At 34.0% G+C, this 1,100,000-nt stretch overlaps 8 protein-coding genes and 1 long non-coding RNA gene across 9 annotated transcripts; 7 read left to right on the forward strand and 2 right to left on the reverse strand.

The window, feature by feature from the left end:
- Positions 1-20,569: 20,569 nt before the first annotated feature.
- Positions 20,570-161,163, forward strand: LOC129748279 (zwei Ig domain protein zig-8-like). Its single transcript, XM_055742816.1, has 7 exons — positions 20,570-20,637; positions 96,299-96,579; positions 112,968-113,084; positions 113,453-113,546; positions 113,748-113,875; positions 142,536-142,704; positions 160,257-161,163. The coding sequence occupies exons 1-7, from the start codon at positions 20,571-20,573 to the stop codon at positions 160,358-160,360; spliced, it is 960 nt and encodes a 319-aa protein (XP_055598791.1). The 5' UTR covers position 20,570; the 3' UTR covers positions 160,361-161,163.
- Positions 161,164-276,708: 115,545 nt separating this feature from the next.
- LOC129750163 (uncharacterized) lies at positions 276,709-277,269 on the forward strand. Its single transcript, XR_008738316.1, has 3 exons — positions 276,709-276,869; positions 276,925-277,076; positions 277,141-277,269. It is a non-coding gene; the product is annotated as an uncharacterized LOC129750163 (long non-coding RNA).
- A 2,055-nt stretch (positions 277,270-279,324) lies between these two features.
- Positions 279,325-281,226, reverse strand: LOC129741833 (uncharacterized). Its single transcript, XM_055733626.1, has one exon. The coding sequence runs from the start codon at positions 281,224-281,226 to the stop codon at positions 279,325-279,327; it is 1,902 nt and encodes a 633-aa protein (XP_055589601.1).
- Positions 281,227-436,906: 155,680 nt separating this feature from the next.
- On the forward strand, positions 436,907-960,269 carry LOC129744036 (SPEG neighbor protein-like). Its single transcript, XM_055736360.1, has 8 exons — positions 436,907-438,450; positions 778,547-778,621; positions 785,694-785,926; positions 797,762-797,878; positions 871,334-871,427; positions 917,774-917,901; positions 946,106-946,274; positions 958,474-960,269. The coding sequence occupies exons 2-8, from the start codon at positions 778,576-778,578 to the stop codon at positions 958,602-958,604; spliced, it is 918 nt and encodes a 305-aa protein (XP_055592335.1). The 5' UTR covers positions 436,907-438,450; positions 778,547-778,575; the 3' UTR covers positions 958,605-960,269.
- LOC129741834 (uncharacterized) lies at positions 500,820-504,814 on the reverse strand. The gene is made up of 2 exons (XM_055733627.1): positions 503,687-504,814; positions 500,820-500,933 (listed from the first exon to the last, which is right to left on the reverse strand). Exons 1-2 carry the CDS (start codon positions 504,812-504,814, stop codon positions 500,820-500,822), a joined length of 1,242 nt encoding a protein of 413 aa, XP_055589602.1.
- Positions 542,730-547,223, forward strand: LOC129741835 (uncharacterized). Its single transcript, XM_055733628.1, has one exon. It carries the CDS (start codon positions 542,730-542,732, stop codon positions 547,221-547,223), a length of 4,494 nt encoding a protein of 1,497 aa, XP_055589603.1.
- Positions 656,443-658,671, forward strand: LOC129741836 (uncharacterized). Its single transcript, XM_055733629.1, has one exon. The coding sequence runs from the start codon at positions 656,443-656,445 to the stop codon at positions 658,669-658,671; it is 2,229 nt and encodes a 742-aa protein (XP_055589604.1).
- LOC129744037 (uncharacterized) lies at positions 660,550-661,816 on the forward strand. The gene is made up of 2 exons (XM_055736362.1): positions 660,550-660,809; positions 660,916-661,816. Exons 1-2 carry the CDS (start codon positions 660,593-660,595, stop codon positions 661,173-661,175), a joined length of 477 nt encoding a protein of 158 aa, XP_055592337.1. The 5' UTR covers positions 660,550-660,592; the 3' UTR covers positions 661,176-661,816.
- Positions 960,270-991,978: 31,709 nt separating the features above from the next.
- Positions 991,979-993,943, forward strand: LOC129741838 (uncharacterized). Its single transcript, XM_055733630.1, has 2 exons — positions 991,979-992,199; positions 992,584-993,943. Exons 1-2 carry the CDS (start codon positions 991,979-991,981, stop codon positions 993,941-993,943), a joined length of 1,581 nt encoding a protein of 526 aa, XP_055589605.1.
- The last annotated feature ends 106,057 nt before the right edge of the window (positions 993,944-1,100,000 follow it).

Here is a 1,100,000-nt window from a genome sequence, read left to right on the forward strand (position 1 = left end):
AAAATGACAAAAATGACAAAATTGACAAATGACAAAAATGACAAAAATGACAAAAATGACAAAAATATGACAAAAATGACAAAAATGACAAAAATGACAAAAATGACAAAAATGACAAAAAATGACAAAAATGACAAAAATGACAAAAATGACAAAAATGACAAAAATGACAAAAATGACAAAAATGACAAAGAAATGACAAAAATACAAAAATGACAAAAAATGACAAAAATGACAAAAATGACAAAAATGACAAAAATGACAAAAATGACAAAAATGACAAAAATGACAAAAATGACAAAAATGACAAAATGACAAAAATGACAAAAATGACAAAAATGACAAAAATGACAACAAATGACAAAAATGACAAAAATGACAAAATGACAAAAATGACAAAAAATGACAAAAATGACAAAAATGACAAAAATGACAAAAATGACAAAAATGACAAAAATGACAAAAATGACAAAAATGACAAAAATGACAAAAATGACAAAAATGACAAAAATGACAAAAATGACAAAAATGACAAAAAATGACAAAAATGACAAAAATGACAAAATGACAAAAATGACAAAAATGACAAAAATGACAAAATGACAAAAATGACAAAAATGACAAAAATGACAAAAATTGACAAAAATGACAAAAATGACAAAAAATGACAAAAATGACAAAAATGACAAAAAATGACAAAAAATGACAAAATGACAAAAATGACAAAAATGACAAAAATGACAAAAATGACAAAAATGACAAAAATGACAAAAATGACAAAAATGACAAAAATGACAAAAATGACAAAAATGACAAAATGACAAAAATGACAAAATGACAAAAATGACAAAAATGACAAAAAGTGACAAAAAATGGACAAAAATGACAAAATGACAAAAATGACAAAAATGACAAAATGACAAAATGACAATATTGTCAAATTTGTCAATTTTGTCAAATTGACAAATCAATTTGTCAATTTTGTCAATTTTGTCAATTTTGTCAATTTTGTCAATTTTGTCAATTTTGTCAATTTTGTCAATTTTGGTCAATTTTGTCAATTTTGTCAATTTTGTCAATTTTGTCAATTTTGTCAATTTTGTCAATTTTGTCAATTTTGTCAATTTTGTCAATTTTGTCATTTGTCAATTTTGTCATTTTTGTCAATTTTGTCAATTTTTGTCATTTTTGTCATTTTTGTCATTTTTGTCATTTTTGTCATTTTTGTCATTCTTTGTCAATTTTTGTCATTTTTGTCATTATTTTGTCATTATTTTGTCATTTTTGTCATTTTTGTCATTTTTGTCATTTTGTCATTTTTGTCATTTTGTCATTTTTGTCATTTTGTCATTTTTGTCATTTTTGTCATTTTGTCATTTTGTCATTTTTGTCATTTTGTCATTTTTGTCATTTTTGTCAATTTTTGTCATTTTGTCATTTTTGTCATTTTTGTCATTTTTGTCATTTTTGTCATTTTTGTCATTTTTGTCATTTTTGTCATTTTTGTCATTTTTTTTGTCATTTTTGTCATTTTTGTCATTTTTGTCATTTTGTCATTTTTTGTCATTTTTGTCATTTTTGTCATTTTTGTCATTTTTGTCATTTTTGTCATTTTTGTCATTTTTGTCATTTTTGTCATTTTTGTCATTTTTGTCATTTTTGTCATTTTTTGTCATTTTTGTCATTTTTGTCATTTTTGTCATTTTTGTCATTTTTGTCATTTTTGTCATTTTTGTCATTTTTGTCATTTTTGTCATTTTTGTCATTTTTTGTCATTTTTGTCATTTTTGTCATTTTTTGTCATTTTTGTCATTTTGTCATTTTTGTCATTTTTGTCATTTTTGTCATTTTTGTCATTTTTGTCATTTTTGTCATTTTTTTGTCATTTTTGTCATTTTTGTCATTTTTGTCATTTTTGTCATTTTTGTCATTTTTGTCATTTTTGTCATTTTTGTCATTTTTGTCATTTTTGTCATTTTTGTCATTTTTGTCATTTTTTGTCATTTTTGTCATTTTTGTCATTTTTGTCATTTTTGTCATTTTTGTCATTTTTGTCATTTTTGTCATTTTGTCATTTTGTCATTTTTGTCATTTTTGTCATTTTTGTCATTTTTTGTCATTTTTGTCATTTTTGTCATTTTTGTCATTTTTGTCATTTTGTCATTTTTGTCATTTTTGTCATTTTTGTCATTTTGTCATTTTTGTCATTTTTGTCATTTTTGTCAATTTTTGTCAATTTTGTCATTTTTGTCATTTTTGTCATTTTTGTCAATTTTGTCATTTTTGTCATTTTTGTCATTTTTGTCATTTTTGTCATTTTTGTCATTTTTGTCATTTTTGTCATTTCTTTTGTCATTTTTGTCATTTTTGTCATTTTTGTCATTTTTGTCATTTTTGTCATTTTTGTCATTTTTGTCATTTTTGTCATTTTTGTCATTTTTGTCATTTTGTCTTGTGTCATTTTTGTCATTTTTGTCATTTTTGTCATTTTTGTCATTTTTGTCATTTTTGTCATTTTTGTCATTTTTGTCATTTTTGTCATTTTTGTCATTTTTGTCATTTTTGTCATTTTTGTCATTTTTGTCATTTTTGTCATTTTTGTCATTTTTGTCATTTTTGTCATTTTTGTCATTTTTGTCATTTTTGTCATTTTTGTCATTTTTGTCATTTTTGTCATTTTTGTCATTTTTGTCATTTTTGTCATTTTTGTCATTTTTGTCATTTTTGTCATTTTTGTCATTTTTGTCATTTTTGTCATTTTTGTCATTTTTGTCATTTTTGTCATTTTTGTCATTTTTGTCATTTTTGTCATTTTTGTCATTTTTGTCATTTTTGTCATTTTTGTCATTTTTGTCATTTTTGTCATTTTTGTCATTTTTGTCATTTTTGTCATTTTTGTCATTTTTGTCATTTTTGTCATTTTTGTCATTTTTGTCATTTTTGTCATTTTTGTCATTTTTGTCATTTTTGTCATTTTTGTCATTTTTGTCATTTTTGTCATTTTTGTCATTTTTGTCATTTTTGTCATTTTTGTCATTTTTGTCATTTTTGTCATTTTTGTCATTTTTGTCATTTTTGTCATTTTTGTCATTTTTGTCATTTTTGTCATTTTTGTCATTTTTGTCATTTTTGTCATTTTTGTCATTTTTGTCATTTTTGTCATTTTTGTCATTTTTGTCATTTTTGTCATTTTTGTCATTTTTGTCATTTTTGTCATTTTTGTCATTTTTGTCATTTTTGTCATTTTTGTCATTTTTGTCATTTTTGTCATTTTTGTCATTTTTGTCATTTTTGTCATTTTTGTCATTTTTGTCATTTTTGTCATTTTTGTCATTTTTGTCATTTTTGTCATTTTTGTCATTTTTGTCATTTTTGTCATTTTTGTCATTTTTGTCATTTTTGTCATTTTTGTCATTTTTGTCATTTTTGTCATTTTTGTCATTTTTGTCATTTTTGTCATTTTTGTCATTTTTGTCATTTTTGTCATTTTTGTCATTTTTGTCATTTTTGTCATTTTTGTCATTTTTGTCATTTTTGTCATTTTTGTCATTTTTGTCATTTTTGTCATTTTTGTCATTTTTGTCATTTTTGTCATTTTTGTCATTTTTGTCATTTTTGTCATTTTTGTCATTTTTGTCATTTTTGTCATTTTTGTCATTTTTGTCATTTTTGTCATTTTTGTCATTTTTGTCATTTTTGTCATTTTTGTCATTTTTGTCATTTTTGTCATTTTTGTCATTTTTGTCATTTTTGTCATTTTTGTCATTTTTGTCATTTTTGTCATTTTTGTCATTTTTGTCATTTTTGTCATTTTTGTCATTTTTGTCATTTTTGTCATTTTTGTCATTTTTGTCATTTTTGTCATTTTTGTCATTTTTGTCATTTTTGTCATTTTTGTCATTTTTGTCATTTTTGTCATTTTTGTCATTTTTGTCATTTTTGTCATTTTTGTCATTTTTGTCATTTTTGTCATTTTTGTCATTTTTGTCATTTTTGTCATTTTTGTCATTTTTGTCATTTTTGTCATTTTTGTCATTTTTGTCATTTTTGTCATTTTTGTCATTTTTGTCATTTTTGTCATTTTTGTCATTTTTGTCATTTTTGTCATTTTTGTCATTTTTGTCATTTTTGTCATTTTTGTCATTTTTGTCATTTTTGTCATTTTTGTCATTTTTGTCATTTTTGTCATTTTTGTCATTTTTGTCATTTTTGTCATTTTTGTCATTTTTGTCATTTTTGTCATTTTTGTCATTTTTGTCATTTTTGTCATTTTTGTCATTTTTGTCATTTTTGTCATTTTTGTCATTTTTGTCATTTTTGTCATTTTTGTCATTTTTGTCATTTTTGTCATTTTTGTCATTTTTGTCATTTTTGTCATTTTTGTCATTTTTGTCATTTTTGTCATTTTTGTCATTTTTGTCATTTTTGTCATTTTTGTCATTTTTGTCATTTTTGTCATTTTTGTCATTTTTGTCATTTTTGTCATTTTTGTCATTTTTGTCATTTTTGTCATTTTTGTCATTTTTGTCATTTTTGTCATTTTTGTCATTTTTGTCATTTTTGTCATTTTGTCATTTTTGTCATTTTTGTCATTTTTGTCATTTTTGTCATTTTTGTCATTTTTGTCATTTTTATCATTTTTATCATTTTTGTCATTTTTTTTCATTTTTGTCATTTTTGTCATTTTTGTCATTTTTGTCATTTTTGTCATTTTTGTCATTTTTGTCATTTTTGTCATTTTTGTCATTTTTGTCATTTTTGTCATTTTTGTCATTTTTGTCATTTTTGTCATTTTTGTCATTTTTGTCATTTTTGTCATTTTTGTCATTTTTGTAATTTTTGTAATTTTTGTAATTTTTGTCATTTTTGTCATTTTTGTCATTTTTGTTATTTTTGTCATTTTTGTCATTTTTGTCATTTTTGTCATTTTTGTCATTTTTGTCATTTTTGTCATTTTTGTCATTTTTGTCATTTTTGTCATTTTTGTCATTTTTGTCATTTTTGTCATTTTTGTCATTTTTGTCATTTTTGTCATTTTTGTCATTTTTGTCATTTTTGTCATTTTTGTCATTTTTGTCATTTTTGTCATTTTTGTCATTTTTGTCATTTTTGTCATTTTTGTCATTTTTGTCATTTTTGTCATTTTTGTCATTTTTGTCATTTTTGTCATTTTTGTCATTTTTGTCATTTTTGTCATTTTTGTCATTTTTGTCATTTTTGTCATTTTTGTCATTTTTGTCATTTTTGTCATTTTTGTCATTTTTGTCATTTTTGTCATTTTTGTCATTTTTGTCATTTTTGTCATTTTTGTCATTTTTGTCATTTTTGTCATTTTTGTCATTTTTGTCATTTTTGTCATTTTTGTCATTTTTGTCATTTTTGTCATTTTTGTCATTTTTGTCATTTTTGTCATTTTTGTCATTTTTGTCATTTTTGTCATTTTTGTCATTTTTGTCATTTTTGTCATTTTTGTCATTTTTGTCATTTTTGTCATTTTTGTCATTTTTGTCATTTTTGTCGTTTTTGTCATTTTTGTCATTTTTGTCATTTTCGTCGTTTTTGTCATTTTTGACGTTTTTATTTTTTTTTAAATTTTTGTCTTTTTTTGTCAATTTTATAATTTTTGACGTTTTTATCTTTTTTTTTACATTTTTGTCTTTTTTTGTCAATTTTGTCAATTTTGTCAATTTTGTCAATTTTGTCAATTTTGTCAATTTTTTTTAATTTTGTCAATTTTGTCAATTTTGTCAATTTTGTCAATTTTGTCAATTTTGTCAATTTTGTCAATTTTGTCAATTTTGTCAATTTTGTCAATTTTGTCAATTTTATCAATTTTATCAATGTTGTCAATTTTGTCAATTTTGTCAATTTTGTCAATTTTGTCAATTTTGTCAATTTTGTCAATTTTGTCAATTTTGTCAATTTTGTCAATTTTGTCAATTTTGTCAATTTTGTCAATTTTGTCAATTTTGTCAATTTTGTCAATTTTGTCAATTTTGTCAAATTCGTCAATTTTGTCAATTTTGTCAATTTTGTCAATCTTGTCAATTTTGTCAATTTTGTCAATTTTGTCAATTTCGCCAATTTTGTCAATTTTGTCAATTTTGTCAATTTTGTCAATTTTGTCAATTTTGTCAATTTTGTCAATTTTGTCAATTTTGTCAATTTTGTCAATTTTGTCAATTTTGTCAATTTTGTCAATTTTGTCAATTTTGTCAATTTTGTCAATTTTGTCAATTTTGGCGATTCTGGCAATTTTGTCAGTTTTGTCAATTTTGTGAATTTTGTCAATTTTGTCAATTTTGTCAATTTTGTCAATTTTGTCAATTTTGTCAATTTAGTCAATTTTGTCAATTTTGTCAATTTGGTCAATTTTGTCAATTTTGTCAATTTTGTCAATTTTGTCAATTTTGTCAATTTTGTCAATTTTGTCAATTTTTTTGTCAATTGTTGTCAATTGTTGTCAATTAGTCTCATATCGAATCATCGCCGCTGGCTTTCACATCTTTTGCCAATGGCGTTGAAATGTTGAAAACCCATGATTTCAACGCCAAAGGCTGAATTTTGGATGTAAGTTTACAAGTTTGAACTGATTTGATTACTTTGTTTTCATAATACCTCACTCATATGGCGTCCGTGACGAAATATTAATTTTACAAAAATGTTTAGTTTTCATATCACTTTCAATGTGGAATGTTTTTAATCGTTTTCCATAAACTTGGTTCCAAAGTAAAGGTGATGGTTCTTTATTCAAACAAAAATTTCAAATTTCCCTTCTTTCAATAATGATCAAACGAGGCAGAGTCTGACTGTGTCAGCCTGAGGGATAGTTGTGGCAAATGTTTTTTAGCAGGTACCTATTGATAGAAAAAGGCATATCAGCAGATTGTTTTCCTCAAAAACACCATTACAATTTTGAAAAACAAGCTCGAAAGGGCATGATACAAAGCATTCTGAACATAATTTTCGTCCTACGCAACGCTTTGATATGCATGATTGGGTGCTAAGCCAAGCTTTGTTGATGGTTTATTCCATATTTTCCCAGTGTTTTCGCATGTTTGGCCGACTAAAGTAACAACATTTCGAGCGATCCGTTCCAGAACACGTTGCTGTTTGTGTAAAAAGCAATAATTTGTTCCTGATTCATGTCAGCTGTTCAGCAAAATAACAAGCAATGCCCTGCAGCTTCCGATGAGCTTGATTTTCCAACAGAACCAGTAAGAATCATGTATTAAACCTTTGGTCGGCTCCTCGCACGGTTCGGTACAAACGAACATACTCACTTGATTTCTCCAAAATATTCAATGAACTTGTAACGAAAAAAAAAGACACAGTTCATAAAAGGGTTCTGTTGGTTGCGAAAATTTGACTCCCTTTGATCTTTACATTGAAGCTTTTTCGGAGCGACCTGGTCGTTGCAGGGCTGGAATATGGATGGGATGTTTTTCTCCACTCTGCCAGTTGTCAGATGCACAGTTTCGTACTCGCAAATGATTTGTGGATGGAGCCGGGCAAATTATGAGAAAAACATGCTACGCGAAAGCGATTCTGAAATTGTTGTCAAATGACGGCTATAACAGATAAATGAGATTTTAATTTCTGATTACTGATCTGTCGGAAGGTTTTTTTTATCTCTTCCGGGTACCATTAAATAATATTCTGGTTTTTGTGCTGTCAGGATATAATCACTTGTTTTGATGACTATTATGTAGATATGGAATTATGTAATTTTTTTTATATTCAGCAAATATATGTTGTGAATGATAGGACTTGGCAATTGCTTAAAATTTAAACATGCATTTAGAAAACGTCCGATGTTTTCACCGTCCTTCATCGTCCTTAATAATTTTTTTTTCTTGACATGTATCTAGAGAGTATTAATAAGAAAAAAATATCAGCTCTTTTAAAAATCTTTTGCAATTTATTATGCAGATAACAATTTCTTCCAATTTTTTTCTAAATAACTCGTGGAATTTCATTTATAAATAAAAATCAGAAACAGAAATACGAGGTCTATTAACCTTGAATAAGGAATGAAAACACATATGCAACGGTAAAGATAGGCGTTTTTTAGTTAAATCATACCCATTTATTTACAAAAAAAATTAGTCAAAGAGACTTCTTCATAGAAAAACACAACTCAACGATAGGTTTTTTTATCCGATGAAAATACATGAATTTAATTAAGTATAGTTTTATTTAATAGGAATCCATAGATTTATATGTAAAATAATATTTTCTTCATAATCGTACATAAAAAAAAATCTAAAATCTGACTTCAAAGGTTCAAATCTGCACAGCTCGGAAGCCATAGATCCTCCATCCAAAACATCATATCTTCCTCCAGACAGGTTTGAGTCCGTTTCGAGGTAAACCGTGGGACACCATTTTGTTGGAAAACCAACATTCTCGGGGTCATAGAAATATTCCCGAATCCAGGGAAGCATCTGATTCTTCAAAATATCCCTGTAAACCTCAATATTTATTAACTTTACTTCAGTTCCGTAGTGGCTTAAACCAATTGATTGATATTGTCAGAATTGAAAAGTTAAAAAAATGGATTACGCCTAAGGGTACAACTCCAGAATTGAAAAGTTGCAATGCGAGTAAATTATCCTGCACAAATTTGTGCCCCTGTTCTGGACAACTTGAGCATGGAATTGCTGAGACAAGATTAGTTAAAAATAGTTGAATAGTTTGAAAATTCTTTTTGCGTCTTAATGGTCTGTTTATAATTGTTTACTTACTGATTTTTCATAAGTCATCATTGAGTTGATTAATTCAATTTAATTTATTTTCATTTATTGTTTGTGTCTGAAATCATTATTCGAATATAAAATCCGTTTGAATCTATTGAAAGCCTCAAAAAATACTCTAGGGAAATTTGAACGTTAACAGAATTTGTTTTGTTTGTAATGTTATCATTGCTTATCAAGCAATTGTGGAAAAACAATCATGATTTATTTTCAAAACTGTATAGATCATAACTAAAAGATTTGTTGTTCTAACTTAAAATTTTAGGGTAAAAAACGTATTGATTGAATTTACATATTTTAAATCTTTATAAAGAAATTGATCATCGTTTTTATATGCACGCTGAGCAATATCAGCTAAAATTGATAAGGAACGCCTTTCAATCAAAGTCAGCGTTTGTTGTTTTTTTTAAATACATTAATTTTTTCAATTAATTTGAACTTCTAAGCAAACATTCATTCTTCCAAACAAAGCCATTTCACAGCAATTACTCAAAATCGAAATGTATATTTTTAATTTTTTAAACCGTCTTTTCAGCATTGGACGTTGTTGTTATTGTTGTTGTTGAGAACCTGAGAATAATAATAATATCACAGATTCCCAAACAAACTTTATTAAAGGATCGAGGCCACAGTTAACATTCTAAACAGTGAATTTCTTCTAACATTGTTATAAAGATTTTTAATTCAACCTTCGGTGCTACCCTGATTAAAGAAAATTTCTTGACGTTGTTAATTTGAATTGTTGTTTTACAATTGTAAAGACTAAATTAGTCGATGTTTGATATAACATCAGAGAAAATCTTCACAGATATTGTTTGGATCCAATAGAAAACTAAAATATGGGTTCTATCTAGAACACAGATTTTTTTCGGCAATTTCAATGCAAAGTCATATTGATATGAAATCTAAGATCGGTTACCTACAAGGCCGTATTAACATGGTGTTTAGGAACGTAATGCTATGTGCTATAAAGTAGGAGCCACTCCAGCGACTGAACTAGATGTGAGTTCTCTTCTGAGAACTCACTCTCTTACGACCGATCATATGATCGTATTGGGGAATTTGAGATGTTTACTTATGCTAATCAAGTCAGTTCGCACCAACCTCCGTCCTTTTTACATCGCCTACAATTTATTACTCGGTCAGTTCGGCATTTGAAGCTAAGTTGGGAAATAAAATTTTCATTCCCTATCCGGTCGGTTTTGTTTAATCGGAAGAAATATCTAATAATGATCAATATCACCAAAGGTCGACCTCCAGTGAATCAGAAGGTTTGTTGTTGGGTAGCCTTTATTGCACCCCGGTGAAAGATGAACAAACGATAAAGTGCTATTTTGTGAAGTGTTTCCCAGGTCGTCTCAAAGTGTTTACAGTCCACTTTGAAGAACTTTTATTTTATTGGGACGATCCGGAACATTTTTCGGTCCTTCGAACCGGATGTGTGGCCAGTACGGCCTACGGACTGTGCGGACGGAATCGGATTTGAAACCCACCAAGCGGCTTGAGTGCACGGCCATCGCACTTTGGGTAGCATCAAGCCACCGCTGCCATCGCTGTTACGCCATCGCGCTGATTAAAGCATCATGGTACCACAGCTGCACCATTGCTACAACACGGAGCATTTACGGAGGGCGAACAAGAACTTGGAACATCGGTCGGAACGTTCCCTGAGGCCTACGGAATCGGTTCACGGAAACCAGGGAAGTAAAAGTGTGCATGATCTGTGGTGTCCTCTTCTGTGGTAGTTGTGGGAAAATTTATCACTGCATAAAATATTTTGAACTCGGTACTTAACGATTTATTTTTTTCTTGGAAATTGTGTGCAATCCTTGACCGATTTTCTTAATTGGCAATTTATTTTTATTGGATTTCCCAGTCAACCGGGTGCGTTTGATAATTCATTTTCGGTCAAAAATTAGAACGTTGAGTTGAGTTGAGTCAAATAACGATTAGTCGGAACATAATTATTTTTCAGTGAGAGCATTCAAGTGCATTTTTAGAGCGAATGGTCAATAAGTGATCATTGAATGAGTCAGTTTCTCGGTTTCAGTCAGCATAATTGATTAATGATCGACGGCGATTATTAGGACGTGTCGGTGCACAGCAAATATTTTATCAATAATTTATTGATTTAAAAAAGTGTGAGATTTGGCAAGTTTAGTGCAACATAAACAAGCGAACGTGTCGATGTGTAAATAAATTTTTGGTTCTGATTTTTTGAAACGGATTTTAAAGTTCTTAATTGAACTTTATCGGATTGTGTCAGAATATTTGTCGGTTTTTTTGTCAGATTTTGAGTCAGTGAACGTTTTTGACCTAACTTCATCATGGAGGACGTCGACTTCAACGAGCTCAAGGAGCAACAGCGACAATTAAAGCGGACCATCAACGGTGTAGCGAAGTTCGTTGAAGGCTTCACAATGGAACGGCATGAAAGCCAGATTAATGTCCGGTTGGACATGTTGGAAGATGCGATGCGGAGATTCTACAACCTCCAGCGGAAGATGAAGGTGATCCTCGACGAAGAAGATTTTGAAACCAATCCATAAGCAAAGGAATCCGAAAGTCAGCGGGAAAAACGTGTGCAAGCCAAAATAGCCAAGCGTGAAGCTGATTTTGACGAGGCTGCGTCTCAGGTCGAAGAAGTCTACTGTGCAGCAAAATCTTCCCTGGTAGCCTTCGAGCGAAAAAGACAAGTGTCAGTCGAAGAGTCAGTTTTGTCAACAAGTTTGGTAATGTCGCGTGTAAAGCTTCCGGAAATTCAGCTGCCGAATTTCAGTGGTAAAATTCGAGACTGGGTCACCTTCCGCGACATGTTTCAGAGCCTCATTCACAACAACGGTCAACTTTCCGCAATCGACAAATTCACCTACTTAAGGTCATCGGTGACGGACAAAGCACTCCAGGAAACCGGCTCTATTGAAATTACGGCAGCAAACTATCAAGTGGGATGGAGTATATTAGAAAAGCGGTATGAGAACAAAAAGCTCATTGTTAAAGCTCATCTCGATGCGCTTTATACAATTGAACCAATTCGTCGGGAGAACAGCGAGTCCTTGAATCGCCTCATCGGTGACTTCGAAAAAACTTGTAGATGTTGGACAAGATTGGGGAAAACATGGATAGTTGGTCTTCGTTGCTGGCGCATATGATCTGCATGCGTCTGGATCCAGTAACACTTCGACAGTGGGAAACGCATCACAACTCGAAGGAAGTGCCGACCTACTCCAGTTTGATGAACTTCCTTCGAGATCAGTGTTTGGTTCGGCAATCTCTCGTCGCCAATACTTTACCAGAGCCTCAGCATCCAAGGTTCAAGAGATCACCGGAGCCACAGTATCGACGGTTTAGGAGCCAGATTATCGACGGTTGAGAAACACTACAACTTTTTTGGCATCGCAGCCTCAAGAATGTTGCGTCATTTGTAGAGATCGTCAGCATAACATTGTTCAGTGTCGGACTTTTAAGAGTTGGTCTGTGTCAGAACGGTTTTCGGAAGTTCACAAACGTCGCTTGTGTTTTAAGTGTTTGCAACTTGGACATTTTGCTGTAAATTGAACCAGAAGTCCCACCCAAAAATGCCATCGGAATAACCACACACTTTTACATTTTGAAAGTCCTCGCTACTTTTCTCGGCCTTACTCACCATCTTACTTCTCCTCCGTTCCACCAACGCGCAACAGACCCAATAATGCCAATCAGTTAGAAACGATACATACAGAATTCATACAGAAAACCTGTCAGCTACTTATTCAGAAACCCATTCAGAAATCTCTTCAGAAAAACATTCAGAACTTGGTCGGAAAAACGATCAGAAACCCATTTAGTAAATCAGTCAGAAAATCATTCACTCGCATCACTCGGCCATTTCTGGAATTTCTTCAGCTCATTTTGAAGATTTGCGAGTAGAACAAATTAGTAAAATGCCAACTCTCATTGGTCCAAATTTAAGATCGCTTCGTATTTTGCAACAGTACATCGTGCTGAAGTCGGACAATAAAATTGTAAAACTACTCGTAGATTTGCTGTACCGTGTCGCACCTCAATCGACGTTTGTCGAACGGCGAATTGACGGTAGACCCACTTGATCAGAATGACTAAAATGTCCTCCATCCTATGCCTCCGTCTTCATCGATAATCTATCAGTGCAGACGTTGAGAAGAACCATCAACACACAACACATTCTACGAAAAAAAAACGGTACCACTCGCGGTCTGAAATCGACGAAAAGGAAAGCGTTGGAAAAAGTCGAAAGCAAACAATGTAACGGTTGTTGGAGCTAATCCTGAGCTCAAAGTTTTTGGTTGAACGGTTGACGTTATGCAAAGTCATTGAGCAATATATCGGTAAAAGTTAACACGAAAAACAGAATATTAGACCGAGACATCTAAATAACCTTCCCACTTCCCATTCGCGATAGCAATTATGTCGACAATATATGTCATTTGATCAAGAATGATCGTGTCAGATGAAATAAGTCGGAAATTGAAATCTGTCAGAGTTTCAGAATCAGAATCTGTCAGAGTTTTAAAAGTCAGAATATGAAGTTTGACAGATTAACAAGTCTGAAGTCGTCAGAAAATGTCAGTTTTGAGTCTGTATTTATGTCTGTTTATGTCGGAATGTATTTGTCAGATTTGAGAAATAGTGAAAAGGTGCATGTCTATGTGAATATTCTAAAAACACACTAAAGTCATTCGAATATTTTTCATGACCCTCATGGACCTCAAACGGCGCCCGTGAACCACGAACGGCTTCTTCCGGTTTTTTGAACGGCCCATCACCACACACTGCGGCGCCGAAACAATTGTGGACAGCATCTAATCTCGGAAATACCAGGACATAACCGATCATGAATTTGTCCAAAGAAGCGGCAATAACTACAACAACGGATACTCGGTCAGGTGTCAACTTCTGGGCGAATATCGACGGGTTGACATTTTGATCAGTGGTCGGACAAGAAACGCCCAAACAGTCGAATTACAACCTCTGGTCGAAAGTCGACAGGTTGTGATATCGATTACGTATCCGTCACCCATCATGGCTTAAACAACAACATCAACAAACACCCCACGCATCGGAATCGAAAATCTCATCGACACCCCATTCATCAGGTCACCATGCAACCATCCACTAATAAACGAATATCATCATCGAAAACCATTTTCAACATGCGAATGAATTTTCAAACTTTGAAAAGTTTTTGGAAAATGTTCGAAATCGAGAATCGACACGGCCTACGGTTCGTCGCTGCTATCCACCAGCCAGCTGAAAGCGGTCCAAAAACAGCGAGAATTATTACCTTCCATCCATCTGATCTCCCTTGCAAAATCTGCGCATGAAATAGACCGCTGCAAGCATTGTTTGACAATTTCAAATTTATTTATTTTTACACTTCCCATAACTTTTTTTGGTTGTTTTCTTTTTTTTTGTCACAAAAAGCAATAAAAATTGCACTCCTGAGTTAGCGCAATGAGTTTTTATTTTGTATGGAAATTTGTATGGGATACAGAGAAAAGAGATTTTATATCATACGAAACAAAATTCTAAATCGTTTTTTTTTTTTTATTTAAGCGTTTTGGACTGCTTATTTTAAAGCTGTTTAACCGTAGAATGAAAATAAAAAATCCCAAAACTAGCTTTGGATAGCCGAAGAATTTGTTGACTTATTAAACTTTGACAAAAACATTTCGCGAAAGTTTTGAAAGCTCTAGTCAGCAAAACCTGCTAAATAATTTTCATTGAATAGAGATTTTTCATTTTGAAATGTATATAACTTTTTCGTAAAAGACTCATCTTTTTATCATGTTATCACAAAATGAACCTTAAAAATAGGCTAAACCAATCATTAAAGACAAACTTCATTTCAAGCTTATTTAAATTTTCTGGATGATTTGAAACGCAAAAATTATTTCTTCCAAAACAACATTGAATCGCGTTGCGCTAGTTCAGAAATCATCAAATTCATCTCAAATTCTACACCGATGATTGGTGACCCATTTATTTTTATTTACATAGTATTCCGTCTCACGACATAACTTGACGAACATAATTCCTAAAATTCACTCGGTTCATAGCAACCGTTCTCCAATTTCTCGGGCACCCCACGTTCGCCAGATCACGCTCCACTTGGTCTAACCACCTCGCTCGTTGCGCCCCCGCTCGTCTTGTTCCTACCGGATTCGTAGCGAACACCTGTTTTGCAGGACAGTCGTCCGGCATTCTCGCAACATGTCCAGCCCAGCGTATCCGGCCAGCCTTCACCACCTTCTGGATACTGGGTTCGCCGTAGAGTCGCGCGAGCTCGTGGTTCATCCTTCGCCTCCACACTCCGTTCTCCTGTACGCCGCCAAAGATGGTTCTTAACACTCGTCGCTCGAATACTCCGAGTGTACGCAGGTCCTCCTCGAGCAATATCCATGTCTCGTGCCCGTAGAGAACAACCGGTCTAATAAGCGTCATATACAGGTTACACTTCGTACGAGGGCAAAGTCTTCTCGACCGCAGTTGCTTGTGGAGTCCATAGTAGGCACGACTTCCGCTGATAATTCGCCTCCGGATCTCACGGCTGGTGTCATTGTCTGCGGTCACCAGTGAGCCGAGATAGACAAAGTCTTCGACTATCTCCAGCTCGTCGCCGTCGATCATAACCTTGTTATTACTGGACAAGCGGGTTCGGTCGGTCACGGATCCGCAGGCCAGCATGTACTTCGTCTTGGACGTATTAATCATCAACCCAATCCTTCCTGCTTCGCGTTTCAGTTTGCGGTAGATCTCCTCCACCGCCGCAGATGATCTGCCGACTATATCAATGTCATCGGCAAAGCAGATAAGTTGACTGGATCTGTTGAAAATCGTGCCCCGCATTTCGCCCACCGCTCGTCGAATAACACCTTCTAGCGCCACGTTGAACATCATGCAGGATAGACCATCACCTTGTCGAAGCCCCCTGCGCGATTCGAATGAACTCGACAATTCACCCGAAATCCGCACACAGCACTGCGTTCCATCCATCGTCGCCTTGATCAGTCTGATTAGCTTCCCGGAAAAGCCGTTCTCGTCCATGATTTTCCATAGCTCGTTACGGTCGATCGTGTCGTATGCGGCTTTGAAGTCGATGAATAGATGATGCGTAGGGACTTGGTGTTCACGGCATTTTTGGAGGATTTGCCGTAATGTGAATATCTGGTCCGTCGTAGACCGTCCCTCCATGAAGCCGGCCTGATGACTTCCCACGAATCTGTTTGCTTGTGGCGTGAGGCGGCGGAGTAGGATTCGGGACAACACTTTGTAGGCGGCATTGAGGACAGTGATCGCTCGGTAGTTCTCACAGTCCAATTTGTCGCCCTTCTTGTAGATGGGGCATATTACCCCCTCCTTCCACTCCTCCGGTAGCTGTTCTATGTCCCAGATCCGGACTATCAACCGGTGTAGGCAATCGGCCAACCTGTCCGGGCCCATTTTGATGAGTTCAGCTGCGATGCCATCCTTTCCAGCCGACTTGTTTCTATTCAGCTGGCAAATGGCTTCCTTAACTTCACTCATCGTTGGGAGTGGCTCCTCTTCGTCGTTGGCTACGCCGGCGATGTACCTTCCCCCACCGTCTTGATCTCCTGCATGTGCGCCGTTCAGGTGTTCATCGAAGTGCTGCTTCCACCTTTTGATCACCTCACGATTGTCCGTCAGGATACCCCCGTCCTTATCCCGGCACATTTCGGCTTGCGGCACGAAGCCTTTGCGGGATGCGTTGAGTTTCTGATAGAACTTTCGTGTTTCTTGGGAACGATGCAGCTGCTCCAGCTCCTCGAGCTCCTCCTCCTCCAGGCGGCGCTTTTTCTCCTGGAAAAGTCGGACTCGCTGCCTCTTCCGCTGTCGATGATTTTCCACATTTCGACGGGTGCCTCTTTGCACGACTGCCGCCCGCGCGGCATTCTCTTCGTCCATCACCCTCCTACACTCCTCGTCGAACCAGTCGTTCCGTCGAGATCGCTCCACATAACCGATGACGTTCTCCGCAGCACTGTTGATGGCTGTTTTGATGGTATACCAACAGTCCTCGAGAGGGGCTTCGTCAAGCTCGCCCTCTGCCGGCAGCGCTGCTTCGACCGATTGCGCGTAGTCTGCCGCGACCTCAGGTTGCTTCAGTCGCGCGATGTTTAACCGAGGCGGGCGCCGGTTTCGCGTGTTGTTCACTACGGAGAGTTTTGGGCGCATCTTCACCATCACCAGATAATGGTCCGACTCGATGTTGGCGCCCCGACAGGATCTGACGTCGATGATGTCCGAGAAGTGCCGGCTGTCGATCAAAACGTGGTCGATCTGTGATTGCGTTTGGTACGGTGATCTCCAGGTGTACTTGTGTGGGAGGCGGTGCTGAAAAAAGGTACTACGTACGGCCATTCGTTTGGAGGCGGCGAAATCAATGAGTCTGAGGCCGTTTTCGTTGGTCAGCTGGTGCGCGCTGAACCTTCCAATTGTCGGTTTAAATTCCTCCTCCTGGCCGACCTGTGCATTGAAATCCCCGATGACGATCTTGATATCATGTTTTGGGCAACGGTCGTACTTGGTGACCCAAAAGACATCGAAAAAACATATGGGAGCAATATCTCAGAAGAAATCTGTGATAATTAAGAAAAAAAAATTAATCTGAAAGTGACTCAAACTACCTAAAATATCTCTTCCATTTCTCAAAAAAAAAAATTGGATAGAAATAGACGAAGGCTTAATCCGGCTCTCGTCACTCTTGTTTATAATCAAAATGAGGAAAGTCATTTTCGCTTATCTTCAAGAACAATAATATTGAGGTTGTTATTTGCTTGATAATTTTTAACAAAATTTGATTGTTAACGATATAAATGTTTTTGTCCAGCTTGCTAAATAAATTCTTTTTATCGAAATTTAAAAAAATCTAAGTAAATTAATCTTATTGTTACTATTGATTTTAAAAAGCTCCAAGAAAAAAAAAAGCATTTAAAAAAAAACATTGAATGCTTCTAGAAAATAAAATGCCATCTATCTGATTGATTGTGGGAAAAATCTAATCAAAAACAAGTAAATTGCATATTTAAACAAGTCACCGATATATCAATTTATTTCCGTTTATTTGAATGCGTGATTTCTTGAATTATCAATAATAAACTAAAAATAATTTTGAATTCCAAGATTTGTTGTAAATATTGAAAGCACATAGCAAATACTGATTAAGTTAACATTGTGCATAAACTTATATCTTTGAAGTTGCTTTTTCGAATCATTTTTCGAACTTCACACAGATCAATCAAAAAAGCATGATCAATTCAAAACATGATTTAAAAAAAAAATAAAAATAATAAAATTAAATGAATCGTTTAACATTTTTCAGTCACAGCTTCTAAAGGTTAACATTTCAAACACTTCAAATATTGGGTACTGAAAGGGGCACGAGATATAAACTATGTTTTTTTACTTGAAAATTGAGTTTAAAAGGATTCCAATATGATTTTATTTTCAGAACACAAAAATTCAAAATTGAAAAACAAATATAAACTTACTTCAAATATTTCAAAAATACAATTACAAAGTTAGACTATTAGATTTAGAAAATGTATTAGAATATTCGAATAAAATATTAGGATGAAAAATATATTTTTTGTAACATTCTTGCGTTTTACTATTTATTAACTTAATTATAGAATTCCATTTATAACTCAGGGCCACAGAATTTTGGTAACTATGTTTTAAGGATTTGTTTTTTTTTTTTATTTTAATATATCGTAAATGCAATTTGGTTCAAGATTTTTTAAAAGCTTTCGTAATTATTTCTCTATTTCAAGGACGGGCAAAAGCTAAGAACTTACCTCTATTACAAAAAAAAAATTACTGAAATCTTCATTTTAAAATTTTGATTTGTTTTAAATTTTGAAAAAATCTTCTAAAATTTTTAAAAATAATTTTTACTAGTTTTCAAGTGAATTTAAAAACCAAAATTGATTCAAGATTCAAGATATTGCATCTTCTTTGGACAATAACACGAATGTCCGAGTAAGTAATTAGTGTTAATATTAATTATGATAAAATATTTTTTATTTTGCTGTATTTATTTATAATCCCTTGATAAAGAATTAATTTTATTCGAAACGTTGGATGAAGCACATATAAGCAGTGTTATAATTGACCTGATAAGACTGAAAAGCCAATACATAACCTGTAAACATGGTTGACATGTTTTTTCCAAGAAAAATAACTTTTTTGGAATTTAATTTAATAATATTTGTGTAAATTTGACCAAAATGGTAACCAATATGGCTTAATCGCTTATTTTACTATTTTATTGCACTTTGCTATAAATTTTTCGATGAAAATGCGAAAAATGAGAGGACTCTCTTTTGAAGGGTCAGTTTAACGTGTAATTTGGTACAACTTACTTCTTGGTTTCCTCCCAAAGAGTATCCTCACCTTCAAAATCGTTTCATCAATGCTCTAGAAAGATTCACGAAATTAACCAATTTGTCTATCCATACTTCCTATCGTTCTTGCAAACAAGGCTCAACATTTTTTGCAATTAGTTTATGAATGATTTGCTTAAGTGTTTAATCCAGAAGAAAAATATTCATCTCCTTACATGACCGAATCCATTTTCCACCCCTTACGTATCTTAAAGAAGTTACAAATTTTCACATAGGTGTTTGTTATTTTTATAACTTCCCATCATACGCACAGTGGAAAGTATTTCTTTGTCAAAGTTAGCAAGTTCCAAATTTATTTCACGAATTACTTTTCAAGAAAACTTTAATGAACGTCAAAGTTGTCCAGTTTGATTCTGCTTAAGTTTGTTGCGAGAGATCAAAAAACTTTAGCCAAAAGAAACAAAGCCGCAATCCTGGCAGCAACTTTTGACATTTCTCTGGTAGAGGTTTTGTCGTTTGAAGAAAACTTTTCCCATTTATGAATGGTATCAACAGTAGCAAGTGGAGGCAAAAGAATTCATAAATAAATTCTTCATCTTCAATGTGCTCTGCCTGGTTGGCCCCTCCCCACTGAAAAAAAAAACCTACACTAAACCGCAATTTTGTCGCGGCTTCACCCATCAGCCCCGGTGAAAACGGGCTTGGTAGGATATTATGTGAATAAATACTAATAAACCTGACCTCGGGTAGGGAAATTAGTCACTTTCATCCACCAACAAGCCCCTTCGTCAATCTCCCATGGGAATCTCAAAAAGGAAGGCCAGACCTGTCATCTCGAATGGTTCCTCGCAATGGGTCCACGTCGGGCGCCTGATATTTATGAGTCCTTTCGGGGATGAGGGCAAATGGCTAGAACTTTGTCCTTGTTTGTGTCTCGCCTTGTGGTGCCAAAGCTGTCATAATTTAAATGTGGCTTTCGGTGCCGCGCTAACGATGAGTTAATCCTGTTATTGATTTATTTACGCTTTGGCGACGCGGCAAGAAGAATTAAATCAAGAAGCATATTTTGCGTCCCCGGCTAATTGACAGGGCTTCATGAAACTAATTGAAATAATCGGATTTGCGGCCGGGGTTTTGAGTGATGAATGATGTTTTTGCAGAATTGGCAAGTTTCTATTCTCGATCCTTTTAGTTGATTGCTGTCTAATAATTACTGCTTATTACTGGCATTACGCTTGGCAAAACTAAGCTACTGCAGCGACATCAGTTTCATAGTTTTTTGTTATTTCGTCTTTGAACATGGGGAGTATTATGGATTTCCATATAATGTTTAGGGATTTATGAATCGAAACCATTTGTCCTTTAGCAAATATTATTTTACGGTCACATATCAAATAACTAATTGTATTTTTCTCTATTTTCAGCCCCAATGGAGAACTGCATACCAGAATTCAACATGAAAACGGTGCTATTTTTTATAATGTATCTTAATATAGGTAAGTAAATTTCAAAAAAATAATGCCTAAATTTTTAATATTTTTGGTTTTTATTAAAAAAATGTCAAGGTTTTAACCATTAGATATTTATCAATCCCATTAAATTATTTAACAAATGGCTTTTGGATAAACTTTTTTGGAAAGACGTCACATCTTCGGAGACCAACGCTTTAATAAGATTTTTTGTAATATTTTATTCAGTTTCATATTGTAAGTAGCTAAAATTTCAGTTTTAAGAATCGTCAAAAGCCTGGAAAGTAAAAATCATTCTCTATCCTATCTTTTCTTACATTTTCCAGAAATATGCATTTAATATTCTTCTAATTCAGTTCTTTTATACTAAATATGTTGTCAGTAATACTGAAAAACATTTGTCACATCAGAAAAATCTCCCAATTATTATTTATTCATGTAGCATTAATGGGGTCTTAAAGTTTTGTTTTGATTCAAAACTGTGCCATGATTTTAACAGAATTTTAAAGTGACGTTAAGATGAGCAAATTTAAACTTTTATGAATGTATAGGAAAATTTAATAAGTTTTCTGTTCTGAAAAATCGACATCATTTTTGTTTCTTCTGTCGAACCGAGCCGGCTAATGGTTTTTATTGCCAATTTATAAATTCTTCAAAAGGAATTTTCCGCAAATCAACATTGTCTGAGCTCGTTACTTGGTACAGACCCCGTTCGTTTTTGGCAACATTCGATTTTGACAACATTCGATTTTGGCAACATCCGATTTTGGCACATATGCCAAAATCGAACGGTTTTTAGAAACAACATTACATTAGTTATCGTTATAACAGGACCAATTTAAATCAGACAAATACCACTAATACGTTTTTGTCTTCTGAAATGGTGATAAAATGCAACAATAAAAACAAAAGTTTTTAAAAATAACTATTGAGTACTAAAAAATGACAAAAAGATGAAAAATTCCAAAAGTTGAAAAACAAATTCGAACAAAAGACTGAAAATTACAAAAAACAACTAAAACATGATGAAGAACGAGAAAACAGCAAATATGACAAATAAAAACAAACATTTTAAACAAAACAAAATAAGTGCAAAATGCATCAAAAACATGATGAAAAAAAATCAAAAATTACTAGAAATGGTCGGAAATTGACTAAAAATAACGTTTTTGATAATAATATTAGTTATTTTGTAAAAATAACTGAAAAACAGTAGGGGAGAGTGGGGATACTTGATCCCCTTTTCTTATTTTCACCATATCTTTTTGGAAAAATCTAGCAACTCTTTTTACAAAAATTAGAACGATACTTGAACCCGTTGATGAACTAGAAGCATTTTCGTGGGAGTAAAAACATTGCGATTTTTCTGAAGTTAGGGGAGACTTGATCCCCTATTGAAGGAGACTTGCTCTTTTATTCAGGAAGCCCTAATTCTTGTATAAAAATCACACAAAACCCCAAGATAGAATGTTAGTTGACTATTTTGGTCATGTTTGTTCTCATTTCACAATTTATAGCAGACATAAGAAGAAAATTCTATAACCTTGTCTCAACGCTAATACATTGCATACTTAAAGGCGCTATTTTTTATAATTAGGAGAAAATTAATTATTTTTGCTCTTTTCTTCAGACAATTGTTTGATAGATATTAGTTTTTGGATAAATATTAGTAATTTTGTAATCAGCAATCATAACGATCAATTCAGAAGAAGAATATGCCGTTTGGAAGGGGGATCAATTATACCCAACTCTAGGGGATCAATTGTACCCATAATCAACATTTTAGAAAACTTTTTCTGAAAAATGTTGACAGTTTTTCATTGCTTTGAAAATATGGCATTATGAAGTTCATTTTACGCTCGAACGATTGATACATTGGACCAAATATTTTACTCATAATTTTCCCATGTAAGGAACATTTCAAAAAGATGCAAAAAGATCTTTAAGTTACATTTTGTGAAATTTTTCAAACAAAGTTCAATTACTCAAACAATTATTTTGTTAAAAAATTTAAAACTACAAGCATTGTTATTTTGCTCATTTTGGCACATTTTTCTAGAACATTTGATCTTTGTAAGACATTCCAGTTTCGAGATATAGCTAAGGAATCAAGTATCCCCAGGGATCAAGTATCCTCATTCTCCCCTATGCGAAAAAAACCGTTCGATTTTGGCAACATTCGATTTTGGCAACACAAAATGTACGAGGGTGTTGCCAAAATCGAACGGAGTCTGTATTTTATTTGACAAAAAAGTTATAAGCTGTTGAATAGAAGTTTGTCTTTTTGCATTGAAAAACAACCAATTCTGCTTGTGCCTAGCAAGGTATCATGTCAACTTTTCTTTTTACAGCCAATTTGATGAACAGCAGAGGAATCATTCAGATCGATATATGGATTTGGTCCATGGACTTTCAAAATTTCTTAACCTTGTTGGATTCAGCGGGATTCGATCCCTGATCGTTTGATTACAAACCTGACATGCTAGCCAATAGGCAAAACGGCCGCCCCGTGATATTGTCTCAAAAACACGATGCAATCATAAAATTTAAAATAAAAACATACTTTCCTCGAGAAAACTAAAGTTTATATTTAAGATTGATAATTTTTCGTTTTTAACGTCATTTTTTTTTTAAACATCAATAAAATCAATTAAAAGATTTCAATCAAATCTTTACAATGAATATTTTGTCAATTTTGATGATAGTCGATTCTCTGTATCAATGCAATTTATAAAAAAAAAATTGAACATCGTGAAGTTATCCAACTATCTGTCATCTCTCCGCCCCAGAAAAGTGATAGAGCAAGAAATTGACTAGAGCAAAGGTTGGCATTTACGAATCTAAATTAATCGACAAAATAAAGTGATTCTTAATTTTCAAAACTAGATTTTCATTGGAAATGCGTCCATCAGGAAAGGTTAGATTGACAGAAAAGATAAAAAAAAATAATTTGGAAAATGTCGAAAAAAATTACTGACATCACTGAACAGGATTTGAACCCGCTTTCTTCGGCTTTCGTCATTCTTGCCCGGGCAATTTTGTAAATAGGTTTGTAAAAGTGAAAGATATGAACATATTTAAAAAAGTTAAATATTTTAATATTTTTTTCGGAAAAGACATGAATATCATTTTAAATAACATAAGTTCAATAAAATTAAATGGAATTTGTCGTTCAGTAACGTTGAAAAAATATTTCCACCTTGTCTATAATAAAACTCAAAGAGCTCACAAAAATATTCATGAGTACAAATATGAATTGATTTTGAAATGTTTCAAGAAAATAATGAAAGTTATGGGTATAACATTATTCATAATCTTATAATTTACATGTTAACTCAAGGAAAGACCAATATATCTCTTAAAAGTCAAATGAAATTTGTGTAGTTAATGAAAAATATTTTTTTAACTATGCCAAGACAACTTATTTCATTTCAAATTAACTATTTTTAGATTTAACGTCAAGCTAATGTGTTTGCAGAATTCACGTAAAAAAATCCAAGATTTATTTTTTCTTTCAGAAAGGTGCATATTTTTTTTTAATTCCAATTGAGTAAAAGATCATTTAAATACATTGCCGATTATTCATTGATACTTGCTGCAACTTAGATTTATTAAAAGCCTCGGTTCAAGATAGGTAAATTAGATTTTGACTACAAATATTCAGCCAATGATTATGCTTTCAAATTGGTTTTGTCCTGAAGTGGAATGATTTTTTTTACGAACTGATCAATTTCAACAGCAAATAAGTTTGTCAGATTAGCAGTTTATTCAATCATTATAATTTGTTCTTCAATCGGAAGCAATTTACAGATGTTTAATTCCTAAGTACATTTTTCATATTTAGCAAAAGTCTGCATAAGTATTCTTATTGTAATACCTAGTAAAGTTGGGTACCTATACCCTTGAAAATTATGATTTTGTTAAAATAAATATTTAAAGCACATTTGCGTATTACGGTTAACTTTCTGAACGCAATTCAATGAAACAGTATCAGATTTGATTTTAAAAAAAAAATTTATACGACAGCATAAAATGCAATTATCAGTGCTAATTTGGATAAAAAAAAATTATTTCATTTTCAAATCGCAAATTTAAAAAAACAAAATTTAATTTCAGTATGCCCTCATAAGATTCGTATTTCGAATTCAAAATTTAAATAACAAGTTTTATTTATGATTTTTTTTTCTAATCATTCATTTCATGTGCAGAATTCCAGTGTTTTTTAAATATCGAATGTATAATAATAACGGTTAAAAAAGTTTTGTGAAAGTTTACTCCTTCAAAAAACACAAGGCTGGGATTCTTCGATTTTTTTAAAATTTAACGTTAAATAATAAAATTTAGTTTTCCTGGTTTTCCACACATTATTTATTTTTTGTTAGTTGATGACCCAGTCAAGGCCGTGCGGAGGGGGGGGGGTATTAGGGGTTTAACCCCCCCCCCCCCCCATGGAGATTTTTTCCAAGTAAAATTACTTGTCCTCAAAAGGTGTTTAAAAACAAGTGTTAACAAAAATTTCAGAAAATTTGCTCGCCTCCGGCGGGATTCAGTTCTGCATTCTTCTAGACCTAAGACATTTCATTTTTTGACACGGTCACAAATTGAAAGAAGTTTTAAATTGTAAATTTGCTATTACATAAACCTTTTGTATTGAAACTCAAAGCTTGATACACAAAGACCCAACCTCGTCTTTTGAATTGGTTTTTATTAAGAAGTTTATCTAAACAAGTTCATCTATTTCTGTATTAGTTATCACTTTTATTATAATACATCATTTATATCATTACAAATTTTATGCAGTTACGAAGTATTCTTCAGGAAATCAATTTCAGTCTCAATTTGATTTTGTGTTTTTTGTTATTTAACTCCACATTCAAAAGAGTTATGGTAGATACGCCACAGAATTCACATGTTTCTGAGGTGCACAAAATTCAAGAGATTTTGGTGCCCTGAAACTTTTAAAAATTGGTAGAAATTATTTAGGAAAATTCCGCATTTTTTTAATTTTGTTTTAAAACTTTTCAAAATATTTCAAAATTATAGATTTTATCAACTGTCATCAGACTCCAAGAAATTTTTGCATTTGCGAAAAAAGGTTTAAAAGTTTTCTAATTGTTTACTGTTCTAAATTTTGGGAAATAATAGATTTTGAAATAATTTATGGACTAAATTGTATGAAAGATATTCTAAAAAGGAAAAATCAAATCGTTTTGCAGATTTCAACAAATTTTTTAAATGAAATAAAATCTTTTTTTTTAGCATCCTTTAGTAGTGTCAGAAATAATTCTATTTCCAAATTTTTAAAAACTGTAGAATTTTAAATTCTTATTTCGATTATGCATCAGCATCATCATCAGAATCAGTTTATTTTATGAAGATTTGTTTGTTAATAAGTAATGAATGGTTGATTTAACTCAAAACTGAATCATTTTAAATCGTACATCATATTGATTTTTGAAATTTATTCAATCGATCTTAGAAGGCAGTGAAAGTTATATTCTTTTAGTAAGCACACTTCAAGATTATAATAATTACAGGCGAGTTAGAAAAAAAAATAGAATAGATACCGAAAATGAGCAAGTAGAATTTGATACGAAGCATTTTCATCACATGTCATTCATTTGTTCCTCATGAAACGAATTTTAATTTACATTTTCTTGAAATGTTCTTACTAAAACAACATAACTTTTACCCATAAGACCGATAAATTGAATTTTCGTTAACATACTAATGAAATTTTCTGAAATATTTTGATTAAGTTTGCCTTCGTTTTTCAATTCTGAATTTGTGTGTTCTGCAAACATCTTCTTAGAAGCCTATAAATCTAGATTTTTAGTAAGGAAAACTTAGATTCTACCTTTAATACTTTCCAGGACTCAATATGTCAATTGGTGTTGAAATTTTATAAACGGTTCACTTATTTCCATTGTTAGTTATTTTATTGTTAATTGATTTTTTTTAATCCATTATAACGACATGAAAAAAATCAAACTTTTGTAGCCTTTTATTCTGAGAACTGGAAGAATTTACATATGAAAACAGAATTTTCTCTTCGACTTTGATCACTAAAATTTTAAATTGAATATTTTCTTTTTCTATCAAATTCAATTCAGTCATCATCTATGTGCTTTCTTTTAGAATCAAAATGGAATTTTTATACTCACTTCACATTTCAAATCGTGATCAAAATGTTATTTCAAATTTATGATAAACCACAGGTATTTTTTAATCAACCCTTCAGTTCAAAATGAAGAAAAGAAATGTAAATTAATACAATTAATAATCCTCAATCATTATAATTTTTTTACAACTTCTAAGCATTGTTAGATACATACCTGAACTAAAACTAAGATTTGATTTCTTTTAAATGTGTTTTATTTTATGTATTTTATTCCTTTGTACTGATAACTATGCCCAAAGTTTTAAATTCTGTTTACATTCGAAACTTTAATCGTATTTGTTTTCCGTATTTCGAAATTATTGACTTGTGATCTGTAGTTCAGAATAACAATCATCATTTTGAATCATTTGTTAATAACTGACCAGAAAATGAATTGATTTTAAGCATTGATTCTGCTTTTGTATGAATCGTATCTGTAATGTTTATTATTTTTTCGAGTTTGTGTGATGATCATCAGTAAGAAAATAATTTGAGAAATTGATTTCCTTTTTATTGTGTATTTTTGGTATTGTTATTATTTCTAGCTAAATTTGAATATCGAAAACCCCCCCCCCCATGAACAGGTTCTTCGCACGGGGCTGAACCCAGTTGATAAATCCTTTTTACGGATTGCATTCCAAGGCACGGAAAGCCAACGCGTTCCTCCGGTTTGCTACTCTGGGTCCATGGACGCAATTAGACGACTCATGATACAATGCTAAGGAGCATTGTACCCCCTTCGCCATTAAATCCACCTGGGGCCGTTTGACCTTTGTTCCCACCTCGAAGTGTTTAGCACGCTTTCATCTTTAATGGTGGGAGGTCGTTCCGCGCTAAAGCGCTACGAGGAAAAACTCGTTTCCGAATCTACTATCATAAAATACCTCATTCTAAAACAACTCGATGCACAACCCCTCCTCTGACGAGTTAGGACTCGATATCTCGGGCTAAAAGAAGTCCCCATTTAGCGCAACTATTAACTTTGTGAATCTAGTCCAGGAAGACCACAAACACAAAGCGAGTTGTCGACGAGACTTTCTCTGTTCGAATAAGCCTCCTAAGCCACGTGTAGGACTCAGACTCCTCCGAACTCTCTAGTGTTGACTTAAGTCACCACTCAGCGCAACTACCCAAATTACAAGTCGGGTGCCTTACTCCCCGAAGCGCAAAACGAGTTGTAGACCGCCCTCATCAGGTCGCACTAGCGGTACAGGCGCATCAATTCCCGAAACGCATCTCGAACCCTGACACCTCCGGCATGCTGCACCTCACTGACACTGACGTGTTTAACACGTCCCTCAGTGATTGACCCACCATTGGCCACCACTTTGCGCATCTACTCATTTTGCGAGTCGGGTCTATACCCACCGAAACGCAAAACGAGATGGCGATCGCTCTCACTCCGGTCACATCCGCATTTCAGGGCCATGACCCCTTTAACGCGTGATGGACCCTCACCCTCACACCAGAGTACTGGTACCTAAGTACCCGGGTGCACCACTTCTTCCGCGCGCATTTAGCAAATCCGTCGACGTCCTCTAGTGGGTTTAGTGATTGTTCTCTTAGCCGTACATCTGCAATACGCCGGACTTGCAGACACGTTTCCGCCCTGGACCACGAGGAGGTGTAACTACCAGCCCAGAGCACGCAATAGTTTAAATTCTTCACAAAAGTAAGCATCGTGTGAAACAACCTGGCAACTCTGATGAGACCAAATCCAAATCAAGTTTCGAGGTTATGGCTGAGGCCAACCAGACATCAACACCATCGACGTATATACCCTTACCCAACGTATATACCCTTATACTTCGAAATATTTCACAGCATCTTCGTGAAAATCACTTGGATAAAAATGATATAGTTTTTCACATAGCTGCTACGTGCAGATTATTTAAAGTGAATGTACTGCAGTGAGGACTGTTTTGCAACGCCTGTCTATCACTTGGTTTGGTGTTGCAAAGGACCGTGTTTTTAAAATATCACCCTCAGCCAAAAAGTGTAATGCGATAGAAATTTTGCAACGCGAAACTGTTAGAATATAGGTTTTTCCTAACACTGGTGTACGCAAGAAGTGTTGTGATGGATAGGTTGGATAGGTTTGGACAAGACATCGTCCCGCAAGACGAAAATGTCTGGTACTGTGCTTCAAAGGGATAGACTCGTTTCTCTGAGACCCCTCGTCGTCTTAGCGCCGCCCAGATGTTTTCGTGGTTCAGTCGGTCAAATGCTTTTTCGAAATCAACGAATACCAGTAGAAGAGAGTCCTGGAATTCGTTGATTTGTTCCATTATTATTCGTAGCGTTGTGATGTGGTCCACACATGATCGTCCGGATCGGAATCCAGCTTGTTGCCGTCGGAGTGTAGCGTCGATTTTCTCCTGGACCCTGTTCAGGATCACTTTGCAGAGTACTTTGAGGGTTGTACAGATCAACGTTATGCCTCGCCAGTTTCCGCACTCTGTCAGGTCTCCTTTCTTCGGGACCTTTACGAGGATACCCTGCATCCAGTCAGGCGGGAATGTTGCAGTATCCAAAATGTCAGCGAAATTTGTGCTGACAAGGCTTGGGAAGAGCAGACGGCAAAAATTCATTCTCTTTCACTGGACAAGTCGATCTTAGGTGTTTTTCCATCCATGTTCACAGAGAATGTGTAAAATTACGTCAAGATTGAGAAAACCAAATTTGTAGAGCAATCAGAGTGCGCTTTCTATGGGAAGATCGGAGTCTGAGACGAACACTCGTCCCAAGAGAAACATACGAACACGATTCAAGTGGTGCTCGTGTGTTTCCCAGGGGGCGCATCCAAACGTCCCTAACAGACTTACGATTCTGAAGTAGCAAACTCGACAAAGTCTTGTCAGTTGATTGGTTATGGATCTACTGGCGAGTTAATCTACCTCTTTACCTACAAATAAATGTTCACCCGAGGAAAGCATTTGAAGCATTCCTTTCTTGCGAATTGATTTTATAAATTCAATAGAGCCTCACCAGTAAATTTGTTAAAAGTCTACTGGCGAGTTCAGTAACACCTCTGTGCCGAATAATGTTAACTGTTTCTGGATACATCCGTTCAATAGAACTTTCGGGGTTGAGATTTGAAACATTTTTCAGCAATTTTAATTTGTGTTCAACTTATCCGTTTTGATATAAAATACATGTAGATCCCAATTCAAATGATAGATCCAAAAGCCAACGAATCCCTTCTGAATTATCAGATCCTTTAGTGAGAATTTTATGAGGTCCTAAAATCTTCTCATCTTCTGTATTCTTCTTATAAAAATAAGAAAACATTTCAATTCACAAAAAAAAATCTCAAACTACCCGGTATCAACAACATACAATTAAACACAGCCCAACGGGTACTCAATTGCAAAGTTTCGAATAACTAACTCTAAATGAACCGTTTTTCGTTACCTCACTCTACCAGCACACGTGGTAGGTATTTTTATCGCGCGTCGCCCAGCTCAATTTCGCGCCGTGTTTCCGTTTTTGCTCCACAAAACTTCAAACTCGAAAGTGTGCACCACACCGGATTCAATCTTGAGCTGGTGGATAGGGTTTTCTTTTTTTGCTCGCCCTGCTAGAAAACGGAGGGCGGTAGAGCTATCTTAGAATATTTATCGACGAGTTGAAAGTTGTGCTTCGATAGCGTTCGATCTGGAAGTGGAAGGAACGAGATTTCAGCGAAAGTACTTTGGAGTGCAGTAATTGAGCACTCGGAAAGTTTCCTCACTCAGTTGATTGAATGTATGGAAGCTTTTTTTTTCTGGCTTAAAATTAGTTCTACGAAAGCATTCTTCAAAAAAATACCCAAAAGTTTCACCGGGTTGGATTTGATTGCTTTTCCAACTATCGAGAGTCTCAAGTTTTTTGGAAACGGTATTATTTCATCTTTACCTGCTGATACAATTAGGGGTTTATTATTATTTGATTTTTTCAAGAAAAAATAGATACTCACTGGTTTCATTTATTTTCCCGTGTACCACAAAACGTGCTCTCATTCATTTTTTTTCTGGAAGGATCCCCAAAATTTGCATATTTCAATCTTACGAATATTTCTACACCTTTGTTTGTTCCAAAAGAAAATTCATTGGCGAAGGAATCCCTTCAAGGATCAATCCGATGGAATATTTATTAGCGAATTTTACATACCTTGAAAAGGCTATCAAGCTAGCAGCTTGACAGAACCGGATCCGGAAAACGTGGATTCATCCACCCCTGAAGGCCGATTCGAGCAAATAAAACGATGTACACTGATTAAAAAGTGGATGGTAGAAGTAAAACACTTTCTTTATTAGATTCTTCTTAATTTTTTTGTAAAATTCCCATTTTTCGGTGAAGTTTTTTTGTGTTTTTTTTTTTCAAATGACACTAATTTATGAAAAAAAATGGAATTCTGCGAAATTTGTCATGTAGTTTAAATTGAAACAAACAATTCTAGGAATAACTTCCAATTTGAACTTCAAAGAATCAACAAAAACCGTTACTTTTTTACCAGTGCAAACCTTCCGGGACCTTTATCTCTGCACCCGGCAAAGGTATGCCCATTTATGAACATCCGACATTGGACCCTTTTGAGCTGCCCCTGTACGGAGCCAGCAAATTGGGTCGGTCTCCCGTAATGTTGTAAGCAGATCTTGAGAGGATTATTGGTTTTACCGAGAATTTGAATTTTGAACAAACAGTAGTGGGTAGCTAAACAGTCCTCGTACCCGGGAGTGTCGGCATGTTTCTGTCAAGATGAAAGACAGCCCCGGAGGTTAATTTACATTTGTTTTTCATTCATTGTTTGGCCGATATGCCCCGGCCCGGCCCGGTAGCAGTGCATTATGAATAAATGAATAGAAAACCTTATTATTCCAAAAGGCGCAGGCCATTTTGTGGTGGTTTTGAGGCTGGGTATCCGGAAACGAAAATTATCCCTGTTATCGAATTTTGCGGATACTTTGAAGATGGTTCGTTCGGGGAACGAAGTATCTTCCATTTTTGGCTACAGATATTCAGTTTGAAAACAATAGCAATTTTATTGAATTTGTAATCTTTCAATTCTTAAATATTCTTTCTAAAAGAATATAAAATTTCACCGAAATAGCCGATAAAATAATTTCATAAAATAAATAAACGGTGATTAACTTTTCATTAAAAAAATCAATGCTTCATTTTATGTTCCAAATAATAAAAAAAAATTCGAGAAAACAAATTCTTCCCAAACACATGGAATTTTCTGAACCGTCACCAGGGTTGTCAGCTGTTTTTCGAAAAAGTCTGGAAGATTTGAAAAAAATGTCTGGATCTTTAAAGGAATGTCTAGACAGCTTACTTTTCAAAGTGGAGACCTTTTTTTTGGACGCCAGATCTCAATGTTGCACACGAATCGTTTTTTCCTGTCACAATCAGTTACGTGTTCTGTCTGACTCTCGATTTAACATACGAAGAGTTTGCGATCATAAATAGCTTTCAAACACTTCTGAAATTATAATTCCTTATTCCGTATCATTTTCTGCCATATTATACCATAAAAATTTTTAATTTTCGTAGTTCCTTAGAACAATTTATGTCCTGACCAAAAAGTCTGCAATTGTCTGAAAGATATGTGAAAAGTCTGGAAGTCTGGAAACCTGAAAAAAATGTCTGGCAGAAGTTCAAAAAGTCTGGAAGATCCAGACAAAATCTGGAAGGTTGACTTCACTGCTTGTCGCACCGGCAGTTGGGAAACATATTGAACATTCACCATTCAACCGTCTACAGAGTGTTGAAGCGGTTCCAGGAGCAGTTGACGGCTACGGAGCTGGAAGAAAACCAGGACCGGAGAACAAAAAGACGGAGGAAAAGGTGAAGCGGATGACTAAGGCAAATCCCAATGTCTCAAGCCGTGATTTGCCTAAAAAGATCAGCATGTCGCAAAGCTACGTCCAGAATCCAAAGAAAAGAACTGGACTGCATACAAACAAGGTAGAGAACTTCCCAAATCGCGATGAGCGGCAACAATCGACAGCTAAACCTCGGGCACGGAAGCTCTACGAGAAGATGCTGACAAAATATGGCTGCTGTGTGATGGACGACGAAACGTATTTAAAGGCCGATTTTAAGCAAATTCCGGGGTTGGAGTTTTTCACCGGCAAGAGTAAGTTCGATGTGAACGACAAATTTAAGAAGAAGAAAATATCGAAATTTGCCTCCAAATATCTCCTTTGGCAGGCCATCTGCTCTTGCGGACTGAGGAGTGAGCCTTTCGTGACTAAGGGTACAGTAAATGGCGAGATCTGCAAATCTGAGTGCCTCTAGAAGCTCCTTTTTCCGTTCTTGCAGTAGCAGAATCGGATATTGATTACAACGAATCATCTAGTCATGAATCAGCCGAATTTTAAGAAAACCACTTGAAATTGTTTTAATTGTGTCATTTTTGAGGACCAATTTTCAATACTGATAAAGCAAGAACAGCAAAATTTCTTTGCTATCCGTGAAAATATAAAGATTTTTTTTTTGACTGTAAAGAATATTTTTAACCATCCAAACGGTTTTGTTTTCAAATTTGTTACAAATCGCTTATTATTTAATGTTCCAGATGCGTTGTATTTTCACGGATTTTGTACGCTATCCGCTATGTTGAAAAAGAAGAAGAGATCATGTTAAACTGAATTTTGTGTAATTTTTTTTATGAATATCAGTCAAAATTTGTTCGATATGTGTCTTATTTCACATTGACATTGTTTCAGACATGGCAAAACATATGTAGCTTTATTTGATCAAAACTAACTTACTTTTTCAGTTCTTTTGTGACTTAAATTTGTGTGAACTTAAATTGAAAAAAATTTCTAGAAAATTGCTTGATTCGTGTTATTCATTGATGAAGTATGGTGAGCCTATTGTATTTTGTTTAAGGCCCACTTCCATTTGAAATAAGTAAATGTTGTTGAAATCATTGCCAAACATTGTATGACTTCCAAATTTGCTTTTAAATAAGTTGAGTCGTGTCTAATTTGAAGGGACATAATCTTAAACGTATCATTTCACTATTTCAAGATCCGATGGTGTTTTCAATTTGATAAAAATATTTAGAAAATTGTTTAAGTTGTGACAAGTTTTTGGTAATTTTTTTAAGGGACTCGCTTCATTCAAAAACCATGGGCCAAAATAAATAATCGTATCATACGAAAACCTAATCGTGTGTCAAAAAAACTAATTTGAAAATTTTTCGACTTGACTCATATTATAGGTTGATTTTCTATGAGAGCCCTCTTCCCTCAAGTAAGAGGAGCTTTATAGACCTTGAATCCTATATTCCTTGGCTCCTTAATACCGTAATTCCGTCAGTTGAATGAAATGTTTTAATTGATAATGCTACATAAATAATTATTTTCAGATATGGAGGGACTTCAAAACAGTCCTCCGGTTCAAGCGAAACTTGTTTGTAATCTTAATCCGGTACAATTTATCTTTTTTTTTTTTTGTCAAAACTTGATTGTAATTTATTTTCTATGACGTGCTATGTAAAAGGCAGTTGAAAATAATTTTTGTCTGGAAACGTGCAAATCATATCAAATATATGTATACTAGTTGTACCAAAAACCAATTTGTTTCACTTAGCTCAAGCTTCAATATGCCCTATTAGTTTTACAAATCCACTTACACGTTTTTGCAATGAACGCTCAAAAAATTGAGAAAAAAGAAAATTTAAAGTTGCGGTGAGTTTTCTAGGAATCGTCGTAGAATGCTGAAGTCTTATGCAAAACGTGTGGTTTGAATGCCCCAAAAACTTTTAGAGCATCTTACTCACGTAAAAGCTCATTCAATTATAGTTAGGTCTAAAAACTACTTTGAAGATCTTTTGCCTCTATAACACTGCACTGAACAGAGGTAGAGACTTCAGATATGTAATGATTAAAATTTTTGCGTTTTCTACAACTTTGTAGGACAAAATAAAGCTCTCTCTATTGCGATTTCATTCTCACGAAAGACTTTAAGAAGAAAAATTTCGTCATTTTCAAATTTTGCCTCACGATTATGTTTTGTTCTCTCAGCAGTAGATGTGTACATCTCTTAAGTTAGAAAAAAAAAACTATCCTACAATTTCTGAATGGTTTTATATTCAACTGAGAGGGTTCCCTTTTTTCATAAAAATCTTATTTAAACATAAATCAGGGGAAAAAACATGTATGATTGTTTCAATATTTGAAACAAAATGTTTTCAAAATATTTATTCTTATTTTTTTTTAGTAGAAATAATTGAAAATAAGTTCGTTTCAATGATTCCAAGAAAAACCAGATGACGATCGTTTGTCATTTGTGATGGATTAATCGAGTGTTTTGTCTGCTCAATTCCCAAAAACTCTGGAAAGAGGATATCTATTTCTCGTTTTTCATAATAAATTGATTATTCCGCCTTACAACAGCTTGAATAAAAAAAATAATGGTTACAGTGTTTGTGTTCGTTTGTTAAATTGTGCATCTCATGAAAGAGTCAGTTCTTCCTGATTTTGTATACATGTTAAAAATTGTCTTCTATTACGCAGACTGATTCCAAAATAACGTTAAAAGCTATATCTACAATTGTCATCATTATTGAAATTTTTAATAAATAAATTCCATATCTTAAGCCTCTTCTCAATGTAACAGATATAATACATTCCCGGAACAAAAACACTTATAACATAACTATAATTTTCTTACGCTCTGGGCCTTGGAATACTTTTTTAACAAAAATGACTCGCATTTGATTCCTAGGAAAAATCTAAACAAACAAACTTCTCAATGGTCGCTAACGGAAACGTACTACAAACGTAAACAAATCGTTCAAGAACGTACAACGCAAGATTAAGCAAAAAATTCATGAAAATTGTTGACAGATAAAATAATTTACATGCGATTTTATTAATCCAAGAGAATCACAATATCGAAACAAAAATGGTAGAATTTTAATTTTTTTCGTAGTTAACTATGACTTATTTGTCCTTCCGGACCATTCAGTGGCCGAATGAAATGGGCAATTTCATTGTGAAAATTGACGAATAAGGCTGGAACAAATATCAATTTCTTTTTTTGTCAGGACCCCCCCCCCCCCCTTCGAAATCTCAAAAAACCCGAAGGGGGAAATAAATAAAGTTTGAAGTAATGTATGTAAATTTCGATTAAAAATTCCAATATCTGAAAGATTAAAAGACCAAAAAACAAATTTAAGAAGATGGATGTTATTTCACCTTTTGTTTTCTTGATTTGATTGAATTATTCGGTAAAAAATTACTTGATTTACAAGTTTTGTGCAACGATATAGTATGCAATTTTTTTCGCATACAGGCTTCCGTGCAATTTATTCCAATTTATTTGTTTTTCGCATTATTTTTTATTGTCCCCACCCCCTCGCGATGTTCCAACTCCGAGTGACAAAAGAAGGATTTAAAATTTGTTCCGGCCTTATTGAACATTTTATTTTGCTAAATTTCTAGGATATGTGGAAATTGAATGCCACCACTCTTCCAGAAATCATAATTTTCATTTTTGAAATCAGTCAGACGATAAATATAGAATATTATTCGACTTTCATCGAACTTTTCTCTTAATCAAAAATCAATCTGTTATCTTTGTGTGAACAAAATAGCGAGTCAAGTTTTCAGCACATTTTCTGATGTTTCAAATTCTGGTTTCTAGAGCTCTTGAAGAACTTTTAAGCATAGGATTAAAATGCTTTGATAAGTGCGGGAGAGGTAAATCAATTTTTGTTGTTGTTTTTTTATGAATTTAAGTACACAATAAACATTACAAACTCATAACCAAAACCCTATATACTCAGATGAAGAGTTTGCCAGAAATGGTCTGCAATACATGTTCTATTTACAAGATTCTATGTTCAATAGAAAAATGAGGAACGCAAGTTTATCATGTTCTAGGATGCATTCAAGTTTTGGCCATGTTGATGTTACAAGAAGAAAAGGAAAAGGAGGATGAAAGTTTAATAATGATAACTAGTAATTCTACCCTATAATTTTTTTTTTGTTAGAACATCTAAGCACTTTTGCGACATACAACAAACAACTTTTATCGCCGTCTATATTAAGCAGGGCCGGATTAAACCATCGGGGGGCCCGGGGCAATTTTTCTCGGGGGGCCCCTATGATTCGATTTTTTTTTCAAATGCTATCCCAGAGAATAAAAACATTTTAAACGTGTAAAAGAAAAGAATATGAGCTCAGTTTACTGTCTTCAAATAGCCATCAGGTGCAAACATTGCGGAAGAGTTTAGACATTTTTAAACAATGAAAACTCTGATTTGACCTGCAAAATGCTAAATTCATTTTTAAATTTTTCAATACACTTATCACCGAAAAAAATTATCTGATTTAGAAAAATAACCGGATAAATATTTAAATGATTTTCATTTCATCATTGATCGTCTGGTTTGTGATTCATCGAGAGATATTACCCTCATGACAATTGGGAAGTATCATGAAGATTTGAAACAGTGAATACAATAAAAAATTAACAAAATAATTAAATTCGGATTCCATATAGATACAGTTATAAGAGTTTAAGGATTCAAGACTTGAAATCAGGTTAGATTCAGAACCACAATTCAGCGTCTCAAATCTTCAATCATTATTTCAAATAAAGTTTTGAGAAACAAAATATGAATTAAATTTGAAAAAAAAGAATAAAAAATTAACAATCAGAGCCAAAGCAGAAATTGCACCAAATGTGAATTTCAATTTTATATCTTTGAATCACAAAAAAGTTTTCATGAAATATTTATGAATATTAATCTCATCAGATAAAAAAAATAGTTATCAAATTGTTATTAATGAATTGAATATGGAAAAAGATAAGATTAAAAACATAGAAATATTCATGTTAAGAGAATCACTCTATGATATTTGCAACTCAACTATGAGATCCTTTTTATAATAATTTGAGAGTGATCATATGGAAAATGACATGCTGGTTTCAGGATCCGTAGATGATAAAATTTTGGTTAAATCAGTTGAAAATATCTCACTACGAATTTCAAGTCTAAGACAGAAATTGGGATGGAAATTCAATAAAGAAACTCTGTACTGTTGATTGGTCCAATTTAGGCAACTAAATTTTTTTTGAAAAGATTTTATTTTCGAAAATTTGGAGGGAAAAGGGTTGAGAACTTTTAAACCATCGGAAATTTCAATAATAATGATCAAAAAGTGAAAAGTAATAACAATACCCAGTATTAACACGGATACTGCCCGGGTAAGATTCTGAAATGCTGATCAAAAAGTTTCTCTGTTCACTTTTTGCACTTTGAGCCAGTTTTGGCAAAATTAGCTGCTATTTTAGTGCAGTAAGCATTACTTGAAAAGTTTACATAATATTAAACATTATTATTGTGCAAGACGTTTGTATGCAATAAAAACGAGGAAATGTGTTTCTTAATTTTCCCTGTTCTGTACAGAAAGCTCACATGTTTCGATTAAAAAAAATACTCTTCGACATTTTGGTTTCGAATTCGGTTCACATTATTTTTGTACAGATTTAAGATTGAAATTTTTGAATTTCAATACCAAGATTTTGATATTCTTAGCTCGCAAAATGCAGGAGAACTTCTTCACTGCTAACTCTAGGGGGCCCCCTGAACTTATGCAAGAGAAAAACTATTCTAGATATTATTTCCCGGGGGCCCCTTTGGTTGTTATATTTCAAGTTTTCATTCCGATTTTCTAGTTTTCATATCTTCTCATAGATTTGTAGAAAATAAAGTAGTATGATTAAAGGAATGTTAAAACTTTTTTTTCCTCGGGGGGCCCCCCTGAGGCGGGGGGCCCGGGGCAACTGCCCCCTTTGCCCCCCCCCCCTTAATCCGGCCTTTATATTTAGGTCATATTTCCTTTTTGCTGATCACCTTTCAAAGTTCCAATCAGTTCAACTATGAACCGTGAAGAATATCAATATTTCCTCCCCAGATGAGCATCGAATAAACCGATAATCAAGTTTGGAGGAAAAGGAAATCATGATAGAAAAAAAAAGTTTTCCTTTCCTCGTTCAGTGCTTGGAATTCTCGGAATAGTTTTCCGTATCCTTCGCGCTGAATTTTCTCAGATAGTTTTGCGCCATCAGCGTTTTTTTTCTACCTTGGTGTGAAAATCCCTAGAAACAACGAGAGCGAAATGCAAAACTTTCAAAAATCTCGCATGGTTCAAGACTCATTAAAAACACTTAATTAAAAAATGTTTTCGGTTTTAAAATGGTATTCAAATTTTTGATTTTTTAATTGATCAATTAAGATTAAAATTTAAACTTAAATTCCTAGAATTTAATTCTTATTTCTTAACTGAAAGTTTAAAGAGACTAAACATGTGAGAAACGATAATTTAAAGTACGATCCATCTAGAGAGCTTTTCTTGTTTTGCTACCACAGTTTAAAAAGATTGTGTCAATAAAAACACAAACCAAGACAAACAACCGCCGCATCAATTCTTGTCCATCCTTCGAGCGAAGATTCGATAAACATAAACATTCTGCTTCTCACTCAACTTTAAAATGGTGCAAAATTTTTCATTCCGCTTATCGGTTGGCAAAGAAGGGAGCCACGAAAAAAAAAATCCGGACCAGAATCATCAACTATCATCACAGTTTCTTTCAAGAGTTGGCCCTTCTGAGACCGCACGATGTGGCAGAAAAATGTCTTTGGGTTGTCTGTCGGTCGGGTTTCTCTGTATAGTAGAAAAGTTCCAACGCTGATAGTGGGATATCAAATTCCCATCACGTTGTAAATTTCTAAGCAATCGAGCGCAAATCAATGAATATATATTTCTCTTTCTGTTGCCATTGATTGGACTTGGAAGCGAATTCTTGGAGAAAGATTTCTTTGTGTTTTGTTTAAAAATATTTTTTTGCATTCTAATGATCTAAATCAAATTTTAAAAACTAAAATGACTTTTTGCGATAAGATGCCAACTAACTTTAAGAAGTCTTATACATCCTCGTTCTGTAGCTTAAAAAAGTTGAAGATGGGTATTTATAAGAGCTTCCTAACGATCTGAATCGACAACGAGGAGACGAACAAGATGAGACAAAGTATAACAGCAAGCAACAGAAAACGACTGTTCCAATTTTGCTTCTGGGTATTGAAAAATTCAACAAATCTTTCTGAAGCAGTTGGACAAAGTGGTGGATTCAGGAAAATCGTTCTTGTAACAGCAGCCAGGGGGAGCAGAAAATAAGAAATAAAAATGCTACATGAGACGTAATCCGATTTGCAATATCGGGAGAAAAAAAAACCCGGTATAAGAGCAACAAAGCGAAATTCCGGGCGACCACTTTCGGAGAACCGTATTTGACCTACAGCTGTGACATGGAATAAATGGCAAGCGTTCGTTCATTTCCCGGGAAATTGAGAATCCGTTCTTCGAAGGGTTGAGATGCTGTAAAGCATGTACTTCTTGAAGATTTCTGGAAGAAGTCAGGCCTTAAGCAGAATCAATCGTTAGTTCCTTTCTTACGGGGCAAATTCCGGCAATCAATCTTCTATTTCCTGCTGCACAATATGTTGGAGGATTATATCCATAATGTAAAAAACGCTCTTTTTAAAATATGTTTCCAAAACTTCGAAAAATTCTGACCATGCCTGCACTTTGTTCTGTTGGCGTTCCCCTGGCCACAAACCGATTTCTTTTATATTAAATTCATTGAGTAAGTTATTGATTCTAATTTTTTAATGTCTTAAAAAAGTTTAAAAAAACTAATTTTATTAAAAAAATTTTAAAATTTCTGACTACTTTGCTCGATTTAATTGTTTCATTGATTTAAGGAATGCTCAAAATCCGTTTCATTGGAGTGTGAAAATATCAAATTTGTAAATTCAAAAACAACTGATGAAATCTATAATCTTTCTGACAACAATTTTTGATGTATAAGCAGTATGATTATTTGTAGACATCAAGTTTTTAGAATCCATTTTAACAGAATTAAAATTTCCATTCTTACACACGGATTCGACACATTTTTGTTCGGTTCCCGTTATCTGGTATTCTGTGATAAAATGTCAACTTGTGTAAAACTTGGTAAAAGTTTCATCGTCTTCCAGGAGCCAAGATTTTTCTTCAGATTTTTCAAGAATAAGCTCATATAAATATGGTGATTTTTTATTTATAAGTCTTAAATTAACCATTTCTAGTGCATATTGTAATTTTTTAATTTGAACGTTTTGTTATATTTTTGAACGAATCAAAGATGTCGTATATGTTTATTTAAAAGAACATTTCAGAAAGACCTGTAGTTTTAAATTGAATACAGAATCCAGATTCAGATACTGGAAACAATAATGATAAATAAATCTTAAAGTAAAATGTCATTTAGTAGAAAATTCGAAATATTTTGAACCAAGAATATTTTTGAACAAAACTCAATTTATGTTGAATTTAAGTTTGATCAATGGAACAGTCCAGAACCTGAAAAAAGATATTGACTATTAATTTTTTTTTTAGATGAAACTAGCTGACCTGGCAAACTTTGTTAAGCCTTTGAATTTCGCAAAAATAATGAACATGTAAATAAGCAGAAAATATGTAAATAATTATTTACGCTCATGAAACTGGATTGTTACCTTCAAATGGAGTGAATCGACACAGTTTTTTGACTATTTTCGTAAAACTTCTGTCATATTATGGTAGTGCCTACCTCCAGGGGCAAAAATTTCCGAAGAAGATTGACTTCCAACAAAACTGGAAAGCGAATATCTTCTGGGATAAAGTTAAAAATCTATTTTCTTCCGTTTTCCATTTTTTTTTATTTACAGAGGATCCTTAACACCGATGTGTTCAATTTCTATTAACCCCAAGATAAGTGCCAAAAAGTGTTTTGTTGAAATGTGTCGTCATTTTAAGCAGTTTTGATCAACTGTCTTCCCTTTTTCGCCAAAACCATGTTTGAAATTTTCTTTCTCGTATAGGTAACAAATTTGTAGAAATGGCACAACACTTTTCATGGTATGAAATTTCGCTATATTTTTTTATGCTGCAAATATATAAATATCAACTAATTTTCATATACCATTCTGTTTTCCGTTATCTATCGTGCATTTGATATGTTCTCTGTATTAGATAATCTCCTCTTAATTTTTAAAATCATCTTTTTTATATCGACTTTAACTTTATCATATTTATCGAGAAATGGATGCTTAAGCACTGAACAAAGAAAATTAGAACATTCAGTATATACATGGAATTTTTATTCACAGCAAACGGTTATTAATCTTTTTTGCTTTGAGATCTTGAATTCAAAATCAGAAATGAAATTAAAAAAAGTCTTTGCAAATCTAATTCAGTTTTCACTATCTCTGTTTTGGATCTGGAATCATATTTTTGTCGAGACTAAAATTTTTATTTTCCAAGCTTCTTGTATTTGAAGATGTTATTGAACCAATTATATGTTCTTGATTTGTGATACTGAGTGTTGGATCAAATTATGAATTTTATTTTTACAAAGTCAACCCTATTTATATCCTTAATTTTGTTTAGTTTTTTAGCACCTTAGTATGAAAGGAAGAAGTGGATAGTATCTAACATTTCCTTGGTTTTCTGATGAAATTCACATAGAATTTCAAAGTTAATATCATTCTTTTCTCGAACTAACTCATTACATTCTTGACGTTTACAAAAACCAAGTAAATCAATTTATGGTCGTCTTATTCTAATAATTAAAAATTAGACGTTCTCTTGGTGTTATACCATAAATATGAACAGAAGATTCTGTAATGGAATATTTCATTGTTATCTGTTCTGTTGTGTTGGATATATCAAAACTTCCACAGTCATACGTAGAATATTATTTTTCTTGAATAATATGACAGTCTTTCATTTAACCGGAAAATAAACAAAACAAAATAACGGAGTAAATAAAAGAGATCAGAATTTTTCCCGCGCGGTTCCTGGCCAGGCAAATTTATTCTATCTAAAAACCTAACAATATCCGGGCATTTGATTTCAAAATTGTCAATCCAAAATCCGGGCAATACCAAGAAAATTTGGGCTAAATTCAGAAACTACTCAAAAAAATTAATAAATAAATAAATAAAACGAAAAGCACTTTAATAATTTTTTTCTTCGATACACATCACATCAGTAATTCTGAATCGTATTTTAAGCATTCAGAAACCGTTCATGATTATTATATTAAAAGTTGCTCCAAAAATTTCGTTTTAGTACGCAAAATTTAAAGAAAAATAAAATTAATAAGAGTTTTTTTTTATTTGGCAATTAAAATGACTAAATCTGGAAAATTCGGGTTTTTTTTTATCAAAATTCGGACAACTGGGCTGGACGACTTGACCGGGCCCGTTAATTTATGTTTGATCATTTACCCTGTCAAGTCCGGATAAAACCGGGCAATCCGGCTGGCTTTGGGTAAATTAGCTTAAAAATGTTAAAGTTGCCTTGATCCTGAAGCAAAAATGACAATTTTCGAAAATAGGTATACTCCATGCCGGCTTATTGCGTTCTTTTTTTTTCACCCCATGCGGAAGGTGAACAATTACATCCAAGAATCCATTTTACTGGTACCTCGTGAAAAGTACACTTGCAACGAAAATGGGCGCCAAAACTTCCTATAGAGAGATGGATGAACATCAGTAAGCCTTGATTGCTTTTGGCGCCTTCCTACTCTGAGTGGTTCGAATAAAAAAAAAATAGAAATTGGGTGTCATGACTTTTATTTGATACGAATAAAAACTAAAAATTAATTTTCAAATTCCACAAAAACATTTTCGAAATTATCTCTCCGTTGTGTTATTCTTCGCGTGAAGCCGAACACAACAAAAAAAATCTCATGCAAATCGGATGATCCAGTGAAGAGTTTTGCGTGTTCGCACATTTCTGTATGGTCTGTCTCTCTCCCTGTTTTATATATATGGATAAAGTTCTTTATTTAAAAAACATACAAATTAGTTTCAAAAGTTAACATATTTTCCAGAATGTTTCTTCAAAACAACCCTATGATTCCATTTACATTCGTTCGGGCGTTTTTTTTTTTAATGTATAAATTTACTACTTTTCCAATATTGAAACTAGCACACCATAGCACAGTTTTTGACATTGGTTTTTTGGCTGTTTTTTCGTATCCGGCTCTGAGCAAATTTCGCAATTGCTGTTCTTGCTCGCGCATCGCGAAAATCCGAGCTACTCGCACACAATGCTGGTAACATCGCTACAAGTTGCCAAATCAACCGTTACAAATGTAATAAAAGTGTTTGGGGAAAGTTTGTCGACAGCCAGGAAGTCTGGATCGGGGGGAAATCGTTACCCGAAAGCCGCTGAGACGACAAAGAGAGTTGCCGGTAGTTTCAAGCGAAATCCTAACCTCTCTCTCCGAGATGCCGCAAATAAGCTGGGTGTATCGTCTACAACCGTGCATCGAGCCAAAAAATGAGCCGGACTATCACAAAAAGGTAGTGACTCCAAATCGCGATGATAAACAAAATACGAATGCCAAAGCGCGATCCCGTAGGCTGTACACGACGATGCTGACGAAGTTTGACTGCGTGGTAATGGACGACGAAACCTACGTCAAAGCCGACTACAAGCAGCTTCCGGGACAAGAGTTTTATACGGCAAAAGGAAGAGGAAAGGTAGCATATATTTTCAAGCACCTGTGGCTGTCAACCAAGAAATTTACGTGAAAGAGTGTTTGAATAAACGTCTGCTGCCTTTCCTGAAGCAACACGGTTGTTCCGTACTGTTTTGGCCGGATTTGGCATCTTGTCATTACGGTACAAAGGCCATGGAGTGGTACGCCGCCAACAACGTGCAGGTGGTTCCCAAGGACAAGAACCCTCTCAACACTCCAGAGCTCCTCCCAATTGAGAAATACTGGGCTATTGTCAAGTGGAACCTAAAGAAGACCAAAAAAACTGCTAAGGACGAGCAGCAGTTCAAGGCAAACTGGCTTTCTGCGGCGATGAAGGTGGACAGGTAGCTGTACAAAATCTGATGGCAGGGGTTAAGCGTAAGACCCGGCAATTCGGATTTGGAAAAGCGGAAGCCTAACTGAATATTTTTCCTTAATTTTATACTAATTAAACTTGAAAAAGAAACTTAATTTGATTTTTTAAATATTTCAGATTTTTTAAATATTAAAGATTTTACCAATTTACACGCGTTTTCCCTTGACCAAATTTTGACCTTATCACCCTTTATCAGTGGTAAATTTTCTTTAATTTTTGAAATGATATTGTTTGAGGCTGGGTCATTCGATCGAAAGTCATGAAGCCAAAAGCCATTCGGCCGAAGGTCATTCAGCCGATGGACGTTAGGCCGAATGTGCTATCTGGCCGAATGCTGTAAGGCCGAAAGGATGTTCAGCCGAATGGTCATAAGGCCGAATAGTCATAAGGCCGAATGGTAAATAGGCTGAATGGTCATAAGGCTGAATATTTGGTCCATTCGGCCAAATAACCTTTTAACCCATTTAACCTTTTAACTCATTCGTCCTGAAGACCATTGGCTTACCATCTTTCGGCCTATCGGCCTTCGGCCGAATGTCCAGCCCCCATATTTTTTGTATCAATGAAATATCAATAGCTCTGACATTTGTCAATGAAAAGTTGGGTTTTTTAAATATCGCTTCTTCAATTCAAACTCTCTCATTCCTCGGTAAAATTTCAAATGATCTTAGGTTAAGGAGGTAGACCTTCTCCAAATTTTCATTTCCACTGGTTTCATAAAGAATATTGCGGATAAACAAAGCTTTAGCTTTACTCTTAGGATCTTAAATATACCTAACTGATTCCTTTCTATTTAAAAAATAAAAATTTTCCAGAAAAAACTGTCCAACTGCCTTTTTTATTTTAGCTATGTGTTGATTAGTAGGAGGGAATACTTGTGCAACATACCAGAATTTAGATAAAACAAAGACATTCAAATAAATTACTTTATCGATTAAATTCATACCCCAAAACTTGCTGTGCAGTAAATGTAGTTCTAAATTATCAATCAGTTTTTTTTATACGTTCAATTTATTGTACTAATCCATTTGCAAGTTATAGCTCCTAATATTCTTTGAGACTGAACTTCTTGTACAGGAAAAGGACCTCCGTCACTATTTTCATTCGAAAAAAAGATGATTTTCCAAGGTTCAACTTTATTTTTGAGGACCTGCTGTAAGAATCTATCTTAAGCAAACTCGTTTTCATCCCTTACAAAAATTGGAGATCTACATTCTAGTAACCCCTTAATATTAAGCTGCAGTTTTCGAATAAGCGGTTCAATATAAATCTCAAATAAAATCATGCTCAAAAGGCAGCTTTGTCGAACTGACGAGTCGATTCAAAATTTCGATGTAAAAAATTACTTTAGAAGTAGCAGTTGAATATATGTTCTTTATACAAGTAATTAAAGATTCGGAAAAGCCAAACTTACTCATAATTTTCCGTAAGAATACATGATTAACTTTATCGAACGTCTTTTCGAGATCTAAGCTGACTAAAAATCCTTTAAGTTTTTTATATTCCCTTAATTTTGTTATTAAACTGCGAATATTTTTGAAGCTATCGTTACAAGATTTATTATCCTTGCAAGCTATTTAAACTGGTCCTAAAATTTTATTGAAATATGTGAAACTCGTTTTGCAATAATCGTCATAAGTAATTTGTAGTCAGTATTCAAAAATCTAATTGGTCGAAATTTTGAGAAAAATAATTGAATAATTAGCGGCGCTTATTAAATCGCTAACTCATTCTAATTTAGCAATCGCTAATTAAAACCGCTAAATGAGCGAAAAAATTTTTCGTTTCAAGCTTAAAGCGCTAATCGCTAATCGCTAATTGTAAATAAACAATAACGTAAACAGGATGGCAACAGCATGGATTATGGTTGCATCTCAATTCGTTTGCTCAAATACTTTACAAACATAGTGCAGATTATTTATTGTGCCCAGTTTATTGAAAAATCTTTAACCAGGTTTCACTTTTTTTCAAACTTTCAAAATAGTAATGCAAAATTCTCATGATAGGAGCATTGCCAAATATGTATCTAAAAAACTAAATGAAAAAAATATGCAAATTTATTCTATGGTGATACTATCTTATTTTTATTTTTCCTGTTTTGAAATACTTGTAAAAACTGCTTTGTGAGAAGTAAATATCTCATCCACTTAAAACAAGTTATAAAAGCGGATTTTTCCAGCATTTATTATTCGAGACTTACCGTGTGAGATAGTAATGTGAGATCTAAAAAAACTTTGAAATTTAGAAAAGCTTTTGAAAATCCATCGATTAACCTAAAAAGCACATTTCAACAAATCGCCGCGTGTGGACGACCATAGGGGAGGAGCGGGCTAAATGCGACTATTAAGAAGAATACTGATTTTCTCAAATATAACATCAAATACGTGTACATTTAGTTTAAGCAGGCATCTGTTTTCTGTACATTGGAGTAAGTTTTATGTTGAAATCTGTTTCAGTTTTTGAGGAATCGATTTTAGTATAACTGTTGTCAAAATTGCCGAACCTCAAACCGTGCGGGCTAAATGCGCCTATTTATGTTTAAGGCAAAATTTCTGTTATTTGACAATATTTCCGTATAATTTCATTGGATATGCTAGAAAATGATAACTTTCATACGACAAAGCAGAAGTTTTATAAAAATCTTTTCCTTATATTATTTTATAGAATAAAACAGAAGTTAGGGTTGCCATATTATGGCGGCAATTCATCCATAAGAAAAACTTTATCGAATCTGTTTTGAGATCTTCAATTTTTCTCTAAAGGTGTTAATTAGAGCTTGAATGCGAAGTTTTATTGATAAAAATCATATATTTATTCTATTTAACCTGTTATTTAAGGGTAGCGGCATTTTACAAACATGTTGGGGGCATACAAAAACACTTTCTTATTCCCCTTTCCAATCATTATGAAACCATTATTTTAGCTTGGATTCGTTCTACTTCTAAGGTTCTTTTGAATAAGAAACAAAAACCACTCAACTTTTTGTTTTGAGCTTCCTTACGTATAATTTTTAAAAGTCAATATATTACATCAAAAAGTATCAAAACCTTGTATGAATTTTTAAATTTCTTTGAGTTGGTTTATTCATAAAATTCTTTCTTGCCTTGTGTTCAAAGCGTATTATCCTCAAAACGCATTGATTAGATATGTTGTCTCGTTAGCCATTTCGCCAAACGGCCGTAGGGTCATTTAACCCGATAGGCCCATTTAGGAAACCTTTCCCCTACTAAAGTCATGTAAAATATTGATCTAGCAGCTTTGAATTGTATAAATGATGTTTAAAATAGATTAATACCGTTTAACAATATTAATTGAGTTGTATGTCTGAGAATGTTGAGAAAAGAAGTACTTAAATAAAGAGAAAAAAAAAGTTAATCTGTATGAGGCACTTCTGCCCTGAGACCATTCGAAGTGACTATTTTCACTTGGAGCGCATATTGGTGTAAGAATGATGTCCGATGTCTCCTTTACTTGACAAATGACAAAAAGTCTACTTCTATCAGTAATAATTTGTGAATTTGAAACAAGTAATTAGAAGTTAGGGTTCTTCATTTAGCGGAACTAAAAAATAGTGGAACTTTTTAATTCCCAAGCTCAATCAAAATTTAGCGGCAAAATTAAACCGCTAACAAAAAGTTATCGGACTAACTAGCGATTAGCGGATTAGCGTTTTTGTGCCGAATACTGCGATTTTGGTATCAATGTGATAATCCCTGCAGTAAATTCTTCAGGTGGCAATATACTATTCGAAAAGTACAAATTTAACAATTTTAGCATGTCGTCAACTATATTATTGTAATTTTTAAGGTAAAAATCATATGTTATGCCGTCAGGCCCTGCTGATTTCTTTTTTGTGCATGATTGGAGGTCTGTTTTAATCTCGTCACTAGTGATCGGAGCTGTCAGAGAAATTTTATAACTTTTATCTAAATCATTTTCTATTAAATCTAAAGAATCATTATTTGTATTTATACTGTTGCCTGAAAACAAGTTACAATAATGATCGAAAACTGTTTTACCCTGGACCGTTTGCATTTTTTTTCCAAGAAATTAATATGCAGTGAGCGAAAAAAGAATAGCACCACTATGTATTTTGCTTGTTAAAATATGAATGATTGAAAATTATGAAAATTTTCTTCCACACTTTGTTCTGAATTGCTTAACGGATAAATCAAGCATAAGTTTACTTTTTTTGGACGTAACAATTAGCTTAGAGGACCAAAAATGTGAAATAATTGTGCAAAATAAGAATAGCACCACTTGAATTTTTCAACAAAAACAAGATTATTTTTAAAAATGCACTCAAATGAATTATAATGCTTTTACGAATTATTTAAACGGATAACTACATTTTAGGAGTTTTCCAGAATTCCAAAGGTGTTCAAAGGTATTAAAAGGACGTTTTAAGATATGCTCCCCTAGCGTTAAGGAATTTGGTATTTGAGCTATAAAACTTAATCAAACTGCTTGATTTCTTCATTAACATAATGATGAAACATAGATTTGAGGCTGATTTTGAATCAAAATCTATCAGGAATACAAAAATACTAATGTTTTTAGTAGTCAAACAATATTTCTTTAGTTTAAAGTCATGGATGGCAGCACTATATTGCCATTTAACCAAATGTATGCCCATTTTTGAATTTCCGGGATTAATAAGGGAGTGCTGTAGGGTTTTGGTCAAGAAATAAATACATGTACCGTGTGAACGCTTTAAAATTCTAAGATCACTAAATCCAAAAAAAATTAAAGTTGCATCAAGGTCACTCAAAGTTAATTTCTTGGACCGATTATCAGAATAAAGTATTACTTTGCGATGGACCTTAAGGACCAGACGGCTAGCAGTATTATTGGAATGATTTGAAATTGAATCGGAAGTTGAGATGAGCAAGAATTTTGGCAGTTTTACATTTTTGTGCTGGTGACTCTTTTGCAAATCCAGAAAAGCTTTCTGTAGCGTGAACTTCCACAAAACTGTGAAGGTAAAATACTTCAAAATGAAGAATATGGGCCTAAATGAACCTGGAAAATCAAAATTGAGACTAAATTTGGTTTCAACTACAAGATAGTGGTGCCATCTACGACTTGAAACTGGAAAAAGTGCGGTTTACTGAACAAAATCAAAGTTTTTGATTTCCAACATATTTTTTCTGATTCAAAATTAATTCCGAATGTTTGTTTCATCATTTCTCGTCATTTTAATGTAGAAAGAAAGTAGTTTGGTGAAGAATTACAGCTCAAATATCAAATTATATTTTATATTTAAAAAACTTTGAAAACATTTGGAATTCTGGAAAACTCCTCAACACTAGAAAGACCGCACCAGTCAAAATGACTGGTTGGACACTTTGTTTGTTGAATATCTTTAAAATACTTCGCTTGAAAAATTCGCAAAAAATACGACTTTCATGAATTTTGAATCTCTACAAAACTGTATATTTTTTTATTCACGAGCTCTTTTAATAAGCGAGAAAAATTTCGCCATGGACACTCGGACCGTGATTAGTCAAAATGACTGGTAAAATTCACAACCCTATAACTCAAACAAGATAAATCTTTTCCGCTTGCTTTTGGTTTCATTTGCAATCTACATTCAAGACAATGAGCCCTAGTTGATTTATGGTGAGCAGAAGCGTGTCATTCGTTATGAAATTATTGATTTTCGATGCGAAGTCATGAAAATTTGTTGAAAAAGTTCACGGATTGGCCGCTGTGTGGCGCTTCAAGCACTTGCCTCCCAATTTTTTGGTCTGTTTTGTTGCTCAACTTTAATCTAACTTTCTGTCAAAATTTGGCGAAATTTCATCAAGATTTGTGAATGTTATGTTAGATTTAATATATGTCCATTCGAGTAATCGAGTAGTTTTAGGTGATAAATATGTTTTATACTAAACTAGAATGAGTAAAATAATTATGAATTGTGTACTCATTTATTCAAATTTGAAGACATCAGCTATGAAGCTGAATAATTTAAATGATATTTAAACATGGGTGTACGGAATATTTTTTATAAGTTGGTTATCTACCATGGGTGCACGGATTCACCGCAGTTTCTGCTCAAGTATGTATTCACATGCATTCTTAGATTATTAGGTTCGACAAATTTCCAATGCAAGTTCATTTACAGGTATTCCGGCACCCGTGTATATACCTGGTCAGCTGGCAACTGATTTAACATTCTTATTGAACATTCTTATTATAAGAGGAAACACATCTTACCCTTCGGCATTTTATGGGGTTTGAACACAAGAGTTTTCATGCCGATACCGGGAATCGAACACAGTACGCCTGGCATACCTAGACCAGACTCGCGCCAGCTTATCTGATAGACCACATCGGTGCCTGAATATTTCAACATGGGTGTACGGAATGGCTGTAAATTCGCCGTTGTAAATTATATAGAAATAAATAGTTTTCAACTTCCTTCAAAACCTGTTTTTTAATAATCAATAAATAAATTTATTATTTCAAGATATAATTGGAATATTTCTTTTCCAGGAATGAAATAACGGAACTTAAAATAAAAATTGTTATTTAAATCATCATGTCTCAACAAAAAAAGACATGGTTTCGACTTTGGTATAGTTGAAATTTGTAAAAATGCTTTTTAAAAATTTGCAAAAAGTCCAATATTTGATGGAAATGCAGTGAATCCGTGCACCCATATTGGAAAACCATGTATATAACACAAATTTTCATTTTAATCTATAAAAGTCTTTATTCGTTAACCATTAGCATGCAAAAAAATTGATTTTGGATGGATGGCAGTGAATCCGTGCACCCATGGTAAATTGCTCTACTTAAAGAAAAAAATATGCTTCAAGACCTACAATATCAGGTTAATTTATAGACAACGTATTGAAAAATTTCAGAGCTATGGATGCTTGAAAATATCTACTAAAACGAAATTGAGGTGAAACCGTGCACCCATGGTCAATACCCATAGCCATCTAACATGATTTTATAATTAAATTGATAATGTGTTTTAATTTTTTGATAATAATTTGAAATATTCATTTTATGACTTACACGCATTCGTCAACTATGCAAAAATGAGGTGGTTCCCCGCACCCATGTTGAGAAAATATTTCCATTTTATAACAAAAATGTTATTGAATAAATAACAACATAGTTCCAAAAGAAAAAAGTTAAAAATATTATGATATAAAAAGTTTCCCCTTTACCAGTCATTTTGACTGGTCACGGTCCGAGAAGGTATATTCAATTTGCCGGTCCTTCTAGTGTTAAAATGCAGTTATTTATTCAAATAATTCGTAGACGCATTATTATTCACTTTTACACAATAAATTTTTAAAAATAATTTTGTTTTTGTTGAAAAACTCAAGTGGTGTTATTCTTATTTCGCATTTTTTTTCACATTTTTGGTCCTCAACGCTTATGGCTATGTACGTCCAAATAAAGTAAACTTATGCTTGATATATCCGTTAAGCAATTCAGAACAAAGCGTGGAAGCAAATTTTCGTAATTTTCGATCATTCATATTTTAACAAGAGAAACACATAGTGGTGTTATTCTTATTACGCTCGCTGTATATTAGTTTCTGCCTGCCTTTGTGAAACAAACACGTCTGTTTTCAATTGGAATTGCTTTGGAAAGGTAAACAATTTGTTTATATTAACCCACCAACCCTCCTTTAGACGTTTATTTAAATTGATTATTTAAATCAGCATAAAATCAAAGCGAAAAGAAGGCCTTTAGTTTAATTTTTATTATTCTTGACAAAATAAAGCAAAAGTATTTAATAAGAGCATGAACTTTAAGAGCAAATCCGTGAAAGTAGGGTTCCAGAAGCGCCAGATATCAGAATCACAAATCATAATTTAAATTCAGAATTGAATTTCAATTTAGAAATACAATTTTTCGATCAAAATTCAAAATGAAAAATTAACTTCAGAGTTGATAAAGGAAACACAATATTTCCGGTTCACTATTCAGAAAAAAAACAGATTAATACTAAAATATCAAAGTTGAAAAATTATTTAAAAAACCCAACAATCAAATAAAAAATTATCTCTAATATTTGCGTGTCTAAAACTTAAAGTTGCAAATAATTAAAATTTCGTTGTGCCAACCTTGCTCTAACCTTCATATGAAGAAGCTCAGAAAAAACAGATTTTAAGATGTTTCAAAGTGCTCTTTTCAACAACAAGTTTATTATGTTCTTTTATTCAATACAATTATAATGAGAGATTCCTTAATGAGCTCAAAAGTCGATAATTTTCGACTTCTTAGTATCCCATATACGAAAATCAACTTTTAATCAAAATTTTTCAGCAGAAAAAAATATAGATTCTAAGATTCAAGTTTTATGAAATATTTGATTTCATCTCTATTTTTTTTTAAATTTTTCAAAATACCTCTTATTTAGTAAAATGAGATCAAACTGGTGGAGAAGAGGCAGTGTGCAGTTGGTTTTATTGGTTGATTTTTGAAAATTTCTAAAATCACCAAGGAGGTTTGGCTTAAAGGATATGATCGGGAGACAATTTTGCCCGAGCAGACTTTGATGCCCAAATTGATAGCAAATTGATAGCATGATAAGGTGTCAACAGCAAACTTATAGCATCTTTTGCTATAAAATTTTGTACGAGAGCAAAATTAGGCATAATTGAGGACTCATATATTTCGATTTTACAGCAAGTTGAGACCACATTTTGGTATCAACAGCAAATAGTGAGCAAAATTTGGTAGATTTTAACTTGATAGCAAAACGGGGGGCATCATGGTGGGGTCCATTTTTTTTTCTTATAAAATGCAAACCCGAAACCAAATCTCTAATATCACTTGCTGTAAACTAAACCTATAGCAAAATTAGGCATCATTAGGGTAACTTTTATTTTGACAAAATAAAAATTTAAAATCAAAATTAAAACACAACCTTCCAATAATGTATTCATTTACTCCAGGTTAAAAACAAAAATTGATAGCAAAAGCCGGCATCGATGAGCTGTCCATATATTTTTTAATACAATCTTCGTCATGTTTATGAACCAATACAAACACCGGTATCTCAGATCTTAATTCACAAATTTTGGTAAGCGCCGAATACGTTTTTTTTAATCTTGTGCTTCAAATGTTTGTTTTTAACCATTTTAACTCATTTATCAATTGAAAAGTAAAAAAAAAAGATTTACCAATTCAAGCAACACAACTCAAAAGGTTTGAAAATGTTGTTTTGACAAACTTTTGAGTCTTATCAAAGATATCGTTTATCTAAGTCAAAAAAGTGGATTTTTTACAGCACGAGTCGTAAGTTAACATCGAGTGCTGATGAAATCGAGTTTTGTAACAAGTTGCATACTAGTCAAAACCGATCCAGCTCGCTCGATTCGACCAAACTCCATTGAACAGACCTCATATTTGTTATCTCAAAAAAATCAATTAAAAAGCCCTTTTGATTTTTTTAATGAGGCCCTCAGAGCCAAACGGCTATGAATCCTAAATTGATAAATTTTAAGTTGATAAAGCCAAACGATTCTTTTAAAATTATGCTAGGAAAAGATTCAGACTTTTGTTTGATTAAAATTGTATATTGATATTAAAATATAAATGTTGTTAAAATGAAACAAGATTAAAGGACATAATAACTTATATAAGGTGTAACTAACTTATATAAGGTGTAACTAAACTATTTTTGATAAATTAATCAGATTTTTATAATTTTATTTATTTACTTTTACGATCGAACAAAAAATTTAAAAAAATCGAAAAATTTATGGAAAATACCCCAACACTATAACTTAAAAGCGTGCTTTCAGGGAATCAGCTATTTTGCACTTTGCAGTCCAATGTAATTTACTGCGTGCTATACTAATTATTCATTCAAACAGGCTGCACTTTATTTGAAGAAAAAAAAATTATTCGATGATTTCTTAACTTCATAAACCGCAAACTTTTCCGAATCGAACTAAATTGTCAAGGCATATAACGAATGTCACTGATCCAATTGTTGAAATCAACAACAAAAACCAAAGTAAACAAACTTGTGTTTACCAGATGCAGCGGCGATCAAAATTTCTCGGGAAAAACCATTAAAAAGTAGTTTAGTATCAGATGAGAATCAAAGACAGTTTCAGCGTTTTCATAAAAAGGTAAGGCGCAAATTTAAAATCAAGTGTGTTATGTATAAATAATCAAAGTGGATTTACACATCATTTCTTCGACATGATTTCTCCAACAAAGTCTCAGAAAATTGCAACCTGTTATCGTGTTTAGAGGCGATTTGGCTGAAAACAAGGCTTCCAATGGCATCAAATAATTGACGAATTCAAGTGCCAGGATCTGCAACAAACGAGAGAATTACTTTTTCACCCGAAAGATTGACAATGAGGAAGGCCAAACATCTTTCCAGGATGACCGATATTTTGAGAAGCATGATGAGGAAATTAACGCCAACCGGTTGCAACCTAAGATCGTTGAAAACCGGTCTAGAAAGACCAGCAAACATATTATCTCGAATTGTGGAAAGGAGGTAAGTGGTTATTCATACTTTTTAGCAGTCAAAACGATAGTTCTTTGATAAAAACGCCTAATTCACGTGAGGTTATTTCGATTGTTGCAACGAGTTTCGAATCTCTCATTCTGTTCGGGACCATTTGGAACACTCGAGTTTCCCGGAAAACAAGATTTGTTGCACCAACCATAATAATGAAATTGTGACTTTGATGAAATAGGCTAAAACACATAAGGTGACGTAATTTAAAATTGTTATTGCTGGAATCTGTTTCAAGTCAACCTTAACGTTACAGAATTTAAGAAACAAGATTTACGCAAATCAGCTTACCAAAGCTCATCATTAAAAGCTAACATTTATGCATTATTGAAAATCTAAAAAACAGAGTTTGTAGAATTAACTAGCTTGAATTCGACTAATTTTATACGGGAGTAAAAGTTATTTTTAAATTAGATCCACCCTCTTTTTTGGACATGAGTTTTCTCATAGTTCATTATTATGAGCAGGTGGCAAAAAAATAAGTTCAACTTCTTCGTTAAGCTGCTTGTAAAGAATACCTACATTCTATTTCAAAGGGTTCATTAACAGAGTTCATTGCATACGCGAAGGCGTATTGTCTGTAAAACGCCTTCGGTTATGCTAGCAATACTCTAATAGGTTCATGTTCCCAATTTAAAAGCTGATACAATGTGGATAACTCTGCTTTTTATCTTTTTTGTGAGAGAACCTTGGTTAAGGGATGGTGAATGAAGCTCTATAATACTACTTGTACTTGATATTTCGTTTGTGACATACAAACGGCTGCTCAACATGGATTGTATGAATCAAATCTAAGTGCTTAATAAATCCTTGAAATGGAATATACGTTTCAGTTTTTACTAGGTGTTTATATTAAAAAAAAATTTAATAACATAACAATAACAAAATAAAAATAATTGTTTAGAGTGAAACCCTTTGATGGATAAAAATTGTATCAGTAAAACCAATTAAAAAGTTGAATGTTTTTTTTAAATATTGAAGGCTGAGTGAAATATATTTTTCCATGGAATTTTTAAAAGGTCATTCAATGCAATAGAGACGAATATTAAGAATTTTACCAAAACGTTCGTTAGCCAGGTTTTTGAAACTATTCGATCATACACAACTCTCTTTTTTATTATCTCACTTGAAATTGCTTTGAAGAACTTAATGAATTATGAAATAACAGTTGTAGGTCAACTCGTAAACTTTACATGTTATTTCATCATTTTGAATTTGCTGGCCCACGATTCCCTACAATATCGCAAATTAAAAAAAAGTTTTTTAAAAACAATCAGAACTCGGGGGAATAAATTATTTAAAAAAATAAATAAAATTGCCTAATAATAGGTTAGGAATGTAGAAAACAATACCATTTGTTTTTTTATTAGAATAAATTTTATTACAGAGAAGTAATGGAGAAAAAAAGTGGCCCCCTCTCCCCCCATTTCTTTAGTATGAAAATTATTTGGACTCATGATGAAATTCGTTTTAATTTAGTTAATTATGGGTCCGTCTTCTTATTCCAGCCTTATATTACAAAAGCATAAATTTAATTTAGACACGAATGCCATAATGCTGGTAAAGTGTCAAAAATAAAACATAAAAGAAATAAAGAAATTAAATTGAAATTTTAAATTTAAATTCGAGTTCATAACTCAGAATTGAATATTTCATAAATTTTACAGGTAACCGGCGTATTTGGAAATTAGTCCCAGCCTTTGGTCCTGAATTGTTCGATAAGTGAGCAACTACGTTATTAAGCAAACCTCCAAAAATTCCGGAAGGTTATAAGTCTGTATAAAGCCGTCCCCACTTCCCCCAGGTAGGGTTTGGAGGATTTTTTTTTAGTTTTATAAATAATCTCTTTTTTCTTCATTTTTATCCGCCGTTTCTTTTTCTTAACTGGTTATTTGGAGTGTAAGGATTGTTTCAATATAGAGTTTGTCGCCAGCTAGTTTACAAGACATTTGCAATTGAAAAAGGTGCACATCAACTCAACATTAAAGTTAAAAATAGAAAATGAATATAAAATTGCTTAAAACATCTGTTGTTGTCGGAAACGTATCTCATTCACAGTTATTGGATAGATTACAAGTAAATTTAACATTCTGCATTTGAAGTTTAGAAAAAAATAGTGAACAGTTTTGTTTTAATGCCACTTACCCCGGTGTACCTTACATATTTCCATATATAGTTTGCAAAAACGTTGCATACATGTAGGCGTTTCAGGTCACTTGAGCAACTTTATAGCAAAAATTCGGCCAAATGCTATCACGCTTTGATAGTCTAATTTGCTGTCTTTTTAGTTGATTTGTGGTACATAGCAAATATAAGAGCAAAATTTTAATACACGGATTGCTTAGAACTCCCATATTATCCTTTTATCGAAACCTTAACTAGACCTCGTTTTGCTGTCGTATTTTTGAAAATTTTGATATCACGATGATGCTTAATTTTGCTATCATTAAAAATTATGTTATGCCTTATATTGGCATCATTTTGCTTTCCAAGCTGTCAAAAAACGAGGTGTAGTTATGGTCTTAGTTTTAGCAAAATTTGGTATCACTTTGCTAACCATGTATGAAAATTTTTGCTCTCATTTTTGCTGTGTACCACCTTATGTCAAGCAAAATGAGAGCAAATTAAACTCTCAGGGCGTGATAGCAAAATTTGCTATAATTTTGCTATAAAAGTCTGCTCGGGTGACTAGTGTGATCGAAGCTTTCAAACCTATTCTTCTACACTTCTACTATAGCCTGAAGTAAGGTTGCCAGAATTTTTTCCATTCCCATTCGGGCCTAGCAATTCCTGGCATTTTTTCAAAGAAACCTGGCAAAATCCGGGCATGGATTTCAATTTATCAAATCCAAAAACCGGGCAAAATTTAGGTGTCATTATATATAAAAGCAAAGATAAAATGCAAAAAAAAAAAAATGAAATTAATATTTTAATAATGTAATACTTCCACAGACTTCCACAAACATTTTGGAAAACTTAAATATTTAAAGGTTTATAAAAGTAATTCAGCGAAATTATTTGAAACAACCGTTAAAAATTTCTATACTGTTAATCGATTTTGCTCAAATTTATTAAAAAACTTTGATTTTTTTTTGGTTACTTTGTAAAAATTGTGAAAAAATCCGGGCAATATCCGGACTTTTTTCACGATATCCGGGCAACCGGGAAGGGACCGGACTTTCTCGAAAGTTTGCATCAAATATCCGGGCAAACCCGGATAAAACCGGCCAATCTGGCAACCTTAGCCTGAAGAGTTAATAACTTTTTTCTCATATTATTTCCGTTCTCAATCTTACATTAAGTATCGCTACTTAAACATAAATAAAAAAAATCGGTCTTGATTTTGAAAACTTTTGAAAAAGATTTATTTCTCATTTAATAAAAAAATTAAATGGATGATTAACAAGTTATTTATAAGAGAAACAAGTTGTTTGCTAAATTTTGAAATCTGTCGCAAACCATTTGCAAATGTTACTTTACTTTACTGTTTTGAATAAAAATTACAAAAACTTCAAAATATGTGTAAAACTGATTGATTTCGTTACTTCTGCAAGCTATTTCTTTGGTCAACTTTGGCAACAAAGTTAAAGTAATTTCAATTTCAGTTATTTACAATCTTCAAAGTAAGTTTCTAGAAAAATTTTTGATGTTTCAATTTCGTTCAAATTCAACAAAAATGATATATTTCTGGGAGAAAACCTAAATACGAACATTAAAGATATCACTGAAAATATTTTTTTTTTATTTTGCTCTTATTTTAGGAATTTTTAATTTTAAGAGATAACAAATACAGGATTTAAATAGAAAAAAGAATGCAATGTTACCCAATAAACGCGGATTACTATTTGGCTCATCAAAACTGTACCAAAATTATGTATTCGTAGTTTTACAAAAATTGAACATAAATTTAAGTGAGTATATCCTTTGAGTGCTAAACAATATTTTAAAAAAATATTCAAATTCTCAGATTTATATTAAAAGAAAGACTAGTGGAAAAATTCAAAAAATAATCTGTGATTGTGATATTTGTTAAAATTATAATTCGAACTCAATTTTTTACACAAACTGAATTAACGACAAGAATTTGAAAAGATCATCAACCAAAACTCAAGATGATAAAATATATTAATATCATCAAAATAACGAAACTATTATGAAATGTGACACAAAAATTCATGAATATATTTCAGAATGAAAACATTGTTGTATTGATACTAAATTTGCAACACATTGAAGGGAAGAAAATAACGAATAAACTCAGCTCAGTAAGGAATGTATTCGAAAAAATGCAACACTTTATTTTGTGGAAAACTATTAAATGCATGAATGGAAATTGATAAAATTTTCATTGAAGCTACCTAGTAATCTAATGTGTACGTGTACAAAAAGTTGTTTTTGAGATAGCGTCCAATACTGAAGTTCATTGACTAAATTTTTGGGCAGGATCAAGAAAAACCCAGAAATGTCCCAATGGGAGACCCAAATACCCCTGGAAATCAACTATTCGACCACAGTTCACATGTTTAAACGTTTTTAAAAGTCCTAGAAAACACAATAGTGAGATGTAATTTGAATAAAAGTGAAGATTATTAATTCCATGGAATGGAGGAAATTTGAGAGCTCAACCCGAAAATATGAATAGATGAAGTGACAAAAAACTTTATTTTTTTCTGAATTATTCATCTAGCTGACTTATAAATAGGCCTGACTTCATATCCACAAGGTATAAACGCTGTTCACAGGAAAAACAAACAATATATGGTGGTCAAATCGTGTGCAAAATATATGGACTGCTTGTGGGGAGATATTTTGAAAAATTTTGCAATGGACAGCAAAACGAACACTTAAGTGGTCACCTGGCAGGTTTCCAAACAAAAACTTTTGGTTGCCAAGTCTCGTCTGTTTTTCCCGGAGATAAATATGGAAAAAATCGAAAAATTGGATGTTTAGTTCTTGAAGAGGCTAACGATATGTGGAAACTGCAAATAACTCAGTTTGTCATTACAAATGGAATAAAATACAAAAAAAACTGCCTCCAAACGCGACGGTTTTCTCTGCAGAGCATCTGAATATTTAGATCCCACAAAGTTTATACTCAATTAAATTTATTTTTTCAATCTGGCTTTTACGAAAAAACGGTGATGAAGTGATAAAGAGTCAAATTTGTAGTTTTTGTGCCAAAGGAGGACAATTGGCTAAATTTGTTATGACTTCGACAAAAATCAAAATTTTGGGTATTTTGGAGTTCACGATTCAGGAAACAATAAACGTTATTAAAAAAAGCCTTGATTTGAAAACTGGGTGGTTCATAGTAAGCACTATAGATGACGCAAGTATTGCCCGAAAATTAAAGTCAAAAAATTTCTTAATTGGACTCTATCTTTAAAACAACTCGACAGGACATCACTAAAATTTGCACATGTAAACATTACATTAACAGGTAATTTCGCTGAAAATTTCATCAAATTACATCGATGCATTAGAAGTTATTCACAAAACAAAGTGTTGCATTTTTTTCGAATTCACTCCTTAGAGACCAAAGCACATGAATGGCTCACTCCGAACGTTTCTTCCCCGCTTAGTGCGAACGGCTGACATCAATCAAGAAGTTCAGAGATTTTATTTCGAGTAGCACCATCTAAATTACGCTCCGGTTGTCCGAAGATTTCTTGATAGTAAATCGAATTTATAACCTGTTGCTGCTCACATTTCATAACTATTTGGTGCAAATTAAATTTTTGAATTTTTGTTTCGGGAGTCTTGAAAATTTTCCAGCCGAAAAAAAAACACAACCGTCATCAACGGCCACAGCCTACTCCTTTATCTGTGTTCTTGTTTTGTTAAAATTTGCATACAAACTTGAGCAATCTTTGATCGCTTCCTTAGAGTATTTCAAATGAGTTGAAATTCGGCATGGGTCCTTCTGGCAGGCTTAGGAACGATAACAAGCTTAAAGGATTTTGATCCCGAAACATAGCCCTATTTTTGGACCACTCAAATACTAGTATTTCAATAATAAATCTTTCGCAATGAAAAATTTAACAATGATACAATTACAACCCACTTGCCAATAATCAAACTCAGTACGCTCGATAACGTCATCATAAGATAAACTTTCTGCACATTCACTCCTCCCCCTAGATTGGATCAGGAATTCAATTTTTATGACTTCCGCGACTTCAAAGTTGTTCAAAAGCACGTTAAGTATGAATTGTTTTAGACAAGATTGTCCCAATCCCTCCAAGTTCAATGGCACCGATTTTTCGAATGTTTGGCTTCTGAGCAAAATTAGTTTCGGAATGCTTTTTCATACACGTTCATCATGAGAATTTTTAAACCTTGACAGAATTTCTTTTAATAGAAACGGCTATGAAGGTGATAAATTTTTCCTATCTTGAGCTTTGACATGTTCCATCATACGTTAGAATGGAAAAATCTATCAACTGAGAAGCAACACAGAAAAATGAAACAGAAATTTTGCAACAAAAAAAAACCTTATGGGTATTTCCGGTGCAAAAATGATGTGAGCTTATGTCAGGCCCCGGGGGCGATATTCTTAGTTCAGTTGCCCGTCCGAGCTGTGTTAAAAAATTCCGGCTCTTCTGTCTTGCTTCCATACTCCTACACAGTAAGAGCACTCGAAAGCATCAGAAGCTGGGCTACCGTCAAATTTTTTGGAGTATGTTCTCCGTTTGGGCTCCAAAATTTATCTTCCCTTGCTGATCACAGCGCCAAACATGCAGCCGAACGACGTGGATGGACAGGATTGTGGTATAGCGCATAAGAGGGGTTTTCACCTCTTCGCAAACCACACAACACAATCCGCTCAGTTTTGTTTTATTATTTTTTGCGAAAGCTCTAAAATGAAATTGGGGGAAAATCTCCCCCAAAAATTCATACAGTTTGCCAACGGACATGTAGAGAAGCTTTAAAAAATGCTGAACGTCTCTCGTCTGTGGAAGGAATGGATTATTTTTTTTTACTGCTACGTTCCGGGTCCGCACTTTGTTAAAGTTTTGCGATGCACAAAAAGATAAATGGAACGGAAGATAGTTTGTCAGCTAGCGATAGTTTGTTTTATCGCTGGCAACTTTAATGACTTTGATGTTTGGATAGTGGTTTTTCCAGAAGAATTGTGTGCTTCGTGAATTTTTATTTTCAACGGAAAATATACGGATATCGCGATTTGCTTTGTAGGTCGTGGAATCGGCTTTTAAAATGCACTTGGTGGATGTTGTTTGCACCGAAAGGATTGAGAATCCGATAATAATAATAAATCAACTCTTTGAATTTTGTGCTTGGTTCACGGCAGCCAAATAGATAATAATTCATATAGATTGCAGTTGTTCCAAGTTTATTGTAAACAGTTAAATAAATTTTCTAGTTTTAAAAAACGAAATTTTTATTTCTATGTGAGAATTTTAAAAATGAATGTTTAAAGAAAAATAAATTTTTATTCTTCAGTTCATGCTGTTGTTTTAAAACAACGCTAAAGGAAAGAAATTGTGTTGAAAAAGTTTCAGTCTCAAAAAATCTTAAAACGATGTTTATTTGCTACATCCGACGTTTCGGCATGTTATTTTGCCTTTATCAAGGAATCTGGCGAGTTGGAAAAAATTTAATTTTTTTTCGATTTATTATTGTATCTGCTTTTCTGATTTCTTACTTCTTACTGTTTTAATATTATGAGGACAGGAAAAAATATTATAAAACTAGTAGTATATGGAACACTTTCATTTTCCCTTAAAGTTTATTTAAAGTTTATATTAAAAGTTTTGTAAATATCTGAGCGGATTGTCCATCAAAGAACAATGTTGATAGAAGCCTTTGATGCATCCGGGTGGATTCGTTTACCTTTTTTTATTCGAATCAGCTATCCCTAGGCCAAGAAATGTTTCCACGGTAGACTTCGAAGTATTTTTTACATAATTTAAATACCGAACCACCCGCTTAGTTATCCTTTTCAGGAAAAATAAAATGAAAACGCAACCGGCGAATGTTCGAGCGAAACCACTTTCGGCTCATTACACTTCATTAGAGTGGATCCATTTCCAACATGACGGGGCCCCTTTTTTGTGAATGTGGAGCCTTCAATCCGGACGAGATGATGTCGGTTGGCTGGTAGAAAATTTAATGACGGCTTATGCCTGTGAATGCGTCTCGCAGCGGAAAATATTTGTAGTAACATTTTGAGGTAGCACCAAGCCACCGCCGTTGGAATTAGCAGCAACGGCATCATCCTCCGAATTGCGAAAAAAAACGCAGAGTGGTTTATGAAAATTGCTCATTACAGGCAACAGAAACCGTTGTGATTATTATATGCGAATTGAAATTAATGGCTTTTGAGGAAATTCAAATTATTCAACCAATAAATATTAGGTACGAACTTTGACACATGTTGAACTATCGACAAAAATGCTTCTTGGACAAAATTACTATTAAAAAATATAAACAAAACTCAATATTTACTTCTTCTCTTCCGTATAATAAATTCTAGGTGTCAGCAATTTTCTCCTTTTTTGTCATTTTTGTCATTTTTTTCATTTTGTCATTTTCGTCATTTTTGTCATTTTTGTCATTTTTGTCATTTTTGTCATTTTTGTCATTTTTGTCATTTTTGTCATTTTTGTCATTTTTGTCATTTTTGTCATTTTTGTCATTTTTGTCATTTTTGTCATTTTTGTCATTTTTGTCATTTTTGTCATTTTTGTCATTTTTGTCATTTTTGTCATTTTTGTCATTTTTGTCATTTTTGTCATTTTTGTCATTTTTGTCATTTTTGTCATTTTTGTCATTTTTGTCATTTTTGTCATTTTTGTCATTTTTGTCATTTTTGTCATTTTTGTCATTTTTGTCATTTTTGTCATTTTTGTCATTTTTGTCATTTTTGTCATTTTTGTCATTTTTTTCATTTTGTCATTTTTGTCATTTTTGTCATTTTTGTCATTTTCGTCATTTTCGTCATTTTCGTCATTTTTGTCATTTTTGTCATTTTTGTCATTTTTGTCATTTTTGTCATTTTTGTCATTTTTGTCATTTTTGTCATTTTTGTCATTTTTGTCATTTTTGTCATTTTTGTCATTTTTGTCATTTTTGTCATTTTTGTCATTTTTGTCATTTTTGTCATTTTTGTCATTTTTGTCATTTTTGTCATTTTTGTCATTTTTGTCATTTTTGTCATTTTTGTCATTTTTGTCATTTTTGTCATTTTTGTCATTTTTGTCATTTTTGTCATTTTTGTCATTTTTGTCATTTTTGTCATTTTTGTCATTTTTGTCATTTTTGTCATTTTTGTCATTTTTGTCATTTTTGTCATTTTTGTCATTTTTGTCATTTTTGTCATTTTTGTCATTTTTGTCATTTTTGTCATTTTTGTCATTTTTGTCATTTTTGTCATTTTTGACATTTTTGACATTGTTGTCATTTTTGTCATTTTGTCATTTTTGTAATTTTTGTCATTTTTGTCATTTTTGTCATTTTTGTCATTTTTGTCATTTTTGTCATTTTTGTCATTTTTGTCATTTTTGTCATTTTTGTCATTTTTGTCATTTTTGTCATTTTTGTCATTTTTGTCATTTTTGTCATTTTTGTCATTTTTGTCATTTTTGTCATTTTTGTCATTTTTGTCATTTTTGTCATTTTTGTCATTTTTGTCATTTTTGTCATTTTTGTCATTTTTGTCATTTTTGTCATTTTTGTCATTTTTGTCATTTTTGTCATTTTTGTCATTTTTGTCATTTTTGTCATTTTTGTCATTTTTGTCATTTTTGTCATTTTTGTCATTTTTGTCATTTTTGTCATTTTTGTCATTTTTGTCATTTTTGTCATTTTTGTCATTTTTGTCATTTTTGTCATTTTTGTCATTTTTGTCATTTTTGTCATTTTTGTCATTTTTGTCATTTTTGTCATTTTTGTCATTTTTGTCATTTTTGTCATTTTTGTCATTTTTGTCATTTTTGTCATTTTTGTCATTTTTGTCATTTTTGTCATTTTTGTCATTTTTGTCATTTTTGTCATTTTTGTCATTTTTGTCATTTTTGTCATTTTTGTCATTTTTGTCATTTTTGTCATTTTTGTCATTTTTGTCATTTTTGTCATTTTTGTCATTTTTGTCATTTTTGTCATTTTTGACATTTTTGTCATTTTTGTCATTTTTGTCATTTTTGTCATTTTGTCATTTTTGTCAATTTTGTCATTTTCGTCATTTTTGTCATTTTTGTCATTTTTGTCATTTTTGTCATTTTTGTCATTTTTGACATTTTTGACATTTTTGTCATTTTTGTTATTTTTGTCATTTTTGTCATTTTTGTCATTTTTGTCATTTTTGTCATTTTTGTCATTTTTGTCATTTTTGTCATTTTTGTCATTTTTGTCATTTTTGTCATTTTTGTCATTTTTGTCATTTTTGTCATTTTTGTCATTTTTGTCATTTTTGACATTTTTGACATTGTTGTCATTTTTGTCATTTTGTCATTTTTGTCATTTTTGTCATTTTTGTCATTTTTGTCATTTTTGTCATTTTTGTCATTTTTGTCATTTTTGTCATTTTTGTCATTTTTGTCATTTTTGTCATTTTTGTCATTTTTGTCATTTTTGTCATTTTTGTCATTTTTGTCATTTTTGTCATTTTTGTCATTTTTGTCATTTTTGTCATTTTTGTCATTTTTGTCATTTTTGTCATTTTTGTCATTTTTGTCATTTTTGTCATTTTTGTCATTTTTGTCATTTTTGTCATTTTTGTCATTTTTGTCATTTTTGTCATTTTTGTCATTTTTGTCATTTTTGTCATTTTTGTCATTTTTGTCATTTTTGTCATTTTTGTCATTTTTGTCATTTTTGTCATTTTTGTCATTTTTGTCATTTTTGTCATTTTTGTCATTTTTGTCATTTTTGTCATTTTTGTCATTTTTGTCATTTTTGTCATTTTTGTCATTTTTGTCATTTTTGTCATTTTGTCATTTTTGTCAATTTTGTCATTTTCGTCATTTTTGTCATTTTTGTCATTTTTGTCATTTTTGTCATTTTTGTCATTTTTGTCATTTTTGTCATTTTTGTCATTTTTGTCATTTTTGTCATTTTTGTCATTTTTGTCATTTTTGTCATTTTTGTCATTTTTGTCATTTTTGTCATTTTTGTCATTTTTGTCATTTTTGTCATTTTTGTCATTTTTGTCATTTTTGTCATTTTTGTCATTTTTGTCATTTTTGTCATTTTTGCCATTTTTGTCATTTTTGTCATTTTTGTCATTTTTGTCATTTTTGTCATTTTTGTCATTTTTGTCATTTTTGTCATTTTTGTCATTTTTGTCATTTTTGTCATTTTTGTCATTTTTGTCATTTTTGTCATTTTTGTCATTTTTGTCATTTTTGTCATTTTTGTCATTTTTGTCATTTTTGTCATTTTTGTCATTTTTGTCATTTTTGTCATTTTTGTCATTTTTGTCATTTTTGTCATTTTTGTCATTTTTGTCATTTTTGTCATTTTTGTCATTTTTGTCATTTTTGTCATTTTTGTCATTTTTGTCATTTTTGTCATTTTTGTCATTTTTGTCATTTTTGTCATTTTTGTCATTTTTGTCATTTTTGTCATTTTTGTCATTTTTGTCATTTTTGTCATTTTTGTCATTTTTGTCATTTTTGTCATTTTTGTCATTTTTGTCATTTTTATCATTTTTGTCATTTTTGTCATTTTTGTCATTTTTGTCATTTTTGTCATTTTTGTCATTTTTGTCATTTTTGTCATTTTTGACATTTTTGTCATTTTTGTCATTTTTGTCATTTTTGTCATTTTTGTCAATTTTGTCATTTTCGTCATTTTTGTCATTTTTGTCATTTTTGTCATTTTTGTCATTTTTGTCATTTTTGTCATTTTTGTCATTTTTGTCATTTTTGTCATTTTTGTCATTTTTGTCATTTTTGTCATTTTTGTCATTTTTGTCATTTTTGTCATTTTTGTCATTTTTGTCATTTTTGTCATTTTTGTCATTTTTGTCATTTTTGTCATTTTTGTCATTTTTGTCATTTTTGTCATTTTTGTCATTTTTGTCATTTTTGTCATTTTTGTCATTTTTGTCATTTTTGTCATTTTTGTCATTTTTGTCATTTTTGTCATTTTTGTCATTTTTGTCATTTTTGTCATTTTTGTCATTTTTGTCATTTTTGTCATTTTTGTCATTTTTGTCATTTTTGTCATTTTTGTCATTTTTGTCATTTTTGTCATTTTTGTCATTTTTGTCATTTTTGTCATTTTTGTCATTTTTGTCATTTTTGTCATTTTTGTCATTTTTGTCATTTTTGTCATTTTTGACATTTTTGACATTTTTGACATTGTTGTCATTTTTGTCATTTTTGTCATTTTTGTCATTTTTGTCATTTTTGTCATTTTTGTCATTTTTGTCATTTTTGTCATTTTTGTCATTTTTGTCATTTTTGTCATTTTTGTCATTTTTGTCATTTTTGTCATTTTTGTCATTTTTGTCATTTTTGTCATTTTTGTCATTTTTGTCATTTTTGTCATTTTTGTCATTTTTGTCATTTTTGTCATTTTTGTCATTTTTGTCATTTTTGTCATTTTTGTCATTTTTGTCATTTTTGTCATTTTTGTCATTTTTGTCATTTTTGTCATTTTTGTCATTTTTGTCATTTTTGTCATTTTTGTCATTTTTGTCATTTTTGTCATTTTTGTCATTTTTGTCACTTTTGTCATTTTTGTCATTTTTGTCATTTTTGTCATTTTTGTCATTTTTGTCATTTTTGTCATTTTTGTCATTTTTGTCATTTTTGTCATTTTTGTCATTTTTGTCATTTTTGTCATTTTTGTCATTTTTGTCATTTTTGTCATTTTTGTCATTTTTGTCATTTTTGTCATTTTTGTCATTTTTGTCATTTTTGTCATTTTTGTCATTTTTGTCATTTTTGTCATTTTTGTCATTTTTGTCATTTTTGTCATTTTTGTCATTTTTGTCATTTTTGTCATTTTTGTCATTTTTGTCATTTTTGTCATTTTTGTCATTTTTGTCATTTTTGTCATTTTTGTCATTTTTGTCATTGTTGTCATTGTTGTCATTTTTGTCATTTTGTCATTTTTGTAATTTTTGTCATTTTTGTCATTTTTGTCATTTTTGTCATTTTTGTCATTTTTGTCATTTTTGTCATTTTTGTCATTTTTGTCATTTTTGTCATTTTTGTCATTTTTGTCATTTTTGTCATTTTTGTCATTTTTGTCATTTTTGTCATTTTTGTCATTTTTGTCATTTTTGTCATTTTTGTCATTTTTGTCATTTTTGTCATTTTTGTCATTTTTGTCATTTTTGTCATTTTTGTCATTTTTGTCATTTTTGTCATTTTTGTCATTTTTGTCATTTTTGTCATTTTTGTCATTTTTGTCATTTTTGTCATTTTTGTCATTTTTGTCATTTTTGTCATTTTTGTCATTTTTGTCATTTTTGTCATTTTTGTCATTTTTGTCATTTTTGACATTTTTGTCATTTTTGTCATTTTTGTCATTTTTGTCATTTTGTCATTTTTGTCAATTTTGTCATTTTCGTCATTTTTGTCATTTTTGTCATTTTTGTCATTTTTGTCATTTTTGTCATTTTTGTCATTTTTGTCATTTTTGTCATTTTTGTCATTTTTGTCATTTTTGTCATTTTTGTCATTTTTGTCATTTTTGTCATTTTCGTCATTTTTGTCATTTTTGTCATTTTTGTCATTTTTGTCATTTTTGTCATTTTTGTCATTTTTGTCATTTTTGTCATTTTTGTCATTTTTGTCATTTTTGTCATTTTTGTCATTTTTGTCATTTTTGTCATTTTTGTCATTTTTGTCATTTTTGTCATTTTTGTCATTTTTGACATTTTTGTCATTTTTGTCATTTTTGTCATTTTGTCATTTTTGTCAATTTTGTCATTTTCGTCATTTTTGTCATTTTTGTCATTTTTGTCATTTTTGTCATTTTTGTCATTTTTGTCATTTTTGTCATTTTTGTCATTTTTGTCATTTTTGTCATTTTTGTCATTTTTGTCATTTTTGTCATTTTTGTCATTTTTGTCATTTTTGTCATTTTTGTCATTTTTGTCATTTTTGCCATTTTTGTCATTTTTGTCATTTTTGTCATTTTTGTCATTTTTGTCATTTTTGTCATTTTTGTCATTTTTGTCATTTTTGTCATTTTTGTCATTTTTGTCATTTTTGTCATTTTTGTCATTTTTGTCATTTTTGTCATTTTTGTCATTTTTGTCATTTTTGTCATTTTTGTCATTTTTGTCATTTTTGTCATTTTTGTCATTTTTGTCATTTTTGTCATTTTTGTCATTTTTGTCATTTTTGTCATTTTTGTCATTTTTGTCATTTTTGTCATTTTTGTCATTTTTGTCATTTTTGTCATTTTTGTCATTTTTGTCATTTTTGTCATTTTTGTCATTTTTGTCATTTTTGTCATTTTTGTCATTTTTGTCATTTTTGTCATTTTTGTCATTTTTGTCATTTTTGTCATTTTTGTCATTTTTGTCATTTTTGTCATTTTTGTCATTTTTGTCATTTTTGTCATTTTTGTCATTTTTGTCATTTTTGTCATTTTTGTCATTTTTGTCATTTTTGTCATTTTTGTCATTTTTGTCATTTTTGTCATTTTTGTCATTTTTGTCATTTTTGTCATTTTTGTCATTTTTGTCATTTTTGACATTTTTGACATTTTTGTCATTTTTGTCATTTTTGTCATTTTTGTCATTTTTGTCATTTTTGTCATTTTTGTCATTTTTGTCATTTTTGTCATTTTTGTCATTTTTGTCATTTTTGTCATTTTTGTCATTTTTGACATTTTTGACATTGTTGTCATTTTTGTCATTTTGTCATTTTTGTCATTTTTGTCATTTTTGTCATTTTTGTCATTTTTGTCATTTTTGTCATTTTTGTCATTTTTGTCATTTTTGTCATTTTTGTCATTTTTGTCATTTTTGTCATTTTTGTCATTTTTGTCATTTTTGTCATTTTTGTCATTTTTGTCATTTTTGTCATTTTTGTCATTTTTGTCATTTTTGTCATTTTTGTCATTTTTGTCATTTTTGTCATTTTTGTCATTTTTGTCATTTTTGTCATTTTTGTCATTTTTGTCATTTTTGTCATTTTTGTCATTTTTGTCATTTTTGTCATTTTTGTCATTTTTGTCATTTTTGTCATTTTTGTCATTTTTTCATTTTTGTCATTCTTGTCGTTTTTGTCATTCAGCAACTTTATAAAAAAAAAAAAATTTAGCATTTCAATGACATTAATTGTGATTAATTGGAAGAATCTGATTAAATATCGTTCCTGAAAACTGAGAATTCACATTTGCTGTTTTTTTCCGAGGCCATATGCCCAATGGATTTCTGTACTGGAAAATCGTCGTTAATAAACAGCAGCATCTCCCAATAATTGCGCAACCGTGAGATTTTTTCCGTCCATGTATTTTTTTGTTCGGCCGATTCTTGGTGATGAAAAGGTTCATGAATAAAATATCAACACATCCTGGCTGGCATATTTTTCGGTAGGTTTTTCGTTTTGCTTTCCGTTTAATGAGAAACAAGTAAACGAGAACATGTCGAATTTCCCTGAAAGCGAACGGTCGATTTGAGGGCAGGTCGGCATACAACTTAATTTTTTTTCCACCGAATAGGAAATAGGTCCCCGGGGCAGGGATCCGGAAACAGAAAAACGGGAATGTGGCGACAGAATCGGTGCCATTCAGATTCAGACCAAACAAACCGATCTCTGTTTTGAAGCCTAGCGCCACTTTTGCTGCCTCGAGTATGTATTCAGGTAAACCGGGAGATTTTCTAGCGCACCGTTAGTTGATTTATTGAATCCTCACTCCCGGGTAGGATATCCGCATTTGGAATGTAAATTAGAACGATAAATGCCTGTTTTCTGGTTTAAGTTCGGCATTTGGGAACATCCAACCGGTTTAACGCTAGTAATAACAGGTAGCAAGGTTCGAATTAATTTCACATAAGCCCTCGCTAAGCGCTAGCGAAATCGCTGACTGACAGAGGTGTATCACCGGAATTTCGGCAAATGTGTTGTTATACACCAGTCATTATGTGGGCTTTAATGGGAACTCATTCAATGGAAATCACCAACCCAAAGCGGTTACAAAGTGTAATTCGATCGCTACCGGTTCCTGGAGCTAGTAAAATGGAACGTGTCCCCGGAAATAAGTGGGGATTGACGCCTCAACATAAGAGAATTAACGCAGTAATTAATTGATACATGTACATTTATTGCTTTTTAAGGCAAATTGAGAAAAAACGTTCGTTTAGAAATTTGATAATTATTCATTTGTGAAAATTTGTAGCTTGTTCACTTCCGGATTTTTATGAAATTTTTTTTACTGTAAATACCTCAAAAAAAGTTTTTGAAGGTGTTAAATTAATAAATTTAAAATTTTGCGTTCAAAGTTTGCAGCGGTCTAATGGGCTCAAGGTTGTGCATGTGTTTTGTAGACAATTTTATGAAGAGCTTTTTGAAGCCTCAATTGAACTCTGCTGTACCACAGTATTATAATTCGTAATACATTTGTTTATTAATTTATTAATTTTTAATGCAATGTGGTATTTTTTTACCACTTTTTAATTAATTACATATATTTAACTTTATCTCTTTCCAATACAAAAAAAATCGAAATAGCTAAATTTTCTATTACCCCCCCTTACCCCATGAGATTCCAGAAAACAAGTGATGTATTCAACTCTACACTCAAATTTTGAAATTTTTAATCACATTTTTTGTCATTGAGTTATGTTCTTCAAGAGTGAAAATCTTAACTTACAGATATTGCCAAAAACTCAAAAATTAATCACAAGTTCAGAATTTTGCTTCAGTTTTTCAAAATTTTCTTGCTTTTTGATAGAAAGTCCTTTTACAGGGTGACAAAAAAGTCCTGTCACTCTTTTTTTTCGGGGTCGCCTGTAGCCTATACCTACGTTGTATCTCTCTGGTTCCATCTATATGTCAAATGAAAGGGCTAACTTTGCTGCCCACAGTGGAAGAGTTTCGTTTCTGTGCAGTTTGTGTACATTAAGTTGTGAGTGGCAGAGTTGAGAGCAGCTGTTATCGCTGAATATGTGAGAGGGTACAAACCCGGACACATATTCAACATATTCAAACATCTAAAACCGCTCCTAATCAACCGGAAAGTCCATAAATCGATACCTAGAGACCAGAGGCACCGAGGAGACACGATCTGGACGACCAAGGTCTGGGAGAACTCCAAGGTTGAAAAAGATTATACGAGACCGGACGTGCACGCCGCTTGCGACGACTTTCCGAGACGTCTGAAGCTGGTTCGATCAGAGAAAGGTGGTGTAATTCCGAGATATCGTCTGTGAAGTATCTTGATGAGTTACTGAATAAAGCTGTGAAAGTCAGATTCTGATTTTCTTCTCATTATTTGAAATATTGAGATTTTTCTGTGTGACCGGACTTTTTTGTCACCCTGTAAAGGAGATTCAACTCGTTCCAGAGGTTTGTATGGAACATGTTATCAAAATCATAATTGTTTTTCTGTATTCATATTTTCATATTTTGGATTCGGTAGTCAGCTTGAAATTTTAGATTTCCGTTCAACTCATATTTGAAAAACAAATAAATAAAAAACTGTTGTGAAACGTGTTTTGCATTTTATTTACAATTTTATTATTGTTTTTTGAAACTCACATGCCTTGTCAATATTTCAATGATTTGGCAGTTCGTGTTTAGATTTCTAGCCGAGTAGTCGACTTTTTTCTGCGACGTTGTCTCAAGCTGTGTGTAGCCTAGCTACTGTTTAAATTTCGCTTTGTTCAAAACAATAGCTGATATCTACGTGTGGAAAAATGGCAGCCAAACTAGAGGAAGCGCTCACCAACACGCTGCGTATCTTTTTTGGATCTGGAAGATCTGAACCATCAGATAGTGGATTATTTGAGTTCATGAGATCGAAAATGAGTTTGGTTTCTGCCCAAGCTCTTGGCAATGTATAAGGAGCCCAAAGAACATTGTGTCTATCTGAAGTTCCAGTCCGAAGCTTTATTGAAGGAGACGCTGTTACGCTTGCCATCTTCGATGGAATATTTTTACGATGACGATAGCTCAACAACGGTAACATTTTCTGCAGCGTCGAGTGTGTTTAAGTATGTTCGTGTTTTCAATCTCCCACCGGAGATAGAGGACAAAGAAATAGCGGATGTGTTTTCAAAATATGGAACAATTCAACGTTTAGTGCGCGAAAAATATGGTGCCGAGACCGGGTTTCCAATTTGGACAGCAGTTCGAGGCATCCATATGGAAATAAAGAGTGAGGTTCCCTCAACAGTACATGTGCGTAACTTTCAAGCACGCGTTTATTATGAAGGCCTTCAGAATAAATGCTTTGTTTGTGAAAGTTCAGAGCACATTAACCCTTCGTTTCATAAAGTAACAAATTTGCAACAATTTATTAAAGCTGTTGTAAATTATGCAAAAATTCAAATAGTCAACTTTTTTCTTCATGGCAATCATATTTCTAACTTCAAGATACGGTTCAATTAAAAAAAATTAGTTTCCGAGTATATATGTATAAACTAGACCAACTTCAATCTGAAAAATATGAAATGTTAAAAAAGGCTTATTTTTCAGAATTTTGACCTAGTCCAATTCGCACCGAGGAAAAAAAATTTGACTGGAAAAAATATTTTCGCATTTTTAGTAATCCAATTAACACAATTGAATACAATTTGAAGATTTTTTTTAAATTTTTGTCTGATATAATGGTCTTTTATTAATTGTTGCAAATTTGCAACATCCCAGTAAGCGCGTCCTCTCAAAAATCGACAGAGCATGCAAAAAATTGAGAGTTGAGTCACCGAACTTAGAATAAAACGGTTAATTTCGGCGACACTCCCAAGAACGCAAGAATTCTCATTCGGTTTGTCCTGCCGAGATACCTAGAGACAACGAATACGATTGCGTACATGCGAAATCAGTTTGAATCGTACTCTCGTACGGTGTGGTCGCAATAATCTCCGTGTTTTTTATATGCGTGCTTTCAATTGTAGCAGTCGACTTCGCTCGCAGGCAGGCAGACACGCGTCTCGAAGAGAAACACACAAACACGATTCGGGTTGTTTTCGTGTGTTTCTCTGGGGGGCGTGTCTTAGATTATTTCGTGTCACTCACCCAAGGCACGCGTATGGTGTGTTCCTCTCTGCCGATGTGATGATGCAAAATCGCCAGAGAGATCGTTACGATCTCTCTGGCGATTTGAGTTACCTCTCTGCCGATTCATGTTTACTGGGATCATGCAACGGTAGCACCTTTAGTTACGTATAAGGGCTACAAATTGTATTTTCAAAAGTTTCATCGTTTAAACAGTGTATATGTTTTCCGATGAAAGAATTATTATTTTAATGTTATATTATCATGTTATCGAGACATTTAAAAAAATAATGTAGATCCATTATCCTCTAACTGAACAAAATGGCTACCAACTGAAGAAATATAGGAAAAAATATTAAAAAATCCTTTTGACTAGGTCATCAACCATTCGTATCATAAAGTAAAAACAATGGCATTAATTACGAAACCTCGTTAGAAATCCTGCATAAAAGTTGAAAAATTGTATTTCTTAAGGGTCACATATGTATGTATGTTGTATGTTGGTTATCCACCATGGGTGCACGGATTCACCGCAGTTTCTGTCTAAGTATGTTTTCAAATGTATTCTCAGATTATTAAGTTCAATAATATATTTCCAAAGGGTCACATTTAGTACAAATTTGTGACTTTTGAGTAGTTGAAGAATTTGTAGTAATAGCTTGAATCTATAATTTTTCGAATACAACGAGCGCTGTGTTTCTATGATTTTCAATATTATATTGTGATCCTCGGGAAAGATTTTCTGGATTCGAAATAAATATTTTCGCATTTTTAGTAAATAAATTATTAACATACTTATTTCCATACTAGTACATTGAATTTTTAAATGCAAACACATTATATGTTCTCAACATTATACAATGTAGTATCCTAGTTTGTAACATGAGTTCCATAATGTGCTTCAATTACTTTTTATCATTTAAACAGTATTAATGTTTACAGTATTAATGTTTTCAGAACGAATGCGATAATGAAACGGTGCATGATGGTGAATTAGCAGTTTCATTTTAGTCTTACTTATAATTCCATCAACTCTTCTGAATGTGTACCATCGGAAAATCGTTTTAGATAATGAACCCTAAACGTTCCCCTTCCCTTTTCCAAATTAGAATCAAAGCTAACAGTTGAGTCACCGCAACTATTACGGCTCCTTCCTCTACTAACATGGATTAAATAGTGATCCACTCGGCAAAATGAAACTTATAAGTAAATTGCATTAATAAATTAACCTATGATTAAAAAAATTCAACAAAAGTTATATGAGTGCATTTTGAAGGTATTTTATCCATCGGTTTTCTTTATTAAGGAATATTGAAATATTTTTTTTTTGTTTTTTTTATTATTGGTGTTTCAATAAACAATGCCAATTGTTTCTTCAACAATTTGTATTCCCATATTTTCAAGTTACTTGGTTCTTAGCAAATAGGTATACCATGTACAACAATCACTTTTTCTGTTATAATGGTTTTATAATTCGTTGTTGTCAGCCGAGAATGAACTTTTTTCAATTTTTTGTATATTGCGCTTAAGAACCATGAACACGAAGATCATAAAACCACATAAAATCTTTCACAAAAAATGCAGTTACTGAAAAAAAAACTGGAGATTTGTCGATCTAATTAATCTCAATAATGCATGTAAGCACATACTTAGGTATAAACTGTGGTGAATCCGTGCACCCATGGTGGATAACCAGCATACAAAGGTTCTACACCCTGCTAAATGGTGTCCAGACACTAGGTTTACGAAGTTTTTGAGCTAAAACTATGGTTAGTCCAGGATAAACTAAAAGTAAACATTTATATCTAGCTGTCTTGTGTGAGGAACAAAAAGGTATAACCATTTCATGTTGTTGCAAATTTGCAACAATTAATATTTTGGCTAAATACTCGAAATGTGTGAAAATTATATTTTTTCATTATTTTTCCCTCCATTTTCATTGCGCACTATTGAGAATTTTTTCAAGAAAAAATAAAAAATCATGAAATGAAGGGTTAAGGTTAACTGTCCTAAGCGTGCCTCAGTGGCCAACCGATTAAGTACATTGCGTCATAGTGACGTTGCAGCTGGGTCTAGTCGTGTAGTAGAAAAGTTGTTTACTGGACAAAAAGAAACCATGCCAAAATCCCTGTTGCAAAATGAGGCGAGTATTGGGTCGAGCAATCAGAACACATTGGATAGAGCAGCGTTCCAAAACGTTTCGGAGCTGTCCACCAATGAAGGTGGAAACCAGATCGGAGACAAGGAAAAAGCTCTAAGCTTTAGTGAAGCTTTGGATTCATCCGAAGAAGTCGATGAGACAGAACGTGACATGGTGGTTATTGAGGAGGAGCAAGCTTTCACGAAAGTATCATCGGAGCGCACAAAACGTGGAAGAGAAGAAATTAATAACGATAGCAGAACTGCATCCGAAACAACAGTTACTATTCCTTCAGCAAGTATTTCATTGGCCCAGAGTAAGCTAACTCGATCAAAGTCAAAGCAACAAAAAAAGCATTGATTGTTGTTTCACTTAGCTCAGAAGTGTTGAGTTAAGTTGAGATGATATAAGTTGTTGATTTTGTTCTGTCAGTTAAAAGTAGTTGAGAATGTTTAGATTCAATTTATCGGTAGCCTATAATCGAAACGACATAGTATCCAAGAAGTAGAAATGTAACAACAGTAGTAATGAAATTGTTCAAAAGAACCGGTTCATTAGAATTCCAGACTTTATGAATTTTGACTAAATAACTAAACTAAATAATAAAGAAAGGAAAATGAAAAAAAAAATGATAATTCTACAAATATATTAAAAAAAACTATCCTGAGTTTTTGTTTGATATTTGATGATTTGATATTTATTCAGAGCTCTTAATTTCAATTTTTTTTAAATCCTTTTTAAAAACAAGTTAATAATAAGTCCTCATGAAGAATTCAAACATCATTAAGCTTCAAAAGGTGATCAGGAACTGTAAACTCAGAAACAGGTTAAAATTTTGTTTCATTTGATTTCCAGTTCATTTCAAACTCGCTAGTCGGATTAAAATTGATAATGAAAATAATAAATTCATATTGAAACCCAAAAAGTCAGAACTAAATTATAGATTCATCGTTGAGAGCCTGAAACAAATTTTAATTCTTGGCTCGTAATGAAATTGCTGATTTGGAATCTAAATTCAGAAATCGTTTTTTGCCTTTCTTACAAAAAAGTATAGTTATCGGTCGATTTGGGAGATCATTAATTATGGGTCTAAGATAAGGTTGCCAGAATTGCCCGGTTTTATCCGGGTTTGCCCGGATATCTATTTATATAAAAAGCAATTTCTGTATGTTTGTTTGTTTGTTTGTTTGTTTGTCCTCTATAGACTCAGCCGTCTTAAGAGCTAGAGGTCTGAAATTTGGCATGGATGCTCAATAGGACCAGGAAAGATGAAAAATGTTTTAAGATTTTCGGACGACCCCTTCTGAAGGGGGTCGTCCATACAAGACAAATATTGTTTTCGCGATATTGACGTTACTTTTCGTTGGATTGTGTTGAAAATTTGCACATGAAAGTTTTGAAAGACGAGCAATCGATGTCAGGTGTCAAATTTTGTGTAAGGGGTCAGCCAAAGGGGTCGTCGATATTCACTGTTCGCTATTTTTGCGATAATTACGTTATTATACATTGTAATCAGATGAAAATTGGTACACGATAGTTTTGAGTGAGGTGCAATCGATTTGAGGTATCAAATTTACTGTAAGGGGCCGGCAAAAGGGGTCGTCCATATTAACTTTTCTATATCTTAGTGATTTTGACGTTTTTACACATCGGATTGGGATGAAAATTTGCACATAGGAGTTATTGAGGACAAACAATTGATTTCACTTATCCAAACTAAAATCAGGGGTCGGCCAAAGGGGTCGTCCATATTAACTATTCACTGTTAATGCGATATTGTCGTTATTATACATCGGATTTTGATGAAATTTGGTACATGAAAGTTTTAAGGGATAGGCAATCGATTTCAGGTATTTAATTTAGTGTAAAGGAGTAGCAAAGGGGGTCGTCCATATAAACCTTTCAATATTTTTGCAATATCTTCGTTATCATACATAGGATTGGGATAAAAATTTGCCAACGATAGTTTTCGGGGACGGGCAATAGATTTCAGATGTCAAATGTTTTGCTAGGGGTCGACAATAAAGGGTCGTTCATATTAATTAATTTTTCACTGTTTTTAGCAATATTGACGTTATTATGCAATGGATTGCTTTGAAAATCTGCACACGGGAGTTTTGAGGAAAGGGCAATCGATTTCAGTTATCAAAGATTGTAGAAGAGTCCACCGAAAGAGGTTCAACTTTTTGGCAATAATTGCGTTGTTATGCAACAATCGAGTCAAAATTTATACACGGGGGTTTCAAATTTAGTAGCAGACGACAGAAAAAGTGATGGCCAATATTTTTGCAATTATTACTTAACAATAAATTTGGAAGCGCATCTGGAAAATGCTTGGCAATTGACATTCATACAAACTGTTCATGACATATTCCAAGTTGAAAGCGAAACGGAGTTCGTATGGGATCAGCTAGTTTAAAATAAAATTTGGAAAGAGTCCGGTCCGGCCTGGTTGCCCAGATTTCATTGGAATAGCCCGGATCTTGCAAGGGTTTATTCTCATTTTCATCCTATAGTCACACTTTTAAAAACAAATTGTGCTTTAATTTTTTTTTAATAAAACGAAATTTTGAGCAAGTTTCATAAAAATAATCATGAAAGGTTTTTTCAAAGCCTAAAATTCGATTTAAAATCTGTCGATAAATTTGGATGAAAAGAAATGGTTTTCCTTTTATTTTTCTTAATTTTTGATGAGTAATATCTAGGTTTAGACCAAATTTGCCCGGATATTGCCAGGATTTTGGTCGACCATTTTGAAATCAAATGCCCGGATTATGCCAGGTTTTTAGATAAAAATAGCTCGGTTTTCCCGGCCCAGATACGTGCTGATAAAAATCTGACAACCTTAGTCTAAGATATACCTTTCTAGGTACCTATCGAATCAGCTCAACGAGTTCTGACAATGTCTTAACAAAATGGTCAAAATTGACAAAATTGACAAAACTGAAAAAAAAACGACAAAATGGACAAAATTGACAAAATTGACAAAATTGACAAAATTGACAAAATTGACAAAATTGACAAAATTGACAAAATTGACAAAATTGACAAAATTGACAAAATTGACAAAATTGACAAAATTGACAAAATTGACAAAATTGACAAAATTGACAAAATTGACAAAATTGACAAAATTGACAAAATTGACAAAATTGACAAAATTGACAAAATTGACAAAATTGACAAAATTGACAAAATTGACAAAATTGACAAAATTGACAAAATTGACAAAATTGACAAAATTGACAAAATTGACAAAATTGACAAAATTGACAAAATTGACAAAATTGACAAAATTGACAAAATTGACAAAATTGACAAAATTGACAAAATTGACAAAAGTGACAAAATTGACAAAATTGACAAAATTGACAAAATTGACAAAATTGACAAAATTGACAAAATTGACAAAATTGACAAAATTGACAAAATTGACAAAATTGACAAAATTGACAAAATTGACAAAATTGACAAAATTGACAAAATTGACAAAATTGACAAAATTGACAAAATTGACAAAATTGACAAAATTGACAAAATTGACAAAATTGACAAAATTGACAAAATTGACAAAATTGACAAAATTGACAAAATTGACAAAATTGACAAAATTGACAAAATTGACAAAATTGACAAAATTGACAAAATTGACAAAATTGACAAAATTGACAAAATTGACAAAATTGACAAAATTGACAAAATTGACAAAATTGACAAAATTGACAAAATTGACAAAATTGACAAAATTGACAAAATTGACAAAATTGACAAAATTGACAAAATTGACAAAATTGACAAAATTGACAAAATTGACAAAATTGACAAAATTGACAAAATTGACAAAATTGACAAAATTGACAAAATTGACAAAATTGACAAAATTGACAAAATTGACAAAATTGACAAAATTGACAAAATTGACAAAATTGACAAAATTGACAAAATTGACAAAATTGACAAAATTGACAAAATTGACAAAATTGACAAAATTGAAAAAATTGACAAAATTGACAAAATTGACCAAACTGACAAATTTTAACAAAATTGACAAAATGGAAAAGAAATTGAAAAAATTGACAAAATTGACGTAGCTGACAAAATTGACAGACTTGAAAATATAGACTATTGACATTTCAAAATTGTCAAAAATTTTGATATCTACGGTAAATTAGACCGATTTTTGTACTCTTCATTGCCACATCTCATTTTAATCTAGCAATTGTAATTTTATCCATTTTTTTATATTTCCGTTTCTTTCACACGAGAGGTTGAATTATCTGAAACACATGGTTTTGCATCCTTTTTAACTGGTTTTCTTAATTTTATATCTCATCCATTTTAAAGTTTCTGTATGCTGTGACGCCAAAAAGAGGAATGAGATTATAATGTCATAGACACAGGATCATGCAAGATATTCCAGAATCCAGTCATTAAAAAAATCTCCAATTAGTTGTTAATTATGTTATTTATATGAAAATGATTATTATTTAACCGAATTATTAAAAAAAAACTTTTATCCTTTAAAATCCTATCTTAATTTTAAAAATTGATTTTGGATTTACTGCATTCAAAATTCATTAATCATAGTTCAGAATTTTTAAATTTATCATTGGTTTATGTTTTTGTGTCTTATGTATCCAAATATAATTAACCGCCCGCAAGAAAAGCTAGAATCCACTGTTAAGTGTAATAAATCGGTTTTTTTCTGAATATTCCAGAAATCGTATTGAAATTCGGAAACAGATCCGAAATTTGAATACTGCTTTCAGATGAACAATTTCAATAAAAAATGAATATGTATTAAAAATCAAGATTCAGATTCAGCTCGTTAATATGTTTCACAATCGAGATGTAATTGTTAAGATGACTATTTCATTGGGTAATTCAAATAGCAAGAGATCGCATTCTTATAACTTTGATTGTTAGTTCAGTTTAAAAATTAAAACTTCTTCAACAAGTCATTCTGAATACAGTAAATGTGGTGATTTTGGAAAATTTTTGGACTATATCCGTAATATTTCTGTCAAATGATGCTCTTTTAGCACTCGATTTATTTTTGATGGCGTATTTTTTTTTGCTCTGAATCAAACTTGATAATAAAAAAAAATCATTTCACTATCAATTTTTAAACAATACCGTCTTAGAATTTTCTTCTGATCTTCTATCCGTCTTTCATTTCAACTCATTAACCCTCACCGATAAAGCCGCAAATTAATTTCATAAAAAGACATTCTTTAAAAAAAAAAAGGACATACACCGTCTTAGCCGATTTAGGCTTTACAGACTGAATAAATGACGTGGACAACTTAAGATTAACATTTAACACCCAGTACCGAGATGGGAATCGAACCCATGCCATCAGTGGATCAGCGATTACCGTCTTACCACGCTAACCAATCGACCACCGAGACGCACACGGTGATTTCTCTTCTTAAATACTTAAACATCAATTTTTGTTCTCCCCAAGAGAGTGACAGTTGCTTGTTAATTGAGAAAATCGTTTACTTAGAAACTGCTCAACGTTCAAATTCATTCTTTTGGCTTCCATTATTTACAAGGCAAATAAGTGCGTAGTTTTTCGCTTTGCCAATTTTTTTTTTTATTTTTGCAAGACCCACCAATAACCTTTTTTATCACCTGGCCCCCACATATGTATATTCGAAGAAATGATGATGGTGTTGCCTTTTTCAAGGGGCCAGAAAAATCAAAGAAATTTAGATTTTCTTCCCTTTTTCGCCAAAATTATGTTTAAAAACCCTTCACTTTATTTATACCAAACTTCTAGACACGTCAAATCATTTAAAGTGATGCCAAACAATACTTGTCGTAGTATGAAACTTTGCCATTTTATTTTGCTTCAAAAAACTTTTTTTTTAAATTTATTTAAGCAACTTATTTTCAATTTATTTTTGCTTTAACGCAATAAATTAAAGAACGCTTTGGTTCTGAAAGGACACGATTTTTGACTTTCTGGGGATTTTACGCCTGTATATTTCGGTCATCTTTATCTGGATTGCGTATCTAAATTTATCTTTGGTTCATAGTTCAAAATTAAAATTAGATTGCATTCATTTAAAACAATCTCAGTTTGAACGTATGCAAACTGATATCAGAATGTTGCATCTGAATATATCTGAATCCTTAATCTTTCTCGAAATGAATTGTGGATCAGACTTTGTTTTATGTTTGGAATTCATTTTGAATATGAAAATCAAAGCAAATAATCGACTGAGAATAAAACATGTTATATTCTAAAATTGATTTGAGATTCCAAATTCTACGTTTTGAATTGAGACCTTTAGTATCAGAGGGATGAAAGTGTCAAAATCATCAATTTAGTAGGTAAGCCAATTTATTCTTCATATGCAAATCTTCAGCTGGTGCAAAACTCGGATTTAGGAAAAAGGAAAAAATAGTTTCAAAGCATTTCAATCATATTAATTAATTACTCCGACATTCATGTTATTTTCAAGAAAGGTGCGCGCACTCTTAACGCGTCCAGAATAAAAAAATTTAAATCTGAAGATTAAAAATAAATGCTTGAAAATTATATAAAATAATTGGAGAGCTTAAAATGAATCTTAAACGTAATAACTGGATCTGATGTTTGTATTTTTCCGTGATTTTCAAATGAGAATTTTTTTTTGCTTAGCTTGAGGTTAAATTTGTGGGTTTCATCTTAGTTCTGAATCGAAATTTTGACTTCGCTCGTTAATAAATTTCAAATGGGATTACAAATTTCATGTTAAGAGCAGATCACCTCGTGGGATATTTAAGGGTTTCCCATTATGTCTAAGCACGAATTTAAATGAACAATTTAGGAGCAAATGGCCGGGAATGAAAACTCTATTTGTTACACCCGGGCCTTTTTTTTAGAAATTTTAAAATTAATAAAAATTATAAAACATGTTTCAACTTAACTTTCAAAACAGATATAAAAATATGAATATGTTTATATATAAATATATTCTGATATTAATATTTTTTTTTCATTGTTTACAACGAACAGAGAAATTAATTGGTATAACTTTGATGTTTTCCGTTAGACATAGTCTGATACACACCTGCATTTCCTAATAATCACAATCGGAGCAACTGGTAAACATTAGGGCAACCCAAAAGCCACCTCCAGCAACCAAAAAAAAAATAGCAATGGTTCCGCATAAAAATTGGAATTCGAAATCGTTCCCGACCCATCGATTCTGTGGTTTGTGAAATGGTTTTCGTGTTTCCTTGTTTCCATTAACATTTTTTTTCCTCTCTGGCTCTCCATTCAACTATTTGTGTTCGTTTGTTATTTCCCCCACCCCCTCTTGAGACTGCCTCCCCATGATTTGGGCCTATGATGCGTGTTGTGTAAGCAAATAACGACGTCCGGGTCAACATAACTTTGTCGGCGCTCGAATCGAAAATCCGAGCTCTGTACCCACTCTCCGGATAAACCATCGAGTGGAAAAACCGGAGTGCAACTGACAGACGTAGAAATTTTGCGGTCACAAAACACGTGCCTGTTCGTGGTGCCAGAGCGTTGTCAGTGGGCTTAAATATCAAAAAGCTTCGCTGCAAAAAAAAAAAATCATTTCAAACATGTATTCGCTGTTAGCTTACGGATATGCGTCACCAAAATTCCACGCAACCATGTTTACCTGTTCAATTTCCTTTACTTTGGTTGCTGGTGAACTTTAATCCATGAGGTGGGTGTCACCGATATATTTTCTGAGGAAAATACATTTCTAAAATTCACCTTTTCTGCTGTAACACTGGGAGCCCAAGGCAAATTCCGTTAAAATATGGTACTGATCTCTAATGGATTTTCAGATTTAGCAGCGGAAGATGAAAGCACGCAATGGGGAATTGGTTCTAAGGCTTACGATGTTTGACGATAACAATGTCATTTTTGGGAAATTGAAAAGTTCAAATAAACGAACTGCTATGACAAATATGTGACTGCAAATCGATGCCTTCTTATTGTAAGCTGTTTAGACACAAATGTGACGTTATCTGATGATGGAAGGTGTGCGCAGATTTAAATTTTCAATATTTTATTCTGAGGGGAAGTATAAAATACAGGTATTGAAAATAACACCGTATGCAGAACTTGCGATGCAGAGAGTTTTTTTTTAAATCATTCCTCTTAAGTTTATCGGTGATATTTCTTGCTGCTAATTTTGACTCCTGAAAAAAATTATTTCTAAATTGTTTTATTTTTTTGTGTGTTGAAGAAATTGTTTAGAAGTTTGATGCTTTGAATTCGCATCGTATTGATTTCTTGTTTAGTTGATGTTTTGAGGTTTATTGCTTAAATTGGTGGATAATGTCTAGTGGCCGCTGCGACAGCTGGAGCCAGTGCCAGAGCTGATTGGAAATGACAAAGAAGCTTGTAACTAGAGGATCGAGCGTCTACACATAACGACCGATAAATCGTACAAAAAGCTCAAGGGAAAGTACATTTCCGGGAACGTTGACTTTAGCGATGTACTCTGGAAGAAATTTCGCATGGGGTACAAAGTGAACAGTGGCCAGGAATCGCCGGTTCAAACATGTTCGCAATTGTAATACAAAATTATTAAACTGATGGAAGAGATCATCGTCCCAGGCCTGTCTGGATAAGCGTCAACCCGAGAAGTTTCTGGTGAGATCTATCCATTTTTTTGTTTTTATTTCTGATTTAAACTGTACATTTCAAACATAATCATTTTATAAACTAACCCAATATAATCATAAGAAGCGTTTGGTAGGGAATTCCACGCTTCATCTCTCCCTTGTTCCTGTATCTTTTGCGTTTTCATCACATGGTTGGCCTGGCCGTAGTAGTATCTGCAATGCATGTTCTATGTACCAGATACTATGTTGAAAATAAAAATGAAGAACGCAAGTTTTTCATTTTCCAGGATGCATACAAGTTTTGGCCATGTTGGTGTTAGAAGAAGAAGAAGAAGAAGAAGAAGAAGAAGAAGAAGAAATCATTCCTCTTAAGTTTATCACGTCAAACGGTTACATGCAACGGTTATGTCAACGGTTTATAACCTGCATCCAGGGCAAAAAACATACATATGTTGATATCATTTATTTCATAATGAAACGTGTTTACTTGGAGAAGAATTTTTTGCACTTGCACACGTCTGATCCTATGCACCTCAATATTGTTCTTCAACATCGGTTTGTTTCAGGCATTACAGTTACGAAACGCATTAGATATTTCGTATTAAAATTTTATGCAAAATTCGTAATCTGAAATTTCTTATCTGGCAATAAATTTATATAAATATCATTATTTCGATTTATTGATTTCCAAGAATCAATAATAATTTTGGTTTGGTTCTGAAATCTGCATTGAGATTCTCAGTTTAAGTTATTATTTCATGACTTTCCTAAGTTTTGAGCTTGGGAATCAAGACTGATCCTTTATGATGTGATTTAATTTTATGCATGACTTTATAAAACTATCATTTTTTTTCTTATATGGAATAATAAATCAAGACCAGAGGTTGCAAAAATCCAATGCCTGTTGAGCAAATCTCTGTGCCGAAAATGCGCTGTGAAGCTTATTGCACCAAAGATATGATGATTGGAAAACCATTACTGCCATAAAGACTCAAGCAAAATGATTCATGGTCACTACATTCAAGCAAAACAAGAAACAAGAATCGAACTCACTGCCACATCTCAACTCGGCTTGCCAGTCCGATATCTTACCCAGTGCACCATCTGAGATGGTTAGACTGTGTCTTGTGATGGGAAAGGGATGAGAATGAAAGAGAAATGGAGTGGACATGGAAAAAGAGAAACTGTTTTCTTTTGCCGGACGGTTTCCGGCAAGTTTTCGATTTTAAATGATTCTATAGTTTGAGGCAACGAATTGAATCTTTTGAAAATACAAGTTAGAAAGTGTTACATTTTCCAGGAAAGAAGGTAGTGCAATTCACAAAAACTGTAAGTTCATAAAACGGAGACGAAATGCACCAACCGAAGTTTTAGGCAACTGTTCATGCTAAAGCGAATGCAAATTTCAAACTTTTTTCACTTACCGCCTCATTTTAATGAATTTTTGAGCTCAACGCACTCCTGAACGATTTTTTTTTAAATCTTCAAAACGAAATAATGATTTTGATAGTTGAAAAACCATGAGCTTTTGGCATAATGTTGTTGTTAGACTAAATTCAAAATTCTTTAAAGATGATATTATTAACTTGGAAATAATCAGTTTGTTTTGAGAACAAAACAAAAATCTATTATTTTTGCTTATCAAAATATTTTATTTGCCATAACTGGAAAACAATGGAATTACTTTTAGGTCATTGACTCCTTGATATCAGAAACGTTGATTTCTTGATATCAGAAATTTCTAATTTATATTTCTGAAACAAAATGAAATGGCTCCTTTTCAAAGTTAAGCAACATTCACGGCTATTAAACTTTAAAATAGTTTCTGGTAGTTGAATTTCAAAAATTTTTATTTATTAACGAATCATTTGAAAATTTTCTGATGATAAATGGCACTCTTAAATTTTTGAATTGATTGGATAAAATGGACAAAACTGAACTTAAAATAAAAGTTTTCTTGGCCTCGATGTTCAGAATTCTGTAGGTTTGCTTTCCAAGAAATCTATTACTGAATCACTAAAAGCGCTTTTTAACATAAGCTTTTTTAAATAGTTGTTTCGTTCATTTTTAATTTTTTTTTTGAAAGCATATTTTAAAGATTAATAAGCATTGGCATCCAAAATAGATCTTTTAAAGTATAAATAACCCAAATAAACTAACGAAATTAGCACATAGATCGTGAAAAAGTCAGTGACAATAATAAAAATCTGTTAGTGCTCGTGAAACCGAGACTAAACTTGCTTTGCAGATCCGTGAATTTAATGAAGTTTCAGTCTTAAACCTTTCTGTAATTTGATGCTCAGTTCTGTAACGTAATTGTTGGGCATTAAACTTACTCGTTGTTGAGAATTTAAACACGTTGCGAACCATATACGAGGTATCTCGATTTTTCACTTACCACTAGTGTGCTACCAAATATAATAATAGTAGGAATATTCCTCACTCCCCAGAAACTTGAAGGACACATGAAACGCGCCTCCATGTGAGGAAAGTTCTTACGAACATGAATAAATGCTATCGAGAAGACCTAAGTTGCCTTAGACTAAATTTCGAAAGCTTCTGGCGAAAACTGTTAAGCTCATTATCATCAAAACTTTGTGTCCCGATCTGACAATTATACTAAATAGAACACAAGTATTGCGATTTTCTTTTCGCGTTAGAGTTTTCACACAAAAATTTCGTCAATCTCAAATTTCGCTCTACGATTTCGCTTTTTTCTCTCACCGTCATATTTGTACGCCTCTTGAATACGTTCCTAGGCAATCATGGTAACCAGTGGCAAAATAAACAATTATCAGGTTTCATAACAAACTGCTAAGAAGAAGTCAGAAAATTTTACGAAGAAATTTGCAAAAATTATTCATATTTAAGCATAAATTACTGAGTAGGTATCATTAAAGTTAATTATGGAACTTTTATTTAGCAACATACTTGCGTTACAGGAAAGCTGTTAGTGAAAAAACGGAGAAACTTTACCCTAGCGTGATTTCTGGGTACCCCGCAATGTTACCTGACTGCCGGTGTTAAGAGTCTTCTTGATGGGCCCTATTGTTCCCGTAGATCTCTTCGAGTAACCACATCTATACAGATAAACATTGATTACCACAAGAGCTCGCGGATTTTGTTAACCGGAGTCAGAAATGGAAGTTATGAATAGGTTTAATAAAAAAAGGACATTTAAAACACCGGCTTTTGGATATTTATTTAACGGTTTTGAAAAACTTTACATATACTGTTTGGTTTTATAAATACAGCGTTAGAACTGAAATTTTATGAACTTTCTCCGATTTTTCGTAAAACTGACTCTAACATCATCAAATATTGCGTTTGAAATACGGGGCTTTTATGATAGTTTGGAATTCTTATTTGGTAGTCAGCATAACATCGGGTAACGCCAAGGAATGCAGTTTGATATCGTGGCCGGAATTTCATGGAATAAATTTTGTGACATTGCAAATTTGTCATCAAACATATGTAAACAAATAGTTCAAGAAAATACAAAAAAGGTGAGAAAAGGATTTAATACAAATTTTTGACAGGTGAAAAGTTATTCGATAAAATTACAATATATCTACTATTTTTTTTTCATAATATCTTTCATGATAAGTAAGTTGACTTCGTTTATAAATTTTTTACTCAAAATATGATTTTGATTTATCGGTTCAACATGTTTTGGAGTTTTCAAAAAATCAGATGTGCCTAAATGAAAAGTATTAAAAAGAGCTAATTCTACACGAAGAATTTTTTCCTTTACTAATTTATTCATTTTAGAGAAATGCTGATTTCCATTTACCAAACTTGCTCCAGATAATAAAAATAATAACAATAATGATGATGTGGTCATCAATAAATCTCAAATCATATTGTAGAGTAGATTTTAAGATCAATTTATTTAGTAAATTGTTGCCTTTTTATAATTTATTTATTAAATATTCAGTATTGTTCAAAAAGTGAAATTTCCATCAATGATTATTCCAATTCAAATTACATTAGAATTTCAAATTGTAAATTTATTAGCATACTCCGTCAGTCGGGACCTTTTTTCCATTCGGCAGAAAACAACACAAATTGAGAACCATATCAACATACTTTGCTACACGAAGAAAAGTTGGAGTAGGCTGAAATTCCTATGTTGAAAATAAAACATAAACAAAATTTTCTGCGTGGTCATAGAAATGCAAGTTCAAACACGAACTTTTGTAGTTAAGACGCGAACCCACGGTTGATGGAAAGAATGTTCAGAGTTTCCTCAGTACTCCAATGCTTGAAATTTCCTTCTAGTAAGAACTTTCTCCAGAAGGTGGTGCTGATATACATGTCCTTGCTGAAGTATATGAAGCATGCTGAGAGTTACCAATGTTGATTATAATATGTTTGGTGCTACTCTAAGAGGCATAGCTCCAACATACTCTAATTGAACATTATTTTAAAAAACTATCCATCAAAATTTCGGTAACTCAAAGTTACTAATTTGATCCATTTGTTTCTAACATGTAGGGTTCCCGGCTTATATTTCTTCGCGGTCCTTAATGTGTTAATATGATCTAAACGCCCACTAAAATAAAAGTGATAAGCTCACCGCCCCCAGGGGGTGGTAGGGACCACTTTGAAAAGCACTTCTGTATAGAGTTACCTATATAGTAGCCGCAAACCTTGGCCTAGAGCATAGGTCGGCAACTTGCGGCTCACGAGCCGCATGCGGCTCTTTTGATGTAAAGCTTCAGCTTTTTAGTTGACTGCGCTATAATTATATAGCGGAAAGGACCAAATAGCAAAATAGTATTTTTGAAAACCCAATTTAACAATTTTTTAGCTTTTTACTGCTTGTGAAGCATCAGAATAGAGATCAAGAATTAGTAAACCATTAACCATAAATGCAAAGAATAACTGTTGTTTAAAAACATTAAAATTAATTTGTCTTTAGATTATTTATTTTCAAAACGTTTGTGTGTTTTTGAATCAATCGAACACGACCACAGCAAAATCAAAGATTATCATTAACAAAAACGTAGTTCTTAGACAGTCTCTGTCCTATCATCAAACAACGTATCCCTTATAAAATTATATATTTAAAGGACTCGCATTCATTTTTTTTTGCCCTCTATAAAAATTTATCAGTTGAAATTTCCAAAATCTTATTAGAATTTTCTAACCTTTTCGATTCAACCCTGGATGGCAGAAATATAAAATTTTTAAAAGTGAAAGTTAAATATCAAAATTATTCTTTTCAAATCTGACTCTTGCAAATCCAAATTCGGAATTTAAATTCAAGATTTAAATATCTCAAAATTGTTATTTGAAAAAAAAAACTTATCAGTTTACCGAAAAAATATAAAATTGCAATAAGATTTTTTCACGTGAAGTTATCATGTTTCTTTATCAGCAAACATTCTTATTTTAAATCAATTCCAAAACATAAATCCTGTGGATAGTTTTTTCATAAATAGGTTTATTTTTTTAATAAAACAAACTTCCAAATAAAATCTAATTTGGCTATATATTTGTGATCTTCGGCTGAAAATTTGAAATTACGTTACCTATCAACATTATTAGTTTAGGATCTCTTGACATTTGAATTCCACAATGGAATAGTCATCTTGATAATTGATTGTAAAAATAATTTACCATCTGAATCGGAACTAAATTTTTCAATATCAATCCATTTCAATGCGTTTTCATAATCATGATTCTAAATCAGAGCTAAATAATGAACCAAGATGTGAAATTTGTTTCAGAGCCCTCAACTATGAGCTCTATAATTGAAATTTTGATATATTGGGTTTCAATCACTATTTCATTTTTTTTAAATCATCCGACTTGTGAATCTGAATTTAAACATAAGTTTTAAATGAAGATCTCGTTCCGAGTTTTCAGTTCTGGACCGCCATTTTGAATCTTGGCTGTACCTTTATTTCGCATAAGTTCGAGAATTTTGAATCGTAAAACGAAACAAACACTCAGGACGGTTTGTTATATTTTTTTTTACAAATTCTGAAAATTATCATTTTTCGTGGACCAAATTTTGTATGAAATGCAAAACAATACTTGATTCAGGATTTCAAAACATTATCAGTATATCAAATATTTCCAATGATTATTCGAATTTCAAATCAAAAATCTCAAACTAGATACAGAATCCAAAATATGAAAACAGAAATTCAATTATGATTTTGACTGTATGGAACCAGAATTTCCTGAATGAATTTAGTCTCATTTTAAATTTAATTAAAATAACTGAGTTTCAATCAAAAAGTGAAAAAGGTGAAGTGAATGCTAAACCTGGGATTTGTTTTTAAGGTTTTAGCATTAGTTCTAAGTCAAGATTGTTACTCTTGAATAACCTTACTCAATCATCAAAATTTTATTGAGAGTTTAAAATTGAGTGTAGAGTAAAAAACCTCACTTGCTTTTCCTGGACCCTCATGAGGGAGGGTTTAAAACAGTCTTCCGAAAATCAATGAAAACAAACACTCAGGATGCGTTTCCTGTTGGAAACATTCAGATTGTATAATGGGATAGCGCCTCTCGCAACTGCTTCGCCTGGCTGGTCTGCAATCTCGATCAGCGCTCCTATCAGCTATGCAAACCGAGTCGCATCATTCAGAATCATCGGTTTAGCAAACATCGCATATCGGAGATGAGTGAGATACAAACTGATCCATTCTGAATGTAGCTCACTCAGTATCTGCCTGAATTATATGAAATTCAAAATTATTTTTTGCAGGACGAGAAAAATCAAACAGTTGTGCGGGACACCATAAATTCTCAGTAGTTTTAACGTGACGGACGACAGTTTAATAAGAGAACTTGTAAAATTTGAAAAACATGGCGAAAGTGAACATCTTTCCCTCACAAACACAACTTCAATTTGATTTTGATCATACTGATGTTAAAAAACGTTATAACAACAAATATATTTATTAATTTGCTATATATCAAATCAAACAAAATACGCTAATGATCGGCTTCATGTATCACTCACTCACTGCCTGATCCATTCACTCCTGATCGAAGACCAACAAGATTCGCCAAATGCATTGCGCATTGGTGAGATTTCAATTTGATGATGGTGCTGCACTGTTTTGACAGCAAGCATCGTACGAGGTGATCTGTATTTTAGCGATGAATTGAACGATCGATGATCGGGTAGGTCCAGTAGCAATCAATAACGAAACCCGACCGTTGTACGTTCAGTTGCGAAGTGCAATCAGAAACATTCATTGAAAATGAGTGATATTCGGAACACTGGTTTAAAACCCCCAAAACGCCCCCCCCCCCCCCCATTCCTACGGACATGCCTAATAAGCATTCCAGATTTACCCGGGGCTTGTCCAGATTTTCCAAGAAAATATTGCCCGGATATCTACGAGAATAGCCCGGTTTTTTCAGGATTATTCACAGTTTTGACGAAATTTCAAATTTTCAACTTGTTTTAGCGAAATGAATATGCATGCTTTATTTTAAATTGTATAAAATAATTTGAACGCCGATAATGTGCCTTCGTAAAAATTATTTTTGATGTTTTTCTTTTTCAGCTAATCTCTTGCCTTTAATGGAAAAAACGTAGATTTCGGCTGGATTTGCTCGGATATTAGCCGGTTTTTAGTTTTAAATTTAGGAACCCAATACCAGGGTTTGCTTGGCCTGGATACTTACGAAAAGGTCTGGAAAGCCCACTCAATGAATAACGGATTAAAACAAGTGAATATATACATGAAATCCCAACACAAAATTCCACAACTAAGATTTGAGAAGAACAAATTAAAGTTTGACAGCTTTTCAAATTTGAATCTGCAATGAGAATGAACGAATATTTCAATTCTTAAAATCTTTTAAAAAAATTTAATCACTGGCTAAATATTTGTTATTTGATATTTCTTCCCCGGAGCAGTTGTTTTTATTATTTGATTGTACTGCCGCAATTCGCAATACTGTCACATATGCATTTTTTTCATTTTTCATTTTATTTCAAAAATCGACTAAAAACTTGCATAACGTTGATTTCAGCATATATGAAAAAAAACCAAGTCATGTCTGTCCCATATGAAATATACCCTCAAAGCTGTCCCATTTGTCTATTTTACAGAATGCTTTAAAATTGCTCATCTAATTTACGTTAATTTTACAAATATTCATACAATGTGTGCGACAAAATAAGCATTCATTGATATTACGAAAATTAGACTAGATAAAACAGCACAGTAAAGTCAAAAATAACAATTTCCAAAATGTTTACAAGCTAAGTTTAGTCGAACGGGTAAACTCAACCAAACTGTTTTTTTAAATTTCGAATGAGGCTTATTGAATTGTGCGTTGTAAAATATGGAAAATAGTAAGCTACAAAAACATATTTGTTTTAGTTTTTTGTCATGCTGTTACTTGCTGCTTGGACTTTCATAAAATCTATGAACCAAAATACGCGTACCTGCTAGCACACGCGTAAGTCATATTGTATTGATTTTTCTCATTATATATTTGCAGCCAAGATGCTTTGCTGTTTCTGATTGAGCATTTATTCTATTTGTAGGTATTTATAGTCTTACTAAAAAGATAATCGACCTAATAACTTTTCCAAAAGATGAAGATTCAGGTTGTTTTATTCATGGAACGTTGTTATTCATTTTATTTTAGACCTACTTACGATAAACTAACGTTATCTTTACTTAAATATGTCATAAACATCATTGCAAACTTATTCTCATCAGTGAACAACCAGTAAAATGAATAATACAGCGCAGATAGAGAGAATCAAATGATCAACTAAAAAAACAAAAGTCAAATATGGGACAGCTTTGCGGGTACATTAAATACGCATACGAAATATATTCGCAAGGCTGTCGCATTATTATTTTCTCCTCTGCATCAGCAACTTCCAAGGCAAAAAAAACATTGAACGAAATTCTACAACAATTATCTTAATATCTGTGAAGAAAGTAAAAGAAAAGGTAAAGTTTCAACCGAGAAATCCCCGAAAGTTTATAAAAATCTTTAAAGCCGTTTTTCACGGTTCGTTGTTTTTGCCTGTGGGACAGTCTTGAGGAAAGCGGCAGTGTAGGTATGTATTAAAAAAAAATATAAACCTTTGAGTCTTTGAACATATTAAAAATTTTATGATGCGTGCCGTTAATATTTACAAAATGCTCACAAATTTTGAACGAAGTTTCAGTAACGGACATATATTTTTTTTTATTTTCAATAAGAGTTTATCACCGTTGATATATTTTTATTAATTTTGGTTTTGAAACTGTAAAAATATCCTCAAACTTATTTTACCACATAAAATGTACTGTTTCCTAATTATTTTGCACGGATTTTCTAAGAAGGCTACAAAATTTCATTATTACAGATTTATAATAGTCAAACCATATTTTTTCCAATAAGCTAAGCTGTAGCAAGCATTGATGAATAATATACAATGTTTCGAACTAAATTTTTCAACCAATTGGACGCACAATACTGAAGAATCACATGTGACATAAAATGAGATTTTTCGACTAAATAAATTTATGTTGATTTTTATCTCATACTTCAAGACATTGTAAAGGATAAGCTAAATCTGGGGAATGTCTTTAAAAAGGATGGTAATTTGAAAAAAAATCTTTGAATTTGTTGTTTTAAAAGCTTTTCTATGCCGAAGAATTTATTAATATTCTGCTTGTAGATATGTTCTAAGCTTTATATGCACTTAAAACTTTCTTGACTCGATGATTGCCAACGTATTAAATTTGATATACAATCAAACCATGTCAGAAGAGTGGAGTTAGAAAAAAACTCTAACGGGTTTAAATGTATTTTCGTTAAACGAATGTTAATTGATCATTCAAGTCTTCCAAGCCAGAGGTCATGAAATCGAACCCCGGTCACGATATACATAGTACACTTTCTGTGGGTCGCTGTGGGGTGCTAGCCATTTTATTGTATGTGTTCGTTTTTTCAGTTATACTTCCTAATACTAATACAACCTTCAGATACCAAATACTTTTTCTATCATGAAATTATTACACCCAATGATGTACAACTAAGGTTGCCGGAATTTTTTCCACAACGTAAAATATCCGCGATTTATTATCAAAAAGTTTAACGGTGTTGGTGTGGGATCAAAAAATCAAAATTAAGTTCCTTAATAATTTTATTAAGCTGACAATGCTGGAAATCCAGGCAAAATTTACTGTGTGCTGTGGTATACAAATCAATTGAAGAATATGAGTCCTCAAAATTAGGTTAAAAAAAATGTCCTTACGCTGGTGCTTAGAGTAGTTGGATTTCCTCGCTTTTCTTCAGACTACAAACTTTCAGGAATAACTTTCAATGCAAATTCTAATACTTATGCCAAATTTAAGCTAACGTGAAAATTTTCTGATAAAGTGCGATGATTTTTGGTGAAAAAGAACCTATATTATTCTTAACTTTTCCTAAAACGTTTTCTCACAATCCACTGTTTATGTAAATTGATTTAATTTCTTTTAACACATTGAAGTGATCTTGCCCCATACAAGCGCAAGTTCCAATCAGATAAGTACAAAAAAAACTGTCACTAAAAATCAGCAACAATTAAGGAATACACTTTTTTCGATAAAATTTTACGTTTTTTTATATTTTCTTTAATGTATAAAACAGTATAGCACACAGGAAATCAATAAACACAGTCAGCCCATTAGGATAACTTTAAGGACTAAACGACGACTAAACGAGCTGAAATCTGGCATGGAGATTTCTGGCAGACTAAGGTTTTGATCCCATAACAAACTCCGTTTCTGACTTTCCTACTATGTAATTACCGGTGTTTTTTTTATTACATATATTGTTTGGAAAGTATTAATCATTTTTTGTTAAAATTTGAAATACTGAATTTCAAATTCAATTTCTTACTGGGATCCATCAAGATTCTACGTTAATTTCAGAAAAAATTAAGATCCTGTTGAAAATAAACATTGCTTTTTTAATCAAGAATTCAAAGTTCATTCAACTGAATCCTTTAAATCCACCACACATCCTCCGGACGAAAAATACCCGCATTTGTGTTGAAGAACCAACTTTGAGCCGGAAGTTTCCCCTTTTGTTGCTGAACTGAAAACTAATCCTCAATTTTATATTCTCTCTTCCAAAATTCCAAACACTGACCCACGTGTTTAATTCACAAACTTTTCCTAATCTTTTCCACCAGGAATATCGAACTCTCTGCACTCAAGTGAGCGCCACTCGTCATCCTCTTCATCGTCCTCGTCATCCGCCTCAGCAGAGCACCAGCACAACTCACCTTCGTCGTCCGATGCGGGGGCGGATGTGGCCGAAAACGAGATTTATGACTCGGACGAAAGCAACCTGCTCCGGACGCCGCTGGATCGAGGGCCCTACTTTGATTTATCGGCATCGAAGAACATCACGGCCCTGGTCGGAAAGACGGCTTACTTAAACTGCCGGGTGAAAAACCTGGGCAACAAAACGGTAAGCGGAAAAGTTTCCCTCTGTGTGAAGGATAAATGATTTGTTTTTCCCGGTGCTTGATTTTGAATCGGATCCGGATTGGTTTTTTTTCTCTCTTTTAGATCTGTTGAAAATGTTAATGTTCAACACATTTAACATTATTTTATTGATATTTTTTCGTTGATTAAGTATTGTGGACAGGGAGGCATCAGCTCAGGGAACGAGAAAAGGTCAATATAAAGGAATCAATCGGTTGATATATCAAAAAGTATTGGAGAGTGGGGAGTTATGGGCCACTTTATTTCTATGCTCCATAATTTGTTTATTATGAAAAATAAGATTCTAAAAAATATAAATGGTATATTTCTTACATTTAATGATTTTTTTTTTAAATTTTAATCAGTTATTTTTCCCAAGTTCTGACTGTTATTTTTGGAAATATTTTTTGGGTTTTGAAAAATGGTGGGGAATCATCAACAAACAGTCGAGATATTCAGAGTGGTCCACGTTTCCTCAATCTCCCCTATGTAATAAAATTATTTCACTTGTTTATAAATTTAAAACAAAATCTTGGACTTTATTGACCGACTCATATGTATATCTTAAGTCAAATCATGCGCTGAACCCGAAATAAAATTTCAAATAATTGCAGTAGTGAAGTTTGTAAGATCTGGTCAAATTCTGATTTCTTGGAAAAATAAAAAAAAAGTATTTGTAATTAAATTCAAATGTTTTGGACTGCATAACATCAATTGAAATCTCTTTTTTTTGCATTTTTAAGGTAAATACATTTTTTTTCGTATTAGCGAATTAAGGATACCGTGAAACGGGGTTACTTTGATCAACATGAAATTCTTTCAGATAATCATCAATAACTATCTAGAAACTTTTTTCTACGTTTGAAAACCTAAAAGAAGAGTTTCAAATTGTTAAAAACTTGGTTTGTTTTTGAAAATTTAGGTTCAAAATTGTTTTGGTGTATTTTTGATGTATATTAAGGTAAATATATGATATTGAAAAAAATAGTGACATTTGCGAGGGCCAGAGGAATTGAGTGAAGACAAAATTTCATTTGATTTTGTTAATAGTTAAAATTTTATTATTAACGTTAAAAAATTACGCCCTTTAATTTATGCAGAATCATTGTCCTTCTTTCGATTATTATTGATATTCGGTCTTAAAACATTAAGGACTGCGGTTTTGTATTTTTTTGGGCCGCGACGCAACCAAGAAACACAAAAATTCAGAAGGTGTTTCGTGTCTTTTATGACTGATAACTGAGACTGATCATATTTATTACCCCAAAGCACAAAATTCAAAACAGAGACGAAATCGATTTTTAAATAAAGTTTAAATTAAATAGTCCAAGAAGTTAGTGCAACCATGTTTTGCTTTCTTGGGAGTCCAGTTATAGTTTTAAAAATATGAATCATGTCATTCCCCTTAACAGAAAAAAATAATCGAAAAATATTGAAAAAATAATCAATCTAACCCTGGATTATGGTAAAATAAAAGGATGAAAAACGCATCACAAAAGAGAATTGTTTTTCTTCGACAATTTAAAGACTTTATTGTAACATTATTCAATTAATGTTTTCTATGGATCTTGAATACCAATTTAAATCAAAGATTTTAAGCGTTTACTTATCATAATCGTTTGAAAATTGGAGAAAGGCTGAGTGTTTGAATGTTTGTTATTAACTATTATAAGCATTTCAAAATTCAAGTAACAAACTAAAAAAAACACGCTGCCGTAGATGAAAAGATGATTCATCAATTGGCTCATGTTTATATCTTTTTTGGGTGGCTCAAGAAAATAATATTTTTGTAACGTATTATAATGTAACCCTTTTCTAAAATTTCTACCCAACCCTTTCGTAAATGATGCTGCCTGTTGAAAAACAGAACTTTCCCGAAAATAGATTTTCTTGTTTTCCGAAAAATGGCCGATTTTCCAAAAAAAAAAATCTTCAAAACAGTCCCAGAATATAGATTTTTTGCAAACTTTTGGCAAATCTCGACGTTTCATGTTTTTCAAAATCATATAGCAACAAAATGTAATTCCGATTTTTTCGATTTACTTTGGTCCCAATTTTGGTTATTTTTGAGGCACCCTTAAATGGAGTTCAAAAGAGTCCTAATTTGAATTGTGCTGTTTAAAAAATTGACAAAAATGACAAAATTGACAAAAATGACAAAAATGACAAAACTGACAAAAATGACAAAAATGACAAAAATGACAAAAATGACAAAAATGACAAAAATGACAAAAATGACAAAAATGACAAAAATGACAAAAATGACAAAAATGACAAAAATGACAAAAATGACAAAAATGACAAAAATGACAAAAATGACAAAAATGACAAAAATGACAAAAATGACAAAAATGACAAAAATGACAAAAATGACAAAAATGACAAAAATGACAAAAATGACAAAAATGACAAAAATGACAAAAATGACAAAAATGACAAAAATGACAAAAATGACAAAAATGACAAAAATGACAAAAATGACAAAAATGACAAAAATGACAAAAATGACAAAAATGACAAAAATGACAAAAATGACAAAAATGACAAAAATGACAAAAATGACAAAAATGACAAAAATGACAAAAATGACAAAAATGACAAAAATGACAAAAATGACAAAAATGACAAAAATGACAAAAATGACAAAAATGACAAAAATGACAAAAATGACAAAAATGACAAATATGACAAATATGACAAAAATGACAAAAATGACAAAAATGACAAAAATGACAAAAATGACAAAAATGACAAAAATGACAAAAATGACAAAAATGACAAAAATGACAAAAATGACAAAAATGACAAAAATGACAAATATGACAAATATGACAAAACTGACAAAAATGACAAAAATGACAAAAATGACAAAACTGACAAAAATGACAAAAATGACAAAAATGACAAAAATGACAAAAATGACAAAAATGACAAAAATGACAAAAATGACAAAAATGACAAAAATGACAAAAATGACAAAAATGACAAAAATGACAAAAATGACAAAAATGACAAAAATGACAAAAATGACAAAAATGACAAAAATGACAAAAATGACAAATATGACAAATATGACAAATATGACAAAAATGACAAAAATGACAAAAATGACAAAAATGACAAAAATGACAAAAATGACAAAAATGACAAAAATGACAAAAATGACAAAAATGACAAAAATGACAAAAATGACAAAAATGACAAAAATGACAAAAATGACAAAAATGACAAATATGACAAATATGACAAAACTGACAAAAATGACAAAAATGACAAAAATGACAAAAATGACAAAAATGACAAAAATGACAAAAATGACAAAAATGACAAAAATGACAAAAATGACAAAAATGACAAAAATGACAAAAATGACAAAAATGACAAAAATGACAAAAATGACAAAAATGACAAAAATGACAAAAATGACAAAAATGACAAAAATGACAAAAATGACAAAAATGACAAAAATGACAAAAATGACAAAAATGACAAAAATGACAAAAATGACAAAAATGACAAAAATGACAAAAATGACAAAAATGACAAAAATGACAAAAATGACAAAAATGACAAAAATGACAAAAATGACAAAAATGACAAAAATGACAAAAATGACAAAAATGACAAAAATGACAAAAATGACAAAAATGACAAAAATGACAAAAATGACAAAAATGACAAAAATGACAAAAATGACAAAAATGACAAAAATGACAAAAATGACAAAAATGACAAAAATGACAAAAATGACAAAAATGACAAAAATGACAAAAATGACAAAAATGACAAAAATGACAAAAATGACAAAAATGACAAAAATGACAAAAATGACAAAAATGACAAAAATGACAAAAATGACAAAAATGACAAAAATGACAAAAATGACAAAAATGACAAAAATGACAAAAATGACAAAAATGACAAAAATGACAAAAATGACAAAAATGACAAAAATGACAAAAATGACAAAAATGACAAAAATGACAAAAATGACAAAAATGACAAAAATGACAAAAATGACAAAAATGACAAAAATGACAAAAATGACAAAAATGACAAAAATGACAAAAATGACAAAAATGACAAAAATGACAAAAATGACAAAAATGACAAAAATGACAAAAATGACAAAAATGACAAAAATGACAAAAATGACAAAAATGACAAAAATGACAAAAATGACAAAAATGACAAAAATGACAAAAATGACAAAAATGACAAAAATGACAAAAATGACAAAAATGACAAAAATGACAAAAATGACAAAAATGACAAAAATGACAAAAATGACAAAAATGACAAAAATGACAAAAATGACAAAAATGACAAAAATGACAAAAATGACAAAAATGACAAAAATGACAAAAATGACAAAAATGACAAAAATGACAAAAATGACAAAAATGACAAAAATGACAAAAATGACAAAAATGACAAAAATGACAAAAATGACAAAAATGACAAAAATGACAAAAATGACAAAAATGACAAAAATGACAAAAATGACAAAAATGACAAAAATGACAAAAATGACAAAAATGACAAAAATGACAAAAATGACAAAAATGACAAAAATGACAAAAATGACAAAAATGACAAAAATGACAAAAATGACAAAAATGACAAAAATGACAAAAATGACAAAAATGACAAAAATGACAAAAATGACAAAAATGACAAAAATGACAAAAATGACAAAAATGACAAAAATGACAAAAATGACAAAAATGACAAAAATGACAAAAATGACAAAAATGACAAAAATGACAAAAATGACAAAAATGACAAAAATGACAAAAATGACAAAAATGACAAAAATGACAAAAATGACAAAAATGACAAAAATGACAAAAATGACAAAAATGACAAAAATGACAAAAATGACAAAAATGACAAAAATGACAAAAATGACAAAAATGACAAAAATGACAAAAATGACAAAAATGACAAAAATGACAAAAATGACAAAAATGACAAAAATGACAAAAATGACAAAAATGACAAAAATGACAAAAATGACAAAAATGACAAAAATGACAAAAATGACAAAAATGACAAAAATGACAAAAATGACAAAAATGACAAAAATGACAAAAATGACAAAAATGACAAAAATGACAAAAATGACAAAAATGACAAAAATGACAAAAATGACAAAAATGACAAAAATGACAAAAATGACAAAAATGACAAAAATGACAAAAATGACAAAAATGACAAAAATGACAAAAATGACAAAAATGACAAAAATGACAAAAATGACAAAAATGACAAAAATGACAAAAATGACAAAAATGACAAAAATGCCAAAAATGCCAAAAATGACAAAAATGCCAAAAATGACAAAAATGACAAAAATGCCAAAAATGACAAAAATGGCAAAAATGACAAAAATGGCAAAAATGACAAAAATGACAAAAATGACAAAAATGACAAAAATGACAAAAATGACAAAAATGACAAAAATGACAAAAATGACAAAAATGACAAAAATGCCAAAAATGACAAAAATGACAAAAATGACAAAAATGACAAAAATGACAAAAATGACAAAAACTTCAAAAATTACAAAAATTACAAAAATTACAAAAATGACAAAAATGACAAAAATGACAAAAATGACAAAAATGACAAAAATGACAAAAATGACAAAAATGACAAAAATGACAAAAATGACAAAAATGACAAAAATGACAAAAATGACAAAAATGACAAAAATGACAAAAATGACAAAAATGACAAAAATGACAAAAATGACAAAAATGACAAAAATGACAAAAATGACAAAAATGACAAAAATGACAAAAATGACAAAAATGACAAAAATGACAAAAATGACAAAAATGACAAAAATGACAAAAATGACAAAAATGACAAAAATGACAAAAATGACAAAAATGACAAAAATGACAAAAATGACAAAAATGACAAAAATGACAAAAATGACAAAAATGACAAAAATGACAAAAATGACAAAAATGACAAAAATGGCAAAAATGACAAAAATGACAAAAATGACAAAAATGACAAAAATGACAAAAATGACAAAAATGACAAAAATGACAAAAATGACAAAAATGACAAAAATGACAAAAATGACAAAAATGACAAAAATGACAAAAATGACAAAAATGACAAAAATGACAAAAATGACAAAAATGACAAAAATGACAAAAATGACAAAAATGACAAAAATGACAAAAATGACAAAAATGACAAAAATGACAAAAATGACAAAAATGACAAAAATGACAAAAATAACAAAAATGATGTGGCATCCTCCAAACCATTCCTTCCTTCATTCTATCATTTCAAACCATCATCTTTAAACACACATCTCAGAATCCTCAAATTCCCAAAATCATCATAAACTGCAAGACGCCACATGCAGCAGTAAAAACCTATTCAACTGCAAGACCTCACAGTCTTAGCAAGTAAACCTTTTTGCTTTCCTTTACAGTAATCATAAACATAACAATCACTTTAAATGTTACCCTTCCTGAACCGAGCAATAAATTATGCATTGCCAGCATTCCTTCAAGCCATTCCGTAAAACCCAAACATGACCCAGAGAAGAACTTTTTAAGCCATTCCGTAAAAAACCAAACATGACCCAGAGAAGAACTCGGTCATAAACAAATAACTGCTACCACATGTTTACAAACATGTTTACCAATCAGATAGCGCGTCGTCTTCCTGAATTCCGCTTTACTCGTTTCGGCTTAACTTTAAGTTACCACCTAAGTACGTTCGAGAAATAAAATCAATCTGAAACCAACTTCAAACCAAGTAAGATATCAGTGATCCGAAAGTCCGATTGCCTCATGGCGACCGTGACAAAGTAAAGCAATCTGGAAAAGTGTTGTAAATGTTGTCTTCAAGAAGTGCTCGTGACTAATTAAGTGCTTGTGACTAATTAACAATGGGTTGGTTCTCGGCCGACGAGATCGTCGCGCCGGTCGTTAACAGTTCAAACGACCAGCAGAACCTCGTCCAAACCATAGCAATTTGCCTGCTAGCAGCAGTTGCAATTAGCTATGCGAGTGCAAAAATACTGGCGAAACTACACCGCCAGTATGTAGAACGTATCGCGCAAAGGGCGATAAACCGAAATTTAACAATCGGAGCCTAAACTCGTTTGGCAGTTTCCAATTTTATTGGCTCGCGATTTTCAAAGTGAATCGTCAATAGTGAAAAAAAAACTAAGTCTTGGTATTTCCGGACCAATTAAAACAACGAGAAAAAATGGAGATTAGTGGTTGATTACCGTCAACTAAACAAGAAATTGTTGGCTGATAAGTTTCCACTACCGAGAATCGATGATATTCTCGATCAACTCGGTAGAGCCAAATTTTTCACCACTTTAGATCTTATGTCTGGTTTCCACCAGATCGAGATAGAACCAGATTCTAGACACGTCACCGCGTTCTCACTTCCCGAACGTGGTCATTTTCAATTCAAACGTCTTCCTTTTGGACTCAATATAAGCCCAAACAGTTTCCAAAGGATGATGTCCATCGCACTTAGCGGTTTAAGCCCTGAGTGTGCCTTTTTGTATATTGACGACGTTATCGTCGTAGGTTGCTCAGTTGAGCACCATTTGAAAAATTTAAGACGTGTTTTTAATTGCCTCAGGAAGAGAAATCTCAAATTAAACCCAGCAAAATGTTGCTTCTTTCAAACGGAAGTAACATTTCTCGGACACAAAATTACGGACCACGGTATTTTACCAGATAACGCAAAATTTGATATCATACAAAAATACCCGAAACCAATAAATTCAGATCAAGTCAGAAGCTTTGTAGCTTTCTGCAACTATTATAGAAGGTTTATTCCTAGATTTGCACAAATTTGTTTTAATCTTAATAAACTTTTAAGAAAAGATACTCCTTTCAATTGGACTCCAGAGTGCCAAACGTCATTCGAAACTCTCAAAAGTGCATTACTAGAGCCACAAATATTACAATATCCCGACTTTTCAAAACCCTTCATATTAACTACAGACGCATCAGACTTTGCCTGTGGCGCTGTATTATCTCAATTACATAACCAAGATGATCTGCCTGTCTCGTTCGCAAGTCGCGCGTTTACAAAAGGCGAACGAAACAAACACATCATTGAGAAAGAATTAGCAGCTATCCATTGGGCTGTAATGCATTTCAAACCTTATTTGTATGGACGTGAATTCATAGTTCGAACTGATCATCGTCCGCTTATATACCTATTTGGAATGAAAAACCCGAGTTCAAAACTAACACGAACAAGGCTGGACCTAGAGGAGTTCCAATTTAAAATAGAATATATACCCGGTAAAAGTAACGTAGCTGCAGATGCGTTATCTAGAATACAAATAGATAGTAAAATTATCCAATCTTCAAATTTTAAGAATGCAAACCAGGTCAATGCAACGCAAGCCTGAGAAAGTGCAGACAAGGTCCATGGCTAGCAAACCTTGTTTAGCCAATTGCGATGAAAATATAAAAAGAACGAAGCCTGATCAACTTCGAATATATGACGCAACAAATAATGCGCAAGTAACAAATTTAAAGAAAATTGCATTTCAAATCTTATTCAATGAAAAACTACCGGTAGTAAATGTTACAATCTTTGATAAAAGATATAAAAATGGTCTAACTCTAGCGTTAGGACTAGAACTCAATTTAAAAAATTTGAAAAATATTTTTCAAACTATTAATGATTTTTTTCAATCACCCAATACTATAGCAATTTCAAAAAGCGACGCTGTATTCAATTACATAAGCATCAATGACTTTAAACAAATTGGGAACAAAACTATTAAAACGATTCAAATAGTTATTTTTGATCCACCCAAAATAGTATCAGATCCTACAGAAATACAGAAAATTTTGGAACATAACCACTGTTCACCCACAGGAGGACATATTGGCATATCCCGATTGTATAGGAAACTAAGAAATTCTTATATTTTTCCAAACATGAAATACACAGTTAGCAAATTCGTTAAATCTTGTGAGATGTGTAAACTTAATAAACATTTTTCTTCTGTAAAAGAAAACATGGTCAAAACAACCACACCTATTAAACCTTTTGATATAGTTTCAATAGATACAATTGGACCATTTAGTTTAACACCAAATGGCAACAGATACGCTGTGACGATGCAATGCGATCTCAGTAAATACATCATTTTAGTTCCCATTCCTGACAAAACTGCATCAACAATATCCAAAGCAATAGTAGAGAATTGTATTCTAATCTATGGCCCAATGAGTGCTATTCGCACCGACCAAGGAACAGAATACAAAGGTATATTCGACAACATTTGTGATCTTCTCAAAATAAATCATACTTGCTCCACTGCATACCACCCCCAAACAATAGGATCTTTAGAAAGGAATCATAGGTGTCTTAATGAATACCTAAGAACTTTCATAAATGATATTAAAACAGACTGGGACAGTTGGCTACCTTATTACAGTTACTGTTATAATACAACTCCAAATTCATCTCACGACTACTCACCGTTCGAAATTTTGTTTGGCAAACCCGTAAATAAATTTGAAAATATCAATTGGAATACAGTTGAACCTTTATATAATCATGACTCATATCTACATGAGCTAAAATACAAACTTCAAGTAATACATCAACATGTTTTTAGGAAAATAGAAGAAACCAAAACACTTAGAACACAAAAAATTAATAACAATATAAATCCTACAACATTGTACATCAATGACCTTGTATACTTAAAAGTCGAGGGTGGAAAAAAACTAGACAATGTTCAAATCGGACCATATAGAATTATAAAATTAAACGGAAGTAATGCAGAAATAAAACACGAAGCTACAAATCATACTACGATTGTTCATAAAACCAGATTAATAAAACATCAAAATAGTTAAACAAAAATTATCCAATTCAATAGTTAAACAGGAGACGACTGCAACATTTTAATAACTATAATTAGTCTGAATGGTTACACCATTCTTCGAAAGGAGGGAGGTGTGGCATCCTCCCCAAGTAACAATTTTAGCTTTATTATGGTCAGCAAAATGTCGTTTGGACCATAGCATTAATCTTCATAAAAAGCTAAAGCACATTCTATAACATCACCTGGACTCTAATAAAGCCAAAATCAGGCTATTTGGCCCTATCCTAGGAACGTCATCATGACCAATCATTGTTAGTCATCAATATTGGTCACCAAAGCTTTTAAAAAGCTATTATAAAACATGTTAGAAATTTTTGTTTTTTTCGGTTCTGTGAGTTCTCGGAGTTTTTTTTTATTTTTTCCAGCAACCGTAATGGTTGATGAATGATGATTGTATTATTCAGATATGATCTGGTAAAATTAATAGCTAAAAAAACCAATGTTTTACCCATATAATGAGCGTCTTTTCTACTGCCAGTCAAGATTTTAGGTAAGATGTATATGAAATAGTATCTTAAAATAAATGCGCCTCGTCAAATCTGATGGTCAATCATGATGGGATTGATGGAAAAAAGGCCTGAAAAAATATTTTCCAATGCTTGCATTGTGAATCCATCAACATGGCGTCATTTTGTACCCTTCGATTTTGCAACCAACATGGCGTGAGTCAATTCATAGTTTTATTATGGTTTAATAATGACCCCAAAAAAAGCTACGATTTGACGTTTCTCTCGCAAGCCAACCAATTACACGCTAAGGTTGAGTTCCTCATTTCTGAGTTGTTAATCATTAGTACAGTAAATGAGAACAGACTTTTTGAATGAAAAGGGATTGGTTTTCAATGACCCGTGGAATAAATCATGAGTTGAAGTCAAATTTCGTTGTCTGACGCCATCTTGAAATCCAAGATGGCGGCTTCCGCTGAACTTTAAAATGGTGTAAATGACTTGAAATCGCATGAAAGCCCAACAAAATGGGTATCGAGTGAAAGGGCTAAACGAGTAGAAGTCGAATTTCGCTATCCGACGCCATCTTGAAATCCAAGATGGCGGCATCCGCTCAACTTTTAATGCTTAATGTTGACAAAAAGTCGCATTAAACCACCACTATACGAGTATTGAATGAAAAGGCTAAGCTAGAAGATGTCGATTTTTTTTCTTTCCGACGCCATCTTGGAATCCAAGATGGCAGCTTCCACTGAATTTAAAATGCTGTTAATCAATGAAAATCGCTTGAACACAACTTTTTTTCACGTAATACTACATTAAAACTACTATTTTAAAACAATTTAGATCATTTTAAATCACTTTTATTATTTTTTCATTATGTTTCTAATGCATTTAGAACTTTTCTTGGTTTGTTTCTAGTTTTTGTTTTTTTTTTGCCATTTATGTAATTCTTTTATTCCTATCATGCTATTATGTCTAAATTGTATTGGTTTTATTCTAGCGAAAACTATAAGGTTATGTTGTTTCTGTTAACCGTCTGATTTAGGCACATATAGCTTATCCCAATTGACAAATACCCATATTTTGGAGGTTTCATGCGATATTCAATGATTTAGAGCATTTTTTAAGTTCATAGAAAGCTGCCATCTTGGATTTCAAGATGGCGTAAGATAGCAATATTCGACTTCTACTCGTTAAGCCCTTTCACCCACTACCAATTTGGGTTTCATGTCATTTTAAGTCATTCACTACATTTTAAAGTTTAGCGGAAGCCGCCATCTTGGATTTCAAGATGGCGTAAGATAGCGTAATTCAACTTCTACCGGTTGATTTCTTTTAACTTATACCCCTATAATATAGGTTTTATGCGATTTTTAGTCATTTACAGTATTTTTAAGTTGAGTGGTAGCCGCCATCTTGGATTTAAGATGGCGACGGGCAACGAAATTTGACTTCTACTCGTTTATTACTCTCACCTTATAACCATATTGTGAAGGTTTCACGATATTTTCAGTAATTTACAGCTTTGAAAATGAAAGCGGAAGCCGCCATCTTGAATTAATGATGGCGTCAAGCAACATTTTATTTCCTACTATTTGGGCCCTTTCACTCAATACTCATATTGTAAAGATATTCATACCACTTTCGGTGATTTCAAGTTTTCAAAGATGTATTTTTTTAAATTTAAACTCAAAACCAACACGCATAACTTACCAAAAATGTGTAAAAATGGGAGTTCCAATTCAAATATGTGCTATCTAATCTGAGCGTGTCCTGTTTTGACATTTTGATCGAGAACTGTCACTAAGTTTTATGGCGGTTTAATAATCAGGCACTGAGTGCTATTATAGAACATGCAAAAGAAAGCTTGGAGCAAACTTCTAAGTTTGTGTTTTATTATAGTTTAATAAAAGCATTCATAACTCTTTCAAAATAACTAAAACAGTATGTTTAATAAAAGTTTTATTAGCGTTTTCAAAACCATCTGAAAACATATGGTCGAAAAAAAATATAAGCATTCTGCATGACCATAATAAAACCGTCATAAAACGAGCTGCACAGAAAAATGCCATAATTAAACCATAATAAAACTTGCTAATGCTAGTTGGCATAATCTGTGTTACTTGGGTCCAAACCATTCCTTCCTTCATCCTATCATTTCAAACCATCATCTTTAAACACACATCTCAGAATCCTCAAATTCCCCAAAATCATCATACACTGCAAGACCCCACATGCAGCAGTAAAAACCTATTCAACTGCAAGACCTCACAGTCTTAGCAAGTAAACCTTTTTGCTTTCCTTTACAGTAATCATAAACATAACAATCACTTTAAATGTTACCCTTCCTGAACCGAGCAATAAATTATGCATTGCCAGCATTCCTTCAAGCCATTCCGTAAAACCCAAACATGACCCAGAGAAGAACTTTTTAAGCCATTCCGTAAAAAACCAAACATGACCCAGAGAAGAACTCGGTCATAAACAAATAACTGCTACCACATGTTTACAAACATGTTTACCAATCAGATAGCGCGTCGTCTTCCTGAATTCCGCTTTACTCGTTTCGGCTTAACTTTAAGTTACCACCTAAGTACGTTCGAGAAATAAAATCAATCTGAAACCAACTTCAAACCAAGTAAGATATCAGTGATCCGAAAGTCCGATTGCCTCAATGACAAAAATGACAAAAATGACAAAAATGACAAAAATGACAAAAATGACAAAAATGACAAAAATGACAAAAATGACAAAAATGACAAAAATGACAAAAATGACAAAAATGACAAAAATGACAAAAATGACAAAAATGACAAAAATGACAAAAATGACAAAAATGACAAAAATGACAAAAATGACAAAAATGACAAAAATGACAAAAATGACAAAAATGACAAAAATGACAAAAATGACAAAAATGACAAAAATGACAAAAATGACAAAAATGACAAAAATGACAAAAATGACAAAAATGACAAAAATGACAAAAATGACAAAAATGACAAAAATGACAAAAATGACAAAAATGACAAAAATGACAAAAATGACAAAAATGACAAATATGACAAAAATGACAAAAATGACAAAAATGACAAAAATGACAAAAATGACAAAAATGACAAAAATGACAAAAATGACAAAAATGACAAAAATGACAAAAATGACAAAAATGACAAAAATGACAAAAATGACAAAAATGACAAAAATGACAAAAATGACAAAAATGACAAAAATGACAAAAATGACAAAAATGACAAAAATGACAAAAATGACAAAAATGACAAAAATGACAAAAATGACAAAAATGACAAAAATGACAAAAATGACAAAAATGACAAAAATGACAAAAATGACAAAAATGACAAAAATGACAAAAATGACAAAAATGACAAAAATGACAAAAATGACAAAAATGACAAAAATGACAAAAATGACAAAAATGACAAAAATGACAAAAATGACAAAAATGACAAAAATGACAAAAATGACAAAAATGACAAAAATGACAAAAATGACAAAAATGACAAAAATGACAAAAATGACAAAAATGACAAAAATGACAAAAATGACAAAAATGACAAAAATGACAAAAATGACAAAAATGACAAAAATGACAAAAATGACAAAAATGACAAAAATGACAAAAATGACAAATATGACAAAAATGACAAAAATGACAAAAATGACAAAAATGACAAAAATGACAAAAATGACAAAAATGACAAAAATGACAAAAATGACAAAAATGACAAAAATGACAAAAATGACAAAAATGACAAAAATGACAAAAATGACAAAAATGACAAAAATGACAAAAATGACAAAAATGACAAAAATGACAAAAATGACAAAAATGACAAAAATGACAAAAATGACAAAAATGACAAAAATGACAAAAATGACAAAAATGACAAAAAATGACAAAAATGACAAAAATGACAAAAATGACAAAAATGACAAAAATGACAAAAATGACAAAAATTACAAAAATTACAAAAATTACAAAAATTACAAAAATTACTAAAATTACAAAAATTACAAAAATTACAAAAGTTACAAAAATTACAAAAATTACGAAAATAACAAAAACTACAAAATTTACAAAAATTACAAAAATGACAAAAATTTCAAAAATTACAAAAATTACAAAAATTACAAAAATTACAAAAATTACAAAAATTACAAAAATTACAAAAATTACAAAAATTACAAAAATTACAAAAATTACAAAAATTACAAAAATTACAAAAATTACAAAAATTACAAAAATTACAAAAATTACAAAAATTACAAAAATTACAAAAATTACAAAAATTACAAAAATTACAAAAATTACAAAAATTACAAAAATTACAAAAATTACAAAAATTACAAAAATTACAAAAATTACAAAAATTACAAAAATTACAAAAATTACAAAAATTACAAAAATTACAAAAATTACAAAAATTACAAAAATTACAAAAATTACAAAAATTACAAAAATTACAAAAATTACAAAAATTACAAAAATTACAAAAATTACAAAAATTACAAAAATTACAAAAATTACAAAAATTACAAAAATTACAAAAATTACAAAAATTACAAAAATTACAAAAATTACAAAAATTACAAAAATTACAAAAATTACAAAAATTACAAAAATTACAAAAATTACAAAAATTACAAAAATTACAAAAATTACAAAAATTACAAAAATTACAAAAATTACAAAAATTACAAAAATTACAAAAATTACAAAAATTACAAAAATTACAAAAATTACAAAAATTACAAAAATTACAAAAATTACAAAAATTACAAAAATTACAAAAATTACAAAAATTACAAAAATTACAAAAATTACAAAAATTACAAAAATTACAAAAATTACAAAAATTACAAAAATTACAAAAATTACAAAAATGACAAAAATTACAAAAGTGACAAAAATAACAAAAATTACAAAAATTACAAAAATTACAAAAATTACAAAAATTACAAAAATTACAAAAATTACAAAAATTACAAAAATTACAAAAATTACAAAATTTACAAAAATTATAAAAAATACAAAAATTACTAAAATTACTAAAATTACTAAAATTACTAAAATTACTAAAATTACTAAAATTACTAAAATTACTAAAATTACTAAAATAACTTAAATAACAAAAAATACAAAAATTACAAAAATCACAAAGATGACAAAAATTACAAAAATTACAAAAATTACAAAAATTACAAAAATTACAAGAATTACAAAAAATTCAAAAATGACAAAAATTACAAAAATCACAAAATTTACAAGAATTACAAAAATGACAAAAATTACAAAAATTACAAATATTACAAAAATTACAAAATTTAACAAATATAAACGACATTACAAAAAATTACAAAATTGCTGTGTGGTAGCGGGTTAGAGAATACTAGGCGACTTATTTAATATGTGCTAGTCATTCTTCAAATGCGACTTTCCCATTTGGAGGGGGGGAAACTGGGCTTGGTCCAATTTTTCGCACATAACATTCAGAGGCACATGTCATAAAGATGTTAAGACGACTATAATCTAAACAAAAAAAATGCAACGCTAACCGAAGTTTTAGGCAACCGTTCTTGCGAATGCGAATGATTGTACTGTTTGCTTTCAAAGTTCTCACAGTAGAAATACTACCTTGTAGTATTAACCACTGGATTTGTGGCCAATCAAACTAAAGTTTAAAATGCATCACAATATATTTCAGCATTCAACATTAAAATGATTATAAAAATGAAAGTCAAAAAGAGTTATTGAATGAACATAAAAAATTGAATGAATGAAACGGTTTCTAAGTAAGCTCGATGGGTAGTCCTGTAATGTTTTGTTTAAATTGTTATTCAATATATTTTGTTAAATTTGTAAAATCGTTTACTTTTTCCCTTCCAATAATTAACTTAATGTGTGATAAACAACACCACCACATGGTATCAAGTAGCTCAATGGTACTTTTCAATATTCTCTCCCTTCGCCATCAATGAAAGGTTTCCTGGGTGAGGCATCGGGACATTCATCTCTTAACCGTAGGTAGATTTACGTACACATCGGATCAGCGCTTCCAGGCCGTCCATAATGCTCAAACGGATGATTGGTCGCTGCAGGTGAGTTGTGGGTGTGGGTGTGGAACTTGGAGTGAGTGAGAGTACAAAAAAGCAATCGTATCGAATTTGCAAATATTAACTTGTCAAGCAGTGCCCGTGATGCATGGATTCAATCAATTTTTATTACTGAACTGCGCCACGAATGGCCACGATTGGATGACGGCTGATGAATTTTAAGTCTGGCAACAAACGGGGTAACGAGGTGGTGTAATTAACGTTCCCGGAAAGCGCGAAATTGATTGTAATTGCACTGCTTGCAGGTTTTAATTTTTTGTAAAATTAATTCGATTGTTCAAACAAAAGACTTTTCGTTGTGTGAAACTTTGTCACCATCGATGAAATTAACGGATTTTTTTTTCGTCCTACAGATTCGTTATCCTCAAAAAAGGGATACTGGGGTTTATGAGTGCCAAATATCAACAACTCCTCCAGTGGGCCACTCCATGTATTTATCAGTAGTAGGTAAGTATGGTTGCAAATTTTCTATATAACATAGTTTTAATAAACCCCTGAAAAAAAGAGTGCGTAAAACCAATGTTAGTACTTTTCAAAACATGTGCGCAAATTTGTCGTTTTTCCGGAATATTGCTCTTAATATGGTACATGACATTTCGACATCCATCAGCTGTCACTGATGTTTTCTTCCTTCTGTCGTCATTTCAGAGCCGGTCACCAACATCATCGGGGCACCGGACATTTTCATCAACACCGGATCCACGGTAAACCTGACGTGTGTGGTGCGAAACTCCCCGGAGCCACCGTCTACGATAATCTGGACCCACAACAATCAGGTGAGTGAACGTCAGTCAGCCTTACAATCTATTTTGTTTCGAAGCTGGGAAAGCACAAATGAAAACAATTTACTTACTTTTTTCCATTGTGTTGGTTTTGTACGCTGTATACTCTATGCAACGATTGAAAATGAAAAAAAAAAAAAACATTAACAAACAGTAACCTGAATCGGTGAATAAATTGAAGCAAAGGATTTTTACAATGATTGATGGGAAGCAGCTCATTTACCTACAGGGTAGACTTTTTTACACTCATCAAATTGTCCACTTTAGATTTATTCAATCGTTATCATAAGTTTTGTTGGACTTTAAACTTTACAGGATTATTTCCCAATTATAAAATTATAATGTTTGTATGAAGTAGGTTACTAATTATCGCGAAAAACAAAAAAAAATTCTCACGGTTTTTTACACGGCTATTTTTAAACGGTTTTCGGGAGTAAACACGGTATTTGTGAGAAATTATTTAAAGTCTTTTCAATGGAAATAAAAGAAAGGCTTGGAAGAAGAGATCTCTGACCTGAGATATGAAATAATGGACCTGAGACATGGGACATGCGATATAAGACATGAGACTTTAGTTGTAAGACCTGACTCCTATGACAAGAGAGGTGAATCATATTTAATGCATTAGACTAGAGACTTGAGTTCCGAGATTCTAGATCTGAGACATGAGACCTGAAACTTGAGACATGAAACTTTAGACATGAAAAATAGAACTGTAGACCTTAGACATGAGACCTGATACTCGAGACATGAAACCTAAGACCCGCTTGCTTAGACATGAGACATGACGTCTGAGGCATAAAACCTGAGACCTCAGACCGGACACCTTAGACCTGAGGCCTGAGACCCGCTTGCTGACACCTTAGACCTGAGACATGAGACATGAGGTATGAGATATTGGACGTGAAACGTGAGACGAGAGACGAAAGACTTAAGACGTTAGACATGAGACCACAGACCTGAAACCTGAGACATAAGAAAACAGTCATGAGAAATTTGACGTGGGACACGAGACGCGAGATGTGATACGTGAGACGTGAGACTTGAGACGTGAGACGTGAGATTATGAGGTGGGAGAATTGAGAAATTTGACGTGAACCGTGAACCGTGAGACCTGAGACGTGAGACGTAAACCGTGAGACTTGAGACGTAAGACGTGAGACGTAAGACGTGAGACGTAAGGCGTGAGACGTGAGACGTGAGACGTAAGACGTGAGACGTAAGACGTGAGACGTAAGACGTGAGATGTAAGACGTAAAACGTGAGACTTGAGACGTGAGACGTGAGACGTGAGACGTAAGACGTGAGACAGAAGGCGTGAGACGTGAGACGTGAGACGTAAGACGTAAGACGTAAGACGTGAGACGTAAGACGTGAGACGTAAGACGTGAGACGTAAGATGTGAGACGTAAGACGTGAGACGTGAGACGTAAGACGTGAGACGTAAGACGTGAAACGTAAGACGTGAGACGTAGGACGTGAGACGTAAGATGTGAGACGTAAGACGTGAGACGTGTGACGTGAGACGTAAGACGTGAGACGTAAGACGTGAGATGTACGACGTGAGACGTAAGACGTGAGACGTGAGACGTGAGGGTGAGAAATTTAGTCCGAAGAGAGAAAAGAGAATAAACTAGTAAGAAATGAGATGACAAAGTGGAACTTGGGAAGTGGAACGTGAGGCGTGAGAGGTAAGAAGTGAAGGATTAGGATTAAAATGTAAATGTGAGACGTGAGAAGTGCTGAGAAGTGAAAAGTTAGAAATGATAATTGAAGAGTGAAAATTGAAAAATTAGAAAGAGAAGTGAGAAATTTAATGATGACATTTAATGATAACAAAATGATCATGACATGGTTTTTCTCATCGTAAGATAGTTTAAATGTTTTGGATCTTCATAGAAAATTTTGAAAATCGAGCAATAGAGGTACAAATTTATATATTTCTTGATCCAACCAATATGACGGATTTGCTTAATGATATCACCTACAAACTTTATAGGGTAGAAGCACTAGTTATTGAACAGATACCAGATATCGAACACTAGTAAAACATTTACCGATTAAAACAATAATATACAGTAGAAAAATGAATCAAAATTCGTTGTGCCAATGTTGCAGCATTTTCTACCTATGTTCAAATTTTTATCAAGAATCTCGGACTCTTAAAGCCACAATCCCCGAAACTTGAATATGTGTTCAAATTTTGGCTTGATTTTTCGACTGGATGAAGAAAACAGCCTATTTTTGATTGGGGGATAATTGGATAAAAGGCAAATAAACGTCTAAGATAATGATATAAGTGTTTTCAACTAAGTCATTTTGAATGATTTCTGGAAGAGTTGCAGCCTTTATTATCCTTATTTTCTTAAAATTTAACAAATTATAGTGTCCAATCATTGGATCACAGAAAACGCCAATGTTTCAATTATTGAACGTTCAATCTTGCTGTACTCGTTTCGTAAAGAAATGCATGTACCAGTTATTGAACAAACATCGGTTGGTGTTTAGAAATGTAAACAAACTGTTTCTTGGTTGCTAGCTCAACCAAAATCGCCCCTGCAAGGCATACTATCAAGCGAAATATCCCTGAATATATGCAATGATATTCAATGTTTCCGTGTTCAATAATAAGGCGGCATCCAGAAATTACGTAACTCAAAAAATGCAGTTTTTTGACCCCCTCCCCCCCGTATGTCACAAATCGTAACGCTACGACTTACCCCCCTTCGAAAATTACGTAACGTTGATAATTAACCCACCCCTCCCCCTATCTTCTTATGTTTTTAACCCTCATGCATAGTGTTGTTTTAAAACAACACTAATCAAAATCCAAATATCTCGAAAACGCGTAAACATTTTTGAGTGATCTATTCACACAAAATATTTGAGAGGTTAGAAGAAATAAGCTCATGGTATTTTTATCACGATATTTTAATGTATGTGTGAGATATCGAACAAAGTATGTGCGAAAATTGCAAAAATCAGATTTATTTATTTTTTAGAAAAAAGTAGTTTTTCGAAAATCGCTGTTATTTCTACAGATTTGCATATTTTAAGAAATTTTTTAATCTCAAAAAGTCATGCATTAAAGGATTAAATACTGATTTCAAAGTTCAAAAAAAGATTTTAACATGATTTTTTTAACGTTTTACAAAACGGAATTTATATCTATCCAAATCGCTTCTTAGTACTCAATGATGATAACTTTTTGTCTTAGTCCGAGTTGCTCTGTGCTTGTTCACTGAAGATCTACCTTGTTTACTTTAGTTTGTTTAAGGAGTATAAATTGTTATGCAACATATATTCCACTTAGTAGTATTCATCGGAATAATCAAATTTGCATTTTTTTGGTTGAACTTAAGTTTGAACTGAGTTCTTGGGAGAAAATTAACCCAATATGCGGTTTTCCAACGGTTATTTCACGGATATTCAATCCGCATTTGTCGGAGTCTATCTCAGAATCTTTAAAGGGGAAAGGTTACAAACCAGTTTCAATCGTGTTGAAGCCTAAAAATTTAAAGCAGATTTTTGCATGTTTATCATCCTGCGAAAATGGCATGACATCAAAATAGCTGCGCTTAAGTAAACTGAAATTTTTAAGGAAAAAAATCGTTACGTAACGATGAGCATACCTCCCCCCCTCCCCTATGTCACAATTTGTAACGCTCGAGTATACTCCCTCCCCCCCCTAGGAGCGTTACGTAATTTATGGATGCCCCATAAGAACATTGCCTGTTCAATAATTGAATCATTGCTTTTAATCATTGAGACAAAAGTAATTTTGAATAAAAAGGCTAAAATAATAATTTCAAAACATATTTCCACGAAAAAAATATATCGATTCGAAGCAGAGAAATAACTTAAGCTACGCTATCAAAATTTTATCAGAAAAACCTTTCGTTATTATTTATTGGCCACAAATGTGTTGAATCCCAAAGATGGTGTTCAATATATAGTGTTCTTACCCTATTGCTTTTATTATCCTTTACCAACACTTTTGGTGTAAACATATTTTCCGAACAATCACCAATTTTTTTTTAATTAATATTTTAATAATACAATTAACAGTGAGGGCTCAAAACGCAAATAGAAGATTAGCCTTTGTACTCTCGTTTGCTGGAAACCTCTTTTTAAAATTTATCTGTTATGACTAAAATAATATTGACAATTCATTGTTTGAAAAGTATGATTTTTACACCACTTTTTTTTTCATTTTTTGTGATCATGACCTTGAAAAATTTCAAGAAAAAATATATACTTTGGCCAACGTATAGCTTCAAACTTCAGCTTTCTCAGACACTAAGTGAAATTTTCTTTTTGAATTCCGTAGCTGATTTTACAAGCATGTTTTTCGGATTTTTTTTCTTAGGCTTTTTTTTAGGGGGAGGGGGAGTTTAATTTACTACAAGACTATCTCCTCATTTAAACATACTTTTCATTTTTCTTCTCTATTTATATAAACTAACTTAAATTAAGCCAACTTTCGAAATTTGCAAAAAATTCATTTTTGTTGTTCCACCTATTTTCTTTTATTTTTTGCAACACACACAAACTAGGATTTTTACGGTTTTTTTTTATAAGTATGGTATCACTTTTGAACTGAATAACGGAAAACAGAATATTGTCTGTGAATCATATTTGAATTACATTACGAGGTTTCAAAAACTATAAACTTTGTAAAAATTGGTTGAGAAACAAGAGAAATATGGTGGTTTTAGTTAAGAGTTTTAAATTGACACTCCAGAGATTGTACCGGGTAGAAATTTCAGGAACAGATGAAGGTTAAATAATTTCATGACGAATAGCATGTCTGATGGTAATTTACATATAATCAGCTCAAGATGTTTGTTTAGAGCGATTATCCAAATACGTTTTTGGGTTGTGTTCTTCAGTACCATCAAAATCGGTTTTTGCAAACCAGAGTTCTGTGAAACATCTTCAGCATGCCTTAAACTCATGTCACAACAAACAACATTTTGGTGTGTAGCTTCAAAAATATTTCCTTCCCAATACGAATATGAGAAGCAACGAAGAATTCGATTTGATCCTTCAAACCATTAACTCTTTTAACGGTTTTGCCTCTATCGAAATCTATATTAATAAGTCGTGTTATATAAGATTTAATCAATGTGTTGGAAGTCCTCATCTGATTAAGAAATCAAGCCAAATTAAGATTCTTGGAATGAAAATCCCCCATAGATGGACAGAAATGATTAGTTTGAACTACAACCGTTTGGTCCAAAACATGATACATTGACTTTATCATCATTTTTTTTTCTTTATTATAGAGACTTTCAGATCAACATGGTATATTGCGAAAAATTAATGTTTTAGAATCAGTATGGGTTTGAACCTATTTATTCTTTCTAAAGTTTGGTATATAGCACCAATCATCTCCCTAGTATCAGCCATCTCGCAGAAATGAAGTCATTGATCGGAAAATATTTCAAGCGTGGATATTTAAAACATACCGAGATCCACTTAGAGTGTCCATTTCCCGGCCATTTTCCCGTTCCCGGGAATCGGGAAATCTGGTGGCCTGTTTCCCGGGAATTCCCGGGATCCCGGGAAATATTCAAAAACTTGCAAAATATATGCACTTCGATTCAAATATACATATCTTATCGAAGCTTTCGTGCATAAAAGCCTAAAATTTGTTCAAAATGTACTTTTCATAATGTGTTTCACATTTATTTTTAATCAAATAATTCAAAGTGTTTTCAACAGTTATAAATTAAAAACAGTCTAACGAACTATAAAATAACCTGAATAAGTCAAATGAAGAATTCATCCATGCAATTAGGGGTTGTTAAAAAAATATGTTTTTATTTGTTTGATTATTCCAACCATTATTCGTTTTTCTGCGCACTTTACATATTAGCTCTTCACATGAAAAAAGCGATGTGTTCTTCATTTTGAAGTATTGAAATTCATCTGGCTTTCAAAGCCAAAGGGAAATAAGTGCATGAATGTTACATTCGAGGAAACACAATCTGTCTACCTGCTGCGCGCTTTTCATTTATTTTCATATATTGTTTGTTGTGGGGTTTCGTTCAATGAATACGGTGTGGAAATACATATAATCTTTCAAACTTATCTATTTGAATAAAAAAAATTGCATGTCTACTGCCACAGAAATCGGAATATTCTCAATGAGTTTTGTATGATTACATATTCAAAAAGAACAATAAGAATGATTCCGGAGGCTTTCAGGCTTTTCCAGAGAAATAATTTCATACATGTCGGGAATTCCCGGGAATGAAACATCGTTTCCCGGGAATCAGGAATTCCCGAATTTTTCAAATTCCCGGGAATTCCCGCCCGGGAAATCCCGGGACGGACACTCTAGATCCACTGTATCTATCGTACTTCGATGGAGGTTTAAATTTAATTGATCAAGAAGGGAAAACAAAGGCTTTGTTAATTAAAAACTTGTTAACAAACGATGGTGGAGCCTTTATGATGGAATACCCTCAACCCCAAAGATTTTGTCGGAACACGAGAGAATAGATCGTCGAGGCAAGAAGAATCCAAGAAAAGACATACAACACCTCGATACCTCTAAGAAGATTTATGGAGCTTCATTAATGGGAAATCCATTAATGAATCCATAGAGAAGTTTAAAGGAGTTTTGAAATGTAGCCATGTAACATGTTTTTTTTTTATTTTGTGAACTATGACAATCTAAGTCAATAAAGTATAGCTTGTTAATATAAAAATGGTTTTGCAGAAAAAAGTGATAATGATCATAATTCTGGATTGAAAGGTAACATAGGTTCTGCAGTAATCCTTGAATAGTTTCTTAAATTTTTTTCTGTACTTCCAGAAAATTGGCAACATGTAGATACTTACTAAAATTCGAGGGTTATATATTCAGCCAATATATCGCTCGATACGTTGAGTTTTCAGTCAATGAGACGATAATTGATGCCAGTGAACAGATTTCAGCGTTAAAGAGAATAATTATACCACTACCTTCGATCTGAGATGTAAAGGGTGATACGGTCAAAATTTGGTCAAGGGAAAACGCGTGTAAATCGGTGAAATCGTTTATTTAAAAAATCAAATTAAATTTATTTTTCAAGTTTAATTAGTATAAAATTCAGGAAAATATTCAGTTAGGCTTCCACTTTTCAAAATCCGAATTGCCGGGCCTTACGTTTAACTCCTGCCATCAGATTTTGTAAAGCCACCTTGTCCACCTTCTTCGCCGCAGAAAGCCAATTTGCTTTGAACTGCTGCACGTCCTTAGCAGTTTTTTTTGGTCTTCTTTAGGTTCCGCTTGACAATAGCCCAGTATTTCTCAATTGGGCGGAACTCTGGCGTGGTTCTTGTCCTTGGGAACCACCTGCACGTTGTTGGCGGCATACCACTCCATGGTCTTTTTACCGAAATGGAAAGATGCCAAATCCGGCCAAAACAGTACGGAACAACCGTGTTTCTTCAGGAAAGGCAGCAAACGTTCATTCAAACACTCTTTCACGTAAATTTCTTGGTTGACAGTCCCGGAAGCTATGAAAAAGCTGCTTTTCACGCCACAGGTACAGATGGCTTGCCAAACCAGATATTTCTTCGCGAACTTTGATCGGAAGCTGCTTGTAGTCGGCTTTGACGTAGGTTTCGTCGTCCATTAACACGCAGTCAAATTTCGTCAGCATCGTCGTGTAAAGCCGCCGGAATCGCGCTTTGGCCGTCGTATTTTGTTTATCATCGCGATTTGGAGTCACTACCTTCTTGTAAGTCGACAGTCCGACTCGTTTTTTGGCTCGATGCACGGTTGTAGGCGATACACCCAGCTCATTTGTGGCATTTCGGAGAGAGAGGTTAGGGTTTCGCTTGAAACTACCGGCAACTCTCTTTGTCGTCTCAGCGGCTTCCGGTTTTCGATTTCCGCCCGATCCAGACTTCCTGGCGGTCGACAAACGTTCTATAAACACTTCAATTACATCTGTAACGGTTGATTTGACAACTTTTAGCGATTTTGCCAGCTTTGGGTGCGAGTAGCTCGGATTTTTGCGATGCGCGAGCAAAATTTTGATACGCTGTTCTTCTTCCTTGGACGGCATTTGACAACTGAAAAGTGAATTCCAAAATCAAAATAGGAGCAACATTCTACACACACACACATCTTCAAAATGAGGGGTGTTCAGGTTTTTTAAATGCCAAATTGAAAGAAATACGTCAAGTTGATATTGACCAAATTTTGACCGAATCACCCTTTAGAAATACAGTTAAAAAGAAATACACTCAGCAAGGTCACATCTGCTTTATTTTAACAAATTATATTACTAAATGCTCTTATAATTTTTACAGGTCTTGGTTATAGAATATCGTGCTTCATACCAATCGGACCAGTTTGACAGAAAACATTCTTGATGCAAAGCATGTCGTACCCGACCAAAATATTGTTCATTTGTTTTAAAATCACAAAATGAAGTTTGTTCAACCATATTTTAACTAACTATCTTCATCGAGTAGATCAAAAAGTAAAGCTGTGCTTGTACTCAAACTATAGTGAATTGTGTTTCCAACCATTTGACCATTTGACTTTCTGAAAATGTTTATGCTCACTTCATGTTATAAAAAAGTGATTTATTTTATTGATAATTTTCACTAACGCTTGGAAAAAAGGCATATTTCCATTTACTTGGCCTTAGAGGCTTACATCAGTTCTTTCTAATCTGTTTTGAAAAAATGGCTTCTACCTAGATTTGATGTTTGTTGTTCTAAATATTTAAAAGGCGCTTAATACATCTGCAGTTAAGCACATTTGTACATGTTCAACACAAAGTTTTCGGTCTATTTCTGTCGAAAACATCTTATTTTTTTCTGTTATCGATATGAATCAAAACTATTACCTTCTACGGGTATTGGATTTTAAAATTGTAGTCAAATCTTCCAACTTTTTTTTCAAACGCCCGCAAAGTGTCATACCGTTATTGCATATGCATCAATATTAAGTTCATATTTTTAGACACTTCAATAAACACGAACTAAAAATGGTTTAAATTATCAAAGTCGTTTATATGGTTTTGATTCGATCGGTAAAACATCAATCTGGGTCACATGTAGGCGTCATTTATTAATATGTATATGCTGTACAAATGGGCTAGGTATCAAGAAGAAAAAAATCACATCTAGGCTTCATAGCGCCTCCACGTGCATTGAAAATTTGCTTGATAGAGAAATGCGCACCCAAATGATCCTACTAATCAGTATGTTATGTCATGGTTACAATCCAATGAGGTACAAAGAAAGATGACGAACAAAACGCACACTATAAGGCTTTTGCTACACACACATACAAGAGGTCTGTTGGGCACATATTAGAGATTGTTCACGATTCCACTGAATTTCATCTGAAATGTTGATTTTTTCTTAAATTTATGCGATTTTTTGTCTTAAAAACAGTCAGTAAGTGTATTTTAATTCATCTTCTTTCAAATAGAACTATTATTTTGATTTTTCATTGATCGTCTGATTCCACCTGTATCACCTGTAAAAAAGTAAACAAAGCCTACGTCACTTGCCAGGATGTTTATGTATCCTAGGCGAGAATCGAGCTGTGGCTCTATAATTAAGTTGACTTCATCGAGTTGAATTCGCTGCTAGATTCTACGGCAAAAAGCTCATCGTGCCCCGATCAATGGTGCATCATACGCCCCGTGTCAACAAGTTAAAGCAAAAACGCACTTTAAAATTTATTATAGTGAAAAATTAAAAATAAATGATGGTGAAAATTTAGGAACAATGTGTACATGCAGTGTGTATCTTATAGATGCAGATAATTTTACGATCATAAGAGCTCATTTCCCAGTGCTTAAAAAATCATAATATTTTCTTTATTTGAGAACCTAGTTGTTTTTCTTAAAATATTTATGTAAAGATGATAAGGAGATTTGTTTTTGGTGAAAAATTAACACTATAGGAACTACAAAACTGTTCCTCATGAAAAGGTATTTGAGAAAATTTATACTTTCGTGGAAAAGAGGAGTTTTTAATATTCCTCGGGTGCTCGTTATGCTCTATCTCCTATACGCGTCAGTACTAAAAAACACGAACGATTAAATTTCAATATTTTGAATTTTAAAATTATTATATTATATTATTAAATTATATTTTGAATTTAAAATTAAGCCTTAAATTGCAATTGCAAATTGCATTGCCCGAAGCGTATTTGAATCAAGCAAATAATTCCATCGAATGTTATTTAACATACTATTATGTAATTTTGAAATTAAGCATAAATTTGTGTCTTAAGCGAGGGTCGAATAATTTGCATCGCTTTCAATGTAAAATTGAATGATTAAATTTTTGCTGTTTATAGCAAATCCTTTATTGGAGTACAAATATCAGAAATATTTTTAAAAAAGAAGAGACAAATTTCTGGAATGACTTTTGTTGAGATAGATAGTTGAATCCTAAATTTGGAAAATTTATCTCCAAATTAAGTTATCACAGCGCTGCACTGGTTTCCATAGGAGAAAATTTCCTGAGAAAAGTATTGCTGCTGCACCCGATCCGTGAATATAAAATCTAATGAACGCAGCAGCACCTAACATAGCATCCTTAATGCGTATGTATCCCTACTATAGCCTATACAAATGCCTAAGGTTGCTAGATTGCCCGGTTTTATCCAGGTTTGTCCGGATATTCAATACAAAATTTGACAAAAGTCCGGCCCGGACCGGTTGCCCGGATATCTGTTAAAAATGCTCGTGTTTTGCCCGGATTTATTCAATTTAATTGTCAAAACAAACAAAAAAAAAACAAATTGTGTTGTAAAATTTCTTATTCATGCGTCTCAAACCAGTTTTTTGAACAGGTTTTAAAAAAAAATAACCATGATGAGTTTTTCTAAAGCGCAAAATACGATTTAAAAACTGCTGATGAAAAAAAAAAACATTTTTAGCCCGGGTACGTGCTGGAAAAATTCTGGCATCCTTACAAATGCCCCTTAAATTTATGCTATCAAAAAATGCCTCTGAATGCTTGCCAGAAACATGATAATTTTCATGTTGATGTTCGGATGGACTTCTATGTGTTTAATAATTGTGAGCAAATTCACTAATTATAATAATTGGTACGGGCTACAATTTTTACCCATAATTGTGGTTTTATAAAACGTTTATTGTTTTGGAAGATATTTTGTGTTATTTTTAAGCTTAATTTAAAAAAAACATATTTGAACCCCAAGAGGAAGCATTTAGTGACTGAAATTCATTCAAAGTTTGATATTTTGTCAACTTACACCAGAATAAACGAACATTTCGTGGTGAAAGGATACGTTAAGTGACTAATGATTGTGTGGGAATTGACCTACTGTGGAGTGGTAGGTAAAGAAAGAGTTGCATCTACTACCACATATTAGTAGGTCAAGTGTGGTTCGCCCCACGAGCGGGAACTTGCCCTCCTTGGGAGTTTTTGAGAAAATCATAGAAAGAGGATGGTAAAAGAAGAATTTTATATTTGTGACAAGAGAACCTTATAGATTTAGAAAATAAATAAGCTTGAGTTTTAAAATAAAATTAATCGAATTGTTAGTGTATTTTTGAAACAATTGTTTATTTTAAGTTAGTATATCCATTCCTTCGCATATAACTTAAAAAAAATTGGTTCCCAGCATGAGTAGAGTCTTGTTCGCGTTTTGTTATTTGTATACTGTCGACATGCTGGGAACAGTAGCGTCCATTCCTACCAGGGGACTCAATTGAGTTTTTTGGTGTGGGGGAGTGTGGCGGGCAATTTTAAGGTATATAAAAAAAATAAATTTAGTATAGAAGAAACGATTATAATTTTAATGGCATGTTCGGCGAAATGAAAACTGGAGATTATTATTAAAGTGGATAGACAGGCATTAGTGCGCCAATAGGAGAAAGCTTGATAGGTGTTGAAATTTTAGGCTAGAGGGCATGTTGATGAAAAGCTCCCATGAATTGTCCCGCCTTTGCTAGTGTACACTAGCTAACTATGCATGAGAAACTGAAGCAGAATTCCCATGCGGTTTGAGAGCGTGTTTTTACGCACACTTCAAACGAGATCGTTTGAAGTGTGCGTAAAAACATGCTCTCAAACCTCTGGACTCGCTATACATGGGAATTCTGCTTCTCAGTTTCTCATGCATAGTTAGCTAGTGTACACTAGCAAAGGCGGGACAATTCATGGGAGCTTTTCATCAACATGCCCTCTAACCTAAAATTTCAACACCTATCAAGCTTTCTCCTATTGGCGCAAAATGCCTGTCTATCCACCTTTCTTTCACATTTCTATTAAAAATATAATCTCCAGTTTTCATTCCGTCGAACATGCCATTAAAATTAAAATCATAAAAATTACGGCGATTAAAATCATATAACGTATAGAAGAAGGTTATCAAAATATATATTCCTTACGGCAAATAGTAATTCCTCGCCAAATTTATTGCCGGTTTTTTAAATTCCCAGAAATGAAGATATGGAGAAAAACTAAAAATGCTAGAAAAAATTATTTTTAATATGCAAGCGTTATAAATTTACAATTTGTGGTCGATCAAACTTAATTTGACCTTGCCCGCAGATGCGCTTAGCATGTTCTTGGAAAAACAAGACGCATGCAAAGCACACTCATTATTCACCGATACTGGCGGCATGGTAATGCGCATTTCATAACGAAGGGCTCATGAATTAAGTAAATGAAAATCATGGTTTCCGGGTAATATGTAAGGCTTCAAACTGTTATTCTAGAAACTGAGATTGCAAATTGATATTGCATCGTTAGTGACTATACTGCTTGCGTTACTTCAAATATGGCTGCATGCTTTTCCTGCAAATTTCCTGGTGGCAGTAATGTATGAAGTGTTTCACCACAACTCGTTACAGGAACATGTAACTTCCGGTTAAATGCTATTAAAAAGTCAACGCAACGGGTTGGCTGTGGTTCAATTTGTCGAAATCTTAATGACTGGTGAAAATCTGATTCGAGAACTCATTCAATCGCCCCACATGAAGGAGGAAATTTTAATTAAAAAACTGATCCCTTCAAGTCGTTACTTAGGAGTCACCGAAAATGCAGCCAAGTTCAGAAGGACCCTGCTGTTGAAGGAACTGATTAGAAATTTCCCCAACTAACCGAATCCGGCATCCAGCAACCTAACTAAATAAACTAGAACTGACAGTTTCGAGAGTGGCAAAGTTCGTTTCCACTTTCTTTCTTCTGCCCCGAACGCTTGACGCGGTGTTCTCGTTCAATTTAGTGAAGCGTAAAAATGGAAATTCCTATTTACGACCAACCAGAGACCAAAGCCGTTAGATATTTTCAGGCGCACTCCAAGCAGGAAGCCGGAAGATGACAAAGAGTAAGCAGTCAAGGGAAGGAACTTCACGGCACGGCGAAGGGTAAAGCATTCATCTCGCAAATTCGATGCACTTACCACAAATTGGAGCGTGTTTTCGGCATATTGGTTTCTGGTGGATGGCGGCGTACGCAAAGCAATTTCAGTGCGCTGCATTCACGGTTCGAGAAATTAACGATCTATTCCTGGCTTTTTGGGCGGCTGCATCCCTAAGCCATAACCGTACGATATCACGAGTATGGCGCAATGTTAGGTGCTGCTGCGTTCGTTAGGTTTTATATTCACGGATCTGGTGCAGCAGTAATACTTTTTTTCAGGAAATTTTCTCCTATGGAAACCAGTGCAGCGCTGTGATAAATAAATTTGGAGAAAAACTTCTCTTATTAATATTTCAAAAACACATCTAAACAAAAGTCATTGCCGTAATTTGTCTATTCTTTTAAACTTTTTCTAACATATGTACACCAAAAATAGGATTTGCTATAAAATTCAAACGATTCGTTAAAAAACCTATCTTTAAGAATGGCAATATAGTTGAAATCTCGTGTTAGTGTTGACTTCAATAAATCCTCACAAACTGTTATAACTATAATTTTACTGAAAATCCCTGTGCGGCTCTAAATTTACTGATAACAAAGAGCTAGTGATAAACCGAGTGTTAAGGAAGAGCGTAGGAAAGAGGGATTTTAATAGCCGAAGAAAGTTCAGATACCGAGAGTTAGTCTAAAGTGTGCTATCAATAAATCAACTTAGGCCCGCAGCGATACTCAATTTTGGAAAATAAAGTTGTTATTATTTGCTCTGAGGAACTAAAGTAATATATTTTTTTTAACGTATGAGAGAGTAGGGAATCATGGGCCACTTTTTTCTTTATTCCATTACTTATCTATATATATAAAAAGCAATTTCTGTATGTTTGTTTGTTTGTTTGTTTGTTTGTTTGTTTGTTTGTTTGTTTGTCTTCTATAGACTCAGCCGTCTTAAGAGCTAGAGAGCTGAAATTTGGCATGGATACTTATTAGGACCAGGAAGGATGAAAAATGTTTTCAGATTTTTGGATGACCCCTTCTGAAGGGGGTCGTCCATACAAGACAAATATTGTTTTCACGATATTGACGTTATTTTTCGTCGGATCGTGTTGAAAATTTGCACATGAGTGTGTTGAAAGACAAGCAATCGATTTCAGGTGTCAAATTTTGTGTAAGGGGACAGCCAAAGGGGTCGTCCATATGAACTATTCGCTGTTTTTGCGATATTGACGTTATTATACATCGTATTCAGATGAAAATTGGTACACGATAGTTTTGAGAGACGTGCAATATTTGAGGGATCCAATTTAGTGTAAGGGGCCGGCAAAAGGGGTCGTCCATATTGAGTTTTCAGTATCTTAGTGATATTGTCGTTTTTATACATCGGATTGGGATGAAAATTTGCACATAGGAGTTATTAGGGACAAATAACTGATTTCACTTATCCAAACTAAAATCAGGGGTCGACCAAAGGGGTCGTCCATGTTAACTTTTCACTGTTGATGCAATATTGTCGTTATTATACATCGGATTCAGACAAAAATTGGTACACGAGGGTTTTGAGCGATGAGCAATGGATTTCAGGTATTCAATTCAGTTTAAGGGGTCGCCAAAGGGGGTCGTCCATATAAACCTTTCAATATTTTTGCAATGTTGACGTTATTATACATCGGATTGGGATGAAAATTACCACACGGTAGTTTTCAGGGACGGACAATCGATGTCAAATATTTTGCCAGGGGTCGACGAAAGGGGTCGTCCATATAAATTAATTTTTCACTATTTTTAGCAATATTGACGTTATTATACAATGGATTGCTTTGAAAATTTGCACACGGGAGTTTTGAGGGAAGGGCAATCGATTTCAGATATCAAAGTTTATAAAAGAGCCCCCAAAAGGGGTTTAGTTTTTTGGCAATAATTGCGTTGTTATGCAATGATTTATTCGAAATTTATACACGTGGTGTTTGATTCCTGATTTTATATTTAGTAGCAGACGACAGACGAAGTGATCGTCCAATATTTTTGCAATTATTACTTAACAATGGATCTGGAAAATGCTTGGCAATTGACTTTCATACAAACTGTTCATTACATATTCCAAGTTGAAAGCGAAACGGAGTTCGTATGGGATCAGCTAGTCTATATATATAAAAAGTAATTTCCGTTTGTTCGTTTGTATGTTTGTCTTCAATAGGCTCAGCTGCCTTAAGAGGTTGTTCAGTCCGACAAGCGGACTGAGAAGAGAGCGAGAGGGGATGAACGCGAGAGGAGCGCCAGCCAATCAGCGAGCAGCAGTCGACGGGGCGAAAATATAAAAACGCGCGCTCCCGCGCTTTGCGTCATCAGTTTTTATTCAACCACCATCGCGGCAGCATCGGTCCAGTGGAGTGGTCGACACAGGAGGAGGCGAACCAGCCAAGAATGGTCTAATCCTAGACCACCGGAAGCAGAGGCAAAAGTTGCGTGCCAGTAACAGTGCGAAACAAGTGTAAATAGTAAACCGAGAGAATAAAATGTTCCAGTACTAAATTGGTGTTGTTCCTCTGTGCTTCCTCCTCGCTTGCTTCCGATCCAATCGGCTCTTATCAGAGCCCCCCTTAGGAGAGTTTAGTTTGGGATCACTGCAAGCTAGTGATCAACCGGCCTTGGCCTCCAGGCAGCCAGTCCGAGGACCTGCCTCCACTGGTGAGACAACCACCAGGGGTTGTCTAGAAGAGGCTCGCTCCCGCAGGGGGAGTGAGTCCCATCAGTGGTTGTTTTGCCAAGCGCCGCACCCACAGTCCACCAATGGCTTTTCATGGCCACAACAGAGGTAGAGAGCTGAAATTTGGCATGGGTGCTCATTAGGACCAGGAATGATGAAAAATGTTTTTAGATTTTCGGATGACCCCTTTTGAAGGCGGCCGTCCATACAACAACGGTTTTATTCCCCCGAACCGAAAGTCATGGCACCCATTTTGTGAACCGACTTTCGTTTCCGTTCGTTTCGTTGGCGGGATTATTTTCATCATCACCATGGGCAGGCTATTAGAAACGACCATCCAGAGCTCACCATTTACTGGATAGCAAATCGAAGCTTGCTGAGCATTAAAAATTTGAAAGTGAAAATTTTGGCGGGTGTTTTTTGTACCTTCTACTGTTCAAAGCACATGCTACCGGTACGAAATATTTGGATACTATTATAAGCCTACATTTTGATTGACAAATACAACTAGCCTGTTAGCAATATATTGACTAGAATAGTAATGTAGTGGCTTTCAAAGTGATCTTTACCGCCGCTGGGTCAACCATTTTTATATTTTTGGAATTCCTCATAGAGAAAGAAAAACTTTTTTGGATTCAGTGTTATAAGGTCAAGGCTGCGATTTTAACGCTTCAATTGGGATTTTAATAAGGGATTAGAAAATTGATTAGATAATCAAATTTGAGGTTTTGAGTTTTATAAAATTTGATTTCACTGACCAATTTCTAACTTTTGAGTTATCAATGATGACCAATGTGGTCGATTCTACCATCCATTAATGGGATGTTTGTGCCCATGAAAAAAAAACAGAACTAAAAAAAACCTTTTTCATAATATAAAAATGGTATTTTCGAGATGATTTGTTTTCGATGACTTCAAAAAGCTATTAGTAGTACTTTCAACATTTAAGGTAAACTGAAATAAAACAGTGCGAAATTGAAAAGCGAAAAAATTCACACATTCAATTGAAAACATGCAAAGTGAGTTATCAACATGCTTAAGCAAAGTTCAGAGGTTTTTAAAAAATTATAAGTAAATGAAACTTAAATACACCATTTTACAGGGAGATCATCCATATTGAAAAGTGGGATAATCTTCAACGGATATTTTCATTAGATAGGGGATGGAAAAGATAAAAAAAAGCAGTTTAAACTTTTGAAGATAAAACTATTAGGCCAAATCTATTCAATCTTCCTAAGCAATGATGGTTGTAAAAAATGTTTTTCATGAAAAGATGAATTAGCATACCAGGATTTTTTTTTTTGAATTTCCATTATTTAAAAACAGTGAATATTCTCAATAAAAACTTTAAAAAGACTAACAAAACTAACATGGCTAAACTTGGGCCAAATTTCTTATAATGATGAATATAAAACTTCCAAAATTTCGAAAAGAAACGATTCATTTTGATTTACATTTTATGTGAACCCGAGCAAGGCCGGGTAAAATCAGCTAGTTTATTATAAAAGATAAAATTATAATAAAAAATGTTATGGTTTTTACATGTCTAAGGTATCATAAGACATTTTTTTATATCAAACTAGCTGACCCGGTGTGCTTTGCTACACCTTTCAAAATCAAATGATATTTTCAGAAATTATTCAAATGTTTATTGTTTTGTTGGCATTATTTTAAATCAAATTATACCATAATTCATGAGCAACCGGTATAAAGTGCTGCAGCTGGAGTTTCGAATTGCAACACAAAGATAACTTAAACTAATATTCTGAATCTTGATCAATAAATTTGTGTTAAAATTCTCGTAATTTTAATCTGTTTCCTCAAGCTTTGCCCTGAAAAAGTAGGGTCTCAAATAAATCGTTCGCAAAAAATCTAACTTATAAAATATGGTTGTTTTTGCTTGATATGTTTTGGATTTATGTTAAATAACTGATAAGAGATCCCCCTCCCCCCGCCTGTCCTTCCATTAAACCCCTGCTGAATGGAGGTCGTGATCTTTTATAATCATAGCCAAACCCATACAGCGTAAGGGTTTATAACAACCGTAGAAACATTTCTTGTAACCAAGTACCTTTCCATGCCATATTTGTTTCCATTTGTTAGCTTCCATTTATGTCGTTAGCATAAATTGAGAACTGGTTTTAACAAAATTGTATTGGGATCATCTCCCTCCTCCTATGAACCTACTCCCTGAAAGGAGGATGGTGTGTAAGATAATCATTGAATACCAAATGATTTTTCATATTAAGTTTTGTCCATTTCTCGGATTTTGTAAAAAAAAAAGTTAAATGTAAGCTTTCCTCTTCCCTTCCTATATTTCAAATTCTATCATCCTATTGCAAGAATGGTATTGTTTCACATAGAAATATTTCTAGTATTCAAATACCATCCCATGCCAAATTTGGTTTTATTTGCGTAGTAAATTCTTGACTTGTGTATTAACTTGAAAAGAAGTACTATCCCCCCTTCCTTTCTCCACATTAAATGGAGAGGTGAGAGGAGTTTTTTTGCGTACTCAAATACTTTGATGCCAAATTTGGTTTCATTTGCTCGATTAATTTTCGAGTTATGCAAAAAATTGTATGAAAATCCCCTCATTTTCCTTTCTCCCCGCTGGAAGAAGGAAGGGGTCTCAAACAATCATTAGAACATGTCACGTTCCCAAATACCCGCCCATACCAAATTTGGTTCCCTTTGCTTAATTAGTTTTTGAGTTATGTAAAAAAATATAAAAGAGGTTCCCTCCCCCTTTTATATCACCCTACTGGAAAAGGGAGGGGTCTCAAATAATCATAGATATATTTTTCGTATCCAAATACCCTTCCATGCCAGATTTGGTTCCACTTGCTTTATTAGTTTTTGAATTATGTAAAAAACTATAAAAGAGGCCCTCCCACCTTTCGACAGGATAGAGGGAGGGGTCTCAAATAATCATTGAACTATTTTTCGTATTCAAATACCTTCCCATGCCAAATTTTGTTCCAATATCTTGATTAGTTTTCGAATTTTATGAAAAATTGTAAGGTAGCCCCCCTCCCCCCTTTCTATCACCCCACTGAAAAGAGGGAGGGGTACCTTATATTCATAGAAATATAACTCGTTCCCAAATACCACCCCATGCCAAATTTGATACCATTTGCTTGATGTGTACTCGAGTTATGCAAAAAAGTTTCTTTTATTTGGGAGGCCCCTCCCCCCTTTAATGATAGAGGGAGGGGTCTCAAACCATAATAGGAACCTTCCCCTGCCTTCAATACCCCCACCTGCCAAGTTTCAAGCAAATCGGTTCAGTAGTTTTCGAGTCTATAGGGAACAGACAGACAGACAGACAGACAGAAAGACAGACGGACAGACAGAAATTAATTTTTATATATATAGACTAGCTGACCCGTTGTGCTTTGCTACACCTTCCGGAAATAAATGTAATTTATAAAAATTTATTCAAATTTAGATTTTAGAGAGCATTTTTTTAAATCAAACCTCATCATACTTCAGAACCAACAACTTTGAATTTAGAGCTGCAGCTGCAGTTCTGAATTGCAATTCAAAGATGGTATATATTATTTACTGAAACTTGATCTCTAAACTCTTTTTTCAAGATCTGAAATTTGTATTCTGTACCCAAAAAAACCTTTTTAAATATGGTCCCTTCTTTGAAAAGCTCTTTATCTTAAATTTACATGGGAGCTCTCCCATCTTTTTCAATTTTGTCCCCCACTGCTTGAAGAAGGTAGGCAAATTTAACCGGCTCGATACCCAAACAGCACTTATCATGGTATTGAAAAAGATATTAAATTTGTTATGTTTTAAATACAGTGCAAATTTCTTTTTTTTTTAATAAATTTACTACGGTAAACATATAAATATTTAAAAAAAATACCAGTTGCATCACTAAATAAGTTCTCAGCGTTTTTTTTTTATTTTCTCTTTGAAAGTCAAATATTCAAAAATGTTGGCAAAAACAAATTTCTGATTTATGAAATTAATTTGCGGCTTTATCGGTGAGGGTTAAAGAGTTGAAATGAAAGACGGATAGAATATCAGAAGAAAATTCTACTAATTCTACTACTTCTTCAATACAGTTAATTGGTGTGGGACAAAGAATTTAGTATGTGGTAAAGCTTCTATTTCAAATGCTCTTCGCTCTTTTCACCACCTTAGAATTTTCTTCTGATATTCTATCCGTCTTTCATTTCAACTCTTTAACCCTCACCGATAAAGCCGCAAATTAATTTCATAAAACAAATTCACGGTGATTTCTTTTCATAATGAAAAAAACAAATTTCTGAGTTTACATTTGTCTCGTATATTGGGGCAAGTGTCAATGCAAATCTTATTTACAGATGCGTCAGAGTAATGGCTTTAAAATGGACTTAATACGAATTCCTGTTTTTTGTTCTATCAAGTTTCACTGATCGATCTGCAGTATTCCTGCAATATAAATTTATGTTGGTTACTCCACTTTTAACGAATGCTGTTCAATATCCGCTGCACTTTCAACATTCGGAATACCCCTTCTGGTCTTTCCAACATATTGAATCATTTTGAAAATGAATTTCTTAAAAGTTCGACGTTTGCCCTTGCCCCACCGTGTAAGTTGACAGAAGGGAATATTGTTTTTAACACTTTAAGGGTAAACTAAAAATTTCTTTTAAAAATTTTGCGTCCAGTTGAATATCAGTTCTAACTAAAGTCTCACTTTTCAAAAACGAAGCGGATCAATAGTCTCTTTCATGCAGCCATGTAACACAAAAACACTTTTCATGTTAAGTACGTACTTGAATTGGTATGTAAGCAAAAAGTACGATGGTTTTTTTCAGAATTATTTAAAATAAAAAGCTCCCATTTTCATTTCTAAATTCGTTTCAGTTGTGTATTTGGGCCGAAGTAACAATTTCTAGAAGAAAACATAATTTTTAATTTTTTTTAACAGAAAAAGTTGAACGTTTGAACATGTTCTAATGTTCCTTGAATGAAAAGTCGAATGCTGCCTACATTAACACAAACTAAATATTGAAGCATTTTGGCAAATCTTTCAATTGGTTTTGATTCGATTGATAAAATACCAATCCGTGTCACATCTAGGCGTCATTTATTACCACGTGCTGTGTACAAATCAAATAAGCAAGAAAAAAACACATCTAGGTTGCATATCGCCCCCACGTGTTTGAGAAACAGGCGCCTTATTGTTAAATTTTCCAACAATCAATGAACAGTGTGTTTTGGTTACTATCCTCTTGCGACGACGTTTGTTCGCCCATGGAGACGAAAAACAAAATATGCTTGGTTGAGAAATACGCGCCAAAATATTCTTACTGATCAGTATGCTATGCCTGGGTTACTTTCCTTTGGCTCGCGACGCCTCGACCATAGAGACGAAAAACAAACCGCCCAAAGGAAAAAAAAATGTCAAGAAAATGGATGTCATGACTTTAATTTGTTTCGAAAAACTACAAATTTTGTATGGAAGCCCCCCTTCCCTTTAGTCGGATGGAGTTTTGACTACTACAGAAACCATCCCCGGCCTCAAAAACCCTCAGATGCCAATTTTGACGATGATCGGTTCAGTAGTTTCCGAGTCTATAGGGAACAGACAGACAGACAAACATTCATTTTTATATATATAGATAAGTTATTTTCCACAAGTTCTGACTGTTTTTTTTTTTAAATAAGCATTATTTTTTGGATTTTGAAAAATGGTGGGGAATCGTGAGCCACTAAATTCAAATTGATCAAATAACATGCAAAGTTTATGAGTTTTTCTAATCTTCTATCTGTCTATAATCTTTCAATTCCTAAATATTCTATCTCAAGGAATATAAAATTAATTACTCATTTCTCACTACTCATTTCCCGCTTTTCAATTCTCACACTTCAATTCTCAGTTCTTCAGAATGGGGGTAGGCTTAATAGCGGCACGTTATCCAAACATACGGGAAAATTGTGCCTAGAGAATTCTCAGAGAAATTCTCACACTTCAATTCTCAGTTCTTACTTTTCACTTCTCACTTCTCACGTCTCACTTCTCACGTCTCACTTTCTTCATTTCACTTCTTTATCCTTCATTTCTTACTTCTCACGTCTCACGTTCCACTTTTCACGGCACACTTCTGACGTCTCACTTCTCACTTGGTAATTCTCTTTTCCCACTTCTGACTATTCATTGCTATCTTCTCATTTCTCACTTCTCACTTCTCACTTCTCACTTCTCACTTCTCACTTCTCACTTCTCATTTCTCACTTCTCAATTCTCACTTCTCACTCCTCACTTCTCACTCTTCACTTATCTCTTCTCATGATTCACATCTCACGAGGCACGTCTCTCGTCTCACGTCTCACGTCTCACGTCTCACGTCTCACGTCTCACGTCTCACGTCTCACGTCTCACGTCTCACGTCTCACGTCTCACGTCTCACGTCTCACGTCTCACGTCTCACGTCTCACGTCTCACGTCTCACGTCTCACGTCTCACGTCTCACGTCTCACGTCTCACGTCTCACGTCTCACGTCTCACGTCTCACGTCTCACGTCTCACGTCTCATGTCTCAGGTTTCGTGTCACCGATTTCACGTCTTATTTCTCAAGTGTTATGTCTCAAGTCTCGGGTCTGGGGTCTCAGGTCTTATGTCTCAAGTCTCAGGTCTCATGTCTCCTGTCGCAGGAATTAGGGCTAAGGTTTTATAGCTCACGTCTCAGGTCTTATATCTGAGGTCTCAGCATTCATGTCTCATATCTAATGACTCTGGATTAGGTTGTATGTATCAAGCATTTAAACTCGTTTTAATGTGTCCAGAAGAAGCCGGTGGCTGCAGTCTTCTAGAACTTTTCAAGAGTGGTTGATCCGGAAAGAATTTTGTTAACTCTTGACTGGATGACGTTATTATAGATTAACTTCGCATTGAGAGACAGGGACGGATAAATAAAACAAGTACTTTATTCGGCATACTTGTAAATTAATTGTCTTATACATTTATTCTTATCGATTTTAAAAAAACGTTCATTCACAGTGTGCTTTTATTCGAACCCTAAGAATTTAGCGAATATCAATTTGCGGTTGTTTTGAAATTTGAATGCGAATACAACAAATTTGTTTTTAATTTTCAGATGAATTAAGCTGGTTAATTTATATCATTTTGATAGCACGTTTTTCTCAATTTTGAGTGATAATCCTTTCAAAACAGGTTATGCTATCTTAAAAAGAAGTAAACAAGTTTAAACGTGTATACGTTCTTCTCGATTGTCAAATCATCTGTCACTTAGTTTTATCATGCCTACATCCAATGTTACAATAAAACAGTTTTCAACTTGGCTTGATCGCTAGTTTTAAAAGCGCATTGAGCGCATTATTAAAACTGGTACCAAAGCTCTAATAAAAACAGGAAAGTATGTGCTTTATTAAATCTTTAGCAATACTTTTGCAACATTATTACAACACTCTTAAGACAGTGTTTTATTCAAGCTTTAACAAAACTTTCAGGGCTCTTTTAAAACACACGATAAATGAAGCATTTCCTATGTTACAATAAAACCGTTTTAAAAATTGGATACCATCGAAAAGTCTTCATAAAACAATATTAAAACTCAAAAAGCCAATTGGCTTGATTTGTGTTACTTGGGATTGAACACACCTAAACTTATGTTGTAGGACTTTATCGCGTGCGACAGAAACAAAAACCAGCAAAGAGCTGGTGACAAACAACGTCAACGATTGGATTTGTTGTAAAATTCAAGTTAAAAATATTGTTGGGGATTGGAATCACCATGGATCGCCGGTTGAAATACGGAACATTTGCTAAACTAGGATCATCCAGAAGCACAGCAACAGGTGTTTTAAATGAGCAGGATGAAAACACAACTGCCACTGGTGATGCATCAAATGCAGAACCTCCATGGACGTTGAGCTGGACCTGGAGGAAATCGAAGTCTTCCGTGTCATGATTGATGATAAAACAATGGAATTGGTAAATTCGATTCCCATGTCTGACAATACGATTTCTCATGAATTTGTGACATGGTTGAAGAGGTTGAAAGCATTTTATTTTCTCGATTGAGAACTTCAAAATTTGCCAAGGAGCTTGACGAATCCACAGATGTAGCATGACTAGCAATTCTGATGGTATTTGTTCATTATCAAGGTTCTGAATGTTTCGAAGAAGGTTTGTTCCTTTGCAAAAGCTTTACCAACTTTCACAATGGGGGCTGAAATTTTCAAGCTGATTGATGATTATGTTACGGACAACAATATTCCATAGGGTAATTGTATTGACGTATGTACGGACGGTGCGAAAGCTATGGTTGGAAATACTGCTGGAGTCGTTGCCAAGATCAAAAAAAGGTCAAAGGTTGCAGTAGTAGTCATTGCATCCTTCACCGACTTGCACTCGCTATCAATGAACTATCATCATTTTTGAAAAAGTCTTGGACGAAAGCATAAAAATAATCAACTTTATCAAGGCTCGACCGAAAAATTCAAGGTTATTCAAAGCGTTGTGCGAAGAGATAGATAGACAACATTTCACGCTTCTTCTACATTCCGAAATTAGCTGGTTATCTCGTGGAAAAACGTTGTCTCACCTGTTTGAATTAATATCAGAAGTAGAAATTTTTGGAGCGACAATAATTTTGCATAAGGGGTCCAAATTGAATGATGATCAGTGGTTTGTCAGGGTGACTTATTACAAATTTTTTCGTCAAGATTTGTTGAACAGCTTTCAGCAATATTTCTTCGAAGTATATCAGAAAAAGATCGAAGACTTGAAATGAGTGGATTAAACTTTTTCGGTGTCGAAGAAACCAGATTCGGTAACATTGCAAGAATATTGATGCTTGATAGATATGCCATCGGATTTGAAGCTACAGGAAAGATTCGCATCCAAGAAGTCGTTGGAGGAGTTTTGGTGTTAACTGAAAAATGAATTTCAAATTTTGTCCGATAAAGCAAAACTCATTCTTCTGTCGTTTTCCACAACTTATTTATGTGAGTCTGGATTTTCCACATATCTCGCATCGACGACAAAATACCGCTCCCGACTAAACGCGGAACCAGACGTCGTGCTACAACTGACACAAATTTCACCAAACTTGTTAGTAACAAGTTGTTACAGCTTGAAAAATCGAAGAAAGTGTATTTGTTCTATTGAAATCATTAATTTTTTATGACACATATTTTGTTAATAAAAACAAAACTATTCAAAGAATAGCCATTCATTACTGATTTTATTGACTACGATGACAAGACACAACTTATTTAAACGATAAATAATATCAAACTCTCAAAACTTGGATTTTGCAGTTTTTTTTTAAAATGCAGGTGCTCCGCCAAAATTTTTGGTTTTGAAAAGTGCTCCGCCAAGCAAATGATTTGAAAACACCTGATTTATCAGGTCTCATATTTCAGGGCCCATGTTTCAGTTCTAAAATTTTAGGACTCAAGTCTCTATATGACTAGGGGAGGAGCGGGCTATATACGCCTATTAAGCAGAACACTGATTTAATCAAATATCACATCGAATATGTGTACAAAAACTATATACACGTGTGCAGGCATCTGTTTTCTATACATTGGAGTAATTTTTATGTTAAAATTTTCTTCTATTTCCAAGAAAATGATTTTATTATAAGTGTTGTCTAAAATGCCGAACCTCAAACCGTGCGGGCTAAATGGGCCTATTTAAGTTTTGAACAAAATTTCTATTTCTTGGGCAATATTTCCGTATAATTTCATTGAAACTGCTAGAAAGTAATAATTTCCGTACGACTAAACTGAAGGTTTATAAAGATCTATGTTTATTATAATGTTATGGAATAAAACAAAAGTTAGGGTTGCCATACTATGGAGGCAGTTCATCCATGAGAAAAACTTTATCAAATCTATTTTTAGATCTTCAATGCTCTCGTAAGATAATATTCAGAGCTAAGATTTGAAGGTCCAATGATAAAAATCATTGATTTATTCTATTTAACCATAATCATAATTATTTTATGATGGAGGCATTTTACAAACAGGATGGGGGCATACAAAAACACTCTCTTATTCCATTATATAATCATTATTAAACCTCCACAAAAGCTGAAATATGTTTAATTTCTTAAGTTCATTTGAGTAAGAAACAAATACAATCCTAGTTTTTGTTTTAAGCTTCTTTGAGTATAATTTTTAAAAGTCGAAATATTACATCAAAATGTATCAAAACCTTGTATGATTTTTTAATTTTTTTTTAGTTAGTAAATTCATAAAATTCTTTCTTGCCTTATGTTCTAAGCGTATCACCCTCAAAATGCATTGGTCGGATAAGCTGTCTAGTCAGCCATTTCATCAAACAGCCGTAGGGTCATTTAACCCAATAGGCCCATTTAGGAAACCTTTCCCCTATCCTCTTTTTGGATATGAGTCAGGTCTCACGACTAAAGTCTAACACTAACACTAACACTTAGCTAATAGATGTTGGTCACATGCTTAATCTTAAATGCTTAAATCTTAAAAACAAAACTTAAAAACGAGATTCACTTTCACTTAGCAAATAGATGTTGGTCTCACGATACATAGACAAATCCTATATCATTGCAGCCCCCTGCGTGGAGAACATCTCTCAGTTTTACTCTTTTTTTGTCAGATTCAATGCTCTCAAGGTGAAAAAACACTTTAATCTGAGGAGAAAAATGCTTAAAAACGAAATTCACTAACACTTAGCAAATAGATGCTGGTTACACGATTTGTCTATGCACGCGATACATAGACAAATCGTGTAACGTTGCCGGGATCTGGCAATGATATAGGATTTGTCTATCAACATCTTTTAAATAAGTGTTAGTGAATCTCGTTTTTAAGTTTTTTTTCCTCAGATTTAAGCTTTTTTGCCTTGAGAGCATAGGAGATGAAAGCTCAAATCTGAGAAAAAAGCTTAAATCAAAGGAAAAAAAAGCTTAAATCTGAGATTTAATCGTGTGACCAATCATAATATTTAAAACAAATTGGTAATATTTTGCAGCCTTAAAATGCTACAGATTCTTTCAAACTATTTTAGCCATATGAGGCGTTATATTAACTTTCCCCCTACAAGCTCCACGAGATAGAAAACATTATCCAAAAAATCCTTGATTTGTTAAATGGTTAGTTTATAGTGTAAAACAGAGATGCCGCATGTTCTGCCCAATCATCAAAATCTATGCACTTCTTCATTGGACGCTATCTTAAAAACCACTTTACATATCGCAGCAAAATTCTGCACATGTAAACATTACATTGTTAGATAATTTCACCTGGAATTTTATCAACTTTCATACATGCATTCAGAAGTTCTGCACAAAACAAAGTATCGGTTTTACACTCTTAAGATAATTTTAAACGGGTTTCATAACTCAATATACGATTCGGAATTTTTCCAAAGCAGCTCGTAAATAAAGAATGCTGAGATAACTTTTTCCTTTAAGTTTAAGCTAAAATTGTAAGAACATCCGGTCTTGTACAGTCCGAACATCAAATGAAACAACAAAAACTGAGAACCAAGCTGCAAAGCAAAGTTAGCGTCAGATAAACCACTTTGCTGTTCCTTGATTTCTAAGCCTTTGGTTTAGGGTTTGCCAAAATTGGCCAGGCAAACAGGAAGTTTTCCTGTGGCATCCTACATGGTTGGAGCGCAAAAGTTTGCGCTTTGCTGCGATTCCTCGATACCGTTCGCTTGCTCGCTAGCACTTCCTTCTTCGGGTTGAGGAAAAGGAAAACAGAATCTTACCCAAAGTTGAGATGAAGAAAACTTTTCAATCTATCAAGTTTAACATTTGCCAAAGCTCAAGTGTGCCGAAAAAGTTTTGACGCAAAATTAAAGAACATGTCGACCCGGAAGATGCTTCCAATCAAATTAGATTGTTTGATTTATTTGAGAAAATATCCGAACATATATGAAGTTTGACCTTTAAACAATAAACTAGGTGCCTCTTTCAACTTTGGAAGAAGTTTTCATTCAATCATTTTATGCTGGATGAAGTTATTTGACGTTAACTTTTGTCGAAGATCATAACTTTAGCTTAGTTCAACCAAACGGATAAAAAAAAATCCGTTAGATTTTCAATGAATTTGATGATAGTGAAATACCCATAGTTTTATAGCAGGCTTCTTGACCAAGTTTAGGTTTCATAAGAGGCTTAAAGAGTCTTTCAAAACTATCGATGTTACTTGAAATGTTAGATTGAATGTCTCAAAAAATTGTTGGCAATTTAAAAAAAATTAATTAACCTTCATAATTTTGTGCAAAAAATAACTCTAGTTTTTCAAACCAGGTGCCATTCATAGTTCTGCAACAGAAAAATCCCGAGAAAAAAATGTTACCTTTGTAAAGTACCCCTTTGCCAATGTTAGCAAACGAAAATGTTCCTCCGGGACAACTTGAAACTTGTGATTCCAACGGTTGGTAAAAGTTCTCCTGGGAACCGACCCATTCATTCCAGGAAACTCTTTCGCAAGCAAAGCAAACAAATCTTTTTTACTAGCTCCCACTTTATTCTAAGTTTGCGCCTTTTGTTCTCATCAGCAACTTTCGCATGGCTTACGTCTTTTTTCGTCTTTTTTTGTCTCTCCCCCTCTTCAAACAGGAAATTAACTACGATTCCCCCCGGGGCGGCGTGTCGGTGATAACTGAGAAGGGCGAAACGACCACCTCTTACCTGCTGATTCAGAGGGCGCGGGGGGCGGATTCCGGCAAATACGTCTGCTCGCCTTCCAACGCCAACACGTACTTTGTGAACGTGCACATCCTGAATGGTGAGTGTGAACTAAATCATCAAGCTGGGGCTACTGGTGTTTCTTTTTTGTGGCAATGCTGTGGGAATGCAACAGGAATTAAATAAAATGTCCTTTTTTTAATAGTAGTAGATATGGAAATCAGTTTTGAATTATATTATAGTTCAAACAGTTATTTAAATTAAATAGAACAATGTTTGTGACCAAAAAGATAATGTATTCATTTCCATCTCACTTTGAAATGTGTTACTTAAAATAAGATTAAACCATGCTTATATTGAATTATTTTCCAGGAACACAGCTGTTGACCAAGTCGAAACCTTTTATAGGGTTTAGTAGCCATTACTGTTTTTGTTGATTTTGATATTATAGTTCGTGGAAAACTAGCTATAGTGGAATGTATAAGTATAATTTACACAAGACTCATAGCTATAAAAGAATCTCCAGGTAGAACATAAGTATATTGAAAGTTTGAAAAAATAGGATTAGGCCAGAAATCATCCTATGGATATCAACGGCCAAGAACTGTAATCGAAAAAATTCAAAGCTTTTTTGAGCATAGCTTAAGATTTCATGGATATATTTTTCCTGTTGTAGAGAGGGTCAACTGCGACCATTCAGTTGGTTTATTGTGTATTCAAGCACACTTGAGCCGTCAGCCGATGTGCCAATAACAATCACCCATCTGAACGGTTAGCTGATGTGCCTGATGGAAAACCGAACTAGGATTGTTCAATCTTCATTAAGATCGATTCAGATAAACTGTCCTGGGATCGATCCATCTAAAAATAGAAAGTCTGAATATAAAAGATCCATCTTCCAAGGATCGACCCAAGATTGAAAAATCCTAGATCGAACCGATGCGTACAAGAAGAGAGATTCTCAGCGCTACGTAGTAAGCGTAGCCGCTAGTATTGTTGAGGAGCTTCCTCAGAACGTACTTGTGGAAACCACTTTATACCGGTCAGCTGACTGCTGACCGGTCGGCCACAAGTAAGGTCTGTTGTAATAGTGATGCATAACCACGACTAGAGAGTTAGAGGGAAGGGCGCTCATATATGCACAGGGCATTAGTGATGTTCAGTATAATCTACACAATACTGAGCTCAAGCTCTGAGACGACATGTAGAAATACCATTATCTACTGTTAAAGACGGAGAGTAGAAAATAAAAAAAAACCGCCGTGTTTCTTTTCACACATTATTCACACCCAGAGGCACACACAAATAATCTCAATAGCTTCGGCGTGCGACAATTTGTCACCGTAGAGCACCACGGTGGAAACACAGAGCCGACTGGTTCAAGCCACGAAAAAGCAAAAACAAAATAAAAACCCGATTTAATACACTTAACAGTGGATTGTAGCCTTTCTTACAGTCTAAAAATTATATTTGGATACACATGACACAAAATAATAAAATGATCGATTTATAAATTCTGAGTAATGATTAAAGTATTTCGAACGTAGTAAATCCTAAATGAATTTAAGAAATTAGGATTCTAAATTTTTTAAAGGATGAAGGTATTTTGAAATAATTATAATTTTCACATAAATAATAACATAATTGTAAACTAATTGAAAAATTTTGAATGATTGAATTCTGGAATATCTTGTATGATCCCGTTTCTATGACATTATGATCTTATATTTATTAAATAGAAGAGGTCTAAAAATGAAGGGTATAATTTTTAAAAAAGATTCCTAACCATGTGTTTCAAATAATTCAACCTTTCAAGAAAAGGAAGCGAATAAATGGGAAAAAATTTAAATAAATTTTCAACTGCTAAACTTAAATACGATGCTTCAATGTAGATTACAATAATCTATCGATTTTACAATAGATATTAAACATTTTGACAACTTTGAAATGTCAATATTTTCAATTTAGTCAATTATGTCTATTTTATCATTTTTGTCAATTTTGTCAATTCTATTAATTTTGTCAATTTTGTCAATTTTATAAATTTTGTAAATTTTGTAAATTTTGTAAATTTTGTAAATTTTGTAAACTTCGTAACTTTTGTAAATTTTGTGAATTTTGTAAATTTTGAAAATTTTGTAAATTTTGTCCATTTTGTCCACTTGGGTAGTTTTGTCAACATTTAGAACATTTAGAACGGCAAGTGAAATTGAATGATGCAAAACCTTATACTCGACAATATTTAAAATATTTATTTTTTGATTTTTGACTTTAACTTGTCAATATACATGCTACTGCTAGATCAGTTGATCCTAGTATCACATTATTTTATTTCCAATAAGATTCTATTTTCCCTAACCAGCATGAGAGCAGCAGTGGTATAAATTATTTTAGCATACCTTTTAGGGGCATTCTTACTAGTATACAAGAAAGAATGCCCCTGATAGGTATGCTAAAAACTTTGATTTCTATGTTGATTCATTTTTGTAAAGGACGAAAGCTGTTTCGAGAAAATCGCGTTGAAAGTAATTAGGTTTAAAATGTAAGTCTTCAAACGGTACTTTTTCACCCAGCTGACAATTTGATTGTTAACATTTGGCCGCACGCCCTTTTGAAAAAAATTATACCACTGCTGCTCCCATTCTGGGTAGGGAATATAGAATCTTATTGGAAGAAAATAATGGGATTCTGGGTATGCCAACGAATGATTCGCAACGTAAGGTCGATTTTTGAAAAGGGCACATTTTTTGCCATATTTGCAAAATTTGTCAGGTTTGTAAATTTTATCAAGTTTGTGAATGTTGTCATTTTTTTTTTCAATTTTGTCAACTATGCAAGTTTGGTCCAATTTGTAATTTTTGATGATTTTAACAATCATGTCATTTTTGTAATTATAGACTATTTTGAAATGTTTGTAAATTATGTCAGTTTGGTCAATTTGTTTAATTTTTTTCTAAATTGATTCTGTCAATTTTGCATATTTTGAAAACTTTTTCAGTTTTATGATTTATATTCAATTTATCTATCCAGTTTTGTCAATTTTGTAAATGTTATAATTTATGTCAATCCATTCAAAATTGGTCAATTTTGGTCAATTTTTCCCATATTTGCGAAATATGTCAGGCTTGTTAAAACCTGATTAAAGTTTGTGAATGTTGTCTATTTTGTAATTATTATCAATTTTATCAATTATGTAAATTTGATACACTTTGTAATTTAAGAAAATTTAAACAACTGTCATTTTTGTAGTAATTGACTATTTTGACATTTTTGTCCATTATGTCGGTTTTGTAAATTTGTTTTGAAAATCGTCTAGCGCTGGATTGCATCTGAATTTGTGGATTTGATTCTGAATTCTGAAACTCACCATTGGACCCGATTTTTTTTAGTTAAGTTTAAAATCAGAAATACTTTAAAGTCCAGGGAATTCAACATTTTGAAATTCTGTACAAAAAATCACTTTAAACTTTAAAACAGTTGATAAAATTAAATTGGGTGAAACTTTTTGTTGATGCATTTTCTTTTGAACGCGAAATTACGCCTATTTAAAATGGGATTTTTTATCCGGGTAGGGCCAATAGATAGCGTCGATTTTTGAAATAGGATTTGATTAGATGTTCCGAAGTTTCAAAAGCGTTTTTTTTTTCGAGCTAACTGATAGTTTCGCCCTTATGAAATGTTACGCTATGTTTGTTTACATTTGGTGCGTTCGCCCTTTTTCAAACTTACTATAAAATTATCTAACAGATTCACGCTTGCTTCGACGTATCGAAGCCAGCCATCGCTGCAGAAAAATGCGGTGTTGAACCCTACACCCATCGGTTTGATATGGCAATTCGGGGTTGTACCTCTTTATGAAACTCCATATTATCACAATATGATTTTGAAGCTTCGGCTTCAAAATTTTTGCGAACGGTTCGGTTAACACTGAGCTGGTAAAAAAGTTAAAATTGTTAAGATATAAGAATTCTTACTCCCTTTTCTATCGCTCGTTTTGTCGTCATGAAGACATCATGAGTGGGAGTGGAGTACGCCCATCGTGTAGCGAATAGCGTGTAGCGAACGCGCCCATCGTGTATATGACGTCATATACACGATAATCTTCATTTTAGTGATTGCTGGTTGTGGCTAGCAAGCCAAATTGACACGTTTTTTGGAGTGATGATTTGATGATAATTACTATGAAAAAAATTTTTTCAAACTATTTTGTTTTTTTTTCTTTCTTTTATACATTGAAGAGGGAAAAAAATCAAATTTTTTAAGACAAAAATCATTTTTATTGTACTTCCCAGTTTCGCAAAAACGTGTTGACAAAGTTTACAAAAAATCACACCAGCACACACAAATACACTGACATCGTCTGAACTCGTCGAGCTGATTCGATAGGTACCTATAAAGGTATATCTAAGACCCATAATTAATGATTTCCCAAATCGACCGATAACTATACCTTTCTGAAAGAAAGGCAAAACGATGTTTTGCTCTAATATGTGTTGTGAGCCTACTTGGTTCAATAATCCCAAGCAACCAAAAGTCTCGTTAAAAAGGTCGAACACAGCTTAATCAGCATAATCAATGTGCTGAAGCTTGTTTAATTCAGCCCAAAATATAAGTTCTATTGAAACTTTGAAGTTCCATTACAGATCTGAACGGCCTTCTATTCAGCCCACAAGTAAACTTTTAATCAACAAAAACAAAAAAAAAATCTCCTCTCCTCTCTTACTTTGGTCACTGCCAGTCCATGTGGCGCTGCCGGTTTCTCGGCATCCATCTTTATTCCTCCCATTACCTCCCTCAATTGATCTTACTTAATTACTTTGTTTTTAACTTTGTTCGATACATGCCGGCACGCACGCCAGTTCTGCTAAACAATTATTTGATTCGTTTAGGGTATTTCGGGGGAATATGCACCTACTAAGGGAAATGACCGAGTATGCGGAATATATAAGGTGAACACCCGAATACATTGCAACATGTGCTTCGTATTTCTATCTTCTACTCATATTCTGCCAAAAATATTACTTTTTATTGTGAAAACTTTTAAAATATTCGATTTTTTTACAAACGCTTTTAAAAGCAACCTTTGAAATTATTGGATGTTAAACGCCCCAGTGTAGGCAAATGATGCTCCAAAACATTGGATCAAAACGACTCAAAAACAACACAATATTCACAGTGAAAATAAATAAATTCCGTTATTTGATTCGGAAAAAAGTGGAGAAAATATTTTTTTCTAAGTTTATCTACACATACGGACAAGTGGTTTGTTAACGTTTCTCAATGAAAAAAAAAATTTTAAAATTCTTGCCTTTATTTTGAACTGTGTCAGTTTCAACCAAACTTTTCTTCTGCTTTTGGGCCCAATTTAGTGTACCGATTCGATTTTCTGTGCACGTTTTTTACTCAAATCTGATCGAAAGTTATAATTGTTATGCATCCTAATGATAATTTAGGACTAAGAAAAGAAGAAGATCGATATATCAGTTCGATAATCGGTCTGTATTCATGGAAAACTGCACTCCAAAATTTAGAATAAAATACGTGGTTTTGTTTACATCTTACCGAACAGCACCTTGAGAGGAGGGCGATTTGTCCTTAAATGCATGGGGGCATTTTGATCGGATATTTGAAATTTAATATGTCTTCAGTTTACTATAAAACTACAATTTACCACAGTTTTTCATCAATTGATAATACAAAAATATAATATGAACTATCAATAAAATCAATGGTGAGGATGTTTTGAGCAATCATCTTGGTGTAAAAGCCTATTTTATTTGATCACTTTTTACAACTACTTCGCAAATCTCCAAAATTTATGAAAATATAGTCGCCGGCGTTTTACCCCGCAAGGGCGTTATGGACAGAAGTACCCTACTCAAGGCAATCAAACAACCTAATGGAAAAAAATAGTCCTGGTACCAGATTTATACCCGATCCTTCGAAGTGATAGCTAAAAACGCTGCCACGACGCAAGGCCCAGATGTTGCCTTGCCGGCTGCTGAAATTCGAAGTGGTTATAAGCTTCTTAGAACACCCGCACGGGCAGCCAGTGGCCAGCAGCAAAGACGCATGTTGATTATTACTAAGAAACATTACGAAACGGCATATAAATCAATCATCGGTTAAAATTATATCGGTTTAAAAAATGGAATTATTTGTTTATAACTGTTAAGCATAAAATTATACGAATTCTTGAGTTTACCTTGATATTAAATTAATAAATTGCTTCAACTGACTTTCTATGTGGGGTAAATTCGTGGTAGGTATATACAGTTGGACGAAATTTTATAAAGTCCAAATATTTACGCTTTTCAAAAACAATCATTCGCGAGTTAGCTTTAAGTTGTTCTGATTTTCAAAATAAATTATACATTTCTCCAATTTCCAAGCTCCAAAAAATGATTTATCTATTACTAGCTGATCCCATACGAACTCCGTTTCGCTTTCAACTTGGAATATGTCATGAACTGTTTGTATGAAAGTCAATTGCCAAGCATTTTCCAGATTCATTGTTAAGTAATAATTGCAAAAATATTGGACGATCACTGCGTCTGTCGTCTGCTACTAAATATGAAATTAGGAATTGAAAAACACGTGTATAAATTTCGACTAAATCATTGCATATCAACGCAATTATTGCCAAAAAGCTAAACCCCTTTCGGGAGCTCTTATATAATTTTTATATCTGAAATCGATTGCCCTTCCCTCAAAACTCCCGTGTGCAAATTTTCCATTGCAATCCATTGTATAATAACGCCAATATTGCTGAAAATAGTGAAAAATTAATCTATATGGACGACCCCTTTCGTCGACCCCAGGCAAAATATTTGACATCTGAGATCGATTGTCCGTCCCTGAAAACTACCGTGTGGAAATTTTCATCCCAATCCCCATCCCATTCGTCGATATTGCAAAAACATTGAAAGGTTTATATGGACGACCCCCTTTGCCTGCCCCTTAAACTGAATTGAATACCTGAAATCCATTGCTCATCTCTCAAAACCCTCGTGTACCAATTTTCGTCGGAATCCGATGTATAATAACGACAATATTGCATCAACAGTGAATAGTTAACATGGACGACCCCTTTGGCCGACCGCTGATTTTTGTTTGGATAAGTGAAATCAGTTATTTGTCCCTAATAACTCCTATGTACAAATTTTCATCCCAATCCGATGTATAATAACGAAAATATCACTAAGATACTGAAAACTCAATATGGACGACCCCTTTTGCTGGCCCCTTACACTAAATTGGATACCTCAAATCGATTGCACGTCTCTCAAAACTATCGTGTACCAATTTTCATCTGAATACGATGTATAATAACGTCAATATCGCAAAAACAGCGAACAGTTAATATGGACGACCCCTTTGGCTGTCCCCTTACACAAAATTTGACACCTGAAATCGATTGCTCGTCTTTCAAAACACTCATGTGCAAATTTTCAACACTATCCGACGAAAAATAACGTCAATATCGTGAAAACAATATTTGTCTTGTATGGACGACCCCCTTCAGAAGGGGTCATCCAAAAATCTGAAAACATTTTTCATCCTTCCTGGTCCCAATGAATATCCATGCCAAATTTCAGCTTTCTAGTTCTTAAGACGGCTGAGTCTATAAGGGTATATACGGACAATAGTATTTCCGAAAAATTGGCCTCAGCCATAACCACAAATTTTGATTTGCTTGCGGCCTCACCAGTGATGCTAGGTGCATTACTAAAAACAGTATTTGCTTGTTTTAAAATGATTAGAATATTTCTGAATGGATTAAATTTTAAACTATCAACAGCGAAACGTTTGAATTCAGTAAGTGGCGTTCTTAAGTGGATAAAGATAAGCCATCTTTTGCTAATGAATTTTCAAGGTGAATTCAAAACATAAAAGGAGTTGTTTGTAACTTCTAAACGAATGCAAAATCATTCACTGATACAAACAAGTAAATTAATGAAAGCCCCGTCTATGTTGTCTTTGAAAATAATCGCCTACATGCTCTGATTATTTTATACATATCCACATAACTCGCTACATCGTTTAAATGAGAGATACAGTAAGTTGTTATTTCGTTCAGATAAATGATGCGTTTTATTTCACATACGAATAGAAATCTACGGGGAAGTTGCAAATACTCAGTACTCATGAAAAGGTTTTCCAATAACAATGCAATCAAAAAAAATGTTAACATTTTCCAAATATTAATGCACTTGGCACCCCTGAACACCCAAAAAAATCAAAACATGAACATCTGTGGATCGCTTTTCCATAGGGCGAATTTGTGGATATTAGTACCGGGAAATCGCGTTTATCGTGCTCCCTTCTCAAAAATTGATTATGTTCTTCCACGGTTTGAGGTTAGGGCTGAGGCCTCCTGTTAAGGTGGTGTTCGTGTAGAACTGTCAATATATCCTAATAGAGGACAAACAAACAAACAAACAAACAAACAAACAAACAAACAAACAAACAAACAAACATACAGAAATTGCTTTTTATATATATAGATATGCCCTTTTGTGATGTTCGTTCACATTTCATATTCATGAAATGGCGGACATGTCTCAAAAAAGGCAATTTGAGGAACTTTTTGGAACTTCGAGTCCATAGAAAGCTATTTGAGACCCAATTTGTAACTTTAATTCTGAATGAGGCGATTGACATGTCACGAAAAAGGCTATTTGAAGAATTTATTGGAACTTGAAGCTCACAGAAGGCTATTTGAGACCTAATTTGTAACTTTTATACTGTGTGGATGCGATTTACATGTCACAAAAAAGGCTATTTCAGAAATTTCTTGGAACTTGAAGTTCACAGAAGGCTATTTGAGAAAACTTTTTGGAACATGAAGTTCACAGAAGGCTATTTGAGACATAATTTTTAACTTTTATACTGTGTGGGTGCGATTGACATGTCACAAAAAAGGCTATTTGAGGAACTTCTCGGAATTTTAAGTTCACAGAAGGATATTTGAGGAACTTCTTGGAACTTGAAGTTTACAGAAGGCTATTTGAGACCTAATTTGTAATTTTTATACTGTGTGGATGCGATTGACATGTCACAAAAAAAACTATTTGAGGAACTTTTTGGAACTTCAAGTCCATAGAAGGCTATTTGAGGAACCTTTTGTAACTTTTATGCTCACATTCGAGAAAATTCGGTACCAATTCCCTTTGGAACTTTTGTACAGCGATATTCGAACTATGGAGGCACGAGTTTAAGTAGATATGAGACTTTTGGTTGCTTGGGATTCTACTGAATCAAAGCTATTGAAAAATTCAACAACGGTATAGAAAAAATTCAGATACCAGTATTTCGATAGTATCTTACTATCTTCTTCAGTGAGCGTTTTAGATGGCGTCAAAACAGCACGTGCTCCGCGAACGCATTGTACGGTTCTACGAAACGCATTTCCAGCAAGGAAAAAAGTTCACGGCACATTTTAATGAAGAAAATGTACCTGACTGTACGGTATATCGTATCCTAGGTTCCCTGAACGTAGAACTGAAGATCGGAAGTGGTCGTCCGGTGACGATAATGACGAAGCAGAGGAAGACATCGTTAAAGAAGCTGTTTGACATCAAGGACGCAACCAGCCTGCGTGACGCCGGTCGGAAATATGGCTGCTCCCACGTATTGATCCATCGTACCCTCAAGATGGAAGGAATCGTCTGCAGGAAGAAGACGAGGTCGCCGGAGTACACGGAGGAGCAGATTGAGACGGTTTAATCACAGTGTCGGTGGATGACCAAAAAATACCGCGGAACGTCATTCGTTCTGGCTGGCTCGCGTACCTTGAGAAGAAAAAGATACCGTTCGTGTCGAAAGATCGTAACCCAACAAACTTGCCCCAGTGCCGCCCAATAGAGGATTTATTTGGCTCACTCAGTGCCTTAGTGTATAAAAACAATTGGAGGGCCAAGGACACGAAGCAACTGACTACAAGAATCCGGAATTGTTTCCGGAAAATGGACGTAAGTGCCGTACAACGTTCTTGTGAGAGCATCGCGACAAAGTTGCGTCGAACATCAGACCACGGCCCTTACTCAAACATTTACTGACATTTTTTTTGAAGAAAATACATTATGTTATTAATTAAAAATACTGAAATCGATGAAAAAAAATAACAATTTTTTTATATGTGATTGAAAAAATTCTAATTTTTTATTTAACACCCGTTAATAAAAACATCAACAAACGATGAATATTTCGCGCGAGTGTTCAGCTTCGTATGTATCGGTAATGATGTTCCAAATATTTCAGCTATAAATATCAATCATCAAAGTGTAGCTGATTTCTTCGCATTCAATTGAAAATATCAAAGATTCAACTAAACGCTGTGGATTGATCTTATGCAATCAACTACAAATTTTATAGATTTAACTATAAATATGATAGATTTAACTACAATTGTTTAATTGAATTCAGGCATTCAACTATAAATATGCTAGATTTTAACTTCAATTTTGGTATCTTTCTACGATTGTGTGATTTTTTCGCCTGAAAAAAAAAACAAAAAAACTTTTAATTTGATTTTGTTGTCGATTCGAAAATGGTTGAAGGGGACGCATCCGAGCCAGTTCCTTTGAGGGACAAATGGAAAAGGTCAGCCTTTGCGAAAAGTTGCGTTAGTCTGTTGTTATATTTATAAATGTTTTACTTATTTAGATTTCCCTATTCCTTTTGTTTTAGGTGATATCAACAGCTCCATTTTATGGGAATTTATCTGCTTACCTCGCTTTCGATGTTGATTTGTCTTCAGTTCTCGAAGTAAACAAAGCCGATAAGGTGCCAGAAAATGCACTGTCGGATCTAGCTTTATGCAGGGACAACTAAGTTGACTACAGAAAAAAATAGATTTAGGTACCATAACTACCTTTATCACTCGCAACGTAACCCCAAGTCTTGCCCAAAATCGTTTTGGAAACACGTAAATAGTCAGCCGAAAGAACCTGGTATACCTTCCAACCAGTTTTTGGATGGCATTACGGCGAACTCTGATCGTGGAATCTGCGATCTCTTCGCAGAAAAATTTTCTGGTATCTTTAATTCAGCTTCAACATGCCCAGAACATTTAGCCAAATCTGTCAGGAACATTTCGTCAGTGGGCTTTTCATTACATGGTATTGAAATCGAGGAGGCAGTCACCTCGAGTTCAAGGCAGGCTCAATAATTCCTTTCCTTCAGACCCGGACGTGATACCAGCTGCATTTTTAAAAAGTTTCATATCTATTTTGATGATCCTTATTCGGCTCATTTTTCAAGCTTTGCTTGTCAAAAAGCGTACATGTTCCCGGTAGATAAAAAAGGGGTTAGGAGAGATCCCAACTACTACCGTGATGTATCTGCCTCATGTGCGATTGCCATACTAATTGAATTAGTGGCCTTGGATCCTTTTTTCACATCCTGCAATAATAACCTCTCCAATGATCGATACGGATTCATGCCCAAACGCTCTACGACATGTAATTTGCAAATGTTGACTTCTTTCGTGCTTGAAAGTTTTGCTGCCCAATCCCAAACTGATGCTATCTATACCGATATGTACGCTGCGTTTGACAAGGTGAACCACGAAATTGCCATCGGCAAACAAGAACGCTTAGGGTTCTGTGGTACTCTAATAGGCTGGTTCCGCGGCTACTTAACAGGCCATAAATTGATTGTTGGTGACACCTTTTCCAGGCAGTTCCCTGCCACCTCCGGTGTGCCCCAAAGCAGTCATCTAGGACCGATTATTTTCCTAATTTATTTTCACGGAAGCCTTTAATTACAGAGTAGCTATTTAGGAGGTATTTTTCTCATAAATAATGTTTTAGTTTTGCACCAAAATTTAACCTAAAGTTAGAACATTTTCAAAAAATCGCACTCAATATTCAAAGCCAATTCAAAGCCAAAGCCAACGACGAAGACGAGCCACTCCCAACGATGAGTGAAGTTAAGGAAGCCATTCGCCAGCTGAATAGAAACAAGTCGGCTGGGAAGGATGGAATCGCAGCTGAACTCATCAAAATGGGCCCGGACAGGTTGGCCGATTGCCTACACCGGTTGATAATCCGGATCTGGGACATAGAACAGCTACCGGAGGAGTGGAAGGAGGGGGTAATATGCCCCTTCTACAAGAAGGGCGACAAATTGGACTGTGAGAACTACCGAGCGATCACTGTCCTCAATGCCGCCTACAAAGTGTTGTCCCGAATCCTACTCCGCCGCCTAACGCCACAAGCAAACAGATTCGTGGGAAGTCATCAGGCCGGCTTTATGGAGGGACGGTCTACGACGGACCAGATATTCACATTACGGCAAATCCTCCAAAAATGCCGTGAACACCAAGTCCCTACGCACCATCTATTCATCGACTTCAAAGACGCATACGACACGATCGACCGTAACGAGCTATGGAAAATCATGGACGAGAACGGTTTTTCCGGGAAGCTGATCAGACTGATCAAGGCGACGATGGATGGAACGCAGTGCTGTGTGCGGATTTCGGGTGAATTGTCGAGTTCATTCGAATCGCGCAGGGGGCTTCGACAAGGTGATGGTCTATCCTGCATGATGTTCAACGTGGCGCTAGAAGGTGTTATTCGACGAGCGGTGGGCGAAATGCGGGGCACGATTTTCAACAGATCCAGTCAACTTATCTGCTTTGCCGATGACATTGATATAGTCGGCAGATCATCTGCGGCGGTGGAGGAGATCTACCGCAAACTGAAACGCGAAGCAGGAAGGATTGGGTTGATGATTAATACGTCCAAGACGAAGTACATGCTGGCCTGCGGATCCGAGACCGACCGAACCCGCTTGTCCAGCAATAACAAGGTCACGATCGACGGCGACGAGCTGGAGATAGTCGAAGACTTTGTCTATCTCGGCTCACTGGTGACCGCAGACAATGACACCAGCCGTGAGATCCGGAGGCGAATTATCAGCGGAAGTCGTGCCTACTATGGACTCCACAAGCAACTGCGGTCGAGAAGACTTAGCCCTCGCACGAAGTGTAACCTGTATATGACGCTTATTAGACCGGTTGTTCTCTACGGGCACGAGACATGGATATTGCTCGAGGAGGACCTGCGTACACTCGGAGTATTCGAGAGACGAGTGTTAAGAACCATCTTTGGCGGCGTACAGGAGAACGGAATGTGGAGGCGAAGGATGAACCACGAGCTCGCGCGACTCTACGGCGAACCCAGTATCCAGAAGGTGGTGAAGGCTGGCCGGATACGCTGGGCGGGACATGTTGCGAGAATGCCGGATGACTGTCCTACAAAACAGGTGTTCGCCACGAATCCGGTAGGAACAAGACGAGCAGGGGCGCAACGAGCGAGGTGGTTAGACCAAGTGGAGCGTGATCTGGCGAACGTGGGGTGCCCGAGAAATTGGAGAACGGTTGCCATGGACCGAGTGAATTTTAGGAATTATGTTCGTCAAGTTATGTCGTAAGACGGAATACTATGTAAAAAAAAAAAATAATTCAAAGCCAATCATCTCGCGATAGGGTGAACCAAATTTCAAAATTTGAGATGCATTAGAATCCTTATTCTATAATTCTCAAAACAAAATCAAAAAAATTTGTGCAAAAATTTAAGAATGTACTATTAATTAATAAAATAGACACTTAAGTTATCGTCCAAAAGTTTGGGATCACCCCTCAGTATGGTGTATCGGCCAAGAACATGAAAATTTATCTCATTCATATCTTTCTCATCTAACATCGAATTGCAGATCTGATGGCTGCATTTGAAAGCTTAGGAATTGTTGTTTTTTTTTCATAAATTCATAAAAAAAATTATATTTTAAAGTGATAACCATAAAAAAATTACCTGAAATTGATTGTTTTTTGAAAATTCACACTTATGATTGTGAATTTTTTATGGTTATGGATTCAAAATATAATTTTTTAATGAATTCATGAAAAAACAACAATTCCTAAGCTTTCAAATGCACTCTCCAGATCTGCAATACGATGTTAGATGAGAAAGATATGAATGAGATAAATTTGCATATTTTTAAAAGAATGATCCCAAACTTTAAGCCGATACACCATACTGAGGGTGATCCCAAACTTTTGGACGATAACTTAAGTGTCTATTTTATTAATTAATAGTACATTCTTAAATTTTTGCAAAAATTTTTTTGATTGTGTTATAAGAAGTATAGAATAAGGATACTAATGCAACTCAAATTTTGAAATTTGGTTCACCCTATCGCGAGATGATGGGCTTTGAATATTGAGTACGAGTTTTTGAAAATGTTCTAACTTTAGTTTAAATTTTAGGTGCAAAACTAAAACATTATTTATGAGAAAAATACCTCCGAAATAGCTATTGCTCATTGTCTTTCAAATGAGATCAGAAGATTTGCAATATGTCCTAAGACGGCTGAGATATGAACGATCAAAATTTGCATGTTTTTTTAGCGGGTGATCCCAAACAGCCGGCAGGCCGGCAGTGTACATCAGCTGTCTGGTACCCCTACTACCAGAACGGTGTCGATCGGCTCGAGGCTATTCAGCAGCGATTCTTGCGATACACCCTTAGACACTTAAACTGGCAAGACCCTTTCCGCTTGCCAAGCTGTGAAAATCGATGCCGCCTCATAGGTATTGATACCCTTCAAGCTTGCAGACGTGCAACACGCGTCTCATTCGTCGCCGATCTGCTGACATCGCGAATCGTCTGTCTCACGCTACTGGAAGCTAGTCCGCTTAGTGTACCTACAACTCCGTGGTCTTAGTAATCAGGATCTTCAATTGTTCATTCCCATTCGAATGAACATTTACGGACCCAACAGCTCCCTCGTCGGTGCAATGAAATCGTTCAACCGTTTTTCGGAGCATTTTGACTTCGACGTTTCCAGGGATGTTTTCCGTATAAATAGTGATAAGGGTCCTGAACCCCATAGTTAGAGTAAACTGTTTTGTTTTTTAATTTTTATTTCAAGAAATTATTAAGACCGATATGTGATCTGTTGATCAGAAATAAATAACAAATTTGATCCAACATCAAATAAATAACTTCTGCACCCTATTAAGGGCTTTACATGAAAAAGGAGTTAACCCAGCTTTTTCCTCAAAATTGTTTACATCATTGCATTGTGAACCAAACATCTCATACTGTGGTAAGCAGATACACTGCAGTTGCAATTATTCTGAGGAGATACAAACATAAACATATCTACCAGAATACTCATTGAGAGAAGGGTACTTGCCTGGTCAGGTTTAGATGATAATGTCTATACCTAGTAACAAATACTTAATAGCTTAATAGAAAGCAATTGAATATTTCCTCAACTTTCAACAGTTTTAATTTGATGTGTATGATCATGCTTGGCATCGCTCCTCAGATTTGCCCGTTCAGAGTAAGAGCGTGTATTTTTTTCGCTGTGCTCTTCCCAAACGGAGAATCTTTAAAAAATGCTCAGTTACCTCCAGAGCGACCAAGCGTCCACCCAAGTGTGGGCAAGAGAAGCAAGCAAACTGATGAAGTGCGTTCTCGGTGCAGATAAATTCGTTCGCACTCAGACGAAAGAGAAGGTTTGTCTTCATCGGTTGCGTCTGGATCGATGTTTCGAAGTGCGTCAGAATTTACAATGCAGAACATAAATCTAACGGAACTCAATTAATAACGCCAAAGGTAGTCAAGATAGAATGCTGGTGTCTTCGACAACTTTGCTCTGTATAATAAAGCGCATATTTTGATATGAAATATAAAGATTAGAGGTCCACCAATAGCGAGATATAAATCATAACTTTCTTGTTTAGCATTTTGGAGCTTAAGTTTCTTCTACAAAGTTATTTATCTCAATAAAACACACAACTTTGCTTAAAATGTCAAAGTTCTACAATCTTAACCCAAGGAGATACGGTTTAATTTTTTTAAAATACTTGAAAAATGCTTTACAAAAAGTTATTGTTATTATCGCGCTATTTTTGAATCTCTCGACTTTAAATTTTATTTCAAAATATGCGAATTAACAACTTAGCACAAAACACCTATCTTTCAATTCCTGAGCGAGTTCCTCTAGATTGATGTTCTGCACCAGGACCAATGATTAGCTACGAAAGCTTTCTTTGATCGAAAAATATCAAAAGACAAAGATTTTTTTGATAATTTTAGTAAATGTTACTTAGCGAATTGCTGCTTTTGTAAATTAATGCTACCCACGTACGATATTAAAAGTACATAAACCTAAGTTTACAGCAATTTGCAGATGCCCGAATATTGTAAGAAAACTACTTGGATTTTGTCCAGTTTCATCCACATTATTTGGAAAATGAAGCAAGAAAATCGAATTCAGTTAAAAATTGTTTGTCAAAAATTGGATTTGTGAAAGTTTGTTTCATCAAAAATCAAACCAAAACTTTCCTTCGTATGCTTTAAACATAAATTTAACACTGCTGATGTGTTGCGACAAAAAAAAATGTAAGTCGTTTTTCTTCATCAAATAAATGTCTGGAATTTCTTCAGATTTTTCCGGATATTGCTCGGTTTACACCATATTTTTCAAATAATTTGCCAGGCAGTGCCCGGCCCGGCTACGTACAAAAATAGTTCATACATAAACCTACATTGGACCTCTTCGACTGATGCACTGTTCCACACTGCATAGCGGCTTTTTTGAAGAAAACATTCCTGCATTGAAATCTTTCTGGCTTGATACACTGAGCTACTCAGCAGCGTCGCTAGAGCACAATTTTCTAGCCAGCTCCTTCTCTTTTCTTTAGAGCGAGCGACGTCCACCCGACCGTCAGAGAAACCATAATCGGGCGCACTCGGCAAAAAGATTTGTGAACGTTGATCGGCTGAGCAGTGCACTCGGAAACCGAAATGATAAAAGTGTAATTCGTTCTCTGCTCTGTTCTGTTTGCGAGGAGTTGGACAAGCATGTAGTATGATAATAACTGATACTTACCTTTGTTAACCTTATTTCAATATCTATCACTGTTTCCACCGGTGACAATAAATCACACTTAAAAACAACACCTGGCTTAATAATGCAATATTTTGTTTTAATTTCTGATTTATTATTGTACCACATTCCATCTGATTTTTTCCGCGAAACAGATGACGCGAGAAATCCAATTGACAGTATGTGCACTAAACCGACTGGAATTTGATGTTTTAAAGTATCAAATGTAGTTTTGTTTGGATTTTGACTTGTTTGTAGTCTAGTTTATTCAAAGAGAGCAATGAAATTTTGCACATTTTTTATTTGACCCAGAAGGAATGATATACCATTCGATTCTTTAAAAAAATGTCTAATTCAAGCCGGTCTAGCGTGTACATCAGTGCTCACACGAGGTACGAGAAAATTTATGTTCGGGTCGATAGTTGCATTATGATGAAACAAATCGCTCAATGAGCAGAATGGCCATTCAAATAGCATTCCGACAATTGTACGTTTTTTCCGACCAATCGATCTTTAATGTTGCATTATCTGAACCACCTGAACCAGATCCGCTGCCACGCCAATCGATGCAAAAGTAATCAATTTAATTCCCACATTGTTTTGCCCACCCCGAGGTCTCTGTGGGTGGATGACGATGCATTCCTCGACACTTTTTTATTTTTCTATTTTCCAACCAATTCTAACCCGTTCTTTCTCTGGTGTCTTTCTGTTTTTTTCCATCTCTGCATTCTATTTCTGCAGGCGAACACCCGGAAGCGATGCAACATGGCGGCCAACTCCGGATAGGTGATCCGTTGCACGTGTTTGTCTTTGTCATCATCACTCTGTTCCTGGGCGGTCGATGAAGCTGGATGGGGTGGATGGCTGTAGCAGTTTACGATTGGTTTTTTTTTTCTGAATTATGTTTTCCTAGTATTAGTAGTAGGTATTGGAAAGTGATAGGGAAGACTAGCTACGACATGTCTCCGACGATACCGGAATCGATTCACACCGGTACAACAGAGAGACAGAGAGTCCGGACCCCGACTGATTACCCTCGAACGAGATGCGCCACCCAGGAAACAGAAGCAGCAACATCACTGGATTGAACTACAATAAGGAGGACAATGACGGAGAACGATGGCAGACCGGCATTCGATGATGGGGACACTTTCGCAATAACGAGAACACCGGGAAAGGTGAAACAGAGAGAAGTAGTTGTTGGGAAATCGTGATCCTGGATGGAAATTGCATTAACAGCAATGCACTCCTGTGTAGCTTATCCTGGTCCCGGCTTCCCGGAACGGAAAGGATGATTATGTTTATCGCAAATCAGCCATTCAAGCGGGGAGGAGCATTTGAGGGAACTGAAGGGGTTCGATGGCAGTAATGAAATGGTCGCACGCTCGCTCGCCTGTGTTCTAGATTAATCGCTGGTAGAAATGATGATGAGACGAGACGGGACGGGAAGCTATTTTGATTATGTTTAATTTAGTCTCTGGTATTATCGGAAACGATTTGGAGCCGGCGTTATCCAGGGAGATGAATCGAATAAGCACGACATGTTATATCATTTGATTGGACGGATGTGATAAATTTGCATGCCGGTAAAAAGCTTGCTTTAGAAATTCTTGGAATTTAAACTTTCAATTTCGAATAACTTTTTCCGCATATCTCAAAACTTGTTTCAAATTTGTGTTTGTGTTCAAATAATATATGATACAGGAACTGAAACTCAGTCCTTTTAGATCAACTGCAACGGTACTGACGTAGACATTGGTTTAGGTATACCAGTTTTAGCATAATTTAAAGTTTTGTAACCGACTAAAACATGCACTTCTTATATGAAAGCAAATTTAAAACGGATAATTGAGAACAAAATACCCAATCTATTAGAAAAATTCTTCTTCTTGAATATTATTTTTGACAGAACCTTCATTTTAATAATTCTACCAGGATTACATCACCTTAACCCTCATCCGCATTAGATTTCATTACCCTTATCAGCACTAGGAGTGTCAATTTGACACTCCAAGCTAAAATCGCTATAACTCTTTTTATATCTAACCGATTACAATGAAACTTATATCACTAGAAACCTTTGAATGTCAGTAAAATATGTTGAGAACATTATATACAGCTAAAGCTTATAGTTTTCTCGTTATTCAGCATGAAAGAAAAAAAATCCAAAAAAACATGCCTCAGGGAAAGTGCTGTAATTCATATATTACACGTCTAAAAACTATTTGCTTTATGCATATGAAAGCTGAAGTTAATGTCTACATCATGAAACCAAGAAATATTTTTTTTAAATTTTTTTTAATGAAATGATCACAAAAAGTTCAAAAAAGTAGTCTTAAAAACCTTCTTTTCATTACATTGCTAGTAAAAACTGTTTTAGCGGTGGTAGAGCTTTTGAAAAAATATCATTACAAATTTTATTCTAATTTTTACATTTTGCTGTCGATGCAACGTGTCGAGACAGCAAACGTGAACTACTATCAATAGAAAATTTCCAACCAAGACACGTACGATACGCATCATTATTTCGTCTGTCGGCTTCGCTCTTTGCCCGAATCACCACCCACCGTAGGGGAACATGCCCTATTATGCGCCACCTAAGCGAATCGCTGATTTTCTGTGTATTCCACGTACAAATTGTGTTAAAAATGGGTGTAATCGTTGAAGAAAAGTGTTTTCTACAAATTCCTATGATTTTTCATTACTCAAATTGCTATAGTTTCTCCAAAAACATGATTTTTAAAAACCATATTCAAAGCCACAGAACGAAACTGTGTTGCGAATACGCGCCGCTGTGTATTCAATACGCGCCTAGCAGCCGAACACACCCGAGAGCAGCCGAAGACCGAAAACACACCAATACATACAGACACTTTTACTGAAAAGAAAATCAAAATGGACTAATAGAAATTTAACAAAAAATGAAAAATAGATTTTTTGGGCTGAATTAACGCTCAAAATATGGCTTTGAACTTTGAACTACCTACTCGGAGAGTAAACAAACACGTTTTGCTGGACCGCTGCTTGTAGTTCTAGAAATTCAGGAATGATTTTACGTTTATAATTTTCATATTTTTGTGAAATCTCACAGCGTGATTTGTTGCACCTCACTAGAATGTAGATTAATTTTGCTTTCCAATGAATATACTTTTGATTGGTCCAAACAAAGTGAAAGCACTGAAAATGGTGGACTACAAAAAGAGATGAAATTTCAATTTTAAAAAAAAATTGCGCAAAGTAGTGAACTTTGAAAAATTCCAGTAATTTCAATTTTTGTTGCATCAAAAATCTAAAGACAGCAAAATGTTAGAATTTTAATAAAGTTTGTTGTCATATTTTTTCTAAAACTCTACCTTCACTCAAACAGTATTTACTAGCAATCGAATGAAAAGTAGGTTTTTTAGACCACTTTTTTGAGCTTTTTGTGACCATTTCATTAAAAAAAATTTAAAAAAATATTTCTTGTCTTCATGATGTAAGCATTAACTTTAGCTTTCATATGCATAAGACAAATTTTTTTTGGACGTGTAATATATGAACTACAGCAGTTTTCGTGAGGCATGTTTTATCGGATTTTTTTCTTTCATGCTGAATAACGAGAAAACTTGTAGCTTTAGCTGTATATAATGTTCTCAACATATTTTACTGACATTACAAGGTTTCTTTTGATGTAAGTTTTGTTTAAATTGGTTTAACACGCCAAAAGTTATAACGATTTGAGCTTGTGGTGTCAAATTGACACTCCTAGTGCTGATTAGGGTAATGAAATCTAATGCGGATGAGGGTTAAATCATACAGAAAATTACTGACAAGTATCGCTTTATACTTTTATTATCATTTATTCAAGATTTATTTTTAAATATATCTATTTAGGCTTGCCTATAAATCCAATGAAGGATTCGAGATAAGTTTAATTTGAATGCTTAGATATTGTTTTAAACTTTTTAGATAAAAAAAAACTCTAATTCTCTTTGAAAATATTTTAGGTTTTGTGTTGAAAAGCGATTTTTAAAACTTTCAAAATGTACATAAATTTTTATTTAATGCTAAAATACAATTCAAACACTGCTGTGATTCAATGAAAACTTTAAGTTTCAAGTTGTTTTCTTTTCTATTTTTCTTGTACAATTATGAATAAGACCTAGATTTTTTTCAGATTTGCCCTTTTTTTAAACAAATTTTACAAAAATCGTACTTAACCCAACCGTGGATACGTGTGGTAGTAGAAAGTAAGGTTAAGGTTAAGGTTCAAGATCATCGTTGTTTTAAACAATTATTTGAAGATATCTTGCTAAAAACCGTCCTTCATCTAATTCGATATCAAATGAACAATTTCAACTTGCTTAGCACCTGTTTCGACACCTGCTTGGCACTTGATTTCAAAAGAACTCAAACTCTTTGGTGATAAACGCCCTAAAAGCGACAAGTTATCCTTTCAGTTATTGGTGACAGTTTGAAAATCAGAGAGACACTTACTTGAAAATGATCATCATCTGGTAAAAAATAATCAGGGCATTAAAATGGAAAAAATAGAAGGAAATTAAAGAAATAATTTTTGGTTTATTTTTCATAAAAAAACTCAATATGACCAAAAATCCTGCTGAATATTCGGCCCAATATTCGTTTGGCTGAAAAGTCGAAAAAGAGTATTCGGTACATCTCTCATGATCATGATCATAGTTCGATTTTTTGATGACCAATAAGGATAGAAGCAGTATTGAGGTCAGGATAAGAATCAGGATGAAGATCGACATTAAGATTGAATTCTAGATTAAAATGAGGATCAAAATCAGGATTAAAATCAGGATCAAAATCAGAATCAGAATCAAGATCAGAATCAGGATCAGAATCAGGACCAGAATCTGAATCAGAATTATAATCTAAAGCTGAATCTGGATCTGGATTTAGTTTTGAATCTGAATCTGAATCTGAATCTGGATCTGAATCTAAATCAGAACCAGGATCAAAATAAAGATCAGAATCAGAATCAGGATATGAATCAGGACTATAATCTTAAGATGGATCTGAGTCTAGATCTGATTTTGAATTTGGATTTGAATCTGAATCTGGATCTGAATTCGGGTCTGAATTTGGATCAGAATCAGGATCAGAAGCAGGATCTGAATCAGGATTAGAATCCTGAGCTGGATCTGAATCTGGATCTTGTTTTGGATCTGAATTTGAATTTTAATCTGAATCTGAGTCAGAAACTGAATCTGAATCTTAATCCTGGATCTGGAGCAGAATAAGAAAATCAGGATTCGATAAAATGACTGAGATTCAGATCTCAGATACTAGATGAAAACATAAGAACCAGCATCTGGATCAGGAACAAGATTAGGATTTATACTAGGGTGGTCTAACCGGTTTTACCGAAACCGGTAAAACCGGTAAAACCGTCCATTTTCCAATACCGGAAATACCGACTTTTGGGACGGTAAAAAACCGGGATTTCCGGTAAATTTTTCATCAACTTTTCATCATCTTTTCATCAACGGCACTGTAATAAAATTGACACAGCTAAATGTTTTTTACCAAATATGTATGAGTACAAATACTTATATTTTGTTCAATCAGTTTCAAACTCTAAGCTCAATAAACCTTGCTACAAGATTTAAGTATGTGAGATATGATTGTTGCTAAAACTTGCCGATGTACTTTTTGAATTAAAGCTAGAGTGGCGTTTAAAAAAGCATTGACAAGCTTCCATCTCTCCCTCAGATGAAAATTTTCATGAAACTTTACACATTTCAGTTCAGCTATCGAACTAACGCTTCACAACATTTCAAGACTGTACAAGTGAACAATGACTGAAAAAAGAAACAGCTACAAGAAATTTAAGATTGCTTGATTATTATATCACAGTAGTTTTCATTGAAAAACTGGAATTTGGTCAAAAGATGCGAACATGTTTTATCTATAAACAGGTCAAGTTTTTCAAAATCGTTCTAAACGGTGAAGGGCTTTCAAAAATTAAAAACCAAAAATGTTGATTAGAAACTTCCTACTTTGTTTTAAAAATTAAAATGTTTCAATAGAGCCAGCATTTAAACACATGTTGAAATATTTGTATGAAATTTTTCTATCAATATTTTCAAGTTAATTGATGAAATTCTGTTGAAGCATTTTCTTTTTTCGACAAAGCAGTAAAAAAGTTTTTATAAATTCGCAACAGTATAATAGCAACAAAGAGCGTATGGATAAGATCCAAACAACTATATCTATTGTTGAATTAAGACAGTTTTTTTTTTAAAGATTTTCTTTTCTATTTGTTTGTTTTAATTTTGGTAAGGCAAACATAATGCTATCACGTCCTAGGTTGCGAGGAAAACATCCGTATTTAAGACAACAATAATTTGTAATTTTGTGAGTCAACCAAAAACTTTGTGACAGTGTTTGAGTTTTGTTTGGTAACTGATTAAGTCATTTTTTAACGGTAAACCTTTTTATATATCAAATTTCGTATCATTTTCATGAAAGACTATAAAAACTTTTACTAAACCTGTAAAATCTTTTCTTCAATACTGTTCTACAGAGTTTAGAACAAAAATTCGTCGCAAACTATATGAAACTTCTATTATTTCTGCATCCTCAATGTGAAATTAAAATAATAAAATGACGCTGATAAATATCATGATTATCATGAGGGTTATGATAGATTTATTACAAAGTGATAATTTAAAGGCTTAATGCAATATTTTTCAATTGAAAATGTGGCAAAATCTATTGCGTTATAAATTCTGCGCATTTTATGCCATTACTACTGCAATTAGATGAAACCTTTCCATGAATTCGATATACTTTGAAAAATACCGGTTTTACCGTTTTATCGGTTTTGAAAATTCCAAATACCGAAATACCGGATTTGAAAAAACCCGGTAAATCCGACCACCCTAATTTATACAGATCTTTATCGGCTCTATCGAGATCTACATCAGGGTCAAAATCAGGTTCTGGTATAAGAATAGGATCTAAACCAAGATTACCATCAGGAACAGAAACAAAACCACGATAAGGGTCAGGATATGAATCAAGTATTGAGATAAGCATCAGGATTTGGATTAATATTTCTTATTTGGATCTGGATCACAATCAGGATCAGAATCAAGATCAGCTTTGGAAATAGAACTTAGATAAAGTTCAAGATCACATTTGGAATCAGCTTCATGACATCAAACCACAATTTAAAACATGCCCAAAAATAAGATTAAGATCAAGATCAGAACCTGAATCAAAATCTAGAACTCGATCAAAAATTGAATTAGAATTAGGTTCAGGATTAAAATAGTGATCAGAATGATGATTTTTTTACAATCGATTTTTTTCTTGGTTTCTCAATAATTGTAAGAAGTTCCATATCAGACATGACTCCAAATTGAACGTACGTTTGAAATACGGAAATATACCAGAGACCAACGGGTCTTCCATTATTTTTAATCACGATACAAACACAATTCAGGTTCAAATCAAAATTTTTCTCATTTATGTTCTCCATAATCATTTTTACAGAAATTCAATAAAAAATTGGATTCCAGTTAATCGTTGGTCAGTGATCGAATTTTCAATCGATATGTATGTATGTATGTATGTATGTATGTATGAAAACTCACCAGTGGCTGATAGGTCTTTCGACCCGAGGCGGTACGGGAAGTCTCAATCGCACATTCAAATATTGTTCATGCTTAACTCATCAACAATAATTGCAGCACTACCAAGGGGTCCGTTACCACTGGTTTGGGACAGGTTTGACTCATCTTACTCCCTTCCAACTGTTCAAAACAAATAAAGAATCCTGAGAAGGTACCTTAGTACCCCACCCATGATTCTTAGTTTGCCGAGATACTCCGGCTGGCTTGAACCCACAATCCATTGTATATCAGTTTTCCGCTTGTTTGATGCCCTGTCCTGCCCCCCTATAATCCCCAAGAATAGAGTTAAGCTATTTTATTATATAATCAATCAATAAATATAACAATGTATCATATTTTACCTTGTTACCACCTGCAATTCCAATGCATGATTGTTATTTTGCCTGTTTTCAAAAGAAATCAAGAACCCAATGCATATTAACATAATTATTTTGTCTTTTAAAATCAAATTACGGAGTAGAAAAATGACGCATTCTGATTAACTAACCACAGGTTCAAACATCTATACCTACCCGTTGCATAAGATTTAAAAAGTAGCAAACTTATATGGTCGCAGCAAGCCTGCAGTATGGCAATATGGAAAAAAAACTTTCCAAAAACCGGGGATCGTTAGGAATTTACTTTTGCCTCAAATTTTGAATTTTTATCGATTCTTTCATCACTTTCATACAAAATATGAAATATGAAATATTTCACTAACATGCGCCTTACACAGATTCATTTAAAACCGGAATTGCAAATGGTAATAAAGATATTTCAAGGAACGAGCTCACCAATTAAGCAGCAGCAAAATCCGCAACAGCTAGCAAACACTCCCATCACATGGTACTCTTCAAACGGTTTGATACCGTTCTCTTCCAGTTACGTTAATATGAAAGTCAGGAACTCTAATTTCGCTGCAATCCTTCCAGCAGCCAGTGGAAGAGCTTTCTTCCTCTGCACACTAACTTTGTAAGATTTTTTCCACCAAAAAACGTTATACATTTGAAAAAAAAATTACTTCACTCGTTTCTATTACAGCCCTCAAGGTATCAAAAAATTAAATTGCACCGTTCAATCGTTTCAAAACATGAAACAGTCTCACCAAAACCGACATTTATCGTTCTTTTTCAATATTTTGGAGCTCTGAAAATTAGCTGCCAGAAGCTAATGCTACCATGGAGCAGACAACGCAGAGACATCTGGAACAGAACAGGAAGAAACGTGGACCACCAGTACCATACGTTTCAAATGAGGGTTATCGTTGGAAGCATGCTGAGAAAAATGCTCCTTGATGAAGTAACCATGCGCGAGGTAAAGAAATTCTGCCAATCACTTGGACCAATCTAGAAGGGCTGGAAATGATTTATTTTGTACACAGAAATCCTAAACCTCAGAATACAAGCATTTTTAAGAATTTGATGTTTTAAAAAAATGATTCCTAAATATAAAGTTTTATTTTCATCGTTAAACTGTTGAGGATTTCAGTGTTCAATCATTTCTGGTCATCGACCAAGGATAAAGCGCCTTTACTCGCTCTTGAAAAAAGAAAAAAAGAGAAACGGAAAATATCAGTAGACCGTGAAACCTTTCTAAGTCTGTTAAGAACTCGAAAGATTTTCATAAAAATTACTCCCCCCTCACATTCATTCGGCAAGAAAAATGCCCAAAAAAGTAGAAAAAAATCCTGGAAATGTACTCACCAAGCCTTATAAATATCGGAAATATAAACATTTTAATGCAATCGTCTTATACATAAAGTAGGTATAAATAGAACGGGCTCACCAATTATTTCGACAGGGACAGGAATCACATCAGGTGTGAAAATATAGGAACGTGGGTTACGCACTCTGCAATCAATTTTTCTGTCACTGATTTTAGGGACCCTTACCAGTTCTTTCTATACCTCATGCACTTAGAAATGTAATCAGTTTTTACACCCAAAAACCAGGCTAAATCAGCCGAAAAAAAACAGTACAAAAAGGAACTATGCAGGCAACCATGTTCACATTTTTTTTTTGATATTTTTACGCAATCAAGATAAAAGCAAATCCATGAGATGTCCTTAGAATAATTACTCGGTTATCATTCCAATACTAAACACTTTTTAACAGCCCAATAATCTGCCAGAACATCACTTGTTTTAAAGCATGTGTGCTCATTTTCTCCCATTAAAAACCAATGACTGAACCAAAACTGAAAAAAAAATTCTTTAAATTCCATCCATTCAATAATTTATTCCAAATATATTCACTGTTTTTCTTCATTTTGATGACTGCATCCACCCGTTTATTTCACATTGCGCACAATTAAAATTTTCTTATTTTTGAAGAATGTACTGCAAACTATGTTCCACTAATCTGCTTGATAGAATGCGATATATCTTTCACCTTATTATCCGTATATTAAACCAGCCAAGAGAGAAAACAAATTCCCTGCTCAAACCATCAACAATATTTTCAGAATGTTTGATCGCCCATCACTTCCCCCAACCAGGCAATAGCATTCTGAAGTACACAATAAACCACTTCGGCAACTTCCGTCAGTCACTTATAAAAATATTTTCCACTATGCTGCTCTTTTACCTCTAGATAATTTTAGTTTTATTGAAAATTTTGCTGAAAGAAAACAAAAACGCGTGCGTTGCCAAAAAGTCATGGCTTACTTCTCTCTGATCGAATTTTCAATCGAAATCTGCTCATAAACTTCAGCACAAACTAATTTGCGACGATATTGACCACTATTTCCAGTCTTTTGCAAAGTTTTCGTAAGAATGTACAGGCTTCAAATATTTTCTAGAATACGATTCGGTTCGAGCCCAAAAAGTTTCAAACGATCCCGCTTAAGGACAATTTGGCGGGTTCATCTCCTTCAGTACGATCTGGACTTTATTGGATTGGTACCAAGAAATCGTGTCTTCTGAGTTGTGATCTGATGCAAATTTTGGCAAAAACAATACAGAGTGATCATGCTTGCGGACCAAATTTCCTCACAGCAGTTGATCATTTAATTTACGAACGAATTTGGTTTGAGTGAAGTAGCTTGTTCTGACTCCGCTTCGGTTTCTGCTAAAATCTCTTTAGATCTTGGACGGAGTCATGAGGGGATCCCACTTTTTCGGCCATCTCCCGAACTGCGAATGTCTTCCTACTGGCGTAAACACGCATTACTTTCCGGTCCAAAGTTTTGTCCACCGGACCCGGTTGCAGCCCAGATTATATTTTTTCAACGAAGCAGCTTCGCCTCAGTATTTTAGAATTGCATTTCGAACCGCTCCAATGCTAGCTCCTTCCATTTTCACGAACTGTTTCAGCGAAATGTTGGGGAAAGTACACCATTTGTACATGATATTTTCCACTTTTTCGGGAAAATGCTTCTAATTTTCACGAAAATTATGAAAACTGAAGCCCACTATACACGGACTTAGAGTTAAACTGTAAAACACAAAACAGCAGAAATCAGCTGTTTAAACATCGTCCATAATTAGCGGGGTTGTATCAAAATCATGCTAATGGGACACTTTATTTTATAAAATTATTAAATTTTTTTTGTTAACTTTACAGCCTTTTGCATCAATCTAAAAAAAATACTTATGATTTCCTCAAAAAATTATCTTTTCCAATTAATTTGTATCGATTCCTCAAGTTCAATGTTTGGTTCACGAATTAATAGTCTCGATTTGCAAAAAAAACTTCAAGATTGATTATTATTTAATTACCTTCAAAGCATATTCCAATCTATGTAGCTGTGATTTTAAAATTAAAAAAAAAATCCTCGAATCAGGTATTGTTATGCATATCTTTGAAAATCATTCATTATATGTTTAGAACATCATTTTTTAAATATTTACATTTGAAAACCAATAAAAACACGTTCTTCAATCAAATGATGTGAAATGAAAAAAAAAAAAACGTGCTCACCGCTTCAAATCATAAATGGCAACAAATCTCATTTTGATGCCGATGCTTTTTTTTCTGATTGTAGTTCATTTGAGACCATAAAGCTGGCTTGATTTATTGCCGTCTAAACGTTTCAGCGACCAAAACCGATAAATCTTTTTTTTTTGTTTCAATTTGTATTCCATTATCAAGTTTGTTCCGTACTAAATTAATATGATTTCATTTCCTATCGGAAGCGATTTGTATAGCGTAGCGTACACATAATTGATAGGTAACCTTAGCTGTAATGTAAATTAAACCGACACATAAAATGTGGTTGAACGAGAAAGATAGAGAGAAATCAAACAACTTTTTCCGTGTACATATTGAAACCACTCGTTCGTCAAAATCGATTGAATATGAATTGATAGAAAAAATCCCCTAGTTAATATCTATTTTTAAGGAGAATTTTAAATAAAATAATTCTGTACAAATGAACAGTTGTGAATGAAAAAACAAACTGGTACGTTTCGTCATTGTAAGGTATCCGAAAGCCCTCAGGTTGTTTTACTGAAATTTTATTTTTCCTCTGAAGTCCGATTGAGATAAGTATATTTCGCTCAGAATATAAAAAAAATTTACGTTCGTGATCAAACTATTGACCATCAATAAATATACATGTTTGAAATTCCCAAAAAAAATAACTAATAGGCAATTTTGGTGTCCATCGAATTAATCAAGCTCTCAGCACGATGCTCAGGGATTGCAGTTTTCGAATTCATTTCGAGCGTTGCTCGGCGACAACTTAAATTAATTTTCCTTCTTCGCCCAATTTTCCAATTCGTGACAGGTTTGTTTTTTTTTGAAAATAACTTCCTCTTCCATGTATTGGACAACACAAAAAAGAAAATAAAAAGGCAGTCCATTGATCAATAGTTGGCAGGGTAAAAATTTAACATTCCTGGAATCTCCAGCCATTCAGTAAAAAGTCTGAATCATTTTGAAACTGCAAATGCAACCATTGAGTGCTGCTGCACCGGATCCGAACTATTTAATAGGAATTTTCAAACCGGATGTGCAGCCGTAAATTGAAACGTGTTGTAGAACGGAGGTTAAGCTTTGGTTTTTGTGGCCACACCTGGGTTGTAAATTTTCTTTATTCTGTTTTTTTTTGAATGCGAGCTGCAAGTTGCATAAACATTGGTGAATTGATGTTCGCTGCACAGGTAATTAACGGTGAGAATATTAATTATACACTATCAGGCATTTGTTTAATTAATTATGTACGCTTTTGAAACAGTTGCAATAAACCCGTTTGTAAAATGACCAATTATGTACTTTAATTTGAGCTTAAGCGGCAATGGTATATGCAGTACATAATTATTCAACTTTAACGGAATAATTGTTTTTAACTGATAATTGTAATTATTAGGGATTGAAGCATGCAATGGAAAAGTCCTGTTGGGTATTTGTAGATAGGAAAAAACTCATATTAAATGATCAATCATCATGAGCAATGATCAAAGTAAGTGTTATTCAAGAGGTTTTTTCGGTAATATTATCGGATCGAAGTCCCTAAAATCTTTTGGTAAACAAAACATAATCGTTTGCAAAACCAAGCAGTTAGAGGGAAGTTGGTCTATACGCGCTGAAGAATATTTTACGAATTTACCAGATATTAGCTGAACCCTGTGTGCGTGGCAACACATTAACTTTTAGAACATTGAAAATCATATTGGAACGATAGACTTTCCTGGTAAATCCTTCGTCTTCTTTTCTAAGGGTGATAAGGGGTGAATTTTTTTCAATTTTGCATTTAAAAAACCTTAACACCCCTCATTTTGAAGGTGTGTGTGTGTGTAGAATGTTGTTCCTATTTTGATTTTGGAATTCACTCTTCAGTTGTCAAAATGCCGTCCAAGGAAGAAGAGCAGCGTATCAAAATTTTGCTCGCGCATCGCGAAAATCCGAGCTACATACTATCACGCAAAGCTGGCAAAATCGTTAAAAGTTGCCAAATCAACCGTTAAAAATGTAATTAAAGTGTTTGTCGACAGCCAGGAAGTCGAGATCGGGGGGAAATCGAAAACCGGAAGCCGCTGAGACCACAAAGTGAGTTGCCGGTAGTTTCAAGCGAAATCCTAACCTCTCTCTCCAAGATGCCGCAAATAAGCAGGGTGTATCGTCTACAACCGTGCATCGAGCCAAAAAACGAGCCGGACTATCGACTTACAAGAAGGTAGTGATTCCAAATCGCGATGATAAACAAAATACGACGGCAAAACGCGATCCCGGAGGCTGTACACGACGATGCTGACGAAGTTTGACTGCGTGGTAATGGACGACGAAACCTACGTCAAAGCCGACTACAAGCAGCTTCCGGGACAGGAGTTTTATACGGCAAAAGGAAGGGGAAAGGTAGCAGATATTTTTAAGCACATGAAACTGTCAAAGTTTGCGAAGAAATATCTGGTTTGGCAAGCCAACTGTACCTGTGGCTTGAAAAGCAGCATTTTCATAGCTTCCGGGACTGTCAACCAAGAAATTTACGTGAAAGAGTGTTTGAATAAACGTCTGCTGCCTTTCCTGAAGAAACACGGTTGCTCCATACTGTTTTGGCCGGATTTGGCATTTTGTCAATACGGTAAAAAAGGCCATGGAGTGGTACGCCGCCAACAACGTGCAGGTGGTTCCCAAGGACAAGAATCCTCCCAACACGCCAGAGCTCCGCCCAATTGAGAAATACTGGGCTATTGTCAAGCGGAACTTAAAGAAGACCAAAAAACTGCTAAGAACGAGCAGCATTTCAAGGCAAACTGGCTTTCTGCGGCGAAGAAGATGGACAAGGTGGCTGCTCAAAATCCGATGGCAGGGGTTAAGCGTAAGGCCCGGCAATTCGGATTTGTAAAAGCGGAAGCCTAACTGAATATTTTTCCTGAATTTTATACTAATTAAACTTGAAAAAGAAATTTAATGTGATTTTTTCAATAAACGATATCACCGATTTACACGCGTTTTCCCTTGACCAAATTTTGACCCTTAAGTGGAATTATATTTTTCACATTATGAGTAATTTTATGTTCTATTATAAACGCATCATTTTCTAAAAAAACAGCATTAACGTAAATTTTACCCATTTAAGCTCAGCTTGGTTGACTAGTCATATCCACCTTAGATCGACGAAACCAAAATGCTTCAATACTTCAATATATCCGTTACAAAATTATTCTTATTTGGTATTATACATAAGTCATATCATTCAACAGTGCATTTCGAATCCCACGATTGCTGAAGTGGCTAAATGGAGCAGGTTTAATATCGCCAATGGTTTCTACTTCATGATTGATCTAGACCACAGGTCGGCAACCTGCGGCTCGCGAGCCGCATGCGGCTCTTTGGATGTATAACTGCGGCTCTTTAGCTCAATGTGTGAAAATTTTGAAAATCTTCGAAATTTTCTAGAGTAAACGGACGCAACAAAAGTTCCTTCAGTTTAGATTATTTTTCCCAGGATTCCAAAAGGAACCAAAAAACTACTATAGAACAAATTAACAGCATCTTGTCAGTTTGCAACCAAGTTGAGATTTAAAATCAGTTAATGTTCTTCATAAAAGTCTGATATAGCATTTGGAAGCCTGGAGAGATTTTTTCCGTTGAATTTGATTTTCTGATTCAATCGGATAAAAAGGATAAAAACCAAGCATTTTTTAATCGTCAAATAAAGTCCTCATTGTTAAGATTTTGAAATTGAGTTTGTTTTTTTTTAACTGAATATTTTAAAAATAAAAAAAAAAATCTTTCCACCGTTCTGATCAAATATGAACATCAGATGATGATTGAAATATTGAATTCCATCCCTCAATGTTCCTTTTCAAATCCATGAAAAAAATCAAGTTCTTCGTTCTAATTTTGAACATGAGTTCAATTGAATAAATTTTCAATTGTTAAAAAATATTTTTGCTAACCGGGAGCTGAGTGCTGGTCTTATTTTGGAATTTCATGTACAGTGAGCGAAATAAGAATAGCACCACTATGTGTTTTGCTTGTTAAAATATGAATCATTGAAAATTACGAAAATTTTCTTCCACAGTTTTTTTTGAATTGCTTAACGAATAATCCAAGCATAAGTTTTCTTTTTTTGAAAGTAGCAATTGGCGTTGAGGACCAAAAATGTGAAAAAAGGTGCGAAATAAGAATAGCACCACTTGAGATTTTCAAAAAAAAACAAGAATAATTTTGAAAATGTACTGTGTAAAAGTGAATAATAATGCTTCTACGAATTATTTGAATAAATAACTGCATTTTAAGAGTTTTCCAGAATTCCAAAGGATTTCATAGGTTTTAAAAGGGCGTTTTAAGAGATGCTCCTCTAGCGTTAAGGAATTTGATATTTGAGCTGTGGTTCTTTACCAACTACTTACTGTCTACCTCAATGGATTTTAACGAATGTTCAAAACCCAAAACAATTTAAGGCTTTTTCTAGAATTTGAAGAAAAAATAATTGTGACAAACCCTCGTATAGTTTTTTTTTTATATAAATTTACATCTTGTAGTATGCATTTTAATGATATAAAATTTTCAATGCTTCTTTTTAATATTTCAACATAACACATCGAAAATCTATGTTTTATCTGGGAAAAGGTGGTAGGAAAGAATTGCACCAAAGATTAAAATGATAAATTTTATCAGGTCGCAATGGTAAATCGCCAAAATTTCAACATTACTATGCTGTACCCGTTATGAAAATGTATTGATTCAGAAGAAAGAATATCGCTTCCGTTTGCTAATAAAACAACGAAAATCTGTGGCGTTGTTAAAAAGGATAATAAAACTGAGTTAACATCAGGATGCGATGTATTTACTAACTTTAGTATTAATTTTTCAACAACAAAAAATCTCCTTATCATCTTTACATAAATATTAAAAAAAAACAACTTGATTCTCAAATGACGAAAATATTCCCATCAGGGAAATCAAGTCTTATGCCACAATTTTTAATTTTTAATGAACGAAAAACTATGTGTAGATTACAAAAATGACCAACCATTTTTTCTCCGATAAGCTGCCTAGTTATGAGTCATTCAAACCTAACCTCAAATAACAAAGTTTCTCTAGCTCCAGAGCTCGTAAGCTGTATAGCCGCTATCGAGACTATGAGACAGATGATTTCTGATGGACGACAAAACTTTTTTCAAACAATTACCAGCGTTTGAATCCTATAACATGTCTGCTCGTGACAAGGTCCATAGCATTTTAAAGTGTGTATTTGATGATTGTTCTGTAAAAACTATAATGTTTTTCTAAGATTCTGCTCCTGTGGAGAAAAACAACAATTTTCAAAACATAAATTTTCATCATTTTTTAAGCTTAGAAAGTGTAATCTTTTATGTTTCCTCTCAACCTACGATCTTTACTAACCATCCGATTATACTTCAAATTCAATCTCATTATGGTTTTACTTCGTTATTGTGAGATTTGCTTTGTGCATACCAGCTGACATTCTATGAAAAACGCTTTCAAGTGGCTTCAAAACAATCAAGCTTCGTTAATTTCAAAACAGCGGTAAAGCTTAGTTCTTTTAGAAATGGGACACTTTTTTTTGTCAATAGCTCGTTTACTACTAGTAGGACATTAAAAAATTTGACACCATTTTTCTGCCTGTAAAAAGTACTATCAGGCCTATTTTTGTTAAAAATTTAAGTTTCCACGTTTTTGAGATATGTACAATGTAAGAGAAAGGGAGAAAAATAATTTTGCACAGTTTCCATCAAAATCCGTCATAATCCAATTGATAGCTAACAAAACCGTTGATTATTCAAAGAATTATTGTGTGTGAGTGGTGGAAAAGTATGCCAACACTGTCAAAAATGTCCACAAAGTTCAAATCAAGCAATGGAGTGAAGCACATGACCGGAAACTATGGTTAAGGGTCATTAGGGAGGTCAAGTCTCAAACCAATATTTTTAATTTTTAATAAGCGAAAAACTAAGTGAAGATAGCTGAGATGTCTATTTTTTTTCTCCAATACACTAAAAGTGTTGCCTAGCTATGAGTCATTCAAACCTTACCTCAAATAAAAACTTTTTGCTAGTTGCAGAGCTCGTAAGCTGTGTAGCTGGTACCGAGGCTATGCGACAGATGATTTCTGATGAACGACAAAACTTATGAAATATCCTATTTCAAACACATTCTAGCATACGAATACTATACCATGTCTGCTCGTGGCAAGGTTTCTTCAATATTAAAGTATGAGTTTTCTGGTTGTTTTGTATAAAATATAATGATTTGTGAAAATTCTGCTCCTGTGGAAAAAAACAACAAATTTCAAAACAAAAACTATGGTTTTCACTGTTTTAAAAAGCCTAAAATGAGTAATCTTGTATGAACCCTTTACCGATTAAACTTGAAATTCAATCTCAAGATGGTTTAACTTCGTTATTGCCAGATTTTGCCAGAAGAAATTCCGTTGAAAACACTTTTGAGTGGCTCAAAAATAGTAGCAGAAATTGAAGGCGGAGAATGTAGCCACCTAAAACACAGATTGGACGAAGTTTAAGTTTGAAAAACTGATCAAAATCATGACTGTAAAAGTGTGCGCCGGCCGATGAGAGGTTCCAAGAATAAAGTAGAAATTTTTCGTACAAAAAACGATAAATATTTTTTTTCAATTTTTTTCATGAATTATCATAAGATTACCTTCATTTCCTTCAAAGAAAGTATTTTGATCAAGCGAATAGTTTTTAAGATACACGCATTCGTAACTGTCCCATTTCTAAAAGAACTAAACTTTATCTACTCAATTGCCTTGAGTTCCTTTTTAAAGGAAAATTATTGGCCGAAAAGTAGCAGAAATTTAAGAAAAAAGATGCAGCTACCGAAAATACAGATAAGACGAAGTATAAACTTGAAGAACTGATCAATATCATGACTGAAAAAGTGTGGATCAGCCTATGGAAGATGCCAAGAATAAAGACGAATTATTTTTACAAACGACTGCAAAATTTTTGTCAAACTTTTTCAGGAATTGTCATAAGATTACCTTCATTTCCTTCATATAAAGTATTTCGATCAAACAAATCGTTTTCGAAATACACGCATTCGTAACTGTTCCTTTTCTAAATGAACAAAGCTTTATTTGATGTTTTCTTCATTTTGATGAGCTTTTTGATGAAAATCAGCTGCTAGTACTCAATAACTTTTGAGATATTTCATTCCAAATAGGAAAAAAATATTTCATACGAGACGAAATAAGGTATTCTGTTCTCGTCTTTTCTCGACAATATCGATGAGAACCAAGCACATGAATTCCAATTTTTGGGAACTGGGAGCCTTACATTCGGGCCTAAAAAATTAGTTTAATCTCGTACTTGTGGTGTTAAAGGTGCCGATACTAAATGAACACTTTATGAAAACGATTTCATTACAGGAACAGTTTGTCTGATGATAGAATGAAATAACTCTTCAAAATATTCGAACACCCTGCACATCGTACATACTCATAACTGGCCAGCTGACACTCCGAGTAACATTCCACCTTTAGTATCTAACTTCGGCCACGTCGAGCGAGCGCAGTTCACCGGAACGTTCTCTTGTTACCCAAAAATGTTTACAAAACTGTCTGGGTAGGTAAATAATGTGTCCCATAGATCTTGTAGAGCCAGGATCCGGATGGAAAATGCAAAAGTGTGGAGGGCAAACTTTATTCTGGGAAAACGAGAACAACAAGTTTCGCCACCATCATCGAAGCAAGACAACAACCCAGGACCTGAACATAACTAGCCAGAACCTATACCTTCCTAACTCACTCGTATTGTTGCGGTTTCCGCTTTCTGGCACGCATGCTAAAAATTTCGCCCATCAATCTTGCTAATGTTTCTTGAAATTACTTTAAAAAGACATGATGAACGACGATCCACGGCACTGGGTTGCTGTCGAAGATTGAGGAAGCAATCTCAACGCTGTGATACCTACAACTTAGAAAGAGGACACCGGTTCGTTCACCGAGAAGTAATATTGTCGAAGTTTGAAACTTTGAAACAAATTTATATAAATAAGAAAAAAATATTTTTAATGACAAAAATGACAAAAATGACAAAAATGACAAAAATGACAAAAATGACAAAAATGACAAAAATGACAAAAATGACAAAAATGACAAAAATGACAAAAATGACAAAAATGACAAAAATGACAAAAATGACAAAAATGACAAAAATGACAAAAATGACAAAAATGACAAAAATGACAAAAATGACAAAAATGACAAAAATGACAAAAATGACAAAAATGACAAAAATGACAAAAATGACAAAAATGACAAAAATGACAAAAATGACAAAAATGACAAAAATGACAAAAATGACAAAAATGACAAAAATGACAAAAATGACAAAAATGACAAAAATGACAAAAATGACAAAAATGACAAAAATGACAAAAATGACAAAAATGACAAAAATGACAAAAATGACAAAAATGACAAAAATGACAAAAATGACAAAAATGACAAAAATGACAAAAATGACAAAAATGACATAAATGACAAAAATGACAAAAATGACAAAAATGACAAAAATGACAAAAATGACAAAAATGATAAAAATGACAAAAATGACAAAAATGACAAAAATGACAAAAATGACAAAAATGACAAAAATGACAAAAATGACAAAAATGACAAAAATGACAAAAATGACAAAAATGACAAAAATGACAAAAATGACAAAAATGACAAAAAAGACAAAAATGACAAAAATGACAAAAATGACATAAATGACAAAAATGACAAAAATGACATAAATGACAAAAATGACAAAAATGACAAAAATGACAAAAATGACAAAAATGAAAAAAATGACTAAAATGACAAAAATGACTAAAATTACAAAAATTACAAAATTAAAAAAATCCTTCGGTTCATTGGAAAAATTTAAGAGTCTTTTATTCGAAAGGGGGATGAATATTTTTAAAATGATTTATGTCTTGAAGTTTTATCTTAAAATTTTGAAATTTAAAATTTGATTTCAATGTTTTTCCCTTAAACGAATGAACCTACTACTTTTTCAAATTTATTACCTTCCGTTAACGGGTGAATTTTATGAAGCGTTTTTTCGTCTTTCTTCAGCGATAAAATTCGTGCTCCCTTTTCTTTGGGAAGTGGTCCTATTCCGTCTCACGCAAAGCCTTCTCTCCCCTAAAACAGTATATTAAAGAAATGTCTGGTTCCTTCCGACTTTGGGTGGTATGAATGTTAAATAGATATAGGTCTATAAAATGGCCTTACAGCACCCGACCGTCTGTCTTCTGACCGAGAAAAAAAAACTCTAGGGATGGGGAACGGTGATGTCGGGTTCTTGCTTCCCTGGTAAGATTGATAGGTTTCCGTGTTTTATTAACAGATAATGAGAAATTTTAACATACCCCATCTACCGCGACCTAGGCCCAGAAAACCTTGTGCTTCACATTTTGCCGTTCCGTCCGGTTCAATTATGCTACTTATGATTTATTGCATGTTAAGGGTGGTTAATTTTCCATTCGGTCGTTTTGTTGAGTAAAATTTAGTTGTTCACTGGTTAGGTTGCCATGTTGTAAGTCACTTGAAGATAAAATATGCAGCCAGTTTCGTCACTCTATAAGAATTTAAAGAACCTTTTAAACATGATATTTGGAATCCAATAAGAAAAAGAACAACGCAAGAAATGAATAAATTTAAGCATATTTTTCATTTTTATATTATCCACATTTGAAATTATTCAATATGAGCTAATTGTTGTCTTAAGATTACAATTTTCCTAACCAGATTGCTGATTTCATCATTTTCAGGCGTTCTGTCTGAGAAAAAGCCTTCAATCTTTAAAAGGTGTTTCTAGAAACATCAATTATCAACGAATTTCTTAAAACTTCTATAAATAAAAGAAATCTGATAGGGTTTTTGACATACTTTTTGCAAAATACAAATACAATTAATAGGGGAGACCACTTCAATATCTCGGGTGTTTTCTTATATAGAAATCTCAGTCTTTGAACGTTCTGTTTTAGGTTTTCAAAATTTTCTAGCTTATTCAATGAAACTCGTTTCTGAACATTAAATTTTAAAGGAGATTAAATGCATTACAGAGTTTCTGGTTGCATATTATCAAAATCTAAATTGTATTTCTGTTTTCACGGTCTTTCTGATTTTCAGAATTCCTCCATCAATAACTGAAAAGACATCAGATGACTAGTCGCTTCTAGGGGGTTTATCACCAAAGAGATTGCTTTCATGTGGAATCTGGGATAAAACATGTGAAAACAGGTGCCAAGGTATTTGAAGATGCTTCTCTGATATTGAATTAGATCGAATTTGAGCTAGATCTTCAAAATAGTTGTTGAAAAGCTAGAATCTTCAACCAAAAGCATTTCATACTTTCAACCACACGTATCCACACGGTCAGGCATTTAGGACGATTTTTGAAAACAAAATTAAAGAGGGCAAAATTCAAGTATTTTTTTGAAATTTTTGAAAAATCGTTATTGAACACAGAATCTGAAAATTTTTAAAGAAAAATTTGAGTTAATTATTTGAATTAGCAAACAACCATAATAAACCCGAGCAAAATCGGGAAGTTTTAAACAATATCTGAACATCCCGTCTTTATGGGCAAGCCTAAATATATCCAGAAAATCTGGAATAAACTATAATCTATGTATAAAGCGATACCATTCAGCATTCTCCTGTACAATCTACAGTGAAAGATACGTGGATACACCTTAGATGTTTTGCTGAAACCATAAGTTTTTAAATGTACATATACGCTTTTTTATCCAAAATTATTTGAAAAATTTTCAAGTCTGTTGTAGATATTCGGCCTATTCGGTCTATTCGGCCGAATACTTAGCTCAACTATTCGGTGAGCCGAATATTAACGATTTTTAGGCGGTATTCGGCGCCGACTTTTCGATATATCTCTAGTTGAGAGTCTCAAACAAATTTCCATTCTTGGCTATTAGTGGAAATGCAGATTTGGAATCGAAAATCAGAAATCGTTTTTTTTCTATTTATTTCAGAAATCGTATTGTAATTCGGAAACAGTTCCGAAATTCTAATACCAAGTTTAGGTGCACAATTAAGATTTAAAACTAATTTGTATTCAACATTCAGATCAAGATTCAGCTCGTAAAAGCGTTTCACAACCAAGATGACTATTTCGTTGGGAAGTTCAAATTGCAATAGATTGCATACTTATAATTTTAAATTTCTTACGCAACTTCAAAATATCGAATTCTTTACAAAGTCATTTTGATTGCCTTTAAATGGGCTGAATTGGATCAATATTTGGACTATTTCTGTAATGTTTCTGATTAATGATGCTCTTTTAGCACCCGTTTCGTTTCAGATGGTGTATTTTGTTGAACCAAACTTATTCAAGGAAAAAAAATGAAAGGGATTTTCACTATCAATTTTCAAACATTAAATTTTGTTCCCCCCGTGGGGTGACAGTTGCTTTGCAGATATTTTTTTGAGGGCAAAAAAATCAAATAAAATTAAGGTATTTATTTCTAGACTTCCTGCGAAAGTCGGAAGCCCTATTATTTTATGATATTCCTAAGGGTGAATTTTCTTCAGTTCTAAATTATTTTCCACAATCTTAGAAGATTTCGAACACTTTTATAATCATGTCCTGAATAACCCCACAATTAGTGGGCCTAGAAATGTTTTGTTTGAATGTGTCACCATTTTGCAGCAGTTTTAATTAATTTTCTCCCTTTTTTCACCAAAATCATGTTGAAAAAAAACTTCACTTCATACAAAACTTGTGGACATGTCAAATGCTCCGGATTTTCCAGGTTTATAGACAAAACAGTCCGAAATAGTCCGGCCCGGGTACGTACTGAAAAAAATCTGGTAACCTTAGCTGTAGTATATTAAATCTAACATTCAAAATTATTAATTGTCTCGAGTAATAATGACATAAAACATTCACGTCTCAGTAGAACCAAATCATCCAGAAACCAGACGTTCTCACATTTCTGAAAACGTCGCCTTGTAGAATTTTTAGCTGAGTGGAAATCACAACACATTGCTGAACAGCACAAGTGTTAATTTCCACGTCAAACTAAATTTATTGCATACGTCTTATTCTCACAGAACAAAGAACGACGACCCCGTCGTCTTCACCTAAAAGAATTTCCAAATTGCAAAGAGCGACGACTCATGTCGTCGTCAACTAAATCATTAAACTCGAGGTAATCTGATCCTTGCCTAGCCAGCTTACACGATTCCATCGTTGCCACACAGGGCGCTAACCGTCAGCCAATATGGCTTGCACATGCATCGATATGCTCGATAGTTGTCAAGCGCATCGATTGGACAGGCGCGTCTTTCTCTCTTTCTTAGTTATGCCGCGTCGTTTTCTCTCACCAGAAATCGACTGCTGATTGGTTAATTGCAAAAGTTTGGCAACTCCAAGCGCCTCCTAGTTGAGTAGACTAAGAACGATGTTGTGTAGAGTTAAGGTGCCGTCGTTTCTAAATTTATCAATAAACGACATTCTAGTAACAACACTCAATCGTAACACAAGTGTTCTTCACTCATCGTATCACCATACTTGTACTCAACCAGCAGCACATTTTATTACATAGCCTAAGGTTTAACAATCGATAAATAGTGAAATGTATGAAAACCTTCATGAATCATCAAAAAGGATGATGGATTTTCAACAATGATCTTTCATTATGATATCCAAGTGGGTTTTTTTAAATTTCTGCTTAAATGTAAGAAGAAAGTCCAATTCGTTTCAAAGTCCTAAATATTTGTTCATGAAGTCCTCAAATCAACTTAATTTCAATGAAACCCTAAAAATTCTTTACTTTAGATAATCCTGAAGAAATATATGTAAAAGATTGATTATAAATTAAAAACCATCCTGAACGTATAAACATGTATAAACACCACCTGGGGGGGCGGTGTCGGATTTAAAATTAAGTGAGAAATAATAACACTTTCATGAACGATCAACGAAAAAAGAAATTCATTCTTTAAACCATCTTGCTTACCATTATTCAAATTTGAAAAAAAAAAAAAGATAAATGAAATCGAATGAACCAAATTCAAAATATTAAAAAAAAATGAAAGGTTTATACCTTGTAACTAAATAAAAACAAAACCAAAATCAGATTAAAAGTTTGAAAGACATATTCATTTTTGGCAATTTATTTAAAATCATTCAAAATAAAACTCTTTACTCTAAGATAGAATATTGCTCGAGAATTCATTTGAGGCAGCACAAATTACAATATTTCAGGAACATGGTGTTACAAAAATAAACCTTCATCATAAGTGAAATATCGTTAAAATCAAAATTTAAACTAAATACAGAAAACTAAGTACAAAAAATTAATCAAAGTATACAAGATCCATCAGAAATAAAAATTCGGTTTATCAAGAATTCAGATCTTTTCTAAATACTTTAAATTTCAAAAACACTTTGAAATTTTTTCTTACTATTTTCTAAAATTTAAATAGATAAATAAAAAAAATTCTTACATCATTCAAGAAAGTCTTTTTGAGTATTTGAAAACCCATTAAATAACTTTGTTGAAGGCATAAAATGGTTTCTCTTATGCTTTGAAAAACTTCAAAGAATCCATTCGGTTACAATATTGAAAATCGTTAAAATTCTCGAACTATGCAGAATGGGAAAAATTGTCGAAAAGAAAACATTAATCACCTAATTATTTTCTCAGTAGTCAAAGGAACTATTCAAAATTTTCTCTTAAAATCTTTGCAAAAAGGATAAATGTTATTTTTTTGTCTTGTGCAATCGATTTGAGATTGGATCGAAAGAAGATTTTTTTTTTCTTGAGGTGTTCAGTGATCAAAATCATAGTTGATTTTCTTCCTTATATCAAAATGAAGTGCAAATTAAATTTTTTTTTCGAAATTTTTGACAATTACATTAAATATTTGAAATAAAACATATACACTGCCGGCCAAAAGTTTGAGATCACCCGCTAAAAAACATGAAAATTTTGATCGTTCATATCTCAGCCATCTTAGGACATATTGTAAATCTTCTGATCTCATTTGAAAGATAATGAGCAATAGCTATTTTGGAGGTATTTCGCTCATAAAAAATGTTTTAGTTTTGCCCCTAAAACTTAACCTAAATTTAGAACATTTCCAAAAAAATATTGCATTCAATATTCAAAGCCAATCATCTCGCGATAGGGTGAACCAAATTTCAAAATTTGAGTTGCATTAGAATCCTTATTGTATACTTCTCAAAACACAATCAAAAAATTTTGTGCAAAAATTTAAGAATGTACTTTTAATTAATAAAATAGACACTTAAGTTATCGTCCAAAAGTTTGGGATCCCCCTCAGTATGGTGTATCGGCCAAAAACATGCAAATTTATCTCATTGATATCTTTCTCATCTTACATCGTATTGCAGATCTGAAGGGTGCATTTGATAGCTTAGGAGTTGTTGTTTTTCTCATAAATTCATACAAAAATTATATTTTAACGTGAAAACCATAAAAAATTTACCTGAAATTACTTGTTTTGTGAAAATTCACACTTATGATTATGAATTTTTTATGGTTATGAATTTAAAATATAATTTTTTAATGAATTTATGAAAAACAACAATTCCTAAGCTTTCGAATGCACCCTTCAGATCTGCAATACGATGTTAGATGAGAAAGATATGAATGAGATAAATTTGCATGTTTTTAAAAGAATGATCCCAAACTTTTGGCCGATACACCATACTAGGAGCGATCCCAAACTTTTGAACGATAGCTTAAATATCTATTTTATTAATTAAAAGTACATTCTTAAATTTTTGCACAAAATTTTTTGAATGTGTTTTGAGAAGTATACAATAAGAATTCTAATGCAACTCAAATTTTTAAATTTGGTCCACCCTATCCCAAGATGATCGAAATAACCCTGCGTGTCGTGCATTTCTTGGTCCGCCGGCTTCGCTCTCTGCCCGACCATACCTACTCGGAGAGCAAACAAACACGTTTTGCTGGACGCGGTGCTTGTAGTTCTAGAAATTCAGGAATGATTTTACGTTTATAATTTTCATATTTTTGTGAAATCTCACAGCGTGAATTGTAGCACCTCACTAGAATGTAGATTAAATGTGCTTTCCAATGAATATACTCTTGATTGGTCCAAACAAAGTAAAAGCACTGATAATCTGGGTACAGCCTGATAGTGGACCACAAAAAAAAATGAAATATCAATTGGAAAAAAATCGCGCAAAGTAGTGAACTTTGAAAAATTCCAGTAATTTCAATTTTTGTTACATCAAAAATCTAAAGACAGCAAAATGTTGGAATTTTAATAGATTTTGTAATCATATTTTTTTCAAAACTCTACCATCACTCAAACAGTATTTACTAGCAATCGAATGAAAAGTAGGTTTTTCAGAGCACTTTTTTAACTTTTTGCGACCATTTCTTTAAAAAAAATTTAAAGAAAAAATTATGATGTAGGCATTAACTTCAGCTTTCATATGCATAAGGCAAATATTTTTTTGGACGTGTAACATATGAGCTGCAGCAGTTTTCTTGAGGAATGTTTTTTCGGATTTTTTTTTCTTTCATGCTGAATAACGAGAATACTAGTAATTTTAGCTGTATATAATGTTCAAAACATATTTTACTGACATTACAAGGTTTCTATTGATATAAGTTATGTTTAAATCGGTTGAACACGCCAAAAGTTATAACGATTTGAGCTTGTGGTGTCAAATTGACACTCCTAGTGCTGATTAGGGTTATGAAATCTAATGCGGATGAGGGTTAATTGAATTTAAATAAGCAATTAAAACTGGTAAGAAATAAATAATTCCAAATTTGGCTTTAAATATCGAATGTTTAAATAATACACAAAGTAAGAAAACATCACTGATCAAAATTAAGCGTTGAAGTTGCTGTGTTCTTCTTAAAAAAATTTCTCACTTTTCAAAGATGATTTTCAAAATTATGATCGATTCGTGAAAAAAAAATTTAAAAATATAAAAATAATTAAAACTTATTTATTTCTTTCATGAATGAAATGTTCAAAAACTAAGTTGACATCCTATTCAAATAAATAATGTGGACAAAAAACATAAATAAAAGGTTTGAGGTTAAAATTAAAATTTTGGACGAACGTTTTTTATCTGCAGTTTATTTTTCATGACATGCATCTTTTTTTCTATTTTTACAATTAATCGAAGTAAGTTTTGGGTTCTCTAGAGTCTCTAGTACTAAATATCTCTCACATGAATAAAAACTACTTAAGAAAAACTTTTTTTTGAGGGAAAAATAACTTTTAAGTGATTTTGAAAGACAAGATTTATTGCCATTTTTTTCCCGGGACAGAAGCAAACTTTAAATTCATAAACAAGCAAAATGGTCACCAGGGACGATGCATATAATGGAAATGAAATTCAAAATTTACTATAATAATTGGTAACGATTGGGATTGAACATTGCTGGAGGCGATGAAATTTTCTGGTTATTTTGTTAACACGTTTTTGGGCCCAGTAATTTTCCACTACAATGGTAGTTTCATTTCATGAACTGAAAATTTGATTTGTAAAAATCGTCATAAGGGAGGTTAAACCCCTAAAGTTGCCCCTGAAGTTGCCGTGGTCCGTGGCATAGAGGATGTTGAATCTTTCTAAGACAACGGTCATGAGATCAAATCCCGGCCACTGCATAGGTACGTAGTACACTTTCTGTGGGTTGGTGGTTTTAGCATTTGTAAGATGCTATCCATCTTATCCTTGAAAGATGTACGCTTAGAGTTAAATAAAAGGAATCATTTCGAGGAAACATTAAGTTTCATTGAGATCCTGTATGTGTTCGTTTAAAAAAGAAAAAGTTTAGCCTTTTCGCTACGAACATGTCATTATATTTAAATTCCACATGCATCATTTCATATTGCTGGAACTGAGATGAACTTTATCACTAAATTCATTCCAATAGTTTGTTTTTTCCATGTTTACAGTTAAATATCCTTGGAAAATTCCAATCTCATCAGAGTTAACAGTTTTCAAATCCAACTCCTACCTACCTACAACGCAAAGGAATCGCCATGAATTGCAAGAAGCCATCTCTCTCTCAGCCGATGGCACTTGCAGCAGAACGACATGAATATTATGTTGTACAACTTCGTAACACGTTTCGCTTTCGATTTGAGTGGTTCGAAGCAGAGAGTGGTGCATGCATAAATATAAGATCTTCCCGGCGGACAGCAAAAGTTTTGTGTTTGGTATTTGCCTCGGTGTCAAATCGGTTGTAAGAATGAGTGAGGATGGGGGCACACACACACAACATCTTGCTTCAGATAACGAAATGCTCTGCGGACTATCACTCGGCGCAAGTGACAAACCATAAAAGAACAGGCAGCCAGCACATGGACACATGTAGAGTGCACATAAATCACCACAAAAACCGATCTCTGGAGTTCGAAAGCGCCATCTGACGTGCGAGAAAACCATTTATATTTCCTAATGTTTGAGTAGTACATTTACCAGGACATGTCTCCGGTGCACAAGATAAGTGAAAAAAAAACGAAACATCAACAAATCCAGCTTTAGCAGAATTTTTTTTTCTGTACACTTTTAGATTTGAATGTTGTTGCTCACTCACAACACGTTCTTTCGATCAACGTGCAAAATGCGGATGAAGTTGGATTTGTTATGCATTATCCAGTTTGTCTGAATTTTGATATACTGAAATCAGATTTGATGCATTATGTTTGAAAAATGTTGCATTCGTGAAAGAGCTTCAAGCAATCCCTTTTCGAAAGAATGAAATAGTTTTTAAAAAACGATTGAAAATCATAGAAAAGAACAGTTCAAATCTTCGGAACAACAAAACTTGATGGAGTTAAGGAGAGGTCGACTGGTTAATTTGATATTTTTGTTATTCGGCAATTCAGTCAAAAAATTTCGAAAACTATTTTTGGATTATTCCGAAGTTTCAGGGTCATCATCTTCATGGAATTCTCAAATATTATGTATTTGATCTTAAATCTTAAATAATAACATACAAATTTGATATTCTTACTTATAATCGGATCGTATCACTAAAAAATTTATTGCTTATGTGAAGCTTATTGTCCACTTTTTTGCCCTATTTTCCACATTGTTTTTTTTGTGTTTGGCACTGTGAATGAACCAAAAAATGTAGCTTAAAAAAATATTTACATTTTTTGATTGAACTGCCGAATAACAAACACGACAAGTCTTGATATTCATTTAAAAAGACATACACCGTCTTAGCCAATTTAGGCTTTACAGACTAAATGGCTTAAATGGCCTTCTTAAAATATCAAATGACTGGAGCCTAACATAAACCTTGGAAAATATTTATTGTTAATGATTGTGTTAAGAATCATTCAATGAAAATATTCAAATTCGAGCAAATATTCGTGGAATTTTTTGCTATTCGTTTATCCTGTTCGTTAAATTTGTAACTTATGTTCAAGATCTGAAGCTTCGCTTTGTTTAACATTTTATTTCTTCAATTTCTTCTCTAAGTTTATGGCATTTCGGCAAATTGAAATTCTAGTTAGAGAGTAATTAAGACAGAAATGAAAATTGATAGGTGGAAAGGTCAAAGCTAGAGCGCTTTGGGTAGAAGAAACGAATAGATGGTGAAAATTGTGAGCAGGGCATTGTGTTATCGACAGCTTTTTACTGCTTGTGTGATTCTTTACCCGGCATCTGCTGGCTGTTTGTAGTAAGTGACGAAGAAGCCACATTGCTACCCACAACCAGCTCAGATGGGTCGAACACATGAGGTTGCGTCCGACCGGGCAAAAAATCACACAAGCAGCGCTCACAAGTGCTGTTTTATTGCTTAACCAATTCTATCGATGCGTGCTACTTGTTAAGGTACATCAGATGGTTGCTACTTATTGTTTTCGCATATTATCCATCCGATGCCTTACTTTTTCGTCAAGTGCCTCGTGTTGAATCGTATTGTTATTTGTTTTCCCATTTTCCCCCTTCGCTGTCGATAACACAATGCCCTGCTCACAATTTTCACCATCTATTCGTTTCTTCTACCCAAAGCGCTCTAGCTTTGACCTTTCCTTTCCTTTGACCTGACCTATCAATTTTCATTTCTGTCTTAATTACTCTCTAACTAGAATTTTAATTTGCCGAAATGCCATAAACTTAGATAAGAATATATCCCAGCGGCGATCAAAATAAGATAACATTTCTTCAATTTGTACTAATTGTTTAACTTAAATCGCGCAAGATGTTCATAATGGGAATACGGAAGTTTCGGATACTGATAGAAAAGACCGCGTTTTCTAATAGAGACTTTATCGTACAAGAAATCATATCGGAATGATATAGAATGAAAAACATGGTTGCCAAAAATCTTATGATGAATGTAGATGTACACGTTCAAAAGAATACAAACAACATAGTATGTATGTATGTATGGTTCCCCCATCGGTAGCAAAGTCCTGCCTATGGCTGTGTGGCTTGGCCTTCGAATTTCTTCTAGGGCTTCCACGGTCCGATGGTTCGTCGAAGGAAGGCATCCAACCCTCAAAAACCTAAAATGGCCGGCTACCCGTGCCGCTTGCAATTATTTCTTTGGGTTATCCCCAGATGCATTCCCTCTGGTAAATATATAAGTAATATGACATATAGTGATACAATATATATATGTAATACAATGAATTTAATGTATAGTAAAAATAAAATGTGAATAAATGTAATTTTGATCAAGATATAATAATATAGATAAATAAAAAAATAATTAACAATAAAATAACACAATATTTTAAATAAGAAACAATTACAAATTCCATAATACCATGCAATGTACAAAACAATTTGATCACTGAATTAATTCACTATTTAATTTTACATGACGACCAAAAAAATAGAACAGAAAATGAAGAAGAGCAGTAAATTCAAGACTACAATTTGAAAAATATAACCAGTCAAACTAATTCTTTGATCTAAAATGAATATCAAATGATACAATAAACGATTGTAAAAACATTGGAGAAAATGTTAAAATGTCATAGAAAAAATTTAAATAAATTAACAAATAATAAATATAAAAACAGAGTAAATTAGAACCGAACAAAAAGAAATTGAAATGAAGTTGATTATTAAGGGGGGGGGAGGGTCTAACACTTTCAAAAAATCGATTTTTTTATTTTTTCATTTTCTTATTGTAAAACATTTCAAGAATGTTGTGTCAAATTTTCAAGTCAATTGAAGCAAAACTGAAGAAGTTATAGGCCTTTATTTCCTCCTATCTAATACTGCAAGAAAGCAAGAGCAGAAACTTCAAACGCGTTTTTCTCGAAAGCACATTTTTAAAGTCCGTGGACATCGTCATTTGAAAACTACTTATCCGATTCTTTTCAAATTTGGAACATATTTTCTACATATAAAATACCAGACCCCAACGTTTTTCTTTTTTGATTTTTTTACTTTGGGGAGATTTTAGAAGTGAAAAATGGCGGATTTTAAAGTGAAAAATCGTAGTTTTTACTTCAAACAGCCACAAAAATTTCATAAAAATATTTTTAAGTAAAATAAAATCGTTGGGGTCCAGAAAAACATCTATTAAAAATGTTTTGCTCTGATTTTTTGATTTCAGATGATTCTGTGCTGAGATACAGTGTCCACCGCAAATCCTGTTTTCTAAAAGGCATCCTCGAATGTGCTCCGTCACCGGCTCATTTTTCAATATTTTTCTACGAAAAAATTACTAAATGTTCTTTTAACAATGCTTTGTATAATGCAAAAAATTTGAATACATTTGTTTGAACGATAGCTCTAGAAAAAAATCGTGAAAATGGTGTTTTTTTTATACCCGTTAGATCCTACCCCCCCTTAAATTGAGTTTTTTATTTATTTGAATGAAACAAATTTTTGTGATGTACACTCTACGAAGCTGTATAGCAATTGTTTTGAATTGATTAGAATATTAATAACGGAAAAACCGGAAGTGAATGAAAATATTAGAACTTTGAAATTTTAGAGATGCTTAACATTGTGATTCAGGATTAATAAAAAAATAGAAATTATGTTTGATAAATGGAACATTCTCACCGGGATCGTTGAAGTTCTGATCAAAAGCAATTTCGCAGCTCACAGTCATCATTCGACCAGAACGGCTTCATGTACAGTCATCGCCGCATTTGACTATGTACACACCAACACATTCAAATTCCTTTTTTGGATAAGCCAGAACACTTTCCACTTGGCACGAAGAATAAACGCTCAATCATCGCAAAAACATCGCACTTCTCTTTATCCCCCGATTTCGCAAACATTAAATGTGTGCGTGAGCAAACTTTTAGCACCGCGCCGCGAGGATTTATATCACACACACCATTTTTTGTTAATTAAGCACGACGGCGAAAGTGCAGCGCCATTTTTTCTAATTCAAATCACCGCTTGTTTTATCTAATTGAAGAACCATTCAAACTTCTGCCTAACTAATCGGAAGCACTTGATAAATGCGAAGACCGATCTATTTCCACACGTTTCAACCATATTTCACAAGACACTTTAAAGACCGCACCGACGCGACAAGATCTGCACCTTTAGAATTGAACTGTTCCGCTCGGTTGCTCTCAACCAACTGCAAAAGAATACAAACAACATAGTGTAAATTAAACCACAACAGTTCAAAGGGTATCAGCTTTAAATATTGATATGAGTAAGGCCATAAACTAGGTTTGAATTATTTTCCTTTTACTCCAACATTTGATTCTTCTAGACAAACCTCAATTTTTTTTTCTAAAAGAGTCTTATTTTTTTATAGAGGCGAATCTACCAAGCAAGCCTCTCTTATAAAATAAATTAATTAATTTAATATTTTGGGTAAATCTGAAAATTTTTGGTCCACTAGTATACGCAGTAAGAATAGCCATAATCTAATGACTAAGCGCACCATCTTTTTTCTGGTTTCTGGAAGCATTGTGTATTGCCAAAGTTGTTCTTCTAATTCATCACTAACTATCTCTTTGGACCCAACATCTAGTGGATTTTGAAAAATCCAAGCTTACTGTTGTAGAACTTTCATCCACATGATCAGTCTCCATTATTCCCAAATTGAATCAATTTGAAATTATGGGACTGCGTGGATATACAGACTGCAATTTTTGAAAAAGGATTTGAGAATTAAACTAACAAAACTACAAAATTTTTAAAAAATCTTTTTTTTGGGATTGAGCAGAGCAAATCTAGCTTTATTTTATATTAAGTCATAGAAGTGATTTGACAAAAGTCAATCAATTTTGCCGAAGCTCTTAAAACAAAACAATAATCGTTAGTTTGATCATGAATAGATGAAAAAAGTTTTTTTTGCAAATATGATAAAATGAATGATGTGGAAGTGGTTATTATATTGGCACAGTCAAGTACTGCATTTCGTTTCTCCATTCTCGCAAATTACCTTTTCTCACAAATATCATTTGTTTTAATTCGAATAATATTGTTTATTTTTCTTTTTTCAAATCGATGATTAGTGTGATAAATTGTATGATTTTTTTAAAAGGCAACTTTGGTTAAATTTGAGCAAGATATATTCAAAAAAGTTGAAAGACATTAACCCACCAAATTGCCCAGAGATTCCAGAGTAGCCCAGATAATTTGAACATTTTGGGCTTTAACGAAGACAAATCTGAATAAATACATGGAACCAGCGGACAGTGATGAAAAATTTAAGCTAGATTGGCCAAGTGTGATAAAAACATTAGTAGGAGAAAGCACTGTGCAGAAGTTGATGAGTAGTGTTAAGAGAAAAGTAAGAGAACTCACATACCCGACAAAAACTAACGCTCAATTATTTGAATTGAAAGAAAACACTCTTTTGCAGTATAGATATTTGAGAAACAATCATTGTTTCATTTGGCCTAGAAAGAAAGTGTATTTATAATTTTCAGAACAGCCTATATTTTATCGTATAGTGCATTGACATGCATATTGAAAATGCTGGAGTTAATCAAACTATGTGCTTTTATATCAAAATGGAAATTAAAATTTTAAACGATTTAAACGTAGGTAAGTATTTTTACTTTTCAGAAGTCGGACTCACGAAAATTCTAGATGAATGAGGTGGATCTAATATTCTAATATAAATTTTTGTGGCGTACTGGACAATTCTTCAAAAACTATTTGTCATCAATCAGAAAAATGACATGTTCCTAAAGGCGATCTGGCAACATTGCCAGGTCTAGGAAGTTTTTCTCAAGTCGGTGTCGAAATTTCGTTGATTTGTGGTGAAGTGTGTAAGTTAAATTACCTTGGAAGATTTGTTTGATCGCGCGGTGATACGTTGTCGTCGGAGGGATTAAAGTTTTTGATGAAATTGTGTGAATCGGTGGTTTTTTGTGCATGAAGTGCTAATGATGAGTTGTAGGAGGTGCGCAAATTGCAAATGGCTACGACGATTCTGGTCTGGAGAAAAAGCTCCACAAGATAGTAACAGGTGTTACAGGCGTTACGGGGAAGAAGTTGCATGGTAGCTGTTGAATGCAATATTGCATGTGGCATGGAGTCAGCATGATGACAGGAGTTTTTCCTATTGGATTTGCAATATTGCATGTGGCATGGAGTCAGCATGATGACAGGAGTTTTTCCTATTGGAAGGCCACGAAATGTTCGTGGCTGATTGGAAGTCGACACCGTGGATGTTAAGCTAAGTAGTTGCTTTTTCTCTCCAATAATGATAACTGAAATATTATGATTTGTTTTTAGCGGGTGATCTAGAGTTTTGTGTGTGTGTGTGTGTGTGTGTGTGTGTGTGTGTGTGTGTGTGTGTGTGTGTGTGTGTGTGTGTGTGTGTGTGTGTGTGTGTGTGTGTGTGTGTGTGTGTGTGTGTGTGTGTGTGTGTGTGCGTGTGTGTGTGGGTGGGTGGCTGGGTGGGTGTGTGGGTGTGTGGGTGTGTGGCTGGGTGGGTGGGTGGTTTGGAGGTGTGTTCAAGGTGGTTTACATTTAGTATATATTTTTAGCAATTTCTACGTTCGGCTTTATGTCGAAGCTGTTGAATATTTAAATGTTTACCACAGCAGGTACCAAGTACATTCTCATTGTAATCTATTGCTCTAACATTTAAATTTAATCATCAAATCAAGCAGGTGGAACATAAGGTATGTTGATGTTATCTAACACATTAAAAGCAGTAGTATTCCGGAAGGATTGTGAGAAAATATGTATATCATTGCAATTTCCATACAATATTTAAGATTTTTTTCTGTTATGCATGATTCACATTTTGAATCACAAAACTATTAGTAATTGATTTGTCTATTTAAAATGAGAATTCCAAATTGAATAAAAACATAATCAGTAAACTACACATCCAAATTCAAAGATTCAGAATTAACTAATATTTGCAAGTATTAAAAAGTACAAAGATTACAAAAGAGATTTTAAATGAAACATAATGCCTAGTGCTTGTTAACCAGAATACAAAAACAAGTTTTCAAAATAAAACAAATAAAACTGTTGGAACTTATTGAAAGATGTAAGCTACTGTTGTCTAACACATTTGAAGCAGTAATGTTCAGGTAGGATAGTGAGATAATACACATTATTGCCATTTTCATTCAATATTGCAGATTTTTTTTTCTGACATGTATGATAAAAATGAGAATTCAAAATAAATTGAAAATCTTAACCTGTAAAACACAATTATATTTAAAATTTCGGACTCAACCTTAATTAGCAAATATACAATAAAAAAACAGATAAGCAAAAAAGGTAAAAATTAAATGAAGAGTTCGATCTATAGCTTGTTTAATCAGAATAAAAAAACAGTTTTTATAACTAAAAACAGAACCTCAACAATTTCCTTTCAGAGTGGATATCAACGAATGTTTTGAATATTCTTAACAAATATATTTAATTTGTGATTTGAACGCTAATGATTTGGTTGAAAATTTCAAACTTAAATTAAAATGACGCGTTGCTAGGCATAATGGCATTTGATTATGAAAATTTTCTATCATTAAAATATTGTGTAGATTGAGAGAAAAAGTTATAGTGCTGGTTTTTGCGTCTCGTTTATTTTTTATAATTTTTTTTTTAAATATACAATTTGATTCAAGAGTTATGTAACAATATTTCGAAAATGTTAAATATTTATTAATGCTAAAACTGAAGATTTGCCGTATGTGTAGGCAATCGCAGACATTTTTTTTGTTTTAATTATTCAATTAGTTTTCAGGTATCACGATAAACCAATAAATACACTGTCTTTAGAACTACGCCTTTAAATTTGTAATCTAAGATTGCAAATTAAAATAACACATTGACAGGTGAGCAATTGCAGAATCAATTACACTAGTATGACACATGAAGGAGTTTTATTGAATTTATATTTTAAAAAGCTTAGCAAGAATTTGAACTTTTAGGAGCATGACAGTGTTCAATATGCAAATAACTTAGTACACCGATAATCAAGAAACAAAATTTATTTCATATTAATCATGATTAAAAGTAAAATATCATTGGAATATTGATAATTTTTAGAGTTCAGTCAATAAAATATCAGACATGAGAAGTTTGCACGATTAAATTTCTAAGAAAGATGTATTGGAAATCATTCGAAAAACGAAGAAATGTGATAATAATTTAGGGTTTCACTTGTTTCAGTTGAATATGTCCATCCTATTATTTGATCAAGAATAGGATTGAAAAAATTAGATCGCACTGGTCAAAAGTGTGTCCTGATCTTATCCTTCCACCCACTTTCCAAAACAAAATTATTTGCTAGGATGCAGAGGTAACCTCGGTCCTAAAGCACAAATTTATTTCTTTCATCCCCTTCTCTTTCTTCCAATCTATCCATTGACTACTAGGACGTGGCCGGCGCCGTTATTGACGCCCAAAGAGAGAGCATCAGTTTTGTGCAGTGTGAATGAGTTGCTAGTCCCAAGCACCATTCATTTGACCTCTGAACAAAATTTATGGCCTCGGTTAATCACGGAGTAGCAACCATTGGCGATGTGGAATTCGTTCTACTGAGCCACGCCTGCAATCATGGTATTCGAAATGCATTTGTTTAAAAAAGAGAGTCATACAATAATGTCATTAACTTAATATTAAAAGAAACAAACTCGTTCAGTGAAAATCATTTTGTAATAATTGATAATAAAGCATTTCGGGTTCAATGATTCAGGTGGATGTGAGTAGTCAATCAAGCTAAGCTCAAGCTAAGCTAATCAGAAAAATGACATGTTCCTAAAATTTCTGAAAGCGAGTGGCGGAACAAACTTTCTAGTTAATTTTATAAGGGAGGAACAACTGGGATTGGGAAAGCTGTTAAGTAAATATTTTCGAAAATCAGGAATTTTTTGGATGAGATGAAATATAAACTTGAACACTAGATAAGGGTTACCATACGTACTCTTTTAAGAGTACATGTACTCTTTTTCGATAGAGAAATGAGCGTACTCTTCTTTTTGTGAAACTTACGAAATGTACTCTTTTTTAAAGGAATTACAATAAAGTTTCTCATACAATTTAACTTATTTCTTCCGATACATAAATATTGTATCCTTATAAATACAAGGGATTCAACTTTTTATGCATTCGTTGCACAACACTTCAGATTTGCTTCTTTTGTTGAATGTTCCATGGATGGAACCACGAGTACATTCACGATTTCATTCGGGATTTTTCGTTCAAAATGAGCACCTTTGAGTATGCAATGAACTTCCGGATAGCAAACAATATGCATAACAACAATTTGCTTAAAAGCATAGTGCTCAACACAAACGCACACGAATCAGCAATATTGTTATTAAGGAATAAAAAAATACGCCTCTATTAAAAACTATTTTTAAAATGCAGTTTTTTTTATAACAAACTCCACCACAAGAAATCAGTCAAGGAAGAATGGTGATGTATGGTTTTTTCTTGTGTCTGGCGTTAAATCGCTAATCGCTAATTAGTCCGCTACTTTTTTGCTGGCAAATTTATTTTATTACGGGATTTCTGTTGAAATAACGGATAAACAAACTCCGCTTGGTGCCATTTTTCAAGCCGGAATGCTGATAAATGTTATTTATTGCAAGGTGATGAAGTTTTTTCAGCCGTAATTTTTCTAAAAATAAAGTTAAAAAATAAATAAATAAACAAAAATATAGCGGACTAACTAGCGAATATCGTTTTAATGCCGACCTCTGGACATTTCATTCAAAATGCGAAAAAAAAAGATTTTATATGAGACAAAAAAAAGTATTCTGTTCTCGTTTTTTCCCGACAATATCAATGATCATGAGAATCTAGCAAATGGAGTCCTATTTTCGGAACTCGGAGCTCAAAAAATTAGGTGGTTTACCCGCCTGCTCCAGTAAACACTTGTGACGTGGTGTGAATGGGCCATTACAAAATGAAAACTTAATGAAAACAATCTCATCCTAGGAACAGTTTGTCTGATATAGAACGAAATAACTCTTCAAAATATTCCAAAATCCTGTACATTATTCATACTCATAAGTAAATATAACAGTGTTTTTCATTTAACTTTATTTTAATCAAAGTTGCCAAGTATCTAGTAAGATACAGTAAATTGATACTGTTCACTTTGCAATTTATAACTAAATTTGACCATCGAGAAAAAAATAGTGGGAAAGTCGGATTTCATATCTCAGCAACTACTGAACCGATTTCCACAAACTTTAAAGCAATGAATTACTTGAAGTCTCAAAATTTTATATGTCATACAAAACGTTTTCGTTTGGTGTAAAAACTTTGAACCAGATGTTCAAATGAGTTGGTAATTTTGTTGAATGGTATTTTGTATTTGAATATGATTTTCCAAACTACCGTCAAACGGGGCATCATGTAACAGCGTGGTTAGATGCAACATTTACATAACACCACACTGGATCACTTTTTAATTGAATGTATTGTAATAAAGTTATCTTTGAATGATTGCAAAATGAAGATGACATAATTTCTCGCATCTCAAGCTAGTTTTTTAAAGTTTTTTATTTTTATATGAAATTTGAAAAATTGAGCAATACATGTACAATTTTTAACATTTTTCGATGTCGTAAAAAACTTCCGAATTCCAAGAAAGGCAGTTCACATCAGTTTTCAAAAATTTGTATCATCTTTTTAAAAATTTCAAACAAAAAAAATCCACTATCTGCTTTTTCCCGGGAGGTGGCGGTGCGTCGGATTCTTGAAACAAATTTCCAAGAGACAGATACATACCAACAACAAATGCACGGTACTTAAATGGACTTTCAGCCACACTGCAAATTTCTTCGAATGATCAGTTTTTTCAACTGCCAGCTCAATTAATAAATTAAAACACAATTGAAAAATTGAAAACTCAAGAAATATCTAACGTTTTTTAAACATATTTTTACCGAAAAGTTAAACCAATGAAAATATGAGCGATGTTTTTTAGAAAAAAAAAGGTAGTACTACATTTTATCATTAATCTCAAAAGTCTAATAACTTCAACTATACACTTCAAGAAGGGGAAAAGTTTCCTAAATGGGCCTATCGGGTTAAATGACCCTACGGCTGTTTGATGCAATACCCAAGTAACACAAATTAAGCCAACTAGCATTAGAAAGTTTTATTATGGTTTAATTATGGCATTTTTCTGTGCAGCTCGTTTTATGACGGTTTTATTATGGTCATGCAGAATGCTTATATTTTTTTTCGACCATATGTTTTCAGATGGTTTTGAAAACGCTAATAAAACTTTTATTAAACATACTGTTTTAGTTATTTTGAAAGAGTTATGAATGCTTTTTTTAAACTATAATAAAACACAAACTTAGAAGTTTGCTCCAAGCTTTCTTTTGCATGTTCTATAATAGCACTCAGTGCCTGATGATTAAACCGCCATAAAACTTAGTGACAGTTCTCGATCAAAATGTCAAAACAGGACACGCTCAGATTAGATAGCACATATTTGAATTGGAATTCCCATTTTTACACATTTTGGTAAGTTATGCGTGTTGGTTTTGAGTTTAAATTAAAAAAATACATCTTTGAAAACTTGAAATCACCGAAAGTGGTATGAATATCTTTACAATATGAGTATTGAGTGAAAGGGCCCAAATAGTAGGAAAAAATGCTTGACGCCATCATTAATTCAAGATGGCGGCTTCCGCTTTTATTTTCTAAGCTGTAAATTACTGAAAATATCGTGAAACCTTCACAATATGGTTATAAGGTGAAAGTAATAAACGAGTAGAAGTCAAATTTCGTTGCCCGTCGCCATCTTAAATCCAAGATGGCGGCTACCACTCAACTTAAAAATACTGTAAATGACTGAAAATCGCATAAAACCTATATTATAGGGGTATAAGTTAAAAGAAATCAACCGGTAGAAGTTGAATTACGCTATCTTACGCCATCTTGAAATCCAAGATGGCAGCTTTCTATAAACTTAAAAAGTGCTCTAAATCATTGAATATCGCATGAAACCTCCAAAATATGGGTATTTGTCAATTGGGATAAGCTATAAAAAGTTTTTTTTTTGCATTCTGACGCTATCTTGAAATCTAGGATGGTGGCTTCAGCTGAACTTAAAAATACAGTAAATGAATGAAAATAGCATGAAACTCCCAAATATATTGTATTGGGTGCTAAGGCTAAATGATAGAAGTCAAATATCTCTTTTCGCGTTTCTCTGAAAATCTGTAAGTGACTGAAAATCCCACAAAAACCATCACAATACAGACCCCGTTCGTTTTTGGCAACATTCGATTTTGGCAACATCGAATTTGGCACATGTGCCAAAATCAGACGGTTAACAGAAACAACATAACCTTATAGTTTTCGCTAGAATAAGACCAATACAATTTAGACATAATAGCATGGTAGGAATAAAAGAATTACATAAATGGCAAAAAATCAAAAACTAGAAACAAACAAGAAAAGTTCTAAATGCATTAGAAACATAATGAAAAAATAATAAAAGTGATTTAAAATGATCTAAATTGTTTTAAAATAGTAGTTTTAATGTAGTATTACGTGAAAAAAAGTTGTGTTCAAGCGTTTTTTATTGATAAACAGCATTTTAAATTCAGTGGAAGCTGCCATCTTGGATTCCAAGATGGCGTCGGAAAGAGAAAAATCGACATCTTCTTGCTTAGCCTTTTCATTCAATACTCGTATAGTGGTGGTTTAATGCGACTTTTTGTCAGCATTAAGCATTAAAAGTTGAGCGGATGCCGCCATATTGGATTTCAAGATGGCGTCGGATAGCGAAATTCGACTTCTACTTGTTTAGCCCTTTCACCCGATACCCATTTTGTTGGGGTTTCATGCGATTTCAAGTCATTTACACCATTTCAAAGTTCAGCGGAAGCCGCCATCTTGGATTTCTAGATGGCGTCAGACAACGAAATTTGACTTCAACTCATGATTTATTCCACGGGTCATTGAAAACCAATCCCTTTTCATTCAAAAAGTCTGTCCTTATTCACTGTACTAATGATTAACAACTCAGAAATGAGGAACTCAACCTTAGCGTGTAATTGGTTGGCTTGCGAGATAAACGTCAAATCGTAGCTTTTTTTGGGGTCATCATTAAACCATAATAAAACAATGAATTGAATCACGCCATGTTGGTTGTAAAATCGAAGGGTACAAAATGACGCCATGTTGATGGATTCACAATGCAAGCATTGGAAAATATTTTTTCAGGCCTTTTTTCCATCAATCCCATCATGATTGACCATCAGATTTGACGAGGCGCATTTATTTTAAGATACTATTTCATATACATTTTACCTAAAATCTTGACTGGCAGTAGAAAAGACGCTCATTATATGGGTAAAACATTGGTTTTTTAGCTATTAATTTTACCAGATCATATCTGAATAATGCAATCATCATTCATCAACCATTACGGTTGCTGGAAAAAATAAAAAAAAAAACTCCGAGAACTCACAGATCCGAAAAAAACAAAAATTTCTAACATGTTTTATAAAAGCTTTTTAAAAGCTTTGGTGACCAATATTGATGACTTACAATGATTGGTCATGATGACGTTCCTAGGATAGGGCCAAATAGCCTGATTTTGGCTTTATTAGAGTCCAGGTGATGTTATAGAATGTGATTTAGCTTTTTATGAAGGTTAATGCTATGGTCCAATCGACATTTTGTTGACCATAATAAAGCTAAAATTGTTACTTGGGTATCTTTATTCGCTTTAACTCACCGTTCTATTTAATCACGTGAAAAATATTACATGAAAAAAAAACAGTGCCAGGGAGAAAAATTTCCGTCGCTACTGACAACTACGCCAAAATCAACCTGCATGATGTTTGTAGCAAAAACTAAGAATGGAAAACAAAATTTGCCTCAATTCACGTAGTTAAGCGTGGGATTCTCTGGAGCCACCCGCAATCCATCGATCCTATCAAATCAGTTTTTACAACTCCAAAACTTAGGCTACGTGCTTCTGCCGGAATGCACGATTCCGAACTTGGCACTTTGGCCAAAAAAGTACCAAGAAGGGCAACTAAATGAAGCACTTCCAATCGAGTCTCCCGGCGCGACACGGCATGTCGAGGGAAACGTTTTCAAATCATGTACGCAACCGACGTGTGTACTTATGAAAATCGTGGCACCAAAAAGGTCCATCGAACTCAATCGAATCATCTGAAGCACAGGAGACAGTGAAAAAGAAAGAAAGAGAAAGCATCGAGACCCGGGCCCTTCTGGGTGGATGTCAATCGGTCTGATGGCAACACACGCACCGGTACAATCAAAGGTCTCAGGAATATTCTTGGTCGTGGGATGACGGCTCGACGACACCGATTGGCTCTCGATTTATTGACTCCGTCGAGCATGACTAGAATGTTGATCTGTTCCCAGTCAGTCACTACGCATAGGGCACCATTATCGTCATCGGCTGCCAGGACCCATCACAGTATCAGCCATCAGAGCGGCCTGGAACCAAGCCTGAGCATTTTCTGGGCCCCGGAAATATGCACCGTTCTCAGGAGGAATCTATTTTGTTCAAGAAGGTACAAGGCAACCAAATGGTTTCGTTATGTGGCCCCATGGGACTTGGGAGAGCACACAGTTATGGTGAATGAACAAATTGGAAAATTCTCCGCCTCCACAAGACGAATTTGAACGTTCAAATTTGATTGCCGGTGAGGAGAAGAAAGCAAAAGCCGGCCACAGTCAATCGGAACCGTTCGGTATGGCGCTGTTATTTTCGGCGCTGGTTGTTGAGAAACGTGACATTGAATACACGCAATTGCTCCTGAAAAAACATTGCCGACAAGCAAAACGTAAACGAGCCATGATATGTAACTGTAATTTGCTGTTTGTGGAACCTGGTTCAGCCAAACAAAAATTTGGCTTTCGGAGGTTTCAAGATTGCTAAATCTTTTTAAGAAAGATAATTGACAGAATTCTTTGGATAATTCCATGCTTTGATCCAGGAATCATTTGGTTCCTTTATCAAGTTAACTTTTCGATGCAGAAGTTTGGAGAAATGCTACATTTTGCAAAATTCTTAGAAAATTCAAAATGCTGAACTGAAAGAGCAAAAGTCAAACTGTAGAAGATGGGAATTGAATCACATTTTCGCATTTTTGACTGAAAATAACTTGATATTTCGATTTTGTTCAATGTCATGTACATTGTGTGAAATATTTATGAATGCAAGATTTTGTCCAAGTTTTTCAAACTCAAAGTGAAATTTGGATAATTATTTTCAAATCCAAGTGACAAAAGAAGGAACTCCAATTTGTTACGGCCTTATTGCTTTCTTCATTTGAATTAAGATTGAATATTGAAGTTATATTCAACAAACATTAGTTTGATATTAGTTAAATTGGTTTAAGACTTCGAAATAAATATTTTGTATTTTCAAGTTGTTTGAAATTTTTCATGTCGTAACAGCTTTTATATTTGAGGCCCTTGGAGCCAAAGGGGTATAAGAATCAAAATTGACAAAAACTGATATAAACATCTAGAACAATATGCTATTTCATTCATAATTTTACTCTATTATTTTCTAATATTTTGGTGTCGTGAGCCGCATGCAGCACGTTGGATATGAAGCTGCGGCTCTCTTGCTCACTGCGCCAATGTTTTATACATATAGGGGATATGAGGGCATAATGGCCACCTTAAGGAAAATGCTTATTTAACCATAGAGAACAGCTGTAATATGTGAATTACATAATTGTTTCGTGTTCAGACACTCAAATAGTCTTTTGCCTAATTGGATGGAACTTGAAAAAGTAGATAAAATTGTTTAAAAATGGATTTCAAAAATTTTTGCCGAAAGCTGAAAACCAGTCACTGTAGAGGCATAATGAGAAACCCCCCGAGGCAGTATGAGCACCATTAGTGGAGGCATAATGAGCGTTTTCTGCCGGGGAATCTAGCAGCGAATTTGACTCGATGAAGTCAACTGAGTAATAGAGCTACAGCTTAACTTGTATCGTCTGACGATTTGGTCTATGGGTTAGATGTCGGAGAGGTAATCAGTAGGCTCGAGTTCTATTCTTGGTGGGGGTGATTTTTTTTTTTCATTTATCATCATGATTGTACTAAACGGTGAGGCGTTGATTCATCAAACAAAGCAATAACAAAATAATCTAGGTCTGTTTGTAGAACTCAAAGAATTAACACATGCTCATACTTTATGTTTCTGGTGTTTTGTTTGACGGATGATGCTTTGATGCTATTTGCCGTATAATGTAACAATAAAAAAAATCAATCATGAATAGTATGTGCAAAAAAAATCCCCTTAAAGAGGAATCAAACTCGAGTCTACTGATTATCTCTCCGACACCTTACCAAATAGGCCAAATCGACAAACGAAACAAGTCAAGCTGTAGCTCTATTATTCAGTTGACTTCATCGAGTTGAATTCGCTGCTTGATTTCCCGGCAGAAAATGCTCATTATGCCTTCATTGATAGTGCTCTGTTCGCCTCCCGTGAACAAATTAAAGTAAAAACGCGTTTAAAATTGATTAGAGTAAAAAATCAAAAATTTTATGATGCTGAAAATTGAGAAACAATGTGTAGATCATGTTGCAGTGTGTACATTTCAGATCAAGATGATTTAAAGGTCATAAAAGCTTATTTCGTGGTGCTCAAAAATTATAATATTTTTGTCAGTTGAGAACCTAGCTGGTTAATATTTAATATTTCTGTAAAAATGAAAAGGATATTTCTTTTTTGGTGAAAAATTAATACTATAGGTAGTACGAAACAAGTCCTTATAAAAATACGTACTTATGAAGAAAAAAGGAGTGCTCATTATGCCCTGGGTGCTCGTTATGCCCTCATCTCCCTTATCTTTGAATAATATATTTATTTAATCGGGCTTAAGCAATAATTGAGTCTTGTTACCTGACACACGGATTTTCAGGTCCAGAAATATATTCAAAAATTGCATCCGCTGTAGGAACAAGCACAATGGACCAAATGGCAAATAGAATTTTTTTGAAGCTTAATTTTGCAACTTTTTTAATTCCACTGTTTTTAAATCGTCAGCATGGAGATCAAAATTCAATTTATCATTAAAGGTGAATGCAATGAATAACTGTTGTTTTTAAACAACAAAAACTTAAATTAAATTAATTACTTCCAAAACGAGTGTAAATTTTTCAATCAATCAAACACAAAATAAAATTTTTAGCTGTAGCAAACAGGAAAATCAATGTTTATCATCTCACTTCCATCTGTACCGTTGAGCCGTCAACACGTACGCCGGAGCATCGTATCGTTGCTGTGTACCTGCAGGAACATTTTACATTATTTATTTTTTCCTTACCTGTATTTCAATCAGCACTTTTCAGTGCTGAAATTATTTTCATTTTCTTTTATTCATATTTTCTCTTTTCTTTCCAGCATGGGGAAGTCTTCGGCCGGCTCAAGGGCCGGAAGAAAACGGATTGCTGAACCTAATCCAGGGCCATCTGCCAAAAAAGTTGAAATTTCCAATTCATTCGATGTCCTTCATAACATCGGTGATGAGGAAATATTCATATTTAATTCTGATAAGAGTACTAAGAAACCTTCTTCTTCTTCTTATACTCTTAAAAACGAAAAGATTCCACCAATAACGGTCACGATTCCTGACTTCAATGCCTTTCGAAAAGAAATCGTCACTTCCGTCAAGGATGTGAAGATTTCTTTTCAGATCGGTCGAAGGGGAACTGCTCGTATATTGGCGGAATCTTTTAATGATTTTCAAAAAATTTTAAATTATTTGAATAATAGAAAACACCAATTTTTTACGTACGACACTAGAGGTGATCGTCCTTTTAAAGTTGTACTTCGTGGTCTCACCGGCGATCAGACACCGGATGAGATCACAAATGAATTAAACTCTTTGTTAGGTTTTTCTCCAATTCAAGTAATTCAAATGAGGAAAAGAACCAACACGAATAATACCAGTAGTGTTGGTTTTGCTCCTGAACTTTATTTGATCCATTTTAAAAAGGATCAGGTTAATAATTTGAAAATTTTGGAAAAGGCTCGTCTTATGTTTCATTGTCGAGTAAAATTTGAACCTTTTCGTAAATCCCATACCAATTTTTTACAAAATATTACGCAATGTCGTCGTTGTCAAGCTTTTTGTCATGGCACTAAAAATTGTAGAATGAATGCCAGATGCATGTTTTGCGGCTCATTCGATCATGAAAAATCTAAATGCCTTTTTGGTGGTGATAAGCCAAAAACAGAATTTTTTAAGTGTGCGAATTGCGCAGGTAATCATTCCTCGAATTCTCTAGATTGTCCCGTTAGGGCAAAAATTGTTGCTTCTAGGAAAAACCCCAAAGTTTCCAGAAAAGTTTCTTCTCCTCCTTCCTCTTTTTCGTCTACACACGTCAGATCGGCAAACAACCTGCCTGTTCGCAGTCAGCCTCGGCCTACATTGGAATCACGGCTGGGTAATATCCGAAGTGATTTTAATGTTACCTGGGCTGATTCTGCGCCACAGACTCGTTGTTTATCGTTCTCAGAGGTGGTTGAAAATGGGTTGCCCTCTTCAGGTTTAACTAATAAAAATGGGAAAAAACCAAGTCTCAACGTTCATGCGAAGGCTTGGGAAAATCCCCGAAATTCAAATACTTGTTCTTCTCCTTCATTTTCTGATCCTAACAATTTTGTTGATTTGGGTGAGATTACTGAGGAAAAATTAAAATTTTTGCATCAAAATTTAATGGAAATGATGCAACTTATGTTGAAAGCAAATTCAATGTTTGAAGCTTTCCAAACTTCTTCTAATTATGCTAACAAAATTATTATGACTTTACGATTCCCTCATGGATCCAAATAGATGTTTAAATATTATGAATTGGAACGCTAGATCTTTGCTGGCTAACCAAGACGAGTTCTTTTTATTTTTGAAAACTCAAAACATACATATTGCTGCCATCACTGAAACTTTTTTAAAGCCAGACAATAACTTGAAAAGCAATGCTTTCTTTAAAATTTTACGAAATGATCGACTTGATCGACAAGGTGGGGGTGTAGCTATTGTCATCAATAGTCGTCTCAAATTTAGACTTCTTCCTTCTTTCAATACAAAAGTCTTAGAAACAATTGGAATTGAATTAGAAACTTCTATGGGGAAAATTATAATTGTTGCCGCATATTTGCCTTTTCAATGTAGCGGTGAAAAGAAAATTTTTTTGAAGGGATTTACAAAAACTCACCAGAAATAAATCTAAATTTTTTATTATTGGTGACTTTAATGCAAAACACCGATCTTGGAATAATATTTCATCAAATTCAAATGGGAATATTTTGTTTAATGACTGCTCTGCAGGTTATTATACTGTTGAATATCCTAATGGGCATACTAGTTTTTCTTCAATTAGAAATCCCTCCACAATTGATTTGGTTCTTACGGATTTAGGCGAGCATTGTAGTCAATTAGTTACTCATGCGGACCTCGATTCAGACCACCTTCCAGTAACATTTTCTTTATCCCAAAGTCCCATTGAAAACCCTTTAAAATCAACTTTTAACTTTCAAAAGGCTAACTGGGAGCGATATATGAATTTTATTGAACGTAATTTAGATGTAAACGTTCCATTGAATTCAATAGAAGATATTGATTTGGCTGTAGAAAATTTGACAACTTCAATAGTCAATGCTAGAGCCGCTTCAATACCTAAAGTTAAACATAAATTTAATCAACCTTTAATTGATGATGATCTTCAGTTTTTGATACGACTGAAAAACATTCGTCGACGCCAATTTCAACGAACTAGGGATCCTTATTTGAAATTAATTTATTGCGACCTTCAAAAAGAGATCAAACGTCGTTTAAATTTCATTCGTAATGAAAATTTTGCTAAAGCAGTAGAGGACATAAAACCCTACTCAAAGCCATTTTGGAAATTAACTAAAATTCTAAAAAAGCCCCAGAAGCCAATTCCTACTTTGAAAGATGGGGATAAACTTCTTTTAACTAATTCAGAAAAAGCTCAAAAATTAGCCCAACAATTTGAGTCGGCTCATGATTTTAATTTAAACGTTGTAAGTCCAATTGATGCTCAAATTTCCCTAGAATTTGATGATAATTGTGTTTGAAAGTTCTTGTGAGACAAATATTGATGAACTTAAATTGATTTTCAAAAAATTTAAAAATATGAAAGCCCCGGGGGAAGATGGGATTTTCTATATTCTTATTAAAAAGTTGCCTGAAAGCACTTTAAATTTTTTAGTTAAAATCTTCAATAAATGTTTTCACTTGGCTTATTTTCCCAATAAATGGAAAAATGCCAAAGTAACTCCAATTTTGAAACCTGGAAAAAGTGCTTCAGAGCCTTCAAGTTATCGACCAATTAGTTTGCTTCCTTCTTTAAGTAAACTATTTGAGAGAGTTATTTTGAATAGAATGATGATTCACATTAATCAGAATTCTATTTTCCCTGATGAACAATTTGGTTTTCGTCATGGACATTCTACTACACATCAACTTTTGAGTGTAACTAATATGATTAACGCTAGCAAATCTGAGGGTTATTCAACTGGTGTTGCTCTTCTTGATATTGAAAAAGCTTTTGACAGTGTTTGGCACAAAGGTTTAGTAGCTAGTAGCTACTAAACTAGTAGCTAGTAGCTAGTTTAGTAGTAGCTTAGCTCGATTTGATTTTCCTGTATATCTCACCAAAATTATTCCAAATTATTTGACTAGCCGAACTTTGCAAGTAAGCTATCAAAATTCATGCTCTGAAAGGATACCCATTAGAGCTGGTGTCCCTCAGGGTAGTATACTTGGGCCTATTTTATACAATATTTTTACTTCTGATCTTCCTGATGTCCCAGAAGGAAAAGGTAGAAGATTATTTGCTGACGATACTTTGCTTTCAGCCAAAGGTCGAAATTTACGGGTGGTACGCAGTAGATTGCAACAAAATTTAAATTCCTTTTTGAATTACTTGAAAATGTGGAAAATTTCTCCTAACGCTTCCAAAACTCAACTTATTTTATTTCCCCATAAGCCAAGAGCAAATTTTTTAAAACCTAATGAAAATCATTCCATAACTTTTAATGGGGTTTCTTTAGAATGGTCTGATCACGTGAAGTACTTGGGACTCACACTTGATCGGAATCTTTCTTTTAAGAATCACATTGAAGATATTCAATCTAAATGTAATAAATACACTAAATCTCTTTATTCTCTCATCAACAGGAAATCCCGACTTTGCCTGAAGAATAAGATGCTTATTTACAAGCAAGTCTTCCGACCAGCGATAATGTATGCAGTTCCGATTTGGTCTAGCTGCTGCGCGACGAGGAAGAAAGCCATCCAGAGGATTCAGAACAAGGTTCTGAAAATGATTTTGCGGCTTCCACCTTGGCACAGCACCGAATATCTTCATCGGATTGCAGGCATTGAATCTATCGAAGAGATGGCCAACAAAATCATCTCCAACTTCAGAGGCAAATCGATGCAGTCTTCCATCGCAGAGATTCGCTCTCTCTACAATTAGTTTAATTTTAGGATAGCTTTAGTAATAGTAGTTTAGTTTTTAGTTTAAAATATTTTTTTTTCACTACAGGATGTTCTCCTTTATAAAAATGCTTGATTGTGCTCAGCAAATTTAAGTCGAATAAATAAATTTTAGTGATTATTAAACTATAGGGCTCTGAAAGTTCATTATTGAACTGAACACCTAATTTAATATATTAATGTAATATAAATGTAATGATGAATTGGTACTAATAAAGATATATTAAAAAAAAATGTTTATCATCTACAAAAAAGTAGTTCTTAGACAGCCTCTGCTTTGTTATCAAACAACGTTAGCCCCATCAAGTTTTATATTTTAAGCACCCGCAATCACTTTTTTACCTTCTATGAAAATTGATCAGTTTTAATTTTCAAAAATCGTTATAGATACTATCAACCATTTCGAAAAATATTTACAACTTCTATCACCATAATTTATATTTGTATATTATATTTATATTATATATTATATTTATATTTAAATTGTATCCAATGGTGAAATCAAATTCTTGGATACAATTTTACGCCGAAAAACGGACACGATATCAACGGAATTGTTCCCCAAAGATGAGAAAGGTAGATATTTAGATTTTAACTCCGTTAGCCCTTTTTCACATAAAAAAAATACAATAATCGCATTGGTGGACAGAGCAATTAGGCTCACTTACACAAGATACAGGGAAAAAACACTCAAGACAGTTAAAAACATTTTAAAAATTAATGACTACCCCTCACATCTTGTAAGAAATCTAATTAAAGAACGAACACACAAATTATACAATAGCTTAAGCGTGTCCAGTAAGAGTATGAATAATTTTGTAACCATTCCGTACTGTGCTGGTTTGGGAGAAAAATTGTCCAGATACTTAAAACAATTTGATATCAACGTCGCTTTTCAGCCATTAGACAAGGTCAAAAATATGATTTTCACAAAAACCAAGGACAAGATTCCAAAGAACAAAAACATAAATGTTGATTACGAAATAACATGTGGAGGATGTAGGAAATCATATGTAGGAGAAACGAGTCAGTTTTTAGAAAAGCGTTTGAAGCAACATAAGACAAATGTATCCACAAAACAAATAAGTACAGGTCTAGAACAGCACTGTCTAGAAACTGGGCACATTTTTTATTTTGAAAATATCAAAATATTGGAAAGAGTTACTGGATACAATACTAGAATAACTGCCGAAACATTTTACATCAAATTGAGAGGTGACGATAATGTCGTTAATAGGCAGAGAGACTCGTTAAACTTTAAGACCGCTTACGACCCCATAATCGCAAAATTGACACAGACACTGACAAACAAATGTAAACGCAATACAAAACAAACTGTCCAAAATCAAAATAGTTCAGACGATGGCCAGTCAATTGTAAGTTAAAATTAAAAATTTAGATTTAAAGTTTAATGTTAAAAAGTAAAATATAATTTTAGTGTCCACTGAGGAGGAGCGAATGCCAGAGTAGCTCGAAACGTATGGACAACTGGTAAATCTGTTTTATTATTATTAAAACTCACCGAAAAACGTCGATAATTTCGAAGAACAACATTAAAATTGGAAAAATTTATCTCATTGATTGAATTAAATCTGTAATTTTTATCTGAATGTAGATAACGCATTAGCATTCCATATTGCCCGGTATTACTGTATTTACCGGGCTTGCCCAGGTTTTGAACAAAAAAATAGAATATAATATATAAAGGAAAAGGTCTCAGTTTTATCCAAGATTATTCACAATTTGTATGAAATTCATAACTTTCATCTTATTTTACCGAAACAAATTCGCACTCATTTTTTGAGATTTGAACGCCACTTATCGCCCAGATATTACCCAGTTTTGAGTTAAAAATTTTGAAACCCTCAATAAATAACGGGTTAAAATGTGAATAGACACATGAAATTTAAATACAAATTTCCAAATCTAAGAATTGAGAGTTACAAATAAAAAACTGACAGCTTTTCAGATTCGAATAAGCATTGAGAATAAAAAAAATTCTATTCTGAAAATCGATTTGAAAACTTAAACACATGCTGAAAACTTGTAATCAATAACTGAACGGACTGAAAGAAAAGATTATTTTTATGAAATTTGCTCGAAAAAATTCGTTTTGGACGCCTGGATGAAAAATTTTTACTACACAATTTGGTTTTTAAAGATTGATTTGTGGATGAGAATGAGAATAAATCCGACCAAAATTCGGGCTTATCCAATGAAATCCGGGCAACCTTGTCGGACCCAAAATTTTCTTTTTTTTTTATTATCCAGTCTAACCTGGATAAAACCGGTCGATTTGGCCACCTTACTGTACCAAAGTACATTCCCCTTCAAAACAGCATAAAATAAATTTATGCAAAAAAATAATTATCACTTATCAATATAAATATTTATGTTTTTATATCCATATCAAAAAGATCAAAACACCTGAATGTGAAAACTTGTTGGTGGAAAAGGGGTCAAAGTGAATTTATTTGGTGAAAAGGGGTATAAGTGCGTGTGTTTAGAGTAAGGTTTCCAGAATTTTTTCAGCACGCATCCGGGCCGGACAAACCGGGCAATTTTTATATAAAAACCTAGCAAAATCCGGGCATTCGATTTCAAGATGACGACCATAAATCTGGGAAATATCCGGGCACATTTTGTCAAAACTCAGGAATTCCTCAAAAAAAATCGAGAAAAAAAGTGAAAACAAAATTTTTTTTTCTTCAAAACTCATTGATAGATTTTGAATCGTATTTTAGGCTTCCAAATAACCTTTCATGATTATTTTTATAAAACTGGCTCAAAAAATTCCGTTTTGGAGGTGTTTCTCAAATTTAGTAAAAAATCCGGGCAAACCCGGATAAAACCGGGCAATCTGGAAACCTTAGTTAAGAGCCAAAGAGGTATAAGTTTCCAAGTTCGATCACCGTCAAATAATCGTTTTTTTTTTGGGAAAATGTTGTGAAGTGCTTGTTTTCATTTTAGAAGATCATTTTCATGTAAAAATTCATAAAAAAAATCTATGGAATTTACTAGACCACAACGAAGTTCAAGTGTTTTTTGCTCGAAATCAGCTTTCATGAACTTTTCCTTTTATGATCCAACAGCTTCATTTTTTATGAGAAACTAATAACCGGGAAAAAAAATCCCAAACTTAGGCATCCATTGCGCTGAATAAAGATAATATTTACTCAAAAAAAATTCATTCAAATAAAATTGTGTTGGAAAGGCGAGGCTGATTTTTATTTATTTTTTAAAAGATCAGAGAATATTGCGAAAACAGCAAAAAAAACCTATGTTGGAAAAAATAGTTTGAAAAACGAACTTAATGGTTTTGTGTGAAAAGGATGAGGAAACGTCCAATGGGATGAAAAAGACAAACCGTTGTGTTGAGAAACAATAAATGGAACAATTGCGATTCTTAGTTTCCTAATATAAATTATTCACATTCTGTTGATTTTGAATAAAAAATATCGGTAGTGAATTTCAAATATGGAAAATGCACTAAATGTAAACAAATGGAATTATACAATGAGTGATCAAGTATGTTCAGACCTACATTTTGAGTGCGCAACTTTAACTGAAGGATATTTGGTTCTCGAGCAATAAAGAAAAGAAAGAAAACAAAATAAAATTTTTGCTGGAAGTTTATGGAGCTGTCAAACTTTGAACGCATTTTTCTCGAAACGGTGACGTTTGTGCTTTCGTCGTATTCAAAAGTCAATACCGAAATGTTCTAAACAGTTCCTTGTTTTGGCATACCTTAGTTTTCGTTTATGTCATGTTCACAATTTTAAGAAATAGGGTGTTGAAAAAGGTTAAGCAACAGTATTGAAACAGGAACACTTAACCTTATCAAAACGGCATTTTAACTTGTTGAACTTCATGCCATATAGTGTTCGTAATCAATAAATGATTTTTTTTAATTTTAAATTGAAGCAGGTATGTAATCTTTGTTGTCTTCGGTACATGAAAACTTATTCAAGTTCAATTGGGTTCAGTCTTGATTTCGAAATCACAGCCATCAGACCGAGAGGCAAGGGCTCAAAGCCATTGCTCGAACCGATTTTTTATCGTTAACATCCGTATTTTTATCTGTCTTTCATATTTTGTGAAAAAAATATCTTTTAACAGGGAAAACTAAGAAAATATTCGATTTTTTACAAACGCTTCTCAAAGCAACATTTGAAATCTTTGGATGTAAAACGCCCTAGTGAAGTCAAGTGATGCTTCAAAACATTGGTTCAAAACAATTAAAAAACAACTTAAAGTTCACGTTGAAAACAAATTTATTCTGTTAAAAAATTTGGAAAAAGTGAAAAAATTTTTGTTAAGGCACCGGAACACTTTCGGACACGAATTAGAACACGGCGGTTAACTTAAACTCAACTGAGAAAACGACACTTTATTTTCGATTCGATTTGGGGGGTTTGATTGGAGCGATCTTAATTGCACGGCGGATTGGTTTGAACTGTGCTCTCAACTGTGTTGTTCAAAAAGTGGCGAAGCAGAGAAAATGAATATAAAACAAATTCCCTATTATTTAGCATCAACACATTCACCATTTTGTGTATGTAAAATATGATCTGAGAAAATACAAGAAATGTTACTATGTGTGCATTTTCTCCCTGTTCTGAACAGAGCTTATTTCTCCTGAAAGCGCTTTTAGATTGCTTTCGGGTAGGTCTAAATTCCCGTCGGGAAGTGTCAGCTCGTTCCCTTTCTACCACTACTGAGCGGTGAGTTTACACTCAAACAAAATTCGTTTAGTTATAATTGAAAATAAGTGGTTTATTAAAAAATTTCAATAAAAAATACATAATTTCAAAATGTTTATCTTTATTCTCAACTGTGTCAGTTTTAAGCTTATTTTTCTGCTGTTGTTGGCCGCAAATTAAGTAAATCGATTCGATTTTCAGTTATTTTAATAGTCAGTCTGTATTCATGGAAATCTTTTCTCCAAAATATAGAGTAAAACACGTGGGTTTGTTTATATTTTACCGAACAGAACCTTGAGAGGAGAGTGATTTGTCTAAACATTTTTTTCTCTCTAATTATAAACACTTTACCACGTTTGTGGCGTTCGTTGTCCAAACATTGATAAGGGCATTTTGATCGGATATTTAATGTTTAGTAAATTTTCAGTTTTACTCAAAACAACAATTCGCAAAAGTTTACTTCAATTGATAGTTTGATTAAACTCAATATGAGGATGTTTTAAACAATCACCTTGGCTTAAAAGCCTGTTTCATTGGATCATTTTTCACAACTTAAGTGATGAATAGCTATCTTAAAATTTAATTAGATTGTTTTTCGCGTTTGGTTGAGTATCTGGTAGTTATTTTTATTTAAATGACAAGGTATTGATTCAAGAAACACATTTGTGTAAGAAGAATTCACTAATAACTTCGCAAATCTTTAAAATCTATCAAAATATGGTTGGTGGCGTTTTAACCGGAAGGACATTTTGGATAGAAGTACCTCACGAAAGTACTATTATAGGTATTCTTCCCCAAAAAAAAATTCAAGGGCCTTTGTTTCCTATATGAGAAACCTGAAAAACTTCATGTGGACTCATGTATCACGCCATGCTAGTATTTGACAATTTTAATATTTAGACCAACTAAATGCGTATATTTAGGGGTATAAATCATCAGAATTATTTTCGATAATTTTTTCACCAAGAAAGTATAATGAGAGCTAATATAAAAACTGAAATAATTTGTCACCATTTGGAGTAAGTTAAAAAAAACAGACATTTGGTTTTCGCAATGTTGGATAATATGCTTGATACTGAAGTCTAAACTTTCAATTTCAATTATTAACAGGCAGATAATTTGAAGCTTTTTTTGTTAAAAAATTATTTCCTCGACAGGAAAGATTACTTTTTCAAATATGTTTATGTTTCAATTTTCCTCTATTCACTGCTCACACCATTCGTTAAGAAAATGTGTGAAATTGTGAATCATATGGAATGTGAAAACAAATCAATTTTTTGATAATTATCATCAGCTTTATGGAAATTAGAAGTTTTCGAAAGAAAACTAAAAATAATACGAGTAAATCGGATGTTGCTTGCATTTTACATCAGGCAACTTTTAAGTTATATACAGTTTAAGAAAAAAATGTATGGAATTCATTAAAAAAAGACCGTGCGAATAGAATTTCAGGGCTTAACCATCCCCTCCATCCATAAAGAGTTTTTCCATGTAAAATTTTTACTAAAAAAATAAGATTACCGGGAAATCACTTGACCCCCAAAATGTTTATCAGAAAATTGGCTCGTCTCCGGCGGAATGTGGTCGAAAATCACTCTAAGTCTAAAATATATCAATGTTTAGCTTTTGTTGATTTTGATTTGCAATTTAGTTAATCTTTTGTATTGAAACTCAAATCTCGACACTTAAAAACCCTATTTCAAGTTTAAAATGGGTTTTTATTAAAAAGTGTTGCTAAACATGTAAAATTTCAACTTCAAAATTCATTCATCAAATACTTATTTTACGCATCACAAGTTGTATACAAGTTTTCCGAAAAAATTCTGTGTTTTATTGAAAAAAAAAAGTCTGACTCTCTATGACTTTACCCAGAAACTCTATTTTTCTGTGATTCCCATTATTTTCATTGAAAATTCATTATAAATTGTGCCTTTTTAACATTTTGGTTGTGTAAAGTCAATTATCATAACCAATTTCACCATACTTTTTTAATTCAAGTTAGAAATCTTTATTTTATATTGGCCAAAACAATTACTTTTGTTTTCCTTTTTTACAGGAATCTAACTTATTAAGGTTAACCCATTTAGGCTTCCTCGTCAAAAAAGAATATTTTGGTAAGCCATTCAAAATTCAAAAATTCTGTAAAATCTGTGAATATTTACAAATTTTGTGTTCTGTTAAACAGATTCTATGATAAAAATTTGCTCAAAATTCTGTGAAATAACAGATTTTTCTGTGATTTCGGCAACCTTGCTTGGTAGTCATGAAACAAGTGTTAAAAATGTCATTTCAAATTTTATATAGTTACTAGCTGATCCCGTACGAACTTCGTTTCGCTTTAAATCATTGGTACGTCAAAATGAGTTTAAAAAATGAATTCGAAACATTCTTTCGACACTATTTCTATTACTTGAAATTCAAATTAAACGATTGATTGGCTTTTTATTAAAACTTATGTGTGAGTGTTTTCTTCTCGATTGGTTGCAAAATCTAGACATTATGGCAGAAACATGTACTATTTGTTTATGTGCACGACTCTGCTTGACCTTCACACTTAAATTGGTATCAATTAACTGCCTCCAACTAAATTATTGCACGAAACACTGAGCTTTCAATGAAACCCTCTTTTTCTGTCCCATGGCCCGAAATTCGATAATTGAAACCAATTTTAAGTTCCTCAGAACTCCCTTGTGCCATTTCTTCTTTTCAAATTAAATGTAAAATAACGTCAGGAACTTGAAAACAGTGAACAGTGAATATTGACGCCCCTTTCGCCGACCCTTGACACGGAACATGCTACCTGGAGTCAATTGCTCATAGTTTATAACCCTCATCTGAACATTTTCATCTCAATCCTATGCATGATCACGACAATATCGCGAAAACAGTGAGCAACTAACATGGACGGCCTTTTTTTTTTACCACGGTTCAAAACTTGACACCTGAAATCAATTATCTTTTCTGTTAAACTACAATGTGCCAATTTTCATTACAATTCTATGCTCAATGAAGAGAATATCGTTAAAACAGTGAACAGATAATAACCCCTTTTGCCGACCCTTGAGTCAAGATTTCAAACCTGAAAGCAAAAGATCATCCAATGTAGAATAAAGTCAAAATCGCAAAAACATTAAAGTTGGGTATGGACGACTCCTTCAGCCGACTTCTGATCCGCAATTCGAAACTTGAAATCGATTGCTCGTCCCTCAAAACACTCATGTGCTAATTTTCATCATAATACGATCTATAATAACGCTAATATCGCAAAAACATAAATCAGTGGATATGGACGACCCCTTTAGTCGACTCCTGACCCTAAATTTGATAACTGTAATCGATTGCTTGTCTCTCAAAACACTCATGTGCAAATTTTCATCACAATCCGATGTATAATAACGCCAATATTGCAAAAACATTAATCAGTGAATATGGACGACCCCTGACCCTAAATTTGATAACTGTATCGTAACGATTGTTCGTCTCTCAAAACACGCATGTGCGAAATTTCATCACAGTCCGGTGTATAATAACGCCAATATCGCAAAAACATTAATCAGTTGATATGGACGACCCCTTTGGCCGACCCCTGACCCTAAATTTAATAACTGTAATCGATTGTTCGTCTCTCAATACACTCATGTGCAAATTTTCAACACAATCAGACGAAAAATAACGTCAATATCGCGAAAACATTATTTGTCTTGTATGGACGACCCCTTTTAGAAGGGGTCATCCAAAAATCTGAAAACATTTTTCATCCTTCCTGGACCTAATAAGTATCCATGCCAAATTTCAGACCTTTAGCTCTTAAGACGGCTGAGTCTATAGTCTATATATATAAATTGCTTTTTATATATATAGATAACATATATTAAAAAAAAGCAATTTTAGCTTCAAATGTATTTTGCATTTCTCATTCTTTTAAATGCTTAACTCCATATTTCAAATGGTATTACTCAAGGCCAACAAAATCATGAATTGCCAAGTTGCGAATAATTTAACAGCTTGTTTCGTTTAATTTGAGTGCCCTGAATCCTCATATACAATTAGTTTTTTATCAAAAAACTTTCGTTTTTTTTCAATTACTTAGGTTCTAACTGGAAATCATATAGGAGATTTCTTCATTGCCTTTTTTTGAAACATAAACACAAATTAAAATACAGGATTCAAATCGATGATCAACTTTCTCCAAGATTGCAAATAATATTCCCCCTTATTCTGCGCCGCACGTGAGATGGCGATAGTCGAGCCACCCTAGTCACCTAATTTCAGTAGTCGCTTTAGGTGAGAAACGTCTTTAAGAATGAACTTTTTGAGTTCTTATCCTAATCTAGTAGTCAGCTGGGCATGAACCTCTGTCACATCGGCTTCGGGAATAAGGTGACAAGATTTACGTGACTCAGACTCTACTCGACTATCGTCACCTCACGCGCGGCGCAGAATAAGGGGGATTGATTTCAACGAAAAAAGTTCAATTCATTGTTTATTTGTTCATTTTATTCTAAACCAAGCCAAACCAGAAATTTTTAAAGTTAAAATCAAATTCAGGATTCAAAAATTTTGTTGAATGAAATAAATACTTTTTTGTAAATTTCTTAAATAGTGTCGGAAATGCTTGTGACAACATCTTTCCAATAAAATAAAAACTATAGAAATAAGCTTTTTGAAATCATAGATCAACATCATCATTATTCCTGAACTGAATGAATATTGTAATAACATTAAATTAAAACTGTTGAAATAAGCTTTTTGGAATCATAAATCATCATCATTATTCCTAAATTGAATGAATATATTAAACAATTTAAGAATCAGTTTTTTAACTTTCATATATATTTGTTAAAGCGTTAGATATCATTGATGAATTTAACTCAAAACTCATTCAATTTTAAACATATGAACTCCATAATACCAAAACAAATGTATCTTTTTAATCTTCTTACTTTGTTTGAATATTCAAATCGGTTATAATTTTGAAGTCAAGCTATTTAATTTAAATAATTTTATTAAGTTCTTCATTGTTTTTTAAGTTCCGATCTTTTGTGTTTGAAATACGTAATCTTCTTGGAAGCCTCTAAATCTAAATTTTTAATAATAAAAAATATTTTCTACCTGAGGACCTTTCCAGGACCCAGTATCTCGACGGAGACAAAATATTCAGAGCTTGAATTTTCTACTGTAAAACCTGCGCTATAAAATTTATTGATGCTTCACTTTTTTATTTATTCAAATAATCTCTTTTGAATCGTTAATTTATTTTTATCTATGAATAGTTCGAAAAATTATTCGAAGTAGCAACTTTGAAGCTAAAACTTTATATATGATTTTTATTGATCACTCGAAAAAAATTCAAGAAATCATCCTTTTCTTGACCTGTATTTTGTTAGTATAATCGTTCAATGATGAAATGAACATGCTGTTTCAAAAATACTTATACACAGTTTTAAAGGTTGTGAAATAAACCTTTTTAGCCTTACAACTTTTTTTTTTTTGATAACTTGTAGAAATTGAATATAAAAAATGATTTGATCTCTGATTTTGAACACTGGCACTTCTGAATAAAATTGATTTTCTTCATTGTATCAAATTAAATTTAATCTTCAAGAAATTTTTTTTTTTTTTTGTTTATTTGTGACACTTTACCAACGTTTTGGCATTCGTGTCAATCTTCAAGAAAATGTTTTGAATAAATTTCTTCAAGTTAAAAATGGATATTAATAAACAACAACTACTATCATTATGCTGACCAATGTTTAATTATAATCATTTTCTTGCTTAATCTGGAATTTATTTAAGAATTTTGATTTTATTTCTTGTTAAGCTGGGTTATATGTATTTAATTTTTGAAATTCTTATGTTTGAAGCTTAAAATTCTTGTTTTATTTGAAATTTTAATTCGCGTACATTTTTTGGGGTTTTGGAAATATTGATGTTAATTGTGTAAACTTGACTGCTCAAAGTTTATTTTCATGCAAATGTCTAGTTAAGAATAAGGTACATTATATTTAATAAATTATATATTTAATATCATATCAGTAAAATTTCTGTTTATTTTGGATCATATCAGTAAAATTTTCTTAATTTTTGTGTGTGAGGTGAAGCAAATGGTTTAAATATCAATTTTATCAATTATTGTGCATTTTTGGAATCGTCATAATTTCTAGCTAAATTTGAATTTCTTTCACACGGTCCTTTTTTACCATTTGCTTTAAGTTTTCCCTAAATGAGTGTGTTGCAACGCACACGCACGGGGGTTAAACTAGTACCCTCTTATCACTCGGATTAGAGCTGATAAATGCACAACTGATTCGAAATTTATAGAACTTTATTACCACCCAAAAATCACTGAATCACAAAAAAAAAATCAAAGTCGACATTTTAGGTAAAAGTGAGTCCTACCCATTTGAGGTGTGATTCGTAAAGGTGCTTATTAAAGATATTGAGACGAATCCGCATCTGGAAGCTGTTCAAAATTCAGGTCAATAGCCAATGTTCCAAAATCTGTGCTCGGAAAATATTTTCAGCGATCGAAAAAGAGGCCACTGAACAATGACTTCGCATTACTAGTGAAATTGAAATTTGCTCGATAATGTCAGCCTTAAATGATTCATGAACAAAAGACGGAAGAGCCAGGGCAAGACGTCTGTTCGAATATTCATAGCGCACTTCCTTCGAGGAAGTACACTTTGCGGCTCACTGAACTGAGCATCCGGTTCCCGTCGATTCCAACTTGGTCGTCGTGTTTGGGAGGGATTTTTTTTGCTTCTTCTGCCCAACCAGCAAAAGCCATTTAACATGCGATCCCTATCGGCAGTCTAAGTGCGTGAGAATAAAAGTTCTTTGGCGAAGGCATTTCCAAGTTCGGAGACCATACGTGTTTGAAATTTATGAATTTTCAATTTTTTTATTATTCAACCTCAAATCGTTTAAACAAACTGTTGAGAAGTAATAACAGGTTTAAACTGACTGGTGAATTTGATGTAGATGTAAAGTTACTTGTTTCACACTTTTTAGACCATTTTTCTATTTTTGGTTATAAGAACGCCCCAAACATCAAAACCCTTAAACTTTCACTCGTTTAGTCTACCCACTGAAAATGAAAAGTTAAAACATTTCCACCTCAGGATCAACAAAATTTTTCGAACAACTGTAGATTAAACTTGGAAATGTCTTCATTTGACTCCTCGTTTAAACTTTGGTCAGCCGCGGTCTTTAGTCTGAGTCCTCTGACACTTCCGCTTCCTTCCCCTCGAGCCATCGGTTAATACTTCATTAGAAAGTCAAACCACGTTTTCGGACCGAAATTCAAAGATACCAGCGTACTGAGAGTTTTTTTCTCTTGTATTTTTCGCCTCGTCAAAACCGATGGACTGCCTAATGATGAAGTCGAAAGCCCCCGGAGCTCAACAAAACATATTATTCCATTCGGGATCCTCCTTCTCAACTCAACTCGACTCATTGGACCGTTGACTAGGAACGCTTTGTTTGTCCATTCATTATTATTATTTTGCCTTCGCCACTCCCAGGCCTCGCAGGAAAGCTGGAAAATTTTCGGTCCTCCCCTGTCGACCGGAAGCGACCACAAAAATCCTTAGAAGCCCCCAATTCGTCCGCCATTCTCAGTTTGTGTGTGTGGGAAGGAATTTAATAATTCGAGTAAACAGCCAGCACCAACTTGCGATAGGTCGGTCATTTTAGGAAATGGTCATGGGAAAAATGCCTGCAGTCAACAGGCATTTTTTATGGAAAAAAAATCCTTTAAAATGCTGTTAATTCTAAGAAAAAATAAATTACAACAACTGCTGGAAATTGCTATATTGTCGTTCTAGTGGCGTCCTGTTGAATATAGCAATTTAATGTTTCCGTGTTGCTTGATTATTGCGAAAAACGGTCCGAATCAATTGTTTAATAATACATAATGCAAAAAAAAATATTAGAAACTTTCAGATTGATGGTTCAAACTTCGAAATTAAATGGTAACAGGGGGTTGGGAGGGGTTTAACCCATGAAGTTTTTTTCGTGTCACATTTTCAGTTCAAGAAATGAAAAAAAATATAATGATGGAAAATTGTTGAACCCAGAAAGGTGATAAAAAAATGAATGTTTACAGACATGTCACAAATTTGCTCGCCTCTGGTGGAAGTAAGTCCTACTTCAGATATGACATGGATAAGTCGTAGCCATTATTTATAGTATTCAAACTCAAATTATAACACTTAAAAACTCTACCTCAACTTTTCGTAAGAAGTGTAACATAGTTTGGAATTCGAATCGAACCGCTTTAACTTCACAAATTTATTGATTGAATCTTTATTAACACATAGACACGGTAGTAGTCATGTGACAATTACATGTAGGTAGTATGGATGGTTAATAATTGTTAAAAAAAACGATAATGTCAATACAATCTTTCTGCTGATTGTTTTAAAACTATTTCAGCATGAACATTTTTTTTGTGATTTTCGTTCTGCTTAATGTCTAATTTCACATTTAAAAGGGGTTTGATGGATTATCTTTGTAATTTAAAAATTAAAATGATTTTAAAATTGTTTCCTGTTTTTTTTTTAATAATTTTCTTCTAAAATATTTCAAACAATTTTTTCCATCCTCAAATTCAGATTGATTTCCAAATGAATTTGACAAATTGTCTGATCCTATTTTAAAAATTGTTTTTTAAAAGTTTAACTTTGCATTTCGATTAAATATTTTTGAGTTCACAAAACGCGATCTTCTTTTAAGACTAAATGCTTGAAATTTGATCAGATTTTTTTTGCACCTTTTGTCTTCTCCAAGACCTTATATAAGCTTATATGTTCAATGACGGCGACTAAATATTCATGGCTTGGCATTAAAACCTAGATAACCTGCGCTTTAAAATATTAATTTGTAACGTGTTTTCCAAAGCTTTATTATTTTTATTCCTTATAAAATTCCAATAGCTGGTATGAACCGTTTCAAATTAAGAAATCACAAAAAAAAATTCAATAGCTCGTAATTATTTTCAAATTGATACGTGTCCAATATAAGCTTTTTATGTTTAATTTAACGCGTCATTTTATGAATTTTTAAATTATCATCGTGAGCTTCCATAATGAATTTTATTAGTCTGGTAATTTTAATTCACAAATGAATTCAATACCCGATTTTGATCACTAAATACTCTTAAAACAAAAAAAAAATCTTCTGATAATAAAATTTAATTAAATTCAAGCCAACATCTTGCGATTAAAAACTAACCATTTATTTGAAAAATATGAAAATTATTGATATTTAAATCAAATATTATCAATTAACCATCACAAATCTATGAGCCTCAAATCTAAGCTCTAATTATCTTATTCCATAGTTCTTCTCTGACTTCATTCAAAATAAATTTTATCATTCTGACGATAATATGTGTAATTTTTTTTTTAAATTCAAATTTAGCATCTGTTTTAATTTTTAATTTTCTCGGTGTTTTCTTAGCAAACGAAAATAATGGTTAGGTATTTTTCTTTCTCTTTCTTTTGTTTTTCAATGTAGCGTAAACTGGGGGAACTTTGATCATCGAGATAACATTGATCAACATGAAATTTTTGCAGATAATCATAATTAACTAAGACTGAAGTTAAAATATCTGAAAACTGTTTTCTACCTTTGAAAGCCTTTAAGTTGAGTTTCAAATAGGCAAATTTGGTTTATAGCTGGATTTTCATCTATTACTTAAAATGTAGTTATAAAATTTTAAAATATCTGTTTTTTCTAAGATTCATAAACACCTCTCCTAATAAAATGATAGCACGAAGAAGCAATGGATTGTTTTATGTGAAAGTTAAACTTATTTTTTCTCTTAAAGGTATAGTTTTAGAGTTATTTATGGTCATTCTATGATAGTTTTTGAAAATTCGAATAAAACGGACATTTTCCATGAGAAAGCCGGTATAGAACAAATAGCTTTAAACCCTAGCAAATGGTTAAATTTGAAGAAATAAGAACATTGGAACAGTGGCAGGACCTAGGGAATTGCATGAGGTAAAATTTCATTTATTTTTGAGGCCAAAAAAATGAGAAATGTTTATAAATTTTTCCCAAAAATGTTTTAAGCAACATTTTCCATCTTTTGAGTATATTTGTTCTTGAAAGTAAATGTTGAAAAATTTAATTGAGTTCAAACAAAAAAAAACAGTAATTTTGAAAATGTTGAGATACGTCAAATCCATAGTGATCAAAGTTACTACGTAACATGAAATCTGGTTTTGTAACAAACATTTAGTTAAAGCTACTAGATGTTGTTTGAATATTCTACTATCAATGATCATGCTTTATACTCCATACCTCAGTACATTTTTTCAGTATTACAAAAAAGCAACCTCTTCCAAATTATTTGAAAATGAATTTAAAAAGTGAAAAATGATCCCCCAGTTCTCTTTCCCTAATTGAAATACCAAATTATTAATCCAAGATTTATCCGAAAGTTCAATTTTGATGACAATTCTTTATTTATTGCATGGGGTGCCTGACATTTTTATCTTAAACTTGTAAACCTCAATACCTAAAATTCACTTTCTAGCAAATTTATAACTCAGGATAAGAAACATGATTATGAATATTGAACCAAAAGCATTAATTTGCAATTTGTATTGGATTTTTTGTTCCTATTTTTTTTTTTTAATAATTCTTCTATATTTTCTATATAAATTTGAAATTTGTATCTCATCAGCACAATCAGTTGGAATTAATGTGCAGATTGTCTGTAGTTAAAAATGATGATGGAGTCAATAACCTAATTTATTGTGCATTTTGGAAGCTTATCGATTCCCCCTCTTATTGACGGGTCCTTCGCAGGGGCCTGTAACAGGCTTTACAATTGTAATTAATTTCAAAGTCACAAAAATTTAATTTATAAACAGCCTATAACACACATAACTATTATTCACGTGATGGTTATTATGACGTCTGATTATTTAAAAAAAATTTAGTTTTTTTTTAAAATAACTTTCAGGTTTGAGTTGAAATAAAACATGATTAAATCATGTTCATCTTCCCAACTTATGGTACATGAATATATTCAGCTTGATACTTTAAAACGGTTTATGTAAAGTTTATTTTTTTTTTAAATCTACTAGTGATTAACCCTTATCTGCTCTAGAGTATCAATATGGCCCTTTTCGTCCCCATAATAATTTTTTACCTGGTGCCACAACTGAAGTAAGAAGTTTTATGTGGCACACAAGAATATATTTTAAGGAATTTTTTTCAAGATCGTGTCCACAAAAACTGTTAAAATTGCAATAGAATCCGGAAAACGTCAGAATATTTTCAAGAAGAACAATTTTAAAATGTAGATTATAAAGTTTAAGTAATTTAGTTCATTTTGGCATCTTCAAACAGTATAAAACAAAAATTATTTGGGGAATTTTCAAAGACTGGGTCTTTTTTAATTTTTGTCAATTGCGATTGCTCAATTTACACACGAAAACCTTCGAGCATAGACCTTTTTATCAGGTTACAGCTAAATTCTACTTTGCACTGATTTTGCACTGAATATCGCAAGATTTTCGCAATGCATTTATGTTCATCAGGAATTGAACATGATCATTATATTAGTGATTTTTTGTGGCCAAGATCTAATGAAAAATTTTCAAAAAAATATACATCCTTCAACCTTTCATAGGCACAACATTTTCTTTTTGAGCATTTAGAAGCTATAGTCTTTTCCAATTTTTTTTTCCTTTGACTTTAAATTAAGTACGATATTCCTGACTAAAACCTCTATATCTATTTTGTTCTTTAACCGATTTTAAGATACTTTATAGCTAAAGAAACCTCATTACATAATTTTCAGACAATGTTCAGCTAGAGCTCTTTAGTATTCCATTTTTAAAAGTAAAAGAAAAAAAAGTAAAAAAAACACATCCTTTTTTAAAAAAAAACTGTAGATCAGTTACGATATGCTCAAAATAATTTTAACTTAGTATCCAAGAAAGCTGCACACGTTGCGTATAAAGATTTGCTGTCATATCTCTAAAAATTGAAATCGATTTGCTGATATATCTTGAAAAATTGAAATCGACCAATATATGTAGCAAATTTTTGCATTTTTCGATGCCGTAAATCCTATACCAACACTGTTAGTGTAAAAATAATGTTCGAACAATCACCAAATTTGTTAAAGCAAAATTTTGTGCACTTCTTACTTAAGCTTTGCTAAGCTGATATAAATTCTTTTTATCGAAAGATTTTTTTTCCATATTTGTTTTCTAAGACTTTGCATGATGTTAAATAAATTGTTTAAGCTGAATATTGTCTTAAAATTTAATTTAAGCACAAGTGAGCAGTTTTTGATATTTTAAATTTTTTTTAGCCTATAAATGTAAAAATGACTTTGAGGATACAATCTGAACCAATCACGTAAAACTCAAAACTCAAAGATAGCAGGACTGTCAAATTGACATTCAAGGTGTGATTAGGGTCTTTTTTTTCAAGATGCGTTCATAAAAGAAGTTATTGTTGCTAAATTAAAGATTTCTTGAATTCATCCAGGGTCAAGGGGAAGAACTTTTTTAAAAATTGGATGCACCTGAATAAAGTTTAGAAAAAATATCTATTTACACTTAAAAACTCAAGGAAAAAAAGTTGGTCCTCCTAATTTACACAGCAGAAACTTATAACACCATGGGCCGAACATTGCCAAATTTTGTTTTTAAAGTTACTTAAATTGTTGAGATAGAAATTATCTACCATTTATCCACAAGGTATGCATTACAAAATGTTGAGCTTAGTTATAAATATAGAGGCATGAATCGCATAACTCCTCAGAACGGCTTGTTCTTTGATAAAGGGTGCATTTTTTGTCTGCTCCGATGGAGAGATAAATTGCTCTGCAACCAAGAGTGAGATTGTCAACACATAGGAGTGAGCGAGAGCATAAAAATCCGTCAATACAGAGAAATCCGCTCTCCGGAAAAATCTATCGCGCATTGTGTTGAGGATAAATCTGAGAGCAAACACTGTTGTTTTGGAAAAGACGCTGCTCTCCGAACCTTTGTCAACTATTTTATCAAGAAATAAAAATCCTAACCAGTAGTAGGCATCAAGAAATCCCCAATTTTCCCTTTTTTTTAGTACAGATTTTGAAAACGTTTTCAAATAGGAAATAGAAACCAAATCGACTGAACTCAAGAAACGATAGAATTAAGTTTTCTGTGAAAGTTGTCAATAATGAGAAATAAAGAGTTGATTAAAAAGAGTTGAAAGAAGCATCCGGGTGTAACACGTCCTCAACCAATCGGCGTTTCCGGTTGAGATTTTCAGGATCTCGAAGTTAAGCTTCTCTGGCTGATTTTTTTAAACTTTAAAAGTTATGAGTCACAATTTTTCTAAGGCATTAAAGCTATTAAAAAAAAATTGGAAAAAAATAATGTTTGAGATTCTGTGTAAATGATTTTCAAGGAGAAAAAAAAATTAAAATAATCAGACACGAAAACTTTCAAAAACTTTTATTCGCCCATTTGTCCAATAAGCTTCTGGTTAGTTTGATTTTTTTTATTTTCAACAATTCGTCATCACATTTTTAAAGCTGATATTTCCAGAGCTGCCCCGTTTTTGCTGTCTTCCTAGGTGAGCTCTCCAGTAGGTATTTCGTCAACTTAAATTCCCACGAAAAGGCATTTTTTAATAAGCGTAATAAAAAAAAAGCTCAGAAGTATTTTTCCCAAAAGTTCGCAGCGGATGTCGTTGTACCACCTTCCCAAAAATGTTTCTAAATAAGAAAAATAAACGCCTCACAAATCGCGTCAGCATTTCGGCGGAGAAATTCTCGGATTTAAATTTTTCCCATCATCAATAGGACTCACGTCAATGCTTCAATTTTATTATTTTGTGCACAACATCTTGCGTTGCTGAACTTTAAGCTCATTATTATGGCGTTTCGAGATTTGGACACTTCAACGACGTGCTCATCATTTCGACTGTTTCAAAACTGAAACGAGTGCTCCCGGGAATCGTTTTTGCGTTTGATACATTTCGTCGAAATCATTTAATTTCTCATTCTCTGTAGCTCGAGACAGTCCGAAGAATTCTTACGGTAGTAAACTTTACCCAGCCTGGGATCAACTGCTGTTAGGGAACGCGTTGCCACTTCGTTAAAATAATTGGTCTTTTAGATTTGCAAAGAACCAAATTAACGGAACTTATACTTCTCTTTACAACCGGAATAAATTCTGGTTTCGCACAAAAAATGGGTAGATTTATAAAGAAATTTGTCAAAGAGTTCTTCAAAAGAAAATGAGTCTCAGAAATGAGAGTAATTGAATCAGTTCACAAGAAATACTTAAAGGCCGCATATCAAGCGAAATCTTAAAATCAGGTCAGGGTGTCAGGGTTGTTAACAGATTTAAATCAAATTTTTCCTGGAATAAATAATATCCTTGTTTTGAAAGAATCGTATACTGAACATCTTTATTATTATTATAAAGTCAGAAAGTAGCGTCATGCTTGAAATATCATTCTTCTTATGATTATGCCTAAAGAAAAATCCCACGACTGTTTGACTATTTTGGTATTTCTATTTACCTTCTTGAAATATATGCAAACTTTTCCAATAACTTTTTTCCTCGGGGACGAAATTCGAATGAACAAGTTTGCGCAATATACCCTCAATAAATTGCTGTTACTTTTACCTTCCTCTTTTCTTCAATTTCTAATTGTATAACTCCGTAGAACTTCTTTCGGGCAAAGGGAAAAGTTCAAAGTCCGTGTCTATGCGGGTTCTTTACCAGTCTAATAAACCAATTATTGCTACATAGAAGGAACTTTTTCTCTCCCAACTGATCCTGATCCTGAACGAACCGATTCTTTGAATTGCCTCTTGCTTGCGCTGGGCTACCAATAATGAGAGAACCAAATGATTACTAGGAAATTTAACAAACGCAAACGATTCCACGAGCTAAGAGTTAGGCAGCCACGCTTCTAGTTATCATTCAAGAAATGGTTTGGGAAATACAATAAAACTTTTTTCAAAGGGCTTCAAAAGAATAAACGAAGTGAATCTTATTCACTATTTATGAGTTTTAACTGGAAGTCGTTAACGGTTTTGAAATTTTCTAATGGATATTCCTTCGATTTCAAAATCGTACAAACGTACGAAAACAGTTAAACGTACAGTATGGCCCATAAAAATAGCGACAAAATTTTCATGTCTAATTTGGAGTTGTCTTTGTTTATTGTTTATCTTATATATAAAAATGGAGGCATTTTCTTTGTAACAACATCACGTATGAACGGTCGGTCGGAATGAAGTGAAATTTGGTATCCGGGGGCTTTTTTGGTCAGAGATGGTTTGTATAATAGTTTAAAGAATCTCACTTTTTATGAAAGAGGGGTCCCCATACAAAGTTATCTCTTCCCATCTTTTATATAAAAATGGAGGCATTTTCTTTGTAACAACATCACGTATGAATGGTAGGTCGGAATGAAGTGAAATTTGGTATCCGAGGGTTTTTTGGGTCAGAGATGGTTTGTATAATAGTTTCAAGAATCTTAATTTTTATGAAAGAGGGGTTCCTATACAAAGTTATCTCTTTCCATCTTATATATAAAAATGGAGGCATTTTCTTTGTAACAACATCACGTATGAATGGTCGGTCGGAATGAAGTGAAATTTGGCATCCGAGGGTTTTTTGGATCAGAGATGGTTTGTATAATAGTTTCAAGAATCTCACTTTTTATGAAAGGGGGGTCACCATACAAAGTTATCTCTTTCCATCTTATATATAAAAATGGAGGCATTTTCTTTGTAACAACATCACGTATGAATGGTCGGTCGGCATGAAGTGAAATTTGGTATCCGGGGTTTTTTTGATCAGAGATGGTTTGTATAATAGTTTCAAGAATCTCACTTTTTATGAAAGGGGGGTCACCATACAAAGTTATCTCTTTCCATCTTATATATAAAAATGGAGGCATTTTCTTTGTAACAACAACACGTATGAATGGTCGGTCGGAATGAAGTGAAATTTGGTATCCGAGGGTTTTTTGGTCAAAGACGGTTTGTATAATAGTTTCAAGAATCTCACTTTTTATGAAAGGTGGTCCCAATACAATTTCAACATTATTTGTTACGATTTCCATAAGAATGCAGGACGTGTAGATGAAATTAAACATTTATTACGATTTATACTTTAGAAGGTAAAACGAAGTTTACCGGGTCAGCTAGTTGTTTATAAAAAAAAAACATCTGACGTAAATGTCTTAATGGTTTACTTAATCTAGGTCTATCTAAACATACATCAAAGTTTTCTTATTAGCTAGTTCTTAATTGGTCACTAATGCTGGATTCGATCAAGCGTTTAAAGGTTGCAGTTGAGACATTAAAGTCAAAGAGAGCATAGTTGCGTAAGAAGCTTACTTTTGCAGAACGCAGGAGGTCATTGCTACCATAGCGCGTATTTCTTGATTCCAGTGATAGCCAGTCACGATTTCGCAGGGTTCTTTCTGGAGCATAAATATGACAGCGCGAGAGTATCCAAGAACAATCGATTTCGTTTTTGAGAATTTTCGCCACAAACAGTGATTGGCCAATATCATGGCGATTCGACAGCGTAAGGAGGCCAAGCAAAGCGCAGCGTTGTGCATAAGGTGGCAGATTTCGAAGATTATCCCACGGTAGATCACGCAGAGCATAACGTACGAATTTTCGTTGAACCGCTTCGAAACGCGCCGCCCATGTAGTTTCGAATGGCCACCACACCAGATTTTCAGATTCTTATATTGAACGAACCAGGCAGCAATATAGAGCTCGTAGACAAACAAAATCTGTAAATTCTTTACTCAGACGTATGACAAATCCCAGCATTCGGTTGGCCTTTTCAAGTGTAGCACAGTAGTGTTCCTTGAATGTCATATGACTATCCAAAACAACGCCAAGGTCCTTTATTTGATTAATACGTTGTAGAAGTTCGCCCTGGATATTACAGTCGTACAAAAATGGGAGTTTCTTGCGCCCAAATGTTATGATACAGCACTTAGAAACGCTTAAGGCCAGTAGGTTGACAGCACACCAGTTCACTACTGTATCGAGGAATTGCTGTAGTTTCTGACAATCTGCCAAACTGTTAACGTTCAGAAAAATTTTCAAATCCTCCGCGTACATAAGTACTCCGCATCCAAAAAGCAGCATGTTAATATCATTGCAGAACAGGGTGAACAATAAAGGGCCCAAATTACTTCCTTGTGGTACTCCTGAAGTCGGAATGAAATCTGAAGATTCAGATGTTCCGATTTTAACAGCAAGACGACGATTTGTTAAATAGCTTCTGATCCACGCACAAAATCTCTCAGATTATCCCAGGCGTTCTAGCTTTAACAGTAAAATTAAGTGATTAACTGAGTCAAACGCCGCAGTGATGTCCGTGTAAATTGTGTCGACTTGTTTGCCACAATCCATATTAGATATGCAGAATGATGTGAATACTGCCAGATTAGACGTTACCGAGCGTTTCGAAAAAAAAAACCGTGTTGATTGTCCGAAATCCAGTTCCTGCAGGCTGAAAACATAACATCGTTGGCAATCCTCTCTAGGACCTTCGAGCAGGCAGCTAGTGATGTGACACCACGATAATTGCGAACCTCTTGCTTATCACCTTTTTTGAAGACTGGGCTCATGAAAGATCTTTCCAGGTGGCAGGGAACTGCTGTTGTTGTAAGGACAGATTGAAAATATAAGTCAGGGGCTTAACAAGTATAGTGCAACACTTTTTCAACACGCACGCAGGTATTCCATCCTGTTCGGCTGAGGTAGAGTATTTTAAGTTTTTGATAGCCTCTAAAACCATATCCTCTCTAACAACAAACACGTCGAGATTCAACACATCGGTGGGCAATCGTGTCATGGCTGCGCTAATTTGTTCTTCTGTTGGCGATTGAATTGAAAATACACTGGAGAAATGCTTTGCAAAAAGGATACATTTGTCAGCAGATGATTTTGTAATTCTGTTATCTAAATGTACCTCTGCAGGTAGGCCAGATTCTTTCCTTTTGGATTTAACAAAATTCCAAAACTTTTTTCGGTTCCGACGAAGCTCACTTTGAGTCCGATTCACATAGCGGCGATAGCATAATCGATTGAAGATTCGATATTTTCTGGTAGCATCATTAAGTTTAGATTTTATAAATGAGCATCTAGAATTCGTAAATGCTCGAAGCAATTTCGAGCGCAGCTGTTTCAGTCGTTTTAAGCGAGAATTTGTCCAAGGAAGTCTAAGTGGAGGTCGAACCATGGGCACAGATTTGTCAAAAACATCGTCCATAATTGCGCAGAATGAACTTACAGCTACGTCTACACTAGTATATCTTTAGAGATTTGTCCAGTCCACTTCTGATAGACATAGATTCATGAGATTGAAATCAGCACGACGGAAGTCACGTGCAGATGGGTCGAAAGCCTCAACAAAAGCGACCGGACTCGGGAATGCGATGTTAAACTCAAGCAGAGGATGGTATACGTCTATTAGTACCACAGTATAACTTGCTTCAATTACGGGGCTGTTCAAGATAGAGTCATCCGTAAAAACCAAATCCAACATCCGATTTTGAAAATTTTTTACACCGTTTCGTTGATAAAGTCCGTTCAATACAGTTCCGTCCAAAAAAGTAGTACTCGCCATATTTAGTACGGAAGCAGAATCGATCACCAAGTTGTTGCCACCACTAGGAACCCACAATAATTGTGATTGATTAAAATCACCGAGGAAAATAGTACCGGACAATGGCTGTTTCAATCTTGCTTCTGATAATGTTTCAACATGCAACTCTACTACTGAGCTATCCTGACTTCTTTCAGGAGGGATGTACGATAGACCGATCAAAAGTGAACTTTGTTCATAGGACACTTTCACCCACAAATTTTCAATGCTACCGGAATTACTAATTGTGAATATAGATGAGCTAAACTTACATGAAACGGCTATTAGCACTCCTCCACCCCTTTGCGTCCAATACTGCACAGTGGGCCCGGCCGTGTCAAAATGAGTAGTAAATGTATTTTTGTTTCTCACCAGGATGCTGACAAGATCTGGCTGGGTATGTATCACAAGCATAAGCATAAGCATAAAACGTTAAATTATTGTTAAAGTTTAGTAAAAATCGCTTAAGTCTCTATAAAATTAAAAAGAATTTGTATCTGTATTCTTCAAAAACTCAGAAACAACTGTTTCGATTATGTTAAATTTGGCATGTAGTGGTTTGTCGAGTGAACATTTGTTCACTTAATTTCAAGCATTGATTTAAGGCTTTCAACAAAATCTTTTTTCCAATTTTTTTCGATATTGTGAGAACTGCAATATGCACGTTTAAATCCAATCAACGATAAAATTTTCAACTCGCTTCATTAGAAGTTATCGTAGCTCAAAAGAAGTCTTTTTTCAACATTCTAATAACCTCAAAACAGAAACAAATTTTGATAATCCGTTATGTACAAAAGATGTAAATGATAACTATCCAAAAACATACCTAACAAATATTTAAGAAAAAACTCTGAAAAGATGTAATGAAAAAACTGTTTATTGAAGAACCACCCAAACCTTTTGAAATCAAATTGCCATAAAATTTCTGTTTCAAGAGAAAGATGTTCGATGTATTCGACAAAGTTTCATAAACTATAAGGTTCTACAATATTGTACAACAATGTAGGTCTCTATTTTATCGAAGTTAAGAATTAATTTTCATATCTCAGAAGCTTTATAAACCACCATAAAAATATCAAATCGATGAAATCGTTAGACTTCCGCTTTTCCAAATCCGAATTGCTGGGCCTTATGCATAACCCCTGCCATCAGATTTTGTACACCAACCTTTTCCACCTTCTTCGCCACAGAATGCCAGCTTACCTTGAACTGCTGCTCGTCCTTAGCAGTTTTTTGGTCTTCTTTAGGTTCCGCTTGACAATAGCCCAGAATTTCTCAAATGGGCGGAGCTCTGGCGTGTTGGGAGGGTTCTTGTCCTTGGGAACCACCTGCACGTTGTTGGCATCGTACCACTTTATGGCCTTTTTAGCGTAATGGCAAGATGCCAAATCCGGCCAAAACAATACTGAACAACCGTGTTTCTTCAGGAAAGGCAGCAGAAGTTTATTCAAACACTCTTTTACGTAAATTTCTTGGTTGACAGTCCCGGAAGCTATGAAAATGCTGCTTTTCAAGCCACAGGTACAGATGGCTTGCCAAACCAAATATTTCTTCGCGAACTTTGACAGTTTCATGTGCTTGAAAATATCTGCTACCTTTCCCCTTCCTTTTGCCGTAGAAAACTCCTGTCCCGGAAGCTGATTGTAGTCGGCTTTGACGTAGTTTTCGTCGTCCATTATAACGCAGTCAAACTTCGTTAGCATCGTCGTATACAGCCTCCGAGATCACGCTTTGGCCGTCGTATTTTGTTTATCATGCGATTTGGAGTCACTACCTTCTTGTAAGTCAATAGTTCGGCTCGTTTTTTGGCTAGATGCACGGTTGTAGACGATACACTCAGCTTATTTGCGGCATCTCGGAGAGAGAGGTTAGGGTTTCGCTTGAAACTACCGGCAACTCTCTTTGTCGTCTCTGCGGTTTCCGGTTTCCGATTTCCCCCCGATCCAGACTTCCTGGCTGTCAACAATCGTTCCTCAAACACTTTAATTACATTTGTTACGGTTGATTTGGCAACTTTTAGCGATTTTGCCAGCTTTGCGTGCGAGTAGCTCGGATTTTCGCGATGCGCGAGCAAAATTTTGATACGCTGCTCTGTTACCGTTGCGATATTCAACTCGGTAAAGTTTTCCTAAAGTTATTCATTATTCGTTTATTTATTAAAATTATTTGGTTATTGTTCAATGTCAGTTAATTATTTCGTTTATTAATCATCAGAGCAAGATAGGTTTACACAGCAAAAATTTAATCAGTTAATTTTACATCGAAAGCTATGCAAATTATTGGACCATCGTTAACGATGCGAATTTATGTTTCGTTTCAAAATTACATCATAGCTTGTAAAATTAAAATAGATAGAAATATTCTCTAGACCTGAAAACACGTTGCTCGATGTAATATTTGAAGCTTAATTTTACATCTTGCTCGATTCAAATTTCATCAAGTAGCATTTTGAGATGAATTGGATTAAAATCGAACGTTAAATTTTAAATGATCTCGCAAAATGAATATTCGATTTATTCCTGAAAACGTCGGTTTTCAACAACTCACATTCCGAAGATTATTATTAATCGTTAAAAATAAAGGGTTAAGAAGAATGCGGGTGTGAATGGAATTGTGTAAACTGAAAAAATAGAATATTGTTAACCATATGGTGAGAATTGTCATGAAAAGTAATTACCAAAGTTCATATTTTGAAAAATTAATTTTCAGTGGTTCTATAACCTATTGAACGGCTGCAACATTAAAATAAAAACTGCATAAATAGTATGATGTTTCTAATGTGTCATTTATTATTCAGAAGTTTGTGGATTTTTGTTTGACATTTTTTCTTTAACTGCTGCTGGCGTTCACAGAAAAGGTTTTCCAATTTTTCGCAAATTTACAAGTCACTCAATGTGCCGACAATACACTATCATACTGTTGTTTTTCTGCTTCATTTATTATTCAGATCATTTAGAGTGAAAATAAAATATAACATACGAACAGTAGTGGTGTTGATGTGTGGTGTAATGATTTTTGAACATTTTTTAAAGCTTTCAGATTGATTTTTTAGAGGCTCTTCATTGAACTTTTCTTTTATTTGATCACTATATGGAGGGAAATATGAGATAACAGCGTATTAAAAGCATTTAGTGTTTCAAATTACTGGTCAGTTCCTTAAAAACCTTTTCATTAATTTTTACACGCTTTTAGTGTATTGTGATAACAAATAGTATCGTTTAACCTACATAATGTTAATTTAGTGAAAAATATCCAAAGAAGAAAAAATGGAAATGATATGAGTAATGAATTTAAAAAATAATATTTTGACCGGTGTTGAGAAAGTACGAATCCTAACAATTCAACACACTTGGCACCACTGGCAGAAGCAAAGATAACATAAAGCGAAATGTCAGAAAGATGAAAATCAAAACAAAGACATCAAAATTAGAAGTAGTGTTTCGGATAAATTTGAAAATTTCTAGTAAGCAGTGTGTCTTTTAGTGCATTTATCAACAAGTGGGCAGCTTTTGAAATCCTTGAACCCTTATTATAATGTAGGTACCTGTTTCTTACCTTCTAGGTCCCTTCGTGGTTAATTCGTATTTCTTGTTTTAAGGCTCGATTCAGTTTGCAGCTGGACGGAAACATCAGGCGGACAACAAGAGCTTACACATCACCTACGAGCATCTGAAGCGATCCTTCTAGCACTGATGTGTGGTGATTTTCAGATTAGTAGCTGTGGGAACATTAGCCAGGGCGAATATTCCGTCCCGGCCTTAGATTACCAATGCAGTTTAGTTGATTTTAACAATGGATTTGTGCGTTCCGGAGTGCAAAGTTTAAGGCCCAATCCATTAGCAATGCGAGGTGACGACATCTCAGGAAAGTCGATATTGATTTCCCATGCCATCTACTAACGAAGATCACCTGGAATGAAACTATTAATAATATTTTAATTGTGAGATGGCTCTTTTGGCATAGTGATTGGAAGTGTTTCCTTGATTAAGCATCAAGTTTTTGTACGACGAAAGAGCTAGTACATGAAATCTAATTTGCTTATAATTCAGATATAATAATTATCGATTATATATTCCAAAGAGGCATGAGGGTGCATTCAGATCAATTTAGTTTTTTGAGTCATGATAGACGACAGAAAAAGCAAGAGATTTTGAACGACAGGAATCGAAAAAGCCTTCATTATCTGATAACTGATGATCCCTGGAATTGGAACATGAACTTCCAGTTGCTTAATTTATGTTAAAAAAAAAAGTTTCTACGTATTTTGTAACGAAATTTACTTGAAAAGAAATATATGAATTATTTCACCTAAGAAGAGTCTTCGGAGTTTACATTTAAGAAAAATCAAACAATATTTAACAAGCATATAGCTCACATGTGTAATGAAAAAATAGATACATGAAAACTCAAGGACAAAAATTATCTGTTTTCTCAATTTAATCAAGTTCACACTACTCTACAAAACTGAATTGAAGCCAAACTTACCTGTCCTGTAGCTGAACATAAACCTGTCGAGATTTGCTTTTCCCAAGTTTATTCACTCCGTGCAACAAACATTTTATTTTTGGAGCCCGTAGAGTTTTGTGAGGTCCGCAGTCAAATCCGTTACTCTTTAGAACTATTTTATCTGGGGAGTTACAGAAAGCAATTATTATAAAAGAGATTCACAAATAATTGAAAAATAGATCCACAACTGTGAAATTGATTATAAACTTACCACGCTCGAGAAGCCACTAATATTCCAAGAGTATTCTACGAACAAAAATACATGAACCATCCTGGATTTTTTTGACCTGTAATAATCGTCGATTCCTTGTGAATCCGTAGCAGAAAAATTCTGGTTCCAAATCGTGTTCATTTTGTGAGAACTGTTGCTTCGTGAATACACTCATTATGGTTCCGTCAACTATTCACGATTACAAAATGGTATTTTATCTCCGGATCACATTTTTCTTATTAAACCGCAATCCAGAAACTCGCATCAGCGTAAGTTTTATAATTTGCTATCAGTGCTTGAATTGTGACGCCATTTTTGTTATCTTTAATATGCTGCCTCCGAATTGAAATTTTAACATCAATGTCGAACCAAAACAAGATCCATTTTCGGATTTATGAGTGTGAAGGTTTTAAGCATAATTCTTCATATTTTACACGGATAAAGAACTTAAATTACACTGTACAAAACACCAATTCTAAAACAAGATCGCATTGAACATTTTTTTTTTTTATTTATTAACATTTTATTAGCAGTTGGATTAGTCTGAAGACTGTTGTCAACTGCTCAGCCAGAGAATTTTCAAATGTGATGTGCACGTGACTCCGTTGCCTTCATTGGAGGTAGACGCTTAAGGTTCCCGGCTGGTAAACTTATCATGACTATTTTGCTACAAGGGTTAGGATTGGTCAGGGTAGGAAAGGGGCAGGAAAAGGGATTGCAAAGCACAAGGATAATTTCCTATCCTAAGCTCCCAAGAGTCCATGTAAGTAGGTTTTACCGCGCCTACGTCGCGTTGCTTTTGGAGGTTGTCTTGGGAGTGCAATGCAAAAAAGTTTGTTTTTTTTATGGCGAAGCAAAGAGGCGTCGAACCCCCCGACTAACCAAACTGTCTATATGCCGTAAGGCTTCGTCAAGGTGGGTTGATGCCACTAAGCTGAATTAACTTAAGATTCATTGAAGAGAAATAACTTAAGATGTTTCTTGAATGTGGATAGGTTTCTAGCGTTTTTAATTTCCATTGGGAGTGAATTAAAAAGAATCATTCCGCGGTGAACTAAGCTGTTTTGCGCAAATTGTGTTCTAGTTCTTGCTATGAAGAAGTTCATGTAACCAGCGCTTCTTGTGTTTCTGGAATGAATGTTATTGATATATGTAAGATCAAGGTTTGATTTAAGCAGATTTTTCGAGATTTTATAAAGAAATGTTAATGTTTCAAATTTGTTTAACATTTCCAGTGGAAGTAGATTTGGATTATAAAGTAATCTTGAGGGAAACAAAGTTGGTAGCATTTTCACATATTTTATAGCTTTATTTTGTAGGATTTTCAAACGATGCAAGCGTGTTTCAGCTGCATAACCCCAAATAGAATTCATATATATTAGATGGGATTGAATGAAGGCGTGATAAACTTGCCAAGCTGTCGTTTCTGTTATGTATTTTCGTATCCTCCGTAGAGCAAATACATAAGGGGTTATTTTTTTGCAGGTCTGATTTATATGGTCATCCCATTTCAGCTTTTCATCAATACAAAGCCCAAGATATTTAAATTTGGACACTTGTTCAATCTGGATTCCGTTGACTGACAGAGTTAATGTTTGAGAGTGACCTCTTAAAGAAAACATCATGAATTTAGTTCTCTGTAGATTCATCGAGAGGTGGTTCATACAAAAATAATCCGAAAGAAGTTCGATATCGCATTCAATTTGAGCCTTCATATCTTCCAAATCTTCGGTTACGTAGAGCAGTGTTGCGTCGTCTGCATACATTTGGAGTTTTCCTTTCAGGGGTAATTGGAATACATCGTTTATATAAATATTGAATAATAGTGGCCCAAGAACAGAACCTTGAGGTACACCATATTTTATAATTTTTGGTGAGCTGAAGCTTGACCCTATATAAATTGATTGAGTTCGGTTTGAAAGGTAAGATTCCATTAATGATAATGAAGTTTGTTCAAAACCCATTTGATTCAACTTATTTAGCAAAACTTTATGATGTACACAGTCAAATGCTTTGCTGAGATCAATAAAAATACATGATACATTTTTTTTCTTATCGAGATTCATAGTTATTCCATTTATCAAGTTTGTTACTGCGGATAGAGTATTAGATTTCGGAACAAATCCAAATTGGTTTCGATTTATTATTTGATTATTTTGGCAAAACTCTTGAATTTGCTCGAAGAGTATTTTTTCAAACGGCTTTGATAGTGCGTTTAGTAACGATATTGGTCTGTAGTTACTCACTGTATGTTTAGAACCAGATTTATGCACAGGTATAACCTTTGCAACTTTTAATATTTCAGGATTTCACTTTATTTGAGGTTGTTTACGAATAAAACTTGCAGGTGGAGTAGAATAACATCGACGCGATGTGAATTTTTATGTCTTCCGTTTAACTTTACATCGCGAGTCTTAAATCTTTGTCTTTAAAAACTCAAAAACAAATGCATCGCAATTTTAAATAATTTGCATGTTTTGCAATGTAAATTTAGGTTTTATTTATGTTTCTGTCGTCAATTTTTAAATCGCTTTGGGAATTGGGTTTCATGTAAATTTAATAATTTTTTGCTGTGTAGTTAAAATATAATACATGACTCACAAGAACACAACATGTTAACACAGGTACACTGAAACAAATACAAAAAATGCTGTACTAGAACGAGATAACTGAGAACGCACAAATTAAAAAAGCTAATTAGTCCAGTCGCTAAAAATCTGGTATAATGCAAAACTTTTGGAGGTAAGCTACCAGAAATACAAAAAAAAAGGGTTCCTTCCGCTTGATCCGCTGGTACGTGAAGATCGAGGATCACAACACTTCAATCGAGTGTAACAAAAGAAAGTCACTAAAGTAGTGATACACTTAGCCGTTTTGAAGTGTATCAGTTGTTACTAAATAAAAGCGGAAAAATATAAAAGTGCCCAATACAATAAGCGAATCAGGTAAAAACGCGATATTGAACAACCCTCGCGAAAAAAGGTAGCCCTCTAAGGAAACATGTGCTTGCTTTATCCCTCCAGGACCCAAAAGTTCATAGCATAAGTCTTATGCCATCCAGGACTAGTTCGCTTCGACCAAGTTCCAATCTGGTACCACGCGTCTGCTCTTCGGACCAGATTGGTTAGCCAAGATCCGCCCGGGTAGAAGGAGACCTCCCAATAGGAGTTCACTGGTTGGTAGGCTGAACGGAGCCCTTTCTCCGTTCCGGCCTGAGGAGTTGATGAGGGATTGGCATCGTGATCGCCAATTCTCGTCGACTGCCTAGCCACAACAAATCCACATCCCAGAGCGTTCCGAGGAGCAGCAGCAGCAAAGGCCGGCCCAACGATCACACACTACACACAACACACAGGTATCCAAATAAAAAACTTTAAATCTAATTTTTACAGCGGTAGTGTGTTTAACTATATCCGACGGGCAATTTTGTGAAAGCCGACCTTGAGGAGCTCCGTTCCTGCTCAAGATCGAGCTAGCCAGAAAAGAAGGCCTTGTGTGCCCACCCTCCACTGAGTCTCCAGAGGAACGACCAGGGACTCGAGGGCTTAGGTTTGGCCCCCTCTGGTCCAGACAGTAATAGCTCTTCTTTCTTGGACGGCATTTTGACAACTGAAGAATAAATTCCAAAATCAAAATAGGAGCAACATTTTACACACACACACACCTTCAAAATAAGGGGTGTTCAGGTTTTGTAAATGCAAAATTAAATGAAATACGTCAAGTTGATATTGACCAAATTTTGACCGAATCACACTTGAACGTGTGTTGAAATTATTTTTTACTCAAGCTCTATTCAAACCACAATTTCAAAAATTAAAATTTCATAAGTTCCAAAATCGGACTTATTTTGAAGGGTTTGGAACCAATCCACGATCCTTTTTTTAAGGTGAAATTCAAATTTTTCCAGATGTTTTGGTATCTAACGCATAAGAAGTTTATATTCTTCTATTATTAAAGTTTCAATTTAATCTTCATTGTAATTTCTGGGATCACTTGGAAATGTTACACTCCCTTGATTTGATCTAAGAAATTTAAGTCTTTTTAATGATTTTTTAAAACCACAGGACGTAGGAATTTTTTTTTAATTTCTTCAAAAAATCTATTTCCAATAGTTGAATGTGATTTGAAGATAAAAAAAAAATCAAATTAAATACTATGTTTCACTTTTTCCGTATATTAATCGTTGCAAACTTGTAACTTTATGATACGAAGGGTGAACACAATAATGCAACCCTTTGAAATAAATATTTCATTCTTAGTCATAAATATTTTTCAAAGAAATATATTCCGTGCTAAATCTAAGTCATTTTTCTATTCTAGGTCGTGTGATCGTCCACAAGACCTGGGGCGGGATTATGAAACTCGAAACAATCGAGTTTCGTTCGATTCGACCAACTTTGGCGTTACCGATCTCGATTCGAATGGAACGTTTCGCGATGATGTACTACCCGATTTACTCGAAGTCTAGTACTTTAAAATTTAGAACTCGAACGAGATTCGTAATACTGATTCTAGTTCGATTCGAGTTCAACTCGAAACGGGTAACTCGAATCGAATAGGATTCATAATTTCACCCCTGGAAAGTAGAAAAAAAAACTCGATAAATTGATGGGTTCGCGTAAACCTAGTTTCCTGGTTTAAAAAATAGACATTATTATTTGGTTTGAAATAATTATAAAATAAAACTTTAAAACTCTCTTCATACACTGAACGGGACATAAATTCTGAATTAAAGTAATTTTTTTTTATTGGAAAATAAAATTACTTTTGGCCTCGGAAAAAGTTGATGATGGATGACTTTTTTTTTTAATTTCTATGATTTAAGCTTCTGTTTTACCAGAAATTATTTTCAAAGGAATTCTTAATTTTTTTGTCTTAAAAAACAAGAGCTAATAGAAATAAAATTTATTTAAATTTAAAACCATCCCCCTCAAATTAGTCAAATGAACTTTAAAGCTGTTGGGACCACAAAAAATGTTGATTTTGGTTGACTTGCGGTTTGTACACAGTACAACATTATTGGGGCTGTTGGGAGGAAAACAACTCCAATCATCGCTAGTTTAGAGGTTTAACAAAAAATTGACAAAATTTTTTCAGCACTCGACGTAATATAAATTTACAACTCGTGTTTAAAATATTCACTTTGGCAACTAGTCATTTTCTAGTCAAATGAAAACTTAGGAAAATTTCATTTTTAATTCAGTTTGGAGTTATTTTGGGATTCCAATACATCGTGGGCCATGGGGAAACGTGGGCCACTTTTAATATCTCAGATGTGTGTTGAGGTAAAAATCACGAACCAACTGTCATCGTCGTCGCTTTGCATGAGCATATATTTCTATATGTTGTTGACAAAAATACGCATCATATGCTTCTTTTATTTATTAAGCTGAAAAAAGTTAGAACAATTTACTTTCATAATTAAAAATACACCCGCTAAATGCATCGATGGGGAACCTAAAATACATAACAAAAATATGCTCATACGCTTATGATTTTAGTTTTGTCATGATCTTTCACGTGGAAAGGGAATTTTCGATGAAACATCAATAAGTCACACAAACGCAACCAATTTGCAAATCATAGCTTGTGGGGAATCGTGGGCCACACATCTTGAATCGCCTATATTATTAAGTTTTTATACACATTCAGAACTGAAAATACATTATAACTATATCTAAAGTTTTTTATGCCAAATGAAGAGTTATGAAAAATATTTTGTCCATACTATATAAGTTATTTTGCCAAAACGTTCGCGAGCCAGGTTTTGGAATCTTTGCGGTCATACACAGCTCTCTTTTTTATTTCATCGTCAGAAATTGCTTTTAAATAACGAAATGCATTAGGTTTTGGGTCAACTCATAAATTTGAAATGTTATTTGATCAATTTGGATTTAGTGGCCCACGATTCCACACCATTTTTCAAAATCCAAAAATTATTGCTTTTTTTTTTAAACAGTCAAAATTTGGGGAAAATAACTTATAAAAATTTTAAAAAAATACCTTATGACACCTTGAAAATGTAGAAAACCATACCATTTTTATTTTCATTTTATCTTTTATAATAAAGAAGTTATGGAACAACGAAAAAAGTGGCCCATGATTCCCCTCTCTTCCATACATAAATGTAACATAAAACTCGATTATCAACTATGTTTAAGATGTTGCTATATTTGAAACTTTATTTGAAGAGATGTCGTAAATCAAAGAATTTGGTAACTTCAAGCTTGTACAATTTGTTTGTTTTTTTTTTCATATCTATAATGCCCCGAAAACGTTTTCACACACTTTGAAAAAAAAATAGTTTACATTTGTCTTATACTGTTCTTGACAGTTTATATCTTTACATGACATTATCAAGTTCAATGTTTTGTAATATTGATTGAATTCTAATTCAATGTCCTAAAACATTCCATGTCGTGTAATTTTTTGAAATTTCTGATTCAGTGTTGTTGAGAATTTCGTGTGTCTAAAAAATTCGTAAAACTACCTACAGACGATGTTACAAAATAAAAGCATCACATATGATAGAATTTTCAGTGCAAGTTGAATATCACACGTCTGTAAATTTCAACAGACGTGTAAAATTTTAAAGACATGTAATATTTCAAGACTTAATAGTAATATTTGAATCGCGCTGAAAATTTCGTCGTGCTTCTTCCTATTTACATCATTCACAGAAAAAAAAATCTGAGCTATAGATTTCATGTAAACTTTGATTGTATGTTGAATTCGATTAGATGTGTTTTTTTTATAACGCAGCCCTGAAAAAACATGCGTTTCCTTGTTTCGTTATAATCTTATATTGCTTGCAGTCGCACACAAGGTGTGTCTTATTGTTTCACAATTTTTATTTATATAAAAAAGTTAAATCATTTGAAACTTTTTACCAAAAAACAAATTATGTATAATTGTCATTTTGAAACATTTAAAACTGAAAATAGTAGAATACTCGATAGAAATTTAAAGATTTTATTGGAAAGAAGTAATATTTTGTTCTTAGCCAGAGTTCTTCTACTTCGTCCCCCTTATTCTCCTTTATTCTGAACTTTTTTCATATAAGAATAATTCTTACCGATAAGGTTGATATAAAATCTAACAATTAAAAATTAATGGCACAAAAAGAAGTCAAACTTTTGGTTAAGAAAAATACAGAAAAAGGTCAACAATATTCTTAATTTGTTGTAACAAAAACTTCAGCACAACAAAGCTTTTTTTCTCTTTATTCTTTGATTAATGTATAAACTTGTAAATTAAAAAAAAATCAGGTCAATGGATTTCCATACATAAGAATCGTTTTGAATTCTTCAATATTCATAAAAATAAATGACAAGCTTCATAACCCCTTCCTTACATTGCATAATTTTGCAAAGAACATTTTAATCTCGAGCAAACAACAAGTGATATTGTTCAAAAAACATTTTAGATAAGCATAGTGCTACTTATTTTAATAGTAATAAAAATTGTTTTCAAAATCATCCATTCAAAAATTATTAACGAAACTAAAAAAATCAGATAAACCCTTCAGCAGAATTGTTTCGCAAACAAGCACCAAACGGCCGGCCGGTAAGCAGCAAGTTCAATTTGATGAGTCAAGAAAATACTGTTTTAAATCTGGAGCTCGTGGATTTCAAGTAAACATAATCATTATGAATATCTTTTTAAATCATTGTCATGCTTTGTTGCAAATAAGGCTGCTAGCAAGAAGTTGATAAAATAATGATTCAAAAACTAAAAAGGAAAAATGAGCCGGAACGGTTTCGTTTTAATGGTCATGTCAATTCACAATGACGTCATAAGTCATGTAAATTTTGTAGAAATAACGTTCCAATTATAAGCAGAAATGATGCAAGCTTTCAATTTTAGCGTTGTTAAGGGGGGGGGGGGGTAGGGTCTAACACTTTCAAAAAATCGATTTTTTAATTTTTTTATTTTCTTATTGTAAAACAAATGTTGTGTCAAATTTTCAAGTCAATTGAAGCAAAACTGTAGAAGTTATAGGCCTTTATCTCCTCCTATCTAATACTGCAAGAAAGCAAGAGCAGAAACTTCAAACGCGTTTTTCTCGAAAGCACATTTTTAAAGTCCGTGGACATCGTCATTTGAAAACTACTTATCCGATTCTTTTCAAATTTGGAACATATTTTCTACATATAAAATACCAGACCCCAACGTTTTTCTTTTTTGATTTTTTAACTTTGGGGAGATTTTAGAGGTGAAAAATGGCGGATTTTTAAGTGAAAAATCGTAGTTTTTACTTCAAACAGCCACAAAAATTTCATAAAAATATTTTTAAGTTAAATAAAAACGTTGGGGTCCAGAAAAACATCTACTGAAAATATTTTGCTCTGATTTTTTTACTTCAGATGATTCTGTGCTGAGATACAGTGTCCACCGCAAATCCTGTTCTCTAAAAGGCATCCTCGAAAATGCTCCGTCACCGGCTCATTTTTCATTACTTTTCTACGAAAAAATTACTAAATGTTCTTTTAACAATGCTTTGTATAATGCAAAAAATTTGAATACATTTGTTTGAACGATAGCTCAAGAAAAAACCCGTTTGAATACACTTGGCAGTGGATTTTAGCCTTTCTTACAGCATATAAATTATATTTCGATACATATGACCCAAAACAATTAAAAAATGATAGATTCAATAATTCTGAATTATTATTAAAAAATTTCGAACCTTGTAAACCCAATATTAATTAATGAAATTAAGATTCAAAATTTTTAAAGGATAAAAGTATTTTTGAAATAATTATAATTTTCTTCTAAATAACATAATTTGCCAATTTGACAATTTTGGAAATTTGAACCATCTTGTCTATTTTGTCATTTTTATTAGTATTGTCAATTTTAACCGTTTTGTCAATTTTATCAATTTTGTCAATTTTGAAAATATAGAAAATTTCGTCAGTTTTATCATTCTTATCAATTTTTAAAGTTTTGTCGTTTGTTGTCAATTTTGTAAACTTTGTTATTTTGTCACGTTTGCCATATTGGTATTCTCGATTTGTTAATTTTGTAATTCTGTCAAATTTGTCAATTTAATTACATAAGCTAATTAAGTCAATCAAGTCAATTTTGTAAATTTTGTCAATACTGTCAAATTTTACAATTTGCTAGATTTTTTCAATTTCAACAATTTAGCCAATTTTGTAAATTTTGTCAATTTTGTCAATTTTACCTATTTTGTCAATTTTATCAATTTTGATAATTTTATCAATTTTGATAATTTTATCAATTTTGTCAATTTTGTCAATTGTGTCAATTTCGAAAATTAAGAAAATTTTGTCAGTTTTAACAATTTTATATTTTTTTTTACAATTTTGTCATTTATGTCAATTTTGTAAACTTTGTTATTTTGTCACATATGGCTTTTTTATATTCTCAATTTGTTAATTTTGTTATTCTGTCAATTTAGTCAATTTTATCAATTGAGTCGATTATGTCAATTAGGTTAGTTTTGACAATTTTGTCAGTTTTATCATTATTGTCATTATTGTCAATTTTGTCATTTTTTTCAATTTTATCAATTTTGACAATGTCGTCAATTTTGTCAAATTCGTCATGTTTTCAATTTTGTCAATTTTGACAATTTTATAAATTTTGGCTATAATGCCAATTTCGAAAATTTTGTCAATTTTATCAATTTTGTCAATTTAAAAAATTTTGTTAATTTTGTCAAGTTTATATTTTTTGTCGTTTTTGTTATTTTTGTCAATTTGTCATTTGGCCAAAATGGCCAATTGAAAGAGTTTTATCGGTTTCATCAATTTTATCGATTTGTTTTGTAAATTTTGTATTTTTTTTTTAAATTTCGTTAGTTTAGTTAATTTTGATAACTTTGTGAATTTTGTCAATTTTACCATTTTTTTTTGATTTTATCAATTATTACTATTTTGTCATTTTTGTCAATGATGTCAATTTGGTGAATTTATCAATATTGTATGTTTTTCGATTATGTCGTTTTGGTGATTTTTTCCAATTTTCTCATTCTTGCCAGTTTTGTAAATTCAGTCTATTTCATCAAGTTTGTCAATTTCGTTAATTTTGTTAATTTTATCTATTTGGTGAATTCTGGAAAATTATGTTAATTATGTCAATTTTGTCATTGTTTTCAATAGTGACAATTTTGACAAATTGGTTATTATTTTCTCAATTGTGTAATTTTTCAATTTTTCTTTGGTCATTTTTTTCAATTTGTCAATTTTTTCAATTTGTCATTCTTTTCAATTTGTCAAGTTTTTCAATTTGTCATTTTTTTTCAATTTGTCAATTTTGTCAAATTTGTCAAATTTGTCAATTTTGTTAGTTTTGTCAATTTTCACGATTATCACCATTTTTTAAATTTTGTCTATTTTCAATTTGAAGGTTTGTCTGAAATCAACGGAGTATTTGAGCTGTTTATTGTAGTAGGAAAGGGTTCTCAATTTTTTAGATTTTTTATAGTATAATTCAAGTGTCGTATTCTGTTTGTGAAAATGGACATCTGAAATATTTGCTCTTCTATTAGAACTGCGTTCACATTATTATTAATTTTTTGTCAAACATTTATTATTTTTTCGTTGGCTTGTCTTGTAATCACCTTCTAATAAGAAAATATTGCTCAATAATTATTAAAAATAACATGAGGAGCTAATTCTAAGCTTTTTATTATATACATGTTCCCAAATGCTATAAACTCTAATGTGGAGAACTTGGTGGCGCTGCTGTTTGGTTATTATATTCCAATGGCTCCAGCAAGCGACTCCCATCCTGTTTTTGTCTTTGCTAGACACCGACAACAACCGAACAATTGTACAGATTTTCAATGTGAACGAAAAGCTTTCATCGCGCAACGTATGATCTGAAGAGAGCAAGAAAAAAGGGAACGAAAAAACTAACCCGAGAGCGTAAAGCTCGAGCGTAGCATATGTTTGGTTAAAAGAACTTGCTTTTTCGAACGAAATTCTCTGCTGTCGTTCGTGTTTAGGAAAAGCTTCCTGAGAACGAGCGACATGTGAGAAGATGAGACTGTGTGCGTGCATCGTCAGCGTCCCCGACTCCCGACGTCTCCGTGTCGTTTCCCATTCTCAGAGAAATCTGTGAACCTAGCGTTGGGAGTTGGGACCAGCGTTGCCACATTTAAATCTGTATTTTCGAGGCAAAAAATCTTTTTAATCTGTATAAAATCTCAAAAATCTGTATTAAAATCTGTATTCAAAATTTTGATGCCGGATACTAACATTGCACTACGGCGATCTTTTTATAATGCGTGGCGCACTAATCTAGTTGCCCTCTTCATTATTGTGAACTGCGACATTTGTGCGATCTTTCAAATCAGTGTTAATTATGTGATTTTGCAACATGCAATCCGCTTTTTGGTTTGTTTGTACAAATAAATGCAACTTCGAAACATTGCACGAAATCCAATTTCTTGTACAACGAACAAAATACATATCCGCTACCGCTACATGTAAAAAATAAGGTCACGCCAACTTTAAAGTGGATACGTTTCGTAAAATGCAACGATCTTTGTCCATCCGGGGTTTAACAATCAGATGGGAGTTTTAAATTGTGTCAATTGTCTCTGATCAGTTTCTGTATTTAGTTGTAATCGCTGTATACTGCCCGGTCGGACGCAACCTCATGTGTTCGACCCATCTGGGCTGGTTGTGGGTAGCAATGTGGCTTCTTCGTCACTTACTACAAACAGCCAGCAGATGCCGGGTAAAGAATCACACATTCAGTTTCATGCTGTCGATAAGAAACAATGCCCTAAGCTCACAATTTCACCATCTATTCGTTTCTTCTACCCAAAGCGCTCTAGCTTTGACCTTTCCACCTATCAATTTTCATATCTATCATAATTGCTCTCTAATTAGATTTTCAATTTGCCGATATGCCACAAACTTAGATTAGAATATATCCCAGCGGCGATCAAAATAAGATAATTGATGCAGTTCCGAACTATAATCTGGAAGATTTTTCTCATTTGTGAGCATGGCAAATGATGGCTTGGACGTTGGATCATCAAAGGAGATTATTCTCGATTAACTCAAAGCATAATCAAAATATCATAGATTTTTTTTTTCATTTGCTGAAAATCTGTATAAATTTCCAATTATCTGTAATCTGTATATACAGATTCTTGGTTTGAAAATTTCAAAAAATCTGTATGTTCACTGAAAAATCTGTATATGTGGTAACGCTGGTTGGGACTTGCAACTTGCAATCACTATTGAACCTTACGATGTGAGGGTCGAGTCCCTATGCTTAACACCCATCGCATAATCCATTTGAATCAAGTAAATTTGAGGCTGCAGCCAGCCTCAAACTATTTAATCGAATCGGATACAATCTGAGTAAGAGAACAATTATTCTCCTTGCACAGGGATAGTCACAAGCTTTTATGTCATGGTACCCTTTTGTCAACCGATTTTCGTTTCCTCTAGCGAGGTTGTTCTCTGCATCACCATGGGTCGGCTATAAAACCACTATGGCAAATCAAAGCTTACTTAGCTTTAAAATTTTGAGAGGGGAATTTTTGCAGGTGTTTTTGTTCTTCTACTGTTAAAAGCACTTGGTACCGGTGCGAGGTACAGTGATGTCAACCTTCCAGATTTTGTCTGGATCTTCCAGACTTTTTGGACTTTTGCCAGACATTTTTTTAGGTTTCCAGACTTCCAGACTTTTGGCATTTCTTCCAGACAATTCCAGACTTTTGTGTTTGGACATAAATTGTTCTAAGATTCTATGAAAATTCAATTCGGTCATGGTGTAATATGGCAGGAAACAGGGTGGCCACCCATTCGGGAAATGCGGGAAAAAGACGGGATTTGGAATCCACCGGGAAAAATTCAGGAAAAAGCCGGGAATTTCTCCCGAAAAGTCGGGAATTTTTGGCTCGGTGAAAGTCTGTTCAATGAAGTTTGAACGAAAAAGGCGAAACAAGTAAAAATTGATTCACATTTGATCATCAATCTCTTTCCGATTGGCTTCGACCGATTTCTACCAGGTCGAAATGGATCCTCCTACCGTGTTGGATCGGTTTTGACTAGTTTTAACATGCTTCATTGAACAACGGGAATAACCGTAACGAAATCGTTAATCCAGTATGCTCGTTATACTCACTCGAGAGATGTCGAGTCCTATTAAAACAAAAAAAAAAAGGAAAACAATCTGTTATAGAAACTATTGCAAATCGGAAGCGAGAGGCGGCCGAGGCGAGGAGGCGAAACAATTGAAGCTTCTATCCGCCGCTCATAGAGAGGAAGCATGACGGACGAAACAAATTGTACTCGGCCAACGGCCAAATACCGAATATTGACCTTTTAAACTATTCGGCCAAACGAATATTCGGTCGAATACTCCAGAGAATTTTTAATTATAAAACCAAGAGCGATTATTTCATTTTCCTTATATTTGTTCCATTGTAATACCCCTCATGTTTTGAATCGATCATTTCCAATCAGATGATATTACCATATGATGTATTACGAGGTCTTTTTCAGGTAGGGGTTTCTCTGATATTCAAAATGTCTCAAAGAATTGAAAGGACATCAGATGACTTGTCGCTGGTAGGGCGTTGATTACCAAAGATATTTGGATCCTGTGAAATCTGGAACAAAACATGTCAAAGCAGCTGCTAAGCAATTTGAAATTGCTTATTTGATATTGAATTATATGAAGGTCGGATTTGAGCAAAATATCTTCAAAATAGTAGTTTCAAAGAACGATGATTTTTAACTTGAAAATACCATACTTTCCATCACACGTTTCTACATGGTCGGGCAATTCAGGACGATTTTTGAAAAAAATATAAAAACAAAGGCAAATCTTAGAAATCTAGGTCTAGGTAGGTGGTTTCAAAAATAAATATTCGGATTTTTGTTTTGTTTCCTGTTTTACAAAATCGGGAATTTCATGTTAACATGCGGGAAAAAGTCGGGAAAAATTTCGAGTGGCCATGCACCCTGAGGAAATGATTAGTAGAACCTATGAACTATGAATTCAATAAGGGTTCGAAACCTTGGCAAATGCTTTGAGGATGTATGTTAAATTGAGACTCAGACAGAGCACGTGACTGATATAGTGACAGAAAAATACTATTGTAACATTGAGACCAAAAAAAAAAGGTCGTCACCTTCAAAACTTAGGTGTCCAGACATTTGCAGAAATTTCCAGACATTTTTTAAAAATCTTCCAGACTTTTCTGAAAAATAGTTGGCAACCCTGGCGAGGTATTTGATTATAATTCATGATTCTTCATTTAGGAGGAAAAAAATACTAATCGTCTATTAGGAATAGGATTATATTGATAAGAACAGTGGTTTTCATAGTGGTCCCAACCGCCGCTGGGAGGTGCTGATAGTCTACAAGAATATGCAGTGTATAAAATATGGATACATTGATTCTCATCATGAATTGACTTCTTCAGCTGAATAACTATTTGGACTGAAAATGTATGTTCCAGCTTTTAGGAACCAACCATTTTCATATTTTTGGAACTCTTCATAGGGAAAGACAAATTAATTGAACTAAGGGTTGTGTTCAATGCTGCGATCTCAACGCTTTGATTGCCATGTAGGAATTTAATTTAAAGGAGCGATTAAACAGTTTAACATAAATTTTCTGGAAAAAGTAAAACCAAATATATATCGCATGAAAATTTTTGGTATTTTAATCTGAAGTTTTTAGTTTCCTTCATTTTAATTTTATTGGTTAATTTATAAATTTTAAGTATTATTGGTGATAAATGTGTTCGATTCTACCATCCAATTAAAAGAAATAAAAAAAAAAAACACATTGAAAACTTGCAGCGGAAGTCTTCAACAAGGTTTCAGCGAAAATCTATTCAAAAATTTCGAAGTACAACATAAAACTTAAATATACCATTCTACGGGGAGATCCTCCATCTTGAAAAACGTGATAATCTTCAAAAAAGGCCGTTGACATACATATGTTTACAATCTTAATATACGGGATTTTCACTAGATAACATATGGAAAAGATTAAAATACATTGCTATCATTTGATAAAAAAAATCTACACAAGCTTCCTAAAAGTAGCGATTATAAAATAAGTTTGCCAGTTTTTTCCCGGACATATCTGATCCGGACAAATCCGGCCAATTTTATCGAACAACCTGGCAAAATCCGGACATTTGATTTTAATGTGTTCAACTCAATATCTGGGCAAACTTGATCAAAACCACGGAATTATTTAGTAAAAATCAAGAAGAAACTTAGTTTAAAATGGTTTCCTTGATAGGATGAATAAGCATTCAAGGAAAATTATTTTAAATTTCTATTAGCAAACTTTATAACAATAAGTTATTCAATAATAAGAAAACGATAAACTTTGTTTATAATCCCATCCAAAACTTTAAGCAAAAATAACAAAACTTACAAAGCTGACATGGCAAAGCATGATCAAATTTGTTGTAATGATGAATAAAGAGCTTTCAAAATTTCAAAAAGTCAAATGACTCATTTTGTTTTATATTTTATGTGAACCCGAGCAAGGCCGGGTAAAATCAGCTGGTATAGTTTATTTTGTTAAGTTTGTCAGTTGTGTTCAGTTTTGTATTTTTTTTCAATTTTATCAATGGGCCCAAAATAGAAAACTTGGGCAATTTTGTCTGTACCATCAATTTTGTCACTATGTAACGTCTTTTTTGTTATTTTTGCTTTTTTATCATTTTTGTAAAATTTGTTATTTTTGTAAACTCAGCTAATGTTGCCAATTTGTTCAATTATGACAATCTTGACAATTTGATATTTTATTTCAATTTTGCCAATACAGTGAATTTTGTTAAGTTTGTCAATTTTTCGTATCAGTTTTGTGAATTTCGTTAATTGATCAATTTAAACAATTTTGCTAGTCTAATTAATGCCAATCTTTTAAGTCAATTTGTCAATAATTTTTATCATTTTTGTATTTTTTTTTCATTTTGTCATTTTTGTGATTTCTGTCAATTTTGTTTTTTTTTTGGTGATTATTGTCTTTTTTGTTATTCTTTTCCATTTTGTTTATTTTTTTCAATTTTGTCAGTTGAGACAATTTTGTCAATTTTGAAAATTTTGTCAATTATGACAATTTTTTCAAATTTTGTCAATTTTTTCCAATTTTGTATTTTTTCCTATTTTGACAATCTTGTCAATTAGATCATATTGTAAATTTTGTATTTTTTTTTTTAATTTTGTATTTTTTTCAATTTGACCGAAATGGTCAATAAGACAACTTTGTCAGTTGCGTAAATTTTCGAAATATTTTTTGTCAATTTTGTCAATATGTTTTGACCTTCTTTGATTTTTTTATTATGTCATTTTTGTATTTTTTCATTTTTGTGATTTTTGTTATTTTTTTTTTATCATTTTTCTCATTATTGTCTTTTTTTTTGTAATTTTGTCATTTTTGTAAATTCAGTCAGTTTCGTCATTCTCGAATATTTGTCAATTTAATCAATTTGTTCACTTTTGTCAATTTTGAAAGAATGATCAGTTTTTTATCAATTTCATCAATGTAAATTTTGTTAATTTTCACAATTTGGTCATTTTTTTATAATTTTTTCCTATTTGATCCATTTTTCAATTATTACTATTGTATTTTTTTTTTCAATTTTGTTAAATTTGTCGTTCATTTAATTTTTGTTAATTTTTGTCAATTTTGACGATTATCAAAATTTTAAAATTTTGTTTGTTTTCAATTTGAAGATTTTGTCTGAAATCAATGAACTATTTGAACTGTTTATTGTTGTTGGAAAAGATCTAAAATTATTTAGATTTGTTATAGTATTACTCAAGTGTCGTATTCCAATTATGAAAATGTTCATCTGAAATGCTTGTTTTGCACCTTCTTATCAAAAAGTATTGCTCAATAAATATTAAAAATAACATGAGGAGCTGATTCTAAGCTTTTTATTATATACATGTTCCCAAATGCTATAAACTCTAATGTGGAGAACTTGGTGGCGCTGCTGTTTGGTTATTATATTCCAATGGCTCCAGCAAGCGACTCCCATCCTGTTTTTGTCTTTGCTAGACACCGACAACAACCGAACAATTGTACAGATTTTCAATGTGAACGAAAAGCTTTCATCGCGCAACGTATGATCTGAAGAGAGCAAGAAAAAAGGGAACGAAAAAACTAACCCGAGAGCGTAAAGCTCGAGCGTAGCATATGTTTGGTTAAAAGAACTTGCTTTTTCGAACGAAATTCTCTGCTGTCGTTCGTGTTTAGGAAAAGCTTCCTGAGAACGAGCGACATGTGAGAAGATGAGACTGTGTGCGTGCATCGTCAGCGTCCCCGACTCCCGACGTCTCCGTGTCGTTTCCCATTCTCAGAGAAATCTGTGCTTGAGAACCTAGCGTTGGGACTTGCAATCACTATAGAACCTTACGATGTGAGGGTCAAGTCCCTATGCTTGACTCACGTTCTTCGGGTTGTACCCATAATACAATCCTTTTTACATATATTAATTTGAGTCTTTAACAAGCTTCTATTTTTGGAATCTGGATCGGCTACACCCTGGACTGGATAGATTATAATAACTAAATATATTGCAATTCCTTTTCAATCAACTTGACGATTATTTAGTTGATAATTTTTGCTTTTATCATGACTGTCCTGTTTGGCGTTCAACCGCACCTTTGAATGTGGATGTGCACCTCCATTCTGTAAAGCTAAACCCATCGCCTATCGTGTCTATGACGTTATGAAAAATATGACGTCATATTATCGATAATCTTGATTTTAGTGATTGCTGGTTGTGGCTAGCAAGCCAAATTGACACGTTTTTTGGAGTGCTGATTTGATCATAATTAGTATGAAAATTTATTTTTCAAACTATTTTGTATTTTTTTCTTTCTTTTATACATTGAAGAGGGAAAAAAATCAAAATTTTTAAGACAAAAATCATTTTTATTGTACCTCCCAGTTTCGCAAAAACGTGTGGACAAAGTTTACAAAAAATCACACCTGCACACACAAATACACTGACATCGACTGAACTCGTCGAGCTGATTCGATAGGTACCTATAAAGGTATATCTAAGACCCATAATTAATGATCTCCAAAATCGACCGATAACTATACCTTTCTGAAAGAAAGGCAAAAATCGTGAAAATGGTGTTTTTTTATACCCACACATCACAGCATGCGAAAATACAACATGGCAATGTTTTTAAAATTTCAAAATTTCTTCCACTTTTTCCCAACACCAGTGAACTTGCTCTAAGGTTTCAAATGTTTTTGCTGAGAAGCTCGATGCTGGATTTAGCTCGAAACATCCAAAAGAATACCTTATTTATGGTAATGCCGTTCTACGGCTGTCAGTTATATGATGAATTAATATTAACCTGTATAAATTAAAAGTATTTAATCAGTGTTACAAAGAGTGCAACAATCAGTAAATTTTAGAACGAATCCGAAACAGTACATGTTTTCAATTTGTTGAACTTCAAAGTTAAACTCTTTCATACAAATCGAGAGCAAAGAGTGCCGGTGTCAAAAATGCTTACAACAATGCTTACAAAATAGAATACAAGTTTTTTTCCATCCTTTAAGAATGTTGACTTTTTCCTTTTTGATATTTCTCTGCAATTTTTCTTTCCTGTCAATACTTTACTGTTTAGCAGCAAACCACCGTCAGACAATATAGCTTCCATATTGACATCACAGCTAGAGGCAATCCGGATTTGCTTTTGATCTTTCACAGATTGAACTCACTTCAACAGAGGGATATTCTAGAATCGGTTTGATTCTTTTTATTTGACATTTGGAAGCATTTTACGATGGATGGTTTTGTACTATTTGGTAGCATTCTTTAGGACGTCATCGCTGATTCATAATAAAAAAAATCCAAGAATAGAATTATTTTGAGATGTTCATTAACTTCTTATTTATGCAGTAAAATCCTCAAAAAATTGCTTGATATCCAATACCGAAGTTTTCAAAGATGTTTTATCAGATGTTTAAATACTCTAAATTCATTTCATAGATAAATCAGAATTTATTGGTATCAAGATCATAATTAAGTTAAAGTGTTTGGCATCACGAGCTCTTAGAAATATTCTCTGTAATGGGTATTAGATATATCGTTTAATTCTCTCAATCCTATTAACCTTTACTGCATAGACTATGAATCCGTTGAGAAAATGAAAATGACTTTATTTACACTAGATAAACAATTTACGACAAAAATAACAAAACTGCGTTTTAAAAAGTTTTTATTGTTTGATTGGTGTGAAAAAATCATTTGGAATAAGCGGCGAGTTGGAATAAGAGGCACTGCGAATAGGCATTTTGCTTTCTATCCTGAAAGTGGTCTGGAAAAATTTCGCCAAATAGACAGCTACAAATAAAAAAACGATAGTGAAGAAGAACATTTTCAAACGACTTTTCAATTTTGTCGTGTTTTTCGTTTTCTTCGTGGCAGCTGCCGTGCTGCTACTGTTCTGGTGCTGCTAGAATTGTCTCAGACAGGAGGACAATGATTTGATCGTTAAAGCTCGGTTGAAATAACAATTTTAACCAAAATCCCTTTTCTAGGCACGCGAAATTGATTTTGCTTAATGGTTTCGAACAGCGCACTGTTTGGTGGGAGATAAATTTAGTCAAGGAGCAATTGTTCGTCAGATTCCAGTGATGGGATTTGACGAGGAATCAGATGTTAAATTGTGCGGTGATGGACATACGTGGGAGAAAGACTAAATAAGTCGTACAGAAAAAGAAAATTTAAAGAAAAATAAAATTATCCTTAGGATAAAATGTCCCTCCCACTTCTAAAGAAGCGTATAAGGTGGAGGAAGGATCTAAATGGGCCTAAGGGACCGTAAAAAAAATTAACTTTTTACTTTTGATACAGAGGCATCTCATTGAAAAATTCCTTTAATACTATTAAAATAAATTGAAAAATATATGTTACAAAACATTAACGCGGGTTTCTAGAATATATTTTTTTAGTCAAAAAAAAGAACTTTCTTTCTTTTCTTCTTCAAATGTTCACCACACTCCACTATACAAAAATCGCATTTCAATCATTTGGTAGAAGCAGTTCTACTCACACGAAAATGTTCAGAATAAAAATCACTGCCAATTTTTTTTTCCAAGTAAAATTTTCCGTTCAAGAAATGAATAAACCGCAGAAATGTAAATAACTGGATTCCAAAAGGTTACCACATTATTGACTTTCACGAATTGATACTAATTTTTAATTGCCAATTCGATTTGCAATTTAATATCTTGACACACAACAAACCTACCTCTTCTTTAAAATTGGTTCTTGTATAAATATATATTTCTAAATTTTATGCTGATATAATATATTCTTCAAGAAAGCTATTTCAGCCTCAGAAATATTTTCTGTTCTTTGTTTTTTTGAAATGCTCAATTTCTCATTCGAAAGAGTGTTGATAAATGACACAAGGTCAAAAAATTCACATTTTTCTAAGATGCAAAGGATTTAAGGGCTTACCTCAATTATTTTTTGTCACTTAAATCTTTTCATATGAAAAAATCAAATCGTTTTGCCGATATCAACCAATTTTTTAAATGAAACAAAATCTTTTTTTTAACTTCCTTCGCTTATGTCAGAAAAACTTGTTATCCAAGTTATTTTTTACAATTTAGAATTAAACCTTTTGAAGAACATTCATCATCATCATCATCATCATCATCATCATCATCATCATCATCATCATCATAATATTAAACCTTAATTGAATAAAGTATAGCAAACAAAAAATTAAGAATCAAGATCGGTTTTCAATGATTTATTTCTCGCATAATTTATTCTTTTTAAAACTGAAAAACCTATATCACGAAAACGAGATCTGACACTAGATTCGAGTTCAGAAGTCCAAAATTTACAGAATCAACAATTAAAACATAGGCACCAAAATGCTGAATCTTAAATAATCATCAATGCTGGAATGCTGGTTTTAGCCATCGAAGGGCGGAACAATATTTAAAAAAAAAGGAAAAGCAGGATGAATATTTCCCTCATAGCAATTAAGAAGTAAAATTAAGATTTTAGACTTAAAATCCAAAATTTAAAAAAAAACCAGAAGAAGTAAATTAGAATTCTTTGGAGACACGGATATAAGAGTTCAAGTGTATAATTCAAACTCTTTAATAAAATTTTATTCTGAATCATAGTTCAGGATTTAAAATTGAAATAATATCTTAAAATCAATATTGGAAACATAAATTATAAATGCCACTCATATACTTAAATACTTGAGAAACAAAGATAAAATCAGAGCCCAAAAAAGGAATTAAAAAAGTTTAATTCTGAATAGAAATTTGCGATCTACTTTATAATCATAAAAACTTACTTTTTCTCAATATTCATAAACACAAAATATCGTTTGTTTGTAATGTGTTGAAACTTTTAAAATGTGAAGCGGATTTTTATTTCACTTTATAAATTGGAAACATAAAAAAATATTAAATAGTTACTCTTAATGCGACAAAAAATTTATTTGAAAACATAAACTCAGTATGACGATAACATAGAACAAATAATCAGAAATCATTAAAAAAAACTAGATGAGTTTAGAAGTTTCAACAAACAGTTCCCAAAGCTCAGACCATGAAATTTTGAAAACAAAACGAGATATGAAAATGTGAATTAATTGAATCTCTATTTGTATAGAAAACAACTTGAGAGTTATCGAATGGAAAATGATATGCTGAATTTAGAATATTTACTTCAGGAAAAAAATAGCCTGATGGAACAAATTTAAATTTCGATAATATTGAAACTTTCTAACTATAGAACATTACTTTTTCCGTTTATGACGATAAAATGGATTGATATTCTATATTACTTTTCAAAAAATTACCAAAAAATTATTGTTTTTTTGTATTAATAAATATTTCAAATAAATATACCGAATCTTAAAATCGAATTCTTTGTGAGTTTTTGTGTTATCGAAACATTATTACAACATCACTTATCTAAATTTTTATACAAGTAATACTTGCTTCTTTCTTATGTCCTTTACAGGACCCAAAAATTCATTTAACGGCGCCAAATATTCAGAGCTTGAAATTTTGAACTATAAATACGCTTTAAAATTAACAAATTTTTCATTTTTTTAAATATGAAATTTCCTTTTTAAATTGACCATGTTTTTTTCATTATTCTATGAGAAGGTGGCCATTTTTTGTTTTTAAGCACGTATCAGGGCCGGACAAATCTGGACTATTAGATCTGAAAACCTGGCAAAATCCGAGCATATAAATTAAAAATTATCGACCAAAATTCTGGGAAAATTTGGTCAAAATCCAGAAATAACTCAACAGAAATCAAGAAAAAAAATGCGAAAAAAGCATTTTTGAATCCAAACTCATCAGAAGATTTTTAAATCGAACAACAGACTTCTTAAAACTGTTTTTGATTATTATTTTCTGAAACTTACTCAAAGAATCGATCAGTTGGTTTTTATGTATACAAAGTGATTTTTCTGAACTTTAATCAAAATGTACTTTTTCGTTCGATAACTGAAAAATATTTTTAATTAAAAAAAAGGATTTTATCTCTGGCTTTAATCACTGGCCGTATTGGATAAAAACGAAATGATTTTTTCATTAAATTAAATTCAATCATCATTTTTGTGTTTTGAATAAATTCTTTTTCATTAATAATGGATTTTTCTTTTCTTAGTAAAAATTCACATTTCAAATCGTGATTTGAAACTATTTCATATTTAAGATATTCCAGAAGAATTTTCCAATCAGACCTTCTATTGAAAATTAAGAAAAAAAAATGTTAATTAATATGATAAAAAAAAATCGTTTATTATCATTTTGCTAAACAGCTTAATTATTTTAGCGAAAATCTGGAGCACCAGAAAAATATGGATTAAAATTTCTCATCAAATCATAATTTAACTATCCAAACATAAGAATAAGTGCTCATAAATAGAAAACATAACATAAAACAATAATAATTAAAAAAAGAAAGTTTAAACAGAGTTTCAAATTAAATTTCAGTTCAAAACAGTAGTTCACCATGATTAGGAATTTATAAAATCATAATATGTAGAAAATTATATATTTTCTACCATATTGATTGATACTTTTTAATCATTTCTAATGGAAAGGTTGATCAAATAGTCCCACTATTAGAAAATGGATAAGTAAAAAAAAATTTTAATTCTGGACTTGAAAAAAATAATAATAGCAATTAATCTATATATATAAAAATGAATGTTTGTCTGTCTGTCTGTTCCCTATAGACTCGGAAACTACTGAACCGATCTTCGTCAAAACTGGCATCTGAGGGTTTTTGAGGCCGGGGATGGTTTCTGTAATAGTCAAAACTCCATCCGACTTAAGGAAGGGAAGGCTTCCATACAAAATTTGTAGTTTTTCGAAACAAATTAAAGTCATGACATCCATTTTCTTGAGATTTTTTTTTTCCTTTGGGCGGTTTGTTTTTCGTCTCTATGGTCGAGGCGTCGCAAAAGGAAAGTAACCCAGGCATAGCATACTGATCAGTAGGAATATTTTGGCGCGTATTTCTCAACCTGGGGTTTGTTTTTCGTCTCCATGGGCGAGCAAACGTCGACGCAAGATGATAGTAACCAAAGCACACTGTTCATTGATTGCTGGAAAATTTAACAATAAGGCGCCTGTTTCTCAAACACGTGGGGCGATATGCAACCTAGATGTGTTTTTTCTTGCTTATTTGATTTGTATACAGCACGTGGTAATAAATGACGCCTAGATGTGACACGGATTGGTATTTTATCAATCGAATCAAAACCAATTGAAAGATTTGCAAAAATACTTCCATATTTAGTTCGTGTTAATGTAGGTAGCATTCGACTTTTCATTCAAGGAACATTGGAACATGTTCAAACGTTCTACTTTTTCTGTTAAAAAAAATTAAAAATTAGGTTTTCTTCAAAAAATTGTTACTTCGGCCCAAATACACTACTGAAACGAATCTAGAAATGAAAATGGGAGCTTTTTATTTTAAATAATTCTGAAAAAAACCATCGTACTTTTTGCTTACATACTAATTCAAGTACGTACTTAACATGAAAAGTGTTTTTGTGTTACATGGCTGCATGAAAGAGATTTTTGATCTGCTTCGTTTTTGAAAAGCGAGACTTTAGAACTGATATTCAACTGGACGCAAAATTTTTAAGAGAAATTTTTAGTTTACCCTTAAAGTGTTAAAAACAATATTCCCTTCTGTCAACTTACACGGTGGGGCAAGGGCAAACGTACTTTAAAGAAATTCAGCTTCAAAATGATTCAATATGTTGGAAAGACCAGAAGGGATATTCCGAATGTTGAAACTGCAGCGGATATTGAAAATTCTTAAATATGTTTGTAAATGAAGGTCATTCCTTTTGAACAGCATTCGTTAAAAGTGGAGTAACAAACATAGATTCATATTGCAGGAATACTGCAGATATATCAGTGAAACTTGATAGAACAAAAAACAGGAATTCGTATTAAATCCATTTTAAAGCTATTACTCTGACGCATCTGTAAATAAGCTATGCATTGACACTTGCCCCAATATACGGGACAACTGTAAACTTAGAAAATTTGTTTTTGCCTACATTTTTGAAAATTTGACTTTCAAAGAGAAAATAAAAAAAAACGCTGAGAACTTATTTAGTGATGCAACTGATATTTTTTTTAAATATTTATATGTTTACCGTAGTAAATTTATTTAAAAAACTAATACATAACTAATTTAATATATTTTTCATTACCATGATAAGTGCTGTTTGGGTATCGAGCCGGTTAAATTTTCCTACCTTCTTCAAGCAGTTAGGGACAAAATTGAAAAAGATGGGAGAGCTCCCATGTAAATTTAAGATAAAGAGCTTTTCAAAGAAGGGACCATATTTAAAAAGGTTTTTTTGGGTACAGAGTACAAATTTCAGATCTTGAAAAACGAGTATAGAGATCAATATATACCATCTTTGAATTACTATTCAGAACTGCAGCTGCAGCTCTCATTTCAAAGTTGTTGGTTCTGAAGTATGATGAGGTTTGATTTAAAACAATGCTCTCTAAAACTCTAATTTTTAATAAATTTTTAAAAATTACATTTATTTCCGGAAGGTGTAGCAAAGCACAACGGGTCAGCTAGTTTAGGATAAAAGAAAATTTATTCAAAAAACATATTTTAATGTTGTTTGATTTTTATTTTCAAAATTGAAGAAAAGTAGAAAAAATCAATTTCAGTTAAAGTGCTCAAAGTTAGAGATAACTTTTTTCTTATAACAAAGTTCGTTTTTAAGTCCAAAAAAAAAAACATTTTAGGATCATATTGATGAATTAATTGAAAACAGATAAATTGAAAATAAATCCAAGTTTTTTTTTTAAATATTGGATGCAAAGAAATACTTTTTTTTACCCCTGCCCATTTAAATTGAATTAAGAAGTTGGTACTTCAAACTACTTTTCAAACTTTTCCAAGATTTATTAATAAGTCATGATCGATTAAGAAAAGATGCTTTAAAAAAATAAAATATTTAAACTTATCATGTTTTTCTTATTAGAATTTTAATCAAATGGATTTCCTGAAAGTTATGTTTTCTGAACACAAAAATTGGGATTTAAAGAGCAAAAACATACTTATTTTGAAAAAAAAGTTAAAAAAAAACCAAACAGTTTGATGAATTTATTTATACATGAATACCAAATCTGATGATGAAAAATATAAGATTTTGAACATTTGAGAATGAAGGAAAAATGCAAAATGATATTTTAAAACTTAATCAAAAAATTCAATTGATCCGGGAAATTGCATTTTTGATGCCTATTTTTAAATGATTGATTTAGATTAATTTTGAGTTTTGATTCCGAATCTTTTGTTGGATTTTGTCTATCAACTCTAGCTTATAATTTTGGAAATGATTCGCCTTCAGATGAATTCAATGATCGATAACTGATGAAAGAAACCCTACATTAAAACCAGATATTGATTCTGAATTCGTTCAAGATCCTTTTCATTGAAGAATTATGTTTAGCTAAGATATCCTTATATCAAAAATGCAGTGATATAACATTTTATAATTACAGGTTTTTCGAAAACTAAACAATAAAGATTTTACAAGGGTTTTTTTCATTCGACAATTTTCTAATACAAGACAAAACGATTTGACTTTTGCATTAAAATTTCTTAAATTTAATTTGGTTTAAATTTTGTATTAAAAATTTGTTACAACTCTTTTTTTACAGAATAGGAAGATGAAAATTGGACTGAAAAATGTTTATTATTTTTTTCGCAGAAGTCCAAATGAATTGTGTTCTTCAGGAAATTAGAACATTTTCAATTAAATAAACCTTTTTTTTTTAATTGTTGTAAATAACATTGTGACCAAAATTGTTGTTTTAATAATATTTTAATTCAGCATGAAATTTGTAAATACATAAATGATTTTTTTAATAATCAAAGTGATTAGTTTTAAGTCAAAGACATAAAGTTTTAGATAAACTTTGCTCATTCTGTTGACTATCGTGACTAGTTAAAGCCTGGCACATGGCTCCCAGCTCATTGATGTATTCAATTAGTGATTCATTTGATGCATGCATTTTGAAGTAAACTGCCAAATAATTAAACTCGTCCCACGTATATGGATATGTATCTATAACATCACTGAAGCCAAAACACCTTACTTTCAATCTCAAATACACTTTTCTCACATTGGAAGTACGATTTTGTTGTTTTTTTCAGATCCATTCCTGGTAATAGCCTTGAATTTAATTTACTTACCTGAACCATAACGTTTGTAATTTTTTCTGCAACCCTTAACAAAACAAACGCTGACATAACGACTTTAAAATGATTGTTTCTCGAAAAAGTTTGACATTTTTTCCCCAGTTTATTAAATTTGAGGACACCGACAATTGCAATTTTGTTTTCAAGTGCCCAGCATTTTGATTGGATAAAAGTTCCGGTTTTTGTTTTTCAGTCAATATTTACTCTTGTGCTGCCTTTACATATATTCAAGCTTCATTACAGTTCGATTGGACCTATAATTGATAATTGATAACTGGAATGTTCCCTTACGGTGGTTTTATTCTCGTTTTGAACCAATTATGTATTGCGGACAAACAAACGGGGAGCTGCATTTTTGTCGTTTGAAATATTTGGTGCAGATTCAATGAGCTCGTTTACTTTTCTGTTACAAATAATTGAGTTTTAAATTCCAATATTTGTGAACATTCAAAACCATTAATCTGAAAACATTCCGACCAGGCTCAAAACATGATTCTTGTTTCGAAAGCTAGGGAAGCTTTATTGTTTTTTAAATAAGTTTCAAATGTTTATGAAGAGGAAAAAAAGTTTTCCCCATGGCATCGTTCCCTTTTTTACCCTCCTCGGAAAAAGTTCATTCCTGTGAACTTGTACCAGGAATTTTTATTCGCAAAACAACACAAGCAGAGTTCCGGATAAGTCAATGACGAGTAAAAGCAACCGGAAACCGGAAACACTTCTAACAACAACAGCAACCGAATCCCAGTCAGTGTGGTACTAATCTAGCAATTTTACGAAAACAATACTACTAACAACAGCATTGTTCGTAAAACGACGAAAAACAACAAAAAAAAAAGACAGAAATAAGCTTAAGACGACTTTGGCCTGGAGCCAACTCTTTTGGAGTTCGGATAGTGTCGATTGGAAGGGTTTTCGGAATTTTGAAGGGTTTGCCTACGAGAAAACGTCCAGACAATCCCACTAAAAGGATTAGGCAAATATTGCACATTTTCTCACCCGAACCAATTTCTGGGAACGATTTTTGTACACTGAACCACCAATGCTGAAAACTCTAAAACGGCAGAACAACAAGACTTTTAGAGCTTTTCGGTGCCCTTTTCCTTACTATGGTTCTCGCAAAAAGTGGGTAATTATCCATTTATCAGTTTGAAACTCGATAAGAATAAAACCACGTAGAGCTTGTTAGACTATAAACAATGAAGAAAAAAAAAACTTTAAAAAAGTGTAATATTCTTTTTTTATTAAACTGCATTTAAGAAAGACAATTTCATTTGAGAAAGTTATTTCAACATCTTAACCATTTCTTTTTCAAACCTGTAGCCAAACTAATGTGTCAAACTTAGCACTTTTGAAACTTACTTTAACCCTCATACGCATTACATTTCATAACCCTAATCAGCACTAGGAGTGTCATTTTGACACTCCAAGCTAAAATCGTCATAACTCTCTTCATATCTAACCGATTACAATGAAGTTTATATCACTAGAAAGCTTGTAATGTCAGTAAAATATGTTTGGAACACTATATATAGCTAAAGCTTCCAGTTTTCTCGTTATTCAGCATGAAAAAAAAATCCGAAAAAACATGCCTCAGGAAAACTGCTGTAGTTCATATGTTACACGTTCAAAAAAATATTTGCCTCCTGAAAAGAAATGCACGACACGCATCGTTATTTCGTCTGTTATTTACGAGAAAATGTAAATGTACGCAATTTTTTGTCATTTATTGAAATTTTTCAAATATTTTTTTTAATAACTGTAATAACTTTGTAACTTTTTGTAATTTAATGTAAATTTTTTAATTTTTGTGCTTTTTGATTTTTTCTTTTTGTAATTTTTTGAAAATTTTTTAATCGATTGTTATTTTTTTGTAGTTTTTTTTTTTAACCTTTTTGTACTTTTTGGAAGTTCGATTTAGTTTTTGGTTATTTTTTTGTTTTAATATTTTTATCAGTTTTCGCCATTTTTCTCTTTTATTATTTTTTAAGATAATCTTTATATTTTTGTCAAATTTTGTACTTTTTATCATTCAAGTAATATTTAATTTATTGTTGTTTTTTAAATGTTCTGCTTTTTTTTTGTAATATAATACAAAATTCAGATATAATTGAATTTTCGGTATTCTTTGAAATTTTTGATTGTTTTTGTAAAATTTTGTTTTTATTTTGTAATTTTTGCCATTTTTTACATCATTATTATATATTTAAATATTTTTTGTAACTTTTTGATTTTTTTTTTAATTTTTTTTATATTTATGTCATTTGATGTCATTTTTGTTATTTTTTCGTAATTTTCGTTGAAATTTTTTGCAATTTTTTTAAATATTTTTTTATCAATTGTGTTTTAATCTTCTGTCATTTTTCATAATTTAAACCTAATAATTGATATTTTGTTGACATTCTTTATATTTTTCAGTAAATTTAGTAATTTTTGTATTTTTTTTGTAATTTTCTGTATTTATCTGTCAATTTTTGTAAGTTTCAGTCATTGTTTTCTTCATGCGTGTTTTTGTGTAAATTTTTGAAATTTGTTGTCTTTTTTTTTGTAATTGTGTTATTTTTTGTCATTTTTTATCATATTTTGGCCTTTTTTTGTCAGTTTTTGTCATTTTTGTGATTTTTTGTCATCTTTGGTAATGTTTTGTCGTTATTCGTCTTTTTATTCAATTTTTGTAATTTTTTGTCAGAATCTATAGTTTTTGGTCATTTTGAGTCTTTTTCTGTCATTTTTTTTGTCATTTTTAGTCTTTTTTGTCATGTTTTGTCATTTTTTGTCATATTTTGTCAGTTTTTGTCAGCCCAAGCAACCAAAAGTCACATATTTACTTGAATGAAGGCATTGAAAGTTACCTATTGCCTGACAAAGAGAATCAACTGCCCAATTCCCTTTAGTGAACTTTATGTACTCATTAATGAACTTGAAAGTTGCAAAAGTGATTAATATGTATGTTGTATGTGACTTGTTTTGCCCAATTCCCATTAGTGAACTATATGTGCTCATTAACGAACTTGAAAGCTGCAAAAGTGATCTATACGTACGTGATACGGGATTTTGTAAGTCACATAAAGGGCACAAAAGTGCTCAAACGGGATTTGATAAGTCACAAAAAGTGCATTGATGTGCTTTCAAAATCAAATCACCTCTTCGAGTTTTAGTTTCAGCTAGAACAACATCTAGGCGAGGTCTCGTGGTAGCGTGTTCGATTCTCACCACGAATGTCGGGGTTCGATCCCCAAGCCGGGCAAGTTTTTTTTTTTTCAATAAGTAATCTGTACTTTAGTGACCATTCTGATGCGATGTACGTAGGAAATGTAGGAAAGAAGCAATTGAGCAATTTGTCGAGTTTGAAATCCGGCACGTGGCATCATGGCGGCACCGGTACAGAACACAGTAATTAATCAAGAGAAGGTTATATGAACCGAAGCCAACGGTTCAGTTGAGATAGAGAGAAATATTTTTGCTCATTTTGCGATTTTTTGGAAGCTGAATTAAGAGGCCGTTGGAAGCTGAATAGAAGACCATTGAGACTTGTTTTGGAACTTGAAAGTATCAATAAGAACTTAAATTTCGAGCTGCATAGAACGTACTTCATATCAATGATGGGGCTGAGTAAGCGTTTTTGTACCTGTTTTATGGGACTTTTGGTTGCTTGGGAGTTTTTGTAACTTTTTGTCATTTTTTGTCGTTTTTTTTAATTTTTTCTTATTTTTTGTCATAATTTGTCATAATTCGTAATTTTTGGTCATTTTTAGTCTTTTTATGTCTTTTCCTGTAAATTTTTTCATTTTTTTTTATCATTTTTCGTAATTTTTCACATTTTTTGTAATTTTTCGTCATCTTTTGTAATTTTTTGTAATTTTTTGTAATTTTTTTTGTAATTTTTTGTAATTTTTTGTAATTTTTTGCAATTTTTTGTAATTTTTTGTAATTTTTTGTAATTTTTTGTAATTTTTTGTAATTTTTTATAATTTTTTGTTATTTTTTTTTAGTTTTTGTAAATTTTTATTTTTTTTGCAATTTTTTTGTAATATTTTGTAATTTTTTTTATCATTTGTTTGAATTTTTTGTAATTTTTTGTGATTTTTTAACATTTTTTGTCATTTTTTTGTCATTTTCAAAACAAAATATGACATTTTTTGACATTTTTTGTCATTTTCTGAAATCATCTGTTAATTTTTGTCAGTATTAGTCATTTATTCAGCATTTGTATTTTTGTGTAAATTTCTGAAATTTGTTGCTTTTTTCATTTGGTAAGCTTTTGTTATTTTTTGTAATTTTTGTAATTTTTTGTCATTTTTTGTCATTTTTTGTCATTTTTTGTCATTTTTTGTCATTTTTTGTCATTTTTTGTCATTTTTTGTCATTTTTTGTCATTTTTTGTCATTTTTTGTCATTTTTTGTCATTTTTTGTCATTTTTTGTCATTTTTTGTCATTTTTTGTCATTTTTTGTCATTTTTTGTCATTTTTTGTCATTTTTTGTCATTTTTTGTCATTTTTTGTCTTTTTTTGTCATTTTTTGTCATTTTTTGTCATTTTTTGTCATTTTTTGTCATTTTTTGTCATTTTTTAAATTTTTTTTAATTTTTTTTAATTTTTTGTCATTTTTTGTCATTTTTTGTCATTTTTTGTCATTTTTTGTCATTTTTTGTCATTTTTTGTCATTTTTTGTCATTTTTTGTAATTTTTTGTCATTTTTGTCATTTTTTTAATTTTTTTTTAATTTTTTTTTTAATTTTTTTTAATTTTTTGTCATTTTTTGTCATTTTTTGTCATTTTTTGTCATTTTTTGTCATTTTTTGTCATTTTTTGTCATTTTTTGTCATTTTTTGTCATTTTTTGTCATTTTTTGTCATTCTTTGTCATTTTTTGTCATTTTTTGTAATTTTCTGTTACTTTTTGTCATTTTTTGTCATTTTTTGTCATTTTTTGTCATTTTTTGTCATTTTTTGTCATTTTTTGTCATTTTTTGTCATTTTTTGTCATTTTTTGTCATTTTTTGTAATTTTTTGTCATTTTTTGTCATTTTTTGTAATTTTTTGTCATTTTTTGTCATTGTTTCGTCATTTTTTGTCATTTTTGTAATTTTTTTAAATTTTTTTAATTTTTTTTAATTTTTTCTAATTTTTTTAAATTTTTGTCATTTTTTGTCACTTTTTGTCATTTTTTGTCATTTTTTGTCATTTTTGTCTTTTTTGTCTTTTTTGTCTTTTTTGTCTTTTTTTGTCATTTTTTGTCATTCTTTTGTCACTTTTTGTAATTTTTTGTAATTTTTTGAAATTGTCATTTTTTGTCGTTTTTTATCAGTTTTTGTCATTTTTTGTCATTTTTTTCATTTTTTGTAATGTCATTTTTTGTTTTTTTTTTTTTTTGGTCATTTTTGGTAATTTTTTGTTATTTTTTGTAATTTTTTTTTTGTAAATTTTTAGATTTTTTTGTCTTTTTTCTCATTTTAAAAATATTGACATTTTATGTAATTTTTTTCATTCATAGTATTTTTTTGTCAAGTTTTGTTGTTTGTTGTCATTTTTGTCATTGTTGTCATATTTTTAATTTTTGTCATAATTTTTCATTTTTGGTCATTTTTTGTCTTTTTCAATTATTTTTTGTCATTTTTTGGCAGTTAAAGTCATTTTTTTGTCATTTCTTTTGTCATTGTTTTGTCATTTTTTGTCATTTTCTTTAATTATTTGTTATTTTTGTTATTTTTTGTCATTTTTCATCTTCTGTAATTTTTTGAAATTTTTTGTTATTTTCTGGCTTTTTTTGTAATTTTTGTCTTTATTTAGGAATGTTTTGTAATATTTTGTGAATTTTTGTAAATTTTTGAAATTTTTTTTTTGTTTTTTTTTTTGTCTTTTTTTGTAATGCTTTTAAAATTTTTTGTTATTTATAGTCCTTTTTTTGGTAATTTTTTTTGTTAATTTTTGTTTTATGTTTGCTTTTTTTTTTGGAATTTTTTTTAATTCTTATTCATTTATTTTTGCTTTTTCTGTTTTTCTTTTTTTGTAATTTTTTTTTCATTTTATGTTATTTTTTTTGTAATTTTTTGTAACTTTTTGTCCTTATTTGTTTTTATTTTTCTTTTTTTTTGTCATTTTTGTCGTTTTTTTTCATCTTTTGTAATTTTTGCTAAATATTTGTTAATTTTTTTTATTTTTTTTTTGTCGATTTTGTCATTTTTTGTAATTTTTTTCCTTAAGGAGTTCAAATTATTTTTTTTAAAAAACAATCCTTGATTACTTTATATAAATATCGTTTAAAAAATCCAAGCAAACCATGCGAAAAGTTATTGTTAAATTAAAAAAAACGACCAATCAATATGAAAATTGGTAAATTGAATCCAAGTTTTTGAATAGGTTTGATTGCAATCGAGAAGGTCAAAGATTTGTTTTGAATATTTTCTTGGTCCTTGTGAACTTGTGACCATTTCGATCCAAATTTTTCTGAAAAAGTTAGAGTTAAGCCAATTGTACACCCAGAAGTGATGTGAAAAAAAAAGAAAAAAAAGGAAGATTGTCAAAGGCTTGTTTATGACAGGTTCGTAAATCGTCTTATTCCGAGATAATAAAAGTAATGGTCAGTCCTTCCCCGAGGGTTTCGGCAGACTTTTGCAGCCAAAATTTGGACTCATGCTGGTCACCAACACACATTCCTAGCTTATGTCATTTATGGGATCGTATCTTTTGCCGCTCGAATGATACCGACTGTGCAAAATTAACATGTTTGATTATAAACACACACCATACAGCATAGAGAAGTACGAATTTTAAGAGCTCCTGGCTCTGGTTCTGGCATTCTAAAAACCAATGCTATTTAAGTTATCCCCTCGACATTAGAACTGACTAAATGTATGTGTGCTCAACTGAAGCAATTTAGAAATGGCATTCACTTCCCGGAATGTCCGCTAGTGACCAATAGTAAAGTTAGCAAACATGGTAATAAAAAAGAAAATAGCGGAAGGACTTCAAGCGGCGAAATTTGTTAGCAGCCACCAAACATATGTAGTTACATATCTACAGACATTCGTAGTGAAACGGCTTTTGAGAGCAATTTGCATGAAATGGTTTTGTATTTGGTTGAGAGTCTGAGTGGTATGAATTTTGTCGAGGGCCAAATGAAGGGCTGTTAATGGTTTATGACAGTATACGAAATATCAAAATGAAAAATGCCGTCGTGTTTTGCGCGGTTTTTCTAATCAACATGACGATTAAATTGGACGAAACATCGTGCGTCAGCAGGAGCTTTCAAAATATCGTGGCAGAAGCATAAGTATCCAGTTAGCCCGAAATCATTTTAAAATGTGCAAAAAATAAAAAAAAAATATATTTTTTTTTTTTGAGAAAATTAAATGTATAGAATTTAAGTTGTAACGATTTGAGAAAAAGGATAAAAAAGGTGCTCATAAATTTCTCGTAGAAGAAATTAAAAACAGTGGCCATGGCGTGGAGATCCAATCTTCCTTGTTGAGTGTTGAAAGAACGAATCTTGGTTATGATATTTGGAACTCTTTCTGCAAATTGATGGATTGAGCATCTGATATTTTTCAAACTTCAAAAGTCATATAGTCATACCTGTGCTGAGAGAAAGCTATCCCGGTTCTAGCCGGACCTGCCCTGATTTAGTAATCGGTTGACCAGATTTCGTTGTAAAAAGTCCAATTTTGCCTAAAGTTATTCATTTTATTTGCAAAACAAAACAAAAAACTTAAATTGAGTTACTAGGCCAAAACAAATATAGATTTCTACTTTTGTCACCCCGCTCTTCGAAATTTCCAAAAATCTCGAAGATGAAAATAAATTAAGTTTAAGGTATTTTATGTAAATTTTTAAAAAAAACTATCAAATATCCGAAAGAATGAAACAAGTTGTGGAAGATGGGACTTCTATCACCATTTTTATTTTTGATTTCATTGAATTTTTCGATAGCAAAAAATTTATGATACTAGATTCGTGCAAGTTATTCTAATTTATCAGTTTTTTTGAATTATTTTTTATCATCCCCCCTTCGCGATGTTCCAACTCCAAGTGACAAAAGAATTATTTAAAAAAAAATTTCTGCAAATTGATCTAATGATCAAAGCTGACAGATATAAAGCACATCCACCACTTTGGACATAATGAATAATAATGAAAGTTAAACAAAAAACAATTAGACAATATTTTTTTATCGTGGTAAAATCGAAAAACTATTATATAAAGATTCAAGTCCAGAAAATTATTTTAAAAACGGTACAAACTTTATTGATGAAAACACATTCATGCAGCCAATATAAAATTCTAATCATAATCTTTGCTCTTATACAGAAAGAACCCGAATTGGACGTATAACAAATGTTGGACGTATGACATTTGGATGTTTTTCACACGCGTATTTTTGTTTTGTACAGCGTTTTAAAGTTAGCTTCTATTTTGTTAATCCATAAGTGCTAGTTTTGTCTCCTGATAACTGTTATATCGTTTATGTAATCTTCTTAGATGGGTTTTTTTGCCTAGTGCTTTTCCCATCACATCCATTTAGACTGTCGGTCCGATGGATTAAATAAATAAACAATAAACAATAAAGTTAAAAGCGATATATGAAAGAGTGGCTCCAGAGAGTGAATTTGGGGGGGGGGGGGATTGGCGTTTGTGCAGCAGCCATCTAACAAATTTTAAAGGTGGGGAATACCTCCATTGTTTTTAATCAAAAAATGTTAATATGCCAGTGAAAACAGTCTTGTAATGATTTTCCACATGAAAAGGGATTTTTTGATGAAATAGTATCAAATCAACCGTCAATTTTGGAATGTGTGTGGTCACATTTGAACAGTTCATTAACATTTTTTTTTATTTTTTCCTTTAATTTAATTTCATATTCGAAATCAAAATTTTCAAAAGAATTATACCGATTTCGTTAAATGGAATTGCAACATTCACGGAACTTGTCTTAAAGAATTTATCCAAATAATTAACATGTTAAATTCGTTGAACCAATTGATAATAATTAGGTTCTTTATCATGTTCACAACTTTGCTGAATATTTCATTTTCCCCGTATGAATGTTTTTTATAACAAATCAAATGAATTGTAAAATAACTTTATTGAAAAAACTTTGAAGTTTTGCATATTATCTGATAAATTTTTATTTAAAACGCAGGTTACAGCGCCGGAATTTATTCATATTCTAACCAAGCATTCTCTGAATCATGTTGTAAATTTAAGAATCGAGTTTATTTAAAATAATCATGATTCCCTTTCAATTTCAACCAATTTATTACTTCCTGTGTTTAAAATTGTGATTTTGAAGGAAATCCTGATATTCAGGAACTTGAACACATCCTTTCATTTTATTAAAGATTTAAATATGTTTTACATTGGTATTGATAAAAGCACAACACTTGAAAGTCAAGCTTCTGAAGATATCAAACAACATCTTTTTATCCTTGAAAGTCTGTAAAAATTCACAACCTGAAGATCTTCAGAAAATTACAGACAATATCGTTGTTGTTTAAAAGTCAAATGTTTTCAAGATTTTCATAAAAGAAGTTGATAAATAAAAACCCCTAATAAATTATGTTTGATAGTATTTACAAAAATGTTCACAAACTTTTGAAGGGATTTTTACCTTTTTGAAAAAAAAAAAAATTGAACATTGGAAAGTTGACCTTCGATTTTTAATTCAACGCCTCCAAATAAGGATTGTTTTCGAAAAAACTGCAGCCCTTCATTCCATGAATCACTTTAGATTGGATGAACGATAATTGATCAAATTTTAAGTGATACTACCTAGTTATGTACCAAATGATCAAAAGTGCAAAATTTTGTGACGATCTATCAAGTGGTTTTTGAGATAGCAAATATAACAAACAAACCTACGTCGACGAAAAATGCATTTGGATTTTTCTCACATACGAAAAGTTAGAATCGTTAAATGAAGGAGTGGCTCCAGAGAATGAATTTGATTGGGGAATACATCGTTTATAGACAAATGATGTTATGTCATTAAAAACATTCTTGATTATATTTTTCTACTTGAAACCCGGTTTACAGTTCCTGTGAACTCGGACGCGAACGTGAACGTAAACTCACCACAACGAAAAAATATTTCGCAGTGAAATTTCAAATCGGTCAAATCTTCAAAATAAGCTACAGATTTGTCCAATGACAGTTAGAAACTTGTTTCGATCAGTAATTGGTCAAAATTCGACTAAACTGAAAGCAATCAGCATTTTTTCGAGACTCTTGAACTTTCTGTGCAAATATTCTCATCGAGAGGCGAAGTCTTTTATGTTTATAAACCAGAGTCTAAAGTTTACTATCCAAAGAAGTCATTCTAGTCAATCAAATTCGCTTTATAGATCTAGAATATAAATAACACGAGATCATATTTCTTTTGTTTTCAAATTTTCCCATGGCGCTCAGTCGAAGCCCGGCCAAATGACAGATAATTCAACCAATGTTTTGATCGATACTAGTCGAACCGGTGTTCAAATTCAAATTTCTTAATAAATATATAAAGAAACAAAAATAATTATTGACTTCTTCAAAATATATTCAGTTTTGAAAACGATTGATTTTGAAAAAATAATCCAAAAAACTTTATCTGTAAATAAAATGAATTTAAATTGAAACTATATAATTTAATTTGTTTTTTTTTGTAGAGAAATGAATCCAACTTAGATGAAATTTCAGGGACTAGATAAGAGAAAATCGATGTTGAAAATTTTCTCTTATCTAGTCCCTGAAATTTCATCTAAGTTGGATTCATTTCTCTACAAAAAGAGTTTCGCTGACTGAATGTTTGAGTCAAGACCCATCTCTGGGTCGCAATTAAAAAATATATAATTTAAGTACTCTCAAAAAGTATTTATCGAGCTTTGTTTGTTGGTTTGTTTTTTTTTTTGGAAAAAATTTTGATAAAAAAAAGTTATGAATAACTTCTACAAATACAAAATAACCAATGTATTCAAAATTACTTTTAATGAAATGAAACATTCAAAAAGTTTTTATGTAATTTTAAGCAACGTTTACTTTGGTTAGTCAATTTTGCTGCTTTTTAGTTCTTTTTAAAAACATATTTTTTAAAAATTTCATGAATTTGAAGCACACATTTCAACAGAGCTGAATATATGTTTTTTATTTCAGTTTTTTATTTCTGGCCATTTGCATGGTGTTCGATAACACTAAAGAGTGGACTGTAAACACTCAATAAAAACTTTTAAAAACAACACTTCGAGCGATTAATCAACGCTCCACTGCACTATCACCCCTTTCCGACGATGGGGGAGCAGTTTTGTTTCACTCCAGTACTGGGTTTTCGGATCGAGTTAAAAAACGCGATACGCACTGGTTGGTGGTTACGAAAATTATGATTTATTGCCGTTTGTTTTCCTTCCAGTTCGGCTCTCTGGATCATTCTCAAACATAGAAACGGTGTAACAGTGAGACGTGAGAAATTGAGCATTTATGGACCGTTAGCACGTCTCACTGTGGGGCTTCCACAAACCACGGAATAAATTGCCATTTTATAACATTCCGGCCCCCTTGAAACCACCGGATTTCAACACAATATCTTACAAATGCTAGCAATTTTTACATAAATAATTCAATTTAAATATAATCTACGGTATATAATACAAAATGCGACCTTAATCGCCAAAAATCGGCATCTTTAAGGGTGATGAACCCATTTAGTACAAATTCCATGCCAATCCAATTCAAATTTGATTTACCAATGTACTCTATACAAAGCAAAATGCAACTTTGTTGCCCAAAAATTCAAGATCTTTTAAGGGTGATTAACCCATTTGCCCCCTTTTATCACCGACGTCCCTGGAGAACATTCTCTCCCATTTTTTTGATTTTGCACGGTTTGTTTTGGTTTTGCACTTCGTGTAACATAATTGTTGGCTGCTGAAACAAATTTGCAGCACGTTAATTTTGGTTTCAACTCAGTTTTTCGGTCCCAAATTCGGTGATGTTTCTCTCAGGAACATGTTTCCTTGCGGTGCGATTCGTAGCAGCCAAGAAATCTTCAGCACAATGTACCAGTTGCGATATTCTGCAGGTAAGTTGATTATCGATAGGAGTTGCTCAATGGTGAACGTTTAATGTATTTTCAGCTTTCGGGGCACTTGACCCGGGTGATGCGCTGTGTTTCGATACGATGCCCAGGTGTTTCTATTGCAACTTTCAGCTCCATAGATTTGCAGTGGCACATTCGATAAGCACTGCAAACATTCAGCTTGGTGACATCAGCTGAGATATTGTTCAGGTGAGTTGTTTTTTTTTTCGATTTCCCAACTTCTTGGTAGTGACAGTTTTACAATATGTTTCAGATGTTGCCGTCCAACGATGCTACTTTGGCCCAAAGATCTCGAATGTACTTGGATGATCCGTCCAAATTACCATGTGTGCTGATTCCGTGATGTTTAGTCTCATGGCAAAGAAACATAAAAATAAACCGCAAAAAGAAATTAATTCTTAATCGAAATTCAACGTCACAACCACAAATAAGGTACTTTTACCAGATTTCTCTCATGCAAAGTGTGTTCACCATCTCGACTAACGCAACTATCAAAACTCAAAACCAAATATGCCACATTGCATTATATTCTGGAGTTTTGACTTAATTGGCGAACAATTTTACGTTTCTGACTATGTTATCTGACTCAAACTAAACTTTCAGGCCCTTTTTGGCTGTTCAACGCATTTTTAACTAGAGGAGTTTCATTTAGAAATTCATTATTTCATGTTTTACTCGACAATAGGGTAGCTGACGTTACCTAGATCAGCCATAATCTATTCGACGATCTTAGGTGGACCTTTAAACACATACCAGACTTTTGAATCCACCTGTTTGTTATAACATTGATGTTTGTCAACCATAAACTTTATTTCTCGAACTACAAACTTATGAATGACGATAATCGAGAACCAGTAAATGTTTTTTGAGATTCCTGTAAAACAGCGTTCGATAACCGGCTCTCGAGGCAGATCATACCATATTCCACAAAAATTACCCAAAGCTATTCTAGCTCTTCTTTCTGCGTGACTTCTTCTGCCATTTTTCTTTAATTCCGACTCAATCTGTGAAATGTGAAGTAAACTGACGATTGCAACTCTACCATCTCGTCGGCACAATTTTATGACGGGCTGAGCGTTATGTCTGAAGCAAAACCCAATGCGACGTTACGGACCACACTCGTAACGATGACTTCAGACTAAAACTTTTCCCTCGGGAGTTCACAGTTCAAAAATCTTCGACCGAAACTAAACCAACGTGGCGGGGAAGATACCAAATTGCACTAAACTCTGTTTGTATCCCTTACGAAGATTATCAGACTACACGTCTAATGGGCCATCCCAACCAATGTTGAGACTCCACAGCTGTTGGACTATCATTTTCGCTGGCGCAAAAGACTGGACCGCGAGCCCGAGAGGATTGAACAAACAGGTTGCTTCTGAGTGAATACATTTTTTTTCATGATTCGCGAACTCGAAGACTTCCAATGAGGAATATTCAAACATAAACTTATCTAACTCTGTGTCTCTCAAACCAAGGGTTGGGACAGTTGACTCTGAAAAATCAAACTCTAAATCGGACTGTAATTTTCAAAATTATCAGAATTCACTGTCTGCTCCAACTAGACAGCCGTCAAAAATAAAAACTTTTTCGAACATCTTTCGACCCAGTCAGATACCATGCTGAACCATTTTCAGCAAGCTGTTTCAGACACTTTTTCTCCAAATATGGAACACTATCAGTTCCGCATGTAACTGTCTTTAATTCTTAGGTCTTTACTGGTTCGTCTGGTGTATCTCGCCACAAACTCCACTGAAGATGTTGACCCGGTTGCTGAACTTGTACCATCCTGTATACTTTCTAGACGTTGGCACTGATGGCCTATCGGTGCAAACGGAAGCGTATGATGATCGACAACAATCTTTCTGCACATTAGGACCCACCATCAACGCATTGTTTTACGAAACGACCGTTGAGGTGCGACTCGACGCATCCAACAATACGCGTAGCTTTGTTGTTGTTTTCTCCGGCTTCAATACTTCATGGCGTGGGAGGTGATAACCAGGTTCTAATGCTGACACATTCTATACGTTTTTTTTACCTTTCTGACAAAGATCGGACCCATTCTGACTGAATTCTGACACATCAACTGACAAATCATCTTAAGCTTCTTTCAAATGTCCCGTCGATAATTTTCCAACACAAGGCCTTAAGTTCAGCCCTTTGCAGATAGCCTCCCAAACTGAGGAACTGACTCATCGCTTTTCCTCCAGATTCACCCAATTGGTGCAACATACTAAGTTTTTTTCGGCAATGTGACGACAAATTTACTTTCCGAAATCTTTTTTGGGATTTCTTTGAACATCTGTTCTCAAGCTGACTCTTCAACTGACACCAAACTGTATTACATGATTCAAACTCAAACCTTAGCAATCATAGTTCTCAAACATTGTATAACTGACAAAACATTCTGATCCTTTGATGACTACTCGAAGGTCTAAACGGAACTTTCCGGAACTCTCCCGGAAACAACCCATCCAAACTTAGTTTCTTGCAGGGTTGGACCATCGTCCGAAACTTTACACTTTCCTGAACGTAACAAATTGCAGAAGTATTCTGCCCCAATAATCATATCAATCGGACCCGGGCTCCAAAACTCAGGGTCCGCCAATACCAAATCATGAGGAATCTTGATCCCATTAAGCGATACTTTGGTGGTGGGCAGATTACTCGTGATCTTAGGCAACACATGGAAACTCATATCTTCCGAAAACGAAGAAATTTCTGACACACGAGGCCGAACTCTCGCCTCAACTGACTCAATCGATTTAACTGACTCATTTCCAATGCCTTGGACTCTCAAAACATTCCGACTTCTTCGGAGATTCAATCTTTTCGCAAAGCTTTTCGTAACATAGCAATATTCAGAACACGAATCCAACAGTGTTCTCGCAAACGAATGATTACCAAAACGATCTTCAACACGCACTACAGCGGTTGATATCAAAACTTGAGGCGAACGAAATTTAGCGCTTTTCGGCCTTGGTGCCGCATTAAAAGTAAAGGAATTGTCTGTGGTGTGTTGTGGTTGAGTGTGGCGAATGCGTGTTTGTATTATGGGGTAGGAATGAGTGGAATTCTCTTGTGCTTGAGGATTTGTGTTCGAATTTTGACTTTGTTGATCCTGTCTAATCAACTCTTGTTTTTGACTTTGATCAGAAGGTCCTGAGCGATTATTATTACGATAGGATTGACTGTTGACTGTCGACTGGTTTTGTGAAACGGAGCTCTGACTCGAAAAACTGTTAAAACTTTTGTGCAACATCGAATGGTGCTTTCTGTTGCACTCACGACATGGTCCTCTGCTACAACGATCGATAAAATGACCAGAACCCAAACAATTGATGCAGAGCCGCTTCATCTTGACCAATTCAAAACGCTGGGGTACTGACATCGCTCTGAACTTGCTGCACGTAGATGCTGTATGGAACGAATTACCACAGAACACACAGTTGTTCTGGAATCTCGACGTGGCGTACACTGTTGTACGCTGGCGACGACTATCGATGTCCTCATGCCTATTGGGTGCAACCGACTGCAAAACCAACGCCTGGTCTCTCAGGAAGTCCATCACTTTCTGGTACGTCGGAACATCTTTTGAATTGTGGTGACTCTCCCACTGACGAAGGGTAACCGAATCTAAGCGAGCGCAAACCATGTATGCCAGAATTGTCGACCACTTCTCTGTGTCCTCGCCTATCTTGCCCAGCATTTGTATGTTGCGATCAAAATCACTGACTAGGCGGTTCAAAGCTTCACCGCTTTCCTTCTTCAGAGGCTCGATTCCAAAAAGTGCATCCAAATACGCCTTCACGATCAACTTTTTGTTCTCGTACCTCTTCTCCAACATGTCGCAGGCTACCTGGTAATTATCGGCGGACAGTTCTATGGAGCTGATCTCCTGAAGCGCTTCTCCGCTTATCGCTGACCGTAGGTATGTAAATTTGTCGATGTCCGATAGCTGTTCGTTGTTATGAATCAAGCTGGAGAACATGTCACGAAACGGAATCCAATCCCGAAGTTTCCCATTGAATCCAGGCAGCTTTATGTCCGGTAACTTGACACGCGACATCGTGTCAACTCTATCAGCAGATCCAGAAGAACTCAAAGACTCAATCTTCTTCGGACGCAGAGCAAGGAGGGCTGACTTCAGTATACAGTACTGCTCTTCGACTTCTAGCGTTTCTTCGTCGAACTTCGCTTCACGCTCCGCAGCCTGTCTCTGCAACCTTCGTTTCTTAGCAGCTTCTGACTCCTTGGCATCCTCGTCAGCTCCGTCACTGTCAGCAGCATCCAACAACACTTCCAATTTCTGCCTTACCAGGTAGTATTTTTTCATAACCGACTCAAGCAAACTCAATCTTACTTCAATCTGACTCTCATGAAGCTCAGAATTGAAATCTCTGACAAAATTCGACACTCCCTTGATGGAAGCTCGTAACTGACGCTCTTGTTTCTTAAGAATGCTGTAATCTTCCATTTTAAAAACAACTATTGTCTCAATCAAAGAAGAAATTCAAATATATTGAAAGATTAATAATTCACAGCAAAATTGGTGAATAAAATATCACCGAAATCTTACACAATCACAGAACTCGATTTGTCTGTGATATCACTATAGATGATAACCAATAGGAATTCAACCAATAATTCTAATCCGACACAAAACTGACTGAATCACTTAATGATTCCACTCCAAATCCCACGCAATCTGACCGAATCACTAATTTGATTCACTTTTCACAAAATCTGACTTATTTGATTCACTTGAATCCAAACACAATCTGACAACTTTCAGATTACCGACAACTGACTCAAACTCAATGGATTTACTTAAAATCCAACCAATATTCATACTAAAACTGATTAAAATCGCTCAACGTTTCACAAAAACCGACCTTGACAGGAAATCGCGACTTGACAGCCAAAGTAGAATCAACAATTTGAAGATGAAATATCTCGAATACCTCAGGGAATTGCACAAAATATTAATCAACTACCCAAAATACAATTAAAATTTCAGTATTTATTTTCAACCACTAAAATCCAAAAAACCACACAACAACAACCACAGACATGCGCTACTTATCCGAAATTTTCTAGTAAATACTCCAAATCCGTCCGAATATCCGACCAACGTTCCAAAATTGTTCGACTCCGAATCCAAAAGGCCAACTCCGATTGGGATCCACTGTCTTCCACCTCGCTAGGCTCGATCACTAGCGGCTTGATGATGCTCCCAGGAATCCGCGATGGCGTTCAGCAACAAGACTAGCGCTTTGTTCGTCTTTGCGCGTCCAAAATGACGGCTCCTTAACACAATTGGAGCGTCTCAATCACACAAAATGTCCGGTGACGAAATAGGCGACGCTATACCACAACTCAATTGTCCAAGATGTCCCACAATTTTCACTGGACTATCTGGCTCGAATGGACCAAAATGTTCGATAACACTAAAGAGTGGACTGTAAACACTCAATAAAAACTTTTAAAAACAACACTTCGAGCGATTAATCAACGCTCCACTGCACTATCACCCCTTTCCGACGATGGGGGAGCAGTTTTGTTTCACTCCAGTACTGGGTTTTCGGATCGAGTTAAAAAACGCGATACGCACTGGTTGGTGGTTACGAAAATTATGATTTATTGCCGTTTGTTTTCCTTCCAGTTCGGCTCTCTGGATCATTCTCAAACATAGAAACGGTGTAACAGTGAGACGTGAGAAATTGAGCATTTATGGACCGTTAGCACGTCTCACTGTGGGGCTTCCACAAACCACGGAATAAATTGCCATTTTATAACACATGGTCTCCGCTTACATTTATTCTTTGAGAAACTGTTCCAACAGATACAACTAAACGATGCCCAAGCGGGTTTTAAAATTAAAAATAATTATCGTATGCGTTTTATTGCAAACTCGTATTATTTTTAGCCTTTCATTGCCTGCAAATATGCTTGCAATTAAAAAAAAACTAATTTTTATGGAGCGAAAAAAATTTCCGTCATGGGTGAAAAACTCTTTCAGAATGCACATTGCCATTCGGACGTTTAAATGAACGCGGAATTTATATTCACCACACTTGTTCGTTTTCCGTTTACACGTTCGTTCAGTGCGTTTACACTTCGAGAGGAATGGCAGTGAACGCAGAAAAAAATATTCCGCAGTGATCGCGCAATCGGAGGAATCGTAATAAAACAAATTTTAAAAGGACTTGAACGAGAAATTCACTCCAAAAATAATCTTTCAACCATTCCGCATCCATTCCACCTAGTTTCGCAACTTTGAAATGCTGCATAGTAGAGTTTTTGAAGAATATAATTATTTCCATTTCAACGTTGACAAGAGGTTTCACAAAAGGATTTTCCATGAAAAAGGGTTAGTGCTTCAACTTAGGACCTAGAGTCTACTTTGGTCTTGAAATGCCGCTTATCGGAAATAACTCACTTTTTTACTTAGATTTGAGACACTCTTATAGAAATAATGAACTCTCACTCTTCCTTTATCCTATCGTTCCGCACTTGCCATAAAAAAAATTTCAAAGTTTTTAGAATAGAACTTTCTCTTTAGTGGTGAAAAAGACAGCTCAATTAGCGGAAGGCATTCCAAGAAATCAGAAAGATTAAGAATAAATCATATAACCTCACAGGCCAAGTCGAAAAATAAAGGAAAACTACCATTGCCGTGATGAATTTGAATTTTGTTTTAGGTGTGTACTAGACTGCCCCAAATTTGTATGCGAAATTAAAAACCTGTTAAATGTTATGCGCTGCAGGCTTAAATTGATCCTGAGCCTAGTGTAAGATCTCATGCCAAATTTGAGCCAGATCGGATCACGAAAAGGGGTCGCTCAACGAGCCTGAAGTTTGTATGGGATTTTGAGACATTTTGTTCGGGAGAAGCATGAAAAACCAGTTTATCATCAATAATTTTGATTTCCTTCGGCAGATTTTTTTTGAAAACGGATTTTTTTGAAGCCTTAATTATGACAAATTTTTCATCCGAAGACTGCCATTTGATTCGAATTAAGATTAAAAAGTTTAAAAGGCTTCAAAAATGGGCGTACTTTTTTAAGGGTGGTATTCATCTTTGTTAATGAGTCGGGGCGTTCGAACATTTCGTCACAGCCTAAACCGTGATGAATATCACCCTTAAAAAAGTACGCCCATTTTTTAAGCCTAATAACTTTTTATTTTAACTCGAATCGATTTGCAGTCTTCGGATAAAATATTTGTCATAATTAAGGCTTCAAGAAAACCCGTTTTCAAAAGAAATCGGCCGAAGAAAACCAAATGTATCCATGAAAAACTGGATTTTCATGTTTATCCCGAACAAAATGTATTAAAATCCTATACAAACTTCAGGCTCGTTGAGTGACCCCTTCCCGTGATCCGATCTGGCCCAAATTTGGAATGAGATCTCACATTAAGCCTAGGCTCAATTTTAGCCTGCAGCACATAACTTTTTCAAAAGTCGGGTTATTTAGGGCACTCTAGTGTGTACCTATTGTTCCTTAAACCATAAAAAAATCTTTGGAAACCCCGGAAAATAGGTAAAAGTTCCAAAAATAAGATACTTTCAACCATGATGTTCCATTTGGAGACCTGAGATCAATTTTTCAATATTAATCAATTAATTTAGGTGTAAGTTTTCATAAAGGCATAATAAAAAAAAACTATATTATACATTTCCAATATTTTTTGTCAGCTTCAGTTAAATAAGGATCAAGTCAACACAATAAATCTTCATATTATTATGCTGCTGAGAAATGTGCTGACGAGGAAAAACTTTTAAATAATCATAAAAGAAATTAAGGTGTTTACTTGAATCAGTAAGAGTACTAGTTAATTACCAAAAGAGGAATAGTAGGTTTGACTACTTTAATTTTGATTATCCATATCATATAAGTCTTTAAAAAACGGCAAAACCAAGGACACAAATTTTCATCATAACTGGCAGAAAAGACTACTAACTATGGCAACTCTGTTTGTTTATGAATGTTGTTGTTTTTTCGATGGTTTTTAAAACTATTTTTTTAAAGTGTTAGAGTAACTTTTTAGTTTAACTGTCCAGTCCTTCTTAAAAATAAAACAGTAAAAAACTCGGGATATATCGAGTATCTGTTACTATTTGAAGGTTTGAGTGCGAAAATCGTGTGTGAAGTGACGTGTTTTGCGAGTAGCATCTATTGACTGAGATCGTGCATGTAAACAACCCTACTCGATTTTTTTTTTCAAATCGAAGCGACATCTAGTAGTCAATAGCGAAACTTTCCGAAGCTGCTCGAAAAAAGATCTAGTTTGGAAAATCGTACTGCATACCTTCCGGCGTTATGGAACACACCTGCTCGAACTGCAATGAGGCCATCACCGGAATCGAGCAAATAACTTGCAAAGGGGTTTGCGGCAACCGATTTCATATTGTATGCACAGGTTTGACGAAAAGCTTAGCGCGACAAATAGATTCGCTCTCAAAAAACGTTTTCTGGTTTTGTGATGACTGCGCTGCCCTTATGTCTAATGCCAGTTTCCGTCCAATGGCCTTTAATGCCCCAACCGAAACAAATCCACTAGTGCAGCTCACGAATGCAATTACCGAATTGCGCACCGATATTCAGCAGCTTGCCCCGAAACCAGTACGCACCCCTTTATGGAACAAATCAACACCCACGTCGGAGCTCAGGCGCCCATTGAAGCGCGTTCGAGTTCCCGATGCTGTTACGGCTGAACCTTGCCAACTTGGTTCAAAGCAAGCATCAGGGAATATTGCCTCCATTCCTTTGTGCGACGATGAAAATCCAAAGCTTTTTTGGCTTTACTTGTCGCGAATCAAACCGGATGTATCTGAAGACGCTGTCAAGTCGATGGTTGCTGCTAACATTGGTGTGGAAGATGCAAACGTGGTAAAATTAGTCCCCAGAGGGAGCGACACCACATCTTTCCGATTCATTTCCTTTAAAGTTGGCATCTCACCGGACTTGAAAAAGAAGGCATTGGATCCAGAATCTTGGCCGAAAGGTTTACTCTTCCGAGAGTTTATCGACTACGGCTCTCGTCTGTTTCGTTGAATGTAATGAATTTAATGATCATCAATATCGACAATCTTTCGGACCTACTACCTATCACCACTGGACATCGGGACGCACCACTCATGCCATTTTGGAAGCTATCTTCCCTGACCACCAACGATCGCATGTTCCTGCCTCAAGTCGTCCCTTTTCACGATCAGGTGGTCCAGGGGGAGGCTTCCAAATGCCATGTTACGGCAAGTATTTGTCCCATTTGAACACTTCGTCAAGTCACACAACCATACTTTCTAGTTCCATCACGAACCCGTCGGATCAGTTGCTTTCTCATCGTTCACACTACAAAGCTGAAAACTCGTCGATTGGATATCCGGGGCGCATCGAAATTAGCACATTGGAGGCCCCCGAGCCCTTCGTCACAGTCGCGCAGTTTCCAGCCAGCGTCATTAGTCGCTCCGGCCCTGTGTTCGAATTAGGCAAGGGGGCTCTCCAGCCTGTGCAGTCAGGCAAGTACTCTTCATTTCCTTTTGATTCGTCCAGTGACTGCCCTACATCTTGCAGCTTTCGTCTGGTTGATTATCGGCTGAATGGAAGGTTAACCGAAAATGTACCACTTGACGAATTGGAACCCTCAACTGATGGCCTATCCGATTATTTGCTGATTGGATCACCGGGACGCAACGAACTTAGCACAATGGAGGCCCCCGAGCCCTTCGCCACAGTCGCGCAGTTTCCAGCCAGCGACAGCAGTCGTCCCGGCCCTGTGTGCGAAGAAGGCAACGGGGCTCTCCAGCCTGTGCAGTCAGGCAAGTTTTCTTCTTCATCTCCCGCTGCGTTCAGTGACCGCTTCTCGAATTTCAGAACCCGTCCTGTCCATCATCAGAATACACCACAACATTCATTCAATTCGCCCAGTGGTCTCCGGCTGTACTATCAAAACGTGCGTGGATTGAAATCTAAAATCGCAGAATGCTTCGTTGCTACATCAGAGCTCGGCTACGAAATTTATGCATTCACTGAAACATGGCTCGATTCATCCGTACCGTCTAGTCAATTATTCTGTTCTGACTATAACGTTTTTCGTTGTGACAGAAGTAATGCTAATAGTCGCCGTAGTAGAGGTGGTGGGGTCCTCATAGCGGTATTTTTTTTTTTTTTTTTTTTTTTTTTTTTTTTTTTTTTTTTTGTGATGGTCCCATTGGCCCATTTGGGTCCAACCTCCACCCCATACGCTTCTTTAGGAGTGGGAGGGACTGTTTTATCCTCTGGATAATTATATTAACATTGATAGTTCAATTTCTGTACGACTTGTTCGTCTTACTCCCGCGTATGTCCATCACCGTACAATTTTCTGTCTGATGCTTCGTCAGAACTTCATCACATTGATATGATCCTTTTTAGGATTAGTCTTTGTATCAAATTGTCTGTTTGACATATTGTATTGTCAGCTTCTTAAAAACATTCAAGTTTGAACTGTCTTTGATGTTCATCGGTAGATCATTATACATCTTCAATCCGTTGTAGAAAATAGATCGTTTGCTCATCTCTTTTTTCGTGTTCGGCAATCTAAAATCTTGAGCTCTCCTTGTACTGTATCTGTGGATATCGATTCCGTACTGCAGGCCATCCAACAAATAAGTTGGTAACATTCCTTTCTTCATTTTGGATATAAAAATTAAACTGTTGTATGTAATCCTCTGCTTAACTGACAACCATTGCAGCATATCAAGCATAAAAGCACTAGGAGTATATCGGTTGCATCGTATTATCACTCTCATTATCTTGTTTTGAATTCTTTGTAGCCGCTTTGTCTGCGTATCTGATGCATGTAGCAGTATTGTAGCGCAATAGTCAAAGTGTGGCGTTATCACTGATTTCACGTAGATTATTTTTGACCAGAATGTCATGTATCTACTTATTCGGCAAAGAACTCCGTATTTCATAGCAATCTTCTTAATAGTATAGTCGATGTGAGCTACAAAATTTAGCTTTTCATCGATTTGTACTCCCAGGTATTTGACTTGACGTACTCTTTCGATTGCACAACCATCAATATATAGGTTTGAACAGACTCCGATTTTGCGATTTCCAATAATCATCCAGCTAGTTTTATTGAGGTTCAGACACAATTTTCGATGTTTTAAAAAATTAGCAATATTTTTTAAATCCGCATTTGCTTCTTGTATGACGTGTTCCAAATCCTTGCCACTCCAATAGGAGACTGAGTCATCCGCAAAAAGCTTCAGACGACCATACTGTAAACATTTTTTCATGTCATTGATGTAAAGTATGAACAACAAAGGACCCCATACACTTCCTTGTGGGACACCTAAGTTGTTTTCTCTGTATCGCGAGTAAGATGAACCAAATTTTGTTCTTTGCATTCTGTTACCCAAATAGTCCTTGAACCAGTTAAGAACTGTCCCACTGATGCCAATTCTTGTTAACACATCAATCAGAATTTCTCGATCAATTGTTTCAAAAGCTCTTTTGAAGTCCAGAAACACAGCAACTGTATAGTTACCATTTTCGATGTTGATCTTCCAATTTCGTAGTACCAAATTCACTGCAGATTCTGTTGAATGTTGCTTCCTGAATCCAGACTGTTCGGCAATTAGTATTTCTTCGTCTTCAATAAAGCCTAAAAACTGCCTTTTCACTGCTAATTCTAGCACTTTTTCCTGAATTTCCATCATGTTTATAGGACGATATAATGTTGCATCTCGTGCCTTATTTTGTTTTTCAATCGGAACTACAGTTGAACATTTCCATGTTTCTGGTATTCTCCCTGATTGAAGACTTGTGTTAATAATATCTCTCAAAGCATTTCCTAGTACAGGTAAAGAATCTTTAAAAACACGTAATGAAACATTTTCTATACCAGCCGTGGGTTTCATGTTGTTTATTATTTCATCAAATTCTTGACAACTTATTGCTTCGAATGTGCGAAAGTCTCCGCCGTTATAAATAATCTGATCCAAGCAGCCATTAGAGCCTGCCGGAATACTATCATGAATATCTATGACGCTATCGATAAAGAAGTCATTGAACTTCTCAGCAATTTCAGATTCATTTGTGATTTCAACTCCGTTGAACGAGATCGATCCAGTTTTGGTCCCATTTGAACTTATCAAACGTTTTATCGATTTCCATAGTTGTTTACCATTGTATTTGTTTCTTTCTAGCTCATCTTGAATAGATTGGTTTTTTGCTTCTTTTATTTTACGCGAGTATTCATTTCTCATAACTGTGTAATTACGCCAACTTTGTTCGCTTTTAGTTCTTAAAAATTGTCGATAAAGTTTATCTCTTTGTTTTTTTGTTGCTCTAAGCTCTCTGGAGTACCAGTAAGTACCCAAACCAGTACCATTTAGTGCCAGTATTTTACGAACACTTTTTAGCCATACTAGTGCATTAACACTATTTTTTAACAATAGATCGATACGTCTTACCAACTCATTAAAGTCTGCGCATCTCAAAGTTGGCAAACCTTCCTCAAGAAGCTGGCGTAATACATTGCTATTATACCGACTCCAATCATTCACTATTTGAAGGGTATCTGGTTCGACATCGTCAAGCCCAAACCCAGCATAAATATTTATTGACTCGTGGTCCGATACGCGGTAATCTGAAATGATAGTCGCTTCAGCTCTGTCCACATTTGTGAAAACCAAATCTATCCTAGTACTGCTGGATACCGTTATCCGCGTGTTTTCAGTGACAATTTGTCGAAAACCGCATGCTTCCATAACACGTTTCAATTCTCGGCACTCTGCTTCTTTGTTGAAGTTGATATTGAAATCACCACAGAAGATGTTGTCGATTTCATCTTCTACAATTTCATTAAGCCAATGATTTTCTAGAATATCCATAAAGCGAAGATTACTTGCGCTGGGTGAATGATAAATTCCTCCAACGATTGCCTTTCTTTTTCCATCATTTAGTTTTACTGCCAGTATCCAATTCATTTCTAAGTTTGAATTGAGCAAGGTGTCGATTTTAAAGATGTTTCGGACGAACATTGAAACTCCTCCAGTGTGCCTTGAATGAGAAAAACAATGTACCGTTTCGTAGCCTATAATATTAAATGAATCCGAATTCAAATCTTCAGTAAGATGAGTTTCAACCAAAACTACAACGGCCGGTTTTAGTTCCTGGATAACTATGCAAACTTCATCGAAATTATTTATCAAACCGCACACATTAAGATACAAAACATCAGGTTTTGATTGCTACTTACCGTAGTCAATAAATTTTTTTGCATTTGCAACTTTACGTTTATAAATCTCGCAATCATAGCTCCAAGCTGGATGACTTATATCTATTATTTTCTCCGAACTCGAAGTAGTTGTACTATTGAAGTTAACGCAGTTTATACATTTTTCAAATTGAGCTTTGCACTCATTAATTTCGTGTTCTTCGCTGCACTTAGCGCAACAGATCGGTTCCTTACAAAATTCAGCTTTATGACCATATCTCCAACATTTGTAACATCTTAAAACATTGATGGCCTCAAAAATTTTGCAGCGCTCCCACCCTACATTAACTTTTCCACGACTTATTAAAGTAGTAAAAGTTTGAGAATCAACTTCTAGGGTAGCAATCATGGGATTGTTTGTCCACTTCTTATTCTTCTCGATTTTAACTACCGTAATTACAGAGTCATTTAAATTATTTTGCTTTTTTAAAAGCTCGACAAAATCGTTATCCTTAAAATCTTTGGATTCTTCAAATCCCACTACTTTCACCTTTGGTTTAGCTGGTTGTTTAATTTCAACAGAATATTTTTTACCCAATACTTTTGAAGAATGCACCATGAAATTTTCCGCTTTTTCTTTCGTAGCGCATCGTATCAATACTTCACCTGTGGTTTCTATATAACGAGCTGAAGTAACACCCATTGCTACCGGATCAAAATGCGATTTTATATCTTTCCGCGTGATACTAATATCCTGTTCAGTTTTCGGTTTGACACGAACTGTTTCTTCCAATTTAACTAGAGAAGAAATTCTGCTTTTGCTCGAACTTTCTACATTGTACAATTTCACAGGAGTGTTGTTATTCACTGTTAGATTGCTCACGTTTGATAAAACTGCATTTTGTGCTATTGATGTCTTTACCACTTTAGAGTAGGACATATTTGGCGTTTTTTCGTTATCATTCAATTTTCGTTTTTTTGAATTTGAACGCAAATGATATCTGACAGTTTCATTACTACGTTCATTTTCAGATTTAGAGGCTAGACTTATTTCTTCACGAACAATTTCCTGAATTTGTTTTTTCAAATTTGAAGGTACTAATACTTGGGATTTCAATTTATCGAATTTATCATTAATATTTTTAATAATCTCCATTAAATTATCAAAATTTTTATCCGCACCTGGATTTTCTAAACAATCATCACATACAAACACAGCATTTTTATTTTTTTGAAAAAAGTCATAATTGTCAGACACCGCAGGTGGCAAACAGCTGATGTGGAAAGCTTTTTTGCAACTTCCAAAACAGAGAACCAGATCTGACGTTGTAATTCTGCCACAGCACCGAGAACACAACGCGGAACTCATTCTCTCGCATTCATCCATCTCACACGCATACCCAACTTTTGCAAACAAAACCAAAGCGGCGAGCCGCTTTTGTCTACACCCCGTCGGTGATCACCAGCGATCAATTTTTGCATGCGAAACAGCACAAAAAACAACAACAAAATGATACTTAGCTGCGGTATTCGGACAATATAAAATATTGTATTCGCCTTGGAACAGGTCTCCCGCGATGAAAACTCGATGTCATCCGATGGAAAAAGGTGGCACCGATGTTTAACACTCAACTGAAAACTTGTAACTTCACTGAATATTCGTTTTTCACATTAAAAATTTACGTTTATCTGGCACAACAAAAAATGCATACGGTCGCACAGTCGCACTTGTCATCTCGGCTTCCCAAACTCTCGGCTCAACCAAACTTAGCTCATCAATCGAAAATCTTAATATTGACAGCATAGAAAATTTGTGGGTGAAAATATCCTATGATAACAGCTAATTTTTGATCGGGACAGCATATGTACCACCGGAAAAAAGTCACGATGGATCAGTCATCGATTTACATGTTGACGCGTTATCAGCGGCCAGGCTACGACACTCTGCATGTAATGTCATTCTGCTTGGTGACTTTAATCAATCGCAACTAATCTGGATGCCTGGCCAGAACAACAGCATGGTGTTAGATTCTGCTTCAGTGATAAATACAGCTAGTGCTTCACTCTTGGATGGAATGACACTCAATGGAGTAAGTCAACGAAACGGGATACGAAACTCTCAAAATCGTACGCTGGATTTGGTTTTCTCGGATGATTCTATTTTGATTAGCCCCATAATCGAAGTCAGCGATGTCGTTGTCCCTATAGACGGGTACCACCCTCCTTTGGAGTTCGAAATTTCATTCCCGTGTCCCATCGATTTTGTTGAGAATTTCGATGCATCAGCTCGTGACTTCAATCGTGCGGATTTTGATACCATGAACCGTATTCTGTCTGGAGTTGACTGGTCTGATCTTCAAAGTTGTACTGACGTAGATGTGGCTGTTGATACATTGAGAGCAATTCTGGATGACGCTTTTGAGAATACCGTTCCCCTGGTGCGACCTCCTCTCCGACCCCCTTGGACTAATGCTCACTTGAAGCGGCTGAAAAAGATACGTTCGAAATTGCTGCGGAAGTTTAGTAACTCCAGATGTCCATTCGTCAAAAGCAAGTTGAACGCTGCGACTAAGCAATACCGAATATACAATCGAATTTGCTATCGCCGTTATGTGGATCGCACTCAGAGTGAGCTTCGTCGCAATCCAAAAAAGTTCTGGAAATTTGTGAACTCCAAACGGAAGGAGTCCGGGCTTCCAGCTACACTCCAATTGAACAACCGTATTGCCAAGTCACCTGCTGAAAAATGCTATCTTTTTGCGACGCACTTCGCTAGTGTTTTTTCAGATAAGTCGCCATCTGCCAGTCAATCGAATGCTGCCGTAACACGACTACCTGTCGATGTGCTCGATCTGGATGTTTTTGCTGTTAGCGAAGAAATGGTTTCAGAAGCTATCATTAATTTGAAAAATTCGACTTCAGTCGGACAGGACGGAATACCGGCGTGCGTACTGAAAAATTGTCGCAATGTACTGGTGAAACCTCTTACGCGTATTTTTAATCAGTCTCTAGAACAGCAAAAATTCCCTGCCATCTGGAAAAAATCATTTATGTGCCCAGTATACAAAAAAGGTGACAAAAAAGATGTTCTTAACTACAGAGGTGTCACATCGCTAGCTGCCTGCTCGAAGGTATTTGAGAAGATCGTCAACAATGTCATGTTTTCAGCTTGCCGGAACTGGATCTCTGAGAACCAGCATGGATTTGTTCCTAAACGCTCGGTAACTTCAAACCTGATGGTTTTCACATCCTTCTGCATATCAAATATGGATGACGGCAAACAAATCGATGCGATATATACCGATATTTCGGCGGCATTTGATTCTGTAAACCACGATATTCTGCTGAAAAAATTGCATCGATTGGGGTTTTCCGAACGAATGTGCGCGTGGATTAGAAGCTACCTAACGGATCGTCGATTGGCTGTTAAAATTGGTTCTGCTGAATCCTCTGACTTTATTCCAAAGTCCGGGGTACCCCAAGGCAGCAATTTGGGTCCTTTACCGTTTACGCTGTTCTGTAATGACATCAATTTGTTGCTCACTGGGTGTGGAGTTTTGCTGTATGCGGATGACTTAAAAATATTCCTAGTCATAAACAGTCAATCTGACTGCCTCGAGTTGCAACGCTTCTTAGACACAGTTGTGAACTGGTGCGCTAACAATTTACTTGTCTTGAGTGTTGCGAAATGCTGTATTATCACATTTGGGCGCAGGAAAAATCCCTTTGTGTATGATTACAATGTTATGGGCGAGCAGTTGCATCGTGTTGAGGAGATTAAGGATCTTGGCGTTTTGTTGGACAGTCAAATGACTTTTAAGCGGCATTACTCTAAGGTACTCGAGAAGGCTAACCGTATGCTGGGATTTATCATACGTCTGAGCAAAGAATTCACAGATCCGGTCTGCTTGCGAGCTCTGTATTGCTGTCTGGTGCGATCAATACTGGAATCCGCGAATCTTGTATGGTGGCCTTTTGAAGCCGCATGGACAGCACGTTTTGGAGCAATTCAACGTCGGTTCGTACGTTACGCTCTTCGAGAGCTACCTTGGGAAAATCCTTTGAATTTACCGCCATACGCACAACGTTGTGCCCTGCTTGGACTTCATACGCTGTCGGATCGTCGTTCCATCGGTCAATCGCTGTTCGTGGCAAAAATTCTTCGGAACGAAATTGATTGCTCCTGGCTACTTTCTCGCTGTAATATTTATGCGCCAGAACGAACTCTACGAAATAGAAACTGGTTATCTCTGGAACCGAGAAGAACGCGTTATGGAAGCAACGACCCTCTTCGTTCAGCAAAAATATGCTTCCTTAGTTGTTATAATATCTTTGACTTTCATGTATCCACTTTAACCTTTCGACGCCGTATTGAATCGGAATTAAGTGTTCAACTACGAAGTTGAGTAAAACTATCGTGCTTTGTACAACTAACATTAAGATGATCATTAAGACACCCATGTCAGATGATTTTATTTTATATAAATAAATAAATAAATAAATAAATAAAAAGTTTTGAAAAAATCACAAAATCACATCAACCACCGCTTAAAGGGTCTAACGTAGGGCAACTAACCCTAGTATTAAACAAATCGTCAATTTTGAATTGTGTGTGGCTTTATTCGATCAGCTCCCTATCGAAATTTTTTTTTTATTCATCAAATGAACTGTAAAACAACTTTTTTGAAAAAACTTTTGAATTCCGCATGATATGCGATTATTTTTTGTTGAAATCGGAGGTTTCAGCGGTGGAGTAGCGTTATCGTTTATTTATATTCTAAACAAGGTCCTTACATAGCTGTACTCTACACTACCCAATTAAGCCAACATTAAGCCAACTTATATTGGAGAGTGTTATTATGGTTTTATTATGGACATGAAAAATGCTCAGATTCTTGATTCAACCAAATGTTTTCAGGTAGTCCTGAAAACGCTAATAAAACTTTTACTTTATATAGCCGTAGGAACGAGGGGAGGGGGTGGGTTGGTTGAACCCCTCCCCCTCCCTTCTTCCATGAGGGTTCATCAAAAACAAGCAAGGTTTTCTACTCTACACTCGAAATTTTAAATTTTTACTCAAACTTTGGTGATAAAGTAAGGTTAATCGATAGTAACAATCTTGACTCAAAACTGATATCAAAACCTCGAAAACTTATCTTAGGTTCATAATTCAGCTAAACATTTAGATTCAAAATTCACATTAAGATTCAGCTCGTAAATGAGTTCCACAATCAAAATAAAGTTATGAAAATGATTATTTCGGTAAGGATTTGAATTGCAAGATATCGCAGGATAATAATTCTTATTGTTAGTTTGATTTTAAAGTTTAACCAAAGTCAGTTCATTCTCACAGATAAGCTAAAAATAACAAAAAAAAATGTCGAATCATAGTTCATTTAAAAAAATACCATCCACAGGAATTTATTTTTAATAAAAATAAAACAATGATAAAGGAATATGTGCTGCCTTGTCGCAATATTTTCAAGAACCAAATTTTAAACTTGAATCTTTAGCTAGGATCGAGTATGCATCAATCCGATTGGTACTGTAAAATCTTTATCTTTAACTTTTGCCATTAAAATTTGGATATATTTTTAAAATTTTCTGTCGAAATTGCCCGAAATTGCCATTTCATAAAATAAAATGGGAAAAGGTTCGGCCGCCGATTTTTGATTTATATTTCTTTTTGACAAATTTTCCTGAATGGTCACTGGCTTTTGGTTCGATAATTTGGAATAGAATGTCCGAACTTTGCCAGGTTTAAAATCAAATAGCCCAGATTTGCCTGACCAAGATACGTACGAGAGAACTTCCGGCAAAGCTGAGTTAACCAGATTGTGGTGAAAATTTACGATTTCAACTATCGATGAAAGTAAGTTTCCAAATTTGGCGCTTAAGGATTCTTCATACAAATCTTAATCATCATGTGAAAAATTCTAGTGTGAATTTCCAAAAGTTTCCAATTAACACGGAAAATGAGTTTCTATTTAGTTCTTTAAACGAACTTAAAAATGAATAATCAAAAAGTATTTCAAAATAATCAGATTTTAATTTTTTCTATTCATGCAATGTTTGAGCAAAAATGTCATTATTGGTTGTGTTTGTGTGTCTTATTGATGTTTCATCAAAAATTCCTTTTCCACGTGAAAGATCATGACAAAAATAAGATCATAAGCGTATGAGCATGTTCTTGATATGAACTTTAGGTTCCCCATCGATGCAATTAGCGGGTGTATTTTTAATTATGAAAGTAAATTTTTCTAACTTTTTTTAGCTTGATAAATAAAAAAAGCATATGACGCGTATTTAAGTCAACAACATATAGAAATAAAGGCAACGACGATGACAGTTGGTTCGAGTTTTTTATCTCAACCCACATCTGAGATATTCAAAGAGGTCCACGTTTCTCCATGGCCCAGGATACCCCACTCTCCCCTACTTTTTAAGTTTTAAAGAAAGAGTTCTGAATGCTTTATTAAAAGTACAAAAAAAAACATAAACCAAGAAGCTTATGCCACGTTGCATAAAAGTGTTTGAATTTGAAACCGTAATAAAATTAGGTGACAGTTCTAGATCAAGATGTCAAAAGAAGACTTTGAAATACTTCAAATCAGCGTAAGTGGTATGAATATCTTTACAATGAGAGTCCCAACCAGTAGGAAGAAAAATTGTTGCTTGACGCCGCCATTAATCCAAAATGGCGGATACTCCTTTTTATTTTAAAGCTGTAAATTACTGAAAATCTAATGATACATTCACAACACAACTATTGTAAGAAAGGTCTAAAGTAAAAGTCAAATAATTTCGCTGTACGACGCCATCTTTAAAAAAAAATTTTCTCAGTATTCTGTTTTAATGGATCAAAGTAGGATTTCAGATAATTTTTAGGTAATATTTTTATCCAATAAAATTGAAAATAGTCACCTTTATGTTTTCTACGCGGCTCAGTAAAAAATGAGTTTGTTTTCGTTCCCAATTTAACTAGGTGCCATTGCTATTTGCCAACACAACTACAATCCAAAATGGAACTGAAATTGGTAAACATGTGACTGGGTCCCATTGAAGCTGGACGGACCAGATGCATTGCAAGAAAAAAAAACCGGTACAAGTCTAGTAACAATTCTCAAACCTCACCAAGGAGGAAATCTTCGAAATTGCCTCTGGGGTTTTGTTGGGTGGTTTGCAATTCCATGATATTTTCTCTAAATTGAAAAAAAATGTCAACTTTGGATTTTGTTCTTTAGTTCACAAACCGAGTACACACAACCAGTAATTTTTACAGAAACTGGCTTCCCAAAAAAAAAAACTTCACCCCACAGTACCCTCTTCTATTGAAGTACAATATACAGCTGTATGATGATCTCAAATTGCTCGTCTGGCTAGGATTCTCAAAATTGAGAATGGCACTATTTTCGGTGTTTATTTGAATAACAACCGAATAGTTTGAATCTCAAGCAACAGAAAGAGAATAAAAGAAAAGAAAAAAAAATCCCATTGAGAAAAGGACGAAACAAGCATATTTGGACTGTAAGATTTCTCAAACAGACCCCGGAAGTAGCAGAAGCAGAAGCCTAACATCCGGGGCGTCAGCAAAACGGAGAAATTGGGAAGGTATTGTGTTGTTTTGTACCTACTGAATTTTTCCATTCTTCGCCAGAAGGCTCCGCTTGTATTGCAAGCAAAATGTTTCCTAACATAGGTACAGAAAAAATACGGAAATTGCTCCAGGAAGGTAGAACAGCAAAAATGTGAAGCAGGGGACCGGGGAGAAATCACCCGGGATCGGCCGGATGAAAAGTAGAATGCTTTCTATTTCGATATTTATGGGAGCCAAGGCTCGTTTCGAGTGCATGTGTTGAAGGATGAAATTTTTGAAGATTTGCCGATTACCTGAATGGAGCATCGGAAACAATAGCCTTTATATGTATGAATTTATGCATGGACAGATCGAAACTAAATTTTGAATGGAACCCCCGTTGTAAAATAGAAGCTAATGGATGAGGGCCACTTTATGCCCCTGAGCTTTGACTGAGAATTTGTTTCATGTCTTTCGAATTAAAAATTTAAGAATGAAGAAATGTCTTATTGTCATCCAAATTAGTTTCTTATTTTTAAACATTAAAAAAGAATGCTCCTTTTGTTATGTTGGCACTTTTAGAGATTATTTTATTCATGAATGTTCAATTAAAAACCGTTGATTAAATAAGGATTGACAATTGTGTCACCATAGTCATAAGAATGATGTAAAAATCTTTTAAAATTTAAAAGTACCTTCTGATATGAATGTAATGTAACATGTAAGTATTCTAATTAAAATCATCTTTTTACGATTCCCGAGAAAGGAAATATACCTGGAGCATTTTGAGAGTCTGTGCTATCTTCGGTTTTGTTTGACCAAAATGGTCTACGTGCTTGAACAGATTTAAACTCAAAATGGCACACTGAAAAATTTAAGGTATGTGGTCAAGATTTTAAATTTAAAATTTCCAGGATTCCAGGATTCAGTTATAGGCTCGATGACTTTTGTTTTAAATATTTGCCCTAATAAAAGCTTTTGACGAATAATGTCCCAATTACTATAAACACATTTTTACAAGTGCTCCTTGTAAATCCCAGAGTACGTACTACGATACAGTAAGTAGCAACGGCACGCGCTCGAGTGATTTATGAACAAACAAAATCTGTGCCAGCCATCGAGAAGAATGAACGAAGGAACGTTATGTTATGTTCCACCATTCCCTTCGGAATTCATAATGACCATCTTCCATCACGGCGTGTGCGACTTCCTCTCGCTCGCTATCTCATGTGGGTGGATAATCTGATTCATAAAAGGTGATTTTCCAGCAGCTTGGACGGTGCACGTTACGGACATTATCTGATGCTCGGTACCGTCTAGAGTAGAGATTTTCCAAGCAGTTTACATTTTGAAGTTACTTCAGGTGATTCGTTAAAGGTGAAAAAAATAAGGTACATTCACTAGCTTATGTACTTTTGATTGAGAAAAACTTGAATTATCTAAGCTCTTGGAAGTGATTCAATAAACCGTTCACTTAAAGTTATAACAATTTTTGACAAATGATTTATTGAATGCTGAGCTTTATTGCAAAATCCCTCCAAAAATGAGAATCAAATGGTTCTACATAGCGTACAACATTGTTGAACGAACGAGCTGAGCTTTGTTGGCTGGTGACCGTAGACGAAAAAATTTGAGCATTTTTATTAATAACTAGCTGATTTTACCCGGCCTTGCTCGGGTGCACAAAAGATATTAATCAAAATGAGTCGTTTGATTTTTCGAAATGTTGGAAGCTTTATATTCATCATTTTAAGAAATTGGGCCCATGTTTGGCCATGTAAGTTTTGTAAGTCTTTTAAAAGTTTTTATTGAGATTATTCACTGTGTTTATCGATTTCATTTTTTTAAGAAGAAGCTTATAGTTTTAAGGATAATGAATTGAATTTCAAAATAATTTCCTTCTTCTCTATCACAAAAAACTCCCACTTTTCAAGATGGATGATCTCCCTGTACAATGGTATATTTAAGTTTTATTTAATTAAAAATTTATAAAAACATTTCCGAACCTTGTTGAACCATGTTTAAGTCTCATTTGGCATGATTTCAATTGTATGTGTGCTTTTTTCGCTTTTTTAATTTAACACTGTTTTTCTTAAATGTTGAAAGTTGCACTAAAAGTTTCTTGGAGTTATCGAAAAGAAATCATCTCTGAACCGAAATAACCATTTAAATGTTATGGAAATGGTCTAATTTGAGTTCCATTTATTATTTTGAAGAGTGATCAATGTTAAAATTTTTTTAAATAATTTGTTTGAACTCGCAGTACCAAACGGTTTTTTTTCAAAATTGGATGGTAGAATTGAACACATTGATGACCAAAAATAAATCAAAAAGTATAAGTAAATTGTCCAATGAAATAGAATTTTATAAAACTAAAAACCTCAGATTGTATTATCTAATCAATTTTCTAATCCCCCATTTAGATTCCCCGGCGGCTATCAAAGCATTGAAATTGCAGCCTTCAACATATAACTCTGAATCTAATTATTTTTTCTTTGTCTATAGAGAATCCTAAAAATTTGAAAACGGTTGGTTAAAAGCTGGAGTTTATGGAAATCGGTTCATTAGTTTCTCAGCATTCAGTCCAAATAGTTATTCAGCTGAAGAAGCCAATTCACTATTGACTGTTCAGTTCACTGTATATCCTTGTAAACTCTCAAAGCCCCCCAGCGGAGCGGTAGGCATCCCAAGTAACAATTTTAGCTTTATTATGGTCAGCAAAATTTCGTTTGGACTATAGCATTAATCTTCATAAAAAGCTAAAGCGCATTCTATAACATCACCTGGACTCTAATAAAGCCAAAATTAGGCTATTTGGCCTTACCCTAGAAACGTAATCATGACATATTATTGTTGGTCATCAATGTTGGTCACCAAAGCTTTTAAAAAGCTATTATAAAAATTTTAGAAATTTTTGTTTTTTTTCGATTCTGTGAGTTCTCGGAGTTTTTTTTTATTTTTTCCAGCAACTATAATGGTTGATGAATGATGATAGCATTATTCACATATGATCTGGTAAAATTATTAGCTAAAAAACCAATGTTTTAACCACATAATGAGCGTCTTTTCTACTGCCAGTCAAGATTTTAGGTCAAATGTATATGAAATAGTATATCATGATGAAATTGATGAAAAAAAAGGTCTGAAAAAATGTTTTCCAATGCTTGCATTGTGAATCCATCAACATGGCGTCATTTTGTGCCCTTCGATTTTGCAACCAACATGGCGTGAGTCAATTCATAGTTTTATTATGGTTTAATGATGACCCCAAAAAAAGCTACGATTTGACGTTTCTCTCGCAGGCCAACTAATTACACGCTAAGGATGAGTTCCACATTTCTGAGTTGTTAATCATTAGTACAGTAAATGAGGACAGACTTTTTGAATGAAAAGGGATTGGTTGTGAATGACCCGTGGAATAAATCATTAGTTGAAGTCAAATTTCGTTGTCTGACGCCATCTTGAAATCCAAGATGTCGGCTTCCGCTGAACTTTAAAATGGTGTAAATGACTTGAAATCGCATGAAACCCCAACAAAAAGGGTATCGGGTGAAAGGGCTAAACGAGTAGAAGTCGAATTTCGCTATCAGACGCCATCTTGAAATCCAAGATGGCGGCATCCGCTCAACTTTTAATGCTTTAATGCTGACAAAAAGTCGCATTAAACCACTACTATACGGGTATTGAATGAAAAGGCTAAACTAGAAGATGTCGTTTTTTTCTTTCCGACGCCATCTTGGAATCCAAGACACATTATGGGTATTGAGTGAAACGACTCAACTAGAAGAAGTCGAATTTCGCTATCTGACGCCATCATCAATCCAAGATGGTGGCTTTTGCTATTCTTTTCAAAGCTGTAAATAACTGAAAATCTCATGATACATCCAAAATACTGGGTATTGGGTGAAAGGGCTATACAAATAAAAGTCGGAAATCGTTTTCCGACGCCATCATGAAAACCAAGATGGCGGCTGCAGCTCAACTTCAAAATACAATAAATGACAGATAATCGCATAAAACCCCCACAATATGGGTATTACTTCAAAGCGATCAACGAGTAGAAGTCGAATTTAACTATCTGACGCTATCTTAAATGCGAAGATTGCGGTTTCCGCTGAACTTAAAAATGCTGTAGATGACTTTAAATCTCCACAATATTGGTATTTGGTAAAGGGGTGGAACCAAGAGAAGACAAATTTCGCTACCAAACTTCATCTTGAAATACAATATGGCGGCTTCCGGTTAGCTGTTAAATACTGCTATCTGTTAAATGCTGTCATCTTGGATTTCAAGATGGCGTAAGATAGCATTATTCGACTTCTACTCATTAAGCCCTTTCACCCAATACCAATTTGGGTTTCATGTTTCATGTCAAGTTTAACGGAAGCCGCCATCTTGGATTTCAAGATGGCGTCAGATAGCGAAATTCAACTTCTACCGGTTGATCTCTTTCAACTTATACCCCTATAATATGGGTTTTATGCGATTTCCAGTCATTTACAGTATTTTCAAGTTGAGTGGTAGCCGCCATCTTGGATTTAAGATGGCGACGGGCAACGAAATTTTACTTCTACTCGTTTATTATTTCACCTTATAACCATATTGTGAAGGTTTCACGATATTTTCAGTAATTCACAGCTTTGAAAATAAAAGCGGAAGCCGCCATCTTGAATTAATGATGGCGTCAAGCAACAATTTTTGCCTACTATTTGGGCCCTTTCATTCAATACTCATATTGTAAAGATATTCATACCTCTTTCGGTGATTTCAAGTTTTCTAAGATGTATTTTTTTAATTTTAACTCAAAACCAACACGCATAACTTACCAAAAATGTGTAAAAATGGAAGTTCCAATTAAAAAATGTGCTATCTAATCTGAGCGTGTTCTGTTTTGACATCTTGATCGAGAACTGTCACTAAGTTTTATGGCGGTTTAATAATCTTGCGCTCACTGCTATTATAGAACATGCAAAAGCAAGCTTGGAGCAAACTTCTAAGTTTGTGTTTTATTATAGTTTAAAAAGAGCATTCATAACTCTTTCAAAATAGCTAAAACAGTATGTTTAGTAAAAGTTTTATTAGCGTTTTCAAAACCAACTGAAAACATATGGTCGAAAAAAAATATAAGCATTCTGCATGACCATAATAAAACCGTCATAAAACGAGCTGCACAAAAAATGCCATAATTAAACCTTAATAAAACTTCCTAATGCTAGTTGGCTTAATCTGTGTTACTTGGGATCACATTGAAATTCACTACAATTTTTGTCAATGTATTCTTAACAGGATAGTTGTATTTTTCAATACAAAATGTAGGCTCATTATTGCATCCAAATATCTCGTACACTGAGCAAAATCGGGCTATAAACAGTATTGGGAATTCTAGTATTTTTGCACTACTAGAAAATCCAATACTTTTTATTAGTGAGCGCAAAATTTTGCGCGTATAGTTTAGTGTCCTGATAAATTTTATAGGAATTTCCAATGAAAGATATTCAATAGTAATTTGATGGAAATGATTATTCTAGACATTGAAATGAAAGTAATCCGTTCTTCTTTCGAATTTAAATAGATTTGTAATGAAAAATGAAACATGAAACATCTGGGGCTTATTTGCAGCATTATAATATTTTATTAATTACTTCCAACATCAATTCCACTCTGTTTCATTGTGGCCCACTTAAGAAACTTCCGCCGCCTGTGGTGCTTTCCGTTTTGGGAGAAGAAATGCTAATTACGCGGCCGCGGCTGGTTCACTCTTGTGGTGAGGATGAAAAGGAAGATGCTGCTGCGTTGATGGTACCGGAAAGCAGGTAGTGTTGCGATGGAACGCTTCCGGCAAATGTCCGATGTTGGATATGCTGCTGTATTGCCTCTGGTGGTGATGTCGGCGTAGGCGGTACAATCGGTGGTGACTGAATGGTGTCTGGTTGTAATCGTCGCTGAGGAATTAGCAGACTGGTAGTGTTTTCTTCCGCCAGAGTGATGTTTACTGCTGCTGCTGTTGATAAAATGGTGCTGGTTGTGCTGTCCCAGTGTTCATCCTGTTTGAAGATTCTGCTCCGGTGTTTGTCCGGCCGGATAGTGGAGTTTTCCCTTGCATATGCCGTACTTTGTCAAGTTGCGGATGGTAGAAAAACAAAAATGAAAATTTTCGTTTAACAAAAAGTTTTCTTTACTTACCTTCATCGCTTGAGTTGTTTACGGCCTCGGGGCTTTTATTTGTTATTTGTATTATGGCCATTTATTGGTTTCCTGATCAAACAAAAAAAAAAGACTATCTAGACAAATATTCAGGACTTAAATCCATCACAAGTGCTTGAGTTTAAATGACGCTCTAGCTGTTGCTGATGATAGACACTTATTTGCACTGAACCTTGAAAATACCCAAACTTGAGAACTTTCCCCGCCAACCCGAATGAAACTCCCTCCCTACAGGTTTGGCTATTGGTGGCATAGCTCAAAGTTAAGCTCTCAAAGGAGAACTCATCCCCCAAAATCTGATACCACAATAGAATGGAAATCAAAATAAAAAAAAAAATCGCCAGGTTCAGGAATCACACCCATACCTGTAATGGCTTTGCGATTACCATCTCAGGATGCTAACCGCTCGACCACCGAAGAGTTGTTGCGAGAGGCAGCTACATCATCGTATATCTGAGACTTTCTGCGAATGAAGCGGGAATGAAAGTTATCCCACAAAAAAACAGTTCTTCGCTTTGAACTTACCCCCCCAAACCTAAATCTGCCACGATGGAGGTAACAGAATCAGATGCGCTTACAACAAAAACCCCCCAAAAAAACAGTTCTTCGCTTGAAGGACAAGTTTGGCTTATTGGCAAGCTATGATTTTTTCTGTCCGTCATTGTCATCATATGGTGAGCGGGGAGTAACATCCGGAAGTTTTCTTTGACCGGCAGTGTCAAAACTTTCCACCGCTCTGTACCGGAACAGCAACATCCGGGTACAACAAATTTTAATCATCCTTTAATTCCCTGAAAATAAGCTACCCTCGAAAAAAAGGATAAATTCGAGTTCGGCTGCTGAACTTAGTATTGAGTATGCCTACAAGAACTTAGTTTTGCTATTGCCCAGTTAAACTCAAAGTTGAGGGATGCCACCGAAGTGCTGTTTTGAACCAAAACTACTAAATTTTGAGTTTAAAAAAAAGAGCGTGTAGATTGCAAAATATAAATACTATTGTTAAATAAACATGTGAAAATTAATGGATTTTCTAATATATTTGATTAGGATTATTAGGGTCATGATATTCATTAGATTTTCCTATACTTTTTAGTATATTTTTCCTCAACAAAATACACTTGTAGAATTTATTGGATTTTCCAATAACTTGTACAGGATAAATCATTACTTTGTATTTGAGCGATTAACTTTAAAAATTACTGAAATGACCCAGTAAATTTTATTTCCAGATTTGGTTCAGTGTACCGGTACCACGTGTTTTGAACAGTAGAAGGAAAAAACACCCGTCAAAATTTTACCTTTCAAATCTTTGATGCTCAGCAAGCTTTGATTTGCTTTCCAGTCCACGTGAACTCTTGATGGTCGTTTCTAATGCCCGGCCCATGGTGATGGTGAAAACAACCCCGTCAAAGGAAAAAATTGGTTCTGAAAAATGGGTGCCATGACTTTTGGTTGGTGGGAAAAAAAACAAAAGTTCTATGGGAGGGTCCCTTTTCTCAGGTGGGAGGGGCTCGAAACTATTACTAAAACCTTCCCATGGCCCAAACACATAACTGTACCAAATTTCAGGCTGATCGGTTAAGCGGTGTGGATTTGTATAAGGTGCATACAAACATATATAGTCCAACTCATCTTTATATATTAGATTTATCAAACCGTAGCTTAATAATCTTAAAATAGAGTAATAAAAAATGATAATTCTCATATGCTCCAAGTTAAAGTTGATCATACACTAACCAGTGAGGTCACATACAAAATTCCTGCAAGATCTAACCATGGAGAGGGGTTGCTTGAGTCTAAAGCGTGAACGAGATTTTAAGGTATTTTGCTCGGGAGGAACAGAAATATATTGGCTTTTCATCGATTAAACTGGCTGATTGATTTTATGAATAATTTTCTTTAAGCCAAAATTTAGATAAATATTTTACCCGAAGACTGGAACACGATTGGTGTTGATACAAAAAAAGTTCAAAGCTATGTCTTGCTTTTGAAAAAGTGTACTGTTTAAGATTCCATTACTAGAATAGTTTCACAAATATCGAAAAAACACTTAGCCAAAACTTTTAGGCGGCAGAACTCTGTGAAATCATTTAACAGAGTTCTGCCGCCTTCAAGTAACGGCTAAGTGTTTTCTCGATATTTATGCGGATATTTTAGTTGCGGAATCATAAACATTTCTCTTTTACAAAAGCGAGAATCAACAACTATTTAATCCCTGAAGATGGTGTCAAACGACACCAAAACGTCAAAAATGTAATCAAATCCGTGTCATAGAAAAAAATAACATCAATAAAAATACAGTCGATCTCTTGAGTAACACATTAGAACATGGGTGACCAAACCATGGCCCGCGGGCCACATGTGCCCCTCGACCAACTTTTTGTGGCCCGCGAAGCTCTTTTTGGAAAAGTTATGGTCTAAGAATTTGACATTTTTCTTGGTCTGTGTACATCATTTGGATAAATATTTCTGAAACTAGATAAACAAAATTCAAAACAGAGATCTGAAAATATCCTTGAAGTGATATAAACCAAAGAGATAGAAGTGTTTAAAAACTGATTTCGAGAAAACATGCTTTTAAATTATTGTGTTTGGCCATTTTCCATTTATTTTTCGAAGAGTTGTAATTTTCTTTCGAGCGTACAGGTATGAGAATATAATTATAAAAATCTGAAAAATTCACCAAATTTAATTTGAATCATCGAGAATCGTTTGGCATTATTCACTCAAAATTGATCATTTTTGTACTTACATATACGTGTTCAGCTCTGAGGGTGTCATATTATTTTACCAAAAAGTATACCGTTACTGAAACTACGATTTTCAACTTATCAAAATTTTACGGTATTTGACAAATTATCTGTGAATCCCATAACAAATTTTTCAATGTTTTCCGATTGGGATTTGGTGACAACATATCATTGGTTTAAAAAGCATTCAAGCGAACTCTAGTCTTAACATTGAGGAATTTGAATAGCCTCAGAAAGATAGTAAGATCGTATCAAAATCATTTTAAATTTGTAAATAAAATTACCGAATCTCATCACCATCATAATTAATACAATAATTTTACATAAACTTCAACTATTCGTAAGTTGAATTCTATTTCAACAACTGTATTTGTTTGCTGTGAACATTTTTCACAGCAGTTATTTTTTGCTAAGCTTTATGAAAATTAAAATAACTCCAAATATATTTTAATTGGCATCTTGCTTTGTATTACAGGTACAAGTACATCATTAATGGAAAACTTTACAGTTCGGTAGTAGAATTCAACTAGAATCGGTTTTGTACTGACAAATCTCTCAGAAGAACGATATTTTTCCCCAAATTTTTAACTTACAAAAAGCAATGATTATCAAAAAATCAAATTCGTATTCACCCTGTTTTTGAAATTCTTTTCCAATACACTTGTCAAATCGAGGTACTTGAAAATTTAAAAATAGTTTGTATTGAGTTGAAGTTCCGTACTTTGAAAAATCAATATTATTTATGATATAACTAGAGTTCGTTGAAAAAGTATTCTTTTCAATGTCAAAAACATGTGACGTTACTTCATTTCAACAATTACAATTTGCGAGTTTTTTAAATATGCCTATAAAATTTTTCCAAGAAGAACGGTAAACTTGAAAACTTTGAAACATTTTTTTATACTTAGAGACCATGAAATTGACTTAATATTCATTGTAGTCACACTATTTGACATTTTTGGAATTAATAAACCAAGGAAGTTTTAATTACCTTGAAAAAATTGATCTACATAAGTTTGAGGGGATAAATCATTCGGTATTGCATAATATTCCTAATATTTTCAAAATGGAGCAAAATTTGTAAAAATATGCAAGTAACAAAAATAATTCGTTAAAATGAAACTATACTCAGGTTGTCAGAATTTTTTCCAGTCCGTATCCATGCCAAACAGATCTGGGCTATTTTATCTAAAAACCTGGCATAATCCGGGCATTTGATTTCAAAATTGTCTACCAAAAATCCGGGCAAATTTGGTAAATATATTTGGAAAAAAATCCCTTAAAACTTAATAACAGATTTTAAATTGTATTGCACAAAACCTTTCATGATTATTTTTATAAAACTTGCTTAAAAAATTTGCGTTTTAGACGCATAAATAAAAAAAATAAAAATTAAAATTGTTTAATGTGCGATTCGGCAAAAATATCCGGGCAACCAACCGGACCGGAATTTGCCCAAATTTTGTATTAAATATCTAGGAAAACCCGTATAGAATCGGGTAATCTGGCAAGCTTTATCTATACTTGATGTGACCCAGGCAAATGTTTTTTGTAGCAATTTAAAAATCTTTTATTATTCGTTTCCTTCGAATATTTTAGTACAATTTGTTTTTTTTTTTGGCCCGCCAGCCAATCTCATTTCTGAAATTTGGCTCGTCTGTTGAAAATGTTGGCCACCCATGATGAAGAACATCATAATTGATGAAACTTTGTAGAAGACTTTGAATGTCTATCTATTAACGTTTAGGTTTTATGATGATTTTTCGTGTACAAGTTAGGGTGGTCCTACAAAAATAAGTTTTTTTTATTATAACTTTGTTGGGTATCAACTTATCAAAATCATGTGTTCGGCAAGTATTTAGCAAATCATTATGCGCATCTTTAGTAGAAAACAGATTTCTAATATCTGCTTTTGATTCGCAGTTATCATGAATTTTGTGTTCAAAAATGGCCGTTTTGGATGAGCCATAACTTCAAATGGAGCAAACCAAAAAATTCAAACTTTAATTCGTTTGAAAGAACATGTTAAAATCTACAATATATCAAAAAACTGGAGAGGTGTATTTTGTTTAAAGCTTTTTATTTACATTTGAACTTGACCTAAATTGCCATTTTTCATAAAACTAAACATATCACTTTTGCCCTGCGACATGGAATTCTTCTTTGCTTCCGCACCCTTAGTCAATAATCCTAATTTGTTAACCACTACAAACGCAGAGTTTCCTATTCATAACCTTTTGTAAAAATTTTGAAAGACTAACATAGCCAGAGGGGCAAAAATGAAAAAAAAGAGGATTCTTGATTATTAATGTTTAGAACCATAAACTGAAAACAATGAATTACTAACTACCCAACAAGAAAGTCTTGAATTGTATTTTTTTTTAGAAGGAGTTATTATTCACTTATGTCCTTTTGACTGTGAAAGCCAGTTTTGGTTTCTCCGGAGATCATTTTGATCAAACCCAAGTAAACCACACAGTTTTCAGTTCTAGAGTTTCGATTATTCGTGATGAACGTTCAAAAGAAAGTTATAGTCTTTCACTAGCCGAAGGGGTCTAGTGAAAAAGATGTGGTTGAAGTTCTGTTAAAAATGGATCCGAAGCTTTCGAAATTAACATTGAAAAAGAAATTAATTAATTAAATTAAATTGGTGGATCATACAGTGGAAAGGTTGTTGAAATATTTACAATATGAATCTACATTTTCGGAAAAAAAATGCATCAACTGATTTTCAAATGGGGAGCATATGGTAGCTCAAACCACAGCAGGTATAAATTTATTTTGAACGAATTTTTATCTTTTGATCTTCAAATTATTTCAATATATTCAATATATTCATTGACGAAGATGATGAAGGAGACATGCGTGAATACAGCGATTTACACATTTTCGCAAGTTCTCTTGTTCCGTTACGTCTCGTAGATAAATCTAATGGGATACAAAACGTTATCTGGAGTAACGATTGCCCATCCTCAGTGAGTTTGTGCAGACCTATCAGGCTCATTTTTGCTAAGGAAAGTGCAGATTTAACAAGATTCGTTGGAAATGTTCATGAAGATCGCAGATCGTCTTTGTATGAACAAACCCACTTGGAGAGTCAGGAAAACCAATATAGAAGTGAATGAACGGCGTCAAAGTCTTCGAAACATACTAAAAGAACAACTGAACTTATGTATTGATGAGCCTAGGGTCACCGGTGGGAATTCCAATACAGGAAATATTGACAGGAAATTCTTCGAGAAGCGGATTGAAGTTGCACAAATTACGGGACTGATTGTTCAGCTTTTGGAAAAGTGTTACGTGATTTTAAACATTATCAACAGTAGCTCGTTTGAAGGGTATGCTGAAGAAACTCGGGTGCTTTATAACAATTTATATAGCTGGTATCCCGTTACTCCAACCGTACACAAATTGTTAGTGCATGGAGCAGCAGTCATAAAACATCATATTTTACCCATAGGCATGTATTCGGAAGAAGCTGGTGAAACAAGAAACAGAAGTTTACGAAGATTTCGAGGAAACCACTCCAGAAAGTTCGATCGTGTGGTTAGTCTGGAGGATGTTTTTAAAAGACTCCTCCTGACATCAGATCCGTACTTCTCACTATCCAATAGAAAATGTATGAAATATTCAAAAATCAGCCTTCCTGAATGCAGCCGTCATTTGATCTGTGACCCCTAACGCGTTTTTTTTTATTAGTTTCATTATTGCTAGAATATAAGTGTTTTTTTGTTTTCTATGATTTTTTTAATGATTTCTCAAATAAACTTTTTTTTTCGTTTTACCGTTTCTGTTAACTATAATGATGATATAAATGTTACGATGTGTACGGTTATTCCTCACGTAGCCAAAACTAGTCAAAAATAATATAGAAAGGTTATATGAAAAAAGGCTATTTTGGTCAAGTTTAAATGTAAATAAAAAGCTTTTCGAAATGAAGAGTTAATCACCGTAAATTTGTTAAAAAGCTTTAAACAAAAAACACCTCTCCAGTTTTTTGATATAATGTAAATTTTAACATGTTCTTTCAAACGAATTAATGTTTGAATTTTTTGGTTTGCTCCATTTGAAGTTATGGCTCATACAAAACGGCCATTTTTGAACACAAAATTCATGATAACTGCGAATCAAAAGCAGATATTAGAAATCTGTTTTCTACAAAAGATGCGCATAATGATTTACTAACACACGAAGACATAATTTTGATAAGTTGATACCCAACAAAGTTATAACAAAAAAACTTGTTTTTGTAGGACCACCCTAACTTGTACACGAAAAATCATCATAAAACCTAAACGTTAATAGATAGACATTCAAAGTCTTCTACAAAGTTTCATCAATTATGATGTTCTACATAATTGCTGAACATAATATAGAACTATCTCCTTGCAGTAAAAAAATAATTTTCGTATCTAAGGAGTTTTATGAACCACCCTAAAAATGTTTCATTCAAAAGCAGCGCCTTGTGATGTTGTATAACTTTGTCTTGGACACCAAATGTCTTAAACCTAAGGCAAGAGCGCAAATAATTGTTTCCCGCTAAATTTCATTTCTGGACCGCTGTGGAATGGCCACTAGGCCGAACGGTTGTTCGGTTGAATGATCGTTGGGCCCTATATATGCAAGGCCAATGAGACATATTATCGCTTATTTGAAAAATAGGTTGATCGGTAGTTAGGCCGAATGGTCATCAGGTCGATTGAATACAAGGCCGGATTCGACCATTCGGCTTTGAGACCATTCGGCCTATCGTTCATTCGGCCTTACGACCATTAGGCCTAATGACCATTCAGCCTTACGAACATTGGGCGCATTGTCCATTCGGCCTAAGAGTCATTCGCCTAACGAAAATTCGGCCTGATGACCATTTGGTCCAACATGCAGACAAGTGTAAAATATTTCTTATTGTCCTAGCAACCATTCATTCAGATCATTCAGCCTTATGACTTACTTACTTACTTAATGATCCCGCGCCGATCCTCCGGTGCATAGGGCCGTGGTAAAAGACCTCCACTGTTGACGATCCGGTGCCAGCGTCTTCACCTGGTCCCAGTCAAGATTCGGCCGAAGATCTTTTCGGCCTTGCGTCCAATCAGCCTAACAGCCTTCGGCTGGACAACCGCCAGCCGTATAACCCATTCGTTCTTGTAGCCTATTCGGCCAGATAACCCATTCGGCCTAACGTCCATTGGTCGAATGACCTTTACCCGAATGGCTTTCGGCATCGTAACTTTCGGCTGAATGACTTAGCCTCATTTAACACGTTCGTCGCCACGTCACCCATATTCGGCAGACGGGTGTATTTCCTGGGGGGCCCCGTCACACCAAAAAGCAGGTGACGCTCGAAATATTTTTCCTCTTAAACGTGTCCAATTTTTACAACGAACAGTTCCAACCAACAATAGTCTTCCTCCTTTTCTCAAGGTACCAAACTGTTCATTCTGTACCACACGGGATGTTCACTTTAATACATCCTGAGAACGGTACCTTCATACCTAGATTCAGAGCATCTTGCACCGCGTTCGGCACTAAACTGGCTAATACGAAACGTAAAGAGCAGCCAGCAAACCCTTTATTGAAACTAATGTCCAGATTTTATTAGGTAGCTGGTTGCATCTTCTCTTCATCTGGGAGCATCCTGGAACGCAAAGAGCAAAGCATGTACCGTGCACCGAATAGATGATGAAATCTCCAAACGACACGGTGCGCGGCGATACCAGACGATGCTAGGAAGCAGCATTTTCTTCTAACTTTACGAGATTGCTGCACCAGCACCGCATCGGGGGAACTTCATTTGCGAATGTTTCGATCATTGTTGGTGCGGTCGTTTGGATTTCATTCAATTTTATAGTCATTCACTGAGCGAGTGGAGATCATTTTAAGCACAAACTAATCCAATCAATCTAATCAACTCAGTAAAGAATAAATCAAAATTACCTTAACTTCTAGTTTGTATCAATCAACCTCAAACTAACATGCTATTATAAACAAGAAAAATAGTACCTTCTTAAATTATGTTCCAATCTATTGGTAAGTTTCTTGAAAACACCACTTAAATTTCTCGTAAAAATCTGAGCTTCTTTGTTTACCTTCTTCAAATGTGTTTAAAGCTCAGTTTTCACATGAATTATCCACACAAACTTCATCTACACAAATGCATCCTGTGTTTAGTACAATGGTTTAGGTCTTGCACAAAAATCCGGCATGGCTCTTAATCCTAGAACGAAAGAGTGATCTAAATTTTCCACAATTGGTCGTCACTTGAATCCTATCCGAGCCCATTCGACACTCAATTTAGGACGGCCTGGCTTCACAAAGTAAGACTTCACAAGACAATTGAGAACGCCCACACATTCCATGGATTGGGTCCCAAAAGTAAAAACGTCACACCATGGGACATGATGAATTGCAATGAGCGATGATAAATATATCTTGCTGGTCTTTTCCAGTAACTCTTGAGTCGGCAAAAACTGGGAGGCAGAAAAGCGAGGCGTAAAGTGTGTGCCTCTTGATGACTTTTTTCTTCCGTAAGTATCTGACTAAGAAAGGCGTTGCTTGGTTGTGATTTGATTCGAGGCACAGAATCATAAATCTTGAAGCTCTGAACTGGTGGATTGATTTTGCTTCGGGAAGGTTGTCAAATGAATTGTGTTTGCATCAATTCGAGTGACTTTGTTTTAAAACTTTTTTTTCTAGTAAATAGATCATATGAATAAATGAAATAACGCTTTTAAAAATTTCATGCGGAAATCACTGAAAAATGTTTGAGTTGAAAGATTTCGATCGATATCAGATTTGAACAACTTTAAATTATCAGTTTTATTTTTTTTAAGAAATAAAAACTTTTCCTCAGTTAACGATAGATATGAATAAATGAATAAATGCTTTTCTAAATTGCATGCGGAAATCACCAAAACAAATTTGAGTTAGATTATTTCGATCAAAAACAGATTTTAAATAACTGGCAATTTATTTAGAACACTTGCTTAACACACTTGTTTAGAACACTTGGCAATACAAACAACGAAACACTTGCTCCATTTGTTCGCTTCCATAATATCCATGTTTAAAAAAACTATTAATTTTGAGGAAAAAAAATTAAGAGTTTTTCACGAAAAAACACTTTCTTATAATTTTAAAATAAACAAACAGACAAGTTATCAAAGTGAGTTTAAAAATAAGTTTTGGCTCGTTTTCACATTTTATTAAGATCGAGTGATCTGCCCTGAAATCTTCGTTTGTTTTGTTTCGAGTCGTTTGAACATCTTTATGTCATTCACGACTTATACAACGATGCAGTTGGCGGGCAGACTTTATTTTTTTAAGGTCATCTCTAAAACTATATTGGATTTATAGCGCCTGTGCCATTTCAAAGTTGAAATTCTAAAAATAAAAAAAGCATAAACAAGACTTTGAACTTTGAACTTTGAACTATTATTTGTTCTGGATGCCAATCAGTTATGCGAGACCTTGCTTCGTATTTCTGCATTTTCAAATGAAACTGGTCATTGTTATGTCGTTTAATACTTTCGCCAAAGCTTAGTACACGTGCCATACAAGCTACAGGAAACTTTTTGAAACCACGTGTAAACATCAATCATTGTTCTTTAATGCATGTGTCTCAATTGCTTAAAAACCATATTTCTAAAAAAAATTTCATGAGATATTGCTTCTTGTTGATAATAATAGAAGTATCGACCATCCTTTAGCGGAAATGAGTTGTTTAGTACACAGAAATCACAAAACTTAATAAGAGTATGTTGGAGAGCTTGACGTTCAACGTTATTTATTTTGACATTTTAATTATCGTCCAAGGATGAAGAGTGAGGTGGCCCAAAATTGTACTATGTCTGGGATTTTGGGGGCTCAAGCTTCAAATGATAGCTTAGGGTGTAAGAAACAATACTTTATATGGCGGCGACTCAGAAAAATGATGTTTAGAGGTCGCACTGGTTCGATTTTTGGAAAAAGGCCATTTTTTCGACATTTTGTCCTTATAACATTTTCAGATCTTAGAAAAGTATCAAACATGTGTCTCTAATATTTTTTTAATTTTCTGTATAATATAAGTTTTAAAAAATGAATTTGCGGCTTAATCGGTGAGGGTTAAAGAGTTGAAATGAAAGACGGATAGAAGATCAGACGAAAATTCTAAGGTGGTGAAAAGAGCGAAGAGCATTTGAAATAGAAGCTTGACCACATGCTAAATTCTTTGTCCCGCATCAATTAACTGTATTGAAGAAGTAGTACCCAATAGAGAAGGCACTACATTTTTCGATACAGTTAATTATGGATGGTTCGACCGCCATGTGAGTGTGCACATGTGCCGAACGGACCAAAAATTTAGCATGTGGTTGCTCTGTTAAGTCTTCTATTGTGCGATATCGTTCCAACTCTTTAACCCTCACCGATTAAGCCGCAAATTCATTTCATAAAACAAATTCACGGTGATTTCTCCTCTTAAAATAACAAAAATAATTCGGCTATAAAAATCAATTACAAAACATCGTTCCGATAATCGAAAATAGTTAGGCCAAGATTTCTGACCGTTGACCGTATGCGACAACTCAATCCAGTTGGAACATCCGCACAAAACGAAAATAAGAAATCTACCTAGCCATCGATGGAACGATATCGCACAATAGAAGACTTAACAGAGCAACCACATGCTAAATTTTTTGTCCGCTCGGCACATGTGCACACTCACATGGCGGTCGAACCATCCATAATTAACTGTATCGAAAAATGTAGTGCCTTCTCTATTGGGTACTACTTCTTCAATACAGTTAATTGATGCGGGACAAAGAATTTAGCATGTGGTCAAGCTTCTATTTCAAATGCTCTTCGCTCTTTTCACCACCTTAGAATTTTCGTCTGATCTTCTATCCGTCTTTCATTTCAACTCTTTAACCCTCACCGATTAAGCCGCAAATTCATTTCATAAAACAAATTCACGGTGATTTCTCCTCTTAAAATAATAAGTTTTAAACTTAAAATTTATTGGGACTGTTTGGGCTCTCAATTTGTATGTATGGTTTTTTTTTAATTGCGCAATACTGTGTTAGTTCGTCTTACCATGTTAAACTTGCCCCCTTTCTCCATTTTTCTTCGCTCATTAATTTTAAAATTAAACTCAGAAATTAAACTCATTTCTTTATTTAAACTCTCAAAAAATAAGCTTAAATAAATCTTACATACATCTTACATGAATACTTTTTTATTTACTTCTCTTTGGTTAAGATTTTTTGTATATTACCGAATGATCAGGTTCTCGTTGCAAATTCGACTTTTTTTGTAACTCGTTCCATAAATAATTGTATGTTGATAATGTGTATGTTTCAATTATTGTTTACCATTTAGTTGACTTATACCGCTTAGTTCAAGTTCCCATTAAGGTTTAAATCGAAATCAAAAGTTTCTCATTTTTTGTAATCTATTGCATATGAAACTTTATGGAAATAGAATTTTAAGTATCGGGACAATTTTTTGAGTATTTGTCTCATATTATGCCTAGCGCAGCGCTTTCAACTCCAATTAGCTTTGGATGGTATATTTTTTTTAGAACTGAAGAAATAAAAAAAAATTAGAGAAGATTTTTTACTAACCATTTTCAATCAGCTTTTTGTTCACCATCTTCACCTTTCGAAGCAGTTCATATTAATATCCATATTTTCAATTTATCAAGGAAACGATTCGTTTTGATAGGAGGAAAAAATATGTTTCAATTTTTTTGTTATTCAAGTGCGTCACAGCATTTTTTTCTATTTTATCATAAAGGGCATATGTGCCAGTTTAACCCATTTTTGAAGAGATTCTAATTGAAACATTGGGATGTTCTGATTTCGAAATCTCCTAAACATTGTTGGTAGTGATTTGCGATTTCATTTAGGATTATGCAATAATTTCAAGATTCAGTAACATTTAATAGGGCTTTTGATATAGGCCAATTAGCAAGTCAATTGCTTCTTGAGCAGATGTCCGTGAGTTGAGCCCAAGAGTAAACATCCGCCAACTGCATCGTTTATATAAGTTACGAGTGACATAAAGATGTTAAATGATCGGCTACGATCGATGGTTTCATGAGTTCATATTATTTTCTAGAAATTTTCATGTAAACATAACACAACTCAAAACCTTAAAAAAAAATTAAGTGTATTTGTGAACGTAAATCTTGATTTTAAAATAAAGAAACACTGGGGCAAGTGCAAACGGATAATAACATTTAATAAAAACATTAAAAAATATCAATTATGTTCGCAAAAAGAAATATCTAAGTATACATTTATGCCATTTATAGGGGCAAGTGAAAACACATAGCTTTTTTTCGAATGCTTCAGTGAAAATACTTTAAAATGAATTCAATACTTGTTCTTTTTTGTCTCTTTTATCAACTTTCATTGTTGACGCAGTTTTTCTCCGGAATAAATTAATGCTTAATACTTCAATTTCACATAACTTTGTTTAACAAAAAGACCTTGATTTACAAAGACATTCAATAATTTAAAACATCCGCTTCAGATTCAACATTCGGAAAATCTTTTCTGAACATTTGGGAGATAAAGTTCTTAAATGGTAGATGTTTCATGATTTAAAGACGCATTTGCACTTCTTCACCGTGTGAAATGACAGGATTTAATAAATTATAATATTATTTTTAACACTTTCAGGTCATATTAAAAAGTGATCAATAAAAATTTTTCTGCCACTGGAATATAAATCACAAAAAAAAAACTGTTCAGCAAAAAATTGGATCAAAACTCTCTTTTATGTAGAGAAAATATGTAAAACAAAAACACACTGTTCATGTTAAGTATGTACTTGAATTGTGTGTAAACAAACAATAAACATGTTAACAGTTTTCAGTGAATGATTATAAAAAATGAGTTTATTTAGTCGGATTGTTCATTTGAGCTGAACAATTTATAAATGAAGAAATGTTGTCTTTTTTGTAAATGTTGAACGTTGGCACTTGCTCTAGTGTACCTTCTGAACTCAAAATTCTTCCGGAAAATGCATATCCTCACTTTTTTTTATGAGAAAGTGGTTTATTTTCTTGATAATTTTTACTTATGGTTGCAAAAAATCTAAAAGTTCACTGCATTCGGCTTTCAAAAACATCAATTCTATATGGTCCATTTAAAAGGACAGGCTCTTGTTCAGTTCATGTGTCTGCTCATTTTCATCGGATTTGATTGTTGTTCTAAAAATTTGAAGGCGCTTGATACATCTTCAGTAAAGGACATTTGTAAAACATCTTATTCTTTTTTCTGTTATCGAAATGAATCAAAACTCACTATTGAATTATAAAATTGTTTGTAAATCTTCCCACCCTATTTTAAATCAAACGTCCACTAAGAGTCATACCATTATTTCATATGCATCAGTATTTATCTCATATTTTTAAGTCAACAATTGCTGCTTTAGTTAACACGAAGTCAAAGTAGTTTCAATTTTTAAAATCATTTTTAAGGTTTTGATTCGATCGGCAAAACATCAATCTTGGTCAAATAGGCGTCATTCATTAATATGTGCTGTACAAATGAGTAAGGAATCAATAAGAAAAAAAATCACATCTAGGCTTCATAGAGCCACCACGTGCAATGACAATATGCTTGGTTGAGAAATACGCGCCCAAATTTCCCCACTAATCAGTATGCTATGTCATGGTTACTATCCTTACGCGTCGTTTGTTCGCGACGCCTCGAACTTGGAGACGAAAAAAACCGTCCAAAGGAAAGAAAATATTGAAAAAAATGGATGTCATGACTTTTATTTGATTCAAATTATTACAAATTTAATCATTACGGACAGTTGATTTGACTTTGTGTTGTTTTTATTCGATATAAACCGATTCGCATGCCTAAATATTCTAAAAATAATTTCGTTTGAATCGTTTGAGTCATTTCGCAGAAGTAGTACTACAAACACTGTTGCGGGTGGAATTGACAATTCAAAAGACGCTGAGTCTTGGTAGCAGTAAAACAGCTTCAAGCTGTAAATATATTTTAACTTTTAGAATTACTATAATTTAAGGTTAACAAATTTATAGACTTACAAAATCAGTGCGCAAAATTAGCTGTCACGCCCGAACAACTTCTTTGATTGTTGTTTTGAGTTTGCTGTAAGTGCACGTGATTAGGTTAGAATAGGATTTTCAATTTAGTTTTAAATTTCAATCAATTCCTACCTAGTGGAACGTATGTATTTCGTGTCTGTGAAGCAAACTACCGGATGTTTCACTTAACGAACAATATCTAGCCAGATTTTAATTAGTTTGTAGTTTCTGTTGCTGTAACAAAGTTAGGTTAGGTAAGATTACAATTGTGTTTCGTTTTAATTTTAGTTTTTTTTGTACCTGAATCCTGAGCAACTTTGCCGCACTACAAACCGTACTTTTATGAACGTACAATTAGTTTTAAGTTCACAATTTTTAATATAACAAACCACTTTAATATATTCATCTATGATTTTGCCACTCGTGTTGTTATAAACAAATTTCCACCTGGTCCGTTTTGCTGACATGAAGAAGAGAGCGAGCGAGACCACCAATCCTCTGACAGTTCAGGAGAAACGTCAGTTGATCCGCCCGCCACTGAACTGCATGTCACAGCGGCGCGTCGAAAGCTACGCTTGCAGTGTTGCCGATGTCAACAAACACCGTTACAAGAGAATTTTATATAATAGATTTTATACAATAGATATTAAAAGGTCAAAATTTATTACACCTTAAGCTAGGACGGGAGGCTCCCCAAAATATAAATTAATTCAGGATTTGTAATTCAGCGTGAGTAATACACAATTTATTAAAAAAAAAATTCTCGAGTCAATGGTAAAGTTATCTTTTTTTCTCGATTTTCATGAATTTTTCAGATAGTTGTAACTTTTGTCTGATCGGAAAGCATGAAGAAAAATTTTTTATAAATCTAAAAATTGCACCAAATATAGTGAGAAACATAAAAAATCTTTAATTTTATAAACTCAAAATTGACCAAATTTCAGAGAACAGAATCAGAGAACAGAATCAGAGAACAGAATCAGATAAGGAATAAAATTAGTTTAGATCAGGTTTAGATGACATTCAGATCAGACTTATATTCAGATTTTTTTTCTATTTTCTCGGGACTTTCATTTTATATTCAGATGAAATTCAGACTCGGAATAAGATCAGAATCAGACCAAATTCGAATTAAATTCTGATAACATTTAGATTTGAACCATGTCAGACCCAGATAACATTGAGAACAGAATCAGATTAAGATTAGATTAAAATCAGATTGAAATCAAGTTCAGAATTCAAATAGTTTTAAGCAGTTTGATTTCAGATTTAGATGAGATTCAGATTAGATAAGATTCAGATTAAATAAGATTCAGGTTAGATAAGATATAGATTAAATCCAGATCAGATCACAATCAGATTAAGATTAGATTTCAGGTTTGAATTAGATTCAAATAAGACTCAGATCGGATTCAGACCCAATTCAAATTAATTCTGATGCGGTTTTATCGGAATCAGATCCTCGATCGATCGATCGAATTCATATTTAACAGTATTAGATTGGTTCTATTTTATTTTATATCAGATTCAAATCAGATCAGATTCAAATTAGAGTCAGATTTAAATTAGATTTAGATAAGGTTGAGATTAGATTCGGTTGAGATTCAGATTAAGTTTAATTTTAGGTTCAGACCAATTTCGAATTGAATTCTGATGAGATTTTGATCAGAATAAGATCTGATTTTGATCAGATTGGAATGAGATCGAGAATTTAAATAATTTTTTAAGAAGATTAATTGAGGATATCGATTTGATTCAGATGCAATTTGATTAAATTCAGATCAGAGTCAGTTTAGATTTAGATCAGATTCAGATCAAGTTCAACTCAAAGTCAGATCAAATATAAATCAGAATTCAAATTTCAGATAAAAGTCATATTTAGATCGGATTCAGGTCAATTTGAAGGTTAGGAATGAGATCAAATGCAGAATTCTGTTTCAGATACGATTTAGGTCATTTTAAGAAAAGATACAGACCAGAGTTTGACCATATACAGATTGTTCTCGTATCAAATTCAGGTTGGATTCAGATCAAGTTCAGATCAAGTTCAGATCAAGAATTCAGAAAAGATTCGAATCAGTTTTCGGTCGGAAAAGCTTTGATTCAGATCAAATTCAGATCATATTTAGATCAGATTTGCTTCAGATTCAGATCAGATCCAGGGCAGATTTTAATCAGATTCAGATCATATCAGCTCAGAATTAGATCAGACTGAGATTCAGAATTCAGATTTCAACTTTAGATCGGATTGATGACAGAATTGAATGAGATTCAGTTCAAATTGAGAATTCAGTTTCAAAGAAAAATCAGTTCATTTTTAAAACAGATGGATTCAGATTTCAATTGGATTCAGATTCAGATAGATTCAAAAAGATAATCTTAGATCTGGAAGCACGCACACTGTCACTTCGACTTTGAACTTCCATAACTTTTCACTCTGATGATATTTTTTGATCAAATTTTCTGCGTTATATAGATCAACTATCACACTATTATACCACAGAATTTGGGCTTTCTGGAGTTTATGTGGCCTGAGATACAGATATTATATAAAAATCGGACTTTTTGGACTTTTTTCATTCAAACTGCAATATCTCAGAAACTACGCCAAATTTTTTATTGAAATTTTGCAGAAATATTAAGTTAACATGTCTGAAGTTTTCGAAAAGTTCTATTGAGGGGATCAAAAGTTACGCGAGGTACAATATTTCAGGCATGAACCTAGAAATGCGATTTCTATAGAATTTTGGACGAATGTTTCCATAGGAAAATCCTATTTTATTTTTAACAACCAGTAAATCTATTTCAATCAAAAAATCAAAACAATATCGCGAGGTTCTGATTTTAAAACACAAATGAATCATTTATTCCATTTTTCTTTTCTTCATTGCTTTTGCCAAACATTTTGTGAGTGAATTGTGGATGGAAACGATTTTGCTCTCATGAATCGTTCAAAAGTCTATAGAAATCGCAGGTTCATGCGTGAAATATTGTATCTCGCGTAACTTTTGATTCCATCGATAGAACTTTTCAAAAACTTCAGACGTGCTAACTTCATATTTCAACAATCACTCTGCAAAATTTCAATAGAAAATATAGGGTTGTTTCTGAGATATTGCAGTTTGAATGATAAAAATTTAAAAAAAAAATCCATCAAAAATTAGTTATCACAGATTTTTAATCGTATTTTAGGTTTCCAAAAACCTTACATAATTATTTTTGTAAAACTTGTCAAAAGTTTCGTTTTGAAAGCACCAGTTAAATATTTTTTTAAAGCAATACAATAATTTTTTTTATTTGCAAATAAAGTGAATAAATTTGGGCAAAATCTGGGCCGGGCCGAACTTTTCCAATGTTTTGTATAAAATATCCTGGCAAACTCGTATAAAACCGGACAATTTAACAAGCTTAACCATGGTGTAATGAGATTCTCTATTTAAGAAGATGAGATTATTAAAAAATTATATAACTTCATGCCACTTTGGATTACTCTAATATGAAGATCTCTGACTGTTTTCTGAATGGCTCTGAAAAATAAGTCATTTAAAAAATGCGAATTTGTTTAAAATCATTGAACCCTTGTTCATAAAAAGTAACAAATTTTTCTTTTTTTTTTTTTCAAATAAATCAAATCTTATCCAAAGCAAATAAAGATTAAATTTCGTCTTTGAACACTTTAACTGTTTTATCGCCAGAATCTGCAAGAATAAAACTTTTAATGTCTTCTTTGAATCATAAGATGAAGTTTTGAGCTCTTCAAGTAAATTTTTAACCTCTTATGTATAGAACAGGCTTCCTTTACCCGATCTGGATTGGAATCTTCACACTTTTATGAAAGTGGGGATTTCTGTCTAGCAGAAACTGAAGTTCGAAATCAAAATTATTCTTGCGAAATTATATTTTTAGTTTGAAGACAAGTAATGATTGTTTTTTTTTTTCAATTTTCTTCAGTATCTTTAGTAGATTGGAGAAGATTTTTATTTCAAATCTGCCAGCACTGTGAACTTCAGAGAAAGGTTTCACATAAAACAACAAGACTACGAAACCAGAAGACAACGCCATGCATAGACATTACGAAAATTATCTAGCACTTTAGCATCAACATTTTGAAAACCGAAATTGTCGACATATCGGTAGCAAGTGTGGTCCCACTTGTGTGATACCACACTTGCAAGCTTTGCAAAAAAAAAAAAAACTCTGACCACAGACACTGACCTAGTTTACGGCTTGACCGTAAAAGTTGATTTATTGAACACGTTTTCTCATCAACCACAGACAGTCGCATGGTTTGCATGTAGGAAAATCTTTCGGAGCCCTGTTATTATTTTTTTTTTTATCATAAGAAGGATGTTTCAAGAAAAAGAAAGGATTCGAGAAGATCTACGGTAAGTTTCATCGTACCATTCAAGCGTGGTGTCTTTTGAAATCACTTTTTCGTCATTTTTGAACCACCCTAGCCTATTGATTTCTGTTTGGGTGATGTGGAGCCCTCCTTGGAATGGCCAGTCATTCGGGGAAATTTACATTCCCTTTGCGAAATATTGGCATAACCTCAATGAAGTAACTCACTTTTCGGTAATAGGTACCTTACTATCTGACTGTGCATGCATGAATTCTGATCATTATTTATGTGTACTCTCAGAGGAAAAGTGACACATGTCAGAGATGTATTGGTTTGGTTTGTTGCTGTTCAAAGCATTGATTGAGAATGCACAAGATTTGTTTGGAAAAAATTAAGGATCATAATTGTTTATCTGATTAAATTTTATACAAATATGTGTTTTCACAGAAAATCTTAAATTCTTACTTGCAATCAAATGTAAGCTACTGCAAGAAACCAAGCTATTTATATCAATTCTAGGAACTGACTGTGAGTATGTGCGTAAATACTCACATCCTTTTAATCAGCTCCATTCCAAGGAAGGGAATGAAAGAGTTTTTCCATTTCAGATGAGTTTTTTCCCCTTTTTTCTTTGGGATCGTGCTAGATTGCGCCATATTTAACCTAAAAAAAACTTTTCATCATCTCGTACGCTCACACGTTCATTGATGGAGGAGAAGTGATAATGAACCATAATTGGGTTTGGGTCTAGTTTTGGCTTTTCATTGTGGCTGGAAGTGCAATGTTTGATAGAGGTAGCTACACCGTCGGACAAAATAAACTAATTCGTTCTATTTCAAGATTGAAGAATTCAACTCAAGCTTCTTCCAAAGCGATTAATCAGATTAATTTTCGAAAATAATAGAAGACAAATATATTTTAAATTAGAAAATTATTTTCATCAAACACTGTAACCTTTCTTCGCTGCAACGATACAGTTTGCAAAGATGGGGAGCAAAAATTGAATCAAGCTTGCAGCCCAGCTCTGGAAGTTCTATCATTGAAGAGATTGAGGAGAAGCAAAAGTTGAAATTCAGACGGCTTCCCAGCTAAAATGTATCTTCTGGTGAAAGTTTTGGTAGCGTGGAAAAAGAAGTTCATTCTAGCCACAGAAAGGAACCAACGACTTCCCCTAATACCATACCAAAACTAGTTGATGCACCCAAAAGATGGCAAAGATCAATCTGCTGTTCTGTTTATGTATTTTATCTGCCGCAAGCTTGGAGAAAGATGGATCTGATAAAAAACTTTTGGTTTCATTTTGCTATCTTTGAAGAGTTTTTCTGAGAGATGGCTTTCAATTGGTTTCGAAACCGTTGTTGATCGATAAGAAGCAACCTGCAACGCATAATGCAAGATTAAAAAAAAATGAATTAAAAATTAAAGCTACAACTGAGTTGGTTATGTTAATTGCAATTCTTCATTTCCCGACTGTCATTGAGAATATTTTAGAATGACATTCTCAAACCCCTTATTTTAATGTAAAACTTTATGTAAGTTTTAGGAACAATTTGATCAAGTGATACTTTATCTTGGACCTAACAATATTTTAAGAAAAATTAAAACAAAATATTCGCTATTTGAATTAGACTTTTTAACCCCTGTTTACAGTATTTTAAAAAAAGCTTTTTTGATTACCTTCAATGAAAAATTTTTTAGATTTGGCTCTCGGAGCCAAAAGCATTTATTCAACCATGTTATTAATCATTCTCGTGGACTTATTTTTTAAAAGCACCATACTCATAGTCAGTTACCAGATTAAGTTATTTGTTGCTAACTTTGTTGAAATTTGAGAAGGGGGGTCGATCAGTAGTGTAAGGTGTGGATTTATCACAGTGTATTTATTACCTTATGGGCGTTAGCACAAACCTTCGTCAAGTCTACTATATACATGCATCTCTTATTTTGCCTTTCACCTCTCACTCGCACTCGCGTCGTTCATAAGCAGCCCAGGCAGTGCTTCGGTGAACGCGCCAGCGGGAAGAAAGCAATTAATGATACAGGCTTCCATACGCAACAATTCCAATGCGTAATTTGAACCGTAACCGGATATTCTTTAACCATCGGAGATCGAGGATTTTACAAGTAGTTCAGCCTAATGGCGAACGTCTTTGGCTTATATGCCAGAGGTCCAGGGATCGAATTCCGCCGCCCTAAAACCAGGTTAAGAAAATTTTGTAAGTCTTCGGACGTAAAAATGAACTAAGTGTACCACTACCACGAAATGTAACAATGTACCGAAAATTGTAAACTCCTTGTGGAATCACAACAAACGACAAGATTACACTGGTCGACAAAGTTTTACAGTTTTACACTGTCACGTAAAAGTTTCGGAGCTGCCAGAATTAAATAAACTTTTTTAACGAAATTGCATTTTGTGGTCAAAGATCGGTTCAAAGCGGAAGTGCAAGTGCATTTAGAGTGTTGTACTCTACAGTGTCGTTCAAAATTATATTATCGTATATTACCGGTTAATTTAGAGGCGATTGTAGCATTCCTGGGTGGCGTTTGCTGACTACAGTACCGTCCAAAAGGATAGCAACTCGAATAAAATAAGAATACTTTATAGATTTTATTTGCAAATCGCATCCGAAAAGTCAATCATTGGAGGCATTTACGGTCTTGTTTTTTGGTGCAATTACGTGTGATTTGAGTGGTGTTGAGTGATGGCTAGCAAGGCGGAGAAAAAACTAGCAGCGGACTTTCTGACGAGACGACGAGCATGTGCCAAACGAGATGTGGTGGAGAAGTTCGTAGCGGATTTCAACTATGAACGAGATTGTTGCCAGGTTGCGGTACGTTTGGAAGCACTCAACAAATGCAACGAGCTGTTTTTGAGTTCGACGATCATGTACGCATCGACTTCTCATAGCATGTCTTCCAGTTTCATCATCGGTTGTCAAAAATCGATTTACCGAAATTTAGCGGGGATGAATCGCGATGGATATCATTTCGCGACAATTTCATTTCGATGATCCACTGCAACGAGGACAAACCGATCGTCAACAAGCTTCAGTACCTATTTCAGTCGCTGGAAGGAGAGGCAAGAAAACTGTTCGAGTCTGTGGATATCCAAGCCGATAGCTATGCGTCGACGTGGAACGCATTGAAAAAGCGCTACGACAACTAGCGATTCCTAAGAAAGAGCTGTTCCGAGGCCTGTACAACCTTCCACCGATCCAGCATGAGTCAGCACAAGACCTCAACACACTGGTTGATGATTTCCAGCAACACATTAAGGCACTGGGGAAATGACAAATGACTGACAAATAAGTTAGATTTGGCGACGATTCATGCATGGGAGCAAGATACTCGACAGAAGAATGAGGTGAAATACGACGAGCTCATCGAGTTCCTCACCCACCAGATCCAGATGTTGAAATCCGTAGACAGCGATCTTCAGCATCGTTCCTCAGTGCCCACCATTTCCAAGGTGGCCGGTCAAATCCCGAAATCCCGAAGAAAGCCGTTTCCATCCGATCTGTTGTGAACACAGCTGCGTCCGAAACTCAATCCAGTACCTCGTCATGCCACTGTTGTTTGAGAACACATCCGCTTCACCAATGTCCAGCATTTTCGAACCTGTCAAGCTTCCAACAGCGAGAGCTTATGACACAGCACAGCCTTTGCTGGAATTGCTTCCGCGTGAACCACCAGGCAAGATCCTGTAAATCCAAGTTCCTGTTTAGGATTTGCCAAGCGAAGCACCATACTATGTTGCACGGCCAAGCAGCACTACCGAACGAGTCCTCATCCGAGGGATCACAAGCCACACAAGCGAATCCAGGCTCCAGTAGATTACTTTGCCCACCAACAGTAAATCTTCCCGTGCATTCAGATTCAACCGTTCTCTTGAGAACAGTCTCTCTGTTAGTTGTCGATCGATACGGTAGAAAGATTCCAGTACGAGCTCTTCTAGATTCCGCAGCAATGTCCAACTTTATCACCAGGAAGCTGGCAAACGAACTTGCCACCCGTCAAACTCCCGTGGACATCGCAGTTGCCGGAATTGGAGAGTCAGTCAAGCGCATCAGAAAAAAGTTAGCTTCCAAAATTGTATCCAGGAACAACGACTTCTCTACCACACTCGATTTCCTCGTCATGAAGAAGATCGATACAACTGCCTGGAAAATTCCAAAGGTTCCATTGGCGGATCCTCAGTTCAACGTTCCAGCAACAATCGACATGATCATCGGCGGAATGTTACCACGTGTTCCACACAGGCGTACGCCACTCTCTTGGTGATAGTTCTCCGTTTTTGGTGGACACCTTCTTTGGCTGGACAGTTTCCGGCAAAGTGGATTCCAGATCCACCACCGCACCGCAAGCGTGCTACCTCTCCATCGTTGATCAAACCCGAGAAACGATCTCTGGGGAGTTCCGGCCAATGGAAACCACCGATGGGAGTCAGAAAACAGAAGCTCAAACCTCCACCACTCAAATTCACGAAGGAGGATACATCGCACGCCATTCAAGACTCAATTATCCGCAAATCACACTTGGAGATTCTCGAACGAAAGCTACATATGGAAACTCCACCAGAAAGGCACACCACAAAATCCCTGGAAGTCACGCTCAACCCGGAAAAAAGCACCACATCGATCCTGTTGACGACAAACTATACTGCTATCTGCCACATCACCCGGTGCTTAAGGAAGCCATCAAAACCACCAATGAACGCGTGGTATTCGACGCATCCTGTGAGCCCAATTCAGGGTACGCTCCACGATACCCTGCTCGTCGGTCCCGTCGCTCAATACAGTCAGCTGAATAACACTCCTTCAAGCGCCGCTAAGGTCGATGACGAAGGAGAAGACGCTGCCTGTGGATCCTGCTGCTAGGTTGTCCCTTTGGTTAAGCAGCCGTCTGTTACCTATCTGGAGTTATGTGCACCTGTTCTGCCAGAGGTATCGTTCCGTCAATGGTTAAAGCCACCACCACATCGTTGAAGAACTGTTGCTGCTAAACGTTAACTGCTATCCAGAAGGATACTGATGGGCTCAGTAGGAGACGCCTTCTGGAAGTGCACATCGCAGCTAGCGAACTGTCCAGAAATCTTCATTCCTCCAACTTCCCCGAAATCCCAAGTTGGTATTACGACCACGCATGGCAATCCTAATCCTTAGAAAGCTGGCCTTATTCCACCACCTCGCGGCCACTCGGTCGCTGTACAAGGCTTCATCCAGGTCGAGGTGGAGTCATTCAGCCAGCCAAGCGAGATTGTCATCTTACTCACCGCCAGCAGTCAATAAGTCAACGCGACAACCCCGACAACTAGAAAGCTACAAAGACCGGTAGAGCACGCCGAACGTGCTCAACGCGCTAATGGAGCGCTAACATGTGATTAGCGTTCCTATCATTCCATCCATATCGTTCGATCTACCGGGTCTTTGTTGATTACAGTTCCTTAGACGTCCTTTTGTACCCCGCAATCATCGAGATCATTCTACAAAGACCGGCAGAGCACGCCGAATGTGACTCACTGCGCATGTCGAGCGCTAATAGGTGATTAGCGTTCCAAACTATCACATTTTCTCGTTCGATCTACCGTTTCTTTGTACATTATCTCTATATCGTCACCGAACATTAATCGCCATGCACCAAGCCACGCCAGAAGCCAAATTTTCTAATACCGGTAAAGCACGCCGAACGTTGCTCAACGCGCTAAACGAGCGCTATCAGGTGATAAGCGTTCCTATTACTTTAATCCAAATCGTTCGATCAACCGGGTGTTTCATCGATTCCAGACCGCCCACTGTCGTACATCTTGGCAGATTTGCTTCATTTACCAGCGAGATCGGCCACATACATCCACATGGTAGCAGAATCTTCAAAGATTGGTAGAGCACGCCGAACGTTGCTCAATGCGCTAATGGGGCGCTAACAGGTGATTAGCGTTCCTATAACATTACCCTACGCCGTTCGGTCTACCGGGTCTCTTTTGTATTCACAGACTCTGCACCAGTGCCGAAGCAGATTCCTCAATGTGCGACGTGCCAGCTGTGTCTTTTGGTACATCCGTGTACCCCGGCCCAATCGTGTCGCATGGTCCAACCGAATGAGTAGCCCGTAATCAATTGGTCCAAAATTTGTTTGAAACAGCAGTTTCAAGGTGGCCGGAATGATCGGTACTGTACCGGTCAAGAAATTGCATCTATGTTTTGTTTGTTATGTGTCTAGTTCTATGTTCACTTGACTCTGTAATTCATTTGATCGAAAACACCACTATCTGTATACGTACCTTAGGATTATCATAACTCTTTGGCAATATGAATACTTTCTTCGAGAGAGTCAGAAATAAAAGTGTAGTAAGCCATTTTAGAATTAAGCAGAATAGGAAGTAACATTGAATCAAACGCATGGATCTTCCACTTTGTCCTAATAAAGTATCTAAAGGTCCAATCAAGCGACTTACTTCCAAAGTTGCCGAAATCACAGAAAAATCTGTAATTTCACAGAATTTTGAGCCAATTTTCATCACAGAATCTGTGTCACAGAACACAGCATTTTAGGAATATTCACAGATTTCACAGAATTTTAAAGTTTTTAAGGTTTTTCAAAATATTATTTTTTAAGTCAATATTAATTTTGCATAATTATCATTAAATTGGATAAATATGATAAAATTCGTAATGTTAATTTGTTTTTCTAAAGTAAAATGTAAAAAAGAAGCAATTTGACGTGACTTTTGATTGAAATTTGCAAAAAAAGCATCACAGAAAACCATTACAGAATTTTCGGGTAAAATCACAGAAAGTCAGAGTTTTTTTTCGTCAAAACACAGAATTTTTTTTCGGCAACCTTGCTTACTTCTCAAGTTTATCCGAACTCGGGCTAATAATAAAGTGGTAGTAGCAAGTGCAATCAAATTGCCAAGTGATTGAACATCACCAAGATACACCGAAGTGCAAAAACTTTTCTCCTCCAACGGGTGTGATCAGCTGCTGTGCCAATAAGTATGAGCGACTTACCTTATTTCCGCTGTTGGTGGATGCCGTCAACGAGAGACGGGAAGAAATACCCCGAAATCCGAACCCCCCCATCGGCCGAGCCCGAACAGGCGACAAACATTCGGTACATATACCACTGAAAAAATGAAAAGAAAAATGAAAAAAATAATTTAAAATAGTTAAATATTTACTTAACTTTAAGTTAATGATAATAACAAATAAATAGCCGACCAGTCTAATTTATCCGAACATGAGGTGTTTATTTAACCAACATTTCGGTTAAATAAACACCTCATGTTCGGATAATCTAAATTGCAGTCGATTAAAAATGAAATACCTAATAACAGAAGTTTTTTTTTCTTAACAAGTGAAAAAAATCGTTCGGTTTTGGCAACACGAAGTGTTTAGGTGTGTTGCTAATATCGAACTTGGTCTGTGAAAATAAAAGAATACATATTTCAAACCCTCATCCATAAATTATATATTTTCAGCTTTTTTTTCTTTGAGCGAAATAGGTATGTATAAAGCTTAGTACTTTTAGAAATGGGACAGTTACGAATGCGTGTATCTTAAAAAGCTCTCGTTTGATCTAAATAAATACTCTCTTTGACGAAAATGAAGGTATTCTTATAATTATTCATGAAAAAATTGGAAAAAAATTATTATTATAATTATAATTTTTTTTTAAACGAACACAAACACATAGGTTCAGGATTCCTTTTTCTTAACTCTAAGCATTCATTTTTCGAGGATATGATGGCTAGCATTTCATAAATGCTAAAACCACCAATCCACAGAAAGTGTACTTTGTATGCCGTGACCGGGATTCGATCTCATGCCCACTGGCTTAGAAGACTTGAAGGCTATCTTCTACGCCACGGGATGGTACCTCCCATCGGCCAGCGCACACTTTTTTCAGTCATGATAATGATCAGTTTTTCAAATTTACATCCTCTTTCTTCAATTTCTGCTACTTTTCAGACCAATACTTTTCTTTTAAAAGAAACGGAGAGAAATTTAGTGGATATAGCTGTTTTGAATTTGACAAATTTGATTATTTTTTAGCCACTTTTTAAGCGTTTTTAATGGAATTTCTGCTGGCAAAATCTTGCAATAACGAAATAAAACCATCATGAGATTGATCTTAAAGTATAATCAGTTAGTATAGATCGTAGGTTGCGGAGGGTACATAAAAGATTACTCTTTTTAGGCTTTTAAAAACAACAAAAACCATAGTTTTCGTTTTAAAATTGTTGTTTTTTCCACAGGAGCAGAATTTTGTCAAATCATAATATTTTAAACAAAATAACCAGCAAATTCATATTTTTATATACTCGGGATATAGGGTATTCTATAAGTTTTGTCGTTCATCAGAAATCATCTGTCCCATAGCCTCGAAATCGGCTATAAAGCTTACGAGCTGTGGAACCAGCAAAAATTTGTTGTTTGAGGTTAAGTTTGAATGACTCATTACTGGGCAACACTTTCAGCTTATCGGAGAATTTTTTTTTTTTGATATTTCAGCGATCTACCCTTAGTTTTTCGCTTATTGAAAATTAAAAATGCTGGTATGAAACTTGACTTCTCTGATGACCCTTAGCCAAAGTTACCGATCATATGCTTCACTCCAATGCTTGATTTGAACTTTGTGGACATTTTTGGCAGTATTTGCATACTTTTCCACCACTCACACACAGTAATTATTCAAATAATCAACGGTTTTGTCAGCTATCAATTTGATAATGATAGATTTTGAATGAAACTGTGCAAAATTATTTTTCCCTTTTTCTCTTGCATTGTAAATATCTCAATAACGCGTAAATTTCAAATTTTGAAAAAAAAATAGGTCGGATAGTACTTTTTACAGGAAACAAAATGCTGTAAAAATTTTTAATGTCCCATTACTAACGAGCTATAAGCAAAAGAAAGTGTCCCATTTTTAAAAGAACTAAGCTTTATTTTGTTGAATATGTAGTTTTTCAATAAATCATATCTCTACTAAATCCACAGATTTCAACGCATATTTTAAAAACCTTAAAAACCCCTAATCATCGAGATTCTAGTACAAGTTGCAAGAGAAAAGTTATAAAAAAGGTGAAAATTTCCATTGAAATAATCTTTATTATTTCTGACAATAATGACAAAATCTGTAAACTTAACTGTAGTTAAAAATTAAATCCTAGGAATAACTTTTCAGAGACAACAAGTAGTTTTGGAGTACCCACAAAAAAAAAGTTAAAGACCAGACAGTATGTCGAGACATTCCATTTCAAGATGGGAAACAGATAAAGTTTGTTATTTCTTGTACAAGCATCATTCATTGGTACAATATATTTAGCGTATAATAATGACAAACTGTGGCATTCCATTGAGCTTGGCAAAACCAACACCGAGGGACAAAAGTTCTTTGGATACCCAGACAGAAACGATATGCTGATGCTGCTCAACATCATAATAACAACAACAACAACATCAGGCAACAATTCTCTGCTTGCCTTTTATTGGTGCCCATTAATCACACATTTGCCAGCACATTGTGAATGTTCGCCTCGAATGGTGTGCCACAAAATATTGCTACAATCAGAAAATCATAAAGTGTGAATGGCTAGCTTTCCCAGCAGGGTAGGGCTGGCAGAATCGTCTTCGTAAATTTGGGACGGTCCTAGCACCGAAACCGGAACCAGAAGAAGGGAAACTGTTATCTCACCCGGCGAAAGCCCCCGGGTGGCATCTTCCAGTCCCAGTATGTAGCGAGTATCAACAGCGAGCGAACCGGAATCAGTCAGTTTATAGCCGAAACCAATGACCGACTGTTAATGATGATCTGCTGCTGCAGCCCAGCAAGTTGGTAGTCATTTGTCGATACAAATGATGCTAATTGATAGCACAACCCCGCAGGTCTTCTCTCGTAGGCAGTGGGTGTGTGTTTGTCTGCTAGTCGAGCTGTTCGATTAAACCGGAAGTGCCCCTGGCGTGTGAAAGTAATGTCCTACGCACTGATGAAGGCTTTCCGGATCCTGCTGCGAGGAGAATTGAGTTCGATACATTTAGGTGAATTTACTGAATCCTACTGTGCGAGGGAGCTGCCAAGTGCCTTGTTATTGTAACCGGAGGGCTCTTTGCTCAGGAAATTTTCCGACGTAAATCTACTATGATTTGCTTTCGGGCTCATTGGAACTTAAAGCTTGGCTTTATTAATTTCCTGGAATATTAAAGATTCTATGATTTGAATTTTTAAACGAAATTTAATAGCTCACTTGAATAATGCTTCCTTTTTTCATTATTCTTCCTTCTTCCATTTTCCTTCTGCCATCTTCCTTCTTCCTTCTTCCTTCTTCCTTCTTCCTTCTTCCTTCTTCCTTCTTCCTTCTTCCTTCTTCCTTCTTCCTTCTTCCTTCTTCCTTCTTCCTTCTTCCTTCTTCCTTCTTCCTTCTTCCTTCTTCCTTCTTCCTTCTTCCTTCTTCCTTCTTCCTTCTTCCTTCTTCCTTCTTCCTTCTTCCTTCTTCCTTCTTCCTTCTTCCTTCTTCCTTCTTCCTTCTTCCTTCTTCCTTCTTCCTTCTTCCTTCTTCCTTCTTCCTTCTTCCTTCTTCCTTCTTTCTTCTTACTTCTTCCTTCTACCTTTTTCCTTCTTCTTTCTTTCTAATTCATTTTTCTTACTTATTTTTCCTACTGTTTTCCTTATTTTTTCTTTCCGTTGTTTTTTCTTCAGATTTCCTGTTTTTTCCGTTCTATTGTTTGTTCTTCTGATTTCCTCCCTTCTGTTGTTTTTTCATTATTCATTATCATCATTGTTCAACGCTCATTTCATATGCGTTGTCTTTATAGTAACAACATTGTGTCCAAAGCTAAAAGCGTTCGGATTATTTCGAAAACAACAAAAAGCTTGAAACCTCTTTTTCGCCTGAAGTTTGCTCAAGAGCTTGTGAAATGCTTTATCCTTCCAAATAAGAGCCAATAAACTTTATCCCACATCGATGAGCTTTGCTAACCAAAGTTGGTACTCAATGAGCATGCGCAACTTTTGTCGTTTTGTGTAGAAGTTTTCCTCAAAGCTTGGGTGGTTCGTTTTTCCATAATATTTGAATCAAGCTTTGATGTTTTTCGTATATTTTATCTCAAATTTTTTTAATTTTTTTTCATGGATGAATTTATAGCGCTTCATTGTTTGTCACTGAAAAAAATGATTAATATTCATTCACATAAGTACTTTATTGGTGGAACGAAACATGAAGTATTTGGCATGAATCATTACTTTTGTTTAAAACTTAGGTTCGTTTTGAACAAACGCCAAATAATAATTTAGAAACGTTCTTGAATACATAAAATTAATGTTAACGTTTTTATTTCGATATCTATTTTAATTTGAATTTGAATAACACAATTGAAAAGATTAAAAGCTTTTTGAAGTAGTCTTATGTAAGTTATGAATCATCCAATATAAAATGTTATTTTTGATTATATTAATGTTAATGTTAATCCATCGCAAAACAGTTCTGCAGGTTATAAATGGATCGATTAGTGCAGAAACATGTTTATGGTTGATTCAGACTAAAATATTCATTAATGCGAAAAATTTCAAATGGTAGATTTTTTTCAACATGATTCGTATATTTATCCAACGAGTTGGTAATTGAGACGAGTGTTCCACCAAAAATTAAAATATTGGGCCAGCAACTCTACCTACAATTTTTTTCATGGAAAATATTCAATTTTAAATCTTAAATAATATAGTTCGGTAGAAGTGTTCTAAAATTTCAGTGGTGCATCTTCTTTAAATTTTTAATTTCTATGATATCAAATTGAACTGGTAACAATCTCATCCAAGTCATGATAATTTATCAAAATTACAGAAAATACTCAATAAAAACAAAAAATCTTATAAAATGTGTGATCTTCAAATTTAAAATGCTTAATATCGGTTGGTAAATTCATCTGAATCCATTTTCTATAGATTTCCTTCTTGGTAAAACATGAGTTTGTTTTTTTTTAAATCTCAAAGATGAAGAAAATCGTTTTACGTCAACCTCTAGAACTTTTTTTATTTTTTAATGCTTGTCGTCACGTGATCTGGAGTTGAAATGTTTGTCTTAATGTAAGCTTCAGGAAAGTTAAGAAAATCAACATTTCAAATAACCCAGACAACCAGAAGTCGTATTTTCTTTTACAGATTACATCGTATAGAATGTTATTTATACTCATTTTCGTATATCTGCACCTACAATGTGCGGTCCATGCATATTCTTTATCGTATTTAAAAGCATTGCATGATTTTATTACGACAAGAAGTATTTATGTACATATGAACTCGACCTTTGTGTACGACAATTCGCAAAAAATCCGTGAAACGACCGATATACGGTGATCAGCCGTGATTGAAAGATTTTGTCGTGCTATGCATAAAATAATTCGAAATAAAAAAACGTATATAACTGGATTGATTCGTAATAATGTGCATGCAATCGTATACCTTTGCAAATTAATTCGCATGTCTGATTTTCGTAAAACGTACTTGCTGGCAATCGTAAAAGAATACAAAAAAGTTTAATAAATTCGTTTATGATAATGGAACATCGATGATTGGAATCGTATTAAAGGAGGCTTCAAAATGTTGGTCTATTTTTAGAACATCGATGACGTGTTCTACGATTTAAAAGATTTAATTTATAGAAATATACGATTTGCTTTTGGTTTAATGCCTTTGAAGCAAATCCTTTTGAATTTATATATTCCAGATAGCGTCGAGGAACCATCATGAGCTGCTGATCGAATCGTCAGGGGATCAAGTCCAGGCGCTAACAATAAATTTATGAACGTGGAAAAAAATCAACAATCAGGCAAATAATAAATGTGTACGATATAAACTTGAATTTGACAGCAAAAAAACAAATTTCTTTGAAACAATCTTATTTTTACTATTTTTTGGGGATGATAAAACCAATTGGTTTAAAATCCCAAAAAAAAATTTTTTTTCAACTGACGGAAAATGAGAGCCCTGCACTCAAGTCGCAGAAGACGACCAAATAAGTCGTCAAACTTTCCATATTGTTACGAAAAATGTCGTATATTACAACCTCAAACATCTATATGATGATGTGAATTGTCATAGTATATTCCAAAAAGAATCAGGGTAGTCGTAAATGATGCGCACGACAAGTCGTGAAAATCGTAATTTAATACAATCCAAATCAAGAATATGTTTGCTAATGTACCTATATGGCCTCCAAAATTATACGTATATACTGGTTTTGCTACATTATATACGATATGTATACACGTATATTTGCACGTATATTTGCGTTGCAAATTCGAAATACCCACCAAATGGTTGTCTGGGAAAACGACCCGAATAAGAACAATATTTGATGGGAAATCAGTGTTTATTAGACCGCTGAAAAAAAACGACTTTTTGCTCCCATATGTTTTTTCGATGCCTTTTGGGTCATCAAGCATCAGTGTAAAGTTTGAGATGATTTGGTTGATTCCTGAGTTAGCGCAACGCGTTTCAATTTAGTATGGAAATTTGTATGGAGGAAGAAGTTTTTGCACATTATATCATCGAGAAAATTCAAATAAGCTTCAAATGAATTCGGTCTTTAATTTTTGGTTTTGACTATTCTTAAGCTTCATTTTTTGCTTATATGACAAGCAGCTAAGAGTTTCATGAAAAAAGTTATAACCACTTCAAAAAAAAAAATCTGAATCCATTGAGAAGTATTGGCAGACTTTGTTTGCAACAGCTGTTAATAATTTCATGAAATGTTATGGCAAAGGTTAAATTAATCAATAAATTCTCTTGCAATGCAAAGCAATTTTTTGAGATTTTATATTTCCTTCCTACTGTTACACAGCTTTCAAACAAGCAGTCAAAAACGATATAATTAAAAAAATTAATTTTGAAAACAAAAATTTTATATAACATTGAATATCCTTTCTGGGGTACAATTTGGGTTTGTGCTGTGTTCACAAGAAATGTACTGCAAGAATCAAGGAGCATTTTTCATCCAAAGTTATATTTTTTGGAACTTTCAGAAAATCTCTGGCGATTTTTAAATTAAAAGTTTTGTTTTCCCATACAAATTTTCATACAAAATTAAAACTCGTTGCGCTTATTCAGGACTGGATGGATCGCTTGAAAAATTTTTATTGCTATTTCTGGCAGCAAAAACAACCAAAAAAAGTTATGAGAGGTGTAAAAATTTAAGAATTTGAAGTTTCCATACAAAGCGGTTCCTTGCAGCGGTCTAGTGTTTATACTTCTTCTGCTTAAAATGTCTTGAGATCCCATTCGCACTTCAGACTCATTGCAAATCCATACTGCTTCTCGATCTAGCTTAAATTTGGCGTCCCAAGTAACAATTTTAGCTTTATTATGGTCAGCAAAATATCGTTTGGACTATCGCATTAATCTTCATAAAAAGCTAAAGCGCATTCTATAACATCACCTGGACTCTTATAAAGCCAAAATCAGGCTATTTGGCCCTACCCTAGAAACGTCATCAAGGCATATAATTGTTAGTCATCAATGTTGGTCACCAAAGCTTTTAAAAAGCTATTATAAAACATGTTAGAAATTTTTGTTTTTTTCGGTTCTGTCAGTTCTCGGAGTTTTTTTTTATTTTTTCCAGCAACCATAATGGTTGATGAATGATGATTGCATTATTCAGATATGATCTGGTAAAATTAATAGCTAAAAAAACCAATGTTTTAACCATATATTGAGCTTCTTTTCTAATGCCAGTAAAGATTTTAGGTAGAATGTATATGAAATAGTATCTTAAAATAAATGCGCCTCGTCAAATCTGATGGTCAATCATGATGGAATTGATGGAAAAAGGCCTGAAATTTTTTTTCCAATGCTTGCATTGTGAATCCATCAACATGGCGTCATTTTGTGCCCTTCGATTTTGCAACCAACATGGCGTGAGTCAATTCATAGTTTTATTATGGTTTAATGATGACCCCAAAAAAAGCTACGATTTGACGTTTCTCTCGCAAGCCAACCAATTACACGCTAAGGTTGAGTTCCTCATTTCAGAGTTGTTAATCATTAGTACAGTAAATGAGGACAGACTTTTTGAATGAAAAGGGATTGGTTTGGAATGACCCGTGGAATAAATCATGAGTTGAAGCAAAGATACCGTCACTTCAAGATAAAGAAGTGGGCTTTGCCGCGAACATTAATTCTTCTATACGGACTTTCGATGTTCGCAACGCCACCTTAAGAGTTGGGGCAACAAGATTCATGCATCTAGCCATGGTAACCAATGTGTGTCTTGGAAAAACAAATCTGCTTTAAAAGTATATCTGTTGGAAGTGAGTACTTCAGAGCCATCTACAATGATTTGAATGGTGAAAATATATTTTGGTTGACCTTTTGGACGAATTATTATCCATATATTGCCATCCGGAAAAAAAATAATTTGAATTTGAATTAAACCGAAACTCTGCTTTTCTAATTTTACTCTGTTCGAGAAGAAAATCATCTATTGAATACTCAATTGGGAATCTTTTTGTTCATAAAAACAAGTATGTTGAAATTGATACCAACAGTGCGAATACGAACAACGGTTGCTTTGATAATTTTGTATGTTATTTGACGTTGAAGTTGTTGAATACTCAAACCATTGACCCCCATGGAGGGTGTACAAGCTATTTTAGTCGCCTGTTATGATACCCCTTCTCAGAAGGGAGCAGCACTGAGCGTAAAGAAAGAATTTTCGATAAGTTACATGGGTCTGGTTGAAGTCAAATTTCGTTGTCTGACGCCATCTTGAAATCCAAGATGGCGGCTTCCTCTGAACTTTAAAATGGTGTAAATGACTTGAAATCGCATGAAACCCCAACAAAATGGGTATCGGGTGAAAGGGCTAAACGAGTAGAAGTTGAATTTCGCTATCAGACGCCATCTTGAAATCCAAGATGGCGGTATCCGCTCAACGTTTAATGCTTAATGCTGACAAAAAGTCGCATTAAACCACCACTATACGGGTATTGGGTGAAAGGGTTAAACTAGAAGTCGATTTTTTTCTTTCCGACGCCATCTTGAAATCCAAGATGACAGCTTCCACTGAATTTAAAATACTGTTAATCAATGAAAATCGCTTGAACACAACTTTTTTCACGTAATACTATATTAAAACTACTATTTTAAGACAATTTAGATAATTTTAAATCACTTTTATTATTTTTTCATTATGTTTCTAATGCATTTAGCACTTTTCTTGTTTTGTTTATAGTTTTTGTTTTTTTATTGCCATTTTTGTAATTCTATTATTCCTATCATGCTATTATGTTTAAATTGTATTGGTCTTATTCTTGCGAAAACTATAAGGTTATGTTGTTTCTGTTAACCGTCTGATTTAGGCACATGTGCCAAATTCGATGTTGCCAAAATCGAATGATGCCAAAAACGAACGGGGTCTGTATTGTGGTGGTTTTTGTGGGATTTTCAGTCACTTACAGATTTTCAGAGAAACGCGAAAACAGATATTTGACTTCTATCATTTAGCCTTAGCACCCAATACAATATATTTGGGAGTTTCATGCTGTTTTCATTCATTTACAGTATTTTTAAATTCAGCTGAAGCCACCATCTTGGATTTCAAGATAGCGTCAGAATGCAAAAATAAACTTTTTATAGCTTATCCCAATTGACAAACACCCATATTTTGGAGGTTTCATGCGATATTCAATGATTTAGAGCATTTTTAAAGTTTATAGAAAGCTGCCATCTTGGATTTCAAGATGGCGTAAGATAGCAATATTCGACTTCTACCCGTTAAGCCCTTCCACCCACTACCACCTGGGTTTCATGTCATTTTAAGTCATTTACTACATTTTAAAGTTTAGCAGAAGCCGCCATCTTGGATTTCAAGATGGCGTCAGATAGCGAAATTCAACTTCTACCGGTTGATTTCTTTCAACTTATACCCCTATAATATAGGTTTAATGCGATTTTCAGTCATTTACAGTATTTTCAAGTTGAGTGGTAGCCGCCATCTTGGATTTAAGATGGCGACGGGCAACGAAATTTGACTTCTACTCTTATTCTACTCTCTTATTACTTTCACCTAATAACCATATTGTGAAGGTTTCACGATATTTTCAGTAATTTACTGCTTTGAAAATGAAAGCGGAAGCCGCCATCTTGAATTAATGATGGCGTCAAGCAACAATTTTTTTTCCTACTATTTGGGCCCTTTCACTCAATACTCATATTGTAAAGATATTCATACCACTTTCGGTGATTTGAAATTTTCAAAGATGTATTTTTTTAATTTTAACTCAAAACCAACACGCATAACTTACCAAAAATGTGTAAAAATGGGAGTTCCAATTCAAATATGTGCTATCTAATCTGAGCGTGTCCTGTTTTGACATCTTGATCGAGAACTGTCACTAAGTTTTATGGCGGTTTAATAATCATGCACTGAGTGCTATTATAGAACATGCAAAAGAAAGCTTGCAGCAAACTTCTAGGTTTGTGTTTTATTATAGTTTAAAAAAAGCATTCACAACTCTTTCAAAATAACTAAAACAGCATGTTTAATAAAAGTTTTATTAGCGTTTTCAAAACCATCTGAAAACATATGGTCGAAAAAAAATTATAAGCATTCTGCATGACCATAATAAAACCGCCATAAAACGAGCTGCACAAAAAAATGCCATAATTAAACCATGATAAAACTTCCTTATGCTAGTTGGCGTAATCTGTGTTACTTGGGGTGTTACCTTCTTTTGAACTTTTGAATATGTTCAGATCTTTTTTTTCGTCATTTGTTCATATCTTACACACTCATTCAATTAGGGGAAAACTGGTTAAATAGCAAAACATTAAACTGAACATTATAATATTTTTTGTTCAGAAATTTGAAATGTTCGCTAAATATGAATATGGGTAGTGTCTCCTGTAATATGTTTATTTTAATAAAATAATGTTTACTCTTTCTTAAGATTTAGATAATGACGCCAGCTAACCTGAATGATGTTTTATTATTGTGAAAATAGTTAATGTGGGGCCTTTTGTTATAATTTGTTTTTAAACCGAGTGTTAGTAAACCCCATTCCTGTTCTTGGTTAGTGAGCGGAATAAGCGCGGTGGCTCATCTATTACACGGTGTATTTTTATGGACCTTTAAAAATAAAAAAAATTGGTTTCTTTTAAAATTTACCACATTATAGAAGAGACTCTGCCCTACTCATCGATCTAAATTAATCGATCATAGGGTCTGGAACAACTCTTTTTTTTATAGACGCGAACAAAACAAACGAGCAAGTTTAACCAAAATTTTCACTTATATTAAGTTCTGAAAACATCAAGTTTTCCATTGTCAAGCTTGGGTGTTTTTTGATACACCCACCCTTAAAAATTGAAATTTTTAAGTTTTTAGGACTTAGTATCAGTGAAATTTTAAAAAAAAATATCCGAAAACTAATAATAGCTGAATAAAATGAAGTATAAACCTTAAATGTTGGCAAAAAAGTATAAACTTCTAAAAAAAATTAAATTATCAGTAAATACTATCTGAAGCTAGCTGTTTTAATATCTGCCAAAACTGTAAAAAACCTAAAAATCACTTTCTAACTTAATTTATATGGGTTCAGAAATTTGACGAGCCTCTCCAGAGTGGCAAATTATTATTCAAAAATCAGGTAATATAGATACACAATAATGAGTGTCTGATTATTCTCATTCTTTTTTGCTGGTCTGAATTGAGTGAGCTGACAGATTTCTAGAAATAGTTTTAATTCTAAAAAGATTAAGTGCGTATAAATTTCAGAAGTCATAAAGAAAAATAAATGTAAAGAAATATCTTAAAGTTTTTTCAAAGTTTATCTCAAATTTGGAATTTGGGTGGCGTTGGAAAATCTTTGGGGTTGGTGAGATCGTAATTACCGTTTTTACAAATCACGATACAACGTAAATTTAAAATATAAATAAATAAATAAGCTCGATGCAAAACAAAAATATTACATTACAGAACTAAATATCAGGTTGAAGACTTAATTATCTATAATTTCAGCGATGGGTAAGAAAACTTTTGTTCCAGTACCTAAATTATCTTCATTTAAAATTTATATAAAAGATTTTTTAAATTGCCACAGATTTTGTAAACGCTCTAAATTTTTATCATGTTTTGTAAGATTATTTTGGGTTATACTTAAAAAGATTTATATTAGCTGGCAATGCTTGGTAATCTTTAAAATGTATTATCTCAAAAAATCTGCTTAGCAGAAAGACAATTTCGAAACAATCTGTGTTAAAAGGTATAATCTGTGATCAACTGATAGCCTTTTGGAAAGAAAATATGAAAGAAGTTTTTTAAGGCAAGAGAATCTTTATTTAAAGTTCTTACTTATTCATCTTAATTTCAATCGGTTCAAAAAATGAATGGTGCCATTTGCAACGAATAAACTTTTCATCTATTTGGTTATCACTAACATTGCCGGAATACAGTTGATAGAATCAAGTTTAAACATTATGACCCGTAAAAGCTGCATAACTTTGAATTGGACTCAGATTCAGATGTCATGAAATAATATTATTCTTTCGTTAGTTCACCGACGGCAAATAAATGATGAATAAATTTTTGTATTCCAAAATTTAAGATATATGATTGAATATTGAAAAAAACTAATAAATCAGTTCGAGTAATTGTCCAGGAAGCTATACATAGAATTAAGTGCTTTTTTGGGGGTTTGATGCAATATGAGGTCCTTAGAGCCAACAGGATATGGATGTGGATGTGAATAAAATCTTATTTTGAGAAAACACGCTTTTAAGTTTGTATGTTGGGTCATTTTTCATATATTAATCGAAAATTTGCACCTTTTGTACGAAACAGTAAGAAAATCAAATTTTAAAAACCTGTTAAATCATGCAAAATAGTAGAGATGTACCGAATATTCGGCGCCGAATACCGCCAAAAAACCGTTTAGCCGAATATTCGGCTAACCGAATAGATAAGCCAAGTATTCGGCCGAATACTTATTTTTCAAATTTTATTCACTAACAGACTTGTCAAACTTTTCAACTGATGTTGGATAATTTCTGAAATATCCAAAAGTAATGTTCAAAAAGCTACAAAAAAAAAATCAAAAACTGATGGTTTCGTCAAAAGATCTGAGGTGTATCCGTGTATATTTCACTGTAAATAGCTTTATACTTAGATTGTCGGTTATTCCAGATTTTTTTTTTTCATATATCTAGGCTTGTCCAATAAAAAATTTAACACAAGTCAAATCTGACCGGAATGGCCAAATATTATTTGAAAGCTTCCGGATTTTACGCGCGTTTATTCAGATTATTTGCTAAATCAAATAATTTCTCAAATTTCTCTTTGAACATTTTTGATTTGGTGTTCCAAAACGATTTGTTAGAGTAAATTTGAACATAAACATCAATTTTTCTTTAACCCTTTGATACGATATTAACACTGCTGCTGTGATTCGAAGAAATTTTTAAATTTTAAATAATTTACTTTCTTTTTTCTACTTGTCAGTTTGAAAATAATGCCTAGATTCTGACGAAATATGCTGTTTTTTTTTACAAATTTCTCAAAAAATCGTCCAAACCCGGCCGTGTGGATTCGTTTGGTAGAAAATATGGTATTCTTAAAGTTAAAGATCATCGTTTTTTGGCAACTATTTTGAAGACAGCTAGCTAAAATTCGACATTCATCTGATTCAATATAAAATAAGCACGTTTTGTCCCAGATTTCACTGAAACCCAATCTCTTTGGGGATAAACGTCCTAGAAGTGACAATTCAACTAATGTCCTTCTAAGTATTGGTGACATTTCTATTATCGAAGAGACCTCTAATTAAAAAAATAACTGATGTACTATATATCTGGTTGAAAATAATCGATTGAAAAATATAAAGAGTGTTAAGATGGAAGGAGTAGAAGAAAAATGAAATTGTAGCTGTTTAGTTTCTATGAAAAACTCAACAGAATGTTCGACCAAATATTCGACCGAATATTCGGCCGAATATTCGTTTGGCCGAATAGTTGAAAAGGTCAATATTCGGTATTCGGCCGTTCGCCGAATACCACTATTCGGTACATCTCTACAAAATAGTATGGGAGAGTGGGGAATCATGGGCCACTTTTTTTCGTTGTTCCATAACTTCTTTATTATAAAAGATAAATTGAAAATAAAAAATGGTATGGTTTTCTACATTTTCAAGGTATCATAAGGTATTTTTTTTAAGTTTTTTAATAAATTATTTTCACCAATTTCTGACTGTTTGAAAAAAGCAATATTTTTTGGATTTTGAAAAATGGTGGGGAATCGTGGGCCACCAAATCCAAATTACATGCAAAGTTTATGAGTTGACCCAAAACTGTCATTTCCTAATTCATTCCGATATTTTAAAGCAATTTCAGATGATGAAATAAAAAAGAGAGCTGTGTATGATCGCATAGATTCCAAAACCTGGCTCACGAACGTATTGGCAAAATTTCTTATATAGAATGGACAAAATATTTTTCAAAACTCTTCATTTGGCATAAGAAAGCTTTGCAGATAGGTAAAACGTATTTTAAGTTCTGAATGTGTATAAAAACATAAAAATATAGATGATTCGAGATGTGTGGCCCACGATTCCCCACAAGCTATGATTTGCAAATTGGTTGCGTTTGTGTGACTTATTGATGTTTCATCAAAAATTCCTTTTCCACGTGAAAGATCATGACAAAACTAAGATCATAAGCGTATGAGCATATTTTTGTTATGCACTTTAGGTTCCCCATCGATGAAATTAGCGGGTGTTTTTTGAATTTTGTATGTAGATTTTTCTAATTTTTTTTAGCTTGATAAATAAATGAAGTATATGATGCGTATTTCAGTCAACAACATATAGGAATACATGCTCACGCAAAGCGACGACGAGGACAGTTGGTTTGAGATTTTTATCTCAACACACATCTGAGATATTAAAAGTGGCCCACGTTTCCCCATGGCCCACGATACCCCACTCTCCCCTAATATATAGAATCGTTTGACATTATTTAATTTAAATCGACCCCCTACCCATTTGGCTCTGAGGGCCTCATATAAAATTTAATGAATTTTGGGTTAAGTCTCACAACAACATAGAGCCGAAAGCTAATGGTTTTTCAACGATCCAGTTTACCATTTTTTTAAAAATATTTTCTAAAAATTTGCCCAAGGGGGAATTGAGCACGAAAATTTTGCAAAAGGAAGTAGTGAGTGAAAAAAGTTTAAAAACCACTAATCAATATGGATATATACTCATGCAATCAAAAGTCCCAAGATTTTTTTTCTTCAGAACCACTATTAAATATGCCCAAAGAACAAATGAATTTTGAGGGAGAAACGATGTAACGATGAACGAATAAATTGAAACGTTCTTCCCTCAACACAAAACTGCATTCAGTCTTCGATATAAATGATCAAGAAAATACACCTTCATAACAGCATTTTTGTACATTTTACACAGTGTTGCCAGTTATTTTAACAGCTTATTCTAAAAGGTTTTATTGATTATTTTAAAATTTTCTGAGAAATCATAGTTTGTGGCTGAAATGTTTCTTCAAAAATCTTCTAATCAAAATGTTTGGATTTATTATTCATTTGAACAAATTTAAAAAAATATTTGCATTTATTATTGATTTGAAGAAATTTCAATACTTTCATGCTTTAAAATCGATTATTTGATGTGTTTCAGAATAAATATTAGTGATTTTTTTTTTAATTTGCTGAAGTATTTTATTTGCAAATTTTCAAAACAATAGTTTATCTAGACCCTCTAATCGATATTTTAAAATAGTGCGTTAGATAGGAGAAAATCTCCTCTATAATATGACCAATTTTCAAAGATATATTTTTTTTTCCTTGGATTATAATTGATCAACAAATTATGGGAAGCTGTGGATGACACATTATTTAAAGTTTTTAGAAAAAAGGTGTTCGAAGGGGTTAATTTTATTGATAGAGTTAAATTTTTTTTATCAAGTAGGCTTGGATGATGTGACAATGACTTTCAAAGTTTCTTGCAAGAGATTGAAAAAAAGGAATTTTCGATAAAACATTATCTGATAGCGAAATTATTTGAATTCAAGGGAAAAAATTGTGACGATAACAAAACTGACGAATAAGACAATAGATTATACAGCTCTTATTGCTGGTTGCAAGCAAATAAATAAAAAAAAAATGATTGTTAAATTCCCTCTTCCAAAGCCATTGGTTCACTCAATGAGACATTTAAATTGACTTCAAGGAAAAATGGTGAAAATAATATTGAGAAAAATATTTCACATTAAATTGAATTTCTCTTGTACCTAAATACTCTAAATTAAGGCTGCCAAAAATTTTCCCGCACCAACCCGGGTCAGCAAATCCGGGCTTTTTTTTATCTAAAATCAATTTGGCCGGGTAGTTGACTTAAAAATTTGAAACTCAAAAACCGGGCAATATCCGGGTTAAGTTGAGAACAATCCAGAAATTGTTTAAAAAACAAGAAGATAAACACTTGAAATATTTAATTTTTACCAAATAATTCAACAGATTCATAGATGTAGTTTTGGATTCCATAAAATCATTCATGTTTATTTTGATGGAACTTGTCCGAAAAAATTTCATTTTTAGTAGCAAAAATAAAAACTTACAGTAACTCGATTTGAGTGTCTTTGCAAAAAAACATGTCAAAACATCCGGACAAAATTTAAGCATTTTTCAACAAAATATGGGCAACCGGGTAGGACCAAACCGTTTTCAATTTTGTTATACATATCCGGGCAAGTCCGGATAAAACCGCGCAATCTGGCAAGCTTACTCTAAATGATTTAAACTTATCATAGTTAGGAACATCCAGTCGTTTGGAATGATTAAAGTCTGCTTCATTTAATATTGGAACAAATTCTTTTGCTCATTGTGGTGCTCCTAGTGGACGGATTTGGAAACTTTTTTCACCCACGTGTCGGGAAATTCATTACCTTTCACCATGTATTTATGTCATAACACCAAACGATAGCATTTTGTAAACAACCGCCATGGAAGCCGAACGGAGAGATCAAATTGTGCACAGTTTTCTTGAAAATCCATTGTTGCCGGCATCGAAGTTAGCTAAACAGCTTAAAATGCCCAGAAATACCGTATGGCGTGTTATCAAGCAGTACAAGGAAACATTGACGACGGCTCGGAAGCCGCATTCGAAGCGTCGGAGTGGAACTGTCGACAGGAAACTGCGTGGGAAAGTCATCAAGGCCGTCAAGAGGAATCCCAATCTTTCAGACCGCGATTTGGCCAATAAGTTCCAGGCCGCTCACAGTACGGTGCGACGAATTCGTCTCCGGGAAGGAATAAGGTCATTCCGAGCCAGCAAACAGCCAAATCGGACGCTGAAGCAGAACAATGTGGCCAGAATCCGTGCTCGAAAGCTGTACGACCAAGTGCTGACCAAGTTCTACGTGAAGGCGGACTTTGGGCAAATCCCAGGTCAAAAATTTTATTTGGCGACGGCTCGGGGGGATGTACCTGCAAAATTTAAGTTCGTGTTTGCGGATAAATTCGCCCGCAAGTACATGATTTGGCAGGGGATATGCAGTTGTGGACAGAAAACCAAAGTCTTTCTCACTGACAAGACAATGACATCAGAAGTCTACAAAAAAGAGTGCCTACAGAAACGGATTCTGCCGTTTATTCGTGCCCACGACCGTCCAGTAATGTTTTGGCCGGACCTCGCAAGCTGCCATTACAGCAAAACGGTTATGGAATGGTACGCAACGAACGGGGTCAGCGTAATACCGAAGGACCTCAACCCCCCAAACTGCCCCCAGTTCCGGCCGATAGAGAAATACTGGGCAATCACGAAGCGGAGGCTTAAGGCAAAGGGAAAACTTGTTAGGAACATGACTCAAATGAAGAACTGGTGGAATCAAATCGCCAAAACGGTGGACGAAAAGGGTGTGCGCCGCCTAATGTGCCGTATTACGGGAAAAGTACGAGAATATCTTCGAAACAGCAATGAATAATTTTTTAATTTTTTTTTTATGAAAGAGTAAAGAAAATGCTACATTTGTATGAAAAACATTTACATTTACATTTACATTTACATTTATTTGTTTATTTCATCTGACATTCCAAGTCTACATGAATTATTAATTAACTAAAATAATCTAAGGTATACAATCACAAGTTAAAATCAACAATTTAAGTGTGAAAAGCTTCGTAACAGATTAGATTTTTGAATTTTTGATTTGAAAATCTCCGTGGATATTTGGAAATCGTGTAACTCGTAGAACCAATTGAAGACCTTGAACATAGCACGCAATGGTTCTTGTTGTCCGTAGTTGGTCCGTTGAAAGTTAATCCGAAGAAATTCGGAACTCCTGAAGTTTCGAGGACGTACATTAATTTCGATCTGTCTGAGTAAACCTGGACAGTCGATTTCACCGTCGATCAGCTTCTTCACAAAAATAGCGCGCGCTATCACACGCCTTTCGTAGAGTGTTTCCATATTCAGCAGGAGACAGCGTTGCTTGTAGTCCGGAAGTTCGTCTGGGTTGTTCCATGGAAGGAATCGGAGGGCATACTTCAAAAACCTTGATTGCACTGCTTCGATTCTTTGAGACCAGTATGCCGTATATGGGCACCACACTATTGAAGCTGTTTCAAGGTGAGATCTTACAAGTGAATAATACAGCGAACGGAGGCAGTAGGGATCCTTAAACTCCTTCGATAGTCTTATTAAGAATCCCAGGTTTCTGTTGGCTTTTGATATAAGGCAGTTTAGATGCTCACGAAAAGTTAGTTTTTCGTCGAGGGTAATTCCAAGATCCTTGAACGAGGATACCCTTTCTAGGTCCGAGTTCAAGATTCTGTATCTCCAGTGAATAACGTTGGTTTTTCGTGCGAATGAAATAACGGCGCATTTAGGAACACTTATTGTCATTTTATTGACTGTGCACCACCGCTCGAATATGTCAATGATGGTCTGTAATGTAGTACAGTCGCTTTCGGATTTGATTTTGTGGTAAATTTTCAAGTCATCTGCATAGCAAAGACGACATTCGTTCGGCATATTAAACAGTATATCATTGAAAAAGAGCGAGAAAAGTATCGGGCCCAGATTGCTACCTTGGGGCACGCCAGATGGATTGCAGAATTCAGTTGACTCATAAGTTCCTAATTTGACCGACACTTGTCTGTTCTGGAGATAAGAAGCTAGCCAATCAATGAAAGCTTTTGAAACGCCCAATTTTTCAAGCTTTGCCAACAGCAGCTGGTGGTTTACCCGATCAAAAGCTGCCTTCAAATCTGTGTAAATTGTGTCGATTTGAAATCCTTTTTCGATGTTTTTCAGGCAGTATGATGTAAATTGGGTTAGGTTAGTACAAGTTGACCGCCCAGGAAAGAAGCCATGCTGATCAAAAGAAATGTACGTTTTCAATTGACTCATTATGGTATGAGTAATGAGTATCTCAAATAACTTTGAACCGGCGCACAAAGATGTTATCCCTCGGTAATTCTGCATGTCCTGTTTGTTTCCTTTTTTAAACACTGGAAACATTGTAGATTTTTTCCACAGTCGAGGAAACGTAGATGAAGACAGTGAACTATTAAATAGAAGCGCAAGAGGTGTACTAAGTTGTTCGGCACAACTTTTTATTATGATCGGTGGTATTCCATCGGGCCCCGGTGAGTATGACGGTTTTAATTTTCTAATAGCAATATTTATCTCCTTCAAGGCACATTGATTTACAGATAAATTTAGGGCGTTAGCAGGTACAAATGATAATGCTTGCTTAATGTTTGCTTCGTTCACATTATCAGCGGAGAAAACACTCGAAAAATGTTTTGCAAATAGTTCGCACTGAATGGCAGGAGAGTCACAACTTTCGTCTGCCAAAAACATCTTTGCAGGAAGACCGTTTTCTTTTTTCTTCTCGTTGACAAATTTCCAAAACTTTTGAGGATTTTGCTTTAGATTGGATTGCATACGCATCGAATATCTCGAATATAATAAACGGTTGTACTTTCGATATTCGTTACTTGCATACATGAAGGCTGATTTTGAGTACACATTCTTGTTCTTACTGTACTGTGTAAGGGCGCGTGCTCTCTTACGCTTGAGGGTTTTGAGCAGGTGATCAGACCAGGGTGGTTTGGGTCGGGCACGGAGAGGTGGAGTAGTTCGATGAATTAGGTCATTCATAATGTCAGTGAATGCGAAGACAGCGTCATCAACGGAAGTAGCATCGGTTAAAATTTGCCAGTTTATGTTTCCAAGTGCAAGGTTTAGTTTTTCGAAATCAGTCCTTCTGAAGTTCAAAGCTGGCCCTTCCGGGGGGTGTAAAAGTTCACTATTGGGGCAAGTGTGACCTCAGCTGTAACAACGGGGTGATGAATGTCGATTGGGACTAATTGTTCGGTTGTTGTACCAACAGAGCATTTAGTAAGGGCAGCGTCATTGATGAAAAGGAGATCGAGTGTACGGTTATTGTGGTTCTTCATAGCATTGATTTGTTTCATGTTCAAGAGTGCCATACGATCTACAAGGGCGGAACTCGAAGCAGGAAGCAATGTTGAATTTGGGTTAGGACATGTGTGCCCAGCGGGAAGTGTTATCCAGTCAATACATGGTTGATTATAATCGCCAAAAACTAAATGGAGATCGTGGGAATGCATCAACTCTGAAACAGCTGTGGCAGAATCCATGTGTGCGCTTATCACAGATTCGATGGCAGCATGTTCTGGGCTTATGTATACAACACCAATATAAATACTATATTGTGACGTCATAACCTTAACCCAGAGTTGTTCGATATCGAGGGAGCTTTGGAGAGATACAAGCTGTGAATCCCATTTGTTGTGCACAGCAACGAGAACTCCACCACCACGAGACTTTCCCGTCACGACGGGGTCTCGATCTCGACGGTAAACTGTGTATTCTTGGCCAAAGAGCATCGGAGAATATATCTCATCGTTTAGCCAAGTCTCAGTCAAAACGATGACGTCATGTTCGGCGGTGTTGAGAGATGAAAAAAAATCATCAATTTTGGAGCGAAGTCCACGCACGTTCTGATAATACAGACGTAGGGGCATGTGTGTCTGGAAAACGGGCTCGGTTACTTGGTGTGTAGTTACTGAGAGGGCTTCGGCGGGACATATACTGTGACAGCTATTACCTGGGAAACCAGGAGAATCGACTGGTTGTGGTTGTGATGTCCGTAAGTGGTGGCGATGATCGGCCGATCGATGTTCGTTTATTACCGACGAGATTGTGCCAGGATGTATGGGTGCACCGAGTGGAAGTTTTCGATGATCGTTGCTCCAAGAGAATGATGATCCGTCATGTGGTCGTGCTTTAGAACGATCATCGTTGTTGGAAACAGCTGAACGATGATCATTGCTGTTGGAAACAGCTGATCGATCGGTGCTGGTCGTAGGCAAGGTTGTATTGATATGTGGCTGGAAATTGAACTCTCTTAATTCACGTGTAGATTCTGTAAGAGCTTCGGCTGAGCATATACCCATATAATCATTACCTGGGAAACCAGGAGATTCGACTGGTTGGGTGAGGTCTAAGCTGTGGTAGTGATTAGATGACCGGGCATCGTTGGTCATGCTGGAAATCCAAATCTGTTGGTCCATTGGAATCAGCTGATCGGTCGGTAGTTGAGGCGAATGTTGATGCGGTGCGTATGCGTACGATGGGTTGTTGATGTGGTTCGCGGCTTGAAGTAGATGATTGCTACGTTGTGATTGGCACATTACCGTAGTCGGTTCGTTTTCTCGTTGCTTTTAGTCTGCGCTGATAAATTGGACAGGCAGAACTAGATGCAGCGTGATTGTTATCCAAAGCGGGTTCTTCTTGTTTTAAGTTTGCGTGAGTACAGTTGATGCATTTGGTGGAATCAGAAGTGCAATCGGCTAATTTGTGGTTTTCAGCGCATTTGGGGCAGCATGAAGTTTTACTGCATTTATCGGCAACGTGACCAAATTCAGAACAATTATAACACCGTCTCACATCTAAGTGCTCGTAAACTGTGCAACGATTCCATCCTATATAGACGCGTTTTAAGCCTAACAGGTAATTAAACGTCTGGGCATCGGGCTCGATGATAGCAAATCTACGATCTGTGTGTCCAGCAATGTGAATAATCCTCATGACAGATGTTTCGGAAATGTTGTTTTGTTTTCCAAGCATTGTCATGAAAGAACATTCGTCAATTTCTGCGGAAAATCCTGCGATTCTAAGCCGCGGTTTTAACGGGGCTTGTAGTTCGGAGCTATATTTCGTGGCTAGTGAAATATTTGCAACATTCACAAATTTTTGAGCCGATTCGGCAGATGCACATCTGACTGCTAGATCGCCACTCGGAAGGGATCGTGCATACACGACTTCAAGTTCGATGGGATCCAGCATGTTTTGAATCTCACTTTTAGTTGTGTCAGCATCCTGTGGTACCTTGGGTTTTATGATGACAGTTTGTGAGATTTTGGTCAGACGCATTGGCTGGGCACGAGGTGACTTGGGGGTTTTGTTTGTAGGGGTGCAAGTTGTGGGTTCATTTGAGCTAAGACGAGTTGGAGCAGTTGGTGTGTTGGTGATAACAGAGGTAGTTTGACGTTGTTTCCCTGATCGAAGCTGTCCAGCCGTAGGCAGAGGTGAGGATGGTTTAGATGTGAGCGTGGCAGATTTTGGAGTGAGTACAGCAGTTTTATTTATATTGCGTGGTCTTGTGTTTTCCGTAGTGCACATTACAGCTTGTGCAAATGTCTGTGGGGTTGACTTCGAAGCTCCAAGATGAAGGGAGATATCAGAAAGAAGATCCGTTTTAAAATTGTCGATTTTAGTTTGCACTAAAGACGCCAGTTTCACGTATTCGGGTAGCACATTACGTCGCACACTAACACATCGGGTACACACGTATTTTAGTGACACATTATCTTTGATCGCAGTAATACCAGTAGCGGTAAGTCCAGAACAGTAACAGTGTGAGGCTTTACGGCAAACGTAGCAATATACTCGATCTTTGTCGTCCGTTTTTTTGTTGCACGTTGAACACAGAGTGGTACTAATCGTTAAGGATCGGTGTAATGATATTCACAAGACCCACTGATTCTAGTACAACACAAAGAGTCCACATTCGGTCACAATATATGCCTTTGTTTTTAGACTTCATAAACCGTTGTTTTAACTAAACTGCATTTCAAAGTCGTAAAACACTTCGCATTTAGTCCAGATTCAATGGATTCAGCATTTATCCGATAGTTTACACAGGTTAAAATGTTATTTAAATCACAGTGCTTTGTAAACAATACACTATACAAAACAATGTTGCCAGTGCCACATACATATTATGAATTCATTATGAATTCGTTAATAAATGACTGAACTACACGCAATTGTTTGTGTTCCAATATTAAATGAAGCAGACTTTATAATCATTTTAGACCCATAGATTAGTCATTTTAGACCCATACTCATTAATATTTTTACTTTTTCGTTGAATTCACGTTTTCGCCAAATTCACGCCAAAAAATATTTGACCGAAAAGCCAATTGCATAAAAAACTATTTTCCTGCTGAAATACAACATTTCAATAATTGATTTAACTTCTTTCTTCCCCGCAGACAATTCAATTGTATCTTATTTTACTTCCCGGAATAGTAATCTTCACTCAAGCTCCATAATTATTTCCATCGTCTTGTATTAACCGATTCGATTTTCTCAGAAAAACAATCAGCCGCACACGATTACATTATTGTTGCACTGCAATTTCAATTCCTGTACCAATCGAGGTGTAAATAGCCGATGTATAGTATAAGCAAATAGTGCAGTTTTGCTGGGAGCTTTGCAATCTCTTCGTTTTCAGTGGTTTTGTACGGAATTTGGAAAGTAAACAAACGTGAGTAGACTTTAATTCTGTCTGAATATATAACTTGTTGCCTTTTACGCTTTGATACTTTCATTCAGTGTTTTTTTTTTCTTTTATGACATTGACGACTCTCCTTGCAATGATTTTTTTAAAGATATTCCTTGCTTTACTTTTCCTAAGAATAAATATTGACTAACCCTTCAACGAGCATTCTTGATGCCTGTTTAAATTTATATTAAAAATTTGTTGAACATCGTTAAAATTTTTAAGAATGCCATTAAACATTAAACAAAGTTCAACATTTTAAATGTATTTAAATAATCTTAATTTCAAAAGGTTAAACCCCTCGTTAACAGTGACGTTTACTTTCCTCCGGTTCGATTCGATTCGTCCCGCTCATGTCTGGCGGAAGTGGGTGACGTGAATCCGCCAAGTGCAACCACTTAACGATAATAGCGAAGCGATCGTATCTGGCAGGGATTTTACTGCATTTGATTCCGTGCCCTGGAGGCAGCTAGGAGGGAAACCATTTCCTGAACTCCGACAAGGCCGACCGAAAAGAAAAAAAAATCTGCAGTGAAATCGAATGGAGCTTCCCACATTTGTGACTCGTCGACGGCTCTGGTGGTAACGATTGCAATATAAATAGAACATTGAAGGGAAAAAATCCAATCCATTGAGCGAATGAGGAAAATGATGGAAAAAATGGATTCTGTTTTAGTTTTGCTGCAAGTTAGGAGCCCATGGTATGGATTTCTAGCTTCGTTTACACGACACAAATATGGAATAGCAGGGTAAGTTGTTAGCTAGTCGTTATATTTGAGCAAATGATAGTAGCTGTTACTACTAATGCCAATCGTGGCAGACGCGGATTCTTTGCAGCAATTTTAAACTTCAGGTATCAGAAGGTATCAGAATGGGGGTAGGCTTAATAGCGGCACGTTATCCAAACATACGGGAAAATTGTGCCTAGCCTTTTTTTATCCAAGATTTCATCATTTACCTGAGAAACCTGAAAAACCTATAAAAGGAAGAAATAAATTCAATCTATTTAAGATGGCATAAAGCCTTTCCACTAGGGATTATTAGCATTAAAGCTCTTTTCTACATTCGGTAAGGAATGATAGAATGTTTTTTAAGTTTCATTTCTTAAACTCAGATTCGCTTAAAGCGTAAGATCCCAGAGTACGAAAACGTAGTCTGGCAAATGAGGGACAGTTACATATAAGATGGAAGGGATCTTCCACATCTGATTCACAACTACCACATACTGGAGATTCAGCACGCTGAATGTTGTGCATGTGATAGTTGAGTTTACAATGACCGGAGAGTGCTCTGATCAAGATGCTGCAATGAGATTTATTTAAAGTTAATAAGTAACTCGATATGATTGGAGATGGTTTTTCTAAAAATAATTTAGTTTGACGACAAGTGTCCAACTCTTCCCAGTATCGTTCATACTGGTTAGAGGACCAAGTTTGAATTTGGTTTCTGAACCAACATGGTGATATTGGGACAGCCGGCTCTGGTCCGTAAAATTCCTTTTCCGACCCAGCTCTAGCGAGTTCGTCGGCGCATTCGTTTCCAAAAATTCCCTTATGTCCGGGTACCCATAGAAGGTTTAATCCATTGCCTTCAGCAAGTTCTTCGATTGCTTTCCGGCATGCGATTACCAGTTTTGATCTAGAACTGGAGGCACTGAGTGATTTGATAGCTGCTTGGCTATCTGAACAGAAATAAATTGTTCTGAACATAATCTTCTTTTGAAGTGCAATTTGCACTCCATACATAATAGCATATAGCTCAGCCTGAAAGACTGTACAATATTTTCCTAGAGGTTGAGCATATTCTATGTTCAACTCGTGACAGTAAATTCCTGCACCTGCACGGCCGTTTGATAATGAACCGTCAGTATAGAATACAATATGAGAGGACATTTGGTCCTCTACGAAACCTGATAACCATTCTTGAGGAGAAGGAAATTTGACTTTGAACCCCATGTAGGGAAAACTACTCGAGAGTGTTAAATCGTTTGGCGCTAGATTAAACTTGTTTAATCTAACTAATTCAGGCCACACATTTGTATGACTCGATGATCTTTCGATATTTCCTGACAGCCAGAGACCAACTGCCTGTAGACGAAAAGCACATGAGAAGGCTTCCTGTTTTAGGAACAAGTGTAGAGGTTTGATAGAAAACAGAGCTTCTAGTGCTGCAGTAGGAGTTGTTGTGAACGATCCGGACATCCCTAAGAGACACATTCTTTGAAGGTGATTTAGTTTAGTCCGAACTGTTGCAACTTCTCCTTTCTGCCACCACACTAGACACCCATAGGCCAGAATTGGTCTTACTATTGTGGAGTAAATCCAATGAATATGTTTGGGTTTGACTCCCCGTTTTTTTCCGATAGCACGTCGGCATTGTCCGAAGGCCATGCATGCTTTTTTGATTCTGAATTCGATGTGATCAGACCAAGGTTGCGAAATCTCATGAGATTGAGATTTTTTTGAGTGAGATTTTCCCTTTTTGAATCTCAGTGTGATGCTAGGTAATCTCATCGTGAGTATCACAAACGGTTCTTGTCTTGAATGTCAACGCTGTCTCAGACTGAGAATCACGAGCAGAAAAACTACTTTTTGGAAGGCAGAGATGCCATGGAATAATATTTGTGCAAGCTCTTGAACAATGAAACAAGTTTTATAGTTCAGAAAAAGCTGAACATACCACGACGTTTTAAAAACTGTCAGTTATACTTGATGAATGTTAAAGGCCAGTTATACTTTTTTAAAACATTTTTATAGAGAACATACTATTAAAAGCTCAGTACAATCAGGTTGATGATAAGAATTTGTTTGTTTTTTTATTTATGTCTTAAGCAAAGTTGCGGAATCTCGTTCAGTTAATATTTCATCGAGTGAGGTTCTTCCTTTTTGAATCTCAGCGTGAAACGTTAACGTTGATTGTGAATGAAAGTTTTGATTTTAAAACATCTTTCTGAAGAATGTATTATCATGACTTGTAAGAATCTGATTATAATATTTATGTCTTAGTTTAATGAAAGTTTTACAGAATGAGCAAAAAGTTTTTAAGACCAAATATATTGATGAGTCTCGCTCGTATTCAGAGGATTTAAGATATGCAAGTTATGAAATTGTATTTCCTACAGTAATGTACTTTTAAATCTCTTAAAAACGTTGATGCAAAGTTTTGCAATCATGGAAAAAACCGCAAACATTGAAATGCTTAAGCTCAAAATACTTCAGAAAACCCCCAATGGCTTAATGTGCTTGCCAGAAAAAAACATCTCAAATCTTCTGGACATAAAAAAAAACTGTAAAAAAATATAGCAACATATGAATAGCTAAATATTTGATTATTATAAATATTAACACAAAAAGTACCGCAAAGACAACTAAGCTGGGAAACACTAAGATTCAGAATTAAAATTATAAGGATCCACCGGGCCTAATTTTACAAATTTAGTATCTTTGAATTACCGAAAGTTTTTTTTGTCAATTTTGCAGAAAAAAGTTTTATGATTTTATTTATAGCATTCGAGCTATGCTTTGCTTTTACTTGTAGCGGCAACCTTAAAAACGAAGTGGAAATCTATAGATGGCTATGTAGAGTTTTAATATAAATGAAGAAAATAGTTTCTTAATCTTCCAAACAAATTAAATTTTAAAGTATAAAAATTAAAAAAAGATTGTTACCAACGAAAAACCATTCCAATTAAAACGCATGGCATCCCAGCTTATGCAACCGGCTGGAATCGACCACATATGAAAAGCATTTATGAACCAAATAAAAAGTAATAAAGAAATATAAAAATTTTCCCTTTCAAATGAAAGCGGCGGTTTGTAGCTTCTATCCTAACGGTTAATCTTTGTTATTTCAATTTAAAAAAGACATTTTAATGATTTTTATGCATTTTAACGATTTTTTCTTTGAAGAGAAGGAAAGCCGGTTTTATTTGCACCGGCTCACAGATCTTTTTTAAATATTATCTCGACTCGCGTGATGTTTGAAATTCCCTGTGGGAAATTTCTAAAGAAGAAAACATGATCGTTGCACCAAAAAGTAGGATATTATTCATACCAGCCTATCTAATGTCCGATAAATTCACTTATTCTATTAGGAGCGTTTCCAGAAGGTTTATAGAATTCTAAATAGAAAAAAGAATATGACAGAAATAATAATGTGCCATTGAATATTAAGATTGATCAAATATTATTGTACTACCATTTGGTGTAATTGTAAAATCGCTTCTTTTGTTAAGCGGCCTTACTTCTAATTTTTTGATTATTATCTTATGAGCTTTTAGACACATGCATCAGAAATAAATTGTTCTTTAATTATCATAGCTGGATTTTTTTAACGATTTTTAGTACGTTTAAAAATGCCCTTTAAACGAAATTCGTGAAACCCTTGGAGAAAACACTGTTCAATTTTATTAAAATGGCTAGTTTAGACTGTTAATTGATCATTCACAGCCTAGTACATCATTTTGAAGCGGTTTTTGTGAAATCGGGAATGCTAAGATTGGTTTCAATAATTGGTTTTCTCTACGGTTGTTCCGGATCTTTTACAGTCTCTAAGTGACTATTCCTGTCAAAAATTCGGCAGAAAATTGCACTACCAATGAGTAGTTAGGAACAAAGAAGGGATGTCAAGGACCAAGGACGTTTAAAAAAAGATCGTTTGAAAAGAGATTTAAATAAAAGTTGAAACAAAGGACAGGTTATCACTGACATCACTGCTTCTATAATAAAATTTTTCATTCAGTTGTAAAAAAGTAGGTTCTAATTCTGAATGTATAGATGCATATTTGTTAGAATACATGATCTTTATTAATATTTCCAAATTTAGATATCCTTCACTCGTACACAACATGCTCTGAAGAAGGGACCGCATGAAATTTGATGACTGTGATAATATTACAGTTCAACATATGTTTTTTTTTTTGTATGTCAACAGCCGAGAATATACAAAAAAAAACCTAAAAAAATCTGAGTTTTAACCTTTTTTTTGTAAAAATTTCAGCCCTTGAGAGTTAAAACAAATATCGATTTTTCTATTAATGTATTCTATGCTAAGCTAACTAAGCATATTTTACTGATTTCAAATAGCCAGAAAATCGATTAGAAATGTTGCTTTTAATCCCATATTATGTTGTTGCTTTTAATTTTGAAAACCAACAAAACGTCAACGACTGAATTTTATATTTTTTTTTATTTAAGTCGTCTTGACTATGAAATTATGTTATAAATTGTTTAGTACCAAAGCGTCGTACTTGCAAATAATATTATAAAACTAGCTGATCCCATACGAACTCCGTTTCGCTTTCAACTTGTTGTATGAATACGCCAATTGTCAAGCATTTTCCAGATGCACTTCCGAAATCATTGTTTATTTATTATTGCAAAAATATTGGACGTTCACTTTTCTGTCGTCTGCTACTAAATTTGAATTCAGAAATCAATTGAACGTGCTAAAAAATCCCCGTGTATGAATTTCTACTCGACAGTTTCATGACAACGCAATTATTGCCAAAAAGGTAAACCCCTTCCGGTGGCCTCTTATACAATCTTTGATATCTGAAATCAATTTCCTTCCCTCAAAACTCCCGTGTGCAAATTTTCAAAGCAATCTATTCCATAGTAAAGCAGTGAAAAACTAATGGACTACTCCTGTCGTAGACCCCTGGCAAAACATTTGACATCTATAATCGATTGTCCGTCCCTGAATACTACTGTGTGCCAATTTTCATCCCAATCCTTCATCCTTTCATGAAAAACATTTTTTACAACCATCATTTTTTAGCAAGCTTGAATAGATTTGACTTAATAGTTTTATCTTCGAAAGATTAAACTGCTTTTTTATCTTTTCCATCCCCTATCTAATGAAAATATCTGTTGCAGATTATCCCACTTTTCAATATGGATGATCTCCCTGTAAAATGGTATATTTAAGTTTCATTTAATTAGAAATTTCTCAAAAACCTCCGAACTTTGTTGAAGCATGTTGAAAACCCACTTTGCATGTTTTCATTTATTGTGTGTATTTTTTCGCTTTTCAATTTCGCACTGTTTAATTATTAGTTTATCTTAAATGTTAAAAGTTCTACTAATAACTTTTTGAAGTTATCAACAACAAATCATCTCGAACACACCATTTTTATATTATGAAAAAGGTTTTTTTTTCGAGTTCTGTTATTTTTTCATGGGTATAAACATCCCATTAAGAAATGGCAGAATCGACAACATTGTTCATCAATGATAACTCAAAAGTTAGAAATTGGCCAGTAAAATAAAATTGTATAAAACTCAAAACCTCAAATTTTATTATCTTATCAATTTTCTAATCCCCCTTAAAAATTCCAATTGAAGCGTTAAAATCGCAGCCTTGAACTTATAAACTCTATATCTAAAATTTTTTTCTTTCTCTATGAGGAATTCCAAAAATATAAAAATGGTTGACCTTCAAAGCCCCCCAGCAGCGGTAAAGAGCACTTTGAAAGCCATTACTATTCTAGTCAATATATTCCTAACAGGCTTGTTGTATTTTTCAATCAAAATGTAGGCTTATAATTGTATCCAAATATCTCGTACCGGTAACATGTGCTTTGAACAGTAGAAGGTACAAAAAACACCCGCCGAAATTTTCACTTTCAAATTTTTAATGCTCAGCAAGCTTCGATTTGCTATCCAGTACATGTGAGCTCTGGATGGTCGTTTCTAATAGCCTGCCTATGGTGATGGTGAAAATAATCCCGCCAACGAAACGAACGGAAACGAAAGTCGGTTCACAAAATGGGTGCCATGACTTTTGGTTCGGGGGAATAAAACCGTTGTTGTTTGGACGACCGCCTTCAAAAGGGGTCATCCGAAAATCTAAAATCATTTTTCATCATTCCTGGTCCTAATGAGCACCCATGCCAAATTTCAGCTCTCTAGCTCTTAAGGCAGCTGAGCCTATTGAAGACAAACATACAAACGAACAAACAAACGGAAATTACTTTTTATATATATAGATTAAAGTGTTGTTTTCAACATTTATAAGGTAGTGTGTTGTGTACATAGACACTTTTTAAAACATAGGTACCACGAGCTTTAACACTTTCGTTATTACAAAGTTTCAATAAACTCCAATCATTAAAGCGCTCTTTTTTTATAGTAAAGCGTTTGGAGTCGTTCAACTTGGCGTGTCGCTAGTGTGAAAAGCTAATCACATTATATGATACATTCAAATATTCCATAGATTCGTTACAAATTTAACTGTCGTCAAAAAATAGTAGGGAAAAAAGTGGGGAATATAGCTGAAGATTTCTCTAATGGGATTCTGGACTTCTGATTTTTTTCTAGATGTGATGCTCAGTGAATTTCGTTTGACATCGAAAGCTTTGAGCATCACAACGAAATTCATTGTGCTGCTTAATTGATACTCATCACAGTGAGTATCAATTTTAAATGATTATCTGAAATCTTGCAACTCTGGATCAGACCAGTTTAATTTAGAGTCAAGAATGACACCCAAATACTTAACTTGATTAGACACGGTGATTTCGGAACCATAAAACAGCAGAGGGCGCACCCCGCGGGTGATACGTTTTGCCTTTCTTTCAGAAAGGTATAGCTATCGGTCGATTTGGGAGATCATTAATTATGGGTCTTAGATATACCTTTATAGGTACCTATCGAATCAGCTCGACGAGTTCTGATGATGTCTGTGTATTTGTGTGTATTTGTGTGTATTTGTATGAATTTTTGTAAACTTTGTTCTCAACGTTTTTGTGAAACTGAGCAGTACAATAAAAATGAATTTTATCTTGAAAAATTTGATTTTTTTTCTTCTTCAACCTATAAAAGAAAGAAAAAAATACAAAATAGTTTGAAATTTTTTTTTTTCATAGTAAATATCAAAAATCATCACTCCAAAAAACGTGGCCATTTGGCTTGCTAGCCACAACCAGCAATCACTAATCGAGATGATCGAAAACATGGCGCGATAAGCACTGGGTACGCTTTCACTCCGTGTAATTCCGCATAAGGAAAACAGAGGGCGCCACCAATCGATTGACAAACATAAATGTCAGTCCAACAAAAATAGGTGTTATTATTATCATACCAGTCCTCCGTTAGGAAAACCGGATCTAAAAATTAATTCTGGGCACTAAACCCAAAATTAAAGTTTTTGTAAAGGGATTGCACCATGAGGTAAAACCCAAATTTGAATGAATCAAGCCTAAGGACTACACCCTCACATCGCATATTTCTATAGTGATGGTAAGTCCAACGTTAGATTCTCAATCACAGCTTGCTCTGAGAAGGGGAAAACGACACGGGAACGCGAACGATATATGCACACCATCTCATCCTCTCACGTACCGTTCGTGCTAAGGAAGCTTTTTCTAAGCACGAACGACAGGAGAGAATTTTGCCCGTAGAAGCAAATTGAATCCAATAGGACAAATGCTACTGAATCCTCTCGAGCTTTAAGCTCTCGGGCTAATTTTTTTTTTGTTCCTTTTTCTCTTCCTCTCTCCAGATCTAACGTTGCGCGATGAAAACTTTTCGTTCGCATCTAAAAACCTGTGCAATTGTTGCGTTGTTTTTGTTGGGGTTGGTGTCTAGCAAAACGATGACGGCTTGGAAGTCAATCCGAACTTTCACTTGCTGAGACCAATTGAAATTAACAACCAAACAGTAGCGCCACCAATCCCTCCATAGTAGAGTTTGAAGCATTTGGGTTTTTTTGCATATAAAGCTAAAAAGCTAATCAAGCTAAGCTAATAATTGACACAGTTGAAGAAACAGCAAAAAAAAAAACTCCGAATTAACCATTTTGGGCAGGTTAACCAAATACAAAAATGACAAAATTGACAAAATGAAAAAAAAATGGACCAAATAGAACAATTTGACATAATTGAAGAAGTTGACAAACTTGACATAATTCAATGATTTGTCAAAAATTTCAAAATTGAAAAAAAAAATAAAAAAAAATGCCTAAATTGATAAAATTGGGAAAATTGACAATATTGACGATGCTCTAATCGACAAAATTCACTAAATTGACAAGCATGATAAAACCGACAAAAATCGATAAAATCGAAAAAGTTGGCAAATTTACGAAACTCCCCAAATTGAAAAAATCGACAAAATTGACAAAATTGACAAAATCGACAAAATTCACTAAATTGACAGAATTGGCAAGATTGATAAAACTGGCAAAATTGACAAAATTGACAAACTTGACAAAATAATAAAATCGAGAAAATTCACAAATTTGACAATGACAAAATTCACTAAATTGACAAATTTGATAAAACTGACAAAATTTTCCAAAATGACAAAATCGACAAAATTCACAAAATTTACAAAATTTACATACATGACACAATTTAAAAAGTTGACAAATTTTACAAAATTGACAAAACTGAAAAAATTGCCCAAATAAACCAAATTAACAAATTTCAGAAAATGACTAAATTGACAAGACTGACAAACTTGAAAAAATTGACTAAATTGACAAGATTGATAGTACTGACAAAATTGACTAAAACAAAATCGACAAAATTCATAAAATTCACAAAATTGACCAAATTGACAAAATCGGAAAACAAATTTACAAAATTGACAAAATCGAGAAAACTAGCAAAATTGCCTAATTTTGACAATCACAAAATCGAAAAAATTCAATTAATTGACCAAAATGATAAGATTGACGAAATTGACAGAACTTAAATATTGACAAAATTGTCAAAATTAACAAAATCGACAAAGCGACCAAATCGACGAAATTGACATAATCCAAAAAATTTGACAAAATTGATAAAATCGAAAAAATGAGCAAAATTGTCAATGACAAAATCGACAAAGTTCACGAAATTGACAAAATGGACAAGATGGACATGATCCACTAAATTGACGAAATTGATAAAACTGACAATATTGACAAAATTGACAAAATCGACAAAATTGATAAAATTGACAAAATTGCACAAATTGGCAAAATTGAAAAAAAAAAAACGAAAAAATTCTCAAAATTGACAAAATTGACAGCATTGCTAAAATTGACAAAATAATTTTTTTTAAAAAATTGACATGATTAACAAAATTAAAAAAAATTGACAAAATTGATAGTACTGACAAAATTGACTAAGACAAAATCGACAAAATTCACTAAACTAACAAAATTGTTAAAACTAACAAAATTGACAAGATTGATAAAACTGGCTAAATTGCCAAAATTGACCAAATTGACAAATTTGAAAAAATTGACATAATCGACAATTGACATTGACAATGACAAAATCGACAAATACAATTAATTGACAAAATTGATAAAACTGACAAATTTGACTAGATTGACAAAATGGACAGAATTGAAAAAACTGACAAAATTGATGAAATTGAAAAATTGGACAAATTAACATAATTGATAAAATTGCCAAAATCATGAAAATTAACAAAATTGACATAATTCAAAAAATTTACAAAATTGACAAAACTGAGAAAATTGATAAAACTGGCAAAATTGACAAAATAGACTTAATTGACAAAATCAATCAAATTGACAAAATCGAAAAAAAAATACAAAATTGACAAAATCAAGAAAGTTAGCAAAATTGACAATGACAAAATTAACTTATTTGACAAAATTGACAAAATTGATAAAACTGGTAGGTTTGAAAAATCTGGGATTATGAAAATCGGTTGATTAGTTTTCAGAATTCAGTCCAAATAGTTATTCAGCTGAAAAAGTAAATTCACTGTTCACTATATATGATTAGAGATTCTCAAAGCCGCCCCTCAGGGCGGTACGGAGCACTTTGAAAAGTTCTACAATTCTAGTCAAAATATTACTAACAGGCTAGTTGTATTTTTCAATCCAAAATGTAGGCTCATTATTGCATCCGAATATTTCGTACCAGTACCACGTGATTTGAACAGAAGAAGGAATAAAAACACCCGCCAAAATTTCCCCATTTTAATATTTAACGCTTAGCAAGCTTTGATTTGCTTTCAGTACACGTGAACTCTGGATGGTCGTTTCTAATGCCCGACTCATGGCGATGTTGAAAATAACCCCGCCAAAGGAAAAAAAATCGGATGACGAAATGGGTGCCATGACTTTTGATTCGTGTCAATAAAACCGAAAGTTGTATAGGAGGGTCCCTTTTCTTAGGTGGGAGGGGCTCATAACAATAACTAAAATCTTACCCTGGTCCAAATACATCTCTGTACTAAATTACTGGCTGATCGGTTAAACGCAAAAGGTGTGGATTTTTATCATATGCATACTAACCAACAAACAAACAAACAAACAAATTTATATAATCCAAATCCAACTCATCTTTGTTTGTTAGTAGATATGGCTCGCTTATCAACAGGTGAATCCAACCCAATGCAAAAATTAATTCTGGGCTCTAAACCCAAAATTAAAGTTCTTGAAATGGGATTGCACCATGAGGTACAACCAGTGATGCCACATTTTTATCGGTATTTTAGAACCCAAAAAAATCTTTTATCGGTATGGAAATGCTAAAAATCGGTATGAAAATCGGTATTTGAGGTGGATATTCAAAAATGCTTACATTTTCAACTTCCTAAAGTATTTTTGATATAAATGGAAGCTTGCAATAAAAAGCAAGTCTAAGAACTCTTATGAATGTTAATTTGAGTATTAAACAAGCTGACTAACTAAGTGTGTTTTAGCAAATATTATTTCTTTTTTTTTATCTTGATTCTAGGTAACGCAAGTCTACATGAAAAGACGGTTTTGAAATTTTAACAGAACTTTATGTTTGTTACGACTTATACATTTTTTTTTTAATTTTAAAACTATCTGCATTTGCTGACGAAAAGTGAAAATCACAAATGAAAATTCAGCAGAGAATCCAAAATTAGTTTTCCTTTCCAGTACTATAATTGAATAAAAATGTTATTTGAAAGTTACCGTTTAGTAAGAAAAAATAAGGGCATGACTATCACTTTCAGGTTACACGTGGTTTAGGCATATTAATGAAATAAAAACTTGATTCTTTAATTGATCTTTAGCTAAAGTGGGATGTAAATTTGATGAATTCGATAAGGCAGTAGAACCAGGTCAACCTAAAGGAAATTTTAATTTAGTAAGCACTTACAAATTAAATGACTTTTTGATGTTCGAGGTAAATATGGGCCCAAGTTGATGTTTTTCGATTGGTTGATGGTTTTTTTTTTGCCAAACTGATCATTTCAGCTTTCAAAGCCTTTAGTATTAGATATGAGTTCTAGCGATAAAAAAATGATTGGAGAAAGTTGAGAGAGTTGTTGCTCCAATTTTTTTTTCAGGCAATGGAAAATTAATTTTATTTTTTCAAAAATCAAACATTATTCATATGAAAACCCAAGAGTTTTATGCGAAACTAAATGAGAAACGTGTTCTAAAAGAAGGTGTTCCTAAGAAAAATGTCAAAAAAACACAAAGTTTTTCCAAAACTGAAAATACCCTTTTTGCCTGGCGTGGCCTGGCGATCTCTGCAGTTAAGTACATGTGGTATCATTTATTTGGCTAACAAGATGGAGAAGGATTGAAGATTATACCGATGATATGACAAACCGTGTATCTGATTGCACTTCAAATCTTGACATACCACATCTGGCGACAAATTGAACAAGAATTTTATTCCAACGGTGTATATTTTCCCTTGAAAAGTTAGCATCTCAGGCGACAGGAGCATTGTCAATTGACATTGATCTTTAGAAACTTCTACCTTCTGATGGCAGTCGCAGAAGGTCAAATATCAGCCTTGAGCTGAGTCCTTTGGCTTTGAGGTTGAGCACTATAATAGTGCATCATTTGACAGAACATTGGAACAAAACAGCGCGAACAACTGAACGAATTATGAGAGTAAGCCGTGGAGATCTTTGTAGGGTACTTTAAAAGTTGTACAGATCAACTTACACTACGCCAGCTACCGCACTTTGTCTTCTTTCTACGGGACCTATAAGAGGGTAGCTTGAATTAACTGGGAATGGAAAGTGGAATGAAGTTTGAGTTAAAATCTTAAAAATCGGTATGAAATCGGTATGTTTTGCCAATAATCGGTAATCGGTATATACCGATTCTTGGTCAAAATTTTGCTCAAAACTCGGTATAAATACCGGAAAATCGATATGTGTGGCATCGTTGGGTACAACCCCAAATTTGAATGAATCAAGCCTAAGGACTACACCCTCACATCGCATATTTCTATAGTGATGGTAAGTCCAACGTTAGATTCTCAATCAGGGTTGCCAGGTGTTTTTTAGGTAAATTCTGGAAGTTGGCAATAAAAAAGTCTGGATTTGTCTGGACAGTTAAAAAGGCTCACATGGAGGGATGACTGTATGGGGAAAAGTAGTTTTCCTTCAAAACCCACTACCATACTCTCGCGAAAAGCACTTATACACCCACACGTGATTACCTCTATCAAAAAAAAAAGCTTTCATTCATAGCCCTAACCAGCGGCGAGCGGGCGCGAATTCTATGTGAACGAAAGCTTAAACAACCGAAAGTTCAGCTGTCAAAATATCTTCTGTATTCTGCTTCACAGTAAATTCAGTGTTTCCGTTATGAGATACTGGGTTTCAAAAGTTTTTTTTATTAAAACGTCGAGTTTATTGAAATTTCTGGAAAAATCTGGATAATTTATGAAAAGTCTGGACCAGACAACATGAGGTCTGTATTTCTGGATGACACATAAAAATCTGGAAGATTCCAGAAAAATCTGGAAGGTTGGCAACGCTGTTCTCAATCACAGCTTGCTCTGAGAAGGGGAAAACGACACGGGAACGCGAACGATATATGCACACCATCTCATCCTCTCACGTACCGTTCGTGCTAAGGAAGCTTTTTCTAAGCACGAACGACAGGAGAGAATTTTGCCCGTAGAAGCAAATTGAATCCAATAGGACAAATGCTACTGAATCCTCTCGAGCTTTAAGCTCTCGGGCTAATTTTTTTTTGTTCCTTTTTCTCTTCCTCTCTCCAGATCTAACGTTGCGCGATGAAAACTTTTCGTTCGCATCTAAAAACCTGTGCAATTGTTGCGTTGTTTTTGTTGGGGTTGGTGTCTAGCAAAACGATGACGGCTTGGAAGTCAATCCGAACTTTCACTTGCTGAGACCAATTGAAATTAACAACCAAACAGTAGCGCCACCAAGCCCTCCATAGTAGAGTTTGAAGCATGGAAAAAATAGAACAATTTGACAAAATTGAAGAAGTTGACAAACTTGACATAATTCAATGATTTGATTAAAATGACAAAACTGACAAAGTTGACAAAAAATTTACCAATATGACGATGACAAAATCGACAAAACTCACTAAATTGACAAAATTGACAAAACTGACAAAATTGACAAGATTGATAAAACTGACAAGATTGACAAAATTGACAAAGTTGACAAAATTGACAAGATTGATTGAACTGGCAAAATTAAAAAATTGACCTAATTGACCAAATTCATAAAAATTGACAAGATTGACCAACTTCACAAAATCGATGAAAATTGACAAAATTCAAAAAAAAAATTGGCCAATTTGACAATGACAAAATTGAGAAAATTCACTAAATTGACAAAAATGACAAAATTGACAAGGATGACAAAATCATGAAAATTGACAAAGTTGACAAAATCGAGAAAACTGACAAAATTGACTGAACTAACAATGTTGACAAAATCATGAAAATTGATAAAATTGACATTATTGACAAAATAGAAAAAAAAATTATAAAATTGACAAAATTGATAAAAGTGAAAAAAGTGTCAAAACAGACAAAAATGGTAGAATTGACAAAATTAAAAATATTGGGATCTCAAAATTTTCAATATTTTTAATCTTCAAAATTAATTCTGCTAATTTTTTACGTTTCGGTATCGTATTTTTCTCTAGCAATTGAAATTTTATCCAATAATTTTATCTATGCATTTGTTTCCATTACTTGAGAGGATGAATTATTTAAAATACATGGTCAGGCATCTTTTTTGAAATTTTATTCTTAATTTTTATACCCCTTCCATTTTGAAGTTACCATATGCTGGAACTCCAAAAGGAGTAAATTGAATTAGATTATAATGTCATAGAAACGGAATCATACAAGATATTCCAGAATCTAGTCATTCAAAAATCTCCAATTAGTTGCAAATAATGTTATTGATATGAAAATTATGATAATATTAAAAATACTTTTATCCTATTAAAAACTTTGAATCTTTACTTCCTACATTGTTTTTGGATTTACTGCGTATGAAATTCATTATGTAGCGGTCACACCTTGTAAAAATTTTGAATTTGATAACTGTTCGAATATCGAACGTATAACGCCCGAAGTGTATGCAACTAAACAGTGAAAGCACTGAATGATTCCATCCCTTAATCGAAGCTCAACTCGAAGGGATGAGAGTTAAGCTTACTCCCCCAAGTCTAATCCATGTGGTTTGCTGAGAGAGTTGGACAGAGACGGGGAGACCCAAATTACTGACCAATAGCGTGCGACTTATCCAATCTTAAGAATCCCGAAGATTTTCTAAAGATGGATCGGGAAATGACGTACTTCCGTTAAAGTCGTACGCCCGAGATCGCTTTCCCTAATCTGAGGAGACATCTCACAGGCTATTTCGATCTGGTTCGCGGGTACAAGCAGAAGTGCGTTTTGAATCGCGGTCGTATTTTTTATTTTCAATTTTTATTAAAGTTAACTTTAACAGTAGCTGGTAATAAGTGATGTGCTTTGATTTTTTTTGGAAGCTAATTTTTCTGTTTTGCAGTATTTCGCCAATCGATACTGCTCAGTGCGAGTTAGGGCAAATAAGAAATGCGTGCGTTAGGAGAATAGAATCTCAGGTAAAATTGTGCGTTTTGACCGAAGTAACTTAGGTGCTAATTTGCCCGCCGTATGGCCAAAGATTTCGCCCTAGCTTAGCCCCCATTTGCGCCCGTGAGAAGCTGCGACCAGAATCGTCGACCGTTGGTCGAAAAACGGATTCCATCCGTCAAACCGGAGTCCCGTCGGAACACGTTTCATCCAATCCGACCGATAACTGATTGCACACAACGAACAGCCACCAGCCAGTGGGGCCAGCACTGCTGGTCATCATCGAATCATCGTCCACGTCATCGCCGCCCGCCGTGTGATAGCATCACATACGACATCGCCGTCCCACGAGGTAAAGCCTAGCAACCAACAAGCGGTGAGTCAATGAACCCCACAATATATATTCCTTTTGTTACTCCCATCATCACAGTGTGGCTTTGCTTCGAAGAGCAACGGAGCACCTTACCAAAATTTCCTTCCACTTAAAATATTTATTGGGCACTTGCTATCATCGGACGCGTCCGCAAAATATTTAGTGGTTGACCAAATTCCGAAATTTATCCGAAACGAAATCATATGCATATGTTCAGAAAATGATTTTTCGGAAGTCCCACTCGAAAACTTAAAATTTTGATGCATCAAATCCTTTCATCCAAAAAAAGCACCTCGGTCTAGATCTAGACATCGAGCAGACAGTTTGTTAGTTTCTCGCACGCACAGATAGGAATTCCCCCAAGAATTTGAAGAAAATGAAGAAAATAGTTAAATAAGAAGAAATAAAATTGTACACCACAACTTACACTACACATTCGCTTTTCTAGTCGAAATGTATCGACAACAAACGCCTAAAAGTATTCTATGCTAGCAGAATAAAATGTTTCGAAATAAAATCATTGCTATAATTATGTCATCTAAACGAACAGAGTTTTTAGTGGAAGAGAAAATTTAAAATCACATCACTCGCGTTTCGAATTCCCTTTGGTAACGGGCCCTCCGCCCAAATGTTGAGTAGTTTTGCGCTCTTCTGTGATTGCTTGAGTCTTGGGTTGAGGTAACTGTGGGCCAATGAAGATAAATTTAGGTATGGGTGATTTCTTACCGCCTCATCTTGGAATTGATTCGGGGTTTTGCGGAATTGTTTGAGTGTGACCGAGTTCCCACTCGAGTTATTGGGAGTTTAATTTGCAAGTCAACCTGGATCGATCCTTAATCCTTCTCGGATTAAATTACATGGACTCGCCTTGACGAGAGTCTCAGCCGGGCAATTCAGACCTTGGTGTGTGGTCTTCGATTTCGGTCGGAGTGGCGCATAAACTACATGCTCACGGAGGGATCATCCAGTGCTGGCTACGATTAGGGAACCACTGTGGGTATTATCTCCGGTTAATCCCACCGCGGTTACATAATTGGCGCCCAATCGCAGGTTTTAGATGCATACATTACGTTTTCTGGATAGAATAATTTTTTGGACTTGTTTTTATACAATAGCGTTTTTCGAAAACCTTTCTATGTACGGATAAGTTGAATATATTTAAGTTTCTCAGGTCTTATTTGATTCATCAGTTCGTATGGATTTAGCCATACAGTTAAGGATTGCGTGTGTTTAAATCTGTGCATTTAACACACTGTTTTAAGGACCGCTTATTTTCTTTCGGAGTTTTTGGGAAATAAATTTTCTTAGTCAGAAGTGTAGTGTTAATTTTATTTATCTTCAATTATTTTTTTTCTTATTTTTTATTTCATATTTATTTTTCATTTTATAAATTTTCCTTAATATTTTTTTTCATAATCTAAGTTTTTTATTCATTTTTTAATCTAATCTTAATTTATTATTATTATTTTGAAAGTTTTCTTATTTGATTTTTTTTTAAATTTTTTTTGAATTTCTACACTGGATTTTTTTTTGAATTTCACACCAGTAGAGTTCAAATTCAATATAGGGTCAAAGTTTCCACAAGTAGAACATCTGACCAATGATGAGGTCGAATACGAGCTCATGATTCGGGGAAAAGCTGCTGGTTTTCAGGGGAGTCAAGAAGAGAAATGTCGGATTCTACGCAAATGTTTTCATGAGGATGCGAGAAGCGGAAAAGAGTATGCTTCGCCATATACGATTGACCAGGAGTTTGATAGGGTTGCTGGAATCGTCAACGAACTTAGGAAAAGGTTGGAAAACGTTCCGGACGAGCGTAGTGTTTCTAGGCTCAAACACTATCTTCTTAGAGTATCGAGAAGTACGGCGGACGATCAACCTTCAAAAGAGATGGTTAAGGAATTGGCTTCAGATATCCGGGGAATTTTGATAAAATTTGACACCGAAAGATCGATAGGAACGGTTAAAGCTGAGGTTGTAAAAGAGGCCAGGCCTAGTTTTCCCACAGAGACAGAACCCATTACCGGATCAGCAGGCGCAGAGCAGAACATCCCACAGAACATAATCTCACCACACCCAACAACATCAACGTTTTGGCCTCCGATGACTTCATTTGGAAACTTTACCACAGCAGGCTATGGTCAACAACCGTTGGGAAACACGATGTCACACCACGTGGCGACCCCTACACACTTTGTACCACACCCTATGTCGTTTCCCACAGTTTTTACACCAGGGCATTCAACGATCCCACTTAACAACGGCCAGAACATTCCAAATTGCATCTTTTCTACCACACCGATACCACACCACACGGGAAGAAACCAGATGGGAGCTATTCCGAAGGTCCAACCGTCAAGCACAGGTAAAGAGGACCAGGCAGCGCTACTGAAGAGAATTGCAGAGCTTGAGGAGAAGCTATTGACCATGTGGCAACCAGAAGCAGGAAGGGAACACCGTAAGGCAGAAGTCCAGGGAGTTACCAACGATAAGAAACAGCAGTCACGGAGCTTATTACCCACACCCAGGCAACAGGACCCATCTTGTTCTCAGGAAACACCAGTCAGAACAACCCCAACGTGGACAGGCACACCATCAAAGAAAAACGCACAACGCAGACCAGTACGCAAACAGCAATGCTACTACGAAAGCGAAATGGAGGAGGTTGAGAGCAGTTCCGACAGCATGTCAGACGATGACGAAACCGAAAGCGAGGAGGAAGGTACAGACGGAATTCGAAACCGGAAATACGCTCAAAGACGGATGAATTCTAGGAACCACTACAGCGAAACAAGAAACACACGTCACCAGAACTATCGTCGAGAACCTAACAGTTTTTATGGCACACGCTTCGAGTCTACAGGCGACGAACGAGAGCAGAGAGGGGGCAGGTATTATCGGCAGGTAACCGGGAGGCGTATCAGTGACGCTGAAATACAGAACGCTGACCGCCGTATGGAAAAGTGGCACCTCACTTTCGATGGCGACTCACGACATCGCTCTCTTGAAGACTTTCTACACAAGGTGCGTAGACTTGCAAGAATGGACAGAATCGACGACGATGTACTTCTTCAGAGAATCCACACAATCCTGAGAAATGAAGCTTACGATTGGTATTTATGCTATTCGGAGGAGTTGCAGAGTTGGTCGGACTTCGAAAGACGTATCCGTTACATGTACGGTAACCCAGGAAAGGACAAGGGGGACAAACAACGAATCAAGGAACGGAAACAACAACGCAACGAGACCTTTTTAACTTTTAAAATGGAAATTGAAAGACTCAATAAAATGCTGTTGAAACCGTATAGCGAGCGTAGACTGTTCAAAATTATGTTCGAAAACATGCGACCGCATTATCGATCGAGGCTTTCTTGCAGAGTAGTGAAGACTATGGAAAAGTTGGAGTACTATGCTTATCGTATAGACGCAAATGATCCAGCATTTAGAGGAACGCGAGAAGCAGGACCTAGACCATCGAATATCCACACCCTAGACACAGCAGAGGTACATGAGAATACTTATTCAGAATACTCGGACGAGGGAGAGATAAACGCGATTGAGGGAGGTCAGGATCAACGCAGAAAGTTCGGAGATAGGACGAAAGCAAGTTATGGCGCGGCGAAGAAGGATGAAGTCACCTCAACAGCGGAAGCTCGCAATAAGCCGATCGCTTATTGTTGGAACTGCAGAAAGCAGGGACACATGTGGAGACAGTGTAAGGAGGAGAAACGTGTGTTCTGCTATGTATGTGGACACCCAGGCAAGACTTCAACCTTTTGTGAGAACCATCCGAAATCCAACCAACAAAACGCGGGAAACTAGCTCTGGAATGCGTGGGAGGGAACAACAACATTCCAGAAAATACAACAGTTCCCACTGATAGGCCTTTTGATGATCCATTCGTAAAAATTTGCGAGGTTAGAATTCAAACCGAAACATGTCCGCTAATTTCAGTTAGAATTTTCGACACCAATTACGACGCGTTATTGGACTCAGGAGCAAGTGTTAGTGTAACGAGCATGGCAGATATAGGAGAGAAGAATGGTCTGACAATGCATCCTAGTCCGCTTAAAATAGTAACAGCAGACAAAACAATTCATGACTGTTTAGGATATGTGCAACTACCCATTGAGTTTTGCGGCAAAACGAGAGTGGTCCCGACTTTGGTTGTTCCACAGGTTTGTCGAAAACTTATTCTTGGGTACAATTTTTGGAAAACCTTTGGTATTCAACCAATGATGGAAGGACAACATGGTTTTGAGCGCGTGGTAACAGTGTCGACAAACGAGAATAAGGAAGCAGAGGTTGAGACATTAGAATCAACCTTACTGCCGATAGAGACTCTACCTACTCTTAAGCCAACGGACCCAGACGAGACATTAGACATACCAGCATTGGAACCCCCAGAGCCATCCAAAACGACACCAGAAACCGTCGAGACGGAGCATGAACTGTCCGAAGCAGAACGCAGCCAACTAGTCGAAACTATTCGTCTGTTTCCAATCACTACGGAAAATCGGTTTAGTCGCACACACCTCATAGAGCACGAGATTGTCCTCACGGAAGGAGCAAAGCCCGTACGATCACCATTTTATAGGTGCTCGCCGGCAATCCAGGCCGAGATGGACGCAGAAATCGAGAGATACCAAAAGCTCGACGCCATCGAAGAATGTACTAGTGAGTGGGCAAGCTCATTAGTACCTGTTCGAAAGTCCAACGGTAAACTGAGGGTATGCTTGGATTCGAGGAAGATTAATGCGTTAACAAAAAAAGATTGCTTCCCTATGCGAGCTATGGGAGAAATTTTTCACCGGTTGGAGAAAGCAAGGTACTTTTCAGTGGTCGATCTGAAAGATGCGTACTTTCAGATCCCACTGAAAGAGGAGTCGCGCGATTTCACAGCATTTCGTACCAGTAAAAAGTTATTCAGGTTCAAAGTTTGTGCATTTGGTCTTACTAATGCGCCCTTCACAATGTGCAGACTAATGTCAACCGCATTGGGACACGACCTCGAACCCCACGTGTTCGTGTACCTGGATGATATTGTGATCGCCACCAATACCTTCAGCGAACACATACGCTTGTTGGGGATTGTAGCGGACAGATTAGACCGGGCAAACCTAACGATATCTCTTGATAAGAGTCGGTTTTGCAGAAGACAAGTATCATACTTGGGATATTTGCTCACCGAAAATGGAGTCGCAATCGACAATACAAGGATAGTTCCGATATTGGACTTTGCTCGACCACGTAACGTGAAGGACATTCGACGGTTATTAGGTTTGGCCGGCTTCTACCAGAAATTCATTCAGAACTATAGCCGAATCGTGGCGCCGATATCTGACCTTCTCAAGAAGACGAAGGGGAAATTCATGTGGACAGAAGCAGCAGAGGTAGCTTTTGGAGAGCTGAAGGGAGCGCTGGTTTCGGCCCCTATTTTAGGAAACCCAGACTTCAGTCAACCATTCGTCATTGAATCTGATGCTTCAGACAATGCAGTTGGTGCAGCTTTAATTCAAATTCTCAACGGTCAGCCTACCGTAATAGCGTATTTCAGCAAAAAGTTGAGCAGCACACAGCGGAAATATGCCAGCGTAGAGAAAGAGTGTCTGGGAGTGCTTCTGGCTATTGAGCACTTCAGACACTACGTAGAAGGGACACGCTTCAAGGTGGTAACAGATGCTAAAAGCTTACTTTGGTTGTTCACCATGGGAGTAGAGACTGGGAACGCCAAGTTGTTGCGCTGGGCCTTAAAAATACAGTCCTATAATATCGAATTAGAGTATAGAAAGGGGAAGAATAATATACTGGCTGATTGCCTATCTAGATCGGTTGAAACGATCTGCTCAATCACCGTAGATAGTGAGCACAAAGATTTGATTGAAAGGATTCAAAAGGAACCGGGGAACTTTCCAGACTTTCGGGTAGTAGATAATCAGATCCTAAAATATGTTAAAATGGCGGAGAGACTAGAAGACCCAAGGTTTGAATGGAAGATCTATCCTCCTAAAGGACAACGTGAAGAAATCATACGAGCGATTCATGACCAAGCGCACCTGGGAACGGAGAAGACGCTTGCAGCTTTAAGAGAACGCTACTTTTGGCCTTTGATGCGTAGCGATACTAGAAAACTCTGTCAATGCTGTCTAACATGTCAAAAATCGAAAGCAACTAATCAGAACACGACACCACCGATGAGCAATCAAAAAAAGATGGCGGAACATCCTTGGCAGTTCCTTACGATGGACTATGTAGGTCCATTACCAGTCTCAGGCAAAGGAAGGAACACCTGTCTCCTGGTGGTCACCGACATCTTCTCCAAATTTATTCTCGTGCAACCATTTCGCCAAGCTACAGCAGAAACACTGGTTCAGTTTGTTGAAAATAACATATTTTTACTATTTGGAGTACCAGAGATAATCCTATCAGACAATGGGACCCAATTTGTCTCACACCTGTTTCAAAACCTACTTAAAAAGTACGCTGTAACACATTGGAGGACTCCAAATTATCACCCTCAAGTTAACGACGCAGAGAGGGTAAACCGGGTGATAACAACAGCTGTTCGAGCCACCATTAAAAAGGATCACAAGGAATGGTCTAACAACCTACAAACAATTGCGAACGCGGTAAGAAACTCCGTACATGAAGCAACCAAATATTCGCCCTACTTTGTACTATTTGGAAGGAACATGATTTCGAATGGAGCGGAATATCGTCGTCTACGAGATGCGTCGGTAGCGGATGATGGTCAGTTGGGTGCGGAAGAGAGGGATAAACTATTCGAGGAAGTGCGGAAGAACTTGAAACTAGCCTATGACAAACACGCCTCACACTACAACCTCAGATCAAACGCGAATTGTCCAACCTATGCAGTGGGAGAAAAGGTGCTCAAAAAGAACACCGAGCTATCAGACAAAGGGAGAGGAATCTGCGGTAAACTGGCTCCTAAGTACCTGGAGGCGATAGTAAAAAGGGTTGTGGGCAGTCACTGTTATGACTTAGAATCTCCAGATGGGAAAAGACTAGGAGTATTCAATTGTAAATTTCTTAAAAAGCTGACAAATTCACCGGGAGTAACGTAATAAGTTATGGAGTTCAGCTATGTAGCCCTATTTTCATAGGAGGGACCAATGCACCATGAAGCATAAGCTCTGGTTGCCTAAAATATTGTACCGCTCTTTTAATTGTATCACGTCTATGTTGGTCGTGCCTTACCACAAAACCTGTCTTATTACTGGAAGGAACATTGAAAGTTAGCTGGAAGCAAGATACAATTATCTCAAAAACTACTTCGATTTCTTATTTGGTTCGATTGCTGTAGCAGCGCGTATAGCCTTCCCCTCGACCAGAAGCATAGAGTGAGTCCATCGGTTCAACCGTTTGGATAATGACCTGCCTAACCAAAAAACTCGGAGCCGAAAGGCGTTGAAGAGGAGTACAGTTATGGAAGCCTAGCGTGAGTTCAGAAGTGGGGAAACCTGAACGATGATCGCCCTAAGACTCATAAGTCCTCTCACAGAGAAGACCGTGTTGAGCAACCGTAGTCAATCGAGCTGGCTGCTACAGGAGTTCAAATCAAAGAAGGGTCTAAAGAATAGTTTGATGTTAGAAACAAAGTTTAGAAAACGTAAAAAAAAACCGAAACCTAACGAAAACAACCGATTGAGATATTGTAATTATCGCAATAAGAAATGAGAAGAGGAGTGCAAAACTCCTTTAATATTCCCTAGCCTTAATAATATTCTCTACTCTTCTCATTATTTTTCTCAATATTTTCATTTCAAGAATGTTAGTTTTATAGTTCACAATTTTTCCTTACATACTATGTTAGTTCTTATACTAAAATTTTAATCTTATCGCATATTTACATAATTGATAATTAACTGTTTTCCTTAGGCTAAATTAATCTAGATTTACAATTACTAAGGCTAATAACAATAGGTTGGTTAGTCATGCATACATCGAAATTTGTTGTTTTTTTTTTGCATGCGTTCGATTTTCACGCTTACCTTGGGTTTACTTTTTGGCACACCTGGGTAGAGCAAATCGGGAATACAGTCTGGGTAGCTATTTGGTAGGGGCAACTTTCTCATGAAACCTCACATCAGGAAGGAACCGGAAGTGCTAGGGCCAAGGCTGGAAGCCAGAGGAAACGAAAATCTGCGCTGAACGGAACCGATGTCGGATTACACCTAAGAGAGAGAAACCTGTTGATTAATTGCTTTCAATAGTACTCACCTGTGATCGATACAAGCCAAGAAAAAGCAGCTCAGCGGTGTCCTGGAGACAAAATCAGCCACCCCCATCAGCAGCCAACAATTGGAATACGATTAAGGCAACCGGGAACCGAATCCGGAAGCCAACCCGCAATCTTCACAGCTCGAGGGAACATGGGTCAGGACCTAAAATGAGAGAAAAATAAGTATAAATTTAGGATGGATACCTACCTGTGAATGACACAGTTCGGAAAAGCAGCCAGCGGTCCCGAAAATTACTTTTTCCGTCAACGAGTATCACCAGTCGTTGTTGAATCGTAAGTTCCGGGCGTAAACAAAGCTCTTCCTCAATGGGGTAGAGGAAGTCGTTTTCCGAATCATAGGCAATCTAGAACGAGAAAATTTTTAGTGGAAACGATGACTTACCAGTCGCGTTTGTTTGGGATAAGTTTTGGAAAGCAATCAAGCGTAAAATAACGAGGTAATTACCGTTTTAATGCAAGAATTTAGCATTAACTGCAGAGACCGCACTTCTCGCTAGGATGATTTGTTTACTTTTGTTTTGACGTTTCTCTTTCGCACCCGTTACGGTTGAGAATCCAATCTAGGGATGATCATGATTTTTAGGGTGAATTGAAATTCATAGGCGTTACGTTTTGGGTAACCGAATTTATTTTATTGTTCGGTGTGGAAAATGGAGCCTATGATAGTATACGGATTTGCGGTTTGAAACTTATGAGAAGAGTTAACCGAAAAAAAAATCGGTGTTTAGAATTCATAAATCAGACCAGTTTATGGTTACAATTGTTAATCAATCAGATGTTTAATGTGGTCGAAATATTTCGACGTTTAGGACACTGATGTGAGTAGGGGAAAGCGTTATGGAATTGGTACGGTGGGTTGAGTTGCGCTAAAATTCGAAACAAATTGTCCAAATAAATTTGGAGGGCGAATCGGGTTTTATCTGTTAAAGACAGAAAAAAAAAGTTTTTGCGGTGAATCTGGGCGGCAGCTGTATTCCAAAAGACTAGGAAATAAATCCGACCTAGAGGAACCTGTCATTTGAAGTTTGAGCCTCGTGAAAAAAATTATGAAGGAAGGAGGTTTTGGGGACATTTTGAAACGAAAGCGGGAGTGAAAGAGAAATGGAAATCCAAGAGACCAAACATAGTTATCGTTAGAATTGGGTTAATCGATGAATCATTTTGTTTGTACTTTGTTTGAAATCATAGATTAGAGATAATAAATTGTACATAGAAAAACAAATAGTTGTAATCAAAATTTTTAAACAGTTTTCCCTTACGAAAATTTGGTTTTGCTCCGAAAACCAAATTTTCGTAAAACAAGTCCGGTGTTATGTAGCGGTCACACCTTGTAAAAATTTTGAATTTGATAACTGTTCGAATATCGAACGTATAACGCCCGAAGTGTATGCAACTAAACAGTGAAAGCACTGAATGATTCCATCCCTTAATCGAAGCTCAACTCGAAGGGATGAGAGTTAAGCTTACTCCCCCAAGTCTAATCCATGTGGTTTGCTGAGAGAGTTGGACAGAGACGGGGAGACCCAAATTACTGACCAATAGCGTGCGACTTATCCAATCTTAAGAATCCCGAAGATTTTCTAAAGATGGATCGGGAAATGACGTACTTCCGTTAAAGTCGTACGCCCGAGATCGCTTTCCCTAATCTGAGGAGACATCTCACAGGCTATTTCGATCTGGTTCGCGGGTACAAGCAGAAGTGCGTTTTGAATCGCGGTCGTATTTTTTATTTTCAATTTTTATTAAAGTTAACTTTAACAGTAGCTGGTAATAAGTGATGTGCTTTGATTTTTTTTGGAAGCTAATTTTTCTGTTTTGCAGTATTTCGCCAATCGATACTGCTCAGTGCGAGTTAGGGCAAATAAGAAATGCGTGCGTTAGGAGAATAGAATCTCAGGTAAAATTGTGCGTTTTGACCGAAGTAACTTAGGTGCTAATTTGCCCGCCGTATGGCCAAAGATTTCGCCCTAGCTTAGCCCCCATTTGCGCCCGTGAGAAGCTGCGACCAGAATCGTCGACCGTTGGTCGAAAAACGGATTCCATCCGTCAAACCGGAGTCCCGTCGGAACACGTTTCATCCAATCCGACCGATAACTGATTGCACACAACGAACAGCCACCAGCCAGTGGGGCCAGCACTGCTGGTCATCATCGAATCATCGTCCACGTCATCGCCGCCCGCCGTGTGATAGCATCACATACGACATCGCCGTCCCACGAGGTAAAGCCTAGCAACCAACAAGCGGTGAGTCAATGAACCCCACAATATATATTCCTTTTGTTACTCCCATCATCACAGTGTGGCTTTGCTTCGAAGAGCAACGGAGCACCTTACCAAAATTTCCTTCCACTTAAAATATTTATTGGGCACTTGCTATCATCGGACGCGTCCGCAAAATATTTAGTGGTTGACCAAATTCCGAAATTTATCCGAAACGAAATCATATGCATATGTTCAGAAAATGATTTTTCGGAAGTCCCACTCGAAAACTTAAAATTTTGATGCATCAAATCCTTTCATCCAAAAAAAGCACCTCGGTCTAGATCTAGACATCGAGCAGACAGTTTGTTAGTTTCTCGCACGCACAGATAGGAATTCTCCCAAGAATTTGAAGAAAATGAAGAAAATAGTTAAATAAGAAGAAATAAAATTGTACACCACAACTTACACTACACATTCGCTTTTCTAGTCGAAATGTATCGACAACAAACGCCTAAAAGTATTCTATGCTAGCAGAATAAAATGTTTCGAAATAAAATCATTGCTATAATTATGTCATCTAAACGAACAGAGTTTTTAGTGGAAGAGAAAATTTAAAATCACATCACTCGCGTTTCGAATTCCCTTTGGTAACGGGCCCTCCGCCCAAATGTTGAGTAGTTTTGCGCTCTTCTGTGATTGCTTGAGTCTTGGGTTGAGGTAACTGTGGGCCAATGAAGATAAATTTAGGTATGGGTGATTTCTTACCGCCTCATCTTGGAATTGATTCGGGGTTTTGCGGAATTGTTTGAGTGTGACCGAGTTCCCACTCGAGTTATTGGGAGTTTAATTTGCAAGTCAACCTGGATCGATCCTTAATCCTTCTCGGATTAAATTACATGGACTCGCCTTGACGAGAGTCTCAGCCGGGCAATTCAGACCTTGGTGTGTGGTCTTCGATTTCGGTCGGAGTGGCGCATAAACTACATGCTCACGGAGGGATCATCCAGTGCTGGCTACGATTAGGGAACCACTGTGGGTATTATCTCCGGTTAATCCCACCGCGGTTACAATTAATCATTATTTATTTTGTGCCATATATACCCAAATATAATTTACAGGCTGTAAGAAAGGCTACAATCCACTGTCAAGTGTATTAAATCGGGTTTTTTAGTAAATAAAACAATATTAATTTTTAGAGGATTAACTGAAAGTTCTACATGAGAACACCATCGTTCAACAGAGCGCAGAGCTTGTTGCATTATATCAAATAATGTGCTTATGCACAAACCTCTTACCAGCAGAAGATAATCATCTGCGAATCCATAGGTTGGTATTCCACGGTCATTGAGTTTTCTCAACAAGCCGTCTGCAACTAGGTTCCACAAAAGAGGTGATAGTACACCTCCCTGTGGGCAACCACGTGTGCTAACTTTTGTTATTGAAGCCTGTCTTAAAGACGAATGAAGATTCCTGTTACTTAGCATTGCGCTAATCCAGTTAGTTATAACACTAGGCACTCCATGAAGTAGTGCCGCATCCATTATTGATGTAAACGAGACATTATCAAATGCTCCTTCTATGTCTAGAAATGCTCCTAGACATGATTCTTTCTGTGAAAAACTATTTTCAATATTATGTACTACGTTGTGCAGAAGAGTTAATGTTGATTTTCCTGTTTGGTATGCATGTTGTGTCGCATTAAGCGGATGTTGGACAAGGCACTCTTGCCTGATATGATGATCAATTAAACGTTCAAGTGCTTTTAATAGAAATGAACTTAGACTAATAGGACGAAAGCTTTTGGCTTCGTCGTATGATGATCGTCCCCCTTTAGGAATGAATTTCACGGCTATCTGCCGCCAAAGTTTAGGAATATATCCATGAGCAAAACTGCTTATCATTATTTTTCTTAATATGTGTTTGAAATGATCGAAACCTTTTTGAAGCAAAACTGGAAATAAACCGTCACTTCCAGGAGATTTGTATTGAGCAAAACCATCGATTGCCCATTTGATCGATTCTGTAGTAACTATTTTCCGAGCAAAATGCAAGGAATCTAGACTTCCAGAAAAGAACTCAGGCTCTATCGATGAATCTTGATCAACACATCCTGGAAAGTGAGTATTGAATAGACAACTTAATGTTTCTTCGTCGTTTGATGTATAATCACCACTAGGGGTTTTAAGGTATGAAACCTGATAATCTTTTGATTTGGCTAAGACTTTATTTAACCTACTTGCTTCGTGCAAGCCTGAAATGTTTGTGCAGTAGCTCTGCCAACTTGAGCGTTCGGCAGCTCTTGTTGCTTTCCGGTAAGCTCTGCGAGCCAACTTGAAAGCATCAAAACCTTCCGTGCGCCTTCGGTTCCAAGAGCGTCTGCAGTTTTTTCGTAATTTACTGAGATTTGAGTTCCACCATGGTGTACTGTTTTTGCTGAATTTCAACGTTCGTAAGGGACACGCTTCTTCATAAGAATTTAAAATAATTTCGGTGGTTTTTGCAACCACTTCATCCAACTCAGAAGGAGTAATAATTTCAGGTGTATATTCATGAAATTTAGTAGCAAGATGCTCCAAATATAGGTCCCAATTAGTTGTTCTTGGGTTTCTGAATGTAATTGTTTCTAAAAACTCACCTGAGTGTTCAAAATAGATAAACCTGTGGTCAGAAATCGATTCTTCGTTAGGCACATGCCAATTTGAAATTTCCTGAGAAATTGTTCTAGAACAAAGTGTGATGTCAATCACCTCTTCTCTGTCACACCTAACAAAAGTTGGTTTATTTCCTACATTTAGAATTTCTTAATCAGTGCTGCTTAAATATTCCATTAAATTTAAGCCTCTCAGATTGATATCTGAGCTACCCCATACAAAATGATGGGCATTGGCATCACAGCCAATTACAAGAGGTATATTTTGTGATTCACAGAATGAAATGACATTTTTTAAATCATCCGTAGGGGATGATTGTTCATATGGTGAGTATGCTGAACAGTAGACGTATTTTCTATCAGGCAGCGAAACCTGAACGACGCAAATATCTCTTGTTGTTAGATTGGGTATAAGTGTTGCATTTAAAGAATTGTTTATCAATATACATGCACGAGGCATTATGACAAAAATGACAAAAATGACAAAAATGACAAAAATGACAAAAATGACAAAAATGACAAAAATGACAAAAATGACAAAAATGACAAAAATGACAAAAATGACAAAAATGACAAAAATGACAAAAATGACAAAAATGACAAAAAGGACAAAAATGACAAAAATGACGAAAATGACGAAAATGACAAAAATGACAAAAATGACAAAAATGACAAAAATGACAAAAATGACAAAAATGACAAAAATGACAAAAACGACAAAATTTACTATTTTTTTAAAAATTGTTGAATTTGCAATCATACCAACACTGACAAAAATGACAAAATTGTCATGAAAAAATAAAGAAAGGGACATAATTGCAAAAAAAAAAATTATTTGTCGTTTTTTCTTATGTTTATTACTGAGTGTAGTAAGTCATTGAAATTTAATGTTGTATTTTTGTTTTAAATTATTTATGTGATCACCATGTTAAAAAATGCCTTGACCACCTATTAGAAATGATATTCAAAATAAGGTTAGAAAAGTCAAAATTTCGTTTTTATCAATTTGTTATTATCGTATAGAAAACTTTGCAAGGCCGGATTAAAGGGGGGGGGCAAAAGGGGCAATTGCCCCGGGCCCCCCGGCTCAGGGGGGCCCCCCGAGGGAAAAAAATTAACATTACTTCAATCATACTAGCTCAATTTTTACAAATCTATGAAAAAAAAATCAAAACAAGAAAATCGGAATGAAAACTTGAAATATTACTACTAAAGGGGCCTCCGTGAAAAAATATTTAGAATAGTTTTTTTCTTACATAAATTAAGGGGGCCCCCTAGAGGAAGCAGTGAAAAAGTTCTTCCGCATATTTTGGGCTGAGAACATCAAAATCTTGGTATTGAATTTCAAAATTCTCACCCCAAAATCTGGACAAAAATAATGTAAACCGAATTCGAAAAAAAATCAAGAGAATATGAGGAAAAACACCTCAAGTTTTCTTTTTTTTTATCGAAACATTTCAGTCTGGTAAAATAAAGGAAAAAATCTCCTCATTTTCATTACATGCAAACGTCATGCACAATTATAATATTTTTTTTTTACCTTAACTTTCCAAGTAATGGATACTGCTCTAAAATAGCAGCTAATTTCTTCTAAAAAAGCTCACAGTGCTAAGAGAGAACAGAGAAGCTTTATGATTAACATTTCAAAATTTTGTCAGGGATTAAAATTTTGGAACAATTGACAGTACTGAGTTTCTTTATAGAATTTCTTCCCAGCTTTTGTTTAGGTTTAAAATTCGTATTTTAACATTTTCAACTGATTTACCCAAAATTTCACCATATACTGAAGTACATATCCTGAATTCAGCATAGCATTTTCCAAATGATCATTCTTAAATTATCTATACATAATACGATCTCATAGTTGAGTTGCTAATGTCATTGAGTGATTCTTTTAACATGAATATTTCTATGTTTTTTCATCATTTTTTAATTTTCCAAATTCAGTTCGTTGAGATTTTCAAGTCTTGTATTGTTACTTCAGTTACTTAAGTTAAACTCCATGGTTTTCTTAATTTTGAGAACTCATGATCTTTGTTTAAGGTTCTTAACTCATTTGAATTCCTCATCTGACTTTTTTCAATGATAACTGATTATGTTTTTTGAACATTTAACTCTATTCTAAATTGTTTTTTTTTATTTCAAACGATCATTTTTTTTATTTATACCTCTTTTTCTTCGGGAGCATCGAATGAAACTTTTGTCACATTCAGAACAACAATTTGATAACATTTTTTTTATCTGATGAGAATCATACTCATAAACACGAGAACGTTTTGTTTGTGTTTCAAAGGTATAAAATTGAAATACACATTTAGTGCAGTTTCTGCTTTGGCTCTGAAATCTCAATTTTTTTTAATTTAATTTATATTTCGTTTCTCATAACTTGATATGAGATTATGATTCAGATTAAAGATACTGAATTGTTGTTCTGGAAATAACAGTTTTTAAAGCTTTGAATTCTTAAACTCTTATATCTGTGTTTCTATTGAATTTAAATTTAATTATTTTGTTTTTGTTTTTTTTTAATTTTGTATTTTATGTTTCAAATCTTCATGATACTTTCCAATTGGCATAAGGTGAAAATTTCTCGATGAAGCACAAATCAGACGATCATAGATTAAATGAAAAACATTTAAATGTCTATCTGGTCATTATTCTAAATAAGAGAATTTCAGTTGGTGATAAGGGTATTGAAAAAATTGAGAATTAAATTTTGCATTTGAAAGCTCAAATCAGAGCTTTCATTTGTGAGAAATTTCTAAACTCTTCCGCAATGTTTGCACTTGATTGATTCATGATTTTTATTTGAAGATACCAGAAACCATCTTCTATACAGACAACATGGCAATTTGAAGAGAGTATATTGAACTCATCTCCAGTTCTTAAAGACGTTAAAAATGTTCAGGATAGCATTGGAAAAAAATTGAATCCTAGGGGCCCCCCGATAAAAATTGCCCCGGGCCCCCCGATGGCTTAATCCGGCCCTGAAACTTTGAAAACTCCATATAAAGCGACTGATTTTTATCCTTAAACCGGCTCTTTATCATAAAGTCGCTTTTAGGGCTATCAAAAAATTTTATGAGATACCGAAAAATCCACGATTTATGTGTTTTCTAAATATATTTAAAAAAAACATTTTGAATTTTCCTTTTTTTTTCCCCGTAATGTGTTTATATCCTTTAAAAAATAGAATTTCTTATGAGCGTTTTGAGGCACCCATGTATTACTGATCTTATATTTTACACTCAGTATTTTTAGCCAATCACATTACCTTTTCGTTGCTACTCTTGTGTTCTTAAAGGAGCCAGGAGGGACATTCATTGCAACTTATAATTTTCTGGAATCAAAACATTCTACAGCCTTTTTTTTAGTGTGAAGAGTTTTTCAAAACATTGAAAACTGTTCTAGTCCTGCCATTTTTTCTAAAACTTGGTATGGAAACTTTCCTTGGCGAAAACGATCAGACTCTCAGTTTCCACAAAACTAAAATAATATTTAAGTAACAATTGTTCAAGTTTTTCTTCTGAAGTTAGCCAAAAAAGTACAGACTTTGCAATCTGCATAGTCATTTGTGTGAGGTTAAGAAATAACTTAAGCACTAAAAGTTTTGATTCTAAGACACATCTGTATTTGTACCCTCTAAAACTCATGGCCATACATATTCTGTTATTTTTTTTTCATCATAACGCAGTGTTTAAACAAATCAGGAATTCAGAATATTTTTTCAATTTTTTTTTCTATTTCCAGCATCATTTGTTCGTCAGATAAATTATGAATCAATTCGTCTATTTAGTTTTGACCTTAAAACGTAAAAATCAATAGCTCATCCAATCACATGGCTTGAAAAATTGTATTTTTCGGTTGTGGGAAAGTGGGTTCTACCAATTTACAAAAATCTATTAAGTTCACCCTTACCAGCCACCCAACTAAATAATTACCCATCCCAGTTCTACCCAAATCAAATAATGAGAAGAGGTCGACAAAAATGCTCCAAAACGCAACTGAAACCAAATATAGTCCCACTCATCATCGGGTCAAAGTGATTAAAACAAGAATGAATTCAATTTCATCCGCCACCCCTAATTAATAATGTCAAGTGGTAATCTAATATGGCAAACAGCACACCGCAAATCCATCATCCAGGCCCAGGATAGCAACGAATGGCCCATCCATCGATCAGATCCCATCAGAATACCAATAATTTGTTAATATTCGGTCATGGCTCATAGAGAGAGAGGGAGAGAGAAAGGTGTGACAATGATTGCGTTTATGCGGGGGTGTTAAAAATATTAGTATCCAGTGGGCGTTGTCGCACTTTTTTGATTGGAAAAGCCTCAATTAATATATGGTGTAAAATATCATGCTTACCCCGTTGGGTGTTATTTGATCATTTGTCAATTTTAAAATATTTGAAAGGGTGTGTTGAATACTTTTAATTAACACTAACCTTTGAATTCGAGTTCTCAAAAACAACATCAAACAGTGTAACCTTTTTACACAGCTTTTTTTTTGTATGTGAGACAGAGCAATGAATTGATTCATCGCATTTTGTTCACAAATTTGGAACCTGTATATAATATGGAAGAGTGGATTTTTGTAGAATGAAGATATTTTAAGTCTTCTTTCATGGCACAATCTAAGATTGGTTATATACGACAAGTGGTTTTGTTAATTATGGGTGTCAGATGTAGAAGTAGAAGTCAAATTTCGTCGTCCGACGTCATTTTGAAATCCAAAATGTCGGTTTCCATATGACTTTAAAATTCTATGAATCACAAAAAATCGTATTCAACCCACAATATATTAATTTTGATTTAAAGCGTTGGACGAATTGGAATCGAGTATCTAAAGCTTAGTGCACTAAGAAATGGGACAGTTACGAATGCGTGTTCCTAAAAAACCATTCGTTTGATCGAAAAACTTTCTATGAAGGAACTGAAGGTAATCTTATAATCATTTATGAAAAATTTTGCAAAAAAAAAATTATCGTTTTTCGTAAGAAAAAATTTTCCATAATTCTTGATACCTCCCATCGGCCGGTGTACACTTTTTCCAGTCATGATATCGTAGATCAGTTTTTCAAACATATACTTCGTCGTATCTGTATTTTAGGTGGCTGCATCTTCCTCCTTCAATTTCTGCTACTTTTCGGTCCAATACTTCTCTTTCCAAAAAGAAACTGAGGGCAATTTAGAGGGTACAGCTGTTTCAAAATTAACTCTTTCGAGCGTTTTTAATGGAATGGCAACATCGGACAATAACGAAGAAAACCCATCCTGAGATTGAACTTACTACTGTACTACTATACTAAAGTATAATCGGTTTGTATAGATTGTAGGTTGCGAATGGTACATAAAAGATTACTCTTCTTAGGCTTTTGAAAACAGCGAAAACCAAAGATTTTGTTCTGAAAATTGTTGGTTTTTTCCACAGGAGAAGAATTTTGGCAAATCATGAAATTTTATACCAAATAACCAGCAAACACATACTTTAATATGCTCGGGAGCAGACAAGGGATTGGATTCAAACGCTGGAATTTGTGTAAAATAAGGATTTTTTTATAAGTTTTGTCGTTCATCAGAAAACATCTGTCCCTCTAGCTTCGGTACCAGTTATACAGCTTACGAGCTCTGGAACTTGCAAATAAGCGATCTAATTTAAGTTTTTCGCTTATTGAAAATTAAAAATGCTGGTATGAGACATGACTACCCTGATGACCTTTAACCGTAGTTCCCTATCATGTGCTTCACTCCAATGCTTGATTTGAACCTTGTGGACATTTTTGACAGTGTTTGCCTACTTTTCCGTCGCTTACACACAGTAATTTTTTAAAAATTCAACGGTTTTGCCAGATATCAATTTGATATTGATGGATTTTTTTTTCTTTTTCTCTTGCATCGAAAATATCTCATAGACGCGTAAATTTTAAATTTTGAAAAAATATGTCGGATATTACTTTTTACAGGCTACAAAATATTGTCAAAAATTTAAATGTTTGGACACTAGTAAACAAGCTATTAGCAAATGAAAGTGTCCCATTTCTGATATAACTATGCTTTATACGTGAGAAAACTAGTTTCATTTTTATCAAACCAAATGAAAATAATATTCAAGAAGAACTTGAAGACAAAAGGACTAGGAAAGAACGATGTGCAGAAAAATAAAACAATATAAAGAAAAGATAAAATCAAATCCATGTGAATGGTAAAGTGTCTTAAATAAAAATAATAATAATAATAAAAACAAATAGTACAATAAGGAACCAGCATTAAATTTATCGAGTTACATTAAGTCCAAACAAGATAAATTTTATTTCAATAAGATGAAATAAATCAATAAATAAATCAAGTCAATAAAAGATAATCAAAAAATATAACATGATAAAACTAAATGGAAAGAAGCAACAGGGTCTTACAAAGCCACAAAAAAGAACAAGACCAAAAAAGATTTGAAAACATAAAACAATATGAAACAAGTAAAAAGGAAGAAAAGGTTATTTAAAAATCATCATAGAAAAATCAGGGTAGGAATGGTTAATCATAAAATTTTATCTTTAATGGTTTTTACACCTTGTTTATTCTTGTTAAATTTTATTTAAATTTTATCTATTAATCTATCAATCTTGTTTTATCTAGATTTGTCTTTTTTATTATTAAATTTTTTAGTTTAACATTGTTTTTTTCTCGTTAAATCTTAATTTATCAAGGTTGTTCTTGGTTCTTTTCTTGTTTTATCTTGTTTATTCAAATATTGCCTTATTTTGTTTAACTTAGTTTTATCTTTATTTATCAATTTTTTTGCTTTGTTTTTTTCCGGCTTATCTTGATTTATCTTTTTAAGTTTGTATCCTTATCTATTCCTTCTTTTTTTTCAGTATTTTAAAATTTTACGGAATGTAGTCTCTTGATTGAAGTAAAAATGAACTAAATTTACGATTTTTTAACCATTTCATAAAGAATTCACATAAACTAGAAGGTATAGATGTACCGTAATTTGCCTATTTACGCATAAAATTTATTCAATAACAGAATAATCAAATTTGTCAAGTGATTTATAAAACATACAAATGAAAAGATAGAAAAGTCTATCATTTTCCAAAAGCTTAGGGTTTTGATGAAATATTTTAGATGTATCCATGAATCTTTCACCGTAGAATGTTCTGGAAAATGCTGAAAAGTATCGTTTCATACTTTGATTATAGTTTATTATAGATTTTCTTAGAAACACCCGGGATTGCTTATAAATTCCATTAAGAATTCGAGATGAGTCAAATCTGACAAAGATGTCTAGAAATTTTCTCAAGTTTTTAGCAAAATCAAATAAAGAAAACTCAAATTCTTCTTTGGAAAGTTTAAGTTTTTGTGTCCAAATTCGATTTTTAAAGAGTTAATTTTAAAATGAAAATCGTTTTTTAATGCTTGGATACGGTTTTTTTTGTTCTAGATTGATTTGTGTTTTGTCCCGGATTTCACTGGAATTCGTAATATTTTTGATAAACGTCCCAGAAACGACGAGTGATCTGATGTCCTTTCAGTTATTGGCGACATTTTGAAAATCATCTGATCTTTCAATGAAGTGCGCTGAAATGAAATCGATCTCTTAAAATCTTTGATTGACGAGTGACTTTAACATGAAAAATTTCTTATGCATTACATATTTTGTCGAAAATAATCGACTCTATAACATAAGACTGAGTCGATTTGAGGTCATTTTCAAATTTTTCAAACACTGGGATCTAAAAGCTTCGTTTTGATTCAAAACTCAGCCATGTTTTTTGCAGAATTTTTGAGTAATGTTAACATGAGTAATTTCGAACTTTAATGCTTGTAAAGAAAAATTGAATATTTTGTACTGAAAAATCAACATAAGTTTTATTTCTTCTGTTTAACCGAGCCTGCCTATGGTTTTTGTGCCAATTTAAAAAATCTCGGAGGGAAATTTTTCGCTGAAATTTTCGGTTCCACAGAAGAACAAAAATGATGTTGATTTTTCAGTACAAAACATTTAATTTACCTCTACAAACCTAAAAGCTCAAATTTACTCACATAAACGTTACTTAAAAATTCTGAAAAAAAAAATCATGGATGGGTTTTGAACCACATCGAAATTAAAGGAAATTGCTTTAAAAAAAAACTCATTAGAATATTCGACCGAATGTTCGGCCAATGGAAAAATAAGAAAATATTAATTTCTTTATGAATAATAAAAAAAAAGTTTTGACAATTTTTACAGAATCGTAATTGAATAGACGTAGCATGCGACGTTTTTAAGCCAAAATATACGCTTTATTTTGTAGCAGTAAAAATTTGCTTATTTCCAAAGTCGTTCTGAAAATCGATTAAAAATGCAAAAACTTTTACATTTTCGAACAAAAACAATAAAAAGCTTCCTTGAAAGGACAAGACTATTTTTTCCATGATTTTTTCCACGATGAATTTCACGTCACAAGATTTTTTTTTGTAAAAATTCATTAGCGAAACATGCTTGAAAGTTGTCTTGACCCTCCAGAAGGTGGATTTTTGGCAAATTGAACACAAGTTGGGTAATTTTTTCAATGGTTCGTTATCATGAAAATAAAATGAAAATTATTTATATGAGATGAGAACAAGCAGGAATAGCAAAATGTTGCTGAACATAAAATTTAAAGGCCTTAAAAATTGTTCAGAATAACTTCAAATTTTGTGTCGCAATTTCAGCTCAAAACCCTGTTTTGTTTAAAACTGTGTGAATTCACGTTCACGTGGCAACAAAAATGAGGCATGACCAAAGTCAAAAAAGATAGTTACAAAAGCGAAGGATCTTAACTCAAATACTTTAATTTTTTCTATTATCAAATCATATCTATTTCAATGAAATCTCAATATAAGACTTTTTACTACCATTCCTTTAGAATCGTAATAGTTAACGTCAAGCCATTGAATTATTGATTGTGAATATATTCATCAATTTTCATTCAATTAAGGGTTCAAATTTTGCCTTAATATTTTACATATACTATTTTTTTATATTTCTTTACTGACTGACTCAATGCGTAATCTCGTAAGATTTCTACTACAGTATTTAAATCTAATTTTACTAAAAGAAACAGAAAAATGGAACGAAAACAATAGGTGGTTTTTGGAAATAATGAATGACTTATAAAGTTAAAGGGTCATTAATAAATATTATTATTATTATTATTTACTGACTGACCCGGTGTGCTTTTCTACACCTTTCAAAAAGAAGTATTATGAAAAAAATTTCTTAAAATTTGCAGCTTGAGATGATTTGAACCTATTCAGTAAAACTTGATCATGAGTTTTTGAATCATCCCACAATGTTTTTTTTTGTCGGCATGAATTCTTCACCTTCTCCCTCTTCAAAAGTGGGAAGGGCTCACGATCTATTTTTCTGATAAGATTTCGAATTATGTCAAATCTAAAACTGTAAAAAACTTGTTTTCTTTCTAACTTCACCATGAAAAGGGGAGGTGCAAAATAATTCGTACGCAATCAACCGCTCTTAAAAAAGAAAGTCCTTTTTGATTGATAAGGTGATCGATTCATGCACAAAAATAGCTGTATGGAAGCCACTCCTTCCCTTTCTTTTTCCCATACTTCACTTAAAAAAAGAGGTTGGCGTTTCTTACCCAAACACCCTCAATTTCTTAACTTAGATCTCGAGTTGAACAAAAAATTGTATAGGAGCCTCCCTCCTCTCTTCTAATTTTCCTAAGGAAGAAGAAAGGGATCTCAAATTATTCATGGAAATATTTCTCGCTTTTCTTTTGCTTGAACAGTTTTCCAGTAATGAAAAAAAAATACAGGATCTCCTTTCCCTCTCCTACTGGAAGGGTAAAGGGATACAGATGATTCAGGGAAACGTTTATATTACCTTATTACCATTCCATGCAAAATTTGTTTCCATATGCTCAATTTGTTCTTCAGTTATGCATAAAATTGTAAGGAAGTCCATCTCCCTTTCTACTATTTCCCCACGGGAAGGAGAGAGGGGTTCCATTTGCTTGATTAGTTTTTGAATTATGTAAAAAATTCTAAGAGAGGCCCTCTCCCTTTCTTATCTTCCTACTAGAAAAAGGAAAAAATCTCAAACATCGAAGTATTTATCGTATCCAAATACCCTCCCACGCCATATTTGGTACCATTTGATTGATTTTTGAGTTATGTATACATTTGATTGAAGGCCCCCTCCCCTCTTCATGTTAGAGGGAGGAGTCTAAAGAGAACAGACAGACAGACAGACAGACAGACAGACAGACAGACTGAAATCCATTTTTATATGCATACACCCATAGAAGAGGTTGCAAAAATCCAATGCCTTTTTAGCAAATCTCTGTGCCAAAGATGATATGTTTGAAAAAGTACTACTGGCAGGACTCTATCTCCCAACCAAAATTATGCATAACCACTACATTCAAGCCAAACAAGAAAAACACATCTTGCTTAGAATTTAACTAAGCTTTGGTTGAAATCAATGTTTTATTCGAAATGTTTTTTTTTTTCGTTTCGGAGGTATGAAGGATACAGAAATTTAGTTTAACTGGATCTTTTTTTTACTGACAACAACTTCATGAAATCAGAAATTTGCAACATCTCAACAAATAATTTCAAGCACCCAAAAGTGATAACCACGCACATTTATCAAAGTGTCAGCAACGTCTCGGTTGAAATTGGAAAGATTGAGAAACCAAACAAATATCTTCCCTCTAGCCAGAGATTTTGTAGAGGATCCTTCTCCAGTAGTCTGATTGAATCGTTCCCGGAGAAGAAAGCAAAATATGCAAATTGCATCCGGTCGTTGTTTTTTTGTGTGTCGGTTTTGTTTCATGAACTGATTCCTCCGATGCTCAGCTTCCCGAGAAAACTTCCTCACAATTCCAACGACGACGGTGAGCTTCGAAGATTAATCAAACTTAATCCATTTCATCATTTCTTGTGAGACTGCCTGAGCTGCCAAAGCAATATGGCGATGACGAAGACGGTGCCATTGAAATAAAAGAAGTGAACGCAAACATTGCAATCTCGAAAGCTGGATTTCATTCCCACCAATCTAAGGTAGGTCCTATAAGGATGGAATCAACCTCTGAGGTGGCATCGAGAAAAGCCTCCGGAATAAATCCTTCGCTGAAAACCAACGCATTTTTTCTCCTGTTTCAGCGAATGAAGACGGTTTCATCTGTTGCAAGAGAAATGAAGCTTCGAGAAAATCCGTAGCCTAAATTCATAAACGAAATGCATTCTTCAACAAATCCGCAGGATTTGATTTAGTGAGCATTAATATTGTCTGGGCTGGCATGAAAGAAAGGAAAATATTTATTTTAGTTATTTGTTATTTATGATGTGCTAAAGTTTATTTTTTGGTTCCATTCAAAATACAACTCAACCCTCATCCGTGTCAGGTTTTAAACTGGTTGAATTTCTAGGGCAGTAAATTGAAAACTACTTACTTAAACCGCTGTCTCTCTCTTGTTTTATAACCCTGGTTAAAAAAAGCAACGTGTCATCCCTGCATTTTTTTTAAACACCATTTTAAAAATTTAAAATATAAAATTTTCTTCAAATACTGGCTATTGACGATCGATGAATTGAAAGGTACGGTTTTTTGCCCCTTTTCTATATTTTTGTTGTCATAAAGTTTAAGAAATTTATTTAAACAAATTTCCAACTAAAACTTTAGATTTTTTTGGTACCGTCAACTGGGGTAACATGCACACTTTACAACTTCAATGGACTCTAAAAAACTCATGTCCCCAAATAATCATACCTTTTATTCATCAAAAGTTTTAATGTTAATGGAAGATCAAATTGACGTAGTTCCGAAAAAATATTTGTTTCTCCAGTTATTATTTAATTTTCATAAAACATGCGATTTTCCCTATACTTAGAAGAAGTGGTAACTTGCAACACACTTAATTTTTAATAGAAAATCTTATGAAAATGTATATAAATTAAAAGTTTTTAATAAATTGTTGATGTCATAAAAACATTACGCATTAAAACACCAACTGCAGTAGTTTCTGGTTCTGTTGAAACTAATTTTTACATTTTTTCGAACAATAGGATCAAAAATACATTTAGGAGTAAAAAAATACTAAAAAAACTCTACTAGCTAAAATCATAAAAATAAATATTTGGATGAATGACATTTCAACGTTTACAAATACGTGATGCAAAACAATCATATTCGAGCATATGGAAACGAGATTTACAAGGTGTCTCTTTGATTGTATCTTGTTGCAGGTTACTGAAGTGTTGGAAAAGGATGATTAAACCTGTAAAAAGTGTGTAGGGAATATCATTAAGCCAATCCGGCATACTGGGTAAAACTGTTTACGCCACCAAAAAATGTTAGAATAAGTACATATATTGACGATTTTTTTAAATTTTGAATAAAAATTAAAAACTTTAAAAAACTAGCTTAAGACGTGAAAAATTGAAAATTCAACAGCTAATCTACAGCTTTTTATAAAGTATGTTTTCTCACATTGATCTTGGACTTTGAATAAATTGAAAATGAATTAGCTCAGTGGTCGGCAAGAGACCGAGAATGGTTTCTATAATGATTTAAAAACCCTCTGATTCATGGAAGGTTGGGCTCCCATACTCAAAGTTACACTGAGACAGAAAACTCAAAACTTAAAACTGATGCTCTGTTACTATAATAAAATTCCGCTTCCAAATAATGTTGAAATTTAAATTAAAAGTAATTTGTTTTCATCAAATTAACTTGACCAAATTTACAATTTTTTTAGGTGCAGCAAAGCGCACCAAGTCAGCTAGTTTTAAATTATTTACAGAATTAATAAAGTTAATGTTTATTTAAATTTTCAACTATATAAATATAAAATTGGTTTGAGTCTAAAATTTTTATTGATTTACAAGTTTTTTGCTTTAAATTTATTTTTTTATGCATTTTTGTGTCTTGCTGTGTATAAACAATTGATCATAACTGAAAAATATAGATATCCTAGTTAAAAAAAAACTACTAAAATTTCTGTTTAGTAATTTGGTGATTGAATAAGTTTTTTTTTCTAATGATTTCAATATTTTGAAACGTACCGTCAAACGGGGCATCACCCAACAGCTGGGTTAAATGCAACATTTGTATAGACCACGAAACTTATTCAATTTTTATTTAAATATAATCTAATTGAGTTATTATTTTATGTTAACAAAATGATGATGACATAGTTTCTCACATCGTAAAATAGTTTTTTTTAAGTTTTTGATAATCATAGAAATTGAAAAAAACGAGCAATGGGTGTATGAATTTTTATAATTTCCAATGCCTCAAAAAACTTTACCCAGTATGAAAGATTGGCTTAATAATATCACCTACTAACTTCATATTCCTTTAAAATCAGCTTGTGATATAGCTCAGTTGACAAGTCTGTTGTCTCCTGAGCCGATGTCCGTGATTTCGAGCCCAAGATTAAACATCGAACACAGTTGTACCGGATAAGTTTTTCAATAACGATCCGCCAACTGTAACGTTGATAAAGTCGCGAATGCCATGAAGATGGTAAAACGACTATAATCGAAACAAAAAAAAATCCTTTAATTATCCTTTACCAACACTGTTGGGGTAAAAGTATTTTACGGACAATCACCAACTATTTTTTCAATAAATGTTGTTATATCTCAGATACCCCTCTGAGCTAAAATGCATCAAAATTCAAAACAAAGATCGACCTTTTAAATCTTGTTTCCATATGCTGAAATACGACTGTTTTGTTTCACACGTTTGTTAATTTAAAAATTGTATCCGTCCAAACATTAATTTTTGTGATTTCAGCTAGTAGAATTTTCGTACTATTTTTTACCAATAAATGTACGCATGCTTATGCTTTTTCTTTAAAAACGTTTTTACCTAAAAATGTTAAATTCAATTAAAAAAAACCGAAAATTTTTGCAATTGGTCGTTATGACGTCATAAAGAGATGAAAAACTAAAAATATTTAAACGTGTTCATTTGATATTTTATTTATTTTATTTATTGTTCACGGTCTACGATAACTCAATATCACACAGATTGATTTTCTCATAATCTACGCTTCGAACTATCCTTACTTATATTAAAATCGAAACATGAATACACTTGTTTGAAAAGCTTACAAGAAATATCAAAGGGGTTATAAAATTCATTTCGTTCGTAATTCATCATCCTTAATGGTTCGTAATTGCGCAAAGCGCGGGAAGGGACATGGAATGGTATCATTTCGATCAGGTTGGTACTGTCGATGTTTCCAGATAAAATATCAAAGATGAAAACACGCCGGAGGAGTAATACACGAGATCCGATTGGTTCAATTTTCAGGATTCCGCATCGATCGTCGTGAGGGGGAAGCCGTTGTGGTTCGTTCCAGGGTAAGTTCGGCAGTGTATATCGCAGGAAACGTTTCTGGACAGATTCTAACAGCTTCATACCGCCTATGGATGAAGGTGCCCAAATTTGGATATTATACTCCAAAACAGAACGGACCAGTGAACAGTAAAATACTTTTAGAGTGGTGGTATCACTGAATCCTTTTGTGTGACGTACGATGAATCCTAGCACTGTTTTAGCTTTAGCCACGGTCAAAGCTAGCCCAAGTAACATTTTAAGTTTTATAGCAGGCTACTAGACAAAGCTATGGTTTTATAAGAGACTTAAAGAGTCTTATAAAACTATCGGTGTTACTTGGGTAGGTGATCCTTAAACGTGAGCGATTTGTCCAGAATCACACCCAGATTCCTTAAAGATTCAACCTTCTCAAGCACAAAATAACCCGCTAGTTAACTATGCGCTATCTCTGTTCTACTCCTGGAGAAAGTCAAGATTTTACATTTTCCTAGATTCATCTCCATTGCATTCACTCGACACCAAATCATAAGTTTATCGAGGTCTTGTTGAAGTGAAACACGGTCTTCATAAACTGTGATGGTGCGATACAACTTTAAATCGTCGGCGTAGAATATTATTTCCGAATCGTTCAGTACGCAAAGGTCGTTCATATAGAGATTAAATAGTAATGGGCCCAAGTGTCTTCCTTGGGGAACTCCAGAAGAAACGGCGAAAGTTGTGGACATGACGTGACCCTGTCTGAAGAATGCGATTCTGTCTTGAAGGTATGACTCAGCCATATGGAGAATCCGATAGTGTTAAGCTTATCGATAAGTAGTTTGTGCGGGAGCCGATTGAACGCTTTGGCTTAATCCACATAAATTGCATCGACTTGTTTCTTATCGGATAGAGATCTACTAATAAACGGAACATACACCATCAAGTTAGTTAGTGTTGATCTCTTTTTATGGAAACCATGTTGGCATTCTGCGATGATATGCGATGAAACTGAACTCATTTTATTGAAGATTAACAATTCAAATACCTTTGCTAAGCAGTTCAGAATTGATATGCCTCGATAGTTTTCAACAAGATGAATGTTACCAGATTTATGAATAGGTGAGATAGCTGCAGTTTTTCAAAGTATGGGTACAGTAGAAGTTTCCAATGACTTGTTAAACAGCATGCTCACTGGAAGTGCTAGGGATTCACAGCATCTTTTGATGAATAGTGGCGGTAAGCCGTCAGGACCGGCTCCCTTTTGATATCAAGGAGGGCTTTCTTAACTTCGTTTGGAGAAACCCTGAATTCGGAAATACTTATATAAAACGAGTCAACCGAATTCAAATGCTGGTTGGAGTTGTTTACTTCCTTGTGGAATACAAAAGGGGATTTAAAATAATCGGTACATAGTTGAACTGCTCCTTGGGCTTTATTGGAAGTGCGATCCTTTTTTTTTTTAAAAAAAAGACATTGAGGCTTTACAAACTGAATAAATGACGTGGACAACTTAAGATTAACATTTACCATCCAGTACCGAGATGGGAATCGAACCTATGCCATCAATGGACCATCAATTACCGTCTCACCACGCTATCCACCCGACCAGCGAGACGTACGTAGATCATGATAAGTAAGATTCAACGGAAGCTCTAAATTACCTTTTTTACTTTTCACATAACTCCAAAATGCAGAAGGGTCATCTTTAAATTCCCGTTGAAGATCAGATAGGTGCTGACGGTAGCTAGTATCATTATGTTTTAAATACTGTAACTCAATGGCTCTTAGATATTCCCTCTATAAATCAGTTGGATTGTAAGTAAACTTTGTTTTAGCTTTACTCATGCGATTTTTGAATGTTGTCAATTCACGATTCCACCAAGCGAATTTTTTGACAATAAGGCGAGGTCGCACTGGCACATATCGATATTAAATTACTGATAGGCGTGAGTAGAGTGACTCAAGCGCTGAGTTTGCATTATGTGTACTGGGATCTTATACAGAGGTCCAATTTTCTTGTTGAATCATGAGGTTGAGCTCGTTGAAGATGCAGTTTCTAAAATCATATGTGACGTCGTCACCATCCGTAGTTTCATCAAACATGTCGGAAAAAAACGAGACTACAATCGGGGGGTGATGTAAATCCACACGCATCAAAGGTTGAGGAGCTGTGCGCAACATGAAATTCGTTGGATCGCTTACGAAAGCAAGATCTAGCAGGCGTTCGTTGAGATTCTTGATGTTATTTATTTGATGAAGACCAATATCCATTAACGCTTTCATGACTGTATTTTCCTTTGAATGTAGCAAGTCAGAAAACTGTTTAAGTCTTCGTTTGTTGTATCTCTTAAAGTCTGTTTTACATAGTATCTGGTCGCATCTTTTCATTTATTGCAGCGCCCCTAGTTGTCACATCGCAAATCTTTTGACAGTGTTTTAATCCGGATGGTTTGTTTACTTAGTGGTGAAAATTTCATCAAGATCGAAGCAGTCAGTCAAAAGTTATCGAAGATGGAACGCGAAAGGCGAGAGAAAATTCTGCACACTCACGTAGAGAAACCGACGTGGTCAGGGGAAAAGATCGACTGTAAATTCGGTGCTGCAACGTTACCGGGAGACTTTTACGGTGGATCGAGCAAAACAAACCAGGCGTAAAAGTGGAACATATGACCGGAAGCTGCGAGCAAAGGTAATTCGTTCAGTTCCCAATAATCCTGGAATCTCCTTGCGTGATTTGGCGAAAATGTTCAAGACGAACCACAGTACAGCTCGACGAATTTGTTTGCGAGAAGGCTTGCGGTAGTATCATGCAAGCAAACACCCCAACAGGACGCTGAAACATAACCTGCTCAAAACAAAACAAAACAAAATTTGCTCGTAAGTTGTTGATTTGGCAAGAGATCTGTAGTTGTGGGAAGAAGACTAAGATTTTCATCACTGGGTACACAATGAATGGAAATGTTTACAAAAATGAATGACTCCAGAAGAGGGTGTTGCCGTTCATTCGGTCCCACAAAGGTCCGGTGAAATTCAAAATCGCATGTTATTGTAAATTAAAAAATAACTGGTGATATCAATAATTTTTCTGGCTACCTCAATTTGATGTCCCATATATCCCGAAAAATTTTGTTGTACAAGTGGTATAATAATCTGTGGACATTATGTTTGTAGAAGCCATAATAGTTGATAAGTGTTACATGATGCCCCAGTTGAGGATATTCAACATTAATCGCATTGTTCATCAATTTGTTCAACGAAACAGCTTCAATTTATCCAAAGGAATTTGTTCGCCATTTAAATTCCTTAAGGAACAAACGAGTTTGCAGTTTTCTCCAACAGTGACTAACACAACCCCGACAATGGGCGATAATTTGAACATTAAGCTGAAATAATTATCCCTCCAAAATAATGATAAACACGACAATCATATAAATCACTACCCCCGCCCGGTGCCGTTTTGCACAACCCATAATTTGAAGCCAAACACGTGCGCACACACATACAAACACACATACACACCCATACAAGCAAGCCCGCATCCCGGCTCGTTAAATATTCAGCGGATCCCGTTAAACCGAGTTAAATAAATATTCTCAAATTGATAATTAACAGCGTTTAGCTTTTTAATGTCGGTCTGTGGATGGTGCTGATGTCTCATTTTTTATTCTGTCGGAATGAAAATTGACCGGCTGTGGGACATATTTTTTTACTAAATTCAAATCATTTTGTTAACATCTACTGTAGAAAATGAGCTTGTTCTAGAGCAGTTTGTTATAAGAAAAACTAAGACAGAAAGGCTTCTTTTTAATTGAAAACATGTTAATAATACTCTTTACCATTTGCTAGCAAATGTTCATTGGAACTTTTTTCCTACGTACACAAGGTGAAAAACTTTTGTGCTTTACCTTCGCCTTTATCAATATAAAATGCCATTTATCTACAATAATTGGATTCAGTTGACTAGTTTTCTTTGCCACGAATAACTTATGCAATTTTTTTTTGTTTCGATTATAGTCGTTTTACCATCTTTGTGGCATTCGCGACTTTATCAACGTTCCAGTTGGCGGACAGTTATTGAAAAACTTTTCCGGTACAACTGTGTTCGATATTTACTCTTGGGCTCGAACTCACGGATATCGGCTCAGGAAGCAACAGACTTGCCAACTGAGCTATATCACAAGCCCTCTTATGCAATAATGTTCCGTTATTCAACAGCAAAGAGCAAATTTATAAATATAGCTCCTTCCCCATGGGAAGTTTGCAATTTCCAATCCAACTACGAGCTAGTAGGTATGCATAAGCAGAAGTTCAACCGGCTGCACAAATTGATTGCAATTGGACGGTAGATGATGGATAATGAAATTAACGCCTTTCCGTGCACCAATAATTACGTTGCTGAAATTGATCTCCAGCTTTCTGGGTGGAATTAGTCCAGCTTCAGCACGGCACATCCAGAGGGAGTTGTTTTAGGTGGAAGTGCCAGGATTAGAACTGCTGGTTGCCTGAATGGGTATCTACTTAACAACTTTATAAGCGTTATCGAACCGGATGATGCATCGACATTGATAGCTCGGAATAATGAGCTGCAACCAATAATGTACGTTCTTGGTCCAGGAACGTTCTCTCAGACAAAAACAGTTTCCGGCAACTAATATCTGATCAATAGGTCAGAACCAATATGTTTGGCCCATGGGGGCCTTCCGAAATTATGCATGAGTTGTTCTCATGAGTACCTAAATACTTGCTGTGCTGCAAGCCGGTTTGATTAAGATTAGCTGCTGTGAGTTTCGGTTTAACATTTCCACTTAACCAGAGAAAGAGCAAATTTTCGAATGAATATCAATTTCTGACAACAGCCATTTCTAAACGGAATGACGTATTGATTGATGAGTAGGTCTTAAATACAGAAACAGGCAACGTTTTTAAATAATTTTCAACTAATTTTAGAAAAAAGGGCTTTTTTGAAAAACGTATACGTATAAAGCAACATCAGGTAATTTGTGAAAAAATATTCACGATTGCTTCCAGTAATGCTGAAAATTGGGGTTGTTTATGAGGTGGAAGCGAAACGGACTTAAAATTTATCATTGCTTTAAAGGCGACGGACTAATTTTCTAAACAGAAAAATGTTAACTGATAGCTTGAAAAAACAGAACTGTAATCAAAATGAGAAAGCTAACTGACTCAAATCAGCGGTTTTAGCGCAAAGCTCTGGCATGAAGCTTTGGCGCAAAACAGACTAAAAGCAAAGTTTAAATTCAATGCACGCTGATTTAGGCTTCACCAGAACAGGGGTATTAAGCTATGTATATCGGAACTTCTTAGTGATGCAAGTTTAAAACTGTAACAAAAATATCCGGATTACTGTATTGGATGTAAAATAAAATATACTGAACCAATTCCATAACGGTTTGAGTCTCAATTTAAATTAAATGTTTGAAGGCTTAAGATGCAACCCTTCAATGAAAAATAAGATGGACCTTCAAAACAAGAAATAATTTGTTGCATTAAAATGAATTTTGAACCCTTTGTGAAAGTGCGAGGTGTCTTTCATTACTGGAAACCTATCACTTAATCAAAATGTGTGCCTCACTTAAAAAAATACTTAAAATGTTGGCGTCGTAAGATTTTGAAGACGATTAAGAGAAATTCCAATCTGGTCCGTTAGATTGGAATTTCTCTTGGTTTGGCCAGAAAATCCGGTGCTGTCCATAGTACTGTGAGGAAAATTCGACTCCGGGGAGGATTGAAGTCGTATCGAGCTAGCAAACAGCCAAATCGGACCATAAAACAGAATAGTGTGTTCAAAATTCATGCTCAAAAGCTATACGATCAGGTAATGACCACGTTCAACGAATGTCTTCTGTCTGATGGACAATGAAACTTATGTCAAGGCTGACTTCTGGCAAACCTCAGGTCAAAAATTTTACTTGGCAACGGCTCGGGAGGATGTTCCAGCCTAATTTAAATTTGTATTTGCCGACAAATTTTCACAAATATTTAGAATTTGGCAGAGCATTTGCAGCTGGGGCATAAAAAAAGAAAGTTACGTTACAAATAAGACAATGACATCGAAATAATACCAAAAAGAGTGTCTCCAAAAACGAATTTTACCGTTCATTCGATCCCACGATCATCCCGTAATGTTTTGGGCGGATTTGACAATCTGTCATTACAGCAAAGTCTCTCAAGAATGGTATGCAAAGAAAGGGGTTTAGTTTGTTCCGAAAAAGCTTAACCCATCCAACTGCCCCCAGTTCCGCCCTATTGAGACACACTGGGTTATCATGAAGAGGAGACTTAAGGCAAAAGGAAAGGTTGTCAAAGACATCAATCAAATGAAAACCTAGTGGAATAAGATAGCTAAAACGATGGGCAAAGAAGGTGTTTGCCATCTTATGAGCCGTGTGACAGGAAAAAAATCCAGAATTCCTTCGAGACCGTGACGCATTTTTTCTTAAAAGCATGAAGAAAACGCTTCATTTATGTAAAAAAAAAATATCTTAAATTTAATTACCAATTTACTAAAAAAAACTTTTGTGACGTGAACTCTTGCTAGAATCGATCATATTTAACTTCAGTACATATCAACTCAATTTTCTGCTTTTTCTGAGAAAACAGAATATTGAGGCCTTAAATCAAGTTGTTAACGAACTGATAACCCACAATTTTATATAGGTACCGTAAAACGGGGAAGGATTGATAATTTTTTTTTTTCAATATTTCTCGATTATTTTTTCTGTTAAAGTCAATTTTGCATGTTTTATATTTTTAAAACCAGTACTGGACTAGTATGAACGTAAATAATGGTTGCAGATATTGATAAGACAACTTTTAGATTGATTTTTAAAAAAATAATTCGTCTCTGTTTAGAATTTTAGTTTTTGGTGTTACATTGATCAGTCTCTATTTTGACGGTTTTTACTTTTTTTTTGTTTCGATTATAGTCGTTTTACCATCTTTATGGCATTCGCGACTTTATCAACGTTACAGTTGGCGGATCGTTATTGAAAAACTTATCCGGTACAACTGTGTTCGATATTTACTCTTGGGCTCGAACTCGCGGACATCGGCTCAGGAGACAACAGACTTGCCAACTGAGCTATATCACAAGCCAAGACGGTTTTTACGACTTTTGTTGATCACAAAGGATACAAAACAACTTCATAATATTAACAAATGCTGGTAATTGATAAACTAATGCAGTTCGTGCATTAATGCCAAACAACAATTAAAATCGAAAGATGAACTATGATACTTATTAAACTTGCACTACAAAAAAAATTAAATTTTTCCTTAATTCAATTCTCAAGGCACTACTCCCCTTTAATTTTTTCCTTCAAACTTTATCATTTGTCCTAAACTGGCTTACTCTTGAAAAATGTCCCTATTTTTTAAATGTATGTATGTATGTATGTATGTAGATAATCCACCATGGGTGCACGGATTCACCGCAGTTTCGCCAACGTATGCGCTAACTTGCATCCCTTAGATTTTTAGTTCGGCCAATCTGCAATGCAAATCATCACATACCCGACACCATGGCTTCGTGTGAACTGTCATGAAATGAAAATGTTTCGTGTAGGTGTATGTCTTATTTGTAGAACGAGCAAACAGTTTCGCAACCGTATAAAATTCATAACATATTAAGAGTTAAGAATCTACGACAGGTATTCCGCATACGTGTAGATACCTGCCCAGTTGGCAACTGTTTGTACGTTCTTATATGATATATTCCATAACTGCAATAATTGAACATATAGTGAAATAATCGTACCTTCTTACCAATCTTACCTCAAGACACTTGAAGCTTACCTATATCCATACTGATTTCCACCTGATCTAAAATAAATAATTTTTATATTATTACAAATCATCACAGAACCATGCAAAAAAATCTAGAACTACAAAAACAATGATATCAATTTTTTTAAGAGATGAAATTGAAATCTTACATCCACATATTTCACACAAATACTTTCTGTTACGTAACCCTAAACGTGAATAATTAGTTTAAAAAACCCTTTTTCCAGTAAATTTTATGTAATTTATAAACTAGTTCAAAAAAGATTCATGTAAAAGAAATAATTTTTTTTGTTTAAAATTTCACACACATTAAAAAAACAGCTTAACAGCTGTTTTTGAAGCATTTGAAAATAAAATTATGTTAATTTATTAATCGCTTTACTACTTTTAAGCTCCATTTTCAAAATTATCTACTATTTTTTTTTAAACTGGACCGAATCCATCGAACAATATTCATTATGTGCCTCTGTTTTGCTGAAAGATCAGATATAACGAAATGTGATTCCCGTACATCGTTTAACAGAAAGATATTATTTTTTTTTTTCAACCTTTTCAATTCTTGAGTTCAAGTAGGACATCCTAGTTTTGTACAATTATCAATTATCTGGTGTCGCTTAGAACACGCAATAAATACTACATGAAAAAACTTTTCTTTTTGTACAAAATATGTGTTTCAAAAAGTTTCAGTTCAAATTTATGATCATAAATATCTGCACTTGATTGGATGATTACTGCGCTTAATTTTGACTACATTATATCAGACACGAGTAATCATTGCTGCAACATTCTTTAAAATTGACTGAACCATGCGATAAAAATAATTCAACAAAGTAAAGTACAAACAACGGTAAGATAAATATACTCATGTCTATGACAGCGGTTACGGAATATTCTTCTGAAATCCTAGATTTGAAGATATGTACATTTTAATATCATTCATCATCAAAATCATTCACTTTATGTTACCAATAAAAGAAAATAACGGAACGAATCAATTGGAATTTTCAATTAAATATCATCATTTCTACTCGTGTTACATAGGACAAAAAACTAGCTGACAACACACCCGCACCTCGCACCTGTAGGTTCGCGAAAACGCATTTGAGCAAACTCCGAAGGAAACTTAACGAAAAAGTTTACGCTAACCGATGGCAAATTTAAAAAGTCAGTGATTGCTGCGATAAAATCCAAACCCGTCGCTAGCACCGAAAACTGAAAACGTTCCAAAGGGAGAAGGTATCAATAACATCAGCAGCAACCTACTCTCTGTAACCTTCCATACCATTTCTGATTTTAAACTGGAATATGCTCTCTAAAGGGAAATCACTAAAGTAGGCAATACAATTAATAATCATCAGGTGAAAATGATTGTATGTGATACAATACAGTGGAATGCAAAATTGATTATAAATTGAGATCACTTTACACTATGTAACCAAAATGATTAAAAGTTGATCATTAAAAACGAATGAAATTTCAAAAGTGCATTTAAATAGCTTTTAAATGTTATATAGGTGATGTTATGCTCCATGCTTAAAAAAATCTTTCGCTGCAATAAAGCAAACATCGGAACAGGCAAGCAAGAAGATATAATTGGAAATTTAAGAGTAGTTCATAAACCATAAGCAGTCAAAAAAAAACCTCGGAAACCCTTCTACACTTCCTAAATCCTTATGACTTGAAAAATGTCCCTATTTTTTAAATATCAAAAATTTACCTCAAAAACAACAAAACTACGCCAAAACTATGCATTTACTAAGAAAAAAAGTTGAACTGTCACATAAATCAACCTGCTGCTTATAAACGGCTTGATTTCATAAGGAAACGTGTTTGTTTGCCAGCCTTCAAAAAAATAGATAGTTCAAAATTTTAAAATAACATTTTTACAAAAATGTACATTTCATGTTGAACTACATAGGCTACCCCGGTGATCAATATTGCCCCGTTTTACGGTAACTTTTTTTTTAACAACAACAAGCTTAGTAATGCCTCTTGAAAGTTGTGCCGTTAATTCACTCAGATTGTACAAAACATCGTGAACTGAATTCACATCACAAAATTTCTAGCTACTTTGAACCATTCTTCAAAGCCTTCAAATTTTCGTTACTCTGTAAAAGAGATTTTTTGTTAATAAAATTTTGAATTTCCATTATCTTTTTAAATTTTTTTTCATTTTTCCAGCTAATAACATAGCTATATATTAAGTAATCATTACATAGTTAAAAGTACTTCACAATGTTTATTCAAATACTTATCAAAAAAAAATTTTGAGTTTTTTTTCCAATTATTTTAACATTTTCAGTTATGCATTATTCAAACGGAAATGAGCCAAACTATGTTATATTTGTAAAAATGTCAAAATATACACTTGATCTTTGAAAAAAATTGATGTTGAAAAAAATATAAAACATATTCAAAAAAAAGTTCTCTTTTTTCCCTTGGTTTTTTTTGTGATTTGAAGTATCGAAATCAATCACGATTTTGAAATTTGTTGGAATGTGTGTTAAATAGAACAATTTTTTCAAAAACTCAATCTGTAGAAAATGGGATTCACATCACTTTTTGTTTTCAAGATTTTTTTCAAAATTCCGATCTAAACTAACTCGGTATTTTGATTTTGTGCAGTGTAGATTGTAAGCAAGTTTGTTCATTGCAAGTTTATATCGAGTTTGTTCCAGTTAATATAAATTTGAATAATTTTTGCTGTATCCACAACATCCACCACCACACCCCCCCCCCCCCCCCCCATCATGAGTGATTTTTCTTCTTCAATTGACAAAAAAAGAATTTCTTATTTGTTCCAGCCTAAATGGCCTCTTTTGAAATATTATGAGTATTTTTTTTAAACTTTTGTTACTTTTATGGAACTTCGTTTGGCTAGGACTTTAAAAAACGAACTCACACATAAAGGATCTCACTGAAATTTCATGTTTCTTTTGAAGAGACCTTCATTCTACTATACTACTATACTATTTTTTTCCTGTTGGGAAGAGAGTCCACTGCGACCATTAAGTTGATCTATTGTGGTTTACCTCGTGTTATTATTTTTACTTTGCTATGCTTCTTGACACCCCTGCACTATTGGTTGAAGTTGCAGTTGTTTACCGGTAGCACTACGAGCACACTCATAACTAGGTAAGATCTCCAAGTGCAATCTAAGTTCCCTTGAACCGCCAACCTTCATCATACTATGTGTGCCAGGTTATGTCGCGACCGGGATTCGATCTCATGAACGTTGGCTTAGAAGACAAGTATGCTATATATCCTCTAGACCACGATCTGCTTACTATACTATAAACAAACATCTTACGAATGCGAAAACCACCAGTCCATAGACAGAGTTCTTTGTATGGCGTAACCGAGACGCCTGAAGGCCGAAAAGGCTGAAACGCAGAAACGTTATATGACGAAAAAAACTATATTCTGCGTAAATAAGCTCAAATAACATTATTCTTGGGTGGCTCTGGTTGAATCTGACGCAAATTTGAATAAGTACCTGATAAATCATTACGCAAGGTAAGTATTATTACAGACGGCTTCTTATGAAGTAAAATCAAACTTTATATTTTTTTTTGTAAATTTTAATTGACTTCGATGTTTCTTTAAATTAAAATATTTTTCGTTCCAGTTTTTCAATTTTATGTGTTTATTCAATAAAAACACATTTGTTTTTCTAAAAATCATTCGAGAGAATTCTTGAAGTATTTATTATATTTTTTATTTATTGACCCAGAATGAAGGTGATCGTATTTGAATAAACCAAACATATTTTTTCAAGCGATAGTTAATTTTTTTTTTGCTTCAGATGGAGCCGCAGCTTTAAGAATAATATTTCCCTCATTGTATCGAATGTGGAATATGTACAACAGCTTCAAAGGCGGCATCCATAAATTACGTAACGCAAAAAAATCACTTTTTTGACCCCCTCCCCCTCATATGTCACAAACAGAGATGCCAATGTGCCTGATTTTTCAGGTATTGCCTGATTTTTCGAGGCTCTGTCTGACAACCTGATAAGCCATTAAATTTGCCTGATTTTTGAAAATGTACCTGATTTTGCCTGAATTTTGCGAATGTGATGAAAAATGCCTAATAAGGAACTGGATTAGGTACCATTGCTGAAGTGAAAAAGTGGAAATGTGGCTGAATCAAAGCAATCGAAAGATTCCCTTGAATTCTTATTTAAAAAGGGAATAAAAAGGAATCTTCGATTGCTTTGATGCTTTGATTCAGTCGAATTCTTCAACCAAGTAGGCTCACAACACATATTTAAAATAAAATGAGGAGCGGTGACCAAAAAAAGCTCATCGAATTTCCATTACTTTATTGTAGACCGATTTTGCCTGATTTTTATTTCGCCAGTTCCCTGATTTTTGGAAAATTATGTTGGCAACCCTGGTCACAAATCGTAACGATTTGACGTACCCCCTATGAAAATTACGTAACGCTGATTCTTTGCCCCCCCCCCATCTTCTCATGTTTTAAAATACTGATTTTCGAAGATCAAAAATAGATTTGAACAAAAATTTTTTTAACATTCTTCAAAACGAAATTAATATCTATCCAAATCGCTTCTTAGTACTCAGTAATGATAACTCTCTGATGAAATAAATTGATTGTATTATTACGAGTTGCTCTGTGCTTGTTCACTGATGATCTATCTTGTTTACCTTATTTAGTTCGTGGGTCATAACTTGTTATGTTAAGTTAACTCCACTCGGTAATATTCGTCGGAATAATCAAATTGCATTTTTTAAATCAATTGACGAAAAAGTCAAAATTTTCGTCTTAAGGTTGATTTGAGTTCTTGTGGGTAAATGTACCTAATATTCGGTTTTCCAACGGTTATTTCACGAATATATACATACATATTTTCAAGGAGTATATCAGAATCTTTAAAGAGCAATGATTACAAACCAGTTTAAGTCATGTTGAAGCTTACTTATTTTAAACTGATTTTGGTTTGCTCATCACTCTGCAAAAATTGCATGACATCAAAATAGCTGCGATAAGTAAACTGAAATTTTTGAAAAATCGTTACGTAACGATGAGCATACCTCCCCCCTCCCCTATGTCACAATTCGTAACGTTCGAGCGTACTCCCTTCCCCCACCCCTAGGTGCGTTACGTAATTTATGGATGCCCCCAAAACACCCATTGCAGTCAATACAGGATCATCATATCTCGTTGAACACTCACAAAGCATCAGATTTCGATAACTTAAAACCAAACAGTTAAAACATATCAGTGTTCAGTGCACAGTCAGGTCTGCTCTGCGAATTCAAAATTTAACTCAGTCAACGGAGAGCGATCTGTTGATTCAGGATTAAATTTGAAGAGACAACCCCATGAATGAAGCAACGAGACCAACCATCGTGTACCTTTTCCAATAAAAGGTTTCCCAGACAAAATAATTTCTACAAGCTACCCTGCTCCAGACATGATTAATTGGCCCTAAAGCTTCAAAAGGTGGTTTCTCTAACCAGCCTTCATGTACTGGACATCTCGTTTTAGACCTACATATTTGTTTATCCCCGATCAAATCCTAATTTTTCAAACCAACTCTTTGTGCTGGACTTTCTAAACTGATTATTCTGAAACAACGTTTCTCATACCTAAATATCCTTTTTCCTGCAAGCCATCTTATTCAGACAAATTTGGCTGGTTTGTATCAAACTTACCATTAGAAACTTTTTATAATGGCCATCTCAAAATTTTTTTGGTACTTCCGATCTAGTGTAAATATATGCAGTGAACCTCCAGATTACTCCTCATGTCGGTCCTACCGATCCAACGTAAGCTCATAAAGTTACCCTCGAAAACACTCCCAATGTTGATCCTGTTGACCCAACGTATATTTATAAAGTGAACCTTCAGAACAAGCTCCATGTTGGTCCTCCCGATTCAACGTGAATTCAAAAAGTTACTACAGAACACTCCTCATGTTAAGTCTCCCGATCCAACGTAAGTTAATAAAATTAACCTTCCTTGATTTCTTGGAGGAATTTCCGACTTTTTCCCGGATTTTCCCGATGAATTTTAAATCATGGCTTTTCCCTGCATTTCCCGATTTTCCCCAATGAGTGGCCACCCTGCAGGACGTCAAATTAATCGGAATCCAAGTGCATTTAGCCTGAATTTGTCAATCGATGTGAAATTCCTTTACAAAAACCTACCGTGGTACCTCTGGAGCCACCACTTATGCATGTTGGCCTCAAATGTGTTAACATTCTAAGGGCCTCAGACTTCGACCAAAGCTGTAGTCAAAATGACTAGCGCTCAATGGTGGCTCCCGAGTGCAACAACCAGATGCTGTGAGATTTCCACCATGTTTGCAGCCTTTTCCAAGAGCATTGTCTGGATAGTGTGGTACATTAATCGGTTTTTCCAAAGTACTTTTGTTGTTGTTTTGTTCTTTTGTAAACCAGATAGGTTTATTCATCCGAGTTTTTCAAAGTACTATACGAAACTGCAAAAAATCCACTGTCACTCCAGAGAGCTACAATCGTTTGAAATTATATATTCACTTTCATGCTGTGTTGTGACATTTTCATTGCGGCTTTAGGTGGCTCCAGAGAGTACCATTAGTAATTAAACAATCCTTATGATTATTTTAAAACAAACATTTTTTGCAAGATGTGGGAGTTAACGATTTCGGCTGCGTTACACTTCGATCTGAGCTGTAGTAAAAATGCCTTACGTTAAATGGTGGCTCCAGAGAGTTACAGACGATTGAAGTTTGAATTCAACCTTTTTGCTGTATTCGATTCCAAAATCATTTGTTCTAATTGTTTTTTTTTTCAATGTACGATTTGAAACTAAAAAAAAATCATCCAATTCAGGAATTTATGCGAACTTGATGTTCAGATGTTATTTCGATCAAGAAATGTATCTACTGAAAGTAAAATTTTGATTGGTACTCTGAGGCTCCAGAGAGTATCGTAGCGCAAACTTTAAAATTGTTTTAAATCTTACAATATTTTGCAAAATTTTGAAGCTAAACAATTGTTACTTGATTGTAAGTTTATGCAAGTGTTGTACTCTTTAATGCAAAATTGGCTACCACTAATGTAAATTTGGCTAGAATGCTCAAATTTCCCGGACTCAACTTAAGCTGCATCAAACATGCCTTGCGTTTAGTAAAGGCTCCAGAGAGTAACTATCCTTTAAAAAAAACTTTAATATAAAGTTAGGCGTCTTCAAAATAGCTTTGACTGTTTTTGCTCATAACAATCTACTGAGAGAAGCTTTAATTGAACTTCTCGAATAAAAATAAGGAGTATAGGTAAGTGTTCGGCATTGCATTTATTTTCTAGAACAATAATTACAAATGTACAAGAACGAAATTTCAATTTTCCCCCAGCTATTACAACAATGTCGATGAAAACAGTACGGCAGTTTTCCTGTGCCAATCGATCCAGCTCAGGTAGTATACTGGTAAAGATGTCAGATTTTTTATTTGTTTATTTGTATAAAAAATCAACGGATCACTTGTTGATCCAAACGATAATTTAATCCTAAAAAACTTTCTTAAATTAAAATCCGCTCGACACAGTTCTGGACACGTCTGATATTTTCCTTCGAAACATATTTCTCGAAACGTCAAAGTCAAAATTCTCAGAAACACGATTGAAGGTTTGGCAGGACGATATATAAATGGGTTTCTAAGTTCTATTCTCAGGAAGATTAACCTGATATGCCTCGTTTTTTCCTGATCTTTGGAAATAAACCTGATTTTTCTTGATTTCTTTGGTTTTTTTTCAGAAAATTGAATGTTTTAGTGAGTAGAATTTTGTATAGATCCGTTCTCAATAGAAATTCAGTGGTTGCTCGTCTTCTCTCCAACCTTAAACTCAATAATTTCACACTCTGTTGGATTCAAATCTTTTATCAACGATATAACATTTTTAGGTACCTTTGTTTTCTAGATGGTTTTTAAAGGTTTTGGCGTCCTGAACACGAATATTTTGTCATAAATTCAAAGTTAAAATTACTTTGGTCTTCGGAAAAGATGGTTATTGCGGAAAAACTTTAGTTTTTGTAATCATGTTTTATTCTGCAGTTTTGCCGAAGCAGTGCACAAACTCTTAAATGTGTTTTTGCCTACTTTCAAAACTTTTTTGAAAAGCTGAGCTTGATGAAAAAAAAAATTATTCAATATTTGGATTGCGCACCAAATAAGTCAGAACCTATTTTAAAATTTTTGGCACCTAAAAAATTTTTTATTGGAGCTCAAAACTGAAAATGTCCTGTCACGGTCGTTAGAGGAGTGTCCTGAAGATAAACTTTATTAACTTACATTGAATCGGGTGGGCCGCTCATGGCATGATAGCTCAGCCATAGTTCGTGTGAGCGTGAAGTGAGGATGGTTGAGGATTTTTTCTGACTTGAAAAAGCTTATCGGCTAAGAGAGTGTTCAGATCACAATAATAGGCTACACAGAAATCTATCAGTTTTTAGCACCGGTCAATCATATTCGTCTACCTATGAATTTCATGAGATTCTTGTTCAGTTAATTCAATAATTGCTCAAGGCATTTGCTTCAGTTTGAGAGTAACCAGCCGATTTTTGGCTCATTTTTTGGTTTTTCAGAGTATGTTGATATTTGGCCTTGTCGGGAGAACATATGTATACGTATTATTCGATTATCTGTTTTTAAATGGGTCATTCCATGTCAAGTGTGCACAGCAAAAAAATCTTATCGAAAATTCGCCAAACTTGGCCGAAAGACTTTCTGAGGCCTACAAAATAAATCCTCAATTTTAGAGAATGATCCGCCCACTCCTCGTTCCAGGACCCTCCCTTCTTTTTTTCACGATTTTGAAAAATTCATCATTTTTAAAATACTATATCTCCGGACTGAAAAATCATACCAAAATGAAAAAATAAGCGTTGTGTAGATTGTATCAAAATCGATCAATTTATGTTATTCATTTTTTGAAATAGTGACGTTTTAAACGTCAAAACATAGCTCTAAAAATTAAACGGTATTTTTCGCAAGGAAAGTATATTTTTTTCTTGAATTTTATGATTTCATTGTTTTTTTTGAAAAAAATTACGTAAGAACCAATCAAAATCCCAATATAATATTTCTTGTTTTCGAGATATGAAAGATTTAAGTTGAATTGTCTAACAACTATTTACTCGCAGCACTCAGTGGTTTCACTAGAGTGCAACAATCGTCGAAATTTTTAGTCACATTTTCCATTCTTGAACAGATTTTTTGTTTTCATGATTTGTTTTATAACTAAAGAAAATTTTAAAAAAACATTTTGATTGAAAGGAAAACAATATTTTCGGTTTATGAATATTTTTATTTGAAATACAACTATTTTGTTTCTGTTTTTTTTTTTCGTTCCTACACTGCAAGTTAAATCATATTAAGATTGTCTTTTCTTTTTGCATACATTGAATATTTCAAATTCCGTGTAGCTTGTAAATGTTTTCATTGCAATTTTTCTAGCATCTAAAGGGATTGCGGCTTGAATCGAACGAATTCCTTTGATTGCCACAGATGCTTCAAACCTTCCAGTCAATGTTATTCTGATTCGAACACATTCAACATAAGCAACATTTTACGAAACAGGATACAATTTACCGAACTTGTTAGAATGGTTTTTGCAGAAAGACTTTAGATTATGCACTTCTGATCGCAATTTGAACAAACTCCACTCCCTTGAGGTAAAAAATCGTGTGTTCTTGAAAAATGTATCCACTAAACATCGCTTATGAAGTTCTTTTCGAATTGAACACGTTGCTTCTGCCATGCTGGGAAAACTGTTCCCGACTATTTAGAAGCTTAACAATAAAATTCACTAAGACAACTCCGTTCTAATGAAGTAACAGAAGGCAACTGGATATATCAACTGCAATCTTCGATTTTAGATATTGTATTCATAACTACTAGCAAGTAGCAGCAAGCGAGCAGTTGCGGCAACAATTCGTTCACAATGGTCAGTGAATCAGTTAAAAAAATTGTTATTGTTCAATGCCATACGGTGTCAACAAGAAAAATCTGCTGTGCTTACTTTACATGAATAAAGGCTATAAACAATGAACAAAAGCTGTGCGTCAATAGTCGTATTGTTAGATCATTATCGTCATAATTCGTGTAAGTTTAGTAGGTAATAAACATACGAGCAGATTATCGACATTTACACATTTTCTGTGGATAAGTTTAACAGTTTTATGGAAAAATGAACCAAATCCTCACATTAATTCATCTGCAGCATTCGCTAAGGAAGCTCTTGCTTAATGATTTTATACAGTGTGATAATGAATAAAATTACTATCTAATAGCAAAACGAATTGAAACAAAAAGTGTTATTTTATTTTTTAAGCATCTTATCTTTACAAAAATTTGCTCTTCACTAGAAGGTAACATCATTTGTATGCTGATTTTGAATTTAATTCGTCCAGAAAATCGTTAATGGGATTAACAAAAGTTTAACAGGATATTGTAAGAAAATATTTCATGGACAATAAAAATTAAATCTTTCATATCTCGAAAACAGGGAATATTATATTGGGATTTTGGTTGGTTCTTACGTAAAATTTTGTCAAAAAAACAATGAAATCATAAAATTCAAGAAAAAAATATACTTTCCTTGCGAAAAATAACGTTTAATTTTTAGAGCTATGTTTTGACGTTTAAAACGTCACTATTTCAAAAAATAATTAACGTCAATTGATAGACTTTAATACAATCTACACAACGCATATTTTGTCATTTTGGTATGATTTTTCAGTCCGGAGATATAGTATTATAAAAATGATGAATTTTTCAAAATCGTGAAAAAAAGAAGGGAGGGTCCCGTAACGAGGGGTGGGCGGATCATTCTCAAAAATTGAGGATTTATTTTGTAGGCCTCAGAAAGTCTTTCGGCCAAGTTTGGCGAATTTTCGATAAGATTTTTTTTTCGCTGTGCACACTTGACATGGAATGACCCAAATGTATTTTTTTTGTTTTTCATTGAATTTAATGTTCAGTTCGAATTATTTACTATGCGGAAGCCTCAAATTCAAGCTACCTATATTCAAATCACCTCAATCAGACGCTGTTAATCAAAGCATGGAACTCATCCAATTATGATGAGACAACAGGACATTTTGCTGTGTTACTAGTATAAACATGACACACCCTCATCTATGTTCCGAATCAGCTGTTATTTCAATCGAACAGGACGACCTGATGCACCACTTCTGGACAACTTAGCACAACAAAACCTTCCCTCCAAACTCTCGATTATGCTTCTTCATACACACACAATGACCCATTTATCATGTTAATTGTTTATTGAACACCCACCAAGATGCACCTGGCTGGTCCTGGCTCAGTCCAGGAATTTGTAATTTAACAAGTGCATCGTCGAGAGAGATGGCTTGTTATTGCTTTGGTTTCCGTCGTCGTCCCAGTTTCAAAACATAGACTTATGCCAGCAATGAATTGTAATGTGGTTTTGTGGTTGCTGATGTTCTACGGTTGGTCAAGGGTGCCATTTTGTTTTTTTTTTCTTTGAATTTGAAACAGAGGAAAATATTGTAACCGACTTAGTCAAGTTATGAATAATAAACAATTTGGAATAGTAGAGATTGCTGTCAACGTTGAGCAACAATTAAAAATTCTGCCTTTCCAATTGAACGCATTGGAGTAGGAAGTTCGAAACTTGAGCAGCTGAAAACTAGAACACAGATGCAAAGAAATTGTCGCTGCAATTGTAAAAGTGTCGTTCCAATGTACATTTTCTAGGGAACAGCCGAACCCCACATTTACTCTTTTTCAGCCGAACAATGCAATATGTCATTCGGAAGGAATTAAAAAAAAGCTTTGAAGCAATCAATTATTAACCCACAAACATTGCCAAATAGACTGAGTCGAGATGGAGTCATTTTTCAATTTCTTAAAGCCTGGGGTTTAAAAAGCTTCGTGTTGGTCTTGGTGAAAAGAAGTCATGCAATACTTCGCTAGGCACCCAGCAATGATTTCAATTGAATTTATTGTTTATCAATGCGAAAAGACATACCTCTGTTAAACAGCTAATAACCTTTTTACCTAATAAGAAACCTTATAAGATTCCTAATAATACCTAATAAGTTACGATCTTGAACAAAGTTGTTCAGCGGAAAATTTCCTTAAGGAAATTTATAAATTGACACAAAAACCATAGCACAAAAACCGTGGCACAAATACTTTGAGCTCAGTTTCACAGAAGAGTCAGAAATGAAGTTGGTTTTCAAATATTTAATTTTCTCATACAAACCTAAAAGTTTTGAACTTTTGAACAAGTAACGTTTACGCATGTAAACGTTACTTAAAAATTCTGCGAAAATTAAGGATGAGTTTTGGACCAAAACTAAGCTTATTAGACCCCAGGGTTTGAGAAATTCGAAAATGTCTCCAAACAAACGCTTTAACAATTCGTGCAGCACTGAACTATAATATGCAGAATTAGTTTTTTCTCAAAACTTAAATTTGGAGGAATTCTACAAGCATTTTTTTTCTTTACAAATAGTTAAATTTATTATCCTTCTATTGGACTTTGAATTATTTGGAAACGTTTTAACTTGTCAATGGAAATAGCTTTATTGACCACTTATAAGCTAATAATGCCAAAAAACAAAATCATAATTTCAATAATTTTAATGTTTTTAAAAGTGTAAGAAGCGAGAAAAAATTAATTTAATTTAGTTTTTATAATTGTTTTATAATTGCTTATTTAAAGGTGAGAGCCTTGAATATTGAGATTCTGTCAGTCTGTTAAATATTGAGGACCTATCCATGGGAAAGGGGTTCCAAAAATTAAATTTTACTAGAAAAAAACAAGCACTACATTAAATAAAAAGTTTATTTCTTAAACTATTTTGCTACTCAAAACCATCACATGAATTCGAAATTGATACGATTGAAAATAAATCAGAATAAATGTTTCAAATGCATGCTTTTTTAGTAAGTCATTAATCAACTCTTCTTAATTTTGTTTCAAATTCTCAACTAGAAATTTGATGAAAAATAAATTAAAAGCAATCTTATTTACAAATTATAAATCAATATTTCAGGTGCATCAAAAAATAGGATTGAAATTTATAGTAAAACAAGAATATAAAGCTTCGAATATAACATTAGATTTAAATAAAAATGAATCCAAGCTCTACAATAAATTTCAGATCAAATCAGTAATTAACCATAATTAAGAATTGCTAAGCAAAATGATAATATGTAGATAAATGTAATTTTCATTAAGCATGATTGACTCGTTTTTTTGTGTAAACAATACGGTGCGAGATAAATGGTCATGTACGGCAAGAAATTTTCTCATAATACGCTTTGAGCTCATTTTCAACCCCTTTCAAGCTTCCTTACCTAATCTTTTCATCTATAATTTTCATGACTTTCATTTGATATTTTTCCTATTAGAATTTTAACTTCACCAAACTGCCATTAGTCATTCAATAAAAATGAAAAATTTCTTACTTCGAGATCATATTAAATTAATAAAAAATTTCAGTGCATAAAGATACAAAAACGATCAACTTGAATCGGAAATATATGGAATTTTGAAAAATCCTAATTTATCGGAATTTTGGCTTAGTCTAGTTTATATTGAGAAATTTTTTATTGACTCGCAAAAAATATGTTCGTATTGTCAGTAAGGTAATTCTCATAATCAACACAATTTAAGGTTTCTTTTTAAAAAAAATTTCTTTGAAATAATGGCTTTTTAATAATGGTTGCAAATTTGCAACATTTTGTAACGGTGGTAACCAAGAAGGTAAATGCGGGTTCTATTGTGTGTTTTCGAAACTTTTATTCTTTAAAACGTGTTTTTGATTCCCGGTAAAAGTGTTATCGTTATTATTGTGTAATGATCATGTTTTAATGACATTTTAAAAATGTCATACCTCTTACTGAAAAAAATTCTGACAACTGTTGAACTATTTGAAAAATCAAGTTTTAATTCTTTTGGTGATATCATATACCATTCGTTCTACAAAATTACAAATTTGCAAAAATCATGAGAACCATTTCAAAATCTGGCAAAGTGATTTAAAATCAACTTTCTTTAATATTGCAATAATTATTTTTACCACATGGTCACATTTTATTCCTTTTTTTTAATTTGAGTAGTTAAGATATTTATGGGTAGCGATAAGAATATGTTATTAAACGAATACAACCCTCGATTTTTAATCTAATATTTTTAACCAAGGAAAAGATAATTGGCTAGAAAAAAAAATTTGCTCAAAATTCAAAACTATTAATTTTTTTTCCTACTGCTACAGAGAATTCATTAGTTATGTTGCATATTTTCAACATCCGGTATTAGTTGTACTCAAGTTAGTCACATAAGTTTCATAATGTGCTTCAATTACAACGAATTCGATTGAGAAATCGCACATGGATAAGAGAAAAAAATCGTTTGCATCGTAGTCCTACTTATAAAAACTTTTCTTTTCCGAGCATAAATCTAGACCGCTGCAAACTATGAATGCATTCAAACTCAAATAAATTTTTCACCTCCCATAACTGTTTTTTATTGTTTTTGCTACCAAAATTAACAGTACAAATTTTGTAAGCGAGTTTTAGTTTTATATGGAAATTTGTATGGGAAAACAAAGTTTTTAGATTATTCAATGTTATAGGGGAGATGAGGGCATAACGAGCACCCGAGGCATAATGAGAACTACGCTTTTCTACGAAAGTGCGTATTTTCTTAAATAAATTTTCATGAGGATTTGTTTCGTACTTCCTATAGTATTAATTTTTCACAAAAAAGGAATCTCCTTATCATCTTTACAGAAATATTTACAAAAAACTAGCTTGGTTCTCAAGTTACGAAAATATTATAATTTTTGAGCACCATGAAATAAGCTCTTATGATCTTAAAATAACCTTGATCTATAATGTACGCACTGCAACATGATGTACACATTGTTTCTCAATTTTTACCATCATAAAATTTTTGATTTTTCACTTTTATCAATTTTAAAACACGTTTTTACTTAAATTTGTTGACTAGGGGCATATAGAGCACCATATTATCGAGGCATAATGAGCATTTTCTGCCGTAGAATCTAGCAGCGAATTAAAATTGACTAGTTTTCATCCGACAATTTAGCCTATTGGTAAGGTGTCGGAGAGGTAATCAAAAGACTAGAGTTAGATTTCTGTTCGAGGTGATTTTTTTCCATTCACAATTCATGATCGATTTTTTTATTGTTACATTATACGGCTAATAGCATCATCCTCCGAACAAAGCACTTAATGTATGAGCGTGCGTGAATTGTTTGTATTCTACAAACAGATCTAGATTATTTTGTTATTGCTTTGTTTGATGAATCTACGACTCACCTGACTTCATCGAATTGAATTCGCTGCTAGATTCCCCGGCAAAAACGCACATCTTGCTCTGATTAATGGTGCTCATACTGCCTCAGGGGGGTTCTCATTATGCCTCCACAGTGGCTGGTTTTCAGCTTTTGGCAAAATTTTTTAAAATGCATTTTTTAACGTTTTCATCTAGTTTTTCACGTTTCAGCCCGTTAGGGAATAGGCTTTTCAAGTGTCTGAACACGAAACAATAATGTAACCTCCATATTATAGCTATTTTCTATGGTTAAATAACCGTTTTCCTTAAGGTGGCCATTATGCCCCCATCTCCCCTAGATTTTTTTTCCAAAATTTAATTTTTTTAGTTTAAACATTTTTAACTGCTGATTTGAAAGTTGTGTTGCCGTAGGATGAGAATAAAAAATTTTAAAAACACTATTTTGCACAGCCAGGGCAACCAATTAATGCCTTTTACCTTAGCGAAAACGTTTCATAAAATTATTGGAAGCTCTATCTAGCAAGCAAAGTCTGTCATTTTGAATGTTTTTCCATGGATTCAGATTTATTATTTAACTTTGAAAACTTTTTTCCGTGAAATGTCTTGCTGCTTGTCATTTAAGCAAAACATTTAGCTTAAAAATAGTCAAAACCAAAAATCAAAGACTCACTTCATTTCATGCTTTTATGAATTCTCTAGATGATTTAATGTGCAAAAAAAAAAATTAAACAATCAAATCATCTTAAATTTTACACCCATGGTTTGTGACAAAAAAGTCCCACAAAAACATATGGAAGCAAAAAGTCATTTTTTGCAGCGGTCTTAATCATTAAGGCTATGATCATTTAGAATCCGGGGAGTTACAAACGTGTGTATTTAAAAACAATTCGTTTGATCTAAAAACTTTCAATGGAGGCTATGGAGGAAATGAAGGTGTAAATATGACATTTAATATAAAAATATTTATCAATGATTTAAGGAAATACTCTTACTTTTTTACTTTTTTTTTTTTAAAATCTCTTTTTTATCTTTGCACACTTTTTTCAGTCCTGTATTGATTAATTATTTTTACCACAGAAGCGAAACCTTTGCAAAATCATGATATTTTACACAAACTCACCTGGAAAAAGCAATTGGATTCTAGTTGGAGCCTTTTCATGAGTAGGCATCTCGAAGAATTTGATCTTTTAAATCTGGTATAAACATAATTTCTTCCATCAGGACACATCTGTCACATTGCGTAAAAACCGGTTGCACAGATTGCGATCTAAGACCAAGCCCACCAATGGTTGCTAAACCTCGAATCGAGTACATTCAGCAACATATTTATCAACCCATCATCGCACCAACAGTTGCTAACTTGATTCGAGAAATAGCATTCGAGCAGTAGGTTGTTACAGGATGCGTTTATGTGCAACTGTTGGTGCGATGATGGGTTGATAAATATGTTGCTGAATGTACTCGATTCGAGGTTTAGCAACCATTGGTGGGCCTGGTCTAAGGAACTGCTCTTTATTAGTTGTTTACTTGGTGTCTTCTAGTCAGACAACACTTTTTGACTGCCGGAAATGGATTTATTACATTATTTTAGGGGTCTGCATTCAGTTATCCCCAATAACCATAGACTTTTTACCATATTTAAGATCAAGGGTTCCATTTCGATGCTTAATTTGAACTTCGTGTGGATCCTAGAGTGGCTCCTTATATTTCTTAACCATTTGGCGCAAAATGCACAAAACCATGTCTTTTTGCATCGTAAATATCTCAAACACACGTTAACTTGAAAATCTGGCAGAAATAGACAAGATAGTCCTTTTTATAACCAACACAAGGCTGTTAAAGTTTGTAGCTATCACCGAAATTAAGTTCCTGGATACTAAATGATCATTGCCTCAGCATAATAAATGTTATACGATCAAAAACCATTGATAAGGTATTGTAAATTTTTTTTCTTTACTAAGGAATGATGAATTCTTTTTATAAATTTTTATTTTGAAGTATTTGAAAGAACTGCGCTAATCTTTCTAAAATTTATTTTAGTTTAAGATTCTTTATACTTTGCAACTATACAATTGCATTTCAAATGAAATGTTTTATAATTCATGCATTGTTGTCAGTTGAGAATGATTAAATTTTTTTAATGATTGCATATCACGCTACAGAAACAAGAATACGAAGGTAATTATTAATCTTTTGACAAAAAATTAATATACATAAATGACACTTCATATAAACTTACAAGTTTCTATAACCCCGTTCCTTAAAAAATCAGGAAATTTTATTTAATTTATAACGCATAAGAAAAAATTTCCAGAGTTTGAATTATATATCTTGAAAAACTTCAAAGTATTTGATCAAGGTTATGTTCAGAAAAGTTGTATTGGAATGAAGCTCCAGCTTTCCATATTTGAAGGTGTTACAGCAAACGTAAGAAATAATTTCCTCAGTTCGTGGTATATAATCACATTACTACTCCTAGCTAAATTCTTAAATCTTACGGTGTCTAGGAAACAAGGTTTGTTCTTATGCTAAAACTAGGACAAGTGAAATAGAAATAAATAGTAAGCATTTATGTGTAATTGCTTTGTGCAAAGAACAAAAAGGTATAACTGTTTCATGTTGTTGCAAATTTGCAACAATGAATATTGTTGCTAAATACCTGAAATGCGAGAAATTAAAAAAAAATTCATTATTTTTCCCTTCATGTACTCGTCATTGCGCACTTTTTTTATTTTTCTTGAGAAATCATAAAAAAAATCTTAATATGAAGAGTTAATGACAACAATATGATAATGACACAAATTTTCACATCGTGAGATTGTCTTTTTAATGTTTTGATTCTCATAGAAAATAAATAAAATCGAGCGAAAAATGCAAAATTTTTATCATTTTTTGATGCCGTTAAAAACTTTACCCAGTTAAACGGATTGGCTGAATATTATCACCTACAAACATTGTAAAGCTTCCAAATATACATGTTAAAATATTTTTCGGACAAGAATCAAATTTTTTTGAACAAATATTTGGATAATTCAGTTACCAGTCTGGGCTAAAATACATCGAAATTCAAATCAAAGCATCACCTTGTAAATTTGTTAATATAAAAATTTTATCCCTTCGATAATTCCTTTTTATGATTTCAGCTACAAGAATTTTTTGTTGTATTTTTAACCCCTAAATGTATGCAGCACCCTTATGATTTTTCTATGAAAACGTTTGACAGAAAAATGTAAAATTTAATTAAAACAAAACCGATTATTACTGCAATTGGTGCTTTATGCCTTACGACATCACAAACATATCACAAACTTTAAATTTTCAAACAAAGTTTATTGTAACTTACCCCTTTTTTAAGAAGTGGCAAAATTGCATGTTTTGTTAATTCGGAAGTAACTGGTGAAATCTATAATTTTCTTACTACGTGAATTTGATGTCCCATGAACCTTAAAACTTTCGATGTACAAGCGATTTGACTGGTGGTGGGCATTAATTTTTTAGAAGCCATTGACTTTGAAAAGCTTCGCATGATGCCCCAATTGGCGATATTACTTTATTTATGTAGTCTCGAAATTTTAAAGACCTGCAAAAAAGTATGTTTCACTAACTTATATTTATGTTTAACATTAAAATGTATGGGAAAAAATGTTCAATGACGCCAGGTGGATGTGATCAGTCAAACAAGCTTAGCTAAGATATGCTAACTTAAAATTAGATGGGAGAAAATTTATGAAGTTTTCACAAACATAATTTCAATGTAAAATTCGCGCATAGAGTTACTTTAGTTATACAAAAACCAGAGTGTAACATTTTTTTCAAGTACCTACAATCTAATAATTTTTTTTGTAAAAGGTTTCTTAAGTAAACATAAATTATCAATTTATAATAACCTCAAAGAAAAGGTTGAAAATAGCGTTTTGAGTCTCCAGCAGCTGGCAATCCGGTTGACCAACTTCGCAGATTAGTAGTTAAACGGCAGCCAGGAAGCCGCAGACCCCAGGGGAGGTTCGACTGATTTCTGTTTGTTCAAGCGGGTGAATCAAATCGAATGGCCGGGCGACAGGAGAGACATAGGCAGGTTCTTCTTCAGCATGGTGGCTGACTGCTGTCGATGATTTAGCTAAACACGACTTGCTGCTATAGGTTAATTTGCACATAGGCAGACAGCCAGTAGTCGCTTGAGAGCAAACAAGCAAACAAACAACCCCAAATGCGCCGGTTTCCATTCATTAAACCGAATTCCGATTCACCAAACCCAAACGCAAACGCAACGCCATTAGCATCATCATCATCGGGGAGGACGAGCAAGACGCTCCGAGATTTATGGGCTGATGACCGATCCGACCGAGTGGAATAATCGAGATTGCATTCGGGTTTACCACAATCACTGCCTAACCTGGGCATCATGTGCGGAGAAGCATTGGAAACCACAAAAGGCTGAATCGTCCTCCTTCCAGGTTCCATGCCATAGGCCGCTGCCAGCAAGTGGTTTGGTCAATTGGAAACCGCCCGCCCCTCCCCCACCAATTTTCAGTCAGCTGGGGTCTTAGCTTTAGTGACATCTTCTGTAAACACGTGCTTCCGCTTATGGTTTATTTGTTGAATGAAGGGGGTAAAGCGATGGGTAGTCGTCCATAATCGATTGCCAAGCTATTCATTGCTGTGCTATCTTAGCCAAGATGTAATGACAGGTGTGCGGCGATTCTTGTTGGGTTTAATAGATGGATGCTCCCTCCTTCCCCACAAACTCTTTAATTGATTGTACCTACCTTGTAACCAGACATGCATTGTGGTCAGTTTAAACGGACAAAGTCCAGGAAACACTTTATTGGTTGGTTTTGAGCCCCATGATTATGTCTTTGATCAATTGATGACCAACTGAGATTGGGTAATTGCTATCTATTGAAAACAGCTTTGTTTTGGGGATCTACATTTCCTTCAATTGAACTCTTCCAATGGTGTGGTTGAAGTTCATTCTGAGTTTTCATTTTTCTACCTGTTTTTAATACATTTGTTTTTTCTTCTTCTTCTTCTTCTTCTTCTTCTTCTTCTTTTACCAAAATAACCAAAACATGTAAGCATCCTGGAAAATGAGAGACTTGCGTCCTTCATTTTTCTTTTCAACGTAATCTCTGTTACATTTAAAAGTGCATTGCAGAGATTACTACGGCCAGGCCAACCATGTGGTAAATACCGCAAAAGATACCGGAACGAGGGAAAGAATAAAGCGTGGAGTTCCCTGCCAAACGCTTCATATATGTTTTCAAAAATAAAATGCAATGTAAACGTATAAATCTGTAAATCGGTAAAAATCTCACCAAATCAGTTTTCATCTAGAGGATACATATTTCACAGATCCGGATCCGTGCGGCTTTAGTTGGCAGGAGCAGGGCTGGTGGTTTTTTGGCACTGTGTATTTTGGCAACCCAAACTTTTGAAGCCTCTTCTGATATATTTCCCGTGTTTAAAATATTCACGGGATTTTCCCAGCGCACTTCACAACAATATTCACTTAATAGTATTCGATGATCTATTAATCATTTTTATTCTATTTTCTTGCTTCTGAAAAAAATTTTCACTAAGCACAAGTTTTGACGTCCTTACAAGGCAACGCCTGCTTCTGTAATTCAATACATTTTTTTTTTTCATAGCAATACGCTTTTAACGGCATATTTTCCGATAATTATCTTTTAAAAATCACATTTCACTGCGGCTCAGGGAAAGCAAAAAAAAAGTTCAGACAACTTAATTATTAAAACACATATCTAAAGTAGATGAAACGAGCCAGTAAAACTGACAAAACAGCATTTACAGATCAAGGTTGCCGAAAAAATTTCTGTATTTTTGAGAAAAAAATTGTGATGTTTTGTGATTTGTATGCATGTTGTAAATATGAACCTTCCCTAACTGATACTCAACCTCCGTTAGTACCAGCTTCTTTTAACACGTTCGTCGCCATGGGACCCATATTCGGGTGACGGGTGTATTTCCTGGGAGGCCCCGTCACATAAAAAAACGTGTGACGACGCTCTCTTACTCAAGTTAGCCTCCTACTTTAGCCACATATTGCAAATCTAGGAATCTCCCTTTTTTCTTTCTAGCTCCGAGAAATTCTTTGGGCCCGGGTAGTGAAACTACCAAAATGAGCGTGGCGACGAACGTTTTAATGCATCTGCTCTTTCGAAACTCCCGCTAACGCTAACGCTTACTTTGTACTGCAGGCGGTCTCTAGCACTGTCTTCATGCGACTATGACGTCATTATGATTACAGAAACTTGGCTTAAAAGTGACATAGGCAATAGTGAACTAGCTTAGAATTTTGATATTTACCGTACCGACAGAAATTGCAGCACTAGTATTCTGAGACGTGGAGGAGGTGTACTGATTGCAGTAAATAACAACATTGACGCGGTTTCTGTCGCAATTCCCGGATGTGATCATCTTGAACAAGTTATTGTGCGAATCAGAAATCAGTGTTGAAACATCTACCTGTGCTGTGTATACTTCAGGCCAAATAGCGAAACTTCTTTATATGCGTCGCACATGTCTGCTCTTGATCACATAATTAACATTGCTACTAGCCAGGACATTATCATCGTAGCTGGGGATTATAATCTACCCAATCTAAACTGGAGATTTGATGAAGATTCGAATGGATTTCTGCCGGTAAACGCCTCCACTGAGCAGGAGCTAGCCGTGATAGGATCAACCATAGCTTCTGGGTTGTCTCAGATGTGCTCGCTCGTCAACGCAAATGGAAGAATTCTTGACCTTATGTTTATTAATAGACCTGATCTTGCCGAAGTTGTACACCCACAATCAGGGGCGGTCCTAGAGTTGGCTCTTGGGGGGGGGGTGATTTTCCAAAATTTCAAAATTCAGTCAATATGAAGGAATGAATATCTGGTGAACGAACGATCATTTAGAAAGAGCGAAAAGAAGGGGAGGGTGGCGGGGGTTGCCACTTTCAAGTGAGCACAATGTAAGCTGCACATTGCTCCTCCTCCCCCACTTCAATTTTACTGAATAAAATCAGATGTATTTCGAAAAATATGAAATTAGAGAAGAATAATGAAATCTTTTAACTAACTTTTTCAATATTTATAGAACAATCAGCAAATCTATTATATTCACTGCCAAAAAATGTAAATAAAATGAAAATTGTCATAATTTGTATATCTGGTAGTTTAAAATTGTCAGTATCAAAGATCTTTAAAAAATTTCTTGTTATAAATAACATTTTACAAATGAAAATTATAAACACGTTGTTGAGCTTCTGAAAATTAGTGCTAGGCCAAACAAGAAGTATAGTTTTGAGATAAGTTTTAGTTAATTATTACTATAATTTTGGATTGATTAACGGTGATTAAATTTTTCATTGGAGTAAATTACTGAATAGTGATTTGGAAATTTTGTTATATTATTTTCAATGTGGAAACACAATCTTCGTTCAAAATTGTGGTTTTGATTTTTCAAATTCTCAATATAAAAAAACAACACTCCAATTATAAATTTAGTTGAAATAAGATTATCAAAATCAGATACTGAAGAATGAAGCATCTGGAACATAATTTTAATTGGTTTGCTCTTGAATTTCAGTTTATAATACAAAATTTATAATTTGAACTGTACCGAAACAAATGAAATAGTAACAAATAAACTAAAAAGAAAGCGAAAGATCGTTTTTTTTCTTCATGTAGGTACCTATTCATAATTCCAAACTCTTGAAATGATATTGATTTATAATAAAAAAAAACATGGAATAAAGCCATTAAGGGTTAATTTAGTGAAGAGTATTTATCAATTGCAATTGAAATTGCCAAACTTTCAGATGTAGAGTATCAAACCTTAAACTAGATTTAGACTTAAAATTCCTAAATTGTTATGTGAATGAGCTGAAAGCAGTTCGGCAATATAATTGGTGTAAATCTTTAAATCCAGCAGTATAAGTCAAAAGTCACAAAAAGTTCTTTCGAATGTTAGCTTGATGGATTTTCTTGTTGCCTCGACTGGTATAGGGAAAGTTTTAATCCAAAATAAAAAACTTATTTTGGAAAATGTATGCGTTCTTAACTCGATTTCTTTTGTCAGATTTTTTGTCAGAAAACTAATTAGTTTAGAGTTAAATCGATCAATGATAACTGATGGAACAACTGACCTACATAAACAACAAATAATTATTTTGAATTTATGAATTATCATTTACTCTTTCAACGATGCAGATTCTAGGGAAGAATGCCACTTAGTGGCAAATTCCCAAAAAAAATACAAATTTTGTTCCTAAAAACAACGATCTGTAGAAAATAAATTTAACATTTTTTTTTATTCTACAATTTTATCGTTCAGAAGTCACGGGAAATTACTCACATTCTCAGCAGTTAGAACCTTTTTTCTAAATCTTTTTGATACTGTACACTTTTGCTTAAAAGTGCACAAATTTTTTCAATGAATTTTAACATTGTATTTTCAAAAGTTATACCGGAAAACAAAGCAGAAGAAAAAATAGAAATTTGCATTCAGTACCCCTAAATAAGCTTTTATAAATAGTTTATATTCCTTTTTGTCTCTAAAAACTCATAGGGGACTTTGTTCCATAAAGTAACAAATTTGCAACAATTAATGTGTGGAAAAAGGGAAAATCGTATTTTATTTCAATTTTTTTTCTTGATGTACTCATCATTTCCAACTGTTTAAAATGATTTTTAAGGAAAAATAAAAAATCAAGAAATGAAGGGTAAACTTGAATTTAGAAATCTTTAAAAGGTTTTAAAAACTTACACTCTAACTGTTAACATTTTAAATTTTCATATTCAGTTTCTTTTTGGTAGTATCTTCTTGAATCTTTTTACGGTTATTCTTTATAAGAATGCTTGATGTGACAGATATCAAACCAAATTAAATTAAATTGGATCTATTTTTTTCGAAATTTCTTAATATAGGTTAGTTTTAAGTTTCATAATTCATATTTGAATGATGTAAAATCGAGGGAGAGATGAATTTATGCAAGAGAATCTTTACTGTGATTCAAAAACTCAATTGTTATTTTGCAATCTAATTATGAATTCCTTATAAACGCAAGTGAGAATAGTAATGCATTGGAATTTGGAATGTGTTAGACATAACTTTGTAAAAATTTAAAATTGTCAATAAACCAACTGTAAATAAAAGACAAAATACAGAATTGGAAGTTCTAATTTATAAATATTTGAATTTTAGATTTGTCCAGATTCCTTCGGTTTTTAAGATATTTTGAATTACAAAGAAAAACCCTAATGAGGAACTTTCCGTTGCCAAATCATTCTTGAAAATGGATTTCATGCGGTATCAACATGTTGTATATTACGATTGAATTTATTTTGTGAAATATTGGTATCAAAGAGAAAGATTAGAAGGTACCCAAGACTGTCAATTAAAGTCACACGTTTCTTAAGTGCCTACTGGAAAACTGATCACTCCAATAATGGAGAAGTTGACTACAATTTAAATTTCTTACTAATAAAGCAATTTAACACTTAAAGCCAAGGGTATTTTTTCACTTCTTAGAATTACTAAGATCTGTAAATCCACTAAACATTATAGTAATTTTTGAAAATTAAAGGGAATTACCAATCTTATGATTCCGTAAATATGTATATAGTTTGAGTAATTTTTTTTGTTTTCTTCTATCTGACCGAAAAAGAAAGAAACTGCATGGTAAAGAATACAACAGAAGTTGATTGGTAGAATTTGGTCCAGAGCATTGCGAGTTACAGCTGTTTGAGTTTGATAAACCGACTTTTCTTCAATCTTGAGCCTGTAAGTGATAAACAAACTTTTTCGTTGATTAAACACCCCCACGGAGTGGAAAATTTTTGAAAATTCAAAGGCACATCTACTAGGGGAAGTTCAAAGTTTTTATAGAAATTCGAGCATTTACGGGTATTTTGTAACGGTTTTTTGCCGCTTGGGGGGGGTGATCACCCCGATCACCCCCCCCATAGGACCGCGCCTGCCCACAATGTGCAATTTTATGCACTGACCGACATCACCATCCGTGTGTGATGATAGTGCATTATTTATCTGATGAGTTTATGGACACCGCAAGTATCCACCAGCAAAATTTGGATTTTACGCATTGCAATACAGATCATGTTATTGAACTGTTGATGAACATGAACTGGCAAGCAGAGCTTGAAGATCTCAGTGTAGATGACGCGTGTAGATGACCTTCTACTACCATATGTGGGAGATTTTATGAGCGCACACACCTCCTAGACGGTTGCGCCGACAAAAAACTTAAAATCAACCTCGGTGGAACTCTGAACTTCGGAGAAATCGTAACGTTGTTCGTAAAGCCCGCAAACGATACTTTCGAGACAAGACTGATGAAAATAAATTATTCCTCTCTAGATTAGAGACTGAATATTCGGCAATTCGTAACGCTGCTTTTTATCAGTATATTTTGAACTTAGAACGTAACGTTAAACAGGATCCTTCTTCTTTCTGGAAATATATCAATAGTCGTCGACTCGGAAATTCTATTCCTTCTTCAGTAACGTTTCAAGAACGGATATCGGAACGCGTTAAGGATTCTGCTGGTTTGTTTGCCGAATTTTTCAGTAGCGTGTACAGCTCACTCTCTCCAGACTGCACTAATGATTACTTTGGAACACTACAAAACCGTGACATTAGACTCGCACAGCCCGTATTTTCAGACCAGGAGGTTCTAAAAGTATTGGTATCTATGGATTCTTCGAAAGGTTCGGGGCCTGATGGAATCCCAACGTCGTTGGTCTCCAGAATTGCTGCATCACTTGCCACGCCACTTAGCATGATTTTCAATCTATCGATATCGGAAGGTGTCTTTCCTGCTCTTTGGAAAATGGCATCTATTTCTCCAATTCATAAGTCTGGAAACGCTCATCGTGTGGAAAATTACCGATCAATATCAATTCTTTGCTGCTTCTCTAAAGTTTTTGAAGTGCTGATGTACGGAAGGTTGTATACTGCAGCTGTCCCGTTACTCACGGAGGTCCAGCACGGCTTTGTCAAGAAAAGGTCAATGTTGACAAATTAAATGTGCTATGCCAGCGAACTGCATACCGCAACATATAAGACAAAAAGTGGACTCAATATACATTGACTTCGCCAAGGCCTTCGATAAAGTTCCACACAGAATCCTCATAGAAAAACTTACTCGCTACGGCTTTCCTGTATGGGTAACCAAATGGTTGTCGTCGTACCTGCTTTACTGTCGAGGTTTTATCAACATTCGTGGTACTCACTCTACTGTGTTCAACAGGCCGTCTGGTGTACCGCAGGGCAGCCACTTAGGACCGCTTATCTTCGTGATGTTTATAAACGATTAAGCATCATGCCTTCAATTACCGAAACTACTGTTTGCTGATGATTTGAAAATCTATCGAATCATAGATTCAATAGTGGATTGCGCTGCGCTTCAATATGACATCGACAGATTACTGGCGTGGTGCAATATACATGGAATGGAAGTCAATGGCGGTAAGTGTAAGTGCATAAACTTCTTTAGAAGTAGATCCTCAATCGTTTACGACTACGCTTTAAGTGGAAGCTCACTCGAAAGGGTAACCTCCATAACAGATCTTGGGGTTACTTTTGATCGAAAGCTTACTTTTTCCCAGCATGTCGCGACGACTACAGCCAAAGGCTTTGCTTTGCTTGGTTTTCTTCGTCGGAATACGTCAAGTTTTGAAGACCCGTACGCATTGAAAACTTTATTCTGCTTGCTAGTACGCAGCGTCTTAGAATATGCGGTTCCAGTTTGGGCACCCTACCACTCCGTCCACAGCGACAGGTTTGAAAGAATCCAGACAAAATTTCTGCGGTACGCATTACGCCGTCTGCCCTGGCAAGATCCCGTACGGCTACCTCCTTACTCTGAGAGGTGTGGCCTACTATCAATGACGCCTTTGAGTCAAAGAAGAAACTATCTGCAACGAATCTTCATCTACGATATTTTGACCAACGCTGTTGACTGTCCCCAACTGCTCCAGAGTTTAAACCTCTACGCTCCAGCTCGACAACTTCGCAATCAATTGATTTTTTGGTTGCCAAGAAGCAGAATAGTATTTGGACAAAATCACCTCTTACACCGATGTTGTCAAGCTTTCAATGTTGTCGCACACTTATTTGACTTTCATTTATCTAAATCTTTGTTTTTAAGTGCAATCCGTGATGTGAACTAATTTTTAACTAATTTTTAATAGTATTGTAATCTTATTCATAAGTTAGCTTTTAATATTCAGTCTGTATGGCAGTAGTCAAAGACTCAAATAAATAAAAGATTGAAGCTAAAAAAAAAATACAATATGTCTGGTTTCTTGATTCCATGATTTGGAACTTGTTTCGGTAAAATCTCCGGAACCGGTAAACTGATAAATGCCATACTAGGTTGCATTTTGTACAGGATAATAATATCTTTCATTGAGCGGTTCTGGATGTGAATCGGTCCAGTTTATGTTGAGTAAATTAATTAATACTTTTAGTTGCAGATCTTACCCCCACTGGTTTATGCTACTGTTTTTGTCACTGTTTTTCTAATCAATACTATAGTTATAAAATAATGGTTTGAAATCTCTGACAGCGAAGATATTTTATTGAAGATAATCTAAGCAACGACTCTGTGAAGGAAACAGAATTAAATTTGCTTTCAGTTCTTGCAAAATGATCGTTTTCCTTTGGGGGTCGGGTTTACCTCCGGTTCCCTTAAGACCAATAAAAAAATCTATTTTCAAATTTAGCAAATTGCAAAATGTTTTACTTTTGTTGAGTGTATATGACATATCAAAAACAGAAGAAATAAATTTATGTCTCTGTTCGACATAATTTCGTGATGGATGAATAAATATAAATATTGTAAACCTACTGATAAAAAATATTCATCCATTTTAAGTTACTTCACATGGTGAAATGCAAATTCAGAAAAGGCTTCGGATCTTTATTTTGGCTGGTGTTTTAAATCCATCAATTCAGCCGCAAGTCCTGGTAAGGTGTTCAGCTATCATCTGGGAAGCTCAAGTTCAATTATTCGAGCATCAAATTTTTTTCAAGTATAACTTTCTTTTGTTTGATTTTGATCACCGCACTTTCTTGTGGTTTTCTTTGATTGATATTTTTCGGTGATTTACGACGATAAATATAACTACTATTTTTTACGTTTTGGCTTACTAAATTTCAGCCATCTTCAGGAAAAAACTTGTTTGCCGCGTGTTTCCTTGACGGCCGACGATAGTACGAAGGCCGTAAAGGAAAAACGCGGCAAAACAAGTTTTTTTTTTCTGAGGATGGCTGAAATTTAGTAAGCCGAAACGTAAAAAACAGCAGATGTATTTATCGTCTTAATTCACCGAATAATATCAATCAAAGACAACTACAAGTATAACTTTCATTTAGTTTAGTGTAGAGGCAATATTTAAATATTATTTTAAGAAACGTAAAGATTCAAATGTAGATTAAAAATTAGCGCTATGTTTTCTCTAGAAATACCATTTATTGTGGTCTCATTTAAACGCTGAACAGCCGAGGTTCTACCGAGTTTCGACTATTTGATTCCGAAAGTTTTGATAAGAACTAAAAACATGAGCTTGGTAAAGTGCTATGTAATATTGATGCTTATTTCGAGGCTGAGTAAGCCTAAGCATTTTCGATAACATGAGCATTCGATAAAAGTTCAGGTTTTCCTCAACAGTATTGAGATAAAAAACGCTATCTGTTGGGTCGAGCTCAATCAAAGCAGCACCAACATAGAAAACAGTCTCTAGGATTGTGCGGGTATCAAAATTCTGCTAAATTAACTAAATCTCAAAATTTTCGGAAAAAATAGAAGATAAAACCTAAAAAAAAAATCAAAAATTGGATTGAAAATAAACCGATTTAAACGATTCTTCCAAGTATCGATCCAAATTACCGAAAATTTGAGTTTCAAAGATCCATCTAAAAAAGATCGATCCAAGACCCACCAACCCCAGCATGCATCATTTTGCTTGGAAGCTTGAATCTTTATGCCAGTGGTGCTTTACAAATCGCTGAGCATTTTTTACACAAGTATTTGTTAAATAGGCTTTTTGCAACCTCTTCTATGGGTTTAGTTTTTGAAAATTTGTAACTTTACTTAAAAATGATTTGCAGACAATATTAATTTTAACTTCATTCAAAGTCTAAGAAAAGAAATTGAAAAATATGCTTCAGAAAAAACGCTGCAGATCAGTTATTAAGTACTTGAAAAAAAAATTTATTTGTTTTCTTAGTGAGCTGAAGTTAGAAGCTATATGTAAGGCATATTTATTTATTTTTTAGTTTTTGTTTTTTTTTTAAATTATGATCATAGAAACATTTTCAGATAAAATTTGAAACTTTTTCATGAATCAACTTCTAAACCTGGCTCATTTTGGCATCATATTTAGATGTAAGAATAGACTCAGAATATTAAGATTGATAAAAAATGCGTAAAAATGGTTTCTTAGAATAATCGTCATAAATTCTGTGTTTCGTATTTTAAAAATCTGAGGATGCCAAAATATGACAAGTAACGTTTTCTTTCCATTGAAGTTTTTCAAATTTTTCTACTGTGACTGGAAAAGGTAAAGCTGATGATACTTTGAAAAGTAAGATTTTTACACCACTTTTTACACTTTTTTGTTGTCATGATCTAAAATTTTTTTTAAAAATATTTTTCATGTGTGTTTCATATAGCCGCCAACTTCTGCTAACTTAGGCACCAAAATTTTTTTTTGAGTACTTATGTATCTACAGCCTGTTTTTTCTAAGACTTTAAATAACGTTAAAATTAATAACTGGAGCTCAATATTGTCTGAGAATCATATTTGGGTAATGTTATCTACAAGATAAGATAAAGCGTGAAGATAGAGATTTGCATAATTTCGAAATCAATTTCATATATAATGTAAAATTTTTAATTGAGTTAATAGCTATTTCACATTGTTACATTTGTTCTTCTCATAGCAAAAAACTTTTCCCGGATTATTTTCAATAAATTTTCAATTTCAATATCTGTAAAAAATTATATTTAATTGTGAATCAGGGGAAACGAGAAAAAAGTTCACTTGAAATTTAAGCTTCTCAGCAAACATTTATATTGGTAAATCTCAGAGACAACTGAATTATTAAAAACGAATATAGCAGATGAAACGAGCGAGAAAAACTTACCAAAACAGCATATATCTTCAAAAGTGGAGACCTAATACAGACCTAATAACTGCATTTTAAACAATATATTATGATTTAGTTTACCCTCGCACAAGTTGAATATGCGATCATAAGTAGATTCGAACTCACGCCCTCTGAACCAGCTCTCCTTCGTTTTCCAATGGCAGCAAATTAACAATTACAATGAATTTAACTCTATAGTTTCAAAGTCAAATGAAGCTTCGCCCATTCATTGTTTTTCAGGACATTCCAATAATATTTGAAATTACTGGAGTCACCAGTCACCAGTAAGCCAAAATTGTTACTGCAATTCCGGATCCTTGCGTCTGTAGAACGTCATATTTAAATTTCTTGTAAAACTTTTCGTCTTCTTTGGTGAAAACCTAAAATTTTATTTTAATCTTTTGAGCAAATACCTCCTTTCATAAAAGGTCACGTTACGCAAAATAAAACGTTGAAAATAATTTCCAAAATCATATCTATGCTACTCACCTCTAGATGACAGCACCATATCGGAGTCAAGAAAAACCACAAGGAGAACCAAAATTTTTCTCAGCATCCACAGAATCCAGCAACAGCAGACAAGTGAGTGTAATAAAAATATCAACGTTTACCAACAGAAAATCCGGTAACGGGCCAAGATTTCAAGGATGGGGAGATGTGTTGGAATGGAAGATACAAAAACGATGGAAAACGTCAAATCACCGATTGTAGCTTGCTCCCGAAACGATTCAATGGTGCGAGCGAGTAGAGCCTGAAAATGCGCAGGTCTGGGAGATTCTACCGATTTTTGTTGTCGTTTTCCGTCATCCGGTGTGGTTGTCCTAGGACCGTGTCCGGCTGTTCCACGTTTGTCTTGGGTTAGCTAGCGTGTTAATCCGTTTGATGTTCTCCAGGTTCGGGAGGATGTTTTACATTCGGTAAGAGAGCGAATTTTGTGGGGGAGAGAGCTCGGTAAGAGCGTAATGGGCTTCGGGATTTTGGGGGTTTCCTAGGCCGTGGGTAGCGCAAGATTTGGCCATAAATTTTCACCACTGATTTTCAGTACTCTCGTGACGCTGCTGGGAAGCACTCGTGTTTGATCCTTTTGGGCTTTCGTCCCGGAAATCGGGAGTCCCTGGTATTGCTGGTGACCTAAAGTAGTGTTCTGGAATTTCACTCGCGACTGTGTGTGGCGTAAAATCATCTGTGACTGGGATTGGTGTTTTTTTGGGGGAACGAAAGCCGCTGACGGTCAGTGTTGTACTGAGAGAAAAGGGCGGCAGAAAGCTGTGTGTGACCTTCCGGTTTCCGCCTTTTTTCTGGAAAGGAAAGCCGTCGGGTTGGAACGTTTTCCAGATGGTCCTGTTTGTTGATTAGGCTCTGGTGAGAAAGTTGAAAAGTGAAGTGGAAGGGCTCGAGCGTACCTGATATAAACCTTCGGTGGGATTTAGCTGAAAGCGGAGCACTTCCGTTTCCTAGAGTTTGAGTTGTTGCGATTGGTGGTTGAGCCTAATTAACGTTCGACTGTAATTTGGATTGCTAATTGGAGAGTGCTTCAAAGGGATATCATTCACAAGTGGCTAAGGCCGTATAAGCCTGATAGTTCTCTTATTGCGCGATAACCCAAATCACATTCCAGTGGAAAAGAGGGTGGAAAATGAAGCAGTTTGATTAAACAGGAGTGTTTTTGGTGGGTGGTTTGTGTGCATGTCATGGGTGAGGTGGTTTAGAGAGATAATTTTTCTGGGGTGAGAATTCTTGAGAGGTGAGAAAAGTGCTTCCCTTCTTGGCGGTGGATTCGTTCCACGTTCTTTCGATCGGTCGTATCGAGGGTGTAAAGTAGGAAGCATAAATCTACACGCATAAATTAGGCTCCAGCATAAAGCGGCGCCACGATAAATCCAAATTCTCAACACGAACCGAGAGTTCAAAACTGCCCACGGCTGCAAAGTCCAGAGGGAAATTTCCCACGAGCGGAATCGTAAAAATTGTGGTAAAAGTGATCCCCCCATTCCTAGCTCTGTTAAATCCTACTGAGCGATTCCCATAAAGTGACATGACATAAAGTGGAGCGTGGCAAGCATTCAGTGATAAAATAGCAAAACAACCTTACGGAAGGCGAAGTTTTGGCATTAAACGCACCCGAAGATTGTGCAGAGTTCCATGAATTAAAAAAAATAAAAACAAGTGAAACACTACCACATGAAGTGGAATTCCCTCCTAATTGGAAAAGAAAATTGCTTTAAAGTGTGGAAAATCTGTGTAATACAAAGTGCGAGAAAATTACGGCGAATATAATACGGTTTAGAGTGGTTAAGCTTCAGCATCCGAGAAGAGTCAGTGTTTCCATTTCTCGTCACTTCCTTCCTCAGCAACAAGGATTAAAAAGAGCGGATACAACAGAAAAAAGGAAATACACAAAATCCATTTGAACCCGACTACGTGAAGATAACGTTGCTCCACCCCGTGTGTAAACCAATTACTGGCCCCTGGAGCTAAAAATGGATTAACCAGTGGCACTTTCAGCAGTTCAGCCGTTCACCCATTCCTGTAGGACTCTCCAACAAGCAGCCAATCCCTTGCCCGGAAATGGAGGCATCGATTTTCATCTGATTTGGTAACAGGTATCTATCGACTATCGACCGGCAGCTTTTTCCCAACGTTAATCCTTGTCAATACATATTAGCAACCTTCCTCTCTCGCTCATTTCGACATTTTTCCGGGAACACTGGGTCCGTAATTGAAAGTGTACCCGAGCATTATGGCTTGGAATTGAATTACATCAGTTTCGAGTATGTTTTCTTTTTTTGTTTCATTTCAATGATAAGAGGAACAATTGCAATTTTGTTCAGTACTTGAAAAACAAAAGTTAAAAAGGGTGAAACAAACAAAAATGTAATTCAAATCGTACTTTTTCCTCCCAAATTATGCTGGACACGTCATTTTGATGCATATAGTGTTTCATATCGTTAATTTTTTTGGTAATATAAGGGAAATTTTTTTTTCAATCTTTTCGAAAGTTTTTCTTACAATATGGCTAACATTTACTGATAGTTACTTAGTTTAATTTACTTTAAAAACTGGGTTTTCATATGAAGTAAAAGGTAGAACGACCAAAATGTGTTTTAATCAAAATATGTTTAAAATATGTTTATTTAACATCTGAAAAGATGGACTTTCTGCTCCCATAAGTTTTTTTATGCCTTCTGGGCATCACTAATCATCAGTGTAAAATTTGAGACAATTTGGTTGATTCCTGAATTAGCACATAGCGTTTTTGAATGAAAAATTCTCGCGTGAGCTTTCATTACGTCGTATGAAACATCTTGAGAATTCACAGAAAACTGCTGCAAAAGTGATCAAAACAACTTTGTAATTTACATTTCACATATAAAATATGTTGTCCAGGCTAGAAATATTCTAAATAAAGCTTGCCAGATTGCCCGGTTTTATCCGTGTTTGCCCGGATATTTGATGCAAAATTTCGAGAACGTCCGGCCCGGCCCGGTTTCCCGGATATCGTGAAAAAAGTCCGGATATTGCCCGGATTTTTTCACAATTTTCACAAAGAAACAAAAAAAAATCAAAGTTTTTGAGAAAGTTTCAGCAAAATCGATTAACGGTATGGAAATTTTCAACGGTTGTTTCAAATAATTTTGCTGATTTACTTTTATAAACCTTTAAATATTTAAGTGTTCCAAAAAGTTTTTGGAAGTCTGCAATTACATTAATAAAATATTAATTTAATTTTTTTGCCTTTTTTCTTTGCTTTTATATATAATAACACCTAAATTTTGCCCGGTTTTTGCCCGGTTTTTGGATTTGAAAAATTGAAATCCATGCCCGGATTTTGCCAGGTTTTTTTGAAAAAATGCCCGGAATTGCTAGGCCCGGATGGGAGTGGAAAAAATTCTGGCAACCTTATTCTAAATGGAAAGAAGTTGCAACAAGTCTATGTCTGTTTTTGATTTTTTTTTCGTAATAAAACTGATAGTTTACATTTTGTTTCATACGACGTAATGAAAGCTTACGCGAGAATTAAGTTTTCCATTCAATATTGAAACGTGTTGTGCTAATTCAGGACTGGATCGCTCCCAAAACTTTTATTGCTATTTCTGCTTTTTTGAATGATGATGTTATTTGTTATGAAAATACTTCTTTTCACTCCCCCCAAGCATGTTACCGGCCAAACCAGACATAGGGGAGATAAGTGCGTTATGGCCACCTTATGGAGGACGCTTATTGAACCATAGAAAGTTATATTTGAGTAACATCATTGGTTCGTGTTCAGACACTAAAGAAGTCTATTTCCTAACTAGCTGAAACTTGAAAAAGGAGATAAAAACTTAAAAAAAATTGCTAAAAGCTGAAAATCAGTCATTGTAGGGGCCTAACGAGAACCCCCCCCCCCCACCTGAGGCGATATGAGCACCATTAATCGGGGCTCAATAAGCGTTTTCTGCCGTACAGTCTAGCAGCGAATGAAATTCGATGAAGGCAACGAAATTATAGAGCTACAGCTTGACTATTTAGTTTTATATGACGATTTGGTCCATTGGAAAGGTATCGGAGAGAAAATCAGAGGACTCGAGTTCAATCAAATCAATGACAAAATAATGTCCATATGGCTGTTTGTAGTTTTTAAAAAATTCACACACACTCATACATTTTTTTTGTTTCGATTATAGTCGTTTTACCATCACGTTACAGTTGGCGGATCGTTATTGAAAAACTTATCCGATACAACTGTGTTCGATGTTTACTCTTGGGCTCGAACTCGCGGACATCTGCTCAGGAGGCAACAGACTTGCCAACTGAGCTACAGTGTATCAAAAAATTGTCCGTACAGCACGTTCCTTGAAGTCCAAACAATCAAAAAGTGCACTTTTTAGTCAATAAAATACTACAATAACATCATTTGCTGCAGAAATTAGTCCTTTTTGTAGATCAGTATTAAAAACGTTTATAAATTAAACCTTAAAAATAATCTAATTCATTTTGTATAGAAGGTCCCAAAAACGACGTCAAAAAATTGTCCGTACACTGAGGCCTTTGTCAAATATTAGTCAAGTAAACAGTTTTGTGTCAGTCTGTCAAACGAAGAAACGTGAATTGAATCTCAGCAAAGACAATTTCCAGTGGTCTGAGTGATGAATACGGTAAAATGAACTTTATCTAGCATAAATCAGTAGATTTTCGTGTATCCGGATGTCAACGGGTATTTTTTTGTGAAAAGCAGACATTTTCCTGTTAATTAAATCCACAAAAATTAACATGAAAATGTCTGCTCCTCACAAAAAAATACTCGTTGACATCCGGAAACTGATTGCTGACCTGAAGGATGACGGTAAAAGCTTGTCCGAAATTGCAGGTATAGTAAAACGGCCACGATCGTCGGTTCAGTATGTCCTTCAGAACTTTAAAAAGACTAACTCCCTGGAGACCACTCCAGGAAGAGGCCGCAAACTGAAGCTTACGGATCGTCACCATCGCATCATTAGCAGGGAAATCAGTCAGATTCCTAAAATCAGAGCCCCGAAACTAGCAGACAGCCTGAAGAATTTTGAAAATATACAGGTTAATCCTCAAACGGTACGGAACATACTTCATGAGAAAAAAAAACCAAGGTCGTGTTGCTCTGAAGAAGCCGTTTATATCTGCTAAAAAAAGAAAAGGCGGCTGGAATACGCCCGAAAGTATGACCTGGAACCGGAAGAGTTCTGGCAGAACGTCATATTCACTGACGAAAGCTAATTTAAAATTTTTGGGTCTGACGGACATGTAAGAGTATGGCGTAATCCAAATACTGAATTGGATCCGAAAAATTTGTGACCGACAGTTAAGCACGGTGGTGGCCATGTAATGGTGTGGTATGCTTTCAGCGCAAATTGCACCGGAAACTTGACATTCATTTACGGAGAAAAATAAAAAGATTTATCAGTCATATTACGCGTCTACAGGAATATAAATATGATTGTTTGGTTCTGACCCGAAAATACGATCAAACCAACCATCAGCTTATTCGATTAGTCCCCAGTGAGTTAGTCTTCTTAAAATTCTGAAGGACATACTGAACCGACGATCATGGCCGTTTTACTATTTTATGCGTAATTCGAAGACAAGTAAATAAATGAATTTCGGACAAGCTTTCACCGTCATTCTTCAGGTCAACAATCAGTTTCCGGATGTCAACGGGTATTTTTTTTGTGAAGAGCAGACATTTTCCTGTTGATTTAATCCTTAGCTGGGCTTGTGATATAGCTCAGTTGGCAAGTCTGTTGTCTCCTGAGCCAATGTCCGCGAGTTCGAGCCCAAGAGTAAACATCGAACACAGTTGTACCGGATAGTTTCTCAATAACGATTCGCCAACTGTAACGTTGATAAAGTCGCGAATGCCATAAAAATGGTAAAACGACTATAATCGAAACAAAAAAAAATGTTGATTTAATCCACAAATTGTTTAAATCTACTGATTTATGCTAAATAAAGTTCATTTTACCGTATTTATCGCTCAGACCACTGGAAATTGTCTTTGCTGAGATTCAATTCACGTTTCTTCGTTTGACAGACTGACACAAAACTGTTTACTTGACTAATATTTGACAAAGGCCTCAGTGTACGGACAATTTTTTGACGTCGTTTTTGGGACCTTCTATACTAAATGAATTAGATTATTTTTAAGGTTTAATTTATAAACATTTTTAATACTGATCTACAAAAAGGACTAATTTCTGCAGCAAATGATGTTATTGTAGTATTTTTATTGACTGAAAAAGTGCACTTTTTGATTGTTTGGACTTCAAGGTACGTGCTGTACGGACAATTTTTTGATACAGTGTATATCACAAGCAAACTCATACATTATGTTTCTGGTGCCTTGTTTGACGGATGATGTTACTAGCCGTATTATGCAACTATAAAAATGATCGATCATGAATGGTAAATATAAAAAAATCACCTCGACCAGTAATCGAACTTGAATCCTCTGATTATCTCTCCGACACCTTACCAATAGACCAAATCGTCAGATGTGAACTAGTCAAGCTGTAGCTCTTTAATTCAGTTGACTTCATCGAGCTCCGTAATATCTTAGAAAAGGTGGTGCCCAGTTTGCCTAGGTGCTCGTTATGCCCTTATCTCCAGTATCTATACTACGACAAAAAAAATTAAATATCTCTGCCACCTTTCCCTTTGCCTTTGTTGGATGCTTGAATTGATAATCGTCTTTTGTGGCAAATTCAGATTTTTTGCAAACTGAAAAGCATGAGTTAGGGTGCACGAGCGGAGTTTTTCATCGCCGTTACTCTTGCGCGGAGGCCATTTTGATAACTGGAAAGCTATCCACCGAAAACATATTAGCCACATATTTTACACACCTGCACCAGCGGAAATATGGATTAACATCTATTTTTGAATACATTATCGTTTCAAACACAAAGTAACGTGACGATTTTTTGATAGGTTTTTTCGCTTAAAAATGCAATTTTTTTTGCTTTATTTTCCAGTAAAACGTCCCAAACTTTATATATCCCTTAAGCTTATCCAATTCACTACCTAACGCATCACAAATGTTACCTTTGCTCATCTTTCTCTCATGTTAGCAAAAATCCACATTTAAAAAATGTTGCAAATGAAATGCTACACAAACTTTGCCAAGACGATTTAAGAAAATAAACGCAATAACATTCCACCGACTGTGGCCTGAAGGATAGCGATTAAGTTTTTTATGACAGAGGTCATGAGATCGAGTCTCGATCACGGCATACAAAGAACTCTTTCTGTGGGCTGGTGGTGTTAGCATTTGTAAGATGCTTACCACGCTTTAGTGGTGAATGGAATTTAGATCTGTTCAAAGAAACATGAAGTTTCACTGAGATCTTTTATGTGACGTGACGTGACAACGCAGAAATTTTTCGTTTCTTCGCAGCAACAGAATCAGCAACAGCATGACAAACAGGAAATATGTTGAACAATAAATCATTTGTTAAACTGTATAAAGTCGCAAGTAAACTTTTTAAATATGCTTTAGAATAAAATTTAAAATTGCTAGGAGAATGCTTGCATTTCATTGTTGATGCGCTTGTCTCTGTGTATTGGTGTTTATGTATGTGTGTATGTATGTATGTGTGTTTCATGTACCCGTGTGTGCGAGAGAAAACAAAAACAAAACATGGTGAAACCAGGCTGATGTAATCGGCTCATTATAATTCAATAACCTGAGAATTGCCTTATTAACTTATTTAACAAACTAAACTTAGTTTGTTTGGTAAAACTCCGATATCAATCAATATACCTTCATCAAATATACAATTATTGATTAAATATTTTCTGATGTTTCCAAAAATGTATAACAAGGAAGGTGGTAAAGTAAGAATAATAAAGAATTTAGAAGAATTTGAAATAAAACTCACTTCCAATGGAGCCACATTAAGTAGGGGGTATTAAAATCTGCGTAGCACGTTAAGGGGGAGGAGGTATAGCAGCTTGTTACGGTTTGTGGATTTTGAATAGAAAATATGAATCGAATATTTTTAGTAGGGGAGAGGGGGCTCCTTACTAGTTTTTGGAAAAGCGTAACGTGACGAAGGAACTAAATGAACATTCCATGAATGGCTGAACCAATTTTCAAGAAATGATATTTATGGAAAAACTTTTGCCAGGATCTTGATAATCATAGTTTTCAAATGGTAAGTTAAGAGTGATATAAACAAATTTTTTCAAATGTAGATTTTTTTGACGTAACGACGCAAAAAACGTGTACCAGCCTCTCTAAAGCAACTTTGCCGGGTAAAAATATTTTGATGTATAATATCATGCAACTTTTTTGTGCACCCAGTAAACTACAAAACTGCGTTTAAAGAATTAGAATTGGATCAATTTTACGTCTTCGAGGTAAGTTTAAAATTCAAACATAACAAAAACTTTTTAAAAAATTTAAAGTAACTTCACCATTCTATGACACTTAACTCAAAGGTTGTATAAAACATTAAATGTAAAAACTGTACATTTTTTATCGCGTTGAATCATCCTTTAATGATAAAAAAAAAGTCTTGGCTGCAGCAGTTATTTGGAAATCTCGACACTCAGGATGCAAGAGCGTGGAATGTGTCATTATGGGATTTATGCAACGTTGAAGTTAAGCATTTGTTTTATCGTTCCAGTCTTAAAATCTTTGAGAACAACAACGCGTTGATTTGACGATTTTGATATTTTGATACATCTGTGAACCTCTTTTTAGGTGTTTGTAAGAAAATCTGATTTTCATTAGCGTTGAAGTGGTCTAGCGGATAGACTGGCGTGAATCTGGTTTTGGATCGATTCCTGGTATCGGCAGAAAACTTTTGGGTTCAATTCCTCCTTTAACTGATTATATAAAAAGAAAGTTCAATTAGTTGCCAGAGATATGAAAACTAGCCCACCTGAGGCACTCGTTCTTCCAAAATACACCTAAATCAATACACGCATTACTTTCATTCCATAACAGTTCATACTAAACCTGGGTGTCCGGGTAAATTGCATGCTGCATGGGATATTTGTTGAACTAAGGCAGTTACAAATGTCAAATTCTGGTTTTGTCACTCTTCTCCCCTTCCCACCTGGATTTTTCATAAAATCCCGGGAAAGGAAATAGATAAAATTTGAGGAGTTTTATAGAGAAATAGGATAAATTCATCAAAAAGCCAAACAGTTGGAAGCTCAAAAGTCAAACTATAGATTAAGGAAATTGTATCACCTTTCGTATTCGAGATTTTCTCAACTTTTCCATCAAAATTATTCCTTTTTTCTGCATTGTAGATTGCGTTCATGTTTCTTGCATGTATGATTTTGTTTAATTGGTTCCCGTTTTTTAATATTTGGAGTATTTTTTACTATTCCAAATGAAATGAATGAAAGATATCAGAATTGTTCCGGTCTGTTCAATAAAAAAAATGCATTAAAGTTAGCACATGCACAGGCAAAAACTGCAGTAAATCCGTGAACCCATGGTGGATAGCCAATTTACATACATCAAAAGCATAGAAACGTATAATTTTCATGGAAGGTAATGTCACAAATTGAGCACAAATTTTTAAAATATAACGATTCAAAGAATTAAGATTAAAAAAAATTGACAGATTAGAAAAAAGGTCGCATAAATGAATTACCTAAATTGCCTAAATGGTTTTAAACCAGTTTAATCCTCATTCACGATCAGATTTTGCTTCAACTTTAAGATCAGAGTAATAAGCAGATATACTTTAACCGATATATACCACTTAACGAGAATACGGAAGAAACAAATAACTCTTTATGGATATCTGGAAATGGACGTATTACACTGTGATTTTTTTTCGGAGCTTTGACCAGAGATGCCAGGTGTCCTGATTTTTTAGATTTTCCTAATTTTCAAAGACCGTTTTCAAAAACTCTCGAATTGTCCTGATTTTTGAAAAATGTTCTTTTAATGTGCTGATTTTCAAAAAAATCTCTATAAAGAACAAATTTTTAGTTAAGTTTTGAAAACTTCGAACAAATCTGTAATAACCACCTGGCACCTCTGTTAGTCAATCGTAAAAGTGTTGTTGGGGGGTGCCGACCGGATCAATTTTTATCACTTTTTCTTTTGTTTACGTACAACGATAAAAAATTATTTGAATAGAAATCTGATTTAATTTACAACTTTCATTAGTCAGCTCGATTTATTCAGCTTAGTTTATTTGATAAAGTTACGAACAATAGTAATCGATGGATGCATGTTGAAAATATTTTGGCGTTAGTCAGCACAGCTTTAATTTGATATTATGAAACAATAAGAGTGGAAGGATTGATGTTGATTTATGCTCGTTGCAGATGTATTAGCTGTTTAAATTTATAGTTTCAATTGTAAAAAGAAAAAAAATTATTAAGCTTTGCTGGTTCCTATCCAATCCAAAATTATCAATTAACTAAAAAAAACTCATCCGTCATCTGTTGCAGAAAAAATGGCGATACGTATTAGATATAATATGTCAACAGAAAAAAGAAAAAAAAAAACACTTCTCTGTACTGTAGGTTTTTAAACAAAAATCTTAAAATAAACTAGGGATATAGTGATCAACATTGAATTCTACCACCAACCTCATAAGAAATTAATCGAAAACTAAATCAGTCAAATAAATATTCGTTGCAGCATATTCGCAGCATTTTCAACTTTTAGACAGAAAATGAGTACTTTTTTAATCGTTTATGATTAAAATTTGTGCCAGAACAAAAAAAAAATCAACATAGCTATTGTTTTAAAGATGAGACATGCTCAGTTTGGTCACACTAATAAACCTATCCACTGCAAAACTCTCCTGAAGACTGAATAAAAGTTTTAATAATGATTATTCTAATGAAACAAAATTTTAAAGCTGCTCACTGGTCGGTGATTCAATCAGATCAATTTGAAATTTGGGCCATTTTTTGTTTTTTTTTCTGTTTTCCACCCCTGAAACGAACACAGCTGATCTGATGTACATTTTCAGTCTGTTCATTGTAGTTTGTTCAAAATAGGTCGAAACAAGTAGAAATAAAATTGACAGTTGATCACCTGTCTCTTTCCAATTGACTGCGATCGATTTGTACCAGGTCGAAATGATTCCAGCTGGAACGACTTTGAATAGTTTCAACTTGTTTCATTAAACAACGACCTGACCAGTTTCTATCAAAACATTGGCTCATTGAACAACTATTAGTTGACAGAAATCAGTTGAAACCGATTTTTACGTACGATTGAACGAAGTTTTTGTGCGTTCATGTTTTCAAAACATTGACAAATTTTCTTTAAACATATTTTAATCATTTTATTTATTCAAGTTTCTAACATTGGGAGCATGGTGCAAGAATAAGAATAAAACTTGATTTATTATAGCTGGCAACGCTGCGCTGATTGAGTCGTGTTTGAAACACACGCTATCAGGAGTTACAGGAATTTCGCGAATTAGTGCTTCCATTTTGTTCGCTAGGGGATTCTGATGATGTCGCCGTTTCGTTGTATGGAGAAAACGACAGTGGTGAATATTGGTTTTAAGTATATTTGGTAATAAAGCTGGAACAAATAACAAACTCTTCTTATGTCACCCCCCTCCCCTCTCTTCCTTGCTTTTTCCAAAAATTTCTAAGGGAAAAAACATAAAGTTTAAAGAAGTTAGAAGATGAGAAATGTATCCACTTTTGTTTTTGACATTTTTCATCTTAGCGACCTAAATTGACTCTGACGATGTACCTATGTCTTTAAAAATAATTCAACTTTTCGATTTTGTGAAATTTAGATTATGTGCAAATTTGTTACGTGGAAGTCTTTGTCCAATTTGTTCCAATTAATGAAAATTTGGAAAAATTTTTATTATGATCATTACCCCCCCCCCCCCCCCCCAATTTAAAGTGACAAAAGAAGGATTTCAAATTTTATCCTACCGAGTTGTTGAGATAATAGAGAATATTTAATGATCAACTCATCATTACGTCTAGCCTCACTGGAGAATGTTTAAAAATAAAAAAAAATCACACACAGTGTTTTGAACTCTTATTTGTGTTGTGAGCCCCCTTGGGTGAAAAATTCTTCTGAATCAAAGCAATCGCAAAATGCCCTAAAATTTAACCATTGTATAAGAAAAATTCAGATGTCGATATTTTGACAGCAACTTTCTATCTTCTACAATGAGCGATATCGATTGTTTTGGTTTAGTTTTGGTTCCTCATATGCTTTGAAAATAATTACTGGGAGTCTTAACTTTTCATGTTTATTTTTAAGTTTCTATAGTTAACTAAAAAGAGGAATAAAACCACCTGTAACTTACTTTGCACAAACTGAAATCAAACCCTGTACTCGAAAAAATGCACTTGTCTCTTTTGTGAATAATTTGCGATCTTGTAGAAGGAAATTGACGAAATTTTTAGCAAATTAGTTAAATTTTTTTATGTTGTTCAGATTTCGACTGGTTTTGTTGATGTGGTATTGATTTTCTTTTTTGAAATCGGCACTGCTGTCTATTTTCGAAATGATGATTATTTTATTTCATCCAACGTTTCGAGACTAGGTTGGTCTCATCCTCAGGGAAAAAATATAGTCATCTGGCTTTTGTGAAGACTTATGTCTGGCACTGTTGTAGATTTTCCTGTTTGAACAATAATTAAAAATAACGATGAATTTAAAACTATCTCACAAAACTTTTCAACGGCAATTTTGAAAGACTGAACAAACGGCTTTTTTTCAAAATGAACACTTCATACCCTGTTATTGAATTCTGAAGAAATTTTGCACAAATTCTGTAACAAAATGTGAAGCCGTTATAACAGCGATAAAATACATAATTTGTGAAACGATTTGCTTTTACTTATAACTCTGCTATACTGAGCAAGTATTTCACCTGGTTTATGGTTTGTGTTAACAGATTAGTATTGAAACAATTAGTTTTTTCTTTTTCCATTTTTATTCAAAAGAAATTCTTATGAAGCAGTGAAAATTGCAATAACAGACTTATTGTTTAACCATAGAACTAATCCATACAAAAAATCTTAAAAAAATGCGTTTGCTATTTTCTCCAAAAATCCGAGAATGTTTGGAAATTCGATTTCAAGATTCTTCCATTCATTGGAATAGAAATATGTCGAGAAATAGACTCACGCCTGAAGAAGTTTCCAGAGAATAGGGTTTATGATTTTATTGGACTTGACAAACCGACCTCGAAGTCAAAATCACACATTTTACACCATTTGAAAAGATTTTTGAAAAATATGATACTAAATCACTCAATTTTGAAATCGTCATAACTTTTGATTGACGCATCTAAGAGGTTCACGGTGTTGAGCAAAGTTTTCTTTAATCCTTCAACAATAAGTTGTAGCTTAAAAAATTATAGTCCAGTGTTACAGTGAGGCTGTAGAGTTATTTAAGCTACATGTCACATTTTTCATACTTATTCCCAAACAATCTTTTTTTTGCTACAGCCCATTCCAAATCATAGGGTGACCAAATATTGCACATACAACACATAAAAATCTAAACTTAAACATAGTTTAAAGGTTCATGGACTTTAGACATTTAAATTTATGATTTGATCTTCAGCAAATTACTTAATTTGAATACTGTTGCTGTACAATAAAATCATGAAGTATCGTAAAACCTGTTATCAAAAATTCCAAAAACGTTTTCAACATGATGTTTTCACACATTATTACGCACTTTTCCAAATACTGCCTGGAAAAGGTTTGTGTACAATTTCATTTTCAACAAGTCTCTTGAATATGGATTTGTGCTAACATGTAAAACTGACGAGTAATTTGATAGCTGAAGCCTATCACCGAAACAAAACATAAATTCTTTGGGTTGGTTAGCGGAAATGTAAGGTTTTTAAACATGCTTTCCCTAAACACAACAACAAGAATCACTTCTCTGGCCATCAAACATGGCATAAATTTCAATCTAACTTAAATCGCGGAATTCTGTCCGGTAGTTGTGAGTCGGCCGGCAGTTTCCACGCTGCTGTTAAAATATTCATAACAGCATCCGACAAATTTCGGATGCAATGGTGCATCCTTGATGATGTGTTATCCATGTCAGCTGGTAATTTTCTCCTGTCAAGATTTCTAAAATAGCTTTACAAATTTTTCGCTTGATACGCTCTTGACAACTTGTGATCAGTGTGTTGAGCATATTTTAGACTGATTTAATTACTCGCCTTGAGCAATTCAATGAAATGGTTCCAGTTAGACGTGTTAACCGTAATTCAGTTTCTACAACATCCACATTACAAATCTGACATATCTTAGGATTTTCAACGTTAGATTTTAAGTTTAAACATTATTTCTCGTTCAAATTCATTCGCAATAATCTTCATACCTTCTTCACCCTATCCAAGACAAAGACTTACAAAGAAGTAGAATTGTACCTCCTTACATTGCAAACGCAATTTTCAAAATACAAGGGGAATATAAAGAGGAAATAACGATGGCAGAGATTACGATAACGAAAAAAAAACGTTTTCCCCGAATCCGGCCGGTAACGGAAACATGCAATTTGGAAATGTTTACCGTTTTCGCTAGGTTTTTTTTTCTTTCTTTCAATACCAGTGGCTTCCGGCAAGGTTTATTTTACGTTCCCACTCGACTTTGACCTGACGATTGGGATCTTTCGGGTTGTTTGTGGTTTGACGTGGCCACTTAACGACTCTGGAACCCGGACCTGAATTGTGAAGCGTGACCTCACGCACCAAACGTTTGAGCAAGTTTAAAACGGTCTCATATAATGACACCGTAAGGCTTTGGAAAGGTTATCCAAATCGGCTAAATCGATCCGGATATAATTCAAACCGGAAGTGGAAAGTTCGGGTTGAATGTCGTGACGATGATAGCTTCTTGATATGGGATGGTATAAAATGGAATCGGAATCGATTCCCGTTTTGAGTATTAACGGACTATCGTTAGCACCCATCATGAAAATAATTTTTATTGTACAGCAGTGATTGCTCCAAATATCTTGATAGCTACATTTTTTATTTTTTTAAATCAATGGCTGAGTTTTAAATTTGAGTGTTGAGTTTTAGTCTAACCTACATGCTTTTTTTTTTAATCATGACGTTTTCTAGCCAATATATATAAATATATTGTTAAGCTCAATCAAAAAATGTAAAAAGGATCTGTACCTTTGATTTACAATTGCCACCTTATTTCTAAACAGTTTGGTACATTTATTAAATGGACAAAAACAATCACCGAGTGATATTAAAATAATTTAACATTGGAATCTTGATGAACGAGAGTCTACTGGATTAGCGCTTACCTTGATTTCCTTAAAAGAGGTAAGTCTTACGCTCACCGAAACATATCAATCGAAAAAGATTAACTATTAAAGAGGTAGAGGCAAAAAATTTTGCTTGAGGAAATGGATAATATATCAGCTTATGAAAAATTATTCACATAAGAAAAGAGTCATATATTTTATGTATAGCATTCGATATAGCTGAAAACCTCTCATTAGATCGATTGGAGATAATTTAAGAAATATAGAGTTGAGAAACAATTTTGATATAGAATCATCTCGTTTTAAGAGCATGGGAGAAACTCCTACTCTCAGGGCTTGAATTCTATAGGAATCACAATAAAAAGGTCAAATAGAAGCGATCAAATCGAAATGCAAGGATATTGCAGTAATATTTGGGTTCACACATCTGTTGCTCTCATAAATACCATAATGCCAGTTAATTACCAGAAGTATAGCTTGATTCTTGGTTTTAACTTTGTTAGGTTTAACTCCTCAATTTCCATAGTTTTACATTTACTGTTATAAAATGATTATCTTCTTAAAAAGTATTTGAATATAGTTGAGAATCTTTAAGCAACGTTGAATATCTCATTGTTAAACAAAATGCAAAACTAACTAGAATATTCTGATTTTAAAACAATATTATTATAATATTGCTGAATTCCATTGTTAAATTCACAATTTTTTTATTAAATTTTTCCTTGATTGTGTTTAAGATTGTTTTAGCTATTCAATTTATTTTTTAATCTCCGCTCTCCACAATTTTCTAAAGTTTTAAACTAAACGCTCTCTAAAATAAGTCTGAGAGAAAACAATCCGCATAGAGGTCTGTTGATACTTACGGTTTCGGAACCTGCAGCAGAACCCCTCTTCCGGATCGGGCCGATCCATTAGCGGAACGTTATGGTTTCACCGCGACGAAACCAAACCACATTGCTGCCGATTGCAGCAGAACCAAAACAATATATGTTTTGGTTCGTCTTGCTATTTCCAATTCGCAATCGAGAACAATAGATCGATGATTGCTGATGACAGGTGATGATGGTAAACACGGTACAAATGTTTACATCATCACACTGTTAGGCGTGAATATTCGTATTGGGTTTGTGGTAACACAACAGTGTTACCAGATATTCTGGGTAAGAATATCAAAGTACTCATTGAGAAATGAATACTTTCCCGGTTAGGGAATATAAGATGTGGAAGTGACAATTAGCTATCGCTAATTAATATAGTTGTAATCTACTGACCTCACAGACGAAACATGAATAAAGATAACTCTATTCCACCACTGAAACCTGCGTTTTCAACAGGTTATGGGCCCAGATACGTCTGGAGAATTGGAAAACTATGAGTTAGTGAGAGGGGTACTCTCAAGTGTATTCGACTTGCGGTTAGCAAGTTCTGCAGCAGCCAGCGCAGAGGGACAAACTTACCCAGAGACGAGCCAGAGGACCACCAGAGAGAGCCAGCCAGCAGCCAAAGGACCACCAGTGCCGAGACCAGCCAGCGAGATGTCCCAAGCCAGCCAGGAGGTTCCGCCAAAGTTCGAGTCCGGGGAGGTTCGCGGATCGAGAGGGTTACTCTCGATGCCGTCACGAGCCACGCTGCGGTTAGCATGCGTGAGTTCACGTCCGACGGCCGGGAGGATTCCCTGGATCCGCAACCGGGCAGCGCGATGGTCAGGAGGTCCACCCCGGATTAATAGGGTGGTGCTGATAGCCGAGAGGGTTACTCTCGTGCTTTGGTTGTGCGCTATGGTCAGCAGTTATGAGCTGATCCATGCGCAGAGGACCATCAGCGTAGAGGACCGTCAGCACAGAGGCCACGAGATGCTCCAGGTCAGCCAGAAGGTGTCACTGGAGTTCGAGGCCGGGAAGTCGGGTTCCGAGAGGGTTACTCTCGATGCCGACACGAGCCGCGCTGCGGTTAGCAGCATGGTTTTATTTCCGATGGCCGGGAGGAGGACTCTCGGGATCTGTAACCAGGATTGGTCAGATCCTTATGCTCCAGATGGAGTATTAGCAAGGATTGGAGATTGGAAGAAGCTGTTCGAGAGGGTTACTCTCGTGATGTGGAGCTACGCTGTAGTCAGCATGAATGAGCTTATCCAAGCCTACAGTTTGATTTTTCTGTGGCTTAGGAGGAGGTATTTTCGGCGACGGTTAGTTGCCAGAAACTTTAGCAACACAGAGTCAGATTGGACGTTTGTTGCTGAACTTTGCCTTCCCGCTTTTTGTAGCGATCAAAGAGTTGGAGACGAGAAGATCTTTCTCGTGCTTTGTAGCTGTGCTACGTATAGTATGCGCGAGCATGTCTTCGATGGATGGAAGCTGCTTCGGGTGCTTCGGAGGAGGTGGTTCGGGCGATGGTTAGTCGCTAGCGAATTCATCCACCTCTTGATTTCTGTCGATCGAAGTGTAGCTAATTCACGAAGCCACCGAGAAAGGGCCCTGTTAGTAACAAGAGATTGTTTATCTGGGGTTACCAGAAAACAACATGCAATATATGCTGTGCGTTTGCATGCTGAGGTTATCAGCCACCAGAATCAACGAAGATTCGTCATCGATTCTGGTGCCAGTCAGCATACGTTGGTAGACGAGAGCGACTACGAGAGTAGCGATGGCGAAGATGACGATGATGATCCAGATTCCGTCAATCCCGAACCAGCCCAGAGACGCATTCATCGAGCAGGAGAAGCTTATCAACGCTACGTGGATAACGTAGCCGCTGATGATGAGGAAGAGCAACTTCAAATCGTCAGCAAGCTCAAGGGCCAAAGGGACTGCTTTTTTCCGGAAGACCACCGCAGCCATGAAAGGAACGAGATTCGGGCTGAACGAAGTGAGGTTATCACTGAGCAGCCGTTCAACGATTTGATCGGTTGTTTGCAGTTTTCGAGGTCGAACATCAGTGCTGCGGTTGGCGTACTAAACAACTATCAAGCAGTCCTGGATGAGAGCGAGATTTGGGAAGTGGTTAGCATAACCCAGGTTACAGGAAATCCATTCTGTTTCTGGTACGAATTGCCGATAGACGCAGCTAAACGATGATGAGGTTATCACCGAACAACAGTTCAAAGAACTTATCGGTTGTTTGCAGTATCTGGCGATATCATCGAGACCAGATATTTGTGCAGCGGTTAGCGCACTAAGTAAATATCAGGCCAGCCCGGCGGAGAGCCACTGGCGAAGCCTGCAGCGTATTCTGCGATACCATCGACGTATGACCATTATGGCGTTGGTATACCGCAGAAATGCGAACACGGATATAATTCGAGATTTTGCTATCAGGATACGTTGAAAAGTTTTTGCAACGATTTGGTATGGCCGATTGTTAACCCGTTAGCACTCCGCTTGACACAAACGTTCGCTGGACGAAGCTGAACGATGGTGAGGTTATCACCGAACAACCGTTCAAGGAATTGATCGGTTGTCTACAATATCTGGCGACATCTTCGAGACCAGATATCTGTGCTGCGGTTAGCGCACTGAGCAAGTACCAGGCCAGCCCGTCGGATAGGCACTGGCAAGGCCTGAAGCGTATTCTGCGATACCTTCGAGGTACGACCGATACGGCGTTGGTATTCCGCAGAAACGCGAAATCGAAACCACTCATCGGATATGCTGATGCAGATTTTGCCAACGACTCCGAAGATCGAAGATCTGTATCAGGTTACGCTTACATGATCTTCGGGAATCTAGTTTCGTGGTCAACGAAACGTCAGCAGACGGTCAAACTGTCGTCGACCGAAGCTGAGATAGGAGCCCTTTGCCATGCGGTCAAGGAAGGTTTGTGGTTAACAAACTTCCTTGGTGAATTGGGTGTGGTTAGCACTCCTTTCACGTTAATGGAGGACAACATCCCGTGCATCCAGTATCTGGAAGAGGCGCGGACTCATCAGCGGATGAAGCATCTGGATGTGAAGTATGCTTTCATCAGAGACATCATAAGAAGCGGTCAGCTATCTTTGCGACACATCTCCACTGAGGATCAGCCAGCTGATGCGTTCACGAAGGCGTTACCAAGGGCGAGGCACGCGAAGCTGTTCAGCATTCTCAATTTGCGAATTGAGGGAAATATAAGATGTGGAAGTGACAATTAGCTATCGCTAATTAATATAGTTGTAATCTACTGACATCACAGACGAAACATGAATAAAGATAACTCTATTCCACCACTGAAACCTGCGTTTTCAACATTAAGAATGATCATCAACTTTCATTAGTTTTTACCAAAGATCAAATAAATATAATAATGATTTTTTGAAAGTCGGGTGAAACGGACACTTTAAATTTTATCCAAAAAAGAAAGTTTTACATTTTTCTAATGAAAGGAACTAATTTCTACCCAGCATTGAATGCATTCCAAAAACTGCATTAGTGTAAAACAAAAAGTTAAAGTGTCTTTATTTCCTTATTAAATAGAACTTTTTGTTTGACTCTTTTTTTTCTATCACAAAAAAATTATAAGAATCTATTCAAAAGCACATTTTTTTTTAAATTATTCAAAATGACCTTTTGTATTTTATTTTTGAATACTACGTTGCCCATTGTTTTTAAAGATTTGCAAAAAACAATAGGTACTCACATTTAGCTTACTAGCATCCCATTTATTACGGTCAGCAATGCATGAATAGTTTAACTGAAGCATAAAGTTATTTTATGAATTATACAAAAGCACGATAAAATGTTTTTAAACTTTGATATGAAAAACCCATTGCAAGATTTGAGCATGATTTTTTCAAACAATTATTAAACCAACTTACAATGCAATGGTAGAAATGTTAAAAAATAATTTTCGAAATATTTTGTCGACCAACATTTTAATGAACTGATAAACCGATAAAACAAAAAACCAGGGCCATACGAAGAACTGCCTTATGAAGGGTGAGTTTTGTGACCAATTTTTCACTATGATATTTTACTTACACAGTGCATGAATGATACAAATAAAAAAAAAAGTTATATAACATTCATATTAGATTGTGAATTTTGAAGTTCTTATACATTATTAATTTTTCGTATTTAAAAATGCATTCCTAAATCTTCGAAATGGAATCTATGTTATATTTATAAAAGGCTTCCTTTAGTAACAAAACAGAAAACTTGAAATCTTTTGATTTGTTCAAAAATATGTATAAATTAGCTTATTTAATTTGACCATAGAATTAGTTTTTTTAAGAAAGCTTTCAAAATAAATCTGGATTAAATTTGATTCTTGCGAAATCATTGAAAATTTGAGATTTTAATTTGCAATCTACCTTTTGAAAACAAACTGCAATTTTACCAATGTTAAACAATACACAAACAAATAAGAAATTCCCTGCATTTTTTTTACAAGAAGATAACTGAATTAATATTTCAACAAAAATCTATTCCGTAATTAAAATCCTGTTGATGATTTAAGAAAATGGTTTTTTTCATTGAAAAAAAATGACAAAATCATCTCAAATTCTTCATCATATTTATTATGTTCAGCTGAATAATGTATTCAAAATGACTTGGTGAAGAATTTGAAATTTTGAAAAGCAATTTTTGTATGTTTATTTGTTTGTCTTCTATAGGTTCATCCGTCTTATGACCTAGAAAGCTGAAATTTGGCTTGGATGCGCATTAAGGCCAGGAATGATGAAATATGTTTTTAGATTTTCGGATGATTACTTTTGAAGGGTATCTTCCATACAAGACAAATATTAGCGTTATTATACATCGGATCGATTGAAAATTTGCGCACGGGGGATTTTTGAGGTGAAGAATTGATTACAGTTATCAAATTTCGTATGACAGATCATCATAAGAGGTCTTGCATATTCACAGGACAGTTCTCTTTTTTGTTGTTTCTATATTGACGCTATAATGCATTGGAAATTTTAGGAAGATGAGTAATACATATAAACTTTTTATTGCTTTTGAAAATATCGAGGAAATTTATCACGTTGATATGAAAATTTGTACAAATGAATAATGTGAGAAAATCTATTTTTCTGGGTATTGAACTCTGGATTATCGGGTAACAACATCCTTATGCCCCGTTCTCGCGAAATTGTCGTCAAAATGAAACTGTTCAATATGCGAATTGAAGAAGTTTTGGATAAAAAATTAAAAAGAATATTATCAATTTTCAGGATTTTTATCAGAGTAAGGAATATTGAGATTTTTTTTATTAAAACAAAAACATCTTAAATTATGAAATTTTCAAAGTTGGAAACGAATCGAAGTTCGTTCGCGATAAGCTTGTTTATCATATTAAATATTATTTACTTTAAATGTGACTTGTGGATTCTGAATTTTCAATTCTTGTCAGTCATGATTTTTTATGGAAAGTTTTAGCTAAATTTGGAATTAGATATGCACTCATTCAATGCTTGAAAAGCTTTACGGACTAGCAGAATTGGAAAATTGACAAAAATATACTCGAGGTACTTGCTTATGGTAAATTCTTTAGAGTTATTGCATTCGCAGATTATTTACATATACTTCTTCGGAACGCGGAATAATTTGATCTTGTTTTAAAACTTACCATTTCATTTTCCAACGTCTCGAAAATTAGAATTATTGCAGAAAAAATTTGTTTTATTCCAACAAAGAATTGTTTAGATGGCCCATTTATTATACCAGAAACCAAAGATCTCAAAACTCTTGGAGTTTCTTCCAGAGAAAATCGGAATTAAAGTGTGAAATTTAATCAAAATAAAATCATATCGTTTAATATTCCATAATAGTTTTCGCCATTTGTGTATTATAAGTAAAGTATGGTGAGCTATGAACTATTCTTTTTTGTCCGTTTTAGATAGATCGAAAATATATTTTCTTATTAATCATTGAATAACGAATAAAAAAAATTACATGACTACGGCATTGGTCATATTGATAATACACTTTGTGATGTTTGCAATGAAGTAGACTCAAATTAGCATCTACTTGAAACTTGTAGCTCTTTTAAAGAAGTAAAAAGTGGGTTGACATGATTCTCAGAAAACAGTTTTGAGTAATCTATGTGAACATTATTGACATTTTACTCATCGATCCCCTCATGGCCATAGCAACGGAGGAGGGGGGGGTGGTTTGGGAGTTAACCCCTCCCCCATGAAGGTCCACAAAAGCAAGCGAGTTATTCAAATCGGCATCCAAAATGTTTAAATCATAATCAAATTTTGATAACAGTTTAAGATTATGTAAGAGTAACAATCTAGACTCAAAACTAATCACAAAACCTCATAAACCCAGCCCAAGTTCAAAATGTTGCCAAAATTTTTCAAAATTTTCTCACATGTTCTTAGAACTTGAGGTCTGAATATAAAATTTTGAATTAAATTGAACCCATTTCGGAGGTTCTGGTTCCATATTCTCAAAGCCACACTCGAATTTCTATTTTCGTATTCAGTTTATGATTCTTAATTTCCAGTTCGAATAATCATAAAAAATAAGAAATGAAAGGCTGCCTTGAAATCCCGGTTCAAAATTTCCTTTGAATTCATATTAAATTTGAATAAAGTTTTTCATGCATTTTCAATATGTTTATAATAGGTTCCCGAATATGAAAAGAAGAAAATATTTGTTGAACATTTAAATTCCAAGTTCTTGAACTAATGCATGGATCTGCCCCATAGTGGAATGGTTGTAGTGACACGTTAATATAGGGCTTTTTCATTTTTCTTGATTCTAATAAAATGGAAAAGAAACAAAAGCAGTTCCAAGTTCTTTGTTCTTGGTTCGAAATAAATGCAGCAGAACCCCACTTATCCGAGGTAATCAAATGAGTGAAACCTCGGGTTACACGAAAATAAAACTTTCAAAGCTTCAAAATGGCGATCCAAAATATAAAATTAAGATTCATCATTTGAAATTCATATTTGAAATTCATATCTGGAATTAAGACTCGGATTTTTTTTTTTTTGTACATTTAAGAAATCGTATAGAAATTCGGAAACAGATTCAAAGTTGCATTTTTGAATTTAGGTTAAGAATCCAGATTCAAAATGAAGATCCAAAATTTTAAAAAAGATTCAGCTTGTTAATGAGTTATACAATCAACAAAAAATTGTTTAGAAATTCAAGGGATTATTACATTTGAAATTTGTTCGTCAATTCAATTTCCAGATTTGTAATTAGTATGTACACTAGACCACTGCAAAAATGGCTTTTTGCTCCCATATGTTTTTGATGCCTTTTTGGTCACAAAGCATCAAAGCAAAATTTGAGATGATTTAGTTGATTCCTGAGTTAGCGCAACGCGTTTCAATTTTGTATGGAAATTTCCAGAAAATTCATTGAAGTTGGTCTTTGATTTTTGGATTTGACTATTCTTAAGCTTCATTTTTTGTTTACATGACAAGATCAGAATCCATTGGAAAGTATTTAAAAATGGTAGACTTTGCTTGCTGGAGCTTTCAATAAATTCATGAATTGTTTTTGCAAAGGTTATATAAATCAATAACTTATATAAAAACAGCTATGCAAAGCAATAATTTAAGATTTTTTATTCTCATCCTACGGTTTCACAGCCTTCAAATAAGCAGTCAAAAATGCTAAAATAAAAAAAAAATTAAAACAAAGATTTTGTATAACATCAAATATCTTTTCTGGGTACAAGTTAGCTTTGTGTTTTGTTCACATAAGTTGTACTGCAAGGATCAAGGAATATTTTTCATCCACAGTTTTATGTTTTGGAACTATCAAAATATCTCTGTCGATATTTTAATGAAAAGTTTTGTTTTCGCAAACAAATTTCCATACATAATTAAAAATCGTTGCGCTTATTCAAAACTGGAAGAATCGCTCCCAAAGTTTTAATTGCTATTTCTGGCAGCAAAAACAACCAACAAAAGTTATGGGAGGTGTTAAAATGTAAGAATTTGAAATTTTCCTATCAAGCTTGCAGCGGTCTAATATACACAAAATGCAGCTTAAAAATCACAAAAATAAAGTAGAATTTGAGTTAAGTTTTGTTTAAGGGAAAATACCCCAAATTTTATTTAAAAAAAACAAACATCCAGAGAACCTGATCTTCACTTAAAAAATCTGCACAAAATTCTAAAATTTCTCGGTGTATTGCTTAACATTCATAGTGTTTTCGTTTATTAGCAGTGGCAACCTAGTTATACACGAGTTTTGCTCTAACTGCTGATTTTGTGTTCATTTATTAATTCAGAAGTCCACTAGAATTGCCCGAGGTTTGAACCTCAAGCAGGCCGTTGCAACCCGTAGAAGTTGCCAGTGTTGGGCGTAAGCATAAAGTTGACAATAGCAACCATATATTTGCATCGTCCCGGGTGACGATTCTGTTTGTTTATTCAGAGAAAGTTTCCCCCCGCGCAAGTGGAGAAAAACGAAAACATCATTAGTGATTTATTTATTTTTGATCATCTTGTAGTTTAGGATAATTTAATTCCTTATAATTTACTGCAATTTGCGCTGCTTGGTGTAAATTAAGGTCATTCTCAGATTTTTATTTTGGTCAAGTTATAATTGCTATTGTTTTTTATATTGCTGTTTTTTTAAAGCCACATTTCAAATCAAAATCATAAATTTGATCAAGTTTGCATAGAGCAAATTTGATCCTAAATATTTTTATATCATACTTTTATTTTTCATCAATGGTTAAAATCTTTCAATTAGCAAAAAACTTGGAAAGATGGGATTTGTTTGATTTTAAAATATTTTTTTTTTTTCAAAATAAATTGAAGGCTCTTTTAGAAAAACTTGTTTTGTGCTCAAAACAAATAAGTATGATCCACCACAATCTTAAATAAATTCAAAGATTTTAACGATCGATGAAGTTCATTGAAAATAAAATTGGCTTACCTTTAAGGTTTAGGACCAATTTAAAACTACTAATGTAAAACTTTAAAAAATCATATAGTTAAATTCAAATTTTTCTGCATTGTTGGGCAAAACTTATAATTAAAAGTCAGTCATCAACCCCCCCCCCCCCCCCTCCCATGAGTCGGTTCTTCCTACGGCCCTGGATTCAACAAATCCTCAACAAAAGGCTTCCATCTGGTTGGTAGCTCACTACGTATCATTTTGTCTAGATAATTTTCCCGATATTTATTTGATTCATTTCACAGGAAATTAGTTTAAAAAAACTTTGATTATAATTTGAATACATGTTAGGACAAATGTTGTTAGAAAATCAAAATGTATAATTCCATGTTCCATGTTCCATGTGAAATTAGTTTCTAAAATGTTAAAAATAAATTTTGATGCTTTTTACTGTTCGAATTCTGCATTGGAACTGTTTTAAAACTTTTTATTTCGAAATCATCACTATGATGCTTATTCATTTTGAATTCTGCATAGGAACTTAAAATGAAGTGATAATTTCAAATCTTGTCGCCATTAGGCCTACTCATTTTCTGAAATCAATATGAGACGCAAGACCAATTTTGAACCGGTATACAAAACATTTATAATTTAAAATTATGTTTTAATTATGATTCTTATTGAAAATCAAGGCTTCTTAACTGGACATAGAATCCAAATTCTGAACACATTAATTGAATTTTAATTTTGATAAAACAAAAAAAAGAAATGAATTCGAAATGTATAAAACCTCATTGAGTATTTGTAACTAGAGAAAAAATCTATCGAAAAGTATGAAAAATTCAAAAAACCTTCAGCAAAATGCGGGGTAAGGAATAAGATTTGAAGAATGATTTTGTTGGGTCAAGATTTTAACTCATGAATCACCTTTTAATTTATCAAGATTTAAAATTTTGAGTGGGACAAATACCCAGCACAATTTCTCATTTGATGTTCTTGGGCCTTCATTGGGGGTTTGTATTAATTGTGTATTGGATATTCGGGCAAATCTGAATAAAACCGGGTAATCTGGTAACCTTATGTTAATTAGTTCATTATAAAGTGGAGTGAATTAAATAAGTTTCAGAAATTGAGACTTTTTCTGGGGTTTCTTGAAAAAAAAAAAAAACATTTCTAACCTGCCTTTACGGTTAAAACAGGACAGTTAGCCGGTAAGGGTCATACAGACCTGGATTACTATTTAGGCTGTATCATAAAAACTGCTGAACTGATTTTCATAAATTTTACCTTTTTGGAATCGTCTTTCTCACTTTCTTTCGTTCTATTCATGAAGAAATCATTTTTTATAATTTTATTGGTGGGCCGAAATACACAGCTGCCAAAAATAGATGGTGTTTTTTTTTTTAACAAAGGTCGTAACCATACCGGTTAAAAGAATGTAATTTCACTATGTCAGCTTAAACTGACAAATTGTAGCGCTTCTCTTTTTAGGAAAAAATTTCATGAATTTAGCTTCAACCGTTTTTGAGATATTGCATCAAGGAAGAACAGTTCGGGCATATAGACTCTAACCGCAAAGGAAGATTAAATTTGAAAAATCTATCAAGAATATGATATACATTATACTTCGATAAACGATCCAAAAGATGTGATAATTTTTCAAATTCTTCATGGTGAAATAGATTGTTTCCTCTGGATTACACTTTTTTTTTCCAAATGTAAAAACTTCAAAGGGGTGGCTTCCCTTCAAGTTATTCCAAGAACTCTACCCGCAACCTCACCGCATGTTTTGCAGGGGTACTAAATAAACATTCAAAACCACCAACCCGCCAACAGCAACGGCAGTAAGAAAAAAAACCCGTTACCCGGGAAAAGTTTTCCCCCGATAAAAAGGACTAAATTTGCTAAACAACTGACAATGACGTGGAAGATTAAGGTGGATATCGCTGGATGACAACTAGGCCGGAAGCGAAATTGAAATTGTCAGTCGCTCTTCCTGTGGTTGGCGCCCACTTTCCATAAGTGACAAACTGTAGGTCACACGGAAAATGTCAAGGTGAGATATTTCCTTCCAACCAACTTTTCTTCGCCATTTTTTTTGTTTTTTTTGGTTTCCAACTCTCTCCACCGCAAGAAGCTAGTAGATATGCGCTATAGGCTGGGTAAATGCTGAGTAGGCGCCTTGTCGGCGGGGCTATTTGTTGATGGTTTTGCGGAAGTTGGGAGCAAAAAAAAGTTGGTTGTGGGTTTTTTCTTCTCTCCTGGCTCATCTTGGCAGAGAGGCAACTTCGAGAGAAAGTGAAAAGCAAGTGATTTAATCAAGCGATAGAGATCCCAACCCATTGTTTGTCAGACCTTGGAAGTTGCTGCTCATTAAGCAGCGTCTGTCAGTAGTTGGTAATCAGTGGGAGTGTGCTGAAAGTTTCTTCCTGGAATGCTGAGCATTAGATGAATTGGTCTGACATGAAGAGATAATTGCAACATCCATTGAAACAGATTCATAGACTTGCTCTAATATGTATTGTGAGCCTACTTGGTTTAATAATTCTACTGAATCGAAGCAATCGAAAGATTCTCTTTAATTCAGCCACGGTAGGAGAAAAGTTCAGATACCTGTATTTTGATTGTTATTACCTATCATCTTAAGTTAGCGTAAAGCCTAGTCCACACTAGGAGACGGTTCGTCTCGAGACGGTCTCAGCGTCTCCCATTTTCTTCGGGAGACACTGAGACCGTCTCAGGTTTCCAACAACAACAACAGACAACAACGTTCGTCTCATAACAAAAATCGCAGTTCATGTTGCCTAGTGTGGACTAAGCTTAAGGGTGCTTAATCGCAATTTCGCACGGCACCTTTACAAAAAAAAGAATTTCAAATCAAATCAAATAAGTAAGCGTTTTCGATTGATTGATCGTAGATGTATATTTGAAGTTAGCTTTTTGTCAAATAGTTATTCATGGAACTCCGCACTGGAACATCAAATTTTAAAAACTAACTTTGGTTACAAGGCCTAATTTTTCACCGAAAAAAAAACAGTGTTTAAGAAAAACTTTTTGATTCAGTTTTCAAATCTTGTTTGGTTCAAGAGAAGATTGAATCGATTTTATATGTTTTTTTTTTTTTTGTTTACTGTATGATTTAATGAATTCTCTCGGGAAGACTTGCCTAAAACAAAAGCGAACTACTTTAAAAATGAAGTACCATAGCTTAGCTTCGGCAATTGGGAAGAATGACAGCTTGCTGTTAAATTCCTTAAAAAAAAAAAAAACAAAAAACAAAAAATAGCTTAGCTTAGCTTGATTGACTACTCACATCCACCTTTAAGCATTAAACCCGAAATGCTTCATTATATTTTTTAGTAATAAATTAATATTGAACAATTCCGTTGAATTTTCTCAAAATACTTCATAAAAATTCTTTATTGGTAGTACAATGGTATTAAATAAAATGCATTTCGAATCCCATGATCGCTGGCGTGGCTCAGTAGAACGAATTTCACATCACCAATGGTTGCTACTCCGTGATTGACCGAGGCCACAAATTTTGTTCAAGGGTCAAATGAATGGTGTCTGGAACTGACATCACAATACCCAAAACTGATGCTCTCTCTTTAAACATCAATAACGGCGCCGGCCACGTCCTAGTAGTCAATAGATAGAATTGAAAAGAGAGAAAAGAATGACAGAATAAATCATGCTTTAGGACCGAGGTCACCTCTGCATCCTAGTAAAACAATTTTTTTTTTCGAATAGGGGTTAAAAGATATGATCATGGAGACATTTTTGACTGTGTTGTGATCTTATGCCTATAAATTAATTAAAATGAATCTGAGCTATGTTATTGAAGTGAAAACTATTCTTATTTTAACCAAATGAAATCTCTAAAAGGCATTTTTTCCTTAAAGCATTGATCTTTTTTAAACTTTAATCAAATAAATAAACTGACTTTCGTTGTTAATTTTTAAGCTCCATTTAAAATTGAAATGAAAACCAATTTAACTATTTTGAATTTTTTTTCTCCATTTGGCAATCACAAGACTTGTTTGACATTGCTAAATAAAGACCAATAGATAATTAGAAATGAATTAATTTAATCAATTTTTGTTCTGCCCTTTCTTAAGTCTATACAATCTTGATCTCATTTTAAAAAAATTCTCAATCCAAAATTTTAATAATGTAAATAAAAACTGTTTTTTTCCATTATTCAGCTGGGGATAAGAGGGTAAAAAAAACCCGAAAATATGATAAAACGCTAGCAATAGATATGCAAGTGAAAGATAAGATTGATCAGGATTATTAAAGTATATTTATCGTGGAGCTTGATTTAAAATTAACTGATAATAAAAGTAGACAAAAAATCATAGATTTCGATGTCTTATAATTTGACATCCCTGAATCCTAAAACGACCGAAGCTACTTTTGTCGATACAAGTGGAGGGTTTTCTATTAAATAGGCTTGTTAATGATTTTTGAACGAGCTTAGATTGCAATTCCTAAATGTCTCCGAAGACTGGAACGAAAGCAAAACTTTTTATCTTTTTTTGGAGGAATTTTTAACTATAGGTACAATCGATGGTGAACAAGACAGTAAAATAAAGTTAACCAGAAATCTCTTTTAAGTGCAATACTTTTCACTTTAAAAAAAAACTGCTATTAAGATATCGACGAGCTTATCGATGTATCACGACGAAGTGTTGAAGAGCTTTCGCAAATTACACATACGCCAGCACCACTTGTTTTTCAAAATTGAAATTGGCTTTGATTTTCAAAAGCTCGCCTCTTCGCGGTAACAGTCTGAACTGGTAGCTTCTGATTAATGTTTTGTATAAAAAAAAAATTGTACTTAGCTGCCTGATTTACTCCGTCCATTCTCGTATCGATCACGACTTCGTTGCAGTTCAAACTTAATGGTCGGTTGAAGAGCGTCCCAAGATCAACTTTTTGAAAAACATTCAAAATTCTTCACAAATAATCAATACACAATATTCAGCTCCAAAAAATTAAAAAAAAAAACAAAGCGGAAAAATCGTGACGTCAGAAAAATCACATCCGTTCTCGAGCACGGCTTGCTGCTATCAAAATGAAGTACCATAATCATCACAAAGTAATAGCGTTCTATGTGGTTGAATTTCAATGCCTTCAAAACTCATTTGGAAGGCTGGCTCAACTAGATAATATTGGGCTTCGAACGAAACCAACATTTGACATAGCTATGTTAAGGCCGGAACAAATTTCAAATCCTTCTTTTGTCACTCGGAGTTGGAACATCGCGAAGGGGGGGGGGGGGGGGGGGGGAAGCTTGTATGCAACACAGTTGCATAGAATATCATTGCACAAAACCTAAAAAACATGTAATATTTTATCGAAAAATTCTATAAAATCAAGAATACAAAAGTGGAATAACTTCCATCTTCCAAAATTTGGTTTTTTCGTATTGTAATCTTTTGGATTCTTGAATTTTTTTTTCCAAACTTTATTTATTTCCCCCTTCGGGTTTTTGAAAAATTCGAAAGGGGGGGTAGGGGGGTGACAAAAGAATAAATTGATATTTGTTCCAGCCTTACATCATATGTAAAATGAGATCCACTTTTTTTTTAAATTATACCCGGATAAATTGATACTTAATTTCAATTAACCTTCCCATACAGTTCGAGAAATTTCGGTTATTTTTTTTCCAGGCCATCACGACCATAGTTTGTTATAATTTGATCGATTTGTGTGAAGTTCAGGGTCAGATTAAGCCATCGAGGGGCCTGAGGCAATTTTTCCAGGGGGGAGGTCTATGAATCGATTTTTCTGCAAATGTTATCCCAGAGAATATACATTATTGTAAACAATAAAGATACTGGAAATGAGTTTGATATATTGCCTTCAAAGCAGTTCCTGGCATCTTTAAACAATAATTGTTAACTATCCAATCATTTCAGAAGAATTAATTAATGATAAGGGCACTTTAATGCATAATTAATCCGCAATTTTATCGCTAACTGAAATTCTCTGGCTTGGAAAAATCAAAGAGAGATATTAAAATGTTTTTTAACTCTATCATTGATCGATCGCAATCGTCGATATAATATGAATATTTTCATCATGAATACTATGACGATTTACAAAATAAGTTTGAAGTCACAATAAACAACTTAAACTTGATAAATAAAATTCAATTCCATGTAGATACACATATGTATAAGAACTTAAGAGTACAATTCAAAACCTTTAATAAAATTTTGTTCAGAATCACAATTCAGTGTCTTTAATCAAGATTTGAGGAATGAAGTCTACAAAGTTTGACTTAATAAATAAATTTCACAAGTTTCAGATACTTAATTCATTAAAGAGTTCCACCGAGTTTCAAGATATGAAATGTTGAATTAAGGTGTTGTTATACTTAGATGTTTTTATCGGTCATTAATGTGTTAATGCAGGGGTTTTCAAAGTGGTCCCTACCGCCCCTTGGGGGCGTTGAGAGCTTCCAAGGGGACGGTGAGCTCAATTTTGAAATTCGGGAGGCGTTGGAAGGCCGCAAGGGGCGGTTTGGTCGAAATTCACATTTTTTCAAATCGCAAAACAACGTAGATTTGAAATAAGAACGAGTAAATTCGATGCAAAACAATGAAATAACGTTACAGAACTAACCATCAGGTTCAAGACTAAAATATTTATAATTTTACAGAGCTGCAAGCAAATTTTTGTTCCAATGTCTCAATAATTTTTTTTTCTAAAAATGTATTTGAAAGATTTTTTCAAACTGTCACAGATTTTGAAGACGCTCTACGTGTTTATCTTGTTTCCTTAGATTATTTGGCTATACAAAAAAAGATTTATTTTAGTTTATTTTAGATGGCAATGCTTGGTAATCATTAAAATGTAGGTTGTCTGAAAAAAATTTCCAAACAGAATAAAAACCTTCGAAAAAATCTGTGTAACACGGCATCATCCGTGATTTTGTTATAAATTTTTCGAGATAAAATATGAAAGATTTTATTTAAGGTAAGAGAATTTTAATTTTAAGTCCTTATTTGTGTATCTTATTCTATTCGATTCAACAAATCAATTGTGTCATATGCCATGGATAAACTTTTATTAGTTTGTTTTAGTACCAGTTTGTTTCCAATAATGCAAATTATGGTAAATAAAAAATTTTGTTTACCAAAATTTAAGATTTAAGGTTTTATATCAAAACAAACTAGTGAATCAGTAAAAGCAATTGGTAAGGAAACTTTACATAAAATAAAGTTTTTACTGGATGTTTGAAGCAATATCAGGCCCTTGAAGCAATAAAAGTATTAGTGCATAGAACCTTATTTGAAAAAACATACTTTCAAGTTGTTATGGTTTGTCATTTTCCATATATTTTTCGAAAATTTTTATGTAAATGAAATTCTAATAATCTGAAAAATCATGAAGTATTGTTTGAAATATGAAGAATCGTTTGACATTATTAAATCAAAATCGAGCATTTTTACACTTATAATAGCCCTTATCCCATTGGCTCTGAGAGCCTCATATGAATTGTAATGAATTTTGAGTTAGGTCTTACAACAAAATAAAGCCAAAAGCGTATGGTTTTCTAAAAATCCAGATGATAATTTTTTTTAAAGAATTTCTAAAAATTGGCCCTGGAGGGCGTTGAGCTCGAAAATTTTGCAATAGGGGGCGGTGAGTGAAAAAAATTTGAAAACCACTGTGTTAGAGTTTTACAACGTTCGGAAAAAGTTATTTCAGCCACCATTAAATCCATATAAAAAAATCAAAAAATAAAGGGTTTTCGTAGATCCTCGGAATAATGAAGTATTACTAATTCGAACGGTTCTGTGAATTGTTTTAGAAAATCAATCAATCCCCGACCGGAAGTATTAACGTTCATGGCTTCGACGGCCAAAGAAATCAATTCTTGCTGGTACATTTGTGTTATTCTGAGGACGAAATGCACGTTTGAGTTTGTGAAGAAAATGGTTTTTTTTTCAATACTGGCTCGAGTAAGGCCGTTTTATTTTTCGCGTCGCGTTCTGCTAACCTGAGGACAATATAGACATTTGAATTTGTGAAGAAAAGTGTTTTATTTTTCAAAACTGGAAGCGATAGTGTTAAAATCCCAGACAAATAAACACAAATTTCAAAACTGGTTCGATTTAAAAGATGCATTTGTCTAAGCAACTTGCAAATGCAACTTGTGCATTTGTCTAAGCCAAGAGGAAGAGACATATTCAGATTTAGTGAATTTTGAAGAATTGATAGTTAATTTGAATCAAAGGTTCAATTGAAGTTATTTTGTTCTGGTGGCAAAGAGGGAAGAATTACACATATACAATGTGTTTCATAAACTTTGTAAGTTTGTGTTTTGCGTCAGCAAAGAACCAACAAAGAAAACGAAATTAAAGGGACGACAGCGTCGGCGACCGTTTTTGCGCAGATTGCTTTGATTTCTTCAAGAGGAAAGCAAAATGCTGAGGAAGAGTTTAGTTCAATAAAGGAATCAGCTAAGTAGAACTTGAAGCATTTGTTTCATGTTTATATATTCATATCCATGTAGGGGAAATAAGGGCACGTTGGCCACACGAGGCAAAATGGGCACTGTCAGTTTTGGAGAAAATGCATTTTTGAGTCTTTTTTCAAAGCACATCTTATATTGGAGCTCATTTCTCATTTAAAGTCATATAAAACACTTGGTTTTTCATTAGGTAAATAAATGATATTTTAGAAAATAACATTTAGTTTCAATATGAGGAAAAATCAATTTTGAAGCAACCTAAAAAACAATCATAAGAATATGCACGAATGGCATCTTTTCTGTTTTGCAACCAGTTATTCTTTTTTAAACGGGGCTTGTCTTGCCTTTATTCCTCCTACATATGTATATTTTAAATCAAATCATATAAGTAAATAAAATAGCTTAACTCTATTACGGGGTTTAGTGGGGGGAATGGACAGGACATTGAACGATCGGAAAACTGATGTACAATGGATTGTGGGTTCAAGCCAGCCGGAGTATCTCGGCAAATTTGGAATCATGAGTAGGTTACTTATAGGTACCCTTTCGGGATTCTTCATTTGTTTCGAACAGTTGGAAGAGAGTAAGATGAGTCAAACCTGTCCCAAGCCAGTGGTAACGGACCCCTTGGTTGTAATGCAATTATTGTTGATGAGTTAAGCATGAACAATATTTGAATGTGCGATCGAGACTTCCCGTACCGACTCGGGTCGAAAGACCTATCAGCCACTGGTGGGTTCTCATACATACATACATACATACATAAAAAAATCGAAAAATAAAGCTATCCAAGAACGAGAATATGCAAAAATGTGGGTTGTTGGTCCTTTGATGCATGACTATTTGCAGTAAGTATAGCAACAATAAATTCATTGAAATTTCTTCATTTTAACTCGAATAACCCAACTGAACAGGTTTGTATCTAAATTTATTAGCCTTATCGGTTATGAAAGTTTATGGACGGGTAGAAAGTTAGATAATGCTTCTAATGAATTTCACCTTCTCATTTTTACAATTTTCATTTCTTCTAACTAACTATCCTTCTATAATATTCCGTAATCTTGGGATGTTCTTACTTAAAAGGACATTATTTTTCACCGATAAGGCCAATTAATTAAGTACCGTAAACTGGGGAACTTTGATCACTTTTTCCATGCATTTTTGAATATTTTGGAAAGGGTTGCTTTTTCGTTATACCTAGAAGCTTTTAAACACTTACTGAGGTGATGAGTATTAAACATGATCATTGATTACAGTAAATTCAAACGACATTGGTGGCTATAACCAAATGTTTGTTACAAAACCAGATTTCGAGTTTTGGGGTAACTTTGATCACTATGGTTTTTACGTATCTCAACATCTTCAAATTTCGATACATCGATAACATTAATGTTCTGTTTGGACTCAATTGAAGTTTTAACGATTTGTTTCAAAAACAAAAATACTCAAAAGATGGACAATGTTGCTGCATACATTTAGGGGCAAAAATTATAAACATTTATAAATATTTTTTGGCCTCAAAAACAAATGAAATTTTACCTTCATTCAATTCCCCAAGTTCTCGCACTGTTGCCACTTTTTTTATCTTCAAACTTAACCATTTGAAAGGGTTTTTAGCCATTTTTTCTATACAAGCTTTTTCGTGGAAAATGACAGTTTTTTTCAATATCCAAAAATTATCATCAACTGACCATAAAAATAACACTTACACTAAACCTAAACCAAGAAAAAAGTTGAACTTTCACATTAAACAACCCATTTGCTCCTAAATGCTTAATTTTTTTCAGGAGAGATGTTTGTTTGTGAGCTTTCAAAAAACCAGATATTTTATGATTTTAAAATTGCATTTTAAGAAATATAATAAAATCTCCAAATAAAAACCAAATTCAACTTGCTTATAAATCAATTTATAGGCTTTCAAACGTAGTAAACAGTTTTCAGATATTTAAACTTTATACTTAGTTAATGATGATTATCCGCAAAAATTTCATGTTGATCAAAGTTACCCCGCTGATCAAAGTTCCCCCAGTTTACGGTAACAAAAATTAACCGTGATTAATCTCTTCAAAAAGTTCCAACAAAGTTTTTGAAATTGCTGATTTAATTCAATACGATTTTGTAAATTTCTTCCAAACCTTGTTTAATTGGAGCAAAAAGATAAATGTGATTGATAACAGCGGTTAAAAAAAAATAACTCTTAAAAAAAAAATAAATAAATTTACTTTTCCAATTTTTCTTGTATCACATACATCGACTTCTCCCACATACATGAAAATATCGTAATGCATAGAACATGAGTATTTTTTTTAATCTCTCAAAAAATTATTGTAAACATATGACTCGAAAATATTCACGCGTTTCCGAGGCATTAGGACTTAAGTAAGTTATGTTTAAATTCAACTTTATACATTGAAGGGTTAAAAGGTGATAAATTTCCCATCTTTCTAATTTTGTCTTTCATTCTTGTTTTATTGCAATTTTCGATAAATTTTACAAACTTTTAATAGAAAAGTTCAATATTTTTTTACATTTTTTCCAGGTTTTTTGAATAAATGTGTTTTGCTCACTTTCTCTGAAATTTCTTCTCACAGAATTCAGCTTAGATTTGTCCTGATTTAATGTTGAAAAATTTCAAATGAAATGCCCAGAATTTGATTAATATTTGCCCTAATTAGGTATGCCCTCATTTATACAGAAAAATTCAGCAATGCTTACTCTTATGCGGCCCCAATAACTTAAGTTAGAGTGATACGTGATACTATTCATATAATTTTTTCACCCTGGCCCCCTTAGCTATGATAAATTACGTTTAAATTTTTATTTTCTTTCCTAGATTTCTAAAAAAAAAGCAGTATGATTACAACCAAATTAACGAGAAAGGTAAAATAAACGAGAAAGGTAAAAAGAGACATTATCATCTTTCTCATTTAAAAATTATGCTGATAGGTTTGATGCGGTACAGACGCTAGGCATTTTAAGCCAGCAATACTGCAGCTATACGAAAAATTTTCATAAATCCATTTTTGTTTTGAAAAAATACCCGCTTAACCGGTTTTATCCGTTTTTTTCATTTTCAAAAAGCGAAATTGTTTAAAGGACGAACTACTTTCCAATAGCGAGGCTTGGCGAAAAATGAGGCTTTGTACTGTACACCGTCTAATACGACGAGTGTAATGAATTGTTTTTTATTTGGGAAAATCAATACTTTAAATTGGTTTATATTTAGAAAACCAGCTTAACCCCGTGCCAGATTCAAGTTCTTTTAAAACATTGAAGAATCAAAATTATTTTTATTAATTTTCAAAAGATCTTGTAGAGAACTTATTGCTTCGTTATGATCTATTGTCACATTGATCTTTAACAAATTTGCAAACACGTTGAAATTCGTGGAAATTTTTAAAATCTAATACAAACAATATAAAATAATAAAAACACATTCGGAAAAGACTTTTGGGGTGCAAAGGTCTCTGTCTGGTGTTTATTGTTGACATTTACATTTTGAATTATCCAATTATCAAATAATAATCTTTTGCTAACCATATTATGTGAGTCAATTCCATAACTCGCATGAGTCCTAAGTAACATTCGAACTCAATGTATAAATATTCAGAATGACTTTTGCCATTACCTTGAATAATTGTTTCGGATACTATAATTTTGAGGGATCACGAGTTTGTTTTGGTAATTCATTATATTTTCTAGTATTTTCCATTCAACATTTCTTATCATTTATCCAACTTTGCAATTTGTGAAGCTCTTGATTTTTTTTATAGAAAATCCTATGAAATTTTCTTTAGGATATGTGTAAAAGCTAATTGCGACTTGGAAAAAACATTTTTTTTATTGACAAAATTTATGTTTTGTTTCAAGGAGTGAAAAATTTGTAACAGATAATGTTTGAAAAAAGATGTAAGCATAACTCAATTTTTTGTTACTGCACTCATGAATTATTTTTAAAAAAAATTAAAAATTATGAAATGAAAAGTAAGAAGAACTCACTTTATTTCTAATTATGTTCCTTTTTTATAAAACATTTTTGCAGCTTATGTCTGACCACTTCAATCTTATCGAATCACTTCTTCGAGTCAGGACTCTGTTCTGTCCCTTAAATCAAATCATCCATAAACTTAAATCTTAGGTTCCCATCATCGGTTTTCTATTTCCTACTCCCACATCCATACGCTGCTGGCTCCAATAAAAGTGGTCATGATTGTCAAAGAATCGGGGTCACTTTTAAATGTTCATCACGTGCCAGGAAATTGGCTGTCGTTAAAAGCCAAGAGTCAAGATGTCAATCCAGATTGTCTCGTCTCTGGCAAGGTTCATCGGCTTTGCTTCGTGTGTTTTGATTTCTGGGATTTAAGGAATCGGAAATCGGATACTTTTATTTACGATAGATCCTTGATAGAACAGTTTTATTTTTCATGCATTCAAAACTTTCTGAGAAAAAAGTTATTTTAAATAATTTCATTCGATAGTAATTGAAATAAATTTATCAAGTAAATCTACCCTAACTTTGAGAGTTACATGAATATAAGCATAAATCTTCCCGATTCGAAAGTTTCAATGAAGCAGAAACCTCAACAGAAGAAGAAAAGAAACCCATCACCATTCAATAAATCCCCCAAGCCCATCAGCAAACCTAATCCTTTGCAATGGAGATTGCAATTGCCGATACGAAGGCTGAGCCCATTAGATAAAACTCTATCGTCAATCCCCGGAACGATAGATGGTTACCTTTGGAGAGTCTATAGACAGTGTAATAGCCGGAAGCCGCTTAGATAATGGCACTCAGGAAAATGAGCCAAGTGACACTCCTGGCTTCACAACACAACACCCTGCTTTTCCCTCAACTTCCATTCTTCTGTTTCCCGCTTAAGCTCTTCTATTCACTTCCGAGCCACTCATCGAAACAACTTTTGGAGCAGCCACTTGGTTTGTTTTCCATTTAGATTTCCTTTTTTTTTTGTTTCTGTTCATTTTCATCCCCCCATCCTTTCACATTTACCTGAAAATGTCAGGGAGGGTTAAAGTCGATAGGAAGGGGTGTGAAAATGAAACAACACAACTGCAAGTTGTGCTGCGGGTGTCATTCCATTGTGTATTTTGATGATGGTTATGTTGTCACTTGCAAAATTGCCGTTTTCTATAATGTTTTTTTTTTTGTTTTCTCTCTCTCGTTCTTTTACAGGTAAGCTGAGCAAAATTCACTACTAGCTGCTAGAAAGAACAATGAATGGATTCAACAATTTCGAGTGATAATGGCGGAAGGGAAGAAATAAAAATGACTGTAAGAAAAACTGCTTCTTTTATTTGGTGTTTTAAAAAGGTGGTTCCGAATAAGATGACTGTTGCAAACCGAAGTAGATTTTTTGATAACATTTTAATGCTATTTGAATTATTACGAACCATTTTTCGAAGCATAATTCTAGTTGAAAGTAAAACGTCAAAAATTTAATCCAACTTTTCAATACTGTATACCACCTCAATCAGAGTCAAGGCCCATGGGAATTATCGAATCAAATTTTCAGTTTAACAAATTATACTACCATGATAATGGAAATTAACTGGAATCGGAAAGGTTTTTAAATGAAAGTGTTTAAAACACAAGTAACTATGTTAGCTTTTTCATGGTCAGCAAAATTTCGCTACGATTTTGGCATTTATCTTCATAAAATGCTAAAGACACATTCCACGCGCTTGTACCGCTCAAAATTGATTTTTATACGTTCGCGTATCAAAAAATCTCAAACTTGTCTAAAATTTTGATAATTCAAATCACACAAAACCAACGGTAAAAAGAATAAAAAATATTTTAAACACAAAATCTAATTTCTTGTTTGAAAAAGTGGTTATTTCGAAAACTTTTCCAAAAAAAAAAATAATAAAAATATATGGATTGATTTGTATTGGGAAATGTTTTTAAACGTTTTGAAGCCAAAAAACACAGCTTCATTTTGTAGCAAAAAGATTTTGTTTATATCCAATGTGGTTGCTTTGAAAAGCCAACCAAAACAGTCGGATTTGAGTGAATTCACTCACAATAAAGGTTATCTTTTTAGTTTTACGAGAAAACTTTGACATTTTCTAACTTAAAAATGATATCTTCTTTGAAAAGAATAAGACGATTCTAAAACACTAAATTTTTAGAAATTGGTTGGAATCTAGCAGAGTTACAACAGCGCGAATGAGGGAATTCACGTAACAAAATTCGTTTTTTTTTTGTGAAATTTTATGAGGGTTATATGCTCTGAAAGCTGTTGTGACCCTCCATATGGTCGGATTTTTAAAACTCGAACATAATTTAGTTGAATTTTTAATAAGTTCGTTATTTTGAAATGAAAACACAAAAAGATTGAAAAAAAAATTAAATTAAGACTGTGACAAACAATAGTAATTTCAACGTATAGATTCCTCAATATGTTGCTATTCAAGTGCCAATCAAAATAAGCAAAACATTAGGTGAAGATAATGAAAATTCATTGTTGTAAAAGTCTGAAAATAAAATATCGTTTTTAAAAGTGCAGGCTCTTAAGAATGATTCAGAATAACTTGACTTTTCGTGACGTGAATTCAGTCAACTCCCCTATTCTGTTTAAACTGAGTGAATTCACGTCACAACTTCAAATAAGTATAACTTCGTTCGTTGTTGTTTAATCAGAAAGCTACGCAAATCAAATTTTGGGTGATTGTTTTTCTACAACTCTTTCGAAGACACCGATATTCTATTTCCGCAGACAGAACAGGAAATCAAAGTTGTATGTACTGAAGTCAAAAATGGTCAATTCTAGCATGAATTAACGTCACAAATGTAAGCGATCACAAAAATAAATAACTTAAAGTTTGTATTGACCAAATTATATAATTTTTGAAGATAATTCAATCTGCGACCGTTTGTTACATTTTTTTTCATTTTCAAGTAAATTCGTTGACTTCTAAAATGATTACAGTTTAAAAAAAAGTCCGGAAAAGCGATTTCACGTCACGGTGGAATGTGTCTAAAGTGCTTTCATACATTACCAGAACTCTAAGAAACGTCAGCATGACCAATTTTTTAAACTTCGATAAAATCATTATTTAAAATTTTGGTCACCAAAGCTTTTATAAAAATAAAAAAAAATGAAAAGGTATTCTACATTATAAAGGTATCATAAAATTTTTTTATAATTTTTAAATAAATTATTTTCTCAAGCTCTAATTGTTTAAAATAAAGTTTTTCTTTGTTTTTGAAAAATTGTGGCGAATCCATGGCCCACGAAATCCAAATTGACTAGATAACGTGCAAAGTTTATAAATTGAACCAAAACTGAAATTTAATAATTTATTGGGTTTTTTTTTAAAGCAACCTTTAAACGAGGAAATAAAAAAGAGAGTTGTGCATGATCGAATAATTCTTAAAAATTGGCTCACGAACGTATCGACATAACTCCTTATAAGATGGACAAAATATTTTCCATAATTTTTCATTTGTCGTAAAAAACTTTTCAGATAGGAAAAACTTATTTTAAGTTCTGGATGTGTATAAAAACAGAAAATAGATATCTTAAAAAACTTGCACGATTCCCCACAAGCTATGATTTACAAATTGATTGCGTTATGTTTCATCAAAAATTTGTTTTCCATTTGAAAGAACATGACAAAACTGAGACCATAAGCGTATGAGCATATTTTGGTTATGAACTTTAGGTTCCCCTTCGGTGCAATTAGAGGGTCCTTTTTCAATTATGTAAGCAAATTTTTTTCGAATTTTCTTAAGCTTGATAAATAAAAGAAGCATGTGAAACGTATTTCAGTTAACCTTATATAGAAAAATTACAGTTGGAATGAGATATTTTTCTCAACGCACAACTGAGATATTCAGAGTGGCCTACGTTTCCTTAAGGTCTACGCTACCCCACTCTCCTCTACAATAAATGACTTTGACACAGACTTTGAACATTTGAGAAAATTGGCTCGCCTCCGGCGGAATTGTATTCCACTATAAATTTTTATCAAATTTTAAGATCAATTTTTAATTGCAATAACATTTAACTATAGCATTCAAACTTTAATCATAACACTTATAACTTCGTATTGATTTTTAAATAGGTTTCTCGTCAGAAGATTAACCGAGTTTATAATTTGCAACCTACCATTTTAGGTTCACTTATTCGTTCATTAAATCTCATTTAACAAATAGAGAAGGTGGTTACCATATTAGAGATATTTACTACTCGCAACAGTCAACAGGTTAGTAAAAAAAAGTCAAAATTTTCTTCGAAGACTTTAAATCTTGAAATTTAAAATGAAATGTATTGGTTTATCAATTGTCCTTTCCAGGACCGAATTTGTCAATTGGCAGTGAAAAAATCTTCAGAGCTTATAATTTTGAACTCGAAAACCTGAGCTTAAAAATACAAAAAATCGCTTTTTTTATTTCTACTTTTAAAATTTTATATTTGACTCTATCTTGATTTTTAAATAAATTTATCAAAATTGCGATAAAAGATTCGAAGTAAGATGTTAAGGCTTGATTTTAATCTGTCATATTCACTTAATTAGTAATTTGTTCTTTTTATGTTATTACTAGCTGACCCGGTGTGCTTTGCTACACCTTTAAAAACAAATGATATTTTAAGAATTTATTCAAATTTTTATTGTTCTGTTGGTATTATTTTAAATCAAATTATAACATAATTCATAAGCAACCGCTTTCAAATGAGAGCTGCAGCTGGAGTTTTGAATTTCAACACAAAGATGACTTAAACAAATTTTTTGAATCATGATCTATAAATTTGTGTTAAAGATCTGATAATTTTAATCTGTTTCTATAAGCTTCGTCCTGAAAAAGTAGGGTATCAAATTAACCTTACGCAAACAAACTAACTTATAAAATATGGATATTTTTGATTGATATGTTCTCGATTTATGCTAAAAACTGATAAGATCTTCCCTTCACCCTCTGCTGAATGGAGGTCGTAGTCTTTAATAATCATACCAATTTTTTTCGAGCCCAAAAATTCTCTTATATCAAATATAGTTTCTTTGGTTGAAAAGTGTTCAGTCAGTGTTAAGTTTATGACAATCGTAGAAACATATCTTGTAACGAAATACATATATTTCCATGCCATATTTGTTTCCATTTGTTGGCTTCGTTAGCATAAATTGAGAACTTATGCTTACAAAATTGTATTGGGCTCCCCTCCCTTTTCCCATGTACCTATTCACTGAAAAGAGGATGGTGTGTCAAATAAACATAGAATCATACCAAAATGATTTTCCATGTTCAGTTTTGTCCATTTCTCGGATTTTGTAAAAAAAGTTAAATGTAAACTTTTCCTCTTCCCTTCTTAAACTCCCAATTCTATCCTCCTACTGCAAGAAAGGAATTGTTTCTCATAGAAAAAATTTTCGTATTGAAATACCATCTCATGCCAAATTTGGTTTTATTTACGTAGTAAATTCTTGAGTTATGCATAAACTTGAAGGAGAGTACCATTCCCCCTTCCATTCTCCCCATTGAATGGAAGGGTGAGAACTTAAAATTCATTAAATTTTTTTTCGTACTCAAATACTTTTTGATGCCAAATTTGGTTTCATTTGTTCGAATAATTCTCGAGTTATGCAAAAAAAATGTATGGAAGCCTCCCTTTCCCCCTTTATCGTTCCATGTCTAATTTGGTTCCATTTTCTGTTGTAGTTCTTGAGTTATGCAGTAAAAATTGTATGAAACCCTCCTCCCTCTTTCCTTTATCCCCGCTGGAAAAAGGAAGGGGTCTCAAACAATCATTAGAACATGTCACGTTCCCAAATACTCGCCCATGCCAAGTATGGTTCCATTTGCTCAATTAGTATTTGAGTTATGTGAAAAACTATTAAAGAGTCCCCCTCCCCTCTTTTTTTTTCTCTCTATTGGAAAAAGAGAGGGGTCTCAAATAATCATAGAAATATTTTTCGAGTTCATATCCCTTCCATGTCAAATTTGGTTCCATTTGCTTTATCAGTTTTTGAATTATGTAAAAAATGTGAAATAGCCCCCCCCCCCTTTCTACTGGAAAGAGGAAGGGTGCTCAAATAATCATAGAAATATTTTTCGTTTCCAAACTCCTTCCCATGCCAAATTTGGATCCAAAATCTTGATTAGTTCTCGAGTTATATGAAAAATTGTAAGGTAGCCCCCCTTCCCCCTTCCTATCACTCCACTGAGAGGAGGGAGGGGTACCTTATATTCATAGAAATATTCCTCATTCCCAAATACTACCCCATGCCAAATATGCTACTATTTGCTTGATTGGTTCTCGAGTTATGCAAAAAATTGTCTTTTGTTTGGGAGGCCCCTCCCTCCCTTCATGAGATAGGGAGGGGTCTCAAACCACAATAGGAACCTTCCCCGGCCTCCAATACCCCCACCTGCCAAGTTTCACGCAAATCGGTTCGGTAGTTTCCGAGTCTATAGGGAACAGACAGACAGACAGGCAGACAGACAGACAGACAGAAATTCATTTTTATATATGTTATTATTTACGATCAATTTCCAACAACTCATTCTTATTTTCAAACCTTTGCGTTATAAACATAAGCCTTTAATGATTTAATAAACGTGCCAAACTGTAAATTAAATTAGTCTTTAATTTTTAAGGCTAGAAAAATTTTAATATATTTTTTTTTTCAATTTCTGGCTTTCATATCTTCATATATTTCAAATGAAATAACATTCATCCCTCTTCTTATCAAACAAAATTCTATTATGTGCTTTGATTAAATTATCTTAAATGCAAATTAAAAGTTGTTTTTTTTTAAGAAATTTTCATTTGTTGTGGTGATTCAATCTTTTCTACATCAAGTATGCCAGATTGCCTGGTTTTACCCAGACTTGCCGTTTTTTTTTACACAAAATTAACAAAAAGTTTGGTCTGGGCCGGTAGCCCAGGTTTCGTTAAAAAATGCCCGAATTTTACCCGAGTTCATTCACTTAATTACAAAATCGCACAAAAATCTCAAATTGAATTACGAATTTTGCGTTTAAAAACGAACCTTTTTCTAGCAAGTTGTATCTAAATATTCATTTTCGGTTTTCTGGAAGCCTAAAATACGATTTTATCCTTTTATACATGACTTTTTTAAAAAGAGAATAGTAATTATTGATTCAGTGAAATAACACTTTATTTAGAATAAGACCATTGAACTTGTATAAAGTCGTTATTTTGAGTATTATGAAAGTTATAGCCCAACAAAATGAAAAATAAATTTTTAAATTCTTAATTCATTTCAAAACGGTTTTGCAAATACCTTCCAAACCTTGTTAATTGAGTTCAGGAAGGTGTTTTTGATTGATTGAGATTGAAAAATTAGTTTAATTTGCAAATTTGAAGAAATCACAGCGATTATTCAAAAAAATTTTTTTTATAATCGAAAAGTATGATTTTTGCAATTTTTCCGCAAACTTTGTCTAATATCTCACACATACATTAAAATATCGTCATACAAATACCATAAGTAAACTTCTTTTAATTTTTAGAAAAATTTTATGAATACATTACATTACATTTTTATTAGTGTTGTTTTCCAACAACATTGTGCACGGTTTGCTGGTGTATTTCCATGGAAAAAGAAAAGGTTCCCACTGTTTTCTTTCTAGTTTTTTTGTGAATAATTTAGTGGTTTTGTCAAAGTTCTAAAGTCTAATGTCCACAAATTGCCAGTTTTAAGACAAAATTTTCGGATTTTTCCGGTTCGGCTACGTCCGGGATCAATTCAGGTAGCCTTATTCTAAATTATAGATGGCACTTTGTGATTATAAATCAACCCTTCATTTGTTAATCAGAAAAAGAAACTGAAATTTATAGTTTCTTAACTAGGTGCTGTGAATCTTAGTTCTAATTATCGTGTTTCTTAAATATTTTTCCGGCAAATTCCTCAATAAGTTTTTGGATTATGATTTTAATTTACAATCTAAATTCTTTTTTTTTAAATCGTGCATTAAATTTTAAATTTTGATTTAAAACTTATGATTAAATTTTTTTTCTGTCCTTTTTTTGACTTAAATTTAATTTCTCTCTTATGCAGATCTATTTTCAATGTATATAATTCTTTGCCTTGAAGAAGAGTAACATTATCATATCTCGATGTTCTTTGATACAACTTTAATCTACGAATCTAAAATTTTCCATACGAGAAAATGATTATTAAAAAGTCTTTTCGTATTTTGTATATCAGGAAGATAAAACAAATTACTTATGAATTCATTAAGGAATCTCCAATTAAAAATATCTTTTAAATAATAAAATAAAATTTAAAAAAACTTTTCAAATAAATTTTTTCCTAAGCTCCTTTTTATAACTGCTAGGTTATCTAAAAGAAATTGTAGTGATTTTAATTTAGCAAATATACTCTTGAAAAACACATATTAAAGAAAGGTTTTGATTATACAATTTCTACGAACTTTAAACTGATTTCAAAACTCAGATATTTTTTTTAATATTTTGATGCTGTATCTAAAATAGTAAGTGATACGAAAATATCGTGTTAGCATCAATTCTGGAATTTATTTCTCATTGTAAATTGTGATCCATAGATTTTTTTTCTATACTTAAATTTTTGAATATTAAAACTTTTTTTCAATCTGCAAGAAATGAAATGAAATTTTAATCCTTTGTTTAGAATAGTAAAAAAATTGCAACATAGCAAGTATGAATAAAATGAAAATAGTTTTTTATTTCTTGAAGGGCACAATTTTCCCGAAACTTTGAAACAAATTGTGAGAAAAAATTGAAGAAATATGAAATTAACGATCAATTTATGATAAGATAAGGCAACAAAAATCATATTGGTGCAAAAAATTTAGAAGCTGATTTTGACTGGTTTGGAAGTGTTAAAAAATTTGAGTATTTTTCTTAAAAAATTGTAATATGTTACATAGCTATTGAAAATATTAGGTAATTGATTTATTTCCTCGATGACTGCGAGTAATTTTGACTTCTGAGAGAAAAAAATTACAAATGCTTTTTTTTACTTTTAAAACATTTCCACGGAAACAAAGGAATTGGACCAAATTTCAGAGAAATTTAATACATAAATTATCAAAAGTATTTTTGAAAACTAAACGTTTTGCGGTCTTCTACGTGTTTTGTTGATACTTACGGTTTCAGCAGAGGAAATCTGCCACTCTGTCGGCGAAACCAAAACTGTTTTTTTTGGTTCCGCATGCTTTGAGTTAATTCGCAATTGAAACAATAGCGGTAATGATTGATGATGACAGCTGATGATGGTTAACACGGTACAAATGTTTACATCATCACACTGTGAAGCTAAATAACTCAATTTAGGTTCGTGGTAACTCGGCAGTGTTGCCAGTTATTTTGAGTGGTTAGCTCAGAATATCACACGAAAATGAGAAAACTAATAAGTGAGGATATCACTTCAGTGAAGAATGTAAATAGCTATCGCTTATGTAATAAGTAGTTATTTAAGGACTTGACGAACAAAACGAATAAAGATTAACTCTATTCCACCACTGAAACCTGCGTTTTTCAACATAATTAATAAATAAATTTAACTTTTTGTGACGTAGGAAATAGTTAGGTAATTTTCAATTAAACTTTCTAAAAATTGTCAAATTGTATTTTTTCCAAATTAAGCTTTGATTTTTCGGTTTCAATAGGACTTGCTCAGATATTAAGTTCAAAATTTAGAAACGGTCTGACTCGTCCCGGTTACCTCTATTTCGTGAAAATGTTCAGATTTCTTGGATTTTTTTTTCACTATATTTACAAAAATGAATTAAAAACTCTAAACGAGTAACTTTAATTTTTTTTTATCCAAAACTGAAAATATTTGAACGAGTTTTGTGAAAATAAACATGAACGATGTCATGGAAGTCTAAAATACATCTTAAACACGACTGATGCTTTTTATTTATTAAAAATGTTTCACTAGTTTTTTTTTTCTCTTGATAGGTATTTCATCAACAATTCATGTGTTTTTCCCAAATTTGCAGGAATATTGCCCGATTTTTGAATTGAAAAGAAAATTTTGAAATCAATTGCTCGAATTTTCAAAGGTTTAAAGGTAAAATATCCCTTATTTTTCCGGCCCGGATACGATCGGGGATAATTCGGGAAACTCTATTTTAAAGCATTTTATCTCTGAAATTAGAAATTCAAGGAAAAATCCGGATTCTAAATAAAATAAAGGGCAATAGATAGATTAATAATCAGTATTTAGTTGTAATGTAGGTTTGTTAGTATATCAACTGGAACTGAGCAAAACTTGCTCAATTTAAAAATAATATAAGCCATTGCATAAAATCTTGAGGTTATAGACAAAATCGGATGAAATATTCGAAATCACGACGCCAAAATCTTTCGAAGCAGTAATTAAAACATATGCACCTATTCTCTTATTTGATATTTGGCGTTTCGCTAAATAATTAAACTGAAAGTTGAATTGTTAAGCAAACATGAAAGTGTTGTTAGCTGCAAACATCAAAGATACAGCGTTTTGGTTTGAAGAAATCGAACAGTTTTCTAAAAATGTGAGCTAGAACTTTGGTGTAAAGGGTGATACGGTCAAAATTTGGTCAATATCTACTTGACGTATTTCATTCATTTTTGCATTTAAAAAACCCGAACACCCCTCATTTTGAAGGTGTGTGTGTGTGTAGAATGTTGCTCCTATTTTGATTTGGGAATTCACTCTTCAGTTGTCAAAATGCCGTCCAAGGAAGAAGAACAGCGTACCAAAATTTTGCTCGCGCATCGCGAAAATCCGAGCCACTTGCACGCAAAGCTGGCAAAATCGCTTAAAGTTGCCAAATCAACCGTTACAAATGTAATTGAAGTTTTTGGGGAACGTTTGTCGACAGCCAGGAAGTCTGGATCGGGGGGAAATCGAAAACCGGAAGCCCCAGAGACGACAAAGAGAGTTGCAGGTAGTTTCAAGCGAAACCCTAACCTCTTTCTCCGAGATGCCGCAAATAAGCTGGGTGTATTGTCTACAACCGTGCATCGAGCCAAAAAACGAGCCGGACTATCGACTTACAAGAAGGTATTGACTTCAAATCACGATGATAAACAAAATACGAAGGCCAAAGCGCGATTCCGGAGGCTGCATACGACGATGCTGACGAAGTTTGACTGCGTGGTAATGGACGACGAAACCTACGTCAAAGCCGACTAAAAGCAGCTTCCGGGACAAGAGTTTTATACGGCAAAAGGAAGGGGAAAAGTAGCAGATATTTTCAAGCACATGAAACTGTCAAAGTTCGCGAAGAAATATCTGGTTTGGCAAGCCAACTGTACCTGTGGCTTGAAAAGCAGCATTTTCATAGCTTCCGGGACTGTCAACCAAGAAAAGAATGTTTGAGTGTTTGAATAAACGTCTGTTGCCTTTCCTGAAGAAACACGGTTGTTCCGTACTGTTTTGGCCGGATTTGGCATCTTGCCATTACGGTGAAAAGGCCATGGAGTGGTACGACGCCAACAACGCGCAGGTGGTTCCCAAGGACAAGAACCCTCCCAACACGCCAGAGCTCCGCCCAATTGAGAAATACTGAGCTATTGTCAAGCGGAACCTAAGGAAGATCAAAAAACTGCTAAGGACGAGCAGCAGTTCAAGGCAAACTGGCTTTCTGCGGCAAAGAAGGTGGACAAGGTGGCTGTACAAAATCTGATGGCAGGGGTTAAGCGTCAGACCCGGCAATTCGGATTTGAAAAAGCGAAAGCCTAACTGAATATTTTTCCTGAATTTTATACTAATTAAACTTGAAAAAGAAATTTAATTTGATTTTTTAAATAAACTATTTCACCGATTTACACGCGTTTTCCCTTGACCAAATTTTGATCGTAATCACCCTTTAGTCAACATTTTTTCCAAAGGGTGTCAACGATGAAATTTCCGCTCACAAAATTGAATCGCAAAATTCGAGTTTTTATCCGAATGCCATCAAATTTTAAGGGATTGAATAATAAGTATTAAACTTCATTTTACCATTTTACTCGTATTTTATTTACAGTCCATACGCAAATGCCCGCACCTTGGACTTAGCCCTGGCGATAAGATTCAGCAAAACCTGTAAATCAACCGTTTTTTGCATGTAAACCCATACTTTCTTCGGTTCCTTGACTGTCTTCACTACCTTAGGTCGTTAAAAAGGTGGTTATTCTAGAGAGAGCTCCGTGAGCCACAAAAACACGGTTGCGAGCCACATGTGGCTCAAGGGCCATGGTTTGGCCACCCATGCGCTAAACTATTTATTTTGAAGTCCTTCTTGCTGTCTAACTATTAAGCCCTCGGTTTGACTGCAATATTTTGTTTATTTTATTATTGGAAGAACAAATTAAAACTTGACAACATAAATGTGGTCTGTTAGATGAGACGGAAAAATAATGGATCTTTTTCACCACTATTACAATCGAAATGTTTGGAATGAGCTTTATTAAACCTTTCACAACTTTAACTCTAATGGAGTCCATCGTTTTGAGACTCTCAGAACGATTTATAACATGAACCCTGGTTGAAAAGTAGATTTCCAGAAATTTGAGGATTACTCAAATGCACTTTTCTAGCTTTTACACGATCCCACCTAAAAGTTTTGTTCAATAAACACAATTTCTGAAATTACTTGACATGTCGTTGTAAAAATTTGAAAATGCAAACATTTCATTTCATCTAGGTTGTTGCACTGAACATTTCATCTGAGCTAAAGATCTCTAGCCTCACATCTCAAGAACCGCATGCAGTTCATGACCATCAAAGTTACTATTTTAATTCAACTCATATAAGCTGTATTCATTACGCTCTTCTTGGAAAAAGCAACTTCCCGAAAACCATTTATTCCATCTAGATTTCACTCTTGATTTCCTCCCTTTTCGTACAATAAGAGCGAACTGAAGCAACGTCCCATCCATTCAAAGCGCTCGGAAAATGGCTCCGCGTGATGTGGCAGAAAAGTTTGTTTATTGTTAGACATCCCATTCTTCCCGGAAGTGCCAGAAGCTCTCCAACAGCACCTCGCCGCGCGCCGCCATTTTAAACACCGAACTTTTTGGAGTGTTGTCGTGTTGATGCCAAGAAGAAAACAAAGAAAATAACACAAACAGAAGGTAGGTAACTGTAAGAGAAAAGCACTTCGCCACCCAAAGCCAAAGAGAGAGCTCATCATTATCGCTGCAATTTTAGATAAGTGTGTCGAAGTCATCTTCCGGTTTCTGGCCGCTGCTCGTTTTCATTGTGGAGGTAGGAAGTTGGAAGCCATTCAAAACCATGGCCGGTTGAACTTCCATAAAGATTGGTTAGGTCATTTTGTGGTTCCGAAAATAAGAAGCTAGCAGCGACTTTCGGTTGGCACAATGAAACTTGATGAAACAGTTTCTACTGAGTCGAATTTTTCACATTAACGGATAACGGTGGCAGTAAATAACGTTTCTCGGAGTAACTTAAAATTAAGAGTTGTGGTTCTTTAGAATTCAGATGAAAAGTTTATTTACAGCACTTTTTTTGCTCTCTGAAAAGAAAACAATGTAAAAATATCCATTTGTAAAAATTTTGAAAAACAAAATTGTCTCTACATTTCATTACGAAGCTGAAAATTCTTAAATGTTTATACAATAAACGGTTTTTGGTGGTAAAAATGAGGTTTTTTAAGTGTCCTCAAATACGAATTGAAAGCTTCTTTAATGCTTCGATGTAAAATTTATATTTTATATTATTTTTCTACTTTATCAATCAATTTTCTAAGTATTGTTCGAATTTGAACAATTTTTGTTAGATTTCTCAAAAATTCCCGAGCAAATTATTTAAAAGATTTTTTTATATTTGATCTTTATCTTATTCGATGATTGATTTTCAATTAAAAATTATCTTTCACCTGCTTCAAAGTATTTGGTCAAGATTTCTCTAGAGCCCTTTTTCATTACTGACAAATGCTCTAGATACTAAAAGCCATCTGATGTTTTTTCACTGATTAGTAACATTGAGAAGATCACCAGATCTTTCCAAGAAGCGTGTTTAGTTTGAAAAATTAAATTGAACTCTTGAAATCTTAGGTTAATAGATGACAGGCTCATACTTAAAAACGACTTAACGCAGTTTATTTTTTTTTTCTTAGCGGGCCACCAGATTGCTGTGATATGCCTAAGTAAAGTAGATTTCAATTTTCGCCAACAAAAGTGTTTTTCTCTTTTCCTCTATTTACCACTTCTTCGGGACTATTCACGAAATTTGGTACTGGTTTTGGATCATCCTGTATACATATCTCAGGTGGCGGTGGAAATCCTGTGCCAAGTGTTAGTAAAGGTTTTTTTTGTAAACATTGTAACCATGACAATTCGTGACGTCAGTTGCATTTTCAGACAAACAACCAACAGCGAAAACTAGAGAAAAACTTCTTGCCAACTGCTGTTTACGATCCTCGCCTAGGATAGATAAATGCCAGGAATCATCCTGGCAAGTGACGTAGGCTTTGTTTCCTTTTTACTTTTAGAATAAAGAGTTCTGTAATAGTGTGCGTGTTTGTTCATCACCTTCTTGTACCACATTGGTTTCGGATCACATGTCCTGGAAAGTTCGGGACAAGAAGAAAATAGAGGAAAAGAGAAAAACACTCTTATTGGCGAAAAATAAAAATGGCATATCACGGTAGCAAACTTCCCTATTATCCTGCTATTAATTCATAAAGAACGTGATTTTATGTTTTGGTGCAATGCATCACATGCCTCAAAGGTATCACAGCTCCATACAAAGTGTTTTATGATAAAAATAATCGACAAACTCTTTCTTGCTAATGTCTCACTCAAATAGTCTACAAAATGAGTAGCCAACATTTCCAACAGGCAGGCCAAATTCCAAAAATGATTTTCGAAATTCGATTCATGGTTTTTGAAACTCAGATGGATTTTCATTGTTTGAAAATAATTTTCAGAATATGATAAAGACATTAGAAATCATCCTGAGTTTTTGTTTTAAATTCATAAAAACTACAATATAACGATCTGAATATATATAGAAATATATAGAAATATATATAGAAACCTAAATCTTGAAATAAGTAATGTACATTTCATCAAAATTCGTTAATTTTCTTTAATTAAGGTTTAGATTTTAGATTAAGAATATAAATTTAAAATTCAGATTCAGATTCAGCTCGTTAAAAAGTTTCACAATAAATTTAAAAACAACTTTTTCGTTAAAAAATTTAAATTGCAAGGAATCACGGATTTAAAAAATTATTTTTAGGAATTGAACTTCAAGATTTCAAATATTTAGAAAAAATCCAGTTTGTATACACAATTCAGATAAAATTCATTGTAGATATTCTATATTTTTACAGGAACTAGTTTTCGACAAATTTTCAATTTAGGGCTTATCTATCTTTTGGGTTGCTCAAGCTATATACGTTAATATTTTTCTATTAATGCTTTCCCAGTTAGCATATATTGAGTATTGAAAATCCTCGTAATAAGTGATTTAACAATATTTAATCATTAATTTAAAAGTAACATTCTAAATCACCTGTTAAATTCAACGCCAGCTATCAAATATGAATGATTTTTAATCATGAAAAACTTACCTTTTATTTGAATCAAAGCAACATAAAAAAAATCAATTTATGAATAAGGTTCAGAACCAAGTGTTTTCGGTAATTTCAATTATATTTTTGCTAACATTTCATGGTAACTCGACAGCTTAAGGCAGTCAAAAACTAGCGCTGAAAATTCCAGAAATAATCTATTTTTCAACGCCCATTTTCCTTTGTATATTTACACTAAGATTTTTTACGCGGTTTGATATTGCTCAGTTTTTCTAACACGGATTCTTTTAACACGGTTTTTTTTTGTCATGTGCACGATTCTTCTACACGGCTCTCTTGAATCAACACGTTTTTTGAGCGAAAATATTCCAAATTCTATACGTTAGAGAAGGATTTAAAAAAAAAACCTGATTCCATAGTGTAAAAACGCCGTGAAGAAGACAAGCAATTCCAATGTGCAAATATTCATATTTCTTTGCAAACAAACGAGGTGGAAATGTTTTTGTCGAAAACTATAACTTTAGCTGTCGAACACGTAAATTGAATGTCAAAAACTAGATCATCGAGAGGTTTTATTGAAATGATAATAAGGACTTTGTTTTGAGACTTTTGATCAATAAAATATGTAGAGATAAAAGGAAGATTCATTGAACCAATCTATTATGAGATGAAAAACTTTATTGAATAATGTTTATGTATATGATTTTTCTGACAAAACAAGCATAAACTATCGAAAACTTGGTATTGTACCTAATATTTAGTAAAAATAGTCTTTTTTTTGCAAGTTTTGATCAATGGAGAAACTTGGTTTTAACATTTTTTTATTCAATCATATACAGGAATTAAGATTAAGGAATTTTTTTTAATGGAAACATTTGCGGGCTCAAAAACATGTTATTTTATCGTGAAAAAATGCAAATAATTCCATTTTCTTCTAATCTATTTGAACCATGGATCGAGTGTTTAAGAATCAGATTTAAACCAGGAAGCTTCAATACATATAATACTTTAACTTTCGATTGGTAGTTTAAATCTTTGAATTTTCTCACGAATTTAATGGATTTAGTTTATTTGATTTGAGCATTGAATATGTTTTTTGAGGAAAAAAAAGACATTCTTAATAAAATATTTCGTGTTAAAATTAACAATCAAATAAGCTTAATTCTCCAGATTTTTCTGTAATTTCTAATGTTTGAACTACCGATAAAAGTGAATATAAGATAACAACTTAAGGATTCCATAGACAAATCTAGCTTTTAGTTTTAAAGATATAGAAAGATTCTTTTTTATGAAAAAACTTTAAATTTTCAAAGACAAAAAAATTAAAAATCAAATAATTTAACAAAAATAATCCTGTATATTTTTTTACTCATGCATTGTATGAGAAAAAAATTTATAGAAAAAGAAAGATCACAGGTACGTATACATCCAAAAAGATTAGAACTTCAATTGAAACTCTATTAAAATTTTCCAGTATCTCGATATGACAAGTGTATTAGGAAAACCAGGATGAAATCAAATTTGATCGTTTTATAATCATTGAATGTTTTAAAGTAAAAATTATGCTGTCCTTCTGTCTGAGACATTTGTCAGTACCAAACCAATTTTGGCTATATTCTACTCTCCAGCTGCAAATTCTGATAAGCTGATGTTCATAAATACAGAGCACCTTGCCAACTAAAAGCTACTTGATATTGGTTTAATTTTCTTGAATTTTCTCTGTTCTGTAAATGCTTAGCAAAAAATAAAAATAAGAAACATTCACAAAGTAGAGCATCGATATTTTTCATAATTTACAAAAGTTATTAAACTTCAATGAATGGACAAAGTTATTGAAATAGAATTCTTGTTACAAATTGTTGAAATTATATTTAAATTGCAATTTTAATTATGATGTGGATATGGTTTTGTGATTTTTAAACGGTTTTAATATGATCTCACTAACTTTCTGAGGCTGAGGGTGAGGCAAATTCCTTCATTATAAAACTAGAGTCCACTTGAGTGATCCTCGAACCAATGATATGTAGTTACCAAAAAGCAATCGAAAAGCGTTGAAAAATATGTGATCGAATGTTCAGAAAATGTGTCATATACCGTACTGTTTTGAGTGTTGAAAAATTGTTATTGAAGCCCTTCGAGCCAAAGGAGTATAAGTTCATAAAAGCTCATTTAGAGAAAACAAGATTAACTAGACATGTGTTTAGACATTTTACATGAAGTTTTCGAAAATTTGTACTATTCTTTAGAACGTACCAAATTCTCAAAATATGAAATGTCATCAAATATAGTTTCAAACATTTTTAACCTCAAAATTGAACATTTTTGCACTTACACCATTTTGTTTGTTTCTTTATTCAGTGACGGTACTCTTTTTGAAAAATTACTTAAAAACAGATCCAAAAAATTCTCACATTTTTATTTTGAATGTTATTGGTGTTGATTCAAGAATATTTATACAAATGATATAGACCAAGAAAACAATCAAACGAATCAAATCATGGTGTTTTCGAAAAGAGCTACACGGGCTCCGTTTTCCATGATTTGCCCACTCATGATCTACAAAATATTCGTTCAAAATTCGATTCACCGAATAGTTAATATGGTTAATATTCAACCATTGGCTGAATATTACAATTCGATACAACTCTAGTTATATCAATGTATTATTGTGGTTTTTCGAATTTGCTATACTATTTGAAATGGCTTAAATTATTAAGTATGAGGAATAGGGTAGAAATGAACGTATGGAAAAAATTTCAAGATTGAATTATGAAAACTGATCATATGCATTTTGTAGACCTGTGTAAAATTTCAGATCAATCGGACTTGAGTAAGGGGTGCCTTAAACTGCTTCCGGTTGGCAGGACCAAAGGAAATCGAAAATATCCAAAGTTCAATGTTGATGCCAAATGACTTAAAAATGCATATAACGTCAAAATCTGGTCGCAAAAAAAAATAATTTGGATCAAAAATCAACTTTTGAAGTTAAAAAATCATCAAAAGAAATGACCAAAGGAAATCGAGTTAATCGAAATTTGATTTTTTTATACTAATTTTTCACTTAAAAATGTATGAAACGTCAAGATCGGGCGTTATCTAAAAAAAATCATTTTGTTCAAAAATTGGCTTTAAGGACGTTTTTCTAAAAATCGACTTAGTCCCGGAAAGTCTTTTTTTTGACAATTCCTTTTTTTTTCGAGATAACACTAGATCTCGACGTTTCCTGTAATTCTAAGTCATTCAGCGATTTCCTTAAGTTCCCCCCTTTGGTGTTTCTGAGAGTCATAAAATAAAAGCGCTTTGAGGCACCCATTATTCAAGTCGGATTGCTCTGGAATTTTTTACAGGTCAGTTTTTTGGGCAATCTACATATGGTTGCTTTTCGAAATTCGACAAGATCCATTTGGCTGTCACCCTAATGAGGGATAAACATCCTTAGGATCCCGGAAATCTTTTCCATGACTATGTTTTTCTAAACTATCGAGTTACTAATTCAGAAGTATTAACTCTAAGCACCAACGTAGGGCTTCTTCGATTTTTTCTAAGAAAATGGCTTGAGCAAAACAATTGGTTTAAATTTCAAACTCGAGGCTAAACATTCTTAGTAAACAAAAGCTAGAAACTTTTGAGTCATCGAACTTTCATCAGTGCTTAAGAAACTTTAGAAGAATGCTGAGTCCCACTTAGCCCGCTGTCTTCGGAGAACACCTTGGTTTCAGATAAACCGTCGTCCTACCGGAAATTGTTTCATATCATCATCATCGCCGCCGTTGCTGGAGCTTCCTCGTGGAAAGTGTACGGTGACAAAATGCTGATCCCACGAAAAGCTAGCTAGTTGAGAGACTAATGAAACAAACTCACACCAAACACCCCCACCTCAGTCAAGAGTCAAGAGATATGATATGGCGAGCAAAACTTAATTAAGACACCAATAGCAGGAACATCCTCCAGCTTTGAAACCAATATGGGAAAATATTTGCTCGCCTTTTTCTTGACAGAAATGAAGGTGAAAGGGCTTCTGCTGCTGCTGGCTGGGTGACATCTGGTAAACCGCAATTAGTGGTACTGTCATCAGCGGAAGTGTTTTCCGGATGGATCCAGGACTAGGTAACACAATTAGGATGGAATTTGTGCTGATGACGTGCCGATAAGAGTGAAACTGGTAAAACAAAACGAAACGAGGGTGTCATTTTAATGTGGTCTGGTTGTTAGAATCAGTCTGAGCTTAATTATTTCAGTCAACAATTTAAACAATCAACTACAATCGTACAACTCAACCTTTCACCAATTTTGGACTGTTGGTGAACAAAGGGAAATTTTTACTTTCAGCAAAGCTAAATATTGGAACATGTGAATAGAAATTTAAAGAAAACTCAGATGAGACTCATATTAAGCAGACTGCTTAAGTGTTTTTAGATGACCTTTTTTGAGATTTAATGATAACAAGTAGGTTTGTAGGTTGAGCTATGATCATGATTTCTCACCTTTAAAAAGGAAAAAAATCGTATTCTCTGAAAATTTCCCTATTATAAAGGAAACTTTCCCCTATTCAACGCACTAATTAGGAAAAAAAATCGATGAGGTCTACAAAAACTTTTTTTGAAGATTTGCGAACAAAATACCCTATCAAAATTTTCATGTCTTTCTTCTAAACAAAAGAAACATGTTTGCATAACTCGATTACTGATCATACAATTGGAACCAAACTTGGCATGCAAGTGTATTTGGGTACATGGAATGTTTCTTCGATGGTTTGAAACCCTTCCATCTTTTCAATGAAGGGGGGATACGAATCAGGAAGGGAGGTTCTCTTATAATGTTTTGCATAACTAAAAAATCATTCGAGCAAATGGAACGATATTTGACATGGAAGGGTATTTGGATACAAGAAATGTTTCCATGATTATTTGGTAACCTTACCGCCTTTCCCTCGAGAAATAAAAGAATGAATGGAACAAAATTTGGCATTAGAGGGTGTTTGTATACGAGAAAAAATTGATCTCCCCCTTTCCATCGATTGTGATAATGAGAAGGGAGGAGGGGGACTTTTTCGTTGAATATCCCGAGATATTATTAAGAAAATGGATTCAAATTTGGTACGTGAAAGCAAGCAAATGGAACAACATGATTATATGATTACTTTCTTCTAGTGGTTTTATGTGAAAGGAAAATGGTGAAGGGAGGGGGGGGGGGTGGTATTTAAATAACAATTTTGGCCTAATTTGAAAACTAGACACGATAAAGAAATAAAAGTTAGTTGGGGAGAGTACTTAAAATCGGGAATTTATTGGGAGGAATTGAAGGAAAGGGGAAGAGTTCCTGTTTAATTTGTTTTGTATAACTTTTGTGTAGCTACGAAACATATTTTTATGATATTTAAATACCCCTCCATTCTTCCAGGAGATGCCCCATATAAGTTGTCTGCCATAACTCTCAAACTTATCCAGCTTAGAGCCACATAAATTTAAAAAAAATCATTACTTTCAGTTCGGCTAGTCAGTTAGTTTGACATAAACAGTAATTCTAATAAAATTTCCAACGTTCTTAAAAATGTACTTCCTGTTTTGTGATAAAAAGGTCACCTGAGAAATTGGGAAGAATTGTGAGAAATAAAAGAAAATAAAAAAAATCACTTTATTCAACTATCTTAGCCAAAGTTTAAAGGGAAGCCACTATTACTGTGAAGAATATGAACTATTTTTACTATTTTTCCTAAAATAATGGAAAAACTTTGAGAAATCCGGATTATTTGTAAAGGTTTCAAAAATAGGAAACTTTCGACCATGGCGTTTCATTTGAAACAAGACATTACCAACATATTTATTTCAATATTAATCAATATTCTTTGTAATTTAAAAAAAAAATCGCTGTTTTACATCTTTGTCCAATGAAAGGAACCAAATCCTGAACGTTCATCTTTCATTGGATATTACACCAAGTCACAATTAAACTAGTCAATTATTTTTATCTGCTCTCTAAATATTTTCTACAATCTTCAACTATGTATAAAATTATTTTTGGAAACATAAAACTACCTTCTGTAAGAAATACATGTATTTCTAAATCCACCACTTAAAGGGTTTAAAATAGAGCAACTAATCCTTGATTCAATTTAATTTTTGATAATGTTGAATTTACAGGAGTATCTTGGAATATTTGTAGGAGCAATATAAATCTTATATTAAATTATTATTTATAAATATCTCATAAGTTTTTGATCATAATTTTTATTTATTAAATAATTCAACATTTGTTATTGCCAACTTCTTTTTTTGTTAATATTTGTATTAGTTTTAATAAATACTAGCTGACCCGGTGAACTTCGTTTTATCTTCTTATGTATAAATTGAAATAAATGTTTGATTTCATTTACACGCCCTTAAATTCATCGTGCTCGCAAATCGATTCTTATGTAAATCGTAACAAATAAAGTTGAATTTGTATTGGGACCACCTTTCATGAAAAGTGAGATTCTTGAAACTATTATACAAACCATCTCCTACCCAAAAAACCCTCGGATACCAAATTTTACTTAATTTCGACCGACCATTCATACGTGATGTTGTTACAAAGAAAACGTCTCCATTTTTATATATAAGATATCTTTTCATAGGTGATTCAAAAGAGTGTTAAATTTTGCTTCAAAAATAACATTAGAGATGCTGAAGCAATAAAAGACTTAAACGTGAATTATCAGAGCTTCATTCCACCCGATATATGTCCTTTTCGTGGCCTTAAAGTCAGCTTGGTTTATGAATAAGCAAATAGTAAAGATAAAAAACTATGTCTCGGATGCTCTTTCATCACTTAGAATGAAACAAATTGATAACATTTAGAACAATTAAAAAAAACTGACTTCATTTAGTGGCAATTTATTTTTATTTAGAATATTGAGATACATATTTTAGATGTGAAACACAAATTTTACCCTTGATTTTCTCAATTTTGTAGTCGTTTTAAGTGAGTCCCAAGAATGTTTCAAACGACGTTATGCAAGCGCACGTGATATTTTGTCAACTTGTTTGCTGTCATCTTAATAAAAAAAAAACAATGAGGTCTCTTTTTAGAGCACGGAGGCTAAAGTGGCAAAATATGATTTACAAGCTGACCTGGTGTGCTCTGATACGCCTTTCAAAAATAAATTAAATTTTAGGGAATGATTTAAATTTGTCTGTTTTTGTTAGGATCATTTTATACCAAATTTCAACATAATTCAGAATCAACCGCATTAGAATGAAAACTTCCACTGGAGCTTGGAATTGTACTACAAAGATGATTCAATATTATTTTCTGGAACTTGATCTCTAAATATGTTTTCAAAGATATGCAATCTTTGCTACGTCTTATCAGCTTCTCATTGATTCTAATCATATGCGAAAACACAAACACTGGTATGCATTCTCATCCTTTCCCCCCTTCCAATACATTTCTAGATTCTGAATGAGATCACATTTCACTCCATTTGTCGAATGAGTTTTCAAGATGAAAGTGAGGATATCAAATTATTCAAACGCAAATAACCTTCTCATCATCTTTCTTGCTTGATAAGCACTCAAATCATATCAAAAAATTTGTACGAAAGTCCCACATTCACCTTCTGATCTGCAACTGCTGAAAAGAGGTAGGAATCTCATTTTTTTCGTATTCAAAAACACTATCTTTCAAAGTTTGTTTCATTTGGTTAATATGTTCTAAAGCAATACAATTTTTTCCGTCTCTCCCCTTCCGCACTGCAAAGCAGAAGGGTCTTCAACATTCATAGAAACATATTACGTTTATAAATACCTTTCCATGCCAAATTTGATTTATTTGCTTAATAACTTCTCCAGTTATTTCAACAAAATTGTATTGAAGCCTCCTCCCCACATATTTTCTGTGTACTGGAAGAAGAATGGTGTTCGAAATAACCATGGAACCATTTCTCGTACCCAAATGATTTCCCTAATCATATTTGGTTTTATTTGTAAGATAAGCTCTTGGTTATGCAAAACAATTGTAAAACAGCTTCCCTCTTCTCTAACTTTATTCCCAATTGAAAGAGAAAGGAGTCTTAAATAAACATATTATTGGAAAAATAGGTAATTTGGTGACAGTTTTCAAGCCGAAATCTATGCAATATTAGAATGTGTGAACATTTGTTTGAAAACGAAATATAGAAATGCAAATATATGCATTTTTCAGATAGTCAAGCAGCTCTTAAATCACTTAGGTCCTACACATGCTCTTCAAAATAAGTGTGGAAATGCATCAATTGCCTGGAAAAAATAACTCTAAAAAGTTCAGTTAATCTTTTTGGATTACTGGGCATTGCGGTATAAAGGGCAATGAAAAGGCTGACAGCTTGGCCAGAACCAGAACCAGAACCATTTTGCAGTATTTCCAAATGCTATTTTAAATTAGAAATGAAAAAAAAAAAAAATTAAAATGTATAATTGCAAACAATTGGAAAAACTCTGTTGTAGGGCAACAGGCTAAAAGATTTATCCAACCCAGTATTAAAAATCAGAAAAAGCTCTTAGCTTATCTAAGAAAAAAAAAAGACATACACCGTCTTAGGCGATTTAGGCTTTACAGACTGAACAATTGACGTGGACAACTTAAGATTAACATTTAACACCCAGTACCGAGATGGGAATCGAACCCATGTCATCAGTGGACCAGCGATTACCGTCTTACCACGCTAACCACTCGACCACCGAGACGTACAATGTGTAGCTTATCTAAGAAAGAACTAAAATGTTTACAGGGCTCGTTACAGGTCACTGTTAATGTAGATATCACATGAATAAAATTGGCAGATTAAACTTTGAAGAGTGTCGTTTCTGCAGTATGGAGAAGGAAACGCCAGAGCATCTTTTTTGCGAATGTCCTTCTCTTATATCGAAACGGATTAAAATAATCGGCTGTGGTATATAAGATCCCTCCGAAGTTTTTTCAATGGGTCCTAAAAAGGTGAACAGCTTCATAAGAGCGGTTATACTAGATTGGGAAAAAGCTAAATTTCAAGATAGGGATACTATCTAAGTATATGAAAGTGATCTTCCTTGACTTAGCATATATTAAACAGGGGACATATTACAATAGATCAACTAACTGGTTGCAGTGGTAGGTACCCAACAAAGGAAAAAAAATAAATTAGCATATAACCTTTTCTCGTATCCAAATGCTCTTCCATGCCCAATTTGGTTCCATTTCCTCGATAAGCTCTAAAGTTATGTGAAAAATTGTAGAGAAGCCCCCCTCTTTCCTTCCTTTCATCCCACTGCACTGGAAGAAGACAGTAGTACTGAATGTTCAGAGGAACATTCCTCGTACTCAAATACCCTACCAAGCCAAATTTGATTCCATTTGCTGAATAAGTTCTCAAATAATGTAATTCATTGTATGGCAGCATATTCTTCCCTTTAAATTTTCTCACTGGAAGAACAGAGGGTTTTCAAAATAGCATTGTAACATTTCTTGTATATATTTAAATGCTTTCCCATACCAAAGTAGGTTCCATATGCTTGATTATTTTTCCTCCCTTACTTTATTACCACTGGAAGAACGGAGGGGCTGACTTAATCATATCTAGCATGAGCTTCCATAACGTCGTATGAAACATCTTAAGAATTCACAGAAAATAGCTGTAAAAGTTATCAGAAAAACTTTAAATTTGTTTTTAACATATTGCATATCATGTCCATACTACAAACATTCTAAATGGAAAAAAAGTTGCGACTAGCTCATGTTAGTTTTTCTTTTTCTTCGTGATAAAACTATTTGTATACATTTTGTTTCATACAACGTAATGAAAGCTCAAGCGAGATATTGGACTAAGTCGATTTGAGGTCATTTTTGAATTTCTCAAACCCTGGAGTCTAAAAAGCTCTTGGTCTTGGTCCAATACTCATCCTTTATCGTTTACATGAGTAAATTTAAACTTTAAGGTTTGTATGGGAAAATTGAATATTTTATACTGAAAAATATTATCATTTTTGTTTCTTCTGAAGAACCGAACCAGCTGATGGATTTGTGCCAATTTATTAATTCCATAAAGGAAATTTTCCGCGAACAACTTTGTTGAAGACTTTAACTTCATATCTTATTAGGCAGAAAAGTTATAAGCTGTTTTACAGGGGTCTGTCTTTTCACATTGATAAACAAAAATTCAATCGACATCACTGCTTTTTTTTTTTTGTGTTGAGGTGCTCAGCACACACTAGGCTATCTGCACCATTTTATTTTCAGTAATAATTTGATAACAAAAGAATACATTTCTAGAGGATTTACATATAAAATTGCTTAGAGACTACTCATCCTAACCTATTAATTAGTACAAATTTATACAAGATTATAAAGTTCTGTTTCTTTCATGAATTTGATAACATTTTTATGGTTTCCCTCAATACTTAAACTGTTAAGAGTTATATCATATTTTGTTCTGAGGTCATAGTACTTTGAACATTCCGTTAAAATATGTCTGATGGTTAAAAATGTCTGACAATCATCACACCTTGGAGCAGCACTTTTATCAAATAAATATGAATGGGTTAAACGCGTGTGTCCTATTCTTAGTCTTGTCAATACCACCGAATCTTTTCTAGGTAATGCCTCCATTCTTTTCCATTCCCGAATAGAACTACAGACTTCTCGTAATTTATTGCTCGTACAGTCATTCCATTCAGTTTGCCAATGCTCGTTGACAGTTGCTTTAATCAAGGAAATATAATCATAAGTGGAAAGAGGTAGTGGTGTTATTGATTCATTGATAGCCGATCGTGCTAAACTATCAGCAATTTCGTTCCCTTCAATGCCGATGTGACTTGGAATCCACATGAGTTTGAAAGTCTTAAGCTGGTTTTGTTTGACAATCATAATTATCTGCTGTGCAATTGGATTGTCAGTAAAAGGGTTTTGTAGGGCGCGAATCGAACTTAAGGAATCTGTCAGGATCAAGAATTGATAATGAGATTCTTCATCAATGCATGTTTCAAAAGCTTCTCGGATGGCTAAAAGCTCGGCAGTGAAAATAGAATTTTCAGAGGTAATGCGTTTAGAAATTTGTTGGTCTTCATTGTATATAGCAAATCCTACGCCTTCTGCGGATTTGGAACCATCCGTATACAATATTTTGTAGTTCGAGTGTTTCGATTTAATTCTCAGAAATTCCGATATAAATGCTTCTGTAGGAGTTCTGGATTTATTCATTTTTGCGAGTGTTTCATCGAATTGTAGAGCTGACCCTGTCCAAGGAGGGTGAGATAACCAACTTCTGATCATAGGTTGCCTCAGAATGAGTCCGTATTTACTTAAACAATCATAGCTCCGCCTGAAGAAGGATTTAAACTTATTGAGGTGCTCGTCATCTTCCGAAGATGTTTCCATAAATTTCATAAGATGTTTATGTAGAGGGTGATTTTCAAGAGAATATAGTTTGGTTACAGTTGTCATAGTTTGAATATCTCTTCGATATTTCAAAGGTATTACTCCGGAGTCCACATGAATGCTTTCAATAGGGCTCGTTCTAAAAGCTCCAGTGGACAGGCGAATTCCTTGATGTTGTATGGCATTAATTCGTTTAAGCATTCCATCTCTACCTGTGCAATATAGTATGCTACCATAGTCCAATTTTGATCGGATGTTCGACTTGAACAGTGTTAATAATGTTGTTCTATTTGAACCCCAAGTCGTATGAGAGAGTGTTCTGATGATTCTAATAGAATTTTCTGTGTGCTTCCTCAATTGTGTTAGATGGGAGTTCCAGTTTAGACGACGATCAAAATGCATTCCCAAAAATTTTTGACAATTCACATACTCCAACTCAGTACCATAAAGCGTTAGTCGTGGATTACTAGTACAGTTTCTTTTCTGACAGAAATGAACAACTTTCGTCTTACAAGCAGAGAAACGAAATCCAGTTTGGCGACACCACTCTTCGAATGAATTTAATAGGTATTGTAATTTTTCCTGCATATAACTTAAGCTTTTTCCAGATGCAAAAGCTATTGTGTCGTCTGCAAATTTGAAGCTCTTGACAGTTGGTGGAACGAAACATTTCAGGGAATCCATTGCTAGGAGAAACAAAGTGACACTTATCACTGATCCCTGGGGAATGCCGTTTTCTTGAATGAAAGATCGAGAAGCACAATTTCCAATAAATACTCTAAAAGATCTGGAACGCAAAAAGTTGTGAACGAAATGTAGCATATTTCCTTTTATTCCAAGAGTGGACAATTTTTCAATAATTTGAAATGTCCAAGTCATGTCATAAGCCTTCTCAAGATCGAAGAAAATACATATCAGATGTTCTTGTTTGCTGAAAGCTTCTTGAATAGATGATTCTAATGCAACTAAATTATCCATTGTATTCCTGTACTTTCGAAATCCGGATTGAGATGGATCAAGTAAATTATTTGTTTCTAAATACCAGAGGAGTCGACGGTTTACCATTTTTTCAAGTACTTTGCACAGGCATGACGTTAAAGCAATAGGTCGATAGCTAGCAGGATTCAGAGGGTTTTTGCCGGGTTTAAGTATCGGTATTATGATTGATTCTCCCCATTTTTCGGGGAAAATACGACTCGACCATATGGTATTGAACAAAGATAATAATTCAATCACTCCATCTGGGGGAAGATTTTGTAGCATGTGGTAGTGTATTTGATCTGATCCTGTAGACGATCCTTTGCAACTGGCTAATGCAATTCGCATCTCTATCATTGTGAATGGATAATTGATAACGCTTGTCTGCTGTTCTTCGAAATCTAAAGTATCTGATTCTTTTAAAATTTTAAACCTTAAAAAATCTTGTGGGTAGTTCGATGAACTTGATGTATATTCAAAATGTTTTCCCAACTCCTCAGCTATGTCTTCACTAGTAGTGTAAAGGTTAGTTCCAACTTTTAAAGAGGGTATTATGTTAGATTGTGTTTTTCCTTGCATTGCCCGGATTTTGTTCCAAATATCGCTGTTAGTTGTTGATAGATTCACTGTTGAAACAAATTCTTGCCAACATTGTCTAGAACGTTGCCTGGTAATCCTACGTGCCTTTGCTTTTGCTAATTTATAAGCGATAAGGTTCTCATCATTCATCTGAGATGAAAATTTTCTTAGCGCTTTTTTCCGATTTTTGATGCATTCAGCGACTTCAGAATTCCACCATGGAGGCTTGAATTTTTTAACGACAGAAGATGACCGCGGTATAGTTTGCTGAGCTGCATCTACAACTACTTTAGTGAAACTTTCTACTTGGGTTAGAGGATCATTTTTTGACAGGTGATCAAGGTTAATTGTGATCAGATGTTGGAAAGATTCCCAATCTGCTGATTGAGTAATCCAACGAGGTCGTTTGGTAAAGTTAACTGATCTACTAAGATGATTGATAATAATCGGGAAATGATCACTGGAGCAAAGGTCGTCATGTACCTTCCACGAAAAATTTGTTGACAGAATTGGTGACCCAAAAGTCAAATCAATCGCAGAGTAAGAGTTGTGAGCTATACTGTAGTGTGTGGCTGAGCCATCATTCATGCAATTCAGATCTAGTTCGTCGAATATTTCCATCAATAGTTTCCCTTTAGCATTGTCATCATTGCATCCCCAGCATATGTTATGAGCATTACTGTCTGTAGTTACTAAAAACGGATTTGGTAGTTGATTCAAAAGGTTAACAATGTCGGTTTTCGAAAAATTGAGGTTAGGTGGCAAATATAGGTTACAAATCGTAAATTCTAAAGGATAGAATACTTTAACTGCGATTGCTTGTAGATTTGTCGACAAGTTTAGTTCTTGGACATGAAAGCCCTCCTTCACACATATGGCTACTCCGCCTGAGGCCCTAGCATGAACAGAGTCTACTGAGTAAAACATTTTATAATTTTTAAAAGATGGTGTGTCGGTTTGTTTGAAATGAGATTCTTGTATACAGACTATGGATGGATCGTATTTTGAGACTAGTAATTTCAGTTCTTCTATATGCTGATAAAAACCGTTAGGATTCCACTGTAAGATCGCGAAGAATATAACCTAGAAGTCTATCATATTCCTTAGAATAGTCTAGAGTTTAAACATTATTTTCTTCTAATTCTTCCAAACATTCAATCATAATTGATGCTTTTAAAGCTTGGGAAACTGTTGATAAATTTTCACTGGTACTAATAGATTCGTTCTTTTCTCGTTCATTTAATTTATTTGTTATCTGATGTAAGTTACCTTGATCAACCTGGCAGGAGACTGGGTCGGGAGATTCACTCGTCGTTTTTATTTTGTTCTCTTCAAAAATGGGTGGGAGGGGGACCAAAGCTTTCTCAGCTCTGGGTGGGACATTCTCTCTCAGAGAATGTTGATCTACCGGATGTAGACGATCATCTTCGTTGGTTGAGTTACCGCTGGTTTCATTGGTCTGTTGAGTTACCTGTGTATTCACGTGCTGTTCATTTGATGTTTCCGGTCGTTGTTGGCTTGCGTCGGTTTTCGTTCTCTCTTCTCGTCGTGGTGGGTTCCTTGCTACAGCTGCGAAGCTACGCTGGAATGGAGCTGTGAGTGCTGAGAGGGGGACCTGCTGGCGTCGTTTATTTCTGGCTTCACGCATCGTCACACGATCGGTTACCCTGATGGACTGTATCTCGAGTTCATCTTGGTAAATCGGGCATGTTCGAGAAAGCGCGTTGTGCTCTCCTCGACAGTTAACACACGTGGTGGGATGTTGGCATGGAGTTTTATCGTGGAACAGATCTGCACAGGCAGCGCAGATTCTGTTACTCTTGCAGCTATCTTTTTTGTGTCCGAAACGCAGACAAATAGTACAGCGCATGGGATTTGGCACATACAAACGAACTGTACAGTTGTAGAATCCGCAGTCAATAGTACGGGGAAGATAACTTAGGTTGAAAGTCAAAATAAATGAACCAGTATCTTCTAACTTGCCGCTACTGCTTTTTCGTTGTATTCTTTTTACCTCTTTAACATTAGAGGCAACCAACCACTCCAAAATCTCTTCGTCTTTCATTTTGTTGAGGTCAGGGCAGAAAATGGTACCTTTGCTGATGTTCATTGACTCGTGTTCTGTTACTTTAATATTGACACCTTCACAAAACATTGTAGTCTTAAGAACTTTTTCAGCTTGCTGTCGGTTGAGGGTTTTAAGCAATAACGTACCTTGCTTGAATCGAGAGATTTGGATTCCTTTGGAAATGTTGTCGATACATTTTTTAATCCAAAAGGGGTTTAACTCCGTCATGTCCTTTTTCTCGTCCGTTCGGGTAACGATCAAGAATCGACCGCCATTGTCTTTTGGATCGAATTTTAGCTGCTTTTGGAACACATGGTCACTTGTAGCATCTCGAGTTACAGGCCGTTTATTTCCACGTTTCCTTTTCCAGGCAACGTTGGTGAATTGATCCGAATCAGCATCGTCTCCTAACGCCCAAAACCGGGAACCTGTCCCGTAGGATGGGCCCCCGCCGGAATCGTCTCCCATTGCTCCGACCACTACTTAGTCTTTTTTTAATGAACTTTCACTCAGCAAAACTATAAGAACACTCACGAGACTAGATGAACAATATATCTATTACAACGGTCGCTCTGAAAAACGTGTTTCTCGCTCGACGGTTGGAACTAGACATCACTGCTTGATACCTAGCGAGGTATTGCATGGTTACTTTTCAAGCACTACTTCGCGAGGCTCCAGCAGTGATGTCAATTGAATTAATTGTTTATCAATGCGAAAAGATTTGCCCATGTTAAACAGCTAATAACTTTATTGCCTAATAAGGTATGAAGTTACGGTCTTCAACAAAGTTGTTCAGCGGAAAATTTCTTTTAGGGAATTTATAAATTGGCACTTAAACCATTAGCTGGCTCGGTTCTACAGAAGGAAAGGAAAAAAATAATGTTGATTTTTCAGTACAAAATATTAAATTTTTCCATACAAACCTAAAAGTTCAAATTTGCTCATGTAAACGTTACCTAAAAATTCTGCAAAAAATCATGGCTGAGTTTTGGACTAAGACAAAGTTTTTTAGACCCCAGGGTTTGAGAAATTCAAAAATGACCCCATATCGACTCAGTCTAGCGAGATATATCTAATCATTTCTCGGATGCCAATACCCTGCCACGCCAAATTTGTTTTGTAAAAAATTGTAAGCTAGCCCCTATCCCCTTACCATCACCACACTGGAAGAAGGGACGGGTATCAAATATTCATAGATACATTTCTCGTACCAAATTACCCTCCTATTCCAAAATTGGTTTGATTTGTTTGATCATTTCTCGAGCTATGCAAACATTTGTCTTTTCTATGGGAGACCCACTCCCTTCTTTCAGTGAGAGGGGATATCTCGGAACTGGAATATCTCACAAATATCCTTTTTTCATCACTTCAAAATGTTTTCTGAAAAATTAAAAAAATAAAATAAAAATATTTATTCCAGTTTGTCAATCGTTATGATATAATATGAACTTCATAATGCCATATTTTCTAAGCAACTGTAAACTCTCAATTATTTTGAGAAATTGTTGTTCAAAATGTAAAAAGATTATGGGTTTAATTGATCCTTACAGTCCAAAAAGGTGTATTTTCCTTCTCAATGGATTGTAATCATTGATTTTCGCAAAATAACTTATATATTTGTTCAATAACTTATGTTTATCCAGTTATTCTCTGTTTGAAAGAACTCAAGATACTGAATTTATCTTAAAATTAGAAACTTGTGCCTTAAAGTATGCAATGATTGAAATGTAGTGGACAAACTTTTAGAATTTACACAATTTTGTTTTTTTTTAAGTCCCGTTTACGTAATCCGGGATAAGATTGATAACTTTTTCCAATATTTTTGGATTATTTTTTCTGCTAAGGGAAATGTGACATGTTTCATATTTTAATAACCAGTACTGGACTTCTATAAATGAGAAACATTACTGCAGAAATTTATTTGACTACTTTAAATTTGATTAATAAATCAATTTCGTCTTAGATTAGAATTTGATGCTTTGGGGTAACATTGAATTTCCATGATCAAAAAGGATACAAAACACCTTAACCCATTCGATACCGATAGCACACCGTATGTGCAATGGAGTTTTTGTGTCTTTGACGAAACAATCTTTCATTGTGAGTATATTATTGCTCAGAAAAATAATATTCTTATACCAATGGAATCCGCAAATGTTAGACAAAATGTATTGGGAAATGGATTTGATAAAAATCAATCAACATAAATTTATTTTGTAATTATATTTTTACTAACATTTGAAATTTTCAAAAACAAACCAAGTTTTCCCTATTTGAAACTGAATATGTAGGTTTCTAAACGTTGGAAAAAGTTTTGAGATATTTAAACTTTAGACTTAGTTATCGATGATAATGTGAAAAAATTTCATGTTGATCAAAGCTACCCCGGTGATATGTTACCCCGTTTTACGGATTGAGAGATGGTTCCTTGAAAGTTTACTCTTTTACAGATTTTTTTCGTGTTATTGTTCGAAATTGTTAAGTGTGCTTGTTACGCTTTCTTTGATTAATTTTTCTGTAGAGGTTCTTTTACACGAGGACTTGTAACATCAAATCTGGCAAAAGGAAAAGGTGTTGAGACATTTGAAAATGTTCAACATTCTTGTACGTTATGAAAGATATGCTTGAAGTAATTTAAATGAAATTTAAATTGAAATGAAGAAATCTTTTGCTGGAAAATAACAGGGAAAAGGCATCGACAGAACCCATACAACTTCAAAGAGGATGTATTTCAACGAAAATATATATTGATTTACAGCAACTCCAGGAAGCATATTTTATCATCAATGGTTTTCATTCGTGTTTGCTTTATTTTGGAAGGTGTTGGTGTTGCACAAAATTTTAATTAAAAGTAGGCTCATATCAACAGTTTTTATCTTAAAGGAATAATAACAGAAACTTGATTAAATTTGAAGAGTTGTAGATAAATCAACAAAAGAGTTTTCCATGCATCAAATCCGGTGATATTGTGTAGCTAGTTTGATATATAGCAGTTGGAATTATTAACACTTGAAGGACCGGCAAATTGAATATACCTATTCGGACCGTGACCAGTCAAAATGACTGATAAAGGGAAAATTTTTTATATCATAAAATTTTTTACTTTTTTCTTATGAAATTATTTTGTTATTTATTCGATATCATCTTTGTTATAGAATGGAAATATTTTTTCACCATGGGTGCACGGAATCACCTCATTTTGGCATAGTTGACGAATGCGTGCATGTCATAAAATGAATATTTCAAATAATTATCAAAAAATTAAAACACATTATCAATTTAATTATAAAATCATGTTAGATGGCTATGAGTTTTGACCATGGGTGCACGGTTTCAGTTTTGTTTTAGTAGATATTTTCTTGCACCCATCGCTCTGAAATTTTTCAACATGTTGCCTATAAATTATACCTGATATTGTAGGTTTTGAAGCATATTTTTTCTATAAGTAGAGCAATTTACCGTGGGTGCACGGATTCACCGCCATTCATCCAAAATCTATTTTTTTGCATGCCTAAGGTAAAGAATACAGACATTTATAGATACAAATGAAAATTTGTGTTATATACATGGTTTTGCCTTTCTTACAGAAAGGTATAGTTATCGGTCGATTTGGGAGATCCTCAATTATGGGTCTTAGATATACCTTTATAGGTACCTATCGAATCAGCTCGACGAGTTCAGACGATGTCAGTGTATTTGTATGTATTGGTGTGATTTTTTTATAAACTTTGTCACTACGTTTTTGCGAAACTGGGAAGTACAATAAAAATGATTTTTGTCTTAAAAAATTTGATTTTTTTCCCTCTTCAATGTATAAAAGAAAGAAAAAAAACAAAATAGTTTGAAAAATAAATTTTCATAGTAATTATCATCAAATCATCACTCCAAAAAACGTGTCAATTCGGCTTGCTAGCCACAACCAACAATCACTAAAATCAAGATTATCGTATATATGACGTCAAATTATACGTGACGTCATAGATACGCGCTTGCTATCTAAAAGTATGAACCTGTCGATGTGTGGAAGGGAGAACAGACAGGCTTCGCTCCCACTCAGGTTAGATGTCATCGTGACAGAAACCGTGTGGGAGGAAGACGACAGTTCAAAATTTCCCGGCCAAAGGTTGTATTTTATTTTTTCATTTAAATGGTTCAGTTTGAAACCGAACCATTTCAAAAAATTTCGGAACCGAAGCTCCGAAATATTTAACATAAAAATGGTTTTCACCAAGGGGTACGACCCCAAAATTAATGAAGTCGTTGATGAGTACGTCGTGCCCACACTGCATGGTACGAAAGTGATTGATACTTCAGGTTGCTCTGTGAAGGACAAAACGACGAAGGGGCGCGTGTGGGAGAACGAAGCACACCATATTAATTTCTTCACACGCTCATTTTCATTAACCATTTTATATGGTTACTTAATTAATTTTTTAATATTGTTGCTTTTGAATGAATTTTTGGAAAAACTGCAATCATGATGGTAGTTCTCATGTAAAAAATATTAAAAGGTTAAAAAAGTTGACATTGAGATATTTTTCCATTCGTTGCCATTTTCAAAGTGAAGAGCACGCACGTTGCCATTTTGAAGAAGCACGCATTTTATCGAGGAGTGAAAAAACATCGTTTTCGAAGCTCATTGAAGAGAAAACATTTTAACCAAGTTGGGCCATAGTGGTCTTAGGCATAAGTCGTGTCGTGTAATATATGCACGCTCCTTTATTTTAACTCAAAATTAAGTACGACCGATGTTCAAAACATTGTTCGATTTTATGAACTTAAAGTTAAGCACTCTTTTTCCTCCTTGCGATGGTTTAAAACGGAATTCGAACTGCGAATTCAAAATTCATCCTTTTTTTTCCTTCGGCGAGGGAGCAAAGCTGAGTTCGACCTTATGAACTAAAAATTGAACTCTCTTTGTTGGACTGAAAACACTTAGCGAGTTCAGTTCGAACCGGAACAGAAACCAACGAACACGTCGCAAAATTTTGTCGTTCCGGAACAATTACCGGAAGACTATGAAGGAACTTCATAACGGAATGCATGCTCACCGTGTCAGCGTAAAATTCTGTCCGTCATTGTTATCATACGGTGAGCGGCTTGGAATGTCCGGAAACTTCCGGATGTTGTGTACTTCCCGTAGGAAGTAACATCCGGAAGTTTTCTTTGACCGGGAGTGTCAAAACTTTTCACCGCTCCGTAATTGTACCGGATGCAATGCAATGTACCGGAACAGCAACATCTGGGTACAATAAATTTTTTTCATCCTTTAATTCCCTGAAAAAAAAGCTACCCTCGAAAAAAAGGATAAATTCGAGTGAGGCTGCCGAACTTAGTATTGAGTATGCCTATCAGAACTTAGTTTTGCTATTGCCCAGTTGAACTTAAAGTTGAGGGCTGCCACCGAAGTGCTGTTTTGAACCAAAACTACTTAATTTTGAGTTTAAAAAAAGGAGCGTGAGTGCAAACAAAATAAAAATAACACTTTCTACGACAATACGACGGGTCGAATCCTTCAGGCATCTGGATGAAAAACATCATTTTCGGCAATCTAGTCTGCTGTCTGGATGTCTTCACCGAAATCGAACGTAAGTACATCAAATATTTATTAATGGTTCACATTCATGGTTTACAACACATTCCTTTTTCTATTTGCAGGATTATCTTGTTCGCTTTCAGCCAAGAAACAATCATTATCAGCTGCAAGCCTCTCCGGCACAGTCTAGTGAAGCCTCCCTGAAAGAGGCTCGATCTACCTTCATTCAACATCGCTCGCAGGCTTCCGAACAGGCACAGGACAAGAAATGCAGACTGGGTTGCAACATACAACACGGTGGCGAAGTGGTGCTAGAATTTATCGATTACAAGGCCCACTAGCGAGAGGATTGTGTTCGTTAGGTTCCATCCGAATGATGGGGAAAAGCTGTACCAGTAAAGGACGAATCACTCGATCTACTCCCGGGCGAAGCGGACAGTATCTTCAGCTACGAAAGCCTGCCGAAGAAGCACTAGTAAAAGTACATGTACGCAGCTCGATTTGTACAGATAGTCCGGGTGATGACCCCGAACGACTACAGCGATCGGGCCAAGTTCCAGCTGATGGAAGCACACAAAAATTCGAAGCATGTTTTCGTAGTGGTAAAAATGTATTGAAAAATTAAATGAAAATTTAATTCTAAATTAATTTGATTTTTGATTTTGATTTTTACAGGGACAAAAATTGTAATATCCAATCATGAAAGAACGAACAGATAGCAACGGATCTACATTGAAATCTCCGGAATGAGCTCTGCTTGCGAACGGCCGTACCAGTGACGTGCTGTATTCAAAATAATCATGACAGCGCCAATTTTCTCGACATTCAGTTCTCTTTTAGTGGCTCCGGAGGATCAGCCTTTGAAGTTGAACCGGTTCTTGATATTGTATTCGTTATTTTATATTCGCCTTGATAATTGATTCTGACCATTACACCTATGCGTGTAGACCAGGCCGACATTTCATTGACTAAACTAAAAATTGTAAAAATGAACATAGATACAAATTTAAAAATATATTTAACCGATCATTGGACTCTATGTTAGAATCATTGATACTCTATTCTCGCTGTCTTTACTTCATAGGTTACCAAGAGCAATCGTTGAATTATTTGAAACATATGGTTGGGAACCTATTTTTATATAGTAATCATTAATTATAAATTCATGTTCTCAATTGATTTTGAAAATATATTTAACCCATCTTTGGACTCTATACTGGAATCGTTGATACTCTATTCTCGCCGTCTTCACTCAATAGGTTACCCAGAGCAATCGTTGAATTTTTGAAACATATGTTTGGGGACCTTTTTTTATATTGTAATTTTTAATTATAAATTCATGTTCCTAATTGATTTTGAAAATATATTTTACTGGTCATTGGACTGTTCCCAGAGTAAACGTTGAGTTATTTGAAAGAATGGTTGGGGACCTTTTTTGCCTTTCTTACAGAAAGGTATAGTTATCGGTCGATTTGGGAGATCCTTAATTATGGGTCTTAGATATACCTTTATAGGTACCTATCGAATCAGCTCGACGAGTTCAGACGATGTCAGTGTATTTGTATGTATTGGTGTGATTTTTTTATAAACTTTGTCACTACGTTTTTGCGAAACTGGGAAGTACAATAAAAATGATTTTTGTCTTAAAAAATCTGATTTTTTTCCCTCTTCAATGTATAAAAGAAAGAAAAAAAAAACAAAATAGTTTGAAAAATAAATTTTCATAGTAATTATCATCAAATCATCACTCCAAAAAACGTGTCAATTGGGCTTGCTAGCCACAACCAGCAATCACTAAAATCAAGATTACTGTATATATGACGTCATATTTTACATGACGTCATTTACACGATGGGCGCGCTCACTACCTTACCCAATCGATGCGTTCAAGTGAGGAACGACACCTTTCACTCCCACTCAGAATTGCTGCCTTCAAAATAACCTTGTAGAAGGAAGAAAAACTTTAGGAAGTCATTTTATTTTATAAATTGTTTCTGGTTCAGCTTTACGCCGAACCATTTCAAAAAATTTGAAGTCAAGCTCCAAATAGTTAAATTTGTGTATGGTTTTACCAAGGGGTACAACCCCGAATTAATAAGAATCAGTCATGAGTACTTCTGGCCAACATCGTATGGTACGAAAGCGATTGTTGGCCATCAATGTTTCGCTCAACGCTATATTCGCAAGCAAAGGTTGCTCGGTGAATAAGATAACGACAAAGGGACGCGTGCGGGCGGACGAAGCAAACCATCTCAATATCTCTCACACACTTATTTTTTATTAACCATTTTATATGCTTTTTAAATTTATAATCTAAAATGTTTTGATATGGTTACTTTTGAACGTTTTTTTTTTCGTATAAATTTCAACCATGATGGTAGTTCTCATTTTAAAATAAAAAAAAAAAAAGTTTTATATTGTATTCTTTTAATTTATATTCATGTTCTTATTGATTTTGGTCGGTATGTTTTTTTAAAGATCAATAATTAAGAAAGTGTACAGCCTGTGACAAAGGCTTAGTGTGGTTGAAGCCACAAAGCGCAGAAATCAGAAAAAATAGAAGCAAACATATTCTGGGCAACTTTAATGTTGTTGCAATTGGATTGAACCCATTTTATTATCCCCCATAAATATTTTTGAGTGGTCGACTTACGTGGCTACATGCTACATAATGCTCGGCGATCCTTTTGGCCTCCTTGAGGCTTTCATTCTGCCTGGTAAACTCGTTCTGTTTTTTTTTTTTTTTATTTTTTTTTTATTTTGTAGCGGCCCACCACACTCCCCCACACCAAAAGGCTCAATTGAGCCCCCTGGTAATGGACGCTACTGTTCTCAGCATGTCTGGCAGCAAAATGATAATAAGAGTAAACGCGAGCAAATTTTAATCATGCTGAGAACACAAATATTTATAATGTCGTGCGAGGAAATGTATTATTTAACTAAATTGACTACAATATGAAATCTCAATGGAAAATAATTTCCTTTGAAGAGATTCATTATTCGATATTTACTAATATACTATTTATTTATTGCTAATTTTATTATGTTATGTTCAATAATTTTATAAGATAAAATACAAACTACAAGATTTTTAAGAAAAATAATATTAGATATTAACGCTACAAAAGTACAAAAGGTAAACAAAACAAAGACTGGTTGATGATCGACTGTTTTAATGGTTCAATTTTTCTTTCAAAAGCTGTATCACTTTGGTTTTGAACATGGAACGATTGGTTATGTTTTTAATATCCGTTGGTAAGGTGTTGTATTTAGTAGGTCCAATAAATGAAATTCTTTTTTGCCCTAATGATGTTGTGGATCGGCTTCGTTGCAAGAAATCTGACTGGCGAGTGTTATGAGTTCGCAACCCCGTAGTAAAATGGAGGTTTTGAATATTTTCAATTGAGTGTAGATTATCATAGACATATACAACAGTTTGCAAATCACAGAGTTCAGATATTGGAAGAACGTTATGCGTTCTTAAAGAGTAAAGCTGAAGGGTAGGGAATAACAAAGGGAGCTTTAAGATGTTTTTCAAGCATCTATTCTGGAGCGTTTGAAGTTTCTGTAAGTGGGACAAGGAGGCTCTTCCCCATATCATAATAAGGTAGTTCAATTGAGAGTGGATAAACGCAAAATAAAATTTAAAGAGAACATGTTGTGGAACAAAATTTCTCAGTTTCCAAAGAACACCGCAAAGAGGAGTAATTTTTTTTTCCAAGTGTTCAATGTGACGATTCCATGAGAGAGTTTCATCTAAGTAAATTCCCAAGTATTTAAAATAACTAACTCTCTCAATAGTATTTCCATTCATAGCTGGGTCATTAGTACGAAGTAGCTTTTTATGCGAAGAACGAAACAACATGTATTTTGTTTTAGTATAATTTAGTGAAAGTAGGTTTGAATTGAAATATTTTGAAAGCAGTTTTAGGTCGTCTTCAATGTGCTGAATTATAATATCAGGTGAAGTTTCAGAATAAAAAATTGCTGTATCATCGGCAAATAAACGTGCTGTGCCTTTAAGTTGAAGGTTACATAAATCATTGACATATAAAAGGAAAAGTAATGGCCCGATATTACTCCCTTGTGGTACACCGATATCAATATTTCTTAATTCGCTTCTTGTGTTTTCAATAGCCACAAACTGCTTGCGACCTTCTAAGTAGCTACGAAGGATATTATTTGCTGTTCCTCTTATCCCGTATTTATACAGTTTGGACAATAATATGTCATGATTTAGAGTATCGAAGGCTTTTTTGAGATCCAAAAATAGTGCCCCAACAATATTTTTTGACTCTATTTTACATATGATGGAGTCAACTAATTCTGAGATGGCAATTTGAGTGCTCGAACCTGATCTAAATCCATATTGCAGTTTATAAAGTATATTGTTCTGATTTAGAAAGTCTACAATTCTATTAACAAGAAGCTTCTCGAACACTTTACTAAAAACGCTTAAAGTCGAGATAGGGCGATAGTTATTGACGTCAAGCAAATCGCCAGCCTTAAAAACAGGGATGACTTTCGCAATTTTTAGACAGTTCGGGAAAACTCCTGACTCCAAAATTTTATTAAAGTATTGTGTAAGTATGTGCGAGAATGTTTCGTGGTTATTTTTCAAGACATTAACAGGGAAACCATCTGGTCCATGACCCTTTTTATTTTTAAGTGAAAAAATTACAAGTCGAACCTCGTTTACACTAGCGGGCCGTAAGAATATTGTATTTTCTACCTGTTCGATTTGAGTCAAATGATCATTTTCAGTATTTACTGGAATCTTTTCAGCCAGGTTCTTTCCAATTGTGGAAAAGTGTTTGTTAAATTTCTCACAAATCTGTGTACTATTGGTTATAACACCTCTTTCATCTGAAAGGTTAATTGAGGAAGTCGTTTTAGATTTACCTAAGAGCGTATTAATGTTTCTCCAGAGCTTTGAATGTGGTGAATTATTTAATAAGCGCTCGTAATAGAGCCTTTTACATTCTTGTTTTTTTGAACTCAATTTTTTATTTATGTGAATTAGCATCTCTTTTAAATTGATATCATTTGGATGCTTTTTCGATCGTTTTAAATAATTCTCTTTTATTTTGATGAGTGTCCAGAGGTCAAATGTCATCCACGGACAGCAATTTCCTTTAAGTTTTACCCTTTTATTAAGTGTTCGAGAAGAAATTTTCACAAAGCGATTGTAAGTTGATGTGATTTCTTGTAGGCCTTCATCAACATTTTCTGGTAGTTGAATACTGTTTAAATAATTCACAAATAAGCTGTTTAGTTTAGCGTTATCAACTATCTCTTTCCTAAGAATTGTTACATTTTTATCACATAATAAATTGAATGATGTGAGTATTTGTAAATGGTCACTAACATCAGAAAAGATTGTATCATTTTTCAATCGATCTAAGTCAATTTGCTTCGATATAACGTGATCTAGAATATTCTGAGTTGTTGGCCTAGTAGGAAAGGTGTTTGTACAAGCGTATCCAAAAGATTCTAAGATAGATCTATATTTTGCTACGGTATTCAGGTTAATCAAATTCACAGGAACGTTTAGGTCACCGACAATGAAGCAGGAGTGATTATCAGCAACAGACGTTAGAAGAGATTCAATTTGATCACAAAACATGTTAAACGGGAATGAAGGGGGTCTATATACGCCATGAACACAAATTACTTGACCACTTGTACAAATTTCGACACTAATTCGGTGAAAGCCATCAAAAGTTATATTTTCAGTAGTTTTAAATTTCAAATTTGTCTTTATATACATAGCTAGGCCTCCATATGGTTGGTCGCGGCAAGAGAAAATCGATGTATATCCCGGAATGTTGTAAATACAACAGTTATCTTTACCAAGCCAGGTTTCACAAACAACAATAACATCGATACAAACATTAAAATGATCAATGGTCTGTAATATGCAATCAAATTTATCTAAATTATTCATACTACGTACGTTCCATTGCAAAATTCTAAAGGATCTTGAATCATTATTAAAAGTACTTAAATTAAAATCTTCTACATTTTCATGGTATCTATTCATTAAACTATCCATTGAATAAAATATATTTCAGTTTTAAACATTTGTAGATCTAAGATCTTATTTTGATCGTGGATCAGCATTGTTCCTTTTTCGTTTGGGCGAAGGACTTTCATTTGGAATCGTGGATGTGTTATTTCTTTGCTGAGTGACATGCATGCTCATGAAGCGATTCATTTCAAATTTAGTTTTGATTATATCAGGTTTTGAATTATCTGTTTGTTTGACCAAAATGGCACCATTTCTTCCGGGCCAAATGTATTTGGCTCCAATTAAGTCTTGATATTCGCGCAATTCAGTTAAAATTTCCATGGATAAGGGCGTCAATTCATCCCTTATTGTGACGTTTAGTGGTTTACCATCAACTACTAATGAAGGATCTATTGAAGAAGAGGCAAGTTTCCCAAAAATTCTTTTTTTACTGAAAATTTCTTCTTTTATTACTGTATCTTTTAATAGAACTTTAATTGGTGGAGACTTTTCATTGGGTTTATTGGATGATATTAATCTAACAGCGTTTAAAATGGATTCAGTTTTAAGGTCGTAGCCAAAAGTGCCACATGTTTTGCGTACAAGTTCTTGTGTATTTTCTCTATTATTGTATGGCAATCCGAAGATCAAGAGGTTTTTTGAAACAGCCTCCCGGTTAAATCGGTCGAGGTTTATTTCCAATTTATGGACCTGATTGGTAAGATTTGAATGCTTAGATTTGAGATCAGTTACTTCTTTTTCAAGAGCATCGTTTCGGAATTTTATGTCTTTGAAATCAGTCTGAATTTCATCGAATTTCGTGGACAAAAATTCCTGCGAAGCCTCTATCGCAGTAGTAACTGATCTCATATCCGTTTTGATTGAGGTCAATTCATGTGAAACCACATTATGTACGGTCGTTTCAATTTTAGTATGGATATTTTCGATAATTGTTTCATGATCTTTCCGTAAACTTATTATTTTGGCGTAAATACATGCACAGTTGGCATCGCAAAAGTATTGCTGCGCTTTCATTTTGCGAGCTGCACTTCCAATCAGATTTTTGCAGCGAAGATGAACGCTCTTGAAACAATATGCACAAGTAAGTATTTTATCAAGATTATTTTCAACATTATTACATTCAATACAAATAACTTCATCATCACATTCCATGTTCGCCATCGCCATAATACAACAATTAAAAGCTAAAAAGGAACTAACTCTTTTGATGAAACGCACAACTAAAGCTAGAAATTATTAAAGTTAAGAAATAAAAGACTTATAAGTTTATTTTAACAAACGCACAAACTAAGATTATTTAAGAAAACAATACAAATAAATATTTCAAAGAAAAAGTGTTATGAAAAGAGGAAAAAAAAAATTAAATTAAAAAAAAAATCATAAGCTATCTTAAATTATTTGTATGTACGGAGATGAGAAATATTTAATTAAAAAGCGTTTTTCAAAAGGGTTCAATGTCAAAATCGCAAAACAAATAAAATTTTAAGGGCAAAGACAAACCTAAATTATGTGTGTGTACGGAGATGAAGATAATTCAATTTAAAAGCGTTGAAATAAAAGAAAATTGATTACATATTAAACGCACAATAAAAAAAAAATCTAATAAAATCGAAAGTTAAAATCATTGCTTTCCAAAAAGAACAATTTTCAAGTTTATGTTGCACTGTGTACGACTATCAAGAATACAAGTGACGAGTCACCATGAAAACCAGCAAACGCTAGTTCCAACAATGTGTGCTACTAACGGAAGCAACAATACTTTCGTACCTACTCATGTGCGCTGGCTGCGTTTGCCTAATCTTCACCGCTAGCGATCGAGATTCACTAACAAGCTAGCAAGTGCAAGAAACACAACCCTTTGAAGTGCGCTAATAACAGAGACACACACTTTCGCACTACTTGCAAGTGCCCCGAGGTTGGCCAAATACTACACAGCTCAGCGACGAGATTTACTAACAGCTGAGCAAATGATAGAACCACAAGAAGTTGAACAGCGGCAGTTTTTTTTCACTCAGATAGACCGACAAACGGTGGACGCATGCAGATATGGTTGAGATATATGCTTGGTCAACGATTTGCTGCTGTGCAATATACTCTTGAGAATGTTAGTTGTGAAAAGTAATAAGAAAGAAAAGTTCACTTTACTCACCAACCTAGAGAAGTGACTTTCAATACACAGCTCACCACACGAACGCTTGGGGTATGTTTTTTTTTATGTATTTTAGCACAGAGGAAAATTCAATTTTAACACATTTAGGACAATCCAAAGTAGAAAATCATAGTACGGTTTTGCACACTGAACACTAAATAACGCCACTTAAACTCATCACGGATTAAAAAATACGTATTACTACTATAAATTTCAATAAAACTGCGGGACAATAAAACGAGACGGTCGATCAAAAACCAGCGCTGCCAGAAAAAGGCACCCAATCTCCTGGGTGATTTGCGCAATTCCTGCTCGAATCCGTTCTTAACTTTCCGGACTGTGCGACACGCTTCGGATGACCTCACCCGTGCCGCACTCAGCGCTCGATGTGATCGCGAATCCACTCCGCAAACCTGTTCTCGATTCGCACAAACTAATTTCCAATAAGATGGCTCCTCACCTACACATGCGCAAGATTCTCGCGCAGCTGTGGCACTGCGCTGCAATTTCGTGCCCACCACCTTACTCCTCACTGGCATGCACAACACGATCCGGTTGCGATCCTGCACACACGCCTCAGATTCCTCGAAGCGACGAATTTCCTTTTCGTGATCTGGTGCATGGAAATTTTCATTGTCGTTTTCCTGGCGACAAACTCTCGCCCACGATCGTCTTCGGGTGCACCGATGCATTCGCAAATGCTCCCAGCGGTTCGGTTCCCCCAGTATGTTGTCGACAATGAATCGAACCGCTTTGTCATCGACTGTCCAAACGATGAGTTCCGGGCCTTTGATCCTGCGCGGATCCACGAAAAGCTCCTGCTGCAGCTGTTGACACGACTGTCCGGCACCAATAGGCAGAGTCGACGATTTTCAGCCGTGGAGACCAACCAGTTTGTTCCGGCCGCGGCTCCGCGTCGTTCACTTTTCTTCCGGAAACTAACTGGCAAAGCACTGCTGCCAACTATTCAGTTCTTTTGGTTTGTTTTGATTTTGGCATTCTACATGCTTAACGAAATCCACTCAAAGTCAATTCGAAATTCGTTGCTGTGTCTTATCTCAGTGTTTTTTGATTTTTAGCACTCCGAGAAAAAGTTTCATATTTGTGCATTCACGAGTGTGTTTCTTTATGAGGGGAATGGGTAAAATAAAATGTTTGCCAAATGCGCTCTTATCGTATCAATATAATGAATGAAATAATTAACTGTAACAAGCCCAGCCAGCAGATATACCACCACAACATAGTATTGGGTAGGAAGAGTGAAATTCACTGCATCAATTTTACATCAAATTTATTACCTTTCCGCAGAAAACAGCCATTTTTGAAAATAATTGTAACCTTTTAAATAAAAACTTTCAAGAATAAATTTCATGTAACTATATAGTCAGTTTATTAGAAGATAAATTTAAGTTTTCTAAGTTAGTGGCACCATATTGAAAAGCATAAGCTTGGTTACCTTATGCCAGTCCACCAACATTTGTAAAAATAGCTTCTTGAATGATATAAAAATGTAATTCCATGAGAACTATAACATATTTGATTCTGTCATTTTGACTATTTGAAAGTTTCCAACTAGTTCCACATGTAGGGTGAATTGGTGAACGATGGCTCTTTAGAGGTTACACAAAGCAAACGTTGAATTATTATTAACACATTGTTGGAGACCTTTGGGATATTCAAACTTTGTTTCACGCGCAAAAATGCATTGTAATTATTACCAAATTTTGACCAACAACAAACCAAATTTTGGCTTATGAAAGACAACAAAATGTTTGGATGATTTGCACAAGTATTATTTTTATTTTCACATATCGGTTTAGTTAATCAAATTAAGTTAATTCATCAAACACCCATTTTTAAATGAATCGTAGTTGTTAGAATTTGGGTAAGATTAAATTATCAAAATTTGGTTCAAAATAAGAAAATGATTGTGGTTATAACGAGTTTGTAATGATATGATGAGTAATGATATATATGCATTGAACGTCAGTATGATAGTGAATACCAGAAAGACCAACAGATTGATCCACATTTCAAACTGCGTTATTCAGATCTATCTGACCACTACGACCAGCTTGAAGGAGGTCTTAATTTCTTCATTATCGGACATTTTGCGTCTGCTGTTAGCCAACTTGTTAGCCCTCTCAATCGGGCTACTGCTACTGATCACTTCATTTTAAAGGCCTTCCTGCTCGATGATCGTATCCGACATCCGTTCATTCGCTTCCGTTTTCCTAAAGTCTTCGACATCTTTGGTTGGAGATCGTCTGGAAAAGGTGTATCAAATGTTTTTCGACTAATTTCAAGCAAAAAAGTTTCAAACTTCTTACCGCTAACTGTTATGGTAAAAGTGTTTCGAATTCTAACGCACCCAGGTATTCCGCCTCTACCATGGTCGTCTGTTAACATCGTCGTCTGTCATTTTGTCGCTCAGAGAAAAAATGAACCTCTGTGACTTGCAAGTACATCTGGAAAGTCACTCCAGGTTTGGCTCCCACCTGTCATGCTGGGATTGCTTTCCGGTACAATATTTAAACTTTAGTAGTATCAAAAACTTAAGAAATTCTTGCTGAAAAAATAATTAGCATACATGATGCTGGTTGTGGATGAAATAGCCTAGCAACATTTTTCTACCGGATTCAAATCAGTCGTCCCCGTTTGGTAATCTGCATTGGGCTGTTTTGTACATTCTGCCAACTGCTTAATAGATTTTGGTTTTTACTTGGCTTTTGACGATACTTTTCTAGCCACTGAAATAAGCTCTTTGCTTTTTTTTATTTGCGTGCTCACAAATTTGCGTTGTTGCCAAAAAATTTTATACTGCCAATCGTGTTACTCGTTCATTGTTAACTTTTTTTGATCGTGCATATTCGAGAGTAACGTTTAGCATTAATTTGTTTGTTTTTAATGTTCACTTGGCTGAGCGTGCATATTCGAGAGTAACGCATGTAACGTGTTTACGTTTTGAAGAAAACATCAAAGTCCTGCATCACTAAACAGATTCATCTTTCGTCAAAATTGTCCGCGTTTGCCACAACAACCACCAACCGGGAAAGCCACAGGAACAACTGAACTGAATGCCGACAAGATACTTGAAACTTTTGGGACAACGATCAATCAGAAGGCCCCCAACGAGCCCTGCAAAGCACTCACCGATCTATGGCTCCAGCAGCTCAGCAACTTCTGCCGTTAACGATCCAGTGGTCCTTCCCCTTGTGGGCGCAATAACAATCAACCGTGCATCACACTGGACTGCCGCTCCTCGCTCACACAGCACCTCAGGCATGTCACACACAGCGCGGAGTATGTCCAGTTTCTCCACAAAATCAGCTGACCTCTGTTCATCTGTACGCCAAACATCCACAAGGCGGCTGCACCGCACCTGTGCGAAGTATGACCAGGAAACTGAACTCAGCTGCACCAGAAAGTTTTTCCAATACGCAACCACGGTCGGTTCGTTCAGTATCCACATATTGGCTTGCCCCAATGCAACAAAAAAACTTATCGGTCCCTGTAGTAAATTCCCAAGCACTCAACCCTCCAAGTTTGCAACATCATTCCGTGCAGCACTGGACCGCAAGGAGGCATGATAAACCAAGGTTCCCCCTGCTATTCCTGAATCGAAAAGGAATGCTCAATTCTGCGCTCGAAGGACTCGGCTGTAACAACTCTTCGAACTGCGCCATTCCGTGATGACAAGTGTAACAAACCCAGTTCTGCTATACACTTAACCTTCAACAGAACCAGATCAAGCTGCACTTGACTCCTAGTCATACCATGAAATTACAATGACATTTTTGGACAAAAGATACCACTGGTCAAATGATGAGCTCGAACTATCTGTTCTTGAGTTAATTAATTGATATTTTAATATTGTAATCTTTAATTTTATACTCATGTTTCTAATTGATTTTTAAAATATATTTTACTGATCATTGGACTCTATGCTAGAATTATTGATACTCTATTCTCGCTGTCTTCACTCCAACGTTTGTTCCCAGAGCAAACGTAAAATTATTTGAAACACATGGTTGGAGACCTTTTTCATACTGTAATCTTTAATTTTATATTCATGTTCTTAATCGATTTGAAAATATATTTTACCGATTTTTGTACTCTGTGTTAAAATCATTGATACTCTATTCTCGCTGTCTTCACTCCAAAGGTTACTCAGAGAAATCGTTTAATTATTTGAAACATATGGTTTTAGACCTTTTTTTATATTGTAATCTTTAATAAAAAAAATCATGTTTCTAATTGATTTTGAAAATATACAATATACGGCTGGGGTTGAGTAAATGGCCTGAGCTTTGTACAAACAGCACCATACACCATGCCGCAGAGGGTGGTTTGCACAAAATATTTCGATCTGGACGATTTTACTCAAACCGTACCAATACATTCGATTACCATTCGAATTTCGATTTCTCCAATTGTTCGCTTAATCTAACATTGTGAAACGAATTCAAATCCATACGCAGAATACAAATTCAATTTACATTTTATAATTCATAATTTGTATTTAAAAACCAGCATCTAAATAGAATTCAAATTTAAATGCAGACTCACAATTCAGAATCACAGTTCAATTTAAAAAAATCATCATTCAGTTCAAAATAATATTAATATAATAATATCAGATTCAAATCTGATTTTGGAATTGTAATTCACAGTTGTGAATTCAAGTTCTGGTTTAAGATTCAAAATGTATGGGAGAGTGGGGAATCATGGGCCACTTTTTTTCGTTGTTCCATAACTTCTTTATTACAAAAGTAAAAATTAAAATAAAAAATGGTGTGGTTTTCTACATTTCCAAGGTACCATGAGGTTTTTTTTTAATTTTTAATAAGTTATTTTCCCCAAATTCTGACTGTTTCAAAAAAAGCAATATTTTTTGGATTTAGAAAAATGATGGGGAATCGTGGGCCACCAAATCCAAATTGACCAAATAACATGCAAAGTTTATGAGTTGACCCAAAACTGTGATTTCAGAATTCATTTCGTTATTTTTAAGCAATTTCAGATGATGAAATAAAAAAGAGAGCTGTGTATGATCGAATAGATTCCAAAACGTTTTGGCAAAATTTCTTATATAGGACGGACAAAATATTTTTCATAACCCTTCATTTGGCATAAGAAAATCGTACAGATAGGGAAAACGTATTTTAAGTTCTGAATGTGTATAAAAACATAAAAATATAGGTGGTTCAAGATGCGTGGCCCACGATTCACCACAAGCTATGATTTGCAAATTCGTTGGGTTTGTGTGAGTTGTTGATGTTTCATCGAAAATTCCTTTTCCACGTGAAAGATCATAACAAAACTAAGATCATAAGCGTATGAGCATATTTTTGTTATGCACTTTAGATTCCCCATCGATGAAATTAGTGGGTGTTTTTTAAATTATGTAAGTTAATTTTTATAATTTTTTTTAGCTTGATAAATTAAAGAAGCATATGATGCGTAATTGAGTCAACAACATATAGAAATATATGCTCACGCAAAGCGACGTCGATGATAGTTGGTTTGAGATTTTTATCTTAACACACATCTGAGATATTAAAAGTGGCCCACGTTTCCCCATGACCCACGATACCCCACTCTCCCCTTCATATTTCTGATAAAAAATAGAATAATTGTACCCCTCTGATCCCAAGCGCCTTAATTTGAATTTAGAATTTACCTCTACATATTATAATGTCATGGGGCTAATTCATGAGATTTTATGATTTTATATTAAAATGAACGGGTTTCAAATTACATTTTCTGTTTTTAGAATTATATATTTGATTCCTATCTTTTCATGCTGTAGCTGCAGAATCAGATTCAAATGATTTTTAAATTGTGTAATCTAATCGAATCCGTTGATAATTTCAATAGATTACTTGTTTTAATTTTGTGTCAATATCAGTTGCCCGACCTATAACGGGTTTTGACGAACGGAGCTTTAAGCTCGCGAGAATAAAGAGGCTACTTTGTACGTCCCGCAAGTCCAAATCAAGCTTTGCAGTCCGGATTTATAATGTTTCGGACAGATATCACATGCTCGCGTATGTCGGCAAAGTTGCGGGCAGTAAACTGACACTGTACAGCGATCACTTATGCACCATGTTGTCATATAGTCTGTACATCTGTAAATCTTTAGTATCGTCGGGGTGAATGATGCTCGTTTGCCCCTGGTGCGCTGTATGGCCGTAAATTGCCACTGCTACTCCTTTCCCTACTTATTAGGCTTCGGGTAGCTGGAGGCAATGGTGGTTACAGTTGAGGCTCATTTTTGGTGCGGCCGACGACCGCGCAGTTAGAACAGGTGTGTCTGACTGTGTTGTTGTGGCTTGCCAACAACTCCTAACGGAGGCAAAATTACAATGATTTAGAATATTCCAACTGGATGCGGTCTGGGCGCGGTGCCGTGAAGACGATTGATGCGTGATCACGCTGCCAGGGATTCACAGGTTGATGAGAGTTCAGGATGCCGCGTCACGATTTGGCGTGGCTAGGCAGGCTGTCTGCTGGCAGTAAAGAAACGACTGCATGACTCTGATGAAATGCTGGACGACCAAATCCATTTGCGTTTTGGATCGAGTTGTGTAGTGTGTGGCGGGAGTTTGATATCATATCATGAGAGAATTATTCTCTAACATTATTACAACAAAAACTACTTTCTAAAAGCGCAATTTCAATTCAAAGTAACATTTCCATTAGTCGATGAAATCGTATGTTTTTATAAACTGTTTTATATTTACATATATTTTAAAAATTTCTGTGTAGATTTCATACATCATAGAGCTGGAAATTGAAAACCGTTTTGTTTATATAACCTTTCGAATTTTTTTCTGCGTGAACATAATTTTTTTTCGGCAGTATGATAAGAGGGTTTGTAATCAGGAACAAAGATTCAGGTTCAAAATTTAAATTCAGATAACAGATTCAGGATTCAGATTTAGAATTCATGTTCAGAATCTAGATTCAGAATAAAATCGAACTTGGTTCCTGCAACTGTTTGCTTCTTACTCTGTTAAAGAATTTAATTCATATTTACAATTTAGAATCGGGATTCAAAATTCAGAATTACCATAAGATGCAGTCGCATAATTCAGAGTCACAGTCAAAATTCAAAAATCATCATCAATCCGGAATTTATATAAAAATGCATGAATTGAAATCCAAATGCATTTCAGTCATTTAGCATCAAAACTAAAATTTCGATTATCCAAATTTCCCCCCTATGGTAATATTTAAAATTTTAAAACGGATTTTTGACAAAAACAGTTTTCGAAACAACATCACTTTGGTTGAATTTCATGAGCAAAAAGTGGTTTCTCGTATTTCTCGTTTCGAATCAACTACTAGATTTACCATTTGGAAATGTTACGCGAGATTTGCAAACATCTCAATCGCCCACTCTTTCAAGCAAAAGCATGAATACACGCTAGAGCGAAAGCTATTTTATTTGGGAAGCAAGGAGGAGAGAACACCGAAACAAACCAAGTTATAGAAAATCGTATCGACTTTGAGAAAACGGAGTCTGGCGTGCGGAAAGGAAAATAAAAACAACGAAACAAATCTGGTTAATAAGTTGGCAGCTCCACCTGCATAACTTAATTAAACAGTTGGTATTTTCTAGCCGTGCTCCACCGATTTGCCACCAGCAACGAGCTGTTCGAAATTGGAAAAAACATCAAAAAAGGGGTTGAAACCGTGAGTATTTATTGGAACCAAATTTATATTTATTCCTGAACGGAAACTCTTTCTCTGACAGGACCCCTTCTTTTGATCGGTCTATTTTGAGCTCTCGAGATTAACCTTGTGCACTTTCGGTTCCGATATCCAAGAGGGCAACTCGCCACTTCCCTGTTGACTGAAAGCACATTCAGACGCCGCTACCTAGTGCTTCGGCGAACAAGCAGCCAACCAAGGAAAGCAAGTTTCGGCGCCCTCTTCCGGAGCACCCATAGATCGGAACCCCAGCAGGACCCTGGTGCTTACATGTTTGTGCCGATCTAAAGGAGTGAGCCATTCGAAAACCTTCCGAAGTCACCGGCCACCGCCTTTCATCCGCTGAGGGCACAACTGCCGGTTTTTTCGTATCTACTGGTGGTGGAACACGTTTTTGAAGTCCCGTTTGTGGGATTAGCCAACTGCAGGAGGACAGTTTCGTTTCCCTAGGATCGATGCGGTGGTTCGAAGTACGAGAAGGGGTCACCGGTGCGGAAATACCCTCTCAATCGCTTGGCCAACCGATGACAAGGGAATGGAACACCAGAGATAGTCCACAGAATGGACAGGAACATCGAACGTCCTTCGGGCGCGCTGAAGTGTGCGGAATTGCAGCTGTTTTCAGCTGTATCACGCGTGCTAAAAGTGAATTGTGGTGTCCAATGTCAATGCCTGAAAGCAGTGTGGAGGACTGGATAGATCTGTCGTACTCAACGGCGGAAGTAACAGCCCACCCGATGTGGGAAGATGATACGGTGCGGCGAAGGGATTGGGCGAGACTCAAGCAAGGTCTGCCAGCGCCTAATAAACGCCTGGAAGGTATGCAACCGGAGAACCGAAGCATCTAAGCAGAACCAACCGTAAGTCGTCGTTACTTTTATCAATATTTGGGGAAGAAATGAATTGGTTTGTTTCGCAGTTCGGAACCTATCGATTGAAGTTAATCAACACTTATGCTCGCAAAAGTTTGTAGATATTTTTTTGTGGCACCGACCAAACCAACCGTTGTTACACATCATTTCTAATTTTTTCAACGTGAACATATATTTATGTCAGCAGTAAAATAAGATGATTTATAATCGGAAGAAAAACATGAACTTTAACATTTCATGTAATATTTAATTTGATGTAACACTCGGTATGATACATTGTAAAAGAATTTAGATTTGGGTTTTTAATAACATGAAACCATTTAACATTACATTACCATAACATCTTACCATAATGGCCTAAAATGGGTAATCACAAGAATTGAACACCGCATTCAATTTATTATTTATAAAAACAAAAATCTTCTGAATCTGTAAGAAAGGCTCTAATCCACTGTTAAGTGTATTAAATCGGGTTTTTCACTATGGGTGCACGGATTCACCGCGTTTTAATCAAATATTGGACTTTTTGAAAATTTCTAAAAAGCATTTTTACAAATCTTAACTAAACCAAAGTCGAAACCATGTCTTTCATGTTGAGGCAAAATGATTAAAATAACGATTTTTATTTTAAGCTCCGGAAAAGAAATATTTCAATTATATCTTGAAATATTAAACTTTATTATTTATTATAAAAAACAGGTTTTTGAAATCGTATACTTATCTGATAAGATCTGATCAACATCCAAGAAATTGGAAAACGGTTACCGTGGACCGAGTGAATTTTAGGAATTATATGCATCAAGTTATGTCATGCAACGGAAAAAAGTGAAAATAAAAATAATGAATCAACATTGTTAAAGGTACACGTTGATTTGTTTTTTCTTAAAAGTTTTTCGATTGATTAATATTGCATGTCAAATACCTATCATATCTAACTCAAAAATATTTTGTATTCTGAAGCAAGTTGAAAACGATTTATTTCTATATAATTTACAACGGCGAATTTACAGCAACTCCGTGCACTCATGTTGAAATATCTTAGCGCCGATGTGGTCTATCAGATAGGCTGGCGCGAGTCTGGTCTAGGTATGCCAGGCGTACTGGGTTCGATTCCCGGTATCGGCAACAAAACTCTTGGGTTCAAACCCTATAAGTTGCCGACAGGTAAGATGTGTTTCCTCTTATAATAAGAATATTCAATAAGAATGTTCGATAGTTGCCTGCTGGCCAGGTATATACACGGGTGCCAGAATACCTGTAAGTGAACTTGCATTGGAAATTTGTCAATCCTAATAATCGAAGAATGCATGTGAATACATACTTGGGCAGAAACTGCGGTGAATCCGTGCACCCATGGTGGATAACCAACGTATAAAAAATATTCCGTGCACCCACGTTGAAATAAATGAAATTATTCAGTTTAATAGCTGATGTCTTCAAATTTGAATAAATGAGTACACAATTCATAATTATTTAACTCATTCTAGTTTAGTAGAAAACATATTTATCACCTAAAACTACTCGATTACTCGAACGGACATGTATTAAATATAACATAACTTTTACAAATCTTGATGAAATTTCGCCAAATTTTGACAGAAAGTTTGATTATAGTTGAGAAACAAAACAGACCAAAAAATTGGGAATAAAATGCTTGAAGCGCCACACAGCGGCCAATCCGAGAACTTTTTCTACAAATCTTTGTGACTTTGCATCGAAAATCAATAATTTCATAACGAATGACACTCTTATGCCCACCATAAATCAACTTGGACTCATTGTCTTGAATGTAGATTGCAAATGAAACCAAAAGCAAGCGAAAAAAACTTATCTTGTTTGAGTTATAGGGTTGTGAATTTGACCAGTCATTTTGACTGGTCACGGTCCGAGTGTCCATGGCGAAATTTTTCTCGCTTCTTAAAAGAGCTAGTGAAATAAAAAATACACAGTTTTGTAGAGATTCAAAATTCATGAAAAGTCGTATTTTTTTGCGAATTTTTAAAGCGAAGTGTTTAAAAGATATTCAACAAACAAAGTGTCCTACCAGTCATTTTGACTGGTGCGGTCTTTCTAGTGTTAAACAATAGAGAAAAGTTTTGGAAAGCTTTCCTTTAAGTGAGATTTAAATTTGTAGATTCATAAGGGTAAACTTTCATTATCGACACGCAAACTTCCTTCGATCATGATGAGACCACTTCCCGGCAATGTTATTCAACCGTGTGGAGCCCATCTCTCAGATTTCCCCTTTTTCCCCTATTTTTGACAGATTTAAGCTTTTTTCCTCAGATTTAAGCTTTCATCTCCTTTGCTCTCAAGGCAAAAAAAAGCTTAAATCTGAGGAAAAAAGCTTAAAAACGAGATTCACGAGCACATATTTAAAAGATGATTGTCACACGATACACAGACAAATCGTGTAACGTTCCAGGGATCTGGATGAGACAAGTTTATAATTAGCTTGCAACATTATGGAAAACAAACCTCCACGGCAAAATTGCCGTAACCACACACACAAACTCGAAACAGGTCCCAAACCAAACCAGTCTGTGTAGCTGTCTATTTTACAGTAAATTAGAACCCTCCAATATCCACCCTTTCCTGTTCAAAAAGGCAACAAGGCAAAAAAAACAGCCAAGGCATTTCCAAGCGAAACCCCAAATTCCGCTCGTTTTGAACCGTTTAGAGCAACCACACCTTTGCCAACGGCAAAATAAAATAAATTAAAATAGGTCCTCCGAACAATGTTTGGCACGTGTTTGATGTGTGTCCTTCCCACCATTAACTGCGACTGACCACCATGTATGTGTGTGTATTGTATGGACAACATTAACAAAAACAGTTCACATGAGGGGGCCGGATGGGGTGGTCCTTCGCTTGGTGTATGGTCACCACCCACGATTCGCCATCCGATTCAACACTTGCCGGAGCGACAAAAACATACAATGTTCTCTCTCAACCCAACCACCCCCCACTTTTCGAAAGGGACCAACCATTTTTTGGCAGCCTTGTCAAGTCAAATGTTTACAAGCTTTCACATATCTAAATAATTATCCGTTTGAATGGCCTTCCACCTAGCACTTGTCCGATGTCCAGTGAGGTGACAGTTTCGGTTTGTTGAGGCTTGCTTCGGGTTGATGCGGGCGTTTTGTTTTCTTTCGTCCTCAGGAGAGGTAACTTTTTATCGGGAGAGGTATGTGAAATAATATACCCCAACCCCCTGTTCCATCGGCCCAAATACTCCACAATTCAACGCGTTGATTGCCAAGCATCAAAGAAGGGGAGAACAGGCCCACCCTCTGCTCCGGGAGTGAGTTCGGAAAGCCAACCCTTGTCCAACCAATATGGTGGAGATCAAAATACAACATGAAAAACGAATCAGCACCGGTTTTTCAATAAACTTCCAACGTTGGGGGAGTACTGCTTCCGAGGATTGTTGATGGGACCGGGAGGATTGCTTGTTTGTGTAGAATGGTTCAAAGTGCTGGTTTAATATGGGTTTTTTAATGAAATTATGAAAAGTTATGGTTGAAAGATTTTTTCTAAAAGGGGTTTTGTTGGCTATTGTTTGAAGGTTTGAAGCTTGATAATGTCAATGATTCCAAACCTTCTGAATTGACTTATTTATGATACAATTAAATTAATTAATGAATGCCAGATAGTTTCAATAAACTAAATCTAGAGTTTGTTATGATAAGGTCGTATGAATTAATATAAACAGAATTGAGTTTATAAAAGCAAACGATTGATAAAGATGTGTTTTATGTTGTATATAATCTTGGTTTCATTTGATCAATAAATATTTTATACAAACGGATTTGAATCAAGAACGTCTGATGACTTTCTCATTTTGAGTGTTATTTGGCTTTTACGCGCACTGTACAAAATTGTCGTTAAAACGGCGTGTTGGTTTATGCGTTCTTGTGCATATATAAAAATATTCCTTAGAAAGTATTGAATTAAGATATTATTTTTAAAATATCAATTAAAAATCGTTTGCTGCAGTTATCTCACGGTTCTCACCATTCGTTTTCAAGGTTTTTTTTTTAAATTTTGGACTGTTCCTTTTTTTCAGAAATCGATTCAGAGCTAAGCTTCTTTAAATTCTCAGTGAACGTAGTTTACTAATACAAGAGAGATTCATGGAACATTTAAGAAAAAAACAATAACGCTCATGCAATAAATATTCAATGATCGATTTCAAATTTACTTCTGTAGAAAATAAAATTATATCAAGAATGAACTTTACTAACTTAATTTATGAGCGGAAGATTTAGAAAAGCAGATTTACAAAAGCCAGAAAACGGCTACATTTCTTTCGTTTTTAAAGCGTAATTAATTGTTTATTCTCAATAACGGATTATTAAAGGTCGTAGCAGAAATTTTATTATTTTTACAAGATAGCAATATTTTTTTAAGCTTAGTCAATTAACCCGTTCGAGACCGATTGCAAACCGTATGTGCAATGGAAGTTTTGTGCCTTTGTCAGAACAATCATTCATTGTGAGTTTACTATTGCTCGGAAAAATAATATTCTTACACCAATGGAATCCTCAAATATTAGGCTAGATGTATTGGGAAAAGGTTTTGATGAAAATAAAACGACATCAAAGTTATTTTAGAGTAAAGTACTATGAGTTCAAATGTCGTGAAAAAGCCTCCGTCTCGAATGGGTTAATATGAATGTATTCTAAAAAAAACTGTAAAACATTATTTCAAAACAGAAAAATTTTGAGAAAAAAAAATTGAATTTCAATGATATTCAAGTTTTAACACAAATAACATAAAAGATAGTACACTGAACTGCTTAAAAAATTGAAATTAACGAAAACACTCTTTCTTGTTTCCAATCCAAACATATTTTGAAAATACATCTTTATGACAATGATGTTTTGATTTAAGTGTTGCTTAAAAGCGTTTACGGTTGTTGCGATAAGATTTTTTCATGTAATTGAAATATTTTATTTAAATCCTAAACTTATTCCAAATTTTTCAAACATTACCTGAAAAAGAATTTCCAATATTGAATTTTTTCTAACTGATCAATAAGGTGAAATTAACATTATTCTTTCGACGATTATTTTCATTTTTGGCCAAAAATGTTTGAAAACATTGAGCTAAAAGAATACCAACACATTGACAAGATAGCTTTTATTATGGTGAATATTTCATCCGAAGACATTAAATCTCTATTGTTGATTTTAAGAAGTTGCGAGATTTTGTCCAGCACAAATTCTGTTCTGTCCCACTACGTGGGGCAGAAGGCCGAAACTTGTCGAAAGAAAACTCCATTGCCGAAAGAGTGGTCAGAAATGCGACTATGATTATACAGAATATAATGATCAAAACATCAAATGATCTTATTATTATAAACTAAACTAAACTAAACTAAACGTACTTTGCCAAATAGTATCTTGTTATTGCAAAACTTATCGAAAATTTCGCTTTTAAAATAAACTGGATGATATCCTTGTAGGTAAAACGCCTTCAGGTAGGCAATGAAATTCAATTTCTTGGTTTTTATCGCGGCAATTTTTCCGATTCGAATATTTGAGCACCTTTTAAACTTGAATAAGGACTAAATGTGTTATAATTATGCATTCTTATCGTGATTCGGGTCAGCAAATTAAAAGAATGACATTATGATTTAATGTTCGATTTTTCTCAAAAGTAAACTGCATTCAATATTTAAATGTAAAACACATAATTGACATTGAAAATTTCATAAATAAAAAAAAATACTAAAAAAACATTTACAGTACCAACATTTTCCATATGTTTTTGAAAAAAAACTACCGAATGTTCAATCATTTTTTAGCAACATTTTTTAAATGAATGAATTAAAGTTTATCACCGGTACTTTTTATACGGTTTTTATTTATTGAGTTTTTTCGGTGAGTGAAACAACTTTTTTTAAATTTTACGTAACGTTTCGGGTTACTTTTCTTCACCCATCATCAGACGTCCAAAAATATTCACTTTTATTAAAAACTTTAAACTTTTAAAATTAAATTACATTTATCAAAATTACAATACCTCACATCACTTACAAAAAATAAAGCAGCACAATTTTATTCTGTTCGGCTGCTTGTCGGTTTGTTTACTGTCTCTCCTCTCAGTTTGGCTATGAGACCGTTGTAGGCAGGGTTGCCAACATATATTTTCAAAAATCAGGGAACCGGTGAAATAAAAATCAGGCTACATAAGTAACGGAAATTCCTCTGAAAGTGATGAACTTTTTTTTTTTTGGTCATCACTCTACATTTTTACTGTGTTGTGGGCCTACTTGGTTGCATAATTCTACTGAATCAAAGCCGAAAGATTTCTTTTCATTCGCATTTTAAGATATGAATAAATGGGAATCTTTCGATTGGTTTCATTCAGCCACATTTTCGCTTTTTAACTTCAGCAATGGTACCTAATTTAGTTCCTTACTACCCATTTTTCATCACATTCGCAAAAATCAGGCAAAATCAGGAATTTTTTGAAAAATCAGGGAAATTCAATGGCTTTTCAGGTTGTCAGGCAGAGCCTCGAAAAACCAGGCAATCCCTGAAAAATCAGGCATATTGGCATCTCTGGTTGTAGGTAGCTAGTTTTCCTACTTCGGTTTGTTGATTCGATGTTCGCTCCTTTCCTCTTACTTGGATGTGTAGGGTTTCAGCAGCTTCTCTGGTTTCCCGAACTCTCAGATTCCGCTCGAGTACTCCTGGTTTCTTGAAGTCGAAACAGTGTTGCGCTTCTATTGCGTGTTGCGCTAATCCCGATTTTGTTTCGTTTTTCGCGATTAATTTTTTAAATAACTATAAAATTGAGATGATTCAGAACTCCAACAGCGATTTACATAAGACCTAAATAATCAAAACAAACTCTAGAAACGAACGATTTGTATGTTTATGATAATTTCCTGTTAGTTGTTCACCCAGGTGGTCATTTCATTTAAGAATGGCGTTGCTAGGCAGGGCAATTGAACCCTAATTTGAATCCATTGATATAATGGGTGGCCAGACTGAGTTCGCTGACCTTGCCTAGTCAACAAAAAACCGCATTAGAAATGATAGCTCAAGTTGCTTACAACGTTACTGCACATCGCAATTCCAACCAAGTAAGTAAACGATCATAAAAATGACTACTTAAAGTCGGTATAAATCCGAAATGATAAACAGTTAGCCATGTTTGCAGATTTTGAAGATAAGGTGTCAAATATCGTCCAAATTGTATAATTCTTATCACTTTAGCCAGTAGTTGAAAATATGTATGTACATGGCCGTAGGAACGGAGGGGGGGTTTTGGAGGTTAAACCCCCACATGAAGGTCGAAAAAAGCCAAGTGAATTGTGTGTTAAGCAAAAAAAAACATAAAATTTGAAATATCTAATCAAATTTTGAAAAACAACTGGAAAGATTCAAAAGCATCAATAATGTTACAATCTCAACTCCAAAACCTCAAAATCTAATACCAGAACTACAATTCTACAACATTTTTTTCCAAATAAATTCTCACTTGTTGGTAGTAATTCAGTCCCAAAAATTGAACCCCAAGACTGAGCTTACCGTTTTGTCCGGATTTTGATCAGATTTTCTCACTCTATTTACAAAGTCAAATGAAATTTTAGTTAATCCATTAAAATTGGGAATTTTGCGTTCAAATGATTTTTTTAAAATAAATTTTGTCAAAATAAAAATAACCGATTTTTTTGGAAGCCTTAAATATGATTCTGAATTTTGAAACAAAATGCTCTTATTTTGCAAGGCTTTAGGTTAACGTTGGCTGGATTTGCCCAGCTCCGATACTTGCGAAAAAAATTCTAGTAAGTATCCAGTTTAGTTCTTGATTTTCAGTTTAGATTAGTTTCAGTATTTAAAATTCCAACCATTTTTAGGTTTGGATCTGAATTTTTTTATCCTCAATCAATATGCAGAGTTTCATGAGTTCAGAATTGAAAAATGTGAAACAATTTCATCATTAATTTTATTTCAATTCACAAGTTCAACTAAAAAAAAAAAATATATATATTAAAAACCATAAATTCAGAATCAAGTAATAGATTTCTCGTTTAGGGTTCTGATACAAATTTCACTTTTCGGTTTCAAATTCATAGGATTTCTTATCTGGATTCTAGATTCAGGTTTTGAATTTGGGTTCAAAATGCTGAATTCAGACTAAGAACTAAAATCGTATTCATATTTAGCTTAAATTTAAGTTTTTAAAATCAATTTAAAATATCAATGTTGAAATTGCATTGAAGATTTTAATTGAAGTGGATCGCAGTTTGATAACTTTGATTTTGGATTTAAAATTAAAATTTTAAATTTAATCAAAGTCAGTTTAAAAACTGCAAACTGATATAAATCACATACAAAAAAAAATCTGGATTCATTTTAATTTGTTTTTGTAAAATCTTGATTTTAGTTTCGAAAACTTTAATCACAAGATGTTAATTATGAAGAATATAATAAAAAATAATAATTTCGTAACTTGTATTTTCCTCAGGTAAAAATTCAGCTGGAAATATTATTTATTTACATATATTGTAGATTACTCAAAATCAAAGGTTCTAACTTCAATCTATAATTTTAACAGGGTTTACAAGAGTAGAAAATTAACCTTGTTTGAACAGTAAATCTCATTTTTTACTTTCATTTCTGAATATTTAATACATTTTCAATCATGCTTAAAATGGTCATGCTTGTGGTTAAAAAAACAGCTTGCTAATTTAAATGAGTAAAAAAGTTTTTTTTTCTAAATAAAGCGTTCAAAATCATTTTTTTAAATTATAGTCGTTTCTACCTCATTGTGTCACTCCGGACTTTTATCAACGATGCAGTTGGCGCAACCGTCATTAAAAAACTTATCTGGAACAATTGTGTTTGATGTTTACCCTTGTTCCCGAACTCACGGACATCATTTCAGAAGGCAATTAACTTACCAATTTAGCTATATCACAAAGCTCAATATTTTTTAAAGCTTCATGAAAAAATGGCTTTTAATGCAAAACAACTTTAATCTGAATTATTATAACTTAAAACATATGTATATGTACATTTTCTCATATGTGTATGCATTGTTCAAGCAAAAATGTTACAGGAAAAAAATTGTCATCAAAGCCACCCCCCCCTGAGGCAATTCTTTCTACGGCCCTGTGTATGTATATTGCCTCTACTTTGGTAGGTAAATGCTGTTTTTGTGAGTTTGAATCGACCATTTTATGATGTACAGACCCCGTTCGATTTTGGCAACATTCGATTTTGGCAACATTCGATTTTGGCAACATCCGATTTTGGCACATGTGCCAAAATCGAACGGTTTTAAGAAACAACATTACCTTTTAGTATTCGTTATAACAGGACCAATATAATTTAGAAAAATGTATGTATGTATGTATGTATGTATGTATGTATGTTGTATGTTGGTTATCCACCATGAGTGCACGGATTCACCGCAGTTTCTGCCAAAGTATGTGCTCACTTGCATCCTTAGATTATTAAGTTCGACAAATCTCCAATGCAACCGAAAAAAACCGTTCGATTTTGGCAACATTCGATTTTGGCAACACAAAATGTACGGGCGTCTTGCCAAAATCGAACGGGGTCCGTATATGAAATAAAACAAAGTTGTTGAAAAATATACTAAAATACTAATATACTAAAATTAGCTATGAACTTAATTTTGATTACTTAACAGTTAAGGGAACAGCATATTATTATTTTTTAATAAACGTATTTATCGTTTAACAGTAAAATAATCAGTTGCCAAAAAAGGAAAAGCTTAATATGGATCCTACGAGAATTGGTTATTGATCTTTATATATTCTCTGATGTTTCAGCATCCTTTACAACTTGCATGCATATTCTTCCAAAAAAATTTGGTTTGAAAAGCTTCGAATATAAAATTGGAAGTTCTACGGATTTTTTAATATCCATACCAAACACCGATTTTTTCGGGCTTGAAAATACTTGTTTACATGTGGCATCACTGCTCAGAACTGCGACAGAAGAAGCAGTCGAAAAAAAGTAGTACGGTATCAAGAATACCGTTATCACGACGAGTCATGGTGCTCTTGGTAAAGTTTGTGATATAGCTCAGTTGGCAAGTCAGTTGCTTTCTGAGCCGATGTCCATGAGTTCGAGCCCAAGAGTAAACATCGAACACAGTTGTACCGAATAAGTTTTTCAATAACTGTTCGCCAACTGCAACGTTGATATAAAGTCGCGAATGCCATAAAGATGGTAGAACGACTATAATCGAAACAAAAAAAAGAGAAAAAAAAAGTTTCTGGAAGAAGAAGTGAACGGATGTCAAATGAAACCTGGAGGATGGTCGATGATCGGAAAATCGAAAAAGTCGGAATTAAGCCACAGCGTTGCCAGATCTACAAACGAATTTCTCCGTAGATCTACAGGTTTTGGGAGTTCTTCCTCAGCCTCGAGCGCGATCGGTCGCTTTTCGTTATCGGTCCTCTCAAGACAAAGGCTATTGTTTCTTTTTCGAACTTGAACGGTGTGAAGTGATAGAGCGGCGCGATGAGTCCATCGCCGGGTGAACCCCCAGATAGGACAATACCAGAGTGGATGGATCCAAAAAATCTGCATGGACGCCTATACTACATGGTATTGAAAGCAGCAGACGGACATAAACTTCCTCAAAATCCTTTTGTCATCGGACGGTCTGTAGAAAAAACCGGGAAAGTTGAAGGATTTTTTGAGAAGAAACATGACTGGTACGTTATAAAATCGAGGAGCAAGGATCAAATCTGCGCTCTGGAAAAAATAACGAGTCTGATCGATGGCACCCCGATCGTTATCGGTCGCCATCCTAGCTTGAACCAACGTAAATGCGTTGTGACGTGCCATGAAGTCGACGGAATGGATGAAAAACAGCTGTTATCTGAATTGTCGCCCCAAAGTGTGATTGACGTGCGGAGAATCACGAAAAAAACCCCAACTGGTATCGTTGGTACCTCAACATTAATATTGACCATCAACGGGACGGTAATACCTGAATTTTTTCACTTTGGGTTCCTCCGAGTGAAAACCCGTCTGTATTATCCGTTGCCGTTGCTGTGTCGCAACTGCCTTAAATATGGACATACAAAGAAGAAGTGCGGGAGCCCCCTCTCGTGCAGTAAATGTCACTCGACAGCCCACGACAGTCAAAACTGTAAAAACCACCCGTACTGCGGAAACTGCATGAAAGATGGTCATTCTCCGATCAATAGATCGTGCACAACTTGGATAGCCGAAACAACAGCTATTAAAATCAGCACCGAGCAGAATATGACGATAGCAGCCGCCAAAAAATCGATCCAGCAAACCAACAGCAATATCACATTCGCCAACGTGGTCAAGGCCGACCAGAAACAACAGACAGAAAACAATAAAAAACCTCAACTACCAACCGAGCCAGAACAGAAGGAAGACAAAAAACAGCAGCAGCCACCACAACAGAAACGGACCAACACCATTGCTTCACATTTGAAACCAACCTCTCCTCCTCGGAAAAAAATCACCCCTCAGCCCTCACCAACGCAATCGTCGGATGAAGCTGAAATTACACATCGCGGAAACGCAAACGATTCCCCCAGTACCCGATCAAGGGAACAGATAATTTTAAAACCCCCTATTCCTCCCCAACGCTCTCTTCCCTCTCCTTACCCCTTCCAACCTCCCCCTAGTCTTAAGAAAACTGACCCTCGGCCAACAAAAACTTATGCTAAGAAGTAATCGGCCTAATAAAATCGATTTGATTAAAAAAAAAAAAAAATCTACAGGTTTTGAGTACTTCAACGGATCTACGGATCGATGTTCGAAATCTACGAATTTTCAGCATTCCCTACGGATTTTCTAAGGGTTATCAAAAATTCGCAGGGATTTATACTGATCAACGAAAGTTCTATCTGACGACTAAAAAAAATAGTCATCAAGTTCAAAATTTGAGAATGGAAAGGGGATACTTGATCCCCTTCTCTTATTTTCACCATATCTTTTAGACAAACAAATTGCAACTCGTATCCTTTTACATTTTCTGACAGCGTGTAACTTTAAGTTTCTACGCTCTAAAAATTAGAACGATACTTGAACCGGTAGATGAACTAGGAGCGTTTTCGAGAGAATTAAAAATTGTGATATTTTTAAGTTAAGGGAGACTTGATCCTTTATTGAAGGATACCATCTGTCGCTTTACAATTTCGGCATAAGTAGAGTTTGGACTTTGGAGTTTCTTGCGTGTGGCAGTTAAGGTGATTTCCTGTTCGGTTTTGAGTTCCAGTGCTGCGGATTCAAACACCCATATTAGCACGACATCTGGTACGACAGTACAATTTATCGTTAAGACCAGGATAGGTGTATTAACGATTTTACCTGCTGCAGTCTTCTTCGTTATTCGACGAACATTTATGATTTTCTGGGGAATAAGCTCAACCTCAATTTCTTTATCCGTCATATCATCTAGTTACTTCATTACACCAAATAACGAATTTGCGCAAAAATAATTCTGGATGGCGACCTATCTCAATCGGTGTGCAATCTTTCATGGCGGTCAACATAAAAAGCTTTCTGCCTTGGTCCTTGCTTCGGATTTTGATGACATACCATTGTTTTTGCTTTTCGTAGTAGCCTCCTTCCACCTTTCTCGCATACTCCTCTACCGACTTCCCAATAACGAAAAGGTTCTTGGGAAGTATGTGGCCTGGTTTAGCTCGTAAAACATGTAATATAGTCTTCCTCGCAGGTTTTCGGTGTCCATTTATTCGCAAATGGTCCGACCAGGAATGTCTCCTGGTTAAGGACTCATCACTACTTCACTTCACTTCGCATTCAATATAGAAAAAATGTTGCCTTTTCGATTCTAAACAAGCACACTCCTGAAAGAGCGACTGATCGATTCGAAGACAGAGAGTGTACTGAAATAATAGTTATTGGTTGAATATTATTAATCTCGTAATCAGCAATGATCACGGTCCTTTCAGATGAAGAATATACTGTTTTAAACCCTAGGGATCAATTGTACCCATAAGCAGCATGAACGTCTCGGTGGTCGAGTGGTTAGCGTGGTAAAACGATAATCGCTGTTTCACTGATGGCATGGGTTCGATTCCCATCTCGGTAGTGGGTGTTAAATGTTTATCTTAAGTTGTCCACGTCATTAATTTAGTCTGTAAAGCCTTAATCGGCTAAGACGATGTAAGTCTTTTTTTTAAAGCAATATTTTAGAAAACTCTACCTGAAAAAAGTTGAGAGTTTCCCATTGCTTTGAAAATATGGTATTATGAAGTTCATATTACACTCGAACGATTGATGTATTAAAATAAAAAGATAAGATAACAGATTCCCTGAAAGTAACATTTGAAAGTGATGAAAAAAGATCTTTGTGAAGTTTTCCAAGCAAAGTTCAAAAACTCACACAATTATTTTGTTAGAAATTTTTTAACTCGAAACATTGTTGTTTTGCTCCATTTTGCACATTTTTCTAGAACATTTAATCTTTGTAAGAGTTTTAGGAATCAAGTATCCCCAGGGATCAAGTACCCTCATTCTCCCCTAAATTAATCGTTTTTCGCCAAACTTACGGATTTGAGAGGGTTGCAATCTGGTAACACTGTTGAGCAGGCATGCCACGGGTCAGCCTCTAACGTCCTTGTATTTCCTTTCTAGTGCTTTTATCGCATTCGCCTGACGCTGGCGAGCTCTTCTCGTTGAAGTCCCTAGCTCGCTCTCACCGTTTCTTTAAACTTAAGCCAGCGTTGCCATATATGCCGATTATTCGGTATTCTTCAGAAAAATCGAGCAAATTTTTGCCCAAGAATCGGTATAGGTAGCGATTACCCATTTTAGTGAAAACATACAAATTTTTAAGATTTTGGCTCACAATATAAGAATTGTGTCAGTCTAGGCAAAACTTTAGAAGTTTTTTTTGTTAGATTGATGTTGATTGTACGATTGTTTGATCTTGGATATATCTTTGTGTCGGCATAACTGCTAAGATTGTTTACAAGCAGCACCGTGTGTGTTCACCTTTTCTAGTTTGCATAAACATCTTGTTTCGATTTCCCGGGGATTGTACGCGTCTTGTTTGAGCAAGTTAGAAGTGATTTGTTTGTTGTGAAATTTAAGCTTTTTTCCGCGATTGTTTCAAAGCAGAGGTATCACTTGTAGAAGTGTAACAATTTCTCAATATCTTCGACCTGATCCCACCATTCCGAACCGACTCGACAAATTATCTGATAGAATTCAGAGCATTGCTGACCTGATTTCCGTATTTCGGCTCGGATAGACCCGAGTTTGAAAGCAATCGAGTAGCAAAGCTTAGGCGACTGAAATCTTTGAAGCTGCATAAATAAAACACCTCTCTCGAAAAATTTGTTGAGCTCATTTGAAGTAACACTTTGGAAGCGCTTTTTTTAACACAGATTTTTTATTTTTCTGATCGATTCTTTAGCCTGGAAAAGGCCGATTAGATTAGATTGGTTTATTTTCGATGCGATCTTTAAATCTTTTAAATATTTAATTGTTCGTTGAGCTGAAGATATTTAGATAAAATTTTGAGTACCGTTTTAAATTGCACACTAATGTCAAACAGGGCCATTCGTTAAGCAGTTGGTCGAAATCAGTACTCAAAATAAAATTAGCTTTTGCGGAATTTTTGTCTGCAGATTTCAAAGTTTTTAGTAGTTAAAGAATGAAATCGCGTGAAGCTGCGCACTCTCCCAAATTTGACAAACTGCCATTTTTTCTCAGTTGAGATAGCTTCATGAATGGGGTTCGTTCATTTGGGTTTGATAATGGGGTTCATTATCGCCGAACAGATAGTTTCATTCGTTTTTGGACGGATGTTTGTATGGAAAACATCAAAATCAATGTTGTCTTGGATTTTAAATTCACAAATTAAACATTTATCACCAGTTATGTTGTTAGTTTGTAAAAATTCATTTGTTAACGCCGATCCCGATCATTTCTACCAACTATCAAATTCAAGCCACACTATTGTAGAAGATAGGCAGTCATCATTGGTTAGCAATGATGATGATCGTGCATTGTTAGCGAATATAGTAGGTGCACTCTCTTATCAGGCCGATCGGTCTCCCGATCGAATGATAAAGCATCTAAAAAACATCGCACGTAGGTCTAATCAAAATTAGATTTGCACACTGAAGATAGTCCGTAATAAAACCTCCCCGAGCACAGATCGGTCTTTCAAATAAACTTACGTCGAGTTGTTAATTTGTAAACCGTGTGTTAGTTTAATAAAAACCGTTTTTGAGAACATCACAAGTTTGAGATCGTAGTGTGGACTTTGATCGAGTGAACAGAAACACCCCCAGAAGTGATCGCGAATAACCGACGGGATCTTTTAAGTTCGGTAACATTTTTGGTCCGCTAGAACCGGATCGTCGGGAAACGCGAAACCAACCGTTGAAGATTTTGCACGTGTTCGCTTACCGATCTCCACTGGGGAGATCAGAAGGACACGGCCGTTCGCTGGTTGCTGCATGGATCGTTGCTGTTGCTGAGGACATTCTGGATCGCTGCTGCTGTTCGTTGGTGGATTGTAAACCGTTGCACAGGCCAACGTGTTGGGCATCGTGTTGAGCTGTGTTACCGGAGTGATCGTTTGGCGCCATTTCGACTGGTGCTATTGTTGGCAGTGCCTTTGTTGCTGGTGCTTTTGTTGCTGCATGCTTTGTTGCTGGACATCGTTGTCGCTGGATAAATCGGATAAGTACTGTGGTCAGAATTGTCTGTGGCGTACGGATCTCTGATGCATGTGAGACCGACGTTTACTAGATGGCCAATATGAATGATTGAATTGAATATGATTGTCGTCTTTTCTTCAATAAAAAATAACTTGCATGAATTTGTGGCGTAAAATTATTTGAAGCTGAGTTGAGTCCATTACAATATTGTAAAATATTTCTGTCTAAGATCGATTGCATTATATTTCGTTGGCTAAATTCAAGGTTGTACGTTCCACAGATCGAAATCTTTTGTTCTGTCAACCGCGTGGTCGATTCGAGTCAAAGTGCATTGAAAAAATTGTGGTGAGCATTAGACCGGTTCAAATTTGTGCAGTGAATATTTTTCAATATGTCGACCGATGATTTGCGACTGCTTGGCAAGCAGGAGCGTGTGATACGATGTGCGGTGATAAATATAAAAGATTTTGTGGAATCATGTGATGTGGAATTAAATGTTCGTTCTTTAGAAATGAGTCTACAGCAGCTAGATGAGTTGAGGCCAAAGTTCATTGACCTTAGAATGCGAACCGAAGTACTTTTGGATGCAGCTGCGGATGATTTTGAAGAGCTCTCCCAATCAAGTCGTGACGAGGAGTATACTCGGGTTATAATGGAGTTCGAAAAAACTGTGCTTGCATTAAAAAATCAAATTTTTTCGAAAATTCAATCCCTAGGTGCAGTTGCTTCAAAGATTGAGCCAGCTAATATTCCCCATCATTCAAAAGTGAAACTCCCAGAGCTCAAACTGCCTACATTTAGCGGACGAATAGCAGAATGGATCACCTTCAGGGACACCTACAAGAATCTTATCCACAACGACGTGGGTTTATCAGATATTGATAAATTCACGTATCTTCGGACGAGTCTTACCGGAGATGCGTTGCAAGAAATAGCATCGATTGAGATTTCGTCTGCAAACTATGCGATAGCCTGGGCAGCCTTGGAAAGTGTGTTCGAGAATAAGAAGCTTCTGGTTATGACACATTTAGATTCTCTTTTTGCTTTGGAACCACTTCGTCATGAGAATTTCGACTCCCTCAACAAGCTGGTAAACGGTTTCGAACAAAGCCTCCAAATGCTTAAGAAAATTGGAGAAGAAGTTGAAGGATGGAGCACTTTGCTTCAATATATGCTGTACAAACGACTACATCCTAGCACCACTCGTCTATGGGAATCGCATTTTAACTCAAAAGAGGTTCCGAAATATTCTGAAATGATCGCTTTTCTTAAGAGTCACTGCATCGTTCTTCAATCTGTTGCTCCAGTTCGATCGACTCAGCCTGAAACAAGGAAATTTCGCACATCATCCAGCTACACAGGACTTCAACCAACCACCAACTGTCCATTCTGCAAGGAATCAGCCCATTCTGCATTCAAGTGTTCCAGATTTTCGAAGATGTCCATCGGCGAACGAGTGGAAGCTGTTAAACGTAATTCGCTGTGCTTTAACTGCCTCTCACCTCAACACATAGCTCGTTCTTGCACTCGAGGGAAGTGCCAACATTGTGGACAACACCACCACTCGTTGTTACATGCAAACTCATCGACCACCGCGAATCAATATTCGAAGTCAACAACTAAAGTTTTCACCAAATTCAACCAACCTCAAAACCTTAAGTCGCAAACCCAACCAAACCAATCGAATCAAACACAGACTGGCTCCTCAACAAATCAGCCCACACAAATTCGCCCAATTCCCACACCTCCTCAAAATGCAAGTTCCATTCAATCACTAAATCCCGCCACAGACATTCCCAGTACAAGCTATCCCACATTTTCTACGAAACATTGCACCCCACACAATGTACTTTTATCCACGGCTGTTGTACGCGTTGCTGACCAATTCGGAAAAATCACGCTAGCTAGAGCGCTTCTGGATTCCGGCTCTCAACGCTGCTACATGTCGGAAAAACTTTCTCAAATGCTGCAATTTAGAAGAAGCCGTGAAAATTTATCTATTTCCGGCATTGGTGGTTCACGGTCCTCCTCAACTCAAGTTGTATTTGCTGAAATCAGTTCACGCATGTCAGATTTCTCCAGGTTGTTAAAATTTCACGTTTTGCCTCAAGTCGCTGTCAACCTTCCCGCAAAAACCATTGATATTTGCAAGTGGAATTTGCCTGTTGAGATTCAGTTAGCTGATCCCACCTTCAATGAGTCGCAAGCAATTGATATGATCATCGGTGCCGAGATATTTTTTGATTTGCTGGTTCGAGATGATCAGATGAAGCTAGGAGAGCATGGTCCAACCCTTCAAAACACATATCTTGGTTGGATAATCGCTGGTGGTATTCCAGAAGAAGCAGTTTGTCTGCTGAACGTTCCTTCAGATGCCATAAATAGAATTGAAGTCGAACTTGCACGTTTTTTCGAATTGGAATCATGTCGCACCAATAGCACACTTTCGTTAGAAGAGTCAGCATGTGAGACGCATTTTGTTAAAACGACAACGCGTGGAAAGAACGGAAGATTCGTCGTTCAACTCCCCAAAAAACCGTTCATGATCAATCGACTAGGAGAGTCCAAGGCAAGGGCACTGAGAAGATTCGGAGCACTAGAGCGACGACTTAGTTCTGATCCAGTCCTGAAGCAACTCTACACGGATTTCATCGATGAATATTTGCGACTGAATCACATGCGGAAACTGTCTCCAGTCGAAGAAGATGACGCGTCAACTGTTGCGTACTATTTACCACACCAACCTGTATTAAAGCCTGATAGCACGACGACTAAGCTTCGCGTAGTTTTCGACGCCTCGGCAGCGACAAGTAGCGGTGTTTCTCTGAACGAGACTTTGATGGTTGGTCCGACTGTCCAGGAAGACCTTTTCTCGATTATGCTGCGTTTTCGTCTTCGGAAATATGCCATAACAGGTGACATCGAGAAAATGTATCGCATGATCGACGTCGACCCTATCGATCATAATCTTCAGCGCATTTTTTGGAGAAGTAGCATAACTGAACCCATTCGAACTTTCGTCCTAACCACGGTTACGTATGGTACGTCGCCGGCACCTTATTTGGCCACTCGCTGTCTTAAAATGCTTGCCGATGAAAACGAATCCACGTATCCTCATGCATCTGACGCCATTCATCACAATTTTTACGTCGACGATGCATTGCTCAGCGTCGACAGTCTTGAGACAGGAAACAAGACCATAGGTGAACTTATAGCTCTTTTGGGATCTGCCGGAATGAATCTGCGTAAGATCAGCTCCAATTGTGTGGAAATCCTCGATTCCGTTCCACCCTACCTTCGAGATGAACGCCTTTCGCAGCAGTTCCAGGGTTCAGGTAGCGTCAAAACTTTAGGCCTCACTTGGCAGCCTCGCCCAGACATCTTTCGCTTCGTCGTTCCTCAATGGAATAATTCTTCTGAGATGAACAAGAGAACCATTTTGTCTGACTTCGCAAAACTCTTCGATCCTCTTGGCCTGGTTGGCCCCGTAATCGTCCAGGCTAAGATATTTCTCCAGGATCTTTGGAAATCAAAGCTTTCCTGGGAAGAAATCCTCCCCGAAGAGTCAACAAATTGGTGGCTGACTTATCGACGCAACTTAGAGGAATTAGCACATCTTGAAGTGCCGCGATGGGTAGCTTTTGGCAGAGATACGATATCCGTGGAGTTGCATTCTTTTTGTGACGCATCAGAAAAAGCGTACGGCGCTTGCATCTATTTGAGGTGCACATCTTTCAGTGGAGAAGTTACTGTTTCGTTGTTGACGGCTAAATCTCGTGTTGCTCCGCTGGATGACCTCAAAAGGAAGCGCAAAAAGACCACCATACCCAGGCTAGAATTGTCCTCGGCCCTGACGTGTGCCCATTTGTTCGAGAAGGTTAACCAAAGCATCAAAATAACCAGCCAACATTTCTTTTGGACTGACTCGATGATTGTTAAATGTTGGCTATCATCTCCACCATCCCGATGGGACACCTTTGTGGCCAACAGGGTCTCAGAAATCCAGCACACCACACGGTCTGGCATTTGGAACCACGTCGCTGGCTGCGAGAACCCCGCAGATGTTTTATCCCGAGGAGCTACCCCTGAACAGCTTTCGTCGAACCAAGGCTGGTGGCAAGGCCCGCCATGGTTGCAATTAGATCGGAGTAGCTGGCCAAAATCTACTCAGTTTGCACCCGAAGATTTCGACACCACATTGCTGGAAGAACGAACAGTTTCGACACCCGCTCAAATCGTCGAGCCAAACCCAATATTTGCTTTGCGTGAATCTTTATCAGACTTGATCAGGATAACAGCGCTCATGCTACGATACGTGCACAACTTAAGAAACCGTGAAAATCATCGTACAGGTTTCCTGAGCTTTCAAGAACGAGAAGAGGCCCTTTTGAAATTGGTTAGTCTGGCTCAACAAGAAAGTTATCCTGAAGAAATTGAAGAGCTGAAGAAAAGCGGATCCGTCAAATCTTCGTCGAAAATTAAGAATCTTACCCCTCGATTAAGCAACGGACTTCTTGTCGTCGGTGGCCGGCTCAGAAATGCTGAACTTTCTGTCGGTCGCAAACATCCCTTAATTCTAAGTAATCATCATCCGTTGACGGAAACCATCGTCGCCTTCTATCACCTCAAATATCTCCACGCTGGGCAAGAGTTAGTGATATCAAGCCTCCGAGAAAGATTCTGGCCTGTCCAGGTGAGAAATTTAGTTCGTCGAGTTATCCACAGATGCGTCAAATGCTACAGAGTGAAGCCGAAAGTTCATGAGCAGCTGATGGGAGATTTGCCCCCTGAACGTGTCGTCGAGGCCCTGTGTTCCAGCGTGTTGGCGTGGACTATTGTGGCCCATTCAGCATTCAATACCCACAACGGAAAGCTCGCCCTGTAAAATGCTTCCTTGCTGTGTTCGTTTGCCTCGTTGTGAAAGCAGTTCACTTAGAGATTGTTGGTGATCTCACGTCGAACGCCTTTATCGCTGCTTTAAGAAGGTTCGTCGGTCGTCGTGGTAGGCCTGAGATCATCATGTGCGATAACGCCACAAATTTCCGAGGTGCCCGACGCGAGTTAGATGAGTTGCGCGTTCTTTTCAACACCCAAGAGTTTGCTCAGAATGTCGCTAAAGAAGCTGCAGCAGATAACATAAACTTCAAGTTCATTCCTCGTAGAACTCCCAACTTTGGTGGCCTGTGGGAGTCCGCCGTCAAGTCGGTCAAGGCACATCTGAAGCGTACAATTGGCATAACAATTTTGAAGTTCGACGAATTCTTCACGCTAGTTGTACAAATCGAGGCTTGTCTAAATTCACGCCCACTCACACCGCTATCAAGTGACCCTGAAGATTTTTCTGCCCTCACACCCGGCCATTTCATCACTGCTAGGCCACTCATGGCCTTACCCGAGCCATCCCTTGGCCATCTAAACGAAACAACCCTCTCGAGATGGCAACGTGTGCAAAACTTCTTGCAACATATTTGGAGCAGATGGTCCAAGGAATATCTAGCCAATCTGCAAACTCGCAATAAATGGAGCAAACAGCGAGACAATCTGGTCGTCGGAACGATGGTTTTGCTGCGAGAGGACAACGTACCTCCCCTGAAGTGGCTCATTGGCAGAGTCAAAATGGTTTACTTTGGAAACGACGGTAACGTACGAGTTGTCAAGGTCCAGACACAGAACGGAGAATTCACCAGAGGCATCGCGAAGATTTGTATTCTTCCAATCTCCGACAACGTACCACCCCCACAATCTACACGATCATCAGCTGATGTGGAGGTTTAAAACCTTCCACGAACTCTGTGCAGCATCGTTGTCCTGTCTGTGGTTTCTAAGAGACCGCAAAATCAATCGCTGTCCATCGAAGTCCCATCGTACCATCCATTGATGTCAGATCAACCCACCTGAAGAAGTCATTATGTGTCCTGCTCGACTTAAGTTCGAAATTTATCAATTTGTTGTAATGCGTCTAGTATTCTGTGGGAGTTTGGGAACTCCCACGCAAAGTTATGTAGTCCCGTGCATTGTGCATTGCTCGAAATCAAACCACCATGTTTCATTGACAGGATACATCGCCAAATACAGTCCACAAGGGTTCGGATCTGCATCATACAAGTCATCACCACCATCATCATATAATCACCAAAGGTCGTCACACAGTCACCATCCGTTTCCGTCGATCGAGGGTCAATCCAACAACGTGGGTCCATTTCGCCAACTGCCAGCATGGAGAGGAAATGCTAATTTTGAGAAATCCGCCACATTTTCACCGATGTCATCGTTATCCGATGGCCAACGAAGGCGCAGGGTGCGCCCGCGGAGGCGGACCGCCTCCGCGGTTCAGGGAAGTCGTTTTTTGTTTGTTAAATTCTTGTAAAAAATCGCCTCTCATATTATTGATAGATTCTCTGGTCCCTCACCCCCCGACGCTGGCGGCGTGAGCAAGGCGGACGGCCTGTGCAATCGTCGATCATCCCCAGGATCCAACCGAGTCCACGAGCGAGGAAAAGGCGAAGGACGAGAGGAGGAAACCCTGACCACGAAGAAGGTGAACCCAGGCGCTAGAAGGTCCACGAACGTCAACCGACGTTGGGTACCATCAGAAGTTGGAAACACTCAATTTGCGGTCCGCAATTCGAGTCAGATCAACGGAGAAGCCGAAAAAGTGTTAGAAAATTATACTTGTGAAACTCATATCCATCATTATTGACGATGTTCGTTGCGATTATCAAAGTTGTTAGATTTATCCAGTAGGCTATAATCTGTTTAATTTAAAAATTGGAATCTGTTATTCCAAGGCGGGCGGCAATGTTAACGCCGATCCCGATCATTTCTACCAACTATCAAAATCAAGCCACACTATTGTAGAAGATAGGCAGTCATCATTGGTTAGCAATGATGATGATCGTGCATTGTTAGCGAATATAGTAGGTGCACTCTCTTATCAGGCCGATCGGTCTCCCGATCGAATGATAAAGCATCTAAAAAACATCGCACGTAGGTCTAATCAAAATTAGATTTGCACACTGAAGATAGTCCGTAATAAAACCTCCCCGAGCACAGATCGGTCTTTCAAATAAACTTACGTCGAGTTGTTAATTTGTAAACCGTGTGTTAGTTTAATAAAAACCGTTTTTGAGAACATCACAAGTTTGAGATCGTAGTGTGGACTTTGATCGAGTGAACAGAAACACCCCCAGAAGTGATCGCGAATAACCGACGGGATCTTTTAAGTTCGGTAACATCATTCTTGCTTGTCTTTTGAAAGTTGTCAATTTGAAGGGTAACATCTCAAAAGAGTTTTGATTATTCGTTGAAATTCAAAAAAAAATCTTGCAAAAAATTTTAAATATCTTTTATTTTTGAATCCATCTTCCTGCATGTCAAAAATCCTTCCTCCCAATTCCAAATCAGTTTCCGGAATTTTTTTAGAAGCAGCTTCTTTTCCCGACGCCTAGTCCACGCCTTGTTCTCCTTTAACATGTATCGCCGTAAGAATTGAAGGATCCTTTTTTGTTGCCCTTTTTCCTCGACTGGTCATCACCTGCCGTTGTCATGAGATGCTCCGACTGGAAGAAGAACGTCCCCAAGGACAACGTCGCCGATCCGAACAAAACCGTGTCTCGGAACATTGCTCACCCGGCGAGGGTTAATGTATGAGGACGAGTGTGAAAAGACCCATATAAGGATACATACTCGCAGGCATATTATGCGAAGGTTCGAGGGCGATAAGAGCCCTATCATTTGGGACGCTGGGATCCGAATTTTAAATCAGATTGCGAAAACTCGGCAGGACAAAGTTATTTTTTCTGTTTTGGGAAGATTCGAAGCGGATATCGGTTTGTAGCGGAAGAAAATATTTTAACTGGTCACATGGGATTTGGTGATGACTTTGCTTCCTCTGAGATAGAAATAATAGATCTGAAGGGTGTCTTTTGTGAATGCTTAGGGATGGTTTGACGTCATCATGGATTTCAAACCTCCAACTTATCCATTGTGATACCTAATTTAATTCAGTCCATTCAAATGTTTTCGCGGAGCTTTGATCTCGACTTTCAAGAATATTTCAGTTGAGGATCTTTCCAAGTAATTAAAGTAAAAAACAGTCGTTTTTACTTAAAAATCCGAGACTGATAGCCGTTAAAAATCCCTATAAAAAAAATCAACCAAAACAGTCGTTCCATTCATAAAGAATCAGATTCTAGATTCAGATTTTGAATTAAGATTCAGGTTCAGATTCAAGATTCAGTTTCAAGATTCAGATTCATAATTCAGATTAAGATTCTTGTCCATGTGTCATGTTTTTTTCTCTTTTTGTTTCTAAACTGAACCGAATGTTAGGTTAAATAGCTTTTCATCCAAATAAAACAAATTAAACAACTTTGTTAACATGTTTAAAATTTATTTATAAATAGATTTTTCCAAGATAAGTTCAAAATTTATTATTTGAAACCATTTAAAGGGTAAATTATTGTCATTAGAATCACCCCTGCAGCCATCAATCCCGTTGCTGATAATTTTAATTTTATCAGCACGCTCATCATTGAGAAAAGCTGTAATGAACATAAACAATCACATGCCATAAATTATTCATCCTTCGAATGGGTAATGAAATCTGTCACTCGAACGAAGTAAATATAACTTCTGAAGCATTGCCACGAGCGCCCGGATAGCGGCAACCTGTCTACCTATGTAAAGATTAAAAAACAACTCCACAAACCCCCAGCTCTTCAAGCCGTAACTCAATAAAGCCATGCCAGAAATTAATTAGCAACTCAGCCAAACTGCTCTACGACGAGACGCGACATTTGCCATCTCGCCTCAGAACGGAAGTGGCAGTCGCACGCTAACATCTGATGGGTAGACAGCTTTCAAACTTCTCCCTGGCAGGGCTGAGCTGTAGAGTGAGGCAAATACTCTGACAAAAAAACAACAACAAAAAATCAAAAGAACATTCCTGTAATAGGGGATGAGTTGTTACTTCTGCCGTCAGATGTTTCTGGCTGAAGAGTGAAGAACGCGCGTTGCCCTGTCAGCAGACGGCAAACGTCTACTCGGTAGTGGTTGGAAGAGCCGAAAAAAAAGGTCCACGCTCCGTTACGCATTTTTCATTTCCCAAGGAAAGTTCCTTTCAGGAAGAGACGAGGTGGAGAAGTGTTCGGGTTTTGTTGTTTTTTGCTCCAATAAACCCATACGCACCGCGCAGCCATCAAGAATTCAACAAACGTTAAAAGAAAGAAAGCAGTCGTCATGAGCAATGACGTACGACCGGAATTGTTTGCGAGAAACTCGGCAGAGGTTCTCAGAAATTCAAGATTTAGAAAATGAACCATTCAGAAGATTAAGTTGAATTTTTACGTAGTTCGGAACAAGATTTCAGTTTTCACCAGATCAATTTTTAAATCCCAGGTCTCAGATCTTAAGTTTCAGGTCTCAAAAGTTTTAGATCTCCACGTCTCTGCTCCCAGACAGGGAGCCCAAATGCCGTTATCCTCCGGTAGAATTTGTCGTTCGAAACATCCGTGAGAGATGCGCACTTTATAAGGACTTGTCAATTTCAATTTTGCTTTCGATAAGTTGTGCATTTCGATTCAAATTTATCATCTCTTTTAACGTTAAGGATAAGTTTTAGCTCCCGGACGAGTGAAAATTTCTCACAATTTTCCATGAAGTTAAGAGCGTGGAGAGTCAGAATGGACGCAAATAGCTGGAAAAACATCTTATGTGCGTTTGTTCTCTTGCTCGCTTCCAGTTTTTCCGGAGAATTTTTTTGAACTAGAACTGACTGAGAAAAAATGATATCGGACGAGTTATCTTGATCGTCATTGGAAACGGATGAGAAGTCATCGCGTTCTGATATTTATCGCTCAGTGTTAAACAAGGGATAAACCAGTTATCATTATCAGTTCTGCTATATTTGCTTCGCAGCTCCCAGGATGAGGGCCGAGTTATTGTCTCAGATCTCGATTCTGAAATTAAGGCATCATGTTTCAGTTCTCAAGTCTCAGATCTCAGACCTCAGATCTTAAGTTTCAGCTCTCAGATCTCAAGTCTCTGCTCTCTGGTCTCAGGTCACAGATTCCTAATCTAAGGGCAAATAATTTTGATAATTCAAATCACACAAAACCAACGGAAAAAAGAGAAAAAAGTTATTTTACACATGTTTTAGATGATTTTGAAAATCAATTTTTTGTTGGAAAAGTGGTGTTTTTGACAACTTTTACAAAATCATTAATTTTAATATATGGATGATTTTTTTTTTGGAAATATTTTTAGTATGTTCAGAAGCCAAAAAACACGGCTTCATTTTGTAGAAAAAAGAATTTGTTTATATTCAATGTAGTTGGTTTGAAAAGCGAACAAAAACAGTCGCAAATGAGTGAATTCACGTCACAAAAAAGGGAAGTTTTTAATTTTACGAGAAAACTCTGACATTTTTTGAAATAAAAAATGAGATTTTCTTTGAAAATGATAAGAAGATTCTAAAACTCTAAAATTTATCGAAATCGGTTGGAATCTAGCTGAGTTACAACAGCGCGAATTCACGTCACAAAATTTGATTTTTTGATAAATTTCATATGTAAAATGAGCTCTAAAAGCTGTTTTGACCCTCCAGATGGTCAGATTTCTACTAATCGAGCTTAATTTAGTTGATTTTTTTAATAAGTTAATTATTTTCAAATAAAAATTCAAAAAGATTTAAATAAAAATAAAAAAAATTGTTTTGGTGAATCTTTAAACGAAGACAGTAGTTATTTTAACATATGATCCTTCAACATCTTACCAAGCAACCAAAATTCCCTTAAAAAGGTTCCATAGAACATTAATCAGCTCTAGTTTGTATCTGAAGGGAATTCTAATCAGCCCAAAATTTTAGTTCTTAAAGCTACTTTCAAGTTCATTTAGGTGGCTGTAGAGAACGCTATTCAGCTTCTAAGAGAATGTCAAGAAACTTCTACGCGCCGAAAAAAAATCCGATTGACAGATTGCTTTGACAACCAGAAGTCAGATTGCTAGGTTGCCGGTCTATCATGGTCTATCATCTCATTAGTTTAAATTATATTATTTTGATTACAAAAGCTGCTTACACGCCTAGGAAATTGAACCGCTGCTCTCTAGATTGCAATGAAACTCACCAGCCTCTCGACCAATCCAGCAATAGTTCATTGCTATTGTAATAATTAGTATTTAAGCTCAATATCATTTGAGATGATAGAATAGATTGATCAATAGTTTGTTCCTTATGTCGTTTGAAGGACTTTCAGTACACAATATGAATAATAACAATAATTCGCATCATCAAAAATTTATTCGAATATCTTAACATTTATAAGAAAAATTCGAAAAAATCTTGAATTCCTTTTGTAAATATCAGTACAGATATAAACGAAACAAATACCATGACATGAAATTGACAGACATTTTTGACATGTCACTTAGAATTCCCATATAGGTTCTTTAAAACACCTTCAAGTATCTTAATGGTGCGTTTTAGGATGTTACGCGAACGTTATCGACCTTCTTGAAAGTAGTTCCATTAAATGCGCTTAGAAGTTCCATTATCGATAGTTTATCCTTTCAAAGGGCGATAAAATTTCCTGAGTAACTTTTACGTGACAAGAGTCACCTGAAGTTCCCGTAAAACATTTTTTCAGCCGAATGTGAACTTCGGAGTTCGGAGTTAAGTAAAAACGCGACTTTTGGTTGCTTGGGTTGCAATTCAAGTGCCAATCAAAATAAGGAAAAAGTTAGGCGCAGATACTGAAAATTTATGATTGTAAAAGTCGGAACAACAAAATATCGTTTTGGAAAGTGTACATAAAATTTGAAGGCTCCAATGAATGGTTCAGTATAACCACAGTATAACTTTATATTTCGTGACGTGAATTCAGTCAACTACCCTGTTCTGTTTGAACTCAGTGAATTCACGTCACAACTTCAAATAAGCATAACTTCGTTCGTTGTTGTTCAATCGAAAAGCTACGTACATCAAATTGTGGATAATTGTTTTCTTTATAACTCATTTGAAGACACCGATATTCTATTTCCACAGAGAGAAGAGGAAATCAAAGACGATTGTGCTAAGGTCCGAAATGGGTAATTCTAGCGTGAATTCACGTCACAAAAGTAATCAATCACAACAAAAACAGCTTAAAATTTAAAATGAACAAATTATATTCATTTTGAAGGAAATTCAATTTGCGAACGTTTGCAATATTTTTTTTTCATTTTCAAGTAAATTGGTTGACTTCTAGAATGATAACAGTGCAGAAAAGTCCGGAAAAGCGATTTCACGTCACGGTGGAATGTGTCTCAAGTTTAAGGATTCTTACTACAGGTCACTGTGGCTAGTGAAGTAGACAATGTGCAACTCGAGACCCCATACACCCAACCTTCGGGTAGTGGTCATATCACCTCTTGTCTGCAACTCCGATTCTCTACCTCCCCGTGGTACTAGCTGGGGTGCGAGCAACCTTAGCGGAGATCGGGTACCCAACCCCGGTGGATGCTTTGGTCGCATGCAGAATGAGTTAGGGGGCTTCGCACGCGTCTGTTCTCCATGTTAGGGGCGGCGTGCGGAGTGCAACAACGTCCTGGTGGTTTTCGGGACCCAAAACAGCAACATCACGACGGTCCTCCTGCGAGATAGTGGGGTTAGCTGCGGGCCTTGCGAGCCTGTGACTACTAAAAAAACATAAGCAACGAATAACGAACAACAAATTTCGGATGGAAATCGGCAAAGACCCACGCGACGAAAAGGGACTAGCGATTGGAAACTTGGAACATGGAACTGCCGATCTCTAAATTTTGTGGGCAGTACCCACGTGCTCTCCAACGAATTGAAGAGCCGCAAATTCGACATCGTAGCGCTGCAGGAGGTATGCTGGAAGGGCTCCACGGTACGAACGTATCCAGATGGTCGTGCCATCTACCAGAGCTGCGGCAACACACACGAGCTTGGAACAGCTTTTATAGTGATGGGAAAGATGCAAAAGCGCGTGATCGGGTGGTGGCCGATCAACTCACGAATGTGCCGGTTGAGAATCAAGGGCCGGTTCTTCAACATCAGCATCATCAACGTGCACAGCCCTCACCTCGGAAGTACCGGTGACGACAAAGACGAATTCTACGCGCAGCTGGAGCGTGAATACGACCGTTGCCCAAAACATGATATCAAGATCGTCATCGGGGATTTCAATGCTCAGGTCGGCCAGGAGGAGGAATTTAAACCGACAATTGGAAGGTTCAGCGCGCACCAGCTGACCAACGAAAACGGCCTCAGACTCATTGATTTCGCCGCCTCCAAACGAATGGCCGTACGTAGTACCTTTTTTCAGCACCGCCTCCCACACAAGTACACCTGGAGATCACCGTACCAAACTCAATCACAGATCGACCACGTTTTGATCGACAGCCGGCACTTTTCGGACATCATCGACGTCAGATCCTGTCGGGGCGCCAACATCGAGTCGGACCATTATCTGGTGATGGTGAAGATGCGCCCAAAACTCTCCGTAGTGAACAACACGCGAAACCGGCGGCCGCCTCGGTTAAATATCGCGCGACTGAAGCAACCTGAGGTCGCGGCAGACTACGCGCAATCGGTCGAAGCAGCGCTGCCGGCAGAGGGCGAGCTTGACGAAGCCCCTCTCGAGGACTGTTGGGATACCATCAAAACAGCCATCAACAGTGCTGCGGAGAACGTCATCGGTTATGTGGAGCGATCTCGACGGAACGACTGGTTCGACGAGGAGTGTAGGAGGGTGATGGACGAAGAGAATGCCGCGCGGGCGGCAGTAGTGCAAAGAGGCACCCGTCGAAATGTGGAAAATCACCGACAGCGGAAGAGGCAGCGAGTTCGACTTTTCCAGGAGAAAAAGCGCCGCCTGGAGGAGGAGGAGCTCGAGGAGCTGGAGCAGCTGCATCGTTCCCAAGAAACACGAAAGTTCTATCAGAAACTCAACGCATCCCGCAAAGGCTTCGTGCCGCAAGCCGAAATGTGCCGGGATAAGGACGGGGGTATCCTGACGGACAATCGTGAGGTGATCAAAAGGTGGAAGCAGCACTTCGATGAACACCTGAACGGCGCACATGCAGGAGATCAAGACGGTGGAGGAAGGTACATCGCCGGCGTAGCCAACGACGAAGAGGAGCCACTCCCAACGATGAGTGAAGTTAAGGAAGCCATTCGCCAGCTGAATAGAAACAAGTCGGCTGGGAAGGATGGCATCGCAGCTGAACTCATCAAAATGGGCCCGGACAGGTTGGCCGATTGCCTACACCGGTTGATAATCCGGATCTGGGACATAGAACAGCTACCGGAGGAGTGGAAGGAAGGGGTAATATGCCCCATCTACAAGAAGGGCGACAAATTGGACTGTGAGAACTACCGAGCGATCACTGTCCTCAATGCCGCCTACAAAGTGTTGTCCCGAATCCTACTCCGCCGCCTCACGCCACAAGCAAACAGATTCGTGGGAAGTCATCAGGCCGGCTTCATGGAGGGACGGTCGACGACGGACCAGATATTCACATTACGGCAAATCCTCCAAAAATGCCGTGAACACCAAGTCCCTACGCATCATCTATTCATCGACTTCAAAGCCGCATACGACACGATCGACCGTAACGAGCTATGGAAAATCATGGACGAGAACGGCTTTTCCGGGAAGCTAATCAGACTGATCAAGGCGACGATGGATGGAACGCAGTGCTGTGTGCGGATCTCGGGTGAATTGTCGAGTTCATTCGAATCGCGCAGGGGGCTTTGACAAGGTGATGGTCTATCCTGCATGATGTTCAACGTGGCGCTAGAAGGTGTTATTCGACAAGCGGTGGGCGAAATGCGGGGCACGATTTTCAACAGATCCAGTCAACTTATCTGCTTTGCCGATGACATTGATATAGTCGGCAGATCATCTGCGGCGGTGGAGGAGATCTACCGCAAACTGAAACGCGAAGCAGGAAGGATTGGGTTGATGATTAATACGTCCAAGACGAAGTACATGCTGGCCTGCGGATCCGAGACCGACCGAACCCGCTTGTCCAGTAATAACAAGGTCACGATCGACGGCGACGAGCTGGAGATAGTCGAAGACTTCGTCTATCTCGGCTCACTGGTGACCGCAGACAATGACACCAGCCGTGAGATCCGGAGGCGAATTATCAGCGGAAGTCGTGCCTACTATGGACTCCACAAGCAACTGCGGTCGAGAAGACTTTGCCCTCGCACGAAGTGTAACCTGTATATGACGCTTATTAGACCGGTTGTTCTCTACGGGCACGAGACATGGATATTGCTCGAGGAGGACCTGCGTACACTCGGGGTATTCGAGCGACGAGTGTTAAGAACAATCTTTGGCGGCGTACAGGAGAACGGAGTGTGGAGGCGAAGGATGAACCACGAGCTCGCGCGACTCTACGGCGAACCCAGTATCCAGAAGGTGGTGAAAGCTGGCCGGATACGCTGGGCGGGACATGTTGCGAGAATGCCGGACGACTGTCCTGCAAAACAGGTGTTCGCTACGAATCCGGTAGGAACAAGACGAGCGGGGGCGCAACGAGCGAGGTGGTTAGACCAAGTGGAGCGTGATCTGGCGAACGTGGGGTGCCCGAGAAATTGGAGAACGGTTGCCATGGACCGAGTGAATTTTAGGAATTATGTTCGTCAAGTTATGTCGTGAGACGGAATACTATGTAAATAAAAAAAAAAATAATAAATACTACAGGTCACAAATTATATGTCTTTGATTTGCTTGCAGGTCTAATGTTGGAGGTGTTGGTTTACTGGTCTAAGTCTCAAGTCTCAAGCCTCAAGTCTTAAATCAATGGTATCGAATCTCATATCCCAGATAAATATTAGGTATCAAAACTCAGTTCGAGATCTCATTTTTTATGCAAGGTTGCCGATAAAAAATCTGTGTTTTTGCAAAAAAAAGATTCTGACTTTCTGTGATTTTACGGTTCTGTGGTTTTCTGTGATGCAAACAGCATTAATTTTATTTGAAAGTCAAGAAGAAATGAGTCTTTTTTACATTTTACTTAAGAAAAATCAATTGAAACTAACAATCTTAGCGTTTTTTTTTTTCAAAACAAAGCTGGAAATCCAAAATTTATGATGACATAAAATTAAAATTTCTGGAAATACGTTAAAAATTTTATAAAAAGCTGTAAAATCTGTGAATATTCATTCTGTGTTCTGTGACACTGATTCTGTGATAAAAATTTCCTTCAAACTCTGTGAAATCATAGATTTTTTGTGACTTCGGCAACCTTGATCTTATGTCTCAGATCGCAGGTATCAGGTCTTGTTTCTTAAATTAATTATACCAAAAACTGAAAGCATCAATATTAACAAAGAAACTTAAACGCCCATCAAATTCTATATTCATGAAAATTTTTACTTATATAAGTTAAGTGTTCATCTGATGCCAACATAAATACAAGACCCATTCCAGCGTTACGTCACAACGTTTGCAATACAGTTTTTTGATATATTGTATGTAAATTAACCAGTTCATATCGTACTCTGGAAAAAATTGTACTTGTAAGTTCAACATTTATTTTTCTATAATTTGAACTCAAAAGCAATTTTATTGAACAAATACTTATTGAAAAATCAGCAAAAGAAATGATAACGTCACAATGCGCAACTTTTCCACTTTTCTGTTTTTTTTTTATAAAACCGTATTTTTCTTGTCTTCTATTCGACCAAATTTTAAGAAAATTTCAGAAAAGTGTTGATTCATAACAATCAACATATCACTATTTTTAATTTTTGCAAATGTTGATTTTAATTTATTTTAGAGCGATTCAGTTTCGTGAGGTCACAACGCGCTATTTTTTTTTAAACAAAACTTTATGCTCGGCTACATGAAAATAATTAAAATTATAATCTTAATATTCATGTTTAATTTTCTAAAATTGCATTGATACTAAAGAAATAATGTGATTTGATGATAAAATCGATCATTTATTCCCAAAAAATTTGCAACACTGCGCACATCAACTTTAATCGGAATTTATTTGTGCGATCACGTGATTATTTTAAAAAACATATTTTAGGAAAAACTAATTCATAAAAGAGTTGGAATGTGTTTCTGAAACTTTTTAATATTTAAATTCAAAGGTACAGAAAAATTAATAATTATTTAAAAAGCATTCGATCTTTAAAAAGGTAGTTAATGAACACTAGAGCGTCCAAATCAGCCGACTTATGAAAATCTTAAGTTCCAAGCTAAACTTGATCCTAGGCCTAGCCTAGAACACGAGGTTCCACTTGGATTTTCTAGTAAAATTTTTTGAGGTGAAATTCAATAAAGAACAGTTTGTTAGAATAATTTCATTAGAAATTTATTTTTTATTAAAGTTTTATGACCATGTTCTATTATTTCAGATTTCAAATCACAGATAACTACCTACTTTATGATTCACATGATGCTTGAACTCGTTGATTGCACGGCATTGTAATTTTTAACTGGTTATGAAGAAATACTATAACAGTTGTGATGTAAAAAATCTTGAACGTTTTCGAAAAACAGTAAATCAATTTTCGTGACGTCACAAAGCTTTCTTTACCCGGGTGCAACTCACGATCTTCTGAACCGATTTTCATTCTGAATATTGCAATGAATTCATCTCGCTAAGTTTGAAGTGACCCTTTGCTATCGACAATATCTGACATTTAACAGAATCATAAATTAAAAAAACATTAGAGTTTTCGTGACGTGACAATGCTTAAAAAATGATACCTTTATCACCGATTCTAGAGCGTTAACTTCCAGTGATTCTTGTTCATCTAATATCATGCTTTAAAGATTGCTTTTTGACCATCATTTTACATTTTTTTTTGCATAGCTCAATTTTTGACAAAGTAATGTTTCAAATAAAGAATTATTGTGAAAATCAATTTATTTTTAAATTTCAATGGTAACATACTCTGTCTAAAAAAAAAAGGTAACTGAAAATCATTTGATGGAAAATGCAGCTCAAAAAATAACCTTTCTAATGCTGTGCAATTTATTTTTGAATGATGAAAAATGAGAATTGGTTCTAAAGTTGAGGGGTGCTTGGAATGGGTCATTACGGCTTTTCAACGATTAAAACACTTTAACATCTGTAATAAATATCTCAAACACATTCGCTCCGCTACATTTTTAATTGGGATTTCATTGAGAACCATATTGAAGATTTCTTTCAGCTTAACGCAAATAAACTACAAGTAAGTAAAAACAGACAAGTTTCTTTCAGATATTGTTTTGCTGATAGACAGCATATATAAGGGATTATTAAAGGGCAAAAGTACGAATAATTTGCAGGATCTACCAAAGACAATCTGACCTGAAATTAAGATTTTTTTTTTTGAGAAAAACTAACAAACGCTGGAAAGCATACCTGCAAATAAATATTTCTACGGACATCTGTTTTCGCAAAACATTATTCATATTAAGGTTGTAAGATTGCCCGGTTTTTTCCATGTATAAATGTTTTCAAGAACTTTGGGCGTTGTATTTTTTACAGCACTGTTTCCATTTCAGCCGTATGTGACAGAAGTATTGCTATTTATGCATCACAGCATGCGAAAATAGAACACGTGTTATAAAAAACCTTGAAGACCGCAGATCTTGAAAATGTTTTTGCAGGGTAATGTTTTCAAAATCTGCAAAAAGTGTCTAAATGTCTACCACTTTTTCCCAACACGAGTGAACTTGCTCTAAACGGATTTGTAAATATGAAAGATAACTAAGCACGCGTTGCCTTTTTTTTTTAAATTAAAAAAAAATAAAAACCAGCATCACATTAAATTTGCGAAATAATGGAGGAGACTTTTCCCTGTCGAACGCAATTTCCAGGAAAAAATCGATCGAGGGGTCTAGCAAAAGATTATTTTTTTTGAAAATTTGATTGCAAAATTCATAAGCCAACATTTCATGTTTTTGCTAACAAATTTTCTTAAGAACATCAAATTTTACAGCTTTGAGCTAAGATGTGGTAAGACTCCTCCTAAAAATGTGATTTCTCAAAAACTTTTGATAACAATGATTTTAAATAATGTTCATTGTTCAATTTTGAAGAAAATTAAAAAAAAAATTAAAAATTAACAATAAAAATTTATAGGAGCCTCTCCAGAAAGAATGTGTAGTTTGAAGTTGAGTGAAGACAATTTAAATTAAATTATTGTACAATAAACTGTCACTCCCTGAAAAACCGATAGGATTTATTTTCTTTCTCGATTTTTATAGGTTTTGGCGAGACTTTACGTGGTAGCAAATTATTTATATATATTAAAAGAATCAATACTAAGTGTTTGATAATTCTTAGGGGATTTTCAGCAATCAAAGAATTTACATGTTCAATGATTCTCAAAACAGACAGATTTTATACTTTTTTCCTAAAACCACACCCAAAAGTGTCCAAAATACAAATGAATAGTAAAGTGGGGAGAGGGGAGGGAGGGTGATATTAAATTTTTGAGTGATTGAAGTGTGACTTTCTTCAGTCAACTTAAAACTTCATCCTGTCTTCGATAGAAATGATCGAAGAAAATACACCTTTATTACCATGTTGTTGTTCATTCATAACAGTGTTGCCAGTTGCGAGTTTTTTTTTTAGATTTACTTCAGATAATTTTTATTGTTATTGTTATTGTTATTTTTACATTTTCTTCGAAATTCAACAATATGCTAACATTTTCGATAAAAAGCACTTTTATCAAAATTTTCAAAAATGAAGTTGAAGTTGAAGTTCTTATGAACAGTTATTGGTGAAAACATTCAAAAATTTTGTTTGTGTATTTTGTTAACAAATCTTTAAAAAAAAATGTAAAATTGTATTAATTTTAAAGTCTTTTTTGTTGCATTCTATGTGATTGCGGAGTTCGATTTGGATTTTCTAATAAAAATCTTTAAGATGGAATTTTTAATTAAGGTCAGTTGTTTCAAAAAAAAAAATTTTTTTAAATAAATTTCTTTCAAAGACTTATGAATTTGTTTGGTTGAAATTGTTAATCTATGAGATAAACCATGTTCAAAAATTTTATGAGTCACGTTAAATTTTTTTGTAGATATTTTTTTTGCCTTATTCCAGCAAGGAGCTTCTTTTCCTTTTCCTTTTCAACGGATTTTTATAACGTTTTCGTAAAAAAGAAAATCAATTTTCGTGACATCATATCGGATTGTTCACCCGGGTGCAACTCACAACCTCTTCAACCGATTAATTCTGAAAATTGTATTAAATTCCTTTCAAAAAAATTGAAGAAACCCCAATTTTCGACAATTTGTGAGGTTTTAATGAATCATAAATTGAAAAACAGTAGATTTGTTACGTCACTACGCTTTAAAATGACCTATATCATCGATTCTAGAGCGTAAACTAACAGTGATAATTTTAAATATCTTGTCTAGCTTGAAAGATGGCTTTTTAAAAATCATTTCTAAATAAAGGTTTTTACATAACTTTATTTGACAAAGTTTTATTTCATATCCAAAATAATTGTTAAAATCAATTTATTTTATTTTTCAATAGCGTATTATTTTGAATTTGACAAAAATTACCAAAGAACGATGTTTATTAATTTTTCTTTAATTTCCTTATTAGCAGATAGTTTTCCAAAAAAAGAACAGCACTTCATTTTGTAGCCTTTTATCTCTCTTGAAAAATTCGAAGGCAATTTTATGGCGGATTTGATAGCAGCAGTTGAAAAGTTGAACGGTGTGATATATTTTTATTCATTCATTCATTTACATAAAATTTCATATCGGAAAAGTAGTATTTCAGGTTTATTAACCTGCGGCTTTGAACTTTCCCACTGTGCATTAATTTGATATAGTAGGCTTGCCAGATACTTTCAGAAAAAAGCGGGACAATTCACGAAAAAAAGCGGGACACAGCAGAAAAAAGCGGGACACTCAAGAAACTCTTAAAAAAGCTTAATTGTGTAGGGAAACTTGTACGTATATCATCATTCGAAGTATTGGTTCATAGAAAGCACACTAAGGTTTTTTTTAACGCGGATTGATTTTGCTAAATTTTTTTTACAAGACTTCTATTTACACGGTTTTTTGCAATATGCACCGTTATTTGAGAAAAAAAAAATTCAAGTCGTACATGTAAACGGTGTATTTTATATCGCGTAAAAAAATCTTATTGTAATTTGTATAAAAAATAGTTGGTTTGGTAATTTTGTTTGGTAATTTGAAAACTCAAGAAAACTTCTATCTTTATAGACTTTGAAGAATTGAGTCAAAAAAGTAGTTTATAATAGAAGACAATTTAATTAAGATTAATGTCTATAACTTCTCAGAATTTTCTCAGCTCGTATACGGGCCGGGCAAACCCATTTTAATTTTACGGGCCGGCATTTCATTTTAAAATATCGACCAAAAATCCGGACAATATTTGGGCAAATTTGGTCAAAATCCAAGAATTACTCAACACAAATAAACAAAAAAAAACACTTGAACATTTTTTTTTATCATCAACAGTTTTTTAATTGCATTTGAAACTTTCAAAAAACTTCTCATGATTATTTTTTATAAAATTTGCTCAAAAATTTCGTTTTGGACGCAAAAATAAAGAATTTTACAACGCAATTTGTTTTTTTTTTGTTTTGAAATCCGATTTTTTTCAATAAAATCCGAGCAACCGTACAGGGCCGGACTTATGTCAAATTTTGTATTCAACATCCGGGCAAACCCGGATAGAACCGGGCAATCTGGCAACCTTACTCTATAATCTATAATTAGAGCAATTAAAACAATATTTTTATCATACATTGGTTGAACGTTCTTCAGATACTTAACTGAATCATAATATTTCTGTAATTCTAAGAGCTTTAGAGTTATTTAGTATTGTTTTATATTTGTAAACTATGAAAAATGCTGCTTATTTTGAGAAAAAGACGTATTTGAAAGATTTTCTATTCATCACAGAATTCAAATTGAGACTAAAGTTTGATTCTTCCAATGTTAGTCAGTTTACTTTGTGAAAGTTCTCCAAGAAAAAAAGCGGGACATTTTGAGGAAAAAGCGGGACAGCGGGACATTCAACAAAAAAGCGGGACATGTCCCGCTTTTGCGGGACGGATGGCAACCCTATGATATAGTGATTTATATCGAATAGCGACCTGCGGTGATATGTGTTTTAAAAAGTAAAGCGTTTATTTTCGAAATTTGAAAAATAAACAAAAAAACTCAATGCATTTCATACCAATTAATCACAGAAGAAACTTAGCGAAACTGACATCTAGTGAAATTATAAACTGTCTTTCACCACGTTTCTTTCATCGATAAACCTCAATCAATCTTTCAATGGCTTTCTCCATTGATAAACCATTATCAAAAGGGAGTTTCATAAAGCCATTTCATCGGTGACCTTCGACTTGAATCTTTTGAAAACTTTTCCCTCTAGCGGCGGCGCCAGAATCCTTGGAACCCCTGGCGAGGCTAATTTTTCCATTCCAACATCAAGGCTAGCACCAAAACTTTCCCAAACAAGTGTCGTTTTTCATTGGGACTGGCGCTGAGTAAATATATTGTCGAAAAATGTCGCGGAGGGTAAATAAAGTGGAAGCACACGCCCTGTTTTTTTATTATTTTTTTTTAGATTCGAGCTCTAGGTTTCTGATACTCTTCTTCTTCGACTCTTACAACAATCAACACAAAACCATAGGCAGCAGCAGAGCCAGCAATCATTGTGGCACATAAATCTAGCAATGTTTCGCACCAAGACAAGACGAGTTATTGGTACGATTTTTCCCCGGAAAGCCACTTTCACCCTCGAATGGCTCTCTTTGGCAGGTTTCGCTGATTGTTCGGCGGTTTTTGCCGATGGTGTTGAAGGTTTTTCTTATTTGGCGGTTCTTTGAATTTCCTATCCTATAGCCTCTTTTTTCCTTCTCCAGAAAATTCACTTTCTTGTTCGATTGTTATTGTGGTTTCTCAGATGATGAGGTTCCTGGCGACATAACGACTGATTTTTCCGGTACCACCTGAGGGATGCAAAAAAAGCCGCCTAAAGAGTGGTACGATAAGGTGTGTCATCCTTTTACAATCGAATTACTTCAAGATTCCCATTCAATAATCAGTGAACCTTCCTAAATGGAAACAATCCTGGCAGCAGATTTAAAATTTGTACAAATAAGCATTACCTGACACCGAACTGCGCGCGGAAAATTGGAACCGTGCCATTTGTGGACGTTTTGAAGATTTACGATTCACTTGGTGCCAGTTATTTACGTTAGTTGGAATTTAATTTGAAAGATATTCAAGTTCCACCTTTTTCGCTCAACCCATTGGAAATTTGTTGGTTTATACCGAGTTAGTGTTTCATGGAAATTGTACATTTTGTGTGCTTTTTTAGCGTTCCAATTCATTTAGTGCTTCGGCTGAGGGTCGATCCCACTTCAAGGTTGATTGTTTTAGTTAACAAATTAGTGACATTTTTGAGTCAAACACCCATTAAGGTTAGTTCGTACTTCCATGTTAATATGTTTATAAGACCGCTGCAAAAAAAACTCTTTGCTCCCATATGTTTTTTCGATGCCTTCCGGGTCACCAAGCATCAGTGTAAAATTTGAAATGATTGGGTTGATTCCTGAGTGAAAGCGACGCGATTCAATTTTGAGTTGAAATTTATATGGAAGAAGAAATTTTGGCACATTAAATCATCCAAAAATTTCAAATTAGCTTGGAATTAAGTTGGTCTTAAATTTTTGGTTTTGGACTATTTCAAAGCTTAACTTTTTGTAAACATGATAAGCTGCAAAGCATTTCATGAATAAAGTTATAATCGTTTCAAAATAAAATATCTGAATCCATTGAAAAGTATTTGAAAATGGCAGACTTTGCTTGCTAGAACTTATAATATTTTGATGAAACGTTTTTGCAAAGGTTATAAAAATCAATAAACTGCCTGGCCATACAAAACTGTTTTTTGAGATTTTTTTTCTCATTATACGTTTAAACTGATTTTAAATAAGCAATTCAAAAACGCAAAAATTCTAAAAATGTATTTTGAACAAAAAAAATGGTACAACATCGAATATCTTTTTGGGATACAATTTCGGTTTGTGAATTTTACTGCCATAATAAAGGAATATTTTTAATTGAATAATTTTGTTTTCCCATACAAATTTCCATACAAAATTAAATTTCGATGCACTTATTCAGGACTGGATGGATCGCTACAAAATCAAGAATTGAAATATCCTACCAAAGCTGCACTGCCGTGATATGACGAAGTGACGTATATCCATTTTTTTCGATTTTGACTTTTTGACGCTATTGTGTGCGTTTTTCGATGAGCTATCAAATGCTTTCAACAAATCTAGAAAATATCAAACAGTTTTTGAGAAAATCGATAAACACGAATCGCCAAACGTGCGATTTATACGCCGAAGTGACGTATATCCATGCGTTTTTGAAAGTGATACAGAACAATTTCAATAACCCGTATAATTTACAGGCGACATTCCTCAGATTTGTAGAAAAATCATATTTTAACATGACAATCGGTTTAGAATAAAATAAAAAAGCCACCCCCCCTCCCCCTTTCCACAGAATAAAGGGTTCTCAAAAGAAGTTGTCGAGCCTTTTTGATAAATAAAATTTGAATGCAAACGTCGACATCTACATTAATCAAAAAAAAAAAATTGAGAAATTATTTAACATTTGAAGAACAAATCTAATTCTTCATTAATTTTGCGTTGTTTTTGTTACAAAGAAATTTGTTTGTGGTAAGTTTGTTTGTCAAGAAACAATATTGTTTTTTTAAAGCTGTGCACTCGAATTTTATTAACGAGAAGAATTCTGGTTTCATAAATGAGATAATGTTTAAAAAACTCAAATATTTATTTAGTAAGAAAATCATAAAAAACAATAGTTATAAATTATAATTCTTCCAGAAACTTTTTTTCTTCGAGCTTTTCCCAAAAATCTTTCTTATTATCTGGCATTAGTGGACAAAGTTTCTTTAAAATCGTTTTTTTTTCAACCTCTATTCACACGATCTAGTTCAACTATCCAACTAACGCTCTACGAAATTTGAAGTCTTTACAATGACTGATAACAAAGATACAGCTATTCCCGTTAAAAAGGGAAATTTGAAATTGCTTCCCTAAATGTGCTGTATCTTTGACAATTTTCATTGAAAAATCTTGAAATTTGGTCCAATGAACCTCATTTTCTACCCGGCACCATTTTTGATCACTTTCATTGATTTTAACGAAACTTGGCCTGGTACTAGATCAAACATTTTTACATCTTTGAACCAAATTTCAAGATTTTCCAATGAAAATTGTCAAAGATACAGCATATTTAATGAAGCAATTCCGAATTTCTTTGTTTATTTCTTTGTTATTTTGAAATGTTAGAATCGGACAGGGTTGAGTCTAACACAACACAATAGTTGGTCTTGCGTGGTTCGCACCGCGAAACTTGCAGTGCGAACGAACTGTTCGTTCGCACTGCAAGTTTCGCGGTGCGAACCACGCAAGACCAACTATTGTGTTGTGTTAGACTCAACCCTGTCCGATTCTAACATTTCAAAATAGTTGATCCGTGAATAAACAGAAGTTAAGTATGTGGTGAAAATGCTTCTTAAAAATAAAAAAAAAATCCTACCCGCTACCCGCTTCTAATCTTCTTCTATCCATCTATAATTTTCAATTCTTGAAATGTTCTCACTATGAGAACATAACATTCACCGATAAGGCCGTAAAAGTTAATTAGATAGTTGAACTAAATTGTGTGATCATTTCATGAAAAAATATCAACCGAGAGAGAAATGGCAGCTTGTCAAAGTTGAAAGTGGGTACGCCGCTCCGCGCAAATTCATTCTTTTTTGAATGCAACTGTATGTCAATTTTCATCTAAATCCAATGTTAAACATTATGAGTCATCTAGAAATCTGACATTTGTCTATATTCCTGGTAATAATAAGCACCCACTTATACCGAATTTCAGTTCTCTAGGCCTTATCTTTACGCTAAAACTAGGGCTGAGAGGGCAATCGAGGTCAAATAAAAAAAAACTCACAAACGAACAAACGGAAATTGTTTTTTATGTATGGGAGAGTGGGGAATCATGGGCCACTTTTTTTCTTTGTTTCATAACTTCTTTGCTATAAAACATAAAATGAAAATAAAAAATGGTATGGTTTTCTAAATTTTCAAGGTATTATTAGGCAATTTTTAAAATTTTAAATATGTTATTTTTTCCAAATTCTGAGTTTTTTTAAAAAAGGCAATTTTTTCCCAATTTTGAAAAATGGTAGGGAATCGTGGGCCACCAATTCCAAATTGACCAAATAACATGTAAACTTAATAAGTTGACCCATAACTGTAGCTTCATAATTCATTTCGTTGTTTTAAAGCAATTTCAGATGATTTAATAATAAAGAGAGTTGTGTATGATCGAATAAATTTTAAAACCTGGTTCGGGAAAATTGCTTATATAGGATGGACAAAATATTATTAAAAGCTTTTCATTTAGCATAAGAAAACTTTATAGATAAGGAAAACGTATTTTAAGTACTGAATGTGTATAAAAACATAAAAGTATAGGTGGTTTAAGATGTGTGGCCCACGATTCCCCACAAGCTATGATTTGCAAATTGTTTGGGTTTGTGTGACTTATTGATGTTTCAACAAAAATACCTTTTCCACGTAAAAGATCATGACAAAACTAAGATTATAAGCTTATGAGCATATTTTTGCTATGAACTTCAGGTCCCCTAGCGATGCAATTGCCGGGAGCTTTTTTATTTATGTTAGTAATTTTTCTAAACTTTTTAAAACTTGATGAATAAAAGAAGCATAGGGTACGTATTTTAGTCAACAACATACAGAAAAATATGTTTACGCAAAACAACAACAATGACAGTTGGATTGAGATTTTTATATCAACACACATCTGAGATATTAAAAATGGCCCACGTTTCCCCATGGCCCACGTTACCCCACTCTCCCCTACAAAGAAACACATACCTTGAGAAGTTTCTCCGACAGCATCACTTAAATTTTCTTCCTCACTCGAATACAATTTAAGAAGATCCAACGCACTGGCCAACGAAATTTGTTCCAACTGCACGAAAAGACTAAGGATAAACGTCACTCCGACGGAGAATCGTCTAATCCAAACAAACGTTTATACGCCGAACTGACGCATATCCATTTGAAGTAATTATACGTATTTTACGCAAAATAAAGAGTTGTGTTTCAAAAGGCTGCATTTGTCATCTATCTATGCATAAATTCAACAGATCATATTTTATGAAAAGTCTCAGATTAACGAATAAAGAGGAAAAAGAGAAAATCGCTTTTATTCGCTTAAAACGAAAATGGTTTATACGTAACTTCGGCGTAACACGGCAGTGCAGTGGTCTAATGTTTTTGCATTTATGCGGCGCTGCTGAAACAACGATTTAAAAACTTTTGTTAAAAATTTTCGGAAATTATTCCGTTAAACTGAAATAATGGTTTATTAGTATTGATTACAATTCTTCCCCAGACAACCAGAAGTCGTATTTTATTTTACAGATTATATCGTATAGAATGTTATTTAAACTCATTTTTGTATATCTGCATCTACAATATGCGGCCCATGCATATTCTTTATCTTATTTAAATATATTTCATGATATTATTACGACAATACAATCCAAATCAAGAATATGTGTGCTAATGTACCTATATGGCCTCCAAAATGATACATATTTACAGGTTTTGCTACATTATATACGATAGGTTTGTATTTGTGTTGCCAAATTCAAAATACCCACCAAATGGTTGTCTGGGTCATAAACAGTTGAATTTCTGTAAGTTTTTTTAATCGTAAACGGTGAATTAATGTACCCAAGTATCAATTTGGACTTCTATATTTATGGAAGTAGACGATAATATTTCTTAAGGAATATACGACAAAGTTGTTGTTTAAGAGCATAAGAACCTTACATGAAAGACTTTCAAAACAGCTACAAAACCTATGAAAAAACACGCTATGAAACTCTTAGCTCTATGTTTTTCAATAATCTTTATGAACTACTGTGTTAATAACTATAAAATAATTTCTAAACTTTCTTTAGTAATAAGATTGCCTGACCAGGTGTGCTTTGCTTAGCCTTCCATGGAAATTGTTGAAATTGAATTGTACCTTCTTTTAAATTAAATATCAACATAATTCAACAGTGAACTTTTTTTTCTTAAAATACAACAAAAATCTTAAACTGTAAATGATTTGAAGCTCTATCATAAATTGTAAAATATTAAATATTCGGTTTGGCATTGAGTTTATTCGATTATTGAAGGATTTTAAGGCATTTTGTTTGCAGCCCATAAACTTATCCAAACTTCGAAATATCACTTAAGACATCCGATCCAAGGATACCTCAAGCATTTCAAACAGGGTTCAGATCTGGATGTTCTCGCAGAATATTTCGCAAGTTTTGCTTAAACAATGCAAACGTGAAGAATAGTAAAAACAAATAAAAGGTTTTATATAATAATTAAGGTTTAAGATTTTTTTTACATTAAAAGAAAGGTTGTAAGGCAAGTCTTCAAGAAATAAAAAAAAATTAATTTGAGATTTGAATTTTTAAAATTTTCTTCAATAAGAAAGTTGTAAGCAAATTCTTTTAAAGCACAAGCATGACCATTTGAGATATTCTTCGAAATTTATCAAATATTTAGAAATAAAAGCAAGGGATTAAGTTTGCGAATGAAATCAGAATTATCTCCTATTCTTGTAAACTTGATTAAAATCAAAGATTTAATCTGCAATATAAAAATTGATAAACAAAAAAACCCATGTTTACAGTTAAATTTATCTTGAAAGTAAAGTACAAGTTCTTTAGTCACCTAAAATTATCAATTAAAACTTTTTTTTCATGAATAGAATCCTGTGAAATTTTATTTGGTTTTTGTTCCAAACTGACTATGATTGAACGAAAATTTTTGTTTCAAATTCGGAATCGACGTTATGATACTGCGATCGCTTGTAACTTGAATTCTTAGTTAAATTCTCACATTTATGAATATTTTTATCTTGATTTTAAAACTTAACTTCGAGCTAAATCTGAATTTTTAATTTTACTTCGAATCTGAGGACTGAATTTTGGACCTTAGTTTGAAATTTCAATTCCGAATTGTAAAATGATTTTTGAGTCCAAGTTCCAGATAAAAATTCCTACTAATTATGAGTCAAAAAGAGAAATTTGGGTCAGAATTTCAACCAAAAATCTATTGTTTGAATTCTGAATTTTTGGTTTTCAATGTTAGGTTTTTCTTCTGTTATTCAATCGAAATTCAATTTGTGAACCTGAATGAAAATTGCGAATGATGATACTTTTTCAGATTTTCCAATTATTGATCACCATTACGAAACTTTCCTTAATACCGCATAAATATTAAAACTAAAAATTTCAAACCTTAATAATGGTTCATGATTTTTAATATTTTCTTTTCATATTCCAAAATGATAAGTTTCGCATAAATAAGTTTTATTGGCTTTTTTAGTTGATACTTTTCGGTGAATTTGAAATCAAATAAAAACAATTCTTTTGACGTTTCGGCCTACTACCTTCAGCCATCCTCAGAAAACTATATTATAAACAAAAAACTTAAATTAATACAAAAAATTCTTCACAATATTCCATCACAATTTCACTGCACTTTTGCACTTACGATTTGTTTCGCCGCGTGCTTCCTGAACGGCTGTCTTACTTGATTTAAGTCCGGTTTTGAATCGCTTCTAGCAGCTGGCGTCTATCATTCCCGGTGTCGTCGTGATGTCGGTTGTTGTCGTCGTGTTCGGTGACGTCGTTTTTGAATCCGTCGTTTTAGTTGCGAATTGTGGCGTCTCTCTTAGTTTTTTAATAATAGAGCTATATATTTTAGAAATTTCAATCGAATCTTGCTTGATGTTTACTGTTCTTCCTTTTTTGAGTTTTATGTGTAATGTTTCAGCTGTTTTTCGTTTTCCTTCTTGGTTTACTCTTTCTAAAATATATGCTTTGTCGAAGTTAAACTTATGGTTTTGTTCTATGGCATGTTGTGTCAATCCTGTGGCTCTGGTGTTTTGTTTGAGACTCGTTTTATGATTTTTAATCCTTTTTTCCAGAGTTTGAGATGTTTGTCCACAGTATTCTTTCCCGCATTCACAAGGAATTGAATATACCACATTTGTCTGTTTTAATTTTGGAATTTGGTCTTTCGTTTTTGTGAATAAACAGGTTTTAATTTTGTTGATTGGTCTCGAGGATGCAATTATGCCATGATTTTTTAGTACTCTACTAACTTTTTCGCTCAATCCAGGAATGTATGTTAGTGAGACGTATTTTCCTAGATTTTCCGTAGTGCTGTTGCTTAGCGAGTTGTAAATAGCATCTACCCTCTTTTTTAAAATATATTTGATGAATTCATCTGGGTAATTATTTAAATGAAGTATTTTTCTAACTTTATTGATGCTCATTTCACGTTTTTCAACGTCGCTAAGTTTCAGTGCCCGGTCAATCAATGCAATCGTGCGATCGTGCATCAATAAAGTTAGAAAAATACTTCATTTAAATAATTACCCAGATGAATTCATCAAATATATTTTAAAAAAGAGGGTAGATGCTATTTACAACTCGCTAAGCAACAGCACTACGGAAAATCTAGGAAAATACGTCTCACTAACATACATTCCTGGATTGAGCGAAAAAGTTAGTAGAGTACTAAAAATTCATGGCATAATTGCATCCTCGAGACCAATCAACAAAATTAAAACCTGTTTATTCACAAAAACGAAAGACCAAATTCCAAAATTAAAACAGACAAATGTGGTATATTCAATTCCTTGTGAATGCGGGAAAGAATACTGTGGACAAACATCTCAAACTCTGGAAAAAAAGGATTAAAAATCATAAAACGAGTCTCAAACAAAACACCAGAGCCACAGGATTGACACAACATGCCATAGAACAGAACCATAAGTTTAACTTCGACAAAGCATATATTTTAGAAAGAGTAAACCAAGAAGGAAAACGAAAAACAGCTGAAACATTACACATAAAACTCAAAAAAGGAAGAACAGTAAACATCAAGCAAGATTCGATTGAAATTTCTAAAATATATAGCTCTATTATTAAAAAACTAAGAGAGACGCCACAATTCGCAACTAAAACGACGGATTCAAAAACGACGTCACCGAACACGACGACAACAACCGACATCACGACGACACCGGGAATGATAGACGCCAGCTGCTAGAAGCGATTCAAAACCGGACTTAAATCAAGTAAGACAGCCGTTCAGGAAGCACGCGGCGAAACAAATCGTAAGTGCAAAAGTGCAGTGAAATTGTGATGGAATATTGTGAAGAATTTTTTGTATTAATTTAAGTTTTTTGTTTATAATATAGTTTTCTGAGGATGGCTGAAGGTAGTAGGCCGAAACGTCAAAAGAATTGTTTTTATTTGATTTCAAATTCACCGAAAAGTATCAACTAAAAAAGCCAATAAGAATCAGCGGTGATCAAAGCTCGTTAACATAAATAAGTTTGAAAAGCAAAACCGAGATTCGAATCAGGAGTTTTCCTAATTATGAACTTATCTGAAATTCACTAACAATTAACTGGATGAAGAATCCGAGTTCTTAAGACTTCGAATTTTAATGTATATTATCAATTTTGAAAAAAAAAAAATCCGTTATTAATTTAACCTAAGAGCATATCAGGGACCTTTTTTTCAATATCCACCAAAATACAATTTTAAAATAAGAATAATGAAGAAAACACTCGACTTTTGTTTATCGAAATACATCCAGCAATTTAAAATCATATTTTAAGCTTTCAAAAAATTAGACGCAAATACGTTATTTTTATGACTCAAGTCAAATTTTTGTTTGATTAAAAAAATGTACAAAAACTCTAGCAAAGTCTGGGTGATTTGGCAATTGTACTCTGATTACATTTTATTAGAATTTGATATAAGAGACTAAATTTAAATTAACAAGCTAATTTTTTTTTTGACGTAGAATTACGTCTTACGGCAACACTATAGGGGGGCAAATTGAAATTCGCGAACGGATCTCGCGTCACGAAAAACTCCTCTTTGACAGACATCTTTTCCGTACATAATTTTGGGTCGGCTATGTGTTGGTACACCAATACTAATAAAGCGCATATACAAATTGGTGCGCAAAACACCCGAGTGAAAAAAAACCACGAGAGTAGACCCAAACTGCACTAGATCCGAAGTTATAAAAGAGCTATGGATGCGCCTTCCCGGTTTCATTAAGTTGCTTGCCATTCTCCCCGGTGGTCGGATGGAGCGACCAAAAATTATGTGTGCGCTGCTGTTTGCTTCCCTAGAGTAGTTGGTGTACCTACACTGTCGGCCAAAAGTTTGGAAACAATTTTTGGTGGCCATATTTCACCAAATTTATGACACATTGCATATCTTTTCTTCGTATGTAATTGGCAATATACATATATTACGCCCAGCAGATTCGCAAGAACTCGTAAGATGACGGCGCTTAAGGCGAAAAAAAATCCAGATTTTTTTTAAATCTTGTTAAAAAATGATCGGGAAATAATCAATCTTTACTTGAAATTTTCATGAAGCAGATGGACATAAGTATCCGACACATGCTAACTCATCGCATTTACATAAACTCCAAAAAAATTGTTATTTTTGCATATTCTTTATGTGTATAGATTCTAGGAAATGTTCTCTATCAAAGGGCATAAAATTTCCATAAGAGGAAAGAATACGTTAAAACAACAAAAATTTAAACAGAACATTCAAAGTTTCGGATGTTTATGTCCATCAGTGTAAGTAGCTATTTTCAAAATAGCACAATGCAATCTATTGCTCAAAATTTTACAAATGTGTATTGATAAGTATGTTTTCATGTTTTAATAAGGGGTGATCCCAAACTTTTGGCCGGCAGTGTACTTTAAATTGATCTGGAAAAACCAATGGATCAAAGCAAGCTTTTGTTCGTCGATACTCGCACGTGTGCTCCACCTTTTTTCGTTATTATGCTTTGAACTTTTCCTTCATTTAGCGTGCGCTAAGATATTTTCGGCATATAAAATCAAAATTTGAGCGAATTCGATTAGTTGCTCAGCAACTTTTGAACTAAACACATGAAAATTGTACTAGGGCTTGGCTTGCTTAGAGAGTCGGCGCTGAAGCTGGTGCTTACATGTTGCAGTGTTAAGGGGTTAGGGCCGACTAGAAATGATCTAGCTATAACAAGAAAAAAATATAAAAGTCAAAATTGAACAAATTCAACAAATTCGTATTAAATAACTTATTAAGTTTTTGTGAAATTGAAAAAAGATGCCGTAATTCTACGTAAACCTTGTGGTTGTGTCTGATATACAACCTCTCAAACTTTTTTAAACTGTAGAAGAATTATTGACCTTGAATAAGATTTTAAGGTTTTGGTTTGAGTTCTGAGTCGAGATTGATCGTCCATCAAAATTTGATTGGGAATTTGTAATTTTGAGTTTAGAGAAGAACATTTTGCTAAGCATTTTTGGATCCTCATGGGCAAGGTTGCCGAACATAATTCTGTGTTTTTGCGATAAAAAATTCTGATTTTCTGTGATTTTACACAGAAATTCTGTGATGGTAACAGCATAAATTTCTTCGGAAATTTTAGTATTGTTTTTTGACTGGATTATTTTTAATTTTTGGGGTTTGAAACGGCTTCGTCAGTCAATTGTGGGAATAAAAACGAGTGATTTTTATTATTGTCCAATAGACAAAATCCCCAAAAATTTATTCGGAAAGTCATGAAAAAATAAATCCTCTTTTACATGTCACTTATGAAAACTCAATTGACACTATCAATCTAAGTATATTTTTTTCCAAAACAAAGTAAGAAATCCAAAATTTATTTTGACATAATAGTTATGATTGAAGAAAAATGAACAATATTTAAAAAATATGTAAAATCTATAAATATTTCCCAAATTCTGTGTTCTGTGATACAGATTTTGTGATGAAAATTTGCTCAAAATTCTGAGAGCGCTGATGTGGTCTAGTGGCTGGTGCGAGTCTGGTAAGCCAGGCGTACTGGGTTCGATTCCCGGAATTGGCAAGAATACTTTTGGGTTCGAGTTCCATAAGTTGCCGACAGGTAAATGGTATTTAATTGTATTAATAACTAAATGCGCTAAATTTTTCAGAGGGAATGCATCTGGAGTTAATCTGAAGACACTGAAGGTTGGATGCCTTCTCTCGACGAACCATCGGCCGTGAAAGCCCTAGAAGCAATTCGAAGGCCAAGCCACACAGACATAGGCTGGACCTTGCTACTGTTGGGGGAACCATACATACAAATTTTGCCCAAAATTCTGTGAAATTATAGATTTTTCTGTGATTTCGGCAACCTTGCTCATGGGGGACGGGGGTTTAACCCCAAAAAACCTCTCCTTCCCCCTTTCCTGCGGCCATGTGCCAAATCATTACCTAAATAAAGCATTGAGACCAAAATGATGCACAATTTGGTTTTACTTTTTCCAAGAAAACAAAACATGGCAACATTAAGATTTTCTTAAGTATGAGAGAGCAGAAAAATTAAATCAAAATGATAGCATGAATTTGTATTCAATTTGAAAAATTATTAAAATTCTGATTTATTTAGGTTAAGGTTGCCAGAATTTTTTCATCACGTATCCGGGCCGGACAAACCAGGCAGTTTTTATATAAAAACCTGGCAAAATCCGAGCATTCGATTTAAAATTGACGATCATAAATCCGGGCAATATCCGGGCAAATTTTCTCAAAACTCAGAAATTCCTCGACAAAAATCAAGAATATAAATTTTATCAAAACTAATCGATAGATTTCGAACCGTTTTTTAGGCTTCCAAAAAATCTTTGATGATTAATTTTATAAATCTTGCTTAAAAAATTTCGTTTTGGAGGTGTTTGATGTTTTTTTTTGTTTAATTTACCAAATAAAGTGAATAAATCTGGGCATTTTTCAATGAAACCCGGGCAACCGGACCGGGTCGGACTGTTTTCAAATTAAGTTTTAAATATCCGGGCAAACCCGGATAAAACCGAGCAATCTGGCAACCTTAATTAAGGTGTTGAAATTTAAATCGAATTGAACAAATTGTTGCGTGTTGATTTTCCAGTGAAATGTGTGAAAAGGCTTCGTTACGCTCGTTTAAAAACGTTGGCTAAACGTTCATTTGAATAAAGCTAAAAATAAAGAGAAAATAAAGGGACTTCTAGATAGTAACGGTATTTAAAATCATTACTTAATACTCACTACTTAACGGCTTACTCTTGAAAAATCTATGAATACAAATAAAAAATATGAATACAAATAAATAACTTGTTTCTTATATCTTTTCAGGTAAACTGCAACCACCAAACTCTACTCTTACAAGGTCTGTTTGAATCATTAAAAAAAAAATTCAACAACATTGTAAATACTCCATATATTTATTGAAAAAACGAGAAAAGTTTCACAGCAAAGCATTCATAGAATTCTAAACCGTAATGTGCCATGCACACAAGAAGTTCGAGCTTTGCTTTGATCATCGGATACCAGCTTTCGAGCAATTAAACAGTTACGGTTCCGTTTATTCAGAGTATCAAATGAAGAAATGTATGGAAAAAAATGGAAGCACACACCAACAGATTTGCAGCTCTGCACTACAGAAGAACTCCGCTTATCCGAGCTCTCATTAGCAGAGCTCCCGAGTTATCACAGCCACAATCTTCATACAAAATCCATGTAAAGTTGTGTTTTATCTACGCCATATATTGATCTCTTATTTAACAAAGGGTTTTTTGGCGAATTGAAAGTCAAAACTTTCAGAAGAAAGTAGTAAGCAACATCGGTTAATAAATTGCTAAGAAAATTTTTGAATCATCTTAGTATTTAATTTAATTTAGAATATTTTAATCGTTTGCTTTCAGTTGTTGCTACTGGCACAAAAAGCCAAATAGATTACAGTCGCAAATATTCAAAACCGGCTCACGCCGGAAGGTGCGCTCTATTTTGATAAGGATCCGATGGTGTAACAAGCATATCAAACTGACGGTTAGGGCATAATTAAACAAACATGAGATAATATCAAACGAACGGACAATTGTGGATAACAATCGTGCGAAATATGTGTGCGTGCCGGTAATCTAATAATTATATCTACCTTGCCTAACATAGGAACTGGACTAAATGAAGGGAAAAGTGGGAAACCTTTACCCTTTTTTGCATGGCGGGTGGCAAAGGTAACATTTCCATTCGCTAGATAAGCCAAACGAAGGGAATAGTACAGCCCTCTGCAAATGTGACACCGGAAATACATCCGCTCTTTTCCGGATGTACAACGTACATATGTATGTGGATGGATATCAGAATGTGCCAGTTTGGTCCCCCATTTTTCCCACGGGCTACAACAATCCGTTGTCCCATTTGTTGTATGTTTCTTACTGGAGCAAATGATGCTGATGATGATGATGGGGATGATGACAATGACGGCAATGGTGGCGTTTGGAGTGCGGCAAACCAGCCCGCGTTCGTTTCCGGTTTTGCGGTGTAAGATATCCAATTTTAACCACACCGTGTCGTCGTCGTCGTGCATTTGTTGAAGGAATTTTACTTGGTGTACACACGCAGAGATGTAAGTAAGGAATTGTTGAAAAGCTGACACCTTCTCTGTTGTTTAACTGGTTCTGCGGTTCGGAGAAACAAAAATACACAATTTAATTTGTTAATTAGTCGTTAGTCTTCCGGAAAGCTTGTTTTGAAGACATTTAAATTAAAAATTTAAATCGAAGATTTTTGAAAGGTTTTTGTTGAAAACCTCATATTTATCAACGCAAGTTACAATGGTGGAGTAGAGAAATGGTCATTTCCATTTCTTCGTCACGATCTTACAAAGCTACACTTTAAGAACACTAGTGATTGCTAGTTCCACCAACGGTCGTCAATACGCGAATTGCCTGATCGTGGGTTTGAACACCTCCCCTGAATTTGCAGATTGAGGATGGTGAATATCATCGATGACAGTCCATGACAACTTCTTCCAGCCCGGCCTACTTGTCCAACTTAGTTCTGGAATCGGCAACATGATGCGATAGGAGTTGATGGCAACTAACCGCCATACACAGGAGTACGTAGAAGAAAAAGTTGGCCAAAAATATTTTTTAGTTTTGAAATCAATAAAAAAGTTTATTTTGACTTATCAAACGTTTTTAAGATATTTTTTACCGTTTTCGTAATTTTTCATAATTTTCTATTAGAAATTTTCTAATATTTATATGACGTGATAGATAATCCAGGTTAAAAAAGTTGTAAAATTCAAAAAAAATCCGTTTTTTATTGGTTTTTGAAAGTTAAATAACATTTGAAAATATTTGAAAATGCACATTAATTTTACTGAGCTTAAAATTAAAATAAACGAAGCCCTAGGTGACTTTTTCATGGAAAAAATCTATCAATATTTTTAAACTTCAAACTTAAAAATATCAAAAATGCGCGAGTTTTTTCTTTTGCACATGATATAACTAATGATATCAAACATTTTGCCGGGACTTGCTGAGAACATAAACAAAAACACTAATTTGTAAAAAAAAATCAAAGCTTAATACAAAAAATAAATAGAAGAATTTTCAAAGCACAGCGTACTGTCTATTATACTTAAAATTATTAAACATCCCTCCATTGAAATTTTCCATTTCAAATTTTCATTTTTAGTCACTAAAGAAAGTTTTATTCATTGATATGACGTAGTCGCGCTGATTCAACGATTTGTAGAAAAATTTTATCTCATAAAAAAAATAAATTTTCGACAGCTGCAACAGCTTAGAAATAAATCAGATGTCAAAAAACTTACCGGTACATGGTGCTAAATTTATTCAAGAATCAAATAAACATTGACATGAAAGTAACCAATGAAATTTAAATTTTGAGTTTTGGCCATGTTTTTAGGTGAAATACTCCTGTGTGCGTCGCTCAAAAAACCTTCCCGACGGTACTGGAATGCCTTTCCAGTAGCTGAAACGAGCTCACGCATGCTAATCGTTCAGCTGGGCCACTTGCCCTCTGCGCTGACCAAATTTTGTTTCAGGCTTCGAGAACCATGCTTCCGGCCTGGAGTATCTCGTGCTTTCTGAGCTGATGATCCTCTGGTATATTGGTCCACTGTGCTTGGATCAGCAAAAGCTTGCTTACCACCACACAAGCAAAACACGAGAGTTACCCTCTCGGCTATCAGCTTCATCAGTTGAATCCGGCATGTTGCTCTAACTGGATTTTGCGCTGCTCAGTTGCGAATCTTGGGGCGTACTAACCGCAACGTGGCTCGTGATGGCATCGAAATTAACCCTCTCAATTGGCGAACCTCCCCGGACTCGACCTTTGGGGCCGTTCAGATACCACGTGCACATAAAAATGAGATTTTCGACACCCCCCTCCCCCTCCGTGGACAAGCGTGAACATTTGGCAAACCCCTACCCCCCCTCCCAGGATGTCCACGTGGACAGATTTGAAATTGTTTTTTTTTAAACTCATTTGACAGTTAGAAAACACTACTTTTTGACTATTTGTTCTTCAGTGTTTGTTCAGTGCTGGACTGGGACATTTCGCTGGCACGTTTCTTCGTAGGGGGTCCTCTGTTTGGACCCTCTGGTAAACTTGCTAACCGCAAGTGTTGAAAGTTCCCCTTTTGAAATAACTTCAGGTCCCAATTCAGACGGATCTGGACCTGTTTAAAGTTAAGTAACAACGCAGGTTTTCGTGTTGGAATAGATTGTTTATTCATCTGACCGTAAGTTGCGGCAAACCCAATGCAATTGACCATGTGCTCGCTCGGCTAAATCCCGAGTCGATGGGTGGGGTTAGAGAAACAAGAGAAATCAATAGCGGGAAAGATCACATGCGGGATATACATAGTGTTTCGATAGAAGGTCCAGCAGTTGATCGGCAGAGCTCGATTGCTCGCGTTCGCCGGTTTCATCACGTTCTCCATGAAAAAATTGGCTAACGCGCCGTTGTATTGAAGCGGAGATTGCTGGTTCAAGTGCCGGTGAGCCGTTGTATCTTTTTCGAAAAATTCATGATACTTACGGCTTATGTTCTTTCGTTCTTTGATAGCTTATGTTTCTTTAATTCTTTCCATCACCTACGAAATTGCAGCATGTTCTGTAACTGACCGGAGAAGTACGCAGTAGAGTGACTTCAAGCACATTGGGTCTCTGAATTCTCGTGTTACTTGGAAATAAAGCCAAGCTGACGATTTGCCTTTCTTATAACTGAAGTTCATTGACTATCGAACGTAAGCTGAGCATCGAGGATAACTCCAAGGTCGTCAACTTCAAATACCCTGTCAAGGCACTGGTTATCGATGTTATAATTATATAAAATTGGTGTTTTCTTTCTATGGAATGTTATAACAGAGCACTTGGAGACGCTGGCTGATAGCTTATTAAGTCTACACCATTCACCAAAGTGATCTAGTAAAGAATAAAGGTGTGCACAATCGACAGTAGATTCAACTGGAACGAATAGTTTCAGATCATTAGAATATCCTATTTTGATTCCAATTTCCAAGCTAACGATCAAGTCATTGAAAAACAGAACAAACAGTAAAGGTCCCAAATTGCTCCCTTGCGGCCCGCCAGATCGGTTAGTAAATTGAAATGATATGCTATCACTAAATTTAATCCTAATACACCGCTCGGTGAGGAATGATTTCAACCAAGAGACCATATTGTCATGAATAACGAGCTTAGCTAGCTTAGCGAGTAAGATTCCGTGATCAATCGTATCGAATGCCGCTTTGATATCGGTTTATATAGCATCGACCTGTTTTTTTTCTTTCTATTTGGTTCAGACAAAACGAAGTGTACTCTAAAAGATTGGTACTCACCGATCTGCCAAGCATCAATCCATGCTGTTCAGCGGCAATATAATGTGAGGAAGCGCGTAAGAGGGATTGACTTACAACAATTTAAAAAAGCTTGGATCCTGCCGAAAACCGTTAATGCCTCGATATTGCTTCACATTTCGTCGTACGCCGTTTTTGAAGACAGGAAACATGAAGGAATTTTCCCAAAAGTCCGAGAGAAGAGCATAAAAATTATGAATCAAATAAGACTTATCTTATGTGTTTTTTCCGAGGAGTCGAATGGAGGCTATGTTATGGCCGTTTTATCCTGAAATTTCTAACATGTTTAAGTTCAAAAAAAGCTTGTAAGACTAAAAGATTTTGGAGCAAATGAGACCTCACTTGGGTCTGTTTTTTGCCAAGAAATCGAATAAAGGCTATTTTAGTCATCTCACGCATTCGAAACTGGAGTTTTGGCTGTTATAACCCCAATTCCCATTTATTTTTAAATTATTTAAGAAAAAGCAAATTCTTTCTGAAAAATTTTGAACCAAATGAATCTTATCTTGTGTGTTTTTTTTTACTCGAGAAATCGAGTGAAGGCTATTTAAGCCACCACATGCTTAGTTAAAAAAAAGTTATGGCTGATTTTATCCTCGGTTCCTCTAAATTTTCCAATAAATTATGAAAACAGAAAGTTTGGACTTGACAATCTTGAATAAAATGGGACCCATATTGTGTTATTTTTTTTTTTAAGCTTGAACGCCATTTAAGCCGCCGCAAGCATTGAAAAATTGAGCTATGCCTGTTTTCCCTTCCATTCCTCAACTTTTCTCAAATATTTCAGAGAAATCATCGGTGTTGAAAACTTTTATCCAGATGAGACTTATCTTACATATGTGATTTTTTTTGAGAAACCGAATGAATTCTATTTCAGCCACCCTCTCAATTTCCCTACATTTTAATGAAGTTTATAAAAAGCATGTTCGGACTTAAAAATTTCGTTTTAAATGATACTTATCTTGTGTGTTTTTTTTCGGAGAATCAAATATAGGCTGTTTGAGCCAAAGCAAACAAATGGAGTTATGATCGTTTTTACCGTAAATTCTCCTTTTTGGAAAAAAATTTCGGATTTTCTCAAAAATTTAAAATTTTGTCCGTTTCGCACCATAAAAAAACATGTGTTTTCAAATGCCCATAACTTTTTCAATTTTCAACGTAGAATATAAAATAGCACATTAAAACGCATTAAAATTTTACCAGCTATCCAAATAAAATAACAACAAAAAACTATATATGACCCATTCCAAGCACCCCTCAACTGGAGAACTGATTTTTATTTTTCATTATCCAAAAATAAATTACATAGCGTTAGAAAGGTTATTTCTTGAGTGTCATTTTCCATTAAAAGATTTTCAGCTACCTTTTTTTAGAATTGCGTATGTTAACGTTGAAATTTAAAAATTTTAGTATGAAATTAAATTGATTTTTGCAAATATTTTTTATTTATAACATAACTTTGTCAAAAATCTAGCTATGTCAAAAACAATAATTGCAAAATGATGGTAAAAAAGCCATCTTTTAAGCATGATGTAAGATAAATAACAGTCTCTGCAAGTTTACGCTCCAGAATCGTTGATAAAGGTATCTATTTTTAAGCGTTGTGACGTCACGAAAATTCTACTGCTTTTAAATTTGTGATTTACTGAAATTTCACATATTGTTGAAAATTGGACGTCTCTTCAAACTTTTTAAGTGGAATTTAATGCAATTTTTAGATTGAAAATCGGTTTAGCAGGTTGTGAGTTGCACCCGGGTAAAGAATGCGTTGTGACGTCACGAAAATTTATTTACTTTTTTTCGAAAACGTTCAAGACTTTTTATTTCAACACTATGATAGTATTTCTTCAATACAAGTTCAACACAACAATGTGCTTCAATAAACAAATTCTATTATCAAGTTTTTAAAGAAACTATTTTTTTGCATTAACTCAGTTGTTTTTAATCGTTTCTAACAAAACATATAAAACAGCGCTTTTAAACGCTTGATTCAAAAATAAACAAACTATCAAACAAATGAAATCCTCATCGATTTTATAAAAGAATATTTGTGAATCATAAAACAGATAGTTATCTGTGATTTGAATAAAAATCTTGCAAAAGATCAAGTTCTTCATATATCTATGTTAGAATGAAAAACACCGCTAGTAGCTTATATTTCTTTCTGGCATTATGTTCAAACAAAATAAGTTCCATGAAATAAATGTAATGAGATTCAAAAAATCTTTGAAAATGATAAACTTTATAGATTAACTTTTTCATTAAAAAATTCATAAGATTTTCATAGAAAATTAATAAATAAAATTAATTGTATTATTTTAATTTAAAAAAACTGCCCTTATTGAAATTTCCACCTCAAAGAATGTCACTAGAAAATCCAAATCGAACCCCGTGTTCACATAAAATCTCACAAAAGAGACTTTGAACTGAATTACAAAATTAAATAAATTCAAATATAAACTAGCACAAGGTCTCATGCAAAATTTGGGTCAGATTATTCTAAGGAAAGAGGTTACGCAACGCACCTGAAGTTTGTATGGAATTATGTAGATTTGGTTCGGCATGATAAAAAAAACCGTTTTCCGTTAATAATTTAGGTCTTTATCAACCAATTTTTCTTTTAATTTGAATATTTTAAAGCTTTGATTATGACAATATTTCATCTGAGGAACGCGTTTCGATTCGAACAGCTATAACGTTCAATATAAGCGTCGATTTACAATCATTCAGGTATTTTTTTGTATTTGACCCATCAGAAGCTAATTTTTGAAACTCAAAAACCTTTTAAACTAAACCATTGTCGAAATGGGATCTTGAGATAAACTATTTGTCATAATGAAAGTTTTGTGAATGACTATAATCAAAACAAATCTGCCGATAGGGACTTCAGAAATTGGTGCATAACTTGGTTTTCATGTCCTTCCAAACCCAATTTCTCATAATTCCATACAAATTTTAGGATCATTGTGCCCTCTATTTCCGTAGGCCAATCCCCAAATTTGGCACTGGACTTTGTGTTAGGTCTAGGATCTATTTAAGCTTGCAACTTATAAGATTTTCATTAGACGGCTGATTAAGGCACTCCAGTGTCGATTAACTATCTTTGAAAAGATCGAACGCTTTGAAATTATCATTTATTTTTCCTTTTCTTTGCAATTAAAGATTAAAAAGATTCAGAAACACATTTCAACGCTTTTACGAATAAATATTTCCTAGTTTTAGTTTTGTTCTAAATAATATTAACATGATCGCACAAAAAAACTTCGAATAAAATTGATGTGAGCAGTGTTGCAAACCATATCTGTTTATATGGGCCTTTGAAAATTAATTCCATTTATTTTTTTGAGAATAAATGGATCGATTTCATCACCAAATCACATTATTTATAAAGTTTTTAAGCATTTTAAGTAAATCAAGCATTAATTTTAAGATTATACTTTGATTTATTTCATGTAGCTAACCATAAAATTTCGTGACGTCACAACGCTTTGCAAAACCCTGCTTTAAAAAAATGGTGCGTTGTGACGTCACGAAACTGAATCGCCCTAAAATGAATTGAAATCAAAATTTGAAAAAATCAAAAACAGCGATTTGTTGGTTGTAATGAATCGATACTTTCCTGAAATTTTCATAAAATTTGATCAAATAGAAGAGCAGAAAAATGCGGTGTTGTAAAAAAAACTGAAAAGTGGAAAAAGAGGCGCGTTGTGACGTCACGATTCCTTTTGCTTATATTTTGTTAACTATTTATTCTATACAAATACTTTTGGTTTCAAATTGTAGCGAATTAAATTTTGACCTCATAAAGTATAATTTTTAACAATGTGCGATATGACCTGTAAAACTTACATACAATATACCAAAAAATTGTTTTGCAAACGTTGTGACGTCACGCTGGAATGGGTCATATAGATTCTCGGTATAAAATAAAGTAAATATGTTAAAAACAACGTCGAAAAGTACCGTCAGCACCACCAAAACTTTTAAAACATATTTCATTTTATAGTTCTATTAATTTCACATCTTTCATCTGAAGACACCAAAGTGAACCAAAACTCCGTCAAGAGTTATTAAAGAAACAGTGACAATAAATCTCTTTTTTAACGTCAAAAACTAACTATTTTCGAAAAACTGCACTCACATATAGGGACTTCTTCTCTTATCGTACGCATGTGCACCGGGGACTAAAAATTTGCAAAAAAAATACCATTTCATAGTCGAATTAGTTTTACAACTTTCATCTGAAGACACCGAAATGAGCCAATCACTCCTTCAAGAGTAATGGAAGAAATAAGAACCATAATGTATTCTTGCGCCCGTGTCAGGGTATAACGATTCTTGGACAGTCACGCGCTAATACGCAGAACACCATTTACAGGAACTTTCATTCTTAAGCATACCCTAGAAACGATTATATTCATTAATTGTTCTTTGATCTATTTTTTTCAAAAGAGAAGACAAATAACTTGTCAAGAATACATAATGGTCCTTATTTTTTCCATAACTCTTGAAGGAGTGATTGGCTCATTTTGGTATCTTCAGATGAAAGTTGTAAAACTAGTTCGACTATAAAATGGTAAATTTTGCAGATTTTAAGCCTCCGGTGCACATGAGTAAGATAAGAGAAGAAGTCCCTATATGTGAGTGCAGTTTTTTGAAAATTGTTAGTTTTTGACGTTAAAAAAGAAATTTATTGTCACTGTTTCTTCCATAACTCTTGAACGAGTTTTAAGCCCACTTTGGTGTCTTTAGACGAAAGTTGTGAAATTAATAGGACTATAAAATGAAAATGTTGGTGGTGAAGACGGTACTTTTGGGCGTTGTTTTAAACTTATTTACTTTATTTTATACCGAAAATCTATACATAGTTTTTTGTTGTTATTTTATTTGGATAGCTGGTAAAATTTTTATGCGTTTTAATGTGCTATTTTATATTCTACGTTGAAAATTGAAAAAGTTATGGGCATTTGAAAACACATGTTTTTTATGGTGTGAAACGAATAAAATTTCAAATTTTTGAGAAAATCCGAAGACCCTCGGCGCAAACCCGTCAGATAATAAAAAAAATCCCCTTATGTCTAAACGATTTTCCGGACATTTTAACTCAAGAAAAGTATATTTTCATAGATTTGTTTCATGTAGGAGGGAAGATATTAAATTAAATTAGCGAATTCCTCCAAAACTCATATTTGGAATAAAAATGCTTTGTAAATGAGCTAGTCAAAAAGGATATAATTTTATTTGGAACATTTTCAAAACGTTTTTGAGACCAACTTCTACACATTTACCAATTCCTTACTCAAAAGACATGGTTAAAAATGTATACTTCATGTCTAAATTCATAATTATTGTAAATTGATGGCTTTCGCAATATACTTTGGCACTTTACAAATATTTTTGGGTACCACGTGTATTTCGAAGCATTTTGCTCACATTACGGGCATTTAGATGATTCTCTTCAAGGCTTAAAATACCATGCCTCAGCATTTTGTCTAATGTTTTAAATAGACGAAGGTCTATAAAAAAACCAACTCATCATAATTGTTAAAATATTCTGCGACACATTGACAGCGTTGAGCAGTGAATGATATGATAGTTTCACGGTAGAACTTACTAACAAATATTGAAATCCGTAATAGCTTTTGTAAATAGCTAGTAATTGATGAAACTTGATCAATTTGCATGAACTTGAAAAAAATCAGGATTCAAAAATTATGACCGAGAAGTTCAAGTTAGTAAATTGTATTACAATGCGTCTAATGTAACATTCAATCATTTTTGTATTATTTTCAAAATGCTACAATTTGGAACAAAGTGTTACGATAATGTCATAAATATAGTTTAATTAATTATAATTTTTTTGGCTAGTACTTGCGCTGGCAATTTTGGAATATTTTTTTTGTAAATTCTGTCAAAACCAGGGCGATTTCGATGATTTCGAGTGTTCTGTAATCCAAAAAATCGGGGATTATCTGGTATATTAAAAAAAAAATTAAAAAAGATTAAAACCACCTCCAAATTTTAATTTCAAATTAAGATTTTTGATATTTATTATGATGAAAATAACTCTTAAAGTTCGTTTTCGTATTTGAAAATCAAATGAATCCGACCAATATTAAGTCAGTTTCTCACAAAAAAACTTGGCGATCAGTTTGATTTAGACTCGACTTTGTTGTTTCATTGAATATCCGAGCAAGCCCGAGTAAACACGGTAGTCTGGATTTCTAAATATAGCATCGTTCGAGTGCGATGAGTTCGTTTATTTAAAATCTTCATTAACATTTTAATCATTACAGAAAAAGAGACAAACTTAACTTAAACCTACACATGATTTAATATCATAATTGCTTTTTTAAAATTCAATCATTTTTTAATTAAAAAAAAATAATGCAGAAAATACAAAATCCAAACTTGGATAAATGATTTGAAATTTCAGTCTCGAGTCATACTTCGGCGGTTAGTTCTTTCGAATGATTTGTTCAATTTTTCAGTTGAATTTTCACGACAACGTTTTTAAAGCTCGTAACCTTTTAACGAACTTCGTTATTCAATAAAGCTGCTATTATTTTTTCCTTTTCAGATTTACTTTGAACAAAATGAAAAAAAAACTGGAAGATTTAAATATGATAACTCAATTCGTGGTTTAGAACAAGATGAAACCTTTTTGAAATTAAATTTGCTAAGTTATACATTCATGTAAAGCTTACAAGTTATTTTACTAATAATTTATTGATTTAAAAGAGGTCAGTTGACATTTGTGGACCTTTAAAAGTCAGTTTGACCTTTTTATTTTTCTTGATTTGGTTGCTTTTTAATGGTGTCAAGATTTTCATACCAAAAGGCTTATAAAAGGTTTACTACAGTTTTCGATCAGCTTAAAAAAATTATAATGAAACCTAACACCTTCCGAAGGAAATCTCAAAGAATCAAGAGGGCTTTTCCTCAAGCTGATAAAAAAAACCAATTAACATTTAATTGTGTGAATCGCAAATTATTTTAGGTTTTTTTTACTGTCTTCAAAAATAAAATAACAGCACTTAATTTTTTTAACGAATTTTATTTTTTTATTCTACTTTTCCCATTTTTTTTTTACATGAATGAAAATCTAGGCAAAATATGAATTCTTGATTGAAAAAAAGGTAATCCAATAAGGGTTCAAAATCTGATTTATTTTGCATGTATGTTTATTATTTAATTAATTATCAATAGTTATCACCTAAACTGGAGGATATAGGTACAATCTGGCAAAGTTCAAGACGCTGAAATTTTTCAAAACTAGTTGTTGAAAACAGGCACCAAAAATGCTGTTTTTCAGTGTATTAACTTTTTCTTTAAAAATTCTTAGACACATCTGAGAACCATTGATTCTGATGATTAATTTTCGAGTGTTCAAGTTTTAAAACCAAGTAAGTCTCTTCTGAAGATTAAACGAATTAAAAACAAATTGAATCTTTGATGTAGGTACTTCAATATCCATACATAATGAAATTAAAATTCAATTATTTGATTGATTCATGTATCAATATCCATTATTCAAATCAAATGAAAAAATATTGATATGCAATTCAACTTGCGATGGATCAAAGCAAGGTTTAATGCATTCGATTCATCTTGCTTCTACTAATTCTTTTTTAAGAATGCCAATTCAGCCTATATAGCTTTAATTGGGATCAGGTAGACAATGCATAAATTAAAATCGGAACAATTGAGTTTCCAAACAGAACACGTGTCTTAGGGCTCTCCTCCGGCTTAAATGTAATTATTTCCCGGGAAACATTTCCCATTCGAGTAGGGCTCTTATGGCATGTGGCTTCACCTACATACATTACGGGTGGCATTCGAAGATTGGGACTACTTGTACCTTGTTACAATTCTGGCCATAAACAAATTTGCTCAAGAGTGCGGCAGCAAGCGATGAATCGGATGCGAATCCGTTTGTACTTAATATGTATGTGTATGTAGTGTGACCCATTCAGTATTCCCGGGTTTGCTTCAGCGATTTTGGTGGGGGTTTTGCGGTTTCTATCCCTAGAACATTCATGCAAGAACCTGTTTCCCGGTCCTAAAGTGTACCCAAGTTTAGAACATGTGTCTCGTTTGTCCCATCGCGAATGTGAATGAGTTGCTGTATACGCTGGTTTCCGTTATCTACAGTCAGTCAAAAAATTGTTTGTACAGTAGTACAGTACTACCAGTACAGTACTAGTACAGTACTTCTAATACATCATGGACTTTTCCTTCATACTACTCATTATGTTAAAGCTTTTGAATTTACAACTTTTTTTATACTTAGAATTTTCAGGTTAAATTTCCACAAAAAAAATCATGTAAATTAGCAGGTTTGTGCCACACGAAAATTTTTCTGACGTACTGTACATTCGAGAAGCGGTTGTCATGGCAAAATTGGGTCGAGAGTTTAGGTTGGGATCGAGTATGGCCGGAAGGAACGATTCGCTTCCGGTGAAATGGAACCGCCAGTTTTGGGATGGGATCTTTTTCCCCGGAAATAGAACACACATCTTTACACACACACACAAACCATAACAGACATCTCGAAAGATCCCACCCTGCATGGCGATGCTGGAATTCCCGCACATGAATACATAGATTGAGTATTGCTTACGTTGAGCAGATTTGCCGCGCGATACGGCACGTTGCGATTGAAATGGCACACCTTGCCGGAATTTGGGGGGCGAGATTGAACATGACGCTTGGGGAACTCTATTTTGGCTTCTTCATAAAGCTGCTTGTTAAGTATCTGTTGGTTCGGTTGGTTTGGTAACATTGTATCGGGGCGAACATTCTTTTGGAGACTACAAAAACATTGACATAATCTCTCTTTCAAAGTATGCACTTTACACTCCTAAGTAACGATCAAATATATGATGTTTGTACCGAAATAAATATCACAAATAAATTGCAAGAAATTCAAGTAGATATAGCTTGAATCTTCTGGAGACACTTTATAACTGTCAATTGGAGTCATATAGATAATTAGATCATTGATTAATACAATTTCTTCGAATTTCAAGAGCCTTAACATCTACGCAAGAATTTATCTTAAAAATTATTACCCTTTAAATTTTTTAAACATTTTGATACACATCAGTTTCTACCTAGTAGGTAATCGCTAAGAATTAATTTATCCTAATTTTTGTCTTTATGAGAATTTTTTCCATTCAATTAGAGCATGAAATGGAAAGAATTAATTATTTATAAGTAAACAACGTCCTTACTCACAATTCCTTTTCTCCAGAAATTATTAAAAAAAAATCCAGCAATCGTATTGACCGTTCATTTGATTTGTTACTTTATACGTGGGTCATACAGTTCCACGATCTGGCATTTCTCAGAATATTTTTGCGGGAATTCGTTATAACGGATTAGTTTTCTACGAAAGAATCGTTATCCGTTACCATGTTCGAAGATGATTGCAAAATTGTTGCAGTTCTTCTCATTCAATTTTGTTGCCTTTTCTTCTGAAAAAGGCCAAAATCCAGGTTTTCCTTCATTATAGGCTTGAGAAAAGAAGAAATAGAAACACATAGAAAACTAATTCACATCGATTATCATTAGTGGGCTTGAAAATAAATTCAACAAATAAAAAAAAATGCAGGTACATATCCATACAACTGGGTCGGACCTGGTTTTTTTAGACGATTTCTTTGAAAACCCAGGCAAGCCCAAATAAAACCAGGAAAGTTGGTTACTAAACACATTACGAACCAAATACGAGATATATAGACATAACCCAAATGTAATAAACTTCATAACGAAACTATATTCTACAAAATTAATCACCACACTCTAGTTGACTCGTAGTTTGAAAATCTTCGAAATTGAACCAAATTAAGGTATCTCTCGGATTTCTTCGCGGTCCTTAATGTGTTAAGAAGATAAAAAAAATAAAATGCTTCCCAGCTAACATGAAATCGTAATAAAAATGATAATCCAAATCGAATATTAAGACATTTTCAATAACTATCGTAAACACGTTGATATTGAGTGATTTTCTATCATTCATTTACGACAAGCTTTGGCCAAAAATAGTTGAGTCGGATAGTAGTTTAGTCAATTCGTAAATATGTTTCCAAAACGTTGAGAATATGCTAATTCAACATTTACGATTTGAGTGAACTGATTTACGATAAATGGGCGGTCCTTGAAATGACACTCTCTCCGGTCTCTTCCTTTGACCGGTTCGTAAAAAGAAAATCTCACCTATAGAGCTATAGCTTGGACCATACCAACTGATGAGTTGGCATCGTGGTAAGATACCGGACTGCGAACTCGGAGGACTGGAGTTCAACTCTCGGTATAGGATTTTTTTTTTTTCGTTTATTGTGCTTTTTGTTGGAAAATCGAATCGTTGGAATCTTGCTATTGTAGCTATATCGCCTCCACTTTTGTAGCTATATGCTATTTTGGTAAGTTTAATACAATCTTTTTATCTGGTATACTTGTTTGAATAATTCTGTTGTTCCTGCGTTATACCTCCATAAATGTTTGCTGGGTTGTTTTTAATATCAAAACTAGTGATATGTATCAATGATACTTAGTATCATCTCTTAAAATCTTTTGAACCATGATTTGTCATTCATGAAAATTTATTAATGTTTTTAAAACAATAAATAATAAAATTAATTCATTCTTATTTTTATTTATTTTAAGCACCTTTTTATGACACTCAGGCTCAATACCGGTTTTGCGTTTACATAATATGCTTAGACTTTATCATACAACTGAATTGTTTTGAGATATTCTAACACTTTCTTCGCTAAAGCTAAAGCTTCGAGGAGGTTTCCGGCATATCAGTTGAGCACAAGTAGCAATAATGAGCTTTACTGTCATGGTTTTGTTACATCTAGGGCACCGTGGCTTGGTCCATAAGATATGATTGCGTAAGCATTATGTGTCTGATCCGGAGGCGTGCCAAGATAACGTCATCTTTGAAATTTCTTAGGAACGCTGATTTGAATGGCAAAACTGTGTTTTAAACTTGCCTTAGTTTGTTGTTGCGATTTGTATGCCACTGTCTTTGCCATCTGTTTGTGGATTGCATTTTTATAATTTTTCGGATTGCTTTGAAATCTATGATTAGCTGGTCATCTTCTGCTTTTTTTTTATTTTTTTTATAATACCTTTATTTGAAACGGCTCATACCGTTAAGTTGCTTTTTCTTTATTTCAAAACATAAATTTCAAGTTGAATGTGATTGGATTTTTATATTTGTACAGAACGATAATATGATCGATTAAGTTGAAAATTTTCGAAACATATTAAGCACGCCATCGCAAATCAAACATCGTGGGCTAATTGCACAAGTTTACAAAATTTTTGAACTAAGTCAACTGAGGATCACTTTCAATATGAAGTCGCGACAAAGAAACCCAAAAAAAATCTCAATAGAACAGTTTTTGATAAATGCTCCAAATATGAAACTAAAAAAAAACAAAAATAAGTACTTTTACCGTGAAAGCACCAATGGCCGCGCATTTAAGCTATGATGGATGTTCTTTGTGCCGTACAAAAATTATGTTTTGTGCGATTCTGGAAAGAAAAGCACTGACATGTAGTAAGACTTACGTACTTTAAGGAAATAAATTTAAAAGCGAGACATTTTTCATTGCAACGCCACAAAAAACGGGATTTTGTAATGAGTATCGGTGTACCAATGGTCGCGCACGCATATGTTGCTTGTTCCAATAGCCGCTCAAAAGTGTATCAATGGCCGCGCACGTCTCCATTAGGGTTTAAACAGTAAATAAATTATCCAAACAGTTTAAAATGTTGTTTACACGGCTCTAAGGCTCATTGTGAATATTCTCACGTAAGGCTTTTTGTGATTCACACATCAAACACCGATTTGTTTCCATTGTTTATGAAACAAGTCTGGTGCTGAATTAGTGCTGTCAACTGGGGCAACATGCAACAATTTTCAACTTCAATGGCTTCTAAAATCTCAATGCTTACAGATAATCATACCTCTTGCACATCAAAAGTTTTAAGGTTGATGGGACACCAAACTGACTTAGTCAGAAAAATTATTGGTTTTACCAGTTATTTTTAAATTTACAAAAACATACGATTTTCACCCTACTAAGAAAAAGGGGTAAGTTGCAACAAACTCTGTTATTAACGAAAAATCAAATGAAAACGTTTGAAAATTTATAGTTTTTGATACATTTGTGATGTCATTACGCATAATGCACCAATTGCAGTAATTCTTGGTTTTGTTCGAATTAAATTTTCAATTTTTTTCTGTCAAAATTTTTTAAAGAGAAAAGTGTTAATCTGCTGCATACATTTAGGGGTAAAATATACTACAAAATATTCTTTTAGCTTAATTCATGAAAATAATTCCTAGGATGGATGAAATTTAAATGCATGCATAATGCAAGACAATCACATCCCAGCATATGGAAACGCGATTTATGAGATTTAGTTCTGATTTGCATTTTGTTGCATTTTGCCCCAGACAGCTAACTGAATTAAAAAAATATTTGTTTAAAAAAATTTGGTGATTGTCCGAAAAATATTTATACACCAACAGTCTTGGTATAGGATAATGAAAGCAATATAAAGTTTGTAGGTGATATCATTAAGCCAATCCGTCATACTAGGTAAAGTTTTTCACGGCATCGAAAAATGTAAAAATTTGTACATTTATTGCTCGATTTTTTAAATTTTTTATGACAATCAAAAACTATTAAAAACTCTTTCACGTTGTTGAAAACTATGTTATCATCAATTTGTTATCATTCAATGATAACTTCATTACAGTATATTGAAATAAAAAATGAATGAGTGTTGTGGTATACAAATGTTGCATCTAACCCTGCTTTTGCATGTTGCCCCGTTTGACGGTATGAGACGCCATTTTTACAGAGCATTATTTTGCCGGAAGATGTTTTGAAACAATGTTTTCGGTCCCGATTTCGATAAATCTTCACACATTCGGCGAGCTGTCTGAAAATCCACGGGGAAATTGACTAACTTAAACTAAACAGATCCGAATTGCTATCCAACCTAAAATTTCCAAGACTTCGTAGAAAATGGCTAGATAATCGTTTCTTCTGATAGTGTTTCTAAAAATTGAGTTTTTTTGCAGCCGGAAAACATTGATTGCAAAGCTTGCCTGTGAATCTTATGCAACCTTTGTAAACTTCTGAAGAACTTCTTTCCGTTTAACTGCTGATAAGTACAAGAAGACTTTCCGTGCGCGGTGATAGAAACATTCAAAAATCAAGTGTAGGGGAGATGAGGGCATAACGAGCACCCAGGGCATAATGAGCACTACGGTTTTCTACGAAAGTACGTATTTTCTTAAATAAATTTTCATGAGGATTTGTTTCGTACTTCCTATAGTATTAATTTTTTACAAAAAAAAAAGGAATCTCCTTATCATCTTAACAGAGATATTTAAAAAAAACTAGCTTGGTTCTCAAGTTACGAAAATATTATAATTTTTGAGCTCCACGAAATAAGCTCTTATGATCTTAAAATAACCTTGATCTATAATGTACGCACTGCAACATGATGTACACATTGTTTCTCAATTTTTACCATCATAAAATTTTTGATTTTTCACTTTGATCAATTTTAAAACACGTTTTTACTTAAATTTGTTGACTAGGGGCATATAGAGCACCATATTATCGAGGCATAATGAGCATTTTCTGCCGTAGAATCTAGCAGCGAATTAAAATTGATTTATAGCGACACACCTTGACTAGTTTTCATCCGACGATTTAGCCTATTGGTAAGGTGTCGGAGAGGTAATCAAAAGACTAAAGTTAGATTTCTGTTCGAGGTGATTTTTTTTCCAATTACAATTCATGATCGATTTTTTTATTGTTACATTATACGGCTAGTAGCATCATCCTCCGAACAAAGCACTTAATGTATGAGCGTGCGTGAATTGTTTGTATTCTACAAACAGACCTAGATTATTTTGTTATTGCTTTGTTTGATGAATCTACGACTCACCTGACTTCATCGAATTGAATTCGCTGCTAGAATCCCCCGGCAGAAAACGCACATCTTGCCCTGATTAACGGTGCTCATACTGCCTCAGGGGGGGTTCTCATTATGCCTCCACAGTTACTGGTTTTCAGCTTTTGACAAAATTTTTTAAAATGCATTTTTTAACGTTTTCATCTAGTTTTTCACGTTTCAGCCCATTAGGGAATAGGCTTTTCAAGTGTCTGAACACGAAACAATAATGTAACCTCCATATTATAGCTATTTTCTATGGTTAAATAACCGTTTTCCTTAAGGTGGTTATTATGCCCCCATCTCCCCTACCAATGGCCGTGCACAACAAAATTGTCTTTTTTTCCAAGAACCTTCAAACTGTTCACTTTTTTTCACAATTGATTCATTATACAGCCACAAATAACTTACGTTCGAAATGTTTTGGCCAAGGTGCTCTAATTCAACACAAAAAACTGAATTACAAAAAGGGACCCGCATAGCTCACTTGCTAAGGACAACAGACAAAATGGCATCCTGCAAAAACGATGTTTGTTTTTATTTTTTCCTGACCTCGAAAAGCAAAATAAATTTATTTCTAGTATGGCGAGTGAAAGATACTTAGCGTAGGTATCAGAAAATGCAAAACATGAAAATTTTCGATGTTGAATTTCGGAGAAAATAATGATTAAAGTTGAAAGTGCGCGGCCTTTGGTGCTTTCACTACTTTGTTTCTAATATCTTTCATTACTTTGTTTCTAATATCTCGGACAGCTTCGCAATAATTTAAAATCCCTTTTTGCATACTGAAGTTGGATAAATTTTCTATCAATTGTCTTATCTTTAATCTTGCATAAAATCAGCACTCGAAAGATACTTAGCGTAGGTATCAGAAAATGCAAAACATGAAAATTTTCGATGTTGAATTTCGGAGAAAATAATGATTAAAGTTGAAAGTGCGCGGCCTTTGGTGCTTTCACTACTTTGTTTCTAATATCTTTCATTACTTTGTTTCTAATATCTCGGACAGCTTCGCAATAATTTAAAATCCCTTTTTGCATACTGAAGTTGGATAAATTTTCTATCAATTGTCTTATCTTTAATCTTGCATAAAATCAGCAGCATTATTGGTATTAGTGAATTTTTAGTTTAAAAAGTGATAAAAAAACGCACTTTTTAAAGAAAATTTTGTTCTGTCGAGAATTTTAGTCTCGAAGCTGACATTTAAAAAAATTCTTTGATATTCTTTGGACCATAAATGACAATTCAGAACAAGGATTTCAAGTGGTTATTCATCAAAATTGGTTAAAAATTGAAGAAGTTATGATTACTTTACCTTAACAGATTTTTTTGCATTTTTGATTAATTTAACAAACCGCAGTGTACTTATTTTAATACTGGAAGAATTAAACATAATAAACCTCAATTTATATATTTGAAAATTAGATATTAAAAGAGCAAAAAATCTGACTTTGTCGTCAAATTATTAAAAAATATGACAAACTAATAAAATGTTACAAATGTGGTATCTTGAAGATTGTTGTCATTTTTTTCCACATTTTTCATTATATTGTCAATTTGTTGTGATAATTTTGTCATATTTATAAGATTTATGTCATAATTTTGTCCTATTTTTATCACATTAGTTAAATTTTTGACAATGGTTTCTCGAATTCTAGTCATTTTATTGTTAAATTTATGATAATGATTTGATAATTTTGTCATATTTGTCAGATTTTGTCATAGTTTTGTAATTTTTTTGTCATGTTTTGTTTCGTAAAAATTTTGCTATATTTTTTTGTTACTTGTCATTTTTTTTATCACATTTGTCAAATTTTTGTTCCATTTTTCAGATTTTTGTTATGTTATGTCATTCTATTATCAATTTTCTCTCATATTTATGACATAGTTTTGTCATATTTGTTAGATTCTTGTCATTTTATGTCATTTTCTAGTCACATTTGTCAGATTTTGCACATACTATTGCCATGTTTTTAACATATTTATCACATTTTGTCATAATTTTGTCATTTTTCAGCACATTTGTCAATTTTTTTTTCATATTTGTCAGATTAAGTTTGCTTCATTTGTTATATTTTTTGTCATTATTAAATGCCATAAATTCAATCCTCAAGGAATTTATATTCATCCATAATCTTCCCCCTCTAAATAATCGTATAGTCTTAGCGGTGTCAATTCCCAATTTGCAAAAATGGCAAAAACAAATGCTTGCTGAGATTATCAGCAACTTTTACTGACACTGATTGAATGCTAAAGCTGCATTCACTGATCAGGTAAAGTGAGTGAAAGAAATGCCAGAGCGAAAGACGCTTTCGTAGCAGTCGAGTGAAACAAGTTAGTTCGGGTTTACGAGTTAGCTTTTTACTGACTGATAGACATATTCACATATCTTTCCCTAAACACGAGGATGACCGAGGCTATCCGAAGGTTTTATATTGGTTGACTTTTCTATTTCGTTAATTTCAGCTAAATCTTTTTAAATCATAGTCAGTATCATTCGTACTTTCAGAAAATTTGCAGCACTGATCGAAACAATTTAAAAAATCTACATTTGATTATGAAAGGATATTGCCAGAAATCATAAACGGTAGTTAAAAAAAACCCAAAAAGATTAAGTGTATTTAAACTGGTCCACACGATAAATATTTGAAACCTACTGTTTAAATTTGTTGCGATTTTTCATATAATCTTATTTATGAGGCCCTCAGAGCCAAAGGGGTATAAGTGACAAAATGGTCGATTTTGAGTTAATGATGCCAAACAATTCTTCATACTTCAAGATATATTTGGAGATGTTTTCTGATTTTTTTAATTTTATTTGTATACATTTACATTCCAAAGCGAAATAAAAATTTTCGAAAAATATATGGAAAGTTCCAAAGCATCCATGAACTAATACCCCTTTGGCTGCAAGGGCCTCATATAAAAATGGAGAGTTTTTGTTTGTAACACCATCACGTACATATTCACGAACGATCGGAATGAAGTGAAATTTGGTATCCGAGGGTTTATTGAGCCAGAGATGGTTTGTGTAATAGTTTCTAGAATCAATAAACAATAAACCATCTCACTTTTTATGAAGAGGGTTTCTAAGAATACTATCTTTTTATGAAAGGGAGTTTCTAAGAATACCATCGAATAACTCCGGCTCTCAATAATACAGACGAAGTGACAAGAAAAGCACAGTTTGGGAAAGCTGTCACTTAGAATGTTTTCGGATTATTCCGACTCTGGTAAATGAAAACAGAGCGACATGCAAAGCACAGAGATGAGATGAAGGATATGCAGAAAATCGATCCATTTAATCTATATATATAAAAATGAATTTCTGTCTGTCTGTCTGTCTGTCTGTCTGTCTGTCTGTCTGTCTGTCTGTCTGTCTGTCTGTCTGTCTGTCTGTCTGTCTGTCTGTCTGTCTGTCTGTCTGTCTGTCTGTCTGTCTGTCTGTCTGTCTGTCTGTCTGTCTGTCTGTCTGTCTGTCTGTCTGTCTGTCTGTCTGTCTGTCTGTCTGTCTGTCTGTCTGTCTGTCTGTCTGTCTGTCTGTCTGTCTGTCTGTCTGTCTGTCTGTCTGTCTGTCTGTCTGTCTGTCTGTCTGTCTGTCTGTCTGTCTGTCTGTCTGTCTGTCTGTCTGTCTGTCTGTCTGTCTGTCTGTCTGTCTGTCTGTCTGTCTGTCTGTCTGTCTGTCTGTCTGTCTGTCTGTCTGTCTGTCTGTCTGTCTGTCTGTCTGTCTGTCTGTCTGTCTGTCTGTCTGTCTGTCTGTCTGTCTGTCTGTCTGTCTGTCTGTCTGTCTGTCTGTCTGTCTGTCTGTCTGTCTGTCTGTCTGTCTGTCTGTCTGTCTGTCTGTCTGTCTGTCTGTCTGTCTGTCTGTCTGTCTGTCTGTCTGTCTGTCTGTCTGTCTGTCTGTCTGTCTGTCTGTCTGTCTGTCTGTCTGTCTGTCTGTCTGTCTGTCTGTCTGTCTGTCTGTCTGTCTGTCTGTCTGTCTGTCTGTCTGTCTGTCTGTCTGTCTGTCTGTCTGTCTGTCTGTCTGTCTGTCTGTCTGTCTGTCTGTCTGTCTGTCTGTCTGTCTGTCTGTCTGTCTGTCTGTCTGTCTGTCTGTCTGTCTGTCTGTCTGTCTGTCTGTCTGTCTGTCTGTCTGTCTGTCTGTCTGTCTGTCTGTCTGTCTGTCTGTCTGTCTGTCTGTCTGTCTGTCTGTCTGTCTGTCTGTCTGTCTGTCTGTCTGTCTGTCTGTCTGTCTGTCTGTCTGTCTGTTCCCTATAGACTCGAAAACTACTGAACCGATTTGCATGAAACTTGGAAGATGGGTGTATTGGAGGCCGGGGAAGGTTCATATAATAGTTTGGGACCCCTCCCTCTTCCTGGAAGGGGGGAGGGGGTCATATAAATAAAAGTGATAAGTCGTCATAACTCGAGAACTGATAATGCAAACTGAACCAAATTTGGCTTGGGAGTGTATTTCGGTATGAGGAATGTTTCTATGATGGTGTGGTACCCCTCCCTCTTTCCAGTGGGGAGATAGGAAGTGGGGAGGGGCCTTCCTTACATTTTTTTAGATATCTGGAGAACTAATCACGCAAATGGAACCAAATTTGGCATGGAAGGAAAGTGGAATACGAGAAATCGTTCTATGATTATTTCAGACCCCTCCCTCCTTCCAGTGGAGATTCAGGAAGGAGGGGAGGGGTCTTTAGCCCATTTTGTATTACATAACTTGAAAACTATTCGAACAAATGGAACCAAATTTGGCTTGGAAGGGTATTTGGGAACGATAAATAGTTCTATGAATATTTGGTACCCCTCCCTCCTTCCAGTGTGGAGATAGAAAGTAGGGAGGGGGCTCCTTTACAATTTTCAGAATTACTGGAAAACTAATCAAGCAAATTAAACCAAATTTGGCATTGAAGGGTATTTGATTATCAGAAATGATTCTATGATATTTTGAGAACCCTCCGTTCTTCCAGTCGGAAAATCTTAAGGGAGGAGGGTGCTTTCTTACAATTTTTTACATCACTCATGAAATTACCTAGCAAATGGAACGAAATTTGGAAGAAGAAAGGGAGGCTCCTTTACAATTTTTCGCATTATTCGAAAACTAATAGAGCAAATGGAAATTATTTTGGCATAGGAAAGCATTTGGATACGTAAAACGGTTATTTGCTTATTTCAGACTTCTTTCTCCTTCAATTGGGGATACAGTTAGGAAAGACGAGAGCTCATATACGATTGTTTTGCATAAACCAAAAATTTATCTGACAAATGGAACGAAATTTTACATGGGAACAATCATACCACCGAGCAAATGGAACAGAATTGGGCATAAGAGTGTATTTTAATACACGGAATGTTAAATCTTGACCCTCTCCTTCCAGGTAGGGGTTACGTAGGAAGAGGGGCTCCGATAAAAATTGTATTGGATAATTCGACAACTAATTAAGGAAACGAAACCAAATTTGGCATAAGAGAGTATTCGAACACAATAATTGTTTTTTCCCGTGGTTTAGCAACTCTTCCCTCCATTCAGGGGAACGATTAAAAGTGGGAAGAGGGTCACTCATACACTTTATTTTTAATATTTCGATAACTAATCGAAAAAATGGAATCAAATTTGTATGGGAGCATATTTGTGTACGGGAAATGTTTCTTCGATGGTTTGAGACACCCTTCTCTTGAAAAAGGGGAGATATAAAGTAGGGAGAGGGTCACCCATTTTTTGAATAACTCGAGAACTTATCGAAAATGGAGCCGTATATAACATGGGATTGTATTTGTATACAAGAAGTGTTTTTAGGATTTATAAGACTTTTCTTCATTCCATTAGGGATTAAGGAATGGGGGAGGTGGTCACTCTCACAATAAGTGCCCCTTGACGTTGTTTTGTTACAAAAAAGGTTTCTATGATAGTTTGAAACCTTGTGCACATTAAGAAATGACAACGAAGAATTCATTTAGAACAAAAATATTTTGGCATAAGCTATAAACTTATGAAGCAAAGTAATCCAGAGTCATAAAAAGGATAAAACACGTTTTTAAAACAAAATTAATAAACATTTCAAAATAAAAAAATGCAATTAAAAAAAAACATTTTAAAGATATTGAAATTGAATTTTCAAATTTTGAGCAAATTAATGAAAAGTTAATAACTAAGTACCACAAATTTTAGTAACTTCTGGAAGGTGTAGCAAAGCACACCGGGTCAGCTAGTCTATATATATAAAAATGAATTTCTGTCTGTCTGTCTGTCTGTCTGTCTGTCTGTCTGTCTTTCTGTCTGTTCCCTATAGATTCAGAAACTACTGAACCTATTTACGTGAGACTTTCCAGGTGGGGGTATTGGAGGCCGGGGAAGGTTCCTATTATGGTTTGAGACCCCTCCCCCTAACAGGAAGGGGGGGAGGGGCCTCCCAAATAAAAGACAACTTTTTGCATAACTCGAGAACCAATCAAGCAAATGGTATCAAATTTGGCATGGGGTGGTATTTGGAAACGGGGAATATTTCAATGAATATTAGGTACCCCTCCCTCCTCTCAGTGGGCTGATAGGAAGGGGGGAGGGGGGTTACCTTACAATTTTTCATATAACTCGAAAACTAATCAAGATATTGGAACCAAATTTAGCATGGGAAGGCATTTTGATAGGAAAACTATTTAAATGATTATTTGAGACCCCTCCTTTTTTTGCAGTTGAAAGGGGGAGGGGCCTCTTTCATATTTTTCTTTTAATAACTCAAAAACTAATAAAGCAAATGGAACCAAATTTGACATGGGAAGGTATTTGGATACGAAACATATTTCTATGATTATTTGAGACCCCTCCCTCTTTTCAGTAGGGAGTTATAAAGGGGGGAGGGGCCCTCTTATAAATTTTTTAAAATAATTCAAAAACTAATCAAGCAAATGGAACCAAATTTGGCATGGGCGGATATGTGGGAACGTGACATGTTCTAATGATTGTTTGAGATCCCTTCCTTCTTCCAGCGGGAAGAAAGGAAAGAGGGTGGGAAGTTTCATACAATTTTTATTACATAACTCAAGAACTACAACAGCAAATGGAACCAAATTTGGTATGGAACGATATTTGGGTACAAGAAATGCTTCTATGAATATTTGGTATCCTTCACTCTTTCAAAAAGTTGAATGAAAAGGGGGAAAAGGAGTCTCCCTTACAATTTTCAGTATAACTGGAGAGCTGATCGAGCAAATTGAACCATATTTGGCATGTGAGGGTATTTGAATACGAGAAATGTTTCTATTTTAAATTGAAGCTCCACCTTTTTTCAGCGGAAAGATATAAAGGGGAAAAGGGGGGCTCCCATACAATTTTTTTGCATAACTCGAGAATTAATGGAGCAAATGAAATAAAATTTGGTTTAAAAAAGTATTTGAGTACAAAAAATACTTCTATGAATATAAAGTTCTCACCCCTCCATTCAATGGGGAGAACGGAAGGAGGATGGTACTTCCTTTCAAGCTTATGCATAAGTCAAGAATTTACAACGCAAATAAAACCAAATTTGGCATGGGATGGTATTCCAATACGAATTTTTTTTTATGTCAAACAATTCTTTTCTTACAGTGGGATGATAGAATTGGGAATAAAGGAAGGGAAGAGGAAAGCTTACATTAAACTTTACAAAATCTGAGAAAAGGACAAAAATTAACATGGAAAATCATTTTAGTATGATTCTATGATTATCTGACACACCATCCTCCTTTCAATGAGTTGGTACATAGGAGGAGGGAGGTTAGCCCAAAACAATTTTGTTAGCATGAGTTCTCAATTTATGCTAACGAAGCCAACAAAACGAAAAAAAAAAAAAAAAATGGGTATGATTATTAAAGATCAAGATCTCCATTCAGCAGGGGAGGAGGGGGAGAGGAAAGGGGGTGGGCTCTCTAATCTGTTATGCAAAATAAATCCAGAACATATCAAGCAAAAATAACTTTATTTCATCAGTTGGATTGTGTGCGTACAATTTATTTGAGACCCTCCTTTTTTAGGGCGAAGCTTGAAGAAACAGATTTAAATTACCAGATCTTTACAACAAATTTATAGATCAAGATTCAGAATATTAGTTTAAGTTATTTTTGTGTTGCAATCCGAACCTCCAGCAGCAGCTCTCATTTTATAGCGGTTGCTTATGAATTATGTTATAATTTGATCTAAAATAATGCCAACAAAACAATAAAAATTTGAATAAATTCTGAAAATATCATTCGATTTTGAAAGGTGTAGCAAAGCAAACCGGGTCAGCTAGTTAAAAATAAAATAAAATTAAATAAAAGTTGTATTTGGCAACACCAAAGATTAATAAAATAAAATAAATTTCTATGGTAAAGTATGTTATTTTGGCAACACTAGGCAAAACAAACAAAACAATGGCAGTCATTGATCTATTCTTGTGAGTGACAGACGTTTTTGTGTGAATCTCTGAATTGAGATTGATAAAAAACGTGAAATCACAATAAATCTGGCAGGAGAAGAACTTTGTTATGTGTTGAAATAAGTTCCTATATGACAATTTTATGTGGTGTTGTTTGTATTTATGCTATTTTCATACAAAACAATTAAACTAAATTTTCTGAGTAATATTTCTCGAAGAAGAGTTATTTGCCAGCTGTGGCTCAGCATAATTTATGCTTCAGCCACCTGGCTAGAATTAGTCATTTCCCTCTGTTTCCCACGCTGGGGTTTACGGGTGTTTATCTTTAACTTAGTTTATGTTTATCTTTAACTTAGTTTATGTTTATCTTTAACTTAGTTTAGTTCTCCCGCTGCATAGGGCCGTGGGAAAGGTCCTCCACTGTTGACGATAGCCAGTGTCTTTTCTTGTATAAATAAAGTGGAACGAGGTTCCAAAGACATAGTATAAGTTTAACCATAGAAGTAGTTATTCTTCTTCCATCCGAAATTGCCACAGTGGTGGCAGCGGTGGGATCAGTCTGGTAAAAGCCATCGACCAATATAGCGTCTAGTACTCGCTTACTCTAGTGCCACCAAGTTTCTCTCTCAAGTTAAGAGACCAGTTCAAACAGTGTCAGCGAAAAACTATTTAATAGTTTTGAAGTCCTGTCAGTGAAAACCTATTTAAAAGTATTGAAGTCGGAAAATCTGATCTTGCTCAGGACTTGTAGTTCAAAGTGAATTGCCGATCTCAGCCTTAACGATTAATCGAATCAACGAACAATTCGATCAACGTTACTATTTTTCCTCGACGTTCGGTTCAGACAAAGGTCTATGACTAACGCTGGCCTATTTCGAACGTTTCTAGTAAGTGGCGCTACCGGCAAACAGTTTTTGCTGCACATCATCATCATCTTCAATTTTTGCCAATAAGTGTCGCAATTGAGTGAACGTTTCTAGTAATTGGCGCTACCGCAAACAGTTTTTGCTGCACATCATCATCATCTTCAATTTTTGCCAGTAAGTGTCGCAATTGAGTGAACGTTATCATTGATCAATGTATCGCGTCGTGTGCTAATTGAATTTGGAAAACCACCTACGAGTACACGCGATACAATAATCTGAAGCCAAGAAGAATTAGTAATTAGACCATCCGTGATCCGCGCATCAGTTGCTGTAGTGTGCCACCATAATCCCATCATCGCCACCGACGCCGTTGCCGCTCCGCTACCGCTCGCCACCAGTCACCATCATCGGTTGTAATTAAGGTACCTACATTTTATTTCTTCTCTTTCTTTTCTCAACCTTATAAAATAAAAAGGGAGACCAAAAAAAAAAAAAAAACAAATTTGATAAACATTAGGATAAGGAATCAGCAGTTTATGAATTTTATTAAAGTGGTTAGGAAATTAAGGAATAGGGATATAATTGAAGAAGCCTCTCCTTCCATCCCATCAGATTCGGATTCAGAAGACACTACGTCATTGTGTCCCGAAAGAAATTTAACACAAATTTTTAGAACAATGTCTTTCGATTCTCGTGAAGCACGAGAAGCTATCCCAGCTTTTGAGGGAAAAAATAATTTTTTTCAATTCATTACAATTTGTAATGAATTTCATGAAGAACTCGGAGAAGAAGAATCAGATGGACCACTCATTAGGGTCGTTAGGCAAAAATTAAACAAAGAAGCATTTACTCTTTGTAGAAATGCTACATCATATGAAGAATTAATAGACATACTAACAAAGAAATATGGGGAAGATATCCCTCTTACAGTTTTGGTGTCAAGAATGGTAAGCCTTAAGCAAAATGATATCGAGACCATGAAAACTTATGGTGATCGATCAATTTTGCTTTTGGAAAAAATTACCATGACATCGGAAACTTTAGTGAAAGCGTCCAATATTAGAAATAAAAATGTAGACGCAACAAATTTTATTTATAAAAAATTAATTCTTGAATATTTTATAAATGGAATAAAAATTCAAGACGTGAAAAATATAGTTAAATCAAACAATTTTGAAAATTTAACAGAGGCAGTTGAATATGCTGTAAATTTGGAACCAAGTTATAGAAAAAGCAATTGGTCAAATGATACGAACTCTAATAACAATAGAAGGAATTCAAATTTTGAAAATAACCATTACAGAAACACAAATTATAATAATGTTGGAAGGAACAATAACTTCCAAAGCAATATTAATACAAGAAATTCTGGTTACCGAGAACAAAGACATTTTACCCAAAACGGGAACAAATCCAATTCCACAACTCAACAAAATTTAAATTCAAACTACCGACAACCGCGTTGGTCTGGAAACAAACAAATGAAAATTGAACCGGTAAATTCATATTCTCAGCGTCCTGTTTGCAACTTTTGTGGAATAACAGGACATTATGAAATAAATTGTCGCAAAAAGGCGACATATAATGTAAACATATTGGAATCAAAAAACGACGATTCCAATCGAATAATAGCTCCCAATATAGAGGAGTTGAAATTTTTCAAGGAACTGGGTATCTGAAGATACCTTTTACAAAAATTAATTCGACAAATAGAGCTGTAATTCAGTTAAATGTTGATTTTTTTAAAAAACCATTGCTATTTTTGTTAGATACGGGAGCTGAGGTAAGTATAATTAAAAATATTTCTTCTATTCCTAAACATAAAATTTCTTACAAAGACATTTTGAAAATTGCTGGGGTAACTAACGAGTTGCTTTCAACCAAGGGCTCAATTGAATTACAATTTTATATAGAATCTTTTACCGATAATTTCAAATTTAATGTAGTTGAGTCAAATTTTCCAATACCTTGCGATGGTATTCTAGGAAATGATTTCTTTCAAAAGTATCCCTGTTCAATAGATTTTAAGGAAAATAACTTTAAATTCTTTCCTGATTATAATGTTTCAATAATTAACTCTATAAGAGAAAAAAATAAAATTAAAATTCCTCCTAGATCAGAAGTTATTAGGAAAATATTTGTTCCGATTAATGGCGATATTTTATGCCATGCCAAAAAATTTCATAATAAAGAAATATATGTTGGAAATTGTATTTTGAAAACTATTGACAATTTTGCTCTTGTTCCAATTTTGAACGCAACCCATGATGAAGTTGAAATAAATTTGAATGATTTGCGTTTTGAGCCATTGGAAACTTTTTCAATTTTATCATTTAATTCGGATAGTCAAGCTGAAGCTCGTTTTAATCGAATCTTAACTGACATTAATTCGCAACATTTAAGTCATGAAGAAAAAGATTCTCTTCATGAACTTTTGAAAGAATATAATGACATATTTTTTTTAGAGGGTGATAAATTGTCTTCTACAAATTCGTCAACCCATAAAATCAAACTTAACACTGAAAAACCTATTTTCACTAGACAATATAGGTTACCAAATATTCAGAAACATATTATTAATAAAGAAATAACAAATATGCTTGAAGATAATTTAATAAAGGAAAGTGATTCTCCTTGGAACTCTCCATTGTTAGTTGTTCCGAAGAAACCAGGTCCTAACGGGGAAAAAAAATGGCGAATAGTAATTGATTTCAGAAAAATCAATGAAGCAACCATTTCGGATGCATACCCTTTACCTTTAATATCAGATATACTTGATCAACTGGGTAAGGCTAGATATTTTTCAAACTTAGACTTGGCTAGTGGCTTCCATCAAATCAAGATGGATCCCAAAGATGCTCCAAAAACAGCATTCTCAACTCCGTTCGGGCATTTTGAGTTTGTCAATATGCCTTTTGGTCTTAAAAATGCTCCTGCAACATTCCAAAGACTTATGAATACAGTCTTAAGTGGATTGCAGGGGTATAAATGTTTTGTTTATATGGACGATATTGTGATTTATGGAGAAGACTTAAAAGATCACAATGACAAACTCCAAGAAATTTTCCAGAGGTTAAGTATTCACAATTTGAAACTACAACCTAATAAATGTTTCTTCCTTCAAAAAGAGATCACATTTTTAGGTCACAAAATTACATCTGAGGGAATATTTCCAGACGAAACTAAGATTCATGCGGTTAAAAATTTTCCTATTCCCAAAACCGCGAAACAAGTTAAAATATTTTTAGGAATGTTAAGCTACTACCGTAAATTTATTCCCAATCTGGCAAAATTAGCAGATCCTATAAATAAACTGCTAAGAAAAAATGAAAAGTTTATATGGACGCAGAGCTGTCAACGATCCTTCGACGAGTTGAAGATGTTGTTGACCAGCTCCTCCATATTGCAGTACCCTGATTTCAGTAAAAAATTTGAATTAACAACTGATGCTAGTAACGTTGCCATTGGAGCAATTTTAAGCAACGAAGGTAATAAATTACCAATTTCATATGCCAGCAGAATTTTAAATCCTGCCGAAAGACGATATTCTACAGTAGAAAAAGAATTACTTGCTATAGTATGGGCAGTAAAACATTACAAGCCTTACCTATATGGTCGAGAATTTACAGTTAAATCTGACCATAAACCTCTAGTGTATTTATTCAACATTAAACAATCATCTGATCGACTAATGAGATGGCGCCTCTCATTAGAAGAATATGATTTTAAAGTTGTTTATACACCAGGTAAAAGCAACGTTGTTGCAGATGCTCTAAGTAGAATTGAATTATGTGATCTAGATACTGCAGATCTGATCACAAAGCAAATTCATGAACAAGTGATAAGGCATAAAATTTCACTTACAAAAAAATTAAATATTATTACGCGGAAACAGGCAAAAGAGTCAAAAGATAACGATACGGGAGATTTAATGCAAAACAGAATAGCTGAGGATTATTTGTGTTTTGAATTATTGAAAAATCCCATTCAACATATCAACATAAAAAATAAAGCTGACGTCAGTCAAAAATCAATAAAAGTTTATATATTACCCTTGATCACTGATCCGAACAAGGAGTTCGATCAAGTTGTTTTGAAAACAAAAAACATCAGAGAATTTGATTACTTTTGCGAATCAGGGAATCATTTCATAATTAGTAAAAAACATTACAATGACAATATTTGTTTCCATAAATTGTATAAAAATTTGAAAATACTAAAGGAAAACATAAAACAACAATCACAAAAAAATATTAATTTCCATTTTGTTTTGGCAAATAAAGATGAACAACAATGGAATAAACTTGTAAATATTACTGCACATATTTTTTCTGATTTCAAAAATACCATAAATTTTGTAAATAATTTAAAAATCCAACTAGTGGATAGAGAAAAAATTAATAGAGTAATAAAAGAATTTCATGATGCTCCACTTGGTGGTCATGAAGGACCAGAAAGAACGTATAGAAGGATTTCTGAGAAGTTCAATTGGGAAAATATGAAGAAAGATATTGCTGATTATATTGAAAAATGTGAATCTTGTCAAAGAAACAAAATTTTGCCGAAAAACAGAATTCCACTCAAAATAACTTCCACTTCAACGAAGCCATTTGAGAAAATCTATTTAGATATTGTTGGACCGTTACCAACTACAAAGACTGGAAACAATTATATTTTAACAGTTCAAGACGATTTGACAAAGCAATTTATAGCAAAACCCATACCGGAAGCTACCGCAGAAGCGACTTGCAGAGCTTTTCTGGATAGTGTTATATGTGTGTACGGAATACCCAATGAATTGGTAACCGATAGGGGAACTAACTTCGTTAGCGCATTGTTTAAAACTTTATGCAAATTATTGCATGTTAAACAAATTCAAACAGCTGCGTATCATCCACAAAGTAATGGAGCTCTCGAAAGATGTCACCGAACCTTGAAAGAATACTTACGATCATACGTATGTAAAAATTTGAATAATTGGGATGAATTCATACAGTTGTTTGCATTTACTTATAACACTACGGTCCATTCGTCTACAGGGTTTTCACCTCATGAGTTAATGTTTGGATATAAGGCGGAGTTGCCTTCTTCTATTTGCTCAGGGGTAAGAGAAGATAAAACTTATTTTTCCTACCTTAAGGACTTAAGGTACAATTTGGAATCCATCCAAAAACTAGCAAAAGAAAACCTAGTCCGAAGCAAAGAAAAGAGAAAACAAATATATGACAAGAAAAGCAATGAATGGCTTCCAATCTGGGGTGATAAAGTTTTATTAGAAAATATTTCAACTGGTGTAGGTCGTAAACTTCAAACTTTATACACTGGACCTCACGAAGTTATATCCGTTAATTCACCTCAAACGTGCACAATTCTATTAAATAATTCACAAAAAAAAGTTGTTGTGCATAATGATCGACTAAAACTTTTTAGATAATTGATCAATTGAAAATTCATCTTCTGTTTTTTTTTATTTTACAGAATGATTCATCTGGTGTTTTTGTTCACGTTAATTGGTTTGACCATGGCAAACTTACCAATCGAAATTTTTCCGATGTACAGCCATGGGATAATGTATGAAAAATTGGACGATGTCAGGTTAGATCTAGGTAAATGGACTCTTCAAACAACATTACATTTGGAGGATTTAAGCAATCAAATAGACTTAGTGGAAAAATTAACAAATAATATTAAAGATACTTGCACACATTTAGATTCCGTGTTCCAATTAGATTGCAAACAAATTACGAAAAATATATTTCTTACACTAAAAGATTTAATTGAAATTCGTAAAACCATATTTTCAATGTGCCCCCAAGATATTTCTCCCATTGAAATCCGCAGAAAAAAAAGAGGAGTAATTGACGGAATTGGTTCTTTAGAAACTTTTCTATTTGGAACTATGAGTAACGATGATAGGTCCAGAATTGACAACGATTTAGTGAAAATGCACAATAATGAAGAGAGCATCGCGAAACAAGTTGAAAAGCAAACAGTTGCCATTGATTCTATATTCGAATTTGCTAACGAATCAATCATCTCAATTCAAAATCAGTTGAAATCTTTTGAAACCGTGTACAATGTATATACCGACGAAGCAGACAACCGTAAAACTAGTTCTTTATACAAGAATAAATTTTATGAAGTTGTTAATGAAGTTGAATTAATCCTAAACAATTTATTTGAAAAAAGAGACACATTTTTCACTCTCTTGAAAACAGTAACTTCTCCTTTATCGGAAAAAGTTTTAAGTCCGATAAAATTGCTTGAAAATTTAAATAAAATTAATAGAATGTTGCCAGCCGGATTTGAATTTCCGGTAACATTAGATTTTAAAAATATTTTTCAATTATATCCAATTTCTCAAATGAGTTCGTCACTAGACAATTGTACACTCAATGTTGTTATCCAAATTCCGGTTTCTAATAAAAATGTTTACCATGCATACAAGGGAACAGGTATTCCAAGCTTGGAAAGCGGTAAACTTTTAATGACAATCACTAAAGATGATGTATTTTTAAAACCTCAAGATTCTGATATTGGTATCACAGTTACATATAAAGAATATGAACAATTTCCAAAATTACAAAATTTTAGGTTCTGCAGTTCCTTTCATCAATTTTCAAATTTTCGCAAGTCCAATAACTGCATAATAAGAACATTTTTTAATGATTCTAAGGACGTTTGCTTGCCTGAATCAATAAACCTGAAACATCAATTGTGGATCCAGATGACGGATTTGAATTCCTGGATTTTTGCGGTACCTAATCGTACCAAACTTTCTGTTTTATTTAGAAATACTACAGAAATAATAGAAATTAACAATGTGGGAAAACTTATAATTAAAGAACCAGCTATTATTCAGTCAGGTGAAATAATATTGAGATTTTACCCCAAATTTTCTTCTAATTTGCCAACAGAAGTCTTTAAATTAAATTATGAATTTAATCCAGCGGAAAACAGAATATTTGACAATAAAATTCCGGAAACAATTGCCCACACAATTATTTCTAATGTTAACAGAAAAAACGTTTTTGACGAAATAGTCAATTTGAAAAATATGAACGCTGGAAAAGTCCAATTATTAAATATTGAATTGGATAAACATACGTTTGCGACATGGAAATCCATTTTGATTTTTGTATTCTGTGCTACTTCATTTTTTGGAATTTTCAAAATATATGGATATTTGAAAATTAAATTACGGAGGGTGGAGGAGGTTGAGTCACATGAAGCTCAACCAGGGGCAAGTCCCCTATCTGAAATTTCAGTAACCGATTCAAATAATAGAAAAAATAAATTATTAGCTAACAATAGAGCCAGATTTTAGAATTTAATAAATAAATTTAAAAAAAAAAATGTCTGCAAGTGTTTAGGACCGTTAAGGGTGACACCTTCTGGCCCTTAACCGTAGGTATTATAAAAAAAAAGCTAAGTTAAGACCGTCAAATATATATATTAAAAAAAAAAAAAAAGATTTGTTAGGACCGTCAAGGGTGACACCTTCTGGCCCTTGATCGTAGGAATTGTAACTGAAGTTTAGCTCAGGATGATCAAGGGTGACGCCTTCTGGCCCTTGATCATAAAAAAAAGGGGTGAGTAATGTGGCTCAGCATAATTTATGCTTCAGCCACCTGGCTAGAATTAGTCATTTCCCTCTGTTTCCCACGCTGGGGTTTACGGGTGTTTATCTTTAACTTAGTTTATGTTTATCTTTAACTTAGTTTATGTTTATCTTTAACTTAGTTTAGTTCTCCCGCTGCATAGGGCCGTGGGAAAGGTCCTCCACTGTTGACGATAGCCAGTGTCTTTTCTTGTATAAATAAAGTGGAACGAGGTTCCAAAGACATAGTATAAGTTTAACCATAGAAGTAGTTATTCTTCTTCCATCCGAAATTGCCACACAGCTATCAAGTGTGAAAATATGAAATCCATATCTTAAATAATAAAAAAGAAAAAAAAATCGTTTTAACCCATGTTTTCATCAAAACTTATCGCCAGATTTCAAAACGTTTTCTAGGTTTCCAAAAAACCTGTTAAATTGTTCAAAAAATTTCGTTTTGGAGGAATAAAAAAAAATGTTACAACACAATTAATTTATTTTTTTTGTTTAATTTGCCAAATAAAGTGAACAATTACGGGAAAAATCCGGGAATTTTTCATTGAAATCTGGGGGCCGGACTGTTCCCAAATTTGTTATTAAATATATGGGCAAAGCTGGATGAAACCGGGAATACTGGCAACCTTAGCCTAGATAATACGCAACCCATAGCAAAATGATAGAAACAGAGTTTTCTTAATATTTCGTTAATCCGAGGTTTCACAAATCTCAGGTGGTCCTTCCCCCGACTACCTCGGATAAGCTGATTTCGTCTGTAATATATGAAAATATAAACATATAAAAAATCACAAGCTGTAGGCATCAATTAATCTTCATTCTAAACTGTTCTCATGTAAAATTTTATTCAATTCGTACAACCAGTATGAAGTTTGTATAGTATTTAAATTTTATTCCGTCAGATGGATTTAAAAAAAAACTATCCATTCATAAATTTTGACTTTATCGCAAAATTCTCCTTAGAAATTATTTTTTGTTAAGTTTACGACAAAGGTTTTAACCAAAGACCAAATTTTGGGTAATTTGCAATGGTTTGGAACGGGCTTAGAATTTCATTTGAATGGCCTGAGATTCTTAATAGTTCTGCGCCCAAGATCCAGGACCCTTCCTGTGGTCTGATATGTGTCAAATTCTTGGGAACTTATTGTAAGTCAAAATTCAAATCTAACCTGCATTTCTATTGATTTTTAATAGTCGGGTGATATGGGTAACTATGAATGCATTAATCCTGCACGAGACCAAACAAGTATTCCCCTGGATTTCAAATTATTAATTATACTATTGATTCCCACTTAGAAGTAAAAACACAATTAAAAAATAACTCGGATTTCCTGATTAAATGCAGACTTAACGTTTCCAACGTTCCAACGTATTGAGCAATGTGATCTCCTCTTTGACCAACTTTCAAGAAAAACTAAGTAATTGCTCCGAAAGGATGAAATAAATGCGCTAGAAGAAAAGATCCATAACTAGAGAATAAACATCGTTTTCCATCATGATCATCATCATCATCATCATCATCATTATCATCAGTGCTTGTCTTTGAGTTTTTATTACTTTTCCAGTGCTTTCATCAGCTGACGGGCCAAGATTTTCCCATCGCATCCGAACCCATATTCCTCCTGGACAAGAACCGAGAGAGGAAGCAGTAGGTATTCGGGGAAAATTCAGGAAACAGCTGTGGGAGTTGTTTTATGCAAATTTCCTTCTATTCAACCGCGCCGCTTCACTTCAAATCTTTCGTTTCTCCACCACTTTTCAAGTCCTCAACCCGAAACTAGGCCCCAAAAAAAAAAAGGATTTTCTTGCAAAATTTTCCCGCCTCCCGTTTTCTTACTACGCAGATTTGAGATGAGCCCAGCATCCCTTGACTTCCTTCAAGCCCTGGTCTGTGATTGGATTGTTGTTTGTTTTGCTTTTTTTGGCTTTCTCACTTTTCTTCTCGTGCTTCGGAAAGCCACGTGGTGGCAGATGAAATTAACTTTTTTCATTATGAATTTAACATTTTGATTAAACAAAACCGCCCTGGTAAGCTGCCGCGGCTGTTGTTTTTGTTAGGAACTCGAGAAAAGCAAGAGAGGGAGCCAAAAAATAACGCAACTGCCTCGCAGCATGAACTCCGATGTGTTTTCCTTGGAAAAGGTGAGGTAATTTGCGAAGGATTACGCCCGGTGGTATTATTTTTCGAGAATTTGAGCCTCGGAAAAGATTAGTCGGAAGCAAATTGTTTGAATTTCGTTGAATGATTCTCGGCTGAAGTATCAAAACAACCGATTGTTAGCGTTCTAGTGAAAAAGGTGCTTGCGGAATCCTTGTTATCGTTATTTTTGAGTTCAAATTTAGAAAATCGACTTCGACAAGTTACGAAGACGATTTTTGGGGTTGTTAAAAGTTCTATATAACTCAAAAATTGGTTGAAGCTAATGTACAGAAGAGGTGGAGCTGAATTTTACCCTTTTAACTTTTCGAATACCACCACATTGCTCTCATTCTGCGTGGGTTTATCGATATAGGCTGTTACATGACGCCCAAATGTAAAACATGGCTACCTCACTGAATGCAAGCACAAACCTTGTCTTATCGAACATTAAACCTTGCTACCGAGCCTCATTGATCCAGAACCGAACACGACTGCACGATCCATTGATTGGTTCTGTTGAACAGGGTTTACGAAACGTGTAATTTTCAGACGCTATACAACTTAAGAAAGATGCAGCAATAAGAGCAAGCACGCTTTTGCAGCCAGAGATATAGCCTGTTTCAGTACCGCCCCCAACACGTTTCACAATCAAGTAGCTTTTCTCAAGTCATGAAAATGTGTAGAACAGCGGATTTTGTACTTGGCACAATAATGGAAGAACAAGCTGAGTTGTGTTTGAAATGTTTCTTGTGTTAATTTTCAAACAATTACAAAGTTTCAATAATTATGAAAGACTGGGATTGTTTTTCAACATTTTCGTATTTCCAAAAGTTTAATCGCTTGTTAGTTCAAACTCCCAGTACATTTAAACAGATTTCCCAAATTACTCAAACCAATAAAGGTAGGTTTATATGCTGTTGATAACGTTATGCTCAAATGCACTGACCCGCTAATCGCTAACTAAAACGTACATAGGTAAGCTTATTTTCACTTCACTCATTCTACGTTAGTGAATAAAATTTCTCACAAAATATTTGTATGTAGTTAAAGAAAGTCAGATAGTAGTTTTTAGCTCCTACACAGTAGATGAAATGCATGACTACTTTTCATTCACTCCTTTGTGAGGCTTCAGCAGTGATGTCAGTTGAATTTATTATTTATCAATGCGAAAAGACATACCTCTGTTAAACTTATAATAACTAATAACTAATAATAATAATAACTTATAACTTTTTTGCCTAATAAGATACAAATTTAAAATCTTCGATAAAGTTGTTCAGTGAAAAATTTCCTTTAGGAATTTTATAAATTGGCACAAAAACTGTCAGCTGGCTCGGTTTCACAGAAAAAACAAAAATGATGTTGATTTTCCAGTACAAAATATTCAATTTTCCCATACAAACCTAAAAGTTCATATTTACTCATGTAAACGTTATTAAAAAATTCTACAAAAAATCATGGATGATTTTTGGACCAAGACGAAGCTTTTAAGACCCCAGGGTTTGAGAAATTCAAAAAATTACCCCAAATCGACTCAGTCTAATACACAGCCACATCCCGGCAACGTTACATGATTTGTCTATGTACCGTTCGACCAACATCTTTTAAATATGTGCTCGTGAACCTCGTTATTAAGCTTTTTTTTCCTCAGATTTAAGCTTTTTTTGCTTTGAGAGCATAGGAGATGATAGCTTAAATCTGAGGAAAAAAACTTAAATCTGTCAAAAAAGGGAAAATCTGAGAGATGTGCTCCACACGGTTTGAATAACATTGCCGGGATGTGTATACAGCATGACCAATCAAAAATGCAACAAACTTTAGTGAACTTTTTTGGGTTGTTTTTGACGATTTTTGGGATTTTTTTCATGTATGTAAAAGCTCTAACCTAAGGTCAGACATTTTTCAGCACGTATCCGGCCCGACAAATCCGAGCTATTTTATCTTCAAACCATGCAAAAGTTGGACATTTGATTTCAAAATTGTTGACCAAGGATCCTGGCAATATCCAAGAAATTTTCGTCAAATCCACAAAAATACAAACAAAAAAAAATTAAAAAACAGGTACTTGAAAAAAAATTTATGTTCATAAATAATTATCAGCAGATTGCGCAAACAAATAAGGACGCATAAATAACAAAACTTACATCACCTTTTGTATTTTGTTTTGTTTAATTTGATGAATATGTTGAATAAATCCGAACAAAATCCGGAAAATCAGGCAAGCTTACTTTTACCTTCATCTGCACGGAAAATTAAAAAAAGGTATATTTTACCTTTTTTCCACCCAGATTACTTTGTAAATTTTACTAATGTTTTCATTCACCTAGCAAAAAGGTAAATTTTACCATTTTTTTTATTCACCTAGCAAAAAGATAAATTATACCTTTTTCGCATTTAATATCTAACAATACCGTTATCCTATTCTCTGAATAAAATAGTAAATGCTAGCTGGTCTTCAATAAGAATGAAACAAAAACAAAATTCGTTCAAAAATGGGCTTTTACCTTATAATTATTGTTGGAATGCATCATCGTGCTTAAAAAAAATTTTGTTGGGCCAATTCCAGGCTAACTTTCTTTGCCAGGCTTGTAGCAATTCGGCTCAGTGATCTTCGTTTTGTTTCATCCCGCATAGTTGAGGATTGATACCCAACGATTTCTTAAACAGTTAAATGACGGTTAGGCGTAGCGTTAAAAAACTTTTAGCAATATTGCCGTACAAATACTCATGCTTCCTCACGGTCACCTTCTTTGCGTTCTTCCGATCCACCATGACTGAATCTTACTACATTGCGTTAATATCCATGTCCTTATCTTTCGATTAACCCGGTGAGGTTCGGCCTTTCCGGAATGATATTTGAGGGCTGATTCGGAATGATATGGAAAACACTTGGAAACTCCGTCGGCCAATCTGTAACAAATTCAAAGTATTATGACATGAACCCGCATAACCAAAGAAATATGAGAAAATATAAACCGTTCTGTTCCGACTTTCACATATTGAAAACGAAGCAAAACTTGTTCGTGAATGACAAAACAGCTTCACCTCAATAAACGGACTAGGCAAATAGTCACTTTTATTTGAGATGAATTGTACCGTTTTGTTTAGCTCAATCCAGGTCAACTTTACTTCATTAAAGATTGATACGGTCAAAATTTGGTCAAGGGAATTCGCGTGTAAATCGGTGAAATCGTTTATTTAAAAAATCAAATTAAATTTCTTTTTCAAATTTAATTAGTTTAAAATTCAGGAAAAATATTCAGTTAGGTCTCCACTTTTCCAAATCCGAATTGCCGGGCCTTACGCTTAACCCCTGCCATCAGATTTTGTACAGCCACCTTGTCTACCTTCTTCGCCACAGAAAGCCAGTTTGCCTTGAACTACTGCTCGTTCTTTGCAGTTTTTTTGGTCTTCTTTAGGTTCCTCTTGACAATAGCCCTATATTTCTCAATTGGGCGGAGCTCTGGCGTGTTGGGAGGGTTCTTGTCCTTGGGAACCACCTGCACGTTGTTGGCGGCGTACCACTCCATGGCCTTTTTACCGTAATGGCTGGTGCCAAATCCGGCCAAAACAGTTCGGAACAACCGTGTTTCTTCAGGAAAGGCTGCAGACGTTTATACAAACACTCTTTCACGTAAATTTCTTGGTTGACAGTCCCGAAAGCTATGAAAATGCTGCTTTTCAAGCCACAGCACAGGTACAGATTTCTTGCCAAACCAGATATTTCTTCGCGAACTTTGACAGTTTCATGTGCTTGAATAGATCTGCTACCTATCCCATTCCTTTTGCCGTATAAAACTCCTGTCCCGGAAGCTGCTTGTAGTCGGCTTTGACGTAGGTTTCGTCGTCCATTACCACGCAGTCAAACTTCGTCAGCATCGTCGTGCACAGCCTCCGGAATCGCGCTTTGGCCGTCGTATTTTGTTTATCATCGCGATTTGGAGTCACTACCTTCTTGTAAGTCGATAGTTTGGCTCGGTTTTGGCTCGATGCACGGTTGTAGACGATACATCCAGCTTATTTGCGGCATCTCGGAGGGAGAGGTTAGGGTTTCGCTTGTAACTACCGGCGACTCTCTCTGTCGTCTCAGGGGCTTCCGGTTTTCGATTTCCCCCCGATCCACACTTCCTGGCTGTCGACAAACGTTCCCCAAACACTTTAATTACATTTGTAATGGTTGATTTGGAATCTTTTAGCGATTTTGCCAGCTTTGCGTGCGAGTAGCTCGGATTTTCGGATTTTGATACGCTGCTCTTCTTCCTTGGACGGCATTTTGACAACTGAAGAGTGAATTCCAAAATCAAAATAAAGGGTGTTTTTTTTTTAAACTTATTTACTTCATTTCATACCGAGAATCAATATATAATTTTTTGAAATTATTTTACTTGAATAGCTGGTAATATTTTTATGCGTTTTGATGTGCTTTTTTAAATTCTACGTTGAAAATTGACAAAGTTATGGGCATTTGAAAAGAGGGTAATTTTTTTTCAAAAAAACTTAAACGTTATCTAACTTGAAAAAAAAAGTCTTAGAAATCCTTAAAAACGCATGTTATTTTATGGAGCTGAGACGAATAAAATTTGAAATTTTGGAGACTATCCGAAGACCCCGGCGCAAACCCGTCAGATAATAAAAAAAACCTCAATATTAAAATCGTATTAGAAAATCTGTTTAATTTTTTTTTTATTCATGTATGGATTGAGCAAAAATATCTTAGAAAACTAAGGTCACCAAACCGCCCCCCCCCCCCCATGACGCAGTTCTTTCTATGGCCCTGATCATGGAACCATATGTAGCATGACGTTGACCATGAACGTTGCGTGATTTCATAGATTTTTCAGTTAGAACGCTAAAAGTAGGATTTTCTGTATCTCAAGTCAAAATAGAGATGTCAATTTTTGTGAGACGAGTGTTTGTTGGTTAATCCACCATTTAAAAAATATACGAACGAAAAACATTTCAGAGTGAAATTAAATAAAAGTCCAAAGTTAAACCCCTCCCTTAATTAATACAATTTTGATGAACAATTAAAATCAACCAAGAAAAAAACCTGGATTCAGAACAAATATAGTCTTAAATCTCATAATCTCAACCCAGGTCCAAATTTTTAAACAGTTTTTTAGAAAAATTCTCACTTGTTGATAGTAATTTAGTCCCGACTATTAAATTCCACAAGTTAGACCACAAAAAAATAAACTAAGCTTGCCAGATTTACCAAGTTTTTTTTGCAGATTTTTTTACTTTATTTCCAAAATTGAACAAAAATTTTAATTGGATGCTTCGATTTATGTATCTTGCATCCAAAAAAATCGTTTAACAAATTTTGTCAAAATAAAATAGAACGAAATTTCAAAAGCAAATTTTAAATCAGCTGATTTGTTTCGATATTAAAAACAATTTTTCGAATTTATTTCTACTTTCTTTAAATAAAAAAATTTTGAATTTTGCCTGAATATTGGCTGGATTCTGGAGAAAATTTTAAAACAATATATCTTACGGAAATTTTATAAAAAGGATCATCATTGGGATAGAATCGTGATTCGAATCTTGGTTTTGCATGTCAAACTAAAATAAGATGGATGGAAAATTCATCATTTCGGGATTTGAAAAGACAACATTGAAAATTCAAACCATTTTTAAGGTTTGGACTTGAAATTTTTATCCTCAATTCATTTCCAGAATTGAAACATAAGAAAGTTTTATGAGTTCAGAATTGAAAAAAAAACTGAAAGAAATTCATCATTCGTAATTTTCGTTCAAATTTACAAGTTCAATTACCAGTGAATAGTTGAAAAAACTTATGTTGAACGCCATAAATTCAGAATCAAGTATAAGATTTCTGATTGAGGGTTCTGATGAAATTTCGCTTCTTAAATTCATAAGAATTCTTATATGTAATTTAGATTCAGATTGATGATTGAGGCTCAAAATGCAGAATTCAGACTCGGAATTAAAATTTAAAATTTATATTCAGATTCAGCTCGAACTTAAGTTTTATAATCTTGATTAAAATATCATTATGAGAATTTCATTAGGGTTCAAGTTGCTTGTGGTTGAAAAAATAAGCTTACTTATTTTAGTTAATACAGAAAGTTTTTCTTGCAAATGAAGCCTTGGAAATTCCTTATTTAGTTTTATTTTTTTTTTTTTTTTTTTTTTTTTTTTTTTTTGTTACGATTATAGTTGTTTTAACATCATTGTGTCATTCGAATCTTTTATCAACGATACATAGTTATTGGAAAAAATATCTGATAAATCTTTGTTCCTTGGACTCAAACTCTCGGACATCAGCTAAGAAGGTAACTGACTTTCTAACTGAGGTATACCAAAATTCCCATATTTTTTAAAGCTTTATGAAAAATATTGGCATCTCTTAGGCCTTTTTTTCGAAAGTTATAATTTGAAATTATTAACTTTCAATGAGAAATAACTTTGGTCAGAATAACAAGGTGGTCTCTACATTTTTTTTCACTATTCTATGTGTATGCATTGTTCAAGAAAAAATGTTATAAGAAAAAAAAATCACTAAACCCCACAAACAGTAATTAAAACAAAGTCAATAAAAATTCAATCGACAAAAGCTGTATTTGTAAAGAAAGTTAAACATCATTGTTAAGTGCGCAATTTAAATAAACTGTTTGAAAATTCATGTCGAAAAACTAAATGAAAAGATAAAATCGAACCAATGGTATGGTATATTCTAAATATTGTAGTCCGGAAATTTTCAGGTAACTCACATGAACTCAGCTATTGAGGAAGCGATGCAAAACATGCCGTGCCATAAATTGTACCGTCTCGATTCTTTCCAGAATTTAAAGCTGAAATAAGACGGCGAAAAAACCTTCAGCAAACAATAATCCCTTATTAATTAGCTATCACACCCACTTTGTGAAATAAGACAATAAATTTCTGAGCAAAATTTGCGCAAATAAACTTCAAGCAACTCAAGGAGTTGATGTGCTGAAGTCGCTTTAAAACCGAACTTCCTTCCCAGGGGTGGGCTTCCAACGAAAATACACAAAATGGGGTTGGCGAAATGGGTAACGTAGCGCTGATACACGAACTTAGACTCTGTGGTATTATCCGTAAAACTCCGCTGCATAAAATGTGCAAACACAATGCTCAAAGCTCGTAACACCCTGGGTAACTAGAATTGTCAACTTACCGATAGAATCGTCCTTCCACTTGCGCATTAAGACACCGCCGGATAACTTCCACAGTTTGGGGTTGGACTGGAATCGGTCCAGGGTCGACTTTCGGGTAAATAACAGAGCAAAACTACTAGCTCGTACTAAAATGACCGAAAATATGAATAATCGAAGACCGTAATGACAACAGCCTTTTGAAATCACAATCCGAGACTTTATCAAGCTTACTTCTTAAAAATGCCAACCGAACGACGCAAATAAAAAATGGCTAAGGCCACAAGATGAAGGTAAAAAATTGATGTGAGTCTGATTCTCACCGACACGGTTGTTTTTTAATTTACTTGTTTCTGGGATGATTTAGCCAGAAGGATGAATATCCCATAGAATGTTTTTCTCGTTTAGCTTAGTATGCTGTGCTCCCTCATACTCCATATTATAGCTAGCCCAAAGCACTTTTAAGCGCATTTTTGGCGCGTAGTTTGCTCCGATTATCATTGAAATTTTGAAACTTCTTCTCTACATAGGTGTAATTATGACAACTCTGAGATCGCGGAATAAAATAATTATAATTTTACGTTTTTGTTTTTACGCTCTTTTAAATTTAAATACTTCTCTGTGCTCTGATTTGGTATATTCGGCAAATATCATTGTGAAAATAATGTTTTATTAAACTTTTGGGTTGATGTCAATTAACATTGAATACTATTCATACTTGAATTTTATCAACATATTGTGTTGATATAAGAAATGAATTAAAATTATTATAATGCATCTCCCTAACTGTTCAAAGTATGTTCCCCTTATCAGAGCTACCAATATAAAATATGCTCCAATACTGTCAGCAAAATCCTTATACGGCAGGCAAATCACCCGAGCTGAATGTATGCCACAAACCAACAAACGATTCCACTTGGAATGACATTTGTTCCGTCAAATATCCCATTCGCCATTCAAACGTTCTCTTGTTGGCAGCGACGGCACAGACTCAAGGCTCATCACCACCCCATTCGATTGACAATCGGGAGGGTTGCCCCAATTCCACCAACGGATGGAGCTTTTCCAATTGACGCCGACTTTTCCCTTTTTCCACCCGGATGAACGATTTTTCAATCGTTACGGGAGCCTCAAAATATACGGCGTTAGAACCAAAACCATACGCGAGACACACGCATTGCGCGATAGGCGTTTTCCAGATTACGGTAGATTTGACGTTGATTTCGACGCCTGGAATCTACCGGATGTAGTGAGGTTTCCGTTTCGCTGAAGTCGAAACTTTCCTAGACGACGTAGGCACCTACTGGCACTTCCATTCGCTTTTTGTAGATTTTGGAGACGAGGGCGTTTCTGGCAGACAGTGCTTATGTCAACAAATTAGACAGAATTAGCTGTGACGGGGAAAACTAAAAGCGTTTCTTTTGTGTGTGGCACTGATAAGTGGTGAAAATGCCAACGTTTGTGTACTGTCAATGGGTTGGAAACTTGCTAGGGATGAGTAAGCAGGTTTTGGATTCTGAGATATTTTCGGCTTAAAGCTTTAAGCACATCAGTCTTAGGAAATTCTTTTCTTATTCATTACAGCATCTTGATTTTTCGATGGCTCTTATTGAAAAAAATTCTCATTTGTAAAGCCTGTTCCACAAGTTAAGAAACAAATCGTTTGAAATTATTCGTTCTTTTAGTTTGAAATATCTTAAATGTTTTGCAATCAACAGGAGAATAAACGCACTACTGGAGATATTTGACGTAGACATAACATTTGTATACTTTCTTCCAGGAAATCATTTAAAATGCTTTCCCTGACAACAGTCGAAGCCATAGTAGGACTAAAGAAAAGGAAATAAAAACATCCCGGACACGGCCGCCAGATGTTCCTGCGTACATTCCTCCCTTATCCCGCCTCGTTTTACCCCTGAAGATGACGACATAGACCAATGGCAATGGTAAATACAATTTATCTGTTGGCTTTTTATCCAGCGGCACCGGATGAAAATTCTCGACCGGATATTGGCACAGCACTTGCCGAATGGAAAATTTTTGAAATAGGAAAACATGACTGATGCGTCCTGCCGGGGCAATGAAAGCCATATCGGTGATGGTTGATGTGGTTTGGCATTTTGGGCTCCTTTTAAGCCGAAAGCTAAAATGTTTGGAATCTTGTAGAAATGGATCAGCTTCCATAAACTTTGAAAATATTTTAACTGCTGCTTTGCTGCTAGAGAGTAATTTTAAGTAGGCTTTATGTGACAATAATTGAAGTTCATTCAGATAAATTCAAAGAACTCATAATCAACTAAACAAACATGTAACTATGCAATGTCATAAACGAATAACTCATGATAGGATACCATCTATCATCCTGTATCGGTGAAAGGTGATAATTAACCTCTTTCATGTTTTTAGGAAAACACATTAGCATTTTTTTCAAATTCCTTCTTTTTCTACCATCTAGAAACCGCTCATGTTTCAGAGTCGATTATTTTCAGCCAGATATCAAACTCAAAAGATTTCCTTCAAGGATGAGTCTCTCGTCGATCCAAAATTTCAAGAGCTAATTTTATTCCATCGCGCTCAACGGAAAGATCGGACGATTTTCAAAATGTCATCACTCACGTATTCATGAGGCCAGCTATGCAAATTTTTGAAAAATTTGGAATAAATAGGCCAAATCTGAAAAATCTAGGCATTATTTCTAAATATACAATAGAAAAGTTAAGTAATTCGGTTTTTATTTCAATTTTTCATTTAATCAGATCAGCAGCCTGCAAATTTATCTTAGTATATGTTATCACTCATTGATTTTTCTCGGTGAGTAAAACTATTTGTTTATCTTTACGTAAAGTTTCGGGTTACTTCTCTTCATCCATCATCAGTCATCTAAAAATATTTTTATTAGACAAACCGACAAGCAGCTGAGTGGAGTAATTTTGTGCTGTCTTACTGTTTTTGTAACTGAAGTGAAGAATGTTTTGTAATTTTAAGAAAAGTAAAATTTAAATTCTTTTTTGCCTTACCACCTTGCGTATCACCCTCAAAATGCACTGAGAAGGTATGCTGCCTGGTCAGCCATTTCGTCCAACAGCCGCACAGTGGTACAAAACTCAGAGAAGCTGGCATAAAGTTGTTTTTTGAAGCACTCATAATCATCTATCCAGATATCTCATCTTGGTCGGGCATTTTCAGGCTACGTGAAACCATGAAAATGATAGTCATAAGCTTACCCGTTTAGGAGTTCTCAAAGAAATGCTAAGAAAAGTTTGAATATTTTTTGAAAATTTCACAAAGATTTGCCTACATTGGAAAACGAATAGATATTAAAATTGCGAATATATTTTCCTTTTCAATTCTTTTTTTTGTTTTTGCTAGGCATATTTTACATCTTATCTTAAAAAAAGTGTTTTGGAATAGATTGTAAATAGTTGCAAAAAACGATAAATATTATGAGTTTTTTTTCAACTTAAACAAAAGGTTTAAAAAACTCCACATAACTTCATTCTTATTTTACGTAGGATAGACTCTCAGATTTATGGACTACAAAATATTACAAATGGGGCTGCCTTTTTTGCTATTTTTGGAGAATGATTCCAAACAGTTGAACTACTTTTTTCTTAAAATTTGACTTCTAAGCAAATACCTTCTGAATCACGATCTAAGTTGTTAATTAATTAAATCTCTAGGTTCAGTTTTCTCAAAAGTCCATTCATAAAACATCCTTTTCATATTTCGAAGCGCAATCAGTATGAATTTTTGTGTTATTTTTTCAATCAGGAATAGCTCCCTAAACATAATTAAATAACGGTTTCACAAATATTCTTCTGATTATAGATTAAATCATAGAACCTTTCTGGCTGGTCAAAATTCATGAGATCCAATTGAAAAATAGTTGGAGAATTTTATAGTATTATTTAAAGATTTGAAATATGAAAAATAATCAAAAATAAAAATCAAAATTTTAATCAAAAAATTACGAAAATATGATGTTTATTGTTGGGTTTTCTCATTAAAAAAGTAAATAATGTGTTATTTATTGATTGAATTGATCGTTTAAGAAAAAAACTTTCATACCTTGATTTGAAAATGTTCATCAGTATAGGAGAAATTGTTAAATAATTCTCATCGATCATAAAATTTATGTATTGACACGTTAATTATAGGTTTATAAAAAAAAATTGATCAGCACCAGAGCGTTGTCAAGTCAATTTGTTTTGATTTTTTTTTTCATATGTATTGTTATTTTGAGATTATTTAAGATTCAATAAACCTTTCTAGGATGTGTGAGGTTTCGCAGCAATCTGTTAGAAAATTTTAATACAAAAATTTACTTACTGAGCAATTAAAATTTTTCAAATTCTAACAATAAAAACAAAAAAATTGTAAATAAAAAGTTATTTTCAGTGAAATTATAAAAATTAAACTAGTTTAGAAAGTTTCAGAGCCAAAAATGTCGAAAACAGACCTTTTGCCAGGTTTTTTGAGAATTGGACTACTGTGAGCCATAGGCGCATTTAACCCGATAGGCCCATTTAGGACGCTTTCGCCTACACATAGAATGTCAGTACGAAATGCTTCCGCTCAAGATCATATTTAAGATCCGTTCAAGATCAGAATTCTAATTTGATACGAAGTAACGGCCTTGAACAAAGTTGTTCAGCGAAATATTTCCTTCAAAAGAATTATAAATTGGCACAAAAACCAGAATCAGGTTCGGTTTCGCAGAAGAAACAAAAACGATGTTGATTTTTCTCAACAAAATATTCAATATTCCCATACAAACCTAAAAGTTGAATTTGATTGCTCTAAACATTACAAAAAAAAATCTGCAAAAAAACTCCAGAATGAGTATTGAACCCAATAGAAGTTTTTAAGACCTCAGGGTTTGAGAAATTCAAAAATGACCCTGAATTGACTAAATTTACAAGCCAATATCAAAATATTGGGTACGTAAACCACACGCAAGTTTTCCTCCACACTTCAGTTATAGTAAATGGAATGAAATGGAGTTCAAAGTTTTAACTTAGAACTATAAAAACCCAATGGTAAAAACGTTATTCACAGAAGCTGAACAAATAAGATAATAAGATAAGCTTTTTTGAAAAAGAACAGAAGTTACAATATTGGGAAACACTATTTGAACTTGTACGTTTTTGTATCACAATTTAACTCTTAAAGGCCAAAGATCGAAGAAAGTTGGTCCCCCAAATTTCACCGAATGATTTTTTTTTTAATTTATTAAGAGGGTTGAATTTGAATTTGTTTACCATTCATCTGTACAAGTCTAACCCTTTAGCGTTCCAACACACTCATTTAGGAAAAACAAAAATTCGAATGGTAATGAATTGTTTAAGTAGACTGGGACTTCTTTTAGGTCATTTTGAAATTTCTCAATCCCTGGGGTCCGTAATCCTATGTTTTGGCTCAAAACTTATCCATGATTTTTTACCGAATTTTCAAGTAAAATTTACATGAGAAAATTTAACTTTTAATGTTTTTATGGGAAAATTGAATATATTGTTTGGAAAAATCAACATCATTTGTATCTTTTATGGGCCCAATGAGTTAGCGTTATAATACTTGACTTGACTTGAAATGACATGAAACATTTTTAATATGATAGCCTCATATCATCATCATTAACCACCAATCCTTTCTAAATAAAGAAAATTTAAAAAAAATAAATGACTCTCATCCATGTGAAAAGCGTGGACGAGTTCTCAATTTTAAAACCATTTCTGTTTGTTTTTTTTTTGTTAATGACAAAATGAAATAATTGCAAAAGTAAATCAAGAGCTTTTTTAATCGTAAAAACTCATCCAGATAATGCCCAATCAGACGGAATTTGGACTGCTTACTCGAGTCAGCTCACAACAGCAAAGAGGAATCCAATTCATCATTCGCAATTATTTCCAAAGTCACGTTTCAGCAGAAAAACGTCAGCCGATTGATTTCCGTTCAACCAGAAGTAATAACCAAAGCCGTTTATGTAAATCTCTTTAGAAAATCCGACCCGATTGAGGCGCAGACTAACTGTTGAGGTAGTCAAGCAAATCTAAACCATTTTGGTAAAAAGAAAGAATTCACACCCTGCTGCTTTAGTTGGGGTTGCTATTTCAAACAAGGAAAAATAATCATCCCCAAGCCGTTACACAACCATCGCTCGGCAGTTAGTGTGAAGAAGCTTTATGAATATGCCAAAGTGGGAGCAACATGCAGACGAGGTCCCTCAAATACATACAAACACAAAAAGATGAGTGAAAAAAAAAATCATTTTCTTCCCTCCATTGAAAATCGTTGGCACTCTTCCTGTTTGTAAAAAAAAGTCCAAAAGAAAACGGTGTCGTCGACCATTGGGGAAAAATATAAAAAGTGATTACTGTGAAAATAACCTGCAGGCCAAAGGCATAGGAACAAAATGGAAGGGAATTGGAAAAAATAATCTACCATTCCCACCATTTGTGTTCCTTCTAGCTAGAGGTTCGAGTGGTCGGCAGACAAGAAAACAAAATGGACAGAAAAAGAAATAAAACCGAAAAATACATTCCAGAAAGCTGGAAAATGGTGTTTCGTTCCATGTATATTTTAACGCCTCGGACACGTTTGCTGGGGAGGATGTTGCTGGCAGAATTTCAATCCGAAGAAACTCTTTCATTTTTAAAGCTGCGTTGAAGCTGTTCGTCGAAGATTACAGCTTTCAGTTAAAATAGATTCTGATAGATTTTAATCAACAAAATTTGTCAATTTTTTATGTGATTGGATCATGAAATGGCTGAACTTCTGGAATTTCAAGTATCTAGATAAATGCATATGGCATGAATGAATATGGCGATCCAGAAGCAAGAGTAAACATTGATTTATTGTTATTATAGAACAGAGATTGGACCTAAAGCAAAAAAGGATGAAATCTCTAAGATTTTATTTATTTTTTCCAGCAACCATGATTTTTGGTGAATGTTGATTGCAGCATTGAGATATGATCTGGTAATATTAAAAACAAAAAAGCTTTGTTTTAACCATCATAGGAGCATCGTTTGCACTGCCGGTCAAGATTTTAGGTTAAATGTGTATGAAATAGTATCATATAACAAATGCGCCTCGTCATATCTTTACAATAAGGAAATTTCATTAAAAAATATATTAAAAATATGTTTACCATGGGAAAAAATTAAACTTAAAAAATTTCGCGAAAAACATTTTTCAATGAATATAATTGTAATACATAACATAACGACATTGCAAACAAAATTGAATTTTTTGAAATCAGGACTGACAAAATATTTTCAAATACTTGACATTGCGAATCCACCAACATGGCGTTAGTCAATTCAATGCTTAATAGCTTTATTATTGTCAGAAAAATGGCTAGTTAGTTTTAAAACGGTTTTTTGAGAGCCAAATAAATTGATAAAGTTTGACGTTTCTTTCGAAAGCTAACCAATGACACGCGTAGGGTGAGCTCCTCATTTCAGAGTTGTAAATCATTAGTACAGTTAATGAGGACAGACTTTTAAAATTAAATAAATAAGAGATTGATTATGATTGACCGGTGGAATTAAACCATGAGTTGAAGTCTTATTGTGTAGTCTGACACCATCTTGAAATCCAAGATCCTGGCTTCCGCGGAATTTAAAATGCTGCAAATGACTCAAAAGTACATGAATCCTTCAGAATATGGATATTTGGATATAGGGTGAAAGGAATAAACTAGAAGAAGTCGAATTTCGCCTTATAATGCCATCTTTTTTTCCAAGATGGTGGCTTAAAATCCAAGATTGCGGCTTCCGCTGAATTTTAAAATGATATTGATGACTAAAAATCACATGAAATTTCCACAATATGGGTAATGGGTGAAAAGGCTAAATAAGCTCTTAAAAACTTAAAAACTTAAAAACTAATAAAGCAAATGGAACCAAATTTGACATGGGAGAGTATTTGGATACGGAAAATATTTCTATGATTATCTGGGACCCCTCCCTCTTTCCAGTAGGGAGATATAAAGGGAGGAGGGGGCCTTTTTATAATTTTTAACATAACTCAATAACTAATTAAGCAAATGGAAACAAATTTGGCATGGGCGGGTGTTTGGGAACGTGACATATTCTTATGATTGTTTGCAACCCCTTCCTTTTTCCAGCGGGGAAAAAAGAAAGAGAAAGGGAAGTTTCATACAGTTATAACTGCATAACTCAAGAACTACAGCAGCAAATGGAACCAAATTTGGCATGAAACGATATTTGGGTACGAGAAATGCTTCTATGAATATTTGGTATCTCTCACTCCTTCAAAGAGGTGGATGAAAAGGGAAAGCAGAGGTCTTCCTTACAATTGTCAGTATAACTGGAGATGTGATCGAGCAAATGTTTTTTTTTTTTTTTTTTTTTTTTTTTTTTTTTTTTTTTTTTTTTTTCTTATTATAGAGACTTTCAGCCTTGGGCTGGTTCGTCTCTTTCTAAGCGCACATCTTTCGAAGTAATGATGGCTAGCATCTCACAAATGCTAAAACCACCAGACCACAGAAAGTGTACTATGTATGCCATGACCGGGATTCGATCTCATGAACTTTAGCGTAGATGACTTGAACTCTAACCACTACGCCGAAGCCGCTGGCTTCGAGCAAATGTGAACCATATTTGGCATGTGAGGGTATTTGGATACGAGAAATGTTTCTATTATAAATTTAAGCGCCATCTTTTTTAGCGGAAAGATATAAAGGGGGGGAGGGCTTCCATACAATTTTTTTGCATAACTCGAGAATTAATCGAGCAAATGAAACCAAATTTAGGCTCAAAAAGTATTTGAGTATGAAAAATATTTTTTCTATGTGAAACCATTCCTTTCTTGCAGTAGGATGATAGAATTGGGAATATAGGAAGGGAAGAGGAGACTTACATTTAATTTTTTTTTACAAAATCCGAGAAATCGTCAATACTTAACATGGAAAATCATTTTGATATGATTCTATGATTATCTGACAAACTTACAGTGAGTAGGTACAAAGCAGGAGGGAGGTGAGCCCAATACAATTTAGTTAGCATAAGTTCTCAATTTATGCTAACGAAGTCAACAAATGGAAACAAATATGACATGGAAAAGTACTTGGTGACGAGATATGTTTCTATGATTGTTATAGACCCATACGCTTTACAGTGTAGAGAGGAGAAGAATTTAATATAAGAGGATTTTTGGGAACGAAAAAAATGGGTATGATTATTAAAGATCACGACCTCCATTCAGCAGGAGGTGAACGGAAGGACAGGGGAGGGGGCTCTCTTATCAGTTTTTTAGCATAAATCCAGAACATATCAAGCAAAAACAGCCATATTTTATAAGTAAGATTGTTTGCGTACGATTAATTTGAGACCCTCCAGACAGATTAACTTCATCAGATCTTTAACACAAATTAGAGCAAGTTTCAGAATATTAGTTTAAGTTGTCTTTGTGTTGCAATTCGAAGCTCCAGCTGCAGCTCTCATTTTATAGCGGTTGCTTATGAATTATGTTATAATTTGATTTAAAATAATGCCAACAAACCAATAAAAATTTGAATAATCATTGAAAATATAATTTGATTTTGAAAGGTGTAGCAAAGCACACCGGGTCAGCTAGTCAACAATAAATTATTATTTATAATTCATTTAAAACATTATTCTTTAAAGGAAATTAAGATTTTATTTTTAAATGGTGGTTTTCACCTGTTTTGGGTTCTGTTTTTGGCACTTTTAAATTAAATTCCGAATCTGAATTCTGCATTCCGAACCAGAATAGAAGTTCTGAATTCGTAATTTGTCATCGATTTCTGATTCTGTATTCAAAACCAGAATTCCAAATTATTTTGAACGATAAATGAAATTTTATAAAAAGAATCCTTAACTTGAAATCTCTTGTTTGAATTTTGAATATTTGATTTTCAATATATTTTTTTTTTTTTGTAATTCAACCAGTAAATCTGAATGGTAATTCCGAATGTCAATACTCTGGAATAATAATTCTAGATCACCGTTATGGAAGTTTACTAAGTTTCAATGCTGCATAAGAATAAGGAGTCATCAAATCTTAAAAAAAGTTATATTAAATATATCTATTCTTTTGATATTTCGGGATGATGAGTTTCAAACATGGAAAAGGAATCAAATTTTAGTTATAAATGCAATACCAACAGTCGAATCAGGGTTTTTCTTTGTTTTTGCAAAAAAGTAAAAACATACGCAAAAAATCCGGGCACTCAGGCAACCTTAGTGAGTTAGATTAAAAAAAAACTTAACCAGATAAAACAATAGGAAACATCATTAAACAATATATGAATGGAGTTAACGAAATTAAACAAGAGGGAACAGGGTAAAACAACTAAATACAAAAAACACGATTTTTATTTTATCAAGGAACATTAATAAAAAAAAAAAAACAAAACAAGATGAAACAAAATAAAATTTGATAAAACAATATCGAACCAAACGAAACAAACCAAAATGGAGGCTTCCGTTAATTTCTAAATGCTATTTTGTTAATAAAATTTTCTGCTTGTTTATTTTTAATGTCTCTAAATGCTTTATTTTGTCTTGTTTATACTACTTATTTCTTTTTTGTTTGATTTTCTTTTTGAAGTTAATTTTAATTTGGGATGTTTTATTTTGATTATCAATGTCCAGTCTTTTTTCAGCTTTCATATATTCTCAACATGTTTATTTTTGTTTTATAATAATTTTGCTTTGTTTTAATTTTTTCTCTTGTATTGTCTTATTTTTATGTTTTCTAATCTTGTTAAATATTACATTATTTGTTTTTTCTTGTTGATATGACTTTTTTTTCCTGTTGAAACAATGTTTCATCTTGTTTAACTTGGTTTTATCTTATTATGTCAACAGTTTTTTTTTGATAGCCTTTGCTCTGTTTAGTTTTATTTTCATCTTCGAGTTTTTTCATGTTTTATCTTGTTTAATTTTGCCTTGTATTGAAGATTCTTCATCTTGATTCTTTCTTCATTTATTGTTCCTTTGAGTCAATTTCTGAACCTGATGACTTCCGTTTTATCCGGATTCACAGTTAAAAAATTGTAAATTTTATTCTATTATTTGGTCCTGAATTTATGTCCACACTTTTGAAATCTTTTCTGTTACCATCAACTAGGGCATCATCAGGCGCGGTCCTAGATTTCGCTCTCGGGAGGAGACGGGGAGAGGGGTTATTTTACAACAAATTTTCAAAAATCGACGAATAAACAGAACATTAATATCAAGAGTAAAAACGATAATTTTTAAGAGTGCAGAGCTGTCCCTTATCCTTCAATTTGATCTCATTGAACTAAATCAGATGTATCTATTTTGAAAATTTTCATGATAAGAAATGAACATAAAACTTTATTAACCCATTTTTAATTAAAAAAAAATTTCGATATCCTTTAATACAATTTCAATTTGCGAATATATAATCTTCCATGCGTAAAAATGCTATAACAAAGATTATTTTCGTAAATTGTATACCAACCAAGTAGTGAAAAATCGACTTATGAGCTAATTATGGGACCTGTCTATCTATGAATGTCATTTCATTAATGAAAATAATTGATATGTTGTTGAATAGTAAAAAAAATCAAATATCTGTTTTTCCTGAGCTTCTTTAAATCATCGTTTGTTAAATTTCTAGATTAAATGATTCTCATTTTGCAACTTTTTATACGTTCGTTAAACGCATATTTGAGATCAATTATTGATTATACCTGCTGTGAATTCAAAACTGATTTTAAACTCTGGTACTTTTCTATTATTCTCTTATATTTTTCTGAACAGTACTTCAGAAATCAGAATTTAATTCTTTCATTTATCCTGAAATTTATTTTTCGTTTTAGAGATTTTGAAGCTCAACTTTTATTGATTTGCTCTTGAATTGTATTCTCTCATCCTAACTTTATTTGATCTGAAAAGAATGATATAAAATTCAACCACTTCATTTCGAATAGTTATCAATTTGCAATAATGAATATATAAATAAAACGAAAAATTGTTTTTTTTAATTTCTTGAAGGACACATTATTTCCAACAATTATTAACTATTCAAGAAACAATTTAAAATCATGAAATGAAGCAACAATTACTAGTAAAACAACGCAAAAAAATAACATCTTTTCAAAGTGCATAAAATTTAAGAGTTTATTTTTACTGATTTGGAAGTGCTGAAACCAAATATGCGTATAATTTCATTAGCTCTCGAATCTAAGATGAAAGGATAAATTTTGTAAATATATAATAAATAATTCAGTAAACTATTGCACTTTTTTTTAAAACTGTAAAACATTGCCGTGATGTTGAAAATAAAGGATTTGAATCAATTATCAACTACTTCGATGACTGAGGGTTAGTTTGACTTTCAATAAAATGTTACATAAGTTATATTTTTGATTCTTTCCAGTTCTTCGAAAATCCAGGAATTTGACAATCCAAAAACCAAAATGTAGCTAAGACAGTTTTGAAAACGAAACGATTTGCAGTCTTCAAAAAAGTTGTTAAATAAATTCATATTTTTAATATAAATACCTTTAAAACGTCCTTCAGTGATGTCTGGAAAAGTTATATTCTTTTCAATTCAACTTTAAAAAAAAAACCTTACACTTTTTTTTCTAAAGGATTGCATTTTTAAAACTAGAATATCTAGAAATAATCAATAAATAAAGGATGGTACAAAGGTTCCAAATTTCATTAAGTTTATCATCAATTAATGACTGATTTCAGTAAAAATAGTAAAAATTTTAAAATTTTCATGATCCAATGCACCTTAAATTAAGATGATAGACAAGACCTGACAAAATTTTTGAATTGATGATAGTAAAATCTTTCAAAATCCGTTATTTATACACATGCTTAAAATTGCTGTCAGTTTATGTAGTTGGTATTTTGCTTTAATGTAGAGAAGTAATTTTTTTGTCAAATATTAAATTTGATTTTAAACTTTTGATTTTCAATGTGATGACGAATCAAATTTGAATATAAAACGATCGCATAGATACATGAATTTCATATTATAATTCATTTTTGAGTTTCAATGAAAGCTGTTTATGAATTTCAAATCTGAAATATGATACTTAAATCAAAACTCTATACCTTTTTTTTAAATTCTTTCTTTTTTCTTTTTTACATATATACTTTTTCAAACTGAAATGAAGGATTTGTCGACAAATTTATGATTTTCTATTGTCCTTATTTTTTTTTTTCAATTTTAAAAATTTTAAACTACAGAAAACCTCATAAGCTACATTAAAAAATTGGCAGCAACGATATTGTTTTTTAATGATTATTGATTTGATTGGCTCAATATAAATGTAAGGTTCACCAGAAAAATTACCGGCATGTACAACAAAGCTCTATTTCTCTATTCAAAAATGTTCCTAAATAAACATTTTAGCCAGGAAAGTTGATTTTATTGTTTGTCGTAGGAAAATGACCTTGTTTGCGCTCACTCCTATAATTGCGAGTCCTTGTAAGTATCTTTTACTAGTTTTTAAAACCATGCTCATTCGATATGTTAATAAATTGAATAGTTGGTAATTTTTTTTGTCAAAATCGTAAGTCAAAGTGCTTCAATAAATTCAGAATTTAAGTTTATATAAAGGCTAACGCAAAAAAAACCTTTAATTTCAAAGTTTTTAATTTTCCTATGTAAAAAACGTTTAACAGGCAATGAAATATGTACTTTAACTGATAAATAATTTTAAAAAAAAATGCTTTTACCTCTTTATGTTATACATTTCTGTTACTTTATGAAAAAATAAATCAAAAAGGGAATTTTACTAACCATCTTAAATCTAACCATTATTTCAACTAACTTTTGAGCAGAAGGTTTCAAAATATGTAAATCCAACATTCCATACTGATGACAACTTGTTGACAAGCAGTTTTCAAAAGCTACATCTACGCTCAAGCTTCAGAACTGGAAAACTGGAAATTAATCCTCTTTTGTAAAAATTATCATTTAGACAGTGTCCGAAATCCTTGGTCCTATTTAGTGTTTTTCGATGTAACATATCTATTGACAGTTAAATTCTAACCTTACCACCATTTTGGAGTTATTTTTTAAAAGAAAACAGTGATTCCATGTAAGGTCGAAATGAAGAAATTTGGATCCTGTATAACGGCGAGATATGAAAAAAACGAAAACAAATCAACAATTATGTTTTATATTAGCAACCAAAAATGTACTGAAATAAGTTATTTGGCCCATGTGGACTTGCAATTAATTAAAAAAAAGTTTCCTGACAATAATATTTTTCGTCACACTGAAGTGGTATATAATCATAAAAATAATCTTCCGTGAATTTTTCATCGAAAAAAATAGGATTAAGAGTAAGCTTGCCAGATTGCCCGAACAAGATAACTACGATGACCCCCCCCCCCCCTCCCCTCATAGGACCGCGCATGGGTATCAAGCAACACTTTTCAACTTCAATAGCTTTAAAAACTTTATGTTCAAAAATAATCCGTGCACCCATGGTGGATAACCAACAATCATACATACATAAAATTCTCTCATCGTTAACATTAGTCGCGAATTACATAAAGATGTTAAAACGACTATAATCGAAACAAAATAAAATTATAGCTACATTTTTACAAAAATTTTGTTAAAATCGTTACTACTTGTACTTGTAGTAGATATTGTGCATAACTTTCGGATTTTACTGTTCCTTCCCGACCCGCTCCCCCCTCCATTTGATGTGGTTTACGTTCAATCTATCCAATCTCACTAAGAATTTTTTTTTCTCAAAAAAATCAATCCAGAATGCTAATAATTCTTCAACCTTATTGCCAATGATTTTTAAAAAATTAGGTTCATTTCCAGTTTTCTCATGTTTTTAAACTTCTTTTAGCTGTAGCTTTAGAATGGATTGTACGATTATATATTTTGAAACATTTTGCGTGAAAAGTAGCACAACATTATAGTCAGCATTGGTTTCATGCCGATTTTAGTGGACCCCGTGTGAAGAGGTTTAAATAACATTTTTGTAACTTGTTTGAATGCCACATTCGTTTTTCACATTAGTATTCCGTACCAGTTACAGGTTACCCTTTCACAATCATGCAAAAACAAACAGCACTCCGCTGTTTTATGCAAACATTCTCTCAAACGTTGAGCTTGTTTTCGGTCAAATAAGTAAGTAGAAGGAATGGGTGCTCCTACCAAATGCAATCAAACAAAGCTACACAAAAGAACCGCAAAAATTTAAATCTATTTATTTCAGGTGAGGTGGCCAATGCCAAATGAGCTTTCCGATTTTTTTTCCTTCTGTTCATTCGTTCGTTTCCCTTCTCAGCTTTGGACCTTCCCTCTTCTGTCTACCTTTAAATTTAGCTCATATTGCAGAGATTGTAACAATGAGAGCGCAATCTAAAATTCCATTACAGATTGTGCCGCAGTGACGTTGCTCCTGCCTCAGAAACCTCAGGGACCCCTTCGGATCCGGAGGACGACGACGGATTTCCCCATGGGATTTTCGCGCTCCCCTCGATTCTTCCAACTTTCGGTCGATCGGGATCGGTCCAGCTCTAAAGTTTCTTGCTTGCAAGCAGCGGAACAAAAGTAAAAGTTTCCGTTTAATGTTGCTCCGGCGCTTACACAAACTCGAAGGTTCCCGATGGCCCAAAGTGGTGCCATGTCGAAAAATGTAATTTAATTTTCCATAACAATTTGCTCTCAATACACGCCTTTAATCCCAATCAGTTCATTTTTCTCGGGGCCCCAGAGTGTGGGAGCAGACCAAAAAAAAAAAACGGCTTCGTCGGTATCGGAAGGCAAAACCTGTTCGCCATTTTTCGCTTTTCTATCCCATAGAAAGAAAAAAAAACAACAAGCTGATGGAACCGGAGAATCCCCGTATACTGGATAGCATAATAGATACCAAACCGCCCCCATCGGCCACCGTTTGGTTTTTCACTTCCAGCTTTCCAGCTATTTTTTTCAGGTTTGGTCCGGTATCCTATTTTCGACCCATTGTCGTGTTAGGGTCGGTAAGCCAGAATCTCGAATAAAGTTCGGAACGAGAAAATTATAAACCATTATGAAGCCTCTGCAGATGGGCGCAAATATCTTTTTTTTTATTTCCTGGCTACCTCTACCGGAATGCAGACAAACGAGAAACTGAGCTGCGATGGAGAAGTGCTGCTAGAATTCCGTGAACGTGGAATGATATGAAATTTCGTTCGTTAGTGGGTTTTTAAAAAGAAAGAGAATGATATCGGTTTTTGGGTGTATCACGAGTCAGATATTGGTTAGTATTGTTAGGGTTTTTCCAGTTAATGAGGAAAATTAAAGCAACTTAAAGAAATTCCGAAACACTGCACTTGCAAGTGTTTTTTTAATGAAGAAGATTTTGAGGTTCTGTTTTAAGTTTTCTTTTGAACCCCATTTGATCACGTAAATGTGTGTCAATATAACATTACTGGCTGTATTTTTCTTTATTTTTACTAATCTAGAAAAAAATGAACAGTACTAGTCAGACATGCGTAAACTCGCTTTGAAAAAAAAAATCGTTCTGCTGATTCCTTCCGAGTTTAACGCGTTATGTGCAGATTGATTTTAACTTCGTTCCAATCATTACGTCAATGCATTGATGAACGTCCTGCATTGATGTTTTCAAAACATCGCAGAAACAATATCAGTCAACGAAGCAACAAAACGAAGATTACCGAACATAAAATGCGCGGTAATGGTTAAACCCATTATACATCTTGTCTAAATTATAAGAAATATCTGAAATTTACTATTCACTGGTGATATAATCTATCATTTGCCAATTTCATTACATATGCAAACGACAAACTTAAATTTAACATTACAAAAAAGTACAGAACTGTATTTTCTATTTTCTTTTCAGGTAAGTCCTGAAGACTGATTATGAGTAAATTATTCTAATACTGTATTCGTTTTCGTTCATTTTTGCACCGGTGCACTACCAGTTGTACACTTCCAGCTGAGCACTACCAGTTGTGCACTTTTTGCTGTCTTGTAAGCATTTATGCACTCAGTTTTGCTCCGGTAGTGAACTGAGCGTGGACGATGGCAACCTCTGAAAATAACCAGTTTTGCTTATGCCCTCTCCAATACAACCTTGAAGTTTGACAGGTGGTGCTTCCCAGTGTAAACAAATTATAATGATTTTTATTTCAAGCGGCATGCTCGGTGGAATGAAGAACTAGAGAGAATTTTATTTTTAAAGAAATATGAAAGAAAGGTGGGTAGACAGGCATTATTGCGTAAATAGGAGAAAGCTTGGCAACGTCGCAATAACTGTCCTCACATAAGGAACGCTCAGTAGGCCCATGCGTTGTAAAGTTTTTGATCGTTTGAAGTGTGTGTAAAAGACGAGGGATTTCAATGGAGAGAAATTTTTTTGCATTTGGAATGGTAATGATCAAAATCCCACAACTGCTTCACAAATTGCAACAATTTGCAACAATTAGCACATTTTCACTCTCTTTGAGCACCGGTTTCTTTAATTTTAACTAAAACCTTCTAATTCTCTCTAACAAATTGCAACAAACTACCACAAGTTCAATCATTGGCAGCAAAATTTGTGTGATCATTGACGATGATTCTTCGTTTATCTCCACTTCCCGGCAATGTTATTCAAACCGTGTGGGGCACATATCTCAGATTTTCCCTTTTTTTCCCTCGTTTTGACAGATTTAAGCTTTTTTCCTCAGATTTAAGCTTTCGTCTCCTATGGTCTCAAGGCAAAAAAAGCTTAAATCTGAGGAAAAAAAGCTTATAAACGAGATTCACGAGCACATATTTAAAAGATATTGGTCACACGATACATAGACAAATCGTGTAACGTTGCAGGGATCTGTTTATCTCAGTCCCCTGGTAGGGGAACTGCCCTATTATGCGCCACCTAAGCGAATCGCTGATTATCTATGTATTCCATGTACAGATTGTGTTAAAAATGGGTGCAATCGTTGAAGAAAATTGTTTTCTACAAATGCCTATGATTTTGAATTACTTACTCAGTTGCTTCAAAAGCTTGATTTTTCAAAACCTTATCCAAAGCCACAGAACAAAACTGTGTTGCGAATACACGCCACTGTATATTCAATACGCGCCTAGCAGCCGAACACACCCGAAAGCAGCCGAAGACCGAAAACACATCAATACTTACAGACACTTTGACTGAAAAGAAAATCAAAATGGACTAATCAAAATTTAAAAAAAAAATTAAAAGTTGATTTTTTGGGCTAAATAAACGCTCAAAATATGGTTTGTTCATTTTCAATGAAAATTGGCCTTTTTGAAAAAATAACGCTATTTTCAGCCTACTACGATTGGCGCATGGGCCGTGATCAGGGTTGCCAACATTTTTTTTCAAAGATCAGGGAACTGACAAAATAAAAATCAGGCAAAATCAGGCAATGTTAAAGCTCGTTAAAGTAACGGAAATTTCGTTCAAAGTAATGACCTTTTTTTTTTTGCTCCTCATTTTCACTCGAATATGTGTTGTGAGAGTACTTGGTTGTATTCTACTGCATCAAGCAATCGAAAGATTCCACTCTCATCTCATTTTCTTTAAATAAGAATGAACGAGAATCTTTCGATTGCTTTGATTCAGCCACATTTTCATTTATCACTTTAGCTGTGGTACCTTCTCCAGTTCCTTACTAACCATTTTTCATGACATTCGCAAAAATCAGGCAAAATCAGGCATATTTTTAAAAATCAGGGAAATTCAAAGGCTTATCAGGTTGTCAGGCATAGCCTCAAAAAATCAGGCAACGCCTGAAAAATCAGGCACATTGGCATCTCTGGCCGTGATAGAACATACCTATAAAAAGCATACCTAAGCGAGTTCAGTATGATTTTTTAGCATTAAATCATAGATTAAATTCTCCTCTATCGATGTGTCAGGAAATATTGTCTTATTCGTTTTTCTCTGCTTGGTGACACCTTATTGAATGTGTTTTAAGATTTAGATCGAAATGAAGAAAAACCTAAATTTTGAAATTATCACGACACAGGGGCATTTTAAGGATAAATTCATACTTGCCATGATCAATCACAGCATTTAAAACAAATTGGTAACATTTTGCAGGCTTAAAATGTTTCAGATTCTTCAAAACAAGGGTGGCGCGTATTTGCCACATGGGGCGTTATATGAACTTTTCCCCTAAAAGCCACTTCCCGGCAATGATATTCAAACCGTGTGGAGCACATCTTTCAGATTTCCCCTTTTTTTCTCCTCATTTTGACAGATTTAAGCGTTTTTTCCTCAGATTTAAGCTTTCGTCTCCTATGCTCTCAAGGCAAAAAAAGCTTAAATCTGAGGAAAAAAGCTTAAAAACGAGATTCACCAAGACTTGTTCAAAAGATGTTGGTCACACGATACATAGACGAATCGTGTAACTTTGCAGGGATCTGGTAAAAGCACGCTCTCAAACCACTGAGCTCGCTATAGGGGAACATGCTCTTTTATACCCCATGGTCCCACGGTCCCACTTAAGCGAGTTGCAGTTTTGCTGTGTACTCCAGGAACATTTTGTGCAAAAAACGAGTGTACTCGATGAAGAAAAGTGTTTGCTACAAATGTTTAAGATTTTCATTACTCAAATTCATTTACTTGCATAAAAAACTTGATTTTTAAAAACCATATCCGAAGCCATAGACCTAAACTGTGTTGCTAATGCGCGCCACTGTATATTCGCCTAACAGCCTAACACACCCGAAAGCAGCCGAAGACCAAAAACACACTAATACTTACAGACGCTTCAACTGAAAAGAAAATCAAAATGAACTTATCGAAATTAAAAAAAAAAAATGAAAAGTAGATTTTATTGGACTGAACTAAAACGCAAAAATTGGGTTATAATTTTTGGTATACTTTCAATAAAAATTGGCTGTTTTGAAAAATTTAAGCTTTTTTCAGCATACTGCGATTGGCGCGTTAAAGTGAAGGAATGAGTTGTGATAAAACACACCCCTACAAAGTATATCTTTGTTAGTTCAGTATGATTTTTAGCATAAAATCATAGTTTAGATTTTCCTATTAATTTATTAATCTCTTATTATTTTTTCTCTGCTTGGTAACACCTTATTGAAAGTATTCGAAAATTTACTTCGAAATGAAAAAAAATTTGAATGTGAAATTCTCACAACAGAGGAGTATTGTAAGAAAAAACACATACTTGCTATGGCCAATCACAGAATTTAAAACAAATTGGTAATATTTTAAAGGCTTTAAACGTCACATATTCTTCAAAACACGAGTGGCGCGTATTAGCCACATGGGGCTTACAATCCAGGCGTTACAATCCATGAGAGCTTTTTATCAACCTTTCTTTCATATTTCTATAAAAATAAAATGATTAAAAAAAAACAAATTATATGGAAACCAAAATAAATATCAGCTGGTGATGGATTTTCACAGCTTGTTATTTACAGTTGTCACTATCGCTTTCACGCACCTCAACTATCGGTGAGAGCAAAACTCTAAAAATGTTCGATTTTGGCCGGAATGGTAAAACTCTATCGAGTGGCTAAAATAAAATTCTACGGTAAAAATCATCGGTATAAATCAGCGAAGTCTTCAATAAGATATATTAAAAAATGTCACCGCGAAAATTTTGTATTTACCTATAGGCTTCAACAAGTATCCTTTTCTAAATCACTCCTTCGAAAAAAAATCCAAAAACAAAACAAAAACTGCGATAGGAGATTGTTCTTAACCTTTTGAAATCGTGGTTTTTTTTATATGAATTTTAGATTTTAAAAATCTACAATTTTTCTAGTTCTGTTAATTTCGATTGGATGCATTTTTTGCAAACTAAGTTTTATCCATTTTTTTTAAGTTTTTGCATATTTTTTATTATTTCCTGCTGCTATTTTCATTTATAATATTTGTAGTCTGGACAACATATTCTTTATGTAAAATACAAGTTTTAAAGTTGTTTTTATAACCTTTTCAACAGATTTCTGTGTATTCTTAAGATGTTTTTCAAAGTTTTGTTTATTCGCGGCTTGAAAAAATGTTTTGACTCCTAAACTTTTCCCAAAAAAACGTACTTCATACCGGGTATAATGACTCTTTGCTACATGTTATTTAATTTTGAGCGTGTAACACATAGTCATAATAGCCTAGTTCCTGTATCCAGTAATATAAAACTGATTTCAACTCTATGTTAACTATAAAAAAAACAGGAAAAAAAATTGATATGGGATCATAATGCTTCTACCCGCTCATTTTCACCATCTTTCATTTCATCAAACCTTCAATCCATCTATAAAAAAAAAATCATAATTTTTTGAAATTAATTTTTACGGCCTTATCGGTGAATGTTATGTTCTCATAGTGAGAACATTTTAAGAATTGAAAATTATAGATGGATAGAAGAAGATTAGAAGAAAAAAATCATAATTTTTAGATGTCCCTACTAAAAAAGACATCACTTTTCACCGATAAGGCCGATAAATTAAAGTAACAAATATAAAAAAAACCTTTAAGAGGAAATAAAGTTCATTAAGGTTTCTTGTCTAATATCTTTCATCAAAGAAAATCTAAGTCTATTGAATAATATCAACATTGCAAAATAAAGGAAAAATGTATAAACTGCAAAAGTGACGCAAATAAATTCAATATCTTCCCTCCTAAATTATACAAATCTATGAAAATATACTTTCTTTCTGTTAAAATATCCGGAAAATCAGTTAGACATACACTAAGGTTTTTTTTACACGGTATGAAATCCGCCGGTAACGCATAGGACTTGAAATATTTTCGCCAAAAAACGTTTTGATTCCCAAGAGCCGTGTAGAAGAATCGTGTCCATGGCAAAAAATCGGGTAAAAAGAAGCCGTGTTAGGAAAACTGAGCAAATAAAACCGCGTAAAAAAACCTTAGTGTAGTTTCAGACGCAAAATGAGAAGGATATCGTTCCTTTTTTACTCCTTTTTTCCCTATATTTTGCAAACAATCCAGAAATACTGGTTTTGATAAAAAAAATTTGAAAAAAATCAGACATATTAATTTTTCAAGAAATCAAATGAAGACTGTTTGAGTAACTACACGCTTCGGAAAATAGATTAGTGGCAGAATTTATCCTTGGTTTCCAAAATTTTTCAGTAATAATGATAAAAGTAAGTGAGTACTTGATTTTTTTTTTACCAAATGAAACCTTTTTTATGTAATTTTTTTTTCGAGGATTCTAATGAAAGCTGTTTGAGTTACTGCACGTATCGGAAACGGAAGTTATGGATGTTTCACCCTCAATTCCCCTACTTTGGTTGATTCATGTAGGATGGAAGATCTTCGTGGTTTTTTTTTCATTATTGGATGGGATTTGTAAGGTCTAGTTACATAATAACCGATTTGTTTGGACAATATGATACTTCTCATATTCATGATCTTAATCAGCCAAAAAAGAAAAAAAAATCATTAAAAATCTAGTTCATCGTAAAATTGTAGTTTTATGAAATCTGATTGTTTCTCAGGAATGATTTTAGTTCACAACACAACTAAACACGGAATATAAAAGAATAATATCTAACATTCGATATTTTGGAAGTTCTTTCAAGCTTTTTATAAGATTGGTTATTTGTAGAGATGTAGTTTAAATGTGAAAGTAAAAGCATACAGTACACATAAGACCGCTGCAAACAACGACTTTTTGCTCTTTATTTTTTTCAATGCCTTTTGGGTCACCTAGCATTAGGGTTAAAAATTTTATTGGATCCGCGAATTAACGCAACGCGTTACAATTTCTTTCAGAAGTGTGTATGGAAGATGATACTTTTGAACCTTAAATCATCCAGTATATTCAAATAACCTTGAAATGGAATTTATCTTTAATTCTTGGTTTTGCCTATTCTTTAGCTTCCTTTTTTTGCAATCATGAGAAGGTGCAGACTATTTCATTAAATAAGTTATAACCATTTCAAAATAAAAAAAATCTGAATTCATTGAAAAGTATTGAAAAATGGCAGGTTTTGCTTACTAAAGCTTTCAATAATTTCATGAAATGTTTCTGCCAAGGTTATATAAATCCATGAACCTATTTGCTATGCAAAGCATTTTTTTGCAATTTTATATTAACATCCTTAGATTGAAATAAAATTGAAAATATTTTTTTATGACGTTGAATATCTTTTTTGCGATACAAGTAAGGTTTGTGGTAAGTTCACTGCAAGAATTAATGAATGTTTTCCATCCAAAGATAAATTTTTTGAACTCTCAGTACATCTCTGGTGGTTCATAAATGAAAAATTTAGTTTGCCCTTACATATTTCCAGACCAAATTAAAATGGGTTGCACTGATTCAGGTCTATATGAAACTGTTTTTATTCTGTCTCAACTCAACAGTTTATCCAAACATTTTGTAGTTTTCCAGAAAAATCTGTAGTTTTTTCTTGATTGTTTTGAATATATGTCTACGAGTCCGTTCGTTGAAAGACTTTGAATTGTTTTTAGATAAAGGTAGAGATATTTATGGAAAAAACACTGTATTTTTAGGCGTTTAACGTTTAACGTTTGAAAATGTTTTTAAATCATTAGAAATTTGTGCCTATTTTTAACAAAACTTCAAAACAGAAACAGAACATTTTAAAATAAAGGTTTTGAATAAATTTTCAACTAAAGACTTCAATTTATTTTTAGTTTTGCTATAAATGTTTTTGATGTTTTCTATTTATGTACTTTATCCCAATTTCAATAAAGTCTTAAACCGAATTGAATTTAAAATATTTATAAACAAAAATGTATTAATTTTGAATGTTTCTACAAATTTAGTTAAATGAATTCAATTTTTTTAAAACTTCATTCAGTAATGTCAATAATATTTATAATGATATATTTATTAAACTGAAAAACTTTTTCATTAATCTTTTTCAGATCATGCATTGTCATCTTTCAAATATTATTCCTTAATTGAATCGAATAGGTATAATTTACAAGTACAGAATCAGTTTTTTTCTTCAACTAAGATTTGTGATTGCATCAGTTATCAATGATTAACGTTACTCAAAACTGATACATTTACAGATAAATTTACAGCTTGTAATCTCCAAACGCAAGAAGATGGAAAACCTTATGAATTCGAATTCAAGACACTTAAACCTACCAAATTAATCATTCAATCTAAAGCACCAAAATGCAGTTCCCTGGAGTCAAGAATAAAATTTTATTAATGAGTTTTAAAAATGGTAAGACGAGTTTATGAAATGTTAAAAACACTTATCTTATTTGTTTTCATATTTTGTTTAAATTTTCAAATAAATTTGCCGAATTTAAAGTCAATCTATTCAAATTTTATGAAATACTAGCTCATCCCGTACGAACTCCGTTTCGTTTTTTATTTCAAATATGTGATAAGTGTGTGTAAATGGTAATTGGGGTGCATTTTCAATACTATATTGCATAAAATATTAAATAGTTTTTTTTAAGACAATATCGCGATAACAGTAATTAATTCATATGGATGACCCTTCTTTCCGATCCCTGAACCGAAATATGGGACCTGAAATAAATTTCCCGTCTTTCAAACCTCCCGTGTACAAAATTTGATCTCAATGTGATGCGTAATCACGGCAATATAGCAAAAATAGTGAACTATTAATATGAACGACCCCTTTTTCCGATCCTCGATCCAAAATTTGAAACTTTAAGACAATTAGTTGTCCCTTAAAACTCCCATGTGCAAATTTTTCACCTCAATCTAATATGTATTAGCCTCAACATCGCAAAGATAGTGAAAAATTCATATGAACGACCCCTTTGATCGATGCCTCAAAAATCTATTGCTCGTTCTTCAAAACACCCATGTGCAGATTTTCATCTCAATCCTATGCATAATGACGACAATATCGCGAAAACAGAGAAAAACTAATACAGACGATCCCTTTTTTGAACCACGATCCAAAACTTGATACCTGTAATCAATTACTTTTACTGTGAAACTCCCATGTGCCAATTTTCATTATAATCCTACGCACAATTCAGACAATATTACAAAAACTGTGAGCAAATAATATGGACGACCCCTTTCACTGACCCCCAACTCAAAATTTGAAACCTGAAAACAATAGAGCGTCCCTCAAAACTCATACGTGGTAATTTTCATCTCAATCCAATATTGAATAACGTCAATATTGCAAAAAACATTAATAGGTTGATATGGGCGACCCCTTTGAGCGACCCCTGATCTTAAACTAAAAACCTGGAATTGATTGCTCGTCCCTCAAAACACTCATGTGCTAATTTTCATCACAATTCGATGTATAATACCGCCAATATCGCAAAAAAATTAAACAGTTAATATGGACGACCCCTTTGGCCGACCGAAAACTCAAACAATAATAACAAAGTGAGTCGAGTGATAGAAGTTTTGCCACGGACGTGTTCCAAAACGACGGAGTAGGCGCCGACGCCCTGGCCGATACCAGAATATTGGACACGTAAGTCACACGCAAGCTTTCCTCCTCACTTCCGACATGAAATGAGAGTTCAAATTCAAAATTTATAGCCAGAATCCCGACGATTGATGAACGCTGTAGGAGTGCATCTGCTATGGACAATAACACGAATGTCCGAGTGAGTAATTAATGTTAATATTAATTATGAGAAAATATGTTTTATGCTCCTGTATTTAATTTTAGTTCCTTGATAAAGAATTAATATAATTCGAAACGTTGGATGAAGCACATATAAAAAGTGTTATAATTGACCTGATAAGACCGAAAAGCCAATACATAACCTCAAAATTATTCCCGGTCGAACAACAAATTAATATTTTTGGTTAAATTTTAATTTATTTTCAGAGTTGAGTTATTCACAAATATATTTACCAAACAAACAAAAAAAAATTCTCTACAATACATAGCAAATTAACAAAACCAGCACCACTTCCACTAGGCCTAAATCATTTCGTTCCCAGGGCCTCCCTCAGCAGCCAGCGCATTTTCAAAGCAAGCAGGCAAAAATTGAATATTCATTCAGTTGCCGAAAAAGGGAATTGTCGATTGCGTTGTCCATTTGGGTCAAATTTTTTCTCGTCCACCTTATTTTTTGCTTTCAATGAGGATACCCGAGAAGCCACCCAACAACAATTGGCGGAAGCTAGATGGCCAAGGACAATTTTGGGGTTTCGGTGGAAGGTTTTTTTTGAGTTTTTTCCTCGCTTAAGATTAGTCCATATATTTCGCCAACAGCTAGGATTTTTTTGGAGGAACTTCTTGTAAAACGCATTAAGCGACCTATGTCAGGGCGTAAAATGAGAAGAAAAATTGCTGGAAAATAATGAACTTATGGAGAGGGAGGGGGAGAGATGAAAAGGAACTGAACAGTGCTAAGCTTGGAAAGCGAAACCGTTCAAGGTTCGAGAAAAAAGGGTCAGTGGATAAATTATTTTAAATTTGACTTGATTTGCATGGGACACAGAAATTGAATGAAACTGGAAACAAAACATGCCCAATTTGGGGCTCATTGATTGGAAAAATAAACAACCGGACAAATTGAAAACGAATAATGGAATGTAAATGATGTTCTAGTTTCGTTCAAAACATTCAGTGCTTAGAAATCATCTGATTACTGTAGACGAATACAAATAAGTTTTTTGCAAAGTTTAATCAATGAGGAAAAAATTAGGAAAAGGGCTTTATTTATGTCTTTTTTGTTTTGGTGAATGACGTCAAAAAGGACACCATAATCGTCATCATCATCGTCACATCCGGTACGTCACTAAAGCAACAGTTTATGAAAAATTGACACATAATCTGGCAGACAGTCCAATAACATTTCGGAGAAATAAAATTGCTTCGGGAAGATATTTACCTTATTTTTGTCGCTTTTTTCCATGCCTTACATTTCACATTGTTCTACTGATTTCGAGGAAATTGAACAACCTTCTTTCGTATGGAACAGAGCGAAAGTATGAAAATAAAATCACTCGTTGCAACTTTCGGCTGCGGAAAAGCAGGAAAAATCACCACCCCATAACTTCCCATTATCGCAAATTTACCAAAGCGGCAACATTTAAATAAAGAATGATACAAACTTCCTCCGGTGGCTGCGGCGATCTTTCGGGGCTGTTTTTCTTCAACGTCATCGTTCATTTTTATGCACAGTTTGCATCATCCAAAGGAAGACTTCAGAGAAGAGACAAGGGGAAGCCGGAAATAGGAATAAGAAAACGTCTCAGCCTAAGTCAGTTGAAGTGAAGTGGCGTTTTGGATGGGTGCGGAAGAAAATTCGGAGAATAAAAATCACGAGAAAGTCGTTATCACGCAACGAGCATAAAACATGACGCCCTCCTGTGTTGTCCTTGTCCTGGCGTTATATTTGGTGCGAGGTTCACATTTGGCGAAGAGGAAAATCCATTCCCCATCTCTTGCGCACCGATAAAAGGGAACTTCATCTCGAATTTTCGGAAAATCCCAACAAAAGCTGGACTGATTTTTTTATTTGACTTTTCAACATAACGCTTCCTTCGCTTTGGGTGTGTTCGCGTGGGAGGGAATTCCTTTGGGAGTATACCACGATTTGGGTGATCTACTGGGTTCATATAAATGCATAATACATAGGAATGATTCGGGTTGGAATTGGTTTCTATTAATAATATCCGCTTTTCATATCAGACTGTGAAATTATGACCGTCAAATTCAATATACTAGCAGTTTATGATTTATTTTTTTTTCATATGTAGTATTTTGAAAATCTTACTTTGGAACCAGGGTAACTAAGTCAGGTTTAAAATGAATATTTCAATAAGAGAAAAAATCGAAATCATGAAAATTAAAAAGATTATAAAACATTATAATTTAAGATAATTTTTTTAAATACATTAACGCATGTTTCATCTTTATTGGTTAATTTCCAATTTTTTTATTGAAGCATACGATTAAAAATTCACGTTTTGAAGATCGCTGATGGAAATAACAATCGCTAGTGTGAAGTGTAGCTACGTAAGGACCATACTGAGACAGCACCACAGAACTAGACTCTATTAAAATGTTCAATAAAATAAAAGTTAGTTTGGTGTCCAGTATTACACCTAGATCCCTAATTTTGTTACATCTTTCAATCTGCTGCTGCCCTAAAGTAAAATTAAAATCATGATGGTTCAGTTTTCTAGAGTAAGATATAATGTTGCACTTTTTAATATTGAGATCTAGCAGACTTTTTGCACACCAAGTGTAAAAAATATCAATATCATCCTGAAAATGCTGTAAATCCATTCTGTTACGTATCTCCATGTACAGTTTCATATCGTCGGCATAAATGAGTACTTTGACGCTATTTAATACTAAATTGACATCGTCTACAAAAATTATAAATAACAAGGGGCCCAAGTGAGATCCTTGTGGAACACCAGAAGTGACCTGTATTTCTGTCGAGATTTTTCCTTTAAAACGGGCTACCTGCGTTCGATCCGACAAATATGACTCGATCCATTTTAAAAGTGAAGTTGATAATCCTATACGTTTTAGTTTAAAAAGTAGCAATGAAATGTCAACTCTATCAAACGCCTTACAAAAATCTGTATATAAAGTTTCAACAAAATTACATCTGTCCATAGCTCCAAGCGAGAAATTCACAAATTCTAATAGGTTGGTAGATGTTGATCTACCTTTGAAAAAGCCATGTTGGTTATTGGAGATGCGATTATTTACTTGATTGAACATCTTTTGATTCACAATCGCCTCAAACATCTTTGGGATACATGAGATAATAGCAATGCCTCGATAATTTTTTATATCTGATCGTTTACCAGATTTAAATATTGGGATTAAAAATGACTTTTTCCAGGCTATCGGGAAGACTCCTGATTTAAGAGATAAATTGAAAAGCCAAAATAGTGGATTAACAAATGAAGTAGCAAATTTTTTAAGTAATAGTGGAGGTATTTGATCAGGACCTGGACCTTTTTTGTCATCAAGACTATTGAGGGAACTTAAAATTTCTTGCACAGTAATATTTTCAACACTAACGTCATTTACTCGTTCAGGAAGATATGAAAAATAATTTAAGTCTGGAGAAGCATTAGATTTTTTGTAAATATTTTGAAAAAAACGAGCAAACTGGTTACAAATCTCTTCACTGTCAGATCCATCAAAGTCTTCAAACTGCATACGTGATGGAAAATTAGATGTTTTCATTTTTTCATTTGCATAGCTAAAGAAGGTTTTAGGATCGGATTTAATATTGCTCTCTACTCTTGCGTTGTAACTGTTATAAGCTAGCGATATTTCTACATCAAGTACTCTGCAAATTTCTTTGTATGCGTTCAGATTGTGCGAATTTTTATTTTTCTTATAGGCTTTATGTGCTTTTTGCTTTTTATTTTTGAGTTGTTTTATATCACGTGTGTACCATGCTGGATGTTTATAGCTTGTCAGTATTCTTTTCTTTCTCTTAGGCACGAGTTCGTCAATAATTGTATATAGATTACTACTAAATAAACCAGCAGCTACATTCATATCTGATTCATCTTTCAAAAGATTTTGCCAATTAATATCATTGAAACGCATATCAAAATCAGAATAATTCAGGTTTTTAAAATCGTATACGAGTTCAAAATCGGCACCACTAGGGCGCTGTCTATATAGATCAGTAAAAAGTGAATACTCTATGGCAGTATGAAATTTTTCGTTTTTCCATAATGGATCTGCAGCTTCTTCAATACAAAAATCTTCCGTGCAGTTGGTGAACAATAGGTCTAAAAAGCGGTTTTGCTGGTTGCGAACATGATGCACCACTGAAACCTGCGTTGCATACATCAAAACATTGCAATGTTACCAAATTTTACATATTTAAACATTACGCTACTACAAGGTAGTTTTACTAAAAATGCCATGGAATAGTCTTCGATAAAACAATGTATTGCATTTTTTTTTTCGAATACACTTCTTACGAGATGTGCAAAATAACTAATGAAAATTTCAACAACGATTTAGATATAAAGTATAAGTTTCAATAACTAAATTAATCAAGTGCCCTGTACTTTTATATTTTTTCTTAAAGCAATAGAAAAGAAAATGCTAAAATCAAGTTCAATTAAAGTGAAGTTACTAAGTTTAACTGTTGATTGATCATTTACAACAGAAGTCGGCTGAAACACAGTTAACATCTTAATGTCTTAAAATCTTATTATTAGCATCTTATTTTGAATTTTTTCACGAATTTAAATTATTTTTAATTTGAGTTATATTTCAAATATAAACTTTTTTTGATTCCATTGACTTTAGTACGTTGGTAAAGACATAAACTATAATTTTTGTGTGTAATGGGTAATACAAATCGCTTTTCATTAAGAATAACCCAATTTTCGCATTTTCGACATGATTTTTTAATGCAAAGCGAATGAGAGAATTGCATATATTCAAACTAAATTTATACTAAAAGTTTTGTTCGGCAACCACGATCATGCCTTATTTTTTTATTATGAAGTACCGTCAAACGGGGCATCATACAAAAGCAGGGTTAGATGCAACATTTCTATACCACAACACTCATAAAATTTTTATTTCTATATACTGTAATAAAGTAATCATTGAATGATAAGTAATTGATCATGACATAGTTTTTAACATTGTGAAAAAGTTTTTTAAAGTTTTTGATTCTCATAAAAAATTAAAAAAATCAAGCAATAGATGTACAAATTTTTACATTTTTCGATGCCGTAAAAAACTTTACCTATTATGACGAATTGGCTTAATGATATCACCTACAAACTTTATATTGCTTTCATTGTCCTAACCCAACACTATTGGTGTATAAATATTTTTCGGACAATCACCAAATTTTTGTAAATAAATATTTTTATAATTCAGTTGGTCGTCTGGGGCAAAATGCAACAAAATGCAAATCAGAACTAAATCTCATAAATCGCGTTTCCATATGCTAGAATATTTGTTTTGCATTATGCGTTTGTTAACATCAAAATTTCATTAATCCTAAGATATATTTACATGATTTAAGATAATAGAATATTTTGTAGTATTTTTTACCCCTAAATGTATGCAGCAGATTAACACTCTTTTCTAAAAAAAACATTTTTAACAGAAAAAATGTAAAATTTGATTCGAACATAACCAAAAATTACTGCAATTAGTGCTTTATGCATCATGACATCACAAATGTTTGAAAAACTATAAATATTCAAACGTTTTCATTTGATTTTTCATTAATTACAGAGTTTGTTGCAACTTACCCCTTTTTCTTAGTAGGGTGAAAATCGCATGTTTTTGTAAATTTAAAAATAACTGGTTAAACCAATAATTTTTCTGACTACGTCAATTTGATGTCCCTTCAACCTTGAAACTTTTGATGTACGAGAGGTATGATTATCTGTAAGCATTCAGATTTCAGAAGCCATTGAAGTAGAAAATTGTTACATGTTGCCCCAGTTGACGGTAATTTGATTAACACTTGGTGATCTTATGCAACTGACTAAAACCGCAATATCTATCTTGCTTCTTAACCGATTTGTACAAAATTTATAATTTTATAAACCTTGTAACCTCGATTCATAAACCGGGTAACTCAAACATTTTTTTCAAATAATGTTCAAAATCATCCATTTATTTTCACGTGATTTAAATTCTTATAAAAAATATCGAAAAACATGCTTCGAAAAAAATAATTTAGATCAGGTACCAAATACTCAAAAAAAAATTCACCTAGTGTATACAAAAGCTCAAGTGAGAAGTTAATGTTCCGCACAAGGATATTTTTTTATTAATGGTTTGAAGATCATGACTAAAAATATGTAAACAAGTGGTGTAAAAACCACACTTTTCAATCAATGGGTCGTCAAAATTGTTTCAGTCACAGTAGAGCTCCTGTGGGGGAGGAGGGGCCTCGAACTTCAAATTTAGCTAAAAATTATTACAATATCAAAAATGTACAAGTAAAGTATGAAAATTAATTTCCAAAATAATTTTTTTGCTTATAACTCGAAAATAAAATTTATAGTTAAGATTCAAATTTTATCAGAATCGATATTTCGAATCAATGGTTTTTTTCTGGTGAGTCAATCATAAATTATTTAAAATGATTTCCCTTACTCTGAATAACACATTGTTAAATTCAAATTACTTTTAAGCAATCTTATTAACAAAATTTGAAAACAATATTTTCGAAACATCAGAAAACGAATTTTTAGTGATTAAGTTTTAAAGGAACCTTTATTTAAAATAGTGAACTTAAGAGAAATTATTATTATAGCTGATTACTTAATTTCGTTTGATAAGAAGACGAACATATTTAGTTTAGTTTCGAAAGTGGCAGAGTTAAAAGGTAAAGATAAAATCACGTTAAAAAATCATCAAGTTATCAAAATAAAAGGCTGAAAAAATCATTTTTGAAGTACACAATTAAAACATTCTATATTTATTAAACATCATGCTCAATTAATCATTGCAAAATTATTTTGACAAAAAAAAGTTTGTGAAATTTAGTCTTTTGAATATTCAATAAGAAATGAATAAAAATTAAAACAAAAAAAACGAATTCCAAGTGAAGGTTTAATAATTTTAAATTTCAAGCTCTGAATATTTTGTTGCCATCTATTGAACTACTAGATCCTGTCAAGTAAGCATTCCAAATTTCCCGGTTTTAACCGGACTTGTTCGAATTTTCAAAAACAAAATTGGGAATTACCCGGTGCGGTTTGGTTAACGAAGGAAAAACTCGGATTTTACCCGGAATTTTTTCCCAATTTTAGCAAAATCTACATCTTAAACTCAAATTTAGTTCACGAATTTATGATATTCGCATCAATAATTTCTTTTAACTTAATTTAACGAAATGGGTTGCATAGTTTTTTTTTTTGAAATTGTGAGAGAATATTTGAACCCTGCGGATGTATCTTGGTAAAAAAATCATTTTTCAATTGTTCATTTTTTTCCTTATCTATCGCTTTGTATTGAAAATTCCTGGACTTTGGCCGGATTTGCGCTGGTATTGCCCGATTTCAATTTTTATTCAAAATAAGCCAAAATATAATAAGCAAGAATAAAAATCTTTTATTTTTAAAATAAAAAAAAATTATTTTAGAAGATTTTAGAAGAAATAAAAGTCTTTATCATTGAATTATTACTAACATAACCACAGGAAACATAATTTTGAATGTTTTTTTTCTTAATGATTAATTTGGAGATTTTGGCCTTTTGATCTCGCTTTTTCTGATAAATATCGTGAGTAGTAATCACCTATCACAGGGTACCAGCTCAAGTGTTAAATAAGTGTTTGATGATTAAAATTTGAAATGAAAATTGTTGATTTTTAATTCTGATCATGATTATTCACACTTCTTATAAAAGAAATATTCTAAAGACGGTGTTCGATGCACACTGAGAAAATCGTGCACGAATAAAGTGGCGCTATCTGGTCCTGGGAAAGCGAAGCAGCCCAGTGAATTTTCATTGTTTTTCCACTGGGGCATGCTGTCAGACCAAAGGCGTTAGCAGCAGTGGGCTGCGAGGAAAACGACAAAGATTAATTTCCGCTCTTTTCATCAGGCCCACTATAAAAGGCCCTGTAGGAAAACGCGTGGCCTCTTTTTCCGACAGTGGCGGCCGAGGAAGAAACATAAACAAACCGACCCAGCAGAGCAGATCATGGAACAAATTTATTGTTGTAATTTAAAGTGATTATTGTGCTGTAAATAGTTGTACAAAAGTAAAATTAAGGAAGTTAAGTAAAATAAATGTAGTGCAATAGGAATTATTAAAAAATTATGTAATAAATAAGTGGAATAAACTTACTTACCGGTGAATGAATTGAAGACGAACCAAACTTACCTGTGTACTTACCTGCGCAAAATCGATGACGAACCTGAAAGAAAATTAACTGAGGAGGAAAACCAACGGCGAAATTAAAGGTACTTCCGTTCATGGTCCTTCGAACCGGATGCCCGTCGAACTCCGAGCGTCCGGAACTACTCTACACTTTGGAAGATAACCTTTTCATCTCGACGTTGGTGGAGTGAGCTGCAATCAATTTACTATTATACAAGGCATTGAAATTGCCTCGAGAAGGTAATTAATATTCCAACCACCTCTATTTTGGTACGTTTTGTGCTCCGCTGGGAATTTATCTTGCAGATTAACGCACGTGCATAATGGCTACGGAACGGCGTATCAAGTCGCTCAAAATGCGACTTCGAAGTATCGAGACGTCGTTCAACCTGATCAAAGTCTTCGTTGAAAACTTCGACGAAGAAACTCAGTCGATGGAAGTTCCCGTTCGGCTGGAAAACCTGGCCGTGTTGTGGATGGACTTCGGCAAAACGCAAGCCGAACTCGAAGCCGCTGATGTTGACGACAATGAGGTGATGGAACATCAGCTAAAGCAGCGGGCCCAGTTCGAGACTGACTACTACCGGGTGAAGGGTTTCTTGCTGTCCGTGAATAAAAGTACATCGCCTCAGAGCTCCCAATCTTGTCACTCCGGTGCGCATTTCCCTACTTCTTCGCAAATTCGGCTCCCAGATGTGAAACTTCCTGTTTTTAATGGCGCTCTCGAAAATTGGTTGAATTTCCATGATTTATTTATTTCGTTGGTGCATTCGTCGACTGAATTGTCCAATATTCAAAAGTTTTATTATTTGCGTTCATCATTAGCGGGGGATGCGTTAAAGCTGGTACAAACGATTGCGATTAGCGCCAATAATTACCCAGTTGCGTGGAACTTGCTGATAGATCACTTCCAAAATCCTGCACGTTTGAAACAAGCCTATGTCGACTCCCTTTTTGAGTTTGCTCCGTTGAAAAAGGAATCTGCAAGTGATCTTCATTCTCTGGTGGAACGATTCGAAGCTAATGTCCGCATCTTGAAGCAGTTGGGAGAGAGAACCGAGTTTTGGGACGTGTTGCTGATTCGTATGCTCAGTATTCGTCTCGACCCCACTACACGAAGGGATTGGGAAGAATTTTCGTCGACTCATGAGGCAGCTACCTTCCCAGATCTGGTCAGCTTTCTTCAGCGGAGGGTCACAGTTTTGCAGAGTGTGAGCAACGTTCAACTGGACACTTCATCGTCTTCGGCACCCAAAAAACCGGTCCATCGATCAGCAATCATCAGCAATGGAGCCACTCAATTCTCACCTCGCCAATGTTTCGCCTGCTCTGAACACCATCCACTTTATCTATGCCAGACGTTCGCCAAGATGACCATCGAAGACAAGGACAAACTAGTACGCCGTCAACAACTCTGTCGGAACTGCCTACGGAAGGGACATCAATCCAGGACTTGTCAATCGAAAAACTGCTGTCGAAAATGCCGAGGGCGCCACCATAGTCAACTATGCAGCACAGGTACCAGCCAGGGTGAATCCAGCAAGCCGAGAGCGGAGGGGAATGCGTCCAGGGATCCTGACCCTCCCAGCCAAGAAGTGTCATCGTTATCTGCAGCAGTCGGGAAACTTCCCAAGAAGGGTCACCCTAACAAGGTGCTTCTAGCAACGGCCGTGATCAAACTGACGGATGATTACGGCAATACTCACTTCGCCAGAGCGCTCCTCGACTCGGGTAGCGAATGCAGCTTCATCACCGAGTCATTTGCGCAAAAACTCAAAGTTCGTCGCACCAAAGTTCACCTCTCCATCTCTGGAATTGGCCAGTCATCCACTCAATCTCGCTCCAAGCTTCGCACCACCATTCACTCTCGAGTTACCGGATTTTCGACCATCGTAGAGCTCCTCGTATTACCAAAACTCACTCTAAGTTTGCCATCCGCCACTTTAGACATTTCTAATTGGAACCTTCCGAAAGAAATTCAGCTCGCAGATCCTAACTTTTACCAAAGCAACCCTATCGACATCGTCCTTGGTGCAGAAATATTCTTCGATCTTTTCAAACCGCCTGGCAGAATTCCACTTGGAGATTCACTGCCTGTTCTTGTGAATTCTGTTCTGGGATGGGTTGTTTCTGGGAAAGTTACCAACTCTACTGCTACAAGCTCCGTTATCGCCAATCTTGCAACCGTCGCAGATATTTATCGCCTCATGCAACGATTCTGGATCATCGAAGAGGCAGATTCAGCTCCTTGTATGTCGGTGGAAGAAGCAGCCTGCGAAAAGCACTTTTCGCAGAACGTTCAACGCACCCCAGAAGGTCGATACATCGTTCGATTGCCGTTCAAGAAACCTGTTTCCAGCGTAGGCGACAATCGCAGCATCGCACAACGTCGATTTCGGATGGTCGAGTCTTGCTTGCAACGAGACACCAATCTACAGGCTCAGTATCACGACTTCATGGCCGAATACGTCACCTTAGGACACATGCAGCGAGTAGACACTTCTACTCCACCTACCCAGCAATATTACTGTAAAATCCTCGATCTCCGATGATTAAACAATATCCGGTTACGGTTCAAATTACGCATTGGAATTGTTGCGTATGGAAACCTGTTTCATTAATTGCTTTCTTCCCGCTGGCGCGTTCACCGAAGCACTGACTGGGCTGCTTATGATCGACGTGAGTGCGAGTGAGAGGTGAAAGGCAAAACAAGAGATGCATGTATATAGTAGACTTGACGAAGGTTTGTGCTAACGCCCATAAGGTAATAAATACACTGTGATAAATCCACACCTTACATTCTCCCTCTACTTTATTAAAAACGAAAAAAAAATGCTTATAACGCACCTTTAGTGAATATCACGTGTTCATAGTTTCTCTTTTCCATACTTTTAGCAATGAAACAATCGACTAGGAAATTAGTTAGCTCATGCCTGCTTATACTTGGTAATTTTAACAAGAACGATGATGCAAGAAAACAATCATAATGTTTAATAAAAACTCATTCTTGAGGGTTCCATCTTTTGATTTTGCTTTAAAACTTTCTACTGTCGTTTTGTAGCTTATTTTCATTGATTCTTGAAACAGAAGCTTCTTGTTTCCGGAGGATGTTGAGGATGACGATCAATCACAGTTGACCGAATAAAACTCAGAAGGTGTGAGTTGAAAGTCGTCATTGTTCAATCAATTTTTATGTATATTATTATATCCGATCAAGCAATAAGCTATTTCTGTGAGAACTACATATACTTACAATGTGTGGCTGGAAATCATTGTTCAAACTTCCCTTTCCTCCGATAACAAAATCGGATAGAACAGACCCGATTTTTTTATTTTTATACAAACGCCCGCAAAACACATTTTAGATACACTATATAAAACTAAGAATACATATACACAGCGCACTTAATTGGACTGCGTACTTTATACACACTAACCTCTTTGGTTAAATTTTATACGGATAACTGCGACAGCAAAGCATCGCATAAATTCCTTTTTTCAGTGCAACGGACAATTTTAATTTAAATACACGGATTTGAATTGCATATACATACACACTCATTTGGCGGAACCCCTGAAAGTTGTAAAAATGACCCATTATTGCGAACCTGCATGATCTGTCAAAACACGGGTCATTTTGTCGAGTCAATATTACACATTATTTTGAACAGCCCGGGTACGCTTCAAGGCGTGTAGTTTCAGAGCTTGTCAAAATTTCATCCGTTTTGTGTGGTGGAAACAAAAAGCACGACAAGATCAAATGAAAGGCGACAATTTTATTCTTTGCGGTGGGCGATCTGCAGAAGCGAGCCGAAAACTATTGAGACTCTTCAAGAAAGGCTTTGAGGGTAAGTAATTTAACATTAATTAAAATATAATCAAATAACCGGAAGTTTCAACTCTTTTCAGATTTATTCTTCCTGTTGCCAGAGCCGAAACCGACATGCCGCTTCCATAATGAAGGGAAATTATAGGAACATTTATGTGTGTCTAAGTTGTAAGTTTATACAAAGTAGTTTAATTTTGGAAATAAAAACGTCAACGTATGTTTGAAAACAATTGAAATTCTTTTTTTCATTTGATTTTTCCATTTTGCATGTAATATTTCTAACCACAAATGACTGCTCACATCTCCACCGAGGGGGCAAGCGTTTGAAATAATGTGTAAATTTGACCCGACGATATGACGTATAGCCTATGTACCCTATAAAGGGTACAAGGCCTGTATACCAAAAAGGAGTTAACCCAGTCTTATCCGATAACGGATCAAAACTACACTATAAGGGGTTGCGCCAAATGAGTGTGTACATACTACCAAATGGTTAATAATTATTTTGTGATGCGTGCACATTTATTGGGCTTGTATATTATGCTGTGGGGAATTGAACATCTATTTTGTGTGTTCTGAGTTGACCGTGTGCGAATATCAACATTGGCAAAACAAAAAGGAGTTCGTTCATAGCGCCTAGGCAAATGAAACGAACAAGGCATCCAAAGTTTTCAACATCAGCAAGCAGAACCCCATATTACGCGAGTATAGCCAGCACCCCATTGCAGCCATGGCTCCAACCCGGTGGTCGTTACGAGGACAGAGGTGCAAGCGAATTTCTTCCAGCCGAAAATGAGGTCGTCAATGTTGAGAATGGAACCAAGCGGGAAAAGCAAAATGACTCGAAAAGTTTCGCAACAGGTATTTGAAATATTTTTAAAACTTCTGGAATCTATATGCCGCATTGTTTATGTGTTTCAAGGTTTCGAGACTTAATGTGCCTTATTGTAATTTCATCTCACTCCAGCTGGACATGCCACTATCAAAATCAAACCAATTCTGCTCCTGCAACATCCAACCGCAAATGGCGCATCGCTTCGCTGGGTCGGGACTGCATCGAATATTTGGCGGAAATCAACACTCCTGCCCACCTCGGTCAGGGCTATCAACGTCCCTCGAAACGATACAGACACCCAACCCGATTGTACGCACATCGGCCACTTCCAAAAACAAACCATCCTCAACGCTTTCCAACTTTTGCTGAGACCACCACAATTCTGTCAATGAAATGAACTGCATACTGCATAGTGATTCTGTCTAAGGAAACTATCGGACTCAACACGAACCCTGTATCGACCAATGAGCGAAGGAGCAGTTTCAAGTCTATGTTCAGCCTTGCCAGCTTATCCCACTTTACTGAGGAGAAGTAAAAAATAAATTAATCGAGGAGTTAACTCCAAAACCTGCAAGCTAACTGGAATCATCAATCAATGTGCTGAAAGGCAGATACATCCGAATGCTTTACTTCGTAAGCATTTACTGCTGTTTCCTTCGAGTGTGCTTGATGTCTTACTAGGTCTCACGCATGTCCTCGGTAAAAGCCCGAATACATACAGACGTAAATACTTCAACATGCGAAAGCCTCTCTTTAATTCATATTGCGCTAAACGTATCATCGGTCATACAATAAGCATAAACTAGACAATAACAATTTGTAGACTTTAGGAACCTTTGGATTTCTGTTTACAATAGACGCACGTGTCCTTATATTTGCAAAGCAATCAATATGAACTACATCTTTGTTTGATCAAGCTAATAAAGTTGCAGTTAGAAATGTTATTGGCCGTCGTCGCCAATCAATATTTATCTCGCGGCTGGTGTGTGTTCTTTCGTTAAAGACGTTTCAATAAAAAACTTGCCAATTTGAATCTTTCGTTGAAATTTAGCTAGCCTAGCGATAAACATTAATCAGAAATTCAACTTTGGCTGGCATACTCGCCAGGTTGGAACAAGCTGGCCAACTTGCCTTATTAAGATGAGCTGGGGTACTTGCTGTGTATGAATAAGCTGGCGTACTCGCCTGATCAGATTTAAACTGGCGTGCTTGCCGGCTCATTGCCAGAAGAGCTGGCAACTCTGCTAGTTAGAAGTTCCTTGGATCGAACGTGATAAAAATTAATACATTTTAGCGGATTTGAAACGTGAATGAAAGATAGGATTGTTCGGAACTGTAGTTAAAGTGCCTAAGAATAAGTAGTGAATGAAAGTTTTTTGATTGATGATAGTTGAGTGCTGAAAAATCAATCAAAATGTGGCATAATCAGGGCGTCTCTTGTTCCATTTCCATGTTGTTCCATGAAGAAAAGTTTTGTACACCCCCGAAGAAGCGTTACGAATTCATATCGTGGAAAGTGAAACGTAACGCTATCATAGAAGAAACGTCAACTTTACTCGACGGTCGACGGACGGTGGACGGCGGATTAAAAACAACGTCGCGAAAAAAAGATAGCTGAATGATAGGTTTTTTTTAGTTTGGTCCTAAGGATTTTTAGTGGATGACATACATTCCTCCGAATGATATATCCTATAGGAATTAAACGCAGTATCCGCGGCCTCGCTAACTTAATTCGAACAATATCCGAATTATTTTGCAGCAGATCTAAGATAAGTATTATTGATTGCCTTAAGGGGGCCTAGGTAGTGATGAGGTGTAAGTGAAGTTGCTGTTGTGTAGGAAGAGAATACGAAAGTTGATAGAAATTCATTCTTGAAAATTAAATAATGTATATTTTGGGGGGAAAGCTTTCGCACATACAAACACACACGCACGCACACTTACAAACACACACAAAGCACAAGAACGGCGATTATGGTGAGAAAGCTACGGCGATTTCAAGAGAAATTTATGACATTAACAGCTGTACGTGGAAAATTGCACAAGATATTCATGACATCATGTTCATTACATTTTTGATGAATTTCTCTTGTTTGGAGACTGCTTGAGTTATAATATTGTTTAGTCAGCTTGAGATGAATAACGATTAAAACCTCGACAAAGATAACGGATATGTGTCAGATTCGGTTAGATGGGACTTACATAGTCCAGTCAAGAAGAGTTAAGATGTGGTAAGATATCAATATGGTAGTGTTTGGCTTCTAAAATATAATTCGAAGGGTGTTTCCTGGCTAATGAAATCCTCGATGACCGAATAATTACAGATAAGTATTAACACAAAAAATGGTAAGGTAATTCTATTGCATTTTTTTTTATAAATTTATCTCAATCATTTATTTAACATTAAATACGAGTCAATCTTTTATGGGACGAATCAAGATGCTAATCTAATATAATCGACGATTATATTAAATGAGTATCCGAACTTGTCAGAACATAAAAGATTGAAAGTCTAATCATAATCCACTATCCCATTTGGATATTAGACTGTGATTGGGCGGGGCTTATTGATGAGGAAAGTAGCCTCGGAATGTACAGCTAGGTCTCTGTCATTCTGAAATGGGTTACTGGAATCGCAATAGAGCTGACACCTCCAGCACCCGCAATTGAACAAATTTAATCAAATAGATTAATATTGATTCTCTTGCATAACATACCTGCCAGTTCAGGGGGTCGTTGGATGGATCACACACACACACACACACACACACGTGCTTGCCGGCTCATTGCCAGGCTAAAATGAGCTGGCGTACTCGCCTGTTAGGAATGAATGAGCTGGTATACTCACGTTTTAGGAATCAATGAGCTGGCGTACTAGTCTGGTTATTTAGCTGGCGTCTTGCCTGATTAGTTGGCTGACGTACTCGCCTGGTTAGACTTAGCTGGCGTACTCGCCTAATTAGTAAGCTGGCATACTCGCCTGGTTAGTTTAAGCTGGCGTACTCGCCTGGTTAGATTTAGCTGGCCTACTCGCCTGGTTAGTTTTAGCTGGCGTACTCGCCTCATTGATTAGCTGGCGTACTCGCCAGGTTAGATTTAGCTGGCGTACTCGCCTTGTTAGGTTTTGCTGGCATACTCGCCTGGTTAGTTTTAACTGGCGTACTCGCCTGGTTAGATTTAGCTGGCGTACTCGCCTGATAAGTTAGCTGGCGTATTCGCCTGATTAGTTAGCTGGCGTACTCGCCTGATTAGTTAGCTGGCGTACTCGCCGAATTAGTTAGCTGGCGTACTCGCCTGGTTAGATTTAGCTGGCGTACTCGCCTGATAAGTTAGCTGGCGTACTCGCCGAATTAGTTATCTGGCGTACTCGCCTGGTTAGATTTAGCTGGCGTACTCGCCTGGTTAGTTTTAGCTGGCGTACCCGCCTGATTGATTAGCTGGCGTACTAGCCTTATTAGTTAGCTGGCTTGCTCGCCTGGTTAGATTTAACTGGCGTACTCGCCTTGTTAGGTTTAGCTGGCGTATTCGCCTAGTTGGGTTTAGCTGGCATACTCGCCTGGTTATTTAGCTGGCGTACTCGCCTGATTTGTTAGCTGGCGTACTCGCCTGTTTAGATTTTAAGAAGCTGGCGAACTCGCCTGATTGGATTAGGACTTAGCTGGCGTACTAGCCTTACTGGGTTAGGATTAGCTGACATATTTGCCTAACTTTGTTTGGTGATTTAACTTAAATAATAACATGAATTGCCGTACTCGCCTGACTTAGTCAGAACTTACGTGGCGCACTCGCCTGACTTAAATTAGTAATTCGACTTGCATACTTGCGGGTTTTTTTGGACTGCAACTAAGCTGGTTGCTTATTGTTTGTTATTTTTAAACTGACCTTTTCTGCTCCAAAAATTTTTATCACTAACAGTAATCGGAAAATCAAGCTCACGTTTCTTCATTGATATGACTTTTAAGGGCTGAAATATTTTGTCAATGCGCACAAGCTATTCATAATGAACATTTTTTGAGCTAGCAACTTTGCCAAATAGTTTGAGTAAAGTCAACTCACCTCGTTTGAAAATCCGGCATTCAGGAATTCACAAGAATACATAAAAAAAAATACATTACCATCTGTTTCAGTTCTTAGCTGACGATGTTTTGCATACTGATCCACGAGTTCACATATCGATTACGTTCAACGTTTTCTTCGGGTCGCTTTTTGGAAAATGGCCGCCATTTTGTTGAAACTTCTACAACCACCAATTTTCTTCCGGTTTTGTGTTGAAAGCGCAATGTTAAGTAACACAACAAAGTTGTGTCTCCTGACAGGATCGCCAATGTAAAATCCTCGATCTCCGATGATTAAACAATATCCGGTTACGGTTCAAATTACGCATTGGAATTGTTGCGTATGGAAACCTGTTTCATTAATTGCTTTCTTCCCGCTGGCGCGTTCACCGAAGCACTGACTGGGCTGCTTATGATCGACGTGAGTGCGAGTGAGAGGTGAAAGGCAAAACAAGAGATGCATGTATATAGTAGACTTGACGAAGGTTTGTGCTAACGCCCATAAGGTAATAAATACACTGTGATAAATCCACACCTTACAATTACCTTCCTCATCATGCGGTGATTCGTGAAGATAGCTCGACTACCAAGGTGCGAGTCGTCTTCGACGCTTCGTGCAAGTCAGGATCTGGTAAATCGCTCAACGACGTGGTCGAATGGTCCAGCTCAATTATTTTACAATTTTCAAGGCCCTATTTTCACCTGGGCCAGGTGAGTCCCTGTCCAAAGATCCTATATTCCTCTTGGAAGTGCTACCGGGTCTTCAATTTCAGGAACTAACGAGACGAAAACACGACACCGACCGACGAACGAATCCACAACAGCGACCGACGAACGAATCCACAACAGCGACCGACGAACAAATCCACAACCGCGACCGACGAGACGAATGACAACAAAACTGCGACCGACGAAATGAAAACGCGAGGTGCCGGCACAAAAGTAAACAACACCTTCACGCTGCGGGGGAAATAATCATCGGTGCCCGAGTTTTCAACCAATTGGATGCTGTCAGAAATGGGTATTTCTGAAGGGGCCAGTATGTTCGATGCACACTGAGAAAATCGTGCACGAATAAAGTGGCGCTATCTGGTCCTGGGAAAGCGAAGCAGCCCAGTGAATTTTCATTGTTTTTCCACTGGGGCATGCTGTCAGACCAAAGGCGTTAGCAGCAGTGGGCTGCGAGGAAAACGACAAAGATTAATTTCCGCTCTTTTCATCAGGCCCACTATAAAAGGCCCTGTAGGAAAACGCGTGGCCTCTTTTTCCGACAGTGGCGGCCGAGGAAGAAACATAAACAATCCGACCCAGCAGAGCAGATCATTGAACAAATTTATTGTTGTAATTTAAAGTGATTATTGTGCTGTAAATAGTTGTACAAAAGTAAAATTAAGGTAGTTAAGTAAAATAAATGTAGTGCAATAGGAATTATTAAAAAATTATGTAATAAATAAGTGGAATAAACTTACTTACCGGTGAATGAATTGAAGACGAACCAAACTTACCTGTGTACTTACCTGCGCAAAATCGATGACGAACCTGAAAGAAAATTAACTGAGGAGGAAAACCAACGGCGAAATTAAAGGTACTTCCGTTCAGACGGGTAAAGGTTTTTGAGCGTCATGATTTGAGTTTATATACAAAAGGTTTATGGAATTGCAATTTTTAAATCTACAATAACAATAAGGTTCAGTTTATGAACGTAATTGAGGATCATAAAATAAAATGTCTTAGACATAGAGTGGAATTAAGCATTCCAGAATCTTTTTCGCCCGTGGACCGGACTTTTCGGAGTAATTTTTCGAAAAACCATAATTAACCACATTTGATTGCAAATTTTCTAATTCAAAATCTAAGCAATATCCGAGCAAATCTGAGCAAAATTTGAACATTTTTCGGAGAAATGAAAAAAACAAAGTTGTTATAAAAGACTTTAATTTTACTTTTATTTTGTTGAAGCACATCAGTTTTATTTTCAGTCCGTGATAAGTTGAAAACTTCGAAAATTTCGTTTTTGAACCCAAAAATCAAAACTTGCAATCACTTAATTTGACTTTTTTGCTTAGTTTTGCAAAAACCTTCTCAAAAATCTGGGCCATATCTTGGCAGATTTTCCCAAACCGGGCATCCAGGGCCCAGGCCATGCTGAGTTGTCTTGAAATTTTTCCTTAACATCCAGGCTAGGCTGCTCCTAATGAGTATGGGAAATTGAAAACCTATGAAATGTTATGCGCTGCATGTTAAAATTGATCTTAGATTTAGTACAAGATCTCACACAAAATTTGTGCCAGATCTTATCACGGGAAGGGGTCGCTCAACGAGCCCGAAGATTGTATCGGATTTTGGGACATTTTGTTCGGGACAAACTTGAAAAAAAGTTTTTCATCAATAATTTTGGGGCCCTTCGGTAGATTTCTTTTGAATACGGTTTTTCATAAAGCTCAAACTATGACAAATATTTCATCCGAAGACTGCATTTCGATTGGAGTTAAGATAAAAATGTTATTAGTCTTCAAAAATGGGCTTACCTTTTCAAAGGTGGATTTCATCAATGTTAATGAGTCGGGCGGTCGAACATATTAACGCCTCATTAACAGAGATTCCATTTTTGAAGCTTAAAAACTACTTTATCTTAACTCTAATCGAAATTTAGTCTTCGGATGAAATATGTGACATAATTTTTTCATGTTTTTTCCGAACAAAATGTGTAATTTGACATGAGATCTTGTACCAGGTATTGGAATAAGATTAAAGATAAAACCTGCAGCCAAGGTTGCTGAAATTACAGAAAAATCTGTAATTTCACAGTATTTATAGCAATTTTTTTCACAGAATCTGTGTCACAGAACACAGAATTTTGAAAAAATCACAGATTTCACCGAATTTCTGAATTTTGAAAGGATTTCCAAAATTATAATTATTTTGGCCAATATAAAATTTAGACTTTAACTTTGTAATTCAGTCAAGTATGATTACCAATCCTGGTAATTTCAATCGTTTGTACTCAACTTAAATGAAAAAGACCCAATCTATCATGAATTTTCAATGAAAAAAAAATAACGTCACAGAAAACCATCACAGAATTATAAAGTAAAATCACAGAATTTCAGATTTTTTTTTCTCAAAACACAGAATTTTTTTCGGCAACTTTGCCTGCAGCCTGGGTAAAATCGGGCAATCTGGAAGGCTTAGTTATATAAAACTAAATTCCACCGGAGGCAAGCCAATTTTCTGACATATTTGTCAACACTTTTTTTTGTAAACCTTTTGACATTGAGCGGTAAATTAACCACGGTAATTCTCCAAAGGAAAGAGAGAGTTGAGCCCCTTATTCAATCGCCCCCTTCCCAGTTCTCTCGGTCTTGGTCACTGTATACAGATTTAACCTATTTAAGCATCTTATTTATTTTTTATTTTATTTACATAGTATTCCGTCTCACGACATAACTTGACGAACATAATTCCTAAAATTCACTCGGTTCATAGCAACCGTTCTCCAATTTCTCGGGCACCCCACGTTCGCCAGATCACGCTCCACTTGGTCTAACCACCTCGCTCGTTGCGCCCCCGCTCGTCTTGTTCCTACCGGATTCGTAGCGAACACCTGTTTTGCAGGACAGTCGTCCGGCATTCTCGCAACATGTCCCGCCCAGCGTATCCGGCCAGCCTTCACCACCTTCTGGATACTGGGTTCGCCGTAGAGGCGCGCGAGCTCGTGGTTCATCCTTCGCCTCCACACTCCGTTCTCCTGTACGCCGCCAAAGATGGTTCTTAACACTCGTCGCTCGAATACTCCGAGTGTACGCAGGTCCTCCTCGAGCAATATCCATGTCTCGTGCCCGTAGAGAACAACCGGTCTAATAAGCGTCATATACAGGTTACACTTCGTGCGAGGGCTAAGTCTTCTCGACCGCAGTTGCTTGTGGAGTCCATAGTAGGCACGACTTCCGCTGATAATTCGCCTCCGGATCTCACGGCTGGTGTCATTGTCTGCGGTCACCAGTGAGCCGAGATAGACAAAGTCTTCGACTATCTCCAGCTCGTCGCCGTCGATCGTGACCTTGTTATTACTGGACAAGCGGGTTCGGTCGCTCTCGGATCCGCAGGCCAGCATGTACTTCGTCTTGGACGTATTAATCATCAACCCAATCCTTCCTGCTTCGCGTTTCAGTTTGCGGTAGATCTCCTCCACCGCCGCAGATGATCTGCCGACTATATCAATGTCATCGGCAAAGCAGATAAGTTGACTGGATCTGTTGAAAATCGTGCCCCGCATTTCGCCCACCGCTCGTCGAATAACACCTTCTAGCGCCACGTTGAACATCATGCAGGATAGACCATCACCTTGTCGAAGCCCCCTGCGCGATTCGAATGAACTCGACAATTCACCCGAAATCCGCACACAGCACTGCGGTCCATCCATCGTCGCCTTGATCAGTCTGATCAGCTTCCCGGAAAAGCCGTTCTCGTCTATGATTTTCCATAGCTCGATACGGTCGATCGTGTCGTATGCGGCTTTGAAGTCGATGAATAGATGATGCGTAGGGACTTGGTGTTCACGGCATTTTTGGAGGATTTGCCGCAATGTGAATATCTGGTCCGTCGTAGACCGTCCCTCCATGAAGCCGGCCTGATGACTTCCCACGAATCTGTTTGCTTGTGGCGTTAGGCGGCGGAGTAGGATTCGGGACAACACTTTGTAGGCGGCATTGAGGACAGTGATCGCTCGGTAGTTCTCACAGTCCAATTTGTCGCCCTTCTTGTAGATGGGGCATATTACCCCCTCCTTCCACTCCTCCGGTAGCTGTTCTATGTCCCAGATCCGGATTATCAACCGATGTAGGCAATCGGCCAACCTGTCCGGGCCCATTTTGATGAGTTCAGCTGCGATGCCATCCTTTCCAGCCGACTTGTTTCTATTCAGCTGGCGAATGGCTTCCTTAACTTCACTCATCGTTGGGAGTGGCTCCTCTTCGTCGTTGGCTACGCCGGCGATGTACCTTTCCCCCACCGTCTTGATCTCCTGCATGTGCGCCGTTCAGGTGTTCATCGAAGTGCTGCTTCCACCTTTTGATCACCTCACGATTGTCCGTCAGGATACCCCCGTCCTTATCCCGGCACATTTCGGCTTGCGGCACGAAGCCTTTGCGGGATGCGTTGAGTTTCTGATAGAACTTTCGTGTTTCTTGGGAACGATGCAGCTGCTCCAGCTCCTGGAGCTCCTCCTCCTCCAGGCGGCGCTTTTTCTCCTGGAAAAGTCGAACTCGCTGCCTCTTCCGCTGTCGGTGATTTTCCACATTTCGACGGGTGCCTCTTTGCACTACTGCCGCCTGCGCGGCATTTTCTTCGTCCATCACCCTCCTACACTCCTCGTCGAACCAGTCGTTCCGTCGAGATCGCTCCACATAACCGATGACGTTCTCCGCCGCACTGTTGATGGCTGTTTTGATGGTATCCCAACAGTCCTCGAGAGGGGCTTCGTCAAGCTCGCCCTCTGCCGGCAGCGCTGCTTCGACCGATTGCGCGTAGTCTGCCGCGACCTCGGGTTGCTTCAGTCGCGCGATGTTTAACCGAGGCGGGCGCCGGTTTCGCTTGTTGTTCACTACGGAGAGTTTTGGGCGCATCTTCACCATCACCAGATAATGGTCCGACTCGATGTTGGCGCCCCGACAGGATCTGACGTCGATGATGTCCGAAAAGTGCCGGCTGTTGATCAAAACGTGGTCGATCTGTGATTGCGTTTGGTACGGTGATCTCCAGGTGTACTTGTGTGGGAGGCGGTGCTGAAAAAAGGTACTACGTACGGCCATTCGTTTGGAGGCGGCGAAATCAATAAGTCTGAGGCCGTTTTCGTTGGTCAGCTGGTGCGCGCTGAACCTTCCAATTGTCGGTTTAAATTCCTCCTCCTGGCCAACCTGAGCATTGAAATCCCCGATGACGATCTTGATATCATGTTTTGGGCAACGGTCGTATTCACGCTCCAGCTGCGCGTAAAATTCGTCTTTGTCGTCACCGGTACTTCCGAGGTGAGGGCTGTGCACGTTGATGATGCTGATGTTGAAGAACCGGCCCTTGATTCTCAACCGGCACATTCGTGAGTTGATCGGCCACCACCCGATCACGCGCTTTTGCATCTTTCCCATCACTATAAAAGCTGTTCCAAGCTCGTGTGTGTTGCCGCAGCTCTGGTAGATGGCACGACCATCTGGATACGTTCGTACCGTGGAGCCCTTCCAGCATACCTCCTGCAGCGCTACGATGTCGAATTTGCGGCTCTTCAATTCGTTGGAGAGCACGTGGGTACTGCCCACAAAATTTAGAGATCGGCAATTCCATGTTCCAAGCTTCCAATCGCTAGTCCCTTTTCGTCGCGTGGGTCTTTGCCGATTTCCATCCGAAATTTGTTGTTCGTTATTCGTTGCTTATGTTTTTTTTAGTAGTCACAGGCTCGCAAGGCCCGCAGCTAACCCCACTATCTCGCAGGAGGACCGTCGTGATGTTGCTGTTTTGGGTCCCGAACACCACCAGGACGTTGTTGCACTCCGCACGCCGCCCCTAACATGGAGAACAGACGCGTACGAAGACCCCTAACTCATTCTGCATGCGACCAAAGCATCCACCGGGGTTGGGTACCCGATCTCCGCTAAGGTTGCTCGCACCCCAGCTAGTACCACGGGGAGGTAGAGAATCGGAGTTGCAGACAAGAGGTGATATGACCACTACCCGAGGGTTGGGTGTATGGGGTCTCGAGTTGCACATTGTCTACTTCACTAGCCAAATTTAAGCATCTATAGATTCTCAAAATATGTACGAAAAAAAATTTTAGACAAATTTTCAAATGTTTTTTTTTTAATTTTTTGTCAGTTTGCAATTTCTCAGATTTTCTTACACCTGAGTATATTATCGCGAGTTTTTACAATTTTATTATATTCACCTGAAAATGCAAATTCACATGATTACAGTGAAATTATTGCGTTGGTTCTGCGATTTTTTTGCAAAAATTAAACACGCAATTATGTTAAATACTTTTTTAATATTCATTAGTCAGCGTAAATCACCACCAACAGGCTGCTGGTTCTTTTTGAAAGGGTAAATTATCAAGTAAAATTTAAGTGAAATTTTCTTTGAGCGTCTGGTACCTGATTTTAAGAATTTTTTCGAAGCATGTTTTTCTATAATTTTTTTTAAAGACTTTGAATGAAGCACAAATGAATTTGGTAGCAGAACATTGTCTGTTAATAATGTTTGAGTAATTTTACAAGGTTTCAAAAACTACAAATTTTACACAAATCGATTAATAAACAACAGAGATATAGCGATCTTCACCTTTCTTTACCGTTAAAAAACAGGAATACTAGCTGGTTAGGGTCATATAGACCCTGATTACTAATAGGGCTATATCTTCAAAACTACTGATTCGATTTTTAGAAATTATACCACTTTAAAATTGTCAACATATTCAATATCTTTTAATAAGGAAAAAAATTATAATTTTGTTGGTGTCTGAAAATTGAGCCAAAAGACAAAATGATCAATAAATAACGCTGTATTTGAACAAAAATAGTGACCATCCCGGTAGAAATTATGAAATTTCGCTATGTCAGCTAAACTTTGGCTGATTTTAAAGTTCACCAAAAATTTAAAAAATCTGAAATTCTGATGTCATGTCACGAGTAGAAATATCAGAAAAATTGGAATATTATCAATTTTTTCATGAATACCATTATTTTGTTTTACTGAATAAATAGCTTATATTTAGAAAACTAGGCTGAAAATTTTCTTAATCTATAAAAACATGAAAACATCATTTTAATTTTTTTGGGTTTTTTTATCTCATTAAGAACCGAGAAAAGTATTCAACGTGAGATTTCAGAAATTCGCTTAGCCTTATTTCAATATCAAATGTGCAGGTTTCAGATTCTTGAGTTGATTGAAGTGTCGTTTTGAATATCCCATAATATTATTAAAAATGAAATTTGACATTTCATAGTAGTTTTTTTTTTTATTTTTTATTTCCATAGTTTTCCGTCTCACGACATAACTTAACTTGGTAGCAAAAAATATAAAGAAAAAATCGATATACCTCAGATTTGGTCCCCAATATGTTGAAATTCTCCACACTTCATAATCAATCCATCTTTATCGCTTGAAAATAAATATGATTGAACAGAACGGAAATTCCAACATTCCTTGATTCTTATGAAAATATAGTTATAAAATCATATGAAAAAATTAAACAAACTTTTCAAATAATCAGCTGTGGTCTGCAAAATCAAGCATTTTAATTATTTCAATATGAGCTCTTAATCTATCTGAGTTCAGACCAAACAATTATAGTGTAATTATACGATTTCCACAATATGAGTGATTAGATATTACAAAAAATGAATTATCTTTGATGCAAAATATCAATTTTTTTTAGGACTTTTTGGATTTAAAGTAGGGTTGCCATCCGTCCCAGAAAAGCGAGACATGTCCAGCTTTTTTGATGAATGTTCCGCTGTCCCGCTTTTTCCTCGAAATGTCCCGCATTTTATTCTTGGAAAACCTTTTAAATTTAACTTACTAAAACTGTTAAAAAGCAAATTTTAGTCTCAATTCGAGTTCTTTGCCGAACAGAAAAACTTTTAAATACGTCTTTTTCTCAAAATATGCAACATTTTTCATAGTTTATATAAGACAATACTGAATAACTTCCAAGCTATTATCATTACAGTACAGGGCTTTACAGTTAAGTTTTGTTGGAGCCCGTTCGATCAATGTGTGAAGAAAATATTGTTTAAATTGCTTATAATTATAGATTCTAGAATTATAAAGTTTAACTTTTCGCCGGAATCTTAGTTTAATTGCTTTATATTATACACCACCTTTTTTGACTCAATTGTCCGAGATATAGAAAGATGGAATGATGGAAAAAAGCGTATAAATGAAAGCCATGTAAGAAAAACTTAGCAAAATGAATCTGCCTTAAAAAGAAAACCTTAGTGAACCTTCTATGAACAATATCAACTGATGGTAAATGTATAAGTTTAGTTACAGATTTTTCTAAATGTCCCGCTTTTTTCGGCTTTGTCCCGCTGTTTTTTTTTTTCGCGAAATGTCCCGCTTTTTTCTGAAAGTATCTGGCAAGCCAAATTTAAGGTCAATTTTTAAAGACTGTAACAATTATTACTTAAATTTTTAAAAAGCATCAAATAGCAGACACTTGAACGATTTCAAAATGGGTAGTATTTATGAAAATCGGTTCAGTAGTTGATTTTTTAACCAAAACAATAATCCAGATCTGTATCTAACCTTAACTGACTGATTTTCTTTTTTTTTTGCTGGGTGACTCTGATAACATTATTAAAAAAAACTTAAATTTTACAAGCCACCAAACATCCCATAGTATCATATTGACAGTCGATTGCGGATCAGGGTAAAAATTCAAAATTCACTAGATATTTGTTTCAAATATTGTTTGCTTCTTTGGTTATATCGAATCTTCGGAAGAATTTTATAATGACAAAACCAATTTTATAATGATTTTATGATGAAGTTATTACCGAAACAATCTGAAAGAAAAATTAAAATTTTCGGAAGCTTTCAAAATTGTTATTTTTTTCATGAAAAGATTATCGCGAAAATATCTTACTTTGATAACGATTGTTGAAACCATATTGATATTTCCTGGGATACACATTCCTTAAGTTCACTGCACAGCAAACCAAAACATTAAAAAAATTAGATAAATTCGAATTTATCAAATTATTTATGGCATGATATTTTTAATCTCATTGAAAATCAGAGCAGTGTATTTGTAGCGAAAAAATGTATGAAAAAATGTTTACTGGAATTGTGAAGTCTCATTTTTTTGTGAAATTTTTGCTCCATTTCACCGCAATTGCTCCTCACGTCATAATTTTCGAGTTATTCAATTTAGGATTTAAATACAAAAAATGCACAACTTCTTTAATTTTTAATATAGCTTTTAAAAAATTCTAGGCAGTTTGTTTATTATATTATATTTTTATACGAACACACATATTTCCCTTCAGCTCTCGACGATCCAATAGGGATGACCTAAGCAAGCAGCAGCATCAGCAGTGCAGTGCATCCCTAACAACCATCCCCGGGAAAGCTTTCTCTCTGAAAGCTGCGGGTGTTGTAAAAATTTTACTACCCGCATAGCTTCTGAACGAACGAAACACCGACGACGGCTGGCTGTAAACTAGGGGCTGTTGTGATAAGTTTTTTTGTGGCGACTTATTTTGGTTTTTTTTTCTTCGCTTCTCAGCATTTTTCGACAACATTGGCTGAGTGTTGCGTTAAAGTGCTATCTCCAAACCCATCTATTACGTTCTGGGTGTCAAAGTTTACAAAACCAATTTTTTGTTTATGTATTTTTTTTTCATAGTTTTACGATCGATGATGCGATGTAACAAGAGAATAGTTTGTTTCTCGTATAAAAATATCTACGGGCACAGCTTCTACGAAGCTTGCATATATATTGGAAAATGTTCCTCAGAGCGGAAAAACTTGAGCCAGCCAACCAAAAATATCCGTTGTCGGGTTGTAAGCGAAAAGCAAATTATTTCAATTAGTGTTCTAATCCCGGACACTACTAATCCTGAACTAAAACCAAAATTAGCATAATTAGAAATTCGCTGAACAGGATAGGGATTCAAGCAAATTAAAGCTACAAAACGTTATCTCATGGAATTGAGTTTTTTTTTATCCAACAGCATAAAGACAGAAAGAGGTTTGATCCCATCCACTACGAGGAGTAAAATCGACGAAGGTCTCGTGAAAAACGAGAAACAGATAACCCGCCCCAAAAGGAGCAACCCTGTTAGATTCGTTCCATCAGAAAAATTTCCCAGTTGGAAATACTGTGCCGAAGGTGAATCGAAAACGAGAAGAAAAATGAAAAAAAGAATAAATGAGCTGCCATGAATCATTTGCAGGTGTTAAAAGGTACAATAAAAAGGGCGGTGTTGGCTCGAATTACGGATTTTACACTCCGCAGCCTCCGAATCGACCGGTTTGTAGGCCATAACAGTTTTGAGGGAGTAGAAGCATGAACGAAAAAAAAAACAGGTGTGACGCATTGATTTTGTTGCTCTTTCTGCTGCAGAATTCATCATTCAGGAGATCGAGAAGAACGTGGGTTGGGAGGAATAATTTTCGTAGCAAACTGAAATTGGCTTTCTTTGAAGTTGTTTTTCCAACTGTGAGCATCCATTGCAATGGTGGAAGGTTGTTGATTTTGCTTTTTGTATTATTTATAGACAATTTTCTTGGCCCCACTTTGATTGCTTTGGAGCCTTCGTTAAAGGTCAGATGCAGATTACTAGAATTCTCTGTAAGCCCTGCGGAATTTTCTTAGAAACATTTCGGTTTAACAAATGAAAATTTTTAAAACCTGTCGTAACTAAAAAAATCTAAAAATTAACAATCACTCAAAATCTTCCGAGCACAAAATTTTTTAACGTTTTTGGAGTTAAAAAAAAACAAACAGATTCACTAAAAGTTCATAGAATTAGTTCAAATAAATTGATGAAATTTCTGTTGAACTGTATTCAATCAAAAAAAGCCATTTCGAAGAACAAATAAACCTCGGTTGCCGATGCTTACATAGGATCATTATATTTCCATTCAAAAAGGTGAAGGATTAGTGTGGTCTGCTGCCGACATTCTTATCGCAGTTTTTCCAGGAAATATTGAGATCCTAGATTTCAATTGAAAAGGATGCACTGTATCTTTTCTCATGAAATGTTGGAATTAAAAGACGATTCACAATTAATTTTACTGTGATTGCCTTGATTGTTTCAAATTTTGTTATGTGATTACGTTTTTTTAAAGCTAATTCAGCTTCCCAAAAACTCCTAATTCAAAGTTAATTATATGCTTCTTAGAATAAAAATGTGCCATCGTATTTTACTGTAGGCAGCTTGGTTACGATGAGAGAAAACTTAATTTTCCTGTCAGCTACGAAAGCTTCTGCTGACTTCCTGGAACCACAAATCCCAGCCAGCACTTCCGAGTTTATATTTTTATCCGAGAAGTACTGAGTGTTGTCGTTTCCAAACCATGTTAACCTCATTTCCCGGAAAGTGGGAAAAATTTACCGCCACTTCCAGGTCTACACAAACATATGATGAACTTTGGGGTGACAAAATCCTGCAGAGAGTCGTTTGTCGGGTGAAAAATATGCCTGGTCGGGATAATCCTTCTGGGACACTAGAGCGAATTGTTGAGAGAAAGTTTTTTAAATTTTTAGAAAATTCGTGTTGTTACATTCAATCTGTGAGAAAAACTAAATAAATGTTTACGATAAACAGAAAATTAAAACAAATATTGACATAGTTAGATGACAAAAATGACAAAAATGACAAAAATGACAAAAATGACAAAAATGACAAAAATGACAAAAATGACAAAAATGACAAAAATGACAAAAATGACAAAAATGACAAAAATGACAAAAATGACAAAAATGACAAAAATGACAAAAATGACAAAAATGACAAAAATGACAAAAATGACAAAAATGACAAAAATGACAAAAATGACAAAAATGACAAAAATGACAAAAATGACAAAAATGACAAAAATGACAAAAATGACAAAAATGACAAAAATGACAAAAATGACAAAAATGACAAAAATGACAAAAATGACAAAAATGACAAAAATGACAAAAATGACAAAAATGACAAAAATGACAAAAATGACAAAAATGACAAAAATGACAAAAATGACAAAAATGACAAAAATGACAAAAATGACAAAAATGACAAAAATGACAAAAATGACAAAAATGACAAAAATGACAAAAATGACAAAAATGACAAAAATGACAAAAATGACAAAAATGACAAAAATGACAAAAATGACAAAAATGAAAAAATGAAAAAATGAAAAAATGACAAAAATGACAAAAATGACAAAAATGGCAAAAATGACAAAAATGACAAAAATGACAAAAATGACAAAAATGACAAAAATGACAAAAATGACAAAAATGACAAAAATGACAAAAATGACAAAAATGACAAAAATGACAAAAATGACAAAAATGACAAAAATGACAAAAATGACAAAAATGACAAAAATGACAAAAATGACAAAAATGACAAAAATGACAAAAATGACAAAAATGACAAAAATGACAAAAATGACAAAAATGACAAAAATGACAAAAATGACAAAAATGACAAAAATGACAAAAATGACAAAAATGACAAAAATGACAAAAATGACAAAAATGACAAAAATGACAAAAATGACAAAAATGACAAAAATGACAAAAATGACAAAAATGACAAAAATGACAAAAATGACAAAAATGACAAAAATGACAAAAATGACAAAAATGACAAAAATGACAAAAATGACAAAAATGACAAAAATGACAAAAATGACAAAAATGACAAAAATGACAAAAATGACAGAAATGACAAAAATGACAAAAATGACAAAAATGACAAAAATGACAAAAATGACAAAAATGACAAAAATGACAAAAATGACAAAAATGACAAAAATGACAAAAATGACAAAAATGACAAAAATGACAAAAATGACAAAAATGACAAAAATGACAAAAATGACAAAAATGACAAAAATGACAAAAATGACAAAAATGACAAAAATGACAAAAATGACAAAAATGACAAAAATGACAAAAATGACAAAAATGACAAAAATGACAAAAATGACAAAAATGACAAAAATTACAAAGATGACAAAAAATGGCAAAAATGACAAAAAATACAAAAATGACAAAAATGACAAAAATGACAAAAATGACAAAAATGACAAAAATGACAAAAATGACAAAAATGACAAAAATGACAAAAATGACAAAAATGACAAAAATGACAAAAATGACAAAAATGACAAAAATGACAAAAATGACAAAAATGACAAAAATGACAAAAATGACAAAAATGACAAAGATGACAAAAATGACAAAAATGACAAAAATGACAAAAATGACAAAAATGACAAAAATGACAAAAATGACAAAAATGACAAAAATGACAAAAATGACAAAAATGACAAAAATGACAAAAATGACAAAAATGACTAAAATGACAAAAATGACAAAAATGACAAAAATGACAAAAATGACAAAAATGACAAAAATGACAAAAATGACAAAAATGACAAAAATGACAAAAATGACAAAAATGACAAAAATGACAAAAATGACAAAAATGACAAAAATGACAAAAATGACAAAAATGACAAAAATGACAAAAATGACAAAAATGACAAAAATGACAAAAATGACAAAAATGACAAAAATGACAAAAATGACAAAAATGACAAAAATGACAAAAATGACAAAAATGACAAAAATGACAAAAATGACAAAAATGACAAAAATGACAAAAATGATAAAAATGACAAAAATGACAAAAATGACAAAAATGACAAAAATGACAAAAATGACAAAAATGACAAAAATGACAAAAATGACAAAAATGACAAAAATGACAAAAATGAAAAAAATGACAAAAATGACAAAAATGACAAAAATGACAAAAATGACAAAAATGACAAAAATGACAAAAATGACAAAAATGACAAAAATGACAAAAATGACAAAAATGACAAAAATGACAAAAATGACAAAAATGACAAAAATGACAAAAATGACAAAAATGACAAAAATGACAAAAATGACAAAAATGACAAAAATTACAAAGATGACAAAAATGACAAAAATGACAAAAAATACAAAAATGACAAAAATGACAAAAATGACAAAAATGACAAAAATGACAAAAATGACAAAAATGACAAAAATGACAAAAATGACAAAAATGACAAAAATGACAAAAATGACAAAAATGACAAAAATGACAAAAATGACAAAAATGACAAAAATGACAAAAATGACAAAAATGACAAAAATGACAAAAATGACAAAAATGACAAAAATGACAAAAATGACAAAAATGACAAAAATGACAAAAATGACAAAAATGACAAAAATGACAAAAATGACAAAAATGACAAAAATGACAAAAATGACAAAAATGACAAAAATGACAAAAATGACAAAAATGACAAAAATGACAAAAATGACAAAAATGACAAAAATGACAAAAATGACAAAAATGACAAAAATGACAAAAATGATAAAAATGACAAAAATGACAAAAATGACAAAAATGACAAAAATGACAAAAATGACAAAAATGACAAAAATGACAAAAATGACAAAAATGACAAAAATGACAAAAATGACAAAAATGATAAAAATGACAAAAATGACAAAAATGACAAAAATGACAAAAATGACAAAAATGACAAAAATGACAAAAATGACAAAAATGACAAAAATGACAAAAATGACAAAAATGACAAAAATGACAAAAATGACAAAAATGACAAAAATGACAAAAATGACAAAAATGACAAAAATGACAAAAATGACAAAAATGACAAAAATGACAAAAATGACAAAAATGACAAAAATGACAAAAATGACAAAAATGACAAAAATGACAAAAATGACAAAAATGACAAAAATGACAAAAATGACAAAAATGACAAAAATGACAAAAATGACAAAAATGACAAAAATGACAAAAATGATAAAAATGACAAAAATGACAAAAATGACAAAAATGACAAAAATGACAAAAATGACAAAAATGACAAAAATGACAAAAATGACAAAAATGACAAAAATGACAAAAATGAAAAAAATGACAAAAATGACAAAAATGACAAAAATGACAAAAATGACAAAAATGACAAAAATGACAAAAATGACAAAAATGACAAAAATGACAAAAATGACAAAAATGACAAAAATGACAAAAATGACAAAAATGACAAAAATGACAAAAATGACAAAAATGACAAAAATGACAAAAATGACAAAAATGACAAAAATGACAAAAATGACAAAAATGACAAAAATGACAAAAATGACAAAAATGACAAAAATTACAAAGATGACAAAAATGACAAAAATGACAAAAAATACAAAAATGACAAAAATGACAAAAATGACAAAAATGACAAAAATGACAAAAATGACAAAAATGACAAAAATGACAAAAATGACAAAAATGACAAAAATGACAAAAATGACAAAAATGACAAAAATGACAAAGATGACAAAAATGACAAAAATGACAAAAATGACAAAAATGACAAAAATGACAAAAATGACAAAAATGACAAAAATGACAAAAATGACAAAAATGACAAAAATGACAAAAATGACAAAAATGACAAAAATGACAAAAATGACAAAAATGACAAAAATGACAAAAATGACAAAAATGACAAAAATGAAAAAAATGACAAAAATGACAAAAATGACAAAAATGACAAAAATGACAAAAATGACAAAAATGACAAAAATGACAAAAATGACAAAAATGACAAAAATGACAAAAATGACAAAAATGACAAAAATGACAAAAATGACAAAAATGACAAAAATGACAAAAATGACAAAAATGACAAAAATGACAAAAATGACAAAAATGACAAAAATGGCTAAAATGACAAAAATGACAAAAATGACAAAAATGACAAAAATGACAAAAATTACAAAAATGACAAAAATGACAAAAATGACAAAAATGACAAAAATGACAAAAATGACAAAAATGACAAAAATGACAAAAATGACAAAAATGACAAAAATGACAAAAATGACAAAAATGACAAAAATGACAAGTATAACAAAAATGACAAAAATTACAAAAATTACAAAACTGTTATAATTACAAAAATGACAAATTTTGATAAAAATTTGCAAGCTTGGCATAGAGACTAAATTAATACATTTTTTAACAAGCAAATTATTCCCTACCCTTAAGATCAATTTTTTCGCTGAATAATTCACAGAATTTAGTTTTATGATTATACTTAAAAATTTTGCTGAGTTAGTTGTGAAAAACAGAAGAAGTAGGGTTAAGTGGACTTATAATGAACAAGGGGTGATTCCGAACAAACGCCGAACGCGCCGTTATGGTCATAGTTGGGCCTCAGATCTGATCGCATGTGATACTCAATCTGTCATTTTATTGATAGTTACAGCCAATTATTAATTAAATACATGTCTCTAAGAAACACAAATTGTCTTGAGGCTTGTCTTGAAACAGTCTTGAAATGGTCTTGAAACCTCAGTCAATGTGAAAATAACTTCACTATCACTCAAAGAAGTGTTTATATTTACCCCATGTTTTTCAACATACGGGGTAACTTTAAACACCTGTTTTTAAAATTTACTTTTTCAGTCAAAATATCCATAATCAATTAAATCTTTAAAATAAGCTTAATTTCATTTATTCATTTTTTTTTTGAATTGTGGATCTAACAGATTGTATGAAAAGATGCCTCTCATCTATGTTAAACGGAAAACTCAAAATTTCTCAACAGTTAATTTTAAAAATCAACAAATCGCACTAAAATGCAATGTGTAGATGTGGTTCTAATCTGGGAATATAACCAATACAAAAATTCATCACAAAAAAAGAATTGTAACAGTTTTCAAAATTATTCTATAGACAAAGGTTACATAGAGAGAAAGCTTCGATGACATAACAGAATCTAGGCGTAAACCGAATTCGGTGGACAAAACTTTGGACCGGAAAGTTATGCGTGATTTCGCAAATAATAAAACTGCCTCTGTTCAGGATGAAGCCGAAAACGTAGATCCCGTCTTAGCACTGTCCATCGTTTCAAGGTTAAATTGGATCTAAAGACATAAAGCAGAAGAAGCCTAAACGGAGTAAAAAAATAACTGCTTCCGTCAAACCAAGAACTCGTTGCTGTGTGGCAGCGGCTTAAAGAATACTGCCACTGGGATACTGGTCCATGTCGTACGAGGCGACTTATCCAGTACTTCCCAGATATGTTTATCTCATATTTCTGTCTATTGGAAATCAATGAGGTTATATCTGGGAGGGGGAGGAAATAGGTCAAGGTCAATTATAACATGCTGATTTCAGAATTGTGTTCAGTTCGGAAATGTGTAAGCCAATGTTTTGAATCTGAATCGGGTTTGAAATCTTGCTGGTATTTTTGAACTGTTTGACCTATTTTCTCTCGGGGAGGATATGGCAATAGTGCGTATTGCCAAACATGCATTTGCACAAGCTGTATTCTTCCATATTTATTTTCTTGTTTTGCCAATTTGGAAAATGATTATTTATTCAAAAAATCTCTTTGCTTTCCTGGTAACTCTTTCAATAAAATCTCTACACATGTGATTCTTGAATGTGAAGCTCTTTCATGTACACATCGCTTACAACCCAATGGGATTTTCTTTTTTTTTTTTTTTTTGGCAATCCGCTAAGATTGGTCAAGTTGAAATCTTATAAAATATTGATCTACCTACATAAATTACATCAGTAATATTTGTGACATCAAATAAATTCTTCGTATTTTTCCTTGTATTAACACAAGTGTCCAGTGCCTTCTATCTTCAGTTTGGTAACACCCTTTTGTGGAAGTAAATGGCCGTTCAGAAATAGATATTTAATTTAAAAAAATCGACCTGATATTTCAATCACGTAAGCCGTACAAATGTCGTTTTCAAGGAACAAATGTTCAAAAATATGTTAGGTAGCCGAAAGGCTTTCAAATTTCTCATTGTATCTAGTTGGAAGTCAAAACTAATTTCGCATGTCGACAGTTATTCCTGTTTAACCCAATATGTGTACCTTTTCTTACATTGACACATGTGACAAGTTCACTTCAGCTTTAAAATGGTTAAATATGTATGGTTTTGAAGAGTTGAATTTCTCATTTCATTTTCTGATGTTTCGTTATCATACGCCAGTCCAGATTCTGGAATTCACTACACTAATTTCGTGCAATCACATGTGCTTTCGTAAATATCGCTTAAACTAAAAATAATGTTTAAAATTACTTGTTACTGTACAGATAGCCAAAGAGCTTTAAAATCATTTCTCACGTCCAGTTTATAGATATATCGCAAGGTAATGAAAAAAACCTTACTGTAACATAGGATTGCTATGTATCAAAATTCACCTGCTTATGCACTTTTCAAAGCTGCATTTTAAATTTCACTTTAAAAAAAATCATAGTAGTTATCTGACTAGAGCACTAACTGGTCTGTAAAAAAAAAACTTTGTATAATGAATCTTCTGTTTGGTTTAACTATGATTCCGAGATAGTAGGTACTACCTATATCTTCCTTCCACCTAGTGTGTGATTGCCCTTTTTTTTTTTATCTGACTACATTTCATTTGTATGTCTGAATTTAAGTAAGAAAGTTATAAAGAAAAAAATCATTTCAAATGTAATTTTAAGAAGCGCAAATGCTTGAAATCCCTATGTGGATAGGCTAAATGCCAACTTAAATCATATCTTTTTTTTCAAGCCCTCACTGTCGCATCCTGGTCGGAGCATGTTCTGATCATTGTAAAATCAAATCTCCTCAAATAATTTATGGTTCTTAAGATTCTTTCTAAATTATATGTAACTGTCTCACGTTCGCTTTACAACTTTCTGTACTCTGCCTATCATGTATGTAATAATTAAATCAAATTCTAAGAATTTAAAGTAACATTATGTCATACTTTACCCATATGAGCTTTAATGCTTAAAAATCCCAATGTGGATAGGCTTTATGCCATATTTTGTCAAGAATACCCATGTGGATAGGCTACATGCCATGTTTAATACATTGAATTTATTTTCTTATCCTTTTATAGGTTTTCAGATTTCTCAGGTATATGATGAAATCTGCAAAAAAAAAGCTAGGCACAATTTTCCCGTTTGTTTGGATAACGTGCTGCTTTTAAGCCTAACCCTTTTCTGATAGCACTGTCCATCGTTTCAAGGTTAAATTGGATCTAAAGACATAAAGCAGAAGAAGCCTAAGCGGAGTAAAAAAATAACTGCTTCCGTCAAACCAAGAACTCGTCAATTATATGATCAACGGCTGTGTGGAAAATCGGTTTACGTTATCATCGACGACAAAACCTACTGCAAATATGATTATAAAACGCTTCCGGGTGCCCAGTATTACATTGTCGGTATGACCAAAGAGTTGATAAGACGGAGATATAAATTATTATCGAGAGAATTCGATAAAAAGCCATAGTTTTGCAGTCATATGTGAGTGTTGCATGCTTTCCGAGCATTATGCGCAAGTATGATCGCCTAGTACTGTTTTTGCCGAATTTGGTGTCAGACATGATGGTTTGGTACGATAGACTAAGTCAATTTTACGTCATTTTTCAATTTCTCAAACCCTGGGGTCTAAAAAGCTTCGTTTAGCTTCAAAACTCATCCATAGTTTTTTGCAGAATGTTTCAGTAATATTTACATAAATAAATTTGAACTTTTAGGTTTGTATGGGAAAATTCAATATTTTGTACTAAAAAATCAACATAATTTTTATTTTTTTCTTGTGAATTGCGCCTACCTATGTTTTTGTGCCGATTTATAATTTTTTAAAGGAGATGTTTTGCTGAACAACTTAGTCCAAGACCGTAAGTTCGTATTTTATCAGGCAAAGAAATTTATCGTTTATCAATGCCAAAAGATATACCCCTGTTAAACAGCTAATAACTTTTTTGTCTAATAGGATACAAAGTAATGGTCTCCAACAAAGTTGTTCAGCGGAAAAAATCCTTTGCAGAATGAATAAATTGGAACAAAAACCATAGGAAGGCTCGGTTCGACAGAAAAAAAAATCGTTACTTAAAAATTTTACAAAAAAAAAAAACATGGATGACTTTTGAACAAAAAAAAAGCATTTTGGGCCCCAGGGTTTGAGGAATTCAATAATGACCACAAATCAACTCAGTCTATTGGTACAAATCCGTCATAAACCAGATCGTATCGAAGTAGATGAATCCGCCAAATTGTCCTTCAGTGAGACCGATAGAAACTTTTTGGGCCCACACAAAATCGTATTTGAGATAACATGTGATGCCCACAGATTGTATCAAAAACTTTGCAAAAGACTGAAGTAAGTGGTCAATATTGTCGCAAATCAGTCGGTGCTGGAGCTAATGAGCAACCTTCGATACAAAAATAGCCTACGATTGACTGGAGTCTAATTTTATATTGATTAGCTCTAAAGAACATAAAATTGAAAAAAAATATTTTGCTTCAAAATTATGTTTAAACTGTTCATTTGAAATCATGCTTAGACATAATGGAACACCCAATAGCAACAAAAATCAAAGCAATATATCGATAATAACAGATTAAAATGATGAGTTATTTGAGAAAAATAAAAAATAATGACCCAACTGAGAATCGAACTTGGGCCCTTCGATTCCACATTCCGTCACCTAACCAAAAGGCTTATTCATCAATTGAAAATATGCCAGGATAAAGCTCTTCAGTGGAAATTTTCTTTTTTATTCAACAGGTCATGTTATTAAATAAGGTTTGAGTGTTAATTAAAGCCACGTTCATTCATCGTTAATCACTTCACTTCAATGATAGCTTTAATCGTTTAAACCCAATTAATATTTGCTACTTTTTGGAAACATAAAATTAATCAGCTAACTTATCATTCGCCCGATTAAACTTGTTTTCGGTCAAAGCGTGTTGTAAATGTATCATTGAAATTTACTCCATAAGTAATTTTTTTTGTGATTGAAAATATCTTTATAAACAACTAGCTGATTTTACCCGGCCTTGCTCGGATTCACAATTGAGTCGTTTGACATTTCGAAATTTTGGAAGCTTAATATTCATTATTATTTGAAATTTGGCCCATGTTTTGAAATGTAAGATTTTTAATTCTTTTTGAAGTTTTTATTAAGTTTATTAACTGTGTCCATCGTTTTCATATTATCGAAAAAGTTATGAAGTTATGCGGTTCTAATTATTAGAAATTCAAAATAATTTCTCATAAATGCCTATTCATCCTATCACGAAAATTATTTCTTCATTCTCCATTTTTCAGGAAGCTTGAAATATTTGGCATTATATTGTTTATCTTCAAATGATAAAATTGTTTTTATTCTTCCCATCCCCCATCTAATGAAAATCTCTTTTGGAGATCATCCCACTATTCAAGATGGATGATTTCCCTGTACATTGGTCAAGATTTAATTAATTGGAAATGTCTAAAAAGACTTTCGAACCTTGTTGAACCATGTTGAAGACTCACTTTGCATGTTTTCAATTGTATGTGTGTGTTTTTTTTTGCTTTTTAACTTTGCGCTGTTTTATGATTTCTTGTTACTAAACGTTGAAAGTTCCACTAAAAGTTTTTTTGAAATTATCGAAAACAAATCATCTTTGTACCGAAATTACCATTTTAATATTTTGAAAAAGCCTTTATTTGAGTTCTTTTTTAATTTCTCTATTCTTGGTCACAGTCACCCAACTAATTATTGTGAAGAGTGACCGATGTTAAAATATTAAGCTATCATTTATTTGTTCTTGTAGTACTGAACGGTTTGACAGTAATTTTTCATTAAATTCAATGGTAGAATTGAATTCATGACCAAAAATAACTCAAAAGTTATGAATTGTAAAAAAAAACTCAAATTTAAATATCTAATCATTTTTACTGAAAAGCTGAAAGTTATGAAATTCGACTCATTAGTTTTTCAGCACACAATCCAAATATTCATTCAGCTTAAGAGGTCAATTTACTGTCAACATTTCAGTTCTCTGTATATTCTTGTAGTCGCTCAAAGCCCCCCAGCGGCGCCCATAGAATTACTCTATGGAAAAAGTTGTTTAACCAAAATTTCAGATTTCATAATTTTGGTCTTTTCGGGTCATTCGCTGCACCCTTAAAAAATGTTTGTTTTCAAGCAAATTCGAAGCAAACCAGCCGATCATCTATCAGAAATGATGAAAAATACCATTTTTAAACAAAAAAGTCAAACCCAATGAAAAACGTTTGTAAAAAACAAAGTAAATGCATGACTTCCCAGCTATCTGAAACAAAATTAAGGATAAAATAAGTTAAAAATTTTAAATTTCAAAATTGAGAATAGTTCGAGTGCGCAAGTATGCGCACGATTTTTCTTTTGGACATGAAAAAGGAAGTTAGAAGCATTCGTGTGATATGTGAAATTTTCTCGGTGGAGCCCGGCAGATAAACTTAAACTTTAATTTGTAAAACAAAAAACTATATAAGTTTGTTCAAAAACATTGCACTATTTTGTTTAGTATCTCTACTACATGTGTTTATTAAGAAATAATCGCAATCTCAGCCTTAATTCATTGGTCATATTGAAACTGAAAATTTGTTGAAGAAATTTTGTACATAGTCACGTTATTCACCGTGTTACGCAGCCTGTAATTTTACGTGCTTACACCAAATTTTGGAAGACAAAATTAATTACTTTGATACATCAATGTTTCGAGCAATGCCATTACAAACTCACTATGCCGATGGTTTAAAATCGACAATACTAATATACAACAACTATCTAACAACCGAAAAACCTAAAAAATAGATGTTTTTAAATTTTGATTTCGAGGTTTTGGCCGGGATTTTGGGTAAAATACTCCCGTGTACGGCGTTAAGGACTACTTTGAAGAAGACTTCTGTTCGAATGAATGTATTTTAAACAGGCAAGTAGAAGTATTTTTAATTCCAAAAGAAGACTTATTATTTCGTCCATGTACCAAGTGCTTGTGCCCTGTGCTACAAACAGTAGAAAAAATAAAAAAGCCCGCCAAGAATTTCGCCATAAATGTTTTAATCATTAGCAGGCTTTGATTTTCTGTCCAGTACACGTGAACTCTGGATGGTCGTTTCTAATGCTCGACCCATGGTGATGGTGAAAACAATCCCGCCTAAAGAAACGAAAATCAGTTGGCAAAATGGGTGCCATGACTTTTGGTTCGTGGGAATAAAAACAAAAGTTGTATGGGAGGGTCCCTTTTCTTAGATGGGAGGGGCTCAGAACTATTACTAAAATCTTACCCTGGTTCAAAAACATCACTGTACCAAATTTCAACAAAACCAACCAAACCAAAAAACATATATAGTCAAACTCATCTTTATATATTAGAAGAAGAAGAAGATGATGATGATTTAAATTACCATTTTCATTTCAATTTCATGTCAGCTGAAAATCTTCTTCTTTATGGAAAAGTCAGAAAAATTGTTAGTATCTTACCACAAACATTTCTAAGATATTGCATTGAGAAATTTGAATTTAAGGTAACATAGCCACACTGGTTTGCACTTAAAGACAACTTATTTCAAATATGTCTAGTGTTGTTTTTTCCTTAATGTTTCGTATGTACATGGATATTTGAAATAATTTCAGTGTGATCTTTGCTTGCACCATGATACTGAAAGACTCCAACATTCCGAAAAACATGTCTCCTACTCTCACCCAGAAATGGATACTTTATGTAGATTTTAGTGATCTTTTTGATTCATTTGTTTACCTCATTCAATGTAGCAAGTTTGGGCATCTTGAATCAATGTCATACTCGAAAAGATAAGGTTTTTTGACCAGAAGAATCCATAGGTAAGCACAGTCTCAACATGATAAGTTTTCGCTCAAACATTCCGGATAACATCATCTGTCTCATCATCTCTCCAGAAGTCACCTTGCTTTGTCATTTTACCGGATCTCAGCTCAGCTCATCGTCACGTTATATTTCACGTCGTCGTGGGCGTCGATGGCTGGGAAGATGGGTGATTGGCCTTGGACTGGGATAAGCCAACTTCTTGGAACAGGAAGAGCATGACTAAACCGTGCTTGCACCTTGCCAGGAGCCGTTAATGTCAGATGCAAAAGCTGCTCTCTGTCACCATCGATTTACGTTACGATTGTGAGCCGTTGCGAATGATGCTTTCCGTTTCCGGGGAAAATGATGTCGCGGAGAGTGAGTTTGATTTAGGTAATGAGTTTTCTGCTGAAGGTGTTGTTGCTTAACAAAATTCCAAGAAAAGATTATTAACTACACTTTAGAATCTGAGTAAATGAAGAATAATACAATATTTATTAGAAAGGTTTTGAGTTTTTATGAGAGTTTAACAAAAATTTTCTCTTTTTTTACTTCCAGGTATGATATGCAGTATTTGTAGCTTGACATCGATTAAAGGTAATATTTCTTTCTTCGAAATCTGATATAAAAAAACCCAAAAATATTCAAATGAATGTTTCGCACACAACCACATATTGTATTTCATAGGTTTTCGACAAAAAAGAAATGAGTTTTTTCTCAAGTTTTGCAACGTTAGTTTAAAATCTGCCAGTAAAAACCATCAGAAATTAATCTTTCAACCAAAATATCATAGGTGAATTTCATTATCGTGGTAGCATTACCATTACCACGAATGGCAGCCATTTCTCCCCGTTCTGCCATCGATGAGGAATTTTTATTGCCATCCATTGCTGTAACGAGATCGCAAGGATTAAGCGCGATATTCATTTTTTCGTCCGCTGTTGATGCTGCTTTTCCTAGCCTTTGGCCCCCTGTCAGCAACATCAAGCTGAAGCTGATGCGGCGAATGGAGCTTTCGACCGTTGACAGAAAATATCCGATGCATGTCATCGATAGCATGCTTGCTTGCTTGCCTCAGCGGACTCGATGATGAGCTAGCTGTGGACGGAATCAGGTTGTCCGTCGTCATTGGTGCCCTGGAAGCGTATTGCATAAACAGCTAGAAGGGTTCAATAATGATTTCTGGAAGCTACTGTTGAAAACGCGAGGTATTGAAATTAAAAAAACATTAAATTGTTTACAAAATAGCAGTGTCTGTTTTTTTAAAGTTTTTGTTTACAAATTTATATTCTTACTTAATTTGCTTAAAAAACCTGCTAAACTCCACTCAATTATTCAAGCAAAAGCGTTGATACAGTGAGGTTAAACAAATCTTATGAATTCACGGAAACCGTGTAAAAAGTTGCTTTTAAAGTTGAGCCCGGAGTAGAGTGTCCATTTTTGCGTTCCCGGGATTCGGAATCTGTGCAACCATTTCCCGAGAAAAATTGAAAAAGGATATTTCAACCCTCTACGAAATCAAATGAAACCAAATAATATTTTAATTAAGTTTTAGTTACAAACTCTTTATTAAAAAAAAGAGCAATAAGCAAATCAGTGTACTGCAAAATAATCATTGAAAAAAAAAAACAAATTGTACATATGAGTAATTCAACCTGCGAAACTGACTGCTTCTTTCTGCAATAAATTGAGAGAGTTGAGACAGATTTTTCATAAGCGATAGCAGGTGATAACTTTAGGTTATCCAAAGAATCTTGTCAAATCTTTGGTTACAAATAGTGTAAAAATTCGATAGTTTTTACCGAATTTGAAATATTAAACGATCAGTATTGCAAAACGGACCATTACAATGCATCACATTGTGTTTTTGTTAATTTGAAATCACAAGTCGTTTTTCACTTTCAATACTAAGTTTTCGGACGAACAAAACCATTTGTTTTACATTTTCCTAAAAATCATATTTAGGATAAAAAGTTGAAAATCTTACCAATATATCAAGGTAGAATATACATTTCCTAGCTGAATCTGACCCATTTGTTCAATAAAGGTTTTGAAAATGTCTGTAAAGAAGACAGATCAGATTCTTCCGTATGATTTTTGGTTTTCTGGTGTACATGGATGTGCAAGGTTGTGCAAGGTTTAAAAGTTGCTTTGCTGCCAAAAAGTCTATCGTGGATGGAAAAAATGCCTCATGTCTTATGTCTCATATCTCAAGTCTCATTTCTCATGTCTCAAGTCTCAGGTCTGATGTCTTTTGTCTCATTTTTTTGTTGCAGGTCTCAGTTCTCATTTCTAAGTTCTTAGGTCTCGGGTATCAGGTCTCAAATCTCAAGTCTCATGTTACAGGTTTCAGGGCTCATGTCTCATAGCTCAAGTCCCTTGTCTAAAGACTCAATTCTCAGATTTAAAGTCTAAGGTCTCAGGTCTCATGTCTATGGTCCCAGGTTTCAGTTCTCAGGTCTCAGTTCTCAGGCCTTAGTTCTCAGGTCTCAGTTCTCATGTCTCAGTTCTCAGGTCTTATGTCACATGTTTAATTTCTTATGTCTCATTTCTCATGTGTCAGGTGTAAAGTCCCAGGTCTCAGGTATCAGGTCTCAGGTCTCAGGTCTCAGGTTTCAGGTCCCAGGTCTCGGGTATCAGATATCAGATATCAGATCTCAAGTTTCATGTCCCAGGTTTCGGGTCTTCGATCCTAGGTGTCAGGTTTCAGGTCAGCTTACCAAATAGTTATTGAATTTTCTTACAGAATGCACAGACAATGCACAACAGAAATCACGAACAGAATGTTTCTTTGAGTTTTTTTTCTATTTTTATCTTTATAAAGCTTAGTGCATTTAGAAATGGAACAGTTACGAATGCGTGTATATCAAAAAATATTAGTTTGACTTTGTCTAATCTGTTTTTTTAGGTGGCTGCATCCTCCTCCTTCAATTTCTACAAGTTTTTGGTCCAATACTTCTCGTTTTGATGAAACTGAGGGCAGTTTAGTGGGTACAGCTGTTTTTAAATTAACAAAACTCGATTATTTTTGAGCCATTTAAAAGCGTTTTAAATACAATTTCTGCTGGAAAATTTTTCAACTACGAAGTAAAACCATCAAGCGTATACACAAACTCTTACTCTTTTTTGGCTTTTAAAAATAGCGAAAATTAAAGTTTTCGTTTTAAAAATTGTCACAAGCAGACATGTCATATGTTTCAAACGCTAGAATTTGTTTTAAATAAGGGTTTTCATAAGTTTCGTCGTCCATCAAAATCATCTGTCTCCAAGCCTCGGTCCCGTTGATTGAGCTTACGAGCTCTGGAACTAGCAAGAACTTGTTGTTTGAGGCTAGATTTGAATGGCTCATAACTAAGCAACACTTTCGGGTTATTGGAGATTTTTTTTTACATTTCAGGGATCAACGCTCAGTTTTTGGCATATTAAAAATTAAAAATTCTCGTACTTAAGAACCTTGACTTTCCTTATGACCCTAAACTATAATTGCCGATCATGTGCTTCTCTCCAATGCTTGAATTGAACTAGGAGGCCAATTTTGACAGTTGACTTTTACACTACTCTTACACATTAATTCTTTGAATAATCAACGGTTTTGTCAGCTATCAATTTAAAAATGATGGATTTTAAAGAAAACTGTGCAAAGAATTTTTTTCTTTTTCTCTTGCATCGTAAATATCTCAAAAACGCTTAAATTTAAAATTTTGAAAATAAGGTCTGACAGTTCTTTTAACAGGCAACAAGATGCTGTCAAAATTTTGAAAGTGCGATAACTAGTAAATGAGATATCAGCAAAACAAAAGGGTTCCATTTCTAAAAGAACTAAGCTTTATTATTGGTTTTTTTTTTGTTGAAAGTCTACAAAAGTTTAAATTAAGGAGGGATATAACAGGTAAACTACATGGTTGCCTGTGAATAGATTAAATTCGTCTTATTCTCGTCAAAAGTGCCTTGCTTACCAAATATAATTAATTTTCAAAGACTCTTGCCTCCCTTTTTTTAAAATAGCATAACACTCGTATATCCGGACGATAAAATTCAAGATATGCATTGCATTTTTTTAAGAATTAAATCAAGTAACCAAAATACTCTTTCAGGAGATTTTGGTGTTCTGATAAATGATCTGCTGCCCTAAAAATCTAATGGATAATCATTTAAACCTTAACAAAGGGACAGTTTTTAGGCTCATAAATTTCATGGCAGCTTTCTGAGGAACTTTTTCTTAAAGACACCTAAGCTATGGAAAACAAACTAAGAATTTCCTTTTTTTTAACCCAACGATTATCTATGAAATCTCTTTTTTCCATGGAAAACTGCAAAAGTTGTGGGAAAGGTTAAGAGATTGAAAAAAAAAACTTAATATCAAATTTAACGATTGCTTTGAACATTTATTTTTAACCTTTAATAAAAAACATATTTTTCGTTGATTGGTTCTATTCGGATATTTCATATTAGCAAAACCAAAAAATTTATTTAAATTTAACAAGTGATAAAAAAAAAAAAATTAAATTTGGAATCGCAATTCTACAGCATTTTAACTCAAAAATTACCAAGTGAAATAATTCCTACGAAAAATCAATTTTTTTTAATTTTGTTGCAACATGTTATAAATATTTAATTTTAATTAATTATTGAATTCATAATGGCGTTTTGAACAGGACTTTTCAATCAATTATTCGTTGTATGACACTCTATCATTTTTTGATAAGTTACAGATACTAAGTCCCTTACAACAACTCACAAAACCCACATCTCTGAGCATTTCAAATTAGTCTGAGAGCTTTCAATCATATAACTCCCTCGTCACAGTAAATTTGGTAAAAATGTTGTTTTTCAGAAGTTTTAAAGACAGTAAAAAAATGTATCTTTGAGTGTAATATTAAGAATTAGGCTCATATTATTTTATATTGAAAAGCAAAAAATAAAAATTAAATTAAATTTTTAAATCGGCATTACCATTGTTTTTATGCAACTCAGTATTTGCATCGATAAGCGATCATTTGCGATACATACTGTTTTTACATGCAAAAGTACAGTCCATTAGCCATTAGATCGGAACTTTGCAGGCATAGTCGTTAACATGTGGTTATTTTTTAAGATGCACTTCTTGCTGGTCAATTAATGGATTTTCAAAGGAATTTTCTGAATTTGTCTAAAATTGCGTATGTCATTCGTTGCAAAACTTTTTTTTTTCAGTACACGACGACAAGCTCCGTTGAATAATTTTGCGATTCGTGCTAAAGAAATAATCTTCTTTCAATTTGTTGCAATAAAAAGCTCATTAGAAACCATTCACCAAACATTGTTTTTGCATCTTGAATTTTACCTTCAAAAGTTTGACCAAAAAAAATTGGTTACTTACAAGTTAGGTATAAAGTCTTTCTTTAACAGTTTTGAGGGTCCCTGCAGTTAGCATATCAAAGTTTGAGATATAGAAAAAATTAAAAATATTTAACATTTATTTCTAAATCCTCTACTACATGCGATCCCACATTAAAGTGTCCTACCCGGGATTTTCCGGTCGGGAATTCCCGGGAATTGGAAAAATTCGGGAATTCCTGAATCCTGGAAAATGCTTAAAAAATCTCGGGAATTCCCGAAGCAATTAAAATGTGCTAAATTAATACAAATTTACACGATCTAAAATGGAAAAAATAATCAGATTTAGCAAGGAAAAAGATAGTTCTACCACTGACCATACTATCTGGGCAATCGATTTGGTTTGTTGGGTTATTTTTCCAACAGTACGCAATATTGATTCCAGAGTGCGCATCGATCGATTTGAAGAAATGTTATCCCAGTTATAAAGTGTCACCCAACTTAAAAATAAATAGGCAATTTCTACGATAAAACCAGGATAAACAGGTACATTTTTCTTACAGGCCAGTTTTTTTGTCAAATTGTGCAGGTTCGCAATACCGACACCACCTACCGTCAATATTACAAAATTTGAAAAAAAAAATTAGCCAGTCGAATTTTTGTTCTAAGTGTCATGTCAGTGTGATCAGTTGTTCTACCTTGATGGCTTAATCTTGAAAAGTTTTTTTTTTCTTAAATCTGGTTTACATAGAATTTGATGAAAAAATGTTTTTCCAACTGGAAAATTAGTGTAAAAGTGAAAAACGACGATTCTAATTTGCAACACTCATCATTTAGAACTTTCGTTTCGGATACAGTTTACAGTAGCAAAATCATCATCAAAGAAATGCCATATTGTGAATCAAATGGATAGTTACCTGAAAATTTACAATATTTGATGAATGACCTGAAGTCTAGCTAACTAACTTCTATCGATAGTGAGAAATCTTTCTCAATTATTTTTTAAACATTTTTGCAGGCAAGAATCAGACCAGATTGTCGGTTGAAGTACTTTGTTTTAGGTCTTTGGTTTGCTGATTGAATTTTGGAGGCATTAAAAAAGTTTGAAATGATTTGCAATACTAGTTTAATACTACCTTAAATTTAAAAATATCATATTGATAAGAATTTGTACGCAGTAGAGGGTTAAGATCTTCATGTTGAAGTCTTCATTTCCAATTTTTCCCGGGATTCCGGGAAAAGGATCGTCAGATTTCACAATTCCCAGGAACGCTAAAATGGCCGGGAAATGGACACTTTAATCCCACATATAGTTTCGAACTTTTTTTAAATATTTTTAGCATGGTTAAGTACTGTAAAGCATAGCAAACTGTATTATTTCCACTGTTATTTCAACAATGAAAAAACAGATCTATTTTTTAGCAAAAATTTCAAATTCAGGTCAATAAAAAGATTTCCTTAAGCAAAATTCTCAACGCATTCATTAATCATTCAGCAGAGGGTTGGCTAAGTTATGCAGAAAAATGTGGATCTGATTTCAGTAAAAAAAAAGGTTACATATCTTCATATTTTGAGTCAATTTCTTGGGTCAAACTTGTGAAAAATAACTTTTCTGATTAATGATAGAGTTAAAACATATTATAGATTTCTGCAAACACATGCAAAGCTAAGACGAATTTTAAGGATTAATGCTAAAACCAAGTTGAAAAGTGGACAAATAAGGTTTTAAAAATTAAAGAGAATCAACAGTGTACATAAAATTTTCAGAAACTTTTAGCTTGAACGCAGATTATAATAAAAATATGATTTGTACATGTGTTCAAATCTGTAAAGCATTCTTTTCAAAAATAGATTTTGCCGTCCTGAACTCGAATCATTTGTCAGATTTTGAAAAATTTAGACCTATTGATATTGGGTTTCGAAATTTAAAAGTTACTAAGTTTTGAGTAAAATCAATCATTTAAAACTAATAAACCCTCTATAAAAAAAACAAAAACTGATTTCGATTCTGATTACAATCTTCATTTGATAAAGGATTAAGATATCAGCAAGCTATTCTAGTTTCAAAGGAACAAAGCTTGAAAAAAATCCTCATGTCTCAAAATAAGCAATGATAAAAATATTTCTAGATATTTGTGACATCATTGAAAAATATTCATGAGAATTCGGTACCAAAGGTTTATATTCCATCTTCAAATTTGTTGAAGACTACGAATATTTTTGACTTATGCTTTGGAAAATAATTGATTTATTTTGAATTTAAAAAAATATTCCAAAATATCCTATCATTTTTACATGTCCCCAGACTGTGATAAATAAACTTGAAAGACGACTCAGTTTTCTCCGGAGTTTCAAAAACTCGTGATCTTCTAAATAGTTGATCATTGATTTGAAACCTGCGATTTGAGTATCTTAGAAATGTTCTCAAATGTTGCAAAAAAAATTTTTTTTTTAATTTAACCCTTGAATCTCAAAAACTACAGCTAGAAGAAAAAATATACTATGAACAGTTATCGAAAAAATAAATTTTGAAAGCACAACTTGAAAAAAATAGACCGGGACCCCGTGATGGTTTTTTTTTTTCAAATAGTGCGTTTTAAAGAGATGGATTCCAGCAAATTTTTAGCGATGTCCAATTATTCATTATTAAGCTTAAAAAAAAACACCGTGCCGTGCGTGAGATGATTGTCTTGTTTTTCACTCTTGAATTGGCCAATTGTATAACCAATATCTTTCCACATTTCAAAATTTGCAACAAAGAGTTCTGGATTCAAAATTTTAATTTGATTTTCATGTTTTTTATAATTGATATAATTATTGGAATGATGTGAGAAACTTGAAGAAACTTTTTGAGACTTTTAAAATTTTCATCTCATTTTTCGAGACAGTTTTGAACGCTAAGTTTCGGTGAGATAAGTTAGTTTTTTTTTCAATTTAAAGGTAATTGAAGAAAGATCAGAACTAATGATATTCTTCTTACACTTTTTTTGTACTGTTGAATTCTGACTTGGAAATGATTCTGAATTTTGGATTTTTGATTGAATCCCTGATCTTTGAACGAAAACTGAATTACGGTTTTCTTTCATAAATTTTGCCAGTTTTGGTTTTAAATTCCCGGTTTTTTTCGGTTTTCCCGGTGCGATTTTTAATTGAATTTCATTTAATTTATTCAAACTTAACCATTTGATAGGATTTTTAGACATTTGTTCTATACAGGCTTCTCACAGAAAATGTCCGTTTTTTTAAATATCCAAAAATTACATAACAAGATATATTTTTCATCTGAATAGATCGTGATCATTGGTTAACAGGAATTAACTAACATGTGTATAATAACTTAGGTTTATCCAGTCATTATCTGTTAAAAAAGGACTAAAAATATGTATTTATCAAAAAACTAGAAAATTGCGCCTTAATGTATGCAATGATATGTCTTGAAGACAAACTTTTAGAATTCTCTTCGTCTGATTCTTACAAATTGTGAAATAAGAACAGATTTTACTAGATTTTTGGGTCAGGGCACCCTGAATTAGGAACCAAGTCTCCTTTAGAAAAGGATCAAGGATTCAAAAAATATTACAATTTTTTGGTTCTCACGAAAATGCTTCTAGTTCATCTACGAGTTGATGTATCGTTCTTACTTTTGGAGCTTATAAACATGAATATACACACTGTCAGAAAATGCAAAAGACGTCAAGTTTCTGAATTTTTTTTAAAGATATATGATGAAAATAAGAAAAGAGGATCAAGTATCCTCATTCTCCCCTACCTTTACAAAGGGAAAAAAGTTAAACTTTTATATAAAACAAACTATTTGCTTCTTAATGCTATTATTTTATCAGGCGAGGCGTTTGTTTGTGAGTCTTCGAAAAAAGTAATTTTTAAAAAATCTCCAACTACAAACCAAATTTACCCTTTTTGAAACTCAGATTATAGGCTTTCAAACGTAACTTCAGACTAAGTTAATGATGATTATTAGCAAAAAAATTCATGTTGATCAAAGTTACCCCGGTGATCAATGTTCCCCCAGTTTACGGTACTGAACTTCAATCAAAATCTTCAATATCGAAAAATTTGAAATAATTATAGATCGTTAGGAGTATTTTCAATATCTTTAAATATTTATTTCAAAACAAATTTGCAACTTTCCAAAAGTTGAAAAAAAAATGTGAAAAGACCTTTTCCATTTTTTCGCAATATTTTTTTCATACAAAGTTTCAAATCAAATTTCACGTACCTATCTAGATCTTTTTGGGTAAAGTCCGACTCGACCCGGTTGCCCGAATTAAATTGGAAAAGCCATTGTCATTTTCGTTCTCAACTAAAACTTTAAAAAAAATTGTGCTGTAAAAATTTGTTTAATGCGTCCAAAATGAATTTTTTGAGCCAGTTTCATTAAATTAATCATGAAAGGTTTTTTTTAAATCAATATGATTAAAAATCTGCTAATAAATTTTGATGATTAAATTTATGTTTTTTTTTTCTTGATTAAATTATATTTTTTCACTTGATTTGTTCAAATATTGCACGAATTTTTGTCAAAAATTGAATAATAAGATGCCCAGATTTTGAAGGATTTAAATAAAATTGCCCGGATTTGTCTGGCTCAAAGGGGTGCTGATTAAATGTTGGGATCCTTAGTCATAACGCATAAAACACCAATTACAATATTTTTCTTGTTTTAATCAAATTAATAAAAAATACTAGCAAAAAAGAGATCATAAAAATTAATGTTTTGATGAATAAAATTATAAAATTAAGAAACGCGGGATCTAAAACAATCGTATTTCAGCATATGCAAACGAAATTTGACAGGTGAATCTTTGATTTGCATTTTGATGCATTTAAGGTAACTGAAATATAAGAAAAATATTTATTAAAAAAAATTGGTGATTGTTTGAAAAATATTTTTACACTAAAAGTGTTGGTACAGGATAACAGAAGCAATATGAAGTTTGTAGGTGATGTCATTAGGCCAGTCCGTCATACTGGGAAAATTTTCTTTAACGGCATCGAAAATTTTTCGGCTGCGAAAAATGTTACTATTTGTACATCTTTTGCTCGTTTTTTTTTTTTTAAATTTTCTATGAGTATCGAATATTTTAAAAACCATCTCACGATGTGAGAAACTATCAAATCATCCGTTTGTTATCATTGAATAAATACTTTATTCCATTAAATTTAAATAAAAATTGAATAAGTGTTGTGGTATAACAACTGCGCAAAGGAAAACAACTCTGAAGTTTTTACGAAACCATGAATATGCATCCGCTTAGCTCTAACTGGTATAAGCTTTCAACATAACATTCGTTAATAAAAAATGTAGTTGATTTAACCCGTAGCAGCGAGAAAAAAAACCTTGCACCATTCCATTGACTGATATAAGACAAAAGGGTCAACCAATTACCAGCCCTTTCCGCCAGAATAGCATGCATGATGGATAAAAATGATTGGCGTTTTCCTTTGTCAGGAAATTCTCGCCGGTTCAAATATCAGTTGTGATGAAGAGTCGCCGAGGCTAGGTCCAAAAGAGTCGCTTTATGGGGCCAAAAGAGCGCCCCGGGGAGCTGGATAATTATTCAAAATGTCACCAACGTTGCAAAAACTCAGCAGCAAGCTCGTCAAATTGTTCTTTACCCGGATGAAGTTGAAGGGAGTAAAGTTGAGGCACCCAGCCACAAACATAACTACAACGTTGCCACACGGTTGACAGATTTATGTTCCATCATGTATCGAAGTGAATTTTGGGAAAGAGAGATGGTTCGTTTACTCGTATGTATGCGATATTTCAAAGATTTATGAATCGCCGGACTGAGCAATGAGCAGATCGGAATTATTTTTTCCCACAGACGGAGACAAGCTAAAAAACGACCTCGGTCAGTCAAACGCTCCATGGTTTTGCTGTAACATCTCATAAACCAACAGAATATTTATCAATTACGATGTGGCAACAAGAAGAACGAGATTGAACGAAAAAACCAACATGCATGAACATCCAGCTGACATTTGTCGAAAAACGGGGCTCATCAATTGGGCAGCAAGGCAAACGGGATCCTGTATGGCATATGGTTGACAAATTTTTTCACGAATGCATGATTGGTGTCAAACGACACAGAAAAACTGTAATTAAAATCTAGCTGAACGAGAAAGCACGAGTTTTTTTAATCCAACCTTTTCCATTGAACTTGTTCTATTAATATCGGTACATTTCACCAACAGTATTTATGCATCAATAAGTTTTCCCTGCATTTCGATTATTTTGGCTGATCAAATCTAACACAAAATTGAAAACTGAACTTGGTTACGGAAAATTTCCAAAGTTCTCATTGATTCAGAGTTTGACCATCCTGTGGATTTATTGTCGCAACAAAATTTCCACCCAAATAATGATATCGATATGGTTCATGAATGAGGCATCTACCAACTTGACCGGGACCACAACATTAAACATCTACTTCCTGGTATTGTTTATGGAAATGGCTGTCCTCATTCCACAGAGATTTAGCCGCATTATATTGACCTTTATTTGATACTTTCATTCATAACGGGCCGATACTTTTCAGTTCGATAAGAAAAATTTCCCCGAAGCCGCCGCGATTACGTTGGAAACAAATTGAAATTTAATATCCGTTAAGGGTCAGTTTGAATTGAAAGCTGGAAATGCTTAATGTTTCGTACAGTTACGAAAGGGTTCTAATTATCATAATTTTTCCTTTATAATGTTTATTTTGGGGAAACGGATAACCTTTAAATGTTTTGGGCGCAAAAAAACAGATATTTACAAATTATGAATGTTGGTTGGTCAATTTTATCGACATAAAAAAGTAAGTTTTTTTTTGCTTACCTTGTTCGCCTACTCATATCCAACTGAATTTTTAAATCGTTGAACTTGAGTTGTACATTAGACTGGCCCATAACAAAAAAAAATCCTTATATTCCACGCGGCACCCCCTAAGTTGGTGCCTTTAGGTGAAAAAATGACTTTCTGAAAGTTTCAGGTCATTTGACAGAAGCACGAGCTGGCGCAAAGGACTTGAAATTTGTATGGAGATTTTCGGAAAAATGTATGAACAATCGACATACTTTCACTCTTTGTGTACTAAAATATGTTTCCAGAATGCTAGAAATCTCAGAATTTCAGAAATTATAGTTCAAACAATGACAAACAAGTTTGTAGAAAATTGTGACGCGATACGAGTTGACTGTTATGAGTTATCCGCAATTGAATGTGTGATGTTTTTCGAGTTTCTTTGATATATCGTGAACGGTGTATGGGCTAATAATCGCACTAACTTGATCGTATCGTCACACTATGAGAATAACAAATAGAAAGTTTGTGTCCTCGGCAATGTTGCGAAAAAAGCTCTGACAAACATTATTGTGGGGCATTTAGACTTTCTTGCATTCACAAACTTTCTATCTGTTATTCTCATTGTGTGACAATGCGATCAAGTTTGTACTAATAATCCACATAAACACCGTTCACGATATATCGATTAAATGCGAAAAAAATCCCACATTCAAATGAAAATAACTCATCTCAGTCAACTCGTATTGCGTCACAATCTTCTACAAATTTTTTCGTCAATGGTTGAACTACAAATTCTAAAATTCTGAGCTTTCTAGCATACTGGAAACATATTTTAGAGCACAAAGAGTGATAGTATTTCGATTTTTCATACATTTTGCCGAAAATCTCCATACAAATTTGAAGTCCTTTGCGCCAGCTCGTGCTGCAACCAAATGACCTGAAACTTTCAGGAAGTCATTTTTTCACCTAAATGCACCAATCTAGAGGGTGCCGCGTTGAATTTTTTTTTTGTAAAAATCATCCCATACAAATTTGGGCCAGTCTATTGTACATATTAACTCAGAACGTTTTTTACAACTATTCACGTCATGTTAATGATGAAACTAGGCAGTTTGATTAAGTATTATATAGCTTAAATGTTATAGTCCTTAGTACTAGAGAAAAATTTCTAAACACCCCATCCAAACCTTTGGAATACTAGAAAACGCTTTAAAATGCAGTTATCATAGCCCTTAAACAACGCTATATTCCCAAATATAACTCTGAATTAATGCTTGTTTTGCACTATCTGCGTATATAATGCAGAATTAATGCTAAAAAGGCGAAATAGCGGGCTGAATAAATGCTATCACAACGTAGCCTTTAATAAGCATTACAAACGCTGAATTAGAGCACCATCAAAACATCATTTTTCGCCAGCCGTATAAAAGAATTAACAATGCTAACTTAAAAGACTTTGAATTTTTTGATTGATTGATCACGATTGATGTAAAACGGGAATTAAAAAAATAAAATCAATATCTACAACATCAATCAACCTGCTGAACGAAGGATTATGCCTTAATGAAGGGTTTTATGAAATGAGAAGTGATTATAATTGAATTATGAATTACTTTTGATGAGTCTTGCGCCTTTACCATTTCGACCATTCTTGATGCTGATAAGGAAGATGAAAAAACCCATACTTCAAGTTCTGTTCGGGTCACACTACTTTTTTTATTGCTTCCATGCATTAATAATGTTGATTTAAAACTAAAAAGCCTTATGAATGTTGCACTATAAATGTTGATTTAATGCTTATTAAGGGATATGGCTTGATGCTTATGGTTACTAGCGTATAGTGCTACAGTTTTAATGCTTGTTAACTTTATACAGTTTTCTATATGTGCATATAGTGATATCATAAGTGCTAATTTTTGTATTGCTTCTATGCATTAATAATGCTAATATATAACTAAAAAGCATTATGAATGCTGATGTAATGCTAATGTTGGGGCTTAGATCGGGCTAACCAGATATTCCGAAGGTTTTGCTACCGTTTTTCTCCTGCGAATATCAAACGGCCCAGATAAATAGCAGTTGAATATCGTCACTCGCAACCGCTTGGGTGAAGATATTATTACTTCACAACAGCATAAAAACTGCACAGATTATAATTGCCACTTTAATACCGAAAAAAAAGTAGCACACCTTGCTTGGATAAACTTAACAGTTTTTAGAAGAAACTTTATAGGTTTGATCTTGTATTGGGGGATTTTGGGATTCGTCTTTGACGGACAAATAAACGCGCAACCGAGCAGAATAAGGTTCTTACTATACACTTTTTTATTGAACTTTGTACATTTCTGTTGTACCTTGAACAAAGGTACACAATTTGAGAGTTTTACTCAGAGCTTACTTTAAGCAATTTCGATTGTGAGTAAGCTCTATTAAGGTGACTACAAAAACAAATTATTTAGAATTTTATGTTTCATTTCAAAGATCTTTTCAATAATGTTTTTCATTGGTACCAACAGCTAACTTGCATTAAAAATGTTGATTTAATGCTGATTAAAAGTTATGGCTTATTGCTTATGGTTACTTGGGTGGTCCTCAACGTCAATTGTTCCTTCCAAAAAAAAAAAATGGAAACTTTAGCTTGACTTATCCGTTGAATAATTCAAAACAAATTGTAGAAGAAAATTTTAATGATTTTCAATCTTTGATATTTTAACAAGCAAAATAAAGTGGCAGGGCCGTAGAAAGAACTAACTCATGGAAGGTTTGGGTTTGGTGATCTATTTTTTTATAATAAAATTTTTGCTAAAACCGTGCACGAAAACAAAAATTAAAATATTATTCATTTTTCAATTCTTTTACATAAATAGTTTTTCTTGTTGAAAAGCAACTTTCATAAAAACATCCTAAAATGTTTCAAATGATGATTAGGGGAGAGGCGGGCTATATGCGCATATTAAGGAAAGCAATCATTTACTCCCATATTCCGATAGCTAGGAGTCTGAAAACTATATACACATGAGTGGACATCTGTTTTATATAAGTCAGAGGAATTTTCTGTTAAAATCTCTTACAGTTTTTGTGAAAATAATTTTATAATAAAACAAGTCAAAATAGCTGATTTCCGAAACTGGCGGGCTAAATGCGCATATTTATGTTTTAAGTTATATTTCATTAACACTTGCAATAGTTTGATATAATTTAATTGAAAATGGTAAAAAAGGATGTTAAGCATACGTCAAGGCTGAAATTTTGGTGAAATTATTTACATCACTAGTTCTTTTGCATGAAACATAGTTAGGAATGCCATATGGCCATATTTCATAGTAATATTTTGTTCATATCGTATTTTTATCGGATCAGTATGAAGTTCTCCTTTTTTCGCTGTAAGATCGTAATTTGAGCGTAGATTTAATGTTCAAATGATACAAAATAAAAAATTTATAAGACTAATCTATTTTTCTTGATATAGGCATTGAACCTGCCTTGATATGGGCATTCAGAACCTGTCTTATATTCCAATATCTTACCATTTACAACTTTGCCAAAAACTTCAATTTGTTGAATTTCCGATTTCCAGATGAATAAGAAAGAAAAACCATTGAAATTTTTGTTCACAGAATCTGTACGCACGATAATTAAAGTTCAATATATTCTAACAAAACTGACAAAAATCTTGTTTGAATGTTTAAATTTTTTTGACTTCATAGACAAATTTAATTTTATCATGCCATTTGTTAAAAGCGTATTACCCTCAAACTGCACTTATTAGATATTATGAATCTCCAGCCATATCTTCAATCGGTTGTATGCGCGTATTACCCAATATGCGCATTTAGGAACACTTCCCCCTAAGATTTATATAATGAATCATTTGATAATAAAGTAGGGCACATACCTACTTTCATCGATGGTTAACATAAAATTTAAATAGGCAGCAAAATTTGTTGAGCTTAGCTTAAGAATGCCAAAAGTTTCCACTCGGGCGTTCTATTTCCAAATTTGAAAACCAAAATTCGGGAAATATCCGAGGAAAATTGACAAAAATCCATAAACTTTTCAAACAACAATGAAGAATTACAAAGGGAATTTTTACTTTTTTATTCGAAAAACATAACAAGATTTTGAATCGTATTTTAGGTTCCCAATACGTTTTGGTTTATTAAAAAAATCTAGCTTGAAAAATATCATTTTTGGTTGAAAATATTTGAAATTTTCATGATGTAATTTGAATTTTTTATTTAATTTTCCAAAAAAAAAATGTAAGTAAATCCGTTCATAATCAAAAATTTTCAACAAAGTTTGAGTCATTGGGTCGAGCAAAACTTTTTTTTTAATTTAATATTCAGGCAATTCCGGGTCAAATCTGGTTTTCCCAGCTTAATGCTGCTTATTACATTTGAACTAACAATAGTTTTTTTAGTATCAATAAGTGAAGGATAAAAAGTTTGAGATTCAAATTGGTTTAATGCAAACTCGATCCTGATTATCTAATGATTTTAGTTATAAATTTAGTTCTTGAAAAAAACTGAAATATTTAAAGTATTGAACAATACGCCAAAGCATATGGAATTCCCGGCAATTTCGTTAAGAGAAGATATATATATTTCTTTATCTCGATTGTTTTTCATTAAAAATCCATTCCTAAGGATTTTTTTTTAAGTTTTTCATAAGACACAATTCCACTAAACTAAAGTTACTTTAGCTGAATTGTGCAAACAGCATGACTTTGGTTAAATTTTGAAATCGAATTAACTGTCAGTATAAGCCTGCGATCTCTTGCAATCCTTGTCGAAATAGTCATCTTGATCATTTTATTTTCACTGTGGAACTTATATACAAGCTTAATCTAAATCTGAATTTTTAAACAGAATTCTGCTTAGATTACTTTTAGTGGGTTGATTCTCGGCTTTCAGTCTCAATTTCTTTCAGTAAAAACTACTTTATTTTTAAAAATACAACGTTCGGATCCTTAAAGGATTTTCATCAGGGACTAAAATTTATAACACAATTAAGCTTACGTCTAGTCCGAAAGTTCTAAATATTAATAAAATTTTGAGCGTTTTGATGTATTTTGTATAGGATTTTTCCACGCTTGAGGGGGGTGATCACCCCGATCACTTCTCTTCCCAATGGACCATTCATGACACTGAATTCAGTGCTGTAAAATAGCACTTTTCAATACTGATTTCAGAGACGTCCACAGATATGTCCACTTTTAAACACTGAATATCATAACATCTTTATCATATCTGTTGTGAAATTTTATTTTCTCTCTCAAGATGTTGATTAGAGCGTTAATTCAAGGTTTAAACGATTAAAAATCACAATGTTATCCCATTTTAGATGTTTTTCTTAGGTAAAGGGGCATTTAACAAACACGTCGGGTTCATACAAATTCACTCTTTAATAAAACTTTCTAATCATTATAACACATTCTTGAAGGCATAAATATAATGTTTTTTTTACGTTCAACTGATTAAGAACAACAACTACCCAAGATTTTTATTTGAGCTTTTCAATGTATAATGTTTAAGGTCAAAATATTAAATTGAAAAATATCACAACCATGCATAAATTTTGTTTTTTTCTCTAGAGTAAAAAAATTTTATGCCTTTTGTTGAAAGGGCATTACCCTGAAAAATCATTGATTGTGTTGTTTTGTAAGAACTTCATTTAACTCAAAAGGCGCATTTATCCAGTTAGGCGCATATCCGATATTTAGTAAATTTTGTATGGGGGCTCTTCTCACTTGAATCGAAGGATTTTTTTTTACTACAGACCCAGTTCGAGTTTAGCAACATGCCCGAACATTTTGTGTTGTCAAAATCGAATGTTGCCAAAATCGAACGGATTTTGGACATAAATTTTTTTTTCCGATATAAAAAAAACTATTATTATTATCATTAACGTTGTTTTTAGTCAATTTCCCACCATTTTAGTCATTTTTTAATTTATTTTTTATCATGTGTTTGATGCATTTTGCACTATAATGCTTGTTATTTTTTTGTCACATTTGCTGTTTTTGTCATTCTTTTTCATTTTATAGTTGTTTTTTGTCATTTCAAGTCTTTTGTTTGTAACTGTTTTTTAACTTCTTGAATTTTTCATCTTTTTGTCGTTTTTGAATACTTTATAAATTTTTTATAAAACTTTTGTTTCTGTTGTTGTATTTCATAACCATTACAGAACATAAAAACGTATTTATGGTGTTTATCAAAATTATATTGGTCTTGCTATAGCGAAAACCAAAAGGTAATGTTGTTTCTAAAAACCGTTCGATTTTGGCACATGTGCCAAAATCAGATATTGCCAAAATCGGATGGTGCCAAAATCGAATGTTGCCAAAAATGAACGGGGTCTGTATTATTCAAATAAATCCCTGCATCTTTCACCAGATTTCACGTTGTTCGATGAGTTGTTTTCAAATCTACAACAAGGAACAAACCGAACTGCACAAATATTAATTTTAAAATTGTCTAACAAAACTAATTGTTTCCCAATTAATTTCGAAAGTACCTACTGGAATTATTTTTTAAATATTATTAATGGAAGTTACTCATATTATATTCATTAAATGAATTCTTTTTGTTAATGTTGTCATTTTTGTTAACTTTGTCAATTTTGTCAGTTTTGTCAATTTTGTCAATTTTGTCAATTTTGTCAATTTGTCAATTTTGTCAATTTTGTCAATTTTGTCAATTTTGTCAATTTTGTCAATTTTGTCAATTTTGTCAATTTTGTCAATTTTGTCAATTTTGTCAATTTTGTCAATTTTGTCAATTTTGTCAATTTTGTCAATTTTGTCAATTTTGTCAATTTTGTCAATTTTGTCAATTTTGTCAATTTTGTCAATTTTGTCAATTTTGTCAATTTGGTCAACTTTGTCAATTTTGTCAATTTTGTCAATTTTGTCAATTTTGTCAATTTTGTCAATTTGGTCAATTTGGTCAATTTTGTCTATTTTGTCAATCTTGTCAATTTTGTCAATTTTGTCAATTTTGTCAATTTTGTCAATTTTGTCAATTTTGTCAATTTTGTCAATTTTGTCAATTTTGTCAATTTTGTCAATTTTGTCAATTTTGTCAATTTTGTCAATTTTGTCAATTTTGTCAATTTTGTCAATTTTGTCAATTTTGTCAATTTTGTCAATTTGGTCAATTTTGTCAATTTTGTCAATTTTGTCAATTTTGTCAATTTTGTCAATTTTGTCAATTTTGTAATATTTGTCAATTTTGTAATCTTTGTCAATTATGTCAATTTTGTCAATTTTGTCAATTTTGTCAATTTTGTCAATTTTGTCAATTTTGTCAATTTTGTCAATTTTGTCAATTTTGTCAATTTTGTCAATTTTGTCAATTTTGTCAATTTTGTCAATTTTGTCAATTTTGTCAATTTTGTCAATTTTGTCAATTTTGTCAATTTTGTCAATTTTGTCAATTTTGTCAATTTTGTCAATTTTGTCAATTTTGTCAATTTTGTCAATTTTGTCAATTTTGTCAATTTTGTCAATTTTGTCAATTTTGTCAATTTTGTCAATTTTGTCAATTTTGTCAATTTTGTCAATTTTGTCAATTTTGTCAATTTTGTCAATTTTGTCAATTTTGTCAATTTTGTCAATTTTGTCAATTTTGTCAATTTTGTCAATTTTGTCAATTTTGTCAATTTTGTCAATTTTGTCAATTTTGTCAATTTTGTCAATTTTGTCAATTTTGTCAATTTTGTCAATTTTGTCAATTTTGTCAATTTTGTCAATTTTGTCAATTTTGTCAATTTTGTCAATTTTGTCAATTTTGTCAATTTTGTCAATTTTGTCAATTTTGTCAATTTTGTCAATTTTGTCAATTTTGTCAATTTTGTCAATTTTGTCTATTTTGTCAATTTTGTCAATTTTGTCAATTTTGTCAATTTTGTCAATTTTGTCAATTTTGTCAATTTTGTCAATTTTGTCAATGTTGTCAATTTTGTCAATTTAGTCAATTTTGTCCATTTTGTCAATTTTGTCAATTTTATCAATTTTGTCAAATTTAATTTTTATTTTTTCTGGTGAAAATGACAATAAAAATGAAAAATCTTATTTTGTCAAAAGGTAACTTTAAAAAGCGACTTATGTTGGTTTCGTGATATGGTGGAATCGATGGAGAAAAATTGAGGGAGAAATTTTGAACTTTTTTAAGTGTTCTAAACCTATTGAAAATGTTATTTTCCGATTCCCCTGATTTTCAACCAATATAAATCGCTTTTTTGAGTATTTGGAATAATACCGCGACCTTTTGTCACGGGGAAAGATAATAACAAACGTATTTTAGGAAATTTTTTCATGTATCGCCTACTCTGTCATAATTGTTTAAAAAAAATCAAAAAACTACTAGGTTTAACCAATTTAAATCATTTAAATTAAGCCATTAATGTCAATCAGCAGGATCTTTATGCAGAATTCCCGGAATCATTATCGGCATCACTTTCGGGTGACGCATTCCGGAACAAGTTTCCAAATAGGTCGTAAAATGGTACACGAGCACCATTTTGATCCAGAGAAAGCGAACCCAATTTGCAGGTGAATTTGAAACCAACCGACAGCCGTCAGCCAAAAGCGGCAACAGCAACAATAAAAAGCCGGCACCTTTCCAAATGGCAAAACAACAAAAAGTGAATTGAAAAGTTACTTTCCCGTTTTCCTGTTGTTTTCCTGCAGCAGGCAACTTTCGACGGAGGGAAATAAGATAACGCTCTGGCTTGGTGCGGTTTTCCCCTGGCCCGGAAAAAGGACCGTTTTCGCTCTAACCTTTTCCGGTGCCGCCCCAGCCAAAGGCTATCTGCTCGGTGTTTTGGGGTAAGATGGAATGCGCTTTTTTCTCTCACGGCATCAGCGTAAGGAGGGGAGGACAGGAAGCGGAAGTAGGATGAGATGGAGGTAAAGTTCTGAAACATTGGCGGTTATGACAAAGCACAAGTTTATTGCACCTTGTTGTTGGATGTTTTATTTGACGGTTTGCTACCTTTACCTGAGTACCTGAGTAAGAGAACCGGAAAGAAGTTTATGCTTGCGCAACAATAAGTTTTAGGAGACTTTTGAAATTATTTTTGTTCTCAAGGAAGTTTTTTTTTTTTCAAATTACTTTCCACTTAACTCTCAAAGACCTGATTTTTAGTAAAAATAAAGCTCAGGCTAAAAAGTGGGAGCGCCTAGTCTTGTACCATAAACAATCGCAAAAAACTTAATGGATTTCCACTACCGTTAAATCATTGAATTACTTGAAGTCTGAAGTTTTTTTGTCAAACAAAACTTTTTTATTATATAGGTTTCAGCATTTTGAGCTAGACTAGGGTTACCATACGTACTCTTTTAAGAGTAAATGCACTCTTTTCGGTCGAGAAATGAACGTACTCTTCTTTTTGTGAAATGTCATCAAATGTACTCTTTTTTTTTGTTGATATACATTTGATCTGAAAAACCTACATATTTTTTCCATTTTATGAGGTCGTTTCACATCTTAAATTAAACTTCGAAAGAAATACGATTTACAACAAATTATTTAACATATTTTTTCCAATAACATGCGTTTTAGTCTTAGGTCAACGCGATAAGCGCCTTTGAGTATGCAAACAGTAATCAATATGTACACAATTAAGGTAATATGCTTGAATTTTTTTTTATTTTTGTGGTAAAAAAACATAAATACTGATATCTCTTCGAATTATCCAACTTTTGCAAATTGACAGAATTTGATTGAATGGCAATATCTCGGTTTCCAATTACAGAAGTAGGTAGTAGGGGCCTCCTCAGATAATACGAAATATGTACTTCCTGTTCCTTCAGTTTTGCATACCACCCGGGAGCAAAGCATCTTGGATCTTGTATCAACCTAATGGCTGGGAGCTCAGAAAACCGAAGTTATATCGTTTCTCTTGACTTTTTGGGAAAATGATCTCAATGTACTCTTTTTGGTGTTGCAGGACCTGGTAACCCTAAGCTAGACATCAAAATGCAGATGCAACATTTTTGCTGACTGATATTTTGTTTTATTTTAATATGATTTTTCAACGTATCTACATGGCGTAGAAAAACTGTTTAAAGGTCATTGGAATGTTCTCATATTTCAATTTCTATATTCGATAAAAACATAGATTTTTAGAATCTATTAATTATAGTAAGTATTTTGAATTAAATTTGATTAATGTTTTTTTTAATATTCAATCAATGCCCTCATTATGTTTGTAAAAGGCCTCTATCCTTAAATAACAGGTTTAATAGAGTTAATAAATGTTTTTTTATGATTAAAACTTTGAATCTAAGCTCAAATTAACATCATAAGAGATAATTGAAGATTTAAAAATATATTTGATAAAGTTTTTCTGATAGTTCAACTTACTCCGTAATACGGCTAACTTTTGTTTTAATATATAAAATTATAAAAGACATAGACTTTCATAAAACTTCAGCTTTGTCGTATGAAAGTTATCAGTTTCTAGCATATTCAATGAAATTATACGGAACGGATGTGGACATAATTTTTGTACTTATAGCCTGTTTCTACCCTATCATTATATGCGCTCTTGTGAAAGGTTTATTCTCTAAACTGCTAGACCAATCGTCCTAGTTTTTTTTTTAGTTGCAGTTTGTTTAAAAAAATATCTTATTCATATAATTTGAATACAAGTTGCACTTCTGCATGATATGGATTTAAAATTCATTCAACAACACAAGGAACCAGCTTTTTTGGTGCTTTTTATTAACTTATTTTGGAAGATTTTGACATCCTAAATTCAAATCATTTGCCAGATTTTGTCTATCAGTTTTTGTTAAGCGATATTACGTGTAGAAATTTTGTAATTGATTTTGAGTAAAACCAATGCCGTTTTAATGGGGAGGGGCAATGGGGGGCAATGGAGGGCAATTTTCCCGGGCTCACCGAGGAAAATTCAAATCTTTTACATCCATATAATTGGAGGCGTTTTCTTTGTAACACCATCACGTAAAAACGGATGGGCAGAATGATGTGAAATGAGATATTCAAAAGATTTTTTTTTTCTTTTTTGAGCAGGGAAAAGCCCGCGGGAGTGCTCCTCTTGCTGAGGCTCTTCTCCAGTGGGCGCAAAACCTCCTCATCATTCTTTATTAATTTTTTTTTTTTTGATTTTTTCGTTTTTTTGTTTTACAATATTGTACATGACTTTCGTTTGTATAGCAACACATTTCACTTTTCATTCATTTTTTCTTTTAATTGTGGATGGGCGGGGGTGATGGCGATTGGCGGGTGGTGGCGGTGGCTGGTGTTGGCGGTTGGTGGTGGTTGGCGGCGGTTAGAGGCGGTGGCGGTTGGGCGGAAACGAAAAAGAAATACAAACATTGTAAAGCTTATAAAAACAGCTTGTAGGGTAGGTGTTGGCAATTCTGGACATGTGAATGATGGGAAGTGCGTATTTCACATTGCTTCCAGTGAGATAAATTTTTTGAAGGAAGCGTTTATCGGCTATGGCTCACAGTTATGAGTCATCGGGTACTTCAACATAAGAGCTAATTATTTAAAGTAACTTTCTATCTTGGTTCTTATGTATTGCTTCAGCTTTGTTTTAAATTTCTTGACATTCGTTTCTTCCCTGAGAGTTCCAGGAAGATTGTTGTAAACGTGTTTACTATAGTAGGGAAATGCTTTTCGAGCCATTTCAGTAGGCGGTCGATCAATTGTGAGGGCGGCCTGGTTACGAAGCGTGTATTCGTGGCTTGGTTGTTCGTACACAACATTGTGATGAGTTCGTTGGTCATAAAAGTGCGAGTGGATGATCGATGTTGCTTGAAGTTCTCTTAAAGCTTTTATTGGGAGCGTTGAGTTTAAAGCTTCTGAGTATAGGAGGCGTGTTGGGTACATCCTAGGCCGGTTGTAGACAGCTTTCAAACATCTATTTTGTGCAGCTTGGAGTTTTTTCAAATGGATATCCGCTGATGCACCCCAGATGAAAACTTGATATTGCAGCTTTGATTGGACGTATGCTTGGTACATCATGGCTAAATGTTTCCGTGGAACAAATCTCTTGATTTTCCACAACAAACCACAGGTTGCACTAACTTCTTTATGTAGTTTCTCTATGTGCTGTGTCCATTTTAGTCTGTTGTCGATGTTGAGTCCTAGATATGTGAAGTTTTCTACTCTTTCAATTGGTATGGAGTCAACAGTCAGATCATCGTGTGATCTCCTGGATGTTGATACGATCATATACTTGGACTTCGCCAGATTTAAGGACAACAGGTTCAGATCGTTGATATACACCAGGAAAAGGAGTGGACCTAGGTTACTGCCTTGGGGTATTCCAACTCTCAAGGATTGGTAACAGCTTCGAACTCCGTTTATAGACACATACTGGCTTCTATTGATAAGGAAACTTTTCAATAATTCTAGCGATATCCCCCTTATGCCATAGAAAGCTAATTTTTCGAGTAACATTTCGTGGTCTATAGTATCAAATGCCTTTTTAAGGTCGAGGAAAAGAAGTCCAACATGACTTTTTTGATCCAACGATTCGTATACATCTAAGAAGAGTTCGCAAGTAGCTGATGCCGTGCTAGATCCTTCTCGAAATCCATATTGGCAATCGTATAGAACGTTTTGGTTCTTGAAAAACGTCGTAATCCTCGAAACCAATAGTTGTTCTAGGATTTTGCTGAGGGCTGGCAGAACTGAAATCGGCCGGTAGTTGTTCACATCGGCTTTGGACCCCGCTTTGTGGATCGGTACGACTTTGGCGACCTTCAAACAGTCCGGATATTTTCCAGTACATAGACTTTTATTGAAAACATCCCGCATTAATTTAAAGAAGAAGCTAAAATGGGTTTTGATGAAGTGTGTAGGTATTCCATCAGGTCCAGCACTTTTCATCGAGTCAAGTTCTCGAATCTTCAAGATTACTTCTTGATCGGTAGCCGGTTGCAGAAATATAGAATTTCGCAGATGTGACAAGGTTCCAAATCGATTTGGATTCCGCTGACTCGTAATGGTGAAGGCAAGCTGGGGTCCTATGCTGCTAAAGAAGGTATTGAAGGTATCGGCGACAGTCTTCTCATTACTTATCATGTTTCCATCTACTGAAAGTTTAAGTGTATCATGCTGCTTGGATCTGTTTCCGGATAAATTATTAAGACATTTCCAAACATTTTTGCAGTTTGAGTTACTAAGCAAATTACAATAGTAAGCTTTTTTCGCATTTTGTTTACACCAGTTTAGTTTTCTTGATGCGTGCTGTAATAAGTTACGAGTGTTTTCATCGACTGGATTTCTTTTATATTTAGCGTAGAGTTTATCTTTAATTTTCATCCATTCCCAAACATCAACCGTCATCCACGGGCATATTCCTTTCACTTTGGCATGAATTTTGAAGGTCGTCGAACATTGGACCTTAAGTTCTTGGTATAATATTATTATTTTCGCAAGGAGTTCTTCTGCAGAATCAGCTCTAATGTTATAGGCTTTCTCTGCAAACAGCTGGTTGAGCAACGAGTTGTTTACAAGGACTTTTTCAAGTTTGCGGGCGAAAACCTTTTTTTTCAAGGATATCGAAGAGATGATAATGCAGTGGTCGCTTATGTCTGAACAAATAGTTTCATTTACAATATTAGATTGGACGATTTCGGAGCAGACTACATGATCTAGGATATTATTACTAGCAGGTCTTGTTGTACAGGAATTCGTAACTTGAAAATTGAAGCAATTTAATAGATCCAAGTATTCGACTGTATCTGGGTTGGAAGGTTTATTTGTTGGTATATTCATGTCTCCTACTATGACACATGAAGAAGTTGAACCGTTATCGGACAGTATGGCTTCCAAATTTTCAAAAAAGTGGGTTACATTGGTTGAGGGTGGTCTGTAGATAGCGTGGATATCCATTTTTCCTTCACTTATTTGCAAGCGAACGTGAATGTGATGATATCCACCAAGATGTATATTATTTTTTTCATCACAGTCTATTCCATCCTTCACGTTCACGTATTTATATAATAGTTTGAAGAATCTCACTTTTTATAGAAGGGGAGCCCCATGAAAACTATCTTCTCTTCATATCTTATTTATAAGAATGGAGGCATAAATATGTGCAAACACGATTAACTCTTGCAGGGTTCATCCGATTTGCATGCAATTTTTTCTGTTGTGATCACCTTCGCGCAAAGAAAAACACAACGGAGAGATAATTCGATAATATTTTTGTGGAATTTGGGGTAATTAATTTTGAGCATTTATTCGATTTAAATAAAAGCTATGACATCATTTTTTTTCTTCCCATTCAAATTAAAGCAAATCAAGGCTTACAGGTGCTCATCTATCTTTATACAGGAAGTTTGGCGCCCATTTAGAAGTTTAAATTTAGCTAGAAATAATGAAAAATAAAACCAAAAGTGCATAAAAAAGGAGAAAATAGATTTCTACAACCATTTTCTTACTTCTGGCCAACACAAACTCAAATCACGAAATGAATCATCGGCAGTTCATTAAAAAATCATTCAAAATTATGTTCTTTATTTTGAACTGAGAATTTACTTAAAAATGGATTTAAAACAGTCTAGTTTACTAATTTGAATCAATATTTCCGAAATACCAGCAAACGAATGAGATTTAAAATTTCAAATAAAACCAAAATGCAAACCTTCGGCCTTAAAAATGCATATAAAAAACACAGAAAATATAACACCAAATTAAAAAAAAATCCGAATCTTCATATATCAGATCAGGTCAGAAATAAACCATGATTATAAATTAAAGAGAACACAGAATTAAAGAGCTTATTTTAATTTATTTTGGAGCGCTGAGTTTTCATCTTTACGCATTTGTTTTCGAGATATCTTTTGAACACTTAATTGATAATTAAATTTAATGTATAAAATAAGGAAAAAAAATAAATTAAATTATCAGGCGCAGGTTCAAAAGTTTATGTTGAAACTTACGGTTTCCTACGGAACAGCAGCAGCACAGCGGCACAGCAGCAAACTTCTGCTGCCACGAGCGAAACCAAAACAGTTTGTTTTGGTTCCGCATGCTTTGAGTCAATTCGCAGTCGAGAACAAAAGATCGATGATTGCTGATGACAGGTGATGATGGTAAACACGGTACAAATGTTTACATCATCACACGGTTAGGCGAGAAAACTCAAATTGGGTTTGTGGTGACACAACAGTGTTGCCAGATATTCTGGGTAAGAATATCAAAGTACTCATTGAGAAATGAGTACTTTCCCGGTTAGGGAATATAAGAAGTGGAAAGTGACAATTAGCTATCGCTAATCAATATGGTTGTATTCTAATGACCTCACTGACGAAACTGAATAAAGATAACTCTATTCCACCACTGAAACCTGCATTTTCAACAGTTTAAAATTTTAAGCTTTGAACAATTTTCCGCAGTCACTTGAAATTTCCTGGAAAGGACAAAAGGTAGAAACTATGTTTTTCTTACTGAAAATTAAGATTTATTTAAGAACATTATATTTTCAGAACACAAAAATTAAGAATTGAAAAACAAAGACACACTTTTCAAAAATATTTTTTTTAAAACCAAAAAGTCTGACTACTTATTTCGGTTAATTTATTTGAAAATCAAAACAAAATATTGAGATGAAAAAGAAAGGTTTTTAACATTTTTTTTCCATAAAAACGTCGAACTATTTAAAAACATATTTATTGAAATATATTGATAACTCAAGGGAACAGTTTTTCAATACTTATTTTTTAATGATTAATTTGGTAGATTTTGGTGTCTTGAACTCATACTTTATCAGACTTTATCTATCAACTCCAGTTTTTTTATATAGAGTTTATAAGTTTTAAAATGAATCAGTTTTGAAGAAAAATGATTCCGATTTTGTGAATTATATTCCATTTAAATTAGAAATCATTTTTTGATGATGAATTAATTCTCTAGTTTTTCAAAATTTGGAAAGATATCGTCACACGTACTCCTGATAATCCGTACTGCAAAAAGTAAAAAAAAATGTTAAATTTTATTTAACAACTTTTTTAAAGCGATTTGATTTTTGCTTAAAATTTATTTAAAATTCAATTTGGTCTTAAACATTGATATCTATTCTTTGAAATTTTCGTATGAAACAAAATGGTAAAATCAAACCAAAAAAAAACTTTCATTACTTTTGTATTTGCAAATAACCTGCGATCTTGGGGAAAGTTGCTGATTTAGTTAAAACAAGTTTTGACAAAATTTTAAGAGTAATGTTTTAAAGTTTTGTCAAAAGGTTATTTCTCAAACGATTTCAACTTATTTTTAAAAGATTTTAAAAAAACAAAAGCTATACAAAAAAAAATCAGGGATTCAGAGCATCCAGAGTAATCAAAAGTAGCTCTTAAATTATTTGCACAACAGAAAAATGTTGCATTGTGTATATTTTCGAAACCTTTTGGAATGTGGAGTTGAGCGTTTAAATAAAAGAACAAGAAACAAAAATAAAATTGAGGTTAGAATTGGTTTCGAAGAATATTTGATATCAGCATAACATTTGGACTACTAACTAGTTGATAAAAACTTCTTAATAAAAACCCATTCTTGAGACGAGGTTGTGTTTCTGTGTGTCAAGAGTTGAGTTTTAATACAGAATATTTTTTAACTTATAAATCGAAATTTACCTACATTTAAAAATTTACTTTGCAAAAATAATTACGGATTAAATTCCGCTGGAGGCGAGCCAATTTTCTAACACGTTTGTTAAAACTTATTTTGTACTACAGTAAATTCATTACTTCATCTGAAAATTGTACATGGTAAAAATCTTCATAGGGAGGTTAAAAAAGTTTAGCTGTCAAATTAGTTTTCTTGACTGTAATATATCTGCTTAACTCAGCTCTATCAATTCACGATAGTATTTAATAAGATTATTTCATGGAAAGTCATAACAAAGCCATTTATAATAAATTCAAACTACACAAATTTAACTTTCATTATTCTGCAGTTTCGAGGTACATTATTTTTAACGATTCCTGAAAAAAATTATCCATTTTATCTAGAAATCAACCTATTTTGAAATACATTACCAGATAATAATTTTTAAACAGAACTAATGACGAAAAATAATCTACGTCTTTAATCAAATTCAAATTTTATAGATTCAGTGATCCTAACTTAGCGGGACAGAACATTCAGCGAGAAAAAAAGTTAGCTCTCCAAATGTAGGCAGACTTAAAAGCGTTTAATGTGTTTGCTTTTTTGTGTCACACACTGCCAGTTTTGGAATATCGAAATTTGATTAACGAGCCATAGTTCTGGATTTATTACTGATACAAAAGTATCTCACGGCACTTGCTTTCATGGACTAAGATACCGTGCTTAAATATCATAAACAAAGGCTCAAAAAATTTTGTTTCATCAGCTAGTTTAAACATTATTTTAATCATACTGCTATAAGTTTAAGGAAACTAGGAACGAAAAAAAGAAATTGAAATTAAAATGTTCAATATAACAGATAAGGGGGCTCTCTTGAAACAATATCTCGAGTGGTTCAACTCTATTATAAGTTAAGGAGGCCCCCTAGAGAAAGCATTGCATAATTTTCTCCGCATTTTTTTGGTTTAACAAATAAGAACAAATTTTTACAATACCTGACAATATCTAGGCAATGAATCTTTAATTTTCCAATATGAAATCCGCATAAATCGAAGCAGAATTCAGTAGAATTATTCGAAAAAAAATTAAGTGACTAAAACCTCCTAAAATTCCCTTTTTTTTTTAATCGAAACACGTTAGCAGTGTTCAAATATCTTTTCAATTTTCCAAAAAAAAAAAACAAATACCTAGGATAAATAAAGTACAGAATAATTCAATCAATTATGTCTAATAAGGAAGTATTTTCTCCTCATTCAAAAATGAGCTAACGACTTTTACGAGCAATAGATAAACTTTTTCTTAGATTTATCCATATTTCAATAATAAAGAAATTATAAGTTTTGAAACAAAATTTGCAGGAATTTGAAAGAGTGAAGAATGTGAAGAAAAAGATTAAAAATCCTTTTAAGTTGAAAGTTTTCTCGGCCTATGTTGGGAATTAAATTAATAAAAGAAGCCAATCTGGAATGCTCACTTTATGCTTATAAAGCGAGCATTCCAGATTGCCTTCTTATATTAGTTTTAATCCCAACATAGCCCGAGAATTCATTATTCATAAGCACAATGCAGGAAAATACAAAATTTATGTTAGTTTTTCGATTATCATCGAAATTTGCGTTGATTTATACACTCTTCACACCCATTATAATTTTGAAAAAAAAAACTGTAGCTAGGTAAAAAAATCATTCGGCATAACTGAGTTCCGCTATTGAATTTTCATTCCAATTTAAATGTAAGATTTGAAATTCCAACTCAAACTTTTCCAACTGATGAATCCCAAATTCCACACTTTTGATTCTGTTGTATTTTTTTAGCTATCCTCTATTAGAAGAAATACCCTGAATTCAGCATATCAAATTATTATAATCACAAAAACGCTCTCATAGTTGAATTACGAATTCTATTGAGCAATTATCTAAACATGAATATTTCATTACTTTCAATCTCATCTTTTTCCAGATTGATAATTCAGTATCTTTAACATTTATTTTGCATTTTGAAAAAAAAATTCCTGCGAGGTGCCTGCTAAAGAATTCGTTCTGATGTCTATTACTCTTTTTTTTTTCAAAATATCTTCTCATAAAGAGTCTCAATATTTTGTGCACGATTTGATCACCGTATTTTGTTTATTCTAAAGGTGCGCAGCTTTTCTTCCTTCTCAAAATGAAGTCAGGTAGAAACGCGTGAAGGGGAGGGGGGAGGGTTTTGGAGGTTGGTCCCCTCTATAACGGTCCATCAAAAGAAAGCGAGATATTCTATTCTACACTCAAAATTTGAAGTTTGTAATCAAATTTTTGATGATGGAGTTAGGTTATTCTGGAACTGATGTTAAAATCTCGAAAACTCACCCTAGGTTCAGAATTCAGCTTCAGTTTTTCAAAGTTTTATCACTTTTTTAGTGGAGTTATTCATTTCTGAATATTAAAATTAATATAAGATTTAACTCATTTTAGAGATCAGGATCCATATCATCAAAGTCGAAATTATATTTGTGTTTCCATATTTAAGATTCTGTATTCAATTAAAGATTTTTGATTTTCGGTTCAAATCATCATGCAAAACTAAAATGAAAAGCTGTATTTGAAATAGTCGTTTGAATTTGTTTAAAATTTTAATTCAAAATTTGATTCCTGATTTTCGAAACTCATACGCATTTTAAATCTTGGGATGATTTTCAAACACAGCAAAGGTTCAAAATAACGATAACAATTAAACATTCCAAATTTAAATTTTCATTTGGATTTGCAAGTCGGTTTTGAAATTTATAATTTAATGAAAAAAATCATGGAAACCTAGAACATCAGAATAATATTTATGAATTCATGGCTGAGGACTCTGAAATTAATTCCAATTTTCGGATCATATTTAAAATTCACATCTGGAATCATAATTCAGAAAAAGCTTTTTCTTGTTAATTTCAGAAAATATTTTGAAATTTCAAGACAGGTTGAATATTAAAATTATGATTTCTGGTTTGAAATTCAGATTAGATTTAGCCCGAAAATGAGTTCTACAATCAAAATAATATTATCAAGATTACTATTTCGGTAATTTCGGTACCCTTCCAAATAAACAAATTTCAATCTTAAATCGAATTGCGAGAGATCGCAGGCATATAACTTGAACTGTTGGTTCGATTTTAAAATTTCTTATGTTTAACCAAGGTCAGTTCGTTAGCTGTTCAGCTGAAAATGACAAAAATTAAGTAAATTATGAGATTATTTTTCTTATTTTCTCTTATGAAAAGCTTATTTAAAAAACACCATCAACACGAATTTATTTTTAATAAAAAAAGTATGTGATGATGAAGAAACAAATGTGTACTCTTAAAAAAATTGCAAGGATTTCCAAATGTTTTAAAATGTTGTTCTACATTATTGATACTGCAGTGAAATTTCAAACTAAAATCTTTAACTAGGATCAAGTTTGCATAAATCCGGTTGGAACCGCAAAATTTCGTTCTATCACGATTACTTGAAAATTGGATTTGATTTTCATTGATGGTTAAAATGTTTGAATTTGTTAAATAATAGATTTGATAGTCATGAATCATCCATCCAAAATAAAAAGAATTGTCTCTGGAGCCACTATTTCAAATTTAATTAAATACATTGAACTTTGAATAATTTTTCATTAAAACTGGACGAACAAATTTTTTGGTTTTTTTTTTCGTTTTTGGTCAATTTTGTCCTTTTTGTCATTTTTGTCATTTTTGCCATTTTCGCCATTTTCGTAATTTTTATCATTTTTATCATTTTTGTCATTTTTGTCATTTTTGTCATTTTTGTCATTTTTGTCATTTTTGTCATTTTTGTCATTTTTGTCATTTTTGTCATTTTTGTCATTTTTGTCATTTTTGTCATTTTTGTCATTTTTGTCATTTTTGTCATTTTTGTCATTTTTGTCATTTTTGTCATTTTTGTCATTTTTGTCATTTATGTCATTTTTTGTCATTTTTTGTCTTTTTTGTCATTTTTGTCATTTTTGTCATTTTGTAATTTTTGTAATTTTTGTCATTTTTGTCATTTTTGTCATTTTTGTCATTTTTGTCATTTTTGTCATTTTTTTCATTTTTGTCATTTTTGTCATTTTTGTCATTTTTGTCATTTTTGTCATTTTTGTCATTTTTGTCATTTTTGTCATTTTTGTCATTTTTGTCATTTTTGTCATTTTTGTCATTTTTGTCATTTTTGTCATTTTTGTCATTTTTGTCATTTTTGTCATTTTTGTAATTTTTGTCATTTTTGTCATTTTTGTCATTTTTGTCATTTTTGTCATTTTTGTCATTTTTGTCATTTTTGTCATTTTTGTCATTTTTGTCATTTTTGTCATTTTTGTCATTTTTGTCATTTTTGTCATTTTTGTCATTTTTGTCATTTTTGTCATTTTTGTCATTTTTGTCATTTTTGTCATTTTTGTCATTTTTGTCATTTTTGTCATTTTTGTCATTTTTGTCATTTTTGTCATTTTTGTCATTTTTGTCATTTTTGTCATTTTTGTCATTTTTGTCATTTTTGTCATTTTTGTCATTTTTGTCATTTTTGTAATTTTTGTAATTTTTGTCATTTTTGTCATTTTTGTCATTTTTGTCATTTTTGTCATTTTTGTCATTTTTGTCATTTTTGTCATTTTTGTCATTTTTGTCATTTTTGTCATTTTTGTCATTTTTGTCATTTTTGTCATTTTTGTCATTTTTGTCATTTTTATCATTTTTGTCATTTTTGTCATTTTTGTCATTTTTGTCATTTTTGTCATTTTTGTCATTTTTGTCATTTTTGTCATTTTTGTCATTTTTGTCATTTTTGTCATTTTTGTCATTTTTGTCATTTTTGTCATTTTTGTCATTTTTGTCATTTTTGTCATTTTTGTCATTTTTGTCATTTTTGTCATTTTTGTCATTTTTGTCATTTTTGTCATTTTTGTCATTTTTGTCATTTTTGTCATTTTTGTCATTTTTGTCATTTTTGTCATTTTTGTCATTTTTGTCATTTTTGTCATTTTTGTAATTTTTGTCATTTTTGTCATTTTTGTCATTTTTGTCATTTTTGTAATTTTTGTCATTTTTGTCATTTTTGTCATTTTTGTCATTTTTGTCATTTTTGTCATTTTTGTCATTTTTGTCATTTTTGTCATTTTTGTCATTTTTGTCATTTTTGTCATTTTTGTCATTTTTGTCATTTTTGTCATTTTTGTCATTTTTGTCATTTTTGTCATTTTTGTCATTTTTGTCATTTTTGTCATTTTTGTCATTTTTGTCATTTTTGTCATTTTTGTCATTTTTGTCATTTTTGTCATTTTTGTCATTTTTGTCATTTTTGTCATTTTTGTCATTTTTGTCATTTTTGTCATTTTTGTCATTTTTGTCATTTTTGTCATTTTTGTCATTTTTGTCATTTTTGTCATTTTTGTCATTTTTGTCATTTTTGTCATTTTTGTCATTTTTGTCATTTTTGTCATTTTTGTCATTTTTGTCATTTTTGTCATTTTTGTCATTTTTGTCATTTTTGTCATTTTTGTCATTTTTGTCATTTTTGTCATTTTTGTCATTTTTGTCATTTTTGTCATTTTTGTCATTTTTGTCATTTTTGTCATTTTTGTCATTTTTGTCATTTTTGTCATTTTTGTCATTTTTGTCATTTTTGTCATTTTTGTCATTTTTGTCATTTTTGTCATTTTTGTCATTTTTGTCATTTTTGTCATTTTTGTCATTTTTGTCATTTTTGTCATTTTTGTCATTTTTGTCATTTTTGTCATTTTTGTCATTTTTGTCATTTTTGTCATTTTTGTCATTTTTGTCATTTTTGTCATTTTTGTCATTTTTGTAATTTTTGTCATTTTTGTCATTTTTGTCATTTTTGTCATTTTTGTCAATTTTGCCATTTTTGTCAACTTTGTCAATTTTGTCAATTTTGTCAATGTTGTCAATTTTGTCAATTTTGTCAATTTTGTAAATTTTGTAAATTTTGTCAATTTTGTCAATTTTGTCAATTTTGTCAATTTTGTCAACTTTGTCAACTTTATCAATTTTGTCAATTTTGTCAATTTTGTCAATTTTGTCAATTTTGTCAATTTTGTCAATTTTGTCAATTTTGTCAATTTTGTCAATTTTGTCAATTTTGTCAATTTTGTCAATTTTGTCAATTTTGTCAATTTTGTCAATTTTGTCAATTTTGTCAATTTTGTCAATTTTGTCAATTTTGTCAATTTTGTCAATTTTGTCAATTTTGTCAATTTTGTCAATTTTGTCAATTTTGTCAATTTTGTCAATTTTGTCAATTTTGTCAATTTTGTCAATTTTGTCAATTTTGTCAATTTTGTCAATTTTGTCAATTTTGTCAATTTTGTAAATTTTGTCAATTTTGTCAATTTTGTCAATTTTGTCAATTTTGTCAATTTTGTCAATTTTGTCAATTTTGTCAATTTTGTCAATTTTGTCAATTTTGTCAATTTTGTCAATTTCGTCAATTTTGTCAATTTTGTCAATTTTATCAATTTTGTCAATTTTGTCAATTCTGTCAATTTTGTCAATTTTGTCAATTTTGTCAATTTTGTCAATTTTGTCAATTTTGTCAATTTTGTCAATTTGATTTGATTTTCCAATTTAGCTTAATAGATTTGAGCATAGATTAAGCTTCATTTTTTGATAATTGAAGTATTTCTGAAAAAAAAACTTATTGAAAGTTCAAATCAAATAAGCATATTTAAGCTGGCCAGTTTTAAATGTAATTACCCAGATATTTCATTTAAAAAAATTGAGAAAAGTCCGGTCTGGTTTGGTTTTCCAAATAAGGTGGAATAAATACTGATTTTTCCGGATTTATTCACATTTTTTGCCTAATTGAGCTTATAAGCTTTATATTTTTCTGCCCAAAAAAGAAATTTTTTGAACAAGGTTTATTGAAAAAAAAATTTCTAAGCCTTAAATACGATTCTAAACCTGGTAGAAAAATAATGATTTTAATATTTTTCTTTATGATTTTTTTTTTCTTGAATATAACTTGAATTTTTGTCAAATTGCTCGGATATTGGCTGGATTTTTGTTTGGGAATATGGAAAAAGAATGCCCGGATATTGCCAGGTTTTGAATAAAATATCCATCTATTGCCCGGACTTGACAAAAAAAATTGATGTGTGATGAGGAGGTTTTATGCCTTTGGGAGAAGTGGCTTGGAAATCGCTACACTCCCAGGGGCTTTTCCCTGCTCACACAAAAAAAAAACTTGCTCGACATGGATAAGTGCAAGAGAATTTCTGGAAACCTTGAGCTAAGTTCATACGATTTCGATACCAGTTTTATGATTTCAACCATCGATGAAAGATTAAATATTTTGTAACTGAAGGACTCTTTATAGAAATCTTAATCACCATTTGAAAGTTTCTATTTAACCCGAAAAGCTTTTTATGATGAAGAACTGAAAAATGAATAATGAAATAGCGTGGTAAAAAACAATATTTTTAATTTGTTTTCATGCATTGTTTGAACAAAACTGTCATAGAAAAAAAAAGGTCGAGGAACCCCCCATAAGCCAGTTTTTCCTACTGCCGTGGGCCTATTTATTAGTCAGTTAAATGAACTCACGATCGTTAACTTCATGAAATCAATCATCTTCACTTTTTTCAAGTTTTTGCCCTCTGTTAGATCCTCACGGACGCCTTGAAGATTAACCATTCGAACTTTGGTCGAATAGTTGATTTACAGCTGTGTTTGGGTCTCTCACTGGGGCTGTCCTGAATTTTCACGACCCTGCCTAAAATATATTTTCTATAAATTTCTGTATTTAACGCTATTCCATATACCACTTAAAAGATTGCTACGAAATTCTGCACACATACACATTACTAAGTAGCTTCATTGAAAATTTCATCTATTTGCATCCATGCATTCAAATGTTATGCACAAAACAGAGTGTTGCATTTTTTTATCGATAACAGTGCTTATTAAATTATTGATTGGATCAATTTGTTAGACCTACTTTCGTAACCTGATCCCCTTTTACTAACTGTGGGATCAATTTCCCTCGATTCCAGTTATCTTCTTTCATCTTCCCACCGTGCGTAGCCCTTCAGTAATTAGAAATCGAAGATGACTTCTTTTCTTCCGCACTCAACTAAAATGCCACCCACACACATCTGCTCCCAGAGACCGATAACAACACCATCAATTTAGCCAACTACCCACAACAACAACAACAGTGGGACCCCAGCCTGTGTGCGGTCTCTTGTTGATGCCGTTGTTGATGTTTTGAGCTGGCTTGGGATATTGCCTGCTCGGTTGGGCGAACGCGTGAAATATACCTTTTATTTGATGTGACTTTTATTGCCCTGGGAAACCATCTCGTGCAATCAGCAGCGTGCCGCCATTATTATGGAACACAACAGGGCAACACAACAAACACACAAAATGGTTGAAGAGGAGAGAGGTGGGGGGAGGGTTTCTCGTCAACAAGCAGTAAGAAGTAGGAAGGTGGAGCAACTCACACATAACATTTGCCACCAGAAAGTTAATGACTGATGGATGGCATCCCCCCTTACCACGGTACTCTCCCCACTAGTGATTTCGGCGTAAACTTCCTTTTCGTCTCTTTCTTGGATCCTCTTAGGAAATGACGCACACATACACCTAGAAGATCTAACCGGTCTAGGCATCGCTGCGACATTCGCGATATTTGGGGGTGCTTCTTGATCCAGCCATTATCGCCAGTTTCTGGGTTTGGGGGATGAAGTTGGCCTGTGGGAAGGTTTGCTGGTGCCAATTCCTTTTTTTATCTCTCTAGCCTTGATGCCGAGGAGGTAAAACGACCCTAGATCAAAAGAATCGATTCGGTTCGAAGCTTTTATTTTGCAAGCGGTGTGTTTATTGGTCTGGTCTCTGGTGTTTGTTGAACTTTTGCCTTCTGCTGACACACACAGAAGTGGCAGTAAGGGGGGATGAATGGGGCACAATTTTATCGACAGTCAAATTCTTCCCCCGTAGTTGTATCGCAAAACCGTGAGATTGTGAACGGGATGTGCAGTGTGTTCGGGAGACTTTTGGAGTTTGTTTTGTTGTGCACACAATGCGATGCCGTGCCAATGAAGTGTTTAATGGGGTGGGCGATTATTATACGACCAAAGATATCAGAGTATCGACAATGGCGAAGCTGCCGTTCGATGTTGTTTTCCTGGAGCTTAGTGGGGCAAATGTAAACAACAGGGTGCTGAGTAGCAAAGCTGGCTCGGAGGCTGATTTATCGTTGTTCCTAGAAGTAAACTTTTTGCCAACAGCTTTATGGAATTATTATTCGCAATGTCGGATAGGATCAAACGATGTGTATTTATGGTTTTTTTTCCAGGGGTTAACAATGGTTAAGCGGTTTATTTAATCTAAGCTGAAATCATCTGAATAGTCACAAACAGTCCTGCAAAGTGGTTTATAAAATGAAAATCCAAAACCGTTTTGTTTGAAGTACTCCTTGGTTGGTTGGAAGGTGACATGTCAATAATTTTAACCTCTCTATGTTAGAAGAAGTTCACTTATTGAAACAAAAGTATGAATTGGATTTTGTTTTCATTTGATATCTTGGAACTAACTACAATTCAAAAGTGAATTACAAAGCAATCCAGCAAATTTCTGGAAAAAATATCAAAAAAGAAATTTATGTAAAACGGAGAAGTAGTTTCATGTGAGTCCTAACAATTTATCAAACCTAATACAATCTCATTGAAACAGGTGAAAATAATTTATTACGGTCGCCACAAGAGAAACATAGCTTCCATAAGCACAACTCTAATGTAAGCTAGCAGATTGCTCGGTTTCATCCAGGTTTGCCCGGATATTTGATACCATTTGGCCATGTAAGGTTTGTAAGTTTTGTGAGTCTTTTAAAGTTTTTATTAGGATTTTTGCTTAGCTTAGCTAAGCTTAGTGTAGCTTGTTTGATTACTTACATCCACCTTGAACCATTGGGGTCAAAATGTTTATTTCTTCTTTGTCTAAGTAGTAATTGAGTTATGTATACATCAGAATAAGGCAACTTACAACACAATTCGAGTCCCAGGATGGCTGATGTGACCCGATCAGGAGAGCATATCTAAATAATAACTCAAACATATCTCACCAAGATATTTACATCTGATTCAGTTATAATGGAGTACTCCAAATTTTCGATTTTAAGTTTCTCCAATCCAAATTATATCTTATTCTGATTGACAGACTTGAATGGGGTTGAGCTCATTTTCAATTATCAAGATTTTTTCCGGATTGTCGTAAAATAAAATGATTATATCTTATTTTGATATACGTATGACTTTGTCTGAAACACGGACATCGAAGTCAACGGCCCAAACCGTACCGTCAACTGGGGCAACATGCAACAATTTTCAACTTCAATGGCTTCTAAAATACTTATGTTCACAGTTAACCGTATCCTTTATGCATCAAAAGTTTTAAGGATGCTGGGGCATCAAATTGGCGTAGTTAAAAAAATTATTGGTTTCTTCAGTAATTTTTAATTTTCTAAAAACATGCGATTTTTACACTGCTAAGAAAATGGGGTAACTTGCAACAAACTTTGTTTTTAATGAAAAATCTTATGAACACGTACAAAAATTCATAGTTTTTAATATATTTGCGATGCCTTAAAGACCATTACGCATGACAACACCAATTGCAGTAGTTTTCAGGTCTGTAAAAACAAATTTTCACATTTTTTCTGAAAATAAGGATGCTGCATACATTTAGGGAATAAATAATACTACGAAAAAATCTACAAGCTGAAATCATAAAAATAAATTTTTGGATGAATGAAATTTAAATGTTTACAAACGCGTGATGCAAAACATTCATAATCCAGCACATGGAAACGAGATTTACAAGGTATTTCTTTGATTTGCATTTTGTTGCATTTAACCCCAGACACCTAACTGAATATTAAAAATATTCATTTAAAAAAATTGGGTGATTTTTCGAAAAATATTTTTACACCAACAATGTTGGTATAACATGAGGAAACCTGTAAAAAGTTTGTAGGTAATTTTATCAAGCCGATCCGTCATACTGGGTAAATTTTTTTCCGATATCAAAAAATGTTAAAATTTGTACATTTATTGCTCGATTTTTCAAATTTTACATAAAAATAAAAAACTTAAGGCAACTAGCTTAAGATGCGAGAAATTATGTCATCATCATTTTGTTATCATTAAAAGATAACTTTATAACAATACATTAAATTAAAAATTGATTCAATGTAGTGTTATATAAATGTTGCATCGAACCCCGCTGTTGCATGATGCCCCGTTTGACGGTACATTAAAGAGTTTCGCTCAACAGATGCATAAAATTGAATCCAATTTTATGGAATCCATGGGGCATGGTTTAAGTAAACAATGTGGTTTGTTGACATCCCGATCAGGGGAGCATATCAAAATAATAACTCAAACGTATCTCACCAAGATATTTACATCTGATTCAGTTATAATTAAGTACTCCAAATTTTCGATTTTAAGTTTCTCCAATCTGAATTATATCTTATTCTGAAACACGGACATCGAAGTCAACCCGATCAGGAGAGCATATCAAAATAATAACTCAAACGTATCTCACCAAGATATTTACATCTGATTCAGTTATTATAAAGTATTTTAAATTTTCGATTTTAAGTTTCTCCAATATGAATTATATCTTATTCTGATTGACAGACTTGAATGGAGTTGAGCTCATTTTCAATAAAATAGATTTTTTTCGGATTGTCCTAAAATAAAATGATTATATCATATTTTGATATACGTGCAACTTTTTCTGAAACACGGACATCGAAGTCAACGGCCCAAACCGTGCGTTATTGAGTTTCGCTCAACAGCTCCATAAAATGGAATCCAATTTTTGGGAAACCAAAAATGGAGCATGGTTTTAGCATATAATGTGGTTTATTGACATTCCACTAAAAAATTTTCTCGAAGCACTCATATCTTGATAAGTTATAATTTTGATAGGTTTTGTTCTGCCCAATATCAAACTATGCTATCTGAATGAGATATAATCTTGAAAGGAACATATCTAAAATTGATATAATTTAGCTATGATCGCATAGATTTTTTGATAAAATTTGAGATATTTTAACATCCTACGAGTACTCAATTATATCTCATTTTGATAGGAAAAAATTGAATATCAAAATATCTCATCTTGATATAATTTTGTTTTTCTCTTCTGATCGGGATCCCACTAGAAAATTTTCTCGTAGCACTCATATCTTGATAAGTTATAATTTTGATAGGTTTTATTCTGCCCAATATCAAACTATGCTATCTGAACGAGATATAATCTTGAAAGGAGCATATCTTAAATTGATTTAATTTAGCTATGACCGCATAGATTTTTTGTTATAATTTGAGATATTTTAACATCCTACGAGTACTGAATAATAACTCATTTAGATAGAAAAAATTAGTATCAAAATATCTCATCTTGATATGATTAAGTTTTTTTCTCCTGATCGGGGGCTCAGTAGAATAAATTCCACATTTTTAACAGAAGTCAATGAATGGAGCCTGGGATTGGCAGCACATCCACAAAGCCCAAAACTGATGCTCTCTCTTTTAACATCAATAACGGGGCCGGCATCGTTCAAGTATTCAAAAGATAGGATGGAAAAGGTAGAAAGGAATAAAAGATCAATTTTGTGCTTTAGGGCCGAGGTTACCACTGCATCCTGTCAAAAAATATTGTTTGGAGAGTGAGGGAAACGATAAGATCAGGAGACACTTGTGACTAGTATTGAATAAAAATGCCATGAATATTTTCTTTTAAAATCTATCAAACGATTATGAAAATTAGTTCTTTTTAAAACCATAACGGCTTTGATTATTAAACGGAAGTCACAAAAAAAGTTGAACACAAATTTGACTCATTAATCACGAATAAAGAGGTAAGGATTTTTACTACGACACTATCGTATATTTAAACATTTTGTACATAGTTTTCAAACACCTTCATTTATTGTTGTAGAGTACTATACATGCAATACTTTCTACCTTATCTTAAGTGTCCAATCAAGGGCTTTCGGGGAAAGTGAAATAAATTCTGCTGCGAGCTTTTTTTTTTTTTAAATGTCTTTATTTGTATCAATTCATCATTACATTTAAATTACATAATTACATTAAATTAGGTGTTCAGCTCAATAATGAACTGTTCAGAGCCCTATAGTTAACTAGATATTAAAATTTTATTTGTAAGAATTAAATTTGTTTAGCGCAATTAAGTAATTAATGTAGGAGAACATCCTGTAATGGCAAAAATATTTTAAACTTAAAACTAAACACTATCCTAAAATTAAACTAATTGTAGAGAGAGCGAATCTCTGCGATGGACGACTGCATCGATTTGCCTCTGAAGTTGGAGATGATTTTGTAGGCCATCTCTTCGATAGATTCAATGCCTGCAATCCGATGAAGATCTTCGGTGCTGTGCCAAGGTGGAAGCCGCAAAATCATTTTCAGAACCTTGTTCTGGATCCTCTGGATGGCTTTCTTCCTCGTCGCGCAGCAGCTAGACCAAATCGGAACTGCATACATTATCGCTGGTCGGAAGACTTGCTTGTAAATAAGCATCTTATTCTTCAGGCAAAGTCGGGATTTCCTGTTGATGAGAGAATAAAGTGATTTAGTGTATTTATTACATTTAGATTGAATATCTTCAATGTGATTCTTAAAAGAAAGATTCCGATCAAGTGTGAGTCCCAAGTACTTCACGTGATCAGACCATTCTAAAGAAACCCCATTAAAAGTTATGGAATGATTTTCATTAGGTTTTAAAAAATTTGCTCTTGGCTTATGGGGAAATAAAATAAGTTGAGTTTTGGAAGCGTTAGGAGAATTTTTCCACATTTTCAAGTAATTCAAAAAGGAATTTAAATTTTGTTGCAATCTACTGCGTACCACCCGTAAATTTCGACCTTTGGCTGAAAGCAAAGTATCGTCAGCAAATAATCTTCTACATTTTCCTTCTGGGACATCAGGAAGATCAGAAGTAAAAATATTGTATAAAATAGGCCCAAGTAAACTACCCTGAGGGACACCAGCTCTAATGGGTATCCTTTCAGAGCATGAATTTTGATAGCTTACTTGCAAAGTTCGGCTAGTCAAATAATTTTGGATAATTTTGGTGAGATATACAGGAAAATCAAATCGAGCTAATTTAGCTACTAAACCTTTGTGCCAAACACTGTCAAAAGCTTTTTCAATATCAAGAAGAGCAACACCAGCTGAATAACCCTCAGATTTGCTAGCGTTAATCATATTAGTTACACTCAAAAGTTGATGTGTAGTAGAATGTCCATGACGAAAACCAAATTGTTCATCAGGGAAAATAGAATTCTGATTAATGTGAATCATCATTCTATTCAAAATAACTCTCTCAAATAGTTTACTTAAAGAAGGAAGCAAACTAATTGGTCGATAACTTGAAGGCTCTGAAGCACTTTTTCCAGGTTTCAAAATTGGAGTTACTTTGGCATTTTTCCATTTATTGGGAAAATAAGCCAAGTGAAAACATTTATTGAAAATTTTAACTAAAAAATTTAAAGTGCTTTCAGGCAACTTTTTAATAAGAATATAGAAAATCCCATCTTCCCCTGGGGCTTTCATATTTTTAAATTTTTTGCAAATCAATTTAAGTTCATCAATATTTGTCCCACAAGAACTTTCAAATACATTTTGTTTAGAAAGAATATCATCAAATTCAAGGGAAATTTGAGCATCAATTGGACTTTCAACGTTTAAATTAAAATCATGAGCAGACTCAAATTGTTGGGCCAATTTTTGAGCTTTTTCTGCATTCGTTAAAAGAAGTTTATCTCCGTCTTTCAAAGTAGGAATTGGCTTCTGGGGCTTTTTCAGAATTTTAGTTAATTTCCAAAATGGCTTTGAGTAGGGTTTTATGTCCTCTACTGCTTTGGCAAAATTTTCATTACGAATGAAATTTAAACGACGTTTGATTTTTGAAGGTCGCAATAAATAAATTTCAAATAAGGATCCCTAGTACGTTGATATTGGCGTCGACGAATGTTTTTCAGTCGTATCAAAAACTGAAGATCATCATCAATTAAAGGTTGATTAAATTTATGTTTAACTTTGGGTATTGAAGCGGCTTTAGCATTAACTATTGAAGTTGTCAAATTTTCTACAGCCAAATCAATATCTTCTATTGAATTCAATGGAACGTTTACATCTAAATTACGTTCAATAAAGTTCATATATCGCTCCCAGTTAGCCTTTTGAAAATTAAAAGTTGATTTTAAAGGGTTTTCAATGGGACTTTGGGATAAAGAAAATGTTACTGGAAGGTGGTCTGAATCGAGGTCCGCATGAGTAACTAATTGACTACAATGCTCGCCTAAATCCGTTAGAACCAAATCAATTGTGGAAGGGTTTCTAATCAAAGAGAAACAAGTATGCCCATTAGGATATTCAACAGTGTAATAACCTGCAGAGCAGTCATTAAATAAAATATTCCCATTTGAATTTGATGAAATATTATTCCAAGATCGGTGTTTTGCATTAAAGTCACCAATAACAAAAAATTTAGATTTATTTCTTGTGAGTTTTTGTAAATCTCCCTTCAAAAAATTTTTCTGTTCACCGCTGCATTGATAAGGCAAATATGCGGCAATAATTATAATTTTCCCCATAGAAGTTTCTAATTCAATTCCAATTGTTTCTAAGACTTTTTTATTGAAAGAAGGAAGAAGTCTAAATTTGAGACGACTATTGATGAAAATAGCTACACCCCCACCTTGTCGATCAAGTCGATCATTTCGCAAAATTTTAAAGAAAGCATTGCTTTTCAAGTTATTGTCTGGCTTTAAAAAAGTTTCAGTGATGGCAGCAATATGTATGTTTTGAGTTTTCAAAAATAAAAAGAATTCATCTTGGTTAGCCAGCAAAGATCTAGCATTCCAATTCATAATATTTAAACATTTATTTGGATCCATGAGGGAATCGTAAAGTCATAATAATTTTGTTAGCATAATTAAAGAAGTTTGGAAAGCTTCAAACATTGAATTTGCTTTCAACATAAGTTGCATCATTTCCATTAAATTTTGATGCAAAAATTTTAATTTTTCCTCAGTAATCTCACCCAAATCAACAAAATTGTTAGGATCAGAAAATGAAGGAGAAGAACAAGTATTTGAATTTCGGGGATTTTCCCAAGCCTTCGCATGAACGTTGAGACTTGGTTTTTTTCCATTTTTATTAGTTAAACCTGAAGAAGGCAACCCATTTTCAACCACCTCTGAGAACGATAAACAACGAGTCTGTGGCGCAGAATCAGCCCAGGTAACATTAAAATCACTTCGGGTATTACCCAGCCGTGATTCCAATGTAGACCGAGGCTGAATGCGAACAGGCAGGTTGTTTGCCGGCCCGACGTGTCAGGACGAAAAAGAGGAAGGAGGAGAAGAAACTTTTCTGGAAACTTTGGGATTTTTCCTAGAAGCAATAATTTTTGCCCTGATGGGACAGTCTAGCGAATTCGAGGAATGATTACCTGCGCAATTTGCACACTTGAAAAATTCTGTTTTTGGTTTATCACCACCATAAAGGCATTTAGATTTTTCATGATCGAATGAGCCGTAAAGCATGCATCTGGCATTCATTCTACAATTTTTAGTGCCGTGACAAAAAGCTTGACAACGACGACATTGCGTAATATTTTGAAGGAAATTAGTTGAAGATTTTCGAAAAGGTTCGAATTTGACTCGACAATGAAACATAAGACGAGCCTTTTCAAGAATTTGCAAATTATTAACTTGATCCTTTTTAAAATGGATCAAATAAAGCTCAGGAGTAAAACCAACACTACTGATATTATTCGTGTTGGTTCTTTTCCTCATTTGAATTACTTGAATCGGAGAAAAACCTAACAAAGAATTTAATTCAGTTGTGATCTCATCCGGTGTCTGATCGCCGGTGAGACCACGAAGTACAACTTTAAAAGGACGATCACTTCTAGTATCGTACGTAAAAAATTGGTGTTTTTTATTATTCAAACAATTTAAAATTTTTTGAAAATCATTAAAAGATTCCGCCAAAATACGAGCAGTTCCCCTTCGACCGATCTGAAAATCCTTGACGGAAGTGACGATTTCTTTTCGAAAGGCATTGAAGTCAGAAATCGTGACCGTAATTGGTGGAACCTTTTCATTTTTAAGAGTATAAGAAGAAGAAGGTTTCTTAGTACTCTTATCAGAATTAAATATGAATATTTCCTCATCACCGATGTTATGAAGGACATCGAATGAATTGGAAATTTCAACTTTTTTGGGCGATGGACCTGAATTAGGTTCGGCAATCCGTTTTCTTCCGGCATTTGAACCGGCCGATGACTTCCCCATGCTGGAAAGAAAAGAGAAAAATATGAATAAAAGAAAATAGAAATAATTTTAGCACTGAAAAGTGCTGATTGAAAAACAGGTAAGGAAAAAATAAATAATGTAAAAATGTTCCTGCAGGTACACAGCAACGATACGATGCTCCGGCGTACGTGTTGACGGCTCAACGGTACAGATGGAAGTGGTTCTGCTGCGAGCTTGATGTCATCGAGCAATGGGTTAAGGCTGCTGGGAAAACCTCTTCTTCAATACCGGCATTGAGTACATTCTTCTATGGTTGAACAGGAAATTTGAATTGCGTAAGATTTCTAAGCGTTTCGCCAATTTTATGATCTTTGCTACACAAACTATTTTCACCAGATATTTGATAGATATTTCATGTTTTGGACCAACTGCAAAAAATGTCCAGAGAGCTAAATTTTTAACATCCTGTCACAAATGCGGATTGCTTCGATCCTCCTGATAAAGTTTATCGTTTTCATAATATTCAAAACTATTGGTTTTTAGGGTTGCTAAGAGCAAGTTCACTCGTGTTAAGAATTTTGGTAAATATTTGGTAGATTTCAGTAGAATTTTGACACTTGTAGCGCATTTTGAAAATTTTACCATGCAGAAATGTTTTCAGGACCTTTGGGAGTTGAGTTTTTTTACAACACTGATTTAATTTTAGTTGTACACGTGCTGTAAAAAAACTTGAAGGTTGCAGATCTTGAAAATGTTTTGCATGATAAAGTTTTCAAAATGTACTACAAGTGTCAAAATTTCTACCACTTTTTTCCAACACGAGTATACTTGCTCAAATGAAATTTCAAATAATATCCCCTAAAATACTATCAACGACAAACATTTTAAACAACAATATTTAGAAAGCTTGAATAAATTTATCCTTATATATTTTCTTCAAATATTAACGATATATTTTTTTTATCTTTTTTATGTGATTTTTTATAACTTGCAACATAATTTATTTCTTGTATAAATTTTGATGAAAATTGGAAGCTACAACAGAATGGTTTTTTTTAACATATTGTATCCAAATTTCAAGACGAAAAAATTTTAAACTGACAAAGTTACAGTTAGTTTTTTGGGGCAACCTCAAGTTTTTCAGCTTTAACCAGAATAGCCAAATCTCTCTTTTTAGAGCATGAATTATTTTTAAAAATTTTTAAATGCTAGTTGATACATTCAACTCGGTTGAAAGAAACTTTCATGGAAAATATTAGCTGAGTAAATTGGAAGCATATCAAAGTTGAAAAGGTTTTTGTTCCTCCTCTAAATTTCATTTTATTTTGTTACAGTTTCTCTTCAACTTAACTCAACTCTTCAAGTAATGAGGAAAAATCAATATTTATCTTGTAATTGAAGATGAGATCGGTTTAAAATCCGATTTTGTTTTCAATATTGCTTTGTAAATTAATCAGTTCGCATGTTGGCATTGCACCTAAAATGGAAGTTTGACAATAGATTCGATTTTAAAACGTTTACTTCTAGGGGATTTTTTAAAAATGTTAATCATATTATTCTTATTTTGATCGTCAGAGCCGGGGGTTTTTTAGATTTTCACCAAAATTTCAAAATAAGTTCATTTTTGTAGCTTTAAACCACATTTTATATTGCAGATTTTTTAATTTTTACCCCTCGTTAATTTGAAATAAGATTTTTCCGTGGAAAACATAAATATTATTTCGAATACACACAGCATTTTCTAACGACAATCTTAAAATATCTAATTAAAATGAAATTAAATGGTAAATGGAATTTTTCAAACCCCAGGTTTTGCCAGAGGCGGTTCTTCAGCTTGCTTTTGGGAAGGAGAAGGGGGTGGTGATTTTTCAAATTTTCAAAATCTTACAATTAATCTATCTATATATATAAAAATGAATGTTTGTCTGTCTGTCTGTTCCCTATACACTCGAAAACTACCGAACCGATCAATGTGAAATTTGGTATGCAAGTGTTTTTGGGGTCGGAAATGGTTTCTATAATACTTTCAGAGCGCTCCGACTTTAAGGAGGGGGGACTCCCATACAAAATTCATAAAAAATTACACAGTTCGAACCATTTTTGGAAACTACTGAACCGATCAACGTGAAATTTGGTGTGTAGCAGTTTTCAAGACCAAGAATGGTTTTTATACTACTTTCAAACCTCTTTAAATCCGAAAAGAGGGGGCTCCCATACAAAATTAATAAAAATTTGACAAATTTCAAACCGTTTTCGGAAACTACTGAACTGATAAACGTGAAATTTGGTGAGTAGCCGTTTTTAAGGCCGGCTATGGTTTTTATACTATTTTTAAACCTCTCCAAATCCGAAAAGAAGATGCTCCCATACATAATTAACAAATATTTGACAAATTTCAAGCAATTTTCGGAAACTACTGAACTGATCAACGTGAAATTTGGTGTGTAGCCGTTTTCAAAACCTGGAAGTTTTTCGAAAATACTTTCAAACTCTTAATAAAAATCAAAAGGCAAGGGGGGCTCCTATACAAAATTAACAAATTTTGGCAAATTAAACAAACTTCAAAAGATTTTTGTTAAAAAATGATAAAAGCTTTTTGACGTAATGATATGATTTAACGTGTTGACAAATGAGTATCCTATTTTCAGTAATGATGATTCTTATCTAATATATAAAGATGAGTTGGACTATATATGTTTGTTTGTTTGTATGCACCTTATACAAATCCACACCGCTTAACTGATCAGCCTGAAATTTGGTACAGTTATGTATTTGGACCATGGTAAGGTTTTAGAAATACTTTTGAGTCCCTCCTTCCTAGGATAAGAGACCCTCCCATACAACTTTCGATTTTATTCCCACAAATCAAAAGTCATGGCACCCATTTTTCAAAACCGAATTTTCCTTTTGGCGGGGTTGTTTTTACTATCACCATGGGCCGGGTATTTGAAACGACCATCCAAAGTTCACGTGTACTGGAAAGCAAATCAAAGCTTGCTGAGCATAAAAAATTTGAATGGAGAAATTTTGGCGGGTGTTTTTCCTTCTTCTGTTCAAAGCACGTGGTACCGGTGCGAGGCATTTGATTGCACTAATGAGCCTTCATTAAGGATAGAAAAAACTTCTCACCTGTTAGAAATCTATTGAGAAGGACAGTGGTTGAGAATCTACTAGAATATGCAGTGTGTAAAGTATGGATACATTAGTTCATTATGAATTGACTTCTTCAGTTGAATAACTATTTGGACTGAAAACTAATGTTCCAGCTTTTAGGAAGTAACCATTTTCATATTTTCGGAACTTCTGATAGGGAAAAAATTAATAAAACTGAAGGTTGTAAGTTCAAGGCTGTGACCTCTACACTTTAATTGCCGTGTAGGAATTTAGTTTACAATGACAATTAAACGTTCATTTAATGCAAAAAAAAAAATCTAATCAAATCCAACGCACGAGACTTTTAGTAATTAAATCTGAAGTTTTTAGTTTTATACCATTCAATTTCATTTGTAAATTTTTAAATTTTAAGTTATTATTGATCATCGATGTGCTCAATTCTACCATCTCATAATAAGAAAATAAAACAAAACTGAAATAGGTATTCCATTCTACGGGTAGATCTTGAAAAGAGGTCGTTTATATTTGTTTACAAGCTTAATACATTGGATTTTCACAAGATCCAACCATGGAAAAGATTAAAAAATTGTAATGATTTGATGAAAAAAGGGTATTTCAATTCAAGCTTCCTTAAAAAGGTGAGTGTAAAATAAGGTTGCCAGAATTGCCGTATCGGGACCGGACAAATCCAGCAAATTTTATCGAAAAACCTAGCCAAATCCAGCATTTGATTTAAAAATGTTCAATTCGATATCCTGGCAATATCCGGGCAAACTTGGTTAAAACCGCAGAATTATTCAGTAAAATTAACGAAAAATATACTTGCAATATTTTTATTCAACAAACCGCATCAGCAGATTTTAAATTGTATATCAAGCTTCCAAATATGAGTCATGATTATTTCTAAAACTTGCCATTTAAAACTTCTTTTGATCGTAAAAATGAAAAAATTATAAAAATTATAAAATCTCAGTTTATGTTACGTTTTAAAAATAATGTGAATAAATCCGGGCAAAATCCGGGCTTTTTGCAACAAAATCCGGGAAATCGGGCCAGACCGGACGTACCTCAAATTTTGATTCAAATGTTCTAGAAAATCCGCATAAATCCGGGCAACCTTAGATTGAAAAGTTTTTCGTTATAGAATGGATAAGCATTCAAGGGAAATTATTTCAAATTTCTATTAGCAAACCTAAAAACTATTAGTTATTCAATAATATGAAAACGATAAACTTTGCTAAAAATACCAATGAAATCTTTAATAAGACTAACAAAACTTACAAAGCTCACATGGCCAAACATGTTCCAATTTGTTATGATGATGAACAAGAAGCTTTTATAATTTCAAAAAGTCAAACGACTCATTTCGATTTATCAGTGTTCGGCATTAAAGCGCTAATCGCTAATTTGTCTATTCCGTTTTTGTTCAATAATTATCGTTTTAATTCAGTTTTTGACCAAACGTTTGCACTAACAGATAGACAAAATCCACCACAAGAAATCAGTCAAGGAATAATGCTGATATATGGTTTTTTCTTGTGTCTGGCGTTAAATCGCTAATCGCTAATTAGTCCGCTACTTTTTTGCTGGCAAATTTATTTTATTACGGGATTGCTGTAGAAATAACGGATAAACGAACTCCACTAGGTGCAATTTTTCAAGTCGGAATGCTTATAAATGTCATTTTCTGCAAGATGATGGAGTTTTTTCAGCCGTAATTTTGCTAAAAATAAAGTTATAAAATAAATACATAAACAAAAATGTAGCGGACTAACTAGCGAATAGCGTTCTAATGCCGACCTCTGCGATTTATATATGTGAACCCGAGCAAGGCCGGGTAAAATTAGCTAGTATTAAATAAATGTAACATACATATTATTAGCAAAACCAATGTCTTTGTGTTTTCATAAAGTTTGTCATACTTTTTGAATTAGTTTAAATTTTCCTGTATTTAAATACTCCTCCTACTACGATTAAACGTGCGTTTTATTTTATTCAAAGGGTTTATTCGTTTTTTGAATATCCCTAAATTTTTTTATCTTAAGGGTGAATCCTTCAATTTACAAAGCTTTAAGTTATGACTGAAGCCATATGAAGCTCATATGGCATGAAAAATAGTTCGCTTTTGAATAATGTTGAAATTTAATTTAAAAGGTTGTTTGTTTTGATTATAATAATTTTAATGATCTTAATTTTTTCCATGAAAGGGGTAGCAAAGCACACCGGGTTCAGCTAGTAGAACATAAATATCGAGTGAATCAAAGTTCTTTGTAAAACAGTGACGGTGGGGGGGGGGGGGGGGGGGGTGAAGAAGATACAGCACACTGCCTTTCACTTCATATTCAATCCTATTGATCTATATTTGAGAACTTTATAAAATCAATTATATTAAACTTTTTTTTCAATATTCTTTGCTACAACTTCCATCTGCGAATCTATAACTTTCCGTGTGAGAAAATGTTGAAAAAAGGTGATTTTTGTATTATGAATACCAGGAAGTTAAAAAACAATTATTAGCTCATTAAGCAATCTTTTATTATAAAAATCATTGTTGAATTGAAAAAAACCTTTATTGATGATTTTAAAATGATTTTATAAAACTTTTCAATTCTCATTTTTTTCTGATCTTCTTCATATCAGTGCAAGGTGATCATAACGAAAATTCAATGTTTACAATTCGAAGAACAAATAATTGACATAATATTTTGTTTATTTATAATTGCTATGAACTCTAAACTTTTTTAATATTTTTCAGAATGATGATTCGAATTTTCAAGTTTATTTCGTATTGTGTAATGTGGTTCAAAAATTTTATTTTCAAATCCTTAATTTGATCCTGAAATAAAATATTGAACTTTATTTATTTAAACTAAAACGAATGAAATAAAAATTAAATCGACTATTTAGAAAAGTTAGAAATTTGCATCAATAGGGAAAAGAATAAAATTAAAAATTAGTTTTAATTCCTTGAAAGGCACAATAACTACAACTTTTTTAAATTTAGTCCTAGAAATATTGTGATTTGATTCTCGCGCTAGACTTTTAGCACAAAAATTTCGTCAATCTTAAATTTCGCCACTCTTTTCTCTCACCAAAAGATGGGTTCACCTCTTGGATTTGAAAATAACCTTTTAAGCTCTTATATGGAACTGAGAAAAACTTTCCTTTTTTTTTAATTTACCATAAAAATCTTGTATGAAAAATTTCATAAAAAAGACTTTTTAAAGTTAAAAAGAAAGGTTTTGATAAAAAAATATTCTGCATAAAGAAAAATAATTCATAGTTACAGTTCGTTTCAATGATTCCAGGGAAACCCGAATGACAATCCATTGTGATGGATAAATCGATTTTTTTTTTGCCTGCCCAATTCCCAAAAACTCCGGAAAGAGGGTAGACATATCTTTCGTTTTTCGTCAATGGTAAATTTTCTCTGCCTGAATGAATTTAAAATTTCCCATCTCATTGATAAACCAGTTCTTTTTTATTCTTTATACGTTCATAAAATTGCTTGCTATTACGTGGACTGTTTCAAGATTACGATAAAAGCTATGTCTACACTAGGCGTCAGGATTAGAATCAACTAAATCCCTGTCACGTATACTTTTTCCTTGTGTTCTGAGCCTCGCATTGTTTGTACAAGTGTAAACAAATTAATCAAGAACGTACAACGTAAGGTGAAGAAGATGATTCATGAAAATTATTGACAGCTGGAATAATTTGCATGCTACTTTATTAATTCAAGAAAATCACAATAATTAAAAAAATAAATAAGTTCAAAAATTTGAGAGTGGATTATTACTGATTCATAAATATAGAATTTTTTTAAGCTGTAAATGTTACAAAACATTGAAAATAAGGGTTTTCATTTAATGATCAACCTTCTCGATGTCTGCGAGTTATTTAAACTGTTGAGAAAAAATTACACTAATTTTCATTTTGTTTTTTACTCAGTTCTATCGAAATACTGGGTTGACCAAATTTATATATTTTCAAATGAGTTTATATATTTTTTTAAAAACAATACCATTTGTGATTTTTTACAAAGGTACATTTAAGATAGATTAAAATCTTTAATTTAGAAAATTTAAACACTCGTTTTTGATTTTTGAAATGAACTGGAAAAATTATCGAGTTATATCATTTTCGATCGAATTTTCCTAAAACTGTCAAAACACAATTTGTTTTTACCAAAACATTGTACTTTTGAAAAAAGACAATCTAGGTAAATTATTTATCATTATTGAAATGAAGTAAAAGGATGATAGATAGATTTATAACCAAGTTTAAGTTTTTTTGGAGGTTTATTATTTCAATGATCTGCAATCAGCGAAATTTTAAAATAATTCTAACCATTGCACAAAAACTAGAAGTTACAGACAAAATTTGGCGGTATACTAGAAGTCATGATGCAGAGATCCTTCTTTAAAGTTAGTAAGACATAAAATTAGCTTTTATCGCGTGTAGTTTTTGATACAATTGTTTTACGGAGATTCTTAATAAATTGAAATAGTCAACTTTTTATCACATTTGAAACTAGATTATAACTTAAGATATAAATAATAATTGTTTGATTGATCGATAATAATATTAACGATATGATTGGTGTAGTTCTTGAATCTTAGCTGAGTTAACTGAATTCAAAATATATATTTTTAAATTACCGTAAACTGGAGGAACTTTGATCACTTTTTTCATTCATTTTTGAATATTTTGGAAGGTGTTGCTTTTTCGTAATACCTAAAAGCTTTAAAACCCTTACTGAGGTGAGGAGTATAAAACATGATCATTGATTGCAGTTCATTCAAACGACATTGGTGGTTATAATTAAATGTTTGTTACAAAACCAGATTTCGAGTTTCGGGGTAACTTTTATCACTATGGTTTTAACGTATCTTACCATCTTCAAATTTATTGATTTGATGCCATGAAGCACAGAAGGCTCAAAATATCGATAACAGTAATTTTTTGTTGGGACTCAATTGAATTTTTCAACTTTCTTTTAAAAACAAATATACTCGAAAGATGGACACTGTTGCTGCATACCTTTAGGGGCAAAAATTATAAACATTTCTCAATTTTTTTGGCCTCAAAAACAAATAAAATTTTACCTTCATGCAATTCCCTAAGTCCTCGTACTGTTTCTATGTTCTTTTTTTCTTCAAACTTAACCATTTGATAGGATTTTCAGCCATTTTTTCTATATGGGCTTTTTCATGGAAAATGACCGTTGTTTTTCAATATCCAAAAATTATCATCAAATGACCATAAAAATAACAATTAAACCAAACCTAAACCAAAAAAAAAGGTTAAACTTTCACATTAAATAACCCATTTGTTTTTAAATGCTTAAATTTGATCAGTAGAGAAGTTTGTTTGCGAGCCTTCAGAAAATCAGATATTTTAAGATTTTTAAATTATTTTTTAAGTAATATAAAAAATCTTCCAATAAAATCCAAATTAAGCTCATTTGTAACTCAATTTATAGGCTTTCAAACGTAGTAAACAGTTTTCAAATATTTTAATTTTATACTTAGTTAATGATGATTATCTGAAAAAATTTCACGTTGATCAAAGTTACCCCGCTGATCAAAGTTCCCCCAGTTTACGGTACATCATGATATTTGGATTTTAAACGAACACACAAATATAAATTTCATTATGTGATTTATTTTCGAGTTTCATAACTAAGTTTTCTATGATGGCTGATAATGAATTCAAAATCAAAATGTTTGATACCAAAATTAAAATTATATCCATTTTTTCAAAATCAATCAAATTATGAATGAAAGTTTTGTAACAACTCGAAAAAGTTCAACGTTCCTCGACGTATATGTAATCATTATTTGTTAGATCGGAGTTTATTTTTGAACGAGTGAATTTTTTGTATGATTGTTGTTTAATTTTTGGCATTACAGCGAATTATGTAATTCAAAGTAAAATCTATGCAGGATAGATCTTTTCAGCTCAGATTTCCGATTTTTGGATCGATAGTTTGGCATAAAAATAATCGATTCGATCCTTTCCGATTAGATTTATTGGACATTTTTTTCTCGCAAAGCAGAGTTATTAAGATCCCAACTCTAATTACCGATTGAATGTTTAAGAATGCCATTTGTACGGCATTTAGTCGAATTTGATACTGAACATTGGATTGGATTTTTCGGAATTTTTGTCAGAAGTATTCCATTATATTGAGTATCTGAATTGAAGCGATAAGCATCAATTTCTACCAAAGTTAGAAACTTAATGCATCTTTAATGCTTCCAGCTATTTAATGTCCTTTTTTAAAAAAAATCTTCCTTGTTCAAAATGGATAAGATAGAATTATCATAAATAAAACCTCAAGCTTCCATTTTTAGGTTGATAAACCCTACGACTTTCCATCTGAATCTATCTTCTAAATCAATCTTTTCCTGAAGCATTTCAGCAGTTCTTATTTTTCATTTTTTACATAATAAAATACACTGTTTTGAGCTTTGATAGGAGGACCAACATTTTTTATACAAAAAATCGCCAAAGATGTAATGAAAAGTCCAAAAAACATAACTTTAGAGGAAAAATGTTCCTCGATTCTTGCCGCACAATTCATGTGAACAAAGCACAAACCTAATTTGTACCCCAGAAAAGATGTTCGATGTTTAACAAATTCTTTTTCATAATAAGTATTTTTCAAATTTAAGCGTTTTTCAATGCTTACTTGAAAGCATTGCATAGGATGATGCCCAAAAATTTAAGAAAAAAAACTATTTTGCATAGCCAGACAGTTTGTTGTTTTATATAATCATTGCAAAAACATTTCAACCAAGAAAATGCGACAACAAATCGACAAAAACGTTAAATGGCTGGAACCGAAAAAGTATCGAAATAAAGATATTCTTAATTGCAATTTTGAAGAAAGATAAGAAAGTAAGACTGTCAGCAGAATTCCTACGCTTCTAAAGTGCCTATTTGAAAACTCTTTACCACAATGAAAATTTTGACTGCAATTTTGAAAAACGAACACAAACACAAACATGATCTCAATGAAACTTGATGTTTCCTCAAAGTATTTCCTTTTTCTTAATTCTAAGCGTACTTTGTATGCCGTGACCGGGATTCGATCTCATGACCGGTGGCTTAAAAGAATTGAAGGTTTTCCTCTAAGCCACGGGCTGCAGCGAAAATTTTTTTGGGAATCATTTCCACGGAGTGGAAAATGTTAAAAGTTCATGGGAATATCGACTGGAAAAAGTTCTTAGTTTTTAAGAAGTTCGATTTTTTTCATATATTTCTAACGGATTCTTTTTCCCGCTTTGGGGGCGAGGTGAAGACCACGCCTGGGTCTCAAGATGAGTATATCTTCTTGGTCTAGAATCCCTGAGAGAAAGGAAAAAAATAGCCTTTGGTATTAAGAAATTTAAAAAAAAACGACTCAATCTGTCTCTTTCTACTGCACAGTGCAGTGCATAACTCACTTAAGGTTTCGTATTAAATTTTTGTGTAACACAAGACACTGTTTCTTGACTTAAATATCATATTTGCTGAATACGATATTAACCATGTAAGTTAAAGGCAGCTCAATTGTGTAATACTCTTTTTTTTGCTCAAAAAAAATCTCTATGAATTCAACTTTGATTAATTAAAAAAAAATGCTTATCGCAGCACAGGAAACTTGATATCATCCATCAATATCAGTCATTGGAAAAGCTCTACGCAGATGATAAAGGGCCGTTCATGGAACAAAACCGAGGTCAGTCTAGCGAATCCGGTGCAACATCTGAAATCCCTTGTTTCAGTTTTGCATTTAAGCCCCAACTCGTTCTACACGCTGTCAAAGTTTCAATCCCGGGTCTAGGGCTGGTCCATTCATTGTTCCTCCAATGGGGATTCTTGTAGAACACAAAATTGACGTCACGGAAGCACTTTTCAGGACCAGCTACAACAAAAGGCATTGGGAACACAACTCCCACCGCCTTTCAGTCGACAATCCGCAGATAACAACGCAAATCCTGCAAAACAGTTCAACCAAAAGTCATCACAAATGAGGGTCTGCTGCCATGTTTGGGTTTGGGTTTGGTTTCGTTTGGCTTGGTTAGGGGTTGGTTGGGTTTCATTCGGTCCAACAACGAAAACGCAACGAAGTCAACGACGGTGACATGGAATGGAATCAGCCTAAAACTTCCAGCCCGGTATGCTCTACTCGCTCGTTAGTAGGATTCAGGAGACAGGGCTGACGTTCGTTGGTGACTTTTGAAGTTTTCTCAACCATATTTGCACCAGGAAGTCCAGAGAAGGACTTACCAACAACATATCAGCCCCGTAGTTTTTCCTTTTTTCCTCCTTTCAACCCACCCCCAATTGCACCCTGTCCCATTCAAATTCGGTCACGTGTGAAGGGCGTTAACTAGACAAGGAAGTGGGATGAGAAAAAAGGAAAAAAATAACACCGACAAAGTGGGAAATGTAGAAAGTGTATTGATAAATCTACTTATGGTTGTCAAGGGACTTGGGGGAACTTTTTGCTGAGCTCGGTAAACTTTTCCATGCCTTTGATCTTAGCCTGTAGTAGGTATGTGTGAAGGATGAGGGACTTTGGCAAAAAAGCTGACTTCTAGTTGCTGGTTCGCTTACAACATTGCTACTCCCACTTCCCTCCATTCATCTTCCGGAGGCGCTAAACCGGAACAGATCTTCGGAAATCTCTCTGGCCGTTCCCAGTCCTAGTCGAATGTCGTCGTCGTCGTCGTCGTTATCCTCAAAAGCCACTCTGGATTGGAAAGAAAAGGATAAAGTTGAAATGTAGTGGTTTGATGTTTCGCTCGAAGAAAGTCCATTCCATTTCCCTGAGTAACTGAATTAGTTTATTCAAAACCAATTTGGACCGACGGAGACTTGGGCTACGGGGAATACAGGGAGATGCTTGCTACCCACATAACATGGTTAATGGACCATAATGATAATCTTCCTGGATTTGGGATTTGAAAAATATCTTTGAATTATTTATCTTAGTTTCTAGTGTCTTGGGAATGTTTCTACGAAAAATAATTTTTAAAACATTCTACTTTTGAAGTTTTATACTTAATATTAGAAAAAAGCATTCGAGACTGGGTTGAATTATTTTTTAAAAAAGTGTTTTGCAGTCTTGGAAGCATTGTTCAATTTTCGTTCATTTTATTGCATTTTTGATGCCCTTGCCATCAACTGGAGACCACTTGAAAACATAGGAAATATTTTGAATATTTAACGTAATTGTATATACAACATATTTTTAGAAGACCCTATTTTATAAAATTTTCAAGAAAAACACCGGTTTGTAAGTTATTTTTGATTTGTTATGAAATGATTTTTTTTTTAATTTATTTATATTTTTAAAACGCCAAAAATATGCTACCATTTAACAACTATAAGCATATTTCTCTTTAATTTGGAAACTGGCTCAGCAAAAAGATGATTCCAATCTTGGTTTTGCATTTGAAACTAAAATAAGATTTTTTTTCGTTTTCGAAATTAATCATTTCCAGAAACTTCTGAAATTGCAAATCAATTTTAAAATTTGGATTTCAAATTATTATTTTCAATTTTTATTTATGAATCAAACGTTGAAAAGTTTCACAACAGTGATCCAGAATTGAAATATCAGAGATTCATCACTTTGAAAATTCATTACGAATAAATGATTGAAGAAATAGTTCATATAGAAAATCAAAGATTCAAAATTCTAATGAGAGATTTCTGGTTAAGGATTCAGTTCTTAAAATGTCATTTTTAATTCATAATTATTAGGAATATTTTTTTGTTTTAAATTCAAATATCGAATCAAAATTAGGAAATCGGAATTTTTATTTAGGTTCAAATTGCAGAATTTAGATTTGGAATTAAAATTCAAACTTGCCCAAGAAAAATCACAATACAGGTGAAAACCACTATAAGAAAATATGATCTGTATTCATTTTATAGATTGCGTTCTTTGAATAAGCTTTATTTTAATTTCAAGCTTTTTTACATGATTTTAGTTATGAAATAATTATTGTTTGACAAAATAACTTGTACCTAATCTTCAGATTTTTTAAAACTCAGTTGTAAATATATTTGATTGGTTTATTGTTTAACATTATTTATATTGTAGATACTTCAAAACCAAAGATCTGAACTAAAATCTGAATATATAGAGTTTACAAAAATTAAAAAAAAATCTGATTTCAACCTCAAATATACTTTTATCTCTATTCCTTAATATTTGATATTTTTTCATATAAGTTTTTCGAATGAAGCCATCAAGATCACTAATTTATTTTTTAAAGCACCATGTATACATTTGGGTAAGGTTGCCAGAATTTTTTCCACTCCCATCCGGGCCCAGCAATTCCGGGCATTTTTTCAAAAAAACCTGGCAAAATCCGGGCATGGATTTTTATTTATTTATTTATTTAATGTCTTCGAAGGATAATTTCGCACAGACTTATTGAGCTAAAAATGGTCTTAACCTATTTTTATACATTTGTTTTGAAATGCCAAAATCAAAAATGCTGGCACACTCACTGAAGTAACGGCTGCACGTGTCCATTGGGTTGAAATATCCATACGTTGTTCGGTGAGCGGGAATCCAAAGGAGCTGTTGAGTTCGAAGTGGGCGTGTAGGAGCGAATAGATGGACATTTTGTAACAACTCACTATTTTCCAAAAACCGGGCAATAACCGGGCAAAATTTAGGTGTTATTATATATAAAAGCAAAGAAAAAATGCAAAAAAAATGAAATTAATATTTTATTAATGTAATTGCAGACTTCCAAAAACTTTTGAACCACTTAAATATTTAGAGAATTATAAAAGTAAATCAGCGAAATTATTTGAAACAACCGTTGAAAATGTCCATAACGTTAATCGATTTTGCTGAAACTTACTCAAAAACTTTGATTTTTTTTTATTTCTTTGTGAAAATTGTGAAAAAATCCGGGCAATATCCGGACTTTTTTCACGATATCCGGGCAACCGGGCCAGACCGGACTTTCTCGAAATTTTGCATCAAATAACCGGGCAAACCCGGATAAAACCGGGCAATCTGGCAAGCTTACATTTGGGGCTTATTTACGAAAGTACATAATGATGTTTAAATAATAACTATAAATATAAAACAAAAAACTTCAACCCGAATAATGAGATACTCTTAGTATCACTATTTTTTACTTTTCTTCTTGTATGAATTTTTCTGTCGCCAAAATCTCCCTCATGAGGCAGTTCTTCCTTCTGCCTTGGGAGCCTCTCTTGCTAGTTCCATCTCTTTACTGAAAGAAAGGAGAGGTATTGAATAATTATTAAAACATTTCCCGTAGCCAGATATCCCACATGTCAAATTTGGTTACAATTAAACAAAAATAGTTTAAAAAAGGATGTAAGAGAGCACCTTCTCCCTATTCTATCTCGCCACTGAGATGCATTGGCTTTCATCCTTAACCTCTTTCCCATGCCAGATTTTTTTTATTTAGTAGTCAAATTTTGTAATTAGCTTAGCTTAGTTTAGCTTGATTGACTACTCACATCCACCTTTAATCATTGAACCCAAAATGCACCTTAAAAAGTCCTTCAATTTTAAAGTATTCTAGTATACTCTGAAATTGATTTTTAAACTTGGTTTAAATACGTTCAATACATTTTGGATTCCAAGATCACAGGAGTGGCTCAGTAGAACAAGTTCCACATCGCCAATGGTTGCTACTCCGTGATTGACCGAGGCCACCAATTTTGTTCAAAGGTCAAATGAACGGAACCTGGGATTGGCTACACATTCGCATCGCACAAAACTGATGCTCTCTCTTTAAACATCAATAACGGCGCCGGCTGGGAACCCGAAAAGCCGCTATTAAGCCTACCCCCCTTCTGAAGCCTAAATCTTCGACGAAACCACATTTCATAAGGAATTTTTTTAACCACAAGACCACGTGTTGGAGCCCGGTTCATTGCCCCACATAGCCTTCGGTTGCTTGATGTCATGGAGCACGCTTGCCTTTTCCATCGGAGTTCGGTTGGCTCGTTCGCTGACGCCGTTTTGCTGTGAACTGTATGGGACCGTGAATACTATCTGAACTCCTTTCTCTGTCGTCGAAATTCGTTGCTGATGTATTCACCCCCGTTGTCGCATCACAGTTTGCACAACTTCTGACCGAAGTGTGCTGTAGCCATCGCCCCGTACTGTTTAAACCGCTCGAAGACCTCTCTCTTGTACTTGAGTAGATACACGACCAAGAAGTGGGTATAGTCGTCGATGAATGTGACGAAATTAGGGAATCCGTCGAACGTCGGCACCTCCAAGTACCCACAAAGGTCGGCGTGCACATGCTCAAGTGTGGAACTTGTTGGCTGCCTGTTTTCCTGCCATGCAGCTTTTGCAGACAGCTTGGATTAAATTTTTTTTAGATAAGGTACACCGGGGTAAGTGTGGACGGTTTTTCGTATAGTTCAACTTTAAAAAATCATAAAAAAAATCAGCAGTGGAGCAATTTTCATAAATTGACGTTCAATGTGATGCAGAACATGTTTTTTACAAAAGCTGAAGAGATGAGCTCGATAGAAGCAAAGCAAAAAAAGTTATCACGCAAATCGTAATGGACGGCTGGTGTCTTCACTTACCCCGCTTTATGGGGTAAGTGTGGACGGTAGATTTTCCCTTTGATTTCTCAGGAAATTTTCAAAAAATGTGTGTTTTCTTGGTTGAATACGTTACTTTATTGCTCGAACCGTCCAAAATTTTGAAAAAAGTTCATGATACTATAATTATAGTGTGTGATTTATGTTACAACAGACGAGATCCGATTTCATCAAAAACACAGAACAAATAAGTACTTTACTCAAATTTTCATGATCCGAATGCTTAATATAGCTAAATAATACAACTCATAAAGGATGAAGGACAGAAAATTGAAAAAATGTGTAAACATCAAGTCTTTTTAAAGCCGTCCACACTTACCCCAGGTAGGGGTTGGAGACAAAATTTTAGTTTTTTGTAAACAAACTCTTTTTTCTTAATTTTTAACCGCCGTTTCTTTTCCTAACTGGTTGTTTGGAATGTAAGGATTGTTTCAATGTAGAGTTTTTCATCGAGAGCCAGCTAGTATAGGAGAAATTTGCAATTGAAAAAGATGCACATCAACTCGACATCGTAGTTTAAAATAGAAAATTCCGAAAAAGTCGCTGTAAACAACCGTTATTGTCTGAATCGTATCTTTTTCACAGTTATTGGATAGATTACAAGTAAACTGAACATTCTGCATCAAAAGTTTGAAAAAATAGTGCACAGTATTGTTTTTATAGCCATCGTCCACACTTACCCCGCGTCCACACTTACCCCGGTGTACCTTATGTGAATGATTAATACTCTCTGCCATTTTGTCGGGAACCAACTGCTATGCTGATCCAAGACCAAGGTGACCTAGCCTGAGGCTGGATCATTCGGCCGAAAGTCATGAGGCCGTATAGTTATTAGACCGAATGGTCACTAGGCCGAATGGTCGTAAGGCCGAATAATCGTAAGGCCAAATGGATGCTAGGCAGGAAGGGCGTTAGGCCGAATGGTTGTTAGACCGAATGGCTGTAAGGCCGAAAGTTCATAAGGCCGACTGGTCATTAGGCCGAATGGTCATTAGACCGAAAGGTCGTAAGGCAGAATGAACGATAGGCCGAATGGTCTCAAAGACGAATGGTTGAATCCGGCCTTGCATAGATTTGGCCTGATGACTATTCAGCGTAACGACCATTCGGCTTAACCTCCGTTCAGCCTAACATGCAAAAAAGCGATTCAGCCTTACGAACATTCGGCCTTACGAACATTCGGCCTTATGACCTTTCGACCTTACGACCATTCGGCCAAATGACCATTCGGCCTAATGACCATTCGGCCTTACGAATATTCGGCCAAATGACCATTCGTCCTAATGACCATTCTGCCTAAAATCCATTCGGTCAAATAAAAGTCGGCCGAATAACCTTCAGCTTAATTTCCCATTCGGCCTATTGTCCTATTCGGCCGAACATCCGTCGGCCTTTTAACCTAGCCTCATATGCCGATTTTGTTTGTCGTATGGCTTCCAAGTCGCGCTTTTCGACGAGGCTGACCAGACCACATAAAATCAAGGCAGTACAAACTATTAACGATTTTTCCTCCAGAAAAAAACCTCACCAGAATACTCGAACCGAACCTATATGCCCAGAAAAATACCCCTTTTTCCATTTTCGGAGCATTTTAGAACTGAGAGTTAATTCTTTTCCAATTCGGGAACAAAAAGAACGTTGTAGAGCATTACAGGTTTTATTGTTTTACCAACGATGTTCTTCTATCAATAGCACGCAGACTTTCGCCAGATTAAGCCGTTTCTATGACGACGGGCTTGGCAAGGTCCCTGGCGTCCTGGAGAAGTCATTCATCCTGGACCTGGGTGGCGTCGGACTCGACAACAAACCTAACCTGTGCTCTTTTCGTCCGCTGGTAACCCCAGTAGTTGAACGCCGAGCTTCAACAGCCAACATGATTTTTCCGCGTCGGCCTTTAAGTTGGGCTGGGCAAGGATTTTTATGGTGCCCGGTTCACCATGCATACCCGAAGCAAATTATCTTCTCTGCCTTTCAAGCCTTCATCACGAACATTCTTTTAAGCTCCGGTATTTTTTCGCGTAAAGGTCCGCAGTCGATAGAACGGTCAAAGCTCATTTTCCGTGGTGGTAGTTGGGAACCGCTGAGATCATCGCGTGGACGTTTTCATCCGCCGAGTTATTCGTACTTATGCGATCAAGCTGCCGAACGAGCAGATCGTATTCTTCAAATAATTGACTCAACGATCTGATGTTTTTCCAATGTTTGAGGTCGTGAAGCCTGTCGGGTGCCGATGCGCTTGTAGGTCTTCACCACCTTCGCACATCGTACCCCGATTATGCGGTTCAGGGTGATGTTGTTGACGGCCATCACGATCTCGTCCAGCACCTCGGAGTCGCATCGTGATGTGGATGAGGTTTTGAGCTACAAATCGGCGTATAATCCTCCACTTCCATGCTGCGAAGGTCTTCTCCCGGCCGTCGAAAAGAAAGTCACGCATGTTACCTGCAGCGTGTCTGGTGACGTCATCGAGAGTACCCCTCTCAACTGGCGGAGTCAAGAGTAACCCTCTCGAAAACCGACTCGTTTCTTAGCTGCTGGTTCCTTCGGATTCCTGGAGACCTGGGCTTGGGATATCTTGGCCGATCACCTCGGACCTCGGCTGATTCCTGTATGACCTCTGTATGAACCTTGGCTGACCTCTTCGGTCCTCTGGATGACCTCTTGGGATCTCCGACTTTCCTCTCCGGATCTCTGGCTAGCTGGAATGCTCTTGCTAACCGCGAGTGTACCGAAAAATCTCTAGAAAGTACTCCTCTCGCGTTATCTCTTATTCCTCATCAGACGTTTTTTGGCCCATAACCTGTTGACTTTGTCTATCTCGGTTCACTTGTGCCCGTAGACAATCACACCAGCCGTGAGATCCGGAGGCGAATTATCAGCGGAAGTCGTGCCTACTATGGACTCCACAAGCAAATGCGGTCGAGAAGACTTAGCCCTCGCACGAAGTGTAATCTGTATATGATGCTCATTAAACCGGTTGTTTTCTACGGGCACGAGACATGGATATTGCTCGAGGAGGACCTGTGTACATTCGGAGTATTCGAGCGACGAGTGTTAATAACCATCTTTGGAGGCCTGCAGGAGAACCGAGTGTGGAGGTGAAGGATGAACCATGAACTTGCGCGACTCTACGGTGAACCCAGTATCCAAAAGGTGGTGAAGGCTGGGCATGACATGTTGCGTGAATGCTGAACGACTATCCTGTAAAACAGGTGTTCGCAACGAATCTGGTAGCAATGAAACGATCAGGGGCGCAACGAGCGAGGTGTTAAGACCAAGTGGAGCGTGATCTGGCGAATGTGGGATGATCGAGAAATTGGAGAGCGGTTGCCATAGACCGAGTTAATTTTGGAAATTATTTTCGTCGTCATGAGATGGAATAAAATAAATAAATAAATAAATAAATAAATAAATAAATAAATAAATAAATAAATAAATAAATAAATAAATTAGTTAACTTAGAGCTTCAGCTAATACAATCTTGTCACTTATTTTAAGTGATTCTCAACTCATCCTTGAATACTATCAGTTTCTGGGTTAACCACCCAGAGTAATCTCCAGAGTAAACCCGGGAGTTCCTTAAACAAGATCCGGAAAAAAACATGAGTATCAACAGAAAATTTGACCGCTACGGCATAGCATCTTATATTGATAACTCCCCCTCCAACGAAGTTCATTATTGAAGAAGAGTCTGGTTTGTGGGTGTCATCATGAAACTAAATATCTGTGAATTTTAAGCGAAAAATATTTGGGTCCTAGAGGGTTAATTTTTATTTTAATCTAAATCCTACTCCGAGTACCAAATTTTCAGGTAGGGTAACTGGGTGTCAAATGCGTGGAGCAAGTAAGATGCGCCACCATCAGTATTTCATAGTACAAGCATTTTTCAACATTTCTGAAAATGCCAGTGTGTTCTATTAACATTTTTTTAGTGTTTGTTATCATTTTTGGAGATTCTAAGTTTTATATAGGGTAAATGTACCCAATCTTGGCGACTGAGGCAAGTTCGACTAGATTTTCCATGATTGTAGTCTTCCTGTAATGTGTACAAATATAATTGCTTACTAGCCTGAAATACAGTAAAAATATGTCCTTGCTTGAAAGCGGTTGATAATTTGAGATAAACCTGATCAAACTATTGATTGAAATGCTCCTTATTGTAGCCCCCGCGTCGAATTTTGGCCCTTTATGAGTTCCTCAAATTAGCCGTCTCTAGAAAAAAATTGCCTCACTAATACAACTTATTATGAGAATTTGATGAAAAACAAAAACATTTTTTTTCTCGTAAGGTAAAATGGCATGTAAAAGCAAAAGAAAACTTGTTATCTATTCTTATGACGCACATTGGTCTTAAAATGTCCAATTTAATTATTATTTCTGATATTTGAATAATTTTTAATAAACATGTCGTTACAGGCCGAAGTACGCCATGTTCGTTTATTTTTAAGCATGTTTCACATTTGTTTAAATTTATGTGCAATTTTCATCACAACTTTTATTAAAGAAATTTCTATGCTGATTTGGAAAACATATCTTGAAAATAAATAGAATATGAAATTCCTGAATTTTAAAAAGATTTTCACAAGAATGCCAGTATATCTGGCAGCACTGTGCGTAGCAATTCAATTTTATACCTGTAAAGTAAAATAAAGGGTGATACGGTCAAAATTTGGTCAAGGGAAAATGCGTGTAAATCGTTGAAATCGTTTATTTAAAAGATCAAATTAAATTTCTTTTTCAAGTTTAATTAGTATAAAATTCTGGACAAATATTCAGTTAGGCTTCCGCTTTTCCAAATCCGAATTGCCGGGCCTTACGCTTAATCCCAGCCAACAGATTTTGTACAGCCACCTTGTCCACCTTTTCGCCGCAGAAAGCCAGTTTGCTTTGAACTGCTGCTCGTCCTTAGCAGTTTTTTTGGTCTTCTTTAGGTTCCGCTTGAAAATAGCCCAGTATTTCTCAACTGGGCGGAGCTCTGGCGTGTTGGGAGAGTTTTTGTCCTTGGGAACCACCTGCACGTTGTTGGCGGCGTAGCACTTCATGGTCTTTTACCATAATGGCAAGATGCCAAATCCATCCAAAACAGTACGGAACAACCGTTTTCTTCAGGAAAGGCAGCAGACGTTTATTCAAACACTCTTTCACGTAAATTTCTTGGTTGACAGTCCCGGAAGCTATGAAAATGCTGCTTTACAAGCCACAGGTACAGATGGCTTGCCAAACCAAATATTTCTTCGCGAACTTTGACAGTTTCATGTGCTTGAAAATATCTGCTACCCTTCCCCTTCCTTTTGCCGTATAAAACTCCTGTCCCGGAAGCTGCTTGAAGTCGGCTTTGACGTAGGTTTCGTCGTCCATTACCACGCCGTCAAACCTCGTCAGCATCGTCGTGTACAGCCTCCGGGATCGCGCTTTGGCCGTCGTATTTTGTTTATCATCGCGATTTGGAGTCACTACCTTCTTGTAAGTCGATAGTCCGGCTCGTTTTTTGGCTCGATGCACGGTTGTAGACGATACACCCAGCTTATTTGCGGCATCTCGGAGAGAGAGGTTAGGATTTCGCTTGAAACTACCGGCAACTCTCTTTGTCGTCTCAGTGGCTTCCGGTTTACGATTTCCCCTCGATCCAGACTTCCTGGCTGTCGACAAACGTTCTTCAAACACTTTAATTACATTTGTAAAGGTTCATTTGGCAACTTTTAACGATTTTGCTAGCTTTGCTTGCGAGAAGCCCGGATTTTCGAGATGCGCGAGCAAAATTTTGATACGCTGCTCTTCTTTCTTGGACGGCATTCTGAACAACTGAAGAGTGAATTCCAAAATCAAAATAGGAGCAACATTCTACACAAACACTCACCTTCAAAATGTGGAGTGTTCAGGTTTTTTAAATGCAGAATTGAAAGAAATACGTCAAGTTGATATTGACAAAATTTTGACCGTATCACCCTTTAAGCCATTTCGTACCTGTTTTATGGGACTTTTAGTTGCTTGGGTTGTTTGCATATGGAATATGTTTTATATGGTTTCTTTCACACATGCGATTGCGCTGAGATGATATTGCCAGTTAATAGAAAGCTTGTTAATGTCGGTTCGGAATAGCATTTTATACCGATAATTCCACATCCAAGGAAGTTCATCATTGGAGTAGAATCTGATTTGTGGGTGTTATTATAAAACTAGTCTTCTGTTAATTTTATAGCGAAAAAAATGTGAGTTATAGATGGGTAATTTTTACAAAATCCTGGTCAAAGTACCAAATTTTCAGGTAGGAAGACAAAATGGGTAGTTTGAATTCGAGGATATAAACCAAAAAACTATTTTGGAACACAACAGTTTGGAAATAAAGACTAAAATGCAAAATGCTCAAAAACAGGGAGGAATTAATTTTTATTCGTATAGCTTATGTACAAACTTTAAATCGTTTTTTAAATCAAAACGTTATCGCAATTTTGCTAAATAATATTTGTCGCTTTCAAATTAAAAGCACAAAACTTTCATTGCCAATTCCAGAGACTATAAATCTTACGATTCAAAGTGCCCAGCTGAGTGCATTTGGCTATGCGGCTTGGCTAAAATTGGTCACTGATGGTGATTTACGCTTCAACTAGCGACTGTTTCTCCTAAACTTCCATTGGACTCTGGTAACCGAACTTTATTACTACTGGTTGAACTAGAAAAAACCTCTGAAGTAAAAATAAAATGAAACCTCAGCAAAATGCTACAGCTTAAAAGAAAATGATTGTCTTTGGCGACAGAAAAAGTTTCAACTGAATGGCTCGATTCATGCTACGATAGTAATCATTGGAATTCAATATTTTACGATAATAAAAATACATTCAAAGGTGATTTATTCATAAACGAACTTAAAATTCATTACATAAAAAAAATGCGAATCGTATTTATTTACAAAATTAATTCGGTTGACTTTTAATGATGTTCTTGGAAGCTGGATAAAAACTGGAAACTTCAATCTGCCCTTCCTGGAAACACAGGAAAACATTGTCAGACTATTGTCGCATGCCTTTGGAAGCACTTTTTCACAAATCCTTTCAAACTTGAGAATCCTCAGTGGTCCCGGTCGTTTAGGTTGACCTTTTTTTAACAGCAATACATATGGTGCAGTTTTCCTTCTGCCAAAGTCCTCAGAAGGTCCCATTCGTTATTCCGAAAATATGTCTCGCTTATATTTTTTATCCCTCCCCTAAACTGGACCCTTATCGGCGACCTTTTACTAAAAGTGGAAGGGAAATGAAAATTATAAGGTTGACCGAATCAGCTTACAAAAACAGTGGCAGATGTTTGGCGAGGACGTGTGAAAATGTGAAAAGGACATCCAATTTCGGGTACCCCATCCGGTCTTTGGTCAAACGTGTTTGAATTATTATAGCCTAGCGAGGTTAGGTTGTAAGGATTGGGGTTTAATTTTAAAAATCTGCCAACTTTCAGGGCCAGCTAAATTATTCAGATGAGCGTAAACGGCTGAAAAGTGGCCAGAGAAAAAGGGGCAGCATGCAAATGAAATGTTAAAATAATCTTTACACAATAATAAAAAGAAAAACCCGAGAAGCTGAGCGCTGGCCAAATATAGATAGCAAATTTATCCTACGAAAACTTTCGCTAGTATCTAGGTACGGGTAGAGTTGCAAACGACCCTTGAAGCGGGTGAACTTTTCGAAACTTTCCGACGACTAACTGGAGTGGCGAAACATTCACTTCAACTTGTGCTTCCGAAGATTGTTGCGCAGCAAAAATAAATCGGGAACGGGAAGTTTGTCTTATATCTTCTTTAACGAACGAACGGGAAAGAAGTTTTATTTTCGAGAGCAGCATAAACAATTCATGCTCGGAAGTTATACAAAATTTTCAAGTTGACCATTGAAATCTTTATTTCTGGTATTGTGAAGATATCGTTATACGTAAGGTATAGGTAATATTAAAAAAGTTATAATCATAAACTCACCGCAATTTTGTTAAATTTCTTAAAATGATAGATAATCCAGAAGCTTAGAAGCATAACGATCTTATTTAGATCGCAACTCGGTCAAAACTAATTTTTACTTAGGTGTTATATAATTCAAAGCAATTTTGCTAGACATGATCAAAATATTGATAGGTGGGAATGGTAAAGCTAGAGCACCCCCGTGCGGGGGGAATGCATTCTTACAGTTCTTTCTAATTTATAATAGCATCTTTTCTTAGGCAGGAACATAACATTACATGGCCGTAGGAACGGGGGGGGGGGGTTTGGGGGTCTAACCCCCTCCCCCCATGAAAGTCCATCAAGAGCAAGCGAGGTATTCTACTCTACATTCAAAATTTGTTATTCCTAATCAAATTTTGATGATGGGGTAACGTTATTCGATAGTAACAATCTTGACAAATTGCATCATTTTAATTTTTAATCCAAAAATGAAATTTTTCAAGCTAGATCTATTAAAATAATCATAAACGATTTTATGGGAGCCTGAAATACGTGTCAAAATCTGATTATATATTTCGATTTAAAATTTTTCTTCTTCATTTTTGTTAAATAGTTTGTGGATTTTAGTCCAATTTTTCCGGAGATTATCTGAGTTTTGATTTGAAAATTCGAAAATAGAACGCCCGAGTTTTGCTAGGTTTTTAATAAAATAACCCGGATTTGCCCGGCCCGGATACTTGCGGAAGATCTTTTGACAATCTAAAGCTAAGTTCACCAGATTTTTATGCAAGTTTTGAGATTTCATCCATCGATGAAAGTAAGTTTCCTACTTTGTTACTTAAGGATTCTTTATACAAATCCTATATCATCATTTAAAAGAGTTTAGGATGTATTTATTTTCAATTTCAATTTGACACGACAAACTATTTTTGTAAAAGAACTTAGAAATCAATATTTTTAACTTTTTTTTATTCATGCATTGTTTGCGCAAAAATGTCATATGAAAAAATAGGTCCCCCCCCCCCCCCCCCCCCCCCCCCCCCGAGGGCATTCTTCCTACGGCCCTGTAACATCATATAATATGTTGGGCAAAGGTGATAGAGCTCAATATGCATTTTTATTTATCACTTCATGAAAACAAAACGTATTTAGTAGAGAGGCGGGCTAAATGAGCATACTAAGAAGAATACTCATTTCAATAGATAGGAATCGGAATAATATATGCATTTGAGGGGACATCTGTTTTCTATATATGAAGCAATTTTTCTGGTAAAAGCTCCTTCAGTTTTGAGAAAATGATTTAAAAATAGAACTGACCGAAATAGCCGATTTCCGAAACCACGCGGACTCAATGCGCATAATTATGTTATCAGCTATATTTCTGTTACACTAGCATTTTTTTCGTTTAATTTATTTCAAAATGGTAGCAAGTGATGTTAAGCAAACGAAGCATAGGCGAAATTTAAGATATCACCAGTTATTTTCATTAAACAGAGTTAGGTATGCCATATGGCCATATTTCATGGTCACATTTTTTCATATTTTATTTTTATCAAATCAGTATTAAAGTTATCTATTTTACTGTAAGGTTAAATGTTTTTCATGGTTTATTATTTTGAAAGGTGAAATCTGTACTAATCCTCAAGTGGGGGGGGGGGGGGGGGGGGGGGGTTAGGATCTAACACTTTCAAAAAATCGCAAAAAATCGTTTTTTTAATTTTTTTTATTTTCCTATTGTAAAACATTTCAAGAATGTTGTGTCAAATTTTCAAGTCAATTGAAGCAAAACTGTAGAAATTATAGGCCTTTATCTCCTCCTATCTAATACTGCAAGAAAGCAAGAGCAGAAACTTCAAACGCGTTTTTCTCGAAAGCACATTTTTAAAGTCCGTGGACATCATCATTTGAAAACTACTTATCCGATTCTTTTCAAATTTGGTACATATTTTCTACATATAAAATACCATACCCCAACGTTTTTCTTTTTTGTTTTATTTTTTTACTTTGGGGAGATTTTACAGCCAAAAAAGTTTCATAATTTTTTTTTTAAGTTAAATAAAAACGTTGGGGTCTAGCAAAACATGTATTAAAAATATTTTGCTCTGATTTTTTTTGACTTCAGATGATTCTGTGCTGAGATACAGTGTCCACCGCAAATCCTGTTTTCTTAAAGGCATCCTCGAAAGTGCTCCGTCACCGGCTCATTTTTCAATATTTTTTTACGAATGCTTTGTATAATGCAAAAAATTTGAATACATTTGTTAGAACGATAGCTCTAGAAAAAATATCGTGAAAATGGTGTTTTTTATACCCGTTAGACCCTACCCCCCCCCCCCCCCCCTTTAACCAAATCCTTTAAATTTGTCTTCTGAGCGGACAAAATTTGTCCCAAAAAATAATTTAAAAAAATCTGCTTTTTTTAATAAATATGTTTTTCTATCTACCATGTCCACAGCTGTTTGCTGTTTTATATTTATTTCTTTGCAAACATAACTGTCAAAGGTGACGTTTGGAGCAGAGGTGTCAGGTGGTTTTGTCAAAAAAATCAGGACACCGCGAAGAAAAAAAAACAGGATTTTTCAAGACACTAGTTACGTGGGGTAAAAAGGCAGCTCTTTTTAGATTGCATTAATGAAGGCAGAAAAACAGTGCTCTCAGATTTCTCCTCTACACAGTGAACAATTGATTTATCCGGAGAAAGAAATTCTCTTCATCAATGGTTGTGAATGAGTGGTGAATGCTCTCGCTCACTCTCATGTGTTTAAAATCTCGCTCTTGTTATTGGTGCGATTTTTCCGCACAAATTGTATCCGCTTTCACTGAACAAACCGATCTGAGTAGTTTTGCCATCCATAAAAAGAATTCGTTTCAATTTTTTTATTTTTTGAAAATTTGTATAACAATAAACTTTTTTAAGCCACGTGTCAAAAGCGGATTACCCTCAAACTGAACTGATTTTTATTTCTGTCATATCCAAGTGATACTTTCAAACAATTTAAAAAGCTTTTAAACAATTTTCATTGACAAAGGTCTTTTTAATTCGTTTTTCAACATTTTATTTCAAAATCTAATGAAATTTTAATGCTTTTTTGTATGTAGTATGTAGTATGTAGGTAATCCACCATGGGTGCACGGATTCACCGCAGTTTTATCAAAGTATGAAACATCTGCATTCTTTAGATTATCAAATCGGCATATCTCCAATGCATAGTGTGTCATACCCGGCACCATGGCTTCGTGTTATTTGTTGTGTGTGAATGTTTTTCGTGTTGCTGTTTGAGTTTGTTCTGGAAGAATGTATCAATCACCTCCAAAACCAGTTAGAAATTTATAAAATCTACAATTTTATAAATTTTCACAGGTATTCCGGCATCCGTGTATATACCTGGCCAGTTTGCAGATGATTGATCATTCTGATATATGAACTGATAATTAAAAAGAAAATTAACACTTTGAAATCTTACCCCGTAACCACACGTACACACCACCACGTACCTTACCTGAAACCTATCTTTACCTTCCTAGAAAATTACCCAAACTTATTTTTTTATTACCACTTGATTTAATAGAAACTTTTTTTCCCTTTCCCGCGTAAACCACTAATCTCCCATATATTCACAAATTTCCTTAGAGCTTTCTACTCTGCAAAATCTAGAAGCACTGTTTCTCCTTTTTTTAATTTCACACTCTTCCAACTCTTCTTTCCCAACAATAAAATTTTCGATGAATTTTATGGGCTTCTTATGTCACTACCAATTGCTTCAAAAATTACGAACGGATATTTCATTTCAATTTTCAAACCATTTTTGTATCTTATCTATTCTCCACATTTTCTCAATGATACACTGTGTCAACTTCACCACCAATTTAACCTTTCATGATTGCTGCAAACAACTTTTCGTCCAGACCGTGTGTTGGTCATCTTAAACAGTATCACCAAAAATTAAATTGCTTGAATCCATGCATCATTAATAAAAAAAAAAATCAAGACGAAAATAGCCCTTAATCAATAAAATTGAAAACGAGAAACACAAAAGCAAAGTAGGTAGATGCAAACTTCTCTCCACGCAATTCCCAGCCCACCTCATCCAAATCATGACGCGCAACGCTTGCTTTGATTGAAAAAAAAAAAAAAAAAACAGTTCGCATTTGGGCACTACACTACCTTGTACTTGTACAACAAACGCGCTGTCTGCAGCAAATAGTGACGCCTCTTGTTTGCTTCGATTTTGAGACATGTTAGAACTTGTCTCGGCTGTATGCGTTCCAATAGAAGTGCACTTTTTTTGGGCAGATTTTCCAAATTCAACAAGAACATTCTCAAGGAAATGAGGGTTTAGAAATCGCAACACTGTTGATGTGACAACTATTTCTTTCACATTCAATCACACAAGTTGGCTGCCCTTCGATTCAAAATGATTCTTATTAACTCTTCGATTCAGTTTTTCGCCCAACCACACGACAAACACCGACGCGCAACAAGAAAAACGAAATCGAACCGAACACGATGACTGCTCGCTGCAGACTGATGAAATTTCAATGCTTTTTTATGCAATTAATAATTGATAAAGTTATGCGCATTTGATTTACCGATGGTTTATTTGGTTTAATTTACCGATGACAATATAACTCTATTTGAAATAAGTTTTTGATTAACATTGCTACCAATTTTAAACTAATTTTTAAACTTTGATTTTTTTGTATTATTCTGATATATTTTTCGGAATGGTGATCCGGAAAAGTTGTGTTGATTTTTTTCACCAACTTTGAAGTTTATGGTTTTCATCGTGAATTTTTATCAACAAGGTTTAGTTGAAAAGATCTACATTTTTGATGATTTCAAGTAATTTTGACTTCTGAGAAAATGTAACATAAGTTTTCGTTTTTCAATTTTTTTCCATTTCAACGAATATTATGGAATTAGATGAAATTGATATAATTTATCAATATTTTTACAAGCAAAACGTTTTTCATTGTTCAACAAAGTTGATAAATAAAATAAAATCATGGCAAAATCTATATCCTTTGTTGAATTAAGGTAATTTAAAAAGATTTAATATCAGTTTTTAGTTTTAATGTAAGTTCATTAGTTTGTTTGCTTTCAGCTATATACTTTTTATATTCACTTATTATATTTTTGGCATGTCGGCGAATTATGATGACAGGAATGAAAGTATTGATAACTGGAAAGATCAAAGAAATGGATGAAATGGAAGAATAATTGGTGAAAATGTGAGCTTTCGTGTTGTGGGTTGTGCGATTCTTAAATTTAATTGCTTCTTATCAATCGAAATCGTCTAGTTCAGTGGTTTTCTAAGTTGTCTCTACCTTCCCCCACGGTGTCTTTGGAAAAAACTTTATTTTTCGAAAATTAGCATCGCTTATTTTTGCACCATTCGAAAGCTGGGTATTTCCCCTTTCATTTGAACACAAATTTTAAATAATCCACCGGGGGGTCTAGAACTATTTATTCTTTGTGGAGATTTTTTAACCATTCTAATGTTTTTTTTTCAAAGACAAATTCATGCTAATCACTGTGAAAACGCTCGTCTTACCTTTAGCGTTAATCCAATTCCATATGTCAATAACATGATTTAATAGGAAATTTCCCTGGCTTCAGTTTTGAAGAAGACATCAAACAAATTTTTGGGACATGTAAACAAATAAGATTTACTTTTCATATTTAAGAATAAATTTTATCACAATTCACCTGGATTTCAAAACCAAACATCTTGGTTCAAAATCTTTCACGCTTTTTGATAATTTCTGATCTGAAGGTTTTCATACTTTTCACTTTCAATTGATTGAAAACTTTAGACATGGGTATCACATGGATGATAAAGTGTCATGTTTGAAATAAAAAAAATCAACCAATTGTTTATGTTTGATTGCATAAATAAGTACTTTTGGAGACACTCGTGTAAGTAAAAATGTGGTCGAATTTAAGTTTTCAAGTGAAAATTCAAGGTTATTCATTTTTGTCATAAGTACACGAACTGAACCTAATGTTTTTCATTGATTTTTTTTCGATAATCAGAACATTTTCGTAGGTGATGGAAAGAATAAGAGAAACATGAGCTATCAAAGAACGAAAGAACATAAGCCGTAAATATCATGAATTTTTCGAAAAAGATACATCGGCTCACCTAGGACTTGAACCTGCAATCTCCGCTTCAGTACAACGCCGCGTTAGTCAATTTCACCACGATGAACATGATGAAACCGGCCAACACGAGCAATCGAGCTCTGCCGATCAACTGCTGGACCTTCTATCGAAAACACCATGTATACAGGGATGTCAACCTTCCAGATTTTGTCTGGATCTTCCAGACTTTTTGGACTTTTGCCAGACATTTTTTCAGGTTTCAAGACTTCCAGACTTTTGACATTTCTTCCAGACAATTCCAGACTTTTGGCTTAGAACGTAAATTGTTTTAAGAAACTATGAAAATTCAAAATGGTCATGGTAAAATATGGCAGTAAATGATTAGAATTAATGAATTTTGAATGCAGAAGTAGTTGAAAGCTAGGAATAATGATAAATGCTTTGAGTTGTGCGTTAAATTGGCAGTCAAACAGAACACGTAAGTGGTAGTGTCAGAAACAAACGGTTAGTGGCTATCTGCAACATTGGGTTCTGGCGACCAAAAAAAAAAAAAGGTCACCACCTTCCCACAAGTACGCTATCCACACTTTTCCACATATTTCCAGACATTTTTTCACAATCTTCCAGACTTCTTCGAAAAACAGTTGGCAACCCTGCATGTATATCCCGCATGCCCGCATGTGATCTTTCCCGCTATTGATCTCTCTTGTTTCTCTAACCACACCCATCGACTGGGGATTTTAGCCGAGCGAGCACATGGTCGATTGCTTCGGGTTTGCCGCAACTTACGGTCAGATGAAGAAGCAATCAAGCCGCTCAAGGTTCCGAGCAGACCAGTTACACTAATTGGGAGCAGAATCTTGGCAAATCATTATAATTTTATTTAAAACAACCATAAAATACTTACAGACATCTGCAAGGAAAGTGGCCACGACAGCAATGTTATAGGATTGAACCACCAGATTTTGTCTGAAAAGGGGTTTTCATAAGTTTTGTCGTCCATCCGAAATCACCTGTCTCACTGCCTCGGCACCCGCTATAGAGCTTACGAGCTCTGAAACTAGCAAAAATTTGTTGATTGAGGTTAGGTTTTAAAGACTCATAGCTAGGCAACACTTTTAGCTTATCGGAGAAAAGTTCGCGTGTTGCTTCAAAGCTCTACACGTAGATTTTCACTAATTAAAAATTCTGGTGTGAGCCTTGACTTCCCTGATGAACGACTTTGTCAACGATCGTAGCTTCATTTCTAATTGGGCAAAACATGTATTTGCTTTTTAATAGGGGTCTTTTGGCATTGAAAACAAGAAACCAAAAGAAAGCATTGAAAATCAAAACATTCAATTGACATCATTACTAGTGCCTCGAGAAGTATTGCATGAAAAGTAGTCATGTAATAGAGGTATTTGCCACTGATAGTGTTCGAGATATTATGCTGGTTGTTTCACCAACACTTTTCCGTTTTGGGAATATCAACCTCGAAATCGACCATGTTTGTAGACCGGCAGCTTTTTTTGAGGTTAATTGTCCCGTCTCATCTGTACACGCTCAACAAGTGTGCGTAAGAAATGTCAAAAACAACTCGATACCTCGCTAGGCACCCAGCAGTGATGTCAATTGAAATTATTGTTTTTCAATGCCAAAAGACATGCCCGCAATAAACATTGTTGTTGTTTCAACAACTTATAACTTTTTTGTCTAATAAGATACAAAGTTACGATCTCCGACAAAGTTCAGCGGAAAATTTTCCAAAGAATTTATTGGCTTTATTGACACAATAACCATTAGCAGGCTCGGTTCCACAGAAGAATCAAAAATGAGTAGTTTTTAATAAAAAAAACATTCAATTGTCCCATAAACCTAAAAGATTAAATTTACTCATGTTTAAACTTTACTTAAAAATTCTGCAAAAAATCATGGATTATTTTTTAACCAAAACGAAGCTTTAAATACCCCAGGGTTTGAGAAATTCAAAAATGACCCCATATCGTAAGTTTGCCAGAATTTTTTCAGCACGAATCCGGGCCGGATAAACCGGGCAATTTTTTCATAAAAACCTGGCAAATCCGGGCATTTGATTTCAACAGCGACAACCATAAATCCGGGCAATATCCGGGCAAATTTTCTTAAAAGCTTGAAATTGCTCAGTAAAAAATCAAGAAAAAAAATTGAAAAATTTTTTTTTTATTAAAACTCATCGATGGATTTGGAATCGCATTTTAAGCTTCTAAAAAAAACCTTTCATGATCATTTTGAAAAACGTATCAAAAAAATTTCTTTTGGAGATGTTTGCTGTTTTTTGTGTATGATTTGCCAAATAAAGTGAATAAATCCGGGCAAAATCCGGGCATTTTTCAATGAAATCCGGCAATTGGGCTGGGCCGGACTAATCCCAAATTTCGTGCAAAATATTCGGGCAAACCCGGATAAAACCGGGCAATCTGGCAACCTTACCATATCGGCTCAGTCTATTGTCCATTTTTGACAGACACTTTGTTACGTAGTGGATATCTTACCTCTTTCAACCTTGATATTCGCGAATATTACTACCAGCATTTTTGCGCCATCTGCGAATGCAGATGTGCTAGCAGCCAAGATAGGGCTAGGTGGGGTAGTTATGAACAAAATTTCTTCATTTGGCACACTTACAGTCACCAAATGTTTATTTCTTATCGCAAACTCTGAAAAGCTGCCAACAATGAATGTTTCCGTGCTCTTCATCATTCTGTAGAACAACTTTTTGTTTTTGGCCGCAACCCACGTCCTTGAGACGTCTGTTCATAATTACCCCGTCTGTTCATATTTACCCCACTGTCTAGGGGGTAATTATGAACACGGATTACGAACTTGGTATAAAATTTTTGAAAAGTAATTGTAGTTATACGTTACATTTACCCATAGTAAGCAGTGTTTGGTGATTTTTTACTTAAAAAACTATGTTCATAATTACCCCAAAACCTGTTCATAATTACCCCGAACGCTGTTCATATTTACCCCGAGACTTGTCCAATATGATTTATATGGTGTCAGATAATCTTAATTCAACACCAAATAATGAAAATAATAAGCAGTAATAAGTAAATGGCTTGTTTTTTGAAAACTCAATTCAATTAATGTATAAAACTTGTCAAATAAACAAATGTTATCAAAATTTAGAGGTAAAGCAACACAAAAAATAGCTATTTAGTGTTCTTTTTTATTGATTTTTTCTATCTTTTGATTCAGTAGTTCAATTTTTTGATGCATCTTTTACGTTTTGGTCGGTTTCTTTTTCTTTCGTTCCTTTATGTCGTTGCAGATCATTTTTATTTGATAGGACCTCTCCATACGTATGAAATTTTAGGCGAGTTAGACAACTCGACAGTGTTTACATCCGTTTTAAATGTGAATGCCGAGTGTTGATGCTTCCCGGCTAAGATTTCTTCGCGGTCCTAAATTTATAAAGATCTTACTGAAGGGGGAAGGAAGGGGGTGTAGTTTTGTAAGAATTTTTTTTTACAAGGGGAGAAGGGGAAAGGGGTCTGGAAATGCTTGGGTAATTAGTATATGGCCCCCTAAGTTGTTGAATAAAACATTCGACCATCGAAAAGCGAAAGAAATGGCAATAAATGCATAAGAATATGTGTTCATAATTACCCCATAGGACGAAAACTATGGGGTAAATATGAACAGTCATCTGTGAATCAGTGCGAATAACATTTTTCAAAATTTCTTCAAAATCCAGACAAAGCATCATAAACTAGATGTAGAACAGGTGATAACAATATTCCAGCTGGATTTCCTATGATCAGATATTCAAAACATTGAACATTGTCGAAAACGATTTCCGTTTCACGGGGTAATGGTTTTTTAAAACATCTGAAATGATATCATAAGGATTTGAAAACAGATCAGAAACAGCTTATAGTTATCAATTGGATGTTAAACTACCACTTTTTGAACTTTTTGTGTCCATTCATCCCCCACAGCAGCGCGTTTAGCACTTGTTCGGAATTACCCCGTGTTCATAATTACCCCACTTGACCCTACTTTGCCCGGACTCTTACCCCAGGGGGGGACAATTTGATTTCGCGCTCTACTGAGGGAAGGAGCAAACTGGCAATATTGTTAAAAATATAGGTTGGCTCTTTGAAAATCAATGCAAGTGCAATTAAATCCCAAAGATCTCAAAGGAATCAAAAGTACAACTCCATACCAACGAATTGCCAACTATGTACGTCTTCTGGGTGTCCAAACATAGGCCGTCGGATTGCCTCTTCAGTCGGACAGGGGGTTAGTTTCCGTCGACTTCCGAGAGTCGAAACTTCCGTCGACTTCCGAGACTCTTTCCAAAGTTTCCGATTTTGGAATTCGCACGGTACTACAGTTATTCTTAAACCTCGACTACGTTTTCGACATCCGTCTTACAACCAGGTTCCAGGATTTGAGAGCTGGCTCATGTCTTGCCAGCTTTCAGCAAAACTTTTCTCACCGCCCTTCTTTTGAGGTTTTTTCTCAAACCCAATGCTCAGACAATGCAGAAAAGACGCGCGAGTAGTTTAAGCATTTTTTTGGTGGTCGTAGTCGACCATCTCTTAGTTAGCCATTTCGCTTTAAGGACGCCCTCTCGATCTTAGGTCAAGAAGCGTCGCTTACACTGAGTAAATCTATATCTTCAAAGAGTTTCGCTAAAATTACTAACCATATTGACAATAAGCTTCGGGAGCATTTGTTGCCACGCAACAACTTTTAAACTGTTTGACCGGTTGCACCGACCCTCCAGCCAAGCGCCAGTAGCTACTTATGTATCCACTTTAGACCAAGCCCACCGCAAGTTGCTATTTCGGTCGGTATTTTAGATGTTTTGATTGGTTGCGTTTTTATCTACTCCCTTATTTTCGCACCCATTGTTGCGATCCAGGTAGGTATTTGTGTTTGTTTATTTTCTGATAGCGACTACCGGCTGCGTTGCTACCGGGTTGCTACATAAACGAATCCTGTAACAACATACTGCTCGAATGCTATTTCTCGAATCAAGTTAGCGACTGTTGGTGCGATGATGGGTTGATAGATATGTTGCTGAATGTACTCGATTCGAGGTTTAGCAACCGTTGGTGGGCATGGTCTTAGGAACTTCTTGTCGGCCCTTCGGATCCGGCCTTGTTTCGATGCTCTGATTGTTAACCTAGAGTGCTAAGACGTTTAGGATGTCAAAGTTGAAGTATCCAGCACCCACCAAATGCCATATGTTGTCCGTTTTTGATGCGGCGGACTGTCGTTCTTTGAACGCGCAATTTTCAAAACAGAATAGCTGCACTGTTTTTTTCCCTAACAGAAAGAGTTTGGCAGATAGAGGTGTCAAATTTCTTAGGAACACTCATGGTTACCTTATTGTGATTGAAGCTACACCCATGAAAAATTGGAAATTTTTTTTTGATTTCGAAGAGAAATAACAAATGGTTTGAGTTTAATGCAATTGAAAAAGTGTATCTCTGTTACCTTGCCACCCTGTTTTGAATCCAACAAAGAGGTCAAAATCTAGTTCTTGATATTTTGCTGAATTAAACCCCATCCACAGAAAACTATCGAGGTGGGGGGTGGAGTTGTTTTGCACAGAATCAAGGGAAAACTTAAAACTAAGTAAAGGAAAGCATCCGAAAGCTTCTCGCTTGGACGATTTCGAAAGCGGTCCAATTTGCAAGTACAAATTTAGTTTCATGGACGGATGAAACCCAACAAAGCAGTACATTGTCCCTGATTGCATGCCGTCAAGTGGGGGTGGGCTGGCCATGTGTGGGAAATGCTTTGCTACCGTTTCTACTTATCAGACCGGCTCCAGAGTTCCTTGTCCCCAGAAAAAGTGATGATGACTAGGTTCATCATCTCCCAAATTGGTCGATCTATCGTTTTCTTTAATAAGATATTGCCAGCTGAAGTGTGCCGCAGTTTTCTTTCCACTCTTCTTCTTTCAGACAGTTTGACTGTCTTCTCCGATCCTGTCAGGAATTCAGGGACAAAAATAAGACTGGAGCCGGAGTCTATTGCTTGGTTGTGTTCTACTGGCGTTTATACCTAGTCTAAGTAGTAGGACTGGAGAGAGATGAAAACGATGCCAATGTTAATTAAGCTGCTAGATGACAACGTGAGATCCTTCTTCGCCGATATCGGTCTTTGGCCGTGAGTAAGGACACGCGGCAGCGTTGGTTGAACAAGAAATTATCAGGTCTGGTCCAGACGGGACGGCAAACAGACAAGGCTCTCTCTAACGAATTTGTTGTAGGAAGGAGTGATTCGGCGAAACAGTACGTAATTTCTACATACCGTGGTGTTTTGCTTCGAATGGCGTCCTACTGTTTGCCGCAAAGTGATATACTTAACCTTTTCCCCGAGAAGTGGGATTCTGACAAAATCGATTTCCCGAGACGAGACAAGCATTTTTGGACATGCAATTACTTGATCTGGCTTAGTTTGCGGGTTATACATATTTTTACATGCATTCGAGATAGGTCTCATTTATGCAATTCTTAGCGTGTATATTTTTCGTTTTGTTAATGCGTTAATTTCAATTTTTATATTTAAGCAAACCAATTGGTTTTCATTGTTCACTTCATTCAGTTTTCATAATAATTTTGAACTTTTCAATATCTGCTCTTCAATTGATAATGATGTCCATGTTTTTCTAGGAATCCATTAGGACAACAAAGGAGCATTTTGAACGATAATAAACCGTCCACACACAGCTCATGACAGAGTATTTTCCCCTGTTTTGTTCCACCCGACAACCTCAAATACCGAGAAAATAATAATGACTTTTAAACGTAGGTAAACGATTCATTGACGAATTGGCTAAATGGCATGTAGAACGAACAAGAGAGAATAACATTCCTGGAAACATTTTGCATCAAATCGATTGCCTACTCAAACCGGTGTGATTGAAGCCCGAAGGTAGAAAAAATTAGAATTTCCACTCATCTTAGTATTATTTTTTTTTGAATTTTTTTCGCCACCCACAGACATTTGTAACGAACAATCCATATTTCGGTTTTATCCATCTTCACCATTCGTACCTACATTTTCTTTGGAACTGATTATGCTTTTGAAACAAATTGGAGCTAGTAGCTACACATTATCGTTATAATGCACTAATAGCTTAATTGAAGTGGAAGATTACTGTTGCTGATTTTTTTTCGGTGAAGAATGGATAAAAGTTTTGGAGAGAATTTCTTTATCGTTATTTGGATTCTTAACATTTTTAATCTAAGTTTTTTTAAGATTTTTAATAATTTTACAGAATTATCTCTTAACTAAATAAGGAGCTGAATTGAGATTTCTGAAAAAATCTCAAGATGGCTTAGCTTTCTCTATACAGTAAGGTTTTTTTTTACACTGATATACGTACCGCGTAAAAAAAACCGTGTAAAAAAAACCGTGTTAATTCCCGAAAACCGTGTAAAAAAAGACCATTTGAATTCTGCAGCTTTGAAGTTCTGACACTTAAGACCTGAGACCTGAGACTTGAGACATAAGACCTGGACTTGAAAATGTAGACTAGAGACATGAGACCTGAGACTTTAGACATGACACCTGAGACCTAAGTCCAGGGACCTGAGATCTGAGACATGAAACCTGAGACTTGAAGAATGAGACCAAAGACATGGGACATTAGACCTGAGACCTGAGACTAGAAACCTAAGACATAAAACACGAGACCTGATACCTGAGACATGGGACATGAGACCTGAGACATGAGACTTGAGACTTAAGGCATGACACCTGAGACCTGAGACCTGAGACATGAGACATGAGACAAGAGGCATGAGACATGAGATATGAGACCTGAGACCTGAGACATGGGACATGAGACATAAGACATGAGACCTGAGGTATGAGACAAGAGCCATGAAAGATTAGACCTGAGACATGAGACTTTAGACCTGAGACAAGCTACTAGTGTTATTACCGCGAAAAATTATATAAGCTTCGATTACAACTTGCGACCCCTCTAGTGAAAGGGTTTGACTTGTAGATGACGAAAAACAGTGTCGCGACTTCGCTAGTACAAGCTACTAGTGTTAGTACCGCGAAAAATTAGTTTAGCTCCAATTTCAACTTTCGACCAGTCAAGTGAAAGGGTTTGACTTGTAGATGACGAAAAATAGTGTCGCGACTTCGCTAGTACAAGCTACTAGTGTTAGTACCGCGAGAAACTAGTTAAGCTCCGATTTAGACTTGCGACCCCTCTAGTGAAAGGGTTTGACTTGTAGATGACGAAAAATAGTGTCGCGACTTCGCTAGTACAAGCTACTAGGATTAGTTCCGCGAGAAATTAGTTAAGCTCCGATTAAGACTTGCGACCCCTCTAGTAAAAGGGTTTGACTTGTAGGTGACGAAAAACAGTGTCGCGACTTCGCTAGTACAAGCTACTAGTGTTAGTACCGCGAGAAATTAGTTAAGCTCCGATTTCAACTTTCGACCGGTCAAGTGAAAGGGTTTGACTTGTAGTTGAAGAAAAATAGTGTCGCGACTTCGCTAGTACAAGCTACTAGTGTTAGTACCGCGAGAAACTAGTTAAGCTCCGATTTATACTTGCGACCCCTCTAGTGAAAGGGTTTGACTTGTAGATGACGAAAAATAGTGTCGCGACTTCGCTAGTACAAGCTACTAGTGTTAGTACCGCGAGAAATTAGTTAAGCTCCGATTTAGACTTGCGACCCCTCTAGTGAAAGGGTTTGACTTGTAGATGATGAAAAATAGAGTTGCGATTTCGCTAGTACAAGCTACTAGTGTTAGTACCGCGAGAAATTAGTTAAGCTCCGATTTCAACTTTCGACCCGTCAAGTGAAAGGGATTGACTTCTTGGTGATATTGGTTACAGGGGGTAATCTTTAGAATCCGGGGAATTGAATAGTATTTAAAGTGTCTTTTTTATGTTTTGTATCACGATGGACGAGCCTTCCAAAATTGCCAATAAAATACACTAAATGCTTTCTATAGGGCTTCAGAAGCTTCTAAACCCATCATAATATATGAGACAATTGTAGATCGTGGCTTGTTACAACTTTGTTTCAAAGACAGCGAACCATTTTATTCAATCTACATCGTGTTAGGTTCAAAACACTGTTTTTTCAAGAGATTTTTTTTTTACTTTGACTGTAACTCCTGAGGGTGATGTGACAGGACTTTGACATATTCAACAAACTTATGTATTTTGATCAGATAAACAACTTTGTTGAAGACATCAAAGCCCTAATTTGAAAAACAAAAAAGTTAGCATTTTAATCTCGCTATCGGTGGACCCCTCGGCAAAAATTTTGATACTTGAATATGCTCCTTGTAAATTAAACAATGTTGCTGAAGACATCAAATGTCTATCTCTTCATCCCTGGGCGCTATTAATTTCGTACAGCTAGATTGATGTTCTGCACCACTGTGCATTGAAGTTGAAAACTGTTGCATGATGCACCAGATGCACCAGACGGTATCTCTGTTTAAAAGACATACGATGTCTATGCCGATTTAGGCTTTGTAGACTGAATTAATTACGTTGAAAATTTAAGATTAACATTTAACTCCAATACCGAGATGGGAATCGAACCCATGCCATCAGTGGACCAGCGATTACCGTCTTACCACTCTAACCACTCGACCAGCGAGACGTATCTCACAACTAACCTTGAGTTCTGTTTGCTTCAAACACTTTAACTTAATTGGTCGTAGATTGAAATCGGAAATGAAACTTCTTTCTACCGGTAATAACACTAGTAGCTTGTACTAGCGAACTCGCGACACTATTTTTCATCACCTAAAAGTCAAACCCATTCATTTGACCGGTCGAAAGTTGAAATCGGAGCTAGACTAATTTCTCGTGGTACTAACACTAGTAGCTTGTACTAGCGAAGTCGCGACACTATTTTTCGTCATCTACAAGTCAAACCCTTTTACTAGAGGGGTCGAAAGTTGAAATCGGAGCTTAACTAATTTTTCGCGGTACTAATTCTAGTAGCTTATACTAGCGAAGTCGTGACACTATTTTTCATCACCTACAAGTCAAACTCTTCTACTACAGGGGTCGCAAGTTGAAATCGGAGCTTAACTAATTTCTCGCGGTACTAACACTAGTAGCTTGTACTAGCGAAGTCGCGACATTGTTTTTCGTCATCTGCAAGTTAAACCCTTTCATTAGAGGGGTCGCAAGTATAAATCGGAGTTTAACTAATTTCTCGCGGTACTAACACTAGTAGCTTGTACTAGCGAAGTCGCGACACTATTTTTCCCTAGCTAAACTTGTTTCTCGCGGTACTAATTCTAGTAGCTTGTCTCCGGTCTCAGGTCCAAAGTCTCATGTCTCAGGTCTCATGTTTCATGGCTCTTGTCTCTTGCCTCAGGTTTCATGTCTTATGTCTCATGCCTCATGTCTCATGTCCCATGTCTCAGGTCTAAAGTCTCATGTTTCATGGCTCTTGTCTCATGTTTCATGGCTCTTGTCTCTTGCCTCAGGTCTCAGGTCTCAGGTCTCATGTCTCAAGTCTCATGTCTCAAGTCTAATATCCCTTGTCTCAGCTTCCAGGTCTCAGGTCTCATGTCTAATTTCTAATGTTTCATGTCTCAGGTCTCATGTCTCATGTCTCATGTCTCATGTCTCATGTCTCAGGTCTCAGGTCTCAGGTCTCAGGTCTCAGGTCTCAGGTCTCAAGTCTCAGGTCTCAGGTCCCAGGTCTTAGTTCTTATGTATCATGTTCTTAGTCTAAGAGATAAGATTTTCCCAACTTCAAAAAGATTCTAAGTGGTTTCCTTTGAAAAGGACTTAGAATATTTTCTCTTAAAAACCGTGTTAATTCGCGAAAACCGTGTAAAAAAAAACCGTGTTAATTCCCGAAAACCGTGTAAAAAAAGCCGTGTAAAAAAAAACCGCGTAAAAAAAACCGTGTAAAAAAAAACCTAGGTGTATTTGTGTTAGGAATAGGATTGGTCGATCTGGAATCGATCTTTGGAAGATCGATCTGTTTCACTCAATTTTTGTTTTGATCGTATATGAAAAGTTGAATAGATCTGTTCAGTCGGTTATAAATCTAATTTTGAGTATCGATTGATGCAGTCTCATTTCAAACGTCAAAGTGAACAGTCGATTTGGATCGCGAGCTCAGTGTCGTATTGTAGCTTGGCTACGACGACCTTGACTTGAACAATAGAAAGTGGTTTGATCGGAATCGTAAAAAGTTTGATAAAATGGAGGAAGCAAGAACAAATACCATGCGTATACTTTTTGGACTAGGAAAAAGAGAGCCTTCTGAGCTGGAAATGTTTCGGTTCATGCAGGTTAAACTGCGTTTGGAATCGGAGACATTGTTGGCTATGTACAAGGAGCCAAAAGAATTTTGCGTGTTCGTAAAATTCAAGTCCTCGGAACAATTGAAAGCTGTGCTTTTTCGATTGCCATCATCGATCGAGTTCGATTACAGCGACGGAGAGACAATAAAAGTTACATTATCAGCGGATACTACAGCGTTCAAATATGTTCGGATCTTCAATCTCCCGCCTGAGATTGAAGATAACGAGATATCGGAAGTTTTGAACAAGTATGGAACTATCCAGCATATGATAAGAGAGCGATATGCGGCAGAAACTGGATATCCCATCTGGACTACTGTGCGCGGAGTGTACATGGCGATCAAGAAGGAAATACCGTCATATATCATCGTCCGAAATTTTCAAGCTCGAATTTTCTATGATGGTTTGATCAATAAATGTTTTATTTGTGGCAGTAATGAGCATTTAAAAGTCAATTGTCCCAAGCGTGTCAGTGTAAATGGGCGGTTACAACAGCATGGCGGACCATCTTACAGCATGGTAACGGCAAATGTTCAAACCGAACCAATTCACCGTTGGTTGGCTCGTGATTTGAAAAACAGGAATAAAGGCGAAAGCAATAATAATCGAAGTACGTCTAAGAAACCGGCGAAAACGGAGGGGATGCAGACTCCAGTGGCATCGACAGGAGGTTCGAAAAGTACAACAATCGTGAAAGCTCCGAACTCATCTGAGCAGTCGGAGCTTCCAATAGGAGCTGAAGTTTTGGACGCCACGCTTGTTCAGAAAAATAGCAAAGCTGATTGTGCAAACGATTGTACAGTTGACGAGGAGGGATTTCAGACCGTTAAAGAACGGCTCAAACGCGGCCGGAAAGTTGCTGGCGACATGGAGACTTCAGATGGTTCTACCGCAGATTCTGACCAAGGCGTGAAACGTGATGCATTGAAGGGAAGTGCAGTATCTCAAACTGTTTTGACGAGAGCGAAAATAAAGCAAATTAAAGTTGATGAAATTAGGGTTAGGTCGAAGTCTTGTTCTAAATCAATATCGTCAATGTAACAAATGAGGTTACGGAAATAGTTTGTATCTAATGGTAGTTTTAAAACTGATTGAAAAATACAAACAATCAAGATCGTTTTAATGAAATGAGCAAATGTTGAATAAAAAGTACAAATATAATTTTTGAAATTGTAATGCAAGAGGAGAAAACAGCAGTAAAAAGTTAAAAAAAATGTAAAAAGCCAAAGTGTAAAATATTTGTAGTATAAACTTTTCTTAATTTTAATAAATAATATTAAAAAAAAAAAAAAAAAAAAAAAAAAAAAAAAAAAAAAAAAAAAAAAAAAAAAATTGAATGTCAAACAGAAACATCTCTTTGGTGTGTAGTCAAAACCGATACTTTGAATCGAAAGGTTCGAAGAAGATTTGCTTTGGCAAATAATAATAAGTAGATTTAGATAAATTGAGTATCTTAATTAAAGCGTTTGGAATCATTTTTCTAACCATGGGCGGCCTCAATTAACGAATTATCTTATAATGTTGAAGCTCTATCGCTGTGTCAATTTGTCAGAAGATTTGTTCTGAGTTCATTATATATAACACGGTTTTGGAGTATAAGAAAACATTTTTGTATTTCGGATTTCTTAAGATATACGAGTTTCTAGATTAGAAAACAGTTGTATCTGTTATCCCCAATAAAGAGTATTGTATTCCTGTTCACATCTTTCTTTCCATTTGAGTTTTCTATCAAACAGGTATCCATAAAAAGTACGTTTAAAGTTGATCGAACCCCAACTTTAAAATGCACAAGAACTACCTTCGCAGCAAAAATGTAACGAGATAAGTTCAACTCCGCAATCATAAAAGTTCCTCGATGTAAAAAAAACATGAAAACAGAAATTTCTCGCATGGAAGGATTCGAATCAGTTTGAGCTTCTGGTGAAAGTTTTTCGAACTGAGAGATTGCCAGCTGATGCATGTTTCTCAGTTGTTGTCCTTTTAACAAATTTTTTATTACAAAAAAAGTCCGATGAAAGCGTCCATCGTTCGAAATATTGAAATTCAATTCATTAATTCCACAAAAAAGCTCCTAATCTAACAATCCTTTTTATAGCCAATTAGCTAATCTTGAACACTTTTCCATTTTTCCTATTCCTTTTAGAACATGGACACCCGACACATCTAGAAACTATGAAGCACATCGTGGTTGTGATGGTTTTTCTAAACGTTAATTACGGTAAGTGATCCCATCATATGGTTTGATTGATGCGCTAAATTTTTTTTTCTGTATCACCCACTTCTGTAAGACGATTTGCTTAAAGAGACGCTGGCAAAATAGCTAGCAGCCTTGCGGAAGTTAAATGGATGCATTGAAATTGATCCTCCAGCAGCCAACCGTCTGCTGGTTAATCTCTCAATCGTTTTCCGATGATGGCAGATTAATGACTTTCCGTAATGGCTGCAAAAAAGCAGAGCCCCACAAACGATGATGGTGCTTTCATTGGGGAAGAGTGATCTGTTCTGGATCAAGACTGGTGCCTGGCTGCTGAAATATTGATTGCACTAACATTTAAGCGTTTGCTGAAACTTCGGCCTTCAAGATGAAGGACTCATGACAAAACCAAAAATATTTGAACAAAAATGGTATGATTGAGGTAGTTAACGGAAACAAAAATAACAAAAATGTCGAAATAACAAAAATTACAAAAATGACAAAAATGACAAAAATGACAAAAATGACAAAAATGACAAAAATGACAAAAATGACAAAAATTACAAAAATTACAAAAATTACAAAAATGACAAAAATGACAAAAATGACAAAAATGACAAAAATGACAAAAATGATAAAAATGACAAAAATGACAAAAATGACAAAAATGACAAAAATGACAAAAATGACAAAAATGACAAAAATGACAAAAATGACAAAAATGACAAAAATGACAAAAATGACAAAAATGACAAAAATGACAAAAATGACAAAAATGACAAAAATGACAAAAATGACAAAAATGACAAAAATGACAAAAATGACAAAAATGACAAAAATGACAAAAATGACAAAAATGACAAAAATGACAAAAATGACAAAAGTGACAAAAATGACAAAAATGACAAAAATGACAAAAATGACAAAAATGACAAAAAGACAAAAATGACAAAAATGACAAAAATGACAAAAATGACAAAAATGACAAAAATGACAAAAATGACAAAAATGACAAAAATGACAAAAATGACAAAAATGACAAAAATGACAAAAATGACAAAAATGACAAAAATGACAAAATGACAAAAATGACAAAAATGACAAAAATGACAAAAATGACAAAAATGACAAAAATGACAAAAATGACAAAAATGACAAAAATGACAAAAATGACAAAAATGACAAAAATGACAAAAATGACAAAAATGACAAAAATGACAAAAATGACAAAAATGACAAAAATGACAAAAATGACAAAAATGACAAAAATGACAAAAATGACAAAAATGACAAAAATGACAAAAATGACAAAAATGACAAAAATGACAAAAATGACAAAAATGACAAAAATGACAAAAATGACAAAAATGACAAAAATGACAAAAATGACAAAAATGACAAAAATGACAAAAGTGACAAAAGTGACAAAAATGACAAAAATGACAAAAATGACAAAAATGACAAAAATGACAAAAATGACAAAAATGACAAAAATGACAAAAATGACAAAAATGACAAAAATGACAAAAATGACAAAAATGACAAAAATGACAAAAATGACAAAAATGACAAAAATGACAAAAATGACAAAAATGACAAAAATGACAAAAATGACAAAAATGACAAAAATGACAAAAATGACAAAAATGACAAAAATGACAAAAATGACAAAAATGACAAAAATGACAAAAATGACAAAAATGATAAAAATGACAAAAATGAAAAAAATGAAAAAAATGACAAAAATGACAAAAATGACAAAAATGACAAAAATGACAAAAATGACAAAAATGACAAAAATGACAAAAATGACAAAAATGACAAAAATGACAAAAATGACAAAAATGACAAAAATGACAAAAATGACAAAAATGACAAAAATGACAAAAATGACAAAAATGACAAAAATGACAAAAATGACAAAAATGACAAAAATGACAAAAATGACAAAAATGACAAAAATGACAAAAATGACAAAAATGACAAAAATGACAAAAATGACAAAAATTACAAAAATGACAAAAATGACAAAAATGACAAAAATGACAAAAATGACAAAAATGACAAAAATGACAAAAATGACAAAAATGACAAAAATGACAAAAATGACCAAAATGACAAAAATGACAAAAATGACAAAAATGACAAAAATGACAAAAATGACAAAAAAGACAAAAAAGACAAAAAAGACAAAAAAGACAAAAAAGACAAAAAAGACAAAAAAGACAAAAAAGACAAAAAAGACAAAAAAGACAAAAAAGACAAAAAAGACAAAAAAGACAAAAAAGACAAAAAAGACAAAAAAGACAAAAAAGACAAAAAAGACAAAAAAGACAAAAAAGACAAAAAAGACAAAAAAGACAAAAAAGACAAAAAAGACAAAAAAGACAAAAAAGACAAAAAAGACAAAAAAGACAAAAAAGACAAAAAAGACAAAAAAGACAAAAAAGACAAAAAAGACAAAAAAGACAAAAAAGACAAAAAAGACAAAAAAGACAAAAAAGACAAAAAAGACAAAAAAGACAAAAAAGACAAAAAAGACAAAAAAGACAAAAAAGACAAAAAAGACAAAAAAGACAAAAAAGACAAAAAAGACAAAAACGACAAAAAAGACAAAAAAGACAAAAAAGACAAAAAAGACAAAAAAGACAAAAAAGACAAAAAAGACAAAAAAGACAAAAAAGACAAAAAAGACAAAAAAGACAAAAAAGACAAAAAAGACAAAAAAGACAAAAAAAACAAAAAAGACAAAAAAGACAAAAAAGACAAAAAAGACAAAAAAGACAAAAAAGACAAAAAAGACAAAAAAGACAAAAAAGACAAAAAAGACAAAAAAGACAAAAAAGACAAAAAAGACAAAAAGACAAAAATGACAAAAATGACAAAAATGACAAAAATGACAAAAATGACAAAAATGACAAAAATGACAAAAATGACAAAAATGACAAAAATGACAAAAATGACAAAAATGACAAAAATGACAAAAATGACAAAAATGACAAAAATGACAAAAATGACAAAAATGACAAAAATGACAAAAATGACAAAAATGACAAAAATGACAAAAATGACAAAAATGACAAAAATGACAAAAATGACAAAAATGACAAAAATGACAAAAATGACAAAAATGACAAAAATGACAAAAATGACAAAAATGACAAAAATGACAAAAATGACAAAAACGACAAAAATAAACAAAAATGACAAAAATAACTCAATAATGACACAAATATGACACAATGATAACACAAAAATGAAGAAAAAATGATAAAAAATATGACAAAAACTTGCAAAAAACTGACCCCAAAGTGACACAAAAATTACACAAATAAAACACAAATAACCACAGAAAAAAATTACAAAAACTCGCTTTAAACAGGCAAAAAAAACTTAAACATGACACAAAAATGACATGAAAAGGCACAAAATTAAAAAAAAATGACATAAAAATTTCAAAAAGAAAACAGAAAAAAAAACTTTAAAATAACAAAAAAGTGATAAAAATATAAATAAAAATTAACATTCAAATAACACAAAAAAGACACAAAAAAGACACAAAAAACAACATAAAAATAACACTAAAACGATTTAAATTACAAGAAAAAAAAAGCACAAATAATGACATGAAAATGACATTTAAAAACACCAAAATGACAAAAAAATTTAATGAAAAAAAAAAACAAAACATATCTTAAAATAAAAAAAATTAAACAAAAATAACATAAAATCGACTTGAAAATGACAAAAAAAAAAACAAAACAAAAATTACGCAAAATCGCACAAAAATAACACGAAAATAAAAAGAAAAATGACTAAAAAAATTATATACAAATAACCCAAAAATGTCACAAAACTGGCAAAAAAATAACACAAAAATCACATTAAAAAAACAAAAAATGGCGAAAAGTAGCGCGCAAATAACAAATAAAATAACAAAAAAAACAGAAACATGAAACAAAGAATGATATAAAAATGACACCAAAAATGATACAAAAAATGACTCAAAAATGTCACAAACAAAACACAAAATGATACAAATATTACATTTAAATTATATTAAAGGATATTAAAATTACGCAAAATAACATTAAAATATTATGATCATTACAATTAAATGTCATAAAAAATAACAAACAAATGTCACAAAGACGACAAAAAAATGAAAAAAAAAATAACAGAAATTTAAAATAATAACTGTAAAATGTAAAAAAATTACAAAAAATTCTATAAAATTGACAAAAAATTACACACAGTAACAAAATATAATGACAGAAAAATAACATTAAAAGAACGCAAAAACTACAAAAAAACATTTATAAAAACTTTACAAAAATGACACAAAAATAAAAAAATGGATTAAAATGGCACAAAATATTAAATTTAAAATTATACATATATGACACTTAAAATGACATGAAAATTACAAAAAAAAAAACAAAAATGACATTAAAAAAAGAAATTGGACAGAAAATTATTAAAAAATATTAAAAAATGGCACAAAATTGACACGAAATTTACATTTCATTGAAAAAATTACACCAAATTGAATCAAGAATGATAAGAAATTGATGCAAAAATTACCCAAAATGACAAAAAATAACACAAAATGACAAAAAATGACACAAAATGACAGAAAAATAACACAAAAATGACACAAAAAAAAGCCTTCAAAACAAAATTTTAATGTCTTAAGAATGACAAAAAAAACACAAAAATAACAATAATAGCCGCCAAATTGATACAAAAAATTACAGAATAACAAAAACAATTCAATGATTAAAAAATCATGAAAAATCATTCGAAAAACTTCACAAAAATAACAGAACTATTACACAAAAATTAAACAGTACAGACATGAAAACTGCATCTAAATGATATAATTATGACCCAAAAAATGTCTATAATGACACAAAAATAATTTAAAATTACACAAAAATACCGAGAAAAAAAAAGGTAGAAAATGGTAAAAAACGACATTAAAATCACACAAAAATAACAAAAATGACACAATAAATGCCACAAGACTGGCACAAAAAACACTTAGAATGACATAACAATAATAAAAAATTGACAAAAAATTTAAACAAATTTGACACAAAAATAATAAAAGTAATTACAAAAAAAAAAATCAAAAAAATGACTCTAAATTGCCAAGATTCCCACTAAAAATTATACAAAATTGACACAAAATGACAAAATAATGACACAAAAAAAATTACACTGAAAGAATGCAAAAACAAAAAAAAAAAACTCCAGAAACGATAGTAAAATGACTCGAAATTCAACAAAAAATGACATACAAATTACTCAAAAATGACAAAAAATCCCACAAAAAGACACAAAAAAATACATATAGACTAGACAAAAATGAAACTAAACTTAAATGAAAATTACCCTGAATGACAAATATAGCCCAAAACTGAACACAATGACACAAATATGACACAAAAATTTTGTAAAAAATACACAAAAATGACAATAAAATTACTGAAAATTCACACAAAAATAACAAAAAGATGACACAGAAATAACACAAAAATGACACAAAAAAAATCATAAAACTATACTTAAAAACCTAATAGCAACCCAAAAATGACGAAAATCACACAAAAATATTATAAAAATTCACAAAAATGAAAAAAAAATACGAAAAAATGACAAAAAAATGACACGAATATGACACAAAAATGACATAAATATTACACAAAAATAATTTAAATAATAACAAAAATATGACACAAAAATGACAGGAAATTAATAAAAAATGAAACTTGAAACGAAACAAAAATGACCCAAAAATGACACATTCTATGACAAAAAAACGACACAACAAAAATGCGAAAATGACTAAAAAGGCTTCAACAACTAGAATAAAATGACTTAAAAACTTAACAAAAAATCAAATACAAATGACATAAAAATGACACAAAATCCCAAAAAGATTACTCAAAATTCCCTCAAAAATTGCATAAAAATGACAAAAAAAAAACGCAAAAATGAAACATAAACGAAAATAACAAAAAAAAAAGACAAAAAGTGACAGGAATATGAAATAATTACTGAAATAATACAGAAACAACACAGTTACGCTCAAAATTTCATTAAAAATAACAAAAAAATTACACAAATATAATACAAATAAAAAACATAAAAATTATAGAAAAATGACACAAAACAGACATAAATGACATTAAAATGACCCACAAATGACATTGACAATGAAATAAAAATTATTTGAAAATGACATATAAATTACACAAAAATGACAAAAAAACTTAAAAATGACACAAATACTACAAAAACTGGCCTTGAAAAGACATAAATTCATAACAAAAATGACACAAAAATGACACCAAAATGGCATCAAAATATAACAAAATTGAAATAAAAAACGACATTTAATTGACACAAAAATGACAAAAAATTACACAATTAATGTATAAAAAATGACACAATGAGACAATACAAAATTTGTTTAAAAAAATGGCACGAAAAAGACATAAAAATGAGATTGAAAATTACAAAAAAAATAAACTTGCATGAAAAAATATGAATGGAATGATTCGATGAACGACTTAATTGAAATTTTTGGCATTTTGCATTTCTACAATCAGTCGTATTTTTGTAAATTATTTTTGACTTCATTGAAATTTTGTTGAATTTAAAATTGAACATAAAAATTTATCTACGAAAGTAAGATCATCGTACTGTTCAATGTTTCCAAGTAGCATAACTGATTTATGGATTTGTGCAAACGAAATTTTGTTTTTCGCACGCCTGCGATAAAGCTGTCAGAAAATAAACGGAATTCTCCAGTCTGGCCAACGGCCGTTCATGTTTTGACTCGTTTCGCGTTGATCAAACCTTTTCTGAAAGTCAACAAGACGAACGTAGGCCCTCCAAAAGGGGACGAGGAAAGTGAAAACTGTCATCGTAATGAAATACTTCTACCGGAAAATGCAATTAAGTTCGGATCAATCAATCCATCCATTTTTCCCACCATCATCGTTGATGGAGGCACGTTTTCGCCATGATGATGTTGACTTTGTTTGTTTATGTCGGTTTTTTTATGCCTTCTCTTACTTTTCTGCAGGCTTCTCATCCTACTCCCAGTCGGTGGACATCGATGAACCGCACACCTACACACCCCCTAAGCACTACTTCCAGACGTCTTCCTTCGACGAGGCCGACCTGGACGATGACACCGTCAAGAATCCGCTGGACCGGGGGCCGTACTTCGATATCTCGGCATCGCGCAACGTCACGGCCCTCGTGGGGAATACGGCCTATCTGAACTGCCGGGTGCGGAATCTCGGGAATCGAACGGTAAGTCTGCCATTCACTGTCTTTCAGCAGCCTTTTCCTTTTATCATCAATGGACGTCCTTCCAGATATTTGATAGCTTTAAAGTCAGACCAAGGGAAAGATTTCTGCTATGAAAAAAATTCATTTAGGTACGGCTAGAACTTTTAAAGCAAATATCCATTTTGGAAAATTAGGCAATTTTTTTTAAATCATTTGATCTAGGTAAGACATTCCAGTTTCGAGATATAGCTCAGTATCCCCAGGGATCAAGTATCCTCATTCTCCATACTTAAAAATTCTGGGAAAAATCATGGATGTACTTTAAACCAAAACAAAACTTTTTTGACCCCAGGGTTTGAGAAATTTAAAAATGACCCCAAATCGACTCAGTTACAGGGTTAGCACTGTATTCATTATTTATTACAAATATTAAAAAGTTTCAAATTTTGAAGAGACCTTCGAAAATGAACTTTTAACTTCAATAATATATCACAATTTGGAAACAGCCCTCGCAGTCACAAAGTCAAAAATACATCAAAAAACAAATGCATTTATTTTTAAGGTGATTTCCACCACGCTTGGAAAGGTGAAGAAAAATTTATAGAGGGAAGTTGAAGAGCTTGAAGCTTTACCTTCCGTTTCTATCTTCGAAAAACAAATTCTTCAAGGACCCTCAAGAATGATGAACTCAAAAATATCGAAACAAAAAATTAAAATTCTTCAAAAAATACTCTTATTTATGCCAGAAAATTCTATATGAACTGGCGCTTAAATCATTTGATTTCATTAAATTGTTTTATGACGCTAAGAAATTCTTTGGAGAGAATTTTTTGCTAATTATTTTATCTTGAAGATAAGTCGGGTTAGTTGCCCTACTTTGAACCCTTTAACCAATGTTTTTTTTTCTGAAACCATGTTTTTCTCATAAATGGGCGGGAGTTTTATACCTTCAGGAAATCCATTTGTAGTTAATGATTTTATCCGCAAGTTTCAATTTTAATTTTTTACATAGGTTTCGTCGTTTTTGAAAAATGTACTAAGGTACTAAGGATTGAAATTTACAACTTTGAACCTGCTGGTCCTATTTTTATAATAACAACAAATATACTTTAACCGATTTACTCCACTTAACGAGAAAACGGGAGACACGAATAACGCTCTCTGGCGACAGAAATGGTAGTATTACACTGTGATTTTCTTCGGAGCTTTGGTCAGAGATGCCAGATGTCCTGATTTTTAAAAATTTTCCCTGATTTTCGAAGACCGTTTTGAAAAATTCTCGAATTGTTGTGATTTTTTTAAAAAAAGGTCTTAAAAATGGTCTGAATTGTCCAGATTTTCAAAATCTGCAATAAAGTAGATGAACCGATTAAACCTATGGTAATCTTCGATTTAGATGATATTCAAATGGTTTTCTCGATATGAACAGTCCAGCAATGAAGATGCTCACTTTTGTTGCACGTTTTTCATGCTTTGTTTATGCAATTCCAGGGCTGAAAAACATAAAAAAAAATAAAAAAAATAAACGTCATTCATGAACCAGAATGTATGTAACAAATTTAAATTTCTCAAAAAAAAAAACTTTATTTGTGTTTTTAAATTTTTATGATTTTTTTTTTTCATTGATCCAGTTTGCAAACTTCATTAAACTGAGCATGCTTTATATATAAAACTATAGTTTCGTCTATTTTTCTTAGTTCCGGCCTTGTTATATTAAACGATAACAACTTTTTAAAAACTGCTCAGTTTTTTTATCAAAAAATAAAAAAAAATTGCAGAGATTTTCTTTTTGCCTCACCTGTAGATGCAATGTAGTGATGTCCTGAAAACTTAATCCAAATCTGTTTTTAAGCCATCTGGCATCTCTGTTGGACAATTGAGTTGTTTTTGACATTTCATAAGCACATTTGCGGAGTGTGTACAGATAAGACGGGACAATTAAGTTCAAAAACTCTCGTTACAAAAACGGGTAACGAGAGCAAACGGGTCGAAAAGCATGGTCACTTTTGAGGTTAATTTTCCCAAAACTGAAAAGTGTTGGTGAAACAACCAGCATAATATCACGCAAACTACCAGCGGCAAATAGGACTAAAGCAAAAAGTTTTGTTCATGGATGCCGTCCGAATAAATTGCAATCCTTTCTTTAGTTCACGTACAATGATTTCTTTTTTTTAAGAAATCTGAATAATTCCCAATTTTCATAAGCTAGCACGAAAACTTCCAAGTTGTTCGAAAGACTTATGCTCGAAATTTCTCAAGTCCATAAAAAATGTCATAAAAATCAATAAGAAGTTCGCGCTTGAAAACTTGCTTATGTCCCTAAAAAAATGATGCCTATTTGCGTCTGTAATGCATAATTTATTGGCCTGATGTTTTTTTTCTTCAGGATCCATTTGTAAGCATTGAATTTTTAAACTTGGTCCCAAAATTATAAATAAAAAAAATGGAAATTTGGATTTTTTTTCTTTAAATTAAATTTTTGCCATTGTTTTTCCATGTTGGATACAAACTGTGTATAATCTTCTTTTACGTATGATAGAGCTTTGATTAGTTTTCCAACAAACTTAATTTTTTCAATGCTGATTAGCCGAATGGATTTGGAATTTTCAGAGTTTAATATGGAAAACATAGCACAAGATAAAAACTACATCATATTTTGATCAAAAATCGTCGAAAAACCTATTAATGGCTTAATTTGAAAGCCAAATATTTTTTGTTCCATTAAATTGCATTAGTGCATTTTTTTCAGAATTTTATATCTTTCCAATTAGAAAATTCTTTTTCATAAATATTTTTTTTATCTCTAACCACCACATACCTTTTTAATTTTAATATACTATGAAACACAAAGGCCTTTTTTAAATCAAGTTTCACTAACTAGAGTTTATTAAAAATAAATCATCTGTCATCTAGTATAGAAAAAGTGGCAAAGCGTATTGGGTATAATATGGCTACAGAATGAATAAATATTATTCTTTAAACCGTTAGTTTTCAAATATTTTATGCAAAACTGAGCAGTGTTTCAAAATCATTTGAATCGAAAATGAAGCATTGTCGCAAGCAAAATCTTAAAATCAACAGGTCATATAGTGATCAACAATAAAACCTCATTAGAAATTAATCGAAAACAAATGCCCTGAAGCACATTTTGTGGACCAATATTTTCAAAACATTGGAAAATTTTCTTGAAAGATATTTATTTAAGTTTATAAAAATTTCATGGTGCAAAAATAGGAATTATAAGAATATTTATTATAACTGGTATCCCTCTGGGCAATCGTGTCTGGAATATACATAATCACGGGTTACACGAATTTCCTGAGTTAGTACTACCATTTTGTCTGTATTTTCGTTGTATGGAGAAAACTACTGTGGTAAATATTGGTTAAGCAAATTGATTGAGTGTATTTGCTGTATTTGGACCTATAAACAAAATACCTATAAACGTTTTTTCGAAAATAAATCAACAAACTGATCATAAATTTTTCTTTAAATTGAATATGATCAAAGGAATACAAAACAGCTTTTTCACGATAACTAAACATTTAAATTTCTGTAATGAATAATTTGAACAGTTTCACTCTCAACAGAGGCGAACCAGCCTGCGGCTGAAAACCTCTCAAATAAAGAAAAAAAAAAAAAAGTTTCACTCTCAGACAGCTCTATCAGCAGCACAATAAATAGTAATAAGTTTTCTGTGCTTACTTAGGCCTCATTGTAGATTATTCGCGCCAAGCTGACAAAAAAATTGAGGAATGTTCAAAATTGGTTCTGAATGATGTCTCAATTAATAATTTTCAGTTTTATTGATTGGTTGGTGATTTAACAAAGTTTTGCTTATGTTAGATTTAAAAATGGAACATATTAAACGAGCGTGTCTTATTTTTGGACCCCTTCAAAATTACTAGCTTTCTCATTGATTTTCTTTTATTTTAGTATAGATCATATTTAGCACAGTTATAGTTTTTCTCTTTAAGCTTTGGCTGAGATTGTTAAAATACGTAATATTTCCTTATTCACTTTAATTTTTCAAAATTCGTCCCACTGAGTGAGCTGTCTGTTTTACCGCTATTGAGAAGTTACATTTTTAAAACCGTTGAAAATTTTACTACTTTTATTAGAATGACTTTTTATGGCAAAAATCGGTATGAAAGGATTAAGGAAGGATAAGAGTTCTTCGTTTAAGTATAGGAGCATCTTAATCCTTTGCCAGCGATACTAATTATTTCCAATTTTTGGCATTTAAAGGCTAAAGTAGGCTCTAAGCCCAAAGTAGATCGCTATGTCTTTTTTTTCTGGTCAGTTTTAAGAAGTCTCATGTACGTCTCTGTACGAAAGAAAACATTTTCTTTACAATGACTTTACTTGTCTGAAAATTTGAGTGTTTGTGAGTATTTGATACTTTCGTTTTCATTGAGCTAGACTTGATCCTTACTAAATAATCCTTTTGATCTAAGTCGCGAATGACATAAAGATGTTAAAACGACTATAATCGAAACAAAAAAAATCCTTTTGAACTTTAATCTACTGAAGTCAATGACCTACTCAATTTGGCCAAATTTCAACTTTGCCTCATCTGTTCTGCGAGTCGAGTGACATGACTCGAAATTGAAGTGAGACCATGCTTCTAAAATATAAAAAAAAACAAATATTTCGAATAAAAAGTTGAAATGTTCGATAAGAAAAACTTGAATGTGAGGTTAATATAATAAGCAATACGGTATTACTTTTTCAAAAAAGTGTAAGCTGTTAGTTTTTATTTTAAGCCCTAATGATGTATTGTAGACTTCTTACTGGCGTCAGCACGCATGACTTTTCGGTCCAAAGTTTTGTCAACCAGACCCGGTTTCCGCCTAGGTTTGTTTTGTCTTCGAAGCTGCTTTCCTTCTCATACTTCCGAATAGCATTTCGGACCGCTTAAATCAATGGTTTCCTACCGTCCCTTTGGAAGCATTGAGAGCTTTCAGGGGGCGGTAGGCTCAGCTTTGAAATATGAGGGGCGTTGGAAGGGCTCAGGGGGCGGTTAATTCATTTTTTTTTTCAATTACGAAACAACGTAGATTTGAAATGATAACGAGTAAGTTCGATGCAACACATTGAAATTACGTCTCAAAACTAAACATCAGATTCAAGACCAAAATATCTTCAATTTAACATACAGTTGCGTTCAAAAAAGAATGAAATTGCGTGAAGCTGCGCACCCTCTTCCAACTTTGACAAGCTGCCATTTCTCTCCCGGTTGATATTTTTTTATGAAATTTTCACACAATATAGTTCAACTATTCGACTAACACTCTACGAAATTTGAAGTCTTTACAATGACGGGAAACAAAGATAGAGCTTTTTCCGTAAAAAAGGGAATTTTGGAGTTGCTTCACTAAACTTGCTGTATCTTCGACAATTTTCATTGAAAAGCCTTGAAATTTGGTCCAAAGATGTAAAAATATTGGATCTAATACCAGGCCAAGTTTCGTCGAAATCGATTAACGTGATCAAAAATGGTGCCGGGTAGAAAATCAGGTTCATTATCGTCCAGCAGACGATTTCATTCTTTTTTGGGCGGATGTTTGTATGGAAAACATCGTAATCCATGTATTCTTGGTTTTTTCTTTGACAAAATCAAAATTAATTACAAAGAAGGTTGTAAATTGATAAAAACTTCATTCCTGCTTTGTTCAAAAATAGAAATTGTTTCAACAGAGCTGGTATTGAAAAATAAGAACGGATTGAATACTCGCTTTAATTGTTTATCAAATTTGTTTATCGGAATAATTAGCAGGTCATTTCTGAATCTCTGTTCTTCTTATTTAAAACCCTGTTGAAACATTTTCTCTTCCGAAACAAAGCACGTATGAAGTTTTTATCAATTTACAACATTTTTTGTGATAAATTTTGGTTTTGTGAAAGAAAAAAACCAAGAATACATGGATTACGATGTTTTCCATACAAACATCCGTCCAAAAAAGAATGAAATCCTCTGCTGGGCGATAATGAACCTCATTTTCAATCCGGCACCATTTTTGATCAAGATCATCGATTTAAACAAAACTTGGCCTGATAATAGATCGAACATTTCTACAACTTTGGACCAAATTTCAAGATTTTTCAATGAAAATTGTCAAAGATACAGCAAATTTAGTGAAGCAATTCCAAATTTCCCTTTTTTACGGGAAATGCTGTATCTTTGATTTCCGTTATTGTAAAGACTTCAAATTTTGTAGAGTGTTAGTTGGATAGTAGAACTAGATTGTGTGAAATTTTCATGAAAAAATATAAAACGAGAGAGAAATGGCAGCTTGTCAAATTTGGAAGTGGGTGCGCAGCTTCAAGCGATTTCATTCTTTTTTGAACGCAACTGTAGCTTCAAGAAAATTATTGTTCTAGTATCTCAATTGTTGTTTTTTTTTAAATGTATCAAAAAGATTTTTTAAGGTTCACAGATTTTGAATATGCAAGATTATCAAGGGTTATACTGAAAAAGATTAATTTAAGATAACAATGCTTGATAATTTTAAAAATACCTTGTATCGTAGAATCTGTTAGATAAAAAAAAAACTTACGAAAAAATCTGTTTAAAAACGCGTCATCTGTAATTTAGTAATAGGTCTGTTGGCAAGAATATATGAAAGAATGTTTTCAGGTAGAAGAATTTCTATTTTAAGTTCTTATTGATTCATCTTTATTTCAATAGATTAAAAAAAATCAACTGTGCCATTTGCCTTGGATGAAATTTTAATCTATTCCGTCATCACTAACATTGCCGGTATTCAATTGTTCGAACAGGGCTGAAATTCAAATATCAAAAAAAAAATATTTTTTACGTTATTCCACCAGCTTGAGTTATAAATTTGTATTCAATAATGCAAATTAATGGTGAATATCGAATTTTGTTTCTCCGAAATTTAAGATACGTATATGATTTTACATTAAAACAAACTTATCAATCAGTTTGAATAATTGTCCAGTAAATTTAACATAGAATTGAGTGTCTACTGGAGGGATGAAGTAATACGAGGCCCTTGGATCCAAAAGGTTGTAAGTGCATAGAAGCGATTTTTTCTTTCGAACGAAAAATCTGAAATATCACGAAATAAAGCTCGAAATATGACGAATCGTTTGACATTACTGAATCAACCATTTTTACACTTATCATATCCCCTACTTCTTTGGCTCTGCGGGCCTCACTTAAATTTGAACGAACTTTGAGTTCAGTCTTACAATAACATGAAGCCAAAAGCTAATGGGTTTTCAACGATCCTGATTATAATTTTTTCAAAAGATTTTCTAAACATTTGCCCAGGTGGGCGTTGAGCTCAAAAAATTAAAAAAGGGGAGTGAAAAAAGTCTGAAAACCACTGACTTAAATGCTTCCATTTTCGGCAACTCATTCAGCGAAATGTTTGCGAAATTTTTGCACGAAAGTTTTGAGCTTTTCCAGGGAAATGCTTCTTATTTTCACAAACATTATGAAAACTGTAGATCATGACACATATAATTTTAAGTTTAACTGTACACAACAACACTGAGGGAAACCGGCTGTTGAAGAATAACCTGGAATGATCAGGGTTGTATCAACAAAACTATTCTTGGGAATAATAAAACACCCTTTAGACGCCACATTTAAGTGCACATAATTATTAACTTTGAGATTCTACCTGACATACTAAATTTGAAAAGTACGATTTCTGTTATTCATTATTTTTATTTACATAGTATTCCGTCTCACGACATAACTTGACGAACATAATTCCTAAAATTCACTCGGTTCATAGCAACCGTTCTCCAATTTCTCGGGCACCCCACGTTCGCCAGGTCACACTCCACTTGGTCTAACCACCTCGCTCGTTGCGCCCCCGCTCGTCTTGTTCCTACCGGATTCGTAGCGAACACCTGTTTTGCAGGACAGTCGTCCGGCAATCTCGCAACATGTTCCGCCCAGCGTATCCGGCCAGCCTTCACCACCTTCTGGATACTGGGTTCGCCGTAGAGGCGCGCGAGCTCGTGGTTCATCCTTCGCCTCCACACTCCGTTCTCCTGTACGCCGCCAAAGATGGTTCTTAACACTCGTCGCTCGAATACTCCGAGTGTACGCAGGTCCTCCTCGAGCAATATCCATGTCTCGTGCCCGTAGAGAACAACCGGTCTAATGAGCGTCATATACAGGTTACACTTCGTGCGAGGGCTAAGTCTTCTCGACCGCAGTTGCTTGTGGAGTCCATAGTAGGCACGACTTCCGCTGATAATTCGTCTGCGGTCACCAGTGAGCCGAGATAGACAAAGTCTTCGACTATCTCCAGCTCGTCGCCGTCGATCGTGACCTTGTTATTACTGGTCAAGCGGGTTCGGTCGGTCTCGGATCCGCAGGCCAGCATGTACTTCGTCTTGGACGTATTAATCATCAACCCAATCCTTCCTGCTTCGCGTTTCAGTTTGCGGTAGATCTCCTCCACCGCCGCAGATGATCTGCTGACTATATCAATGTCATCGGCAAAGCAGATAAGTTGACTGGATCTGTTGAAAATCGTACCCCGCATTTCGCCCACCGCTCGTCGAATAACACCTTCTAGCGCCACGTTGAACATCATGCAGGATAGACCATCACCTTGTCGAAGCCCCCTGCGCGATTCGAATGAACTCGACAATTCACCCGAAATCCGCACACAGCACTGCGTTCCATCCATCGTCGCCTTGATCAGTCTGATCAGCTTCCCGGAAAAGCCGTTCTCGTCCATGATTTTCCATAGCTCGTTACGGTCGATCGTGTCGTATGCGGCTTTGAAGTCGATGAATAGATGATGCGTAGGGACTTGGTGTTCACGGCATTTTTGGAGGATTTGCCGCAATGTGAATATCCGGTCCGTCGTAGACCGTCCCTCCATGAAGCCGGCCTGATGACTTCCCACGAATCTGTTTGCTTGTGGCGTTAGGCGGCGGAGTAGGATTCGGGACAACACTTTGTAGGCGGCATTGAGGACAGTGATCGCTCGGTATTTCTCACAGTCCAATTTGTCGCCCTTCTTGTAGATGGGGCATATTACCCCCTCCTTCCACTCCTCCGGTAGCTGTTCTATGTCCCAGATCCGGATTATCAACCGATGTAGGCAATCGGCCAACCTGTCCGGGCCCATTTTGATGAGTTCAGCTGCGATGCCATCCTTCCCAGCCGACTTGTTTCTATTCAGCTGGCGAATGGCTTCCTTAACTTCACTCATCGTTGGGAGTGGCTCCTCTTCGTCGTTGGCTACGCCGGCGATGTACCTTCCCCCACCGTCTTGATCTCCTGCATGTGCGCCGTTCAGGTGTTCATCGAAGTGCTGCTTCCACCTTTTGATCACCTCACGATTGTCCGTCAGGATACTCCCGTTCTTATCCCGGCACATTTCGGCTTGCGGCACGAAGCCTTTGCGGGATGCGTTGAGTTTCTGATAGAACTTTCGTGTTTCTTGGGAACGATGCAACTGCTCCAGCTCCTGGAGCTCCTCCTCCTCCAGGCGGCGCTTTTTCTCCTGGAAAAGTCGGACTCGCTGTCTCTTCCGCTGTCGGTGATTTTCCACATTTCGACGGGTGCCTCTTTGTACTACTGCCGCCCGCGCGGCATTTTCTTCGTCCATCACCCTCCTACACTCCTCGTCGAACCAGTCGTTCCGTCGAGATCGCTCCACATAACCGATGACGTTCTCCGCAGCACTGTTGATGGCTGTTTTGATGGTATCCCAACAGTCCTCGAGAAGGGCTTCGTCAAGCTCGCCCTCTGCCGGCAGCGCTGCTTCGACCGATTGCGCGTAGTCTGCCGCGACCTCAGGTTGCTTCAGTAGCGCGATGTTTAACCGAGGCGGGCGCCGGTTTCACTTGTTGTTCACTACGGAGAGTTTTGGGCGCATCTTCACCACTCGATGTTGGCGCCCCGACAGGATCTGACGTCGATGATGTCCGAAAAGTGCCGGCTGTCGATCAAAACGTGGTCGATCTGTGATTGCGTTTGGTACGGTGATCTCCAGGTGTACTTGTGTGGGAGGCGGTGCTGAAAAAAAGGTACTACGTACGGCCATTCGTTTGGAGGCGGCGAAATCAATAAGTCTGAGGCCGTTTTCGTTGGTCAGCTGGTGCGCGCTGAACCTTCCAATTGTCGGTTTAAATTTCTCCTCCTGGCCGACCTGAGCATTGAAATCCCCGATGACGATCTTGATATCATGTTTTGGGCAACGGTCGTATTCACGCTCCAGCTGCGCGTAAAATTCGTCTTTGTCGTCACCGGTACTTCCGAGATGAGGGCTGTGCACGTTGATGATGCTGATGTTGAAGAACCGGCCCTTGATTCTCAACCGGCACATTCGTGAGTTGATCGGCCACCACCCGATCACGCGCTTTTGCATCTTTCCCATCACTATAAAAGCTGTTCCAAGCTCGTGTGTGTTGCCGCAGCTCTGGTAGATGGCACGACCATCTGGATACGTTCGTACCGTGGAGCCCTTCCAGCATACCTCCTGCAGCGCTACGATGTCGAATTTGCGGCTCTTCAATTCGTTGGAGAGCACGTGGGTACTGCCCACAAAATTTAGAGATCGGCAGTTCCATGTTCCAAGTTTCCAATCGCTAGTCCCTTTTCGTCGCGTGGGTCTTTGCCGATTTCCATCCGAAATTTGTTGTTCGTTATTCGTTGCTTATGTTTTTTGTAGTCACAGGCTCGCAAGGCCCGCAGCTAACCCCACTATCTCGCAGGAGGACCGTCGTGATGTTATGTCTAACATGGAGAACAGACGCGTAAGAAGCCCCCTAACTCATTCTGCATGCGACCAAAGCATCCACCGGGGTTGGGTACCCGATCTCCGCTAAGGTTGCTCGCACCCCAGCTAGTACCACGGGGAGGTAGAGAATCGGAGTTGCAGACAAGAGGTGATATGACCACTACCCGAGGGTTGGGTGTATGGGGTCTCGAGTTGCACATTGTCTACTTCACTAGCCAAACTTCTGTTATTTATATGCTCAACTAAATGTATTAGTTAATTATTCTGCTTAAACATTTTTAGTCAAATCATTCTATCATCACTAAATGAGGTATTTGTTCTGTTTCCTTATTCAGCCTCTGATCCGCAGAGAACAATTTCATTATTCCCACGGCATTGAGCAAATGTTATTCATTCGCCAATTGTATAGCTGCCAGAGTAATTCAAATAAATGGTTTAGTTTGCAAAACAACAATAGCAATTTTTGTAATCCCAGGCATCGATAAAAGTACATCGCTTCCATTTTCCAAACATGTTAAATTCACAAGCGGCCGTCCACTCCGTTTTTAGCGGCCCAACATTGTCATGCAAATGGAATCCTGCGTTGGTCCTTTTGTATGTATGTTTGTATGTGTACACGTACATTCATATAGTAAGTAATCGGCTCGCTCGACCGTTCTGCTTTTTACTACGGTTGGTGTAATCATCACTGTATCCCAGCTGGAAAATAAACACGATGCATAACTAAAAACAAAATGTTTACATTCGGTGGTCAGCATCCGCGGCAGAGTTTTTGAACCGTTGGGGAATGTACTTACGAATTCGCCGTTTGCAATCATCGGCCACTAGAACGTGCCGATGAATAATCAATCCAATTTTCGGATGCGTTTTTCGAGAGCCTGTTTACTTTCACCCAAAAAAGCGATACACATGTACTCACCACGCAAAACATTCGCACGTGGAATATTCAATGGAAGGAAATCAGTGCGTTATCAACGGAGGAAGTTATGCTATAGAAGACTGAGAGCTAAAATCAACCAGAAAAAAAAACAAAAACAAAGAGAAATTTGATTTTATTGACTCACTAATCCTCCGAATCCGTTTTTATTTGCGCTCGTTTTCTGTTTTCCAGGTTTCATGGATCCGGCATCGGGATCTGCACCTGCTGACGGTGGGAAAAGCCACCTACACCTCGGACCAGAGGTATCAGAGCGTCCACAATCCGGCACTGGACGATTGGTCCCTGAAGGTAAGTCTCGGAACCATTACACTTAGTATCGGACATTATTATTGTGTTTCGGTACTTTGATGAGCCACCCACACGGACAAAAACACACGAAAAAAACAAACAAACAAAGAGTCTGCTGATGACGGTCAATGACAGAGTAATCCAAACAAAAAAAATGGGAAAAGGAATCGTAACATGTTCACTTTGTGGAAAGTGAGATTTTACTGATACATTCCGGAGTTTTCTGGAAACACTGTTTGATAGTTGTCATGAGTTTGCAAGCCTTAGAAAATTTTACGATTTTTACGTGATATACATCAATTCAAATTGTGAAATTATCATAGATCGATGAGCCTAGTACTAGTGCGACCGTGCATCATAAAATTTTCAAAGTGAAGTTACGAGAAAGTCGAAAATTTAGTTTTTTAATCATTTGATTTTCTGGTCTTCGGATGACCCATACAAGGGAGAGAGTGGAGTGAAGTGGAGGTGGTTTAGTGAAATAGTTAGCTTAACTGAAATGCAGAGTGCGGTAGTGTCTCAATAAAGCTCCGTATTCCGGTGCGTTACCATCCGTCGCCGCCGAGATGAACATACCCTTTTCCCGAAAGAGCGGATTACCTGAGCACCCAATCCAAGCTAAGTATAAATTTGATTAAGTTAAAATCTTTAATATGGGCAAATTTTCCTATTAATTATGTGGAATAATGTTTCTGTTTGGCAGATAGATTGGCTTACAACAATTTTTTCAGCTTGCATGCAACATTGTTAGAAATAATGAACGAAAGCTCGTTTCCAATTCACGAAGATGTAAGCTTTTAAAGTTATCCACGTCCAGTAAGCTTGAAGAATCCTTCGTTCAGTAAAAGCTAACAACTTTATTAGGTGGTTGCCAAATTCACAGTGAAAACTATGTTTAATACTGTTGTAGGAAAATTTAGTTTAATAACAATGTTCAATGATGTGCATGTCGACAAGTCAACTTTAAAACGTTATTCATGCACCTATATCCCAAGTGACCGAAATTTGTTGTAATATGTAAGTGACAGATTTTAATGAAAGGGTTAGCATGTTGTAAAGCATGATTATCGCCGACATGTAAAGATAGCAAGTGAACATGGAAATTAGTGCGTGTGTGTGTGTGTGTGTGTGTGTGTGTGTGTGTGTGTGTGTGTGTGCGTGTGTGTGTGTGTATGTATGTATGTGTGTATGTGTGTGTGCTGCTTTTTCTGAGACATTTTACAAACAGGAATGATTTATTTTTATTTATCTTAACCAATAGCTTTAATTTTTAGTTTGAAACGTATCACTACAAGTGATACTTAGTTATCTAAAATCCAGAAAAATTGTCGCTTCGCTTACGATCTCAGGTTCATTCAAATTCTCAAATTCAAGTTTAAAAACATTATGAAAAGAAAAGATAATTTGACGTGTTCTTTACTAATTGTTGATAGCAAACTCAAGCTTGTACCCAAGCTAATCAAAATCTCTTATATTAGAAATGGAGTGTTTTTAGTTATTATTAATAAAAAGTTTATAATATTTTAATTACCAAATAACTTAATTTCACGACATCTTCAACTTCTTGTCAGTAATTTATTTTTTTCTATTTTCAAATGTTTTTTTTATTCATATTTGAATGATAACTTTGCATTTTTATTTATTTTTGAATCGTCTATTTTATCATTTATTCAAATGTTTATTTGAAATTTCAGTCATATCGTTTGCAAAAAGGGTTATTCAAGTAAAAAAATAAGAATTATTTTAAATTATTATGATTTTTTATTATTATTATTATTATTTTTTCTTAGAATTCTTACATTACATTACTTTGAAGATAGTATTTCAAACGTATTCTAAAATAATTTAGAGAAAAAGGTCTGGTACATGCATGAAACCACATTTCTAACTTTGAGACAAATATTGATAGAGCATCGAAGAATTGAAGAATCGTTTGTACGTTTGGTACGTGAAAGTCAATCTTTTCTTTGAGAATATTTTGCCGATACGTAAAAAATATGCTTGGTAGTCAAAAATTCCCAATTGAGTTTTTCAAACGAATTTTTATTAATACAGGGTTATAGGGAACAATATTAAGCAAAATCATTAAAGAATATAAATTTTAAGTAAGGGATACAAGATATTTAATATATACGAAAAATGTTAACTAGATTATTATTTATTAATAACTTTCAACTCTCTTAAATTGTCACTAGTAATAATTATCGCCTTCAAGGTAGTAGGACATTAGGATACTAAAAAAAGATCACACTTGTCAAAAGTGTCTCCAGATCATATCCTATCATCCAAACCTCCAAACCAAAATTATTTGCTAGAATGCAGAGGTGACCTCGGTTCTAAAGCACAAAATTTATCTTTCATCCTTTTCTCTCTTTCAACCTATCTATTGACTACTAGGACGTGGCCGGCGCCGTTATTGATGTGAAAAGAGAGAGCATCAGTTTTGTTTACTGTGAATGTGCTGTCAATCCCAGACGCAATTCTTTTGACCTTTGGGCAAAATTGATGGCCTCGGTCAATCACGGAGTAGCAACCATTGGCGATGTGGAATTCGTTCTACTGAGCCACGCCTGCGATTATGGAATTCGAAATGCAATTAAATTAATTGCCATGAAAATAAAGAATGATTATTAAATACACTGAAAAAGTCGAACGGAATTCATTAATTTTGATTAATTACTTAAAACTATGAACAAAGCATTTCGGGTTCAATAATTAAAGGTGGATGTGAGTAGTCAATCAAGCTAAGCTAAGCTAAGCTAAGTGAGATTTTACTGATACATTCACTCCTACGCAACAGACGGGAAGTTATTGCCCTTTTTGAGAAAAAGTGTATATATCTGTACATTTCTTGCAACTTTTTTCAGAACATTCAGTTTATGTCCCAATAATAAAATTTTAATGATTTATTTCGTCTAATACATTTACCAAAACTATTTAAGAAACACAAATTTTAAGCGAACCGCAGGAAAGCTAAAGTAATTTAAATTTGATGAGGTAATTAATCATTCACACCTACAAAATTGCTGGTAAGTGTTTCCAATCTGTGCTTCATATACAGTGAGCGAAATGAGAATAGTATCACTATGTGTTTTGCATGTTAAAATATGAATTATTGAAAGTCATCAAAATTTTCTTCTACAATTTATTTTCAATTGTTTAACGGATAAATCAAGCATAAGTTTACTTTTTTTGGACTTTGCAAATGGCGTTGAGGACCAAAAATATGTATAAAAGGGTGCGAAATAAGAATAGTACCACTAGTGTTTTTCAACAAAACAAAGATGATTTTTGAAATTTACTGAGTTTAACTGAAAAGTAACATTTTAACGAATAATTCGAATAGATAACTGAATTTTAAGTAATTTTCTAGAATTTCAAAGTGTTTCAAAGGTTTTAAAAGGGGGTTTTATGAGATGCTCCTCTAGCGATTAGGAATTTGATAATTGAGCTATAAAACTTTTTCAAATTGATTTCTTCATTAACATTCATAAGTTTGATGCAAAAAGACGAAACATCGATTTGATGCTGAATTCGAATAAAAAAACAGGCTTCAAATTCAAACATTCAAATTCAAACATTCAAATTCAAACACTATTTCTCTAGTTTCAAGTGAAAGATGGCAGCACTATCTTGCAATTTAACCGAATTGATGCCCATTTTCGAATATCTGGGATTAATTTAGGTGTGCTGGATGATTTTATTCAATAAATAAGTAGGGGAGAGTGGGGATACTTGATCCCCTTTTCTTATTTTCACCCTATCTTTCTGGAAAAATTTAGCAACTCGCCGTCTTCGACATTTTCTGACAGCTTGTAACTTCAAGTTTCTATGCTCCAAAAATAAGATCGATACTTGAACCCGTTGATGAACTAGAATCATTTTCGTAGGAGTAAAAAAATTACGATTTTTCTGAAGTTAGGGGAGACTTGATCCCCTATTGAAGGAGACTTGATCTTTTATTCAGGAAGCCCTAATCCTTGTATAAAAATCAAACAAAACCCCAAGATAGAATGTTAATTGACTATTTTGGTCATGTTTGTTCTCATTTCACAATTTATAGCAGACATAAGAAGAAAATTTTATAACTTTGACTCAACGCTATAAACATTGCATACTTAAAGGCGCTATTTTTGATAATTAAGATAAAATTAATTATCTTTGCTCTTTTCTTCAGACAATTGTTTGATAAATATTAGTATTTGAACAAATATTAATAATTTCGTAATCAGCAATCATAACGATCAATTCAGAAGAAGAATATGCCGTTCGGAAGGGGAATCAATTGTGCCCAACTCTAGGGGATCAATTGTACCCATAATCAACATTTTAGAAAACTTTTTCTGAAAAAAGTTGAGAGTTTTCCATTGCTTTGAAAATATGTCATTATGAAGTTCATTTTACGCTCGAACGATTGATACATTGGAACAAATATTTTTTTCATAATTTTCCCATGTAAGGAACATTTTAAAGTGATAAAAAAAGATCTTCAAGTTACATTTTGTGAAATTTTTCAAACAATGGTCAATTACTCAAACAATTATTTTGTTAAAAAATTTTAAACTACAGGCACTGTTATTTTGCTCATTTTGGCACATTTTCCTTGAACATTTAATCTTTGTAAGACATTCCAGTTTCGAGATATAGCTAAGGAATCAAGTATCCCCAGGGATCAAGTATCCTCATTCTCCCCTACTTGGTACCGTGGGCCCGCCTTGGAAATTCTATGATCACAAAATCAAAAAATTAGAATTTCATCAATGTTTTTCATTAAATGTGAATTTTCTGGACCGATGAAATTAATCAGAATAATTTTGTACTTTCCGATGGAGCTTGATTGACCAGACGACTGGCAGTATTTTTGGTATGATTTGAAATTGAGTCGGGAGTTGAGATGAGCAGGAATTTTGGCAATTGTACATTGTTGTGCTGGTGATTTTTTGCAACTTTGGAAAAGCTTTCTGCAGTGTGAACTCCAACAAAACTGTGTTGGAGAACTACCTCGATATGATGATTATGGGCCTAAATAAACCTGGAAAATCAATATTGAGACTAAATTTAGTTTAAAATGCAAGATAGTGCTGCTATCTACGGCTTGGAATTGGAAGAAGTGTGGTTTACTGAAAAAAAAATCCAAGTTTATGAATTCCAACCTGCTTTTATCTCATTCAAAATAAACCCAAAATGTTTGTTTCATCATTTCACGACATTTTAATAAAGGAAGTAAAGAGTTTGGTAAAAAAATTCAGCTCAAATATCATCTTTCTTAGTTCTAGAAGAGCATCTCTTAAAATTCCCGTTTTAAACCTTTGAAATCCTTTGGAATTCAAGAATTCTCCTTAAAATACAGTTATCCATTCATATAATTCGTAGAAGCATTATTATTCATTTTAGCACAGTTTATTTTTAGATATAATCTTCTTTTTGTTGAAAACCACAAGTGGTACTAAATTCTTATTTCGCACCCTTTTTTTCATATATTTGGTCTTCAACGCCAGTTGCAACGACCAAAAAAAGAAAACTTATGCTCGATTTATCCGTTAAATAATTGAAAACAAATTGTAGAAAAATTTTTGGTGATTTTAAATCATTTTAACAAGCAAAACACATATTGGTACTATTTTTATATCGCTCACTGTAGAATTTGAACACTATTGAATTCAAGATCTTTTTATATTAAAGTAGCGTTTTATTCTTGAAAGAAATTATTCGTCACGGTTTCGAAGGAATTTTCGAATTTTTCATGTAACATGGCTCAAACCTTCTTCGTCCTTCGTTTTAGTTAAATTATTTCCCCAGGTCTTCATATGATTGATGTCTTTGACAAAATCTTTTCCTTAGCCTTGAATCTCCTCTTCACGATTTCCAAGTTTTTCTCAATAGGGCGAAACTGGGAGCAGTTGGGTGGGTTAAGGCTTTTCGGAACAATTTGAACCCCTTTCTCTGCACTGCATACTATTCTTGAACGACTTTGCTGTGATGAGAGCTAGCCAAATCTGGCCAAAATATTATTGGATGGTCGTGGAATCGATTGAACGGTAAAATTCGATTTAGGAGACACTCTTCTTGGTATATTTCCGAAGTCATTGTCTTATTTGTAACGAAAACTTTCGTTTTTGCCACAGTTGCAAATGCCCTGCCAAATTGGCTATAACATTCCCCCCAGCCGCAGAGTAAAATTTACGACCTGAGATTTGTCCGAAGTCAGCCTTGACATAGCTTTCATCGTCCATCAGAAAACACCCATTGGACTTGGTCACCACCTGGTCGTATAGCTTCAGAGTACGGATTTTGACCACACTATTCTGTTTTATGATCCGATTTGGCTGATAACTACCTCAATACGACTCGATTCCTTGCCGGAGTTGAATTCTCCTCAGGATACTATGGGCAGCACCGGATTTTTTGGCCAAATCACGGTTCGCCAGATAAATCTTACCACGCAGTTTCCAATCGATAGTTCCACTCCGACGGTTGGCTTGATGCTTCCGAATCGTCGTCAATGTTTCTTTATACCGTTTGATAACGCGCCATACGGTATTTCTGGGCAATTTCAGTTGTATAGCTACCGTAGATGCAGACCACAATGGATTTTACAAAAAACTGTGCACAATTTTATCCCTTCTTTCAGCTTTCATGTTGATTTGTTTACAAAGATCAATCGATTTGCGGAATTTCAAAAATACATACGAGAGGCTGAAAAAATTCACGACACGTGCGTGGGTGCCAAGAACTTTCAAATTCGTCCACCAGGAGCGCCACAAAAAAAAGGATTCAATTCTAAATGAAGCAAGTTTTAGGGTGATTTGCCAATTGTTGTCCTCTGACCCATCGTTGCACAGGATGACTTAAATTGTCAATATTTCGGCCGTCTTTCAAATTTTTCCGGAACAATATACTACATCAAGTTAATTGAAATGTTTACTTATAAAATACGATACTACCTGCTGTAAAATATGCATCTGACAACAGTTTCATTTTTTCTTGTTTATTTTTTGTGTGAATTTTGTGGTAATTGTTAACCAAAGCCTTCAGATTCCTTCAACGACAAATAAGGTTTTAAGTCAAAACAAAACAGTTTTCGTCACAGTTTTCTTTATGAATCGTTTGTTGGACAGTTTTAACATCATGATGTAGAAAAAAAAATTACTATCCATGCATAACCAGAGAAAATATCGGATCGTGCAACAATTGGTCCGCTCAGTTTCCTTGTATTTTCTACATAAGTCCGCTGCAAGCTTTGTAGGGAAATTTCTAATTTATAAATTCAACACTTCTCATGACTTTGTAAAAAAAAATTGTAAACGATTCATTGAGTCCTGAATAAGCGCAACGTGTTTTGATTTTGTAAGGAAATTGGTATGGAAAATCGAAATTTCTCAATGAAAAATCACCAACAATTATCAGAAAGTTGAACAAACTTAACTATGGATTTTTAAAATATCTATTGATTTTGCATTACATTTCATGTTAACAAAACCTATTCGGACCGATTTTAAAACCATTTTTGTTATAGCAGATTTTTATCATGCAGCTCAAAACTGAAAATTTTATCATTCATTATAAGGCACGTTAGTTTTGACAAACCAAACTTACATTAGTTGTTTCAGGGGAAATACGATCCTGAACGATTCACTTTATCTGCTCTTCACATTCAATTTTGATTTCACTTAAATTCTCTGTAAGTTATCTAATATTTTAACCGCTTCAGTATACACAAAATACTCCTAACATTTTCCAATTGCTCTTAACTTCAACTTCAAATATTCCTATTGGACTCTTTATTTACAATTATAGATGTAGTTTAATAAAATTGGTAATAGCGTTATATTATTTCCCGAATTTTTCTTTTTTTTGTAATTCTTTATTTGAAACGGCTCATACAATTAAGTTTTAAGGAGCCTTAGCTTTGCACTTTTTTAGAAGAAGAAAGAAGATAGAAAGGGAAATATGAAAATAAAATAGAGTTATAGACGAAGATCGTTACCTTTAAGCTTTTTTCTTGTTGTACTGGAGTCACTAGAGTATCTATTATATAAAATTCTCTTGTAACGGTGTTTGTAGTACTACTCCTCCGAAACGACCTAAACGATTCGAATGAAATTATTTTTAGAATATTCTGTAGCCATGCGAATCGGTTTATATCGAATAAAAACAACACAAAGTCGCATCAATTGTCCGTAATAATTTAATTTGTAGTTTTTTGAATGAAATAAAAGTCATGGCTTCCATTTTTTCGAGACTTTTTTTTCCTTTGGGCGGTTTGTTTTTCGTCTCCAAGGTCGAGGCGTCGCGAGCAGACGTCGTTAGAAGATAGTAACCATGGCATAGCATACTGATCAGTGAGAATATTTTGGCGCGTATTTCTCAACCAAGCATATTTTCAATGCAAGTGGTGGCGATATGAAGCCTTGATGTGATTTTTTTTTGTTCTTAATTCCTAGCTCATTTCTACAGCACATGGTTATGAATGACGCCTAGATGTGACTCAGGTTGACATTTTGCTGATCGAATAAAACATATAATATTTGTTTCGCCAAAATCTGAAATTGAAAAGTCAGGCATCCATTTTTTTTTCTTTTATTCGAGGGGTTTGTTTTTCGTCTCCATAGGCGAGGCGTCGCTAGCAAACGTCGTTGCAAGATAATAGTAACCAAAGCATACTGTTCATTGATCGCTGGAAAAATTTAAAAATTAGGCGCCTATTTCTCTACCAAGTACCTATATTTCTTATGCACGTGGGGGCGATATGCAACCTAGATGTGTTTTTTTTTCTTGCTTATTTGTACACAGCACATGGTAATAAATGACGCCTAGATGTGACACGGATTGATATTTCATCGATCGAATCAAAACCATATAAACGACTTCAAATATTGAAACCATTTTTAATTCGTGTTAATTTAAGTAGTAAATTGTTGTCCAAAAAATATGAATTTGGTAAAGATAAATATGAAATAATGTTAAGACACTTTGCGGACGTTTGAAAATAAGAAATTGGAAAGCTTTACATTCAATTTCGTATAATTCAATACGCCTAGAACGCTAGACACATTAACTGAACAAGAGTACATTCTATTCTTTTTTGTTTATTTATAGAGGATTTTAACCAACTTGGTCATTCGTTCTTTCAACAAGAGTCTGTTCTTTGAAATAGATAAGATAGGATTGAAGTTTTAAAAGACCGAATGAGCTATTTGATTTTTTGCAAATGTAAATTGAAGTAATCTACTTTTTAATAACAAAAAGTGAGGATATGCATTTTCCGGAAGAATTTTCAATTTGGAAAGTAGACTACAGCAAGTTTTTTTTCTTTAATATGGAGACACTAGAGCAAGTGCAAACTATCAACTTTTACAAAAAATTTATTCATCATTTCTTCATCTTAAAATTGTTGGGCCCAAAAAAAATTTGATTAAATAAACATAACTCTTTTTTAAAAATCACTCACCAAAAAACTGTTTACACGTTTAATGTTTGTTTACACACAATTCATGTACAAACTTAACATGAAAAGTGTGTCTTTGTTTTACATATTTTGGCTACGTAGAAGAGATTTTTGATTCACTTTTTGTTGAAAAGTTTTTTTGTGATTGATATTCCAGGGGCAGCAGATTTTTAAGATGAAATTTTAATATGACCTGAAAGTGTTAAAAATAATATTAATTCCTGTAGTTTTTTAGATGGAACAAGTCAAAAAGCGCCATTTAGCTATGAAACATCTACAATTTAAGAATTTTATCTCCAAAATGGCCAGAAAGGATATCCCGAGTGTTGAATCTGAAGCGGAGAAAAACTTAGGATATATCAATGAAAATTGATAAAACAGGCAAACAAGAACAAGTATTAAATTCATTTTAAAGTCTTTTCACTGACGCATCTGAAAAAGACCTATGTGTCTTCACTTGCCCAAATAAATGGGACAAATGTATACTTCGATATTTCTTTTTGTCGACATAACTAATTTCTAATATGAAAATTGAACTGTGGTGATATTCGTAAGGATTTGACCGGTGTTTCATTTTTGAAAATTAAGATTTACAGTAAAAAAGACACATAATTTGTATTAAGGTTTTGTTTATATGAGAATTTCCAGGAAACTAAATGAACTCATGAAACCATCGAAGCCTGAACGGATTATTTCTTTTCCATCTATTAAATTTCAAAAAAATCTACTTTTCAATTTAATGTTATTAGTTCTTAGAAATATAACGTAATCCTAAATGAAATCGCAGATCACCACCAACAATGTTCAGGAAATTTTGAAATCAAAACTGCTTCAAATAAAATCTTTAAAATAATGGGTGAATATATCTAAACATATGTTTTCCTCTTTTCAAAACCAATTTTATCTATGATTCATTGGGTTAAAGTTCAAAGGAATTAATTTGCATTTTTTGCTTGAAAAAAAAAAAGGAATTTGCAATACACAAAATCGCCAGATTTAATGCCATGACAAGTGCTGTTTGGGAACATTTTAAGTTGAAATGTGTGAAGTCTATAACTTAAGTATCACGCGAATCTTTTTGGAAATGATTTTGGTGAAAATATGGATTTTAATTCAAACTGCTTAGAAGGGTGAGGATGGTGAATAAAAAGCTGTTTGAAAATGGTTAGTAAAAAATCTTTTCTTATGTTTTTTTTTATATCTTCATCTCTAAAAAATACACCATCCAAAGCTAACTGGGAGCTGAAAGCGCTGCGTTAGGCAAAATATTCGGCAAATACTCCAAAAATTGTTCCAATATTAAAAACAATATAACAAAACGGAATAAATCTACTGAATGGAATACAGCAAATGAAACATACATATTATCAACATACAGTTATTTATTGAACAAGTTACAAAAATTTTAAAAGACCCGTTTAGTTTAAATTCTTTGGTTTAATTTTGATAGAATTGAGCGTACGATTCGAGTAAAGGGAAAGATAAGAAATGTAAAGAAAACTAGGAAAAATAGAAAATGGACGCCAAATTGAACATGGTAAGACGTAGTTTACCGGGTCTGCTAGTTATTCTATAACAACTCCTATTTCACACCTGCCGTTTGACACATTCCCCAAGGTTCGAAAGTTTGGTAAAAAAAAATATATATTAATTGTGCCCAGCTCTAGCAGTGGCGTCCACAAAACCCAACCCCTTTCTTGTACCTCAGAAATAGTATTTGAGGTTATACGAAAAATTCATAAAAAATATCCTATTTTTAACATTCTAGTGTTACTCACTGCTTATTTCACAGCTGTTTCACCGGAGGATGAAGATGAAAACTCGCAATAAACTGCTTTGCATAGCCCATAAGTTTGTTGATTTGTATAAGTTTTTACAAAAACATTTCATGAAATTATTTAAAGCTGTAGTATACAAAGCCTGCTGTTCTTCTTTTTCTCATGTTAGCAAAAAATGAAGCTAAAGAATAGACGAAATCAATAATTAAAGACAATTACAATTTAATTAGCAAATTTTTTCTTCCATACAAACTTCCATTCAAAATTGCAACGTGTTGCGCTTACTTGTTAAGTAATGAACCAAATTATCTCAAATTTTTACACTCATGCTTATTGACGGCATCGAAAAAACATATGGGAGCAAAAATTTAGTTTTTGCAGCGGTCTATTTTACTTCCATTTATTTATTTTTTTACCAGGCTGCATAACTAATCCATGCACAAATGCACTAAATTAATTATTACATGCAACTGTAAAAACACGAATTGTTTTTTTTTTGCTGAAGAAGTAGATAGTTACGTTTGACTAGTATTTTAAGTAATTTTTTCAAATCTTTAAATTGAAGTTTCAAGATTATTAAACTCGTTGAAAAACAATTGTAAGTATTGAAAGTCAAGAAACTTGCTATGTTTGAATAGTGATAAAGTCACTGAAACTACTTTGGCTCTGCGGGACAACTTTAAGATTTATTTTCATCCCATTAAATCCCATTAAATCAAAAGTAAATCCGAATCATCAATTTTTTTCTTGAAAAATTACTGTTTTGCATATTTCAAGACGACGAATCAAGACGAAGAATATTATTTCAAGTCAACAGCATACCCACACCACAGTGGGAAAATATCGATCCTTAATCCCAAAACAAATCGAAGCTGACGGATTGAAGACCTGAAATATTACTTGATATTTGAATCTGAAATTCAAAACTGCCATTCATCTGAGACATCTGAGTGGAGTCAGTTATAGCTGCCATAACCTCGTAAAACATTATCTGATCAAAACAGTTTTTCAACCAAAAAGTTGTTGGGAAACATTTCACTGTTGTGTTCATTGTGCACTGGACAGTTTCTATGGACGACTTCCCTCAAAAAGGGCAATCTCCAAATTGACTTGCATATGAACTGAAAGTTCAAGGCTTGCATAATAAATACCACCACCACACCGTGCTGAGCATTTACAAGGCTTTTAAAATGTACAACCACCGGAAAAAATAAGACAACATTTAACACGACATCAATTTTGCCTGTGCAACTATTGGGCACAGACAAGCAGTTTTTCTATGATTTTTCAAATTTTCATGTCACTTTTTTCGAACACTTGAACTTTTAGACCTTGTTGACCATTTCTGTATTAGTATAATCGACAAAAAAAATCATGTTAACTTGGTTGAAAAGACTAAAATATAGCATGAAAACTCAAATCATGCTTAGCTTTGCAATAGGGTGATTTGACAACTGTAAACAACATATTTGTTTCTTTTCTTGCAAATTTTTGCTGTATATTTTGGTGAAATTCAAATATTGCAATATTTATAAATTATTCAGTTGAATTAACACAATAAAAAAAATTTCAAGCGAACTGCAGGAAATTCCTTTAAAATAAATAAGTTTTACATTTCATGATGTGATCAATCATTCACACCTGCAAAATTGCTGATAGTTTTTTTTGTGTATTTTCCACTCCTGGTGGAAATGATATATTTAAAAAAACATGAAACTCTATTCAAATTCTAATACCCTTATTACTTGGGGTGTCCGAGAGAAAGATACAGTGAGGGGCAAAATAAAGTGTCCAAATATTTTTTTTTCAATTTCTTTTATTTTTCTGGTTAAAATTCAACGAAAACACATTGTAATCATTTTTTAAATATTGTTTATTATGTTCTTTTCAATTTTTGTTATTGTTGCGCTGGAAAAAAAAGAAAGTTTTTCTGATAGATAAATAACAGTTGATATTCCAAAAAAAAAAAACAGGGGCAAAATAAAGTGTCCAGATCAGTACAGCTTCAAATAATTCAAACTGAAGGCAAACAAGAACGATTTAATAATGGGTATTGCCTCCTTCAGCCTTCAACACCTCCTGCAAGCGCTTCGGCATACTTTCAACAAGGTTGAGCAAGTGTTGTGGGTCGAGTTCATTTTCCCGTTCTTGCCGCATAAAAGCCCTTGAACGGCCTCCACAAAGTCCTGAACTGAACCCCATCGAAAATCTGTGGGCCATCCTCGATGCTCTGATTGATAAGACTGGTGTGACAAATAAAAGTACTTGTTTTGATGCCCTGGAGCATGCGTGGGAAGAACTCGACCCACAACACTTACACAACCTTGTTGAAAGTGTGCCGAAGCGCTTGCAGGAGGTGTTGAAGGCTGAAGGAGGCAATACCCATTATTAAATCGTTCTTGTTTGCCTTCAGTTTGAATTATTTGAAGCTGTACTGATCTGGACACTTTATTTTGCCCCTGTTTTTTTTTGGAATATCAACTGTTATTTATCTATCAGAAAAACTTTCTTTTTTTTTTCCAGCGCAACAATAACAAAAATTGAAAAGAACATAATAAACAATATTTAAAAAATGATTACGATGTGTTTTCGTTGAATTTTAACCAGAAAAATAAAAGAAATTGAAAAAAAATAATTTGGACACTTTATTTTGCCCCTCACTGTAAATCCTAAAAATTGAAATAAGATTGACAATTTTTTTTTTCTTTCCGCCTTTCAGTATTGTGTAAAATTATTTAATGATCCAGCGTCAATTCTCCGACGCATATCATATCTTTGTAAAGTATCGCAGAAACCATGTAGTAACATCAATACAATAGGTATAAAATAGCCTTCTGGTAAATATGAATTTTTGCGGAAATTTTTCGTTGATTTACTTAAAAACCAGTGTAATTTGAAATTAAGTATTAAAAAATCTGAGAAACTGTAAATTGACAAAAGGTTCGATAAAACCTACTTTTGAGAGTTCGTCAAAAAATCTGCCTTTGGAATTTTAACAATCTAAAATTGGAAAAATGTGCAAAGTTACGTCAACTTTTCAATCCTCTTTTCAAATATTTGGTATGACTTAAACAATTTTGATAGTTGATTGATTTAAAAGTACGGTTTTTTACACAATTTTTTTACATGTTTTGTGGTCATGATCTAAAAAAATTGAAAAGAAATATACATATACACGTGTGCAACTTAGAGCTTCTAACTTCAGCTTTCTTGGACACAAAGTAATTTTATTTAGCATTCCGTAGATGATTCACAGACTTTTTTCCGAAGCATGTTTTTTCGGATTTTTTTTCTTAGACTATGGAAAAAGGAAAACTGAAATGTTGTAGCTAAATATTTTTTTAAATATATTTGAGTTACATCACGAGGTTTCATGAACAATTTTTTTAAATCAGCTGGAGAACAGAAGAGATATATTGGTTTTAGTCAGGAGCGTCAAATTGAAACTCCAGGGACAGTAACGGGTAAAAAATTCTAAGATGGATGGATTGAAGTTGATATTTCTTATGTGACAAATGATACAGGGACTTGAAAAAATGATAGTAGGTGCGTACTTTATTCTGTCTTGTACTGTACCACCAGATTTCGACCGGACGAAGAAGGTCATTTTTAAGTTATTTGGCATCAAATTTAAAATTTCTTTTTTTTTGATTTCCTTTGGTAATTTTTGAGGGTCACAAAACCGAAATATTGAACGCTTTGAGATACCCCTATATTGAGTTCGAATGAGCTGAAATTTCGTACCGGTAAGTGTTTTTGGACCAATTAACAATATGTTTTTCGTCGGTTTGCGATATTCAACATGACTATTGTTGCCACATTGCCCGAATATTTAATGAAAAATTTGGGAGCAGTCCAATCCACTTTTCACTTTTTTGACAAATCAAACCAAAAAAAAACACAAACTGTGTTGTCATTTTTTTTATTTATACCTCCAAGCCGAAAAATTTTGAGCAAGTTTTTAATAAGAATCATGGTTGTTTTTTGGTAGTAGAAATACGATTTTCGATCTATCTATGAGCTTTGATGTTTTTTTTCACTTTCGCTTCTTAGTTTTTGATGATTTATTTCTGGGTTTTGACAAAATGTGTGGATATTGTCATATTTTTATCGTCAATTTTGGAATCAAATGCCCGCATTTTGCCAGGTTTCATGTAAATCTAGCTGACCCGGCGTGCTTTGCTACACTTTCTAAAAATGCGTTCAATTTGGTAAAGAATTTAAATTTAGTTTTATTGACCATCAAACCAGATTTCAATATAATTAAGATGCGAACGCTTTAAAAAGAGAGCTGCAACTGGAGTTTCGAATTTCAGTACAAATAATTAAATTTTCTTAAAATTGATCTCTAAATTTGTTTTTCTGGATCTGAAATTTTTATTTTATATTTATAAACTTCATAGAGTGTATAGTAATGCCAAATGTCATTCTAATTAAATGGACTTCCAGCCCTTTTCCTTTACCAATGCAAGAAGTGCTCACGAACTACTATTAAATCATTTTTGTTATCTAAATGGCGTAACATTTCGTTTAATTTGTCTTACAAATTTTCAAATTGTGCCAAATAAAATATGAAGTTAAACTTGCCTACTTCTTTCCGACTTCACACAGAAATGCCAAACAGCAATCAAAGTATGAAATCTGATGACTTTTTTTATTATAAATTACTGTATTTTTGATTCTTTAAGCGTACAGTACAAATTAAATTTATATGGATAAGCTGTAGCCCAATAAATCAAGGATAAAAATGTTTTCAAAGGAGGATACAAATATGTTTAATTTTTGTTATACAACTGAATCACAACTATTTTCCCTATTTTTTTCTTTTCAAGATTTTTCGAGATTTAAACATACTTACCTTATCTGTCCATTAACAATCGATTGAGAAGCAAATTTTAAAAAATTGAATGGATCGAAAAAAAACTGTTTTTGCTATTTTCTAAAAAATTTCATGTTAATATTACACAAAACCTTTAAATAATGATTCTTCTACCGAGAACGGTAACAATTATCGACGTTCATTTTGGTCATATTTTTTGTTTCAATCATTATTTCAATTCAAACGGAATTTACCAAAATTGAACTTTTATAAATTTAAGAAAAACATGTAAACCTTCATTTAAAACAAATCATTTTTCGTAATTTGCAAAACTAAATCAGTTTTGACAAAATGATGTTTATAAGTTAATATTCGTCATGTTAGGAAAGTGAAAAAACATTGTTATTTCTGAACTGATCCATAGGTGCGTTACAAAGTGTAAAGGCTTTTTAATGAATTTAATGCGTTTTCCCTTTTTTTTCAAATTTTATTGATGTATCTGTAGTTTTTCTGCAGTATAAATTAAAAGACCTTCATTTACATTCAATAATTTTGAATATCCACTTCAGATTCAACACGCGGGATACCCCTTTCTGAATTTTCTCATATAATGCTGAATCATTTTGGAGAGGAAATTTTCAAAAAGAAGATTATTCATGGCTCAAAGGCGCCTTTGAACTTGTTCCACCATGTGGAATAACTGGAGCTGATATTATTTTCGGTCATATTCAAATTTATCAAAAAATATTCTACTTCCATATAAATCACAAATTAAAACTGTTAAACAAAAAAAAGTGGATCAAAAGTCCCTTCTGTAATGCCAAAATATGTAAAACAATACTACAATTTTTTTGTTAAAAATGTACTCCAATTGTGTGTTATCAATCAGTACTATGTTTTCCGAAAATGATTAAAATAAATATTTGAGCTTATTTCGTCAGATTGGTTTTTTGGGCAGAACAAATCATAGATGAAGAAATAGTTTATACATTTTTTGTAAATGTTGAACGTTTGAACTTGCTCTAGTAAAGTTTCTTAACTGAAAATTCTTCTAAAAATGGATACCCTCACTTTCTGTAATAAAAATGGTTAATTTAATTAATAACTGCTTGCAAAAAAATCAAAAAAATCTCTGCATTAGGCTTTTAAATACATCAATTCTATGTTATCTATTTTAAACGACAGGCTCTTGTCAAGTTCATATGTTTGCTAATTTTCAACGATGATTTTCATGAAAATTCAATACATCTTATTATTTTTTTCTGTTATCAACATATATCTAGCGGTATTGGATTTTTCAATTGTATGTAAATCTCTCCACTTTCTTTTTACAAACGTCCGCACGGAGTCATACCATTATTTCATATTCATCAGTATTCAATTCATATTTTTTAGACAAAAAGTGCTGCTTTAATTAACACGCAATCAAAATAGTTTTAATTTCTAAAATGTTAATTTAAAGTTTTAATGTCTAAATAATTTTTGAACAGTTTTAAGGTTGAAATGTGAGATTTGGTAAAATCACTACACTGATGTTCAAAACAAATCTTCAAATATTCAGCTTCTCCAGTCGATCACAATCCAATTTTGATCGGGCAAAAACGAGCGTATAAATATATGGACATTTGAGCCAGCAGCAGGGCAAATCGTTTTTTGGCGAGTATCCTTTGGCCTGATCCTAATGGCTTGCCACCACTTTAGGTGCAAACCAACCGTGCTCTCAATTGCTGCTGCTAATACCTACCGGTTTCTACTTCTGGTGGCCTGGTGTAGGTGGTAGGCCTCTTTTTTTTGCTACTCCACCCTACTCTCACCCCCAATTCGAAGAAATCGAACTGGTCCATGGTTGGCTGCAATGCTCAGCTCGAATCATGGCGATGATGGTACAGTTCGAACAAAGGCTCATTATCACCCCCTTTGAACCCTCGAGGGGTTGCAGCAGGGAATCAAAATTGCGGGGGAGGAGCAACCGGTGTGTGAAGAAGCTCAAGGTGCCGATAAAAATAAAACGTCCGGGCGTTGCCCGAAGAGAGCTATATCGGCGATGCTCTCAATAAATACGTTTCGGTAGGGACGACGACGAAGATTTCGGGGATACTTTCACACAGCACAGCTCTACTAAGCTTACATCCGCTCGTTGGATAATGTTGCAGAAATTTGGCCTCCGAGACGTCGTTCGTTCGTTCGTTCGAAGGTTTAATCGGCAGAAATACGGGAGGAGCTGGGACAGGAAAGGCAGTTTTCATTCAATTTTATGACTTCCGAGATCACAGAGCATTAATTAGCGTCTTAAATGCGGTCGACGTGGCATCAGATTGGGTATGGTGGCTGACAGTGTCACTCTTTATGGGCCGGCTCGGGTGCCATTCAGTGAACGAATTAAGTCAACAGCAGGGGGCATTCAGGAGCAGCAGCATCAGCAATTGGAAACAGGTTTAGGGAAGAAAAATGGCCGACGGTATTAAAGGAAATTCAATGACGGAGATAATGTGGATTGAAGGTGTTAATAAATTCATCCTAGTACGGTGGCCCCGGAAAATTGAAGCTGAGGAAATGAAGCCATTTTATCGTCTTAAAGTCGATGACAAAATTCAGCATTCTTTGTCTCAGAATTCATTGGAGCAAAATATACAAATTAAGTATCTTTGAGCCACCAAAGGTGTGGTGTTCAAGTTTTTGAATGTTTCATAATTAATTTTATATCATTTAACTTATGTCTCTATGAGGAGCTCATTCGCAGAAATGTAAGAACGAGAATTCTCATACTTAGTCAGCAATTTGTTAAAAAATAGCGTTTTCGATTATAAGAAGTGGCATCTAGATCTCTACGAGTTTTGCTTCAACTGCTGTTTATTTCATTGATTTTATTTGTTTATTTATTTATTAGGACTAGCTGATTCTATACGAACTCTGTTTCGCTTGCAACTTGGAATATGTCATAAACAGTTTGTATGAAATTCTATTGCCAAGCACTTTACAGATGCACTTCCGAATGCATTGTTGAATAATAATTGCAAAAATATTGGACGATCACTTTTTCTGTCGTCTGCTACTAAATTTGAAATCAGGAATCAAAAGATCGTGCCAAAAAAAAACCCGTTTATAAACTTCGACTCGATCGTTGCATAACAACGCAATTATTGCCAAATTGTTAAATCCCTATCGGTGGCCTCTTAAACAATCTTTGAATCCAATGTTTAATAACGATAATATCGCATTAACAGTGAATAGCTAATATGGACGACACCTTTGGCCGACCCCTGACTTTAATTTGAATAAGTGAAATCAATTGTTTGTCCCTAAAAACTCCAATTTTCATCTGAATACGATGTATAATAACAGTTGAAATGGGCGACCCCTTTTGCCAGCCCCTTTCACTGAATTCGTTACCTAAACTCGATTCCTCGTCCCTAAAAAATATCGTGTACCAATTTTCATCTCAATCCGATGCATAATAACGTCAATATCGCAAAAAGCGAATAGTTAATATGAACGACCCCTTTAGCTGACCCCTGACTCCGCATTTTAAACCTGAAAATTATTACTCGTCACACAAAACTCCTTTGAGCAAATTTTCATCTCAATCCGATGGATAATAACACCAATATCGCAAAAATATTAAACAGTTGATATGGACGTTTTCTTTTGCGACCCCTGACCCAGAATTGAATACCAGGAATCATTTTTCCTTTTCTCAAAACCCTCATGTGCAAATTTCCATCACAATCCGACGAAAAATAACGTCAATATCGCGGAAACAATATTTGTCTTGTATGGATGACCCCCATCAAAAGGGGTCATCCAAAAATCTGAAACATTTTTCATCATTCCTGGTACTTATAAGCATCCATGCTAAATTTCAGATCTCATGAGACGGCTCTTAAGACGGCTGAGTCTATAGAGGACAAACAAACAAACAATCAATTATAAGGCTATGATCATTTAGTATCCGGGCACTTACAAACGTGTGTATTTTAAAAACTGTTCATTTGATCGAAAAACTTTCTATAGGGGAAATGAAGCTGTTAATATAACATGTAATGTAAAAATATAAAAAAAAATATTTATCAATGATTTCAAGAAATACTCTAACTTTTTCATAAAATCTCTTTTTTTTCTTTGCACACTTTTTTCAGTCATGTATTGATTTATTTTTTTTACCACAGAAGCAAAACCTTTGAAAAATCATGATATTTTACACAAATTTAACTGAAAAAAGCAATTGGAATCTGGTTGGAACCTTTTCATGAGTGGGCGTCTCGACGAATTTGATCTCTTAAATCCGGTTTTAACATAAATTTTTTTGTCCATCAGAACACATCTGTCATATTGCGTAAAAACCGGATACACAGATTGCGATCTTTGGAACTGATCATTATTAGTTATTTACTTGGAGTCTACTAGTCAGTCAACACATTTTGCCTGCCGAAAATGGATTTTTTGCATTTTTTTTACGGAGTCTGCATTCAGTTATCCCCAATAACCATAGACTTTTTACCATATTTATGATCAAGGGTTGCACTCCGATGGCTGGTTTGAACTTCGTTTGGATCCTAGAGTTGCTCCTTATACTTCTTAACCATTTTGTCCGAAAAAAAAATCAGAAAAAAATAACAGTTCATGAGCTTTCAAGTCAACAATGAAGAATTTTCGAGGCGCAAAATGCGTAAAAGGAGCAAATTTGTGCAAAATTATTTTTACCATGTCATTTTGCATCGTAAATATCTCAAACACATGTTAACTTAAAAATCTATCAAAAATAGGCATGATAGTCCTTTTCATAACCAACACAACGCTACTAAAGTTTTGCATATCCGCTTTTGCTCTATCAACGTGGCTATCACCGAAATAAAGTGCCCGGATACTAAATGATCATAGCCTTATACACAGAAAAAGCTTTATATATCTATTACTAGCTGACCCGGTGTGCTTTGCTTCACCTTCCAAAAGTTATTGAAATTTGTTGTTCCTGGTTATTTATTTTTTTTCATTTCAACATTCTAAATTGAATTTCAAATAAAATGTTTTTTTTCAAAATAAAATTGCAACTTTTTTAAATTTGAAATATTAGTTTTTTATTTTCACAATGAGTGTTTTAATCCTTTTTATGACTCTGGATTTCTTTGCTTCATAAGTTCATAATTTATATCAACATATTTTTTTATATGTATGGAATCTTCGCTGGCCTCTCCTAGAAACATTTTTTGTAATAAAATAACGTTACGGGGATCCCCCCCCTACATATACTCTACCTGGTAGGAGGGAGTCAAGATCAAACATTTCGTGCTTTCAAACATCGTCATATTTGGTTCCATTTGTTCGATAAGTAAGTGCAAAACAATCGTTTGTGAGCTCTCGTCTTCTCAAACAGTATCCCCAATTGAAGGAGAAAGAAGTCTCAAATAAGCAAATAACCATTTTTACGCATCTAAATGCTTTCCCATGCAAAAGTTGTTTCCATTGTTGTTCACATGCTCGATTAGTTCTCGAGCCCAGAGATGAATAAACTTTCAAGTTTAAAGTCTCTCTAATCAAACAATCAATCATTAGTTTTCGAGTTATGCGAAAAATTGTAAAGAAGCCCCCCTCTCTCCTTCCTATCAACCAACTGGAAGGAGGCAGTAGTACCAAATATTCACAGAATTATTCCTTGTGCTCAAATACCCTCTCAAGCCTAATTTTGTTCCATTTGCTGGGTAAGTTCCCGAGTGATGTAAAAAATGGTATGTGACCACCCTCCTTCCTTACGATTTTCCGACTTGAAGAACGTAAGGTTCTCGAAATATCATAGAAACATTTCTCGTAATCAAATGCCTTCCCACGACAAATTTGCTTCCATTTGCTTGATTATTTCTCCAGTTATGTTGAAAATTGCAAAGGAGCTCCCTCCTCACTTTCTATCTCCTCACTGGAAGGAGGGAGGGGTACCAAATATTCAAAGAACTATTTATCGTACCCAAATACTCTTCCTGGCCAAATTTGGGTTCATTTGCTCGAATACGTTTCAAGTTATGCAAATAAAAGGGGTTAAAGGTCCCCCTTCTTTCTGCATCTCCAATGGAAGGAGGGAGGGGTCTGTGAAATAATCACAGAACCATTTCTCATATTCCACTACCCTCCCATGCTAAATTTTGTGCCATTAGCTTGATTAGTTCTCCAGTTATGTAAAAAATTGTAAGGTAGGCCCCCTCCCCCCTTAATATCTCCCCACTGGAAGAAGGGAGGGGCACCAAATATTCTTATAAACATTCCTCGTACCCAAGTACCCACCCGTGCCAAGTTTGGTGCGATTTGCTCAATCAGTTCTCGAGTTAAGAAGACTTATAACTTTTATATGAGAGACCCCCTCCCCCCTTCCTGTTACGGGAGGGGTCTCAAACTATAATAGGAACCTTCCCCGGCCTCCAATACTCCCACCTACCAAGTTTCACATAAATCGGTTCTGTAGTTTCCGAGTCTATATGGAACAGACAGACAGACAGAAATTCATTTATATATATACACTAGCTGACCCGGTGTGCTTTGCTTCACCTTCCAAAAGTTATTGAAATTTGTTGTTCCTGGTTATTTATTTTTTTTCATTTCAACATTCTAAATTGAATTTCAAATAAAATGTTTTTTTTCAAAATAAAATTGCAACTTTTTTAAATTTGAAATATTAGTTTTTTATTTTCACAATGAGTGTTTTAATCCTTTTTATGACTCTGGATTTCTTTGCTTCATAAGTTCATAATTTATATCAACATATTTTTTTATATGTATGGAATCTTCGCTGGCCTCTCCTAGAAACATTTTTTGTAATAAAATAACGTTACGGGGATCCCCCCCCTACATATACTCTACCTGGTAGGAGGGAGTCAAGATCAAACATTTCGTGCTTTCAAACATCGTCATATTTGGTTCCATTTGTTCGATAAGTAAGTGCAAAACAATCGTTTGTGAGCTCTCGTCTTCTCAAACAGTATCCCCAATTGAAGGAGAAAGAAGTCTCAAATAAGCAAATAACCATTTTTACGCATCTAAATGCTTTCCCATGCAAAAGTTGTTTCCATTGTTGTTCACATGCTCGATTAGTTCTCGAGCCCAGAGATGAATAAACTTTCAAGTTTAAAGTCTCTCTAATCAAACAATCAATCATTAGTTTTCGAGTTATGCGAAAAATTGTAAAGAAGCCCCCCTCTCTCCTTCCTATCAACCAACTGGAAGGAGGCAGTAGTACCAAATATTCACAGAATTATTCCTTGTGCTCAAATACCCTCTCAAGCCTAATTTTGTTCCATTTGCTGGGTAAGTTCCCGAGTGATGTAAAAAATGGTATGTGACCACCCTCCTTCCTTACGATTTTCCGACTTGAAGAACGTAAGGTTCTCGAAATATCATAGAAACATTTCTCGTAATCAAATGCCTTCCCACGACAAATTTGCTTCCATTTGCTTGATTATTTCTCCAGTTATGTTGAAAATTGCAAAGGAGCTCCCTCCTCACTTTCTATCTCCTCACTGGAAGGAGGGAGGGGTACCAAATATTCAAAGAACTATTTATCGTACCCAAATACTCTTCCTGGCCAAATTTGGGTTCATTTGCTCGAATACGTTTCAAGTTATGCAAATAAAAGGGGTTAAAGGTCCCCCTTCTTTCTGCATCTCCAATGGAAGGAGGGAGGGGTCTGTGAAATAATCACAGAACCATTTCTCATATTCCACTACCCTCCCATGCTAAATTTTGTGCCATTAGCTTGATTAGTTCTCCAGTTATGTAAAAAATTGTAAGGTAGGCCCCCTCCCCCCTTAATATCTCCCCACTGGAAGAAGGGAGGGGCACCAAATATTCTTATAAACATTCCTCGTACCCAAGTACCCACCCGTGCCAAGTTTGGTGCGATTTGCTCAATCAGTTCTCGAGTTAAGAAGACTTATAACTTTTATATGAGAGACCCCCTCCCCCCTTCCTGTTACGGGAGGGGTCTCAAACTATAATAGGAACCTTCCCCGGCCTCCAATACTCCCACCTACCAAGTTTCACATAAATCGGTTCTGTAGTTTCCGAGTCTATATGGAACAGACAGACAGACAGAAATTCATTTATATATATACACTAGCAGACCCGGTAAACTTCGTTCTACCATGTTAAACTTGGCGTCCTTTTTTCATTTTTTTCTTCGCTGTTTGACTTTAAAAAAGCATCAAATCTTGATTGTTAATCGTCTCGCTTTCGTGAACATGTCCTAGTTTTTTTTACATATCCTTCTTTTCCGTTTACTCGAATTGTCCCGCTTAATTCTATCGGAATCAAACCTAAGAGTTTTAACTCAATTCTACGGGTCTTTACATAAATTATCAAAACATTACCTTCAGTCAATCATACGTGCATCTTACATGAATACTTTTCATTTACTTTTCTTTGATTCGTATGCTTTGAATATGGTATCAGGTATCAGCTTTCCGTTGCAAATTTGATTTTTTCAGCACTCAACGTAACCATCAAACTTGGCAAGACTCATGCTAAAAAAATTCACTTTTTGTAACTTGCTCCATTAATAACTATATGTTGATAATATCTATGTTTCATTTATTGAATACCATTTAGTTGATTTACTCCGCTTTGCTCGAGTTCACCTTAAGGTTGAAATCGAAATCAAAAGTTTCTCAATAATTGAAATGTATTGCATATGATACTTTATGGAAAAAGAATTTTAAATATCGGGACCATTTTTGGAGTATTTGCCTAATATTCTACCTATCGCAGCACTTTCAGCTCCCGAGTAACTTTGGATGGTATATTTTTTAATACTGCAGAAATAAAAAAAACATTAGAGATGATTCTTTACTTCATTTTCAAGCAGCAGTGGAAATTAATATCCATATGTTCATCAAAACTATATCCAAAAAAAAATTCGCCGTTTATAATTTGTTCAAGCAAAAAAAATTCTTTAAACATTTACTCAATCAATCAAGAAAACGATCAGTTTTGAATGGGGGAAAAATGTGTTTAGATTTTTTACTTTAACCGAATTACAGCATTTTTATTTGGATTTTTATCCCAATGGACATATCTGCCAATTTAAACCATTTTTTTTAAAGATTCTTACTGAAGCATTGGGGTGTTCTGATTTTAAAATTTCCTGAACAGTGTTGGAGGTGATCTGCTATTTTATTTAAGATTATGTGATATTTTCAAGATTCAATAAAATTTGATTGAAATGCAGGTTTTTAAAAATTAAAAAGACCAAAAAGAGGTAACCTGTTAAGGCTACGATGGTTTCATGAGTTCACTCGTTTTCTCTGGAAGTTTTCATGTAAATATACCTCGAAATCTTTGAAAACATTAAAGTGTCTTTCGGCTATCATCACAGTTCAACTTTCATATTCCTTCAAAAAGAAATATCTTAGTATAGGTACATTTGTCCCATTTATTGATGCAAGTGGAAACACTTTATTCTTTTTCAGATGCGTCAGTGTAAAGACTTCAAAATGAATTGAATACTTGTTCCTGTTTGTCTTTTTTATCGACTTTCATTGATATATCTGCAGTTTTTCTCCAGAATGAAATAATGCTTGGTACTTCAATTTCACTGAATACTGTTTTACTTTATGACCTTCATTTACAAAGACATTTAAAAATTTTGAATATCCGCTTCAGATTCAACACTCGGGATACCCTTTCGGACCTTTTTGGAAAAAAATTCTTAAAAGGTATATGTTTAATGGCTTAAAGGCGCATTGCCACTTGCTTCACCGTGTGAAATGACAGGAGTTAATGTTATTTTCGGCACTTTCAGGTCATAATAAAAACTTATCAAAAAAATTCTGCTTCTGCTATAAAAAAATAATGTTTCTGGAATATCTATCACAAAAAGCGGATCTAAAGTCTCGTCTTTGTAGCCAAAATATAGTAAACAAAAACACACGTTTATGATAAGTACGTACTTGAATTCTGTGTAAACAAACAAAGAACCTGTAAACAGTTTTTCGGTGAATGATTTGACAAAAAAGTTGAGTTTTTTTAGTCCGATTTTTTATTTGGGCTCAACCATTTATAGATGAAGAAATAATGTATACATATTTTTTGTAAATGTTGAACGTTTGCACTTGTTCTAAATAAAAGCCTCTAATGTATGTTTTAACTGAAAATTCTTCTTATTTTATTGATAACTTTCACTAAAGCTTGCAAAAAATCAAAAAAAATCTTTGCATTAGACCTTAAAATAAACTTCAATCGTGTATAATCCCTTTTGAAGGACAGGCTCTTGTTCAGTTCAAGTGTGTGTTCATCTTCAACGGATTTTGTTGTTGTTCTGTAAATTTGGAAGCACTTCATATATCTTCAGTCGAGCACATTTGTACATGTTCGAAAAATGATTCTAGGGGTATTGGATTATAAAATTGTATGTTAATTTTCCCACTTTCATTTTTTTAAATGTCCGCAAAGAGTCATACCATTATTTTATATGCATCAGTACTAAATTCATATTTTTCAGACAACAATTTCTTCTGAACTTTAAATAGTTTCATTTTTTAAATCGTTTAAATGGTTTTGATTTGATCGGCAAAATATCAATCTGGACGTCATGCAAAACCATGTGCTGTACAAATGATGTAGGAATCGAGTAGATAAAAACACATCTAGGCTTCATATCGCCACCACATGCATTGAAATTATGCTGGGTTTAGAAATGCGCGCCCAAATATTTCAAATAATCAGTATGCTATGCCTTCGTTACTATCCTTTCTCGACGTTTGCTGGCGACGCCTCAACCATGGAGATGAAAAACAAACCGCCCGCCCGGCGCCCAATGGAAAGAAAATCTTGAAAATAATTGAAGGCCATGACTTTAATTTGATTCAAAAAACTACAAATTTAATTATAACGGACAATTGATGCCACTTTTTGTTAATTTTATTCAATATAAACCGATTCGCATGCCCACAGAATATTCTAAAAATAATTTCACTTGTATCGTTTGGGTAATTTCGGAGGAGTAGTACTACAAACACCGTTACAAGAGAATTTTATATAATAGATATAAAATTCTCTTGTAACGGTGTTTGTAGTACTACTCCTCCGAAATTACCCAAACGATACAAGTGAAATTATTTTTAGAATATTCTGTGGGCATGCGAATCGGTTTATATTGAATAAAATTAACAAAAAGTGGCATCAATTGTCCGTTATAATTAAATTTGTAGTTTTTTGAATCAAATTAAAGTCATGGCCTTCAATTATTTTCAAGATTTTCTTTCCATTGGGCGCCGGGCGGGCGGTTTGTTTTTCATCTCCATGGTTGAGGCGTCGCCAGCAAACGTCGAGAAAGGATAGTAACGAAGGCATAGCATACTGATTATTTGAAATATTTGGGCGCGCATTTCTAAACCCAGCATAATTTCAATGCATGTGGTGGCGATATGAAGCCTAGATGTGTTTTTATCTACTCGATTCCTACATCATTTGTACAGCACATGGTTTTGCATGACGTCCAGATTGATATTTTGCCGATCAAATCAAAACCATTTAAACGATTTAAAAAATGAAACTATTTAAAGTTCAGAAGAAATTGTTGTCTGAAAAATATGAATTTAGTACTGATGCATATAAAATAATGGTATGACTCTTTGCGGACATTTAAAAAAATGAAAGTGGGAAAATTAACATACAATTTTATAATCCAATACCCCTAGAATCATTTTTCGAACATGTACAAATGTGCTCGACTGAAGATATATGAAGTGCTTCCAAATTTACAGAACAACAACAAAATCCGTTGAAGATGAACACACACTTGAACTGAACAAGAGCCTGTCCTTCAAAAGGGATTATACACGATTGAAGTTTATTTTAAGGTCTAATGCAAAGATTTTTTTTGATTTTTTGCAAGCTTTAGTGAAAGTTATCAATAAAATAAGAAGAATGTTCAGTTAAAACATACATTAGAGGCTTTTATTTAGAACAAGTGCAAACGTTCAACATTTACAAAAAATATGTATACATTATTTCTTCATCTATAAATGGTTGAGCCCAAATAAAAAATCGGACTAAAAAAACTCAACTTTTTTGTCAAATCATTCACCGAAAAACTGTTTACAGGTTCTTTGTTTGTTTACACAGAATTCAAGTACGTACTTATCATAAACGTGTGTTTTTGTTTACTATATTTTGGCTACAAAGACGAGACTTTAGATCCGCTTTTTGTGATAGATATTCCAGAAACATTATTTTTTTATAGCAGAAGCAGAATTTTTTTGATAAGTTTTTATTATGACCTGAAAGTGCCGAAAATAACATTAACTCCTGTCATTTCACACGGTGAAGCAAGTGGCAATGCGCCTTTAAGCCATTAAACATATACCTTTTAAGAATTTTTTTCCAAAAAGGTCCGAAAGGGTATCCCGAGTGTTGAATCTGAAGCGGATATTCAAAATTTTTAAATGTCTTTGTAAATGAAGGTCATAAAGTAAAACAGTATTCAGTGAAATTGAAGTACCAAGCATTATTTCATTCTGGAGAAAAACTGCAGATATATCAATGAAAGTCGATAAAAAAGACAAACAGGAACAAGTATTCAATTCATTTTGAAGTCTTTACACTGACGCATCTGAAAAAGAATAAAGTGTTTCCACTTGCATCAATAAATGGGACAAATGTACCTATACTAAGATATTTCTTTTTGAAGGAATATGAAAGTTGAACTGTGATGATAGCCGAAAGACACTTTAATGTTTTCAAAGATTTCGAGGTATATTTACATGAAAACTTCCAGAGAAAACGAGTGAACTCATGAAACCATCGTAGCCTTAACAGGTTACCTCTTTTTGGTCTTTTTAATTTTTAAAAACCTGCATTTCAATCAAATTTTATTGAATCTTGAAAATATCACATAATCTTAAATAAAATAGCAGATCACCTCCAACACTGTTCAGGAAATTTTAAAATCAGAACACCCCAATGCTTCAGTAAGAATCTTTAAAAAAAATGGTTTAAATTGGCAGATATGTCCATTGGGATAAAAATCCAAATAAAAATGCTGTAATTCGGTTAAAGTAAAAAATCTAAACACATTTTTCCCCCATTCAAAACTGATCGTTTTCTTGATTGATTGAGTAAATGTTTAAAGAATTTTTTTTGCTTGAACAAATTATAAACGGCGAATTTTTTTTTGGATATAGTTTTGATGAACATATGGATATTAATTTCCACTGCTGCTTGAAAATGAAGTAAAGAATCATCTCTAATGTTTTTTTTATTTCTGCAGTATTAAAAAATATACCATCCAAAGTTACTCGGGAGCTGAAAGTGCTGCGATAGGTAGAATATTAGGCAAATACTCCAAAAATGGTCCCGATATTTAAAATTCTTTTTCCATAAAGTATCATATGCAATACATTTCAATTATTGAGAAACTTTTGATTTCGATTTCAACCTTAAGGTGAACTCGAGCAAAGCGGAGTAAATCAACTAAATGGTATTCAATAAATGAAACATAGATATTATCAACATATAGTTATTAATGGAGCAAGTTACAAAAAGTGAATTTTTTTAGCATGAGTCTTGCCAAGTTTGATGGTTACGTTGAGTGCTGAAAAAATCAAATTTGCAACGGAAAGCTGATACCTGATACCATATTCAAAGCATACGAATCAAAGAAAAGTAAATGAAAAGTATTCATGTAAGATGCACGTATGATTGACTGAAGGTAATGTTTTGATAATTTATGTAAAGACCCGTAGAATTGAGTTAAAACTCTTAGGTTTGATTCCGATAGAATTAAGCGGGACAATTCGAGTAAACGGAAAAGAAGGATATGTAAAAAAAACTAGGACATGTTCACGAAAGCGAGACGATTAACAATCAAGATTTGATGCTTTTTTAAAGTCAAACAGCGAAGAAAAAAATGAAAAAAGGACGCCAAGTTTAACATGGTAGAACGAAGTTTACCGGGTCTGCTAGTGTATATATATAAATGAATTTCTGTCTGTCTGTCTGTTCCATATAGACTCGGAAACTACAGAACCGATTTATGTGAAACTTGGTAGGTGGGAGTATTGGAGGCCGGGGAAGGTTCCTATTATAGTTTGAGACCCCTCCCGTAACAGGAAGGGGGGAGGGGGTCTCTCATATAAAAGTTATAAGTCTTCTTAACTCGAGAACTGATTGAGCAAATCGCACCAAACTTGGCACGGGTGGGTACTTGGGTACGAGGAATGTTTATAAGAATATTTGGTGCCCCTCCCTTCTTCCAGTGGGGAGATATTAAGGGGGGAGGGGGCCTACCTTACAATTTTTTACATAACTGGAGAACTAATCAAGCTAATGGCACAAAATTTAGCATGGGAGGGTAGTGGAATATGAGAAATGGTTCTGTGATTATTTCAGACCCCTCCCTCCTTCCATTGGAGATGCAGAAAGAAGGGGGACCTTTAACCCCTTTTATTTGCATAACTTGAAACGTATTCGAGCAAATGAACCCAAATTTGGCCAGGAAGAGTATTTGGGTACGATAAATAGTTCTTTGAATATTTGGTACCCCTCCCTCCTTCCAGTGAGGAGATAGAAAGTGAGGAGGGAGCTCCTTTGCAATTTTCAACATAACTGGAGAAATAATCAAGCAAATGGAAGCAAATTTGTCGTGGGAAGGCATTTGATTACGAGAAATGTTTCTATGATATTTCGAGAACCTTACGTTCTTCAAGTCGGAAAATCGTAAGGAAGGAGGGTGGTCACATACCATTTTTTACATCACTCGGGAACTTACCCAGCAAATGGAACAAAATTAGGCTTGAGAGGGTATTTGAGCACAAGGAATAATTCTGTGAATATTTGGTACTACTGCCTCCTTCCAGTTGGTTGATAGGAAGGAGAGAGGGGGGCTTCTTTACAATTTTTCGCATAACTCGAAAACTAATGATTGATTGTTTGATTAGAGAGACTTTAAACTTGAAAGTTTATTCATCTCTGGGCTCGAGAACTAATCGAGCATGTGAACAACAATGGAAACAACTTTTGCATGGGAAAGCATTTAGATGCGTAAAAATGGTTATTTGCTTATTTGAGACTTCTTTCTCCTTCAATTGGGGATACTGTTTGAGAAGACGAGAGCTCACAAACGATTGTTTTGCACTTACTTATCGAACAAATGGAACCAAATATGACGATGTTTGAAAGCACGAAATGTTTGATCTTGACTCCCTCCTACCAGGTAGAGTATATGTAGGGGGGGGATCCCCGTAACGTTATTTTATTACAAAAAATGTTTCTAGGAGAGGCCAGCGAAGATTCCATACATATAAAAAAATATGTTGATATAAATTATGAACTTATGAAGCAAAGAAATCCAGAGTCATAAAAAGGATTAAAACACTCATTGTGAAAATAAAAAACTAATATTTCAAATTTAAAAAAGTTGCAATTTTATTTTGAAAAAAAAACATTTTATTTGAAATTCAATTTAGAATGTTGAAATGAAAAAAAATAAATAACCAGGAACAACAAATTTCAATAACTTTTGGAAGGTGAAGCAAAGCACACCGGGTCAGCTAGTATATATATATATATATAGATATATAAAATTCTCTTGTAACGGTGTTTGTAGTACTACTCCTCCGAAATGACCCGTACGATTCAAATGAAATTATTTTTAGAATATTCTGTAGGCATGCGAATCGGTTTATATCGAATAAAATAAACAAAAAGTCTTCTCAATTGTCCGTAATCATTAAATTTGTAATAAATTGAATCAAATTTAAGTCATGGCCTTCATTTTTTTCGAGATTTTCTTTCTTTTGGGCGCCGGGCGGTTTGTTTTTCGTATCCATGGTCGAGGCGTCGCGAGCAAACGTCGTAGGAGGTTAGTAACTATGGCATAGCATACTGTTTAGTGGGAATATTTGGGCGCGCATTTCTCAACCAAGCATTATTTCAATACATGTGGTTGCCATATGAAGCCTAGATGTGTTTTTTCTTCCTGATTCCTAGATCATTTGTACAGCATATAGCAATGAATGACGCCTACATTTGATCCAGATTGATATTTTGGCGATCAAATCAAAGCCATTTAAACGATTTGAAAAAAAAAAAAAATTAAACTTTAATTCGTGTTATTTAAAGAAGCAATTGTTGTCTGAATAATATGAATTTAGTACTGATACATATGAAATAATGGTATGACTCTGAATGAAAAGTGGAAAGATTTGGTTTATAATCCAATACGCTAGAAATATTTTTCGAACATGTACAAATGTGCTTCACAGAAGTTGTTTCAAGCGCCTTTAAATTTATAGAACAACCACAAAATCCGTTGCAAATGAACAGACACATGAACTGAACAAGAGGCTGTCCTTTAAAATGGATTATATAGGATTGATGTTCATAAAAAGGCCGAATGCAAAAAAGTGCAAACGTTCAACATTTACAAAAAAATTATACATGATTTCTTAATTTAAAAATGGTTGGGCCCAAATAAACAATCTGACTAAATAAACTTAACTTTTTTTTAATCGTTCACCAAAAAACTGTTTACAGGTTCCCTGTTTGTTTACACAGAATTCAAGTACGTACTTAACATAAATGTGTGTTTTTGTTCAACATATAGTGGCTGCATAGAAGAGACTTTAGATCCGATTTTTTGTTGAAAATTTTTTTGTGATTGATATTCCAGAAGAATATTTTTTTATTATGACCTAAAAGTGTTGAAAATAATATTAACTCCTGTCATTTCGCACGGTAAACAAGTGGCAACGCGCCTTTTAGCCATTAAACATATAGCAATTTTTCTCTAAAATAGTTAGATAGGGTATCCCGAGTGTTAAATCTGAAGCGGATATGTAAAAATTTTAAATGTCGAGGTAAATTTCGAGGTAAATTTACATGAAAATTTCCAGAAAAAAGAATGAACTCTTGAAATCATCGTTGCCTTAAAAGATTAGTTATTTTTTATGTATTTTATTTGTTTAAACCTGAATTCCAATTAAATGTTATTGAATCTTGAAAATATCACATAATCTTGAATAGAATCGTAAATCACCTTCAACACTGTTTAGGAAAATTTTAAATCAGACAACAATGGTTTAATTTGGCAGGTATGTCTTTAAGGATAAAAAAGAAAATAAAAATGCTTTAATTCGCTTGAATAACAAAAAATTTAAACCTATATTTTCTCCTTTCAAAACCAAATTAAATTTCTTTGAACGTTAACCCAATAAATCAAGTCTTCTTGATTTAATTTGCATTTTTGGCTCGAACAAATAAAAAAAAGAACGAACTTTTTTTTGACATGATTTTGATGAAAATATAGATATAAATAACCACTGCTTCCAAAGGTGAGGAAAGTGAAGCTGCTTGAAAATGGTTTGTAAAAAATCTTCTCTAATGTTTTTTATTTCTTAAGTTTAAAAAAATATACCATCCAAAGCTACTCGGAAGCTAAAAGTGCTGCGCTCGGCAGAATATTGGGCAAACACTCCAAAAAATTTCCCGATATTCAAAATTCTTCTTCCATAAAGTTTCATATGCAATGAATTTACAAGAAATGAGAAAATTTTGATTTCGATTTAATCCTTAAAGTGAACTCGAGCAAAGCAGAGTAAATCAACTAAATAGTATCCAATAAATGAAATATAGATATAATCAACATATGTTATTTATGGAACAAATTATGAAGGTGGATTTTTTTAGCATGAGGCTTGCCAAGTTTGATGGTAACGTTGAGTGCTGAAAAAATCGAATTTGCAACGGGAAGCTGATACCTGATACCATTCGGCAATATTTAGAGCATCCGAATCAAAAAATTTTTAATGAAAAGGATGCATGTAAGATGCATGTAAAATTAATTGGAGAGAGTTTTTTAATAATTTATGAAAAGACTCGTAGGATTGAGTTAAAATTCCTAAAATTGATTCCGATATAATTAAGCGGGACAATTCGAGCAAACGGAAAAGATGGACATGTTAAATAAAAACTAGGACATGTTCAAGAAAGCGAGACGATTAACAACTCAAGATTTGATGCTTTTTTTAAGTCAAACAGCGAAAAAAAAATGGATAAAGACGCCAAGTTTAACATGGTAAGACGAAGTTTACCGGGTCTGCTAGTATATAGATATTTTTTTTCATTTGGTTAAAAATATCCTAAATTTTTCAAACTGCCTTAGGGGCCGTTCACTAATTACGTAAGCAAGATTTTCGAAATTTTCAACCCTCCCTCCCCCCCTGGTAAGAAAAAGTAAGATTTTTCGAAACCCCCCCTCCCCCCCTAGTAAGATCTTACGTTTTTTATTCTATAGGAAATTGACACGTTTTTTTTTTCAAAATCCCGCTTGAAAATATTAAAAATGTGTCATCCATGCTTCAAAGCAGAGCACTTTTTAAGTAAAACTTAATAACTGCATTTAAAAAGCCTAATTCATACAAGACAACAGATGAAATTTCATAAACAATTTTAAAAACCATCATTTTAGATATAGTCTGTTCGGGGCAACAATAAACTTCAATAAATTTCCACAATCGAATAAACAATATAAAATCTAAATTCCGATTAAAAATAAGAGTTAAAGATCAGGTTAACACAAGGTAACATAAAAATTGTAATGTTTTTTTTTAATGTGTCAACTAAACTTAAAGCTCAGACTCATTTCAGTAGTGAGCGATAAAGTTTTAGGATTTTTTTGGTGAATCGTTGGAAAATTTTGAGTTGGTAGTGTCTATTACTGAAAAACTGTCTAGAAATTAATTATCTTAAACGCCTCATATTGACTTTTTGAGATTTTTTGTTGATGAAGTCGTTTTCGAAATACGATGGATTCAAATAGTGGTGTCACAACGCGCCACTTTCCTTTTTGTTTCTTTAAAATTTTCAATTAAAAAGGTTGTTATGATGAAACGCAAAAAGTGACGATCTGTTTTATTAATGTGGTTTAGTGTTTTGGTGGCATAAGGGTTTGACTTGGATCTCTATTAGTTTTATAGAACCAGCAATTTTTTTTTTATAAATTAATAGACATTAAAAGATAAATAACATAACGTCACAAATAACCTATAAATAGGCAGTGAGAAAAAAACTGAGTAATATGAATTCGAATGGCTTTGACGAATTATCAATGTAACATTTCTTACGTAAGATTTTTGAAAACCCTCCCTACCCCCCTGGTAAGAGATCGTAAGCAAATGTGAAACCCCCCCACTCCCCCTATGTGCTTACGTAATTAGTGAACGGCCCCTTAGCAACTGATAAACTAGCATTTGTTAGTATTATGAAGGTGTTTGGTATTCTTTATGATCAAGAAAACTCTTTTAAATCGTCTAAACAGAGACTGATCAATGTTACCTCAAAGCATCAAATTTTAAACGGAGACGAAATCGATGTTTAAATCAAATTTAAAGAAGTCTAATAAAATTCTGCAACCATGTTTAACTTTCATAGAAATCCACTTCTGATTGGAAAAATATGAAACGTGCCACATTCCCCTTAACAGAAAAAAAATTGAAAAATATTAAAAAAAAAAGTGATCAATCTTACCCCTGATTACGATACCTATAAGTTTGAATATAGGAGACCAAAAACAAAAATTTTTACAATTTTAATCAAAACAATTCTGGACAACTTTATGGAAGCTTGAAATCTAATTGAATAGATATATGCTTATGTGTTTTGATAAGAATATAATTTTTTACGTGTTTTTCTTCTTGATTTTTATTGAATAATTCCTGGGTTTTTAAGCTATGATTGCAGTGATTGCTATGTTACTTCAGATTGGATATGCAAAACTTTAGCAGCGTTGTGTTGGTTATAAAAAGAATTATCTTTCCTTTATTATTTTAACAGATTTTTAAGTTAACGTGTGTTTTAGATATTTAAGATGCATTGCATAAGAAATTTTTCATTGTTGACTTGAAAACTCATGAACTGTAAATTTTTTTTCTGAATTTTGGAAGACAGACAGAACAATGTGACAGACATGTTCTGATGGACTAAGAAATTTATATTAAAACCGAATTTAAAAGGTCAAATTTTTAGAGATGCTAACTCGTGAAAAGGTTCCAACTAGATTCCTATTGGTTTTTTCACTTAAACTTGTGTAAAATATCATGATTTTGCAAAGGTTTTACTACTGTGGTAAAAATCATAGAGAAAAGAGATTTTATGATAAAGTAAGAGTATTTCTTGTGATCAACGATATTTTTTTTTATTTTTACATAAAACATCATATATCTAAACACCTTCGTTTCCTTCATTGATAGTTTTTCAATCAAATGAATAATTTTTTAAAACACGCACGTTTGTAACTGCCCGGATTCTAAATGATCATAGCTTCAGCTCAAATTTGCTTGCATATTGTCTGGTTTAAGGGTTAAAATTTTGAGTTTAAATAACTCGGATTTTCTTGGCCCAGATACATGCGTTACGCTCCCAGAAATTCTAACTGTTAATCGAAACCTTAAGATTCCTTCATCGGTTTGACTTCGGAACAAATCATTTTCCGTATCGGTTTTTAAGAATGTAATCTTACTTTACAAGTGAATTTACGTTTCCGCATCATTTCTGACAAAAATATGGAAAAGACTATAGCACCTTTGCAGTTGCAAAGAAATTTACATGAAAATGCGAGCAAAACACGTAGAAACTCAATGGGAATGCATGTTCTAAAGGACATTTACATGAAACTGCATGTGCTCCAAGCTGTCAACACACTTGTTGTTTTGCTCCAATTCCCGTAGGAATTGAATTCCGTTTGCTGCTCGCAGAATATTCTAGCAAGGTAAGTTCTGATCTAAAATCTATCCAAATGTTTGTGAAACGACGTTGTTGAATAGTTGTAACCAATCGTCAATAATCTTTTCACATCGATTGATCTTTTTTTTTCAGAAACCATAAGAGCCAAAAGTAGCGGCAAATGCAGCTAAGGTTTTAGTAAGAAGTAATTTGTTGTATTCTACAGTCTGCAGTCCGATTCCCGGGGGAACTTCAAACACTTATGAACAGGTGTAAATATCAAACATAAAATCTGCTAATAAAGTATGAATACCTGGTCAAACTTGTGTTAACAATCCAATAGGAATTTTGAATTGGTGTACAAAAAATGTAAACTTACAATAAACAAAGCAATGAATGCTATTGGGATTTTACATGAAGTATGCAGTATCATCACATGTAAAAGGCCGATTCCCTTCTACCCATGTACTTACATGTAATGCTACATGGATTTTTCTAACTGTGAACGTTTGTTGGAAAATTTTAATACCATTTTTTTCTGTTAAATAAATGGATAACTACGTTTAACTAACAATTTCATTAATTTCTGTGCTCTAGTTAACTGTTTTTTCATTCAGAATTTTTATATTATTGGCACTTTTGGTTGATTTTCAATAAATCAACTTTAGTTCAAAGATATTTTAAATGTAACTTTTGTTTGTTGATTTGGTGATAATTAGTTTATGATTGATGTCGAAAGATTTTGAAGCTGCAGATTGAAATTTTGTAAGAAATTTAAACATGCCGTCGAGTTAGACCGAGGTCATCTAAGAGAAGTGTTATTAAGCCCGTTTATTATTTTCAAGATTCATTTTTATAAAATCGATCAACTGCCATGTTCAATCCTAAGCGGCCGTTCACTTATTACGTAAGCAGTTTATTTTTAAATTTATCCTCCCACCCTTCCTGATAAGACAAAGTAAGATTTTTAGAATCGCCCACCCCTTATTTTATCATTCGAATTATAAAATTTTTTGAAAGTAGACTCGTTTCCAAAAAACAAGGCTCGATAAAAAAAAATTTGACATTCATGCTGCAAAGCGAAGTTGTTTTTTTAAATTGTACTTAGTAATTGCTAATAAAGAAAATATGTTTTAAGATGAAACATGTTGGGATATCAATCAACTTAACATTGCTTCCACAATCAAATCAACAATATTTAAAAGAAATTCAGATAAAAATGATAAAAGTCATGAAAATCTATCAGAAAATCATTCCATTCTATACTAGAATTGGTTAAATAATTTTTACGAAAATATAGAACGTTGTCAATCAATCCAAAAAACTTCGACCCATTTCAATGTGAAGTGATAAAATTTTGAGAAAGTTTTTTGGTAAATCGTTTGGAAAAATCAGAGTTGCTAGTATCTATCTCTGAAAAAATATCCAGAAAATTATAATCAAAAGCGCCTTCCTAAAGAATTTACCTTTATAAATTCGTTTTCTTCATATGATGGAGTGAAATCGGTGTCATAACACAACACGCCACTTTTCGAATTTGTATTTCTTAATTTTCTTAATCAAAACGACGATTATGCATTAGTGTTCTTGGTGGCAGGTTGGTTTTAATGGACTCTCAGAAAATTAAGAACGTGCAGCTAATTTTTATTAATTTCAAACCTATGAAAAATAATAACAAAATATATCATTGGAAATAACCTACAAATAGGTAGCTTGAAAAAAAAAATGCGCTTTTGTGTAGAATCAGAACGCATATCGATGATAGTTTTACGAAAAACATTCTTAATAGAATTTTTCGATAAAATTCGCATTTTTCATAGTATATTCTGCGGTGTTACATTCTTGCGTAGAAATGTCAATATAGCTACAACCACTTGATGAAAATTTCATATAAGTGCAGAACAAAGTATATACTTGTTTGTGTTTTTATCCGAAAGTTAACACTAAAAGGGATCGTTTCCAGCAAAAAAAAAAGTGAAAATGACCGAAAAATTACATGTGACAGTTTTGCTTGAAACGGCGGTTTACTTTAAAAAAAATGAATTCTACAATTTTTAAGATATTTCAATTGAAAACATTACCACTTTTTCTGACAGCGCCGAAGAAAGTTTTTTTGTATTTGATATTGAAAACTTAAAGTCATAATAATTGTGATGAAGTTCGCAAAACTATTAGATTTATAGTTTAAAACATATCTTACATTCAATTTGGGTAAAATTATTTTAAAATTTCGCAAAAATTAAAAAAAAACCTTTTTTTAATTTTTTGACATAAGTCAAAATTACTCACGATCATCGGGAAAGCTAATAATTGAATTTGAACCTTTGAGTATCAAACTTTTGTGATCTTCTACAGTTTTGCCAAAAAAGAGCACAAATTGCAGAAATGAATTTTACGCCATTTTCCAAAGTCATTTCGAAAACAAGACCTGCTGGAAAAAAATGATTTGCATATTTGAAATCAGCACCCCCAATCAGTTATCAGTTCTAAATTTCTTGCACTTCGGAAAAGATGCAAGTTTTTGTTCCTTATGTTAACAATTTAAAATTTCTAACGTAAGATTTTTAGACCTTGTAAAAGACCGGGACCAAATGTTTAACCCTTCGTGTCATAAAGTAATAAATTTGCAACAATGAATGTATGGAAAAAACGAAAAATCATATGTTATTTTAATTTTTCTTCTTGATGTACTCATCATTTCCAACTGTTAAAAATAATTTTTAAGGAAAAATAAAAAATCACGGAATGAACACACGCTCCCCCCTCCCCCATGTTTTACGGATATTAAATGTCTTAAAATTTTATTTCAATTCAAAATTCAATTCTGCTAGGACATATAAAGAAAATAAGCTCATTACTGGGTGAAAAATGTCAACTAACACAGCAAGCTGATAGCTTCGGTCGAATTCGGCGTTAGATTTTAGATTATGAGAAACTGGCAGCTTAAATTTTTTTTGAACTTAATGTTCTTATGATAAGTTTCCGTACCAAATATCAGCTCCTTGGACCATATAAAAAAAAAGACATACACCGTCTTAGCCGATTTAGGCTTTACAGACTGAATAAATGACGTGGACAACTTAAGATTAACATTTAACACCCAGTACCGAGATGGGAATCGAACCCATGCCATCAGTGGACCAGCGATTACCGTCTTACCACGCTAACCACTCGACCACCGAGACGTACTACTATACTATACTGGCTGAACCTTTATAAGGCTATTAAGATGCGCAAGCATTTCATAAAATTGGACAACATTAGGCACGACATCAAATTTCCGTGTGCAATTATCGGGAACAAGCAACACGATTTTGTGATTTTTTAATTTTTAAGGTTAATTTTTTTTTGAATCATTTGAGCTTTTTAATCTTGTAAAATGATGCTGTATGCGTACAATGAATAAAAAAAAACGAGAGAATTCACTTGAAATGACTAAAGTATTGCATGAAGACCAAAATCATGTGCTTTTTTTTTAAACACAAAAAACACAAATCAACAAGCATATAAATTAGTGATTCAAGATGATTGGCTAACATACAACGTGGAAGTAACTGTTATTAAATGTAGGTATGACTCCATCGACGATAACGCATGAATAGATTGTTTGTTTATGCTTATAGAATTATGACTACACGGAAAACAGGGCGGCTCCGGCATTTTACTTTTACGCTACTTAATTTAATCTTTTTTTTTACATCGATTGATATTGGCCTAACCTCAATTAATGAAACAGTCCAAATTCAGACTGACTACACGAAAAACTAACAAATTTACGGAAAGTTACTCAATCAATTTACATGAAAGGCGGTAACTGTTTCATAAAAAAGATTTTTTTCAAGTCAAGGTTAAAAACTGTTTAGCTCCATCCATTCTTCTAAATAAATTTCTTGGAAAAGGCACCACAATCGACTTCAATCCAATCAAATTCAGAACATTTATTGAGCACAAATTGCTGCACGGAAAAACATCAAACTAGATTAGTCTGGGAGAGCATAAAAAATCACATCAACGACACTCTGCCCTGAAGCATTAAAAAAGATTCAATAGGAGCCATGAAAGTGGCATCAAATCTTGATATTTCTGTCATTTTGGAATCATGCCTTCAGATGTTGTTTTTTTCGCTTGGCGTGCTAGCTTGATGCTTGTTTTTTATCCTCTCTCATCTTCCTAGAGCAATCGTTCCGGAAAGCTAGAATCGAACAACAACAAAAAATCATCGAAAAAGAAATCTGATTTTTGCCCGCTCTCGAGCTTATTGAAAGTAAGGAAAAATAACATTAGGAAAATAAACCGGCATTCGATCTGCGGGTTGGCTGGTTGAAGTATGATCTATGGCGGTTGGCAACCGAGAGAAGAAAAAAATCATTCAGATATAACAGTGGCCCCGCCAAGCTTTTCGCTGTCGTTGCTAGGTGCTGTTTTTTTTTTTGTTTCGACTCCTACGGTGAAGCTTTTTATTTCTGCTGATGCACTCGACCGGCAAAAACATCCGGATATGAGAAATTCCACCGATGAGCCCGGGAGATTTGGCCAGGGGTGTAGGTAGTTTGAAAACATCAAACGTTATGTTTAGATTAAACTAAGAACATTCAAAAAATTTAAAATAAAACATCAAAGGTAAGAATCAACAGATTTACTTAACACGTTATCCAAGTAACACAGATAAAGCCAAATAGTATTTAACAGATTGATAATGGTTTTATGATGACATTTTATTTGCAGCTAATTTTATAACTGTTTTGTTATGGTCATGAAAAATAATTAGATTCTTGATTCAACCATTTGTTTTCAGGTAGTTTTGAAAACGCTCATACAGCATTCCCAGCAAACATGAAGTCGCATTAAAAATGATAACTGAAGTCATTAAAAACGTTACTGCGAATCGTAATTCCAACTGACGAAAGTAAAAGCAGTAAAAGGTCGTAAAAATCGTTACTCGAAGTCGGATTAAATGGTTTAAATCGGATATGATAAAAAGTCCGATTTCGTTCCTTTTTTTTCTCCCGCGTGGGTCAAGTGAGAGAACAGCTTTGTTGCTCTCTCTGTGGCCATCAGTGCAACCAGATTGCTGAAAATCAGATGGTGTATTTGCAAGAATTGCCCAATGACAGAGGCAGCATATATTGTCGCTGGCAACGGTTCGCATGCGTTGATAGGGAAAATTTATGCTCTCTTGCATTCTTTCAGTATGTATGAATATGGTATCGAAATCGTATACTTTTATCGCTATAGCCAGAAATTGAAAATATGTATGTATATTGCCTCCACTTTGGTAGGTAAATGCTGTTTTTTCGAGTTTCATACGATCATTTTATAATGTATATGAAACGTATAACAAAGTTGTTGAGAAATATACCTACAACAATGTTTGCTGGGTTAACAAAATATACTGAATTGATGAAGGGCCGTACCGAGTTCGAAGAGAGGACCCACTACCGGAGATGGTTAAGGAGGTGAATAAAACGCTAAAGGACTGTGGACCGATCTTAGGGTTTGCGCCGGTCGCTCTGAAAGTGTCTGCCCCAATCGTCCCTTGAATCAAAGGTTTACCGAAGATTCACAAGCCAGGGAATGAGATGAGGGAGATAATATCGGGAGAGAACGCGCCCACTGAAAAAGTAGCTAAATGGTTACTGAACGAGTTTAAAAGGATACCAAAATCCTTTAAAATGAGATCGGTAACCAACACCCTAGAGTTCGTGAACAGACTGCAGGCGTCGGGAGACATAGAAGAGGATGAGGTCATGGTTTTTTTTTATGTTTCAGCTTTGTTTCCAAGTGTTCCCGTTAAAGAAGCTTCTAATCTCTTAGAAGATTGGTTGCTTCAACAATACGCTGGGAGCACATGCAAACTCAAAGTTAGAAACTACAAGAAATTGGTGGAACAAACCTTCTTCAAATTTAGAGATTTGTTCTATAGACAAACAAAGGGGGCACCAATGGAAATCCTCTGTCATCATTCTTGTGTGAACTGTTTATGGCTCATTCGGAGCAGATTCTTGATAGTCAAGATTTATTACCCGAAAAATGGTGGAGATACGTCGATGACATTTTTTGTGTAGTAAACAAAGATTTCCTTGAAGAACTTCTAACATCCATAAACGGTTTGCATAAGAATTTTAAATTCTCTTGCTAAATAGAAGAAGACAGGAAATTACCTTTCCTGGATGTCCTGGTAAGGAGAGATGATGACCTATTCCAATTCGAAATCTATAGAAAGCCGATAAATACCATTAGGGTAGGGTTGCCATCCGTCCCGCAAAAACGGGACATGTCCCGCTTTTTTGTGGAATGTCCCGCTGTCCCGGTTTTTTTCTCAAAATGTCCCGCTTTTTTTTACTTGCACAATTTTCAAGAAGTTCACTAACTTACATTAGAAAAATTCAACACAGAAAAGCTTTCAAAAACTTTTTTTTGTCAAAATAGGCAGCATTTTTTTAATTTCATATAAGACAATTCTGAACAACTCTAATGTTGTTGGCATTACAGAAAGATTCTGATTCAGTCAACCGTTCTCGGAGAACGTTCAACCAATGCGATCTTAATAGCTTTGGTTTGATGAAAATTTCGTTTAAGTTGCTTCCAAATGATTAAAGATCTTATTTTTCGTTGGAATCTTAATTAAACTGCCTTATATTGTACATCACTTTTTCAGACTTTATTGTCCAAAGTATATAATGATGGAAGTTTTTCATATTTGTTATTACAAAATAGTTTTATACGCGGTTTCAAATCCGCCGATTGCACGAAGGGCTTACTTTTTATGAATATTTTCTCTCAAATAACGTGTCAATTTGCGAGAGACGTGGAAATTAAACGTGTTTATGGCAAAAACCAACGAAAATAGAAGTCATGTAAGAAAAAACGGGACAAAAAACAATCCGCGTGGAAAAAAAAATCTGGTGCACTATGAACAACTTTGTATGATGAATGGCTATAGAATTAAGCTGTTTTTATTTTATTTAAGAAAAAAAGATGTTTCGAAGAGTTTCTCAAATCTCCCGCTTTTTTCGTAAAATGTCCCGCTTTTTCTGAAAGTATCTGGCAAGCCTACATAAGTGTAATACCGAGCACCACTCGTTCCAGCCGTACCCTCCGTACCGCATGAAGAACAACAGCGTGTTCCCATTAGAATACAGTTTTATCCCGGTTTGCACGAATATTTATTCTAAAAATTGGGAAAAAATCCGGTCTTACAGGTTTTCCGATTATTTGAAAAGCCAAGATTTTGTCCGGGTTTACTTTCATTCGCATTCTTAAATCAAACAAAAAAACAAATTGTGTTGTATAAGTTTTTTATTTATGAGTACCAAACGAAATTTATTGAGCAAGTTAAAAAAAATATCATGAAAGGTTTTTTGAAGGCCTAAATTACAAATGAAAATCTTCTGATAAATAAAGATGTTAAATTTTTTTTTAATGATTTTTTCTTGATTTTTTATGAGTTCTTCCAAGGTTGTAATCAAATTTTCCCGGATATTGTCCGAATTTTGGTCGACAATTTTTAAATCAAATGCTCAGATTTTGCCAAGTTTTTAGATAAAATGGACTGGATTTGTCTGGTCTGGATACGTACTGAAAAAATCTAGCAACCTTACCTTAGACCACAATTCAGTAAGCGCATACCATTCGATTCATTCGAGAGCCTTAACAAGCCTACAGTAAACAAATAGATCACGATCATGATTGGAATTTTTGATTTTCTGTCAGTGTCATCCAATCGAGCAAAACCAAGCAGTCTCAAAGGCAGCCCTAAAGCATGGTTGCAAGCTCATTTTTTGAAAGGGATCAGATGGCGCTTCTTTGTTTACTATAGTCTCTTAAGTTTACCTCAACTTTCATTTTGAATTTTTGTTTCTTTTCAAAATATTTTATTCTTCATCTTGTTTTTTAAGTTTTAATTTTATTTTATTTTGTTTTACCTTTTCTGTCCTGGAATTTTTGCTTTACCTAGATAAGTTCTGTTAATCTTGTTTGATCTTGCGTTGTATTATTTTATCTTCTGACGTTATTTTTACTTTGTTAGAACTAGTTTCGTCCTGTTTGAAATTGTTTAGTCAAATTTTATTAAATTCTATCTTGTTTTGTCTTGTTAAATCTTTTTTTTTTGTATTCTTTAACATCATGTTTTTATTGTTTTTGCTTGTTTTATCTTGTTTCATCTTTTTTTATTTAGTAAAATCCTGATTTATTTTAATTTATAATATTCGGTAATGCCTTTTCTTTTTGTTTTTTTTTTATTTTTCTATATTGTTCTAACTCTTATTTGTTAGGTGTATTTTTTTGATCTTTTTTGTATTTGTTTTAGTAAACTGTACCTTTTTTTTCTGATTAGTCTTCCAAAATCAAATATTATTCACTTTTGTTTATAGAACCTCCTTAACCTTTGTGGTCATAGTTTATCTGGTTTTGTCTTGTTTTGTTTTGTTTTTATATTTGATATCATGATAACTTTTTAATTTTGGTATGTTTAATTTCGTTATTTTTTATCTTTTCATTTACTATTGGATATTGACTTATCTGATTTTGATTTCATTCATTATGTTTGATCTTGTTTTATCCATTGTCACTGCTATACTCTTAATCTTACTAGTTTGTTTGATTTTTTTATAGTTTCACCTCGTATATTAATTTTTTATTATTATTTCTTCCTCGTTTTTCTCTATTTTATTCAGTTTTTAAGGGTTGCTAGCGAACCGAAACAACCAGGAATAGTGTCACCTGGAAACCCGAAGAAAACGGGAATTTCGGCACTCCACAGTCTCGCATATTTTCGTTTATTAGTAAACAAACGATGTTTGGATCGCTTTTTTTAACTAATTGCGGAGCAATATGAAATATCTTATTTTTTTCGCTCTCCTCAAGTGTGCTTACATTATTCAAATGTTATAAACTTAATGATAATCATTTCAACAAAACTACAAAATATAAAACGTATGATTACTCAATGATACCCAATTTGTAAAATTAGGTCTAGTGGTTTCTGATAGATACATATATGGCGTGTCGAATTTCGGTATATCTCAGCGTAGATTTCTTTGATGTAGGTCCTTGATGTGTTACCTTATAAAATTTTAAGTTATCTAGTATCGGACTAAAGCCGAACCTTGATAAGTGAGAGTCCAAAGGGCTGAACTTTTTCTCGCTTGAAAAAGTTTTCAACTTATCCAGGTTCTCTTTTATGAAGGGTTAACAACAAACATATATATACTTTAAAGTGATCTAGAAATGAACCTTTTCAGTGTGTATTTGATAAAAACTCACTGATTTATAAGACAGGAAACCAATCGATGCACCAGTTTGGTAACTCAATGTCATACCAACATTTCAATACAAAAGTTGTATTTTCTCTTATTTCCTTGGTACATTCAGGTAAACGACTCTCACTTATAGAGGTTTTACACTCTCACTTAAAGGAGGTTTTGAGTTTCAAAATCTTAGGACTTGGTATTTTCTCTAGCTTCTAAAGGTGTCTCGCTTATACCAGGGACTGTACCTGTTTAAGTTTTCGACGTCAAATGATTCAGTGTTCGGTAAACATATTTTTTTAAATTTTCAGTTCAGAAAAAAAACCGGGAAAAACTTTTGAATTTGAAATTGAAAAATCGCTAGCAACCCAGATTTTTTTCAGAGATTTTTGAATGGTTTTTTCTTGTTTTACTTTTCATCATTTTTCTAGTTCTTCTTCTGTTATCAATAGACAAATCAGGTTAGCATTCTGAAAAACAAAAAACATGTGCCCTTCATTTTTCTTTTCAACGTAATCTCTGTTGCATGAAAAAATGCATGGCAGAGATAACTACGGCCAGGCCAATCATGGAGTACAGAACGCAAAATATAATGAAACAAGGGAATGACTATAACGTGGAGCTCCCTGCCAAACGCTTCATATGTATAAGGATTGTTTTCGAAAAAATGCAACACTTTGTTGTGTGAATAACTTTTGAATGCCTGGATGGAAATTGATCAAATTTGCAATGAAGCTTTCTTGTCAAGAAATGTGTATGTGTATAAAGTTTGATGACAATACGTCAAGTGGTTTTTTGATAGCGTCCAATACTGTAGTTTATTGACAAAATTTTTTGGGAAGGATCGAGAGAAATCCAGAAAAGCTCCAGTGGAAGACCCTAAAGCAGCAGGAAATAAACTATTTAACTCATTAGAGGACCCTGTAATGAGCTGAAATTTTAATAAAAGTGAAGATTATTGATTCCATGTAGTAAGAGGGATGTGAGAGGTCTTTTCAAGCTCATTTTAAATATATGAATAGAGGAAGTGATAAATGACTTCATTTCAACACAGTAGACAAGATGACTTTCGGAAAAATAAACAAAATACGGAGGTAAAATCGTGCGCAAAATATTTGGGTTGCTTGTGGGGAGATATTAAATTTCGTAATCGACCGCGAAACGAACTCTATAGCGATCACCTGGCAGGTTTCCAACCAAAAACTTTTCGATGAAAAGTCTCGTTTGTATTTTCCGGAGGTAAACAAGGAGAAAAAAAATTGAAAAATGGAATGTGTAGTACTTGAGGAGGCTAACGATCTGTGGAAACTGCAAATCAGTAAGTATTTCATAACTATTGACAAGAATGGCTAAAAATACACCGAAGGCTGCCTCAGAATGCGACTGTTTTCCCTGCAAAGCACTTTAATAGGTCTCACAAAGTTTAAACTCAGTTTAAGTTGGATCTGGAATCGGGCCATTACGCAAAAACGGAGGCGGAGTGTTAAAAAGTCAAATATATTGCTTTTGTGCCGGCTAAATTTGTTATAACAAAATTAAAAATTTTGAGTTATTTTGGAAATCCAGCTTCAGGAAACAGCAAAAGTAATCAAAAATAGTGAGTTCATAGTGTGCATTACAGATGGCGCACGTGTTGCCCAAAAATTTAAGTCGAAAAATGTCTTCATTGGATGATGTCTCAAAAACAACGTGTCAGAATCTCACAAAAATTTGCAAATATAAACATTACATTACCAGGTAATTCCGCTGAAAGTTTCATAAATTTACATCCATGCATTCGTTAGTTATTCTCAAAAACAAGTGTTGCATTCGAATACACTCCTTATGTAGGATTTTATAAAAATAATTAAATGTAAGTCTCAAACTGTAAAAAAGGTTTGATTACACCAAATACGTTAAGACTGATTCGGATCTGTGCGTCTTTAGTTGACAGAAGCAGGGCTTATGCTATTTCAAGGCAGGGAACTATTGCAACCGGATTTTTTGATGCCGACTGTCCTCTTCTCACATCTTTCCAATGTAGGAAACATTCACATGACTTATCCATTTGCTACAGAGAACTTCACAACTATGTTCACCATCGCGGTTATAATCAGCTGGTTTCGATGTTCGATCAATATTTTGAATGCTGTTTTCTTATTTCTGAAAAAAATACGGAAAAATTGAAATCCTTGCAAGCAACGCCTCCAATTACTTTTTTTTACAGTTTCCCGAAGAGTTCAATTAAATTAAAATGAGATTTTATGCTATTTAAAATACTTTCAATACTGGCGAGAGTTTCTACCTTGAGTGGCGTCAGACAGTGAAATTTGACTTCTACTCGCTTAGCCTTTTCACCTAATACCGATATTTAGTCAATTTATGTTATTTTCAATCGTTTACCTTTATCATTTTGTCAAGTTAAGCGAAAGGGGTCATCTTGGATTCAAAGATTGCGTAACGAAACTTGTCTTCTTATCATTTTGCCCTTTCACCCAATACCCGCATTTTTAGGGGTTTCCCGTGATTTTTAGTGATTAACAGCAATTCAAAGTTTTCCGAAAACCACCATCTTGGATTTCAAGATGACTTCCAATAGTGAAATTTGACTTCTTTACGCTATGGTTCCATGCCATTGGTCAGCTTTAACTCTATAACCAATCCCAGATTTATTTCATTGAAAAAGACTGTCCTTATTTACTATATCAGCGATTGACAACTAAGAAATGAGGAACTCATCCTTCACCAGTAATTGGTTGGCTTTCGAGAGTAATGTCAAAATTATCTTTTTGTAAGACTGGTCTAAGACTAAATAACTGAAACATAATTAAAAATCAAAGATTTTAAAAATTTCCAAATAGCAATAAAAGATATTTTTTCTCTTAAAATTTTTATTCTAAGTCAGGCGATACAAAACATAGGAATTGTAACCAAGCCGTGAAGCCATTTCTTCTTTTGTTGGCTATCAGATAGAAGCAAGAAGTTTGTTTAGTTCAAATCTTGATGCTGAAGTTTTTTCAAAAACTCATTCAAAATAATCAAAGTAAAATGCAACTTTTATCCGCCTTCGCCTCTGGCATTAAAGCTACTATCATCATTCCAAACAAAGCTCCTTGAAGCAGAAAACATCGGAAATTCAACCGAATGGCAAAGCATTTGGACCAACCAGAGTCGAGTCGAGTCGGGAAATGGAGTTCCTTCTTGTATTGTATATCTGAGCTAGTTTCTGTTTTATCTTCCAGCGACCGCCCGGGTGCCATTAAAATCTTGATTGGAAAAGAAAACTATGTCCTGGGAAAACAATTTGTCACACCGAGCTTCTCTTCAACTGTTGTTGCAGGAGCTATTCGAATTCTCCCCGCCCACAGCATTCATTCACTGAGATTCCTTCCACTTTTCGGTTTCGCATGATGATTGGCTTTCGTCTTTTGGCTTGTTTTGCTTTTATGAAGCTGCTGCGCCTTAGCTTTTCCCAAAAATAATAAACCCAACCTAAACAACGAGATCATAAAAAGCGAAAAGGAAACTCATCGGTATTTGATGGAAAATCGAAAACAAAAAGTAAACACACTTCCACATTGCTTAACTTGGGATGTAGCTTTTTAGGGTAAATTTTTTCCGAAATTTAATTTTTCAACATATGTGGTGTGGCTCCAAACGTAGCAAGTGTGAGTTTTTCCATGGCAAAACAAAATCGTTGAGCTTTGGAATGTTTCTACAGCATTCAGCAGAAATAAGATAGAAAAAAAAACTATGATCGGAATTGGAATGCAGTTCAGTGGAATGTTCACTCTTTGGAAAGGAAATGTGTACAAATAATTTCAAGCTTCATTTGAACTGCATTTCGGTTCAGAAGCGATCCCAAGCGAAATAAATGCGAACGATGATTCAATTGAGCATGATACAAAATAAAACAAAACAAAACAAAACCTACAGCAACCCAAAAACTTGGAACAATTCCAAGAGAATGTTGAATGGGTTTGTGCATCCGGTTTTTCGGGTTTCATGTTTATCAAAACGGATTAAAAGGATCTAGAAATAATTGCTATTCGATAGGATTGAACTATTTCGTTGCAAAGCAATTCTGACATTATAATTATTTACTTTGTTTATTCGTGATGATTTGTGGATAAGACCACAAAACAATTTTTTGTTCGTGGTATCAAGAACTTTCAAATGTGCTATTCATTTTTCCTCTTTCAATTCTTGAGATCGAAGGGTTAGTCTTTGAATTTATTCCATTGAAAAACTTTGTGATTTTTGCCCCACTTAGAAAAAGGGGTAAATTGCAAGAAACTTGTTTTAAATGAAAAATCCAATGAAATCGTTCGTAAATTTAAACTTTTTAATGAAAAAATTGATTTTCGGCGATTTCAGTTAAGATTTAAATTGACATTTATATTTTTCAAACATTAACATTGACAATTTAACGTTTTGTCTGTCAAAAATCTTTTAAAAGAAAAAGCTTAAAGGTGTTGCATACATTTAGGGGTAAAAAATTCAACTATTGTAAATCATAAAAATTTATGTTTGGAAGGATGATATTTTGAAATAAACGAACACATGACGCATAATATTGATATTCAAGCATATGGAAACGAGATTCAATAGGTGAATCTTTGATTTGCATTTTGATGCATTTTAGCCCTGAATGGTAATTGAATTATAAAAATATTTTTAAAAAAAATTTGTGATTGTTCGAAAAACATGTTTGCACCAACAGTGTTGGTACAGGATGATAAAAGCATTATAAATTTGTGAATGATATCATTAAACCAGTTCGTCATACTGGGTGAAGTTTTTCAAGGGATCGAAAAATGTAAAAATTTGAACATCTATTGCTTGATTTCTATGAAAATTAGAAACTTGAAAAAATTGTCTTACGCTGTGAGAAACTATGTCATCATCATTTTGTTATCATTGAAGCATAACTTTATAACATTATTTTAATACAAAAGTGGTATAGAATGAGGTTTACAAATGTTGCATCTTACCCTGATGTTGCATAATGCTCCATTTGACAATATATGGAAAAAAAAATTTGTTCTGTGTGTTCTTGATTTGTAAATTAGACATCTTGACATAATGAGATATGCTGTTTGTGCAATTGTGTACAGTAGCAATATAAGTTGCTTTAACCCTCATCCGCATTAGATTTCATTAACCTAATCAGCACTAGGAGTGTCAATTTGACACTACAAGCTTAAATCGTTATAACTTTTGGCGTGTTCAACCAATTTGAACAAAACTTATAGCAATAGAAACTTTGTAATGTCAGTAAAATATGTTTAGAACATTATATTTAGCTAAAGTTAATAGTTTTCTCGTTATTCAGCATGAAAGAAAAAAAATCCAAAAAACATGCCTCAGGAAAACTGCTGTAGTTCATTTATTACACGTCCAAAAATATTTGCCTTATACATATGAAAGCTGAAGTTAATGCCTACATCATGAAGTCAAGAAATAATTTTTTAAATTTTTTTTAATGAAATGGTCACAAAAAGATCAAAAATGTGGTCCAAAAAACCTACTTTTCATTCGATTGCTAGTAAATACTGTTTGAGCGATGGTAGAGTTTTCAAAAAAAATATGACTACAAAATCTATTGAAATTCCAACATTTTGCTGTTTTTAGATTTTTAATGCAACAAAAATTAAAATAACTGGAATTTTTCAAAGTTCACTATTTTGCGCGGTTTTTTTACAAACTGAAATTTCATCTGTTTTTGTGGTCCCCCGTCAGGTTGTACCCGGATTTTCAGTGCTTTTACTTTGTTTGGACCAATCAAAAGTATATTCATTGGAAAGCAAATTTAATCTACATTCTAGTGAGGTGCAACAAATTACGCTGTGAGATTTCACAAAAATATGAAAATTATAAACGTAAAATTATTCCTGAATTTCTAGAACTACAAGCAGCGGTCCAGCAAAACGTGTTTGTTTGCTCTCCGAGTAGGTACGGTGGGTGGTGATTCGAGCAGAGAGCAAAGCCGACAGACCAAGAAATGCACGACACGCATCGTTATTTCGTCAACAGTGTCATTGATTTCAATTTCAGTTTATCTATAATCAAAAATCTTTACATTTTATTATTAAGAAGACAACTGTATGTAAGATAATTTTAAGATGTATATCCGCCAATAAATCAATGAATAAATAAATCAATTGCAAAAATATTGGGTGGATCTGGATATACTCAAAATCCAGAGCAAAGTTGAATTCTAGTCTTAGAAAATTTAGAAAATTGCAAATTTACAAAAAAAAAATCGAAATACAGCTTCCTTTGAAAATTCGTCAAAAATATTGTCTTTCGAATTTTGACAATTTAAAAAACAAAAATGTGCCAAATTACGACAAATTTCCAATCCTCTTTTCAAAAATTATCTGATGTGCCCTTAACAATTTTGACGGTTCATTGGTTGAAAGTACGGTTTTCACACTCCTTTTTTACATTTTTTGAGGCCATGATCATAAAAAATTCAAATTTTTTTTTATCCTCATGGACAAGACCATGAGAACAGATGGGGAGGGGGGGGGGAGGTTTAAAAGTTAACCTTCCCTCCCTGGAGATTTTTCCAAGTTAAATTTTCAGATCAAGAAATGAACTTCCCATAGTAACCAGAAATTTGATGATTCCAAAAGTTGTTCAAAAACCCTGATTGTTCACAAACATGTCAGAAAAATGGTTTATCTCCGTCCAAAGACATTTCCTTTTATGACACTACGTATATGACCCTCACGAATTAAAGTTTATTTTTTTTTTGAAAGTTAATAATTTTGACTGATAAACCATTTGTACTGAAACTCAAAACTAGACACTCAAAACGCCTACCTTAAAAATAGGTTTTTGTTAACAAGTGTCACTTTTTTTAGGGGAAACTCCCCGAAAAAAACATATTTTCAGTCGGATTTTCTACCACAATAACAAGTGTAACTAAATATTTAATATGAATGTTAAAAACTAAAATCAAAATTCATGCATCGAATACTAGTTTTATAACTCAGTTTTATAACTTTTTTTTCAAACATGCTTCAATAATGTCAATAAATCTAGTAATGATGTGTATTCAAATATTGAAAAACTGTAGAATTGAATTTATTAAGATAATTTTTCATAATCTTCATCAATATATTATTCCATGATTGAATGAAATAAAAAGAAAGAAATAATTCAGAAACAAACTCAGGATCATTTTATTTATTCCCTTTCTGATAATTTACAGAACCGATTAACTAGTTGACTAAATTTCAATTTCAACGATTTCACTAATAGCTCACCTCATCTTCATTTCAAAACTCTTAAGCATCACATCACCAAAACTAGATGTAACAAACAAAATCTGACAAAAGATTAGAGTTCACCATTGGAGCCAAAAAGGAATAAGTGCATAAAAGCTTATTTCGAGAAAACACGCTTTTAAATTGTTGTGTTTTGCCATTTCTCATATATTTTTTGAGAATTTGAACTTTTCTTTCACATGTTAAAGTATGTAAAAAAAAATTAAAAAAATACGAAAAATTTACCAAATATAGTTTAAAATATGAAAAATCGTTAAGCATCCTTAACTCAAAATCGACCATTGTGTCACTTACATATATCCCTTTGGCTCTGAGGGTCTCATATCATAGTCTTCAAAATGCTGTTTTTATGTAAAAACACCTTTTTCATCTTCATATCTTGTTTTAATCTTCAAAAAAAATTTACCGAATTGCGAAGAAACAATTTTTTTTAGTTTAACCGAATTTTGAGGCAAACTTTTAATGTTTTTGGAATATTTTTTGTTTGCCTTTGATTTTCAATCCTCTTGGAAGTTTTGAATTTTTGATAAGAGAAACAAAATTTCTACATTTTGTCCTATCAAGGATCCAATTTTCTGAAAGACGACGAAAAAATATTCCGAGCTTTAAATTGTAAATAGCAAACCTGCGTTTGGAAATAAAAAATGTGCCACTCTTTTTTTTTAATTTTTGATCATATTTTTTGAATCGACCATAATTTATTTTAAATTATTTCATGAAAAGTTCGAAAATTTATTGAAGGTAGCAGCTGTAAAGCTTAATTTTAACGGGTAATTTTCACAAAAATAAGTATATGCTTCGTGCTTATTTACAACAAACCTGGGAATTTCTCATTCTAATTTCTACCAGTTCCTTAGCGATTATTCAAGTATAAGTTTTTAATGATGAATTGAGCATGTTTTTTTTTTATAAACCCATCAATTGAAAAAAAATTTCAATTAAGATGCTCAATATTCACAATTATTTTGCTGAACAATCTGTAATCATGACTAATTTCTAACCTGGTATGAAATTTATTCAACAATTTGTTTTTGATTACATTTTTAATCTGGTGAAATATTTAAAATTTTCTATTACTGTGCACTTTTTTCAATGTTCGATGATTTTAATTCTGTTTTTTTCCGAAATTTCAAATCGCATTATATTTCTGGTGTTTTTGAAATATTAATTTGAATTTGTATACTAGACTGAACAACATTTTAAATAATTTATTAATGAAATTCCAAAAAATTTCAATAATTTAAAAACATTGATCTTGACTGATTTTGAATGGCATAAGTAAAACTTGGTCATACACGAGTAAGAATTTAATTTTTAGAAATACACTTTCTTATTTGTTGTGCAGTTTGGTATTTTTATTCTTCTAACGGAATTTGAATTTGAACTTGGTTTTGAATATAAAGGAACTTTGAATTTATTCAAATAAAAAATCCTTTCAATGTCCCAAAACAGCCATATTTTTAAACAGGAATTCATTATATGCTGCCTGCTAGCTTCTAGATTAGACCTTTTCTGAGAAATTTTGGCAAACAAGGCAATACTAATATTCTTAAATTACCCGGTTTAACCAGAATTTACTACAAAATTTGTCGAATTTCCGAATTTTGTTGAAAAAATATCCGAATTTCTCCCGGTTTTTTTTAATTTTATTAGCAAAATCGATCAATAATTTCAAATCGAGTTGCTATAAATTTTTATGTTTGCAACCAAACAAAATTATTTGGGCAATTTTCATCAAAATAAACTTGAACGATTTTAAGGAAGCTTATGATTCAGTTTGAAATCTGCTGATGGGTTTTGATAAAAAAAAAATATGAAAATTCTAGCCTCTTCGGCTTGATTTCTATTAAAAAATTCCTGGGTTTTGCCAAAATTCAGCCGTATATTGCCCGATTTTTGAGTTTATTTTGAAATCAACCGTCCGGATTTTGCCACTTCTTTAGATCACGTTCATAAAAAGTCTTAGCAACTTTATTTTAAACCTTATATCTCGTATTGAGCTAAGTGAAATTTTTGCTCTGATAAAAACTCATTAAAATATAATATTTCTTTTCAATCAGCTCTTTGAGTAAAGATAAATTTTGAAATAAGGTAAAAAATCATCTAAGGAACTTCGCATCTTTTGTGCAAAACTGAAGAATATCACGAAGAATCCACTTTTTCGAATATTGCGAGGAATTTTAGCATCTTAGGAAAAAGTTAAATGCAGGGTTAAGCATGGTGTACGTCAATATATTTTCAGTAGATTTTCAGTGCTACATTTGAAAAAATGTGTAACAAAATATTTTTTTTAAATTTCTTCTAATTCTTAAATGCCAAATAATCGTTTATTACCACTATGTACCTAACCAAATATTTGTTAAGTTGAAACTCTTTCTGACTCTGGTAGAAAGAAAGTTCATTAATTATTTCACATCAGAGTAAAACTCCTACGATTTTTTGTATATCAATTTTTAAATCTATGATGTTCGAAAAACGGAATCTTATTCAAATTTATTATTTCACTTAGATCAACTCAAAAATTAGATAATTTATCGGAAATAACCAAATTACATGCTGTAACTTGTTTCAAAATTGATAACATATTCAAACAAAAAGAATGTTCATCCCTTTCCATTTGTCATTACCAAACATTTAAAACTGTTTTTCATATTTCTTCAGGCTGTCAACTGTTAAAGCTCTAGTTAAATTTATAATTCCATTTTTTTATTCAATTAAAAATAATCTAATTTTTGACTTTACCAAATTTAACATCATTTGATTTGATCATTAGAAATCACATCTTCAAAAATCCTCCTGGTAGTTCAGATGCTAATGATGAATTCCTTCACTCTTTGTTGCGACTTTGCTTCGCCTTAAATGTGATTTGCCATTTTGTCCACTCATCGAAGGACCATAAAAGTAGCAAATCCTGTTAGCGCACCAGCTCCTCCTTCGGCTGAGGAGGAATCTTGATTTACTGCCACTTTCGGCAAATTCCTTCGCAGATGATGGAACACAGCAGAATCTGGGTTCTTATTTGCTGGCATTCCTTTCCTTCCGGTTCGCCTTGGATCGTTTCGAATGGTTGAAGGAAGGCGAAACGTTTGAGCCATTTTGTTCGACTGTGTTTCTCTGAATTCAAAGGAAAATGATTGAATAACATGTATGAACTAATGTTCAAAGCGATTACTGCCTGCACTGTTAATACAAGTTTCATTATCTGGATTTGAAAAAAAAAAATACTTAGAAAATGCACGACTTCCTGAGATTTAGGTAATTGGCCTGCTTTTGAAATATTTTGTCCAATTTTCAAAGCTGTTTTTCCACTGTTCAAACCAACCAAGGTCGAAGAAACTCTGTTACTGTAATCCTGTTTAGGTTGCTTACTCTCAGTACAGATTAGAGCAGTATCATCTGCCCATTGAGGAAAGTAATAAAAACTAGACCGGAAGTAATACCCGATCTGACGTGCTTGCGATTGCCCGGCGACGACTTTCTCCCAAAAAAGTGGGATTCAGTGGGAAGTTCAGGTGGGTGGAGAGAAGCCAAACTTTCTCATGAACTCTTCCTCATCCTTTTCTCTGTGGGTGGCACTTTTGAACTCGGGCCAAGAGATTTTTCCCCTTCTCCACCCAGGTCAATTCAAGGCTTTCTTATTCATGGATCGTTAAAGGCAGAAAAAGACACTTCATCAGATGGGGTTTGAGTCAATCGGTTGAATATCGAGGGTTTACAGAAACACGTGCAGCACAGGAGCTCAATTATCGATTCGTGCCCCATCTATCAGCCTTGGTTTGAACAATTTGTTTGTTTGTTTTTGAAGAAACGAAGAAGCTTTCGGCTTAGGTAAATGAGTCGAGCTAATTGGTGTTCATCCGGATTAGGAAGAGTGTTTAAAACTCATTCAAGGATTGAGCCTTTGAAAATATGCCTTCCTACTCTTAATGTACCTTGCTGATGACTTGACACAAACGAATGGTGAAATTCCTTCAATGAACTTACATCCCTTGACTTAAAAGAAAAATAAACTCATTGTGCATTTTCCATCAACCTTTTTTTTTTGCAAAAATCGTAGTGTCAGTCATGAAAAAGATTGCTTAAAGAAAATCGAGGGAATAGCATTTTTGGTTTCGAAGTTTTAATAAGGCCAGAAAAATTTCAAATCCTTCTTTTGTCACTTGGAGTTGGAGCATCGCGAGGGAAGGGATAATAAAAAATAATGCGAAAAGCAAACAAACTAGAATAAATCGCACGAAAGATTTAATGCAACAAAATGCATACTATATTATTATACAAATCCTATAAATCATGTAATTTTTCAATCGAAAAATTCATAAAATCAAAAAAAAAATGATTATTTTGGCGTCCTGTTTCCAAAATTCTTTAGATCACTTCTTATTCTCAGAAGTTCTATAGTTATTATATTTTGAGTAATTTATTAAGATTACATTATAAATTATTCAGATAATACCAAAGAGCTAAGTCTTTGAGTATTGAATATTAAAATTTTCAACTCATTTAATTTCTTTGTAGAAACTGCAAATTTTTTTTTGCTTATGCTTTAGAAGATTATTAAATTTTTCTTCTATTGAAATCATTTTAATAGCCCAAATGTTTTTGAGTCGTTTATTTTCAACCAGATGATATTACCAGTTGATGAATCACAAGGTCTTTTCCAAATAGTTGTCTCTCTCTTTAATGTAACCAAAAACCGGAAGGACATCAGATGACTTGTCGGTTCAAAGGCGTTTATCATCAAAGAGATTGGGTTCCTGTGAAATTTGGGACAAAACATGTTTAAAGCTGTCAAGCAGCTTGAAATTGCTTATTTGATATTGAATTAGATGAGGATCGAATTTGAGCAAGATATCTTCAAAAAACTTGTTCATAAGAACGATGATCTTTAACCAGAAGCATACCATACTTTTCTACCACATGGTCGGGCAATTCAAGATGATTTTGGTAAACTTTTTTTTAAAAAAATGGCAAATCTGACAAAAACAAACAGGCAGGCTGGAAAAAAGAAAAAAAATAGTGTTTTCATTGATTGAGGATTAAACAAAAACTTATATTAATTTTTAATTTTTTTTGAATCGTTTTCAGACGCAAAATCTAAAAAAAATTCAAAAATAAATTTAAGTTTTTGAACCAAGAAGATTCAAACAATATCTGAGCATCCCGGCCAGATTTGATTTATATCGAATTCTTTATTGGATCTATGGGCAAGTCTGAGTATATCACGAAAATCTGAAACAAACGATAATCAAATACACCTAAGAAGTTGTATTGGAACCATAAATTGTTGATGATTGTTTAGCTTTTTCAACATTTCTATTAGATATTTAATAAATTATCAATAATCATTTGAAAATTTTGACGAATCTGTTATTGCTATCTGTTGACAAATAATAACACTACCAAAATGCTTATTTAATAAAGAAGAATTTTGAAAACCATTTTTAACTTATGACCATAACACAAACTAGAAACTTTACTGCTACGATTAAAAATAAATCAAAATCAAAGTTTTAAATCTATATGCTCTTTCCAGTAAGCCATCAGTAAATTATTCAGAATGATGTTCCTCGTCCTGAACTCGAAACTAGCGTGAAAATAAATTTGATATAAATATTTTCAAAACACGAGAAAACGAATGATAAAGCCAGAATTTAAAACTTGGGGTACAGGAATCAAAACAAAGAAATAGAATATCTACATAAAATAAAACACCAGATTTAAAAGAAATAAAACTCAAATTCAACAATATCAGATCAAGGCATAAATAAGCCATGATTAAAGATGGTTAAGCCCCTCCCCCCCTTACCGGGGGGAGGTAACGGGTAAAAAACACCATTTTCACGATTTTTTTTCTAGAGCTATCGTTTAAACAAATGAATTAAAATTTTTTGCATTATACAAAGCATTGTTGAAAGAACATATAGTATTTTTTTCGTAAAAAAATATTGAAAAATTAGCCGTTGACGGAGCACTTTCGAGGATGCCTTTTAGAAAACAGGATTTGCGGTGGACACTGTATCTTAGCACAGAATCATCTGAAGTCAAAAAATCAGACCAATATATTTTTAATAGATGTTTTTCTGGACCCCAACGTTTCTATTTAACTTTAAAAAATTTATGTAATTTTTAAGGCTGTTTGAAGTCAAAACTACGATTTTTCACGAAAAAATCCGCCATTTTTTATCTGTAAAATCTCCCCAAAGTAAAAAAAAGAAAAACATTGGGGTCTGGTATTTTATATGTAGAAAATATGTTCCAAATTTGAAAAGAATCGGATAAGTAGTTTTCAAATGACGATGTCCACGGACTTTAAAAATGTGCTTTCGAGAAAAATCGCGTTTGAAGTTTCTGCTCTTGCTTTCTTGCAGTATTAGATAGGAGGAGATAAAGGCTTATAATTTCTACAGTTTTGCTTAAATTGACTTGAAAATTTGAAACAACATTCTTGAAATGTTTTACAATAAGAAAAACTCTAACCACCCCCCCCCCCCCCACAGTGGTTCAAAATAAAAAAAAGTGGGAAAAAAATATTAAAAAGCTCTGCTGAAACGGGGTTTGAGCTTTATACTAGGAAATTGAATATTTTTCAATTAGTTATGAATATTTATGTTAAAAGTAAGTATGGGCTCCTAAATTCCTGTATATTAGTTGGATGAATATTAGAACTGATGTTTTAAGGTGAATTTGCATATGTATTGAAGCAAACAATGCTTGGTTTACTCTGTATAAATATTTTAAAATATGCATTTTTGAACCAAACAGCGTTCCATTTAATGAATTCGTATTCAAAATATAGCAAAAACTAGCAGCTGATTTTAAGATATGTTTTTGATGAAGCTTTCACCTATCCACCGGTGTATAATTTACCACGGCGATCGACAGCGCAAGCTTTATTTTTGCTTCCGAAAAATAAATAGAGTAAATAGAAATTTTTTTATCATCTAATTTTGGGTTTTCAATCAAGCGAAACTTTATTAGTTCATGATATTAAGAACGTTTTTTATCTTCAAACTGTGAATAATGTTATAGTACATCACTTCGATATAAACATTTATAAATTTTTAAAGATTTATATGCTTTTTTAAGTTGTTTTGGCATGCGAATAAAAAGTCCAATTTTTAATTCTTGTGTTAACACGTTCGTCGCCACGCTCATTTTGGTAGTTTTGCTAGCCGGGCCCAAAGAAATTTTCAGAGAGAGAAAGCAAAGAGGGAGAACTCCCATATTTGAAACGTGTGGCAAAGCTGAGCGCTAAACTCAAGTAAGAGAGCGTCACCTGCTTTTTGATGTGACGGGGCCCCCCAGGAAATACACCCGTCTGCCGAATATGGGTGACGTGGCGACGAACGTGTTAAAGTTGTCGTTCATGTTTGTTTCATAGAAGGTGTATAAAAGGTCCTAGAAAATATTTAAATACATCATAACGTTCCTAGAATATTGAAGATTCGATTCCAACATAAAAAATTTGGTTGTCGCTGACTTGAAAAATTGACTTTTTTCCGGCTTTTTGGGGATTTGAACCACTGTGCCCCCCCCCCCCCCTCTTAAGGAAAACGATATTTTTTTTAATATGTCAATCATCGTAATTTACATTTCTTTCTTCATTTTCATTAAAATGGATGATTAACCCTTCGTTTCATAAAATAACAAATTTGCAACAATTGATTAAAGCTGTTGTAAATTATGCAGAAATTCAAATAGGCAACTTTTTTCTTCATTGCAATCATATTTCTAACTTCAAGATACGGTTCAATTAAAAAAAAATTACTTTCCGAGTTTATATGTACAAACTAGACCAACTTCAATCGAGCGCCGATGTGGTCTAGTGGATAGGCTGGCGCGAGTCTGGTATTGGTACGCCAGGCGTACTGGGTTCGATTCCCGGTATCGGCAAGAAAAACTTTTGGGTTCGAATCCCATAAGCGGGCCGACAGGTAAGATGTGTTTCATTATATAACTGACTATATAAATGGAATGTTCAATCAGTTGCCAGCTGACCAGGTATATACACGGATGCCGGAATATCTGTAAGTAAACTAGCCCACCTGATTGATTCTTTCTTCCAAAATATACCTACATCAACACACGCAATACATTCACCACATAACAGTTCATACGAAGCCATGGGGTCCGGGTATGCTGTACGCGTTGCATTCAGATGGCTGCAACGTTACACGATTTGTCTATGTATCGTGTGACCAACATCTTTTAAATAAGTGGTCGTGAATCTCGTTTTTAAGCTTTTTTTCCTCAGATTTAAGCTTTTTTTGCCTTGAGAGCATAGGAGACGAAAGCTCAAATCTGAGGAAAAAAGCTTAAATCTGTCAAAACGAGGGGAAACAAAGGGGAAATCTGAGAGATGTGCTCCATACGGTTTGAATAGCGTTGCCGCCGTCTGGTTGCATTGGAGATTTGTCGAACCTAATAATCTAAGGAATGTATGTGAACCCATACTTTGGCAGAAACTGCGGTGAATCCGTGCACCCATGGTGGATTACCAACATACATACATACAAACTAGACCAACTTCAATCTGAAAAATATGAAATGTTAAAAAGGCTTATTTTTCAGAACTTTGACCTAGTTCAATTCGCACCGAGCAAAAAAAACTTCACTGGAAAAAATATTTTCGCATTTTCAGTAATGCAATTAACACAATTGAATAGAATTTGAAGATTTTTTTAATTTTTGTCTGATATAATGACCTTTTATTAATTGTTGCAAATTTGCAACATCATCCAACGGTAGCACCTTTAGTTACGTATATGGGCTACAAAAAGTGTTTTCGAAAGTTTCATCGTTTAAACAGTGTATATGTTTTCCGATAAAAGTATTATTATTTTAATTTTATATTATCATGTTAGCGAGACACTTTTAAAAATAATGCAGATCCATTATCCTCTAACTGAACAAAATGGCTACCAACTGTAGAAATGAAATATGGGAAAAAACAGTAAAAAATCTTTTTGACTAGATCATCAATCATTCGTATCATAAATTTGAAAAAAAAATGGCATTAGTTACGAAACCTCGTTAGAAATATTGTATAAAAGTTGAAAAATTGTATTTCTAAAGGGTCACATATGTATGTATGTTGTATGTTGCTTATTCACCATGGGTGCACGGATTCATCGCAGTTTCTGCCTAAGTATGTTTTCAAATGTATTCTCAGATTATTAAGTTCGATAATATATTTCCAAAGGGTCACATTTAGTACAAATTTTTGACTTTTGAGTAGTTGAAGTATTTGTAGTAATAGTTTGAATCTATAATTTTTCAAATACAACGAGCGCTGTGTTTTTATGATTTTAAATATTATATTGTGATCCCCGGGAAAGATTTTCTGGGTTCAAAATAAATATTTTCGCATTTTTAGTAAATTAATTACTAACATACTTTTTTCCATACTAGTTCATTGAATTTTTTAAAGCAAATGAATTATATGTTCTCAACATTATACAATGTAGTACCCTAGTTTGTAACATGAGTTCCATAATGTGCTTCAATTACTTTTTATCATTTAAACAGTATAAATGTTTACAGTATTAATGTTTTCAGAACGAATGTGATAATGAAACGGTGCATGATGGTGAAATAGCAGTTTCAGTTTTGTCCTACTTAAAATTCCGTTAACTCTTCTGAATGTGTACTACTGAATCAGAAAATCGTTTTCGATATTGAACCCTAAACGTTCCCCTTCCTTCTTTCTTCCAAATTAGAATCAAAGCTAACATTTGAGTCACCGCAACTATTACGGCTCCTTCCTCTACTAACAAGGATTAAACAGTGATCCATTCGGCAAAATGAAACTTCTAAGTAAATTGCCTTAATAGATAAACCTATGGTTAAAAAAAATCAACAAAAGTTATATGAGTGCATTTTGCAGGTATTTTATCCATCGGTTTTCTTTATTAAGGAATATTGAAAATGTTGTTTTTTTTATCATTGGTGTTAAAATAAACAATGCAAATTGTTTCTTCAACAATTTGTTTTCCGTGATTTTCAAGTTACTTGGTTCTTTGCTGAATAAATAAAAAAGTGATGATACAGTCCACATTTCTTACAGTGCACTTTGTGCTATAAATTTGCTATAACATCCACATCATCTACACACATACTTTTGTTACCAAGTCAGTTGAAATAGAACTCTCGTTAAGATCACACGCGCGTCTTTTTACTCGTCACCAAACCATCCGAAAATCCATTATCCAAACCAGTGCATTTATCCTAAATCTACATTATTTTGGTCCGTTCGATTCCGGATTTGGATAAATCGTGTTTAAAGAAGATTTCCGAGCGAATTTCTTGATGGTTTTCGGTGATTTTAGTCGCAAAAGTTCTTGAACCGCGTGTGAATTTGTGCTCCGCCATTTCTTGCATCATTCGGTGACCGTTGCGCAAAGCAGCGAACAAAGTGTAGTAGTGTTAGTGAGTCGCCGTTTGGCCGAAGAAAACTGGATCGGTAGCTCGATGCTATCCGATCACACACACAAACGTCTGTGAATTGTGTCTTGTCGCCGATTGGCCAAGAACAAAGAAGAACGAAAAAAGCCGGTTGCTACTGAATGATGCAAGTGAATGAGTGTGTGTGAACATTGTCGTCGTTTGACCATGGACAATTGAATCGTCGCCGATTGGCCGAAGAAGCAAAGCACAAAGGAAGAACAGAAAAACCTATCCGACAAGTGTTGGATGCATGTGTGCATAAGTGGGGGAAATATCCTTTGTGAAACTCTTCCAAGTGAACCTCAATGAGTGGAAAGAGGAAAACAAAAAGTGCGAGAAAGCAAGATAGTGATACTCCCAAGCGAGTTATTGAAAACATACAACCACGACAGCTGGTTGAGCATAGCGAAGAAAATTTTGGAGAAGAAGTGGAATTTGGTTCAAATAGCAGTGAGTTAGTGCCAGCGCAAGCCGCAGAAAAACGAAGCATGAAGAAGCAACTGCTGCTATTAATGGATCGCCGTGATCGCATAGTTCGGAAATTGCTGCGCGTGCAGGATTCAATCGAAAATGAGGCAGAAGCAAACATCCATCGTCTCAATCTGCATCTCGAAACAGTTCGTCGTTGCTACGATGATTTCGAATCCACACATGAAGCCATTTTTGGCCAAGTGTCGGCAGAAGAAAAAGATGAAGTGGAATCGGAATATGCTAATTTTGAGAACTTGCACGACGGACTGTATGTACGATTGCAGACGATGATAGCCGACATGAAGAATGCTCCCTTTTTGAATCCTGCCGCCCTTGAATTTCAGCCCAAGCCACAGCCAATTAATCCGATTGCTCACCTCCAGGTTCCGCTCCCTACATTCGATGGTAAGCTAGAAAATTGGGTTTCTTTTAAATGTATGTTCCAAACAGTCATGAATCGCTACCCGAATGAATCCCCTGCAATCAAATTGTATCACCTCAAAAATTCCTTGATCGGTGGTGCAGCTGGGAAGATTGATCAAGATGTGATCAATAATAACGATTACGAATCGGCATGGCGTCTGCTGGAAGACGCATATGAGGACGAACGACTCATCATCGACACCCTCATTGATGCATTATTAGAATTGCCAAAGTTATCCAAAGAAAACGGTGATGAGTTGCGCAAGTTAGTAGAAGCACTAACGAAGAATGTCGATGCATTGAAGAATCGGAATCTTCCTGTGGAGGGACTATCGGAAATGATGCTGATTAATGTTGTTGGCAAATGTATGGATCAAGAAACGAGGAAACTTTGGGAATCTTGGATGAAAAGTGGAACATTGCCGAGCTACCAGCAATTAGTCGAATTCCTGAAGGAACGAAGCCGAGTTTTGCAGAAACTTCAAGGTCAAGCTCAACAGCCAACCAACACATCAGCATCAAGGAGCAAGCAAGCAAAAGTGTTTGTGCAATCGACGAGCGAAGCATGTCCTTGCTGTAAAGGTGAGTCATCCATTTATAAATGTCTCTCGTTTAAGAAACTCTCAGCAAAGGAACGATTCGAGAGAGTAAAGAAGGCGGGTCTTTGCTTTAATTGTCTGCGTAAAGGCCACCGCACAGCTCAATGCAAAACTGATCAATGTTGCAAAAGTTGTGGCAAGCCACATCACACTCTCTTGCATTTGAGCGAAACTACGACAACGCAATTTGAAAACTCTCCGAATCCAAGCACATCCACTCACCAACACAACAAGAAACAAGATGAAACAGCTGACACGCAAATTGTTAACTGCTGCACGCAAACTCAAGCAACTGCTGAACAGATTTTTCTCTCGACTGCTGTAGTATTGGTTGCCGGTGCTGGCAACAGGAAAATCAAATGCAGAGCTTTGCTTGATTGCTGCTCCGAGGCAAATTTGATAACCGAGAATTTAGCTGCAAAATTGAATATCACACCCACCGATTTGAATCCATCGGTTACAATCTGCGGATTGAATGGCATGAAGACGATGTCATGCAAGACTGTTCGGACGAATGTTTCGTCGCGAAATCGAGCCTATTCTGCCAGTCTGGATTTTTTAATCACCCCTTCGATCACCGAGCTGCCTACAGGTAAAGTAGACATTAATTCTTGGAATTTTCCTCGAGATTTTGAACTCGCCGATCCTTCTTTTAACGTTCCACGCGAGGTGGACATGATTATCGGCGCAGAAGTTTTCTATGACGTTCTGAAGAAAGGACGAATGAAAATCGGTAACAACCTTCCTACTCTCGCTGAAACTGTGTTCGGCTGGGTTGTTAGCGGTTCAGCAAAGACAACAAATAAGCGATCCTCCCAGCGTGTTTGCCAAGTGAACACCACCCATGATGATGTTAATCGGACGCTTATGAAGTTTTGGGAGCTCGAAAATTGTTGTAACTCTTCTACTATGACTGCGGTGGAACGCGCCGTAGAAAAGCATTTCGAAGAAACGCACCGTCGTTCATCTGATGGCCGTTTTATCGTGCGCATGCCTTTCAATGATCTCAGGAGTCAACTAGGCGATTCCTTTGAAACTGCCAAGCAAAGATTCAACAAGCTAATAATGAGTCTTTCCAGAAATCCTGCCAAGCGGGAACAATATGAGAATTTCATGAACGAATATCTGGCCCTCGGCCACATGAAGGAAGTTAATGACAGTCCCAAGGAATGTTACTTCCTACCGCACCATGCGGTCTTTAAGGAATCAAGTTCCACCACGAAGATTCGAGTCGTGTTCGACGCTTCGGCGGCGTCGTCAACAGGCATTTTGCTGAATGACACCCAATTGGTCGGCCCAACGGTGCAAAGTGATTTAGTCACTATCATTTTAAGATTCTGTATTCATCAGGTAGTTCTAACAGCTGATATTCCCAAGATGTACCGTCAAGTTCAGATCCATGAAGACGAGAGACGATTTCAGCGTATCTTATGGCTCAACAAGAAGGGTGAAATGTCTACTTTCGAATTATCGACGGTCACATATGGTTGCTCAAGTGCGCCCTATTTGGCAACACGGTCGCTAATCCAGTTGGCATCTGATGAATCTGAAACATTCCCGCTCGCGGCGGAAGTAATTCGAAAAGACAGCTACATAGATGATTTCATTACGGGTGGCAAAACAATAGCTGACGTAATTGAAATGTACAAGCAGCTCAACGAAATTCTCGAGAAAGGTGGTTTTGGTGTCCACAAGTTCTGCTCCAACAGCGAGGAAGTTTTGAAAATGATTCCCGCAGAACTTCAAGAAAAGCAGATGGATTTTGAAGGATCGGACATCAACAATACAATCAAGACACTTGGACTGATATGGAATCCGAGTGAAGACTACTTCGTGTTCAACGTACCACCGCTAGACAGCAGCATCAAACCGACGAAGCGCATAGTTTTGGCTGAAATTGGACGTCTCTTCGACCCACTGGGATTTTTGGGTCCAGTGGTGACTTTGGCGAAACTTACTATGCAAGAACTATGGCGATTGAAAATGGATTGGGAAGATGAACTTCCACTAGAGCAACTGGAAATCTGGAAATCGTTCCGGCAACAATTGTGTTCAGTGAAAAATATTCGGAAGCAACGATGTGTTATTCCTGGAAAAGTGAAAAGTGTTGAACTACACGGGTATTGTGACGCCTCTAAGCTCGCTTACGGTGCCTGCCTGTATGTTCGAAGTGTAACTGAAAATGAAGAAATCGAAGTACGTTTGATCTGCAGTAAATCCCGTGTCGCACCACTCAAGCCTATGACCATCCCTCGACTGGAACTCTGCGGAGCCCTCTTGTTGGCTCAACTTACTAAGAAGGTAAAAGAAGCTCTCAACATTAAATTCGACAGTGTTACGCTTTGGTCAGACTCACAAATCGTTCTGAGTTGGCTGAAGAAGAGTCCATTAACGTTAAATGAATTTGTATGCAACCGAGTGGCTACTATCGTAGAGCTTACTCATGACTATGAATGGAGATATGTACGATCCCAATGCAATCCAGCAGATTCTTTGTCCCGTGGAGAGCTTCCAGAGCAACTTTTGGAAAACGAGCAGTGGTGGACAGGCCCAGTCGCACTACACAAATTGGAATCGATTGAAGAACCCACATTTGAGATTCTTGCAATCGAAAGTCTTCCCGAAATACGGAAAGTGAAACACACGCTGATAATGGCTCAAAAGCAACAACCATTTGATTTGTCACGTCTAAGCAACTTTAACCGATTAAACCGAGCATGGGGATACGTGTTAAGGTTCATTGCCAACAAATGCACCAAGATGGAGAATTATGAGCCACTAACAGCAGAAGAGCTTACCAGAGCATCCCGCATAATTTGCAGATTAGTTCAGAACCAAGCATTCGGCGATCTTCAAAAAGAATTGTCATCAGGTTCTATGAAACGAAACAACTATTCAAGTTTGGCACCATTTATCGACGAAGACGGATTGATTCGAGTTGGAGGTAGATTGAAATATTCTGATATTCCTTATGACGGTAAGCATCAAATTCTTATGCCAGAAAAGCATCCTATAACGGAAATGATAGTTCGTCATCTGCACGAGAAGCACTTCCATGTCGGGCACAATGGCCTGCTGTCGTTCGTGCGCCAGTCTTTCTGGCCAATCAAAGCTAAGTCAGTCATCAAAAAAGTCATTGGAAGATGCTATCGCTGTTTTAAATGTAAACCTCCACAACTGCAGCAATACATGGGCAATTTACCAAGCTATCGTGTCACGCCAGCCCCACCTTTCAGCCGTACAGGTGTCGATTTTGCTGGTCCGTTTGTTCTCAGGGAAGGAGGACGGAAGCCGAAGTACTACAACTCCTACGTCGCAGTATTCGTATGTATGACAACCAAGGCACTGCACTTCGAGCTCGTGACAGATATGCGGACGGAAACTTTTATCGCTGCGCTTCAACGTTTTAATGGTCGTCGTGGTTTTCCGTGTGATATGTACTCGGATAACGGAACAACGTTTGTGGGAGCGAACCACGAACTTGCAGCCTTGCGAAAATTATTTGAAGATCAACTTCACCAAAGAAAATTGAAGGACTACTGTAGTTCTGAAGGCGTAACATGGCATTTTATTCCGCCAAGAAGTCCTCACTTTGGAGGCATCTGGGAGGCTGGAGTAAAATCGATGAAATATCTGATGAAACGTGTTGTTGGCGAAACGCGTTTAACCTACGAAGAAATGTATACATTTCTGGTCCAAGCAGAGGCAATCCTCAACTCACGTCCGTTATCGCCGTATTCGGATAATCCTAACGATTTTTGCGCTTTGACTCCATCACATTTTTTGACTGGAAGATCCTCAAAGGCATTACCGGAACCAAGTTACAACGATCTCAAGGTTGGAGGACTATCAAGGTGGCAACACATTCAAATGATGCGTGACCATTTTTGGAAAAAGTGGTCAGCCGACTACTTGCATACACTCCAGACACGTCAGAAATGGAAGGGCCGTGTGTTGGAAATCCATGATGGCGCATTGGTTCTTCTACGAGACGAGAATATCCCATCACAACAATGGAAATTAGGTCGAATCATCTCAACGCATCCTGGCAAGGACGGCATCGTCAGGGTGGTAACAGTTCGTACAGCTAAAGGTGAATACCAGCGTGCTGTAACCAAGGTTTGCCTGCTTCCTAATGTTGACTCTGACGACTCAACGGGGGGAGTATGAATAAATAAAAAAGTGATGATACAGTCCACATTTCTTACAGTGCACTTTGTGCTATAAATTTGCTATAACATCCACATCATCTACACACATACTTTTGTTACCAAGTCAGTTGAAATAGAACTCTCGTTAAGATCACACGCGCGTCTTTTTACTCGTCACCAAACCATCCGAAAATCCATTATCCAAACCAGTGCATTTATCCTAAATCTACATTTGCAAATAAGTATACCATGTACAACAATCACTTTTTCTGTTATAATGGTTTAATAATTCGTTGTTGTCAGCCGAGAATAAACTTTTTTTTAGATTGTTATATATTGCGCTTAAGAACCATGAACACGAAGATCATAAAACCACATAACATCTTTCACAAAAAATGAAGTTACTGAAAAGAACTGGAGATTTGTCGATCTAATCTCAATAATGCATGTAAGCTCATACTTAGGTAGGAACTGCGGTGAATCCGTGCACCCATGGTGGATAACTAGCATACATAGGTTCTACCCCCAGCTAAATGGTGTCCAATCACTAGGTTTTTTTTTTTTTTTTTGTAGATCTTTATTTGAAACGGCTCGTACCTTTAGGTTTTAAGGAGCCAAACTCCTTGAAAATCAATCACTAGGTTTACGAAGTTTTTGAGCTATAACTATGGTTAGTGCAAGATAAACTAAGAGTAAACATTTATATCTAGCTGTCTTGTGCGAGGAACAAAAAGTATAACCATTTCATGTTGTTGCAAATTTGCAACAATTAATATTTTGGCTAAATACTCGAAATGTGTAAAAAATATATTTTTTCATTATTTTTCCCATCATGTACTCATCATTGCCCACTATTGAGAATTTTTTCAAGAAAAAATAAAAAATCATGAAATGAAGGGTTAAGAAAAAATGATTCATTTTTTGTTTCATCGACACACATAAGCTGGTGTAGAATTGTATTTTAAGCTTCTAGAAACCGTTCATGATTATTTGTTTAAACTTACTCCGAAAATTTCTTTTTTTACACGTAAATCATAGTATTTGAATAAATGAATTAAAGTTTTTGTTTGATTTAGCAAATAAAGTAAATGAAACTGGGCTGAATCTGGAATTTTTCCTTCAAAATTCGGGAAACCGGGTCAGACTGAATTTGTTTTAAAACTTGTATCGAATATCTAGAGATCTAGAGACCAGGTAAAAACGGAAAAGCTGGCAAGCTTTGGGTTAATCAGATTGGAAAATATTTGGGTTGCCTTGATCCTAAAACAAAAAAATGACTTTTTTCGGAAATACGCTCCTTTCCGACTATGAGCGTTTTTTCACCCCATAATGAAGAAAAATTTTTACTCCAAATATCCATTTTACTGGTGTCACGTGAAGAGTAATATGGCATTGAAAATGGGTGCCAAAACTTTCCTTAGTGTTCGCACATTTGTATGCCTCCATTTTTATATAGGGGTAAGATTTGATAACACTTATTTTCAACACAATATTTGAACTAAAAATTTTACTTGGAAAAAATCTCCATGTGCAACTCCAACCTCCATCTCGTTCGCATGCCCTTAATCAATAGTATTTTTTATATACCTACGTGTATTGAACGATGAACGATGAAAAAACGCATATTAAGAGAAAATTTGGTTTTATCGACAGTTTTAGACTCGATTGTAATATTTAATAAATCAGATTTTCTATGGGTCTGAAATGTCGATTTAAAAAAAATATTAAATGTAGCTTTTAACCAATTAGTTGATAATTAAAGAAGTTACAGTTACTATCTAAAACAGTAATGTTGGCAATTTAGAATAATTTAACTAACTGCAATGTACTAATCTTAGTAAACGAAGACCTCATATTATCATTAGCTTACCAGAAGATTACAAACCAAATTTTAACAAGATTTGACCATGGAAAGGGGTTGCTTAAGTCTAAAGCATGAATCTCATTTAAGTAATTTGCTCAAGAGGAGCAAAAAACTGGTTTATCAATGATAACGTTTTGACTTCGTTGACAGATTGTTTTTTATGAATATTTTTCTTAAAGCGTGAGTTAGGACAAACATTTCAACTGAAGACGGCTACACGATTCAAATTAAAACAAATAAGTTATTGCGGTTCAAAATTGTATTTTGTCCGCAAATTGTCGTCTAAACGCATGGAGTACATTTAACGCATTGCGTAGTAAAATAACCATAAATTCTTCAATTTTCAACCATTTTTTATAAACAATCACTGTTGTTTTTTTTAAATTGACATTTAAGGTTCGTAGAAAATCGGATTTTTTAAATGTTACCATCGAGTCTTAAACTGTCCATGAAACAATTTTTTTTTTTTGGAAAAATGCGTATTTTCGTATTTCGTTCGTAAACTCAAAAACATCAACAATACTGTTGATCATACGTTTAAATAAAGATCAGCAAGTTTATTAAAGTTCAATATGTGAAAAAAAATTTAAAATTAATAACATGCAGTTCTAGATAATTAAATGTAAGCGCAAGTACTTTTTTTTTTTATTTTTCCAAAATTTCATGTTTGAAGCGTTTCTCAGAAACTGTTCTACTGAGATTTTTTTGAATATCTTTTTAAGATTAAGCGCCCAAATTCACTTTAAAGGGGGAGGGTGAAAACAAATTGGTTAATCCCTCGTTAAATAAAACTTAAAAAAAAAGACATAAGGATTAATTTTCAGCTTACTTTATTAAAAATTGCTGTAAACTAGTAAAATGAATAATTTGAATTAAGAGATTTTTGGGTGGTGTTTGATTTACGAAAAAGAAAAACAAAAAAGAGACCATAAACAGCTGAGCAAGAAAATTTTGATCTGTCGCTAGAAGAAAGAGACAAAAACGGATCGGAAAACGGTGGTAAATGTAAATATCAGTAAGAGAAATAAAGCAGTTTGTTTTGTACCACGTTGTTAAGAGGAACGGATGTGTGTTCTTTTGTGTGAACCAAAAATCCAAAACCGGGAACTGAAAAGAAGTTCAAAAACGGTGAGTTGATATTAACATTAATTGCGAAATTCACAAAACATTCCACTGACTTTTTAACCCCACTACTACGGGTTATCGAAAACCTACCTTTTACTGTAATATAAAGCATTTACAAGTAGGTCTCTCCAGATGTCTCCAGCTTTTACTTGTAGTATATTTTTACGTTGGGTTACATCAGTCCCTGAAAAAATCTCCCATATTAAGTTCTGTTTTGATTAGGAAATACAATTGAGTTTACTAGTCCTGGATCTGAAAATCAAGTTTTCTTGTTAGTGCACTTAGGATTAATTTGTTTTTCTCCAGGCCATTTGTTGATTCCTTCCGGAAAGAAGCCGACAAATTATCGATTTTTCATTTCAAACAATACTTCAAATACACTACGATGACGATTTTTATTCTTCTTTCGTTCTTTCATTGCTTCCAGAATATCATTGAGCGGATTATTCCATTCAAATGTCAAATTTATCGACAATAATAATCGAGTTTCCTATAAAATAGACATAATTGAAATGAGAAGCCGGTTTCTAATCCTCTCTCTGGCTCCAATCAAAATAAAACCAAACGGACGTTAATTCCATATCAATTTCTTAATTGAAACGTATTTTCCATCCCAAGTTCGATTCCCCACGGTTGATTTGTTTTTATTTCCCTTGCGCCGCAGCAGCTCGGAATTCAGGCAGTCACCCCGAAAAATGGGTCATCAATCGTTATCTCTGAACTGAACCGTTCATTGCCCATAAACAGAGAGAAGAAGAAGCTGAATTGGATCAATGTTACGACCTTCCCCCTCACTCCTTGATTTCCAGGATACTTCGAAGACGGCGGTTGTTTTGGGGCTCAATTTACACAAACAGCGCGCGCGAATCCATTGCCCTACAGCAGCCTTCCTTCCCAGAAGACATTGATCGGAGAAGTAAAAGTTGTGTTGGGATGTGCGCGTTCTAGGGAAAATCTTTTGGTGCGGTGAAACTTGATACGATTCCGCCAGACACAAGACACAGACATAGACGAATAAAAACATACACAACAACTCAATTATGACAACTTTCGTCTCTAACAAATTCTGTCTTGTTCTTCCGTCTTTTTCGCCGATTCCATTTCAGGTGCTGTATCCGCAGCCTCGCGATTCCGGAGTGTACGAGTGCCAGATATCTACGACGCCCCCGGTGGGCTACTCCATGATGCTGTCCGTGGTCGGTAAGTTGATTGGGAAATCGATATCCAACCTGGCCCCTCAAACTATGCTTCCCGAGGATGGTAAAATTCAGGGTACAAGCTTGTTCAAATAACAATAAAATCATATTTGAAGTGGAAATGTTCGTGAAATACATATATATCTAAGAAACATCGGAATTACATTTTTAATCAAAGAAATATTCATTCATTAACTTATCTCTAATCGAGTGATAAAAATTCCGTTATCTTATGATTATTTTTTCAAAATCCAACTCATCTTTTTATATAAGACTAGCTGATTTTACCCGGCCTTGCTCGGGTTCACATAAAACATAAAACAAAATGAGTCATTTGACTTTTTGAAATTTTGAAAGCTTTTTGTTCATCATCACAACCAATTGAACCATGTTTGGTCATGTAAGCTATGTGAGTTTTGTTAGTCTTCTTAAAGTTTTAATTGGGATTTTTGGAAAATATTATCGTTTTCATATTATTGAACTAATAGTTTTTAGGTTTGCTAATGGAAATTTGAACTAATTTCCCTTGAATGCTTATCCTTTCTATCACAAAAAAACATTGCAATCTAAGGTTTCCAGGTTGCCCGGATTTATCCGGTCCGGCCCGGTTTCCCGGATTTTATTGCAAAAAGTCCGGATTTTGCCAGGATTTATTCGCAATATTTTTAAAACGTAACTTAAACTGAGATTTAATTATTAAAATTTTTCATTTTTACGTTCAAATAGAAGTTGCCATTTAAGGCAAGTTTTAGAAATAATCATGACTTGTGTTTGGAAGCTTGATATACAATTTAAAATCTGCTAATGTGGTTTGTTGAAAAAAAGTATTGCAAGTATATTTCTCGTTATTTTAACTGAATAATTCCGCGGTTTGACCAAGTTTGCCTGGATATTTGAACATTTTGAAATCAAATGCTGGATTTTGCCAGGTTTTTCGATAAAATTGGCTGGATATGTCCGGTTACGATACGTTCGGAAAAAAATTCTGGCAACCTTATTTTCCACCCACCATTTTACGAAGCTTGAATTGCATTACCCTTTTTATTATCATCAAAAGATAAAAAAATTGTTTAATCTTTTCTATGTGTTATCTAGTGAAAATCCAAAGTATTAAGCTTGTAAACAAATGTAAACGACCTCTTTTCAAGATCTCCCCGTAGAATGGAAAACCTATTTAAGTTTTATTTCTAAATAGATTTCCGCTGAAACCTTATAAAAGACTTCCTCTGCATGTTTTCAATGTGTTTGTTTAGTTTTCTTATAATTGGATGGTAGAATCGAACACATCGATGATCAATAATAACATAAAATTGAAAAATTGACAAATAAAATTGAATTCTAGAAAACTAAAAACTTCAGATTAAATTGCCAACATTCTCGTGCGTTTAATTTGGTTTTAACTTTTTGCATAAAATGAACGTTTAATTGATTAATTCCTATTGTAAATTTAATTTCCTACACGGCAATCAAAGTTTTTAGATCGCAGCCTTGAACTTACAACCCTCAGTTTTATTATTTTTTTTCCCTATAAGGAGTTTCAAAAATTTGAAAATGGTTGGTTCCAAAAAGCTAGAATTTTAGTTTTCAGTCCAAATAGTTATTCAACTGAATAAGTCAATTCATAATGAACTTGAATTAATGTATCCATACTTTACACACTGCATATTCTAGTCGATCTTTAACCACTTATTTCTATAAGGCGAATATTTTTTTCTTTATCCTAAATGAAGGCTCATTATTGCAATCAAATTCCTCGCACCGGTACCACGTGCTTTGAGTAGTAGAAGGAAAAAACACCCGCCAATTTTTCTCCGCTCTAATTTTTAATGCTGAGCAAGCTTTGATTTGCTATCCAGTACACGTGAACTCTGGATGGTTGCTTCTAATGCCCGGCCCGTTCGATTATACAATATTAACTTTAATTTAATCTGTGATAATTTTCATCTGTGATACTAGATTTAAGCACTAGAGTAAGTAGGAACAATTTTCAATTCAATGGCTGCACTTGTTAACTGCGTATCAATTTTGCAAATCATTATTCGAATGACAGGAGAAACCTTCAAACGTCTCAGCTAAACTTCATTGGCGCCCGCTTGCAAGTTATTCGGTAGGTGTTAGCTGCTCGGCGGTTCCCAACAGTAACAGAATTCCTCAAAAATCGCTTAAGTGGCACATTGTATTATAATGTTAAACGTTAAATGTATTTTTTTATGAATTGAGGTCACAGGGATGGACAAGGGAGAGGGGGTCACGCGATTCCGCGTAGAATCTTTCTTGATTATTTCTTTCATGGTTCTTAAAAAAGTTTAAAAAAAACTTGAATCGGATTCATTCGGATCATCCTAAAACTTGGAAAAACATTATAAGAACCGTTCTGATCCAATTCTGATTTCGGTGTCATTGAATCCGAAGATATCGTCATTACTGTCACTGTTCTCTAAACTTGACTCCAAATCGTAAACCTTCAGCATCAATAATGCCCTCATCTTATCTATAGTTTAAAAACGCTCAATTATATTTTTTTTCCGGAACACTTAAAAATCCTTCCCGTCCTGGCACAGTAACAAAGAAAAAAAAAATGAACTCTTGTGGCAGTTTTTCCATAGAAACAAAAAAACACACGCTCATACTCTACGCAAAAGTGTCACACGAAGTGTTTTTGACGATTATCTTTTGCTTTGAGGAAAAAAAATCAAAAAGTAAGTAAAGATTCCAATGTAAATTGACCAACTACAAAAATTATATGCATGAAAGGTACGGAAGAGCAATAAATTTAACGAAAATCCGAAAAACAGATCAAAATTCCAATCGCGTTTTTCTCGTTTGCTCGTTTTTCCCCATGGGAAAATCTTGCTTAGAAGGGCAGTAAAGTACATAACAAAAATATGCTCATAAGCTAATGATCTTAGTTTTGTCATGTTCTTGCACGTAGGAAAGGAAATTTTTTATGAACATCAATAAGTCACACAAACGCAACCAATTTGCAAATCTTTTCTTTTGGGGAATAGTGGGCCACCTATATTCTTTTTGATACACATTCAGAACATAAAATACGTTTTTCCTACCCGCAAATTCTTCTTATGCCAAATAGAGAGTTGTGAGAAATATGTTGTTCATTTTTTTCAATGCCTGAGAGACAAACATAAATCTTATATAAGGAATTTTCCGAAGCGTTTGCGAGCCAGAAATTAGGAACTATTCGACCATACATAACTCTCTTTTTTATTTCCTCATCTGAAATTGTTTTAAAATAACGAAATGAATTATGAAATTTCAGTTTTGGGTCAACTTATAAACTTTGCACATTATCTAGTCAATTTAGATTTGGAGACCCACGTTTCCCCACAGTTTTTCAAAATCCACAACAAAAATAACTTTCTTTAAAACAGTCAGAACTAAGGAAATGAATGTATTTAAAAAAAATTAAAAATGCTCAATGATTCCTTAAAAATGTAGGAAACCTTTCCATTCATTTTTTTCTATATCTGTCATAATAAAGAAGTAATGAAGCAAAGAAAAAAGTGGCCCATGATACCCCACTCCCCCCTACAAATGAAACCAACTTGAATCTGAAAAATATGGAATGTTGAAAAAGCCCTATTTTTTAAATAATTGACCTTGGCTAATTCACGTTGTGGAATATTTTTTAACTGGAAAAAAATATTTTCGTATTCTCAGTAAAGTAAATCACACAATGAACACAATTTGTGATTTTTTTTGTTTGTCTCCTTGATACACCTAATGGCTTATTGATAGTTGTTTCAAATTTTCAACATCATGCAACGGTAATACCCTAGCTAGGCTTATGGCTCAGTGGTCAAAAATGTGAAAAATGTGATAGTTGCTTAAAACTTTTTTGTTTTACATTTTATCCTCTGGGTGTCTTGGAAAAAGTTTTACAGTAGAATTAAAGCTATAAGAAAAATTTACGAATTTTTTTATTAATACCCCTTTAAGTGAGATAAAAAATCTAATTTCAATACCGAAGGTGTAACCCGTTTGCTGTCTTGGGTAAACAAACAGTTCCTTTGAAACAATAAATTGTCAAGAATTTGATGAGATCGTGAAAACTATGAAATCCACGGCTGGTATCGACAACGTCTCTTTGAAAGTTTTTAAGGATTCTCTACCGGTACTAGCGAATCAGCTGACATAAATTATGAATACGAGTCTACAATAAGGCAAAATACCTTCTACATGGAAGCATTCGACTGTTGTTCCAATTGAAAAAGAGAAAAAAAGCACGAGAGGCTAAATTATATCGTCCGATAAACATGTTGGAAATACAAGAAAAGGTGCTGGAGTTAGCAGTTAAAAAACAATTTCTACATTTTATTGAGTCAGAAGGAATATTGATTATTGAGCAATCTGGATTCAGAAAGCAGCATTCAACGGAACTTGATACTTCGAAATTGAAAAGCCAATATTGAAAACGGTAGTTACACAGTTGCCGTGTTTCTGGATTTCAAGAGAGCTTTTGAAACGATTGATCGGTTAAAGTTGGTGAACGTTTTGGAAAGAATAGGTATCAACGGAACAGTACTAAACTGGTTTAAAGACTACTTGAATAAAAGAATGCAAAGAACAAAATATGGGTCATCATATTCACGATAAATAGAAAATAATCTAGGAGTCCCCCAAGGAAGTGTTCTGGGTCCCATTTTATTCATATTGTACATCAATGACATGAAACACTGTCTACGTTATGGTTCTTTTAAATTATTTGCGGATGATTCAGTCTCCTACTGGAGTGGTGATGACTTAGAGCTCGTTATCCAAGAAGCAAATGCCGATTTGAGAAATATTTCTGAGTTTTTAAAACATAAAAAATTGTGTCTGAATCTTAATAAAACCAGCTGGATGGTTATTGGTAATCGTCAAATATGAGTCTGCCCAAAATTGCTGTTGTGCCGTCGAAAGAGTGCACCAGGTAAAATACTTGGGAATACAAGTTGATGAGAAGCTGAATTTCATAGCACATATTGACTATACAATCAAGAAAATCGCCATAAAATATGGGATACTTTGCCGAATTAGTCGCTATATGACTTTCTGGTCAAAAGTAATTTATGTTAAATCCGTGATCATGCCACACTTCGATTATTGCGCTACAATATTGCTTCATGCATCTGACACACAAACAAATCGACTGCAAAAAATACAAAATAAAATTATGCGAGTAGTGATATGATGCAATCGATACACCCCTAGTGTTTTAATGCTCGATATTCTTCAATGGTTGTCAGTGAAACAGAGAATTGCATATAACAGCTTAATGTTTATATATAAGATGAAAAATGGTATGTTACCAAATTATTTAACGGACGGCCTGCAATACGGAATCAAAATTCACAGATACAACACTAAAAGAGCACAAGACTTCAGACTGAAAAATATCAGAAAAGAGATGAGCAAACGCTCAATTTTCTACAATGGATTGAAAATGTTCAACAACCTACCGTCGAGCATCAAAGATATTGTGAACATAAACACATTCAAGAAAATGGCAATACAATACATCAAACGGAATGTTTGAAAATATGACCAATCCTGACAAGGATCATACGATGAAAGTGATGGAATTTGACGAAGAATCAGATGTTAAATTGTACGGTGATGGACATACGCGAGAGTAAGACTAAATAAGTCGTTCAGAAAAAGAAAATTTAAAGTAAAATAAAATTATTCTTAGGATAATATGTCCCTCCCACTTCTAAAGAAGCGTATGGGGTGGAGGAAGGACCCAAATGAGCCTAGGGACCATCACAATAAAGTGAGATACATCTATTTCGCTTTGCCATGTTTATTTTTTTTTTTTTTTATATAAAACAGCGTATTTTAAATTTCGAAGACAAAGAAAAACACACTGTGTTGTCTGGAATGCGCTGTTGATGCATAGAATTGATTGTTTTTCTAATTAACACCTTTTACAGTGTTTTACGATTTGTACGGTATCTTATAGAATTGAGTCTGAAAAAGCACTATTTTTGTGCATTTTCAAAAAATAAATTTATAAGTTTACATTTTTAATGCTTATAATGTTCAACACAATTATTTATTAGGTTTATTTGAACATCTTTGTAAATATTTTAAAATTACCAGAAAAAAAATTATGATAATATTTTTAAGGTTATTTTATATATTACACTGTAACTAAAAAAATTAATGTTTTACAAACTCGACGTTCAAGACCAAGCTTCACATATTTGCATCTTAAACAACAAAGAGATTGGACCTACTGTTTAGATGTAAAATTTTTAATCTCACTTTTAGGGGGATCAAACTAAAAAACTCATAACATTTTCTTATAGATTTCATTCAATTGTAAAACGTCTTTGAAGACACCTAAAAGATAATATGTTAAACAACTTTTTTGTTTGATCGGTTTTTGCAAAACAATTTTATGTGAGCTTCTCTCTTCCCTAACTTTATACCCAATTGAAGTAGAAGGGAGTCTCGAATAAGCATATTACCATTCATCGATTCCAAATACCCTACCATATCAAATTTGGTACCATTTGCTCGATTAGCTCCCGAGTAATGCGAATAAATTTTACTGAGCCCCCTTCTTTTCTTCAAATCACCCCACCAAATATTCATAGAAACATTCCTGTAACTACTCAAATTCCTTTCCAAGCGAAATTTGGTTCCAGTTCTCAAGTTATGTAAAAAATTTTATGAGTGCACCCTCCCACCTTGAAAATTAAATATGAACATTTCTTGATTTTTTCAATTATTTTTCTACTGCACCATGATTATTAGTAAGGGCGTGTGGAATATTTTGGGCCACTTTTTTTCCTTTGCTCAATAACTTCTTTACTATAAAAGATTAATTTAAAAAAAAAATAATGGTATGGTTTTCTACCTTTCTAACGTATCATTCGGAAAAAATGATGTTTTATTGAATTGATTCCTTTTAGTACTGACCGTTTAAAATAAGTAAGCCTTCTTGAATTTTGGAAAAGTGTGAAGAAATTTAAATTGCAAGACTTCATGCAAACCTTGAAAGTTGACCAGACACAGTAATTCCATAATGTATAGTTATATTGAAGAAATATCACAGGTGAGGAAATAAAAAAGAAAGTGGTTTATGATGTAATACTTTCAAAAAACCTGACCCGCAAAAGTTTTTTTTAGAATTCCATATACTAGATTCAGGTTGCCAGATGACCGGTTTTATCCTGGTTCGCCAAGATTTTGCCCGGATTCATTCACTTTATCTTGCTTATGAAAAAAAAAAAAAAATTAACAAATTGTGTTGTAAAAAATCTTTATTTATGCCTCCAAGTCTAAGCAAGTTATGTTAAAAAAAATAATGAAAGGTTTTTTGGAAGTCTGAAATACGATTTAAAATCAGTCGAAAAGTTTTGATGAAAAACGTATTTTTTCAATTTTTCTTGATATTTGTTGAGTAATACCTGGGTTTTGACAAAATGAACCCGGATATTTCCTGAATTTTTTGTAGATAGTTTTAAAATCAAATGTCCTGATTTTACCAGGTATTTATATATACTTTCGCGGATTTTCCAGTCCGGACTCTTGGTGAAAAAATTCTGACAACTTTATATTAGATTTAGATTTACATTATTTTACATAACCCTTGTTTGGCTACTATACAGATAAGGAAATGAATTTTTAGTAATGTTTATGTAAAACATCACCAATATATACAAAGGTGGCCTAAGATTCCCTCACGTGTTGTGTTCTCCACGAACTATGATTTGGAAATTGATTTCGTTTGAGTTACATATTGCTAGCGATTAAAATTCTTGGGATTTTTCATTCTAGGGAATTGTTTTCGGTGAAATTGGGTACCAAAAATTGATGGCTTACAAAGTTGTTCCGTAAGAATTTGCATCTTTTTAGAATGTTTGGATGTAGGGTTAGTTACCCCACTTTGGACTTTTAAAGCGGTGGTTTATATTAACCCATGTTTTTCTCATACATGGACGGGTTTTATGTGGTTTTTAAAAACCCCATTTGTAGAGAATGGTCTCACCTGCAAGTTTCAATGATAATTTTTATCCTTGGTTTTTCATTTTTGATAGATTTACAAAAACAGGGACAATCAAAATTTCATACTTTAAACCTACTGTTCCTGTTTTGGTACTGGATTTGTACCCTTAATTGGACCTAGATCTGAAATCCCACTTAAAAGTTTGTTTTCTCGAAAAAAAAAATCAAAACCTTATGAAATATTTTATTTTAAATAAAAATATCATGAACTAATATTAGGAATTTTTAACGATTCCAATAAAAACCTAAATTTCTGTTTTCAATATTTAAATCCTTTTCCTCATTAGCACATTTCTCAGCAGCATAAAAATTAAAAGGTTTTTTATGTAGCTTGTAGCTTATTTACCTAAAGCAGACAAGAAATGTATACAATGCTCAATACAGGTTTCAAACTATGCCCTTATGAAAATTTACATCTTAACTGATCGGTTAGTATTGCCAAAATTCGCGTTAGATCTAAAAAGGGAACATCGTGGCCGAAAGTGTCATATTTTGGGACCCTATGCCTATTTTCAGGATTTTCCAATATTTTTTTTATTATTTTAGGAAAAATAGATAGTTATAGTTCATTTTCATCACAGCAATGGTCGTTTTACTTTAAATTTAGGCTTAGCCTATTAAATAAGGCCGGAACAAATCTCAATTTTTTTTTGTCACTCGGAGTTGGAACATCGCGAGGGGGGGGGGGGGGGACAATAAAAAATAATGTGAAAAACAAAGAAATTGGAATAAATTGCACGAAAGCTTGTATGCAACCAAATTGCATACTATATCATTGCATAAAACCTATAAATCAAGTTTTTTTTTATCAAAAAATTCAATAAAATCAAGAATACAAAATGTGAATTAACTTCCATCTTCCAAAATTTGGTTTTTGGTCTTGTAATCTTTCAAATATTTGAATTTTTATTTGAAATTTACTTAAAACACTTCAAACTTTATTTCTTCACCCCTTCTGGAAATTTCCGATTTCTGGAAATTTAGGACGAAAGTATTCTCTACGTCCAAAGTAGGAGCACTCACCCTAAATCGATGAAATTCTTGAAATCGAAATTTTATTCATATAGGCTAATTAGTCGAATTTTAATGATATTTTTTTCGTGATAAGTGCCAAGATCTATTAATTTCAATTTTTTTTAGTTACTATTTTTGCGAAAAAATCATCAAAACTGTTCTACCACAATTTTAACACAGATGTTAAAAATAAGGAAAATTAAAAAAATAGTTTATGAAATAACTAGTTTTAGATTTTTGGGGTAAAAAAGAACTATATTTTATAAGACGAACGAATCAGAAGGCGCTTTTAAAAAATACGCCTCAATCGTGTATCGTTAAGATTTGAGAAAAAACATGCAAAATTTAGCCCAATCGAATCGTTCTCAAAAATTTCGAAGGCTTCTTGAAACTAACCGTTTAAACCTACACATTCAGCCTATTGAAATTCTCCTAAACATGTAGTTTGAGAGTTAAACAGTTCATTTTTCAAAAATTTGAATTTTCAAATTAATCCAAAAAACCTACTTTATTTACCATTGAGGCTCTCGGAGCCAAAATGGCATATGTGCATAAACGCTGATTTCGATTTTCGCGTTTTCCGTATAATTTAAGAAAGGTTGCCGTTTTCGTTTGATCAAAAAGGTAAGTAAATAAATTAAAAAAAAATCGGAAATTAAAAGCCGATATAGATTGTAAAATCAAAAATCATTTTCCTTTTTCATAGATATTTTTTACGCTAAGACATACCCTTTTGTAATCAATGAATGATCCAAACGCCTCAATCGATTAGAAATTCTTCATAACGAGGCCTTTTTAGAATCAATTACATGCAACTTTTGTCACCTTATATAGCCTCTAGTCAATCGATGGTTTTAGATACCGTAATCTGAGGTAAGATTGATCACTTTTTTTAATACATTTTGATTATTTTTCCTGTTTATGGGAATTTGCGTGTGTTATATTTTTAAAACCAATATCCACTCCTGTGAATGTAAAACATGGATGCAGAAATTTAGTAGACTACTTAAAATTTGATTCTAAAATCGTTTTCGTCTCTGTTCAGAATTTGATGCTTTCCCGATCAGAAGAGAAAAACTAAATAATATTAAGATGAGATATTTTGATATTCAATTTTTGCCTATCTGGATGAGTTTTAATTTAGTACTCGTAGAATGTTAAAATATCTCAAATTATATCAAAAAACCTATACGATCATAGCTAAATTATATCAGTTTTTGATATGCTCCTATCAAGATTATATCTCGTTCAGATAGCATAGTTTGATATTGGACAGAACAAATTATATCAAAATTATAACTTATCGAGATATCAGTGCTTCGAAAAAATTTTCTAGTGGAAGGTCAATGAACCACATTATTTGATAAAACCATGCCCCATTTTTGGTTTCCCAAAAATTTGATTCAATTTTATGAATCTGTTGAGCGAAACTCGTTAATGTAAGGTTTGAGCCGTTGACTTCGATGTCCGTGTTTCAGAAAAAGTTGTACGTATATCAGAATAAAATATAATCATTTTATTTTAGGACAATCCGAAAAAAATCTTGATCATTGAATATGAGCTCAACCCCATTCAAGTTTTTCAATCAGAATAAGATATAATTCAGATTGGAAAAACTTAAAATCGAAAATTTGGAGTACTTAATTATAACTGAATCAGATGTAAATATCTTGGTGAGATACGTTTGTGTTATTATTTTGATATGCTCTCCTGATCGGGTTGGGGTGACATTGATCAGTCTCTATTCTGACGGTTTTAACGAGTTTTCTTGATCATAAAGGATACAAAACACCTTCATAATATTTACATATGCTAGTTTATCATTTTAACCTGGATTTTTATCGTTTTATTTTAAAAATATTTATAATCGAAAAAAGAACTATGATGCTGCCTACATTTAGGGGAAAAATAATTATAATTGCTAAATAAACTGAGCTTCAAAATACAAATGAAATTTTACATTCACACATTCCCCTAGGCTCTCGCATTGTTTCCATTTTAATTTTTTGTTCAAAGTTAACGATTTGATAGGGTTCCTACCCATTTGTCCAATACTCTGAGAATATGTCCTTTTTTTAATATCAAAAATTTATCATTAAATGACCATGAAAATAGCACTATAACTGTTCATATACAAAGAAAAAAAGTTGTTCTATCACATCAATCAACCCGTTTGCTTCTATATGCTTTTTTGTATCATCAGGAGAGCTGTTTGTTTTCGAGCCTTGGAAAAAAAGATATTTTAAGATTTTGAAATCAGTTTTTTTATTAACAAAAAAAATTTAAATACAAACCAAGTTTTGCCTATTTGATATTTAATAAATAGGCTTTCAAATGTAAAAAACAGTTTTTAAAAATTCATACTATAGACTGAGTTATTGATGATAATGTGGAAAAGTTTACTGTTGGTCAAATTTATCCCGGTGATCAAAGTTACCCCGTTTTACGGTAGTCAAACTTCCAAAAAAGGTCAGTTTTATTCATGAATATGTTTAGGTTGGAAAAAATTTGAAATTCTGCTTATATTAACCACTCCCCTTTGATTTTTTTTTATGAAAATTCAGATTAAGTAATCGAATATTTGAACAATTACAGGAACAAAAACAGTTTTGTGAAAAAATAATTTTATCACTTTTAAAAAGTTTTTTTTTTTATTTTTCACTCAAAATTCATTCGGTTTACCGATTTTGTTCAATGTAGAAACGTAGAATGCAATATTGTTGCATACGAGTGACAAAAAAAAGGATTTCAAAATGTCCAAAAATATTATTTTAAATTTAAAAAAATTTTGTTTTCTGTGATTCTTTTTTAAAAAAAAATATCGATGAATATTAGGTCTTTTTAACATTTTAGCATGGGAAAATCTCGTCCCATTATCAAAAGTTTAATAATTTAAACTAAAAAGAAACCTCATGATAAAGATAGACAAAGAAAGTTGTCACTTATGAAAAAGATGCAAAGAGAATTCAAAAAGGAAAGACGCGAAAAGGGTTCACTGAGATCAACTCCGGGTGGATGGTATAATTAAAAAGCGTATTGAGCAGAATCTGTTTCTATAATTTGGATGCTTGCTAAAAGCACAGATTCCGAAACTTTGCTACCAACCGTTGGCTTTATAATTTATCTTCCGCAAAATAAACACTCTAAAATTGCAACCCATGGCGCAGGGTTCAACATCTGCATTGTAAGCGAATTTACCCAATAGTAGTTATTAGCAAATACAATTTTGCGCCGAGGGATCCTCGAAAATCGGTTGCTGCTGCTGCTCTCCATAAACTACCGCAAAGTGTCAACTTGAAACCGCTACGCCGATACGATCTCTACCATCATAAAAGGGCGATACCGATACCAACAACCCCAATGATTCGCGCGCACAAACTTTTCGGGAAAATTAATGGCAAATTTTGTGTGATACGGTTGACCGAGAATGGCCTGGGGCACAATATTCGTCCTCGAGATACCCCATTCATCCCAAAAATGCCACAGCAATTTGGTTGATTCTTTTTTTTTTTGGACCGAGCTTATGGTATGAGTATTATTCTTGTTTTTGAAGAATCACAATTTTTTTTCGTTTTTTTTTTCAAATATTTTATTTTAAATTTAAGACAAACTTAATGATATCATTAACTGAAAATTACAACTTTCTGGAAGAGATTTAAAAAAAAAATAAGAAGGTTCTTGAAGCAGTTACCTTACGCCGAAATCGAACGAATGAATCAGAAAAAGGACTGAAGCGCAATAAATGAAGGGACGGGTTAAATGTGGGTAATATGTTTTACTTAACCCGAAAATGGAGGACTATCAATTGCCATTAAATCGTGGCCCGGGTTTATAAGTAAGAGACACTTTCACTTTTGCCCCAGGCCTTGGCGGCAGTTTTCCGACGATAAATGTCTCGATAGTTGAATTTTGCGACGTTTCAACGTGAAATATGGAACCATCAACGAGATTTTTGTTCATTCAATTACTTCAGCATCGGTTGTTTGTAGTTTGGGCTCTAATAGTTCGGAAATATCAGAAAAAATATGATCACATTTCTCGGTATTATGAGTATAAATTTATCCCAAGATAAGCGTTTCAATTTAACTAACAAAGCTCAAAACTACTTAACTTCTAAGCTTGTTGAGAATGAAACTTAGTCAGCCTCTCTACAAACAACTTATCCGCCCAAATTCAAAGTATAAAGTGACGAAACTCATTCAAAAATTAAGACCCACCCCGTTTAGTGGATGGTGCGATAGATACACATCTTCTGAAGATGTCTCTACCCATCGAATCGAATGAAGATTTCAAGCTCTCGAGAACTTGACACAATCGGGTATCTAGTAACTGCGAAAGATCGAACGAAGTAGTAGCTAAGCGGGCGCCATCAGGATTCTAACTTACACAAGACAAGCGTAAATAAGATAATGAGATTCAGCCGAACAGAAAAACCGCCCCGAAGTACTTGACTTTAATTAATGTCCTGGGAGTGCTCCGGGAGTTCAGTTCAGTTGGATTCCGGAAAGGCGCAGCAAGTTCTAAGAGAGAGAGAGAGAGTGTGCCTTGGTCGGCGATAAAATCATTTCGAAAAGCATAAGGCCTCGGAATGGGCTTCCTCGGTGACAACCGGCAGAGTGGGCGCCATTTGCCGACACAGCATAATTTGAACCGGGGCGTGGAACCGAGTTCAGTATCCGATAAACGCTGCGCGCTGTTTTTATTAGTGACCTGCCACTTTATCAGGAACGTTTTCGTTCTTGCTTATATTTCGAAAGACGATTGAACTTTTCGGGAAAGTGAACGCTTCCCAAAAATTGTTTTGAAAAAATGTCCAATTTTTTCCATAATTTAAATTAATTTGGTATATGTTTTTGACCGGAAATGATATATGTCAATTTTATTTTGACTTTTGGTCTTGAATGCAAATCAAACAACGGTGGTTTTTGAAATATCCGACGTTTCGACCACTTTTGTTGGTCTTTTTCAAGGGAATTTGCTGTCTGTTGTTATTGTCGATTTCGTTTTAGTCCAACGGCTAAGAGTCTATTGAAAGCTGCTCGTATATTTCAACGAATGGAACGAAAAAGTTTTCGTTCGTATCACACCGTTAACGTTCGGTTTGAATTAAGATCATCTTAATTCAAACCGCAATCGATGAACTCCTAGCCGACAAAATTAACAGACAGCAAATACCCTTGAAAAAGACCAACAAAACTGGTCAAAGCGTCGGATATTTCAAAAACCACCATTGTTTTATCTACATTCAAGACCGAAAAAGCCAAAATAAAATTACCATATTTGAATTAGTAGTTTCGTAGTTTTTATTTTTTTTTAAATGTTTTGATATCCATCAAGACCATATGCCTTAATCCAAACTTCAAGATATCTCCAGTTGACATTTCAATACATTACATTGTATTGCAGTGCACTACATTACATTACACTACATTGCAATACATTACATTGCATTACATTACATTACATTACATTACATTACATTACATTACATTACATTACATTACATTACATTACATTACATTACATTACATTACATTACATTACATTACATTACATTACATTACATTACATTACATTACATTACATTCTAAAGCTGCTCTTTTTTGTCTTTTTAAGATTAAAGTAATGATATTCGACATCTTAATGCTCTTTACTAAGATTTCCAGAATTTTTTCAGCACGTATCCGGGCCGGAAAAAATCAGGCAATTCGAAAAAAAAAATCTGGCAAAATCCTAGCATAAGCCGGGCAACCCGAGCAAATTTGGTCAAAATAATTAATCACAAAAAAAATCAATTAAATAATTTCATCAAAATTTATCGACAGGTTTTAAATAGTATTAAGGGCTTCCAAAAAAAAACTTTTGGGATTTTTTCTATAAAACTCCCTTAAAACAGCATTATGTTGCCTGTGAAAACCATTTTTTTTTTCTTCAAAATTTATAACTTACGTCTTTACGAGATATTTTCGGTGTGACATGAAAAAGTTATTGTGCACAATTTCCTTAAAAATCCATCTTAATCAAATCAAGAGCTGATACAACCGTTTTTTATACCAAAATTTACTATGCGTGAGAGGTTAAAAAGTATGAAAACACTGTCAAGAATGTCCAAAAAGTTCAAATCAAGCGTGGGAATGAAACATATGATCGGCCACTACGGTAAAGAGTCATGCAGGAAGTTAAGGCTTAAATTTATAGTATGTATAGTATTAATAAGCAAAAAAAAACTAAGTGTAGATTGCTGAAAAGTTCAGCAAATTTGTTTCCGAAAGGCTGGGGAATGGTCTAGCTATCAGTTTGTTTTACTCAGCCTCAAATGAAAACTAAGCTAGTTCCAAGTTCGGGAAGGTTGCCGAAATCACAGAAAAAGCTATGGATTCACAGAGTTTTGAGCAAATTATCATCTATGAATCTGTGTCACAGCACAAAGAATTTAAGAAATAAACACAGATTTCACAGAATTTTAAAATTTTGAACATTTATTTAAAATTTAATTTTACTCTTCCTGATGAAATCAAAGCAATCAGAAGAGAACAGATTGATATATGAGAGAGTTTAGATTTATTCTAGCATTTGTTAATATTATGAAGTCATTTTTTATCCTTTACTAGCTGACCCGGTGTGCTTTGCTACACCTTTCCAAATCAAATGATATTTTCAGAAATTATTAAAGTTTTTATTGTTTTGTTGGCCCATTATAATATAATTCAAAATTAACCATATAAAATGAGAGCTGCAGCTGGAGTTTCGAATTGCAATACAAAGATGACTTAAACTAATTTTCTGAATTTTGATCTATAAATTTGTGCTAAAGTTCCGATAATTTAATCTTTTTTTTAAGCTTCACCCTGAAATATGAGAGTTTCAAATCAATCGTACGCAAAAAATCTAACTTATATAAAATAGTTGTTTTTGGTTGATCTGTTCTAAATTTATGCTAAAAAGCTGATAAGAGACCGCTCTGTCCTTCCCATCACCCCCTGTTGAATGAAGGTCGTGGTGTTTAATAATCATACCCATATTTTTCATAACCAAGAATCCTCTTATATCAAATAAAGTTCTATTAGTTGATAAGTTTTTGAGCTTTACAACGAAATTTATATGGGGCCCCCTCCTTTCTTTTACTCTCTACATTGTAAATCGTAAGGATCTATAACCATCGTGGAAATATATCTCGTATCCAAATAACTTTCTATGCCATATTTGTTTCGTTGCTTTGTTGTTCAAAATTTCATTAGGCCCACCTTCCTTTACCTATGTACATACTCACTGGAAGGAGGAGGGTGTGTCAAATAATCAAAGAATCACATCAGAATCATTTTCCATGTTAAGTTTTGCACATTTCTCGGATTTTGTAAAACAAAGGTAAATGTAAGCTTTCCTCTTCTCTTCCTATGTTCCCAGTTCTATTCTCCTTCAGCAAGAAAGGAATTGTTTCACATAGAAATATCTATCGTATTGAAATACCATCCCATGCCAAATTAAGTTTTATTTGCGTAGTAAATTCTTGAGTTATGCATAAACTTGAAAGAGAGTACCATCCCCCTTCCATTCTCCCCATTGAATGGAGGGTGAGAATTTAATATTCATAGAAGTATTTTTCGTACTCAAGTACTCAAGAACATGTCCCGTTCCCAAATACCCGCCCATGCCAAGTTTGGTTCCATTTGCTTGATTAGTTTTTGTGTTATGTCAAAAATATAAAAGAAGCCCCCTACCCCCTTGATATCTCCCTATTGGAAAGAGGGAGGGGTCTCAAATAATCATAGAAATATTTTTCGTATCAAAATACCTTCCCATGGCAAATTTGACTCCATTTGCTTTATTATGTTTTGAATTATGTAAAAAAATATGAAAAAGGCCCCCTCCCCCTTTCTAATGGAAAGAGGGAGGGGTCTAAAATAATCATTGAACTATTTTTTGTATCCAAATACCCTCCCATGCCAAATTTGGTTCCAATATCAAGATTAGTTTTCGAGTTATATAAAAAATTGTAAGATAGCCCCCCTCTCCCCTTCCTATCACCTTACTGAGAGGAGGGAGGGGTACCAAATAATTCTAGAAATATTCCTCGTTCCCAAATACCACCCCATGCCAAATTTGATACCATTTACTTGATTGGTTCTCGAGTTATGGAAAAAATTGTCTTTTGTTTGGAAGGCCCCTCCCTTCCTTCATGAAAGAGGGAGGGGTCTTAAACCATAATAGAAACCTTCCCCGGCCTCCAATACCCCCACCTGCCAAGTTTCACGCAAATCGGTTCAGTAGTTTCCGAGTCTATAGGGAACAGACAGACAGACAGACAGACAGACAGACAGACAGACAGAAATTCATTTTTATATATATACATAGATGATCAAGAAAACTCGTTAAAACCGTCAAAATAGAGACTGATCAACGTTACCCCAAAGCATCGAATTCTAACAGAGACGAAATCGATTTTCAAAGGAAATTTAAAGTTGTCTAAAAAATTTCTGCTACCATGTTTTACGTTCATTGGAGTTCAGTACTGATTTTTAAAGTATGAAACATGCCCCATTCCCTTTATTAAAAAAATGAGCGAAAAAAAATGATAAAAGTTATCAATCTTACCCCGGATTTATATCAAGTTAAATGTTGAAAAGACGCAATTTGGCACGACTTTTGAATAAAATTAATGGAAAAACATCACAGGAAACCGTAACAGAATTTTTGGGAAAATCTTAGAAAGTCAGATTCTGTTTTCTTCAAAACAAAGAATTTTTTTCGGCAACCTTTCTTGTAAGCTAAAAGGCCGTTGTCGAGGTAATGCGGCAGATGATGGATGGCAAAACTCGTGGCAGGGTCCCTAGAATATTTGAGTTTGTATTTGCTGATTGTTTTGCAAAATCCAAATTATGATTTGTCATCACTATACTCCTGGGAAAAAAAATCGTGACAAAAACTTTGGATCAAGCTGTTTTTCAAAGCTTAAACAAAAGAGTAATGTCTTCTGTACACAACAAAGCCTACGATCTAAGCTTAAAAATTTTACTTTCGATTTTGCATTTTTTTTGTCAGATTTTGCCAGCGAAAATTACAAACGCTTTTTACTGGATCAAAAATAATCTAGTTTTATTAATTTGAAAACAGTTGATTTAGCAAAATTGAGTCCAGGTAACTATTTGCCTAAAATGTAGCGAAAATAAATAAAAGAGGTTGCTACCTTCAATACAGCTTAGACGAAGTATTAAAGGAAAACCCTGAGCAATATCAACTGACAAGTGTGTGCATGGCTGATGAGATATTAAGATGAAATTTTTTTAAACAAAAACGATAACTAATTATTTATGTATTTTTTCTATGAATTATTTTAAGATTACGACTATTTCCTTCTCAAAAAGTATTTCGATCAAATGAATAGTTTTGAAGTTACACGCATTCGAAGTTATCCCATTTCTAAATGATCTTAGCTTTAGTATGGTAATATCTGGTATTTTTCGTTTCAGAAAAAATATAAAAAAATAAAAAAATATCTATATACACCTAAAAAAAATAATATCTGTCTGTCTGTTTGATCCCTAAAGACTAGAAAACTACTGAACCGATTTGCGTGAAACTTGGCGTATGAGGGTATTGGAGGTCGGGGAATGTTTCTATAATAGTTTGGCACCCCTCCTTTTTCCTGGAAGGGCGAAGGGGGTGTCTCATTTAAAAGTAATAAGTCTTCATAACTCGAGAGCTGGTCAAGCAAATTATACCAAACTTGGCATGGGTGGCAATCTATCTGTACGAAATTAATAGCGCCCAGGGATGAAGAGATATGTATTCGATGTGTTCAGCAACATTGCTTAGCTTTATATGGAGCATATTCCAATATCAAAATTTTTTCCAAGGGGTCCACCGATAGCGAGATAAAAATGCTAACTTTTTTGTGTTTTTGTTCAAACCCGGTTCTGATATTCATTTATATGATATCAAATAGTAATTTAGTGCCCTACCAAATTTAACAGATTAGTACGATTAATCTTTTTTAGTTAAAATTATTTGAAAAATCGAATTTAAATGTCTTATAATAAAACAAAGTATAAAAAAGAAAACTGCATTAAATGTTATCTACGTTTTTTTCTATAAGCAAAATAGGTAATTTTCATAGTGTAAGTGTATGTTCAATCATTCAAATCTCTACAAGTTCCACCGATTTCACCGCTAATTTCAAATACAAATGGTTCCGCTTATTAAAAAAATAATCACAAAAGGGGGTGTTGCGAAAATGTGCCATTTTCGATGGACGAGTCTTCAAAAATTGCCAATAAAATACACCAAATGCTTTTTAAAGGGCTTCAGCAACTTTTAAACCCATCATAATGTATGAAACAATTGTAGATCGTGGCTTGTTTTAACTTTGTTTCAAAGACAGCGAATCATTTAATCCAATCTACAATATTTCAGGTTCAAAAAACTGTTTTTAAAGAGTTTTTTTTAACTTTGACTGTAACTCCTGAGGGTGATGTGATAGAACTTTGACATATTCAACTAATTTATGAAACTTTGATGAGATTAACAACTTTTTCGAAGACATCAAAGCCCTATTTTGAAGAACAAAAAAGTTATCATTTTTATCTGGCTATCGGTGGACCCCTTGGCAAAAATTTTGATTTTGGAATATGCTCCATGTAAAGCTGAGCAATCTTGCTGAACACATCAAATGCATATCACTATATCCCTGGGCGCTATAAATTTCGTACAGCTAGATTGATGTTTTGCACCACTGTGCAGTGGGAAGATAACGGGTGTTAAATAAAGAATGAGAATTTTTTCAATCACATATAAAAAAATTGTTATTTATTTTTCATCGATTTCAGTATTTTTTTTAATAACATAATATATTTTCTTCAAAAAAAATGTCAGTGAATGTTTGAGTAAGGGCCGTGGTCTGATGTTCGACGCAACTTTGTCGCGATGCTCTCGCAAGAACGTTGTACGTCACTTACCTCCATTTTCCGGATACAATTCCGGATTCTTGTAGTCAGTTGCTTCGTGTTCTTGGCCTTCCAATTGTTTTTATACACTAGGGCACTGAGTGAGAAACAGAAATCCTCTATTGGGCGGAACTGGGGCAAGTTTGTTGGGTTACGATCTTTCGGCAGACAGCGGAAAATAGCTTTCGTCATACAGAACGAATGACGTTCCGCGGTATTTTTTGGTCATCCACCGACACTGTGATTTAACTGTCTCAATCTGCTCCTCCGTGTACTCCGGCGACCTCGTCTTCTTCCTGCAGACGATTCCTTCCATCTTGAGGGTACGATGGATCAATACGTGGGAGCAGCCATCTTTCCGACCGGCGTCACGCACGCTGGTTGCGTCCTTGTTGTCAAACAGCTTCTTTAGCGATGACTTCCTCTGCTTCGTCATTATCGTCACCGGACGACCACTTCAGACCTTCCGCTCTACGTTCAGGGAACCCAGGATACGATATACCGTACTGACAGGTACATTTTTTTCCTTAAAATGTGCCACCGTGAAATTTTTTCCTTGCTGGAAATGCGTTTCGTAGAACCGTACAATGCGTTCGCGGAACACGTGCTGTTTCGACGCCATCTTTGCTTTGACTAAATTCAAACTAGCAAAACCAAACACGCCTACTGTTTCTTGGGAGCCCAAAGAGCAATTTTCTTGGAGAAAGAAAATTTTACGCTCTTTATTTGAGTTAGTGAAAGGTATTGAAAACATTTTCATTTTTTATTTTACACCCGTGAGAAAGGGGGAAGTGGGCCTACCTTACAATTTTCCACATAACTAGAGAATTAATCCAGCTAATGGAACCAAATTTGGCATGGAAGGATAGTGGAATACGAGGAATGGTTCTGTGATTATTCAAGACCCCTCCCTTTTTCCAGTGGAGATAAAAGAAAGAATGAGGAGGGCTTTCATACCTTTTTTATTACATAACTTGAAAACTACTGGATCAAATGAAACCATATTTGGCTTGGAAGGGTATTTGTATTATCTCTCCCTCCTTCCAGTGAGCAGAAAGAAAGTGGGAAAGGGGCTCCTTTATAATTTTCAGCATTACTGGAAAATTAATCAAGCAAATGGAACCAAATTTGGCGTGGGAAGGTATTTGATCACGAGAAATGTTTCTTTGATATTTTGAGAAACCTCCGTTCTTCCAGTCGGAAAATCTCAGGGTGGCTTGAAATTTGGTTACGGGGGGTATTTGAGCACAATGAATGTTTCTGTGAATATTTGGTACTACTGCCTCCTTCCAGTTGGGTGATAGGAAGCAGGGAGAGGGGCCCTTTTACAATTTTTCGCATCACTCGAGAACTAATAGAGCAAATGGTAATAATTTGGGCATAGGAAAGCATTTGGATCCTTCAATTGAGGATACATTTATGGAACACAGAAGCTCACAAACGATTGTTTTGCATAAATCAAGAACTTATCTAACAAATGGAACCAAATATGACATGGGAACAATCATACAATCGAACAAATGTAACAGAATTTGGCATGGGGGAGTATTCGAGCACAAGATATGTTTTTCCGGTTTTTTAACACCCCTCAATCCATTCAGTAGAACGATAAAAATTGGGAAGAGGGTCATTCATACACTTTTATTAATATTTCGATAACTAATCGAAAAAATTGAACCCAATTTGCATGGGAGCATATTTCTATACGGGCAATGTTTCTTCGATGGTTTGAGACTCCCTTCTCTTGCCAGAAGGTAGATATAAAGTCGAGAGGGGGTCACCCATTTCTTGAATAACAGGAGAACTTATCGAGAATGGAGCCATATATGACATGGGATCGGATAAGTATAAAAAAATTGTTCTTCTGATGTTATGAGATCCCCCTTACTTCCATTAGGGATAAAGGAATGGAAAAGGTGGTCACTTTCATAATTTGAATAATAATTCGAGAACAAATATATAGGTAATTGACTGTCCCGTGACGATAATTTGTTACAAAAAATGATTCTATAATAGTTCAAATTCCTCTCAACATTAAAAAAGGCAACGAAGATTCCATATATAAATAAATATATTTTGGCGTATGCTAAAAACTTATAAAACAAACAAATCTAGTGTGATAAAAAGAAATTAATCACGGATTTAAAAAAAAATTAATTAAGATAACAAAATAAAAAAATGCAATTTTATTTGAAACAAACATTTTAATGATTTTGAAATTGAATTGAAAAATTGTCTGCAAATAAATGTCAAGTTAAATAACTAGGTACCACCAATTTCAAAATTTATTGAAAGGTGTAGCAAAGCACACCGGGTCAGCTTATATCAAAATAAAAAAAATCAAAAAACTATAAAAAAATAAATAAAAAAAATTGTTGTGATAAATTGACATAGTCTTCTGGAAAATCACAAAATCTTTCCAAGCATCATTCAATTTGGTTTTAAATTTTATTATTTTAATTTTTGTTAATAATTTATGTTCCAAATCTGTGTTAAATATGTTTTTAACAATCTGATTTTTCCCGGTTTTTCTCGGGTTTGCATTAAAAATAAAAAAAATATGAATCGTTTGACTTTTCAAAATTTTTCTGTTTTCAACATTTTAAGAAATTTTGCCCTAGTTTGGCCATGATGAGTTGTATGTTTTGTAAGCCTTTATAATTTATTAGGATTATTTAAAAATAATCGTATATCATTTTCACAAATTGTTATTACGTTTCCTAATAGAAGTTAAATTAAAAAAAAATTAATTTTAAATTATCCTTTCTCGAAAGTTTTTTTAAAATATAGATTTAATTTATCGGCCTAGCGGTGAAAAACGATGTTCTTTTTAGTAGGGACATCTTAAAGATTATGACATTTTTTTATATAGGTGGATAGAGGTTAGATGAAATGAATGGTGTTGAAAATGAGCGGGTAGAATTTATTTAGAAGCATATCATCATATATCAAATTTTTCTTCCTCACGGGCCTACATTTGATATGTGATGATATGCTTCTAAATAAATTCTACACACTCATTTTCAACACCTTTCATTTCATCTAACCTTCTATCCACCTTCATGAAAAAATTCATAATCTTTAGATGTCCCTACTAATAAGAACATCACTTTTCACCGCTAGGCCGATAAATTAAATCTATATTTTAAAAAACTTTCGAGAAAGGATAATTTAAAATTAATTTTTTTTTAATTTAACACAAACGTGATATTTGAGTTATATGTTTTTTTTTATTATTTACCTCAACTATTCGTGATAATCGTGAGGAATGATCAATATATGTGTATATCCTTGGAGATCATTTGTTTGAAACCGCAGTACTAAACGGTTTTAGTGTTTACATAATAAGATGGTAGAGCTGACCACATTGATGATAAACAACAACTCGAATGTTATAAATTGGCCAATGAAATTTAATTGTTCAATAAACTAAAAACGATAGATTTAATGTCTCAGAAAATTATGCGCTGGATTAGATTTTAATTTTTTTTTCGAAAAAAAATATATTGAGGATAGAATAAAATTTTTCTTTTTTTGCATACAAGCCTCATTCAATAAAATTTTAACTTTTTTTTTAATTGTATGATTTTATCTGAAATTATAATTTGAATCAACACTCTTGACACCTTCATTTTTAAAATACATATTGCATTTATTTAAAAACGAACACACACATATAGGATCTCAGTGTAACTTTATGATTCTTTGTAGAGATCTAAATTCTACTTAAGACTAAAGCGTGCATCTTTAAAGGATATAATGGCTAGCATCTTACTAATGCTAACACCATCAGCCCACAGAAAGAGTACTATGTATGCCGTGACCAAAACTCGATCTCATGACCTCTGGCTTAGAAGACTGAAACGCTATCCTCTAGGCCACGGTCGGCGGCTTATTTGCGGCTATTTGTTGATAACATTTAAGCAAATCCTTCATGCAGACATTTTTAAGAGACCGATAAAAAGGCTGCTTTACTTAGACGCTTGAACGTTATACTGAGATAAACTGTCCACCCCCAACTCATAAAGCCTATGAAAACAGCTAAAATTGAGCTTTAGTAATTTTCCTTGTGAAAACCATCCCCAGTTTGTTGACTTTTCAATGTCTTCGATCCAAATCCGGTAGAGTGGGCCAGCATTTTGAAGTTTCACTCGATCCCAAAGCTTGACTGAAGGATTGAAGCTGATGATGTGCTGGTGAATTGGCTGAAAAAAGTTGTTCAATTCACTGGATCTGAAGTGTTGAGCCGGGTAAAATACTTTAAGCTTTGATGTGGGTCTGATTTTTTTTTGCGAACCGATAGATTGATCGATAAAGCTTCAGCTTAAAGTTTGTTTACTTTCTAGCCATGGTTTAAAACTGAAAGTCATTGGTTCTTAATATTGAAAATAACTTTCCCAAAAATCTTCCATCGCTTTTATTCTCAATACAATCATTATGAATTTTAATAAAGTTTTATTGAATTTCTTAGAAACGATACATTTTAATATCAATACTAAATGTTGGAATGGTATGGTTAAATATGGTTTAAACTTGAAAAATTTCGATGAGCAAGCTTATGGAAGCGTGAAAACGTATGTCGTGAACAGATGTGCTAACATGCTTCCACTTCAGTTGTGCTCTTGGTTTTTCAACAAGCATGGAATGCCTAAGCGTGAAATTATTTAAATTTTACTGTTTGATTGTTTTTTGAAAACTGTCTTTAATTGAGAGAAGAAATTTCTTGACTTGAAATCTAAAAAAAACTTATTGTAGTTAAAAAAAAATGTGAATTTTTCTGTGCTTAAGAAAAAAAATATTTTCATTTACATTTTAAGAAACAATTTTTTTCCTTGAGATGATTTCTTCATAATATGTTGCTCAATGAAAATATGTTTTCTCACATCTTCAATTCGAAAATAAATTCAGCTCAGGATTACTTGTCAGTTTGAAATTGAGTGCATGAAGATGACATTTCTATGATGGGTAATTTATTTTTCGAATGATTGCGATTCAACACAATGAAGTTCAATTTGATTTAAAAGTTCCAAATTGTCTTAGTCCATGAAAAAACAGTCGCCTAGGGAATGGTCCGAATACCCTACTGAGCAATTCAAAAGTAAATCTCAATGTGGAAAAAAGGGACACGAGTGTAAATATAAAACATCCTCAAACCGACCACGCTCTGTCCCCATAATGAAACGAGAGTGGCCCGGCAATAAATCTCTATTTAGTGGCGCTCTGTGGTAAATTAATGGCCGACGCTGTTGTCAGGCTTTCTGCTTAAGAGTGTGGAAAGCGGTTCGAAGTCTGCTGAAGTAGGTTTGGGATGAAGCAAGAAAAAAAAACCTGCTGTAAGTCTTCCCCAACCACTGCGTTTTCCGGCTAAATCATTCCAAAAACACTTGCTAATTTTGTTTTACCCTTGAATCCGCCGGCCGTGCCGAGAGATGACCGGGATGACAACATCCGTGGGACTAGACAAAGATGGAGTTAGTTTTTGAAAATAGATGGGAGATTTTCGCAATAAACGCCAGTACAACTTAACCTTCTATTCCCTTGAAAGACACAGTCAAGCTTTTCTCAAATTTTATCTATTTTTCCACTTTTCCCTACGATGGACTAAGAATTTTCATAAAATACTTGCAAAATTAACCGAAAACATTTGATATGTCAGTGACTTTACCGCACAAGCTTTCAAATTGTTAGCCTTTTTTCTGTAACAATTTCAGCATTTTATGTGTTCTCTTACAGGCAATAGTGCAAAAATATTGCGAAAAAACCTTATATTGGTGTAAAAAATTAATCGAATAATCAGAAGCCTACGGATAATCATAGGCGTTTCTAAGTATAATGATTTCTCCAAAGATAAAGTTTCTTATAAATGTTTTCAGTAGGTTATCTTTTATTTGTTTTTTTTTAAATTTTATAATTCTATAAAACTGTGCAAAAAGCTTAGTTTCACGGGTTCTCCAATACTGGCAAAAATCAAACTATTTACAAGTGAAATACATTTGCTCTTAAAGATTATCGACTATGACTTTCCTCATTTTGATAAGCGATCCGAATCAGAGACTAAATTTTTTTTATGGACTTTACTCAACGTTAATGTTGCCGAGCAAATAGTGAAGTTCTTGACAAAAACAGTATTAGTTATTTTTTTCTTTGACTCAATGAATGTTACGGCATCTAAGATAATTGTTCCAAAAATTTTATTGAAAATTTATTCCAAACAACGACAAATTGAGTTATTTCTGCTACCTTATTCAACATTTCAAAGATCTTATACAAAGTTTCAAGCCAAAAAACTTTTTATTTTTCGTCTGTAAAAAAAATATCTGGATTACAAGCGAAAATTTGAACTGTGAGAAATTCTCGACAATACGCTTAGAGTACAGATTTTTTAACAATGAATTTTATAACGATTGAACAGGCAGCAGATTTCTAATACAAACCCCCCGATTTCAGTTATTGCTGTAGAATAGTTCCAGAAGGCTAGAAAAGTCTTAAAGAATGTCTGATTTTGAGAGAAAAAAAAGTTGAGCAAATAATGCATATGAATATGAATTCAAATGTTGGCGACAAAAATCAAAATAATTGAACCAATTTAATTATGTTAAGGTTAATCTAAATAATATTAAGAGATGTTCTTTGCCAATTTCGGCATATATTGCCCAACTTGAATTGAAAATGTTCATAAACTAAGAAGACTCAAATAAAAATACATAAATTTGTTTGCTTTGGGTTTTTTTCAAGTTGTGTCTTAAAAATGTTTATAGGTACTAGGCAGGGCCGTAGGAAGAACCGACTCATGGAGGGGGTTTTGGTAACTGATTTTTATTCATGGTTTTTTGCCCAGTAATGCACGAATAATAAACAATATGTTTGTAACTATATGATTATTCATTTTTAAGTATTTTTACATCAACAGTTTTCTTATTTAATCGTTACTTTGAAAAATTGGTACTAAACCAAAAAAATGAGCTAAATTTTTATAATGAAACCTTCAATAACAATATATGGAATTCGTATTCATCGTTGGTTAAAATCTTTAAGTTTCTTTTTCTATTTCTATATTGTTTATTTATAGAGGATTTTAACCATCTTGGTCATTCTTTCTCTATCTTTAAGTTTGTTTTTTAACCTTGTAGATCAAACTTATTTGATTTGAGAATAAAATATGTTTTAAAGAGAACCTCCAATGTCTTAAAAAAAACTTATTCTGTACTCAAATCAAACAAGCCCAATCTTCCAAACTATTTTACAAATTCAAACATTTTAACCTGATGAAAATGAATCAAATAAAAAAAAACAATAAGAGTTACAAAGTTTTCGGATCAAATTTACTTGATGCCAACTTGAACCAAATTTATGGTTTTAGTTTGAAATTAAGCTTTTTTAAAACTGGAATATTCAATATGTTGAACAATACACCGAGAAAATAGTGAATATTGTGCAGATTTTCAAAGGGAAGATAAGGTACATGTTGTTTGAAGAGCACATATTTGTCATAAAGAATAAATTCCACAATATTAATTCTGTGTTTTTTTTTTATAAAATTTGTGTTTTTCCGTAAAACAAAAGTTATAAAATTAACTCAAAATCTTCTTTATATTTGTCATTTTCAGCTAAATTGTGTGTACAAAACAATTTTAGTTAAAAATTTGAAATCTGAAAATTGGTAATTTCTAAGCTCATGATCTTTTAAATTTCTCAACAGTTTTATGTTATTTGTTAAACTGGGGAAAATTCCATAATTTGGATCAAATCATTGAAAAATTAAAAGTGTTGGTTGAGTTCAAAAGTTTTATTAATAGTTGTGATTGACTCTTAGTGCAGTGTTTTTAAGTTCCATACCTTGGAAAACTAATTTCTTGTGCATTACTGCTAAAAGTGTTATTTGTTTTTATACTGAGTAAAAAAGAATGACGCGGAGGGCATACCTCCGGACAAACTCCTGAGTTGTCCAGTTAATGGCGATGGTAGTCGAGCCAGACACTCGAGAATGGCGGTTTCTTTAACACTCAAAGCTAAGTGGACTATTTACTTTAAATATATATTCATAAATGTCTGCTATAGCTGTGTGGCAGCGGCCTAAAGAATACTGCCACTGGGATACTGGTCCATGTCGTACGAGGCGACTTATCCAGTACTTCCCAGATACGTTTATCTCATATTTCTGTCTATTGGAAATCAACGAGGCTGCATCTGGGCGGGGGAGAAAATAGGTCAAGGTCAATTATTGCATGCAGAGTTCAGAAGTTTTTCAAGTTCAAAACATTTGAAGAAAATGTTTTGAATCTGAATCAGTTTTAAATTCTTGCTAGTATTTTTAACCTTTGTACGTATTTTCTCTCGAGAAGGGTATGCCAATAGTGCATATGTAGTACATGCATTTGCACAAGCTGTATTCTTCCACATTTTCTCGTTTTACCAATTTGGAATAAGGTTTTTCATTTAACTAATCTCTTTGCTCTCCTAGTTACTCCGTTCAATAAAATCTCTTCACAAGTGTTCAAATGTGAATCGCAAACGCATCGCTTACGGTCCCATTGCTTTTGGCTATCTGTTAATATTAACCGATTTGAAATCATAGAAGAATATGATCTAAATTACATCAGTTATATCTGTTACGTCAAGCGCAAAATTAGTGTATTTTCCTTATAATGGACAAGTATTCAGTCCCTTCTATCTTTGGATTGGTAACAGAATTTCTGGAGGTAAATGTCCGTTCATATAAAGATATTTAATTGTTAAAATTGCGTCATGGTTATTCAATCATTCAAGCCGTACAAATATCGTTTCCGTGGAAAAAATTTCAAAAAAAACATTTTTTTTTTTTAGGTTGCCAAAAGGCTTCAATATTCCCTATTAAATCAAGTTTTTGATCAAAACTTGTATCGCATGTCGACAGTCATATCTGTTTCATCCAATATATGTCACTTCTCTTGTATTGACACATGTTCCCTTTGCTTTAGAATGGTTATAATGTTAAGAAGAGTCACAGCTCCTTAAATATCGTACTCTGATATTTCGTATCATACGTTCATTCTGGTTCTGGAATCCACTGCTACAGCATCGTGCAGTGTTAATATCGCTTGATTCAAATTTGGCGTCACAGAAGCTCATTGTAGTCGTCTAACCAGAGCGCTAACTGGTCAGTTAAATAAAAATATATAAAATCAAGACTTTGTGTTCTGAATCTCCTGTATGGTTAAGCTATGATTCAGAGGTACTATTGTACCTATATTTACCTTCCACTTAGTGTGTACATGTCCCTCTTTTGCCCGACTACATTTTTTTTTAATGTATGTCAGAATTTAACAAAGTAAGTTAAAAAAAAGTCCATATTTCCAATATAACGATTAAAAAAAAAGCTTCATTGCTTAAAAATCCCAATGTGGATAGGCTAAATGCCAACTTTGCCATTATAAAATCGTTTATTTGCCCTCTTTGTAGCATCCTGGTTAGAACATTTTCTGATCATTGTAAACTCAAATCTCCTGAATTTTGTGGTTGTGAATCAAAAATGTATGATTCTTTTTAGCTCATATATGCCTGTTATTCGTTTGCTAGAAAGCTTTTATGTACTTTCGCCTATCTTGTTATAAGGGTATCTAATTCTAAGAATTTAAACTAAAATAACAATCTGACATTTTTCACCCAATGTGGCTACAAGCTTCAATGCTTCAAAATCCCTATGTAGATCGGCTTTATGCCCTAAATATTTATTTATTTTCTAATCCTTTTATGGTTTTCAGGTTTCTCAGTTATATGATGAAATCTGTAAAAAAAAAGGCTAGGCACAATTTTCCCGTTTGTTTGGATAACGTGCCGCTATCAAGCCTACCCCTTTTCTGATACCTGATACCTGTGATTGACTCTTAGTGCAGTGTTTTTAAGTTCCATACCTTGGAAAACTAATTTCTTGTGCATTACTGCTAAAAGTGTTATTTGTTTTTATACTGAGTAAAAAAGAATGACGCGGAGGGCATACCTCCGGACAAACTCCTGAGTTGTCCAGTTAATGGCGATGGTAGCCGAGCCAGACACTCGAGAATGGCGGTTTCTTTAACACTCAAAGCTAAGTGGACTATTTACTTTAAATATATATTCATAAATGTCTGCTATAGAGTTCATAACCTCAACGTTCGGTAGCGGAGCTTGAATTTTTTTAAAAAAAAATTCAGCTTATCAAATTTCGTAAAAGTTTGCGTGGTTTGACATGTCCTACAATGTGCCCTCTTGAAAAATTTCATTTGAAAAATAGAAGAAAAATTACCTGTGTAAGCCTTTTCCTTCTACTAAGGTAATGTAGACGATTGACAAGGTACGAAACTACAGGAGAGATTTTTTTCGTGGATTATCGTATCGTGCTTAAAAAAAAACTTAAAGAGTTAAAAGTATTGAGTATTCCATTGTCAAAAAATCTAATTAAAATTATAATCGATTGGTAAAAAACCTTTTAAAAATATATTCACTGAGGAAGAATTCATTCTAAAATAATTGTTCTCACTTTGCTTTTTGTTGGCTAGGGCCAAATATTAAATAATCTGCCATTGATAAACTTAACTGAAATGATTTTGTTTTGTTTTGATGAGAGTTAATGTATAAGTTTAAACTGAGATAAAAGGTGATTTAAGATTAAAAAAAATTAAAAATTAAAAGTTGGAAATCTAGACTGGAATGTAAATTTTAGAGTTTATATGAGAATCAGATGTACAGAAATTTAATAGAAATGCTATTCTAGGTGATCGCACTAGTCAAAAGTGCCTCCTGATCATATCCTTTCACCCATACTCCCAAAAACAAGTTTTTTGCTAGGGTGCAGAGGTGACATCGGTCCCAAAGCACAATATTACTATTTCATCCTTTCTCTCTTTTCCAAACTATCTTTTGACTGCTAGGACGTGGCCGGCGCCGTTATTGATGTTCAAAGAGAGAGCATCAATTTCGTGCAATGAGAATGAGCTGCTATTCCCAAGCACCATTTTTTGACCTTTGCAACAAATTGATGGCCTCGGTCAATCACGAAGTAGCAATCATTGGCGATGTGGAATTAGTTCTACTGAGCCACACCAGCGATCATGGAGCTCGAAATCTTGTTGTCTATATCAATTTTTAATTCAGTAAAAATTTGAAGATTTTAACATTCACAACTAAGACATTGTATGAAAAATTTCGGACTCAATGATTTAAGGTGGATGTGAGTAGTCAAAAAAGCTAAGCTAAGCTAAGCTAATTTTATGTTATTTGTACTCTTTTGAAAGCTTAATCCTTTGCTGAGTTTTAAATCTGCATTTTGAATCTGAATTTCTAGACGATTTCTGAAATGTACTAAAAAAATACAGTTTCTGAATCTCAATTCAAGTTCGGAATTTTATGAGCCACGTTTGAAAGCCCTCAGTCATAAATCTATTAATTCTGAAGTCCTGGTTTATTCTAAATTCATTATTAATATTATTTATTCTAAATCTGTTTTGTGAATCCGTATTAAAATATGAACTCCAATTGATGAATTGGAATCTGAGTTTTCAATTTTGGATCAACATTAAGAAGCTTTGAATGTTTTTATTTTTTTTTAGAATTAATTTTAGGGTTTCGAATTCTAATACAAAACAAAAATTGTTTTTTACATATTCGGGAAACTATTAGGTATTCAAATATTGAAAATGCATACGGTTTTCGATAAACATGATTCAAATTTGATATGAAATGCAAAACCAAATTTGAACCAGGATTCCAAAGCAGCTTTTCATTTCTAATTTCTTATGATTATTCGATCTAAAAATCAAGAATCCCAAACTGGATTCAGAATCCTAAAAACGGGAAATAGATTTACTACTTTGGTTATAAGAATATGGATCCAGAAATTTTGAAATGGGTTAAATTTAATTCGACAGTTAATATTCGGACCTCAATTTTTATGAAAAAGCGGAAAATTTTTGAAAAACTGCAGCAGACTTTTGAACTTGGGAAGAGTTTTTGATATTATGACATTCGTTTTGAGTCTAGATTGTAACACTTGAATAACCTTACTCTATAATAATAATTTGATTATAAATTTGAAATTTTTAGTGTAGAGTAGAATATCTCGCTTGCTGTTTGGGCTATCATGGGGGGGGGGGTTAACCCTTAAACCCCCCTTCCTCATTTCCTACGGCCATGGTAATAGGACTTATGCCATAGTTATGAAAAAAACGTTATATATCTTGATTTCTATATTCAAATTATTGCTTACAATGAATTTCTGCTTAATAATAACAAGTGTTGGTTGAAAAGGTCGATCATTCCTGATCTATACTATGTTTATAGAGTATTCGAATAAAAAAATAGTGATTCTTTTTTTTGTGTTGTTTTTTTTTTAAGTTTTGTAGACTGTATTTGGACTTCTATTTGTAGATATATAATAATTATTTTTTTGATAAAGCGACACAAGTAGTTTGCTAGTGATGGGTTTTTTCGAATATCGCGCTCGAACGCCAATCAAAATTAATTTTAAGCCATTATAAGCCCTGAAAAGTTATCATGTTACAATCCTCAAATTCTCCCATGTTACAATTATCATTTTCCAAGGCCGTTACTTTCACAGTTTCCCACCATCACAAATATGACATCAACAGAAAAACTCTTTTCTGGTTAGAAATCCACGAGTTGGAAATTTACAACCAAATTTAAACGAACTCACTTCAACGTCGTTTTTCCAAAAACCATTTTTTCAGGTTTTTTTTTTTTAAATCTTATCACTTTTGAGAACATGAAATTTCTAATTTTCTTTGTAAACTGGTGGCCACACTATGATTAGATCCCTGGAACATTTCTGAGCCAGTTTTTTCTTTAATTTAACGGTTCAATAAACAAGTCGCTTTACAAAAAGCCTTCAAGCTGATCCTGGAAAATGCCGCTGACAAATTAATTCGCCACCGATCGATTTATTCCAAACTCACTTCATAGATCCCGACAATTGCTCAAATGAAAAAATCTGTTTGTTTACACTTTCTGTAGCTTCACAATATCATAGGCCACCTTTATCATTTTTGTGCAAAAGTGATTAACATGCAATGTCGACACTAGGTGGCAGAGTCATATCTTGCGAAGAATCTCATGATTTTTCTACTAAATGTCCTGTCTGTTTGGATGTGATGAAACTTAATGAAAATCTGTTTTCAGAACTGAATTTCCGAATTCAAAATTTGAGCCACAATACACTAAAAATCTCCTATTTTCAATAACATTACATGAAAAGACGAAACAAAATGTGGGTTGAAGTGGAATCCGAAAACAGGTTTCCCATTTGAAAACTTCGATTTTTTTTCAGTAAACCAATATTTTTTCAATTTAAAGTTGCAAATGGCAGCACTCTCTTTTGCTGTTTATTGAAATCAAAAGTCAAAATAGAATTTCCCGAGGCATTTTAGTGTCATCTTCAGCATTTCATTGTGGTTTTTGCAAAAAGTTTTCTTGTACTTCACGCTAAAAAAAAAGTTTTCTTAGATTTCAAAGGCTCACCGGCACAAGACTACACCACCGGCCTAGTATTTGCTCATCTCAATTTCCGAATCGACAGCATGCCTGCTATTGCTAGCCATCTTTTGCCCCTTCTTTAACAGTGTATAAGCGCTGTTTTTTGGAATATTTTTAAAACCAAATACGAAGGTGCGTCCTTAAAAACTGTTTTAAATTGAATGCACATTTCATACTGTTTAAAATAAAAATTTGCTCAAAAATTCATGTGCGTCCTTTACACCGTACTGTCCTTAGCAACGTTCAAAACGGTTCTCGTTTTTAATTTATCATCTGGTATAAGCCAAGCTATTCATGTAGAAACAAATATCATTTCTTGATAGAAAAAAAAACACTCAGCAAACTTAAAAAAATGATCGAAAATTCTTTTAAAATGTTTAATAGCACGATAATAATATCATCTAGGGCTTTCAACTGAAAAGATAGTATTCTCATCATAAAAAAATTTAAATCTATTGTGGTTAGCCTGTTTTCGGAGAACTCAACTCAAAATTTATTTTCCATCAAATTAATTCTAACTAAGAATAAAACACCTTTCAAAATAGATGACGCAATTTTTTTTATTTTATGCTATGAAAAAAGACTACAATTCAATAGACAAGTTGAAACAGATGCTTATCATATTTATGCGTTTAAATCAAAAGTGTACTTACAAAATGAAAAACAATATTTCTTTCTTGTGAATTTATAAGCCACAGTCAGCTGACCGTTGCTTCAATATGAATGACAAGTGGCTCTACGTTTTTGATCTACTCGATCGTAAAAACTTTTTCACCACGTTCAATGAACTGCTCAACTGAACATAAAATTGATCAATCCCAACTTCGGAAGGATTCATTCAGAAACATTCACCGACTTCCACCATAATCCCCCTCGTTCGAACTCCGTCACTGCCAGGAAAAGAGGCAAGCCAACAACGCGGGAAATGACACCATTTTGTGAGCAACTTTTTCTCATTAAACTTTCCCACCCCGACCTCAAAACGGAAACTGTCTTTCTTATGGGACCTACTCATTAAAAATCAAGATTTATGTTGTTGGGTTTTGCAAGTTGGATTTTTTATTGGACAATATTTCGTCCCTCGCATTCTTGTTTTTTTTTCCTCTTTCACTCGCTGTTATAGTTCCTTGTTCACTTTCTCTGACTATGTGGTAGTCGTTGAAGTATTTTTTGTTTGGCTTGGTCACTTGTGTTTCTTCTTTTTGCGTCCGTCGTCTTTCAACGCGAACCGGCTCTGTTTTTGAATGGTTCAAGAAGGTCCGGTCCAGCTCGTTCGCTGCTGGTAAGCTTGTAAGCTATCTCACTTCGGTTGATTTTTTTCCTCCTTAGCATCAGTTTTCCACCGGAGTTACATTGCATTTGCCCAGCCCCTTCGAATGACCTCGTTAAAAAGTAGTTAAAGTATCTTTCCCATTTAAAAAGTTTTTTCCGCCCCGCTTCAACAATTTGTCGAAGAGTGTAGTGCCTCGACAAAAGCGAAAGTCTGCTGCTAGGAGGAAACTCAAGGAGCATAAGCAACAATAATAGGATAGAAAAAAATGGGGCTCATAAGAAGTAGGGACGCTAGAAACACTGCGAAAGGATTATTCCTAAACGGTTATGTCAACTGGAAAACGGGGAAAGCCCAGGAAATGGCGAAGATCCCAGCCCTTGAAGAAAATCACACTTTTCACGCCCTTCCCATCAGGAATTGTTGGGCCGTGCTTGGGATGGACACTTTTTAACAGCAGTTTAATTGCATCCGGAGTTTGAGATATTTTTTCCTGTTGGCCGGCAACTCGTCATTAGGATGATGAGGTCAAAAAGGATTTCTCGTAGTCGAATGAAGCTGGTTTCCAAACTCATTTGGGATTGTCTACAATTTGCACAGTTTTTTGTTGTCCTGCTTTCGGTCGAGTGAAAGCTTAACTTCTTCCCGGAACAGAACCATTATCGTTAATTAAACTTAAATTTGATTGTTACGGTTCAAAAAGTTGTGTTAATTGTATCGCTTTTATAAGACTCAATCACCCGAAAATTACAAAGCGGTTATTTATAGCTAGAAGGGTTTCAACAAGATTTTTTTTAAATTTGAATGTCTATAATCGCGCACGGCTACAAGGCTCTGAACTGGAATGAATTTAAATGAAATTCAAACAAGAAAACATAATTTGCAGATGGATTTCAACATTTTAACATTTCACTTTAATTTTGGTTGCCTTATCGAGTGCCGAATCGAGGTAAATCGAGTGCCGTATTAAAAATTTGAATTATGGGTGTGGATTCTGATTACTGATTCCCAAATTATTTAATGAAATTTAAAATTAGTTTTCAAGCAATCACAAAAAAAATAAATTTAAAACTATATTTGAAAATTAAAAAGCTGAGTTTAGATTTTTATTCTGATCTTTAATTCAGTTTAAAGAATAGTTGAAACGACTCCAAAAATAAGAATCTCGTTTATAAGTATTGATTCATAGTCAGAGCCGAAATAAAGCATCGGGGACTCCAGGGCAATTTTTTTTCACTTAATGATACTCGTTATTCACAATGAGAGTGTTTTTATGATGAAAACTATTTGAGAGAGGTCAATTTGAAAATAATCAGCAGGATATTTGTTCAAGTAAAGATGATGATTTTCAAATCAAATCAATCAATAGTACAAAACTTAGGTGAAATCAGCTGGAAAAGTTTGAATTCGAATTTCAAATCTCAGATTACAACTGGAATGAAAATTCAATACATGAACTCAGTATTGTAGATTGATCCAATTTAGGCAATTGCAGTAGCTTTCTATTATTTTAGATGTTTTTAAAAATTAATTCCAAAAAAAGGGTGTAGAGTAGGGTTACCATACGTACTCTTTTAAGAGCACATTTACTCTTTTTTGATCGAGAAATGTACTCTTCTTTTTGTGAAATTTCACGAAAAATGCTCTTTTTTGTGGAAGGAATGAAATAAAACTTTCTCATACAAATTAACTTATTTCTTCCGATACATAAATATTTTATCCTTATAAATACAAGAGATCCAACCTTTTATGTATTTGTTGCACAACGCTTCAGTTTTGCTTCTTTTGTTGAATGTTTCAAAGGATGGATACCAGTGAAAGGAATCACGAGTACATTCACGATTTCAATCGGGATTTTTCGTTCAAAATTAGCGCCTTTAAGTACGCAATGAACTACTGGACAGTTACTGTCTACTGTAGACAATATGCATAACAAAAAATTGTTTTAATAAAAGCATAGTGCACATAACAAACGCGCACGAATCAGCAATATTGTTTATAAAGAATCGAAAGATAAGCCTCTATAAAAAAAAATTATTTTTAAAATGCATTTTTCATCAACTTTGGTGTGCTTTTTCAGCATATAATCGAAAATTTTGAATAATCCAACTTAAAACTCTAAGCATTTGTCATCTCCATCTTGCAATGAATTGGCGGTTTTGAATAACCTTAAACATCATGGTTTTTGAATAAATGGTGTTTGTCTTTAAAATTTTTAATTTTTTCTCAATGCACTCTTTTTGGCGTTGCAGGATATGGTAGCCCTAGTGTAGAGTGAATGAACCAACATAAATTTCAATAATGATCGAAAAGCTCATATTAATTTCGCGATATTCACATTCATACTAATGCTTTTAAAGTGAGCATTTAATAATTTAATTTTTTTAATCGCTGTGCAGCTTGAGAAAACTAAAAAATTTCAAAGGATTTTCAATGTTTTTCTGTGCTTTCATCATATTGTTTCTACTTTTATAATACCCAGCATTTACCCGGAAACTGGACGGATATAAATCTGGAATGTTAATTGTAAAGTCTTTCAGTTGATTTAGTAAACAAGAAAACATCAATTAATTGCATATGCCTCACAATTAATGGAAAAATTCCATGTTATTTGCAAAACGTTTGTAGTTAATGAAAATTAAAGTGATTTTCTTTATTATACCTATTCTGTATTGCACATTTTCTTTCCGAAACTGAAAGTAAGCGTTAATTTGAAATTTCGAAAAATCTAAAAAAAATGATTTTGACACCGTTAAAAATATAATATGATTTGATTGTGGAGAAAATATTTCATAACAGAAACATCATGCTCGAATCATTGGAAGCTTCTAAAATATTATCATTATTCATTATTCAATAAATAAGAGAAATTGATATTGTATTTATTGTTGGGTTAAAAAGGGGTTGGATGCTTAGGTTTTCAAAGTGATGAAATGTACCAAATTACGGTATGGTTAAAAAAATTCTTATGAGGCTTACTTATTTTTAATAACTTAATCTTAGGGCTGCCATCCATCCCGCAAAAGCGGGACATGTCCCGCATTTTTCTCAAAGTGTCCCGCTTTTTTCGGAGAAAATTTTTGTATTAGACTCAACTTTCTCCGATCCCTCCACACAAATAGTTGGTCAGTGCTAGATGAAAACGCTTCTTATAAAGTCTCACCTCGATAATTTTCAGCTCCTGTCATTTTTTTTCTAATCTTTTTTATCCATCTATGATTTTTAAAACTAGGAATGTTCTTACTTAAAGAATAAGACATTCACCGATATGACTTTAAAAATTTAATGAAACTTTTACGAAATTTCACTGACTTATAATGGAAAAACTTAAATTTAGCCACTATTTAAATTCCTTGGTTCAACACAGAATACCATTCAAATTTTATGTTTTTTTGTATTTTTTTCTTTGAAATTAGCAGCATTTTTGCAAAGTTTATATAATACAAGATTGAACAACTCGTTAAGTTTTCAGCATTTAATGTTAAGATTTTTTTTCCAGACATATCCGAACCGAGCAAATCCGGTCAATTCTAAATCCGGTCTAAAATCCTGGCAAAATTCGGGCATTTGATTTCAAAATTTGTCACAACCGGGCGAATTTTGTCACAACCACAAATTATTCAATTAAAATAAAAAAGAATACATTTGAAAATATTTTTTCCTAATCAAAACACATCAGCAGATTTTGAATCGTGTTTTGGGCTTCCGAAAAACTGTTCATGATTATTTGGATAAAATTTTTTCAAAAAAAATTTTTGTTTTCGTGAAAATACAAATTATTACAACTTAATTTAAGTTGTTTTTGTTCAATTTTAGAAATAAAGTGAAAAAATTTGTTCAAAATCCAGGCTTTTTCTAGAAACTCCGAGAAACCGGTCCGAACCGAACTTTTCCTAAAGTTTGTGTCAAATATCCCTGTTAGTCCGGGTAAAATCGAGCAATATGGCAAGCTTATCTTAGCATCACTGTTACAATCTGGTTCAGTTGAGCGTTTTTTGAGTACGTTCTAGCCAGGTTCTAAAGATGTTAATAATTTCCGATTGAAATAAATTTTTTTTCTTAAGTTGCTTCCAAATGATGATGGCTCCAGATCTTGAAAGAAAAGCTCAAGCAAAAAGTTAAATTCAGAATAAAAAAGACAGGATATCGAGCGAAAAAATATATTTAAAATCAAATATGAAAAAATAAAAAAAAATAAAATGACTTAAATTGAATAAACTTGGTAGATGATTAAAAACGGCTGTTAAAAAATTTAGAAACTGTATTTAAATTTCGGATTTTAATTACTTCAAACTACAACATTTTCGACTAGAGTGTTCGCAGTTTGATGAAAGTTTTCTTGAGAATTCAATTTTTTATCCATATTTTGTTACTTCCTATGAACTTTTTCAGCTTAAGAAACATTCACTTATGTATGTACAGGAATGGTCATAAAAATGAGGTTTTTAAGAGTTTCTGAAATGTCCCGCTTTTTTTAGCAATGTACCGCTTTTTTCCGTGAAATGTCCCGCTTTTTTCTGAAAGTATCTGGTAAGCCTAATTTATCTAATTTTTTATCTTTTCTGGAGTTTGAAAAAACGATTTGTAAGCTGCTGATGTGTTTCGATAAAAAAAAACAATGAAAATTTAAAGTGTTTTTGTAACTTTCTTAAAGATTTTCGTTTCGCATAATTACAGAATTCTGCTTAAATTCGTTCGTGTGTTAGAAAATTCGAAATCAAATGACTTTGTCAGGTTTAAAAAAAAAATTAAGCTGATTTGCTCAGCCACTGGAAATTCAGGAAAAAAATCTGCAAGTCTTACTCTAGAGAGTACCTTCAAATTATATTGAAGAGAAACTTTTCAAAATATTATTAAACGGGGGTCCCTTACCTTTTTTATTTTTTTCCTGGGTAAGCCCTTCTAAGCCTGAGGCCCTGAACAATTGCCCCTTTGTTAAGAGTTCTTTTTCTTAACCTTATTCAAATTATGATGAAGCATTTAATTTCTAATAATGCAATTCGAAACTGTTTTTAATTTTTATTTCTATTTCAGATTTAGGATTCGCTTTTTTTTGCTATAATGTTGATTTCAGTGTTTATGAAGGTAGGGGAATAATTTTAACTTTTGAATTCTGATTCTTATTTGAAAGTTAATTCTTCAAAAATAGTTATAGAAAATTAAATAATATGAGTGACTAACGACACCGACAAAAAAATCCTAAGTGATTTTTTCCTTCATCTAAACTTACTATCTGAGAAATAAGGCAACTTTTACTGTCTATCTTATCGAGAACGACTATCACATTGAGAATTGTCATTTAATTTTATCCGAAAGGCCAAAAGTTACATGAGATAATCATTTTAAACCGTTTGCTAAAAAGCGTTATCGATTGCATTGTATGAACTTTTAAGGTATGTATGTATGTTGGTAATCCACCATGGGTGCACGGATTCACCGCAGTTTCTGTCAAAGTATGGGTTCAGATGCATTCCTTAGATTATTAGGTTCGACAAATCTCTAATGCAGCGCGCCACCTTACCCGGACCCCATGGCTTCGTATGAACTGTTATGTGGTGAATGTATTGCGTGTGTTGATGTAGGTATATTTTGGAAGAACGAATCAATCAGGTGGGCTAGTTTACTTACAGGTATTTCGGCATCCGTGTATATACCTGGCCAGCTGGCAACTGATTGAACATTCCAATTATATAGTCAGTTATATAATGAAACACATCTTACCTGTCGGCCCCCGCTTATGGGATTTGAACCCAAAAGTTTTTCTTGCCGATACCGGGAATCGAACCCAGTACGCCTGGCGTACCAATACCAGACTCGCGCCAGCCTATCCACTAGACCACATCGGCGCTCTGCATTGTATGAACTTTTAAGGTGACTCAATTATCAGTAAAGCATTGCGTTTTTTTCTGAAATGATATGACTGATTTGTTTTTATTAAAAGTTTGTTCGGATAATTAAAAGAAATCCTCAAAGCAGCCTTGGTAGTAAATCAGCTAGAAGCTAAAATTTAATGTGTTTGGTTAGTTCTACTGTTTCAACAAATATTTGATTAGAGTTTACATTTGCTTGGTGTTCTTACTCCGGCGTTTGCAAATGGATATGAAAAACTACGCCTTTCGAGTATCTTTTCGAAACCATGATTTGCATATTATAGTAACTTAGGCTAATGAAATAAGAACTTCAGAATTTTTAATTACAATTCAATAGTCGAATTTAGTTTCCAGCAGTTCGGGACTGATGTTCTTAGCTCTAAGGTTAGCTTCCGATACTCTGACGTGGTACCAATAGTCCTTAAAATAATTTTAATACACTTACAGTTTCAACAAACATGAAATGTTCTTATTTTTGTTATTATCAATCCCGCAACTGATAGACTCTCGGTAAAACTGATAAATAATAATGAATTATTCTTCACAACGCACGCTACCAGTTAGAAATTTTCTTCCCGCTTGTTTACAAATCTCGCGTGAGCTTTCATTCCGTTGTATGAAACATCTCAAGAATTCACAGAAAACAGCTGCAAAAGTTATGAAAATAACTTTGAAATTTATATTTCTCTGATAGAAAATATTGTCCAGGCTTAAAAAATCTGAATGGAAAGAAGATGCGACTAAATCATGTCAGTTTTTGTATTTTTTCATAATAAAACCTTTGGTTTACATTTTGTTTCATACGATGCAATAAACGCTCACACGAGAACTAAGTGTACTCTTCTTTTTAACTGTAGCTTGCAAGCTCACATTTCCACGGGCTCACCCAGACGCACAGTTTGTACACGCTCAACAGTCCCTCACCAGTAAACCTTGTCCGGATCTACTGTCTGGAGCCACCGGATCGCCGTTACTACCAGTTTCAACTTGAAACTGTTGGTAACGCTGATCAGGTGGCTCCATACAGTGGATCAGGACCAAGTTCACGGGTTGGGGATATTTGAGCGTGTAAAAAAAAAAACTTGAAACCTTCAACCATTGCATGAAGAGCGACACTCTCTGGACCCACCGTCTGGACTTCTTCAGCAATACTAGCAATCTTTATTTTAGTGTTAGATTTGCCTTCAAAAACATCGCCCAATGTGCGCAGTAATGTACATTCGTCTCGGGATATGATGGATTGTTCGACGATTTCTCATACCCATGGCTTCGTGTCGATTTCCGTCTACCACCTACACAAAATATCCTTTCTTGAGAGCTCCGAAGATCCACTTGAACAGCGCCTTGATAACCATGGACTGGTTATACACTTGCCTTTCCAACGTGATACGACAAATCTGGCAGTGCTGGATATTACTAGTATGGCTGAAGAAGTCCAGACGGTGGCTCCAGAGAAAGTCGTTCTTCATGAAATGGTTGAAAGATTCAATTTTTTTGACACGCTCAACAGCCCCTCATCCGTAAACCTGGGTCGTATCCACACTTTGGAGCCACCAGATCAGCGTTACCATCAGTTTCAAGTTGAAACTGGTAATAACGCTAATCCGGTGGCTCCAGAGAGTGGATCTGGATCAGGTTCACGGGTGGGGGATTAATGAGCATGTAAAAAAAACTTGAAATGTTCAATCATTGCATTATGACTGTGGCACTCTCTGGAGCCACAGTCTGGACTTCTTCAGCAATACTTGCAATCTCTAAGACTGCCAGATTTGTTGTCCCACCTCCAAAAACACCGCTTGATCTGCGCATTAATACACGTCCGTCTCGGGATATAATCGGTGGTGAAGCTGATACGGTGGCTCCAGAGAGTGGATCCAACCCAGGTTAACGGGTGGAGGACTGTTGAGCGTATAGTAACTGCATAAATTTGTGGGTTTTTAGGAAAACGAGATGGCGAGATGCCATTGAGAAGGATAGTTCACAAAAATGTCTTACTGTTTATAAACCGATTATGAGCTGCAGGAGTGGTATTTCAAATAAGTACAATTCATATAAATTGAAACCATTAGTATATTTATTTGTTAATATCACTCGCGCAACTGATGTTCTTGTTAAAAAATATGTTAAGTCACGATCTCAACGGCAGCTCGTAAGCTCCCTTTCCTAATAGCCTATCGAGTCACGCAGTATTTACACGATCAACAGTCCCCCAACCGTAAACGTGGACCGGATCCACTCTCTGGAGCCACCGGATCAGATTAACCACCAGTTTTAACCATTGCATATTTCCCGCTTGTTTACAAATTTGTTTACTCTCTCTCTTCCTTAACGGCAGCTTGGTAGTTCACTTTCCGAAGGTCCACGGAATTGCGCAGTTTTTACACGCTAAACAATGGTCTAGTTTGCGTCAAATGACAATATAACAAAAAACAAAAGAATCTGACCGAATTGCTAGTCCACAGTCTTCGTGTTGAAATTGTTAACAATTAACTCAACGGAAAGGAACATTCGCTAACAAATTATTTTTGGAGAAAAAATATGATATGTGGAACATTTTAGCATAAAATGTCCATTTAAAGTGTAGCAAATTGGGCTTTGTATATTTTGTTGGAACTTTCCTACGAAAAACTTGAGTTTTACTGAATTGTACCTTATATTTTTGTGGTTGCTCCACTTTCTAGAAGGTGCAGGATCTTCAAGCTTCAGCCTATAAAACTTCTCCACCCCAATTTTTACGTCGATCTGTTGAGTAGTTTCCGCGTCTATTAAGGATAAACAGACATAACAAGCCATTAAAATATATAGATAACGTCCAAAAAAACATTACTGCATTACAACATTTAACAACGTTGAAAACAATTGTCATATCAAGGAAGTTTTTGAGTTTTGAGTTTGAATGTTTTGACAAATTATTTTTTGTACAATATTTTTTGTAGCCTTTTTCAAATTTTTCTTAAAATTTTATTTGCAAGTTTAATCACCAAATGCACTAGTTTTCAAAACATGTATCTAAAATTTGGTTGCAATGATTTTTTTTACAAAATGTTGCTGATCAATCACGAAAAAATTACAATTTTTAATTAATTCATTTGAGCATTTCCTTATATTAACTGTCATACAAAAGGTTGGCAGAATTTTTCCCGTACGTCTCCAGCCCAAGCGAATCTCGGCTATCTTATCTAAAAACATGGGAAAATCTGGACATTTGATTTCAAAACAATCAACCCAAAATCTGACCAAATTTGGTTAGAAAACCATGGTTTTCTCAACAAAAATCAAGTTTAATGACCCCTTGAACATTTTTATTCATCGAATCATATTAGCAGATTAAAAATCATATTTTTTGTTAAAAAAAACCGTGATTATTTTGTATTATATAGCTAAAAAAAATTTATTTTGAATGCAAAAATAAAAAAAAAATCAAAAACTTGAAAATTTGAGTTTTTTGCCTGGTTTTGAAAGTCAAAGGAATAAAAACGATCAAACTTTGGGCTTGTTCATAAAAATCCACTCAACCAGATAAATTGAACTTTTCCTAGATTTTGTATTAAATATCCGGGAAAATTTGGCTGAAACTGGGCAATCTGGCAAGCTAAGACATAATAATTCAGGAAATTTTGATGAAAGGTTTTTTTTACAAAAGCTTGAAACGAATTCAGTTCAGTTTGTTTTTATATCCAACCGCCATTTAAAAAATAATTTTCGGTCGAAATATTTATTTTCTTTGTTGATAACGGAGGTTTAAGTGGAGGAATAGAGTTAATCTTTATTCGTTTTGTTCGTCGAGTCCTTAAATAACTACTTATAACATAACATAAGCGATGGGCTTGTGATATAGCTCAGTTGGCAAGTCTGTTGTCTCCTGAGCCGATGTCCACGAGTTCGAGCCCAAGAGCAAACATCGAACACAGTTGTACCGGATAAGTTTTTCAATAACGATCCGCCAACTGTAACGTTGATAAAGTCGCGAATGCCATAAAGATGGTAAAACGACTATAATCGAAACAAAAATAAAAAAAAAAAAAAAAAAAAAAAAAATAAAAAATAAAAAAAAAAAAAAAAAAAAAAATAACATAAGCGATAGCTATGTACATTATTCACTGAAGTGATATCCGCACTTATTAGTTTTCTCATTTTCGTGTGATATTCTGAGCTTACCACTCAAAATAACTGGCAACACTGGTGAGTTACCACGAACCTAAATTAAGTTGTTTGGCTTCACAGTGTGATGATGTAAACATTTGTATCGTGTTTACCGTCATCAGCTGTCAGCATCAATCATCATCGCTGTTGATTCAATTGCGAATTGACTCAAAGCATGCGGAACCAAAACAAACTGTTTTGGTTTCGCCGATGGGTCGGCAGATTTCCTTTGCTGAAAACCGTAATTCTCAACATTCTGGAATGTTGATCAATTTTAGTTTTAGAATGTCCAAAAACAAAAAACTAATGGTTTTAAAATAATAACTAGTTTGGGTTTGCTTAAATCAAACTAATTGAGCAAGGACTTGGAGATCATAGATATCAAACCTTTCCAATAAAATTGATATAACAACCATTTGAAAGAACAGATGTTGCACAGTAGGACCAAGATTTTGATAAGAAGAAAATTCTATACAACCATTTTGAAACATGGTTGCATGCTTTGACGGTTTTTTCAAAACATTATTCCAATGCTTGTTTCAACCATTCTCACACTTTTTAGGAGGATATTGAAAAAAAAAATGAATAACTAATATTTTCGGCTTTTTTTCAGTTGTCATTCTGTGCTGCTTTTATTTCGAATATATGTAAACAACTTTTTTATTCTAAGATCGTTCATGGCTCGTAAACATTCAAGTACAATTTCATACTATTCTCCTTTAAAAAAAATCAAACACTCATATATATTTTTATGCAAATGATTCTTATTACTACGGATTAACACATTTCGTGTTGAATTTACAATATAATTTACACTATTATTACTATTTTTACACATAATTGACTGTATATACTTTTTAGCCTGTATGTATTTTTGTATTTCGGCAAGAGCGTTAAATCCCAAAATTCCATGCAAACCTGATAGCTCCAAACAAACCATAACAGTTGATCATATGACTGAAATTTTCCAAGGTGCTTTCTGTTAGAATGCATCCTCCAAATCATTAAAATGGAAAAATATCGTGTTTTTGATCATCTTTATGTACTTATGTAGGAACATCCCACATTTCTAATCAATGCAACATCATTCCTTCTAATACAATTGCAAAAAAAATTGTAGCTGCAGCAGAACAGTGCTTCATCTAATCCGAACGCTCTCAATCCATAATCACGATCATAATTTCCGGGCACCAATGATGTTCCTCAAAATGTGCCTACAGATTTCCCTAAGCGACAGATGAGACCAGGTCATGCACTGATTATTGTTATCGTTCTCCAATCATTTGGCCCTGAAGCCCCCCTCTCAATCGAGGGCAAATTTTCGTTAAAATTACCAATCAACATTGGCTTTCCGATTCTGTCTTTCTGGCATACTTTTGATCGAGTGCAGTGCAGTCGTCTGGCGTTTCGTTTCGAAACCCAGTTGTATCTGAATATTTGCTTATTGTGTCATTGGAAACTCATTTCTACGCCAACATGTCAAACAGTGCATCGAAATTGTCTGGCACCGGGGATAAAAGTTCTCTAATTTCTTTCGTTCTCAATTTTTCTCGTTTCATGTTTCCCACCCACTCAACCCACTGTTTCCGAACAGAACCCATCACGACGATAGTGGGCGGTCCGGATCTGTACATCGACACCGGATCGACGGTAAATCTGACGTGCATCGTACGGCATCTGCCAGAACCCCCTCCGGTCATTCTGTGGACGCACAATGGCGAGGTAAGTAGACATTTTTGAGTAGGATGTGCATACCTATCTACGGTTGTCCTAGGAATGAACCGCTGCCATGAAAATGCTCATCATCATCATGTCGACACCTGACAGGAGCTGAAACAGAGCTTTGAGAAGCATTCCTAATAACGATGTGGGCTTTGGAATTGTTAGTCTTTAGAAAGATACGTTCCAAAGGTTTGGTCACGATTTGGAAAAAAGGAAAAAAAACGAAAAGCTATCTCTCTGAATTCTGAAACTTTGGAAAACGGACCCGATTGTTCGAACTTTTTTTTTAAAAAAATCATTCTTTGGTGGTAGGATTCCATTTGATGAAAAAAAAAACTTACATTCCAATGTATAAAATTTGAATACGGGAAAGGGAAATTAAAGGACATCTCAATCCATTAAATCAATTAGGTAAACCGAGTCAACTCCAAACTAATGTATATTATTTTTCAACTTTTCATGTATTCTTACATGTATGCAGCAAGCTGCAAGGATCGGAAGATTTGCAATTCATATTGGGAAGTTCACTGATGCAGCAGTGTTCCACTTAATCACCTGATGGTTCCCATAAGAGTAGTCATTAACTTTTTGCTCTTGGCTGGTAGAGTACAGAAAGTTCAATGTGATGTTGTTTCATGTTTACGTCCTCTCTCAGGAACTTGAACAAACAAGGTCTTTAGTTTTAACGATAACTTGAGGGCGGTTGTTGTTGGTCGATAATTGGCCAGTGAATCTGATATGGAAGCATCTGATATGAAACAAATGTTCCTACAATTTTTAATAAAATAATTGTGACTATCTGTCCATTCAAATGAACACTTAGAAGAAGAAGCTTATAGTAATTTCTTCGTTTCCTTCAAAAACCCTTATTATCAAATCGATAGCTGACAAAACCGTTGATTTTTCAAAAAAAATTGTGTGTGTGAGTGGTACAAAAGTACGCAAATACTGTTGTCTGTCAACACAGCGCAAATCATGCATTGGAGTGAAGCACATGATCGGCAACTACAGTTAACAGCATGGCCGTAGGAACGGGGGGGTTTTGGGGGTTAAACACCCCCCATGAGGGTCCAGTAATAGCAAGCGAGATATTTTATTCTATACTCGAAATTTCTAATTTCAATCAAATCCTGATGATTGAGTCAGAATTCAAAAGTAAAAATTTTGACTCAGAACAGATATAAAAATCTCAAAAACTCATCTCAAGTTCAGCATTTTGCTACAGTTTTTGAAAAAAATCACACTTGCTTATTAACACATTGAGGACCGCAAAGCAATCTTAGCAAGGAAACACCTCAATTCGAAATTGTATATCTCAGAAATCACTGGACCAAATTCTACAACAGTTTAGTATCTTTTATTCAATTTGGCAAAGAAAAGTTTCGTTATAAAATTCAGAACATTAGAGTCATGCTTCTAAATGTAGCACACTTGAAGCAAGTGATAAAAACGAGAATTCTCGTATTTTTTTACGCAATGTTTTACACATTGCAGTTCTGAATCTGAATTATAAATTCGAATGAGATTAACCTCATTTGGGGCTTCTAGTTTCATATTAATAAATTCAAAATTGTATTTCTGTTTTCATATTTCGAATTCTTTATCCTGTTCATGATTCTTGATTACGATTCGAATCATCATTAGAAATTGAAAACCAAAAGCTGTTTGAAATACTGATTAAAAATAATTTTCTAAATATGAAAAAAGAAATAAAATCCATTCTGATTTTTTTTCGTTTTCAAAATTGAAGTTCTTCAACTTAGTTCTTATGCAGAATTCAAACATAACAAAGCTTCAAAATGTCGATCCAGAACTGAAATCTCAGAACCAGATTCATCATTCAAAATTTATATTTAAATTCAGACTCACAAGTAGGATTTAAAAAAAATTAAATAATGAATTCAGAATGTAGCACAATACTTCAAAATTTCAATAACAGATTTATGAACTGGGCTTTGAAACAGATTTCATATAGGCTCATATTGAAAATACTGATCAGTAATTTAAATTGTGAAGTCGTATTGAATTTTGGTAACAGATTGAAAATTAAAATTATCAATGCAGTTTCTGAATTCAGATTCGGAGTTCATATTTAAAATTCAGGTTCAGATTCAGATTAGTTCTTCAATCAGAATAATCATATCAATATGACTATTTTGCCAAGCAATTCAAATCGGAAGAGATCGCTTAGTTATAGTTTTGATTATTTTTTAAGTTTTGTTATTGAAAACAAATATATCAACAGGATTTTAAAAATAGAATTGATTTTAAATAAAAACATAAACTGAAAAGGGAACATGTTATCTTCAATTTAAAATAAGTGCAGGTTATCGATTTATTTTTTATGAATGTTGTAGTTTTTCAGAAGTAAAATTTTAACTGAAATCTTTAATTTGAAATGAGTCGCATGAATCAAATGGTAACTTCAAAATTTCTTAATTCTTCTTTTCAAAATTTGATTTTAGTTGATATTTTCGAATGAGCTCAAGAGTTTAAATGATTTGGATTTGAAAGTTTTATTATAAAAATATTCTTCACACAAATTAAATAAGTCAAATCTTCGAAAGATATCAACCATTGATGAGAGTAATTTCTCTATTTTGTAACTTAAGGCTTCATTATACCAATTAAACTTTACATTTTAAGATTTGAGGACGCATTTTGAAAGGTACGTTTTAATACCAAAAATTACTAATGTGAAGAATTTAAGAATTATTAATCGTATAGTACATGATTTAATTCAATTTTCTTTTTATTTACACATTGTTTGAGCAAAAAAAATGTTGAAAAACGTTAGTCTCCAAACCACCCCCCCCCATGAGTCGGTTCTTCCTAAGGCCCTGGTTAAGAGTCAAGTCATCAAGGAAGTCAAGGCTCATACCTGAGTTTTTAATTTTTTATAAGCAAAAGTGAAGGGTCGCTGAAATGTCCCGCATATTTTTCTACGATGAGCTGATAGTGTTGCCTAGTTATGAGTCAATTAAACTTTACCTCAAACAAATTTTTTTGCTAGTTCCAGAGCTCGTAAGCTGTATATCCGGTATCGAGGCAATGAGACAGAAGATTTCTGATGGACGACAAACCTTGTTTAAAACCCCTATTTCAAACTAATTCCAGCAGTGCAATCCTATAACATTTCTGCTGGTGACAATTTCCTTAGATGACTGAAGTATGTATTTGCTGTTTTTTTTTTTCAATTACAAGAGAGAATGAGAATAGTTAATCCCTGGGGATACTTGATTCCTTCGCTATATCTCGAAACCGGAATGTCTTACAAATATCATATGCTTTAGAAAAATGTGCTGAATAGAAAAAAAACAATGCTGCTATTTCTTAAAATTTAAATATTTTATGTCTCGAGTTATTGTACTTTTTTTTAAATATTCAACAAAATGTGATTTGAAAGTCTTTTTTATCAAAAATAGAAATTAAAATATTTATTTAAAAATGTTTATTGTTAGGGTATAACTAGAACTTCATAATGCCATATTTTTAAAGCAGTAGTAAACTCTAAACTTTTTATATGTTATGGTTTTGGTGATTGATCTAGAGTCCAAAGTGATACATTTTTCTTTTAAATGGATCGTGATCATTGGTTATCACAAAATTTCTTATATATGTACAGTAATTTATGTTTATCCAGGTTTCATCAGTATTTATGTGAAAACAAGTACGTCTTAAAATATGCAATTACTAAAGTGTAGTAGACAAACTTTTTGAATTATCTTTGTCTGATAATTACAAACTGTAAAATGAGATTTAAAAAGGCAAATAGTAGTCAACAGACCCGTCATCTTAGGATTTTGCTAGATTTTTGCCTAGGGTCAAGGCAGCCTGAATTCAGGATCATATCTCCTTAAACTTTAAAAATATCACTATTTTTTTCGTCTCATTCTAATGCTTCTAGCTCATCTAAGGATTCACTTTTAAAGCATCTAAATTTGAAATTACCCGTTGCCAGAAAATGCAAAAGGGGGCTTGTTGCTAAGTTTTCCCAAAAAGATATGATCAAAATAAGGAAAGGGGATCTAGTATCTGCATTGTCCCCTAATGATTTGCCAAGACTTTGCTCAAGTTAAAAAACACAACAATTTTCAAATTATAACTCAAGTGGAAAAATAACAATTTTCAAATTATAAACTTTGGTTTTTGCTGTTATAAAAAGCTTTTAAAAGTACCTTTGTATGTACATTTCACAATTTACGATCTTTACTAACCGATAACACTTTTTTTCAAGTTTTTTATTGAATTATCATACAATTACCTTTATTTCCTCCATAGCAAGAATTTCAATCGTATGGATTTTTAGATACCGTGGTGCGGGGAGACAATGGGCCAAAAAGGGTGGTGTTTGAGTCAGAAAACAACTCAAACACCACCATTTTTAATTATAATATTTGAGTTTATTTATAAAATCAAAGAAAGCTGATTTGTTCCTAAATGATATATCTACAACAACACAAAATTTTGTTGTAAGCAAAGACTGTCGCATATGCATTCCCGTCATTTTTCAGTTTATCTCACTTTGTTCTCAACATATATGAAAAAATACCAACTCATGTCTGTCCCATATGAAATATATCCGCAAAACTGTGCCATATGTCTATTTGTACAGAATGCTTTAAAATTACTCTTTTAATTTACGATAATTTTACAAACATTCATACAATGTGTGCGACAAATTAAGCAATCATTAAAATTACGACATTAAGACTACATGAAACAGTACATTAAAGTCAAAAATAACAATTTCCATAATTTTGACAAGCTAAGTATAGCCTTATGAGTAAATGCAATGTCCGAAGCACTTATCTCGTGTCGTACTCGCTTCATGGGAAGAATAAAAGCAACGTCTCAGTAAGATGTTACGTTTTAATTTTTTTTTTTAAATTCACAATTTTTTGTTGCAGCAGACTTGTATATTGAAATTTTTTACATCAACAATAGACGGATTTCAAGCCAACTGGACACAGCATCTGGCATGACTCTCTCAGAATTGAATGAAAATGTGTGTGTGTATAGTCCTCACGTATAGCTAAGGCACTTGACATACTAAGTTTTCCCAAAAATATTCAGACTAATATTTGACAAGGGCTAAACTTTTCAGGCCAATTTTCCATGAAAATTTTTAACTCTTAACTTACAATTCCTATACAAATGTTGTCTACGGGAGAGTTTTGGAAAAATGATTGAATTTTTAAAAAAAATTGACAAACAAAATTTTTAAATCTTTTACTGCGAAAAATGCATTTTAAAACTAAAACTTAATTTCTAAAAAAAAACGCCATCTAATAATATGATGATTTTTTTTTATAAAATGGGTAGGTAAACTACCTAGTTTTCAACAGTTGTTGCTTGATAAATCAGAAAAAAACACATAAAAAAATTAATTGACTAAAGTTTGTCATTTCAAATATGATTGATTCTATGAACCAGACTTTTTTTTGTTATTCTCAATCTATTTTATTGATAAAAAATCTCAAAACAATTTTTTTATTATCTTTTTACTAAAACCTCTCGATTAACTAGTTTTCGACATTCAATTTTAGTTCGACGCTAAAAAATTGAGTTTTCGACAAAAGCATTTCCACCTCTTTTGTTTGCAATGGAACATAAATTTTGGCATATTGGAATTGCTTGTCTACTTCACGGCGTTTTTACACCATGAAAACGATATAAACATACACTAGAAGTTGTGTATAAAAAAAAAGGTGAATTTTCCGTGCTGATTTTTGACAGCTTGAAAAACAGTTGAAATTCCATAAATGTTAGCAAAACTATGAATTAAATAACCGAAAACACCTTGTTCAGAACTTTATCCATCCATTGATTCCTGGTATGTTGCTTTTGTTTGAAAAAAAGGTAAGTTTTTTTTATGATTCAAAATCATTCCTTTTTAATCGATGACATTGAATTTAACATGTGATTAAGAATGTTACCTTTAAATAAATTTTAAACTACTACTAAACAGCTTATTTAGAATATTTTCCATACTCAACATATGCTTTGCTAGGAGAGCAAAAATAGAAAAATTTGAACATATTTAGCTTGAGCAACAAAATAGGAAGATAAGCCTTTAATTAAAAATAGGTCGAAAACTGGCTTCTGTCGAAATCAAGAGTATCCCTTATAATGCCTACAAGTCGTCCATTGATAGCTAAATTGTGCATATTTGAGGGAATAAAATTTTTCTTACAAAAACTTTTTCAAGTCCAATATTTTTTAAAGAGTACAATTTTAATTCAAAACTAATTGTTTATTGCATTGGTATAATTTTTTGAAAGAAAATAAATACTTTAGATTACCCGAAGCCTGTTCCTAAAGTAGATGGCATTTAATTCATTGCACAGCTACATTATCAAAGCATTGAAAATATTATTATTTATTTTTATAATTATTATTTGTTTTTTACTGGTGTCGTTCAAGGAGGCATTTAAAATAGAATGAAATTGATATTGGGTTCACTTCTGTCACCCAGCTTAGAGCTTGAAATTGCATAATTCTGGATAATACTGGTACGCATAATGTCTGAGTTTGTACAATACACAAAAATATAAAGCTAATGAAAAATGCTTTAAAAACTGTTTTCCAGGAAATTATATAATGAATGAATTACTTTGCCTTGATTTTACCCAGCAGATAATTTTACCGCGCATGTAAAGAATGTGTGTGTTTGTGAATGGGTTTAAAGGGAAGCTGTATAAAAAGCTCCATTTCGGTCGATCAATCGAAGCCATTTACTCTCCTCCCCCACCCCCCCCCTCTTCCCTCCTCAATCTACAGTTATTGTTCTAATTCGTTCCATGTTAGTTCCTATTTTTTAATATGCCAAGAGTCAATGGATTACCGTCAACTGGGGCAACATGCAACAATTTTCGTATTCAATGGCTTTTAAAAAACTTATGTTCACAGTTAATTCTACCCATTATGTATCAAAAGTTTTAAGAATGATGGGACATCAAATTTGCGTAGTTAGAAAAATTACTGGTTTCTTTTATTATTTTTAATTTTCTAAAAACATGAGATTTTAACCCTCCTCAGAAAATAAGGTAACTTGCAACTAACTTTGTTTTTAATGAAAAATTTTATGAACACGTATGAAATTTTAAAGTTTTTAATATATTTGCGATGCCTTTAAGACCATTGCGCATGAAAATAGCAATTGCAGTAATTTGTTGGTCTGTAAAAACTGATTTTCATATTTTTCTGAAAGTAAGGATGCTGCATACATCTAGGGGCTAAATAATACTACGAAAAATTCTACAAGCTGAAATCATAAAAATAAATGTTTGGATGAATGAATGCAAAACATTTATATTCCAGCACATGGAAACGAGATTTACTAGTTGTTTCTTTGATTTGCATTTTGTTGCATTTTACCCCAGACAACAAACTGAATTATAAAATTATTTATTTAACAAGATTGAGCGATTGTTCGAAATATATTTTTTAAAGCAACGGTGTTGGTATAGCATGAGGAAACCAGTTAAAAGTTTTAAGGTAAAATTATCAAGTCAATCCGTAATATTGGGTAAAGTTTTTTACGGCATCCAAAAATGTTAAAATTTGTACATTTATTGCTCGACTTTTCAAATTTTATATAACAATAAAAAACACTTTAACACTAAACATACCGACACTTTGTATATACCTATTCATACCGCGAGCGGTCAAATGACGGTTTTCACTGTTTTCGCTAAAACTTTCTTGTTTCTCAACCGATTTCTTTAAAATTTATAGTTTTGAAAAGCCTATAATGTGACTCAAATATGTTTCTCAGACAATTTTCAGCTACAATCAAGTTTTTTAAAGTTATGTTAAGTCCAAGAATTTTTTTATGAAAAAACATGCTTCAGGAAAATTGCTATAAATCTGTTCATCAGAGCTCGAAAAAAATTTCACTTAGTGCATGAGAAAGCTGAAGTTAGAAGCTATATGTTGCACATACGGAAATTTTTATCAAATTTTTTTTAAGATCACGGCCACAAAAAATGTAAAAAAGTTGTGTAAAACCCGTACTTTTCAATCAATCAACCGCCAAAGCTGTTCCTGTTACAGTAGAAAAATTTCAAAAAATGAATTGGAATGTTGACGTAATTTGTCACATTTTGGCATCTTTAGATTTTTTAAAATACGTAATACATAATTTATGACGAATTTTCAAAAGTAGCTGTTTTTCAAATATTTCATCAATTCGGATTTTTGATACAATTCCTACACCTAAATTCAGCTTTGCACTGGATTTTGAGTATGTTATCGTAAAGTTTAGGCAAAAAAATTATATGCAAAAGAAAGAAAATTTCATACCGGTTTTAGTGATGTAACTACATTGACGGTGCGATGCTTGACAAAAATATAATAAATATATTTCTGAAAGTAAAACCAGAAAATTTGAGCGAATGTTCGTTTGTTTTTTCGTTTCCTTTCACCCGTCTTCGTGTGCAAAATAGCTTTGAGATATTACCACCCACTGCGCCCGTCTGCCAAGCAAGGATTTGTGCTGACTTTTCAAAATTCAGAAACTACCTCACTGTTTTATTTATCATATTTTTGACAAGCATTGCACCGCTAATGCAGTTACACCACTAGAACCGGTATGAAATTTTCTTTCTTTTGCATATAATTTTTTTGCCTAAACCTCACGATAACATACTCAAAATCCAGTGCAAAGCTGAATTTAGGTGTAGGAATTGTATCAAAAATCCGAATTGATGAAATATTTGAAAAACAGCTACCTTTGAAAATTCGTCATAAATTATGTTTTACGTATTTTAAAAAATCTAAAGATGCCAAAATGTGACAAATTACGTCAACATTCCAATTCATTTTTTGAAATTTTTCTACTGTAACAGGAACAGCTTTGGCGGTTGATTGATTGAAAAGTACGGGTTTTACACAACTTTTTTACATTTTTTGTGGCCGTGATCTTAAAAAAAAATTGATAAAAATTTCCGTATGTGCAACATATAGCTTCTAACTTTAGCTTTCTCATGCACTAAGTGAAATTTTTTTCGAGCACTGATGAACAGATTTATAGCAATTTTCCTGAAGCATGTTTTTTCATAAAAAAATTCTTGGACTTAACATAACTTTAAAAAACTTGATTGTAGCTGAAAATTGTCTGAGAAACATATTTGAGTCACATTATAGGCTTTTCAAAACTATAAATTTTAAAGAAATCGGTTGAGAAACAAGAAAGTTTTAGCGAAAACAGTGAAAACCGTCATTTGACCGCTCGCGGTATGAATAGGTATACCACATGCGTTATTCGAAAACCATAACACTTTGAAAAATTTTAAAAACGCAAAAAAACTTGCATTTTGAAAATAAAAATAGTCCTGTCGTTAAATTTGCGAAAAAAAAAATTATATAAGGTGTAATCATCATTCAAAGTTCAAAAACCGTCATTTGACCGCCTCCGGTACGTTTAGTGTTAAAAAACTAGCTTAAGATGCAAGAAATTATGTCATTATCATTTTATAATCATAAGAAGATAACTTTATTACAAAACATAAAATTGAAAATTGATTCAGTGTGGTATTATATAAAAGTTGCATCTAACCCCGCTGTTGCATGATGCCCCGTTTGGCGGTACTTAATTGATCTGCTTCTAATTATGTTTTATCATAATACCCGAATCATTGGTTTCTTGTTTTTCATAATAAAAAAAATTATTTATTGTTGGAAAAACTTTTTTCGCATCATGCCCTACCACCGAAAAAATTATTGAATTCTGAGATGGCATTTTTTTCAGTGTAGGATTTCCACTTACTTTTACCATCAATTATTACAATCAATTACAAGTTTTTATTACTTCGAAATCATAACAATCATTTCAACGAAGCAGTTTTTGAATTGAAGGTTGGAAATCTACTCTGAAAAATAAATTACATGACTAACAAAAAAATCATGAAAAAGTTTTTGTTTGAAAATTTTTTTGCCATTAAATATGCTCAAGTGGCAATGGATGGATGACTTATTATTACCTGGCTTAGAAATTTTTTATCAAATTATGAGACGGATTTTTTTTTGGGAAAATGAGTTTTTAGTTTTTGCCATGCATTTTTCTCAGTGTAGGATTAAAAAACAATTTTTTTCAACAAATTTAATAATTTTTTTTTCATGATACACATTTGTGTAGTAGTTGTAATTTTTGAGATAATTTTTTTTTTTTTTGAAAAGTATTCCTCTTTTCATATGTTAGTCTAGATAATCTTAAGGAAAACTGAATATGTCAAGTTTTTTTACTAAGTAAGATCTTTATGCCCATAAAATTTCATTGAATTCATAGAGGGTCATGATAACTTCGTGTCAATTTGGCGTGGAATCCGTGAATATTTTAACTATAAATAATATCAAAACGAAATATGACAGTTCAAATGCAAAATTAGTAGAGAGAAAGAAGGATCAAGAATATAAAGTATCTAAAACCAATTTAAAAAAAATTAAAAAAACATAATTTTTGTTTGTTGATAAATTGAAACTGGCATAACATTGTACAGAACGTGGTCAATGTTTATGATTAGAGATTTTGAAAAAAAAATAAACACTAAAAATGTGCAAGATCTCAGTCGATAACTTAACAAAATATTTGGAAAGGTTTCTATTTAACAGTACAGCGTGAAATCACAAAACTTTAATAAACTTGTTTGAGGTAATTTATACAAACACAAAATTGAAGGTTGATTACGTATTTTAAGAATATACATATAAATACCTGATAGATAAATTTCAAACAAGCTTAGTTTTATGATTACAAACGACTTTTGTTCTATGAAGAACTTCATAGATGAGAAAAATTGTTAGACATTTTTTCAAAAACTACAGAAGCACAGGGGCTAAGAAATTTGACTTTCAATATTTTGCGCTTTTAGATTTAACATACTTCAAAATTTTTTCTAAACTTTGTAACATGTTAAAATTGATCCAAAAATATACTTTTATTTATTTTTTGTTAAAATTGGCCCACAAAAAACTAAGATATATCATCTTATATGAAAAGTCAATATTGTGCATATTTTTCAAATTGTTGTCAAACTTTCCAAACCCGCTTGAAGACGGCGTTTATGCATCATCTCTCCTTTCAAACTTAGCAAAAAAAATTCACAAAAAAGCAACCCAGAATGGTGCTAACTTTTCATTTAACTGCCAATTATTTTTTTAGATTATAAAAAACACATTGGCCAAGGATGAGGCTACCAAATTGATCATTTTTCGAAAAATTGGTCTATTTTCAGTTTTCTCATGTTTTTAAGCTTTTTTTTAGCTGTAACTGTTGAAAACTGCTTCTGATTTTTAATTTGACTCTTGCTTCTGATCTTAATTCGGGATTTAACCCAAGAAGTTACTATCAACCGGTACGATTCATGTTGAACCTTCTTAAAAAATGCAACGATGCAAAAGTTATAAAAAATTAAATTAATTTGCGGCTTTATCGGTTAGGGTTAAAGAGTTGAAATGAAAGACGGATAGAATATCAGAAGAAAATTTTAAAGTGGTGAAAAGAGCGAAGAGCATTTAAAATAGAAGCTTGACTACATACTAAATTCTTTGTCTCGCACCAATTAACTGTATTGAAGAAGTAGTACCCAATAGAGGAGGCACTACGTTTTTCGATACAGTTAATTATGGATGGTTCGACCGCCATGTGAATGCACATGTGTCGAACGGACCTTAGAATTTTCTTCTGATTTTCTATCCGTCTTTCGTTACATCTCTTTAACCCTCACCGATAAAGCCGCAAATTAATTTCATAAAACAAATTCACGGTGATTTCTCTTCTTAAATAATAAGTTTTAAAAAATGTAATAATTTATTGGTGGTTAAAAAAACACTTTAAAAAGGGTACAAACAAATATCAATTTATAAACAGAAATAAACAACTTAAATTGATTTAATTAAAAAACGGTTTGTTTTAATTAAAACTACAAAAAAATTAAATAAGACAAATTTAAAATCAATTGAAATAAAAAACTTTTGCCATTTTATTTTGATTTTGTCATTTCATGCATAAATATGTGGTTTCTAGCGAGTTTAAGTTCTGCTTAAACATTCCATCAGTTCTGAAAACTTCTCAGAACATCGAATTTATGAATTTTGGTTTTTTTTTTTAATAATGCTTGATCTTGATATTTTATCAATTTTCAATTATGTTTGTTTAGCAATATAACTTTAAATTCAATTTTTCGGAGTTGCCATGGTTCCACTTTGGTGATTCTTGAATATCAAATTATCCATGTTTTGAGCGCTTTGAGGCACCCCTAATTAGGTCATGTTGAGCTGATTATATTGAACAGGTCAATTTCTTGGGCCAATCAACATAAAGTGCATGGTCGAGTTTTGATAATTTGAAAAAAAAAACAAATTACCAAATTTTTTGCCACCCTGCAGATCGTTTTCTGAGTGAAAATCAATGCAAAGATTTTTTTACTTCATTTTAGCTTGTTTTGCATTATTACAAGTTATTAAAAGCTATTATGGTTGAACAGAATGTAAATTTATTTAGTCCAGGGACACGTACATATGTTAGTCAAAGCAAGAAGACTAGAGAGATACAGTTACAAAATAACAATAGTAAAACAGTGTAGGGGCTAATACGCTCAAACTACTACTACTGCCAGAAGTTTACCTATCATATAAAAAATCGACGAAAGCGAGACTTGAATTGTTGTTCTGCTTCAGTTGTTTCATTTTAAAACTTACTCTTTAATTAAAAGATAATATTACGGGCTTTTTACGGGCTTGCTTCAGCTTTTTGTTTTGTATTGCAACAGTCAGCAATTAATTTCCAAACCAAATGAATGTCTAGGCAGAACGAAATGTAAGCAAAACATTTAGTTCAACCCAGTCCAACGAAAACATGATGGTGCAGAATGTGTGCTTCTTTTGCCACAAACCTAGACCACATCGTAGGAAAACGTGTAAGTAAACCTGGGGCGAAACAGCAATTCGTTTTGCTTTTTTGGCCTTTCAATTCCAAATGTACCCAGAGAGCAATCATAATAGCTCAAAGATAACACATAACAACGTTTTCAACATAAAGCCATGCTCCAAATGCTTTCGACCGGATACAACTGCCGGAAGAAGGGGAAAACAAATATGCCAAATTTATGGCAACAAGAAAGATACTTGCCATACTGGGACGAAGAATTTATGCTCTGACTCCAATGCCAGAATCTCGCCAGGGTTTTCTCAGGGCAGCAAAACGAGTACCTTCCTACCCAAAAGTGTGTCCTTCCAGATCATCCCTTCCGTCATTGCCCCTCCCCCCCACTCACAACATCCAGGTAAAAGATTGTTACCTTGCATTTCGGTGCTTCTTCCTTTTCGGACTCTGCCGAAATCTGGAATCTTTTGTCCATATTTTTTCCCTCCTATTTGTGCTGGGAATGGATGAGCGGATTATGTTGCGGGCGAAAACATTCATTTGAGGAGGACGCAACATCACCACCAGCAAAAACGACAACAAAAAAACACATCCGAACCCGACCGAACCCCAACAAAAACGACTTTCCGGACTTTTTGTCTTGCACACTCACCCGAAAAAAAACCAGAAGAAGAACCTCCGGCATATTTTTTGGCTCGATTCCAAACAAACAGAAAATTTTTCCCAGCCAGTTTGTGTTTCCCATAATCCGTCATTGCAGGGTCAGTTCGTTTTTGGTGGTTGCAAGGGCGTTTTTTTTGTTGTAAAACAAATAAATCGGAGGTGCTTCAAAACTTAGAAGAAATAATTGTAAGAATTGAATGCGGTTCACACAAAAAATGAAGCTAAACCGATTAGATACCGAGTCATTGAATTGCAGATTTCTCAAAGATTTTATGAATAAATCATGAATCCACTTCCAAATTTTATACATTTCGGTGCATTTTTTTTCCTTGCAAAGCATACCATCTAATAAATTGTAATTTAAAGAATTCTATTTTACCGAATTTTGGAAATTTCTTCATTCAATGAATTGTTATCCGTAAGATGCTTGATTTGAGAAAAAAAATCATGTTAACAGAAATATTTCAAAATATTGTTAAATTCAAGATTTCCTGTTACCCACAGAAAACTTCATACAAAGTTCTTCATTTTATTTTATAAATATACATAAAAATAAGGCAAAAAAGAATTAAATTTGTAAAACGTAGGACTGGTGAAAAAAATCTTCTGGCCGCCGTATGGTTTTTTGATACCTTTCGAGTAACCAAGCATCAATATAATAGATGAGACGATTTTTGTTGATTTCTGAAGAAGTGAATCAAATTTGTTAACTCCTCTGAAAATTCAAATAGTCTTGAAATAAAATTTCTTAAGAATATTTTATATCTCAGTTTAAGCTTTCGTTATTAAAGGATATTTCTGAAAAACATCGAATATCTTGTTTGGGATACAAGTAAGTTTTGTAATTTGTTCAAAAACCGGAAAATATTAATCATCCAAAGTTGAAAACTATTAGATCTTCGGCATATCTGTGGTTATTTTTGATTAAAAAATTGTATGTAACTCGATCCACTAGATTAGGACTGAATGCTACACTATCAAAAATTTCCACAAACAGCCAAAAAATGGTAATAAAACTGATAAATTTTCCATACAATACTTGAATTGATCTATCATGGCATGCTGTAAATTACTAACATTATTTTAACTCGAAAATATCTCATGAATGTTAATATGGCATCTCAAGTTGGATTTTTCTACAGTTGTGGCTATAACTAGAATAAAAAACACTTTTAATAATGGAATGGCTTATTTGTAATTTTTTTAAGAATTATAGTTTTTTGAAGAATTTGACTGAACCCCTAAATTCAAAATAGGACCCAAATTAAGTGTTAATGAATATTCTATAATTTTAGTTCTTTTTCAATTTAAAAAGAAATGTTTTATTTTGAAATTTGGCTAAACATTTAATGGATAATCAACTTTTTTGGTAACACAATAGTAATATTTTCATAAAGTAAAATAAGTTTTGAAAAAATTGAAAAGTACTTATCTGATACATACTTTTTCAAGTTAAGATTAAATTTAGTATGTTGATGGTTAAAGAAAAGAAAGACAGTTAAAAGATTTTTTTTTTTTTACACCGGTATAATTTTTTTCTTCAATTTTATTCTTCAATATTAGAAGTTCATAGTTAATAGTAATTGTATTTTCAAACTTTTGAGTGTCGTTAGGGAAGAACACGAGCGTAGTACAATGTATAGGATTTGGTTTTTCATTTCTTTACACTAGTCAAAAGTGTATCCTGCTCATGTCCTTTACTCCCAAACCTCCAACTTTAAATTATTTTGCTAGGATGCAGAGGTAACCTCGGTCCTAAAGCACAAAATTGATCTTTCATCCCTTTCTACCTTTTCCAATCTATCCATTGACTACTAGGACGTGGCCGGCGCCGTTATTGATGTTTAAAGAGAGAGCATCTGTTTTGTGCATTGAGGATGAACTGCTAATCCCAAGCACCATTCTTTTGACCTTTGAGCAAAACTGATGGCCTCGGTCAATCACGGAGTAGCAACCATTGGCGATGTGGAATTCGTTCTACTGAGCCACGCCTGCGACAATGGAGTTCGAAATACATTAAAAGTAATGTGGAAGCAAAAATGGAATCATCTAATGATAAATAAATTCAAGATGAAGTATTTCGGGTTCCAAAGTTCAAAGGTGGATGTGAGTAGTCAATCAAGCTAAGCTAAGCTAAGCTAAGCTAAAAAGAAATGTTTTATTTCGGTCATCCATAAATTTTACAGCATCTTATGCATTTTCCGAATTGGAGCTATTGTGACAGAAAAGTACATAATAAGTAGTGAACCTACATGTAAGAGAAGCGACGTCTCAAACACAAAATTCCAATCGATACAAAAGAACTGTCAAAATCGATTCCAATCGATCCATTTTGTCGCAGAGCTTTTACCTTTCTTATTGAAAACTCAACAAAGGAAGTTATTCTGATTGTTGTTATAGTTCAAACAGATAATTTTAAAGCTGGTCATATGAATTTTTGATTAGGTGCAATTTTTTTAAATGCTTTGGTGAATCGTGTTCCTAGTTAAAAAAAACTAACTGATTATAATGATCCGGAATCTTGGACAAAAAAATCCTCAGCACTGATTTCTGGCTCAATGTTCAAGCTCTAAAGTGAACGCTCCTTCAATCCAACAGAACAACATTGCACTCGATGCCCGAACATTGAGCCAGAAATCAGTGCTGAGGATTTTTTTGTCCAAGATTCCGGCGATGTTGCCACATATTTTATTTTAAGAGGGATCAAATGTCGCTCTTCTTATATGAAGGTTCACTAATAATAAGGTATAAAATATGAAAAATAGTAAGAGTAAATAAACTTTTCAGCAATCAAAGTTGTGCGGTCCAGTCCGGCCAAGAAGTGGCTTAGGGGGTCATACCTTGTTATTTATTCCGATGTTCCGGTCGCTGCTGTTCCTGAGATCCAATCTGTATGTCGAGTGTCGTTCCGGCTTCGGCGAGTGAGCGAGAGGTGAATTGCATGGATGACGATGGAAGAGGATGGCAGGAAAGGATGGATGTTGACATACGAGGGGATAGCCAATGGCGATGTGGAGTTAAAGGGTAATTGCCCAACTTAACTGCTCATATGGAAGGACAGTGAAATATAGCGCCACACAAAAGTCACCCCAAATTTTGAAAGCGCGTTTAAATTTAAACATTGTTTGTAGCTTTTCTTGTTAATCTTTAATACATTTTTCACTTACGGGAAAGGACATTTGATAAAAAATTTAAAAAAAACTCAAGTTACTATTACAATCTCGGAAATAGTAGAGCTAGATTTCTAAAATGAATTATTTTAAAAACTCTTTTATCGTCGTGATGGAGTTATTTATTTTTCTATGTAACTGTTACTATTAGGCGAATAGTAAAAAAGGAGGCACCCCGTTTTTAATCCTAATTGAATTGACTGAATACATCTGCGAAAGTTTTCATCATCATAAGAATTCAAAGTAAAAAAAATGGTTATAACGTCGCTCTAGTAAAAAGAATAAGACTTTTTACAAATAAGAAGATTGAATAAACAGCTTTGGCCGTGTCAATCAAAATCACTCGCAAATTGCTTGTCGATAGTACAGGTTTTATTAAGACGTATAAAATTAGTGAAGCTCAAAATAAGTGGCCTTAGTTTTGTTCAGAAAATTGTTCAAATCATGTGGTCTTTGTCTAAGAAGAAAACAGTATGTTCAGCTTTCAGTCACCTAAATTGCAGAGTCTTTCCTTGAAAGAATTTTTGATTGAAACGCACATTTTACACGTTCAAAACAGGCACAGGATTGCATTGATACCATTGTTCAAGGAATATTTAAAGAAGGTAGTGCCAAGGCAGCCCTGCTTTAGTATTGGTACAGAATGTGTCGTCACAATCACGAAAAATCTGTTAATCTGAAATTTGCCGTTTTCGTTGATAATTTGAAGAATTATCTGAAAATTTTCCACTTTTTAAACATATAATTCTAGAAAGATTCTTGCTCTTCAAGATCGGTACAAAAAAGTTGGATTTTAAGTTATTTAAATTAATTACACCGTTGAAGTTCGAAAAAATGGTGGATTTTTGCTACTCAAATTTGAAAAACTTTAAAATAGTTTGAATTCTTCCATGAAAATGTTCAAGTTAGAGCATTTTTAGATCCTTATTACAATAAAGTAATCAAAACACAAATTTTTATTCAAAACCACAATCATTGATTGGCATTTTAGTAAATCGAATTAACTATCTTAAATTGATGTTAATTGTTCTACTTAAGAATTGAATTTGACCAACCGGTAAGATAAAAATCATGACAATCAGTTGAGTACTCAACAACTACCAGCTAAACTTTTTAACACTAAATTTTTCTTCATTTTTGCACGTTTTAGCTTCAAGATGACTAATAAAGTTAATATTAATAAATTAACAAAAAAGACATATTGCAATCTTCAAAGGACCAAACAATTTCATAACATAGTGAAATAGAGGTCTTACAAGACTATCAAAATGAAATTAGATTTTATTTTCCTTCTTAAACGTGTTTTATTTGAAATTTATGCAATTCGCATATAAATTTTCGATAAATTCGTTTTTGTGACGTCCCAAAAAAATCCAATATGGCTCTCGACACTACCTTATTTAACCATTTCTTGACAGTGGTTGATTTGTAGGGAACCTTTCGATTGCTTTGATTCAGTAGTTTTTTTTAACCAAGTAGGCTCAAAACACATAATAGTGGTTTTTTTTAGCTTTCATTAGGTATCAGGCAGGTATTAAAAAGTGTTGAAGATTTTTTTCCCTTAATATATGCAACATAGCTAACATGGCTTTCAATATATCATGATTTCACGTGGATTTATTTAAACAGGATTCCCATGTTTCATTCAGTTTCCCTTGTAAGGCGCGCGTTTTTTATTCGAGATCTAATAGCTCACTAAGCAATCCTCGCCTGGAGAAAAATTTCTACACAATATTACCTACATCAGCACATTTTGGCTTTTTGCTGATTGATGTTAATTAGTAGGGGAGAGTGGAAAAACGTGGGCCACTTTTAATATTTCAGAAGTGTGTTGAGATAAAAATCTCAAACCAACTGTCATCGTCGTCGCATTTCTCTATGTTGTTGACTGAAATACGCATCATATGCTTCATTTATTTATCAAGCTAAAAAAAGTTAGAAAAATTTACTTATATAATTAAAAAAAAACACCCGCTTATTTCATCGATGGGGAACCTAAAGTGCATAACAAAAATATGGTCATACGCTTATGATCTTAGTTTTGTCATGATCTTTCACGTGGAAAAGGAATTTTTGATGAAACATCAATAAGTCACACAAACGCAACCAATTTGCAAATCATAGCTTGTGGGGAATCGTTGGCCACACAACTTGAATCACCTATATTTTTATGTTTTTATACACATTCAGGACTTGAAATACGTTTTTCCTATCTATAAAGTATTTTTATGCCAAATGAAGAGTTATGAAAAATATATTGTCCATCTTATATAAGAAATTTTGCAAAACGTTCGCGAGCCAGGTTTTTTAATATATTCGATCATACACAGCTCTCTTTTTTATTTCATCATCTGAAATTTCTTTAAAATAACGAGATGAATTAGAAAATCACAGTTTTGGGTCATCTCATAAGCTTTGCATGTTATTTGGTCAATTTGGATTTGCTGGCCCACGATTCCCCACCATTTTTCAAAATCCCAAAAATATTGCTTTTTTTCAAACAATCAAAATTTGGGGAAAATAAATTAATAAAAATTTTGAAAAAATACCTTATGATACCTTGAAAATAGAACCATTTTTTATTTTCATTTTATTTTTTTTAGTGAAGAAGTTATGGAACAACGAAAAATAGTGGCCCATGATTCCCCACTCTCCCATATGATATTATAGATTTTCACTGATTACTCACCTGAAGTGAATTACACCAAAAAACTAACTAAATAAAAATGCTTCGATTCTTCCCAAAGAACATTCACATACCGTAAACTGGGTGCACTTTGACCAGTGGGGTAACTTTGTTCAACATGAAATTTTGGCAGATAATCATCATTAACTAAGTTTGAAATTAAAACATCTGAAAACTGTTTACTACGTTTGAAAGCCTGTAAATAAAGTTACAAATAAGCTTAATTTGGTTTCCATTGGGAGATTTTTTATATTACTAAAAATATAATTTAGAAATCTTAAAATATCTGGTTTTTTTAAGGCTCACAACAAACATCTCTCCTGATCAAATTTAAGCATTTAGGAGCAAATGGGTTATTTGATGTGAAAGTTTAACATTTTTCTTGGTTTAGAATAAGTTAAAGTGTTATTTTTATGGTCATTTGATGATAATTTTTGAATATTGCAAAAAACAGTCATTTTCCATGAAAAAGCCCGTTTAGAAAAAATGGCTAAAAACCCTATCAAATGGTTAAGTTTGAAGAATAAAAGAACATGGGAACAGTACGAGGACTTAGGGAATTGCATGAAGGCAAAATTTTATTTGTTTTTGAGGCCAAAAAATATTGAGAAATGTTTATAATTTTTGCCCCTAAATGTATGTAGCAACATTGTCCATCTTTCGATTATATTTGTTTTTGAGAGAACACGTTGAAAAATTCAATTGAGCCCAAACAAAAAATTACTGTTATCGATGTTTTGAGCCTTCTGTGCTTAATAGCATTAAAATAATAAATTTGAAGATTTTGAGATACGTAAAATCCAGTGCAGTGTGATCAAAGTTACCCCGAAACTCGAAATCTGGTTTTATAACAAACATTAAATTATAACCACCAATGTCGTTTGAATTTACTGCAATCAATGATCATGTTCAATGCTCCTCACCTCAGTTAGGGTTTTAATGCTGTAAGGTATTACGAACAAGCAACCCTTTAGAAAATATTCAAAAATGAATTAAAAAAGTGGTCAAAGTTCCCCCAGTTTACGGTACTGAATTTGTTGAAACTTTCCTTGTTGTTATCTTCAAAACAGACTTAAAAAGTATAAGAAGAAAAATTCTTAAAAAGTATAAGAAGAAAAGTTCTTCTGTCTGGAATTCTAGGGGCTCAAACTCCAAATGGTAGCTTAAGGTGTAAGAAAAAAACATTTATAAGGCGGCGACTCAGAAAAATTTTGTTTAGAGTTCGCCCTGGGTAGCATTTTGAAAAAAAAATCCATGTTTTGTTTCTTGGGCTTTTAAAAATGGTTTTGTCTGTTTTTTTTTTATTTTATCGATAGATGTGAATTTAAATTGTCCAGATAGTGTACCTTGCATTATGCTTTTAAATTATCATGACCACCAAAAGATGCGAATTTTTATGTTCAACAAGTTTGTCGAAGAAAGTATGTTATTTATCTAAGCATTGAAAAAGTTATTGATGATGTACTGCGAGGAAACCTTTATGAAAAAATTGTATCACGGAGATAATAAACCAACCATCAGCGGTTCAACACCATAGGGGAGAAGCAGGCTACATGAGCATTTTAAGCAGAATACTGATTCAATCAAATATTACATTGAATATGTGTTCAATAACTATATAAACGTGAGCAGACATCTGTTTTCTCTACAATGGAGTTATTTTTATGTTGAAAGCTCCTTCAGTTATCAAGAAAAGAATTTTACAATAAATGTTGTCTTAAACTCCGAACCTTAACCATGCGGGCTAAATGCGTCTATTTATGTTTTGGGATAAAAATCTGTTTTTCAGGCAGTATTTCCGTATAATTTCATTGAAAATTATAGAAACTGATAACTTTCATACGGAAAAACTTAAGTTTCATTATACCTTTGTCTTTTACAGTTTTATGGAATAAAAAAATGATAGAGTTGCCATATTATGCAGGCTTTATCAAATCTTTTTTGAGATTTTCAATTCTCTCTTAAGGGGGGAGTAGGGTCTAACACTTTCAAAAAATCAATTTTTTTATTTTTTTTATTTTCCTATTGTAAATCATTTCAAGAATTTTGTGTCAAATTTTCAAGTCAATCGAAGCAAAACTGTAGAAATTATAGGCCTTTATCTCCGCTTATAGGCCTTTATTCTCTTATCTAAGCAGAAACTTCAAACGCGTTTTTCTCGAAAGAACATTTTTAAAGTCCGTGGACATCGTCATTTGAAAACAACTTCACCGATTCTTTTCAAATTTGAGGCATATTTTCTTCATATAAAATACCGAACCCCTACGATTTTCTATTTTTTTTACTTTGGGGAGATTTTACAGATAAAAAATGGCGATTTTTTTCGTGAAATATCGTAGTTTTTACTTCAAACAGCCACAAAAATTTCATTAAATTTTTTTTTAAGTTAAATAAAATCGTTGGGGTTCAGAAAAACATCTATTAAAAATATTTTGCTCTAATTTTTTGACTTCAGATGATTCCGTGCTGAGATACAGTGTCCACCGCAAATCCTGTTTTCTAAAAGGCATCCCCGAAGGTGCTCCGTCAATATTTTTCTACGAAAAAATTACTAAATGTTCTTTAAACAATGCTTTGTATAATGCAAAAAATTTGAATTCATTTGTTTGAACGAAAGCTCTAAAAAAAATTTGTGAAAATGGTGTTTTTTTTTACCCGTTAAACCCTACTCCCCCCTTAAAGTGTTAAAAATAATAAATTTATACTATTCAACCTGATATATTAGGATGGAGGCATTTTACAAACATGATAGGGGAATCACTCACTTATTCCACTCTCTTATTCCACTATCTAATCATTATTAAATTTTCATAAAACTTAAATTTGTTTAATTTTTAAGTACATATAAATGAGAGTCAAAAACGTCCCAAATTTTTGTATTGAACTTCCTAATTTTTTAAATTAAAATATTACATCAAAGGTATCAAAGCCTTGTATGGATTTTTAAATTTTTTCGAGTTGGTAAATTTATAAAATTTTATCTTGCCGCATGTTCTAAGCATATCACCCTCATAATATTGTGATAAGATACATATGCTGCCTATTCGGCCATTTCGTCAAACAGCCGTAGGCGCATTTATCCCGATAGGCCCATTTAGGAACACTTTCCTTTTTTATATTCGTTCTACAAACCGTTGTTTAATTGGAAAATTCTTTCGACGCTTGGTGTTTTTAGGTCTAAGAAACCGTCACTTATGCTAACGGTTGATAGAAAGGTTTTTGTTAGGTAGCTCAGGCAAAGATTTGTTGAGTTGATAGACATTGTCGAAAATTTATGATTTTTAACCTATCTACTATTGGGTATCAAATTTATGTTAGTATCGAATATTTCTAAGAATTTAAAGATCTTTCAAACGACATGTTCTCGATAGTGAAATACGGAGGTTGAGAAATTTATTCGGAGAAGCCAAAGTAAGGTTGACACCAAAATTGTAAGTCCCTTATTTTGGTGATTAAGTTTTTAACAAACCTTGAGGTAAATTTTAAGCCCATTAACGTTCAAAGACTTGTTTATTTAAAGAACCAAATCACCAATAACTTTTTGAACTTTTGATTAGATAACATGTTTTCTCGGCAAATTTGTTGTACATAAAAATTCTTTGAATAACAATTTTTTTATTACAAATTAAAAAAAAAAGGACTTTTTTAAAAAATCGACCCAGTGCAACCTCTTAAGATAATTTTTCTAAGTCACCGCTATTTAAAAGTTTGTTTCTTATACCTTGAGCTACCATTTGGAGATCAAGCCCCGAAAATTCCAGAAACACGCCATTTTTGGGCCACCCTAATGCTCGTGAAAAGCTTTGTAGATAAGAAACTTTACGCAAGCATGACAAACGAGGCATTTTTGGCTATTACTTCCTGGTTGTTGTGAAAATATTACTTTTTTGGCAAATTATATTGTAAAATAATTAATTTGAACTTATTACTGCAATTAAACTGCCGCACACAGAGGTTGAATTAAAAAAGGCAATCAAAACCATTTTCTTCCGAAACAATGTGTTTTAGACCTTTTGTATTTTCGAGACATATAAACATTTTTACAAGAAATATAAAATTAGTTTTTTAAAAATTCATCAATCCGACTAGCAACGACCCAGAAAAACAAAGTTTTTAAATATTAAAGCTCAGTTTTTGCCATTACTGTATCAATAATAGTTTCAAAGTAATAACAAGTTTAAAAAAGAAAAATATCATCAATTTTCTACTTTTGCAACACAACTTTTTTGTGAATGATGATTTTTCATATATTCTAGAGAGTCTGGAAATAGCAAAGTTGCACACTTTTGCTGAATAAAATGTATACAAATTTTGAAGTTTAAACGAGATATGTTGAAAATAATTTACAAAAAAAGTCATTTTTAACTAGTTATATCTCCTAAGTTTGGACGAGTTTGGTTACGTATTTTACAGTTTTGTAATCCAAAAAGTATCAACTCTCAAACAATATACAAATCAAAGAAACCAATTGTGATCTTCATAGTGCAAATATCAAAACTAGTCAGCCAAAAATGAAGTTTTTATACTAATTTGAGCATAGCAAGCTCACTGGTGTTGGAGAAAAGTGGTAGAAATTTCGACACTTGAAGCACATTTTGAAAAATTTAACCATGCAAAAATGTTTTCAAGATCTTTGGGCGTTGTTTTTTTTACAGAAATGTTTCTATTCCAGCCGTATGTGATAGAAATATTGCTATTTTTGCATTATAGCATGCAAAAATACTACACGTGTTGTAAAAACTCTTGAAGGCCACAGATCTTGAAATGTTTTCGTATGAAAAACTTTTCAAAATGTCCTAAGAGCAAGTTCACTGGTATTGGGAAAAAAGTGGTAGACATTATGTCACTTTTTGCACATTTTGAAAATTTTGCCATGCCAAAACATTTACAAGATCTATGGCCTTCAAGTTTTTCTGCAACACGTGTAGTATTTTCGCATGCTGTTATGCAAAAATAGCAATATTTCTATCACATAAGGCTGAAATCGAAACAGTGCTGTAAAAAAATACAACGCCCAAAAATCTTGAAAACATTTGTTCATGGTCAAATTTTAAAAATGTCAAAATTTCTACCACTTTTTCCAAACACCAGTGAACTTGCTCTTAAAGTGTCAAAATTTCAACCACTTTCTCCCATGACCAGTATTACTATCAGGCTGCAACGTGTAGGATTCCCATCAGTAGGCTTACTTGAATCACTTGGACTTGAGATGGTAGTTTGCTTCAAATTATAAAAAAAATCATTTTTGGCTCACTTCTGTAGATATTTACACTAAGAAGGTCACAATTGGCCACTTTGAGTTGTATATTATTTGAAATATGTAACCGAACTCGTCTGGACTCATGAGATGTAACTGATTTAAAATGACTATGTTAGTTTAGGCTTACCAGATACTTTTAGAAAAAAGCGGGACATTTCACGAAAAAAAAGCGGGACATCGCCGAAAAAAGCGGGACATTTTAGAAACTCTAAAAAAATATAATTTTTACGATCATATTTTTACATATGTATATGTTTCTCCAGCTAAAATAGTTCTTAACAATTAATAAAATATGGATAACTGAAATTTGTTTAGGAAATTGAATTCTCAAGAAAACTTTCATCTTTGTATACTGCGAAAACTTTAGTCGAAAATGTTATAGTTCAGAGGGATTTAAAATCCGAAAGTTGAACCATTGGATTGGAAATAGTTTTTTATCGCTCGGTAGTCCTGTTCTATTTTAGCCGGAATTCGTTTTTTAAGCTTTAAATTTAAGGGATTCTGTTAGGATTTCGAAAAAACATCTGAAGCCATCATTATTTGGAAGCAACTTACATAATATTTTTTCAATCGAAAAATATTAACATCGCTAGAATTTGCTCAAAGAACGTTCAACTGAACCACATTGTTATGGTGATGCTAAGATTAGCATGCCAGATTACCCGGTTTTACCCGAACTTGCCCCGGATATTTGACACAAATTTTAGGAAAAGTTCGGTCCGGCCCGATTGCCCGAATTTCGTAAAATAAAGTCTGGATTTTGCACTGATTTATTCGTTTCATTTCCACAACTCAGAAAAAACTTAAATTGAGTAAAAAAAATTTTTTAAGAACATTTATATCAAGAAAAATCATGCAGCCGACTTTCATACGACTTAAAACGTGCTGATGTGTTTTGATGTTAAAATATATTTAAAATGTATTCTTTTTCATTTTCCATCCAATAATTCCGTGGTTTTGACCAAACTTGCTGGAATATTGCCCGGATTTTGGGTTGAAAATTTTAAAATCTGATGCCCAGATCTGAATCCAGGTTTTTAGATAAAATTACCCGGATTCGTCTGGTCCTAATATGTCTGGTAAATATTCTGGCAACCTTAAATGCGAAGAACTAAACGTATTATTCACTCTTGTTTTTTTTAATATAAAAGTGCTGCTAATTTTGAGAAAACGAAACACACAAAAAACATCATGTTTGAATGATTTGTAGTGTTGAACCAATAAATTTGAATTGAAGCTAAGATTTTTCCAGTGTAAGTCAGTGAAACTTCTTAAAGATGTTACCAATTTGATTTTGAATGTCATGATCTATAAGTAGGATTATTTCTAGTTTTCAAAATCATAAATGGATAAGAAAAGATAAGAAAAAAATTACAGAAGTTTGACATGATCGAGGAGAGATTTTTTAAGAGGCGTTTTCATCAAGCACGAACCAACTATTTTGAAGTGGTAATTCGAAGAAGGTTGAATCTACAACAAAACTTTTTTTTAGAAAAAAAAAGCGGGACATTTTGAGAAAAAAGCGGGACGGCGGGACATTCTCTAGAAAAGCGGGACATGTCCCGCTTTTGCGGGACGGATGGCAACCCTATGTTAGTTAGGTACACAGCAAAAAAAGTGTTGTGATATTACATCAAATACCTGCACATAACTTGAGTCGCAAATGATACCTAATATTACATTTTCTTGATGTACCCAGCTGTTGGATATTTATAGAATCATTCTTGACCCGCAAATGCCAACCTGCCGAATCTGCCTTAAAATGAAAAATAATCACATTATATTTGAAGCTATGGTTTTGCTTACATTTTTTTTAATTTTGGTTGTACTTACAAGCCAAACAAATACAGCTGAGGTCCGTAATCCGTTTCTTCCTTTTTGAAATGAATAATATTTGAACGTCAATTGAGGAAAACATTGACTACTTGATGCGATATCACATAGAAGGTTGTGATATAACACTACACGACATGTTCGCATTCGCGTACGTAGTTTAGATGTATTATAACAACAAAAAGCCCTAACACTACTTCGTCTCCACAAATGACATCATCCAGCGTTACATTTTTTTTGCTGTGTATTTTAAAGATATCTCGTTTAAACTTCAAAACTTTCATACAATATATTCAGTGTGCAACTTTGAAGCCTCCTAAACTCTTTAGAACAAAGTTCATATGAAAAATCACACGCAGAAAAATTATGTTTAAAAAGCTGAAAATTGATGATTTTTTTATTCAATTGTCATAACTTTGAAACTATGATTGATACAGTAATGACATGTTTGACAAAGTTGTTAAAATTTTTACGAGCTTTAAACTTTTTCCAGATAATATTGCTCTTAAATGGATAGTAAAAAAGCTAGTTTTTCTAATTCACTTCTAGGTGGATTGATCAATTTTTCAAAAAACAAATTTTATAGCTCTTGTTATGTTGGTTATTCGACTCTAAAACATAATAGGTCTAAAACGCATAATTTCGGCAGAAAATAGTTTTGAGTTCCATTTTCATGTTTTACCCCTGTGTGTGCCGGTGAAATCTTAATTTAATCGAAAACTGAAAATATTGTATGATTTTCAATTGCGTTTTTCTCGGCTCATTATGGCACAACCTTGCTTGGAACGGCAGTAAAAGCAGTTTAAGTACTCAAAGGCTCTTCAAGCAAACAAATTTACAGGCCAAAGGATTAAATTTCAAATCAGAGATTCAAACATATACCCCCAGCAATTCAATAGAAACTGTTAAGATAGCAGTACGTCAACTTTACCTTCAGGGGTCAATCGTCTTTCCGATTCGACTCTCTCCACTTCACTCTTACTTATCTCATGACATCCAATCAGTTTGACCCGTCCCCAAAAGCATCTTTGTCGCCCAGAAAAGAAATAAAGCTGGACTACCTACCATTTTCCATTCGATTAGAGTGATAAACCAAACGTGGCGCGTGACATTTTAGTAATCCGATCAAAATCTAATTTTCAGCTGCCTCCTCGTCGTGAGGCACTTGTCGTGATCTCTGCAAAGCCGTTTCCGGGGGACGTGCCCTTGGTCGTGTTGAATTTTTTGTTTTAAACTTAATAATTAGAAAAAAAAATACTGTTTTTCTTTCCAAGTAATCCGTCTCGTTTTTTTTTTTTATTTTATGGGAAAGGCATTCGCAAATATTCTGTTTTTAAGATGTTAAACACGCTCTCATAACGTCTTCGAACTGATTGTTCATGTGAGTTGGTCCAACGACAGCCTCTTAAATTATCGGCAGCTCACGTAGCGCCAACCGATTTTCGGGGGAAATTTTCGGTCCTATTTTTGCCCAAACTCCACTGGATTTTCGCCTTCCATCGGTTTTGTCGAAAGTTCCATGCACAAAATTGGTTTACCATAGCATTTGTCGCAACTCACCAAACATCTCCTCAAACGATACACATAAATCCTTTTCGATCCACTTTCTTGCAGCTACATAACATGGCAGTGAGAGTTTTGTCTATCTGACAAGTACCGATCTTGAGTTTTCTTCATTTTTTTTCTTCTCTTCTCCTCCCCCGCAGGAAATCAACTACGACTCGCCGCGTGGTGGCGTCTCGGTGATAACAGAGAAGGGTGACATCACGACGTCCTATCTGCTGATACAGCGGGCGAAAAGTTCCGATTCCGGCAAATATACGTGCTCGCCCTCGACGGCCAATCCGATCACGGTGAATGTGCACGTGTTGAATGGTAAGTCTGTGTCCCTTGAGGGGGGCGTTTCTGGGCGAGGTTGGATGGATGATAGGATGAATGTGAATGGGGGCCAACCTGTTCCGGGTGCCAATGTTTTCTTGGGATTAAAAGTCTTGGACGGGTGATGAACTAGTTGCCACACAATAGACTCAATCGTCGTCGTTTGGGCTCGTGGGGTTATGCTACTTTGTCCTTCTGCGGGAATCTACTAGAAAGTCATGATTGAAGTGGTGGGAGTTATTGGGAAAAAGGGAATTCCTTTTCACGTGGCAATTCCAATCTGAATACTCGAGGAAATTTTTGTTTAGTATGAAATGTTCAATCTGAGTAGAATTTTTTTCTTTTTTAAATGAATAGTTTCGGACTTTATTTAAAGTAGAAATAATTTCTACTCAGATTGAACATTTCATCCCAAACAAAAATTTCATCGAGTATTCAGATTGAAATTGCCTCGTAAAAGGAATTTCCCTTTTTCCCGAAAACTCCTCCACCTACACCTACTCCTTTCTTATATTCTTTCTAAAAAGGAAAGTTTAAATACCGTTAAAATAACGTTTCTTGAAACCAAAAAGCTTTTTTTGGTCTTTATTATAAAGACTTTCTGCGTATGGCTGTCTTGTTCCTGGCTTGATGAAATTAAACATTGAATCATAGTGTAACGGTCTTTTCAATTCCAACTGGATTCCCTAAGGTACTCATTTACCAATCGGCAACATCGGTGGTTAGTATACATATACAGTGAGGGGCAAAATAAAGTGTCCAAATTATTTTTTTCAATTTCTTTTATTTTTCTGGTTAAAATTCAACGAAAACACATCGTAATCATTTTTAAAATATTGTTTATTATGTTCTTTTCAATTTTTGTTAATGTTGCGCTGGAAAAAAAAGAAAGTTTTTCTGATAGATAAAAAACAGTTAATATTCCAAATATTGCAGGATATTGCAATATGACTCAGCTGTCATGATTCCGTCAATTTTTACCAAATTGCCCACCCCACCCCAAGAAAAGCACCCCCACACCATCACGTTACTTCCTCCGTTGCTCCGTGCTCGATACCAATCGAAAACGCTTACTGAAGAAGATAGTAAGTTGCTATCGAAATACCGGTATCTGAACTTTTCATTTACCGTGGTTGAATTAAAAGGAATCTTTCGATTGATTTGATTCAGAGGAAAACATTGTTGTGGGCCGACGAATCCAAATTTGAGCTATTCAACCGGAAGAAGCGGGATCATATGTGGCGCAAGTCGGGTGAGGAGCTCCAAGACCGCCATATCCAAGGAACAGTCAAGCACGGAGGAAGTAACGTGATGGTGTGGGGGTGCTTTTCTTGGGGTGGGGTGGGCAATTTGGTAAAAATTGACGGAATCATGACAGCTAAGTCATATTGCAATATCCTGCCGGAAAACCTCGAGGTATCCCTCATCAAGACGGGCCTCGAAGAGCGCTTCGTTTTACAGCAGAATAACGATCCGAAGCATACGGCCAATCTGATGACGTCATTTTCCCGTTCCTGCCACATCAAACCCCTTGAATGGCCTTCACAAAGTCCTGATCTGAACCCCATCAAAAATCTGTGGGCCATCCTCGATGCTCTGATTGTTAAGACTGGTGTGACAAATAAAAGTACTTATTTTGATGCCCTGGAGCATGCGTGGGAAAAACTCGACCCACAACACTTGCACAACCTTGTTGAAAGTGTGCCGAAGCGCTTGCAGGAGGTGTTGAAGGCTGAAGGAGGCCATACCCATTATTAAATCGTTCTTGTTTGCCTTCAGTTTGAATTATTTGAAGCTGTACTGATCTGGACACTTTATTTTGCCCCTGTTTTTTTTTGGAATATTAACTGTTTTTTATCTATCAGAAAAACTTTCTTTTTTTTCCAGCGCAACATTAACAAAAATTGAAAAGAACATAATAAACAATATTTTAAAAATGATTACGATGTGTTTTCGTTGAATTTTAACCAGAAAAATAAAAGAAATTGAAAAAAAATAATTTGGACACTTTATTTTGCCCCTCACTGTATTCAGACTCTTTGCAAATTCATGAGATTATCCCATCTTCGTTTTCAGTTTCAAGCAAACATTGCTCCATTCCATTATCATTATATTTAGTAGAATGATGCCAAAGCTTGTACGACTTGCGAAAATTGAATTGCTGTTGAAATAGCTTCTTTTAAGGAAAAAATATACTTCTTTTTTAACTGCTGTTAAGGGCTGAGAAGGTTTTGGGTCGCGAAAAAAAAAAACGCTGACGAGGGACCGTGTGGAGCTAATGTGGGGAAAAATATGACAACAATATGGCGTAAATGTGACAAAAATTGGCTTAAAAATGTCCAAACATAACAAAATTATGACAAAACTGGTAAAAATATGACAAAAGTGTAACAGAAATCAATTAAAAAAATCTGACAAATATGAAAAAAATATTAAAGTACAATGAAAAAAATCAACACAACTCTATCGAAAATATGACAAATGTGGTAAAAAATAAGAAAAAAAAATGTAAACATATGACAAAAATGACAAAATGATGGGAGAAATGTGACAAATCTGGTAGAAAATTGACAAAAATACAACGAATATAAATAAAACTAGCTGACCCGGCAAACTTTGTTATGCCTATAATTTTTGAGTATTTTTTTATATTTTAGCACTGTTCCTTAGTCAGCCTTCCTTTTAAGTGTATAAAAGCTAGTGGATACCTTTGTTTCAGAAAAAAAATCCAGAATTATGGTTCGTTATTCGAATTTCATTATTTTAAGTTCATTAAAAAAACCGCTAATGAAATGGAAAATATCATACATAAATTTATATTCAAAACCGGCAGTTCGTGACACAAAAACGCTCATACGATTTGCTCTTATAAGTTCGCTAACTTTTGTTTAGCAAACTTATTTTCTTGTTGAAGTAGCGTATAATAAAGTTCTTCTAATGATCAGTTCCGGTAACTTAAGAACGCTTAATCTATCAATTTAGTTTAGCCATCATTCCTATTCAAAAACTCCTATCTGATAATGTATTTTAAAAATGTTGAAGATTGATTTCAACAGAAAATCGATCCTTTTGCTGGAGTCGTCATAAATAGATTTGTATTTTCGATTTGTGTTAACCTCTGTATTTAAATACATTACAGTTTTTGTTAAACATGGTCGTCAGAATAGAAAAATTAAACAATGGACCCGGAACATTTAAATACACTAATTGAATCTTATTGTGAATTTACAGAGCTGAGTTTGACAAATATTTAACAATTCAGAAAAAGTTACTATTCATTTCATTTTACAGCAACACTTTTCTAATCAATATAATGTTTGAAAATGTCTTCGAAATTTGTGTCATCATTATCTTTTTTTCAATTTTTCAGTTAGGGATTGACAAATTGCGCTCAGAATTAAAGAATTTTGAAAAAAAAAGAATTTAAACTTTCTTTTATTTAGATTATTTTTCTCTTAATAGACCAACCCTGAATGAATGCAAATCTATTTTGAGTATTTGGAATAAAAATTCTAAATATTCACAAATTACTTAAATTTATAGTTTATGATCGTAAGATAAAAAACTGTAATCCAGACAGATAAATTTAATTCTGAATTTTATTGTTAATTTGAATCAATATTCTAAATCTGGCTTTATGAATCTGGATTTTCAGTTATATTAAAACGTTAATTTAAAAGCTGGATTTTCGTTGATCTTGATTTTATTTTTTTTGGTCGAATTTTAGTGTTTATATTCTTTAATTTATTTATGCTTATGCGGATTGTTATTTTAGATCTCATATCTGGTACGAAACTTTTTTTGTATTTGTATTGGTTCAGATTTTTCTCTACACTTAAATGTTCAAAATTTTAGGTGGCATGCTTTTTACTTAAAATTTAATTAGTATATTCTTTCAAGTTTTTAGTACTTGATGATATTATTGATTACGATCCTTTTTTCTAACTTTTGAAACTGAGAGTTAGATCTAATATCAAGATAAAGTCCTATATAGCTAAAATTGTCAAAGTTCCGTTTAACCACTGAGCATGAAAGGTAGTATGGATTTTCCAATGTTTCCTGATCCTCCAATCCGTTTTTATGATAATGATTCAATTTACTTGGAATCACAAAATTAATAACCTTCAATTCTCAAACTAACTGGATAAAATCAACAAAAAATAAATAAAGGTGATCTTTTACCAGTTATATGACTTTCTATTGGTGTTACCAAAACTCCTCAAAAATGATTTGATAATGAAATGTTTCAATTCAATCTCATTAATTTGTTTTGAGTCTATTGGAAATTTTACAGCCATATGGCTTGAGTTGCTAAAAGAATATGACATTTCAAAAAAAAATTTACGGTGAACGAACCAACATCTAAAAAAAATTAGAATTTCCTTGATTCTAATGCAAAAAATAACAAATTTTGTCAATACTCTTCGTACAGGCTTTACTATGCTTCGTAGTTGCGGAACCCCATAGGGAAAATCACATCCAAGTATCCATTTTACTGGTGCCACGTGAAAAGTACACTTGCAACGAAAATGGGCGCCAAAACTTCCTATAGAGAGATGGATGAACATTAGTAAGCCTTGATTGCTTTTGGCGCCTTCCTACTCTGGGTGATTCGAATACAAAAAAATGGAAATTGGGTGCCATGACTTTTATTTGATACGAATAAAAACTAAAAATTAATTTTCAAATTCCACAAAAACATTTTCGAAATTATCTCTCCGTTGTGTTATTCTTCGCGTGAAGACGAACACAACAAAAAAAAATCGCATGCAAATCGGATGATCCAGTGAAGAGTTGTGCGTGTTCGCACATTTCTGTATGGGCTGTCTCTCTCCCTGTTTTATATATATATATAGATATGTCAAATATAAATAAAATATGTCAAATATTGGCAATAAATCCATAAAAATATGACAAGTGTGGAAAAAATATGACAATATAGTGACAAAACATAACAAAATTATGACATAAAACTGTAATGAAATATGACAAATTTGAGAAAATTATCTGAAATATATGAGGAAACTATGATTAAAACGTAACAAAAATTTGAAATTTAAAGGATAAAAATCCGAAAATATCGTCAAATTATGTAAGTGGTGAAAATATGATAAATGATATGATATTCTTCAGATTGTTTACATTTTTTATCCCATTTGTCATAAGTTTAACATGTTTTGTCATTTGAATGAAAAATTTTGTAATAATTTTGTTATATTTGTCAGATTTATTTCGTATTTTTGACAAATGTTTCTCGAATTTTTGTTATTTTTTTGTTAATTTTTTGTCGTATTGTCATATTTTTGACATATTTTTGTCATATTTGTCAAATTTTAGTCATGATAATGTTTTTTTTGTCATGTTTTGTCATTGCATTGTCGATTTTTGATTGATTGATATTCGTCATATTTTAGTAATGTTTTTGTTATATTTCTGTCAAATTTTTGTAATATTTCTGTGATATTTTTGTCATATTTTAAATATATTTTTATCATATTTGCCAAGTTTTGGCCTTACTGGTCAGATTTATGTCACGTTCGTCATTTTATGGTCAACTTTTTGTCATCTTTAAGCCATAATGTTGATATATTTGTTAGATTGTTTTCATTTTATTGTCCAATTTTATTCGCTAGATTTTGGTCGTACTATTGTCATTATTTTATCATATTTTCACCACGCTAATGATAATTTTGTCATTTTCTTTACCAAATTTGTCAAATCTTTGTCAGGGTTTCGACATATTTTTACAACATTCGTAATATTTTTTGTAATTATTAATAACCATAAATTTAATCTTAAAAAAATATATACCGTCAAACGGGGCATCATGCAAAAGCAGGGTTAGATTAGGGATACCATACGTACTCTTTTAAGAGTACATGTACTCTTTTTCGATCGAAAAATGAGCGTACTCTTCTTTTTGCGAAATTTTACTGATTGTACTCTTTTTTCATAAAAGACATTTTATCAGAGAAACGTACTTATTTCTTCCAGTTCATGAAATTCCTACAAGAATTCCGCAGCAATTCACCTTTTTGAGCGATTTTGCACGATCAGTACCTACCTCAGTTTTGACTCGATGCTTGATTGAATTGTTCAAACGATAAATAAAAACGATGGGAATAACGAATCGGCAATTCGGGATTTTTCGTTGAAAACAGGTTTGCTATTTGAATGGTCATTCTTTTCTATTATTTTAACTTAAATACTTAAAAATCCATATTTAAGAAAAGTCTCTTCCAGACGTCGATCTAAACTGAGAATTCAATCAGCGCCTTTGGTTATGTAATTATTTCCCTGACGATAAGCAATATTCAAAACAGCATCTTGCTTAAAAGACATTAAATAACACGAATTCGTGAAAACTTATAGCGTAAAAAATTAGGTCTCAATAATTATTTTTTAGATGCAGTATTGCAGTTTGGTATGTTTTTTCTGAATGATATCCAAAACTGCTATACCTTGGAATAGTCCAACAGAAAAAGGATAAAAGATTTTCTCCATAAAAAATTATAATTGTCATGTAGTTCACATAACTTGCAACTAATCTACGGTGTTTGAATTGCTTAACCATTCTAGTTCCTCCCGTTTTTCGTAAATTCATCGAAATATGATTTCAATGTACTCTTTTTGGTGTTGTGGGATATGGTAACCCTAGGTTAGATGCAACATTTGCATACCACAACACTTTCTTTACCCTATACCAGCACTTAGCTGTCCGGGGCAAAATGCAACAAAATGAATATCAAAACTAACCTCATAAATCTCGTTTTCATATGCTGGGATATGATTGTTTTGCATTATGCGTTTGTTATCATCCAAATTACATTCATCCTAAGATATATTTTGATGATTTAAGCTAATAGAATATTTAAAGTCTTTTTTACCCCTAAATGTATGCATTTGAAAATTCATCTATGTGGATTAAATCTTATTTTGATTGACAGACTTGAATGAGATTGAGCTTATTTCAATGATAATTTGTAAGTTTGAAATCAAAAATTGTAATTTTAGTATTAAATTGTAATTAAAAATATATTTTAGTGTCCACTGAAGAGGAGCGAACGCCAAAGTAGCTCGAAACGTCTGGACAACTGGTAAAAAAACAGTTTTTAATTTGTAAAACTCGCCGAAAAACGTCGATTAAATTCAACAACATTTCAATGATAAAGATTTTTTCCAGATTGTCCTTAAATATTCTAATTATATCTTATTTCGATATGCATACAACTTTTTATGAAACGCGGACATCGAAGTCAACGGTCCGAATCGAACATCAATGAGTTTCCTCCAGTTTCGATTTATGTTATAGACTCTTTAATTGAGAAACCAAAAATAGAGAGTGTAATTATTCTCACAGCATTCGGATCTGGACGAGCTATATGGCATTAGTGCGCCAATAGGAGTAAGCTTGATAGGTGTTGAAATTTTAGGCTATAGGGCATTTTGATGAAAGGTTCTGCAAAGGCGGTACAATTCATGGAAGCTTTTCATCAACGTGCCCTCTAGCCTAATTTTAACGCATATCAAGCTTTCTTCTACTAGCGCACTTATGCCTGTCTATCCACCGTTTTCTTCATATTTATATAAAAAAAATTAAAAAAATCTCTCTAGTTTTTATTCCGCCGACCATGGCACTTATAATCATAAAAATTACGGCAATTAAAATCATATAACATGTTGTGATTGGTTTTGTTCGATATCAAACTCTGCCATCTGAATAAGATATACATAATCTTGGTATAAAAATATCAAAAAGTTTTATAATTAAGCAATGTTTGTAAAGATTTTTTGTTGTAAATAGAGATATTTTAACATCCTACGAAATCTGAATGTTAAATGATTGGGAAAGAAAAAATGAACATTGCATGAAAGCTTGGATGCCAGTCCAATCAAAAAGGTAAAAAAAAAATATATCAGTATAAGATATTTTAGCATTTTTTTATTTCCAATCACCATGAGATATTTATTAGCACTTGAAGGATGTAAGCAAATCCTAAATTATATAAAAAAGTTGATACAGGAATGACCAAACACAATTGCTCTTTGATAGCATTATAACAAAAAGATATGTCAAGAAGATTGGATAGGGGAGATGAGGGCATAACGAGCACCCAGGGCATAATGAGCACTCCTTTTTTCTACATAAGTACGTATTTTCTTAAATAAATTTTCATAAGGACTTGTTTCGTACTACCCATAGTATTAATTTTTCACCAAAAAAGAAATATCCTTTTCATGTTTACAGAAATATTTAATAATAACCAGCTAGGTTCTCAAGTGACGAAAATATTATAATTTTTGAGCACCACCAAATAAGCTTTTATGAACTTTAAATCATCTTGATCTGAAATGTACGCACTGCAACGTGATCTACACATTGTTTCTCAATTTTCAACATCATAAAATTTTCACTTTAATCAATTTTAAAACGCTTTTTTACTTTAATTTGTTCACTAGAGGCGAACAGAGCACTACCAATGAAGGCATAATGAGCATTTTCTGCCGGGGAATCTAGCAGCGAATTCAACTCGATGAAGTCAACTGAATAATAGAGCTACAGCTTGGCTTGTTTTGTCTGTCGATTTGGCCTATTGGTAAGGTGTCGGAGAGGTAATCAGTAGACTCGAGTTCGATTCCTATTTGAGGGGATTTTTTTTTGCACATACCATTTATGATTGATTTTTTTTTTGTTACATTATACGGCTTAAAGCATCAAAGCATCATCCGTCAAACAAAACACCAGAAACATATTGTATGAGCATGTGTTAATTTTTTGAATTCTACAAACACACCTAGATTATTTTGTTATTGCTTTGTTTGATGAATCTACGCCTCGCCGTTTAGTGCAATCATGATCATGAAAGATAAATGAAAAAAAAAATCACCTCGATCAGGAATCGAACTCGAGCCTACTGATTACCTCTCCTATATCTTACCAATAGGCCAAATCGTCAGACGATACAAGCCAAGCTGTAGCTCTATTAGTCAGTTGACTTCATCGAGTCGAATTTGCTGCAAGAATCCCCGGCAGAAAACGCTCATTATGCCTTCATTAATGGTGCTCATACTGCCTCGGGGGGTTTTTCATTATCCCTCTACAGTGACTGGTTTTCAGCTTTCGGCAAAAATTTTTAAAATGCATTTTTATCTACTTTTTCAAGTTTCATCCAATTAGGCAATAGACTATCTGAGTGTCTGAACACGAAACAATGATGTGATTCACATATTACAGTTGTTCTCTATGGTTAAATAAGCGTTTTCCTTTAGGTGGCCATTATGCCCCCATCTCCTCTACTGACCACCAAAATAAAAAATTATATAAAGATTGCAAATAAGCTATCATGCAATGTTTTTCTTCCACGAAAGTGCTTTTTTTTAATTTTATTTGTTTATTAAAACTTTGAATCGTGTTTTAACATTTCATGTAGCAATATATAAATTTCCATGTTATGATTTTTTAAATGTGTAAAAAAAATCAATCGACTAATTTCCTAAACTTCCAACCATTTTTCAAACTTCAGACATATTCAATTCTTCTTACATTTGTTTTAAATTGAAAACAGGTACTTAAAATCACTACCAACCACGTTTGAAGTTTCTCTGAAATTCTCCGCTGTTACGCAAACGTTGCATCTTGTTTTTACTTCTAGTCAGCACACCTTCATCTACGATGATCGATGAAGGGTTACGATCTAATTCTCCAGAGACTGCAACTTTTTTGGAATCCGAACTAGCTTCAGAACCCGATCTTTTCACTTCTTCGTCAGTTCCCTTACGGCGTCCTCGTTTTCGGCTTTTATCTACGGAATCCATTTGTTTCTCGGCAACGTTTTTTGAATGGCCTTCATCTTCTGACATCGCATCGCCGACGGCTAACGATGACTCCACTTCGCTGGTAGGAAAAGTTTCATTCGTGAATGCGAATTTCGTTGAGTTGGATAGGAGGTACGCTGCGCGCTGTTTCTTGGTTTCACCGCATTCGGAAACAATGCGTTTGAATTCATGAGTCCATTATGGGCGACGTTCAACGTGGTTTATTTAGATGAACTAGGAGAAACTTCAGGCGGATAAGTTTTTACCGGTTTCGGACACTAGCTACTAACTATTGTGCTGTACGATGGATTATGAGTTAGCATGTTTTCGTTTTCCTGCCTTTTTGCATCGGTTTACTCGCTGCAGATTTGTACAAGTCGCTTATTAACAGAACTCTTTGGACAGTTAACTTTTACATGTTCGGTGCTACCACATTGGAAGCATTTGCTAGACCCTCGTAGAAAACACGAGCACGAATGTTCCGTATACGCTCAATACTCGGTATTTCAACTCCTTCTTTTAACTGCATATAGATTCCACGAACTGAATTCCAGATAGGAATCCCAATGTCGGGCCTATATTTTTCTCGAACGGTTTTTTCAACTTTACCAAATTTCGACATTTCTAGAAAAATCTCACGATCATCTATCTCTGGGGAAAGGTTGAAAAGCCTCACATAGCGAACAACAGTAGACGCTGGAGATAATTGGACCATACTAATTCCACACGAATCATGTTTGAATTCCATTGTTCCCGGGTGACTCCGCAATGTGGTTTGTAAATCATTATTGGTCTTAAACTTCACGATAACAGAAAACTCCGGCCTATCCTTATAAATAGCTAAAAGATTGTCTGGGTTAAGCCAACATTTCCTTTGAGAAACTCAATAATTTGAGTATCTGTTGGATCCGTGCTTCCACGCTGGAATCTAATACGAACAGAATTCGTTTTGAGTTCCAGTTCCGCCATTATCGTTTACACTATCCAAACCGTTCAGCATCAAGACTGACGGTGCGTTAGAAAAAAAAACTATCAGAGCCGAAAACTCTGCGTCTAACTCGCACGATAATCAAACACAGACTGACGAGAGCTTGAATGCCAGGTTGCATTGCCTGCTGCCTAACTAAAACTTATGTATTATTCTAAACTTGCACCAAGAGATTCCTGGTGCATCGGATTTTGTGCTTCAAAATTACAATAATGCTTCCGAAATAGGCAAACTTAGGCAGGAAAAACAACTGTTTCCTAAGCAACCACAAAAAAACTAACTAAGTTTTTTCATTGATCTGAACTCATAGTTTGATTTTTAATTTATACTTTCAAGTTCCACAACAGGTCTTAATGACATTCTATTCAGCTTCCAGTGGCCTTTTAATTCAGTATCCAAAAAATCATAAATGAGCAAACAATTCTCTCTTTATTTCGATTGTATCCTTGGCATCGGTTCATACCACCTTCTCTTGATTATGTACTATGTTCAGTACATAGTTCTGCCACAATGCCATGCACCGGATTCGAAACTCGACAAGTTGCGGTTTTCCCAGTTTGGTTCAATTTGCTTCTTTCCTACATATCCTATATATGTATATATGTATGTATATCGCATCAGAATGGTCACGCAAGTATCAGATTACTTATTGAAATTAAAACTTGCTCGGCTTAGGGATGGAACCCCGACCTTCGTGGTAAAAATCGAACATGCTACCACAAAACCACGCCCACTCTGACTGAAACCAAAAAATCGAAGTGGTGATATGATTTTGTAGCATACCTGCAGGTGAACCTGCATCATAAGGACACATTAAAAAACAATAACGAAGATTTTCATTTAAAAGTTTTATCTGAATAAGATTTGAGTATCTCGTTGAGATAGGTTTGAGAAACAGTTTTGAATGCTCTCTTAATCGGGAGACTTCGCATTTTTTTGGTGGTCAGAATCCTAGTTGAATAAGTTAAAACCTTGTTAAAATGCCTTCAAAGGCTGATTTACAATGTTGTCTACTTTACTAAAATAATGAATGCTTTGATTTTAACAGGAAAATAAGTTCCGTTTCTTGTTTTTGTGAAGATTCGACGAAAAAAAACCAATCAACTGCAAAACGAATTGGGAATCGTTAACATGTAATGGTGGAAAGAGAAACCGTAAATTAATTTTTACCGATAAACTTAAGCCGTTACTGAATGAGTCTGTATGTGTGCGTGCCGTACGTGTGTTCATTATCGACTTTCAGCCAAAAACAAGTCAAACCTTGGCAACCAACAATAGGCCCCCACAGAATAGCAAATAGAGCTATAACTCTCCCCCGTGATAGATAAATTAATCATATGAATCCTGCTTTCTTCTTTTTCTTGTTTTACCACACGCTTTTCACCATCCCAGGGGAACATCCGGCGGCCATCCAGAGTGCACACTCGCTGCAGAGCAATCTCATCCTGGCCGGCTGCTGCTGTCTAACCCTGCTGTTCCTAGCCTCGGCCCTGACGTCTGGCGAACGCTCGACTGTCAGATAAAACTGACCATAAATCAGGAGAACCCACCCGCCCCGGCAAACTATACCGCAAACCCACAACCTCCCCAATCTTTTCCACCCCCCAAAATACCTCTCTCACGGGTCGAAGTGGTCCAGTGACCAGAACTAGAGCCACTACTAGTCCACCGACTCGGCAAATCCGGAACCGGAAACAATACACGACGACGGCGGCGCAAAAAAAAGATGGCGCTCCTGCTGCAAGGATCTTCTCATTCGGTAAGCTCCGGGAAAAAACAAGCAAGCAACCTCACATACAGACAGACGGACAGTTTTTCGTTTCGGATGGCCGCAAACACCGGAGGATGAAGACGATGAAGATGATGATGATGATGACGAGGACAAATTTTCACTGTTCCAGGAAGCTGACCTAATCTGAACCAGATACCAACAACGAGAAGTTGGAAAATTAGTGAAAATTAAAACGGTAAAAACTATCAGTGGAAGTCATAATTGGACAAGCGCTCTTCGGGTTTCAAGTGGACTCTTTTTCGCAGCTCTGGTTGTAAAAATTGTCAGCTTCCAGTTTGACTGTTTGTGACAATTGGAGAAGAATCTCGCTCTAAACGTTTGTTCCAATTCCGGTCTGAAAGGAATTTCCAATGTGCAGAGTATAAATTTCTAATGAAAGCATTCAAAAGAGGAATAATATTTATTGAAACCATTTTCAAAAACTACATTAAATAATAAAATCGGAATGGAATCTATCAATAATGAAGCCCCACCTTGGAATTTAATGAAGTATTATTTGATCAAGCGGATTGACATGTCGAGCAATTATTCGTAAACATAAAAAAAATCTAGGAAATTTTTAAAATTGTCATTAGTTCGACTAAACGACTCAATGAGCACAACTTGGAGAAGTTCTTAAATGGTATGGACAAGAATTGTAAAGCAACTAAAGTTTTTATAATTAATTTTTTATTTGGTATTCATGAAGTTAAAAATAATATTTAAAAAAAAACTGAAAGGGCAAAAAAAAAACTCATATTTCCTACAAATAGAAAGATGAAACATTGATTCAATTGAGATTTTTTGTTACGGCAGATAAATTTGCACTTATAATATGACTTCAAGAAATTGGGTTTAAAAGTTCTCTAAACAAGTTCTAAAAAATCGAAGAAATTTTATAATTTTAATTATTTTTTCTTGAACATGTTGGGAAAGCTTCTGAATCTGAATTCTGAATCTGAATTCTGAATCTGAATTCTGAATCTGAATTCTGATTCTGAATTCTGAATCTGAATTCTGAATCTGAATTCTGAATCTAAATTCTGAATCTAAATTCTGAATCTGAATTCTTTTTTTTTTTTTTAGGGATTAACCTTTAGTTTTCACCCTCAGTATTAATATATCAATACTGGATGTTACAGAGTTTCTTAAATTTGGTCGTACAATGCACTTTGCTTAAGGAATTTTATCACTTTTTTTTTCACTTTCTTTGTTGTTTTTTAACACATTCACTAGTCCTTCTCCAGCGTCGGGAAAAATATTAACTCTTTGCATGTCGTACTTCCTGCAGTCCACCAATAAGTGTTTGACTGTTATTTGAACACCACATGATACACACGTTGGGGCTTCAGTTCGTTCCAATAGGTGTTTATGGGTGATCTTGCTGTGTCCGGTCCTCAATCTTGTTAGAATTTTCTGGTCCTTCTTTAGTGAATTCTGAATCTGAATTCTGAATCTGAATTCTGAATCTGAATTCCGAATCTGAATTCTGAATCTGAATTCTGAATCTGAATTCTGAATCTGAATTCTGAATCTGAATTCTGAATCTGAATTCTGAATATGAATTCTGAATCTGAATTCTGAATCTGAATTCTGAATCTGAATTCTGAATCTGAATTCTGAATCTGAATTCTGAATCTGAATTCTGAATCTGAATTCTGAATCTGAATTCTGAATCTGAATTCTGAATCTGAATTCTGAATCTGAATTCTGAATCTGAATTCTGAATCTGAATTCTGAATCTGAATTCTGAATCTGAATTCTGAATCTGAATTCTGAATCTGAATTCTGAATCTGAATTCTGAATCTGAGTTCTGAATTCTGAATCTGAATTCTGAATCTGAATTCTGAATCTGAATTCTGAATCTGAATTCTGAATCTGAATTCTGAATCTGAATTCTGAATCTGAATTCTGAATCTGAATTCTGAATCTGAATTCTGAATTCTGAATTCTGGATCTGAATTATGAATCTGAATTCTGAATCTGAATTCTGAATCGGAATTCTGAATCGAAATTCTGAATCGGAATTCTGAATGGGAATTCCGAATCTGAATTTTGAATCTGAATTCTGAATCTGAATTCTGAATCTGAATTCTGAATCTGAATTCTGAATCTGAATTCTGAATCTGAATTCTGAATCTGAATTCTGAATCTGAATTCTGAATCTGAATTCTGAATCTGAATTCTGAATTCTGAATCTGAATTCTGAACCTGAATTCTGAATCTGAATTCTGAACCTGAATTCTGAATCTGAATTCTGAATCTGAATTCTGAATCTGAATTCTGAATCTGAATTCTGAATCTGAATTCTGAATTTGAATTATGAATCTGAATTCTGAATCTGAATTATGAATCTGAATTCTGAATCTGAATTCTGAATCTGAATTCTGAATCTGAATTCTGAATCTGAATTCTGAATCTGAATTCTGAATCTGAATTCTGAATCTGAATTCTGAATCTGAATTCTGAATCTGAATTCTGAATCTGAATTCTGAATCTGAATTCTGAATCTGAATTCTGAATCTGAATTCTGAATCTGAATTCTGAATCTGAATTTTGAATCTGAATTCTGAATCTGAATTCTGAATCTGAATTCTGAATCTGAATTCTGAATCTGAATTCTGAATCTGAATTCTGAATCTGAATTCTGAATCTGAATTCTGAATCTGAATTCTGAATCTGAATTCTGAATCTGAATTCTGAATCTGAATTCTGAATCTGAATTCTGAATCTGAATTCTGAATCTGAATTCTGAATCTGAATTCTGAATCTGAATTCTGAATCTGAATTCTGAATCTGAATTCTGAATCTGAATTCTGAATCTGAATTCTGAATCTGAATTCTGAATCTGAATTCTGAATCTGAATTCTGAATCTGAATTCTGAATCTGAAGTCTAAATCTGAATTCTGAATCTGAGTTCTGAATTCTGAATCTGAATTCTGAATCTAAATTCTGAATCTGAATTCTGAATCTGAGAATTCTGAATCTGAATTCTGAATCTGAATTCTGAATCTGAATTCTGAATCTGAATTCGGAATCTGAATTCTGAATCTGAATTCTGAATCTGAATTCTGAATCTGAATTCTGAATCTGAATTCTGAATCTGAATTCTGAATCTGAATTCTGAATCTGAATTCTGAATCTGAATTCTGAATCTGAATTCTGAATCTGAATTCTGAATCTGAATTCTGAATCTGAATTCTGAATCTGAATTCAAAAATCTGAATTCTGAATCTGTATTCTGAATCTGAATTCTGAATCTGAATTCTGAATCTGAATTCTGAATCTGAATTCTGAATCTGAATTCTGAATCTGAATTCTGAATCTGAATTCTGAATCTGAATTCTGAATCTGAATTCTGAATCTGAATTCTGAATCTGAATTCTGAATCTGAATTCTGAATCTGAATTCTGAATCTGAATTCTGAATCTGAATTCTGAATCTGAATTCTGAATCTGAATTCTGAATCTGAATTCTGAATCTGAATTCTGAATCTGAATTCTGAATCTGAATTCTGAATCTGAATTCTGAATCTGTATTCTGAATCTGAATTCTGAATCTGAATTCTGAATCTGAATTCTGAATCTGAATTCTGAATCTGAATTCTGAATCTGAATTCTGAATCTGAATTCTGAATCTGAATTCTGAATCTGAATTCTGAATCTGAATTCTGAATCTGAATTCTGAATCTGAATTCTGAATCTGAATTCTGAATCTGAATTCTGAATCTGAATTCTGAATCTGAATTCTGAATCTGAATTCTGAATCTGAATTCTGAATCTGAATTCTGAATCTGAATTCTGAATCTGAATTCTGAATCTGAATTCTGAATCTGAATTCTGAATCTGAATTCTGAATCTGAATTCTGAATCTGAATTCTGAATCTGAATTCTGAATCTGAATTCTGAATCTGAATTCTGAATCTGAATTCTGAATCTGAATTCTGAATCTGAATTCTGAATCTGAATTCTGAATCTGAATTCTGAATCTGAATTCTGAATCTGAATTCTGAATCTGAATTCTGGATCTGAATTATGAATCTGAATTCTGAATCTGAATTCTGAATCGGAATTCTGAATCGAAATTCTGAATCGGAATTCTGAATGGGAATTCCGAATCTGAATTTTGAATCTGAATTCTGAATCTGAATTCTGAATTCTGAATCTGAATTCTGAATCTGAATTCTGAATCTGAATTCTGAATCTGAATTCTGAATCTGAATTCTGAATCTGAATTCTGAATCTGAATTCTGAATCTGAATTCTGAATCTGAATTCTGAACCTGAATTCTGAATCTGAATTCTGAACCTGAATTCTGAATCTGAATTCTGAATCTGAATTCTGAATCTGAATTCTGAATCTGAATTCTGAATTTGAATTATGAATCTGAATTCTGAATCTGAATTATGAATCTGAATTCTGAATCTGAATTCTGAATCTGAATTCTGAATCTGAATTCTGAATCTGAATTCTGAATCTGAATTCTGAATCTGAATTCTGAATCTGAATTCTGAATCTGAATTCTGAATCTGAATTCTGAATCTGAATTCTGAATCTGAATTCTGAATCTGAATTCTGAATCTGAATTCTGAATCTGAATTCTGAATCTGAATTCTGAATCTGAATTCTGAATCTGAATTTTGAATCTGAATTCTGAATCTGAATTCTGAATCTGAATTCTGAATCTGAATTCTGAATCTGAATTCTGAATCTGAATTCTGAATCTGAATTCTGAATCTGAATTCTGAATCTGAATTCTGAATCTGAATTCTGAATCTGAATTCTGAATCTGAATTCTGAATCTGAATTCTGAATCTGAATTCTGAATCTGAATTCTGAATCTGAATTCTGAATCTGAATTCTGAATCTGAATTCTGAATCTGAATTCTGAATCTGAATTCTGAATCTGAATTCTGAATCTGAATTCTGAATCTGAAGTCTAAATCTGAATTCTGAATCTGAGTTCTGAATTCTGAATCTGAATTCTGAATCTAAATTCTGAATCTGAATTCTGAATCTGAGAATTCTGAATCTGAATTCTGAATCTGAATTCTGAATCTGAATTCTGAATCTGAATTCGGAATCTGAATTCTGAATCTGAATTCTGAATCTGAATTCTGAATCTGAATTCTGAATCTGAATTCTGAATCTGAATTCTGAATCTGAATTCTGAATCTGAATTCTGAATCTGAATTCTGAATCTGAATTCTGAATCTGAATTCTGAATCTGAATTCTGAATCTGAATTCTGAATCTGAATTCTGAATCTGAATTCTGAATCTGAATTCAAAAATCTGAATTCTGAATCTGTATTCTGAATCTGAATTCTGAATCTGAATTCTGAATCTGAATTCTGAATCTGAATTCTGAATCTGAATTCTGAATCTGAATTCTGAATCTGAATTCTGAATCTGAATTCTGAATCTGAATTCTGAATCTGAATTCTGAATCTGAATTCTGAATCTGAATTCTGAATCTGAATTCTGAATCTGAATTCTGAATCTGAATTCTGAATCTGAATTCTGAATCTGAATTCTGAATCTGAATTCTGAATCTGAATTCTGAATCTGTATTCTGAATCTGAATTCTGAATCTGAATTCTGAATCTGAATTCTGAATCTGAATTCTGAATCTGAATTCTGAATCTGAATTCTGAATCTGAATTCTGAATCTGAATTCTGAATCTGAATTCTGAATCTGAATTCTGAATCTGAATTCTGAATCTGAATTCTGAATCTGAATTCTGAATCTGAATTCTGAATCTGAATTCTGAATCTGAATTCTGAATCTGAATTCTGAATCTGAATTCTGAATCTGAATTCTGAATCTGAATTCTGAATCTGAATTCTGAATCTGAATTCTGAATCTGAATTCTGAATCTGAATTCTGAATCTGAATTCTGAATCTGAATTCTGAATCTGAATTCTGAATCTGAATTCTGAATCTGAATTCTGAATCTGAATTCTGAATCTGAATTCTGAATCTGAATTCTGAATCTGAATTCTGAATCTGAATTCTGAATCTGAATTCTGAATCTGAATTGTGAATCTGAATTCTGAATCTTTCGTCCAAATTCATAATTTTAATTCTTCTTTTAAATTTTTGTTATTTTTACAAACTCCGAGGTACATCAAAAAGTTTTCATGAATTCCAGATTGTGAATTAAATTTAAACTGGGTTTTCATCTCCATGAGTGGTTCTTCCCTCATTTAAAATCAAAGTTTTGCTCCAGTGCCCTGATTATATTCCGATCTCCAAATTTTGCAATTAGCATATGCAATCGGATGCGTTTTGTTTCAACGTGGTGCGATTAAACTTTGTTTCATTCATCATCAGAGTGGTTTGCCTTTGTTTCAATTGGTTCAAAAAAGCTCTCGGTAGCACAAAGTGGAATATCAACGGGTTAATTTTCTGATTTAAGGCTAAACTCAATTCAATTTTGTTTGTTTTCTGTAACGATTACGCTTCTCGACTAAAGCGATTGTTTATGAGTTCTATCAGATGCTATCAAGTGGTTCGAGGAATATAGAAAAATTCAATTTTATTTCCCAGAACTGTGGATGTTTGACGACAATGAATGATATTTCTTTCAGTTGCAATAAATTCATGCAACGCCAAAATTTTCCTGACTGGACACAACAAATGATGGGAAATATTCAGGCTGAATTTTTGATCCATCGTTCTGGGCCCTGCAAAAAGACTAGCTGCCTAATCCTATCATCTTTTACTTTTGGTCCTACCAAAAAACACGCAAAGTGGAACCGGAAGTGGAACAAAAGTCGGACCCGAAATCCATTGATGCATACACTATGAGAGTTTTAATCTTTTTCGGTACAATAATACAGACAGAGCTGCGGAAGCAAAGAGCTTTGGGTGGTTTGGATTTTCGAACGAAGGGTGGAAAAAATACAGCATCGGAACGGGAGAAATGGAAAATTTCCTTCCCATCATCTCGACAAAGAAAGACGAGAGACATTCACACAATGTACAAAGAGCATCACCAGCACAACACAAGGAAAAAAATCTGAAAGATAAATTTCGAGGCAACAAACGAAAAACGAATACACAAAAAACGTAACTGACAGATCATGCAAATGAAAAATTATTCCTGTCCGAGTCCTTTTTATCTCCAGGCCGGGTTTTTTTTTCTTCTTCATCCCAGCAGTGCTCAATGATATTTCCGTTTTATGAATGTATATCTGTATAATGAATTTTTAGGATGCAGAGTGCTTGTTGCCGTCGAAGGTTTTATTCCTGAAGGGCGCACGAATGAACCAACCAAACTGTCTCCGGTGACTAATTCTAGTTACTAGGGGACGACTATCTACCTACTTGGGAGTGAGACCAGTAGCTGTTGAACCGTCTTCAAAACTCGGGTGACAAATGTTTTCTTATTCATGGAATTTAGAAGAGAAAACTACCTGTAGGAGAAACAAAATTTATTCCTTCCAGTCAAAATCAAGAATGGGAAGCAAGACTCCAAAAAGGGGTATTTTTGTTCGTTTGACTTATTTGTTGAGTTTCAGTTGTTTAATGCGTAGTTAAAAAAAAAATATTAAAAATTCTAAATTTTTCCGTGCTTGAAAATTATAAAATATTTCGTATATTTCAAATTTTGATACAGCAAGTGACAACGCACCTCCCAAGGGATCATAGGTTCATTAGAACTGCCATTGAGCTATGAGTTAAAGGTGGTATGGCATACTCGCAATAGTGCAACACACATCAACGAAATCACCTACAGCTTAAATTCATACCTCTCCTCCTCACGACTCGAGGTCTTTTTTTATTAGTTGATTGATTACCCAGGAAAATACCGGTTTATGGATTGTATTCCTAGGTACGGCGAACCACCGCGACCTCCCAGTTTGCTACTCTTTGCCCATGGGTACAATGGGAAGACTCATGATATACTCCGTGTATACCCTCTACTCCCTAAACACCACCTGGGGCCACAGACCTTGTTCCCACCTCGAACTGTTTAGCACACTATGCTACAACAGTGGGAGGTCTATTCGCGCTGGGGCGCTCCAAGGCACTACTCATTAACGAGACCACTTTCAGCAAAACCTCTCATCCTTACGTCTCGACGCCTGAAATCTCCTAAGACGACTTGAGAACCGACATCTCCTCGCAGTGACTCGAAATTCTCACACAAACCTCTTCTCTTTGCGACTTTAGGCCCGATCTTTTCTCAAACGACTCGAGATCCGACCCCTAAAGGTTGACTTCTCCTCTGCACGATTCAAGACTCGATCTCTCCTCTATCGACTTGAGATCTGACCTCTCCTTGCAATGACTCGAGGTGACCACTTGTACCCCTCCTCTTGTTGATAAAGGGCCTGATCCCTTCTCTTATGACTCAAGACCCGACCCCTTATTATAAAGACTCGTGGTTGACCATACAAACCTCTCCACCTGGATGTTAGAGACCTGTATTCTCCTCTAGAGACTCGAAGCCCGACCTCTTATCTCCAGGATTAGAGGTTTGCCACCTTGCCGTCGTGTGCTTGATCGAGAGCAGCTTACCCTAGACTCGCGCCTGTCCCGGCACACGTTTGGGACTTTGAACGCTACGACTTGGATGTTTCCCGAGGGTAACGTCATCCTACACCGACTCAAAAGGCTTGCCCGGCATCGATAGCCTCTCTACTCTACCCGTGGATAACCTCGACAGTGGTTAACCCTCTTCCTTCGAGGTACGCTACGAGGAAGGTATAGTCCTATCCTCGAAGTTTCCCCCTTAGGAAGCGGCACTACTCGGATACCCCTCGACATTGTGGTATCCTACACATGTTCGCGGTGCACCCCTGACCTCCGCTACGCAGAAGATGATCTTTGTAGCTTCGATCAAAGGATCGGAAGCACATTACTCAGATGCTCCCCGTCGATCAAGCCATCCTACACCGTTCACGGACTGCCGTTGGTTCCAGCTCCTCAGCAGGGCAGTCATGATCCGGGTGAACCCATCGCTGACCGCATGCCAAGTGTTTGAATCCGCACACATCTTCTGTTCCACGTTGTCTTCTGACGTGTCGGGCTCACAGATGGCAAGTATGTTGGTACGTATCGCCGCAAACCTCGGACAGGCAGAAACCCCATGTTCGTATGTTTACTCTTCGTCATCATAATCTGGGTAATATGGTTAATGGCTTCCGATCCAGCTCCCTATGTGCAGGTAATGGCGATGGGTCCACCTTGCTCTCGCTGAGCTGTCCCACAGCTGCTGCCAGTTGGACATCTAGTCTTCATTGGCAAGATCTCGTACGTTGGGCGTGGCCTTATTGTCGTAGCAATAGACATCCTCCTATAGCAACACCGAGATGGGCATGACGTCCGCCACTACGCAGGTGGCTTTTCGCAGGTTCATCAGCTGCTAAACGCTGCAAAGTCTCTGCAAGTTAAATTGTCTTCCCAGGGCCTACCTCCGTGCCGCAAGATTAACGTGTTCACGCTTAACAGTATCCTCCTCTTGCTACTGTGCATAGTCGAGGAGTTCGATATCATCCGTGTGAGTGCGAACGTGGCCATTGCCGGTCTTTTGTACACGTAGTCGACTTGACTTGTAAAGCTGAGTTTGTCGTCTAATTGCGCTATAGCTGTCCAACTAACGCTGTTGAAGGTGTTCTTCACGTCCATACTGACCAGTGTGTAAAAGCGAAGCCCTAACTCTAGGCCTGATCACTCCTAGAGTACACAAGGTCCAACCTCGACGCCAGGCGAGCCATTCAAGTCAGTGTAGAACTGACGTCTAAGTTCGGGATCATCCAAGTCAATACGTAGAGCGTGATTCGAGGACAAACTACTCTTCATCAACATACCACAAGCAAAAGTGACAATCCTTTGGTCTTTAAGATGAGAGGTCGGACCACGAATCCTTAGAAAAAAAAAAAGGTCAGGTCTCGAGTTATTAGAGCAGGGATATGTGCGTTAACCTCAAGTTTTTTCGAGGAGAGGTCAGGTCTTCAATTGCGAAGAATAGAAATATGGGAGAATCAATACGAATAGCGGTAGACTCTCAAGTCGTTGAAGGAAACTTTAGCGGGCCTCGAGGAGTCACTCATGGATCCAAAAAAAGGAAACTATGCACATGCAATGGTTCGCCGTGGACTGGAATCCGTAAACGAGGACTTTACCTCGTGGGTAATCAATTGATAAAAGAGGGTCCATCCCTCTACTCATAATGATTTGAGTTGCATTTCTTGGACTAACCCTGCCTCAGCACATGCTCGGGACATTAATATACTCCTTGATACAAGATTCACAGATGACAAGGTCATTTCTTATCCTCATATAATCTATCGTAGGAAACACTACTAATCGGAAACTACCAGCCGACCCTATCATGCACGCTGGTGTTCTTAACCTTCCAAAGCCTGCTGCATGCTTGAACTCCTCTCCTCTAGCGACTCGAGGTGACCGCTCCAGGCCAGACCTGATCTCTCCTCTTGTGACTCGAGACCCGACCTCTTATCGTTAAGACTAGGGGTTGACCGCACAAACCTCTCCTTCTAAAGACTCGAGGCCTTACCTCTTCTTTAACGACTTGAAGCCTGACCTCTTATCTCCAGGATTTGAAGTCAATAATATGTCATCCAGCATGGCGCTACACCTACCCTATGACCACCTTGGAGGGGCTCAGCAGCTATATAAGGAGATCCTGTTTACCCCTGGCTATCATACAGCTTCCTACATACTACGGCACTATTTTTTTAATAGGGAACTGCCCTGTTACTCAAATCTGTCGATGTGGGTCTGATATCAGCGAAATGTCAAACTTCTCCTCAACAATCCCGAAACAGTACAACTACTGTGGGTTGTGGTTGATGTTAATTTTGTCCCTCTGTGGAGCATTGGTCAAAATCGTCACGATATTCGGCTCACTAAGGTTGACCGTGGTTTCGGGTGGGTTGTTTTGCGCACAGTACCGTTTACTAATTGATACGTCTGGCATTCCCTCAGAAGTTACGAGTTTGCTCCATACCGTCTTGACCAGGACCTTGATCCTCTAATACTTGATTATACTTGTTTATTTGTTTATTCATTCAACGGACCAAGTATAGGTCCAAATGACGACTTAAAGTTAATGCTACATAAAATTTACATCTAATTAGCGATTTCTCAATTTTCTTAAAGCTTTTCTTCGGAAACCAGTCCAAGAATCGTCGAAGATTACAAGTTGAGGGTCCTGGTTTCCCAGTCCATGGGAAACCCTCAGTCCCAGTCCACTAAGAGGAAAAGCTTCCAGTAGCGTAGGACAATCGATACGCGATGTCAGTAGATCGGTGACGAAAGAAGCTCGTGTTGCATTTCTTCGGGCTTGAAGAGTCTATGAGACGACATCGATGTTCGTAGCTTGGCAAGTGGAATGGGACTTGCCAGTTAAGGCGTCTGAGGGCATAACGCAAAAAGCGGACACCAGACAGCTGATGCGTATTCGAGGATGGATCGAACTATGATGCAATACAGGCCCTTCAGGAAGTACACGTCCTTGAATTCCTTGACCACTCGAAATAAAAATACGAGGCTTCTAGAAGCTTTATCGACGACGTAGTTCGTTTGTGTTTTGAATTCCAGCTTATGGTCGAGTATTACGCCCAATTAATCATTGATGTAGTTGACCCGCGCAATGGACTCATCTCCTAAGAAGTACTCCGTGCAAAAAGGCTGCCGTCTTCGAGAAAAACTGATGACTGCACATTTACTGCGATTCAAAGGCAGGCAGTTGATGTCGCACCACTGTGCAAAAAGATTGAACTGGTTTTGCAGAAAATCAATGTCGTCCAGACTATTTATGGCGTAGAAAAGTTTAAGATCATCAGCATAACAAAGTTTAAGGCCGTCGAGGAGTGTGAGCACATCGTTAAAATAGATTGAGAAGGTAATCTGTCCTATGTAACTACCTTGAGCCAAACCGGAGGAAGCAGAGAACTGGCTGGAGAATCATTTATTTATTTATTTATTTATTAAGTCAAACTATGTAGACTACAGTGGAGAGAGTGGCTGAAAAGCGAACTGTCAATTTACGTCCAGTTAAGTAACTGCAGAACAAGCCATGTAAAGCTCCACAGAATCCTAAGCGTCCAAGCTTACTTACTTACCTTATCAAGCGTTTCTGACAAATCGGTATAAATGGCGTCAGTTTGAGACTTAGCTGCAAAACTTTCGTGAATATAGGAGGTGAAGGTCAACAGGTTAGTTGTCGTGGAGCGTTTGGGCATAAAACCGTGCTGATCGATTGAAAAATTCTGCTTACAATACGAGAAAATCGGATCCATGACGGCTTATTCGAATAGTTTGGAGATTGCGCATGAAGCAGAAATTCCTCTACTGTTGTTGTTATCTCTCCTATCCCCCTTTTTCTGGACTGGAAACATGTAAGCTCCCTTCTACAGTGATAGGGATAGAAGGGTAGGTGGCTCTGTCAAGCTTAAAAGATGATTCTCACAGGAGTCAGTAAAACAGGCATTAATCGTTTTAAAAATTTAAATGATATACCGCCCGGGCCAGTAGAGAGGGAGTTTTTGAGCTTTGCCGCTGCTTTAGATATGACCGCATGAGTTACTGAAAACCCGAATTGTTGTGGACAGCCAAGTTGAAACAAATAAAAATATTCAAGAATCCCAGAAATTCTTATCGAGCAAGTTCGAGGAACTCAGAGGCAGCTTTGAATCCATTGGATAGGCAAGCAAGGAAATTCAGTCAAATAATGAAAAGCTTAAAACTACCGTTAGAATTTGGCAACAAAAATACTGCGATCATTCAAATAAATTTGAGAAGATAGAACGGAGTTATTGTGTTTTTGAAAAAAAAAATATTGGGTGCTTTATTGGACGTTGTTCACCGCATATCATTTTTTTGTCAATAAACAGTTTTCAATAACTTTTCAGACTTTGAAATTTAAACGAAATGGTTGTGGTGATGGATTAGTGATGAAACATGAATTTTGAAGTTGATAGTTCTATTCGCGATGCATTGCTCCCCAACCAACAAAAACAGATGTAAATTTTGGCCGTTTTGTAAATTGCCTTATACAAATTTTAAATCAATTTAATTTTTATGAATGAATTGAAATTTTGAATTAAACCAAAAAACCGCTAATGCATTGGTTAATGGTTCAAATTTGGATGATAGTTATTCATCGTTCAAAACACAGATAAACGAATCACTGCGTCTTTCAAGCACTCTGCATCCCCCCCCCCCCCCCTCCCCCCCAAAATCATTAGAAACCAACTGAAGACGTGAGTTCCAAGAAAAGCTTCCGCTTTGTAAAATTGTAAATACAAAAAAAAAACAAACAAACCAATGGTAAAAAAAAACTACAATACAATGTTTAAGAAACAAACGAAACTCTTTCGTAGATAACGAATTTGTACAGATTTTTTTCTAATAAGTTTAAACATAAGTAGCTGATAAGGTACGCTAGTGAAGAGAAAAAGAAAAAGAGAGAAAAAGAATATACATTAACAAAAATCAACACAAAAAAACTTTAGATAAGAAATTTCATTGTCAGACAAATGAATGAAAACATAAAACGGTGAGATAAAATCTAGAAAAATAACGCAAATAAGAGTAAGTAAAAGAGAGAAAATAAAATCCAATTGATTAGTGTAACCGATTTTAATCTTGTTGTTTTTCTCCGTAACAAATGGGAGAACAACGACTACGACGCTTTCAAAACTGAAGCGTCGCAGTCGTCCCGGATGCGAAAACTGTTTTGTATATCTTTGTTCAAACTCTGACGAACTAGTTTAACGAAATCTATGAGAAAATAGTAGAGCTCACGAAGTGAGTAAATTTATGGAATAAATTAAACGAGAGAACGGAATAAGCCACAACAAAAAACAAAAAAACAGATGGTTCTTTACCGAGGAATGATTTAGGGGTACAAGTTCAAAACTAATCGATTTAGCGAATGATAACAAAAACCGAACAACAACAAAAAAAATACACGCTCCTAGCGAGGTGAAATTGGATCGGGTCCATCGTCGGGCGAGTTAAAATGTACGGCTTCGAGCAAAATGTCCTAATTGGGTGTCAATGGAAACTGGCATCTATCGAAATGAGCGAGAAATTTCGTTTGAATGAGATGAATGGGACTCAATTAACGAGTGGTAGATTGCTTCGGCTTTTCCGTGATAAAGAAGAGGTTATTAAATTCGAAGGGAAAAGCGAGGGGACCATTTCCTGCTTTCGCAATTTCGTCAGCTTCGATGCAAGTACAAATTAAAGTTTTTTTTAAATGTTTTAATGCGTTGAAGGGGCTTCTTTTTCCGAAAGACAGTTTCAATTTTAAAGGCTTACCGATATAACTTGTTTAATTGAGTCAAACTTTTCAAAAACCATTTTTAGTTTTTGATCGTTTAACTAAGTAAACTTGCATTATTTTGTTAATCCGCTCAACAAGACGAAGCAAATTCTTTCCAAGCAACCAACCCAAAGAAAAAAAGAGAAGAATCAATCTCGCGAACATCTGCCCCCCAGGTTGAAGTGAATTAAATGACTCATACAAATGACGGTGGTTCGCCAGGCTTCCGGAGGAATAAATTAACATAAATTTAATTAACTTTAATGAACGACAATTGAATGAACGGGGGGACCTTCCCCCATTGGCCACCCTGTTAGCTGCTCAGAAAGAAACACAATAATGGAAGAAAATGCCTCCCACCCCTCCCAAAAGCAAGCAAACGAATTGACTCGGCCCCCGGTAGCCGTCAAATGTGTCAGGAAATTTTTCGCTGCTTCGAGCGGAAGCTGATTGAACGGAAGTTTATGAGGAACAAATGAATGGGAGAAAGCCGAAGAAAAATGAAATTATATACATACTATGAAAGGAATAAAAGATGCGAAGTGGACATGTATAGAAGTAAAACTGTGGGGTTTCAAATCAATAATTAATATCACTTCCTTGCGTTTCATTGATATCCGGTACTTGAAAATATTTTTTTCGTAATTCATGAGTAATTCCAAGGAAACGCAAAATCTATCAGAAATTGAAATCAAACCTTAATTCGGGTAGGTAAAAAGGTCCATTTTCAAAGTAAGTATACACAAGTCTACAGTAGAACCCCGGTAATCCAAGGTAGTCGGGGTAAGGGTTTGCTATCCTGAGTTCAAAATATATGTCAGGTTATGTCTATCATCTCTAGTTTTGATTAAATGGTGTGTGGAAATTCTAAAATTGATCAGTTTTGGATAAAATCGATCTTTCATAACTGATAGACTATAAAACCTCCATTAAAACTGAAAACAGATGAAGTATCTTTTTCCTTATTTTAAAGCTAGCAGACAGCTGAAATTGAAATTCTTTATGAAAGTTCCTCATCATGGATCCACCTGTGAGTTCTCTATCTACATTGAAGTTAAAACACGTTTGCATTTATTGAGGGGTCTTTACTGCCTTTCCAAACAAGATTGTCCCATGTGGAAAAACGTGCAATCGAGAAAAACGCGATCAAAATTTCAGCTATATTTCCAATTTTGCTCTCAAACTAAAAATTCACCGATAGTTTTTTCGTAGTGAACTTCAAGTTAATCATTTTACAATGTATTCTGCCAAAAACAAATTACATTTCCTACAAAAAAAAAAACAGCAAATAAGAGCCAACTATGCTCCGCGTGACACTTTTGCGTAGAATCAGAACGCATACCGACGGTGGTTTACTAAAAACTGTCACACGGCTACAATTTTTCTATCATTTTGAAAGCTCGCATAGTTTCTTTTTTTTTATCCAAAAACTCAAGTTAAACCGAAATTTGATAAATACGTTCCTCTTTGTTTATAAAAATGTATAGTTGATTACGGATCCTGTAAGTAGTGCCCCCCGAAAAGTGTTTTGTGAAAATTTCTCTGATTAAAACACTCAAGGCTTCTCGCTCCTCCTACGCCCTCTATTTCAGTGTTCTTTTTAGTGAATAATATTTTATTCAACAGTTTAAATTCATCTTAAGAAATTTTTTTGATAAAATTTGCATTTTCATAGAACTTTCTCAATGAACCATTTCCCTAGGATTTTTTTTTACCAGAATGCACCATTTACAAGATTTTTTTTCCTCAGAATGGAAAATTTCCTAGAATGCCTGTAACCTGGTTTTTTTTCCTGTTGTTTTTTTTCCCCTCTAGTTTAGTTTAGACTTATTTACTTTTGACTTACAATTGTTTGAAAATTTTCAACTCCATTTATCTTCGAATCAGTATTGTATTTTGGTTTGGGTACTTTGATTTTATACTAACTAGTGAACCTTTAAAAATCATTTCAGTACTCGACTCCTGACGCTGCACGTTCGAACTTGAAAAAAACATTGTCCTTCACGCTGTCGCGTGGCGAATCGGACTAAGGGATCACCTCTAGCTTTTACGCAGGCCTAGGAAGCCCCGGCAGACATAGAACAATATATTAGAGCCGCCGCTTCCGGCGGCCATTTCGGATTAGGGAGCTTCGGCGGCTTTGCCGCAAGAGTAAAGTATTTTAAAAACCAAATTTTTGTGGAAAAAAAATCTTTTTTTTAATTCCCATTTGGAACAATACATTCAATTTTCTGGGAAGTGGTTATTCAGGCTAAACATTTTCTGGGAAATGGTTCATTCTGGTGTAAAAATTTCTAGGAAATGATCCATTCTGGCGAAAAAATTTCTGGGAAATAGTTCATTCTGGGGAAGAAAAAATCTGGGAAAATGTTGCTCTGGTGATTGAAATTCTGGGAAATTTGCAATTTGGATAAAAGTTTTCGGGGAAATGGAGCACAACCGTTACATATTTTTAAACCCAGTACTCGACTCTTCTGAACGTAAAACGTGGTTGCAGATATTTATTAGACTACTTTAAATTTGATTTAAAGGATACATCATTGATCATTATTGATCATAAAGGATACAAAATATTTTCATAATATTTACAAATCCTAGTAAATGATGAACTAATGGCAAATCGTGGGATAAGGCCGAGCAACATTTAAAATCGAATGATGGACAATGATGCTGCATAAGTTAAGGGGCTACATTTTTAAAAATTACGTTCTAAAATTTCGATACAATAATAAACAAATTTTGCTTTCATTCAATTTTCTAAGCACTCGCACTATTCCCCTTTCTTTTTTTTCTTCAAATTTTACCATTTGAGAGGATTTCTGGCCTTTTGTTCCAGACTGGCTTACTCTTGCAAAACTTCTCTATTTTTTTTTAATATCAAAAATTTACCTCCAAATTCAACAAAAACTACACCAAAACTAGAAATTTACTAAATAAGAAAAAAAAGTTGAACTGTAACAAACATCAACCTGCTGCTTCTAAACGCTTTGATATCATCCGGAAGGGTGTTTGTTAGCCTTCGACAAAATAGATATTTCAAGATTTTGAGACAACTTTTTTACTCACATTTAAAAATTCAAATACAAATCAAGTTTTTCCCAATTTGAAACTCAAGATGTTAGTTTTTTAACGTAGAAAAAAGTTTTAGGATTAATTAACTTTAGACTTAGTTATTGATGATTATTTTTATTTTGTTTCGATTATAGTCGTTTTACCATCTTTATGGCATTCGCGACTTTATCAACGTTACAGTTGGCGGATCGTTATTGAAAAACTATCCGGTACATCTGTGTTCGATGTTTACTCTTGGGCTTGAACTCGCGGACATCGGCTCAGGAGACAACAGACTTGCCAACTGAGCTATATCACAAGCCCTATATTGATGATTATGTGGAATGATTTCATGTTGAACAAAGCTACCTCGGTGATCAATGTTATCCTGTTTTCAGTACTTGTAATCATCTGGTTTACTTCATTCGTTAGGACATATCGTTGAAGGCAGTGTGGAATGTATCATTTTTTTTTCATTTTTTTTAATAATCTTGAATGGAAAACGAAGTTCTTTGTTTATTCTTTAACTAGCGGATTTACCCGGCTTTGCTCGGGTTTACATAAAATATAAATACATAAAGGATTTGACTTTTCGAAATTTTGAAAGCTTTTATTCATCATTTTAACAAATTTGACCATGTTTGGTCATGTAAGCTTTGTAAGTTTTGTTAGCCTTTTTAAAGTTTTGATTAGTTTTTTAACAAAGCATTTCGTTTTCATATAATTTAAGAAACTAATATTTCTAAGTTTGTTAAGATAATTTCCCTTAAATACCCATTCCTCGAATCACGAAAAACATTTTAAATTGAGGTTTCCAGATTGCCCGGATTTATCCAGACTTGCCGGTATATTTGACACAAAATTTGAAGGAAATCCTGTCCGACCTGGTTGCCCGGATTTCGTTGGAAATAGCTTGGATATCACCCGGATTAATTCACTTTATTTGTAAAATATAACATTAAATCAAATTTAGTTTTGCAATTTTTCATGTTAACGTTCAAAAAGGAAATTTTCTATGGCAAATTTATACCTGACTTATTTTGAAAATCTAAAATACATTCGCTTTTGTGGTTTGATGAACACATTATTTAAAATGATTTCTTCTTGATTTTTACTGAATAATTCCGTGGTTTTGACCAAATTTGCTCGGATATTGCCTGGATTTTGGGTTAAACATTTTGAATTGAACTACGCGGATTGTGCCAGAAAATTGCCCAGATTTTTTTCGGTCCGGATACGTCCGGTAAAATTCTGGCAACCGTATCAACCCGTAATTTTAATAATCTTTAAATGATAACAATGAATTTATCATCTTGTCCATGTGTTATCTAATGAAAATCCAATATATTAAGCTTGTAAATACAGTACCATTCATAATTGTATAGAAATTGGAAGCACGCGCACTGTCACTTCGACTTTGAACTTCCATAACTTTTGACTCTGATGATATTTTTTAATCAAATTTTCTGCGTTAGATAGATCAACTATCACACTATTATATCACAAAATTTGAGCTTTCTGGAGTTTGTGTGGCCTGAGATACAGTTATTCTACGAAAATCGGACTTTTTGGACTTCTCTCATTCATACTGCAATATCTCAGGAACTACACTACATTTTTCGTTGAAATTTTGCAGAGTGATTGTTGAAATATAAAGTAAGCATGTCTGAAGTTTATGGAAAGTTTTATTGATGGGATCAAAAGTTACGGGAATTATAATTTTTCGGGCATGAACCTAAAAATGCGATATCTATAGAATTTTGGACGATTCATGAGAACATAATCGTTTCCATCCACAAATCAGTCAAAAAATGTCTGGCAAGAGCAATGATGAAATGAAAAAATGAAATTGAAGGTCTATTTGTGTTTTGAAATTAGAATCTCGCAATATTGTTTTGATTTTTTGGTTAAAATAGATTAACTGGTTGTAAAACATAAAATAGGAGTTTCCTATGAAAACAATCGTCCGAAATTCTTTAAAAATCGTTTTTAAGTTATCAAAAAACACATCACTTCGGAACCTAAGTCACCCATTTTGTAATATTTTGAAAAAATTGTTTGAGTTAAATTTCGATTTTTCTATTCTTTTAAACAACTATTCCATGAATTATCATGAAGAGTGATCAATGTAAAAATTCTTAGAAATCTATCGTATGAATTTGCACAACTAAAGGCTCTAGTTTTTTCATAAATGGATGGTAGAATTGAACACACTGATGACCAACAATAACTCAAAATTTATAAAGTGGCCGATGAAATTAAATTGTACCTATGAAATAACAACTTCAGATTTAATTATTGAAAAGTTTTATGCGTTGGATTTGGTTTCAACATTTTCCAGAATATGCACGTTTAATTGTCTAACCTGCCTTCTGAATAAATTCATACACGGCAATCATAGCATTGAGATTGCAGCCTTCAACTCACAACCCTTAATTTAATTTCTTTCTCTATGAGGAATTCCAAAAATATGAAAATGGTTGGTTCCTAAAAGCTGGAACATTAGTTTATATTCCAAATAGTTATTCAACTGAAGAAGTCCATTCATAATGAAGATGAATCATTGTATCCATACTTTACACATTGCATATTTCTGTTGACTCTCAATTCCCCCAGTTCCAATCAATATATTCCTAACAGGTGATTAGTATTTTTTTATCCCAAAAGTGGACTTATTATTTCATCCATTAACCACGTGCTCGTGTCCTGTGCTACGAACGCCAAAAACAGCCCGCCAAAACTTCGCTTTCAAATTTTTAATCATTAGCAGGCTTTGATTTGCTGTCCAGAACACGTGAACTCTGGATAGCCGTTTCTAATGCCCAGCCGCAATGAATATCATGGTGATGGTGAAAACAACCCCGCTAAAAGGAAAATTCGGTTTGAAAAATGGGTGCCTTGACTTTTGGTTCATGTGAATAAAACCGAAAGCTGTATGGGAGGGTCCCTTTTTTTCAGGTGAGAGGGGCTTTAAACAATTACTAAAACCATATCATGGTACAAATACATAACTATACCAAATTTCAGGCTGATCGATTAAGCGGTGTGGATTTGTATAAGGTGCATACAAACAAACAAACAAACAAACAAACAAACAAACAAACAAACAAACAAACAAACAAACAAACAAACAAACAAACAAACAAACAAACAAACAAACAAACAAACAAACAAACAAACAAACAAACATATGGTCGGGATTCGACCAGACCGAACTGAACGCCATAAACTTGATTTCAAAATAATTGAGTTCAAAGTTCACAGCCTTACCAGTAAGTGCCATTTCTAAAGATTTCTTATTTTTCCATAAATTCCAACAAATTTAGACTTTTATCGAGGTATTGTGGATACTGGTTGATTATCGTACGTCACGGTGGTCGAGTGGTTAGCGTGGTAAGACGGTGATCGCTGGTCCACAGATGGCATGGGTTCGATTCCCATCTCGGTACTGGGTGTTAAATGTTAATCTTAAGTTGTCCGCGTCATTTATTCGGTCTGTAAAGCCACAATCGGCTAAGACGGTGTATGTCTTTTAATTACTGATATCACATTTAGTAGAAAATCGGATTTAAACAACTTTATGTATGCACATGGTTCTGTCTGGCCGGAAAAAAAATATTGGAAAAAAAACGCAATGAATATCATTTGACTGGGCAATTTGCTCTAAACGCAGGAGCCTACTAATAGGCGCTTTACAAACAGCACCTAACGGGTATGGCTGTTCTTTGAAAAACTATTTTTTCGTTGAGCCAGAGTGAACCGAGCCATACAAATTTATATCATTCTGAATGAGAAATATATAAGATTTTAAATTACCGCTTGTGTTATGAACGATAGTACGCGATAAAAGTACTTCTTTTATCATTAAAAATCGAAAATCCTACTTTTCCTAAAGATAATTTGAAAAATATGATTCAAGGGACTCAGTTCGGTCTGCCTGAACGTAATTTTATTCAAATGCTAACAATCTGCAACAGGAAGTTTTGAACCACGAGAGCGTCAATCATCATTAAATTTATCAGATTTAAGTTCTAAACTCGTTGAAAAACAGCATCGAACCGAAAAACCGAACTGACTGAAAATAGTTTCAAATAAAAACAATGATCTTGACCAAAACGTGCTCTTTATCTTTCCCTTCGAGTTGGCTCTCAGTTCTCTTTGACGAACCGCATTTTGGCTATATCCACTGTCTGCATTATTGAATTTTTTGCAATAAAGTCTTAAAAACTTTAAAAAATTTCCTGATTTTCATAGGGTAGATAGTTTAACATGATTTGCATCCGTTGCAAAAGATAACTTAATTTTTTTCTACTTGGCGTTCAGTTCGGTCTGGTCGAATCCCGGCCATATATAGTCCAACTCATCTCTTTATATTAGAAGATGCTTGTTTCGTTATAATGTCCCCAACATAGGCTCAATTATTTAAGATTTTTTTTTATGTTTTGATGTTTGAAGGTTTCAACAAGGTAGCAGCCACTATAAGAATATTTTCTAGGTTCACTACGGTTCAATAAGCCTATATTCAAGCATCTATCGCATACGTGTCAAGTAAGTTTCGGTGGTCGAGTGGTTAGCGTGGTAAGATGGTAATCGCTGGTTCACTGATGGCATGGGTTCGATTCCCATCTCGGTACTGGGTGTTAAATGTTAATCTTAAGTTTTCCACGTCATTTATTCAGTCTGTAAAGCCTTAATCGGTAAAGACGGTGTATGTCTTTTATTTACATGTGTCAATTAATGATATTAACTAGACATTACAGATTGTTGAGTTTTAACCAGGCTTTACCGGATTTTTGATTAAAAAAGGAAAAGCCCGGTTGCCCAAACCCAAATTTAGTAAACATATGAAGAGATTATTCATTGTAATTTATGATTGTTACTTTAAATAATCGGCCTAATCGGTGAAAAAGTGATGTCTTTTTAGTGGGGGCATTTAAAGATTATGGAATTTTATAGATGGATGGAAGGTTTGATGGAATGATTGGTAAAAATTAGTCGGTAGAATTAACATATTTAGAATTCTCATTCGTCAACTAATCATGTAAATTAAACCAAATTCGACATAGCAAAGTTATTTGGTTCGAAAATTTTGTATACGATATTTTGAGACCCATCCTTCTATTCTACTGGGGAAATAAAAAGAAAAGTGGAGGTCTCCCATACAATTTTTGCATTTTTGTTTTGTTTTTTTTCGGGGTTTTAAGCATCTACGGCTTATTCATGATCAGATTGCATATTTTTGTATAGGAGCAAATTTGAAATGTGTTCAAATGTTTTTTTTGGAGGGGGGGAGGGAGGTTTCCAAGCAATATCTTTGTATTGCATTCTACACAGCATATTATTCGAATGGAAACAGCATAGGATATATGAGAAAAAGTTATTTTTGATGTTTTGAGGCTTCTCCCTCCTTTCACTGGAGTGATACGAAGGGGAAAGGGGACCTTCCTATAATTTAATTGCATAATTGCTTAACGTATCGACAACGCATCGAGCAAATGCAACAAATTTAGGAGGAAAGAGTATTTAGATACACGATTTTTTTCTATGATGATTTGATGTGATTTGATTTCTTTTTGAAAAATATATGGAAAATGGTTGAACACAACAACTTGAAAGCGTGTTTTTTCTAAATAAGCTTTATGCACTTTTATCCATTTCCCTTAAAGGACCTCAATTCTTAATTTCATTACACAACATCTAATTTTCTTTGCATTGCAACTCTATTTTCAAGTTTTTATGTCAAAACTATTATTATTTGAATCTATAAACAAAAATATGAAAACTGTTACTGTTTTCACAAATTTTATCAATTTTTTAAGGTTAAGCAAAGCACACTGGATCAGCTAGTTGCCAACATTTACTCGGCCCGGGTACGTTCTGAAAGAGAATATCTGGGAAGCTTACTATTAATCTTTGTTTATCTGAATAACAAGGTGACTTTATGATAAAGCCGATATAAAATCTAACTTTTTATTGTTATGACTCCAAATATCCTCCTTGAACTTTTTTGTTTGGAAAAAAAATCAGTGCCACACGTGTATCAGTAGAGTAAATAAATCGTACACTATAGAGAACCCTGGAACATACGCTATGAAAAAAATGGAGACTACAATTTCGAGTGTCGAACTTTTTATAGAACAACTTTATGTTGTTATTTAAACTGATACTATCTCAATATTTTAGGAGGAAATTGAATCACACTCAAGCTTTATGACAGATTTCCACTTCGACCCAAAAGCGTCAAACTACACAACACTGACCAGTAGAACTCAAAATTGGTCGTAAGGATGCTTTCCTGCAGAACGAAGCGACGGACAGTTGATGAATAAATAAATTGCTTACGTATATATCACTGACGAGGAACAGTCAATCGGCCACTGCCTAGCCAGTAGTTTGCGAATATCCACAGGACAGTGCGATTTTGATTTGCATGTGGCCAGTGGGTCGTAAATCGTTCACACCTGTGATTTGGTTGGATGACGCGGCACCTCACTAAAGGATCGACACTCATTGGAAGGCCGAGCTTTGACCGGGCACAATCCAAACTAGGTTGACTTCGGATATTGCTGGAAACAATATTTTTCCGATTATTCACGTGTACATAAATAAAGTGCCGTGTCATTCGAAAACTGAAGAGGCGTCGAGCCAAAAGCTTTCAGTGTGCGACAAATAAATCATGCTGCCTAGAAATGGTTGCATCCGGAAATTACGAAACGAAGTATTATGGATTTGTTTGAAGTGACTTTTGACTCTTGAATCTCAACTCATGATTTTGACTCTTTACTCTTGACTCTTAGTTTTTGAATTTTAACTCTTGATTTTTGACTCTTTACTCTTGACTTATTACTCTTGACTCTTGACTCTTGACTCATGAATCTTGACTCTTGACTCTTGACTCTTGACTTATTACTCTTGACTCTTGACTCTTCAATCTTGACTCTTGACTCTTGATTCTTGAATCTTGACTTTTAATTCTTGATTCTTGATTTTTGACTATTTACTTTATTCTCTTAACTCTAGACTCTTTTTTGGATATTTTAAAACTTATGATTTTTTTGACTGTTGCCACATTTTTCATTCGAAGAAGTCGACAGCAATTCGTAGTTTATGGATTACTTCAGACCTGAACTATTTTTTCTATTGGACGTAGGCTTTATGTGAAAAATATACTTGACATACCTGCTGGTATTTTGCCGACAAATAAAACAATCATACTGCACGTCTGTTCACAAATTGATCTGGGGAGTTAAGGCTGAAAAACAAATTGAAACAAGTTCAACTTCAAACGGATGAACATAGCTGAAAATATTCGTTCCAGTGAATTTTATTGATATGAAGTGAGAAGCTTCATTCTAATTATTGTTTATTATCAAAAACACATATTTCCTTCTGAGGATTCAGAACGAAATAATTTAACTTGTGGGTTATTTCAGGTGATTTGCAAGTAAAGTTTTACAGCTTGACTTAATTGACCAAACAACTCAATTTTATAAACAAACCCATCAAATCATTTGCTTTATGATTTTCCCAATGTCAGTGCTCATTTCTAAAATCAATCACGTAATTCGTTGTGACACATAAAACTGTCCATATGTCATCATCAATTGGAGATCCACTTTATGATATAACGATCCTTTTCAAATTTATTTCAACCCGGGGATCCGTTCTCGAATATTTTACCGAAACCCATTTTTCTCGTCGACAAAATGTGAAAAAGGGAGAAATGGAATCCAAATCGAATTAAGCCCCAATCCTTCTTTTCAGTCAATTTTTACAAACGATTTCCCATCGAAAATTCATCCGCCGACCGAAGTGCCGAAAGGCCACTCTCATCATCCCCCCTTTCTCTGATTCTCAGAACGAACAGAAAAAAATATTGGAAGGTTTTTTCAGCTCCCCGACCGAGGACATTCTTCCATGGATCCATCCGAAAAGGAAAAAAAATACGAGATACGAGATATTCGCTGTAGTTCTTTATGATTTTTCGGAAGCATGCCGACAGGTAAATGGTTTAATGGTGATACCCAAATTGTGTAGCCATCATAATTCATCTATGGGGCACATAAATTTTTTCGTAGCATTCGGTGTTTCGCGACAAACCGTTCGTCGTTGTCGTCATCCGGTGGGGTGTTTGTAGCAGGCGCGGATCTAGAGATTGATCTTAGGGGGGGTGATTTTGTAAATTTTCAAAAAAAAAAGGGTCAAAATTTCATGAGTGATTGGGAAAAAGAAAAACTATGACAGGAAAAATGTCGATGCTAAAGATGAAGAGAATTCAGCAATGTTAAAGACAATTAAAACAAGTTTGTTCGAAGAATTCTGTAAATCTGTTTGTGACTGGCTTAGTCTTAGGCAAAACGCAGACAAATGTTTTTTTTTTCACTGGTATGAAGTTTACATTTATTTATCTAGTTGGGAATATAACATGACCATATGTTTATTTTTATCAGATAAGAAATCCATAAGCAATTTAATTTTGAAAATCGTACTTTGTTTATTTTCAGTCAAAATTAAATCTATTGGTATGATTTCAACTTACTCAAATGAGCATCTCTGGTTTCATGGTTAAAACAACGTCTTATTTATTTTGAAATTATTACAATATTCGGGTAAAAAAGCCATTTACATAAGTTTCAATTATATTTAATCGTAATATTTTCTCTTTTGAGTGCCAATTTGAAACCGTATGTTGCTTCATTGCTTATCGAAACCCGTCAATGTATTTCATATTTTTCACTTGAAGTTCCATTGAAATATCAATTTAAAGACGTGGATCAAAAAACAATCTTAGACAAATAAACATTTAAAACACAAATAAGCACGTATCTTAACAAATAGTTATGTGTTGATCTAGGGTCGACTGTATTTTAATTGATGTTTGTTTTTAACGGCAAATCCGTCCAAGCTTTTAATGACAAACGAGTTTTATTCGATACCCAGAATAAGGCATAGAATAAAATTCGTTTGTCATGAAAAGCTTGGACTGATTTGCCGTAAAAACAAATATTAAATAGTAATTTATGAAAATATGCCCTACTATAAAACGGTTCGCTTCATTTGTACAATGAAAGCTTCAGTTACAATGTAGAAACTTATTTTTAGATATGGTTAAAATATTTGAAGTTTTTCTAGAATCAGATAGATTTTGAGCATGAAATAAGTTTGTTTTAAGAAAATATTTAATTTCTTACAAAAATATTCGCATCGATAAAAATGAATAAAACTTTCAAAGATAAATTGAGAGATTAAAAATTTGTTGCTAGCTTGATCCAAATCAAAATTTTAATTTGAAATTTGGCTTTTTAAAAAGCTGTGATAAATATACAATACATTAAGAAAATGTGGAATTCTCTGCAGATTTTTTATCTTGAAATTACAAGTCTCTTTAAATATCAGTTAATATTTTATAATTAAAAGAAAAACAGCTCCATATGTAAAATCATGTGAATAATTTGATTTTGCATTATACGAAAATTGGAAAATAAATTCGAAATCTACTTTAAATTTGAAATTTTCAGCTGAGTTGTGACATTGATTCAAAAAATTGATTTGTAAAATTGAATCAACAAGTTTGCGATCTCCTGCGATTTTAATCATCCTCAGCGAAATACTTTCTTGATATTTTTATATTGGTTTAAAAACAAATATTTATGACCTGAATATGAATCTGAATTTTAAATGTTGATTATGCATTTCTGCATTCTGAATTTTGAATCTTAAAATCAATAATTGAATTATAAATCTGTTTCCGAATTTCAACATTATTTCTAAAATGTAAAAACGGGATTTCTAAATCTTATTTCCAAATCAGAACAGTTAATTGCGTTACTTAATGATTATAAAAAAAATGTACCAAGAATTGAAATTTGTTTCGTAGCCTTCAATCATAAATTCAAATTCTGATATTTTATGGATTCGATCTCAGCTCACTAATTCAATTATTTAATCTGAATCTGATTATTGAATCTGAAATGAAATACGAAATTTTGAATGATGACCCTAAATTTGTTTGATACCCTTTTTCTTTTCCATCTAAGAAACGATGCATTCATAGCGATGAGAGTGAGAGTGAGAAGTTTCACTCCAATTTGTACAAAAATCTGCTGGTATGCTTAAGGAAATTCCTTAAGAGTGAGGTGCAAGCATTATCCTTTTCACACGCCCGACGCCAACACGAAGTTACACACGCGCATAATTCAAGAATATGTTTAAGCAGCTTTTGAAAAATTTATATTTCATCTTAATTTATTTTTTCGCTTGGGGGGGGTGATCACCCCCATCACCCCCCCCGTAGATCCGCGCATGGTTTGTAGACATCAAAACTCGTTTCCTTCGAACGACACTTGACACAATTGAGAGAGCGGATTTTTAGGTGTCGTTTGCCAAAAAAGATCAAAAAGATTTGATAGAGTTGAATTTTTCTTGGAGTATTAACTATGTTCTTCTGTTTGATTTGAAGTGACACAAAAAAGAAAATTAAAAAATTATAAAAAAAATTTCAGAATTTTTTTTTTTGATTATAATCATTTAACCATCTTCATGGCATTCGCGACTTTATATCAACGTTGTAGTTGGAGGACAGTTATGGAAAATCTTATCCGTTTCACTTGGTTTCGATGTTAACCTTTGGACTCGAACACGCGAACATCGGCTCAGGAGATAACTGACTTGCCAACACACCTATATCAAAAGCCCAAGATTGCATCATTGAAATAATTACAAAATGAACAAAAATGACAAGCAATGTAGACAATTAGAAATAGGGTGAGTGGTCCTACGTTGGACCTAGAGCCTACTTTAGTCCTAGAATGTCAAAAAACGTAAAAAATTCATTTCGCTTGCATAGAATTAAGATAATTATGCACAAAATGATTTCTTACTCTTCATGAAACCTACAGTACTGCATTTTTTTCCATAAAACTTCTTTCTGATAAAATTTTTTAACGTTTCTAAAAATGCAATTCTTAATCAGTGGTAAATCAGACAGCTCAACTAGTGGGACAGGGTTCAACACGCTGGAGTGCGTCGAATGAGAAAAAGAAAATAAAACGCAGCTCTTTCGTTCTCGGTTCACGGGCACATTTGATTGCTCGAAATTCTCACGAGAAATTTGCGACCAAAACGCAGATTGAAAATTTTTGAGCAGAGCGAATTCGCGCGCGCCTATTCGAGAGCGCGAGCGGTTCGGAAACTGCGTTTGCGTTTTTTTGCCGCGTGCGTGTAGGAACACCGAGCATCTACCGAGAGGACACGGCGGCTCACCGGACGGCGCGCGCGGCTCTCTTTAGCACATGGAGTGTTCGTAATTAAATCAATAGATATGGTAAAACAGATAGAAGCAAGCAATAGCCTTGAGAGGAGGGTTATTACAATCCATGTTAGAAGTTTTAAAATACATACTAGTAATAGTAACTAGCACTAGTAACTATGAAAAATTTACCATGCAATAGTAAAATTTCGCAAAATTCGCCAAATCAAACAGCCTAACAGAAGGATTGTTAAAATGCATGTTAAAAATATTCTAGCCACTAATAATAGTTACCAGCACTAGTAACTATGAAAAATTTACCATGAAATAGTAAAATTTCGCGAAAAACGCCAAATTAAAGAGCTTTACACAAGGATTGTTAAAATGCATGTTGAAAATATTCTAGCCACTAGTAATAGTTACCAGCACTAGTAACTATGAAAAATTTACCATGCAATAGTTAAATTTTGCGAAAAACGCCAAATAACAAAGCCTTACACAAGGATTGTTGAAATGCGTGTTAAAAATATTCTAGCCAATAGTAATTGTTACCAGCACTAGTAACTTTGAAAAATTCACAATGCAATAGTAAAATTTCGCAAAAAACGCCATTTGAAAATTTCGTGAAATTTTACTAGTTAATGGTAAATTTTCCATAGTTACTAGTGCTGGTAACTATTTCTAGTGACTAGAATATTTTCAACATTCGTTCTACCGATCCTTGCATAAAGCTTTTTCATTTGGCATTTTTTGCGAATTTTTACTAGTTCATGGTAAACTTTTCATAGTTACAAGTGCTGGTAACTATTACTAGTGGCTAGATTATTTTTAACATTCGTTTTACTGATCCTTGCGTTAAGCGTTTTCATTTGGCATTTTTCGCGAATATTTACTAGTTCATGGTAAATTTTTCATAGTTACAAGTGCTGGTAACTATAACTAGTTGCTAGGATATTCCAACATTCATTTTAACATTCCACGCGTAAAGCTCTTTGATTTGGCATTTTTCGCGAAATTTTACTATTGCATGGTAAATTTTTCATAGTTACTAGTGCTGGTAACTGTTAATAATGGGTAACGTTAACCTCCTACATTAATTCTTATAACCCTCCGCCAAATCCCATTGCGCGCTTACATATGTTTCAACTATCCTGTTGATAAAATCATACACACAGATTCCTCAATCGGCACTGCAAACAGAAACACGAACGAAACACAAGGCCCTCACTCGAGCCCGTGCGCGCCGCCCGGTGACGAAAAGAGGGCCGCTTCGGACCATTCGGAGAGCCGCCGCGCGCTGCATTTTGGGCCGCTGCGTGCTGTTCTTTGAGCCAAAAGAGAGGCCTCACCCGCCGCTCGATTAGGACGCGCGAGAGCTAGCCGTGCCTGTTTGACTCGGCCGCTCGCGCAGATTTCGGATAGTGCATCTCGTCGACGAGAACGAGGGGAAAAGATTGAGCGAGCGTGCTTTTGTTTCGAGCGAGAGCGCGTCAACGGTCAGAACGCAAACGAAGAAGTGTTTCGCTCAAGAGAAATGGTTTGCGTGTGCCGCGCGCGTCTAAAAGAGTGCGTTTTGTTGAACCCTGCTAGCCTATTGTTTTATATGGTCTATAGTCACTGGCATAGCTAAACCTTAGCTAAATGATAGAACAGTTATTTCCAAAACCAATTTCCATGAGTTCGAATTCAAGTGTAAACATCAAACACTAGGAAATCGGATAGGTTTTCAATACCAGATCGCCAATTGATTAGTTAAGTATTATAAAATAGCTAACCCGGTGTGCTTTGCTTCACTTTATAGAAATGAAGGAATTTGTGTGAAACATAATTTGAATTTTTGTTTATTAGTATATCGTTTTCAAGAAGAATTTCAACATCAATAATTACCTCTTTAAATGAATGCTTATTCTTAAACTTCGAATAGTAATGGCAATGAAGATTGATTCTATTTCCGAAGTTTACTTCATTGCATTAATTAATTCTCGAATTATGCCAAAAATATATATATTTAAGCCTTCCTCCTCCTTCCCGTCGTCCCTCTGAATGAATGAATCAAAAAACATTTCTTGTACCCCTAAAACTAAAACTTTTTTTGTGCCTGGTTTGGTACTCCGTGATACAAATTAAAGTAATTTTTTGGTTCTATTCGAACTCTATTTTACATCTTTTCTGTCCCTAACTGATAAAACAAGAAAAATACAAAAATGCTGCATACATTCAGAGGTAAAAACCAAGTTTGAGATAAAAGGCATAAGGCAGCGCACCTAGCGGTTTATTCTGGATGCTAGTTGTTCCACTCAAGATCAAAGATGGTTCCATTCAAGATCATATTTTATTTTGAAAACTTCGCTATTAATTGATATTTTGATGGAAAACATGTTACAAAAATCCGAATAATGATTTTTTATAAGTTTTTCTACCATTGAGAATCAGTTTATAATGGCCAAAGGTTATATAAATTGACGTTCAAAATCAGCATAAGTTGGTGAAAACTGCAGCAGAAATGCATATGTTTTTAAAGCTTCTTATAACTTCATTTTATAAATTTTAGTCAAGATGACAAAGCTTGTATGGAAAAATTTTGAAAAAGTGTCTTTTCAACATTTCGATTGGATTCATAAATAATCATTGCCTAGATCTTAGGAAAAGTATATGGTTCCTCTCAAGATCATTTATCCAATTCACTTTTACAGAGTAAATTTTAAGGAAAAGTCTTAATGTTATTGTCATTCGAGCACATCTCATGCAATAAAGCAATTCTCATATTGTAAGACATTATTCTATGTTTGTAAGCCCCTTCTTATTCTGTTATTGAGCAAAAAAATCGCGGCTGATATGACAAGGACTTTCAAAGTTTCTAGGAAAAAATTGAAAAAAAATTTTTTTTCAACTAAGCATTATCTGATAGTTAAATCATTTGATTGCCAAGGATTAAGAAAAAATTGAGGACAACGAAACTGACGAATTAGGAGATATTTAATTTCAACAATTTCTCTTACAAGCAACTTACTTTAATGAATGATTGTAAATTTCTCCTGAAATTTATTCAATTGAACATTTATATTGGCTTCGAGAAAATTTCGTGAAAATGCTATTGGCAAAAGTATTTAGAAATAAAAATAGGAATAATTATTTTCTGGGATAACTAAATATTCTAAACTAGAGATACAAAGCGGTCAAATCCGGACTATTTGACCAAAAAACCGGGAAAAATCTAGGCATTTGATTTAAAAATTGTTAACCAAAAAAACCAAGCAATATCGGAAAAAATTGAGTCCAAACCCTGGAAATACTCAACACAAATCAAGAAAACAAACAAGATTTTTGTTTCTTTAAATCTCATCAGCCGATTTTAAATCTGTTTATGCATGGAAATCGATCCTCTACATCAGCCAGCGTAATTTCGACACGGCGCAACCATCGACGGCGCAACCACCGACGGCGCAACCACCGACGGCGCAACCACCGACGGCGCAACCACCGACGGCGCAACCACCGACGGCGCAACCACCGACGGCGCAAACACCGACGGCGCGTGAGGCGAGAAATATTTCGAACCTATTATGATAGAAATCCGCGAGTTTCTTGGCGGGAGATATGGCGTTCTATGCACCGCGAAGATAGGCTTGGGCATATCGAACCGCCATCATCTCGATCACTTACGATTGTTCCAGCGCGACGACAAGACGGCCAGGCCAAAAAGTGTCAAACAATATTTGTTCAAAGTTAAATCTATGTTAAGTGTTTAGAAATAAATTATAATTAAGTCGTTGAAGTCTTCAAGTTTAAATAAAGGAGTGTAGTTTTCTGTTAAATAAATTGTTTGAACTGCAAGTGCCAAGTGTGTCATCATTGGACCATACGAACGGAAAAGTGAATTAGAAACTTACCCGAAAATTTGGGAGCTAGTGTCCGCGTCATTTAATGTCTGGGAATCACCCATTGCAACCCTGAGCCCTCGACATTTGGTCCTTCGAACCGGATCAGGCCCTGAACCCGGAACGGATCCGGATTAGACCTATCTGGAAGCTATAGTGCCGATAGCCCCAACGCCATCGCAACCGCGGACGCCAAGCGCCATCTTTGGGAACGCAGTTCAGCTGAGCACAAAGAAATATACAAGGCATATTTCTATTTTCCAAAAGGTTAGTAGCACTCCAATCGCACTACATTCTGTGTTCATCCCTACCGGATCTTTTCTTTGTTGCACCTTTCATCACTTCATTCGGCTACACACATCATATCATCTCCGCCGGAGAGCCGCGGATCGATTCGATACCCACCGTGCCTGGAACAACACCTAAACACTAACATCATCTGGCTTCGATCAAGCCCCCCACATCAGCTGTGACCATTTCATCCCAGAGCCATTACAATCAAGCGACAATTAGCAAGCAGTAGGATTCAATAAAATACAAGGCAAATTCCTTGCCTTGCTAAGGTAATTAGCATTCCAAATACTTTACCGTCGCTTGCCGAGCTACTTGGTCTCAACTTTTAGATTCCCTCCTCGCATAAAATGTCGTCGACCGAGCGAAAACTGCGCAGCCTCAAAGCCCGTCGGCGCAGTTTATCGGCATCATTCAGCAACATCTATAAATTCGTCGAGAATTTCCTAGAGCCCCGAGACATCGCAGAAGCACCAGTCCGACTTGAAGCTGTCGTCGAAATCTGGTCCGAATATGCTAAGGTCCAGTCAGAACTGGAAACACTCGACGAATCACCTGAAGCACTGGATAAGTACCTCGAACAAAAAACTTCATTTGAAACCGCTTACTATCGAGTGAAGGGATTTTTGCTTCAAAAATGCCCTCCACAAGCCACAACACAACCACCAACCCATGCCACACAACCCCATCACACGCACGTCAAGTTGCCCGACGTAAAATTGCCTGAATTTGCAGGAAATTTCGAGCACTGGCTCAATTTCCATGACCTTTTTGTTTCACTGGTCCACTCTTCACAAGAATTGTCAAGCATCCAGAAATTTTATTATCTTCGAGCATCACTTTCTGGAGAGGCTCTAAAATTAATCCAAACTATTCCAATATCCGCCACAAATTACAACGTAGCTTGGAATTTGCTAACCCAACACTATCAAAATTCCCGATTGCTCAAACGTAGCTACGTTCAGACACTTTTTGATTTTCCGATTCTGCGACGAGAATCGGCTACGGAACTGCACACATTGGTTGAACAGTTCGACGCAAACGTCAGGATATTAAAACAGCTGGGTGAATCAACAGAACACTGGGACATTCTTTTGATTCATCTTCTTTCGACCCGCTTAGATCCCAGCACCCGGCGAGATTGGGAAGAACATTCATCTGCCATAGAAACCACAACGTTCCAAGAACTTACCTCCTTCATCCAGCGCAGAGTAGCTGTCTTAGAACAGCTAACATCCAACACACACACTGAATCCCAATCCCAATTCCAAAATCGCCACAATAATGCACACTCCGGAAGCTACGCTGCATTCCAACAACCCAGAACCATAAAATGTGTCGTTTGTTCACAAGGCCATAATATATATCAATGCCCCACTTTCACCAAACTATCCGTTCAGCAAAGAATCGCACTTACAACACGAAACCGATTGTGCCTCAATTGCTTACGAAGAGGCCACCGCGCGCGCGAATGCCGATCGATTAACTGCTGCAAGAACTGTAGGTCAACACATCACACGCTTCTATGCTCTGCCAATTCTACACATACCACTCCAAAAGTAATCCACTCTGTTAGCAACCCACCACCAATCAACATACAACAGTCACCGTCCCCAGCTCCAATTCCAGCTCCGAGAAGCAATGCAGCATACACGAAGATCACCAGCTTTAACTCACACATCTCCGATCGGCCCCGAGTGCTTCTAGCCACGGCTGTGGTCGTTGTTGTTGACGACACGGGGAAAGAACACTTGGCTCGAGCCCTGCTGGATTCAGGCAGCGAGTGTTGTTTTGCCTCCAATCGCTTGTACAAGCTCATGCAGGCCAAACGTACCGAGGTTGACGTACCAATAGCTGGGATTGGAAACTCGTCTACAAACGCCAATTTCCAATTTCAAGGCGTAATCAAATCACGGACCTCAGATTTTACTACAACTGTGCCTTTGCTCATGTTACCCAAAGTTACTATTGATTTGCCGACGGTGAATATAAATATTTCCCAATGGTCAATTCCAGAAAACTTACAGTTAGCTGATCCAGCGTTTCATAGAAGCCAACCCATTGATCTCGTGCTGGGAGCCGAGATATTTTTTAATCTATTTACAACCCCCGGTCACATTTATTTGGGTGACACACAGCCTTCCCTAATTAACTCAGTTTTCGGATGGGTCGTCTCGGGCAAAACACATTCTCCAAACGCTTGCGCATCAACATTCTCCCCCATTGCATGTAACGTTGCTACAACGAAAACATTAGAAGATCGCAACAGCTTGCGTTGCTTGCTGAAGGATGACGTCATCAATCAGCTGTTTTGATAATCGATTCGCAACCAAACCCACTCTAGGGAGACAATACCAACATGCTATCACGGATTATCTTCGGCTCGATCACATGGAACTAGTGATCGGGTACGAGCATACATCCAAACAAGTCAACTTTTTCTCCCACCACCCAGTATACAGGATAGCGGTATGCGAGCGATCGTTTTACGGTCTCGTTCTCATGGATTGGACCCATCAAAACTCTATTGCGACCAACAGTACCAAGTACCAACTCACACGACCAGCTCCACACAACGAAAATTTCGTCGCTTGTTCCATGAACAACGCATGCGCACATTGGACAAGTATCAAAACATCGGCACTGTTCGGCAGTTCGAGAACAGAAGCAGCAGGCGATCAAGGGGTAAAAGGCATAGGGATTTCATCAAGCAGGGAAGGCGTTCGGGGAGTTTGTTTACTTGGCTCAAATCCTCTCGAGCGCACAGACGGTGGCAGAAAATGAGAACTGAACGGCGAATATATTTTGGAAATCATTCCTGCCCAACGCCGGACGTTAGCAGTCGAATTATGTACACATATGGATAAGAAAATTGGATACTTGGGCTTTATTGGGATTGGGTTAAGATTTCTCGGAATAAGAAGGGTTGTTTATTTGCAGCAGACGTAATTTCGCAGAGCTGTTATCAAGCAGCACAGTTTCGACATTCTTCATGGCAGAGAACAGCATTCTGCAGGAGCATCAACTTGCAACTGCCGAAGGCTTCAAACAACAGCAGCGTTTCCCCCCAAGCGGTGATTCAACTTGATGACGTCACCAGGGTGGATGGTAGAATCTTGCGACCAGACGAACCAAAACAGCTGATCGTTCTCCCAGACTTTCCTCTTCACTCTCCAGGGCCACGCTCTCACCATCAACGATTGCTTCGGGTCCATTTCTAGCTCCCGGTCGACCAGTTACGATGTGTTGGTTATCGAGCGAATCACCGAACACATGCTTATCAAACAGCTGATCGATCAGCTGACGGCAGAGCTACCAGTATCCCGAGCATCTCTCAAATCGATCGTTCCCTGGAGAACAATTCCAACAACAGCAAGCAAGGAAAGCCACAAGTGGTAGTGTTCGTCTGGGCTTCACAATGTTTTCGCCGATGGAATAAGATATTCTGGATTTGATGCTCAGAGTTTTCGGCTTGTTGGTTGATGTGGCAAACGATGTGGGTTTTTTTGGTTTTCGATCCCTCAAGAAGATCTATTTTGTTCGCTGTTCAAGGGTGGCAGCATGCAATTCGGCTCAAAATCGTCTGGAGCGAGAGTGGCGATCAACTTTTAAGCCAGTTGAAAATAAGAAATTATCTCGGAGCATTTGATGGAATGTTAGGATTAAATGGGCAGATGGGCAACTCGGGTGATACACTAAAAGAATCGAGAGAAACGTTAGGAGCAGAGCGTTTGCGTAACTTCGTTACCGAATGCATCATCGAAGGAAGATGAATGAAGTCAAGCTGAATGAATTCGAACATCAATCGGCATGAATGAAAAGCGGTTTAAATGGCAGATGCAGCAGTTAAGAATCAAAAATACAAGGCCCCCTGATAATTTGGGTCCCAGGTGAGGACCATTCCAATATTTTGTACGTTTTCGTCCAGGTCTACCGGGTCTTATATTTTCCCCAGATCAAAGCGCATGGTCCCACGGCTTCAGCGAAGACGATTTCAACGTTATCCAGAAATGGTCATTTCTGGAGGTGGCAGGATGTTTATGCATGGAAATCGATCCTCTACATCAGCCAGCGTAATTTCGACACGGCGCAACCATCGACGGCGCAACCACCGACGGCGCAACCACCGACGGCGCAACCACCGACGGCGCAACCACCGACGGCGCAAACACCGACGGCGCGTGAGGCGAGAAATATTTCGAACCTATTATGATAGAAATCCGCGAGTTTCTTGGCGGGAGATATGGCGTTCTATGCACCGCGAAGATAGGCTTGGGCATATCGAACCGCCATCATCTCGATCACTTACGATTGTTCCAGCGCGACGACAAGACGGCCAGGCCAAAAAGTGTCAAACAATATTTGTTCAAAGTTAAATCTATGTTAAGTGTTTAGAAATAAATTATAATTAAGTCGTTGAAGTCTTCAAGTTTAAATAAAGGAGTGTAGTTTTCTGTTAAATAAATTGTTTGAACTGCAAGTGCCAAGTGTGTCATCATTGGACCATACGAACGGAAAAGTGAATTAGAAACTTACCCGAAAATTTGGGAGCTAGTGTCCGCGTCATTTAATGTCTGGGAATCACCCATTGCAACCCTGAGCCCTCGACAAAATCGTATTTTGAGTTTCCAAAACCTCTTATGATAATTTTAATAAAACTTGCACAAAAAATTTCGTGTTGGATGCAATAAAATAAAAATTACAAAGCAATTTTGTTTTTGGTTTAATTTGGCATAAAAAGTTTATGAATTCGGGTTAAATTCTGGCTTTTCCAATGAAATTCGGGCAAACCAAGCCGAACTTAACTTTTTCCAAGTTTTGTAGATACATAAAATCGTGCAACCTCTAAGCTTACTCTCATTATCATTATGAGAAATAAAACTTGAGAAATTATGCTTATTCATTTCAGCTCATAAAAATTTAATATTGTTATAGTTTCGCTAAATTTACGTTTTTGTCTTTTTTACACTGAAATTGTAGTTGATGGTAATAAATCCGAAAATCCACTGTTCTACCAGCAACCTTATTTACGGTTTTTTAAATAGAGTTAGTATAAATAAATAAGTTGAATAATCAGTCAAATAAGGTTCAAACATAGGAACAACAGAAACATATTTTCCTTATCTGGAAACTTTATGAAATGGATGAAAAGTAAAATTTTGAATTAATAGACAGGATGAAACAAAGGATTGAAGAAAGAAAAAAATTAGAAAAGAAAATAACAATTTACCGAGAGCTTCACATTGAGAACAAATTCGAAAGAAGAAAAAAAACAAAAAAAAAGGTCTGAATAAGATACGTTTTATTCTTATTTGTATCTATAACTCAACGTTTTCTCCATATTCAAATATTATAAATTTAAACAAAAAAAAAATTGAAAAGATTAAAAGCAACTGTCAACAGTATCCATTAAAGCAAGTTCACTGGTGTTGGGAAAAAGTGGTAGAAATTTTGACATTTTGAAAATTTTACCATGCAAAAATGATTTCAAGATCTTGGGGCGTTGTATTTTTTGCAACACTGTTTCTATTTTAGTCGTATGTGATAGATATATTGCTATTTTTGTATCACAGCATGCGAAAATAAAACACGTGTTGTAAAAAAACTAGAAGGCCACTGATCTTTAAAATATTTTTGCATAGCAAAATTTTCAAAATGTGCCTCAAGTGTCAAATTTCTACCACTTTTTTCCAACCCCAGTGAACTTGCTCTTAGAAAAGGCATAGTTTGATTTTTGAAAAGTTCTACATTCACTACTTTCTCCAAAACAAGTATAATCGAATGTCATGTAGGTATGATTGCAACAGACTCATTTTTTCTGCTCATATTCTAAAAAATGGTCATTGAAGTAAAGAAATATAGTTTTTCAAGCATGTTTTATCGATTCTTGCTATTTCTTTCTTAATTTATTTCACTATGTTAAGAATAATTTGGTTCAACCTAGTTTTATTTTGTTATACCATATTTAGCCTTTTCTGCCATTTTTAACCCTGTTTGATGGAGTTTTTTCATGCGGTATGTTTTTTTTTAAATTTTTTTCCAATTTCATCTTGTTTTAATTTGATTAATATTGTTTGATATTTTTTTCTAAATTGCTTATATTATTGTACTTTGATCCACCTGGTTTCCCTAAGTTTTGTCGTGATATATCAAGTTTCGCATTGATTAATGTTTTCATGAATTTCCAAATTTATATTTATTTTTGCCAGATTTATTTAATATTTTCGAGTTCATCTGGCTTTAAATTATATCTTGAAACAAAATCCGATTCTAAAATGTAATAAAGATTTTTTTTAACTTTTGGTCAATAACAGCATTCAAAAGATTAGATGATGGCTTAATCTCGTCGTACAACTATTTTTTCGTTTGTGCCTAATCTCAGAATTTTCGATTGAAAAGATTGTGATTATTGATCTACTGTACTAGTGGGTTTTAATTGCTCTCATGTAACCAGCTAAGCCATGGGTGGCCAAAATTTTCAACAGGCGGGCCAAATTTCAGAAATGAGATTGCCTGGTGGGCCAAAAAAATCAAATTGTTCTGAAGTATAAAAAAAGGTCATTGAAAACGCTATAAAAACATTGGCCTAGGTCACATGGAGTAAAGATTAAGCTTGCCAGATGGCCCGGTTATTTAACAAAAAATTTGGAAAAGACTGGTCCTGCTTGGTTGCACGGATTTCACTGAAAATTTCTCGGATTTATTCATCTTTTTAGGAAAATCCTACAAAAAATAAATGAATCAAATTGTAATTTATTGTAATATTGTAGTTTTTTTTTGTTTATGCATCCAAAACGAGAATTTTTGAGTAAGTTTTATAAAAATAATCATGTATGGTTTTATAGAAGCCTTAATACAATTTCATTAAAAAAAATCATGTCTTTTTTGTTATTAATTTGCTATCGATATTGCCAGAAGTTTTGGTCGACAATTTAAAAATCAAATGTTGCTCCATTTGGAAAAAAGTATAAATATTACGGAATAAGAAATAAATTAAACCTCCCAACTTATGTACTACGTAGTATAACATTCTATGTACGTAAATTTTTCCAAGGCATTGATTCATCCCAGAAATGTCAAATGACGTGACTAGAATGAATTTATGTTCATTCAATTTTATGGTTTCCAAATATAGAAAAATGATCGTCCATTTTCCAAAGTTTTAAGTTCACTTTTAATTTTATAGAAAAAAACTGATAGACAAATAAAAAAAACGCAGAACGGTATTGGCAAAAAAGTAGCGTTCACAAGTTTTTGACGTTTAAAAGAATAATTTTTACAACGAACTCTAGTTATACCATGAATAATATTGTTTTTTTATTGTACGGCATCGACCTCAACTCAATCCAAATTTTTCAATATCTCGATTGAACAATTGAATCTATGAACAGGATGATTACGAATTTGAGTCTTTTTTTGAAGTCAAATTTTGTAAAAAAAAAAGTCAACCTTCTGAGAGATTTGTCATTACTAAACCGGTTCTAGTTGAATTTTACTACCCAACTGTAAATTCTTTCTAGTTTTTCATTATTGATTGTCGTAAATGCAGAGAAACATGCCAATTAAAATATACTTGTATTTGGTATAATTTTCATGAATATACTCATTTTTGTTAAAGCTTAGCATACAATATCGAATAGTAAAAATTTACATTCCAAACTCTTGATATTTTGCATAATTTGCCAAACTTATTAAATTTGGATGGATGAACGACGTTGTTGAAATAGAATTCATGTTACGAATGGTTGAAGTTGTTGTAAATGAATAATTTTTATTATAATGTTGATATGCTTTGGTGACTTTTTAAGATTTTTAAACAATTTTTATACGATAGTTCTATTTTTCAGAGGCTATCCAAACTCCTCAATATTAAAACTAGAGTCCATTTGATACCAATTATATGTAGTCATCAAAACCCAATCGGGAAACATTGAAAAATGTGTGGTGGAACTTACAGATCATGTGTCAAATACTGTACTGTTTTGATAAATAAAAAATTGTAATTGTAATTGTTTTTTTATACAGTGACGGTAACCTTTTTTGAAAAATTTTATAAGGTCTGCAGAGCCATAGGAGTACTCAAATCTATCATTAAGGGCTTATGTCCTTAATGATAGATTTGAGTAAATAATGCTGAACGATTCTCCGTGTTGAATTTCTTTGATTTTCAAAATTATATTTGCATACTTTTACGTTCAATAGAAAACGGCAAATGTTCGAGAAATGTATGAAAAATGGTCAAATACAACAATTTCTCGAAATTATTTTTTATACACTTTTACCCCTTTGGATTATATCACTTCAAAGAGATGATCAGATCTTTGTTTTTAATTTAGTTTGAATAGATTCAGATATATTTTTCCAAATGTAAACGCAGAGCAAGAAAACCGATCAATTCTTAGAACATGGCTTTTTTAAAATGAGCTTCGCGGGCCACAAAAAGTTGGTCCTTGGGCTGTGGTTCAATACCGGTATAAAGCTATTAGTTTTATACCGATGTTTTCAAGATTTTATTGGCCTTTTTCTAACTGACTAATACCATATTGGATGCAAAACCGAAATTTAAAAAAATAGCGCCATGTTGATGAACAAACAGTTTCAAATACTGGGGTTACATGTAAAACTTTTCAACTTCACGGGCTATTAAAAGAATTATATCCTCAGATAATCATACCAATTATGCATCAAAACTTTAAAGGTTGGTGGGACTCAAATTGAAAAAAGTCAGAAAAAATATTGCTTTCCCCAGTTTTTTTTTTTTAATTTTTCTAAAAACATGCAAACCCTACTCAAAAAGTGATAAATTGCGACAAACTTGATTTTCAACCAAAAAAACGTATGAAAATTGATTGTTTTTCAAAATTTGTGATACCATAAATTTCATACCGTTGTAAATGGCAATGGCAGTAATTTTTGGTTTTGTTCGAACTAAATTTGAGTTTTTTTTCTGTCAATAAAGCTGTTTTAAGAAAAAGCATACAAGTGATGAATACACTCAAGGATAAAAACTACCACAAAAATGAACTAGGTGAATTCATAAAAATAAACTTTTGAATGGATGAAATTTTGATGTAAACAAACGCCTAATGCTTAATATTCATATCCCGGCACAAGGAAACGAATTTTTTTTTAAAGAAATATATGATTTTGAATATAAAAGCTTACAATCAACTCATTAAAATTTTGAAAAATTTATTGTGGATTTTAAAGTTTCAGATGTTCAATAATAAAAAAAGGCATTGAACAAGTGATATTTGGGGATTCAACTCCACTCCCATCCAAGGCCTAAAAAGCACGAAACTAATAAAACCCCTCTCTAAATAAGTTGTTGAGTTCACCGATTCCGAACCTTGTCCGCACAATATTGACGCTCGATAAAACGATAAATAACTCAACGTGTCAGCCTCGTCGTCCTAGTCGTCTCTTTCGGTGCGCATACGGTGCGTGGCGTAATTCATTTCCAATGTTCCAGGCGTTGCTTTCCACGTGTTTCGACGCCAACGACGGACGCACAGCCCTCGATGAAATTTATCATCACAACTTCGGAATAATTTTCAAAATCAATCTCTTTCGAACACGCATCATTTCCATCGGTTGCCAAAAGATTCCACACTCATTTTGGGGTGCCGGAAAAAGGCGGCCGACATTTTGAGTCACTGGAAAATGGGGGAAAAACACATCTCACTACACGTACAAAAGAGGCGCGCTGAGTGAAATTCTATTACCCTTAATATTTCAAAGCCGGAAGCCCTGTTGCGTTGCGTTGGTTCAGCAGATTGACGGAGTGCTTTCCGGTCGCCCGGTTTCCGGCTGGCGTCGAACTTGTCTCGGATAACGATAACGAAGTTGGGACCGGGAATCTTTCAGCACATTCTGAGAACCCATCAAACTGTCGATACATGACGAGCCAGTGAAAGTTGTCCCCCGGAAAATCGTTAATCAATAGGTCCTTATATAGGCAAGAAAATGAGACAGCGTTGATTGGTTTTTTATCACAACGAATATTCAATTCGATGGATTGTTTTGAAACTCGAAAGGATGGACAAACTATAGCGACATAATGATTACTACGATACTGAAATTCCTGTGAAATTTTGTTATTTGAAAGAAGTTAAAAACACTGACTTTAGTAATGAGTTGTGTAGTTCCAGTTTTTATAATTTTTGTGAAAATGAGATGCATTTTCCCGGAAAAGCGCAAAAATATCGTGTCAAATGGTAGGGGAGAATGAGGATACTTGATCCCTGGGGATACTTGATTCCTTAGCTATATCTCGAAACTGGAATGTCTTACAAAGATCAAATGTTCTAGAAAAATGTGCCAAAATGAGCAAAATAACAATGCTTGTAGTGTAAATTTTTTTATCAAAATAATTGTTTGAGTAATTGAACTTTGTTTGAAAAATTTCACAAAATGTAACTTGAAGATCTTTTTTCATAACTTTAAAATATTCCTTACATGGGAAAATTATGAAATAAATATTTGTTCCAATGTATCAATCGTTCGAGCGTAGAATGAACTTCATAATGCCATATTTTCAAAGCAATGGCAAACTCTCAACTTTTTTCAGAAATTTTTTTCTAAAATGTTGATTATGGGTATAATTGATCCCCTAGAGTTGGGTACAATTGATCCCCCTTCCAAACGGCATATTCTTCTTCTGAATTGATCGTTATGATTGCTGATCACGGAATTACTAATATTTATCTAAAAACTAATATTTATCATACAACTGTCTGAAGAAAAGACCAAAAATAATTGATTTTCACTTAATTATAAAAAATAGCGCCTTTAAGTATGCAATGTTATTAGCGTTGAGACAAAGTTATAGAATTTTCTTCTTATGTCTGCTATAAATTGTGAAATGTGAACAAACATGACCAAAATAGTAAATTAACATTCTATCTTGGGGTTTTGTTAGATTTTTATACAAGGATTAGGGCTTCCTGAATAAAAGATTAAGTCTCCTTCAATAGGGGATCAAGTCTCCTCTAACTTCAAAAAAATCGCATTTTTTTTACTCCCACGAAAATGCTTCTAGTTCATCAACGGGTTCAAGTATCGTTCTAATTTTTGGAGCATAGAAACTTGAAGTTACAAGCTATCAGAAAATGTCAAAGACGGCGAGTTGCTAAATTTTTCCAAAAAGATATGGTGAAAATAAGAAAAGGGGATCAAGTATCCCCACTCTCCCCTATACTTTTCCCAACATTTAACTGAATCAGTTCGAAAATATTAAAGTAGAACGCATTGATGCGGTCCCAAAATCAAATCGGAAGTATGGTGAGAAAAGCATGTGCGAGAATATAAAAAAATCTGAGCGGAAACTAGGTCCGGTGGACAAAACTTTGGACCGGAAAGTCATGCGTGTTTACGCCAGTAAGAAGTCTGCCGCAATTCGAGATGTGACCACAAAAGTGAGATCCGATTGTAGCATCGTCAATTGTACCAAGGTAAGATTGGGGCTGAAGACATATAAGAAACAAAAAAAGCCAAAGCTGAGTCAAACATAAGCTACTAGAGTGAAAACAAGAACTCGTAAATTAGGTATATGATCAACTTTTGTGTGGAAATTAGGTGTGCGATATCACAATAAATATTTTTTTTAATTGAAAGGGGAATCTTTTGAAAAAAAAAACTGAATATCTGTGTCATACGACATTGTGCCACTGAAATACTGAATTGAACAACCATCCATTTTTTTTAATTATTGATACCAAATTATACCTACTCAATAAACTATCTGGTTTAGCCGCCCTTGCTCAAGTAGGTTCCCAAAAATGATTAAACTTAAATACTCTTTAACTTACATAGCATCAGAAAGTGATAACACTCGGACGAAACAAAATAGGTTTATAATAAAAAATATCTTTCATAAAGCATTCAGATTGGTAATTACCTGAGAAGGTTATCTCTGTGTTCATCAAAGATTACAAGGTACATGCAACCAAACATTCAAATTTCACGGCTTAAGCTGTTTAATACCCTTTTGTTGAAAAGCAGTTTCTTAAATATTGGATTGCCCGAGATGAAAATAAATCTATTTTGGTTTCTACCATTTATTGCATTTATTCCATTTGTTGGCCATTTTCATGTGAACACAAAACCTGATGGTTTAAAAATGTTGTTTTACTTCCAGGTTGAATATTATTCAGTGGTCTGTATTATTGTTGTTTAACTTTTATTTTCGAGAAATTAATACTTTATGCCATAAAAAAAAACTCCTGAATCAGCCTCTGTACATAACTGATTCAATCCCCTCTGATATGACAAGCTAAAGACAAAGCCTATATGAGCTTTTTATGTATGATAAGTTGTTTTACATCCCTGCTCTACTAGTTTTGAGTACGAGTCATATTTTTAGTTTGATCAATTTCTTACATTTCATTTTACAATCGAAGTTCTCGGAAAAAAGCAATAAAGAAATAAAAGAAGAGTTAAAACCAGGCCTTGCTGATTATCAAGACTTTAAACTTTAGTTTTTCTCTTTTAAACTTTAAAAAGAGGTCTATCGATAAAAACATTAAAATTTAACCATTTAAATAAAGGAAAAATCTACGATTTCAGGCTTTCAAGCCCATCTAATTTTGTGATGTTAAAACTTAAATGAAGCTTAATGCTGACAGCTAAGATGTACACTACCCAAGTAACGCAGATTAAGCCAATTGGCTTTTTTGAGTTTTATTATTGTTTTAAGAAGAATTGTCCATGGCATCCATTTTTAAAACGGTTTTACTGTAACATAGGAAATGCTTGATCTATCGTATGTTTGAAAAGAGCCCTGAAAGTTTTGTTAAAACTTTAATAAAATACTATCTCAAGAGTGTAGTTAAAAAGTTGCAAAAGTATTGCTAAAGCTTCGGTAAAACACATACTTCCCTGTTTTTATTAGGATTTTGGTACCTGTTTTAATAAAACCAGCGTTCGAGCCAAGTTGAAGAACTGTTTTATTGGACCGGTGGATTTAGGCATGATTAAACTAAGTGACAGATTATTTGAAAAACTAGACAATTTGTATGAATACGACACGCTTAAACTTTTTTATCTCTAGTTTAGATAGCATAACCTGTTTCGAAAGGAATTTGACTGCTGGCTTTGAGAAAAACGGGCTCTGAAAATAATTTAAATTAACACAGCTTAATTCATCTGAAAAATAAAAACAACTTTGGTGCATCCGCCTTCCAATTTTGAAAGAACCGCAAATCAGCCCACATCATTATTCGCTCAACTCTTACGATTCGAATAAAAGCACACTGTGAATAAACGTTTTTTTTTGCCTTTCTAACAGAAAGGTTTGGTTATCGGTCGATTTGAGAGATCATTAATTATGGGTCTTAGACATACCTTTATAGGTACCTATCGACTCAGCTCGACGAGTTCTGTTGATGTCCGTGGATTTGTATGTGCCATTTTAAAAATGTCTAGAACGTTTTTGCGAAACTGGGCTGCACAATTAAAATGATTTTAGTCTCAAAAGAATGCATTTTTTTTTCTACACAACCCTTTCAAAAACGGGAAAAAAACAAAATAGTTGAAACCGTTTTCTTTACCAAATACATATCATACTTATTATGGCATAAAAAAAAGTTGCTAGTGGCGCCTCGAAGCAGCAGCACCAGCAATCATTTATAAATTGAAGATAATCAAAATAAAAAAATAATATTTTTATTAACTCGAGAATTGAACCAAAACCCTTCAGATCCCAAGTTGCAAGCGCTATCCAATAAACCATCGGCACGCTTGATTGAAAGCGGCTCAAACTCAAATAGGTAAAAGGCATTACTAAGACGCACCGTGGTCTGGGCAGTTTCTCAGTCTGCTGGGGCAAATACGGCAACAGTGTTTATATCTTACACTTCTTGCTTTTCAATGCAGCAAATGGCGGATGGGCGTTTCCTTCAGAGTCCGCCATGCCTATAGACATTATAATTTCATTTATGAAATTATAGTGTCTAAAGCCATGCCGGGTGTCAACAAAATGCAGAGCCGTACAGGAAACTGCGTTGGGGGGGAATTTATATGAAGATCTTATGACCCTCGTTTTTTTTACTCGTGTTGAAGAATGAATTTATGTTTTTTTTTTCATTTCTACATACTCATACATAATTTAGATTCAATTTCAGATGCAGAATTCAGATTCAGTTTTCAAATTCAGGATACAGGTTTAGGAATCAGAATTCAGGATTCAAAATTCAGAATTCAAAATTCAGATTCAGAACTCATATTCAGATTCAGAATTTAGATTCAGAATTCAGATTCAGAATTCAGATTCAGAATTCAGATTCAGAATTCAGATTCAGAATTCAGATTCAGAATTCAGATTCAGAATTCAGATTCAGAATTCAGATTCAGAATTCAGATTCAGAATTCAGATTCAGAATTCAGATTCAGAATTCAGATTCAGAATTCAGATTCAGAATTCAGATTCAGAATTCAGATTCAGAATTCAGATTCAGAATTCAGATTCAGAATTCAGATTCAGAATTCAGATTCAGAATTCAGATTCAGAATTCAGATTCAGAATTCAGATTCAGAATTCAGATTCAGAATTCAGATTCAGAATTCAGATTCAGAATTCAGATTCAGAATTCAGATTCAGAATTCAGATTCAGAATTCAGATTCAGAATTCAGATTCAGAATTCAGATTCAGAATTCAGATTCAGAATTCAGATTCAGATTCAGAATTCAGATTCAGAATTCAGATTCAGAATTCAGATTCAGAATTCAGATTCAGAATTCAGATTCAGAATTCAGATTCAGAATTCAGATTCAGAATTCAGATTCAGAATTCAGATTCAGAATTCAGATTCAGAATTCAGATTCAGAATTCAGATTCAGAATTCAGAATCAGAATTCAGATTCAGAATTCAGATTCAGAATTCAGATTCAGAATTCAGATTCAGAATTCAGAATCAGAATTCAGATTCAGAATTCAGATTCAGAATTTTTGTAAATTTATTTTCGGCATATCGGTGAAAAATTTAGATTCATGGAGAAAGAATATCAGAATTAAAAATTGATGAAGCTGGATGTTGCGAGGTAAAGTATGGTGTACGTTAATAAATTTTCCTTGCAAAAATGTTCTTTCGCTCTTTTCATCATCCGTAAAATTTCTCCTCACTTTATCAATTTTCAATTCTGGAATTGTTTCTCCAAGAATACCAATTTGCACAGTTTTTGATAAATTTGCGATGACTTAAAGATCATTACGCATGAAAACACGATTTTGTTTTGTGAAAACTTTTTTTCACAATTTTTCTGAAATTAAGTTTGCTGCATACTTTTAGGGGTAAAACCATACTATTAAAAGTTGTAAAATCCGAAATCATAAAAAAAAATTTGGATGAAAGAAATTTCAATGTTGAAAACCGTGTGATGCAAAACAATCAAAATGAGATTTACAAGATTAAGAATTCAGATTCAGAATTCAGATTCAGAATTCAGATTCAGAATTCAGATTCAGAATTCAGATTCAGAATTCAGATTCAGAATTCAGATTCAGAATTCAGATTCAGAATTCAGATTCAGAATTCAGATTCAGAATTCAGATTCAGAATTCAGATTCAGAATTCAGATTCAGAATTCAGATTCAGAATTCAGATTCAGAATTCAGATTCAGAATTCAGATCCAGAATTCAGATTCAGAATTCATATTCAGAATTCAGATTCAGAATTCAGATTCAGAATTCCGATTCAGAATTCAGATTCAGAATTCAGATTCAGAATTCAGATTCAGAATTCAGATTCAGAATTCAGATTCAGAATTCAGATTCAGAATTCAGATTCAGAATTCAGATTCAGAATTCAGATTCAGAATTCAGATTCAGAATTTAGATTCAGAATTCAGATTCAGAATTCAGATTCAGAATTCAGATTCAGAATTCAGATTCAGAATTCAGATTCAGAATTCAGATTCAGAATTCAGATTCAGAATTAAGATTCAGAATTCAGATTCAGAATTCAGAATTCAGATTCAGAATTCAGATTCAGAATTCAGATTCAGAACTCAGATTCAGAATTCAGATTCAGAATTCAGATTCAGAATTCAGATTCAGAATTCAGATTCAGAATTCAGATTCAGAATACAGATTTAGAATTCAAATTCAGAGTTCAGATTCAGAATTCAGATTGAGAATTCAGATTTAGAATTCTGATTAAGAATTTGGATTAAAGATCAACCTGGAATTTGAAATTGGAACTTATATTCAAATATTAGACTAAGTGTTGTAACTCAAAATTCAAACTTTAGAATCAGAATAAGATTTCAGATTTAGTTTACAGAATGAGATTAATCATTTAATAGTCATATTACTTTCCCCTCCTTTTGTGGGAATTTTTCCTCTATGCATGGTTGAGCTCTAAAAAAGGTATCATGCTAGGGCACGCGTCACGGCTATCCATCAATATTGTAGTTGGTTTTACTTATTCAGTAAAAAAAAAGCATAAAAAAACAGTAAGATTCGAACCGTGACCAGCAACGTGAAAGTTCTGGTTGCTACCACGGCACCATTTCAGCGTGTTATAAATCTTGGAAATTCTACTGTTTAAATACCATTCTTTCCATACATAAAATGAGCTCCTTACATACCAGTTCGCTTTTCCCCAAAAAAACGTATCAGGCATCATTTTTGCCTTTCTAACAGAAAGGTTTGGTTATCGGTCGATTTGAGAGATCATTAATTATGGGTCTTAGACATACCTTTATAGGTACCTATCGACTCAGCTCGACGAGTTCTGTTGATGTCCGTGGATTTGTATGTGCCATTTTAAAAATGTCTAGAACGTTTTTGCGAAACTGGGCTGCACAATTAAAATGATTTTAGTCTCAAAAGAATGCATTTTTTTTTCTACACAACCCTTTCAAAAACGGGAAAAAAACAAAATAGTTGAAACCGTTTTCTTTACCAAATACATATCATACTTATTATGGCATAAAAAAAAGTTGCTAGTGGCGCCTCGAAGCAGCAGCACCAGCAATCATTTATAAATTGAAGATAATCAAAATAAAAAAATAATATTTTTATTAACTCGAGAATTGAACCAAAACCCTTCAGATCCCAAGTTGCAAGCGCTATCCAATAAACCATCGGCACGCTTGATTGAAAGCGGCTCAAACTCAAATAGGTAAAAGGCATTACTAAGACGCACCGTGGTCTGGGCAGTTTCTCAGTCTGCTGGGGCAAATACGGCAACAGTGTTTATATCTTACACTTCTTGCTTTTCAATGCAGCAAATGGCGGATGGGCGTTTCCTTCAGAGTCCGCCATGCCTATAGACATTATAATTTCATTTATGAAATTATAGTGTCTAAAGCCATGCCGGGTGTCAACAAAATGCAGAGCCGTACAGGAAACTGCGTTGGGGGGGAATTTATATGAAGATCTTATGACCCTCGTTTTTTTTACTCGTGTTGAAGAATGAATTTATGTTTTTTTTTCATTTCTACATACTCATACATAATTTAGATTCAATTTCAGATGCAGAATTCAGATTCAGTTTTCAAATTCAGGATACAGGTTTAGGAATCAGAATTCAGGATTCAAAATTCAGAATTCAAAATTCAGATTCAGAACTCATATTCAGATTCAGAATTTAGATTCAGAATTCAGATTCAGAATTCAGATTAAGAATTCAGATTCAGAATTTAGATTCAGAATTCAGATTCAGAATTCAGATTCAGAATTCAGATTCAGAATTCAGATTCAGAATTCAGATTCAGAATTCAGATTCAGAATTCAGATTCAGAATTCAGATTCAGAATTAAGATTCAGAATTCAGATTCAGAATTCAGAATTCAGATTCAGAATTCAGATTCAGAATTCAGATTCAGAACTCAGATTCAGAATTCAGATTCAGAATTCAGATTCAGAATTCAGATTCAGAATTCAGATTCAGAATTCAGATTCAGAATACAGATTTAGAATTCAAATTCAGAGTTCAGATTCAGAATTCAGATTGAGAATTCAGATTTAGAATTCTGATTAAGAATTTGGATTAAAGATCAACCTGGAATTTGAAATTGGAACTTATATTCAAATATTAGACTAAGTGTTGTAACTCAAAATTCAAACTTTAGAATCAGAATAAGATTTCAGATTTAGTTTACAGAATGAGATTAATCATTTAATAGTCATATTACTTTCCCCTCCTTTTGTGGGAATTTTTCCTCTATGCATGGTTGAGCTCTAAAAAAGGTATCATGCTAGGGCACGCGTCACGGCTATCCATCAATATTGTAGTTGGTTTTACTTATTCAGTAAAAAAAAAGCATAAAAAAACAGTAAGATTCGAACCGTGACCAGCAACGTGAAAGTTCTGGTTGCTACCACGGCACCATTTCAGCGTGTTATAAATCTTGGAAATTCTACTGTTTAAATACCATTCTTTCCATACATAAAATGAGCTCCTTACATACCAGTTCGCTTTTCCCCAAAAAAACGTATCAGGCATCATTTTTTTATATTGAGATTGGAATTTTTCGTGTTTGAATATCTGAAATCATACTTATATGATTCAGAGGGAAGAAATCTATCATGTATATTCTATATTATTTTATATATTTCCAAACATAATTTAAACTCTGTTAGAAAGGCTCCAATCCACTGTTAAGTGTATTAAATCGGGTTTTGTATTAAACAATTAATTTGTTCTTGATTGAATAATATTTATTTGTAATTCCAAGTATGCTCTTTCAGAGTATTTGAAGTTCATATAACGACAATATCCATTGACTAGCAATTGCAATTAAATCCAGTGCGAATGGAATTTAAACCTGAAGACATAGTCCTCAGAGAAAGCTTCATTCATCGCCAAATAAAGTACCGTAAACTGGGGGAACTTTGATCACTTTTTTCATTCATTTGGAATATTTTGGAGGGGGTTGCTTTTTTGTAATAACTAAAAGCTTTAAAACCCTTACTGAGGTGAGGAGTATTAAACATGATCATTGATTGCAGTAAATTCAAACGACATTGGTGGTCGTAATAGAATGTTTGTTACAAAACCAGATTTCGAGTTTCGGGGTAACTTTGATCACTATGGTTTTCACGTACCTCAACATCTTCAAAATTATTGTTATGGTGCCATTAAGCTCAGAAGGCATAAACATTATTAACAGTAATTTTTGTTAGGACTCAATTGAATTTCAACGTTTTCTTTCAAAAACAAATATACTCAAATGATGGACAATGTTGCTGCATACATTAGGCGCAAAAATTTTAAACATTTCTCAATATTTTTTGGCCTCAAAAACAAATGAAATTTTATCTTTATGCAATTCCCTGAGTCCTCACACTGTTCCCCTATTCTTTTTTGCTTCAAACTTAACCATTTGATAGAGGTTTTAGCCTTTTTTTCGAAACGGGCTTTTTCATGTAACATTACCATTTTTTCCAATATCCAAAAATTATCATCAAATGACCATAAAAATAAAACTTAAACAAAACCTGAACCAAGAGAGTAGTTGAACTTTCACATTAAACAACCCATTTGCTCCAAAATGCTTAAATTTGATCAGGAGAGATGTTTGTTTGTGAGCCTTCAAATAACGAGATATTTAAGATTTTAAAATTACATTTTAGGTAACACTAAAAATCTCCCAATAAAAACCAAATTTAGCTTATTTGTAACTTAATTTATAGGCTTTCAAACGTAGTAAACAGTTTTCAGGTATTTTAACTTTAAACTTAGTTAATGATGATTATCTGCCAAAATTCCATGTTTATCAAAGTTACTTCGCTGATCAAAGTTCCCCCAGTTTACGGTACTAGTTTTATTAATCAATCTCTGTCTCTCACTCTCCTACCTACAGCAAAATAACTACAACAGTAAGTTAGTCATTAAAATAATTACTTGACACTGGAGATTCTGTGATCAGAACATTGAATTAACAATCAAACGACGAATTAAGTGAGGGTACGGAATTCTGGAACGGAAATTTGGATGTTATCTATATATATAAAAAGCAATTATCTGTATGTTTGTTTGTTTGTTTGTTTGTTTGTTTGTTTGTTTGTCCTCTATAGACTCAGCGTCCTTAAGAGCTAGAGATCTGAAATTTGGCATGGATGCTCATTAGGACCAGGAATGATGAAAAATGTTTTTAGATTTTTGGACGACCCCTTCTGAAGGGGGTCGTCCATACAAGACAAATATTGTTTTCACGTTATTGACGTTATTTTCCGTCGGATTGTGATGAAAATTTGCACATGAGTGTTTTGAGAGACGAGCAATCCATTACAGTTATCAAATTTAGGGTTAGGGGTCGGCAAAAAAGGTCGTCCATATCCACTGATTAATGTTTTTGTGATATTGGCTTTATTTTACATTGGATTGCGATGAAAATTTGCACATGAGTGTTTTAAGAGACGAGCAATCGATTACAGTTATCAAATTTAGGGTCAGGGGTCGGCCAAAGGGGTCGTCCATATCCACTGAATAATGTTTTTGCGATATTGGCGTTTTTATTGATCGTATTGTGATGAAAATTAGCAAAGGAGTATTTTGAGGGACGAGCAATCGATTTCAAGTTTCGAGTTGCGGATCAGAAGTCGGCTGAAGGAGTCGTCCATACCCAACTTTAATGTTTTTGAAAATTTCCGCATAGGAGTTTTGAGGGACGCTCTTTTGCTTTCAGGTTTCAAATCTTGACTCAGGGGTCGGCAAAAGGGGTCACTGTTTTTACGATATTTTCTTGATTGAGCATATAATTGTAATGAAAATTGACACACGGGAGTTTAACAGAAAAGATAACTGATTTCAGGAGTCAAGTTTTGAATCGTGGTAAAAAAAAGGCCGTCCATGTTAGTTGCTCACTGTTTTCGCGATATTGTCGTGATCATGCATCGGATTGAGATGAAAATGTTCAGATGAGGGTTGTAAACTATGAGCAATTGACTCCAGGTAGCATGTTCCGTGTCAAGGGTCGGCGAAGTTCCTGACGTTATTTTACATATAATTTGAAAAAAAAAATGGCACAAGGGAGTTGTGAGTAACGTAAAATGGGTTTTAATTATCGAATTTCGGGCCACGGGACAGAAAAAGAGGGTTTCGTTGAAAGTTCAGTGTTTTGTGCAATAATTTTGTTCGAGGCAGTTAATTGATACCAATTTAAGTGTGAAGGTCAGGCAAAAGAGTCGTGCACATAAACAAATAGTACCTACATGTTTCTGCCATAATGTTTAGATTTTGCAACCGATCGAGTAGAAAACACTCTCACATAAATTTTAATAAAAATCCAATCAACCGTTTAATTTGAATGTCAAGTAATAGTAATAATAGCGACTTCAAACACTGTTGAATTTTTTCCCCAAAATTGTTGAAAGAATGTTTCGAATTCATTTTCTAAACTCATTTTGACGTACCAATGATTTAAAGCGAAACGAAGTTCGTACGGGATCAGCTAGTATACCAATAAAATCAAAGATTCTGATTAAACTAACCGTTCATTTAAACTGCTGTACATTGTCATTTTGGTCTTACGTTCTTTCGTCAAATAAATAATAAATTAGATTTTCTCTGAACTGATGCAGATTAATCACGCAGTTATCCAAAAATTCTTTTGACTTTACATGGAAATGAAAATTTACTTACACACCTCAGCACAAACTTCGAAATATGAGGTTTCAATACCTTTTTTTAAAGGGCGCACTTGATTTAAACACACTCCAACACGAACTTCCTTTACTCAAAAATGGATGGATGGATCACAAGCATGTATTTTATATAACGAAACGTCAAACGAAGCTGTGATTCAAGCTCTTTTAAAACTGTTTATTGAAATTGTTTTTTTGTTTTTACAACATTTTTCAAACTGGCATTAAACCATTTTAAAATTGTTTTTCAACTGCTTTGAGTTTTTCAATACTAACTTACTAAACGCCATGTTGATATTGAAATTCAGTCGAAATTACTTAAGCTTTCTGGCCGAAAGTTAAATAATTATACTTAAAACTAAACATTTTCAACAAATTTAACAATGTTTGTGGAACTATTTTTTTAAAGGTAATGAATTTCAATGCGAAAAAAATTCCCTTAAATTATTATTTATTAATTAAAAATTGCCTAAAATTTGGTCAAACTTGATTTTATTTGATGCGTGCTTATGTTTTGATGCTATTTCGTATATATTTCACCAGAAATCTGAGGTAGCAGGAAGTTTCATACTAAGATATATTGAAAATGAAAAGGAAATTATTTAAAAAATAATTTATATGGGATCTTCACCAATCACCAATTACTTGAAAGAGTAAGTGATAACACGAAAAAAAACACGGAACAGAAAGCTCCCGAAGTTAAATTCCTATCAGATTCCATGATAAAGTTTTAAAAGAACTGTGGATAGTCTTAAAAGAGCTCTGAAGGGTTTCTTAAAGCTATGTCTGTAAGGTAGAATAAATCTATTCTGTTAGATTTTTTATTATAGCTGATAGAATAAGCTTTCAAGACGTTAACAAAACAGGGCCAGCCATTTCATATGTAACCTTTAAGTAGTTGTGTTAAAGCATAGAATGCTCTTTGGCTTATAAAGCAGCTCGAGAAAAAAGCCTTAAGCGAGCTGTGAAGGTTGCCATGAAACTTAAATTGTTTCTTGGATAGGGTGTCCCAAAATTGTAAAGTGTATGCGAATCTGGGAGCTTAGCCTACAAATGATAGATTTTGGTATGGAAAATAAACTTTAATTTAAGACCTACTTGAAAAAAGTCTACTCTTCAAAGATTGGATTTAAAAAAATGTTCTGGTTCCTTGAATATTCACAAAGTTAATATTTGATATTTTCTTAAAATTTTGTTTGGACTAAAAACGACTTGCAAAAAATAAAACGAATCAAATTTGTATCAAAATTTAAAATCATCAAGGTTTTTTTCTAAAACAAAATATTTTGTTCATAAATTTTTCATCTGACCAAACTGTGTAGGTACCAGCGAAAACTTTTTTTTTATGCCATATGGCATATCAAAAGATTCGAAATAAAGTAAACGTTGACAAACATTTCTAACCCTACTCCCAAACAATCAGCAGGGTTCTGCCAGCGCACCTTCAACTTTATGTGGGTGCTGGTTTTCCATTTAATGAGATTTTATAATCTGAGCTTAGGCAACGAATTGGAAGACCTCTTTGCTTTTTAAATAATATTTCAGGAATTGTTACACAATCTCGAAAGGAAAAGTTTTGCAATTCTGAATGTTCGTTAAAAGTTGTCGCGTAACGCCAGTCGAAATTTTAGGGGACTGTTCCTGCGCGTGCGAATGCGAATGCCATAAAAAGATGCGATTTTTTGTAAACTCCAATTTTATTGTATATTTATGTATTATTTTGTGATAAGCTATTTACGAATAAATCATTTTAAAATGATCTTAATTTGGGATATTTTTCGTACAATTAATCTAATGCTGCTCAATAAATACATGTTTTAACATAAAAACACTTGCAAAAAAGACTTAAGGAAATCAGCAGAAGGCTATTTGCCAAATTTGAGCTAAAACTGACAACGGGATTTTGAGACATTGTGTTCTAAGAAAGAATTGAAAACTGGTTTTTCATTAAATAATATTTTCCTAACCAATTGATTGCTTATTGATATTATTTTATTGAAATTTAAACAATGACTAAGTTTTCACCCAAAGACCACATCACGATTACAAATGTTAAAAAAAAATTAAATCAGGTCAAAGATTGCATTTTGGCCGCAAATTGTCGTCTAACATACAATGAGTACATTTAAATCATTGCATTTAAATGACAATTTGTGGCTAAAATACAATCTTTGAAATAAAATGACTTTTTTGTTTACAGCCCAATCTTGTTGCAGGCTTCAGGAGAAATGTTTGTTTTGATTAAAATTTAGGATAATTCAACATAAATATGCATGCAATCAATTGGTAAAAAAATTGTTGAAAAACCAGTTTTTTTATGTTTCATCAGAACACAATGTCTCAGAATCTTTTACACACATGAGATTTAGTGCAACCCCTTCCTGTTATCAGATTTCGCTCAAATTCGGTTTTCTGATGATTTCTTTACATCACGTAAGTCTTTTTTGCAAATATTTTTATTTTCAAGTAGGTATTAATAAGGTAGAACTTGATAAATTAACAGCGAAGATTATGTGCATCTTTTGATGGAATTGGCATAAGAAAAAAAATTTCGCTAGGTACAAATTTTGGTAAGTTGATTTAAAAAATTTTGAACTAAAAAAATCTTTTTCGGGAAATAGCTTGTTCATTTTCAATGTCGATATAATATTGATCTATTTTGTATTATTTGTACGTAGTTTATAGTTCAAACCAAATTTAATTTTATATAGAATATGTAAGCTTCGAGAAGATTTCAGGACTCAGTATTTTATTTTTAAATCTTTTCTTTAAATAGTGGATTTTTTTCAAAGATCGGGTTTGCAGAACCTATAAACATGATTTTTTTTTTGGTCCCATATAAAAGTTTGTTCTCCACACCCAAATCTATCATTTGGTTGTTTAGCCCCCAGATTCCCAGACACTATGCAATTTTGGAGCACCCAAATGTGCTCCTGTTTTCGTTTGATTTTTTTCACATCTTGCGATTACTGCTGTTTTTAAAATAATTCAAAATAAACATTTTCGATGTAAGAAATTGAAATATAATATGTAAATTATCCACATTCATTTATTTGAAAACGTTCGCAATATTGGCATATTCAGGAGCTTTGTGCCAAATATAACTTTGTTTCGAATAATATGTTTTCAGGTCCATTTTCTCATTTGCATCAGATAAATACATAAACCTTACCTCATTTAGTAAAAAATTGAATTGAGGGTTAAAACAACTATAACTCCGATTCCTTATGCGTGCGGCAGCTCAAACAGCTTTCATTTGATTTGTCAGGAATCATGACCCAAGATATTGGTTTTTTGTTTTATGTTCGAAATTTCATAAAGGGGAATGGAGGGGTTAAAAAGTAATTTTATCTGTTTTGGTGAGCTAATGTGGCGTTGTCGATTTTTAGACAATTTTCAGGATTCTAGTCTAGAAGGCAGTTGTAAAATGAGCGTTTTGTACAGTTTTCAGCCCATCGTGGAGATTAATGGAGATTTGCGTTTTTTAACCTTTTTTAGAGGCTCAGGGTCTATTTAGGATTCGGGGGGATCAAACGGATAACATGTTTGAAATACCTGAGAAAACTTAGATGTGTGTCCATTTTACATTAACTTAAGATGCCAGTCTTACCCACACGCCTATCTTTTAAAATTCCCTGGTTTTTACAAATGATCAAAAAGAAGACTAATGAACATTTCACCGTAGAAAACGTTTTAAAATTATGAAAATGTTGCAAGTTATGGCGTTTTTTTAAAATAAACTTTGTTTGCTTGCTATTAAGAAAAATCTAAAACTCTAACCAACATATTTTTATCAATTGATCAGTCCAAAAAAAATGTAATTTTAGAAATATGGAAAGTGCCCGTTTTAAATTCTACTTTCATTCTGAAGAAATCCAGAATTAAAATAACATTTATGCAATTCAGTGTTAAGAAAGAAACATCCTGACACTGAAAACAGAATTGAAAAAGTGCTGCATTCCACGACTGATTTGATCATAAATAATCAGCCGTTGGCATGCTCACCCACTTGTTGAGATACACTTCTTGTTTTTATTAATAAGTTCTTAGAGGAATTTGCAAAAAAATGTAAAGGCAACGCGTTGCAAAACTCGAATTTTTTTCAGCACTCAACGAAATCCACTTTTTGGAACTGCTTGCTTAAATATCAATTTTTTCAAAGAAATCTCTTAAAATCGTAAATAATTATTTAATTCATATTTTTTCAGTATCGTTCATGCAAAGATTACTTTCATTATTCAATGTGATCTCCAATATATCTTTTCTTTCAGGAACAGTATCAATTAAAATTGTTCGATTTTACAAATTCTCATGTTCCGAAACAAATGGTCGTGCTACCACCATTGTTATCTGGATTTGCTTCCACCATCCATTCATTACGGGATTTCTGAAATAATTTATTAACGCTTTCTACATAAAGAAGGAACCGAACTGAAGAACCTCAAAAGCATTACATCTGGAGCTCGGAAACATAAGCGCATTTTTGTGTGTATCATTATAATTCTCCGAATTTGTATCAAAAGCTTCTACCCCAAGCTCACACACAAGAGCAAATGAATGTTGAATGGACTGGATTTTTTGAATGAAATGCTTCAAGTGAAACCAAAATTCGAGCCGTTATTCTTATTCCCGTATTGTGTTTCGATTCCAATTTGTAGACATTTTCCGAATACCTTTCCAGCGAAACGGCTAAACTGTGCAACTTGAGAATTTTCCACCAATTTATTTTACGGGTGACGTTCATCTGCGTGTGCTGAAAACAGAAGTTTTCCGAAATCACCATTTTTGCCCTGGCAAATCCTTTCAACTTTTGAAAACTCCCAGGGGAAGAAAAAAAACGAAAATCAGCATAAAATATTTGCATCTGAAATTTATTCCCCATTATCCGTGCTTTGAACCCACATCCGAAAGTCTCTGACAGCAAATAAAAATAATCGTACATCAATGGCAGCAGAAGGATTCAGAATCCCTTCGGGGCTTCAACCGGGAAAAAGGATGAACTGACACAGAGCACTACTGGCATGGCAGCTCAGAGGCAGGACCAGCTCTGTCTCAGAAGCGTGTGGCTTAAAATTTATTTTAAAATTCTTCATTTTCATTTTAATTAACGATGTGAGAAAATTTATCTGTTGAGCAAGCTGTCTCTGATATGGCCGTTTGCTCCGGCTTAGAAGCACGACGAGGGCCCCTTTATTTAGTCCACCTGCGGACGATCCGAAGAAGGTTGGTTCTATCGATGTGTAGCTTCATCTAGCATTTTCTACGGGTAATCTGCTTTCGATGTTGCCCCATTCTGGCCAGCTGTTGAACAGGCAGGAGATCGTTGGAAAAGAGGCTGAAAAAAACGTGACGGAATTTAATTTTGGGGGGTTCCTTCCCGCGTCATAGAAACCGGTGATAAACCGAAAATGTCGATCGGAGTGTATCGGCGGCTTCGGCAGTGGTTCTTAAATTTTAAATTTTACGATTTTCGTATTTGAAAATATTTTTTGGAACATTGTGATTTGAAAAAAATCATAGTTTGAATCAGAGTCTGCGTAAATTCCGCCTGTTGATGTATAGAGATTTATGCTTTAAACATGATTTTTTCTTGGTTTTGAACTTTCTTCTTCTTCTTCTTCTAACACCAACATGGACAATAAAACCTCTACAAAATGACATTTTTACTTTTGTTGTACGTTATTTCTTTGAGGAGAAATGATCTATTTTATCCGACCAGATTCTATGTGAAACAGACTTTAGACATTTTACAACGGTTGTGGATTTCGTGTCTCTTGTTTTTTTTTAAACGGATAAACTGAATGTTTTAGTGGCTCCTGCTGCCCTGTTCTGGAAGCTTTTGGTGGTTTCTATTCTTTTGCTTAAATCAATCAAGTTATTCGAGCTTTGCAGTAAGATGTCAACGGAATTGCTCTGCTATTCCTATCATGTAGAAACGAGATAAAACCGTTTCAAATTTCATTACCACTCTCATTTCGGATGTAAATAATCTTCCGAGCATTTTGCCATACGCTTTCTAATAACATGACATCACGCTAAACGTAGCGCCATTTATTCACGATTAAATCATTTTCCCGGCTACAATTTCCAAGCTGCAGAAGATTTTTTTTCTATATATAATCTTCTTAGGCCATTTTTTCATTCTCTCTTCGATTTTCTTCTGAGATAACAAGAAGGTAAGGTAAATTGTCTTCGAAGCTAAATTTACCGGATAGGCCTGAAGGTACCAAAATTCTGGTCGTCGTATTGCCATGATGATAAATTGGAATTTCTCACGCCGCACAGTGGTTCAAATCCCCAAAAAGCCGGAAAAAAGCCAATTTTCCAAGTCAGCAACAGCCAAATTTTTTGTATTGGAATCGAATCTCCAATATTCTAAGAACATTATGATGTATTCAGATATTTTTTAGGACCTTTTATACACCTTCTATGAAACAAACATGAACGACAACTTTAACACAAGAATTAAAAATACGATTTTTTATTCTCAGCCCAAAACAAATTAAAAAAGCATACAAATCTTTAAAAATTTATAAATGTTTATACCGAAGTGATGTATTATAATCTTATTCACAGTTTGCAGATAAAAAAGTTCCTTAATATCATGAACTAATAAAGTTTCGCTTGATTGAAAACCGAAAATTAGATGATAAATTTTTTTCGATTTACCCTATTTATCTTTCGGAAGCAAAAATAAAGCTTGCGCTGCCGATCGCCGTGGTAAATTATACACCGTTGAATAGGTGGAAGTCTCATCAAAAACATATCTTAAAATCAGCTGCTAGTTTTTGCTATATTTTGGATACGTAACCATTGAGTGGAACGCTGTTTGGTTTAAAAATGCAAATTTTAAAGTATCTAGACAGAGTAAACCAAGCATTGTTTGCTTCGATACATATGCAAATTCACCTTAAAACATCAGTTTTAATGTTTGTCCAACCAACCTACAGGAATTTAGGAGCCCTTACTTAATTTTAACAAAAATATTCATTATTAATTGAAAAATATTCAATTTCCCAGTATAGAGCTCAAACCCCGTTTTAGCAATTATTGAAAAAAATTACAAATTTGAAAAAAAATCTAATTCATTAGTTTTTCCAAATTTTTATCTATAATCTTTAACAAAATAGCTTTTAAATAATTTTTTTCCACTTTTTTTGATTTTGAACCACTGTGCGCCGGAGCTATACTTTGTCTTTCGGTCTAGATGGTGGTGTGGTGAAAAAATGTCGGCTTTCCATTTGTGAGAAATCGGCATTGTTGAGTAGAGAAGTGAAGATTTTTTTTTACATACAAGTTTACATGGAACGATTTCACAAAAAATGGTTTCTAAGTATAATATGGCACAACTAGATGGGTGTTCTACTGTACATTACAGTGCCCCAAACAACCCGACTTTTGAAAAAGTTATGCACTACAGGCTAAAATTGATCCTAGGCCTAGTACAAGATCTCATGCAAAATTTGGGCCTGATCGGATCACGGGAAGTGGTCGCTCAACGAGCCTGAAGTTTGTATGGGATTTTGAGACATTTTGTTCGGGAGAAACATTAAAAAAAAGTTTTTCATCATTAACTATGGTTCCCGTCAGTAGATTTCTTTAAAAAACGGGTTTTCTTAAAGTCTAAACTATGAAAAATATTTTATCCCAAGACTGCATTTCGATAAAAGTTAAGATTAAAAAGTTATTAGGCTTCAAAAATGGGCTTACTTTTTTTAAGGGTGGTATTCATTACTTACATTCATGAGGCGTCAATATGTTCAACCGCCCCGTCTCATTACCAGTGTGCAATACCGTTTGGTACTAGAAATCATCCACCAACGTACGCTGTGTAAATACACCACTTGCTTGTTCGGGCTCTGCGTCCTGACTGAGGATGCGGAAGAAGACACTCGAGACTCTTGTTCATCTAGAGAGAATGTGCTGATGTACGCGTTCGTTCGTTTATGCCCCACACAACCAGTAATTAATACCATCCTTAAAAAAGTTAGCCCATTTTGAAGCCTAATAACTTTTTTATCTTAACTCTAATCGAAATGCTGTCGTTTGATGAAATATTTTTCATAATTTAGGTATTAAGAAAACCCGTTTTTGAAAGAAATTTGCTGACGGGAATCAAAGTTATTAATGAAAAACTGGTTTTTCATGTTTCTCCTGATCTTGTACTTTATTTTATTTACATAGTATTCCGTCTCACGACATAACTTGACGAACATAATTCCTAAAATTCACTCGGTCTATGGCAACCCTTCTCCAATTTCTCGGGCACCCCACGTTCGCCAGATCACGCTCCACTTGGTCTAACCACCTCGCTCGTTGCGCCCCCGCTCGTCTTGTTCCTACCGGATTCGTAGCGAACACCTGTTTTGCAGGACAGTCGTCGGGCATTCGCGCAACATGTCCCGCCCAGCGTATCCGGCCAGCCTTCTCAACCGTCTAAATACTGGGTTCGCCGTAGAGTCGTGTGAGCTCGTGGTTCATCCTTCGCCTCCACACTCCGTTCTCCTGTACGCCGCCAAAGATGGTTCTTAACACTCGTCGCTCGAATACTCCGAGTGTACGCAGGTCCTCCTCGAGCAATATCCATGTCTCGTGCCCGTAGAGAACAACCAGTCTAATAAGCGTCATATACAGGTTACACTTCGTGCGAGGGCTAAGTCTTCTCGACCGCAGTTGCTTGTGGAGTCCATAGTAGGCACGACTTCCGCTGATAATTCGCCTCCGGATCTCAAGGCTGGTGTCGTCTGCGGTCACCAGTGAGCCAAGATAGACAAAGTCTTCGAAAATCTCCAGCTCGTCGCCGTCGATCGTGACCTTTTTATTATTGGACAAGCGGGTTCGGTCGGTCTCGGATCCGCAGGCCAGCATGTACTTCGTCTTAGACGTATTAATCATCAACCCAATCCTTCCTGCTTCGCGTTTCAGTTTGCGGTAGATCTCTTCCGCCGCCACGGATGATCTGCCGACTATATCAATGTCATCGGCAAAGCAGATAAGTTGACTGGATCAGTTGAAAATCGTGCCCCGCATTTTGCCCACCGCTCGTCGAACAACACCTTCTAGCGCCACGTTGAATATCATGCAGGATAGACCATCACTTTGTCGAAGTCCCCTGCGCGATTCAAATGAACTCGACAATACACCCGAAATCCGCACACAGCACTGCGTTCCATCCATCGTCGCCTTGATCAGTCTGATCAGCTTCCCGGAAAAGCCGTTCTCGTCCATGATTTTCCATAGCTCGTTACGGTCCATCGTGTCGTATGCGGCTTTGAAGTCGATGAATAGATGGTGCTTAGGGATTTGGAGGATTTGCAGTAATGTGAATATCTGGTCCGTCGTTGACCGTCCCTCCATGAAGCTGGCCTCATGCCAACTTGTCCGGGCTCATTTTGAAGAGTTCAGCTGCGATGCCATCCTTCCCAGCCGACTTGTTTCTATTCAGCTGGCGAATGGCTTCCTTAACATCACTCATCGTTGGGAGTCTCATCGTTGGGAGTTCAGGTGTTCATCGATGTGCTGCTTCCACCTTTTGATCACCTCACGATTGTCCGTCAGGATGCCTCCGTCCTTATCCCGGCACATTTCGGCTTGCGGCACGAAGTCTTAGCAGGATGGGTTGAGTTTTTGATAGAACTTTCGTGTTCCTTGAGAACGATGCAGCTGCTCCAGCTCCTCGAGCTCCTCCTCCTCCAGGCGGCGCTTTTTCTCCTGGAAAATTCGGACTCGCTGCCTCTTCCGCTGTCGGTGATTTTCCACATTTCGACGGGTGCCTCTTTGCACTACTGCCGCCCGCGCGGCATTCTCTTCGTCCATCACCCTCCTACACTCCTCGTCGAACCGGTCGTTCCGTCGAGATCGCTCCACATAACCGAAGACGTTCTCCGCTGCACTGTTGATGGCTGTCTTGATGGTATCCCAACAGTTCTCGAGAGGGGCTTCATCAAGCTCGCCCTCTGCCGGCAGCGCTGCTTCGACCGATAGTAGCGCGATATTTAACCGAGGCGGGCGCCGGTTTCGTGTGTTGTTCACTACGGAGAGTTTTGGGCGCATCTTCATCATCACCAGATAGTGATCTGACGTCGATGATGTCCGAGAAGTGCCGGCTGTCAATCAAAACGACAAGTAAACTAATTTATCAAAACTCTTTTTTGCCAACTTTTAAATGATAATATTTGAAAGTAATTCGATTGATGCAATATGAGGAAGTTCCTTTAACAAAAAATTAAAGGAGTCATCAATATTAAAAAAAAATCATCCAATTATATTAAAATATCCAATAATTCTTTTTGAAAGTAAAAAAGTCTTCAGAAGGATTTGGCAATAAAACATGGAAGTTTTTTTTTGTTTTACCAAAACTTGAATGTCAACACAATAAATCATCTAATCAAGTCTAAACATTTATGTGCAATCACTTTGCAATGAGTTTTGACATATTTTTTATATTACAATAAAGGAAAATGCCTTTTACTTCACATTTTTATTTATCTTTTGACTTTCAAAAATTTGTTCAAAATAGTTCGAGAATTGTTCGAGTTTTGACACATTTTAAATTAATTTTATATGAGACACCCCTCCTTTTCAACAACGGCAAGCAGGTTGCAATCCAATAAATCGTCTGAATGTGTAAATACTTGCCCAACAATATAATAAATTATCTCATTTGATTGATACAATAAATCAGAAAACTTGATTCAAATTGCATGGCACAGATTTTGTCATATTTATTTTAATTCTGTTTGGGAACCGTTTCACATTTTGGTCGGAGTGTTTTGAATGTATTATAGAAACTACCTCAAACCCCAAAAACTCTTTTATATGAAATTTCACACTTAAGGGGTATCTAAGTAGTTGGTTTTTTGATACGTAAGCAAGTTTTGACACAGCTGAGATAATCTAAAACAGAAAAAAAAACAACTTGATCTGCTTTGAAAGAACTTGGCATCAGGATTCAATATGTGAATAAGGGCACATGAGAGAGTGAGACAAATCTAATCATGTAAAAAGTAGGTTACAACTATCAAATACTTCGAAATTGGATAAAAAATCAGTTTGAAGAAATTCAAAAGATTTTTTACAAGGTCTGAAAAACTCCGCTCAACTAAAATTAAAAAAAAAAATCAATTTCTTCACAAGACTATCCGTTTGTCAGAACTTTTTCGTTATTCAATATGAAACGCTACTAAAGTGTCCATTTCCAGGACATGTCACTGTTCCCCGCAATCGGGAAATCTGACGATCCTTTTCCCGGGAATTTTTGAGATTGTGGGGAAATTAAAAATGATGTTTTTAACACATTTTCTATATGGGTTTTTTAAATTCTCAGATGAAAGCAGGTATTGCAAAATATTTAAAGTAGTTTTAATGCCTCAAATATTCAGTTAGCAATTATAAAACTCTAGACCCAAAAACAAAGTTTTTTAACCGACAAACTTCACTGATACTTGCTGCAAAAATCTGGAAAGATTGAGAAAGATTTTTCACTATCTATAGAAGTTGGTAAGATAGAATTAAGGCTATGCATCAAATCTCGTAAATTTTTAGATATTTTTCATTTTGTTTCAAAATATGTCATTTCACTTCCGATGATTTTGCTACTGGCAACAGTTTGTGTAACGAAAGTTCTAAGTGATGAGTGTTGCAAAATAGAACATGCACATGCTTTTCGTAGCGTGTCTTTATTGAAATTGATTGGTTTCATAGATTCTTTGTCGTTTTTTATTTTTATACTTAGTTGTCGAACGAAAAAGCATTTTTATCAAGTTTATTGTAGGTAGTGGTATTAATAAGTTGTTTAGGATAAATACAAGTTTAAGTCTAAGCCATAAACCAAGGTAGAACTAACATTTTCCTTGCTTAAGGTGATGGTTTTTTCCAATTTAGATCGTATGAAATTATATAAATTGAGCATTTTTTATTGGAATTTCTGGAATTTTTCAGCGTTTTCGGGATTCAGATTTGTTTATTACGGGAATTGCCGGTCGGGAAATCCCGGGTAGGACAGTCTAAATTTTACCTTCAAGATACTTAACAAATATTTTGAGGACGTGTGTAAAACAAAATTTATTGGATCAGCTTTTTTAATTTTTTTTTAAATTATTCCAGCGATTCAAGAAGAACATTTAAAAACAATCTCGAAGTAATTTTAAAATGACAGATGAGAAATTTTCCAATTGGTGAATGTGCTAAACAAACATAATATAAATTGCGCTCCCCTTAGAATAAGTATGGCAAAATTTTTACCGTATTTGAGCGGGCTGGTTAAATCCTTTGAAATTTTGTGTCAAAACAAAATCTGAACATTTGATTTCGAATTTTTCAACACAAAATCCAAGGAGAACCCAGTGATTATTCGGAGAAAATTCAATAAAAATGAGAAATAAGAACACCTTCAGTTTTCATTTTGTATCGAACACGCCAGTAGCGTTCGAATCGTTTTCCAAACTTCTGAGAACAGCAATTAAGAAAAAGCTTGGATACCGACACCTAGTTAAAAGAAATAAGCACAATTTAAATAATCTGATATATTTTAATGTGAAAATCCCAGCAGAATACAGTTTTTAACGATATTTTGCAACCGGCTTTTCTTGTCTACTTTACTTTAAAAACCTGAGTATTTTAAAGTAATCCAAAGAATCTGGAATACTTACCCTACAATAAATAACACATCACTTTCTCGTAATTACTGATTAAGGAATATATTTAAAGAGGTTCCTGGTTATCAAACATACAGTTTGATTTTCAAATATTTTCTTCACATTAAAAAATGGTGTGGATTCTGCGGCGGCTGCAATCACTTTTTCTTAGCTTTGTCGAAATTTGCATAAACAACAGTAATTATTAGTTTTTGAAAAAAGATTATGTAGAATTGAAAAAAATATTTCTCATTTGATATAGTACAAACGTCATGTAAAATACTAGTTAACTGAAAACTTTCATTACTCATGAGGAACTTTATAAATATGAAATTTATGGAATGCTTCATATTTGCTTAAATTGAATGAAAAACTTAAAAAAAAAACTCCAGAACTTAAATTTGATTACTGATTCCGTGTTTTAAACATCTTATCACTGTTTAGAATATATATTTTAATACTTTGTCACATTGAGAAGAACTTTTCCAGAATAGTTTCTTTTTTTTGCATTTAAACTGACGAGAATTTTTATTCTTAACTGAGAATTGTAATCGCCATATTATATTCAATATTAATGGTAAATTACGTTCAAACGTTTTTTGTGTTTTGGATAAATACAATAAAAATAAAAATTAAGATAAAGAAATGTTAATTTTGCAATACTTGTTTTTACTCTGGTTGTAACTTTGATTTCCAATTTTGTATTTGATATTTGAGGCCCTTGGAGCCAAAGGGGTATAAGTGACAAAATGGAAAAAAAATCGAGATAACCATCTAGAACAAATCCTTGATTCCCAAAAATCATATGCTATTTTAATCGTAATTTTATTTCACTATTTTCTTATGTTTTGATCTCGTTGAAAAAATCCTGCTAACTGAAATCTACATTCTGTTTGGAGCCAAAGGGGTATAAGTGCAGCACTTATACCCTTTTACCACCAATTTCCAGTAAGAAGTATTTTTTTGATCGGGACGAAAAATTGAAAAAAAAAGTGGAATTTGATTTGCATTTGGAAAGCAAATCATGTTTGAAAATTTACCATCAACAGTAAATCATTTCATTGCATTTAGTGATAACTCTAGTGAACAAAATATTATCAAATTTTAGATTCTATTTTCAATTCTAAACCCAATAAATGAAATCCCAAATTTCTGATTTCTGGTCATAATTATATGGAGTATGCCACAAATTTTGGGCTTGGCTCATTCTTACAATTATCCTGATGAAAAATTGTTGTTTGAAAAGATTTATTCCAACTGACAAGACAAGGTTGATCCTTAGACATGAAACCTCTCGATTAACTGTATCAGGGTACATTTCCCATCATAACAGTTAAAAATGAATATGTGATTAAATTATTTGACTTTCACTTAAATAAATTCCCATATTTTCAAAATCATATCAATAAAAAAAATCACCTGAAAATGGAAATTTGGTGGTGGCAAAGGGGTATAAGTGCAAAAATCAAAAAAATCATGTGTCGCCTCAATTAACTTCAAGTAAACATTTTTTTTTTTAGAATAATGTCAAATGATTTATTTTTATTTAAGAAGATCAAACTCAGTGAAAAAATTCATAAAAAATATCTATGGAATTTATTGGAACACGAACTTATAGTGCTTTTTTCTCGAAATTAGCTTTTCTGCACTTATACCCCTTTGGCTTCAAGGGTCTCAAATGTGATAAAAAATGTAAAAAATCTGAAAGATACCACATTTTTCGTATTTTCGTATTCGTATCAAATACATAATTTGACGACGTTATCGGATTTCTATCCTTTAAATTTAAAATTTTTGTCATAAGGGCCTTATTTATATTTTTTTCAAAAGTCTTGATTTTTTGGCTTAAACCGGCCCTATAATTAATCAAAGTTTTTCTGCTAGTTTAGACTTTAACTTTCCGGCGTTAAAACACTACTTTGCTTGGATTTTGTATGAAAACGGAGGCTCGGTTAACGCGGAAGCTCGGATAGCAGGAGCTTGGATAAACAGGGTTCTTTTCTGCTTAGCATTACTGTAATCTTCCAAATTCTTAAAACAATCATCACAATTTCTGTCGAAAACAAAATGTTCTTCAACGCGACTAATTTTTGTGAGTTGATGCAAAAAAAAATACTTTAACATACATCATCAGATTAAATCAGAATTCATTTTAATTGCAGATGATTATCCTAATTCAATGCTGAATCAAAGTGTTTTGAATCAGAAAATAAAATTTATTTCGATTTCTTTATAAATAAAATAAAGTGGAGGAGTTGAAACTTACTCATATTTTGCCACGTTTTTTTGCGAAGCAGGGAATTAAGAGACTTGATAACTGATTTCACCTAAATCGTACTTAGGTACTTTATATAATTATGCAATTGATCTATATCTATAATCTTTTCTTGAGAATCATAAGATTACTGAGAATAGTGTAGTGAAAAATCTATTAAAATTTTATGGTAATTTGTTTGGCACTTATAACGAATATCGCATTTTCCAAGTCCAATGTTCACACATTGAATTCCCTGATTAAATAAAAGATTCTTTTCCAAGCTATGCTAAACTGATTTTCTCCTCCTTCGTATAAACGATTCGTACGTTTATTCTTCTTCCATCGCATCCGCTAAACGGTGTAGCTCATCATTTAGGCTTCATTCTTAATTTCACTCAGTGAATCACGGGACCCGTCGTGATCCACTCACAACCGCGTGTCACGATGAGCGTATGTGCAAATGTGTTCGGGTGTTTGTATGGCAAGACAAAACACATTTTTCAGCACATGCCATCAAAGCAAGGTGAGCTTAGCGCCTCGGGCCTTGGGGGAAAAAAATATAAAATATCCCATCGTGATATATCCCCGCACCTGACAGGAGCATATTTGCACCATAAATTGTGTTGGAATTTATTCAACGCTTCGAAGGCTTGGTCGGTGCCATTCGGTTAGGAAGAAGGTTAAGCAACAACGTAGACAAAAAAAAACTGAAGAAGAAAGAACTATACCTACCAGAACGAGTCAAGGAAAGGCTTCGAAATTGAGGGAAAAAAGAATGAAGGTATACATACAAGGTACATTATAGCTTGTATCTTAAGTGTAGCAGCAGCAGCAGCAAGATCTGAAAAAAAAAAAATGTGAATCACGTTGTACACTTCCTTTCAACTCTGTGTGATCGTAGAAGAGAGGATGATAATTGTTTGGATAGCATTATGCTAAGAAGGATTACACTGCTGGGAGAAGGGGAAGTCAGTGTGAATAAGAATGAAAAGCGCGTAGTGAAAAAAGTTTTCTTCGGAAGCGTCTAACGTGGAAACACATTTTTTCCTCAATACAGATTTGTTTTTTGTGTTTGTTTTTTGTTAAGCTTTTGTTTTCTTTAAAATTATCAAACAATTTCCGATTTTCTTCAAGTTTGTTTGAGCTCGAATGTAACTTGGGTATGTTCCATATGGGACCTTGGAAAACAAGCCCTGGACGGAATAGAATATTGTTCAGCGAAAGATGAGGTGAGGCTATATAACATAAAATTGAATCAATGAAGCCTTCACTTTGGAAAAAAAACATGAAATGGTTTTAAGCCGCACCCACAAATCCGACTCGACTTCAATAATGAACTGGCAAGCCGAGATGAGATGTTGCAGTGAGTTCGATTCTCACTTTATTATTATAATTTTTTTTGAAGGTGATTTCCAAAAGGAGGAAAATCCTAAAAAATGTTCTTCTTGTTTCGCTTTAATATAGTGGTCTTGCATAATTTTGTATGCTTCTTTATTATCAAAAGAAGTTTTTTTTATAGTTAAAAATAAATATGGTTTCTGCAATAATTAAGAACTCTGAATAAAAAATCAAAGATTTTTTTTCAAAAAATTTAATAAATAAATCGTCAATCATTGCTAAATATTCCTTTTATAACAAAACGACTACACTAAGGTTTTTTACGCGAAATGACAAAAATGACAAAAATGACAAAAATGATAAAAATGACAAAAATGACAAAAATGACAAAAATGACAAAAATGACAAAAATGACAAAAATGACAAAAATGACAAAAATGACAAAAATGACAAAAATGACAAAAATGACAAAAATGACAAAAATGACAAAAATGACAAAAATGACAAAAATGACAAAAATGACAAAAATGACAAAAATGACAAAAATGACAAAAATGACAAAAATGACAAAAATGACAAAAATGACAAAAATGACAAAAATGACAAAAATGACAAAAATGACAAAAATGACAAAAATGACAAAAATGACAAAAATGACAAAAATGACAAAAATGACAAAAATGACAAAAATGACAAAAATGACAAAAATGACAAAAATGACAAAAATGACAAAAATGACAAAAATGACAAAAATGACAAAAATGACAAAAATGACAAAAATGACAAAAATGACAAAAATGACAAAAATGACAAAAATGACAAAAATGACAAAAATGACAAAAATGACAAAAATGACAAAAATGACAAAAATGACAAAAATGACAAAAATGACAAAAATGACAAAAATGACAAAAATGACAAAAATGACAAAAATGACAAAAATGATAAAAATGACAAAAATGACAAAAATGACAAAAATGACAAAAATGACAAAAATGACAAAAATGACAAAAATGACAAAAATGACAAAAATGACAAAAATGACAAAAATGACAAAAATGACAAAAATGACAAAAATGACAAAAATGACAAAAATGACAAAAATGACAAAAATGACAAAAATGACAAAAATGACAAAAATGACAAAAATGACAAAAATGACAAAAATGACAAAAATGACAAAAATGACAAAAAAGACAAAAATGACAAAAATGACAAAAATGACAAAAATGACAAAAATGACAAAAATGACAAAAATGACAAAAATGACAAAAATGACAAAAATGACAAAAATGACAAAAATGAAAAAAATGACATAAATGACAAAAATGACAAAAATGACAAAAATGACAAAAATGACAAAAATGACAAAAATGACAAAAATGACAAAAATTACAAAAATGACAAAAATGACTAAAATTACTAAAATGACAAAAATGGTCAAAATTTCCGAAATGAGAAAAATACCAAAATGACAATCAATATTGTTTATTTTATCAATTAAATCAATTTTATCAATTTTAATAATTTTATCAATTTGATCAATTTTATCAATTTTATCAATTTTATCAATTTTATCAATTTTTCAATTTTATCAATTTTCTCAATTTTATCAATTTTATCAATTTTATTAACTTTATCAATTTTATCAATTTTATCAATTTAATCAATTTTATTAATTTTATCAATTTTATCAATTTTATCAATTTTATCAATTTTATCAATTTTATCAATTTTATCAATTTTATCAATTTTATCAATTTTATCAATTTTATCAATTTTATCAATTTTATCAATTTTATCAATTTTATCAATTTTATCAATTTTATCAATTTTATCAATTTTATCAATTTTATCAATTTTATCAATTTTATCAATTTTAACAATTTTATCAATTTTATCAATTTTAACAATTTTATCAATTTTTCAATTTTATCAATTTTCTCAATTTTATCAATTTTATCAATTTTATCAATTTTATCAATTTTATCAATTTTATCAATTTTATCAATTTTATCAATTTTATCAATTTTATCAATTTTATCAATTTTATCAATTTTATCAATTTTATCAATTTTATCAATTTTAACAATTTTATCAATTTTATCAATTTTAATCTATTTGATCAATTTTATCAATTTTATGAATTTTCTCAATTTTATCAATTTTATCAATTTTATCAATTTTATCAATTTTATCAATTTTATCAATTTTATCAATTTTATCAATTTTATCAATTTTATCAATTTCATCAATTTTATCAATTTTATCAATTTAATCAATTTTATCAATTTTATCAATTTTATCAATTTTATCAATTTAAAAATTTTATCAGTTTTATCAGTTTAATTATTTTTATAAATTTTATCAATTTTATCAATTTTATCAATTTTATCAATTTTGTCAATTTTATCGATTTTATCAATTTTATCAATTTTATCAATTTTAATAATTTTATCAATTTTATCAATTTTATCAATTTTAACAATTTTATCAATTTTATCAATTTTATCAATTTTATAAATTTTCTTAAATTTTATCAATTTTATCAATTTTATCAATTTTATCAATTTTATCAATTTTATCAATTTTATCAATTTTATCAATTTTAAATTCTATTAATTTTATAAATTTGATCAATTTTATCAATTTTATCAATTTTATCAATTTTATCAATTTTATCAATTATATCAATTTTTTCAATTTTATCAATTTTATCAATTTTATCAATTTTATCAATTTTATCAATTTAATCAATTTTATCAATTTTATCAATTTTATCAATTTTATCAATTTTATCAATTTTATCAATTTTATCAATTTTATCAATTTTATCAATTTTATCAATTTTATCAATTTTCTCAATTTTCTCAATTTTATCAATTTTATCAATTTTACCAATTGACAAAATAACAAAATGACAAAAATGACAAAAATGGTCAAAATTTCCGAAATGAGAAAAAGACCAAAATGACAATCAATATTGTTAATTGTATCATTTTAATCTATTTGATCAATTTTATCAATTTTATGAATTTTCTCAATTTAATCAATTTTATCAATTTTATCAATTTTATCAATTTTATCAATTTTATCAATTTTATCAATTTTATCAATTTTATCAATTTTATCAATTTTATCAATTTTATCAATTTTATCAATTTTATCAATTTTATCAATTTTATCAATTTTATCAATTTTATCAATTTTATCAATTTTATCAATTTTATCAATTTTATCAATTTTATCAATTTTATCAATTTTATCAATTTTATCAATTTTATCAATTTTATCAATTTTATCAATTTTATCAATTTTATCAATTTTATCAATTTTATCAATTTTATCAATTTTATCAATTTTATCAATTTTATCAATTTTATCAATTTTATCAATTTTATCAATTTTATCAATTTTATCAATTTTATCAATTTTTCAATTTCATCAATTTTATCAATATTATCAATTTTATCTATTTTATCAATTTTATCAGTATAATCAATTTTATCAATTTCATCAATTTCATCAATTTTATCGATTTCATCAATTTTATCAATTTTATCAATTTTATCAATTTTATCAATTTAATCAATTTTATCAATTTTATCTATTTTATCAATTTTATCAATTTTATCAATTTGAACAATTTAATCAATTTTATCAATTTCATCAATTTGATAAATTTTATAATTTGTCTGTCTGTCTGTCTGTCTGTCTGTCTGTCTGTCTGTCTGTCTGTCTGTCTGTCTGTCTGTCTGTCTGTCTGTCTGTCTGTCTGTCTGTCTGTCTGTCTGTCTGTCTGTCTGTCTGTCTGTCTGTCTGTCTGTCTGTCTGTCTGTCTGTCTGTCTGTCTGTCTGTCTGTCTGTCTGTCTGTCTGTCTGTCTGTCTGTCTGTCTGTCTGTCTGTCTGTCTGTCTGTCTGTCTGTCTGTCTGTCTGTCTGTCTGTCTGTCTGTCTGTCTGTCTGTCTGTCTGTCTGTCTGTCTGTCTGTCTGTCTGTCTGTCTGTCTGTCTGTCTGTCTGTCTGTCTGTCTGTCTGTCTGTCTGTCTGTCTGTCTGTCTGTCTGTCTGTCTGTCTGTCTGTCTGTCTGTCTGCCTGTCTGTCTGTCTGTCTGTCTGTCTGTCTGTCTGTCTGTCTGTCTGTCTGTCTGTCTGTCTGTCTGTCTGTCTGTCTGTCTGTCTGTCTGTCTGTCTGTCTGTCTGTCTGTCTGTCTGTCTGTCTGTCTGTCTGTCTGTCTGTCTGTCTGTCTGTCTGTCTGTCTGTCTGTCTGTCTGTCTGTCTGTCTGTCTGTCTGTCTGTCTGTCTGTCTGTCTGTCTGTCTGTCTGTCTGTCTGTCTGTCTGTCTGTCTGTCTGCCTGTCTGTCTGTCTGTCTGTCTGTCTGTCTGTCTGTCTGTCTGTCTGTCTGTCTGTCTGTCTGTCTGTCTGTCTGTCTGTCTGTCTGTCTGTCTGTCTGTCTGTCTGTCTGTCTGTCTGTCTGTCTGTCTGTCTGTCTGTCTGTCTGTCTGTCTGTCTGTCTGTCTGTCTGTCTGTCTGTCTGTCTGTCTGTCTGTCTGTCTGTCTGTCTGTCTGTCTGTCTGTCTGTCTGTCTGTCTGTCTGTCTGTCTGTCTGTCTGTCTGTCTGTCTGTCTGTCTGTCTGTCTGTCTGTCTGTCTGTCTGTCTGTCTGTCTGTCTGTCTGTCTGTCTGTCTGTCTGTCTGTCTGTCTGTCTGTCTGTCTGTCTGTCTGTCTGTCTGTCTGTCTGTCTGTCTGTCTGTCTGTCTGTCTGTCTGTCTGTCTGTCTGTCTGTCTGTCTGTCTGTCTGTCTGTCTGTCTGTCTGTCTGTCTGTCTGTCTGTCTGTCTGTCTGTCTGTCTGTCTGTCTGTCTGTCTGTCTGTCTGTCTGTCTGTCTGTCTGTCTGTCTGTCTGTCTGTCTGTCTGTCTGTCTGTCTGTCTGTCTGTCTGTCTGTCTGTCTGTCTGTCTGTCTGTCTGTCTGTCTGTCTGTCTGTCTGTCTGTCTGTCTGTCTGTCTGTCTGTCTGTCTGTCTGTCTGTCTGTCTGTCTGTCTGTCTGTCTGTCTGTCTGTCTGTCTGTCTGTCTGTCTGTCTGTCTGTCTGTCTGTCTGTCTGTCTGTCTGTCTGTCTGTCTGTCTGTCTGTCTGTCTGTCTGTCTGTCTGTCTGTCTGTCTGTCTGTCTGTCTGTCTGTCTGTCTGTCTGTCTGTCTGTCTGTCTGTCTGTCTGTCTGTCTGTCTGTCTGTCTGTCTGTCTGTCTGTCTGTCTGTCTGTCTGTCTGTCTGTCTGTCTGTCTGTCTGTCTGTCTGTCTGTCTGTCTGTCTGTCTGTCTGTCTGTCTGTCTGTCTGTCTGTCTGTCTGTCTGTCTGTCTGTCTGTCTGTCTGTCTGTCTGTCTGTCTGTCTGTCTGTCTGTCTGTCTGTAACAGGAAGGGGAAGGGGCCTCCCAAACAAAAGACAATTGGTATCTTTGAACGGGGAATATTTCTTTTAATATTAGTTACCCCTTCCTCCTCTAAATGGGGTGATAGGAAGTTGGAGGGGGGCTACCATACATTTTTTAATATAACTCGAAAACTAATCAAGATATTGGAACCAAATTTAACATGGGAAGATTTTTTAATACGGAAAATATTTCAATGATTATTTCAGACCCATACCTTTTTCCAGTCGGGAGATAAATTAAAGAAGTTGTAGTTATTTTTCTAAAATAGTTTATATAAGCATTATTGAATATTTTAAAGAACCACAGTGTCCTAATCTTAATAGTGCAAGAATTAAACATGTTAAATCTCACTCGCTCAGATCTAAAAATGATTATTAACTTATCAAATGGTCGCATGCCAAAATTCAGTAACATCTTACTATGGGGAGTGTTTCTTGAGTCTCAAATGTGAATCGGATTTTAAAGTATTTTGCATGAAAGAAGCAAAAAAAACTGGTGGTTCATTAATAACTTTTTTCTTCATTGACTGATTGCATTTTACCAATTTTTTTTAAAAGCCCTAATTGAAATAAATATTTCACCCGAAGACTGCAACAAGATTGAACTTAACAAAAAAGCTAGGCTGGAACAAATATCAATTTCTTCTATTGTAAACCCCTACCTCTCCCCCCCCCCCCCCCCCCGCCACCTTCGAAATTTTCAAAAAACCCGAAGGAGGAAATAAATAAAGTTTGAAGTATTTTATGAAAATTTCGACAAAAAATCAAAGTATCCGAAAGATTACAAGACGAAAAAACTAAATTTTTGAAGATGAGAGTTATTTAATCTTTAGTATTCTTGATTTTATTGAATTCTTCGATAAAAAATAACTTGATTTGTATGTTTTGTGCAATGATATAGTATGCAATTTTGTTGCACACAAGATTTCGAGCATTTAATTCCAATTTATTTGTTTTTCGCATTATTTTTTATTGTCCCCCCCCCCCCCCCCCCCCCTCGCGATGTTCCAACTCCGAGTGACAAAAGAAGGATTTTAAAATTGTTCCGGCCTTATTAGGGTTCAAAAATTGTATTTAGGCCACAAATTTTCGTCTTGCACCTAATGAGTACATTTTACGCATTGCGTTTTAGACAACAATTTGCGGTCAAAATACAATCTTTGAGCTGCATTAACTTTCTTATCTCAGGTCCAATTTTCGAGTAGTCACCAAATTTGTTAAAATAAATATTTTCATAATTCAGTTACTAGTCTTGGCTAAAATACATCAATATGCTAATCAAAGATTCACCGTATAAATCTCGTTTCCATATGCTGGAATATGATTGTTTTTAATCACGCTTTTAAAAATTTCAAAATTTCAACCATTGCTTTCTACATTAATTTTTATGATTGCATTAAAAAGATATTTTTTAATAATTTTTTACCAGTAAATGTGTGCAGCACCATTATGCATTTTTTTTAAAAACATTTTCGACAGAAAAATGCAAAATTGATTTAAAAAAAATCAACAGTTACTGCAATTGGTACTATTTGCGTTATGACATCAGAAATACATCAAAGCTTTAAAATTTCAAGCATTTTCATTTTATTTTTCATAGAAAACAAAGTTCCTTGCAACATACTCCTTTTTTCTAAGTAGGGTTAAAATCGCATGTTTTTGTGAATAAAAAAAACTGGTGAACCCAATAGTTTTTCTAACTACGTCAATTTGATGCCATTGAAGTTGAAAAGTGTTGCGTTATGCCTAGAGTGTCCATTTCCCGGCCATTTTCCTGTTCCCGGGAATCGGGAAATATGGTGGCCTGTTTCCCGGGAATTCCCGGAATCCCGGGAAATAATCCAAAACATGTAAAATATATACATAACTTATCGAACCTTACGTGCATTTAACCCATATTTTGTTCAAAATGTACTCTTCATAATGTTTTTAATTAATTAAATCAAACTGTTTTCAACAATGATAAATTAAAACAGTCAAACGAACTATGAAATTATCGGAATATGTTAAATGAAGAACTCATTCATGCAAGTAGGGATTAATTTAAAAAAAATCATTATATTTGTTCGATTATACCAACCTTTTTTCGTTTTCCTGAATATTTCCTGAAACCTGAAACAAATACGATGTGTTCTTCATTTTTTAGTTTTAAAATTCATCTGGCTTTCAAAGCCAGGGGAAAACAAGTGCCTAAATGTTACTTTCGATAAAACACAATCTGCCTAACTGCTGCGCGATTATTCATATATTTTTCGAATTGTTGTGGGCTTTCGTTCAATAAAACAATGTGGAAATACATATAATCTTTTAAAAACTTATCTATTTGAATAAAAAAATGCACCAAATGGCTGCAAAATATCTACTGCCACAGGAATCGGAATATCCTCAATGAATTCTGTATGACTTCATTTTCAAAAAGAACAATAAGAATGGTTTCGGAGGCTGTCAGTCTTTTCCAGAGAAATAATTTCATACATGTCAGGAATTCCCGGGAATGAAACTATGATTCCCGAGAATTGGGAATTCCCGATTTTAAAGAAGTTGATGGTAACGTTTTGAATTTGTCAAAAACTAACTCATAATTTTCCGTGCAGAATCAAACATTTCTAACGCACGCCGACTGACCATAATTTGTTTTCTCTTATTTTACTGATTATCTGCAACAAATTTCGGCACCAATTGTCGTGCCGAGGGCCATCTGTGTTATTTAAAAGGATTCTTTTAAATATCCTATCAATTCGCATTCATCATTACTCGAAACGCTTCCATTCACGAATTCAGCCGTTCCTAATTGAACGCTTTTCGGTGCCTCAATTATTCATCTGAAGTGGGGGGAGCTAGCACTCATTCTTTTAGCACCACGCAACGGAACGTTTCGGAATGGCCGATTCAGGATTCGTTTCCTTTTTTTTGGGAAAGCACCGTGAATTTACCTTTGTCATTCCGATGAAAGCGACCCCACTTTTGCGCGCTTGGGGTTTGGGGCATCGCCCTCCATAGGGTGGCTTTTCAGCGAACTGCTAAATGTTGTGAGGAGAGTTCCTACCCTTTGGCTCCCGGTCATCCAACTCGAGAGGGCGTTCGTATCTTGCTGAGCTGCCTAATGATGGTCTTTTGTCTTGGCAGGTGAAAAGCAGTTTTTCCTTTCTTTATTTCTCTACTGCTGAAATAGTAGACAAAATGAAGGAAAAAAAAAACAGTTCCAAGACAATGCGGCACGTCCTTGTTGTTTGGCTGCTTCAGATCTTCGCACCTCACGAGTGAGTAAGAAGGGAGTTGAATGGGTGGGTGGGCGTTATTGCTTTATTGGGTGTTGTTTTATTATGTGGAAGGGTCCTTCATTAGCGCTAGAGAAATGGAACTTTTGCATGTTGATGGTGCTCTAATGATGAATGAGTTCTGTTAACGTGGAATCCAACAAAAGAATGCTCAAAACTAAGAAAAAGGAAGCAAAAAACTTTCGTATCACGCAAAACAACTTTACAATGTGATTCAGATTCAGCAACCACATCACAGGGATAAAGTTTGTTTGGATTCGTTCCTCGGTGCTGCTGGTTAAGCTCATACTTAGTTAGGATACCTTTTCCATTTTGCAGATGCTTAAAGGATAACTAAAACTTATCCACCCAAATCAGTTACCCTATAGTAGTTGGGAGTTGGAACCCCAATCCGGGTAAAGTATAATCCCCATTCGATTGGAAGTTGACACAAATTCACAGACAAAAAAGTGCATTCAGCAATAAACTCCGAAAAGCAAATCCTCAAACCGGAAAATAAGATTTCTGTTAAACCAGTCCACAAAACCCAAGAAACTATCAGGCAAATTCTTCCGGGAACAACTCAATTCTGGTATACCAGTTGCCATCATCATCCGCATGAGAGGGAGTAAGGATGCATATATGCTCTTGTATGGACATGTACAATCCAGGAAGAAAAGTAGCTAGCTCATCATACCGAAAAGCCGGGCAGTACCCGAAAGCCGTATGTCCCAACACAATTTATCTTTCCTTGCGTATTTCATCCCCAGAATTTGCGTTGAAGAATTCTGTTCGTTTCGGATTCCATCCCATTTACATATAGTGCATATAAAATTGTGCTGTCCAAGACAGAGCGAGAGACTGCGAGTAAGAATGCGATAGACTGAGAAATAGGGAGCGCGTTAATAAAATACTACCGAGTATTACCTTTTTGTGTGATTTATAACCTGCTGGTTTTGGACTCGACGTCTACGCTCATGGGTGTGTAATGTTCGGTTATGTTCTCCAAAACCTTGGGATTACATCATCTTCTTTCGATGTCGATCCACATAAACGGTCGATCAAAGGTTTTTTACTAGATTCGTCGTCGCAGTCGCAGAATATGTTTGTTGAAAGCCATACAATCGGGAAAAGGATTTCCGATAGTGTTTAGTAATAACAGGCTGACTGATGAATCTTAACGAATATGTGTTAACACACTGAAAGACAAAATAATTGTATGCTTTACAGGAAATCCAAAACTATAAAATTGGTATAGAAAACTGCTTAAATACTTTCTGAAATACAAACTTGTGCTACAAACTTAACAACGATGTTAAACTTTGGAAGGCTCTACCAGGGCCGGATTAAGCCAAAGGGGGCCCGGGGAATTTTTCTAGTGGGGCCCTAATTTTTTCATTTTAATCAAAGATATATCTGCAGCAGTTTGTAAACAAAAAAAATTTAGTTTATTAATTCAAAAAACAAGCTATATTTTAGTCTTATAAAATGCAAACTAAAACTGCAGATCGTTTGTCCAAACTCGAAAGATCAATCCTGATGAAAAATATTCATCCTCACAATAAAGTTTCAGTTGTAAAAGTCGTAGCCAAAATTAAAATCAAAATTCTCCTTTATATTTCGTGAACCTCAAAAATACCATCCAAATTAAAGTCTCATAAATTGTGGCTTCAAAATTTGAATAAAAAAATATCAGTAAAAGTTCCGAAAACAGATTAAAAATTTGTTCTGAAAAAGATTCAAAATGCTAAAATAATACAATAAATTGATATCAGTTTTCTTCAACAGAATTACAGTCGACAAAATCACAAGAACAATGAGGATATTACTTTTTTCCTCGAAATCAACATTAGAAAAAACAACATGATTCAAACGTCAGCATTCGAATCAAATCCAATTAAATGATAAAATAGAAATAATAATAAAACAGAATTCAACAATAAAGACTTTGAAAAAAAAACTCCAGTGCCGGAGCTCGGTTAATTCATACAGATATGAATTTAAAATCATTTTATAATTTAAAAAAACTAAATTCAAAACTTTCGTTAGAGAATTAATGGAAAATTTCAATACAGAGCATTTTTTACCATTTCTTTGATAAAAACGACTCGAACTTTAGGAAAAATAATGAGCATTGTAATATTCAATCAAAGCATTGATTGTGTCTCTGAGAAAACACGCAGAAGCATTCTTCAAAACTCGGGTATCGAATGCTGGCAGATTGGATTTGAAAAGAGAAAAATTGAAGACCATATTCGTTATTTGTTATCAGATTTCAATTATCAAGCTTCGTACTCGAATAAAAAAAATGTTATTAGAATTATTGATAAATTGCAGTTTCAAATCTTGGAATTTATCCCATAATAGTGAAAAATTATATGTTTATCGAAATCAAAGATTTTTGATAAGTGCCTCCTAAAAACTATAGTTTGTAAATAATTTGTTGCTTTGTTGAAAGTTTGAAGGTATTAGACGTTACTTGATAATTTTACCGTTTGCTTCACCCATACAAGGTCTGTAGAACCAAAGGGGTAGAAGTGCAGAAATGATCATTTTTAAGTATAATCCATGACAATTTTTTATGATTCATACAATATTTGGTGAAATTTTAGATTAAAAAAAAATTCATACTTTTCCGATCGAACGAAAGTTATAACTTTTTGAAACGTGTATAAAAACTTGAAAAAAGAAAACTTTGAAGCGCATTTTCTCGAAAAGAGCTTTTATGCACGAACTAGCTGATCCGTTGTGCTTTGCTACAGCTTCCGAAAATAGATGTAATTTGTAAAAATTTATTCAAATTTAGATTTGAGAGAGCATTTTTTTAAATCAAACCTCATCATACTTCAGAACCAACAACTTTGAAATGAGAGCTGCAGCTACAGTTCTGAATTGCAATTCAAACATGGTACATATTATTTACTGAAACTTGATCTCTAAACTCGTTTTTCAAGGTCTGAAATTTGTACTCTGTACCCAAAAAACCTTTTTAAATATGGTTCCTTCTTTGAAAAGCTCTTTATCATAAATTTACATGGGAGCTCCCCCATCTTTTCCAATTTTGTCCCCCACTGCTTGAAGAAGGAAAGCAAATTTAACCGGCTCGAGTTGACATAAATAACTAAGTCGAAAGAAAAAGATTCGCATATTGGAATTCATTACAAATTGTACTTTATGGAGATAGAATTTTTGTAACTGATGAATAGCGTGAATCGAGACAGTTTTGTGAGTATATTCCTAATATTCTGTATTATGAGCACTTCCAGCTCCTAATAAGCTTTAGATGAGGTATTTTTTTAATTTTCAACTTAAACAAATACCCCATCTAAAGCTTATTAGGAGCTGGAAGTGCTCATAATACAGAATATTAGGAATATACTCAAAAAACTGTCTCGATTCACGCTATTCATCGGTTATAAAAATTCTATCTCCATAAAGTACAATTTGTAATGAATTCCAATAAGCAAAAGAAATATGAAAAAAATAAAACGATGAAAAGGATTTTAATAACCATTTTAAAACAGCTTTTTTCACCATTCTCGCCTACGAAGTAGTTTGAATATCTATCCTTTTTGCGCCAAAGCGCCAAGCAAATTGTAAAAAAAAATCGCCAGATTCCAAACTCGTGATCATGAGACATTATAGCCTGAAGTTTTCCCAAACAGCACTTTTCATGGTAATGAAAAATATATTAAATTAGTTATGTATTAAATACAGTGTAAATTTCTTTTTTTTTAAATTAATTTACTACGGCAAAAAATATAAATATTTAAAAAAATATCAGTTGCATCACCAAATAAGTTCTCAGCGTTTTTTTTTTTATTTTCTCTTTGAAAGTTAAATATTCAAAAATGTTGGCAAAAGCAAATTTCTAAGTTTACATTTGTCCCGTTTATTGGGGCAAGTGTTAAAATGGATTTAATACGTATTCCTGTTTTTTGTTCTATCAAGTTTCACTGATACATCTGCAGTATTCCTGCTGTATAAATTTATGTTTGTTACTCCACTTTTAAGGAATGCTGTTCAAAGGGTATGACCTTCATTTACAAAGACATTTAAGATTTGTCAATATCCCCTTCAGTTTCAACATTCGGCAGACCCCTTCTGGTCTTTCCAACATATTGAATCATTTTGAAGATGAATTTCTTAGAAGTTCCACCTTTGCCCTTGCCCCACCGTGTAAGTTGACAGGAGGGAATATTGTTTTTAACACTTTAAGGATATACTAAAAAATTCTCATAAAAATTTTGCGTCCAGTTGAATATCATTTCTAAAGTCTCGCTTTTCGAAAACGAAGCGGATCAAAAGTCTCTTTTATGTTAAGTACGTACTTGAATTGGTTTGTAAGCAAAAAGGACGATTATTTTCAGAATTACCACGTGCAATTAAGCAAGAAAAAAAACATCTAGGTTGCATATCGCCCCCACGTGCATAAGAAACATTGGTACTTGGTTGAGAAACAGGTGCCTGATTGTTTAATTTTTCCAGCGATCAATGAACAGTATGCTTAAGTTACTATCCACTTGCGACGACGTTTGCTTGACCATAGAGACGAAAAACAAACCCCTCAAATAAAAGAAAATCGCTCAAAATGGTTGCCATGACTTTTCAATTTCAGATTTTGGCAAAAAAATGTATATGTTTTATTCGATCGGCAAAATGTCAATCTGGGTCTCATCTAGGCGTCATTCATAACCATGTGCCCTACAAATGAGCTAGGAATCAAGTAGAAAAAAATCACATCAAGGCTTCATATCGCCACCCCTTGCACTGAAAATATTCTTGGTTGAGAAATACGCGCCAAAATATTCCCACTGATCAGTATGCTATGCCATGGTTACTATCCTTTTGCGACGTTGGCTCGCGACGCCTCGACCATGGAGACGAAAAACAAACCGCCCAATGGAAGAAAAAATCTCGAGAAAATGGATGTCATGACTTTAATTTGTTTCGAAAAACTACAAATTTTGTATGGAAGCCCCCCCTTCCTTAAGTCGGATGGAGTTTTGACTATTACAGAAACCATCCCCGGCCTCAAAAACCCTCAGATGCCAATTTTGACGATGATCGGTTCAGTAGTTTCCGAGTCTATAGGGAACAGACAGACAGACAAACATTCATTTTTATATATATAGATATATAGATAACTCTGCGGTTCTAAGGTAAGCTTGCAAGATTGCCCGGTTTTATCCGGGTTAGCACGAATACTCAATACCAAATTTGAGAAATATTGGGTCCGGATTCATAAAGCACGGATTCTGCCTGGATTTTTTGATAAATATTATGATTTTTAGATAAAAAAAGCCAGGATTGGCAACCTAATTCTTGTTTTATCCAATGTATGTTTCCCACTTACTGTTTTAGAACTAATGAAAATTAGTGTATGTTTCTTTAGCAAGTTATGGAGGCATCGGGTCGTGGAGAATTTTTTTTTAACATAGTTTGTATTACAAACGCTGAGTTACAAATCGTGAATGAATTATTATTTTGGGAAGCCTCCCGTCCTAGTTTAAAATATCATAAATTTTGAACTTTTAATATAGTTTGCTGGTTTTGTTTAGAGCAAAACTTTTCTTTTTCTCCTCAGGTGGTTCTACAAATGTGACCTAATCTTAAAAATGATTACACAATTTCTGAATATTGTTCCAGAAAAGCGTTCGGGAATTTAGGTGGAATCACAGGCAATTGCTTAAAAAGTATTTTGATTGTAATTTGAATATATGCTAGGACAAATGTTGTAAGAAAATCATGTGTAATCCAATGTTACCGAAATGTGTTATTAGTTTTTAAGATGTTTTAAATTAAAAAAAATAGGGTAACGGACTTATTTTGGATCGAGTACATATTTCCTACCACCTTGCAGGTTTTTTCCAATCTTTTTTCTCATAAATCATTTGAATCATGAAAATTTTGAACAAATATAGTTTAAGCTACTTCTTATGATTCTCATCATATCTAAGATTGTATTTAAATAAACTGGCAAGGGATATAAAATTGAAAATAAAGTATCTATTGATTTTTCACAGTTTGACCAAATCAAGCCTATTTCAGGAGAACGTACCATTATTGGAGTCAACTTCCAAGAAGTTTTCTGCCTAGCTGTGATGAATTTAACAACTACGAACATGTTCACTTGAAAACTAGTTTGCAATCTAGACGAACCAAACAAACTTGTTTTAATAGCAATCTGACCCATGTCGAAAATAGGTCCTACTTAATTCCTTAGGGACTTTTTTTGGACCACCCAACATAACCTGAATATTTAAACTGCTGTCAAATGATCATGAACGTAATAAAACGTTGCACGGCGAAATGAAAAGAGTTATGCAAACTATTTCAATTGCATATTATAAATAAATTCATTAATCATCTCCCTAAAGCCCATCCCCGCCTTTACACGGGGTTCACAACAATCGGCATAAAACCGAGCCAATTTTAACTTACTTTTTCTTCACTATGCTTTATACCACGTTAGTCTTACAATCTACAGCATTGACGACTGTTTTATAATTTGTTTTCAAATGACTCAGCTTAAAGAAGCTTTAAAACATGAAAAAACTGGACATGTACCAATTTTATTAAATCATTATTTTTTATACTTCATGAAAAATTATTGACAGTTTGGTCTAAAAGTAACACCCAGACAGGGTTGATTTGCGAGAAAAAAAATATACTTGGTTAGGTAAAAGAGACAAAATATAAACGCCGTCTAAGAAGGGAGAAAACGACAACAAATCGGCAAATGTGTAACTGAGTTTAATATTTGTAACAGTTGAAGTATCTTAGTAACTAGTAAAATAATTTTAACAAATAATATATTCGACTTTAGCTATGAGATGCAGAGATGTTAAAATCGCGAGTCTACATGCTCGCACTTTGTCCTTCTTTGCAGAACGATTTTATTTCGTTAAACTCAATCTGCAATGATGCTATCTAAAGTTCAACTCGGAAAGCATCAGGAAGTAAGCTTCGGGTAAACTCGGCAGGAGTAAACAGCAATCGGGGGAAACATCAGCGAAGCAAACGAACAGTTCTGCGAATTAAAAAAAATCGTTTTCGTTCGGCAGCCGAACACATCAATCGGACAACGCATGGGGGCGTGGCTAAAAGTGATAGATACAAGGGAACGGGAAACGAGCGAGAGAAGGGTGCGAGAAATGTTAACTCGGTCCGTCGGGCAACGATCGCTCGTGAGCATTCGTGTACGGAGAGCTTCGTTCTGTTGTTTCGTTGGTGTGATTTTATTCCTCCGAGGCATGGAAAACATCAATTCAGAACTGTTCTCTTCGTTTTGTGTGCAATCACGTCATGATTGGAACGAAGATAAAATCAATCTGCACACAACAAGTTAAACTCGGAAAAAATCAGCCGAATGATTCTTTCCGAAGCGAGTTTACACACCGCTGATGAGATGGTCTTAACGTGATTCAAAACTTAGGAAAAAATAGTTGTAATGTGTAAAAATTACAAGCAAAAAGTCTAGAAATCGAGTTTTTAACCTTCCAAAGCCGTTCGCTAAATATCCGTTTCGGGGAAATATGCGTTGTAATTTGATTTCGTTCTCCTGGCTGTAAATGTTAACCGATTTTGATGCTATTATATTCATTGTGTAGGTAATTTATTCTAATTACTCAACATTTCAAAATAAAGTCGATATGTATTACCAGGTTTTCAGAAACTAGTTCAGAAAGTTAAAAGTCCGAAAAATCAATTTTATTTTTAAAATACTCATAACTTCTGACAGCTTTTCTGTATTTAATTATTTCATTGATGTTTGGAATTGTCAAGAATCCATCTATCTGACAATGTATAGATATTTTGGGGTCCAATGAAAGTTTTAACCGCTATGACAGATCTTCCGGTAGAAAAAAGTCTTACTTTAAAAAAACGATATCCAGTTTTGGCTTTGCTTAGCTGTATTTTATTTTTTAATGAACCGATTTTAAAAACTCAAATTTTAGTTTTTTGGCGTTAATATGATCATTATTTTCATAGAACATACTTGGTCTGTCAAAACTACCAGTTCATTAGTATATTGGAATGATGATAAAGATGTTTGAAATGTGCGCTTCGGGTCATATTGACCCGAACGGCTTTGGAGGGTTAAGCACCTGTGGTTATGCAATTTAAAAAAAAACTGTTGAAGTATTTACTCCATCAATAAGTTTTTCCGTAAATTAAAGTTGTTTCAAAGATAATACTAAACTATTACTTATTTTTAAGGGAAATAAATCTGGCTTTTAAATGGTTAAAGAGATCGCATAACTCTCGCACATTTTTATCGTTTTTAAATTTATGTATTCTGCAAAACTGAAGCCAAACCAAATCCACTAAGGTTTTGGAAGTCAAAATGCATCAATTGATGTCGTGTCAGATTTTCTTAACTTATCATTCGGTCGCCTGAAGGAGATTTGCGTTCTAAAAATTTATCCTAAAGATAAGCCAACGGGCCAGTATTAAACACTACAGAATAAATTTCGTCGAGATTGCAGTGTGCTGCCGGAATTTTCAACACATTTGAAATACACTACAAAACGGGGGAGTTTATCTTGTTTTTGCTCTATCCTTATCGTAAATTACTGTTTTAATGCATAAGAAGTTGTAGAAAAAAAAGATTGTAGAAGGAAATATTCAACAAACAAGTGTACCTAAATAGACGCTGATGAAAATTGAAGAACGTTAGTTCAGGAATGAATTAACGAAAACAAACAAAACTTGACTAAATGTTTGAAAGAGAGGATAAGATTAACTGAATTATTCGCACAATTACGCATTAATTAGTGTCGAAAATATAGTAAAATTAAAAAAATAAACTTATTTAGTTGAAGGGTGGCCCTAAAAAGGTCCAGAGGGTGGTTCAATATAGAATGCTGGAGGTCAAAATACCGACCAGGACAATAATCGATGAAACGAATTTTTAGGCTTAAATCTTGCTACATTGCATCAAACGACGATATGTTCCGAAAGAAAAAGCCTTGATCTTCGTAATGAACGGATAAAGTAGTAAAAAATTGTAACATGTACTTTTTTATTTCAGAAAATAGCATAACTACTTCTCAAAGCGGTCCAAAATAGGTCCTTTACCCTATTATGGTTTATAGGTATTCAATAAGGGGGCATCCATTTAAAACGTAACGCTTATAGGGGGAGTAAGCTCGAGCGTTACGAATTGTGACATGAGGAAGTTAAAGAGGTATGGTCTATTTTTTAATTTTAATCGATGTTTTTTATGTCATGCAATTTTTACAGGGGAATGATGAGCAAACCAAATTTATTAAATTTGTAAGCTTCAACAGCTTTAAAGCCGTAGCCCGTGACGCAGATGATAGCCTTCAAGTCTTCTTAGCCAGCGGACATGAGATCGAATTCCAGTCACGGCATACATAGTACACTTTCTGTGAGTTGGTGGTTTCAGCATTCCAAAGATTGCCAGCCATCATATCTTCGAAATGTGTACGCTTAGAGTAAGGAAAAAGGAGGAAACTTCAAATTGCATCTAGATGTACATATGTGTTTGTGTTCATTTAAAAAAAAACAACAACAACAACAATTCATGTAGCAATGCACAGTACATAAGTTTGACATGTCTCTGTTCTAACCTTAACAAAAGTTTATGTAGCTCGTATCATCATACAGTCCTCAATATGTTAAATTATATTTAGATTATGAAAACCAATTTTGTAGAGCAATCGGTGCATGTGCGTGCAAACAAGTTACAGCCAAAAAAATGTTTTTTTTTCGTTATTTAGGAAAAATTATCGAGGGTCGTTGAGCCACGTTCAGCAACTACTTAGAATTAACCAAATGAGCTGAAATTTGGCATAAGACCTTCTGGTAGACCAAGCAACAATTTCAACTCCAAGATATAGATTCTAGAACATTCCCTTTTGTTCGGTCACCCTAGGAAACGTAAAGTCAAATTTTTGAACAAAGCTGTCCTCTCAACTCGCTTAAAACTTGTATTGATAAGTTCAGGCTGCCCTCCCAACACGCCTTTCATTTTCAAGCTGTCCTCTCAACTCGCTTGGACTTTCTATCAATATGTTCAGGCTGTCCTCTCAACCCGCTTGAAGTTGTGATCGATATGTTCAGGCTTGTCCTCTCAACTCGCTTGGAATTTCTATCAATATGTTCAGGCTGTCCTCTCAACTCGCCTTCCAATTTCAAGCTGTCTTCTCAACCCGCTTGAAGTTGTATTCGATATGTTCAGGCTGTCCTCTCAACTCGCCTTCCAATTTCAAACTGTCCTCTCAACCCGCTTGAAGTTGTAATCGATATGTTTAGGCTGTCCTCTCAACTCGCCTTTCATTTTCAAGCTGTCCTCTCAACTCGCTTGGAATTTCTATCGATATGTTCAGGCTGTCTTCTCAACTCGCTTTTCAATTTCAAGCTGTTCTCTCAACCCGCTTGAAATTGTGAACATGGTCATTGGTCAAGCTGTCCTTACGATTCGCTTAAAATTGTATTTTTTCCCATGTTGTCTTCTCAACGAAACTTCAATTAAGCAAAACTCACCAATTCCAATTTCAGAATTATTTCATAGCCCGCTCATTTGCAAAAAAAACTAGTAAATTATTATATGTGGCACGTTTCCTTTTTTTCCACATCAAGCTAGATGACTTCCGACAGCATTACTTTTTGTTTTAACTTCTTTTCACATAATGAATATTCAAATTACTAATTTTTCCACACTTATTTTTCGATGGGTATTTATAAACTACTTGATTTTCAATCAAGAGTGATGCAAATAAATCAATCGTGAATCGTTTGTTTTGCTTTTTGCTACGATTCTTTTTTTAATGATATCTCGTTTTATCAAGATAACGAGATACCACCTGTCACGGTCGCCAAATGTGCAAACCCGCCCGGAGCTCCGAAGCCCGGAAGTAGCACTAGTGGCCCACTGGATCACTTGCCGCCGCGGGAACCGCACGCACTACTCGGCTGACTCGCCTGCTTATCGACTGACTGACGGAATGACTCGCTGCATGCACGCTTGAGGCGAATGACACGGTATTGGTTTGATCCATTCACACAATACGGTATCGATCGCTTTGATTCATTCTCTTCTAGAAGAACCGAATGATTCAGCTGTAGAAGATATTTGAAAACTTTGACTTTCAGGACACAAATGCGTGGAATGTAAAACATGATGGAAATATATATATTTTATTTGCATTTAAAATGTATGAAATTGAGAGATCATGTGTTCTTTTTTCGTAAACATTTAAATATTGTTTTTAGAAAATCCGCATATCTAACAAGACGAGCAAATAAATCATTTGTAAGCTTTTTTTTGAAAATTGGCTTAAACAACATTAGTTTTCAAATTACCCATACACTGATCATCAGTAGGTACCTGCAAATGTAAATCATGATATTTCAAACGAAATTGGTAAATAACATTTTTCTACTTGCTCCGAAGAAAAATAACACCCTGCATCGGATGAAAAACCCAACTCTTGTAAAAGAGGTGCACCATGGGTGTGAAAAGCTTAGATAGCTTGTTCCCTTGCATCATTATTGCATGTTCCCAGAATCCCACCCGAGAGTGTGTGTGTGCTCTTACTTTGAACTTTTATTGAAAATAAAACGGCGAGGTAAGTTCCATAGAAAGGTACATGAATCACATCTTACAAAATTATTCGATTTTTTTTTAAACAACTACAAATCTTTGTAAAACAAACTGAAACAAATTTCGTTTGAAAACAACGTTTTTCTTTTGGTTGAACCTTTTCCAGCATCACCACCGGATGTTCCCTGAAATTCAATCCGCACAGCAAGTTGCCGAGATGTTTTTGTGCCTTTCCACATGAGAGGTCCGATTCTTGAAGCTCAATTCCTTTGGGTGACCCTCACCGAAAATCGTAAAGGATGGAAGGAAGGTATATTCTAAATCTGAGCGTAGTCGTAGGTAACTCAACTTTCTCGAGTACAAGTGTGTCGGGGTGTTCGAGTTAATGGGCGGGAATGCATCATTTTTTTTTTTGGCCGGAAACTGCAGTACGATGGATGTGCAGGTGAAAATGAAGGAGCACTTTTTATTCTTATGGATTTTCTCAGTTAAAGGTTTTCTGATAAATTTATATCCTAAGCTACCTACAGTTGTTTACTTTTGCTCAACAAGATGATCTAGAGACGTTTCTGTTTCATTCAATTTACAGAATTAAAGGTAATTGTTTTATTTTGCTTTTAAAACCAAATTGTTTTGATAGTTATTGGTAAAAAAATACGATAGATTACATACTTTACATAATATGCTGAAACTTGGTCAAATTTTACGCTTTCATCTCATCTCATCTACCCATCTATTTTTTTTTAAAGAAGAGGAACAAAATAATTTGCAATTTTTATAACAGGACCTTAAAATATTCAATAGTAAAATTCTGGTAGCGTTTTAACTGAAATGTTGTGGGTTCAAACAAATTTAATACAAACTGTACCAAAGTTGAACATATATTTTTATTCTCGAAACATTCGAAGTAAAATTCCATCCGTCAACAAAATGAACAAAAATCTGAGCTCTGCAGTGGAAGTGATTACTGGCTTAAAGCATCAGGCTCATACCCGTCAATCTCCGCATTTGTAGCAGCAAAAAACAAGAGAGAGAAGGAGCTCCAAAACACCATAAACCCTTTTACAGAAAACAGCACACGATTTCTCGGAAAATTGGCTGAATTTTTAACGTTTGATCGTGTGTATGATGGGAAAGTGTTGTGTTGTGGGTGGGTTTTTCGGAAAATGGCGAAGCTCTCTGTGGCAGTGTGTTGATGGATGGAAAGCCAGCACGAAAATGGGCATGTTAATTGCCATGGTAAATTGCCGTAAAACCGACCGAAGAAACGTTGATTGTGCGGAATTTGCCATTCCTTTTGATCACGTGCATCGATTTCACAGCCGAGCCGATAGCACACCTCATTTGTCCTATGTGATTTTGTAATGCCGAGGCTGAGGCCGAGGCTGAATCTGGTGCTCTGCCCTGCTTTTCCGGATTGTGGGTGGGTTTAGCATATCTCTGTTTGTGTGGCAGAACCATCATTATTGTTCGGACGTGTGGGCTTTCGAATGGCAGCGTTCGTTGTGTTTTTGCCATACAGATGGGAGAATCAAAGAGATATGTTGCAGGGGATCAAAATTGCCATGCTCTATCAATGACGCGTCTTTTGGGTACGGTTTCATTTATTTTATGTTTTATTTTGTTTTGTTTTTCTCTCCTGGTTTCTGTTTTTGGCTGCTGTCGGGAATGACGGATTTGCATGGACCGTTGAATTGCGTCCCGGTTCAAACGTGACCGCTTACATGCGATCAGGCTGGATTCCGCAGTCGTTTTTGTTTCTGACAACCGAAACAAATTGAACCATCAATTAAAATCCCTAGGATTTGCTTGCAAAGAGATAGGTACCGTTTGATTATTCTTGATAAACGATCGGAATTTCAAATAACAAAAATTCTGGAGAGAGTTGAGATATGTTCAATTCTTCATGTTTTCATATGAATGAGGTTACTTGATGCCCTTTTCAAATTTTCATCATATCTTTTTGGTAAAATTTAGCAACTCGCTATCTTTTGCATTTTCTAACGGCGCGTAATGTCAAATTTATATGCTCCAAAAGTAAGAACGGTACATGAACTTGTAGATGAACTAGATATATTTTCGTTAGACTATAAAAATCGTGATATTTTTAAGTTACAGCAGACTTAATCCTTTACTACTTCACTTGATCCTTAATTCAGGGTGCCTAGACCCTAGGAAAAAATCTAGTAAAATCCAAAGATAAAAGGTCCGTTGAATTTTTTTTTGTCTTATTAGTTCCCATTTTTCAGTTTGTAAGTATCAGACAAAGAGAATTCTAAAAGTTAGTCTACTGCACTTAAGTCATTGTAAACTTGAAGGCGTAATTTTCTAGTTTAATACAGTATTTTTAGTTCTTTTTAACAGATAATAACTGGATAAACATTAGTTATTGAACAGATATAAGTTATTCCATGATACCCAATGATCACGATCCCATCAGCAGAAAAATATACCTTTTTTGACTCTAGGGATCAATTATACCCAATACATACATTTTAGAAAACTGTTTCTTAAAAAAATTGAGAGTTTACTATAGCTTAAAAAATATTATGAAGTTCATATACACAAACGATCGACATATTGCAATTTGCAATTAATATTTTCATTATAATTGATTCAGGTGAATAACACTATAAAATGATAAAAAAAGATCTCACAAAATAACAAAATTGACATAATAATTTTTTCAAACAAAATTCAATATCTTGAAAAATCAAATTTGCTGGGAAAACTCATTGTTGTTTTGTTCCATTTGGCACATTTTTCTAGATTATTTGATATTTGTCAGACATTCCTGTTTCGAGATATAGTGAAGTAATCAAGTGTCCCCAGGGATCAAGTATCCTCATTCTCCCCTAATATTGAAATTCAACGTGAGTCAACATTCTTGAAAATTTGTTAGCTATTTGGTCATTTAGTTAAAAGAAACTGAGTTTTGTTAATTAAAAAAATGAAAAATCTATGTTATGTAAAAAATGGTACATATAACTAATATAAGTTGTTTGTAGCACAAATTAAAGATTGTTGTATGTTTTTATTGTATTTAAATTCATCTGAATAAAAATCATCGAAAAACTTTGCTTGTCTGTCATGAACCTCAAATAATAATTATACCTACCCAATTATCAGAGTAAAAATGAATTTTATATAAAAAAAATTTCAGGTTTCTGAAATATGGACCCAGGAAAACAAAATAAGAACTTCGAGACACAAAATTGAATTGTGGAAAGACTTCACAAAAATACGCACAGACAACAGAAACTTAAATCAATTTATTTCAAAAACGATGAAACGTCCAACACTGAAAAAAAATCATTCAAATGGACTATAATACATAAACATCTGTAAAAAGGCCTTAAAGATATTGATTTTGGTTGAAAAAAGTGAAGCAAGTTCTGTCTCTTTTTGCAAAATTGAACAAGCAGCGTATTTTTTTTGTTTTAAAAAAAAACCTAGAATCCAAGGAAGATTTCCATTGATTTTGGGACAAACAAAAATTCCCCTTCCTTACACTAGATAAACGCGAAGAAGATAAAATCTACTAAAACATTATATTATTCAATCAATTACCAAAAATTAATGCACCTAGTCAATTTCCGTTGGTGTTGCCTTTATTGGATTGAAATAAAAAAAAAAAAACGGTTTTTATTGTCTTTGGAAATAATAAAATGAATCGGACATAAATTCGTTTAATTTTTCTGTTTCCTTTTTTTTGTGTTTTAAATTTGTTTAAGTTAAAGAAAAAGATGTAATTATTATAATTCCTTTTAATTATCCATGAAACTTTTCAAAATATTAGTGCTAACTTCAGTGCGGCCAACCGAAAAAAAAATTCAAATTGGCTCTCTGGTTCCAAAGGTAGGTCATCTCTGGTATAAAATAAGAATAGAAGCTAATTATTTGCTTAAGAGTGCAAAATCTATGCAAAAGAAACGAGCTTTTTCAGATTTTTGGCATTTAAGAACCAAAGTAGGCTTTTGGTCCAAAGTTGGAGCACTTACCATATTTATAAGGCACAATTTTCCCGTTTGTTAGTACAACGTGCTACTTTTAATACTAAATACCCCTTTCCGATGCAACTGATACAGCCACAACTCGTTTTCTCGAACACGAACATCTTTTTGAACCTTCTAGTTTAAGTCCGCCTCGAAGATTATTGTTCGAGTGTAAAATACGAAATAATACACACAAAAAAATAAAACAGATAGATCAATGTTTTCGATGCTTGCAGGATTTTACAATCTGATACAGATGTCGATAATGATTCAAAATCAGTACCAGGATAAGGATCCAAGATCAGACACCAAGATCAGATTTGAAGATAATGCTTCAAGATCACAATCCGCGCTTAAGATTCACGATATGATCCAGGCATGGCCGTAGGAATAGGGGGGAGGGGTTTGGGAGTTCCACCCTCCCCCCCCCCCCCCATGAGGGTCCAAAAAAGCAAGCGAGCTTTTCTAATCTACACTAAAAATTTAAAATTCATTATCAAGTTGTAATAATTGAGCCAGGTTTTTCAAGAGTAACTATCTAGACTAGAAGCTAATCCCAAAACCTCAAAAACCCTTTTCAAGCTCAAAATTCTGTTTTTCAAAATTTTCTCACTTGTTCATAGAAATTCAGGTCTAAATATTAAATTTAAAATTAAATTAATCCCATTTCGAAGGTTCTGGTTCCATATTACAATACACAAATTTGTGTATATATGTACATATATATCGTATTTTGGATACTATATTCAGTTTAGGATTCTTGATTTTCAGTTCTTATAATCACATGGAATTGGTAATGAAAAGCTTCTTCAAAATCCTGATTCAAATTTGGTATTGCATTTCATATCAAATTTAAATCATATTTTTGCAAAAGTTTTCCGAATATAAAAAAAAAGAAAAAAAATTGGTTTTAATTCAAATTCGATGTTCTTTAACTTATTTCTTACACATAATTCGAACCATGGCTGTAGGAACGGAGGGGGGAGGGGTTGGGGGTTAAACTCCTCCCCCCATGAGGATCCAAAAAAGCAAGCGAAGTATTCTACTCTACACTCAAAATTTTAAATTCATAATTAAATTATGATAATAGAGCAAAGATATTCAAGAGTAACGATCTAGACTTGAAACTAATGTCAAAACCTTAAAACCTCATCCCAAGTTCAAAATTCTGCTACAGTTTTTTCAAAAAAAAAATTTCACTTCTTCATAGAATAAAGTTGTAAAAATTTTCAGCACGTACCCGGGCCGGAAAAATCCGGGCTGTTTTATATAAAAATATGGCAAAATCCGGGTATTTGATTTCAAAATTGTCGACCAAAATCTAGGCAATACCGGGAAATTTTGATCAAAACCTAGAAATTGCCCATCAAAAATCAAGAAAAAAATTGAAAAAACCTTTCATGTGTATTTTTTTAAATTTTGCACCAAAAATTTTGGAAAAGAAAATAATTTACAACACAATTTGTTTTTAAAAGTTTGATTTAAAAATAAGAATGAGAACAAACCCGGAAAATACGGGCGAATTCCAGGCAACCGATTCAGACCGGACTTTTCCCAAATTTTATTTTAAACAGCTGGGTATATTTATATTATTAATCGGGCAATCTAGCAACCTTATCACAGAAATTCAGGTCTGAACATAAAATTTTATATTAAACGCATATTTTAGGTTCTGGTTCCATATTACCATAACCTAAATTGTATTTCTATATATTTTCGTATTTCTGATTCTGTATCAAGTTTATTATTCTGGATTATCAGTTCGAATCAGGAATAAAATGAAAATTTACATTTTCAAATTCTCAAAAAAAAAATTTTCCGAATATGAAAAAAAAAGAATTTTGTTTTATATTCAAATTCGAAGTTTTCAAAAATTATTCTAACACAAAATTTAAACATTTAAAGCTTCTAAGTAACGATCCAAAATTGAAAATTCAGATTAAGATTCATCATGTGAAATTCAAATTCAGATTCACAATGCAGATTTAAAATAAATAATTGAAAAAAAATGAATTGAGATTAAACCAGCGGTACAGAATTTAAATAATAAATTCATGAATGATGTCTCTTAAAGTTGACTCATTAAATTTTGATCTGGAATCGGAGATTCGGATATCGTATTTTTTTACATAACAGAAATCGTAGAAAAATTCGGAATCAGACTCAAAGTTTAATTTTTGATTTCAGGTTAAGAATTCAGATTTAAAATTCAGGAAAAAATTAAATTTTTTTATGGGTTTTTCAATCAACATAAAATTATAGAGGAATTCAAGAGAACATGTTTGTACACACAATTAAGCTGAAATCACAGATATAAAGTAGAATTAAGTTGATTTTCTATATTTCATTGTATGCCAAATATCCCAAATAATATTTAAAAAAATCATCCATAGGATTTTCATAAAGAATCAATTCTTTTTGAAAAATAATTCCTGGTAAAAAACATGTAGATATGTACCTAATCTTCATCTAAAAATATGAAAAAAAGTTCTATATTCTCTGTTAATTGTTTAACATTATTGATACTGCAGTTTTTAAGATAAATTTCAAACTAAAATCACAAATTTAGTTCAAGTTTGCATCAAGCTAATTTTATCCGAAAATTTGTTTATCCCTTACTGTTTTTTATTTTGGAAAATTTTATTTATTTTCTTAAAAAGTTGGAATCATGGAGTTTGCACAAGAGTTTAGAAGATTGGACTTGTTTGATTTCAGCATAGAAAAAGTTTTTTTTGAAAAGAAATTGATGGCTAGCCTTAAAAGAACTCATTTTATGCTCAAATTAAATAACTTTGATCTACCAGTCTCTTAAACAAATTCAAAAATTTCAACCATCAATGAAAGCAAATTCCATATTTTGTTTCTAAAGATTAACAAAAAAACTTAGCTCATCCTTTAGGCTAAAGGACACTTTTCTAAAGTAACGATTAAATACAAAAACTTTTAATGAGAACTAAACAATAATCTTGTGATAACAAATATAACTTGTTTTTTTTTTTATTCGTACGTTGTTGGGCAAAAAATCATAAGTATTAATCAGTCACCAAATCCCTCCCCATGAGTCGGTTCTTCCTACGGCCCTGATTCAAACATTCAAAACTTCAAAAAGGTGACCAAAAATCGAATACTCAGATTCAGATCCACTATTCGAAATTCTTATTCACCATACAGATTAAAAATAAATAATTTTAAGAATGAATTGTGAGTACACCTGAACTACAAAATATGAATTAAAGATTCATGAGAGAGTGCTCAAAAACTACGCTCATAAAATTTTTATCTGGGAGGAAGACTCAGAAATCGTTTTTTTGAATTGTACATTTCAGAATCGTAAAGAATTTCGGAAACAGATTCAAAATTGAATTTTTGAATGAAGGTTCAGAATACAGATTCATAATGCAGATTTAAAATTCACGAATTCATGTACAGTATTGTTCCGATTTTGTCAGCTCCCGATTTTGTCTATCCCCGATTTTGTCTATCCCCGATTTTGTCAGCTTTTAAACTTAGTTGAAATTTTCTGCTTTTGAACTAAAAACCCCAGTCATTTAACACTGTATGTTTTTTGGGGGTTGTCCTGGCCCACGTAGAGCACCACCCCTTAACCACTTGGTATTTTAAGGGTTGGTATTTTAAGGGTTGGGGTGATTGAAGGGTCATAAGAATTTTCATTGATGACGAATAGAAGGAGATTGAAAGTTGACCACATTTTGATCACATGGTTTATGGATAGCCCTGAGGGATCATCCATAAACCACGTAGACTTCAGGGGGGAGGGGGAGGGGGGTTGGCCAAAGTCTACGCTCCATACAAATTTTCGAAATTTTATATGGACAAAAGTATACGAGGGGGAAAGGGAGGGGAGAGGATCTGACATGGCCAAAAATGAGTCTACGTGGTTTATGGATAGTCCCTTAGGGAACTATCCACAAACCACGTGGATTTGTCGTTTTTCATAAAACTTTTTTTTTTTCTTTTTTAATTCAGAAAAATAAAGTACGGTTAAAAATAAAACATTTATTTTTGTAAATCCATAAAAAAGTATCACTACATACTTCAAATTAAAACGCTCCAAGTCTTACCAAGACGACACGAGGTGTTGGATGCCGCACGAAGTATGGAGTCAGCATTCTTTTGAATTTTTCTGACGGTTGTTGGATGGATGTTGTATTTCTTCGCGATGTCTGCTTTCTTTGCAGCCTTTTCCTCAAGATTCCGAAGGATTTTGACTTTTTCCTTAAGGCTGAGCGCGTTTCGTTTGTTTTTCTCAATAGGCGCTATTTTTGAAGACATCTGTAAATTGTTAAAAAAAAGCCATCTGTTTTGAAAACCATACACCTTGAAGCACTCAGGATAGTATAAACTTTGCTCTACACAGTGGTTAGCTATTAATGGTGACGCTTTTTAAAGTTAGTTTCAACGAAGGTTCTTGGTGGTGTTTCCGATATTACTGCGGAAAAATTGGTAAACGTATGTATTAGGAAACAGTATTTTCAGATTTTATTTGGCGTTTAGAACTTACCTCACCGGCGGTTGGAAGCAGAAAGAGGTTGTTGAATATTGACATCTAATCATGAAGCATTTCTGTAATGTTGGCAGCCGTGTGCTGTCAACACGTGCTGATAGGTTCAAGATGTATTCAGTTTAAAGTGATCTAACTTATGTGATCAACAAATTCAGCTGTTTTGCAATTGCATATCAATCCTGCAGCTACGCACCAACGGTATTTCAAATTTCCATTGTATGAAGGGTGTTTGTAAACAATCACTTAGGGTAGAGTTCTTGAACAAGTCCTCCATTTTGCTATTGGCAAGACCTTTAATTTGACGCCTCAAGAACTCAAATCGGTCAAGCGGTCATCGAGAAACGTGTGTGACATTATTTTGTAACATACACACACATATACACACATACTTACACACATACAGAAATGTTCCGATCTCGGCGAGCTGAGTCGAATGGTGTATGACACTTGACCCTCCGGGCCTCGGATCGAAAGTTGGTTTTTCAAGCGACATGTATACCCTTCTTTGTAAGAAGGGTAAAAAATAAAGAAAAGGGCTCAATGTCACCCCTTATCACGGTATTGACAAAAATATTGAAATAACATGTAAACGGACAATTATCAAATCAAAATTGAAATTATTCTCAAGAAAAAAAATTTCCCGATTTTTTCAGGTACCCTGTTTTGTCAGCCCTAAATTCGAGATGGGGCTGACAAAATCGGAACAATACTGTAAATGTGTTCCACAATCAACTAAATTTTTTAAGGAATTCAAATTATAAACTTAGAAATTTGCTTGTCAATTTTATTTCCAGATTGGAATTTTTCAATCAAAATAAGTTTGTACAGTACACACAATTCGGCTGAAAATCACAAAAATAAAGTCATATTTTAGCTATTTTTTAAGTTTTGTTTCATGAAATAAAACCTAATTTTATTAAGAAAATATCATCTACAGGGTTTTTATAATGCAAGAAACATGTACATGATCTTCACCTAATAAATCTGCACAAAATCTTTATTTTCTCGGTGTGTTTAACACCAGGTTTTAATATTGCAGCAAAGCAAAATTTCAAACTAATATCATAAATTTGAATCAAGTTTGCATCAAGCAAGTTTCATCCAAAAATGTTTTATCTCATAGTTTTTTTTTTTTGAATTTGCTTTAAATCGCATCGATGGTTAAAATCTTTGAATTTGCTAAAGAGTTTGGAAGATAAGGCTTGTTTGATTTGAGTATAGAGTAAGTTTAAAAAAATGAAAGCTCTCCTAAAAAATATTTTTTGCTGAAGTTAAATAAGTTTTGTTATTCAAAGTTCCATTATAAATTGAATGTTTGCGAATTGTTATTTTAAATTTCATAATAAAAACCCCCCCCATGAGTCGGTTCTTCCTATGGGCCTGGATCCAGGTATAGGATTTAAACCAGGGTCCAGGATAAGGATGGAGATGTACGATCAGGGTCTTGAAGCAGAATCCAGATCAGTATTCAGGAGGAAGCTTAAGAAACAGCATCCAAGATAAGGATATAAAATCATAATCCAGGATCATTACCCTTGATCCCGTTTCCCGAAATAAGAATTCAGAGTTCGGATTCAGGATAAGAGTCCAAGAACAGGGTTTAAGATCGCCATCCGGATCAAACGATCAAAGATCAGAATCTTTTTCGCAATCAGGATGCAAGATAAACTATATGAACTGTGATCAACGTCCAAGATCAGAATACGAATAGTGTTCTGAATAAGAATCCAGTAAAATGCTGTTTGCGTCACAATCAAGAATTAGCATCAGGATCTAGGATCAGGATACTGGAACAAGGATAAAAATTATTAATCTAAATCAATAACTAGGATCCAAGATAAAGATCAGTTGAAAGATTTATAATGAAAGTTCTTGATCCAGGATCCCGTAACATGTTCAGGATTTGAATAAGGATTGGTATTTAAGATTGCTATAAAAATCAGAAAAAATGGATCGGAACAAGGATCAGTTAAGTGATAAAAATATTATTCTTGATAAGGTTTAGGATAAGGTTGCCAGATTTCCCGGTTTTATCCAGGTTATCCCGGATATTTAAAACAAAATTAGGGAACAGTCCGACCCGGTCCGGTTGCTCGCATTTCATTGAAAAATGCATGAATTTTTCCCGGATTTATTCACTTTATTTTGCAAATCAACCAATGAAAAACAAATTGCAAGCAGCAAACTTTATGACGGTTTTTGGAGGCCTAAAATTCGGTTTAAAATCTATTGATGAGTTTTAATGAAAATATTTTTTTCCATTTTTTTTCTTGATTTTTTGTTGAGTTATTTCTGGGTTTGATCATCAATTTTGAAAATCAAATGCCCAGATTTTGCCAGGTATTTACAAAAAACTACCTGGATTTGTCCGGCCCGGATACGTGCCGAAAAAATTCTGGCTTCCTTAGTTTAGGATCAGTATTGGTAAAATGTAGGGCCAAGGTTCTGGAACAAGATTAGTATAAGGTTTCGGATAAAGATCCGACTCGTGAACAAGGTTGCCGGAAATAAATTATTTTTTTTTGACAAATCAAAATCTGCATTTCTGTGTTTAACCTCAAAACTCTGTGACAGTTTTCTGTGATGCTGTTGTAATGAATTTGTAAGAAAAACCAAATCAAATATTTACAAATTGAATAGATTTTTTTTATTAATTTCTTTGGAATAATATAAAATATTGTTTTATGAATAAGATTAAAAATATGAGGTAAATAGTAAGATTGGCAGATTTATTGGATTTAAAATTATCTTAAAAAAAATATATTTCATTTAATGTACTTAAATTTCCAATCGCACTTTTGTAAACCAATAGGTTTGTTTGCAGTTAAGTTTTTTGAAATCGAATATTATTGATAGTTCGAACGAAACAGAAGCCTTTCAGCAGAAAGCTACTGAAATTGTAAAGCAAAGCACCCAAATCATCAATTTTTAATTTTCCGATTCGAAACTATACCCCAAATTTATCAGCTATTCGTTTCAATTTGTTCGGTTTCATTTTTCGATAGGCAACGTTTTACATTGCAAAATAAATGGGAATCGAAATATGGGATACTGCAACGATTGATTGATTAAAGGAGAGATTGATTCTATTTTTGAGTTCCGTCTACAACCCAATAATTTATTCATTGGAAAGACAAGCTCCTGTGAACTTTGGTTATCGAGAACAAATTGACTTGGCCAAGTCTGGAGAAAAATGTACAGTTCATAAATTCATGAGCGTTGTTTGTAGCTAAACAGAAATATCGACCCGTAAATGACCCGAGCATCTGTTTTCATAAATATTCAAATATGTTTCGGGATAAAAGGATCACTTGGAAACGTCTGCCTTCTAACTAACATCATGTTAGGAGTGCCGCGAGCTCCGGCAGCTGCCAACAGATGGACGAATAGAGCGATGGGTCGAATCGATTCCCAAATGAAGGTTTGATTAAAATTTTAGGAGTGACGTGAATGGACGTGTTGCCACAACAACGAGTGAAGTTCATCATGATAGGACCTGGACACGAAATGGTCCGGCAAATGGAAAACGGAACATCCTACATCAAGTAGTCTGAGCCGCTTATGCAAATGCCAAATAAATGTGTTAACCAGGAAGCAGATTGTAATTATTTGGGCGAAAATTTACCAGCTAGGAACGTGCTTTGTAACAGATGGTTTCCACAAATGTCCTACTATTATATGAGGGGCAGTTTTCGAGACGAGAGCTGAAAAGACCATCATGATGTGTTTTAACTATACATTTTACACAGATTTAAATAATTTGTGATTTTTAGCCTTTCTGCTACCTCGTATGATTAATCAATAATTTCATTTATTGTACAAATTTCTTAAGAAATAAAAAACGAAACATTAAAAAGCAATTTAGGAAAAAAGAAATAATTCCGATCAAGATCATAATCGTTCCTAGGATTTATTGGCCTAATATATAATTTAAATTATGCATACTGAATGTCAAGCGTTTCGGACGACCACACACTTGAAATGCTATTGACCATTTATTAAAAAACCAAGGAATCACTTTCAACGGGCGGAAATTTTCCTCTCCCATCAATACATTCGGTTGAACTTGATAACCATTACCAATCGAGAAGTCCACATCAAAACGAATATGGGCGGCATCGCTCTTCAGAACTCAATTATGGTAATGCAAAAGTCCGAATGATCGGTCCCAAAAGTCCTCTCGACTACAAAGTGTTAATGCAATATTGAATTGATCAAAGGGGGGGAGGCACAAAAAAAATAATTAATGAACTGTCCTGCATTATGAAAAGACAGTTGAGATTTTTTTTACATTTTTCTCTCACGCAAATGCGTGGCAGTTTCTCGGTGGAAGTGGGTGGGATTTAATTGTGCCTCATTTTATACGATTTTTATTACGTAAACCATTGGATGTATCCACAATGTCCCTTTAAAAGTCCTTCGAAATTTTCAATTCAATAAGTTAGATAAAAACGCATGTCGGAATTTGAAATTGAGCTCAAATTATCAAAATTATTTTCAATTCTACCAAATTCCCGCCCATTGACGGTCAGAAGTACGGCGTTGGGTGCCAGGAAATTAAAAATCGACCTGTTTGTATTGCTGTTCAAATATCAACAGCATGTGGCCGGCTTTTATCAAATTTGAAATTGGCAAAATGTGTCCACCGATCAATGGTCAGCTCGTTTCATTCCGGACGAAAAGAAAACAATGGAGGAGGGTAGCAGAAGTTTTCATAAACAAGAAATCAATGAATATTCAGTCAAGACGATCACGGGAGCATATTACCATTGGAAAGGTTGGAATTAGAAACATTTATTTAAATTTATCATAGAGAACCAATTAGCATTCAAAACCAATTTATTTTAAGTACTTCTTTTAGGCGTAGTTTTTCTTGAAATTTCTGATTTTACGTAGGGAAGAGGCGAGCTTATTGCGTATACTAAGGAGAGTACTTGTTTTATCCAAAATTTCAATAGCTACGTGTCTGAAAACAACATGATTGACATAAGACTTTTTTTTTTACTATAATGTTGAATTTTTAAGATCGTACTTTAATTCCACGCATCAAAAAATTTGTAAAATTATACTATCCAAAAACGCTTAACCACCCAATTTTATCAGATTTAAATTGAAATGGTTCCTCTGGAAAATGTGGGATATCCGAGAAATTGAAGAACGGTAGCCATGGACCAAGTGAATTTAAGAAATTATGTCCATCAAGTAATGTCGTGAGGCTGAATACTATGTTAATAAATCAATGAAATGGTTTACATCGTTTTACATCTATAATTCATGCGTGAAAAAAACGCAATTCTATGGTGAAGATATAAGGTAACGGACTAAATTTGGACCACCTTGTCTAGCTCCCCTATAGAACAATTTATCATGCAATTTTTAACTTCTATGGCTTCTAAAAACTTAATGTCCTCAGACAATCATATCGCTTGTAAGTTTAAAGGTTAATGGGACATCAAATTGATGTAGTCAGAAAAAGTATCTGTTTCGCCAGTTATTTTTAAAATTTACAAAAATATGTAATTTTCACACTACTAAGAAAAAGGGAAGAGTTGCAGAAACCTTCGTTTTCAATGAAAAATCAAATGATAACGTTTGAAAATTTATAGTTTGTGGTTTATTTTTTAAACAAGATTTAAAAGGTGAATCTTTTATGTGCATTTTGATGCATTTTAGTACAGACGGGTTACTGAATTGTAATAATAGGAGAGATGTTATTATTTAACCATGAAAAACAGCTCTTAAATGTGAGTTACATCGTTGTTACGTGTTCAGACACTAAAAAAGTCTATTTAAAAACTGGCTGAAACTTGAAAAAGAAGACTAAAACGTTTAAAATACATTTTAAATATTTTTTTTTGCCGAAAGCTGAAAATCAGTTACTTTAGGGCAATGATTTTAAAACTTTTTTCACTCACCGCACTCCTATCTTCATATTTCCTCGAGTCTTCTGATTCCTTCTCCGACACCTTACCAATAGGCTAAATCGCCAGATGTAAACTAGTGCAGCTCCATAATTAAGTTGACTTCGTCGATCTGCATTCGCTGCTAGATTCTACGGCAGAATATGCTCATCGTACCCAGATCAATGCTACACTATTCGCCTCAAGATAATAAGTTATAGTAAAACGGGTTTAAAAATAAAAAGATTGAGGAATAATGTGTTTATCAGTGCTTATATTATAAATCAAGATGCTTCAACGATCAAATGAGCTTATTTTCCAGTGTTAAAAAATTATAATATTTTTGTCACTCAAGAACCTAGTTTGGTTTATTTTTTAATATTTATGTGCTTATGATGAAGAGTTTGCTTTTTTGCTGGAAAATTAATACTATGGAAACTACAAAACTTTATCTTCGGGAATTTTTTTTTTAAATACGTATTTTCTCTGAGAAGAGTGGTGCCCAGAGCCCAGAAATATAATATGAGATTGTTATTTTTTCTCGGGAACACTGTCGACTGAACCTTATTTCGACGGTTCTTTTTTATCATTTGTAGAATTCGATTTTGGACCACTTTGGAATTTCTCAAATCCTAAGCTCTTATAAGCTTTGTTTTGGTTCAATCGCAGACACCAGATACCCAGACTGATCAGAGGCGAAAGAATCCATACAACGACAAGTCGCCCAGAACCATACGCCATCTGACGGAGCATCGTGAAACTATTGTGCTTCATCAGGAAAAAAGATTACTCTTGATAATTAACAAGCCAAATGAAAACCGTCTTGATTGAATCACCTATTAGTATTTGAAATTCTATCTCGAAAATTTTCATTATCGTGTTTGTCTTCAATGTTAATTGTTTACTTTAATTTACTGTATCATAATAAGAGATGAATGTTATACAAACAATGACTGTTGATCGATTGAGATGAAAAAAAAAACAAACGCAACGTTATAGCGGTCCTTAGTTCAGAGCCATTTAATTTTGAGATTCAGTTGTTATTTCAAAATTAATTTATCCGGCTGAATAACAGTATGAAAGTTATAATGTCTGTTATAAATAATTCATTGAGTTCGGAATTGTTCGTCTTAATCTGAAAGGTTGACTGCGACCAAAACAAAACAAACTGCATATAACTTCTTGAAAAACTTGAATTCTAATTTATCTTAACTGTTTTTTGGCTCGTACCTAGATAGATTTGAGGAGTGAAATAAGTTATTGACATTCTCGTTGAGTTGATTGGAACGTGTTTAGATAATGTAAAAAAAAAGCTGAATAATATTTAAATGTGATGAATGGATTGATAAGATCTTTAATCCTATTTGCCGCTGGAAGTGTTCGTGATGCTGGTAGTTTCACTTAAACTTTTTTTTTGGGAAAAATAATCTCAGAAACGACCATGTTTTTCGTCCGGGTATTTTTCCCTGCTCAAATGTGCGTGAGAATTGTCAAAAACAACTGTAATAAGCATCTCGCGTGTGCTTTCATTCCGTCGTATGAAACATCTTGAAAATTCACAAAAAAATGCTTCAAAAGTTATCAAAACAGCTATAAAATGTGTACTTCACATATAGCATATGTTGTCCATGCTACAAATATTCTCAATGGAAAGAAGCTGCGACTAGTTTATGTCAGTTTTTGTTTTTTTCGTAATTAAACTGTTTGTTTACATTTTGTTTCATACGACGTAATGAAAGCTCACGCGAGATTTTGATATAATTCTGGAGTGGACTGGAATATCAACCTAAAAAGCGACCATGTTTTTAGACTTTTTTCCCTATCTTAATCCGTACACGAGAGCAAGTGCGCGTGAGAAATGTCAACTTAAAAATCTTTTTTAGGAAAAAAAAAATGTTGAAAAACTGAACTAAATTTGGAATATTTCAAAATGTATGTTTCAGATCAATTTCTCTTTGCTTCCGAAATTTTTTCACCTTTGACCTTTGACATTCGATCAAATTTTTTGATTCAAAGTTTTTTTAAAACCATATTTCGAAAGTAATTAGTACACTAAATGAATCAATTCTTCAAAATACTGTAATTTTGAATAAGAGTCATTTTAATGTTCCTTAACCACTGCCCAGTAAATGAGAAATAATTTCGCTGTTACTAAACTTAACAACTGGACAACTGGTAATTTGTTTTGTTTATTTTTAAAACTCACCGAAAAACGTCGATAACTTCGAAGTATAAACTTAAATATCGATTTCAATGGTTTTCCGCACCACCAAAACGAATTTTGAATGGTAAATGAACAGTACTTGATGCAAACGAAAGTCATTTTCATTTTCTTGTCGTTTTATGGAATGTAAAATACCGTACGCCTGTGTGAGTGAATTCATTTAATGTTTTGATTTTGACGTGACGAATTCACTTTTTTTTTATTTTACCCATAGATAAAATCAATTACACGTGCGATATTGAAAAAATGGTTCAAAATTTAACCAAACAAATAATAATGAAAATATAACTAAACAACAAAACAGAAAAAGCTAAGCTATTCTTACTAAACAGACTCGGATGATTGAGATTGTTTGTCAAAAAATATCATTATGTCAACCAACGTACTTTGTTAGAAATTGTACTAAATTTGCAGGAAAATGCATCATCTCGAAGCCAAAAATTTTGTTTCCACAACTGCCTCTTCCAGTGGGCGGTAAAAGGGCTAGCTTGATATCCAATTTTAGTTAGATATTTTGAAAAGAAGACATTTCTCGAATGTGACTAAATTTTTCATAAAAAGGGAAGTTTTAGGATTTATTGGAGAAAAAGTAAATAAAAATCTGACACCGGTTTTCTGTTGTAGATAATGACTTACTGGCATATTTCGTTGTGGCGATTTTCATTAAGCTTCTTATGTTAACAAAACATTGCTTTACAAATTTTGTAAATATCACCTCCACTTTTGTTTTATTCAGTTTTGTTAAACCTCTATAAATACGGCAATTCGGCTAGGTGAAGGGTTTTGAGAAACTCTAACTGAAACAGATTGTTCAAAAATTTTTTGTAAGAATCTCGTCCATTCAACTGATTTAACAGTTCTAAACAGTAATATACTTTAAAGCCACCTTCAATATACTGTAGTTTTGCAATATACAATCAGTGGAATGTTTTTACGATGTCATTTGTCGTTTCCTCAACAAGTCCTAGATCGTTTTATAACAATTTACAAATAATTGGGTTGTCACAAAATTTTTCTACTCGGGAAGCTTACCCTTGACGAAGGTTTCGGGGTTAACGAAATCTTGCAGTTGAAAGTGATCTTCACAAATTAAGTCAAATATGTCATAAAATGGTTATTTTTCAACCACAACGCAATAAGGAAGTGGAGCAGAAAATCTCAAGTTTTCATTCAATTTTCATTTCTGTCGAAGTCGATGTATTTTTTTATGAGCTTTTTGGTTGAATTCTTACCACATTTGGTTAATGCGCTCCAATTCAAAAACGGTTCTTTAGTGGTTTTCGAAATATATCGAGTTATTTTTTTATATCAAAAGTAGGTAATCAAAAACGACCGTGTTCATCGCTAGATGTAAAAAACCAAATAGCACAATGCAAATGTATGTGTGATATATCGAGATTTTTCTTTTTGTGTATGTGGCCGTTAGTTTCACGATAAGCCGTAGATAGCGCGGCAGAACAAGCGCCGAAATCAGCCTTCAGTGGTCAGTCTGGGTATCTGGTGTCTGCGGTTCAATGCTCATTTTTTAAGAAAAGGTTTATTAACGCTTACATGAGAAAATTTGAATTTTTATGTTTGTATGGGAAAATTGATTTTTTTTGAAAAAACCAACGTCATTTTTGTTTCTAATATGGAAACAAGCCTGCTTATGGGATTTATGCGAATTTAAAAATTCTTCAAAATAAATTTTCCTGAGCAACTTAGGCAAGGATCTATATCATGTATCTTATTAGCAAAAAAAAAGTTATTAGCTGTTGAAAAGTGCTATGTCTATTGGCATCGAAAAACAATCAATTCAACTGACATCACTGCCGAAGCCTAGAGAAGTATTCACCCAAAATAATTTGCACTTCATGGCTACGTGAAAAACTACATAATTTTCACACCATTGATTTTCACGTAGATGCTTCGAAATAAACATGTAAATGCGTCCCTATAGGAATTGTTGCTTACCTACAACTTATGTGAATTTTTTGTCAGTTCAACGCGATATGATGATAGATGCTATATCAAATGTTTTTAGTATTGAAATGATATTTGCGTCTTGTTTCTACGAAGTTTCTGTTCAAAATAAAGCAAATAAAATAAAATTTATTCGTAAATGATATTTATTTTCATTTTCTATTAATAATCCTTATAACTTTATCACTGCACACTACCACTACAGTTAAATTACTGTTGAAACTTCAATTCTAGGAGCTCTTGCCAGCGTGTTGATTCGGAAAATGCTGTTAAATTAAAAAAAAAATTAAAATGAGAAAAACTACTCAATGATAAAAAAAAACTTACCTTGTTAAGGCCTGGTTTGTCTTCTGGAACCAAACGCGGAATGCAAAAATGTCTGCAGATTACTCGACTAATCAAAAAACAGATCGTTCTCAAAAATTTTCCTGATGACAATTCTTTTTTTATAATTAGAATTTACAACCACGCACTTGAAAACTAACTGTGCAAAATGCATTCACGTAGAGTTTTCTTGAAATTCATGCGCTAGGTACGTAAATGTAAATGAGTTACTTCAGGACACACGAAGATTCGATGTGATGCATTAAAAGCTTAGTTTACGTGAAAAATACCGTAGAATTAATTTCAAAATTATTCTGCGTGTTGCTCAAGAAGTACACGAAAAAAAAATGGTGTGGCTACTTCCAAAACATAGTCATGATAAATTTACCATTTATGGGTTATAGTATTTTCAACCACGACATAGTATAACATTAATTTAGAAAAAGTGTGCATGAAACATTATTGCAATTACTATGTACCTGGTAATTTTCGACAACTCTCAATTTTTTTTGTCGAAAATACTATGGTCATGATAATTTCATCATAATTTCCATTAGAACTAGCGTGCGCATAGTAATTTAGACATTGTGGCATCAATTCATATCAACAAAATACTACGCACATGATACTTTTGAGAATAAAATATATTTCACTCAAAAACATGAGTGCATATGATAATTTAACTATGGTAAAGATTCTTGTTGTTTATACTAATTAACGATCATTAATTGTCAAACCGGTGAGTAAACATACACATTTGAAGCTCCTTTCAAATTTTATAACTTTGAAAAATTTTTCCTGAGCATCGGGAGAACACAGTAACATTGAGCGGCGTGTGTTCTAAGGTCGCATTCTAATTTATTAAACAATGTCAAAATTCATGCAACCAAATAAAAAAAAAACAAACATACATAGTAACATAACTATTGAAATCAAGCTCCTCATCCATACTTATTTTTATCATAACACATAGTAATTATTATCATGAAAAATATCAACTTTACTGAGCACGAAATGAAAAACGCATCCTTTCATTGACAATTTTACTAAAACGCAGTCGAGTTTACTATGCGCAGACAAATTTAGCACATGGTAAAATAACTCTGCGTAAGATATTTTAAACAACAAAATATTTTTGACTCAACAATATGGTTTCATGATGTTCATTTTAACCACGGATTTAGTAGTTTTACTAGGGGAAAGGTTTCCTAAATGGGCCTATCGGGTTAAATGACCCTACGGCTGTTTGATGAAATGGTTGACTAGGCAGCTTATCTGACCAATGCATTTTTAGGGTGATACGCTTAGAACATAAGGCAAGAAAGAATTTTATGAATTTACAAACTCAAAAAAATTAAAAAAAATCATAAGAGGGGTTGATACATTTTGATGTAATATTCCGACTTTTAAAAATTATACGTAAAGAAGCTTAAAACAAAAACTAGGATGGTTTTTGTTTCTTTCTCAAATGAACTTTAGAAATAAAAAATATTTCAGCTTTTGTGGAGGTTTAATAATGATTATGTAGTGGAATAATAGAGTGTTTTTGTATGCCCCCATCATATTTGTAAAATGCCTCCATCCTAAAATAACAGGTTAAATAGAATAAATAAATAGTTTTTTTCATTGAACCTTCAAATCTAAGCTATGAATAACATCTTAAGAGAGAATTGAAGATCTAAGAAATAGATTTGATAAAGTTTTTCTCATGGATGAACTGCCTCCACAGTATGGCAACCCTAACTTTTGTTTTATTCCATAAAATTATAATATAGATAGATTTTTATAAAACTTCAGCTTTGTCGTACGGAACTTTCTAGCAGTTTCAATGAAATTATACGGAAATATTTCCCAAAAAACAGAAATTTTGTTCAAAACATAAATAGGCGCATTTAGCCCGCACGGTTTGAGGTTCGGCATTTTAGACAACACTTATAATAAAATCATTATCTTGGAAACAGAAAAAAAAATTTACATAAAAATTACTCCAATGTATAGAAAATAGATGCCTGCACACGTGTATATAGTTTTTGTACACATATTCGATGTGATATTTGATAAAATCAGTGTTCTGCTTAATAGGCGCATATAGCCCGCTCCTCCCCTATGCTTTTCTTTTGAGTGTAGTCATGCAATACCTCGCTAGGCTCCAGCAGTGATGTAGGTTGAATTGATTGTGTTTTCATTCTAAAAGACATACTCCTATTCAGTATCTAGTGTTACCTGAAAAGATACGAAGTTAAGGACTTGAAAAAAGTTGCAGAAAATTTCTTTTAATAAATTTATAATTTTCCTAATGTTTTAAATTCGTCTTGGTACACATTCGTATCTTAAAAAAATCAAGTTTCAAGAGTGATGGGAAGTATTCCAGAAACAAGAGATATCAAAGAAAGAAAGAACATAAGCCGATAGTATCATAAATATCTCGAAAAAGATACAACGGTACACCGAAAAGAACTTGAATTCGCAAGTTTTGCTTCAGTACAACATCGCGTGAGGAAAATGGAAAATCTTCCATTCCATCGATCCATCGATCAGATATACTATTTGAAATTTAAAACAAAATTAAGATTACCAATTAACTTTATATTTTCACAGAGAGTAGTCTATAAGTAACTTGTAAACTGTTAAAGAAAAAAGAGATTTTAATGAAAGGGTCACAAAAAGTTAAAAAAGTGGTCTGAAAAACCTACTTTTCATTCGATTGCTAGTAAAAACTGCTTGAGCGGTGATTAGAGTTTTTGGAAAAATATGACTACAAAATTTATTCTAATTCTAACATTTTTTTGTCTTTAGATTTTTGATGCAACAAAAATTGAATTTACTGGAATTTTTCAAAGTTGACTACTTTGCGTGATTTTTTTTTCAAATTGAAATTTCATCTCTGTTTGTGGTCCACCGTCAGGTTGTACACGAATTTTCAGTGCTTTTATTTTGTTTGGACCAATCAAGAGTATATTCATTGGAAAGCAAATTTTATCTACATTCTTGTTTATTCTAATTTATTAAACAATGTCAAAATTCATGCAACCAAATAAAAAAAAAACAAACATACATAGTAACATAACTATTGAAATCAAGCTCCTCATCCATACTTATTTTTATCATAACACATAGTAATTATTATCATGAAAAATATCAACTTTACTGAGCACGAAATGAAAAACGCATCCTTTCATTGACAATTTTACTAAAACGCAGTCGAGTTTACTATGCGCAGACAAATTTAGCACATGGTAAAATAACTCTGCGTAAGATATTTTAAACAACAAAATATTTTTGACTCAACAATATGGTTTCATGATGTTCATTTTAACCACGGATTTAGTAGTTTTACTAGGGGAAAGGTTTCCTAAATGGGCCTATCGGGTTAAATGACCCTACGGCTGTTTGATGAAATGGTTGACTAGGCAGCTTATCTGACCAATGCATTTTTAGGGTGATACGCTTAGAACATAAGGCAAGAAAGAATTTTATGAATTTACAAACTCAAAAAAATTAAAAAAAATCATAAGAGGGGTTGATACATTTTGATGTAATATTCCGACTTTTAAAAATTATACGTAAAGAAGCTTAAAACAAAAACTAGGATGGTTTTTGTTTCTTTCTCAAATGAACTTTAGAAATAAAAAATATTTCAGCTTTTGTGGAGGTTTAATAATGATTATGTAGTGGAATAATAGAGTGTTTTTGTATGCCCCCATCATATTTGTAAAATGCCTCCATCCTAAAATAACAGGTTAAATAGAATAAATAAATAGTTTTTTTCATTGAACCTTCAAATCTAAGCTATGAATAACATCTTAAGAGAGAATTGAAGATCTAAGAAATAGATTTGATAAAGTTTTTCTCATGGATGAACTGCCTCCACAGTATGGCAACCCTAACTTTTGTTTTATTCCATAAAATTATAATATAGATAGATTTTTATAAAACTTCAGCTTTGTCGTACGGAACTTTCTAGCAGTTTCAATGAAATTATACGGAAATATTTCCCAAAAAACAGAAATTTTGTTCAAAACATAAATAGGCGCATTTAGCCCGCACGGTTTGAGGTTCGGCATTTTAGACAACACTTATAATAAAATCATTATCTTGGAAACAGAAAAAAAAATTTACATAAAAATTACTCCAATGTATAGAAAATAGATGCCTGCACACGTGTATATAGTTTTTGTACACATATTCGATGTGATATTTGATAAAATCAGTGTTCTGCTTAATAGGCGCATATAGCCCGCTCCTCCCCTATGCTTTTCTTTTGAGTGTAGTCATGCAATACCTCGCTAGGCTCCAGCAGTGATGTAGGTTGAATTGATTGTGTTTTCATTCTAAAAGACATACTCCTATTCAGTATCTAGTGTTACCTGAAAAGATACGAAGTTAAGGACTTGAAAAAAGTTGCAGAAAATTTCTTTTAATAAATTTATAATTTTCCTAATGTTTTAAATTCGTCTTGGTACACATTCGTATCTTAAAAAAATCAAGTTTCAAGAGTGATGGGAAGTATTCCAGAAACAAGAGATATCAAAGAAAGAAAGAACATAAGCCGATAGTATCATAAATATCTCGAAAAAGATACAACGGTACACCGAAAAGAACTTGAATTCGCAAGTTTTGCTTCAGTACAACATCGCGTGAGGAAAATGGAAAATCTTCCATTCCATCGATCCATCGATCAGATATACTATTTGAAATTTAAAACAAAATTAAGATTACCAATTAACTTTATATTTTCACAGAGAGTAGTCTATAAGTAACTTGTAAACTGTTAAAGAAAAAAGAGATTTTAATGAAAGGGTCACAAAAAGTTAAAAAAGTGGTCTGAAAAACCTACTTTTCATTCGATTGCTAGTAAAAACTGCTTGAGCGGTGATTAGAGTTTTTGGAAAAATATGACTACAAAATTTATTCTAATTCTAACATTTTTTTGTCTTTAGATTTTTGATGCAACAAAAATTGAATTTACTGGAATTTTTCAAAGTTGACTACTTTGCGTGATTTTTTTTTCAAATTGAAATTTCATCTCTGTTTGTGGTCCACCGTCAGGTTGTACACGAATTTTCAGTGCTTTTATTTTGTTTGGACCAATCAAGAGTATATTCATTGGAAAGCAAATTTTATCTACATTCTTGTGAGGTGCAACCATTCACACAGTGAGATTTCACAAAAATATGAAAATTATAAATGTAAAATCATTCCTGAATTTCTAGAACCACAAACAGCACGTCCAGCAGAACGTGTTTGTTTGCTCTCTGAGTAAATACGGTGGGTGGTGATTTGGGCAGAGAGCCAAGACGAGAGAAGAAATAATGATGCGTGTCGTGACTAGCAAACGCGAGCTACTATCAATAGAATATTTCCAACCAAAAAGCGCACGACACGCATCATTATTTCGGCTCTCTATATCTACGCTTATTTGCTTATTATGAATTGAGCATGTTCCTAATGATTTAAAAACTTACATAACATTCCTTTTTGGAAACTGTCTTTCAAAAGTCATCTCGATGCACTTTTAGATAAATTTAGAAATTTTGAAGTTCGTTATTGAATACACATAGGTCACTCACGGGAATCGAGCACGAATTAATTTTGAAAATCAATTAGGCTGCATACAAAGATCCTTCTGGATTTTTCTTATCTAACACGGAACGTTTAGTAATTAATGAATACCTAAGTTGACAAATTATGATCAAGAGGTTGCAGTTGCAGGTTTCTATTATGATTAATTTCAACATTTTTCGCTCAATGATTCTTTACAGACTTTGACACAATACAATGACATGTACAATGTCTGTAGACCTCAATTTTAGAAGCCTTAAAGTTCAAAAGTGTTGCATGATGCCCCAGTTAACGGTATATTCTAAACTGGAATTTTTAATTATAATTTTTGCATCCATTTTTTTATTTCCAGATTAATTTTTTCATTTCGACCTAAAGTTCTGTTTGTTTTTGAATTCAGATTTCTTAGATAGTTTTTATACCCCGATTGTGAATTAGGTTTCAAACATAAAAAAAACCTTAATACCACTAATTGTTGAAAAAAATCATAAAATTGCTTTAAATAATCAATTTGAATTTTGGATATTGATTTAGGCGTGTCAATTTGAATATACTTGGAAAATGTTGAGCAAACAAATTGTTTTGACTTCATATATTACGAAATACTAAAAATACACTTTTAAAAAATATTACACAATTTGAGTTCGATCCATTACGGAGTACTGCAGCGCTCTGAAGTAACTCAAGTACAGTTGACGTCAGTTTAGAAAAAGTTTGTTCTTTACAGCTTACGGTATTATGATGGTCTTTGAGTACATAAATTTTAAAAATCATATATTCAAAACGAGTTGGCTGCAATCAATTTTGCAAACGACATTTTGAATGTAAGTACTTTTGACAATTGTTTTGATTTGTTCTGATCGGTCAAGGAAATTCTTATGAACGAACTCAATAAGAAGGCTAATCATCGACCATACTTCAAATAAACCTCCCGGCCCTTGGCTGTAACTGTTTCCCCGTCACAGCAATCAAGGAAGCAGCTAGATCACTCATATCCATTTGATGGGCAAGCTCTCTTCATCGTCGTTCCTGAATCGAATAATCAACAGCAACTGAAGCTCTTCTTGATGAAAGCAGAAATGATTTTCATTATGATCCGCACAATATCCACTTCATTTGAGATATGATTCTTTGTAAAACCGGGGCACAATTTTCCGGATTTAGTGTACGTCAGCCAAGAAAGGACCGAAGAACGCTCTTTTGTTGGCATAGTATGGTAGGTTGGCGGATTCATCCACAAAGCCCGGAACAAGGCACGGCGAGATGGTTCATTTCGAGCAACGAACTCCCCCGCATCAGAGATGTCTGTCTAGTTTTGGGATGATGAAAGATTCTCGGCGAAAAGCGTCTTCTAACCCGACTCGCCACCCACCTTCCAGCCTCGCTGTGGAATTGGATTTGGCTGCCCGGGTTACGCCTTCCGAAAGTCGACTGAAGCTGGAGCACATAAACACGAAGTGGCAATAAAAACTGTATGAAAATATTGCTTAATAAAATTAAATCACGAGAGCTTTCGAGCAGCATCAGCAGCAGCAGTAAGAAGATGACTATCAGGCACGCCGTGAGCATCCCAACCAGAGAAAGCCGGTTTCCGGGGTGTTCTTCTTGGGGACAAGGTCTTCATTTGCACGCCCCCAACAGCCAGTCAGTCACTCGTTACAGTTCTTTTCAGTGGGTTGAGTATTCGGTGGCAGCCGGAAAGATTTGTGTCATTCACAACAATGTAAAAGCTGCACTGCCAGTCAACACACACAATTGAAGATGACCCACGCAGTACATCATTTCACGAGTACTTTCTGTCATTCTTCGTGACAAGCCACAGGTGATAGAGCATGTAAGATTGCATCACGTGAAATAAAATGTAGTGTATGAAGTATGTCCTGAAACATGGGAAATTTAAAATCATTTTTGCCTGCAAATTTGACAAAACACAGTAGGGCCAAAATTAGTGATCTCTGAATATATACACTCACTTTTTTTTCTTCAATGTACATAAAGAGCCTACAGGCGGACCTATGATGCGAAATTTTCTTAAAGATATTCAGTTTTTGCTGTTTACTAGCTTCAAAATACGCAATTTTTGTGGAAATCTTAGCCGCCCATGGAATGGAGCAAACAAAACGAAAAAGTAAATAGATTCAGCATAGTTGATCCTGCAGTTTTCACTGCCGATCAGGCTAATGATCCAAGATCAGCCTCCAAGTTCTGGCACCAAAATTAGAATCCAAGAATAGTAGATGAGCTCAAGCTAAAATCAGAATCAAAACTAATCACTTCCATCTGTACCGTTGAGCCGTCAACACGTACGCCGGAGCATTGTATCGTTGCTGTGTACCTGCAGAAACATTTTTACATTATTTATTTTTTCCCTACCTGTTTTTCAATCAGCACTTTTCAGCGCTAAAATTATTTTTATTTTCTTTTATTCATATTTTTCTCTTTTCTTTCCAGCATGGGGAAGTCATCGGCCGGTTCAAGGCCGGAAGAAAACGGATTGCCGAACCTAATTCAGGTCCATCGCCCAAAAAAGTTGAAATTTCCAATTCATTCGATGTCCTTCATAACATCGGTGATGAGGAAATATTCATATTTAATTCTGATAAGAGTACTAAGAAACCTTCTTCTTCTTATACTCTTAAAAACGAAAAGGTTCCACCAATTACGGTCACGATTCCTGACTTCAATGCCTTTCGAAAAGAAATCGTCACTTCCGTCAAGGATGTGAAAGATTTCTTTTCAGATCGGTCGAAGGGGAACTGCTCGTATTTTGGCGGAATCTTTTCATGATTTTCAAAAAATTTTAAATTATTTGAATAATAAAAAACACCAATTTTTTACGTACGATACTAGAAGTGATCGTCCTTTTAAAGTTGTACTTCGTGGTCTCACCGGCGATCAGACACCGGATGAGATCACAACTGAATTAAATTCTTTGTTAGGTTTTTCTCCGATTCAAGTAATTCAAATGAGGAAAAGAACCAACACGAATAATATCAGTAGTGTTGGTTTTGCTCCTGAGCTTTATTTGATCCATTTTAAAAAGGATCAAGTTTATAATTTGCAAATTCTTGAAAAGGCTCGTCTTATGTTTCATTGTCGAGTCAAATTCTAACCTTTTCGAACATCTTCAACCAATTTCCTTCAAAATATTACGCAATGTCGTCGTTGTCAAGCTTTTTGTCACGGCACTAAAAATTGTAGAATGAATGCCAGATGCATGCTTTGCGGCTCATTCGATCATGAAAAATCTAAATGCCTTTTTGGTGGGTGAATTTTTCAAGTGTGCAAATTGCGCAGGTAATCATTCCTCGAATTCGCTAGACTGTCCCATCAGGGCAAAAATTATTGCTTCTAGGAAAAATCCCAAAGTTTCCAGAAAAGTTTCTTCTCCTCCTTCCTCTTTTTCGTCTCCAAACGTCGGGCCAGCAAACAACCTGCCTGTTCGCGGTCAGCCTCGGTCTACATTGGAATCACGGCTGGGTAATACCCAAAGTGATTTTAATGTTACCTGTGCTGAATCTGCGCCCCAGACTCGTTGTTTATCGTTCTCAGAGGTGGTTGAAAATGGGTTTCCCTCTTCAGGTTTAACTAATAAAAATGGGAAAAAACCAAGTCTCAACGTTCATGCGAAAGCTTGGGAAAATCCCCGAAATTCAAATACTTGTTCTTCTCCTTCATTTTCTGATTCTAACAATTTTGTTGATTTGGGTGAGATTACTGAGGATAAATTAAAATTTTTGCATCAAAATTTAATGGAAATGATGCAACTTATGTTGAAAGCAAATTCAATGTTTGAAGCTTTCCAAACTTCTTTTAATTATGCTAACAAAATTATTATGACTTAACGATTCCGTCATGGATCCAAATAGATGTTTTAATATTATAAATTGGAATGCTAGATCTTTGCTGGCTAACCAAGATGAGTACTTTTTATTTTTGAAAACTCAAAACATGCATATTGCTGCCATCACTGAAACTTTTTTAAAGCCAGACAATAACTTGAAAAGCAATGCTTTCTTTAAAATTTTGCGAAATGATCGACTTGATCGACAAGGAGGAGGAGTGGCTATTGTCATCAATAGTCGTCTCAAATTTAGACTTCTTCCTTCTTTCAATACAAAAGTCTTAGAAACAATTGGAATTAAATTAGAAACTTCTATGGGGAAAATTATAATTATTGCCGCATATTTGCCTTTTCAATGCAGCGGTGAACAGAAACATTTTTTGAAGGGAGATTTACAAAAACTCACCAGAAATAAATCTAATAATTTTATTATTGGTGACTTTAATGCAAAACACCGATCTTGGAATAATATTTCATCAAATTCAAATGGGAATATTTTATTTAATGACTGCTCTGCAGGTTATTATACTATTGAATATCCTTATGGGCATACTTGTTTCTCTTCGATTAGAAATCCTTCCACAATTGATTTGGTTCTAACGGATTTAGGCGAGCATTGTAGTCAGTCAGCTACTCATGCGGACCTCGATTCAGACCACCTTCCAGTAACTTTTTCTTTATCCCAAAGTCCCATTGAAAACCCTTTAAAATCAACTTTTAACTTTCAAAAAGCTGACTGGGAGCGATATAAGAATTTTATTGAACGTAATTTGGATGTAAACGTTCCACTTAATTCAATAGAAAATATTGATTTGGCTGTAGAAAATTTGACAACTTCAATAGTCAATGCTAAAGCCGCTTCAATACCCAAAGTTAAAGATAAATTTCATCAACCTTTAATTGATGATGATCTTCAGTTTTTGATACGACTGAAAAACATTCGTTGACGCCAATATCAACGTACTAGGGATCCTTATTTAAAATTTATTTATTGCGACCTTCAAAAAGAGATCAAACGTCGTTTAAATTTCATTCGTAATGAAAATTTTGCCAAAGCAGTAGAGGACATAAAACCCTACTCAAAGCCATTTTGGAAATTAACTAAAATTCTGAAAAAGCCCCAGAAGCCAATTCCTACTTTGAAAGACGGGGATAAACTTCGTTTAACTGATGCAGAAAAAGCTCGAAAATTGGCCCAACAATTTGAGTCTGCTCATGAATTTAATTTAAACGTTGTTAGTCCAATTGATGCTCAAATTTCCCTTGAATTTGATGATATTCTTTCTAAACAAAATGTATTTGAAAGTTCTTGTGAGACAAATATTGATGAACTTAAATTGATTTTCAAAAAATTTAAAAATATGAAATCCCGGGGGAAGATAGGATTTTCTATATTCTTATTAAAAAGTTGCCTGAAAGCACTTCAAATTTTTTAGTTAAAATCTTCAATAAATGTTTTCACTTGGCTTATTTTCCCAATAAATGGAAAAATGCCAAAGTAACTCCAATTTAAAACCTGGAAAAAGTGCTTCAGAGCCTTCAAGTTATCGACCAATTAGTTTGCTTCCTTCTTTAAGTAAACTATTTGAGAGAGTTGTTTTGAATAGAAAGATCATTCACATTAATCAGAATTCTATTTTCCCTGATGAACAATTTGGTTTTCGTCTTGGGCATTCTACTACACATGAACTTTTGAGTGTAACTAATATGATTAACGCTAGCAAATCTGAAGGTTATTCGACTGGTGTTGCTCTTCTTGATATTGAAAAAGCTTTTGACAGTGTTTGGCACAAAGGTTTAGTAGCTAAATTAGCTCGATTTGATTTTCCTCTATATCTCACCAAAATTATTCAAAATTATTTGACTAGCCGAACCTTACAAGTAAGCTATCAAAATTCATGCTCTGAAAGGACACCCATTAGAGCTGGTGTCCCTCAAGGCAGTACACTTGGGTCAATTTTATACAATATTTTCACTTCTGATCTTCCTGATGTACCAGAAGGAAAAGGTAGAAGACTATTTGCTGATGATACTTTGCTTTCAGCCAAAGGTCGAAATTTACGGGTGGTACGCAGTAGATTGCAACAAAATTTAAATTCCTTTTTGAATTACTTGAAAATGTGGAAAATTTCTCCTAACGCTTCCAAAACTCAACTTATTTTATTTCCCCATAAGCCAAGAGCAAATTTTTTAAAACCTAATGAAAATCATTCCATAACTTTTAATGGGGTTTCATTTAAATGGTCTGATAACGTGAAGTACTTGGGACTCACACTTGATCGGAATCTTACTTTTAAAAATCACATTGAAGATATTCAATCAAAATGTAATAAATACACTAAATCTCTTTATTCTCTCATCAACAGGAAATCCCGACTGTGCCTGAAGAATAAGATGCTCATTTACAAGCAAGTCTTCCGACCAGCGATAATGTATGCAGTTCCGATTTGGTCTAGCTGCTGCGCGACGAGGAAGAAGGCCATCCAGAGGATTCAGAACAAGGTTCTGAAAATGATTTTGCGGCTTCCACCTTGGCACAGCACCGAAGATCTTCATCGGATTGCGGGCATTGAATCGATCAAAGAGATGGCCAACAAAATCATCTCCAACTTCAGAGGCAAATCGATGCAGTCTTCCATCGCAGAGATTCGCTCTCTCTACAATTAGTTTAATTTTAGGATAGCTTTAGTTTTTAGTTTTAAGTTTAAAATATTTTTTACACGACAGGATGTTCTCCTTTATAAAAATGCTTGATTGCGCTCAGCAAATTTAAGTCAAATAAATAAATGTTAGTGATTATTTAACTATAGGGCTCTGAAAGTTCATTATTGAACTGAACACCTAATTTAATGTATTAATGTAATATAAATGTAATGATGAATTGGTACAAATAAAGATATATTTAAAAAAAAAATCGCCAATTCATATTGCAGGGCGAAATTGATTCAAAAGAGTGATTTCACAAGAATCGAATTTTGCATGAACAGAAGAAGGCGGAAACATACCGAGTCGAAGGAACACCTTACGTAAGAACCTCATCAAAATAAACAAGCAAAACAAATAATTCAACAAGTTTCAAATTCGAAAGGGATAAATGTCATCAATACATTGAATCAATTTGCCAAATTCAGATGAAAGTGGAAAAAAGGAAGGCCCCGTACGGAAAAAGATGAGAAGATATATCCATCAATTCAAATCGAACCCATCAATCTTGGAAGCGATCAAATGAAAGTCAGGAGATATTTGTGTAGGCCACTGAAAGTTTACCCAAATGTTTTGCAACAACACAGAACCCAAAACGCCGTGCCTCTTCAGCCTCTTTCCTGGCCCGAAAACTCCAATCGATACACCGAACAACACAAATCCATTCGATATTTTCCAATATGCAGCAACATGCCGGCTCTTCTCTGCTTTCTGTGTGTTTATTCCTCAGCCCTACTACAATTGATGTAAAACTGCTTCACAATAAAAATGGATCCGCACTTGAGTTTGATGTGGAGATGTTGTTGTTTTTGCGATTCGAGGAAAATTGAATGCTCAATTATTTAGGTTCCGTTTTGACAGAAAGTTCAACCCCTCAGAGGTTGATCGGAGTTGGTTTTCCGAAACGAGAGCTTTGTATTTCCATTTCAACAGCCCGTCAGAGTGTATGGGAATGGGTGAGTGAGTTTGTGTGTTCTGATGAACATCCTAAGAATTTGAGCCTTAATAGAAAAAAAAACTGGCAAATTGATTCATAATTTTTCGGATATAGGCTGACTGTTCATTCTGAAATATTTGAATACCCTGATTCTAGTGAGTGAATCCACAAAAATGTATATTCATGAAATGAACAGCTGACCTGGAAACCTGAAAAAAGACTCCAAATTTATAATGAAGGAGCAATGAACGTTCATCATGTCAGGTTTCAGAAAATTGGTCATGATTTTGGCTCGGTTCCAGAGTGTAAAGAAAAATCATGAACGTTTTTCGGGACAAAATGTTAAATTTTTTTCACACAAACCCAGAAGCTAAAAATTGACCCAGGTGAAAGCCAATAAGAAACTCAGAGTTTGAGAAATCCTACCCAAAATCAATTCAGCCCAGTGAACAAGTCCTGTTATTCTGATTTTACAACTACAATTTCACCCCTATTTTAAAAAAGTAGGAGAAAATTCAAATTGACAAAAAGTCTTAAAAAAGCTTCTTTCAAAATATCATCTGGACCTGATTGTCAAAAAAGATACTTTTTAATAAACTTTTTTTCTGTGAACAAATTTTGGCATTTTATCGACAGCAAAATGAAATTCCATCCTATTTTTTATTCTTATTGTAGATATGACTTGTGAAGAATTTAAGGTTATGTGCAAGCTTTTCATCCCGGTCGAAAAACTATCAGATTGAATATTTAGAAAATAATTTATTGTGCAGAACAAAGCTCTTAACTTAAGCTTTCCAATGCATAACACAAAAATATTTAAGTATATTGATGCTTAATTCAAGGCTGAGTAAGTCTAAAGTTAGCACTTTATGGAACATTCGATTACTTCGATTTAAATTCGGTCTCGATTATAGCATAGAGCACCAATAATAGAAAGTAGTCTTTTTGTGTGAGTGCTTGATCGAATTTCTGGACTAAACTGAATCTCAAAATTTCCGGAATTCATAGAAAAAAGCATAAAAAGATCGAGAGATCGGATCGAAAATAAACCGATTTAATCGATTTTTCCAAAGCTAAGGAATCGATTCAAAAACTCGGAAATTTGAGTTCGAAAGATCGATCTCGCAAAGATCGATTCAAGATCAACAAATCCTTTTGAAAGTAAATCTAGCCGAAATTGTTCTTTTTTGCTGGGCGACTGTAATAGCTCTATTTAAAAATTTAAAAATGAGATATTGTATAGCTTCACAGAAATAAAGGCAGAAAATTTCATTCATCTTATTAACGTCATTTGTTTCTGAGATATCGCACAGAGAATGTACAGAGTGGGCAAGTTAGATATGAAAACTGAATCTTGGGGTACTGGGTATAAAACGTGCAGAGCCCACAAGATGCGCCACCATCAGTATTTCACTATACAACAAATTTTCAACATAATTTAAATATGGTTCACACCATAATGGTTTTAAAGAAATTTCTATGTTGAATTGGAAAACAAAGCTTGAAAATTAACGGAATTATTGAAATTCCTGAATTTCATATAGATTTAATTAACTATACACAAGAATGTCAGTGTATCTGGGCGCACTGCGCGTAGCAAAAAAAATGTCCATCTGTGAAGTAAAACAGAATTTTTTTTACTAGTCCAAAATTTTAGGGAGTACTTGAATCAATTAACACGTATTGAACGTTAACCGGCGCGTTTGGGTGCACACATAAGTGCACTTTGCCCTAATGAAATGGTAATCATACTTTAGAAATCCTTTCAAAATTTTTTCCTGTTTATGCTATTTTGGTGAAGAACAGTCCCTTTTTTGAAACTATTTTTGAATTTACTGAATTACATTCTTCATTAACTAGTTTTAAAAGATTCTTCTTAACGTGTGATTCTGACCCCTTGTTCCCCTTTAGTTAAATATCAATAAATTTAAATTCTCATTGCCGAATACGAAGCTTGGGAAACGAAATCTAATTTTAATATTCGAGCAAATTCTCCTGGAGACGCAGTAGGCATTGGTGCAATAAGCAGCGATGTTTTTTTTTCTAAGTGTTATAAATTGTGGAAAAACTGATAAGTCGTGTAAAGTTCAGTGAGCATCACTAGCAACGTGTTACCGGTTAGCTATAACGATTCTGTCAACGATCCGGATTTGTGAAAGTCTTCGGAAAAATCCAAAGAAGAGGTTTACTAACACCCATCCGGTGGAAGCTCTCTTTCTTTTCAAATTCATGTAAGTTTATTAATATTGATCAAGAATAAGTTATGGAATCAGTTTAATGGATTAATATTAGGGGAGATAAGGGCATAATGGCCACCTTAAGAGCAAGTTCACTAGTGTTTGGAATAAGTGGTAGAAATTTTGACACTTACGGCACATTTTGAAAATTTTGCCATGTAAAAACATTTTCAAGATCTGTGGCCTTCAAGTTTTTTTACAACACGTGATGTATTGTCACATGCTGTGAGCAAAAATAGCGATATTTCTATAACATACGGCTGAAATAGAAACATTGTTGTATAAAAATACTACTCCCCAAGATCTTGAAAACATTTTTGCATGGTAAAAATATGGTGGTTGTTTGTTCAATAACTGGTACATGCATTTCTTTACGAAACGAGTACTGCAGTATTGAACGTTAAATAATTGAAACATTGGCGTTTTCTGTGATCCAATGATAGAACATTTTAATTCGTTGAATTTTAAGAAAAGAGGGATAACAAAGACAACCACTCTTCCAGAAATCATTCAAAAAGACTTAGTAAAACACTCATATTATTATCTTAGACGTTTATTTGTCTTTAAACCAATTTTTCTCCCAATCAAAAAGGCTGTGAAGAACTAGTCGAACAATCAAGCCAAAATTTGATAATACATTCAAGTTCCGGGGATTGTTGCTTTAAAAGTCTGAAATTCTTGATTAAAATTTTAACAGAGGTAGAAAATGCTTCAACAGTGGCACAACAATTTTTAATTAATTTTTCTACTGCATCTCATTGTTTTAATTGGTGAATGTTTCACGAGTGTTCAATATCTGGTACCTGTTCAATAACTAGTGCTTCTACCCTATAATATGTCAATTACATCATTGTTTCGTGTTCGAACACTAAAATAGTCTATTTCCTAATTGGCCGAAACTTGAAAAAGTAGATAAAAACGTTAAAAATGCATTTTAAAAAACTTTTCCAAAAGCTGAAAGCCAGTCACTGTAGGGGCAAAATGAGAACCCCCCCTGGGACAGTATAAGCACCATTAATCGAGGCACGATGAGCGTTTTCTGTCGGAGAATCTTGCAGCGAATTCAATTCGATGAAGTCAACTGAATAATAGAGTTACAACTTGACTTGTGTCATTTGACGGTTTGGCCACTGATAAACTGATATAACTCTGCACCACATTTCCATCAACCAAAGGTTCGTGTCTTAAGGGGGGGGGGGGGGGTCTAACACTTTCAAAAATTCGATTTTTTAATTTTTTTATTTTCTTATTGTAAAAAAACAGAAAAACATCTATTAAAAATATTTAGCTCTGATTTTTTGATTTCAGATGATTCTGTGCTGAGATACAGTGTCCACCGCAAATCCTGTTTTCTAAGAGGCATCCTCGAAAGTGCTCCGTTACCGGCTCATTTTTCAATATTTTTTCACGAAAAAATTACTAAATGTTCTTTTAACAATGCTTTGTATAATGCAAAAAATTTGAATACATTTGTTTGAACGATAGCTCTAGAAAAAATCGTGAAAATGGTGTTTTTTTTTACCCATTAGACCCTACCCCCCCCCCCCCCCCCCCTTAACTGCTTAGTTAGTGATTAATACACTGGTTTTGATGGGGCGCTAGCATTCAAAAATTACTCCACGTGTTCTAATGACACTTAGAAAAATATATAGAAATTTCCCTATCTACCCAGCATTTTTAGCCTGTTTAAATTTTTTTGCGTGCAAAAGTATAAGTTGCTATGGTGTTCAATTTTTGTTACGTTTTCCGCCCATTGAAAAAAGGTCCCGAATGGTTGAAATGTATTAGATTCATTGAGCTTTGAAATTTGAGGAACAAAATTTGAAACGTGCCTACATATGGAAATCAATTCTTCATATTTAAAAAAAACTATTCCAATTAATAGGATATTAAAATTTGAAAAATAATTTCATAATAAAATTGAATGAAAGTTTCTAAGTTTTAAAGAAATAATTTTAGCAAATGAATAAAAGTTATAGATTTAAAGACTTTCAAAGCGCAAATGTTCTTTATCTTATTGAGGAAAAAATCGCAATTCTTTAAAAAAGGATCTTCTGGTGAACGATTTAGTCTAGGCATTTTATTAGAGAAAATACTTTTTAGATCATCTGAAATTTGTTCAAATTTCCCCTTTGGATAAAATTTTTAAAAGATCATACACTCTTTTTCAACAAAAATAGAATTGATCCGATACATTGAAACTAAAATTTAAACTAACTGAGTTACTTAACTTTTCATAAAAAATATTTTCGAATTGTCAAATAAAAATTGAATGATTCACGAAAAAATCGAAATTTAGCTATTGGTATCATTACATGATTGGGAAACGAAGCTTAGGGAATGATGAGCTATAGTTGGCGCCAGGAGCTTTGGGCGATGAATATTTTTCTCCTTCGCAGGGGGAATTATATCAGCTTATCAGTGGTTTGGCCTAGAGGTGATGGGCGCGCTCGCTATCCCGGTATACGATTTCTCATGCGTTATACACAGAAAGCAATAGCCTTCACTCGAATTTCACACCGATTAGCTGTCATTCTTATGGAAATCTGTGTAAGAGTAAAGAGCAAGCAATATTCTTTTTAGCAGGCTCAAGCCCAATTGGAAGGTGTTACAGATATAATCAGAGGCCAAATCTTCAGATGTAAACTGGTCAAGCTGTAGCTCTATAATTCAGTTGATTACATCGAGTTGAATTCGCTGCTAAATTATGCGGCAGAAAACGCTCATCGTGCCCCGATTGATAGTGCTCTGTTCGCCCCGAGTCAACAAATTTAAGTAAAAACGCATTTTAAAATTGATCATAATAAAAAATCAATAATTTAATGATGGTGAAAATTGAGAAACTATTGCAGTGCGTACATTATAGGTCAAGATGACTTTGATATCATAAAAGTTTACTTCGTGGTGCTCAAAAATTATAATATTTTCGACTCTTGAGAACCCAGCTGGTTTGTTTTTAAATATTTCTGTACAGATGATAAAAAGATTTCTTTTTTGGTGAAATATTAATACTATACGTTATTAATACTATAGGAAGTACGAAAATAATCCTCATGAAAATTTATTTTTAGAAAGTACGTACTTTTTGTAGAAAACAGGAGTACTTATTATGCCCCGGGTGCTCGTTATGCCCTTATCTCCCTATATGCCTATAAATAGTCAATCATCTGTAATTCCCAGAATTATCTTCAAAAAAGATAAAATAATCTGTTTGAATTAACTGCTTCCAATTCCCAAGAATTTTGAAATTACTGCTCTGAAATTAAATCACACTGTTCAGGGCCGTAGGAAGAACCGACTCATGGGGGGGGTTTTGGGTGACTGATTTTATCTATGATTTTTGCCCAACAAATCATGAATACGAAAAAAAATTAACTTATTATATTTTTAACTACCTATTCATTTTTAAATGCTTTGACATCAAACGTTTTAATATTAAATTGTAATTTTAGAAAACTGGTCCAAAACCTAAAAGGTGAGCTAAATTCGCTTTCATCGATGGTTAAAATCTTTAAATTTGTTTAAAAATCTGGTAAATCAAACTTTGTTGATTTGGGCATAAGGTAAGCATTTTTTAATAGAGTTTTCTTTTCTTCTTAAAAAATAAAACTTATTCTATACTCAAATCAAACAAGCCCAATCCTAGAAACTATTTTGCAAATTCAGAGATTTCAACCTTTGAGGAAAATAAATCCAATTTTCAAAAAAAAGTAAGAGATAAAAATCATCAGATCAAATATTCTTGATCCGACTTGAACCAAATTAATGATTTAAGTATGAAATTTGGTTTCAATAAACAGCAATGTCAACACATTGTGGACCAAATACGAGATATCTCGTTTTTAGATTGCCGCTATGCTCCATTAGAAAGCATAATTCAAACGTTATGAATCTGATAATGAAACCTCATTCTACAAAGTTTAACACAACACTTCCCGTTACACCAATATCTGTATTGAATTAGCAGAATTGTGTTTACTGATTTCTGATACATAAAATGCCAAATTTTGATGTCCCTCGTGTGTTAATAATGTTGAACAACACACTGGGAAATCATAGAATTTTGTGTAATTTATTTAGGTGAAGATGTTTCTCTAACAGCTAATATTTTACATAAAGAATCAATTCCATAATGTAAATCCTGCGGATGATTTTTTTTAAATAAAATTTGGAGTTTTCGAAAAAAAAACAAAGAACTCTAGTTCTAACTTTTATTTGTTTTTTTCTTTTCATTCTTTATATGAAATCTGTTGGCAAATAAAAAACGAAATATCTCGTATTTGGTCCGCAATGTGTTTAGTTCATGATCTCTTGAATTTCTCAACAATTTATGTTAATTGTAAAATATATTTACTAGTTAAACCATTTTGTGAATTTTGAATCTGACTCTGAACCTGAATTCAAAAATTGCGCTTTGAATCTGTATCCGAGTTTCCATTGTACATTTCTGAAATGTACAAAAAAAAACGATTTCCGAATCTTATTCGAGATCAGAATTTTATGAGCCAAGTTTTTGAGCCCTCATTCATGAATCTATTATTTGAATCCTGTAGTTTAGGTTTAATCTTAATTCACTATTAAAATTATTTGTTTTTAATCTGTATTGTGAATCAGAATTAAAATATTAATTACAAAGATCTGAATCTGACTTTTCATTTTTGGATTGCCATTTCAAAGCTTTAAATTTATTAATTTTGTGTAAGAATTAAGTTTTAGAACTTCGAATTTGAATATAAAACCAAATGCCTTTTTTCATATTTGGAAAACTATTATCAAAATATTTAAAATGCGTCTTGAAAAACATGATGTAAATTTGATATGAAATGAAAAACCAAATTAACCAGGAAGAACCAGGATTTCCAGCAGCTTTTCATTCCTAATTACTTATGATTATTTGAACGGAAAATCAAGAAACCTGAACTGGACACAGAATCCGGAATACGAAAATAGGAATAACATTTTGATTATGGAAATTATGGAATCAGGATTTAGAACCTTCGAAATGGGTCGATTTTAATTCAAAATTTAATATTTAGACCAGTCTTTCGATGAACAAGTGAGGAAATTTTGAAAAAGTGTAGCAGAATTTTGGACTACGAATAGATTTTTGGGGTTTTGGCACAAGAGTTTTTAATCTAGATTGCTACTTTTAATCAACCTTACTCTATTATCATAACTTGTTTCTGAATTTAAAATTCTAAGTGTAGAGTAGAAAACCTCGTTTGCTTTTTTGGATCTCATGGGGGGGGTTTAACCCCCAAAACCCCCCCCCGTTCCTACGGCCATGACACTGTTCATTGAGAATAGCTACTGTTCTATGTAGCACTTTGCAGAGAGACCCCTAAATATAAATAAATTACCACTGTAACAACGTTTAACGTAACCTCAACATCAGCTCGAATGAACATTTGGACGCTTTTGACCTGAGTTGTGACACAATATGTAAAACAAGCACTGCCAGACGTTAGATTGAAATGCGATGGTGGGTGGATTCGGAAGTGTGTTCTTGCACGATAACAAACACGGTTCAATAAATTGGAATACTTTCTCGAATATGAATTACTCTGTTGAAATAGCTCCACATATCAAACGAAATTATATGAATTGAAGTAAACTTCAGAAAGAAAAAAAAAGTTTTGGTAAAACAAACAAGTGGAAAATTTGAACTATTCTGAATACGTGTTTGTTCAATGCAACAGCACAATTACGGTTCTACAAGTGTCAAACAGACCACTCTGGCAAAATAATTTGACTAACATCACTATGGGCGGCAAAAAAAAACTGTCCTACTTCAATGACAGATTTTTAATAAAACCGATTGTTCAATGATTTGGATCGATTTTACTATTTTATTTTGATTGAATAATTTTAGTTTAATTTTTAAAAAGCTGTTCTAATTTTTTTTAACGTCTTTCTGTTAAAAATGACCCCAAATCGAGTCAGCCTAATGTACATACACGCAAGCCTGTTTCAGAGTTCTATCAAAATCCTGCTGTACTTCTTTTCATTAATACTGTTTTCATGTTTTAAATTCTCTTCTTTTTCACCAAACAAAATTTGGAATGCGAATATTATGCTCATCTCAACCTTGCACAGTGTCGACCCTCAGTGAAAAACCGTGCAAATCATGATTCACAATAACCCGGTGCCCTATGACCGTATGGTGAGAATATCTACTCACCCTTTGGGTGGAGAGGGCGTATTTGGCGAACCATGTTTGTCGGACGTTTTCCCAGGCGTATTGGGTTGGAAGCTGATATCTGCCCTTTAACTTCCTTATTGAGGTGGATTTTATGTACTGTGTACCAATCATCCATCCATCCAACCATCCATTCAGCCAACCAACTGCTAGATGATCGCCTTGATGCATCCCTTGACCCATTCTTGGAGAAGGCCACCCTTTTAATGGAAGACCGAACCGCATCGAATCAGCGGGGGGGCCTCACAATATTGAGGTTAACCTCATCAGCAATTTGGTCCACCGAGAAGGAATGTGGAATGCCAGTATGCCAGAAGCTGGAACATTATTTCACACTGTTTAACTTTCAAATCGAGCTTTGCCCGGGTTCGATGGGAATGAAATAATGCTGGATGATTATAAACGCTTTTGGAACGGAATTATGTACAAGTTGATGCGAGAATGATTATCAGGAATACATTTTATGGTAGAAATTTGATATGATAGTGAATTTAGTTTCAGTTTGTTTAATTTTTTTTTTGTTTCGATTATAGTTGTTTTAACATTTATATATTTCATTCGCGACTCATACCAACAATGCAGTTGGCGGACAAGTCATTGAAAAACTTATTCGGTACAACTGTGTTCGATATTTGCTCTTGGGCTCAAACTCACAGACATCGGCTCAGGCAGCAACTGACTTGCCAACTGAGCTATATCATTTCATTTTGAATAGATATAATGTCAAATTAATGATTATTAGATTTTCTGATTGATCAAGCGTTAACCAAATTGACTAGTCATTTTTAATTTTTAACGCCTGGTGTGCCAAGTGTACTGAGTTCAATTTCCGGTATCGTCAAGAAAACTGTTTGGGATCGTTTTCCATAAGTTGCCGACAGGTAAGATGTGTTTCCTTCTATAATTGAGAATATAACAAGAATGTTCAATCTGTTGCCAGCTGGCCAGGTTTATACACGGATGCCAAAATACCTGTGGTAAACTAGACCACCTGACTGAATCGTTCTTACAAAATAAATTTACATCAAAACATGCAATATATTCAGCCATAACAGTTCCTAAGAAGGCAGAAACTGCCGTGCATCCGTACACCCATGGTGGATAACCAACATTACTTACTTACATATGTGCACATATGTGCACCATGGTTAATATGGGATTAAAATGCGATCAATATGGGAATTGTTTTTTCTATGGGAAAAGTTTCATCAAAGAGTTTAGAAATAGACCATATAAATTTTTCTGTTTGGATAATCGTCAACACGCGTTTTTTTCGTTTCCTCAAATTTTGAATTAATTTGATAAAAAACAAACTTTAAACAATCAAATATTGATGAAGATTGTTGAAAGTTCGATGTCAGAACTTCGTCCAAAGAAATTGCGTATGTAAAGGAGTAATAAGAAGTATGATGAAGTAATATTCAGCTACAACAATTAATTAAGTGATTCAAAGTCTTAAAAAAATTGAAAAAAACATGCTTCGGAGAAAAAGCCGGAAAGTCAGTTTTTACAGAAGTGGTTGAAAAAAATCACTCAATGCTTGAGAAAGCTGAAGTTAAAAACTATATATTGGTCATATGGTAATATTTTTTTTTAATTCTTCCTGTCATGGTCACAAAAAATGTTAAACAGTAGTGTAAAAACCGTTCTTTTTATACATCAAACGCCAAAGCTGTTCCAGTCAAAATAGTTTTTTTTTTTTTGAAAAGAGAGATAAAAAGATGATGTTATTTGTAACATTATGCAATCTTTAGATTTATACAAAAACTATGTACACATGAGAAGATATCTGTTTTCTATACATTGAAGTTATATTTATGTTACAATTTCTCCAGTTTTCGAGAAAACAATTTTATTCTAATTTTTGTCTAAAAGGCCGAACCTAAAACCGTGCGGGCTAAATGTGCCTATTTATATTTTTGCAAAATTTCTGTTTTCTGTAATATTTCTGTATAATTTCATTGACAATGATAGAAGCTGATAACTTTTATACGACAAAGCTGAAGTATTATAAAAACTATGTCTTTTATAATTTTATTGAACAAAAAAAAAGTTAGGGTTGCAATATTATGGAGGCAGTTCATCCATAAGAAAAACTTTATCAAATCTATTTTGAGTGTTTCAATTCTCCCTTAAATTGTTAATTAGAGCTATGGATCGAAGTTTTGATAAAAAATCATATATTCTATTAGAATAAATATTCTCATAAACCTGTTATTTTACAATAGAGACATTTTAAAAACATTATATGGGGACCGCTGCAAAAAATGACTTTTTGCTCCCATATGTTGTTTCGATGCCTTTTGGGTCACCAAGCATCACTGTAAAATTTGAGATGATTTGATTGATTCCTGAGTAAGCGCAACGCGTTTGTATGGAAATTTATATGGAAGAAGAAATTTTTGCACATTAAATCATCCATAAAATTCAAATAAGCTTGAAATGAAATCGGTCTTTAATTTTTGGTTTTGACTATTCTTAAGCTTCATTTTTTGTAAACATAACAAACATCTAAGTTATTCATGGAAAAAGTAATAAAAATTTCAAAATAAAAATCTGAATCCATTGAAAAGTATTTAAAAATTGCGGATTTGGCTTGCTAGAGCTGTTCATGATAGCATGAAATGTTTTTGCAAAGGTTATATAAATCAATAAATTTTCTGGCAATGCACAGCAGTTTTTTTTTAATTTTTTATTTCCATCCTACGGTTACATAGCTTGCAAATAAGCAGACAAAATCGCGAAAATTTAGAAAAATTATTTGGAATTTTTTTTTTATAACATCGAATAACTTTTCTGGGGTATAAGTTAGCTTTTTGCTTTTTTCACATTAATAGTACTGCAAGAATCAAGGAATCTCTTTCATACAAAGTTCAAATTTTTGGAACTCTTAGTACATCTCTGGCGATTTATGAATGAAAAATTTTGTTTTCCCATTCAAATTTCCATACAAAATTAAAACTCGTTGCGGTAATTCAGGACTGATTGGAACGATTCCAAAATTTTTATTGCTATTTCTGGCAGCAAAAACAACCTAAAAAAGTTATGGGAGGTGTTAAAATTTAATAATTTGAAATTTCCATATAAAGCTTGCAGCGGTCTAATAGGGTAAAGGTCGACAACCTGCAGCTCTTCTGATATAATGCAGCCGCCCATTAGCCAATTTGGCAAACCGATTTTAATAGGTTCATAGGATCAAAAGAAAATGTTTAAATTGCATCCGCTGTAGGAAGAAACGAAAATGTTCAACTGACAAAATAGCATTTTTTAAGCCTCAATTTACAATTTTCTGCTTTTTACTGTTTCTGAAACATCAGCATTGGAATCACGATTTAATTTATCATTTTCCGTCAATGCAAAGAAAAATACTAGCTTAAATCAAACTTTTTATTTCTAAAATGGTATGAATATTTTTAAATTAATCGAACACAAAAATTGAGCTGTAGCTAAAAGGAAAAATAAAGTTAATGATTTAAAGAAAAATGTTCTTATATAACCTCTGTTTTGTTATCAAATAACTAAACCCTCACCACATTTTAAATTTTAAGCACACATAATCACTTTCAAAGCTCTTTATGAAAATTGATCAGTAACAATTTTCAAAATAGTAAATATCAAAATTGATCGACCATTCTGAAAAATATTTACAACTATGACGCGTAACAATATAAAAATATTGGAAACACCTCAATCCTATCCTTATTATTCAAATATCGATACCTCTTTAGCATTTCAGATTGCTCGGTTTTTACCGGGCTTGCCCGCATTTTCAAAGAAAAAAATGGAAAATGCCCGGTCCGGTCCATTTGCCCGGATATCCAGGAAAATGGCCCGGCTTTTTCCCGGGTTTATTCACAACTTTGGCAAAATTCCAAATTTAAACTCGTTCTAGCTAAATCAATTTGCATGCATTTTTTGGAGTTGTGAGGAACGCCCGCTGATGTGTCTTGGTGAAAATTTCGAGTGTTTTTATAATTTTTCTTTTGCCTTTTTATCTGAAGTACCTTGGTTATGGGTGAATTTTTCGGGATATCACAGGTTTTGAGTTTAAAATTTAGAAACCCAATGTCCAGATTTGCCAAGCCTGGATACGTACAGAAAAAAATTTGGAAAGCTTATTCAATAAATGACGGGTTGAAAAGTGAAAAGATACATAAAATTCAAATACCTACAAAAATAAGAATTAAGAATTACAAATAAAAATTTGACAGTTTTCCAAACTCGAATAAGCATTGATAATGAATGACCATTCCAATTCTTAAAATTTGTTCAATAACTTAATCAAATGCTTTAATCTTCTTATCAATAATATAATTGACCTTTACACCTCGAAGCAGATTTTTTTTAAATAAAATCGCACCTATGTATTTAGAAAAAGCTAACGTTTGAGTCTTTGAACACACTTAAAATTTCAAGTGTGATGCCTGCAGTCAATATTTACCAAGAGCGCACAAATTTTGAACGAAGGTTCACAAAAGGACATACTTATTTATTAATTTTTGTTCGAGAATCAATCATCGTTGATTTATTTTTTTTTTATTTTGTTTTGAAACATTATAAGTATCCTTGAACTTATTTGACCCTGTTTTTATTTTATTATTTGTCAAGAATTCTCAATGAAGGCTACAAAACCACATTATTACAAATCTTAACTGGTGGACCCAGAGTTTTTTTTTCTGTAGTCCAAATTTAAGCAAGCATTGATGAATTATGTACAGTCATTTTTTTTAATTGGACGCACAGTACTAAAAAAAAATACAACTGATTTAAATTGAAATTGTTGAATTTTCCAGATGCATAATATTCAGAAGACACGTTTACTTGATTGCATAAATTTTGAAAATTCAATCAGTTGTCACGATTTTTTTTTAATATTAAAAATTTCGGCTACATAAATTTAAGTTGAATTTAACCTCAAAGTTCTGGATTTAAGAAAGGCATTGGAAAATCTGAAGAATGTCATAAAAAAGATTAATAATTTCAACAAATTTAACGTTTCTGTATTTTGGTAATCTATGAGATCTTCTTTGCCGAAGAAATTATGAAAATTCTGCTTATGTTGATATGTTTAAATTTTTCAGTTTAACATCATGCAAAGTATTCATTTAAGCATATTATTAATATTATTATAACTTATTTGAGACCATTTAACCACCCGGGTCATTCGGGTCAAACATAAGCATGATATAAATTTTAATTTTTGATACGGTGTTTGCCATCGCATTAAAACTGATGTACATTCAAACCATGTTAGAACAGTAGACGATCCAGAAGAGAATCCATGTACTTAATGGTAATCAGAAACAGATTTTAAAGAAATATCGAAGGGAGAAAAAATCTTGATCATTCATATATTTTTTTTATAAATTGAAAACAATAAAACTTTTTGTCGCTCTTTCAGATTCTGAAATTTAGAAAATTTGATGCTTTTGGCTCCTCCGACTCAATTTTTAAATTTTTTAATTTTTTAATTTTTTCGAGTAAGTAAATTCATAAAATTCTTTCTTGTCTTATGTTCGAAGCGTATCACCCTCAAAATGCTTCGATTAGATATGCTGCAGCAGGCTCGAAGCCAACCTCTGAAGCAGGAGAGATTTATCATGTTTTAATCTTTCTAAAATAAGACTTTTTACTTTACTGTAATTGTGGTTCGTAAAATTATTCAAAAAATGCAAACATAACTGTTATTGTAATTTAAGCACTACATATTTCCATAATTTTCGACCCATTTAATTAAATAAATATTGAAATTACTTATTTCAGATTGACATACAACGTCTTAAACCAAAACCGTCGATAAAATCAAATGTTCTGTTAAAATGCGTTTCTACGATCTTAAATACACAAATGTCTTCAAAATTTATGATTATACGCAAAAAATTATGTTTTGATTATTGATAGCAAAATGTAGGTAAATATGCAAAAAAAGAGTTTTCAAATCAATATGTTATGAATTTTAAGATATTTGGATCTAAGAACAAGTACTTTTTTCTTTATTTCAAAATTTCATCTTCAGAGCACAATTTTAAACCTGTCTTTGAGATTTTTTAAATTTAATTTTCGGATTCAGTGCCCGATTTTGTTTAAGAAATTTAGGCGGTAAATAAAGTTCACATTTCTTTTCATTTTGTAAACTAGATTATTCATCAAAAGAGCAAAGCACTGTGCCATGCGTACTAAACTCTCCATGGAAGAGGTCTTGAATTTAAAAATTTTGACGACATATTAAATTGGATTCATAACGTCCGCTTTTGATTAAAAGCACGGAACTGGTTTAAGAAACTCATAAAACATTTCGTCATCTCGAAGTAAACCAATGTTGGCTGACGAGCATGAACATGAGCATGAACTTAAATCATATGATTGAAACATAACGAAAAAGAATGTTTGATTCGGAACGATATGAGAATTGTAAAACATTCAAACCTTTATTCTAAAACGTGCTCGAAAATAAAATAAATCCCCAGTATTTGATACACCCTTCGATTTTAAAATGTTGATCTAAACATTCCCAAAACCACCATCCGAGGTGCTGTATTTGCACCTCAAATCTTGAAAGTTATGACTACCATCTCCTTAAAGCGATGTCGATGCAGGAATAATTTGCGAACGACATCCTTCCGCAGCGCACCCACCAATTGAGCATCTCCTTCATCAGACCAAAAAATATGAAAAACCTTTGAAAGAAAAATTTGTCGAGGTATAAAAGTTGAAAATAAAGAATACTTATCAAGATTCGGTAGAAATGTAATTTCGCTATGCGCCTGGAAGGCGACAACCAAGTCGTGCCTGTGTCGTCGTCGTATGGAATCTTTTTTTTTTCCGCAAGACAAATTTGGAATTGAGATGAGGCCTGTGAAAGCAAGACACAAAAAAAAAACTCGAGTCATCCGGAAGGGAAAAAGTTGCGGGTTTCTCAAACATTCGAAATGCCAACAACAGTGCCGCGGGAAGGGAAATCGGAAAGAAAAATAAAATCTTTCGCAAAAAGTTTCCACAAACCACTTTATTGGAACACATAAAAGTGGGCCTCCGTTTTGTTAGACAGAGACAGATAGAGAGAAGGGAAAAACTTGCAAATTTGGATATTTGGGCGCATTTTGGTGCCGGTGCGTCTTTCCGTGGAGCCTCGAGCGTTATCGCTTTCGCATATATTGAAGATTTTCACCTACAATCCTTAAATCTCACCCATGCTGAGGTGGAAAAAAAAAGCTCCCTACCAGGACGAGTGTTTCGGGATTGAGATATTCCAGCATTGGAATTGAAAAGGAAAATTGAGAAGCATGCAAGGTGAGCCGAAAAGGTGAAGGATGCTTAACGTAGAGAAATGTATACTCAAGAAAACTTTTAAAGGCAACATAGGCGAAGAATAATTTATGAAGTGAAATTGAGTGTGTAATTGATACTTCAGAGGTAAGAAATTTTCATACCTTATAACATAGATAGAAGTTTAAAAATCAAACAAATTTAAAAAATAGAATAATATCAACTATGACAAATAAAATAATTCATTCGAGTTTGTGAAAAATAAGCCATACATTTTATTCAACTTTTCTTATTTTGAAAAAATATTCTATTTATTGCTGTCCACACGGTGCCGTGCAAATACGAGAAATCTCATATTCACGCTTAACGCGAGGAAGCTTCACCGAAAAACCTATCTCAAATGTGATACGTTTTACATAGAAACTTCATTCTACGAAATTTAAAACAACAGTAACGATGACTTTCAAAAACTAAAAGACACTAAACTTGTAGAATTTGATCCCTTGGTTGAAGAGAATGCCACTTTTTTTTGTTTTCGGCCTTAGATTCTTGCGCTTTTTTTATCCATGTATTCGTTAAGGCAAGATTTGTTTTTGGTTTTTTATGGTTAAGTGGAAAAAGTTTTATATTTTTAGTTGGACTTGCCGGAGGTTTTCGACTGATTTATATTGTCTGGATAGACAATTGCAGATAGAGCATGCAAGGAAACAGAACCAGATAACCAGATTTTCTCAATCAAAGTTAAAGTTTGTCTTAACTTTCACTGAGCCAAAAATGTTCTTCAAAAGTGGATTGTGCCACTACAACTCGTCGTTTTCACATTCACAACTTCTTCGGTAAACTTTTGACACTTTGACTGAATTGGATTGCTGAAGTTCGTTTTTTGAATAAAATTATTTTAACCCTTCGTTTAATAAAGTAACAAATTTGCAACAATTAATGTATGAAAAAATTGTGAAATCGTATTATATTTTGGTTTTTTTTTTCGATGTACGCATCATTTCCAACTGTTAAAAATTATTTTTAAGGAAAAAAAAAATCATGAAATGAAGGGTTGAAGTATGATCGCAGCAATCCGTGCTCGAGAACTGGCGTGCTTTTTCCGTCGTCGCATTTTTAGCGTTTGTTTATTTTTCGCAAATTGATAATTTGGTGAATTATAAAGCCTGCGTTCGCGGATTTTTTCTAGTTTTTAAATGTGGAAGAGTAAAGTTTTATCTGGAATACGCAAAAAATTAGCTTTTTTTAAAAGTGTTGTAAATGATTGAGTCAACGGGTGTTACGCTATCCGGACTAAACCAAGTCCTGAATACTTTTTTAGGAAAGAACGGCATGCAATTCAGCCAAGAAGTAAATCCGGTACTCAGATAAGTAGACCGATTCTGTTTTCTTTGACAAAGTAGCAGATTTAAATAGTATTTATATGATTTAAAAAATTTGTAGCTGATATTTTTGCTACAAGTTAGGTTATCTTATAGCATGATCGTATTCATTTCAATCTCGAATGCATGTTTTGGTGCGAAAATCTATTTTCCAGCTAAACATGGTTTTGTAGTTGCATACCTTTTGGCAATTTATGCTTGTTCACAAGGTATTTAATAGCTGAATAAAATTTTTGAAGATTAACTGAATATAATCATGACTTTTTTGGTATTATTTTTTATCTTTCGAACAATCATACCTACTAATTAAGTGTTAACTGTTTGTTTAGAAGCTTTACCCTAAGTTGTTATATTTTGCTTGTTTTAATATTAAATCTTATACACTTTCAATCATCAAGTCAAAATTTCTCAGATTTACTTATAATTTATTAAATCGTTTTTTGTATTTCTTTCTGTAGCAGTTTTTATAGTGTTTATAAAAAAAATCTGATCAAATTTCAATTTTTCTTTCAAAAAAGACATTTCTTTTAAACTTTTCTCTCGCTTCTTTAAACATGTTTTCAAATTGAATCATCTTTAAGTTTTTGATTCTTTAAACATGTTTTTTTAAGTGTTTATTTATTATTTCTTTTCAAGAGCCGTTTCGAGAATCAGTAATATGTTAGAGATTATAGTGAGGGAAATAGCTAGCTTCTAGGAAATTCGAATGGTTGCTATTCTAATTATTTGAGAGTTTATAATTCATTTTAAATTTTCTTATTAAAAACACTTTGAAGAAATTATTATGAGTTTCCCTAGGAAATGTCTAGAAGCAGAGGAGGTGTTAGTCAACCAAAAATCGCATCATTTTCCAAAAATGGCTCCTTATCTAAACCTCTCCCTTCCTGTTGTTGTTGTATTTTTTCTTTTTTTTTTTTTTTTTGCTACGGTTGCTACGTTTTTGCTCGTTTGAAGTGTGCGTAAAATCACGCTCTCAAACCATTGGGCTCGCTATACATGGGAATTCTCTTTCTGGGTTTCTCATGTATAGTTAGCTAATGCAGAGCAAAGGCGGGAGCAATTCATGGGAGCTTTTCATCAACATGCCCTCTAGCCTAAAATTTCAACACCTATCAAGCTTTCTCCTTTTGGCGCACTAATGCCTGTCTATCCACCTTTCTTTCAAATTCTATAAAATAAATTCTCTCTAGTTTTCGGCGCACATGCCATTAAAATTATAATCAT

Source organism: Uranotaenia lowii, chromosome 2 (assembly GCF_029784155.1).
Source record: "Uranotaenia lowii strain MFRU-FL chromosome 2, ASM2978415v1, whole genome shotgun sequence".
Lineage (NCBI taxonomy): Eukaryota > Metazoa > Arthropoda > Insecta > Diptera > Culicidae > Uranotaenia > Uranotaenia lowii.

Bases quoted from the DNA above. Each gene is read 5' to 3' on its own strand.
- LOC129741833 (XM_055733626.1), bottom strand. From the start codon at position 281,226: ATGAAAAAATACTACCTGGTAAGGCAGAAATTGGAAGTGTTGTTGGAT.
- LOC129744037 (XM_055736362.1), top strand. From the start codon at position 660,593: ATGAAACGAACAAGGCATCCAAAGTTTTCAACATCAGCAAGCAGAACC. The intron at 660,810-660,915 runs GTATTTGAAATA...ATCTCACTCCAG, and splicing joins CTCGAAAAGTTTCGCAACAG to CTGGACATGCCACTATCAAA.
- LOC129741834 (XM_055733627.1), bottom strand. From the start codon at position 504,814: ATGGGAGACGATTCCGGCGGGGGCCCATCCTACGGGACAGGTTCCCGG. The intron at 500,934-503,686 runs GTAGATCAACAT...TATATTGCACAG, and splicing joins AAGATGATCGTCTACATCCG to GTAGAGATGGAATGCTTAAA.
- LOC129744036 (XM_055736360.1), top strand. From the start codon at position 778,576: ATGAAGCACATCGTGGTTGTGATGGTTTTTCTAAACGTTAATTACG. The intron at 785,927-797,761 runs GTAAGTCTGCCA...TCTGTTTTCCAG, and splicing joins GGAATCTCGGGAATCGAACG to GTTTCATGGATCCGGCATCG. The intron at 946,275-958,473 runs GTAAGTCTGTGT...TCACCATCCCAG, and splicing joins GAATGTGCACGTGTTGAATG to GGGAACATCCGGCGGCCATC.
- LOC129741838 (XM_055733630.1), top strand. From the start codon at position 991,979: ATGTCGTCGACCGAGCGAAAACTGCGCAGCCTCAAAGCCCGTCGGCGC. The intron at 992,200-992,583 runs GTACCTCGAACA...GCTCAAACGTAG, and splicing joins TCACCTGAAGCACTGGATAA to CTACGTTCAGACACTTTTTG.
- LOC129741836 (XM_055733629.1), top strand. From the start codon at position 656,443: ATGGCTACGGAACGGCGTATCAAGTCGCTCAAAATGCGACTTCGAAGT.
- LOC129748279 (XM_055742816.1), top strand. From the start codon at position 20,571: ATGGAGAACTGCATACCAGAATTCAACATGAAAACGGTGCTATTTTTT. The intron at 113,876-142,535 runs GTGAGTGAACGT...CTCTTCAAACAG, and splicing joins TCTGGACCCACAACAATCAG to GAAATTAACTACGATTCCCC. The intron at 142,705-160,256 runs GTGAGTGTGAAC...CTATTTCTGCAG, and splicing joins GAACGTGCACATCCTGAATG to GCGAACACCCGGAAGCGATG.
- LOC129741835 (XM_055733628.1), top strand. From the start codon at position 542,730: ATGTCGACCGATGATTTGCGACTGCTTGGCAAGCAGGAGCGTGTGATA.